The following is a 1153433-nucleotide window of genomic DNA, read 5'->3' as shown; positions in this document are numbered from 1 at the left end:
TGCTCATGCAGGCCAACTCAAATTTGACTTTCATACAAAATTAAATAATATCTCTGACAGAGATAATTTCACCTGGTTTTTGTTTTTATTGTCTTTGCTGTGAAATTTGTTGCTTTTTAAAAAAGTACATATTACTGACAGACTTAGACTCAAAAAATATCATTGATGAAAAGTCCCCATATACACCAAAATATTTACAGTGATGCTTTTTGTGATAGCAAATAATTGGAAACAAAGTAAATGACTGTTGACTGAGAAATAGCTAAACAAATTGTGGTACATAGATGTAATGGAACATTACATTGCAGTAAGAAATTACAAACATAATGGATACAGAGAAGCAAGGAAAAATACAGGGAAACAAAGAAAGAAACATCAACTGATATAAAGTGCACAGGACCAGAAAAACAACGTACACAATTACTAAAAGAAAAGAAAACACCACAAAATGGTAGAAAATGAATGTTGCTTGATGGAGCCAAGAGGGCAGAGTAAAAGCCGAGATGTACCTGATCTCTTCCCCGTAGCTCTCCAAATAGCTTTTAAAAATGACTCTAAACAAATTCTAGAGTAGCAGGAGCCACAAAAAGATGGAGTAAAACAAATTTCCAGCCCAAGACAGCTTGGAAGGTCTGTTGCACCAGGGTGAGAGAGGAAGGTAGTCCAGCACAATCCCCTCCTACTTCCTATAGGGTAAAATACATTTCTATACCTAAGTGAATGTGTATTTTTCCCACTTTGATCAAATCCTATGAGTGTAAAGTTCAAACAATGCTTGCCTCCCTCCTTCATTTCTCTCTACTGTAATAGGTCTTTGCCCCTTGTCATGTGATGTAATTTACCATTTTCTGCCTCCTCTTTTTCTCTTCTCTCAGTGAAGTCCTCTTTTCAACCATTTAATTAATTATTTTTTTGTCATCACCTCAAAGTCAACTTATACCCATGCTCTCTGACTATGTATACCCTATCTAAATGTCATTACAAAGATATAACTCTTAAGTTACAAGTATCATCTTCCCATGTAGGGATGTAAACAATTTACCCTTATTGAATAACATGAATTTTTTTTCCTATACACCTTTTAATGACTCTCTTGAGACTTGTATTTGATGATCAAATTTTCTGTTCTGCTCTGGTCATTTCATCAAGAAGGTTTGGAAGTCCCTGATTTCATAGAATGTCCATCTTTCCCCCTGAAAGATTATGCTCAGTTTTACTGCATATTTTATCCTTGGTTGTAATCCAAACTCCTTTGCTTTCAGAAATATCATATTCCAAGCCCTCTGATCCTTTAACATAGAAGCTGCTGGGTACTATGTAATCTTAACGGTGATTCAATCATATTTAAATGGTTTCTTTCTGGCTGCTGTCCGTATTTTCTGCTTGACCTCATAATTCTGGAATTTGACTACAATATTCCTGGCAGTTTTCATTTTGGGATCTCTTTCAGGAGGTGATCAGTGGATTCTTTGATTCAGTATTTTATCCTCTGGTTCTATGACTTCAGGGCAGACTTCTTCAATAATTTCTTAAAATATGCTAAGTTCTTTTTTTGTTCATAGCTTTCAAGTAGACCAAAAATTCTTAAATTATCTCTCCTGAATATATTGTACAGGTCAGTTGTTTTTCCAGTGAGGTATTTTTTTCATTCTTCTATTTTTTTCCATTCTATTGATTTTGTTTGACTGATTCTTGATGTCCCATTCTAATATCTAATGAATTATTTTCTTCAGTTAGCTTTTTTCAAAACTTTTTTCCATTTGGCCAATTGTATTTTTTAAGGAGTTTTTCTCTTTAGTGAGTTTTTGTACCTCCCTTTCCATTTGACCAATTCTCCTTTTTAAGGACTTATTTTCTTCCATGCATTTTTCCCATTTGTCCAAAGGTATTCTTTATATTTTATTTTTTAAATTTATTTAGAGTTTTCACCATTCACTTCCACAAGATTTTGAACTATATATATTATCCCCATCTCTCCCCACCCCCTATACCAAGAAACCATGCATTCTGATTACCCCTTCCCTGAATCTGCCCTGCCTTTTACCAACACCTCCCCCCCCCTTGTCTTATCCCTTTCCCTTCTATTTTCCTATAGGGCAAGATAGATATTTATACCCAATTGCCTGTATATCTTATTTCCCACTTGCATGTAAAAATAATTTTTAACATTCATTTTTTATAACTTTGAGTTCCATAATCTCTACTCCCCACCTCATTGAGAAGGCAATCAATTCAATGTTTGTTATACATGTGTAGTCATGCAAAACACTTCCATAACAGTCATGTTGTGAAAGACCAAATACATTTCCCTCCATTAATTCTATTCTCTCTTTTAAGCAGTACTTCTTCCAAAGGGTTTGCTTCTGATTACCTCTTTCCCCTGTTTTCCATCCATTCCATCATCCTTCCTCTCTTATCCCCTTCCCCTCTCCTTTCTTGTACGCTAAGGTAGATTTCCATACCCATTTGGATGTGTATGTTATTCCCTTCTTAAGCCAAATCTGATGAGAGTAAGGTTCACTCATTCCCTCTCACCTCCCCCTTCTTCCTCTCCATTGTAAAAGTCCTTTCTTTCCTCTTTGTTATAAGGTGATTTATTACATTCTACCTCTCCCTTTCTTCTTTTCCCAGTAAATTCCTCTCAACACTTAATTTTATTTTTAGATATCATCCTTCATATTCAACTCACCCTGTGCCTTCTGTGTGTGTATGTATATGTGTATGTTCATCCTTCATTTTTGAAAAAGACCATGTCATCATAGAAATGATGACATGACTTGCACTTGATTTTGTTTTGAGTGAGGGAGGGTTGTGCAAAGTCACCAGCCTCCCTTTCTCCTCCTGAGCCATCTGGATCCAGTGATTAGATATTCATCAGGATGACTGGAGATGGCCCAGGATGCAAAGGGAGATCTTGGCCTTTTTAGGCTAAGGCCTTTTCAGGTACTCACCAGGGAGGTAATACCCATTCAGTGAATAGGCCTCTTTAAGAAGTAGTCAGGGAATGGCCCCCTTAATGAGTCAAAAAAAACTAAATCAAGCTGGAAGGGAAAGGGGAATAGTTACTATTGATAATCACACTAAGCCAGTAGTGTCCAGAGAATAGCCATTAAGTAGAGCTTGGGCAGCTATCTATTTTTGTTCAATCTATGGGCTTCAGAGAGCAATACATATATTGTAGATCAACAGACAGATCCAACTGTCTGACCATAGCTACCAGAATGGTAAGCACCAGCATCTGGGTTTTCAAAACTGGAGGACTCAATGGTTACCCAGAGTCTCATCTGGGAATAACCACTTATTTTGTATAATTTATGGGCAATGAGGCCTTCTTGCCTTAAAATACATGCATATAGATGTATACATACATATATATATATGTGTATATAGTGTGTATATATATATATATATGTATATGTGTGTACTTGTATATATATATTTATATACATATATGTGCATATATATACATACATATATAAATATCATCTTTCCATGTATGAAAATAAGCAGCTCAACTTTAATAAGTCACTTATGGTTTCTCTTTCCTTTTTACCTTTTCATGCTTCTCTTAATTCTTATATTTGAAAGTCAGATTTTCTATTCAGCTCTTATCTTTTCGTCAAGAATACTTAGAAGTTCTCTATTTCATTTAATATCTATTTTTTCTCCTGAAGGATTATACTCAGTTTGGCTGGATATGTGAGTCTTGGTTGTAATTCTAGCTTCTTTGCTTTCTAGAATATCATATTCCAAGCCCTCTAATTCTTTAATGTAGGAGTTGTCTTACCCTGAGTCTTGTGTTATCCTAACTGTGACTCCACAATACAGTCACAGTTAGGATAACACATCATATTCCAAGCCCTATGATCCTTTAATGTAGAAGCTACTAGATCTTGTGTTATCCTGATTGTATTTCCACAATACTAAAATTGTTTCTTTTTAGCTGATTGCCATATTTTCTCCTTGATCTGGGAACTCTGGAATTTGGCCACAATATTCCTAGAGTTTTTCTTTGGGGATCTCTTTCAGGAGATGAGCAGTGGATTCTTTCCATTTCTATTTTACCCTCTGGTTCTAGAATATCAAGGCAGTTTTTCTTGAAAATTTCATGAAAAATAACATCTAGGCTCCTTTTTGATCATGGCTTTCAGGTAGTCCAAGAATTTTAAAATTATCTCTCCTGGACCTATTTTCTAAGCCAGTTGTTTTTACGATGAGATATTTCACATTATCTTCTATTTTTTTCATTCTTTTGATTTTGTTTTATAATTTCTTTGTTTTCTCATAAAATTATCAACTTCCATTTGCTCCATTCTAATTTTGAATGAATTCTTTTCTTCATGAACTTTTGAACCTCCTTTTTCATTTGACCAATCGTGCTTTTTAAAGCTTTCTTCTCCTCATTTGGCTTTTTGGCCTTCTTTTCCATTTGGGTTAGTCTATTTTTTAAAGTGTTATTTTCTTCAGCATTTTTATTGGGTCTCCTTTAGCAAGCTGTTCACTCATTTTTTCCAGATTTACTTGCATGATTCTCATTTCTCTTCCCAATTTTTCTTCTACCTCTCTTACTGGGTTTTCAAACTCCTTTGTGAGCTCTTCCATTTCTTGAGACCAATTCACATTTTTCTTGGAGGCTTTGGATGTAGATCCAAAGACTTTGTTGTCTTCTTCTTTTTATATGTTTTGGTCTTCCTTGTCACCAGAGTAAGATTCTATAGTCTGATTTTTTTTTTCTGCTGTTTGCTAATTTTTCCACCCAATTACTTGACTTGTGAACTTTTTGGTAAATAACTTCAGGGGGTTTGTGCAGCTGTTTTCAGAAATATTTCTAGAAACCTGTAAATTTTCAATTCTTCCAAGATGTTATGATCAAAGGAGAGGTGTTTCCTCCTCTGCTGGCCTGTGCTCAGATCTGTGAGCAACCAGATGGACTCTTTTCTGCCTTGGACCAGGCAGGAGGATTCTCTCTCCACCACTGCTACAAACTCTGTTGCACCTGCATTCCTCCCTAACCCAGGACTGCCACCCAGGACTATGACCCAGAACCAAGCAGGGAAAATGATAGAACCCTCTCTCAGATCCAGCAAAGAGATTCCTGAAGTCCCCTTCTAGTCAACCACTCGACTCCCCCAGTGTCTGTGGGCTGAGAGTTTGGGAAGCAGTTGCACTGCCTCTACCACTGTTGCAGCTGCTTCCACCCTGGGGCTGAAGCCTGACCATGATCCTCTCTCACACAAATCCTGCATTTCTTTCCTACTAATCTTCTCCCTTTACCTTTTCATGCTTCTCTTGATTCTCATATCTGAAAGTTAAATTTTCTATTCAACTCTGGTCTTTTCATCAAGAATGCTTTGAAAGTTTTCTATTTCTTTGTAATTCCATTTTTTCCCCTTGAGTATGATATTCAGTTTTGCTGGGTAGGTGATTCTTGGTTTTAATTCTAGCTCCTATGACCCTGAAATATCATATTCCAGGCCCTCTGATCCTTTAATGTATATATCTTGTATTATCCTGATTGTATTTCCAAAATACTTGAGTTGTTTCTTTCTGATAACTCTCAGTATATTCTCCTTGACCTGGGAACTCTGGAACTTGGCTACAATATTCCTAGAGGTTTTCCTTTTGGGATCTCTTTCAGGAGATGAGTGGTGGATTCTTTCCATTTCTATTTTACTCTCTGGTTCCAGAATATCACAGCACTTTTCCTTGATAATTTCTTTTTTTTTTTTTGAAATAACAAGCCATTTTATTATCTTTGTTAAGAAAACAAAGAGTCAGACATGACTGAAATAATTGAACCACAAATTAGTTGTCTGGAGACAATTTCTAAAATCATTTCCTGCTCTAACAACCTATAAGTCTAGTTCATCCCCTTATTTGCAAAGGATTTGATGGAATGTGTAGGTTTTTTTAATTTTCTCCACTGAGAAGGAGGGGTAAAAGAATCATGGGAGGCTTGAACTTCTCCTGTCTCGTTGCTTACCATCAGAATTTTCCTACTCTCTTTAAACTCTTTTTAGTTTCTCCTTGTAACTTTAAAATTAGTGTCTAGATAAAGGAAACCTGATTACAACTGAATTCTGAGTATTTGTTATAAAGAAATGGACACCATAATGGAGAATGATGAAAAGGAATCAGTTAAACCACTTGCCCTAAAATGAACTAACCTTAAGCTTGTATTATTCTCTGTCTCTGGTGTCACAAATACAGGTTTCTAGAAATATCCAAGAGTTATGTGAAGTAGGAATCTTAGAAGCATAATAACTAGAGATAAAAATACCTAGATTGCCATTCAGCCCACACTTCTATAGAGGCAGAATTACTTCCATGGGGGGTTTTAATCTAAGACTCTTGAGCAATAGTTTATAATTTCTTGAAATATGATGTCTAAAGTCTTACTTTGTGATCATGGCTTTCAGGTAGTCCATTAATTTCAAAATTATCCCTCCTGGATCTATTTTCCAGGTCAGTGGTTTTTCCAATGAGATATTTCACATTATCTTGTTTTTTTCATTCTTTTGGTTGTGTTTTATAAATTCTTGATTTCTCATAAAGTCACTAGCTTCCATTTGCTCCATTCTAATTTTTAAGGAATTATTTTCTTCAATGAGCTTTTGGACCTCCTTTTCCATTGATTAGTCTTGCCTTACAAGGCATTCTTCTCCTCATTGATATTTTAGGGTTCTTTTACCATTTAGTTTAGTCTATTTTTTAAGTGTTATTTTCTGCAGTATTTTTTGGGTCTCCTTTAGCAAGTTGTTGACTCATTTTTCATGATTTTCTTGCATCATTCCCATTTGTCTTCCCAATTTTTGCTCTACTTCTCTTACTTGATTTTCAAACTCCTTTTTAAGCTCTTCCATGGCATGAGATCAATTCATATTTTTCTTGGAAGCTTTGAATGTAGGAGTTTTGACTTTTTTGTCTTCTGGTTCTATGTTTTGATCTTATTTGTCACCAAAGTAAGATTCTATAGTATGAGTTTTTTTCCCTCTGTTTGCTCATCTTCGCAGTCAAACACTTGACTTTCTAACTCTTTGTCAAGGTAAGACTCTGCTTTCAGTGGTGGTAGGGGTGAGTGCACTGTCTCAGGCTTCAGGGGTTTTGTATCAGCCACTTGATCCCCCACCATCTGTGGGCCCACAGCTCCAGATGCTGCTACTGCTGCTGTTGCTGCTGATTCTCCTTTGGCCACTGCTGGTACTGCCTCCTCCTCTGTCCCAGGGCTGGGAATGGACTGCAACTGGACTGCAGCAGTACTGTACCCCTGCCCTACTCAGGTTTGACAGCATTTACTCACTGACCTTTTATACTGTCTTTGGCATTTGTGGGTTGAGAATCTGTAAACTGCTAGAGCTGCTAGTGATTCACCCCCCTGAGGCTTGTTCCAACCCAATCTGTGCTGGTGTGGCTTAACCAAAATTACACTCTGCTCCCAGCCCAGTGACTTTCCAGGCTGTCCTGGGTTGGACATTTGCCTCATTCCATTGCTTTGTGAGTTCTGCAGCTCTACAATTTGTTTCAAGTCATTTTACAGGTATTTGCAGGGGTTTGGGGGAGAGCCCAAGAAGGTCCCTGCTTTTTGTTCACCATCTTCGCTCTGACCCTTTCTATTCATAGCAATAGTAATTGTAAAAAAAATTTAAGCAAGTTTCTCTGATAAAAGTCTCATTTCTCAAACGTATAGGGAACTGAATCCAATTTATAAAAATAAGAGCCATTCCCCAATTGATAAATGATCAAAAGATATGAGAAGTTTTCAGATGAAGTAATCAAAGCTATTTTTAACCATATGAAAAATAGTTATTCACTATTGATTGGAGAAATGCAAAATAATACAATTCTTATGTACTACTTCATACCTATTACATTGGCTAAAAGGACAGAAAAGGAAAATGACCAATACTAGATGTGGGGAAACTCAGACCCTAATGCACTTTTGGTGGAGTTGTAAACCAATTCAACAATTCTGGAAAGGCATTTGATGCTAAACCCAAAGGGTTATAAAACTGTGCATACACATTTCCCCAGCAAAACCACTACTAGGAATGTATACCAAAGAGATTAAAAAAAAAAGGAAAAGGACCTATATGTACAAAAATGTTTATAGCGGCTCTTTTCTGGGGTCAAAAAGTTAGAAATTGAGGGGATGTCTATCAATTGGGGAATAGCTGAATTTGTAGATTATGATGGAATACTACTGTACCACAAGAAATGAGGAGGAGGATACTCTCAAAAAAAAAAACCTGGAAAGTCTTGCAAGAGTTGATGCAAAGTGAAATGTACTGTGTACAAAGTAACAGCAATAGTTTAAGAAAATCAACTCTGAATGACTTAGCTATTCTCAGCATTATAATGATCCAAGACAGCTTTGAAGAAAAGAAAAATGCTATCCATTCCAAAAGAAAGAACTGATGGTGTCTGAATATAGATTGAAGCACACTCTTTTTGCTTTATTTACTTGAGTTTTTTATCTATTTTTCTTTCACAGCAGGACTATTATTGATTTATTTTGTATGACTCCACATGTATAACCTATATCAAATAGCTTGCCTTCTCAATGGGGGTGGAGGGTAGGGAAGGAAGAAGGAAGAGAATTTAGAACTTCGAGTTTTAATAACAAATATCAAAAATTGTCTTTATGTGTAACTGGGGGAAAATAAAATAATAAGTAGAAAGTTAAAAGAATATCAGTGTTGTAACATTATAAAGAACAAGTTGAGCCACAAATAAGTGTTATAGAAAGACATCTCCCCCCACTACCTTATAGAGAAGATGGACTATGAATTTAAAACATTGTGCACAATATGTGATTTTTAGGTACAAGGGTCAGTTCTGTTGATCTTCATCGCTTCAACTTTTTCTTTTAAAAATTCTTTGTAATATGAGTCGAGATGATCCTCTGAGGGGCAAGGTAAGGGGTATGGGAGGAAATTTAGCTTATATAAAAACAAAAGACCGCAAGAAAATTTTTTTTTAAATTCTGATAATAAAAAATGGTGAAATCAATGTATTTATTGTACTTGAGAAAATATCCAATAATCTTGGTTTTTGCCCACCTTGAGAAAGTCTCAGGTCCTACCCCATGAGGGAATCCTATAATTTGTATAACTTTGACTTATATACATCCATTTGCCTGAAATTAAAGTGTGCTCCATGCTTGTTACTAAAACAAAACAAAATAAAACACATAATCATGCTATTTCTCAAAAGGAAGATTTTTATTATATCTGTCACAAGCATGAAACTCTTTCCAATTTATTTTATGCTTTAATAGATTCCAAAAGTAAACATATCTGGCTTTACCTTGCTATAAAGAATAAGAACATGAAGTTTACTCTGAGACACCACCTCCCTCACTCTCCTCTCCCCTCCAATAAGAGGACAGAATAACAAACTCCTAACAATGCCTTTCATTATAGAGGGCAGCAACTGGACTCAATCCACTCCACTTCTCATCTGCACTCTAGTTTCAACTCCATGGAACAATATGCTCCTGAATTGGGTACCCCTTCTTATCCCCCTTTTCATTGTTTTCTGCCTCCTATTATATATTTTTACCTCCTTTAGATTGTAGCTCCTTGAGGGGAGGAACTACCTTTCTTTTTTAAATTATATTCCCAGAGCACACTGCCTGGCACATAGTTGGTGCTTAATAAATTTGGATTGGATTGGATTAGAATTTCTTATAGTCCACTAGGCAGGTTGTACTAGCTCCCTCCTGTCACTTAGTTTCTGAACACTTTCAAAAGTTATCTGTATATTTTAAAGTCAATTTGCATAAGCATGTGCTCTATTTTGATTGTTGTCATACAGTAGTGAAGGAGTAATGTAAGTAAAGGCAATCAGGGTAATTGTTAGCACCCCTCTTGGCTCAGTCCACCAACTACTGCAACTTAGTTCCCTCAGTGTGGTTGAATACTGTTCCTTTCAGAGTTCTAGGAGTAACCTAGAGGAGCTGTATCTTCAAATACTATTGATATGCTAATATTAAGCAACCATTTGGGATCAATTAGCTTTTAAAAATGAATATTTACTGAGAAGTTATAGGAGATTACAGAAGTTACAAAAAAAAATCCAAAGCAGGAATGTTTTTTTCCCCTCTGTATACTCACGAATCCTGGGAAGACTAGGCTCAAATTTCAATTGCAAGGGTAGTCAGGGACATGTGTAGAATACATTAACCAAAAACTATCTCATGACTTCTGACCCTGAAAATCCATTTTTTGGAATTCCCACAGTTTGCTTCTTGGTGCAATATTGCTAATGAAAGTCACTACCTTGTGCAGTGGGGCTAGCTCCTTAGAGTATGGGTAAATCTACTGCTGGGCAGGGTGCAGACAATCATTTCTTAGGGCTAATTATTCACTGAACTCAGCTACTATTGCTACTGGTTCTGGTGGCTTCTGTTTCTATTTTCATTTGTTGATGATCCTAAACTTTTGAAACATTTCTAGATACTCATTAACCTAAGATCTTAAAAGAAGCAATACAAAAGATACCAATGAAACTGAAGGTCCATACAATTATGGAGTGAGAGACAAGGCTGCCTTCTCTTCTCCACCTAGACACTAAAACTGCCAGGGAAGAGGGAAAAAGATCAGTCACTCAAAAGATGAACTCTCAGTTCCAACTCCTTCACCAATGAGACGACCCTTGTCACCATTGCACTAGTTTCTCAGTTACTCATGGCCAGAAGTAGGTTCAAGCCTCCAAACATTGAATTAGAACCAGACAGAAAACAATGTGCATATACTCTATTATAGGCAAATCTATGCATGTTTGAAGGACTAATTTATTTCCTTGCCCACACCTCCCCCCTCTCATTTTATATTTGTTTAGCAAAATAATTCAGTCTGGTTGTATTGCAAAACTGGATTACCTTTGTGCTCTGAATTAGACCTATGGTTATTTTAATCTTTTCAAATTCAGCAATCAATCCTCATGTGACATCAATTTCATGCTTTCCTGTGCAAAAATTGGCAGTCAATGTGTAGTTAGGGTCAGTTTATATTCATTATCACATTGTATATGCAGAATGATTTCTAAACATATGGTAGTGATGGCTCTATTTTTCTCCATTATTTAATCTCTTTTCTCATGGGGATGTATCTTCACTGACCATAGCGATCTCAGTTTTGCTCATTGTGTTATTAGTGGTATTCAGTGGGATTTTCATGCTTAGGCAAAGATTATATGACCTAGTAAAAAGGATAGAAAAGAAGAAATGGAAAACTAGGAAGTCAAATGACTAGAAAGATGACATTTTTCTTATCATCAGCATTGTTATTCAAATGGTAAATATCCCATTCCACATTTCCAGAAAAAGCCAATAACATGAAACAGTAACACATCATTTTAATAATTAATGAAATTTTCCCACCTTCATCACCCCAAACAAATTTTATTTGAAAAATTAAAGGGATTCTCATTTGGACGCAATAAATCAGAAATGTGTGGCTTGAATACCATAACTCAGAAAAATAAGGTAGCCAATTTGTGAGGAAAGCTACTGCTAATGAGAATATGTCTTCATCCCCCTCTAGTAGACAAAAACAGGAAACTAACACAGTAAATATACACCTTCTGGACAAATGTTTATTTTAGGCTAGATCATTATGGTCATGATGACGTAACTGCCAAGTGAGCGTGAGTATCTTTCTTCAGCAGAGTAATGCAGATTGGGGAATCTCTTATTCATGGGCATTTTTTACTGTGTCTTTGTCCCATACTGTGTGATGGAAAAGTTTTGTGGGCCAGATAGTACCATAATTAACCTGAAGTTTGAACACAGAGAACACTGAAGAGCTAGGTAATTATAATCATGTCACAAGGTCTTAAAAACAACACCTTCTAAATGTTTCCCTATTCTCTCAGTAGTTCCTATGTCAGGGGTCATGTATGGGAACTGGTAATGCAGACATACTACTTCCAATCTCCATCTTCTATGTCATCTGTGAACCTTTCCCTCATCATCTCAGGCAAAAAACATTATATCTCAGAGACTATTGTCCTTTACTTACATGATATTTAGCATGTAGTAAATATGTTCTCTGCTGTAGCTACTTGTGTGTAAATATTTACCTAGTGTAGTTATTTGTGAAAATACTTTACCTCCTTAATTCAACTGCATATATTTGAAAGTGAAGGCTATGCCTTCTATATTATTTTATAACTAATAGTTTCAAGCCCACTGAGATCTCAAATACTTCTGGAATAAATTAATAAAAAGGGACAAATAAACATCACACAGAATTGTTAATATCTTCAAAAATAACTTAAGTGGTAAAAAAGAAAGCAAATTCATTGTTTGCTGATGACACCAAGATGAGTAAATATGGTCAATAAATTAGAAAAGTGGTTAAGAACAAATGCAATTAAATTATTTCAGTTTAGAACTACTGAAAAGGAAAAACATTTTACATTTATCTCCTCAAAGATAAGCCCTTCTGCATTTAGTTCTGATTTCATTCCTCTCTTATTTTCTCTAGCAGAATGCTCCCCCAGTCATTCCTTCTCTCACTATCAACCTTTCCCTATCTACTATTTTCTTTCTCCACTGTATTAAAAAATGCTTACGTATTCCCCATCCTTAAAAACCTTAGGACAACCTACCATTCCCTCAAGCTGTTACCTTACATCTCTCCTCCATTTCTCAGCCAGACTCCTAGAAAAAGCTGTCTACATTCACTGACTCTCCTTTCACTCACTGCTCAATCCTTTTTAATTTGTCTTCTCAACTCTTAAATCAACTGAAATTATTCTCTCCAAAATTACCAGTGATTTCTTAATTGCCAGATTTCTTGGTCTTTTCCAGTTCTCATTTTTCTTGACATCAAAGTAGCACTTCACACAGTTGACAACTTACTTCTCCTGAACATTCTTCTCTCTGGGTTTTCATAACATAATCATCTCTCGGTTTTTCTCCTATGTATATGAGTATTTCTTCTAAGGCTCTTTTCCTGGGTCTATATTGTGGCCACTGTGATTGTACCCCAAAATTCTGTCCTTACCTCTTTTATATATATGTTCTTACTTGGCAACATTATCAATGTCCATGAATTTAATGGAGAAGTTAGGTAGTGGAGTGAATAAAGTACTATACCAGGAGTCAGGAAGACCTGAGTTAACAATCCAGTATCAGACACTTACTAGTTACAATGATTCTGGACAAATTACCTAACCTCTGATTGCCTCAGTTTCTTCATATGTAAAACAGGGATGATAAAAACAGTGCCTGCTTCTCAGGGTTGGTTGAGGATCAAGTGAGATAATAATTATAAAATGCTTAGCATAGTGCCTAGTATATAGTAAGTATTATAAAAATGCCAGAAATTATTATTATTATTATGAATTTCTAAGTACAGTATCACTAAATGGTCTCTACATACTTACAATGACTACCCAAATTATGCTTTCTAGATTCCTTTTGAGGTCTTTGTCATACTCATAGCCTGCTATTCCCACTGTATTCTCCATGTTCATCCCCTTCCTCTTTCTTTCTTCCCCAATTAATTTCTTTTTCCTTTTCCTTCCTTTTAAAAATACTTTTATTGATGTTTCCTGTTTCTTACATCACCATATTATCCCTTGTATTCCTCTCCCTTGGGAGGACCTCCCACCCCCATCAAGGGGTAGGTTAGGAATGTCTTCTCTTATCTCTTCATTCAAGTTCTATATGATTTCATGCTTTTGTTACATTTACTTTTTATTTTTGATGTGTTGTGGTTTTTATTGCCACTGTCATAGTTACTATGCATATTATTTTCTTGGTGCTGTTGACTTCACTCTGCATTTGTTTATATAGATCTTTTAATGCTTTGAATTCATCACACACATCATTTCCTACAATGCAGTAGTATTCCATTGCATTAATATATAATGATTTGGTTAGCCATTGCTCAATCTACTTTATTTCCAAAGCTTAGCCATCACACAAAAAAGTGCCACTATAAATATTTTGGAGTAAATGGGAATTTTTTCCCCATTATCAATGACTTTCTAGGGATATATGTCTGGTAATAGTCACTTTATTTACATAATTACAAATTGCTTTCCAAAATGGTTGTACCAATTCACACCTCCATCAATAATGTATTGTTGCTGTTTTCCTTTACTCTCAAAGGTGATTGATGACATCATAAGCATGATGTCAATTTGTGCATGAGTTGCACTTCAGTGAGACAGGGCTGTGCAAAGTTGTGAGCCTTGCCCTCTCCTCCTGAGTAATTGGAGTCCATTTTCAAGGAAAAGGTGAAGATAGCAGATGATGACCCAGGATACAGTTGGTGACCTTGCCATTTTTAAATTAAAGTCATTCCCAGATATGTTTGTCTGTGGTTGCCACATCCATTCAATGACTTACGGCTAGGTAAGAATTGAGACAAACGATGGACCAATCTATCATAAAAAAGGTATCAACTAGGCAGGGAAGACCCTCAGAGTTTATAGTCAAAATAGGAAAAAATTTCTATTTATTCATTCTAAGTTATCAATACCTAAACAGTGTATCATAGAGATTTTTGGGAGCCATGATGGAAGAGTAAGCAGTAAACTGCTGTAGCTCTCCCATATTCACCTCCAAATAACCATAAAATATCACCCCAGAATAAATCTTAGAACAGGGAAAACATGAGGTGAAACAGTCTTTTAGCCTGGGACATTGGAGGATCGAGAAGAAAGATATGTCTCACTTGGATTAAAGGGGAGTATATTCCAGGACAGAAAGCTCACAGGAAGGCAGCAGCAAGCCCAACCTCAGAAAACTAGTAGGAGATCATGAGCCACAGTGTGCTGGAGCAGGCAGACTCCAGCACAAAGACCCCCATGTGCCTCAGCATAGCCAGGACAACCAACAGAGCTCAGGTCTAAGAACCACCATCTGCTTATGGTAAAGCCAGGGGGTGGGGCATCCTTCAGCAGCTGAGACTCTACTTGCTTCAGTGTTACTTAGGGCAGGCAGGCATCTTCCAGAAGAGGGACTTCTGAATGCTTCAGCATTGCCCTGCATGGCATGCTATAACAATCAGACCTCCAGGTGCTTCAGCATGACCCAGGGCAAACAGATATTCTCCAGTGGCTGAACTTCAATGTTGTTAATCATTGACCCTCACAGACATTCGAGCACAATTGGACCTCTATGTAATTCGGCACAGTCTAGGGAAAACAGGCATCCCCCTGGTGGCCAAACTTCCACAGGTTTCAGTGTAGCCCCCTAGGGAAATGCAGAGAAATCTACTGGGCTTCAGCACACCCCACATATCACTCCCTATGGCCTCCAGCAGCTCTACTCACCTCCTACCCCCAATCTCTTAACATAGTACCAGATACAAAGATCTCCTTCAAGGGAGGCAAGTCAGCATCACTGTAGCACCACGTAAACATCCAGGGCCTATAGCCACTGGTACAAGATGCTTAAAACAGGGTCCCTGCTGCCTTGGGAACAGAGATCAAAATTTTTAATAAAGGGGAGGAGGCTAAAAAAATAGAGCAAAAAAACAAAAACAAATGACCATACACATTATGGTAACAAGGAAGAACAAGACAAAAACTCAGAAGAGGAAAACAATGTCAAAAACACCTATGGGCAAAGCTCCACAGGAAAATGGGAAATGGTCTCAAGCCTAGTAAAAACTTATGGAAGAGCTCAAAAGGGAACTTTAAAATCATGTAAGAGAGGTAGAAGAAAAATAAGGAAAAGAAATGAAAGTAATGCAAGAGAATTATGAAAAAAATACTTAGTTTGGAAAACTGCTTAAAAAATAGACTTAGTCAAATGGAAAAGGAAATACTAAAATCCACTGAAGAAAACAACTCCAAAGAGAAAAGTTAGACAAATGGAAAAGAAAGTGTAAAAACTAGTTGAGGAAAATAATACCTTAAAAGTTAGAGCAAGTTAATGAATCTATGAAACATCAAGAATCAAGCAAAATAAAAATAATTTTTAAAATGGGAGAAAATGTGAAATACGGGAAACACAACTGACCTGGAAAATAGATGCAGGAGAACCAATATCAGAATCAGTGGGCTACCATCATCAAAAGGAGGATCAGGATAGCATCTTTCAAGAAATTATCAAGGAAAACTGCCTTGATGTTATGGAACCAGACTGGGAAAAATTGACATGAAAAGAATCCAATGATCACCCCCCAAAAGAGATTTCAAAATAAAAAATCCAAGGAACATTATAGTCAATTTTCTGAACTATCAGTTCAAGAAAAAATACTCCAAGTGGCCAGAAAGGAGCAATTCATATGCTGGGGAGTCACAATCAGGACTGCAGAGGTCCTGACAGCTGCAAAATTAAAGGATTAGGGGTCATAGAACACGCTATACTGGAAATCAATGAGTTGGAACTACAACCAAGAATCACTTACCTAACAAAATTTAGCATAATACATCAAGGGAAAAATGGTAGTTTGATGAAAGTAAAGGATTTCAAGTTTTCATAAAAAGACCAAAACAATTAATTTGACCTTCAATATCAAGCCACTAAAGAAGCATAAAGAGGTTAAAATGGAAATAAGTGACTTATTAGAGCTACACTATTACATCTCAACATCGGAAGATAATATTTATAGCTCTTAAAAATTGTATCATTACAAGTACAGATATAAGGAATATTTGTGGATAATATGGGTAATGAAGTGAATTTGAAGGAAGGACAAAAAAATTAAGGTATGAGAAAGAGGAATACAAAGGATGCATATGGAAAAGAGAGGTAGAATGTGAAAATTATTTCACATGAAGAGGTGAGAAATACCTTCTACAATAGAGGGAGGGTGGGTGATGGGCATCACATCACTTGAGTATTGGCTCAAAGAAGGCACAATATACATAATCAGCTGAAAAGAGAACTCTGTCTTACCCTATAGAGAAGTAGGAGAGGAGGAGACTAAGTAAATGGTGAAGGGTGGGGACTGACATAAGGAAAGGCGGATCAGGAGAAATGGTAGAAGGAAGCAAAACATTGGTGAGGTAGAAAAGGGTAAAGGACAGAGAAGACAAAAAGGAGGAAGAATTAGATTGAGGGAAATACAGTTAGTAATCATACCTGTGAATAACAATGGGATAAATTCTCCCATAAAATGGAAGCAGATAGCAGAATGGATCAAAAACCATAATCCTACATTATGTTGTTTTCAAGACACACACTTAAAACTGACAGACACACAGAGAAACAAGAGGCTGGAGCAGAATCCATTATGGTTCAGATGAAAGCAAAAAAAGAAAAAAAAAACAGGAGTAGCAATCCTGATCTCAGATAAAGTAAAACCAAAAATAGATCTAATTAGAAGGGATAAGAAAGGCAACTACATCTTTCATAAAGCTACCATAGATCATGAAGAAATGCCAATAATAAACAAGTATGAGCCAAGGGATATAGCATCCAAATTCTAAAATAAAATTTCAGTGAGTTATAGGAAAAAAATGGACAGCAAAACTATCCTAGTGAGGGACTTCAATTGTCCCATCTCAGAACTTGATAAATCCAGTCATGAAATAAACAAGAAAGAAACTAAGGAGGTAAATGAAATGTTAGAAACATTAGATATGACAGATCTTTGAAAAAAACTGAATGATTATAGAAAGGAATATGCCTTTTTCTCAGCAGCACATGGCACATGTACAAAAATTGACGATGTAATGGAGCTCAAAATCCTCAAAAGGCAGAAATATAAAAAAATATTCTTTTCAGATCACAATGCAACAAAAATTACATTCAACAAAGGTCGGTGAAAATATAGATTAAAAGTTAATTGGAAACCAAATAAACTAATCCTAAAGAATAAATGGATCAAAAAACAAATCATAGAAACAATTAATAATTTCATTAAAGAGAATGACAAAAATGAGATAATATAACAAAATTTATGGGATGTAGCCAAAACAGAACTTAGGTAGAAAACTTCAACTTTTGGGATAAGAACTCACTACTTAGCAAAATCTGCTGGAAAAACTGGAAAATAGGATACAAACTAGGTCTTGACCAATATCTCACACTGTATCAATATAAGGTCAAAATGGGTGCATGATTTATACATATAGAGTGACACAACAAGCAAATTAGATGAGCAAGGAATAATCTCCCTGTTAGATCTATGTGGAGGGAAGAATTCATGACCAAATGAGGGATTTACAAAATGTAAAATAAACAATTCTGCATTTCTCTTACTATTCATTATTTGGAGCATTTTTATATGGTTGGAAATATTTCAATATGCACAGTTTTATAGCCCTTTGGGCAGAGATATAAATTGCTCTCTAGAATAGCTGGGTGAGTTCACAACTCCACCAATAATGCATTATTGTTCCAAATTTCCCACATCTTCTCTAGCATTTATCATTTTCCTGTTTCATCACATTAGCCAATCTGATAGCTGTGATGTGGTACCTCATAGTTGTTTGAAGTTTCATTTCTCTAATCAGTAGGGATTTAGAACATTTTTTCATATGACTATAGATGGCTTTAATTTCTTTCTTTGAAAACTTCCTATTCATATCCTTTGACCATTTATCAATGGGGAAAAAAGTTGTATTTTTATAATTTGGATTCAGTTCTCTATATGTGTTAAAAATGAGGCCTTTATCAGAGATATTCTTGTAAAAAAATTTTCCAAGCTTTCTGCTTTCATTCTAATCTTGGTTGAATTGGCTTTGTTTGTGCAAAAATCTTTTGATTTAATGTAATCAAAATCATCCATTTTGCATGTCATGATGTTCTCTATCTCTTGTTTGATCATAAATCCTTCAATTCTCCATAAATATGACAGGTAAACTATTCCTTGTCCTCCAAGTTTGCTTATAGTACCAGCCTTTATATCTGAACCATGTAACCATTTTGACTTTATCTTGGTATAAGGTATAAGATGTTGAACCTATACAATTTTTATATCTCCTTTTTGTGCTTATTTTTGATCTGTTGATTCTCTAATGTATATTCTTAAATGTGTATTCATTTTATCAATCTTCTCTTTTTCCATTTTGTTAATGTATGATTGTAAGGATATGGTCTGTCCCCTGAGGTATATCTTAGCTGTAGCTTACAAATTTTGGTATGATTTCATCATTATCACTTTATTTTATGTAGTTATCATTTCTATTATCTGTTCCTTAACCCACTCATTACTTAAGATTTTGTTGTTAAGTCTGTACCTTCCATTTGTGGTCCCTGGACCAATACCTGTTCCAATTGCATTATAGTTTGTAAGTGACATATTGATTCTACCTTTTTATATTTCTTTGCCATCTCTATGCCATAGTACATGGTTAATATTTGCAAAAGTTCCACATAGCACAGACAGTATTCTTTTCCTGTCTCATTTTAAACTCTTTCAACTCTAGTTTCTCCAAATATTTATTTGATTCTTTATTTCCCTTTTTTTTCACCTATTAGACTTATCCAAAACTGAGACAGGAATAGAAGTGTCTTGCCATTATTGTACTTTCATTTATGTCTCCTTGAAGCTCAAACAATCTTTTCTTCGTGAAATTATTTTTAAACGTTGGGTTTGTCTTTGATAACAGGGCAACAGTTCCAGATTTTTTTAAAAATTCATTTGATTAATAGTAAATTTTTCACCTGAATTTTATGTCATGTTTTGAAAATGTTTGTTTTTTATTAATTTATTTATTTTAGTCTTCAACTTTCATTTCCACAAGATTTTCAGTTCTAAATTTTCTACCCATCTGCCCCTCCCCCCAAACCAACATGAAATGAATTCTGATTACCCCTTCCTGCAGTCTACCCTCCCCTCTAGCACCCCAACCCTCAACTATCCCCCTCCCCCTCACTTTCTTGTAGGGCAAAATAAATTTCTATACTGCATTATCTATACACCTTATTTCCAAGCTGCATGTAAAACCATTTATAACATTTTGTTTTTAAAACTTTGAGTTCAAAATTCTCTCCCTCTTCCCTCCCCACCCACCCTCATTGAGAAGGCAAGCAATTCAATATATGTTATACTTGTGTAGTTATGCAAAACACTTTCATAATAATAATGTTATGAAAACCTAAATATATTAACTTCCATGCTATCCAGACCCCTATTTAGTCTATTCTATTCTTTGACCCTTTCCCTTTGACCCTGTTTGTTTCTGACTACCCCCTCCCCAAATCTGCCTTCTCTTCTATCATCCCTTCCTTATATCCTTCCCCCTACTTTCCTATAGGGTAAGATACTCAATTGAGTATGTATGTTGTTCCCTACTTACGCAAAATCCAAGAAGAGTAAGGTTCACTCATTCACTCTTAGCTTCCCCCTCTTCTCCTCCACTGAAAAAACATTTTCTTGCCCCTTTTATGGGAGATAATTTACCCCATTCTATCTCTCCCTTACTCCTCCCAACATAGTCCTCTCTCACCCCTTAATTTTATTTTTTAGCTATCATCCCTTCATATTCAACTCACCTTGTACTGTGTGTGTGTGTGTGTGAGTGCGTGTGTATTCCCTCGAGCTACCCTAACACTGAGAAAGGTCTCATGAGACCATATTGAAATATCCAACCATAGAAAGCTATTACAGGAATAGAGATGATTAGGGTTCATCTTCAGAGGAGGATATTGAAGTAAAGAAATGTTCAAAGAGTAATGCCAAATTGTCACTTGGTCAAAAATAATTTTAGAAGATCTTAAAAAAGAATTTAAAAACTCTGTAGATCTTCAATTTGGTAGTCAGTCTAATACCTCTTCTCTCCTGAACTTTTCTTCAGAGCCTCCCAAACATTGAGCTAGCTCTAGTGATGTACATATCAACTTCGTTGTCAATATGTACATCCCGGGAAAGTATATTACCAAGGTAAGTGAACTTATCCACAGCATTCAAAACTTTTCCATTTGTTGTAACGGATGGTTCCATGTATGGATGGTGTGGTAGTGGCTGATGGGGTACCTGTGTTTTCTTGATGTTAATTATTAGGCCAAAATCAGCACAGGTAGCAGAGAATTGATCCATACTTTGTTACATCTCAGCTTCAGAGGCTTCATTGAGCACACAATTATCTGCAAACAGAAAATCATGCACCAACACTCCCTCTACTGTAGCCTTTTCAAAATGAAGAACTTGCCATCAGTACCGTAGTTGACCTTGATGGCATGTTCATCTTCATTAAAAGCGTTTATCAACATGGCTGAAAACATCTTGTTAAAAAGCATGGGAGCAAGCATACAGCCCTGTTTCACTCCATTGGTGACTGGCACAAGAGCACTGTCCATTATACAGAACCGAGACAAACATGCCATCATGAAATTGACATACAACATTGATGAACTTCTCCAGGCAACCAAATTTTGACATAATTTTCCATAAGCCGTCACAATTAACAGTGTCAAAGGCCTTGGTCAGAGCTACAAACATTGTTTAGAGATATCTGTTCTGCTCCTGTCATTTCTCCAGGAGTTGTTGGGCAGCAATCACCATATTGATTGTTCCTTGGCCCTTTCTGAAACCATACATGCTCTCAGGTACATGACCATCTTCCAGGTCAAGGATCAGCCTGTTAAGGAGGACTCTAGCAAAAATTTTTCCAGCCATGACTAAGAGAGAGAGACTCCCTGTGATTGACAATCTATTCGCTTTACCTTTATAGAGATGGACAATAGAGACACCCTTGAACTCCTGGGGGATAATCTCCTCTTTCCATATAATCTAGAAAATTTCAGTCAGTTTTTGTACATGCAATGTTCCCCCTACTTATAAATCTCAGCTGGAATAGAATCAGCACCACGTGCTTTGCCACACAAAAGGAGCCTAATGGCCCTCAAAACCTCTTCTTCAGTTGGAAGTTCAGCTAAGGAGGGATTGAATTCAACCTGAGGTGAATGGTCAATGGCCTCAAAGCTCACAGACTTTCAAGACTTTGTTTTACAAAATCCTGAACATTAATAGAAGATTTGACATACAAAAACCAAGAGAAATATAAGGTACATACCAAAGACTGATTTTAAGGAATTCATAAGGACAGAGTGTTTGCTGTTTAGTTTTTACTATACATATATATACAATGTAAAATGTATGTATAAGATTCTTATTGGGTAGCTTATAAGTAAGACTGGGGAAAACCTGAGTAGAATATGATTTTAAAAATTAAAATCATTTAGGAACAGCTAACCATATGAATTATTTTATACAAATAAGGTGCAAGAGGAAGAACTGAAAAAGAGGAATTAGATGGGAAAGGAGGGCCGGCAGTTCTGATAACCTACTTTCATCAGGAATGGGTTTAAGAGGGTACAATAAATGTATATTTAGAAGAGTATAAAAGTCTTCTAAATTCAGAAGAAATAAAACAGTAGGGATATAGGGAGGGGAGAAAACAGCAGAGGAATCTGTAGGGAGAGGGGGAGGGAATAGGTAAAGGGGAGCTATAGAGGGGTATTTAGATTTATGGGAATGGGGGGATGGGGAGGGATCCTTGGAGGGAGATAAAAAGTATTAAGAGGGCAAGGAAGAATGTAGAGATATAGGAAACAAGAGTTGTGCACAAAAAGGTAAGATCAGGAGTAGAATATGTTTGGAAAGTATATGTCTATAAATGTTTACATGTATATGTATATGGAGAGAGAGAGAGAGAGAGAGACAGAGAGAGAGAGAGAGAGAGAGAGAGAGAGAGAGAGAAGCATATCTAAACTTTATTACAGCCTTCTGTGGGGGAGGGAAAAAAGAACAAAGTTTAAAAAGTGCATAGCAGAGAACAAAAGAACTCACAAGGAAGCAAAAATAGACAGTTTTCAATGCAAGTGTTATTCATCATATATGCTTTCCTGAAATGAAAATTTATTTCTACATAATTTAAATCCTTGCTTATGTTCTGATATGCATATGACATGCTCTTTTTCTTTTTAACTTTGTATTTAGTTTCCAATATTTAAGTCTGTGATATGCTTTTGGTTCTTTTCTCTGTTCTGTATTTGTGTTTTGGCTTATGAGTCTAAAACAAAATTTTAAAAATAGATATTATCTTTCCATGTAGGAAAGTAAAGAGTTCAACTCTGACAAGTCCCTGATGATTCCTATTTCCTGTTTGCCTTTCCATGCTTCTCTTAATTCTTGCATTTTAAAATCAAATTTTCTGTTCAGCTTGGGTCTTTCAAACAAGAATGCTTGAAAATTCTCTATTTCATTGAATATCCACTTTCCTCCCAAAGGATTATACTTTGTTTTGCTGAGTAGGTGATTCTTAGTTTTAATTTTAGCTCCTTTGCACTCTGGAATATTGTATTCCAAGCCCTATGATCCCTTAATGTAGAAGCTGCTAGATCTTGTGTTATCCTGATTGTGTTTCCACTGTACTTGAATTGCTTCTTTCTAGCTGTTTGCAATATTTTCTCTTTGAACTGGGAACTCTGGAATTTGGAGACAATATTCTTAGTTTTCCTTTGGGGATCTCTTTCAGGAGGGTAATAGTTCATTCCTTCAATTTCTATTTTACCCACTGGTTCTAGACTATCAGGGCAGTTTTCCTTGATAATTTCTTTTTCTGTGGTTTTCTTTTCATTCATTCATTCATTCATTCTTTCATTCATTTATTTATTTATTTTCCTTTTCAACATTCATTTCCATAAGATTTTCAGTTCCAAATTCTCCCCATCTCTCCCTTCCCTCATCCAAGACACCATGCATTCTGTTTACCCTTCCCCAATCTGCCTTCCCTTCTATCACACCCCTCCCTTTCCCCATCTTCACTCTTTTCTTGTAGGGCAAGATAGATTTCTATATCCCATTACCTGTATTTCTTATTTCCCAGTTGCATGCAAAAACAACTCTAAACATTCGTTCCTAAAGTTTTGAGTTCCAACCTCTCCCTTCCTCTCTCCTCACACATCCCCACTGAGAAGACAAGCAATTCAATATCAGCTATACATATGTAGTTATGCAAAAGAGTTCCATAATAGTCATATTGTGAAAGACTAACTGTATTTCCCCTCCATCCTATCCTGCCCCCATTTAATATATTCTCTCTTTTGACCTTGACAATCCCCGAAAGTGTTTATTTCTAATTACTCCCTCCTCCCATTTCCCCTCCCTTCTATCATCCCCCACTCCACTTATCTCCTCCCCTTCTCCTGTAGTATAAGATAGTTTTCATACCAAATTGAGTGTGCATATTATTCCCTCCTTAAGCTAAATGTGATGAGAGTAAGTTTCAATTTTTTGCTCTCACCTTCCCCTCTTTTCCCCTCCATTGAAAAAGCTTTCTCTTGCCTCTTTTATGTTAGATAATTTGCCCCATTCCATTTGTCCCTTTCTCCTCCCAACATATTCCTCTGTCACCCCTTAATTGCATTTTTTAGGTATCTTCCCTTCCTATTCATGCTGTGCCTTCTGTTTATACACATATAATTCCTCCAACTACTCCAATACTGAGAAAAGTCTCAAGTTACAAACATTGTCTTTCCATGTAGGAATGTAAACAGTTCAACTTTTGTAAGTCACTTATGATTTTTCTTTCCTATTTACCTTGATTACCTCATGCTTCTCTTGCTTCTTATGTTTGAAAGTCAAATTTTCTATTCAGCTCTGGTCTTTTCGTCAAAAATGCATGAAAGTCCACTATGTCATTGAATGACCATTTTTTCCATTGATGTATTATAATCAGTTTTGCTGGGGAGGTGATTCTTGGTTTTAATCCTAGATCCTTTGATTTCTGGAATATCATATTCCAAGTCCTTCAATCCCTTAATGTAGAAGATGCTAGATCTTGTGTTATCCTGATTGTATTTCCACAATACTCAATTTGTTTCTTTCTGGCTGCTTGTAATATTTTCTTCTTGATCTGGGAACTCTAGAATTTGGTTACAATATTCCTAGGAGTTTTTATTTTGGGAATTCTTTCAGACAGTGACCAGTGGGTTCTTTCAATATTTATTTTAGCCTCTGAGCTAGAATATCAGGGCAGCTTTCCATGACAATTTCATGAAAGATGATGTCTAGGCTCTTTTTTTGATCATGGCTTTCAGGTAGTCCCATAATTTTTAAATTTTCTCTCTTGGATCTATTTTCCAGGTCAGTTGTTTTTCCAATGAGATATTTCACATTGTCTTCAATTTTTTCATTCTTTTGGTTTTGATTTGTAATTTTTTGGTTCCTCATAAAGTCATTAGCATCCATCTACTCCATTCTAATTTTTAAAGAACTATTTTCTTCAGTGAGCTTTTGAACCTCCGTTTCTATTTGGCTAATTCTTCTTTTTAAAGCATTTTTCTCCTCATTTGTTTTGTGGATCTCTTTTGCCATTTGGGTTAGTCTATTTTTAAAGGTGTTATTTTCTTCAGCATTTTTAGGATCTCCTGTAGCAAACTGTTGACTCGTTTTTCATGATTTTCTTGCATTGCTCTCATTTCTCTTCCCAATTTATCTTCCACCTCTCTTACTTGATTTTCAAAATCTTTTTTGAGCTCTTCCATTTCATATTTATTTTGGAGCTTTTGTACATAGAAGCCTTAACGTTTATGTCTTCCTCTGATGCCTTGTTCTTCCTCATCCAAAAGGATGAAGGAAAATACCTGTTCACCAAAAAAGTAACCTTCTATTGTGTTAATTTTTTTCCTTTTTGGTCATTTTCCTAGCCCATTTCTTGACTTTTTAGTCCTTTATGAAGTGGAGGAATATACTCCAGGAACTTGTAAGTTCTCAGTACCTCCAATGTGGCACGATCAAGGGAGAGGAGTTTAGTCCTCTCCTGCCCTGTGCTCTACTCTGGGAGCAACCACAAGCACTCCTGTGCCCAGGATCTGTGAGTACAATTACCTCTCCAGAGCCCCCACCACCTCCACCAGGCCACCAATCTTCCTCACTCCAGGACTGCCATTCTGTGCTGAGATCCATCAGTTGCACAATTCTTCCAGGATCTTAAGACCAAGGGCTCCAAAAATGAAGGCTGTGCAGCAGTGACTTCTGCTGCCCTGGGAGCCAGGGCTAGGGCCCAACCCTGTACCCTTCTCACCCAGATGAAAGAGCTTTCTGACTGACATTTGAAGCTGTCTTTGGCATTTGTGGGGTGAGAAATCTCAGAACCACAGCTGCTGCCTGGGACTGCTCCAGGCCTGTCCCAAGGTTGAGCTGTGCTCTACTGTGAGCCCAGTACAATACACCTTTCATGTTGGCCTTCCAGGCTGGAAATCTCTTTCACTCTGTCGTTTTGTGGCTTCTGTTCTAGAATTTGTTTAGAGTCATTTTTACAGGTATTTTAAGGACTTTGGGGGTAGAACTAGAGGAGGTCCATCCTTCTACTCTGCCATCTTGACTCTGCCCCTTTTCTTCATAATTTCTCTACAGATGATGTCTATGCATCTTTTTTTGACTATGGCTTTCAGGAAGTCCAATAATTTTAAAATTATGACTCCTAGATATATTTTCCATTTCAGTCATTTTTCCAATGAGATATTTCACACTGTCTTCTTTTTTTCATTCTCTTGATTTTGTTTTATAATTTATTGATTTTTCTGAAAGTCATTAGCTACTATTTGCTCCATTCTAATTTTTAAGGAATTATTTTCTTCAATGAGTTTTTGGACCTCCTTTTCCATTTGGCCAATTCTAATTTTTAAGGCATTTCTTTTTCTTCATTAGTTTTTTGGACTTCTTTTGCAATTTGGTCTAGTCTATTTTTTAATATGTTATTTTCTTTGGATTTTTTTGTGTGTCTTTTAGCAAGCTGGTGACTCATGATTGTCTTGCTTCACTCTTGTTTCACTTTACAATTTTTCCTCTACTTCTCTAATTTTACTTTCAAAATCCTTTTTGAGCTCTTCCATGGTCTGAGACAAATTCATATTTTTCATGGAGTCTTTGGATGTAGGAGCTTTGACTTTGTTGTCTTCTTTCAGTTATATGCTTTGGTCTTCTTTGTCACCAAAGTAAGATTCGATAGTTTGGTTTTTTTACACTGTTTGTTCATTTTCTCAACCAAATACCTGATTTCTAAATCTTCTTTAAGGTAGGACTCTGCTTCCAAGGTATAGGTTGTCCTGTTCCACACTGCTGGGATTTTGTGCAGCTGTTTTCAGAAATATTTCTAAGGCTGTAAATTTTCAGTTCTTCCAAGGTGGTATGATCAAAGGAGAGGTGTTCCTTCTTTGCTGGCCTGTGCTCTGGTCTTTGAGCAACCACAAGCACTCTTTTCTGCCTTGGAACTGTGAGGAGCATTCCCTCTCCAATGAACCACAGACTCCACAACACTAGCACTCATCCTCCTTCCACACTGGAGTCAGAGTCCTATCTTAACAAAGAGTTAAAAAATCAAATAATTGGCTAGGAAAATGAGGAAATGGTTGGCGAAAATCAGACTATAGAATCTTACTTTGGTGACAAGGAAGATCATAACACACAACCAGAAGAAAACGTCAAAGCCTCTACATCCAAAGCCTTCAAGAAAAATATGAATTGGCAAGTAGCTCAGGGAGTAGAGCCAAGATGGTGGAGTGAGAGCGATGCCTCCCCTGAGCTCTTAGACAAACTCCTTCAGACACCTCTAAAAAGTGAATCTGACCAAATTTTCTGGGTACAGAATCCAATAGGAGACAGACTGGGGCAGATTCACAGCCCAGGACAGACTGGAAGGTCGACAGGAAGGATATGTTCCACTGGGATGAGCCCACAGCATACAACGCAGCACAACACATCAAGCAGAGTAGAGCAAGAAAGCCCCAGGGAACCCTGAGGCAGCAGCAGGTAGAATGGTGGAGTGGCAGCCCAGGGTGAGAGACCAGCAGAGCCAAGTGAGTGAAAGATGCTGAGCCCCAGATATCAGCTGCAACAGCTCCTGAGACTTTCAGCCCACAAATTAAATGTCTGTAAGTCATCTACTTGAACTTCCTGGAGCCAAAATGGTGGAGTGATCAGTAAATGCTCTCTCCTCCTCACTTGTTGACCTCAAAAGAAACAAAATATTTCCCCAGAAAAATCCTGGATAAGTGGGAACAACTGAAGGGGCAAACAGTCTCATAACCCTTACCAAAATAGCTAGCAAGATAGCTAAGGGGGAATTCCTCTTCCTGGGGCAGAGGTGAACCAGAAGGAGAGGGGAGCCAGGGCAGTGGAAGCTCACACTAGGACCCAGGCATGCCTCAGTCCTCCTGGGGAAAAGGGAAGACAAGAGGGCAGCCAGGATCACCAACCCTTGAGTTTGCCTTTGCCTCAGGTCAGCTGAGGAGATCTCCCATGATCAGACCACCCTTCTCCCACACTTAACAAGCAAGCCCCAGGGCTGATCAGGAAACACAAAACAAAAAGATAAAAAGGCACCTGCCCTTAGCTTATTCACACCAGTGAGTTTAACACCAAGTTCTGCAACTTTTAACTGAAATAACCAGAAGTCACAACACAAATCATGATCATGAGCAAGAAAAAGCAAAGCAAGGGCAAAAAAAACCATAGAATCTTTCTGTGGGGACAAGGACCAAAATATGAATACCAAAGAGGTCAATAGTGAGACTGTACTCCCATTTAAAACTTCAGAAGGGACAATGAACTGTTCACATGCACAAACAGCTTTCCTGGAACAGCTGAAGAAGGAAATAGAAGAAAAACTGGCCAATGATTTTAAAAGTATGAAAAAAAGAGTTCCATGAGAACATCTCTTTAAAAAAGAAAATTGAACAAAAGGAAAAGGAAGCACAAAATCTAACTGGGAAAATTGGACAAATGGAAAAGGAAACACAAAACCTAACTGGGAAAACTGAAAAATGGAAAAGGAAGTACAAAAACTAACTGGAGAAAATAATTCTTTAAAAGGAATAATTGGACAGATGGAAAAGGAGATGCAAAAGTTAACTGAAGAAAATAATTTGATAAAAATGAGAATTGGGCAAGTAGAAACTAATGAGTCTATAAGACATCAAAAATAAGTCAAACAAAATCTAAAGAATGAAAAGATAGAAGAAAATGTAAAACATCTAATTGAAAAAAACAACTGACCTGGAAAATAGATCCAGGACAGAAAATTTAAGAATTATTGGCCTACCAGAAACCCACACTGAAAAAAAAAGAGTCTGGACAATATCTTCCAAAAAATCATCAAGGAAAACTGCCCAGAAGTGCTAGATCCAGAAGGCAAAATAGTCATCAAAAGAATCCACTTTTCATCTCCAGAAAGGGATCACAAACTAAAAACACCAAGAAATATTGTTGCCAAATTCCAGAACTATCAAGTGAAGGAGAAAATACTACAGGCAGACACAAAGTAATCATTCAAATACTGAGCAGCAACAGTCAGGATCACACAGGACCTTGCAGCTTCTACATTAAAAGGTCAGTAATTGGAATATGATATACCATGAGGCAAAGATGCCGGGACTACAACCAAGGATCAATTACCCAGCAAAGTCCAGCATAACATTTCAGGCAAGGAGAAGGACATTCAGTGAAATTAGGGATTTCCAGACCTTCCTCAAAAAAAGGCCAGAACTCAATAGGAAACTTGATCGTCAAACGCAGGTCTCAAGAGAGGCATAAAAAGGTAAAAAGGGGAAAAGAAAAACTTGTTATTCTATGTGGGCAAACTGTTTACCTACTTACAAGGGAAGATGCTACTTGTCAGTGTTGAGAATTGTACATCTATTATGAAATATAAAAAGGATATACATAGAGGGAACGGGTATTAAGCAAATAATGTGAAGATAAAAATGTGATTCAAGCATTCAAAGTGAGTGTAACAGGAGATGTGAAAAGGAGGAAGCAGAAAATGGTAAATTAAATCACAGGAAGAAGCACAAAATTATAGTAGAGGGTAAGAGGGGAGAGAGATGAGCATTGTTTGAGAGGTACTCTCATCTTATTTGGTTCAAGGAGGCAACAATAAACGTAAGTATATAAATCTAACTAGCTCTATAGGCAGTAGGAGGGGAAGGGGGAAGAAAGGGGAGGGAAAGCTAAAAGGGAGAGAATAAGTAGTAAGGGTAAAGGGGAGTAAAAGGGAGGGGAACTGAAAGAAGAAAGGGAAGATTGTGGGAGGTGGGGGTCAAAAATTAAAACTTTGTTGTGGAGGGGAAGAGAGAACAAAAAGCACAAACTGTGGGAAAGAGGATGGAGGGGAAGACACAGATTGTAATCATAACTGTGAATGTGAATGGAATGAACTCTCCCATAAAACGGAGATGAATAGCAGAATGTATTAAAAGCCATAATCCAACAATATGTTGTTTACGAGAAACACATCTGGAACAGGGGTATACACACAAGGTAAAGGTAAGAGGTTGGAGCATAATATATTGTGCCTCAGCTGATATAAGAAAAGCAGGGTTGGCAATTCTAATCACAGACAAAGCAAAAAGAGAAATAGATCTAATCAAAAGAGATAAGGAAGGAAACTACATCCTGCAAAAAGGCACAATAGACAATGAAGTAATATCATTACTAAGCATATATACTCCAAGTGGTATAGCATCCAAATTCTTAGAGGAGAAGTTAAGGGAGTTACAGGAAGAAATAGAGAGCAAAACCATACTAGTGGGGGACCTCAACCTCCCCCTCTCTGAACTTGATAAATCTAACATCGAAATAAACAAGAAAAAGATTAAGGAGTAAATAAAACTCTGGATAACGTAGATATGATATATCTCTGGAGAAAATTCAATGGGAATAGAAAGGATTATACATTTTTCTCAGCAGTATATGGCACATATACAAAAGTTGACCATGTTCTAGGGCATAAAAGCCTTCCAGTCTAGTGAAGAAAGGCAGAAATAGTCAATGCTTCCTTTTCAGATCATAATGCAATAAAAATTATCTGTAATAAAAGGCCATGGAAAGATAAACCAAAAATTAATTGGAAACTGAATAATCTAATCCTAAAGAAGGAGCAGGTTAAACAACACATCATAGAAACAATCAACAAGTTCATTCAAGAGAATGACAATAAAGAGACAACCTAACAAATCTTCTGGGATATTGCAAAAGCAATTCTTAGGGGAAGTATTATATCTTTGAATGCCTACATGAATAAAATAGAGAAAGAGGAGATCAGTGACTTGAGCATGCAGCTGAAAAAGCTAGAAACAGAACAAACTGAAAATGCACAAGTAAATACCAAATTAGAAATACAGAAAACCAAAGGACACAATAATAAAACTGAAATTAAGAAAACTACTGAATTAATAAATAAAACCAATAGTTGGTTTTATGAAAAAACTAATAAAATTGATAAACTTTTGGTCAATTTGATTAAAAAAAAGAAAGAATAAAATTAAATTACTAATATCAAAAATGAAATGGGTTAACTCACCTCCAATGAGGAGGAAATTAAAACAATAATTAAACATTACTTTGCCCAACTTTATGCCCATAAATTCGGCAATCTAAATGAGATGGCTGCATATTTTAAAAAAAACACAAATTGTTCAGATTAACAGAAGAGGAAATTGAATATCAAAATAACCCTATGTCAAAAAAAGGAATTGAACAAGTTATCAATGAACTCCCCAGGAAAAAATCTCCAGGGCTAAATGTATTTCCAAATGAACATTTAAATAACATTTAAACAGCAGTTTAAATATAACATTTAAAGAACAGTTAATTCCAATACTATATAGATTATTTTTCAAAACTGAGGAAGAAGGAATCCTCCCAAATTCTTTTTATGATACAAATGTAGCCTTGATACATACACCAGGAAGAGTCAAAACAGAGACAGAAAATTATGGACCAATTTCTCTAATGAATGCAGATGTCAAAATTTTAAATAAGATTTTAGCAAAATGAATACAGCAACTTATCACTAGAATAACACATTATGATCAGGTAGGACTAATACCAGGAATGTATGGCTGGTTCAATATTAGGAAAATTATTAGTATTATCGACTACGTTAGCAACAAAACTAACAGAAACCACATGATTATCTCAATAGATGCAGAAAAAGCTTTTGACAAAATACTGCACCCATTCCTATTAAAAACATTGGGGAGCAGAGGAATAAAGGGAACTTTCCACAAAATAATAAGCAGTATCTACCTAAAACCTTCTGCAAGCATTACATGCAATGGTGATGAGCTAGATGCATTTCCAAAAAGATCAGGGGTGAAACAAGGATTCCATTATCACCAATATTATTCAATATGGTACTAGAAATGTTAGCTCTAACAATTAGACAACATAAAGTAACTGAAGGAATTACAATAGGCAATGAAGAAACTAAGTTATCACTCTTTGCAGATGATATGATAATATACTTAGAAAATCCCAGAGATTCAAGTAAAAACTACTCGAAAAAATAAACAATTCTGGCAAAGTTGCAAGTTACAAAATAAAACCATACAAATCTTCTGCATTTCTATATATTAGTAACAAAGCCCTACAGCAAGAGATAGAAAGAGAAATCCCATTTAAAGCTACGGTAGACACTATAAAATATTTGGGAATCTACATGCCAAAACAAACCCAGGGACTATATGAACACAGCTACAAGACACCTTTGACACAAATAAAGTCAAATCTAAGTAAGTAGAAAAACATCAGTTGCTCATGGGTAGGCTGAGCCAATATAATAAAAATGACAATTTTACCAAAATTAATTTACTTATTTAGTGCCATACCAATTAAACTATCAGATAATTATTTTTTAGAGCTGGAAAAAGTAGTATCAAAATTCATATGGAAGAACAAACGGTCCAGAATATCAAGAGGACTAATGAAGAGAAATGCTAGGGAAGGTGGCCTAGCTCTACTAGATCTCAAATTTTATTATAAATCAGCAATTATCAAAATCACTTGGTACTGGCTAAGAAACAGAAGGGTCGACAAGTGGAATATGGCAGGTACTCAAGACACAATAGACAATGAATATAGCAATCTACTGTTTGATAAAACCAAGGACCCCAGCTTCTGGGATAAGAACTGTGTTCAACAAAAATTGCTGGGAAAACTGGATAACAGTGTGACAGAAACTAGGAATAGACCAATGACTGACACCACACACAAGAATAACATCCAAATGGGTACATGATCTAGGTATAAATATTGACACTATGGACAAATTGGTGGAGAAAGGAATAGTGTATTTATCAGATTTATGGAGAAGGGAAGAATTTTTGACTAAAAAAGAGATAGAAAGCATTATGAAGTGCAAGAGAGATGATTCTGATTACATTAAACTGAAAATCAGTGTGAAACAGATTTCCAGCCCAAGACAGCTTGGAAAGCCTACAAGAATGATCTATCACACTGGGCTCAGAGCAGAACACAGCCCAGTTTGGGCCATGTCAGCCCAGACAGGACTGGAGCTAGCTTCATGGCACTGAATCATGGGCAGATACTGCGAGTTTCTAGACTTCTCAACCCACAAATACCAAAGACAACTTTTAAGGTCAGTGAGAAAGCTCTTTCACTTGGGTGAGAGGCGAACATGGGCTGGCCCCCAATATCAACATTCTGGCATCCAGGACTATATTAGCACCCACTTCTGGAGCCCTCAGCCTTCAGACTCTGGGGTAATTGAGCAGCTGATATGAGTCTCAGTCTTGAGTGGCGGTCCTGGGGTGAGGAGGAGCACTGGCTTGGAAGAGCTGGTGGCAGCCATGGAGAGGGAATCATACTCACAGATCCAAGGCAGAAAAAAGTGCTTGTGGTTGCTCATAGACCACAGCACAGGCCAAGAGAGGAGTAAACACCTCTCCCTTGACTATGCCATTTTGGAGGGATTAAGAACTTACAATTCTCTAGAGATATTTCAGAGAACAACTGCACAAAACCTCTGAAGCCTGGGGCAGCATACCCTCCACTTGACAAAGGACTCAAAATTCAAATAATTGGCTGGTAAAATGCCCCAAAAGGGAATAAAATAAGATCATAGAAGATTACTTTCTTGGTGAAAATGTGTTTTCTTCCATCCTTTCAGATGAGAAAGAACGAAGCATACAACCAGAGGAAGAACAAAGCATAGAACTGGAGGAAGATAGAAAGGCCAAGGCTTCTACATCCAAAGCCTCCCAAAACATATGAAATGGTCTCAGGTGATAGAAGAGTTCAAAAAAGACCTTGAAAGTCAAGTAACAGAAATAGAGGAAAAAATGGGAAGAGAAATGAAAGTGACGCAAGAAAATCATTAAAAACAAGTCAACAGCTTGCAAAAGGAGAAAAACAAAAAAATGCTGAAAGCGATAACACCTTTAAAAATGTCAACCAAAATGACAAAAGAAGTTCAGAAAGCCAATGAGGAGAAGAATGCATTTAAAAAGCAGGATCAGCCAAATGAAAAGAAGGTCCAGAAGCTCACTGGAGGAAACAATCCCTTAAAAATTGGAATGGAGCAAAGGGAAGCTAATGACTTTATCAGAAATCAAGAAATTATACAACAAAATCAAAAGAATGAAAAAATAGAAGATAATGTGAAATATCTCATTAGAGAAATCTCTGACTTGGAAAATAGACCCAGGAAGATCATTTAAAAATTGCTAGATTACCTGAAATCCATGATCAAAAAAGAACCTAGAAATCATCTTTCAAGAAACTATCAAGGAAAACTACCCTGGTTTTCTAGAAACAGTTGCTAAAATAGAAATGGGAAGAATTTATGTACTGAAAGAAATTCCAAAAAACAATACTCTTAGGAAAATTATACTCAAATTTCAGAGTTTCCAGGTCAGGGAGAACATATTGCAAGCAACCAGAAAGAAATAATTCGAGTACTGTGGAAATACAATCAGGACAACACAAGATTTATGATATTCCTGAGGGCAAAAGAGCTAGAATCACCTACTCAGCAAAACTGAGTATAATACTTCAGAGGTTGAAAATGGATATTCAATGAAATAGAGGACTTCCAAGCACTCTTGATGAAAAGACCAGAGCTGAATAGAATATTTGACTCTCAAATACAAGATTCAAGAGAAGTATGCAAATTTAAACAGGAAAGAGAAATCCTAAGGTACTTATTAAAGTACTTACATATGGAAAGATGATATTTGTAATCCATGAGATCTTTCTCAGGATTAGGGTAGTTGGAGGGAATATGTGTGTGAGTGTGTGTGTGTGTGTGTGTGTGTGTGTGTTCACACAGACATTCATATATAAATATATGTATATGTATATATGCTTATATATACATATATACATATATGTGCATGTGTGTACATAGACACAGAGTGAGTTGAACATGAAGGGATGATAGGGAAAAAATAAATTAATGTGTTGGACAGGAATATACTGGGAGAAGGACAAAAGGAGATGTAGAATGGGGGTAAATTATCTCACATAAAAAAGGCAAGAAAAACTTTTTACATTGGAGGGAAGAGGGGAGAGGTGGCAGGAAATGAGTGAACCTTACTCTCATCACATTATACTTAAGTAGGTAATAATTTACACGCTCAATTGGGTATTAAAATCTATCTTATGCTACAGGAAAGGGGATAAAAAATGGGGAAATGAAAGAAAAGAGGTCAAATAGAGGGGCGGGATAATCAGAAAAAAAAATAGTTTTGAGGAGGGACAGTATCAGAGAGAGAATAGAATAAATGGAGGGCAGGATAGGAACATGGAATTACCACAACATGATTATTATGAAAGTGTTTCACATGACTACACATGTATAACCTAAATTGAATTGCTTTTCTTCTCAATGGTGGGGAGGGAGGGAGGAAGGGAAAGAATGTGGAACTCAAAGTTTTATAAATGAATGTTAAAAATTGTTTTTTCATGCAACTGGGAAATAAGATATACAGTCAAAGAGGTATAGAAATCTATCTTTCCCTATAGGAAAACAGAAGGGCAACAGTATAAGAATAGGGGAGGGGAGTAAAAGAAGGGAAGGCAGATTGGGGCAAGAGGTAATTAGAATGCATGCCTTCTTCAGGTCAGAGGAGGGTAAAGATGGAGAAATAATTTGAAAAATAAAGTGAAATTAATTAATTAACAAAGAAAATGTAAAATATCTCATTGGAAAAACAATTGACCTGGAAAATAGATCCAAGAGAGGTAATTTAAGAATTATGGGTCAACCTGAAAGCCATGATCAAAAAAAGAACCTGCACAGTACATTTTACAAAATTATTAAGAAAGGGGTGGAGAAAAGATGGTGTAGAAGTATGGACCTGTTGTAGCTCTCCCCCTGAAACCCATAAAATACCTGTAAAAATGATTCTAAGCAAATTCTACAGCATCAGAAGCCACAAAAAGACAGAGTGAAAGAGATTTCCAGCCCAAAGCAGCCTGGAAGGCCAACAGGAGAGGTCTATTGCACTGGGCTCAGAATGGAACCCAGCGCACAAAGCACAGCACTGCCTTGGCAGTGCAGCAGAGATAGGAATGGAGCAGTCTTCAGGGCATGGAATCCTGGGCAGCAGCTGCAGTTCCCAGATCCCTCAACCCACAAATACCAGAGACATCTTCAAAGATCAGGGAGAAAGCTTTTACCTGGGTGAGAAGGGAGCAGAGTCTGACCCTAGCCCCTGCACCAGGAAGTGGCAGTGTCTATTTTTGGAGTCCCCAGCCTAAAGACACTGGGAGAATAAAGCAGTCAATCTGAATCTCAGTCCTGAGTGGCAGCCCTGGGGTGTGAAGGAGCACTGGCATGGTGGAGCTGCAGGTGATTGTGAAGAGAGAACCCTACTCAAAGATCCTGAGCAGAAAAGTTTGTGGTTGCTACCAGACCAGAGCATAGGCCAGGAGAGGAGTAAAGTCTTCTCCCTTGATTGTGTCACCTTGAAAGGAACTGAGAACTTACAGGTTGCTAGAGTATATCCTCCACTTGACAAAGGACTCAAAAGTCAAGTAATTGGCTGGGAAAATGCCCAAAAAGGGAGAAAAAATAGGACTATAGAAGGTTACTTTCTTGGTGAACAGGTATTTTCCTCCATCCTTTTGGATGAGGAAGAACAAAGCATACCATTAGAGGAAGACATCAAAGTAAAGGCTTCTTCATCCAAAACCTCCAAAATAAATTCGCAATTGTCTCAGGCCATGGAGGAACTCATTAGATATTTTGAAAATCAAGTAAGAGAGGTGGAGGAAAAATTGGGAAGAGAAATTATAGCAATGCAAGAAAATCATGCAAAATGAGTCAACAGTTTGCTAAAGGACATCCAAAAAATGCTGAAGAAAATAACACCTTTAAAAATAGACTAACCCAAATGGCAAAAGAGGTCCACAAAGCCAATGAGGAGAAAAATGCTTTAAAAAGCAGAATGAGCCAAATGGAAACAGAGGTTCAAAAGCTCACTGAAGAAAATAGTTCTTTTAAAATTGCAATGGAGCAGATGGAAGCTAATGACTTTATGAGAAACCAAGAAATTAAAAAACAAAACCAAAAGAATGAAAAGATGGAAAACAATGTGAAATATCTCACTGGTAAAAAAAAATTGACCTGGAAAATAGATCCAGGAGAGAAAAGTTAAACATTATGGAGCTACTTGAAAGCCATGATTAAAAAGAGCCTAGACATCATCTTTCATGAAATTATCAAGGGACACTGCCCTGATATTCTAGAACCAGAGTCTAAAATAAATATTGAATGACTCCACCTCCTAAAAGAGATCTGAAAAGAAAACTTCCTAGTAATATTGTAGCCAAATTCCAGAGTTCCCAGGTCAAGAAGAAAATATTACAAGTAGCCAGAAAAAAAAATTGAGTATTGTGGAAATACAATCAGGATAACACAAGATCTAGAAGCTTCTACATTAAGGGATCAAAGAACTTAGAATATGATATTACAGAAGTCAAAGGAACTAGGATTAAAACCATGAATCACCTACCCAGCAAAACTAAGTATAATTCTTCAGGGGGAAAATGGTCATTCAATGAATAGAGGACTTTCAAACATTCTTCATGAAAAGACCAGAGCTGAATAGAAAACTGGACTTTCAAACACAAGAATCAAAGAAGCATGAAAAAGTAAACAGGAAAGAGAAATAATAAAGGACTTACTAAAGTTAAACTGTTTACATTTCTACATGGAAAGATAATATTTGTAACTTTTGAGACTTTTCTCGGTATTGGAGTAGTTGGAGGGATTATATACATATAGACAGGGGGCACAGGGTGAGTAGAATAGGAAGGGATGATGTCTTAAAAAATAAAATTAAGGAGTGAGAGAAGGATATATTGGGAGGAGAAAGGGGGAAATGGAATGGGGCAAATTATCTCTCATAAAAGAGGCAAGCAAAAGCGTTTTCAATGGAGGGGAAAAGTAGGAAGATGAGAGGGAGAAAGTGAAGCTTACTCTCATCACATTTGGTGTAAGCAAGGAACAACATGCACACTCAATTTGGTATGAAAATCTATCTTATTCAACAGAAAAGTAGAGTAAAGGGGACAAGTGGACTGTGGGTGGGGATGACAGAAAGGAGGGAAAATGGGAGGTGTTGGGATTGGAAGCTCAAATCCGTGTGGATGGTCTCAGGCGGGTAAAAGTGGGACTTCTAAATCTTAGAGTCTTACGAGGCGCTCCATGAACAGCGGGGATTCGAGAAGGTCAGACTGAGCTAGCTCGGCTACCTCGGGTATTTCCGCCTCTCCCCGGGAGATACGTGATGGGTGGAGTCTCCCTGCCCTCGAGGTCGTCCCGGATCTGGGCACACTATTGTTATCTAACAGCACGGTATTTAGATGCAAACTATGCTGCTGGAGAGTTAAGTAGGATTGAGGAAGACTGAAAGCTCTCTTAGCACGTGAGGAGCCAAAGAGGACAGTAGGCTCTGCTTCTCTTCTCTTCTCTCTCCCCTCCCCCTCTCTCCCCGCTTGTACTTCTACTTCCAATCCCTTAAGATCCTAGCCTCCTTAGGAAATCTCCCCCTCTTCCTCCTAAGGAAGACCCCCCTGCACTTGTAACTAGACCCTGAAATAAAGCTCAACCCTTGTTCTACTCTGGAACGTCCTTTCTCTCATATGTGCATCCGGCGTGGCCAGCCGAAGACCTCGGAGGTGAGGTAAGAAAGACTCGGGTAGCTCACACAGGCCTCTAGGCCTGGCAGGGAGGAGGGAGTAATTAGAAGTAAACACTTTTGGGGAGGGACAAGGACAAAAGAGAGAATAGAATAAATGGCAGACAGGATAGGATAGACCAAAGTATAGTAAGTCTTTCACAGCATGATTTTATGTAAGTCTTTTGCATAACTACACATGTGTAGCTTATATTGAATTGCTTGCCTTTATAGTTGGGATGTGTGGGAGAGAGGAAGGGAGAGAATTTGGATCTGAAAGATTTGGGAACAAACATTGAGAATTGTTTTTGCATGCAACTGGTAAATAATAAATACAGGTAATGGGCTATAGAAATCTATTTTGCCCTACAACAAAAGAGTGAAGATGGGGATAAGGGAAGAGAGGTGTGTGATAGAGGAGAGGGCAAATTGGGGGAAAGGGTAAACAGAATGTACAGTGTCTTGGGGTGGAGGAAGGGGAGAGATGGGGAGAAAGTTTGAAACTCAAAATCTTGTTGAAATGAATATTGAAAACTAAAAATAAATAAATAAATTTAAAAAAAAAAAGAAATAATTGAGAAAACAGTCCTGAGGTGCTAGAACCAGAGGGTGAAATTGTCATTGAAAGAATGCACCACTCACATCCTGAAAGAGATCCCCAAATGTATACTCCAGAACTGTCACATTAGGGAGAAAATATGGCATGGAGACAGAAAGAAACAATTTACATATCATAGAACCACCATCAGTATTATGCAGATCCCAGAACCTTCTTCATAAAGGACCAGAAGACTTGGAATATGATGTTCCAGAAGGCAAAGGAGCTTGGATTACAACCAAGGATCAACTTCCAAGCAAATTTGTCCATAATATTTCAGGTGAGTAGAGGAGCATTCAGTGAAACAAGGAATTTATAAACCTTCCTGATGAAAGAAAAACCCAGAACTGAACAGAAAATATGATCACCAAATACAAGACTCAAGAGACGCATGCAAAGGTAAACAGGAAAGGGAAGAAAAGTTATTCAATAATTTAAGCTGTTTGCATTCCTACATGGCAAGATGATACTTGTAACTCTTGAGAACTATCTTTATTAGGGTAGTTAAAAAGGGTATACGTAGATAGAAGGTGTGGGTGTGAATTGACTTTGATGTGATGATCAAAATTAATTAAGGGATGAAAAAATGGATTGTACTGAAAAAAGAGTAAAGGAGGAGGCCAAAAAGGGTAAATTCCATCAGATAAAAAGGTGGAAAGACCTATTATAGGAGAGGGAAAGAAAGGAGGGAGTCAAACATTATTTGAATCTTACTCTCTTGGATTGGTCTCAAAGAGGGAATAACATACACACTCACTTGGATATAGAAATCTATCTTACCCTTTAGAAAGTAGGAGAGGTAAGGAGAAAGAAAAGGAAGGGGTGGATAGAAGGGAGAGACACAACAGGGGAAAAGGGAAAGAAGAAGAAGAGTGGTTAGAAGGGAGGGAAAAAGTAATAGGGGAAAGGGGAAAGACCTGAGAATGGATTGATAGAACAGAGGACAGAATGAGGAAAGTGGTGGTCAGAAGCAAAACACTAGTGAGGAAAGAAAGAGAAAAGGGAGAGATCAAAGCATAACCAGGGAAAATAGGATGGAGAGGAAGACAGAGTTAATAATCATAATTGTGAATGTGAATGGGATGAACTCTCCCATAAAACAGAAGTAGATGGCAGAATGGATTAAAAAACAGAATGCTATAAAGAAACACACTTGAAGCAGAGAGATATCCACAGACTAAAGGTGAAAGGCTAGAGCAGAATATATTATGCCTCAGTTGAAGTAAAAAAAAAAAAACAACACAGGTGTAATAATCCTGATCTCAGACAAACCAAAAACAAAAAAAATATAGATCTAAATAAAAGAGAAAATGAAGGAAACTACATCCTGTTAAAAGGTACCAGAGGCAATGAAGTAATAGCAATACTAAACAAATATGCACCAAGTAGAATAGCATCCAGATTCTTAGAGAAGTTGTCAGTGACAGGAAGTAAAAGATAACAAAACTATATGAGTAAGGACCTTAACTCCCCCTCTCAGAACTAGATAAATCTAACCACAAAATAAATGAGAAAGAAGTTAACGAGCTGAATAGAATTTTAGAAAAGTTAGATATGGTAGACCTCTGGAGAAAATTGAATGGGGCTAGAAAGGAATAAAATCATAGACAGACAGACAGACAGACAGACAGACAGACAGACAGATAGATAGATAGATAGATAGATAGATAGATAGATAGACAGACAGACAGATAGATAGATAGACACACAGATGTACACATACACATATACATATACATATATATGTGTGTGTGTATATGTGTATATATATATATATATATATATATATATATATACATATGAAAATTGGAACATTAATGCATTATTGGTGGAGTTGTGAACTGATCCAACAATCTGGAGAGCAATTTGGAACTATGTTCAAAGAGCAATTGAACTGCATACCCGTTGATCCAGCAATACCATTTGTAGGTCTGTATCCCAAAGAGATCATCAAAAATGGAAGAGTATCCCCATGTAAAAAACAATATTTGTAGCAGTTATTTTTGTGGTGGCCAAGTATTGGAGACTGAGGGATACCCATCAATTGGGGAATGACTGAACAAGTTGTAGTATATGAATGCAATGGAATACTATTGTTCATAAGAAATGATGTGCAGGCAGATTTCAGAAAATCCTGGAAAGACATACATGAATTGATGCTGAGTGAAGTGAGCAGAACCAGAAGAACACAGTACACAGTAACAACAACATTGTGCAATGACTCTCTTTGATAGACTTGTCCCTTCTCAGCAATGCAAGGATCTAAGACAATTCCAAGACTCATGATGGAAAATGCTGTCCACATCCAGAAAAAGAGCTATGGAGTCTGAATGCAGATCAAAGCATACTGTTTTCTCTCTGGGTTTTTTTTTTTCTCTCTTATGGTTTTATCCTCTTGTCCTGATTCTTCTTTCACAATGTGACTAATATTTAAATATATTCAATATGATTGTATATGTATAGCCTATATCAGATTATGTGCCATCTTGGGGAGGGGGCAGGGGATGGAAGGGAAAAATATATAACTCAAAATCTTATAAATGTGAACATTGAAAACTGAAAATAAATAATTTTTTTTAACATTCTTTATATTTTGATTGAGTTCCAAATTCTCTCCTCCCTGTCTACCCCTTCCTCATCTATTGAGAAAGTAAGCAATGTAATAGCCATTATTCATGTGAAATCATGCAAAACATATTTCCCATATTAGCCATGTTGCAAAAAATAAAGAGAAAAAATGCTGTGTTTCCATCTATACTCAGATTTCCTCAGGTCTCTCTCTAGAGGTACACAGAATTTTTTACAAAAGTCCTTTGGAATTATTTTGTATCATTGTGTTGTTCAAAGTAGCAAAGTCTTTCACAGTTGATCACTGTTACAATATTTCTGTTACTATGTACAATGTTCTCCTGGATCTGTTCACTTCTCTTTATGTCTTTTAATATAAATCTTAAGAGATTTTTTTAAACTCATCCTGTTTTTCAAACCAACATCAATATTGAATATGTATGTACAAAGTATATGTGGCAAAGCATGCAAATTCATATGGGAAATGTTAACAGAATTGCAAAATATATAGAGAGAGTAATAAAAGAATAATAGGATATTTTAATGTTATAATTTCAGAGCTGGACAAATCTAACAATGATAAATTAAAAGGAAACTATAGAACCTAATAGACTATTAGAGAATTTGGAGCTAAAAGGTTTATAATGTCTTTTTAATAGGAATATTAGAGAATATGTGATCCTTAGAACTGTTGGTGACATAGGACAGATGTTAGAGGTAACATAGTTACCTAGATGGCATAAATGTGGATTTTGTTTTATCCCCATGAGATAGAAATGTTATCTCACTAAAGAGATACTGCTTTGGCACAATTTATCTTGAAACTCATAGGGGGATTAGAAGGATTTTTGATAGTAGAAGAACCTCAAAGAAATGTAGCCAGAGTGAAGTCAACGGAGGTGAGGTTCTTCTCCATCAGTAAACTGCTGTTCAGATTGTTATTAGGGAAAATAAAGTACATCAGGACCTGAAGACCAGGAATGTATTAATTATGAATATCTCCCTGCTTATGATTTGGTAAGCTGGTTCCCTACCTGTCCCTGGGTTACTATGAATATGGGTATAAGAATATATTTAATTTATGGTGTTTTATGTTATTCCTATTATTCTTTTACTGCCTTCTATTTAGTAAATGTTTCTGGCTAAGAATTAACAGAGTTAATTTTTGCTGATTTGTTAAATGTACTGTTCTGGACTTAGGACCTAGATGTCTCAGAAACTGGAGAATATCCATCTTCATCAGAGTTACCTCTAAAACTCTTACAAAGTACAGTTTTAACAGTTGCTGCATTTGGAGTTTTCTTGGCAAAGATACAGGAATGGTTGGCCATTTTCTTCTCAGGATCATTTTGCATTCACAGAAACTGAGGCAAACATGTTTAAATGACGTGTCCTTTCTTGAAAACCCTTGACCTGCATATGTGTGTGTGTGTAGATTCAGTGAGCAAACAATTCTGAGGGAGCTTAGGAAGAAGTGGGACTTTAATCATGTCTCTTCACTTCCTGTAGAGGTTTTATAAGATCCTAGCAATTGTATAGTTTTGAGCATAGAAATTCTCTATATGTACTAGAATATAATCTGGTTGTTTTTCCATCTTTCTTCTCCTTAGAGCCCTTTGTACCTTTTCTGTAAGCGCATCTGGTCCTAATATGATTCTATCATTCATGATCAAAAAAAGCTTATTAAACTATTTAATATTTTCCATTTTTCTTGTTTTTGTAGTTCTCCTTCCACTGCAGGGATGACTTTGTTTAGTTGGATATACATACATACATACATACATACATACATAAATACATACATACATACATACATTTATATAGTCCAATTTCTTTTAAGCCATTTCTATAAGTTATTTCCCATAATTGTCCAATATCCTTCTTTGTAGGTTGTAACTAGACATTACATTAACATTGACATTACATCTCTATTCAGCAACTAGGTAAGATATTTGCTGCCCAAGAGGCCCTCTTAGCTCTTTTGGTCTCCACGTTATGACAATTGATTTAAATTTGCAATAAGCTTCTAGATAAATTCTCAATTCTCAATTCTCACTCAGTATCAATATAATTTGCATTATCTATTTCGTGCTCTTAATTTTTAATTAACTGTACATTTTTGTTGTTTTTTTGTTCACTATTTCAATTGTTTCCAACTCTTTACGACATTAATTTGGGTTTTCTTGGCAAAGATACTTGAGTGGTTTGCCATTTTCTTCTTCTGTTCATTTTACACACGAGAAACGGAGGCAAACAGGGTTAAGTGACTTGCCCAAGATCATACATCTAATAAGTGTCTGAGGCCAGAGTTGAACTGAAGATGTCTTCCTCACTTCAGGTCCAACACTCATGCTGCCTCACTGTACACGAATTAACATTTTACAAAGTTACAGATACATTATTCTCCCTCCCTTTTTTGGGGAAGTGGCAAAAGAAGTTTCATTTTTTTTTTTTAAATGAGAGAAGCAAAACAGAAATACCATGCACTGTAAGGAACACTGTGCGCCACAATGATTTAGGAGTCATACTTGATCAGCTGGGTTGGCTCTTCATAATTACTGAGAGTGACAGAGAAAGACTGACCAGCAAAGATGCAGTCCTTGGGGCTTCCTCCAAAGCATGGCTAATAAAGTGCCACTATCTACATGTTTGACCATTTCTGCTCCCTCCACTTATTTTTATTAGCATTCTGTCCCTCTTAAATAAATTACTTTATTTTACTTTGCCTATACTTTGTTTTGATTAACTGAAGGAAATTTATCCTTCTAGCAAAATAGAAGCTCCTTTACACAAGGACCATTTTTGTTTTCTTTATGGGGGAGGGGAGGTAGCAGGGTTGGTCTTTGTATCTCCAGCACCTAGCAGTGTGTTACACAAAATTTGTTGGAAGAAGTATGGCCTGTTCCTCCCTGCCCTGCTCTAGAAAAGTATACAAAGTGTCATGGGTCACTAAGTACACCCTGACTGCCCACTATGTAGTCCAGACTCACCTGTCCTAATACCAGAAAGGAAATCATGTTTTAGAAATGGATATGCTCATTAGGCATTAGATTTTTTTCTATTAAAAGAAATTGAATCTTCTAATATATTACATAAAATGAGAAAAAAATAGATATTAAAGACCCAGTACTAGTAGTGAATTGAGGAAATTAGCATCATGTCAAAATAAAAAAAGAGGCTGATTTCAATCATGAGATCCTATATCTGTGGGATGCATTTATAGAAGCACTAAAAATGTGAGTGAGAGGATCTGGGGAGATCATTTGAAAACAAGGAATCTTTAGAACTGGGGGAGGCATAAGAAACCTCTTCAGACATTGCCACAATTTTCTATAAATTTCTAGTGGCTCTAGTAGTTACAGAGTTATTTACATATTTTTATGCCCTGGAAATTAAGTGATATCTTTTTTATTTTCTTGTTAATTTAAGAAAAGAACTAATCAAAGATCATTAGAAAAATTTTTGAGCTACACACTGATACAAATTTTTAAAATTCTAATTACTAAAGATCAGAATCAAAATCCTCTATATTCTTACTTGGCAGAGCAGATGATCACAATAAATGCCTAATACATTTTCATGGATTTGTGGGCTAGGTAAGAATACTAAAAAAGTGTCTATCTATAGTTATACACATATATAAATATATATATACATATATACATATATATATTTACTTATCCAGTTCAACCCTGGAAACTCACTAAAACACAAATTTAGATTGCAATTCAGTTACAATGCAAGCCAAGCACAAAAGCCTTCTAATGATCTTTGATTAGTTCTTTATTAAATTCATCAAGGAAGCAAAGAAAATTTAATAATCTCCACCATTTGTCATCTTTCTGATTAGAGTTTTGATTAGAACTTTCAGCTTTTATGTTCTTCCTTTTGAGCCTTTGCTAGGGTTTTGATACTGCTTCTCACTTCTAGTTTAAGGAGGAGAACAGTGCAGGGAAAACACATTAAATAGCTGGCATTTGCACATATTCCCTAGAGATGTTCATGCATGTCAGTGATTTATTGAAGAAGAAAAATCAAGAAATCCATTCTCCACACTACCCTCTAACCATTTCTCATACACAGCCCACTTTAAGTATTCTTGAGATGAAAGGATTTAGAGCTAGAAGATAAATCAGAGAACAAGTAATCTGACTTCTTCACATGACATATGTGGCAGAGTTAGAATCCAGGTATTCTGACTCAAAAATTGTGCTGCTGAAAAAAGGCACTTACTACACCATTCTGACTACATGTATTTTTTTTACCTAGGTACTTGTTTTCTATAATTTTTACATATGTCTTAGAGCTGCTGGATTTATTCCTTCTTTCTAGGAAGTGTTGCTTCACTCTGGTCAATTATAAAAATAATTTAGTACATTTAGGCTGAAAAGGCATTTCAGTGATTGTTAAGTACTATTATTTTCCCAACTTCATTAATTTTGTCAGTTACATCATTCACTAAATCTCCCACTCAAAGCCTCCTTATTATCTTCTACCCCTTTCACTTCTTTTAGCCAGTTGGGTACTAGATGAGACAAATAATGTAATTTTTTAAGTTTTAGTTTTTAATAATTTTTAATTTGAAATTTTAAAGCATTATTCAAATATCAATTTATCATGATCATGATTTCCCCAATTTCTTTTCCTGTCACATACAACTCTGCATTGTATCTAAATTACTCTCTACACTTGAACTTATCCTATGTTTACCTGGCTAATAGCCTTATTCTTACAATAGTCTTTGCCTATTGAGTTCCTACAAATAAAAGGGTACCTTAAATACCTTAAAGCCTAACTTCCAGAAAGTCTTTTGCAATCCCTGACACCGCCAATAAAATGGAAAATTATTTGAATCTACAAAGAAAGTTCAGATCCAAGTGGACTCTATAAAGAAAAAAACTTTAAAAATTCTGCTTTTATCTGCATCGGCTTGTTTCTCTTTTTAAAATTTTGCACTTAAACACCAGAATTCAAGTACAGAATAGAGAAAAGAAAAAGAAATATATCATTAACTTAAATATTGAAACAAATACAAAGAAAAGAAAAAAAGCATATTGTACACAGCAGAACATAAGAAGATTCAAAATATAAAGCAATAAATTTTCACTTCAAGAAAGTCTGTATGATAGATAAATATTATATGTTGTGTTCAGAGCTGCCCATCTTTTGTTTCCTTTTTCTCTTGTTTTCTTTTGTTCTCTGCTGTGTACTTTTTACTTTGTTCTTCCCTTCCCCTTTTCTCCTCTCCCAAAGGCTACAATAAAGTGCAGATGTATTTAAATATAGATATATACATATACATTTGCATATATACATACATACATATATACATCTATAGACATATACTTTCCCTAGCAAATTCTACTCCTGAACTTTGTTTTTATATCTTTGCATATCTTTTATTTCTTATCCCTCCTGACTCCTCTACTTTACTTCTGCCCTCTATGTTGCCTTGCTATTACTTAGCCTACCTCTTCTCCAAGGATCCCTCCCCTATCCTTCTGTTCCCATAAATCTCAACACCCTTTCATAATCCCTTTCAACCAGTTCTCTCACCCTCTCCTCTGAAGATCCCTCCCTTATCCTCTTCCCCCTCCTTATCCCCTTACCATTTTATTTCTTCTAAATTTAGAAGACTTTTACACTCATATACACATGTATATATAAACATATATACATACATACACACACATATATATGTATGTGTGTACATATGTATGTATGTATGTATGTATGTATTGTTCCCTCTTAAAATCATTCCCAATGAAAGTGAGTTACCAGAACTACCAGGCCTCCTCCCCCATCCAATTCCTCTGTATTGATTCTTCCTTCTGCACATCATTCGTATAAAATAATTACTCTTTTTAGGTGTTGCTAAACAGTTTTGCATTTTAAAGTCATGTCATACTCAATCTTTCTTCCAAACTACTCAGTTGTGAATGACGATCTTAGATACACATATTACATTTTACATGCATAAAAGGCAAATGATCTGTTCTTAATTGCATCCCTTGTAATCAGTCTTTGGTATGGACCTTATGTTTCTCTTGGCTCTTGTATGTCAAATCTATTATGTTAATTTTTTTAACAGTCCTGAAAGTCTGAAAGTAGATCAAATGTCCATTTTTTTTCCATTCAGGGTTATACTTAACTTTGCTGCATATGATATTTCAGTTCTTTTGCTCTTCAATATGTAGTGTTTTGGGGCAGCTAGGTGGTGCAGTGGATAGAGCACCAGTGCAAGAGTCAGGAGGACCTGAGTTCAAATCTCACCTCAGACACTTGACACTCACTAGCTGTGTGACCTTGGGCAAGTCACTTAACCCCAATTGCCTCATCCTGGGTCATCTCCAGTCATCCTGATGAATATCTGGTCACTGGATTCAGTTTGCTGTGGAGGAGAAGTGAGGCTGGTGACCTGCACAGCTCTCCCCCACTCAAAACAAAGTCAAGTGCAAGTCATGTCATTATTTCTCTGATGGCATGGTCTTCTTTAGCAACGAAGGACGAACACACACACACACACAACATCAGGTTCTTGAACTAAAAATCAAGTCCCTTACGATGCGTTTATAAATTATTTCATAAATCTGCTGTGAACTTAAATAATCTTTCATAAAAAATTGATTTTGTGTAATTCTAACTAGTACCATCATATTTAAATTGTATTTTTTTTCTTGTTGCTCTTACTATTTTATTCTTGAGCTGGGAGTTTCAGAATTTGACTATAATGTACCTATGAATTTTCCTCATAAGACCTCTTTCAAGTGGTGATGGAAGGATTTTTTTTCTGTTTTTACTTTCCCACACCTACCCCTTGTTCTCATACATCAGGACAATTTTCTTTAATTAGTTCTTATATTATTGTATCAAGATTCTCTTATATGTATCAAGATTCATAGCATTCAGGCAATCTAATTATTGTTGTTTACTCTTCTTGATTTCTTCTACAGAGCAGTTGTTTTTCTCATAAGATGTTTCACTTTTCATCTTTTTTTCATTCTTTAGGTTTCATTTTATTATTTATTTATTTTTTATAATTTTCTGGCTTCCCCTTGCCAAATTCTAATTTTCAAGGTGTAATTTTCTTCCTTAAGGTTCTGGTTCTCTTTATCTAATTAGTTGACTTTTTTCATGATTTTCTTGTTTTGTTTTTTTTGTACTGCTTTTTTTAGTTTTTCTATCTCCCTCATTTGATTTATAAAGTCTTTCTTAAGTTCTTCTATAAATTTTTTGTGGGGGCAGGTGAACATTTGACATTACTTTTTGGAACAGAAAATAGTTTCTTTGCTTCAATATCCTTCTCTGAAGATGAACTCTCGTCTTCTCTATTCTCATAGTAACTTTCTAAGGTTATATTCTTTCTCCTTTGAGCATTTTTTGGTCCTGGGGTATGGGGCGATGGTGCCTTTGACCTCAGATCTTCAGTTCTCCCCTCTACCCCAGAGCCAAAGTCAAATCACCAGCCTACTGTAAGTGCCTGCACCCAGGGATGTCCTGCCCCTCTGTTTCTGCACTCATGGGAAGTGTGCTGGTTCCTTCTAATCCATAACCACTTTCTGAAAGACAACCAGGTCTGGCATTTTCTTGATTTTCCCTGACTCAGATGCCCAACTCCCCTCACTCCTGCGACTGGGACCTCCCAACCCAGCTTACCTCAGGGCTTGCTGCTTGTTGTTTAAGTGGTTCCTAACCTGAAGGGATTTACTGGAATTTTTATTCTCATCTTCTCTTTGGTTCCAGGAAGACCCCTTTTTTGCCTGTACTCTTGTTTATTTTTACCTGTTGTTTGTCTGACTTGAGGCACTATTTTATCTCTTTTATTAGGAGAAAATCTTGAAAACCTGGAATTTTCTGACCTATTTGGCCATCTTCCCAGAATCCTCTCCCTGTATCAGTTTGTTTCACTTTCAAACACAGAAATGAAAACATTTAAACCACTCAAACAAACACATACACACATATGAAAACCTAAAATCCAGCACTCAATTTCAGAGCCAAAAGACTCCAGATAATTCTAAATCTTGGAATGGACATATTTAATTAAAGTAAGGAGTACATATAGGTATCTTCTATATGATTTGTAATCTTAGTAATTTTCCTGGAGCACACAGAGAAGTTGACTTGTCCAGGGTCACACAGTCAATATATTTCATAGAAGGGATACTAGCTCTCCTTTCACTATACTACATCGCCTCTCTAACAACACGCACGTTTGAAAATGGTTTCAAAGGAATATAATTTCTAGAATGAACATAAATAGAGCATCTAAAGCTATTTGAGTCTACTACAAATACACATACGCACAGCTATCTATCTATTTATCTACTTATGACAGGATATCTATAAATTATACTTCCATATGTATCATTCTATGATTTCCTTTGACAACTTTAAGCCTCTTTTAAATTTAAGCCTCCTTTTTCTGAATTCTCATAAAAATTTGTACCTCTCCTATGATTTTTAATACTCTATGTAGTGTTAAACTTATTTGTGCAATATAACAATATCTTATTCTTCCCTGAGGTTAGGAACCATGTCTTACTCATTTTTTTATCCATAGTATCTTTCAATGTAGTAGGTGCCTATAAATTAGTTCACAACTATATCAATTTTAAAAGTACTGGGTAAATGTTGTAAAAGGTACTCTTGAGTCACAGAAATTAAAATGTTATATCCAAGATATTTATATTATGGAGATTATATTAGTAGTATACCAAAAAAAAAAAATCTGCTTTTATTTTAAATTCACAAGTGTATTTTTTTTCCTTCTACTTGTCTCAAGTATTCCTATTGTGTTGGAATATATTTCCTCCTTATACACAATGGAAGTCACTATTTCCTAAAAGGAAATGAAAAAATGTTTTAAGTTCAAAAATATTATGAGGTTTTTTCGGTTAAATAAGGAGAGCAGTGATTTCTTTGGATTTTACTGTATGAATGCAGAGTAGAAATTGCCACATAAGCTAGATAGCAGAGAACTAGAGTCAGGATTATTCATCTTCTTAAATTCAAATCTGGCCTCCAATACTCACTATCTATGTGACCCTGAATAAGTTGCTTAACCCAGTTTTCCTCAGTTACCTCATTTGTAAAATGAGCTGGATAAGAAAATGGTAAACCATTTCAGAGTCTTTGTCAAGAAAACTCCAAATGGGGTCATGAAGTGTTAGACACAACTAAAACTAGTGAAAGAAAACTTAGGAGGTTAGCAGGTATTTGTGATGTTGTGGTGGAAGGCTATGTCAAGTGCACATATTTGGTGGCAGCAACAATTTCGGGAGCTCTGAACATAGAGACAGTAAGGGAGTTGGACAACTGATCACTAACAGATTACAGTCCTGTGTATTTGCTTGCTTCTGTCCTTCATCATCAGAATTAACCTGGGGCTTCTGGGAGCCCTTATGGAACAGTAAATCACTGTATTCACCTCCAAACTACGATAAAACAGAGCTCTCAAACAAATCCTGGAACAGAAGAATCAGAAAAAATATAGGGCAAAACGACATTTTAGCCCAAGAAACTTGGAGGATCAGAAAGAAACGTCCATCTCACTCAGGAAAAAGGGGACTGCAATCCAGGACAGGAAGCATCCCAGCAAACCCCACTTCAGCAAATCACTGACAGATGCTAAGCACTAGTGTAGTGGAGCAGGCAAATGACAACACCAGAATGCCCCATGCACATTAACATAGTCAGAGAAACCAGCAGACTCCAGCTCTGAGAACCACCATGTGCTTTTAGTTTGATCCCAGACAAATAGGCAGCCTCCAGTGTGACAAGAAAGCATATCAGATCTCCACATGGTTCAGCACAGCCCAGGGCAAACAGGCAGCCTCTGCTGGCCAGCCCTCCATGGGCTTCAGTGTAGCACCATAGGAAATGCAGAAAAAACTATTGCTATACCAGGCACCACCAGTAGAACCCCATTTTAGTACCAGCTGAGCTGCCAGACCCCTACGGCCTGCAGAAGCACCAGCAATCCGTACCCAACCCCCTCATCATGATACCAAGTATGAGGGTCCCCCATGGGCCTAAGGCAACATCATTGTAACATCCGGTAAATAACCATGGCCTACTGCTACTGGCACAAGAAGCCTGAGACAGAGCTTCTTCCCTCTGAGAGAAGAGATCAAATTTAAAAGAAAGGAAAAAGGACCCAAAAAAAATGAATGAGTAAAAACCAACAGCAACAAAAAGAATCTGACCATAGAAAGTTATTATGTTGACAGGGAAGATCAAGTCACAAACTCAGAAGAAGACAACGACGCCAAAATACCTATTGGCAAACACACAAAGGAAAAAGGGAAATAGTCTGAAGTCCGGAAAAACTTACTATGAAAGAACTCAAAAAGTAGTTTAAAAACCATATAAGAGAGGTCGAAGATAAATTGGAAAAAGAAATGAGAATGATGCAAGAGAATTATGAAAAAAAAGACTTGAGAGCTTGGAAAACTGCTTTAAAAAGTAGCGTTGGTCAAATGGAAAAGGAGATACAAAAATCCATTGAAAATAACATCTACTCCTTCTCAGATCATAATGCAATAAAAATTATATGTAATAAAAGGACATGGGAAGACAGACCAAAAATTAATTTGAAACTAAATAGTCTAATCCTAAAGAATGATGGGTTAAACAAAAAATCATAGAAACAATCAACAACTTCAATCAAGAGAATGACAAAAATAAGACAATCTATCAAATCTTATGGGACACTGCAAAAGCACTTCTTAGGGGAAGTTTTGTGTCTTTGAGTGCCTACATGAATAAAATAGAGAAAGAGTAGATCAATGAATTTAGGTGTGCACCCGAAAAAGGTAGAAAAAGAACAAATTGAAAATCCTCAAGTAAATACCAAATTAGAAATACTGAAAAGCAAAGGAGAGATTAATAAAACTGAAATTAAGAAAACTATTGAACTAATAAATAAAACTAAGAGTTGTTTTTATGAAAAAACCAATAAAACTAATAAACTTTTGGTCAATTTGATTAAAAAAAAGAGAAAGAAGAAACCCAAACTACCAATATCAAAAATGTAAAGGATGAACTCACCTCCAATGAGGAGGAAATAAAACAATAATTAGAAATTACTTTGCCCTTATGGCCTTAGATTCGACAATCTAAAAGAGATCGATGATTATTTTTAATAATATAAATTTCCCAGATTAACAGAAGAGGAAGTTGAATACTTAAATAACCCCATCTCAGAGAAAGAAATTGAACAAGTCATCAATGAATTCCCTAGGAAAAAATCTCCAAGGTTGGAAGGATGTAAAAGTGAATACTATCAAAAATTTAAAGAATAGTTCATTCCAATATTATATAGACTATTTGGGGAAATTGGGGAAGAAAGAGTCCTCCCGAATTCTTATTATGATACAAATATGGTTTTGATACCTAAATCAGAAAGAGTCAAAACAGAGAAAGAAAATTATAAGCCAATTTCTCTAATGAATATAGACGCAAGCATTTTTTTATCTTTATTTATTTATTTATTTAGCTTTTAACATTCATTTTAACAAAATTTTGGGTTCCAAATTTTCTCCCCTTTTGTCCCCTCCCCCCACCCCAAAACACCAAGCATTCTAATGCCCCTATCACCAATCCGCTCTCTCTTCTATCATCCCTCTCTGCCTTTGTCTCCATCTTCTCTTTTGTCCTGTAGGGCCAGATAACTTTCTATACCCCTTTACCTATATTTTTTATTTCCTAGTGGCAAGAACAGTACTCAACAGTTGTTCCTAAAACTCTGAGTTCCAACTTCTCTTCCTTCCTCCCTCCCCACCCCTTCCCTTTGGAACACAAGCAATTCAATATAGGCCAAATCTGTGTAGTTTTGCAAATGACTACCATAATAGTCGTGTTGTATAAGACTAACTATATTTCCCTCCATCCTATCCTGTCCCCCATTACTTCTATTCTCTCTTTGATCCTGTCCCTCCCCATGAGTGTCGACCTCAAATTCCTCTGTCCTCTGCATGCCCTCCCTTCCATCATGCCCCCCACCCTGCTTATCCCCTTATCCCCCACTTTCCTGTATTGTAAGATAGGTTTTCATACCAAAATGAATGCATTTTGTTCCTTCCTTTAGTGGAATGTGATGAGAGTAAACTGCATGTTTTTCTCTCGCCTCCCCTCTTTATCCCTCCACTAATAAGTCTTTTCCTTGCCTCTTTTATGAGAGATAATTTGCCCCATTCCATTTCTCCCTTTCTCCTCCCAATATATTTCTCTCTCACTGCTTGATTTCATTTTTTTAAGATATGATCCCATCCTCTTCAAATCATTCTGTGCACTCTGTCTCTATGTGTGTGTGCATGTGCATGTGTGTGTGTGTGTAATCCCACCCACTACCCAGATACTGAAAAGTTTCAAGTTACAAATATTGTCTTTCCATGTAGGAATGTAAACAGTTCAACTTTAGTAAGTCCCTTATGACTTCTCTTTGCTGTTTACCTTTTCATGCTTCTCTTCATTCTTGTGTTTGAAAGTCAAATTTTCTTTTCAGCTCTGGTCTTTTCATCAAGAATGCTTGAAAGTCCTCTATTTCATTGAAAGACCATTTTTTCCCCTGAAGTATTATACTCAGTTTTGCTGGGTAGGTGATTCTTGGTTTTAGTCCTAGTTCCTTTGACTTCTGGAATATCCTATTCCATGCCCTTCGATCCCTTAATGTAGAGGCTGCTAGATCTTGTGTTATCCTGATTGTATTTCCAAAGTACTTGAATTGTTTCTTTCTAGCTGCTTGCAATATTTTCTCCTTGACCTGGGTACTCTGGAATTTGGCCCCAATGTTCCTAGGAGTTTCTCTTTTTGGATCTCTTTCAGGCAGTGTTCTGTGGATTTCTTGAACATTTATTTTGCCCTCTGGTTCTAGAATCTCAGGGCAGTTTTCCTTGATAATTTCATGAAAGATGATATCTAGGCTCTTTTTTTGATCATGGCTTTCAGGTAGTCCCATAATTTTTAAATTGTCTCTCCTGGATCTATTTTCCAGGTCAGTTGTTTTTCCAATGAGATATTTCACATTATCTTCTATTTTTTCATTCTTTTGGTTTTGTTTTGTGATTTCTTGGTTTCTCATAAAGTCATTAACCTCCATCTGTTCCATTCTAATTTTGAAAGAACTATTTTCTTCAGTGAGCTCTTGAACCTCCTTTTCCATTTGGCTAATTCTGCTTTTGAAAGCATTCTTCTCCTCATTGGCTTTTTGAACCTCTTTTGCCAATTGAGTTAGCCTGTTTTTCTAGGTGTTATTTTCTTCAGCATTTTTTGGGGTCTCCTTTAGCAGGGTGCTGACCTGCTATTCATGCTTCACTTGCATGTCTCTCATTGCTCTTCCCAGCTTTTCCTCCACTTCTCTAACTTGATTTTCAAAATCCTTTTTGAGCTCTTCCATGGTCTGAGCCCATTGAATGGGCTGGGATACAGAAGCCTTTATTTCTGCGTCTTTCCCTGATGGTAAGCATTGTTCTTCCTCATCAGAAAGGAAGGGAGAAAATGCCTGTTCACCAAGAAAGTAACCTTCTATAGTCTTATTTCTTTTCCCTTTTCTGGGCATTTTCCCAGCTAGTGACTTGGCTTCTGAATATTCTCTTCACACCCACTTTGCCTCCAGATCCTCCCAGCCACCACTTGGGGTCTGAGATTCAAATGCTACTCCCCAGCCTCAGAGCTTTGCATGGGGGCAGGGCTGCTAGTCAGTGTGAGATTACGTTCAGGTGGTCAGGTGGGGGCAGGGCCCCCTCACGGGCTCAGTTCCCTCAGGGGGTTTATGCAGAGACCTTCAACAATGGATCTGAGCTTCTGCCTGCTTGGGGAGCCCCGGACTGCTCCCGCCTCTGCTGCTGCCTCCCAAGGAGGCCTGAGTTATGGGGGCACCCCACTCCCCTCTCGACCCGCCAAAGAGACCCTCCTACCAACCCCCATCACCTGTGGGTGGAGGGACTCGTGTGGCTGCTGGAGATTCTGTCCCTGAAGCTCGCTTGGATCTGCTCCTCTCGGCGTCCGTGTGGCCAAGGCAGGGCTGGGCTTGACTCTGCCTCTGCAGCACAATGGACCTTTTGTGAGAGGTTTGCAGGGCTCTCTGGAACAGAAATCTCCTCCACTCCACCGTTCTGTGGCTTCTGCTGCTCCAAAATTTGCCGGGGGTTCTTTTTTACAGATATTCTATGGGTTGTGAGTTCACAGCTATGTGTATTTCCGTCTTTCTACTCCGCCATCTTGGCTCTGATGCAAGCATTTTAAATAAGATTTTAGCAAAAAGAATTCAGCAACTTATCATGAGAATAATATATTATAATCAGGTGGGATTTATACCAAGAATGCAGGGGTGGTTCAATATTAGGAAAATTATTAGCATTATTGACCATATCAACAACAAAACTAACAGAAGCCACATGATTATGTCAATAGATGCAGAAAAAGCTTTTGACAAAATACAACACCCATTCCTATTGAAAACACTGGACAGAATAGGAATAAATGGAACTTTCCATTTAAGCAGGATAAATAATAAACAGTATCTACCTAAAACCTTCAGCAAGAATTATGTGCAATGGGGATAAGCTAGATGCATTTCCAGTAAGATCAGGGGTGAAATAAGGATGTCGATTATAACCATTATTATTCAATATGGTACTAGAAATATTAGCTGTAGCAATAAGAGAAGAAAAAGAAATTGAAATAATTAGAATAGGAAAAGAAGAAACTAAGTTATCACTCTTTGCAAATGATATGGTGTTATACTTAGAGAATCCTAGAGAATCAAGTAAAATCTCCTTGAAATAATAAACAACTTTGGCATAGTTGCAGGTTACAAAATAAACCCACACAAATCATCTGCATTTCTATTTATTACCAAAAAACCCTGGCAGCAAGAGATAGAAAGAGAAATCCCATTTAAAGCTAAGGTAGATGCTATAAAATATTTGGAAGTCTACCTGCCAAAACAAACTCAGAGACAATATGAACACAATTACAAAACACTCTTCACACAAATGAGGTCAGATCTAAGTAAGTGGAAAAACATCAGTTGCTCATGGGTAGGCTGAGCCAAGATAAAAAAAATGACAATTTTACCTAAATTAATTTCCTTATTCTGGGCCATTCCAATCAAACTATCAGATCATTATTTTGTAGAGCTAGAAAAAATAATATCGAAATTTGTCTGGAAGAATAAAAGATCCAGAATATCAAGGGAACTAATGAAAAGAAATGCTAAGGAAGGTGACCTAGCTCTACTAGATCTCAAATTGTATTATAAAGCAGCAATTGTCAGAACCACTTGGTACTGGCTAAGAAACAGAGGGGTAGACCAGTGGAATAGATTAGGTACTCAAGACACAGTAATCAATAAATGCAGCAACCTACTGTGTGATAAACCCAAGGACTTCATAAGAACACACTGTTCTACAAATATTGCTGGGAAAACTGGATAACAGTGTAGTGGAAACTGGGCATAGACCAATGCCTGACACCATAGACAAGAATAAAGTTCAAATGGGTACATGATCCAGTTATGAAGATGGATACTATAAACAAATTACTGAAGCAAGGAATAATGTGTTTATCAGATTTATGGAGAATGGAGAAATTTTTGACTAAACAAGAGGTAGGAAACATTATGAAGTGCAAGATAAATAATTTTGATTATGCTAAAATGAAAAGTTTTTTGCACAAACTCAATGCAAGCAAAATTAGGAGGGAAGCAGAAAACCTGGAAAGAATTTTTGCAATTATTGTCTGTGAAACATGCCTCATTTCTAAAATATATAGAGAACTGAATCAAATGTACAAGAATACAAGTCATTCCCTAATTGATAAATGATCAAAGGATATGAACAGGTAGTTTTCAGAGGAAGGAAACTACATCTTACTAAAAGATGTTATAGGCAATGTAGTAATATGAATACTAAACTTAGTGGCATTGCAAACATATTCTTGAAGGAGAAGTTAAGTGAGTTACAGGAAGAAATAGACAGCAATACTATCCCAGTGGGGGACCTCAACTGTCTCCTCTCAGAACTTGACAAATACAACCAAAAAAGAAACAAGAAAGAAACAAAGAAAGTAAACAGAATATTAGAAAGTTAGAAGACATTGGAGTGAAAGCACAGACTCATCTGAGCTCCACCACAAACTTCTGCAGATACCTCTATAAAGTGAATTTCAACAAATTTTAGAGTACCAGAATCAACTAAGAGACAGAGGGTGGCAGATTTCCAGCCCAGAACACCTGGAAAGTCAATGGGAGGAATCTGATACACTGAGTCTTGGGAATGCAGAGCACACAGGCTGCACCAACACAGACTCAGTCATAGCCATAGCAGAACATGACTGACCCCGAGTAGACTGAATCACAAGCAATAGTGCAGTTTCCCAAGCCTCTCAGAACTGGACTGGAGTCCAGGATAACTGAGTGAGAGACAAGCACAGGACCCACAGCATCAGGTGCAACCACTTCTGGGGCAATCAGCCCACAGACTAAATGTTTGAAATGACTTGAACTTCTGGAAGACAACATGGCAGAGTAAACTGTAAGTGCTCTCATCCTCCACTTGTTCACCTAAAAAACCTAAAGAATATTGCCCCAGGAAAAATCCTGGAATAGAGGAGCCAGAAGAATGGGAATAAGTCTTTTAGCTCGGGAGGCTAGAGAAATGATGGGAAGGGTTCCTCTTGCTGTGGTTGAAGGGGACCAATGCAGGACCAGAAGCATCCCAGAAAACATATCCTCAGTGGTACAGCAGAAGAGCCTGAGCCCCAGGGGTGTGGAGCTGGTAAACACCAACAGCAGGATGCCAGATGTACTTTAGCACATCCAGGGAAATTGGGCAGACACCAGGGAAAACTGGGTTAACCAGCCACTGAGCCTGCCTCTGCTCTACCTCAGCCCAAGGGAAAGAAGAGACCTGTGACCATACCACCCTTCCCCCACACCTCATGCCCATGACTTCAGTGTAACCCTGGGAAAACTCATAAAAACTTCACTTGTCTTTGGCCTTGGAACACACCAGCCAACTCAGCACCAGGTAAGCTGAAAAATTATATATCTTTTAGCTGAAAGAATCAGAGACCACAACACAGAAAATTAGAAACTAGTGTCCAAACTCCCAGCATAAGAAACATGGGACAGAGCCCCCTATGCAACAGAAGCAGAGATCCACTTTAAAAGTCAGAAAAAAGGCAATCACCATGAGCAAGAAGCAAAGACCATAGAATCTTACACTGTGGATAGAGAAGATGAAAATATGAATTCAGAAGAGGACAGCACTGATAACATGCCTACATCTGAAACCTCAAAAAGGGAATATAAACTGATCTCAGGACCAAAAAGTATTCTTGGAAGAGCTCAAGAAGAATTTTAAATGCCAAATTTGAGAAATAGAAGAAAAACTGTCCAATGATTTTAAAAATACAATTGACAAAATGAGAAAAAGAAGTTACTGAAGAGAACAGCTCATTAAAAAGTGAAACTGACCAAATGAATAAGGAAGTCTAAACTTAAATGGGAAGTTTGGACGAATGTAAAAGAAAGTACAAAAGTTAACTGAAGAAAACAATTCATTGAAAATTAGAATTGGGCAAGTAGAAGCTAATGACTCTATGTGGCATCCAGAATCAGTGAAACAAAATCTAAAAAAATAGAAAAAAATGTAAAATATTTCATTGGAGAAACAACTGACCTGGAAAAAAAAAAAAAGATCCAGGAGAGAAAATCTAAGAATAATTGGTCTACTGGAAAGGCATGATGAAAAAAAAAAGCCTGGATAATATCTTCCAAGAAATCATCAAGGAAAATTGTCCTGAGGTCCTAAAGCTAGAGGGCAAAAGAGTCATCGAAATAATCCACCAATCACCTCCTGAAAGAGAGCTCAAATTGAAAACGCCAAAGAATGTTGTTGCCAAATTCCAGAACTTCCAGGTCAAAGAGAAAATACTGTAAGCAGTCAGAAATAAATAATTCAAATTTCAAGGAACTACAGTCAGGATCACACAGGACCTTGCAGCTTCTACATGAAAAGATCAGAGAGACTGGGATAATATTCCATAAGGAGCTTGGACTGCAACCAAGGATCAGTTACCCAGTAAAACTGAGCATAATCTTTCAGGCAAGGAAATGGATATTCAATGAGATAAATGATTTCCAGACCTTCCTGATGAAAACACCAGAGCTCAATAAAAAATTTGGTCTTCAAATGCAACATTCAAGAGAGGCATAAAAAGATCAACAAGGAAAAAATGTTACTGAATATGGGCAAATTGTATACATCCCTATATGGGAGGATGATACTTTTTAATATTTAGAATTGTATATTTACTACAACATTTCAAAAGTATATACACAGATAGAGACTGTGAGTATAAATTAACTGATGTGATGATAAAAAAAAAACCTAATTAAAGTGTGCAAAGGGAGAGAGGAAAGGAGGAGATAGAAAGGGGTAAATTACCTCACATGAAGAGGCACAAAAACATATAGTAGAGGGAAAGAAGAGAGGGAGATGAGCATTGTTTAAGCTTTACTCTGATCTGATGTGGTTCAAGGAAGGTAGAACATACTCAGTTAACTATACAAATCCAACTTGCACTACAGGCAGTAGGAGGGAAAAGGAGAAAGAAAAGGGAAGGGTGGTTAGAGGGGAGGAAAGAAATATTAAGGAGAAAGGGAAAGGGGGGCTGATAGAACAGTGGGAAGACTGAGCTAGGCAGTGGTCCAAATTAAAACTCCTGAGGAGGAGAAGAGAGAAATAAAAGCATAAAAGGGGCAGTGGTGCAGGGGAAGAGAATTAGATGGAGACTGTGAATATGAATGGAATGAACTCTCCTATAAAAGTGAGGCAGATAGCAGAATGGATTAAAAACCATAATCCTACAGTATGTTGTTTACAAGAAACACATTTGAAAAGGGGGGATATATACAGAGTAAAAGTAAAAGGCTGGAGTAGAATCTATTATGCTTTAACTGATGTTAAAAAAAAAACAGGGGTAGCAATGCTAATCTCAGACAAACCAAAAGCAAAACTATATATACTCAAAAGAGATAAGGAAGGAAATTATACCCTGCTAAAAGTCACAATCAAAAATGAAATAAGATCATTATTAAAACACCAAGTGATATAGCATCAAAATTCTTAGAGGAGAAGTTAAGGGAGTTACAGGAAGAAATAGACAGCAAAACTATACTAGTGGGGGACCTCAACCTCCCCCTCTCTGAACTTGATCAATCTAACCTCAAAATAAGCAAGAAAGAAGTTAAGGAGTTGAATAGAATTCTGGATAAGTAAGATGTGATAGACCTCTGGAGAAAAGTGAATGGGGATAAAAAGGAATATACCTTTTTCTGAGTGATTCAAGGCATATACACAAAAATTGACCATGTACTGGGTCGTAAAAAACCTCACAATCCAGGGCAAAAAGGTAGAGATACTCAATCCATCCTTTTCAGATCATGATGCAATAAAAATTATATATAATAAAAGGCCATGGAAAGATAGGCCAAATATTAATTGGAAAGTAAATAACCTAATCTCAAAGAAGGAGTGGGTCAAACAACAAATCATAGTAACAATCAGTAATTTCATTCAAGAGAATGACAATAATGAGATAACCTACCAAAGCTTATGGGATACTGCAAAAGCAGTTCTTAGGGGAAGTTTTATTTCTCTGAATGCTCACAACAATAACATAGAGAAAGAGGAGATCAGTGAGTTGGGCATGCAAATGAAAAAGCTAGAAAAAGAACAAAATGAAAATCCTCAATTAAATACCAAATTAGAAATACTGAAAACCAAAGGAGAGATTAATAAAATTGAAATTTAAAAAACTATTCAACTAATAAATAAGACTAAGAGCTAGTTTTATGAAGAAACAAATAAAATTGATAAACCTTTGGTCAACTTGATTTTAAAAAGCAAGAAGAAAACCAAATTATCAGTATCAAAAATGAAAAGGATGAACTCATCCCTAATGAAGAGGAAGTTAAAGTAATAATTAGAAATTACTTTGCCCAACTCTATGCCCATAAATTTGACAATCTTTGTGAAATGGATGAATATGTACAAAAATATAAATTGCTGAGATTAATAGGAGAGGAAGTAAAATATTTAAGTAACCCTGTATAAAAAAATTAAACAAGCCACCAGTGAATTCCCTCGGATGGATTTACAAGAGAATTCTATCAAATATTTAAAGAACAATTCATTCCAATACTATATAGACTATTCAGGGAAATTGGTGAAGAAGGAATCCTACAAAATTCTTTTTATGATACAAATATGGTGCTGATACCTAAAGCAGGAAGAGCCAAAGCAGAGAAAGAAAATTATAGATGCATTTCCCTAAAGAATATGGATGCAAACATTTTAAATAAGGTAATAGCAAAAACACTAAAGCAACTTATCAAGAGAATGATATATTTTGATCATGTAGGACTTATACCAGAAATTCAGGATTGGCTCAATATTAGGAAAAGTATCAGCATTATTGGTCATATAAACAGCAAAGCCAACAGAAATCATGTGATTATCTCAATAGATGCAAAAAAAGATTTTGACAAAATATGACATCATTCCTGTTGAATGCACTGGAGAATATAGGAACAAATGGAGCCTACCTTAAAATAATAAGCAGTATCTACCTAAAACCATCAGCAAGCATTATATGTAATAGGGATAAGCTGGATGTATTTTCAATATCAGGGGTGAAACAAGGATGTCCATTATTGCCACTGTTATTCAATATGGTACTAGAAATGTTAGTTTTAGCAATAAGAGAAGAAAAGGAATTAGAATAGGCAAAGAAGCAACTTAGTTATCACTCTTTGCAGATGATATGATAGAAAATACTAGAGAATTAAGTAAAAAACTACTTGAAATAGTAAATAACTTTGGCATAGTTGCAGGATACAAAAATCCCACACAAATCACCTGCATTTCTATATATTACTAGCAGCATTCAACAATAATAGATAGAAAGAGAATTTCCATTTAAAGTTACAGCAGACACTCTAAAATATTTGGGAGTCTACCTGCCAGAACAACCCAGAGATTATGCGAATGCAATTATAAAACACTTTTTGCCCCTTCACCCAGCAACATTTTTTCTTGGGCTGTATCCCTAGGAGATCATAAAAATAGGGAAAGGACCCACATGTATAAAATATATTTATAGCAGCTTTATTTTGTGGTGGTCAAAAACTGGAAATCAAGGGGATATCCACTAATTGGGTAATGACTTAACAAGTTGTGGTATATGATTGTGATAGAATACTATTGTGGTATAAGAAATGACAAGCAGGATGGTTTCAGAAAATCCTGGAAAAATTTATATGAACTGATAATGAGTGAAGTGAGCAGATCCAGGAGAACATCATACACAGTAACAGCCACAGTGTGTGAGAACTGTTTCTGATAAACTTTACCCTTCACAGAAATCCAAGGACCTAAAACATTTCCAAAGGACTCTTCTTGATGCAAAATGCCATCCATATCCAGAGAAAGAACTATGGAGTTGGAACCTAGAATGAAGCAAACTATTTTCCATTTTCTTACATTTTTTTTAGGTTTGGTTTTTCTCATGTTTTCTCCCATTCATTTTAATTCTTCTATGCAACATGACTAATGTGAAAATGTGATTAATAAGCATGTATTGTAGAGTCCATATATGATTGCATGCAATCATGAGGAGGAAGGAGGAGGAGAAAACATTTAAAACTTAAGGAAGTAATTGTTGAAAACAAAGCAAATTAATTATAAAAATAAACAAAGAAAACCTCAAATGAGGTCAGAAAGAGTCCAAAAAAAAGGAAAAGTTACATATGACAAACCTTTGGAGAAAACTGAATGGTTACAGAAAGGAATTTTTTTCAGCAGCACATGACACTTACACAAAAAATGAGGATGTAATAGGATATTAAAAACCTCAAAATCAAATGTAAAAAGGCAGATATTGCAAGTGCATTTTTTTGGACCATTCATTCAATAAAGGGAATTTGAAATATTGATTAAAAATTCATTGGAAACTAAATAATCAATCCTAAAAAATAAGTGGGTCAAAGAACAAATCATAGACATAATCAATAATTTCATTAAAGAAAATGACAACAACGAGACAACATACCAAAAGTTATGGGATGCATCCAAAGCAGTACTTAGGGGAAATTTTATTTCTCTAAATTTTTACATCATAAAAATGGAAAAAGAAAAATCATTGAAATGGACATGCAACTAAAAAAAACTATAAAAAGAACAAATTAAAAATCCCCAATTGAACACCAAATTGGAAATCTTGAAAATCAAAGTTGTGATTATTTTGATGGAAAATTTTAAAAAATATTGAGTTAATAAATAAATCTAGGAGAGGGCTTTATGAAAAACCAACAAGACAGATGGGCCTTTAGTTAATTTGTTTAAAAATAAGAAAGAAAAGTCATATATCCAGCATCAAAAATGAAAAGGGTGAGATCCCCACAAATGAAGATAATGTTAAAGCAATCATCAGGAAATATTTTGCACAATTATATGCCAATAAATCTGACAATCTGAATGAAAAGGGTGAATGTTTACAATATAAATTACCTAGATTAACAGATGAGGAAATAAAATGTCTAAATCACCCCATTTTGGAAGAACAAATTTAGCCAGCCCTTAACTATCTGGCCCTAGGAAAAAATCCCTGGGGCCAATGAGTTCATAAGTTAATTCTCATAACCTTTTAAAAATCATTAATTCAAGTACTATCTGAACTATTTGGAGAATTAAGTGGAGTGCTATCAAACTCCTTATATGACATATGGAGCTGATACCTAAACCAGGAAAAACTAAAACAAAGAAAGAAAATTTTAGATAAATTTCCCTAATGAATATTTATGCAAAAATTTTAAACAAAAAACTATGATGGGAATTACAGCACTATATCACAAGGATTATACACTATGACCAGGTAGGATTTATACTAGTAACACAGAATTCATTCAACATTAGGAAAATTATCAATATTGTTTGCCACATCAATAACAAAGCCAATACAAATCATATGATTTTCTCAATAGATACATAAAAAGCTTTTGATAAAATATAGCACCCATTCCTATTAAAAATTAAAGAGCATATGAATAAAGGGAGTTTTCCTTAAAATGATAAGCATTATCTACCTGAAATCATCAGAAAGCATTATCTGTGATGGGGATAAGGTAGTAATCTCCCCAGTAAAATCAGGGGCAAAGCAAAAATGCCCATTATCACCACTGTTATTTAACAGAGCACTAGAAATTTTAATTCTAGCAATAAGAGATTAAAAAGATACTGAAAGAATTAGAATAGGCAACAATGAGAAAAAAACTATTGCTCTTTACAGGCAATTCAGTAGTATACTTTGAGAATTCTAGAGAATCAACTAATAATTACTTGAAATATTTAACAACGTTAGTAAAGTTGCTTGATATAAGATAAACCCACACAAATCATCACCATTTCCTTATATGACCAATAAAGACCAGTAACAGAAGATAGAAAGAGAAATTCTATTTAAAATAACTGTAAACAATATAAAATATTTGGGAGTCTACCTGCCAATGACAGCCCAGGAACTATGTGAGTACAATTACAAAACAATTTTCACACAAATGAGGACAGATTGAAACAATTTCAAAAATAATAATTGCTTATGAATAGGCTGAACTAATATAATAAAAATGATAACTCTGCCAAAACTAATTCATCTATTCATCTATACCAATAAAACCACCAAAAATTATTTTATAAAACTACATAAAATAGTAATAAAATTCATCTGGAATAACAAAAGGTCAAGAATATCAAGGGAATTAATGAAAAGAAAATGAAACAAAGGAAGGTGGCCTAGTAATGCCAGATCACAAACTATATTATGAAGCAGTAAATCATCAAAACTATCTGGTACTGGCTAGGAAATAGAGTGGTGGATCAGTGGCATAGATTAAGTACACAAGACAAAGAAATCAATGACTGTAGTAATCTAGTATTTGATAAGCCCAAAGACCACAGCATTTGATACAAAAACTCACTAATTGACAAAAAACTGCTAGCAACATTGGAAAACAATGGGACACAAACTAGATGTAGACCATTATCTCACACTGTATACCAAGAAAAGGTAACAATGGGTACATGGTTTATGCATAAAAGGTATATCGATAAGCAAATTAGAAGAGAAAGGAACAGTCTACCTATTAGATCTATGATGAGGGGAAGAATTCATGGTCAAACAAGAGATAGAAATCATTAGAAAATAAGTTTAGTTATATTAAAGTAAAAATGTTTTGTTAAGAACAAAACTCATGCAACCAAAATTAGAAGGAAAACAGAAAGTTGGGAAGCAATCTTTACAGCAAGTATCTCTGAAAAAGTCCTCTTTTCTCTAATATAGAGAGATGACTCAAATTTAAAAGAATACAAGCTATATTCCAGTTGATAAATGGTCAAAGGATATGAATAAGCAATTTCAGATGAAGAAATTAATGTTATCAATAGGCATATAAAGAAATGCTCTAAATCACTTTTGATAATGACAAAAAAGGAAAATGATAAATGTTGGAGATGTGGGAAAATTGGAACAGGTAGATTGTGAACTGATCCAAACATTCTGGAGAATAATTTGGAGCTATACCCAAAGGGCAACCAAACTGTGTGTACCTTTTGATCCAGCAACACCACTATTAATTCTATATCCCAAAGAGATCATTAAAAAGTGGAAAAGACTTACACATGCAAAAATATTTATAGTAGCCTGTTTCATGGTGGTAAATATTGGAAATTGAGGGGATGCCCATCAATTGGGGAATAGCTGAGCAAGCTGTGATATATGAATACAATGGAACGCTAATGTGCAATAACAAATGATGAACAAGTAGATTTCAAAATCCTAGAAAGACTTTGTATGAACTGATGCAAAGTGAAATGAGCAGAACCAGGAAAACATTGTACACAGTGTCAGCAAGATCATGTGATGATCAACTATGAATACTTCAGCTCTTCTTAGTAACACAATGATCCAAGACAAATACAAAGGACTCACAAAGGAAAATGCTATCCATATCTAGATAAAGAAATGATGGACTCTGAATGAAGATCAAAGTATTTTTTCCACTTTATTCTTTCTTGTGTTTTTTTCTGTTACTTCTTTCACAGCTGTGAATAATGTGGAAATATTTTTACATGATAGTACTCTCATAATCTACATCAAACTGCCTGCCATTTTCAGAAAAGGGAAGGGGAAGGGAAGAGAATGTTTGGAACTCAAAACGTTGTAAAAATGAATGCTAAAAATTTTATTGTCATGTATCGAGGGGGGAATAAAATACTATTAAAACAAACAAAAGAAATAGATTAGAAGGAACCCTTTGCTGACACTGGGTACAGCTATCACAGATTGACATCTCTTCTTTATATGCCTGTCTGTTTTCCATTTGCGATTCTGTGTCAGTTCCAGGGCATTCTTATATGGGATGAAAATACATGTAACTCTAAGAACTTCATCATTATTAAGGCAGTTAAAAGGAGTTTACATAGACAGAGGGAATATACGTGAGTCAATTGTGTTGAAATGATCTTCAGAAAAATGAAGGAGTAAGAGAGAAAGAAGAATATCCTTGGAGACAGGATAAAGGAGAGGCAGAATGGGGAAAGTTTTCTTTAAAAAGGCATAAAAGAGGCACACAAAGAAAAGTTTTTGTAGAGAAGGAGAAAGTGGAGGGAGTGGTAGGCAATGCTTAAATTTTCTTCTCCTCTGAATTGGTTCAAAGAAGAAAGAATGGATCCGTGTGTGTGTGTGTGTGTGTGTGTGTGTGTGTGTGTGTGTGTGTGTGTGTGTACAAATACATACACACAGGGTTTAGAAATGTAACACGCAATAGGGTAATAGGAAGGGTAGGGGTTAAGAGAAAGGGGGGATGATAAAAGAGAGGACAGATTAAGGGAGGCAGTGGTTAGAAACAAAATAAACTTTTGATGAGGGACAGGAGAAAAGGAGAAAACAATAGACAGAAGAAAATGGAATGGAGGGAAATACATAGCTAGGTGGCATAGTGGATAGAGTGCCAGGCCCAGAGTCAGGAAGAATTATCTTTCTGAGTTCAAATATTGCCTCAGACACTTACTAGCTGTGTGACCCTGGGGAAATCACTTAATCTTATCTATCTCTCACTTTCTCATCTTTAAAATGAGCTGAAGGCAGAGCCAAGATGGTGGAGTGAGAGCAACAGCTCACCTAAGCTCTTGGACAAACTCCTTTGGATTCCTCTGAAAGGAGAATCTGACCAAATTTTGGAGGTGCAGAATCCAGTGGGAGACAGACTGTGACGGATTCGGAGCCCAGGTTAGACTGGAAGGTCCAGGGGAAGGATCTGTTCAGCGGGGGTGAGCCCCCAGTGCACAGAGCAGTATGGTCAGCGTAGCGGAGCAGAAGGGACCCGAGAAACCTGAAAGCAGCGGGCAGAACTGGTGGAGCAGCACCGAGGGTGGGAGAAAAGCTGAACTGAGCTGGCAGAGCTGCTGAGTGCCAGATATCAGCGCAGCAGCTCCTGAGACCTTCAGCCCGAAGATTAAACTTCAGTAAGTCACCTACTTGAACCTCTGGGAGCCAGGATGGTGGAGTGATCAGTAAATGCTCTCTCCTCCCCTCTTGATGACCGTGAAAGAACTATAAAATATTTCCCCAGAAAAATCCTGGATCAGCGGGAACAGCAGAAGGGGGCAAATAGTCTTATAATACCTGAGGCTAGGAAAATAGCTAAGGGGGATTCCTCCTACTGTGGTGGAGGCAAACTGGAAGGACAGAGGATCCAGGGCAGAGAAAACTCGCTCTAGGACCCAGGCAAGCCTCAGCGCCAGGAAAGGAGCCCCAGGAGGGGTGGGAACACACATTGGCATCTAGATGTGCCTCAGCCCTCCAGGGCACATGGGAAGACAATAGGGCAGCTGGGATCACCATCTCCTGAACTTGCCTTCACCTCAGTTCAGCTAAGAAGATCTCCTGTGACCACACCACTCCTCCCCCACACTTAACAAGCTAACCCCAGGGTTGATCCAGGAAACAAAAAACAAAAACCTGCTTTTAGCTTTTTCACACATCAGCTCAACACAAAGTTCTGTGGCTTCTGACTGAAAGAACCAGAAGATACAACACTCAGTCAACATCATGAACAAGAAAAGGCAGATGAAAGGTGAAAAAACCATAGAATCTTTCTATGGGGATAAGGACCAAAACACAAACACCAAAGAGGACAGAGCTGAGACTGTACTTCCATCTAAAACTTCAGAAGGGACTATGAACTTCTTGCAAGCACAAGCAGCTCCCCTGGAACAGCTGAAGAAGGAAATAGAAGAAAAACTGGCCAGTGATTTTGAAATTATAAAAAAAGAATTCACTGATGAGAACATCACTTTGAAAAGGAAAATTGAACAAATGGAAAAGGAAGTTCAAAAATTAACTGGAGAAAATAATTCCCTAAAAGGAAGAGTTAATCAAACAGAAAAAGAAACCCAAAACCTAATTGGGAAAATTGATCAAATGGAAAAGGAAACACAAAACCTAACTGGGAAAATTGGTCGAATGGAAAAAGAAGTACAAAAATTAACTGGACAAAATAGCTCCTTAAACGGAAAAATTGGTCAGATGGAAAAGGAGATGCAAAAGTTAACTGAAGAAAACAATACGATAAAGATTAGAATTGGGCAAGTAGAAACTAATGACTCAATGAGGCAACAAGAATCAGTCAAACAAAATCTAAAGAATGAAAAGATAGAAGAAAATGTAAAATATTTAATTGGAAAAACAACTGACCTGGAAAATAGATCCAGGACAGAAAATTTAAGAATTATTGGCCTGCCAGAAACCCATGATGAAGAAAAGAGTCTGGACAATATCTTCCAGGAAGTCATCAAGGAAAACTGCCCAAAAGTACTAGACTCAGAGGGCAACATAGTCATCAAAAGAATCCACTGTTCCCCTCCCGAAAGGGATCCCAAACTCAAAACCCCAAGAAATATTGTTGCCAAATTCCGGAGCTATCAGGTGAAGGAGAAAATACTACAAGCAGCCAGAAAGAAACAATTCAAATATGAAGGACATACAGTCAGGATCACACAGGACCTTGCAGCTTCTACATTAAAAGATTGGAAGAATTGGAACCCAATATTCCATAAGGCAAAGGAGTTGGGACTTCAACGAAGGATCAATTACCCAGCAAAGTTCAGCATAACATTTCAGGCAAGGAGAAAGTCATTCAGTGAAATAAGGGATTTCCAGAGCTTCCTGACCAAAACGCCAGAACTCAATAGACAATTTGATCTTCAAATGCAGGTCTCAAGAGAATCATAAAAAGGTAAACAGGGGGGAAAAAACAAAAACAAAAACTTGTTACTCAATTAGGGCAAACTGTTCACCTCCCTATAAGGGAAGATGATACCTGTTAATCTTGAGAACTGTACAGCTATTATGATAAAAGGGATATACATAGAGGGAACGGATATAAAGTAAATGATGTCATGTGAAAAATATGATTTAAGTATGAGAAGAGATTGTAAAAGGAAGTGTGAAAAGGAGGAAGCAGAAAATGGCAAATTACATCACAGGAAGAAGCACAAAATTGTAGTAGAGGGAAGGAGGGGAAGGAGATGAACATTGTTTGAGAGGTACTCTCATCTGATTTGTTTAAAGGAGGGAACAATAATCTTAAGTAGATAATCCTAACTAGCTCTATAGGTAGTAGGAGGGGAAGGGGGAAGAAAGGGGAGGGAGGCAAAAAGAGAGGGAAGAAGCAATAAGAGTATAAGGGAGTAAAAGGGAGGGGGGCTAAAAGAAGGAGGGGAAGGCTGCAGGAGGAGGGGGTGAAAAGTGAATACTATTGAGGAGGGGAAGGGAGATGGGAGAGCTAACAGCACAAATGGTGGGAAAGAGGATGGAGGGAAATACACAGATTGTAATCATAACTGTGAATGTGAATGGAATGAACTCTCCCATAAAACAGAGACGGATAGCAGAATGGATTAAAAGCCATAATCCAAGAATATGCTGCTTACAAGAAACATATTTGAAACGGGGGATACACATAGGATAAAGGTCAAAGGATGGAGGAGAATATATTGTGCATCAGCTGATGTAAGAAAGGCAGGAGTAGCAATCCTAATCTCAAACAAAGCAAAAGCAGAAATAGATCTAATCAAAAGGGATAAGGATGGAAACTATAACCTGCTAAAAGGCACCATAGACAATGAAGCAATATCATTACTAAACATGTATGCTCCAAGTGGTATAGCGTCCAGATTCTTAGAGGAGAGGTTGGGGGAGTTGAAGGAATAAATTGACAACAAAACTATACTAGTGGGAGACCTCAACCTCCCCCTCTCTGAACTCGATAAATCTAACCTCAAAATAAACAAGAACGAGGTTAAGGAGGTAATAAAACTCTGGATAAGGTAGATATGATAGATCTTTGGAGAAAACTGAATGGGAATAGAAAGTAATATATCTTTTTCTCAGTGGTACATGGAACATTTACAAAAACTAACCATGTACTAGGACATAAAAATCTCACAATCCAATGCAGAAAGGTAGAGATAATCAATGCATCCTTCTCAGATTATAATGCAATAAAAATTACATGTAATAAAAGGCCATGGAAAGATAAACCAAAAATCAATTGGAAACTAAATAATCTAATCCTAAAGAAGGAATTGGTTAAAGAAGAAATCATAGAAACAATCAACAATTTCATTCAAGAGAACGACAATAATGAGACAACATACCAAATCTTATGAGATGCTGCAAAAGGAGTTCTTAGGAGAAGTTTTATATCTTTGAATGCCTACATAAATAAAATAGAAAAAGAGGAGATCAATGACTTGGGCATGCAGCTGAAAAAGCTAGAAAAAGAACAAAATGAAAATCCCCAAGTAAATACCAAATTAGAAATACTGAAAAGCAAAGGAGAGATTAATAAAATTGAAATTAAGAATACTATTGAATTAATAAATAAAACCAATAGTTGGTTTTATGAAAAAACTAATAAAATTGATAAACCTTTGGTCAATATGATTAAAAAAAAGAAAGAAGAAAATCAAATTACTAATATTAAAAATGAAAGGGGTGAACTCATCTCCAATGAGAAGGAAACTAAAACAATAATTAGAAATTACTTTGCCCAACTTTATGCCCACAAATTCGATAATCCAAATGAGATGGATGAATATTTTAAAAAATACATATTGCCCAGATTAACAGAAGAGAAAGTTGAATACTTAAACAACCCCATCTCAGAAAAAGAAATTGAACAAGCCATCAATGAACTCCCTAGGAAAACATCTCCAGGGCCAGATGGATTCACAAGTGAATTCTATCAAACATTTAAAGAACAGTCAATTCCAATACTATATAGACTATTTTTGAAAATTGGGGAAGAAGGAGTCCTCCCAAATTCTTTCTGTGATACAAATGTGGTTTGATACCCAAACCAGGAAGAGACAAAACAGAGAAAGAAAATTATAGACCAATTTCCCTAATGAATATAGATGCAAAAATTTTAAATAAGATTTTAGCAAAACGAATACAGCATCTTATCATGAGATAAATACATTATGATCAGGTAGGATTCATACCAGGATTACAGGGCTGGTTCAATATTAGGAAAACTATTAGCATTATCGATCATATCAACAACAAAGCTAACAAAAACCACGACTATCTCAATAGATGCAGAAAAAGCTTTTAACAAAATACAACACCCATTCCTATTAAAAACACTGGAGAACATAGGAATAAAGGGAACTTTACATAAAATAATAAGCAGTATCTATCTAAAACCTTCAGTAAGCATTATATGCAATGGGGATAAGCTAGATGCATTCCCAATAAAATCAGGGGTGAAACAAGGATGTCCATTATCACCACTATTACTCAATATGGTACTAGAAATGTTAGCTGTAGCAATTAGACAAGACAAAGATATTGAAGGAATAAGAATAGCCAAAGAAGAAAGTAAGTTATCACTCTTTGCAGATGATATGATGATTTACTTAGAGAATCCCAGAGATTCGAGTAAAAAACTACTTGAAATAATAAACAACTTTGGCAAAGTTGCAGGTTACAAAATAAACTGGCACAGATCTTCTGCATGCCTATATATTAGCAACAAAGTCCAACAGCAAGAGATAGAAAGAGAAATCCCATTTGAAGCTAGGGTAGACACTATAAAATACTTAGGAGTTAACCTGCCAAAACAAACCCAGGGATTATATGAACACAATTACAAGACACTTTTTGCACAAATAAAGTCAGATTTAAGTAAGTGGAAAAACATCACTTGCTCATGGGTAGGCCGTGCTAATATAATAAAAATGACAATTCTACCTAAATTAATTTACTTATTTAGTGCCATACCAATTAAACTATCAGATAATTATTTTCTAGAGCTGGATAAAATAATATCAAAATTCATTTGGAGGAACAAAAGGTCCAGAACATCAAAGGGACTAATGAAAAGAAATGCTTGGGAAGGTGGCCTAGTGCTACCAGACCTCCAATTGTACTATAAAGGAGCAATTATCAAAATCACTTGGTATTGGCTAAGAAACAGAGAGGCAGACAAGTGGAATAGACTTGGTACTCAAGACACAGGAGACAAGGAATATACCAACCTCCTGTTTGATAAACCCAAGGACCCCAGCTTCTGGGATAAGAACTCACTGTTTGACAAAAATTGCTGGGAAAACTGGATAACAGTGTGGCAGAAATTAGGCATAGACCCATGCTTGACACTGTACACAAGAATAAAGTCCAAATGGGTATATGATTTAGGTATAAAGATTGATACCATGAATAAACTGAAGAAGAAAGGAATAGTGTATTTATCAGATTTATGGAGAAAGGAAGAATTTTTGCTAAAGAAGAGATAGAAAGCATTATGAAATGCAAAATGGATAATTTTGATTACATTAAACTGAGAAGTTTTTGCACAACCAAACCCAATGCAACCAAAATTCGGAGGGATGTAGTAAATTGGGAAAGAATTTTTATGGCTAAGCTCAGGGATAAAGGCCTCATTTCTAGAATATATAGAGAACTGACTCAAATATATAATCATACAAGTCTTTCCCCAATTGATAAATGGTCAAAGGATATGAACAGGCAATTTTCGGAAGAAGAAATTAAAGATATCTATAATCATATGAAAAAATGCTCTAAATCACTATTGATTAGAGAGATGCAAATCAAAACAACTCTGAGGTACCACATCATACCTATGAGATTGGCAAACATGACAGAACAAGAAAATGATAAATGCTGGAGAGGATGTGGGAGAGTTGGAACACTAATTCATTGTTGGCGGAGCTGTGAGCTCATCCAACCATTCTGGAGAGCAATTTGGAACTATGCTCAGAGAGCTACAAAAATGTGCATACCCTTTGACCCAGCAATATCGCTACTAGGACTGTATCCCCAAAAGATCGTAAAAATGGGAAAGGGTCCCACATGTACAAAAATATTTATAGTAGCACTCTTTGTAGTGGCCAAAAACTGGAAGTCAAGGGGATGCCCATCAATTGGGGAATGGCTGAATAAATTATGGTATACGAATGTAATGGAGTACTATTGTGCCATAAGAAATGATGAACAAGAAGACTTCAGGGAGGCCTGGAAGGACTTATATGATCTGATGCTGAGTGAAAAGACCAGAACCAGGAGAACTTTGTGCACAGCAGTGACCATAGTGTGCGAGAGTTTTTTCTGGTAGACTTGGAATTTCGTAATAATGCAAGAACTTATTTTAAAAAAAAAAAATCCCAATGGTGGTTTTCTAAGGCAAAATGCCTTCCACGCTCAGAGAAAGAAATATGCAAGTCATTCGTAGAATGTAGCAGATCATGTTTGTGTGTGTGTGTGTGTGTGTTTTTGTGTATCATGTTTTGATTTGTTGTATGATTTCTTCCATTTGTTTTAGTTCAAGTACATAGCATGACTGCAGTGAAAACGTACTCAATAGGAAAGTATATGTAGAACCTATACAGAATTGTATGCTCTCATGGGGAGGGAGGGGGGTAGTGGGGGTAGGTTAAAATCTTAATTTTATGTTTGTAAAACATTAAAAAATAATAATGATAAGATTAAATTTAAAAAAATAAAGTGAGCTGAAGAGGAAAATTGCAAACCACTCCAGTATCTTTGCCAAGAAAACCCCAAACGGAGTCATAAAGAGTCAGACATGACTGAAACAACAACAAAAACAGTAATTGTGAATATATATGAGATGTGCTCACCCATAAAATGAAATCAGCTAGTAGAATGGATTAGAAAACAGAATCCAATGTGTTGTTCACAAGAAACACACTTGAAACAGAAAGACACACACAGAGTTAAAATAAAGGACTGTAGCAAAATAAGATATACTTCAGCTGAACTTCAAAACAAAAAAGGGAGAATAGTCATGATCTCAAAGCAAATGCAAAAATAAGCCTAATTAAAAGGAAGGATTAGCGAAACTACATTTGGCTAAAATGTACCGTAGACAATGAAGTAATAAAAAAAATTTATAGCAAATTTCTCTGATAAAGATTTCATTTCTCAAGTATACCTTGAATATAGAACTGGGTCAAATTTATAAAAATAAGGGCCATTCTCTAATTGACAAATGGTCAAAGGAAATACACAGTTTTCAAAAAAGAAATCAAAACTATTGTCACAGGAAAAAATGCTTTAAATTATTATACTGATTATAGAAAGGCAAATTAGAACAACTCTGAGGTACCTCCTCATGTGTATCAGAATGATAAATGCTGGAGGGGATGATTTAAAAACAGGCACATTAATAGTGAAGTATTTAAATGATATAACCATTCTGGAGAAATATTGTCAATTGAGGAATGGATGAAAAAGTTGTGGCATATGATTGTGATGGAGTACTATCATGCTATAAGAAATTATGAGGGGGTGGCTTCAGAAAAACATGGTGCAACCTCTATGACTGATGCAAAGTGAATTGAGAAGAACCAGAAGATCACTGCAAACAGTAACAGCAATGTTGTAATGATGAGCAACTACGAAAGCCTTGACTACTCTGATCAACACAGTGATCTAAGACAATTTCAAAGAACTCATGATGAAAAAATGCCAGAAAGAAAAATGATAAACAGAATGCAAATTGAAGTATAATTTTTCACTTTTTTTCTTCCTTTTTAGAAAATGTGGCTAATGGAAATGTGCCTTACATGATTTCACTTGTTTAACTGATATATTGCTTGCTTTCTTGATGGGTGGGGCTGGAGTGAGAGGGAGTGAGAAAATTTGGAACTCAAAATTTAAAAAGAAAATAATGTTTAAAATAAATAACTTTTGTAAAAAAAATTAATAAAAAGAAAGGAGAGGACTATTTAAAGAGATGTCTCTACCATAATATGAAGGACAATGGAAACAGACTATACAGGTAACAGCTGCTGTCATTAAGCAAAAGAAAAATTGTGAATGTAAGTTGGTTTGGGTGGCAAAAACTTTGTTTTTTTCTATTACACTCATAATCACAGAAACTAATAAGTACTGAATTACACTGTCTACATCAGCTGTCAACATTATGAGTAGAAGAAGATTTATCTTAAAGCCAATGGGTTAGCTAAAATTTCTAAATGATTGAATATATATTCTCTAATGATGGGGATAGAAAAGGGCATCCTTTTGTGTTCAACTATGGGTTTGAGAGGGTGAAATTTTGGAAAATTTGCATAGTTGGTGTATAAATAATACGGTTATAATATTCTTTATTGTAGTGCCACAAGATATTAAGCACAATATTTAAAAACATTGTTATTAAAATTAATGTTCTTCCCATGTTACTAGTGTTTTACCCCTACTCTGTTAGAGGAAACTATGAGATTTTCTGAGTGTTTTCCCAAGTGTCAGAAAGAGAGACATTTGATTCATTCTTTTCATTGGCAGTTTATGTTACTGTGTTGAATGATCACCTTTTTTCATATAATCCTAAAACTGGTTTTGTCTTGTTATTTATGTTTTCCTATCTTTATGGGAAGACTTACAGCTCGGAGGAGGACAAGTTGCATAGCAGCACAAATTTTGCCATGGATTAAATAAAACTTTCCAAGAAACAATTATTTAATGATTATAATTTAGGTCACTTTCAAACGATCAGGCTTTTCCAAATATCCTTAAGTAAGGGTATAAAACTCATTATGAAGCAAAGTCCAAAATTACTGGATGTTTTCATATATAATTCCTCCAAGAATGCATTCACTTTTTTGAATAAAAACAAATTAACCCAAAGTCAACAAAAGTAAGATTAAAGCAATAAATTCAATACAGATAATAATAAATGTTGTCCAGTTATCATTTAATATGTTATGCACAAAACAAGATCAAATTCGAATTGATGTTGAATCTTACTGCCACCATCAGTCACCTTAGGCTTATGACACAGATGAGTTGGGTTATATCACTCTGCTTGCTACTTTGGACTTTGTAGTATATAAATTCAACTTTTTAAAAAATGTGTGAAAGTTAGAAGTACACCTAAAATAGTTATATTTCTTAAAGCCATTCATTTTGTTTTGAGGTTACTGTGAATAAATTTTCGAAACATTTTAATAAACTTGTTTCAAAAAAAAACAATGTAAAAATTCCTAATAGCTTGAGAAAGATTAGTGATAATTAATTTTTGAGCAGCAATTTAAATTTAATTCTTTTAAGTCTTTTGTTGTCTCATTTTGTAAAAAGTTAAAGACTATTCCTTGTGACAGATAATTGCATAGTTGATTTGAAGAGCAGTTGAAAACAGTATAAGAAAAGAAATTAGAGGTAGTTTAAATAACAGAAATACACAAAGAGGCAATTCTAGGAAATATGCTAATATATATGTATGTACACATATACATACATATATTTGGGATGCATAAATATTGAAATAAAAGAATTATAGTTATATTTTCTTTTTATGGATACTTCTGCTGCAAATGTCATGACATTCAAAAATTGAAATTGGATGTTAAAAGTATATGCACATAATATGTTGGCAAAGAAAATATTTCCAGAAATTTTTTCATGTTTTAGCAGTAAATTGTTTTTATATTTTAATTCTTTCATTTCTGTACCTAACATCAAAATAGTAAGCATTTCTACATATACTGTGCAACAGGAAAAATATGATTGTATATAAAACCATCAATCTTTTTTAAGAGGCTATCAAAAATTCAAGATTATCTTGGTTGTATTTTTTGAATGTCATTCTTTTTCCTTATGTATATTTTCTTTTGTCTGTTTCATGACTTACATTTTTATATTTTTGTAACATTCTTTCTAATCCTCCTCTCCTTAACTCCAATACTCCCTACCAAAGAAAAGAAGAAAAACAAAATCCTTGCAGTGATAAATGTAGACAAGAAAAATAAATATATGTGTGTGTGCATGTGTGTACATATATGTGTGCATACATGCATATATGTATGTATTTGTTTGTGTGTGTATATATGTATATGTCATGTCCAAAGATGTATGCCTTTCCCTGTACATTGAATTTATCCCTTCCTCTCAAGTCAAGGGTAGCTGCTTCACCATTTTCTAAAATTATCATTGGTTATTTCATTGATCAGAACTTTTAAGTCTTTCAAAAAATGTTTTACAAGGTTGTTATTGTATATTGTTCTCCTATTTCTGCTCACTGTATTCGAATTCAGTTATCTTTAAAATCATCCCTTTTGTAATCTCTTACAACACAATAATACTCCATTGCACTCATATGCCATAATCTGTTCAATCATTTTCTATTTAATGGTTTCCTCTTTTGTTTCCAGCGTTTAAATATAACAAAAAGAGCTGCTATAAATGTTTCCATATTCATGAGATCATTTCTTCTTTCTTTGTTTTAAAGTACAGGACAAATAATAATATCTCTGGGTCAAAGGGTACGCAAGAGTTTAATGACTTTTGATATAATTCCAAACTAATTTCCAGAATGCCTGGACAACTTCACAATTCCACTAACAGTGCATTTGCGTGTTTATCCTCACAAAGCCCCTCCAACATCTGTCATTTTTATTTTCTGTCTTCGTTGCAATCTGATGGGCATGATGTGGAAATAGAGTTCCTTTACTTTGCGTTTCTCTAATAATAACGATTTGGCCTTTTTTTCATGTGTCAGTTGATAGCTTAGATTTCTTCCTTTAAGAATTGCTTCTTGATATCCTTTGATTATTTATCTATTGAGCAATGGCTCTTAATTTTACCATATATGAATCAGGTCCTTCTTTAGCAATTTTTAGTTAGCTGTTTCCCTTCTAATTTTAACTGCATTAATTTTGTTTGTGCAGAGCCTTTTCTATGATCCACTCTATCTCTTGTTTCATCATGAAGTCTTTGATGTAGGAGTTTGACTCTATTGTCCTCCTTTGGCTATATGCCGTGATCTTCCTTGTAATCAAAGTAAGATTCTATACTCTGAGTTCTTTTGTGATATTTACTCATCTTCCCAGTCAAACACTTGACTTTTTAACTCTTTGTCAAGGTAGTACTCTGCTTCCAGTGGGATTGGGGGTCGGGGTAGGTGTACTGTTCCAAGTTTCAGGGATTTTGTGTCAGCTGATCAATCCCCCAAGGTCTGTGGGCCCTGAGCTCCAGAAGCAGCTTCTGCTGCTGCTGCTACTGCTACTGCTGCTACTGCTGCTACTGCTGCTGCTGCTGCTGCTGCTGCTGTTGTGACTGGGGACAAATCCAGCAAGACTGCGCATTTCCCTTTCACCAAAGCCCCACAGAGTTTTCCCGCTGATCACTTTTGGGTTGAGAAGTCTGCAAACTGCCACAGCTGCCAATGACACCGTCCCCTGAAGGCTACTCCATCCAGTCTGTGCTGGATCCCAGATTGGAATGGGCTCCTTTCCCTACCTTACCCTTCCTGTCCACTTTCCAGGTTGTCTTGGAAGGAGATTTGTTTCCCTCTGACATTTTGTGGGTTCTGTTGCTCTACAATTTGTTTAGAGTCATTTTTATTGGTATTTTCAGGGCTTGGGGGAGAGCTCAGGAAAGTCTCTGTTTTACTCCATCATCTTGACTCTGCCCCTCTTCTGATCAAATTTTTTTTTTACAGATTAAAACAGACTTTTTTACTTTCTTTATTTTTCTTGGGTTTTTTGGTGAGATTTCTGTGTTTTTACAACATGACTAATATGGAAATATGTTTGCATGACTGTACATGTATAACCTTTATCAAATTACTAACCATCTTAGTGAGGGGATAAGAGAAGGAGGACAGGAGAGAATTTGGAACTCAGAATTATAAAAAGAATGTTGCAAATTGTCTTTACATGTAATTGGAAAGAAATACAATGCAGGAGTCATGCAAAAAAAATTCCCACTCATCTCTGACTTTTTCATCAGATATACTTCTGTTCCAATAGAGATCCATTCTTTTCCTTGTAGGACTATACTCAGCATTGTAGGGTAAGTTATGCTATCATTTGCTTTCTGGGGTAGTGTATTTCAAGCTCTTGTTTTGTTTATAGTAGAAGATGACAGGTCTTATGGAATTCTGATTGTTTTACCTTGGTACTTGAATCACTTCTTTTTGGATGTTTTCAATATTTTTTTCTTTGATATGAAACTCTGGATTTAGGTTATGGTATTTCTGGAATTTTACCTTTGGAATTTCTTTCAGGAGGTGATTGATGGGATTCTTTCTATCTTCATTTTGCCCTCAGTTTTCAATAGATGGGGAAGTTTTCATTTGTGATTTCTTGAATATAGGGTCTGAGCATTTTTTTAATATCATGGTTTTTTGTGAGTCTATTGATTCTCAAGTGACTGTTTTCCGGGTCATTTATTTGCAATATCAGATATTTTACATTATTTCGATTTTATTTTAATTTTACTCTCTGATGTAGTGATTGATTTCTGTTTGATCTATTCTAATATTTAGGGAGTCCATTACTTGGCTTTACTCAAGTTTACTACTTCTAAGCACCTTTTTCTATGCCTAATTCTTTCCTTCAGAGCTTTTATCTTTTGATCCATTTCTTCTAGATATTCATGCAGTTCTGTTGAGCTTCAGGGTGGTAGAGACACTGAAATACTGACACATCAGATCCTGCTTGAATTTGACACAAATCTTCTTAAAGCCAAAGAAAAACAGTTTATTAAAGATTTGCCATATTGGGTTCACTCTTAAGGAGCCTAAACATTTGTAATGCTTGTATTAACAAGCAGGCCAGACACAATCTCAGCTAGACAGAGTCAGAGCTGGATTGAATGTGAGCACCTTCATGGAGGCAAGATGGAACTTAAATAAAGAAAATCCATGGGAAAGATCTTTCATGGCTGGCCTCGATGAGACTAGGGTAACTAGTGATTTAATCAATGGTGAGAAACAACTGGAGGCAAGTAGGAGGTGTCAGACAATGGAGGGCTTAGGTGAGAAGCAGGTGGGAAAATCAAGAAGTAACAGATGATGGAAGGCCAAGCTAGTCCAAGAGCAACAAATTTTAGCATGCAAGGCCAGGTTAAGTGGGAAAATTCAAGGGGAGTTCAGGGAGGTTCTCAGAGTCTGAACCTCATCAATCCCCCCCTCAAACAGGTAGGACCCAAATTATTTTGGGGTAAAGGGCAAAGGTCTCAGCTTCTGAAACTTCTTCCTGCTAACAAGGGACATAGAGTTGTCCCTGCCTCTAGGGGTCCTATTCAAGGGTTATGTAGCCTGAGCATTCATCTGGATGTTGATTGCCAGGCCTAGAGGCCTGAGGGCTACCCGAGTCTTACCTTACCTATCACAGGTCTTCGGCTGGCCAAACCGGATAAACGTATGAGAGAAGAGACTTTCCGGAGTCGAACAAGGGTTAGGCTTTATTCAGGGTCCTGGTTACATGTGCAGGGGGAACTCTTCCTTAGGAGAGAGAGAGAAATCTCCCAAGGAGGCAAAGATCTTACAGTAAGAGAATGAAAGCAGAAGTGGAAGTGGGGAGAGAGGGGGGAGGGAAGAGCGAAGAGAGGAAAAGGGGCCTTCTGTCCTGTAAGGGCCCCTCAGCCCTAAGAGCGCCTTCAGGCTTCCCTGACCCTACTTAAGCTCTTCGGCCGCGTAGTTTGCACCTGAATACCGTGCCTGTTAGATAACAATAGGTGTGCCCAGATCTGGGCCAGTCTCAAGGGCGGGGATGCTCTCTCCCATCACGTTTCTCATGGGAAGAGGTGGAAATACACGAGATCTCACTCCTCAATTCCCTGCTGTTTCCTGGGGGGCCTCATGAGAACTCTAAGGTTTAGAAGCTCTCACCTTTACCCGCCCGAGACTGTCCACATGGAACTGAGCTTACACCCCCAACAGTTGATGGCTTGAATTCTGGAAAAGACAGACCTGGCAAGGAGGTTAGACAATCATGAACCAAACAGGCACAAAAGGAGTACGAAGAAAAGACAATTTCCCTGACATACACGACAATTCCTCTGGAGAGAATTAAAGGTGACTATGGCAAGGCCAAAGCATAGAAGGGCATGTTTTATAGGGGACATTTTCCCTGTCAGATATCCCCTTTCTCTCCACATTGCTCCATGGACATATAGAACAAGGAAAGCATATTTTGAGTAAAGGATTTTAAAAGTCAAATAAGGGAGGTAGAAGAAAAATAAGGAAAAGAAATGAGAGATATGCAAAAGAGAGTTTGGAAAATGAAAAACAAAAATTGGCTAAAGAAAACAATTCCTTAAAAAATACAGTCAGCCAAATTTTGGGGGAAAAATCACTGAAGAGAGCAACTCCTTAAAAATTAGAATTGGTCAAATGGAAAAGGTGGTAAGAAAATTGTTCCTTAAAAATTAGAATTGGGCAAGTGGAAGCTAATGACTTTCTGAGACATCAAGAATCAGTTAATCAAAAGTCATGAAAAAATAGACAAAAACAAAAAATAACTCATTGGAAAAGCAATTGACCTGGAAAATAGATTGAGGAGAGGTCATTTAAGAATTATTGGATTATTTGAAAGCTATGATCAAAATAAGAGCCTGCACAGCACCTTTCAAGAATTTATCAAGGAAAGTTGCCCTGATATCCTAGAACCAGTGGGTAAAATAGTTATTTTAAAAAAATGTTACAGTTCATCTCCTGATAGAGAGCCCCAAATGAAAACTCCAGGGAATATTGTAGCCAAATTCCAGAATTATGAGGTCAAGGAGAAAATATTGCTATCAGCAAGAAAGAAAAAATTTAAATGTCATGGAACTACAGTCAAGATTACACAGAACTTCACAGCTTATATATTAAAGGACAAGTGGCTTGGAATATAACATTTGAGAAGGCAAAGGAGCTTGGGTTAAAACCAGGGATCAACTACCCAATAAAAGTGGGCGTACTCTATTAGAGGAGATGAACACTCAACGAAATAGGGGACTTTCAATCATTCCTGATGAAAACAACAGGGCTGAACAGAAAATGTGATCTTCAAATACAAGTCTCAAGAGAAACATGAAAGGTAAATAAGAAAGAATAAGTGCTATTCAATAACTTAAGCTATTATTTACACCTCTACAAGGAAAGATGATCCTTGTAACTCTTTAGAACTGTATCTTTATTAGAGCAGCTAAAAGGGGTATATATAGACAAAAGATATAGGTATAAGTTGACGTTGATGTGATGATATAGCAATAATTAAGGGATGAAAAAAGGATTGTACTGGAAGAAGAGGAAAGGGAGAGGGAGAATAGGATAAATTATATCATATGAAGAGGTACAAAAGACTGATTACAGTAGAGGGAAAGAAGGGAGGGGTTGAGCATTGTATGAGTCTTGCTCTCATCATATTTGACTAGAAGAAGGAATAATATACACATTGGGTTCATATAGAAATCTATCTCACCCTTTAGGGAAATGAGGGGAGAAAGGAGAAAGAATGTTCTTTATCACCACTGTTATTCAATATTGTTCTATAAATGTTACCTTTAGTAATAAGAAAAGAGAAAGTAATTGAAGCAATAAAAATAGGCAATAAGGAAACAAAGGTATCCCTCTTTGTTGATGATATGATGGCATTCTTAGTGAATCCTAGAGAATCAAATGAAAAAAACATTTGAAATAGTAAACAACTTTACAAAATTGTAGGATATAAAATAAGCCAACATTAATCAACAGCATTTCTATATATTACTAATGAAGCACAGCAGAAAAACATAGAATGAGAAATTACATTTAATAGACAATATAAAATATTTGGAAATTTAACTGCTAAGACAAACCCAGGAAACATATCAACACAATTACAAAACACTTTTCACCTAAGTAAAGTCAAATGTAAACAAATGGAAAAATATCAATTATTCATGGGTAGACTAAGTTAATATAATAAAAGTGACAATTATATCTAAATGCATTTACTTATTCTGTATCATATCAATAAAAGTACCAAAAAATGTTTTATAAAGTTAGAAAAAATCTTAACAAAATTCATCTAGAAGAACAATAGGTTAGAAATATTGAGGAAATATTAGTGAAAATTGCAAAGGAAGTTAGCCTAGCAATACCAGATCTCAAACTATATTATAAAGCAGTAATCATCAAAACTACTTGGTACTAAGCTAGCAGCTAAGTAATGGAGATATATATCAACATCTTACACTGTATGCCAAGATAAGTCAAAATGGGTGCATGATTTAGACATAAAGAGTGATGCCATGAGCAAAATAGGAGATCAAGGAATAATTTCCCTATCAAATCTGTGAAGGTGGGATGAATTTGTGACAAAATAAGAGATAGAGAACATTATGAAATGAAAAACAGATAATTTTAATTACATAAAATTAAAACATTTTTGCACAAAACCAAGTTTAGAAGGAAAGCAGAAATCTGGGAAACAATTTCTATACTCAGTATTTCTGAATAAAATCTTATTTCTAATGTATATAGGAAACTGAGTCAAATTTATAATATAAATTATTCCGCAATTGACAAATGGTCAAAAGGATATGAACAGGCAGTTTTCAGATGAAGAAATTAAAGCTATCTCTAGTCATATGAAAAAAATGCTCTAAATCATTATTGATTAGAGAAATGCAAATTAAAACAGCTTTGAGATACCACTTCACTCCTATCAGATTGGTTAATATGACAGAAAAGCAAAACAATAAATGCTGGAGATGTGGGAAAATTGGAACACTGATGCATTGTTGGTGGAGTTGTGAACTGATTCAAACATTTTGGGGAACAATTTAGAACTGTGAATGGCTATGAAACTGTGAAGGGCTATGAAATTGTGTATACCCTTTGATCCAGCAATACCTCTGCTACTCTGTATCCCAAAAAGATTAAAAAGGGAAAAGGATCCATACATACAAAAATATTTGTAACAGCTCTTTTTGTGGTGCCAAAGAATTATAAATTGAGGGATGTCCATCAGTTGAGGAATGGCTGAACAAGTTGAAACATACAAATGTAATGGAATACTATTGTGCTATAAAAAATGATGAGCTGGCAAATTTCAGAAAAACCTAAAAAAACATACAGGAACTGATGCTGAGTGAAACAAACAGAACGAGGAGAACATTGTACATAGCAACAGCAACACTATGTGATGATCAACTTTGATAGACTTAGCTCTTCACAGCAATGCAGCGATCTAAGACACTTCCAAAAGATTCATGATGGAACTGTTATCCATATCCAGAGAAAGAACTAGGGAGTCTGAATGCATATGGAAGCATACTATTTTCACCTTTTTTGTTTTTTTCTTTCTCATAGTGTGATGGCAATCAAATTCATATCTTTTGCTGTTTTTGCTTTACTAAAAGTGCTTCTGACTGAATAATGTCATTAAAGAACATCTTTCTCACCCACTGACTGGCCTGCCCATTGTGGGAAGCTTGATTAGGGTAGCTGTTTTGTAGGAGGGCCCCAAGTACCTTTTGTTTTTTTCTACTGAGGCCCTGGATCAGAGGGTTATGCCCATCTGACTCTGAAAAGTGTATAAATACTATGAGCTAGATGTTTTACTTTAGGGTTTTAGTTTTTGTAAGAAAGTTTGAATACCAGATGAGGACTCTAGGAAGTCACTTTAAGGAGCCTCCCAGCTTTGAAAACCCAGATGTCAATGCTTCCTTCTCTGGTAACTAAGGTCAGAGTGCTGTACCTGTCTGTTGAATTATGGTCAGGTAAAGGAAGCCATGTCTATTGATTATTTGGGGGCTTACTTACTAGAAGTATTTGTTTGGCCAGATGAGAATTCTGGGAAGCCTGTAAATGATCCTCCTGGCTTTGAAAGGCAAGACATCGGTGCTTCCCTCTCTGGTAACTATGGTCAGACAGTTGGGATCCAACTGTCTGTTGAATTCAGGCAGAGGAAGCCATGTCTTGTTAATTTCTCTGTATTTTCTTTGAAGTTCAGGGTGCTGACTCCCCTGAATTGGGTGAATGATGTATGTGCTTGACTAAAGGAATGATACATGTGCTTGGTTAAAGTGACTGTTAACTCCTTGGAAGTTTCTTTTCTTTTATGAATGCAAATCTAAGAACCTGTGATAGCATGACCCCCTGTGCATGTTGGGGTGCTTACTGTTACACATGGTTTTTCACTTTTGTTCTGATTCTTCTTTCATAAGACAACTAATGTGAAAATATGTTTCACATGATTGTACATGTATATCCTATATTAGATTGCTTGCCCTCTTGGGAGGAGAAAAAAATTTGGAACTCAAAATTTTATAGAAGTGAATGTTGAAAACTATCTTTACATATAAATGAAATCAAAAACTATTAAGTGGAAAAATATGAATCAATTCATTTATTATACCAGTTTCTTCATACATACTACATACGTGGTAGGCGTTTTGGGGGAAAATGTATATTCTAAATAACTTAATGTGATTCCTCAGATTCACATTTTGATCCAGAAACATAAAGTGAATGAAGTTAGAACTCTTCATAATGGGGGTTTGTTTCATACACAAAGTACACATGCTGTCTTGCCACATTTCTGGGGATCTTGTTTCCAGAAAAGTTCTGAAGGTTTGTAATGCAAAAACCTTAATGTTAGAGCACTGGAGAATATCTATACATTCTACAAATATCTATCCATATACATGTCTCTAAATATAGAATAACTGTACATTGTATAACTATTTCTAATCAAGTAGACACATGATGAAAGGGAAATCATTTCATGGACTAAGAGGCATTAAAAATGAAACAAATGCAGCCAAAATCAGGAGAACAGAAAATTGGGGCAGAGGGATTTTATGAACAGTTTCTCTGATAAAGGTCTCATATCTCAAATATATAAAGAACTTTGTCAAATCTATAATACAATCATTCGAGGGAGGAGCCAAGATGGCAGAGTAGAAAGATACACATATGCTAGCTCCTAACCCACAGCCCATAAAATACCTGTAAAGAAGAACTCCCAACAAACTCTGGAGCAGCAGAAGTCACAGAAAAATGGAGCAGATGAGATTTCTGTTCCAGAGAGACCTGAAAAACTGACACGAAAGGTCCGTGATGCACTGGACATGGAGCAGAGCCCAGCCCTGCCTTGGCCTCGCTGCACTGAGAGGAGCAGATCCAAGCAGACTTCAGGGACAGAATCTCAGCAGCCGTGCAGGTCCCTCCACCCACAAGTACCAAAGGTCAGTGAGAGAGTCTTTTCAGCTAGCCAAGAGGGGAGTGGGGTGTCCCCATAACTCAGGCTCCCTCAGTAGGGAGCAGCAGAGGCAGCAGCAGACAGGGGCTCCCAAAGCAGGCAGGAGCTCGGATCCATTGTTGAATGTCTCCACATAAACCCCCTGAGGGAACTGAGCCCTGTGTGGCAGCCCTGCCCCACCTGGGCAGATGAACTTAATCTCACACTGAATAGCAGCCCTGCCCCTACCAAAAGCCCTGAGGCTGGGAAGCAGCATTTGAATCTCAGACGCCAAATGCTGGCTGGGAGCATCTGGAGGCAAGGTGGGTGTGGAGAGGACACTCAGAAGTAAAGTAACTGGCTGGGAAAATGCCCAGAAAAGGGGGGGGGAAATAAGACCATAGAAGCTTACTTTATCTCCTCCCTTCCTTTCAGATGAGGAAGAACAATGCTTACCATCACTGAAAGACATAAACGTCAAGGCTTCCATATCCTAAACATCCAAAAGTAATATTCCATGGGCTCAGGCCACGGAAGAGCTCAAAAAGGACTTTGAAAATCAAGTTAGACAGGTGGAGGAAAAACTGGGAAGAGAAATGAGAGAGATGCAAGAAAAGCATGAAAAACAAGTAAACACCTTGCTAAAGGAGACCCAAAAAAATGCTGAAGAAAATAACACCTTGAAAAATAGGCTAATTCAATTGGCAAAAGAGGTTCAAAAAGCCAATGAGGAGAAGAATGCTTTCAAAAGCAGAATTAGCCAAATGGAAAAGGAGGTTCAAAAGCTCACTGAACAAAATAGTTCTTTCAAAATTAGAATGGAACAGATGGAGGCTAATGACATTATGAGAAACCAAGAAATCACAAAACAAAACCAAAGGAATGAAAAAATGGAAGATCATGTGAAATACCTCATTGGAAAAACAACAGACCTGGAAAATAGATCCAGGAGAGACAATTTAAAAATTATGGGCCTACCTGAAAGCCATGATCAAAAAAAGAGTCTAGACATCACCTTTCATGAAATTAGCAAGGAAAACTGCCCTGAGATTCTAGAACCAGAGGGCAAAATAAATATTGAAAGAATCCACTGATCTCCTCCTGAAAGAGATCCAAAAAGAGAAACTCCTAGGAACACTGTGGCCAAATTCCAGAGTTCCCAGGTCAAGGAGAAAATATTGCAAGCAGCTAGAAAGAAACAATTCAAGTATTGTGGAAATACAATCAGGATAACACAAGATCTAGCAGCTTCCACATTAAGGGATTGAAGGGCGTGGAATAGGATATTCCAGAAGTCAAAGGAACTAGGACTAAAACCAAGAATCACCTACTCAGCAAAACTGAGTATAATACTTCAGGGGAAAAATGGTCTTTCAATGAAATAGAGGACTTTCAAGCATTCTTGATGAAAAGACCAGAGCTGAAAAGAAAATTTGACTTTCAAACACAAGAATGAAGAGAAGCAGGAAAAGGTAAACAGCAAAGAGAAGTCATAAGGGACTTACTAAAGTTGGACTGTTTACATTCCTACATGGAAAGACAATATTTGTAACTCTTGAAACTTTTCAGTATCTGGGTAGTGGGTGGGATTACACACACACACACACACACACACACACACATGCACACACACATGTACACACACAGAGAGAGAGACAGAGAGCACAGAGTGAATTGAGTAGGATGGGATCATATCTTAAAAAAATGAAATCAAGCAGTGAGAGAGAAATATATTGGGAGGAGAAAGGGAGAAATAGAATGGGGCAAATTGTCTCTCATAAAAGAGGCAAGCAAAAGACTTATTAGTGGAGGAAAAAAGAGGGGAGGTGAGAGAAAAACATGAAGTTTACTCTCATCACATTCCACTAAAGGAAGGAATAAAATGCACACTCATTTTGGTATGAAAACCTATCTTACAATACAGGAAAGTGGGGAACAAGAGGATAAGGAGGGTGGGGGAGATGATGAAAGGGAGGGCAATGAGAGGAGGGAGCAATTTGAAGTCAGCACTGTTGGGGAGCAATAGGATAAAAAGAGAATAGAAGCAATGGGGGGCAGGATAGGATGGAGGGAAATGTAGTTGGTCTTACACAACATGACTATTATGGAAGTCATTTGCAAAACTACACAGATATGGCCTATATTGAATTGTTTGCCTTCCAAAGGGAATGGGTGGGGAGGGAGGGATGAAGAGAATTTGGAATTCAAAGTTTTAGTAACAACTGTCGAGTAATGTTCTTGCTACTAGGAAATAAGAAATACAGGTAATGGGGTATAGAAAATTATCTGGCCCTACAGGACAAAAGAGAAGATGGGGACAAAGGAAGGGAGGGATGATAGAAGAGAGGGCAGATTGGTGATAGTGGCAATTAGAATGCTTGGTGTTTGGGGGTGGGGAGAGGGGACAAATGGGGAGAAAATTTGGAACCCAAAATTTTGTGAAAATGAATGTTGAAAGTTCAATAAATAATAATAATAATAATAAAGAAAGAAAAAAAAGAATACAATCATTCCCCAACTGAGAAATGGTTAAAGGAACCAATTTTTAGTCATATGATAAAAATGTTCTACATCGCTGCTGATTAAAGATATGCAAACTAAAGCAACCTTGAGATAGCATTTTATACCTACCAATATTAGCTAAAAACATTGAAGAGGAAAGCAACAAATTTTGTAAGGGATGTGGAAAAATTAGGACATTAATTCACTTTTGGTGAAACTGAAGTAATCTGACCATATTAAAGAGCAATCGGGAATTATGCCCAAAGAGTTATTAAATTGTCCATACCCTTTGACCCAGCAATACCACTAATAAATCTGTTTCCAAAGGTGGTTAACAAAAAAGGAAAAGAACTTATATGTTCTAAAATATTTATAGCAGCACTTTGTAGTACCAAAGAACTGGAAATTGTGAGGAATCCTGTCAATTAGGGAATGACTGAATAATTTGTGGTATACTATTGTGATAGAATACTACTGTGCTATAAGAAATGACAAGCTCGATGATTTTAGGAAAACATGGATAGACTTGTGTGAAATGATGAAGAGTGAAATAAGCAAAACCAAGAGAATATTGCATACAGTAGCACCAACATTGTTTAAAGAACAATTTTGAGTGACTAAGTCATTTTTACTGTTATGAATACCAAAATAAGCTACAAGGGACCTATGAAGGAAGATGATATTTGCATCCAGAAAAGGAACTAGTAAATAGAAATATGTGTAGAATAAGTACATATATGTATATATATGTATATCAGTATGCATACACATATTTATATCTAATTGTAGCCATATGTATGCTGAGGGAGGGATAAAAAAAGAAATTTACATGATAATTTTATTATATATTTAAATGGAATAGCAAGTCGTACATGATAGACTTGCAGTTTCATGTACAATCATGTTTTTTTATTATACTGTTATGGGAATACTTGTTTTATTCCATAAATTAAATATAAAATAAGTAAAAATGTAAAGGGGGAGGGTTGAGTTAACACTGACCTAGTAACCTTTGGATCCTTTATTCAAGATTGGATTCCTTGGTTCACAATAGCCAGTGAGAGACAACACTAAAAGAGTTGTCTATTTCCTTGGTGTCTTCTCTCCATCAAAGCCACAAAGCCATTAGAAATGGGCCTTAGTTTTTGGACTCCACATTTGCAGTTTTCTCTTTTAGGGGAAGAGATCTTGTGAGTTTTGAAAAGTCAGGAGAACAAGTATCCAATCTTTAGTAACCAGTTCACCATCAGTATCCTAAAGAGCAAATAGCTGAGCCATGATCAGCTAGCCCTATCTAAACATAGCTGAGACAAGGATTTATCCAACAGTGATACCACATGTGAATTTGAACTTGGTGGAACTAATTCTACCTAGGAACTGAACTAAGCTTTCAGCCTAGCCTCCCAAGAAACTGAAGTAGAATAAGAAAAAGTGTTGCGTATCCAAGGTTGCAAAAATTGAATAAGATAACACTTGTATAGCATATTGTAAACCTTAAAGCATAATATACAATGTATATGTTTATATATATTCTAAATATTCAAATGTACTTGTCTTCCTAAAAATACATAAATTATTATTATACATAAATGAGAAAATGTTTTAATGTTTTGTATATTGAAATGTTTTGTTTTATTTTGTTTTAGAAAAGTAGACACATATGAACAGTTAGAAAGGGACAAATGATGAAAGAGTGGTTAAATTTTAAAAGGATAAAAGAAACAAATGTCTCTTCATAATTCCGCTGTATTTTAGGGTCACGTAAGAAGTAGGATAAACATAAGTCTCAGAAGTGGTTATGCTTTGTATGCCGAGTTTTAAGAGATAAAAGAAAAGGGAAGGGTGAAAGCACACACGAGAAAAGAATTCAAGTGGGAGGAGGTTTTGGTTTTTGTATAATTACAAGATGGAAGAATATACAAACATGCTGGATGAGGCAGTGGGAGTATATCTCATGGAACATCACCTCTCTTTGTCATTTAGTCTGTTAATAAGCATCAATTGAGGCAGGCACTATGCTAAGCACTATGGATATAAAGACCATGCCCTTAAGGAGCTCTCATTCTAATTGGGGAGATAACATGTAAATAACTGTACATTCAAGATGCTCTTCTCTGAACCAGGCAAAGAGACTTGAATACACAAACATGAATGCATTAAAATCAGTAGAGAAATTCATGGGGATGAGGAGAGGAGAAGGATGGAAGGGGTTTAGGTTAAAAGCTTGCTCAAACCACATCTCAAGAGTTAAACTCTAAATGTAAGAATTTACACTTTGAAAATTGGAAAATACTACAAATAAAGGATTGATTTATCATTTTTGCATTAATTTTTTTATTTTTCATTTTTAACACAGTTCATATCACATAAAACAATTCCAACTTTTGGTCAAGTGATACTTCTTTTAAAGCATTTACAATATAGACCACAAACGATTTTTTTTAACACTAACCAACTGAGACACAAATAATAACTATGTATGCTAACTTGACAAGTCCTCGACCTAATTGTCTCCACACTATTACTAAGAATTAAAGGACCCCTAACATTGTTGTTGGTTTACCGTCCTAAGCCTAATAGCTTAATTTTAGACTTAACCTCAGATGTTCCCCTACTAACACTCTATAATTTAACAGATCTGGTATTAAGATTACAAACCTTTTGACTATAGGAAATTGCCACTAAGAGTAGGGACATTGCAGGGAAACAATATCTCCCCCAACTTCAAGTCAATTCCAGGCAGGAGTAGATTGTCCACTTGCATTCAGTCAGGCTTACAGTCTGTCAACTGTCAGTGGAGAAATTGATTCAGGAGAATCCTACCTCAGCCAAGACTGAACAGTCACTCTCCCATCCTTCCCATGAGATCACCTTTTGCAGTTCATACCAGTATCTCATAAAACTTACTGGCACCATGAATTGAACACTCAGACCACCTTTCTTGCAATCCATACCTGAAGTTAGGCTCAGAAGAACAGTCAGTTAATAGTCCCATAGAATCTTAACTTGCTATTGCAAATTCCAATAATCAGGTTTCATATATTACTATAATTTCACACTGCAAAGGAACATCTTTTGAGGCAAGTCTTAAGTGGCTTATATACCTTTCAATACATATCCTAGTTCCTGATTAAATAACAATCATAAAATCAAATTTACCATTAAAACCTTAACTTTTCCATCAATGCCAAATTTTACCTGAGGTTACCTGCCTCTAGGAAACTTAGACTAAAATTCTTTCGTCCCAGACTAAAGATATATCTGATTTAGTTTCAGTAATTAATTCAGTCAATTGTTTTAATACTAATGGCTTTTACATCACTTTGTAATATGTCCAGTTTTTACCCCATCTCTCCCCTCCCCCACCCCCAATACCTTGCATTCTGATTACCCTTTCCCTCAATGTACCCTCCCTTCTATCACACCCCACCCTTCCCTTATTCCTGTTTCCTCTCTTTTCTTGTAGGGCAAGATAAATTTCTATACCCTATTATCTGTGTTTCTTATTTCCTGGTTACATGCAATAACAATTCTCAACATTCTTTTCTAATATTTTGAATTCCAACTTCTCTCCCTCCCTCCTTCTCTACCTTTCCCCACTGAGAAGGCAATTCAATACAGACTAAATATGTGTCATTTTCCAAAAGACTTCCACAATAATCATGTTGTGTAATACTAACTATATTGCCATCTATCCTACCCTATCCCTCCTTATTTTTTTATTCCCTCATTTGACCTTGTCCCCTCCCAAAAGTGTTTATTTCTAGTTACTCTCTTCTCCCATTTGCCCTCCCCTCTATCATTCCCCTCATGCCACTTGTCGCCTTCTCCCCTACATTCCTGTAGTGTAAGATAGATTTTCATACCAAATTTAGTGAGCATGTTATTCCCTCCTTAAGCTATATGTGAAGGGAGTAAGCGTCACTTTTCCCTACTCCCCTTCTCCCTTTTCTCCTCTATTGAACAAGATTTTTCTTATTTCTTTTATAGTTATAGCCTGCCCCGTTCGCTTTCTCCTTTTCTCCTCCCTGTATTTTCCTCCCTCACCCCTTAATTTTTATTTTACTTTTGTTATGAATATCATCTCTTCTGATTCAACTCAACCTGTACTCTATGTCTATGTGGGTGTGTATGTGTGTGTGTGTGTGTATGTGTGTGTGTATGTATACAATCCCTCCACCTACCAAATACTGAGAAAAGCCTCGAGTTACAAATATTATCTTTCCATGCAGGAATGTAAACAGTTCAGCTTTAGAAAGTCTTTTATGATTTCTCTTTCCTGTTTATCTTTTCATGTTTCTCTTGATTCTTGTGTTCAAAAGTCAAATTTTCTCTTCAGTTCTGGTCTTTTCATCATGAATGCTTGAAAGTCCTCTATATCATGGAATGACCATTTATTCCCTTGAAGTATTATACTCAGTTCTGTTGGGTAGGTGATTTTTGGTTTTAATCCCAGTTCCTTTGACTTCTGGAATATCATATCCCAAGCTCTTTGGCCCCTTAATGTAGAAGCTGCTAGGTCTTGTGTTATCCTGATTGTATTTCCACAATACTCAAATTGTTTGTTTCTAGCTGCTTGCAGTATTTTCTCCTTGACCTGGGAACTCTGAAATTTGGCCACAATATTCCTGGGAGTTTCTCTGTTCAGGTCTCTTTCAAGAGGTGATCAGTGGATTCTTTCAATATTTATTTTACCCCCTGGCTAGAATATCAGGGCAGTTTTCCTTGATAATTTCATGAAAGATGACATCTAGGCTCTTTTTTTGATCATGGCTTTCAGGTAGTTCCATAATTTTTAAATTGTCTCTCCTGGATCTATTTTTCAGGTAGGTTGTTTTTCCAGTGAGATGTTTCACATTATCTTCTATTTTTTCAAACGTTTGGCTTTGTTTTTTAACTGCTTGGTTTATGTCAAAATCATTAGCTTCCCTGAATGCAATTCTGTCTTTTAAAGAACTGTTTTGTTTAATGAGCTTTTGAACTTTCTTTTCCATTTGGCTAATTACACTTTTTAAAACCTTCTTGTCCTCACTGGCTTTTTGGACCTCTATTTCCAATTGAGTTCACCTCTTTTTAAAGGTGTTATTTTCCTCAGCATTTTTTTGGTTGTCCTTTAGCAGGCTGCTAACTTGCTGTTCAAGCTGTTCTATTGCTTGAACTCATTTTATATTCACTGTGGAGGCACTGGAGACAGGGGCCTTGACTTTCTGTGACAGTGTGCCTTGTTCTTCCTCATCTGAAAGGATGGGAAGAGACACCTGTTCACCAAGAAAGTAGCCTTTTATCATCTTATTTTTTCTCTTTTTTGGACATTTTCCCAGGTAGTTATTAGACTTCTGAATCCTTTGTCAAGAGGAAAGTCCTATTGTCCCTCCTCTCCCCAGTACTGTGTCCAAGGCTGAGATTCCACTCAGCTGCTCAATTTTCCTGGGGCTTTGGGTGGGGACAGGGCCATCACTGAGGGCTGAGGTTTAGATCAGTTGCTCCCTACTGCCAGAGGCTTTAAGCTGAGCTGCCTGGACAGTGGACCCAGGTTGCTTCCTGTAGCTGCCTGCAGCCTCCTGCTGCTGATCCACCTCCTGGGGCTATTGCTGGAGAAACCCCGTTCCCCTCTTGCCCAGATGAGAAAGCCCTCCCACGTTAACCTTTGGAGCTTTCTTTGTTGCTTGTTTATTGAGGGATCTGGGACCCTCCCTGCTGGAAACTCTTTCTCTGAGGTCTGTTCAAGTCCTGTTCTTCCCAGTGCCAGGCAGCCAGGGCTAGGCTCTGCCCAGCTCAGTGTCCAGTGAGATAGACCTTTCCTGTAAACCTTCCAGGTTACCTTTGGCTGGAAACCTCTTTCACTGCTCTAGAATTTGTTGAGAGTCATTTTTGACAGGTTTTTTGTGGGCTATGGGGAAAGTGATAGAGTATATATGTCTTTCTACTCTGCCATCTTGGCTCTGCCCCTCCACTTTTGTATTTTTTTTCTAGATTTAAGAAAGTGATGGAGAAAATATTAATAATTTATATTAAACTTGACAATGTACATTTTTTTTCAGAGAGGGTGGTTATTAGACATTTACAATCACACCACTGGCTACAAGTCAAAACAACTTTGTTTTGTAAGACAGACTACAGAAATGGGAGCAAAAGAAAAGGAAAAGATAAGAACCAGCAATGAATATTTCTTCTAAGTGAAGAGAAAACAGAGGCAGGGAACAGTACCGTTTCAGTCAGTCAATAAGTACTTATTAAGTACCTACTGTGTGTCAGGCAATGTGCTAACCAGTGATGCATTTCTGCTTTTTATTATATTATTTTTCTTTCACTACTTTCTTCTACATAAAGACATGGAGGGAATAGTAAGGAATAATTATAGGAAAGTGGTGCCGTATTAAGTTCAAGAGGAGGTCAAATCACCCACAAACACCACAGTAAAATTTATAAATGCATCACTTAAAAATGAAAAGGGGAATTATCTGGAGACTCCTCCACCCATCTAGTCCAAGGTTGCACAAAAAGATGACCAGAATTTTGTAGAAACCTTGAAATAGACAAGCAAGAATTGGTGGAAGGGACACGACAAAATTGCCCTGCAGTAGGAGAGCCTAGCAAGGGAGTGATTCTTGTAGCTCTGTGGCAAGACCTTAGTGCAAGCAAGACCATCCTTGGCATATGGGAGATAAAAGGAAGACTTCCACCATGAGAAAGTCTTTGGAGTTGTATGGCAAGAACCCAGAATGGGAGCAGTTCCAAAGACCAATTATAAAAGAATGATGAAGAGATTGGTGGAAGGGAATTTATCCAACGGCCTATTACAATAGCCAGCTGGTGGGGTCTGCCTGTCTCAGGTCTCTTCTCACTCCAATCCATCCCTCATTTAGCCACCAAAGTGATTTTCCTAAAGCACAGGTCTGATCATGTCACCCCCCCTACTCAGTAAGCTCCAGTGGCTCATTATCAACTCCCAGATAAAACAAAAAATGTTCTGCTTGGCATGCAATGTCTTTCATATCTTAGTCCTCTCCTACTTTTCCAGTCTTCTTACTACTTAAATCTCCTCTCCCTCCCTCCTTTCCAACATACTCTTTGATCTAGGTTTCCTGGATATTCCAAAAGCATGACACTCCATATCTTAGTTCTAAACATTTTCTCTGGCTGTCCCCTATTCCTAGAACACTCTCCCACCTTATCTCCACCTACAGGATTTCCTCACTTCTTTCAAGCCCCAACTAAAATCCCATCTTCTCCAGGAACCCTTTCCCAGTCCCTCTTATTCTGATGCCTTTCCTGTTGATTATTTCCTATTTATCCTCTAGATAGTTTGTTTGTGCACATTTCTTTGTTTGTTGTCTCCTTCAATAGACTGTGAACTCCTTGAGGCAAAGGATTATCTTTTGCCTCTTTTTGTATCCTCAGAATTTAGCATGGTGCCTGGAACATAGTAGTTTAATAAACTGATTGAGATATGAGACACCCATGATAGTGACAATATCAGAGGAGAAAGGAAATCTGTATGAGAAATATTAGGAAAGTAAAATCTACAGGCCTTGGCAACAGATGAGGTTGAGATGAGAAACAGTGAGCAGCCAAGGAAGATGCCTCACTTGTGAGCCTGGATGTTTGAGAGGATGGTGGTGCCTCTGATAATAATAAAAGAGTTTGGAAGGGAAAAAATTTTGTGAGAAAGTTACTAAGTCAGTCTTAGATTTTGAGTTTAAGATGACTATAGGACATCCAGTCCAGGTATTTGGAGATGTGATATTAGAGATCAGTAGAGATGTTAAACTTGATAGTCACATCTGAGAATCATCACCACAGAAATGAAAATTAAATTTATGAGAGCTGATAAGCTCAAGTGAAATGATTTTGAGAGAGAAAGATCAGGAAAGAGTCCTGAGGGACACCCACAGTTATTGGATATGACCTGGACGAAGATCCATCAAAGGAAACTAATAAGAAACAGATGGGTAGGAAGAAAAGCAAGAGAACACAGTGTCCCTGCATCACAGAGAGAAGAAGTTTTGAGGAAGAGAGAGTGATTGGCAACATCAAAAGTAAGCAGAGAGTTCAAGAAGATGAGGATGGAAAAAAAGTCCCATCTAATAGAAAGATATATAAGAAAGTCATGACACTGAATAGAATTTTAGAAAAGCCAGATATAATAGAGTTCTGATGATTACTGAATGGAAATATAAAATGTTTATATATATTTTTAGCTGCGTGTGTCATCTTTACAAAAATTGACTATGTACTAAGATATAAAAATCTCATATATGAACAGAAATATGAAACACATACCTTACGGACCATAATACAATAAAACTGTCTTTAGCAAATGATGTTTGAAAAAAAAGGATGCAAATTAATTGGAAACTATTCTGAATTTTAAGGAATTCATGAGTTAGTGTATAAATTATAAATTTCATCAGAGAAAATTACAGTAATGAGATAATATACCAATTTTTAACTGAAGGAAAGATGTTCTTACGGGAAAAGTGAAATCTTTAAATACTTCCAATCAACAAAAAAGAAATTATAGATCAATGGAATTAATAGGCAAATTAAAAGAAAATTTAGAAAACTAACAAACTGTAAAATCTGAATTAACTGCCAAAATAGAAATTCTGAACATCAAAGAAGAGATGAATGAAATGAAAAGTGAAATAACAACAACAAAATTGATAAAGGAGACTAGATATAGTTTTGAGAAGAGAAAATAATAAAATGAATAAACCACCAACTAGTATGATTTTCAAAAACAAAGAAAACCAAATTCCCTAAACATTAGAAATGTAGCAATCAAATCAAATGTAGAAAAAATAAAGGAAATTATTAGAAACTATTTTACCCAATTATATGCCAACAAAATTGACAACATAAATAAGATGAATCAATATCTACAAAAATATAAAATACTCAGTTAATGCAACAAAAAATTGAAAATTTATATACTCCAGTCTCAAAAGAAATAAAAAAACAAAAGTTGGGGAGGAGCCAAGATGGTGGAGTAGAAAGATATACATATGCTAGCTCCTAACCTACAGCCCATAAAATACCTGTAAAGAAGAACTCCCAACAAACTCTGGAGCAGCAGAAGCCACAGAACAACAGAGCAGACAAGATTTCTGTTCCAGAAAGACCTGAAAAACTGACAAGAAAGGTCTGTCATGCACTGGACCCGGAGCAGAGCCCAGCCCTGCCTTGGCCTTGCTGCACTGAGAAGAGCGGATCCAAGCAATCTTCAGGGACAGAATCTTCAGCAGCCCTGCAGGTCCCTCCACCTGCAGGACAGAGTCTTTTCAGCTCTTCAAGAGGGGAGTGGGGTGTCTCCATTACTCAGGCCCCCTCAGGAGGCAGCAGTAGAGGCAGCAGCAGACAAGGGTTCCCAAAGCAGGCAGGAGCTTGGATCCATTGTTGAAGGTCTCCACATGAACCCCCTGAGGGAACTGAGCCCTGTGTGGCAGCCCTGCCCCACCTGGGCAGATGAACTTAATCTCACACTGAATAGCAGCCCTGCCCCTGCCGAAAGCCCTGAGGCTGGGAAGCAGCATTTGAATCTCAGACCCCAAACACTGGCTGGGAGCATTTGGAGGCAAGGTGGGTGTGGAAAGGAAACTCAGAAGTAAAGTAACTGGCTGGGAAAATGCCCAGAAAAGGGAAAAAAATAAGACCATAGAAGGCTACTTTCTTGGTGAACAGATATCTCCTCCCATCCTTTCTGATGAGGAAGAACAATGCTTACCATCAGGGAAAGACATAAACGTCAAGGCTTCTGTACCCTAAACATCCAAAATAAATATTCAGTGGACTCAGGCCATGGAAGAGCTCAAAAAGGATTTTGAAAATCAAGTAAGAGAGATGGAGGAAAAACTGGGAAGAGAAATGAGAGAGATGCAAGAAAAGCATGAAAAGCAGGTCAACACCTTGCTAAAGGAGACCCACAAAAATGCTGAAGAAAAGAACACCTTGAAAAATAGGCTAACTCAACTGGCAAAAGAGGTTCAAAAAAACCAATGAGGAGAAGAATGATTTAAAAAGCAGAATTAGCCAGATGGTAAAGGAGGTTCAAAAGCTCACTGAAGAAAATAGTTCTTTCAAAATTAGAATGGAACAGATGGAGGCTAATGACTTTATGAGAAACCAAGAAATCACAAAACAAAACCAAAGGAATGTAAAAATGGAAGATAATGTGCAATATCTCATTGGAAAAACAACTGACCTGGAAAATAGATCCAGGAGAGACAATTTAAAAATTATGGGACTACCTGAAAGCCATGATCAAAAAAAGAGCCTAGACATCAACTTTCATGAAATTATCAAGGAAAACTGCCCTGAGATTCTAGAACCAGAGGGCAAAATAAATATTGAAAGAATCCACTGATCTCCTCCTGAAAGAGATCCAAAAAGAGAAACTCCTAGGAACACTGTGGCCAAATTTCAGAGTTCCCAGGTCAAGGAGAATATATTGCAAGCAGCTAGAAAGAAACAATTCAAGTATTATGGAAATACAATCAGGATAACATGAGATCTAGCAGCTTCTACATTACAGGATTGAAGGGCATGGAATATGATATTCCAGAAGTCAAAGGAACTAAGACTCAAACCAAGAATCACCTACCCAGCAAAACTGAGTATAATACTTCAGGGGAAAAAAATGGTCTTTCAATGAAATAGAGGACTTTCAAGCATTCTTGATGAAAAGACCAGAGCTGAAAAGAAAATTTGACTTTCAAACACAAGAATGAAGAGAAGCATGAAAAGGTAAACAGCAAGGAGAAGTCATAAGGGACTTATAAAAGTTGAGCTGTTTAATTCCTACATGGAAAGACAATATTTGTAACTCTTGAAACTCTTCAGTATCTGGGTAGTGGGTGGGATTACACACACACACACACACACACACGTACACACACATACACATACACACACACAGAGACAGAGAGCACAGAGTGAATTGAATAGGATGGGATCATATCTTAAAAAAATGAAATTAAGCGGTGAGAGAGAAGTATATTGGGAGGAGGAAGGGAGAAATGGAATGGGGCAAATTATCTCTCATAAAAGAGGCAAGCAAAAGAATTTTTAGTGGAGGGAAAAAGAGGAAAAGTGAGAGAAAAACATGAAATTTACTCTCATCACGTTCCACTAAAGGAAGGAATAAAATGCACACTCATTTTGGTATGAAAAGCTATCTTACAATATAGGAAAGTGGGGGAGAAGGGGACAAGCAGGGTGGGGGGGATGATGGAAAGGAGGGCTAGGGGAGGAGGGAGCAATTTGAAGTCAACATTCTTGGGGGGGACAGGATCAAAAGAGATAATGGAAGCAATGGGGGGCAGGATAGGATGGAGGGAAATATAATTAGTCTTACACAACATGACTATTATGGAAGTCATTTGCAAAACTACACAGACATGGCCTATATTACATTGCTTGCCTTCCCAAACAGAATTGGGAGGGAGGGAGGGATGACGAGAAGCTGGAACTCGAAGTTTTAGGAACAATTTTTGAGTATTGTTCTTACTACTGGAAAATAAGAAATGCAGGTAATGGGGTATAGAAAATTATCTGGCCCTACAGGACAAAAGAGAAGATGGGGAGAAGGGAAGAGACGGATGATAGAAGAGAGGGCAGATTGGTGATAGGAGCAATCAGAACACTTGGTGTTTTGGGGTGTGGGGAGGGGACAAATGCGGAGAAAATTTGGAACCCAAAATTTTGTGAAAATGAATGTTAAAAGTTAAATAAATAAATTTCAAAAAAACCAAAAAAAAAAACAAAAACAAAAGTTAACCTTCAATAGGAAAAATATCAGTAACTTCTAGCAAACCTCTGAAGAACAATTAATTCTGGAAATACATTAACAATTTGTAAAACCAGTAAAAGAAATGATCCTATCAAGTTCCTTTCATGACACAAATATCAGGAAGTGATAAATCGAAAGAGGAAATTATAGTTCAATATCTCTAATTAATATAGACACAAAATTTTAAAATAAAATATTAGCAAAGATATAGCAACATGTCAAAAATTATATTCTGTGACTATATAAGGTGGATACTAGTAATACAAGCTGTGTACAACATTCAGAAATTTGGAATCAATAGACCATATTAACATAAAAAATAATGAAACACAATAGTATATCAAGAGCTACTGAAGTCTTTTGACAAGCTATCCAACCTATTTCTGTTCTTTCTAAAAAAAATTTCAAAAATATTGAAATAAGTGGACCTTTCTTTACTGTGATAGATACTATCAGTATTGATCCTAGTAAATGGAGAAATTTTGAGTGTTGAGAATAAGTTCACTTACTTTGGCAGTATACTTTCCAGGGCAGTATACTTTCCAAGTACACTTGGCAGTATATTTGTTCACATTTATAATGAATTTAATGCATGCATACCAGAGCTAGTTCAGCAGTTAATAGACTCCAAAAGAAAGCATGGAATAGAAGCAGTATTAGGCTGTATACCAAACTGAAGGTTTGGTCTGTTGAGTTATTGTGCTGACTTCATTGTTGTATGCTGAAACCTAAACACTTCATCAGCACCATGCCAGAAAACTGAATTGCTTCTATTTGAATTGTTTTCTAAAGAGTATGAAGATTGCCTGGCAAGGTAAGCTACTGGAAACTGAAGTCTCCTCCTGAGTTGAACTAGTAAGCACTCAAATTCAACCATAAAGACCCTATTATAGGCTGGCCACATAGCTCAAATGCCAAGCATATACTTTCCCAAAAGACTATTTCATGAATAATTCACACAAGGCAAGTGCTCACAGAGTGATCAGAAAAAGTGGTACAAGGACACTCTCAAAGTCTCTCTGAAGAACTTCAGCATTAACTGTGATAGATGGGAGATGCTGACATGAGGCCATCCAGAATAGTGTGCCTGAATCAAAAAATGCTCTATACTTCATGAGCAAAACAAAATCATAGAATCGTAAAGGAAATGTGAGCTATTCAAATTCAGAGCAACTGCCATGGCAAATGTTCTAATGGACTACTTGTGTCCAACCTGTAGTAGAATCTCCCTAACACAGACTGTACTGATAAGCCACAGTCAAACATACTCTGACAGCAACATCATGATGTCACTGGACTTAGAAAATTAAGGACACAGGAGATGGAGCCTGGCAAGGACTCACCTGAGCTTTCCCACAAGCCCTCAAAATGCCTTTAAATAATGGCTCAAAACAAATTCTATAGTGGCAGAACCCACAAAGGGATAGAGTACAATAATATGTAGCCCAAAATAACTTATAGAGTTGGAAGAAAAGGTCTACTGAACCAAGGTGAGAGTAGAGCACAATCCAGTGTAGGCCATGCACGCACAAAACCAGGTCCTAGGAAACAAGAAGCAGGTCTTGAGGTCAATTGAATCAGTTGTGGCAGTGATTTCGAGACCCCTCAGCCCATAGATGGTAAGAGGGTTGGAGAGCTAGTCAGAAGGAGATTACAGGGGTCTATTTACAGGCACCAGGGGTAAGACTTTGTTACAATTGATCATATTTGGATTTAGGTTGCAGTCCTGGGTCTCAGGCCCAGAGCAAGGTAAATCACTAGCACAGCAGAATTACCTCTTAAAATAGATGCTGAAAAAATCCTGAAGCTTGGGGTGGTACCCCCTCCACTCCTGAAGCAGAGCCCCATTCCAATGTAGTGTTAAAAGTCAAGAAATCAGCCCAAAAATTAGCAAACAGAAAGAAAAGATACTGAGTATAGAAAGTCATTATGGTGATAGGGAAAATTAAAACACAAACCCCTATGTCCAGAGCCTGAATTAAAACATGAATTGGTCCCAAGTCATGGAAGAACTGAAAAAGGATTTTAAAAATCAAGTAAGAGAGGTAGAAGAAAAATTGAGAAGAAAAATTAGAGTGATGTAAGAAAAAAATGGAGAAAAAAAGTTAGCAATTTTGTAAAGGAATCAAAAAAAATTGAAGAAAACAACACCTTAAAAAACAGAAGAGGCCAAATGGTAAAGGAGGCAAAAACATCAATAAAGAGGAGAATTGCTTGAAAAAGAGAACTGGCCAAATGTAAAGAGATACACAAAAATTTACTAAAAAGAACTCCTTAAAACACAGAATTGGCCCAGTAGAAAAAAGACACACAAAAACTCCACTGAAGTAAAGAACCTCTTAAAAAGTAGAACTGGCCAAATGGAAAAGGAGGTACAAAAATTCACTGAGGAAAATAACTCCTTAAAATTAGTATTGGGCAAGTCAAAGCTAGTGACTTTAGGAGATATCAAGATCAATCAGACAAAATCAAAAGAATGAAAAACAGGAGAAAATGTGAAATATCTCATTGGGAAAATAACTGACGGAAAATAGATGCAGGAGAGATAACTTAAGAATTATTGAGCCTCCTGAAAACTACAATCAAAAAAAAGAGCCTAGACATCATCTTTCAAAAAATTACTAAAGAAAACTGCCCTGACATTCTAGAACCAGAAGGTAAAGTAGAAATTGAAAGAAACTGCCAATCACCTCCTGGAAAAGATTCCAAAATGAAAACTCCCAGGAATATTGTAGCCAAATTTCAGAGTTCCCAGATTAAGGAGAAAATATTACAAGCCGCCAGAAAGAAACAATTGAGATATCATGGAGCTATAGTCAGGATAAAACAAGATTTAGCAGTTTCTACATTAAAAGATCAAAAGACTTGAAATATGATGATCTGTAGGGCAAAAAAGCTAGGATTACAACAACGAATCATCTAACCAGCAAAACTGAGTATAATCCTTAAAGGGAAAAACATGAAAATTCAGTGAAATAGAGGATTTTCAAGCATTTCTGATGAAAAAACCATAGCTGAATAGAAATTTTGATTTTCAAATACAAAACTCGAAAGAAGCATAAAAAAGAAATAATAAGGAATTTTTTAAGGTTAAACTGTTTACATATCTACTTGGGAAACTGATACTTATAACTCTTAAAACTTTCTCATTATTTTGGCAGTAAGAAGGAGTATACATAGACAGAAAGCACAGGTATGAGTTGAATATTATGGTAAAATTATCTTTAAAAAAATTAAAAGAAGGGATGAGAAAGAAGAATGCACTGGGAGAAGAGGAAGGGAGAAGTAGAATGGGGTAAATTATCTGATATAAAAGAGGCCTGAAAAACATTTCACAGTAGAGGAGAATAAGGGGGAAGGGGTGGGGAGTATATGAACTTTACTCTCATTGGAACTGGCACAAAGAGGGAATAACATACACAGTCAGGTATAAAAATGTATCTTACTATACAGGAAAGTAGAAATGGAAGGGGATAACAAAATGGAGAGAGGGCTGATAGAAAGGAGGACAGATTGGGGGAGGTAAAAGTCAGAAGCAAACATTTTTGAAAATGGACAGGGTGAAAAGAGAGGGAGAGTGAGAAAGAGGGAGGAGGAGAGAGAGAGAAAGAGAGCAGGATAAATGGGAAAAATAGGATGATGGGAAATACACAATCATTACTGTGAAAAAAATGTATAGCAAGGTTCTCTGATAAAGAGATAAAGATCTTATTTCTCAAACGTGTGGAAAACTGAGTCAAATTTATAGAAATAAGTGTTCCTCAACTGATAAAGGGGCAAAGGATATGAAAGGGCAATTTTCAGGCAAAATAATCAAAACTATTGATAGTCATATGAAAAAAATGTTCTAAATCACTATCAGATGAGAGATATGCAATTAAAGTAACTGAGCTCGCACCCACATATCTATCAGATTGGTTAATTATGAATGTTGGAGGGAATGTAAGAAAATTAAAACATAAATGCATTGCTGATGAAGTTGTATACTGATTCAACCATTCTGGAAAGCAATTAGGAAGTATGACCAAAGGGTTATAAAACCATGCATATCCTTTGACTAAGCAATACCACTACAAGGAAAGGAAAGGAAAGGAAAGGAAAGGAAAAGGAAAAGGAAAAGGAAAAGGAAAAGGAAAAGGAAAAGGAAAAGGAAAGAAAGGAAAAGGAAAGGAAAAGGAAAGGAAAGGAAAGGAAAGGAAAGGAAAGGAAAGGAAAGGAAAGGAAAGGAAAGGAAAGGAAAGGAAAGGAAAGGAAAGGAAAGGAAAGGAAAGGAAAGGAAAGGAAAGGAAAGGAAAGGAAAGGAAAGGAAAGGAAAGGAAAGGAAAGGAAAGGAAAGGAAAGGAAAGGAAGAGAAAAAAGAGGCCTAGTTGTACAAAATATCTATAGTAATTCCTTTTGTGGTGGAACAGAACTGAAAATTGAAATGTCCATCATTTGGGAAATGACTGAACAAGTTGTTGTATATGATTGTAATGGAATACGATTTTGCTATAAGAAAAGATTACAGGATGCTCTCAGACAAACCTGACAGACTTACTGAACTGATGCAAAGTGAAATTAGTAGAATCAGAAGAATATTGTACATAGAAACAGCAATATTGTATGATGATCTGCTATTAATAATTTAGCTATTCTCAGCAATACAATAATCTAAGACAATTTGGAAAGACTTATGATGAAAGGTGGTATCCATTTTGAGAGAAAGTACTGGTGGAGCTTGAATGAAGATCAAACGTACTTTTTCTTTACTTTACTTTTTTTGGTTTTTTTCTCTGTTTTCTTTCACAGCATGACTTACATGGAAATATGTTTTGCATGACTACACATGTATAACGCAAGTCAAATTGTTTGCCTTCTCAATGATGGGGGAAAGGTAGGAAAGGAAAAAATTTGCAGCTTAGACATTGAAAAAAGGATATTAAAATTGTCTTTGGAGGGAAAAGTAAAATGTTAAATTTTAAAAAGAAAATGAAAGACAAACAACAACAAGGATATCAAAAGTCAGTTTTCAAAGGAAGAAATCTAAGCTATTAATAATCCAAAAATGCTCCAATTCACTAATAACTAGAAAAAAATGCAAGTTGAAACAATTCATGTTTTACTTCTCATCCATCAGATTGGCAAAGAGAACAAAATAGGAAACTAACAAATGTTAAAGTGGCTTTGAGAAAATAGGCACACTATTGATACCTTCCTAGCAGAACTCTAAATTATTCCAACAATTCTACAAAACAATTTGTGAATGGGTCCACGAAGTTAATTATCTGTGTATTCTTTTGACCCTTAATTTTCACAATTTTCTTTCAGATGAAAGAGTAGAAAAATCTGTAGAATTCTAGGAAGATCTATAGCAGATTTGAAAATGAAAAAAAAATCCTTGCAAAAAAAATCTATTCCAGATGAGGTCTCTGTATTTAATCATGACAATCAGGTAGCATTGATATCCAGTCATTGGGGAGCCCCATGCCAATCCTGATGGTTTATGCATGCCTTGCTCAACAAAAATGATCTATGATTTCCAGGAAATCAGTGACATTATGTCTTTCACCTGTGCCTCTCCTTGTGGCTTATGTCAAGGGATATATGGATTTGCAGAGCTATCCAATTAGAACTTAGCTCCAAGGTACCATTCATTAGAAAAATCCCTCCTCCTTTCTTCAACTTGCTGCATTTCAGTGAGCTCTAGTCACAGGACCTTGACACAATGGAGTCAGATCTACAAAGAACCACACAATCATATTTAAATTTTGAATATGGTTACTTTTGCTCATAGCATATTTGTTTATGTACTACAGATATTCATGTACCATCTATGTACATGTACCATCTATATACATGCACATTATATGTCCTTCCTATAATTTAGCCTTTTAGTTATCAAAAAAGCCTGTCAATTGATGCTTTTCATTATGCTATGTTTACAATGTGCTAAAGCAGCATAAATAGGACTGAGGATTTATTTCTTGACATTAATATAATAATTTTGATCTTTGCCTCTAATTTTTATACACACACACACATATATGTATGTGTTTTTGTCTTTTTTTTAATCCTTTTCACTTACCACAATGCCTGACAGACACAAAAGAAAGTGATTACCTGTTCATTGAGAGCAACATTTCATTTATGAGACAGTTATGTACACATGTATTGGGCACTGGTCAGTAAGTCCAGTCCTTATGAACACACACAATGTTGTAACAGGTTCTGTTGTGCTAGCCATGTGGTGAATAGAAGTCTCTGATTGGCTGCAGTTGTGAAACCAGGACTAGAGATGTATTCCAAAGGCACCAGACAACGAAAATTTCAGCCGTACTCTTCATGTGATTTCTTCCGGCTTTGGTATCTCTTGAGAGACAATGCTATAAGGGGAAAGGCCTTGGACATTCTCCCCCTCTCAGGTCAGCATATGACTTATGAATGTGGGTCTTGATTCTTTGCCTTGGAATCTGTTCTTTTCTAGTAGATGAAGGACATTGCTGCTGTTGTTTGTCCTTTGTTTTTGAGGAGGACCAATGAATGACATCATGATGTTGGGAGAATAGCGAATGATGGGTGATGACCTGACTTGCATGTGAATTGGATTGAAGTGAGTCAGAATCATCACTCTTCCAGAGTCATCAAAGTCCAGTTGCAGGACAAAAGTCAAGATGACTGACTAGAGGCTCAGGATCCAGTGGGTGACCTTGGCAACTTCAATATGTAACCAAGCTCTAAGTGTAACCAAAGCACCTGTTTCAGTCACCTTCATCGCCATTGCAACAAATTATTCTCATCCGAAACTTACATTGTTTTAGTTGAGAGAGCAACCCCAGAGTCAATGACCCCGTGAATCCATGCCAGATTTTGTATCCAGCTCAACATCCATGACCAAAGGAATGAGGCTGGCCAATGTAAGTCAGTGACTGAGCATAGTTCACCCAGAACATTGAAAGTCTAGTCTGATAGGGTCCAAGTGTAATGGAAGCTGGGAAGGAAGCCTGTAGCTGCAAAGGAATGTGCAAGGAATGATGGCTCTTTTTCTCTTTCCAGAAACCCCTGCCCTGGTTCAATAAATGACTCTCACTGCTGAATGGAGAGGGCAGTTTAAGGAGGCAGACTGACTGTGTGGTGGTATAGGTTAGATTGAAAGAAGAACCTCAAAACACTGGGTGAAAGGGGTACTGGGATTTGACTGGAGGGCTCTAGATTCACATTCTCCTAGGAGTATAATTTTGCCACAGTAGTCAGCTAATAATCATGGGTGAAATCCCCCTATTCCCCTGGTTCCCTCTCTTCCATTTGTTGCTTCGTGATGGAGGATTTATTTTTTAAGGAATCTTAGGGGAAACTTTAGCCACCCATTCTTCACCAACATTCCCATACACCTTCTATTCATAATAAACATCTGAATTATCTAAGGACAACCTACATGAATATGGAAAGAAACATGAATAACAAGTGAGCTTTTTTTTTTGTTTTCTCAGGCATGAAACAACCACTTGAAAGTAGAACTTTCTTTTGTGCCTAGAAGGATCCAGCAAAGTTTGGAAGGCTTTGCTCTGAATGAACTACCTAAAGGGTATTTCAGGCTAGAAGGAATGGAAAGAAAGTGTGATGCAGTGAAAAAAGGCACTGGATTTGGTTTTATAATAATGGGGTTAAAGACAAATCTGACACTTCGTACCCTGATAACCTTGGGAAAACTCTGCCTCTCTTGGATATAGTTTATCTGTAAAATGAGGGAGTTGTATTAGATGACTTTTAAAGTTGTTCTGTTCCTATGATCCTCAAAATATTTTTAATGTGACTTGAGTTATATGTTATTGCAGCATATTGTGTCATGTTGCACACAAAACCAGGGGAGGTAAGTGAAATGAAGTCTCTAAGTTTGGTGCAAAAACCAGGAGAATTTACATAATGCAATTCTTTTGTCATTGACTATTGAACTAGGCAAGTAATACATACATAGATATAGATGCTTTTGTTATTCAGTTGTTTCAGTTGTATCCAATTCTTTGTGAATTCATTTGGTTTGTGGGATTTTTTTTCAGAGATATTGGAGTGGTTGGCCATTTTCTTTTCCAGCTCATTTTACATAAGAAAAAACCGAGGCAAACAGGAATTAAGTGACTTGCCCAAGGTCACACAGCTAAGTGTCTGATGCCCAATTTGAACTCAGGAAGATGAGTCTTCCTGACTCCAGGGGCAGCATCCACTCTGTCACCTCACTGCCCACGCATACATACAGACCTTCATACATACATACATACAGAAACTCTGGTCGTACAAAAGATTCACAAATAGCTAATAAATCTCATCAAATAAAAGCAGCAAACAGAATTGTAAAAATTCTACAGTAAGAATAAACTAAAGAATGCTCAAGAACAGACGAATGCTTGAGCTGGGCATGAGATAAGATCTCAGCTCAAATAAGAAAAGAGAATTATATTACCTAGTGGGAGTCTGCTCGAAACAATGTCTAGGGATGCAGGAACTAGAAGATGAGGGACATGCTGGGAGGGGAGGGGAGTGATTTCAGCTACATGTCTATGGCTCAGGGCCTCCATTCCACCACTGAGAAGTTCATACTTGGTCTCTGTCTCTGTCTCTGTCTTGACCTGTATGTCCAACCAGCTGAATTAAGTCCTTTCTCCACTCATGTAGTCTCATGGCTCAGTATGTTCTTAGTCATTCAGGAGTCATATCTGCATAACATTTTCAGGGAACCTTCAGAAAAGCCATCTCATATATGGTTAGAAATTTCATCTATATGTTTATCTATATCTGCCTATCTATCTAATCTATATACATATATACATATACATATATATATAGCTAGGTGGCACGGTGGATAGGGCACTAGGTATGGAATCAAGAATACTCAGCTTCGTATGTTCACATCTAGCTGTAGACACTAACTAGCTATGTGAACCTGGACAAGTCACTTAACCTTGTTTGCCGCAATTCCTCTTCTGTAAAATGAGCTGGAAAAAGAAATAACAAACTACTCCAGAATCTTTGCTACAAAAAACTGTGGTCACTGAAAGTCACACATGGATAAAACATCTCAATAACAACTATCTTTCTATCTATCTAATCTATGTAAATACACGTACACATATATACATTTATATGTGTATATGCATATGCCTATATATGTATGTATATATTTCTGTTTGTATCAAATTTCTGTTTGCTGCTATTTTTCATAAGGAGATGGGAAGGGTCCAAATTGGTGAATGTGGGCTAAGGGTTACCCTCCCCCTTGAGAGTATTTATGGAAGCAATTTTTATTCTGAATACAGACTCATGTCTCTACACAAGATATATTTTAAGTGTATAGTCTGATAGCACTCTTGGAAATAGGAAGGAATACCCAGCATTGGCAGTTCTGGATCCCTTTAGCTATGCTTCTAACAGTGCTAGCACAGTTCCACTCCTGCATTAAAGTGAGCCAGATCCTAGACATCCATCTATGATGCATACAAGCCATGTTTATGTATGTATCACTTAGTTTACATACATATTTATGTGTGTATGTATGTGTATATGTATATGTGTACATACATACGTATAGAAAGCATTTAGATTTCAATTATAAATCATATTCTCTGTCTTTTATATTTCCCACTTATAAGCTTGGGCTGATTTAGGAAGTGGTTGCAGCCAGGCGTTGCAATGTTGGTAAATTCTCAGGGTGAACCCACTGTTCAATTGTCATGTAACAGACTGGCTTCCCTGCTGAGAAAAGCACTGGATATTTTATTGCTTATTTTTGAAACTTGTTCTACCTCTTCACTTCTAGCACGCTACGTAACCAAGACTACCGTGGAAATTAATTTTATGAATCATGGAAAACAAATCAGAACAGAGAGGGAAGAGTGAACAAAACATTCATTGGGAAGTGAAATTGATCAGGACCAGTGGAAATATGAAAAGAAATGGCTCAGATAATGGAGAATCTTACTCCTTGACTCAGAGTTGTGAGGAAAGGAGAACATTTTTGGTGGGCAGGGCAAAGAGAGGATCTCACACAAATTGGGTTTAGTCTGATACACAGTGCCCATGATTCTTTCAGGAGTCACTAGGCAATCACTGGCTCTCCTAAGTTTTCTGGATACAAGCAGGAAACAAGTCTTTGTTGCTGATGTCACACTGCATGCCTCTCTCTTGAGATGGAAAATATAGACCTTCCTTTGAAACTCTGTGCCTCTCCCTTGTCTCCCAGCCTCTCCTTGCCAGAACTTTCTATAAATCAATCAAATATATTTAGAAGAACTGCCCACTATCTGAAAATTCATCCTGGATTTGCCTTTCCCTGTCCATATTCACTTCTCTATTATCATCTTTTTCACTGACCACTTTGGAGATAGTATCTAGAGCTGGTAAATAGACTGTTTTTAGCCCCAGTGGAACTAGAAGCAGGACACAGCTATTATGGGGTACAGATGGGGGAGCTGGGATGAGGGTAGTGGTAGAGAAATAACTTCCAGAACTGAGCTTAAACCCAAAACACTGGTAAATTCCTGAACATGTTCTGAGTAGTTTGGCACTTCATGGTTGAAGTTTAGCCCTCTAATATGATTGTTTAATAATATAACACAATTTTCATAATATAATCAAGGTCAGAGAATGTTTCTTTTTAAAATGGAGTGTGTGATTACTCCTATGTCAGTCTCATTAATAATCAAGCATATCTTATTTTTCTATGGTTCACCAACCTGCTAATACAAAAAAAAAAAAAGGACTACAGGAGCCAAGATTACATATTGTTTAAAGACTAGGACCAAACTGTATGGTCAGATGTGGCCCTAGAAATGTAAATCTATTTGTGAATAGCTGGGAAGACAAATTCGTTCCAACAATAGCCAGTACCAGGGCAAGATTAAAATGTATATGCATTACATAGTTTGAAATAATTGTAATCAGGACAGAGGAATTACCACAATTGAAGAATTTCACTGATAAGCTGAATCCCATGTATAACACAATCAAATTTTCTGCCTCATTCAGTCTCACCAGTATTCATTTCCTGAATGTTCTGATTAATTTAAACTATGGTTAATTGAACACTGAGATATTCAGGGAAGTATAGACAGGAATAATTTACTATGGACAATTTTCACCAATACACTTAAGATTTAGAAGCTGTGTAGTTAGAAAGAGACAGCCCAGATGAATTACAATATTTTCAATAAATGCCTATCATGGAAGTAGAGGTTTCCTTAAGGGTTTATGATGGAAGGGGGTGTAAAATACTAAGGTAAGAGCACTTATTTAAACAGAGGTGCTTTATTAAAGTAAATGATAGCCTGTCTTCTGGTTATTTCTGGTATTTCAGTACTGAGTGATAGAAAAGACATTTAAGTGATATTAAAGTATTGTGTCGGAATTAGGAATTAACTTTCTATTTCTTTTTCTCATGAAATGAATTGAGCTATCCACCTATGCATTTTAAAATCAGTAATCCTTATAATCGATACTTAGATAAGATAAATTTTTAGACATAAGAATTAGATACTTTATGAATGAAGCACTTGAGATTTTATAGAACCACTATCCAAAAAATAGATACAGACAAATTTATAGATTTTTAAACATTTAACATGTTTTATGAGACAGAAAACATGCTTACAAGCCACTGGTTACTACCCCTTTACTAAGTCATTTAGTAATTCTCTTTTACTGCCATTAGGAGTCAAACTATTCCCAGAACATAAATATACTAGGAAAAACTGGAGTTATTGTTATTTAATATTATTAGGAACTAATTTTAGTGCGCTAGACCTTTTGTTCCTTTTGTGGGATTATATATTTTATTTCACTAAACAGGAAAATCAGGTCACAAGTAAGTAGTTTCAATAAGAGTGAGATTGACGGTCACAAGATCACCTTGTCAAGAAATAGTGTTATGAATTACTCAGATGCCTGTTTGTTTAAAAAGGTTGCTTTTAATTTAAAATAATTATTATTCTTATAAAACTTCCAAGAATTCTTTCACATTTACCAAATGTGTGTTTAGAGTAATAAAACTGACACACATAGGTAGCAATATCCTAAAAATATATAATGATGCATTTTCTGATTTTATCCAGAATCATACTTGCCTATAGTTTTAAAGCCTTGATCCTATTGGTCAGTGCCAAATTTCCCCCAACTGAATTAAGCACAGGTGTGTCATGACATATAGCTATAGAATTATGCCAAAACTTTGATTAGAAAAAGATTAGAGAAAGGCAATATGTGCTAGTTGGTGTAGAAATCTCAAATCCAGTAAACTAATTTCTCACACATTATATGCCTCACAGTGTGAAAAGTGCTAGAGATTAAGGAAAAGGCAAAAACAGTTCTGATTCTCAAGGAGCTCACAGTCTAGAGGAGAAAAATCAAGATATTGAAGGAAATTAAAAGAAAAAACAAACATGTAGTATCTTCTCCATAGTACATAAAAGGTAATCCTTCCCTATTTTAGGACCATAGGGTTATTGTTCCACACTTTGGGTGAGGCAGTGCTCATTCAGTGAATAGGCATCTTTAAGAAGTGAGCCAATTGCAAATTGTGTCATCATCTCCCTGATGTCTTAATTTTCATTGAAAACAAAGGACAAACACAACGAGTGAGTAGTCCAAGCTGCCCAAATGGGGACCCAGCTGGGCAGTTACAGTTGGGCAACTCAGCTTATCCTACCCTCTTCTCTCCTCTAGTCGTCTTTCTTCTCCTCTCCCTTTACCTGAGGGTGTTCTGCCCAAAACAAGGTAAACTTTTATGGCTGAAAGCAACCTAGTTAGGTTGGGGTTTACTGGCTAGATTTCTTTCTCAAAGAGTCTTAAATTCAATTCACTCTGAATCACATGGATTGAATAACAATAGCTCCCTACCCACACATCACTTAATGGTTATTTTGGGGCCCTCCAGGGTCAGAGTGACTGCGAATAATATCTGTATAAGTAGAGCTCTGATAATTTGGTTTTCTTCTTTCTTTTTTAAATCAAATTAACAAAAGGTTTATCTATTTTATTGCTTTTTCTCATAAAACCAGCTCTTAGTTTTATCTATTTGTTCAATAGATTTCTTGTTTTCAGTTTTATTAATCTTTCCTTTCATTTATAGAATTTCTAATTTGGTATTTAGTTCGGGATTTTCAAATTGTTCTTTTTTAGTTTTTTTAGTTGCATGCCCAATTCATTGATCTCTTCTTTGTTTATTTGATTCATGTAAGCATTTAAAGATATAAAACTTGCCATAAGAACCCCTTTCCTGCTTCCCATAAATTTTGATATATTGTCTCACTGCTGTTATTCTCTTGGATAAAGTTATTGATTGTTTCTATGATTTGTTGCTTGAGCCATTTGTTCTTTAACATTAGTTTATTTAGTTTCCAACTAATTTTAGTCTTTCTTTCCATGGCCCTTTATTACATCAAATTTTTATTGCATAATGATCTGAAAACGATGCATTTAATATTTCTGCCTTTCAGCATTTGATTGTGAGGTTGTTATGCTCTAATATGTGGTCAATTTTTGTGTAGATGCCATTTACCACTGAGAAAAAGGTATGTTCCTTTCTATCCCCATTCAATTATCTCTTGAGGTCAACCATATCTAAACTTTTTAAGATTCCATTCATGCACTTAGCATCTTTCTTGTTTATTTTGTGGTTAGATTTATCTAGTTCAGAGAGGATAAGTTAAGGCCCCCACTAGCATAGTTTTGTTATGTATTTCTTCCTGCAACTCCCTTAACTTCTCCTCTAAGAGTTTGGATACTGTACCATTTGGTGCATATAAGTTTAATATTGCTATTACTTCATTATCTATGGTACCTTGTAGCAGGATATAGTTTCCTTTCTTGTCTCTTTTAATTGGATCTGTTTTTGCTTTTGCTTTGTCTGAAATCAGGATTGCTAATCCTAATTTTTATTTTACTTCAGCTGAAGCATAATATATTCTTCTCCAGCCTTTTACTTTTACCCTGTGTATATCCCTATGCTTCAAATCAATTTCTTCTAAACAACATATTGTACAATTATGATTCTTAATCCACTCTGCTATCTGCTTCCATGTTATAGGAAGATTCATCCCATTCACAGATATGATTATTGTATGTATCTTTTACTCCACCCTATTTTTTCCTGTTTATGCTTACTCTCTCCTTTCTCCCCTTCCCTCCTCATTAGAGTTTTGTTTTCAACCAACATCTCCTACAATCTGCCCTGCCCTCTATTAGCCTCCTTCCTTATCTCTCCCTTTACCTTTACTACTTCTCTTCTCCCTTCTATCCACACCACTTCTTTCCTTTTCCCCTTTTCCCTCTTACTTCCTACAGGATAAGCTAGATTTCTATACCTAACTGATTATGTTGTTCCATCTTTCAGCAAAATCTGATGAAAGTAAGGATGAAAAAATGCTCATCTTCCCTCCCTCTAATGTAATTTTTGTGCCTTTTCATGTGATATAATTTACCCTTGTGTGCCTCCTCCTTTCTTCTTCTCAGTAGAGTCCCTTTTTACCACCTAATTAGAGGTTGAGGTCTGCAGGAATTCTGATGATTTTTCTTTACTTTATAAGTATGCTTATTTTATATCCTGCAAGTTTCTTGAATTTATTGCTTCAGTTAATTATTTGACTGACTTTTGGATTTTCTAGCTAAGTCATCATACCATCTAAATATTGATCATTTTCTTTCTTATTTGTACATTCTCATTCATTCAATTTCTTTTTCTTGTTTTCTTGCTATTGCCAGCATTGCTAAATAGTAGTATTGATAATTTTTTTTTATCTTTGATCTTATTAGAAAGGCCTCTTTTTCTCCATTTCATATAATATTTGGTTTTGGTAGATAATGGTAGATATTATTTTCTATATTAAAGATTGTTTTGTATATTCCTATGCTTTCCATTGTTTTTAATAGGGAAAGGTGTTAGATTTTGCCCAAAGGCTTTCTAATATCTATTGATATAGTCATATGCTTTTAGTATTTATATTATTAACATGATTGATTTTATTTATAATTTTTCTTATGTTGGACAAATTCAGCGTTTCTAGTGTAACTCCAACCTGATCACATTGTAAAATCTTTCTAATACATGGTTGCAGTCTATTTGCTAATATTTTACTTAAAATTTTTGCAGCAATCTTCATTAGGGATATTTATTTATACTTTTCTTTCTTTGGTTTGTCTCTTCTGATTTGGATAACAGGGCCATATTTATATCATAGAAAAGAGTTCAAAGGGTGCCTTCATTTTTTTACTGTTTGAAACAGTTTGTGGAGTGTTAAAATTGTTCTTTGACATTTATAAATTCTCCTGGTCCTTAAATTTTCATTTGGGATTTCCTTTATAGCTTCTTAAATTTTTTCTGAAACTGGATCCATTTCTTCTTTTTTAACCAGAATATCTTCTATTTTGTAAGTATTTGTTCATTTGCTCTGAATTGGCATTTACATTGGCATAGAATTGGGCAAAATAAATTCTTACCATTTCCTTTATTTTTTCTTCAACTCTTGTGAACTATCCCTTTTTACCTTTGATTGTTCTTTTTCCTTTCTAAACAGAAAAGACTGCATTAGATGAGATAGTATTAAATTTATTAGTTTAAAAATACCTCCCAAATTTAATGGTTTTTTTATTTCACTCTTCTTGATCTCTAATTTGCAGAATTTTTAAAAATGATTTCTCACTTTGGAAAGCTGATTTGTTGTTCAAGTTTTTTGAGCTTTGCAGTTTTTCTCTTTTATTAAAGGAAGTTTATAATAATATATTTTACCTCTTAGAAATACTTTAATTACATTCTTTTACTTTCAGGGAGTTTTCTATTTCTTTAATAATTCATTCTTAGAATCTTCAGTTCTTTAAAATTATGATATTTAATTTCTAATTAATTTTAATTATTTTGAAGAACTTTTCATTGAAAATAAGTCTTATTGCATTGTCATCAGTGAGTGATGTTTTTAGTATTTCTTCCTTTGTATATTTTACATGGTTTTCATGCCTCAATATGTGGCCGATATTTGTTAAGAAATCATGTACAACTAATTATCTTATGTGTGCGTGTGTTACACTATATATATGTGTGTGTGTCTATGTATATGTATATTTTATATGTGTGTATATATGTATGTATGTATATGTATATTTTGTATATATGTATACATATATACATATATATTTGCTTACTTCTATTCCCATTCAGTAATTCCCAGTGAAGACTAATTATCTATAACTTACCTAATGCTCTATTCATTTACTTAACTTCTTTCTTATTTATTTTTTTGTTAGATTTGTCAAAGTGTGAAAGAGATACATTGAGAAGCCCTACTGTTATAGTTTTGCTATTGCTTGCTCTCTAATTCTATTAGTGCTTCCTTTAAGTATTTAACTGCTATACTGTTTGATAGAAGAGGGGACATGTGTTAGAAATAGCATGTACCAATGTGTCCTTCTCTCCCTCCAACATTGGTTAGGGAAAAACAATAAAACCAGAACTTGATTGGATCAGGAATTGGGCAAGGTTCAAGCTGTAGCTTCTTTGATAGAGATTCCTGGTGCCCCCTGGCTATGTTGACATAAGTCCCTGGGCATCTGGGGCATAATATGTCCCTCCTATCTGGGTCAAGCCACCTTTGATTTAGTAGATTCTGACGACCACACATGCCCCTATATCTTACTCTACTAACCAGACACATTTTCAAATGAAGATGAGACTATGGCCTCCAATCTAGAGGTTTTGAGTCCAGGAGTTTAAGTTACCTTATATCTCTATGAGATTGAATCCATGAGACAGAACAATGGGAGCAGAAGTGAGAAACAGTAAATAAACATTTCTTAAGTGCCTCTATATACCAGACTCTATGCTAGAGATGCAAGTTCTGGGGATACAAAAAAAAAAAAAGGTAAAAGACTATTCATGTTTTCAGGGATCTCATAGTCTCATGGGGAAGACAACATAAAAGCAACTATGTACATACAAACAGCCATGTAGATACAAGCAATAATGTATAGACAACATATATACAAGATAAATTGGAATTAATCAACAGAAGGGTGACCCTAGAATTAAGCGAGATTAAGAAATGCTTACAGTAGAAGGTGAGATCTTAGTTGAGACTTGAAAGAAGTCAAAGAAGCCAGGAGAAGGAGATGAGGGAGAATATTCTAGGCATACATGACAGCTGATGAAAATGTCAAGAGTTGGGAGATGGAGTATCTTGTTTAAGCAACAGTAAGGAGGCCAGTGTCATCAGATTTCAATGGATATTAGGAAGCATGAATTGTAAGAATAGAGAAGTAGAATAACCACAGTAGGAAAGACTTCTAATGTCAAACAAAGCATTGATACTTGATTCTGGAGGTGACAGGAAACCACTGGATTTTAATGGAGGGTAGAAATATATAACATCAGCAAACCAACCATTTAGGAAGATCTCTTTCACAATTGAATGGAAGAACTTGCATTAACTGGAGTGGGGAAAGGCTAGGATATCAACAATTAGGTTATTACAGTATTACAGATGGGATGGGATGAGGGCATCCATCATGATACTAGACCTGTTAGAGTAGAGAAGGAGGCATATATGAGAAATTTTATGATGGTAAAAATCAACAGGCCTTACAATCAACTGGATACAGTGACTACGAGGTGAGAGAGTGAGAAGCCAAGGATGGCACCTAGCTTGTGAACCAGGGTTCCTGGGAAGATGGTGGTGCCCTTGACAATAATAGGAAAGTTTTGAAAGTGAGAAGGATTGGGAGGAAAGAAAATGTTTTGCTTTAGACATGTTGAGTTTAACGTATCTCCTGGACATCCAGTTGTAGGGAGATTCAAATCTAGAGTTCAAATGAGACATTAGAATTAGACAAGAAGATTTGAGAATCATCAGAAAAGAATGAAAATTGAATCCATGGGAGCTGATGAAATCACCAAATGAAATACTATGGAAAGAGAAGAGAAAAGGGTCCAAGACAGAGCAATAGGGGACACCAAAAATTAACAAATGTGACTCAGATAAAAATTCATGAAAAGAGCTTGAGAAGTAGTCATATAGATAGGAAGAAACAGAAGAGGGTTATGCACAAAAACCTAAAGAAAAAAAGTACTCAGGAGAAGATGGTGAACAACAATGCTGAAGACTGTAGAAAAGTCATAAAGGATTAGGACTGAGAAAAAGTCATTAGATTGGGTGATTAGAACATCATTAGTAAATTTGGAGAGAATAGTTTCCATTCAATGATGGGATCAGAAACCAAGTGTTATAAGAGTGAAGAAGAGTTGGAGGAAAAAGTGGAGATACCTCTTATTGATGGCCTCCAGTTTAGTAACAAAAAAGAAGGGAAATAAGGAACACTAGCCATTGGGGATGAATAAACCAAATGAAGATTAGTGAGACATGGACATGCCTGTAGGTAGCAGTGAAGCAGCCAGTAGAGAGGGAGAGATTGACATTCAATGAGTGTAGGCATGATAGAGAGGGGAATCTGCTGGAGAAGATGAGATGAAATGAGATCACTTGTGCTTGTAGAGGGACTTACTTTAACAAGGAAAAGAGCTATCTCTTCTGTGACTTCTAGAGCCTTGGCAAATCTCTTTGATTTTTTGAAATACCCCTGACTTATCAACATATAATAATACTTTTATTTATTTGCTTATTCATTCATTAATTTATTGGATGAGGGAACATGATTAGATATGAACTTTACAAAGATCATCTTAATAGCTTAGTGAAAGATAGGGAAAAATCAGAGAGATTTGTAGCTGGGAGACCAACCAGCAAGCTTTTGCAATACTGCAAATGTGATGTGATGAGGGCCTTTGTCAGCATGGCAAAAGCTTATTAATTAATTTATATGTTTGGGTATCTTTTATTAAATTGTTTCTTTCCTTATTTATTTGCTTATTTATTCATTTCTTTGTTTATGTATCTATCTATCATTTATTATGATGATTTCCTCCTCTGATGGACCAAAGAGTTGGGTAAATTTACATGAAAAAGTTCAAATGAATTACCAGAGCAAGGACTGCTGAGGTCTGAGTCAATGTTGTGTCTCTTTCTGCAACTAAGGAGGCTTGGGGAGCTATCTGAGCATCTATTGTTGCAGATCCAGCTAAAGGAAATGAGTTATATAGATGGGATCTTTGTGCCTTCTCTTCAGGGGTATGCTGAGAAACATTTAACTAGCTCTCAAAAGAAAAAGCACATGCATCAGAGTTTTAAGTTTGATCTGTATTAGAAACATTTTCTCCATCACTCTTGAATCAAGAAAATCAACAAAAGAATAAATCAAGATCTGATTTGTAGTATTTACCAATTTCTTAAGTATAAATGCTAACACTAAAAATTTAACAATTGGCCAGTAGGACCTGACTTCAAGACATTCCTAATTCTCTCCTTCCATAGGCTGTTTACACCCTATAACCCAATCTGTCTCAGTGACAATCAAAATTTGCCTTTTCCCTCTAAGAACTAGACAAATCTAACTACAAACTAAACAAGAAATAAGTTAAGGAGATGAACAGACTTTTAGAAAAGTTGGATGTGATAGACCACTAGAGAGAAGTGAATGGAGATAGCAAGGAATATACCTTTTTCTCAGTGGTACATGGCACCTACACAAAAATTGACCATGTATTAGAGCATAAAAACCTCACAATACAGTTTAGAAAAGAACTGTTAAATGCATCCTTTTCAGATCATGATGCAATAAAAATTACATGACATAAAGGGTCATAGAAACATAGACTAAAAATTAATTGTAGACTAAATTACCTAATCATAAAGACTAAGTAAGTAAAATAACAAATCATAGAACCAATCAATAATTTCATCCAAGAAAATGACAATAATGAGACAACATATTTTCATGGCATAGAGTCAAAGCAGTTCATAGGGGAAATTTTATATCTCTAAATGCTTACACAAATCAAATAGTTCACTAGGAGGTAAATGAATTGGGCATGCAACTTAAAAAGCTGGAAAAATAAAAAATTGAAAACCCACAATTAAATAACAAATTAGAAATTCTGAAACTCAGAGGAAAGATTAATGAAATTGAAATTAAGAAAACCATTGAGAGGGTCCAGAAGGAGTAAAGATGGCAGAGTAAAGTCAGGGCCTCATCTAAGCTCACCCCCAAACCCCACCAAATACCTTTAAAAATGACTCTAAGCAAATTCTAGAGACACAGAACCCACAAAAATATTAAGTGAAACAAATATCTAGCCCAAGACAACTTGGAAGGTTGGCAGTAAAGGTCTATTGCACTAGAGTGAGACAGGAACACAGTATAGCACAAAATACACAGCTCTAGGCCTGGCCCAAAAAACCAGGAGCAAGCCTTGGAAGTGATTAAAGGAGTAGTGGCAGTGGCAGCCACGACTTCTGAAAATGTCAGCCCACAGACAGTAAGGGAGTCAAAAAACTGGTCAGAAGGAGATTACAAAGGTCCTTTTGCTAGCATTGAGCAAGGACTCTGTTGCTTTGCCCATACTCAGATCAAGATCACAGTCCTGGGTGGCAGTCCCAGGGCAAGGAAGAACACAAGCACAGCAGAGCTTAAGGCCACAGTGGAGGGGAGACCTCGTCACAGTTCCCGGGCAGAAAAGGAGGATCATAGAACAGAGCACAGGCCAGGAGAATAGTAAATACCTCTCCTTATATCGTAACACCTTTAAAGAGCTGAAAACATACAGGTCCCTAGAAGTATCTCTAAAAATGGCTGCATAAAACCCTGAAGACTGCAATAGTGTACCCTCCTGCTTGGAAGCAGAGTCCCATTTTCACAGAGTTAAAAGTCAAATAAAAGACTAGGAAAATTAACAAAAAAAAAAAAACAGAAAAAATTGACTATAGAAAGTTACTACAGTGACAAGGAAGATCAAAACACACAACTAGAAGAAGACAACAAAAACAAAGCTCCTCCATCCAAAGTCTCCAAGAAAACTATGAATTTCAAGAGCTCAGAAAGGATTTTGAAAATCAAGTAAGAGAGATAGAGGAAAAACTGGGAAGAGAAATGAGATTGATGCAAGAAAACCATGAAAAATTAGTCAAGCGCTTGGTAAAGGAGACATATACACAGACAAAAAAAAAAAAATACTGAAGAAAATAGCACCTAAAAAAGACTAGTTCAAATGGTAAGAGATGTCCAAAAACCAATGAGGAGTAGAATGCCTTAGAAAACAGAATTGGGCAGATGGAAAAGGAAGTCGAAAAACTGACTGAATAAAATAATTTCTTAAAAATCAGAGTGGAGCAAATAGAAACTAACAACTATGAGAAAAGAAACAATGAAACAAAAATAAAAGAATGAAACAATAGAAAACAATATGAAATATTTCATTGAAAAAACAGCAGATATGGAAAGTAGATGTAGGAGTGACAATATCAGAATCACTGGACCACCTGAAAGCCATGATTTTAAAATATTTATTGGTATTTTCAATTTGAGATCTCTTTCTGGAGGTGATCAGTGGGTTCTTTAGATGACTGTTTTACCCTCTGCTTCTACGACCTCAGGGGAGTTTTCCTTAGTAATTTCTTGAAAGATGACTAGGTAGGGTTCATACCAGGAATGCAAGCCTGGTTCAATATTAGGAAAACAATCAGCATCACTGATTGTATCAATGACAAAATGAACAGAAATCATATGATTATCTCAAGAGATGCAGAAAAAGCTTTTGACAAAATACAACATCCAGTTCTGTTAAAATCACTAGATAGCATAGGAATAAATGGAGTTTTCCATAAAATGATTGACAGTATCTATATAAAGTCATCAACAAGCATTATATTAAATGGGGATAAGTTATAACATTTCCCAATAATATCAAGGGTGAAACAAGGATATTCATTATCACCAAGATTATTCAATATTTCACTAGAATTATTAGGTTTAGCAGTAGGAGAAGAAAAAGGAATTGAAGAAACTAGAATAGGCACTGAGGAAACAAAACTGTCACTCTTTGCAGATGATATAATAGTAAACTTACAAAATCTTAGAGAATTAGCTAAAAAACTACTTCAAATAATTAATAACTTCAGTGTAGTTGTAGGATATAAAATAAATGCACACAAATCATCAGCATTTCTATATATTACTAACAAAGCTCAGTAGCAAGAGATAGAAAGAGAAATTCCATTTAAAATAACTGTGGACAATGTAAATATTTGGGAATCTACCTACCAAAACAAATTCAGGAACTGTATGAGCACTATTATAAAACATTTCTCACAGCAATAAAGTCAGATCTAAATAATTAGGAAAATGTCAATTGCCCATGGACCTCTTGATCCGATATAAAATGGCAATTCTACCTAAATTAGTTTAACCTATTCACTGCCATGCCAATCAAACTACTAACAATTAATTTAAAGAGATAAAAATAATAATAAAATTCATATGGAAGAACAAAAAGTCAAGAATATCAAGGGAATTAATAAGAAAAATGCAAAGAAAGGTACTAAATCTAAAAATGTATCATAAAGCAGCAATCACCAAACCTATTTGGTACTGGCTATGAAACAGAGCAGTGAAATAATTGGGTTCACAAGACAGAGTAGTCAAAGACAGTTGTAATTGACTGTTTGATAAACCCAAGAACTCGAGCTTCTGGAAAAGAACTAACTATTTGACAGAAACTGCTAGGGAAACTGGAAAATAATATGACAGAAATTAGGCATAAACCAACATCTTACACTAACATCAAGATAAGGTCAAAATGGCTATATGATTTTGACATAAAGAGTGATATCATAAGCAAATTAATAAAGCAAGGAGTAGTTTCCCTGTCAGATCTATGGGAAAGGGAAGAATTTATGATCAAACAAGAACTGGAGAGTAATATCCACTGCAAAATGGATAATTTTGATTAAATTTAAAATGTTTTGCACAAAGTCAACGCAGATTAGAAGATTAGAAGATAAGCAGAAAACTATGAAACATCTTTTTACTGCCAGTGTTTCTGATACAGGCCTCATTTCTCAAATATATAGAAAACTGAGTCAAATTTATTAAAATACAAGTCATTACCCAGTTTTCAGATGAAGAAATTAAAGCTATCTATAGCCACATAGACATGCTCTAAATCACTATTGATTAGAGAAATTCAAATTAAAACAACTCTGAGTAACCACCTCACACTTAACAAATTGGCTAATATAACAGAAAAGAAAAATAACAAAATTTGAGAAGATGTAGAAAATTGGAAAACTAAAGCATTATTGATGGAGTTGTGAACTGACCCAATCATTCTGGAGAGCAATCTGGAACTATGCCCAAAGTGCTATAAAACTGGCATACCCTTTTATCCGGCAATACCACTTCTGGGTCTGTATCCCAAATAGCTCAAAACAAAGGGAAAAGGACCTACATGTACAAAAATATTTATAGTAGTTGTTTTGGTAGTATCAAAGAATTAGAAATTGAGGGGATGCTTATCAATTGGGGAATAGTTGAACAAGCTGTGATATGGAATGGAATGGAATGGAATGGAATGGAATGGAATGGAATGGAATGGAATGGAATGGAATACTGTTGTTCTATAGGAAATGATAAGCAGACAGCTTTCAGAAAAGCCTGGAAAGACTTACAGGAACTGATTTTGAATGAAGTGAGCAGAGTCAGGAGAACACTGAACACAGTAAAACAACAACCTTGTGAGATTATCAGCTTTGATATACTTAGCCCTTCTCAGCAATACAACAATCTTAGACAATTCCAAAAAACTTGCAGCGGAAAATATTATCCATACACAGAAAAAGCACTATGGAGTCTGAATACAGATCAAAGCATACTATTTTTACTTTTTTGTTTTTTTCTTTCTCGTTATTTCCTTTTCTCTGGTTCTTTCACAATATGACTAATGTGGAAATGTGTTTATATGGTTGTACATGTATAGTATATCTCTTTGCTTGACATCTTGGGGAGGAGGTGGAAAGGGAGGGGAGAATAAATTTTGGAATTCAAAATCTTATAAAAGTGAATGTTAAAAACTATCTTTATATGTAATTGGAAAAAATAAAATACTATTAAGTGGAAAAACAACTAGCCTCCAACTAGCCTATTGCTAAGTACGATCTCATGAGTTACATGTTAGAAATTTTAAAAAACTTGCCTGTTGACTGACACCCTACTGAATAACTTAAGACTTCAGCTACAGTTCTCCACCACAAAAGTATTCAACTCATGGGTTGATCAACTGATGAAATTTAAGTAGAACAGTGGGACAACTTTGGTAAAACTGCTGTCAATGTGAATAACCACTCTGGGAATGGGGAGAGGAGTCATAGATCCTGCCAGCCTGCTGGGTGGAGGTGAAAAATGATACCCTCTTCCCAAGGGAGATTTGGGAAAGGTTTTTGAAAAATAGGGTTGATAAGACAGTAATTGATGGCTAGCTTATGAAGGTGCTAGTAAAACTGTATAGAAAAATTCATCATCAGAGGTTGGGTTTTTTAGAGCCACCCAATCCTTTGATGTTCTGTAAGGGCCCTGCTCCACTGGGATCATTCAGGAAAGCCTACAGAAATCAAACCAAGGAGGAATGGGGTATCATGGTCTCTTGGGAGTCAGTACATCTGTGGACCCTTTCAGTAACCTCAATGAATACTCCTGTGGGCACAACCAAATAGAAACACTTAGGGTTATCTGAACTATCCCATGTAATTAACAACAAATAAAATTAGATCCTCAGGGAGGTGAACAATATTTCTTCTCTAGTGATAGAGATAAAGGAAGCTGAAATATTTTGTTACCTTTTATTACCCACCTACCCTTACGATAATGTTAGGCTGCCTGTGAGGAAGAGAGATTGTGACTGGAAACAGCTGCTTCTGACTGCACCAGTGTTAGACCTAGTAGCTCAGGCCATGGATGAATGGGTTATGCTTGCCAATGCATTTTTTTCTTCTTCTTTTCCTGTAATTAAGACTTGTTGAGTTCATATTTCTTTTGCCTTTGTCTAGTATGCTTCATTGTCCTTCCCTAGGGCTACCTGAACATTCCTTTATACTGCTACTTCATGGTGGATCTCTCTTTCTGAGGGCATTAATGTATGCTGCTACATTGATTACTTAATGTTGACTGAACCAGATGATGCCACAGTAACAGAGTTTGTAGATCACATGAGAGTTCATTTAAGAGACAAGGGGTAGGAAATCAATCCTATGAAACTTCAGGTTTCTTACCTACAGTCAGTTAGACTGATTGAGTATCTACATCATGTCTGGTATCAACAGAGTGAGATCATGGAATTGAGAAACCAGGAGGTTGACTAATAAGGGGCAAACTGGTTCAAGTTTGAAATGAAGCATTAGTGGGTTTGGTATACATAAGTAGCCATTGCATTTCTAGCCTAGGTGAGATAAAGAGACCCAGTCTTTAATTTTTTTTAATTAAATTTCTTTTTTTCAAATTAAAAAAAAGAAAATGCAAGGTCCAGTCAGTTCAGTCAAGTTTTAGGGAATATGATGGGCAGAGATAACTAAGATTATTTAAAGCACATAACAGGGTATTACAGTGGATAAAGCACTGGGCCTGAAGTCAGGAAGACTCCTTCTTGAGTTCAAATCTGGTTTCAGACACTTATTAGCTGTGTGACCCTGGGCAAGGCATTTGACCCTGTTTGCCTCCGATTCCTTATGTATAAAATGAGATGGAGAAGGAGATGGCAAATCACTCCAATGTCTTTGCCAAGAAAACTCCAAATAAGGCAAAGAAGAGTCAGAAATGACTGAAAAACAACTGAACAACAATAGATTGCAGACATGGTGTGGAATACGCTGCTAACGCTATTTCCTCACAAACCAAAAGACATATTGAACTCTTTAAGTGTTGGAGAGTCCACATTCCCCATGTAGATCTCCTGAAGATCACTGTTTCACTCTTAAGTCTGCCTCTTTCAAATGAAGCCCAGAAGATCTAAAGCAAGCTGTTAACAGTTTTTCCCCTTGGGATCTTATGACCTTACAAGGCCTGTGTGCCTGAAGGTCTCTGTCTATATATACAAGGCAGAGTAAAGTCTTTGACAGATAAAAGAGGTGCCCAGATTAACTGACATTTAGGCTTCTGAGTCTATAAGTTCCCAAAACTGCCTCTCTATCATTTTTGAAAAAAGTTGTTTTTCCAATATGTCTAAAATTATAAGGCAAATATTTAACTTGGAAAAAAATTTTCAGCAAGCTTCTTTGATAAAGATTTCCAAGATAAATAACTAAATCAAATTTAGAATAATTAGAAACAATCCCCATACTGATAAATGGTCTAAAGATATAAACAGGTAGTTCTCAAGGGAAGAAATTCATTCTATCCATAGCCATGTAAAAAAGTGCTTCAAATCACTAATAATTAGAGAAATACAAATTAAAGCAATTCTGAGGCTCTACTTCACACCTATAAGATTGGTAGAACTGATAAAAATACAATGATAAATGTTGAAGGCATTGATACACAGTAAAATTATGAATTTGTCCAACCATTCTGGAAAACAATTTGGGATTATGTACAGCAACTAAACAGTGCTTGCCCTTTTACCCACCCATACCACTGCTAGGCCTATAATCTAAAGGGATCAAAGAAAGAAGGAAAACATATGTTAGCAGGTCTCTTTACAGTGACTAAAACTTGATAAGTAAGGAGATAACTACCCATCAATTAGGGAATAGTTGAACAAATTATGACATATGAATAAAGGAATATCCTAGTACATTAAGTATAAAATTTTATGCAGATAAAGTTTCAAAGAATCATGAAAATATTGGTATAAGTTGATACTGAAGGAAGTGAACATAACCAAAACAATTTGTATTGTAGCATTATTATAAAAATGAGCAATTTTGAAAGACTTAAAAACTTTGATTCTTAATTAACCAGGATTATACAGAACTAAAAAAAGGCCCACTTCATGAAGGAGATGATGGACTAATATCTACAATAAGAAGCCCATTTTTTAATGTTACTAATTTGGAAAATTAACTTTGCTTTACTGTGGCATATATAGTATAAAGGTTTTTTATTCTTTCTTTCCTTCCTTTCTTCCCTCTCTCCTCTTTTTTTCTCTCTTTCATTCTTTCTAAAAGGTGGAGTAATTGGGAGGGAGAAAAAAAGAATGCTTGACAACTAGACAAATGGAATTTTTTAAAAAGCAGTTGCTTAGCTATTTATTACTGCACCCTAGTTGTTACTGAACAGATGACATGGGATCATACAATCACCCTTAGTCCAGAGCTGCCTAGTAAGGTAACTCTGGGTGATTTATGAAGCTATTTCTAATGAGATGATGAGTCCCCCTAATGGGATAAACTTCAGGCTACATGGTTAGCTCAAAAGAGCCTTGAAGCATGGGGCAAAGGTCTTCATCCATAAAGATAGAGTGCTTTAACATTTGCAAAGCAATTTACAAATTATCATCTCATTTTATCCTCATGATAATCCAAGGCATATGCCATTATTATATCCATTTTTTCAGGTAAGAAAACTAAGCCAGGCAAAAGTTAAGCAACTTACTCAGGGTCACATAGCTAAGAAGCGTCTGTCAGTATTTAGATTCAAGATCTTCCTGGCTCCAGGTCCAGAATATCTACTATATACCACCTAGCTGCCTGCCACATTATATACCTGACTGTTTAAACCAGATGTCCATTCTCTTAGGAGTGACATCTGTGATAAATCAGTGCCATTCTAAAAAGGGTAGGGTTCCCAGGTACAATCCCAGGATTTAATTTCCTGGAAGACTTATCTGAAAAAAATAGACTAGTTTTGGACATGATTCCTGCTAACACTTTCCAGCATAAAGTCCTCCAACACAAAATCACCTTAATTCTGTATGTCCTGGAAAAGTATTTAAAGTCTCCCTCAACTGAGAGACTTCCATTGCCTTTGGATAATTCAGACAACTCCTCAATGGAAAGGGCTTAGGGAACCAAGGAAATTTTGGGGAGATGTCTTGTTTTCTAATAGCATGTGGGAGGTAGCCATATAATCATGGTGGGTATATGTTTATTTGAAAGAAAGAAGATATCTTAGCTGATTAGGTGATAACTCTGAGTCCCTGAATAGGAGTGAGGGAGATTCTTTATTTAAATTTATGGAAGAAGAAATCAATCTATTATTTGGTGGATAAAAGATGAAATGGCTGAGGGAGCAAAGGTTAGAGCTTCTAAGATTATTAAAGTCTTCTAAATCTTTCTATTCCTTCCAATACCCAGAAAAACTGCTTGAAATCTTAAAGATACAATATTTTTCATGGCAAAATTCTATTCAAAATCAAATAAATGTGGGTGCAGTTCATGCTGATAGGTCTTTTCCTCATAAACCATGACAACGATAAGAGAAAAACTCTACTGCACCATGTGCCACCATTCCTCTTGCTAGATATTTGTATGACCTTCTAAAAGCATAAGAAGCAGTATTCAAATTATTGTTAATTTTCTAGAATGGTTCATGTTTCCATTAGTCTTCACAGCTATCATTAGAGAAATAGGCTGTATTTCTTCTTAACTTTTCCCATTCAGTCACAAATTGGGTTATGATAAGGGGCAAGATGTCAAAGACAGATAAGCCATTTGTAAAATAACAAGCATAATAATGAATAATACTGCTCTATTTATTTCAATAATATACCCCAATTTGTGAAACAGGAGGTGAAATTACCTTCACCATAAAGACTAACTGGCATTTACTAAAAATCTACCATGCTAGAAACAATTTAATGGTTCAGTGTTTGCTCAAGTAAAAAATATGGAATAAAACTTCAGTCAGTCGAGGTTATATCCAAATGTCTGGCATTAAACTAGACAGAGAGATATAATATACAGCACTATGACTAACAAGGGTGACACAGGAATTATGATCCCTATTCAAATGTAGAGGAAAGAGAACTCAAAAGACTTGATTTTAGTGTTGGTTCTAGCAATTACTTCTGGATCACCTTGAGTAGGATATTTTACTTTGGGGAGAGGTCTATTTCTCTAGTGATAGCTGTGAAGACTAATGGAAACATGAACCATTCTTTATCTGTAAAATGAAGGGTTTGGATTAGAAGATTTCTAGGGTCCTTTCCATTTCTAATATTCTATGACTCTATTCTGGACGCTCCAACTAAGAAACATCCTTCACAGTTGGGAACAGAGAAAGGTTCTAGGCAAAAATTAAGTGAAGTTTTTATCCAAAACTTTCTATTCTTACTCCTTTCTGTTTTGAGTCTTACCTATACTTTACTTCCTTCCCATGCAAAGCCAAGAACTCCTTCCTACTACCTTCCAATTATGGCACTTTAACAAGACTTACTGTTCCACTGATCCACCTTTCTATTCATTAACTAGTACAAGATAGCTTTGATAATTATCACCTTATAAAACAATTTAAAATCTTATACTGCTACTTACTCCTCGTTCCTTTACATTTTTTTCATTGATTCCTTTTCTATTCTTGACTTTTTGTTGCTCCAAATGAATTTTGTTGTTGTTTTTTCTAGCTCAACAAAATAATTTTAGCAATTTAATTGTGTGTTTTGTCCTTCATTCTTGAAGAGGACCACGACATCAGGATGATGATATGACTTGCAGTTGACTCTGATTTTAGTGAGGAAGGGCTGAACAAGATCACTATCCTCATTTTCTCCTCCAGAATCATCTGGGTCTGATGACTCGATATTCATCAGGATGACTGGAGATGGTCCAGGATGCAATAGGAAACCTTGGTCTTTTTAGACTAAGGTCTATCACACTATCACTTTGAGTGAGAATGATAATGAATATGTAGACTAGTTTAAGCAGAATTATCATTTCTGTTATATTGACTCTGCCCACCCACCAACAAATAATATTTCTCCAATTATTTAAATCTGACATTTTTGTATAAAAACTGTTTTTGTAACTATGTTCATGTAGTCCTTGGGTTTGTCTTGGCAGGTATACTCCCAGATATTTTTTGCTATCTATGTTTGTTTTAAATGGGATAGATATCTCTTAATATCTCTTCTTGTGGAGTTTTGTTGGTTAAATATAAAAATGTTGATGATTTATATGGGTTTCTTTTATATCCTACTATTTTGCATAAGCTATTCTTTATTAGAACTAACTTTGAAGTTAAATCTCTAGAATTTTCCAAGTATATCATCATATCATTTACAAAAAGAGATAGTTTTATTACCCCATTGTCCATTCTGATTCCTTCAATTTCCTTTTCTTCTCTTTTTACTATTACTAGCATTTCTAGTACAATATTGACTCATACTGGTGATAATAGGCACCCCTGTTTCACTCTTTATATTGTTGGGAAGGTTACAGGTTTATTCCTTTTACATATAGTGCTAGCTGATAGTTTGAGGTAGATGCTTCCTGTCATTTTAAGGAAAAATCTATTTTTACCTATATTTTCAAGTATTTGTTAAATAGGAAGGAGTGCTGTTTTTGTCAACAATTTTTCTGCAACTATTGATATAATCATATGACTTTTATTACTGCTGTTATTGATATAATCAATTGTATTAACAGTTTTCCTTATCATAAATTGTTCTTGCATTCCTGCTATAAATCCCACTTGGTCACAACATATAATTTTTGTGATATATTGTCACAATCTCCTGATTAGCATTTTATTTAGGATTTTACATCCATATCATTACTGAAATTGTTCTATAATTTTCATTCTCTATTTTTGCTCTTCTTAGTTTGGATATCAGCATAACATTCGTTTCATAAAAGGAGTTCAGTTACACTCTTTTTTTGCCTTTTATTCCAAATAATTTATTTAAAATCAGTCTTCAAATGTTTGGTAGTGTCCACTCATAAATCCACATAGTCCTGAGGCTTTTGTCTTAAGAAGCTCATTTATGGCCATTTCAATTTCATTTTCTAAAATAGGCTTATAGATAGTTGATTTCCTCTTCTGTTAATCTAGGCAATTAATATGTCTGTAAGTATTCTTCCATTTCACTTAAATTGCAAAATTTATTGACATATAATTAGGCAAAATAGCTCCTAATACTTGCTTTGATTTCATCATCATGGGTGGTATATTCACTGTTTTCATTTTTGTTTTTATTTATTTTTTGTTTTGTTTTCAGTTTTCAACCATCACTTCCATAAGTCTTAAATTTTTCCCCTCCCTTTCTGAGAAGGCATGTAATCTTATATGGGTTCTACACATACATTCTTATTCAACACATTTTCACATTAGTTATGTTACATAGAAGAATTAAAACAAATGGGAGAAACCACGAGGAAAAAAACAAAACAAAACATAACACAAGAGAAAATTGTCTACTTCACCCTGAGTTCTGATTCCATAGTTCTTTCTCTGGACATGGATGGCATTTTGCCTCTAGAATCTTTGACCCTTGATTTCCAGCTTTTGGCCACCACAAAGAGAGTTGCTATAAATATTTTTGTACATGTGGGACCTTTACCCATTTTTGTGATCTCTTTGGGATACAGTCATAAAAGCAATAGTCCAACATCAAAGGGTATGTACATTTTTGTAGCCCTTTAGGCATAGTTCCAAATTGCTCTCCAGAATGGTTGGATCAGCCCCCAGCTCCACCAACAATTAGTGTTCCAATTCTCCCATATCTTCTCCCACATTTATCAGCTTCCTGTTCTGTCATGTTAGTCAATCAGATAGGTGTGGTATGACACCTCAGAGTTGTTTCGATTTGCATCTCTCTAATCAATAGTGATTTAGAGAATTTTTTCACAGTACCATAAATATTGTGCAATAAAAAACTGTAAATGACTTGGTAATTTTCAGAAATACAATCCAAGGAATTATGACAAGGTATATTATTTGCCACAAAAGAAGGAACTGATGTTGTCTGAACACACATGGAAGCATGGTATTTTCATCTTTTTCTTCCTTTCTTTCTTTGTCTTTCTTTTATCTTCCTCTGAAAACTGTCTGCTCATATCCTTTGACTATGTATCAATTGAGTAATGACTTGTATCCTTATAAATTTGATTCAGTTCTCTCTATTTTAGAAATGAGGACTTTATCATAGATATTACTTGCAAAAATTCTTTCCCAGTTTTCTGTTTCCCTCCTAATCTTGGTAACATTTGGGTCACTCTTTTCATTTTCAAAGAAATATTGTGAACAGCTAAGCTATTCTGAGTACTATAAATATTTACATCAACTACAAAGGACCTATCTGCTTCTAGAGAAAAACCTGATAAATCTAACATAGTATGTTTTTACATGCATGTTTGTGTGTGTGCGTATGTGAAATGGTGGCCTTCTCTAGTGAGGGATGAAGAGGGGGAGACAATTCAGAACTTTTAAAGTAACAGTAAATAAATAAAATTTCAAAAAAACGACTTATTGTTTCTAAACAACTCATTTTCAGACTTGATCAGCTTCAAAACCTCTCCATGTTCTCTATTCCACTAAACCCCTGTTCTCTCTGCTGATTTTCTAGTTAACCTGACAAATCTGTTCCTATGGTGTTACCTGTTATTGTTTCCAGGTGAGGTGAAGGGTATTCATCACTAAAGAGAGCCATAAGAGAAGTATGTATGGTTAGCAAGGTACTTGTCCCATTCCTCCAGTCCTACCATAGATATCATAAAGGTCACAGTCTACATCATTCATTCAGGAGCAGACCAGACTTCAACTGACCTAGTAAGTGTACTGGTGAACCTTGCTTTAAACAAACCAATTATGCATGGGGAGGAGGAGGACCTTAAAAACTATCTAGTCCAATAACCTCTCTTTGTTTATTGAAACAAAAACAATATCAACCCAGCAATGTCCAAGGAGTTGCCAGGAATTCAGCTCTTATGTTACCTACTCAAGTACAATTTTCATTATGTCACAGTATAATTAGTTATTTGGTTCCAAATATAATTCTTAGTATAATCATTCATAATGAATTATCCCCAAATTTAAATATTATCAACTTTTAAAAAAGCAATTTGGAATTTTCAAGAACAATTTTTATGTAGAATGAAATAGACTTAGTAACATTGGTGGGGGGGATTGATATCTTCAATCTAATATCTTTTTTTCTGAAATCCCTCTTTTAGATGTTTTCTTTGTTATTTAGGCTTGTATTCTAATTCATAAGAGTATCTTTTGGCAAAATTAAATTGGCAAAGTTCTAGAACATCACTATAATCTATGAACATTTAGAAAGGGAAGTAGAAATTGCAACAGAAAAATTTAATAAAGCATAGGTCAAGATAAATTCATTTCATTTTGGACAAGATTATTAGACTTACAGGTCAGGGGGTTCTGTAGCAAAAATTATGCATTAATTTCATTAACATACATAATAAAAAGACAATTAACAGACTATGTAACTACAGAGAGGCTCATTACCGGTAGGCTGGCTAATGGATGATGAATTATTTAACTCTTGCTATTCAGGAAACAAACAAAAAGTATAAAGACAGTTCTGTCTTTCTCCCTTTGACTCATGCAGTGATAGTGGGAGAATGGAGGAAGAGTGACATAGGGTACTAAGAACTAAACATTAAACCATCTATGAACATTAACTTGAGACTGAAGAAACATATCCAACTAGACCTCTTTCTCTTCTAGGAAATGTTTTTTAAAAATACGACGATGTCCTATTCTGAAACTTTTGGTTTCCCCTTAATGAAAATATAGTCTCTCTTGAAGTAGTAAATCTTAGTAGCTTAATCAGTTCCAAGGAGTCAGTGTTCTAGACCTAATTGGTCCTTGTAGTATATGACTCAGTAATGTTTAGAAAGGAATTCTAATTCCCTGGACTATATTATAATGGTGATCAAACTAAGAAACCACAAATCATCTTTTATAGTGCTAGAACTCTGATGGGTTGGCCACATTGTTCCAATACAGAAACATATGCTTGCCAGAAAGGCTATTTTATGGAGAGCTCATACCTGGTAAGCATTCACATGATGGTCAGAAGAAGTGATACAGAAACACTCTTAAGGTCTCTCTTAAGAACTTGAAATTGATTGTGTGACATGGGAGACACTGGCAAAGGACTGCTCAACATGACATTCCCACATCAGAGATTTTGTGCTCTATGAACAAAGCAGAATTGAGACAGCTCAAAGGAAATACAGAATGCACAAATTTGGAGTATCCACCCCAAATTTTGACACTGATTATTAAATGCCTGACCTGTGATAAACCATTCTAAGCTCATACTGGTCTCATCAACCACAGTCACACACACTGAAACTTGACTGTAGCCTAGTGATGTCATTTTGGTCCTTTTTAAGAATGGACAGCAACACAACACAACCTAAAACTGAACAGAAATAAATCAGTTAATTAAGAAAGGTATCTAAAGTTCAGCCTTGACAAGAATGAAAGGAGAATCTTTAGAGGAAGTAGTTAAAGAACAAGTGATTTATTTCAGGAAGATATGTCTCTAAAGGTGGGAGAATTTTATTGGATAATGACCATAAGTATTATTCTCTATTTAGTACTAGCCTTGAAACAAAACTTTATGCTTTATATTATTTTGTGAAAAATTTTATCTCTTGTTTCATGACTGCTATAAAATGTAAGAGGCCATTGCTTGGGTTAGGAAGAATTTCCTTAGCATGAGAAACTTTGCCAGTTTGAATCTTCCTTCAAATGGAAATGTTTATATGTTTATTATATTACTAATAAATTGTTTCTAACAGACATTTAATTAAGAATAGGTCAAGATAAATTAATTTCATTTTTGAGAAGACTATGAGCCTTAGAAGTGAGGAGATTCCATAGCAATAGTAGTCCATTTCTGAGACTTCATTCCAGAGATCAAAAAAATGGCCATAATTATTAGAAGAAATGAAGTATATCCATTTTTATACTCTTACTACAAATGAAAACTAAAACAAAATTGCAGGTGAATTGGGGGATAGATCACAGGTTGTCCTTGGAAATACAAATAAAGGATCTGCCAGAGTTCTTTTTGGCATGTATACAAAGACAAAAAGGCAAGAAATATCACCATGAAAATTATTCTTTATGTACCAACACATACTGCAGAAGAGATGGAAAGTAATTCTATTAAGAACTCAGTAAAAATCTCTATGTTAAAAAAAAAATTTTAAATTTGCGAAAACAAAACCAGTGAAGCCAAAATTTAAAAGAAAGCAGAAAACTAGGTGAAATTTTTCAACACGTATCTTTCATAAAGGCTTAATTTCTCAAATATATAGAGAACTGAGTGGAATTTATAAGGATACAAGCCATTCTTCAACTGAAAAATGGTCAAAGGCTATGAATGGTTTTCAAAGAAATCAAAGCTATCTATAGTCGTATGAAAAATGTTCTAAATCACTATTGATTAGAGAAATGCAAAATAAAACAACTCTGAGGTGCTAATTCACACCTATCAAATTAACTAAGAGGACAATGAAAGGAAATGCTATATGTTGGAGGGGATGTGGGAAAACTGGACACTATTGTACTGTTGGTGGAGATGTGAACTGATCCAACCATTCTGGAGAGCAAGTTAGAAGTATGTCCAGAGGGCTATAAAACTGTGTGTACTGTTTGACAAAGCAATAGAAGTGCTAGGTCAGTATTCCAAAGAGATAAAAGGGGATGAGGAGAATCTATTTGTACAAAAATATTTCTAGAAGCTTTTTTTGTGATGGCTAAAAATTGAAAACTAAAGGGGAAGCTCATCAATTAGAGAACAGCTGAATAAGTTGTGGTATATGATTGTCATGGAATATTATTGTGCTATGAAAAATAAGAAATAGGCTGATTTAAGAAAAACCTTGAATATTTACATGAATTAATGCAAAATGAAGTGAGCAGAACCAGATCACTGTACACATTAACAGAGATATTGTGATATAAAGAACTGCAAATGAATTAGCAATTCTGAGAAATACAATCCAAGACAATCCTAAAGGAGTTATGATGAAGCATGTTATTTACCCCAAGAGAAGAAACTGATGTTGTGTGAACACACACTGAAGCATGCTGTTTTCCTCTTTCTCTTACCTCCTTTCTTTTTTTTTTGTCTTTTTTCTTCCTATCTTTCTTTTAGAGTCTTCTTGCACAAAATGAATAATATGGAAATTTTTACATGATTGCAAATGTATGACCTATATTAGATTTCTTACCAAGTCAGGGAGTGGGGAAGGGAGGAGGGGGAGGGATAGAATTTGGAGTTCAAAACTTTTTTTAAAACCAAGTGTTAAAAAATTGTTTTAACATTTAATTGGGGAAAAATAAAATATTACTTTAAAAAGAATCTCCATATTAACTCAGCATAATCTTTAGTACTCACAGGAAAAGTGAGAACAGGAAAGGAAAACTATATATATGTGTATATATATACATATGTGTGCACATATATATGTGTATATACATATATGTATATATATATATATATATATGAAATCATGGTTCAAGTTAAAAATAAAGTAGTTCAAAGACTTGCACAGTATACAGATGCTTCACAACTGTAGATCATGAATACATTAAGAATAGAGTAAGGGGATGGGAGAGAGAAGCTAGAAATTTGCTTGAGTTCTTCCCAGTTTCTCTCAGAAAAAAAAAACCATTGAATCAAGTCTCTTACCAGATTCTGGAGCAACAGAACCTACAAAAAGCCTGAATGAAGAATTTTCCATATTAAGATGATTTAGAAGGAACTCTGGAAAGGACTGTCTCACTTAGGTAAAAGGGGAGCACAACCCAAACCAGACAGTGTCCAGGAAAGCCAGTGGAAGTTTCTTAGCCATAGTGCAGATCAGCAATAACAGCCACTCAGTCCTGGATCAGCAGGCCAGTTGTGAGGCCTCCAGTCCCAGCATAGAAGGCAAGGTGCCAGACCTGAAAACGAGGCAACAACAGTTATGACTAGGCCAGACCACCTCAGTACAGTGAGCAAGCTGCCAACAGCTGAGGCCCTATTGCACAAAGCCAGTGACCAGTCTCCTTGCCCCCAGAATGAGAAGATTTTGACAGTGCCACCTGTGCCCCAGGAGGAGAGCTCAATTTAAAAGTCATGAAATAAGAAAAAAAAGGAGCAAGAAGTAAAAAATACTTTGACCATAAAGAAATGACTTTGGTCACAGGGAAGATCAAAACACAAAATCAGAAGAGGACAACATTATCAATATACCTGAAAGCTCATGAATGAATTTGTATCAAGCCCCAAAAATCTTCTTGAAAGCTCAAAAAGGATTTTAAAGGCAAAATAAGAAAGGTAGAATAAAATTGGGAAAAGAAATGAGAGCTATGCAGCAGAAAGTCAACAGTTTGGAAAGGAAGGACAAAAAATTGACTGAAGAAAACAATTCCTTAAAAAATACAATTGGCCAAATGGGAAAAAAATCACTGAAGAAAACGATTTTAAAAGCAAAATCGATCAAATAGAAAAAGAGGTACAAATACTAACTAAAAAATAATTTCTTTGGGGGCAGAGCCAAGATGGTGGAGTAGAAAGATGCACATACACTAGCTCTCACTCCACAGCCCATAAAATGCCTGTAAAGAGGAATTCGCAACAAATTCTAGAGCAGCAGAAGGAATAGAACAATAGAGTGGAAGAGATTTCTAGCCCAGAGTGACTTGAAAGACCAACGGGAAAGGTCTGTCCCACAGGAACCAGAGCAGAGCCCAGACTAGCCTTGGCCATGCAGCACTGAGAGGAGCAGATCCAAGCAGGCTTCAGGGACAGAATCTCCAGAGGCAGTGCAGATCCCTCAACCCACAGGCGCCAAAGGTCAGTGAGCAGGTCTTTTCAGCTAGCCAAGAAGGGAGCAGGGTGACCCCATAACTCAGGCAGCCTCAGGTGGCAGCAGTGGAGGCAGCAGCAGATGGGGCTCCCAAAGCAGGCAGTAGCCTGTATCCATTGCTGAAGGTCTCAACGAGGGTGGCAGCCCTGCCCCCACCTGAGCAGCTTATCTTAATCTCACACTGAAAAGTGGCCCTGCCCCCACCTAAAGCCCCTGAGGGTTTGGAGCAGCTCAATGGAATCTCAGCCCCCAGTTCTGGCTTGGAGGAACTGGAGGTGAGCTGGCTGTGGAGAGGAAACACAGAAGTCAAGCAACTGGCTGGGAAAATGCCCAAAAAAGGGGGGAAAAAATAAGACCATAGATGGTTACTTTCTTGGAGAACAGGTGTCTCCCCCAATTCTTTCAGATGAGGAAGAACAAGGCATAATGTCAGAGGAAGTCAAGGCCCCTGTCTCCAGGGCCTCCAAAGGGCTCAGGCAATTGAAAAGCTTAAAAAATGAGTTAGCAGCTTACTAAAGGAAAAAGAAAAAATGCTAAGGAAAATAACGGCTTTTAAAAGAAGTTAACTCAGAAAAAGATGTCCAAAAAGCCAATTAGGAGGAGGCTTTAAAAAGCTGAATTAGCCAAATGGAGGAGAAGGTCCAAAAGCTCACTGAACAGAATAATTCATTGAAAGAGAGAACTGAGTTCAGGGAAATGAATGACTGTGAGATATACCAAGCAGTTAGTAAATAAAACCAAAAGTTTGAAAAAACAGAAGATAATGTGAAACATCTCATTGGAAAAACAACTGACCTGGAAAATAGATCCAGGAGAAACAATTTAAAAATTATGGGACTACCTGAAAGCCATGATCAAAAAAAAAACCTAGACATTATCTTCATGAAATTATCAAGGAAAACCACCTTGATATTTTAGAACCACAGGGCAAAATAAGTATTTAAAGAATCCACTGATCACCTCCTGAAAGAGACCTGAACAGAGAAATTTCTAGGAACATTGTGGCCAAATTTCAGAGTTCAAAGATCCAGGAGAAAATACTGCAAGCAGCCAGAAAGAAACAATTTGAGTATTGTAGAAATACAATCAGGATAACACAGGATCTGGCAGCTTTAACATTAAGGGATCAAAGGGCTTGGAATGGGATAGTTTAGAGGTCAAAGGAACTTGGATTGAAACCAAGAATCACCTACTCAACAAATCTGAGTATAATACTGTTGGGGGACAGCTCTGGACCGGGGTCCCCCGTGAGGACCGTGAGACGCCTGAGGGTCTGAACCTGCCCCCTTGTGGGGTACTGGGATGGCCCTGGTAACAGGCTGGCTCCACCCACGGGGAGGCACTTGGGAGGAGCTCGCCCGCCCATGGGAGGTATGGGGGAGGAGACAGGGGATAATAAAAGGGGATGACCACGAGAGCTGGAGGAGAAGAAACGCAATAAAGCTTGCTGGCTGCAACTCCTTTCGGGTGCTCTGCCTGTTTATTCCCCTCCCCCAACAGGGAGAGGGAATTCCCCTCCCCCAACCAGGAGAGGGGCCAGAGACGTCCGAAGACCGGGGATAGGTAAGTAGAAGGCGAAGGCCCGGGAGTCGCCCCGGGCATAATACTTCAAGGGAATAAATGGTCGTTCAATGATATAGACAACTTTCAATCATTCAGATTGAGGAAAAGACCAGATCTGTATAGAAAATTTGACTTCCCAAGACAAGAATCAAAAGAAGCATGAAAAGATAAACAGGAAAGAAAAATCATAAAAGGCTCTCTAAAACTGAACTGTTTATATTACTACATGGAAAGAAAATATTTATAATTGTTGAATCTTTTGTCAGTATTTGGGTAGATGGAAAGATTGTACACACACACACACACATACACACACACACACACACACACACACACATACACGTACACACAGTCACATAGATAGAGAGTACAGGGTGTGTTGAATCAGAAGAGATGATATCCACAAGCAAAAAATAAAATAAAATAAAATAAAAATCAAGGGGTGAGGGAGGAAAATACTGGGAAGAGAAAGGGAAAAATGGAATGGGGCAGGCTGTAACTCATAAAACAGATGAGAAAAATCTTGTTCAATAGAGGAGAAAAGAGATAAGGGGAGAGGGGGAAAATGAAGCTAATCTCTCCACATGTGGCTGAAGGAGGGAATAACATGCTCACCAAATTTGATATGAAAACTTATATCACACCACAGGAAAGTAGGGGAGGAGGTGATAAGTGGGGTGAGAGGAATGATAGAAGGGAGGGCAAATGGCACAAGGGAATTACTAGAAATAAACACTTTTGAGAAGGGACAAGGTCAGTTGTGGGTGAAAAAAGTAAGGGGGAAAAGATCAATATAATTAGTATTACATAACATGATTATTATGGAAGTCTTTCATAAAACGACACATATTTAGTCTGTATTGAATTGCTTGCCTTCTCAGCGGGGTTTGGGAGGGAGGCAGGAGGGAGAGAAGTTGGAATTCAAAGTATTAGCAACGATTGTTGAGAATTTTTATTGCATACAATTGGGAAATAAATGCAGGGAATGGGGTATAGAAATTTATCTTGCTCTACAAGAAAAGAAAGAAGATGGGGATAAGGGAGGAATGGGGTGTGATAGAAGGGAGGGTACATTGAGGGAAGGAGTAATCAGAATGCAAGATATTAGGAAACTGAGGGGAGGGGAGTGATGGGGAGAAAAATTGGACATGTTATAAAGTGAGGTAAAAGCAATTAGTATTAAAACAATTGACTGAATAAATTACTGAGAATAAATCAATGACATCTTTAGTTTGGGGAAAAGAATTTCCCCAAATGCTAGAGGCAGGAAACCTCAGGTAAAATTTGGCATTGATGGCAAAGTTAAGGTTTTAATGGTAAATTTGATGTTATGATTGCTATTTAATCAGAAACCAGAACATGTATAGAAAGGCATGTAAACCACTTAAGACTTGCCTCAAAAGATGTTCCTTAGCCAAAGTGAAATTATAATCATATTTGAAACCTGGTTATTGGAATTTGCCATTTTTAGATGCTATGGGACTATTTATTGACTGTTCTTCTGAGTCTAAATCCAAGTATGGATAGCAAGAAAGGCGGTTGGAGCCTCCAATTAATGATGCCAGTAAGCTTGTGAGATGCTGGTATGAACTGCAAAAGGTGATCTCATGGGAAGGGTGGGAGAGTGGCTGTTCAGCCTTGGCTGAGGTAGGATTCTCCCCAATCAATTTCTCCACTGACACCTGACAGACTTTAAGCCTGACTGAATGCAAGTGGACAATCTACTCCTGTCTGCAACTGACATGCAGTTGGGGGAGATATTGTTTCCCTGCAATGTCCCTACCCTTAATGGCAATTTCCTATAGTCAAAAGGTTTGTAAGCTTAATACCACATCTATTCAATTATAGATTATTGATAGGGGAACATCCGGGTTAAGTCTAAAATCAAGCTATTAGGCTTAGGACGTTAGACCAACAACAATAAGTTAGTGTCCTTTAATTCTTAGTAACACTGTGGAGACAATCAGGTCAAGGGGTTGTGAAAGTAGAAGCATAAATATTATTTGTGCATCAGTTGGTTAATGTTTTTAAAAAATTCTTTTGTGGTCCATATTGTAAATGCTTTAAATAAAAGAATCACCTGACCAAAAGTTTAAATTGTTTTATCTGTTATAAACTGTGTTAAAAATGAAAAATAAAATTTAAAAAAAAGATAATTTCTTAAAAATTAGAATTGCAGAAGTAGAAGATAATGAGACATCAAGAATCAGTTGAGGAGTGGAGCCAAGATGGCAGAGGAGAAAGACACACATATGCTAGCTCTCCCCCCACAGCCCATAAAATACCTGTATCAAAAGACTCTCAACGAATTCTAGAGCAGCAGAAGAGGAAGAGATTTCCAGTCCAGGGTGACCTGAAAAGGTGACAGGAAATGTCTGTCGCACTGAATGCAGAGTACAACCCAGCCCAACCTTGGCAGCATGGTGGGCTCTGGGAGGAGGACCAAGCAGGCCTGGGAGCAGAATCTCCAGTCACGGAATCCCCAGTCACAGCAGCAGTGGTTCTCATATCCCTCAACCACAGGTGCCAAAAGTCAATGACAGGGTTTTTTCAACTGGTCAAGAAGGAAGAAGGGCCTTCCCATAGCTCTGGCTTCAGGAAGCAGCCACAGAGGACACATTGGGCAGGCAGCAGCAGTTCCCACAGCAGCCCCTATAGCAGCTCCCATCCATTGTAGAGTTGTAAAATCCCTGGGGGCAGTGAGCAGCTGACTCTTACCTCAGCCCTGTGTAGCAGCCCAGCTCCCACCTGATACTCCTGAGGGATTTGAGCAGCTGATCTTTATCTCACACTGAATGGTGGCCCTGCCCCTGCAGCTTATCTGAATCTCAGCCCCCAGTGCTGGATTGGCAGAATTGGAAGCCAGGTAGTTGTGAAGAGGAAACTCTATTACCCAGATTCTGGCCACAAAAATCTCTCTCTGCTCCCAGACCAGTGTACACGCTTGATTGTGCCACCTTGGAGGAACTGAGATATTACAGATCCCCAAAGTATACCCTAAACTTGACAAAGGACCCAAAAGTCAAGTAACTGGTTGGGAAAATGCCCAAAAAGGGGGAAAAAAATAAGACTATAAAAGGTTACCTTCTTGGTGAACAGATATCTTCTCCCATCCTTTCAGATGAGAAAGAACAATGCTTACCATCAGGGAAAGACATAAAAGTCAAGACTTCTGTATCCCAAACATCCAAAATAAATATTCAGTGGTCTCAGGCTAGGGAAGAGCTCAAAAAGGATTTTGAAAATCAAATAAGAGAGGGGGAGAAAAAATTGGGAAGAGAAATGAGACAGATGCAAGAAAATCATGAAAAGTGGGTCAACACGTTGCTAAAGGAGACCCAAAAAAAATGCTGAAGAAAATAACACCTTTAAAAATAAGCTAACTCAATTTGCAAAAGAGGTTCAAAAAGTCAATGATGAGAAGAATACTTTAAAAATCAGAATTAGCCAAATGGAAAAGGAGATTCAAAAGCTCACTGAAGAAAATAGTTTTTTAAATATTAGAATGGAACAGATGGAGGCTAATGACTTTATGAGAAACCAAGAAATCACAAAACAAAACCAAAAGAATGAAAAAATGAAAGATAATGTGAAATATCTCATTGGAAAAACAACTGACCTGGAAAACAGATCAAGGAGAGACAATTTAAAAGTTATGAGACTATCTGAAAGCCATGATCAGAAGAAAAGAGCCTGCACATCATCTTTTATGAAATTATCAAGGAAAACTGCCCTGACATTCTAGAACCAAAGGGCGAAATAGATATTGAAAGAATCCATAGATTACCTCTTGAAAGAGATCCAAAAAAAGAAACTCCTAGGAACATTGTGGCCAAATTCCAGAGTTCCCAGGTCAAGGAGAAAATATTGCAAGCAACTAGAAAGAAACAATTCAAGTATTGTGAAAATACAATCAGGATAACACAAGATCTAGCAGCCTCTACATTAAGGGATCGAAGGGCATGGAATATGATATTCCAGAAGTCAAAGGAACTAGAACTAAAACCAAGAATCACCTACCCAGCAAAACTGAGTATAACACTTCAGGGGAAAAATTGGTCTTTCAATGAAATAGAGGACTTTCAAGCATTCTTGATGAAAAGACAAGAGCTGAAAAGAAAATTTGACTGTCAAACACAACAATCAAGAGAAGCATGAAAAAGTAAACAGGAGAGAGAAATCACAAATTACTAAATGACTCAAGTTGAACTGTACATTCTTACATGAAAAGATAATATTTGTAACTCTTGAAAGTTTTCTCAATATCTGGGTAGTTGGAGGGATTATACAGAGAGAGAGAGAGAGAGAGAGAGAGAGAGAGAGCGCACAGGTTGAGTTGAATAGGAAGGAATCATATATAAAAAAATAAAATTAGGAGATGAGGAAGGAATATATTGGGAGGTGAAAGGGAGAATTAAAATGAGGTAAATTACCTCTCATAGAAGAAGCATTTTCTCATTTTCCAACGTAGGGGGAAAGAGTGGAGGTGAGAGGAAAACGTGAAGCTTACTCTCATCACATTTGGCTCAAGAAAGGAATAATGTGCACACCCAATTTGGTATGAAAATCTGTCTTACACTACAGGAAAGTAGAGGAGAAGGGCATAAATGGAGTAGGGGGATGATAGAAGGGAGGTCAAATGAGGGGAGTGAATAATTAGAAGTAAGCACTTTTGGGGAGGGAGAAGGTCTAAAAAAAGAACAGAGTAAATAGGAGGTAGGCTAGGATGGAGGGAAATATAGTTAGTCTTTCAAAACATGACTATTGTGGAAGTCTTTAGGAAAACTACAAATGTATAGCCTATATTCAATTGCTGGCCTCCTCAGTGGTGATGAGTAGGGAGGGAGGAAGGGAAAGAAGTTGGAACTCAAAGTTTTAGGAAGGAATGTTGAGAATTGTTTTTGCATACAACTGGGAAATAAGAAATACAGGTCACAGAGTATAGAAATTTATCTTGCCTTACAGGACAAGAGAGAAGATGGGGATAAGGGAATGGAAGGATGTTAGAAGGGAGGTCTCATTGGTGGAAGTGGCAATCAAAATGCATGGCATTTGCGGAGGGGAAGGGGAGAGATAGAGAGAAAATTTGGAACTCAACATTTTGTGGAAATAAAGCTTAAAATAAATAAATAAATGAAAAGGAAAGTGGCCTAGTTGTACCAGACTTAAAACTGTATTATAAAAATATTATATTACAAAAATCAGTCTTCATAACCATTTGGTAGTGGCTATGAAACAGAGTAGTGGATCAGTGGAATAGTTACGTACACAAGACACAATAGTCAATGACTATAGTAATCTACTGTTTATAAACCCAAAGACTCAAACTAAAAATGCTGGAAAAACCTGAAAATAGTAGAACAGAACTAGGCAAAGACCACACACTATATGCCAAGAAAAATACCAAAGTTATTTGGTATACCAATATACCATAATCGGTACATGATTTAGACATAGAGAGTAATACCTTAAGCAAATTAGCAAAACAAGGGATGGTTTCCCTCTCAGATCTATGGAGAAAGGAAAAATTTATGACCAAACTAGATAGAGAACATTATGAAATGCAAAAAGGATAATTTTCATTACATATAATTAAAAAGACATTGTGCAAAGAAGCCCAATGTAATCAAGAATCGAATGAAAGCAGAAAGCTGGCAAATAATTTTTACTGCCAGTCTTTCTGACAAACAGTCTCATTTATCAAATATATAGAAATATATAGAAAATGAAGTCAAACTTATAAGAATAGAAGTCATTCCCCAATTGCTAAATGCTCAAAGGATATGAACGCGGAGTTTTCAGAAGAAGAAATTAAAGCTATCTATAGTCATATGAAAAAAGTACTCTAAAACACTATTGATTGGAGAAATACAAAATAAAACAACTCTGAAATACCAACTCACATCTATCAGTTAGCTAATATGACAGAAAAGGAAAATGATAAATGTAAGAGATAATTTGGGGGGAAATTGGAACACTAGAAGGTGGTGGACTAAAGGCAAAGACTCACCTGAGCTTTCCCCAAAATACCTTTAAAAATGACTCTAAACAAATTCCAGACCAGCAGAACCAAGAAAAAAAAATGGAGCAAAACAAATTTTCACCCCAAGGCAACCTGGAAAGTTGGCAGGATAGGTCTGTTGCAGTAGGATGAGAGAGAATCACAGTCCACCACAGTCCTACACAGGTGCAGATAAGGCCCCAGCAAACCCAGAGCAGGCCTTAGAGTGACTGAATCACTGACAGCAGTAGAGATTTCTAGATCTCTCAGCTCATAGATGCCAAAGACAGCTTCCAAGGTCAACAGGAAAGATCCTTCCCACTTGGGTGATAGTGGAGTATAATCTAGCGCAGGGCACACCAGCTTAAAACTGGCCCCAGAGAAATCAAGAGCAGGACTTGGGAGTGATTGAATCTGCAGTGGCGGTGGCTACTTCATGAGTTCTCAACCCACACCTGATAAGGGAGTAAAACAACTGATCAAAAGATTACAGGGATCTTATTGCTGGCACTGAGGCAGGACTCCATTGTCTTGTCCATACCCAGATCCAATTTCCAGTCCTAGGTGGCAGTCCCAGGGTGAGGAGGAACACTAGCATAGCAAAGTTTGTGACCACAATGGAAAACAGACCCTCCTCACAGTTCCAGAACAGAAAAGAGTGCTTATGATGACTCACAGACCAGAGCACAGGCCATGAGAAGAGTAAACACCTCTCCTTATATCATATCATGTTTAAAGAACTGAAAGCTTATAGGTCCCTAGAAGTATCTCTGAAAAAAGCTGCAAAAGAACACCAGAACTTGGGAAAATTTACTCTCTATCCTTAAAGCAGAGCCCTATTTTCACAAAGAGCTAAAAGTCAAACTAATAGGCTGGGGAAATGAGCAAACAACAGAAAAAAAACTCAGACTACTAAAAGTTTTATGGTGACAAGGAAAATCAAAACATACAACCAGAAGACAACAAAGTCAAAGCTCCAAAATCCAACCCTCCAAGAAAAAATGGGAATTTATCTCAGGTCATGGAAAAGTTCAAAAAAGATTTTGAAAATCAAGTAAGAGAGACAGAGGAAAATTGGAAAGAAAAATGAGAGTGACACAAGAAAATCCTGGAAACAAGTCAAGAGCTTGGTAAAGGAGATACATACACACATACACACACAACACTGAAGAAAATAACACCTTAAAAAACAGACTAGGTCAAATGGAAAAGGAGGCTCAAAAGCTCACTGAATAATTTCCTAAAAATTAGAACAGAGTGAATGGAAGCTAATGGCTTTATGAGAAATCAAGAAATAATAAAATAAAGCTATAAGAATGAAAAAAATAGAAGACAATGTGAAATATTTCACTGAAAAACACCTAACCTGGAAAATAGATCCAAGGGAGATAAATTTTAAAATTATTAGACAACCTGAAAGACATACTCAAAAAAGAGTGTAGACATCACCTTTCAGAAGGAACAGACAGGTTGTATAACAAGGAGTGCTCACCTTAATAAGATCAGAGATCTATTGACTTGTCAAAGAATATCAACCATTGGTGAGGTCTGTAGGAGAGTGGTCTCCAAACTTTTTTGGTCTTGCACACTTATCAGTAAAAAAAAAAAAAAAGTAAACCCACACATAAATATGTACTTTTTTAATAAATCTAATATAAACTTATTTGTTATAAATATAATATAAAGTTATTTATAAATCATGTACATGTAAATATTTTACTAGTAATTATGCACATTATAAAAAAAATTTTAAGATGAAATAATTATCCTAGTCAACAGGAAGGCATTAAAATTTAGTAACCAAGGGAAATAACTTGGTCAGATCTATGGAGAGGACAAATTAGAAAGAAGGAGGACAAAGCAGGAGGCTTTTGCAATAATCTAGGTAAAAGGTGAAGAGACTGAACTAAGGTGATTGCTTTGTAAGTTGACAAAATGGAGTAAATATGGAATGTTATAGTGATACAAGAATTGGCAACTGATTGGGGGCCAAACCAAGATGGAAGAGTAGAAGCAGAGACTTGCTAGAGCTCTCCACCCAAACCCAGCCAAATATCTATAATAAGTGACTCTAAACAAATTCTGGAACTGCCAAACCAACAGAATGATGGAGTGAAGCAAATCTCCAGCCTAAAACAACATGGAAGTTTGATGGGAAGTGTCTATTATGCCATGCTGGGAGCAGAGCACAATACAGAACGGGCCGCCCCAACACAGATGGAACCTGAGCAGGCCTAGAGGGGACTGAATCACTAACATCTGTGGGAGTTTCCAGACTTTACAACCCCAAAACTCTGAGGACAAATTTGAAGGTCAGTGGAAGAAACCTGCCAGATCTGTATGAGAAAGTAGAGAGGCCAATCAGGGTGCCCCAGGGTGACAAAGTTGGCAGAGGAGACTGCAGAAGCCACAACAACGACAGGGGCAATGGTAGCTGCTGTTTCTGGAGCTCTAGGCCCATGGATTGTGGGGGGATAAATCAGTACACCACCATGCCCCAACTGGAAGTAGAGAACTACCTTGACAAAGAGCTCAAAAATCAAGTAAATGACTGGGGAAATTAGAAAAAAAAAAAAAACAGAAAATGAATCAGAATAGAAAAATCTTATTTTGGTGACAAGGAAGACCAAAATATACAAACAGAAGAAAACAACAAAGTCAAAGGTCCTATATCCAAAGCCTCCAAGAAAAATATGAATTTGTCACAGGTCATGGAAGAGCTCAAAAGGTTTTTAAAAACCAAGTAAGAGAAGTAGAGGAAAAATTGGGAAGAGAAATGAGAGTGGTGCAAGAAAATCATGAAAAATAAGTCAACTGTTTGCTAAAGGGAACTCAAAAATGCTGAAGAAAATAACACCTTAAAAATAGACTACCCCTTAAAAATAGACTACCCCAAACAGCAAAAGAAGTTCAAAAAGACAATGAGGAGAAGAATGTCTTAAAAGCAGAATTGACCAAATGGAAAAGGAGGTTCAAAAGCTCACTTAAGAAAATAATTCCTTAAAGATTAGAATGGGGCACATGGAAGCTAATGACTGTATGATAAATCAAGAAATTATAAAACAAATCCAAAGAAATGAAAAAATAGCAGACAAAGTGAAATATCTCACTGGAAAAACCACTCACCTGAAAAATAGATCAAGGAGAGAGAAATTTAAAATTATCAGAATAACTGCAAGCCATGATCAATACAAGAGCCTATACATCATTTTTCAAAAAATTATCAAGGAAAACTGCCCTGATATTCTAGAACCAGAGAGTAAAATAGAAAGTGAAACAATCCACTGATCACCTCCTGAAAGAGATCCCAAAAGGAAAGCTCTTAGGAATATTGTAACCAAATTCCAAAGCTCCCAGGTCAAGGAGAAAATATTGCAAGCAGCCAGAAAGAAACAATTTTAGTACTGTGGAAACACAATCAGGATAACACAAGGTATAGCAGCTTCTGCATTAAGGGATTGGAGTACTTGGAATACGGTATTCCAGAGGTCAAAGGAGCTAGTATTAAAACCGAGAATCACCTACCCAGCAAAACTGAATATAATACTTCAGGCTAAAATATGGTCATTCAATGAAATAGAGGACTTTTGAGCATTCTTGATGAAAAGACCAGAACTGAATAGAAAAATGACTTTCAAACACAAGAATCAAGAGAAGCATAAAAAGATAAACAGGAAAGAAAAATCATAAGGGACTCATTAAATTTGAACTGTTTACACTCCTACATGGAAAGATAATATTTGTAATTCTCGAAATTTTTATTAGTATTAGGGTAGTTGGAGGGATTATATACATATAGACAGAGAGCACAGGGCAAGTTTAATATGAAGTGATGATATCTAAAAAAATAAAATTAAGTTGTGAGAGATGAATATATTGGGAGAAGGAGAAAGGAAGAAATAGAATGGGGTAAATTATCTCTCACATAAAAGAGACAAGAGGGTAAGAGGGAAGAGGGGAGAGGGAAAGAGTGAACCTTACTCTTATTGGATTTTGCTTAAGGAGGGAATAGCATGTGCACTCAATTGGGTATGAAAATCTCTCTTACACTACAGAAAAGTAGGAGGGAAGGGGACAAGTGAGAGGTGGGGAAGATGATAGAAAGGAGGGCAAATGGGAAGAGAGGGTAATTTAGAAGTAAACACTTTTGAGGAGGGTCAGGGTCAAAAGAGAGAATAGAATAAATGTGGGACAGGATAGGATGGAAGGAAATATAGTTAGTCTTTCACTTCTTGACTGTTATGGAAATGTTTTGTATGACTACACATGCATAGCCTATGTTGAATGCTTGCCTTCTCAGGGGGGATGAGTGGGGAGGGAGGAAGGGAGAGAAGTTGGAACTCAAAATTTTAAAAATGAGTGTAAAAAATTGTTTTTACATGCAACTGGGAAATAAGACATACAGGCAATGGGGTATAGAAATCTATCTTGCTCTACAAGAAAATAGAGGGAAAGAAGATGAGAGAAAGTAAAGATGTGATAGAAGGAAGGATAGATTGGGTAAATGGGAAATCAGAATGCAAGATATCTTGGAGTAAGCAGAGGGAAGAGATGGGGAGAATATTTGGACCTTAAAATCCTGTGGAAGTGAAAACTAAAAGTAAATTAATGAATTCATATTTTTTTAATTGGCAACTGATTGGATATATGGGAAGACTCAGTGTAACACCTAGATTACAAACCTGGGTTGGAGAAGAACGGTCACAGCCTTATCAGAAACAGGGAAGTCTAAAAGAGGAATGGGATAGAGGGGAAAAGTAATGAAGAAGTGGATATTTTGGACACATGGGGTTTGAGATGTCTACAGGCATAAAGTTTGAAATGTCCAATAGATGATGTACACCTGATGTTCAGAAGAACAATTAGGACTCGATATATAGATCTGTGAGTCATCTGCATACAGATGATATTTAAGCCCATAGGAGTTGATGAGATTACCAAGTGAGTTAGTACAGAGCAAAAAGATAAGGCCTAGGACAGAATCTTTGGATGAATCCATTGATAAAGAATCAGCAAAGAAAATTCAGTCAAACTGAAAATTCAGAAAGGAGAATAAGGATCTAGGAAGGGAGAGAGGTTAACAGTGATAAATGCTGAAGAGATGGCAAAAAAAGGAGAATCAGCATTGAGAAAAAAAGCATCAGACTTAGTAAGTAAGAGATCATTGGTAATTTAGAAGAATGCAGTTTTTGTTGATTGAGGAGTCAAAAACAGATTGAGAACCTAGGTGGGGTAGTGAGGTAGAACAGTGAATGGGCTTGGAATCAGAACTCATATTTACGAATTCAAATGTGGTCTCAGATACTTATCAGTTGTGTGACCCTGAGCAAATCACAACCCTGGTTGCCACAGTTCATCTGTAAGATGAGCTAAAGAAGGAAATGGCAAACAACTCTATTATCTTTACAATGAAAACCACACATAGGATCACAAAGAGTTGGACACAACTGAAATAACTGAACAGTAACAGATCTTGATTGTGTTTGGAAGAATGATAAGGCCTTTGAATGAAATAGAAAATTTTGGAATAAGAATCGGTTTAGGGGGAAAGATGGAATACATGCCTACATATATGCCCACTCATTCTGTGGCATTAATTTTCCCATTGGAAAATGAAAGTATATTAGGGTGAGATGGGGTGGGAAGGTCAGGAAAGATTTATTTGCCACCACTGCTCTGGATGGAAGAGACTGCAGCACTGGGCATTGGGAGTTATGGTGTGGAGGTAGAAGGCTGGGCTAAGTATTTTGCCTGCTCAGGTACTGCAGGTGCTTGACCTGTGTTTGGTAATAACGTTTCTGAAAGACTCCTGCCTAGGACAGTCACACTGGAGGCTAGTGGAAGTGTTAAAGGGGGAAGCGTAGTTTTTTTTAAGCTAAGTTCTTGATCAATCATATGGAAAGGGAAAGAGGGAAAGAGACCCATCTTTTCATTCTCCACCATAATTCCCATGGGGCCATTCTATGACAACCAAATAATCCTTACCTCTCACTTAGCAGATCATTGCTTTAGGATAACAAGCCAGGGAAATGACCTGGAGTTATTTAAATTTTAGGCGTATGCTTATTAGATTTTCAAATTACATGAAGTTGGAAGGAATAGTAAATATGTTGAATGACAAAGTCAAAATCTGAAAATAAAATAATAGGCTAAGACTAATCTAATGACACCTAACAGGGATACTGAGTTAAACAAATGAATTAAAATAGTTAACAAACAAGTTAAATATATTACCTTCAAAAGGACAAGATGAGGTAAATGAATCTAGAAAACACCCAGATAATTTTCATATGAACAATTTTCTATCTGCGAATGTAAAAGGACTAACATCTAGCAACATTTCCCCACAAAATGGATTAAGCCCACTTCTCTTCCTTACTTTCTTCAAAAGGAATTCCTTTTCCCTAAAAGAAGACAAAGAAATCCTAAGACTTAATTGACCTCTGTTTCTCTGCCTAGATTTCTAATCATCTAAGGACATAAAAAAGTCTAACCCAGATACAGATAAGACCTCTTTAACTTGATAGATTTCTAAAGATCATGTGAATTACAGCATATTTTACTTGGATAATCAGACACATTTCCAAATGGAAATGGAAGTGAAGGAGGGAGACTTCTAGAGAAGTTAAATGCCATTGTGCCTGGTTACGTATCCTTGCTACATTATACCAAAGTAACTCATTTTTGTAATCAGAGCCTGTGCTGCTTCCTTTGTGTCTATCCTTCAGTCTCCATCCCTCTTGCAGGCACTATGAGCATCTGGGTTGGGACAGGAAAACATTCAGAACCAAAATCTTCTAGACATTCCTACTACCACAGGACTTACATCAGTATTTTCCTGCTTTAGGCTTTAGACCTTGATTTCTAAGCTGGGGAGTGGGAGGGAGGAATTAAGGGCAAGTGGAGCAGAATATGGGATACACTCTCTCCAGGGCCTCCTCTCTCAATCACTTCTATTTCCCTTATATCTCAGATGTGACTCACTCTACTTTCATTTGTGCACAGTAATAAATTTGTATCCCCACACCTTGTTAGTTTTTTAAAAAGGTTGTTCAGCTGTTTCCAACTCTTTGTGCCCCCATTTGGGGTTTTCTTGGCAAAGCTTCCAGAGTGGGCTGCCAGTTCATTTTACAGATTGGGAAACTGAAGTAAACAGGGTTAAGTGCCTTGTCCAAGGTCACACCATTACTATGTTGTGAAAATGCTTGTTTTATTTCTTCAGTTCAGAATTTTGAAAAAGAAAAGAAAACAAAGACGGAGAAAAGGCTGAAGGGGAGGGAAAGAGTCCTAAGGGAAGAAATCATAGTTACCCTATGAGGACCTAACCTACCTATGATAAAGTTAGAGAAAATGATTCCTAGAGCTTGTGATACACAGGTATGATTGCCATTCGGAATTAGTAAATGAAAAACCTATTGAAATTTTGACAATAAGCATTGGAAATCCTGCTATTCTAAGGACTTTTTAAAGTTCTAAACAGCTATAAAGTCAGTAAGATAATTTAAAGAAACACATTCTTCAAATTTTCGTTTAAAAACATTAACATAATCATTAAACTAACTACCATAAGAAATACTGTTTTTATTTCAAATACAAAAACATATAAATTGCCTCTTGTTAGAAGCAAGTCCAAAATTTAAAATTTGGTTGTTTTACTTTGTTCTTGAAGAGGACCAAAATGACATCACTATGTTAGAGTCAAGATACAGTGTGTCTGATTGTGGCTGTATCAAACCAATGTGAGCTTGAATATTCTACCACAGGTTGGACACAAATAGGCCATTTAAATATTTGGGGAGAATTCTCTAAATATGTGTATCTAGCATTTCTTTTGAGCCGCTTCATTTCTGCTTTGCTCATAGAGCACAGCACCTTCTCTGATGTGGGCATGCCTTGCTGAGCAGTTCTGTGCTAGTGTCTCCCATGTTACACAATCAGTTCCAAAGTTCTTCAGTGAGACCTTGAGAGTGTCCTTGTATTGCTTCTTCTGACCACTCTGTGAGATAAAGAGGATTAGACTCAGAGGAAATTTTCATCTGAATTTCTGAAAAGATGACCAAAGTACATGCAGATTAACTTCTAAAGAGAGCACTGAATAGCTTACATTAATAAATGATAGGGTAACTTTAGTCATTATCAAATTAATTAAGCCTCTGCTTTTAGGGACCTATTTTTTTCTGTATTTGTCTTTCTGTTCCCTTAATAAAGATATTCATAAAGTATTAGTCAAGTTTTTATCCAGAACCAAATGACAGGAGAGATAGTTCTTTATGGCACCCATGTCAGACTCAAGAAAGGAGAAGGCATCTGACTTCTTGAGACCCTATTTTGCAATTTTACAATTTAAATTAGAAAAAAATGTTATTATATTAGAATAACATTGTATTAGAATTTAAATAAGTGATTTGTACTTTAGATATAAAGATCACACTATTGTCATACTATCAAAGAGGCAAACTACAATAAGTAACTTCTTGAGTTGTTTGTGCAGTAATAGTCAGAGATTTATATTGATTGACACTCTTTTAACTATTCCACACAATAACCTGGTAATTGTCAAATCTAATGTATCGAATCCACATATTAACAGTTTCGTTAGAAATCAAAGATTGTTTTGCCAAAAAGCAGAGGGCATATGTTTTTTTTTCAAAAAAGGATGAACATTATAGTAGATTTCATCTTAATACAAGGGGAAATTGCCTAATAATTGTAATATGCCAAAAATAGAATGAACTATCTTGAAAATTAGGAAATTCTCTGTTATTGAAGTCTTTAAAGAGAGACAAGATAACCTCTTGACTAGGATATTGTGGATGGGGCCAGTCCTACTCCAATATTTGTCTTATCACAAAAGAGAAGATATCAAACACATTTTAAAAGACTTGAACCTATTAAGTGCCAAAATATGACAACTGGAAAGATGGCTGGGGGGTGGAGCATCTTCTCAGAGTGGGATTTCCAGGATCTCTTTGCTGGCACTGAGGTAGAATCCTCTTGCTTTGACTATACTTTGATCTAGGTTGTGGTACTAGGGCAAGGAAGAGTGCCAGCATGGTAGAGCTTGTGGCAGTGGTGGAGAGGGATTCCTCCTCACAGTTCCAAGGCAGAAAAGAGTGCTTGAGGTCACTCACAGACAAGAATACAGTCCAGGAGAGGGATAAACACCTCTCCTTACATCATACCAACTTGGAAGAGCTGAAAATTTACAGGCCCCTAGAAGTATATCTGAAAACAACTGCACAAAACCCATGAAATTTGGAATGCGATATTTCTGCCCATCTCCCTTCTGGAATCAGTGTCCTTCCTTGCCAAAAAGATAAAAAGCTAAGTAATTGACTAGGAAAATGGGCAAATGGTGAGAAAAAAACCATATAATCTTACTTTGGTGACAAGGAAAATCAAAACATAAAACCAGAAGAAGACAAAAAAGTCGAAGCTCCTACATCCAAGTTTCTTGGTTCCACAACCAAGAAAAATATGAGCTGGTTGCAGACCATGTAAGAGCTCAAAAAGAATTTTGAAAACCAACTAAGAGAATTAGGAGGAAAATTGAGAAGAAAAAGGAGAAGGATACAAGAAAATCATTAGAAATGAGTCAAGAGCTTGCTAAAGGAAAGTCAAAAAAATGCTAAAGAAAAATGGCACAGGAGGTCCACAAACCAATGAGAAGAATGCCTTAAAAAGCAGAATTGACCAAATGGAAAAGGAGATCCAAAATTCACTGAAGAATATAATACCTTAAAAATTAGAATGGAACAAATGGAAGCTAATGATTTTATGAGAAATCAAGAAATTATAAAACAAAATGAAAAGAATAATAAAAATGGAAGACAATGTGAAATATATCCTTGGGAAAACAACTAACTTGCAAAATAGGTCCAGGAGAGAGAATTTTAAAATTATTGGACTACTTGAATGCCATGATAAAAAAAAGAGCCTAGATATCATCTTTCAAAAATTGCTAAGGAAAACTGCTGTGATATTTTAGAATCAGAGAGTAAAACAGAAATGGAAAGAATCCATCGACCATCCTCTGAAACAAAAGAAACAATTCAAGTATTGTGAAAACACAATCAGGATAACACAAGATCTAGCAGCTTCTACATTAAGAGATCAGAGGGCTTTAAATATGATATTCTGGAGGTCAAAGGAACTAGGATTAAAAGTATTACTTACCCAACACAATTGAGTATAATCATTTACAGGAGAAAATTGACATTCAATGAAATAAAAGACTTTCAAGCATTCTTGATGAAAAGACCAAAGGTGAATAGAAACTTTGACTTTCAGGCACAAGAATCAAAAGAAGCATGAAAAGGCATGAAGAGACTTACTAAAGTTGAATGGTTTACATTCCTACATGGAAACAATATTTCTAACTCATGAGACCTTTCTCAGTAGCTGGGCAGTTGAAGGAATTATATACATATAAACAGAGAGCACAGGGTGAGTTGAATAGGAAGGGATGATATCTAAAAAAGTAAAAGTAAGCGGTGAGAAAGGAATGCATTGGAAAAAGGAGAAAGGGAGAGAATGGGGTAAATTATCTCACATAAGAGAAGCAAGAGAAAGCTTTCACAATGGAGGGAAAAACGGGGTAGGTAAGAGGAAATGAGTAAACCTTACCCACATCAGATTTGGCTTAAGAAAGGAACAAACATGAACACTCAGTTGGGTATGACAATCTATCTTACCCCACAAGAAAGTAGAGGGAAAGGGGATAAGAGGGGAGATGATATAAGGGAGGTCAAATGCTTTTGAGGAGTCACGGGGCCAGAGGAGAGAATAGAATAAATGGGGGCAGGATAGAATGGAGGATAATATAGTTAGACTTTCACAACATGAAAGGAATTTATTTAAGTGCTTTGCATGACTACTCATGTATAACCTACATTGAATTGCTTGTCTTCTTGATGGGAGTGGGTGGGGAGGAAGGAAGAGAAAGAATATGGAACTCAAAGTTTTAAAAGGGAATGTTAAAAATTGTTTTTACATGCAACTAGGAAATAAAACATACAAGCAATGGGGTATAGAAATCTATCTTGCCCTACAAGATAACAGAAGGGGAAGGGGTAAGAGAAAGGTGATCTGATAGAAGAGAGGGAAGATCAGGAGAGGGAGTAATTACAATGGATGCCATCTTGGGGTGGAGGAGGGTAGTGATGGGGAGAAAATTGGAATGCAAAATCTTATGGAACTGTATGTTGACAACTAAAATATGTATGTATGTCTGTGTGTGTCTGTGTGTATGTCTGTGTGTATGTATAAGAAATGTCTAAAAGGTAAATTGAAGATAATCTCAGAGGGAAGGGACTCATAGTAGAAGGAAAACTTTGGCGTTGGTAACTTGCTGAGTTACTACAATAGCTTAGAAATTATAATACTAACAACTAATAAAAATTAAGATTCATTTTAAAAATATGAGAACTGAAAAATGTTGAAAAATATTTTGGGGCTTATATGCCTACTTTCCCATCTAAGCAAATTTTTTTATGAATTAAATATATGAACTGCAGGCATCCTTAAATCAAAAAGTCTTTTACAAACAGTATTCAATAATCAGCAATTCAATTCAATAATGACTACAGCTTTTCTGTCTTACAATTGACTGAGAGAGGTAGAAAATATGAGATGCCACTGTACTTGTTTGTTGAATAATTTTAAGGGAGACTGGTTGATTGTGGAGATTACCAAGTGAAGCAATATAGAGAGAGAAGAGTAGAGACCCCAGGAGAGACCCCTGTGAAACATCTAGAATTAGAAGCTCTAATCTGGACAAGAATTCATCAAAGGAGACTGAGTGTAAAAGTAAGCACCCTGACATACACAGGAGGGCCTGCTATCACAGGTTCTTAGATCTGCTTTTCTAAAAGGAAAGGCAACTTTTGAGGGATCAACAATCACTTTAATCTAGCACATGTATCATTCACTCCCTTCAGGAGTGAATATCAGCACCCTGAACCTCAGAGAAAATACAGAGAAATAAAAATCAATACACATGCTTCCAACTGTTTGACATAAACAATACATACATCATAGATCAACAGAGAGATCCAACTGTCTGACCATTGCATACATACAGAGGAGGAAACACCAGGATCTGGATTTTCAAAGCTGGGGGCTGCTTAGCACCTTGTCAGAGTCTCATCTGGCACACAAAGTTTCTTCCAAAAACTAAGCCCTCAAAGTAAAACCACACCTCAGAGACCTTATACACTTTTTAGAGTCAGAGAATATCACAACCCTTGAGAGCTAGTGCCTCATTAACAAAAGGTGTGGGCCTTCCTACAAATCTTCTCAGGTGTATTAATAGGTGGGGAAGACCTCTAATCACATTATTCAGTCAGAGGCTTTTGATTATGCTGAAACAAAAACAGCAAAAGATCTTACTTTGTTTGCCATTACATTAAGGAGTGGTGAGATAGGTAGAAAGAGAATCATGAGAAAGCCCCTACACCCATCATGGTGGAAAAAAGAGTGCAACACTAATAACAAAACAACAAAAAGAGTCCAACACTAATAAAAAAAATCCAAAACAAGAAATTATGGTGGGAAAATGAGCAAAACAAGGGAAAAAACTTGACCATAAAAATCCACTATGATGACAAAAAGACCAAGACACAAACTCAGAAGAAGACAATGAAATCAAAACAGCTACATGCAAAGCGTTAAAGAAAAAAATCCTAGAAGAGTTAAAAAAAATTATTTCCAAAATCAAATAAGAGTAATACAGGAAAATTAGATTAAAAAATGAAAATAAAGGAAGAAAATTATGAAAAAACCATCAATGACAATAGCAGTCTACTGTTTGATAAACTCAAGGACCCCAGCTTCTGGAATGAGAACTCAATTTAACAAAACATCTGGGAAAACTGGAAAAGAGTATGGCAGAAGTTAAGCATAGAGCAACAACTTAAATCACATACCAAGATATGGTCAAAATGGGTACATGATCCAAAAAGGCTGATACTATAAACGAACTAGATGAGCAAGGAATAGTTCATTTGTCATATTTATGGAGAATGGGGGAATTTATAACCAAACAAGAGTTAGAAAACATTATGAAATGCAAAATGGATACCTTTGATTACATCAAATTTAAAAGGTTTTGCACAAACAAAGCCAATGAAATCAGGATTCTGAGAAAAGCAGAAAACTGGGAAAGAATTTTTACAACTAGTGTCTGTGAAAAGGGCCTCATTTCTAAAATACATAGAGAACCAAGTCAAATTCACACGAACACAAGCCATCCCTCAACTGACAAATGGTCAAAGGATATGAACAGGCAGTTTTCAGAGGAAGAAATTAAAGTTATCTACAGTCAAATGAAAAAATGCACTAAATCACTATTGATTAGAGAGATGTAAATCAAAACAACCCTGAGGTACCACATCACACCTATCACATTGGCTAATATGACAAAACAGAAAGATGATAAATGTTGGAGATGTGGGAGAGCTGGAAAACTAATTCATTGTTGGTGGAGCTGTGAACTGTTCCAACCATTCTGGAGAGCAATTTGGAACTATGCCCAAAGTGTTACAAAAATGTGCATGCCCTTTGACCCAACAATACCATTTCTAGAGTTGTATTCCAAAGAGATCATAAAAATGGGAAAAGGAATCACATGTACAAAAACATTTATAGCATCTCTTTTTGTGGTGGTCAAGAACTGGAAATCAAGAGGATGCCTATCAATTGAGGAATGGTTGAACAAGTTGTGGTATACGAACGTAATGGAATATTACCGTGCTGTAAGAAATGATGAACAGGCAGACTTCAGAAAAACCTGAAAAGGCCTATATGAACTGATGCTGAATGAAATGAACAGAACCAGGAGAACATTATACACAGTAACATTCACAGTGTGCTAGGAGTGTTTTTGATAGACTTAGCCATTCACAGCAATGAAAGGACATAAAATATTTCCAAAGAACTATGGAGTCAGAACACAGTATGAAGTAGACTATTTTCTCCTTTGTTGTGTTTTGTTTTTCTCATAGTTTCTCCCATTCATTTTCATTCTTCTATGCAACATGACTAATGTGAAAATGTGTTTAATATGAATGCATGTGTAGAACTCATATAAGATTGCATGCTGTTTTGAGTAGGGAGGGTGTGGAGGGGAGAAAATTTGGAAATTATGGAAATGATTGTTGAAAACTGAAAACAAATAAATTAATAAAGTTGAGGGAAATGAAAATTAGAGTTGGGCAAGGCAAAGCCAGCAATGTTATAAGAGACCATGAAATAAAACAAAACATAAAGATTGAAAAAATTGAGGAGAAAGTGAAACATCTTGTGAGAAAAACAACTGATTTGAAGAACAGATCAAGAAAAGAAAACATAAAAATAATCAAGTAACCTGAAAGCTGTGATCAAGAAAAAGAATTTTGATACAATAATACAAGAATTATTTAAAGAAAATTGTCATGAAGCACTAGAACAAGGGGAGAAAGTAGAAATAGAAAAAATTCATTGATCACCATTTGAAAGAGATCTTATGAGGAAAACTCATAGCAATACCATAGTTAAATTCTGAAACTCTCACCTCAAGTATAAAATATTAAGAGCAACAAGAAAAACTTCTTTAAATATGACAATGCCACAATTAGGATCACACAACAACTAGCAGCTGAGATACTACAGAACAACAGGTCATGGAACACTATATGTGGAAGAGTAAAAGAACTGGGGTTCTGGTGGAAGATATCATACCCATTAAAGTTAAGCATATACCTGAATGGAAAAACAAAAGGATATTTGATCAGCTGTCAGACTTTCAGGACTTTGTTTAAAAAAAATGAACTGAATTTAATAGATGGTATGACATACACGAGCCGAGAGAAACATAAGGTACATACCAAAGACTGTTTTCATAAGGAGAGACCATTTATATTTTATGTACACAAAACGTAAAATATATCTCTAAAATTGTCAATAGCAATTGGATAATTTGTAAGAAAGATTCAGTTAGATCTGAATATTACATCACTTTAAAAAGTAAAATCATCTAGGAACAGTTAAAAAGAGTAATTATAAAAATGAAGTGCAAGAACTGATACTGGGGAATTGGATAGAGGAGGAGGGTTGGTAGTTGTGGTAACCCACTTTGGTAATAAGTTGAAGAACACATATGTATATCTCAAAGAGCATAAAAGTCTTCTAAATTCAGAACAAATAAAATGGTAAGGACAGAGGGAGAGGATAAGGGAGGGCTCTTTACAGCGGAGGGTGAGAGAATAAGTTAAAAAGGGGTATAAAAGTGTACTAGGTTTTTGAGAATGGGAAATAGGGGAGGCATCCTTGGAGGAGAGGTAGGCTAAGTAATAGGAGGGCAAGGTAATGAATAGAAGTAAAGTAGAAGAGTCAGGAGGGACAGAAAATAGATGCACACAAGCATAAAAGCAAAAATCAAGTGTAAAATTTGTTGGGGAAAGTACATGTGTGTGTGTATGCATATGTAGGTATGTATGTGTATATGTGTATGAATATACATAAATATAAATACATCTGCACTTAATTGGAGCTTTTTGGGAGAAAGAAAGGTGAGAAAGCACAAAGTAAAAAGTATACAGCAGAGAACAAAAGAAAACTTATAAGGAAGCCAAGATGGACAGTTCTCAACACAAAGTGTAGTATTTATCAAACAGACTTTCTTGAAATGAAAATTTATTGCTATGTATTTTGAATCCTTTCTTACATCCTGCTATGCACATGATGTTTTTTTTTTCTTTTCTAATTTTGTATTTAAGTTTATATGTTTTTTTCTCTATTCTGTATCTGAGTTCTGGTGTTTGAATCTAAAAGGAAAAAAAAGAAAATAACTCTTGAAAAAATAGAACTGGATAAATTTAAAAGAGGTACAAAAGCTCACTGAAGAAAATAATTCCTTAAGACTAAGAACCAAGGAAGTAAAAACTAACAAATCTGTGAGACATGAAGAAACAAAAATAGATAAGAAGAATGAAACATAGAAGAAAATGTGAAATATCTCTTTGGAAAAACAATTGCCCTAGAAAGTAAATCAAGGAGAGATTATTTAAGAATTATTGGATTGCCTGGAAGACATGATTAAAGAAAGAGCATAGATATCATATTTCAAGAAATTATCAAAGGAAAATGGCCCTGATATCCTCAAATCAGAGGGTAAGATAAAAATTGAAAGAATCCACTGATCATCATTTGAAAATTTACTAAAATGAAAAATACAAGGAATATTGTAGCTTAATATTAAGCAGCAGAAAAGAAATCATTTAAATACCATGGAACCATATTCAGGATCACATAAGATTTGGAAGCTACCTCACTAAAGCAGTTGAGGTCTTGGAATATGATATTCTAGAAGGCAAAAGAACTGGGATTGCAACCAAGAATAACCTGCAAAGCAAAACTGAATATAATACTTCAAGGGAAAGTATATATTGAATGAAACAGAAGATTTTCAAGCATTTGTGATGAAAAGACCAGACCTGAATAGAAAATTTGACCTTCAAATACAAGATTCAAGAGAAGCATAAAAAGATAAACTTGAAAGAGAAAACATACCAGAATCAATAAGGACAAAGTGTTTTCCTCTCTATATGGGAAAATGATACCCATAAATCTTCTAAGAACTTTATCACTATTAGGGGAGTTTGAAGGAAAGAAAAATTGGGGGAAATCATCTCATATAAAAGAGGCACAAAAAGAAGATGGGGACAAGGGAAGGGAGAGATGATAGAAGAGAGGGCAGATTGGTGATAGGGGCAATTAGAATGCTCAGTGTTTTGGGGGAGAGGGCACAAATGGGGAGAAAATTTGGAACCCAAAATTTTGTGAAAATGATTGTTAAAAGTTACATAAATAAATTTTTTAAAAAATAGGTAAAGAAGTCCTATCAAATTTCTTTTATGACTGAAATGTTGTTTTGATACCTCAAACCAGGGAGAACAAAAACAAAGAAAAGTGATAGCCAAGTTCCTTAATGAATATCAATTAATTCAAAATTTTTCAATAAAATATTAGCAAGAAGATTACAGGAATTTATCACAAAGACAATATACTATGACCATGAGTGATTTATGCTGATAATGCAGTGTTGGTTCAGTATCAGGGAAACTATCAGCATAATTGATCTTATCAGTAATAAAACCAACAAGAATCATATGATTATATCAATAGATACTGAAAAAGCCTTTGACAAGATACAACATACATTCCTATTAGAAATACTAAAAATTATAGGAATCAATGAAACCTTTCTTAAAATGGTAAAAACCAAAAGCAAGTATTATCTGAAATGGGGATGAACATGAAGCCTTTCCAATAAGATCTAGTTGAAGCAAAAATCCCTATCATAACCACTATTTTTCAATATTGTACTAGAAATGCTACTTATAGCAATAAGAGAAGAAAAACTAAGAAATAAAAATAGGCAAAAGGAAAACAAAACTATCACTCTTTGCAGATGATATGACATATACTTATAAAGTGCCAGAGAATCAACTAAAAAACTAGCTGAAAAAATTAACAACTTCAGTAAAGTTGCAAAATATAAAATAATTCCACATAAATCATCAGCATTTTTATAGACTACCAACAAACCTAGCAGGAAAAAACAGAAAAAGAAATTCCATAACTACAGACAATACAAAATACTTGAGAATCTACCTGGTATAGCATACCAACGTATTGTATAAATACAATTGCAAAACACTTTGTACACAAATAAAAACAAATCTAAACAACAGAAAAATTATTTATTGCTTATGAGCAGGTTGAGCCAATAAAATAAAAATGACCATTTTCCTGTTAATTTATTCATGCAGTGACATAACAATCAAACTATCAAAGAATTATTTTAAAAGCTAGAAGAAATGGTAACAAATTCATCTGGAAGAACAAAATGTCAAGAATATCAAGGAATCAATGAAAAAAAGGGAAGTAAGACAGAGTAGTAGTTCCAGTTTTCAAGCTACATGATGAAGTGGTAATAATCAAAACAATCTGGTACTGACTAAGAAACAGAGTTGTGGATCAGGAAAATAGATTAGATTAACAATGTACAGTAATAAATCACCATAGTAAACTAATGTTTAATAAACTTAAAGATCCAAGTTTGGGGGACAAGAATTCACCACTTGACAACAATTGGAGGGAAAACTAGAAAACAGTTTGGCAGAAAAAATGCAAAGATCAACTCTCACACAGTATACCAAGACAAGGTCAAATTGGATAAATAATTTAGACATAAAGGGTGATACCATAAGTAATTTAATTGTGCATGGAAAAATATACGAATCAAATCTGTAGGTATTTGAAAAGTTTATGACTAAATAAAAGATAGAGAAGATTTGAAAATGTGCAACAGATACTTTTGATTACATGAAATTAAAAACTTTTGCACAACCAGGACTAGTGCAACAAAAATTAAAAGGATAATAGGAAATTGGGGGAAAGTTTTCAGCAAGTTTTGCTGATAAAAACATCATTTCTCAAATATATATGGACTTGTGCCATATTTATTAAAAAAATCTATTCTTTGCTCAAAAGTTATGAACAGGCAGTTTTCAGAAGAAGAAATCAAAGCTATCAATAATCATATGAAAAAATGCTCTCAATCACTATTGATTAGAGATATGTAAATTAAAATAACTCTGAGATACCTTGTACCTATCATATTGGCTAACATAACAGAAAAAGAAAATGACAAGTGCAGGAGAGGATATGGAAAAATTGGAACTCTAACGCATTGCTTATGGGGTGGTGAACTAGGCCAATTGTTCTGAAGAACAATTTTGAAGTATGCCCAAAGGGTTATAAAACTGTGTGCACAACTTCTATGTGCCTATACCAAAGAGTTCAAAGAAAAAGGGACCTCTTTGTACAAAAGTATTTATAGTAGCTCTTCCTGTGTGGCAAAGAATTGAAAATTGAGGGGCTGCCCATCACCTGGGGGATTGCTGAACAAGCTGTATTATACAACTGTGATTGAATACTCTTGGTCATAAGAAATGACAAGCAGGATGGTTTCAGAAAAAACTGGAAAGACTTATTAGAGAGACTCATGAAAAGTGATACGAGCAACTCCAGAACATTATACACAGTAAGATCAATATTGTAAAGAAGATCAACTGTGAAAAATTTAGGTACTCTGATCAAGATGATCCAAGACAATTCCAAAGGACCCATGATGAAAATCTACCTCCAGAGAGAGAATCTTTGGATTCTAAGCATTTCAATGTTCTTTAAAAAAAACTTTATTCTTATTATTTTATTTTTGTGTTTTCTTTTACAACATGGTTAATATGGAAATGTTTTCCATGATCTCATATGTGAAATTGAAATCAAAGTGTTTGCCTCATCATGAAGCAGTGAGGGGAAGGGGAAAATGGAGAGAAAGAAGCAGAGACAGAGAGACAGAGAGAGAGATTTGAACTCAAAAGTTTAAAAAATTATTGTTTAACAATTTTTCATATATTGTGAAATATTAAGTAAATAAATTTTTTTAAAAAAACTGTGGGAAAGGGATAGCATACAACTCCTCTTACTGGAAGTATTTTTCTCTTCATAGAATTCTCATGAAGTTCCCCTTAGATGGCATTCTTTTGAGGCTTGAAGGTTGATACTTTTCTATATCAACATTTTTGTAGACTATAAATCTTACTCCCTGAATCTGCTTTTCTGTATATCTCTTGATATTGGAAGTCCTTGTTGTTATTGTTCAGTCTATTCAGCAATGTTCAACTCTTACTGACCCTGCTTGGGATTTTCTTGGCAAAGATATTGAAGTAGTTTGCCATTTCCTTCTCCAACTCATTTTACAGGTGAAGAAACTGAGGCAAACAGGGTTGAGTGACTTGCCCAGCATCACAGTAAGTGTCTGAGGCTTGATTTGAATTCAAGGAAGATGAGTCTTTCTGACTCCAATCCCAGTGTACTATACACTGCACAACCTAGCTGCCCATAATAGGGCATTAATGTACTTGTTTTGCCACTGTCTATCATAGTATTTATCATTTTCCTTTTTTGTCCTCTTGGCCAGTCTGGTAAGTATAAGGTGGCACCTCAGAATCATTTCACATGAATATTAAAAAGTTGGATTTCTTCCTTAGAAAACTGTTTCTTCATATTCCTTCACCATTTATTAAGTGGAAAATGACTTTTTTCATAAATTTGGATAATCTGCTGCAAAAGTATTTTTTTCTCATTTGCCTACTACTTTTCAAATTTTGGCTGCACTGATTTTGCTTGTGCCAAAACTTTTAAATTTAAGGTAATCTAAATTATCCATTTTACCTCCTGTGATCTTCTTTATTTGTTTGGTCATGAACTCTTTCCTTATTCATGGATCTAACATAATTTCTTTCAAACTCTTTTAATTTTTTTATGATGTCACTGTTTATGTCTAAACAATGTGCTTGTTTGGAGTTGATCTTCATATATGGTGCAAGATGTTTGTGTATACCTAATTTCTGCCAGACTTGATTTCCAGTTTTCCCAACAGTTTTTATCAAGGCATGAGTTCTTGCCATAAAAACTGGGGTATTTGGCTTTAAACCCCAGCTTACTGTACTTGTTTGCTTCTGGATACTGTGCACCCAATATATTCCATTGATCAACCTATCTATTTCTTAGCAAATTGTTTTAATGATAATTCTTTTGTAGTGTAGTTTCAGATGTGATACTACAATGCCCTATCCTTCCCACTTTCATTAATTCCCTTGATGTTCTTGACATTTTGTCCCTCTAGATTAATTTTAATATTTTTCTAACTTTGGCACCAAGTAACATAACCATTTATCCTTAGCACATCTCTTCACTTTTTGTCAGAGGCATTATTTCCTATTGGTTCAGTCTAATCACTGCTGGATGCATTGTGGATGCATTGTCTGAAATTGATTTCATTTTTCCAGTTATTTATTCAACATTGAGGGAAAAGATGAGAAGAGAGAAAAAGGAAGGGGAGGAAAAGGGGAGAGAGGAGAACAGAGAGGAGGAAAGGGGAACAAAAGAGAGAAGAGGGAAGGAGAGGAGAGGAGATGAGGGGAGGACAGGGAAGAGTATGGGAGCATAGGAGAGGGGAGTGGAGAGATTCTCTCAGTTTCTGAGGTGATAATGTTCTAGTTTGTGAATTATTTAGCCTCTTTCCTTCTTTTTCACCTTCCCTCCATTGTCCTTGAACCTATATCAAAAAACAGAAAGCAAAGCCCAAATCAATCAAAGGCGATTACTTACTTTTTTTATAAAGAATTTTATATGAGGTCAAGGAAGTCAAAACTAATGAATAAGATTTAATTTTTCTATAATTTTTTAGTCTTTCATTTGTATAGAAAATTAAAAGCTGGTTGTACTATCAGAGGGTTATGTCTCACTGACTTCTTATTACATTTTGTATCCATTGCCAAATAATAATAATATCCCCTTTACTATTTGCAGGGATTGTAGATTCCTAAATGAGAGGCCTCATTATCCTGCTAGTTATTGTGCATCTCCAAGTCTTCACTATTAATTAAAATCCATTTTGGCTTACTTTGACCTAATATCTTCAACTGGCAGATCTATTATCTGGTGTTTTGCCTTGGTTTGATAAAAAAAATAATTCCATATTATCCCTTTTCTCTAAGACCTTAATGATTTTCTTGGCCCATGATGGCAATACTTCTTCCTTCCCTGAGGTAGTCACTGACCTCATTTTTACCTCCTACAATTTACTCAATTTGATGTGTGAATAGTTGGTTTATTTTTTGAAGCCCTGGAAATGCTTCTTTAGGAAATAATCTTTCTCTGTTCTGATAGGGATGAGTTGGGTGACCTGAGAGGTCTTCTCTATATATAATTTCAACAGTTTCTTTCTCCACACAGCAGGTAAACAATTTTAATATAAGGCTATTTTCTTTGTATGTCTACTACAGCATATGTTGCTATATTAAGATAAACAGTAATAGCAAAAATTGTTTGCTCATATGATAATAGTGACCTTTCTAAATTACAGTAATTGTAACACCCAGTAGTACAATGCAAAATGTGATTTTCACCTGAGAAGATGCAGAATTTAATATTTTCTTCCCACTTTAAAGCCTAGAACATTTGAACTTGGTTTCTTGTTTCTGAAAGAATAATTCTGTATTAGCTATCAAATATTTTTAAAATATTTTCCACATTTTAATTACTCATTTAAAAGAGTGCTTCAGCAAAGTAATATCCACACTGACCTAGTAATTATATCACATCTAGTGTGTGCTCATTTACATATTGTATTGTTTTCCTGAGTAATTGAGGATATTAGGCAGAATATGGAGGCTTGAGTAGAACTATAGCCCCTAACAGATTGGTTTGTATTAAATTAAGTAAATAAGCATGCCACAAAGTCACTGCTTGAAGTGAAGTTCTGTTTATCTTCCCTTGATATTATGACTGCTTCCTGCTGTCTGAAACTCTTTCACTTTGATTATTTTTCATGCATTTTAATAGCAGTGATATACCTATTTCTCAAAGGAAATTAGATAGTGAGCTCCTTAAAAACAAGATCCTTTATCTTTCTTATATCCTCAATATTTAGCACAGAACCTGGCACATAATAAAGTGCTTGATCAATTCTTGTTGACTTGCAAAGGCAATATTCTGACATTCCACAGAATTATCCTCCTTAATTCATATACTTTAATTCGGACTCTAACCCCCCCCTTGCTGAGTTACAATGAACTTAACTGAAGAATTAAATATTAAAAGCAGATACTAGAATACATAACTTACTTCCTCCATGAGGTTTCATCTTACACAAGGAAGAGACTTTCTTTTTTTTTCTTTCTTTCTTTATTTATTTAACTTTTAACATTCTTTTTCACAAAATTTTAGGTTCCAAATTTTATCCCTTTTTGTCCCCTCCCCCACCCCAAAACACCGAGCGTTCTAATTGCCCCTGTCTGCCAATCTGCCCTCTCTTCCCTTTCTGCCCTTGTCTCCATCCTATACCCCTTACCTGTATTTCTTATTTCCTAGTGGCAAGAACAGTACTCAACAGTTGTTCCTAAAACTTTGAGTTCCAACTTCTCTTCCTCCCTCCCTCCCCACCCCTTCCCTTTGGAAGACAAGCAATTCAATATAGGCCAGATCTGTGTAGTTTTGCAAATGGCTTCCATAATAGTAGTGTTGTGTAAGAACTAATTATATTTCCCTCCATCCTATCCTGTCCCCCATTACTTCTGTTCTCTCTTTTGATCCTGTCCCTCCCCATGAGTGTTGACCTCAAATTGCTCTGTCCTCCCCATGCCCTCCCTTCCATCATCCCCCCCACCCTGCTTAGCCCCTTATCCCCCACTTTCCTGTATTGTAAGATAGGTTTTCATACCAAAATGAGTGTGCATTTTATTCCTTTCTTTAGTGGAATGTGATGAGAGTAAACTTCATGTTTTTCTCTCACCTCCCCTCTTTATCCCTCCACTAATAAGTCTTTTGCTTGCCTCTTTTATGAGAGATAATTTGCCCCATTCTATTTCTCCCTTTCTCCTCCCGATATATTTCTCTCTCACTGCTTGATTTCATTTTTTTAAGATATGATCCCATCCTCTTCAATTCACTCTGTGCACTCTGTCTCTATGTGTGTGTGCGTGTGCGTATGCATGTGTGTGTGTGATCCCACCCACTACCCAGATACTGAAGAGTTTCAAGAGTTACAAATATTGTCTTTCCATGTAGGGATGTAAACAGTTCACCTTTTATAAGTCCCTTATGACTTCTCTTTGCTGTTCATCTTCTCATGCTTCTCTTCATTCTTGTGTTTGAAAGTCAAATTTTCTTTTCAGCTCTGGTCTTTACATCAAGAATGCTTGAAAGTCCTCTATTTCATTGAAAAACCAATTTTTCCCCTGAAGTATTATACTCAGTTTTGCTGGATAGGTGATTCTTGATTTTAGTCCTAGTTCCTTTGACTTCTGGAATATCCTAATCTATGGCCTTCAGTGCCTTAATGTAGAAGCTGCTAGATCTTGTGTTATCCTGATTGTATTTCCACAATACTTGAATTGTTTCTTTCTAGCTGCTTGCAATATTTTCTCCTTGACCTGGGAATTCTGGAATTTGGCCACAATGTTCCTAGGAGTTTCTCTTTTTGGATCTCTTTCAGGAGGAGATCGGTGGATTCCTTGAATACTTATTTTGCCCTCTGGTTCTAGAATCTCCAGGCAGTTTTCCTTGATAATTTCATGAATGATGTCTTGGCTCTTTTTTTGATCATGGATTTCAGGTAGTCCCATAATTTTTAAATTGTCTCTCCTGGATCTATTTTCCAGGTCAGTTGTTTTTCCAATGAGATATTTCACATTATCTTCCATTTTTTCATTCTTTTGGTTTTGTTTTGTGATTTCTTGGTTTCTCATCAAGTCATTAGCCTCCATCTGTTCCATTCTAATTTTGAAAGAACTATTTTCTTCAGTGAGCTTTTGAACCTCCTTTTCCATTTGGCTAATTCTGCTTTTGAAAGCATTCTTCTCCTCATTCGGTTTTTGAACCTCTTTTGCCAATTGAGTTAGCCTATTTTTTGAGGTGTTATTTTCTTCAGCATTTTTTTGAGTCTCCTTTAGCAGGGTGTTTACTTGTTTTTCATGCTTTGCTAGCATGTCACTCATTTCTCTTCCCAGTTTTTCCTTCACCTCTCTAAGTTGATTTTCAAAATCCTTTTTGAGCTCTTCCATGGCCTGAGCCCATTGAGTGGGCTGGGATACAGAAGCCTTGACTTCTGTGTGTTTCCCTGATGGTAAGCATTGTTCTTCCTCATCAGAAAGGAAGGGAGGAAATGCCTGTTCACCAAGAAAGTAACCTTCTATAGTCTTATTTTTTTTCCCTTTTCTAGGCATTTTCCCAGCCAGTGACTTGACTTCTGAGTGTCCTCTCCACCCCCACCTCGCCTCCAGATCCTCCCAGCCAGTGCTTGGGGTCTGAGATTTAAATGCTGCTTCCCAGCCTCAGGGCTTTGGGAGGGGGCAGGGCTGCTATTCAGTGTGAAATTAAGTTCAGGTGCTCAGGTGGGGGCAGGGCCACCTCACAGGCTCAGTTCCCTCAGGGGGTTTATGCAGAGACCTTCAACAATGGATCCGGCCTCCTGCCTGCTTGGGGAGCCTCAGTCTGCTCCCCTCCACTGCTGCCCCCCGAGGGGGCCTGCATTATGGGGGCACCCCACACCACTCTCGACCCTCCAAAGAGACCCTCTAACTGACCCCCTTCACGTGTGGTGGAGGGACCCATGCGGCTGCTGGAGATTCCATTCCTGAAGCCTGCTTGGATCCACTCCTTTCCACGCCACACTGCGCCGCCGAGGCAGGGTTGGGCTCTGTTCCGGGTCTGGGGTGCGAGGGACCTTTTGCAAGAGGTTTTCAGGCTCTCTGGAGCAGAAATCTCCTTCACTCCATTGTTCTGTGGCTTCTGTTGCTCCAGAATTCGCCAGTGGTTCTTTTTTTACAGATATTTTATGGGCAGTGGGTTCGGAGGTAGCATATGTGCATCTTTCTACTCCGCCATCTTGGCCCCACCCCCCAGAAGAGACTTTCAAATCATCTTAGACAAAATTGGATAGTGACTTTTCAGAAAATATGACTCAGGCTTAAGCAGAAGGAAAGGGGAATGGATATGTTTCTGCAAGTGACAGAAAGTTAGGATAAACAACAAATGACAGAGTCAGGATCCAGAAAGATTTTGAGAAACTAGAACATTGAGCCTAATCTAATAATATGAAATTTAATAAGGATAAATATATAGTCTGACATTAGTTCAAAAAAATTAACTTCACAAGGCAAAGTTACAAAAAAAGCTTTGTTTTGTTTTCTGAAAAAGATCTGGGAGTTTTATGGAATATAAGCTTAATAAGTGTTGCTAATGTGATATGACAGCTAAGAAAACTAATATGATCTATGATTAAATTGTGTAAGATATTCAAGGACAATCTTCTACTGTCAGCATGTTAGTTGAGGAGAAAGGTAGTTGAGGTTAGGTCAGGTTAGGCCTAGGAGAACCATAAAACTGGGTACTGTTTTCTCTGGGTTCTAAGAGGGGTTTCAGGCTAGAATTTTGTCTATCCATCCCACTTCCATTTCCCAGGTCTATGAGTTTGGGTTTAAAAGGAAAGTCATCAATGCAGAGCTAAGATGGTGGAATAAAGGCAAGGACTAGCCTGAGCTCTCCCTCAAACTCCACCAAATGCCTTTTAAATTTTTTAGAGAAGCAGAACCCACAAGAAGACAGAGTAAAACAAATTTCCAGCCCAAGACAACCTGGAAGGTTAGCAGGAAAGATCTTTTGCACCAGGATAAGAGAGGAGCACAGTCCAGCACAGGCCACACCAATGCAAATCAAGCCCCAGCAAACCTGGATTAAGCCTCAGGGTGACTGAATCACTGATAGCAGTGGGAGTTTCCAGACTCTCAGCCCACAGAAAGGAAAGACAACTTGGAAGGTCAACAGGAGGGGACTGGTGGACCTGGGTAAAAATGGAGTACAATCCAACACAGGCTGTACCAGCACACCCCTGGCCCCAGCACACTGGGAGTAAGCTTTAGGAATGATTGAATCAGCAATGGAAGTAGCAACAGTTGCTTCCTGAACTCTCAGACTGCATACAATAAAAAGGTAGAGCAGCTGGTCAGAGGGAAATTACAGAGGTATTTTTGAGGCAGGACTCTATCTTTGTCCATACATGAATCCTGGTCACAGTCCTGAGCAGCAGTCTGAGGGCAAGGAGAATCATTAATGCAGGAGAATTTGAGGCTACAGTGGAGGGAGGATTCTCCTCATAGTTCCAAGGGAGAAAAGAGTACTTGTGGTTGCTCACAGACCAGAGAACAGGCCAGGGGAGGATAAACATCTCTCCTTACATCACACCGTGTTAAAAGAACTGAAAATTTATAGGTCCCTAGAAATGTCTCTGAAAAAAACTGCACAAAACCACTGAAGCTTGGGACACTGCACCCTCCACCCTGAAAGCAAAGCTCTGCCTTAACAAAGAGTTAAAAGTCAACTAATAGTCTGGGGAAATGAGAAAAACAGAAAAAAAAAAGTCTGACCATTAAAAGTTTCTATGGTGGCAGAGAAAATCAAAATACATACTCAGAAGACAACAGGGTCAAACTTCCTACATACAAAACCTATAAGAAAAATATGAATTGGTCTTAGGCCATGGAAGAGCTAAAAAAGATGGTAAAAAAAATTCAAAAAATCAATGAGGAGAATAATGCCTTAAAAAACAAATTGACCAAATGGAAAAAAAGGTCCAAAAACTCACTGAAGAAAATAATTCCTTAAAAATTAGAATTTATGAAATGGAAGCTGATGACTTTATGAGAAATCAAGAAACAATAAAATAAAACCAAAAGAATGAAAAAAATAGAAGTTAGTGTGAAATACCTCATTGGAAAAACAACTGGCCTGGAAAATAGATCCTGGAGAGATCATTTTTTTAAATTATTGGACCACCTGAAGCCAGTGGCTGTGCAAAGATGAAGCTCAACATCTCTTTCCCAGCCAGAAACTCATCGAAGTCAATGATGAGAGAAAGCTGCGGACCTTTTATGAGAAACGGATGGCCACTGAAGTTTCTGCTGATGCTCTGGGTGATGAATGGAAGGGTTATGTGGTCCGAATCAGTGGTGGGAATGACAAACAAGGCTTCCCCATGAAGCAGGGTATTTTGGCTCATAGACGTGTCCACCTGCTGCTCAGTAAGGGCCATTCCTGCTATCACCCTAGAAGAAATGGAGAAAGAAAATGTAAATCTGTTAGGGGCTGTATTGTCGAAGCCAACTTGAGTGTCCTCAACTTGGTTATTGTAAAGAAGGGTGAGAAGGATATACCAGGACTGACAGACACCACTGCGCCTCGTATCCTGGGTCCCAAGAGAGCTAGCAGAATCCAAAAACTTTTCAACTTGTCCAAAGAAGATGACGTCCTACAGTATGTTGTGAGAAAGCCCTCAACAAGGAAGGTGAGAAACCTGGGACCAAGGTTCCTAAAATTCAGCATCTGGTGACTCCCTGCATTTTGCAGCACAAACATAGATGCATTGCTTTGAAGAAGCAATGTACCCAGAAGAACAAGGAAGAAGCAGCAGAATATGCTAAGCTTTTGGCCAAGAGAATGAAGGAGGCTAAAGAGAAACAACAAGAACAGATCGCTAAGAGACGTTGTCTGTCTTCCCTGAGAGCCTCCACCTCCAAATCTAAGTCCAGTAAAAATAAAATTTCTAAAACTGTGCTAGAAATAAATTACTTCTGTCAAGTGGAGAAAAAAAAATTATTGGACTACCTGAAAGCCATGATCAAAAAAAAGAACCTAGACATCATCTTTCAAAAACTTCTCAAAGAAAATTGCCTTGATATTCTAGAATGAGAGGATAAAATAGACATTTAAAGAATCTATCAATCATCTCCTGAAAGAGATCCCAAAACAAAAATTTCCAGGAATATTCTAGTCAAATCCCAGAGTTCCCAGATCAAGGAGATAATATTGCAAGCAGCCAGAAAGAAACAATTAGAGCAAACTCAGGATAACACAAGATTTAGTATCTTCTACATTAAAGGATCAGAGGGCTTGAAATATGATATTCCAGAGGTCAAAGAAGCTAGGATCACAACCAAGAATTATATACTCAGAAAAACTCAGTATATAATCCTTCAGGGGAAGAAATGGATATTGGGTAGAGGATTTTCAAGAATTCTTGACGGAAAGACCAGAGTGGAATTGAAAATCTGACTGTCAGATACAAGACTCAAGAGATGCATAAAAAGGTTAACAGGAAAGAGATACTATAAAGGACTTAATAATTTTGAACTGTTTACATTCCTATATGGGAATATTATCTTTGTAACTCGTAAGACCTTTTTCATTATTATGGTAGTTAGAAGGAGTATTTATAGACAGAGGGCATAGGTATGAGTTGAATGTGAAGAAATGGTATCTAAAAAACAAAATTAAAGGATGAGAAATGAATGTACTTGGAGAATGAAAGGAAGAGGTAGAATGGGGTAAATTATCTCATATAAAATAGGCAAGAAAAAGCTTTTACAGTGGAAGAGAAAAAGGGGGGTAAGTGAAAGGGAATGAGAGTACCTTACTCTCATCAGAATTGGCTCAAAAAGGTAATAAAACACATGCCAAATTGGGTTTAGAAAGGTATCTTACCCTACAGGAAAGTAGAAGGGGAAAGGAATAAGAGAAATGGATGGTAATAGAAGGGAGGGTAGATAGCAGGAGGGGTAGTCAGAAGCAAATCACTTTTGAGGAGGGACAGAGTGAAAGAGACAATTGAATAAATCTGGTGGGGGAAATGGGATAGAGAGAAGTTCAGTAACTGAATAGTAATAGTAACTGAAAAAAATTGAAGCACATTTCTCTGATAAAGACCTCATTTCTCAAACATATAGAGAACTGGGTCCAATTCATAAAAATAAGAGCCATTCTCCAAATGATAAATAATCAAAAGATATGACCAATTTTCAGATGAAGTGATCAAAGCTATCTACAACCATATGAAAAAATAACTCATTATTGGATGGAAAAATGCAAACTAAAATAATTCTGAGCTACTACCTCATACCTATCACATTGGCTAATGTGGCAGAAAAGGTAAGTGATAAATGTTGTTGGGAAGGTGGGAAAATGAGACTTTATGTACTGTTTGTTGTAGGTGTTAATTGATTCCACCATTCTACAGAGCAATTTTTAACTATGCCCAAAGGGCTATAAAATCGTACATACCCTTTGACATAGTAATACCACTACTAGGTCTGTATTCCAAAATAGATAAAATAAGAAAAATGAAAAGGAGTCATATGTACAAAAATATTCATAGCAACTCTTTTCTAGGGGTAAAGAATTAATTGTTGAGGGGAAGCCCATCAATTGGGGAATGGCTGAATAAGGTGCGGTATGTGATTATGATGGGATATTCTACTATACTATACTATACTATAATAAATGATGAGCAAGACACTTTCAGAAAAAATCTGGAAAGATTTGTATGGGCCGATGCAAAGTGAAATGTATTGTGTACAAAATAACAGCAATATTGTTAGATGATCAACTGTGAATGACAGTTATTCTCAGCAATGCCACAATCCAAGGCAGCTCTATAGGACTTATGATGAAAAATCTATCTGTCCCCAGAGAAAGAAATGATGGTGTCTGAATAACGATAAATAAATGAAGAGGTATACTCTTTTAAAATTTATTTTTTAGATATTTTTGTTTATATTTTCTTTTGCAACATGACTGTTGTGGATGTGTTTTGCATGACTACACATGTATAACCTGTATTGAACAGCATGACTTCTCAGTGAGGTTGGGGCATGAGAGAGATGATGGGAGAGAATTTGGAATTCAAAGTTTTATAAATGAATCTTATTTTTACATGTAATTGGGGAAACATAAAATACTAAATACTGTTTTTAAAAAAAAGTCATCTCCCTCATTCCCCTTAAGAGCTAGAATGATCCTTAGATTACACTCAGCAGCTTAACTCCTTCACACTAAATTCTTATTACACAAAAGACCATCTGTCATAAGTAGCAAGCAGGAAACAAATCCATTCATCCAAGCAAAACAGTAAACAGAAATTGGAGTTCTACAGATCAAAATATAACAGGAAATGCATAAGAGTAAGTGAACTATTCAACAGGGAACCAAATATCTCACTCAAAACAAGAGATATCTCTCCTCCAAGAATATCCATTCCAGCCCTCTCTAAGGAAAAAAAATTGAAATTAGAGTTATATTGAGGAGTTGGCTTCCCCTACATGCCCATTTCTTCTCTCTTTATATTTCTTAACCAAAGATTCTCTAGTACTTTCTTCACCCTTTTTCTGAGGTATTCTTAGTCATTTTAAGAATCTTGTTGATAAAATATACTTTCAAGAATAAATAAAGAGGCTATATCTGGGAGATAGATACACGACAGTATGAAAAACTGTGTTATAGACTAGCATATACTACTAGTCCATGTATATTCCTGCAACATAATTAGGAGATCAAATATAAGAAAATTCAGAACTCTGTAATGTACTTAAAATCACTGTCACAGAGCAAAAGATGGCAAATTTGCATGTGAAAAGACTGTGAACAGCCATCTATAAAAAATTGTGAAATTACTTTCATATTTATTATTATAACTTAGTGTCATGCTAGTCTCATTTCAAAATGAACTGTAAGAATAGATTAAATTAGTGCCATTTTCTTTTCTTGTTAACATCTTTGTCACAAGAGCAAGCTGTCAGAATTTTTATATCTAAAATAGGCTGTGTAATATAACTGGCACTAGTTGGCTATTTCCATATTCTGTGTTTTGATTGGCTACATTCACATAGTTCTTGTCTCCTTGCAAATATGTCAGCTTTTTCCAGGGAAACAATTATCTACTAAGATTCTAATCTAGTTATGGACACACTGATAAAGGGAGAAAAGTCATTATAATGGTTTTAATTTTTAAGAAATCCTGTTTTAATATTATCAAGCAATGAAGTTGGATCATAAAATAGCTTCCCTAAAAATATGCTTTTAACTGTTGTAGGAAAATACTCCATTCCACATATGGGTTGATTTTTAGATTAAGCAATTCTTAGTACAACAAAATCTTAATAGCTTTTCTCTGAGATGTCCCAGTGTCATAAAGTAATGTGTAGTACATATTTCTCTAGGAGATTGTTGATTATTTGGGCAGAAGCAGCATGATTTGGTCAATATAGAGCCTAATGGGAATCAGAAGCCTATGGATTCTGGAAATAATGACAACAAATAATACAACATTAATAATAATAATAATGCATTACATATGAATAATATGTTTTATAATATAGTTTGCCAAATACTTTCATTGACATTATGGTAAATTACTGTTTCACCTGGTCATTTTGTACCTCAGTTTCCACATCTTACCAGAAAGTCGTAAAGAATAACAAATCAAAATTAAGTCTTCCTGTAGGCAGCAGAACTTTTGAAGAACAAGGAGAGATATGGGAGGGTAGAGTGAGTGGCTGCTGATATCACTTTTTTATCTTCAATATATTCTTCTCATATTCTCCCGATTTTTACTCGTTATCTATAAAAAATCTTTTGAACGACTCAAAATTCCTAAAAGGAAAAGTGCTGTAAAACTAATCATAGTGAGTTTCTTTCTGAGGCTTAGGTGAAAAGGCGGTGTTATGTAAGTAAGCTCCCTTTGTATTAGGGGTTGGTACAAGGTTAAAGTCATGAATACTCACTTTCTGCCTCCGCCTCAAATTTACAGCCTTAAACCTACTTATGATCCTGACTGTTCACCTGAAACTGTGCTTCTCAGATAGTGTTGCAAAGGAACCCTGAAATTACCTGTTTCTTTTTTTAAATAAACCCTCACATTGCTTGTTAATAGACTAAAAATAATTTAGAGAATTTTCTACCAGGCTTCTTCCAAAGTTTTATTTAATCTAAGGGGTTCTGCCACTTCAGAAAAATTTGTTTTATTGATGGTCTTTCCTTTTCCCCTCCTCTCCTTCCCTACCTCCCTTCTTTTCTTCCCTTCTTCCCTTCTTCCTGCCTTCCTTTTAACCCTCCCTCTTTCACTTTTTTCTTCATCCTTCCTTTTCTCCCTTTCTTTTTCCTTCCTTTTTCCTTCTCCTTCCTTTTCTCCCTCTTTCCTTCTTTCCCTCTTTCCCTCCTTCCTTCTTTCCCTTCTTCTTTCCCTCCCTCCATCCCTCTTTCCTTCCTTTCTTTTTCTTTCCTTTCGTTCTCTCATTTCTTCATTTTGTTTCTTTCTTTTTCTCTTCTTTACTTCTTTCCTTTTCTTTCTTTCTCCCTAGCTCACACAGGTTAAAAGTACAGTAGTGACTCACTGACCCAATGCTAATACTGATCAACACAGAAACCTTAATCTTCTGTGGGTGGTGTTTTCCTACCTAAGCTGCTTCACGCAACCCTCCTGGTGACTCCTTGCTCCTGGGGGCTTTGTACAACAGTACCAGCCTAGTGTGATACCCAAAAGACTTTATCTTCACTATAGTTCAGAATTGAACTCAGGTGCTTTACCAGAATCAGCTTCTCCAGCAGCAGGAAAGCATGTACTAATAACTAATTATTCTCTTTTCTCTGTCTCTGTCTCTGTCTGTCTGTCTGTCCCCCCCCCTTCCATTAAAATGTTATTTTCTCTTTTGTTTTTCATATCACTAGTGTTTCTCCCAGTATCTCTTCCCCACCCCTTCCCAAAGAAAAAATATTATTTAATTTTTTTTTAAATAGGAAGGAGAGGAAAAAAATCAGCAACACTAAACACTACATTGAAAAGGTACGTAATATTCATTAAAAGTATGAAATATATCAAGTGTTCAGGACTTGTGGACCTCCTACCTGCAAAAGTGTTGGAAGAGGGCTATCTTCTCATATATCTTATTTGAGGCCATATTTATTCTTTGTAACTTTGCAAAATTCATTTTTAATTGTTTTGGGGTTTGTTCTTTCCATTTACATTGGTGTGCTTATTGTGTATTTTGTCAGTTCTACTTACTTCACTCTGCATAAGATCATGAAAATCTTCCATACCTCTCTGTATTCATCATGTCTTATAGTGTCATAATATTCCATTGTGTTTATATGCCACATTTTTTAACCAGGCCTCCATTGATGGGGTATAAAAATTTTGTTGAACTTGAAGTTTTTTTTCATTAGCAATGAAGTCCTTGGAGTTTAAGCCTAGCAGTAGAATTTCTGGGTAAAAGGTCACTTTTTTTTTGCATAATTTCAAAGTGCTTTCCAAAATGGTTCTACCATTTCATAGATTCATTATCAATGCACTGCTGTGCCTTTCTTCCCACAATCCCTCCAACATTGACTATTACTCTTTGGTGTTTTTTACCAATTTCCTGGGTATGAGGGAAAACCTCAGAGATATTTTAATTAACATTTCTTTTATTATTTAGTGATTTAGGGCATTATTTTATATATTTAAATAGTTTGCAATTATTTTAAGGACTATTCATATCCTTTGACCTCTGGACATCAACTGTATGTGTGTGCATGTGTATGTATGTGTGTGTGTGTGTGTAAATGTATGCATATGAATGTACATGGCTCTATAACCAAAACCCTTTGGTTTTATTATACACACACACACACACACACACACACACACATACACATGCACACCTATGTGTGTGTATGCATGCATGTGTGTGTAGTCTGTATTTTTTAAAAACTAGACCCTCATCCAAAAAAATCTGATACACAAATTTGATGCATTAATTTTATTTATAGTTTCACAAAAGCTTTTTTATTTCATGTAATACTCATAGATGTGAGGTATATTTGATCTATTTCTTTTTTAAAATTGTTTTATCTTTAATATTAAGATCACACATACATTTGCAATTTATTATGGATTATCATATTAAATATTGATCTAAGTCTCAATTCTGCTAGACTGTTTTCCAGGTTTTCCCTAAATTTTTATCACATGAAGAATTCATTCCTAAGAAATTTTTTCAGCTTCATAGAACACTGAGTTATTGTTTTCCATTGTTTCTGATTCTTCCTTATTTAGTCTATTCCAGTGATCTGTGTCTCTACTTTTACCCAATCCAAATATTATTGATGACAAATGTTTCATTGTATAGATATCTTGAAATATTATTTCCCCTTTACCCTAAGTTAATTTAAATATTTCTCTTAATAGTCCAGATTTTTTATTCTTCAAGTGATTGTTTTATTTTACAAAATTCTCCAAAGTATACCTTAGAGAGTTTGTTAAAATATTGGAGCTGTCCAATTTTGATTGCATTGTACATTTTATTATATTGGTCTAGCCCAGGCATAAGCACTGAATATTCCCCTAGCATTTAAGTTGTTCTTTATTTCTTTAAGGAGCATTTTGTAATTAAATCTATGTAAGCATTTTGTGGACTCCCATAGATTTACTGCAGGAAACTATATTCCAGCGGGCAAGGAGGGACTATATGTATACAAATGTAAATCATGTTCTCTCCTCTCTCTCAAATTATTATTCAGTTTTTAAAAAAAATTTCTAATTACATGCAAAAACAGTTTTTAACATTCATTTTTTAATCTGAGTTGCAAATTCTCTCTCTCCCTCTTTCCCCAGATCCTTCCTTAAGAAGGGTAGTAATTTGATACTGATTATACATGTCCCATCATGCAAAACATATTTTCATATTAGTCATGTTGCAGAAGAAAACACAGACCAAAAAATTAAATAAAAGCCTAAAAAGCAAAAGATGCTTTGATATGCATTCTGGACTCCATTAGTTCTTTCTCTGGAAGCAGACAGCATTTCTTATGCTAAGTCCTTCAGAATTGTGTTCCATCTTTGCACTGCTGAGATTAGCTAAGTCATTCATAGCTGATCATTGTACAATATTGCTGTCACTGTGTACAATGAGCTCTTGGTTCCACTCATTACACTTTGCATCAGTTCATTTAAGTCTTAGAGGATTTTCTGAAAGCATCCTGCTCATCATTTCTTACAAGACAATATTATTCCATTACAATAATATACCAGGACATGTTTATCCATTCTCCAATTGATAGGGAGCCATTCAGTTTCCAGTTCTTCATCACCACAAAAAGAGCTGCTATAAACAACTTTATACATATATATTTATTCCATTTTTTATGTCTTTTGGATATAGACCTAATAGCCCTTTGGGCATAGTTCTGAATTGCTCTTCAAAATGGCTGGATTAAGTGTCCCAATTTTCCCATTTCCTCTCCAATATTTGTCATTTTCCTTTTCTGTCATATTGGCCTTATGGTACAGCTAGGTGGTGCAGTGGATAGAGCACCAGTGCAGGAGTCAGGAGGACCTGAGTTCAAATCTCACCTCAGACACTTGACACTCACTAGCCGTGTGACCTTGGGCAAGTCACTTAACCCCAATTGCCTCAACCTGGGTTATCTCTAGTCATCCTGATGAATATCTGGTCCCTGAATTCAGATGGCTCTGGAGGAGCAGTGAGGCTGGTGACCTGGACATCCCTCCTTCACTCAAAACAAAGTCAAGTGCAAGCCATGTCATTATTTCTCTGATGGCATGGTCTTCTTCAGCAAAAAAGGACAAGCACACATATTGGCCAATATGATAAATGTGAGGTGGTACCTCAGGGTTGTTTTAACTTGCATTTCTAGTCTAATCAATAGTGATTTATAGCATTTTTTCTATAACTATAAAAGGTTTTGATTTCTTCATCTGAAAACTACCTACTCATATTCTTTGACCATTTATCAATTGGGGAATAACTCTTGTTCTTATAAATTTGACTCAGTTCTCTATAAATTTAAGAAATTATGCCTTTATAAGAGATACTATAAAAAAAATTACCAGCTATCTACTCTCTGAATCTTGGCAGCATTGGATTTCTTTGTGCAAAACCTTTTTAAGGTAATGTAATCAATATTCTCTTTTTTGAATTTCATAATGTTCTTCATCTTGTTTGGCCATAAATTCTTCCATTCTCCAAAGATCTTACAGATAAATTATTTCTTCTAATTTGTCTATGGTATTACTCTTTATGTCTAAGTCATATACCCATTTTACTTTATCTTAGTATATGGTTTGAGAGGTTGGACCTACCTAGTTTCTGCCAAACTGCTTTCTAGTTTTCCCAGAAATTTTTATCAGATGTTGAGTTCTTATCCCAAAACCTAAGCTTTTTACATTTATCAAATGCTATATTACCATGGTCATTGCCTACTGTATATTGTGGATCCAATTTATTCCACTGATCCACCACTCTGATTCTTAGTCAGTACCAGATTATATTTATTACTACCACGTTATAATATGGTTTGAAACCTGGTATCCACTTTCCTTCATCTTTTTTTCATTAATTCCACTGATATTATTGTTTTTTTGCTGCTCCAGATGATTTTTTTTATTTTTTCTGGCTCTATAAAATAATTGTTTGGTAATTTGATTGGCATGGCACTGTATAAGTAATTTAATTTAGGTAGAATTATAATTTTTATTATATTGACTCATCTTACTCATGAGTAATTAGTTTTCCAATTTTTCAGACCCGACTTTATCAGTGTGAAAAGTGCTTTGTAATTGTGTTCATTGAGTTTGTGTCTTGACAGTTTGTCTTGAGCAGCATCTGCTCAACTATTTTTTATTGTCTACAGTTATTTTAAATAGAATTTCTCTTTCTATCTATTTCTGCTGGAATTTGTAATATATGTTGATGATTTATGAGGATTTATTTTACATCCTGCAACTTTGCTAAGGTTGCTAATAATTTCAACTAGTTTTTAGTATATTCTCTAGGATTATCCAAGTATATTATCATATCTTCAAAGAGTGATTATTTTATTTCCTTATTGCCTATTTTTATTTCTTTCACTTCTTTTTCTCCTCTTACTTGTATAAGCTACCATTTCCAGTACAATATTTAATAATAGTCATGATAGTGGACATCCTTGTCTCACCCTTAATCTCACTGAGAAAGCTTCTTGCTTATCTCCATTACAGATAATGATTGCTGATGGTTTTAGTCAGGGAACTACTATGATAAAGAGAATGTTACATAAAAGTTTGAGATTAAATCTAAGTCATTATTCATCATTGCTCAGTTCAGAGTCATAAAACAAAGGTTTTAACTTTTTCACCATTCCTGACTATATATACACCAGTGAGATTTGTACGTGTGTACCAGGGAGATGGTAACAAAATCATTTAGCTGGTACTTTGAGAATAGTACCACCTGGTGGACATATCAAATATTTTACCCCTTTACTGGGTAATAATTTAATCATTTAATTTCAGTCTTTCTGTAGGCTTAAAGAAAGAAGCACACAAGTTGTGTATTAGTATTGCTGCTACCAATATTATAATAATCCAAGAGCTTCATGTGTACCCCAAAAATGCACATACAGTTTATATACATGTCTCATAAGGAAATAGAAATTTATATAAGTCCCTAAAAAGCTGATCCCTAATATCATACTTCCCTGGTTTCTCAGTGCAATAATTTTTGCATCCATTGCATGCATGAAATTGCACTGTGTGGAGAAATATTTCAAATGTCATGACCATTCCCTTGTAAGTAAGATCAAGACAGCTGGATTCAATCAGTCAAAACTATAAACTAAGTATGATAAATCTTTAATCTATTTGAATGAATCATAGGGACTTTGGATTATAAGATAAAGGCATATTACATAGGAAATATCTTGTAATCAATTGAAGATCAATGCATAATTTTAGGACTGCATATGAAAACAGCAAGTTAGTTTGGGCCCAGTTAGTCCAATGGAAGAAACCTGAAGGGTTTCTAGAACCTAGAACCTGAGGGTTCTAGGTCCTTGAGAGGAAAACATTCCTGTGGAAAGAGAGTTCATCCCTTGGAAAGACTAAACTAGCAGGAGATAATGCATCCAGCTAGGATTAAAGAGTGATATGCTAAGAGCAGAGAGAAGCTCTGAGAAAAACCCACTGAGCATTCAAAAACCCACTGAGAGATAGAATTGGTCAGGTTAAAACTTTGTGTACTTTGAAAGAATAGAAGACCTTGGCTTTACATTAGCTCTGGTAGCAGTGTTTACTATAGCAAGTAGAACCTTCAGAGTAGTAGTAGTTCATAACTTCTGTATCTGGAGCCGAAAGTCAGATAAAAGACAAAATAGATATATCAAGGAAATTAAGTTTCAGGTTTCTACAAAGGCACAAACACTCAGATCTCATAAGAAACCTACACCTAAAGGGAAATTTATGAGGAAAAAGAAAAGAGTTCCAGTGACCAAGACTTTAAGTGACCTTTTTGTTCATGAGATCTTTATGTGAATCCTTTATAGTATTATTTTTATGAGTTTGAGTCCATTCTCCTCCAGGACCTTGTGTGGAAAAGATGAGACTCCTCCCTCTTCCCATCATTTGGGAGGGATTGTTTTGATAAGCACTGTTGCTTCAATAACTGTTTGTGCTTTCCAAAATCTAATCAAGCCTGGTTGATAATCAGTTGGAACACACTGGTCAGTATTCCTTAGGGAACAGTACTAGAAATGCTAACTCCTCAGGGCTATGCTCATAGAACCTGAGTCAACTGCTTTCTCAGAATCCAGCTGAATAATTTAAATAAGAGCTGAAGTAGTAGCCACAGAGAGGGTACTACACATAGAAAGGTAAAACAGATCCACTGACTTTAGAAAAGAGATCAACTTGGCATATATTTATTGAAGTCTAGCCTCTGCCTCCAACCTTCTTTCCATCAATCCAGATCACTTTGGTCTAAGAGAGAGGGGTGCTGAGAGGAACACACACACACACACACACACACACACACACACACACACACAGAAAGAGAAAGAAAGAGACAGAGACAGATTTAATTTAATACCGCTCCAAAAAACACTCATATTTATGCCTTATATATACTCTGATGTATATATATATATATAAAATTATACATTGTATACACATTACATATACCTAAATATTATATATAACATATGCATATAACATATACTATATATAACATTATATATGCTTAAACATTTAAGCTGGAGGCAGGTTGTCAGTCAATTACTAGTCCATTGTTAGATTTTAATTATCATTTTCTATCTCATTCATTTAATTTTTCAGAGTTATTTTAGTTGGGCTATGTACAGAATATATTTAAACAGAATTGCTATAACTATCCTACATACTTCAATGAACCTGTGCTTTCATAAGCAATGATCCTCCCTCTAGTCATGGCAATCACAACTCATCCATGCCTATTACTTAGATATTCTTTCCCAAACGCTCCCCAAAATTTTCATATCTATTCACTGAGCTGGAGGCCTTTATAAAGCCCTATGTATACTATATACATACACACACATTCAGTTCAACTTAAAAAACCACGTGTGAAGAGCCTACTGTGTGTCAGGCACCATGGGTACAAAAGCAAAAATGAAACTCCTATCTTTAAGAAGCATATATTCTTCTGAAGGGATATAACATGTACACAAGTGCAATCTCTATTTCCAACCAAGCTTAGGTCATTTTCAATGGGACTCTCTTAATCAACAGAGGGAATTCAAACACAATACATAACGATTGTTTAAAGAGAGGAGTTAGTGAGAAAGCATAGGAAAGGAGAGACATTCTTTAATAGGAAATGCAAAGCTCTGGACTCCCTTGGGAATTAACTCTAAACATATATATAGAGAGAAAAACTTTGGAAGATATAGGTATTCAGAGGAAGTCAACTCGTCAACATGTCCCTGATTTCCAGCTGTGCTCTCTGGAGACTTTGGGATATCTCTCCTAGAGTAAGATTGTGTGAGATTGTGAGATTGTTCTCTCTCTGTCTCTCTCTCTCTCTCTCTCTCTCTCTCTCTCTCTCTCTCTCTCTCTCTCTCTCTCTCTCTCTCTCTCTCTCTCTGTCTCTCTCTCATTTTTAGCTCATTTTAGTTAAAAACTCATTTTGTTTTGAGTGAGAAAATACATTCATTCTGCATAATTTTTGGTCCAACTTCTGGTATAATTTTGATATAATGTCTAATAACAACTTATTATTTCAATTGTTTCGATAGATAAGTTTATTCAGTATTTACTATTTTAACTGTCTTTTGTATAATTAAAATGTAGTGGGAGAGAGTCAAACTGGTGAATATAAGTTTAGATCAATCTTTATTCCTTAAAGTATTTTAGAAAGTAGTTTCTTGTTTTGAACCTCTAGGACAGCAATATTTAGGAAAGCAAATATAATTCTAGTCTGATACTCCTTCATAGACTGGAGGTCTCCCTCATAGACAGGTGCCTGATGACAGGCTTGCCTGCCCTTCCCCCTAGCTATTATGCTGGCTCTTTTCTACTTCTCAGAGTCAGTCTAGACCTCAGGTTATATCTCTCCATGCCTCCCCATAAGCCACATGCATTTAGACATTTAAACAACCTATATGGAAAACACATTACATGGCCACACACACACTTTGCACACATAAAAACAAAATATATCCAAAATAATTTGAAGTGAAAAAGAGTGCTAATAACTAGGAGGATCAGAAAAGGCCCTGTAGAGGAAATGACATCTAAACTATGCTTTGAAGGAAACTAAGGATTCATTGAGATGGAAGTGAGGAAGAACTGGATAACAGAAATACGAGAATACTTGCATAAATACATTAGGAGATGAAATGTTACAGAATCATTAAATAAATCAATCTGACTGGAACAGATAGTGTGTGAAGGGGAGTAGTTTAAAATAAGACTAGAAAGGTAGGTGAGGGTCAGATTTTGAAAGACTTTAAATGCAAGATAGAAGATTTTTGTATTTTCATATAAATGAAAATGCCTCCTGACAGAATGTCCTTTGGAAATGCACTTGCTTTCAATGTCTTATCAGTCTATTGATGAATATTTATTGAATCCCTGTTTTGTCTCCACATTGAGTCCCCATTCTATGCTGAAACTGATTAATCATTGTGTTGGGAAAGATGATGAGTATGTTAAAGAAATAGAATGGCTGTGCAGAGTAGTAGACTATGAGAAGATGCTTGACCACTAACCCCTGGATACACTGTCACATTTCCTGAGATTTATCTTTGACCTGCAAAGTATCAGAGTCCCAGTGTTCCTCCTGGTAAAGAAAATGTGTACTATAAATATATACATTTTTTAATATATTTATTAAATATATTATATTATTATATTATATTTATATATGTATAGTGTGTGTGTGTATATATATATATACATATATATATATGTATATGTACATATATATATGTATATATATATATATATATACACTATATAACTAGAGATCGTAATATGGTGCAGTGGACAAGGCACTGGGCCTGCAGTTAGCAAGACTTGAGTTCAAATCTGGCCACTGATACTTACTCAGTGTCCTCATCTGCAAAATGACCTGGAGAAGAAAATGGTAAACCATTCCAATATCTTTGCCAGTGAAACCCCAAATGGGGTCATAAAGAGTCAGACACAATGGAAATGATTGAACAACAACAAATAAATAAACAGTTCACAAAATACCAAATGGCCCCAGTTACCTAGGAGAATCAGTTTAATGCTCTTTCTAGGTAAAAGCAAGACAGATTTTTTTTTAAACCAGATTTGTGATTCCATTGATATAAGAAACTCCAGTTCAGAAAATCCTCTGCAATGAAGATCAGAACCTGCAACTTAAGAGTGATAGAGCTGTCTGGGATAGTGAGAAGTTAAGTGACTTATTCTGAGTCAGACAGCCAGGTATACCTGATTCTCAGGCTAGCTAGCTGTCTACTAGCTTCAATAAGAATAACAGCCAGAATGATCATTCCATCCTGTATAGCAGAGAAAAAGACCTTCAAGGCTTATATTCAAAAAGAAATTAAGAATTTTATCTAAAATATGTGTAAGGAAGTATGATATAGTGGAAAAAATTGTTCAGTTGTGTCCAACTCTTTGTGACCTCATATGGGGTTTTCTTGGCAAAGATACTAGAATGCCTTGCCATTTCCATCTCTAGTAGATTAAGGCAAACAGAGGTTAAGTGACTTGCCCAGGGACACACAGCTAATAAGTGTCTGAAAATGGATTTGAACTCAGGTATTCCTGACTCCAGGCTCAACGCTCTATCCACTAAGCCAGCTAGTTTCCAGTGGAAAGATTACTAGATTTGAAATCAGAAGATCTGCTATTTGCTACCTATGTCTCTTCAGGAAAATTTCACCTCGCTGGCCTTAGTTTCCTTACCTGTAAAATAAAGAGATTGCATTAGAGGATGCTATATAAATTCTAGCATCTTATAATCCTGTGATTTGTCCATAAAAGTTATTCGACTATTACGTTTCCTTTGAATACACACTAGGATATATTTCAGATTCAATTTATCAATGCATTTAGCATAGACTAAGTGAAGAGACATTTAAAGAAGTATAACAAGGTATAACTTGCTAGAATTGCTCAATTCTATCCAAATCTTGGAGAATATAAAGAATAGTTTACAACAGACTGTGAGAAATAAACACTACTAGAAAAAATGCTAAGTAAGTCATTGTGGTATCAGAGAGAGTAATTCTAACACCTTATTAAACAGCTATAAAAATTTTCATCACTTCAGGAGCATAATATATTAGGTCTTTTGGCAGGATCATGAACAAACACAGCTCATGAAAAAAAAATTGAATGTCAAGCATTAAAACCAGAAGGGGGCATTTTGAGTATAGATCAAAATTTCCTTTTCGGTTAAGATCACTCCATCACAGTGTAACTTAAATTTCTAAGCTGATTTGACAAATGTTGGAATTTATTGGTCATCTGAATTAGCGGGACTTTTTTTCCGATATAAATATATTTCATATTATCATCATCAACAAATATTGAGGTTTGCTATATATGTATCCTCACAAATGCATATATGGATCTAATTCAAATAGTGTTCCTGGTCTCTCTTGGAATTTGTACTATAAACTAATTTGTTAATAGGTTCCTTCTGAGGTGCCATTTGGCAGACTATACACAACCCAGTCATTAATCAGAATTAATCAGATGAGGTAAGATAGTATATTACCAGCCCAAGAAAAGAGCTGTCAGTTACGTAATCAAAATGCATGAATATCTTGCACACTGCAGTTTCTTCTAAAGAGAAAAAAGGCAAACCTGTTTTATAGATCATAGATAATGTGCTCTTCAAGTGAACCTAATTTAATGTTTCTTGCAAGGTCAGATCAAGGGTGAAGAAATGAGAATTGTCCAAACATTAAAGCAATTCCCAGCTAAATAAAAAACTAGATATTCCTTTCTTCACTGAAAACAGAAAACAGAGAGAGATAAGAAGGGCTGATCATTGATGCCAAAAATGTACTTTTCATTCTTTGAGCTTTCTAAAACCTCTTCTTTTATCCATTTTCTATTTTCTCATATTGCCATTCACTGTTGTTTTTTTTTTTTTTTGTCAATGACCTTTCTTCAATCCAACTCAGCTCCTGTCTAATGGCCTGAAGAGGACTTCTTCACATGATGGAAAGCTTTAGATTTAAGATTTCCCCTCCTTCATTAGAGGGAAAAGTGAACTGCCTCTATGTGCTGGGTGTTAATGAATGTGAAGAAAGACTTTTTTTCGTATGTGTTTTACACATCATGTTCTTGACTCTGCGAGATGCTACAATAAATTGCCATGCTTCATTTACAAGGAGAGATAACAGAAGCAAAATGAGAATCTGGTGACAAATTGCTTCTCAGTTCACCCTGGGTCAGGCTGTTGGGGCTAATGAGAAGAGGTGCTCTAATTTTAAACTCCTCCTCAACCAAACCATTCTTGCATTAATGTTCACTGGTTATAAATTGCAAAGTCAAATGAAGGAGCAGTGTTGAAAATTAACCAGCATTTTTATCCTTTGAGTGTTCAATAGTGAATATTTTGACTTCTGAAGCTGCTGGTTATTAAAGGCAACTCAGCTTATGCTAGGGGTGCCAGCCTTTTCAGAGGCTTCTTCCCCAACATATTAGTATTCCTATTTATTTTTCCATACCATATCCCCTCCTACCTTGAAACAAAATCAACCAACCAAAATGATTTAGATTTTCAACAGGATTATAGTTCAACCCGAAGGGGAAATGTATAAAACTAGTCCCTCTATGAGTCCATTTAACAGGACACTCTACACAGGCATTAAAATTATACTACCCATTTAATCCTGTTGTATGCTAAGTGAATTGTTAATTGTGTATATGGAAGAAGCACCAATAAATCACTGACCCATTGAGTTCTGTAAGCACTCTCTCACTGGAAGCCCAAAGCAGGATTTGAACAGTAATGAGAATCTAATGCAGCACCTGCCTCTCCTAAAATATCTCCCTAATCCCACATTTTGCCCATTTACAAAATCAAACAGCAGGCAAAAAGAAACCCAGGAGAAAGAATGTCAGTTTAAAAAGACAGCGCCCTAAATTTCCATCCTCAATCAATGCCTAGGCAATCACCCAAAATTTAGTTTTTTTAAAAGTGTGTTTTGAGTGTATATTAATAAAATGAAGTTCCTCTTGTGTGTAACGTGTCTGTCCGGGTGCATTCTTCCATGGAATCACTACATAAAATACAAATTAGCCACACTACCCTAGTCTAATCATTGTAATCAGTTATGTTTTCATGTGTACATTACTGATATATAAGGCTGTTGTAGTTCTTGTGTGTGGTTTAATTGCTTGTTTTTGCATATCTTGTGTGATTGATGATGTTCTAGAAATCTTTTCCCCTAAAGGAGACTTTGTAAATTACTTTGTTTAGATGCTAATGATTGTATTTCATTAGTGGCCCTCTCATCCAGAATCATCTTTAAATGAATGAATATGCCATAATTAAAAATCTGAATTATGAATTACTTTGAAAGGAGACAACATTGTCCCGATTTCCCACTGTGACACAGTGTTATTTCAATTATGTAAATATGTTTAATCATTCCCCTTTTGTTTTTCTAATTATTTAATATTAATGTTGCTTTACCCCTTTATTGCTACAAGAAGGGATATGGCATCTTAAATGAGAGTACTTAGACAAGTGATACACAGATGACTAGATTAAAGCAGACATTTATCAGAATGCATAACCCATCTCAAAAACAAACATGCTATTAACATTCATACTAATATAGCAACACTGCGATAATTGCCCTTCATGAATGCTTTGTCTATACAAATCTAACATTCACAATGAACAATGTCTAATTATTGTTTTTTCTAATAGAAAAGTCCAAAATCACTGTTGAAAGTTTAAATTATCCTGAGGTGTACAATTTGAACCAACCAAAGAATCATCTTTTTCTCTTTTTTTCTTTTCTTACTTTTGGAGTTTCTTTTCCGTCAGAAAGCTAGCTAACCCTAAGATTCCTTCCCTTTACTCACCTTTGAACTTCACTACACAAAAGAATCATTGCATCATTATTTCTTAAGATCTTCTAAAATATGCTTTTGATCAGGAACCGTTGACTCACTTACAAAACTTAATGTCCATTTCTACATATTTTGACAGGCTCTCCTCTGTGCCTGAAAATCTGTTTCTCCTTATCTTCATCTCCTAACTTTCTTGGTTCTTTTCAATTTCCAGATAAAATCCCACCTTCTACAATAGGAAATCTCTCTTCCTTCACCAAAGCATTCACAGATACCTATTTGAAGAAAGCTAAACTTAAAGAAAAGAAAGTCATCAGAAAGGATATTTAGATGGACTGCAGTATAGGAAATCAATTGATATTGATTTATCGAGTGCCTACTTTGCAGGATGTTAAGCAAAGGAAGATATAAAGACAAAACACAATAGGCTTTGAACTCAAGTAACTGGTATTCTGGATACATGGCTGAACTCAAAAAGTTAATGTGCTCAGATTGACGTTGATATGTCTTGTGGTCTCCAGTGCATCTACAGGATCTGTGTTTGATCCTGTGCTGATTAACATTTTTATCGTGATATGAATGCCATAGAATGTATGGTAATAAAATTTGCTGATGACTCAAAGCTGGCACGATTGGCTAATACAGTGAATGCCAGAATTAGTATCCAAAAAGGGTGTTAACAGGTTACCATTGAACTGAATCTAATAAGATGAAATTCAATAGAGACAAATGGTAATAATATTAGTTAGCATATATATATGGTTCTTCAGGGTTTGCAAACCACTTTACATATCTTGACTTATCTGATCCTCATAGCAACCTTGTGAGTTAGATGCTATTATTATCCCTATTTTACCAATGAGGAAACTGAGGCAAAGGTTTAGTGACTTGCTCAGGGTCACATAGTGTCAAAGGTCAGATATGAACTCAGGTCTTCCTGATTTCAAGTCCCATGCTCTACCCACAGTGTCATCAAGTTATGTGAAATTTTGCACTTGGGCACAAAAATTACTTCATAAATATAAGATGGAGAAATCATGGTTAGACAACAATTTTTTTCTTTTTTTCTGAAGAAAATTTGAACTGCAAACTAGGGCATAAAAGTACATAGAAGGGGATAACATTTAAAAAGACTGGAAGGGTAAGAAGCAACCAGGTTGTGAAGAGCTTTAAATGCCAAATAGAGTTGTTTTTATTAATTATTATATTAATTCTAGAAGTAATAGGGAGTTAGAGTTTACTGAATAGAGGGATGGCATGGTTAAACTAGTGCTTTAGGAAAATTGCTTTGACAGCTATGTGCAGGATGGATTGAAGTGGGGAAAGACTTCAGGTACAGATAGCAATTACAGGAAGAGTATTGCAACAATCTAGTTAAGTATGATGAGGGCCTGAACTACAGTTGTGGCTAAATGAATAGAGAGAAGAGAACTTATATGACAAATGTTGTAGAGAGAGAAACAATAAGACTTGGCAACTGATTATTTTTTTTAGGAAGAGTGACAATGAGGGGCCAAGGTCACTAAGGCTGGGACACTGGATCAATATAGGCATCCTTGACGGTGGTAGAGAAGTTTGAAAGAGGGGTAAATTTGAAAGAAAAAAGATAAGATCTTTTTTGCACATGTTGAGTTGGAAATGTCTAATAGGCAGTTGGTGCTATGGGCCTGGAACTCAGAAAAGATATTAGATCTGGTTTTATAGATTTGGATGGCATCTGAGTAGGGATGATAAATGAACCCTTGGGAACTGATGAGATCATCAAGTGACAGAGTATAAAGAGAATCAGCCCACAACAAAGCCTTAGAGCATACCTAATACCTATAGATAACGTTAATATTGTCATGAAAATGCAGAAGAGGAGATACAAGGAGTAGTCCAAACTAGAGAAGAAGAACCAGGAGACAAGAATGTCACAAAAAAATATCAGAGAGGTGAAATTATCATGGAGGAAAGGGTGATTACCAGCGTCAAGTGCTGTAGAGAGAATAAGGATGAGAACAGAGAAAAGGCCATCAGTCTGACAGTTGGGATATCCTTGGTAACTTTAAAGAGAGCCATTTTAGTTGAATGATGAAGTCAGAAACTATATTTTAGAGTTTAGAAGAGAGTGAAAGATGAAGAATTGAATGCATTGAGTGCAGATGACTTTTTCAAGGAGCTTAGCTGATGAGTGTAGCTGTAGGATGAATACTAGTAAGGATAGGAAGACTTAGTAAGGTTCTTTTTCAAGGACAGGAGACACTTGGGTATGTAGTCAGCAGGGAAAGAAATGGTAGATGGGGAGAACTTGGAGATTAGAAAATGAAATAATGTTAGTGGAGACAAAATGCTGATGAAGATAGGAGGAGACAAGATAAAGAATATGTCTAGGGGGATTACCCTTGGCAAGAGGGGCCATATCTTCACCGGAGAATGGTGCAAAAAGATGGTGGGTAAGGTAAGTGATGCCATGGAAATGAAATGAAGAGAGAGGGAATATAAGGAACTCCCACCATAAATACCCTTGATGTTCTGTGTAAAGTATGAGGGCAGGTCCTCAACTAATAGGATGGACAAAAAGGCAACAAGCATTTATTACATGCCAGATGTTATATTTAGTGCTGTGGAAATAAATACAAATAAGAAAAAAGACAGCCCTGTTCTCAAAGAACCTAAATTCTAAAGGGGAAAAATAATACATCAGAAGGAGCTGAAACGGAGAAGGAAAAGGTGCACAGGGCACATTGGACATAGTGGCAAATTCTGGAGAGTCAGAAGCACAGCAATGATTAGAATGGAGCATGACTAACTCAGAACTCATCAGTGGGAGAAAGAGGCCAGTATGGTGAGAGATGAGAAGACCCCAGTCTCCAAGAGAAGTTCCCAGGTCAGAAAGTAGCTGAGTGAAGAAAGAAATGAAAGAGAAATTCTGGAACAGCTGCTATTGTACATGGGTTAGAGGATAAACATGCAGAAAATTGTTGCTGTGAGCATCCAACTGAAATTCCATAACGTAAATTGGTAGTAGACTCAGTCAACATGATTGAATGATTTCCTCCAGCTCCATTCAGTGACACCTGAATGAAGGTAATGATAGGAGTAACCCAATGCTGGAATGTGGCAAGGCATGAGTGGTAATTGGAACAAAGTGGAGCAAGGGTGATATGAGCAAGAGTTAAAGTAGTTAACTAAGACCAAATTTGGTAAAGGAGAACAATCAGAGTATGGATAATGACCTGGAAAAGTCCTATGACTTGGAAGACAGTGAAGTTCCAGTAAGGTGGCTTTAGAGTTCTTGGTCAAATAAACTGTTTGGTAAAAGACAGATTTGTTCTTTAGAAAATGTTACATTGATTTCAACTTAAAATTGTCAATTTTAGTACAACTAGAATGCACAGGAGTATATTTGCAGATTTTCAGTATTATTGCTGACTCCTAAAGCGTGAGAGTGTTAATTATCTTCATTAATCTTTTCTGTTTATATTTGTAAAATAAAGGTGGGAAATGATAACAATCCCATTTTCCTTTCTCATTTCAAAGTTATAATGAGATCTGCAACTGTTGATAACTCATATAATTGTATAAAATAATATATCAAAACCACTAAAATCTAGGTAAACTATATCCACAGAATATTATTCATATATTTATTTAAAAATTCTATCAAAAAGGAAATAAGTTGTCTCAGATGGCATGTTTTGTAATCACCACTTTCTTTTAATTAAATATATCTTTAATGGTCCACTCTAGAATCTACTTAGGAATTGAAGTCAAGCTCATTGGCCTTATAGTTTAATGCCTTAAGTCTCTTACTTGATGTTCTAGATCTTTGGTTCTCTGGTTGTCTCTTGGATTTTGTAATTATTTTATTGTTATGTTGGTGATTTTTGTGAATTTATTTAAAGCCTACAGCTTGACTCACACTATTGTCTCAATTAGTACCTTTTCTGATTCCCTAGGATTTTCTTTTTTATAGGTTTTTGTTGATGTCTTCTATTTTTTAAGTCATCATGTTTATCTCGAGTAGTCCTCTTTTTGCCCTGTCCCTGCTCTCAAAGAGCTATGCTACGTAGCATATAATTTCTATTAGAGAGGGAAAAAATCAGCACAACTGATCAATTCATTGGAAAAATTCAAAAAATATGTTCAATGTTTAACACCTGTGAACCTCCCAACTACATGAAAGGGTGGTTGAATGCATTGTCTCATATCTCTTCATTTAAGTCCTACTGGGTCTTTATAATTTCATTATATTCACCTTTTTTTTTGGTGTGTAGTCATTCTTTCCATTTACATTCTTATAATTACTGTTTATGTTGACTTCTTGACTCTGTTTACTTCACTCTCCATTTTTGCCTATAGATCCTTCCATGCTTCTCTGCATTCATCACACTTATAATTTCCTACATCAAAGTACTATTCCATTACATACATGTACCACAATTTGTCATCCATTCCCCAATTGATGGCTATCAATGTCTTTTTCCCCAAAGTTTAGCTATCACAAAAAAGCACCAATACAAATATTTTAGAGTATGGAGACATACTTCTCATCAAAGGCTTTCTTGGAATCTCAGTCCAGTAATGGAGTCTTTGGTTCAAAGAGTATGAACATTTTAGTCACTTTATCTGCGTAATTCTACATTGCTTTCCAAAATGGTTGTACCATTTCACACCTCCACCAATAATGTATTAGTGTGTCCATCATTCTCAAACCCCTCCAACACTGACTTTTGTCATTTTTGTCCTTTTTGCCAACATTCAGAATCTAAACTGAAATCACAGAGTTGTTTTATTTGCATATTTATCATTATTTGTGATTTGGAGCATTCTTTAATGTGGTTGTGAATGTGTTGTAATCCTTTTCATACCTTTTGACCAATTTATCTATTGAGGAATATCTATTAGTGATACATAGATAGATGCATATGAATGTAAAAATCTATATGTGAATACAGTTCTAGATGTATAAATATATGTATATATATGCAAGTTTATGTATGTATGTGCATATATATGTTTATGTTTGTGGGGGGGTCTACGTGGGTTTGGGTGTATCAATGCTTAATTAGAGCTTTCTTGGTGGGGGAGGGAAAGAATGGAGGGGAAATAACAAAGTAAAATTTGCACAGAAAAGAAGAAAAGAAAACTCACAAGGAAGCAAAAATAAGATGGACAGCTCTGAACAAAATATGTAGTATTTATTACATACACTTTCTTGAAATTTATTGCTGTATATTTTGAATCCTCACTCATATTCTGCTTTGTGCATGGCAATGCTCTTTTTTCTTTTCTTGCTTTGAATTTTTAGTATTTAAATTTAAAATAAATTAATAAAAAGAAAATTTAAAATAAATAAACCAACATAAAGTCAATAGATAAGGATAGCTTTACTTCCTCTTTGTTTGCCTTTGTGTCTTTAATTTCTTTTGTTTTTTTATTGCTATTTGTAGTATTTATAGAAGTATATCAAATAATGTTAGGGAATATGGGGTTCATTGTTCATTTGGTATTTATTAGGGAAACATTTAGTGTTTCCCCATTGATATGATGTTTTTAGATAGATATTTTAATTGTAATTATTATATTAAAAAGACCCCCTCTATGCCAGTACTTTGGGGTAGGGCTGTTATTTGCTTGCTTATTTTACTGTATTATGGTGTATGAAGAATACTTTTGTTTTTGCTTTTTGCCCAAATACATGAGCCTGTCTAGATGTGACTCACAGTGAGTTTAAAAATAGTCATCTTTAGCATCTGCTTCTCCCACTCTACTCCAATGAAAAGTTTGATTCCTGCCAGGAGAAGAAGCAGGAGATTAAGGTAAGAGGTTGGCCACTCTCCTCTCCTCAAAGAAGGCGGACTACCAGGCTAGAACTATATCTATTTCCTCCCTTAAATATAGTTAATCTAATGGAAGTAATTTTTATGTTCAAATTTGATTGCTATTGCTTAAATGGAAAGGAGGACCCTAAGTTATATATCCAAGACTTGACTCCCTTCCCACCAAATGCCAGTTTTGTATTGAATGCACATAGCAAATATCAAATAAACCTATTTAACCCGAAGCTGGAACCTCTGGGTTTATCAAATGGTAAATTACAATAGTCTTTGACTACTGCGTCTTGTGTATCTAATTTATTCCACCACTCTATTTCTTAGCCAGTCCCACATAGTTTTGCTGACTGTTGCTAAGAATTTTCTAAAAAGTTTCATTTGATCCTCACCAACAACAATGGACAAACAGAGGTTAAGTGACTTGCATAGGATCACCTAGCTAGTGAGGCTAAATTTGAACTCATATCTTCTTGACTCCACAATCATTACTGTATCCACTAAGTCACTTAGCCAACTCGCAATAACTTGTATTCATCCACAAGTGTTCTACTTCCATGTCCATGATCTCTGATCTTATCTGATCACTATCATTATCACTATTTTCCTTCCAGGTGTCTTTCTGACTTGTAAACCCAAATCCAAGTTCTTTCTCTTCACAATAATGTCCACACCTCAGTTCTTTCCCAGGTCACTGCCTCAGAACTAATTATACTTTTCTCCCTTCCCTATCTTGACCTGTTGGTGAACCAATTCAACTACATGGTTCTCTGTGATCTTGCTCAGACAATCTTGAGGCTGGTAATATTCTCATCACCTAAAATCTTTAATGCTACTCACATGCTGGAGAAAATGACAAAACTGTGTTAACTGGCTATACTACAAATTTTTTACATAATCTTAACTGTAGCAAGGCAATATTTTTACAGCTGCCAACTGATTCACTATCCCAGTCACCACAGTAGTTATTCCAAACATTTCTATTTCTCTTTAAACCTCCCAAGGCTTCCCCTCACCACACACTCTCAGCTGAGAACCTTTCCTAGAATTTCTCTGGGAAAAAAAATGAGGCTTTTCAGCTAAAGCTTCCTCTTCCCCACTCCTCCTCATCTCATGTTGCTCAGATGCTTTCTGTTACTATTTCCTCATTCACCCCATCTCACATGAAAAAGTAACCCTTTCTTTTGCAAAAGTGTTGTCATTGTATAAATTATTCTCCTGGTTTTGTTCATTTTTCATGAACTTCAAAATTGATTGTTTTTATGATATTGAGTATAAAGCATAATATTTTCTACTTTGATTTACTTCATCAACATATATCTTTCCATGTCTCTTTGAAATAATTTATTTTTTCACTTCTTAAAATATAGTAATATTTCATAACATACCACAATTTACTCAACCTTTCCTCAGTTGTTGGACATTCCTTTATTTTCCATTTTTTCCAACCACAAAAAATGTGCTACAAATACTTATATACAGTATGGGATGATTCTCTATCTCTTTGGTCTCTTTTTGGTAAAGAGATGGCAGCGGGGTCAAAAAGTCATTCATTGTTTAATAACTTTTGGTGTATAAATCTAAATTGCTTTTCAGGATGATTGATAGAATAGTTAATAGTTCCACCATGTTCTAACCCCTCTAACATTTGTCATTTTTCCCTTTTTGCTAGTTTTGCTTGTCTGATGGGTATGAAGTGGAATCTAAGAGTTGATTTTATTTATGTTTCTCTAGTTATTAGTGACTTGGAGCATTTCATATGGCTATTGATGGTGTGTATTTCTTGTCTTGGAATCTTTAGACAGTTCAGAAATTGGAAGAAAGCTCTTAGACTTACAAATGTGAATATACATCTTTGCATATCTTGGAAATATAACCCATATCACAGAACTTAGAGCAAAGATTTTTTAATTGTTTCCCATTTAATCTTAGTTTTCTTGTATTTATTTGTGTATAAACATTTAATGTTGTTAATCAAAATTATTCATTTTGTTTTCTGTCAGTCTATCTCTTGCTGGTCAAGAATTTTTTCTCTTATCCATATTTACATTAGACAATTTTTCACATTCCTCTAACTTTTTTATGAAATTACCTTTTTGCAATTAAGTCATGTATCCATTTGAAATTTCTCTTGGTATATAATATGAAAAGTTAGTCTAAATATCATTTCTGTCTTATCTCCTTTAAATTCTTGTTTGCTAGGTTTTTAAACTTTTCTGTGCCTATAAAAAAGGTATTTCTTAACTGCTTTTTCTTATTTAACTCTCTTCCCTTGATGTCTACTTGGAGTTTGATTCTTTGATTCATGATCCTTTTATCTATTTATTTTTTTCTTTAATTTCTCTGTTTCTCTAGAATTAAAGTTTCTAAAGTACAAATTTTGAGTTCCCTTTTCTAAACAATTTCCTTATTGTTGGTTTGTAAATCTTACCCATTGTCCTTTTTGTTTTTCTCTTATATATCACTCTTAGAAGTATTAATTCCTGTGAAAAATATGAAAAGAAGAAAATTTTTTCCCCAATAGTATTGATTTCCCAATATCTCTGATCATGTTGTCTGCCCTCCCCATAATCATTTTCTTTCCATGGAGTCTTCTTTCTGGGTTCATGCTTTTCCACATTTATGGGTGCTGGTTGCCCTTAGAATATATGATTTTCCTCCTTCTAAAGAAAAATGTTTTCCATGGAGATAGAACATTAAGAGGCAGCACTCTCTGAACACCAAATTTCTGCAGTTCTCCATCTCCAGTTATAGAATACATTTCTCCCCAATCCTCTACTCCAGGAGTGCTATTTAGTATAACATCCTCCCACCAATGATTGTGATCTTTCTTTCCTCTTGTTTAAATCCCTCCCTTTGCTATATTCCCATACTCTCATAACTACTCTTACTGAGAGATTATAGGAACTTTTCTCCTTCATTATTTACAGTTGATCTAGTAAGAATACAATACACATTCACATCTTTTTTTTTAACCTCCCCTTACCTCTTTTATGTAACCTCCCATTCTGCAGTTTAAGAGATATAAAACATTGATTCACCTGTAGGGTTTAGTCCTTTGTATTTCAAGTATTTCACACCATCATTTCTCCTAATTCTTTAAATTCTAATTAAATATTTATTCCATTGTGTATTTTTTAAAAGAAATCTCAGAATGGTCTTTCTGTTGTTATTTGTTGTTATTGTTATTTTTAACCACTTAGGAGTCTTTCTCTTTGTAGTTTCCCCTCTTTTAATAGCTTCTAGATATTCAGTAATTTATTTCATTATTTGTGCTTTCCTTGGTAGCTATATTTTTATCCCTTTCTTGAATTTCTGTCTGCTCACATCTGTTTTCAATGTTCTTTTTAGGAATATTTCAAAGGCCTCTCTTTTATTGAATATCTATCTTTTTACATTGATCATTAGTCTCAGATTTGCAAGATATATCATTTTGCATTGTATCTTGAATTCTTTTGTTTTTGAAATGTATTATTTCCTTCCCTTCTGAATTTTCTGGTGGGTGCAAAATAGTTTTGTGTTATCCAAATTAACTTTCCTTTATATATGAAAGTCTTTCTTCCGGTCTCTTGCACAATTTTTCATTTGCATTGGAATGGTTCAGTTTAACTACTACATATCTTAGCATTTGTAGCATGTTTGTTTTTCTAGGAGGTGATCTGTAGATTTCTTCAATTGTTTTTTTTAATTATTCAGAGCTTCAGTTTTCCTATATTATTTCTTGCTAATGCAAGTATTCAAGTACAGTGTTAAAGTTTTTTTTATTGTGTTCTTAGAGACCTGTGATTGCTAAGATGATTCTATGCATCATTTTTGAAATCACTATGCTTTATTTTTATAGAGGTTGTGTTCTTTTGACAGCTCATTTTCCCTCTCTTCCAGTTTTTCCATCATCTCATTAGATTTCTATGCCCATTTAGTTGTTCTCTCTTTAGCTTCTTTGGAGAGACTCCCCACTGTGAACTCAATTTGTAATCCATAAATTCTGCTATTTATTCCCTTCAAACATTTTGTTTTGTTAAGATTTTTATTTCTTTCTTGAACTATCTGGGAAAATTCTGCTATCATTCCACATACTGTTGGGAATTGACAAGCTTCTCTGCCTCATCAGGTTCAGCTTCCTTTGTCTTAAATATTTAGACATTTGTATTTCTTTAAATGTCTTTGTGGTCACCTTCTCATCCATTTTGACATCTTTCTTGTTGATTTATCTGCTCATGTGCTGTGTTTTTAACCGAGTTTTTCTTCCAGTGATCTTCGACAATTTTAGTCTTTTTATCTTTTATATTCACTTATCATGCACTTTCTGATATCTTCCCCTTTGATAGTGGATCACTCAAGACTGGACCTCAAAACTGTTTCAGCCTCTTCTCATGCTTGGAAATTTACTTTTCTCCAGCCTCAGTCTTTGTCCCAATTCACTTTTGGAAATTTAGAACTGGCATCAGCAAAATGCTAGCCCCCTTTCCTTTGAACCTGGTATATTGCCACTCAACATTCTGGTGCCTTTCACTACTTCCTTATATTAATTATTTTTCTAGCTGAGCACTACTGCAGTGTATTCTACCAAAGGTATAACACACTTCCACCTTTCTATACTCCCCCTCCTTGACAAAGGGGTGAGCAAAGTTTGAATTAGACAGCTATCTACCACTGAAATCTGGGTTGAAGAGCATGCTGGGTAGCATACTGACAGAGGCTACAGCAGTAGAAATGAAATACTAAGTAAATACCACAACCAAAGCTCATGAATCCTATTGTTCTATCCTTCTAGAATAATGAGTTTCATTTTTACCTGACCTTGTTATAATACTTGGTGTCTTGGTCTGTGCAGACTGCTGCAAATAAAGCAATTCTTAACCTTGAGAATAATTTCTCTTTTGAGGGAGTTTATGATAGTGTGGGAGGACTGGAGAAAATATCTGAATATAGGACCATGACCCACATCTTGTTAGACATGTCTACCACTGGCTATATTAAAAAGTATCAATGATATTTCTTTATATAGTTATACATATTTTGAAATTTTTGGGGAGGCAGTAGATACAGAGGGTTGACCTCAGAGATAGAAAGTTTAAGTCTATTAATCTGTGACTCGTAATAGCTATATGATCCTGAGCAAATTATTTAACTTCTTAGTGACCCTAAGCAAATCTCTAAGACTAGAATTACTGAACAATTGCCCATATAATTTGGTATAGGAGGAATTCCTATTGACAACTTCCTATATAAAGATGAAATCACAAGGCAAGACTATATATATATATATATATATATATATATATATATATATATATATATATATATATACAGAGAGAGAGAGAGAGAGAGATAAATAGATATACATATATATACACACATACATATACATATACATATAGATGTAGGACATGTTCGAGGAAGACTAGTACCTCTGGTGTGATGACTGCCAAGTCCTTTTCAGGACTGCTTTCTACCTTGGATATCCGCCTGTTCCACTCAACTCTCACCTGTGGCTCCAAGAAGCTGTAGCATGTTCAGCAGCCAGTAAACTGTTTTGGCAGATGGGCCAAACCAAGTCAAGGGTAACTAAGGGGTCTCAAATCTGTTGGTGAGTTAGGGGAGATATCTAACCCAAGGATTCCCCTAGTGGAATGGGCAGATGAGAACAATTTGTTCCAATGACCATTAAGGCAGCTAAAGCAGGTGCTGTGCAATGCTTAGAGCTTAGTTAGATATCAAAGATGCCAAGGTCATCCACTACATCTTGAACTATCAACAACTGTCTTGACTCTGTCCTGCCACTGGACTGTGATGACTCTGGAGGAGAGAATGAGGCCAACAACTTCATACAACTCTGCCTCACTTATACAGGAATTGAAAGACATTACCCATACCATTTTATCTATCTTGAAGTCCTGTCAACACTCAAGGGATAAAGTAGCAAGTGCAAATACACTGGAGATGTAGTCATAATCCTGCACATAGGGTGGCCCAGGTAATAGGGTCATTTCTCACTGGAAGAAGCAGTAGGATTCAGCTGCCCCTTATATGTCTGAGTAGCTTTTTAAGGATTGCACTGCTCACCTCCTGGTGTGAGGAAGGGGTTAGAAAAAGTGCTCTAAAAGTTGTCCACTTACCCAAAACTGGCCTGATTACCAGGCAGGCAGACAATCCTACTCGGTGATCAAAACACAAAACAAAATGTACAAAAATGTCTACAAAGACTATTCCAATCACCATTAGTACATGGAATGGGTGCAACACAACACAACACATAGACAACACAAAATCCAGTAGAACTAAAGAAGAACAGCTCTTGTTGCAAGACAACTCAGCAGGTATTGCATCCAAATAGCAGCCCTGAGTGAAACAAGACTGGCAAACCAGGACTGGCTTACTGAAGTTGGATACACATTTTTCTGGAGTGACCTCAGTAAATGGAAGCACTATGATGCCGGCATAGGTTTTGTAATAAAACTAATCTAGTTTGTATGCCTGCCAAAAGGAGTAAATGATAGCCTCATGACAATGCGATTGCCATTTGCAGAAAAACGTCTCTCCATCATGAGTGCCTATGCTCCCAATGTGAGGAAACCTCATGAGGTCAAAGAAAAATTTTAAGAAGACCTAGAGACAATTGTCATAAATGTGACAAAATAACACAAGCTTATAATTCTGGGTGACTTCATTGCTAAAGTAAGTTCAGACTACCAGACTTGGCAGGGAGTGCTAGGGAGAAATGGAGTTGAAAATAGGAACAGCAATGGTCACTAACTACTGAAGACTTGTGCATCTCATGACCTTCTTATCACCAACACTATCTTCTGTTTATCTAAGCACAATAAAACTTCATGGATGCACCTTCACAACAAACATTGGCATTTGATAGACTATGTAATGGTAAGGAGAAGAGACAGACAGGATATGAGAAAGATGTAGGCAATGTTTGGCACAAAGTGCTGGACTGGTCATAGACTTATCCTCTCCACACTAAATATTCACATTCAACAAAAGTGGCATCCTCAAGGCAAAATGACTGCCAGAAGAATTAATGTCAACAAATTAGAGCTCTTCTTTGAGTGGGAATGGTTTGTTGTTAACTTGGAGGAAAAATTAAACTAGCACACAGTTAGCAACAGTGGAGCAGAAAAAGAGTGGGAAGCTTTCAGAGATGTGGTGTACAGCACTTAATTTACTCATCTGGGTCAAAACACTTGCAAACACCAATCTGATGTAAATGATGGGGAAATTCAGAAACTGCTAAATGAAAAACAAGAAGTCCACAGGGTTTACCAGCAGGATAGTTCATCCATCTCTAAGGCAGCATTTCATCTCATCAAAAGTAAAATACAAGCAAAACTTAGAGAGATGAGGATTCTTAGCTCACAAAGAAAGCAGATAAAATTCAGTTTTATACCAGTAACAATCCAAAATGTTTTTATGATGCCCAGAATGTTATGTATGGACCAAAGACCTATGGTGCATCTCAACTAATCAGTGCTGATGGAGTCATATTGATTACTGATAATGATATAATCCTAGAGAGGTGGGCTGAAAACTTCTATGGTGCTCTCAAAAGACCATAACCAATCAATGCTGAGGCCAACAACCATTCACCTCAGGTTGAAGTTAATCCCTCCCTAGCAAAAGTTCCAACTGAAGAAGAGGTTTTGAATGCCATTAGGCTCCATTCACGCGGTAAAGCACCTGGTGCTGATTTTATACACACACACACATACATAGCATATGTATGTGTATAATGCATATACATATGTATATACATGTATATACATATATGTATATATATACACATATATACATATATGTATATATGTATGCATGATGTGTTATATATATAGTGTTCCTCTCAGAAAATACATGTTCTTAAAATTTCAATTATCTTGGTACTTAGCAAAATTTTCCAACTGGCAATGTGTATTACACAAAATATTTTCAAAATATGTATTTTCAAAATATGTCATCTGTATGTAAACATGCAGGTAGATATGCATATATATACTTGTATATGTTTATGTATGCATGTGGATACATAAACACACATAGAGCTATAACCCACAACTCAACCACTGGCCCCAAGTACTCTGGGTTCACACAGAACTCATGAAGGTCAGTTTGTCTTTTTGGCTCATGCTTCTACTTGGTATCCAACACTGGAAGTATTTAATATTTGAAAGAAGTTTTTAAAATGAGAAAAATAGGTAATAAAATTACAATTAAAATGGTTTCAATTTGATTTTTAAAAGATGCAGACAAATCTAACAAAAATAAATTGTTAATCTATACATATATGCTACTATTATTTGATACAATGTTAGAAATTCTAGCTACATGGAGTAAAATGAGAAAGAAATTTGAGATTAAAGCATTGTCAAAGAGTAAAAAAGGTAAACATAACCCTTTATGGATACTGACATATTTCATTTAGAAAACCTCCAGAGAATCAATGAAAGTTGAAAACATAATTTAAATAATGTGGCAGGATACAAATAAATCCCCAAAATAATTAAATTTTCTTCATATTACCAACAAAATCTCAAAAGAATAGAGAGGAAGGGAAAATTCCATTAATAGAACACAAAATGAACTAAATATCTAGGAGTTAATCTACCAACATAGAGAGGACCTGCTAATTATTTTTTTTTAAATAAAAGAAAACAATAATTATTACATTATTCAAAGTTTGTGATTAGATTGTACTACTGTAGCATAAAAAATGATATTAATCAAATGATTTTACATGTTTAGTGCTACACCAACCCAGTTACCAAAAGGGTACTTTATTGAATTAATTAGACAAAATAATTACAAAATTGACTTGGAGAAATAAGTAAAAAAATATCAAAAGATACAATAAAAATCAATATTAAAGAGAGGGTATTTGTATCACAAAATTTCAAACTATTTTACAAAGCACAAATTATTTAAAAAATCTAGTTCCAGGGTTTTTTTAATTGAAGAGGACCCAAAAAAGAGTACTCACAGTGTCTAGTGTTAGACAAACTGCAAAACACAAACAATTGACCAAGGGCTTCTTTATTTGACAAAAACTGATTAAAATAAAAATAGCAAATGTAGGGGGATGACACCAGCTTAAAACAATTATCATAAAAAATTAAAAATTAACAAACTTCAAAAAGTCACACTTCAAAAATATTAGAGAATGAAACCCTTTATATTCTACCAAATTATATGTTTGGGGTTTGTAGCTGCAGGTTGGAACTATAACCAGATGTGATCGAAGAGCTCATAAAAGACAAAATAACTATTCTCAATTATATAAAATTATTAAGCTTTTGTATAAATAACAGCAAAACATCTAGATTCAGAAGAAAAATAAAAGATTGGGGGAAGCATTTGAACTTAGTATCTCTGAAAAAGTCTGACAATCCAAAATCTTTAAGGAATTAATGAGATCAAAGACTATTCCCCAATAGACAAGTGATCCAAACAATGAACAAAAAGTTTAAAATCACTGTTGACAGAAAAGTAAAAATTATGAAAATCCTCACACTCAGCAAGTTAACAGAGATGTTAAAAGTTGGGAAACAGTTGCATAGATGATAATAAGATAAGCCTTCTACGCTACTGCTAGAGGAGCTGTGAATTGTTTTAATCATTCTAGAAAATAATATGAAATTATAAAGGAAAAGTTAATGAATTTTTCACAGCCTTTGATCTTGAGATTCCAGTACTAGGACTATGTATCATTATTTCTGATAGCAAATAAAATTGGGGAGCACATACCTGCCAAATGAGTGGCCAAACTGGAAAATGGGTGTAAAGGAACATTGTTGTTATTCATCTTTTGTACTCCAAAAAGACTAATTACACCACAGTGTTGGAATCAAGGTAAAGTGTGTTCAGCTGTGGCTGATCAGCCTAATACAAGCTCTGAATTCTCTACCACAATGTCTAGAGATCCTTGATGTCTACTACCTTATCTTCATATCAAAACTATTTTCATAATAATATTAAGACATTATTTACCTATTAAGATGTCCCTCTCTTTTCCAATTACATATTATACGTGGCTGAATTTTCTTCCTATGCTTTAATCAAAAGAACATAACACAACAGATTGAACTATCTGTGCTGATATTAGCCTTAAAGGTAGACTTTTGTAATTTAACTAGGCTTACCTAAAGCCATCGCCCATCATCTATTCTATACCAACTAATCCCTTAATATTCTTACTAATTGCTGCTCCCTTCATTGATGGCTATGGGGCCTGGGCTGGTAATAGGGTCAGTGTACTAGGGATCACTGCCATTCTCAGCGCTCTGGGGATCAAGGTTCCAGTTTGTCTTGGGTTCCGAGGGTAGGTAGCAATGTAACTTGCCTAGCATATACCACTTCTTGTCTCTCCTGTAAGTCCCTTGCTGCCTCAGTTAGGCTGGCTTGCCTGCCTTGTGAGAAAAAGTTGATTGGCAGGTGGTAAGGTTGACTGGCACCTTCCCAACAGGACTTGTTTTCTTGGAAGTGACACTGGAGTTGCTTACAAAAGACAGAACACAGGAGCTACGTCTTGCTGTGAGTTAAATGGAAGAGAGGTATTTGCTGAGAGCTGATTGACAGAAGCAAGGTGGGATAATTCTACTCCTGAGGGTTTAGGAGTTTTTATTGCTCCTTGCTGTCCTCCCTAGCTTGGAAGATGAAACAGAAGGGCAAGGTAGGTTTTTCAGTTACTTTGCTGTGAGAGTAGGTGTGCCTTATGCTTATAGGTGATAGTATAAAAACAGAATCCCCTGTTATTTGAAGAATTGTTGGGAAAGTCTGCATGGACTTACTGCTATCTATCAATCAATTAATAAACATTTATTGAAGTGACTACCATTTGCCAGGCAATGTGCTAAGCACTGGCGAAACAAAAAGAGGCAAAAGATGGTCTCCACCTTCAAAGAGCTTAAAATCTAATGGAGAAAACAACATGCAGACAAATGTATACAAACAAGCAACATATGGAATAAATAGAAAATAATTAACAGAGAGAAGGCACTAAAAAGGCATTTGTGAAAGGCTTCCTGTAGAAGGTAGAATTATAGTTGGGACTAAAAGGAAAACATGCAGGTCAGTAGTGAGAGTAAAGGAGAAAGAGCATTCCAGGCATAGATGGCAACCAGAGAAAATACCTAGAAGTGAAACATGAAGTGTCTTGTTCATGGAACAGTTAGGAGTTCAGTTTCACTGGATCAAAGATAACCTGTTGGGGAGTAAAGGGCAAGAAGACTGAAATGGTAGGAGAGGGGTAAGTTATGAAGGGCATTGCATGCCAGAGTAATAATAATTTAAATGGAAAGATCTTTCTCATTAATTAATGGACCCATATGATCTGCTTAAATCTCCTGGAAGCCTAGGCCACATGTGGTGGGAGGAGCTTGCTGAAGAGGCAGAACAGGAAGGATGGAGCAGAACCAGGAGGAAGTGAGTGAGTAGGGTCAGGTCAGAGGGGAAAAAACACAGCCCAACTGACACATTGTGACATTTGATAGGGAAAAGACCCTGGCTGAGGCATGAGAGATTTGAGAATGGCTTTGCCCTCTGCTGTGATCATGTTTATTAACTTCTTTTTCACCATGACAGATTTTGCTTTCTGGTTATGGGATTTGGCTTTCTGGTGTTTAAATAAATGTTTTTCTTCTGCCTTCTTTATGGAGAGTCTTTTATATTTTGTGATTAAGAACTATGCTGGGCTCAGATTCAATCCAGCTCAGACTCTCTCTAGCTGGGATTTTATCTGGCCTGCTTGTGAATACAAGCATTACAAATGCTTGAGCTCTTTAAGAGGCAACCCAATTTGGCGAATCTTTAATAAACTTTGTTTTCTTTGGCTTTAAGAAGGCTTGAGTCGAACTCATTCGAGCACGACCCAGACTGTCGGTATTTTGGGGTCCCTAACACCCCTCAACCTCATCATTTATGGTTCCCTGATCCTGAAAAGCTGCTAATCTCAAATTCTTCTGCTAAAACTGGAAGGGTGCAAGCCATCAACTTCCAGATGACAGCCCAGGCGATATACCAACCTCCGTCTCAATCCAAGGTCTCTACTCCAGCCCACTGGACCTGGTACCACCAAGGTTCTAAACTCTTGAACAGGACCCATCAAGGCAGGGACAGCTCTATGCCCCTTGTCAGCAGGAAGAAGTTTCAGAAGCTGAGACCTTCGCCCTTTACCCCAAAAGCATTTGGGTTCAATCTGTTTGAGGGGGGAATGATGGGTTCAGACTCTGGGAGCTTCCTTGAGTTCCCCTTGAATCTTCCCACTTAATCTGGCCTTTCTTACTCAAATCTAATCTTCCCATTTGTTCCAGCAGTCTCAGGAAGGCCACGGGCTTTTCGTCATCATTTCTACTCAGGTCTCTGTTGCACCCCCCACCTTTGATCCCATCAAAACCCCATTCCCCATGCTGCCGACCACTCCCATCAAGATCTGTATCCATCCACATACTGCCCCTATCAAGGTCTCTGGATTGCCCCACCTGCTTCCCACCCAAACCCTCCATTGTCTGATATCTCCTGATAGCCTCCAGCTATTTCCAGCCTTTGACCCTCCTTGGATTCCCTCCTTGGACTTCTCCTCAAGACCCTTCCTAAATCCCTCCTCCCATCACCCTGGATTACCAGACCACCCCCCCAGAGCCCCCCTATACTCTTTTCTGTATTTAAGTTCCATCTTGCCTCCATGAAGGCGCTCAGATTCAATCCAGTTCAGACTCTGTCCAGCTGGGATTTTATCTGGCCTGTTTGTGAATACAAGCATCACAAATGCTTAGGCTCCTTAAGAGGCAACCCAATTTGGCAAATTTTTAATAAACTTTGTTTTCTTTGGCTTAAAAAAAAAAAAGAACTATGCTGGCATATTCATAGTCATCACCAGTGCTATAAATATTGCCTTGGTGATACAGCCAGATAGAGCATTTTGTATTTCATCTCGGTTTCAGAACAAAACCATAGAGCCTGCCAGCTCTTCAGTGTAAAAGGGCTATTTGACATATTCTACTTTCTCCACATCTGCCATGGAGGTTGGATGCTAGAAGAACATGTCATTACTTTAAGTGGGTCACATGAAGCAGAGAAGTGGTTTTGCCTAGGAGAACTAATAGGGTCAAAAGAAAGTGGGTAACAGAGAAGCAGTTTTGTCCAGGAGGTCACACTTGGTGGAAATTTTTCCATAAAAATGTCTTGGTTTGGCCTCCAAAGTTATGAATTGCCTGAGGCATCTGGGTTTTCTTAGTCATGTACTTCTTTCCTGGGTTTCTGTAAATGTGTGTTTACTCTCAGAACCCATGGATACTGTGTGCATTGGTGTGAAGATGTGCCTCAGGTTATGAGTGGACTTTATTATGCTTGTTATTTTCCTTTGTATTGAGTAAATAGTATTATCCCAGTTATTGCCTCGTCATTTAATAAATATTTCACATTTAAGGGCCTAAGGTGTCTTTGTGATTGACTGATTTTATGTAAATGAGAGCACTCATCTAGGGAGTCAAGAGTTATGGTGAGTGGCAAGTTGTGGTAATGTATCTCCACAAGCCAGCGTTAACCCTAGGATCATGAGAAAGAGTTTGAATTGTAGCCATGAAGTTGTGGTCATGCTTGCTATCCACTGGGAAGAGTCTTGATCATGATGGTATGAATGCAGTTTCGGGATGTTAGCCAGACCAGGGAGTATTGATGCCAATCAGATTTAAAGAGCATCTTCAGATAATAACTCAGATAGAAGTCGAAATTGATAAAATGTGAGAAACAAAGGGAAAGGCAGTTTAAAACACATTTAAGATGCCTAAAACCTTTTCTAGCTAGCAAAGTGGGGTAGCTGACTTAAGTCAGCATTGCAAAATAAGCAAAGGGCTAAAAAATAAAAAGAGGACAAATTCTCTCCCCTCACATTCACATTACAGATGAGGACCAGCAGATGGCAACAGAGAGGAGCATCAATGTAGATAAGAAGCTGTTTCACAACTGTAGACTTGTAGATGATAAGAGAGCAGCAACTAACAGTGACTGTTTCCATGATGCTATCTATCCATCTCATCCTCTGCCCTTTTCCTTTTGTCTTGAACTTTTCCAATATCAGAGTCTTTTCCAATGAGTCCTATTTTCTGATTATGTGACCATAGTATTTGACCTTCTGATGAATAGCCTGAATTAATTAATTTAATTGTTGACCGATTTGATCTCCTTGCTGTCCAAGGGACTCTCAAAAGTCTTTATCAGCTCTATAATTCAAAAGCATCAATTCTCTAGCACTAAACTTTCCTTATAGTCAGACATTGCTACTGGAAAAACCATAGCTTAGACTGTACAGACCTTTGTTGGCAAGATAATGCCTCTGCTTCTTAGCATACTATACAGATTTGCCATAGCTTCCCTTCCAAGCATCTTTTAATTTCATGGCTGCAGTTACTATCTGTAGTGATCTTTGAGTCTGAGAATGTAAAATATGATACTACTTCCATCTCTTCCCTATTTTCCAGGAATTTATGGGACCAGTTGCCATGATCTTAGGTGTTTTTTTTTTTAATAGTAAGCTTCAAGTCAGCTTTCATACTCTCCTCCTTCATCTTCATCAAGAAGCTTCTTAATTTTTTTTCACTTTCTGCTATCAGAATGATAGCATCTGCATATCTGATATTGTTGATATTTCTCCCAACAGCCTTAATTTTGACTTTTGATTCATTCATCCTGGCATTTCACAAGATGTAATCTGTATAGAAGTTAAATAAATAAGGTGAAAATGCATAGCCTTACCATACTCCTTTCCCAATTTTAAATCAATTAGTTGTTCCATGTTTGGTTCTAACTGTTGCTTTTTGACTCATGTAACAGTTTCCTGAAGACAAATAAGATCATCTAGGGCTCCCATCTCTTTGAGGACTTGCCATATTTTGTTGCAGTCTACACAGTTCAAGGCTTTGTTGTAGTCAATGAAGTAGAAGTAGACGTTTTTCTGGAACTCTTCTTCAAAATTTAAAGAATGTTGGTAATTTGGTCCTCTGATTCTTCAAAAATCAGCCTGATTTCTGGTAATTCTTTGTTCACATACTGCTGAAGCCTAGGTTGCAGAATCAAACACAATTTTGCTGGCATACAAAATGAGCACAATTGTTCAGTGCTTTCAACAATCTTAGGCATTGCCCTTATTTAGGACTTGGATGCAAACTGATCTTTTCCAATCAAGAGATCCATTGTTGAATTTTCCAAATTTGTTGACACATTGAGTGCAGCATTTTAACAATATCATCTTTTAGGATTCTAAACAGCTCAGCTGGAATTCTATCATTTCCACTAATCTTATTGTTACAATGTTTTGGTAATGTTTATAAGACCCACTTGACTTCATTCTCCAGGATATATGGATCTTGATCAGTAACCACATTATCATAGTTTTTGGTGATGTTAAGATCTTTCTTATATAGTTCTTTTGTATATTCTTGTCACCCCTTCAAATTTATTAATCACTTCCACTTCATACTGAGAAGAGATGTTATTTAGATCATACCTATAAGGTTGACAGTTTTCCTTGCTTTTTTCACTGTAAGCCTGAATTTTGCAATAAGAAACTCATGGTCTGGCCCACAGTCAGTTCCACATCTTGTTTTAATTGATTTTATAGAGTTTTTTCACCTCTGGCTACAAAGCATATAATCAATCTGATTTCAATAATGACTATCAGGTACAATCCATATACAAAGTCACATTTTGGATTGTTGAAAAAGAGTATTTTCTATGACCAGTGAGTTATCTTGGCAAAACTGATTCATTTTGTACTCCAAAACCAAACTTTCCTGTTCTTTCAATTACCTTTTGATTTCCTATTTTAGCATTCCAATACCCTGTCATGAATGTGACATCTTTTTTGATGTTATTTCTGCATGTTGTAGGTCTTCATGGAACTTATTAATTTTGGCTTCTTTGGCATCAGAGGTTGGAGCAAAGACTTGTATTATTGAATTGTTAAACAATTTGCCTTAGATTCAAACAGATATCATTCTGTTATTTTTGAGATTATACCTCTGTACTGCTTTTCTCACCCTTTTATTGACTATGAAAATTATTCCATTTCTTCTATCATTGTCCACAGTAGTATAAGTAAATATCTCCTGGATTAAATTCACCTATGCCTATTCATTTGAATTCACTGACTCCCAAGATGTCTTTCCATCTGCTGTTTGATCACAACCAGTTTACCTTGTGTAAAAGCAAGCACCCCGTCATACACAAGACGACCTGCTATCACTGGTTCTTAGATCTGGGTTTCTAAAAGGAAAGCAACTTTTGAGGGGTCAGTAATCACTTTAATTATGCACAGTTAGTTCAGGGGGAAAAGTCAACACACTGAACTTCAGAGAAAATACAGAGAAATCAAAATCAACAGGCAGGGCTTCCAGCTATCTGAGAGTAAGCAATATATGCATCGCAGATAAACAGACAGATAACTGTGTGACCATACATTCAGTTACCAGAGAGAGAAGCACCAACATCTGGGTTTTCAAAGCTGTGTGGGGGCTCCTTAGTGGCTACCCAGAGTCTCATCTGACCAAACAAAAAATTCCAATGAATAAGTCCCACAGTAAAACCTCATCTCAGAGTATTTATACACTTTTCAGAGCCAGAGGGCATCACAACACTTGAGAACCAGTGCCTCATTAACAAATGGTGTGGACCTTCCTACAAACCTCCCCAAACTCCCTTTATTGGGCAGTCCCATTAATGTATGGGGAAGATCTTTAATCTCATTAGCATTACACCTTGGGTCATAGATCTTACATTACAGTATTGATCTTTACAGTATCAGACTTTTCTTCATCACCATACACACGTGCAGCTGAGTTTCCTTTGGGCTTTGGCTCTGCCACTTCATTCTTTCTGGAGCTACTTGTAGTTGTCTTCTTCTCTTTCTCAGTAAATGTGCTGGACTCTTTCTGGCCTGAGGGGTTTATCTTCTGGTGTCATACTTTTGTCATCTTAATACTGTCTGTAGGATTTTCTTAGCACCCTCCACTATAGTTTGAAATCGTTCATAGCTTCATTCTCTCTACCATGGCAAAGCAATGATGCAGGAGAAGCATGGGTCCTTTAGCTGCTCCCATTTCCATATCAGAAGGCTTCATAAGTACAACTATATTCATTCATGGGCTATCAGTTACTCCTGTCCACATTTCCAAGGTCTCTGTCCTCTCTGTTAACAATTTGAGGCTATTTCTCACCGCTTTTAAAAGGCAAATAGCAACAATGTTCCCCCATACCTAGCTAAAAACAAGAGTGAAATTACACACATCTCTAAGTAACTTATATAGAATTCTCTAAGACTTTCTGGACAAGCATATTCATATGTCTCCATGTAGAATTACATGTGGAGTAATGTGTTTCCCCTTTATAATATACTTTTTCTGAACTTAAGAATTAAAATAAGCTTTTCCATCACAGAGGAGAAAAAAAAGAGTTTGCCCATGAAACTGCAAATCTATTATGTACAAATTGCTTTTGCTTTTAAAGATATAATAAAGTTATCATGTAACTTTCTTTTTTCCCTCCTTTTTCAAACATCGCACCCTAGAGATGGTTATCATTAGACACACATATGCGTGTATGTACGTATGTGTGTGTACATATACATGTGTGTATATATACATATGTATATGTACGTATGTGTGTGTACATATACATGTGTGTATATATACATATGTATGTAAAATTATACTATGTATGCTTCTATTTATCAGTTCTTTTTCTGGATGAACATAGCATCTTCCTTCAGATATCTTTTGTAGTTAATTTGGGTGTTTATAATGGTCAAAAAGAATTGGTCACTCAAAGCTGTTCAGAAAACAATATAGCTGTTACTGTATACAATGTTTCCTTGATTCTACCTATTCCATTCTTCATTATTTCATGGAAATTTTTTCCCGTTTTTTTCTAAAATCATTGAGTTCATCATTTCTTATAGCACAATATCATTCTATCACAACCACATACTACACAACTTGTTCAGCATTCTGCAATTGTTGGACATCCTCACAATTTCTAGTTCTTTGACATCACAAAGAGAGCTGCTATAAATATTTTTAGAAAATCTAGGTTCTTTCCCTTTTTTACCTAATCATTTTGGGAAAGAGACCTACTAGTGGTAATACTGGGTCAAGGAGTATATATAGTTCCTTGAGTATAACTTTAAATTGCTCTCCACAATGGTTGGATTAGTTCACAGTTCCATCAAAAATGAATTAGTATCCCATTTTTTCCATGTCTCTTCCAGCATTTGTCATTTTTCCCTTCAATTGTTTTAACCAGTCTGATATGTGTAAAATGATACCTCAGGGTTGTTCTAATTTGCATTTCTCTAATCAATAATGATTTAGAGCATTTTATATGACCATTAATTTTTTTGATTTCTTAATTGGAAAACCACCTGTTTATATCCTTTGCCATTTATCAGTTGGGGAATAACTTGTATTCTCAGAACATTATCTGAGAAATTGTCTATAAAAATTTTCACTCAATTTTCTGCTTCCTTCTGATCTTGGATACGTTGGTTTTATTTGTACAAAACATTTTTAGTTTAATATAATCTGAAGTATCCATTTTATACTTCTCAATGCTATTTCTTGTTTATTCTTTAGTTACTCACCTATACATAAGTGTGGTAAGTCTTATGTTCTTGAAATCATCTTATGTCTTCCTTTATATCTACGTCATGTATCCATTTGGATCTTATCTTGATATAAGATGTAAGATATTGCTGTATTTCCAATTTCTGTTAAACTGCTTTCTGGTTTTCCCTACAATTTTTAATTCTTATTCCAAAATTATGTCTTTACACTCATCACATACTAGGTTACTAAAGTCATTTGATGCCATAAATTTTATATCTACTTTATTTCACTGATCTGCCTTTCTATTTCTTAGCCAGTGCAGATGGTTTTCATAATTACTGCCTTGTAATTGATGTAAAGATGGGGAAATTTAGAAGTTGTTAAATGAAAAATGAGAACTACATAAGATTTACCAGCAGGATAGTTCATCCATTTCTAAGAAGGCAGAATTTAATTCCATCAAAAGTAAAAGCAAAGCTTAGAGAGATGCAGAATTCCTGGCTCAAGAAGAAGGCAGATGAAATTCAGTTTTATGTTCATAGTAACAATGCAAAGCACTTTTATGATTCCCTGAAAGACATTTATGGACCAAAAACCTATGATGCATCATAACTACTCAATTCTGATGAAACCAAATTGACTATAGTAAGGACATGATCCTAGAGGGATGGGTTGAATGCTTCCATAGTATTCTCAACAGACCATCATCAATTGATGCTGAGGCCATTGACCATTTATCTCAGGTTGAAGTCAATCCCTCCTTAGCTGAACTTCCAACTGAAGAGATTTGGAGGTCCATTAGGCTCCTTTCATGTGCGAAAGCACCTGGTGCTGATTCTATTCCAGTTTAGATTTACAAGGTAGTGGGACCATTGCTCATACAAAAGCTGACTGAAATTTTCCAGGTTATATGGTGAGAAGAAGCTATCCCCCAGGAATTCAAGGATGCCTCCATTGTCCATCTCTATAAAGGTAAAGGAAATAGATTGACCTGCAACAATTACAGAGGGAGGGTCTTTCTCTTAGTCATTGTTGGCAAGATTCTTGCTAGAGTACCACTTAATACATTGATCCTTCACCTGGGCCAAGGAACAGTCAATATGGTGTTTGCTGCCCGACAACCCCGGGAGAAATGCCAGGAGCAGAACAGAGATCTGTACACAACATTTGTAGATCTCACCAAAGCCTTTGACACTGTTAGTTTTGAGGGCTTATGGAAAATTTTGTTAAAATTTGGTTGCCCACAGAAACTCATCAGTATTGTGTGTCAATTTCATGATGAAATGTTTATCTGGATTCTGGATAGTGGACAATGCTCTTGTGTCTTCCCAGTCACCAATGGAGTGAAACAGGGCTGTGTGCTTCCTCCCATGATTTTTATCATGATGTTTTCAGCCATGTTGTCAAATGATTTCAATAAGGATGAACATGGCATCAAGGTCAGCTATTGCACTGATGGTAAATTCTTTACTTTGAAAAGGCTACAAGCCAAGACCAAAGTGGGGCGAGTGTTAGTGCATGATTTTCTATTTGCAGATGATCCTGCACTCAATTCAGCTTCTGACGCTGAGATGCAACAAAGTATGGATCAATTCTCTGCTGCCTGTGCTAATTTTGGCCTAATAATTAACACCAAGAAAATGCAGGTGCTCCATCAGCCACCACCACACCATCCATATGTAGACCCATCAATTACAACAAATGGAGAAGTTTTGAATGCTGTGGATAAGTTCATTTACCAGGGACATAAACTTTCCAGGCATGTACACATTGACATTGAGGTTGATGCATGCATTGCCAGAGCTAGCTCAGTGATTGGGAGGCTCTGAAGAAAAGTATGGGAGAGAAGAGGTATTAGACTCACTATCAAACTGAAGGTCTACAGAGCCATTGTGCTGAACTCCTTTTGTATGCCTGTGAAACATGGACAGTCTACCATCACCATGCCAGGAAAATAAATCACTTCCATTTGAACTCTCTTAGGAAGATTCTGAAGATCACCTGGCAGAATAAGGTACCAGACACTGAGGTCTTTGTGCGAACTAAACTGCCAAGCATTCAAACTATACTTCAGAGAGTTCAACTCTGACGGGCTGTCCATGTTGCTCGAATGAAAAATGTGCACTTGCCAAAAAGATTATTTTATGGAGAACTCACATGGGGGCAATCACATGGTGGTCAGAATAAGTGATAAAAGGATACTCTCAAGGTCTCTCTCAAGAACTTTGGATTTGATTATGTGATGTGGAAGACAGTGGTGAAGGACCACTCAGCATGGCAGGCCCACGTCAGAAAGGGTGCTGTGCTCTATGAGCAAAGCAGAATTGAAATAGCACAAAAGAAATGTGGGATACAGGAATTTGGAGTATCCAACCCAAATGTTCACTGGAATATCCATGCCCAATCTGTGGTAGAGCATTCTGAGCTCATATTGATCTGATCAGTCACAGCTGGACACATCAAAACTTGACTTTATCATGGTTATGTCATTTTAGTCCCCTTTGAGAACAAAGGACAACAACCAACTAACTACTAAACCTCCTTCCTTTACATTTTTTATTATGCCCTATGCTTTCTTGAACTTATGTTCTTCCAAATTTTTTTTTTTATTTTTTTCTGGCTCAATAAAATAGTTTTGGTAATTTAATTAGGATTGTATTGAGTACGTAGCTTAACTTAGGTAAAATTATCATTTTCATTATATTGGCACTGCCTACCTATGGACAATTAATATCTCTCCAATTACTTAAATTTTATTTTATTTGGATAAAACATTTTAAAAATAGTATTGTTGATAAAATTCCTGGGTTTGTGTTTGTAGATGTACTCCTGGGTAGTTTGTACTGTCTGGAGCTATTTTAAGGTAAGTATCTCTTTTGCAGGATTTTGTTAGTGATATATAGGAATGCTGATGATTTATGGAGGTTTGCATTATATCTTTCTATTTTGCTAATATTAATAATTGTTTCAGCTAATGTTTAGTTGAGTTTTTAGGTTTTTTCAAGACTGCCATCACATTATCTGCAAAAAGAGATAATTTTACTACCTAATTATCTATTCTGATTCCTTCTATTTCTTTTTTATCTCATAATTATTGCAAGAACTTCCAATTCAGTATTGAGTAATATTGATGACAGTGGGCATCCTTGTTTCATATCTGATTTTACTGAGAAGATTTCTAATTTATCCCCATTACAAACAATACTTGCTGATGATTTTAGGTAAATGCTTCTTATCAATTTAAGGAAAAATCTACTTATACTTATTATTTCAAGTGTTATAAAGGAATCTCTTATACTTTTCTGTATACCATATTATAGTGGCTCCATGTGAGTTCTCATATATCTTGGGGGGTGCTATGGTGACAGCATAGCTTATCGAGAGGAGCAAGTCTTATGCCTGACCAGCAGGCTGCTTGTCCTCCTGTGGAGCTTGCGAGTAAGAGAATGAAGCAGGAGAGCGGGTCATGAAGCAACTCTGATTTATTCAAGCAAGCACTCTGATTATATAGTCTCTCCCAGCCAGCCCAGTGAACCATGGTAACACACACAAACAAATCCAAAGCTATAGTAATGAACACAAGCTGGAACTATAGTGACAAAAACAAACCAGGGGTGGGGCCGTCCCTTCCAGCACCATCTTGTTCACCCTTCCCTGCACCGGACTCAGTTTACCTGATGTCCGTCAGTGTGGCATCCCAGATGGTGTGGCAGTCAGCGCCCCTTACAGGGGGGCTCTCCCAGGGTATAATTGCCAGGCCTAGAGGCCTGTGTGGGCTACCCGAGTCTTCTTAAATCACCTCCGAGGTCTTCGGTTGGCCAAAACCGGATGCTCATATGAGAGAAAGGACGTTCCAGAGTCGAACAAGGGTTGAGCTTTATTTCAGGGTTTCGGTTACAAGTGCAGGGGGGTCTTCCTTAGGAGGAAGAGGGGGAGATTTCCTAAGGAGGCTAAGATCTTAAGGGATTGGAAGTAGAAGTACAAGCGGGGAGAGAGGGGGAGGGGAGAGAGGAAAGAAGAGAAGAGGAGCCTACTGTCCTCTTGGCTCCTCACGTGCTAAGAGAGCTTTCAGGCTTCCTCAATCCTACTTAACCTTCAGCCACACAGTTTGCATCTGAATACCGTGCTGTTAGATAACAATAGTGTGCCCAGATCCGGGACGACCTTGAGGGCAGGGAGACTCCACCCATCACGTATCTCCCGGGGAGAGGCGGAAATACCCGAGCTAGCCGAGCTAGCTCAGTCTGACCTTCTCGAATCCCCACTGTTCATGGAGGGCCTCGTAAGACTCTAAGATTTAGAAGTCCCACTTTTACCCGCCCGAGACCATCCACACGGATTTGAGCTTCCAATCCCAACATCTCCCCTTCTTTGTTATGCGCGGAGCGCACCTGGCTCTAGAGCAAACAGTGGCTGGAGGCTGAGTGGATTAGAAAGGCCTTTAGCATTTGAGTACCCTACAACAAGACTTCATTCACACAGAAATCTGCAGCTAGCACAACTGACAAAGGGAGGCATCAAATAAAACAAAGATGAAACTAAATGGCTGAGTTACAACAGGGGAAGTGCAATCAACTAATCCCAAAGCATATTCTAAGAGAAGCAGCTAGTGTTGGCGCCTTACACGTCACAACCCCCCTTAATCTTGCAAATGGATCTATACAGGTGGAAAATTGGTCACCTCCTCCCCCCCCAAGTGTCTGAGTCTGTGATATCAAAGTCCTCCTTCAGCCGGTGGAAAGAGATGCCTAGATGGGAAGCTGTCAGCAGCAGTGTCTGCGGTTGTGATGAGTGCTGCCTCCTCTCTGGGCAGCAAGGTTAAAGCTGTCAGCAGCAGGCTCAGGTGGTGCATGATCCTTCTCCGGGGTCTCCGGGCTCTCCGCCTCCTGCGTCTCCATCGTCTCCGACCTCGGTTCCCACCTACGGATCCTTCTAATGGGAATACACGCATGACCTTTTCCTATGGAGACACAAACATACCCTGGACCCCATATTAGTATCTTAAAATGTCTCATAGCTGGAGTAGTATGTGAGCCTTTTGAGACAGCTGTATCAAGCTCTGATTGTATTAGGCGACCTTTTCCCCTTCTTTGTTTAGCGAGGATCGCCTTTAAGGTAAAATTGATAAGAATGCATAGTGGCTGTTTATTTTGGTATAGCTGCTGCCAGGTGCTCACAAATGCTTGATTAACATCTGTAAGGAACCTGAATTTTACGGATTTTTTCTTTATAACAAACACAGGAACATTCCAGGTTGCTGATTGCTCCTTAACCAGTATGTGTAATGCCTGGAGTTTTTCTGAAGTCAGAGGCCATTGCTCCACCCAAATCGGGGTGTCTGACTTCCAATTCAAGGGTGGTGACTCCAGAGCAACAGCAATGGCCCTTACCAAAAATTTGATAACCTCATCCCGAGGCGGCTCATAATGTCTCTGCCCCAGATGTTAAAACTAAGTCCTGGAATCACCAACAGCCATACGGTCCCTTGGCGATCTTCTGCCTCCCACTTTACTGGGTGCATTGTCTCTAAGGTATTTTGGCACCCTCCTATTCCCCACACTGGTCTTTGGCTTTCTTTGAGCTTCCAGTGCCGGGGTACTGAGCGACCGCTAAGGCAGATCCTATCCGCTCCAGTATCAAGGAGGCCAGTCATGGGAATTCCATTGAGCCAGATTGTACACTCGGGTCTATTCTGTCCTATTTCCTTTAGTAACTGGATTTGAACTGAGTGCTTTAAAGGAAGGGCAATAGCTATGGGAAGCTGATTGTCTATATGAGCTGGCTCGGCTACCACATTGGAGCATGGAAGTGCTGTGGTGCCGGTGGGATAAACTCCTGTATATATAACTACGGGTGCATGAGAGGGGTTCTGTAATATCAGGGATTCCTCCTGTATGGGGTCTCTCAGGGGGATCATGGCAAACTGATGAGCTGCAAGCTGGCACTTCTCTAAGCTGTAAAGGTGTTGCATTCCTTCCTCTGGCCCCATAATCTCCTGTATTCTCCCTCCAAGGGGCTGTCCCGATTCTCTGCCAAAGGGTACACTTTCGGGGCCCTCGAGGGGCCCCTCACCCCGTTTCCCAACTTCCTACATTGTTTAGCTAAGTGACCTGGCTTTCCACATGAAAAACAAGGGTCCTGGCCCCTCCCTGTACTTATTTCTTTCCTACACTCTTTCTTAAGGTGTCCCGGTTTTCCACAGTTAAAACATTTTTTCTCCAAAGAGATATTACTTAAGGCGGTGGCCAGGTACTTCCCTTGCACCTGTGCCAAGTAGACCTGACTTCCTACCCTTTCACATCTCTGTATCATTTCTTCAACAGATGCATTCTTTGGCAGTCCCAGCATTGCCTTTTTGCAGTCATGATTACAATTCTGCCGCAGCAATGTCCTCAACACTATCTCTGTCCCTTGGTTTTCCTCTCCCATATCTCGACCTACTGCCTCCTGCAGCCTGGCCACAAAATTAGTAAATGGCTCATTGTTTCCTTGCGTAATCCTAGTCATGGGAAACTCTCTCTCTTTCTTAGAGGCTATAACCTTCCAGGCGGCAATAGCCATTCCAGCAATCAAAACATAATCGGAGGCTGAGTACTGTAATTGATTTCCTGTAGCCTCAAATTGCCCTGTTCCTGTAAATTGCAGATAAGCCTGAGGGGCCTGAGCCCCTAGCCCACCGGTAGTGCTCTTTACCCTCTGGGAAAATTCTGATACCCAAATCACATTCTGCCCAGGGGTAAGGCAGGCTCTAGCTAAGCTCTTCCAGTCATTAGGAGTCAGAACGAACTGACCACTGAGAGTTTCAAGCATGGCTATGACAAAGGGTGAATTAGGGCCATGCTTGGTACAAGCCTCTTTAAGAGTCGCCACTCTCTTCCACTCTATAGGTATGTGGCTCCTTCGAACGCCACCGGGGACACTGGGGTCCGCTATTTCTAGCACAGGAAATGTCCCTACATCTTCTCCATTATCTATAGCCTTTCTTATTCCTTTTTCCAAACTGGACTGTGGCCCTGAACTGTCTGACCAATGGAGCAGGTTATAAGGAGGCGCGGAGGGAAGGCACGGCGTATTCTTCCCTGCCTCGCCTTTTCCATCCGCTAGATGGAGCTCCGAGTCTATTTTTTCTTTACGCTCCTTAACTTTCCGCTTAACTTTCTGCTTGCCTGGACTCTCCGTCCCTCCCGTGTTCTCCCCTCCCCTCTCTCCGCTTCCACTCTCATTCCAATCCCGCCCTGGCCTCTCCAGCCCTTCCAGCAGGCTCTTAATTACACTGAATATCAGGAAATCTAAATCCTCCAGCTCCCCAGGGTATTGTTGCTCATAAGCAGTCATTTGCTCTCCGACCGCTCCCCATTTTTCTCTTGATATTCCTGCCTGCTTGAGCCAAGGAGAAACTTTCCAAATCCTTTTACAAAATTCTCGGAGGTCATCTAACTCTATTGTGACCCCCGCCTTCCTGCATTCCCTGTGAAGTTTCTCAGCCCAGACCTCCTGTTCCTCTGGCTTTATTACTGGCAATAGATTCCCCATCTCTGCCCTTTTCCCATGGGTGTGGGAAGCTTCTCTCACTCTTTCTCTCCTTCCAAATCTAGGATTCGGGACTCGCTTCTTTCACAGCCCCTTCCGGGTGTTCCCCAAAAACACCCAGGATTATCTGCACTCCCAGTCCCTGTTGGGGCGCCAACTGCCAGGCCTAGAGGCCTGTGTGGGCTACCCGAGTCTTCTTAAATCACCTCCGAGGTCTTCGGTTGGCCAAAACCGGATGCTCATATGAGAGAAAGGACGTTCCAGAGTCGAACAAGGGTTGAGCTTTATTTCAGGGTTTCGGTTACAAGTGCAGGGGGGTCTTCCTTAGGAGGAAGAGGGGGAGATTTCCTAAGGAGGCTAAGATCTTAAGGGATTGGAAGTAGAAGTACAAGCGGGGAGAGAGGGGGAGGGGAGAGAGGAAAGAAGAGAAGAGGAGCCTACTGTCCTCTTGGCTCCTCACGTGCTAAGAGAGCTTTCAGGCTTCCTCAATCCTACTTAACCTTCAGCCACACAGTTTGCATCTGAATACCGTGCTGTTAGATAACAATAGTGTGCCCAGATCCGGGACGACCTTGAGGGCAGGGAGACTCCACCCATCACGTATCTCCCGGGGAGAGGCGGAAATACCCGAGCTAGCCGAGCTAGCTCAGTCTGACCTTCTCGAATCCCCGCTGTTCATGGAGGGCCTCGTAAGACTCTAAGATTTAGAAGTCCCACTTTTACCCGCCCGAGACCATCCACATGGATTTGAGCTTCCAATCCCAACATATAATAATACAGATGCCATCATTCTTTCCAGCCTAATCTCAAGTGTCTAGATAATTAGGAACAACCCCAAATTCATCTTCAAATGTGACTCTTTCCAACACATGCACGCACACACGCACACACGCACACACACACACACACGCAACATATTCAAATTAAACATACAATGTCTCTGATATTAAAGTAGCCCTGATCTTTAACAAGGCCAATCATTCTATTCCATGAATGAATGAATGATCGTTTATATGCCATACTCTGTAAACAAAGAGAAGAGTATGGGAAGGGAATAAGCCTGTTATGTGCCAGCACTATGCTAAACAATGGGACCACAGAGACAAAAGAAAGAAAGTTCTGCTCTCAAGAAGCTCACTATTATAGGATAAGAATGTTCCTGATACAGCTTTTCTGATTTCCCTGACATCTCTGATGCAGCTTTCTCCCTCCCCTTGATTTATTGCAGCTTCCCCAACATAGTTTCTTGGTCTGGGGGTATTGAAGGTCCCAGCCTCATAGAGTTAGGGCCTCTTAGACTTCTGGGCTTCTGGAGACCATGCAAGTCTCCATACCCAATGACTTACTGGCTAAATAAATCCCTTTCCAGATGGAGATGAGAATTGCCACATCCAGAAAAGCTAAGTGCCAGTATATCTTTGCTCTATTTGTTGTGCAAGGTTGAAATAAACCATCTCTTTTGTGTCCTTTTTCATCCCAACATCAAAATCAGTTCTGAGTCAAAACACCTTTCATAAAAATAAACAAAGATCTAAACAGCTGGAGGATTAAGGTTTCTTACATTGACTGAGTTAATGTAAAGAAAATGACAATTCTACTAAATTAATTTACTTATTCATTGTTATATGAATCAAACCACCAAAGACTTATTGTATAAACTTTTAAAAAACAATAAAATTCATCTGGATGAACCAAAAGGTCAAGAATTTCAAGGGAACTGATGAATAAAAATGTGAAGGGAAGTGGCCTACACTTCCAGATTTCAAACTATCTTACAAAGTAGTAATCATGAAAACAATCTGGTACTGGCTTAGAAATAGAGTAGTGGTTCAGTAAAATAGATTAGGTATACAATACACAGTAGTAAATTACCATAGTAATCTAATGTTTGATAAACTCAGAGATCCAAGTTTTGAGGGCAAGACCCCACCATTTAATTAAAATTACTGGGAAAAGTAGAAGCAATTTAGCAGAAAGTAAATATAAATCAATATCTCATACTGTATAACCAAATAAGGGCAAAATCAATGCATGATTTGTCCATAAAGGGTGATATAATAAGCAAATTAGGAGAACATGGAAAATTTTACCTGTCAGATCTTCGAATAAGGGAAGAATTTAAAACTAAACAAAATGTAGAGAGGATCACAGAAAGTAAAATGAATAATTTAGATTACATTGAATTTATTAGTTTTTGCCTAAATAAAACCAATGCATGCACAATAAAAAAGGAAGTCAGGAAATGGGGAGAGGGGGGTAAGTTTTACAAAAAGTTTCTCTGGTAACAGCCTCATTGTACAAATATATATGGAAATGAGCCAGATTTATAAAAATAAGAGCCATTCTCCAATAGATAAATGGTCAAAGGATAAGAACAAGAAGTTTTCAGAAGAAATTAAAGCTATCTATAGTCATTAAAATGTTCTAAATTACTACTGATTAGAGAAATGTGAATGTTAGTCTCTCACATATCAGATTGGTTCAATGAAAAAGCAGAAAATGACAAATGCTGGAGGGTACACAGGCAATTTGAGACACTAATGCACTATCGGTGGAGGTGTGGACTGCTCCAGCAATTCTGGAGAATAGTTTAGAATTATATCAAAAGGACTATAAAACTGTGCTGTTTTTTAGTCAGCAGTACCACTACTGTATCCCAAACTATCTATATTCCAAAGAGATTTTTTTAAACAGTAAAGGACCTATATGTATAAAGTTACTTATAGCAGCTCTTTTAGTGGTGGCAAAAAATTGGAATTTGAGGGGATGCTCATCAGTTGGGGAATGACTGAACAAATTGTATCTTATGATTGTGATGAAATATTATTGTGCTAAAAAAAGTGATGAGATGGATGGTTTCAGAAAAACCTGGAAAGACTTACATGAATCAGGAAACCACTGACCATGGTAACAGCAATAGTGTAATGATGATAAATTGTAAAAGATTTAACTACTCTGATCAATACATTTGTGCAAGACAATTCCAAAGGACTCATGATGAGAAAGATTAGCCACTCCAGAGACAGAATAGATGATCTATGAGTGCAGATTTAAGTATAAATTTTTTCACTTTATTTGTTTTTCTTGCCTTTTCTTTTGCAGTATGGTTAACATAAAGATATTTTGGATGATTTCACATGCATACTTGATATTATTATCAATAGCATTTGTTATTGTATTGTCTATAGCAATTGATGTTATTAATGTTAATGTCCTTATTGCTTGCCTTCTCAATGCGTGATAGAAAGACTGGAGGGAGGGAGAAAATTTAGAACTCAAAAAAAAATTTTAAATGAATATTAAAAATAAGTAAGTAACTTTTTTTTTCAGAAAATCAACTATGGAATTAGAGTTCTGCCTTTAACATTCATACTCTAACTGGGACAGAAAACAACACATAGGAAAGTTACAGCCAGAAAATTTCAGTCAGGAAAGACAAGGCCAGAGGAATGCACTGGGTGGCTACCTCAGCACTCCTGGGGAAAGAAAGTGTCCCTAAAGTTAGAATGGAATGTGGATTCTGGGTTATCTACTTCAGAAGTAGGGAGTAAGTATCTGACCTAGCAAAGAAAAGTAGGAGTCATTGACAGAAAGGTTGGAGTTTGAGAACAGTTTCTACTACAGGGGAAGGAAAAGGAAGATCCTGCTTCGGTGCCACCTCCACCCAAAAAGAGGCATAGGGCAGCCTAAGGCAGAGGAGAAGCAATTTGTGTCTGGCCTGATACCAGCTACATGTGCTTTTTATGCCAAGATCTTTTTTCTCCAGCAGACTGGCCTAAAAACAATCCCTTCCCTTTCTCTTATTTTAATCTCTCCTTGTTTTCACTTTCCTTCACCATCTCCCTGAAAAATACTGTCTCCTTCCTATACTTAAAAACCTTAACTAGGACTTAACCCTTCAAACTATCTTCCAATATTTTGCCTTCATTTTTCAGCAAAAATCAGGAAAAAAAAGGTTTATCTCTCTTTTTATCCCTTTGGAATCTGGTATCTGACTTGATCACTCACAGAAATGGTCTTTCCAGTGTTTTTTCCACTATTTTTTAATTGGCAAGTATGATGATCCTTTATCAGTTGTCCTTGACTTCTCAGCTGCATTATATGCTTTTGAACATTTCTCCTCCAGGAAAGTCTCCTCACTCTAGCTTTTCTCTCATGTTACTCTCTCATCATCCTCTTCTTACTTTCTAACTACATCTTCATAATGTTCTTTGTTATTTCATTATCCATATTTGTATCACATATCATAAATGAGGATATCCCCCAAAGAACTGTCCTGGGTCCTTTTCTCTTCTCCCTTTTCTGGTTTCCTGGTGAGCTCATAATCTTTCTTTGGTTTCACTACAGTCTCTACATATTTGACTCCCATATCTATATATCCAGTTCTATCCTCTCCCTTGAACTTCAATACATCTACTAGATATTTAAAATGGAATATTTCATTCAAAGCATGTTTTTTTTTAATTTTTGTAATTTTTTTGTTACTCTGAACTTGACAAATGCTAAAAAACATGAGTGTTTCCATATACGAAAAGAAAAATGAATAGTGAAAGAGCATTGAGCATGAAACTATGATACTTCATTACAGGTAACTTTTAAAAAAATACATTCAGGATATAAAGTCTGACATTTTCCTATATATTTGAATTTTTTCTGGACCTCCTTCTACTCTGTCCTGAGAACAGAGTAGAGATCTTTGTGAATTTTTTTAAATGCCTCATCGCCACTTGTATCATTTTTTTGAAATTTGCACTATGCTCCCCTAATACCAAAAATAAATAAATTTTTCCTAGTAACAAATAAACATAGTCAAGCAAAACAAATCTTTACATTAGCTATATTCAAAAATGTATGTCTCATTCTTCATCTCTAGTCTTCAACATCTGGTCAAGAGAGGATGATGCTTTACCATTTAGGCTTTGGAGTTAGGATTCCAAATGTTGATCATTACATTGAACAGAATTCCTAATTTTTCAAAGTTGCATTTTTTCAGTGTTGTTTTTTTGTTATTCTTTTTCCCAATTAAAAAATCCTTGGGGATAGAGCCAAGACAGCAGAGTAGAAAGAAAGACCTGGTGTACCTCTCCCCTCCATAGCCCATGAAATCCCTGACAAAATGACACTAAACAAATTCTAGAGTAGCAGAAGCCACAACATGACAGAATGAAAGAGATTTCCTGCTCAAGACATCCTGGAAGGCCAATAGGAAAGGTCTATCACACTGGGCACAGAGCATGGCAGGGACAGGACTGAAGCAGGCTTCAGGGAATGGAATCACAGATAGAAGCTGCAGTTCTCAGATTCCTAAACCTACAAATGCCAAAGATAGCTTCAAAGATCAGTGAGAAAGTTCTTTCACCTGAGTGAGAGGGGAGGTTGGTTGGACCTAAGCCCCAGCCCCAGGGCAGCAGCATTAACTTTTGAAGCCCACATCCTAAAGACCCTGGGGTAATTGAGAAGCCGATCTGAGTCTCAGTCCTGAGTGGCAGATCTGGGGTGAGGAGGAGCAAGGCGTAGTGGAGCTGATTGAGACTCTGGAGAGGGAATCCTACTTGCAGACCTGGGCAGAAAAGAGTGCTTGTGGTTCCTCCAAGACCAGAGCACAGCCCAGGAGAGGAGTAAACTTTCTCCCTTCATTGTTCCATAGGGGAGAAACTGAGAAATTGCAGGTCTCTAGGGCGTACCCTCAAGTTGACAAATAACACAAAAGTCAAGTAACTGGCTGGGGAAATGTCCAAAAAAGGGGGGGAAAATAAGACTATAGAAGGTTACTTTCTTGGTGAAAAGATATTTTTTTCCATTCTTTCCAATGAGGAAGAACAAAGCATACCATCAGAGGAAGACATCAAAGTCAAAGCTTCTACGTTCAAAACCTCCAAAAAATGCATGAAATGATCTCAGGCCATGGAAGAGCTTAAAAAGGATTTTGGAAATCAAATAAGAGAGGTGGAGAAGAAGTTTGGAAGAGAAATGAGAGTGATGCAAGAAAATCAAGAAAAGTAAGTCAACAGTTTGCTAAAGGAGACCCAAAAAATGCTGAAGAAAGTAATACCTTTGAAAATAGACTTCCAAATGACAAAAGAGGTCCAAGAAGCCAATGAGGAGAAGAATACTTTAAAAAGAAGAATTAGGCAAATGGAAAAGGAGATTCAAAAGCTCACTGAAGAAAAGTTCTTTAAAAATTAAAATGAAGCAGATGGATGCTACTGACTTTATGAGAAATCAAGAAATTATAAAACAAAACCAAAAGTATAACAAAATAGGACACAATGCAAAATATCTCATTGTAAAAACAACTGACCTGGAAAATAGATCCAGGAGAGATAATTTAAAAATTTTTGGTCTACCTGAAAATCATGATCAAAAAGAAGACTAGATATCATCTTCCAAGAAATTATCAAGGAAAACTGCCCTGAAATTCTAGAATCAGAGAGTAAAATAGAAATGGAAAGGATTCACCAATCAGCTCCTGAAGGAGATCTCCAAAGGAAAACTCCTAGGAATATTGAAGCCAAATTCCAGAGTTTCCAGGTCAAGGAGAAAATATTACAAGCACCCAGAAAGAAACAATTCAAGTATCACAGAAATACAATCAGGATTACACAGGATTTAGCAGCTTCTACACTAGGGGATCAAAGGGCTTGGAATATGACATTCCAGAAGTCAAATGAGATAGGATTAAAACCAAGAGTCACCTACCCAGCAAAACTTAGTGTAATGCTTCAGGGGAAAAAATGGAATTTCAATGAAATAGAGGACTTCTAAGCATTCTTGATGAAAAGACTAGAGCTGAATAGAAAATTTGATTCTCAAACACAAAAATCAAGAGAAACAAGAAAAGGTACACAGGAAAGAGAAGTCTTAAGGAGCTCATTAAAGCTGAACTGTTTACATTCCTACATGGAAAGATGTTATTTGTAACTCATGAGATCTTTTTCAGTATTAGGGTAGTTAGAGGGAATATACATATATGTGTGTGCATGTGTGTGTATGTGTGTATGCATATATATGTAGATACATATGGGTATGTACATATGTGTATATTATATATGTGTAGGTATGTATATGAGTGTATGTGTATATACGCATGTATGTGTGTGTGTATATGCATACAAATACATATGTATATACATACATACATGCATATGTATACATAGACAGAGGGCACAGGGTGAGCTGAATATGAAGGAGAATTTCTAAAAAAATAAGATTTATTGTTGAATGGGATGTACCAGGAGTAAAAGAAAGGGAGAAGTAGAATGTAGCAAATCATCTCATATATAAGAGAGAAGAAAGAGCTTATACAATGGAGGAGAAGTGGGGGGAGATGAAAGGAAATTATTTAGCCTTACTGTCATGGGATTTGGCTTAAGGAGGGAATAACACACACTCAGTTGGATATATGAATCTATTTTACCTTGCAGGAAGGCAAAGGAGAAGGGGACAGGAGAGGGAAGATAATAGAAGAGACAGCAAATTGGGGAAAAGGATAATCAGAAGCAAACACTATTGTGGTAGGACAGGTCAAGGGTGAGAATAGAATAAATCAAGGGCAGGATAGGACAGAGGGAAATGTGGTTAGTCTTTTACAACACAAATACTATGGAAGTGCTTTGTGTTGTTGCACATGTATGACTTATATTGAATTGCTTGTTTTCTCAATGAGGGTGGGTGGGGAGGGAGAGAATATGGAACCCAAAGCTTTAAGAATAGATGTCAAAAATTGTTTTAGCATGCAACTGGAAATTAAACCATGTAGGCAATGGAGTATAGAAATATATTTTGCCCTAGAGGAAAATAAAGGGGAAGGGGAATGGATGAAGGGTGAGTAATAGAAGGGAGGATAGACTGGAGGAAGGGGTGAATGGGGTGCATGCTGTCCTGGAGTGTGAGGTGGGGAGAGATGGGAAGAAAATTTTGAATTCAAATTCTTGTGGAAGTGAATGTTAAGAACTGAAAAAAAAATACATTATATATTTTTTTCAAAAAAGAAAATTTTAAAAAGACAAAAAAGCTTTAATATTTTATTATAGACCTTTAAAAAATCAAAACCTTGTATACAAAACAAAATAAGATTGCATATGAAACCATGCCTTTATTATATACATATTGTTTCCTTACGTATACAATAAATTCAACATGCTATCTTCACATCTTTCCTGTTTGTCTATGCGTCACTCCATCTTAAATACATTTTGTTCTTATTTGTGCTTTTTCTTTTAAATGTTTCAGTGACTTTATTTTTTCTTCTTTTTTTCCTTTCTTTGCTTCTTTTTTTTTCTTTTGGCAACTCTATAATTGACCCTTCTTTGTTTGGGAATGTCATATTTTTTTTAATATATTTAAAGTAACTCCCTACATGTTGGTTATCAGACAGTTATGTTACTGCAAAGATTTTTTTCTTCTTCTGTTAACTGTTTTTCTTCTAATTTTAACTAAATTGATTTTGTTTGTATAAAAGTTTTTCAGAATTATGTAATCAGAATTGACCATTTTATCTCCTATGATCCACTTTTGCTTGTTTAGGAACTCTTCTATCCATTATTGTGAAAGGTTCCCTTCCCTGCTTCTCCAATTTGTTTTTAATGTGCCCTTTTATATCTCAGTCATATATCTATTTGCAGCATATTGTGATATATAAGCCTAATTTCTACCAGACTTCTTTCTAACTTTCCAAACATTTTTTGTTGAATAGTAAGTCTTTACTTCAATAGTCAAGAGTCTTTGGGCTTATCAAACACTATTCTGCTATGTGCTTTTGAATCTTTGGTTATTAAACTGTTCCACTGATCAATTGACCAAATTTTAAATAAGTGGTATTGATCAACACTTTTCTGTAGTATAATTTAAGATCTGATATTATTAACTCCAATTCTTTATGATTTATTTTCATTATTTCTCTTGAGATTCATATTTTGTTTCTCAAGATGAATTTTTTTAATTTCTAGCTCTATAAAGTTTGACTAGTATATGATGAATATTTAAATTTATTTAGGCAAAATTATCAAGTCCTAACCACAAACAATATTTAATTATTTACAGATAAATAATTAAATAACTAATGTCTTTACATCTATAAAGTATATTTTGTAGCTGTATTCATATAATTCTTCTGCAAAGAGAAGATTCTGGAAAGATGGTGGAATAAGGCAAGAAATTTCCTGGCTCTCCCAAATCTCCCACAAATAATTTAAAATAATGACTGAATGTGAACTTTAGAGTGACAGAAATAATTAAAAGGGAGGATAAAGCACCCATCAAGCTTTGGGAAGACCTTAGGAAACAGCTGACCTTCTGGGGTGGTGGTCTGCCCTGATTAAAATGCAGATATAAACAAGCCCAGGAGACAGCTGCATGGGTGGCAGTCTGAATTTCAGGAACTTTTGCCTCATGTTCATTGTGAGGGTTGGGCAGCTTAGTAGGGAAAGATTATAGGGCCCTCTCTTTCCGATTCATTAATAGGCCCATGTGATGTGTTTAAATCACATGGAAGTCTAAATCATATGTGGTGAGAGGCTCTTGCTGAAAGGGTGGAGCAGGAAGAGGCAGAGATGGAGCAGAGTTGAGAGGAAATTGGTCAGAGAGCAGTCAGAATTGAGGGAGAGAGAAAGGCAGACAACTAGGCTCATGTGTTTGCTTGTTTGTGAGAAGACCTGATAATGTTTATAGACTTCTTGGTTACTATGATGGATTTCTTTGTTACTATGATGGATTTGGCTTTCTGGTGTTGGGATTTGGCTTTCTGGTGTCTGAATACATGTTTTGCTTCTGTCTTTCATGTGAAGAGTCTATTGTATTTCACAATTCAGAACTGAACTAGCATGTTCATGGCTGCCTTAAGCACTGTGAATATCATATTGGCACTACAATTGTATGGAAGTGAATGTTGAAAACTAAAAATAAATGAATTAATTTATAAAGAAAAGAAAAAACATAGAAAGACTTACATGAAATAATGAAGAATGCAATAAGCAGAACCAAGAGAACATTGTATGCAGTAACATCAGCCTTGTTTGAAGAATAATTGTGAATTACTAAGTTATTTTGAGTATTATGAATACTTGAAGCAACTACAAAAGACCTGTGAAGGAAGATGCTATCCACTTCCAGAGAAACAACTGATAAATAGAAGCACACATGCTATGCTGTATGCATGCATGCATGTGTGCACATATGCATGTGCATGTGGGGTTTGAAGTGGGGGGGGTGGGGGCTGTATGTGTGTTAGACTGTGAAATGGTGGTCTTCTCTAGAATGGAGGAGAGACAGTGGGAGGGAGACAGTTTGGAACTTAAAGTGTAACAAACAAAATATTTTAAAGGGAAAAAACTCTTCTGTATATGTTGGTACATAGATTCCCCAAATATGTAATTTCTTCTTTTTACATTTGAATATTCATGTAAAATAAATATGTTAAATGAAATTTCCCCTTCATTACTTTCTTCTGTCATGTAGGTTTAATTTATTTGCTACTATTTTGCTGAAATTATTGCAATTAAATTTTAGTGGAATTACAAAACTTCATTTTCTTTTTGCCTGTGCTTCTTGTCTTATTGCTATGGCAAGCATTTCTAAAACAATATGAAACAGTAGCGGTAACAATTTAAAAACCTTACTTTTGCTCCTACCTTTCCAGGAAAGATTTTAATTGCTTTCCCATTACACTAGTTATCACTGCAGAAAGATACTATTTATTATAATAAGGAAAGGTCAATTTTTCATATTTTAAAAAGCAATACGTTTTTATTTTGATAAAAGCTTTTTAGGTTTCTGTTGAAATAATAATAATAATAGCAATATTGTTGTGATATTTATTGTTCTTAATGTGGCATATTATGTTTATGATTTTCCTCAAATTTAGGCAACCCTACATTTCTGAGTTGAATCTAATTTGGTTCTAGACAATAAAACATTTTTAACTACTTTTATAGTTTAATAATATTTTCTTCCATAAGTTGTACAAATATTCATTAAAGATTTTGCTCTATGTGAGCAAAAGAACCCCTTTGAAAATCTACTGAAGTTTATGGACCACTTCTCAGGGGAAAAAAATGTTTTCAGTTCATAAAACAGAATGCACAATATTACAAGGAAAACCATGTATATTAAAATAAATATATAATTTTCCATCCAAATTCATTGATCCCTCCACTAACCCCTTAATGTTTCATGAAGCTGAAGAAACTCTATAGTTTTCTTTTTCTTCTTTGTCTCTACTTGATCTAGGTATCAATGAATATTTGAAATATAAAAGTAATTTTGTAGGATTCTTTTTTATGTTTTTGCAAATAATTAATATAATTCTCATATGTTCAAATGGATTTGTGATCACACTGATTCCAGAGTTCTCACAAACAATATAGATTGCAGCTTCCTATTTCATTCACATCCTGAGTAACTCTCACAAGTTGCAACAAATATACTCTTTCTCTTTACCTTACTATTTCATCCCAGTTGTAATCCTCCAACTTGTGTTCAGTCTATCTTGTTTTTCTTTCTTGCAATTCTTTAATGATATCCTTCACTCCTCTTATTTATATTTCCTCATTGGTTATGTGTCACAGACTCTTCATAACCATATGCCTTTCAATTACCCTCTATGCGATGCCCATCTGTATTTCTTTGAAAGGGGCATTGTTACAGGGCTCACTGCTATTTAGAAATATTCATATAATACTTGTGTTAAAAAGATGGGCCTTCACTGTTACTGGAAGTTTAGAATCTTTAAAAAAAAATGCTTTTCAATTTCTCTGAAGCAATCCAGCCCACTTCCTTCCTTCTTTTTTGTATCTAAACTCAGATCACTGTCTATTTGTATTTTGAGTCTCAGATATACACACAGATGGGCCTAATTTGCACAGTATATATTCAGAAGCATGTTGAAATCTGCATTCATTTGGTCTTTCCTGTGTGGATGGATGGGTCTGACTTGTTTAAGTGATTATAAATCTCTTCTAGGATGTTCTGCAACGTCTTTGGTCTTGTTGCAATCAATAGGATGTTATCTGCAAACAAGAGCATCCGAAAAACCTAACCATCCATTAGGAATCCTTTCTCAACCTGGACTCTACACTAAATCACTTCTATCATGATTACAGATACCTTTGGATAAAATACAGCTCCCTGTTTTATCATTTCCTTCTGATGCTTATGATAGGTATTCCACCAAAAAAAAAAAAAAACCAGGGTTATTTATGTTGATAAATTCTCCATGAAATCTTGATTGATCTTGATAAATTATTAGGAGACATATTGTTGCAGAAGAGACTATAAGGCAAAATTTTTCTACCATGTTGTATTCTTTTTCATAATAAATGAACAATAAGCACATTGGAATCATATTCACAATAGAATCTTATATTTCAGTAAATTTTGAGATATGGAGTCCATCATTGAACATCACTTGGGAGAACCTTCTTATTCCTCATGATCATAGTCAACTAGCATTTATTAAGTGCTGACTATGTACTATGCATTATGCTAAGCACTGGAAATATAAAGAAAGGCAAAAAATAGCTGCTATTCTCAAGGAGTTCATAGTGTAAAGGATATTCAGAAGAAAGGAGATAAGATAGAGGAAGACTGTGAAAGTTTCTTACAGAATGAGCAAGCCAGATAAGCTTAGAGGCAGAGATAAGAAGGGAGAACATTTTAGTCATGGAAAATATATGAGGAAAAATGCTGTCAGGAGATGGAATGCCCTTTTCAAGGAATAGCAATGAGTCACTGGATCACAGGGCATACGTAGAAGTAAGGTAGAGAAGAGTGGAAAGTTGGGGGGTTTTTTTGAGTCAAGTTTTGAAGGGCTTTAAAAGGCAAACAGAGGATTTTATATTTGATCCTGGAAGTAATACAGAGCCACTGCAGTTCTGAAGAGGGACAGGTTGAGCTTGGCATATTCAGACCTATACTTTAGGAAAATCAGCTTCATAGCTGTAGAGAGGAAGGACTGAAGTGTGAAGTAACTCCAAGGAGGGAAATGAAGCAGGCCGTTTCAATAGTCCAGATGTAAAGTGATAAGGATCTTTGACAGAGTGGTGGCAGCATCAAAGGAAGGAAAGAATTTGCAAGATATGCAACAAAATGTGGGAAGAGTAGGAATTGACAACTGATTGGATTTAGCAGGGAGTAGTGTTGATTAAGAATGAGGTCTTGAGGATGACAGCTAAGTTGTGATTCTGAGTGACTGGCAGGAAGATGATTTCCTCAATAATAGTAAGAAAGCAATGAAGAGGGAGAGAATTTAGAGAGAAGATGATGAGGTTGTTCATATTGCATTAATTTTTATGCAATAGTCACATAAGAAATTAAGACAATATTTTGCTCTAATTAATGTAGGTTTTGATACAAAAGTGCTGAAAATATATTTTATAATTTATAAATATATATAATGTATATATTACATATTTAATATATATTATACATAATATAAATGTATGTTTATGTATTTTATTATTATTGGAAATTATAATTTATAAATTAATATAGTTTCATTCTATACACAAGAGATGTTACTACTAATGAACTGACTAATAATAATATGATGTCCTCAAACCTTAAAGAGATGGCCCTCATGATGGGAAAGTAGACACATAGGTTGGTAAAATGTTGATAGTTTCTTGATCATCTCTTTTTGATATCAATAAGGTGATATTTCCCACACCTTGAGTATATTGCCTTCATTTGGATATCCTATTATGCATTCTCAGTATGCTCTCAAGTGCATCACATCCATCATATAAATCCTCCCTAAACATTCGATCCAATGTAGTGGATTTCCTCTGTAAGTACTTCAAGGACTATGATGGTAGGGCTCAAGTATGGTTGTTTTACTATCCTTGATAGTAAAAATGATTTGTTGTAGTAATTTTTGAAAATATTTCACATTTTCTTTCTGTTCTTAGTTCTCTTTCCATTTTCACAGTTGAATATCTTTGGGGTAACTTTGTGTACCATGCTTTAGTTGCAGAATATAAAATAAATCCACATATATTATTAGTATTTCTATATATTACCAAAAGAGCCCAGCAGCAAGAGATAGAAAGAGAAATTCCATTTAAAATAATGATAGACAATATAAAATACTAGGGAGTCTACCGGCCAAGACAAATGCAGAAACCAGATGAAAGCACTTTTCACACAATAAAACATCTAAATAAAAGATCTAAACAACTAGGAAAATATCAATTGCTTGTAGGTAGACCAAGTGAATATAATAAAAATGACATTGTACCCAAATTACTTTATTTATTCAGTGCCATAACAAACAAACTACTAAACTATTATCTTGCAGAGCTGGAAAAAAATAACAAAATTCATCTGGAAGAACAAAAAGGAAAGAATGGCAAGGAAATTAATAAAAAATGCAAAAGAAAATGGCTCAGCCATACTGGATCTAAAGTCATGTTATAAAGTAGCAATCATCAAAACTATTTGGTACTGGCTAAGTATTAGAAGGGTAGATCAGTGGAGAAGATGGTACACAAGACATTGTGGCAAATTACCATAGCAATCTACTGTTTGATAAACCCAAAGAGTGGAGTTGTGAATGGATCCAACCACTCTGGAGAGCAATTTGGAACGATGCCCAAAGGACAATAAAACTATGCAAACCCTTTGATCCAGTAAATACTCCTACTAGATCTGTATCCCAAAGAGATCATAAAATGAGGAAAAGGACTCAGTACAAAAATATTTGTAGTAGCTCTTTTTCTGTTGGCAAAGAATTGGAAATTAAGGGGATACACATCAATTACAGAATGACTGAGCAAGCTGTGGTGTGTAAATGTAATGGAATACTATTGTTCTATGAGAAATGTTGTGCAGGCAGATTTCAGAAAAACCTAGAGAGAACTGCATAAACTGATGCTGAGTGAATTGAGCACAACCAGGAGAACATGGTAAACAGAAACATTGTAACAGCAACATTATGCAATGATCAACTTTGATGGACTTAGTTCTTTTCAGCAATATAATTTTCCAAGGCAATTCCAAAAGACTTGTGATGGAATCCAGAGAAAGAACTATGGAGTCTGAATGCAGAACAAAGCATATTATTTTCACTTTGGGGAGGGTGGCATTTCTTTCTTGTGTCTTTTCCCTTTTTTCTGAATCTTCTTTCACAACATGACTAATGTGGAAATATATTTAACATGATTGTACTTGTATAACCTATATCAGATTGCTTTCTGTCTTTGAAAGGGGAGAGGGAAGGAAGGGAGGGAGAAAAATTTGGAACTCAATCTTTTTTTAATATAATTTATTTTTCAGTTTTCAATATTCACTTCCATAAGAAATTGAATTCAAAATTTTCTCTGCATCCCTCCCCTACCCCCCACCCCATGACAGCATGTACACCATCCACCCCTTCCTCCAGTCTGTCCTCCCTTCTATTACTGCCCCATTCTTCCATCCCTCTCCCCTCTATTTTCCTGTAGGGCAAAATAGATTTCTATGCTACACTGCATGTGCATCTTATTTCCCAGTTGCATGCAAAAACAATTTTTAACATTCATTATTAAAACTTTGATGGAACTCAAAATCTTATAGAAATGAATGTTGGAAATTATCTTTACATGGAATTGGGAAAAAATAAAATGCTATTAAGAAACAAAAAATACATACATTATATTATTATTTTTAAAAGAAAGAAAAAGAAATCCCAGGAACAGAACAGAAGTTTATATACATTATTCATCAATGTGACTAAGGCCTTTGATATTGTCAGTTGTGAGACTTGTAGAAAATTACGTCAAAATATAGTTGCTCAGGGAAGCTTATCAGTATTGCATGTCAATTTCATGAAAACATGCTTGCACAGGTTTTATATAGTGGACAGTGCTCTCATGCTTTCCCAGTTACCAGCAGAGTGAAGCAGAGCTGTGTTCTTGCTCCTATGCTTTTTGGCATGATGTTTTCAGTGATGTGGTCAAATACCTTCAACAAGGATGAAAATGGCATCAAGGTCAATTAACTGCATTGAGGGCAAATAATTTAATTTGAAAAGGCTACAAGCCAAGACTAAAGTGGAAGGAGAGTTGATCCCTGACTTTTTGTTGACAGATGACTGTGCACTCAATGAAGCCTCTGAGGCTGAGATGCAACAACGTATAGAACAATTATCTGTTGTTTGTGCTAATTTTGACTTAACAATTAACACCAAGAAAACAGTGGTTCTCCATCAGCTCACCATCCATATATTGAAGCAATAGGTTATAGCAAATGAAGAAATTTTGAATACTGTGGGTAAGTTCACTTACCTTGGCAGTACAGTTTTTAGGGGTGTCCACATAGTTGATGAAATTGATGCACACATTGCCACAACTAGCTCAGCATTTGGAGGCTTGGACATAATGTATGGGAGAGAAAAGGTGTTAATTAGGGTGCCTATCAAATTGAAGGTCTGCAGAGTCATTTGCTGACCCTATTGTTGAATGCCAGTGAAACCTGGACAGTCTACCAGAGCCATGCCAGAAAATTGTACCACTTTCATTTCAATTGTTTTAGAAAGATTCTGAATATCAGTTGGCAAAATTCAAACTGAACTTCCAAGCACTAAAACTGCAGGGAATGCAACTCCAAAGGGCTGGCTACATTGTTCGAATGACATACATTTGCTTAAAAGATTATTTTATGGAAAACTCACACAAGTCAGGGACTCATATGATGGTCAGAAGAAGCCATAACTCTCAAAGACTCTCTGAAAAACTGTGGCATGGATTGTGAGATATAGAAGGCACTGGCACAGGATCATTCAGAATGACTTGCTCACACTGAAGATGGTGCTGTGCTCTATGAGCAAACTAGAATTGCATTAACTCAAAAGAAACATGAGATGCACAAATTTAGGGACATTTCCATCCCAATACCTCTGACCAACCTGTGTGGAGCACTCTGAACTTATATTGGTATGATCAGTCTCAGCCAGATACACTGTACATTGACCCTGAAATGATGATGTAATTTTGGTCCTCTTCAAGCACAAAGGACAAACAGCAATATGAAAATATGTTTTGCATGACTGCACATGTATAATCTATACTATGCTGTTTGCTTTCTCAGGGAGTGGGGATGGCCAGGGGGAGGAGAGAATTTGGAGGTCATTTTTTTAAATAGACAGTAAAATTTATTTTACACATAATTGAAAAAATAAATTATAAAAATTTTCACCAAAAAAAATTAAGAAAATAAGCACAGGCGAAAGAGAAACCAGGATATTGCTATTGCAGGTGATATGAGTTTACTTAGAGAAATCTAGAAAGGCAGCTAGAATTCATTGAAATAAGAACTTTAGCAAAGCTACAGTATGTAAAACTAATTCACAGAAACCAATATCATATCTATATTTTAAAATCAAAATCTAACAGCAAAGGTATATTCCATTCAAAATAACCATAGAATATTTTTAGGGTATATTTGCAAAGACACATACAGAAACTGTATGAATACAACTATAAAACACTTTTCTAGGAATAATGACATCTTAATGATTGGAAAAATGTTAATGACTTATGGATAGATTGAGCCAATTTAATAAAAATAATACTACTCAAATTAATTTGTTTATTAAGGGCCATACCAATCACACAACCATTTAAATGTTTAGAAAAAAGTAACAAAATTCCTCTGGAAGGGGAAAAAACGGTGAAGATTGTCAAGGGAAAAAATGAAAAGGGGAAGAAATGTGTAAGCAGCACCATATTTCCAACTATGCCAAAAAGCAGCTATCATCCAAATATGGTGCTACTGCTTCACCAATAGAAGATCCATCAGTGGAACAGATTAGGTATTCTACCACACAGACACAGACAAACTGAATTGCCTAGAGTTTGATAAACCCAATTATTATAACTTTAGGGATAAGGTGGGGCAGTTAAGTGGTGCATAGAGCCTCAGACCTGTAGTGAGGAAGACAACTCTTTCTGAACTCAAGTCTGGCCTCAGACACTTACTGTGTGACTCTAGCAAATTAATTAGTCCTGTTTGCCTCCACTTTCTCTTCTCTAAAATGAGTTGGAAAAGCAAATGGCAAACTACTCCAGTATCTTAGTCAAGAAAACCCCAAGCGTGGTCACAAAAAATCAGCCACCACTGAAACAAAGGAACAACAGTAGGAGGAAAACTCCTTATTCCAAAAAAATTCTGAGAAAACTAGAAATGAGTCTAGCAGAAACTAGAGATACATCAACATTTAAACAATGTAGCAGGAAAGGTATACAAAAAAAAATATGGATGACATAATTAAAGTAAAAGAGCTCAGAAGAAATTACATTTTACATTTATACACATGGGAACAGTTTGTGACCAAACAATAAATAATAGAAAAAATCATAGAAGACAAAATTAACAATTCTGATTTAATAACATTTTAAAAGGCTTTTGAGCAAACAAATCTAAATCAGTTGAAATTAGAAGAAGAACAGGTGATTGGAAGGGAAATCTTTGCATCTAGATATTCATAAGGGACTCATAACTAAGAAAAATATTTTTATATATTTTATAATTTTATAAGAATAAGAATAATTCCCCAAGTGAAAAGGAACACAGGATATGAACAGGCAGGAAGAAATTCAAGTAGCTATTTTTTTTAAAATGTTTGAAATCACTAATATAGAAACAATTTTATAATTGTTTATAATTTTATAAATTAAAACAACTATGAGATTGCACCTTATGCTCATCAGATTGGCAAAGTTGACAAAAGCAGAAAATGATAAATGTTGGAGGACCTTGTGGGAAAACATTATGGGATCTTATAGAAAGGCATTAATACACTACTAATAGAATTGTGATATGGTCTAGCTACTCTGGACTAAACTTAAACTTTAAACCTTAAGCCTCAATCGGGGCTTAAAACTAAGCACCAAAATTCACCAGACTGTGCATAAGCTTTTACCCAAACACTATAATCCAATGTAATCCAAGTCCAAAAGCACAAAACTAGAAAAGATTTCTTTGTTATGGCAGAGAACTGAAAATGAAAAGGGCATCCATCAATTAAGGAATACATCAACAAATGATCCTATATGAATGCAATGGAATATTATACTATAAGAAATTATTATAGGAATGATTTCAGAGAAACGTAGGAAGATTTGTATGAACTAATGCAGAATGAAGGAAATAGAATCCTTAAAATAATATATACAATGCCAGCAGCATTGTCAATACAAACTTCAAAGACTTAAAAATTCTGATCAATCTGATGACCAGTTGTGATTCTAAAGGACCCACTATGGATGTAACCACCAGCAGAATGAGACATATTTTTTTGGACATGAACAATGTGGGAATTTATTTTACTTGCCTATACATATTTATTACATGTTTTTAAAATATTCCAATTTAAGGGGAGGTAGAAGGAAGAGAAAATATTGTTTCTCTCTTTCTCTATAAAAAAATGTTTAAATTAATTTTAAAAATTTGCCTTTGAGCCATAGATACCAGACTTCTTTGAGGCTTGAATTCTCCATATCTTTGTATTTTTTTGAGGTCATTAAAGGCTTTTGTTCCTTTTAGTCCATTCAGTTCCCAGTTCAACTGACTCAAATTCTGTTTCATCTGGGGTTTTTGTTTTTTGGGGTTTTGGGGGGGTTTTTTGCTTTCAGAGGTTTGAGAGCTTATAACAGAGAATCTAATTTATTATCTCCATTAATTGTTATGGGAAGGTAGGTCTGCTAGGTGGCATAATGGATAGAGTGATGGGCTGAGAGTCAAGAAAACTCATGTTCCTGAGTTCAAATCTGGGGACAGAAATTTACTAGCTGTGTGGCAGTGGGAAAGTCACTTAATCCTGTTTGCCTCAGTTGCCTCATCTATAAAATGAATTGGAGAAGGAAATGACAACCCACGCCACTATCTTTGCCAAGAAAACCCAAAAATAGGGTCACAGAGTCAGCTACGACTTAAATGACTGACCACAAATTTCTTCAAGTATTTATCTGTCTTCAGAAAGTGTGTGCTTTTCTGTTGTGAGAGTTCTTACAGGCTTTCTAGTAAGAATGAGAGTTATTGTTTGTCTATTCCCCTTTTCCCTCTGTCTCTGGCTTTTTTTATCTTTCTGGGAATTTTTCGCTTTTACTCCCAGCTTAGTAGAGCATTCCCACCTTCAGTAGGCCTTGACTCCCCTGGTGATGTGGCCATGAACATGAGCTAATAGTGTCTAATTGTCTTTTTCATGTCCGTTTGTGAAGGGGAAAGATCTATTTAAGTAATTTCCATTAAAAGGACTCTGGTCTGTGTGATTCATTACCCTTGTGAGATTTATCTGGTATTATTGTGCACTTAAGTATAGGAGTATGCCAGTTACAAATCCGATTTATTTTACTTGAGTTCAAGTCTATATGTGAAAGTGAGAAAATATATCTGAATGCCTGATGGAATATTGGATGAAGCTGAAAATGTTTTCTTTTTATCTATATGTATTTGTATTGGTTAATTGAATAAGAGCTTTATCTGAGAAGTCTTCTTTATCTTGGCCTGATCAACTAGATCAAAAAAAAAAAAAGATTTTCCTATCCATTCCTACTTGCTTTGATATCATTTGTAAGATCAATTAACTTAGCTGTCATCAGTTTTTAGAAGGATGAAGGATGGTTTTTAAAGAAAGTTTTCTAAACTTGTCAAATATCTAGGTTTTAAAACCAAAATTTTTTTATCTTCTCCATTCTGAATTAAACCAGAGTAAAAAAGACAGAAAACAAAATTCATTGAGGAATGGACAAAGAAGCTAGAATTATTATTATTTTATATGATTTATTTGTTACCTTGTAATAATATAATATATTTTGTATAATATATTTTAACTTATTATTTTATGTTATTATATTATCAGTTCTTTGAGAAAGAAAAAATACTAATCACATCAATTATGTCACGGTTTAAATCACTTTACTTATATTACCTCATCTGAAAAGTCTCAAGAAAATGTTTACAAATCATGAATATTTGATACTTTATATATGTACATATATATCTTTATATATCTTTACATAGCATAAAAATTGATAATAAACCATCATGAAGTTCAATATATATCTTTATATATGTACCATTTAAACATACATACATATTTACATATACTTATACTTTAAATTGAACTTTATGATGACTTGCCACCAATAGTTAAGTTTGCAAATTTATTAGTCTCTGACATTCTTTTCTGACAACTCTCACAGAGGCAGAAATTATAAAACACAAGAGTTTCTCTATTTACCTCCTGTGTTATAAATACTTGCTTATTTCTTTACTTTCCCAGGATGAGGACCTAGAGAAATTTCTACTCTACCTCCACTACAATCTGTGCATGTGGGTCCAGACCAGAGGGAGAAGAAAAGGGTAAATGCCTTCCAAACAACTCCTGGGACCAGAACAGTTGATTTTAATACTCAGTACTTTACTTGATCCCAGATCAGACTTTCTTTCTAAGAGAAGAATATTTAATGAATGTCTTTGAAAGAACCAGGATAGACAATGACCTTAAATAATTTTGTAAAATGGTGTTTCTGTGTTTTATTAAATCATGGTGTATTTTGAAATAAGTATAATTCCTAGGTTCATAAATCATGAAAGGCCTGTATCTTTGTGGAAGAATGTTAATTTCTGGATTGTTTGTGAGCTGTGTCATATGCGCTTTGCAAAAGCACTCTGATTTCAGATAGATATTAAATGCTTAATTGAGTTTAGGGAGGGAAGGGGTAATATGACTTTCCTCCAGCTCAGTTGAAGTAGTCATAGAATGGAAGTGAGGTTTTAATGTGTAAATAAGATGTGTTTGCACCTGTCATGCTTTTATTAGATATGAAACTACTAGATTAGGTCAAGAAAGAAAGTGTAATTTGCTAAGAAAGCAAGCTAACTCTGGGTTTTAAATAGTTTGATAAATTCCAACACTTCTAGTTTGAGAATTTTTGTGGAAGAGGCACCTTTGAACTTCTATCAGAAAGCCTCAAGGGCTTTCTATCCTCCCCTTCCTCTTATTAAGGAAAATCATCAGAGGTACTAGAATATTAGGAGACATTCCATCCTGGGGGTAACAGAGACAACAAAGTCCAGACTGACAGAGACACCAAGAAAGAGTTGCCTGAAGGAGAAAGCAGCTTCAGTCTCTAGCAATCTAGATTCCCGCAAAGGAGAGAAGCAGACCTAGAAGCCAACACCAGTAAAGAGAAATTCCAAGATCTCTAGTTCCAAATACTGTGACTTATCTTTTTCTTTTCATGTATATATGGTATATACGTGGTTTGTTACCAGTACCACTCATGTCACAAATGATTTGTGTATTTATAAGATAGTATTCACCAGATTTATAAGTGAATTTTTTAAACTACTCTTTTTTTTACTATACCAGTTTAGTAAATACCTCTTCTAAGAATTAATTGAATCTACTGCCTAATTGTTGATTAGCACACTACTAGGGACTTGAGAGTTCTAATAGTATGAAATTATTGCTAGATCTGTAGGTAATTGGTACCCTTTTAAGACTCAATCTGCAAATGTGAGTGTAAGTTCAGGGAGTTCTTACATAATATTCTTTTTCCTCTAATATGCTTTTTAAAATTATGGATACATCCCGATCAATCAGAGACAGAGAAAAAATTTCAAAAAGGAAATAAATCCTATATATCATTATATCAAGTAATTCACAATAAATCTAAAAAATATTTTTTTCAAAACAAGTAGCATAATTCTAAAAATCACAAATTGAAGGGCCCAGCAGTCACCATCAGCAGCCAGCCTACAGGATGAAGGTTTCTTGGATGATGGACTTGGCTGTTGTCTTTACCTTTGCAGAGTTTTTCTATTGATTGTGTTATTTGCTCTTTGATCCACTAATTCTTTAGGACTGAATTATTTAGTCTCTGAATAATTTTTTTCTCTTAGACTTAACCAAAATTGAGAGGGAGAGTTACTGAAGTTTCCTCTCAGTATGGTTTTACTATCTATATTTTTTTTCTATCTCAGATATTTCCTGTATGAATCTGGATGCTATAGCACTTGAAGTGGATAAGTTTAATAGTGATGTTGGTTAATTGATTGTCATTCTTTTTAACATAATATGATTTCCTTGTCTTTTCACTTTTATTTTTTGAGAGGCTGCCTTTGCTCTGTCAGATAGAGCGATTGCAACTCCTGATTCTTTGGATTCATTTATAGAATAATTTTTTTTCTTATTCCCTCAGTTTTATTTTGTGTATGTCTTTTTTTTTAATGTTTTTCCTCTACACAATATATTGTAGGGTTTTGTTTTCTTATCCTATCTCTCATTCTCTTTCATTTCTGTCCTCCTGATCCCCTCTTCTCCTTTCATGTGCACTAGCTTGTTGTAATGTGGTTTCACAAAAAAAAAGACATTGGCTCATCTGCATGCATTGCATCATCAAGTTTGGTCTATAATGTCCCTGACTGCCTCTTCACTGTTACCTCTACCCAATTTATACCTTCACCCCTGTCTACTTGTATACATTTAGAAAAAAATCCCCTACTGGTCTCTCCATTGCCATTCTGTTGCTCTTGTCATTGCCTGTTGCTTTTATTCACTTCTCCTGTATTTGTTATCTAGGGGTTTGGAGAAGTAAATAATCTCCAGTTCTGGTTTTCTTTCTAAAATGTTTTGAACACCTCTTTATTATTGAACATGTATGTTTTTCATGTATAGTGAAGCTTAGATTTGTAGGGTAGTTCACTCTGGGCTACATCCTCAGCTCAGTTGCTCTCCTCAACACATTACTCCACTCCTTTCTGTGTTTTCTAGTGAGTGCAGAATAGTCTTGCATTATTTGAAGTTCTCTTCCTTTGCATTTGAAGGTATTTTTCCTGATAACTTGCAGAACTTGTAGTTTCTGACTAGAACTGTAAAATTTAACCACTATACTTTTTGGAGTTTGTAGCTTTCATTGCTTTTTTTTTTCTCCTGGAAGTGAATTCTTTAAATTGGTATTTCATTTTCTATGTTTAGAAGTTCTAGATATTTCTCTTCTATTTTTTCTTCATTATAGTTTTAAGAGGGTTGTGTCCTATTATGCAACTCTCTGACACCTATGATGCTTGAGACCACTCCGTTTTATTTGCATGATGAGCATATTTTATTTTAATGTTATTGTTTTTTGCTTCTCTCCTTCTAGATTGTCTTTTATTTCTATGTATCTCCATTCCTAATGCTCTCTCTCTTTTGTTTATATACTAAGACTTGCCATTGTAGATTACAATTTTTCTATTCTGTCCCTCATTTTTTAAGTGCAAGCCATAAGTTCTGTTTTCATAATTTTTATTTCTCATTTGAATCACTCAGGGACAGGATGTTGTGGTTCCATGTTCTCAAAATGCGCAGGGTCTTCTGTCTCATCATATATTGTAGTATTCCTTTGTTTTGCCATATTTATTGCTAGATGTCTGATCTCCTTTACTAGATCTGGAAGATTATGTTTTCTTTGGTTGTACTGTTTCTTCCTGTTAATGTTCAAGATCTTAGAGTTTGCTTCTTCCTGAGATCCTTGATAATTTCAATCATTTCTCTTCCTTATTGTCCTCTATTACTCTTTCTGACTCCTCTGATTGTGTTTTCCTTGGAGTATGGATCTCAAAACATCTCAGCTTCCTCCAACACAGAGCAATTTACAGTTCACCACCACAGATCTCTGCCCCAAATGACTTTTGGGTGGTCAAAGCTGGTGCTAGCTAGATGTCATGCTCTTTTTTTCAGACTAAGTAGTCTGTTTCACAGTCATACATACATACATACATACATACATACATACACACACACACACACACACACACAGAGAGACACATAAGATCCAGTTCCAGCTTTGCTGATTTTATGGGGTTATTGGCCTAACCTTGGTTCTACTGGTGCTATAGGGTTGTGGAAGGCTTTTGCTCCTGGAAAGCTATGGCCTCCTGGCTATTTGTGCCTAGGAAAAACTTCTAAAGCCTGGAGTCAAGGTCTCCATGACACTGAGAAGAGGGAGAGGGGAACCAGGCTATGAAATTCAGTTTTGTTGTAAGCCTGTGCTTTGACCTTGGGTCTACTAGTGTAGCCTCACTGCTGATAGCATGAGGATAGGGAAAAGTGTGCTAAGTGCATGGTCAGCAACTTTTAATTTGCGGGGCTTTGGGAGATGAGGGTGGTTACCTTACTTTAGGTTCTGTGTGTTCTAGATGATAGAAATAGTTGAAGTTACTTTATCTTTGGTGCATAATTTCTATTTTGAAGAGATTCAGAGGTTGTGGGGATTAGAAAAAATGTCTAGTCTTCCATCTTATTGCTGGAATCTTGTTGCTGACCTGAAAGTGTCTAATTAATTTTTAGTTATTCTTCAGATGCCCTTTGTTGAATATAATTTTATTGCATCATGATCAATAAATAAGAGGTATTTAGAATTCTTGCTTATTTATTTATGAGAGATGTCTTTATGCCCCAATATATGGTTAATTTTTACAGATGCCATGTTTGGCTGAGTAATAAACTCTTTTTACTCATATTTAACAATTGTCAGATATTTACCATATCTAATTGATCTAAATTTCTATTCAGGTCATTGGATTCTTTCTCATTTATCTTTTCATTAGATTTGTCTAGGTTTGAAAAGGGGTGTGTTGAAGACTTCCACTATTATGGTTTTAATATCTATTTCTTACTATAATTTAAATTCTCTTTTAAGAATTTAAGTGCTATGCTATTCAGTTCATATATATTAAGTATTGATATTAATTCATTGTCTATGGTGTCTTTAAGCATAGCATAGTTCCCTTACTGGTATTTTTTTCTCATGTTTATTTTAACTTTGTTGTTTTTGGAAATCTTGATTGCTATTCCTGATTTATTTTTTATTTCACCTGAAGGGTAATAGATTCTGCTACAAATCCTCATTTTATACTATGTGAATCTTTATCTTCTAAGTGTGCCTCTCATTTTAAAAATATATTATTGGATTTTTTTTCTTATCTATCCTATTTTATGAATGCTTTAATTATTCAAATTTACAGTTATAATTGTAAACTATTTCTTTCACTCCATCTTATTCTTTTGTATTTTTTTCTTTCTTTGTCTCTTTCTTTACAAATAAGATGGTTGTAAAGGAGAAATAATTTGCTTAACACTTACAATCTGTAAGTGAAGATTTCTGTTTCCACTCCACTACCCCTCTTCTTCCCCTAACCTTGCCCTGATCATAGATATTTTTTTTCTTTCACATGTAACAGGGACTAGCATGTATGCAGTCCAGTACAATGTTACTCCCCATATGAAAAAGGCTGGGGAGTCTATTTCCCAAAGAGTCATGACAACATGTAATGCAAGTGGCTTGGAGTGATTTTGGAACATGTATATATATATTCAATAACTTTTCTTGGTCTGGTAAACACATGGTTAGCCTTTTCAGATTCAAATGTTACTGGAACTGGGGAGAGAGGATGCTTTCAAAAGACCTCACCCAGTCAGAGACTTGAGCATTCTCTCTAGCTTTTATCTTTTAGGGTTTCTCTGCTCTTGGTTTGATTCTCTCATTAATGGTGTCTGCTAAGAAACTATGCTATAAAGGGAAAGCTACTGGGCCCTCTCTTTCTGAGAATCATATGACACACCATGAAAATGGAGTTTGATCCTTTACTTGCATTTGTTCTTTTATTTTAGGTGAAAATTAATCTTCAATTTATGACCTTGTGAATTTTTAAAAGTTAAGAAAGTGAGCTATCAAGGCATCAGAGACTCTGAGAGTTTAGGGAGTTTGGGAATCAATTCCAAGCTGTAGATATGTAGACAGTTTGACATCAATAAACTAAAGAGTGAGAAACAACCTGTGGGACAATAGTTGAGAACTTAACCTAAAGCTAGACACTATTAGCTAAAATTATTCTTTTTTTTGTTTGGTTTTGGCTTGTTTTATTATCTCCACTAAAAAGTCTGCTTGTGGAGGATTTTGAAGCCAACGATGAATATAATTTTCTAAGACATTTCAAAATAATTTTACACACTCCTTACATATTAAAAGGCCCTTCTGCTCTTGACAAAGGATGATATATAGGCTAGGTTCCATCCTAGAGTATCCTTTTCTCACACTCTTTGGCCTTTCATTCCCATATACTGGAACCCTGGTAACAATTACTTAAATTTTATATTTTACTCACATCTAGAGTCTCTCCAAAGTGGAAGAGCAGAAAGACATACAATGAATAAGGAAAACTGGATATGAGAGTTATTTATTACATTTTCATTACAAAAATAATGTTAAACACAAAGAATTATAACAAAAAGCAGAAGTAACATAACTATTGTTCTATTCTACTAGGATTTTGAAACAAATGTGAAACCATTTTTCAGGACTGCTGAACAGGCCACTCAGCGTTGCTGTGTCCAAACAATTCCCTCTGGCTCTGTGTCTTCTAGCTGATCAACTCAGAAGGATCATACTCTGGCCAATAATTGTTTTTTCCTCCAAGAAATACTATGCTGTTCTTACAATATCCATAATTTAAGCTTATACTCATTTAAAAAAAAATAGTACATGAGCCTATTCGAAGACTTTCCAAAAGTTGAAACAGAGTTGAAGGTTAAAAATGTTCAAAATTCATATTTCAGGAAATGATATTAATATTTATATTTCTGTTGGTCAATTTTTCCCAGTAAAAATCAAAGGCAGCATTCAGGAAGGAATCCTTCCTGTTTGTTTCTCCAGGTGCAATTTTGCCCTTCAGAAAACAAGAGTTTTGAGAGTTAAGTTCTCCTGAGTGTTCTAATTTGTTTTAAAACACCAACTTAAATATGTATCCCTTTCCCTGCTTAATAAAAGGGAGGGAGGCAGGGTAAGGAAATGATGGAGAGGAGGAGATGGTAAGCCCTGAAGACTGTGTGCAAGTTAGCTTTCACTGGAACATTTTAGCTTACATCTTCGTTCCTATAAGGGTATATAGCACACCCCAGAATCTTAGTGATTTTGATGAAGTTTCCGCTTACATGGGACAATGGCTTTCTATCAGAGAGTGTCATAACACTCTATCAGCCTGTGTCATAACAAAGACCTTTCTAATTGGTGTAGAGAGCTATGCAAGGGAATATTAGATGTAAGCGAGCATATCACCTCTTTCTAAGGAAAGAGAGAGAAATTTAAATACACAAAAAAAGACAGAGATAATTAATCCCACTCTTAGCAACCCACCACTATACTGCCAGATCATTGTGACAAGTTATGAAATTCAAGTCAAAATATTTAATTCAACAATTCTTGGAGTGGTAGACACAATTTTAGGCACCCTGCAGATAGGGTGCTGAACAAGAAAAGTTTCTCTTTTTCCCCTTCTCTGCATTAGCACATACATAAAGCCTTTTCAAAAGCTAGCCTACAGTAGAAATAAGATCTTCACAGAGGATAAGGTTTCTGCTCTCCCCAACCCCTCACTCTTTTTACTAAACCCTGAAAAGCTTCCTAGGATCTATGTTCCACACAGAACATGCTAGAGACTACATAAAACCTGCTGACCTTAATACTAGAACAGCAACTCAAAGAAAAATGGAAGAGCCTGATATAGCTTATAAATGCCACAAATTGATACTTAACTGAATCAAATTAATTCAATTCCTTTACCCAAGATATACTCTTAAGTGGGTATGTTGGGGTAGGGCTGAGTTTAAAGAAGATTGGCAAAAGGGTGAATTAGCCAATAAGTTTCTCTTTTTTTGATGGTCTTAAATTTTATAGGCATTATTTCTTTTTCATTGAACCTAGAGCTTTTAGTCTTCATGTTTTTATCCTTTTTTCTGAGCCTCTTCAGTGGCAGAAAGCTTCAGCTTACTTTCCAGTTCAGGTTCCTATCAGACTCTTCTAATGCTCATTTTTATTCTTTCTACTTAGTTATCTAGTCTTTGATCCTTTGTAGGAGACCTTGAACTTTATATTTTATTCAGACTGAAAATCCAGTGTCAAGAAATGTTGTCCTTTCCCTGTGGTTTTTCCATGTTTTGCTTGTTATACCTTTAAGAAAGGAAGAAAGAAAGAGATAAAGGGAAGAAGGAAAAAAGAAATGTAAAGAAATAAGAGATAAAGGAAAGAAGAGAAGAAAAGAGAAAGAATAAAAGAAAATGAAAAGATTTGTTTTCGGTGACTTCATTTGTATTTCCTATAGATGCAAAGATTTTCAAAGGGATATATTGAATTAAATGCTGGTAGCAACATCCATTTGCCTTTTTGGAGAGGATTTCATTATTCTATTTTCTTCATTTGTATGTGTATTTCAAGAAAACAGCCATTCCTTCATCTCAACACTAGCTACAGAAAATGATGCCATGTGGCCTTTTCCATTTATTCATTTACACATTCTAGTTAGACTTGGGACCTAAGGAAATTATTCTTCCTCAGATCAGTACTTATGAACCCTGATCCTGCTCCCCAAAAATGTAGTATGGTGAAAAGAGCAGCGGATTTAGAGACAAAGGACATGAATTCAAATCTCAAAGCTATATGTTTTATAATAAGCATGCAACAACAAACACATATTCAACTGGTGCAAGATTTGAATGAAGTTAATATGGTATATCCTAAAATAAAATAATGACTTTTCCTATAAGATCAGCTTTACCAGCATTTACAAATAAATGTTTAACTACCAGTAATCACTGCTGCCCAATTACTTGACCCTTTTCAGCGATTATGACCAAGATGTTTGCAATCCTATGTTCACTTCAGTGTTTATGTAGCCTCTACAATGCCAGAATGTGCTAGAGGAAAATGAAATGAAACCAAAAATGAAAATTTTTGGTTCTCAAAGAGTTGTCACTGTCCACTAGTTCTGCCACTTTTGAGGCTATCAGCCATCTCTTAACCTCTAATATATGTATGGATTAATTCAATTACACTCTAGGTTCAAGCTTAGCACAATGGAAACTTTATCTTCTTCTATTTGTTTTCAACACACAAATTATGTAAGCATGCCATAATAGAGTTAAACACACAAATGTGATTTAATTGTATACATATGAATACCAAGAAATGCAAGAAAATCAAGCTAAATACAATACATGCATTATCATTCAGATTAGATATCTGTGTAGTCAGTCCTAGAAATAGATAACCCCTATCCTGGCATACTTTAAAACCAAGAGATCCTAGTTATATGTCAGTTACTTACACTTAATTATTCCTACCAGGAACTAAAAGCATCCTCTGTCATTCTTCCATGTAGTATAACACTATATTAAGTGTGGCCCATATGATTTACCACTCCTGGCCTCCCGAAGGATCAAAGGCTGATCAGTAGGTGGGGTGGAGAACTTGGAACCTGAGGAAATTATTTCTTCACTGACCAACATTCATCACTTCTTTTAGAGTTACCCTCCATAGGCTATTCCAAACAATTACATCCCTGATCAAACTTACTACAGCTTCTCTTTCCCAGATCTTCTCAACTGAGATCCTTGCCTCATATTTTAGAGGGGAAAAAAATGAAGCCATTTGCCACGAGTTATCATTTCTCTTCCTTTTCTTATCTCCTATTCTTCAGAAATCTTCTATCACAATCTCATCCTTCATCTCTGTCTCACATAATGAAGTGGTCTTACTCCTTACCAAGATTAATCCTTCTACTTGTTCAAGTAATCTGTTCCATCCCATCTTCTCCAACAGACTGCCCCCTCTGACATCCTGAAATAGTAAACACCCTGACATATACAGGGGGACCTGCTATCACAGACTTTTTTATCTACTTTTCTAAAAGGAAAGGCAACTTTTGAGGGGTTAGTAGTCTCTTTTAATCAACCACTTACATCATTCATTTAGTTCAGGAAATCAACAGACAGTGCTTCCAAACTGTCTTACATAAGCAATGCATACATCACAAATCAACAGACAAGTCCAACTGTCTGACCATAGTTGCCAGAGAAGGAGGCACCAGCAACTGGGTTTTCAAAGGTCCTTAACAGCTTCCCAGAGTCTCATCTAGGACACAAAACTTCTTCTAAAAACTGAGTCCTAAATTAAAATCTCACCCTGAGAGTATTTATACCTTTTTTTAGAGCCAGAGGGCATCCCAACTTTTGAGAACCAGTGCCTCATTAACAAAAGGTGTGGGCCTTCCTACAAATCTTCCCTAATCAAACTTCCCTTAATAGGTAGGCCAATTAATGGGTGGGGAAGATCTTTAATCACATTAACAATACAAATACACATACTGTTTCTAGTTAAAGAAACTCTTGCTTATGTACTTGACCCCTAGTAAAGACTCTTGATAAAGTGTTGATAAAGGCAAGATTCAATCAAGGCACTTGATTAGACTAAAAAACAGTAAAAGATCCTACTTTTCTTCACCTTACACATCCTTACTCTATCACTTATTTTCAATCTTTTCTTTTTTACTGGCTCATTTTGTACTCCCTAAAAACATACCTGTGTATTCCCCATTCAGATCCTTACTTGATCTCTCCATTTCCACTATCATCCTGTTTCTCTTTTCCCCCTTATAGCAATATTGCTCAAAAAGGTGATGAATAATAAGTGCCTCCACTTTCTCTCCTCTCTCTCTTTCTCTCTTAAGACCTCACAATTTGGCTTCTGATCATAACTTTCCACTGAAACTGCTATCTTCAAAAATAATAGTGGTATCTTTGTTGCCCCAAACAACAGCATTTTTTCAGTCCTCGTATTGTTTGACCTAATTGCAATCTTTTATAATGGCAATTAACATATCTTCCTTAACACTCTCTGTCTCTAGGTTTTGGGGACACCCCCCTTTCCCTATTCTCCTACTAGTCTGGCCACTCCTTCTTAGTCCCCTTTGGTAGATGCTCATCTAAAGGATGTTCTCTAACCTTCAGGGTTTGGTCTTTTGAGTCCCTTTCTCTTCTCCCTCTGTACTTATTTCATTTGTTAATTTTGTCAGCCTCCAAGAATTTAATTACCATCTTTATGTTTATGGTTTCAAATCTACCTGTCCTTCCCTAACCTCTCTGCTGGCCCCCAATCTTGCATATCCAGTTGCTTTTTAGACTCTTCGAACTGGATGTCAGGTAGACATTTTAAAATAAACATGTCTAAAACAGAACTCATTATCTTTCCCCAAAAAACCTCCCCTACTCCAACTTTCCATATTGCTGTAGGGAAAAATACTATCCTCCCAGTCTCTTGGACTTGTAACCTAGGATTATACTTAACTCTTCATTATTTCTTATATCCTATATCCAATTAGTTGCCAGTGTCTATCATTTTCACCTCTGTAACATCTCTTGAACACAGTCTCTTCTTTCACCTCTAAAACTGCCACCACTCTGGTGAAGAATCTCATTGCTCCATACCTAGACTATTGCAATAGCCTTCTGGTGGGCGGGACAGCCTAAATTTTCTCCCCACTCTAATCTGTCCTCCTTTTAGCCATTAAATCTAATTACCTAAAGTCCAGGTCTGATCATGTTCCCTACCCTCATCCCATTCAATAAACTACAGTGGCTGCCCATTGCCTCCAGGATCAAATAAAAATGCTCCATTTGGCATTCAAAGTCTTTCATAATATTTCCCCCTCCTACTTTTCCAATCTCCTCATGTTGTACTCATTGCCACATACTCCTTGATGCACTAGCACCAGACTCCCAGCTCTTTCACAAATAAAACACCCCATCTCTCAGCTCCAGAAATTTTCTCTGGCTATCCCCCATAACTAGAATACTCTGTCTCCTGAATTCTGTCTACTAACTTCCATTAAATCCCTTTAAATAACCTCCTCTAAGTTCCAACTAAAATTCCATCTTTTACAGGAAGCCTTTCCTAATCTATGTTAATTTTAGCGTATTCCTTTTTGTTAATGATTTCCTATTTATTCAATACATAATTTGCTTTGTATATATTTGTTTGCATATTGTCTTCTCCACTAGATTGTAAGGTACTTTAATGCAGGGACTATTCTTTGTCTCTTTTTGCACCCTCCCCCAACACTTAGAGCAGTGTGTAGTGCTTAATAAATGTTTATTGGAGAGCAGAGATTTCATTCCAGTAAAGAGCTCTCCAGGAAGAGCCATCTGGGTCCAGTGGGAAGATACAGATCAGGAGACTTCCAGGAGCCAAGGTGGTGGAGTAAGGCTTTTAGGACTTGAGACCAGTTCAAATTCCCCTTTGATGATTAGGATGTGGGTATATTGACAATGTTGTTCTCTTCTGAATTTTCCTCCCACTCTCCCTTATAGACCTTGAAAAACCCAGAAAATAATGAATCACCTCATGAAAGAGATCCTAAATTGAAGCTATCAAGGAATAAGAAAATAGTTCCAAGAAAAAATCTGCAGAGGCAGCAGAAAGACAGGGCACAGAAATCTTTTAGCCTGGAATGTTTGGGGGATTAACAGGAATAGTCCCTGAAACTGTAGTAGAAGGGGAGCAGTAAAGGACAGGGGCCATCCTGGGAAGCCCCACCCCAGCAAAACAGCAGGAGATCCTGATCCTATGATGGAGGAGAAGGCAAACACCAACACCAGGACATCCCCACCCCCTCCAACATCCCCGACCTCTCCATGCCTCCATGCACCAGCAGACTCAAGTTGAAAGAACAACAATATGCTCCAGTGGACAGTTGACCAGCAGCTGAACATACTCATGATCTAGCACAGTCCTGCTGAGGAGGTATCCTCCAGGGGCCAGACCATGCCCCTCCCCACCTGGCAAGTTTCAGTGTAGCCCCAGGAAACCACACAGAAACCTCACCTGCCTTCAGTACACACCAGCCATTACTACCAGCTCCAGCTCCACACCAGGTAAGCGACCAGACTCCTACAGCCTCCAGCTACCAGCATGTGAAGCCCCAGAACACAAAGTCACTGACCAGGCCCCTGGACCCCAGAACAAGAAGCTTTGGACAGTGCTTCTTGTGCTACAGAAGCAGAGATCAACTTTAAAAGTCAGGAAAAAAGCAAATACCGTGATTGAAAAGCAACAACAACAACAAAACAAAAAAAAACCCTGAACATAGAGAATCATTATGATGACAAAGAATAACAAAACAAAAATTCAGAAGAGGGCAACATTGTCAATATATCCACATGCTAAACATCAAAGGGGAACATGAACTGGTCTCAGGTCCTAAAAACCTTCTTGGAACAGATGAAAAAGGATTGCAAAAGGCAAATAAGAGAGATAGAAGAAAAATTGGGAAAAGAAAAGAGAGGTATGCAAGAGACACTCAACAGCTTGGAAAAGGAAGGACAAAAATTGAGTGTAGAAAACAATTCCTTTAAAAAATAAAATTGGCAAAGTAGAAAAGGAGGTACAAAATCTAATTGAAGAAAACAATTCATTAAAAATTAGAATTGGGCAAATGGAAGCTAATGATTCTATGAGACATCAAGAATCAGCCAAGCAAAGTCAAAAGACTGAAAAAAAATGGAAGAAAACATAGAATCTCTCAATGGAAAAATGACTGACTTGAAAATTAGATTCAGGAGAGATCATTTAAGGATTATTGTTCTACCTGAAAGTACTGATCAAAAAAGAGCTTGCACAACATCTTTCAAGAAATCAACAAAGAAAATTGCCCTGAGGTCCTATAACCAGAGGGAAAATTAGTCATCAAGAGAATCCATTGATCACTTCCTGAAAGAAATCTCAAATTGAAAATGTCAAGGAATATTGTAGCCAAATTCCAGAATTGTCAGTTCAAGGAGGAAATATTGCAAGCACCAAGAAAGAAACTATTTAAATATCATGAAACCACAGCCAGGAATATGCAGTAACTTTCACCTTCTATATTAAAAGATTGGAGGGACTGGAATATGATATTCCATAAGACAAAGAAGCTTGAATTACAACCAAGAATCAGGTATCCAGCAAAATTGGGCATAATCTTTCATGGGAGGAGATCGACATTCAATTAAATAGGGGGCTTTCAAACATTCCTGATAAAAAGGCCAGAGCTCAAGAGAAAATTTGATCTTTAAATACAGCACTCAAGGCATAAAATGTAAACAGGAAAGTAAAAAAATGTTATTCAACAATGGCAAACTGTTTATATTCCTACCTGGGAAGATTATACTTGTAACTTTTGTGAACTATATCTTTATTACTACATTTAGAAGGAACATATATATAGACAGAGGGCATGGGTATAAATTCACTTTTGTGTGATGATTAAAAACAAATCTAATTAAGCGGTGAAAAGAAATTTTAATGAGAGATGAGGAAAAGAGGATCCAATAAGGGGTAAATTACGTCACATGAAGAGGCACAAAGACCTACTATAGTGGAAGGAAAGAAAAGATGGAGATGAACATTGTTTAAACCTTACTCTCATCAGATTTGGTTCAAAGAGAGAATAATGTACTCAGTTAGGTATAGAAATCTAACTTACCCAAAGAAAGTGTGAGGGGAAAGGAGAGGTAAGAAGGGGGGAAAGAAGGGAGAGAAGAAGTAAGAGGGGAAAAAGGAAAGAAAAGGGAAGGTGCTGATAGAAGGGAGGGCAGATTGAAGGGGGAGGTGGTCAAAAGCAAAATTCTTGTGAGGAGGAAAAAGGAGAAAGGAGTTAGAAAGGATAAACGTGGGGGGTGGGAAATAGGATGGAGTGAAATACACAGATAATAATCATAACTGAATGTGAATGGGATGAACTCTCACGTAAAATGGAAACAGATAGAAGAGTGGATTGAAAACCATAATCCTACAATATGTTGTTTACAAGAAACACTTGAAACATATGGAAACACACAGAGTAAACATAAAAGGCTGAAGTAAAAAAGCAAGGGTAGCAATCCTGATCTCAGACAAAGCAAAAGCAAAAATCGATCTTCTTAAAAGAGATAAGGAAGGAAACCACATACTGCTAAAAAACACCATAGACAATGAAATACTGTCATTATTAAACATATGTAAATCAAATGGTATACCATCCAAATTCTTAGAGGAAAAGATAAGGGAGTTCCAGGAAGAAATAGAAAGAAAAACTGTACTAGTGGGAGGCCTCAACCTATCCCTCTCAGAACTAGATAAATCTAACCACAAAATAAACAAGATAGAAGTTAAGGAGGTGAATGAATTTTAGAAAAGTTAGATAGGGTAGACCTCTGGAGAAAATTTAATGGGATAGAAAGTAATATACCTTTTTCTCAGCGGCACTTGGCACCTACACAACAATTGACCATGTAGTAGGGCATAAAAACCTCACAATCCATTGAAGAAAGGCAGGGATATTAAATGAATCCTTTTCAGATAACAATGCAATAAAAATTGCATGAAATAAGGGGCCATGGAAAGACAGACTAAAAATTAATTGCAAACTAAATAATCTAATCCTAAAACAAATCATCTAAACAATCAGTAACTTCATCCAAAAGAATGACAGTAATAAGACAACATATCAAACTGATGGGATATAGTGAAATTGTTTCTTAGGAGAAGTTTTCTATCTCTCAATATTTATATGAATAAAATAGAGAAAGAGGAGATCAATGAATTGCGCATGCAACTGAAAATGCTAGAAAAAGAACAAATTTAAAACCCTCAATTAAATATCAAATTGAAAATTCTGAAAAGAAGACATTAACAAAGCTGAAATTAAGAAAACTATTGAACTGATAAATAAGCTGTTTTTAAGAGAAAATTCAATAAAATAAGCTTTTGTTAATTTGATATTTTAAAGAAATTACCAGTATGAAAAATGAAAGGGAAAATAAAACAATAATTAAGAGCTATTTTACCCAAATGTGTGCCAATAAATTTGACAATCTTAGTGAAATGGATGAACATTTACAAAAATATAAATTGCCCAGATTAACAGAAGACAAAATAAAATATTTAAATGACCTCATTTCAGAAAAAGAAATTGAGTCAGCCATCAATGATCTTCCTGAGAAAAAATCACAAGGCCAGATGAACTTAAAAATGAATTTTATCAAGCATCTAAAGAATGGTTAGTTCCAATGCTATAAAAATCATTTGGGAAATAGGCAAAGAAGTCCTATCAAATTCTTTTTGTGATACACCTATGATACTGATACTTAAACCAGGAAGAGCCAAAACAGAGAAAGAAAATTATATGCCATTTTGTCTAATGAATACAGATGTGAAATTTTAAAATAAAAAAATTGCAAAGAGATCACAACAATTTATCACAAGGGTAATATATGACCAGGTGGGATTTATACTAGGAATGCAAGACTGGTTCAATATTAGGAAAACTATCAGCATAACTGACCATGTCAATAACAAAACTAACATAAATCATATGATTATTTCAATAGATGCAGAAAAAGCTTTTGAGAAAATATAACACACATTCCTAAGAGAGCCCAGGAATAAATGGAGTCTTCCTTAAAATGATAAGTAGCATCTAACTAAAATCATCAACAAGCATTATATGTAATGGGGATAAGCTAGAAGCATAAGATCAGGGGTGAAACAAGGAAGTTCATTATCACCACTATTATTCAATACTGTACTAGAAATGTTCACTTTAGCAATAAGAGAAGAACAAGAAATTTAAGGAATTAGAATAGGCAAAGCAGAAGCAAAACTACCACTCTTTGCAGATGATATGATGGTATACTTAAAGAATAGTAGAGAATCAAGTAAAAACCTACTTGAAATAATAAACAGCTTTAGCAAAGTTGCAGTATTTAAAATAAATCTACACAAACCACTGGCATTTCTACACGTTACTAACAAAGCCCAACAGTAAGGGATAGAGAAATTCCATTTGAAGTTAATATAGATATTTTGACTGTGCACTCAGTGCAGCCTCTAAAGCTGAGATGCAACAAAGCATGGATTAATTCTCTGCTACCTGTGCTAATTTTGACCTAATAATGAACACCAAGAAAATGCAGGTGCTCCATCAGCCACTACCACACCATCCATGCATGGAACCATTGGTTATAATAAATGGAGAAGTTTTGAATGCTGTGAATGTTCACTTACCTTGATAGTATACTTTCTAGGGATGTACACATTGACAATGAGGTTGACACATGCATTGCCAGAGCTAGCTCAGTGTTTGAGAGGTTCCAAAGAAAAGTTTGGGAGAGAAGAGGGTATTAGATTCATTACCAAACTGAAGGTCTGCAGAGCCATTGTGCTGACCTCACTAGTGTATGCCTGTGAAACATGGACAGTCTACCAGCACCATGCCAGGAAACTGAACTGCTTCCATTTGAACTGTCTTAGGAAGATTCTGAAGATCACCTGGCAGAAGAAGGTACCAGACACTGAAATCTTTGCTTGAACTACACTGCCAAGCATTCAAACTATGGTTCAGAGAAAGCAACCCCACTATTTTATTTATGGAGAACTCGCATGGGTCAGGCAATCACATGGTAGTCAGAAAAGGTGATACAAGGACACTCTCAAGGGTTTTTCTCAAGAAATTTTGATGTGATTGTGCAACATGGGAGACACTGGCACAAGACCACTCAGCATGGTGTGCCTACATCAGAAAAGGTGGTGTACTCTACGAACAAAGTGGAATTGAAACAGCACAAAGGAAACATAGGAGGAGCAAATTTGGAGTAACCACCTCAAATGTTCACATGGATTATCTGTGCCCAGTTTGTGCTAGAGCATTCAGAGCTTATGTTGGTCTGATCAACCACAGTCAGACACACTGAAATTTCACTTTATTATGGTGATGTCATTTTGATCCTCTTCAAGAACGATGGACAACAACAACAATCAACAACTACAGATATTATAACATATTTAATTGTCTGTCTGCCAAGACAAATCCAGGAACTATATGAACACAATTACAAAACACTTTTCACACAAATAAAGTCAGATCTAAGTAACTGGAAAAATATCCGTTGCTCATGGGTAGGCTGAGCTAACATAATAAAAATGACAATTCAACCTAAGCTAATTTACTTCTTCAGTGCCATACAATTAAACTACCAAAAAACATATTTTATAGAGCTAGAAAAAACAATAGCACAATGCATCTGGAAGAACAAATGTCTAGAATATCAAGAGAATTAATGAAAAGAAATGCAAGGGAAGGTGGCCTACCCATACCAGATTTTAAATTGTATTAAAAAGCAGCAATCACCAAAACTACTTGGTACTAGCTAAGAAATAGAATGGTGGATCAGTGGAATAGGGTAGATATACAACACACAATAGTCAATGACTATAGCAATCTACTGTTTTGTAAATTCAAACATTCTAACTTCTGAGATAAAAACTCGCTATTTGACAAAAACTGCTGAGAAAGCTGGAAAATAGTATGGCAGAAACTAGGCATAGATCAACATCTTACACTCTCTACCAAGGTAAAGTCAAAATGGATACACAATTTAGATATAAAGACTGATTCTATAAGCAAACTGGGAGAGCAAGGAATAGTTTACCTGTCAGATTTGTGGAGAATAGAAGAATTTGTGACCAAACAAGAGAACATTACAAAAGGCAAAATGGATAATTTTAATTATCTTAAATTGAATACATTTTTGCACAAATGAAACCAGTGCAACCAAGGTTAGAAGGGAAGAAGAAAAATGAGAAAGAATTTTTACAACCAGTGTTTCTGATAAAGGCCTCATTTCTAAAATATATAAAGAACTGAGTCAAGTTTATAACAATACAAGTCATTCACCAAATGATAAATGGTTAAAGGATATAAACAAGTTGTTTTCAGATAAATAAATTAAAACTATCTATAGTCATATGAAAAAATGCTCTAAATCACTACTGATTAGAGAAATACAAACCAAAATTACTTTGAGGTACCACATCATACCTATCAGATTAGCTAATATGACAAAATAGGAAAATGATAAATGTTGGAGAAGATGTGGTAAAATTGAAACATTAATGCACTGTTGGTGGAGTTGTGAAGTGATTCAACTATTCTGGAGAGCAATTTGGAACCATCTCCAAAGGGCTATAAAACTGTGCGTACCTTTTGACTCAGCAATATCACTTCTAGGTCTGTATCCCAAATAAATCATAAAACAGGAAAAGGAGCCACATATACAAAGATATTTTTGCCTGGTTTTTGTGATGATGAAGAATTGGAAATTGAGGGGATGTCTATCAATTTGGGAATGGCAGAAAAACTCATGATATATGAAGGTAATGAAATACCTCCATGGGAAGGTGGTATTCCATGTGAAATGATGAGCAGATAGACTTCAGAAAAATCTGGAAAGATTTATATGAACTGATTCTGAGTGAGGTGAGTAGAACCAGAACTATATTTTACACAGTGACAGCAACATTGTGTGATGACTGTCTTGGATAGACTTATCTCTCTTTAGCAAAGCAAGGATCTAAGACAACTCCAAATGACTCATGAGAGAAAACATTATCCACAGGCAGAAAAAGAACTATGGAGTCTAAATGCAGATCAAAGGATACTATTTTCTCTCTCTCTCTCTCTCTCTCAATCTCTCTCTCTGTCTCATTTTGTTTATTCTTTCTTGTTGTTTCTCCATTTCATATGAATATATAAGTAAAGTCTGTATCAGATTGTATGTTGTCTTGGGGTGGGGGAGAGGAGGAGTGGCAAGAAAATTTGGAACTCAAAACTTTATGGAAGTGAATGGTGAAAACTAAAAAAAAATTATTTTAAAAAAATAATAAAATGAATGTTTATTGATTGATTGGAGTCAGAGGACACTAGTTAAATGGACTGTCTCAAAATCTACTACCATCAAAAGTGGACAAATTATTTCATCTTTATTATTCTTAGTTTCTCACCTGTAAAATGTAGGAACTGAATAGGTAATTTTTTTAAAAAATAATTTTTTATTTATGTTTTATTTTAACATTGCCTAGTTTTCCTTTTGTGTGCCCTACTTCCTCTTACTGAATTTTTAAGAAGATTTTTTAAAATTCAGAAAAGTAAATCAGCACGTTAAAAAATTGGCATATCAGTCAGTGTTCCATGTAGCCTAACCTCTTTGAAGGAAGGAAATGGAAGGGAAGAGAAGAGAGAAGGGATAAAGAAAGTGGGAAAAAAATCTTCTCACATCTCTTCTTTTGAGCCACGTATTTTATCTTTAATTTCACAGCATTTCATTTTTATTGTTTTTGGTTGTTCTTTCCATATAAAGTATTGTCACTAAGTATATTGTTTTCCTGGATCTCCTTACTTGACTTTTCATTATTTCATGTAAGTCAGGAGTTTTTAACTTTTTCTTGTGTCATGAACATATCTGACAGAAATATATGAATCCCTTCAGAATAGTGTTTTTAAATTGAAAAAATAAAATGTGTAGGATAATAAAGAAAATATTACATTAAAATTCAGTTTTCAAAATATTTTAAAACAAATTTATGTAGTTTTCAAAGTCAGATATCAACAAGCTGAAAAATATTAATAAAATTAATCCACCTATTCAGTGCCATATCAAAGTACCAAAAATTTATTTTGTAGAGCTAGAAAAATAATAACAAAATCCATCTGCAAGAAAAAAAATGTCCAGAATAGCAAAGGAATCAATTTTTAAAATGTGAAGAGAGGTGTCCTAGCCATACCAGATCTGAAACTCAATTATAAAGTGGTAATTATCAAAGTAGCCTAGTATTAACCACTAGGTAGAGTAGTGGATCTGTACTTCTGAAGCTGTAAAAGATATGTGATATGCTTCTCTTCTATTGTTGTATGGTGCAATCTCTAGTATTCATATCACATAGGCACTTTTTTTGTGAAATGTTGTGTCAAATGTTAATCTAGGACTAATTTTTTAAGATTAAAGTTTTACCAGAAGTTCTTTCCTAGGCAACACATGTGTGAGGTTTTATTGAATACTGGGTTATTGTTTTCCTTTTTCTATTCTGTTCATTTACTCTTCTATTTTTTTAACAAGTATTAAATAGTTTTGATGATTACTGCTTTGTAATATAGTGTAAGGTTTGGAAGTGCTATTCTGCCTTTACTGCTACCATTTCCCCCATTATTTTCCTGGATGATCTAGAATCATTTCTTCTTCCAAATTATTTTTTTTATTTTTATATAGCTCTATAAATCATGTTTGGTAGTTTGATTGATAGAGTACTAAGTAAATTTATTTTATAGCGTTGTCATTTTTATTATATTTGCATGATACAACCATGAGCAATTAATTTTTCTCTGGCTATTTAAGTTCAGCTTTATTTAGGTAGCATTTTGTAATTGTATCTGTGTGAGTATCGAGTGTGCTTTGATAGACTACCTACAAAATATTTTATGCATTTTTAGCTATTTTGAAAGGGACTTTCCTTGCTCTTATTGACTGATGGGCTGTGTTTTTATTTTGTAGAAATGCCATTGATTTTATCAGTTTATTTCATAGTCTACAGCTTTTCTGAAACTATTTCCCAATGAGTATCTTCGCCGATTCCCTAGAATTTTCAAAGAAAGCCATCACGTCATCAACAAATTAGTACCATTTTTATCTCCCTTTTTCTTATCACTTAAGGCTTTAATTTCTGTCTCAAGATTTACTGCTGTTTCTGACATTTGTAGAATTATATCAAATAATGACAGAAAGAATGAGTATCCATGCTTTACTCCTGGATTTATGGGGAAAGTTTCTGGTATGCATTAATTATATGCTATAATTATCTAAATATGAATGTTTTGGGGTTTTAGATATATACTGTTTATAACATTAAAAATATCCTATTCTGTCTTCCATTGTAGAACTTTTAGAATAAATGGATTTTAACGTTATCAAGATTTTTTCCAAATCTATTGAAATAATTTGGTTGTTTCTGTTTTGGTTTTAATTGGTTTTGTAAATATGAATAAATTTTGGTGATTGTTTTTCTAAAGTTGAATCATTCTTTCTTCCCTAGGTATTTGGTAAAGTACTTTCTCAATTTTTACAGTAATTGTATAGTACAGAAATTAATTATTTTATAGGTTTAATAGAATTCTCCTATAAATTCATAAGTTACAGAAAACATTTTGCCTTGGATAATTCCTTAGATTCTTTACAATTAATTCTATTTCCTTTTCTAACAATGAATTGTTTGAGATCTCTAGGTAGTATTCCATTAGGTTCATTGAGAATTTTGTTTTTGAAAGTAATCTTCTAATTCTTTGTTTGGTCTCAATTTTGCTAGCATATAACATTGTATTTGTTTGTTTTTCAGTTGTTTCAGTTATGTCAAAGTCTTTGTAATCCCATTTGGAATTTTCTTTGCAAAGATACTGGAGTGGTTTCCCATTTCCTTCTCCAACTCATTTTATCAATGATGATCAGAGGGATTAAGTGACTTGCCCAGGGACACATAGCTAATTAGTGTCTGAGATTAGATTTGAACTCAGGAAGTTAAACCTGACTTCTGACCTGGCATTCTATCAATTATGCCACCTAGTTGCCTTATGACATGGCATTGTATTGTGCATAATGCATAGTAAATTTTTTCATTCTCATTTCTTTTACTCTTGGGATTTCACCTTAATGATATTTTATTTATTTGATTTTCTGCTATTTTTTTTTAATTCAAGTGTCTAAAGGTTGATCAATTTCATTAGCATTGTTTTTTTTTTCCAAAAGCAAAAATCTTTTAATTTCATTCATCAGCCCTATAGTCTTTGGGGTTTAAAATGTATCTATTCCTTCTCTAATTTTCAAGGCACATTCTTTTATAAGCATGGGAGCTAATTTACTGAGTTCCTAGTTTTTAGATACATATTAAGCTCAGTAATAATCTCTTTTCCTATTTTGTTGGAATGTTTTAGAGAATTTAATGTTTCCTCTGAGTACTGCTTTAGCTGTATATCAAGAAATTTTGATATGTTTTCTCATTATCTTTGTCTTTCACATAATTAACAATTGTTTCTATAATTTGTTCTTTCATCCTTTCATTATTTGGAATTTTAAGTATCCACTTATATCTGTCATTTATTTCTGTTATCTGAATTGATTGCTATTTTGTTTTATTATGATCTGTAAATGATTTTTTTCAGTATTTCTGCATTTTTATGTAATTGAAAGTTCTCTGTGATCAGATAAATGGTTGATTTTGTTAAAGTGCATTAGGAGACAGATAAATATGAATGTTCTTTAATGGTCTCATTTAAAAGGTGCAATAAGTCTGCTCTCTATAATTTCTCCAATCATTTGTTCATTTCTATATTTTTTCCATTTGTTTCTCCTTTCTTAGATTTGTCCAAAATTGAAAAAGGAACATTAAAGTTAATTTTTCTTTATGATGTTAGACACTATAATCTTTGGAACATATTAATTTAATATTGATATTAGTTCATGGTCTGTGATTAATTCCAACATAATTTCTTTCATCATCTCTGTTTAGGTGGAAAATATTATTTTTTGCTTTCTTGATGGATATTTAATTTTGTTCCAGCTTCTTATTTTTATTACATGTATACCCTTGTTTTTAAATATATTTATTATAATCAATAGATGTTATTTCCTTATTTATCCTATCATTCTTTATTTGAGTTAATTATGAGTTAATTTTATATTTTCTTCCATTTGCATATCAGTATTTTAACTAGATTTTTTGTTCCTCTTCTTTTGTCAGTTATTTATATTGAAGATTAGTTTTGCTTAATTTATTTTAATAAATTACTATTCCCACAAGATCTCTTCTTCTTTCACCCTGCTTTTCAATCTTTTACCTAGTTTTGAAATTTTATGCAACATTCATTTGTTTTTCTTTCTTTTGTTATCTAATTATTCCCTTTTTTCCACCTCTTTTTCTTTCAAGTGGTTAGGTAAAAATACTCCCTCTTTTATCCCTACCTTTCTTCCCTTTATACTTTTGTCCTGTGCCTCATTCTAAGGGAAATCCTTTTATTGTGTTGTTTTTGTTAGTTCTTTTCCATATTCATTCACTAGAAACTATGGAAGGGAATGGAATAATATATTCTGAAAATCAAAAAGCTCAAGATATATCCTAAAATGATGTTCTCTAAAAATTTAAATAAAAAAATTTTTTAAAAATTTTTAAAAATGAAAAACACAGATATCCCATAAAAATTGAAGCAACTGTGAAAAATCCAGATGCGAGCAAATTATTTGAGTTGCAAACACTCCAGACAACAAGAATACAAAAAAGGTAAATAAATATGTCTACCAAGGAAACAATAAACAATAAAATAAATTGCTCCACCTCTAAAGATAATGTGGCATGTCAACAATGATAATCATAATAAAAGTCAAGATAATAAAGACATACAGTCTATTCTGATTTTTTATTTTTTTAATTCTTGCTCTATATGCTTATTTATTCTATATTTAGATTCTTTGTGTTCCTCACACAACCATATCTTCTAAAGTCCTAAGTTGAGCTTCATCTTCTAGCCATCCTTTTTTCTATTGTGCCTCATTCTTAAAATTGCCAATTTGCCATCCTGATGAATATCTCGTCACTGGATTCAGATGGCTCCAGAGGAGAAGGGAGGCTGGTGACCTTACACTGCCCTCCTTCACTCAAAACAAAGTCAAGTGCAAGTCATGTCATCATTTCTCTGATGTCATGGTCTTCTGTGGCAAAGAAGGATGAACACAACATCTGTGAGTAGACACACCTGCCTGAATGGGGACCCAGCTAGCTGAGTAACTCAGCTCACCCTCTCCTGTCTGTCTCCCTCTCTGCCTCCTTCTCTTCTCTGAAGGAAGGTAAATTTGGATAGCCAAAAGATGCCCAGGTAACTTGGGTTTTACTAGCTAGGCTCCCTTCCCTTGCTTTCCCTTCTCTACCCTTCCCTGCCCTTCCCTTCCACCTACTGCACTCTGAAGCTCAGAAACCATGGGGTCCATGCCCACTGTAGAAAGTCTCTCCTCTGGACTTCCTTGGCTTCAGAGTGATTATCAATATTAACTGTTGCTGTTTCCCTCCCAGCCTGATGTCTTTCTTTTCTTTGCCTCATTAAAGAGGTCATGCCCTGACTACTTCTTAAAGAGGCCTATTAAATGAATGGGCCTTACTTCACCCTAAGTGAGTTCCTGAATAGACCTTGGCCTAAAGGGGCCAAGGTTCCTATTGTATGCTAGGTCATCTCTAATCATCCTGATGACTATCTGGTCACTGGATTCAAATGACTCTGAGGAGAAGTGAGGATGGTGATCTTGTACAACCTTCCCTACTCAAAACAAAGTCAAGGGCAAGTCATGTCATCATTTCTCTGATGGCATGGTCTTCTTCAGCAATGAAGGGTGAAGGAACACTACAACAATAAGGATAGAAGCATTGACACATAGTAAAATTTATCCTCTGTCTAGTTCTACCCTTTTGCCTTCCCCATGATAGCTATTTCTCCAAACTGTCATACAACCTCATTTCTCCCCCCAGGTCCTCCCATCCTTCTAGGTTCTTGCCCCCAGGAGCTTCCATTTGCCTTCTCCTGAGGCAGGATATGTCCAGTGATGCACAAAATACTCTGAGGAAATAGTTATCTTGAATATCAATTTCACATCTCCCTCCCAGATTAATCCTTCTGCAAACATAACTTTCCATTATAGATATATGTCTTTTCCCAACAGTAGTATTTTTCAGAGGAATTCCCTCCCACTGATGTGTCAATACTTTGTCTCTTTCTTCCCTCTATTTCAATCTTTCTTTTTATCCAACTTTCTCACTTTCCCAAACCTCCTCTACTTGCATGGAAAGTGATTTTTCCTTTTTTGTTTATCCATGGATTTAGTTAGAATATATCACATGTTCCCTTCTCTCCTCTATTTCTCCTCTCCCTTTTATTAATGACCCTTTCATGTCTTAATTTGATGTCCTTTTTTGTGTCTTTGAAGTAGAATGCCTAAATAACCCCATTAAGGAAAAGAAATTGAACCAGACACTAATGAACTCCCTAAGAGAAAATCCTCAGGGTCAGATAGGTTCACAAGCACATTCTATCAAACATTTCAAGAAGAATTAATTCCAATACTATATAAACTACCAGACTCCTTCATGACACAAATATGGTGCAACCAGGAAGAACTAAAACAAAAATAAAATTATAAGCCAGTTTCTCTCATGGATATCAATGAAAAAATTTTGAACAAAATGCTAGCAAGGTGATTACGGTAATATATCATAAAAATTATACACTATGACCAGGAGGAATTTATACCAGGAATGCAAAGTTGGTTCAATATTAGGAAAACTTTCAACATAATTGGCCATATCAATAACAAAACCAACAGAAATCATATGATTATCTCAGTAGATGAAAAGCTTTTTCACAAAATACAACACCCATTCCTATTAAAAATATGAGAAAACATAGCAATAAAGGAAGTGTTCCTTAAAGTGATAAGCAATATCTATCTAAAACTATCAGCAAGCATTACATGTAATGGGAATCCTTCCCACTAAGATGAAGTGTGAAGCAAGAATGCCCATTATCACCTCTATAGTTCAATACAGTACTAGGAATGTTAACTATAGCAATAAGAGAAGAAAAAGAAATAAGAAGAATAAGAATAGGTAATAAGGAAGCAAATCTATCACTCTTTGCAAATGATATGATAAAGAATCCTAGAAATTCAACTAAAAAACTACTTGAAACAATTAACAAGTTTAGGAAAGCTGCGTAGTCTATTTTTGGCAAAAGTTCTATGTTTCATCCGCTTACAACATACAATAAATCTTTCAATTCTAAATCCTCAATCAGTAAGTCAGTGAATAATTTCCTACCATGCACTATTCATTGTACTAAGCAACGGGTGTAAAAGAAAGGCAAAAAACTAATTGGCGATAATCCATAAAAGTAAAGACACTATCATTAGAAGGATCAAAAATGGCTTCTTGCAACATGTGGAACTTGAGGTGGGATATGAAGAAAGCCAGGGAGCCAGAAGGCAGAAATGAGGAAGAATAATGTCCAAGGCATGGACATAAATGCTTAGAGTCATGAGATAGAGTGTCCTTTGCAAGGAAGAGAAAGAAGGCCAGTGTCACTTGCAGAGTATATGAAGGAGAGTAAGGTGTAAGAAGATTGGAAAGCTATCAAGGGACCAGTTTATAATAGTCTTTAGAAGACAAAGAAAAGTTTGAATATTGATCCTGGAGGTAATATGAATTCACTTGAGTTTGTTGAATGGGGGACTCTATGGTCAGAATTGTATTTTAGGAAGATCAGTTTGATACCTGAGTTGGGGGGCAGGGTAAACTGGAATGAGGAGAGACTTGAAGCAGGGAAATCAGCCTACAGGCTCTTGCAATATTCAAGTTGAGAGATGATGACTAAATGACTGTCTTACTGTAAAAAGAGAAAAGGGAGTATATAGGAGAGAACTTATGAAGATGGAAATGGTACACCTTGACAAAGAATTGTATGTGGAAGGTGAAAGAGAGTAAGAAGCCAAAGATGACAACTAAGTTGTGAGCCTGTGTGATGTGATAACTGAAATCTGAAATAACTGAGAAAACAAAGGTTCAAACTCCTGAATATATTGATTTATTAAGCAATGCATTCCAATTGTATAACAAATCAGGACTAGGCCCCTTAGCGGGCCCTGGACCCCGAATAAAGAGGGAGAGAGATTTTCTTGCATTAAAAGAAAACAATTGACAGGATATAAACCAGAATACAAGATTAGGTAAACTGACTTCCAATTAGAGTAAAGATTAGAGATTTTCAACTTGGGAGGGGGTAGAGCAAACAGGGTATTTTCCCGGATACGAAATAGGATGTCACTCAATTCTCATGATTATCAAGCAGGTGGAACTTATAGGAAAATGAAACTCAGTCTTGGAGTCATTTTGGTTCTCACAGTTCTCACAATTTTCCCAGTGACAAGGAGATAGTAGTACTCTTGACAATAGTAGAGAAGTCTGGAAAGGGATTTTGGGGAAAAGATAATGAGTTCACTTTTAGACATGTTGAATTTAAGATACCTAAAGAGTATCTAGTTGAATAACAGTTTAATTTGCCTGATGGGCAGTTAGAGATACTAGACTGGAGGTCAAAAAGTTAGGGATAGACAAGTAGATCTGAGAATCATTTGAATAGAGATTACAATTCAGTGCGTGATGACTGATGAGCTAATCAAATGAAATAGTAAAGAAGAATAGAAGAGGGCCTAGGACAGAATCTTAAGGGACATTCAGAGTTAGTGAGTGTGACCCAAATGAAGATTTGCCTTTATCTGAGGAGTTGTTCCAGCATGAGACAGACATCAGAGCAGTACAGCTCTTTTGAGTGAAGCTCAGTGGGGAATTTGAAGGAGGAATAGCAGCCAAAATGAAAGTGAATGTGACAGACAGAAGTCTTATCCATCAGAGGCATGCACAAAGGAGGAGGAGGAGGAGAAGGCATTTTCTGAGGATATCTGGAGGATTACTCTATAAGAAGTGAGCTGAACTGGTCTAAATTAACCATCACATAGTATTCTGTGGAACCTCTCTTTATATTTAACAGGTGGGCAGAGTTCACAAACTTTAATAATTCTTACTCATGGTAGGAACTAAAGGAAACCCTCAAATTATGGTATATTTTGACTAGTAATGGCTCAGAAGGTAATGATTTTTGGTTTGGTTTTTTCGAAGGCATTCAGGGATCCAAGAGGACTTGGGGGACCACTGGAACCGCTATCTAGGGGTTTCTTTTATCCTTGTCTTATGGAAAGATCCAGAAAAAGAGTCTAACAAGGACTGAAAAATCAGTGTCATTAAAACCTCAAAATAGGAAAGCATCAAGAAAAAGGTGATCAGTAGTGACAAAGATTGCAGAGGTGGGTGAGATTGGAGTCCACTATATTTGATTATTAGGAAACCATTTGTGACTTTGGAGTAAGAAGTTTTCATTGACTGATTAGGTTGGAAGCCAGATTGCGGAGTCAAGAAGGCAGGGAGAGATAATGAAGTGGAAGCACCTTTTATAGATAGCATTCTCATATCACTGGAAATGCTAGCTACAAGAATACAAGAGTTTTCTAAGTGAGAAATTCTATTATCTATAAATGGAAATATTATTGCCTCCTCTTTGCCATTTCCTTATTTCATTTTCTTGCATTATTCTTGTAGCTAGCATATAATCTTAAGAAGGAAGGAGTCAATGATCCCTTTGGAGGTAACTATTTGAGTTTGGTACATTCAGGTCATTTCAAGATACTACTGTCCATAATTGCTTGATTAATAATAGACCTGTGTCCTTTGTCCTTCACACAGCAGATCAGCTTGACATCCTAAGATAGCCTACACACTATGATAGCTTCCCTTCTGTGTAACTAATGCATAACAGGAACTGGGATGTAAGTAGCCCCTTGATGACATTTCTGACTTGGGAGAGACTGAGTAGTCTACCTCCAAGAACCATTGTAGTGGAATACAATACAAGTACATTAGAGAGACCTCAGAGAATGTAGATTCATTCTGTAACTTGTTCTGGTCTGCTTACCACATGATGGACAGAATTGCAGTTGAAGAACCAGAAATGAAGAGGACCTTCAAAAAAGACTTAAGTTGGCCTTGGCTGTTCCCTTGACTTCTTTGCTCATGATTTGATCTTTTCCTGATAGTATCTGATAAGAAACAATGTTCTAAGGGAAAGGTATATCTTTCTATAGAAGCCTTGATCCAAACTAATCCTCTCTTTTGTAGCAAATTGCCTCTACTATCATCCCTACTATCTCTTTAATCTTCTGTCTCTCCCTGTCTACTGGCTCCTGCTACCAATAAACATACCATTTGAACACCTTTCTTTAAAAACCCTTACTTATTCTGAATTTCACAGCTCTCTCTTGTCATATATTACTCCTCTCCTTTTAAGTCAAACTCCTTGAAAAAGCCATCTGTGCTAAATGTCTGCTCTTCACCTTCTCTCACTCACTTCTAAACTCTACTATGGACCTTCTGATCTCATGACTGAAATGAAACTGCTCTTTCTAAAATTACCACTGGTCTCATAATGGCCAAATCTAATGCTCCTTTCTCAGGCCTCATCTATGTTGATCTCTGTAATCTTTGTCTCTTTTAATCACTTTCTTTTCCTGTATACTCTGTGCTCTTTAGATTTAGGTGGCATTATTCTCTCTTGGTTCTCCTACTTGTCTGTTTGTTGGATCTTTGTCCTGGTCACACTCAACAACTGTGAGTATTCCCCAAGATTCAATCCTAGGTCCTACTCTCTTCTTTCTTTATAAAATCTTGTTTGGCTATCTCATCAGCTTCCATGGATTCATTCTATCTCTTTGCAAATGATTTCAAGATCTACATAACTAGCCTAGATCAAGAGAAAGCCTGAACTCTAGTCTCCAATTACAAATTGCAATTTGGGATGCCTTTTAACTGATTTCTCATAGGTATATACAAAACAGAACTCTCTATCTCCACTTCTCCACCCCTCAACTTCCAACTGCTTTGAAATTTCCTTATTTTTGTCAAGAACAGTAGCAGCATTCCATTCATCTAGCTTCGCAGCCTTGGTGTCATGATTGACTGCTCACTTGTGCTCCTCATATCCAATATGATTTCAAATCTTGTGATTTTTGCATTCCTAACAGTTCTCAAAATGTAACTCTCTCCCCCATTAAAATAGCCGACAGTCTGCTGCAAAGCCCTTATCACCTAATGTCTGAACTATTGCAATAACTTTCTGATTAGTCTGAAATCTCTCCACACTCTAACTCATTCTACACTCAGCCGTCAGAGTGATTCTCCTGAATTCCTATTGACTTACTGACTCATATCTCTCCTGGAAACTTCCAAGGCTCTACTAAACCACTTTGGGGAGAAAAAACAATTACTTCACCCAAAAGTATATAGTTCTCTCATCTTTTGGAAAAGCCTCAAATAAAATTTTAATTTATAATTGTACAGCTTTCCTTTTCCTTCCTTTTCTCCCTACTGTTAACTCCTATTTTTCCTCATCCTAGCAAGGGTCAAATCTCGTCTTCTCTACTCTTTGACATCATTAGGACACCAAGGCAAGCTATTTGGTTATTCCTTGCCAGGTGAGAAGCCTATCTCTTTTTCATACACTTCTTTGATAAAATCCTTATTTCATAATTCTTTTGTTGTAATATTGTACAACCTCAGTGGCTATATTTCAATTTCATTTCTTTGGGAAATGCAATATTTCATGAATCATAACCATACAACACCTGAACAATGTAGAAATTTTAAAATGCAGATATTTAGTTCACATAGAAATTTGAAGTCATTAAAAGAACTTCCCATGTAACAAAGGTAAATAAGTAAAATTAAATACAAAAAATAAAATAAAGAGCTTACCAATTTTCCAAAGTCAAGTTAGTTTTCTATCTTCCCCTGCTTAATTGAGTCAAACTCATTGATCATTTGTATTTCATATATTTGCATGAACAACTATATATGTATGCATAGATATGCATATATGTATTAGCATGTACATATACATTATATATTGATATATACATATATGCTGCCAAATGAAATCAATCAATTGCCCATTCAGTATATAATATAATATAACATAACATAACATAATACAATATAATATAATTAATACAATATAATATAATATAGACAGTAGGCATTTTCCATCCCTTTTATTTTTTCTGAAATTCTTTCTTTATTTAAATTAATTTATTTTTAGTTTTCAGCATTCATTTCCACAAGACTTGCAGTTCCAAATTTTCACCACATCTCTCCCCCACCTCCACTCCAAGATAGCATGTATTCTGATTACCCTTCCCCCAGTCTACCCTCCCTTCTATCACCCTCCTCTTATCCCATTCCCCCCTACTTTCTTATAGGGTAAGGTAGATTTCTAACCCTCATTGCCTGTATATTTTATTTCCCAGTTGTATGCAAAAACAATTTTTAACATACATTTTTAAAACTTTGTGTTCCAAATTCTCTTCCTTCTTCCCTCCCCAGCCACCCTCACTGAGAAGACAAGCAATTCAATATAGGTTATACAAGTATAGTTATGCAAAACACTTCCATAATAGTTATGTTGTGAAAGACTATATTTTCGTCCATTCTATCCTGCCCCCCATTTATTCACTTCTCTCCTTTGAACCTGTCCTCTTCAAAAGTGCTTGCTTTTGGTTACCCCCTTCCCCAATCAACCTTCCCTTCTATGATCCCCTCCTCTCTTTTACGCTTCTCCCCTACTTTCCTATAGGGTAAGATAGATTTCCATTCCCAATTGAGTGTGTTTGTTATTCCCTCCTTAAGTCAAATCTGATGACAGTAAGAATGAGTGTCTGATGACACTCTCACCTCCCCCTCTTTCCTTCCAATATAAAAGTTTTCTCTTGCCTTTTTAATGTGAGATAATTTATCCCATTCTACCTCTCCCTTTCTCCTTTTCCCAGTACATTACTCTCTCATCTCTTAATTTTATTTTTTAGATATCATCACTTCATATTCAACTCATCCTGTGCCCTCTGTCTACATATGAAGATACAGATGTGTGGGTATGTATATGTATATGTTTATATGTATTATGTATGTATGCATATGTATGTGTGGATATGTGTGGATATATCTATGTATGTATGTGTTCCCTCCAAATTCCTCCAATTACCCTATTATTGAAAAAGATCTCATGAGTTTCAAATATTATGCTTCCATACAGGAATGTAAACAGTTCAACTTTAATAATTCACTTGTGATTTTTTTTTCCTGTTTGCCTTTTCACACTTCTCTTGACTCTTGTATTTGAAATCCATATTTTCTATTCAGCTCTGGTCTTTCCATCAAGAATGCTTGAAAGTCCTCTATTCATTGAATGACCATTTTTTCCCCTGAAGTGTTATACTCAGTTTTGATGGGTAGGTGATTCTTGGTTTTAATCCTATCTCCTTTGACCTCTGGAATATCATATACCAAGCCTTCTAATCCCTCAGTGTAGAAGCAGCTAAATCTTGTATTATCCTGATAGTATTTCCACAATACTTGAATTGTTTGTTTCTGGCTGCTGGTAATATTTTTCTCCTTGATCTGGAAACTTTTGAATTTAGCTACAATATTCCTAGAAGTGTTCCTTTCAGGGTCTCCTTCAGGATGTGATCTGTGAATTCCATTTCTATTTTACCCTTTGGTTCTAAAATATCAGGGCTGTTTTCCATGACAGTTTCTTGAAAGATGGTGTCTAGGCTCTTTTTCTGATCATGGCTTTCAGGTAGTCCAGTAATTTTTAAATTATCGCTCCTGGATCCATTTTCTAGGTCAGTTGTTTTTCTAATAAGATATTTCACATTGTCTTCTATCTTTTCAATCTTTTGAAAATCTTTTTGGTTTTGTTTTATAATTTCTTGATTTCTCATAAAATCATTAGCCTTCCATTTGTTCCATTCAAATTTTTTGAAAATTATTTTCTTCAGTGAACTTTTGGACCTCTTTTTCAATTTGGCCTATTTTGCTTTTTAAGGCATTCTTCTCCTCATTGATTTTTGGGCCCCTTTTGCCATCTGGGTTATTCTAATTTTGAAAATGTTATTTTCCTCAGCTTTTTTTGGGTCTCCTTTAGCAAGCTGTTGACTCACTTTTCATGATTTTCTTGCATCACTCTCATTTCTCTTCCCAATTTTTTCTCTTCCCTTACTCAATTTTCAAAATCCTTTTTGAGCTCTTCCATAGACTGAAACCAATTCATATTTTTCTTGGAGGCTTTGGATGCAGGAGATTCAAATCTGTTGTATTCTTCTGGTTGTATACCTTGATCTTCCTCATAACCAATGATGTAAGAAAATACCTTTTCACCAAGAAATTAAGAATCTATAGTCCATATTTTTCTACCCTGTTTGCTCATCCTCCCAGTCAAAAACTGGACCTTTGAGGTCTTGGTTAAATGGAGAACTCCAGAGGCAGCCACCCAGCCAATTATCTGACCCTTGAGGTTCTTTTTAAGTGGAGGGCTCCAGAAATAGTTACTGCTTTGGCAGCAGGTGCTGTTGCCCTGGGGCTGGGGTTCTGGCTGGGACTGAGGTTGAAGCTAGACCATGCTTCCCTCTCATTCAGATGAGAGACTCTTGCCACTGACTTTAGAAGTTGTCTTTGGCATTTATGTGTTGAGAAGTCTGGAAATTGTTGCAGCTGCCTCTGATACAGTCTCCTAAGGCCAGCTTAAGCTCCATCCATGCCAGCATGGCCCATGCCAAACTGTATTCTGCTCTCAGCCTGGTGTAATAGAACCTTCCTGTTTGTCTCAGGCTGGAAATTTGCTTCCATTTGTCATTTTGTGGTTTCTATTGCACTAGAATTTGTTTAGTCATTTTTATAGGATTTTTTTTGAAAGGTTTGAGGGTAGAGCTCAAGCAAATCTTTCTTCTACTCCTCCATCTTGGCTCCACCTCTTCTTGCTTGATTTTCAAAATCCTTTTTGAGCTCTTTCATGGCCTGAGACCAATTCATATTTTTTTTTTTTGGAGGTTTTAGATGCAGAAACTTTGACTTTGTTGTCTTCTTCTCATTGTATGTTTTGATCTTCTCTGTCTCTGAAGTAAGATTCTATAGTCTGAGTATTTTTATACTATTCGCTCATTTTTCCAGCCAATTACTTGACTTTTTAATTCTTTGTTAAGGTAGAATTCTGCTTCCAGTGTGGAAGGTATACTTCAGAGGTTTTGTGCAGTTGTTTTCAGAGATACTTCTAAGGCCCTGTAAATTTTCAGCTCTTCCAAGGTGGTATGATCAAAAGAGAGGTCTTTACTCTTGTCCTAGTCTGTGCTCTGGTCTGTGAGTGACCACAAGCAATCTTTTTCTGCCTTGGAACTATGAGGAGGATTCCCTCTCCACTACATCCACAAGCTCCACCACACCAGTGCTTCTCCTCACCACAGGACTTCTCAAGCATGGCAAAACAAGAGAATCCTGCCTCCGTACCAGCAAAAAGATCCCAGCAATCCCCCTCTGATCAGCCACTCAATCCCCCCCACCATCTATGAGCTAGAGTTCTGGAAGCAGCTGCTGCTGCCACCACTACCATCCCAGAGCTGGGGCCAGACCACACTCCTCTCTCATCCAGGTTAGGATAGACCTTTCCCACTCCCCTTCTAAATTGTCTTTGGCTTTTGTGGGTTGAGAGGTCTGCGAACTGCCACAGCTGCCAGTGATTCATTCCCCTGAGGCCTGCTCTGGCCCTGTCTGTGCTGGCACAACCCACGCTGAACTACGCTCCTCTCCCAGCCCAATGCTATAGACCTTTCCTGTCAACCTTTCAGATTGTCTTGGGCTGGAAATTTGTTTCAATGTCACTTTTCAGATTCTGCAGTTCTAGAATTTGTTTAGAGTCATTTTCACAGTTATTTGGAGGGGTTTGGTGGAAAGCTCAAGCAACTCCTTGCTTTTACCCCACCATCTTGATTCTGCCCCAATTTCCTGAAACTTTTAATGATCATCCCTTTCATTTTTAAAAGACTTTATACAGAATGAAAAAATTAAGGTGCATATGCCATATTTTGAAATTAATATGAAATATATATATATGATATACATAACAGTTCTTATGTCCCATTGAAAAAATGGTAAACACTTCTTTAAAAGTTTCTCCTTCTTACAAGCAAACTGCCCACAAATCAAATTGTAAACTTTTGCTCCATCATTTCTCCAGCTTTTATAGATAAATTCAGTGGTATCAATTCCCCAGATACCATCTCCAATATAATCCTTTTCTATCTTTAAATAAATTTTTATTGATGTCTTTTGGATTTTTATTGTTTTCACCATCAAAATTTTTCCCAGTACCAAGAAAAGCATCCCAGAGCCATCCCATCCAATATAACAACTAATGTTTTTAAAGAAAAAGTTTCAAATTAACAAAACTGATCAATATATTGAACAAATTTGAAAAATGTACAACATACCACCACCTTCCAGACCTGCCACCTCTGCAAAGGGGTGAGCTGGGAATGTCTCCTTATATTTCTTCTTTTGAGCCATGCTTTTTCTTTATGATTTTGCATCACTAACATTTGATTATTCCATGTTTTTTTCTGTTTACATTGTTATAGTTACAGTATATATTGTTTTCTTGACTCTGCTTACTTCATGTAAATCTTTCCATGTTTCTTATAGTTATCATATTTGTCATCTCTTCCAGCACAGCAATATTCTATGAAATTCATATGCAATTATTTGTTTAGCATCTATTTTATTTCCAGTTCTTTACTATCACAGAAATCACTGCTATAAATATTTTGCTAAAAGATATATCATGTTTATGGAACTTTCTTCTTATCAATGGCCTCCTTGGGGTATAAGTCTAGTAGTGGAACCTATAGGTCAAAGGGTTTGAATGTTATAGTCATTTTATTTGTGTAATTAAAAACTCCTTTCAAAAATGATAGTACTGATCTATAGCTTCCCTAACAAAGCACTAGTGAAACTATACTCCTCCAACCTCTCTAACACTTTTTCCACCTTTTGTCATTTTTGCCAATTTTTTGAGTGTGAGGTGAAACCTAAGGGTTCCTTTGTTTTGCATTTCTCTTACTACTAGTGATTTGGACCACGCTTTCTTATGGTTGTTAATTTGCATGCATCACTTCTTTTCAGAGCTATTTATTCACATCCTTTGAACATTTTATCTATTGGGGAATGGCTTTTGGAAAGATAGATAGATGATAGATAGATAGATAGATAGATAGATAGATAGATAGATAGATAGATAGATAGATAGATATACAAAGAGATTGAATATATGTAATAAAAATAGAATAAACAAACCATAAAATTATAAATACATTAAAGTATGACAAAATATATAGATTATGATGAATAGAAAAATAACAACTGTGAACTAAAACTATAGGGTCACAGCAAATGTTTCTATTACTGTTTTTCCTCAAAGGTATTCAGAGCTGGGTATGACTCAGTTCAGTCCATGATAGTTTAGGGTGGATACTGGAAGAAAATGAGACACTTGTAAATCATTCAATAGTGAACACAGAGACTTATTTAGTCATAGCAAGGGGATATTTCAATAAGGATAGGCATTGAGGATGCCTAAAATTGACTCAATTGGGTGAAGTTCCCTTGCCTCAATTATCCATGGTACTTCACCAATTAAACATCAGAGCAAGCCCTGGAGATTCCTGTGATTTCTTTGTACTCAGGAAATAAGGAAGTGACATCAACAGTCCAAGCCTTTAATCCCTTGAGTGGATGAAATCTTGAGGAAAGTCTCAATACCTTGTAAGGAAAAACTAATCTAATTTTCATTAGGAGTCAAGGTGGAGATGACAGGATATTTCTCCTAACCAAAAATTAAAAAAAGGCAAGAAAAATAGATGGCTTTCTTTCAAAAAAAAGGGGGGGGGGCAGCAGCTACCTAAGAGAATGACATTTGGATTCTAGTGTTACCAATTTTAAACTCTTGGATATGAACGGAGTGAACCTAAGAAAGAACTTATAATAAAATATTGTCTTGGCAATCACAAATGTAATAAGAGGTGCTTTCAAACTAAAAATGAAAGAGAAAAGGAGAAGCCACTAATGCAAATAGCCTAAAGAGTAACTACAATATAGAAAGAAGAATGATTATAGAGATTCCCAAAAATTCACAGGACAGAAAGTTCAGAATCAGAGACATTAATGAAACTTGTGGTTTCCAATGTATAGGCACAAATGCATGAGTGAAGGGAAACTAGAGCTCCTAATTGAAGGAGACATATTTGACTATACAATGATCACAGAGACTCAATGGAATGAGATCAGTACTACAATATGACTTTGTTGTATGCACTTTATTTTTAAAAAACTGAATAGATAAAACAAGAATGGGGAGGGCAGGGACCCAGTGAAGCAACACTGTATATTTAGAAGATATATTCATATAAATAAGTCCAACAACTGAAGAGAGGATGGGGATAAGCAGGAAGTATGGTGGAGAATATTTGAATAAAGATCAGTAAGAGCAGAAACAGAAGTAATACTGTCATTAAAGTAAACATACCTCAAGTAGACAGATAAAATGATAAGGAGTTCAGGAATCAGATTGCAAACAAGATGCTTGCATGGTAGAATCATAATGAGGGACTTCAGTGAGGGACATCTGGAGGTCTTTACCTTCCAAACTCAGATAATTTAGTATTTCTTGACTTAATGGGAATTTCATCAGTCACAAGGTGAAGTAAAATTATATTCTGCATCCCTTTCACACCAATATGAAGGAATCAACTCTAGAGTGGAACTGGTGGAAATAGTAAGAAGTTACTATTTAGTCTTAGAATCTAGGATAAAAAAAGAGAGGAAAGCCAGAGAATGTCTTATATATACCCTGTAATTCTATGAGTGAAAAAGACCTGGAAGTTTTAGTAGACTTCTAGCTCAATATTACTCAACAATGTGATATAATAGAAAAAATCTACTTAATAATAGCATATCTACAAGGAATAAAGAGGTAATAGTCCCTCTGTACTATGTTGGAAAAGATTTCATCTATAGAATTTTTAAAATATTATTGTGTCAAGAGGAGGACAATCAGAATTTTGGAGGGCTTTATCCATGCCATTTGAGTTTTGGTTGAAGAAACTGGGAATGTTAACTTGGAAAAGAAAAGACTTACTAGTATTTCAGAGCTTTTTAAAGTACTTCAATTGCTGTATTAAAAAAGGATTAGATAATTTATTCAATGATACAATTACTGAGAAAAACAACTTTGAAAGGCTTTAGAACTCTGATCAATACATTAATAGTTTAGGAATAAAGAGGATATATACCATTTACCTTCTGACAGAAAGGCAGTGACCTTACAAAAATAGAAAGATGCGTACATTTTGAACATGGCTAGCATGGGAATTTTACTTTGCTGAACTATGTAGCTATTTCTTGAGGGATTTGTTTTGAAGGTTTGTCTATTTTATTTTAACTTGCTGAAATTGCTCAAAAAGTAAAAACATGAAAAAGATATTAAAATATCACAAAGGAATTGCCTCAGAAGATAGTAGGTACCCCATTACTGAAAGTCTTAAACTGAAGGCTAGATCAACCATATTGAAAAACTAAACTGTAGTACAAGGTATTGTTTTTCTAACTAGGTGACCAATTAATTCTTCCTACATCTGAAATTTTGTGAAATTGTGGCAATACAGTTATTATTATATCCATTTTGTAGATGAAAAATCTGAAACACTGACAAATCTGAAAATGTCAGAAGCGGAATTTGAATTCAGAACTTTCTGACTCTAATTCCAACAAACATTCCCATTATTTTTCTGCCATGAAATAATATGGTCTTAAGCTATTTTAACCTTTTGAGACTCATTAACCAGGACTTTATAGCTTCACTTTAATTCCTTATTACTGGTTGACTTTTCAGGATTTTCCTTCCCAAAGCTAAGAATCGCTGATGATATTATTAGCTTTCAAATACTGTAACAGAGGTGTTAAACTCAGGTTGCTATCCAAGGGCTCCATAAAATTAAAATGTAATTGAGAAATATTTAACAAAATAAATAAAAATACAATACAATATGTAACATTAATTATGATTTTCTAAGTCAATATAAAATCTAAAGACATCTATTTCATTTTGACACCAGAGACAAATGTCACCATTTCTATTTCTGAAAAATTGAAAAAAGTTCCCAGCAAGTGGTAGTTTCTAGCATAACTGTGCAGGGAAGAGGATATATTATTTGCCTACTTTAGTTAATCTCTGCTTTGGTGCCACAGGTATTATCTAAAATGAAAGGAAACAGTTCTGTCAAGCAGAATAATTGGTAATAGTTGAAAATGGAAGGTGTTCTACAGAGAACACTCAGAATGATTATGTGAACCTACAAATATTATCCCATACTTAAACCAGACATAGTCTTTCCTATCTAAATTTTTAGATCTAAATTTTTTTAGATTTAAATTTTAGATCATTAAAATAAATGGGACCTCTTAAGGTTATCTAGTCTAGTTTTATTCCTCTAGCCAGGAACACATCTACGGCACCAACCAACGTGACCACCCACCTAACAGCAAAAATAGTGTTCTGCCTACTACAACAAGCAGTCATCATTTTCTTGAGGTCTAGAACTATGAGAAAACTTACTAAACCTGAACGATACCTAATAGAGCCAGTGCTCAGCACCTCACAGTGAATTCTTAGAGGTAGCCTGGTATAATGGAAAGACTCTGGTCTCAGAGTCAGAAGCCTTTGATTTTTAGGTCTTAATATTCTCTGAACTCCATAACAAAACTTTCTCTACTTACTTCACCATGTTTCTTTGAAGGTGCTTCTAACATATAAAAGTGAGGTATGACCATGTTTATTTATACTTAATTACATTGCCTTTGATTTCTATGTTCTTTCTATTTCTAAAGAGCCTCTCTTTCTATGGATGGGCTAGAAGAGTCTTTTTTTTCCTAAAGCAACAGTCTCACAAGCTAATATATGCAAAACTGACATGAGTAAATTTTCCAGTTTCATTGGAACAACTTTGTGATACAGAAATGAGCAGCATTTCAAAACTTGTTACCCTGGACAACAGATATTTGATGACTATCAAGGATTTGGAATTAGTCATCTTAATTCCTATTCTACATATACAGAATTCCTTAACATGGGAACCATGAGTACTGGTCCTTTAGACATGCTGAATAAAAGGGAAAGGGGGAAAATGGGAAGATCACAGGATTAAAGTATCTTAAGCAGCTAGAATGTCATTCAGAATTATTATACCATACTCAGGGGATGAGAGACATCTAATTACGCATCTTCCTCTCCTCTGGGGTTTAGAAATCATTAGTTTACATGTTTACCTCTCCTCCCTCAACCATATAATCCAAACCTGAATGCCACAGGATGTATTGTTTGAATAATGTTGGAGTGGTTTTGCTATATTAGATAATTGTAGCACAATGGTTATGGAGTTAGAGCATCTGGGTTCTATTACAACCTCTGACTCTTACTATCAATGGGACCTTGGGCAAGTCATTCAATCTCTCTATAGTTTTCTGATCTATATAATGAAGGAGTAGTAGTAAATGGCCTTGAGATTCTTTCCAGCTCCAGACCTAGGATCCCATGACTTCACTTCCCTGGGTTTCTTTGGGAGGCAGTGTTGTAAAATGGAACATATTCTGAGTCTGGATTAAGAGAAACTAGTTAAAATTGCAACTCTTCCATTTACTACTTATATAACCTTAGAAAAGTCACTTAAGCACTCTGAGCCTGGGTTTCCTCATGTGTAAAATGAGGAAGTTGGAGTAGAAGGCCTTAAAGGTCCCTTAGTGTCTTAAATCTAAGAACCTAGGAACTTACTATCTACCATAATTTCTTGAAATTAGTTGTAAAGGGATTTTGATGCTTAGGGAAAAGAGATTATTATACACAGTCTTCCTGACACTTTTAAATGTTATCAAATGCACTAGTTCCAAAAGTGCACTAGCTCCTTTTACTAGTAAATGCCTGGAAAGTATTGCAATTTGCTCTAAGAGTGGCTGCTATTTCCTGGACTCTAATCAATATCCTCCAGGGATCATGAAAGTTGTGTCAATTGTGTAAGTGTGCCATCTGCTGGTCCAAAAGAAATTATCCAGGGAGTTTATTCAGACTTCTCTATAGTTAAAATTAATCATGCAAAGCTGTTTCCACTGCTTCTTAACCTAGTGCCAATTATCTCAATGACCTCTTTCTCCAAAATATACAAAATATCATTTATGTCATACAGTCCTCTTACTGACATTAGAAAGAAAAGAAGGATTCAATGGACCTTGGATAATGCCTAGAATGTTATTCATTTTACAAATGGGGAACCTGAGGTCCAAAGAAGTTATCTTGCTGGCTCAAGTCCATGTTAAGAACACAGGTCTCCTGATTTCCAGGCCAGTACTCTCAGTTTCTAAAATACTCTTATCTTTAACAGTATGAAATCATTTACGGAAGACTGAAAATTCCTTTCACCAAAAACAAAGCCTAGACTAAACTAAAAAGCAGTTATCTGGACATGCCATAAAAATCTGACTGGGTGAGCATTTTTTTCGCATATGGTTGGCAGAGAACCTTAGGATCTCATCTTGCTAACAAAATACAAAATCTACTAACTATTTCCATTTCCAGCAATGTTCAAGCAAAAAAACAGAACTGCATTATTCTATGCTGAAAAGCAATGTATCTGAGGGGGAAAGAGAGGGGGAGAATGGGGTTTAATCTCTCTGTCATAGGGAGTATTTCACTTCCTGGAAATGTGGAGAGGTCTAGCAGTGTAATCGTAAAAATATCTGTCAAGCCAGCAATCTTACAGGTACCCGTCACATTACCACAGAATTTGGGAGCTTTAATGTTAAAAGTCCAAGCCTCCTACTGATTTAAACAGAAAAATTTCTTAGCTTGCACATTAAACCACAGAAAATTCATTCTAATCCAAGCATTCACTGCAGTCTATCTTCCCTGGTCACCTACTTGCCTCTGCCAGGGGACCCCAACTTGTTCACAGGTAGCAATACATGCCAACACTATCCAATAGAGGGCAGTGACACACATGGGTTTACAATTTGTTCATCCTTACTATAAGAAAAGCTGTGTGATTACATATTAGCAAACTGAATCTGATTTGAGAGTAGATTTAGTTCTTGCTTGAGGAAAACCCTAACCTTAAACCACAAGTTCACACTTAAAGCATTATGCTACCTTGCTTTTTCTCCACCCAAGCTTCCAAACTCATGTCATTATCAGTGCCTTCCAAATTCCAAAATTTGAACACTCCATGACGAGGGACAAACTTTCCACCAACCAATAAAATGAAAAGAACCAAAGTCCAAAAATTCCCCAGGAAAAGTGCTTCAAGAATCTTGAAAAGCATACCTACCTTTATTTGTAACATAAGAAATTATAACAAGTACATTCTCTATGAGGACTATTGATGGATGACTCATAGTTTAGCTAAATTCAATGAACCACACACTGTGTCTATCCCAGTAGGTGACATGCATTTTTTATTTCAAGTACCAAATGTTTGCCAAAAACAGTATTTTTAAAAAGTAATGAAAATTGCTCAAAAAGAGTGCGTGAATAGGTTAGACTACCCACCAACAGCCTCATTTGTGCCCTGACCACTTACATGGGATTTGGTAGGACTACTGTAGTCACCCTTATTAGAAAGTGTTTACCACAGGAAGGGCAGCCTCAGGAAAGGTATATTTGCTCTATTTGATTAAATACGAACACATATCAGTAGAGATTTGTAGCCTTTTGGAAATGCCCCAATATTCTAGAGTAGAAAACAATGCTATAAGGGAGGGGAGAAAATCTTTCACAAAATGACTCTTTAAAACAGAAAGATACCAGGTCGATTCCTGGCTCTCCTTTTTCTTACTTCTTTAATTTAAAAAAATCAGAGGAATGGAGAGGTGAAAATTCACCTGGGCATTAGAAGAACAGTTCTTGGCCAGGGAAAGTTAAAACAAGCTCACATTAACTATTCTAAACACTAATCTTTCATATCGTAGTTAATAATGACTTTTCATAAAAGCCTCAGCAAGATCTACTTGTTCTAGAACATGCTCCTTTGATTAGCCTCAGATGTTCATTTTTTTAACAAGGAAAAGAGAGAAAGACAGACAGACAGATCTTGGGTAAATTATCTGATCTAGCTCAGAAAATTTTGACTAACTTGTATACGTGAATAGATATTTCTCTTCTACAGGATATTTTATTTTTACTTACAACTTTTTTTTTTCAACAGCAAAAATCTGCCCTCTTTCCCTCCCACTGCAACACTCCCTCTCTTTGGAAAATAAATGAAAAAGAAAACCCCTGTTCAAACAGGCATTCAAGGAAAACAAATGAGCAATCTCATCCATGTCCAAAAGAAATTTCAGTCTGTAACCTTGAGTCTTTCACTTCTCTGTAAGAAGATGATTAGCAAGTCTCATGATAAATCTTCTAGATTTATGGTTGGGCATCCTACTAATCAGAGTCCCTAATTCTTTCAAAATTGTTTACCTTTTCTATATTGTTGTCATTGAATAAATTGTTCGCCTGATTCTTTTTTAATTTCCTCTGCATCAGTTCATACAAATCTTCCCAGGTTTCTTTGAAGCCATCCCCTGAGGCATTTCTTACAGAATAATCACATTCATACACTGTAACTTGTCATTTGTTGTTGTTTTGTCATTTAGTCATGTTTAACTCTTTGTGACTCCATGTGGGGTTTTCTTGGTAAAGATACTAGAGTAGTAAAGACCTTCTCCAGTGGATTAAAGCAAAAAGAGTTTGAGTGATTTGCCCAGGGTCACATAAGCTAGTGCGTGTCTGAGGCCAGATTTGAACTCAGGTCTCCCTGACTCCAGGCCCATCTATCTACTAAGCCACCTAATTGCCTCTACAGCTTATTCTATCATTCCACAATCCTCAGAATCCTCAGATTCTCATTTTTTGCCACTTGCAAAAGAACTATAGATCTCTTTCTGAATCCTTAAATTTTGTTTTGTTTAGGACTAATCCTTTCTTTATTTTTTCTTTATTTTTTTACTTTTTCTTTTATTTTCTTTTTCTTTATTATAATTCTTTCTAGTTCCCTCTTTCCCCCTTTTTCTCTCATTTTCCTGTTGAATGAAATGTATTTCTGTACCCAAACCTGTTCAGATGAGAGGTTCAAGTGTCAGTTGTTCCTCTCTACCATTTTGCCTTTGTTTAATTTGTTTAATTTCACACCCTGAGTATATGATGTAATTTTTTTCAAACTTCCTTTTGTTTTCCTCCTCACTTTATGACCCTTGAAGATTATAGGATTCAGAGGGGACACGTTATCACCTCCTTATATTTTTTATGTAAACAGTTTTATTCTTGCTTAGTCTTTTAGAGTTGTTTATTATTGTTTATCTTTCTGTGTTCTCTTAATTTTTGTGTTTGAACTTCAGTATTTCTATGCAGTTCTGATCTTTTCATCAGAAATTCTTGAAAATTCTCTATTTCACTAAAAACCCATTTTTCCTGTGCCTTTCTGCCTAAGTTATTTTTATCTGTAAGTCTATATTCATAACCTTCTGAAATACTATTTTCCAAGCTCTCCACTTTTTTATAATGATGACTATAGAATTATCCGTGATTGTGACTGTGGCTCCTCTGTATTTTAATTTTTTCTTTCTGATTACTTGCAGTATTTTTTAATTTGACCTGGAAATTCTGGATTTAGGCTATAATTTTCCTGGGAGTTTTCATTTGGGGATTTCATTCAGGAGTGATTAGTGGATTCTTTCTATTTCTGTTTTGTCCTCTGGTTCTAAGATATCTGACCAGTTTTCTTTTAAAATTTCTTGAAATACACTTTCTAGGCTTCTTCCTTTTAGTCATGGTTTTCAGGTAATCCAATGACTCTTAAATTTTTCTCCTTACTCTATTTCCAGGTCAGTTGTTTTTGCTATGAGATACCTTACATTTTCTTCTTTTATTGATCTTTTGACTTTGTTTTAGTATTTCTTATGGCTCCATGGAGTCATTGTCTTCTATTTGTTTCATTCCAATTTTCAGGAAGTTTGGTGGTTGAGCAAGGTTTTCTATGTCTTGTGCTAAACTGTCAATTCCCTATCTAATTCTTTCTTTCATAGCTCTCATTTCTTTTCAAACCTTTTCCTCTAGCTCTTTCGTTTCACTTATAAAAACAGTTTATTCTTTCATTAAATTTTATTTTCAGCTCCAAATTCTCTCATTTCTCATACCTCTTAAATTCAACCATTGAGAAAACAAGAAACACAAAAGCCCATTACAAATATGAAGTCATGCAAAACAAATTTCTGTATTAACCTTCCTTTACATCTCCCACAAAAAAATCAAGTATAAGAAAAGAAAGAGAAAAAAATATGTTTCATCTGTACTCTGAATCCATTAATTCACTATGGGTCCTTTGGAATTATGGTGTGCTCCTGTGTTAAGCAGAATTGCTAAATATTTCCCAATTGATTATGTTTATGATATTTCTGTTACTGTATAAATTGTTCTCCTGGTTCTGTTCATTTCACTTTGCTTCAATACTTCAATGCTTTGAAAGTCTCCCCAGTTTTTCTAGTTTTTATTTTCATTCTTTCAATCTTCTTCTTGACTTCATACTTAATGTTTGGGTCAGGTCAGGTTCCACAAATTTATGGAGGGGAAGTCTGGGCTGGTCCTGCTACTGCTGCTTTCTTGGATTATTTCAAATGGTGAGATAATTGTGCAGATTCAGTCTCTACAATAAAATAATATACTGCATTATCACTAATTCTACATAGGGTATCAGGAAGCAGCTTATGGCACCCAACATATATAGCTCTATGGGCATGAAAACTATATTGTAATTTTGACACATGGGTCAAAAAAGGACACTAAATTGACTAAGAAGCAGATTGTACTGATTCAAGGTGACTGCAGATGTCACTAAGAAAGGCAAAACATATACCTGCTGTGGGAAGAGAATAATATTATCAACTCATGTATATTTGAAGAACACTAGTGTAAACAAACCTTTGGAATATGTTTTCATTTAACTTATATCTTTTGAAATTGATAGTATAAACACAAATCATGTATTAGTGGTGAATGACCACTCCACAAACACAGACATATCCCACCAGAAACCAGAAGGTTTTCATGGTTGCTAAAGTACTGTAGAAGTATTTTCTATTAAGATCTATTCAGAGCAAGGCAGAGACTTTGAAAGTATACTTCTAAAGAAGTTAGCCTTGGCTGGCATCATGTAGTGTATCACCTTCAAGGGATCAACACTAAACATTTCAACTACATACTATGACTTTCCCAGTATATGATACAATTCTACCACATTTGAGCCACCATATTTAGCCCCAATCTGATGATATTTGGGCATAAACAATAACTACCTATGACTTGATTTTGGGAGTCCTTGAGGATAGAAACCAGGACTACGCATGCTCACAACACATATCCATCTATGCTTACAGAGAGGATGACAAAAACTTACCAACTAACTACAATGTTAGGTCAAAAGAATGATGAAAAATAATGGTATGGTGCATCTTTCATTAACAAAATATTCAACATGGTTAGAGAATTGTGCTGAGAACTCCAGGTAATGATGGGGCACAAATCAGCAGACCAACAGAAAGCTACTCTATACCTAATTGTAAAGGGATTGGGCAATTTGCCTGCTTGCAAAATAGCCCTAGAGATTAAGAAGGAAAATTCACCACAATCACTTGCTGCCAGCTTATGAGTTAGCTAGACTCCCTGTTGGACGGGTTGGATTTGATAGACATTCACCCCAGCAGACTCTTAAGTCAAAAGAGATTGTCTGCCACTTATGCAAAGACTGCCTGGCCCAAGCATTAGATATTTTTCAAATGAAGAAGACTCTGTACTATACACCTCATATATGTATTTATTTCTCATATTATTAGTAATATTTAATAGCCAAGATTAAATATTAATGAAAGTCAATTAGTTTCATGACATCTGCTGAAACAATTCTCTCATTATATTTCTTTTAATGACATGTCAACCCAAGGAAGCCAAGCATTAGGAACTTTTATAAGAGTCTCTTCTGACTAAGAAAAGATTTTATTTCATTAGCAAATGAATTTCCTTCAAAACTTAATCTCATATATTTTAAAAGACTGCATGTTATTTCACAAAAAAGAAATCATCAAAAGGCTGTTGCAGAAACAGAGGGAAAAGATCTATTAGACAGATCACTTAACCTATTAAAATAATTATATAATTGCTTAATTATAAGAAACATAATTACATGTTCCTAATGTCATTAATTGTGTCAACCATATTAATTAACATTAGATGCTGCCAGTGAGATGCATTATGCTTTAAAATTTAAGAAAAACAAAATGCTTTCATTTCAATATCCCAATAAAATCAAATATTCCAAATCCCAGAGTTCCAGTTGCCTTAAGGATCCCTAACTGGTAAAAAAAAAAAAAAATACATTAATTTTAATTCAGTTATAGATCGGACACACAAAAATAATTTTTTTCTGCAGGCAATCAGAGATGAGTGACTTGTGCAGGGTCTCACAGCTAGTAAGTGTTTGCAATCAAATTTGAACTCAGATCCTCCTGTTTCCAGGACCAGTGCTACTGTACCACCTAGGCTCTCCAACACATAGAAATTTAATTATGAGGTAACACAGATCACTGATAGATAGAATGATGAATAGAGTGATGGTACTAGAGGCAGCAAAATCTGAGTCCAAATCTGGTCTCATACATTTACTAGCTATGTGACCCTAAGCAAGTCACTTAATCTCTGTATGTCTCAGTTTCCTCATTTGTAAAATGGGTATAATTATAACATTTACCTCCCTGGATTGTTATAATTCAGAAGAGATAACAGTAAAACACTTAGCAGTGTTTGTAGCATAATAAGCATAGGTCACATAGCAATAGAAATGTTAACTATTACTAATTTTTAATAATTTTAATGAGTCAAATTAGCTAGTGGTTTATCTGTTTTATAAAGCAGCTTCTAGTTTTATTTATTAATTTAAGGGCAAGTTTACTGTTGTTCTTGTTTTCAATTTTCCTCTACCTTGATATTCAGAATTTATATTTAAAAAAAAATAATTTATTGATTTTCTAGTGTTTCTTTTTCAATTTCTGCCTCCAGTTAACTGATCTGATCTTTCTTTTACTGGGGGAAGTGCTGAGAGACAAATTTCCCTCTGATTGACTTAACTGTTTCTCCAAAATATTCATATTTTTATTCCATTGTTGTCATTATATTTAATGAAATCATCTGTTATTTCTATTTATTCTTTGATACACTCATTTTTAGGATGAGATTATTTAAGCTCCAATTAATTTTATTAATTTCTTCAGTGAACTTTTACAGATTAAAATTTTCATTGCCTTGTAGTCCCTAAAATACATCATTTTCTACATTTTTGATGTTTTTATACCCTAATAGTCTTGATGTTTTTCCAGATTCACAAAGCTTATTTTACATTGTAAGGGAAATAGTTATAATCCCTCAACCTACCAGAATCCTCTGAAGCTCACTGCTTACTTTCTGAGGATTAGGTTAAATTATCTCATAGCAACAGTTTATCAGTTCCTGGATTTTTTTTAATTTTTTTAAGATTTCCTTTGAGTTTTAGCGCAACTAACCTGTTTTATTATGAGCTTGAATGATTCTTGAAATACTTGTAAGAACTATTTTATTGCCTCTAACAGTCATTGAAGTGTGTTCTCTCAGAGACATAACTTTTGCTCATTTCCTTGATATTCATTCTTTAAAATTATGGCATTAAAAACAAAAGAGAACAATGAAACATGCACATGCCAAAAAAATTTAACATTCAACTGATAGAAAATTTATTAAAGATAGAGAAACTAGCTCACTCCAGTTTCATCGTTAAAGTCAAACAGTCTGAGGTACATTAGTATCAGTAGAAGCACATGTACGTGATTATTGCTTTCACAAAACAAAACTATGTCAAGATTGTTAAATCATGACTGAGGTACTAAAAAGGAATACAAACTCTCAAAAGATCACAAATCATGGAGTTTATTATTCACAGGCCTGGAATTATGCAGCTCCTCAGCCTTTCCATTTCCCTGGCAAGCACAAGCTATGGCATGTGATACATACAGCTGGAAGAATACCCCAAATGAGAGTAAAGGTCTCTGGGTCTCTGCATTTACCTGATTTTTATTGCTGGATAGATTTGCAAGGACTGTGTGGGAGAAGGATCTTAGACATATTTAATCATTGTGTGACGCAGATTGCAACCTCCCTTTCTCAGTCACGAGACCATTGTGATTAAGAACATTTTCCCTGGGAGAAAATCTACTACAGGTGGAACTCTACCTGAATTCTTACATGCACAAAATCCCCCCATACACCCACAGTCCATTACTACACAGAGAGTTTCTCTTTGAAATTCTACAAGTATCTTTAATCTTTGGAATTAATTTTGTAAGACTTGTTTCTTCTCTTTACTTTCCCTCCTATTATTGAGATTTGTGGATTTTTTGAAACATTATTTTAATCCTCTCTTATAAGTGGGATTATTGATGACATTTTTAAGTTTTCTTGGACTCATTTCTCAGATGTTTAAAATATATCTAAGTTTATTCATGTTTGTTTTTTCATTGTGACATTTTAAATTCTATTTTAATTTGTATCTTGTTTTATTTTTTATTTTTTCTACAGTTTTCAATTTATTTATTTTTAGTTTCCAACATTCACTTCCATAAGTTCTAAATTTTCTCAACTTCCCTCTACCATCCCTCCCTAAGACGGCATGCAATCTGATATGGGCTCTACACATACATTCCTATTAAACACATTTTCACATTTGTCATGTTGCATAGAATTATAACGAACAGAAGAAACCATGAGAAAGAAAAAAATTTAACAAAATAAAACAAAAAAGAAAATAATCTGCTTCACTCTGCATTCCAACTCCGTAGTCCTTTCTCTGGATATGGATGACATTTTCTATCATGAGTCCTTTGGAATTGTTCTAGGTCCTTGCCTGCTGAGAAGTCTGTCAAAATCAGTCATCACATACTGTGGCTATTTCTGTGAACAATGTTCTCCAGGTTCTGCTCACTTCACTCAGCATCAGTTCATATAAATCTTTCCACGATTTTCTGAAGTTGGATTGTTCATCATTTCTTACAGCACAATTCTATTTCATTATACTCATATACCACTTCTTATTTAGTCATTCACTTATTGATAGGCATCCCCTCAATTTCCAGCTTTTGGCCACCACAAAAAGAGTTGCTGTAAATGTTTTTGTACATGTAGATCCTTTCCCCATTTTTATGATCTTTAGGATACAGTTCTAGAAGTTGTATTGCTGGGTCAAAGGATACACACATTTTTTATAGCCCTTTGGGCATAGTTTCAAATTGCTCTCCAGTATGGTTAGAGGACTCAAAGTTTCACCAACAATGAATTAGTGTTCTAACTTACCCACATCACCAACATTTATCATTTTCCTGATTTGTCATGTTAGCCAATCTATTAGGTGGGATGTGATACCTCAGAGTTGCTTTGATTTGCATCTCTCTCAACAATAGTGATTTAGAGCATTTTTTCACATGGCTATAGATAGCTTTAATTTCTTCCTCTAAAAACTGCATGTTCATATCCTTTAACCATTTATGAATTAGGGAGTGACATATTCTTGTAAATTAACCTCAGTTTGCTATATGTTTTAGAAATGAGGCCTTTCTTAGAGATAGTAGTTTTAAAAGACTCTTTCCCAGTTTTCTGCTTCCCTCCTAATCTTGGTTGCATTGGTTTTGTTGTGTAAAAACTTTTCAATTTAATGTAATCAAAATTATCCATTTTGCATTTCATAATGTTCTCTATCTCTTGTTTGGTCACAAATTTCTCCATTCTCCATAAATCTGGCAGATAAACTTTCTTGAGTTGTGCATTTGAAGATCAAATTTTCCATTCAGATCTGGCCTTTTCATCAGGAAGGTCTGGAAGTCATTTATTTCATTGAATATCCATGTCCTTGTGTGAAAGATTATCTCAGTTTTGCTGGGTAGTTGGTCCTTGGCTATAGTCCAAGCTCCTTGGCCTTACAGAATATCATACTCCAATACCACAGATTTTTTAAAGTAGCTTTAAAGTCTTATGTGATCCTGATTGTTGTTCCATAATACTTGAATTGTTTCTTTCTGTCTCATTGCATTATTTTCTCCTCGAGCTGATAATTTTCAAATTTAGCTATGATTTTCGTTGATATTTTCAATTTGGGATTTCTTTCATAAGGTGATCAGTGGATTCTTTCCATGACTATTTTACCCTCTTTTTCTATGACCTTGGAGTAGTTTTCCTTGATGATTTCTTGGAAGATACTGTCCAGGCTCTTTTTTTTAATCACTACTTTCGGTAATTCTTAGATTATCCTCCTGGATCTATTTTCCAGGTTAATTGTTTTTCCAATGAAATATTTTATGTTTTCTTCAATTTTTTCATTCTGTGGATTTAATTTGACTGATTCTTAATTCCTCATAGAGTCATTAGCTTCCACTTTACAAATTCTAATTTTTGACAAATTGTTTTCTTCAGTTAACTTTTGTATTTCCTTTTCCTTTTGTCCAATTTTTACTTTTTAAGGAGTCATTTTCTCCAGTTAGGTTTTGTTTTTCCTTAATTTGGCCAATTGTACTTTTTTTTCTGGGTAAGGATTTCTTATTTTTTTAATATGTATATTTTTCAGTTTTCAACTTTCACTTCCACAAGAATTTGAATTCCAAATTTTCTCCCCATCTCTCCCCAGCTTTCACCCAAAGATAGCATGCACCCCATCCACCCCTTCCTCTAGTATGGTCTCCCTTCTAACATTCCCTCTTACTCCATCCCCTCCCCTCTATTTTCCAGAAGGGAAAAGAGATTTCTATACCCCATTGCCTATACATCTTATTTTCCAGTTGCATGTGAAAACAATTTTTAGCATTCATTTTTAAAGCTTTGAATTCCATATTTTCTCCCTTCCTCACTCCCCACCCACCCTCATTGAGAAAGCAAGCAATTCAATATAGGTTATACACTTCCATAACACTTCCATAACACTTCCATAAAACACTTCCATAACAGTTATATTGTAAAAGACTAACCACATTTCCCTCTGTCCTGTCCTGCCTTCCATTTATTCCATTTTCTCAATTGGCCTGAGCCCTTACAATAGTGGTTGCTTCTGCTTATCCCTTTCCCCAATTTTCTGTCCCTTCTATTATCTTCCCACTCCTATTCACTTCCCCCCTGCCTTCCTGTAGGGTAAAATAGATTTCCATATGGGATTGAGTGTATTTTATTTCCTCCTTAAACCAAATCCCATGAGAGTAAGGCTCACTTATTTGCTTTCAGTTCTCCCCCTTTCCCTCTACTGTAAAAGTTCTTTCTTGCCTCTTTTATGGGAAGTGATTTGCTACATTCTACCTCTCCCTTTCTCTTACTCCTAGTACATTCCACTCAAGCATAAATTTTATTTCTTAGGTATTCAGGTCATCCTGTGCCCTTTGTCTATGTTTATATGTACATACACACATATACATATCCATACCTACACAACTCTGATGGCCTAGCCATCCTGCATTCGAATGCAGAATGTACACTTGCCAAAAAGACTATTTTATGGAGAACTCACATGGGGCAGGCAATCACATGGTGGTCAGAAGAAGTGACACAAGAATACTCTCATGGTCTCTCTCAAAAACTTTGGATTTGACTGTGCCACATGGGAAACAGTATCACTCAGCATGGCACAGTATCACTCAGCATGGTATGTCCACATCAGAAAAGGTGCTGTGCTCTATGAGCAAAGCAGAATTGAGACAATAGAAAGGAAATGTAGAATGCACAAATTTGGAGTAACCACCCCAAATATTCACATAGATTATCTGTGCTCTATCTATAGTAGAGCATTTCAAGCCTGTATTGGTCTAATCAACCACACTCAGACACACTGAAACTTCACTTTATTATGGTGATGTCAATTTGGTCCTCTTTGAGAACGAAGGACAACAACCAACCAACCATACACATACATACATACCAATACACACACACACACACACACACACACACACACACACACACATGCAGAAAAAGGTCTCATGAGTTACAAATATCATCTTTCCATGTGCAAATGTAAACAGTTCAACTTCAACAAGTTCCTTAAGTCTTCTCTTTCCTGTTTACTCTTTCATGCTTCTCTTGATTCTTGTATTTGAAAATCAAATTTTCTATTCAGCTCTGGTCTTTTCAACAAGAATGCTTGAAAGTCCTCTATTTCATTGAAATTCCATTTTTTTTCTCTGAAATGTTATACTCACTTTTGCTGGGTAGGTGATTCTTGGTTTTACTCCTAGCTCATTTGACCTCTGGAATATCATATTCCAAGCCCTTCCGTCCCTTAGTGTAGAAGCTGCTATCTTCTTATCCTAATTGTATTTCCACAATACTTGAATTGTTTCTTTATGGCTGCTTATAATATTTTTTCCTTGACCTGGGAACTCTGGAACTTGGCTACAATATTCCTTGAAGTTTTTTTTGGGGGGGGGGGCTAGTTTCAGGAGGCGATTGATGAGTTCTTTCTATTTCTATTTTACCCTGTGGTTTTAGAATATCAGGGCAGCTTTCCTTGATAATTTTTTGGAAGATGGTGTTTAGGCTCTTTTTTTGACCTCTCCTGAATCTATTTTTCATGTCAGTTGTTTTTCCAATGAGATATATCATACTATCTTCTATTTTTTTGGTTTTGCTTTAAAATTTCTTGGTTTTTCATAAAGTCATTAGCTTCCATCTGCTTCATTCTAATTTTTAAAGGACTATTTTCTTCAGTGAGCTTTTGGGCCACCAATTCCATTTGGCCAATTCTGCTTTTTAAGGTACTCTTCTTCTCCTTGGGTTTTTGGACCTCTTTTGCCATTTGGATTAGTCTATTTTTAAAGGTGTTATTGTTTTCAGCATTTTTTGGGTCCCCCTTAACAAGCTGTTGATGCAATTTTCATGATTTTCGTGCTTTGCTCTCATTTTTCTTCCCAATTTTTCCTCCACCTCTCTTACTTGATTTTCAAAATACTTTTTAATTTCTTCCATGGCCTGACATCATTTCATATTTTTGGGGAGGTTTTGGATGTAGGAACCTTGACCTTGTTGTCTTCCTTCAGTTATATGCTTTGGTCTTACTCTGGTTCTATGCTTTGATATTCCTTATCCAAAAGGATGGAAAAAAATATCTTTTCACCAAGAAAGTAACTTTCTATATTTTTCCCTTTTGAGGGCATTTTCTCAACCAATTACTTGTGAGTCCTTGTCAAGTGGACAGTATAATACCCCAGGTTTCAAAGGTTTTGTGCAGCTGTTCTCAGCAGCATCTCTAAGCACCTGTAAGTTTTCAGTTCCTCTAAAGTGGTAGAGTCAAGGGAGAGGTGTTTAATCCTCTCCTGGACTGCACTCCAGTCTGTGTGCAATTACAAGCACTCTTTTCTGCCCTGGAACTGTGAGTAGAATTCTCTCTCCACAGCTACCACCAGCTCTGCCATGCCAGCACTCCTCACCCCAAGACTGCCACTCAGCACTGAGACCCAGATGAGTCACTTGATTCCCCCACTCTCTATAGGCCAAGAGCTCCAGAAGTAGGTAATTCTGTTGCACTGCAGCTAAGCCTGGAGCTGAGGCCAGCCCCTGCTCCCCTCCCATCCAACTGAAAGAGCTTTCTCACTGACCTTTGAAGATCTCTTTGTCATTGGTGGGTTGAGAAATCTGGAAACCACAGCAGCTGCTCATGATTCAGCACCCTGAAGCCTGTTCCAGTCCTTTCTGTGGCGGGGAAGCCCACAGTGAGCTTACACTCTGCTCTGAAAACAATGCAGTAGACCCTTCCTGTTGGCCTTCCAGTTTGTCTTAAGCTGGAAATCTGTTTCACTCTGGCAATGTGTGGCTTCTGCTGCTCTAGAATTTGCTCAGAGTGATTTTTATTTTAAGGTATTTTCTTTTAAGGGCTTTAGGGAAAGAGCTCAAGCAGTTCCATGCTTCTACTCCACCATCTTGGCTCCACCACGACCCCTCATTGTACTTTTTAAGGAGTTGTTTTCTTCGGTGATTTTTTTTTCATTTTGTCAAGTGTATTTTTAAAAGAATTGTTCAATTTGTTTTCTACCTCTCTAATTTGACTTTTAAAATCCTTCTTGAACTCTTCCAAGAATGCTTTTTGGGCTTGAGACCAGTTCATATTGCTTCTTTTAGGTTTCAGATGTGTGTATAGTGTCAATACTGTCCTCTTCTGGATTCATATTTTGACCTTCTCTATCTCCATAATAAAAGTCTATGGTCTTTGCTTTTCTAATTTGCTTTTTATCCATTGTGATTGCCTTTTGCCTGTCTTTTAAAGTGGATCTCTGCTTCTGGGGCATAGGGGGTCTCTGTTCCACACTTCTTGTGCTGGGTGCTAGGGGCCTGTTTACTGACTTTGTGTGCTGTAGCCTCTGGTTCTGGCAGCTGGAAGCTGTGTAAATCTGTAGCTTACCTAGTGCTAAACTGGAGCTGGCTGGTGTGTGCCAAGACCAGGTGCAGTCTCTCTGTATTTCCCCAAGATTACACTGAAGCTTGCAGAATGAGGTGTGGTGGAGGAGTGGTCTGGCTGATGAAGGTCTCCTCCTCCCCTAGGTCTGCACTAGAGCACAGGTAGGCTCAGTCTTTGGTAGATGCCTGTCCAGGCTGTTGTCTGCTGACTCTCCTGGCTGTGTGAAAACACACCTGGACTTCTAGTGTTGGTGCTTGCTGACTCCACCACCCTGGAGTTCAGGATCTCCCACTGGTCCACTGAGATGAGGTTTACTGCTGGCTTACTGGGATACTTCCCACCTTGTACTGGTTCCCTTCAACCACAGCAAGAAGGACCCCTCCTGCTAATCCCCCAGCCTCTGAAGCTAAAAGACTGTTCTGCCCTTTCTGGTGGCTCCAGTATTCCAGGATTTTTCCTGGGACAATATTCTCAGGATTTTTCAAGGTCTACAAGGGTGTGGGGTTTGAGAGAACTTGCAGTTTGCTCTGTCATCTTGGCTCCTAAAAGTTTGAATCTTGCTTTATTTTTTCTTTGTTTTGTTTTGGTTCTAATGGGATTTTTTCCTTCTCTACTCTAAATTTTTTTCTTTATTTTTTCTATACTCTGATTCTATTTGGATGAATTTTCCACTTATTTACAGCTGTTGGAAACATACATATTTTACAGAGTCTAGTTACCAATCATAATTTTTACAATTTAGACCCTAGGACATTCCCTTTTTACTTATAATTTTATTTTCATTTTTGTCTAGTTTTCTCTACATTCTTATAGGGATAATTCTTTAACCCACAATCATTTAGTTGTCAGTATGAATATATAGCTATACAAATAGTGTATTGATGCTATTAATTGATTTACTATATTGAGAAGACATCATATTTACGTGACTGTGAGCATGAACAAAGATTTTGACTTACTGACTACTGATTGCATAGCTATTTTCTGTATTCTTATGTATGGAAATGGTTGTTGATACTATTCTTCATGATCTTGAATTTATTTCTGTGGCACTGATAAAGGTTTGCTTATTTATTTCTTACATGTAAATTGCATATGATTTTCTTCATTGAGTTATTTTAGTATAACTTGGCTTGCTTAATACTTAATTTAAAGTGACTAGACTTTAAAAATACCTTGAATATGGAGCAATCTCTTAAATACATGAGTGTTAAAATGATTAAAATGCACTTTTGCTATATAGGTACTAAAACATAAAGACCTAATATTAATAAGGAATGTAGAGCATAAAAATAGAAATATTATAAAATATTTCAAAGGACTATGAAAGACTTGGAAGATTGCATAGTAATATATAAAAACAAAGGCAGGCAAGGTCACTCAAGAAATACTCTCTGAATTCCATAACCCACATACTCAAACATTTCTCTTGTACTGACAATAGGAGATATTATAAAGGTAGATCATTTTCTGATTAGGTGGAGTTTCTTATAAAACTGGGAGCTCTACTGAGAAAAGAAGGCATTTAAGCTCATACAAAACTGAGTCACATTGAAGACTAAAGATTAATGGCCAGAGGTAAGTGAAGGCTAGCTCTCCTGTGCTAGAGATATGTTACAACCCCAAATTAGCAATCTTTGTTGGGACAAGAACCATGTCCCTCAGGAGAACAATCATAGAAAATGTGGATTAGTTAGGTATCAAACACAGTGTAGCACTGGCAAACTCTGGTCAGAAAAGAAAAGACACAGAATCTTAAAGGAAAAGCTATTGCCTTTGTGCAGGGTAAAAAGGTCACATAGCCTATCATTACATGATAAACATGATTATTAAATTTATGTGTGCAATATCATGGTGAGGTGACAAAAAGCATATGCTATGTTTATACATACTGCTATTTCCACATAAAATAAAAACACCTTCTGATTTTATAGTCAGTGTGGATTCCCAGTTACAGAGACTGTGGTAACATATGAGGAAATAGATAAAGTATCAGATGGAGCAAACATATAGAGGGCTGATATATAACCCTTAGAAGTTCCTATGTATAACTGAGTCATAGTTAGCCAGGGTGAGGCAAATACCAAGAGAGATGAAGGACTACAGTACTTCAGCAAAGAGTGTTCTGAAGTTGGCTCTCTCAAAAATATCTTCTCTGCTTCAAGCCACAGAAACAAAGAAAGAGAGCCACTGTGCAGATGCATATACAAAAGCAGGATCTCAGATAAAGTAAAAGACAGAATAGAAGACAAAATACATCTCTTTGGAAAGCTAATGTACTAAGGTAGTGGAGTTCATGACAGTAAAATACAAGTAAGCCACCCACAGGATCTAATCAGAGAAGCAGATCCATCTTCCATTATAGTTGTGGATTAAATGGATATGATTAGTTTGGGCCATTCCCTGGTAGTTTTCAGTCTGATTAAGTAATCTGACAATTGATAAAATGTTTATTATGCCATAGCATAGAAGTAACACTCAACAAAAATAGAGCATTCAACTTTGAATGACAGGACCCCAACAGCCTCTATATGGAAAAACATCTGACATGGTGTGATAAGTCTAACAACTTTAGTAAATCTGTCAAGAATTGTGTGCTCTAACTCTACAAGAATGAGCCTTTCATTCCCATAGGTGAACAAGAAGCCACATAATTTGATCTGAAACTATTTAAACATCTAGGTTCTTTGATTCCTTTGTCCCCTATGGCAGTAAAATCTTATAGATAGCTTCCTTTATTTTAAGACAACAACTAGTCCAACCTTCATAGCCAAAAGGAGGAAAAAAACCTGGTCTATCACATGGTCAAGGGAAGGGCGAAAACTAAAAAATGTAAGAAAATAAAGGCATAAGCTATCAAAAACTACTGACTTCTGAAACAGATAAGGAAAGATAACCTAAGAATCATGAGATTACTTGAAAACTCTGATTTGTTGGGAGTTTTTAAGCCTGTATATCACATTTCAACTATAAATAAAAAACTACTACAGGGAAAAATGGTAATAGAAGGAATCTGCTAGTCATCTCCTGGGAGAAGTCCCAAAATAAAAACTCTGAGGAACAATATAGCTAAAATCCAGAGCTTCCATGTTAATGAAAAAAAATCTTGCAATTAGTGCCCTACCCACTCTCCTCAAAAAAAGAGTTCAAGTACCAAGGAGCTGCAATCAGGATCAGACAAGAATTGGCAGTTGTCACCGTAAAATAGAAGAGGTTTGAATTATAACCTATCTAGCAAAACTAAACTACAAGGAGGAAATTGAATTTGTAATGAAATAGAGTGCTTCTAATCATTCCTAATTAAAAAGTCCAAAACTTAGCATTCACTTTGAAATGCAAAGGCAGGAGTCAAGAGAGAGATAGAAGCGATACATGTGATCAATAAAAATGTGATCAAGATTATATGATGAATTGTTTGTGGTGTAATAGAAAAAGAAAAAAGTATCCTCTCAGAGAGCTAATGCTTTCAAAGGTCACAAAGGGGATTAAATAATATGGAAGGTGTCATGGTAGTTTTGTTTTATTTTGATACTCTTAAGAGAAGAAATAGTAGGGAAAGGGAACTGACGATAGGAAGAAAGGAAGAGGAAGGGTGAGGAATTCACAATCTCACATAATAGGGATTATCATTGTTGTTCAGTCATTTCCATTGTGTCCAATTCTTTGTGAACCCTTTTAGGGTTTTCTTGGCAAAGTTACTGGAGCGGTCTACAATTTCCTTTTCCAACTCATTTTACAGATGAGGAACTCAGGCAAACAGAGTTAAGTGACTTGCCCAAGGTCACATAAGTATTGTCTGATGCTGGATTTGAATTTGCCAAAATGAATCTTCCTGATTCTAGACCCAGCACCATCCGCTGCATTAGCTAAGTGCCTTCATAATAAGAGTAAATGAGATTAAATGTGTACACACATAAAGGGGGAAGCATCCCATGAAATTCACTTTCATTTGAACTGGACAAAGGGAAGTTGAACACACACACATAACTTAGTGTATGAAAATATTATATTCAATAGAGGAAAATGTCATGACAGAGAGAAAGGAGAAGGGGGTTCATACAAACAGTAGGATAAGTGAGGAAGTAGAAAGTTAAATACACTGCAGCATCAGAGGATGGATTGTGATATAGGAGTAAAAGGAAAGAGAAAATAAAAGTCTTATATCAAGAGGAGGAAAAAAGAGAAGTGTAGTAATGGAACAGATCAACTATAGATCACTAGTGTTAAAGCACACTCATCTTTCATCATTTTCTCTATAAAGAGATAGTGGGAGACAGAGAGAGAAAAGAACAAGATAGTGGGACAAAAGGAATACAAGACTAACAATTATAACCATGAAGGTGTGTGGAATGAACTCACCCATAACATAGAAAAGGATTGTAGAATGGATTTGAAAGCAAGTTCAACAATATGTGATTTACAAGAAACATTTGAAACATAATGATTCACATAGAAAAATAATTATTTTTTTACTTCAGGTGAACACAAAAAAGGCAGAGGCAGCAATTATGAATTCAGAAAAGGCTAGAGTAAAAGTAAACATGAATTTTTAAAAAGGATTGCAGAGAAACTACACTATACTTAGTCTCAATAGATAACAAACCAATACGAATATCTAATATATATGGTGCGATACCTGAATACTTAAAGGAAAAGCAAATTGAATTTCATGGGAAAATGGACAATAAAACTATAATAGTAGGGGGCTTTAATTTAACAGCTTTCCCTCTATACAAATACAACAACAAATATAAGGAAGAAAGAATTTAAGGACCTGAACAAAAATTCAGAAAATTTATATACAATAAACGTCCCGCAGTTGCTGAACGGAAACAGAAAGAAGTTCACATATTTCTCAACTATCCATGACAGTACAAAAATTGATCATGTGTTGGAGTATAAAAACTTCACAAAAATACAGCAAAACAGACATTTTAAATGTATCCATTAATGACATTATCTAATTAGAAATATAATTTTAAAAGCTGTTATATTAATTGGGGACTAAATAGCTTAATCCAAAACAATTTGTAGATAAAATAAAACTATATAGAAAATTTGATCATAACAATGATAGCAATGGGATGAGACACCAAAATTTTTGGGGTGCACATAAATATACTGAGGGAGAAAATAGATCTACAAGCACAGTCACCAACAAAAGAAAAGGCAAATCAATGAATTGTTCATGTATCTTTTAAAAAAAAATTAGAAAAGGAGGCGGAGCCAAGATGGCGAAGTAGAAAGACGCACATACACATAGCTCTGAACCCACAAACCACAGAACGGCTAGAGGGGACCAACCCAGGGCGAATTCTGCACCCAGAGACCACGGAATATTGGAGCGAGGGAGATTTCTGTTCCAGAGAAACCTGCAAACCTCTCACGGGGGGTCCTTCGCACCGTGGACTGGGCACCGGGATGGGGAGCAGAGGGCAGCCCTGCCGCGGCCACGACACCGTGAGGAAAAGATCCGAGAGGGCTACAGGGACAGGATCTCCAGCGGCCACGCGGGTCGCCCCACCCACAGAGGGACCTGGAAACCTCTCGCAAGGTCCGTCGCGCTGCAGACGAGGAGCCCAGCCCAGACCTGCAGCGGCGGCGGCGGCTCCGAGAGGTACAGATCCGAGAAGGCTCCAGAGACGGGATCTCCAGCAGCGGCACAAGCCCCCCCACCAACAGGTGACTGACGGGGGTAGGTGAGAGAGTCTCTTTGGCAGGTTGAGAGGGGAATGGGGTGCCCCCATGGCTCGGGCCCCCCCAGGAGATAGAAGCTGAGAGGCGGCTACAGACAGGGGCTCCCCAAACGGGCGGGAGCCTGGATCCATTGTGGAAGGTCTGTGCATAAACCCCCTAAGGGAACTGAGCCAGAGAGGCGGCCCTGCCCCTGACCTCAGCACCTGAACTTAATTTAACACTGAATAGCAGCCCTGCCCCCGCCAAAAACCCTAAGGCGGGAAGCAGCATTTGAATCTCAGTTCCCAAACGCTGGCTGGGAGGACCAGGAGGCGAGGTGGATGTGAGGAGAACATTCAGAGGTCAGGTCACTGATTGGGGAGAATGCCCAGAAAAGGCAAAAGAAATAAAACTATTGAAGGGTATTTTCTCAGAGAAAAGACACTTCCTCCCTTCCTTTCTGATGGGGAGGAACAATGCTTGCCATCAGGCAAAGACACAGAAATCGAGGATTCTGTGTCCCAGCCCACCCAATGGGTTCAGGCCATGGAAGAGATCAAGAGGAATTTTGAAAATCAAGTTAGAGAGGTGGAGGAAAGACTGGGAAGGGAAATGAGAGGGATGAGGGAGAAGCATGAAAAGCAGATCAGCTCCCTGCTAAAGGAGAACCAAAAAAATCTTGAAGAAATTGGCACCTTGAGAACTAGCTTAACTCAGTTGGCAAGGGAGGTGCAAGGGGCCAATGAGGAGAAGAATGCTTTCAAAAGCAGAATTAACCAAATGGAAAAGGAGATTCAAAAGCTCACTGAAGAAAATAGATCTTTCAAATCTGGAATGGTACAGATGGACGCTAAGGACTTTATGAGAAAGACAGATATCTCAGAACATACCGCGCAGATTCGAAAAATGGAAGATAATGTGAAATATCTTATTGGAAAAACAACTGACCTGGAAAATAGAATCAGGAGAGACAATGTAAAAATTCTGGGACTACCTGAAAACCATGATCAAAAGAAGAGCCTAGACATCATCTTCCATGAAATTATCAAGGAAAACTGCCCTGAGATTCTAGAACCAGAAGGCAAAATAAATATTCAAGGAATCCACAGATCACCGCATGAAAGAGATCCAAAAAGAGAAACTCCTAGGAGCATTGTGGCCAAAATCCAGAATTCCCAGGTGAAAGAGAAAATATTGCAAGCAGCTAGAAAGAAACAATTCAAGTATTGTGGAAATACAGTCAGGATAGCACAAGATCTGTCACCCTCTACATTGAGGGAAAAAAGGGAATGGAATAGGATATTCCAGAAGTCAAAGGAACTAGGACTGAAGCCAAGAATCACCTACCCAGCAAAACTGAGTATAATACTTCAGGAGAAAAAATGGTCTTTCAATGAAATAGAGGACTTTCAAATTTTCCTGATGAAAAGACCAGAGCTGAAAAGAAAATTTGACTTTCTAACACAAGAATGAAGAGAACCATGAAAAGGTGAACAGCAAAGAGAAGTCATAAGGGACTTACTAAAGTTGAACTGTTTACATTCCTACATGGAAAGACAATATTTGTAACTCTTGAAACATTTCAGTATCTGGGTACTGGGTGGGGTTACACACACACACATGCACACACGCACACACACGTAGAGACAGAGTGCACAGAGTGAATTGAAGAGGATGGGATCATATCTTAAAAAAAAAATGAAATCAAGCAGTGAGAGAGAAATATTGGGAGGAGAAAGGGAGAAGTTATATGGGGCAAATTATCTCTCATAAAAGAGGCAAGCAAAAGACTTATTAGTGGTTGGATAAAGAGGGGAGGCAAGAGAAAAACATGAGGTCTACTCTCATCACATTCCACTAAAGGAAAGAATATAATGCACACTCATTTTGATAGGAAAACCTATCTCATAATACAGGAGAGTGGGGGACAGGGGCACAAGCAGGGTGGGGGGGAGGATAGAGGGGAGGGGAGGGGAGGAGAATGTAATACGAGGTCGACACTCATGGGGAGGGAAAGGACCATAAGAAAATAGAAGTAATGGGGGACAGGATAGGATGAAGGGAAATATAGTCAGTCCTATACAACACAACTAGTATGGAAATCATTTGCAAAACTAAACAGATATGGCCTGTATTGAATTGCCTGTCTTCCAAGGGGAAGGGGTGGAGAGGGAGGGAGCTAAAGAAGTTGGAACTCAAAGTGTTAGGACCAAATGTAATGTTCTTACCACTGGGTAACAAGAAATACAGGTAAAGGGGTCAAGAAAGCTATCTGGCCCTACAGGACAAAAGAGAAGACGGAGACAAGGGCAGGGAGGGAGGATAGAGGAGAGAGCAGATAGGTCACAGGGGCAATTAGAAAGCTTGGGTCTGGGGGGGGGAGGGGATAAAAGGGGAGAAAATTTGTAACCCAAAATTGTGTGAAAATAAATGTTAAAAGTTAAATAAAAATAAATAAATAAAATAAAAAAAATTAGAAAAGTAAGAATTTTTTATAAGTAAACTAAACATTAAATTAGAAATTCTGAAAAACAAATTAACAAAACTGAAAGCAAAAAAAATCACCATATTCCTAAAGAAACTTAAAAAGTGGGGCCAAGGAAGTCATTAACAAAAAAGAAAGCTTCTATATTAAAATATATATATACCAGCACATTTTGTGGAGTAGCAAAGAGCTATATAAAGAATGGATGTCTATCAATTTGGGAATGGCTAAACAAATTATATTACATGAATATAATGAGATGTTGTACTTTAGGAATATTTTAAAGGAGAATTATGGAAAGAATTACATGAATGGAGGCAAAGTGAAGTAAAGTAAGCCCCCAAGAAGCACATAATGAGTACAACAATATAATTGGAAATAGGGATAGGAGGCAGAATCTCACAAAACAATTGAAAGAAATATTGCAGAATTACAAAGAGCAAGAACAACCAAAGAAAATATATGAAAAGACATAAATGGGATGTGCACGAATGTAAAGTCAAAATATATTAATTAAAGCTTACTTTTAAGAATGAAAAGGGAAAATTCATCATTATTGTAGATGAATTAAGGAAACTATAGAACACTATTCTGCCAAATTATATGCAAATACAATTATTAACTTATAAAATGGATGAATATTGACAAAAATATAAAATACCTAGATTAAGAGAATAATAAATAGATTACTTAACACAATATCACAAAAATTTTAAAATGAAAAAGACGTAAGTAAACTTTCAAAGGAGAAAAAAATATGCCATGGCCAGATGAATTTATAAATGACTTGTATCAAACAAGAAAAATTAATTCTAATATTATATAATTGTTTGCAAAAATAGGAAAATAAGGGATCTTTTTCTAATTCATTTCTATGGCATCGTATCCTATCTGCAGGTTCTCATCTCAACTCCTACTTGCATTGACAAGTCAAGTGCCCAGAGGGCATTCTAAATAGCTACTACTGATCCTGAAGACAAGAAGATATGAGTTCTAATCCAACCTCAGACACTTACTAGATGGTTTGACTCTAGGCAAGTTATTTAACATCTGCCTACCTCAGTTTCTTAGACTACAAAATGCAGATTATAATATCACTTACTATCCAAGGCTTTTCAGAGAATTAAATGAGATAGCATTTGCAAAGTGCTTAGCACAGTGCCTGGCATATACTAAATACTTAATAAATGCATGTTTCTTTCTTTCCTTCCTTTTTTCCTTCCTTCTTCCCTTCCTTCCTGCCTTCTGAGGATCAAGTGAGGTATTTGTAAAGCACTTAGCACAGTGCCTTATACAGAATAGGTGCTTAATACATGTTTATTCCATTCCCTTTCTCCCTCTCACCCCACTCAGAGGATTATAGAAATTAGTTTTACTTACCACCAGGTAAAAGAAAGATCAATTAGTCCCCATGGGAGTCTTCTATATGAAAAATAAGTTCCAGCACTGTAATCAGTCAAGAAAATCCTTTCTTCAACACTCAGTAAATGGTCAAAAATCATAGAGTATATACCGTTGAGTTAAGGTCCATATGGGGCATTGCATCATGCTGACTGTGTTGTACATAGCTGGGCTCTCAATGGCCAGTCCCTCCAGTTTTCTTAATCAATGTAATATCTAGTCTTGGCTCAAAAATAGTGATAATGAATCACACTTCCAACCTCTTAGCAGAAAGGTGAGAACTGTAAGTTCAGAAGGAGAAATACATTTTTAGACATGGCCAAAGTGTTGATTTTTCTTGTTTGACTATATTTATTTTTTGTAATGGAGGGCTTCTAGGTAGTTTTTGTTTTTTGCCCTTTATTCTCAAAGAAGAACATAAGGTCAGGACAGAGCGAGATGGAGAAAGGGATGATGAGGGTGGTAAGAAGGGTTAAGGAAGAGAATAGATATATAGAGAAAGTATGAAAAGAACACCAATGAATCTTTTCTCAAAAGCAGAAAGATGTACAGAAATAAAAATTTTAGACACACACACTTGTACTCAGTAGAGTTTCATATGTAGTTTCCTTTTTTTTGGTTGGTTCTTTGTATAAAAATATAGTAGAAGCTGAATAAATCTGTAGGAATAATTCCATGGAACTAGCTTCTAAAATTTTAGAGACTCCAAATATATAGTGACTCATTATTTGGGCTTTTGGGAGATGATTAACTTCCTGGCTTTTCTTGGTCACCATTTTATGATGACTTGGAAAATCCACATGAGTGATCCTTTAGGCCTCACCCTCCCCATCTCTGTAACAGTTGGCAGTGGATAGAGAGCTGGGCCTGTTAAAAGAAGTATTTCCTGCTAGGTCCTCTAGGCTATGATTCTCCCATGTGGGAAGTTGCGGACCCTCTGCTTTGACTCTCCTGTCCAAGGGAGTGGGAGAATATATGGTGCTCTTTCCCCTATTCAACGCATGAGTAAATGTGACTAGGATAATTAAGGGGCCACTCAAGATTTTTTGACCACTATAAAACCCCAAGTGTTTTCACAATGTGCCACAACATGATCAGAAGCAGTTAAAAAGTCCATCATTCTCAAAAGGCCCAAGCAATGAGTCATCATGTACTTGCAATAACAGGAAGTTTCTAGGGGAGCTCTTGGAGCATGTTCCATATATTGGCCTTTTTAGGCCCAGTTAGCTTTTGCTACTGTAAAAGGTTAAAGATTATTGAAATTTTTTAAGTTCATAATAATAAAAAAGTCAAATTCAACAAAGAATTTTCAAAGAAAAGATTTCTGACTGTGAAATAGAAAATATTTGTGATTGTCAAGCGGAATCATAACATTTTATAAACAGAACAGGATACTTTATCTTTGTTCACTCTGTTTTCTTGGCTCTCTTTGAATTGTGTAAGTATTAAGATTCCAATGGTGTTCCATAAGTATCACAAGTATAGTGTAGAAAAAGCTCTGGGTGATTAGATAAATAAAATGATTCTAAGGTGGTAAGTGTCTTAAAGATATTGGAATAACTTTTGGATAGAAGGGAAATATCAATGAAAAAGTTGTCCACAGCCAATGCTTCACTTAGTCCTTTCTTTCTACACTGGGTTTTGTGTATAACCTGCCAAAGAAGTAATCTGTAAAGCAAATAATTTTCAGTAAAATAATAAAGTTAGACATTAATTTTGAAGTTTTGTGAGTAAGAAAATGTCCTGTTCTATTAAGGAATATTTTGTCTCAGATCCAGCCAGGTACAAATCTGAGAAAAACACAAATTGTTACCAAATACAATGTTTTAACTTATTTTTGCACCTCCCTAAAGTAAAATTCCGTTGTGAATCAGTGAGATGTTTGGGTTCCTAGTGTAAGACTTTTTTCCAGTGAAGTTAAGTTTAGAAATCAGTAGACAGCCAAGCTAACTTTGCTTCATCAAAAAGTTTGCAGCATAAACGCTGGGTTTTGGGGGCAGGAGTTTAAAGTCATCTGATCTGAACTTTCTCTCCTCTGTTCCTCTCCATCTGAAACCTCCTTTCTCTTCTCATCTTTTCCACAAACCTCAAAGAATTGAGATGATCACATCTTTGATCCTGTCATTTCTTTTCTCCTCATTCCCCTTCTTTCTATCTTCTTCCATATTTCTCTGTATATTGAGTCTTTCTCCTCTGTTTACAAGCAGTGTTCTCTGTTACTTTGTCCAACTCTCTACTGCTCCCATACTTTTGCATACCTATGGGTATCCCCTATTTCAATATATGGAAAACTTCTTCAAAGCCCATCTTAGGTGTCAGTTCCTCTAAGATTTCTTTTTGATCTTCTCCTGTTTCCTGCTAATAATCAATCTTTCCTTCCTGAATTGTTACATACATTCTATTTGAATTTTGTATGGCCTTAATCATTGTCTAACTATTTCTATGCCTAATCACCTATAGACAGATATAGATGTATTTATACATGTAAATATATATATAATGATTATACATTTATATATATATGCACACACACACACGTATTTATATACACACATATATATGGGCAGTATTTGTGTGTGAAAAGACCATGATAGCTCCTTTGGTCCCAGCTTCCCTGATGGCCTCAGTTTCCCCAGTGTAGTTTCCTCATTTAGGGGCACAAAAAGTCTTAAACAGGGCCTCTCTAATTTGGTTAGTACCTGAAACCATGTGAGTCAACATACTCTGATACCTTACAGACCAAGTGGTTTTCCAGATGAGGATGAAAGAGCGGCATAAAGAGAAGCTAAGTGTCACTGTGTTAGGGTAAAGTAACCTTCTTCTTTTTTTAAATGTTCACTGACCTGTGAATGCTTCATCTTTCCCCAACATTGCACCTGAAGCAAGAGGGTACTGCCTTTAGAACTGTTATTCCAATATTTGGCACAGTCTTGACATTTGAGGATGAGAGTAGATGGCCTCATGGCTTAAATCATGGTTGAGTTATGGGAAGAATCTTGAAAATATGGAGAAAGGGAGTGGTATAAGCCTATGGCAGGAGACTGCCTGACTCCCAGTTACCAGAGATCTCTTCACTGAGCATGGGGGAAGGTGGTGTGAGATCATGAGCAGACTTCCACTCAGGAATTAGCTATTGTTTTGTTTTTATTTTGCTCTAATTTTTCCCTTTTTCCCTCCTTTAGTACTAACCATGACAGGAGGACAGTATATTAAAAACACCATAAACATTTAAATGGTAGATCCATAAGGAGATCCTTAGCACCTTGCCACCTCAAAGGAGCAGCATTTTCCTAAAGCACCTTCCTTATAGCCCAGCTTCTTTGAGGCCATTTTTCTCCCTTTATTCTTGACAGTCTGATCAGCTTCCCTGATGCAGCTTTCTGGTCTGGGACAAAAAAACAGTCCCAGTCGTATGTAGTCTGATTCTCTCAGATTTGGTGGGCTCCTGAGACCATGTGAGTCATTATACTCTGATTACTTATTGACTAGATACATTTCCAAGGGACCACTTTGAGAAAAGCTGTACCACTTGGTGCATATTCTTACCATCTTAAGGCAAAGTAAAGCTTTGTTAAATGCTTAGTGGCTTACAAGTGCCTCATTTTATCCCAACATTGAACGTGAACTAAGAGGATGTTGGCATTCAAGTCATACTTCCACCATGTGCCATCCTATCACATACTGTATGTTGTCTTTTTTTCTATTTGTGTCCCCAGCACCTGGCTCAGTGCTCTGCATATAGCAGATGCTTAATAAATGTTTGTTCAATTGATTTGATGAAACAGAGATTAGATGGTATAGCACAATTTTCCCCATGTATAGAAGGTGTTATGACTGAAGAAAATCTAGCAAAGATGTTAATATTTTAGCTATTACTAGTTTCATACACTAATATGCATATTTACATTTTTATGTCATGCCATATGGAATGGCTTCAGACCCTGAATTCTAAGATAAATCAGGTATATCTTGAGAATTTCATAAATAATGGTCTCAATGGCTCATTTTTTCCAACTAAGGTTCCTATGGGAATATGAGACTCTTCCCTTATGTTTTTTAAAAACCTCTAATCTCCCCTGCAAGTGTCAGGCTGACAATGATATTAAAAATAGAATTGGAAAGGCAAAGTCAAAATTGGCAGAATGAAAGGATTCAGTACAGCCTAACGCCCCACTAAACCTTCTCCACAATAATCTAGAAAATGTACCAGATTGAATTCTAATCGAGAGAACCAAGAAAAAGTAACAGTAAGTCATTTTCCAGGGCAAGGTGACTGGAGACACTGGAGATGGGGTCAGACCAGGAGTGTATGCAGTGCAGAGTATTCCAGGTCCCAGGAACTAGAAGAAGGATGAAATAGTACAATAAACACCAGAATGGAAAATGATCCCATGGGATCCCTGAAGTTGTGTTGGGTCCAAGAACAGATATCATCTGGCTTCTCTGTTACCCATTGCCAAGTTACAGGTAATACATCCAAGGCAGAGGGTAGCAACTAAGTATTGACATTAGTTGTGTATGGAACAAGAAACAAGTAGTGTAAACATAACTATGTGACTGTAGTCACAGGAGCAGAATGTTGGTGACTAAGTTCTAGCCTTTAACCCAAGATGTAAATCTACAGGAGAATAATCAAAATAGAAGTCCAAAATCAGAGAGGAACTAGCATGCCAATTGCTCTGAATCCACAGATCCTCCCAGCAGCTAATAGTGATTGAGTCTTATAGCATTTTATTGAAACTCCCAACAAAGGACAAGTCAGCAGACCCAAACCTGCAAGTCAGAAATTTGCAAAGCTTAGACCAGAACAACATTGGACAGATCTCAACCCAGCTCATATCACTTCAGGAGCACTAAAAGTTTTCACACACCCAGCTTAAGCTGTGAAAGCAACAGAATAGAATAAGAGGGCAGAAGCTCAAACCCAAGAAGTTCACTAAGCCCAGAATTAAATAAAGTCCAAAGTCTAAAAGTAGGCAAGAAGAATGAGCAAACAAATAAAAAATAATGCCACTAAAAAGAACTATTATGATGACAGGGAACTTCAAGACATCAACACAGAAGAAGAAAGTGACTTTAAAAATTACATACAAAACCTCAAGAAAACCTCAACTTGGACACAAATCTGCCAAGAATTCCTAGGATATTTGAAGTAAATTTTTTTAAAGAGAAAAATTATTGTAGAATGCAAATGAGAACAGTAGAGAAAAAATGGGGAATAGGAGCAAGAGTTAGGGGGAAAGAAGATATGAAAAAAGGAATTAATTGTGAAAAAGGTATAAAATCTTAATGAAGAAAATAATTTTTTGAAAATTACAATTAGAATGATGGAAGCTAATGACTCTATGACACATTAAGAAACAATAAATAGTCAAAAGTCTAAAAAAGGGGGAAAATATGTGAAATATCTCACAGGAAAAGAAAGGACCTGAAAAACAGATCAAAGAGAGATGATTTAAGAATCATTGGATTACCTGAAAACCATGAACCAGAAAAAAAGAATCTAAACATTCAAGTTAAAGAAATCATAAAGAGGGTAGAGACTAGATTTCAGAGTGAAGGAAGGGATTCTCTTGAGCTCTCCCCTGAACCCTTTGAAATATCTTTAAAAAATTACTCTACACAAATGCAAGAGCAGCAGAACCCACAAAAAGATGGCGTGAAACAAATTTCCAGCCCAAGACAACATGGGATGTCAGCAGAAAAGATCTGTTACATCAGGGTGAGAGAGGAGCACAATCCAGTGCAGGCCACACCAGCACAGACCAGACCCCATCAAATCCAGAGCAGGCCTTAGGGTGACTTAATCAAAGGTAGCAGTGGTATCTTCCATATCTCTCAATCCATAGATGCCAAAGACAACTTAGAAAGTCAGTAGGAAACATCTGTTGCACCTGGGTGAGAGTCCATGGCAAGCTGTGCCAGTACAGCTCTGGCCATAGCAAACCAGGAGCAGGCCTTGGGATCCACTGAATCAGCAGCACTACTGAGTAGTTCTCAGCCCATAGATACTAAGAGAGTCAAACAACCAGTGAAAAGGAAATTATAGGAGTCTTTTTGCTATTACTGAGTCAGGATTCTATTGCTTTGTCCATACTTGGGTCCCAGTCACAGTCCTGGGTGACAGTCCCAAGGTGAGGAGGAACGCTAGTAGAGCACAGCTTGTAGCAGTACAGGAGTAGGGACTGTCCTCATAGTTCCAAGGAAGAAAAGAGTGCTTGTAATTGCTCACAGACCAGATCACAGGCCAAGAGAGTAATAAATACCTCTCCATACATCAGGAATGGGGAACTTGTGGCTCAAGGTCATATGTGGCCCTCTAAGTCCTCTAGTGCAGCCCTTTGACTGAATCCAAACATCCTTTTATTAAGGGAACTTGTTCTGTGAAGTTTGAACCTCAAGGACCACATGTGACCTCAAAAATACAGGTTCCCCACCCCTCCTGGGATCATTCCACCTTGGAAGAACAGAAACCTTACCCACCCCAAAAAGCATCTCTGAAAATAGCTGCACAAAAACAATGTGCCCTTCACCCTGAAAGAAGAGCCCTAATTTAACAAAGAATTTAAAGTCAAGTAATAGACTGGAAAAATAAGGAAACAAACAAAAAAAACCTCTGACTATTGAAAGTTACTATGGTGAGAAGAAAGATCAAAAAACACATTTAGAAGAAGACAACACAGTCAAAGCTCCTACATCCAAAGCCTCCAAGAAAAATATGAATTGGTCTCAGGTCATTGAAAAATTCAAAATGGATTTTGAAAAACAAGTAACAGAGGTAGAGGAAAAAATGGAAAGAGAAATCAGAGCAATGCGAGAAAATCATGAAAATCATGTTTAGCAGCTAACAGCTTGCTAAAGGAGACACACACACAAAAAAAAAAAAATACTGAGGAAAACTAGACCTTTAAAAACAGATTAAATCAAGTGGTAAAAGAGGTCCAAAAAGTCAACGAGGAGAAGAATGGCTTAAAAAGTAGAACTGGCAAAATGGAGACCCAAAAGCTGAGTGAAGAAAATAATTATTAAAAAATAGAATGGAGCAAATGAAAGCTAATGACTTTATGAGAAATCAAGAAACAATAAAACAAAACCAAAATAATGAAAAAATAGAAGATAGTCTGAAATATCTCACTGGAAAAACAACTAACCTGGAAAACAGATCCACGAAAAAGAATTTTAAAATTATTGGAAAACCTAAAAAGAGCTTAAACATGATTTGTCAAGAAATTATCAAGGAAAATTGCCCTGATATTCTAAAATCAGAGGGTAAAATTGAAATTGAAAAAATCCACCTACCAACTCCTGAAAGATATCCCAAAATGAAAATTGCTAGGAATATTATAGACAAATTCCAGAGGTCTCAGGTCAAGGAGAAAATATTGTAAGCAGTCAGAAAGCAACAATTCTAATGTGGTAAAGCCATAGTCATGATAACACAAGATTAACACCTTCTACATTAAAGAATCAGAGAGCTTAGAATATGATATTAGGGCAAAGGAGCTAGGATTACAATCAAGAATCACCTACCCAATAAAACTTCTTCAGGGACAAAAATGAACATTCAATGAGAAAGAGGACTTTCAAGTATTCTTTATGAAAAGACTAGAGCTAAATAGAAAAATTGATTTTCAGATACAAGACTCAAGAGATGCATTAAAAGATAATCAGAAAAGGAAAATCACAAGGGACTTAATCAGTTTAAACTGTTTATATTCCTACATAGGAAGATATTTGTAACTCCTTAGACCTTCCTCATTATTAGGGTAGTTAGAAGGAGTATATACAGAGAGAGGGCACAGGTATGAGTTCAATTTGAAAGGATGATGCCTAAAATAATATAATTAAGGGGTAAGAGAGGAATGTACTGGGAGAAAGAGAAATTGAGAGGTAGAATGGGGTAAATTATCTCACATAAAAAAGGCACAAAAAAGCTTTTACAGTGGAGGCAAATACAAATGAGTGAACCTTACTCTCTTCAGAACTGACTGAAAGAGGGAATAACATTAACTCACAATTGGGTATAGAAATCTATCTTACCCTACAGAAAAGTAGGAGGGGAAGAAAACAAGAGAATAGGGCAAGGGGGTGAGAGTGTGATAGAAGGAAGGACAGATTGGGGGAAGAGGTAGTCAGAGGTAGTCAGAAGCAAAATATTTGAGGAAGAGCAGGATGAAAGGAGAGAGAACAGAATAAAAGGGGGAATAGGATAGAGTGAAATACAGTTAGTAAGTGTATAAAATTTTGAAACAAATTTCTCTGATAAAAGTCTCATTTCTCAAATCTCAGGGAGATTTCTTCCTTATTTTTGCCATTTAAACTTCTTTCCCACATTGTTCTGTAGAATCACTTCTTCCTGAGACACTACAGGAATTATTTTTCCTTTGTGGTTACTCTTTGGATTTATTAGCATATATCACATATTTCTCTTCTTTCCCCCAATTCCTTTTTATGTTTCTATTCTGCAGTTTAGCCCTGCAAAAATAATTGCTTCATCTGTGGGTTCAGGCCTTTTTGTCCACTGTCAGTTCTATTTGAATTCTGCTTTTGCCAAGTATTTCCTTGTATAGTTTTAGAAATGAATCTGCTAATTTCCATTTTGTTATTTTGCTGTTGTTGCTATTTGTGTTGTTAACTCCACAAGCATTTTTTATTTTTTGTGGGACAAGTTATTTCATTACTCATGCCATCCCTGGTTGCTCTATTTGTTTATACTTTGCTTGTATGTCTGTCATCTGGGTAGCTTGCAAAGCAAATAATTCACCCAGATCTGGTTCTTCTTATAGAAATGTTTTAAATTCCTCTCTTTTATTGAACATCCATTTTTTATTTGATAAGTAGGCTCAGGTTTGTGGAGTAGGACACCGTGGGCTACATCATGAGCTCTTTTGCTATTTGGAACACATTACCATTCCCTCCTATAGTTTTTGCTAAGTGCAGAATAATCTTGTGTTAATTGAATTTCCTTTCCTTTATATTTGAAGGTCTTCCTCCTGGTCCTTTGCAAAGTTTGTTGTTTGTCATTTAAATTATTATATTTAACCACTATTTGCCTTGATTTGTAGCATAAGATTTTGTTTTGGCTTTTTTTTCTGGAGGTATTGCGTGGATTCTTTTGACTGGCATTTTGTTTTCTATATTCAGAAGTCGTGGGAAGTTTGCTTGTATCCTTTTCTGTCTTGCAGTGTTCAGGTTTTTTTTATTTGTCTTATTCTCCTAGAAGACCTAAGATTATTATATTATTTTTTACTCATCCTATCAATTTGTTTTCCTTGTATAGAAATATTTCCTTCAACATTATTGATTTTTACTTTTCATCTTCTAGCTTGTCCTAGATTTTTGTGTATTTGCATTCCTAGTCAATTGTTATCTCTTTTATTTCTTTGATGATAGTTGCCATGATGGATTCATGTTGTTGGGTTTTTCTAATTTTTCCAATTATTTCTGTAGCAAAGACCATAAATTTCGCTTTCATAATTCTAGTTTCCCTATTTGCAAACATCATGCTGTTATCCTACACTGTTTGAGTTTTCTTCTTCCTGAGATCTTTGGTAATTTGTCTTTTTTTCCTTATGTTTACCTATTCATCACTTTCTGACTCCTTCCTCTTTTATGTCAGTTTACCTGGGAGCTGAGCCTCAAATCTGTCTCAGCCTCCTCCCACGCTGAGAAATTCACTTTTGGCCAGTCAGTTTCTGTCCCAAGTGATTTCTTAGGACATAAAACTGCCCTCAACTGGACTGTCCTCTTTAGGCTTGACAATGTCCCATATGTGCACTGGTACCCTGACCCAGTTATCTCTGCTCCTCAATCCTCTGCCTGTGCACTCTTGCAACACAATATACTGTCACACTGTCACTGTCATCCCAGGCAAAAAAATCTGAATTTTCCATTTTCTAAGAGAATGAGAGTGAAACCAAAGATATGGGTAGATTTGCGATCTGTTGGATGTCCATGGGTTGATTTATGTAGTTCTGCCAGAGTGTGATGACTAGTAGGGGACTGAGTACATGCATTTGAGGTTAAGGATTAACTTTCTATATCGTTACTTCGTTAATCTATTACCTTGCTAACAAAATAACATTGAGTCTTTGGGGTCTGAAGCCATGGAGAGAGCTGTGTGTGTTTCATTCCTATTTTGCAGAGGTCTGAGAAGTTGTGGGCATCAAAAAAAAAATTTCTAGTCCTCATCTCATTGATCAGTTGACCAAAAAGTGATGTGAAGGTTTACAAACAATAATTCATCTTTTTCCCAGAAGACATCAGATGTTTATCTCCACTGGATTTGTGTGTGTGTGTGTATGTGTGTGCGTGTGTGTGTGTGCTTGCATGCGTGCATAGGCATGTTCAATTTGCTTAATTTCTTGTACTTATTTACAGGATTTGGAGTTGTGGAATTGATTCTCCAGTTAACACAAAATAAAAAACATAAATTCTCATTTGTCTGAGATGAAATTACTCAAAATATTACTTTGATGAATAGACGAGAAGCTAACTACTTTCCCTAGTTGTGAACTGATCAGCTGAACTGTTTAACTTTGCTTCTGGAATTATTTCAAGTCTTCAAGAAATGACTCAAAGAATATATTCTGTAAAGAACTGCCTTTTCTTCACTTGGCAGCTATCATACAAAAGTCTCTAGAAGTGATAACTTGCCTGTTTTCAATTTTTTTTTGTTTTTGTTCAACAGAATCTAGTGGGTTTTACCAGAACCAATAATTCTCTTACACATCTAAAGAAATCTCTTTCTGCTTTTCTCCCTCCTGCAGAGCCAATTATCTCTATTTTTTTAGTGAGATACTTTAACTTTTCTCAAGTCAAAGGTCCCTCAGAAAACAAAGTTTATATGACTTTTGTGGGAAGGAGAGAGGATTGATAAACAAAGAACACAGCTGGGAATTTCTCTGGGATCACTAAGCATTCTCTGGTACTTCTGCTTTGGAGGGACCACAAAGAGTAAATGAAAATCATTAGACATCTTTTAGAAATTACACTTTGAGGTTCTGTAGGGGTCTAGGGAGCCCTTGAGCTGATCTGCATAGTAATAAAGAGGAGAAAAATAATGAAAGCCAGGTGGCTGTGTGCTAACCCAAAAATTGCTTTCACTTACAGACAAATTTGTTGTTGTTGTTTTTGAAAGGCACATTACATCCTCTGTGTAGAAATATACCCTAACAACCTATGGACCTGATGGGCCACCACTTAAGAACTGCCTTAAACCCCAATAAAAATCTGTCTCTGTTAGAAATCTTATAACTCTTCAGTAACCTATTGGCCACTATACAGATCTGGGGATGTGAAGGGAGAGGGGAGGAATTACTCTTTAATTCACACCCGAAAAAAGTGAGAGAGGGAAATGATAGGGAGAAGAAAGAACAAGGAAGAAAATTCCCAAGTTGTAATTTGTTTCAGTTAGTTTTTATTCCTACTCCTTTTCTACAACAAAATTAAAAAGTAGGTCACATTTTCTGAAGATCTAAGGCAAAATTCTACCTCAGATATATATGAGGTTGTAGTATTCAGCAGTTTTTTTAAACACTTCAGAATTTAAATATATTTGAAAAGCTTTATCCGTTTGACTTGAAATTATCCTGAACTAAGAAAAAAGTTGAGACTACAACTAGTATATCCAGTCAGAAACATTCAGCTACTTTCAACCACATACATTTTTTTAGTCTGAGAAACTATTTTTATAGGTTTTTTAAGCCCTTAAAGTTATACTGGAAGCAACTGAAATATTTCTCAATAACCTAGATACAGTTTTGTATTTTTTCACTCCGTATTTGGGCAGTGTATATGGTGGAGGCAAACCCCATCTATTATACCTAGGTAGTTTTGACTGAATAAACTTAACACCTACCTCTTCAGTAGCAGTACAGCCAATCTGTAAAATATAATTTTAAAAATCTATCACAAATTGCTGGTTTTCATTTTCATAAAAGTAAAGAAATGTTTCCATTAATCATTTGACAAAAACTTGTTAAGTACCTACTATGTGACCAGCATTTGGCAACACAAAGACAAAAATGAAAACACTCTTGGCTTTCAAGAAATTTATAATCGAGCCAAACAAGGAAACATATCTAATGTATACATAGAAGGAGAGGCAAAATAGATCTGTTGATTAAACAGAAAAGCATTAGCAAGTGGGGGGATTAGAAGAGTCTCATGTAGAAAGACTTGAAAGAAATTCAGAATGAGGTTATCAAGAAAGAAAGTATAGAGAAAGAAGAGAAAAGAACCCAAGACAGAGCCTTGGGATTTAAGTACAAATAATGTTAGAGTTACTGATCCAGCAAAAGAGACATGAGTTATCAATACAGTTAGGAGGAAAAACCAAAAGAGAGAAGTATCATGAATACCCAGACAGAAAAAAGGAGAGATGGTGAAAAGTATCAAATGCTGAAGAGAAGTCAAGAAGGATGAGGTCTGAGTGGAAAGTCCTCAGATTTGGCAATTAAGAGATCACTGTTGATTTTGGAATAACAGTTTTAGCTGAGTGGTGAAGTTGGGAGCCAAATTGTAGAGGATTTTAGAAAGGAAGTGGCAGAAATTATTATCAATGAGTTTGGCTAAAAAAGTAGGGGAAGATTTAGGATAACTTGCTGATATGGTAGTGTCTAATGTGAGAGAGTTGTTCTTTCTCAAACCTAATCATAAAAAGAAAGCCAAATAACAAGGTGTTAAACTAAGTATAAAAATGTGGCCAACTGATCCCCTTTATAAGGCATGCATGTGTCCCTGGAGTGAGTCAGAAAGGAAGTAATACCATAGATGATGAAGGATAAGCCATGCCTCTGGGACACCTTTAAAAATGAGTCCAAGAAAAAGACTGTAAGTGAGTAGGAAGAAGATACATAGAGCTAGAAGAAACTATAAAAAGACATATGGTTTAGGAAGAGTGGAAATATAGACAGGGGCAACGTCCACAAAGAAAGCATTCAGAATTCTGAGAAAGGCTGGTTGGGCTGAATGAGTATAATGCACATTGAACATAAACTGTGGTGCTGAGCCATCTCCTAAGGACTCTACAGTAGTCTAAACACTGTATCTTCTTTCTGCAATTGATTTCCTTTTCTTATGGGGATGGGGTGCTTATATTTCTTTTCATTAATGTTAACTTTGCATCTATAGAATTAAAGACCAGAATTTGTTTATAAGGGTATATCTGTTGGGAATACAGTTGAGCTGAGGCAATGTGGAAGAAACATCCCCAGAGAAGAGATAGATAGTAAGAGAATTAACATTGAGGTGTTTGATAGAAATGCTATTTCCTACGGGAAGTTATAAGCTAATGAAGCATTATGTGGCCTTTGATACTACTTGCTAGTGTAAAGGAGCATTCATACCATGAAACTCATCTTGAAAATGAATCCTTACATTCTCCAACTCCTACTCACCTGTTCATGCATCTTCCAGGGAGCCTTTGTAAAGCACAACTGTCAGCATGTCAGCAAGAAATGCCAGTTTTGGGTCCCTAGCCCCCAATTTCATAGCTACAGCTACTATGCTAGATGGGAAGTTCAAAGATATCAGCCTTTCTAACTACAAAGGGAAATACCTCATGTTCTTTTACCTCTTGGACTTCACCTTTGTGCATCCCACAGAGATGATAGCATTCAGAGAGAAATCTGAAGAATTTGAGAAACTTAACTGCCAAGTACTTCAGTGGACTCACAATCCTGTTACCCTACCTGGGTCAATACACTCAAAAAACAAGGTAGATTGACAGCAGTAAATATGTCATTGGTGTCTGATATGTCATCTCTCAGAATTATGGAGTCTTAAAAGCAGATGAGGGAATTTCATTCAAAGGTCTCTTCATCATTGGTGATCACCAGATCACCATCAGTGACCATTTTGGGGGTTGCTCTGTGGATGAGATGAGGCTTTGTGGCTTGTTCAGTCCTTCCAGTTCACAGACAAGCATGGCAAAGGGTGCCCTGCTGGCTAGAAACCTGGGAGGAATGAGGAATACTTCTCCAAGCATCACTGAGCTTCTCTCTATTCAATATCCTACCCAAGGGGGATTGATGACATAGCTAGCTTCTGTCTGGAGATCAAGAACAAATACTTGATCAGTTCCCTGACCTTTCAATTTCAAGGCTTTTACAGACTACATCAAGACACATGTTATGTCTGGAGCTGTCTTCTCATGGGGATTAATAAAGATCATTCCTTCCCTTTTCCTTCACTCAGGGAAGCAGCATGGCCCATGGCTTAGGCCTGCCATTCCCTCCTTCCAGTTCTAAAGACCAAGGGCTATGTTAACAAAGTTGTACCACAGTCAGCCTTTGGGTTTCAAACCCACCTGATATGACGTTAGGCAAGGAAAAGTAAAAAATCATTAATAGGGTGAGGAGCAAATAAGAGTGGTTGTATATTTGTATATGTAATCAAAATACCACCACAATCATTCCCTCTCCTCATCAGTTATGTTGGCAATTTGATGAAAAGATTAAGAGAGGACAAGATCAAAGGTACACTTAGAGAGTTTGGTTCTTGGCAAACCTATAAATCATTCTTTTATAGTAGCAGAAGAGAGAATGGGAAATGATGTCAAGTGGATAAATATATATATATATGTATGTATGTATATATACCTTCAAGATAAAGGGAAGGGGAAAAGAGGGAACTAAAAGGGAATGGCCTCTATTTGCTAAATACAACCTTTGGCTTCCAGTCCGCTGCCCAGTGAGTGCTGCCATAGAAATATCAGTCTTCAGTAATAACAAATGACCTTTGTTCAAAGTTCTCCAGTTTGGTGATTTTTTTTTTAATTTATCTTTGAGGCTTCTAGGAGGAAGAATCTGAAAGATTTTCAATTTTGTGAATCTCACACAAGAGGAAGTATTGTAGATAGGGCTGAGTGTTGTGCAAAATGTCTAGATGCCTCCCTCCCTTTGCCACTTCTCTGAAACTCTAGGGGACTCTGGCTATGGACAATGGCACTCAGATCTAATGGGATGCTTACTACCAGTTGCAAGTTGCCTCCTGTTTAATTAAGGGAGGAAGAGATAAGAGGAGAAACTGAAGTCTGTCCTTCACTGCAGGTGAAAAATCAGCCAATTGTTTCCTCTTTGCATTCAATGCAAGTCCATTGCATGTCTAATTAAGGGGGGGAGGGGTGTTTGAGTGACCACCTACACCTTGTCGAATGTTTAATGTCATAATAGATCGAGATTTGGAAAGAGATTTTGATCTCTGCAAAGAGATGGGAGGTATGATTCCTGCTCCAACAAGGGATGAGACATGGAAAATACTGACCATGAGCATGCTGCAGCCAGCTAAAACTAGCTCATGAGAATCAATTGTTAAATTTTCAACAGTTGCTGAAATGTTTACACCTCAGAAATCAGCAAATACTGTGAATCAGGTTCAGGTTTTTTTGTTGTTGTTTTATTGAGTTCTAGACTTTAAAAAGTGATGGAAAATGTTCATAATGCAGATTAAATTTAAAAGTGTGTTGTGCATATGTTTGGGTGGAGTGGAACCAGTTGCCAAATATTTACCAGCATGCAACTGACATTAACCTCACCCGAATTTCCCACAAATCAGAGATATCTACCATAAGATGCCTAGGAAAACAAATGCCATGTTATGACTTATCCCAGATCACTTTATGTTTGTGATAGGCACCGCTCAAAAGATCATCTCTGTAATGGGATGTGATCAAATAGGGATTAATTGCAGTCTGGATCACAGACCTCCTATAGGTCATATTTGCCATCTTCTAAACATCCTTATTACTGTGAAGGGTGTCACCATACTTCCTATCACTCCAATGTCATACTTGACTCCTTATTTTCAGTCAGATAGTCATTAAGCATTTAGTAGGCAAAAGACAGTGGCTGACTTCAATGAGCTCATGATGTATATATCACATCAGGTACCAAACTTGTCAGTTCTACTTATGCAGTTGTCCCCTTGTCTTTACCCACACAACAATCAGCCTACTCTAGGCCCTCATTACCTCTTTCTTGGACTACTAAAATAGTCTCATAATAGGTCCCCTTCTGTAAATCATTCCCTATTCCAATCTATGCTCCATAAAGCTGGACTTGACCTCCTTGTACTATAAACCCCAGGGACCTGAGACTCAGAATTAAATTATATCGCAAATTTGGCCAGTAGACATCTGTTTTTAGGACTAGCTAGAGAGGAATAGCCCAAGAGCATGCTTCATTTCATTACCACTCTCTGATAAAAACAAATACAGCTTCTTAGTGACCTATTCAATTGTTGGAAGCTTTGAAATAGCAGTACAGAAAAAAATTTCAAATCATTTTCATCTTGGCTGAGTTCCTGTTTCTCTATTCTCTACATTTATTCCTAAATATTAAATTGAAAATTTCAGGAATAAACTATATTTTGAATGTTCGTTGTTATACTCTGTACTTATGATTCTAAAAACAGAAAATGGGCTTTTTGTTATCTAGTGAGAGTAAAAAAAAATTAATATTTTTTCATAGATTCCTATACACAAAGGCACAACAGCCTTTATCTGTTGCATGATCTTGAGACTGCCATGTACTTCATTCTGTGATGATGACCCAAATTCTGCTATGATGCTTCGGAATATAATTTAAGATTTCAGAATAGTCATTGGGAATGACTTTTCAGATCAAGGAATTATGGTTTTAATGATGATTTCGCACAGTCCAATGATTTTTAGATTATCTCTCCTTGACTTCTTTTATAGGTGAGTTATTTTTGATAATGTATACTTTACATTTTCTCTTGTTGTTTTTAGACTTTTGATTTTGTTTTAATATTGCTTGTTATCTCAAAGAGTCATTTCTTTCTCTTTGATCCCTTCTAACTTTCAGAGTTCAAATTCTGGATAAAGCTTACCATTGTCTATTCTCAGCTGTTAATTATCCTTACTATTCTTTCCTCCTTGGCTATCCCTTCCTTTAGATTTACATTCATTACATTTTGTATCTCTTGCTTAATTTCTTCCAGATACCCTTCTTGTCCTTGTGGTGAGAATATTCTTTTCTCTGAGTCTGTATTTGGGGAGAGCGTCTCAGAGTCTGTTATTAGAGAGTTCCTGTCTTGTTCTGTATTTACGTCTTGGGTTTCCCTAAGCCTTAGAATTTCTTCACTGTGCTCAGCATATTCTTCACTTGACTCATTTCTAATCTGTTTCTGGAACAGGGCTTTGTGGTTAGGTAGAGCAGACTTTGCTCCATCATATCCTCTTGGATGGTAAGACTAAAGGCAATTGAGCCTGGGCTCTGTGCTTCCTGGGGACTGCTCTGTCCTTGTTTCTCAGTCCTTTTCTTTGTTGTTCACACATTTTGCTTTCAACTACCCTGGATCATCTCTGTTTGGAGTTTCTGCAAGATTCTGGCAAGCTTTTGTCCAGGTCTGAACTGAATAGATGAACTTAGAACTGTTTCTTTTCAGTTTTCTTTATCATTGTGCTTTCTGGTGTACTTTTAGAACTTCACTGGGGTGTTTGGAACTGGAGGTTGACCCAGAGTCCTCTAGATCTTAATACAGAAACATCTGCCCACAATTACTCTCTCGTTCTTCTTCTTGGCAAGCAGCATGACCTTAGATAATTTATTTTTTTGTGACTCTTGTCCAGAATCAGGCACTCACATAAATACATGCTTATGAAGAATTCAAAGATCTATCAATAGGTTTTGCATTCTATTTCATGTTCTTTAAGTTATTAATTTAAAAGTTGAATTTTTGTTTCCTTTTGTATTTTTTATGCTGAAATATGTACTGAGCAGATCACAATTGGGTGCTGACCGTATTTCTTTTTCCTATGACTTCCAATTTGCTCTTATTAGGAGAGAAAAATATTGTTCAGTGGTTATGTAATAATTTAATTGTGAATCAAATATTTTAGTCTGAATATTAATAACATAGAGTTACATGTGGCTGCAGTATTTCCATTCTGTTTCTTCGCTAAACTGAAATTCCTCGTTTTTGCTCCTTTACCAAGTCCTGAGAAAATGCTTCCTCTGTTTCTGGACAACCATGAGAGAGAAGGGGCTTTAAGAAGCTTCCTCTGCAGGGAGTATAAACTTCAGCAAAATTGGAAGCAAACAATACCCTTTTCCTCTTCTACCCCCAAAACCAATTCAATAGGGTGAGAAAAAGGAGGCACACCTGCACATTTATCTGGAGGTTAAAATCTGAAATGAGGATTGAATTACTAGTAAATTATGCATGATGATTTCTGTTTTAAAGTGACTGCCTCTGTGCCACCTGTTGATGACATGATTGGAGCATTAGTCCTTGCTCAGCCTCTGCACTATTGATAACTCTGCTTAACATCACCACAGGGGAGGCTTTGTTAGATGCTGCAATCACTTTGCTTGAGCAATGGTGTACATTGGCTCCCCTGTTCAGCCCCTCCTCTCCCCCCCCTTTTTTTTCTAACATTAGCACATTTAAATGGGCCACCAGTGAAGCTATTCACAGAGAACATGCAACTGGGGCTTCTGGGTGGCCTAGGGCTGAGCTGAGAATTCTTGTTAATGGACTGCAAAGTCTTAGCCTATTGAGGTACATGAACTCAATGACCAAAGAAAAGTGAGACAAAGATGTCCCTCACAGGAACATGTAGGTCAAAAGTGGACAAAAGCAGACATGAACCAGTCAAAGATATGTGATTACTGAACTGAAAAGGGAACACCTATCACTGTGGGAGAGCTACTCTGACTGATTTGACAGAAATCTTTAAAATGCCCATACACCCTGAGAATGAGGCATTTACCAGAATTTCAAGGGGAAGGGGAAGAGAGAAGACGAAGTTATTTTAAAATTAGCTTGCTATTTTTCTTTCCTCTTGTCTTTACAAAAATTTCATATTTTGCAGTATTTGTAAAAATACTCACACAATTATAAGGTGATGAAAAGGTGGCAAGTTTGAATTACAAAAAGCTAGCTTATTGAAAAGTGAAAGGAAGTGATAGCTATAAGCTCTGTTCTCTAAGACCAAATCGACTTGGTAGATTAATCCCAAATACCCTGTGTAAAGTAAATGCTGTTTTTGGAACCCTGAGCTTGCAAATTTAAAATCACAATTTTAAGATGATAAGAGATTTCATTTAATTTCCCCCTACGAAAAGGAAATAAAATAAATCAAAAATCAAATATTTTAGAAAGGGAAAAATCCAAGTAATTAACAAATAGTAGAAGTTTGAATATAACTCATCAGAAACATGATTAATTTTGGTTAGTGCTTTGGTGGTGTTTCTCACTTATACATTCTCTGAGATATATGAATGTGAAGAGGGGATCCCAAAAATTAAACAAAATGACTGAATAAATTATGGTATGTGAATATAATAGAATATTACTATGGTATAAGAAATGGAGTCTGATGGCTACACAAGACTTTAAATTTTAATTGATTTTTCTAATTATTGCATTACCTACATTTACATATATATTCTCCCCACTTCTTTCTCCCAGAGAGCCCTGATAATAAGGAAAGGGATGGGACTTTCACTAATATAAAGAACCTTTGGATGTGGAAACTTCCTCCATCAAAACAGTCTTAAAAGAATTGCCTGGGGCAGAGGCATTAGATGTCTAGTCCAGAGTTATACAACCAATATATGTAAGAGAAAAAACTTGACCCCAGGTCTCACTAGTTCTAAGACTGGCTTTCTACATACTACACCCCATACTTGTTACAATAAATAATCTAAAAGAGAGCGGGGGAAGAAAGTTAAGCAAAACTAACACATTGAAAGGGTAGTCTAAGCCTACCTATATTGTAAGTACTTACATATTATGTTATATATAAAATACTAAAATTTATATGTGATATAATATTTAACATGTTATGGAACTGCAATTATATTCTAAAAATGGCAAGACTGCCTAAATTAATTTGCCATATGTAATATTGCCATAGCAATGAAACCATCAAAGAATTACTTTATGGAGATAAAAAAATTTTTTTAAAGAAAATAATAACAAAATTCACATGGAAGAACAAACAGCCAAAAATGTCTAGAGAAATAATAATGAAAAGGTGAAGGAAAGGAGTCTTGCAATACCAATTGCCAAACTATGCTAAAAAAACAATAATCATTGAAACAATTTGATATCGTTTTTAAAAATAGACAAGTCAGTGCAACAGAGTAGATGCACAACATGCAAAAACAGACATAATAGTATGGTATTTGACAAACCCAAAAACCCCAGAAACTAGCAAAGGACTCACCATTTAAAAAATTCTCCTGGGAAAACTGGAAATCAGTCTGACAGCAATTAGGTATGGACAAGTGCCATACTTCTCATTATATAACAAGATGATAAAATCAAATTAGAGGAAAGAGGAAGAAAGTAACTTTGGGATCTCTGGAGAAGGGAAGAGCTCAAGTCCAAACAAGGAATCAAAGCAAATGAAATGGACAATTTTGATTGCATACAATTAAAAAGATTTTGCAAAAAAAAAAAAAAAAAAAAAGGAAATTCAGTTAAAATTAGAAGGGGAACATTTTCAACAAGTTACTCTGAGAAGAGTAACTTTCAAGATGTATAAGGAATTATTTCAAATTTATAATGAGCCATTTCCTTCTAGGGAAAGAAATAAGCATTTCTCTAACACCTACTATGTGCCAGACACAAAGTTAAGTGCTTTTTTTTACAAAAATTTTCTTATTTTATCTTCACAACAATCCTACAGGGTAGCTGCAATTACTGTCCCTATTTTACAGCTGAGGAAACTAAAGCAAATAGAGGTTAAGTGACATCCACAAGTTTATACAGCTAATAAGTCCTAAGGTTATATTCGAACATAGGTTTTCCTGACTCCAAGCCCAGTGCTTTATCCACTTCAATACCAACTGTTTCAATAGCTAAATAGTCAAAGATTATTTATAGGCATTTTTCAAAGAAAGAAATCTAAGTTATCAGTCACTAACTGAAAAAAACTCCAAGTCAATAATCAGGAAATTTAAGCAGTTCTGAGAATCCACTTTGGTATCAAATTGGCAAAGATAACAAAAAAGGAAATGACAGTTGTTGAAGAGGCCATGGGAAAAATAGATACTTTAATGCACTGTCAGTAGAACTGTGAATTGGGCCAGCCACCCTTGGAAATCATTTTATAAGTGAGCTCCAAAGTCAATAAACCATGCATACCTTTTGACTCAGTGGTATCACTTGATAGTATGTAAAGGAATTTCCTCACAACAATCCTATGAGATAAGCAGTATGAATATATTTTATAGATCAAATGACCAATAGTGATCAGGCTTATACCCCAAAGAGATCAAATAAAGAGTAAAAGGAGCCATGTGTGCAGAAATATATATAGTAGCTCCTTTCTGTGGTGACAAAGAAATAGAAACTGAGAGGGTGCCCACCAGGTGAGAAACGGTTGAACAAATTATGAAATATGAATATGATGGTATGTTATTGTGGTTTAAGAAATGATGAAATGAATGGTTTCTGAGAAATTTGGGGAAGACATATGAACTTAAGAGATGAAAAGTAAAGGGAGAAGAATCAAGAGAACAACTGATACAATAATGGCAATATTACAACATTAGTAACATAGTATAATAATGTAGTAATACGCCACAATTTGAAAGGACAGAGGGATGATTCACTCAAGATGAAGAATCCCAGAGATGTTGTGAGGATCAAATGAAATAATATTGCTAAAGTATTTAGAACAATACCTGGCAGAGAATAACACTCCCTAATTAAAGAAATGGAAGGATATTTTAAAAAATATAAAATACCAAGATTAACAATTTAATTGTCTATTTCTAAAAGAGAATTTAAATAACTCAATCTAAGACAAAAAAGCTGAATAATCCATAAAGAAACTCTAACAAAAAAAAGACCCAGATATGTTTATAAGAGGATTTTATTTTAAAAATTGAACAATTCTAATTTTATAAGAATTATTTGCAAAAATAAAGAATTATTAGAGGTCTTTACGTAAAATCAGGAAACAAAAACATCTACTTTAGCTGGTATATGGTAGAATACTTTGAGAATCAAAAAAATTTAATTAAAAATTAGTTGAAAAAAGAGCTAATTGCGGGCAGAGCCAAGATGGCGGAGTAGAAAGACGCACATAAACATAGCTCTGAACCCACAAACCATAGAACGGCTACAGGGAAGTAACTCACGGCGAATTCTGCACCCAGAGGCCAAGGAACATTGGAGTGAGGGAGATTTCTGTTCTGGAGAGACCTGCAAACCTCTCGAGGGGGGTCCTTTGCACTGCGGACTGGGCGCCGGGACTGGGAGCTGAGTGCAGCCCTGCCGCCGCCATGGCACTGAGAGGAAAAGATCTGAGCGGGTTTCAGGGACGGGATCTCCAGCGGCCACGCGGGTCCCTCCTCCCACAGAGGGACCTGCAAACCTCTCGCAAAAGGTCTGTTGCGCTGCAGACGCGGAGCCCAGCCCAGACCTGCTGCGGCCGCGGCCACGGCACCGAGAGAAACAGATCCGAGCAGGCTTCAGGGACGGGATCTCCAGCGGCCACACAAGTACCTCCACCCACAGGTGACGGGGGTCGGTGAGAGAGTCTCTTTGGCGGGTCAAGAGGGGAGTGGGGTGCCCCCATAATTCAGGCCCCCCCAGGAGGTAGAACCTGAGAGGCAGCTGCAGACCGGGGCTCCCCAAGGGGGCAGGAGCCTGAATCCATTGTGGAAGGTCTGTGCATAAACCCCCTGAGGGAACTGAGCCTGAGAGGCGGCCCTGCCCCAACCTCAGCACCTGAACACAATCTCATACTGAATAGCAGCCCTGCCCCCCCCCAAAAGCCCTAAGGCTGGAAGTAGCATTTGAATCTCAGACCCCAAACGCTGGCTGGGAGGATCAGGAGGCAAGGTGGGTGTGAGGAGAATATTCAGAGGTCAAGTCACTGGCTAGGAAAATGCCCAGAAAAGGGAAAAGAAATAAGATCATAGAAGGTTACTTTCTTGGGGAACAGGCATTTCCTCCCTTCCTTTCTGATGAGGAAGAACAATGCTTACCATCAGGCAAAGACACAGAAATCAAGGCTTCTGTGTCCCAGCCCACCCAATGGGCTCAGGTCATGGAAGAGCTCAAAAAGAATTTTGAAAATCAAGTTAGAGAGGTGGAGGAAAAACTGGGAAGAGAAATGAGAGAGATGAAAGAAAAGCATGAAAAGCAGATCAGCTCCCTGCTAAAGGAGACCCAAAAAAATGTTGAAGAAATTAATGCCTTGAAAACTAGCCTAACTCAATTGGCAAAAGAGGCTCAAAAAGCCAATGAGGAGAAGAATCCTTTCAAAAGCAGAATTAGCCAAATGGAAAAGGAGATTCAAAAGCTCACTGAAGAAAATAGTTCTTTCAAAACTAGAATGGCACAGATGGAGGCTAAGGACTTTGTGAGAAAGCATGATACCATAATACAAAACCAAAAGAATGGAAAAATGGAAGGTAATGTGAAATATCTCATTGGAATAACAACTGACCTGGAAAATAGATTCAGGGGAGACAATTTAAAAATTTTGGGACTACCTGAAAGCCATGATCAAAAGAAGAGCCTAGACATCTTCTTTCATGAAATTATCAAGGAAAACTGCCCAGAGATTTTAGAACCAGAGGGCAAAATAAATATTCAAGGAATCCACAGAACACCGCCTGAAAGAGATCCAAAAAGAGAAACTCCTAGGAGCATTGTGGCCAAATTCCAGAATTCCCAGGTCAAGGAGAAAATATTGCAAGCAGCTAGAAAGAAACAATTCAAGTATTGTGGAAATACAATCAGGATAACACAAGATCTAGCAGCCTCTACATTAAGGGATCGAAGGGTATGCAATAGGATATTCCAGAAGTCAAAGGAACTAGGACTAAAACCAAGAATCACCTACCCAGCAAAACTGAGTATAATACTTCAGGGGGAAAAATGGTCTTTCAATGAAATAGAGAATTTTCAAGCATTCTTGATGAAAAGACCAGAGGTGAAAAGAAAATTTGACTTTCAAACGCAAGAATGAAGAGAACCATGAAAAGGTGAACAGCAAAGAGAAGTCATAAGGGACTTACTAAAGTTGAACTGTTTACATTCCTACATGGAAAGACAACATTTGTAACTCTTGAAACATTTCGGTATCTGGGTACTGGGTGGGATTACACACACACACATGCACACACGCACACATACATAGAGACAGAGTGCACAGAGTGAAGTGAAGAGGATGGGATCATATCTTAAAAAAAAAATGAAATCAAGCAGTGAGAGAGAAATATATTGGGAGGAGAAAGGGAGAAATGGAATGGGGCAAATTATCTCTCATAAAAGAGGCAAGCAAAAGACTCATTAGTGGAGGCATAAAGAGGGGAGGTGAGAGAAAAAGATGAAGTCTACTCTCATCACATTCCACTAAAGGAAAGAATAAAATGCACACTCATTTTGGTAGGAAAACCTATCTCACAATACAGGAAAGTGGGGGATAAGGGGACAAGCAGGGTGGGGGGGATGATAGAAGGGAGGGCATGGGGAGGAGAATGCAATTCGAGGTTGACACTCATGGGGAGGGATAGGATCAAAAGAGAATAGAAGTAATGGGGGACAGGATAGGATGGAGGGAAATATAGTTAGTCCTATACAACACAACTATTATGGAAGTCATTTGCAAAACTACACAGATTTGGCCTATATTGAATTGCTTGCCTTCCAAAGGGAAGGGGTGGAGAGGGAGAGAGGTAAAGAAGTTGGAACTCAAAGTGTTAGGATCAATTGTAATGTTCTTACCACTAGGAAATAAGAAATACAGGTAAAGGGGTATAGAAAGCTATCTGGCCCTACAGGACAAAAGAGAAGACAGAGACAAGGGCAGAGAGGGATGATAGAAGAGAGAGCAGATTGGTCACAGGGGCAATTAGAATGCTTGGTGTTTGGGGGGGGAGGGGATAAAAGGGGAGAAAATTTGTAACCCATAATTTTGTGAAAATGAATGTTAAAAGTTAAATAAATAAATTTAATTATTTAAAAAAAAAAGAAAAAAGAGCTAATTTCAGAAAGAGAGGTGAACATAAAACAAACTTCTATAAATCATCAGACTTTCTGTATATTATTACAAATTTCAGTAGGAAAACATAGAAAAAAATTTCCTTGCAAAATATATATAATATTCAGGATGCTTAAGGAAGGGTGAACCAGCCCAGGTAGCAAATGGTAGCAAATTTCACAACTTCTGTGGCAATCAGCAATAGAATTAAGCCCTCTGAGTGGTCACTTCCAGTTGGGCAAGATGAGAAGACCCAGGCTCCAAAAAGGCAAAAAAGAAAAAAAACTTTATATTTATGATGTATACACACACATATATGTATATAAAAACATGTGTACACACACTCACACCTATATATATATATATACATATATAGCATATGTATATATGTATGCACACACATATGTATGTATGTGTTATGTATGTTGTCTCTCCCTTATAATTTAAGCCCACCAAAAGTAGGAATCATTTTATTCTTTGGACCTGGTATCCTCAGCTCCTAACACGGTGTCTGTCTGATGTTTGATAAATACTTGTTATTGATTCCAGGACCCAAAAGCAGCAGCTAACATACCACTAGTACATGTATCTGACAAGCTCCTTCCTAGGCCATGTAGTAAGTCATGACTTTAGATTTTAAATACCTATATTAGGGATTCAAGAATAAATTTAACAAGCATTTAAAAGCATCTATTAATTATCTATTATGTGCTAGACACTGTGCTAGGCACTAGGGATGTAAAGACAGAAATTGAACATACCTTAACCTCAAGAAGCTTGGATTCTGAGAGGAAACAACATAAAAACTGGCAAGTAGCAATAAAGTGAATATTATATCTGAGTTCAGTTAGTTGAGCCACGTACTTTATATTACCTTCTTTAAAAAGACAGACAAAACTTTTGCTTACCATCCACAGCACTACAGCAGGAGGCAAGTTCCCATAGGACATGGCATACATATCTGTTCTCAAAAACCCATCCCTTTGAAAGTTTATAGCGCCCTCTAAAACTTCTGGAGTCATATACCTTCAAGTACCTACCTGGAAAAGATGTTGAAAACAAACATCCTTTGTTCATTAATCTTTTTTAACTTCATTAGGTCAGACTTCATGATTAGTAAAGAATTCCTAAAACTGTGTTAATTCCCTTTCATTGAATTTCTGATCGTATCAGCCTCCTAGAAAGAAAGTATGGGATAAATTGAAAGAATATTGGTTTGAAGTTAGGAGGGCCTAGGGTTACATCTCAACACAAATACTTAATCTTCTGTGTAACTACAGGCCAACACCTAACCTCTCCACCTCAGTTTTTCCACTTCAAAATGGGGATAACAATACATACACTAAGTTCTATTGACAAAACTTAACTCCTTCCCTTCACTGAAGAGTGATAAGGGCCTATAGGAAAGGAATATTGGGTCCAATGTCAGAAGTTTGGGTGAGCCGTAGTGGGTTTTGTTTTACGTTTTTAATTTTTTTTAATATTTGTTACAAGAAAAAAACCTACTGGCAGGGTGGAAAGGATGTATTTGGAAATGAATATGATATAAAAACAACAGACATAAAAAAAATAAAAGTAACCAAAAAATGAACATTTCAGTCACTTTATTTGTATAATTCCAAATTGCCTTCTAGAATGGCAGTACTAATTTACAATTTTTCTAAAAATATATCAGTATATCAATCTTTCCACAAGCCTCCAACATTGAGTAGTCCCATCTTTTATTATCTTTTCCAACTAGGGGGGTGGGAGGGTGTGAAGTGAAACCTCAAGATTGTTTTGGCTTATGTTTCTCTCACCTTTAGTGATGTGAAACATTCTTTCACATATTGAAAATAGCTTGCAATTCTTTTGAGAACTGTTTGTTCATATGTTTTGACCACTTGTATACTGGGGAATGGCATTTGGTCTTTCCATTGGTTATTATATATCTGGTATATAACACCTTATCAGAGATATTTAATGTAACGATTAGAATAGAGGAAGATGCATTTTCTCTTTGATTGAGAAACTTTAAAATCAAAGCTTTCTCACCCATTAATTCCTCTTCAGGAAGATATTTATAGGCTGGATTTGACAAATCCTTTCCATATATTGGCATGTCACTGTTTTATGCTATGCATGTCCTTCCCTAGGATATACTTACTAAAGCAACTGCCTTATTAAATATCAAAAAAAACCAAATAGCTGGCTTTTTGTTGACTATAGCACTGTTGGTTACAATTCTGTCTGGTTTATTTCTTTAGATAGATGTTATTTCTATTTAATTTCTGGGCAGAAAAAAAATGAGGTTGGAACATCTAGGTAGACTATGAAAAAATGTTACTTAAATTTCTGTGTTTATATAAGTATACACATGAACCTACCAGAGCCTAATTTATTCATCTCTAAGCCAAGAAGGACTATTGAAAAGGAGATGCTACCTCCTGCCTGGAGATGACAAATTTATTAGCCAAAGTTCTGAGGCTTTTGCCAGTCTTGAGCTAACTTAGTGGTGCTTGCTATGAAAGAATAGAAGTATTCCAGTTGAAAAAAAAAATCACTGTAACACTCCAATTTACCATCCATCTGATCTATCAATAAATCAGTAAACTTTTATTATGCTCTCCATACATATCAGACATTGTGTTAAGTGCTGGGAATAAAAAGAAAGTAAAAACAAACCATCATTACCCTCTAAAAACTCATATTCTAGTGGTGGAGGAAAAATGCAAACTATATACATACAAGATACACACAGTATAAATGGGAAGTAATTTCAGAGGGAAGGCAATAACAGAGATCAGAAAAGTTAGTGAAAGACTGCATTTACCCATCAAAGAGCAAATCCACAGAGTCCAGCAAAGTGTTCCATGTGGCAGAGAAGCTGCAACCTATGAAGAACTCAGTGTCAGAGTTACCTGCTCATCCCATTCCATCAGGAACTTCCCAGTGACAGTGACCTACCTGGTTCCACATGGCAGCAGCAGCCTAATGTAGAGTATGATCCTTATTCTAGTCCAGAAGCGAAGCACCCTGACTGGTCCAATCCAGAAGCAACTAAGACTAATGATGGTATCTCTCAGAAGCTGAGTGACATACTTGACCCAGTCCAACAGTGATCCAACTGAGATGCTACAGACTGGGAGAAGCAAACCCATTTGAGCCACTTCAATTTACAAAGTAATTATCATGTCCTTTGATAGGTCAGTTCAGCTCTGTAGTGGGGTGACTCATCCATTACTGATGCCACACCCTGAACAAACTTCATACAGACTCTAAAGAGACAAAAAAAGGATATGGAGTCTCCATAACTCTATGGTTGTGAGTTGCTTCGGTCATGTTTTTTCTCTACATATGTTACTACCACTGTATTTGAAGCTTATGTACACTCTTCCCCTACCTCTCAAAGATTCTGTACATATTTATGGGAGAATATGCTCTGGGTTGGAAAGGGGGGGCCAGAAATATTTTGTAACTACATTCTTGCTATAAAATTTGAATAGATATCTTTGCTAAAGAACCATCTTGAGTCTACGAGCATATGGTTAAGGGGATGCATATTGGTGGAAGCTCATGAGCTACAAATTAGGAGGTTAGTCACCCAAATACTGAAAGTAGTACCAGCTCCCTTGTGGAGACCCAATCTGCCAATACCAGTACATTCTGGGGGAGTGAACTCACAGTGGATGTTACATACACATTTTGGTTTTGTCTCATCAACCAACTTGGAACCATTGTGAAGGCAGGGATTGTATCTTGTATAGCTTCTGAGTACCCCATAGTGTCTAGGCCAGCATAATGCCATGGCTTGATCAAGACTGACATGATGGCATCAATGACCTCTCTAAATCCTGAGTGAAACCACTGTGCATATGTGCATGGGGGGAGGGAAGTGTAGAGGAGAGAGTAATCACACCCTAATGAATGACCTTGAGACAAAAACATAAACAAATATTTAAAAAGATATAAGTTTGGTTGGGAATTTTCTTTTTTTTTCTGGCATGAGGATTTTCCCTGCTATAGATTAACTACCCTAAATGTGGATCACATCAAGTAACCAGAGTGAAAAATATCCAAATATCCATGGTTCCAAACTGATGAGCATTAATGAAGAGCCTGATATGTACCAGGACAATATTAGGTACTGGGAATATAAGCATAATAGAAACAAACAAAACAATCCTTGCCCTCAAGAACCTTATATTCCACTGTGGGGATACAGTGCTCAGAGACGTATGTATACATGTGTATATGTATGTATGTACATGTATATATATATATGTATATATATACGTATATATAGGTAATCATTTGAGGAGAAGAGAGAGAATACTACCAAACAAGAAGGAAAAAGAGTAAACTCAGATGCTTAGGGGAAAAGTCAGATATTTTACTTGAAGAGGATCTCTGTGATTAAAGCCAGACAACTAACATCAAACCAGCAAAACCTTAGTCATAATGTCCTCTTCAAAATCTAACATTAATCATTAAATTAGAGATTGCCTGTGCTGCTAAAGTTAGTATCTTGATGATCAAGTTGTACTGAGTAAGGTGAAATGTAGGACAAGGGAAAGAGAACTTTACAATAGCACCGTTAGTATTTAAATTATTGTCATTAAGTAATTTTAAATTACTAGCCAATGGTCACAGTGATTTTTGATTGATTGATTGATTGAATAGTTACAGTGATGTTAGGATTTCAAAATATATACCTAGCCTCTCCAGGAGTCCAGTTTCATATAGTTTAGCACTGGAGACAGTGATTGCATCTAAGACTTATTGAAAAATTCACTACTTAAACATGTTACACTCTGCAAATATGTCACTATATTTCTGTTTCTCTCTTTGGCCTCTTTCAGGGTACTTTTCCCAGCAGGTAACTGAACAACTTTTCTCAGGAGAATTAAAGTGCCATCCTTCTTAATTCCTTAAATCACCTTAAAAATCACCCTCTACTGTACAACTAGATTTGCTCCAGAAATATATATTTTTCGTAGCCTGCAGAGTAACATACTGTGTCCATTACACATAACAGCTACATAATTTATATCCTATAGCCCTTAGGAGGTTGGGGTAGCAGCTTATTCAACTTGATTTAAATTGTATGTACTATTTTAAAAAAAGGACAGCTAGACAGTTAACTGGCCTCAAACTTGGGTTATTTTTAAGTTATGTTAACACTGAATTTTGATACATACATAATACATACATACATAATTTATATATTTGAAGTGATGGTTGTATCACCAAAACATAGCAATAGTCATCATTCTATGTAATAATGTCTTTAAACCATTCAAGGAGAGCTGGCCATTCCTCTCTGCTCCCCATGGACTAGGACAGTGAAGAAATAGGAATAAAGATTACTGCCTTTTCATATTCATATTTATTTATAGGAGCACTATCTCAGACTGAGAAAATTCTCCTTTCACTTTGATTATAGGGGATTTCAGAATGGGGGATATCAAGCAGAATCAGAGATAAAGACTTAACAGGGAAGTAGACACTAAGGATGGTCATATGTTTTCTTTTGTCATTTTAAAAAGAAGGTCATCATATTCTGAAATCATAAACACATCTAGAAGTGAGGAAAGAAATACAATTTGGGTTGTCCTTAAAAAAAACTTACCCTTTTCCTTAAAAAATAAAGGGTTTAAACTAGTTGATCTCTAAGATTCCTGAAAAAATTATGCTGGAAGAAAATATAAAGCAATGAAGATCTCACTTAAAAAGAAGGAAAATTTCTTCCCTTGAAGATCAGACATATTAAGTGCTTTAACTAGGAGTAGAAATGTGGTCTTTTAACCCTTGGCAGAAAGCCCCTAAAAGAATGAAAATGGGCAAAATTCGTGCACGGGGAGAAGGACATTTGGTAGGATTCTATTTTTGTGACTGCTTCACCCTGAGAATCTCTTTCATAAGTTTTTTTTCTAATGATAGGATCAGGATGTGTGACATTTATTGTAGCATGAGATCATCATCTATTCCATCAACCAAGAAACAAATTCGATGTGTGTCTGATAGGCATTCTGCAATATACGAGGTGCTATGGGGAAGTTCAAGGAAGTAAGAGAAATTGTCCCTACCCTCAATACTCAAGCAATTTACCAGTCTAGTTAGAAGGGAAACAAGAAATGTGGCCACAAAAATGTAATTCGTGATATAAAGTAAAATATGCATCAAATGACTGGCATAGATCATAAAACTATAGGAGCTGAGGGAGATAGTTATTAAATAAATAATTATGCTCAGAGAAAGTGGAAAAAAGACATAATAAAGAGATATTATGAACTAAACTCTATCAAGCCATCATGTACAAAGTTAACAACTATATCAACTAAAACCTTTTCCTTTTGACTTTTTGACTAAATCCTTATGGTCTAAGCTTCCTGGCAGAGTATACAGATCATACACTTCTTTGTTTCAGGTATTTTTAATGTGATGTCAATAACAGCCTAAAGTTAAAATTAGTATCAGCAGCTGCAACCTATTATTACTAGTGCTACTACCTCTATTAAATAACATTTTGCAGCTAAAGAAACTGAAAACAATGACAATCTAACAATATTAGAGCTCAACTTTTTCTAGAGTAAAATCAATAGTATCAGTAGTGCCTAGCAATCGTGCATTGTATCATGAAAATAGAGACCTAATTTGTAGAGGTTTGTTGATCTAGGTCAGAAACAGAGATGAGAATGGGATTAATCCCTGAGTTCCCAAATTTTTAATCTATTACTTTTGCAGTCCTGTATGTGTGTTTTCATAAACAATAAAATAGTAAAAAAAAAAAAATGCTAGATTGCTGCAAAATTAAGATTCTTATTCCCTTTCCCTCTGGCCTTTGAAATGTGGGTATCACCAGTCTTTTTTAATCACTCCATTCTTTCCTCCAGGTATGAGTTTTTCACTACTTGTTGCCCTCTGTTCTACCCCCCAAAAAAAAAAATAGCAGGGGAGTTGTCTGGTACATTCACAGATTAGAACAATGCAGAAGTCCATATTTCATGTGTTACATCTCACTCATTCCCTATACAAGAAAGAAACTATTTTCAGACTCTGCTATCTAGGAGATGACTAGACTCATTAACTTCTCTAATTTGGGAAGCTATGCGGAAGAAATCACTAAAATTCTCTGTTTAGCTCCAGAGCCTCCAGTCAAAAATATATCAATTCCCAGCAGTTTGTTTTCTGTGACTCCCCTTTGTACGTAGCCTTCCAATGACTGAATTCTTCTTTTGCATTCCATTCCCAATAATGAAACACATACAAATCAGAAATTTCTATGATCACCCACACTCTTATTTTATGCCTCCTTTCAATATTAATTAAAAAGAAATGTAGACAAACTTTAAATAACAGATAGACTTTGAATTAAATGTACATTCTTCCAAACAGAGCAAATAGGAAAGAAGAACAAGTAAAAATCACCAAGTGGTATCAGTTTTTCCAAATATAAAGTTCATCAATGACTGGTCTTCCCAAACATGCTTCTTGCATGAGTCTCAGGCTTATCTCTTAATAGAGGAAAGTTTCCCACCATGCCTTTGTGGCTGATCAAATGTCTTAAGCCCTGCACACCTTGATCCATGCTCCTGTCTCTCTCAGAATTCACACTTATGCCTACCCACATATTGCAAGATTTCTCCTCCAGTTGAGGAGAAGGTAATGCTGTCTCTTTAAAATACAGTCCTTCTCCAGACAGTGGATCAAAACAAACTGAAGATTTCCATCCTGGCCAGCCAGCTTCATCTCTGCTGCTCTAAATCCTTTGATAGAGGGACACTATACTTAGTGCTGAGCTTTACTGCTTTCCTACTTCTGAGGAAAGTTTAGTGCCTGATCTTTTGACTTTCTATGACTTTTTTTCTCTGCCTTGGATTTTCTGGGATATTTGATAACTTGCATGAAATACTTTAAAAATCTTTTTTCTCTTTTAAAAAATCTAGCTGAGGAATTTGTCTATATGGAAACAAAACCTCAGTTAAAACATTGATGATAACACAGATTTCAGCACTCTTGACAATCTTGTATGTTTAATGTTATTCTGGGCAACAGGATTCAGCTAACAGCAACTTCTTGAGGACATATTTGCTGTCAAAGTGTAAAATTGCATTTAGATATGGTAGTCCATTTTTGGGGAGGTGATTATCAAATAATAGAAGAGGGTTATAATTTCTCTGTCTTCTCTCCTTTGCTTTTCTCTATTTTGGACCTGGGAATGAACTCCTCTAATCCCCAATGGTCTTAGAAAACAAGAAGTGCACTTCAACTACTTCTGTTGTGAATAATCTATTGAAGCCAAAGAGTATTATACTAGCTCCATCAGTGTTAGCACAAAGGTCATATCCTTACATATTTCTTTGAATTTGTGGAGCACATATGGTGTGCCACTTCTATAGATGGAATATTTTCATTTTAGAATTCAACTTTTGCAACCTTTGGCAACACGTAGTATCAATGGCTCTTTGTTGTTTAAAAAAAAAAGTAAAACTGTAAGCTATCCCCAAGGATATGCAGTGTGTTGCTATAGCAACAGAATCTGCCTCCCAGCCCCAGAAACCATGAATAAAAGATGGTGTTCTAAGGATAGCAGACTAGAAGAGGTTGTTTCAATCCCTCTAATACCTGAAATTTGCTGTTATTTTGTTAAATGTAAAATAAAAATCTTGGGAAAGGACCTAGCCTGCTAAAAGGATGAGTTTATATATTGCACTTCAGATGTCACAGGGGAAAACACATGCTTTTTGAACTGAGCAAGCTCAGGGTAGAGAGACCAGAGGATATCCAGAGTATTTGATTTATCATTCTTACCCATTTGGTTTATTGCCGCATCTGAAAATACTTAATGTCAGATGAGTTATCCTGACAAACAAGAAATGGGAACATTTTTCATTCTTCAGTCGCATAGTCTTCTAACTCTGTATTCTAATATAAATCCATGGAAAGCAAGCTGTAATATAAAACAAAGTGTCCAAATTTAAAGTTCTATTGCCTTTTCTCTACTAGATATATCGATAGCACTGTCTTTTTGTTTATGGATACTTTCTTCTCATAGCAAGCCCACAACATTTTATTATTTATTCCTGAACCTTAAGGATTCTTCCTGCTAAAGTCATAGATATTTATGAAAGGATTTTGATACTCTGATACTTTGATGGATCCTAGATCTCAATGTAGGGGAGGTAGAAGGTGGATAAGGAAGCCCTTAACAAATTGACTTAATTCCAACCCAGTAGATTAAATCACAGAATATGAGGGCCAAGCAATAAGGATAGCATACTTATATGAAGTACAGTCTTGAGGAGGTGTGAGTTGCCTTAGCCATAGGTGTTATCTGAATGTGTTCCTCTCTACTAGGATACACTAAGTGTGTATGAATGTACCCTTCTCAGTCATTGTGGATGAGTGAACTCCAGGTTTGTGAAGAAAATACTTTGTTAATATTGCTCTTACAGAGTGATACCATCTCAGGAAATGTTTTTCTTAATTATGTTTACAGGCTGACCATACTGGTGGATGCCCACAAGCTATTGTTTTAATAGGACAGGCACACAGAGTACACTGAACTTATGTTCATTGATTGTTTCCCTCAATCTATGTATGAGTGTAAGTTGGGGGATAGCCAGTACAGCAGAGGGTGCTGTACATCAGATGCATCAAACTCTTGACTCATAAAACTCCTGAGTACAGCCCAAACCAGGTTAAAATGTAATCAGAAAATGTTTAATGAATAAAAATACAACGTAGACAATGCTGATTTATGATTTTTCAAGTCAATATGAAACCCATCATTTTTATATGAGTTGGACACCTGCTCTGCATCATTAACATGAGCATTTTCTCTATTGGTAAAGATTGTAAGCACTTTTATACCTTCTCATTCTGTGTAATTCTTGTTCTTATCTTGCAAATCCTCCATAGGAGCTATTCCAAAATACTGGGATCTTCTACCTAAGACCTAAGACCTCTTAACTTTGTATACAAATAAAGCTGTCCCTACATTATCCTTTGCTCTCATTCCTTGACCATCCTACTTCCTTTTTCAATCTTACATTTCTCAGATAGTACAATATTCCATTGATAATATACTTCCTATAGAGACAGAATGGAGAGCTGATAGAATATTGGACTCAGCGACAATAAGGTCAGGGGATATTTACTAGTCATTTGATTTTTAATTAATGATTATATCTCTATCTGTCTTAGGCAATCCCCTGAAATTTATTAAGTCATTGATAGTTTGTGGTGTCTGTTGCTGGGGAAATTTCCATGATGATAAAATCATTGCGTATTTGTTTAAAACAACATAGTTTACTTGCTCCTACCACAAATCTCTTTCATTGTACTTTGGGTGACCCACAATTTCAGTTCTTCAGAGAATATGTTATCACATGACTTCCAACTATACAAAAATACCAGAAGAATATTATTACTGATAGAGAGGATTAATAGGGAACCAGGAAGCAATTTAAGGAATGTATGGCACAGTGAGACTTTGGTTTTTGTGATTTTATCCTCTTCTATAGGCTAAGGAAACCTCGTGGTGTCTCCTACAGGATGAGTCTTATTGATTGGTAATGGATTTCTTTACTCAGACCAATATGGAGCAGAGCCACCCTTTTGTGCTGGAGCACAAATAGAATGAATTGCAGAGTTCCTCTTTGTCTTCAAGATCCTTAGAGAAGAGCTATTGTTGACTTAAGGGTGACTGTGAATCTAAGGGTTTTCCACCCTCCTTCCCAGGAACTACTAATGACTGCCATTGGGTTGGGATACATGGAAGTCTTACGTGCTCTCATTCATGCAACCTGACAGGATATCATCTTGTTCCTAAATATTGATCTCAACCTTGGGAAGACAATGATAGGAGCACACATGCTCTCACACACACCACAGTCATGAAAAGCAGAATCACATGGTTTGAATGATGATTATTTCTGAGCTCCATCTTTCTGGAGACAGGAGGGTGAAATTCTTGGGCGTCATGATTCCATGGAATCCAATCTGAAGAGAAAAAGGAAATTCTTGGGTAACATGAACTAGGAAACCCCAAATTTGAGAGTTCTCAGTCCCTATCTTCTAGCAATAGGAGAAAAGTTCTTTTTTTCCAGCCCTTTGGAGAAAAAAAGAGATTCATGAGTGTGGACCCCAAGCTAGAGAGTCATAAAGGGTGGAATCTATGATCCAGGGGAACAAAAGACAAAGCTTTTATACTCCAGTAATATGATTTTTGAAAGTTCAGGCCTGATAGGCAAGGAATTGTTTATTTAGCAGTCCTAAGTGCCTTTCTCTTCTGAGATAGGAAGCCCAAGGACTATCCCAAAAATTCAGGTATTCAGCATATCAAAAACCTAGGTGCTATTCTGGTCTCTAGAGTGAAGTGGAACTCACTGGAATTAAGGGAATTTCCACAGAAATTTCATATTCACTCCCCTTCTGAGCAGAATCCAAACCACAGGGTGGTGCTATGAGTCTGCTGCACTGGGGAAAGGCAAGACTCACTAGAAAGAAAGAGAGGTATATAAATTATTTGTAGGCTGAGTCCTTTATGTGTTTTCTGCATTTTTTTGTGGGATAGAAAGAAGACTCTCCTATATCTAATGTGCATCATTATGTTGAGTTTTTGAACTTTTACCAAAATCTATATATACGCTATGTTCTGAGATTTTTTTTTAAATAGGCAACTATATAGGAAGAAAAAAGTGAGTGAAGGAGAAAATTATTTGGGGTGAAGGGTTAATATCAAGATTGTATTTGATCTATGTAACCTCAGAGCTTATGGTCTTAGTCATAGATTATTTTTTTAAAAAGGTAAGAATCTTTGCACCAAAAAGAAACCTGGGGTCACCAAAACCATTGTGTAATATCTTAACTGTAATTCAGCTCATTCTTCTGTTCAGTTCCTTGAAGGAAGCAGCAATGGAAATAATTTAAAATGCTAGCCCTCTAATTATTAATATCAAACAAGGCATGAAACTTCTTTGCACATGCTCACCAAAATCAATGGCCATCATGAGGATGTCCAGCTCAGAATCCAAGAGGATAAAGGATTCTATTTAGTTGTTAAAGTGTTCCAGATATACCTACAGAGCCCTAACTAGTAAGTTTGGTGCCCAAGAAATGCTACAGTAAAAGTATCCTCAAATCAACTGTAATCACAAAGAGATCATGACACTAGCCTCATTGAGGAGACCCCAGAGCATTGACCCATTAAGAGGAAATGTCTACCTCATTGAAGCAAAGACTATAAAACATAATGGTGCCATTGCTAGAGAGACTATCTTCCAGGAATGAGCAGAATAGGATTGGATCAGGAAGAAATTGACCTGGTATATGACCAGGGAATGAAGATGTATTATCTAATAGCATCCTATTTTAATTAAGTATTCTTAATAATAAATAAGTAATAATTAACTAATTATTCTTGATATCTAGTTTCTGTGCTACTGAAGGAATAAAAGAGCTATCAAAATGTAAGAATAAGAAAATTTTAAATTTCAGAGTCACTTAAAATAATTTTTTTAAATCTTTGTTCCTCACTAAATTTTGGTCCCCTCTAGCAAAATCAAGGTTATCCCCACTGGTTATATATAATTGTGTTCCTCTTTTAGACACTTTGTGATTTGTTGCATCAGCTTTCTTAAAATCAGCTTTCTTTTTTGCAGAGCTTTCTTAATGAGATCTATAATTATTCAAAAGAGTTTACCCTAAGTATCCATAGTGGACAAAACGAACAGATGAAGAATCCTTATTTTATAGAATAAAATAATATAATAAATGCACAACAATGATATGTACTGTATTGTACAGATTATGAGCATATAATCTGTACAATAAGCATTCTTCATCCATCTGTTTTGTCCACTGTGGATAATTAGGTCAAACATGGTTGGATGAATAGCCGAAATCATTGATTCTTCAGTACATATATGCTGAACAGATACTGTGGCTTAATTTTAACATTTTAAATTTCTATTGCACTTTGCTATTATTGTTTTTGTTATGTTTTATGTTTCAAAGAGGTAGTGTAGTGAAGGGGATAGAGAGCTGACATGGAGCCTTGAAGTTCAAGTACTGCCTCTGGTACTTCTGACACATATTAACTCTGAGACCCTGGGCAAAAGAAGGTGTTTACTTGAATTGGTAGAGAGAGTCATCTCATTCAGAAATTCCCTGTCCTAACAAAATCATAGCTCCACTTCCTAATTTTTAATTTTCAAAGATACACATAGGTGGGGAAAGAGGGAGGAAAGTTGGTGAATTCTTGTTGGAACAGTATTTGATTAAATTATTGTTTTTAGTAATTTATTAATATTATTAATATTAGTTTTATTAATTTATTGATATTATTTATTAATATTGATGTTATTATTAAATATTATTACTTGGTATCCTTTAATTTGTGAATACATTTAAATTATTATTTGATTGGGAGGAAACCAAATTTTACTTAAATTTTCAAAAACCCATCAGTCTCATAAAATGATGTTCACATGTATTCAATACTGTGAAAGTCCAACATAACAGAAGAATGTGAATAAGCTTTTTAATGAATCTGACCTGGGTAAAACATCCTTATATTCCAAACAGCTATTTATCCAAGTCTGTGTGGCCAAATCTTTAAAATGCTAGATTTGGGTCATGGACATGGTTCCTAATCTTCCTCCTCTACTTACTTCCTATGTAATCTCAGGGAAATGATGTAATCTCCAAGGGCATTATTTTTCTCACCTGTAAAATGAGGGTATTGTACTATATATTTTGAGACCTCTTCCAACTCTAAATCCATGAAACTAAAATTATATTTGCCTACTTCAAAGTTCTGTGTGATTTCATGATAAGCATGCTTTGTCCACCAACAAACTTATAACTCCTCTATAACTTAGCAAAGTCTCAAATACTATCCAAATTTAAGTACACTGGCCTTTTGTCTTTAGATGACAGAAATAGAGTCCACCACTGGACCTATATTTAAATACTTTTTGGTTTATTAGGAACTGCCCCATGACAAAATTACCTCCATGATGAAGCATCAGAGGAAGGAATTAATATATTAATCATAGACTTATAGAATTTTAGAGTTGGCAGGAACATGAGACAATATAGTACAACTCCCTCAATTTTCAGATGAGGAAAATGAGTCTCAGAGAGTTAAAGTAATTTACCAAATATCATATGGATAATTTGCACAGAATTAGAGCTAGATCTCATTTCCAGACTCTTTGTCTTATGCTCTATACTATACTGCCTCTAACATGTTACTTATTCAAAATTCAGAGATAAACTCAAATGATTATTCGTTGATATAACTATCAAAATAATTCATTAAATACTAAATATTATAACTTCTTATTCTCTTAAAATACTTTAGTACAATTTACAGATGTAGTCCAGGCATAACAGTGACCCCCAACTCGTTCTCTCTCTTAACAAGATGGGACTAGCTCACTCATTAACCCCATCTTGGACAGGCCAGAGTGGTGTTCCCAGAAGCAAAGCCACAGGGTTAATACTCAAATTCTCAAGGTACAATGAGTAATCATGATGCAAGGGGATGCATTTCTATTACTCTTACTAGGCATTCTAGCTCCTCATCCCCCATCAGCATGCTTCCTATTCACACAATCAGCCATAATGACAACATTAACTCTGAAACATTAAGCATTTTCTAAATGATAAGCAAAAGCAAGAAAATCATAATATTTATTCAGTTAAAGGCAAAAGCAAAAATAATTTAAACATCCTAGTCTACCCATAAATTTGGGGCACACTTTCCAGTCATTGAATGTGGTGTTCATGGAGACCAAGTGGATACACAAGTACAAAAACCTAGCAGTAAGATATATGAGTGGGGAATCTCATAGACCCAGAAAAACCTGCTTGGTACTCACAGTTCTACTGGGCAAAAATTTATTTTAGCCACTCTTGGGATACTAAAGTGCACAGTCACCAATAGCAGGGATCTGAGAAAGTGTTAAGCTTTTTTCACCAAAAAAAAAAATATAAATTAAGTCAAAAAAAAACCTCTTTCTATTTCTCTTTGAATTGTGGAAGGGAATAAAGGATAATGCAGACACTGCTGAGAGTGTATGGGGTATTCAGAGAGAGGATATTCAGTGCCTCTTGTGTAAGGGCTTGCCTTAGCCCTTTTCAGGGCTGCTCATTCACCTTTGGTGTTCACCTGATTTACCCAACTCTCACATGTGACTCCAAGAAGCTGTCGCATGCACAGCAGCCACACCCCTGTAAAACTATCTCAACAAATGGTCTAAACCAGGTTGAGGGTAACTGATGGATCTCAAACCCATAAGTGAGTTACAGGGGGATCTCTACCCCATGCAGGTGAAGATTTCCCCCAGTGGAATGGGCAGATGAGAACAATTTGTTTCTGTGACCATGAAGGTGGTGCCTGCTTAGAGTTTGGACAAAATCAAAGACATCAAGGTCATCCACTGCATCCTGGGCCATCACTAGTCATCTTTGACCTTTGTCTTGCCACTGAACTTCAATGTCTTTGGAAGAGAGTGAGGCTGACATCTTTGCCCAAATCTGCCTCACTTAAATCCAGTTCATGCACAACATCACCCCATAACCTCATTGATCCTCTTCAACCTCTCTTTAGATCTGTATGTAGATGGCTCTTGAGGGCAATAAGCCCAGATTGGTGTGGTCTTCAAGTAGCATAGGATTCTGTTTTTCTCCAATCATATTCCAGCAGTCACTTTATTCCCTTCCTGTCAAATAGATTTCTCCTCAGCTCCTATCAGGTTTGCTCAGCAACTCTCATAAGTTAACTTCTCTTGCCATCTTCTATTTCTTCTGTCACAGCTTCTTTTGATGCCTCCTTACTTAGGTTCTTTGCCTGAGTCTTCTGATTCTCTTTCCTATAGTTTTTAATGCTTCAAATCTTTACACTTAGTGATCCATTTCTACCTTACAATGTAAATCTCAAAAGAAAAATCCATTTTTCTGTCAGGTATAACTGCAATATTCTTTATATAATCTTTGCATAGTCCCCAAATAGTCATTTGTTCTATGGTGTCTCAGTTATATTTTTGAGAATAGCCTGAAAACACACTGAAAACAGCCTTCTACAAATTAATCAATGTTCCATAATACACTACAGCCATCTTTAACTCAGTACATATATTTTGAGCAGCAGTGCTCTCTCAGGTACTCAGAAAGATCTGTGTCTTCCCTCAAGCATTTTAATCAAGGGAGTTTTTTTTCTTAAACTGATTTGTTCAGTATTCCTTAAACATAAAAATTTTTTCTACTCTTTTCAGCAACCAGAATGTCCACTTAACAGAAGTGTAGATCCTTGCCTTTTAAGAAGAATCCAAACTTCACAGAGACAATATCCATGACTTTCCTAATATTTTTCTCTTGCTAAGATACATGGGAAATAATATTTTTTAAAAAATTTAGCGTATATGCTTTCCTTTTGGAGTAACCAAGTGTACTCAGTTATTGAAACTCATTAGAAATTAATGTATTCCAATGATCCAAGACAATTTCAAGAACCATGATGAAACATGCTATCTGCCTCCAGAGAAAGAACTGATGGGATCAGACTACACACTGGAGCATATTATTTTTCTCTTTCCTTCTTTAACAATAATGGCATTTATGTTACTCCTGCTATGTGTCAGATACTAAGCACTTTACATACATTATCTAATTATAGTCCTAACTCTCCTATGTGATATCTATGACCTTTAGAAACTCACCTCTTTAAGTTCTACTTTTTGCTTTTGTAAAGTTAGGGAATTATTTTTTGAGGTCTATTCCAATTCTGACACATCTTCTGTCTGGACACTAATTCTGGCATTGAGGCAGCTAGGTAGTGCAGTGGATAGAGCACTAGCGCAGGAGTCAGGAGGACCTGAGTTCAAATCTCACCTCAGACATTTGACACTCACTAGCTGTGTGACCTTGGGCAAGTCACTTAACCCCAATTACCTCATCCTGGGTCATCTCCAGTCATCCTGATGAATCTCTGGTCACTGGATTCAGATGGCTCTGGAGGAGAAGTGAGGCTGGTGACCTGCACAACCCCCCCTCACTCAAAAAACAAAGGCAAGTGCAAGTCATGTCATTATTTTTCTGATGGCATGGTCTTCTTCGGCAACGAAGGACGAAAACACACACATACCCACAATTCTGGAGTCACTGTCATGCAGTAGAGAGAGCCTAGGATCATATGACTGGGAGCTGAAGGTCCTGGGTTCAGGGCTTAACTTTTTTATTTGCTGCATGATACTGATCCCGAATTTTGTGTGTGTGTCATCAATACTTTTGTCAATTTCGTGAATGCTGTGGACCCTTTCTCAGAATAATATTCCAAATGCATAAAATAAAATATGGAGGATTATAAAGAAAATCAATTATATTGAAATAACGTTATTAAAATGTATTTTTAAGTTCATTTGAGATTCAGAATCCCTGATCTAGATTACTAGTTAACAAGGTACATTCCTATTTTAGCTCTTTTCCCTCATATACCTTCCAATAAATCTTTCCCAGCTGAACAATTCCTTTCATTTCAAGCACTACAAATACGCTGACTGCTCATTTATCTTTTTTCAGACTTTAAATATCTTAGTAGGTTTTGTCCTATGAATCTGATATAAGAAATTGTTGAATTTCATCAGTCTCATTAAAGCCAGGACTGGGAAAGCTTGGAAAAAATCACATAAGCATTTGCTTTCCAAAGTTCCCCACCCTCAGAAACAGAGGGAAGATTTAATTCAAGTAATGGGATTTTTTAAAGAAGAGCAGGAAAAAATTAAAGATCGCCAAGGGCCAACAGTGATTTAATTTGACTATTTTACATGTGTGACTTAAATCCCTCAATTTCATATTTATTTTTATAGTTGTGTCATTTGCAAATCAGTGTGTCAATTTCAAGCCCTTTAATACAGAAATTATAATTTGTTGGGGAAAAAAGAATCCCTGGTCTAGTTGAACCATTTAACTTTACAGATGATGAATATACTGAAGATCTATCCCTGTGGTTCTCATAACTTTAGCCATTAGCCTTCAAGGACAGATTCCATTTTCTATGCAAGAAAAATATAAGAATCCCTGTATCTGTGACTTAGTGCAATGACTACTCTAACTCTCAGCTGATTAGACCAACTACATATTAGTTTGAGTAACTTGATTCTTTCCTTATGATTAAGTTCTTATCTTAAAATTCAGTTCTGATAGTTGGACTCCTGTTTTATCATTTCCATGCTTGAGTCAGTTATTCTAGGTTTGGTTTAGAGGTACTTAGTCCTAATCTTTATGTCTATTGGACACCAGACCACCCTAGACCTCTGCTTATTATCATCAGTTGCTATGCATCTTTGAGCTTTCTACTGGCCCATTTACTTGTGCCTGCTATCAAATGGTCTTGATATCAACTCCCTTCCTATCAGGATTTCTCCCAGTGCTTGGTGTAGTATATAACAGGTACACTTATTGATCCTTGTTGACTTGACTTCACAGGCTCTGTTCCTGTAAACCCCCTAACTCTGGAAGCCAGTGAATCTCTCTCATCCCTGGGTGCTAGCTGTTTGGGCTACTTCAAATTACTATATTACTTCAAATATTTTACTATATTTCATTGATTTCCTCAGGATCTACCGAGGCATATAGGACTCTGAGTCCTACATTAAATATCACCTAACTTCTGAGATATGAATCTTGATAGAGCCTTTTATTTTTCAAATGTCTACTCAGTAGGTGTTGAATAAATGTAGCTACAGTCAAACGATTAATTGGAAATAGCTAAAGGTAGATAGTACCTAGAAGTAGAAAGTTACAATAATCTAAGAACAGGAGGATTTTTCTTTGATCTTTAGAAAGTTGACTGAAATTAGAAACTTGTTTAATTCTTCCTCTGAACTAAGTCACTTTCCCTTTCTAAATGGTAACATTTTTTTCCCTTTTACTTAAGAGTTCTTTGGATGCCTCTACATAGGAGTTAATGAAATTTACAAGTCTGATCCCTGGGAGGTAGGGTGCTATGAAGTTGATAGAAATGGTCTATATCACTGTCTTCTCTTTAAAGCCCCTGCAGAAAAGAATTATGAAAGCAATCTAGCTATCTATAACCTATAAGACAATTGGTAACTTTTAGAAAAGATTCCAAAATCAAATGAAAATTTCTTTGCCTGAAAAGCTTTAAAAGTTGCACTTACAAGATGTTCCACTAATCTTGTGTTCATTTTGAATGGTAAATGATGTCTATAAATGCTATTCAACATGCATATCAAATTTGAGTTTGCTAACCTCTGTCTTCATTTAAGACTGCAAAGAGGCAAAAATAAAGAGGGATCTATCACAATGCTGGGTTTGAAATTCTTCTATGTCTGGAGCTCTTTGTTTTGCTCTCAACCTGCCTCATTTTACTTTTGTAGGCTCGTCCTTAGCTCAGTGACTTTCTATGCATCCCAATCAGCCACAGGCTTTGACAGAAACATAGAGATTGATGGTGTTTTAAGGTTTGTATGTATTAAAAATATGTATGATCAACAGAAAATAAAATTTTCTACTTTCTATGGTCATTCAATTTGGCAATTATTTTGTTATTTGATGAAAATATTAGTTTAGTCATTTTGTTTATATCATTTTGGATTCTGATGAGCCACAAAAGGAAGAGGCAAAAATAGGTAATATGTGACAGAAAGCAGACTAAATTTCCTGTTGTACACAAAGAGTGAAAACAAATTACCAACTGATGGAAATAATTTCCATGGGGTCATGAATGTCGACCACAGAATTGCTTCTTTTTTAAAGTGGGTATTTCTTGAACAGTTCTTGCTATTCTATTGAAAACTAAGGTTACTATTTGGGGGAAAATGGAGGCTTTCTAAGAATAACTGCAAGTAAGGGTCCTTGGTAGTATTTCACCTTTTAGTATGTGTCATTACCATCAGCACCCCCATCAAACCCAAGCTTTTTAAGCCTATGTTCTGTGCAAGATGCTAAGCACTCAAAGGTATCACATAGAAGGGAAAAAATAAAAGTTAATAGAAATTTATAAAAGAGTTTTCTTGTAAATAATGATTTTGTAATGTAATATGTCTGCACATGATAAACATCTGTATTACACTATCAAGATCATATAATCATCAAGTATTTAAACAATTTCATAATAAGATGCAAATTTTCTCCAAATTTAGCTCTTTGAAAAAAATGTACTTTCATTTTTAAAGGAGGTGAATGAAGTCTAAAGAGAAAGTTAGGATGGATCCCTTAAGCACATGCTTCCCCCTGCTGTGTAAAGAAGCCCAAGAGGAGCAGACAAGTGCTACTTCATAGAAGCAATAATCTGAATTTTAATCTTACAAAAGCTTTCTACCACTCTTGGTATAGAATATTATAAGATGTTTTTCTTAGTCATTGATGTTCACACTAAAAAAGACTACATATGTTTAAAGCAAGGGCTATAAAATCTTTAGAGTGTAAAATTCATGTTTATTTTATTTTGTTTAATGCTAAAAATCAAGGATTATTGTGCATTTTTATTTTGTTTGTGGTAAAATAAATTAGAACAGAGAGCATAGTACTTATAACTTAAGAATGAAGATTTGTTAAGTATTTTAGTAAATAGTACATTTATTTGGGGTGGTTTATTATTTAATCATTTCTAAGAGAGTCATCACCTCCTGATAAAGGTCTGTACAGTCAAAGCAATAGTTTTTCCAGTAGCAACGGATGTCAATAAGAGTCAGAACATAAGGAAAGCTGAGTCCCATAGAATCAATGTTTTTGCATTTTGGTGCTGGTAAAGACTTTTGTTGTCCAAGGGACAACAAGGCAATCAAATCAGTCATTATTAATTCAGGCTATTCACTGAATACTGAAACCAGAGCCTAAATATTTTACCCACATAATAAGGAGATGGAAATCACTGCAAAAATCCCCAGTGTTGGAAAGGATTGAAGGTAAAAGGAAAAGGGGTCAGCAAAAGATGAGATGGATAGATAGTATAATGGAAACAACAAGTATGAACTTGGGCAGACTTTGAAAGAGAATATATAGGGTCACAAAGAGTTGGACATGACTGAATCACTGAAAAACAATAAAAGACATGTTTATTTTACAGCTTTATTTTCTCTCCTTGCAAGAAAGTTTTCCATGTGACTATTATAAATTGTTCAAAATTAATTAAAGAATAAACTTGAAATATTTTTGAAAGGTATGTGAAATACAGGAATACAATTATAATATGTTATAAAGAATTCAAAATTGCTTTGTATTCTTTCACATCTATACAGTATCTTTGCAAAATAGAGAGAAGTAAGTATGCTTATTCTCATTTTATAGGTGGAGAAACTGAGTCTTAAAGAAGTTAATTGACTTGCCCAACTTTTAATAAAACTGTTCCTGGATTATATATTAAGATTACCAAAAACCTTTGATATTATCTGGTTCAACCATTTTTAAATAGTTAATTAAGGTGTGAAGAGTTTAAGATCATGCAGGTAGCAGAGCCAAGGTCTCCATCAGTAAATTCAGGATTTTTTCAACTATGCCACACTCTTGATTACATCATACTTTAAGTGACAGGAAAGGATAAATGACACATAAGTGGATATTTTCATTGTATCTTAGGAAGCAGTGGATTTTAACCATCCTTTATATTGACTGGGCTGAAGACAGGAAATAAAGTATTCCACTTTCATGAGAAAGTAAATACCTTCCATTCATTTCAAGGGCAGCACTATACTCAAATGAGGCAATCAGTCATATTTAGAATTTTAGCTTTTTTTCCTCTATACATGTTCTAAATTGATATTTCTAAGGCACATCTTTTCACTAAGCTTCCCTAGGTTATCACTCCTGTCGCTGAACTCCCACAACTAGATCTCCAGCTCCCTCTTTGACATAGTGTTGATTGGTGAGAATTCAATACATCTTTGCTGTTAGATCAGCCACTTGACCACTCCATCTTTCTGCCAATGCTACTGCTTGGCTCATTCTTCATCCCAGTTGTAACCCACTTTTTCATCTTTTGATCTGCGGAAAGTCATTAAACCAATACTACCATGGCTTCTGATAAAGGTAGGTCATTTGATAACTCTATGGCTTGTGTCTCTTTTTTATTTATATCCCTACTGTTTAGTGCAGTACCTGATGCACAGAAAGTTCTTAATAAATACTTTTTAATTCATACCTATAAGGCTGAACTTGACAATTGCTCAAGACCCAGTCTGAATAACACTTTCAGTGTTTTCATTACTTACATTATAGAAAGATATGCAAAACTGAAAAGTTTTAAATGGAAAATTGAATTAGGAAATGAGTTTACCCCCAATGAATAATAGTATGTCTTAGATATAAACTAACATCGCTAGGCTGGATCATTTAACTTAAGACTGTGACTACTATTCAGGTTGCTGTATGGGGCTTTATGAGAAAAGTTCTTTGCTACAAAATAATCTCATTAATATATGTATTTCAAGAAACTATTTGTTTTAATTTCCTTGGATATAGTGGGTAAATTGAAGCAGATCTCACCATTTGAAACATCATGGGATAGATTGGGTAGATGAGATGGAAGAAAGGATGAGATGAAAAGGTACAAGGGTCTGGAGACTAAATATCTCCCTCCAAGTACTTTTTCTAGCAAACTGAAGCCAAAGAGGGCCTGAGGTTCCTCTTGAAATGAGGATAGCTACAAAGACTCCCTGATGTTCTGTGACAGTTGTAGCAGACCAGCTGATAGGCATGATAAATTATCCAATATACCACAAGAAGGGATGGAGACTTCTACACAGTATAATAAAGTTGGATTCTCTAAACTGCATCACTGAAGAAATAATCCTTTTCATAGGAAGAAAACTATATTCAATATCATTTTGGACCATAATAATTCAAATTCATTTGTTTACTATTGCTACAAAAATGGCTGTTGAAATTCATTGAAATGAGTTCAACTTTTGAAAAGCTACACTGTGAAATGAAATGAAAGCACAAAATGAAAAAAAATGCTTCTAAGGCTTAATTAGTGGAACATTGCAAATACACAGGAGATTCCCTCACAATATTGTTCTTTATTATGTTAATGTGTCTGGTTGTTATAAAATATGGTGTCTGTTTCTTAAAGGGAAATCAATTTGTTAGTTGGTTCAGAAAAATAGTGAGTACCTCTGAATATTTGTATAAAGATTGGAGGAAGGATAAAGGGAGAACATCATCAGTCAACTTTTTCCCATAGTGTATATACTATTTTATTGGAAACTGCTACAAAATCTGAAAGATATTAAACATAGATTTTTTTGTTCCCATTTCACAACAACTGTGATAAAATGGTGAAAATATCCTTTGTACTAATAAAAAACAACAATGTTAAGAAAAAAAGAATTCAACCTATCACAGAAAGTTTTATTGTTTGAAAAGTTATTTTATTGGAAGGCTAAAGGGTGATGGTGCTGAAATAGCTTGAGACCTAGTCCCAGACTACATGAGGTCTAACCCACTTCTACTTTGACATGTTCACAATTACAAAATACTTTATAATACTTTATTAGTAATCTCCCACAAATAGCTCTGAAAAATTGCCCTATAATTCCCTAAGTGATTGCTTTGGTTAGAATTCAACTCCTGACAATCATTTGGAGATAACCACTATTGAGAGAGAAGGAAGTGGCTCTGTCACTTAGTGCTAAAAAAAATACATACTTACATATATACATATATGTATACACACATATATACTTGCATATGTACATATATACACATATATACACACATACATGTGTAGTAGAATTGCCTCATGTACACGTGTATTTATACATGTATGTACATGTATGTGTATTTATACATGTACGTACATGTATGTGTATGTACATGTATAAATATATGTGTATATGAGGCAATTCTACTACAATGACCCATCAAGATATATTCTTTTCCACAGAACATTACTGTGAGTAAGGATGTCAAGATCATTCATATGTACCTTATTGCACTTTGTTCTTCAGTATCCTAGGGGAATATAGTCAGAGTCCTTGTATATTTAAGACTTGATATGAGAAAGGAAAAAGTTGGAATGAGTTCCTTCCAGCTTTAACTCTAGAGATAAACATCTAAAGAAAAGAATTGAAAGGAGAATAAATCCTTTATATCTAAATCATGAACTCATTTTAGCCTCATTCTTGTGCATGGTATGAGATATTGGTCTAACCCAGACCTGCACAACTTGGCAGTAGGTAGGGGGCCAAAATTAAAATAGGCTAAACTTCTCTGAACTACATATAGGTTTTTAGCAGCTAACTTTCCAAGTAAAGGTATAATTAATGGATTAAAGTGTTTCTCAAAAACACCTTTTTTATCAGGACATAATCCAGAAACTGTAGTTAGCAAATACTTCTTTATGAAGTCATGCACTCCAGCAAGTCAGTGTAGGTATTGGGGGCAACTGAATCAGTAGTAGCAACAGGGATTTGGACAACAAATCAGAAGGAGATTATAAGGCACACTTTGTTGGACTGAGTGCAGGATACTGTTACATTGCACAAATGGAACTCTAGGTCACAGTCCTAGGGTGAGGAGGAGCACTAGTACACTAAAGTAAGCAGCTAAAGGGAAACAGGTACCCTGGTCACAGTTACAGAACAGAATAGAGTCCTTGAGGTCACTCACAGACAATAGCACAGACCAGAAGAGAAGTGATTGCATCTCTTCTTAGACCATACCACCTTAGAAATACTGAAAACTTACCAACCTCCAGAAGTAGCTCTAAAAATAATATCATGAAAAACCTAAAACTTGGAACAGTGTCCACTCCATCCCAGGATCTGAGTCCAACTTTAACATATAATTAAAAATCAAAAAATAAGCTAGAAAAAAATCCTAAGCATAGAAAGTTATTCTGGTAACAGAGAAGCTCAAAACAGAGAACAAAGAACTCAGGAGAGGACTACAATGTCAAAACAGTTTCATGTAAAACCTCAAAGAAAAATGTAAATTAGCATCAGGCACAAAAAATTTCCTGAAAGAGTCAAAAAAGGATTTTAGAAAACAAGTAAAAGAGGTGGAAGAAAAATTGGGAAAAGAAATAAGAGTAATGCAAAAAAACATGAAAAAAGAGTCAATTGTTTGGCAAGGGAAACATAAAAAAATGGGAAAACACATACAAAAATTCTCTGAAGAAAGCAACTCCTTAAAAAGTAAGATTGAGCAAACAGATGCAATAAAACAAAGTCAATATAGCAAAAATAGGAGAAAATGTGAAATATCTCATTGGGGGGAAAAACTGACCTGGAAAATAGATTGAGAAAAGATAAATTGTGAATTATTGTACTACTTGAAAACCATGATCAGCAAAAGAGCCTAGATACCATATATATCAAGGAAAACTGCCACTATATCCTAGAACCAGAGGGTAAATTAGAAGTTGAAAGAATCCACAAATTATCTCCTGAAAAAGATTCCAAAAAGAAAATTCCCAGGAATATTATAGCCAAATTCCAGAGCTGGTAGGTCAAAGAGAAAATATTACAAGCAGCCAGAAAGAAACAACTCAAGTATCATGTAACCACAGTTAGGGTTACAGAGGATTTAGCAGCTTCTACACTGAAGGATGAGAGAGCTTCGAATAAGATATCCTGGAAAGCAAAGGAGCCAGAATTGCAATCAAGAATTACCTACTCAGCAAAACTGAGTATAATCCTTCAGTGAACTAATGAATACTTAATGAAATAGAGGACTTTCAAACATTCCTAATGAAAAGACCAGAGCTGAACAGAAAATCTGACTCAATATCAGACTCAAGAGAAGCACAAAAAGGTAAACAGGAAGGATAAAACACAAGGGATTCAATAAAGTTAAACTCTTTTACATTCCTATAGAGGAAAATAACACTTGTTACTCTTAAAAACTTTATAAGGACAGTTAGAAGGAGAATACAGAGACAGAAGATGTAGGTGTGGGATCACTATGATGGGATGCTATTCAAAAAATTAAGGAGTGAAAAAGAGGTATGCACTGGAAGAAGGGGAAAGAAATAGATAGAATAGGGTATATTATCTCACATAAAAGAGGTTAAAAGAACTATTACAGTGGAGGGAAAGATAGGGAAGGTGAAAGCAATGTGTAAATCTTACTCTCATTGGAATTGGCTGAAAGAGGGAATAACATACGCACTCAGTTGAGTATGAAAATCTATATTAACCTGTAAGTAAGTAGGAAGGAAGGAGAATAATGGAAGTGGAGTACTGATGAAAAGGAGGGTGGGTCCAGATAGGTAGGAGTTAGAAGAAAAACACTTGTAAGAACGGACAGGGGGAAAGGAGGGAGAGAGAGAGAGAGAGAGAGAGAGAGAGAGAGAGAGAGAGAGAGAGAGAGAGAGAGAGGAGGGAAATAGGATGGAGGGAAACATACAATTTGTAATCATGACTGTGGATGTGAATAGGATGAACTCACCCATAAAAGGGAAGTGGATAGACACAGAACTAGAAAGCAGAATACAACAATATGTTGTTTACAAGAAATGTACTTGAAACAGAAAGACACACAAAATGAAATACAGGGTTAGATCAGAATCTGTTATGCTTCAGCTAAAGTAAAAAAGAAAAAAAAGGAGAGTAACACCAAGATGGTGGAGCAAAAGCAGGGCCCTGCTCCAGCTCTCTCCTCAAAGCCCTTAAAATATCTGTAAATAATTACTCTAAACAAATTCAGAAGCCACAAAATGACAGTGAAACAAATTTCCATTCTGAGACAACCTGGAAGGCCAACAGAAAGGGTCTATTGCACTGGGCTCCAAGTGGAGCACAGCCCAGTGTGGGCCATGACTGCATAGACTTGACTGGAGCAGGCCTCAGGGCACTGGCAGCTGCTGCAGCTTCCAGATTTCTCAACCCAAAAACACCAAAGATAGCTTCAAAGGTCAGTGAGAAAGCTCTCTCACCTGGGTGAGAGGAGAGTATGGTTCCACCCCAGCCACAGCCCAAGGGCTGAGGTAACCACTGGTGCAGCAGTGGCTTCTTCTGGAGTTCTCAGACTACAGAAAGTGGGGGAATTTTTCAGCTGATCTGGGTCTCAGTCCTGAGTGATAGTCCTGGGGTGAAGAGCACTGACATGGTGGAGGTGGTTGCAGTTGTGGAGAGGGAATTCTACTCTCAGTTTCAGGGCAGAAAAGAGTGATTGTGGTTGCTCATAGATCATATTTTCTTCCATCCTTTCTGATGAGAAAGATCAAAGCATACAACCAGAGGAAGATCAAAGCAAAAGACCAGAGGAAGACCACAAGGTCAAGGCTCCTATATATAAAGTCTCAAAAAAAAAAATATGAAATGGTATCAGGCCACAGAAGAATTCAGAAAGAATTTTGAAAATCAAGTTAGCAAAGTAGAGGAAAAATTGGGAAAAGAAATGGGAGTGGCGCAAGGAAATCATGAAAAATTAGTTAACAGTTTGCTAAAGAAGACCCAAAAAATGCACCTTTAAAAATAGAATAACCCAACTGGGAAAAGAGATTCAAAAGCCAATGAGGACAAGAATGCCTTAAAAAGCAGAATTTGGCCATATGGGAAATGGGGTCCTAAAGTTCACTGAAGAAAATCTTTAAAAATTAGAAAAGAGCAGAAGAAAACTAATGATTTTATGAGTGTGTGTGTTTGTGTGTGTGTGTGTGTGTGTGTGTGTGTGTGTGTATACAGAGGGCACAGGGAGAACTAAATATGAAGGAAGAATACCTTAAAAAATAAAACTGAGAAGAATATACTAGGAGAAAGAGAAAGGGAGAGGTAGAATGTAGTAAATCATCTCACATAAAAGAGGCAAGAAAGAGCTTTTATAATGGAGGGAAAGATAGGAGAGTTGTAAAGGAATAAGTGGACCTTACTGTCATAAGATTGGACTTAAAGAGAGAATAATACACTCAACTGGGTATGGAAATCTATTTTACCCTGCAGTGAGGCAGGGGTGAAGGGAATAGGGGAGGGAAGATAATAGAAGAGATAGTAAATTGGGGAAAGGGAAAATCAGAAGTAAACACTATTGTGGGGGGACACGCCAAGGGAGAGAATGGAATAAGCAGGGAGAAGGACAAGACAGAGAGAAATGTGATTAGTCTTTAACAACATGACTGTTATGGAAGTGTTTTGCATAGCTATAGATGTATGACCTATACTGAATTGCTTGCTTTCTCAATGGGGATGAGTGGAGAGGGAGGAAGGGAGAGAATATGGAACTCAAAGCTTTAAAAAATGAATGTTAAAAATTTTTTTACATGTGACTGGGAAATAAGATGTACAGGCAATGGAGTATAGAAATTTATTTTGCCCTACAGGAAAATAGAGGGGAGGGAGATGAGAAAAGGATGGGAGTTGATAGAAGGGAGGATGGACTGGGGGAAGGGATGGATGGAGTGCATGCTGTCCTGGGCTGGGGATGTGAATAGATGGGAAGAAAATTTGGTATTCAAATTCTTGTGGAAATGCATGTTAAAAATTGAAAAATAAAATTTATGTTTAAAAAAATTAAGTAAAAAAAAGGAGAGGTGTCAATCATGATCTCAAATAAAGTGAAAGTAAAAATGGATCTAATTAAAAGAGACAAAATAGAAAACTATCTTGCTAAACGTTATCATACATAATAAAGTAACATCAATTTTAAACATATATGCACCAAACAGTGTGTGCAAATGTTTAAGAAGCTAAATGAGTTACAAGAGGAAATAGTAAAACTATTCTAGTGGGGGACCTCAACTTTTATCTCTCAGAACTGCATAACTCTAACCAAATCATAAACAAGAAAGAAGTTAAGGCAGTGAATAGAATTAAACTTAGATATGATAGACCTCGAGAGAAAACTGAATGGGAATAGAAAGGAATACAACTTTCTCAGTTGCCCATAGCACCTACACTAAAATTGACCACTGGGTCATAAAAACTTCAATCAAATGCAGAAAATCAGAAGTATTAAATGTATCCTTTTCAGGCTGTAATGCAATAAAACTTACATTCAGCAAAGGACCATTGAAACATAGGTTAGAGATTAAATATAAACTAAATAATCTAGTGCTAAAGAATGAATGAGTCAAAGAAAAAAATCATAGAAACAATCAATTTCATTAAAGATAATGGCAACAGTGAGATGACATACTGTAATTTATGGGATGCAGCCAAAGTAGTACTTAGGGGAAAACATTTCTAAATGTTTACATAAATAAAATACTGAAAGAGCAAACCAATGAAATTGGCATGAACTAAAACAAAATTGGGAAAAGAACAAATTTGAAATCACTAATTAAACATCAAATTGGAAATTAAGAAAATCAAAGGAGAAATTAATAAAATTGAAAGTAAGAAAACAATAAATAAAAGAACTGATCTTTTTAAAAAAAATAGGTAAATCATTGATTAATTTGATTTTTAAAAGAAAGAATAAACCCAAACTACTAGTATCAAAAATTAAGAGTGAATTCACCACTAATGAAGAGGGAATTTAAAGCAATTATTGGGAGTTCTTTTGCCCAACTGTAGGCCAATAAACCTGACAATCTAAGTGAAATGGATGAATATTTACAAAAAATATAAATTGCCCAGATTAACAGAAGAGGAAATAGAATACTTAAATAATAGTATCTTAGAAAAAAGAAATAGAGCAAACTATAAATGAACTCCCTAAAATAAAAAACCCCAGGGCCAGATGGATTCACAAGTTCTATCAAACATTTAAAGAGCAATTAATTTCATCACTATATAAGGCACTTGGGAAAAAATAAGCAAATATGGCATCTTACAAAATTCCTTTTACAACACAAATATGGTACTAATACTTAAATCAGGAAGAACAAAAGCAGGAAAAGAGAACTATTGATGAATTTCTCTAATGAATATTGATAGAAAGTTTGAAATAAATATTAGCAAAGAAATTACCACAATATATTACAAGAATCATATACTATGATGAGGTGGGATGCAGGAATGCAACCACGAATGCAGTGTTGATTCAATATTAGGAAAACTATAAGCATAATTGACCATATCAAAAACAAAACCAGCATACTATTATCTGAAGACATGCTAAAAAAAAGCTTTTGACAAAATAGAAAACTCATTCCTATTAAAAGTAACAGATTACATAGGGGTAAATGGAGTTTTCCTTGATAAGTAGTATCTATCTAAAACAACTAGCAAGCATTATCTGTAATGAAGAGAAACTTTCCCAGTAATATCAAAGGTGAAGGAAAGATACCCTTTATCACCATTATTATTCAATATTATACTAAAATGCTAACTATAGCAAATGACAGAAGAAAATATATTGAAAAAATTGAAATGGGCAAGGAAGAAGCAAAGCTATCACTTTTTGCAGATGATGTAAAGAATCCTAGAGAATCAACTAAAAAAGCTACTTGAAATTATTAGCAACTTTAGCAAAGTTACAGGATACAAGATAAACCCACATAAAACGTCAGCTTTTCTATATGTTAACTACAAAGTTCAGCAGTAAGAGATAGAAAAATTCCATTTAAAATTATTGCAAACAAAATAAAATACTGGGAAGCCTACCAGCCAAGACAAACCCAGGAACTATATGAACACACTTATTAAACATTTTTCACACAAATTAAGGTCAGATCAAAACAATTGAAAAAATGTTAATTGCTCATGGTTAGGCTGAGCCAATAAAATAAAAATGATAATTTTACCTAAATTAATTTACTTATTCAGTGCCATGCCAATCAAATTACCAAAAATTATTTTATAGAGCTAGAAAAAAATAATAAAATTCATCTCGAAGAACTAAAGGTCAAGAATATCAAGGGAATTCATGAAAAAAAAATGTGAAGGAAAGTAGTCTAGGTGTACCAGATCTCAACTGTATTATAAAAGAGTAATCATCAGAACTATCTGATACTGGCTAAAAAGATAAAGTGGTGGATCAATGGAATATATTAGGTACATATACCCATTCTACCTGGTGACTGTAGTTACCTAGTGTTTGATAAACCCAAAGATCCAAACTCTGGGGACAAGAACTTAGTATTTGACAAAAACTGCTGGAAAAACTGGAAAACATGTGGCAGAAACTAGCTATAAACCAATATCTAAAACCATATATCAAGATAAGGTCAAAATGGGTATATAATTCAAACATAAGTGGTGATAATCATGGGCAAATTAGGGGCATATGTAATAGTTTACCATTGTCAGATATATGGATAATAGAAGAATTTATGACCAAGCAAGAGATAGGAAACAGTATGAGATGTAAAATGAATAATTTTACTTTAAATTAAAAGGTATTGCACAAATATAACCAATCAAGCCAAGATTAGAAGGAAAGCACAAAGCTGGGGAGGAGGGGAATTTACAGCAAGTGTCTCTCCTAAAGCCATCACTTATCAAATATGTAGAAAACTGAGTCAAATTTATGAATACAAGCCATTTCCCAATTGATAAATGGTCGAAGGATATAAACAGGCAATTTTCAGTTGAAGAAATCAATGCTGTTTATACCCATATGAAAAAATGCTCTAAATCACTACTGATTAGAGAACTGCAAATGAAAACAACTCTGTGGTACCACCTTACACCTGTCAGATTCACTAATATTACAGAAAAAGGAAATTATAAGTGTTGGAGGGTATGTGGGAAAATTGGGACACTTAATGCAAGGTTGATGATGTTGTGAGCTGATCCAACCATTCTGGAGAGCAATTTGGAAATATGACCAAAGAACTATAAAACTAAGAATAACTTTGATCCAGCAATAACACTACTAAGTTTGTATTCCAAAGATTTTAAAAAAAAAAGAAAAGAATCTATTTGTACAAAAATATTTATAACAGCTCTTTTTGTGGTGGCAAAGAACTGGATATTGAAAGGATGTCTAAGAATGGTGGAATGACTGAACAAGTTGTGATATATAATTGTAATGTAATAATATCTAGGAGAATACTGTACACAGTAACAGCAATATCATATGATGATCAACTGTGAATGACTTATTCTCAGCATAAAAATGATCCAAGACAATTCCAAAGGACTCACAATGAAAAACACCATTTATCTCCATAGAAAGTAGTGATGGAGGCTGTTTTCAGGTTGAAGCATCTTATTACTCACTTTTTTTATGGGGTGGGTTTTTTGGTCAGTTTTTTCTCAATGATTAATATAGAAATATGATTTTCATGATTTCACATGTATAATCTAAATCAAATTAAGTACTGTATCAGGGGAAGGGGAGGGAGGGAATTGAAACTCAAAATTTTCAAAAACAAAGGTTAAAAGTTGTTTTCACATGTAACTGGGAAAAAATGAATACTAATTTTTTTTAGTAATAGACCATCAGGTGTATTATTGATAATATCCCTAATTCAAAAGAGATAAGTTAGATAAAATAATAGATGAAGATATTGTTACAGTACCAATTATGAATTTGTATAAAATAATAAAGGTCTTAGTATTATTTACTTCTATATCTATATAAAGTTATTACACGCTTTTGTGAGTAAACTCCATTGAAATACAGAAGGGAGAGGGAGATTGGAAGAGTTTTATTGGAAGAGAAAGGGGGTAAGTCAAGAGTCTCATTTATTAAATTTAAATTATTTTCAAATTATTTAATTTAATAATCCTTGTACTAATGAGATGAGCACTGCCACCAGCAAAGGAGTGGAACTAAGGGAAAGAGGTAGCTAGTTCCCAGAGATCTAGGGAAAGCTTGATGTTTTCCAAGGATATCCTTTTGCATTACCTGGAGCACATATCTGCTAGAGCTGATATGACAACCCTGGGACCTCATCACTCAATATCTGGTAACTAGTCATCAGTGCCCCCTGGCGGTTAAAATTTTATGATATAAAATAAAACAAAAGGGAAGATTTTGGACTCTGACCTTTTCCTAGATAGGAGGTAGTTATACTCTCCCAAATCCTAAACTTTTCAATGCTTACTTTAGCTTTATTTGCAGTATGTTTTTTCTAAGTGTAACTCTATTTTACATTTAGGCTTCCCGGTAATGTTCCTGCTGCTTAATTTTATGAACACAGTCCACCTTTTATGGTAAGAATAACTTTCACATCTTTAAAGCTAAAGTTCAGGTTCTTTTAAAACAAAACATTGCACTTCATTGATATCCATGAAGCATGCCTAAAGCAGCTTTGAAGGTACTAAGGTTCTGTATAAAGTAGAGAGTCTATATTAATCGAGGAATTACAACACGTAACTAAATTAAAATTTAGGAGAAATACACAAGCACAAAATGAACCTGAAATAATTGAACTCCATTTCTTCTCTTTAGATCGGATTTTAAAAATCTGCATTTTCTCACTGTCAGTATATTTTTTAGTTTTCCAGGGGACAGGGAAAGCATAAACTGGAAAAGATAAATAACTGAAATCAAGTACATTTCTAATAAACAAGATCAATTCAAATCATAATTTACCAACTCAGGGAAAATGTACTTCACTTGATAACTTAATGAACAAGTAAGGGTTTTGAGAAGGTGATAATTTAGACAATAAAATGAAGAATGCCAGAGGAATAAATTAATACAGTCTATCCTGCTATTGTGAGAAACCAATATCTTCTATATTTAACATGTATGTACTTTTTGAGGTGTGCTCAACCAAGCAAAAGCAAAGTAAAGTATTCCAAAAACTATTCCCTACCTGGGTTAAGTTTCTGGGGATTAAAAAAAAATCTTTCATCCTAAAGCAGGAAACCAAAAGAAAACTCATGATCAGCTACAAAAACATATAATTCAGCAATAGTCTTCAAAGATGCTTAATTTCTATAGTGCCAGTGTGACCAGAGCTCTTATTAACTGTATTAGCAATGGAAAACGCATGTTTTAATGCTGGGTATTTTGCTGAAGTGGAAGAAACCTTCCACAAAAGTGCCAGGAAGATTGCTTCAGAGTATTCTTAAGTGGTGTGGGGTTCCACAGAGATTCACAGATATAGTACAATAACTTATGTCAGGGGATCCTTTGGGCTAATAGAAGATTTTGAAGTGAGACTTAATGTTAGTGCCAAACTGTTGCCAAGACAACTTCTATTGGTTATTATGCTGGAAAAAGGAAGTTGAGTTTTGCAGATTATCTCCAGACAAAGTGGAGAAAGAATGTAAAGAAATGGAAGTGTGAAGACTAAAGATGAATCTGGAAAAGATTAAAGTCATGGCCATGTCCAAGGCAAAAGATGTAGTAAATAAGCATAACTGCAAACCAGAAAGCAAACATTTAGTTGCTTTGGGATGTTTTAATAGAGTGAAAAGAAGCAAAAAGATATTGGCAATAAGGATGAAGGTCATAACATCTGCAGTACAGTAAGGAACGTAGAGAGAAATAATCAGAGACGGGTAAAATTATTATGGTTATCAGGAAAACTGGACTTACTCACAATATCCACTATTATGCTACACAACACAATGGGGCAGCTAAGTGGTGCAGTGAATAAAGCACCAATGCAGGAGTGAGGAGGACCTGAGTTCAAATCTCACCTCAGACACTTGATACTCACTAGCTGTGTGACCTAGGGCAAGTCACTTAACCCCAATTGCCTCATCCTGGGTCATCTCCAGTCATCCTGATGAATATCTGGTCACTGGATTCAGATGGCTCTGGAGGAGAAGTGAGGCTGGTGACCTGCACAGCCCTCCCTCACTCAAAACAAAGTCAAGTGCAAGTCATGTCATTATTTCTCTGGTGGCATCATCTTCTTCAGCAACAAAGGACAAACACACCGAACACTATATATTAAAGAATCAGGTATTTGGTCTTGATGGCATTTTCAATTTCATTACCCAAGATTCTTTGTTTCACACTAATGTTTCTTCTTATTCTATGTGATTTTCTCTCCATAACATCCTCATGCAAGATTTACCCAATGCACTGAAGGCCTTCTGTTGGTACTTTTGATATTTTTAACATAACAATGCAGTACATGGACTAATTATCTTGTGAAAGTATATTCGCTAGAGCTTCATTGTGTTATAGATATGAAGCAATAATATTGTGACAGTTTCTTATTCTAAAGTCCTTGCACTCACTTGAATCACAGACCTAATCAGTCTTTCTTGAAGAAGAAAATCATTTTCAGTGAGGAATCTTGATTCCTTATAATTAAGAGTGTTTCTCTTGTTTGGGATGACCAAACTAGGAGTGGTCTTCCTCTCTTTTGATTAACACAATTAAAAAGTAGTATCTATTTCTTTGTTTACCTTTGACAAAACTGAAAAGAGAGCAGTTAAAGAGCAATGAGTGGCTTGAGGAGCACATTTGTCCATAGGTACTCCAACACTGACATTACTGCTATTCTATTTAAGCAAATCAAAACCCTCTTCAGGGTTTCTCATCTATCTTTGGTGCCCAGCACTCTCCTGTGACTCCAAGAAGCTGCAGCATGAGCAATAGCCACACCCTGGTAAAATTGTCTTTGCAGAAAAGCAAAACCAGTTCAGAGTAACAGAAAAGTCTCAAATCCATTGGTGAATTATGGGCATGTCTGGCCTACCATGTAAAGACTTCTCCTAGTAGAATAGGTAGATGAAAACAATTTGTTCCAAGAGCCACAAAGGCAGCCAAAGAAGGCACTGTGATTACAGTGACTAGACTTTGGCCAGACATTGAAGACACTGAGGTCATCCACTGCATCCTGAACCATTGCCAGTCATCCTGATTTTTGTCTTGTTGCTGTACTTGGATAACTCTGGAAGAGAGAGTGAAGCTGACAACATTGTGTAAATATGCTTCATTTAAATCTAATTCATGCATGAATCAAGATCCAGAAGAAATATAAGGAAAATATTAAAGACTAATTTTAAGGGACTCACTGAGGTCAAACCATTTACTTCTTGTATATGAAAATGTTATCAAAAGACAGTCAACATTACTAGTGCAGTTTGAACGAAAGTTTGGGGCTGAGTTGAGTATGATGGAGTGACTCTAAAAAATAAAATCAAGTAGGAAAAGATGAAAAGGAACAATCATTTCATATGAAGGGGATGAAAAAGCAAGAACTGATACAAAGGAAGCAGGTGAGGGTGAAGGGCTGGTAGTTCTAGAACCTTACTCTTATCAGATCTGGGTTAAGGAAGGAACAACATATAAATCTAAAAAGGTATGAGTCTTCTAAACTTATAAAGAAATAAGAGGACTTTGAGACAGGATAAGGGAGGAACTTTTAGAAGGGTGTGTAGCTTAAGATTAGGAGGGTTGGGGAGAGGATACTGTAGGGACTCTCAGAAGGGTAAGTAGAATAAGGAATAGGAGTATTAAGGGAGAGGATTAGACAATAGGGATAAAGTAAAGGAGCTGAGGACAATAATACAGGGAAATTCACAAATAGTAATGGGAATGGGGTGAACCCACCCATAAAATATTAACTGATAGCAAAATGGATTAAAAATAAGAATACAATAATTTGTTTTTGATAAGATGCACATTTAAAAATGGGTGATACACAGAGTTAAAATGGAGGGTTGGAGTAGAATTTATAATGCTTTGACAATTGCCACCTGAAAAAGATCCAAAAAGAGAAACTCCTAGGAATATTGTGGCCAAATTTCAGAGTTTCCAGATCAAGGAGAAAATACTGAAAGCAGCTAGAAAGAAACAATTTGAGTACTGTGGAAATTCAATCAGGATAACACAGGATCTGGCAGCTTCAACATTAAGGGATCAAAGGGCTTGGAGTGAGATATTTCAGAAGTCAAAGGAACTGGGACTGAAACCAAGAATCATCTACCCAGCAAAACTGAATATAATACTTCAAGGGAAAAAATAGTCATTCAGTGATATAGATGACTTTCAAGAATTCATATTAAGGAAAAGACCAGATCTGTATCTAAAAAGTTGACTTCCTAAGACAAGAATCAAGAGAAGCATGAAAAGGTAAACAGAAAAGAAAAATCATAAAAGACTCTCTAAAGCTCAACTGTTTACATTAATACATGGAAAGAAAATATTTTTAACTCTTGAATCTTTTCTCAGTATTTGGGTAGTTGGAGAGATTGTACACACACACACACACATACACATACACAGATAGATAGAGAGTACAGGGTGTGTTATATCAGAAGAGATGATATCCACACACACATGCACACACACACACACACACACACACACACACACAAAATAAAATAAAAATTAAGGGGTGAAGGAGGAAAATTCCGGAAAGAGAAAGGGAGTAATGGAATGGGCAAGTTATAACTCATAAAAGAGATAAGAAAAATCTTATTCAATGGAGGAGATAAGGGAGAAGGGGAGAAGGGGAAAAATAAAGCTACTCTCCCCATGTGTGGCTGAAGGAGGGAATAACGTGCTCACTAAATTTGATATGAAAATTTACATACACCATAAGAAAGTAGGAGAGGAGGCAACAAGTGGAGTGAGGGGGATGTTAGAAGGGAGGGCATATGGGAGAAGGGAGTCACTAGAAACAAACATTTTCGAGAAGGGACAAGGTCAATTGTAGGGGGAAAAAATAAGGGTGGATAGGGTAGGTCAGAGGGCAATATAATTAGTATTACACAACATTATTATTATGGAAGTCTTTTGCAAAACAACACATATTTAGTCTGTATTGAATTGCTTGACTTCTCAGTAGGGCTGGGGAGGAAGGAGGGGAGGGAGAGAAGTTGGAATTCAAAGTATTAGAAATGAATGTTGAGAATTTTTATTGCATATAATCGGGAAATAAGAACTACAGGGATAGGGGTATGAAAATTTATCTTGCCCTGCAAGAAAAAAGAGAAGATGGGGATAGGAGAGGGGTGGGGTGTGATGGAGGGGAGGGTACATTGAAGGAAAGAGTAATCAGAATGCAAGGTATTAGGAAGCAGGGGGAAGGGAGTGATGGGGAGAAAAACCGGACATGTTACAAAGTGAGGTAAAAGCAATTAGTATTAAAACAATAGGCTGAATTACTGAGAATAAATCAATGACATCTTTAGTCTGGAAAAATGAATTTCAGTCTAAATTTCCTAGAGGAAGGCAACCTCGGGTAAAATTTGACATTGATGGAAAAGTCAAGGTTTTAATAGTAAATTTGATTTTATGATTGCCATTTAATCAGGAACTAGAACATGTATAGAAAGGCATGTAAGCCACTTAAGAGTTGCCTAAAAGATGTTCCTTAGCCAAAGTGAAACTACAATCATATTTGAAACCTGGTTATTAGAACTTGCATTTTTAGATGCTATGGGACTATTAAGTGACTGTTCTTCTGAGTCTAACTCTAGGTATGGGTAGCAAGAAGGGTGATCTGAGCCTCCAATCCATGATGCCAGTAAACTGATGAGATGCTGGTATGAACTGCATAGGTGATCTCAATGGAAGGGTGGGAGAGCAGCTGTTCAGTATGGGCTAGGTGGGATTCTCCTGACTCAATTTCCCCAATGACACCTGGCAGACTTTAAGCCTGACTGAATGCAAGTGGATAATCTAATCCTGCCTGGAACTGACATGAAGTTGGGGAGATATTGTATCCCTGCAATGTCCTCACTATTGGTGGCAATTTCTTATAGTCAAAAGGTTTGTAAGCTTAATACCACATCTATTCAATTATAGATTATGGGTAGGGGAACATCCAAGGTTGTCTAAAATTAAGCTATTGGGCATAGGACTTTAGACCAACAAAAATAAGTAAGGGTCCTTTAATTCTTAGTAATACTGTGGAGACAATTAGGTCAAGAACTTGTGAAGTTAGCAACATAAATATTATTTGTGTCTCAGTTGGTTAATGTTTGAAAAAAAAATTCTTTTGTGGTCCATATTGTAAATGCTTTAAAAAGAAGTATCACCTGACCAAAAGTTTGAATTGCTTTATCTGTTATGAACTGTGTTAAAAATAAATAATAAAAAAAAGTAGAAAAGCAGAAATGTTAAAAGGATCCTTTTCAGATCATAATGCAATAGAAATTATATTTAATAAGATATCATGGAGACATAGATTAAAAACTAATTCAACATTAAATAACCTAGTCTTAAAGAATGTTTGGGCTAAAGAACAAATTATAGGAAAAAATCAATAATTTCATTAAAAAGAATGACAATAGGGAGATAATATATCAAAACCTATGAGATACAGCAGAAGTGATGGAGTGATGAGACCTGGACCACTAAAACAAAAAGACCATATCTTTGAAAGCAACCCAGATAGTTGGCATCTTGCCCAAGGCATCTGACCCAACCCACCCTACCTAGGTACTTGACAGTCCTTTCAAAGTCCTCCCTTGGCCCAGCCCAGGCTATTTACCATTCCTCAATCCCATCCAAATCTTTTCACTTTCCCTTTTTTTGTATAAAAGTATCAGTCTCACCCCCATTAAGTTGCAGACTCACTAGGAATCTAGCACATTTCTATTGGCATTACAATAAACCTTACCACACTGACTGGAAGAATGTTTGTGTGCTTATTCATTCCGGGCAGATTTGCCCTATACTCTGACATCGTGGAGTTCCCAGAAATCCAAAACCACATGAAAAGCAGTAATCAGAGAAAAATGTAAATCTCTAAATGCTTACATCAACAAAACAGAGAAAGAGCACACCAATGACTTGGGTATGCAATGTAAAAAACTAGATAAAGAACAAACTAAAAATCCTGAATTAAACCTTAAATTGGAAAAAGTAAAAACTGAAGACGAGATTAATAAGGTTGGGTGTAAAAAACATATTGAACTAACAAATAAAACTAGGAGTTGGTTTTATGAAAAAAACAATAAAAGATAAACGACTGGTTAACTTGATTTAAAAAAGAGAGAAGGAAACCAAAACACTAGTATTAAAAATGAAGAGTGAATATACCATTAAAGAAGATGAAATCAAAGCAATTATAAGGAGTTATTTTGCCCAATTACATGCCAATAAATTAATAATTTAAGCCTAATGTAAGAATATTTACAAAAATATTTACCAAAAAAAATACAAATTACATGGATTAGCAGAAGAGGAAGTTGAATATACAAATAGTCATATTTTAGAAAAAGAAACTGAGCAGGCCTTAGATGAGTTTCCTAAAAAAAAATGCACAAGCAAATTCTATCATATATTTAGAGATCAACTAATTCCAATATTAAATAAATTATTTGGAAAAACAGGCAAAGAAGGGGTCCTTTGATGAAACAAATATGACACTGATATCTAAACCAGGAAGAGTAAAAACAGAGAAAGAAAATTATAGACCTATTTTGTTGATAAATATGCATGCAAAACTTCTAAATAAAATACTAGCTAAAAAAGTAAAGCAATATATTATAAAGATTATACATTATGACCAATTGGGATATATACCAAGAACAATTTAAGATAAAGAAAACTATTAACATAATTGGTTATATCAATAATAAAAATATATCACAGAATCCAGAAGTTAACAGAGACTGTAGAGGCCATCAAGTCTAGTCCATTGTGACCAAAGATCTTCTCTTCAATATAGACAGTAAATAGCTATTCAGTCTGTGCTGAAAGACTCTAGTGAGGCTGAACCTACTACCAAATGAGGCAGCAATCAATTTAACTTTTCCATCACTCTACTTGTTGAGATTTTTTTTCCCTACATCAATCCTAAACTTAACTTATAGCTGCTTCCGTTCATTATGAGGAAATGATGGGGTACAGATTCTGGAAACCTCTTTAAACTCTCCTTGAATATTCCCACTTAATTTGGCATTTTCTGGAGGCCCATAAGCTTTTCATTATCACTATGCCCAAATCTCTGTTATACTTCTCACCCTTGATCCTATCAAAATCCCATTCTCCAGGCTACTGGCCACTCCCATCAAAATTCTTCCTAGATTCGATCTTTATTCACTCCAGGGTACTGATCATTCCTAACAAGACCTCTAGACATGCCAGGCAACTGAACACTCCCATTACAACCATCCCTAGAACCCCCAGACTACTAGACCAGATCCTTCCCACAGTCTTTCTGTATATAAGATCCATCTCACCTCCATGAAGGAGCTCAGATTCAATCCTACTCAGACTCTGTCTAGCTGAGATTGTATCTGGTCTACTTGTTAATATAAGCATTACAAATGCTGGGGTTCCTTAAGAGTTGTATCACCAAGGCAATATTCACAGCACTGGTGGTGACTCTGAATATGCCAGTGTAGTTCTCAGTCACAAAATATAAAAGATTCTCCATACAGAAGGCAGAAGAGAAACATTTAGACACCAGAAAGCCAAATCGCAGAACCAGAAAGCCAAATTCATCATGATGACCAAGAAATTAATAAACATGATCACGGCAGGGAGCAAAGCCATTCCAAGTCTTTCCCCTACCCCAGGGCCTTCTCACAAGCAAACACTTAGGAGCCTGAGCCCTGCTGTGCATGCCTGCCTGCATCTTCTCCCCTCTAACCCAAACAAGCTCACTCACTTCCTCCTGGTTCTGCTCCACCCTTTCAGTAAACTCCTCCCTACACAGGCTCCATATGACTTAATGGGCCTATTAATAAATAGGAAAGATTATCCAATTAAATTACCATTACAAGAGTCAACCCTAGTATGGAGAATCTTTAATAAACTTTGGTTTTCTTTGGTTTAAAGAAGGCTTGAGTTAAATTTATTTGGCAGGACCCAGTATGTCAGTATTTTGGGGTCCCCAGAACTCTGAACCTCAACATTTTCGTTCCCTGACCAGGAAGAATTGCTAATCTCAAGTTTTTCTCCTGCCAAGACTGGAAGGTATATAAGCCTCCCTCTCTCCCTATCCCCTTCTCTCTCTCCAAACACCTCGGATGTGTTTTTCAGGCCTGACCTCTCAAGTCCCAGTAGGTCAGACAGCTAGGAGCTGTATTGCACTCAGTCTGACACTCTCAGGTTCTCAGTCCAGTGGCTATGTTCAAAGCCATGGACCTGGGCACACCTTCCAAAGCACAGAGGACAAGGACAGATGCCCTATCGGAAAGTGTATGCCTAATTCTCTCAGTTCTCTCAGCAGTAGAAAATTGGGAAAGCTGCAGGTACTGTTTTTCTTTTGTTTGTTTCCCCAAGGCTTACTCCCAGATCCTCCTTTACAGATGGAGAGATCTCTAGCCCTGCACCTGTAATGAATTAATGCTCTTCAATCCCCCAAAATTCACCTTTGGGTTGTCTTTTACAAAAGTGGAAAAAAATTTAGCTTCTCTAAAGAACTTAAAAAGAAAAGGTTGGTGTTCTTTTGCAACAGTTTGGCTTCAGTATCACCTGGAGGACCATGAAGCATGGCCCATTTTGGGGATCTTACAATATAATATTCTCTTACAATTAGAGTTATATTGTGACCTTCATCAAGCTCTCATAGAACCCCATTCTTAGAAAAGACTGTAAGAAGCTAGAGCCACCCCACAAAAGGGCAATGGGGGTGAACTAGATGCCTTGGATGTCCCCCATTTTATGCCCCCCAAGGCTTCAGTCCCCTCTCCATCCCTATCTCCATTTCTACCATCCCAAATCCTATCCCCACCCCAATCTCCCCCAGCCCTTCCTGCCACTCCCTTACCTCCTCAACCCTTGCCTCCCCTCCTTGGCCACCCCTTTTTTCCCTTGGTTTCCCTTCCTTTTTCCTCTACCCCAACCCCCCTCATTTCCTGCCTCATTACCTTCTATGTCTCCTAACATATACCTCATCCCATGACCACTCCTCCCTTGGCAACCCTGGTGCTCAGGTACCAGCCAAGAGTCTTCTTGCTGAGGTTCCTCCCTCTGCAGCTCCTCTCTCTGAGGCAACACCCATTCAGACCTCAACAGTCTCTGAGGCATGTCTCCCCTGACCCCTTCCTTTCCTCTAGTGTCAGTTGATCTTTCCCCTTGCCAGTCCTATCCCCTGGCCTTGCAGCCTAATCCAGTCCAGGTAGCATTCTCCAGCTCCTCCCTCACAAGAAGAGGGACTTCCTATCTCTATTCCAAAGTTCAGGGCCCTACAGTACCTTTAAGGCTTTTTCCCCTTAGGGAGGTGCCTGTCTCACCTAGTGGGATGAGTAGAGTGCGTGTCCCATTCTCCATCTCAGACCTCATTTGGGTTAAAGAGACACTGGGAAGATACTCAGAAGACCCCACTAAGTTTGTTTTAGGGACATATCCCTACAGTTCAAGCTTTCTTCAGGTGATTTGCATGTCCTCTTCTCTACCTGTTGTACCACTGAGGAGAAGAGGAGAATGTGAGAACAAGCCCAAAATCTTGGGGATCATTTGGCTAGTTATAACTCCACAAAATATCCCTCAGCTGCTGTTCCCACTAGTGACCCAGGATGGGATTATCAAAAGAATGAGGATAGTGGAAAGAGATCATATAGTAATTTGCCTGTTAGAAAGCCTAAGAACTGCATTTCAAAAACAAATAAATTTTCTAAAAGTTAGGGAAATTACTCAGGGAGAAAAGGAAAACTTTGCCCTTTTCCAAGACCAGCTAGTAGAAGTTATTAAAAAGTATATAAATTTGGATCCTGACTCTATAGAAGGGGCAGCAATCCTTAGCATGTATTTTATTAATCAGTCTGCCCCAGATATTAGGAGGAAACTGAAAAAATTGGCAATGGTACCCCAAACACCTGAGGCCCAATTGCTGGAAATAGCCTTTAGAGTCTAACAACAGAGACCTAATTACAGCAAAGGAAAGAGAACAAAGGACAAGGGCTAGACAGAGAACATGTTCAATTTCTTGGCTGTTGCCATGGCTAGGAAAAGACCCAGGGAGTACCCCTCTAGGGCACTCCCCTCAGGGAGCCCCTGAAACCAATGCCTGTGGAACCGTATCCATGTGACCAGAAGGGACACTGGAGGAAGGATTGTCCCCGAGGTTGGAAAAGTGGTAGAGCCACCCCCAAGTACCCTGTCATTCAGTCTTCTCAAAGCTCAGAAAGACAGGGAAGCCTGGAGCTTGGCAATACTCCCACTTTCTCCACCTCTCTTGCCAAGCCCTGGGCAAAATTTGAGAAGGAAAGTAAGGCTACCCACTTTAACATGGCTAAGTCCCCTGTTTTAGTTAATTACTATGGCCCTAGCCTCCCCTTGACCCCTCAGGTCATGGGCATTGAAGGGGAGACTAAGGGATGTCTCCAGACACACACCCTCCCCTGTCTATTTGAGGATCTGTTGTTTAAAGACTCTTTCCTTATGCCTTCCTCTTGCTCTGCCCCCTTGCTGGGAAGGGACCTGATGGTGAAATTGGGGAGTCAATTTTCTCTAAACTTCTCATTTTCCTTTGCCCTCTGTTCACCAGATCTCCCCATGTTCCCTTGAAAGTGTGGGAGACACTCAAGCCAATTGAATCCAGGAATTCCTGAGCAAGCTACTCATGCCACCCCAGCCATTGTTGGTCTCAGAGATCTTAATGTATTTCCCCATGGCAGTCAATATCTAATTAAGCCTGAGGCCTGGGAAGGACAACTATTAATTGAAAAATTTCTTAAGTACGAAATCCTTGTCCCTTGTCAATCTCCATGCAATACTCCAATCCTTCCCAGAAAAAAAGCCTAATGGAGAATACCAAAGGGTTCAAGATCTCAAGGCTATTAAGCTGTTATTCCAATAGTCTGCAACTCATACACTATACTTATTCACATCCCTGGGGATTTCTGTATACCTCTTCATATAGACACAATTTATTTTTGCCTTTGAATAGGCTCTTCCTGGGGAATCAAGTCCATGTCAGCTAACATGGACAGTCTTACCCCAAGGGTTTCGATATAGCCCTCATTTATTTGGCCAGGCTTTGGAAAGGTATTTAAGGGACCTGAAACTAGCAGATAGGAACTTAATTCAGTATGAGGATAATATTCTTATTTGTAACTCCACCTGGGAGACTTCTAAGACTGCTGCTACAGAAGCCCTGAATTTCTTGGGCACTCGAGCCTATAAGGTCTCGTTGAACAAAGTCCAGATAATATGCCAGTCCATAAAGTATCTGGGCCAGCAACTCATGCCCACCTCTCTCTCCTTAACCTCTGAGAGCAAAAGGACTATTCCTGTTGCAACCACTAAGAAACAACTTCGAGTTTTTTTAGGCATGGCTAGATTTTGTAGACTCTGGATTCCTAATTTTGGTTTTATTCCTAAATTCTTTTATGACTCTACTCAAGGCCCTGACTCAGACCAAGCTAAAGCTTTTGAGATTTTGAAAACTAAACCTAATCTGGAAAAACCATTCTCTCTGTATGGTGACAAAAGGAGAGGACAGGCCTTGGGAGTCTTAACCCATTCTTTAGGACCTGACCCCAGGCCAGTTGATATTTTTATTTACTCAAAATATTCTTTACTTGTTCTACATGCCCATGGAGCAATTTGGAAAGAAAGAGGATATCTGACAGCAAAAAACTCCCCTGTGAAACATGCCCTTCTATGTTTTGGCCTTGCCATAGTCATCTTTAATTCTTTCCAGGGAAATTGGGGGTTTTTTCTATACTCCTTTTGACCCTGTTTGTTCCTTGTTTTCCTAACCTCCTTGCAAGGTTTACCTTTTCCACAATGCAAGCCATCAAGTTCCAAATGACTCCTCAGGCTATATACCCCTTGAACAGGACCCATAGAGGCAGGGACACCTCTATTTCCCTTGCCAGCAGAAAGCAGTTTCAGAAGCCTAGATCTTCACTCCTTACTCCAAAAGAATTTGGGTCCCATGTGTTTGAGAGGGGAACGATGGAGTTCAGACTCCAGGAACCTCCTTGAACTCTCCTTGAATCTTCCCACTTAACCTGGTATTTTCTGGAGACCCATAAGGGTTTCATTATCACTATACCCAAATCTCTGTTATACTTCTCACCCTTGATCCTGTCTCCAGGCTACTGGCCACTCCCCTCAAAATCCTCCCTAGATTCAATCTTTATTCACCCCAGAGTACTGGTCATTCTCAACAAGACCTCTAGACACCTCAGGTTACTGACCACTCCCATTATGACCATCCCTGGAACCCCCAGACTACTAGACCACTCCCAGATCCCTCCCACAGTCTTTCTGTATATAAGATCCATCTCGCCTCCATGAAGGCACTCAGATTCAATCCAGCTCAGACTCTGTCTGGTTCAGATTGTATCTGGCCCACTTGTTAATACAAAGCATTACAAATGCTTAGACTCCTTAAGAGTCAACCCAATAAGAAGAATCTTTACTAAACTTTGGTTTTCTTTGGTTTAAAAAAGGCTTGAGTCTAATTCATTTGGCAGGACCCAACATGTCAGTATTTTGGGGTCCCCAGCACCCCAAAACTCAACAGAAACATGGAAAATGCACTGAATTTGAGGTAACAGGTCTGAATTCAGATTCTTCTTCTGTTACTGCCTTTGTGATCTTGGGCTAGTCATTTAACATCTATGAACCTCAGTTTCATCATCCATAAAATGAGAGAGTTGGACTATAAAACTTCTAAGAACCCTTCCAATTCTGAATCTCTAATACTGTGATACTGAGAAATTATGTTTAGTTCTTCCCACTGTGATACTATCTTTCATAAAGCAGCCCTTCAAATTCTTGAGGACTATCATACCCTTGCTTAGTCTTCCTTTCTCCAAGCTACACATATCTAATTCTTTCAACTAATCCTTGTGTGCAGGTTCTCCATTGCTTTTACCATCTTTATTTCCCTCTTCTGGTTTTATTTTACCTTGTAATGGTAATTTAAATGGGAAGATCTTTCCCATTCATTAATAGGCCCATGTGACCTGCCTGGGTCACATGGAATTCTGGGTCACATGGAGTCTGTGGTGGGAGGAGTTTGCTGAATGGGTGGAACAGGAAGGATGGAGCAGGAAGAGTGGAACAAGAAAAGGTGGAGCTAGAACAAAGTTGAGAGAAAATTTGGTCAGCAGTCGGAACTGAGGGACAGAGAGAAAAACAGGCATCTGGCTAGTGTGAGTAAGAGAACTTGTTTGTGATTTGTTTAAGGAAACTGGTTTGTAGGAAGCCTAACAAAGGGAAGGCTTGAGGATGTTATTGCTCTCTGCATTGTTATTGTGTATAGATCTCTAACTTTTATCTAGTTATTTAATTCTTTCTTCCTTCTTTTCTCTAATTATCTAGTCTCTCTCTATTGTCTATTTTCTTCATGAGATCAAAACATTTGAGGTATGCATTCTGGGATCTCCCTCTAGACAGTTTCTGCCACTGCTTTGCAGAACTTTCCCCATAGATTTCTCTTTCTCATTGTCCCTCTCCCAGGAAATTCCAGTTCCTACAGGTAACAGAGAAGACACCGCCCCATATTAGGAGTTCATCACCACCATGTCCCTAATTGTCAAGCCCAGAACTGATCTATATCCTCCCCCTGGTTATTTTCTTTCCCCAACTGCCTCAAAATCTCCTTGTATCCATGCCCTTCCACTTCTCCAGGTTCCAGTTTTTCCCAGGAGTTCTGATTTTCCTCCTCCCAAAGCAGAATGGTCTTTTCAAGCACTAAATCCCCATCTAGCACAAAATCTCTTGTTATGCTTCCATGTTCTTTCCTAATTCCACAGGATCCTCTGTCTCATCAAATGGATCCTTTTCTGTTTTGTAATAGTTAGTCATAAATAACTGAACTCATTTACTAGATATAGAGGTCAGATTTCCTTCTGCTATTAATATTTTCATGTTATTTATCTACTTCTGTTCAAGATCTTTGAGTTTTCTTCTTAGTGGGATCTCTAATAATTTCAGGGTTTTTTCCCATTGAATTTCTACTATTGATCACTTTCTAATTTTACACACACACACACACACACACACACACACACACACATACACACACATGTTTGTGTGCCCCCATGTTTGGGGGCATAATATCAACTCTGCTTTCTCCCATGCTGGCCAATTTATATTTTACCAGCCTGTATCTCTGTTCCAAGTGACTGCTGTATTCATGAACTCCAAAGTTCTTTTATCCAGTCATAATATTTTATCATTCCTCTTTCTGTACTACTAAAAATATTCTTCATCCTCTCTGTGAACCACGGTGTCTTCACCCCTCTATGCTATTCCAGTCCATCTCCTCTGTTGTTAACATTCTATTCCCTTCTCAATCTCAACCTCTTAGTGAATTAATACAACTCTGAGTTATCTTCTTCACTTGAATCCATTCATCCCCCACCCATCACTACTCACACCTTACCAAACACTAGCCCTGGATTGCTCCTACCATCTGCTACTTTTATTTCTATTTACATGCAATTTAATAAAGCTGGAAGAAGTCATGAAACTGCTGTCTGGGTCCACTACAAAGTTATGTTACCTAATCTCAGCTGAAGCCCTTACAGCAGAAAGGCAATCGTTTTTCTTCCTTATTGATTCTGTATTCCACTAACCACAGTGACTACACCAAACCTCCCCTTCTTTCCTCAAGCCTTCCACAATACTCCTACTTCCACCCTCTCATTTGAAAACCTTGCCTCATACTTCACCAAAAAATAGAAAAAAATTAACAGAAGCCCAAGGTCACTTCATCTTCTCCTTTTCTTTCTTATTTCACTTCTGTCTGATATCCCCTATCTCCCTCTTTTCTCCAGTCTCTGATGAAAAGATCCTTCTCCCAAATAAGACCAACCCTTCCGCATATAATTTTGGTTGCTTTCACTCTTAAAGCTAGTTCCTTTCCTCTGAGATTATCTCCAATTTATTTCGTGTGTATGCATGTGTGTGTGCGTATGTGTGTATGTGTATATATATCATGTTTGTATATTGTCTTCCATATTAGAATGTGAGCTCCTTGAGGGCAAGCAATGTTTTTGCAATTTTTGGTGTATCCTCAAGCATGAAGCAGTGTCTGGCACAGAGTGGGTGCTTAATAAATGCTTGATGATTTGACTCCACTTCTACATCTAAATCAGCCATGTGCTTCCTATTAAGCTGACTCCGCAGATGCTTAAGCTGTTAAACCTCTAGAAACACAGCTGGTAGCTACATCTGCAGAGCCACACTCTGTTAGAATCAGGTGCTAAATGATGAATAGTGAATGTTTAAAGAATAAAACCATTTTTCAGAACTAAGAGCAGGGTCCCATGAAACCTTCTTTCAGCTAAGGAAGAAGCACCTCTTTTCTCCCTTTGCATCAATTCCTCACCTCCATTAAATGAAAATGACTCTGAATTTACACTGATTGTTTTAATGCCTCATACTGTGTTATTAGTGATTTGTAAAACCAGCATTGAATCTCACTGTGTTCAGCATTGTCTAATTGTTTTAATTGGCCATAATGATTTTATTATCTGGGTTTTAAAATGGGACAATTGGCAATTTTTGCATAAGTGCCTCAGGTTGATTACATATGTAAAGGACAGGAGGTATGCAATATCTATATCCCCACTAAATGTATTTTCAAATTATATTCATTCCTCTTTATTTCATTTGAAAATCTATGGAGTTCAATAAAGTTCAAGGAAAGAATTGTAGTAAATAGGCAGCTTAAATATGAACAGTGTAAAGAACGGCAGCTCACAGAAATATTGCTATAGATACTAAGACCAAATCCTGCCTTGGTACAGAGCAAATATAATTGAATCATGTTCAATAGCAGGCTATTACAAAACAGAGTTTATTTGCAATGCTAATGTGGTGAAGACAGCTGTCACAGGGAATTAGATATGATCATTCAAAACCTGAATAAATGAGATATCCATTATCTTCTGGCTGTGTTGCAGGCTACTCAGAGAACACAAATAAATGATGCTGTCACAGGAACCAGCTCATGGTTTTGTCTTTTAGCCGTAGAAATATGGGGATGATTGAAATGGGGGTGGGGATGTAGAAATAGAAGAAAAGAAGCTTGGCAGATAAGTGTGGATGAGTAGAGGAAAGGGGTTTTTCAAAGAGATGATAGATGCAAGGACATAATCAAAATGCTATTTTTGGTGACAGAAATAGGTTTTAACTCTGTCAAAGATCTTTACCAAGAACCATCCCTTGTTACCAAAACCAGTCTACAAAACAGACTGAATTTCAAAGAGAATAATGGGGAGTAAACAAGGCTAATCTCTTTTCTCCCTCTTTCTACCACCTAATGAAATTGATAATGTAGATGACACAAGCTGCCTTCATGATTAATCACTCTTTCAACAAAGTGAATCAGAGTTTGGATTTAAGATCTTGTGAATTTACTAGTTAAAAATTAGGAAGACTTCCTTTAATTGGATATAAAATAAAACTATTTGAAAATTTTTGTTAATAAATTGTAGGATATATATTGCAATGGTTGTCAATGTAGAATGAAGCATACATACATAAATCACATCTGTGAAGACACATTCCAAAACTTTTTATGTGGTCTGAGAACAAAAGTAATACTGTAGATGGCAGAAGAAATACATTGGCTCCATGAATGCAATGCTAAAGGATGAGGAGAATGAAATGTGCCCATACTGGGCAATGTTCTAGTTAGTATTTAATTATGAACAAGACCATTAATCTTCTGGTCTTTTTGTCATGCTAAAAAGATGAAATGGTACTTCAGAAGTAAATATTATCCATGAAAGAACTAGAAAAGGACTGTCCTTCATTTCCCAGGAAAATCTGTGGTACTCAATGAAGGCAATTGTAGTAAAGTGAACCAATTTAAATAGCAAATCAATATTTGGTGCTACGTGTGTAGACACAACCCAGAGAAATTCAAAGGTGTGTACTTTGGATTCTGTGGTTTATCAAAGAATCATAGATTCTCAGAGTTGGCAACAAATAGGTACTCCAAACCAAATCAAAAAAGAATCCACCTCTGTTGGGTGAGGTTCCCAAAACAAGTGGTCATCAAGCCTTTCTTTCACAACAGCTAGTGAGATGAGACCTATTACCTCCTGAAATAGCTGTTAGAAGTGTTTACTTGAACCAAACCAAAATTTGTCTCTTTGCACCATTCACCTATTTCTTTGAGTACAAGCAGAACAAGTCTGTTCCCTTTCTTACATGGCACCCCTTCAGATACTTGAAGACAGTCGCCATTCTTCCAGTCAAATGATAAATTACAAAATTTTGTAATATTGGCATTATCCTGGGCTAAACTCTTCCTCATTCTTTATGACTATTCATTGCCAAATCTTTAAGATTTTGTCTTCACAACATCAATTATATCTAAGCTTTTTTCTCTACTTTCATAGCTCCTACATTATTTCAGACCTTAGACACCTATTACCTATATTATTGCAACAGCTTCCTAATTGGTCTTCCTGCCTCAAGTCTCTCACCATTCTTTTCCATCCTATATACTGATGCCAAAGTAATTTTCCTTAATTACAGCTTTTACCATATGATTCCAATACTCAACAAACTCCAAAGTGTTCATATTGCCTCTAGGATAAAACATAAACTTTCTGTTTAGCTTGCAAAGCCCTCCACAATCTAGTCCAGTCTCATTAAATATTCCTACTGCACTCTATGATTCAGCTAAACAAACCACATCTCTGTTCCTCATTCATCTCCTATCTTGGTGCCTACATTGACCATTGTCCATTCCTGAAACGTACTCCCTCTATAACTTGGTTTCATAGAATTCATTTCTTCTTTAACAAGCATTATCTCCTCCATGAAGTTTTTCTTTATCTACCCAATAACTAGTACTCTCCCAAACCATCTTGTTTATATATATAATATATATAATACATACATACATACATACATGCATGTATGTATGTATATGTGTGTATGTATGTATATGTATGCATGTGTTACATTCATCCACTTTGTATTTATGTTATATATATGTATATTTTGTATGTACTTGCCTCCTCTATTAGAATGTAAACTCATTGAAGTAGAGACCTGTCTGTTCTTTGTATTTGTAGTTTCAGCATCTAGCACAGTCCTGGCAATAGTAGGAGCTTAAGAAATACTTATTGATTGATCCATTCTGATACTAGACCCTGGGCTCCAACCACTGTTATATTGTCTATCAGACATGAAAAACTGTCATTGCACCCTAGTGCCCCTCAGAGATAGAGATTTAATCCTTCTCTTTTCCACTTCACTTTTGCTCCTATAGTCCCTCTTCTTCCTGAGATAGTGCAGAAGTTATTTTCTTTTTATTGTTTGCCATTAGTTTGATTGAGGTACACCATATGTTCCCCACTATCTTCCTTCTCTCTTCCCTTTTATCCACCTCCATTCTGCAGTTATTTCCTTTAAATAACATTGATTCATCTGTAAAGGGGGAAAGGAAGATTGTGAAGTATACAGCATTTTATTTCATGCCTATTTCTCCACTATCACTTAAATTTCACTTTCACTTTTAGTCCTTTGTGTACTTTTAAAAAGAAATATCTTAACAATCTCTCTTATTTTTTGATGTTGTTATGTTTTAAGCTTATTGATATCTTACTTGTTGTAGGTTTATTTTTCTTTTTAATAGTCTCTAGAGAAAGGCTAATTTATTTCATTACTTGTACTCTCCTTAGTATCTGTATTTGTTTACTTTTCTTATATTTCTCTTGTGTGGGATGCTTGCTAATTGAATAATAAAATCATAATTGTTTGCTTATAGAAACCTTTCAAATTTCTTTCTTTTAGTGAATGTCTATCCATTTTCATTAATGATTGGACTCAAGTTTTCAGGGCATGTCATTTTAATTTTCATGTTCAGCAATTTTTGCTTTTGAAGTAGATAATTCTATTTCCTTTTGCAGTTTCTGGTATGTACAGAATATTCATGTGTCATTTGAATTTACTTTTCATTATATTTTAAGATCTTTCTCCTGGTGGCTTGCAGAATGTGTCGCTTGTTACTGGAACTGTTAAATGTAGCTACTATGTATTTCTACAGTTTGTACCATAAGTGTGTTGTTGTGGTGGTGGTTGTTGCAATTGTTGTTTGAGGCAATCTATAGATTCTTTCAATTGACACTGTTTTCTGTGTTCAGAAGTTCTGGGTAGTTTTCTGAATTATCTGTTGAATTTTTGTTCAGATTTTTTTATTCTTCTGGAAGAACCTAATCTGGTACCACACATTATATCTTTGGAATAGGTTTTACTTTTATAGAAATCAATTGGTTTTTTTGTCAATCTCATTGCATTTCATTTCTCTTCTTCCAGATTGTCCTTCATTCCTATATATTTGTATTCACAATAAATTGTTCTCTCTGATCATTATTCCTGATATGCAGGTCACTTGTAAATTCAGTCACTTTTTCTTTTTTGGCTTTTGCTTTCATGATCCTTATTTTTCTCTTAAACTACTCAGAAACATCCTGATTTGGTTCCACATTCACCTGGGAATCCAAAGCATCCTCAGTTTTATCAAGTATTTGTTCAAATTCTTTTGTCTACAATATTTATTTGGAGATGTTTTGACTTATTTGAATGTCTTACTTTCCATCTTTCTTTTTATTATCTTTCTGGTTGATTTTTCTGCTTTTGCTCTGGGCTTTTAATTGAATTTTCTTCTTTCTGTTATAATTGGAAATATCACTGTTTTTTTCATTATGTTCCCATATTGTTCATTTTATGACTCTTTCCCCTTTAATGGTGATCCCAGAGTCTAGATTTCACAGCTCTGTCTCCATAGTTCTTCCTACACTTTGAAACTCACTTTTTACTGGTCTCACTCCCTATCACCAATGACTTATTGAGGGATAGAATTGGCCCTATTTGAATATAAGTTTCCTCAGGCCTGGTGCAGCCATACACACATACAAGTGCCCTACTCTAGTGCCCTCGGTTTTTTAGTTCTCTGATTGGATGCTGATATAGCATGTGACTGCCCCAGGCATAACATGATTCTGCTTTCCTGTATCTCCTAATCCTCCATAAGTGAATGGGAAGACATGAGGTCTGCCACATTGTAGCAGAATGGTGGGATAAGGGCAGGAAAAGAGTGTTCTGGTAGAGACTTCAGTGATAATAAAAAAAAAATTCCCAAATTACAAGTCTGGGTGTGCTGCCCTGCAAGAGTATGAGGGCTGATGGAGGAGGGAGTACTTGAGTACATTATGGATTAGGGATTAACTTTTTCTATTGCCAAACTGAGGAGATAGCTGCAATTGTTTTATCTCTTGTCCATAATTTCTTCAGGTGGCACTGACAAGGTTTGTAGGCTGAGGTGGAAAGTAAATGTACAAGGAAGAGGCACTCCTCTCTTTTAGATCTCACCTTTTGAGGTCTAGAAGAATCCTTTGATACTTTTGATACCTCTACTTTACTGATAACTATGGATACCAGAAGCACCACTGAGGGAGCTTCCATTCTATGCCACCTGAATCTTGTTTACTTGCAACTCAGTAACCTACTGGGAAACAGTTCTGAGTCACATGGTTCATTTATATTTGCTATTTAGCAGTTTATGAGTTATTAATAAAATCACACCAAAAGATAATCTTTTATTTGACTCAGTATTAGTTAGAGAAGAAACTCTAGTGTTTTGGACTAAGAACTCCATCCTATTTAGTTCTATGTATTCTAGACTATTCAGTGACAACTTCCATTACCTTATAAGCAAGTAATTAACAGATATGAGTGACTTATGGCTTGTCATAATTTTTATGAGACAAAATCAGGAATTAGGAACAGCTTGAAAAAATAAAGAAGTCATAGAAATTGGCTTCTGTCTGCATACATAGGGGAAGGAGGAAACTAGCTTTTTGTGGATAGCAAGGAATAAAAAATGCTAGCAACTTCACTCTATTGCAGCCATACCTATGAGAGATTTTGTTTTGTTTTTGAATAAGTAGAGACCATGGCCAATGGAATCAAAATTGCAGTTCCCAGAGTTTAATCTCTGAACAAAGACTTTTCTCTTCACAACTCCCATTTTGTCACCACTGCCCTTCTTTCTCCTTTCCAAATCAAAACTTCATCTAAACTTCACTCTTAACCACTTTTCCTCAGCAGCCTCCCTTTTACTAAAATATTGTTCATAAATTTTTATGGGCAAAATTTTATGTCCTAGAATTTATAGGTGCTATCTTTATTAATGATGATGAGGAGGAGGATGCTTACTATGTGTTAGGCACTACAGTAAGCATTTTACAATTTTTAATCTCATTTTGATCCTCACAACAACCTTGGGATGTAGGTGCTACTATTACCCCATTTTACATGTAAGGAAACTCAGGCAAACAAAGGTTAAGTGATTTGCCCTGAGTCACCCAACTAGTAAATGTCTGAGGCCAAATTTGAATTCAGGTCTTCCTGACTCCAGGCCCAGCCTCATTCATGGTGCTACCTCATTGCTCAATAGTATAATGATATCATATTGTTCCAGTGTAGTTTATTTTTTTTTTTAATTTTTAGCCATACTTTGAAGCTTCTGCTTGCAATATGGGGATTTGTTGTCAATTAACTAAAGAATAATAATAGCCTTCTAGTATATAATTTTAGGCACTTGATTATGCCTTCCTAGCTATTCAAAAAGTGCTAACTCTTTGCAATTTGCAGTGATATGTTGCAAAGATATTATCACTTCCTTGCAAAGTCTACTTCCTTAAGAATGAGATTTCCTGTAGTTTCTGGTAGCAATGATCTGATTTTGTATAGTTATCATGTACTCCTCCGTTTTTGTAAATATATCTGTTTGATTCATCCATTTCTTTGAAGTTTCTTTGTTGACAAGCTTTTGTTTGAGATTGTGTGTTGCCTTGGGAGTGCCTTTTGGCTGTGTTCTTAGATCAGCCATTTCATAGGTCCCATTTTGTGATATACCAGTATATTATATTGCTTATAAATGTAGTGGCATATACCTAATATCAAGTGCTACTATATTTCTGTAGCTCAGTTGTATTTATTTCTAAGTTATACTGTATACAATATGCATACACAAAATAGTTCTGTAAATTTTTAACCTGTTTATTATGCAGTCTTATACTGGTTCTATTGGTCTATTGGTTGTCTTCCTTTTTTTTTTAAATTAAGAAGTGTTTCCATAATCACCTTAAAGTAATGAACCCTGTGTTTTACTAATATTACATAATTTTTCTTTCTAAAATCTATTCTTAATCCATCTCTTTCTAAATCCATTCTTGTCCATTTTATTATTCCAAAGTATATCCTGACTGCTATTGTAAATGAGTATTCTCTTGTAACCTTGATTACCCTGGTCTCCATTGCCTGAAGACCAAGAAGTTCATGTACATTTGATTTCTATTCCAGGATTCTCTTGTGTCCTTAAGGGGATTTGGGGATATCTAGTCTCCCTGCCATTGACTCTAGTCCTCACCAACAATCCTAGGGGCCCCTTGGACCTCAGTCCCATTTAATTCCCTAAGAGTCTGATTAGCTTTTTACAAAGGAATATTTACTTCAAAAAAATAGAAAGAATAAATATATAAACATCCCTCCCTAATACCTAGGAGCATAATTCCTCATCCTCATTACCTCATACTCTGGGAAAGGGAAGGGATTGGGTTCACAGCTGAGCTCAGTTTCTATACAGCACAGCACCAAGTTTCAAGTCCAAGAACCAACCTTGGAATCACATCCTAAACACCCCTAGCTCTCCAGAGCTTCCCTATTGGGCTGGTTGACTGGACATCCCCCCCTAAAATCCTGACTCCAGTCTCTATGTCTTGGTTACAGGTTCAGTGGGGATTACATCTCCTATGCCTAGAACTGAAAAGAATGAACAGAATCAAAACAAAAGACCCTGAGCTTACCTCTTAGGACCACAGAGTAAAGGAGGAGAGGAGGGAAGGTAACCCTTTTTCTCTTACCAGTTCATATCATAGTTCTCCACCACCACCAATGAACAAACTCAGACCTTCATCCTTTCTGGACACAGAGACTATCTCAATTTGGTAGTTTTTAAAGCCTAGCCTGTTCTGGCTATATAGCCAATGGAAAGAGGCTATTTCCACCCATATGGTAGAGAAATGCAAAATGTCTTCCCCCAGAAGCAGGGTGCCTCTGTTAGGTTATCCTAGCATCTGCAAAACTCCTCTTAAAATCAGAATGTATTCTCCCTATAATACTTTGATTTCAGAATGCCAACAAGTTTTTTCACATACATAGCCACTACTTTATCTTTGATGAATTTGTACGCAATGTGTCTTCCCTGAAGAAGAACAAGATATTTGAAAGTATCAGTTTATACTGTGTGTTTTGCTTGGATCGGAACAAGATGTTTACAAGAAGTCTCTTCATCCATTGTCCCTATTTGACTTCTGATTCAAGCTTGAAGCCTTTTCATGATTGTATGGTGAATTTTATATTTGCCAATTCTAAATGATATTTTGCTACCACTGGAGAAGGTTTCTGAGCTGAAGAAGTTGCATAATGCATTTTTCAGTTGGATCTATGTAGCTTGTTATTATCCATCACAGAATAATAGAAATTGAGAGTTGGAATCAAATCCAACCCATACATGAAAAGAACACAAACTCCTCCATGATATACCTAACAAGTAGTCATCTAGCCTCTTCTACAAGACTTACAAGGAGGAATAGCTGCCATCCCTCCTGATACCCCATTCCACTTTTGTACACTCCAAATGTTGGAAATGGTTGTTTTCCTGACATTGAACCTAAATTTGCTTCTTTGCAACTTCAATGCATTCATCCTGGCTCAGCCTTCTGGATCCAAATCACACAATTATGGTCCTTGCTCCAAATTACAGTTTTTCAAATACTTGAAGACAACTAGCATGTCCTTCCTAAGTCTTCTTTTCTCCAGGTTAAACATCTCTACTTCCTTCCACTAGAAATCTAATCTTCATGGACTCAAAGCCCCCCATCATATTGATTGCCTTCCTCCAATGTCCTTGTGCAATGTTAAGCAATTAGTATATTGTTTGAGTTCAAAATTGATGAGGAAGATGCTATAATGAGGACAAAGTTTATATTATGTAACATATACTTGTAGTGGTCTCAGCATAGCTTTGTAATTTTCTCCAACTTTGTTCAAAGGAGTAAGAGTGAATACTAAAAATGGTGAGAGGAGTACAAAGCTGAAATTTGCAGGACAGGACTTTTAGTAGGATAAGGAGACAAGGGACTCAACAAAAGAGGACAGTATAGAGTTGAACTGGTTCAGGGGAAGAGAGGGTAGCCAGTGCAGAGGTCATGACCTGGGAAAGAACTGAGATGGGGAGGAATTGGAGAGCATAGTGAGAACAAATAGCAGAATTAGGGAATTCAAAGAAGAAGTGGAATGACAATGGATTGTAAATAAAGGCATTTCATCAGTCATGAATATGGAAGTAAAACTCTTATGTGTGATGGCAAGATCAAAGGTATGATCATTTCTGCGTATGCCTGAGCAGGGGGGAGAGGATGTCATAGGAAATGAATAAATTGAGGAATTAGGAGATTAGAGTGCTCGAGAGGGCATCAATAAATGTGTCTTGGAGTGTCCTAGTATGAGGATAGGTGTTAGAGAGGAAAGATTGTAAGTCAAGCCCTAAAGTCATTGAGAAAGAAAAAGGAAATTGTCCAGGATGTCAGTAAACAATAGCCATTGGATTACATAGTAGATATAGTTTGAATGAACTGCAAAGCATATGGGATTGTTGAATAGAAATAATAATCAATAAATAATCAATAAAAATAATCAAAAAATAATAAAATAATAGCTAGCATTTATAGCTTTAAGGTTTGCTAAATACTTTACATATATAATCTCATTCGATCCTCACAACAATCCCAGGAATTACATGCTATTATTAGCCCCATTTTACAAGTGAGGAAACTGAGGCAACTGACTTGCCCAATGTAACACAACAAGTACATTTCTGAGGCAGGATTTGAACTCAAGTCTTTCTGATTCTAAGTCTAGTGTTCTATTCACTGAACCCCCTCAGTGAGGAATAGTGATACAGAAAGAGCCTAGAAATGGCTATGGAGAGTACTCACAACAAGTAAGAGTTGGGATATGAGTGAAAGTGTAACCAGTACTGGAAATGTCAGCCAGGAAGTCTGTAAGGGAGGTTGTGAGGAAGGAGCCAAGTCTCAGTGAGTGCAAGAAAATTGAAAAAAGAAAAGGTTTAATGTAAAAGCTAACTTGTTACCCAGAGTACAATGGAGGGTATGGGTAGTAAAATTCAGAGTCTGAAGAGATGACTTGAGTGGGTTGGGAATAAGAGAAAGGTCAGTGAAATGGAAATTAGGATATGAACTGTTATCTTTCTGGTCTCAGTATTTCTCTACAATCTTTTCCTTTCTGTCCTCTTGAACCTTGGCCTGATTTTATTCATGATCTTCAACTTATAATAGAATAAGGTCCCTCCAGAACACTGCCAAAGGGTTAACTTCAAACACTGTGTGTCCATAGGCCTCCTTGGCCAGTGCCTCTATGAACTGTAAGAGTGGAATGAATCAAGGGATAGAAGTTCTGGAAGCAACAGACTGGTAAACTTGTCATGTGTTATTTTCTTTTCTGTAAGATTTCTGTGGCAAGATCTTTCAATTTTTCTTTTTTGTTATTGTATTTGACTCATTTCTAGGAATTTTTCTAGTGCCGGTTAGGTGACATAGTAGATAGGAAACTGAGCAGGGCTATTTAGGAAGAAAGGGAAGGAGAACAAGGGGGCAGGAGCAGGGGAGAAAAAGTCAAAGGGAGGAAGAGGATACAAGGCCCTCAGTGTTTTGTGAGAACATCCCCATTTCTCCTCAGTAAAAGCCCCCAGTGCCGCACTAATAAGCATAGCTCCTATCCAGAGATTACTATACAAAGAAAGTGTTATCTCTCCTGTGTCATTAAAAAGAAAAGTACTTCACAATAATTCCACACCTTGGTCTTTCAAATCCTTCTTAGGAAGAAAGTGCTTAAACCTTTGAGAGGGGAGGGGGAAGGAAATCTATCAATTAAGGGGATCCATCCTATTTCCTTAAATAGACCTTTCTGAGGAGCCAGAAACTTTGAAGCAACTCAGATGATAGAATAAAGAAGGGCTAAGGAGGAATAACTAAAACTATATCCAAAAGTAGTCCATCCTGATTCATTAGTTTCTTCTGAAGGATGGACCCAAGATATCACTGGATTAGAAAAGCCTCCAACTTTGGGGGAAAGCACTGATTTATTTTTTAAAAAAACACACACATAGTCTCTGAGTCATCTGAACCCGATAATCAGGGGTGTGATGACAAAGCTGGTTTTTTAAGAGTTTATTCTAGTGTTCAAAAATGCCAAATTCCATGGGGTGGTGCAGAAGAAGGAAAACCCAGTAAATATGGTGAGACTAGCCTAATCTCAGACCTTCTATGAGTTAAACAGATTTTCTGATCAGAGATTATAATATATGACAATGGCGTCAAGCTCAAATAACAAAAGGGGCTACTAAACCATACAAAAGGATACCTGCTGCACATATTGACTAGGAAAAACACATATAGAGGATGGTGGAATAAGCAGTAAATTGCTATCACTTTCCCTTTCTGACCTCTTAAAAAAACAGAAAATAGAGCCCCAAGAAAAATCCTGGAACAGCAGAGACAGAAGAAAGATGGGGTGGAGTACCCTCATAGTCCCAGAAATTTGGAGGTTCAACAAGAAAAGTCTGTTTCACTAAGGTAAAAGGGGAGAACATTTGAAGACAGGAAGTGTCCCAGAAAGCTGGCAAGCTCTACCTTAGCAAACCAGAAGGAGTTCCTGAGCCCCACAGGCAAATACCAACACCAAGACCCCCCACATGCCTTACCATAGCCAAGAGAACTGGCAGTCCCCAGTTCAAAAAACCACCACATGTGCTAGGGCAGCCTTGGGCAGGCAGGTGCCCTACAGGGGAATATCTTCTAACTGCAGACCTCCCCCTGCTTCAGTGCAACCCCAGGGAAATGTAGAAAAACCTCATCTGGCCTAAACAAATGCTAGACACCATGATGAGGACCCCAGCTCAGCAACAGGTAAGCTTCCAGAACCCTAGATACCTCCCTGCCCCAGCTACTAGCACCTGAGGGCCCAGCATACAAAGCTGTATGTATATGTAATGTGCATATGTAATGGGGATAACCTAGAAGCATTTCCTACAAGATCAGGGTGAAACAAGGATGCCCATTATCACCATTGTTATTTAATATTGTACTAGAAATGTTAGCTTTAGCAAACAGAGAAGAAAAAGAAATTGAAGGAATTAGAAAAGACAATGAAGAAACAAAGCTATCACTCTTTGCAGATGATATCATTATGTACTTTGAGATTCCTATAAAATCAATTAAAAAACTACTTGAATTAACAACTTTAGAAAAGTTGCAGCATATAAAATAAACCCACATAAATCATCAGCATTTCTATATATTACTAACAAAACCGAGCAGCAAGAGATAGAAAGAGAAATTCCATTTAAAGTAACTGTAGACTACATAAAATACTTGGGAGTCTGCTTGCCAAGACAAACCCAGGAGCTATATAAGCACAAACACAAAACCCATTTCACACAAGTAAAGTCAGTTCTAAACAACTGGGAAAATATCTGTTCCTCATGGGTAGGTCAAACTAATATAATAAAAGATAATTCTACCCAAACTAATTTACTTATTTAGTAAATCAACCCAGTCAAACTACCAAAACAAATAGTTGATAGAACTAGAAAAAATAATAACAAAACTCATCTGAAAAAACAAAAGGTCCAGAATGTCAAAGGAAATAATGAAAAGATATGCAAGTGAAGGTAGCCTAGTTATACCAGATCTAAAATTGGATTATAAAGCAGTCATCATCAAAACTACTTGGTACTGACTAAGAAAAAGAGTAGTAGATCAGTGGAATAAGCTAAGTACACAAGATAGTCAATGACTATGGTAATCTAGTGTTTGATAAACCTAAAGACTCCAGCTTCTGGGATAAGAACTCATTATTTGACAAAAACTGTTGGAAAAACTGGAAAATAATAAAGCAGAAACTAGGTATAGACCACCATCTTGCACTGTATGCCAAGGTAAGGTCCAAATGAGTACATGCTTTAGACGTAAAAGGTGAAACTATAAGCAAATTAGGAGAATACAGAATTGTTTACCTGTCAGATCTATGGAAAAGGGAGGAATCTGTGACCAAACAAAAGATAGAGAACATTATAAAATGTTAAAAGGATAATTTTGATTACATTAAATTGAAAAGCTTTTGCACAAACAAAGCCAGTGCAACTGAGATTAGAAGGGAAGCAGAAAGCTGGGAAATAATTTTACAACCAATCTCTCTGATAAAGGCTTTATTTCTAAAATATATAGAGAATCAAGTCAAATGTATAAGAATACAAGTCATTCTCCATTTGATAAGTGGTCAAGGGATGTGAACAGCCAGCTTTCAGATGAAGAAATTAAAGATATATATACATATATAGTCATATGAAAAAATGCTCTAAATCACTATTAATTAGAGAAATGTAAATCAAAACAACTCTGAGATACCACAAGACACCTATCAGACTGACAAAACAGGAAAATGATAAATGTTAGAGAAGATGTGGAAAAATTGGAACACTAAAGCATTATTGGTGGAGTTGTGAACTGATCCAACCATTCTGGAGAGCAATGTGGAACCATGGTTAAAGGGCTATAAAACTGTACATATCCTTTGACTCAGCAAAACCACTTCTAAGTCTGTATCCCAAAGAGATCAGAAAAATAGGAAAAAGACCCACATGTACAAAAATATTTATAGCAACTCTCTTTGTGGTGGCCAAGAATTGGAAATTCCCTATCAATTGGGGAATGTCTGAACAAATTGTAGTATGAAACGTATGGTGTATATATACAGGTAATGGTATGTGGTATGGAATGAAACGGAATACTATTGTTCCATAAGAAATGATAAGCAGATGGACTTCAGAAAAACCTGAAAAGACTTACATGAAATGATGCTGAATGAAGTGAAAAGAACCAGGAGAACATTGTACACAGTAACGACAGCATTATGCAATAACCACCTTAGATAGATTTAACTCCTCTCAGCTATACAAGGATCTAAGACCATTCCAAAAGACAAAATGCTGTCCACGTCCAGAGAAAGAACTATGGAGTCTGAATGCAGATCAAAGCATATGATTTTCTCTCCTTTTTTTTGTTTCTTCTTTTTCTTGGTTTTTCCCTTTGTTTCTAATTCTTCTTTACAACATAACTCATATGGAAATGCAATTAATATGATTATACAGGTATAGCCTGTGTCAAATTACACAGCATCTTGGGAAGGAGTGTGGGGAGGGAAAGGGAGAAAATTTAGAACTCAAAACCTTATAGAAGTGAATGTTGAAAACTAAAAACAAATAAGTAAATAAATTTTTTTGATTGCTAAAAAAGAAAACAAAACATAAACATTATCTGTGTTCCATGGTATTTTACTTATTCTGTTAAATATTTTCTAATTATATTTTAAATATGTTTTTAAACATACTACAAAGTGTTGTGGGCCACACATACCCTGCAGGCAGCATGGTTAATAATTCTGATAAGAAAGAAAGATATGTTTTTGCCAGGCCTAGAGGCCTGTGTGGGCTACCCGAGTCTTCTTACCTCACCTCCGAGGTCTTCGGTTGGCCAAAACCGGATGCTCATATGAGAGAAAGGACGTTCCAGAGTCGAACAAGGGTTGAGCTTTATTTCAGGGTCTCGGTTACAAGTGCAGGGGGGTCTTCCTTAGGAGGAAGAGGGGGAGATTTCCTAAGGAGGCTAGGATCTTAAGGGATTGGAAGTAGAAGTACAAGCGGGGAGAGAGGGGGAGGGGAGAGAGGAAAGAAGAGAAGCAGAGCCTACTGTCCTCTTGGCTCCTCACGTGCTAAGAGAGCTTTCAGGCTTCTTCAATCCTACTTAACCTTCAGCCGCACAGTTTGCATCTGAATACCGTGCTGTTAGATAACAATAGTGTGCCCATTTCCAGGACGACCTCGAGGGCAGGGAGACTCCACCCATCACGTATCTCCCGGGGAGAGGGGGAAATACCTGAGCTAGCCGAGCTAGCTCAGTCTGACCTTCTCGAATCCCCGCTGTTCATGGAGGGCCTCGTAAGACTCTAAGATTTAGAAGTCCCACTTTTACCCGCCCGAGACCGTCCACACAGATTTGAACTTCCAATCCCAACATGTTTTATTATAGTTTTGAACAGTGAATGGTTGCATGATCATAGACTTAACTGGCCCTGAAATCTAATATCCTGAATAAATATTAACTGCAGTAAAGTTGAACCACTTGTCCTGCAATGGAAGAAAAGGGACAATATATTCAATTTGTTAATCAAAGACAGATCAAGAGCCATGCGGTCTTGATCTTTCAAACACCTGACTGGCATGAATAATCAATTATTAAACTGAAGCAACTGCATCATTCTTAGTTAATAGGATTGTATGGTCCTACCCCCACCACAACATAGCATTATGGTCATCTTAAAAGATTGTTGGTAGGCCTAATCCTTGCTCTAATTGTGAGGGCATCAATGTGATTATTCAGTTCAGCAGAGGGCATGTGATGTCCCTGATGGGCACCAACATGCCCTACAAATATTTTATTTGATGGAAGGCATAAACCAGATTCCTCTGTTGTTTCTTTCCCTGAAGTGAAAAGTCTTCAACCATCTGATTCTCTCCAGGCTCCAAATCATTTTTTGCAATCAATGTAAATAAAATCAATATATATTAAAATAATAAATAAATATAGATTACCCCTCAAGGTTCTCACATGTTAGTTACGTACCTTGAAGTTCAGCCTACCCTGCTGGGAATCCTTTCCCCACAAGGCATCTCAGGTTACTAGATTAATGGCCCCTTAGGTCCAACTGCATGTGGTTCTATGGTAATGAACAGAGCCCTCACTGAATCATGCCAAAAAATGTTCCTTAGGTCTATATAGATGAGTGTTCATTGGACTAGTAGAGAAAGAAAAACATTGGATCAAGGATTAGAAATCTCAGGTATGTGGATAGATTGCAATGTGTCTGTGAATTTGTAACTTTTAATATTTTGATAAATGAATTTCAATATAATTGCTTTCCTTTGCAATCCTTAGTATTTAATATTATACATTTAAAAGTATTATTCTAAGATGGGGTCCGTAGGTTTCAGCTATAGACTCCCAAAAGTACATATGAAAGGTATGTCTATATAGGGACCATCTTGCATGACCCAATTCATAATGTGCAATTCTGGATAAAGGATAATAGTATGACTTTGTATCATCCATTCATTAAGTAACCACTAGGCCCAATAACTGGTAAAGAACCATTTCTCCAAAGAATCTCAGTAAGAGGCCACCTCAAGAGGTTTACAGTTTTATAAATCTAGTGATGATTAAATCTGCCCAGCCCTTGGCATCTGCCCAAAATTCTGCTACTTATGAATAAAGAAATCTAAGAACATAGGCCTGATAGGATTACAAAAGTCTAAAAGACTGTTGGACCTCTGTCTTTATATCTTCTATGACTGTAGCCCTTTCCAGGCCCCACTCCGAAGAGACAGACATTCCAAGGTACTTAATCAATAGGGCCTAGGTTAGTGTAATGTTAATTATGTTAATGAGAGTTAAAGATCTTCCCTATCCATTAATGGGTCTGCCCATTAAGAGAAGCTTGATTAGGGAAGATTTGTTTTGAAGGAAGGCCCACACCTTTTGTTAATTTCTAATGAGGCATTAGTTCTTAAGGGTTGTGTGGCCCTCTGACTCCGAAAAGTGTTCATATATATTCTGAGGTCAGATTTTGTTTTGGGGCTTACTCACTGGAAGTGTTTGTTTGACCAGATGAGACTCTGTGTAGCCACTAAGAAGACTCCTGGCTTTGAAAACCCAGATGTCGGTGCTTCTCTCTGTGGTAGCTATGTATGTAATGGTCAGACAGTTGGCTCTGTCTGTTAATTTGTGATGTATGTATTGCTTATGGTCAGACAGTTGGAAGCCCTGTCTGTTGGTCTTTATTTCTCTGCTTGAATTTTCTCTGAAGTTCAGGGTGTTAACTTTTTCCCCTGAACTAAGTGAATGATATATGTATTTGATTAAAGTGATTATTGACCCTTCAAAAGTTGCTTTCCTTTCAGAAAAGCAGATCTAAGACACTGAAAAGCAACCCTCCTTTATATGCTGGGGTCCTTGCTATTACATTAGGAATATGTGTTTTTCAGAACCTGAAGAGTCTAATATGTCTTAGAGCTTCATTTCTAGTCCATGGGGGAGTGAATATTAGTGACTTGATATATGATACATACAAAATCATCTGAGCTCTCCTTACAAGGAATATTCCTCAAAACTTAACTAAATGGGATGGACACTGAATTTCTTAGTGTTGATCTCCTACCCCTCATCTCTCATATGAGCCACTAATATACAACAATAATTTATTTTCATTCTTCTTATGTTGGAAATCCAGGCTTTCCAAGGCCATCAACAAAAGCCAAATAATATTTAATTTTTATTATTTTACTTTTTCTAACAAAGTGCTTAAATATCCATTTCATAGACTCTGAAGAGTAAATAGTAGCTTCCCTTTATTTCACTAAATGGTGTCTCTATATATTCTAAACAACCATTTAGTCACAAGAAATCAGAGATCTGTATCTAGCCATACAATCATCTAGGAGTCACTTTCTTCTATAACACCTTTCTCCAACTTAAAAAATAAATTTAACTATGAGATCATTGCATACAACTCTTTCCATTATGCAAGATATTCTGAATCAAGTCTAATGTAGGTCAGTCCAGTGATTCAGGTTCAGTAGATGAGAATAAGGTACTTGTTAGCACTGTCAAAATGAAATGGGCTGCTTTGGGAGATAAGGTTTTTCCTGTTACTAGCAGTGCCCAAGCAGAACTTTATTACAAATGTTGCAGAAGAAATGCACACTTCCTCTAGGGATTATATTAGGTGAATTCTGAAGTCCCTGTCAACTCTGTGACAACTGATGTGAGGGAAGATTTTCCTATAGTCTACCAGTCCCTAAAGTGTAGAGAGAGAAACTCACAAAAGTATCATAACTCTCTGCAGCTTTCTCAAAAGAATAATGACTTTTTCATAATTTGTATTAGTTTTATTCTTTGTAGACTGAGACTTTCTTTTATTTCTTTGAAGGTTAACAGTGTAATAATGTTATCAGTCTGATAAAATGCAAACTCCACTGTTTAGCATTGAAAACTCTTCATAAGCTTACTTTGAAGTATCTTTATAAACTTATTTCACCATACTTCCCCTCGTGCTCTCAACATTTCAGCCAATGAAATTTATCTAATTTACCTAAGGTTAGTTAGGTGTTGCAGTGTATAGAGTACTGGATCTGGTGTTAGGAAGACCTGAATTCAAATCCAGCCTTGGACACTCACTAGCTCTGTGACTCTAGGCAAGTCACTTAACCACTGTCTGCCTCAGTTTCTTCAAATGTAAAAAAAAAGAGATAACAATAGTACCAACTCGTAGAGTTGTTAAATAAGATATTTGTAAAGTGCTTAGTACTGTACCAGGCACATGGGTACTTAGCTATGTAAGTGCTAAAATGCTTGTTTCTCTCCTTCCTTCCATTGAAATCACAAAATGATGTTCCATCACTCACCTCTAAACCTTTACACAATCTGTCCCTGCTTGGAATGTTCTCCCTCCTCTGCCTCTTGAAATAAAGATAGGGATAATCACTAGATCTGTGACTTATTTGATATAGGAAACTCCATGATAAGGAAATTTCTTCTACCAATGCAAGTACACTAAAACTATACATTGCCTTCTCTACAAAGTATAGTCTTAGACATTTGGTTAGTGTATCAAGAGTTTAACTGGTTACGTTTCAGGGGAAGCACTTGAACCTAGGTATTCTTGGCTTTCAGGCCATCTGTCTGTCGACTATTCCGCTTTCAATCTAAGCTCAGCTCAAGTGATTCCTCTTTTATGAGGTTTTAACTATTTCCCTCCATATCCAGGGCCAGGCTTGCTATATCCTCCTCTCCAGGTTCTGGGGTAATTTGAGGTGTTTGTGACTATCTCTCTTCTACTGTCACTGATTCAAGACCCCATTGTCTGTTCCCCTACCCCATTGTTAAGAGCCAGTAATTAATTAGGCTCTAGTCCCATCATTTAACCTGTTAACATTGAAAAGCTTTTACAAAGCAATATATATATATCTTTATTTCAAAGATATAGGAAGAACAAAAATTAATATTTTCCCCAATTCCTCCAGGGCATACTTTAACCTATGCCACCTCAATCCCTAAAGGATTAGACTTTAAATTTAGTTCGGTTCTTACAAAGTATCAGTCCCACCAAGTTTACTGCATAACTTCTGGGATGGTATTCCAAACGTCATTCCCAAAGGTCATTCATTCCTTGCTCCTAACAGCAACTCCAAGGGCTGTGAAAGCCAGGATGAATTCCAACTCACAGGTTCCTGTGGCTCCCTCTCCTGACCAAGGTAGGATACTGCACTATTTTTCAATACCCTCAAAATTTAATATGTATGAACCAATATACAAACACAAACAGACTGCATATATTATATACATATATTCTGCAAATGTTATTATTCTCTGCCTTTAAAATATTTTAATTTTTAAGACATAGAAAAAAGAGGTACATGGATATAAAGGAGAGTTGGAAATTTTATTATCATTATCATCATTTTAAATAAGTTTTGAGAGTATAGATCAATGCCCTTTAAAGAGATGTTCTTAAAGTACTTGCTAAACATTTTTGAACTGATGTGAAGGGAAATTTACGATCATATGGATGAGACCTAAGGAAAGGGTCTGATCCTCAGCATCACAAATTTTTAAAATCATAAGGATACACAGAAAAAGAAAGAAAGAAAAAATCCTGTCCCCAAAGATCTTACATTCTTTCAAGCATGAGTAGGAATTTTTCAGAAGGGTTTTACTGCATTCTTTTATTTCTTTGGAGGAGTTTCTGCTTGTTCTAGATTTCTGTTCCAACTTTACTGGTTGAACATGGATTTATTGCCTTGATTTCTTGTCATTCATTTCTATACACAAAGCATGAGTAAGTGTTCAGATTCTATATTCAAATTCCATAATAATGGAATTTCTTTTCTCAACTCCTATCTGGCATAGGAGTTATGGCACTTATCCATCAAGCTTTGGTTACTTATAAGTTATCTTAGGTGGCTAATGACATTCATTACTGGTGTAACCAAATCACTGATTTTATAAGCCAAATGTAATAATCTCAGGAATCTGAAAGACTCCCAAAACATACCAAAGTTTTACCATATTGTTATGATGTTGCTTTTTTTTAAAACTGTCCTTCATCCCACTCTATAATTTAGTCATTTCCTTCCTTTCCTTCCTTTTTCTAATCCCTGCCTCCTGAGCAGCCAATCTCAGAAGATGCTTAAGAGGGAAGCAGAGGCAAGTGGGGAATTTGGTCTTTTTGTTTCTCTGGTATTGTCTTATAAAGTAAAAATCAGGACCAAAACTCTGGTCTAGCCTCACTTTCTACACAATAAAATCCAAACTCCTTAACCTGGCATTTATGGAATTCCACAATCACAGAAACAGTATCATCGAATTTAGGACTTTCTAGCTTCATCTCACATCTTGGGCACTGTATAAAATATCCATTACTCTTATTTTTCCAGTACAAAATGTTCAAACCTTTGTCACTACCCATTAAAACTGAAGTTATCATTCAGGACCCAGTTCAATTCTTACCTTTTCTGAAATATTTCTTTAACACTCAATATTATTGAATAGAGTGAAGCACAAAATATGATTCTCCAAAATTCTTCAGTAAACTTCAAACTATTGCATCTTTATCCATCTTTTCTTTCTTCTTTCTTGTCTTAGAAATAGAGCTATTATTATTTCCTGAAAAGGGTAATGACTCTACATGTTTATGTCTTCAGTTTCTCCCCCCCCCCTCCCTCTCCTTCTCTCTCCTTCTCTTTGCTATTTAAAATGTCTTAGAGTGTTGGACTTGGAGTCAGAAAGACCTGATTCAAATACTGCTTCAAATACAATCTGAATGAACTTGGGCAAGTCACAGCTTTCAGCTCCAATTTCCTCATCTTTAAGATGGGAAAAATAATCTGGCACTGAGACGTTGTGCCAGAGCACAATCTATAGTTACAGGCTCAGAGCTTTACAGAAAAACATGATGAAGAGAATTATTAATACAACTTCCCAGAAAGGAGTGTTTATAATGTGAAAAACTATCGAAGCAATGAATGTGGGGGAGGGAAGATAGGACTGGTTGATAAGTTCTGCTCCTCGTATCTGTTGTGTACTAGTAGAAGTTAATTTGAGATTTTCTGTCCCTGAATTTTACGTATCTGTAGGTGGGGAGTTTGAACATTATTTTAATTCTTTCTTCCTGCTTCTCTTGAGCATGTTTCTGTATTTTCTGTACTACCACATTTATTCACTATTTGTGATATGCTTCTCAGCTTCACATATAGGGTCATCTTGAAATTTCAGTAGTTCTTTATGACTGACATATTACATGTATGACATTCAAAGTTTTAAAATATGGATCTATAATGACAATAACTGACCACAGAAAATTTGCCACACATTCTTCTACCACAATGACACTACACAATGCTTTATAGAATTAATATGTATTAGAACATGAAATAGGAGCTAGAAAAAGGATTTGGAATGACCTAAATGTATGCCTCCTTCAATGCACTCTCCAACCACTGATACTCTGCCTGGAAGCTAACCTAACCTCAGTGTTTAACATATTCCCATCCCATTATATTCACTCCATTCAAGTGGTTATGAACCACAAAATACTAATGTACGTGTTTTTTTCCATTCCACAACCTTACTTCCATCCACTTCAACTCTATCTCTATGATGTCCCACTCCCAGATCTTCCTATCCCTTTCATTGTGCCCTCTTGCATGATTGTGTCGTAATTAATAAACTTCTTTTCATGTTAAATCTCTTCCTTTCTCTTTCCTTCCATCTGGTATTCACTGGGACATGGTTGCTTCCTGATGACACTGCCTCCCTCAGCATTCTTTTTAAATACTATCAACTACACTTTCTTTCATAGTCCCTGAACCACTGGTTGAAGTGGGGGAGTTCAAATCATCCTTTGCTATTTCTATGCTCTCCCTCTACCACTATCACTCAGCCATCTCTCCTTTGTGTTTCATGCTATGCACATTTTCTCACCCAATCCAGATCCTGGTGGAAGTTATTTATCAGCTCCCAAGATACTCTCCTTCCTACCTCATTAAAGCTGGCTCATAGCATTTCTCTCTTCCCCAACTCTTTATTCTAGAAGACTTTAACATACATATTGATGCTCCCTCAATTGCCCTAACTTTTCAGTTCCTCATTCTACTTAATTCCTGTAACCTACTTCTGTATTCTGCCTTAGATACACACAGAGATAATAATCATACCTTTTATCTTACATGTTCATTAACTTTACTATATGTGTGTGTGTGTGTGTATAATATGTACTCTACAATATTCATTATCATTTAGTAGTCCATTTTTATCTATGTTTTCTAAATCTTCCCTTCTACCTATATTACGATCCAGTTACAACTTAAGAAAAACAATGGTCATATGTATACTGGATACAGTATGAAGAGAATACAGCTTTGATGTTTCAGAAATTGAGATCTATAGGATCCACACTGGGGAAAGAATGTGGAGTCTAGAAAAGAGGTTTTTCTAGACTCCTAAGACAATGATCATGACCTATACTCCAACAGAGGTGATGTCAAAGATTGATGATACATTGCTATCCTTGATCCTACAGAGAGGTAACAGTGAAGACTGATGATTTGGAATATGGTACTGTCCCGAAGAGGTGACCATAATTTTCCAGTTATTTAAAAAAGATGTTTAAGGAAAAATCTCTTACTGTCAGATAAACATTATATTTATCTCTGCTACATCAGAAAAAAAAAAAGCCTGGACTTTGGTAAAGAAGTTGTAGTGCCAATAGTATGTCAAAACATATAAAATACCTGCAGAGTGTTAGCACTGATTAGAACCAATTATAGTGCATTCAAAATATGGATAACAACAACCTAGAACACAGTATCTGTACACTTTGACCATCTGTGCAGCCTTGGAGAGTCCTAAAGCAGAACAGGCAAATAGACAACAAGCAGGCAAACATTTCAAAAGCACTTTCACTTCAAATTCAAATTCAAATCTGAATCCTCAGATATTTGACTTTAGTGACTTTCCAATTTCAGGAAAATGAAAGGAACAGTGGAGGCAGAGGGCTGGCAAGAGAACAGATGAGTTATAATTACAGATATGGTCCATGAGATGAGTCCAAGGAACACTCAGAGTTTCTAGCTTACTGACTCCCTAGTTGTTCTGGAAATGATGTAGAATGATTCTTTTATCTGTGGCAGATGACCTCAAAAACCATATTAAAAGTGTGTTAATCAATGGCATCTTCATGGAACCCAGGAGTCTATACGTACATCACCTATAATGTTGGTACTAAAGAAGAAAGGAAGAAATATAAATACGTCTAGAGTACTAGACTTTGAAAAAAAAGAACAAAAGCAAACTGTACATTATGGTGAGAGTTTGAGTTACTTGTGATTGTCTATTAGATAGATAGTGATTCTCAATATTGAACTTATAAAATGACTACTTCCAGATTTATGTAAAAGACAAGGAGTAAACCACTTTCTTCTGCTAAGTTGCATATCACTAGTTTGTACATATGCCCCAAGGCATCTGAGGAACAACTCCCATTATCGGAAATCTGATAAGAAAAGTAGTTGGAGATATGAATTATCTAGAAATGTATGTGTACCTTGATGATATTGTCTCTGGGAAGACCCTGGAACATAAGAACAGACTGATAAAGGTATTGCATTGCTTAGAAGAAAATAGTCTAAAGCTTTCAAGTGACAAATATCATTTTATCAGAGGCCCTGTCTTTATAAATACTGACTCAGAGAAGATAGAAATGTTCCTGATAGCCAGATCATTTAAGATCTAAGGACTTTTCTTGGATTTTGTAGTTATCACAAACTATTTTTTAAACTACACATGTTTCTAAATAACTGAATGATTCACTTATCCTTCCATGAATGAAGAAAACGAGAAGAAGAACATAAAAGTGCCAACCCACAAAGTCCTTTGGAGAATGATGAATGACTAACGTGAACAAGCTTTCAATAATTGGTGAACTGCTTCACACATTCACTAATGTCAGTTTTAATCCCAACAAGTTTGTTGTCTTGCATACACATACCAGTTTATAGGACTTGGGAGCAATAGACTGATGCTCACCAGAAACCAGTTACATTTCTCAGCAGAGGACTGTGCACGACCATGATACTTGATATATACAAGTTAGAATTCTTAAGTCTGAAGTAGATTGTTACTGAATTGAATGATTATGTGTAATTACAGTGAAGTTGTAAGTGTGGACTAACACAATCTAATGCTATATTTTTGACCAACACTAAGTCAGATGTTGCTTGCCAAAGATGAATAGGAATATTGGTCAACTATGATTTTAGCACATATGATAGATGAAGGAAGACTAGTGTGAATGCAAATGCCATAATTCAAAGACCATGTAACACCAAGCTATGGTAATGCCTAAGACTTTATGTGCCACCCAGGGAGCTAGGTTATGAAACAAGTAGAAATGCAACCAAGAGCTTGAAACTATGCCAGCAGTTCACATTAATCTTGTTTTTACCAAACTAACATTCTCTGTCTCAGTTATCCCTAGGTGATCAGTAGCAAGAGCAGTTGGTTAATGAAGGACTGGAAAAAGTAGTGCAAGCCAGGAAATTTTTTTGAATTTCCAGTCCTTCAAAGGTGCCCCCCCTGTTGAGATAATGACAGAAACTGTAGTTGGGCAGCAAAGTACTCTATCAGACTATCACTGATCCCACATATGCTACCAGAAAACTGGTAGTGCTTCTAGAACATGTAGTATGACTCATGAAAACTTTACATGATATCTTTGGACATATGGGTCAAGAGAGAAAACTGGTATTATTTTTTAAAAAAATATTTTCCTGGTCCAAGGTGGTTACAGACATCAGTAAGAAGTTCGAGACTTACACATGTGTGCAAAGAAAAATAATACCAACTCTTTTGCATATTTGGAGAGACCTTTAGAATTTATCTACACTAACTTTTTATCTCTGAAAGCAGACAGTAAGAACATAAGTCATATTTTGGTGATGATTGACCTACAGATTCCCATATAGTAGTCCTATATCTCTTTGGACTTTTTCTCTGAGCATGGGGAAAGTCTGGGTACCTTTTTATAACTCTTTATTAACAATGTGAACCAAAGACCTTTGCCAACCTGGGAGTACTTATTGGAAATATGGTTGAGAGAAGATATTGAAGGTAGAATTCACAAAGAAGAGAGAGATAACTTTAACAGTGAGGCAGGGGTCTGCTAAAGCCAGCTCTAACAATTAAGAGTCAATTGTTAAATTTTCAGTGTGAGCATTTATACTTTTAGCTAGGTAGGTGATAACAATGGATAGCACACTGGGCATGGAGTCAGGAAGACATGAGTTCAAATCCAACCTCAGAAATTTACTAGTTGCGCAACTCTGAGCAAGTCATTTAACTGGAGAAGGAAATGGCAAACCGCTCCAGTATCTTTGCCAAGAAAATTCAGTATGTCCGTGAGGTTACAAAGAATTAGACACAATTGAACAGCAATGATGACAATATATACCTCAGAAATAAGCAATTGCTGCAAATCAGGACTCAATTTACTGTTTTGTTAATTGTATAGATTTTATAAAATATCAATCACACAGATTAAATTTAAAAATTTAGTATGCTTGGATTTTTCCATTTTTCTTTCCCTACTTCACCCCACTCACCAACCCCACCCAAGAGTTAAACATTTGTCAGCACACCCTTCCCTCTATTGCTCTATAAACATAGCTTGAGCTCCACAGGAGTTCAGTAGAAGGATCAGGAAGTGAAGTCATCACCAGACTGGACACTGGGTGACTGGAGACTAAGAAGGATGATGATGATGATGATGATGATGATGATGATGATGATGATGATGATGATGATGATGATGATGATGATGATGATAACTGACATTTGTATAGTTCTTTAAGTTTGCAAAGTGATTTACATCCATTATCTCATATGAACCACACAACACCCCTGCACTGAGTTGTTTTGTAAGTGTGCTATTTCTGGTTGGAGGTTCAAGGCTAAAAAAGATGAAAAGAATTATAGATCCTTTACTCTCATATAAGTAATTAGTAATTAGTAAAGGCATAGGAGAAGTTAAGAGTGATTTAAAAACCTCACTCACCACAGTTCCCTACCACTGCTCTAATTATCACCTATATCATAGGGTTATTGTGATATCTCTTAGATTATTGTAATGGCTTCTAATTGATCTCCTTCCCTCAAGTCTCTCACCCCTTAAGCATGCTCAATACACTACTGTCAAAGTAATTCCTTAAGAACAGATCAACCATGTAACTCCTTTAGTCAACCAACTCTAGTGATTCTTATTCCATCTAAAGTTAAACATAAACTTCTTTGTTTAGACTTTAAAATCCAACATAGCCTTGCCTAAGACACACCTCAGGGTACAACCACTCATAGGAATAGCACATCAATGGGAATATATCAAAAGAAACTAAGAAGGATTGATCAGATTGATAGGAGGAGCAGAAGAGAAGAACCATAACTAGGCCAGGGTAATCAGAGTTTACACTGCACTGGATTTTAAAGGGTCTTGAACTTCAAAAATGTTAATAATAATAATAACAACTCACATTTTATTGTATTTTAAGGTTTGCAAAGTGACTTACATATATTATTTCATTTGATTTAATCTTGACACTACTTGTAGTCCCTCAGTTCATAAAACAATAGAGAACACCTCGTTAGCAAGAATGGTGAGTTAAAATAAGAAAATATCTCAAGTGACCTTCCCCATTTTCCTTGACTACCTCTTTCCCTAACTGAGGACGTTCTTTATACTTATTGTCTTTACATCCCTTGGGTACAATTTGTTGTACTGACCCCTGTTTCCAAAGTGAACAGTGTAACGAAAGAAGAAGAGCAGAGACTATCCAGAGTATGAAGGTAAGAACTGATTTAGGCCATAAAATTTAGAAATTGCCAATTTGACAAGAGCAGTTTCAGTCAGATGGTAGGGTCAAAAGCCAGAAAGCGAGTGCATCTTGTTGAAAAGTAAGTTGGGAATGGAGTGGACATAATGAGTACAGTTTTTTTTCTACCTGTTTGTCTTTAAAAGGGAAGAGAGATGGTGGATGATAGATCTGTAATTATCATTCCCTACCTGGTATTATACTAAACTGTGTATGCACCATCCCTCATCAGTCATAATAATGATGACAATAAACATTTACATAATGTTTTAAAATTTACAAATATGCTAGAAGATATTTTTATCATCGAGAACACTGACCAAATTTCATGTCAGTCATTTTTTATTCCTATCTGATACTTTATAACCCCATTGGGGAAGGGGAGGGTTGGCAGAGAAAATGGAGTGGTTTTCCATTTCCTTCTCTAGGTTATTTTAGAGATAAGGAACTAAGGCAAACAAGGTTAAAAGTGACTTGCCCAGAGTCATACTGCTAGTTAAGTGTTTGAGGCTGAATTTGAACTCACAAAGACAAGTCCTCCTGGGGACTCCACAAAAGAAAATAAGGACTTCCAATAACTAAAAGCCATGAGTTACTCTTTGGCAACATGTTCTCTCTAAGCTTAAGTCCACTCTCCCCAAGGACCTTGTGTATAAAAGGGGATAATATATTACAGATCTTTGAAGGTTTGGGGGGGGGGGGGGGGCTAACTGTTCTCACTATAATTTCAGCAAATACTCCTTTCTAAAAGCTAATTAAGTCAATTAATTGGTAATTAATGGAAAGCATGCGGCTGATAAGGGCTCATGAACAACAATACTAGAAACCTTATCCCCAGATCCTAAAAATCACTCCTAGAATCCTAGAGGCAAGGGTTATAGACTGCCTTCTTTGGACCCAATCCAGCTGTGGGGGTAAGAATTGGGAGAGTAAACCTAAAGGGGGTGCTACACTACTAAAACCTGAAGGACTTGGTAGTCTTCTTTGATGAATCAAGCAATAAAATTGGTGATGCCCAATGACTTAGGGTTAGATTTGGTCTTAGAGGGAATCTATTCAATTGTCCCCAGCTGAAACCTGGGTTTGGAAATTTCTCTCCTTCAATCTTTTCTACCCCTCTGCACAGACTAATTTTCCTCCATACTAGAAACCACAAGATAGCCTTCTTTTTTCATAATTACTCATTTCTACAGTGAAGTAGAGGTTCAAGTGTGAAAAATCAGGGAAATGGAGCTCACTTAGTGGATTTAGAATTCCAGGAATGCTCAAAGTTCTCAGTGGTTTTAGGAGTACAACAGGTAATGAAGTCTACTCATTGTTACATATGAAAAAATGCTCTAAATCGTTAATAATTAGGCTATTACAAATTAAATGACAAATCTTAGAGGAACTATAAGAAAACAGGCACATCAATGCATGGTTGGTTGAATAATGAATTGATCCAGCCATTCTAGAAAGCAATTTGTTAACTATTTTCAAAAAGCTACCAAACTATGTATATACCAATGATAAAGTAACAAAGGTCCTATATGTAGAAAAATGTTTATAGTAGGTCTTTCTGTAGTGGTAAAAAACTGGAATCTAAGGAGGTATCCATCAATTGGAGAATGATGAATGGTTTGTGAATGTATTGAAATACTATTACACTATAAGAAACAATTTCAGTAAAATCTGGGAAGACTTTCATGAACTAATGAAGAATGAAGTATTTGGAAGCAAAAATAAAAACTACATTGTAACATCAATACTGCAAAGATGAAAGACTTAAGAACTCTGATCAGCATAATGATTAACCATGATTCCAAAGAAATAATGAAGAATCCTGCCAGCCTCATGACAGAGAGATAGGGATTAACACACAGAATAAGAAACACATTTTTGTTGTTGTTGTTGTTTTTTTTTACATGGTCAGTGTGGGAGTTTGTTTTGCTTGACTTTGTCTATATTTCTTTATTATTTGTTTTCCAGTGGGTAGAGGAGGTGAGATGAAAAAAAATAAATGCTTGATTATAGAAAAAAATATTTAAAATATTCTTCTCATTTGTTAGCAAAATGATGTTATTTCTCAGATAACCAAAATGTGCTTGAATTCTTTTTGTATCTCCCCTGCTAGAAGAGAATTGAAGCAAAGAGGGTAGTGGTGGGGAGAAAGAAAGTATTTGAATTGACTGACAGCCCTCCTTTACCTGGAAAAAATTTGGCTGCATCAGTGAATATATTAGTGAATATATCATATGGATCATTCAGAGCTCTGACAAGCATTAACTGCAAACTATTTTGGTGTTTTCATTGCTCTTTCTGCTTTTTAGAAATTCATCTAATTACAAACTGAGATTAGATCAACTCTGAGTTCCTAGTGATAACTATATTATAGAATAAAAAGCTTATTGAGTCAAGCCAGCAAGAATTTTTAAGTGTTCACTATGTACCAGGAACTGTGTGTGCAGGGTCCTGGGAAGACAAATACAGGCAAAAAGACAGTCCTTACCTTCAAAGGCCTTGCATTCTACTGGGAGGAAGAAGAGAAGGAGGAGGAAGAGAAGAAGGAAAAGGATAGGAACCAAAACAAGAACAAGGACAAGAAGAAAGGGGTAGGAGGGGAGGAAGCAAGCATCCTTGTGGAGGCAGAAGGTACCCTGGAGGATATATGGTCAAAAAAGCCTGGAGAGACAGGAGTGGAGCCTAGAGAGGATTCAAGACATGACTGGGCTATGTACTTTCCTTAAATAAAGAAGTTCTGGAAGGAATTAGTCAATCAGAGGAAGGCTGGGAGGATTAACCTCCCAGGGTGAGAGGATCAAGGATAGAGTGAACTTTGAAGGTGAGAAGGCTATTGTAGCATGGTGGAGAAAGTGCAGAGTATCATTGGAGTGAGTTCTTCAAGTGAAAGTTACAAGGGCATTTGTTAGAGAGGAACAGCATTTTTTAAGGAGGAAACAAATTGTTAGTAACAAGTTAAAATCATCAAATTAACTAATATTCAGAGAAATACAAATTTAAACAACTCCAAGATAAGACCTCAGACAAATCAAATTGTCAAAAATTTTGTCAAATTTGTCAAAAATTCAGTGTTTGTAATTTTTCTGAAAAAAAATTACAGGGTTGGACTGGAAATTGATGTATGTCTTTTACAACATAGAATAAGAGTCATTGGAAATGATGGAAATTGATGATACTTTCTAAACCAACAATATCAACTACTATCAGGAATTGTATAGTTGTTGTTTTGGGGCTTTGATTTCATTACTTAAGGAACTCCCTTCACCAATGCAGATCAGTAAACATTCTGAAATTTAATAGTCTTATTGGATAGTTTCCTGAGACTCTGAAAGGTTAACTGACTTAATTTGATCCTACATCTTCCTAAATTCAAGGGCAACCTTATCCCCTACCTGATATTACTTCTCATTAGGAATTAAGTCTGAAAATACTATAAAAGAAGGGGTGAAAGAAAGATCTGTCTATTCAAAAATATTCCTATCTACTTGTAGAGGCTAAAAACTGGAAACAACTTACACTCCATTGACAAGAGAACAGATGAATAAATTGTGGTTTATTAATGTAATGATATAGTGTGGCATCATAAAAATAACAGATTAATACAAAGTCACACAAGGCAAAAAACAGCAGAAGAAAAACAAGCTGACTGTAACTTTCTATAGATTACTTATGCCATTTAGTTTGTAGACTACATATATATGTATATGTGTATGCACAAATACACAAACAAACAGTGGCAGCAAAAATAAACATATTGAAAGAAAGGAAATTGGAAGGGGATATAACAAACGCAAATATAACATCTTAAATTTATGGATAAATTTCCCCTTTTTTTCAGATCTTCTACTGGGAAGAATTAACAAATCAGAGGAAGTGAGGATCACCTTCCCAAGGTGAAAAGATCAGAAGCAGAGTGAACTTCCAACTATCTGCTATCTCTTAATGCCCTCTCCCTATCTAAACAAACCTCTCATAGTTTTTGTGTAGAGAACCTTTGGGGAACTTTCTTTGACATGCAGATCAGTACTTGTTCTGTGATTTATAATCTTAAAAAGTTGTCTGAGATAGCAGTGGGAAAGATTGAGGAGAGTTTTCTTCTCTGAGAAGCTCATTGTTAAGGAAATTTCCTTCTGAAAATCTAATACCTGGCTCTCAAACTCAGGAATTGTTCAATTCAACACTACTGCATGGTCATCCATAAATTAGAAAATGCCCCAATCTCTGACCTGTATTCAGGGAAAAAAAAATGGAAAGATAGAAGAAGACAGCAAAGAATGGGAGATTCAGACACTACCCTCTCAGGATTGCATAGACAAGCATTGACTTTTTGCCACATACTTCTTCAAGTCGCCACTTAAAGTCTCCGGTGAGGATGAGGGATACAGAAAGGGAAAAATTCCCTCTTCCCATTGTTATGCTCTATTCTAAAAATATTTTTAAACATCACATAAAAAGAAAAAGAAAGGGTTAAGGGGGTAAGCCACTTCACAGTTTACTCTTACAGACCACAGAAGGTCAACTAAAGTCTGTCCACCTTCACTCCCAGACAGCAATCATCTTGGAGTCAGCCAAAAATGTACCAGCTTGAATCACCTCCTTAGAGTGGATTTTTAAATTTTCAGTGGATTTTATTTCCACTTCTTTCCTTTTCCAAACCCTGTTTGGAATCTCCAGTTCCTCATGTCCTTAGTTCTTTTCCAGGCCAGTGAGAATACCTGTGTTGGCTACACCGTTCCTCTTTTCCCTTGGTAAACCAATTTAACTCTACACTATCTTATTCTGTAATTCCTTGCTCTTTTCCTACTGATGGTCTTGCTCTTCCAAAGCTCAGCTCTGGATCACTCCCACCATTTGCTGTAGTAGCTCCAACTTAAGTGTTGCTGAATTGAAGCCGTAGAAAATTGCAGCACCATGCTGACTTGGATCCATTTAAGATATGTGTTACACAATCTCAACTGGACCTTCACTGCTGCATGCCATTACTTTTACACCTCCCTGCTAATGGACTCAGTATTCCACTCACCACAGTGGTTTTTTCAAGCTTTTTTATTCCTCCACAAACCATAGCTCCCACTCTTAGCTAAGGATCTTGATTCATATTTCACTGAAAAAATTGAGGCCATTTGCCAAGAGTTTCCTTTTCTCCTCTCCTTCTCAACTTACATCTCAACTTACAGAAGGTATCTTCTACCACAATTTTTTCCTTCACTTCCATCTCACATAATGAAGAGGCCATACTCCTTTCAAAGGCAAATCCCTTAACATGAACATTTCAGCAGATTGCCCTCATGCTGGTATTCCCAGTCTATCACTGATTTTCAATATCCAAGTCTACTGGCTGCTTCCCTGCTTCCTATGTCTCCTCTTTCAGACCAAAAAACTCTCATTTGCTCTTAACATCACTACTAGCCTTTACCATTACCATTACTATCACTACCAACCTACATAGTAAAGCTAAATTCTATGAGAAAGTCATCTACCATCTATGCTTCTACTTCCTTTCTATCCCTCTCACTTTCTTCTAACCCTTCAGCAGTCTAGTTTCTTATGTCATCATTCAAATGAAACTGTTCTCTCCAAAGTTTACCTAGTATATAATTGCCAAATCTAATGGACTTTTCTCAATTCTTATCCTCCTTGACTTTTCTGCATTCTTTGACATGATTAGTCACCTTCTTCTTCTGGATACTCTCTCCTCTTCAGGTTTTCATGATACTTCTTTCCCCTAGATCTCCAGGCTGTCTGATCAGTCCTTCCCATTATCCTTTGTTAGTTCTTTATCTAGATCATGCCCACTAACTGTGGATATGTAAGGACCCCAGCATACACAGGAGGGCCTGCTGTACAGGTTCTTAGATCTGCTTTTCTAAAAGCAAAGCAACTTTTTGAGGGGTCAACAATCTATTTCAGTCAAGTACATATATCATTCACTTAGTTCAGGAGAAAAAGTCAATCCAGAACTTCAGAAAAAAAACAGAAAAATCAAAATCAACAGACAGGTCTTCCAACTGTCTGATCATAAGCAATACATACATTACAGATCAATGGACAGATCCAACTGTCTAACTATTACATACACACATAGTTACCAGAGAAAGAAGCACCAACATCTGGATTTTCAAAACCAGGGGGCTAATTAGGGGCTGTCCAGAGTCTCTTCTGACCAAACAAATACTTCCAACGAGTAAGCCTCAAAGTAAAACCTTATCTCAGAGTATTTATGTACTCTTCAGAGTCAGAGGACATCACAACCCTTGAGAACCAGTGCCTCATTAGAAATCAATAAAAGGTGTGGGTCTTCTTACAAAACAAATCTCCCCTAATCAAACTTCCCTTAATGAGCAGGCCCATTAATAGGTGGGGAAGATCTTTAACTCTCATTAGCATTACAAGGTATTACCCAAGGGTCTGCTTTTAACCCTCTTCTTAAACTCATTAGCTTCCATAGATTCATTTATCATCTCCTTCAAAATGATCTTCACATCTACTTGTCCAGGCCTAGTTTCTCTCCTCACTTCCAATCTCTCATTTTCAACTGTCTATTTGACATATGGATGCCCACAGATATCTTAAACTCAACATGTCCAAACCAGGATTCAGTATCTTTACCTCAAAATTTTCCCTTCTTCTGAATTTCTCTATCAATGTTAAGGGCACCATTGACCTCTCAGAATTGCAATCAAAGTATTATCTTTGAGTCCTCATTCACACTGATAATGTTTAATATAAAATTTTGGAATAATCTCTTTGTTCTCTCTGAAGTAAACTCAGAGAGTGCCTCTTCCTATGTCAGCAAAAGCCAGCCAAGGCCGACTCTACACTCCTTAAGGAGACCTTTAACCTAAGACACTATATCTTGAATAATAAGACTTTCCTTTGATGAATAATGAGACTTTCCTTTGATGAATCTTATTATCTATAGACACATATTATGTTATGAATAATGGGACTTTCCTTTGATCTATAGACATATACTCTGTTATGGCATATTAATGATAAAGAAAATATAGACATCTTAGATCATAATTTCTATTGAACATTGTTTATCCTTTCCAATGTCAATTATCTGTTTAAGGGAGGAAGCCTGCCACTTACTAGTGGTGGGGTTTCTTTCCTTATCACCGAGACATATGCTTACCCAGCTTGGAATCTCAAGGCCTGACTAACATTGCTTTGTTAATTGTCCTGTCTTACTGAATTTATGATTTGCTTAATTAGGAGAGTTTCTTTCTCATGGCAAAATGTACTTAAGACAGATGATTTCTGTACTAGATAGTCAGAGTCACCTCTGACTCCATAGCGCTATGTAACTGTTTTCTTTATAGGGAATTGATTAATTAATTAAATCATAAAATATATGCATTTAGCCACGTTGCCTTTTCTCTAACCGAGTTTTCAGGTCAACAACACTCATCTGCATATCCAGTATCCTGCCAAATCCTGTTCTTTCTACCTTGATAACATTTCTTTCATATATTTTCTTCTTTCCACTAATACAGTCACCACTCTGATGCTAGTCCTCATCACCTGATGCCTACACTATTGCAGTATTTTGCTGATTAGTCTCTTAGCTCAAGTCTCTTACTAATCTAGTGTATCCTCCACTTAGCTACCAAAGTGATTTTCCTAAAGCACATCTCATTAGACAATAAACTCCAGTGGCTGCATATCATTTCTAGTTCATGTGTAAAGGAAGATTTTTGACTATTAAGACCCTTCATAATCTGGCCTGTTCCTACATTTCCCCTCTTCTTACATTTTATTTCCCTCCATATAGTCAATCAGTCAATAAACTAAACATCTACTACGTTCTAGTCACTGAGCTAAGTGCTAGGGATAAAACAAAAAGCAAAAGACAGTCCCTGTCCTCAAGGAACTCACAGTCTAATGAGGGAGACAACACACAACTATGTACAAACTAAGTATATACAGGGTAAACAGAAGGAAAGCACCAAATTTAAGAGAAATTGGCAAATGCTTCCTGTATAAATTGGAATTTTAGTTGAGACTCAAAGGAAGCCAGGGAAATCAGAGATGAAAAGTGAGAGCATTCCATTCATGGGGATCAGAGAGGGAAAATGCCCAGAGTCAAGAGCTATATTGTCTTGTTTGAGGCACTCCACAGAGCATAGGGACCAGTGTTACTGGATCATAGAGTACATGATGAGGAGTAAGGTATAAGTAGACTAGAAAGATGTGAGGTAAGGCTAGGTTATAAAGGGCTTTGGGCACCAAACAGGACTTTATATTTGATCCTGGAGTTGATTGTTGGCCACTGGATTTTATTGGAGGGGAGGGGACTGAAATGGCCAGACTGGACCTTTAGAAAAGTCACATTGATGAAATGGATGAATATTTTAAAAAACACAAATTGCCCAGATTAACAGAAGAGGAAGTAAAATACTTACACAATCACATATCAGGAAAAGAAACAGTTCATTGAACAGACCATCAATGAACTCCCTAGGAAAAAATCTCCAGGGCCAGATGGATTTACCAGTGAATTCTGTCAAACATTTAAAGAACAGTTAATTCCAATACTATATGGACTATTTAGGAAGAATGATGAAGAAGGAGTCCTATCAAATTTGTTTTATGATACAAATATGTTTCTGATACCTAAACCAGAAAGAGCCAAAACAGAGAAAGAAAAATATAGACCAAATTTCTCTAATGAATATAGATACAAAAATTTTAAATAAAATATTAGAAAAAAGAATAAAGCAACTTATCATGAGAATAATACATTATGATCAGGTAGGATTTATATCAGGTATGTGGGTTGGTTCAATATTAGGAAAACTATCAGCATTATTGATCATATCAATAACAAAACTGACAGAAACCACATGATTATCTCAATAGATGCAGAAAAAACTTTTGAAAAAATACAACACCCATTCCTATTGAAAACACTGGAGAACATAGGAATAAATGGAATTTTCCACAAAATAATAAGCAGTGTTTACCTAAAACCATCAGCAAGCATTATGTGCAATGGGGATAAGCTAGATGCATTTCCAATAAAATCAGGGATAAAAAAAGGATGTCCATTATCACCACTATTATTCAATATGATACTGGAAATGTTAACTTTAGCAATAAGAGAAGAAAAAGAAATTGAATGAATTAGAATAGGTAAAGAAGAAACCAAGTTATCACTCTTTGCAGATGATATGATGATATACTTAGAGAATATCAGAGAATCAAGTAGAAAACTACTTGAAATAATAAATAATTTTGGCAAAGTTGCAGGTTACAAAATAAATTCAAATAAATCATCTACATTTCTATATATTACTAATAAAGCCCAACAGCAAAAGATAGAAACAGAAATCCCATTCAAAGCTATGGTAGACACTATAAAATATCTGGGAGTCTATCTGCCAAAACAAACCCAGGGACCATATAAACAATTACAAAACACTTCGCACAAATAAAGTCAGATTTAAGCAAGTGAAAAAATATCAGTTGCTCGTGGGTAGTCCAAGCTAACATAAGAACATGACAATTCTATCTAAATTCATTTACTTATTCAGTACCATACCAATCAAACCACCAGATAATTCTTTTCTAGAGATAAAAAGAATAATATCAAAATTCATGTGGAAGAACAAAAAGTCCAGAATATCGAGGGAACTAATGAAAAGAAATGCTAGGGAAGGTTGCCTAGCACTACCAGATCTTAAATTGTATTATAAAGCAACAATCATCAAAACCACTTGGTACTGGCTAAGAAATAGAGGGATAGATCAGTGGAATAGGTTAGGTACTCAAGACAATGAAAACACTAATCTACTATTTGATAAACCCAAAGACCCCAGCTTCTGGAATAAGAACTTACTGTTCAACAGAAATTGCTGGGAAAACTGGATAACAGTGGGGCAAAAACTGGGCATAGACCAATGCCTGACACCATATACAAGAATAAAGTAGATATATGGATCCATGGGTACATACAAATGGATACATGATCTAGGTATAAAGACTGACACTATAAACAAATTAGGGGAGCAAGGAGTAGTGTATTTGTCAGATTTATGGAGAATGGAGAAATTTTTGACCAAACAAGAGATAGAGAACATTATGAAGTGCAAAATGGATAATTCTGATTACATTAAATTGAAAAGTTTTTTTACAAACAAAACCAATGCAACTAAGTTTAGGAGGGAAGCAGAAAACTGGGAAAGAATTTTTGCAACTAGTGTCTGAGATAAAGGCCTCATTTTTAAAATATATAGAGAACTGACTCAAATTTGCAAGAATACAAGTCATTCCTCAATTGATAAATGATCAAAGGATATGAACAGGCAGCTTTCCAAAGAAGAAATTAAGGCTATCTATAGACATATGAAAAAATGTCCTAAATCACTATCAATTAGAGAGATGCAAATCAAAACATCTCTGAGGTACCACATCACAGAATGTGGTACAGGAAGATGATAAATGTTGGAGAATATGTGGGAGAGCAGAACACTAATTCATTGTTGGTGGAGCTGTGAACTTATCCAACCATTCTGGAGAGCAAATTGGAACTTTGCCCAAAGGGCTACAAAAATGTGCATACCCTTTGACTCAGCAATATTTTTTCTAGAATTGTATCCCAAAGAGATCATAAAAATGGGAAAGGATCCCACATGCACAAAAACATTTATAGCAGTTCTCTTTGTGGTGGCCAAAAACTGGAAATCAAGGGGATGCCCATCAACTGGGGAATGGTTGAACAAATTATGGTATATGAATGTAATGAAATTGGTTATTGGCCTTTGCATTCGAAAAGGACCAAAATACCATGATAAAGTGAAATTTCAGTGTATTCGACTGTGGCTGATCAGACCAATACAAGCTCAGAATGCTCTACCACAGGTTGGGTACAAATAGTCCATGTGAATATTTGGGGTGCTTACTGCAAATTTGCATATCCTGCATTTACTTTGTGCTGTCTCAATTCTGCTTTGCTCAAAGAGCACAGCACCCTTTCTGATGTGGGCACACCATGCTGAGTGGAACTGTGCCAATGTCTCCCATGTTGCACAATCAAATCCAAAGTTCTTGAGAGGGACCTTGAGAATGTCCTTGTATCGTTTCTTCTGGCCACCATGTGATCATCTGCCTCATGTGAGTTCTCCATAAAATAGTCCTTTTGGCAAGCATACATTTTGCATTTGAACAATGTGGCCAGACTATCAGAGTTGCACTCTCTGAAGCAAAATTTGAATACTTGGCAGTTCAGCTTGAGCATGGACTTCAGTGTCTGGTACCTTATCCTGGCAGGTGATCCTCAAAATCTTCCTAAGGCAGTTCAAATGAAAGTGATTCAGTTTCCTGGCATGGTGCTAATAGATTGTCCATGTTTCACAGGCATATAACAGTGAGGTCAGCACATCGGCTCTGTAGACCTTCAGTTTGGTAGACAGTGTGATACCTCTTGTCTCCCAACATTTTCTTTGGAGTCTCCGAAACACTGAGCAAGCTCTGGCAATGTGTGCATCAATCTCATTGTCAATGTGTCATCTCCGGAAAGTATACTACCACGGTAAGTGAACTTATCTACAGCATTCAAAACTTCTCCATTTGTTGTAACCAGCGGATGGTGTGGTGGTGACTGATGGAGCACCTGTGTTTTTTTGGTGTTAATTATTAGGCCAAAATTAGCACAGGCAGCAGAGAATTGATCCATACTTTGTTGCATCTCAGTTTCAGAGGTTGCATTGAGTGCACAATCATGTGCAAACAGAAAATCATGCACCAATAGAAGAGAGGGCAGATTGGTGATAGGGGCAATTAGAATGCTCGGTGTTTTGGGATGGGGGGAGGGGACAAATGGGGAGAAAATTTGGAACCCAAAATTTTGTGAAAATGAATGTTAAAAGCTAAATAAATAAATTTAAAAAGAAAAAAGAAAAGAAAAAAACAGAAAGGTCCTATAATGATAAGAAATATTTATAGCAGCTTTTATTTTTTGTGGTGGCAAAGAAGTAGACATTGAAGGGATGCCCATCAGCTGGGAACAGCTGAACATGTTTTGGTGTATGATTGTAATGGAATATTATTGTGCTCTAAGAAATGTCAAGCAGGATGGTTTCAGAAAAACTTGGGAAGACTTACATGACCTGATAATCATTGAAAAAATTAAGACCAGTATTGTAAGATGATCAATTAAATAACTTAGCTATTCTCAGAAACAGAATGATATAAGACAAATCCAAAGGACTTATGAAAAATGCTATCTGCCTCCAGAGGAAAAACTGATGGAGTCTGAATTGAGAATGAGGCATACTTTTTTACTTTCTTTATTATTCTTATTTTATGGTCTCTGTTCCCTTTTACACAACAGGTACTACATATGTATAATATACATCAAAAAAGCTTGCCTTCTCAAGGAAGGGGACAGACAGGAAAGGAGGCAATTTGGACCACAACAATTATTTTAAAAAATGTAAAAATTGTTTTTATATGTGACTGAGAAAAAAACATAAAAGTTTAAAAAAAAAAAAAAAGAAAATCATGCACCAACACTCCCTCCACTTTGGTCTTGGCTGGTAGCCTTTTCAAATTGAAGAACTGGCTATCAGTAAGGTATCTGACCTTGATGCTATGTGTATCCTCATTGAAAACATTTGTCAACACAGCTGAAAACATCATGCTAAAAAGCATGAGAGCAAACACACAGCCCTGTTTCACTCCACTGATGACTGGAAAGGCATGAGAGCATTGTCCATTATCCAGAACCTAGGCAAACATGCCATCATGAAATTGATGTACAATATTGATGAACTTACCTGGGTGATCAAATTTTGGCATGATTTTAGCCCTCATGACTAACAGTGTCAAATACCTTGATCAGATGTACAAACATTGTGTGCAGACCTCTGTTCTGCTCCTGGCATTTCTCCTGGAGTTGTCAGGCAGCAAATACCATATCAACGGTTACTCAGCTATTTCTGAGGCCACACTGGCTCTCAGGTATATGACCATCACCCAAGTAAAGGATCAGCCAATTAAGGAGGACTCTAGCAAGAATTTTGCCAGCAGTGATTAAGAGAGAAATCCCCCTGTGATTGTCACAGGACAATCAAATTGCTTTTACCTTCGTAGAGATAGACAATGGAGGCATCCTTGAACTCCTGAGGGATAACCTCCTCTGGCCATATAACCTGGAAAATTACAGTCAGCTTTTGTATAAGCAATGGTCCTCCTATCTTGTAAATCTCAACTAGTATAGAATCCACACCAGGTGCTTTGCCACGTGAAAGGAGCCTAATGGCCCTCAAAACCTCTTTTTCAGTTGGAAGTTCAGCTAAGGAGGAACTGACTATTGATTAATGATGGTCTGTTGAGAACACTATGGAAGTGTTCAGCCCATCTCTCTAGGATCATGCCCTTATCACTAATCAAGGTGGTTCCATCAGCAATGAGTAGGTGTAAATACACCATAAGTTTTTGGTCCATAAATACCTTTCAGGGAATTATAAAAGTGCTTTGGATTGTCAGCATAAAACTGAATTTCATCTGCCTTCTTACTGAACTAGGAATTCTGCATCTCTCTAAGCTTTGCTTATACTTTGCTGTTGATGGAATTAAATGCTGCCTTCTTAGAGGTGAATGAACTATCCTGTTGGTATAGCCTGTGGAGTTCTCGGTTTTTTTCACCAGATTCTGAATTTCTCCATCATTTTCATCAAACCAATCTTGGTGTTTGTGAGTGCTCAGACCCGGATGAGCAAATGCAGTAATGTACACCAAATTTCTGAAAGCTGCCCACTCCTTTTCTGCTCCACTGTTGCCAACTGTGTATTGGCTCAACTTTCCCTGCAAGTTAGCAACAAACTGTTCATGCTCAGAGAAGAGTTCTAATTTGTTGACATTAATTTTTCTGGTAGTCATTTTGCCTTGGGCACAGTGCTTTTGATGAATGTGAATATTTAGCTTAGAAAGGATAAGTCTATTATTAGTCCAGCACTCTGCACCACACATTGCCTTTATCACTTTCACATCTTGTCTCTTTCTTCTCTTTATAATCACATCATCTATTAGATGCCAATGTTTGCTGCGAGGGTGCATCCATGAAGTTTTATTGCATTTAGATAAACAGAAGACAGTGTTGGTGATGAGAAGGTCATGCAATGCACAAGTCTTCAGCAGTAAATGACCATTGCTGTTGCTGTTTCCAACTCTATTCCTCCCTAGGACTCCCTGCCAAATCTGGTAGTCTGAGCCTACTCTAGCATTAAAGTCATCCAGAATTATAAGTTTATCCTCTTTTGGCACATTGATGATAAGGTTCTCTAGGTCTTCATAAAACTTTTCTTTGGCCTCATCAGGGTTTGTCATGGTGGGAACATAGGCACTGATGATGGTTTTCCTGCAAGTGGTAATCACATTGTCATGAGCCTGTCATTCACTCCTTTTGGCAGATATACCAGCTTGCTGATTAGATTAGTTTTGATTGCAAAACCCACGCCAGCTTCACAGAATTTCACTTCACGGTGCCCATTCCAGAAAAAGGTGTATCCAGCTCCAACTTCAGTAAGCTGGCCTTCTTTTGCCAACCTTGTTTCACTCAGGGCTGTTATTGGGATGTGATACCTGTTGAGTTCTCTTGCAATAAGAACAGTTCTTCTTTCAGGACTACTGGATTTTGTGTTGTCTATTAATGTGCACATGTTCCATGTGCCAAAGGTGAGTGAAATCATCTTTGCAGATGTTTTTGTACATTTTGTACATTTTTTTGTGTTTTGACCACATAGTGCCACAGTAATCAGGCCAGGATTGGGTAAGCAGACAAGGTTTAGGACATCTTTTCTAGCCCCCTTCCTCATACCAGGAGGTGAGCAATGTAATCCTTAAAAGGCTGCTCAGACACCCAGGGGGCAGCTGAGTCCCACTGCTGCTTCCAGTGAGAAATGACCCTGTGGTCTAGGCCACCTGTGTGCAGGGTTGTGACTAGAGCTCCCAGTGTATTTGCACCTGCTGCTTCATCACTTGCCTGTGGCCACAGGACTTTGAGGCATAATAGTGAAATGGTGTGGGTGATATCTTTTGATTCCTGTGTAAACTGGATTTAAGTGAGGCAGAGTTGCACGAAGTTGTCAGCCTCACTCTCTCCTCCAGAGCCATCATAGTCCAGTGGCAGGACAGAGACAAGATGGCTGGCAATGGCTCTGGACGCAATGGATAACCTTGGCATCTTCAGTGTCTAACCAAGCTCTAAGCGCTCCACATCACCTGCTTCATCTGCCTTTGTGGCAGATTGTTCTCATCCGTCCATTCTATCAGAGGAAGTCTTCACATGCTTGGGGGAGACAACCCGCTAACTAACCAATGAGGTTGAGAGCCCTTGGTTACCCTCAGTCTGGTTTGGCCCATCTGCTGAAACAGTTTGCTGGGGTGTGGCAGCTGTGCATGCAACAGCTTCTTGGAGACACAGGTGAGAATTAGGTGGTACAGGTGGATATTAAAGGTGGAAAGAACCCCAAAAAGGGCTTGTCCACCAACACACCAAAAGTGGTGGTCCTCCCTGAACATACCCTACACCCCATATGAATGTAATGGAATACTATTGTGTTTTAAGAAATGACAAACAGGAAGACTTCAGAGAGGCCTGGAAGGACTTATATGAATAGATGCTGAGTGAAAGGAGCAGAATCAGGAAAACTTTGTACACATCAACAACCACAGTGTGTGAGAAATTTTTTTGGTAGCCTTAGTCCTTTACAGCAACGCAAGGACCTAAAAAATTCCCAGTGAGGTTATATAACATCAATTCAGAGGATCCAGTCAGGGTAGTTGCATGACTTTTTTCACACCATTTAATGACATTGGCCTTCTTTCTGGTTTTCAAGTCCATCTCCTTAATCCATGAATTGTCACTGGCCATTCCCAATTTCAACAGTGTTCTGTTCTCTGTCCTCATCTGCTCCTTTCTTGAAGATTCAGCTTTCCTTCCATAAAACACCTTTCTATGCACCTTGCTCCCATTGCTACTGCATTCCCTCTGAGACTACCTCTATTTTATCCTTTAAATATCTACTATATGTAGCATCTACATATCTATCTTTATCCTTCATATATCTAAATATAGTTGTTTGCTCCTTGTCACTTTCCATACAATGTGAGATCTTTGAGAGTAGAGACTATTATTTTTCCCTTTCTTTGTATCCCCACAACTTAGTACAAGACCTGAAACATAGTAAGCACTTATTAAAATGCTTGTGGATTAGTTGATTGGAGCCATAGTTCAAAAATTCAGTTTTCTCAGGATGGTAATTAAAGTGATTAAGAAATTCTCAGAAAGTTTTCTCTATAGAATATGTTCTCTACAGAATTAGAATTAAACTTAGTTCCCACAGAATGTTTCTAGATTCTATCAAAGATGACTACTAACTCTCCAACTCTCTCACAGACTCTCCATGACAATTAATTCTTCCCGGGAAAGCAATTCTCCTAAGTTCTCTCAGTTTTACTTAGATTCCCTCTAGTCATGAACATTAACTGTTATTCCCCCAAGATTCTATTCCTTTTCTCTAAAAGGTACAGTAATAATATTCAAAGTTTCTGTGAAAGGAGTTATTTAAGCTGAGGTTGCACTGTTTACATGTTCCAAGGCATTTATTCTTTTCTTTTTACATTACAGAATAAAGATAGTTAATGAAACATAATGCAGTGAAATAGTGATTTTCTTGGCATTCTTTGAAGAAATCAGATTTAAGACCCAGTAGTGAATGGTAAGTGTACTGTCTCCACTATACTGATTATTAAGTGTACTATCTCCACTATACTGATTATTTTGTCTAATTATCAAAGTGATAGTAATTATTTATGAGCATTTTTGGCTCCCATGATCATGTCCCTTACAGCATTTCTACCTTAATGATGTTCCTTGATAGAAAGTCAAATGGAAACATTCTTTGAATTATATGCCCATTCAGGAAAAAAACATTGCCTACTGTAATTCTCCTAAGAACTATTTGCTTTCTCAATGATTCTTTTAGTTCACTAGAATAAAATAAGGACCTATCTTGGCACAAAGATGACTAATGACCAAATGCAATATCTGACATGGATTCAATAGTTGGAAAAAGCTAATATAGCTTGATATTGACAGTATTGGAGTTCAAAATGTTGATTACTTACACTGAATTATTAAACCATAGAAATTCTGCTCAGGTATTATCCTATAGTCATGTTTCCTAAAGTAGCATTAATAGCAAGCCTAGATAACTTTACTTTTAGTGCCATCAGGATGCAGAATGTGAGATTAAATTATAGAATTTTCCATACTTTAAAGAGCACTTTAGTGGATAGAAAACTGGGCTCAGACCTGGGAAAATCTATATTCAAGTTCTGCCTCTGACTTATAATGGGTACATGAAAAAACTTAGCCTCTCAGTGCCTAAGCAACTGTCTACAAAAATAATTTGCAAATTAGGTACCAATCTGTTTCTTTTCTGAGTTTCTTATACTAATAAATCATGGGTTAAAAAAAAGAAAGATGGAGGGGGAACACCTTAGAGAAATCATCTAGTCTAATCCCCTTATTTAACAGATGGAAAACCTAAGGCTCAGAATGATGAAGAAAGTTGTCCAAAGTCATATAATTAATAGTAGCATTAAGAATAGAACCTATGTAATCTGACTCCCCATCTAATATTCTTCCTGTTGTAATATGAATTGTAGTACTATAATTATGCATCTGTTATTTTGAATTTTAAGTAGCAGCTCACTTATCTGGCATTGTTGAAGAATAAGGTGTTCCATATAAATAAATTTCCTAGATAACTGAATCTAACCCCTTCAAGCACAAATTTAACATTTTGTAAAACTATTTCTGAAGGAATTCTTTTAAAATATATTATGTACCTCCCTGCCTAAAAAAAACTGTTAAATATTATTTAGCCTTTTTATGACTTAGAATCTTGATTATTAACATCAGTTATTGTATTGTATTATAATAGTTATACTTTTTGTGATTATCTAGGTGAGAAGAATCCCTTCTACTTTAATTGGTAATGGGTGATGAAAACTAAAATTAGTATCTTTATCATTATATAAATATATATCATATATATGTATATATTATATATGTTTTAGCCAAGAAGGTTAGTCTATGAAAATGAGGTGGCTGCATAGGGATACTTTAATTCACGTAAGCAAATCCTAATTCCTAGATTTCTATCATTGTTTATTCTTTACTACCTGGGGGAGACATTTGGAATAAGCCATCATTCTCCATGTTCTTCAGAGAGAGATCTGATTTGAGGTGATTGAGAAGAGGTAGAAATTTATCTACCTATATGGGACTGGTAAGTTGAGAAAAGGGTAAATTCACCAAGCTTTCCTCTCTTTTCCCTAACTTCCACTGAAACCAAATTTAGAGAATAAGGTCAGAGCTATAGTTAGAAACTCTTGTCCCAGAGACAAATATATCTGAAGCAGGAAAAGGGGCAGCAATGGTGGTATAGAGCATGGCATAACTATAGCTGTAGTTAGTGAAAGAGAAAGGGGTTGTTCTGACCTCTAAGAGTACAGCCTTTCTCTCTGTAGAAGTTGTGAAGAAAGATATCCCCAAATGTCCAGTCCCTAGGGAAAATGGTTAAGTTTTTAACAAATGTCCTATCATAACCACCAAATCCTTTTTTAAAGAAAAAAGTCCTGAAATCTCAAATCTTCTGAAAATGCGGCCAATTTAAGAACATTCCTAGTTTTTATGGGGCAGTGTCCATGCATTGGGATACAGGGCAAGCTTCTCCCCTGGCCTCATTTTATTTTCCCTATAACTTGGAATTGTTTTTCACCAGCTTTGCAATCTTATTGAAAGTGCAGGTATCACTCATGTCCAACTTAGCCAGAGATGTAGCAAAAGGTAGTTCTGCTTTCTCAGCTGCTTCCTGATGCTTACATTCATGTAACAAGTTGTCCTGCCTTTTTTTCCTTTGCTCAGTGGCACAGTTTTGTTTGTAATTCCATCTCTCAATAAGTTTTCTGTAGGCTTCTTCTTCAAAATCTGTGTGGCGAGTGCTTTTAAGTGAACTGTCAATGAAACACTCAAAGAGTATGGCTGCAGAGAAAAATCCCAAGTGTGGGTGACAACAATCCACTAAAATTAAAACAAAATTTTAAAAATTCTGGGTGTGGTTCTCATATTTAACCACCAGGGGGAGTTTGAGGAAGGGTATGGACAGTTCAGCCTTTAAAGTTTCAGACACTGACCACCCAGCTAGACGGAGTACCTGCACAGATGAAGCCCTTGAGCTCAGACCAATGGAAACAGATGTGAAATTTTCACTCCTTATCCTTTTCTGAGCATCAGTGTTAGTAGTTCCCATGGTTAACTGGTAATTATGAGAAAAATAAGTCTACCATTCAAAACTGGATTCATGTAATCTGCAGAATTATGAAAATATGTAATTCTCCCCTCCCTCTCTCTCTTCCTCCCTCCCTCCCTCCCACCTTGTACTGAGAGGAAAACAGTCACTTACCCCTACTCCCAAAGAAATTGGATCCTCCCTTGCTCTATCCCTTTCTGTGGAATTAAATATCCAAAACAAACGGCTGACAAGTTTTAAAAATAAAGAATAATCAATTAAATAGCATAAACACAAAATTAGAAAGGAAAATAGTAATTGTTAATGGTGCTTGAAGGAGCTAGAAAAAGAGAAAGAAAAAACAAAAAGTGATGAGATTGATAGGTAAATAAGGAAAGTAGGCTTCTCCTTGGAAGAAGAAAGGACTGGCAAAAGCATCACCATTGCTACTTTGGGCTTATTATCCCTGGGTCAGCAGTACAGGTCCATTATGATTCTAGGCTCACAATCTGACTACCTCACTGTTCCTTCTGTGGACCGTCAGTCTGCCTCCATATTTACACATTTCATTATGTCTCTCCATCAGTTCTGCATCATGACCCTCCTAAAGATATCCATCAGGTCTTTCTCCTTTTTCCCAAAAATCTTAACCATGGTCAAGGTTAAAGCCATAGGAACTTGGGAAATGCTAGGTAAACTATTCAACTAGCAAGTAGTTAGTTGTGTAGGGGCAGCTAGGTGGTGCAGTGGATAGAGCAGGAGTCAGGAGGACCTGAGTTCAAATCTCACCTCAGACACTTGACACTCACTAACTGTGTGACCTTAGGCAAGTCACTTAACCCCAACTGCGTCATTCTGGGTCATCTCCAGTCATCCTGATGAATATCTGGTAACTGGATTCAGATGACTCTGGAGGAGAAGAGAGTCTGGTGATCTACACAGCCCTCCCTCACTCAAAACAAAGTCAAGTGCAAGTCATGTCATTATTTTTGTAATGGCATGGTCTTCTTCGGCAACGAAGGACAAACACAAGGCTTCTATGTCATTGCCCCAGTGGGCAGGGGCAAGCCCACATCATATTTATTAAATAGTGTAGCAAGACTATAAATTTATTCTCCCAAACTACACATGCACTAGCAGACCCAAGCACCTGAATGCAGTTGCCTACATATCCTCCTCAAATTTCTAGAAATGAGCAATGGTTCTTCTAGTGCTATTGCATCAAGCCCCGATTTAAATATGTTCTCCCCTAATATACATTAGCAGTGATTACTGCCCTCATATCATTTGCCAGTGCTAGATAGTGTGTGTGTGTATATGTATGTATGTGTGTGTGTGTGTGTATATGTATATATACGTTCCTAATATCATTTTACCAGTTGATATTTCTTTGATATTATTGATAAGCAATTAAAATTAATTGGCTTTCACCAAGGATTACTTACTGGGAATATATAACAGGAATAAATGTATTTCCCCAACGTAAGAGTATAGCAGTCCCTCTGCCATTTTCTTCTCTAGGGAGAGTGGGCTCAAATTTAAAGTGGCTTCTCCAAACATTCCTGCCACTGAATTCACTCCAAATTTTGGCATAGCAAATAGACAAGTTGCTCTCTTGCTTGCTTCATCTTACAGTAAGCAGACAGGAAACAGTCACAAAACATAGGGGCATTGTCTAAAGTGGAGGATGGGATTCGTATTTTGTACACTGTCATCTATCTTGGGTATAGGCTCCACAAACCTCCTTATGAGTTATTACCAGTCAGAAAATTTTATATGCTTGGAGGATTTGACTCTCACTGTCTAGTCCCTTTTTTATATTCATAACAATCTTACTTTATGTCATTGGCTACAAAATTCCTACTATACTTTTTACCTAGTTTAAAGCATTAAAAATCATTTAACATTTTAAGAGCATTTAAACTATTTTAGATTATCCATTTTGCCAGCTGGGATATGTTTAGATTCATTAGTCTAGCTGTGTTCATCTAGAACTCTCACATTTTAATAGATATTCTAAATACAAGCATTTTATGTGAGATTCAAATTCCCCTTCTGAACAACATATTTAGGGAAGAAAACTAGCCTATACAAAAAGAAATAACCTGAATTCTCAAGGACTGGCTCCTAAAGAACATTCTCTAGTATTCCAAGAATTCTTTCAAGAAGTCTGGGATTTCAGCAAGGTCTTCTGTTATAAACCTCCTTCTGCTGGCAGTTAATCCAGAATGTCTAGAATATCTACATTGTGCCGTACAGCATAACTCATTTGGATAAAAATGAACACATGAAACATAATTATACAAGAAGATGTATTAAAGGCTAATATGAAATATCTGGAGTTTTACATCCCATCCCCTCTCTTTTATGCTGATTCACTGCCCCACATGGATTCATTGGCCTGTTCGATGTGATTAAACATGGACTCCATGCCTACTGTCAGTTTCAAGCTATGTAAATGTCTTTGAGTTCCATTCCTTTGATTACTGTGCAGTTTTGTGTTATTGATAAATTACAGGTATGGTACTCAGAGATAAAAAGGAGGCAGCTCAGAGTGAACTGAGGTGCCCCTTGGTGAGATTCTTACTTGGCCTTGTCTACCAACACTATGCTATTTAGTGAAATATAGGATTAGTTATTAATCACAAAATCAGATAGGAATTATTAAACTTGTAATTACAATACTGGAAGAGTACATAAAAATTATTCTAATAAACAATGTCATCTCTGTAGGACTCTTAATATAAAATCAGACTTGTGACACAAAGATATTTACATAACATGGTATCTCTGAAAAATGAAAATAAAAACACTTATAATATTCACAATATGTATATAGAAGCTAATAAAAATTAGTAACTTCAAAAAAAATCACTTCAAACTGTTTTCTACAATTATACCAAAACCCTAGAGTTTTAACCATGTCAGAGTAATTTTTTGTGGTTTTTTGCCATTATTGTCCTTTCAATTTACTTAACTCTGTCTAACTTGAAAGAACAATGTTAAGTGGGGAAACAGATGTGATTAAATAGCCTGTAATTATGTTTTTAGTCAACTGCTACCATCACAGACTCCTCCTGCTACTCAGATGAGAAAAAAAAATGACCTAACTGATTTCACCAACAGCTTTGCCAGGCCCTGATGCAGAATAGATGGCCTTATTAAGTAATCAGAAAATCAGCCATTACAGTGGGATAGTAATCAACAGTGTTTATACAGCTCAGACACTAGCCCTACAATACACAATCAGGACCATGAATTCTACTAATTGGGTACCTTCTGTGTCCAGAGGTGCCTGCAAAGGGAAACAAAAGAGACTTGAAAATTAGTGTTTGTAGCAATTAGTTTCTGTCTAAAGGCTTAACCTAGTTCAGAGAAGCCATGATTCAAATGGAGATTATTATAGTAACTCTGGTATTTAAATGTCTTCTGTCATTTTTTGAGATTGAATTTAGCTTAGCAAAACTAATATGGATCTGTTCTCTTTTTTTATTTTTTTAAATGATTCTTGTTTCTAACTTTTCAAAAATCAAAACCATTAAGCCATTTGCTGCTTTACAATTTTTTTGTGTTCAGTATTTTTTTTTTCCTCCAAACCTTATGATCTCGCTCAAGACCAGCTTGTTGTCTAGGAGCTAATCTCCCAGGAATAATACAGTTGAGTCTGTTGTGCCATTATTTCTCCCAGAATGATCTGTAATTTAGTGGAAAACCAAGGGGCTTAATACTTGGTTGGGAGGAGAGGGGGAGACAGCAAGCGTATTTTTGAATGTATGTACAAATTCACAACCTAAGTAACAGCAATAAAATACTCTGTTCAAGAAGAGAATGTAGGACCTCTGTATGTATTTTATTTGAGTAAACTAGCAGGGCACTTACAAATGGCCCCCAATGAAAGCTCAGTAGATTACATCAAATTGGTTACAAAAAGCCTTTTACCCTTTTCTTTTAGTCTTTAGCATTTCTGATGTAATAATCTGATAGACAACTCTCTATGCTTTGCTCTTTGTCATTTATAGACTCCTGCTGTAGATGCTCAAAGGGCAAATTAACAGTAGCACAATTGGAGTAACCTCTTCACCTCTTTTACAAAGAATGCACAGTGTATTCTTGCTTCCCTGAAGCGCTCCATGTGGATATAGGAGGAAGACTCTAATAATAAAACAAGAAGGGGGAGGAGGGAGGGAGGGAGGGAGGGAAGAAGGGAGGGAAGGAGGGAGAAAGAGAGAGAGAGAGAGAAAGAAAGAGAAAGGAAGGAAGAAGGAGGAAAGAATGAAAGACAGAGAAAGAAAGAGAAAAAATGAATGAAAGAATGAAAGGAGAATGAAAGAAAGAAAGAAAACCAAAGGAAGGGGGGAAAATGTAAATTCTTAATTCAGGAAAAAAGCTGAAGAAATTCAGAAGGAAAAGCAAAAAGTCAATCTGTTTTATTTTCTGTGATTTGAAGACTACATTGGAGAAATGATAATTTGCTTTCTGAAATTTATTAATAGTTTGAAGTTTCTAATTAGTTAATGCTACTTAATCAAAGTGTCAGTAAGTGGCAGTAAAACTTTCATTATTAATACCAAATTTTACATTATTAAGACAAATTATAGGAAGAATATTGGTACTTTGAAGACAATCAGAATGATAAATGTGATAGTTTTAGAGACACTGTATCAACATTTTACTCCTGACTGATTACATTACATATTGATATTACTAAGTATCAGTATGTAGTGTAATCAGTCAGGAGAAAATGAATGAAATACGAACTAATGAGAGCTAATTGTATCAGATAATAGCAAAGGCACAGAATTCTATCAAATTAGCTTGAGATGAAACAAATATGAATATAATAATGTTTATAATAATGGAGTAATTAGATTTAATGAAATAAATGATACATTAAAGACCAGGGTCCCCAGCCCATTCTACCCTGTTTACTTGATATTCCTACAGACTCCAGATTGCATTCTAAACATTTCGTATGTTCAGTAAATAATATATTAAATATTTCTGATTATGTTATATGAATATGTCAGGATAGCCAGTGAAGATAACTGTAAACACCTTCCATCAGCATTTTTCCTAACTTTGTTTATATAGAAAGACTTCTACTTCCTGATTTTCATTATGTTGATAGAAACAGTTTTCTTCCTTGGATGAGAAAAATACATCTAGAACCAAAGAAATTCTATTTTTGAAAAAATATTCTTCTTGTTCTGCTTAGGAAATTCATATCTTCAGGTATAAACCTTGTACTTGCATTGGACATTAGCTACTCATACCTAACTTCTCTTTGTACTATTAGTAAATAAGGTTTTCTTTATTTTCTATCTTAACTCATTTTCTAGTGTCTCTACTATTGAAGCTATTGAATACCACAGTGGTTTCAGGAAGAGATCCAAAGAGGGTAATTAAATTTTAGACATGTGCTTACATGCCTATGGCAAACTCACAGTTTGTTAGAAGCCTAATTATGGATGGACTTATCAGGAGCCCTGATCGCACTATTGTCAGTGTGTACAGTCACTTTGAGGGTTTGTTGAATAGTGTAAACTCAAATCCAGCCAGTTTATTCAGTCTAGGGCAACAATTATTAACTAGCACTGTTTGGGAACACTGTATGGCATAGTTCAAAAAATTACTATTATATAGAGTTTGAATTACTGTTTCTGAAGGGACTGTGGGCATAAATTGTGGCAGCAGCTCATGGTGGTGCTTGTCTTCCTGGCATCATCTAAGATGAGGGCCAGTATTTCTGACACATCATAGCAATTAGTCTATTTAACCTAGTAAGACCATTCCACAGAAAATTAACTTAATTAAGTTATAAGGTAAATAAACAATTTTCTCCCTAAGTATTTTTGGTGTTGCACATGCATAGTTAAAATATTAACCACTTGCATTTAGGTACGCAGAACATAAATTAACAAGGAAATCAGAAAACTTTAAAGTATTTGCTTTTTTACTATTGCTTTGTACACTAGTAGCTATAGGGCAATCTATCTAGGACTACAATGTGTGATGTCAATTTGTAATAAAATAGGCTTCAAACTATGCGCTGTTTTTTACCCATGGAACTGTGTGCCATCGGTTATTCCAACCTTCACATTTAGCAACTGTTTTTATCATGTATATTATAGAGGTCTCTTTTCTTTTCCTTCTTTTGTATTACATCAAAAAGACAACAGAACAAGTGTAGGTTAATGTTTTACATGTAAAAGGTTATGGATTAAGCTCAGCTGGTTTCTTGGGCTGACATGAGGTTCATGATTGGAAGAATGAAACCAAACATGAATTGAAAATGTCACTAACCTTTATTGGGCCCTGAGAATCCCTGAGCCTGCATGACAGGAGGCTTTCCTGTTTTCAGCAGTATAAAGGAGACTGAAACAAAACAACACAGATCATTGCTAGTTACATCTTTTAATGAATGCTTTTCACGTTTGGGTTTCTTTGTCAATCTCCCAGATTTTGAGGGTTTAACTGTGAAAAGTGAGGATAGTATCACATATTCTTATAAACCATGGATGAGACATCTGCCCAGGATACTTTTCTCTCCAAATAATGCTCAGTGTAAAGGGCCATATTTTAAGCCTCATTTAGGGTCATGAATGTACAAAGCAGCTAGCCATCCTGTCTGTGTTCATTAGCTGAGAGTTAGAAGAAATTTATTACCAAATTCTAGAACCAATATGTGTATTTCTGTAGTTGAAAGGGGAGTGGTTAAGATGAGACTGAAAATGTATCATATTTTATGGGGCTGTTGGAGCTGATAGCTCTTTCATTAAAAGGGCAATTTAATGCATTCTCATGCTTCCTAGTGTTCAAAGATCTTCTTATTATAAGAGAAGATTAAAAATGAATCTAAACATCCTCCTATATGAACTCATGGCATCCAAAGTTTGAACCTATAATTTAGGAAATAAGGGATCCAAAGAGCAAGGATTCATTTCAGTTTGCAGCTTTGCCCAAGATTTGGTATCATTTTTTTTCTTTATTGGTCTAATGGGTTAATTGATTTGACCAAAGTACTAGATTTTTTTTTAAAGGTGCTAGTTGAGACTTATTATACTTTTTTTTTCTTCCCAGCTTTCTTTTCTGTCATATCCTTCTTTCATTTTAATGATATAGTGGATAGAGTGCTGGGCCTGGAATCAGGAAGATCTGAGCTCATGTTCAGCTTCTGGCACTAGCTGTGTGGTGCTGGGCAAGTGTGCTCATCTGTAAAATGGGAATAATCATAGTACATAGTTCCTATGGCTATTATGCGGATAAAATGAGATACTAATTTCAATAGCACTTAGTTCAGTGTCTGGAATAAAGTAGGTAATTTATGAATGATTTATTCCCTTCCCCTTTGCTATCCTAGGTCTAGGAGTTGTAACTTATGAGGCATGTTTATATGTTCTCTTATTTATGAGTAGCTTGTAGTGTGTTTATGGAATATGATTTTGATACATCTCTCTTGCAAAATGAGATCCATGTCTACATCCCCTATCACTCAGCCCACACTGAGAGATGATGTTTCCCATCCCTTTAAAGGATCACAACCTCTTCCCAAATCTCTACACAAGTACTAATCACTCAAATAAGGATTTCCTGTATATGTCTGTCAAGTTTTACATTTGTCAGACACATGAATACACAGAAGAATGCAGATAGGGCACAACCAGGAAGGAACAATAAAAATAAGAACTGACCCTTTTTGGTGAACAACTCGGAGAGATAACCCTTTGTCCTTCCTTATTTTTCTTCTTTCCCAAACTGAACAGGAAGCGGGTGGGACCAAAGTGATCAGTTCAGCTGAGAATTAAGGGTCTTTGATAAGGAGAATTAAGGATACCATCTCCCTCGTACTTGGTGAGAAGCACAGTGCCTAAGTATTTTCAGCATTTATTTTCACCAACATGCCCATCAGGTATAGTTCACTTCTGTCCCATCAATTCTTATTATCATTGTTCTGCAGCAGTAGTCTGCAAGAGTCCCACTATTCAAGAAGCATAGCTTAGAAGGGGAAGAAGACCCATTATAGGAAACATTCGTTGATCAGGCCCTATGTTTTCTCATGGCTCACAAGATGGAAAATTCCTGATTCTCTTTCCTGTAAGTCTCAAATGCCAAGTTAAAAAAATTAATCAAACTGGTAAATTCTAAGACTGGAGTCTGACTTCTCTATGGCAATGCTCCCTGGGCAGTGATTGTGCTTCTCCAAGCCAGAAATGTTGCAGTCCCTTGCAAAAATCAATCTGGGCATGCTTGTAATCTACAAGCAGATATAATAAGCAGCAAACATCAACACTTTAAAAATAACAAGGGTGATTTTCCTAGCATCCCGATTAATTGTCCTACAGTACTCTTCTTGGCAAATGCTCATTACCAATACGTGCAAAAGCCATAGCACAACACAAAGCATCACTTGACAGGGTACTTCAGAAACTAAATGTCTAAATTGCATGCAAGATATAATATATGCACACCTAAGAGTATACATACATCCATAATACATAAGTAAATAATCACGAACAGCAAATAGAGAGAAAAATAAATAAACAAAGCAAAATGAAGCTAGCTAGCTACAAAATATGAAGAGGCCTAAAAATAAGTATAATCATTAGAGAAAATACAAATAAACAACAACCAAAAAACAGTGCATGACTAGGAGGCAGATGTTACTATACTAAATACATGGCACTAGCAATAAGCAAATAAACATGGCAAAATAATAAAAGATAGAAATAGCTCAAAGCATGCACTAATCAACATGTACATCAATTTTGTTATTCAGAGGTTTTTCAGTTGTGTTCAACTCTTCATAATCCAATTTGGAGATTTCTTAGCAAAGATACTGGAGTGATTTGCCATTTCCTTCTCCAGCTCATTTTATAGATGAGCAATTGAGGCAAACAGGGTTAAGTGACTTGTCCAGGGTCACACAGCTAGTAGATGTCTAAGGCCAGATTTGAACTCAAGAAGATGAGTCTTCCTAACTCCAGGCTGAGCACTCTATCTACTATGCTACCATAAACTTATGTAATTATGTGTAAGGTGCACTTTACTTTGAGGCAATTACGTGGTACAGTGAAGAGAGTACTTGCTGGACCTTTTGCCAAGAAAACCCCAAATAGGGTCCATTAAGAGCTGGACATAACAACATTTTACATAGGCAACCTCTAGTGTAATCACCTGGATATATGTGGGAGGGGAGACTAAGGAGATTCTCCCTAGCCTCTTGCATGACCGCCTCATGACCTGACATTAGTAATATAACTTAAAGTTGATAGGCTTAACTGGGAGTGCCAGGGGAAGCAATGCATTAGAATTAATGAACCATGTAGGCGGGGCGAAGAAACCTTTATCTTAAGAGTCATAAAACTCCTTAAGAGAGGAGGTGTCTGTGTTCAAAGACCTGGCTGGTGCTTGGACACGTACATCAAAGTCAACAACTGGAACTTTTGACCAGAGTTCTTTCTGTGCTCTAACGGTCCTCTTTTCCCTGAGTTACACATACAAAGAGACTGAGTAGGAGAAGGATCTTTGGAGGTCTTTGCTACAGAAGTGGGGATGTCTGCTTCTGCTCTCCCAGTCAAGACCCTTGCCAACTTCCTGCTTCCCCCCGCCACCCCACCCCTGGTCATCAGGTGATGAAGCTCAGACTTGGCCGGAGATATATACTTTTTTTTCTTTTTCTATTCTGTCTTAACTATTATCTGCTATGTTTATATGTATACACTTGCTAACTTACACTATTTGTGGTAATAAAACTTAATTGCCTATTAAACTTGTTTTAGTGCATGTCATTGTATCTTAAGATACAAACCTAAAGTAAAAGTACTGCACAGTCTGTAATCCCTTTCAATTACAACGTATAACTACTTCTCTTGGTTCCCCATAACAGAAGTTAGTTTCACGTTCTGGACCAGGCCTCATTGAAGCCAGTCAGGAAGCTCATGGCTTAGAAATGGAACATAGGGAGATAATTGTAGACCATCTAATATCTAACAAAAAGGAAGCTTATTTAGCAGTTCCATAGAATGGCTATTCAGCAAAAATACAGCTCTGATTCAGGTATATGGAGACTCCTTCCTCTCCATAAGTCAACATGTCTGGGTATCAAATACCTCCTGAGCTGAGGTTTTTGAGGCTTAGGTGACCACAAAGCTACAACAATAGATTCCCTAAACCAGGGCTCATACCAGCTCTCCAGAACTGATTGTGAAATTTTCAGTGCAAGCGCTGGAAATCAGCAAACACCACAAATTAGGGCTTGATTTGTTGTTTTGTTGACTGTATAGACTAGAGGCCATATGCCTCTAGTGTAAAATTCCTGAGTAAGGCCTGAATCAGATTAAAATTTAATTGGGAAATGTCTAACAAAATAAATTAAAATATAATAAAATAGGGATAATGTTAATTTGTGATTTTTAATATGTAGCCTGCAGGGATCCACTTCTGTTTGACGTTCATACCACAAGTCTAGGCATAAGAAAGTGATAGAGAAAGTGTTAATAATGCAAAATGAACTTTTAAATTTTCCCATGCTTTCAGAGAGGCTGCCATTAAACATTTACTCCTATCTTGGACCAATCAAGTCTCAGGGATAGATTTTGCCTTTTAGGGAAAAGCTAGCTCAAGTTACTTGGCAGAAATCAAGTAGATAGTACTACTACTTTGCTACGTCCCTTGTTGGCAAGGTCCTAATGGTCTAATGAAGGATCTTCCACCACTAAAAATAACTTTAGGTTGATAATAGGCAACTCTAACCTCAGAGGTGTGAGAAGACTGGTATACAAAACACTGGAGGAGGAGCTTAGTGCAATTATAACCCTCCTACTTTTTAATGTCTTTTTCAGACAAAACAGATGCTATAAGCTTTTAGATCCCAATCAGAGCTCAAACAGAATTTTGACAAAAGCAGTTTGTGCTGGATATTTTGAACTGACATTTGAAAAAAATAACTGAATATTAAATACTTTTTTCTATGGAAGTAGTGAAAAGGTGTGTATTTTTTCCAATGATCCATGAGAATTTATGAACAATGTGTAAAGGAAAACAATAAAAAGGAGTTATCTGTTGGAACTGTTTTAGCCATGGCATTATAAAGAAAATTTACAAAGAATATTCTTTGAAGAGTCTACAAGGAATTGGCAAGTATGGTGCATTTTAGGAAGAATGCTTCCTGTGCTTATGAAGAGAAGACAAAGAATATAAGAACTATTTATAAGGATAAGTACTAAAAATATTCTTAAGAGACTTTTATCAGTATCTAGACTAAACAAAATGGCATAATACCGAGCATCCAGATAAGCGATATACTGAAAGTTTGAAGTGACTAACTGTGATCAACACAGTGAAAACACTGCAAATAATTATATATGATACCTTTATTCCTATTTTATTTTTAATAAGTTATTTCTATTAATTTGTATTTATGTAATCACAGGGAATTGACATTTAAATCAAAACTTAAGAATTATTAAGAAAAGTTGATTTGAGAATTTGAGAATTAATCATTTCTAAACTGGGGTAGTATAACAAGTTAGTTAATTATTGGATGAGAAAGAAATTATAAATATGTCAATGAGAAATGAATTATCCAAATGTACCTACCCAATAACTATAGCACTCAAGATGATAAAAATTAAATTAATAATTATAAATAAGTAAATGTAAGTTAACTGACAGGCTAAGGTTGGGTAACCTATGAGTGAGTGTCGTCTAAGACTCCTTCTAAACTTTGACATGTGGGGACACATTCTATATGCCTGCTACATAGAAGAAAAGAAAAAAAGAAACAGAAAGACAGCAAAAAATAAAAAGTAATGTAACAGTTATCTGAAGAAGTAACTGAATACGGAGAGGACAAAAGACCAGAAATCCCAGGTTTTTCCCTCTCCTTTGGAAGCACTGAGTCCTGAATTTTAATGATCTGGTCCATTTGGTAGGTATTTTGGTAGATGTCAAATCTCTGTAGTTCACAGTGAGTCTTCCGATATAAAGTGGCAAAGATGAATAGGAGCAGTACCAGGAACCATAATGAGAACCATAGTAGAAGCCCCCATTTCTGGGGCAGTTACAATCCTCATTATGGATAAAGTCATTGAAGGAAGGGAGCTAAGCAGCTATTACCCACTTGCATGCAACCTATTCTGGTGTTGGGGTTAACCAAGACTCTTTTTGTACTGCCACCCTCTTAATATTCCCTGAATCAATAACCAAGACCTCCCATTACCACTACCTTGGAGTGGGAGCTGGGGTGAATCTGAAATCAAAAGTTTTCCTCTTAAGAGGCATCTGTTGGGGGCAAATTAAAAGAGACTCTCATTCTTTAGTAAGGAAAGAAGTGAAGGACAGTCACACTAGGGCCAAATGAAGGTAGGAATTGGGAAAATGGTAATGCTGTCCAGATACAGGTGGAAGCCATCTAAGAAAGTCTTAGTTTCCTGCTGCCTCCAATTCCAGACACTGTTATAAAGCAAAGAAACCCAAAAAACCAATAACCCAAGAACTAGCCTGGAAATGCACATGATTAAATTCCCAAATTCTAAAGAAACATCTGAAGCTGGTTTGGGAGAGACTAAATTCCAAACACTAAGGAAATGGGGTTAGTAAAAGAGGTCAACCCGGACTCGAGGAATGGTGAAAATGATCTCCTTATGAATCTATTCTAGTTGGACCCTTAGGAACTCAGAAGGAATAGTAAAGGGTGATAATGGAATATACTGTACAGTGGAATTTTCTACCATCCCACATAGAGGATTTCAAATGACCATAATAATTCAGTAATTCTGTGCAAGATATTTAAGAAAAGCACTGGACTGTGAAAGGATGTGTACTTGGAGGACCAAATGATAAAGATTGCTTGTATCTGTGATATACCTGAGTGAGTTTGAAATTTTATATGGAAATTGTTGGTGTCAGCAAGAAGGTAAATAGATGCTATGCCCTGATATGTCCAGATCCACTAACCATCACTTGAGTGTCACTGTTGATTGGAAGCAATTTGCACCTTTTCAAAATACTAGCAGGATATTGCAAAGCAACAAAATGGGAACCAACACATCCATACTTGGACTATCCAAGGGGAGAAGAAAGATAAGTAGCAACATTGTCTATGACAGCACATTGACTCTTCAGACTCAGAAGCAGATTCTGAGAAATTTCTTTGGTGATTCCCCAGTGATGGAGGGAGATAAGGGTAAGTAGAAACAGCAGCTCAGCAAGATGACACAAATTTTCTTTCTCCATAAGTAAAATATGAGATGTGCCTGAAGAACTATTCACAAAATCAAAGTCACTGACTTTCAACCATTTCAGGAAGACAGATTCCTTTACCTGTGATGGAAGATTTCATAAATAATCTAAAGGAACTGCTGCTCAGTGAAATTATCACAGAGTCTAGCAGCTCATCTTTAGTAATGATGTGTTTGTCCTTCATTGCCAAAGAAGACCATGCCATCAGAGAAATAATGACATGACTTGCACTTGACTTTGTTTTTTGAGTGAGGGAGGGCTGAATTGAAAGAAATGAATGTATGTAGATTGCCAATCTATGAACAAAAAACCAAAATTGGACCAGTAAACTACACCATGAGTTCAAGATATCCATGGCTATCAACTAGAAAGCTGGTAATTCTCAGTCTTGGATTTATGCAAGCAAAAATCCTACCATCTTTATTCATTAGTTATCTTGTCAGTTCAGCTATAGTCACTTAGCTCCAGATAGTGGGAATTCTGGTGGCTACAGGCAGACCCCTCCCTGTTTCTAGGCCCTTCTCCTAGTCTTTTATTTTATCTTTCTCTTTCACTGAAAAAACAAGTAGAAAGTCTCAAATCATCCCTGTGTCTCGGTGCACATTTTGCCTCTCCCAAGATCTTCTCCAGCACAAGAAGAAAGTCTTTATCTCTTTAAGATTCACTTAATTCTTATTTCTCTCAGAAGCTTATCTCTGAAGGTTGTTGAGGAATTTACATGTGCTGATAGAAACTCATAACCAAAGTACATTTTAAATAAAATTTAATTGATATCCTTTCTGTTTTGTGTCTATATTTTCAAAGTATTCCTGAAGCCTTCCCTTCTTATAAAGAGATTTCTTACAACAAAGAATAAAAAAGCATTTATAAAATAGTTTAGAAAAACTATCCAACCTCATTAAAAAAAAACTGACATTATTTTGAGTCACTATTTGGTTGTTCCACACCCACATTCCCCACCTCTTCAAATAAGGGATAGAGATACCTTTGCATATCTCTTGTTTTGTGTCAAGCTTAGTCACTATCATTTCAGAGCACTTAGTTTCAATTTTTGTTGTTCTTTCCTTTTATATTATTCTGTTCATTGTGTATACAGTTTTCTTAGTTCTCTTTATTTCAATTTGTATCAGTTCATGTCTTCCTATGCATATTCATCATATTCGTAATTTCTTACAGCACGATAATATTCTAATACATTTATGTACCACAGTTTTTTAGTAATTCCCTAATAGATGGGCATCAACATGATTTCCCATTTTTTGTTGCTACTAAAAGTTCTACTACAAATATTTTGGTATATGTGAGGACTTTAGTTTAATCATTGATCTTCTTGGAACATATGATTAGTATTGGAAGAATTTTTTATTTCTTTTATTCAATTCTATTATGTCAATCCTCCTGGAACATTTGGATAACTGAAACCTATTTCCTATTAATATTAACCTCACCTGGCTAAAACCTGACTCATGGAATGATAATATTAAGGGAAGACTTTATATATTCCTAAAAGGAGAAACTAAAAGAGAAAAAGAAAGAAGAAGAAAAATTTCCCTGATACCAAATTTTGGCTATTTTTGTGACATGCAAATGCCTTCCTCTCAACTAGCCCATTGTGACTTAAGATATGTGGCCTTATATATTTGTAAGTGAAGGATTTTGCAAATTGAATATTTAAATCTATAATGTAATCTGTTTACTAATTTGTTCTAACTTAATCTGTTCAACTTAATTGATGGAAGCCTGTGATAATGAATTTGTTTGATAAGGCCTATGTGACCTTTTGCCTAAGAAGTCAAAAATATTGCTATATGCAAATAAATATATATGTATATATTTCTCTGATTCTCTGTTGTAATTTTCTCTATAAAAGTTTTATTAGAAACTAATCTTGGTTGGGGGTTATTTTTCTACCTCCTGAACTTGTGCTTAAGCATAATAAAATCTAGTTTTTTAAGTCTATAATTTCTGCATTGTCATAGGTTTATTTTGGCAGCAGTAACTTATCATATGAACTAAGTGGAAGATAATTCTTCCATATTTAGTTGAGGAATTTTTGAGTCAAAGATAATTAATTCCTCAGTCCTTCTCCCCACCTCCAGCACAACCACCTCCCCACATACAACTGATTGCCATGTCCTGTCAATTTCACCTGCCTAGCAACTCTCTAGTTTGCTCTCTCCTCTCCTACTACAGGATCTCACCATCTTATACCTGAACTATTAAAATAGTCTGCTGGTTAGTTGCCCTTCAGCAAGCTATATCGCCAAGGCACTATTCACAGCATGGGTGGTGACTATGAATATGCTGCCATAGTTCTCAATCTCAAAGTATAACAGACTTTCCATATGGAAGGCAGGAGAAAAACAATTATTTAGACACCAAAAAGCCAAATTTCAGAACCAGAAAGCAAAAACCATCATAGCAACCAAGAAGTCAATACAGGTTATCACCACAAGGGGCAAAGCCTCCCATTCCTCCTGGGACCTTCCCACAAACACTCAGGAACCTAAGCTGTGCCTGCCTGCCTGCCTGTGTCCTTCCAGCTCTTACTAGACTGATCAACTTCCTCCCAGCTCCCATGCTTCCTCTTCTACCTATTCAGCAAGCTCCTCCCACCTCATGTGACTTAGGCTTCCGTGTGATCTAAACAGGTCACATGGACCTATTAATGAATGGGAAAGATTTTCCCATTTACATTACCATTACACAAGTCTTTCCACATTCCACTCCATCTTTCAGTCAGCTGTCAAAGTAATCTTTCTAAAGAGCAGATCTGACCATGTCACCCACCTATTCAATAAAATCCAGTGGATCCCTTTCCCTTGCAGGTTTAAATATAAAATTCCCTGTTTGGTATTCCAACCCATTCATAACTCCCCTCTCCCAACATTTCCAGTCTTCTTACACCTTACCTTGTGTACTCTTTAATCCAGTGACATTAGCCTCCTAGATGTTCCTCAAACAAGACATTCCATGTTTCTCAACTCCTGGCATTTTCACTGGCTGTCTCTCATGCCTAGAATAATTTCCCTCCTCATCTCCCTGTCCTGGCTTCCTTGGCATCCTACAAGTCTCAAATAAAATCATATCTTCTACAAAAAGGCTTTCCCATTTCCAGCCCCCTTTAGTTCTAATGCCTTGTCTCTGTTAATATGTACATACACATACATATTCTATTAATATATAAATACACACATTATTAATATATACATACACACACATACATATACATATGTGTGTATGTGTGTGTGTATATATATATATATATATATATATATATAGTTCATAAACAGTTATTTGCATATTTTCTCCCCCATTAAGACTATGAGCTCCTTGAAATTTTTGCCTTTCTTTGTATCCCCAGTACTTAGCACAGTGCTGAACATATAACAGGCACTTAATAAATGTTTATTGATAAGATGATTCTCCTTACCTAGATCCAATTTGCTTTCCTGACCTATTCACAACTCCACCAACTATACATTATTGTGCACTATAATATATTATAAAAATATACATATATAATATATGTGTCTATATATGTGTGTGTGCACATGTGTCTCTTGAACATCAGATACATTATTGGAATTATTACACAAAAAGATTTTTTTTTCACCATTTGACAACTGCTATTCTTATCCCACTTGCATTTATTTTGTTTATGCAAAAGCTTCGTAAATTTTCATTTAACTTTTTATTTTGTCATTTATAATCACATCTAGCTTTTGTTTAGTTAATAAATCACACTCCATCTATGCCAGGCCTAGAGTCCTGTGGGCTACCCGAGTCTTCCCTTACCTCTATCGGAGGTCTTCGGTTGGCCAAACCAGATGCTCGTATGAGAGAAAGGACGTTCCAGAGTCGAACAAGGGTTGAGCTTTATTTCAGGGTCTAGTTACAAGTGCAGGGGAATTCTTCCTTAGGAGGGAGCGAAGAATCTCCCAAGGAGGCAAAGATCTTACAATAAGAGATTGGAAGTAGAAGTATAAGTGGGGAGAGAGGGGGAGGGGAGAGAAGAAAGAGGGAAAGCAGAGCCTTGTCCTGTCCGCTCTGCGCCCCTCCGCCCAAGAGAGCTTTCAGGCTTTCCTGATCCTACTTAAGTTCTCCAGCCGCATAGTTTGCATCTGAATACTGTGCTGTTAGATAACAATAGTGTGCCCAGATCCGGGACAATCTCGAGGGCGGGGAGAGCTCTCTCCCATCACGTCTCTCACGGGAAGAGGCGGAAATACACGAGATAGCTTGGTTCACCTCGATTCCCAGTCGTTTCCTGGGGGGGTCTCATGAGAACTCTAAGATTTAGAAGTTCCCACCTTTACCCGCCCGAGACTGTCCACATGGAATTGAGCTTCCATCCCCAGCACATCTATAGTGAGAGGTGACTAATCTGGTCCTCTTCTAAATTTGCTTTTATGATATGTCAAACATATGGTTAAGGTATGAACTTTAATATTCAAGTCATTTGATGTGGTATGTGGTATAAAATATTAGCTTAAATATTATTTCTGAAAAGCTTCTTTCCAGTTTTTCCAAGAAAAAAGGAATTATTTTCTAAGTAATTGCCTTTTAGTTTAGTATATAGTGGGTTTGAATTTAAATAATTCTCTTTTCTGTTCCATTGATCTGCTTTTCTATTTTTAATCAGTACTGCATAGCTTTAATTATTATTGCTTTATAATATAGCTTACTATCTCAAATATTATTCTCTTTTTATTCATTCCTAATTTTTTATCATACTTTACCTTTTGTTCTATGTATTATGTTTCTGCAAAAGAATTATATTGTTATTGATCTATCTTCATAGAATATTTCTTTTTATGAGCCCCTTGATTTGATTAGTATAACATTAAATTTATACATTAATTCATGTAGTATTATCATTTTTATTCTTAGCATGACCCAACTATGAACACTGATATCCCTCCATTTATTTTTTTCTGTATTTCTAAAAAGCATCTAGTCACTGTTTCTATACAGATATTGAATATTCTTTGGAGTATTGACTCCAAGATATTTTATGCAGTTTATAGTTATTTTGATTACAATTTCCTTTTCTGTTTTTCCCTTCTGATTTTGCTGTTTAGTAAATTCTATTGACTTTTGTGGGTTGATTTTGTATAGTGCTAGTTTGTGGAAGCTATTGATTGTTTCAGTTACTTTTCTTGTTGATTCTCTAACATTTCCTAAGTATTTTGTCATCAGAAAATTTTAATAGTCTCTACCTCTTTACCTCTCTTTATGTTTTTATAATTTCTTTCTCATCTGATTGTAATTGCTAGCATTTTTATAACTATATCTTTTAAAAGAAAGGGGGTAGCTTTACTTTATTCCTGTATTTACTGGAACAGCCCCTAAGATTTCCCCATTGTGTGTAATGATAGCATTTGATTTTAGATAGGTTTTTTAAAAGAATATAAAAAAAGAGATCCATCTATTCCTTTGATTTAAAGTGCTTTTAGTAGAAATGAGTGTTGTACTTTATCAAAGCTATTTTATACATGTTGATATAATCAAGTGTTTTTATGTTTTTTAAAATAATTGTGTTAATTATTTCTCTAATGTCAACTAGATGCCATAGTAGATAAAGCACTGAGCCAGGAGTCAAGAAGATCTGAATTGAAGCCCAGCCTCACTCACAAACTACCTGTGTGACCCAGGCAAGTCATTTAAACCTGTTTTTCTCAGTTCCTCATCTATAAAATGAGCTGGAGGAGGAAATGGCAAACTACTCCAGTGTCTTTGCCAAGAAAACCCCAAATTATGTCATAAAGAGTCAGACACAATTGAAATAACTGAACAACAAATGTCTTAGTTTTTTCAACTGTAAAATAAGGATACTATCTCACAAAGCTGCTGTAAGAAACAAACTAGACAATATTCATAAAGTACTTAACTAAGTGCCTGGCACATGGCAGGTACTTTAAAAATGTTTATCCTATCACTCCCTAATGTTGAACTATCCTTGCATCCCTCCTGTAAATTCAAATTCACCATAAAGAATGATTTTTCAATAAATTGCTTTAGTCTTTTTGCCAAGTTTTTGTTTAAAATTTTAGAACTGATATTATTAGTGATTGTGGTTTACAGTTTTCTTTCTCTGCTCTCTGTTTTACAGGGTTAGGTATTAGAACTTTATTTGTTTCATAAAATGAGTTTGGAAGAGTACTTTATTTCTCAATTTAAAAAATAATTTATGTAGGAGAGATAATAATTGTTCTTTAAAAGTTTGACAGAATTAGCCTGAAAATCCATTTGGCTCAAGTAGCTCCTTATAACTACTTTGATTTCCTTTTCTGTAATGGTATTATTCAAGATCAGCTAATTTTGGTATTTCATCTTTTTTGAAGGTGATCCTTTGTTTTCCTTGCAGTCTCCATTTTGGGATATATAACTTTATACTATATTCTGTTCATTCTTTTTGTTTCTTCTTTTTTGTTATGATTTCATTTATTAATTTTGAATTTAGTGAATTTTATTTTTCTTCCTCTTTTTTAACCAATTTAGCTAAAAGTTTATTAATTTTCTAAATTTTTTCAAAGATGCATTTTAATTTTACCAGTTCTGTAGTCTTTTCCTTTTCACATTTATTTCTCCTCTAGTTTTTAGGATTTCTTATTCTGTGCTAATTTTTAGTTTATATTATTTAATGGCTTCCTAATTTTTAGAACTGGATTTTATCAATTTCCTTTTTTTGTCAATCTCCTTTTTTCCATGTAGTTAAGGATGTTTTGGTGGGGAGTTGAGATAGAAAAGGCAGGGACTCCCCTAAACTCTTCCAAAACCTCTTCCAAACAACTTTAACTAATGCATCAAAACTAATTCTGTAGTGGCAGAACCACCAAAAGGATGAGGTGAAACAATTTTTCAGCCCAAGATAAGTTAGATGTACAAAAAAACTTTTGCACTAGGGTAAGAGTGGATGACAGTCCAGCACAGGCTGCACCAGTGCAAACCAGGCCCTAACAAACCAGTAGCAGGCTTTTGAGACAACTGAGTCAGCTGTGGCAGAGGTGGCTTCTAGTGGTTTCTCATTCAACAGATGGTTAAGGGCATATATAGGAGTCCCTTTGCTGGTATTGGGTATAAGACCTTGTTTTATTGCTCATACATGAATCCAGGTCATAGATTTGGGTCACAGTCTCAGGGTGAAGAGGAACGCTAGCATACCAGAGCTTGTAGCCATAGGGGAGTAGGGACTCTGGTCACAGTTCCAGGGCATAAAAGAATTCTTGTGATCATTCACAGACCTGAAAACAGTCCAGGAGCATAGTAAATACACTTCTTCTTACATGATACCACCTTGAAACAATTTTAAACTTACAGAACCCCAAGAACACCAGCAATAAATCCCTGAATCTTGTGATAGTGTCTCCTCCATCCCTGGAGCAGAACCTCACTTTAACATTAAATTAAATTAAATTAAAGCATTAAAAGTCAAGAAATGGGTCAAAAAATGAGCAACAAAAAAAAATAGCTCAAAGAAAGTTGCTGTGTTGTCAGGGAAGGTCAAAATACAAACAAAAAAAGACAACAACTTGGGAGAGGACCAAAAAAAAACAGTGAGTTAAATAACACCTTAAAAAACTGAATGGTCCTCTTCAAAGACTAAGGACAAAAACCAATAGTTTATAATTGGCTGGGAAAGTGAGCAAATAGAGGGAAAAAATCAGACTATACAATATTACTTTGGTGACAAAGAAGATGAAAACATACAACCAGAAGAAGACAACAAAGTCAAAACTCCTACATGCAAAGCCTTCAAGAAATATATAAACTGGTCACAGGCAATGGAAGAGCTCAAAAAGAATTTTGGAAATCAAGTAAGAGAAGTAGAGGAAAAACTGGAAAGAGAAATGAGAGTGATTCAAGAAAATCATAAAAATGAGTCAGCAGCTTGCTAAAAAAAAAAAAAAGACTCACAAAAATAGTGAAGAAAATAACACATTAAAATAGACTACACCAAATGGCAAAAGAGATCCACAAAGCCAACAGGGAGAAGAATGCCTTAAAAAGCAGAATTAATCAAATGGAAAAGGAGGTCCAAAAGATCACTGAAGAAAATAATTCATTCACAATTAGAATGGAGCAAATGGAAACTGACTCTATGAGAAATCAAGAAATTATAAAACAAAATCAAAAGAATGAAAAAATAGAAGACAATATGAAAAATCTCATTGGAAAAATAACTGACCTAGAAAATAGATCCAGGAGAGACAATTTAAAAATTATGGGACTAGCTGAAAGCCATGATCAAAAAAAGAGCCTAGACATCATCTTTCATGAAATTATCAAGGAAAACTACCCGGAGATTCTAGAACCAGAGGGCAAAATAAGTATTCAAGGAATCCACAGAACACCACCTGAGAGAGGTCCAAAAAGAGAAACTCCTAAGAACATGTGGCCAAATTCCAGAGTTCCCTAGTTAAGGAGAAAATATTGCAAGTAGCTAGAAAGAAACAATTCAAGTATTGTGGAAATACGGTCAGGATAACACAAGATCTAGCAGCTTCTACATTAAGGGATAGAAGGGCACGGAATAGGATATTCTAGAAGTCAAAGGAACTAGGACTAAAACCAAGAATCACCTACCCAGCAAAACTGAGTATAATACTTCAGGGGAAAAATTATTCTTTCAATGAAATAGAGGACTTTCAAGCACTGTTGATGAAAAGACCAGAGCTGAAAAGAAAATTTGGCTTTCAAACACAAGAATGAAGAAAAGCATGAAAAGGTGAACAGCAAAGTCATAAGGGACTTTACTAAAGTTGAACTGTTTACATTCCTACATGGAAACACAATATTTGTAACTCTTGAAACTTTTAGGTATCTGGGTAGTTGGTGAGATTACATACACACACACGTGTGCACACACAGAGAGAGAGAGACAGAGAGCACAGAGTGAATGGAATAGGATGGAATCATATCTTTAAAAAATGAAATTAAGTGGTGAGAGAGAAATATATTGGGAGGAGAAATGGAATGGGGCAAATTATCTCTCAAAAAAGAGGCAGGCAAAAGACTTATTAGTGGAGGGATAAAGAGGGGAGGTGAGAGAAAAACATGAAGTTTACTCTCATCACATTCCACTAAAGGAAGGAATAAAATGCACTCTCATTTTGGTATGAAAATCTATCTTACAATACAAGAAAGTGGGGGAGAAGGGGATAAGCAGGGTGGGGGGGGATGATGGAAGGGAGGGCAATGGGAGGAGGGAGCAATTTGAAGTCAACTCTCTTGGGGAGGGACAGGATCGAAAGAGAGAATAGAAGCAATGAGGGGCAGGATAGGATGGAGGGAAATATAGTTAGTCTTACACAACACGACTATCATGGAAGTCATTTGCAAAATTACACAGATATGGCCTATACTGAATTGCTTGCCTTCCCAAAGGGAATGGGTGGGGAGGGAGGGATGAAGAGAAGTTGGAACTCAAAGTTTTAGGAACGACTGTTGAGTACTGTTCTTGCTACTAAGAAATAAGAAATACAGGTAATGGGGTATAGAAAGTTATCTTGCCCTACAGGACAAAAGAGAAGATGGGGATAAGGGAAGGGAGGGATTGGAGATAGTGGCAATTAGAATGTTCAGCATTTTGGGGTGGGAGGAGGAGAGAAATGGGGAGAAAATTTGGAACCCAAAATTTTGTGGAAATGAATGTTAAAAGTTAAATAAATAAATTTAAAAAGAAAAAAGAAAAAGTATATTATGCTAAAGAAATTCAACAAAAAAAGAAAAGAAAGTATTAGGGAAAGAGCAAAGATACTAATTGAGACAATATCTTCAACAAAGTTGTAAATTATAAAATAAATTATAAAATAAACCCACAAAAATAAGGAGTATTTATGAAGAATAACAACAAAATCCAAGACCAATAGTAGAAAAAGAATAATCATCCAAAATATCTACAAAATGCATAAAATAATTGGGGATTAATCTACCAAAACATACCAAATTGTATTAAATTAAATTTAAAAGTTCTCCAAAAGAGAATTCTAGAGTTCTAAATTCTAAAAGAATTTAAATTTCTGTAAGGATACTCAGTGCTCATGGTCTATGCCAATGTAATGAAAATAACAGTATCCCCAAAGTTAATTTACATTTTAATGCTATACCAATCAAACATTAAAGGGATATTTTAGAGAACTGCATAAAATAATTCTAAAATTCATGCTTAAGTTAATTTAAAATTATGATTAGTAAATTATATCAGGTTGTTTCAAAGGCTCTTGAATGAAACATTAAATCAGGCATAAAATAGGGAGATCTATACTTCCTAAAAGTGAGTGTGAATATCAAATATCTGTGAATATCAAATTCAGAGTCCTAGTCAAAGTGGAATTCCATGTATATATGTTTGTGGATAACACTGTTCTGATTGTCTTAAACCCAAAAACAATGCAAAACCTCCTAGAAGAGATCTCTAATGATTCAAAGGAATTTGGCTTCTCTTTCCACATACGAAAGACTAAGGAGATTTTCAATGATTATTGTCCAGATTTCATCATGGCTTCCCTATAGAGCATGAGTACATATATTTGGGACATATAATACAGATGGGCAATGATCAATGCACAGAGATGAGTAAGAAGAGAAAGGGCTAAGTTGCTTTTGGGAAATTGCATAGATTTTATAAAATCATGCATCTTTTTTAAGCAAACACGAAACTTTTAAATACTTATATTCCACCAGCATCATCATATAGCAAGATTTGTCTCTAAAGAACTAAAAATTACTAGGACAGCGAGGTAGAAAAATGGATAAAGAAGCACGCCTAGAATGAGGAAGACCTGAGTTCAAATCTAGACTAGATACTTATTAGCTGGATGGCCCTGGGCAAGGGACTTAATGTATTTGCCTTGGTTTCCCCATCTATAAAATGAAGACAATAATAAAATCTACCTCCCAAAATCATTGTGAGAATCAAATGAGATAATTGTAAAACATTTAGTACAAGGTCTAGCACATAGCACTATATAAATGTTAGCTATTATTTTTGTCATAAATAAGTAGCACATAGGATAGAGAACTGTGAGCATGCTTCAACATATGACCATCAAGGAACTCTGAATGTAAAAAGTAGAAGAGCAAAAGGTATCACAAAATTGCATAATAGGAAAAAATGCATTGGTCATGTAGAAATATCTGACTTATCAGGTGGATTCTAAATAGTGAACTTTTGGAATAACATAGATAAGAGTTACACAAAACAGACAAGAATAGGCATTTTATAATTTGGGACTTAGTGAATTAATGAGCTCACATATCCATTTGAGTATTTTAGTTGGGGAAACAAATTTTTCTCTGCCAACATATATCAAAATGATCATTAAATTTAGTGGGAAAGTAGAATCATATTCATGTATCTATCTATCTAAATATATATATGTATACATACAGATATATGTATAGATACATAAAGTCCTATAAATGTGCCATCCTCCAAAAAAGTCCCACTTTAATGCTTCATGGTGGCATAGAGATAAGTGTGTTCATCCTTCATTGCTGAAGAAGACCATGCCATCAGAGAAATAATGACATGACTTGCACCTGACTTTGTTTTGAGTGAGGGAGGGGGTGTGTAGGTCACCAGCCTCACTTTTCCTCCAGAGCCATCTGAATCCAGTGACCAGATATTCATCAGGATGACTGGAGATGGCCCAGGATAAGGCAGTTGGGGTTAAGTGACTTGCCCAAGGTCACACAGCTAGTGAGTGTCAAGTGTCTGAGGTGAGATTTGAACTCAGGTCCTCCTGACTTCTGCACTGGTGCTCTATCCTACCTGCCCCATGGAGATAATACTGCAATTGTGAAGGCTGTACCAGCAAATTACAAGCTCTGGCAAGTTTTCATCAAGCTAAAAAACGTTTAAATTTGATCTTTGAGACAGACTTAATCTACTACCTGAGGATTAACCTAGCTAATTTTAGAGACCCATCTCAAGAAGGTTATCTGATAATCCAGAAATTTTTGGCTGCAGTCACTTTTGCAAGAATGAGTACTGGATCTCCTTGCCAAGTGGAGAGATATAGCAGATAGAGGCAACACCAGCTTAGAGTTCAAATTAATTTGCAAAATATTACAGAGGTGGATAACAGAAAATTATGAGTAACAGCACCTCACAAATCAATGAGAACAATAGTATGTAGCAGCGATCTTATAATGAAACTAAGTTAAAGGTAGCATAAAATGGAGATATCTAAGTCATCCTATTCTCAACTTTAAAGTACCATATTATCTGTTTTTATTTTACCTAATTCAAATGGCAACAAAAAAATCAAAATATGTGCCTTACATTTTTCTTCATTATTTTAGAGAAATTTTCATGTTTTCAGTAATTCTCATTTCTAATTATTCTTGAAAAAAAGAATTGTTTACTTATTTTTCTCTATGTTAATGCCTTCATCTTTTTCATAACTAGGGCTTAGTCAATGATTGGTCCAATAGAATAAGAGAGAACCAAGACTGATCGAGCAAACAGACTCACAAAAATAGGCAAAAAGAAGAAGTCCAGTCACTGTCAAGGAGGTACAGGCACATATCCTAGCAAATGAGCGTGGAGAGTTTAGCAGCACACTAAAATAGGCAGGAGATAGGGAAGGAAACAAGCATTTACATTGTGCCTGTTACATGCCAGACACCGTTCTAAGCACTTTACAAATATGATCTCATTTGATCTTCACAACAACCCTACAAGGTAAGTGCTGTTATCACATCCACTTTATAATTCAGGAAAATGAGGCAAGTAGAGGCTGATTGACTTGCCCTAGGTCACAGAGCTAGTAAACGACTGAGGCCAAATATGAACTCAGGTCTTCCTGACTCCAGGTCCAACATAAGTGTCCAGGAAGGCTGAAAGCTGGTGTTAGGGAGATCCATCAGTAGGTGATAAAAATCAGACTATCAATTCCATCAAAACTTATTAATTGTCCACTCTATCCACTTACTGGAAATGGTACATAGGGCAGTTTTCTGATCACAAGGAATAAATTTGCAAAAACTTGGTATTAGAGTTAGAATACAAATTTAGAATGGGAATGACCTGGTGTTTAGTATTTGGAGTTCCTTAAATTCCCCCTGCGTAGACATGGTACTTATCTCAAAATCTGGGGTAGGACTAAATCTATAGGTGGTAATTAAATGACTCTCACCATGAAGAAACATCCTTCACTAATATTATGAGTCATCATCTGTTCAGGTGCTGGGGAAGGAAGATTAATGCTATAATGACCCAAAGAACTTTTCTGTCTAATGAGTCCCATTTCTCCCAGGAACCTCTACTGTGATCTCAGACCTTCCTTGGGCTTGACCTTGATCCAACCTACACATATATAGGAAGAGAATGTAGGGTTTGTAAGGCAATTGCACTTATGGTGAGCTCTACTTTCTCCAGGGACTTATTCTAGACTTATAATGGGATTGAACTCTCTTCCCCAATTTGGATAAAAAATTGAAGTTTCTAGAGAGGCACACTCCCACTTCATTACCCAACCCTGAGCAAGCCATTTGTCTCAAGAATGCTGAAGAATAGTAAGATCTGTGTTTTTACCTCCATATCATTTCTATGTGTTCCTATGTTTCTTCATCCATTGTCTTTTGAACCTTTAATCCTGAATAGCCTGCTGTGCTGATCTTTTTTCCCTTCAGCATTTGTTGCTCTACAAGATCCTCCCAATATTATTTCTTCTTTATGATCCATTTGCATTTTGGCATCTCAACAAGGCTCTTCTATGCTCTGTATTATGCACAAAGTATCCTTATCACCCGCTTCTTACACCAATTTCCAGTTCATCTTCCTTAGGAAAATATTATGGTTCTCTTACAGCCAGATACTCCAGACCCTAAGACTTCCAGAGTGGTCAACACATTTTAGCTCTTTTGTTAGCCAGGCTTTCCCTGTATACAACCTTTCCCTGTACACAAAAGTCTCCCTAGACAGCTGCAAAGGTCTCCTAACTTTCCTGTTTCAATCTATGGTCCTCAGTCTTCATTTTTTGCTAATTTAGAGATAACATATTCCATTTACTTCTTTTATGCCTCAGTTTGCTGGTAATGTATACTCCCTCATAGCTATTCTGAGGTTAGGGAAAAACACATACACAGAAGGATGGCAATAGGAAAGATTCCAGCAAGCCTAAGTCCCTAATAACCACTTCAGAAACAATAAAGAAGAGTTTTAAATAAAACACATGTTTTTAAAAGAAGGAATACACAAAGTTCTATACTATCTACGACTTCACCAGGAGACAATCTGAACTGTTTGTGGATACTCACATTTGGAGAAAAGGGCTCTGAGACTAATATGAATTCCTGGTCTTTGCTGAACCAGAATATGGGTTTAGTCCTATTCATTGAGGGTTGGCGGTTGTGCTAAAAGAGTGAAAGTGTGAACTGTAGCTGTGGGGAGAGTCTAGTCCAAGAAGGAGCTCAGAGACTTAGGTCAGGGCTGCAGAAGCAGAAAAATACCTGGTTTTAGACAGAGCCTCAGCTGGGGACTATAGTAGGGAGGGATTAGAGTAGGGAAGTAGGACCAGGAAACAGTCCATCCAAAACAGCAACAAGGCAGTGGCATCTGAACTGTAGCATGGACAGAACCTAGTACTGGTTCCTAATCTGAGACTGCAAGGGGACCTAACCACTTCATCTAATGAGAGGGCACAAAATTCAATTCAAAAAAGTAAGGTTAGAGATACAAATAAATGAAGAATATGAAATATAATAAAGAAATATTATGGGTTAAGAGAAGAAAGAAAAATCCCAGAAGAAGAAAATGACTCTATAATAGTTACAAGTAGGACCCCAGAGAAAAAAACAGATTAGTCACAAGGACTTCAAGAAGGAATGGAAGACATGAAGCAAGAACTGAACCAAGAAAAAAGAATGAAATAAGAACACATGGAACAAGAATAAACAACTCAGAACAAAAAACAGAAAATCTTCCCCAAGTAGTAGACACTGAAAAATAGAAGGAAACAAACAGAACTTCCAAAGTTCAATGATACAACAAGAAATAGTAGAACAATGTAGATACTTAATCATTTTTTAAGTTGATTTTTGTGTATGATTGAGATGGAGTGAAGAAGAAATTAAAGCTCTAGGTACAATTTAAGAAGAGTTAGATACAAGAGAATGGGAAATAGAAAATACATATTTCTCAGCTTTTTCTAGCATATTTACAAAAATTTATCATGTATCATAAAATTGTCACGGCCCAGGAAACATAAATAAATGTATAAAAGAAAAAACTATTAAATATATCCTTTATATATCACAATGATAAAAATCATAATTAAGAAGTGAAATTTTAATGTAGTACCCCATGTTGGCTTATTTTCCCAACTCCTGTTCCCGACTAGAGTTGGGTCCTCAGAGGGTAACCAGCTACTTCTCCCCTCAGGGTTCTAGAGGTAGTCCTGATGGATTGTATCTTCTAATACTGTTGTTCGCAGGTTCCTATCCATTGGGCTTCCTCTTGTGAATCAGTAGAAATCTCTTAGAAAAGAGATTTACTGAAAAGGTAATCATAACAACAACAAAAATAACATCCATGTGATGCTTTAGGGTTTTCAAAGTAATTTGCAAATGTCTCATAGGAAGATCATTGTTATAAAGCATTTTTCCCAAAACCTATGGTACGCTCTTCTAGAAATACACACTAAGTCCCTGGAGTTATAGGACTTGAACTTAAAATGCAATGGTAATGAAGCACATATATAGAAAAAAAAACAGTGTGGCCAAGGGGTACTACCAGACTCCTGGTCCCAGAAGTTCTTTTTTCCATCATGGAGTCTTTGGGAGGTTTACCTTAGGAAATTTGTCTGATGTGCATCAGGCACAGCTTTCTTCTGTGGTGTGAAGGTCAGTGTCTTTCTGGAGTTCACAGTTACTATTCCTCTCTCTCACAAGGAGACACAACCCCTGAGACTGCTGCCATCATTGGGGAATGTCTTTCCAATTCGGTCTGCTGGCACTTCTTTTGTCATCTTCCACTATAGATCCAGCTATACTCCTTCACCTAAGACAGGAGAGATATAGCAGGGACAAAAGCAACATCAGGGTCATGCATTTGTGATTTCATGTCAACCCAAGGAGAGAGAGCAGGTAATTGTGTGGTAGAAATAATATCGTTATTCCTCCTCTCCCTCATACAAATTAAAGTCTTTCCTTAAAAGGTATAGACACTGTATTGAGATTCACTTTGTCCACTTGGTGCCTTTTGATTGCACATCCAGTTCCAACTCCACAGCTAATCAAAAGTTCATTTCTTTGACCAAAAATAATCAGAGTAAATAAATGTGAATACTCCAAACTGGAGAGGAGACTTTTCCATTTTACCTCATCATGCACTTCCAGAAGCAGGTTCAGCAAGCCTCCTCACATGATTTCATAGTTACCATACCAAATTTTGTCTTTTCTCAACTTACACTGCTTGGCAGTACAGTGCTTTGGACTTGGCTTGAAGACCTAAGTTCAAATCCAGCTATACGTGTCCCTAGATATACAACACCTCTCTGTGCTACAATGGCTTATCTGTAAACTGAGGGAGTTGGCTTTGGTTTCTAAGTTCCTTCCAGTCCCTAAATTGTTGATCCTATGCTACCATTCCTCTGCCTCTGACTTAGCTATAAAATTCAGGAGCTTCCTATTCTGCTCATACCTCACTACACTAATTATAATAAGAGTGGTATCAAATTGAAACAGAAATGGGGCCACTAATTTGGACATAGCCACATAATAATGTAATTTTTAAATGTAATGTTATCTATGTTGTATTGCATTTTTATTTATGTTGTTAAATATTACCCAATGACCTCTGTAATGGTATATGGAGGAAAAAGTGACAGATGAAGGTGAAATTCTAGTTAATCCATTGGGCCACTTATCTTTCCCTTGGCAAACAGTTCTATGGAAGACATGATTAAAACCAGTAATATTATATTTGGGATAATTTATAAGATTTCTCATATCTACCATCCATGAGTAATTGAAATTTAGCTGTATTCATAAAAATAAAAGCTAAATTTGAGAAGAGATAATGCAAATGAAATGAAAAAATTAAAATGATGAGATTGCAGTAGGAGAAGATTCCAACTCCTAGATTTAGAATTTTTCAATTCTAAGCCCAAATTTATGTGAAACAGCTTGAAAAGAAGGATAGATAGGTTTAAGTGTGGATATGGGTGTTATGTGAACAGGAGAAAAAAATCAAGGATTGCTTCATTGAATGACAAAATAGGTCTGAAAAAGAGAAAAAATAATTTTCTTCATTTTAGTATTCAGAATTTTATTTGTCATATTCTTCTAGGAAACCTATGATCTTTAAGTTAGCTCTCTAAATCCTATTCTCAAGTTCAGTTGCTTGTATAGAATTCATATATAGAATTCTTTTTGTCTTTACTTCTTTTTCTGCCAAATTTTCTTCTTGAATTTTTTCTGTTCTAAATCTGCTTATCTCTCTATCACTTCCTTAGAAAGATGTTCTAGCATTGATTCAATATTTCAAAATCTCCTAATTGTGGTTAGGTTTTTTGTTTCTTTGTTCTTGGAGGTGATCAGACTTGATCAGGATCACATAACTAGTAAGTGTCTGAGATGACATTTGAAGTCAGGTCCTCTTGACTTCAGGGCTGGTGCTGTTTCACCTAACTCCTCGATAGTGTTTTAAAATTTTGTATTTAGAACTCTAATTCTTATGTTCATTTCTAATTTCTTTTTTATGAATTTTATTTCTCTCTTGAACCATTCTGGAGTTTCTTTTTCCATGCTCCCTAAAGAGTCCACAGGATTTAATCTTCATAGGCACCATTGATTTACTTTTCCTTTTATTATAATATTTGTTGAGAGATTTATATTCTCTTTGAGTTTTTGCTCTTCGTTCTTTCTGCTTATGATCCTCTGTCGATTATTTTTAATTATCCTCTGTTGATTAATAATAACAATGAGAGTTAGCATTTATATACCATTTTAAGGTTCACCAATTACTTTACAAATATTATCTCATTTTGTTCCAGGTAATATGATCCACAAGTTGAAGGACTAGGAATTTTCTCTGATCCCCTTAACCTCTCAAACTTCTCCAAAATAGAAAGCATTCACCAAAGATAAAGCAACTTCAGCTGTGTCCATGATTTAGGACACCCACAATCCAAAAAAAGTTTAAAACGTCCATGAACCAAAGTCTACACTGAACTCACTCAGCCTCGCTCCCCCACCTTACACACTATTGCTAGCAAACCTGCTCTTAACCAACCCAAGAATTTGATCCAAGGATCCAACACTTGGATTTACAATAAAACCCAAGCCACCCCCTCCCAGTCCTGGCCCTCTTCTCTCTCTGCAATACAGTGGAAATCCCAACTTCAGGCTCCATCAGTGACAGACATCCAGAGTCACAGCAGACCTCATGCTGTGACAGCTCTCTGAGGCAGAATCCTGTAGGGAAAGTTGTAGTATATGCTGCAGAAGATCCCTGCAACCAGAAACAGAAAGGTACAGGACATATATCTCCTGTGTGTGTTTGTCCTTCATTGCCAAAGAAGACCATGCCATCAGAGAAATAATGACATGACTTGCACTTGACTTATTTTGAGTGAGGGAGAGCTGTGCAGGTCACCAGCCTCACTTCTCCTCCAAAGCCATCTGAATCCAGTGACCAGATATTCATCAGGATGACTGGAGATGACCCAGGATGAGGCAATTGGGGTTAAGCGACTTGCCCAATGTCACACAGCTAGTGAATGTCAAGTGTCTGAGGTGAGATTTGAACTCAAGTCCTCCTGACTCCTGCACTGGTGTTCTATCCACTGCACCACCTATCTAGACCTGAAATAGAGCTCAACATTCTACACACACCCAATCCCCATCCTCCAATCAAAGCCTCCAAGATACAAACTACAGAAATCAACCCTGTAGCACCAGCACAAGAAGTAGTTAGATGGCTCAGTAGATAGAGCATAGATTCAGAGCATAGATTCAGGAAGACCTGAGTCCCTTCAAAAGTCAGTTGGGGCAGAGACTTAGGTTGGTGAATCATGAATTGCCCAACATAAGAAAAGGTTGAGATCTGTCAAGATCAAGCCCCCAGGGAAACCACCATCAGAGGGGTAGGAGTCAGACAATGAAAAACAGGCAAAAATAAAGGAGAAAAAATAAAATAACCAAAGATCTCCGGAAAAAGAAAACTCAAAAAGTTTAAATATAAGCAGATCAAACAGCAAAGAAAACACTAACAGGAGAAAGAAATATGGCTTCCAGATCTTAGCAAATAAGTTCAGGTATCTGTTAATAAATACTACAGAACAAAGGAAAATGATCCAACATTTACTGAGACAAAGGACCATGTGGAATTTGAGAAGAATACAAAACCACAAAATGCTGGTCCTGAGTGGTTTAAAAGAGAAAGTAAAATTATGGCAGCAGAGAAATCTGATTAAATTAATATGATTAAAGAGAGGCAGAAAATTTTAAAATAGCATAGGAGCAAGGGGAAATCATTACAAACCCAGAAGAAATAAAAATAATAATCTGAACATATAATGCACAGGTATGTGCTAACAAAAGTGAGAACACACTGAGGAATATCTTCAAAAATATAAAATATCCAAACTATTAACCAAATAGTGGTCTTAAATAATCCAATCTCAGAAAAGGAAAGAGATCTAGCTATAAATGCATTACCAAAGAAAAACTTCTGGTTCAGATGGATTCACAGAAGAATTTTATCAAAGTTTAAAAGAAGATTAGTACCAAATTTTCATATATTATTCTCAAAAAATTAGAAAGAAAGTACCTCACTAGCAACCTTTTATGAGACAAATATAGTCCTAATACTTAAACCTGGGAAAGACAAAATAAAGAAAGAAAACTATAGGCTAATGTCATTAACTAATATTGACTCAAAAATTTTAAACAAAATCTTGTCAAACAGAATACAGCGATTTATCCAAGAAATAACTGATTATGACCAAGTAAGATTTGTACCAGAGATTCAAGGATGGTACATCATTAAGAAAACAATCAACATAACTGATACAAAATTATCCAAAAGCCAAAATATTCAAAGCCACATATTCATCTTGATAGATGCAAAAAAAAAAAAAAGCCTTTCACTAAGTGCAATACTCTTTTTTGCTTTAAAAAAAACCCTACAAAGCAGAAGCATAGAGGGACCTTTTCTCATATCATAAAAAGCTTCTATCTAAAATAAAAAGTAAGCATCATGTGCAATGAGAATGCACCAGGACTTTTCCCAATAAATAAGGGAGTGAAGCGAGGATACCCACTCTCTCCACAACTATTTTATATAGTACTAGAAACGTCAGTAACAGCAATAAGACAAGAGAGATTAAAAATAGTATTGTCCCTATTTGTCAATGATAAGATGGTATACTTAGAAAATCTTAAAGAAACACCAAAGACACTAAGACAATAGTTTCAGCAAAGTTTCATACTACCAAATAAATTCTTAAAAATCAACAGTATGTTTTTATATAATAAGAGAAAAACACCAGGAGCAAAAATATAAAGGGAAATCTCATTTCAAATAACTACAAAATTTATAAAGTATCTGGGGATTCAACTACCAAAACACACAAAAACTTATATAGATTCAATTACAAAATTCTCCTTAAAGAAATGAAAAGCAATTTAAATACCTAGAGGAATATTCAGTGCTCCTGTCTAGGCCATGCTAATGTAATGAAAATAACAAGCTAATTTATACTGTTAATGCTATATCAATCAAATTACCAGAGAGATTACAGAATTTGATTTTTAAAATTTTTTTGAAAAAACAAAAGGTTTTGAATATCAAGGGAAATAATGAAAAGAAATAGAGATGAGGAGGGAATAGTTCTTTCAGACTTCAAACTACATCATAAAGCAGCAATCACTAAAAACATTAGTTTTAGTTTAAAAAAAATAGAGAAAGATGATCCATGGAACAGACCAGACAAGGCAGTTAGAAGCAATGGAATTCAATAACCCAGTGTTTGAGAAAGTGGAAAGTATGTTACCTAGGAAAAAACTCCTTATTCAATTTTTTTTTAAATGGCTGGGAAAATTGGAAAGCAATCTGGCAGAAATGGGGCTTATACCAACACTTTATACCATTTCAACCATACATTCTAAATGGACATGTCATGTTAACCCTAATGATTAAAATATAAAAAATTAAAAGGAAAGCAATTCATGCACCTCTCTCATAAGTATGAGTAGGAGATGTATTCTTAACCAGATATAAAATAATTACAAGTGATAAAAAGGATAGCCTTCATTACATGAAACTGAAAGATTTCTGCATAGACAAAATTAATGCACCTAGGATAAGAAGAGAAGTGGTCAAATGGGGGAAAAATCTTAATATCAATATCAATATTTAGTATCTGAAATATATAAATATCTAATAAGATTTTATAAGACTAATAGCCATTCCCAAAGAGACAAGTAGCCAAAGTATATGAACAAAGAGTTCTCAAAAGTATTGCAAAGTATTCACAACCACTTGAAATGCTCCAAATCACTGTTGATAAAGGAAATACAAATCAAAATATCCTACTCTGCAAATTGCCAAAGATAACCAAAAATGTCAATACTTATTGTTTGAAGAGCTGTGGAAGGATAGACAAACCAGTACCTTGTTGGTGAAGCTCTGGGATGATACAACTGTTTTGGAAAGCAATTTGGAAGTATGCAAATAAAGTGCCTAAAATGTCAAGCATGGCTCAAATGAAGAGATGAGAAGACATTCCCAATCTCCCTCTTTGTAGGAGATTCACAGGTGTTACACAATGCACATGTTTTAGGACTATCTATCAGTGATTTGCCCTAATTTTTTCCTCTTTAAAAAAAAGACTACTTATTATATGGGACGGTTCTGCATGGAAGAGGGAAGGATACTGGGGATGATGATGATGATGATGTAAGAAACAGAAGATATCAATAAAAATTACTTTTAAAAAATGAAATATTGGGGGGCAGAGCCAAGATGGCAGAGTAGAAAGACACACATATGCTAGCTCCAAATCCACAGCCCATAAAATATCTGTAAAAAAGAACTCCCAACAAATTCTGAGCAGCAGAAGCCACAGAACAATGGAGCAGAAGAGATTTCTGTTCCAGAGAGACCTGAAAACCTCTCCCAAAAGGTCCTTCACACTGCGGACCCAGAGCCGAGCCCAGCACTGCCTTGGCCACGTGGCACCGAGAGGAGCAGATCCGAGCAGGCTTCAGGGACGGAATCTCCAGTGGCCGCAGGGGTCCCTCCACCAATGGCCCCAAAGGTTGGTGAGAGGGTCTTCTCGGCTTGCTGAGAGGGGAGTGGGGTGCCCCCATAACTCAGGCCCCCTCAGGAGGCAGCAGCAGAGGTGGGAGCAGACCAGGGCTCCCCAAGCAGGCAGGACCCTGGATCCATTGTTGAAGGTCTCTGCATAAACCCCCTGAGGGAACTGAGCCCCGTGAGGCTGCGCAGCCCCCACCTGAGCACCTGAACTTAATCTCACACTGAATAGCAGCCCCGCCCCCATCAAAGCCCTGAGGCTGGGAAGCAGCATTTGAATCTCAGACCCCAAGGGCTGGCTGGGGGGATCTGGAGGCAAAGTGGGTGTGAAGAGAATATTCAGAAGTCAAGTCACTGGCTGGGAAAATGCCCAGAAAAGGGAAAAAAAATAAGACTATAGAAGGTTACTTTCTTGGTGAACAGGCATTTCCTCTCTTCCTTTCTGATGAGGAAAAACAATTCTTACCATCAGGCAAAGACACGGAAATCAAGGCTTCTGTGTCCCAGCCCACCCAATGGGCTCAGGCCATGGAAGAGCTCAAAAAGGATTTTGGAAATCAAGTTAGAGAGGTGGAAGAAAAACTGGGAAGAGAAATGAGAGAGATGAAAGAAAAGTATGAGAAGCAGGTCAACACTTTGCTAAAGGAGACCCAAAAAAAATGCTGAAGAAAATAACACCTTGAAAAATAGGCTAACTCAATTGGCAAAAGAGGTTCAAAAAACCAATGAGGAGAAGAATGCTTTCAAAAGCAGAATTAGCCAAATGGAAAAGGAGATTCAAAAGCTCACTGAAGAAAATAGGTCTTTCAAAATTAGAATGGAACAGATGGAAGCTAATGACTTTATGAGAAACCAAGAAATCACAAAACAAAACCAAAAGAATGAAAAAATGGAAGATAATGTGAAACATCTCATTGGAAAAACAACTGACCTGGAAAATAGATCCAGGAGAAACAATTTAAAAATTATGGGGCTACCTGAAAGCCATGATCAAAAAAAGAGCCTAGACATCATCTTTCATGAAATTATCAAGGAAAACTGCCCTGAGATTCTAGAACCAGAGGGCAAGTATTCAAGGAATCCACAGATCACTGCCTGAAAGAGATTCAAAAAGAGAAACTCCTAGGAACATTGTGGCCAAGTTCCAGAGTTCCCCAGTCAAGGAGAAAATATTGCAAGCAGCTAGAAAGAAACAATTCAAGTATTGTGGAAATACAATCAGGATAATACAAGATCTAGCAGCTTCTACACTAAGGGATCGAAGGGCATGGAATAGGATATTCCAGAAGTCAAAGGAACTAGGACTAAAACCAAGAATCACCTACCCAGCAAAACTGAGTATAATACTTCAGGAGGAAAATTGATCTTTCAGTGAAATAGAGGACTTTCAAGCATTCTTGATGAAAAGACCAGAACTGAAAAGAAAATTTGACTTTCAAACACAAGAATGAAGAGAAGCATGAAAAGGTGAACAGCAAAGAGAAATCATAAGGGACTTTACTAAAGTTGAACTGTTTACATTCCTACATGGAAAGACAATATTTGTAACTCTTGAAACTTTTCAGTATCTGGGTACTGGGTGGGATTACACACACACACATGCACACACACACACACACACACACACACACACACACACACATAGAGACAGAGTGCACAGAGTGAATTGAAGAGGATGGGATCATATCTTAAAAAAAAAATGAAATCAAGCAGTGAGAGAGAAATATATTGGGAGGAGAAAGGGAGAAATGGAATGGGACAAATTATCTCTCATAAAAGAGGCAAGCAAAAGACTTATTAGTGGAGGGATAAAGAGGGGAGGTGAGAGAAAAACATAAAGTTTACTCTCATCACATTCCACTAAAGGAAGGAATAAAACGCACACTCATTTTGGTATGAAAACCTATCTTACAATACAGGAAAGTGGGGAAGAAGGGGATAAGCAGGGTAGGGGGGATGATGGAAGGGAGGGCATGGGAAGGAGGGAGCATTTTGAGGTTGACACTCATGGGGAGGGACAGGATCAAAAGAGAGAATAGAAGTAATGGGGGACAGGATAGGATGGAGGGAAATATAGGTAGTCTTGTACAACATGACTATTACGGAAGTCATTTGCAAAACTACACAGATTTGGCCTATATTGAATTTCTTGCTTTCCAAAGGGAAGGGGTGGGGAGGGAGGGAGGAAAAGAAGTTGGAACTCAAAGTTTTAGAAACAACTGTCGAGTACTGTTCTTGCCACTAGGAAATAAGAAATACAGGTAAAGGGGTGTAGAAAGTTATGTGGCCCTACAGGACAAAAGAGAAGACGGGAACAAGGGCAGAGAGGGATGATAGAAGAGAGAGCAGATTGGTGATAGGGGCAATTAGAATGCTCAGTGTTTTGGGGTGGGGGAAGGGGACAAAAGGGGAGAAAATTTGGAACCCAAAATTTTGTGAAAATGAATGTTAAAAGTTAAATAAATAAATAAATTTTTTTTAAAAAATGAAATATCACATTTATCCTCACAATTTACAGATGATGGAACTGAAGTTGAGAGAAGTTAAGTGACTTGCCTAGGGTTACACAGTAGTTGTCTGAGGCTTGATTTGAACTCACCTCTTCCTGAGTCCAGTGCTCTATCCACTTCACCACCTACCTACCTCAGATCTATCTATTTGTACATTGAGATTTTATTTATTTTTTTCTCTTGATATTGCTAATGTTTTAGCATTTATCTTGCATTCCTTGGCACTCATTTTCTGATCAACTAGGGAAAACCATAAATAGTGCACTGAGCCTGGAGTCAGGAAGACTTGAGCTCAGATCTAGTTTCACATAATTACCATGTGACTTTGGGCAAGGCACTTAATATTCCTCAGTTTCCTCAACAGCAAAATGGAAATAATAAAAACAGCTATCTCAAGCTGTTATTGTGAGTATCTAATAAGATAATATTTGTAAAGGTTTAGCACATAGTACTAATACTGGTACATAGTAAGTACTTAATAAATGAGTATTCCTTCCATCCATCCATCGGCTGGTGAGCATCCTGAATCTAAAGTTGGTTCAATGATTCCCCAATGGTTATGAACAGGAAGTTTTCAGAAGAAAAAATTAAAATTGTCTATAGTTATGTAAAAAAATGCTCCAAATCACTGATTGGAGAAATGCAAATTAAAGCAACTCTGAAGTACCACCTCACACATATCTGATTGTCTAATATGATAAAAAAAAATAGGAAAATGATAATATTGGAGAAGTGGGAAAATTGGAAACCTGATGCATTGTTGGTAGAGTTGTGGACTGATCCAGTCATTCTAGAGAGCAATTTGGAACTATACCCAAAGGGCTATAAAACTTTGCATACCCTTTGATCCACCAATACCACTATTAGTCTGTATCCCAAAGATATCATAAAAAAATGGAAAAGGACCCACATGTGCAAAAATATTTATAGCAGCTCTTTCAGTGGCAGCAAAAAATTAAAAATTGAGGGTCTACACATCAACTGGGGAATGGCTAAACAAGTTGCAGTATATGAATATAATGAAATACTATTGTGCTATAAGAAATAGTGAGAAGGCAGATTTCAAAAAACCTGGAAAGACTCACATGAGCTGATGTTGAGTAAAGTGAGAAGAACCAAGAGAACACTGTACACAGTAACAGCAGCTTTGTGTAATGATCAACTTTGATAGACTTAGCTCTTCTCAGCAATACAATGATCTAAGACAATTTCAGAAGACTTATGATGGAAAATGCTTTCCACATCCAGAGAAAGAACTATGGAGTTCGAATGCAGATCGAAGCATACTATTTTCTCTTTTTTTTGTTGCTTTTTCTTTCTCATGGTTTTTCCCTTTTGTTCTGATTCATCTTTCACAATATGACTAATGTGGAAATATGCTTTCTATGACTGTACACGTATAACCTATATAAGATTGCTTTCAGGGCGGAGCCAAGATGGCGGAGTAAAAGCAACGACTCACCTAAGCTCCTGGAAAAACTCCTCTGGATATCTCTGGGGGGAGAGTCTGACCAGACTTTGGAGGTGTAGAATCCAGTGGGTGACGGACTTTGACGGATTCGGAGCCCAGGTTGGACTGGAGGGTCCACGGGAGGGATCTGTTCCAGGGGGGTAAGACCCCGGCGCACAGCGCAGCGTGGTCGGCACAGCAGGGCGGAGGGGACCTGAGGGGCCCGAGAGTGGCGGGCGAGACCAGCGGAGCAGGAGATAAGCCAGGCAGAGCGGATGAGAGCCGCTGAGCGCCAGATATCAACGCAGCAGCCCTTGAAACCTTCAGCCTGAAGACTGGACTTCGGTGGGTCAACTACTTGAACTTCCAGGAGCTGGGATGGCGGAGTGATCAGTAAGTGCTCTCTTCTCCCCCCTGATGACCGTGAGGGAACCATAAAATTCTTACCCAGATTAATCCTGGATCAGCGGGAACAGCAGAAGGAGGCAGGTGGTCTCATAACACCAGAGGCTGGAAAAATGGCAAGGGGGGATTCTTCCTACTGTGGCGGAGGTGATCTGGAGGGACAGACGACCCAGGGCAGAGAAAATTCGCACTGAGACACAGGCAAGCCTCAGAGCGGGGAGACGAGCCCCAGGAGGGGCGGGAACACGCATTAGCTTCCAGGCGTGCCCCAGCCCTCCAGGGGAAAAGGGAAGACAATAGGGAAGCTGGGATCACCATCCCCTGACCTTGCCTTTGCCTCAAGTCAGCTGAGGAGATCTCCTGAGACCAGACCACCCCTCCCACACACCTAACAAGCTAACCCCAGGGTTGATCTGGGAAACAACAACAACAAAAAAAAAGCCTGCTTTTAGCCTAGACACACATCAACTCAACTTAAAAGATCTGTATCTTCTGACTGAAAGAACCAAAAGCTACAACACTCAGCCAACATCATGAATCGGAAAAAGCAGACGAAAAGTGAAAAAACCATAGAATCTTTCTATGGGGATAAGGACCAAAACACAAACACCAAAGAGGTCAGAGCTGAGACTGTACTTCCATTTGAAACCTCAGATGGGACTATGAATTTCTCGCAAGCACAACTAGATTATCTGGAACATCTGAAGAAGGATATAAAAGAAAAACTGGCCAGTGATTTTAAAATTATAAAAAAAGAATTCACTGATGAGAACATCACTCTGAAAAGGAAAATTGAAGAAATGGAAAAGGAAGTTCAAAAATTAACTGGAGAGAATAATTCCCTAAAAGGAAGAGTTAATCAAACGGAAAAGGAAACCCAAAACCTAATTGGGAAAATTGATCAGATGGAAAAGGAAACCCAAAACCTAACTGGGAAAATTGGTCGAATGGAAAAAGAAGTACAAAAATTAAATGGAGAAAATAGCTCCTTAAAGGGAAAAATTGGTCAGATGGAAAAGGAGATGCAAAAGCTAACTGAAGAAAACAATATGATGAAGATTAGAATTGGGCAAGTAGAAACTAATGACTCAATGAGGCAACAAGAATCAGTCAAACAAAATCTAAAGAATGAAAAGATAGAAGAAAATGTAAAATATTTAATTGGAAAAACAACTGACCTGGAAAATAGATCCAGGAGACAAAATTTAAGAATTATTGGTCTGCCAGAAACCCATGATGAAGAAAAGAGTCTGGAAAATATCTTCCAGGAAATCATCAAGGAAAACTGTCCAGAAGTACTAGACTCAGAGGGCAAAATAGTCATCGAAAGAATCCACCGTTCCCCTCCCGAAAGGGATCCCAAACTCAAAACCCCAAGAAATATAGTTGCCAAATTCCAGAGCTATCAAGTGAAGGAGAAAATACTACAAGCAGCCAGAAAGAAACAATTCAAATATCAAGGACACACAGTCAGGATCACACAGCACCTTGCAGCTTCTACATTAAAAGATCGAAAGAATTGGAACCCAATATTCCGTAAGGCAAAGGAATTGGGACTTCAACCAAGGATCAACTACCCAGCAAAGTTCAGAATAACATTTCAGGCAAGGAGAAAGTCATTCAACGAAATAAGGGATTTCCAGAGCTTCCTGACCAAAACACCAGAACTCAATAGACAATTTGATCTTCAAATGCAGGTCTCCAGAGAATCATAAAAAGGTAAACAGAAGGGAAAAAACAAAAACAAAAACTTGCTACTCAATTAGGGCAAACTGTTTACCTCCCTATAAGGGAAGATGATACCTGTTAATCTTGAGAACTGTGCAGCTATTATGATAAAAGGGATATATGTAGAGGGAACTGGCATAAAGTAAATAATGTCATGTCAAAAATATGATTTAAGTTTGAGAAGGGAATGTAATAGGAGGTGTGGAAAGGGGGAAGCAGAAAATGGCAAATTATATCACAGGAAGAAATACAAAACTATAGTAGAGGGAAGGAGGGGAGGGAGATGAGCATTGTTTGAGAGGTACTCTCATCTGATTTGTTCAAAGGAGGGAACAATAATCTTAAGTAGATAATCCTAACTAGCTCTATAGGTAGTAGGAGGGGAAGGGGGAAGAAAGGGGAGGGTGGCTAAAAGGGAGGAAAGAAGCAATAAGAGTAAAGGGGAGTAAAAGGGAGGGGGGCTAAAAGAAGGAGGGGAAGGCTGCAGGAGGAGGGGGAGAAAAGTGAATACTATTGAGGAGGGGAAGGGAGACAGGAGAGCTAAAAGCACAAATGGTGGGAAAGAGGTTGGAGGGAAATACACAGATTGTAATCATAACTGTGAATGTGAATGGAATGAACTCTCCCATAAAACGGAGACGGATAGCAGAATGAATTAAAAGCCATAATCCAACAATATGCTGCTTACAAGAAACACATTTGAAACGGGGGGATACACATAGGATAAAGGTCAAAGGATGGAACAGAATATATTGTGCTTCAGCTCATGTAAGAAAGGCAGGAGTAGCAATCCTAATCTCAGACAAAGCGAAAGCAGAAATAGATCTAATCAAAAGGGATAAGGATGGAAACTATATCCTGCTAAAAGACACCATAGACAATGAAGCAATATCATTACTAAACATGTATGCTCCAAGTGGTATAGCATCCAGATTCTTAGAGGAGAGGTTGGGGGAGTTGAAGGAAGAAATTGATAGCAAAACTATACTAGTGGGGGACCTCAACCTCCCCCTCTCTGAACTCGATAAATCCAACCTCAAAATAAACAGGAAAGAGGTTAAGGAGGTAAATAAAACTCTGGATAAGGTAGATATGATAGATCTTTGGAGAAAATTAAATGGGAATAGAAAGGAATATACCTTTTTCTCAGCAGTACATGGAACATTTACAAAAATTGACCATGTACTAGGACATAAAAATCTCACAATCCAGTGCAGAAAGGTAGAGATAATCAATGCATCCTTTTCAGATCATAATGATTAAAAATTACATGTAATAAAAGGCCATGGAAAGAGAAACCAAAAATCAATTGGAAACTAAATAATCTAATTCTAAAGAAGGGTTGGGTTAAAGAAGAAATCATAGAAACAATCAACAATTTCATTCAAGAGAATGACAATAGTGAGACAACATACCAAAACTTATGGGATACTGCAAAAGCAGTTATTAGGGGAAGTTTTATATCTTTGAATGCTTACATAAATAAAATAGAGAAAGAGGAGATCAATGACTTAGGCTTGCAGTTGAAAAAGCTAGAAAAAGAACAAATTGAAAATCCCCAAGTAAATACCAAATTAGAAATACTGAAAACCAAAGGAGAGATTAATAAAATTGAAATTAAGAAAACTATTGAATTAATAAATAAAACCAATAGTTGGTTTTATGAAAAAACTAATAAAATTGATAAACCTTTGGTCAATCTGATTAAAAAAAAGAAAGAAGAAAACCAAATTACTAATATTAAAAATGAAAGGAGTGAACTCACCTCCAATGAGGAGGAAATTAAAACAATAATTAGAAACTACTTTGCCCAACTTTATGCCCACAAATTTGATAATCTAAACGAGATGGATGAATATTTTAAAAAATACAAATTGCCCAGATTAACAGAAGAGGAAGTTGAATACTTAAACAACCCCATCTCAGAAAAAGAAATTGAACAAGCCATCAACGAACTCCCTAGGAAAAAATCTCCAGGGCCAGACGGATTCACAAGTGAATTCTATCAAACATTTAAAGAACAGTTAATTCCAATATTACATACACTATTTTTGAAAATTGGGGAAGAAGGAGTCCTCCCAAATTCTTTCTATGATACAAATATGGTTTTGATACCCAAACCAGGAAGAGACAAAACAGAGAAAGAAAATTATAGACCAATTTCCCTAATGAATATAGATGCAAAAATTTTAAATAAGATTTTAGCAAAACGAATACAGCATCTTATCACGAGATTAATACATTATGATCAGGTAGGATTCATACCAGGACTACAGGGCTGGTTCAATATTAGGAAAACTATTAGCATTATCGATCACATCAACAACAAAGCTAACAAAAACCACATGATTATCTCAATAGATGCAGAAAAAGCTTTTGACAAAATATAACATCCATTCCTACTAAAAACATTGGAGAACATAGGAATAAAGGGAACTTTCCATAAAATAATAAGCAGTATTTATCTAAAACCTTCAGCAAGCATTATATGCAATGGGGATAAGCTAGATGCATTCCCAATAAGATCAGGGGTGAAACAAGGTTGTCCATTATCACCACTATTATTCAATATGGTACTAGAAGTGTTAGCTGTAGCAATTAGACAAGATAAAGATATTCAAGAAATAAGAATAGCCAAAGAAGAAAGTAAGTTATCACTCTTTGCAGATGATATGATGATTTACCTAGAGAATCCCAGAGATTCAAGTAAAAAATTACTTGAATTAATAAACAACTTTGGCAAAGTTGCAGGGTACAAAATAAACCCACACAAATCTTCTGCATTCCTATATATTAGCAACAAAGTCCAACAGCAAGAGATAGAAAGAGAAATCCCATTTAAAGCTAGGGTAGACAGTATAAAATACTTAGGAGTCTACCTGCCAAAACAAACCCAGGGATTATATGAACACAATTACAAGACACTTTTTGCACAAATAAAGTCAGATTTAAGTAAGTGGAAAAACATTAGTTGCTCATGGGTAGGCCGGGCTAATATAATAAAAATGACAATTCTACCCAAATTAATATACTTATTTAGTGCCATACCAATTAAACTATCAGACAATTACTTTCTAGAGCTGGATAAAATAATATCAAAATTCATTTGGAAAAACAAAAGGTCCAGAATATCAAAGGGACTAATGAAAAGAAATGCTTGGGAAGGTGGCCTAGCTCTACCAGACCTCAAACTCTACTATAAAGCAGCAATTATCAAAACCACTTGGTATTGGCTAAGAAACAGAGAGGTAGACAAGTGGAATAGACTTGGCACTCAAGATGCAGTAGGCAAGGAATATAGCAACCTTCTGTTTGATAAACCCAAGGACCCCAGCTTCTGGGATAAGAACTCATTGTTTGACAAAAATTGCTGGGAAAACTGGATAACAGTGTGGCGGAAATTAGGCATAGACCCATACCTGACACCGTACACAAGAATAAAGTCCAAATGGGTACATGATTTAGGTATAAAGATTGATACCATGAATAAACTGGAGAAGCAAGGAAAAGTGTATTTATCAGATCTATAGAGAAGGGAAGAATTCTTTACTAAAGGAGAGATAGAAAGCATTATGAAATGCAAAATGGATAACTTTGATTACATTGAACTGAGAAGTTTTTGCACAACCAAACCCAATGCAACCAAAATCCGGAGGGATGTAGTAAATTGGGAAAGAATTTTTACAGCTAAGCTCGGGGATAAAGGCCTCATTTCTAGAATATATAGAGAACTGACCCATATGTACAATCATACAAGTCATTCCCCAATTGATAAATGGTCAAAGGATATGAACAGGCAATTTTCAGAGGAAGAAATTAAAGCTATCTATAATCATATGAAAAAATGCTCTAAATCACTATTGGTTAGAGAGATGCAAATCAAAACAACTCTGAGGTACCACATCACACCTATAAGATTGGCAAACATGACAGAACAAGAAAATGATAAATGCTGGAGAGGATGTGGGAGAGTTGGAACACTAATTCATTGTTGGTGGAGCTGCGAGCGCATCCAACCATTCTGGAGAGCAATTTGGAACTATGCCCAAAGGGCTACAAAAATGTGCATACCCTTTGACCCAGCAATATCGCTACTAGAACTATATCCCCAAGAGATCATAAAAATGGGAAAGGGTCCCACATGTACAAAAGTATTTATAGCAGCACTCTATGTAGTTGCCAAAAACTGGAAGTCAAGGGGATGTCCATCAATTGGGGAATGGCTGAATAAATTATGGTACATGAATGTAATGGAGTACTATTGTGTCATAAGAAATGATGAACAAGAAGACTTCAGAGAGGCCTGGAAGGACTTATATGACCTGATGCTGAGTGAAAGGAGCAGAACCAGGAGAACTTTGTGCACAGCAACGACCACAGTGTGTGAGAATTTTTTCTGGTAGACTTAAATTTTTGTAATAACACAAGAACTTCTTACAAAAAAAAAAAAAATCCCAATGGTGGATCTCAAGGCAAAATGCCTTCCACACTCAGAGAGAGAAATATGGAAGTCACTCACATAATGTAGCAGATCATGTTTGTGTATGTGTATGTGTTTGTATATCATGTTCTGATTTGTTATACAATTTCTTTCATTTATCTTAGTCTGACTACATAGCATGACTATAGTGAAAATAAACTCAATAGGAAAGTATATGTAGAATCTATACAGAATTGTATGCAGTCGTGGGGAGGGAGGGGGGTAGTGGGGGGTAGGTGGGGGGGATAAAATCGCAATTGTATGGCAGTGATTGTTAAACATTAAAAAATAAAAAAATAAAAAAAAGATTGCTTTCCTGGGAGATGGGAAAGGGGAGGGAGAGAGAAAAAATTTGGAACTCAAAATCTTATAAAAGTGAATGTTGAAAACTATCTTTCCATATAATTGGAAAAAACAAAATACTATTAAGTGGGGGAGAGAAATAAATAAAAGGAAGAGGGTGGAAGATCAGATAAAACAGGAAAATCAAATTGCAAATACTAAAAATAAAAAATAAGAATTTGCAATGAATTAAAAAGAATTAAAGAAAAAGATAAAGTTGCTTCAATCTCCTCAGTAGAAAGGTTCATCAACCCAAGTTTTCACCATGAATAAATTTTGAGGGATGACAATGCTGGCACCCTGCCCCTTTCCTTCACACTTCATGCAGTGCCAAGGTTTGTTCCTCTCTTAGTACTTTCTCCATTTTCCTCTTTTTATCTGTCTGACTGGACAGAGCTCTTATCTCTTCCTTCTTGTGGAAAGGGGGAGGCAGAAGTATTCAGAAAGTCACTGCAGCCTCAGGGGATCCCTACCTTAGGTACCATTTCCCAGTCACAAGGTAATATATTTTCAATCCACTTAGTTCCTTCTTACATTCATGTGCCTGAGTAGAATCAGCATCTTCCACTTCTTAGGTGGAATACTTGAGTGAGAGATGGGGGGAGAGGAAAGAAGTTCAAGCAAAGTAAATACAGCATTGGGGGTCCCCATACCAAAGCTGGAACCATGCTCACTGCTGCAGGCTGCATTCTGGTGGAGGAGAGTGGAGAGAGGGCACTTTAAGTTTTCAACTTCTCCGGTGTTAATTGATAAAGGATTTTACCTTGCCAGAGGTCCTGTCTTCTTCTCCTGTGAACTTAGCTGTAATTATTCTACATCTGGTGCAAAAAAAAAAAAATGGAGAGGTTGAAGACTTAAAGAGGCTTGCAGAAAGTATCTGATCTACCATCTTACTCCCAAGATAAATCAAACAAATAAAAGAAAAATGTAAAAAGGGAAAGTAGTTTAGGTCAACTTCTCCACCTCTCTAAAACAAGATGTCCTTTAAAAAAAAAAACCCTTGCACTGAGATGGGAATTAATAAAATCGGGGTACTTTTTCCTTTAAACTAATCTCAGTATTATCAAGGCCACTTCTCAGCAAAATGAAGAGCAATTTCATCCCAGTCATTTCAATGGTGGGTTGCTTTTCACAAGCACGCACACAAAATTATGAAAATTAGCTTATGTGGAAGTTTAATAGATAATTCTCAAGTTGATTATCTTGGCTGGTTCATTGGTGTGCTCTTGCTTCTTTGCTAATTTAATTTGTTTCATTCTTTTTATTGTTTAGTTTAAATAGCAATTAGGGGAGATAGCACTCCACATTGCCTCCTATTTACTCCCTTGCTAAATCATGATTGCACCCAGTGCCAGGTAGTTAGGAGAGTGTGAAGAGATGGAATTGGTGAAAGACATGGGTGAAAATACTTGACTCAGACCCGATAAATCTGGAAAGAAGTTGCCAACAATAAATTGGATGTATATGCATTTGTTTGTGTATACGTATAATGGGAAGGCAATTCCTCAGGACAAGTTGCTTCTTTCACAGATTCAATGATATTCAGGGGTTTATATAGGATGCAGCAAGAGCAGATTCAGGTTGTGAATTAATGATATCAACTGAGGTGTTATGCAAACTGAATACATTTCATGGAACCAGTTAAAATAATGGGATCCTTTATTCTCTCATTTATGATCTTTTGAGTCTTTTTAAGTATATACATATATATATATTTTAAATAAATAATTATTAAAAATATATCACCCCAACATCATGATCATAGCTAACATAGCATCCTAACTTTATCAAAGCATTTTACAAATATTATTTCATTTCATCATTACAATAAACCTGTCATACATGATAAGCCTGAACTCACTTTCACCTGGCCTCTGTATGTGCTGAAGGGAGAAAGTCACAAATTTTGGAGGCAGGGGGAAGTAGTACCATTTGTACTAGCTGTTCTTACTACTTAGCAAACACCCCTTTACTAAAGCTAAGTCTGGATGACTAACTGTTACCAACTGATAATCATAGTAGGAAGCAAGCCAGTGGAGATCATTATGTAAAGAACTAGAAAAACATGACACCTCCTTTACAATCTCCTAGGACTGACCCCAGAGGCCTGAGGATATTAGTAGCTACCCTCTGGTGACCTAACTTATTAGTGTGAGTGAGAGTTAGCATAGTAGCTCCAGAGCATGTGTGACATAAATATTCTTGAGGAAGAGTAGTAAAGGCATATTGAACTCCTTCTTAGATAAAAGCAACCTGCCCCTGGCTCTTCTCACTCACAGGAATAGAGAAATAGTCATTGCAAGATAATGACCCTGTATCACTAATTTTTCTGATACCATCCTTTTCATTCTTTCTTATAGGTCAATAATATCACATTGTATTGATATAGCATAGTTCCTTTAATCATGCCTCAACTGACTGGCACCACCTTACTTTGCAGATTTTTGCTATAACAAAAATAGCTATTATAAATATTTTTTGTAAATAAGAGTCTTTCTCTCTTCCTTTGATCTTTTCATATGATAGGCCTAGTAGTAGCTTTGTTTGGTTAAAGGGTACACACAGTGATGTTCAGACATAGTTCCAAAATGTTTTCCAGAATGGCTGGACAAATTCACTATTCTACCAACTGTACGTTGGTATGCCTGGATCACTTGTGCCATGTTCTCCTTCATTTCTACATATATGATGCTGACACTGTGATGGCTGAGCCAATAACAAATTTATGTTACATAACCTCAACAGCCCTTGCTGTTACAAGCCAATTCTTTTACATCTCCCTAATTAACTTACCATCACACTCACCCAAAGGGTCTTTCAAACATTTTCATCTCTCCTCAAACCTTCTTTGATTTCCCCTCCCACCATCTGCTTAGATGAGAATCATACCATATATTTCAATGAAAAGAAAAATGAGAACATTTTCCAAGAGCTCCCTCTTCTCCACTCCTCCCCATCTCCAATCACCAAGACAATTTTACCACTGTCTCATATGATTTGGCCCTTCACAGTGTCAAATCAAATCCCTATACCTGTTCAAGTGATCTCATTCCATCCCCTTTTTTCCTCCATCCTAACCACTCTCCCATGTATCTTCAATCTCTCCCTGTCTACTGACTGCTTCCCTACTGTCTGTAAACATGATCATCTCCTCCATCTTCAAAAAAACCCTCAAGTTGATATGTTCATTCCTGCTAGCTATTATCCATATTTCTCCTCCCTTTTATGACTAAAATCCTTGAAAAAACAGTCTATAATAGATACCTCCTTTCCTCTTAACTCTCTACATTCTGACTTCCAACCACATCACTCAAACAAAACTGTTTACTCCAAAGTCATTAATGCTCTCTTAATTGCCAAATCTCACAGCCTTTTCTCAATCTGCACCTTTCTTGACCTCTAGCAGACTCTGACATTGTTATACCAGAGATGCAAAGATGGTTTAATATTATTAAAATGACTGACACAATTAAACAAAACATTCAAAATCACATGATAATCTCAATCATTATATTAAAAGCTATTGATAAAATACAATATTAATTTGTGCTTTGGTTTTTTTTAATTCTACAGACGATAAGTATAGAAGAAGCTTTTTAAATCATAAAAGGCATCTAAAAAACTACCATCTTTTGCAATAGGGATACACTACAAGTTTTTCCAATAAATTCTGGAATGAAGCAAAGATATCCACTCTTTCCATTATTATTGAATGTAATTCTAGAAATGTTATCAATAGCAACAAGAGAAAGAAATTAAAGGCATAAAAATAAGCAAAGAGGAAATAAAACTATCCCTATATGCTTATGACATGATAGTTTACTTGGAAAATAATAAGAAAACAGCCAAGATGTTAATTGGGACAATAGCTTCAGTCAAGTTGTAGGCTTCATAATAAGTTTACAAAAACCAATAGTATTTCTACACGACAACAAAGTCCAAGAGGCAAAAATAGGAAGGAAAATCCCATTTTAAATTACTATGAAGAATATAGAATATTTGAGGAATCAATCTACCAAAACACACAAAGTACTTATACAATTTCAAATACAAAGTTCAATTATTCTTAAAAGAAATTTTTTAAAAACTTAAATAGTTGAGTGTCCATGACTGGGTATGCCATTATAATAAAAATGACAATACTATCCAAATTAATTTACAGTTTTAATAATATGTCAATCAAACTATCAAAGGGATGCTTTACAAAACTCATTGAAATAATAAGAACTTTCCAGAGGAAAATAAAACCTCAGAACCATATTATTTAAAAAGTAATTCTATCATATATTTATTCAGAGACTAATTCCAGTATTTTATCAATTATTTTAAAAAATCCCTTCTATAATACAAATATGGTCCTGGTAATAAACCAAGGAAAGATAAAACAGAGAATTGAAGCTATAATAGATCATTATTTCTAATTAATATAAATTTAAAAATATTTAATAAAATACCAAATAGGTTACAATAACATTTTAAAATTATACAGTTACTAGGTTGGATTTATTAAAAGAATGAAAGTTGATTTAATATTAAGAAAACAATAGACATGAAACTACATTAAGAACAAAAACAATAAAAATATGATTATATAAATGGACAGGTAATATAAAATAGGTTTTATAAAAATACAATACTCCTTTGTGTTCAAAATTACTTAAAAGCATAGTAATAAATGGATTATTCTAATAAATTAATGATTATTATTAATGATTTATATGTAATGAAAATAAACTAGAAGCCATACTAATAAAATCAAAGGTAATAAGGTCAGTTAACTAATAAGATCAACAAGGATTCCCATTATCACTACTATGATAGTAATAGAAATGCTAATTATGAGCAGTAAGATGAAAAAGAAACAAAAGAAATAAGCAGGAAGAAGAAATAAAATGATCACTTTTAAATGTGATATTTTACTTAAAAAACCTTAGAATGTCAAATAAAAATTAATTGAAACAACTGACAACTTGGAAAAAGTGGTAAGGGAAAAAATAAATAAATACACATGGATTAGCCATTTTTTTCTATATTACCAACAAAATCCAGTAGGGAGAGAGAAAATGAAATTCCTTTCAAAATACTTACAGAACATATAAAATATCTGGAAATCAACTTACCAAGACTCATGCAGAGATTATAGGAATCCAACTAAAGGACTCTCTTTACAGGAATAAATTACATACAAATAATTAGAATATTAATTATTTAAGGTTGAGATTTGTTAATAATAATTATATGTATCATTTACAAAATGCCTTAAGAATTGAAAAATGCCTTACAATATTATATAATTTTTATCATCACAACAACTCTGGTGCTATAATTTTCTCCACTGGTGAATAAACTGACACAGACAAAGGTTAAATTGCTTACCCAAAGTCACACAGATATTAAGCTGAATTTAAACTCTACTTTTACTGATTCCAAGTCTAGCCATCCGCCTAGCTGCCTCTTTATATATAATAAAAATGAATTCTACTTTTATTCATGAAATGAAAGAAGAGTTTAAAATTAAAATATAAATGGAATGAAAACTCTAGGGGAAATAATTGGGAAAGAATTGAGAGTTGTGGGAAAAAAATAAGAAAGGAAATGAAACTTCTCAAGGAAAGAACTGGAAGGAGAATAAATAGCCTAAAACACAGGATATACAACTTTATTCAAATAACAAGTCACTTGGAAATTAGGTTGAGTCAGAGATTAATGACTTCATGATACAGAACATACTAGAAACAAAATCAAAAGATTGAAAAAATGTCACAAAATATAAAGCATCTCCTTTCAAAAACAATGATCAGAAAAGCAAGCCAATGAAAATTAATTGAGGAATCATTTGTCTACATGAAAGTCATAATCATCACACAAGTTATAGTATTTCAAAACATCATGCATGGAAACTGTCTAGAGCTATCAAAACAAGAGTGAAGAATGAAAATAGAAAGAATCTATCAATCACTTATGAAAAGAAACTCCAAAATAAAATTTCTCAGAAACATCATGGCCAAAATCCAGACTTTTCAACTCAAAGGAAAAAATATTGCAAGCAGCCAGAAAGAAAGATTTCAAGTGCAAAGGAGACACAATCAGGATCACAGAAGACCTGGCAACTAGTTAAAAAGAGAGAGAGAGAGAGTTTGGAATATAATAGTCTAGAAGGCAAAACAAAAACCTATAAATGTTTACCCCCAAGAATAACATCCAGCAAAGTTTAGTTTAATCTTACGGAAGAGAAATGAAGTTTTTATGAAATCAAAAATTGCCAAATATTCCTGATGAAAACACCAGAACTAAGTAAATATTTTGAAACAATAGCATAGGAGTCAAGAGAAGCATACAAAGATAAATGCTTTGGAGCAATTGGAAGGGAACATACAATGAGAAAGGGCTTATATTCTAATCCCAATATGAAAAAAAAATGTGTCTCCTCATAACTCTACCCCCAAGAGTCACAGAGGGAGAAAATAAAACCAAAAAGAATCTGGAAGCAGTTTTGTTATATGAAGAGAAAAAAGAAAAGGGAAGGAAAAAAGGAATTTAGGGAGAAAGAAAACATAAGAAAAAAATTTTAGGGGAAAAAAGAGGGGGAAAGAGTAGAACTTGCTATCTCATATAACTGAGGTGCATGAGAAAACCACAGAAACAAGAAAGAAATACTGGTGGGATTAGTGTACACATTGATGGGCCATCATCAGTTGTCTTGACTTTCATCCTGCCACTGGACTTCAATGACTCAAGAAGAGAGAGTGAAAGTGACAACTTTGTGCAATTCTGCCTCACTTAAATCCAATTCACTCACAAGTCAAGTTATCACCTGTGATATGATTGGTCCTCTTCAAAAATGAAGAGTTCAAAGACTATTTGTATGAAGCAAATCTCCAAATGTGGGTTTACAACAATCCACAGATATACATTTTGACCAGTGCCTCATTGGATGTTGCATGCAAGAAATAGGTAGCAACACTAGCCGATTATGATTTCCAACATACATTAGAGTCCAACGAAAACTAATATGAATGTAGATGCTCTGTCCTGAAGACTACATGACAGTGAAACTTCATCATACTGAAAGTAGGTATGAGAGTTATTCATGATATCCAGACCATGCTCTAGCTAAAAGCTTAGCACTTCCATCAACTGACATGCTAGGCACATATGTGAACTTTGTTATGATGAAACATCCTTTCTCGTCTCACTTGTCCACTGATGACTGGAAAGAATAATAAGATAGGTCTACAATTGAATCATAAAATTCTGGAATTCAAAGATATCTCAAAGACCATCTAGAACAATGCTTACATAACATGTTATATTCTCTTTAAACCATCCCTGAGAAGCAGTCTTCTATCTTCTATTTGAAGACCGTAAGATGATTTCTTAAAATAGTTTCCTAGTCTTTTTACAACATTCCTGTGCTTATAATCTTTTTTTAATTTAAGTTTTCTTTGGTTATGTATCATCAACTCCTAACTAAAATATTCAAATTGTTCATTTCCATGTATGGTCAACTGGTGTTGGCCAATACAGGATAAAATCTAGATGACAGAAAAAATGCAATGAATATACTCTGGATCAATTATTCAAATGTCCAAGACTTTATATAATGACTATGGTAAAACAAAAATATGAAGATCAATTAATATTTATAGTTAATAAAATTTTTAAATCCTAGGCTCAGAGTCAAGAGATCTAAGCTCAAATCCTAGTTCTGATACCTACTGAAAACAAGCACTTTCTGCATAACTGATGAAAAAGTTATTTAACTTATCTTGATAACACAGATTTTAAATTAGAGGAGTCCTTAGGGTTCTTCTAATTGAAACTCCTTGATTTACAGATATATAAGCTGTGGCCCAGAGAATTCAAATGACAAGTGTCAGAACTAGGATACAAACTCAAGTCCTCTTAGTTTCCTAACCTGTAAAATGAGAAAAAGTAATACTTGTACTACTTGCTACACAGAGGTGGTTGTAAGAAAAATATGTGTGGGCCTTGAAGTGACATGTAAATATTATTATTATTATTATTGAAATCCTTTATTTCAGAGAAAAATAAAAATATTGCTAACTTCAAAAATCATGTATTTCATGCTGATATATAGTAATGAGTTCACTAGCAGTAATGGGTATATTATAATAAATAAGTAGCTAGTGGGGAGAGGTTACACTGGACCTCTGGTATAGGGAATCTCTGTGAGAAAACCCTTCAGACCTTCTCTATAGTTTATATTTTTAGAGTCATCTGGAACACTAAAAGGTGAAGTGGTTTGCCCAGGGTCATGCAGCTAGTATGTATTAGAGGTGGGATTTAACCCAAGACCTCATGACATGGAGAAAGACACTTTGTTCACTGGATCCAGGTAAGCAGTACAGTGGATAGCATGGTGGGCTGAGTAGTCAGGAAGACCTAAGTCCAAATCTCCCCTCAAACATTACCTATGTGACCTATGTGAGCAAGTCATTTATACTCTGGCTACCTCAGTTTCCTTAACTATAAAAGGGTGATAATTATAGCACCTATCTCCCAGGGTAGAGGTTAAAATGAGATAATATTTGTAAAAACCCTTTGCAAATTTTAAAGTACTGTATACATACCAGCTATAATTACGACTGTCTCATGTCATCTTTCCCATAGGTAAAAAATATCTGTTAAAAATGAAAATTCATATTAGCTAGTGATTGACTTCTGATTAGTGTGATTGTATTTCTAATAGACAACTATCCTTATCACTACTAAATGAACTATGGTTCATTCAAATACAGCAGCTGAACAGAAGGTACAAAAGATTTCCGAAAGTAGAATTGTAGATTTTAGGTTACTAACACATTACAGAAGGATGGAGAGCCCTAAGGACCTATTCTTAATTATCACTTCCAGATTATTTCAGGGTTAAGACATAGGCTGGTTAGCACCTGCTCCATGGACAGACATACATGTTCTGACTCTGTTGCACTATCAATCAGCCACTTTTCATGAACACTAAATTCCTGTTCAAATGAAAAGGACTCTAGAGCAAACCTATTTGTTACATTCATGGACATCACACATTTGTTTATGAATCAATCAATTACTCTAAATTGCTTGGGTGGGCTTCTTATCATGCTAATTCTGTGTATCATTACACTTTTTGTTTATGCTTGGCTGTCTTTTAGTGCCTAGTTAACTGGTGACATAGATACCAAAACAAAGACATGACCCATATTTAGAGGAAACTACAACACAAAGTCAGAGTTAATGATTTGCTTTATGCAAGAGAGAATTTAGTAACACTGAATACACAGAAAACATTTGTATTTTTTTAGCTGGAACATGTCAGTATTCCTGGATTAGGTAAAAGAATGAATGAAAAAAGAAATACGAAAAGGAGAAAAGAAATACAACAAAAAGATGTATCTATACACTTGAACTGAGTTATAAGGAACAAAAGCAAAACAGCTGCCTGATGCCTCTTCTCCAGTGGCAAAATGATTATGGTTCTGTGTTTAGGCCAGTAGATGAGGAAACTTCTTAGTCTCATTCACAAGTGGATTGTTTAAAATCTTTTGTGAACTATGATCAATGAACTATCAAGTTTGTCACTGTTTTTACTTTTTGCTTTACATTTTAGTGGAAAAATACTTAATGTGGCAGAACATTATCAGAATCAGAGAATGAGAGGAGTACACACACAATATTTAAAACTTGTATTCCAAGACCAGATTTTTTGATTCAAAGTGGATGTTCATTTTTTTCTATAAAAGATTTATTTCACATACCTCCTGTTGTAGAATTCATTTATTTTTCCAAATAGCCGCTTCTCTAAAAGAGAGTGGCAATTTATTTCAGGCAAGTTGTAAAGAAATATATTTACTTTGCTGCTTCCTCCTGAAGAGTTAGACAAATGCATTTTGGATATTTTCTGAAATTTTTATTTAATTTAAGGGAATTAACTTTCTGAAAGTATTAAAAAGTTCTATGACAATCTACAATATAGTCACAGGAACAGGAGTATCTAGTATTATGATAATACTGTACAAGTCATATTACATAAGGAGAAATTAGTCAAAAGTGTTATGCTCAGATTTATAGAACATTGTTGTGCCCTTTCTAGGATAATAAATCTAAGTATTCTGTCCCATAATTTCCATGTGTTTCATTTTGTTGTGATTACTATAAATTTCTTTTCAAGTTTACATCTCAAAAAAAAAATGGGGTGAGGAAAAAACTAGTTATTATTCCTAAATCTATTGAACTACATTTCTGATTTTTTTTCAAGCAGGATGTCATTGATAGAAAAGCTGCTGCTCTGCAACAAACAAAAGCAAAAATTAATAACAGACCAAAGCAAAAGACAGACTATTGGTTTTGCACACCCAGAGCAAATTGACAGGATTTGGAAGAGAACGCTTTGATCTTTTCTAGACTAATTACTGCTCTGTGGTTTGACTGCTTTATGTATTAGCTGCCCTTCATATAAAACTGAAACAGATATGATATACAGTGGTAATTTAAATGAAAATTTGACATTCAGTAAGCAAAGCATAGCAAAGGTCACTCTTCCAGTACAGTAACTGCATAATACAATTTCAGAAAACCTTTGTATAAAAAAGAAATGACACATTTATGATGGTTTTGAATTCCAAGTAGGCAGTCAAGGCTATATGGATTGAATGAAGAAATTGTTCCCAGCCCCAATCTGTAAGTATAGATTGAAAACAGTTTCCTTCAAAAGTAAATGAAATTAAGGTTTTGATCCCCGTGTCTAGAGATAGATAGGATGAGTAGAGAGTGTATACTCCACCTGCCTGGTAGAAAGATTGGTTAGGTGTCCTCCACTGGAGAAGGCTGATGTTGGTACAGCTGGTTTGGGAAACCATTCTAATTGCATCAAGTACCTTAGCTCAGGCCCAGAGGCTCCTCTAGGATTCTTCAAGGGTTTAAAAATGTGAGAGCCTGATCCCTGGGTGACCTATGAACCTAAAGAGTGAGTATGTGGAACTTCAGCAGCATTAGGGGATATCAGAGATCTTTGAAGGGATCATGGTGGTCTTTGTGTTCCAGAGTTCTGACAATTGGCTAGAGATCAATAGTTACATCTATAGGAGCTGGAGTGGATATATGTACATACATACATACATACTTACATATAATGATATGTATATATATGTATACATGTATATATATATATATGTTATATAGTTCTAGTTATATATACTGATATATTCACATAGCAGAGTGTGAAACTGTCCCTCTTCTAATATCATGTTATTATGATATTGGGGGTGGGAAAGGGAAAGAATGAATGATAACTCTCTTCTATCAATGGCTTCTGGGAAGTTCTGTTCCCTTAAAAAGAGTAAAGTTTTTAACTAAATTGAGATTTTGGACCTCACTAGAGGTCACTGGCAAAGAGACAACTGCTCAGGAGTCTCACGTCTGTTTTTATTATCTTTGTGTTTCACATATCAAATGGGGGCAAAATGAGAAGTTAAAATTTTGTTATATTTCCAAAACATTATATGCAAGTGATTTTTTATTCTTCTGCATTTTCTTTTGTTTGTTGTTCATTCTCAGTGTTATCTGATTCTTCCTGACTCCACTTAGAGTTTTCTTGGCAAGGAAACTAGAATGACTTGCCATTTTCTTCTCAAGTTCACTTTACAGATGAGGAAACTGAGGCAAACAAGGTTAAGTGACTTGTTTCGGGTCACACTGCTAGTAAGTATCTGAGGCTGGATTTGAATTCAGATACTCCTGACTCCAGGATGCTCTATCCCACCTAGCTGCACCACCACCACCCTCTTTTTTTTTTTTTTTTAACCAAAACTCAGACAGGTGAGTGAAACGACTTGCCAAGGTTACACAGAAAACTAGGGAAAGTTAAGGAAAAGAGATGTTAGAAGGATGAATGATTTAAGGGAAAAGATTAAATGAATTCTGTTTTGTACACATTAGGTTTGAGATATCTAGGGTAGGCACACTGAATATAGGGTATACCACACTGAAATTCAGGGAAGACTTAATATGTGGATTTGAAAGATGATATATAGGATGATTTGGGAGATGATACATGAACTCATAGAAATTAATGAGATCACCAAGAAAGAACATAGAAAAGAGAAGATGTCTCAGGATAACTTCCCCTTGGTATCAACGCTTAGAGGGCTAGGACATTATTCATGATCCAGGAAACAGATTGTGAAGAAGTTGTTAGAGAAGTAGGAAAAAAACTAGGAAAGTGTAATATCACCAAAAACCCAGGAAGGAATTATAAGGAGAAGGAAGTGGTCAATTCACTCCAATAAACAAGCACCTACTACAGGTCAGGCACATGGCTAAGCATTGTAGATACAAATAGGAATAAGAAAGACAATCCTTTCCCTCAAGGAGCTTAAATCTAATAGGGAAAGACAACACACAAAGGAAGCTGGAAGGTAGGAAGGGAAGGAAGACCCAGGAGGCATCTTGTTCCATGGCACTGAGACCACGCAGAGCTACAGATGAATAGCAGAGTGAGCTAGAAAGTCTAAATATTGTCCTCCATAAAGGACAACTTTGGGTGGAGTTTAGTTCTCCATCTTCCTGCCCTCTCATCAAGAGGAAAGCAGACTGAGGAAATTGGGAATGTGCTGAGTATTCTAGTTATTTGTCTTTCATTCTTAGAGAGGACCATGACGTCAGGAAGGTGATGCCATGACTTGCAAGTGAATTGGATTTAAGTTAGGGAGGGCTGTGCAAAGTCACCAGCCTCACTTTCTCCTCTAGAGTTATCTGGGTCCAGTGGTAAAATATAGATCAGGACAAGTGGAGATGGCCCCTGATACAGATCTAAGTTAAACAGCATGATGAAGAGGTTTCTGGTGATCAGTCTATCGTGGGAGGTGCATCAACAGTTTTAAATACTGAAAAGAGGTGAAGAAAGATGTGCACTAAGAAATGGCTACTGGATCCCAGGACAGAATAGTTTCAGAGTAGTGAAGTTGAAAATAAGATGACAAGAGGCTGAGAAGTGAGTGGAAGATGAGAATTTGGACACAGAAGTATAGCTGTCTTTCTAGTGTCACTGCCCTCTCCAATTACTGCCCCTCCTTTCTTGGGCATGATCAGGCAATGTTCCAAGCAAGCACTTAGAAACTTGGAGTGGGCCTGTTCTAACTATGTGAGATTGAGGGACCCTGCCACCCCTCACTTCAGAGCACACAAAGAATGCCTCTGACTACTTCCTGTCAGCCAGGATGACTCAAGGATTTGTATTGTATGCTGGCAAAAAGTCTCTTATTTGTCTGATGAAACAGAATACCATGAATTTATGCTAAAGGTGTGTGATACCATTACTCAGGCTTCCTCTTCCAAGTGGCTTCAAATGCAACCATGACTCTCTGATTGGGGAAAGGTATACTTCCTCTATGAGATCATAGTCTCTTAGGTAAGCCTGTTCATGGAATGGGATGACTCTCATCTTCTTTCCCTTAGTATAAAATTTTGTGAGATCTTAATAGGTAACTAGCACTTTCCTCTCCTATAACTTGAAGAAACAGGGCAGCAGTTGCTGGGGCAGTTTTGCAGCAACAGCAATAGAAACAAACAATTATAAAAGGAAAGAGTGGCCGATAGAGAAAGAGACCACTGAAGAGAGAGAGCCCACTTGGTGTTAATTGGACTGTGCACAGTAGAGATGGAAATATAAAATGGCAAATTAGTGGCCCTCACAATTAAACTGCTTGTAAATGTCCCAACAAGAGTTAAATATTAGCCTCTCTACGATTGCACTAGTACAGAGAGTTCTTGTTTTGCATGAGAATTTGCCCAGAAACTTGGGGGAAAGAGGGAAGGAGGCAGGAAGGGGGCTGAGTGCCGCTGGACAGAAGGGACCAGCACACGGTACAAGGACACTTGGAGACCAGGGACAAAGATGTGAGAGACATGTGGGGGTACGACACAGACACAGACAGGAGGGGATGAGCTGGGGTGGGGTGGGGGAGGTGCGGCGGGCACAGACAAGAGGTACCCTAGCAGTAGACAGGAGACAGACACGCAAGAGCGGATACGTGGCGTCTGGGCATAGCAGGGCAAGGTCTCGTCTCGTGGAGCTGGGGCTCTCAAGCCGAGTCCCTGATCTGTCATAGGTGGCAGATAGCAGTCTCTCCAAGGGTCATTCTGCTTTCACTTAGAGGGTTTTTTTAAGGGTTAGTTTTGTTCTGTTTTGTTTTGTTGGTGGTGGGTGGCGTGGTAGGAGGCCAGGGAGCGCCAATTCAGAGGCAGTAATGGGAAGAGAGAGCACCGTATTGCGCAAAAAAATTAACATAGGTGTTTATAGGTGTTTTGGAGAATGCTAATTTCTTTCAGAATTTTTTAGGTAAAGTCGAATCTGAGTAATCTAATTTGGGTAAAGGGAGAATTGCCTGTAATGATAAGTTACTGGATTCTGTTCTCATCGGTGTATGGATCTTTATTTCTTAACAGTCCCTTTTCTGTGTGGGAATAAAACTGTCTCTTCCATACCTCTTTCAAGTTAATACTCTAAGTACCTTTTTAAAAATTTTTCTCCCTTGCTGGAGAGTATCCTTAGACTCAAACTAAAAATGGAATTGCCACTGGATTAACTGAGGAGAAAGGCAGAAACTGAGAATAGGAAGCCTACTCTCCTCTATGGAGAGGTTAGGCTTTCAGGAAGAATCTGCATAAACCTAGAGGTAAGATAAAGGGTAAAGATGTGTGCAGGTAGCCATGGCCAGTCTCTGTTGTCTTCAAATGAGGAGTGCCTGACTAGATATTGTGCTAAACTGAGAATTATCAAAGCAGAATCATCCTCTTTTATGTGAACTTTCTACTTGAAGATCAAACTAAGTATGTAATTAAATCATCATTGTATAAATGAATGATTCTTTGTGTCAAAAAAGACTGGATTGAAAGCAATTAGTTAAAATGTAGATATTTATTTAGTGTTAAACTAATCTAAGGTCTGGACTTACTCAAACAGTTTCCATATTTTGTTAATCACAATAAATATACAGTCATATAAGCTGTAATATAGGTATATAATGGGTAGTGTCCAGTGTAGTTTCAATGCTCTTAGAAGCAGAAGGGAATTCCAGAAATTCTCAACAAACAGAACCATATTGGTGGGACTTTGGCAAAGAAACACAGATTTCTCAAGCACCCTAGGTGGGTTCAAGACAAGCATCCCCTTGCCCTTAATATTTCCCCAGTTTTCTAACTACTGTGTTCAAAAGACTTCCAAATTTCCATTAAATATATAGAGCTTCTCTGGGCATGTTTTCAGAATGCGCAGTTTGCCTAGTATGGAGCTCACTATATCCCACACCACATGAATGGGGGTAACAGTGGGTTTATCTTAGGCAAACTAGACATGCTCAAAATGTACCCAGAGAAGCCCAAGTAATACATAAATACATATGTAACAATACATGCATACACTTGTGTGTATATATGTACTTTAAATTATAATAGTTATATCATGTTACATACATAATATGCAATCATTTCTGATTTATTTCCATTTATTTTTGTTTTCTTTCTTTTTATCTTAAAATTCATGACTTCAACTTTATCTTTAGGCTGAATATTCAACAACAACCCAAATTTATTATGTCATTTATAATATGGATCCCCAACTAATCTAGCAAATACAGCATAAAATTGAAGTTAAATTGCTTAATTCTAAGGCTATTCCATTATTTCAGCTTCCTTTTTGAAAATTTCACGAGGACATGTGAAATTAAGTTTGAAAATCATTACAAATCTTTCCAAAATTCCTGGAGAGGAAAGCACATTTAGAAACAAATAGTCTCTAATATGTAGGTGCTTTTCTGTGACTTTTTTATTTCCTTGATTTTGACCTTTACATTCAGTTTGGCGAACTTCTAACAGCTGAAATATTTTTGACTATTTATCTACTAGTGAATGACTCTATATGTGTGTTTGTGTGTGTGTGTGACTGCAAAGGCAGATCAACTGTGCTGAAGTATTATGTATTTCTTTTTTTACTTTGTTTCACTCTCCTTCAACTTAAAATGCTGTCTATTTCTTAACCTTCAATGCTTCTGCTTCCAAATCATGTTTCATACGTTTTAACTGTATCTTTGATTTCATTTTTTTCCCATTCCCTTGATTCTCTTTCATTTGGCACAAGTCTAAATCTTTCTCTTCACAACTTCAGCCCATTCATTGCTCTTATTTCTAACTTCTGGAATCAAACAGATTAAGTCTAAGTCCTATTCCATATGACAGCCTAAAAAAACTTTACAAGTACAAATTAACTCCAAGTATTCATCAACCAAAATTTATTATGCTGTGATTAATTTTAAAGAAAGTTAGTATGGGAATAAAGATTGCTTTGTCCCCCCAATTTTTCCAATTAAATGTAAAGATAGTTTTCAACACTTACTTTTCTAAGATTCTGAGTTCCAAATTTTTTTCTCCCTCCCATCTTTCCTTTCCCCCTCCCCAAGATGGCAAGCAATCTGATATAGGCTATATGGGTACAGTCATATTAAACATATTTTCACATTAGTCATGTGGAAATTAGTCCACATGAATCAGAACAAAAAGGAAAACTACAAGAAGGAAAAAGAGAGAGAAAATAGTTTGCTTCAATCTGCATTCAGATTCCACAGTTCTTTCTTTGGATATAGACAGCATTTTCCATCATAAGTCTTTTCAAATTTTCTTAGATCATTGCATTGCTGAGAAGAGTTAAGTCTATTGAAGTTATCATCACACAACATTGCTGTTACTGTGTACAATGCTATCCTGCGTCTGCTCACTTCACTCAGCATCAGTTCATTCAAGTCTTTTCAGGTTTTTCTGATATCTGCCAGCTCATCATTTCATATAGTACAATAGTATTCCATTACATTCATATACCACAACTTGTTCAATCGTTCCCCAATTAATGGACATCCTGTCAATTTCCAATTCTTTGCCACCACTAAAAGAGTTGCTATGAATATTTTTGTATATTTGGATACTTTTCCATTTTCTACCATCTCTTCGGGATACAGACTAATAGTGGTATTGGTGGATCAAAGGGTATGCACAGTTTTATAGCCCTTTGGGCATAGTTCCAAATGACTGTCCAGAATGGTAGATCAGTTCACAGCTCTACCAACAATGTATCAGTGTTCAGATTTTCCCACATCTTCTCCAGCATTTATCATTTCCCCTTTTTGTCATATTAGGCGATCTGTTAGGTGTGGTGTGGTACGTCAGAGTAGTTTTAATTTGTATTTCTCTAATAAACAGCAATTTAGAGCATTTTCTCATATGACTATTGATAGCTTTAATTTCTTCTTCAGTTTTTCAAATTGCCTGTTCATATCCTTTTACTACTTATCAATTTGGGGATAACTTGTAGGGCATAAAGGATTTCGAGGTAAATTTGTAGCAATATAAACAGTTCTTCATGAATAATGAGCTTGGAGTAAAATGACTGGAGTTTAGACCTGACTCTGATACTATGTGACACGGGACAAGTCATTCAAATACTCTTAGCTATTGTTTCCTAAGGGTTTTGGTTTATATGATCAATAAAGTCCCTAGTGGCTCTAAATTCTATAATTCTATAAAGTTATAGAACCATTTGAAAATGCCTTATTTTCTCCACATCAGAATACTTTCCCCAAATTTCTCTTCTAGTTTTGTGGTAAGTTGAGGAAAAGATTAGAAAAAGTGCTTTGAATAAACTTGGTATAAACTTTGTTAACAATGATCCAAGTAAGTTTTTAGATTACTCTTGCAAAAAATTGCAGTATTTCATACAAAATGGTATCCACTTTAGGACCAAAGTAATTTCTGACACTAAGACATGAAAATCTGTATTCTCTCTTTTGTATGTCTCTTTAAAAACTCAAACCAGATGAATGATTCACATTTTGGATCCTTTTCTTTTTAAAAAAAAAAATCTTTTTCACTCTTCTATTCCTACAAGTGATACTTAGTTTTAACTAGATTGCAATTTCATTTTAAAAGAACTGAACAGGTTTTCTAGATGAGTTTAAAGACTAGTCATTGAAAATATTTAGGGAAGCTACCTCTGGAGATGCAAAGATAAAAAAGGTATGTCTTGATTTAATGCAGATAAGATTTTGCTCTTCAAGATAGCAGCAGTGGAATTGCAGAGTCAGGAGGCAGACAAGTTTTATGAGACCAAGCCTCTCTTAATCTCTCTTTCATGAAGCAGAGTTTTCTCTGTAGAACTGTATTATATTTAAAAAAGGATTATAAACATTATTAATGAACTTCTTATGCACATTCTGGTCAGGGGAGCTTCTAATTTTTATCTTAAAATGGTTATCATTAGAAGCTCAAGTATATATAAACAATTTCAACATTATCAATTATAACAATATTTCATGTTTTGGGAGTAGAAACTATGAAACAAAGCACTATGCAATGGTTACCCAATAATCTTCACAACAATAAGAGCTAGAAGGATATTTTCTATTTAATAAGAATAAGCACTAAAACTTTGAGATCAAGAACTTATTCAAAGTAATCAAAGAACCAAAAGTAAGACTGTGAACACTATCAAGACAACATATATAAAACGTTTTGCAAACCTTAAAGTGTGATATAAATTTCAGTTGTTATTGATGGGGTGCTTGGGTGCATGTGCTGGGGCCCCAATTCTAAAATCACATTTCTCTTTAAAAGTCACATGTCTCCCTAGCCTCCAAACACTACCCCAGTTTCTTCCCAGCACAAGGACAAAGTCAGCCCAACAACAACCATTACCTCCCTTGCTGATACAGCTACCAGCTTCACCTATACAACTTATTAGTCTGAACCAGTTGCGTACTGGCTGTGCACTGGGTCATAATGACATTTACTACTCACTGACCAATCATATGTATCCCAGACTTAGACATATGTATACTCCCTTACATTTATTTTGTCTAACAAGACATTGATGAAAGCAACCTTGGTATTCCTCAGTCAGCCCTGACCATTAGTTGACAGTGGCATTTCATGCCTAAAACCACACCTCCATGTTCCCCTACCTTGAGCTATTTCCCAATGAACTCTGGGTAAAATACCTGCATAGTACATACCAAAAATATATGTTCCTTTAAGAACTAACCACTCCTTAACCAGGGCAGCTAGGTGGTGCAGTGGATAGACCACCAGTGCAGGAGTCAGGAGGACCTGAGTTCAAATCTCACCTCAGACATTTGACACTCACTAGCTGTGTAACCTTGGGTAAGTCACTTAACATCAATTGCCTCATCTTGGGTCATCTCCAGTTATCCAGATGAATATCTGGTCACTGGATTCAGATGGCTCTGGAGGAGAAGTGAGGCTGGTGACCTGCACAGCCCTCCCTCACTCAAAACAAAGTCAAGTACAAGTCATGTCATCATTTCTCTGATGGCAGGGTCTTCTTCAGCAACAAAGGATGAATACACACTCCTTAACCACTTCCTAATCCCACCCTGAATCACCTACTTAGCACATTTGGCACATGTGAGACTATAGAATATCCTATATAAACTTTACCTGTACCCCCCTCTAAGGTTGCAGGTTCCCTAAGAATGATTGTCCACTGAAAAGTGTAATAAATCTTTGCCTTGACCTCAACAGTGCTTGAGTCTGTGAATTCTTCTCCAGGAAGTCTATGCAGGGAGCTCCAGTCTTGGAGTTCCTGTTCCCATCCACTTCCTTCCAGTCCTCATCAGTTATCATTTTGTTTTCATCATTTTTTAAAAATTTTTATTACTTCCTAAACCAAGCTTTGATTAACTGTCCATAGGAACAACCATAGAGTAAAGGAGTTAAACATTTGTCTATCCCCTTCCCTATAAATTAAGATAATTTCCCTTTGGTGTCAGAGGAAGAGATCTGGAGATATCAAGAGAGTGGCTTAAGATGCTAGGTGTATAATCTGACTTGCTGTGGGACCCTGCACACACCTTCCCCCACCCAAAACAAAAACGGATTTTAGTTTTTCTGCTTATAAAAGGAAAAAATGCCAGGTTTATTCAAGCAAGTTTGAGTATTAGAATAAAATGAAATACTCATAACATACAAAGGATAGTCAACTAAGAACTACTTCAGTTGATCCTCTGTGTTGACCTTACTGGTTCTCTTATCCAGCCTGAGGAAGGAGTCATTGCACCTCGTCATAGGCTTGCTTTTGCACTTTTGCCATTAGGAAGTTACATCAAACTTGGCATTACTCCCCTGAATGAGTTAAGACTCAAGGATAGTTTTAATGCCTTTTAAGGAAAAACTAGTTTCACCTATCTGGCAGATGTTTTTTCTTGTATACACTTTCCTTGATGACAAGGTCTGTTAACAGTCTTTTAGAGGATCTTCTACCACTTAAGTGTCTTTAGGGTCATGACTAGAAAATGATAATTTCAAAGACCCAAGAGGCCTAGCATAGACAGCAATAGAGGAGGAAAAGAAAAATAAAATACCAGGAAGAGCAGAAGACAAGTAATTTAATGCTACTCTAAAGGAATGTCAGAATAAGAAGGATCTTCTCCCCACCTTTGGGAGGACTGAGTCCTAAGTCTTAATAATCTCGTTCCCGTGGTGGGCAATGTCAAATCTTTGCAGGTCAAAAGGGATTTTCCATTATAAAGTGTGACAATGAACAGGATTAGCACCAAAAATATCAGGAGCACAGCCCAGGTGATGACACTTCTGGCACTGATATGCATCTCAGGTCAGATCATCATCTATAACCCTATTGTGTTCAAGTGTCAGGTTCAATACCAATGACTGACCGACTATACCATCTACTCAGTGTTCCTAGCCTCTTTAGCCAAGATCTCAGACAGGACCTCTTCCCTAGGCAGGAAGAGAGGAAGAAGGTAGGACAGGGAGAATATCAAATCTTTTTAGGGTCTCTTTTAAGGGTCTCTGCTGAGGAGTTGCCCCACCTTTTTTGTGGAATCTGGAGAGATGATTTCATCTTCCCTCTCTCTGACTTACTAGAGTACCTTACCATGTAAGTCACCTCCCAACAACATTATCTCTTGGTTCTATAAAAGCTATCCCTAGGAAGGAGTTGTCTAATGACCATCAAAAACTATTCCACTAACAGTATGAAGATATGAAAGGCTTTTATAAGTTTCAGATTACAGTATAAACAAAGAGAGCTGTCTTTACCACTCTCTATGCCAGGGGGCCCACCCTAGTTTGTAAAACTGCTGCTACTGAGGCCTATATCACTGCTCTGTCTGCTGCCCACTGCCACTAGGTTCTGCACTGATGTCTGGTACGACTGAGATCTATTTTTTTGCCCATTGCTACTAGAGCCTGAGCCACTACCCACTCCACTGGTAGCCACTGGGGCTTGTACCACTGCCTATTCTCTTTCTGCCCATTGCTGTTAGGATCTACATCTCTGCCCATTCCTTTACCCACTGCTGTTAGGGACCCCCAATGGCCACTCTGCTAGCATTGCTTCCTATGTCAATGACTAACAACGCCCACTGTGCCAAGGCCAAAAACTGCCCCTACCATGCCAGGGACAGAATAGTACTCATCTTGTGCCAGAGCCAAGCATTTCCTCCCTCCCCTGGGGCCCAAATGCTGCCATGGATGTGTCCTTCCATAGGCACTATCACTGCTTGGGTTACCTACCCTTGCCTAGGCCCTATGCCAAATCCAGCAGTGCCACTGCTAGGTCTTGAACACTGCCCCCACTGCACTGATGTAAATGCTGTCTCCTATGCCTAAATAACAACTGCCCCAGGTACTACTGCTGCCCCACCTATGCTGAAACCTGCACTAGGATCAACTACACAATGGTCCCTTATCCTACCGTCCCTGGAAGTTCTATAGAGAGAGTTGCAACTCATAAAAGTAAGAGAGGAGGTTATCTGTCCTTTACAAACTTTTTAGACTAATGCATCTCCCACTCATTTCTCTCTCCTCCTTAGGAAATCAAATAAGGTACATTTGGAACATTTGTCCATATCCCTAATTCTAGAAAGGTCTCTGGGCTCCTAGAGAGGATGAAGAATTGTCCTTTCTGGTATCTCTCCCTCCCACACCATCCCCATCCCTGACCCCCCCTATCCCACACCTCAACAAAAAGTCTCAGCAAAGTCCAGGAGGCACATTTCCCAATGTCCTCTGAAATGTCATCTAAAAAGCCCCAAGCATGTCCTTCAGTAGAGTTGGTAGAAAGGTCCCAAATTCCAGTCTTTATGGAGACCCTACCTCATTTCTATTTTATCTCTGATATGATGGGTCACTCAGAGCCTGAGTGTTCAAATAAACATAGTCCTTTTACCAAAAATATATTCCAATGCCCTAATAAAAGCAGTTGCCAAAGTCTCAAAGTAGTTCAGAAAGACAAATGTCTTAGGTAAAGAAGTTCCCTGAGAATCTCAAGAGCTCCATGACAAAGTTCTAAAAAGTGCTTTTACTTCCTTCCTGCCTAAAAGGATCACAACTGGATTCCAGATCAACCTACTGGGAGGCAAAGCTACATCCAACTGCTCCAGGTCTGTACTACCGCTTCCTTGCTCTCAAAGTCCCAGCTATTGTAAGAATGACAGTTATTAAAGTGAAAATGCATTTAATAAGAATGTATGTGTGGAGCCTATATAGGATTGCATGCCATCTCGAGGAGGGAGGGCGGAAAGAAGAGGGAAGGGAGAAGAGGGAGAGGGAAAAAAATCTGTTGGGACTGGAAGCTCAATTCCGTGTGGACAGTCTCGGGCAGGTAAAAGTGGGACTTCTAAATCTTAGAGTCTTACGAGGCCCTCCATGAACAGCGGGGGTTCGAGAAGGTCAGACTGAGCTAGCTCGGGTATTTCCGCCTCTCCCCCGGAGATACCTGATGGGTGGAGTCTCCCTGCCCTCGAGGTTGTCCCGGATTGGAGCACACCTAGTTACCTAACAGCATGGTACTGAGATGCAAACTGTGTGGCTGAAGATTAAGTAGGATTAAGGAAGCCAGAAAGCTCTCTCTTAGACATGTGGAGCCAAAGAGAAAAGTAGGGCTCCGCTTCTTTTCTTTCCTCTCTCCCCTTCCCCTCTCTCCCCACTTGTACTTCTACTTCCAATCCCTTAAGCTTAGCCTCCTTAGGAAATCTCCCCCTCTTCCTCCTAAGGAAGACCCCTCCCTGCACTTGTAACCAATTCCCTGGAATAAAGCTCAACCCCTGTTCGACTCTGGAACGACCTTTCTCTCATACGTGCATCCGGCGTGGCCAGCCGAAGACCTCGGAGGTGAGGTAGGAAAGACTCGGGTAGCCCAATACAGGCCTCTAGGCTTGGCAGTTGGCGCCCCAACAGGGATTGGGAGCGCAGATAATCCTGGGTGCTTTTGGGGTACACCCGGAAGGGGCTGTGAAAGAAGCGAGTCCAGAATCCTAGATTCGGAAGGAGAGAAAGGGGAGAGAAGCTTCCCAAACCCCTGGGAAAAGGGCGGAGATGGGGAATCTATTGCCAGTAATAAAGCCAGAGGAACAGGAGGTCTGGGCTGAGAAACTTCACAGGGAATGCAGGAAGGCGGGGGTCACAATAGAGTTAGATGACCTCCGAGAATTTTGTGAAAGGATTTGGAAAGTTTCTCCTTGGCTCAAGCAGGCAGGAATATCAAGAGAAAAATGGGGAGCGGTCGGAGAGCAAATGACTGCTTACGAGCAACAATACCCTGGGGAGCTGGAGGATTTAGATTTCCTGATATTCGGTGTAATTAAAAGCCTGCTGGAAGGGCCGGAGAGGCCAGGGCGGGATTGGAATGAGAGTGGAAGCGGAGAGAGGGGAGGGGAGAACACGGGAGGGACGGAGAGTCCAGGCAAGCAGAAAGTTAAGCGGAAAGTTAAGGAGCGTAAAGAAAAAATAGACCCGGAGCTCCATCTAGCGGATGGAAAAGGTGAGGCAGGGGAGAATACGCCGTGCCTTCCCTCCGTGCCTCCTTATAACCTGCTCCATTGGTCAGACAGTTCAGGGCCACAGTCCAGTTTGGAAAAAGGAATAAGAAAGGCTATAGAGAATGGAGAAGATGTAGGGACATTTCCTGTGTTAGAAATAGCGGACCCCAGAGTCCCCGGTGGGGTTCGGAGGAGCCACATACCTATAGAGTGGAAGAGAGTGGCGACTCTTAAAGAGGCTTGTACCAAGCATGGCCCTAATTCACCCTTTGTCATAGCCATGCTTGAAACTCTCAGTGGTCAGTTCGTTCTGACTCCTAATGACTGGAAGAGCTTAGCTAGAGCCTGCCTTACCCCTGGGCAGAATGTGATTTGGGTATCAGAATTTTCCCAGAGGGTAAAGAGCACTACCGGTGGGCTAGGGGCTCAGGCCCCCCAGGCTTATCAGCAATTTACAGGAACAGGGCAGTTTGAGGCTACAGGAAATCAATTACAGTACTCAGCCTCCGATTATGTCTTGATTGCCGGAATGGCTATTAGCCGCCTCGGGATGAGGTTATCAAATTTTTAGTAAGGGCCATTGCTGTTGCTCTGGAGTCCCCACCCTTGAATTGGAAGTCAGACACCCCGATTTGGGTGGAGCAATGGCCCCTGACTCCAGAAAAACTCCAGGCACTACAACTACTGGTTAAGGAGCAATTAGCACCCTGGAATGCTCCTGTGTTTGTTAAAAAGAAAAAATCTGGGAAATTCAGGTTCCTTACAGATGTTAATGAAGCATTTGTAAGCACCTGGCAGCAACTATACCTAAGTAAAGAGCCAGTTTGCATCCTTATCAATTTTACCTTAAAGGCGATCCTCTCTAAACAAAGAAGGGGAAAAGGTCGCCTAATACAATCAGAGCTAAGATCAAGAGGCCTAATACAATCAGAGCTTGATACAGCTGTCTCAAAAAACTCACATAATACTCCAGCTATGAGACATTTTAAGATACTAATAGGGGGTCGAGGGTATGTTTGTGTCTCCACAGGAAAAGGGAATGCGTGGATTCCCATTAGAAGGATCCGTAGGTGGGAACCGAGGTCGGAGACGACGGAGACGCAGGAGGCGGAGACCCCGGAGAGCCCAGAGACCCCGGAGAAGGATCATACACCACCTGAGCCTGCTGCTGACAGCTTTAACCTTGCTGCCCAGAGAGGAAGCAGACCTCATCACAACCGCAGACACTGCTGCTGACAGCTTCAATCTAGGCATCCTTTTTTCGCCAGCTGAATGAGGACTTTGATATCACAAACCCAGGACACTTGGGTGGGGAGGAGGTGACCAATTTTCCACCTGTATAGATCCATTTGCAAGATTAAGGGAGTGGTGATGTGTAAGGCACCTACACCAGCTGCTCCTCTTAAAATATGCTTTGGGATTAGTTGATTGCACTTCCCCTGTTGTAACTCAGCCATTTAGTTTCATCTTTGTTTTATTTGATGCCTCCCTTTGTCAGTTGTGCTAGCTGCAGATTTCTGTGTGAATGAAGTCTTGTTGTAAGGTAGTCATATGCTAAAGGCCTTCCTTAATCCACTCAGCCTCCAGCCACTGTTTGCTCTAGAGCCAGGTGCGCTCCGCGCATAACAAAGAAGGGGATATGTTGGGACTGGAAGCTCCATTCCGTGTGGACAGTCTCGGGCAGGTAAAAGTGGGACTTCTAAATCTTAGAGTCTTACGAGTCCCTCCATGAACAGCGGGGGTTCGAGAAGGTCAGACTGAGCTAGCTCGGGTATTTCCGCCTCTCCCCCGGAGATACCTGATGGGTGGAGTCTCCCTGCCCTCGAGGTCGTCCCGGATTGGAGCACACCTAGTTACCTAACAGCATGGTATTGAGATGCAAACTGTGTGGCTGAAGATTAAGTAGGATTAAGGAAGCCAGAAAGCTCTCTCTTAGACATGTGGAGCCAAAGAGAAAAGTAGGGCTCCGCTTCTTTTCTTTCCTCTCTCCCCTCCCCCTCTCTCCCCGCTTGTACTTCTACTTCCAATCCCTTAAGCTTAGCCTCCTTAGGAAATCTCCCCCTCTTCCTCCTAAGGAAGACCCCTCCCTGCACTTGTAACCGATTCCCTGGAATAAAGCTCAACCCCTGTTCGACTCTGGAACGTCCTTTCTCTCATACGTGCATCCGGCGTGGCCAGCCGAAGACCTGGGACAGGTAGGAAAGACTCGGGTAGCCCAATACAGGCCTCTAGGCTTGGCAATCTAAGATATATGGAAGTGATTATAGAAAACTGAAAACAAATAAATTAATTAACCAAAAAAATCCTAGTTAAAAAACAAGAATGATAGTCATTCTCATGCCTTCCCAGTTTCATGAGTAATCTTGCCCACAACAGCTTCCAAATACAAAAATTATGCAAATTCAACAAATGACAGTTGATCATATTTATCATCTGTCAGAAACAGTTCTTAAAGAAATAATGCACATTCACATCTCTCTCTATTTGCTGAAAACTCACAATTTAGTCTTTAATCATGCTAGGGCTTTAGGGAACACTTCACGGTAAGTGCCTAGCACTGCCAAAAGGACAGAAGCCATTTGGGGCCCACCTTCCTCTTCATCATCCTTCCCCAAATCCAAAAAGGCCATTCTGATCCAGGCCCATGCCAAATATGGTAGGCAGGGACTGATTTAGATCAGTCTGGCACTTCAGTTTTGGGAACTGGAATGAAAGTAGAAACTTGTAGACCATCTAAAAGTTAATAAAAAGAAATTTACTTAGCCTTAGTGTAGAAAACATACAGAGTAAGGATATAGCTTTGATACAGCTGAATATAGCTTCCCTCCCTCTGTATCTGTCTAGGCAAGCTTGAGGGAGAGCCATTCCTACCCCTCATGGGTTGGTGTTTGCACTTGGTCACCAAGAAGCAACATCAACATTGAGCCTTGGTTCTTTTATCCAATTAAGTTTCAAAAATTGTTTCGATAGTTTTGAAGAAAAAAATTAGCTTACCCAGTATAACAGAAGTTCCCACTACCATAGTTGTGTTCTCCTCAAAATTAATATTTTAAAGTTTTGTGATCCTAAAGAAAGCAGTGTCAAATATATTTTAATTATAGGAAGATGTGACTAAAAAAACAGTCATTTTTTTCAGTCATGTCTGACTATTTGTGACCCTATTTGGGATTTTCTTGGCAAAGACAGTGGAGTGGTTTGCCATTTCCTTTTCTAGCTCATTTTACAAATGAGGAAACTGAGGTAAACAGGGACAAGTAACTTGCCCAGGGTCACACAGCTAGTAAGTGTCTGAGATCAGATTTGAACTCACAAATACGAGTCTTTATGACTCAAGGCCCACCAATGTATCCACTCTGCCACCTAGCTACCCTTTAAAAAAATCATTGATATTCCACAAACTACACAAAGCAAAACCCATCTAATGAATTTATAGTTCATTCATAACTGATACTACTCACAAACACAAAAATACAAAAAAGTCATAGTGATGAGACAAGGCAGATGGAGGAAGATGGAGCATGCAGGATGCAGGACGCGAGATATGAGATGACTCAGGATATGACCAGCCAGAAGAGTAATCAAGAAGAATATGCATTGAAGCCCCCCACAGTGGGCTTATATGTATGCATTCACAAAGACTCTCCCAACTACCTGACTTTTCAGAGCACCATTTCCTTTCCCCCTTTCCAGTTAGCTTTGTTTATCTGTATGGACTAATTGACATTCCAGAGCAGCACTCCCCCTCCTCTCTCCTATTCCCCCTTCCATTTTCTTAAACTGGACTAGCTCCCCCGCTCCTAATCCTGTTAAATTGTATGTAGACCAGACATATAACCTGGCTCAAGTAACTTTGCTCAATGCTCCCATGGAGAGCAGGGCCCACTGGGTGTACCACCCCAATAAACTCCTTTCTTTAACTTGGAGACATGGTCTGAGTAAATTCTTTGAGGACAGATACCAGGGCTCACACATCTATTTTTCATCAGTAGTGTTTATAACCTCTAAGAGTATGAAAAAATTCACTGGCCAAGGCTGACTTGCATTTTCTTCTTATAGTACAATGAATGGTTATTATAACAATTGCTTTTCAAAAATGTGTAGCCAGTTGGTAAACAAAAGCAGATATCCTTTTGGAAAACAAGAATTAAATGAGTGGCAGACAAGGATTTTAATTTACATGAGATTCAATTCTGGAAAAAATGATAAACAGAACAAATTAAAGGTGTTAGCTGACACTTCCCAACCTAGCTCAGAGATATCAAGGGCATTACAGGTCAAAGCAAAAATGTGGCTTTATGACCGTCATCTAGGAAAGTTAGCAAAGCATCTGCTAAAATTGACTCTAGCTAACAGCATCATGCTTTTCAGTTTAGCACCAGTAGTAAATACATGCAATTCATTGTAAGGCAAAAATGAAAAAAGAATACTGTTTGATAACTTATATTCATCTATTACTGTTTCATTTTTATAACCTTCCTGATGCACACATTCTTTAAATGCAACTGAGTTGGCAAACCTTACTTCAGCTAGTATGCCATCTACTCTATAGTTAGCTAAAATTGGAGACATTCAGCAGTTATAGAGCACTAGAGCTGAATGAGAACAGAGGTAGGATCTCATTGAGGAGGGGGGGAGGGAGAAAAGAAAAAAAGAGTTTATTCTACTTCAGGACTAAAACACTGGTTGAAAAATCTGTGGGAACTCTGGGTAGAGAGCAAATGAACAGGACTTTACCAAAGGAAATCAACAGGGCTGAGGTTGTTACATTTCATCCACCTTCAAGCATACTTCCATCCTTCTTTCCCAAAATGACCACAGGTCTCACTTAGGGTAGCTAGGTAGTGTAGTGGATAGAGCACCAGTGCAGGAGTCAGGAGGACCTGAGTTCAAATCTCTCCTCAGACACTTGACACTCACTAGCTGTGTGACATTGGGCAAGTCACTTAACCCCAATTGCCTCATCCGGGGTCATCTCCAGTCATCCTGATGAATATCTGGTCACTGGATTCAGATGGCTTTGGAGGATAAGTGAGGCTGGTGACCTCACTCAAAATAAGTCAAGTGCAAGTCATGTCATTATTTCTCTGATGGCATGGTCTTCTTCAGCAACGAAGAAGGAACACACACTATTCACAGTCTTCAATAGATCAAGATCTGCATCCTCCCTGCATGTCTATACCTGCAGTGGAAAAGTCTGTATTACTGCACTCCACTCTCCCCCCTTTGACGGTCCTTGAGGCAACTGATCTAGAGAGTCCCCTATTCTTACCCCCAAACTTTGCCTAAGAGCTGAATCAGTTAGCTACAAGCTCTGTTTGGATAAGTACAGTCTTTATTTTCCGGAGTAATCATCTTCGCCCTCCAGGGAAATAGCCTAACTCATCCTTCAGTCACAAAAGCACATCTGTTCAAGTGAAACCTCATAGGTGGGGAAAAAAAACTGTGATATCCAGGGAAGACTCTAAAGCACACTCCCTTTTCAAGAAATATGTTTTGCATGCTGGGCTTCAGAAAATTGACATTTTGTTTTTCATCAAGAGACAAAAACTGTTGTTAACAGTTTTGGTGGAAACAAACCCACAATTCCTTACCAAACACTTACTCTGTATATGTGTGTAAACTTCGTGGAATTTCCAAGGCCCAAACAAGTCTTACTACTGCTGTATTTGTTCACTTTTTAGAATTCTAAAAACACACATACTGTCAGTAGACAGTCTGAAAGGAGAGATGTCAGCAGATAATGAGCCAATTTCAGATGTCTTCAAATGCTGTCAAAGTGAATGTTGGAAAATGTTTGTCACTATTATTTATATAACACTGGGGGTAAAAAAGATTTTGAAATTTGTCATTGGTCTAGAACACTCTGCAAACACTCCACAGATAATAATCAAGAGATAATTGCACAGTAGTACTGCTGCGTTTCTTTCAATGGGACCTGTTGAGAAAATGGTTTCATGCCCTCCTATGCCCCCAAAACAAACAGTTTACATATAAAAATTAGCTCCAAAATAACCAATTCTGAGGTTTTCATCTCAATTACAGCCCATTGCTATTTAAACAATGACAAGTAATTACTGTAGCATCTTTACTATTGCATGCCACAAACATCTCCCCAACTCATTCCCAGGAATGGTGGTAAGATGCAAGCAATTAAAAAAACAAATGTGTATTCTTTTCAGGAAAAACATAGCAGTATCTGAGAAAAGGAGATGGAAAAAATAAATAACATTTGGCTGTTTTTTACACATCTAGCACAATGGCAATTCAGGGACTACTAGGGTGAGGCCACAGGGTGTGTTGACCTTTGCCAGTTAGTGTCCTGCCCTTCAAGTTTGCCCTGGGTTCACTATTCTAGGGCTCCTTATCTAACAATATGAGGAAAACAAAGATTCCAGTACCTCAATTCTATCCCTACCTCAGAGTTGTGAAGAACAATTCTATTTTTGGCTTTGGTCCTCCCCATCAGTAGGTGTCAGGATCAAGAAAGAATTGGAAGCTACCACAATAAAGAAGAAGAGAACTTGGAATACGTTACTATAGGCGGTAAAAAATAAAGACTTTACCACCAAGAATAATTTACCAGGAAAAACTGAGCGATAATAGGAGGGAAAATGTACCTTGAGTGAAATAGAGCATTCCAGAAGGGAATAAATACTTTGAAATGCCAACACAAAACTCAGGAAAAACATAGAAAGACATCTAAGTAATTAAAGGGGACTATACAATGAAGTGTTTATATTCTAACAGAAAGAGAAGGAAAAAGCAATCCCTTACAACCCTAATATTTAAGAGGGACAGAGAGGTAGTAAATAAGACAGAAAGACCAAGAAAGCTTTTGCTATGTTTCGATAATTTTTGAAGAAAGAAAAAATAATGCACTGAAGGACAGGAAAAGATGAAACTTACTATTTCGCATATTTGGAAGCTGTGGGAAGACTAAACAAATATGAAGGACAGAATGTAAAGAGTGGGTCGCATAGGAACCTCTTATCTGAACAAATCAGAAGAACAGCTGAACACATGGGGTATGGTATAAAGATAAATTAGATTCAATGGGGAAATAGAAAAGAAAAGAGAGAGGAGAGGGGAGCTTAAGATAGAGGGTAGATTCAGGGAAAAATTAATCTTAAGTGAAGCAAACTCCCATTTCAGAGCGTGAATTGTGAAGGGGGAAGTAAAAAAAAAAAACTGAAAGAAAAGGTAGGAATTTGTGAATAGGGACTTGGTAAGGGGAAGAGAAAATGGGTAGTGGAATGGAAGCAGAATGTATCAACTATAGATCACTAAAGTAAGAAACATTCCTCTTTCATCACCTTTGTTTAAAAAAAAGTGGAAGGGGGAGAGAGGAAAAACTATATTATGGATGGAAGGAAATATAAAATTATCATGAATATAAAGGTGAATGGGAGGCAGTCACCTACAAAACATAAATTAATTAGAAAGCAACTTTTAAGAGTTTCTTTTATCAAAAAACATACACTATATAATACAATTTAAGCATTATATACTTAAAAGGAAGAGCAAACTCTAAGAAATATAGATTAATTGTTAGATACGTAACCTTTTATTTTCTGATCTACTTTTAATATGAAAATGAATATTTATTTGGTGTTTATTAAGTTCAAAAACTTTTAATCATTTTTTTAAAATGAGAAAATGGCTGTACAACACTTCTATACAATCTATACAAAAATTTTCTAAAGACAGAGGGTGATCTAAATTAGTCTAAGAAGTGGAGTCAAATAAAGAGGAATGCAAATGCTTCAGAAAATACATATGCCAGCAAAGAGCAGTCTTAATTTTGTATCTTATTCTTATAGGACACAGTGTACATGTTTCAAATTGTTCCTTTTCTTTTAAATAAGTTTTTGTTTATTTCTTCTGATTTTTTACATCAACCTAGTTATCCCCTCTCGAGAGCTATCTCATATATAAATAGTATTTTTAAAAGACCAGAAAAAGAGGGAAAAAACAGCATAATTGATCCATACATTGAAAAAGTTCTAAAACATGTATAATGTGTTAAAACAGCATAATTGATCCATACATTGAAAATGTTCTAAAACATGTATAATGTGTTAAAACAGCATAATTGATCCATACATTGAAAAAGTTCTAAAACATGTATAATGTGTTAAAACAGCATAATTGATCCATACATTGAAAAAGTTCTAAAACATGTATAATGTGTTAACAGCTCTGGACTTCCACCTCCATGAAAGAGTGGGTTGGGATGAACCTCTGGTAGCTCTTCATGAGTCTTGTTGATCTTCACAATTTCATTACATTCACTTTTTATTTTCGTGTGCGTAGTAGTTCTTTCCATTTACGTTGTTGTATTTATTGTATGTATTGTTTTCTTGCCTCTTCTTACTTCATTCTGCATCAATTCAATTGATGTAGATCTTTCCATGCTTCTCTGTATTCTTCATGTTCATCATTTTTTAAGATAACAGTGATATTCCACGATATTCATGTACCACAATTTGTTTAACCATTCCCCAACTGATTGGCATCTACTTTCTTTCCAATTCTTTTCTATCACAAATAAAAAAATGCTACTATAAATATTTGGTGGGGGGGGGGGGGAACTTTCTTCTTTGCTTATCATACTGGGTATGGTCCAGTAATGGAGTCTCTGGTTCAAAGACTATGAGCACTTCAGTCTGTTTGCAAAATTCCAAACTGCTTTCCAAAATGGTTCTCATGGTTCCACCAACAGTGGATCATGGTGCCTATCATTTCGATAACACCTTCAATGATAAATATTGCACTTTTTTGTCTTTACCAATTAGTGAGGTGGACTCTACAAATTCATCCTGACGTGAATCTTCAGTGTTGTTTTAATTTACATTTTTCGTTCTATGGGTGATTTAAAGCACTATCAAATGGTTGTGAATATTCTGCAATTCATCTTTTGAGAACCATTTGTTCACATCCTTTGACCATTACTCTATTGGAGAATGGCTATTGTGTGTGTGTGTGTGTGTGTGTGCACGCGCGCACAAATGATGTGTGTATGTGTATGTACATATAGATATACATATATATATATACACATATCTGTACATATTTTATATCTGTATATATGGAATACATTTTAACTAAGATCTTTGGGGTTCGAGTATTTTATATTTCTTAAAGTATTTCTCTGTTTCTTTTGTCTCTCTTGTGTTTTGTTAACATAGAACTATGCATAACATATTCTGATTATTCTTTTTATTTCTTCTGGTTTTGTCATGATTTTGCCTTGTTCATGCTATTTTAGTGATTTTATTTTCTGTCTTCTTTTTCAATTGGATTTGTTAAAGATTTATCAAATTTATTAGTCTTTTCAAAAAATAGCATCTTTCAGTTTTATATATACATATAATTTCTATGGGCTTCCCCCCCCCACCTCCTACTAAGCCTAAGCCTTCCATCACCTTCACAAACTTCTAGATGTACACTGCTGCCTAGCACTATGATAGGACTCTACTCTGAGACCAAATCCCTTGAGATATTGATAACCTATCTGAACTCATACAATAATTAACAAACTCCCAGTCAGCCATACCCTCTCTAACCCTCCAGTGATCTGAACTCTGAGTTGTCATTACTCAAATCCTCTTCTCTGCCCCCTACTGCTGAAGCCCTTCTTATCCACCTCAATTCAACTTCCTCAACATTCAATTCTAAAGTTTTCCCAGCACATACATGGGTAGAACAAGGATGCCTACTCTCCCCACCATTATTTGATATGATTCTTGAAATGCTTTGTTCAGCCATGTCCAGCACTTTGTGACACCATTTGGGATTTTCTTGGCAAAGAAAGTCACATCACTAGGAAGTGTCTGAGGTCAGATTTGAACTCAGAAAGATGGGTCTTCCTGACTCCAGGGTCAACACTTTACCAACTGGTTCACCTAGCTGCCCCCTGGAACTACTAGCAAGAGCAAGATGAAAGAAAGAAATTAAAGGCATCAGTAAAGACAAAAAGGAGATAAAATTATCTCCTTTGCTGGTGACATGACAGTTTGCTTAGAAAATCCTAGAGAATCAGCAAAGATACTAATTTTGATCATTTATAGTTTAAGTAATGTTTCAAGCTATAAAATAAACTCACAAAAAAATCTCCATAATAATAAAATCCAATAGGCAATAATATAAAAGAAACTCCCATTTAAAAGAAATACAAATGCATAAAATGTGGGGGAGGGTAGGAAATCAATTAAGTGAAGCACACCAAATACTTATGTAGATTCAATTAGTAAGTGCCACTTGAAGAAATAAAGGAAAACTTAAATAGTTTAAGAAATATTTAGCACTCAAGTCTGGGTTACGCCAACATGAAAACAATGACAACTTACAATTTTAATGCTATATGAATTATGCTATCAAAGGGATATTTTACAGAATTTAATAAAATAATAAATATCATTTGGATAAACAAAATTTCTAGAATATCAAAGGAAACTATGAAAAAAGATAGGGAAATTGGGGGAATATCATCTCTCTACATCAAACTTTTTTGTGAAACAGCAGTCACCAAAACTATTTGCTGTTGGTTAAAAAAAAAAAAAGATATCAATGGAATAGATAAGATTAGAGAGAATCGGAACAATAGAACTCATAGACCTAGTATCTGGTACACTGGAAACCACAAATGAAAGAACTTCCTATTTGATTAAAAAAAAATTGTTGAGAAAACTAGAAATTAGTCTGGCAGAAATTAGACTTAGAGCAACACCTACATTCCATAGAAAATGCACAATGATTACATGACTCTAATATTAAAATTCATATCATAAAAAAAAATTAAAAGAGCACTACATCAAATCCTTCACATCTATTCACATGAGAATATTCTTAGCTAAACATGAGATAAACAGCATTAAAGAAAATAAAATATATATATATATACATATATAATCTTTGATAACATAAAGCTGAAAAGTTTCTATACAAACACAATATATCTAGATTAAAGAAAGGAAGTGGTTAAATGGGGGGAAAACTTTGTACAAAATTTATGATAAAGCTTTGGTATACAAGATATATGAACAACCAATAACCTATTCTCCAATTGATAATTGGTTGGATGATAAAAACAAATAGGTCATAAAAGGAATTGCAATCTTTTAACAATATGGAAGAATGTTACAAATCACTGATGAGAAATGCAAATCAATATAACCCTGAGGTTTTCTTTACACACCCAGCTAAACTGGCAAATATGACTAAAGATGGGAATAGTCAATACTGGAGTGGATGTGGGAAGAAAGACACACTAATGCATTGTTAGTGGAGCTTTATGTGAATCAGTATAACCATTTCAGAATGTTGAAATTATGCACATAAAGTGATTAAAATGTCCATACTCTGAACTAGAGATTCCACTACTCGATTTATATTCCAAGATCACTGATAAAAAGAAGTCCTCATATACACAAGATTTTTTTCACAGCAATACTTTGGGTAACAAAAAATTGGAAACAGAGTAGATGCCTTGTTGGGGGTGTAAGCTCAGTTCCATGTGGACAGTCTCGGGCGGGTAAAAGTGAGGACTTCTAAACCTTAGATTTCTCATGAGGCCCCCCAGGAAACAGCAGGGAATTGAGGAGTGAGATCTCGTGTATTTCCACCTCTTCCCTTGAGAACGTGATGGGAGAGAGCATCCCCGCCCTCGAGACTGGCCCGGATCTGGGCACACCTATTGTTATCTAACAGGCATGGTATTCAGGTGCAAACTATGCAGCAGGAGAGCTTAAGTAGGGTCAGGAAAGCCTGAAGGTGCTCTTAGCGCTGAGGGGCCCTTACAGGACAGAAGGCCCCTCTTCCCTCTTCCCTCTTCCTCTCTTCTTTCTTCCCTCTCCCCTCTCTCCCCACTTCCACTTCTGCTTTCATTCTCTTACTGTAAGATCTTTGCCTCCTTGGGAGATTCCCCTCTCTCCTAAGGAAGAGTTCCCCCTGCACATGTAACCAAGACCCTGAATAAAGCCTAACCCTTGTTCTACTCTGGAAAGTCTCTTCTCTCATATGTTCATCCAGTTTGGCCAGCCGAAGACCTACGATAGGTAAGGTAAGACTCGGGTAGCCCTCAGGCCTCTAGGCCTGGCAGTTGGCGCATCCAAACAGGGACAGGCGCAGATATCCTGGGTGGTTGGGACACCCGGAAGGGGCTGTGAAAGACGTGAGTCCCGAATCCTAGATTTGGAAGGAGAGAAAGAGTGAGTAGCTTCCCACACCCATGGGAAAAGGGCAGGGATGGGGAATCAATTGCCAGTAATAAAGCCAGAGGAAAAGGAGGTCTGGGCTAAGATACTTTACAGGGAATGCAGGGAGGCGGGGGTCACTATAGAGTTAAACGACCTCCAAGAATTTTGTAAAAGGATTTGGAAGGTCTCTCCCTGGCTCGAGCAGACCAGAATATCAAGAGAAAGATGGGGAGCGGTCGGAGAACAAATGACCGCTTATGAACAACAATGCCCCGGGGAGCTGGAGGATTTAGATTTCCTGATATTCGGTGTGATTAAAAGTCTTTTGGAAGGCCCGGAGAGACCAGGGCGGGATTGGAATGAGAGTGGAAGCTGAGAGAGGGGAGGGGAGAACCCTGGCAAGCAGAAAGTTAAGGAGTGTAGAGAAAAAATAGGTTCGGAGCTCCATCTAGCAGATGGGAAAGGCGAGGCAGGGGAGCATATACCGTGTCTTCCCTCTGCGCCTCCTTATAGCACGCTCCATACTGGAGCGGATGGGACCTGCCTTAGCAGTCGCTCAGTACCCCGGCACTGGAAGCTCAAAGAAAGCCAGAGACCAGTGTGGGGAATAGGAGGGTGCCAAAATACCTTAGAGACAATGCACCCAGTAAAGTGCGAGGCAGAGGATCGCCAAGGGACTGTATGGCCGTTGGTGATTCCAGGACTTAGTTTTAACATCTGGGACAGAGACATCATGAGCTGCCTGGGGATGAGGCTATCAAATTTTTAGTAAGGGCCATTGCAGTTGCACTGGAGTCCCCACCCTTGAATTGGAAGTCAGACACCCCGATTTGGGTGGAGCAATGGCCCCTGACTCCAGAAAAACTCCAGGCACTACAAATATTGGTTAAGGAGCAATTAGCACCCTGGAATGCTCCTGTGTTTGTTATAAAGAAAAAATCCATAAAATTCAGGTTCCTTACGGATGTTAATCAAGCATTAGAGAGCCCTAGGCAGCAATAGCAAAGTAAACAGCTAGTATGCATTCTTATCAACTTCACCTTAAAGGCGATCCTCGCTAAACAAAAAAGGGGAAGAGGTCGCCTAACACAATCAGAGCTCGATACAGCTGTCTCAAAAAACTCACATACTACTCCAGCTATGAGACATTTTGTGACTATTCCACGACAACCCTGCAAGGAAAGTAATACCCAGGCTGGAAATAAGGAAACATGGGCCATGGTAAAGGATATGGCCTCAGGGAAATGGCAAGGTCCGTATAAGATACTAATATGGGGTCCAGGGTATGTTTGTGTCTCCACAGGAAAAGGGGACGCGTGGATTCCCATTAGAAGGATCTGTACGTGGAAACCAGTGTCGGAGACGATGGAGACGCTGGAGAAGGATCATGTACCACCTGAGTCTGCTGCTGACAGCTTTGACCTTGCTGCCCAGAGAGGAAGCAGCACTCATCCCAACCACTGACATTGCTGCCCACTCCATCTAGGCATCTCCTTTCAGTGGCTGAAGGAGGACTTTGATATCACGAACCCAGGACACACGGGGGGGGGGGGGGGGAGGTGACCAACTTTTTGCCTGAATACCACAGGCTTGGCCGTTGAGATCCATTTGCATGACTGAGGGGGTGGTGATGTGTAAGGTGCCAGCACTGAACTACTTCTCTTAGAATATGATTTGGAATTAGTGATTGCCCTTCCTCTTGTTGTAATTCAGCCATTTAGTTTCATCTTTGTTTTGTTGGATGCCTCTCTTTGTCAGTTGTTGTGCTAGCTGCAGATTTCTGTGTAAATGAAGTTCTTGTTGTGGGGTACTCATATGCTAAAGGCCTCCCTAACCCACTTAGCCTCCAGCTGCTATTTGCTCTAGGGCCATGTGCGCTCTGTGCAAAACAAAAAAGGGGAGATGTTGGGGGTGTAAGCTCAGTTCCATGTGGACAGTCTCGGGCAGGTAAAAGTGAGGACTTCTAAACCTTAGAGTTCTCATGAGGCCCCCCAGGAAACAGCAGGGAATTGAGGAGTGAGATCTCGTTTATTTCCACCTCTTCCCTTGAGAACGTGATGGGAGAGAGCATCCCCGCCCTCGAGACTGGCCCGGATCTGGGCACACCTATTGTTATCTAACAGGCATGGTATTCAGGTGCAAACTATGCGGCAGGAGAGCTTAAGTAGGGTCAGGAAAGCCCAAAGGCGCTCTTAGCGCTGAGGGGCCCTTACAGGACAGAAGGCCCCTCTTCCTTCTCTCTTCGCTCTTCCCTCCCCCCTCTCTCCCCACTTCCACTTCTGCTTTCATTCTCTTACTGTAAGATCTTTGCCTCCTTGGGAGATTTCTCTCTCTCTCCTAAGGAAGAGCTCCCCCTGCACATGTAACCAGGACCCTGAATAAAGCCTAACCCTTGTTCGACTCTGGAAAGTCTCTTCTCTCATACGTTTATCCGGTTTGGCCAGCCGAAGACCTGGGACAGGTAAGGTAAGACTCGGGTAGCCCTCAGGCCTCTAGGCCTGGCAATGCCTATCTATGGGAAAATGACTAAACAAATTATGGTACATGAATGTAATGAAATAATGTTGTACTGTAAGAAACAATAAATATGATGAATACTGACAAACATGGAAGAATTTAATATCATTTTCTGGAGAATGAACAAGTAGAGCCAATAAAACAACATGTACAATAATTCCAACAATGCAAATGGAAAGTACAACAAACACAAATAATCAAAAGTGAATGGTAAAAAATTACAAAGAAGAAGTATGTCTCCAAAGAAGAGATATGATAAGATATTCTCACTCTACTCCTTTACACAGAGGTGGGAGGTACACAGATATGGTACAATGCATATATTTTCAGACTTCTTCAATGTATTGATCAATTTGCTTATGCTTTCCTTTTTTTCCTCTTTTTCTTTTCTTTAAAAATAATATTTGTTATATGTCATGTCTTTCAGGGAGGAGGAAAGGGATGAGTACTAGCAGGAATTCTGGTTATATTTAAAAAATCTGTCAACATTTCTTTTAAAAATAATGTTTGGCACTGAGATTGTTTATCCATTTGGCCTCCTTATTATGGTGGCAATTTGGAGGAATGAAAAATTGGCTGGACTCAAATCCTGTCCTTGACAGTTACTATTTGACTATCACAAATCACTTAAACTCCTATAACTGAAGTTACTTAAAATTTTTTTGTTTTTATGAACTTGACAAACAAAAACAAATTGAATATTTTCTTCTATAGGACAGAGAACAGAAAACATAGCTTATCTTCATTCTATATGCTTTGTGTTTTTTAAGTTGAAGCTGAACATATTTCAAACACAGGTTTATCTCCTTTCTGAACCTCCTCCTGATCTCTTATGTGTATTTTTTAATGTTTTAGTGATGTTTCTTTCTTCTTCCTTTGTTTCCTTCTTTGTTTTTGGAATCACTATCACAATCCCTCTACTCAACTAATTTTTATAATTCTCCCTTCAAAAAAAAATAGTACTCACCTGTAACAAATTAGTCAAGCAAAAAAAATCCACACATTGGTCACATATGAAAATGTATGCCTTACTCTGAATCTTAAATCCATCACCCCTCTGCTAAGATATGATGGACATGATTTATCCTCAGTCTTCTGGAGTCATTAAATAAATGAGAGTTCTTAAATCTTTCAAAGTTGTTTCCTTTTACAATGTTTTGAACATTATAGAAATTATTCTCCTGGTTCTTCTCATTAAATGCTGCATCTGTTCATATAAGTCCTCCCAGGTTTCTCTGAATACATCCCCTTTTTCATTTCTTACAGTGAAATAAAATTCATCATACTCATTTGCCATAATTTCTTTAGTCACTCCCTAATTGATAAGCACACATTTTGTTTCCAGTTCTTTGCTGTAACAAAAAAAATGTTGATGCAAAAGTTTTATTTCTATGGATCCTTTCCTTCCTTCTTTGATTCTTTTTGTGGGTATATAGTATTGCTGGGTGAAAATATATGTAGTTAGTAACTTTTAGTACATAGCTCCTAACTGCTTCCTACCATAATTGTATCAATTTGCAGTTCCACCAATAATGTATTAGTGTGCCTATCCTCCTACAAGTCTTATAAGAATTGTGATTTTCCATTTCTGCCACTCTGATGGGTGTGAGGTAGAACCTTAGAGTTGTTTTACTTAGAATTTACTTTATTATAGGTGATGTTGACAACTTGCCTTTCTTTTTTTTGAGGAATATAATATGTCTTTGGTCATTTTATCTATTGGGAAATGATTCTTGTTTACAGACATTTCTATCAGTTTTCTGTATATTTTTGAATATCAAGCCACATGAGAAAACTACTATAAAGATTAACTGTTACCTTTCAAATTCTCACTACATTGATTTTGTTTTAGCAGAAACCTTTTAATTTTATGGATTCAAAATTGTTGATTTCATTTCCTGTGATCCTTGATCTCTTGTTTGCTCTTGAACTCTTATCCCATACATAGTTGTAAAAAAAAAGAATCTTCTTTCTTGCTCCCCTTATTGTATTCATTCAGAGTTTATTGTGAAATATGGTATAAGATGTTGATCTAAACCTAATTTCTACCAGATACGCAGTTTTCTCAGTAGTTTTTGTCATATAGTTTGCCTCAGTGAGTTGGAGTCTTTGTGTTTTTCAAATACTATGCTACTATATATGATATTGCTTCCAATTCTCATATACCTAATAGACTCCATTATTTAATTTCTCTGGATTTTTAGCCACTATCAAATTGTGTTAATGATTATTATTTGAACAAAATTTGAGACCTGATACTAATGGGACCCTTTGCTTCCCTTTTTTTTCATCATTTTTCTTAAGATTCTTGAGCTTGTTCTTCCAGATTTAAGTTTCTCATATTTTGATTAGTATGACACTGATTTTGCAAATTTAGAATATATAGTATTCTATATACCATATACTATAAATTTTATTTAGAATTGTCGTTAACATGGTTCAAAGAAGAGCAAAGATGGAGGAATAAGAAGAAGAAATATAGTACAAGTCTTCTACTCATACTCCAACAAAGATCTAGTAAGAACACTGTAGGACTTCTGACACAAATGGCTAGCTAAATGGGATGCAGGCTGCCCAGCTCCTATATACCTACACCAGCAAAACCCTTATGTTCTCACCAGAACAGAAAACAAACAAAAGATCCAGTGAGAAAAATGCAATATGTGACATCTTCCAAATTGCACAAGAAGTCAGCCAAAGGTCCACTAGGCAATAGGAAAGTCTCTCCATCCTCTCCTTTTCTCCACAAGGTAAACACCACTGTGACCAGAGATGGGATAAATGTAGCCTAGAAGATAGTCCTAGGAGAGTAAGAAAGTTCCAGCTAGAGAGAAAATCTAAAAAGTAGAAAACTCAATTGGTGGAGTAGATTAGACACTTGTTGATCAGTTCAGTCATGCCTGACTCTTGGTGATCCCATTTGGGGTTTTCTTGGCAAAGATACCAAAGTGGTTTGCATTTCCTTCTCCAGCTCATTTTACAGAGGAGGAAATGAAGTCAAACAGAGCTAAGCGACTTGCTTAGGATCACACAGTTAGCAAGTGTCTGAGGCTGAATTTGATTCTTCCTGACTCCAGGTCTAGCAGTCTACACACTGTGTCATCTAGCTGCCCTAGATTAAGCACACTAATATGTTTAATAAATTCAACAGCAGTTAATACTGAGTTAAGTACCCATGTTTATATATGATACCAAAAAAACATGACTTATACATAAAAGGAAATACTAAAAACAAATTAGAGAAACAAAGGAGAAATTACTTTTCAGATATAAGGATGAGCGAATGGTTCGTGACCTAACAAGAGATAGAGAGGATCACAGAAGATAAAATGGGTAATTTTGGTTACATTAAATTCAAAATGTTTGGCACAAACCTAAGACAGTTAAAATTAAAAGGAAAGTATCCAACAAAGAAACAAAATCTTAGAGACAGGTTTCTCTGATAAGGGTCTCATTTCCAAACTATTTAAGGAATTAACTCAAATGCATAAGGACAAGGGCCATTCCCCAATTGATAAATGTTCAATGTATATGAACAGGCAATGTTTGAAAGAAGAAGTCCAACCTATTAATGGCTACATGAAAATATGCATCAAATGACTACTAATTAGGGGCATGCATATTAACGCAGTTCTGTAAATCTACCTCACACCAACCAAATTGGCAAAGCTGACAAAAAAATAAAGTGACAATTGTTAGAGGGCCTGAGGGGAAATACACACATTAACACACTGTTAGTGGATAGCCATTTGGAACTATTCCCCCCAAATTACTTAGCTCTGCATGTCTTTTGACCCAGCAAGACCAGTACTAGATTTATATGAATAAAAATATTTATAGTTGCTTTCTTTGTAGGATTTTTTGCCTTTAATAGGGGACTAAATAGAGTGAAGAATCAATGTTACTTACTTGCTTTCCACTTTTATCTAATATAATAAAACTGCTTGTTAAGGTAATGATCATTTATGCAGACTGACCGCATGTTGAGAAGGGAAGGAAAGGGCAGCAAGTAGGGTGGAGAATGAACCAGAAATTAGCGAATTATATTACTGAATAGAAAATACCCTGGGGAACGTGAGGGAAAGGAGTGAAGCATGTGAAAAGTGGCATGATCTTCACAGCTGAAGGGGCCAGGCACTTGGTCACACAAACCCCTTTTCTACATCTTCATCTGCAAAATGGGGATAAGACCTATGATACTTGTTCCACAGCCTTCTGGTGTTCCATTTGAGGGTCAAATTAAGTAATATATACAAAGCCTTTTTCAAAACTTTAAATCCTGCATACATATCAGCTAACATTAGTAATATATTTTTCCTTTATCTATTTCTCATTTTTTTGGCAGTAAGAAAGGATAGATTTTTAATTGCAGTATGATCTTTGTCCTTTAATTTGGTGTTCATTATGACCTTTCATCTAACTGCATATGGTCCCAAACAAGTCATTTCTTCTTAACAATTATGTTGACTATGACTAGTTCAAAATAGCTGTCCATCAACAGTGTGTTAATGTGCCTGTTTCCCCTCAGGCCCTCTAACAATGATTATGTATGACTGTGACTGAATAGAGCTGGACGTATTAAGGTAGGGATGTAGTTAGCACGAATTGTCTTTTAACAAATTAATCTAGTTTGTTATATTCATATACTAATAATATTCTTTTTGTAGTACCTATTCACTTCATTTAGAAATGACATGGTTGTTTATATTTCATTACTTAAGATGTCTAATTTCATTCATCTTGCATTCCCTCCATCAACATGGATCACAACTCCATGCCTTAGTAGAAAATTACATAAGCTGCTGATAAGCTGTCCATCTCCCCCCGCCACAAAAAAATCACTGATGACCAGGCTCTAGGAATTTAGTTGTGTTAGCCACTAGACTCCACTTATCTTCACCAATCTTGTGCTTTGTCTATAGTTTTAAAGACCCCAGGGTCACCTCAGCTCCACATTGCAGTATCAAGATAGGACATCAATCAAAGATTGTAGTTTTGTTCTTCCAAATATCAAATGTCATGTGTGTATACATTATAATTTTGTGTGTGTGCCAGCTGAAATGGTGATCTCATAAGTTCATAAATCCAGTTCAGGTAATTATGCAAAATATAATTGAAATAATATGGTATTCAATAAGAATTCCATTTTCATTCATATTAATTATTGATTTCCATGATATCTAAAGTGAATTCTCCATCAGAGATTTCTGATTAAAATAGCTCTATATTTATTTTTATTAATAAATCTATTTTAGGAGCCCAAAGTTCATAAGATAAAATCAGAGGGAAAGTAGAAGCCAATAATATGGTTGTGAAGAAAACACTTTGTAAACCTTAGAGCACCATAGAAATGTGAGCTATTATTATTGGTTTAATATCCAAATATAAACTACTCATTCATTATCAGATTTCTTCGGAGTATTTTCAGATGTGAAAGAGTTATAATGTTTCCTTTTGTTTAATTACAGTCTTTGTTTCTATAGTAACTCTAAAGCATATAATCAGTTTCAGTGTTCCTAAGTCCTTACACAGTGATTTCTTTTCAGTTAGTACACAGTAGCGAAAATGTATTACTTCTTTAGAATTTTCTCTTCTTCCTGAATATCCTATAATTAGTATGCAATGGGATTAAATCCAATTGTGGTTTAACTCAAGAGTCTAAATAATAGAGAAGAAAAGCACAACTACTATACCAAGCATTGAATTTTAAAATTATGACCTAAATCCTGTAGTAGTTTACTGCCACCTTCAGGCTTTAATCAAAACATCTTCTTACTACAGCTTCCATACTTTGGGGAAAATTTTAATAGTTTCTCAATTTAGATTCTCTGTCAAATAAAAAGAATTATTTTCTGTTTTAAGAAATACTTGTATATCCTACATAAAAACTGCAACATGCCTTTCATAAAACTTCTCATATAATCTTCTTGTCCTTTGTGATTGCAACATACTAGACAATAAATGGTAAATGTAATAGAAGTTGTTATTCTTTTGCTACATGAAAAGTAAAATAGAGTTCAGTGTGCCTCACCAGATATCAATACCCCTGTACTAGAAAACTTACACTTTCCTCTTAGTTCCTATGAAAACCATGTTAATAGAATATCCCAGTATTTTTTTTAAATTCAAACTTTACTAATCTTTGACTTATGTAGGTAGAAAAAAATTTAAATATGATCCATGTATAGTTAAAATCTTTTATCTTCCTTAACCTAACTCATCTTGGCATTTTGGTATTGGGGTTTGGGTCCCCCACCTAGATGTCATCCTCAATTCCTCTGTACCTCTCTTGGCTAGTAATGGAATATACCCCATATTCCATCTGCTGTCATGGCCTGTCAATTTCATCTTTGCACAATCTCCATTGCAATAATACTCCTCTTTCCCTCCCATGATATTGCCACCAATCTGGTGCAGACCCTTATCAACTCACTCTTGGCGGATCTGCCTGCCTCAAGTCCCTCCTTACTCTAATCCATCCCCTGATTTTCCTAAAGTATAGATCCATATATGTCACCTCCTACTCAATAAATTCCATTACTTCACCATTGCCAGCCCTCCCTCACTCAAATCAAAGTCAATTGCAAGTCCTGTCATCATCTTGATGTCATGGTCCTCTTCAAGAATGAAGGACAAACACAACTAGAGCAACAACACAACAAGCCTCTAGAATAAAATATAAAATGCTCTGTTGGAGTTCAAGGTCCTTCGTAACCTTACTTTCCAGTCTTATTACACCTTGCCCCTCACCATGTACTCTTCAGTCCAGTAACACCGGCCTCCAGGGTATTCCTCAGACAAGACATTCCATGTCTTGGCTCTGGGAATTTTCTCTTGTTTGTAAATTCCCCCAAGTTTACAATGCTCTCCCTCATCTTCTCTCCCTATCAACTTCTCTCAAGTTCCAAATAAAATCCAATAGTCTGTAGAAAGCCTTTCCTAGCTTCTCTTGATAATTTTTTATTTATCCTGCACATCATTTGTTTGTACATATTTGTTTGCTTGTTGTCTCTCCCATTAAATTCTGAGTTCCTTGAGGATAGGGACTGTCTTTTATCTCTTTTTGCATCCCCAGTGTTTAGCACAGTGCCTAGCACATAGTAGAACCTTAATAAATGATTATTGGCTGACTGGCATGCCACTCTCCTCCTCAAAAAGGTACAGTAGTAACCTATTGTCTCTAGAATAAAAATCAACCAATTTGTTAATAAAGTATTCATTAATCACTTTCTATGAGCCACATCCAGCACTAAAACAGTGGAATAACAAGAAAAAAGTAAAAATAGCTCTTGTCTTCAAAGTGCTGACATTGTCATGGAAAAACATAATACATAAATTAGCACATACAACATGAACACAAAGCAGATGGAGGTAGCACAAGAGGAGAAGGCACTAACAGCTGGGACAGGAAAGTCCTCACAGAGGTGGCACTTGGCTGTCTTAAGGAAACCAGGAATTAGAAGAGTAGGAGATGAGAAGGGTATTCCAAGCATGGGAAACAGCCAGTGCAAAGGCAGAGACAGGAAATGGAATTGAGTGTTTGAGGTATAAGTAGGTCAGTGTACCTGGATTGTAGGGTTTGTGGGAGTAAAATGCAAGATGACTGGTAAGGTAGGGAAAAGAGTTTTATATGCCTACAAGAGGAGTTTATATTTCATCTACCCTTTCCAGTACTGGCTGTACTTTCACTCCGTTCCCTCTATTCAGTGATTGAGTTAGGGAAGTTGGAAACCTCCTTGGTATTCATTTCTACTTTCAGGTTCTCCCCCTATCACTATCATTCAGTAATTTTTCCTCCTTTGAGGTTCATGAAATTAATATCTACCATTCAATCAAAATCCTAATAGCTGATAATTATAAACCTCCAGGATATGATGAGTTCAGTACTGGCTTGTAATCTTTTTCTCTGTCACATATATAGAGAATGAAAGAATTTGTGACTAAATAAGAGATAGAGAACACTATGAAATGCAAAACAAATAATTTTTATTACATTAAATCTAAAAGTGTTTGCATAAACAAAACCAATGCAATCAAGATTAGAAGGAAAGCAATTTTTATAGCCAATGTCTCTGATAAAGACCTCATTCCCAAAATATATAGAGAACCAAGTCAAATTTACAAATTTAACTTCAATACAAGTCATTCTCCAATTGATAAATGGTCAAAAGGATACAAACAGGCAGTTTTCAGAGGAAGAAATTAATGATATCTATAGTCATGTGAAAAAATACTCTAAATCACTATTGATTAAAGAAATGCAAATTAAAACAATGCTGAGGTACATTACCTTACATCTGTCAGTCTGGCTAACATGACAAAATAGAAAAATAATAAATATTGGAGAAGATGTGGGAAAATTGGCACATTAATGCATTGTGAATGGAGTTGTGAATTGATCCCACCATTCTGGGGAGCAATTTGGAACTATGCCCAAAGGGCTATAAAATTGTGCATACTCTTTTCTTCAATAATATCACTTCTAGGACTGTATCCCAAAGAGATGATAAAAATGGGGAAAGGACCCACATGTATAAAAATATTTATAGCAACTCTTTTTGTGGTGGCCAAGAATTGGAAATAGAGGGGATGCCCATCAACTAGGGAATGGCTGAATAAGCTACAATATATGAATGTAATGGAATACTATTGTTCCATAAGAAATGATGAGCAAGGGACTCTTAGGAAAACCTGGAAAGACTTCAATGAACTGATGCTGAGTGAAGTGAGAAGAACCATGAAATCATTGTACATAGCAACATTGTGGGATGACTAAGTTTAATAGACTTTGCTCTTCTCAGAAATGCAATGATCTAAGACAATTCCAAAAGCCTCATGATGGAAAAAAAGAACTATGGAGTCTGAATGCCGAAAGAAACATACTATTTTTCCCTTTTTTTGAAGGGGTGGGGGGTTCTTTGACTAATATGGAAATAATTTTAATATGATTGTACATGGATAGCCTATATCAGATTGCACAGCATCTTGGAAAGAGGGAACGAAAGGAGGGGGAGAAAATTTAAAACTCAAAATCTTATAAAAGTGAATGTTGAAAACTAATAATAAATACTTTTTTAAAAAATACTTTTCTCTTACCAACTCCTGCCCTCATATTAGGTAACTTCAACATACGTGTACATACATACACACATGTATACATACATACATATAAAGATAAATATTCCCTCACTCTAATATCCAAGTTCCTCAAGCTACTCATTTATTCCTCCACTTCACCTCAGCCATATACAAAGATCAATCAGCCAATAAATATTAAGTGCCTACTATGTGCCAGTTGTTATGCTAATTACTGAGGATATAAAAAGAATAAGATGGTCCCTGCCCTCTAGGAGTTTACAGTCTGATGGGGGAAACAACATGCAATCAAATATATACAAAGCAAGCTACATACAAGATAAATAGGAAATAAGACAGCACTAGAGTTAAGTGGAGTTAGAGAAGCCTTCCAGTACAAGAAAAGATTTTAGTTAAAATTTAAAGGAAGCAAGGGAAGTTAGTATGGAGAGATGAGGAGGGAGAGCACTACAGACATGGGGAAGCACCAGAGCAAAGACTTGGAGTCAAGAGATGGAGTATTACATTCATTCAAGAGCCAACAGACCAGTGTCATTGAATCAAAGATAGGAGTTGAGACCAGTGTCATTGAATCAAAGATAGGATAAGGTGTAAGAAGACCAGAAAGGTAGGAAGGACTTAGGTTGTGAAGGCCTTTGAATGCCAAACAAAGCTTTTATATGTATATGTATATATATATATGTACACATATATATATATATATATACATATACATATATACATATATATGTATATGTATGCATATTTTATATATATACTTGAATCAAGCAGACCCATGAGCAGGCAATTACAGTAACTCAGGCATGAAGTAATTACAGTCTGAACTAGGGTGGTGGAGGTGTTAGAGAAGAGAAGGGGGCATATTCAAGAGATGGTGCAAAGATGAAATTTACAGGCCTTGGCCAGATTGAATATGAGGGGTAAGAGACAGTGAGGAGTATAAGACAACTTCTAGGTTGCACGGTTGAAGGAATGGGAGGATGAGGTTACTTTCTACAGTAATAGGGAAGATAGGAGGATAGGGGAAAGGTTTAGCCGGAAAGATAGAGCACTGGGCTTAGAATCTTGAAGGCTCATCTTCTTGAGTTCAAATCTGGCCTCAGACATTTACTAATTGTATGACCTTGAGCAAGTCACTTGCCTCAGTTTCTCATCTGTAAAATGAACTGGAGAAGGAAATGACAAACCACTCCAGCATCTTTGCCAAAAGAAAAAAAATACTCAATGTGGAGTCATGAAGAGTCAGATGTGACTGCAGCAACTGAAACAAAAATAACAAGTGAACATCTAGCTCAATATGTCTGAAAGACAGTTAAAAATGCAAGATTGGAGACTAATAGAGAGTTTGGGGCAAAACAGATAAATATGAGAGTCATCAGTATAGAGATGGTAGTTAAATTTATGAGAGCTAGTGAGATCACAAAGTGAAATAATATAGAGGGAGAAGAGAATAAAGTCCAGGAGAGAACCCTGAGGGACACCTACAATTAGAAGATATCTTCTGGAAGAGGATCCAGCAAAGGAGACAGAGAATAAGTGGCCAGATAGGTAGGAGGGAACCAGGAGAAAGTGGTATCCAAAAACCTAGGCAGAAGAGACTATTAAGGAGGGAAAAGGCCATGGAGAGATAAAGAATGAGGATTGAGTTGACAACTAAGAGATCATTAATAATTTTATAGAAGCAGCTTCAGTGGAATGATAAGATCAGAAGCCAGATGGTAAGGGGTTGGTTAGGAACAGGGTAGGAGGAGAGAAAGTGGAGGTGTCTATTGCATATGACTTTTTCAAGGAGTTTAGCAACAAAGGGCAGAAGAAACATAGAATGATAGTTGGCAGATGATGGAAAACCATGTGACGGTTTTGTTTTCTAGGATGAGAGAGACATGGGTGTGTTTGTGGTGGTAGGAAATCAGCCAATAGATAGGGAGAGATTGAAAATAAATGAAAGAGTGGGGACATCAGGGGGAAAATCTTTTGGAGGATGTGGGATAGAATGAGATTAGTGGAGCAAGTAGAGGGCTTAGCCTTGGTAAGGAGTAAGACCACTTAAACATGTGAAACAGGTATGAGAAAGAGATGATGGCAGAAGGGATCTGAATGAAAGGAAATGTTCATTGTTCCTCCTTCATTTTCTTATAGCACAGTAGTATTCCATTACATTCATATGCCATAATTCATTTAGCCATTCCCCAATTGACAGGTATACCCTCACTTTCCAATTCTTTGCCACCACAAAAAGAGCTGCTATAAATATTTTTGTACATGTGGCTCCTTTTCCCTTTTTTATGATCTCTTTGGGATGCAGACCTAGTAGTGGTATTTACCCTTCGTTTTTGAAAACCAAAGACATCACGGTAAATTGTATTTAAGTGAAGCAATTACACAAAGATGTCAGTCTTACTTTTCCTTCTAGAGGCATTGAAGTCCAGTGGCAGGACAAAAGTCAAGATGACTGGCAATGATCCAGGATGCAGTGGATCACCTTGTCATCTTTGATGTCTGACCAAGCTCTAAGTACTCCATGGCACTGCTTCAGCCACCTTCATGGCCATTGGAAGAAATTGTTCTCATCTACTGATTTCACCAGGAATCTTCACCAGGGTGTTCACATACTTGGAGTAGACATCCCCCTGACTCACTGACAGGTTAGAAAGGGAATGAGGAAGAGAAGAGAAGAGGAATTTCATAGTGGATGGCTTTCCTTTTTTCCTGTAAACTATAAGGCAAGGCTTTGGGCAGGCAGGAGTCATCGATGATTTGGGGAAGGATTAAAGGGTTTGAAAATGCTGCTGTAGAGAGTAAGATAGTGAGTTGATAAAGGAGACATAGAAGGATTGTCTAGTGGAGGGAGGGCCCAATCAAGGTTGTGCAACATAAATCTGAAGGGAATCCCGTTAGGATAGCTGCAAGATTTTCTCCATTTTTGTTCAGCAGCAAATGTATAGAAGCAAAGGTGCCACATGGGAGAAGTAAACCAAGGCTGAAGTTTACCTTGGGGCAATTAACAATATGATAAGGAAACTAGGGAATCAAAAGAAGTGGACAAGGTATAGTTGAATTGGTTCATCAAAGAATCAAGCTGAGGAACAAGGAGAGTTAGTGCAGAAGAGATGGCCTAGGAGAATTAAGAGGTCAAGAAGGGATCAAGGGACTGGAGGTCACAGTGTGGAAGAGTAGAGTAGGTGAAAAGTCAATAGATTATGGTTGGATACGAGACCTTCAGAATTCTTAAACATAGAAATGGTATATTTGTGGGTAATGGCAAGGCCATCTTTGGTTGTTGCTAAGGTGGTGGGGAGTGGAAGAGTAACTCATGAGGAGTGAGTAGGCTGAAGAATTGAATGGTTAGGATGTTTGAGGGAAAATCAATGTATACATTGATGACCCCTAGTATGAGGACAGGGAGAGAAAAATTATGACCCATATACTGACTCATTGAGGAAGTGGAATGAGTTGGAGGGTCTATAGATAATAGCTACCAGAATTTTGATTGGGTACTAGATATGACTATCATGAACCTCAAGGAAGGAGAAGTTATTGAGTGATGGAGGTAGAGGGAGAAGTTGGAAATGGCAGTGGAGAGCAAGGAATATTCTAACTCCCCCTCCTTAACCAGCAAACCAAGGAAAATGAGTGAAGGTTCAGCCAGTGATCCAGGTGGCCTGAGAGACTGTTTCATCAGGGTTTCAGTAATAGCTTAGCAAGTAGATGGAAGGAGTGGGAGAGGAAAAGAATTAACATGAAGGGAAGTTTGTTGCCTATGGAATAGACATTCCAGAGGGCGCAGAGGAAGGACTGAGTGGTGTTTGGTTGAAACTCTGAGATGAAAGTTTGAGGGGGATGAAATTTAGAGGGGTCAGGTCATGGAGGTGAATTGGGTTTGGATGACCATCCATATAAGATATCCACTGGGGTATCAAGGATATGACTATGTAAGAGAATGTTAAATGGAGGGTACCACTCTTCTTCCCAACAGAGGTTAGAGGTAAGGCTACCATATGAGATGGGAGGCATATAGTCAGATGGGAGGCCCTGCTTCTCCCTCCAAAGGAAAGGTAGAAAAGGGACACACTTGAAGATGGAAGTGGTGTCTACACAGCAGGAGAAAGAAGCACCCATTCCCTACCAGCTTTCCTCTTCTACCTCCCTCAAATGACAAGTGTAGTAGGAGAAAGAAGGCCTGAGGTCAAAGGGAAGGTTGCTTTTCTTTTCACCAGAGGTTCTCCACTTCCAAGATGGGCGATTGGGATGGCAGCAGAGGTGGAGGCTGCTTCATACTGGCTCAGATAGAAGTCATTGCTTTTGGGTAGATGGAAGTGACCCAAATCTTTACAGCCTTTCTTCCGGAGACATGTCACACCCAGCAGGAAATGGAAGACACAAAGTGCTTGCATAGTCTGATCAGGTCATGCCCTTGATTTTGCCATTACCCATAAATGTTCCACCTCCATAGTCATGAATTCTGTAATTCCCTTCTCTGTTCACAATCTATTGGCTCTCCATATGAGCTGGGTTCTGGCTGAGAAGCTTGCCACTGTTTTATTGAAAAAAAAATTGAGGCCATTTATGGAGAGTTCTTCCTTCTCCCCTTTTCCTCATCATACTACTCAGATACCTTCTGCCACTATCTCCTTCTTCATTCCTGTCTCACATGAAGAAGTGGTCTTTCTCCTTGCTAAGACAAACCCTTCCCTCTGCCTTCTAAAACCAAGCCCTGATCATTGTCTATATTGCCATATTCCATACTTTAACCCCTCCATTTTCTACCAGGATATCATGCTTGCACTCAGCATGCTTTTTTTTTTTTTATCAATGTCAACCTCTGACTGAGCCAGTTCAAGTCTGCACTGTCCTCTTGAGAACACTGTCCTTGACCCTTTATCATATCATTGTGTGTTACCAAGCCTCAGTCTTGGTTCACTCCAACCATCTGCTGCCTTTGCTCCTACACATGTTGAATGAAGTTGGAAAAAGTGATGCAACTGTTCTGACTGGAACCACTACAGATTTATGTTACATAATCTCAACTGGGGCCTCATTGCTTCTAGGCCTGGAGTGGGGAATCTGCTGCCTCGAGGCCACATGTGGCCCTCTAAATCCTCTAGTGTAGCCCTTTGACTGAATCTATACTTCATGGAACAAATCTTGTTAGTAAAAGATTTGTTCTTTAACATTTAGACTTAGCCAAAAGGCCACATTCAGTTGCCTAGAATCTAGGCAATTTTCTATACTTCTCTATTTAGCTCACTACTGCACTCATCACAGTGACTCTTCCAAAGCTTGTTATCCCTCCTCAAACTTTCCATAGCTCTTGTTCCCTGCACCCTCTCTGCTAAGAACCTTTGTCACATATTTTATTGAAAATATTGAGACCATTTGTGAAAAGCACTTCCTTTCTTCTTGCTCATCACATAATTTAGACACCTTCTACAGCTATTTCCTCCCTCACTCCTATCTCACTTGAAGAGGTGGTCTTTCACCTTGCCACGACAAACCCCTCTGTCTGCAAAGTGATCCCATTCAATCAGTTCCCTAGAGGAAATTGCCTCCTCTATCACCCCCACTCTCACTTCTCTTCAATTTCTCCGTTTCCTTCACTACTGCCTATAAACTTGGCCATATCTCCTGTGTCCCCAAAAAACTCTCATTTGATTCTTCCATCACCTCTATTATCCCATATCTCTTTTCATTTTTTTGTGGCTGAATTACACAAGTCATCTATAATAGGTCTTTTCAAAATGATTTTTTCTGCTTCTTCCAATATAAACACGATACTATCTCTGCAGCTATTTTAGCTTTTTCTTTTTCAAGATGGCACTTTTTTCCCACTGCCTCTCTTCTCCTCACTCCTTGTAGGGAGCCCAGAGGGTCCCAGGGGGGTGCAAGTCAGAGGCACAGCCTGTTCCCGTGGGAACCGTGCTGATACACACCCTGGCAGAAGCTCTATGTGACCCTGGAACCTGATGTTCCCGCAGATACTGATGTCCCCTACAGTAAAGTAACAAGTGAGCCTGGGAACCCAGGAACTAGCTGCAGGAACAAGATAAGCTTCCTTACTTACTGTGGGTGTAAGGATGTGGAATAGTCATGAGATGGTGAAGTAAGGGGATGAGCTCAGCATGTATGTGATTGGTGGATACAGCTTTTATAAACTCTAACCTTCAGCTGAATAAAGGGAGTTGCTTGGATCACCTTGTCTCTGGTCTCCTTCCTTCAAAGCTCACTGATTGCTCAGACTGACAGGCATGTAGAGGCCTGTTGGTCAGGGGGATCCAGGGGGCTTGGGCCCAGACCCCAAGCAACTCTTGATATCCCCCTTCATTTTATTACCTTTCCTTTTGTATTATTGCTTATTAGTTCATTTTCCCCCACTTTCATCTGGTGATTTAAATCTTCCCCTTTTTCTGCTCAATTAGTCAAATGGATTTCCCTTTCCTCTCCTCCCTTTCAACTAGTTCTATTCATTAGTTTTTAAATTTTCATTTTTTGGTGTCCCTTTCTAGAGAGAATTTCTCTCCCTTGTTTGATTCTCTAATCATCCTTTATATCTACTCTTTACCATCTGGTTCATGGTCTCTAAACTTATATATTTCCTTTCTATCCTCTGCATTCCTTGTAGAATTCAAACTTTCAGGACATTCATTCTGGGCTCTCTCCTCTAAGAAGTTTCTGTCACATCCTTATAGAGTTTGTACTCCTCCCTTTTCCATTGTGCTTCATTTCTCACTGTGCCACTTTTCACTGTCCCACTGCCAATTCCTGCAAATGACAGAGAAGATGCTACCCCTCCCCCAGCTACATCACTGATTATGTAGCCCACTAGTAGTATATACCCTCTGCCTCATCTCCTTCCTTCTATATTTACCTAAAAATATCCTCCCTAGGTCCATATCCTCTCATTTTTCCAGATGCTAGTTTCCCTCAAAATCTCCAACTCCCCCCCCCCCACCAGACAGGAGGAGTGGTCTCTTCAAGTACCGAATACCTACAGATAGATAACACACAGCACAAGATACCTACCTCCCTTCACAAAACATCGCTCAACCCATCAGAGCATTCATTAGTGACATCCCTTTGTTGTTCAGTTGTCTCTTTGTTGTTCAGCTATTTCAGTCATTCCCAACTCTTCATGATCCCATTTGGGGTCTTGGCAAAGATACTGGAGTGGTTTTCAATCTCCTTCTCCACCTCATTTCCAGTTGGGGCAAAAGGGGTTAAGTAACTGGCCCAGGGTCACGTAAGCTGGTCTGTGTCTGAGGCCAGATTTAAAACTTAGGAAACCAAGTCTTCCTGCCTCCAGAGCTGGTACTCTATCCGCTACTCCACCTAGCTGGCATCCTATCTACAACCAAAACAAAGCCCCTCCCCCACCAAAAGACCAAACCTCTCCCTCTTTCCCCCTTTTCAGTTCCTCCCCTATCTTTTCACTCATTCCCCTGCAGGTTCTTCTCTTCATGAGAGACCACAGGGGTAACCTTCTCCTCATTACTAACCCTTGGCTTGACCAGGGTATATCACACATTCCCCTCTATCTCCTTCCTCCCCTCCCTGCTTCCACGTATCTCTCATTGTGTAATGTATAACCAACACTGATTTATCTATATACAGGGTATCGTAAGATTCTGTCCATAATGACCCAGACTCACCTCTACCTGACTTGCCTTCACCTCTGTCTTTTCATGCATATATGATGGTAATTTAAATGGGAAGATCTTCCTCATTCATTAATAGGCCCATGAGACCTGTTTAAATCATCTGGAAGCCTAAGTGACCTGTGGTGGGAGGAGCTTGCTGAACAGGTAGAACAGGAAGGGTGGAGCAGAACAGAGAGGAAGTTAGTGAGAGTAGTTTCGGGGGAAGAAGAGAGGATGTAGGCTGGCAGGCACAGCAAGGCTCACCTTTGACCCCAGCAGTGCTAATGTTTATTGACTTCTTGGCTACTATGAGTAATTTGGCTTTCTGGTTTGGGGATTTGGCTTTCTGGAATCTGAATAAATGTTTTTCTCTGCCTTCTATATGGAGAATTCTTTATATTTTGCGATTCAGAACTCCATCAGCATATTCATAGCCATCCTCCATGCTGTGAATATTGCCTGGGCAATATTGCATATTTAGAAAGAAATCTATTACTGGTCTCTGCTGTCACTCTCTTTCTATTGCTGTCCTTAACTAATATTTTTGTTCACCCTTCCTACATTTTTGGAATATTCAAGAAACAAATAATCTCTTTAGCCCTGGTTTTCTTTTTAAGAATGTTTCAAGTGCTTCTTTATTATTCAACATCCATCTTTTTTTTTATTTATGATTAAACTCAGACTTGCAGGGGTTACTATTCCTCTTTGGGATGCATTATTCCATTCCCTACTATTTTCTGGTAGATATGGGACACTCTTGTGTTATTCAAATTTATTTTCCTTTGTATTTGAAGAATTATTTGCAGAATTTGTTGCTTCTGAATTGAATTGCTAAATTTAACCACTATTTGTCTAGAAGTTTTCAGCTTTGCTCTTATTTCTTCTGGAGGTGATCTATGAATTCTCTCAACCGGCACTTTGTTTTTCTGTGTTCAGAAATTCTGGGCAGATTTCTTATATTATTTCTTGCATTAGAGTGTTCAGATTTTTTGACTTGTCATGTGTCTCCTGGTAGACCTATAATACTTATATCATCTCTAACTTTATCTTCTAACACAATATGCTTTTCTTGAATAGAGAGTATGTTTTCTTTTTAATGTTTCTGTTTTTTGCTTTTCTTCTTCCAAATTGTGCTTTACTTTAGTATATTTGCAATCCCAATCAGTTGTTCTCTCTTTTGTTTCTTTGGTGAAACTTGTCATTGCAGATTTCAGTTTTTCTATTCTGTCAATTATTTTTGCTGTGCAGTCCAATTCCACTCTCACAATTCTTATTTCTCTATTAAACCACTCATCAATATTGCTCATTTTCTGACTCCCTCCTCTTTGATGGTGGTCTTCCTGAGGGATAAATCCCAAAGCATCTCAGCCTTCTCTCATATTGGGTAATTCATGGTCCAATAGCCTAGATATTTGCCCCAGATAACTTTTGAGCAGACAAAATTGGGCCCAGCTGGATGTTAAGCTCTTTCCCTAAGACTTAGTGAAGTACCCCACAGACACATGGTATCCTGACCATTTCTTCTATTCCTCCTGGGCAGAGTTCTGTCTTTGGAGAAATCCAAGATCTCTGAGACTCTGGCAGAAAATGGGAGTGGAGAGAGGGAGAACAGAAAGATTAGGGTATGAAGTTGAGTTTTATTTCAAATCTAGTCAGGTGTTCTGCCCCATTCCTTCTCTTCCTCCACTCACCTGCAGAGATCTTTGAAGTAAAGAACACTGCTTTGGCATTGTCTATGTAACCTCAACACATTTCTAGAGTTTGGAGTTTGGATCTCTAAACACAGGGAAAAAAAGGAAGGGTGGAATCAAGGTTTAGTGTTGCATTTTGTTGCAATCCTATGGGTCAAGGTGGCTAGGGTAGCCTTGTGCTGGGAGCATGGAAGCTAAGTGGTAAAGAAAGGGGTGCTGAGTGAATTTAACTTAGGTGTTAGTCCATGGGGATTCTACTCTCTTTTGGGTTTCTGGTGTCCTAGACCATGGAGACAGCAGAAACTGCTTTATCTTTGGCATATAATTTCTGCTTTGGAGAAGTCTGAGAGGTGGTGAGAAGGGAAAAAAAATGTCTAGTCTTCCATCTTTGTTGCTCATGTGACTCAGAAGTCCAAGCTCATCATTTAACCAAAACTTCTCACTCTAAAATTGCCACTGATCTCTAAATTGCCAAACTCAATGGTTTTCTTGTCCTCATCCTTCTTGACCTCTTGACATTTTAGCCCTGTTGATCACTCTCTTCTCCTTGATACTCCATCTAGGTTTTTGGAACACTGCTACCTCCTATTTCTCCAACCTATCTGACCATTCCTCAGCCTAGTTTTCTGGATCTTCATGCTCACTAACCCTGGCTATCCCATAGGGTTCTCTGTCCTTTGCCTTCTTCTCCTTCTATATTATTTCTCTTGGTGACCCCATAAGCTCTCATGGATTCAATTATCATTTCTATGCTGATTATCAAATCTGCTCATCCATCCCTAACTTCTCCATCCACCTCCAGTATTACATCTCCACATACTTTCTAGATATCCCAAAATAGATGTCCCATAGATATTTCATACTCAATATGCTTGAAACTCATTATTTTTCCCCAAAATTCTCTCCCTTCCACACTTTCCTATTACTATCAAGGGTATCATCCTTCTCCCAGTCCCCTAGACTTGCAACCAACATGTTATCCTCAACTCTTCAACATATAACCCTCCTATATCCAATCTATTGTCAAGGCCTGTCAACTTCATCTCTGTAGTATCTCTCAAATTCACCTGCTTCTCCCCTTATACTTGGACTATGACAATAGTCTGCTGGTTTGTCTGCTTGTCTCAAGTCTTTCCATGTTCCAATCTATTCTCCACTCAGTCACCAAAGTGATTTTTCTAAAGTGTAGATCTCACCATGGTACCCCCTTACTCAATAAATTCTAGTGGCTTCCTATCACTTCTAGAATCAAATATAAAATCCTCTGGTGTTCAAAGTCCTTCCTGACCTAGCCTCCTCCTCCCCCACTACAAGTCTTCTTACATTTTACATCTCTCACCATCACCTACCTACTCTTCAATCTAGTGGCACTAACCTCCTAGCTGTTCCTTGAACAAAACACTCCTCTTGAGTCTGAGTATTTTCTTTGGCTAAAATGTTCTCCCTCCTTATCTCTGCCTCCTGGGTTTTTTCCAATCCCAGCTAAAATTTCACCTTCTACAGGAAGGCTTTCCCAATCCCTCTTAATTCTACTGCTTTCCCTTGATTACTTCCTTCTTATATAACTGTATATAGCTTATTTGTATATAGTTGTATGCATTTTATCCCTCTCCTCCCTCAGCTGTTGGGGGCAGGCAATTTTTAAACTCTATCAGTTCAGTGAATAGAGCACTGGGCCTGGAGTCAGGAAGACCCGAGTTCAAACCGGGCCTCAGATGTTTAATAGCTCTGTGACTTTGGGCAAGTCACCGAACTTCTTTTTGCCTCAATTTCTTCAACTGCAAAACGAGAATAATAGCAGCTTTATCCCAGGGGGGTTGTGATAGAATGAAATATTGGTAGAAGTGCTCAGCACAGTACCTGGCACATAAAAGGCACTATATATTTTCTCCTTCCCTTCTCTTTCCCACTAGATTGTGATCTCCTAAACTGCTAGAACTCTCTTTTGTCTTTCTTTGTATCCCCAATGCTTAGTTTGGTGCCTGGCATATAGTGGATGCTTAATAAATGTTTATTCACTGACTGATCCTAGTAATATGGAGCCATTGGAGTTTATTGAGTTGGTGAGAGGTGACATAGTCAGACTTGTGCTTTAAGAAAATCACTTTGGCATTTAAAATTCTATTCAATCTAGTGCCAGCCTACTTTTCCTAACTTATTATACATTACTCTCCTCCACATAGTATATTCTAGACAAACTCGTCTATTTGTTTTTTCCCACAGATAACATAATTACTTTTTGACATTCCTGTTCAGGTTCTTTTTATTTTAGCTTAATTTTTCTTCTAAGACTAACTAATAGTTAAATGCAAGTAACAATTAAAAATTTTAATTTGCATCCTCAAGAACTGAAAAAAGATTTAGTCCCTATAAAAATATTTTTCATTTATACTTCTCTTGTGTGTTTTCATTCTCTTTCCCTTTAAAATCTACTCATTTTAATCTAGAAAGAACATGTTTGACAGGTGTCTTACAAAACTAATCAAAAGCACTGTAAACTAAGAATGAGAGGATAATGAGAAGACTGCCTTTATATGACTTCTAAATAAGATACTATAGAAAGTTGCCAGAAAGAACTGCATCTGAGACATCCAGAAATTCACAGTAAAATTCAAAAAAGGAGTCAGTAGCAAAATGCATGGCCTGAAATGTCTATATACAAATGCATGCAGTTCAGGCAACAACAAAGTGACATAAGATTTCTTAAATAAGAAAGTAAATCTGACTTCATAGGTGTCACTGAAACCTGGTAAGATGAAATACAACTGAACTATGGCTCTATATCTTATTCAAAAGAAACAGGTAAAAATGAGGTGAGAATTGCGCTAGCACTATATGTTAAGAATGTATCCAGGAACCATAGAAGATAAAAATGGCAAGGGCATTTGGGGAAAGGTGTAAAGAGGAAAATACAAAATTGATAAGCCAGATTCTGTCATTTCTACCTTCACAACATCTCTCCTATATATCCTTTTCTCTCTATTCATCCATCCAGCAATAGAGATCACCTTTCTCTTGGACTATAGCAAGTCTTCTCATCAATCTCCTTTTCTCATCTCTCCAAATATTAATTCATACTCCAATTATAAGCCAAAATGATTTTCCTAAAATGTGTCTATCCCTGTCCCTCCCCTACTTCATAAACTCCATTGGTTCCCCATTACCTTTTGGATCAAATATGAAGTCCTCTATTTTTTAAGAGTATTTAAAACTTCCAAGTTGGCCCCTTCCTATCTTTCTAGGTTTCTTACACTATTCCTGCTGCCCCTCTTATACTATATTCAATTCCCTCTCCTGTTTCCATGCCTTTTCACTGGCTTTCTCTTCCATTCCATTCTCTTCTCATTCCATTCTCTGGAATGCTCTTACTCTTCCCCTCCGTCTCTCTGGCTTCTTTCAAATCTCACCTTCCATAGACTTTTCTGGTCTCCCTAGTGTCTAGTGACTCCCCTTTTGGGATTATGTTGTATCTGCTCTATATGTCTTGCATTATCGTAGTCATTTGGATGTTTTCACCATTTTGAATGTGAGCTTCTGGAGATCAGGGACTACTGTTATTTTTCCTTGTGACACTCAATATTTAGCGTAGTGTCTGACACAGAGTAAGTGCTTAAAATGCTTTCTTTCATTTATTTATTTGGTGATTAACTAAAATACACTGAAGCTCATCTGAACAGAAAGAGGTAATAAATAAGGAGTTTGGGAAATATCACAATCTGAGGGCAGAAACGTTATACAGTAGTGCTTTGGGACTTGAATTGTCTAGATATCTGCTAGAGCTCTCTTTCTGCCAAAAACTGAGCAGCTAATCATGCCTTGGTTTGCCTTAGTAATAACTTCATTCTGCAATGGAAATGATGAGAACTTTGAGGTAAGTAGATTTCAGAGAATGGAGAGGAAAGATTGGTAGGATCCAATGCAGTAACATGTCTCGAGGTAGTCAGCCTAAGAGGGGTAGAAGACACTGAAGAATGAAATTCTGAAGGCAAACCAGAGAAAACAATTCCAATGAGGAAAAATGGAATTTTGTCTAAAAAGACCAATGTAAATGCACAGGGAATTCACCAACTAATTTAAATTTTTTTTAAAAAATGTACAGGAGAGCAAGACCAGGTAAAAGGATGACAGGGTCCTAAAAAAATGTCAGGAATGCTAAAGTACAAAATGAGCTAGGGTTGGGGAGAGAAGGTAAGTTGCAAACAAAAAAGACTTAATTTTCAATTTATAGTGAGAGAAAAAAGGATCAAAGAAAGAGGATAGAACCTTTGCCAGATGTGGACAACAACTATTTCATTCTTAATTTGTTTTAATTGCAAAGAAAGATGAGCTTTATTCAGGAAATAGCAAAGAAAAGGGAAACAGACAACGGAGTTGAAACCCAAGAGAAATAAAGACATAGAACCCCAAGATGCTTTTGATTAATTTAAGTCACCTGACTCAAATGAATGACATCCTCAGGTTCCCTGCCCCTTTTCTCCCTCCACAACTGTCAGATATAACTCATAAGCCAAGGTCTGTGACATTTGCAAAGTTACTGAAAACAGGAGTGGTACTGATGAGGTGATGAGATATAGACCCCTAAAAGGAAAAGACCTCTTTGAAAAAACTCAGTCCCTGAATTTTCCCATACATTTCAGCAGCCCAGATCACTGGCCCCTCAGCCCAAGGCAACTGGTCCACCCCAGTCCACCTAGATGACCTAATTAGATTACTTGACTTCCCTTTCACTATCACTCTTGGTCCACTGCAGACTACTTACCATTCCTTAATCTCATCCAGATCCTTTCGTGGTCCTTTTTGTATATAAGCATCAATCTCCCTTTAAGTTGCAGATTCCTTAAGAATCTTGCCTGCTTTTATTGGCATTACAATAAACCTTGTCACTTGACCAGAAAATGGTTTGCGTGTGTGAATTCATGCCAGGTGGATGCTGCCCTGTACCCTGACATTTCAGGGTTCCCAGCAATCTCAAACAGCATCAATAACCACAGGTTTGGAGGCAAAATTTGTCACAAATTTTGTCCCAATTTTCAAGAAAGGCCTGTGAGCTTCACTTTAATTCATAAGCAAATTTTAGAATGGATAATTCAAGAAATGGATAGCAAATATCTAGAAAGGGGAGCAATGAGCCAACATGGTTTCATCAAGAACAGGTCAAGCTTTGTTGATTGACCCCCATTTCCTTTTCTGATAAGATTTGTAAACTGGTAGATGAAGAGAATGCTGTGGATATAGGTTACTAGGATTTGGGCAATATTTTTGACACTATTCTTGTGGAGAATATGTAGAGATATAGATTAGATGATAATATAATTAGCTGAGTTCAGAACTACCTGGATAGCCACATAAGAGTAGTTGTTAACAGTTCAAAGAAGCTGCTGTCCAGCAGAATAACTCAAGGATCTCTGCTTGGTCCTCTATCAGGTAACATTTTTTAGTGATTTGGACAAAGGCATAGATGATACACTCATCAACATATAGATTTATAGATGACAAGGCTGAGGATAGCTGACCCAGGCTCCAAAAGAATATTGACAAGGGCTAAACCTAATGAGATTAAATTCAGTAAGGATAAATGTAAAGTACTTCCTGAGTATAAAGAATGCAAAGATGTACAGCAATTGTTATGAAAAAGATCTGGGCTTTTAATAGAGTACAAGCTCCATATCAGTGAGCAAAGAGAGTGAGAAAACAGCTAAAATGGTGGCTTAAGTGATCTTGGGCTGCAGTAATGAGGGGCCTAGCTTCCAGGAACAGGGAAATCATGATCTCACCACACTCTGTCTTCTTTGGGCCTCATTAAATTCTGTAATTAAAGGATAAAACATTGGACAAAAAAGTCAAGAGACTTAAATTCTGGTCTTGGCTCATTTATGAGTTATATTGTTCTGGATATGCCCTCTTTGGGCCTCATTTGTGAAGGAAAGAACAGGATTATGGAATTTAGAACTGAAGGGAATAACCGGGAGTTGAGACCCAAGATAAACAAAGGGATAGTAACAACCCCAAGCTGCTTTTGATGATTTCAATTCATCTGACCCAGATAAATGACATCCTCAGCTTCCCCACCCCCAATATGATAAAACTATTGTAAAACCTTCACTTTTTTGGCAAAAAAACCAAAATCCAGAGGGATGAAGGGACTTGTCCAAAGGACTATCTTACACAATCCTGTTATTTTGTGGATGTGGAAACTGAGACAAAGGGAGGCTAAATAACTTCCCCAAGATCACATGGGTAGAAAGCATCTGAAGTAGGATTTGATTCTAGGTCCTCTGACTTTAGAGTAAGTGCTCTTTCTACTGAGCCAAAGGTTGAATTAGATCTCAAAGTTTCCTTCAAGTCTTTTTTATAAATCTTTGGCAACTTTTGTACTGGACTGGATTTATTTAATCTATAACTGAATTGGATGTGTGTATATCCATGGTGACTTTTCTGGTTACTATTTTATCCACACTCATGAAAAAAAGTTTCTGCAGATGGAGATTAGATTGAAAGTAAAATGTCAGAACTGTTTCCTGCGAGGTGAATTATATCACTACTCTTACTAAAAGAATATAAGAGAAAGGAGATGCATTGTCTTTTTGAGTTTCGTGTATGTAGTAGGTCATTTATAATGCTATTGATAAGCACCTGATCAATGGGGATAAGGAAGAACAAACATAAAATAAGACTTAAGGCAGTAGAGTATAAGATGAACAGTTCCTTCAAGACCAAAGCTGGTATAACATCATACAACATATTAGCGGTAGTTTTTTGGTTATATCATGTGATCTGCAGGCAAAAGGAAAGTTGCCAATAGCAAAATATATCTAGACATTTTTCACCTCAGATGAATGCATGTATGTTTTTCTGAACCTAATTTTCACACTAGGGCAACACAGTTCTGTCAGGCATGATGTTTTGAGTTTAAGTGCTGTACAGCTCTGGCACTTAAGTAGCTGTGGAAACTTGGGCAAATCACTGCAAATCTCAGAGCCCCATTTGTTAATAGGAATGACAGCTCTAACTTATTTTAAAAGGTCATTGCACTTGATATTGTGATAAGTACTTAATAAACTGTTAAGAACTATACAAATGTAAGCTATTACTCTTATCAAGTCACCTTTAAAGTTCCTGGGGATATGTTAATTGATGAAAATATTTCCTCCTATATTTTAATTAAAGATCTTTATAAATATGAATTCTTGATATAGAATTTCTATACGAATCTATTTTTCAACTGAATATATCAGGAGCATTATTTCAAAGGGCACTGATACTAAATTTATGTGCAACAGGTACTGCAAACACACATCAGCTATTACAACAAAATACATGGAAAGGCATACTGAAAAATGGTACTCTAGCACAGATCATTTTTATTATATACTAAATTAAAAAATACAAATATCTTATTACAAAAATGTTTATCAAACAACTGTGTACGTAAGTACTGTCAAAGACTGACCATTAGTTTATAACATTATGTACATTTGGCTAACATTTATGAGATACATACAGAGTGACAATTTTGTTAATAATGAACTTCAGAGGTCAAATATTTTAAAATTTGGCAACTCTTAAGTAGTAATCTGCACAGAAAGACATTCTGAGAGGTAAAGAATACGATTTGAACTATGCAGATTATATTCTTGCCATAAATTTCAATAACTAGGTTTTCCTCCATCCCCTCAAGTCTCATTATAATAGAAAGTAAAGTGCACAGAAACAACAAGAATACTAATTTTGGTCACATCATTTATACTACAGCCACAAAAAGTGTGCTGTCATATTTAGGGTTCTGACTCTGTTCATTGTTCCTGGGGCTTTGAAAGTTAAATCTGAATATGACCGAAGGGAAGAAAACCAACACTTTCTAAATCACATAAAATGAACTTAAACCTAAAGGAAAAAAAATTCTTTTGAGAACATGGACCTAAAAAAATTCATTGTCTTTTGTTTTGTACTAAACATAAAATTAGCATAAAGGCATATTTTTACCTCTGAAAAAGTTTACTGAGAATCTCTTTCAAAAAAGGCAATAGACCAGACAAGTACAGCATATGCCACAATACTGTCAGTTATTGATTATCACTTACATACTGCAGCATAAATACCAGGCATTTATGACCTCCCCAGGTCATAAATAGTACAGGTAGAAGTAATGTTTTTATTCCTTGACACTAATTTTGCTAATTAACATCAAGTGTCATCTGGGAAAAAATGTCACTGCTACCCTATTAAGGGGAAAGAGTGCTGGTAGTCTAGGTAAGTCCTCCTTTTAGCAATTTTAACCCAATAGCTTAATTTAAGGAAAATAAATACTAAAGTAAGGCCATTGATGCAAGATTAGCTATTAGGACTCCTCCCTCCCCAAACAAGTGTGTGCACACGCTTATGTATTTATAATTTTGATTCTGATTTAACAATATATATCCTATTACAAACCATCTACATGTTTTATCAGGCTTATTTACAAATACACAATGAGTTACATGGGCATGAAAAACTAAATAAATTGCAGGAAAAAATGTAGTAGTTTTACAACTCCACACAGTATACTGAAGAAAAGCCAAATTTGCATAATTTTTAACCATACAAAAAGGTTTAGTCATAAAACATCTGTCATATTTTGGAAGGCCATCTTCATAAAGTAGGTATTGGACCCAACTTGGAAGTAAAATATCTTGGTCATCATGATTACATTTTTCTCACCATTAAAAAAAGAAAAAAAATATCAATATGAAGTGTACATATAATACTACCTACAAATATGAATACTCTCATAATGTTATGAGAATGTAAAAATTATTAAATATATTTTTACTCCCATGGCACACCACACTTGGTAACACTAATACAGGTAGGTTTAGTTAACAATTAATAGTGATTATGAATGTTTTATTGAATATTTTCCTTTCTGTAGCTGAGAAATATAAAGTTTAGATTTGCTTCCGTCAGACCTCTTAAACCAAACTTCATCATGGTTAATTGTTGTAATTATGGCACTAAAAGAAAAAAGAAAAAGAAAGAGTTAACCTTGTAAGTAACCAAGCCATTAGAGTATTTGCAACAGAAATTGCCTAAGGTTTTGACTATGTCTCAAAAATGAAATTAACAGGAGTAGAATAGTTAATAACCAGACATCTTAACTACCAAATCAGATCAAAGCATATTCAAAAACAGATTAATAATTATTACAATATAACTACACATTACATATAATTATATTGTAGCACATTGTAATTATATTACATATCATAATATATTATAATAATCATATATCAGAATATATTATAATAATTATTGTTAAATTACATTTACTTTGCATCAGGTATCTTTCACTTCCATAAGGAATGTAATAAAAAATAGAAAGGAATTGGGTGTTACCAAAAAGGAATTATCCATTCTACTCATAAGGTCACTGTATATGGATGGTATTCCTCACATTAGCCTAAATTTCCAATGTCAATTCAGACCTGGATCACATTTTATAGGCAGGAAAGTGAAACTTTACCATGGTACTCATACCATACGACAGACCTTATCATAGACTTCCTCAAGTATTTTGATAGTAACTAATGACACTTTTAAGCGTCAAGGATCCATGATTTCTCCCTTTACCAACAAGCAGATCACAACTTCTAGAACTAGAACTTCAGGTTTTAGGAAAGTTACTGGAGGCTCAGAGATGTAAAGGGATTTGCCCATTTCTAAGAAGATGTCAGAAGTGGAATTTGAACTCAGGTCTTCTTGACTCCAAGTCCAGCACTATACACTATCCCTTGCTAACTTTCCAATTTCTTCACAGGAATAGAAAAATGAATTTATTTGAATACGTGACTTTTTCCTTTTCATGGTGATGCTAAGAACTAGGTAACAAGATTTTAAAATGTTATTAGTTATACTAATTTTTATTACTTTATTAGTTATTGACTATAATTGTCCCAGAATTTCCTAAAACAGAAGTACAGAACTGCCAACAGAATACAGATGGTAAGTCAGCAGAAAATCTGTGATGGGTCAGTTTAGGTAACATTACACTAAATCAGAACCTCTTCCAAAAATTAATCAATAGGATGACTTATCAGTCCATGCAATGACAGCACTGCCTTATGTCTATTGATGTTTAATTATATATGTCAACATAATATTGACATATGCATTAATGTTAACTTATTTTTTTAACTCCTGAACAAATTTTATATATTACATATAGAAGGAGCTAGATCTAAGCTTTATAAAGAATATGAAAATGTAGTTAATACATATGTAAACATATATATGTATATATGTTTTTATATATACATATATATACACACACATGTAGGAGAGCTCAAATATGTTATTAGAAATGACAAATTATAATACTGTGAATGTCTAGAGCAGGGGGTGGGGAACCTGTGGCCTTTGAGGTCCTTGGGTGTGGCCTTTGGACTGAGTTCAAGTTTTACAGAACAAATCCATTTATTAAACGGCTTTGTTCTGTGAAGTTTGGGTTCAGTCAAAGGGCCACATTTGAGGACCTAGAGGGCCACATGTGTTCTCAAGGTCACAGGTCCCCCACCCCTGGATGGATTACAGGATTCTTGAAATTTAAGGTGCGATGGAAAAATGAGAGATTTTTAAAAAACCTGTTATTTACCTTGTAGGGCACTCATCTTTCTTATCAATACATATTGTTTGTCCACGTATATACCATTCACCATCATAATATAATCTTCCCTCTTCAGACTTAGCACTGTGCAGATGTTTTTCCAATTTCACAGGTGCTAAAGGGATCAGTTGAAAAACTGTTATATTAATAAAATATTGTCAGAATAATAAAAGTGTCAGAATATTAAGGTTTAGTTTCAAATGCTATATGCACTAATTTGTTCATCCTTGTATAAACACAACATGTTAGAATATTCATTCATATTTTCTATAGCTATTTCTACAATTCTTTACAGTATGGGTACTTAGGAAAAAAAATTTTTGATGCTTTCTAGTACCAATTAATTTAGTTTTAACAATGAACGATTTAAAAAAAAAATAAACACACATCAGGAATAAAAGAAACTAAAAAGGCTTTGTCTAATTATAAGTGCAAATTAAAAAACAAGATTCAAAAACTGTGGTTGTCATCACTGGAAACCACATTCCTTTTCCTTCAAACTGTAAAAACAAATATATGTTATAATACCTATCATTATCACCATTTTAACACATAACAAATGCTTCCGAAACTTCAAGGAGTGGCATTTAAAACAGCAGGCTCTGATTCAGAAAAGCAGGATGCTATGATGAGAGTTTTCATTTTCAAAATCCAGAACATGGTCTGGCAATAAACTTTATAGAGGCTCCTTGATAATCCTACTGGATTATCAAGGGCATGTTGTGGCACAGACAATCCCAAAAAACTCTACACTGTGGCTTACACATTCTGGGCATGTGAATGAATAAATATTTGCCAACCTGGCCTAACTCTAAGATCGTATCAAACTGTATGTAGTGCTAGGTTCCAAAAAGAGCCTAAGTTAAATAATGGTATATATATGCAGCACTATCTTTATTTCAAACACTTAGTCTTAGTAGTCTTAGTAGTATGAATGATGAGTCTATGGATATAGATAAAAACCTCTTTTTCACTCTGATACTGACAGTCTTCATGAGTGGTAGTCAAAAAATTCACAACCTCATGGTTAACTTTCTGATGTTAAGAATCTCTGAACTTAATTAAGTTGGTTCTTGAATATAAGATCTAAGTCTATTGTTGGTTCTTTCTAGCTCTAAAGAAATCACCAGAATTTGTGCTGTGCTGGCACAGCAACAGAGAAAACAGGGTCATCTCTAAATCACAGTGATGCATTAGAATAAGATTTTGGTGGAGAGGGTACTATATTATATAAGATAATTATCTTTTCCTTTTCCATTATGTCTTCTTTAACGAAGTACAAGCTTTCCAAATTTTATTTTATAGTTACTATTAATAAATTTTGTTTAATTTTGTTATTTTCTCAGATGAAACTGAACAGTCAAATGAAGGGGAAGAAAACAGAGAACTATATTGCATTTGGGAAACTGTGTAGTGTTTACAAGGATCCTAAGTTGCTTTCTAGCCCAAACTCATCTTTTTAACATAAACCTATCTCCCTGTGATGCTATCTGGGTTCACATTTGGAACAATATAATCTCAAAAGAATCAAAGTTACAGGTAATATAACAAGTAATGAAGATATGTGTGATGGATGTGAGAAGGCTACAATCCATTTGCAGGGATGACCTATACTCCAATAGTATTGTACAGCTGAAATAATAATAGATTTTAAGTCAGCAGACAGACCTAGGTTCAAATAGTGGCAATGACTACTTCTGTGCTTCTGAGAAAGTCACTTAAATTCTCTAAGCCTCAGTTTCCTCATCTGTAATAATGAGAAGGGCAGATATGATTTCTAAAATGCCTTCAATCTATCAAATCAAATCTATCTATATATGATTGTAACAAGAGGTATAAGAAATACCTCTTCATAAATGTATGACTGGAAAAGTAACAGTACCAACATTTGTAGCAAGAAGGATAATGGATGGACAACATATATACATATAGGTACACAAAATGTAAAAGGATGAAGATGAAATCCTCCCTGGATAATCCAGGGAAGAATATGTACAAGGATTACATATGGCAGGAGGGTGTGGGTGGATGAAAATCTCTATCAGTAGAGGGAATATTCATATGGATGAGCTCAAAGATTCATCCATTCAATTACTGAATAAGTTAACTTTAAGAAGAATTTCTGGCTATATCTCCACAAATACTGCTAAGTTATTGGATTCTCCATGTTATCTGTAACATAAGTGTTGTTCCCCTCAGACTGATACAGCCTGTCAGGGAATTATAGAGTTCTGTCCTCATGCTATCTCTTTGAGCATTAAGTAGGGGAGAAGCTGCTTAATTCTCTGGAAGACTCTTCTTGATTGCTTCAATGATTAATGATGACAATACAACCAAGACTGTGTCTCCCTTACATCATATCTAGAATCTTGACATTTTATACCCATACAGAATATACTGAGGAAAGATATAAATATCATTGGTATGATTCCACCAAATGAACTAGGACCAATGACAGGACAATTCCTTAGTGTACTAATGATTCTATCAAGTCTTTCGGAGGAGACTTTGTAGTAACATAGAAAAGAACTGGAGTGACTTACGTTCTGGTTTTACTCTATGTGGACCGAGTGTTGCCATTGCCTTAAGGAGAGGAGAAAGAAATTTAGTTATCTGAAAATGATTTTAAAGTCATTTCTACAAAACTGAATGAAGCCGATTCAGAGTTATATTGATACAGGATGTTTTTCCTTTCACTTACTAAGTGTATCTATTTATGGTACTGAATACTCAGCAACAATGAAAAGTTAAATAACAAAGTGTAATGAAATATTCTATCAAGCTATTCAAATGGTCTTTCAGTTTCTAATAACAGATTTTTATAAAAAGATGCATGATTTTTGTAATATATACTTTTCTTTGCAAGGTAAAAGAAAACCCAAAATCAATGAGTAATTTCTAAGTAGAAGTGGAAGGAGTCAATAATTTTTAATATAAAAACTCCATAACTCCAGATTGTATATTTAGCTTCATTTGTGTTAGGCTTGATCTCTCGGTCATGATGGCTGTCCCTAATAGTATGAAAGGTGCATTTACAGCTAAGAAAGTAAATGATACATTAACCTCTTATGGTATGATATATATATATATATATATATATATATATATATATATATATATATATATATATATATATATATATATATATATATATATATATATGTCCTACAATGCCCTTCCAGGTCACAGTTCTTAGTTACTCTTATATGTCTGGAAGTAATATTACAAAAGCAAAGAAATATTGCAATATTCATACCAGGATGCATTAAGAAAACTCTTACCTTTCTAATCGTTGTCCAATCTTCAAGAATATCTAGGTCTTGTAACATATAAACTATATAGGGGCGTTGAAAAGTTAAGGACAATTTTGCTATTAAGTGAGAATAATAATACACTTAACATAGTCACATTTTCTTTCTCTGAAATTTAAATTATGATTTATAGGTATGATGTTTCAGCATGTAGATTTCATATTTTTAAATATTCTTCAAAAATGGTACTGTGGGATTTCCAGGTAAGAACTGAATAAAGGCAGGTAGATGGCTTCCTCATACTTACTCCAGTGAAAACATAAAAAATCATTTGAGAGCAAAAAAAAATGATACATAAATCCAATGAGAAACTATAGTCATTGACTTTACGCTCCTTTCAGATCTGAACAAAAAATCAGCCAGAAGCTTAAGAGTAATAGGAAAGGGGCCTGCCAAAAAAGCCAGTGCCTGAGGTCAAGCAAACTAGATGGTAAATTAGAGCATTCCAGTGACTCCAAAGGTTCTGCCCAGAATACTCTTCTCTGCCCCAAACCCAAGAAAAAACCCAGCCAGGGAATTTAAAAAGCAGAGAGAATGGGGACAGAGGGTAGCATGTTTTGCTACACTGAACCTGAAAGAAAGGGTATTATAATCCAGTTGAGGCCAATCTTATCTCCCCAGAAACTACCTGGGACAGAGACTGAGGTTAATGAAAAATAAATTCGTATATGAGCCTCAAGAAGTGTTGGGGTCCAACCCCAGAGGTAAGCCTACCATCAAAAGGAAAGAAGTCAGAATGTGAGCAACAAGAAAATATAAGGGAAAAAGGCTAAATGCATCAAAGAATCCAAGAGAGAAAAAAAATCAATTAAAAACCTAGAACAGAGATAAATAGACCAATAGTATATTCTAAAATTAGAAGAGAAGTACTAAAATATGCACAAAAAATTACAAACCTAAGTAAATCAATATTATAAGACAAAGGAAACTGATCCAATATCAAATGAAACAAAAAACCCCTTTGATTCTAAAAGAGCATGGAATGGCAGTAGGATATGCTGCAATAGTTCCAAAGAGAACTAATAATCTTAAGAGAAAAAATTATAATGGAACAAATCTCAGAATTTATGGCTCGCACAGCAGAAATGATCAGAATAGAAATTTGAATCCACAGTGGCAAGTATCTCCAAAAGAGCCAAAAACAGTAACAGATTTGAAATAAAAACATACAGACGTGACAGATACTCTGAAGAAATCAATAAAGTTAAAAGAACAAACAAAAAAGCTGTTGACCTTGAAAAGAGGATGTACAGAGACAACTTGAGGATTCAGGAAGAATATGAAAAATCCAAAAACATGAACTCTATTATGTAGGTAGGAAGTAAAAACTGTCCAGAATTTCTGAATACAGAACAGAAAAGAAAAAAAGCACCAATATTGCCTTCTTGGGAAAAACCATTCTGCAAATTCCAAGACGTATAGCGGTTAAATTTTAAAATTCTAATAACACAACAAATTATCGTAACAACAAGAAATAATATAGACATATTAAAAACCAGAACGACACAAAACTATACTATACCCGCTAGAAACTACACAAGGGAACAGAAAAAGGAGCTCAATGTAATCCCCAAATCACTACAAATGTGAGCTTAATCACAAATGAAAAAAAGGAAATGTATCTTTACTTAAAGAGAGACATTTGAAGCACTCAAAAAAAAAACAACACACCACCCACAATCCACAGATGAGAATAGATTATTCAATTTGCAAACATTCTGGATAACTGAATACAAGACAGATAAAGAAGTACAATCACAATGGAAAGAATAAGTAATGAAACAAATAATTTCATCTTGAGAGACTACTTAAAAAAAAACAAAGAGAAAGACACCTATTGCATTAAATTAAAAAAACAAAATAACAGACTATCAAGAGATTTTAAAAAAAGAACACAAGGTTTCATAAAGATGAACATGAAATTAAAGGAAAAAAGGGGCAGTGAAAGAGCAGATCTGAAACACCATGGTCTAAATCCCACAACTATTCTACACGTAAATAAATATTTTTGTAGGGCCAAGTTGCAAAATGAGAGTGTGCATAACTGGGAGAGAGGAAGAAAATGATAGAAGTGAATGTGTGATATACTTAATCTAGTCCATATTTGAATAATATACAGAAGATAACTCCTTGTGTGTGTTCGTCCTTTGTTGCCGAAGAAGACCATGTCATCAGAGAAATAATGACATGACTTGCACTTGACTTTGTTTGGAGAGAGGGAGGGCTGAGCAGGTCACCAGCCTCACTTCTCTTTCAGAGCCATCTGAATCCAGTGACCAGATATTCATCAGGATGACTGGAGATGACCCAGGATGAGGCAATTAGGGTTAAGTGACTTGCCCAAGGTCATACAGCTAATGAGTGTCAAGCGTCTGAGGTGAGATTTGAACTCAGGTCCTCCTGACTCCTGCACTGGTGGTCTATCCACTGCACCACCTAGCTGCCCAATGACTCCTTGTAGTTCTCAGCAAGAAGAGGGGCTACAACATAATACGAGAGGTAGCAGAAATGAGATAGTGAAAAAGAAGGAATCCTGGAGGAGATCTCAACCGAATAGGTGCAGGAGAGAGTTTCAAGTAAGAGTACTCCTTTGGGGAAATGGGTATGTGTTTTTAATGGGATATGAAAAGCTTACACAGACCAATTTAAAGAATACTGGTACACAGAGAAATTATTTCCTTGAGATAGTACTGTACCTCTATGGAAGTCTTCTGCCTTCTGGAGAAGAGAAATCAGAAATAGCCTATAGAAGGGAGAGAAGATACGGACTCGGAAAAGAGACTGCACAGTAAATGAGTAGATGTATAATGATAGGGAAGGGCAGCTAGGTGTTGCAGTAGATAGAGAACTGGTCCTGGAGTCAGAAAGACTGAGTTCAAGATCAGCCTCAGACACTTACTAGCTGAGTGACCCTGGGCAAGTAGGTTAACCCTGTTTGCCTCATCTATAAAGTAAGTTGGAAAAAGAAAATAGCAAACAACTCCAATATCTCTGCCAAGAAAACCCCAAATGTGGTCACAAAAGGTTCACATGACTGAAACAACTGAAAAATAACACAGTTAATCGTAGAGGGGAAAGGGGGGAAAAGGGAGTAAAACTGAATTTGGATTTGGGACTGAGCATAATTTCTATCATGGGGTAATGCCTTCATGAATTGGCACTGCTAAGAGTGAGGCACAACAGAAAAAAGGGACAATGTGTCAAGCTCTACAAAGGGAGTAAAATAGCAAATGACTACAAGGTAGAGTTTGATACCTCAAAAGTTTTAAATACACAAACAGAAAGAAGTTAAAATAGTTAAAAATAAGCACATAAACCAAGACTATAAATTCAGTACAGCCAGGGAAGAAAACAATGAAGATAACAAGGTAAAGAAATTCTTCTTATTAAACAATGCATAATAAAAAAAATAAAAATATGGAGAGGATAAAGGTTTTTGAACTTACTAAGAGGAGGAAAAAGAAGAGGGAAAAAGAGAATTAAATAACAAGAAGACGGAAGCAAGTGAGGGAGGGAAGGGAGAAGAAGGGGGAAAAAAATCATTCAAAACTCCAAAACTAAGAAAAAGATTAATAAATGGGATTAATAAAGGGGAGAGAAGAGATCCTGTGGGAACAGGGTTGTACCAAAGAATATTAAGAGAAACTTGGTAGGGGGGAAAGTTGTTGTTGTTCACTTGTGTCGAACTCTTTGTTGGGATTTTCTTGGCAAAGATCCTGAAGTGGTTTGCCATGTCCTTCTCCAGCTCATTTTGCAGACAAGGAAACTGAGGCAAACAGGGTTAAGACAGCTGTCCAGGGTCACATAGCTAGTAAATGTCTGAGGACAGATTTGAACTCACAAAGATAAGTCTTCCTAACTTCAGGCCTGGTGCTCCATCCATTGCACCTCCTAGCTAATCTACTGGAAAAATCTTGGAGGGAGAAAATACTTACATAATAGTGGGGTCATATGTAATTTGCTAGGTAACACAGTGGATAGAGATGGAGTCAGGAAGACCTAAATTCAAATCCTGATTCAAGTGCTTAATAGTTGTGTGACCAAGCAATTCAAATAATCTCTCTTTGGCTCAGTTTCTTATCTGAAAATGGAAACAATAATAGCGTCTACCTCCTACAGTTGTTTTGAAGATAAATGGAGATATCTATAAAGTGCTTTGCAAACCTTAAAGTGCTATATAAATGCTCTATCTATGATTATTATTGTTTTTATTCTATAGCATAAAAATTAGAGTATGGACAAAATTTACTAAGCATTAAGTGAATCCAAAAAAGCAGGAGTTGCAATCCTGCTATAAGATGAAGCAAAAACAAAAATTCATAATATAAACAGAAAGAAAAAAAGGAAATTATATTATGCTTAAATGAACCATAACTAACCAATATCAATGTTAAATTTATATGCTCCCTTAAAAAATTAACCAAATTGGAAAAAAAAACATATATAGTAACACAATAATAGTAGGAAATGTTAATGGCCCTCATTCAGACTTGGACAAACTTAAAAGAAAAGATAAATGAAGAGAAAAATATAGATCTTAATAAACTATTATATCAAAAAGATTTACAGAGTCTATAAAAGAAATATATATATATATATATATATATATACACACGTATATATGTATGGAAAGAGATAATAAATAGGTCAAAGAACATATCATAAATAAAAAATAATAATTAAGTGAAAAGAAATAATGTTGTGAAAACATACCAAAATTTCTGGGATGCAACTAAAGCAATCCTCAAAGAAAAAAAAATATCCCTATAAATATACATTTAAAAAATAGAAAAAGAGAATTAATTAAACTAATGGTAATTAAACTGATGATTTTTAAAAATCAGAAAGCCAACAAAGAAACAAACCCAAAGTCAGCACAAAGGAGAAAAATGTTAAAGTTAGAGGAGAAATAGCAGGAAATGGAAACCAAAAAAACCATAATTGATAAAAATTAAAAACTAGTTTTCTGAAAAGACAAATAAAATGTATAAGCCTTTAGTCAACCTGACTGAAAAAGTGCAGGAAAAAAGTTAGCAAAACAAAACAAATGTGAAATAACAGCAAAACCAGAAGAAATAAAATGAATTATCAGAACTTACAATGAACAGTTATGTACTATCAAAATTAATAACACAGAAGAAATACAGGATCACCTGCACAAATAAAAAATATCCAAAATAAAACACCAACAAATAGAGGTTTAAATAATGCAATTTCATGAAAGTAATAAAAGAACTAGATGTAAAGGAAAATGGCAAAGAAAAAAATTTCTTGTCCTAATGGATTTGCAAGAGAATTCCATCAATTTCTGAAAGAACAATTAATACTAGTACTACCAAAAAATTTTACCTCTCTTAAATAACAAAAATCTTTCCCTCCCACCACTGGAAAGAAAAGCTATTTGACAAATATGCATCATCAAATAAAACAAATTCCCACAGTGGCCATGTCTAAAAAATACATGTCTCATTCTGAACTCTGAGTCCATCACTTCTCTGTCAGGAAACTTTATCACTGATCCACTAGAATCACGGTTGTTCAGTTTTCAAGGTTTTCAAAGTTGTTTTATTTTCAAAGTGCATTGAAATTTTTATAAACACCTTATTCTGCTCACTTCACTCTGTATCAATATATATAAGCCTTGCAGGGTTCACATCCACCCATCTATCACTTCTTATGGCACATTCCATTACATATTTATACCTACAACATAATTTGTTCAACCATTCCCCAACTGATAGATACCTCCTTAGTTTCCAGTTCCTTTGCTATTAAAAAAAAAAATCAAAAACAAACAAAAAACCAAACCCCCCCCCCAAAACCAGCTGCTATAAATATTTTTGTGTTTATGGGTTCATTTCCTCTTTTTTTAAAAAAAATCTATTCAGGACTACTACAAAAATTATTCTCAAAAAATGATTAAAAGGCACTCTATATGCTCAAAGAGTTATTAAATTACCTATACCCTTTGGCACAGTAATACCACTACTTGACCTATTTCTAAAGATGATTCTGCAAAAAGGAAAAGAATCTATTATGTTTTAGAATGTTTACAGCAGCAACCTTTATGGTGGCAAAGAACTGGAAACTGATGAGATGCCCATCAGTTGGGGAATGACTGAACAAGTTGTAGCATATGATTGCATGGAAAACTAATGTGATATAAGAAATGATGAGCTCAATGATTTTAGAAAAATATGGAAAAACTTCCATGAAATAGCAAAGAGAGAAATGAGCAGAACCAAGGGAACACTGTATACTATAACACCAATATTGTCTTAAAAACGATTTTCAGTGAATGAGTTATTTTGTCTATTATAAATACCCAAGAGCTAGAACAATATATCCAAGAAATCATTCATTATGACCAAGTTGGATCTATACTAGAGCTATAAGGATGATTCAACAATAGGAAAAAAATCAAGATAATCACATTAAAAATTTAAAAAAATCCCAAAACCACATAATTATCTCAATAGATGAAGAAAAGGCCTTTGACAAAATACTCCATACATTGTACTAAAAACATTACAAAGCACAGGATAGAAGTATATTTTTAAATGTGATTTTTAAAAAGTATCTAAAGCCAAATGCAAGCCAAATGTAATAGTGACAGACCTTATGCTTTCCCAATAAATACAGAAATAAAGCAAAAATGCTGACTCTCTTCACTAGCACTTGATGCATATCTAGAAATTCTATCAATAACCAAGAGGACAAAAGAAAGAAATTTAAGGCATAAAAATAAGTGACAGAATTATCTTTATAGGCTGATAACATGATTATTCACTTAAAAACTGCTAGGGAATAAAGTTTCAAGCTACCCCCAAAATCCCACAATGATCAATAAGTAATATTTAGTATTTACCTCTACCTTCTCCACTTCTGTTACTGACCTCCCTGGCTTCTGTTAAGTCCCAACTAAAATCCCACCTTCTACAGGAAGCTTTCCCTAATGCTTCATAATGCATGTAGGATAAAAATGGAAGCAGATGACTGAGGAAAGGAGGGAAAGGGGAAAAAAAAGAGCTTATTGACTGTTTTTCCCCTTTTTATCTAAATTTTGGACCTGGGATTTAGTCCTAGTTTTGACATTAATTAGCCATTAACTATTCATAGTCAAAGCCATAGGACGACTCTGTGTTTTTTACTTCCTGTGTCACTTTAGTTTGAATAAAAGTTTTAGAGGGAGACTTCAGTTTGATATAATAAAAAGTTTTATAACAACTAAAGAGCTATTCAAAAAAGGAATGAAATACCTTTGTTGGTAATGAGTTATTAAAAGAAATCTTCAAGTAGATAGATGATGGATGAAATCTCAGTAGGAATGTTTTAGAGCTTCCTTTCAAGTAAGACTGGATTTGATGACCTCACCTTTCCAATTCATTATTTCTTTTTGTAAAACAGGTATGATTCCTGGTGTACTTATCTCATACGGTGTAGTATCAAATATGCAAAAACATCCTTAAATGTATAAAACACAATACAAATTCTAGATAATATTGTAAGGTAAGGTAAATTACAGAGTAACTTAAAGAAGGGCAGCTAGGTGGCAGACTAAATAGAGTGCTGGGCTTGGGAGTCAGGAAGACACATCTTTGTGAGTTCAAATCCAGCCTCAGACACTTATTAGCTGTATGACCCTAGGCAAGTATCTTAATGTTGTTTGCCTCAGTTTCCTCATCTGTAAAATGGTGTGGAGAAAGAAATAGCAAACCACTGCAATATCTTTGCCAAGAAAAGCCCAAATAGGGTGACAGAGTCAGACGCAACTGAAAATGACTAAACAACAAGAAAACTTAAAAGAACGTTAATATTCAGCTAAAAATGGAATTTCTAAGAAATCAGATGCATCTGCTCATTACATACATCATTAAGAGTATAGAAATTATTGCCTTTCAGGGATAATGATTCACTTAGAAGTATCACATTTTATAACCAGACTCAAAAATATTTAATAGAAATAGTTATTTTAGAATGGCAAAAGCTATTAAATGTCTGTTAATTCTAACAAATAATTTTAATTTCAGTGGGATTTTATTAGTTGTGAGTGTGTGTGTGTGTGTGTGTGTGTGTGTGTATTTTTAAGTGAAAAAATTCATGACATTTTGTGAATTCTAAATATAATTCTATTCCAGATTCAGTGTTTTTGTTTTTCGTTATGTAAAATAACTTAAACTTGTAATTACTGTTTCTAGGTTTCTTTGGGTTACTTACCCCTTTAATAATTCAATCCAAAGTAGTAATAATACTTGACATTCATATAATGCTTTACAGATTATGAAGCACTTTATACAAATTATCCTATTTGATCTTCACAACAATCCTATAAAGTAGGTGGTGTATAGATACTATCACTCCTATTTTAGAATGTCAAGAGTTGGGAAAGACCTTGAAAGTCATCAAATCCAACTTGTACCCAAAAAGGAATTATTTCCTATAATCATCCTCAACAAATGGGAACTGAAGTACAGAGTGTTGATGTGACTTGTCCAAGGCCACATATCTAGGACAGCAAAGTTGGGATTCTAACCTTGATCTTCCAATGACAAATATAGCATTCTGTGTGTTAGTCTATAGTTTTGTTTTGGTGATGAGTTTTAGGTATTTTCTTTCCTTTGTACTTAATAGGTAACTCTTTTACTTCCTAGGGTTTTTTCCCCACTATGTCTTAGGTAGACCATGAGAAGAAAACTACTAATTCTATTTTAGGAAACAATACTAAATTAAGAGATAACATGGTCTAGTGGATAAAAATCTGTCTTCAACATCCAAAAGTTCTCTCTCACACCCAAACTGGCCTATGAGACCCCAGAAAGGTACTTTAACCTCTCAGTACCCCATGCAGATATCTATAAGTTCTAGAAAAGGTGCCAAACAACAATGGTGGTCAAAAACTCAAAAAGCTTTGTTTACTATATGCCCAGCACTCTACTGAGCATTGGATCTACAAAGAAAGGTGAAAATATTTCCTGCTTTTGAGTACCTCACAGACTAAATGGGAAAACATATAGATAACTAGGATAACTAGGTTACACACAAGATATACACAAAATAGATTTGAATTAATAGCAAAGGACAGCTTGGTGGCTCAGTGGATAGAGTCCCATGCCTAGAGTCCGCAAGACTTATTATCCCGAGTTCAACTCCAGCCTCAGAGACTCACTAGCTGTGTAATCCTAGGCAAATCACTTAATCTTGTTTGACTTGGTTTCTTCATCTCTACAATAAGCTAGAGGAGGAAATGGCCAAGAAAACCCCAAAAGCAGTCACAAAGAATCAGGCCCAACTAAAAAAAGCAAAAAGCAACAATAATCTCAGAGGAGAAGGCATAAGCCTCTGGAAGACCAAAAGAGACCTTTTACAGAAGGTGTGAGTTAAGCTGAGACTTGAAGGAAGCCAGGGAAACCCTCCAAGCATGAAGGACAACCAGTGCAAAGGCAGAAAAAAGGGAAAGCGAGTTGAGTATGTGAAGGAAGAACATTAAGTAAGCCAATGTACCTGGATTAGAGGTGGGTGGAAAAAAGTGTAAGAAAACTGGAAAGGGAGGAAAAGGCCAGGTTATGAAATATTTAAAATGTTGAAGAGAGGACTTTACATTTGCTCCAAAACTAATAGTTTACTGAGTAGAGGATGACATGGGCAGACCTGTGCTTTAGGAAAATCATGCTGACAGCTATGTCTAGGATTGATGTGTAAAAGGTAATGGTTCAAGAGAGGGGGTGAAGCTTGATTGAGGTTAATGGCTATGTGAGTAGACAGAAGGGGGTGTACAGGAAGGTACAGGTGTTGGGAGGACAGACACAAGATCTAGCAATGGATTAGATATGTGGTAATAGTGACAATAAGAAGACAAGGAGGATAATGAGATTGTGAGCCTGACTGAATGGGAGGAGGAGGATGCCTTCAAGAGTAATAAGGAGGCTGGGAAGAGGGGAAAGTTTGGAGGGCAAAATTATGAGTTCTGTTTTGGACATGTTGAGTTTGAGATGCCTATTGAACATCCAGTTTGAAAAGCCCAAAAAGCAGATGGTAATGTGAACTGTATGCCAGGAATTCCTGATGTCAATAAAATTATGAGTCAAGTCCAGAAGAAAAACTGAATCACAAAGGTTCAAAAGTATTAGTTTAAAATGAAACAAACTAACATGTTAGACATCCATATGGATTCACAAAATTGAGGCTCCATAACTGGAAGCTTTATAGCATCCCTGCTTAGCAGATATCTCCTGGCCTTCAAAAAAACATTACATGTAATCTATTATTTCTGAGAACTGATTATACCCAATGTCAATGTGCATGAAGAAAAGTTATTTAAAAAGTTGCAAAAACTCTTCAAAATCCAGAAATTAGGAAAAGGATATCTGATACAACAACTGGTTTCTTTTTATCTGGACTGAAGGGATCCTTTCTTTTTTTCCTAGACTGAAGCTCATCATTCCACAGCTCTGAAAAATAAATGAAAGAATAAATATTAATTTACCTTTGAGCTTAAGAATAAATATTACACATATTTTTTGACACATGTCCTCATACATTTAGTTCTGTCATTACTCTACTTACTGAAATGCCAGAAACCACAAAATCTCTTTAAAGTAGGTGATAACTTTAAAGGAAAAATACATTATTTAAGACATTTAATAAAATTTACGTTAAATTTAAGCACTTTTAAAACCTGAATTAAAATGAACATTAAAGCAAGCATACAAAATTGTTAAGTTGACAAACAGTCGCAGAATTACAAATTCTTAAAATTAGAAAAGACCTTAAAATAACCTAATCCAATATCTTACCCAATAATGGTAAGATCCTACAGACAATAGGGTGCACTGGAGTTTCCTGAATCAAGATTAAAACTTGCTTTATTAAATGGCAGATATGTAGAGAATGAGAGAATTCTGGCCAAGATGCCTTCTTGAAAAGAGCAAGAAATCCAATGTCCATACATTTCCTCTAGCAAAAAAACTAAAAATAACATTAAGTGACTTCATCTAGCCCACAAGAACACAAAAAGTCATCTGGAAGCCCACAGGCAATAAGTAAGAGGGCTCACCAAAAAAGAAAGAACCAGTGGAAGCAAACAAGACAGAAACCTCCCAGAACAACCAGAGACTAACCAGAGACACCTCTAGCCACTGTATCTGGTGGCAGAAGGAGCAGAACGTTGCCATGAGAAAGTCCCAGAATGTTTGGATACCCACAGTATGGATCCTGGAATCATCTAGGAGCAACAGCTATTAATGTGAGAACATATTAACAACCCAGGCTCAGGGGTGATGCTTAGCACTCTACTGAGAAACTTTGAAGATCAAATACCCTGGGCCTAAAACCTACCAAAGGGTAGAAAGATGAGGTATGCTAGGATCTAAAGGATAATAGATATCCCCAAAGATTCCAGCAAAGCTCTAAAAAATGCACTGGAAAGAACAATAATAAAGAAAACTAAGGAGAAACAGAACTTCTCTTTCTAGTCCAGGGTTGCATAACAGGACTGCCAGAATGCCATGTAAGCTCAGAAAAAACATAGGTAGATTTAAGACAAAAAATGCAAGCAATATGGACCCAGTGCAGGTGACAGGTATAAGCAGCTCAGGTCCTATGCAGCCCTAGAGTTATTATTGGGCAAGATATAGAGACAACTAGTAGAAATATATAAAATTGAGAGACATCTTCCAATAGGTAAGGGACCAAGGATATAAACAGTTTTCAAAATAACAAGAGCAAGCTATTAACAGCCACACAAATCAATAAAAATAAAAGAAATTGTAAACAAAACAAACTTGAGCTTTTACCTCATACTCAGCAAACTGGCAAACATGACAAAAATATTATTAATATTGAAGAGTGCATGGAAAGACAGGGATGTTACTGTAACATTGTAAATTAACATAACCATAATGAAAAATAATTTGGAATGACACAAACAAAGTGGCTAAAACAGCTATATACCTTTTGATGTGGAGATTTCACCATTAGGCATATATCTCAGGAGGTTACTGACAAAAAGAAAGGTTCTTTATTTGCCAAAATAATTAGGACAGCACTTTTTTATGGTACCAAGGAAGTGGAAACAAAGAAAATGCCCATGAATTAGAGAATGGTTAAACAAAGTGACTGTAATGGAGTATTACTGGTAACAACAAACATGATGAATGAAAAGTCTTATATGAAGTGATGAAAAGTGAAGTAAGTAGAGTTTGGAGACATATACACAATGGTTACTTATAAATGAAAAGAACAACCATCACAAAAAAATGAAGATTATTGTTGTAAAATAACAACCAAACCTGTACCCAAAGAAGAGTTATGTTGAGAAGGCAACTCTCCTTACTCTTTTGAAGAAATGAGCGGTTCACAGATATGGAATAATGCATATATCATGTTTTTTATGTGTTGATTAGTTTTGCTAAGTGTTTTTCTTTAAAAAAATCTTTCTGAAAAAGGATGGCTTTATGAGAGGGAAAAAGGGGAAGAATAAAGGAGAAAAATTTAGACAATACAAAATAGGTCAATAAAAATTCATTTTTCATAAAAGAGATACGGGTCAAGCATAGCAAGAGACAGTCAGACCAGCATTCAGGCAACACAGCTCCACAGCAACTCATGTTGAAGCCACGAAAAGAATAGAATAGTATCTAAGATCTTGCAAAACATGTGCCATCAGCACAGTCAACATCTGATTTCTGGACAGGGTTTGTCAAGGTCATAAGAAGGTGTGAAGCCAACTCCAGGTTCAGGATTATGCAAAGAGAAGGAAAGAAAGAAGTAACTAACGTCAAAACTTGTCTAGCCACCAAAAGACTAAGTCAAAACATAGGAATTCCTGAAGGAGGCTGAGTCTACACTTGGCCACAGCATCAAGAAAATTGCCCATACAATCCAAGAGTATGGGAGGGCATAGATTTTGCCTGAAGCACAAAGCCCCAACTCAAAAACTAATCTTAGACATGCAAGTAAATAAAAGATAATGCAGAACATGATGAAGAAATTTCTTGGACTGATAAAAGCCTAAAAGTTAAACAGAGAAGATGAGAGTAATTCCATTTAAGTTCAAAAAAAGCCTCAGAGAATAGAATGTCCTAGAGGATTCTGAGAAGATGGCTGAGCAGTAGGTCAGAAAATTCCAAGCTCTCCAGATTTCCCCCTACAAACAAGATAAAATAATGCCTCAGGACAAGCACAGAGCAGTTAAAAAGAAACAAGAGTTGGGGAAGAACAAGGGTCCTCCTGCACAATCTGGGAAGATCTGAACAAAACTTCGAGGATGAGGTTTGGTCCCTGTGAAGAAGTAAATACCTCCAAGCTAGTTCCTCTGAACCAACAAAAGCAGGAAGCCCTAGACCTAGCTGGGTTAGGAGATGGCCTGTGCCCTAGCCACAGGAACTTTCACCTCTTTGACAATGAGGAGATTCAGGTTTCTGAGCAGAAGATCCGGGGAACTTCTGCTGATAAGGAACATCAGACCCAGGTGTGCTGCTGAGATATGACCCTGGGGAAGAAGGAACCAGGACATGTCTGGTGAGTGCAAAAGGAAAGGGCTGGGGAAACACTGTCTGTGAGCACTTGCAGAAGGGTGCAGTTCGAGAGCCAAGATGGCAGAGTAGAAAGACACACATCCTCTAGCTCTTCGCCCACAGCCCTATAAAATAAAATACCTGGAAAAAATGACTCTAAACAAATTCTAGAGCAGCAGAAGCCACAAAATGACAGAGTGAAAGATGTCCAGCCCAAAGTAGCCTGCAGGGCCAACATGGAGGTAGCATGGAGCAGAGTACAGCCCATGGAGCCCAGCCCAGCCCCTGCCACTCCACGCAGCAGGGAAAGGAGCGGCACAGGCCTCGGGAGGAATCCTCAGCAGGAGCAGCATTTCTCAGATCCCTCTACTCAAAAACACCAAAGCCTCTTCAAAGGTCAGTGAAAAGTTTTTTTCTCTTGGGTGAGAAGGGAGCAGGCTACTCCCCTAGCCCTGGCACCAGGCAGCAGAAAGCAGTGGCAACAGGGGTCATTTTTGGAATACCTGGCCTAAAGTACCTGGGGGAATTGAATCACTAATCTGGGACTTAGCCCTGAATAGCGGCCCAGGGGTAAGGAAGAGTGTTGGCTGGCATGGTAAAGCTGGTGAAGGCTCTAGAAAGGGAATTCTACTTGCAGATACTGGGCAGAAAAGCTTTGGTAGCTCCCAGATCAGAGCACAGGCCAGTAGAGGAGTAAACTTCTCTTCCTTGATTGAGCCACCTTGGAGGAACTGACAACCTACAGGTCCCCAGAGTATACTCTCCTCTTGACAAAGGACCCAAAATTCAAGTAATAGGCTGGAAAAATGCCCAAGAAAGGGGGAAAAAATAAGATTATAGAAGGTTATTACTTTCTTAGTGAATAGGTACCTTCTTCCATCCTTTCAGATGAGGAACAAGAATGCTTACCATCAGGGAAAGACATAAAAGTCAAGGCTTCTGTATCCCAAACATCTAAAATAAATATTCAATGGCCTCAGGCCATGGAAGAGCTCAAAAAGGATTTTGAAAATCAAGTTAGATAGGTGGAGGAAAAACTGGGAAGAGAAATGAGAGAGATGCAAGAAAAGCATGAAAAGCAGGTCAACACCTTGCTAAAGAAGACCCACAAAAATGCTGAAGAAAATAACACCTTGAAAAATAGGCTAACTCAATTGGCAAAAGAGGTTCAAAAACCCAATGAGGAGAAGAATGCTTTCAAAAGCAGAATTAGCCAAATGGAAAAGCAGGTCCAAAAGCTCACTGAAGAAAATAGTTCTTTCAAAATTAGAATGGAACAGATGGAGGCTAATGACTTTATGAGAAACCAAGAAATCACAAAACAAAACCAAAAGAATGAAAAAATGGAAGATGATGTGAAATATCTCACTAGAAAAACAACTGACGTGGAAAACAGATCCAGGAGAGACAATTTAAAAATTATGGGACTACCTGAAAGCCATGATCAAAAAAAGAGCCTACACATTATCTTTCATGAAATTATCAAGGAAAACTGCTTTGATATTCTAGAACCAGAGGGCAAAGTAAATATTGAAAGAATCCACAGAACACTGCCTGAAAGAGATCCAAAAACAGAAACTCCTAGGAACATTGTGGCCAAATTCCAGAGTTCCCTGGTCAAGGAGAAAATATTGCAAGCAGCTAGAAAGAAACAATTCAAGTATTGTGGAAATACAATCAGGAGAACACAAGATCTAGCAGCTTCTACATTAAGGGATTGAAGGGCTTGGAATATCATATTCCAGAAGTCAAAGGAACTAGGATTAAAACCAAGGATCACCTACCCAGCAAAACTGAGTATAATACTTCGGGGAAAAAATGGTCTTTCAATGAAATAGAGAACTTTCAAGCATTCTTGATGAAAAGACCAGAGCTGAAAAGAAAATTTGACTTTCAAACACAAGAATCAAAAGAAGCATGAAAAGGTAAACAGGAAAGAGAAATCATAAGGGCCTTTCTAAAGTTAAACTGTTTACATTCCTACATGGAAAGATAATATTTGTAACTCTTGAGACTTTTCTCCGTATTTGGGTACTTGGAAGGGATTATACACACACACCTACATATACAGACAGAGAGCACAGATTGAGTTGAATAAGAAGGAATGATATCTAAAAAAATAAAATAAGGGGTGAGAGAGGAATATATTGGGAGGAGAAAGGAAGAAATGGAATGGGGCAAATTATCTCTCATAAAAGAGGCAAGAAAAAGCTTTGGGAGGAAGTGAGAGGGAAAAAGTGAAGTTTACTTTCTTCACATTTGGCTTAAGGAGGGAATAACATGCTCACTTAATTTGGTATTAAAATCTACCTTACACTATAGGAAAGTAGGGGACAAGGGGACAAGTGGGGTGAGGGGGATGAGAGAAGGGAGGGCAAATGGGAGGGGGGAGTAATTAGAAGTTAAACACTTTGGGATGGCCATGGCCATAGAGAGAATAGAATAATGGGGGGCAGAACAGGATGGAGGGAAATATAGTTAGTCTTAAACAACATGACTTATGGAAGTCTTTTGCAAAACTACACATGTATAGCCTATAATGAATTGCTTGCCTTCTCAGTGGGGATGGGTGGGGAGGGAGGAAGGGAAAAAAGTTAGAATTCAAAGTATTAGAAACGAATGTTGAGAATTGTTTTTGCATACAACTGGGAAATAAGAAATACAGGTAATGGGGTGTAGAAATCTATCTTGCCCTACAAGAAAAGAGTGAAGATGGGGATAAAGGAAGGGAGGGGTCTGATAGAAGGAAGGGCATATTGAGGGAAGGGGTAATCAGAATGCATGACGTTTGGGGGTCAGAGGAGGGGAGAGATGGGTAGAAAATTTGGAATTCAAAATTTTGCGGAATGTCAAAAACTAAAAATAAATATCGTTAATCAATCAAAATAAAATAAAAATAAATTTTAAAAAAGGGTTCAGTCCTTGGTTTTGGCTCCAGGTCAGAGGGGAGAACCAAAGGAGGATTTGAGGCCAGAGACACCATTCCCCATACCTCAGGACTAGAGGTGATTACAAAAAATAAGCTGCTACAAATTAAAAAAAAAATGAGCAGGCAAAGGAGAAGGAATCCAACCATAGAAAGATACAATGAGAATAGAGAAAACTGAGGTTCATCTTCAGAAGAGGATACTGAAGCAAAAAAGTTTCTCTTATACCAAAGCGTAATATCAAATGGTCACCTGCCCAAAAAGAATTCATACAAGAACTTTAAAAAGACTTTAAAAATTAAATGAGAGAGACAGGGAAAATTTAAAAAAATTAAGATCAATGAAATAAAGATTATGAAAAGAAAGTCAACCAATTAGAAAGGGCGATCCAGAATCTTAAGGAGGAAAATAACTCCTTGAAAATTAGAACTGGGCAAGGGGAAGTCAGCAAAGTTATAGGAGACAAAGAAATAATAAAACAAAACATAAAAAATGAAAAAATAGAAGAGTATGTGAAATATCTCATAAGAAAAACAACTGAAGGCTGAGTCAAGATGGCAGAGTAGAAAGACACACATATGCTAGCTCTCCCCCCATAGTCCATAAAATACCTGTAAAGAAAGACTCTCAACAAATTCTAGAACAGAAGTGGAGAAGAACAGAGTGGAGGAGATTTCCAGCCCAGGGTGACCTGAAAGGGCAATGGGAAACGTCTGTCACGGTGGACACGGAGCGGAGCCCAGCCCAGCCTTGGCCATGCAGCGCAGCTCCGGGAGGAGGATGAGCAGGCCTTGGGGGCAGAATCTCCAGTCCTAGTGGTTCACAGATCCCTCAACCCACAGGCACCAAAGGTCAGTGACAAGGTGTTTTCAGCTGGCCGAGAAAGGAGAAGGGCCTTCCCATAGCTCTGGCCTCAGGCTGCTGCCCACAAAGGTCCCATTGTGCAGGGGGCAGCAGTTCCCACAGCAGCCCTACAGCAGCCAGCATCCATTGTTGGATCTTAAAACCCCTGAGCAGGTGATTCTTACCTCAGTCCTGTGTAGAGGCCCTGTAGCAGCTGATCTTTATCTCACACTGAATGGCGGCCCTGCCCCTGTAGCTTATCTGAATCTCAGACCCCAGTGCTGGCCTGGTGGAGCTGGAGGTGAGGTGGTTGTGAAGAGAAAACTCTGCTAAGATTCGGACACAAAAATCTCTTCCTGCTCCCAGACCAGTGTACACCCTTGATTGTGCCACCTTGGAGGAACTGAGAACTTACAGGTCCCCAGAGAATACCCTTTCTCTTGACAAAGGACCCAAAAGTCAAGTAACTGGTTGGGAAAATGCCCAAAAAAGGGAAAAAGAGCAAGACTACAGAAGGTTACTTTCTTGGTGAACAGATATCTTCTCCCATCCTTTCCGATGAGGAAGAACAATGCTTATCATCAAAGAAAGACATAAAAGCCAAGGTTTCTGTATCCCAAACATCTAAAATAAATATTCAATGGTCTCAGGCTATGGAAGAGCTCAAAATGGATTGTGAAAATCAAGTAAGAGAGGTGGAGAAAAATTGGGAAGAGAAATGAGAGAGATGCAAGAAAAGCATGAAAAGCAGGTCAACACCTTGCTAAATGAGACCCACAAAAATGCTGAAGAAAATAACACCTTGAAAAATAGGCTAACTCAATTGGCAAAAGAGGTTCAAAAACCCAATGAGGAGAAGAATGCTTTCAAAAGCAGAATTAGCCAAATGGAAAAGCAGGTCCAAAAGCTCACTGAAGAAAATAGTTCTTTCAAAATTAGAATGGAACAGATGGAGGCTAATGACTTTATGAGAAACCAAGAAATCACAAAACAAAACCAAAAGAATGAAAAAATGGAAGATAATGTGAAATATCTCATTGGAAAAACAACTGACCTGGAAAATAGACCCAGGAGAGACAATTATGGGACTATCTGAAAGCCATGATCAAAAAAAGAGCCTAGACATCATCTTTCATGAAATTATCAAGGAAAACTGCCTTGATATTCTAGAACCAGAGGGCAAAATAAATATTGAAAGAATCCACCAATCACCTCCTGAAAAAGATCCAAAAAAAGAAACTCCTAAGAAGATTGTGGCCAAATTCCAGAGTTCCCTGGTCAAGGAGAAAATATTGCAAACAGCTAGGAAGAAACAATTCAAGTATTGTGAAATACAATCAGGATAACACAAGATCTAGCAGCTTCTACATTAAGGGATTGAAGGGCATGGAACAGGATATTCCAGAAGTCAAAAGAACTAGGACTAAAACCAAGAATCACCTACCCAGCAAAACTGAGTATAATACTTCAGGGGAAAAAATGGTCTTTCAATGAAATAGAGGACTTTCAAGCATTCTTGATGAAAAGATCAGAGCTGAAAAGAAAATTTGACTTTCAAACACAAGAATGAAGAGAAGCATGAAAAGGTAAACAGCAAAGAGAAATCATAAGGGACTTACTAAAATTGAACTGTTTACATTCCTACATGGAAAGACAACATTTGTAACTCTTGAAACTTTTTTCAGTATCTGGGTAGTTAGTGGGATTACACACACACACACACACACACATACACACACACACACACTCACACACACACACACAGAGCACAGGGTGAGTTGAATAGGATGGGATCATATCTTTAAAAAGGGGGTGAGAGAGATATATTGAGAGGAGAAAGGGAGAAATGGAATGGGGCAAATTATCTCTCATAAAAGAGGCAAGTAAAAGACCTTTCAGTGGAGGGAAAAAGAGGGGAGGTGAGAGAAAAAACATGAAGCTTACTCTCATCACATTCGACTAAAGGAAGGAATAAAATGCATACTCATTTTGGTACGAAAACCTATCTTACAATACAGGAAAATGGGAGAGAAGAGGATAAGCAGGGTGGGGGGGGGGGATGATGGAAGGGAAGGGAATGGGAGGAAGGGGCAATCAGAAGTCAATACTCTTGGGGAGGGACAGGGTCAAAAGAGAGAATGGAAGAAATGGGGGGCAGGATAGGATGGAGGGAAATATAGTTAGTCTTACACAACACGACTACTATTGAAGTCATTTGCAAAACTACACATATATAGCCTATATTGAATTGCTTGCCTTCCCAGTGGAGATGGGTGGGGTGGGAGGGGGGAGAAGTTGGAACTCAAAGTTTTAGGAACAACTGTTGAGTACCGTTCTTGCATACAACTAGGAAATAAGAAATACAAGTAATGGGGTATAGAAAGTTATCTTGCCCTACAGGACAAAAGAGAAGATGGGGATAAGGGAAGGGAGGGATGTTAGAAGGGAGGGCAGATTGGTGATAGGGGTAATTAGAATGCTCAGTATTTTGGGGTGGGGGGAGGGGAGAAATGGAGAGAAAATTTGGAACTCAAAATTTTGTGGAAATGAATGTTGAAAACTTAAATAAATAAGGAAAAAAAAGAAAAACAACTGATCTGAAGAACAAAGCAAGAAGAAAAAACATAAGAATAATCAGACTACCTGAAAGCTACAATAAAAAAAAGAATTCTGATACAATAATACAAGAAATGATTAAGAAAATCTGTTGTGAAGTGTTAGAATAAGAGGGGAAAGTAGAAATAGAAAAAATCCACTGAACATCAACCAAAAGAGATCCTACAAGGAAGACCTGCAGGAATATCATAGTCAAATTCCAAAATCCCCAGCTCAAGGATAAAATGTTATGAGCAACAAGAAAAAACAATTTAATTATGGCAGTGCCACAATTAGAATCACACAAGACCTAGCAGCAGACTAAAAGACCACAGGTCTTGGAACATTATATACTGAAGAGCTAAAGAGCTGGAATTATGTTTGAAATATCATACCCAGGAAAGTTAAGCATAATCCTGAAGGAAAAAAATGGACATTTAATGAACTGTCACTTTCAAGATTTTGTTAAACAAAAAAAAATCTGAACTTAACAGAAGAGTTGACATACAAGATCCAAGAGAAATAAAAGGTACATACTAAAGACTAATTACAAGGGATTCAGTAAGGACAGACTGTTTACCTTCTACATGAGGACATGTAAAACATATGTCTAAGATTGTTATTGGTAACTGAGTAGTCCCTAAGAAAGATTGGGGTAGACTTGACCATGATATGATTTTTAAAAAGTAAAGCTGTTTAGGAACAAGTAAAAAGAGTAATTATACAAATGAGGTAGGAGAGAAAGAATCAACAAAGAGAAATTAGATGGGGGAGGAAGGCTGGTAGTCCTGGAAGCCTATTTTCATCAGGAATAGGTTTAAGAGAAAAAGGTCGAGGAGATAGGGAGGAGGGAGAGGATAAGGAAGGGATTTTTAGAAGGGATGGTGAGGGAATAGGATAAGAGAGGCTATAGAAGAGTGTTTTGATTAATGGGAATGGGAGGCCTAGAGAGAGTTTTTCAGAGAGGAAAAGGTTAAGCAATAGGAGAGCAAGGTAGAAATATAGTAGAGGAGTCAGGAAACACACAAGCATAAAATAAAGATCAAGAGTTGAATTTATTAGGGAAAAAGGAACAGGGGTGGCAATCATGATTTAAAGACAAAGTTAAGACTAAAATAAATTTAATCAAAAGAGAAAAATAGGGAAACACATATCAGCCATATTCATCAATGTTCTTTTAGAATATTTAAAATAGCTAGACAGTGTAAGACTAGAAATGAAGAGTTGGTGGACTTAAAAAAATATGAGAAGACTCAGAAAAATGAAGAGGTTATCCACCCTGACAGAAACAGAGGACAAATAAGTACAGTACAACTTACATAGATGGAAAGGAATGTAGATGTGTATATATGAGTATGATTACAGATATCCAAGTACATGTGTGTATGCAAGTGCATGTATGTATATATGTATAAATCTTTGCATGTGTATACGTGCATGTATGCATACATATGTGTGTCTCTGCGCTTCATTGTAGCCTTGTTAGGGGATGGAAGAAGGGGTAAAAAGAACAAAGAAAAAAGTGTCCAGCAGAAAATAAAACTTACAAGGATGGAAATAAAAGATGGACAGCTTTGAACATAATATGTAGTAATTACTATATAGGCTTTCTTGAAATGGAAATTCATTGCTGTATTTGAATCTTCCCTTACTTTCTGCTGTGTATGTGGCAATGCTTTTTTCTTTTCTTATTTTGTACTTAAGTTTACAATATGTTTCTTTTTCTTTTCTTATTGTATATGTAAGTTTTTGTATTTAAGTTTAAAATTTTTTAAAATCTAGGGGAAAAAAAGGAGAATACAATGTCCTGGCCACAAGGAATACAAGAGTAATTGGAAAAAAAAAAAACAATTAAAAGACACAAAATATGTCAAATGAAATGACAGCTAGGGAGAAAAGAAAGGCAAAATTTACCCCAGAATTGAACTCTCTGAAAATTAGAATGGGTTAAATAGAAAGCAATGATTTCATGAGACAAAGAAAAATATTAAAAACAAAATCAAAAGAGTGAAAAAAATTATTAGGCACATATTGCCAAAAACAAGCGACTCCAAAACAAAATCAAGGAGACATCATCTAAAAATCATAAGAAAAGTTAGGAGAGGAATTGGTTCATAACAGGACAAGTGATTTCAAAATTATAGAGAATTCCCAGGTGAAGAAACTCCCTTTATCCATGTAAGTTGGCAGTTTGTCCATAGCATAATTTTAGTCTTAGAGAATTGCCTACAGTACTTAGAGGTTAAGTTACTTGCCTAGGGGTTATACAAGCCAGTATGTGAGAAGCAAAATTTGAATAACTGACATTATCCTAGTTTGTACGTTGACTTTCTAGCCACTATGCTAAGCTGCTCAATCACCAAGGTACCTGAAAATAATGTCCTGCCACATAAGGCTGAGTATCAAATTTCAAGAAATCATAAATGAAAACTGCCCATGTCTACTAAAACTAGGAGACAAAAGAAAAACAGAAGGAATCAACTGGTTGCCTCCTGAACTCTAAAACAAAAACTCCAAAGGATATCATTGTCTAAATTCAAAGATTCCTCATAACAAAATATTTTTTAAATTACTTCAAGCAGCCAAAATGACAGAGTTCAAGTACCAAGTAAGGATACCACAAAAGTTGGCAGCTCCTGCTCTAAAGGAGAAGAGGGCATGGAATATGAAATTCCAAAAATAATTTGAGGAAACTGAGGTTAATCCTACAGGAGAAAAAAAAACTGGCTCTTAATGAAACAAAGGACTTCCACATATTCCTGATGAACCCAGTAGAAATTCTGAGATGTAAATGTAGAAGTAATAAGAATCACAAAAAGGCAAATGCATTTTTGATCAATCAGAACAGACTATAAGACAATGTATTATTTAACTCTGTGAAGTGGAGAAGAAACAAGTATATTTGCAGAACCCTGATATCTACAATCATTGCTGTTCAGTTATTTTTCCATTTGTGTCCAGTTCTTTGTGGCCACATTTGGAGTTTTCTCGACAAAGGTACTAGAGTAGTTTACATTTCCTATTCCAGTTCATTTTACAGACAAGGAAACTGAGGCAAACAGAGTGACGTGACTTGCCGAGGGTCACACAACTAGTAAGTGTTTGAGGCCAGAAAGGAACTCAGGAAGAATACTCTCTTGACTCCAGGCCTGGTACTCTATCCACTGTGCCACCTAGCCACCCTACAAAAATCACAGAGAAAGTTAATAAGTCAATGCCTTCTCATTCTTTTACTCTCTCATTCTTCCTCAAATCCAATCAGTTGCCAGTCATATCATTTCTACCTTGGTTAACCTCTCTTATGTATGCCTTTTCTCTTTCTTCTTATACTGCCACTAGCCTGGTGCAGGCCCTCATCACCTCACATCTAAACTACTGTAACAGCCTGCTGGCTGATCTCCTTACCTCAAACATCTTTCTCAGAGTTCATCCTCCACTCAGCTGTCAAAATGATCTTCCTGGGGGGCGGAGTAGAAAGACGCACATACACATAGCTCCGAACCCACAACCCATAGAACATCTGTATAAAGTAACTCACGGCGAATTCTGGAGCAGTAGAGGCCACAGAACAGTGGAGTGAAGGAGATTTCTGTTCCAGAGGGACCTGCAAACCTCTCGCAAAAGGTCCGTCACGCTGCGGACGTGGAGCCCAGCCCAGCCCTGCTGCCGCCGCAGCACCAAGAGGAACAGATCCGAGCAGGCTTCAGGGATGGGATCTCCAGCGGCCGCGCAGGTCCCTCCACCCACAGGTGACGGGGGTGGGTGAGAGGGTCTCTTTGGCGGGTCGAGAGGGGAGTGGGGTGCCCCCATAACTCAGGCCCCTTCGGGAGGCAGAAGCTGAGGCAGTGGCAGACCAGGGCTCCCCAAGCAGGCAGGAGCCTGGATCCATTGTTGAAGGTCTCTGCATAAACCCCCTGAGGGAACTGAGCCTGAGAGGCAGCCCTGCCCCGACCTCAGCACCTGAACTTAATCTCACACTGAATAGCAGCCCTGCCCCTACCGAAGCCCCGAGGCTGGGGAGCAGCATTTGAATCTCAGACCCCAAGCACTGGCTGGGAGGATCAGGAGGCAAGGTGGGTGTGAGGAGAATATTCAGAGGTCAAGTCACTGGCTGGGAAGATGCCCAGAAAAGGGAAAAGAAATAAGACTATAGAAGGTTACTTTCTTGGTGAACAGGCATTTCCCCCCTTCCTTTCTGATGAGGAAGAACAATGCTTACCATCAGGCAAAGACACAGAAGTCAAGGCTTCTGTGTCCCAGCCCACCCAATGGGCTCAGGCCATGGAAGAGCTCAAAAAGAATTTTGAAAATCAAGTTAGAGAGGTGGAGGAAAAACTGGGAAGAGAAATGAGAGAGATGAAAGAAAAACATGAAAAGCAGATCAGCTCCCTGCTAAAGGAGACCCAAAAAAATGTTGAAGAAATTAACACCTTGAAAACTAGCCTAACTCAATTGGCAAAAGAGGTTCAAAAAGCCAATGAGGAGAAGAACACTTTCAAAAGCAGAATTAGCCAAATGGAAAAGGAGATTCAAAAGCTCACTGAAGAAAATAGTTCTCTCAAAACTAGAATGGCACAGATGGAGGCTAACGACTTTGTGAGAAAGCATGATATCACAATACAAAACCAAAAGAATGGAAAAATGGAAGATAATGTGAAATATCTCATTGGAAAAACAACTGACCTAGAAAATAGATTCAGGAGAGACAATTTAAAAATTTTGGGACTACCTGAAAGCCATGATCAAAAGAAGAGCCTAGACATCATCTTTCATGAAATTATCAAGGAAAACTGCCCTGAGATTCTAGAACCAGAGGGCAAAATAAATATTGAAAGAATCCACAGAACACTGCCTGAAAGAGATCCAAAAACAGAAACTCCTAGGAACATTGTGGCCTAATTCCAGAGTTCCCAGGTCAAGGAGAAAATAGTGCAAGCAGCTAGAAAGAAACAATTCAAGTATTGTGGAAATACAATCAGGATAACACAAGATCTAGCAGCCTCTACATTAAGGGATCGAAGGGCATGGAATAGGATATTCCAGAAGTCAAAGGAACTAGGACTAAAACCAAGAATCACCTACCCAGCAAAACTGAGTATAATACTTCAGGGGAAAAATTGGTCTTTCAATGAAATAGAGGATTTTCAAGCATTCTTGATGAAAAGACCAGAGCTGAAAAGAAAATTTGACTTTCAAACACAAGAATGAAGAGAACCATGAAAAGGTGAACAGCAAAGAGAAGTCATAAGGGACTTTCTAAAGTTGAACTGTTTACATTCCTACATGGAAAGACAATATTTGTAACTCTTGAAACATTTCAGTATCTGGGTACTGGGTGGGATTACACACACACACATGCACACATGCACACATACATAGAGACAGAGTGCACAGAGTGAATTGAAGAGGATGGGATCATATCTTAAAAAAAGAAATGAATGAAATCAAGCAGTGAGAGAGAAATATATTGGGAGGAGAAAGGGAGAAATTGAATGGGGCAAATTATCTCTCATTAAAGAGGCAAGCAAAAGACTCATTAGTGGAGGGATAAAGAGGGGAGGTGAGAGAAAAACATGAAGTCTACTCTCATCACATTCCACTAAAGGAAAGAATAAAATGCACACTCATTTTGGTAGGAAAACCTATCTCACAATACAGGAAAGTGGGGGATAAGGGGACAAGCAGGGTGGGGGGGATGATAGAAGGGAGGGCATGGGGAGGAGAGTGCAATTCGAGGTCGACACTCATGGGGAGGGATAGGATCAAAAGAGAATAGAAGTAATGGGGGACAGGATAGGATGGAGGGAAATATAGTTAGTCCTATACAACACAACTATTATGGAAGTCATTTGCAAAACTACACAGATTTGGCCTATATTGAATTGCATGCCTTCCAAAGGGAAGGGGTGGAGAGGGAGGGAGGTAAAGAAGTTGGAACTCAAAGTGTTAGGATCAACTGTAATGTTCTTACCACTAGGAAATAAGAAATACAGGTAAAGGAGTATAGAAAGCTATCTGGCCCTACAGGACAAAAGAGAAGATGGAGACAAGGGCAGAGAGGGATGATAGAAGAGAGAGCAGATTGGTCACAGGGGCAATTAGAATGCTTGGTGTTTGGGGGGAGGAGGGGAGAAAAGGGGAGAAAATTTGTAACCCAAAATTTTGTGAAAATGAATGTTAAAAGTTAAATAAATAAATTTAATTATTAAAAATAAAATAAAATAAAATAAAAATTAAAAAAATAAACTAGTCTAACTTGCATGGGAAAAGGAGCTAGGATATTGCTCCTTCCACACTTCATTCTTTATTGGTTAAGATCCTTATGATCTTCTAGAGAACCTTCCACTACTTAATTTAGGTCTGTTTCTGGTCAATGAAGACTCCTAAAATTCAAGAAACCAGACAGAGGCAACACTAATGGATGAAAAGCAAAAATATAAGGAAAAAAGTGTAACAGTTTCCTTAAAAGGTGACTAAATCTAGAGAAGTCCCAAGAAGGACCAAGTCCTAGGTCTAAATAGTAGATGATGCCAAATCTCTGGAGTTCAATATGGGTCTCTCACTGTAAAGAAATGACCATAAGAACAACATTAAGAGCAACAGGGCTACAGAAAAGATTATGACATTCCAATTATAGGCCAAGAAGAATTGCCCTGTAATGCTACTTAATGTATTGTTCCTTGGTGCCTACTAGCTTTCTTGTCATTCCTCACATGTGACTATCCACTTCTTGTTCCCATTTCTTTTCTTTCTTTTTTTAATTTAATGTTTCATTTTTTTCTCCAATTACATGTAAAAACAATTTTTAACATTTGTTTCTTAAAACTCTGAAGTTCAAATTCTCTCCTTCCCTTTCTCCCCTTCCCCCTTCTTGAAAAGGCAAGCAATTTAACAGGGTTATACATGTGCAGTCATGAAAAACTTATTTCCATATTGGTCATGTTGTGAAAGAAAACAGAACTCCTCTCCCCCCAAAAACAACAACAACAACATAAAACTCGAGGAGAGGAGGAGAAAAACCATCAGAATAATCCAATTTGACTAGAATACTGAAAACACAAAGAGGAATACTAAAAAGGAAGGGGATGGATTAGGAATAAGACAATAAGGAATAAATAAGACAATAAGACAAAAAGGAATAAATACAATAACTATATTATTCCTTTAATCCAAAAGTCTAGAAATCTTATCCAAGAGGAAAAGCAGTTTGATATGAAGCTCATACTTGGCTCACAACTTCTTTCTTCTAAGTACTCAAAAACTATCTGTTTAATAATCTATCCTAGAATTATTCTGAAAAGCAATGGTCTATAATTTCTAGAACTGGACTTTTCTCCCTTTCAAAGCACAGCTGATCATTTCTGGTCCTCTCGCACCTTCTCCATTCTCCATGATTTCTCAAAGACAATTGTTAGTGATTTCACAATAACATCTGAAAGTTCTTTCAAGTACCTTGGACTATAATTTATTTGAGTCTAGTTGGAGAACTGACCTCATTTAAAGCAGTTAAGTGCTAACAATGTCCTCAGTTACCCTGAGCTTCAATTTCTTCTTATAAATTCCTTGGAGGAAATTTTTAAAATTCCTCTTATTTTTCATTTATTTTGTTTGCACTTAACATGTTTCCAAATATATTCCCGTACTTTCATCTACCCAGAAAGCTATTTATTGCAACAAATAGTAAAAAAGAAAAAAAGTTCATAAGAAACAACAAATTGAATGCATTTTAATAGTATGCACAATATTTCACATCCATATCCCCTTTCTCGGCAATAAAGGGATTTTTGCTTTTTAAAATATTCTCAATTTCATATAATCAAATTACAATTTCTTAGCTCTTTCACAGAGCGAAGCTTGGTCATTATAATTAGTGCTTATATAATTAATGTTTTACTTCATTTTTTTTTTCCATTAAATTATTATAGGCACAGTGTATACTGTTCATGTGGTCCCATTTACTTCACACTGCATCAGTTCATGTAAGTCTACTCATTGTTCCTTTAAACTCTTCATATTTGATTTTTATGAAGCAATGATAATTCATTACCTCCATATAATTCAACATTTATCTACTCCTCAGTTGATGGGCTTCTCCTTTGTTTTTTTCTACTTTGTCAACACAAAAGGTGTTGCTATGAATGAATATTCTGGTATCTGTTGTTCAGTTATTTCAGTTGTGTCCAACTCTTTGTGACCCCATTTGGGGTTTCCTTAGCAAAGATACTGGAGTGGATTGCCATTTCCTTCTCCAGCTCATTTTACATATGAGGAAACTGAGGCAAACAGGGTTAACGGATATGCCCAGGGTCACACAGTTAATTTCTGAGACCAGATTGGAACTCACAAAGATGTCATTCTGATTCTAGGCCTGGCACTCTATCCACTGTGCCACCTAGCTACCCTCTTACTTTGGCATATGAAACCTTTTTTTCTTTCTTTAACCTCTTTGGATTATGTGCTTAGTAATGGGATCTCTGGGTCAAGGCTATGAACAATATAATCACTTTTCTAGCATAATTCCAAATTACTTTCCAGAAGAGTTGGACCAAGTCACAGCTCCAACAACAGTACATTAATGTGTCTATCTTCCCACAACCCAAGCAATATTGAACATTCCCCTCTGTTGCCAGCTTTTCCAACAACTAAGTGTGGGGTAAAACCTCAAAATTATATAAACATTTATTGAGTGCCTATTTTCAAATAATTCTTAATAGTGGGCAATTTTTTTTTCTGAGAACTCGTTGTACATACCTTGGAAAATGGTACTTACTCTGGAAAATGGCTCTAGGTCTTATTTATTTGTGCTAATTCTCCATATATATCTTGGATACCAAACTCCTTATCAGAATTTGCATCTTTGAAATGAATTATTCTCATTTAATGATTTTATTTTTATAAATATTTTGTATTTCATGCAATCAAAGCTATTTATTTCCTATTATCTCATTAATTCCATAATTAGTAAAGAATTAAGAATTCTTTGGCTAAGAGCCAAAGTTGTGAAATGTACCTCATCCCATTTTCTTCTAATTATTTTAATAGTGTGATGAAAGGCACTAGTAACATAGTAGACAGTGAGTCTCAGAACCAGGAAGATGTGGGTTCAGTTTCCATGCCTGATACATCTTGGTACATAAGTATTCCACATCTGATACATATATGACCATAGCAAGTCGTTTAACCTCTTAGTTGCCTGGGCAACTCTAGGAATAAAAGTTGCAAGAAGGTGAAAATTTGCAATGGTAGATGGAATTTCCTTATTTGGGAGTTCCATTAATCAACAAAATTTACATGTTCAGTCTCTGTCCTTTTGTACTGTGCTCACATATTCATTTTAGCCTTACTGTGCTATATAAGATCATAGATGTAGGATAGGATAGCACCTCAAAGGTGATCTAGTCAAACCCCCCTCATTTTATATTTGAGGAAAATGAGGTTAGTGCGAGCCAGAGAGGGGACTTGATCTACTCTGAGTGACCATTCAATTCCAGAGCAAGGAACTGTACCACAATGATCTAAACCTAATTTCTGCCAAACTGATTTACAGTTTTCAAAACAACTCTAATGCTTATACCCTTCCTTCTAAGATTACCATCAGGTTAACCTCTCTATATCTGATTTATACTTAACTGTTTGCACACTGTTTCTCTCATTATATTGTGAGATCTCTGAGAGGAAGGACTAATTTTTACCCTTCTCCATATCTTCAGCACTCAGCATAGTGCATGGCACACAGCAAGCACTTAATGAATGTTTACTGACTTGACTTGGTCAGTTTTTCTCCAAATAGTTTCTGTGTTCAAGCTTATGGTAAACTGAATTACTGAGTTCAGTTGTTTGATTCTTGCTTATCAAGTCTGTTCTGACCAGATTTTCTGTTTTTTAACCAATACCAAATAATTTTAGTGATTAATGATTATAATATTACCTGAGGTCTGGAAAAGCTATTCCCATTTCCTTCTTACTTTTTTCATCATTTTTCTTTATTGCCAAGATGAACTTTATTTTTATTTTGTCTAACTTTTTATAGTATCCCCTTTGTAGTTTGGTATGTTACTAAGTTTGTAAAGTAATTTCATAATCTTTATTATCTTGGTAAGGTCCAACCCCATGCAATGATTATGCCTCTAATCATTTAAGTCATTTAAAAATGTTTTTAAAGAATATTTTGTAATGTTACTTAAATGTTTTGGAGTTTGTCTTGGTATGCTAATAACCGCCTAACATTTTATGCATTTTGTAGCTATTTTGAAAGACACTTCCTTTTCTATTTTTCCTCCTAGATTGTATTATAGCTATCTAGAAAATCTGGCAATTTTTGTGGATTTATTTTGTATACTGATACTTTACTGTAGTAATCAATTGTCTCAGTTGATTTCTTTTGCTGATTTTCTACCACCAAAGGAGGATTATTTTGTGTCCTCTTTGCCAACATTTATTCCTTTAATTTCTTTCTCTTGTCCTACTTCTACTGCTAGCATGTCTAATACAGGAGGATGTCCATGTCTCATTCATTCCTTTATTTATTGGGAAATTGCAATAATGGTAGCTTTTGGCTATATATACACATATATAAAGCAATTTTATATATATACATATATATTACATGTAACATATTACATTATATATATATGTGCTTTCTCTTAATTGTATATATGCTTTTTAATCACATTTCAATTCCCTCTTAATATTTATTCTAATTTTTCCAGTTTAAAGAAAATTCTCTTTGATGGAGAAGAAACAAAATGGAAAATGGGTGACTTCCTTTTTCTCTATAGTATTACACACTCTCAGGGAGTGGGGCTCTACTTTCCTCATTATTCTTTTTCCCAATATGACCTAGTGAAATCTTTTTATTGTCTTATTATTTTTTGCAAGATGCAACTCATTCTGATATATTAGCTATCCTGACATTATTCTTTCAGGTCTATGCATCTGATGCAGCTCATTCTGACATTTTAGCCATTCTGATACTACTCTTCTGCAGTAGTGTAGTTGTAACTCTACTTCTGTCTACTCTATATGTCCTTTTAAAATAAAGTCTTCTAAAATGTTCCGCAGTCAGCTGACTCTCTTTTTTCTCAATGGAAAAAAATAATTTCAGTAATAAATTTAGTAATTTAAAAGACTAATATCTTAGAAAACACTAAAGCCAGTGACAATCCAACATTTCACAAGCCATTTAGTTTGTAGGAGTTTTACAAATGGAAAAATTTTTAATTCACTTTACCTGAGGTAATGTCAATGCTGTGCCTATCTTCTTCAAGCCTTCTAATTTTCTCTTCTAGTTCACTTTGTACAGTATCATATAACAAGAGCTTTTCACTCTGAAACAAACCAAAAAACAAACCAGGTTGCATATAAGTAGCAAAATAAATAAAAACTGGCAGGTTGGATGGATGAATGAACGAATGATGAATAGGCCTGAATTATGTACTGATCACTCTTACATAAGATACAGAGCATTATATTAGTGCAGAATGTCATGAAATGCCATGCAATGGTACAGAAAGCAAGACTAGAACCTACATTCACCTGATCCCAGGAAGTTTCTTGAAATAACTTAATATTATTGCATTTGAGTTTTTTAAAGTATAAATACCAAAGAAACACTATCTGACAAATCTTAGTAGAATGCTATCAATGAAGACCAAGGGGTCAAACGTTAAAACTGAACCTTCTGATGATTAGTTTACAATATGTGAAAATCCAAATTTAAACAAATAAGGGATTGAAGACTTTACAAAAGAATTCCTTCAAAGAGTCCTTTGGGTTCATTTTAAAATAACAGTAGTTCCCAGATTCCTGGAAACCATATCATAGATTGAGGTCAAATCAAATAATATTTTCATCTGAAACAAGGTCATAGTCAAAGAATAACAGATTTCGGGTCTGAACAAGACCTTAGTGTCTTCATGCATTAATTTCAAATTCAACATGTTTAAAGCAGAACTCATTATCTCCCCCCTTCAAAAAATAAAAAACAACTTTCCCCTCTTCTGAACTTGCTTATTTCAGTTAGGGCACTTGTATTCTCCTAGTTACCATCTTGTCAAATTTTACAGTTTTTACTTTGATAACATCTCTCCCACACATCCCCTTCTTTCCACTCATACAGCCACCACCCTAATTTAGGCCTCATCCTGCATCACCCAGATGACTGCAACGGCTTCCTAACTGGTTTCTTCCCTACTCCAATACACCTTCCACATAACTGCCAAAGTTCAAGTCTGACCATGTCACCCCTATAGTTAATAAATTCCAATGGCCCTCTATAACCTATAAGACAAAACATAAAGTCCACTATTGGGCATTTAAGTTCCTCACAACTTGGCCTTATTCTTTCAGTCCTCTATACGACTTCCTTGCTATTTTATCTCCCTAAAAAAGGGAATTTTCTTGGTCTGTTCTTTGTTAAGGAGAGTGAATGTATGCAATCAGTAATGCATGTTTGCATATGTCTTGTTTATCTGGGCAGAATTCTTTCTCTCCCTGCTCCCACCTGGTCTAATCAATAAAAAGAAAGAGGATGATTTCTCCACTTCAGGAAAAAAAAAACAGGGAGAAACACAGTTTCTAAGCTTCTAAAAGATAGGGACTTATTGCTATCAATTCCAATTCTAGCCAACTTGGAGTGGAGAAAAAGTAGCTAAAAGAAAAGGGAGGGAGAAGAGGCTTAATTTGTGACTCAGGATGAGTCCAGAATAATCTTTTGGAATGTAGATTTCCAGACTGTAATAAGAATGTTTGAAGTGGAAATGTCATAGAATTTTTGAACATAAGAACCCCAAAGCTCTCGTTTCTGCTTCAGAGACCTTTAAGAAATGTTTAATTGAGGGATGGGGAAGGACTGAAATGGACAGATATAATTTATAAAGGTGCTTTGTCTTTGAGTACAGAGAACTCCCTCCTAGTAAAATAATGCCATTAGAACCAGAGAACCACCAGATGTTCAGGGAAAATTATCAAATGCTCACAGATATTATAATCTGTTGTTGCTGTTCAGTCGTTTCAGTCATGTCCAATTCTTCATGACCCCATTTGGGGATTTCTTAGCAAAGACAGTGGTTTGCCATTTCCTTCTCCACTCTTTAAGTGGTGCATTTCTTTTAAAAGCTGTCTCCTTACGGTCACTATATTGGTTGGTTTTGCTTAACTGCTTCTCTTTGGTATAAAGGATGGTTCAATCTGGAGGGACAGCAGGAGGATATGTTATACTCAGAAATGACTGATGTAAAACAAAAAGACACTAATAAAACTTTTAAAAATATTTCTTAAACTCTATACACCTACATCACTTCATTATACACTTGCCAAATACTCATAATCAGGGTTGCACAACTACCTAATTCTATGGCAAGCAATTGCTCAAAGCTCATCAATGATTTGCTAACTGCTCATATTTTCAGTTCTTATAGACTTTGAGGGATGTAGGGTATGTTCAAGAAAAACTAGTACCTCTGGTGTGAGGACTGCCAAGCCTTTTTCAGGGATGCTTTCCACCTGTGGTGTGGCTACATGTCGCACCCAACTCTCACCTGTGGGTCCAAGAATGTGTAGCATGCCCAGTAGCCACCCAGTACACTATTTCAGCAGACAGGCTAAACCAGGTCGAGGGGTAACTGATGGGTTCAAACCTTTCAATGACTTTGGTCTACCCAAAGCATGTGAAAACTTCCCATGGTGGAATAGGTGAATGAGAACAATTTGGTCCAATAGCCATGAAGGTAGCTGCAGCAGGTGCTGTGGAGCACTTAGACCTTGGTTAAGACATCAAATTCACCAAGGTCATCCACTGCATCCTAAGCCATCACTAGTCGTCTTGACTCTGTCCTGTCCCTGGACTGTGATGACTCTGGAAGAGAGAGTGAGGCTGACAACTTCCTGCAACTCTGCCTCACTTAAATTCAATTTATGCCTGAGTCAAAAGACATAACCCATAACATTTTTACCATTTTTACCTATCTCAAAGTCCTGTGGCAACAGGCAAGTGATGATACAGCAAGTGTGGATACACTGGAAGCTTTAGTCACAACCCAGCACACAGGCAGCCCAGGCCATACGGTTGCCATCTCAATGGAAGCAGTAGTGGGATTCAGTAGTCCCCTGGGTATCTGAGCAGCCTTTTAAGGACTGCACTATTCCCCTCCTGGTATGAAGAAGAGTCCAGAAAAAGGTGATCTAAAAATTTTCTGCTTTACCCAACTCTGACCTATTTACTGCGGCAGGTGGGGATCCCACCCTGCAGTAGAAACACAAAAAGATGTACAAAATCTTCTGCAAAGATGATTCCACTCACCATTAGTACATGCAACGTGTGTACACTTATGGACAATATGAAATCCAGTAGACCTGAAAGATCAATAGCTCTTGTTGTGAGAAGACTCAGCAAGTATTGCATCCAAATAGCAGCCATGAATGAAATAAGGCTGGCAAATGAAGGCCAGCTTAATAAAGTCAGAGTTGGATACACATTTTTATGGAGTGGCTGTAGTGAAGGGAAGCACTGCGAAGCTGGTGTGAATTTTACAATCAAAACTAATCTAGTAAACAAACTTATATGCCTACCAAAAGGAGTGAAGGATAGACTCATGAAAACGCAATTGACACTTACAGGAAAGCATCACACCTCTATCATCAATACCTATCCTCCCACCATGACAAACCCTAATGAAGTCAAAGAAAAATTTTATGAAAACCTAGAAACCCCCATTATCAATGCACCAAAAAGAGGACAAATTTATAATTCTGGGTGATTTTAATGCTAGAGGAGGCACAGGCTACCAGACACGGCAGGGAGTCCTTGGGAAAAATGGGAGTTGGAAATAGCAACAGCAATGATCACTTACTACTGAAGATTTGTGCATCTCATGACCCTCTCATCACCAGCACTGTCTTCCATTTATCTAAATGCAGTAAAATTTCATTGACACACCCTCAAAGCAAACACTGGCATTTAAGAGACTATGTAATCATAAGGAGAAGAGAAAGACAGGATGTGAGAGTGATGAAGGCAATGTGTGGCACAGAGTACTGGACTGATCATAAACTTATCCTCTCCAAGCTAAATATTTGCATTCAACAAAACTATAGCCCCAAGGCAAGACCATAAGATTTAATATCAACAAATAAGAGCATTTCTCTCAGTACAGTTTGTTGCTAATTTGGAGGGAAAGCTGAGCTAACACACAGTTGGCAAAAGTAGAGGAGAAAATGAGAGGGCAGCTTTCACAGATTTGATGTACAGAATTGCATTTATTCATCTGGGTCACAACACTTGCAAACATCAAGACTGGTCTGATGAAAATAATGGGGAAATTTAGAAGCTGCTAAAAGAAAAATGAGAACTCCACAGGGTTTACCAGCAGGATAGTTCATCCCTAAGAAGGCAGCATTTAACTCCATCAAAAATAAAGTGCAAGCAAAGCTTAGAGAGATGCAGGATTCTTGGCTCTTAAGAAGGCTGATGAAACTCAGTTTTACACTGATAGTAACAATCAAAAGTGCTTTTGTGATGCCCTGAAGCATGGGCCAAAAGACATATGATACATCTCAACTACTCAGTGCTGATGAAGCCACACTGATTAGTGATAAGGACATCATCATGGAAAGATGGAACAAACACTTCTATAATGTTCTTGACTGTCATCAATCAATGCTAAAACCATTGACCATTTACCTCATGTTGAAGTCAATCCCTCTCTAGCCAAATTTCCAACCAAAGAAGAGGTTTTGAATGCCATTAGGGTCCTTTTATGTGGCAAAGCACCTGGTGCTGATTCTATTCCAGCTGAGATTTACAAGGTAGAGGGTCCATTGCTCATACAAAAGCTGACTCAAATATTCCAGGTTATGTGGCCACAGGAGGTTATCCCCTAAAGGTAAAAGAAATATATTGTCCTGTAACAATCATGGTGGGGCGGGGAGGGGGCTCTTTCTTAGTCATTGTTGGCAAGATGCATGCCAGAGCCCTCCTTAATAGGCTATTCCTTCACCTGGAAGATGGTCATCTACCTGAGAGCAAGAGTGGCTTCAGAAATGGCTGAAGAATGGTCAATATGATGTTGCTGCCCAAGAACTCCAGAAGAAATGCCAGGAGCAGAACAGAGGGCTATACACCTCCTGGTGTGAAGAAAGGTCTAGAAAAGGTGACCTAAAAACTGTCTGCTCTGGCAGATCCCACCCTGCAGGAGAAACACAAAAAGATGTACAAAAACTTCTGCAAAGATGATTCCACTCACCATCAGTAGAAATGAAAGATCTGACCAAGGACTTTGATACTTTCAGTTGTGAAAGCTCATGGAAAATTATGTCAAAAGTTGGCTGCCGAGAGAAGTTCATCAGTATTGTATATCAATTTCATGATGGTATGTTTGCCCAGGTTCTGGATAGTAGACAATGCTCTTGCACTTTTCTAGTCAACCATGGAGTGAAGTAAAGCTACATGCTTACTCCCATGCTTTTTATCAATGCTGTCAGATGCCTTCAATGAGGACAAATATGGCATCAAGTTCAACTACTGCACTGATAGAAATTATTTAATTTGGAAAGGCTACAAGTCCAAAGTAGAGGAAGAGTTGCTGCATGATTTTTTTTTTACAGGTGACTGTGTACTCAATGCAGCCTCTGAGGCTCAGATGCAACGAAGTATAGATAGATTCTCTCCTGCTTGCACTAATTTTGGTGTAACAATTAACATCAAAAAAAAAAAAAAGTCAGGTTCTCTACCAGCACCACATTATCCATACATGGAACTATCAGTTATAGCAAATGTGAATACTATGGAAAAGGTCACTTACCTGGGCAGTATACTTTCCAAGAATGTACACGTTGACAATGAAGCTGACGCACATATTGCCAGGGTTACCTCTCTTTGGGAGATTCCAAAGAAAAGTGAGGGACAGATAAAGTATTAGGCTGCCTACCAAACTGAAAGTCTGTAGAGCTGCTCTGTGTCCCAGTGAAACTCAGACAATATGACAGACAAATGAATCGCTTATATTTGAATTTTCTTGGGAAGATTCTTAAGATCACCTGGCAGGATAAGGTACTGGACACTGATGTCCTCTCATGAGCTAAACTGCCAAGCATTCAAACTCTACTGCAGAGAGTGCAACTCTGATAGGCTGGTGATGTTATCTGAATGCCGAATGTGTGCTTGCCTAAAATGCTATTTTACAGAGAGGGGTAGCTCTAGGTGGTGCAGGGGATACAGCACCTGCAGGAGTCAGGAGGACCTGAGTTCAAATCACACCTCAGACACTTGACACTTACTAGCTGTGTGACCTTGGGCAAGTCACTTAACCCCAACTGCCTCATCCTGGGTCATCTCCAGTCATCCTAATGAATATCTGGTCACTGGATTCATATGGCTCAGGAGGAGAAGTGAGGCTGGTGACCTGCACAGTCTTCCCTCATTCAAAAAACAAAGTCAAGTGCAAGTCATGTCATCATTGCTCTGATGGCATGGTCTTCTTTGGCAACGAAGGACGAACACAAACATTTTACAGAGAACTCATACAAAGCAAGTATTCACATGATAGTCAGAAGAAGTGATACAAAGACACTTCTCAAGGTCACTCTGAAGGATTTTGGAGTTGAATTCATGACATGGGATACACTGGCACAGAACCACTGTAATGCTAATAAGAGTTAAAGATCTTCCCCACCAATTAATGGGCCTGCCCGTTAAAGGAAACTTGATTAGCGGAGATTTTTTTTTTTTTTGCATGAAGGCCCACACCTTTTGTTAATTTCAAATGAGGCACTGATTCTCAAGAGCTGTGATGCCCTCTGGCTCTGAAAAGTGTATAAATACTCTGAGGTGAGATTTTGTTTTGGAGCTTACTCACTGGAAGTGTTTTGTTTGGCAAGACAAGACTCTAGGAAGCCGCTAAGGAACCCCTGTTCCCCCTGTCCCCGGCCCGGCCCCAGCTTTGAAAACTCAAGATGTTGGTGCTTCTCTCTCTGGTAACTGTATGTATGGTCAGACAGTTGGATATGTCTGTTGATCTGTGATGTATATACTGCTTACAGTCAGACAGTTGGAAGCCCTGTCTACTTGTTGATCTTTGTTTCTTTGTTTGTTTCTTCCCTGAAATTCAGAGTGCTGACTTTTTCCCCTGAACTCAGTGAATGATATATGTGCTTGGTTAAAGTGATTATTGACCCCTCAAAAGTTGCTTTCCTTTCAGAAAAGCAGATCTAAGAAGGTGCACAGCAGGCCCTCCTGTGTATGCCAGGGTCCTTGCTGTTACAACCACCCAGCATGGTATGCTCGCATCAAAGAAGGTGCTGTGCTCTATGAGAAAAGCAGAATTGCAATAGCTCAAAAGAAATGTGAGAGGTACAAATTTAGAAACATCTCCACCCCAAATGTTCATATGGACTATTTATACTAAAGCTGTGATAGACCATTCCAAGCTCATATTAGTCTGATCAATCACAGTCAGACATGTAACTCGATTCCCACAGAGTGACATCATTTTGGTCCTCTTCGAGAACAAAGAACAACAACCAACAACCACAGTCTTTGACTTCTGTTAACTTTTTCCTAACCCTGTATCCCTTTTCCTTCTCTTGACTTTAGAGTCAACGCACTCTTCTTAGCTATCTTTCTACCTTTTAAACTAAGCTGTATTTCTTTTCCTTTTTGTTGGCTTTTTCAATTCTGCCCAATCCCTTAATTCTTCAAAAGTCTGTTCTTGACACTCTCTTTCTTGAAAATTTCATATCTACTACTACTTCAACTACTATTTCTCTGTAAATGATTCCCAAATTTATATTTCCATTCTTGACCTCTCTTTAGACCAGTAGCTCCAATAGCTAAAAAAATATCTCTGATGGGCTGCTTGGGTCCTGTGCTTGGACCCCAATTCTAAAATCACATTTCTCCCTAGCCTCAAAATACTATCCCAGGCGGTTTCTCCCCAACCCAAAGACACAGGCTGCTCCAGTAAAAACTGTTATCTCTTTTTCTGATACAGTAGCCAGCAGCACCTATAGAATTTATTAGTTTGAACCAGCTACGTACTGGCTGAACTGGCTGTGTACTGGGTCATAACAACATTTGCTACTCACTGAACAATCATATGTATCCTAGACTTAGACATATGTATACTCCCTTACATTTAGCTTGTCTAACAAGACACTGATAAGAGTAGCCTGGTATTCCTTAGTCAGTGCTAACTGTTAGTTGACTTAATGATGTTTCAGGCCTAAAACCACACCTCCATGTGGCCCCACCTTGGGCTATTTCCTAATGAACTCTGGGTAAAATACCTGTGTATTTTAAAGTAAAGTGCATGCTCTTTTAAGAACTAACCACTCCTTAACCACTCCATAATTCTGCTCTGAATCACCTAATTAGCATATTTGGTACATATTTCACTACAGAATATCCTATATAAACTTTACCTGTACCCCTCTAAGATTGTAGGTTGCCTAAGAACTCTTGCTTGCTGAAAAGCATAATAAATCTTTACCTTGACCTCAATGCTTGAGTCCATGAATTCATTCCAGGTGACCTGCCTCTGTACTCCAGTCTTTGTGCGGAATCTCACCCCACCCCTTTTCAGCCCTCATCATTTCCACCATTAAATTCCACAGATACCTTAAATTCAACATATTTAAAGTGAGCTATTTATTAAAACTGCACCTTCTAATTTCACTATTTCTGTCTGTAGTATCACCATTCATCCATTCTCTGACACTTCTAATGAGAAAAATGATTATTAAATAACCAAATACTGCAGAAATTCATAATTTTTTCTCTTCCTTATTTGGAGATTAGGTCAAAGCTGAGTTCCCTGAAGTGCAGGACAGATGATAAGATGAAATCTTGGAATTGTTAACCCATCCAACAGGAAAACCTTACAAAGAACTTAATCTAAGGTGAATTCTGGCCTACTGTATTCCACTCAGAAAGTCAGAAGGGGAACCCTTTTGTCTAGACTGACCTAGGCAGGAATAGTTTGGATAAGAGATAAGTCTATCTGTTCAAGACTGAGGTATCGGATTTATGTCCCCCAGCTCCTCACTAGAATGAGTCACTTCTATTCATAATATTCATTCTCTCATTACCAGTTAACGAATCAGAATTGATTGCCACCCTCAGAAACACACACTTTTCTGGGAACATATAATCGATGAGTGGGTTCCATGAGGGGTCGTTGGCATTGAGTATTGCCGAATCCTTTTTATTAATTATCTGCTAGCAAGATTAGTAAAATGATTAATTATCCATAAACTATGTCTCTCAAATTTTTTATACATAACACTAATCTTGTAATAAATGTTTCCCTCTCCTTCATACCATATCTAATAAATTACTATTACATTTTTGGTCATATTCAACTTTGATTTTTCAGTAACTGTAGCATTCTGTAACTCACAGACATTCAGTATCAATGGAAAAAAAATGAATACTAAGAGGGCTTCTGTTCAGGGAGAATCTTGACGTCATTAAAAGAACCATATAATTTCCTAAGAGCAAGCCAGCCTGTTCTCCTCTTCTTCTATCTTAGACCCAGGTAAACTGTCTATTTGCAGAATTTGTCCCAGATATACATATTGCTGGACCAACTCTACTGGTTGTCAGTATAACTGAACATCATAGTCTAGTCAATTTGACATTCGTTATCCACTTGTTTTCTGATGGGCAGATATATAATCCAAAATACTAGGGCACTTATGAGCGTCATTTGGAGGATCTACAGTGTTCCAAGGCTTAATGAAATTAACACAACATCATCTGGAAGGTTTTGCCAACTACAGTTAATCCCTGTTGGATGCTGTGCTGGACCTTCTTCTCCATGACAGTGGAAGCCATTTTGGGCAAGCTTATGTCTTTTTTTTTTTTAAACCTCACTTGATATTAACAATAAGAGGGCTAAACACAAAGACCCCTGTTATTAAATCTTCAAATGAAATTTGTATTTTGACCCTGTGCATTTGACTTTTTATAGTTAACAAAAAAAAAACACCAAGATCTTTTATTTCACATCATTCAGTTGATTATGTGAATGTAAGAAGTAACATGTGTAATATATATGAAAGCCTGTTCCCTTCTCAAAATGCCTTCAATAATAATATGTAGATTATTTTCATAAAGTTATTCATAGATGTGAACAGGCATAAATCTTCTTCTGCTAATCCAAGAATCTTCTGCTAATCCAAGAACCAACTATTACCAAGGTAATACTTTTCTGATAATACTAAGGGTCGAGATTTTTCTCCCCAACTTTTAGTATCTTCTCCTCTTTTAGATACTCAGAGCATAAATTCCTCAATGCTGCTTATGATATAGACCTCCTTCAAATATACTGCTTTCCAATCTTTGTTCTCTTTAGGGCCATTTATACCTCTTCACATGGCATATGGGGCATTTTGATGCTGAGTCCAAATGTGGAGTCTCTAATTTACTTGATATAAAGAGTTTGCTATAAAACTCTTTGGGCATCTAGGTACCACAGTGGATAGAGTACCAGGCCTGAAGTCAAGAAGACTCATCTTCCTGAATCCAAATCTGGTCTCAGACACTTGCCAGCTATGTAACCCTGGGCAAATCACTTAAGCCTGTTTGCCTCAGTTTCCTCATCTGTAAAATGAGCTAGAGAAGGAAATGGCAAACCACTCCAAAATCTTTGCCAGGAAAACTCCAAATGGGGTTACAGAGAATCAGAGAGAACTAAACATGATTGAACAACACAATAAAAATCTTTGTAGACCTTTTTACTCTTTCCTTTGTTTATTGCTCTCCTTCCAATTTCACCCTTTAAAGGCTCTCAGAATTATGTTATTTAGTTGGATTGATCACCAAGTTTCTTTAAACTGTTTTTCCCTCCAATGTTTTTTACTACTTCGTGTGACAATACTACTCTCATCAATATGAAGGAACCAGTTTCTAAAGCAGAAATAATAAGAACACTAGAGGAAAATGACTACTATCTCTTATAGTTTTCAGTTTAGAACATGACTAGCAATTTTTTTAAAATTTTAAACCTCTTTCTTTCATGGCCTTTCCATTTCTGACGAACATTAACACTTGACTCCCTTCTGACAACAGTGCTTCACTACAACTCTTTCCAGGACCTATTTAACTTTCTCTCAAATTCCACAAATGAGTAGTTGCTGTGGGAGAGTCAGAATATTCTGTTTCCTCTACAACAAAAACCTCTGCTCCTTTGAGACTTATACCACTCAAATTTATCATACAATCCAGATCCTAGTACTAAATACATAATAATAATTAACAACCAACATTTATATCGTGCCTATCAGGCACTGTCCTTAATGTTTTACAAATACTTTATCATTTTATCTTCACTACTCTGGGAGGTAACTTCAATTATTAACCCCATTTTATAGATGAGGAAAGTGAGGCAAAGCAGAGGTCAAGTGACTTGCCCAGGGTTACTCTGATCTTCCTGACTCCAGGCCCAACATTCTATCCACTGAGTCCCCTAATTGCCCCAAGACACTCTCCTTCATTCCTCAATGAGTTCAATGCCTGGCTCACAGTCTCTCCTTACCCCAAGGCCTTCCAAAGAGGACTTTAACATATATATTAACATTCCTACAAATAAACTAACTTCCATTTCCTTGATTTACTTAAGTTTCATGACGATTCCTGTCAATCAGTCTTCATTAAGCATGTACTATGGGCTAGGCACTATGGTAAGCACTGGAATACAGAAAAAGGTAAAAGTACATTCTCTCAAGAAGCTCACAGTCTAATGGGGAGAAATATGCAAGCAATTATATACAAATAAGCTATATACAGGCTACGTTGGAAATAACCAACAGAGGGAAGGCACTAAAATTAAAAGGGAATGTGAAAGGCTCCCTGTAGAAGGTTAGATTTTAAGTTGGGACAGGAAGAAAGCAAGGGAAGACAAGAGACATGTGATGAAAAAGGAGAACATTCCAGCTATGGGGGACAGCCAAGGGAAATGTCCAGAATAAGAGATGGAATGTCTTGTTCATGGGGGACAGACTGTCTTGTTCAAAGTGATCTACATCATTTCATTTACAAAGCAAATGGGGAAAGGGAGAAGTAGAGTGTAAAAAGACTGGAAAGGTCAGTGGCAGGGCAAGTTATGAAGGATTCTGAACTCCAATCAGAGAACTTCATATTTGATCTTGGCAGTAAAAGGGAGACAGTGAGTTTATTATGGTGGGTTGGGGAAGGAGGTGCAAAATGGTCAGACATTTGCTTTAGGAAGATTACTGACAGTTAAATGGAGAGTGACTAAAGTGGGGAGAGACTTCAAGCAGAAAAACCATCTAGGAAGTAATTGCAATAGTCCAAGTGCAAGGTAATAAGGACTTGTGACAGGGTAGTGGCAGTGTCAGAGGAGAGAAGGGGAGCATATATGAAAGATGCTAAAATTCACAACAAATTAGATTAGTGAGACTACACACACAGATGGTAATACTCAAGATTTTGTGATTACCCACAAATGCTCATGAACTGTGAAATCCTTCTATTTGATCATAATCTTTTATCATTCCTTCTATCTCTAAGTTTTACAACCCCTAACCCCAATTTTCATCATCACCATGATCTCTAATCCTTTCATCTCTCAGCTTTATCTAAGACCATGAACCTGCACTGGTTATATTGTCTTTCTTTCCCAGTCTCAATTCTTTGGTGACCCAATCCAATTATACATTGTCCTGTATTCTCAAATCCTCTGCCCCCTTCTCCTATCAATGATACCAACTCAACAAATCACAATGTTAAATTACTTCTACCATCCTTTGCTGATTGGTGATTTACTATTGTCATTTCAGTCATGTCCAACTCTTTGTGACTCCAATTGGGACTTTCTTCGCAAAGATACTGGAATGGTTTGCCATTTCCTCCTGCAGCCATTTTTACAGAGGCAAACAGGGTTAAGTGAAGCTAGTGAGTGTCCAGGGCCAGATTTGAACTCAGTCTATCTACCTAGCTGCCCCGCATGGTGCTAGAAGTCAGTAAAAAAAAAAAAAAGTATTATCTACCTCAGGCTCTGTGTTCACCCCTTTACATTTCACATCTATCTGACATTCCCCATTATCTTGTCCTTCATGCTAGTTCAGGTTTCTTCAGCAAATTCTCTCTCTCTCTCTCTCCCTCTCTCTTTCTCTCTCTCTCTCTCAAATCTTTAATGTTCTTCTCTTCTGCAAGCTAATACATTCAACCAATCTTCATATGTCATGAATTTAAGCCCCTTTGTTACTGGGGTTTTCTCCTTCTGAATACAGCAAGGTAAATAAAGAAAACAGAATCAGATCATCATTACTAAAATGGAGTGCCCAGTATTGAACACAATACTCTGGATGTGATCTGTCCAGAGACATATTATGTTTTAATTTGTTTTTTAAGGTTGACTAGGTTGACTTTAGCTTTCTTCTGCCCTTAATCTGGTCCAATGGTGTCCATCATCATCTCTATGCAGATAATTTCAATGTCAACATATCTATCTACCCCTGTCTCTCCACTATGTTCTAGTCCTGTTGCTTTTCAGGCATTTCAAATTGGATATCCTACAGGTATTACAAACTCAACGTGTCCAAAAAAAGTCATTAACTTTCTCAAGATTCTCCCTTCTTCCAAACTTGCCTATTACTGTTGAGTATATCATTGGCTGTTGTCTTTTGTTCTCAAAGAGAACTAAAATGACATCAGTAGGTTAAGAGTCAAATTACAATGTGTCCGACTGGCTGATCAGACCAATTTGAACTTGGAATGCTCTATCACAGGTTGGGCACAAACGGTGCATGTGAACATTTGGGGTAGATTCTCTACACTTGTACATCTAGTATTTCTTCTGAGCTGCTTCAAATCTGATTTTCTCACAGAACGCAACACTTTCTCTCATGAGAGTGTGCCATGTTGGGCAGTTCTGTGCCAGTGTCTTCCGTGTCATACAATCAATTCCAAAGTTCTTAAGAGAGACCTTGAAAGTGCCCTTGTATCGCTTCTTCTGACCATCATGTGAGTGTTTGCCCTGTGTTAGTTCTCCAAAAAATAGTCTTTTAGGCAAGTGTACATTTGGCATTTGAACAACATCACCATCCTCCCAATCACCCAGACTTCACAAATTCATTGCTATCCTTGACTCCTCACTCTCATTTACTTCACAAATCCAATACACTACCAAACTTTGCTATTTCAAAATTTACTACATCTCCCCATACATCTCCTTCTCTTCACTCACATAGAGACCAGCCTAGTTCAAACCCTTATAACATCTTACTAGGACTATTGCAAGTCTTTTAATTAATCTCCCTGCTTCAAGTTCCTTCTCACACCATTCTCCCTCAGCTGCCAAAGTAATTTTCCTAAAGAACAAGTCTATTCTTTTTACCCCCTTATTCAATAAACTCCTGTGGTTCCCTATTACCTTTAAGATCAAATATGAAACTCTTTCTTTGTAATGTAAACTCTTCATAACTTGACCCCTTCCTGTTTTTCTAGTCTTACACTTTAGCTGCCTCAACATTCATTGAATTCATGGATTCAAAAGGCCATACTTGAGGAACTACAGGGCCACACATGGCCTCAAGGCTCCAGGTTTCCCACCCCTGGCTACCACAAGTAGTACATAGTAAGCACTTAACAAACACTTCTTAACTGACTGGAATCTCAGATACATTATCTTTCATATCTCATTACCTTTTTTGAGATCATTACCATACCCTTTAAATTGGTCTTTCTATCCTTAGTCTATTCTCTTCAGAGCTGCCAAAATAATATTCCTAAATCACAAATCAGATCAGATTACTCCCCAACTCAAAAACCTTCAGTGCCTCCATATACAACTTCCTTAGACTAGTCTTTGAGGCATACTGCATTAAGTCTGTTACTCAGACTTAATTCACACTATTCTTTAAATAATCTAAATCCCCCCCAAAAGTAACTATTTAGTGTTCCCCAAATCTGATATCATATTTCCTAGCTTAATGCATTTATATAAGCCACCCTGATGCCCAAATCACTTTTTCCTCATCTTTGACTCTGAAAATCCTACTCATTCTTCAAGGTTAAAGTAAAGTACCTTTTAGGAAGCTACTCCTCATCCGCTTTATTAGTGTTTTTATGACTTTAAAGGAGGGAAATATATTATCTTGCATTTACTTATCTCTACATAAAGGCTCACAGATTTAGAGGTGAAAGTGACTTCTCATCAAATGGTATAATCTGTTCATTTTACATTGGTGGAAACTGAAGCCCAAAAGACTAAGTAACTTTCCAACGGTCACACAAGGAAGATACAAAGTGTTTAGGGTAAAGTAATTTGGGAGTGGGAAGGGAAATGGTTGAAATGTGCATCCTCAGGGCCTACATAAATGCTTATTATCCTCCTCCATAATATTTTACAAATGAGTTTGTATTTTAACCCATGTTGTCCATGGCTACTGTATTCCTCCACTTGGCAAAGAGGAAACATGCTGGCTGAAGGAATATATAGGTTCTTTTAATCTTCTTGGTAAGATGATTCACTTCCACAGCTTAAATATCCTGTGGGATGTTTAACTGGAAATGCTGATACTCTCTCTTGATATCTATTCTTTTATCCATTTACCTTCTGGAGGGATATTAACAGCAAGGAATAGTGCAAAGAAAAGCAAGACTAGTTAGGCATCCCAGCTGAACTTAAATTTAGAACTAGAAGGAGGAAAACATTAAAAAAAGAAAAAGACTTCATAACAAGCTTTTCTTCTCTAGTAGGGGCAGTGGAACTAGCAAATTGAGAGTCTCTAACTAATATCACTGCTCTAAAAGTGCTGTATAAGGAAAAAGCAGTGGAAACAAATATGAGTAGGTGCAGCTGTACTATAGGGAGCATCCACAGAGGAGTTCAGTATTGTAGGCAACACAATTTTAAGGACATTGAGGGATTCATTATCATGGCATATGAAAGATGGGAGAAAACCAAATACTCAGAATAAACTCTGACCAAAAATGGAGAACAAGTGAAATCAATAACTACTGATTAATCATTCTGTCTATAAAGTTTTTAGAAGTAAAATCTGTATACAGGCACTGAAGGCAACTCTGAAGAAAGGAAACAGCAAGATTTTACAATTAATATTTCATAGTACAGCAGGTCTTTAAAGTTACAAAAATCATTGAAAAGTACAGACAATAAATACAAATAATGGTGGTCATACAACCATGCTCCTAACATCCAATACTTTCTCACTTTGTCCACTCCCTCTGCTATGCAAGCTCCCAACCTCTCCCTTTCCTAGCCAGGTCAATGATCCTCAGGTCCATTATAGCCTTACTATCACTGGAGCTACTTCAGGTGCTGCTGGTAAAATTTCCCTTTCTCAGGCCTCCAGCATATTCACCGCTGGTTCCCTGTATCATCTCATCAAAACTGGTATACTCACTGCAAATCTGCAGGAGCAAGTCTAGTGAGTAAAAAGCCCTACCCTTAACCTTATCATTTTGGGTGAGAGAATAATTAATTGTACAAGATTGGTAGAATGATGAATATTGCAAATCTTTTTATCTTTACCTCCCAAACCTATCTTTTAATTTCCCTGTTATCAAGTAGGCCACCACAAGAGTTCTAATCACCAAGTTCACAACCTCAATATTATATTCAATTCTTTACTCTTCTTCCTCCTATATAGCCAATCAGCTGCAAAACATTTCATTTCTAACTACACAGTATCTTTCACATATTTTCCTCTCTCTCCATTCATATAAGCCACCACCATAGTTCAAACAGCCTCCTAATTTGTCTCCTTGCTTCAAGTATCTCTCCTCTCCAGTACATCTCCACATAGCTGACAGAGTGATTTTCCCATAACAGGTCTGACCATGTCATTCTCCTGCTCAAAACTCAGTGGCTCTCTAATAACTCCAGGATCAAATAGTATTTCATAATTAATCTCATCTAGTAGCATATAAATTATAAATAAGTAAAGCTATAAAAATAAATTTGTATTCAATTTTTTTTTTATTTACAGGGATGTACAAGCAAAAAAGTTTGTTTTATGGACATATGTAACACCAGTAACCTTACCCTTATTGAACACAAATACTTAATAAACCACTGTGATTGTACCTTGTCGTAATATATTGAAATAAATGTTTTAGTAATAATGAATTTTAATTTTAATTTGTAGCATTTTATTTGTGTAAAACAAGGTTGCGTAATATAATTGTTATAAAGAAAAAATACTAATCTATTAGTGGTTAGAAAAATATATGTAACAATATTATCAATGACACATTTTAAGAAGCACTGCACAGAGAAATAAGTCTACTCATCACATTAAGATTAGCACAGCATTTAACATAGCTTCTGGCACATAGAGGGTACTTAATAAATGTTTGTTGACTTGATTTGATTATATATGGTTATTACTTTCACAAGTCATAAACATGAAAATTACAAAGCATTTTATCAATAAATATCTTTGCATTCTTATTGTGTGTTTAAGATTTGTATGTTACCACCAAAATTATAACTTCTAAAGGTTATTTAAGATAAAAGCTAAGAAAAGTATTTTTGTAGATTACTATAATGAAAAAGGGGGGTAATGAAAAGGGAAGAAGTCACTACATAAATCTAAAAATCAAAGGTGAATCTGTTTGCTGCCTAAAAAAAAGCATTTGATTCAACAGAGCAAAAACACTACTTTTCAGGCTCTCTCACAACCATATATGAAGACACCTCCAATGTGTATGTATGTTAAAATCATACAAGATTTTTTAAAAGATGAAACTAACACAACTTTTCTCAAAATTCCTCTTGTTTCAAATATCAATGCAGATATAAAAGAAGATGTATGTTTACCAAAGGTGTCTCTTATTGTCACAGAGGAAGACAAACACTGATTCCATATGGGAGATTACCCATATTTTGTGAGGTCTTGCAGATATTCTCACTTGCAGATTCAGTTTTACAAATAGCATCAAGCCCTATAACAATCCTAAATAAGATCCAGAGACCCTCAAGAGTTCAGCCTATTGGGGACAGAGCCAAGATGGCAGAGCAAAAGCAGGGACTTGCCTGAGCTCTCCCCCAAACCCCTCTAAATACCTTTAAAAAATTACTATAAAGAAATTTTAGAGTAGCAGAACTCACAAAAAAGATGGCATGAAACAAATTTCCATCCCAAGACAAATTGGAAGGTCAGAAGGAAAGGTCTGTTGCACCAGGGTGAGAAAGGAGCACAATTCAGCAAGTCCAGCAAAGAGAGGCCCCAGCAATAAAAGAGCAGGCCTCAGGGAAACTGAATCACTGAAAGCAGTGGAGGTTTCTAGACCTCTCAGCCCCAGACACCAAAAACAACTTTGAAGGTAAGCAGGAAAAGTCTGTCATATGTGGGTGAGAGTGGAGCACAATCATGAACAGCTCCAAACACAGCAAACCAGGAGCAGGCCTTAGGAGTGACTGCACCAGCAGCAATAGTGCCAGTGGCTGCTTTTGGAGCTCTCAGCCCACAGACAGTAAAGGGCGTGGAACAACTGGGTAGAAAGAGATTACAGGAGTCTTTCTGCAAGCACTGAAGTAGGACTCTGTTACTTTGCCCATACTTGGATTCAGACTGCAGTTCTGGGTGGCAGTTCCAGGGCTAGGAGGAGCACAAGCATAGAAAAGGACCCTCCTCACAGTTCCAGGGAATAAAAGAGTGCTTGTGGACTCTCATAGACCAGTACACAGGTTAGGAGAGTAGTAAACACTTCCCCTTGGATCATACCACCTTGGAACAACTGAAAACTTACTGGTCCCTAGAAGTATCTCTGAAAACAGTTGCACAAAAACCCTGAAACTTGGGACACTGCACCCTTCACCCTAGAAGCAGAGTCCTACTTTAACAAAAAGTTAAAAGTTAAAAAATAGACTGGGAAAATGACCAAACAACAGAAAAAAATTCTGACCACAGAAAGTTACTATAGTGACCAGATCAAAAAACACACTCAGAACTAAACAACAAAGTCAAAACTCCTACCTATGAAGCCTCCAAGAAAAATATGAATTGGTCTTAGGCCATGAAAGAGCTAAAAAAGAATTTTGAAAATCAAGTAAGCAAGAAAGAGGGAAAACTGGGAAGAGAATGAGAGTAATGCAAGAAAATCAGAAAAATAAGAATCAACAGTTTGGTAAAGGAAACAAAGAAATACTGAAGAAAATAACACCTTAAATAGAGACTAAAATATATAGAGATCTGAGTCAAATTTATAAAAATACCATTCATTCCCCAACTGATAAATGGTCAAAGGATATGAACAGGCAGTTTTCAGAGGAAGAAATTAAAACCATCAATAGTCATATGCAAAACTGCTCTAAATCATTATTGATTCGAGAATGCAAATCAAAACAATTCTGAGGTATCACATCATACCTATCAGATTAAATATGACAAAATAGGAAAACAATAAAAACTGGAGAAGATGTGGAAAAACTGGAACACTAATGGACTGTTGGTGGAGTTGTGAATTGATCCAACCATTGTGAAGAGCAATTTGAAATGATGCCCAAAGGGTTATAAAACTATGCATACCCTTTGACCCAGTAATACCACTTATAGGTCTGTATACCAAAGAGATCATATTTATAGCAGCTCTTTTTACGGTGGCAAAGAATTGGAAATTGAGGGGATGTCCATCAATTGGGATATGCGTGAACAAGTTGTGGTATATGAATGTAATGGAATACTACTGTGCTATAAGAAATGATGAGCAAGTAGACTTCAGTAAACCTGCCTATATGAACTGATGTTGAGTGAAATGAGTAGAACCAGAATATTGTACACAGTAACAACCACACTGTGTGGTGACTGCCTTTCATAGACTTAGCTCTTCTCAGCAATGCAAGGATCTAAGGCAAGTCCAAAAGATTCATGATGGAAAATGCTATCCACATCCAGAGAAAGAACTTTGGAGTCTGAATGTTGATAGAAGCATACTATTTGCTCTCCTTTTCTTTTGCTGTTTTGTTTGTTTCTTCTTTCTCCTGATTTCTCCCATTAGTTCTAATTCTTCTTTACATCAAGGCTAATGTGAAAATATGTTGACTATGAATGCATAAGTAGAGCCTATATCAGGTTGCATGCATTTTGGGGAGTGGGAAGGAAAGGAAAGAGGAGAAAATTTGAAACTCAAAATCTTATGGAAGGGAATGTTGAAAACTAAAAGTTAATTACATAATTTTTTAAAAAGACTAGGTCAAATGGTAAAAAGAGGTCCAAAAAGCCAATGACGGGAAGAATGCCTTTAAAAGCAGAATTGGTCAAAGAGAAAAGGAGGTCCAAAAGCTCACTGAAGAAAATAATACCTTAAAAATTAGAATGGAGAAAATGAAAGATAATGACTTTATGAGAAATAAAGAAACAATAAAACAAAATCAAAAGAATGAAAAAATACAGGACAATTTCTGCAAAAACAACTGACCAGAAAAGTAGCTCCCGGAGATATCATTTAAAAATTACTGGACTACCTGAAAGTCATGATCAAAAAAAGAACCTAGACATAGTCTTTCAAGAAATTACCAAGGAAAACTATCCTGATATTCTAGAACCAGAGGGTAAAATGTGTGTGTTCGTCCTTCGTTGCCAAAGAAGACCATGCCATCAGAGAAATAATGACATGACTTGCACTTGACTTTGTTTTTTGCATGAGGGAGGGTTGTGCAGGTCACCACCCTCACTTCTCCTCCAGAGCCATCTGGATCCAGTGACCAGATATTCATCAGGATGACTGGAGATGACCCAGGATGAGGCAATTAGGGTTACATGACTTGCCCAAGGTCACAGAGCTAGTGAGTGTCAAGTGTCTGAGGTGACATTTGAACTCAGGTCCTCCTGACTCCTACACTAGACAGAGGGCACAAGTGTGAGTTGAGTAAGAAGCGATGATACCTAAAAAATAAAATTAAGAGGTGAAAAAGGAATGTACTAGGAGAAAGAAAAAAGGAGAGGTAGAATGGGGTAAATTATCTCACTTATAAAAGAGGCAAGAAAAAGCTTTTACAGTGGGGGGGAAAGTGAAGGGGAGTGAGTGAACCTTATTCATGAGAATTGGTTCAAAGAGGGAATAACATACATACTCGTCTGGGTACAGGAAAGTAGGAGGGGAAACTGATTGGGGGGGTGGATGTGACAGATGGGAGGGCAGATTGGGGAAGGGTATAGTCAGAAGCAAAACACTTTTGAGAAGGGACAAGGTGAAAGGAGAAAGAGAAGAGAATGGGGGGGAGGTGGAACAGGATGGAAGGAAATACAGTTAGCAGAAGTAACTGAAAAATTTTTTGAACAAGTTTCTCTGATAAAGGTCTTCTTTCTCAAAGACATAGAGAACTGAGTTCAATTTATAAAAATAAAAGTCATTCCCAATTGATAAATGATCAGAAGATATGATCAGTTTTCAGATGAAATAATCGAAGCTATCTATAGCCATACAAAAAAACACTCTCACTACTGATTGCAAAAATGCAAATTACAACAATTCTAAGGTACTACCTCATATCTATTAGATTGGCTAATAGGGCACAAAAGGTAAATGACAAATGTTGGAGGGAATGTGGAAAAAGTGAGATGAGTTGTGAACTGATTAAACCATTCTGTAGAGCAATTTGGAACTATGCCCAAAGGGCTATAAAACCATGCATACCCTTTGACCTAGCAATACCACTAAACTAAAAAAGGAAAAGGACCTATATGTATCAAAATATTTATAGCAGCTCTCTTCTGGTCGCAAAGAATTAGAAATTGAGGGAATGCCCATCAACTGGGGAATGGCTAAACAAGTTGTGGTATGTGATTGTGATGGAACACTATTATACTAAAATAAAGGATGAGCAGAATGCTCTCAGAAAAACCTGGAAAGATTTGCATGGTCTAATGAAAAGTGAACTGTACTGTGTACAAAGTAAAAACAATATTGTAAGATAATCGCTGTGAATGACTTGGCTATTCTCAGCAATGCAATTATCCAAGACAACTCCGAAGGACTTAAGATGAAAAATGCTATCCATCCCCAGAGAAAGAACTGATGGTGTCTGAATACCAACCGAAGCATATTTTTTTGACTTTATTTTTCTTGCGTTTCATTTTTGTCTGTTATCTTCTGCAACATAACAATTATGGGTATGTCTTGCATGAATACACATGTATAAACTATATCGAATTACTTGCCTTCTCAATGGGGGTAGGGAATAGGAACAGAGAAAGAGAGAATTTGGAACTCAAAAGTTTTAAAAACGAATGTTAAAAATCGTTTTACATGTAACTGAGGAAAAACAAAATAATAAAAATTTAACAGAACCAAGAGAAAAAGAGTTCAGCCTATTTGCAAAGGAAAAACAAAGGATTAAAGAATACCATATACATCTGGAATGTTCCTCCATACATCTTACTTCCATGCTACCATCCTTCAGTCTGGCAGATTACACTCTTGATTTATGAGAGTTCTACATAAACTAGCCCAGATCTAGTTCATTCATATTGCTTTCAGCACATTTTCTGTGCCCCTCCCCCTTTTCCACTTCTACCTTTGGGGAGCATTAATCGAGTTACCATTACCATTTCTGGAAGGATCAGGTCAACATATTGCTGCAAGCCTCTATAGATAATCCCAATGATTTCCTAATATAAAAGATCCCTCTGAACTACTACTTCTATGTGTTATCTGTCTTGTGGGCAGAGAGTGTCTTTCTTTTTTGTATTTGTATCCCCAGTGCTTATTTATACAGTGCATGGCACACAGCAAGGGTTTAATAAATGATTTTCATTTTCATTCATTCATTCATTCATTCATTCTTCAAACTCTGATACACAATTGTATGAACAATCTACAGAGTCTGTTCAATGGCATATGTTTCTTGGATACTCCACACAGGGAAGGAGCTAGGTACAACAGGTAATTGGGATGGATGGTCTGTGGGAAACTTCTCAGTACTTTAAATAAATTTATGCCTCTCCCTAAAAACAAATGCCCATCTTTTTAACATCAAAACTTTCCCAGAAATACTGTATGACCAAGAGTCATAGAACATCAAAATCTTCAAATGAGTAAAGTTGCAGGTCACTCAAAGAGAAATGGAAAGGTATTCAGTAGGTAGGAGATTTTCTCTGCTTTATGGGTTGTGATGACAAAAGAATTCTTGTCAAGTGGCCAACACAGAGATGACAGCATAAAGAACCTCTCCACACTTAGTCAGACTTGTACTCACAAAGCTACAACATATTACCAAAAAAAGAAATGTGTAAGAGAAGGGGCAAAAAAAGATAACAGATGAGACCAACTGAAATGGAGTGATATATCTGTGTAATAAAAGCGAGATTTGATAAACTTTGAGTAACTCTTATACTCTGATGGTACCCACTCAATGTCAGATATCTAGAAACAGGCCCACAGAAAGTTTGGTGAATCCTCCTATGGAGGATTTACAGTAGATAAAAGTTATATGGGATGTCAGGAAGTATTGATGGAATACAGGCTTGTCATCAAAGTGATGGCTCCCTGCAGGAGTGCACATCGATCAACCCAAGTACTAAAGTAAGTGAAAATAACTAGATATAACAGGACAAAATAACAGGCTAGGAAGAAAGTTATCTTATCTAATCAGATAGATAATTATAATGACCATACATATGTATAGAGCCAAAGAAAAGGTAGGTATAAGGAAGTCAATATACTCTTTGTTCCTAAACATGAACTTTCTATGACTCCATTTTCACATAAATTAAACCAGGATTTTCGGTGATACTGATTTAATATAATCTTTTATAAATAATCATGCCACACAAATTCTAAAATTGATTCTTAACTTATCCTTTCTTTCTTAACTTCATTCACCCCACTTTTTATAGTTCTATTACGTACTGATATAAAAATGATACATTACAGTACTATACAATTGTTTCATAGACCTTCAAAAATCAATGAATTGAGATTGGCCTGAATAAAAGTAGCTTAACATTAAACAAATTTCCATTACCTCACAATGCTGGCGAGAAGCTTGGATTTCACATTCATATTTGTTCTTTACAGATTCTAAGCAGAGTTCTCTATAGATTCCTACAATCAAACAAAAGTTCTATGGTTATTTAAGCAATAGCTTATTTTGTGCTCATTTCCCTAAAAGATGCTTGCTTTTAGAAACTGACACAGGATAAACACTTGGAAGAGTCTGACATGATTTTATTTTTTCATTTTTCCATTTAAAAAAAATACCAAGAACTAAAATTGATATCAAAGACACGTAGGTAGACACTTAATACTACTGCACCATGAGGAATAATGAAAAAGACAATTTTAAAGAAGCCTGAAACATGAACTGACTCAAAGTGAAGTAAGCAGAACCAGGAAACCAAGTAGATCAGTTCTGAAAGCAATATGCATAATTTATCATGTACATTTTTTAAAGCAATCAATGTGAAATATATATTCACAGTCTCATATAACATAATCTTTTTGTTTTGCATTGCGTTGTGTTTTATAAAATTTCTTTCTTCTTGATGAAGTCATGTAGTTTAGGGTCAGTGTTTCAAATATTTCCTTTTTAAAATGATCACAGTCCACTTGGAATAATATCCTTTGAAGATTCTGCCTTGTTCCCAATTTTTTAAACTACAGAAATACTATAGTGGACAACAGGGTCAAGATCCAAAAAAGTTGTGACAGGCTTAGAATGAGGAACCAAACCTAAAAAGATAAAATTTAATGAAGATTAGCATAAAGTACTATGCTTCAAGAGGGAGTGTCCTTCCCATTACTCAATGTCTGCAAGTGAAGAGTGAATAACCACATATCAAAGATGTTACAGATGACAGAAACTCTACTGTTCAAGTACAGCTTGAACCAAATGGTCTCAGAAGTCCTTTCCAACTTTGCAATACTACAATTTTGGGAAAGCAATCATCTCTTTCTTTAAAGTCCTATAAGGAATGCTATAATCAAAATGTTTTGATTATAAGTATGTGGTGTAAAAATGAATCAATTAATAACAATGTATTAAGCGTCTACCTTGTGGCAAACACTATGACAAGCAATGAAAATACAAAGACAAAAACAAAACAACCCCCTGACCTTAAGGAATTTACTTTCTATTGAAGTAAGCCAGTACACAGAGAAGGATATCCTGAATAAAAATACAGAAAATAATATATATTACATATTAAAATATATTTCTGAATAAAAATATAGAAAATAAATACAAGTTATTTTAGTGAGGAAGGCACTATCAGATGGGAGGATTAGCAAAGGCCTCACGTAGAAGGTGGCTTTTCAGTTAAGCTGTTTCAAAGACATTAGGACAGTAACCATAACAGGTGAAGACCAAGTATATTTGAACCATGGAAAAAAAGTCTGTACAAAGGTATACAGAGTTAGAATGTCATGAGAAAGAGACCAAGACCAGGTGGGGGAACCATAATGAGTGAAGGGGTGTATTATATAACAAGCTTTAATATAAGTTGGAACACAAAATGAAGGAGTTTGTATTTGATCTCAGAAATAATATGGAACTGAAATTTATTGAAAAAAGGAGTGATGTGGTCAGACTTGTGTTGGAGAGAAGGTGAAAAATGCAAGAAATGTTGTGGAGACACAACTCAAAAGACTTCTGAATACAGTGCTACACTTGGACTAAGGAAGATCAAAGTTTAAATCTTGCCTCCAACACTTAGTAGTTGTGAGACTATCAGCACATCTTCACTTCTCTGCATCTCAATTTTCTTATCTATAACAAGAATAATAATAATGTCCAAAGTACCTACATTCACAGGTTTGCTGTGAAGGTCAAATGTGAGAATGTCTATAGAGTAGTTTACAAACTTTAAAATATTAAATCAATGTCACTATTGTTGTGAAAATACTGAGGCTGGATCTTTATTACAAATATAAACCTGAAATGTAAATATATTTGTTAAAAATCAAATACACTGCCATTTAATTATAAGCATAAATGACTGAGCATTGTAAAAAACCATACTTGAACAAATGATTAGCTTTAAAACAGGATCCTAATCAATGTGCCAAATGTACTTATCAGTAAATAAGCATTTGTTAAGACCTGGGTGCTAGGCACTGTACCAGGTACTAGGGATATAAAAACAAAAGTAACAGTCCCTGTATATATAGAGAGAAAAGCTCATCTTGTGGTGATAAAGCATTAGGAGCAAGGGGGACTAGGAAAGGTTTCATGTAGAAGATGGCACCTGAGATAAGTCTTAAAGGAAACCAGAGATTCTAAGAAGAATGAGGAGGAGGAAGAGGAAGAGCATTCCAGGAATGAGGGGTAACCAGTACAAAGACAATGAGTAATAAGACTAGAAAGGTAAAAGAGAGCAAGTTAAAAGGTCTTTAAATGCCAACCAGAGGAGTTCATATTTGATTTTTGGAGTAATATTGAACTCATGGAGTTAACTGCACAGGAGATGACGATACAGTCAGACTTCCATTTTTGGAAGCTGACTTTGGCAACAGCTTTGAGGATGGTTTACAAGTGGAGAGAAATGTGAGGGAGAGAAAAATGAGCAAGTTAATGAAATAGTCTAGGTGACAAGTTGCTTAACTGGGGTGATTGGCAGTATGAATGAAAATAACATGAACTGAAGAAATATTGTGGCTACAGAAATAATAAGATTTGGCCATTGTCTGGATATGTGAAGAAGACTGAAGAGTCAGGTATGACACCAAGGTGGCAAACCCAGGTTTTCAAAAGGTTAGTTCAGAACAGGAGAGGGTTTTAGGGGAAAACTAATGAATTCTGTTTTTAAACATGTTGACTTTAATATATCTTTGAGACATCTGGTTCAAAAGGTCCAACAGACTGTTGATGATGGTGCAAGAGTGTAACTTAGGAGAGAGATTAAGATTGTGTAGAGAGATACGGAGTCATCTACACACAGATGACAACTGAACCCCCAGAAGCTCATAAGGTCACCACGTAAGAAAATATAGGAAGAAAAGAGAAAATGACTTAGGACAGTCACTGGGTTATATCTGTGGTCAGGAAGTGTGACATGGATGATGATCTAGGAAAAGAGGCAGAGGGGAAGTCAAAAAGTCAAAAGAAAGATCAAAAAAGATAAATGTCATGAAAATCCAAGGAAGTAAGAGTATCCAGGAATAGAGTGTGGTCAACAGTAGCACACAGAAGTTAAGAAGAATAAGGATTAAGTGCCTGAGAGCATGAACACTGCATTTTTATCTTTTTATCCCCAGTTGAGAAAAAGCCATTAGATTGGGAAGAAATTGCTGACTTCAGAGAATAGTTTCAGCTGAGTGATGAGTTAAGATTGTAGAGGTTTTAGAAAAGAATGACAGAAAAGGAAGTAGAGGTACCAGGTACAGATCACTATTTAAAGGAGTTTGGCTAAGGAAAGGAGGAGAGACACTAGACAACAGGTTGCAGGAACAGTCACATCTAATGAGAGCTTTTTCAGGATAGGGTAAAGTTGGAGAGGTGTGCTAGCAGCAGTGAAGGAGCAAGGAGATGGAGAGAGATTAAAGATGATAGTGATGGCAATCTCCTGGAAAAGACAGAGGAGTATGTATAGAGGGACTAGCTTTGGTGAGGAGGGTCAGCTCTTCATCACAGGGTAGAATACAGGAGCAAAGTAAAGAATTATATCAAGGAGTTGTGGGGTGAGAAGAGAAGAGGGAGTTCACAGTGAATAGCCTTCATTTTCTCAGTAAAGTATGAGGTATGATCCTTAGCTGGGAAGAGATAGGGCTTTTGGAGGAATGGTATGAAAAGTTTGAGGAGAGAGTAGGTTTTATCTAGTAGTTGTTGTGACTAGGATAGAGAAACAATTAGGAAGGCAATAAAGGATTGCTGCACCGAGGGCCCAGGTAAAATTAGATTTATACTAAACCTAATCAGCAAGGTTGTATGGCTTCCACGAGCTCCATTCTGTAGCACAAGAATATTCCAAGGCTGGAATCTGACAAAACATGAGCAGTGTTGATAGGATAAAAGAGTCAAGACATCAAGTTACTACTCAATGTTTTGATCATATACTTATCAATAAATCAAAGCAGCAGTCATTATTACTGTAAAAGTTAATTTTTACTGATGCCTTAAGGTGGATTTTTGTTATTCTTTCTAGGATACTAGCTCCCAAGATCCGTGGCTATAACAATCTCTAGTTCCCAGGCTCATATAAACATCTCCACCAGGCTTGCACAGCATTATATAATGATAAATCACATAAACATCCAAGTTCAGCTGGTAAATACTCATTGTGACCCCACAGAGAGATATAGCGATGAGATAATGTAAATTTGTGAGCTTAATGTTGGTAAGATGTTTTCTCTCTCTGTCGCCCTATAAATCAAGTGGGTATTGGTCAGTAAGTGGGGATTTGGGTAATGCACAGAGGAATACATGTACCTGCCTCAACCAGCCCCGCTGAGGCTCAAGGGGGGAACCCACAAAGGAACATGACAGTGTAATGCTGTACATTCCTTGATTGGCCCCCATCAAGGGTTGGGGGATTTATGTGCGCTTGTCTTAACCAGCCCCCATTAGGGGAGCCATAGGAATGGTAGTACCTACTATATTCTCACCCACCCTTCGAGAAGAGTTGTAGGGAAGCTGTAGGAGTTGGTGCTCCTGTTATCAGCAACTCCCTCATGAGAAGACTAGACTAGAATAAAGTCAACTTATTTAACCCCTTATTATGCCTCCATTTCTGTCTTCCTGTTTGTCCAGATCAAAAGTGAACTGCACTAGAAAACCTGCTAGGAGCTCTCCCTGTCTCCTATCTGCACCTGGCATAGTCGGTGTTACCTGTAAAACACACTATAAGAAGCATACTAAGACAGTCACAATATACTAAGGATATGCTTTTTCTTTAGTGGGAATAGTCCTTCTACCACTGAAGATTACAAAATTTAGGAGATAACATATTGGGTGAATGGCATGAAGATACACATAGTAAATACTTAATAAATGTTTGCTGAATTCAATTAGAATATTCATTTGACTTTGTAATTTGCTAACAGAAAATTAAACCTTGGAAGGACACCTGCCATGTATTCTTAAGTCCCACCACATAAAGTGTTTTGTTCTTAAATTGTTTTCACATGTATAAATCTTCTTCCAAAAGCATGAATTCCTTGTGGGTTCCTTATACATATTTCCCACAGCACTTATAGAATGCGAACACAAAGCAGGTGCTTAACAAAGTAATGTTTCTTAATAATGAAAAGAATATGTTGTGGTCAAAGTAAAGATGCATTCAATCTTTCAGTAACATTACTAACAATAAAAAACATTCACTTTATAAGTATCCTTTAAGTGGAAATTAAGTAGAAGTGAATTTTTCATATTCCTACCTGCTACCTTTGTTCGAATTTGCATATTTTCTTGTAAAGTTGCCAGTGGTTCCAAATATTCTGGTGCCTTCCCAGCTATTACTTCTTGTAACTTTGCATCCACTTGACTTAATCGTTCTTTATAAAGCCTTAACATAGTAAAAAAATTTTAAATATTAATAAAAATATTGGTACAACAAAAAATTAAGTTTCTACATCATCTTTGTCTAATCTCACACACATTTAAACAACCAAATTCATTCTGTTTTAACTTCATCTTAAAAGTGAAACTCAGTTATTTTACTTGCTTTCATGGATATATTATTCACTATCAAATTTACATCTCTATTTTTTTCAGGAACAAATACAATTAAAGTAATTATCCTCCGGCTCCCTTTAAAAAATGAAAGCAGTTCTTTTTAAAATGTCTAAGTTCAATTTTTAAAAATAGTTTTAACTTAACACAAGTTTTACTAATACTATGAGAACTATAGGAGACTATATCTTACCAAGATATGCTTAGTAAAGTTTATAAGCCTAGTAAAGTTTTACAAGTTTAACAAGACTATGAGAACTAAGACTATAATAGAAAATGTCACACAGGAAGGAAAATTTAAAAAGAAACTCTATGTAAGGAGGATTTTGTTATCCTTCTTAGAATTAGTTTCTCAGGATCCATGGCAATGGGAATACCTAGTCTCCAGGTGTTAGATAATAACTCCCAGTATAGTTCTAAGGATTCTAGATAGTAATTCTTAGAATCTTAGTGACAGTCCTACTGAGGCTGTGCCATGAGATATGGGAGTGACATAATTGATACTTACTACTCTCGCACAGAATGACAATATTGCTAAAGTTAACCTGTGAGCTTAATTGTTGGCAAAATGCCTTTTTTGTCTGTTGCCCTATTTGTCTGTTGCCATATTTGTCTGTTGCAAGTGGACGTTGGTCAATGAGTGGGGGAAAACCACAGGAAACCCATGGGGGAATCTGTGGGTGCTTCAATTGGCCCCCTTGAGGCTTGAGGGGATTTAGGGGAGTGCACAAGTGGGCCTGTCTTCATTGTCCCATCAAGATGTAGGGGTGGTTGTCCCCCATTGTGGCAGGGGACAGCAAGAAGGGTGATTAGGGAATGCTGCAGGAGCTGGTTCTCCCAGCAACCATTTGAGAAGACTAGACCAGAATAAAGCTGATTATTAACCTCTCCAAAGCTGTCTGCCTGTCTGTCTAGATCAGGAGTGAACCTCTATTACAGGCTGGAGACTGAAACCTCCAGTGCCTTCTGTATGTTATCTTTGAAACAGAAACTAACAAGAAACACAAGTATGCAAACGCTAGCATTTTTTGGTGCTTTTTAAACAGATTCTGAATTTTCTCCTACTATTTCCTGAACAAGTCTATCTGACAGTATCTAGTATGTGCTCATTTTAAAAATCAACAAGAAGCTAAGGCATTAGCAATTTGCATTTCCAAGCTCATTGACAAAAGGAACCACGTCTTATTAATGGCTCCATCTCTCCCAGTGTCTATTCACACAGAGAGTAATAAACATAAATATTTATTAAGAAAAGAATGAAGTAACTGAAAACAAATAAAATAATTTTTAAAAAAATAAAAGTTTTAAAATCAAAAAAAAGAAAAATAAATCAGGTAAAAAAAAAAGAAAAGAATGAAGCACTCACTTTCACTCTGCTTATCAAAGACAGTATATTCAGAACTGACCAATTACTCTTAGGAGTATTATTGTACAAAAGAAGTAACAAACCTGCTGTTAGGAACTGATGATTTAAAACACTATGACAAAGTAATCAGGATACTACAGAATGCTATGTTGTGTCCTTTGGCGACACAGTGGATAGAGTGCTGGACCTGGAGTTCAAATCCAGCTTCAGACACTGACTGGCCGTGTGACCCAGGACAAGTCACTTCACCTCTCTCAGCCTTGGCGTCCTCATCTGTAAAATGGGAATTTACAACACCTGCCTCTCAGGATTGTTGTTGAAGATAAAATGAAATATTAGTAAAGAGTCTGGCAAACCCTAAAGCAAATGGTAACTATTATAACTTAATGCAGTATGGGAAAAGGGAGATGATGTGGTCAGACTTGGCTTTAGGAAGGTTAACTCTGGCAACTGCAAAGAGCTTAAAGGACCCCTTGAACATCTACTCAACCTCCTAATTTTTACAATTAAGGAAACATAGGCTCAGGGAGATTAAGTGTGTTGCCCAAGGTCACATAGTTAGCAAACATCAAATTTGAACTCAGATCCTTTGACCCGAGTAATTTTTACCCTACAATACATTCAAAAGCTAAATCTACAAAATGTATTGAAGTTATTTCCATCATTTTGATGCTGTAAAATAAAGAAGTTAGTTTATAGTGAGGTATAAATTAACTGACAAAAAAATTAAATTTACTGAGACAACAAATCTTACTTTTTACATCTTCAAAATAATTTTTAATATGCATTATGTCCTTTTGCTACAATCATTTGTTTTACATGATTTGGCATTGAGTTAACAAAAGTTTGACACATTCTGTAATCCTTCACAAAACCACACTTTCATCACACTAGATATATTAAATATATCTTTGACAAACAGTCCATTTTCATAGTCAAGCCTTAATTATAGTCCATAGATTTTTTTTTTAAACAAGATTTGAAAACAGCAAGCTCCCACACTACTGAAACAAGTTTCTCTTGTGAATAAAGTTCTTCACCTTTTATGATGAGTGTGGCAAGTGCTTATTATAATAATGATTCCATTTTCTTTTGGGAATTTATGTAATTCCAGAATATTTCTGCTTCCTGGAATATCAATGTATTTTTCAGAGTTCATCATTTCCTCAGTGGGGATAAAACTTCAAAGTCCATTAGAAGTAATACATTCTCAAAATATTTTTGGTGAATGATTCCTGTAGCTTATGGGGTCACTTGGACTTCAATGTTTGTTACCTGCTGTATTATCTTGCCAGGCTAAGTTTGTTTATTCACAGAAATGGTTAACAGCTTTTTGCTGTTGTTATTACCATTCTTATCAGTTTTCTTCAAACTCCAAGAAGTTTAGGTTGTACTGCAGAAAAATCATGAATAGCTCTTTTACTGTCTGGTTCAACTAAAAGTCTCTGCTTATTTTTTGAGGTTTAAATAAGGTTTTTATAGTAATTGTTTGTTGGTTCTTGGTGTTTTCATTTTCAACCACTCTTTCCTCTGTGCTTCAGTGGTACTGATCCTGCTTCACTGAGGACTTGAAATGTTTGATTATCCCACACCAATAGCTGCTGAAATACCTCTAATAATCAACAAAGGATATTTTTGATTGTTAGAACTTTTGCACTTTCCTTAGGGAGATATCCATTCTTAAAAGCCAAAGTTAGAGCATAACAAAAGATAGCAATTAAAACATATGGCAATAAATCCAGCACTCCTATGACAAGGAAATAACCAAAAATGGAATAACCAGCTCAATCTGCTTTCATTTTCGTCAAGATCAGACATAATGAATCTGACTACTGTCTGTAGCAGCATAAATGCTTGACCACTGATACCACAAAACGAAACCATTATCAAAAATATTGTTTGTGCCAAGTAATTCCCACACCCACAACTGTAGATGATCTCTAAACTTCTTTTAAGCTCCATTTTTAGACTGTGAATTAGAGACTGTTTAGTCAATATGGTTCCTTTCCAATCAAACATTTTAATTATTAGCAACTCCAAGTAAATTAGTTAAGTTTCCACTCCTCTAGGAAAATAAGAGTCATTTAAAGATAATATGTGCCACAAAATCAGTCGATTCTACAACCCTTAGGTTTAACAAGGCATTAAAATCTCAAGAGGCTTACAGAGAACTGAGGGAACCTAGTTCTTATCATTACAGAAAATCCATAATGAAGGTTTTTTTCCCTTATGAGAACTTAAAATATATGTGCCCTACAAATGATAGGAAAAAACAGATTAATCATAACTGAGTCAGAAAATACACACACACACACACACACACACACACACACACACACACACACACACACACACACACACGAATGATCTATTCATATGTGTATACAGAGAGGCAGCCTGGCATATGGAAAGCCAACATCAGAGTAAGGACAAAGAACAAGCTAGGCAAACTATACTTGCTGGTGGGTATGTGGAAAAACTAACGTTCAATATAAATGTAAATAGGTCAGTATCTTCCCCAAATCTGAACTGTCGGCCCCTTACTAGTCTCCACTTCAGTTAACACACTTGAACTCGTGTTCAAGTCCTAGCTCTGAGATATAGAGGCTATAAGACACAGGCTATAAACAAGACAGTAAATTCTGAACATCTGCATTGGTGGAGGGAATTTCCTAAACAGGAATTACCTACATTAACAAAACCAGATGTGGTACCAGACTAAAACCTTGTTTGTTCCTATTAGTATGTTCCTTACTGTCCAAAAAATGTATACATAAAGAATCCAAAATAATTTTAATATTAGCTTATAGATGACAAAATAGGAAGGTCTCAGAAATGAAAAAAAAATTACAGAACAAAAGGAGTTACTAAGTGCTTACTAAATGTACTAGAATACAAAAATGAAATAGACCCTGCCTTCAAAAAGCTTACAGTCTACTGGGGGAAAACAAACATACACAGATAAGTAAATACAAAACATATACAAAACAGAAACAAACTAATTCTAGGATGTGGGAAACATTAACAACTGGGAAAATTTAAAAAGGCTAATTTTAGGAGAAAGCACTACAGCTGACCTTAAAGGGAGACAAGAATTCCAGGAAACAGATGAGCAAGGAGGGCACTTCAAGAATGGGGGAAGTGTCTATGCAAAGACAAAGAGACAAAAGATTTTGAAATGCCATGTATGAGAAACTGCAAAGAGGTTAGTTTGGCGGTAATATACACACAGTATGTGTGCAGAAGTGATGTAAAATCAGTATAAAAATATAACTTTGAGTCAGATTGTGAAAGCCTTTCATAATAAAGCCCAAAACTGGAGTTTGTATTTTTTGTTAGGAGCAATAAGGAATCACTGGCTTGAGCAGGGGAATGAAATGGTCAGACCCGTACTTGAGGAATAGGGAAAAATCAACTAGACTAATACATTAACATAGGCAAGAAATAATGAGAGCATGAATGAAGGTGGTGTCCTACAAGTAGAGAAAGGGAAAAGAATGTAAGGATTTTGTAGAGTTAGAATTGACAAAATCCAGCAAACTGATGAGAAATGAGGGGGTGAGAGGGAGTGGAAAGTGGAAGTACTATGACATGAACATAGGTGATTAGAATAATAGCCCTCAACAAATAGGGGGAGTTAAGGGAAGGGTGGAGCCAAGATGGCAGAGTAACAGCACACACTTTACTTTCTAGAGCGCTGCCCCCAAGTCCACCCAAATACTCATAAAAAAAATGGCTCTAAACAAATTCTGTAGCTGCAGAATCCACAGAATAAAAGAGGGAAGCAAATCTCCAGCCCAAGACAGCCTGGAAGGTCACTGGGAAGTATATACCATGCCATGCTGGGAGCATAGTGCATGAATACAAGAGGAGACCTGAGCAGGAAGACTGAATCTCTCACACCTGCAGTGGTTTCCAGACTTCATGATCTCAAAATGCTGAGGATAAATTGGAAGGTTAGTGGGAAAAGCCTGTAGGACCAGTGAAGGAGAGTGGAGTGGTCAGGCCCTAGTCCCAGGGCAACTGAGGAGGGAGTGGGCGGAGGAACCCATGGCAGCAGCAGCAGCAGCAGCAGCAGGAGTAGCTACAGCCAATTCTAGAGCTGTAGGCCCACAGATTGTGGGAGGATTGAGAGGCTGACAGTACACCCCCCCCCCACTCCTGCTGGACAACGAGCTACCTTGACAATGCGCTCAAAAGTCAAGTAAACTGACTGGGGAAATGAGCAAAAACTGGAAAAAGAATCAGACTATAGAATCTTACTCTAGTGATAAGGAAGACCAAAGCATGCAAACAGAAGAAAACAAAGTCAAAGCTCCTCCATTCAAAGTCTCCAAGAAAAATATGAATTGGTCTCAGGCCATGGAAGAGCTCAAAGAAGATTTTGAAAATCAAGTAAAGAAGTAGAGCAAAAATTGGGAAGAGAAATGAGAGTGATGCAAAATTATGAAAAAAGAGTCAATTGCTTGCTAAAGGAGACTCAAAAAAATACTGAAGAAAATAATACTGTAAAAAATAGACTAATCCAAAAGACAAAAGAGATCTGAAAAGTCAACAAATAGAAGAATGCCCTAAAAGACAGAATTGGTCAGATGGAAAAGGAGTTCCAAAAGGTCACCGAGGAAAATAATTCCTTAAAGATTAGAATGCAGCAGATGGAAGGCAGTGACGTCATGAAAAATCAAGAAATTATAAAACAAAACCAAAGGAATAAAAAAGTAGCAGACAATGTGAAATATCTCATTGGAAAAACAACTGATCTGGAAAATACATCCCGGAGAGACAATTTAAAAATCACAGGACTACCTGAAAGCCATGATCAAAAAAAGAGCCTAGACATGATCTTTCATGAAATTATCAAGGAAAACTGCCCTGATATTCTAGAATCAGAGGGTAAAATAAATATTGAAAGAATTCACCAATCACCTCCTAGAGATCCCAAAAGGAAAACTCCTAGGAATGTTGTAGCCAAATTCTAGAATTCCCAGGTCAAGGAGAAAATACTGCAAGCATCCAGAAAGAAACAATTCAAGTACTGAATACAATTAGAATAACACAAGATCTAGCAGCTTCTACATTAAGGGATTGCAGGGCTTGGAATATGTATTCCAGAAGTCAAAGGAACTAGGATTAAAACCAAGAATCACCTACCCAGCAAAAGTAAGTATAATACTTCAGGGAAAAAAATGCTGATTGAATGAAATAGAGGACTTTCAAGCATTGATGAAAAGACCAGAGCTGAATAGAAAATCTGACTTTCAAACACAAGAATCAAGAGAAGCATGAAAAGGTAAACAAGAAAGAGAAATCATAAGGGACTTATTAAAGTTGAACTGTTTACATTCCTGCATTACATTCCTATCTACAAAAAGATAATATTTTTAACTCTTGAGATTTTTCTCAGTATTTGAGTAGTTGGAGGAATTATATACATACAGACAGAGGGCAAAGGGTGAGTTAAATAGGAAGGGATGATATCTAAAAAAATAAAATTAAGGGGTGAGAGGAATATTTTGGGAGGAGAAAGGGAAAAACAGAATGGGGCAAATTATCTCTCACATAAAAGAGGCAAGAAAAAGCTTTTTCAATGTAAGGGAAGAGAGGGGAGGTGAGAGGGAAAAAGTGAACCTTGCTCTCATCACATTTGGCTTAAGGAGGGAATGACATGCATACTCAATTTGCTATGAAACTCCATCTTACAGTACAGGAAAATAGGGGAGAAGGGGATAAGCAGGGGGTTGGGAGATGATAGAAGAGAGGATAAATGGGAGGAGGGAGTAACTAGACGTAAATATTTTTGAGGAGAGATTGGGTCAAAAGAGAGAATAGAATAAATGGGGGGGCAGGTTAGGATGGAGGTAAATATATTTAGTTTTCCACAACATGACTTTCATGGAAGTCTTTTGCATAACCACACATGTATAACATATATCTAATTGGCTGCCTTCTCAGTGGGAATGGGTGGGGAGGGAGGAAGGGAAAAAAGTTGGAACTCAAAGTTTTAAAAACGAATGTTAAAAATTGTTTTCACATCCAACTGGGAAATAAAATATACAGGCAATGGGGTATAGAAATCTATCCTGTCCTTCAAGAAAATAGAGGGATGGGGGCGGAGCCAAGATGGCGGAGTAGAAAGACGCACATACACATAGCTCCTAACCCACAACCCATAGAACATCTCTAAAAAGGAACTCACGGCGAATTCTGGAGCAGCAGAGGCCACAGAACAGTGGAGTGAAGGAGATTTCTATTCCAGAGGGACCTGCAAACCTCTCGCAAAAGGTCCTTTGCACCGCGGACTGGGAGCCGAGCACAGCTCTGCCATGGCCGCGGCACCAGGAGGAGCAGATCCGAGCAGGCTTCACGGACAGGATCTCCAGTGGCCACGCGGGTCCCTCCACCCACAGGTGACGGGTTCGGCGAGACGGTCTCTTTGGCAGGTCGAGAGGGGAGTGGGGTGCCCCAATAACTCAGGCCCCTTCAGGAGGCAACAGCAGAGGCGGGAGCAGACCAGGGCTCCCCAAGCAGGCAGGAGCCTGGATCCATTGTTGAAGGTCTCTGCATGAACCCTGAGCCCATGAGGCAGCCCTGCCCCCACCTGAGCACCTGAACTTAATCTCACACTGAATAGCAGCCCTGCTCCCTCCCAAAGCCCTAAGGCTGGGGAGCAGCATTTGAATCTCAGACCCCAAGCCCTGGCTGGGAGGATCTGGAGGCAAAGTGGGTGTGAAGAGAATATTCAGAAGTCAAGTCACTGGCTGGGAAAATGCCCGGAAAAGGAAAAAGAAATAAGACTATAGAAGGTTACTTTCTTGGTGAACAGGCATTTGCTCCCTTCCTTTCTGATGAGGAAGAACAATGCTTACCATCAGGGAAAGACACAGACATCAAGGCTTCTGTATCCCAAACATCCAGAATAAATATACCATGGGCTCAGGCCATGGAAGAGCTCAAAAAGAATTTTGAAAATCAAGTTAGAGAGGTGGAGGAAAAACTGGGAAGAGCAATAAAAGACTTGCAAGCAAAGTATGAACAGCAGATCAGCACCCTGCTAAAGGAGACCCCAAAAAATGATGAAGAAAATAACACCCTGAAAAATAGGCTAACTCAAATGGCAAAGGAGGTTCAAGAAGCCAATGAGGAGAAGAATGCTTTCAAAAGCAGAATTAGCCAAATGGAAAAGGAGATTCAAAAGCTCACTGAAGAAAATAGTTCTTTCAAAATTACAATGGAACAGATGGAGGCTAATGACTTGATGAGAAACCAAGAAATCACAAAACAAAACCAAAAGAATGAAAAAATGGAAGATAATGTGAAATATCTTATTGGAAAAACAACTGACCTGGAAAATAGATCCAGGAGAGACAATTTAAAAATTATGGGACTACCTGAAAGCCATGATCAAAAAAAGAGCCTAGACATCATCTTTCATGAAATTATCAAGGAAAACTGCCCTGAGATTCTAGAACCAGAGGGCAAAATAAATATTGAAAGAATCCATCGATCACTACCTGAAAAAGATCCAAAAAGAGAAACTCCTAGGAATATTGTAGCCAAATTCCAAAATTCCCAGGTGAAGGAGAAAATATTGCAAGCAGCTAGAAAGAAACAATTCAAGTATTGTGGAAATACAATCAGGATAACACAAGATCTAGCAGTTTCTACATTAAGGGATTGAAGGGCTTGGAATGTCATATTCCAGAAGTCAAAGGAACTAGGACTAATACCAAGAATCACCTACCCAGCAAAACTGAGTATAATACTTCAGGGGAAAAATTGGTCTTTCAATGAAATAGAGGACTTTCAAGCATTCTTGATGAAAAGACCAGAACTGAAAAGAAAATTTGACTTTCAAACACAAGAATGAAGAGAAGCATGAAAAGGTGAACAGCAAAGAGAAGTCATAAGGGACTTACTAAAGTTGAACTGTTTACATTCCTACATGGAAACACAATATTTGTAACTCTTGAAACTTTTCAGTATCTGGGTACTGGGTGGGATTACACACACACACATACACATGCACACGCACATGCGTGCACACACACATAGACACAGAGTGCACAGAGTGAATTGAAGAGGATGGGATCATATCTTAAAAAAATGAAACCAAGCAGTGAGAGAGAAATATATTGGGAGGAGAAAGGGAGAAATGGAATGGGGCAAATTATCTCTCATAAAAGAGGCAAGCAAAAGACTTATTAGTGGAGGGATAAAGAGGGGAGGTGAGAGAAAAACATGAAGTTTACTCTCATCACATTCCACTAAAGGAAGGAATAAAATGCACACTCATTTTGGTATGATAACCTATCTTACAATACAGGAAAGTGGGGGATAAGGGGATAAGCAGGGTGGGGGGGATGATGGAAGGGAGGGCATGGGGAGGAGGGAGCAATTTGAGGTCCACACTCATGGGGAGGGACAGGATCAAAAGAGAATAGAAGTAATGGGGGACAGGATAGGATGGAGGGAAATATAGTTAGTCTTATACAACACAACTATTATGGAAGTCATTTGCAAAACTACACAGATTTGGCCTATATTGAATTGCTTGCCTTCCAAAGGGAAGGGGTGGGGAAGGAGGAAGGTAAAGAAGTTGGAACTCAAAGTGTTAGGAACAACTGTCGAGTAATGTTCTTGCCACTGGGAAATAAGAAATACAGGTAAAGGGGTATAGAAAGTTATCTGGCCCTACAGGACAAAAGAGAAGACGGAGACAAGGGCAGAGAGGGATGATAGAAGAGAGAGCAGATTGGTCGTAGGGGCAATTAGAATGCTTCGTGTTTGGGGGGGAGGGGACAAAAGGGGAGAAAATTTGGAGCCCAAAATTTTGTTAAAACGAATGTTAAAAGTTTAATTAATTAATGAATTTAAAAAAAAGAAGATAATGATCAAAATCAAAAAAAAAAAAAGAAAGAAAATAGAGGGATGACCTTTTTTTAATCTATTTATAGATCTTGATTTGGTACATTCTATTATCATATCATTTGCACAGATATTAATAACAGATTCTAAGTGCTCTATTCATGTTAACCTAGTATTGCTATGAACTGAAAAGTAGTTAAAATTTTTACTTTAATATTGCATAATTCAGACTAGGGCCACCCTTTACTTTTTATTAATAATAAGGCTGTGGTCTGTTTCAACACATTAATGGAAACTGCATTCTTATAATTCTCATTTGCTTACAGTGGTTCTCTGTCTAACCAAATTTTTAAGTGGGTGGTATATTAGTGAGCCATTGTAACAAGAGCAGAGGAAGACTCTATCTTCTTTCTCATATTCATTTTGTTTTTCATTGAATAAAAAGGATCTAAAATGGTTGGAAAAAAAGAAAATAGAGGGGATGGGGATTAGAAGAGGGAGGGGTGTGATAGAAGGGAGGGCAGATTGGGGAAAGGGGTAATCAGAATGCACGCTGCCTTGGGGTAGGTGGAGGGAAGAGATGGGGAGGAAATTTGGAACTCAAAATCTTGTGGAAATGAACATTGAAAACTAAAAATAAATAAATAAATTAGAATTAAAAAAAAAAAAAGAGGGGAGAAGTTAAGAACCCAGCTTGGTTTGGGGAAAAGATAATGAGTTATTTTGACGAGCTGATTTTGAGACATTTATGGGACATGCAGATAGAAATATCTGACATGTAGATAAAGAGATTCAGGACTGAAAATCAAAACAGAGTTAAGGGTTAATTACATAGATTAGAAAGAAAAGTGAGAAAAGAATAATGCATTACAAATCCAAGTATAAAGAAAGTTTAAATTACCTGTTTTTCATATTACTTGTTTCACCAGTCTCCCCCACCAGCTTGGACAGTAAACAAACTACATATCTAACTCTCAAAATTCCTGTCATCTAGTTAGAGAAAAGGTTTGACAAGAATCAATAAAATTCAGAAGATAAACACCTTCATCCCATTTTTTCCCAACAGTTTTGACTTCCTTCCCTGTCAAATATTTTAGGTAAATTAAGTGAGTTTTAATTTCTCTTACGTATCTATTCTGTTAATATACCAAAAAGCCAAGAAAAGATTAGAGAACAAGCAGTAGGAACAAAAGAGAGTCAGGATGAAGGACTGAGAAAACACATAAAACAGAGAATCAGTGCTTGAATAAATACTGCTGAATACAGTTACTGTTAGAGACACTCTTGACACTTAATAACGCATCAAGGAAAATTTATTGCAGCAGAGTTCAGAGGAATTGAACACCTTTGGCCAAAAGCAGGCTCAACTCCCACCCTTAGGAAGGAAGAATACTGAATACAGAAGCGAGATGAGCTATATACTGTTACTTCAAGATAGATCTTCCCACCAGGAGACAGACTGGTCAGTTCTCCATTAGGTCACCATCTTTTCTACATGGCCATTACATAACCACCCTTGGTGTGATTTCCCCTTCCCAAACATGCTTTAACATAGGACCCATACCAGAAAATGGAAGGACAATTTTATGTGGGATGTATCTGCTTATATGCATGAGGTTCATTAAGCAAGTGCAGAGAAGAAAAGTTTTCTTCAGGTTATTCTAGGTCATTTTCCTGGCTAGTTCAGCTAGCTGTAGATTTGGTTCCTTAATCAAAAACTTGGTAATTTTCTGAAGGTCACTGTCTGTCTCCCAGTTGGTTGAGTCCATCAGCAATCTGCTGGCCTTCTTATTATCTCACTTATTCTCAATGACTTCATCAACTAACACCAACTTCTGTGGAAACTTAAATTTTGCTGTCTCTCACAGCAAAATTAAATACAGGTTATGTTTCCACACTTTCTCCCTAATACTTTCTTCAAACTTTTTTAACATCAGTTTATATTCCTTGTCTGAGGGAGAGTTTCCTGTGGTTCTTTCCACTAAGATCTTACCACTTCCCTCCTTAAAATTTTGGTTCCACATTTTTAATGTTCCCTTACTCTCTCATATGAAATCTTCTCTTCATCTATCTCCCCTTTAAGTAGAAAGGTGAGAGGCTGATTCACGCATTGACAAATTACAAGGAGGCAGTCCCCTTCATAAGTACAGAAACAGAGACCCAAAAGAAAAATGTGAATCAATAAATTGTTCATTTAGAAGTTTCATCTTATGCAGCAGGGGGTTGGGGAACATCATTTCTTCCAGCTTTCTGGTCTGGATGTTCATTCAAGCCATCTTCACCAGAGTATCTTCTTGCCATCTTTTGAGAAGTCCTTTTTCCTGTGTCCATTCTTCTACAAAATTGATTCTGACACAATTTATGAATTACCATTCTTAAGCCTTATTACCCTTATCACTCTTACAAAATTAAAATTGGAACTTTGGCCAATTGTCCTAAATTATTCATTCCTCCATCAGGAGGATGAAACTTCACTAAGAAATTAATAACAGACTCCAATACCTCCATAAATACAAAAAGTGATCAATTTTTAACATAGTCCACACCAAGTCATAAACGTTTCCAAAATCTAGTCATGCTAAACCTCTTTAAAGCATTTACAAGGACGACAAACCATTCTTCCTTTAACATTAACAAACTGAGATAAGAATAATATAAGTATGCTAACTTTACAAGCCCTCAACCTGACTGTCTCAATACTATTACTAAAAATTAAAGAACCTTAACTTATTATTGTTGGTCTAAAATCCTAAGCCTAATATCTTAATCTTGGACTTACATCTTAACCTCAGATGTTCCCCTATCAACTTATTATTTAACAGATCTAGTATTATGCTTACAAAATTGTTTATTATAAGAATTTGCCACTAAGAGTAGGGACATAGCTGGAGCAAGGGAACATTTCCCTAACTTCATGTCAGTTTCCAGGTAGAAGTTGTGTAGACTGTCAACTGGCACTTAGTCAGGCTTAAAGTTTGCCAGGTGTCAGTGGGGAAATTGAGTCAGGAGAATCCTACCTCAGCTCAGGTGGAAAAGTCGTTCTCCCAACCTTCCCATGAGTTATCACCTTTTTGCAGTTCACACCCACATCTCACTGGTTCACTGGCATCATTATCAGTGGTTCAGACAGTCTTTCCTTATATCCATACCTGGAGTTTGACTCAGAAGAACAGTCAATTAATAATCCCATAAAATCTTAAAATAGCAAGCTCCAATAATTATTTTCAGATATGACTATAATTTTACCTTGCCTGAGGTACCTCTCTTAAGTAGCTTGCATACCTTTCTATATTTGTTCTAGTTCCTGAATAAATAACAACATAAAATCAGATTTACCATTAAACTCATAAGTTATCATTCTAATAGATTTACCTCTGTTTCCCAAGCTCTTCTATCTCTTCCTAACCATGCTCAGTCTAACGAATGAGTTACACATATGATAAGCTCAAACAAAACAGGAACATTTAACTTTTCCATGAATGCAAATGTTACCTGCCTCTAAGAAACTTACACTGAAATTCTTTTCCACAAACTGAAGATCTCTCTGATTTAGTCTCAGTAATTAATTCAGTCAATTGTATTAAAACCCAATAGCTCTTACATCGTTTTGTAACATGTACAAACCTTATTCCATACTGATGTACCTTTATTACCATTAACTTTAAATTCCAGTCTTAGTCTATAGGATAATGATTCAACACTGTGTTTTTATCTTTGTTTACTTTCTTTTATCTTATTGTTCCCAAATCATTCAGAACGTTCTTATTCCAGTGAATTTATTCTTTGCAAGACTATACACGAGTACCAATTTTACCCAATTGTTGGATTGAAAACAGCAAAATTCTACATGCTTGCATTGTGCTCACTTCTTCTACTACTTGTTTTGATTTCAGAAACATGCCATAAAAAGGAAAAGCAAGGATATGACCAAATAATCAGACTCAGGAATAACACTCAAATTCTTTCTCTGAGTAGCTAATGGCATTCCCCCAGATACTGATTTCATGCAGACAACTATACCTAAATTCAAACTCAAAACAAGACTAATTATAATTATGATCCCAAGAACTCAAACAGCAAGTTTCAGCAATCGCAGCTTAGAACCAGTTATTTTATTCTCATGGAGTTGCAATTAGCAATAAAGATTTACCAGGACTCACAAACAATAAAGGATTCCATTTAACATCTTTCCTTTTTTTAAGTTAACATTTGTCCTGGTGTAAAAGCCAATTGTTAAAAATCCTTTCCTTGTTTAGGAACTACATAATCCAAACAAATCCTTTTCCAGGGGCTGATGACCTTGTCCACACAGATGGTTTCCAGGGACCTTGGCAATTTCATAAATAAGGGGAATCAGCATGGACCCCAGGGAGGGGGCTGACGCTAGTGCCCCTGCTTGCCAAGTCCCAAACCTATAGAAAGACTGTTCTGAATAGGCAGAATCTATCCAAATAAAGTTTTCACCCAATCTCCTCCTTTTCTTTCATAGTAAGCAATTAATTTTTAGGGATTAGCATTAAAATAGTAACCCCAAATAACTTAGCCAACAATCTCACAAATTTCACAAATGATAGCAAAACAATTTTAATTAAAACTTCTCTTTTAAGGCAAAAATAAACCTTTAAACATTGGAATTCTGTTACCAACCTAATGTTACTAACCATATAAACCACTTTAAGTTTTTTTAACTCCTAAATTATTGCAGAATTAATGTATCAGAGCATAAACCTTGAGAGTAACATACACAAATATATCCTTAGATGAAACAGACTTAAAAAAAAAAATCACACTTATTTTTCTTCAAGGATTTTCATTTTCTCAATAGAAAATTTACAACACAGTAACTTTTACTCAAAATTCATAAAAACTTCTCCTTACTTAATAGCTTCTTAACCTGTTCATTGTTTTTCTCTGACAGTACAATGAAGAGAAATTGCCTTTAAATACAGGACTGATAACTGTTTACCCAAAAACACAATTTAGAAATATCTTATACATTATTATGTATTTAAACCCTGAAACATCTCATTATCCATTTAGGTGTGTGCATTTCCAAATCACCTTGCACAGAGACTAAACTATAACTTTTAACCCACTGCATACACATTCTCATGATAGCCCAGATTTCAAATGGAAAATTTACATCATAGCAAACATCAGTAGCATTATCCCTGCTTGTTTATAACAAATTATAACAGTTTCAAATTATCAAATTTCCATAGAAATACAATCCAGTTTAGAAACACATATCAAATGCATTTCCAGAAATTATCCTATTATTTTTGGCATTTAGAACTCATTTCAAAGTTACTAGGTATGGAATAACTACCTTATATTGCAGTCCTTTATGTTAAGTACCTCACAATCATAAATGCCAAGTAACAATATATATGTATTTTAAATATATATATACATACATATATATGTTCAATCTGAATAACCTTTCTCCTTTTCTTAAAAAGTTTTAAATCATATTAACTTAAAGTGTGCTTAAGTTAATATTCTGTCTTTAGTCCAGGTAAAAGAGATCTTATTAATTTTGAACCAATGTCTACTAGGTGGGCTTGACTTCCCCTCCAAGCAGGGAACTTGGAAACTTAATAATTAATTGAATTGTAACAATTATAAATCACAATAATCAATACCTCTTTTTAAATTTAATACAACTTTCTATAACTTTGTCAGTTTTTCAATCAAGTTACAAATTTTCATTTCCTCAGCATACCCAAATCTTCTGAAATAATATGGGGAAGGGAGTGCCTGAAAGAACATGGGCCTGTTGCTTTCCCATCTCCCGTTTTTCTTTACACCACACCTTTTTCTTTTATACTTTACTCAGTCTACCTTTATCCTCCTTTATATTTCCAAATCAAAATAAAATATCTAACAATTTTGTCCTACCCCAAACCTTAGAAACTAGAGTTAAATGTCTAACAATTTACATACCAAGAAAACCACATTTCTTCCCCTCCTCCCTGCAAAAAATAATAATAATAATAATAATAACTCTTTTAACCTTATCCTCAAGTGATCACTTTTAAAAGGCAGAAAAACTTCCTTTTTTTTTATCACTTTAAACACATTGTCTGATATCAGATACATTGATTTAATCTGAATATAAAGTACCAACTTTAGCTTCAAGATCTAATTAAACCTAAATTCAAAACTCTCAGCCCTTCTAGGTTGTTTGCTTGAGATTTTTTTTTCACTTGCTAATCTTCCAATTACTTACATCAGAGTTTAATAAATTCTAACCTATCTTAAACATTAAATTAAGAGCGACACATTTCACCTTTTCACAATTCCAAATACAACCAGAATGAATTAAGTTAACTTTCAGTTGTATCCCATTACACAAAAGCTTCTCCTTTGGGTGAGGCAAGAAATGGTTAAATGATGGTTAGCTTGCCTTTCTTTGGTCTGAGGGAAAAAAAGAGATTCCCTCCCTCCTTTTTTTTTTTTTCAGTTCTTTCAAGCCTTCTGATTACACAGTACCCCTGCTCCTCTCTCTCTACCTGCTTAAATTCTCTTGCCTTTCCCTCAAGCCCCTTTGAAATTGCACATAACATTTCTTTCTACTCCTAACCTGACACTTCTCCTACATTCTTTTACTTGCTGTTACCAACCATATAAACTAAACAGTAAAATAATTTTTCTCTCCCTTTCTCTCCCTCCTTGTCCCTCCGCTCCTCTGAAACTGATCTGGAAGGGTTGAAGAAGAGAGGTAATTTGGCATTTCAAGGACAGTACAGTTCAGCCTTTCTGCTCTTGCTGGGTGGCTGGCTGAATTTACAGCCTTACAAAGTGTCAGATAAACTTTCAGACTTTCATTCACAGAAAAACATCCACATAACATATATAGATAAGATATCTGACTATCAAAAACTCTGACTGATTTCTAGTCAATGTTAAAGGATCCTTCTCAGAATCTAGATTCTCCTTCCTCCCTAGGTACCTTAGAATTTGCCCCTCCCATACTCAAGCCTGACTTCAGCCTACAGCTGATCCAGACAACCTCCCTGAGTAGGGAGTGACCCTGGCTTATCAAAAGCCGTCCAGGAGATAATTCCCCATCCTGGGAATTCCTCCCCACCCTAGGCCTAGAACCTGTTTCTCCCATCTGCAGTCCACTAAGGCTGACACTGTCTTCTGCTCGACTTGCTAGATAGTTCCCAAGGAACCTCCCAATCAACAAAGGGTGTTTCTTACCTTCGCCTGGTATATCAGCTTGTGTGATCTGCCCATAACCTGCCGGCAGGGTTTCCCCAATTCCTCTGAACTCCAAAACATGATTTGAGGTCACATGTCTGAATGGAGCAGATTCAATCTACAGGAACTGCTAACAGGAGCACGCTCTTCCTGTGGTATCTTATCTCACTCCACCCAAAGTCAACCATTCTGTAGAGCAACTGGAACTATCCCCAAATAAAATCATGCATATCATTTGACCTAGCAATAGTATTGCTAGGTCTATATTCCAATAGAGAGGGGTAGCTAGGTGGTGCAGTGGATAGAGCACCAGTGCAGGAGTCAGGAGGACCTGAGTTCAAATCTCACCTCAGACACTTGACACTCATTAGCTGTGTGACCTTGGGCAAGTCACTTAATCCCAACTGCCTCATCCTGGGTCATCTCCAGTCATACTGATGAATGTCTGGTCACCGGACTCAGATGGCTCTAGAGGAGAAGTGAGGCAAGTAACCTGCACAGCCCTCCCTCACTCAAAACAAAGTCAAGTGCAAGTTATGTCATTATTTCTCTGATGGCATGGTCTTCTACTGAAACAAAGGACAAACACACACATCCCAAAAGAGATAAAAAACAGAAAGGAAAAGGACCTAGAAAAAATAATGATCACTTTGTTTTCTCTGCATAATAGGAAATACAAATAAAATGTGACAAGATCCATGTATCTAAAACTATTTTCAATCCATCAACAATTTATTAATTACCTGCTTTGTATTAAGATAAAAATGAAAAGACAAAAAAATAGTCTCTGCCCTCAAGATCTTACACTCTATTGGAGACAAAATGTACATAAATAAGTATAATACAAAAATAGATATAAGATAAATTTTTGGGACAGGAGGGCAATAATAGCATGGGAGAAGATAAGAGAAAAGGAAAGACCCCATTTAAAAAACTGTCACTTAAACATAATTTTGAAGGAAAAAAAATCTAAGAAGCAGCAATTAGGTCAGAATGTATCCCAGACGTAAGGGGTAGCCAATGCAAAGCACTAAGATGAGAGAGATAGAATAACAGGAGAAAAATCGCAAAGACAATTAGACTAGGCCATGGAGCACACAAAGGGGAGTAATGTATAACACGATTGGAAAAATTGGTAGGAGCCAGATTATGAAGAGTTTCAAATGCCAAACACAGAAACATTTACTTACATTTTACCTGAGAGAGAAAAGGGAAATTTAGTGAGCTGAAAAGTGACACTGTCAAACTGTAATTTAGGAAAATCACCTTGGCAGCTGCCCAAAGGAAAATCAGAGTACGGAAAGCATTGTGGCAGGGACAACAATCAGGAAGCTATTGCAATGGTACAGGTGCAAAGTAGTGGGGATCTGAAGTAGGTGGTAGCCATATGAGTAAAGGAGAAGAATAGAAGAGATGTGACAGATATTGACATGACAAGATCTGGTTAATGAAAAAATATAATGGGGATAAGGAAAAGGGAGAAATCAAGAGTAATAGTGAGCTTGTGAACCTAGATGACACGGTATTCTTGACAGAAACAGGGAATTTCAGAAGGTGGATATGAAGAAAAAGATGAGTTGTATATGGGATATCCAGGCTGAAATATTCAACAGAGGGGTAGAAATACACAAATAACACTTGGGTGAGAAATTAGGGCTGGATCTATAGATCAGGGGTCTATAGATCAGGGGTTTATGAAGAGAAATTATAATTGTCCATGAGTGGGATAGGTTTAGTGAAGATTTCTCAGATTGTAATTCTTCTCCCAGGGGTGAGGTAAGGCCTAAAGGCTCAAGGTTACAATATTTTTAGAATAGAATAGTTCCATATAAGGATATAAAACTGTGTAGTGTATTAGGGTCTCAATGATTGGACAAAACTTACATAATTCCTCGATGTCTTCATTTCAAAAGGGATTGGTTAGATTTTGTGTCTAGAATGTAAGATCATATTCTCAGCTAATGAGGATAATGGTCAGTGGGGGAGGAGGGACTTGCGTTAGGATCTATATAAATCACTGCCCTTTTCTTTGTCTTTGGCTTTCCTACTCCTACAGGTTAGCCCCGCTTCTCGAGAATCGAATAAATCACTTTTCTGTCATCACTCTGAGAGGTCTCTGAGTAATTGATTTATGTAGGGACCTGAGCCATCCCACACAGTCCATGATAGTTGATGAGGTCACCAAGTGGGAACGTAGAGCAAGGATTCTTTACCTGTTTGTGACATGAACCAATTAGACAGTCTGACAAAGTCTATGAACCCCTTCTCAGAGTAATGATTAAATAAAAAAAAAAACAACATACAGGATTACAAAGGAAATTAACTATATGGAAAAAAGATTCTTTTTTTCTAACCCAAAGTCACAGACCACTCTGAAATTGATCCACTGACTGCAGGTTAAGTATCCCTAATACAGAGAGAAGAAGGTTGATAGTTTTGAAGTATACACATAGGTAGGGAGCATGATATGGATGGTGAACCAGCTGAGGATACTGAGGACTAGCTAGAGACTGAAGGTCCTCGAAGGACTAAGGATAAGGCATAGAGTTGAAGAAATGATAGAAAGTAATACATTTAGAGAGAAGATAGCAATAGTGAGAAGTGCTACCTCTTGATCAGAAACTGGAGAAATGGAGAAGAGAATGATGTATGACTAAAGGAAGTTTTTGAGCTGTAAACAGAAGAGAAAATTAACTGTTTTTCTTGATGAAGGAAGCAAAAATCTGTGAATAACGAAAGGTCAAAGGATTGATCATTTCTGTGTGTTTCTGAAGTGAAGTGCAGAAGTTGCTAACTAGAGCTGAAGAAGCTGAGAAACTAAGAGATATGAGTGTTTGAGGGGACATCAAAATGTATGCTGAAGCCCTAGAAGTAGCTAGGTGGCACAATGGAGAAGGGGGAGAACAACCACTGGCTAAATGCTTTACAAATATCATCTCATTTGATATGCCACATTTCTTTCTTTGAGATTTGACTATTAGTATCCTTTGATCATTTATCTATTATTGAATGGCTTTTTTTTAAAGAATGTTTATTCTGAATTTAATATGCACTAAATAAAATTAGCATTTCCAAAAGGAGGGTTGTATCTTACACTGTGAATATCTATTAGATATGGCTTGCTTTCCTTTGTTAAATATATAACAAATTCAACCTCTTATTTTCAAAACTATCTTACTTTTCAATGATTCTTCCGGGCCTGCACATTTAAAAAAAGTCTCCAGTGAACCTTTTTTCTTTTTTTTTCTATTATACACATTTTACCTTCTTCTTTACTAACCAAACTGAAGAAAGAAAAGAAAAACAAAGTCTTTGTAACACATGAATAGTGAGGAAAAACAAATTCCCACATTTGACCATGTCCAAAAATTTATGTTTTACAAACCTGGATCTTGAATTTATCACCTATCAGGAGGCAGGAAGCATGTTACATTATCAGTCCTCTGGAACTATGGTTATACTGTTGAAAGTTTTGCTAAATCATTCAGTTTTTTTTTGTTTCTGTGTTGTTGTACATGTGCATACCAATCTCTCTTAATACTAATGCCTTCCCTCGGCTCATTATTATGCAGAACAGGCTTGTTTTTATGTAATTATTTGGATGATGTCTCCTTCATTAAATTTTGAGCTCTTTGAGAACAGAAACTGTATTTGCTTTTTTTTTTTTGTATCCCCAGTGTTTAATACAGTACTTGGCTCATGATAGACACTTATCAAATGTTTATTAACTAGATGACTGACTGCTTACTTTTCACCAGTTTATACAGTTTTATACAAGTCATTCCTGGTTTTTCTGAAATCTTCCCTTGTGTCATTTTTTTAGTTTTTTAAACTAATAATATTCCATTACATTTGCATATAATGTTTCCTAATTGATGAGTACCCCCTAAGTTTCTAGGTAGTTCTTTTCTATAACAAAATGTTACTATAAATATTGTTGTATATAGATCATTTTCCTAATTTTTAAAATTTCTTTGGGGTATAGGCCTGGTAGCAGAGGGAGAGGAAGGAATGCAGAATGACTGGATCAAAAAGTATGTACAATTTAATGATTTTTTAAGTATAATTACAAATCACTTTCCAGAATGGTACTATCTGTTCATAATTCCATCAACATTACAGTAGAATTCTAGTTTTCCCCCTCCAACAATTGTCATCTTCCATTCTGTCACCTTTTCCAAGCTGACAGGTGTGAGTTAGAATCTCATATTGCTTTAATTTGCTTTTCTCTAATTCTTGGTCATTTGGAACATATATGATTGTTGATAGGTTGCTTAGGTTTCTTTGTATCCTTACCTATTTGTATCCTTTGACCATTTTGTCTACCAAAGAATGACCCTTACCATAAATCAATTTTCTGCATACTCGGACTTTTGTTTTTAAAAAAAGCTACTAAGTTTTTTTTCCCATTAATCTTCTAGTTCTGATTTCATTGATATTGCTTGTGCAAAAACTTTTCTATTTCCTATAATCAAAATTGTCTATTTTATTTCCTATCCCTTATTTAGTTGAGAAATTTTCCCGTACATAGCTATGAAAGGTTATTTCCCTGCTCTTCTAATTTGTTTATGAGACCTTTCATATCAAGTTTGTGTATTTATTTGGAACTTATTGTGGTATAGGTGTGAAATGTTACTTTAAGCTTCTTTTCACACTATTCAATTTTCCCAGAAGATTATGTAGACTAGTGAGCAGTTGATGTTCTTAGCTTTACTGAATACCAGGAAATCATTTTGTGTACTTAATATGTTTCAAGGATCAATTTCTTCTAAAGAGTATCAAATTGTTTCTTGGAGAAGGAAATGGCAAACCATTCCAATATCTTTGCCCAAAGAAAAACCAAAACACAAATGGGGTCACAGAAAGTCAGATGTGACTGAAACAACTCAACAGCAAACAACAGACTGTTTCTATAATTAGTGCCTTGTAGTATAGCTTAAGATCTGAAAGAGCTAGGTCCTACTTAGAGTTTCTATTTCCTTTTCTATTAACCTAGACATTTTGTAATTTTTATAAATATAAAATATCCCCTTCATTTACTTTATGTTTTGTTGGAATATAATTGTCCAAAACAATATTCTTCATTTTCATTTTGTTTTGAAATCTTTTTTCATTTTTTATTTTGGCAATTTGAGTTTGCTCTCTTTCTTGGGATCAAAATAAGTAATGGTTTCTCTATTTTGTTGGCTTTGAATTGGTTCTAATTTTATTTATCAAGTCAATGAGATTGTTTTTGCTTGTTTTTCAGAATTTCTCTTTTTGTGTTTACTGAAGGATCTTTTATTTTATTTATAAAACTGTTAAAATATACCTTAAGGAGTATTTAATTTTTATTTTATTATATTTTATTTTATATCTATAAAATTATAAATATTTTATATTTTATTTATATAAAATTTTTATTTATAAATTTATAAATATTTTAATATAAATATTTAATATTTAAATAAAATTTACCCTAAGGAATGCTTTGGCATATCAAAAGTTTCAGTATGGTTTCTAATTACTGTCCTTTTCTTTTATGAAGTTACTTATTGTTTCTATAATTTTGTTATTTGATGAAGCAGTTATTCAGATTTCATTATTTAATCTCTACCCAAGTTTGAATCCCTTCTTGAAAGACCTTTTATTAACTATAATTTTTATTGTGTTATGGTCAATAAAGGATATAGTTAATGTTTCTGCTTTTATGAGGTTTTTATGCCCTGGCAAATAGTCATTTTTTACAAGTGCTAATTCTACCTTTAATTCAATTATTTTTCGTTTAAGAACTTATGTGCCTAAATAAGTTTACTTTGTGGATAGAAAGCTGGCCTCCAAACTAGAAAAAACCTAACTTCAAGCCCTGTCTCTTGACACATACTGGTTGAGTGACCTTGTCCAAGCCACTTAACCTCTCAGTGCTTTAGCAACTCTAAAACTATATGCTGCTGAGAGGCTGACCTGGATTGGTAGAAATTTTCTTTACCCAGGAATGCCTTATACCAGTGAAAACACAGATCTACTCCCAATTCCTATCTGCTTAGATGCTATGCAATTTGGTACTTCTATATTAAGTGCTGCTATTATATCATTATCTATGGTGCATTTGAGCATAATGCAGGTGTTATTTTCTTTTAATCACATCTATTTTTATGGTTCCCTTCTTTTCTATAGGGATTCTACTCTCCTCACACCTTTTTAATTCACTAGAGATACAGCAAATTCTGCTCCAACCACACACTTTAACTCTGTAAATCATTGTTTCAAGTGTGCTTCTTATAAACAACATCTTACTAGATTTTGCTTTCTAATTCATCATGCTACCTTTCTTAATATTTGTGAGTTCACATTCACATTGATGGTTATGATACTTTTCCCCGTTTGTACTTATTTCCCCTTTATGATGAGGAAGTTGGCAAAACAAAAGGAACGTATGTGACCCATAGTAAGTGGACTAATCCCACTCCTCTGCTGCTTCTCTCTTCATCTAATATAGATACTGTTCACTAGTTCTTATGCTTTCTTTCTCTCATTATTTTTTTTAAGATTTAAATTTATTTATTTTTAGTTTTCAACATTCATTTCCATAAGATTTTGAGTTCCAAATTTTCTCTCCATCTTTCCCCTCCTCCCCACTTCGAGATGCTATGCATTCTGATATCCCCTTCCCCAGTCTTTCCTCTCTTTTATCATCCCCCCCTTATCCCCTTCCCCTTTACTTTCTTGAAGGGCAAGATAGATTTCTATACTCCAATGCCTGTATATCTTATTTCCCAGTTGCATGTAAAAACAATTTTTAACATTTGTTTTTAAAACTCTGAGTTCCAAATTCTCTCTTCTTCCCTCCCCACCCATGTCCACTGAGAAGGCAAGCAATTCAATATAGCAATACAATATACATGTGCAGTTATGCAAAACACCTCCATAGTAGTCATATTGTGAAAGACTAACTATATTTCCCTCCATCCCTCACCCCCCAATTATTCTATTTTATCCTTTGACCCTGTTCCTTTTCTAAAGTGTTTGCTTCTGACTACCTCTGCCTCAATCTGCCCTCCTTTCTATCATCTCCCCCTCATCCCCTTCCCCCTACTTTAATGTAGGATAAGATACCCAAATGATTGTGTATGTTATTCCTTCCTTAAGCCAAATCCAATGAGAGCAAGGTTCACTCATTCCTTCTCACCATTCACCTCTTCCCCTCCACTGTAAAACTTTTTTTGCCTCTTTTACGTGAGATAATTGACCTCATTTCTCCATTTCTTCCAGGAACTCCTAAGAGTCCCTCTGTGGCTAAGTTATCCTTTCTTCTGAAGTTCTACTTTAACTTGTTTGGGAGTTATTCTCTTTTTCTGGGTTTTCCTCTTAGAATTCTCTCAACCCACAGAATTTGTTTTAATGTTTTCTTCTGTTTACTATCTTCAGCCTCAGCTCTAGATTGGGACTTTGTATTTAGGTTGTGACACAAAAGACTCTCTTCTCCTTTAGTACTCTTGAAGGAAATGGTGAGGGCCTGGTTAGTCCTGCTCACCCTGTAGAACAGATATGTTCCTGACTGCCATTATAGATGAAGTGGTGAGTAGTCCATTCTACAGGAATCCTTGAATTCTGGCTCAGTTTCCTGGTGGCTTGACCCAAGCTTTGGCATCATACTGGTCTGTATTTACTTCTTTCACAATCCCCAGCTGGGAGCTGGCTCTACCCTTTGCAGTGGCTTTGACAGGACCCCAACTGGTTGTTGTCTATAGCACTGGTTACATGACTCTCATTAACTGTAATGGCCCTATCTCCCATTGCATCTCTCACAGGGGTACCTGGACACTGTACTAGCCCTGTCTCTTCCTATGGCTTTGTCATTGACTACCTAGGCACTGCACAGTCCTTACCCAACGCCGTGATAGGTGTGGTAGGCCTTAGTGTCACACTGCCTGGCCTCAAATTAGCTTTATTTCTTGCTATGGCTCTGTCTCAGACTACCTCAACACTTGATTGCTCCTGTGTTATACTGGTCATGCTCTAGCTGTAACTCCAGAACAGGCTACCTATGTATTACACTGCCTGAATATTATACTGTCTTTTATGAACTGGGTCCAACTCAGGCCAGTGTCCTAGTAGTTCAGGTTCAACTTACATTCTAAGGTGATTCAACAGCAGCAAAGTAAAACTCTGTCATGACAAGAGAATGATATTCAACAAGAATAGAAACTGAAGATACCTTGAGTTGACTCGGTTAATTAAACAAAGCTCCCTTGCTGGCACTACTTATGATTCATCAGCCAAACCTATAAGAGAGGCCCCAGCCTAAAATTCAAGGGAGAAAGGTATTAAGTCTGATACTGGTCTACCCTGACCTCCAATATTCAAGAAGCCTGATATAAGCAGCATTAAAGGAAGAAGAGGAAAACTAAAACAGCAACATAATAAAACAAAAAAAAGGAGTGACTGAATCAGAAGAGTCCCAGGAAAGACTGAGACTCACATCTAAACAGTCAGATCTAAATGATAGGTGATAATTTTTTTTGAAGTTTATAGTGGCTATCTCAGAAACATCTAGGCTATAGCAAAGATGACATTTTCTATATAGTCACTGGTCCTCATCACAAGTCAGGGAGAATTTGCCCTGTATTGCCACTCACTTAGTGTTCCCTGGGCCACCAGCCATGGCTTCCCTGGGAGCCTGATTGGGGGGAAAGCAATATAAAATTTTTGCCTCTTAGAAGAGAAGCCTCTGAGGGACGGGGGAGAAGGTGGAGAGCTACTCAGACATTTATACTTTACCCGTTTTGGGGGAGTTCCTTCCCAACAATGCCACCTCCAAGCCTTCCCTAGAAAGGAGTTGTACTCTTATCAAAGGGAGTACCTGAGGCCCTTATTCTGTCTGTTAGTCCAAGGCCAGTTACCATTAGGGGCCTCATCTTTGCTTGTTGCCCACTATATCAGAGTCTGTCACTCCCCCTGTACCAAGCCAAGACAATTATTAGGGCCTGAGCACTTCTGCAAAATGTTGAGACAGAATTTTGCTGCAGTCCTAAGCACTATAGCATGGGCACTGGTAGGGCATGACTCAGTCCACTAAAGCAGGCCAACTCCCTATGTAGAAGGCTGCTGTGGGCGTGCTGTGCCTCAACCCTCCTGTGTGCAGCAAAAGCTCTATAGATGATACTGTGGCTGGGGCCTGACCCTACTCTGCTAGCCTAGGGGAAAGACAGAATGCAACACTCAAAGGCAACAAAGCCAGACTCCTACAGGCCAGTACATGTGCTCTATTGCCCATGTTGTGCAAGCAATAGAATTTTTTACTGGGGTTGTAGAAACATTTCTGAGGCCTAGGACAAGAGGTTTGGGGGGAGGGGTGGGAAGAAAAATGAGAGACAGAGATGGAGAAAAAGAAAGAGAGAGGACAGGAGACAGAGGGAAACATGGGAGGGGGGCAGAAGGAGAGGGAAAGAGTATGAGAATTAAAGTCATAGTTGAGGAGTGAGAGTAGAAAGTTGCAAAATTGATAGAAAATACTTCCCTGTCCTTAGTCATCAAATGGGGTCCAACTGGTATATTTATCCATATTCCCAATTCCAGAAATGTCTCTGAGCTCCTGAGGATAACTGTCTTTTCAAATATCCTGCCACCCCTCACCCTCCAACCAAATGGCTTATACCAAAGAATCACAACAAAATCCTCATGGTAAAATTGCAGTTAGTCTTTCAAATACCAATTTTTTTAAATTAAACTAAAAAAGTTACTTTGGCACAGCTATTAGACAATCCTTAAAAAAAAGGATGTGCCTTAGTTTGCATTATCACTACCAGAGCCTCTCATGTCAGCTGTCAATGGTTAACTATGTCCATATACAATTACAGGTCTGAGAAGCGCTGGTTCAGCTGCAGTTAATTCCAAGAAGTCATTGGAAATCAGTTTACACAAATATGAGAGGGGCCTTTTTTTCAGGAGGCCTTTCCCAAGGTAACTGGGTGATGACCATTACCAATAAAAAAGTATTCATGCTCAGCAAGAACTGGACACTACTAGTTTTAAATTTCTCCTTTTCTAATAAGGGGAAACAGACCTTTTTCCACTCCACAAACTCAGGCTCTCCCAGTTGCTTTGAACATAAAAGTGAATTCTGAAGAGAAGCTCCATCTTAGCAGGACTTGGAGGAAGCTTAAATTATGAAGCTGGAAGGCCCTAAAAAGCTGGAGGACCTAAAAACAGTTTACAGAAATAATCTTCAAGGGACATTTAATTACTTACGAAACAGACATATTCACATTGTTCTTATCTTGCTGAATGGTGTTAGGGAGCTTATTCTCTAATGTGCCAGGAGGAGGTAGTGCCTCCTAGTAAAGAACCACCATTTCTAAAGGCATCACCAAAAACACTATTAGCATGAAGGCTAATCTGGGCTCACCTTCTTCCCTATCCTACATTTCAGAGAGCTCATTATGTTCTAATCCTGCAAGACTACATTAATTATTCAGGGATCAGACTGACTAAGGTCAGTATCTGGGTAGTTTATGATATACTCAAAAGGTCATTAGATTGTTAACCAAAAAAAAATTTGCTTTTCATGCCAGAATGATATTCAATAAAGACAGGCAACTGAAAACACCTCCAGTTGATTTAATTAAGCAAAGCTCCCTTGACAGGTACCCATCATGATTCATTAGCCTCCCTCCTCCCTCTCATTCCTTGGAGCCGCTTTTGCACTCAGGTAATGAGGAAGTGAAGTCAACAGTCTGAGCTCTTAGTCCTCTGGGTCACACACCAAAAAATCACATGTGAACATAATAAAATTATAATAATTAAAAAGGACTCAAATGAAAAAAAAGAAAAAACAGCCCCAACCTACCCTTCATGGAGGTGAGAGGTCCACAGATGTTATTACACATTGCATATATTTTCAGATTTTTCCAATGTATTGATCAGTTATACTGATTTTTTTTCCCCTCTTTAAAAAAACACTATTTGTCATATGGGATGGCTCTCTGGGAGGGGAGGGATACATGGGATAATTACAGTGAAATAATAAACAAAAAAACTTTAAAAAAGAGAAATACAAATCAAAACAACTTGGAGGTTTCATCTCACACTATTCAAGGTGGTAAAGACTAAAATATATGGAAATAGTTAATGCTTTAAGTACTAGAAAGAGGTAATACACTACTGTTAGAATTACGTACTGATCCAACCATTCTAGAAAGCAATTTGGAATTATGCTATAAAAGTGAACAAAATGTCTATACCTTTTGACCCATTTGCTAGGAATATACAGTAAGAACATCAAAGACAGAAACGTCCCATAGCCACCAAAATACTTATCAGTAACACTTTTTGTGGTAGTAAATAATTAGAAATAGAGTAGATGACCATTGGAGAATGGCTAAACAAAATATGGCACATGAATATGATGGAATATTACTGTCCCTTGAAGAAATGATGACTATGAAGAAAATAGACACACTTGGAAAAATGTATATGAACTGTGACGCAATGTGAAACACAATCAAGAAAACAATATATACAACAATTACAACAACGTAAACAGGAAGAAACACTACCAATAAAAGGAATTGAACTCTCTATCTAATTATAACTGCTAAGCTGGCCACAGAAGAAAGCTAAGAAATTGCATTTCCCTACATTTGTTACAAAGACAGAGGCTACAGTTATAGAACATTATCAGGTTCAGTTGATATGTTGGTTAGTTTTGCTGAATTTGTTTACTTTTCTGTCTTTTTAAAAAAATCTTTGTCACTAAGAATGATTTCTGGGTAAAGAGGGAAAGAATATATTAAAAAATTAATTAATGTAAAAAAAGGTGAATCAATAAAGATAAGATAAAATTTCAAGAAGATAAAAAGGGAATTGTGAACAGAGTACACTAGAATTATAATTGTTTCAAATCTGTCTCAGTTTTTTTTTAATTGGTTGAACAAACTACAAGACAGCAGTAATGCAAGGGAAATATTTTGATGAATAAAATCCACGTGAAAACTTGTTCATGACATAGAAACATGAAATCCATTATTTTACAAACCCTAATTGAAAAACCTTAGTTTAGCTAATGAGATCTTCAGAAGAAAATTACTAGTAGCAGTCTCTTCTCAAAGAAGAAAGTCTGTCCTATAATATGTAAAAATAAAATTTATTCAAATATAATGTAATTATATAGTCCCTTTTGGGTTCTAAAATCTAGGATCCTATAATCCTAAGTGCACCTTTTTTTGCTAGTTTATGGAATCAGTAGAAATGACCTTCTGTAGATCCACTACTTACTGATCTTTGAGGTCTGTAAACTGTTTTTCAAGATTTGACATTTCATCTAAGCACTCCATTCGTCTTCTTTCACAGTCTTCATCATCCATTTCTGTTAATAAAAGCATGAACATTACTAATTACAGTTGAAATGCCATAAAACTGATCAGGTGGTTACAATCCATGATATCACTGAAATTTATAAGGCAAATTTAAAAACTTGTAAATATGAGTTTACATGCTGACACTTCATATACAGTCTTAAAGAAATACTGTTCTATCTAAAATAATTATTGCTATGAATTCTAATCTAAACTATGGAAAAGATTTAAATATAAAACTTCATAAATCTTTAATGTGACCTGGGTCTCTCAATATTTGCAACAAATGTTTTCCTGAAAAATTGTATATAGGACTAAGAAAGGTCTCTTTCAGGTGTGGTTTGAGCCATATCTGAATGGAAGCCAGGAGGTGGAGACAAAGGAAAATATCCCAGGTATGGGAAACAGTCAGTGAAAGTTTGAGGGGGATGGAGTGTTATATGTGAGAAATAGCAAAGCCAATGCAGCTGGATCATAGAATACATGGAGGGAGGGGAGTAAACTATAATATTAGAAGAATAAATGCCATAAGGATTTTATATTTGAACCTGGAAGTAATACGGAACCAGTGGAGTTTATTGGGGCTGGGGCATCTTCAGAACTTTTTTAGGAAATCATTTTGCCAGCTTAGTAGAAAATGAATTGAAGTAGTAAAGACTTGCAGCAGGGAGATTAACCAGAAGACTATTGCAAAAGACATGTGCATCATTCGAAGACAAGCCTGGCCAACTAACAGAAGCTATATTATCATTTAGTAAATTTTTTTGGATAAAAGTTGTTACTGAAGATCAGTAGATCAGGCAGAAGGGTTTTGATATTCTTTGGTAGAGAAAGTATCCACTATGATGGAATTACCTTCACTTGACCCTACCATCCCTTTAAATTATGGTCTCACAAGACGTGGGAGAGTTGGAACACTAATTCATCATTAGTGGAGCTGTGAGCCGGTCCAACCATCTGGAGAGCAATTTGGAACTATGCCCAAAGGGCTACAAAAATGTGCATACCCTCTGACCCAGCAATATCACTTCTAGGGCTATATCCCAAAGAGATCATAAAAATGGAAAAAGGTCTCACATGTACAAAAATATTTATAGCAGCTCTTTTTTGGTGGCCAAGAACTGGAAATCGAGGGAATGCCCATCAATTGGGGAATGGCTGAACAAGTTGTGGTATATGAATGTAATGGAATACTACTGTGCTATAAGCAATGACAAACAGTCAAACTGGAAAGACTTAAATGAACTGATGTTGAGTGAAATGAGCACCAAGAGAACATTATACACAGTAACAGCCACTGTTTCTGAAGCCCTTCACAGCAATTCAAGGACCTAAAACATCCCCAAAGGACTCTTGCAGCAAAATGCCATTCATATCCAGAGAAAGAACTATGGAATCAGAACGGAGAATGAAGCAGACTCTTTCTCTTGTGTTATGTTTTTTATTTTTTTCTCATGGTTTCAACCATTCATTTTAATTCTCCTAAGCAACATAACTAATGTGAAAATGTGTTTAATAAGAATTTATGTGTAGAACTCATATAAGACTGCATGCCATCTCGGGGAGGGAAGGTAAAGGAAGGGGTAGAAAATTTAAGATTCATGGAAGTGATTGTTGAAAACTGAAAACAAATTAATTAAATTTAAAAAAATAAATTATGGTGCCACCTCCCATTTAGAGTCAAACTACTAGATAACCTTTGCTCTCATACACTTTCAAATCCTAGCAATCACTTAGGTGAATCCGCTCTCTCCAAGGTTACCAAACCTCACTTAACTGCTAAATAGGATTACTTTTACTTAATCTTTCCTCCAACCCCTGGACTCACAGTTTTTGTTGCTGTTCTAACCACACCATTTCTCTCGGTAGGGAACCTACAGCCACTTGCAAGTTCCAAATGTCAAAGTTCTATAATTCAATCAAAGGGCTACACTTGAGGATCTAGAGGGCCACATGCAGCCTCAAGACCAAAGGTTCCCCACCCCTGTCCTAGATATTCTCTCCTTTGACTTCCAGGACACTACTCACTTTTGATTATTCACCTATTCAATAGCACCAGTGTCCACCAAAGTTTATCCCTTAATCCCCTCCCCTAACATGGATCAAAAAAAAAAAAAAGCAACAAAGCCAGAACTGAAATGGTCTGGAGTAGGTTAAGGTCCAACCTCCCTGGACAAAAATTCCTGGTGGCCTTTGGTTGTACTGAGAAAGCTTCCTACTCAAAATATTGCACCAAATGGAGATGGGTTGAGGGGAAGGGTCTTCTAACATAATGGATATCTGAAGACCACACAAGTCATCACACCTTGCCCTACTGAACAGGCACATTTCCATGTGCAGTCAAGAGTTGCTTCTGCAGAGGTGCTACTGGATCCTTACTGTATATCCCTTGCTATGTTAGGGCCAAATAATTATTAACTTGTAAGATTTTAAGAATGCCTCATTTAGTCCCAACATCAAAACAGAACAGAGTTACTATTTATTACTATATATATTTATGCCATAATATATGTAATACTATATAACATATGTATACCATATAACATACATATTGCATAATATAAATATATATTATATAGTACTAGATATTACATACTATAGTACAACATAATAGTTAATCAGGCCCTGCCCTAACATTTAATATAGTGGGTAAATGGATGAGCTGAGATGGCCTTGAAACATGGGTAGTATAGTGGTAAATGTTTAACAATGGATTCTTGGGGGAGGGAGGGAAGTACAGACTTTTAAGCTTAACCTACATTTAATCTACCTTATTAACATTTTCTCCATCACTTTAAGCCTAGACAACCAACAAAACAATAAATCAAACCTTGATTTATAGCTTTGCCAATTTCCAAGGTGTAAATGCTCACACTGAAAATTTAACAATCACCTCAGAAGCTGGCTCCAGGACACCGTTGCTGGAAAGCACATAACATTAACTCAGTGGGTGATGAAAAAGGTAATCTAGGTAAAAAAAACACCAAATCTAGCATTTCTTGGTGGAACATCCTGCAGTAGAAATATATCAATGTAATAAGACAAAAAGAGCAGAACAGAGCATTCGTTAACTAGAGACGGAGTTCTTAGCTATTAAGCATTGTGCAAGGAAGGCTGAGGAGCAGTCAGTGAAGCTAGGGACAGAAAGTGAAGGAACCTCCCCCTAATGAGGATTGACTGTATACACCACAAACTCAGCTTATTGGGATACTAGTAAACTTGAACAGGGAAATACAGCTTCAGGACAATAGGTGTCCTTCAGTATCATTCTCTAGCCTAAGGTATCCTCTAAAGCCCCTGTCCCATTTGAATCATCTGGGGGAGGATAAAGAGGGCAGAGCAATAAGGGAATGGGATTCTTGGGAGTCATTATCTGTGTGGGTCATTTCTGTAACCTTTATATGTTTATTTACAGACCTACATACTTTATTATTATTATCATTACAGGTAGGGAACAAATGGTAACCCTTAAGAGTTTCTGGGCCATCTCGGGCAGTTAACACAAAACAAGAGCAGGTCCTAGGAGAATGTAAAATATTTCTTCTCTAATTATGGACATGATGGAAGCTGGGATACTTTGTTATACTAGCTCCCCTCACAACATGTCTATGATGCCCACAAGGAAGTTAGATGGTACCTGGCAGCTTACACTGAACTAAAGGGAGCTAAATCAAGTCATGCCCTTCAGTACATTTGTTCCTAATCTCATCAATGTCTTAAACCAAGTAGCTCAGGCCCAGGGTGAGTGGTACATATGGTTAATGACCTCCCTCATGCTACCACAGTGTGATGGGTACCAATGAAAAGAGTCCTCCCTTCCTGAGCTCAATGGTGTACACAATTACACTGATGACATACTGTTGACCAGCACAGATGAGGCCACTGTGGCAGAAATCCTAGATCCATAAATTGTCCACGTGAGGGACAAAGGGTAAGAATTTAACCCTAGGAATATCCAGGGTCCAGCTCATTCAGTCAAATTTTGTGGAATAGAGTATATGGGGAAAACCCAGAACAGGCAGAGTTTAGAATTAGTTACTGACATTCACTTCCCAAATTAGGAAGGAAGCCTAGAGACTTATTGGACTCTTCAGGTTTCAGAGAACGCATATTCTCCATCTGAGTATCCTGATAGCTCCCACTTAACTAATCACCCCAACTCTGCTTCTTTCAAGCAGAGCCCAGAAAAGGCTATATCGCTGGAAGATCTAAAGAAAGCTGTCCACCAATTTCTTCCCTTAAGGCTCTTATGATCCTGCAAAACCCATGTTTCTGGAGATCTCTGCCCATAATGACCAGAGTAAGTGGAGCCTTTGACAGGCACCAAAGACACCAGAATAAGAGATTGTTAGGCTTCGGAAGCTGCCAAATTCCCCAAAGTGGACATTCACTACACTACTTTGAAAAGCAGTTGCCCTAGTGTTACTGGACCCTGGTTGCTATGCAGGGGTTATATAATCATCTTTGTTTGGGGTTGCCCATTATGAGTTAGGTAATTGAAGTTAAGACTAATGAAGGAATTTTGTCAGCACCTCCTACTACATACAACTGTTTGTGTGGCATGTCACAACCCATCAATAGCCTATTACACTAAATAGGTTAGAGCTAATACAAGAACAGTAGCGGTTGAAGAGTAGGCTCACCCACTGCCAAGATGGACCCAGTGGGGTGGTGACACCATGTTGTGCTGGGCATAAGACCATATGATTCCCCTTAAGGAAAATGCAACTAGTTATTCCTCTCCAATTAGGGTCCTTGTATTAGTCAAAATAGCCACCTCACCCAAGTGGTCCTTAACATGTCCCCAATTGGCAAAATGGCAGTTTACCATTTTGGGGCAAGAGGATGCTCTGACTAATAATCAACAGTTATATCATTATATACCTGACTACCCAAGCCAATTGTACAACCTCCTTAGAAGACAGGTCTTTGACAAATAAAGGGAAAGAACTCTTTTGTCTAGTGGCTTCCAGGATGCAGTCTCCAGGAAGCTCTACCTTTTAAGAACACACTGTTTTGGGACATAGTTACAGCAGATCCTCTCTAGCCCTTTCTTGTTTCTCCTCCAAGGCAGAAACATCTTGGTTTCAAGGTCTTTGCCTCCTTTAAAGAGCTTCATATATCATGGACAAGTAAGTCAGGTTCAATTGGCAGGCTGCCTTTCCCCTGGGATAGTTCAGTCAATTCCTTCTCAGAATAGTTTGGGGGCCAACAAGTGGCATTATTGGAAGGTATTCTGCTTTCTAAAAGCATGGGGAAAATGAAACAATATTTAACTAGGTTGAATGTATATTTACTTGGGAAAAAGGGGATTATCTAGATAATTTGGTGGTAATTCTGAGTCCCTGGACGGGAGTAAAGAAGAGTCCTTATGTAGACCCCATAAAAGAAAGGGGGCAGATCCTTGGTAGAGAATTTCAAGGAAGTGAAGATTTCATATTCCCCTGATGTGGTTCTCAGGAAGAGGGAAGGTTTGGTGAGTGAGCTAGAGAATACTGAGTGGATGGCAGTTTTGGGAGAGCCTCAGTATCTCAAATCCCAGGATAGGTTACATCCAAGAAGCTTATGACCTCTTAGTCTCACTTTACTACAGATGACCATGGTAAGATGAAGAATTGTTGTCTGAGCTAGAAGTGTCAGCTATGCTGTGGCCCTGATATTCTGGTGCTGTTCCTGTTCACTGTTACCACCTTACATCAGGAGGAGAATCTGTGCTGTAAGTGCCATGATTCTGTGCTCTGTCAGTATTATTCTTGGTACAAATGCTCCAGCTCATTGTTACTACCTTGGGAGACCCATTGTTCTTGCAAAGATTTTGCATCACCCAGCCCATGGACCATATCACTGCAATCTAAGACCTGGTCCTTCTAAAGAAGAGAAAAGCATAAGGGTTTCTGGCTTGGTGAGGGGGTGTTAATTTCTTCTTCTTTTTTCTCTTCTTCTTCTTCTTTTCTTCCCTTATTATTGCCAATGCCAGGATGATTGTCCAATAAAAGCCCTGAAAGCATTTAAATAAAGGAAGGTCTTCTAGAAGATCCTTAGGACCCTGACACTCAGGGATGGCATGTGAAAGCACCAATTTTTCCCCTCTGATTCCCTTTTCCCCCTCCAGCTTTAGAATTAGAAAAAGATAACTTGAATGGCTCAGGGTAGGACAAGGCTCAAGACTACCTCCTTCTATGGAACTTTCTGGTAGCCTCTGGCTATGTTGACAGGGGGCACAAAAGGTCCCACATAAATGGAATTAAGTCTTCTCTAATTTAGTGGATGCCTAACAACTACACAAGTCATCACCCTTTATCCTGATGACCAAGCACACTTCCAGAGACAAAGAGGACCTAATTTAGAGAAGCTAGGTGCTACTGGATCCTTCCTGCTATGTTAGAGTGAACTAAATAAATCTCTTTTTCTTAAATTTTTAATGAACTACACATGCCTTATTCAATCCCAACACAAAACTAAAGCTAGCATCAAGCCCACCCTTAACAACCTACCCTATCTTATTATTCCTCAATCACCTTTTCTAGAATATTGCTCTACCCACTATCCAGAGGTGGATAGAAGCTCATGCCTTTAGTCTTCTTCTTGTCTCTTTCTATATTCTTTTACATAGTGATTTTATAAGCTCCCATAGGTTCAATTACTAACTCTTGGTAGATTATTCTCAAATCTATATATCCAGCTCTAATCACTCTCCTGAACTCCCACATCACCAAATGCCTATCAAACATCTCTCCCTGAACATTACACAAATAAACTCAACACGTCCAAAACAGAACCTGTTATTTTTTCCTCAAAACCTAGGACTCCTATAAAGTTCCCTATTTCTATTGAAATAATAATTATTAGTAATCCTTAATTATTCCTCCTACCAAGCTAACTTCCATTAATAGTTAGAAAATCTTGTCAATTCTACTTTTATAACAACTCATGCATTTATCATCTCTATCCATTTAAATGGCCACCATTCTGGTTCCACCTCTTACCTAGAATATTGCAACAATTTCTGGACATAACCAATACGACAACTGTCTTGCTTGACTATGCACATTTGTTATAATGGTTTTGTTTTTCTTTTTTTTCAATTGGGAAAGGGAGATGATAAGAGGGAGGAAAAAAACAAATGCTCAATGATTGAAAAAGGTTAACTTTAAAAGACTACTGCAATATCTAGTTGATTGCTTTCCCTGCTTCCAGTCTCCATTTTATCAATCCATCTTCCACAAAGATGCCAGAAGAATCATCCAAAAACATAGGTCTAATCATGTCAATTCGCAGTTCAAAACTCTTCAGTGGTTCCTTATTGCCTTTAGGATGAAATAACAAACTCTTTAGTCTGGCATAAAAACCCTTCCTTCACAGTCTAGCCCCATCTTACTACTTCAAACTCATTTCACATTACTTCAAAATCCTTGATTCCATCTCTGATTTGCTTGCCCCATCTCTCTTTCTTAAGATCTTGCTTTTCAGTTTCAGCTCATTTGTCTTTTCCCTGAGGATTCCCCCTAATGTCACCACTATGTTCCTCCTAAAATTATCTCATATTTACTTATCTATTTACATAATAATGTTTCTTAAGAACAAGGAATATTTATAAATTTTGCTTTTGTATCCTCAATGCTTACCACTGTGCCTTGTGCCCTTAATGTTGAATATTTGGTTTAAAGTGAGGCTAACTTATAACTTAAAAAAAATTTATATGATTTGTTTGAAAAACATGTCTCATACCATTAGCAAAACTACTTCTTTAAGAGATGGTGATAAGAATTTTAAGGTGTTTGATCACATAAATGTATTTGCTCCTAATAAATAGAAGAAACTTAAGCAGAACACAAAGGTAATTAATCCTTTATTAAGGCTTCTTACAAAAAATCAGAGGAATATAAGCCTTGGTTTTTATTTATTAAAAACCGTAATCATCCTACATTATTTGACAGAATATAATTGATTTCACAGTATAAGAATATTCATTTAAGATAGCATTAGATATCTAAATAGAAGTCTTTCCAAACCTAAACACATTTAACAAGCGGATTCTATCTTTTTGGTTTAGGACTAGGGAAGAAGAATAAGCATTTAAATAGTGTTAGCAAAGTGGCAAGCACTGTGCTAAATGCTTTGTAAATACTATCTCGTCAGATCTTCACAACAACCCTGGGATGTATGTGCTATATTTTCCAGTTAAGGAAACCAAGGCAAACAAACTTTAAGTGACTCGCCTGGGGCTATATTTGAACTCAGGCCCAGTCTCAGGTCCCAAACTTTATTAAGTAGGCCACCTACGGGCTGGTTAGGTTTGTACAAATGAACAATTAGCCTTCAACTGACTTCTGAATGAATGAATTCTAAAGTTACTAATCTGTAAAGAAATGAAAGCGACAACTCCAAAGGTAAGCAGAGATGGTGAAATTCTTTGGAAATCTATCGATTTTCAGGAAACTGCAGATTAAGCTGACAAAATTATTTCTTAGCACTGAGGTGTAGCAGAAAGGACTGCTTGGAGTTAGGAGATCCTAAATTCAAAACCCACCACTGACACTAGCTATGTGGCAGGGCAAATCAATTAACATTTTTGAATCTCATGTTCCTCACCTGTAAAATAACACTTATCCTAAATACTGTTGTATCAAATGAGATAATGAAAATATAAAGCACTCTGTAGACATTAAAGTGTCAGAAGATACATCAATAAGCACTTTTATTTATCTTGTGAGAGGCAATGGGGCTTGGTGAACAAAGAGCTAGCCTTTGAAGTCAAAGACCTATGTTCCAAGTCTCTTGACATATATATTCTTCGTGTGACCCTGAGCAAATCATTTAACTTCTTTTCCTTCAGACAACTCTCTAAGACCATAAGATGCAGAAAAGGTTCAATTTTTCTAAAAAGTCATGTTATGATAGGAAGTCACATTGTGGTTCATCCTTCATTTTCAAAGAGGGCCAATGACATCATGGGTGATGTTTTGACTGGCTCATGAATTAGATTTAAATAGGCAGAGTTTTGCAAAGTCATTGGCCTCTCTCTCTCTTCCAGAGTCAACAAAGTCCAGTGGCAGGACAAGAATACATACCTAACCAACGAATGTCCCCCTTATCCAACTTTTTCTAGAAATGACCATAAGTACCATGCTGAATAAACTATTCAATCAAAGGATATAGCTGCATATTATATAACAAAAAATCAAGGCTATACTATTTCATAAAGCTTCTTAAAGTATCTAAATATCAAAGATTATAACAACCACATAGAAATGTATTTGACTCAATATTCAAAAGTGGTTTCTTAGAAGTAATCAGGGTGGAGCCAAGATGGCGAAGTAGAAAGATGCACATACACATAGCTCCGAGCCCACAAACCACAGAGAGGCTAGAGGGGACCAAGCCAGGGCGAATTCTGCACCCAGAGACCACGGAGTATTGGAGCGAGGGGTCCTTCGCGCCGTGGACTGGGCGCCAGGACGGGGAGCAGAGTGCAGCCCCGCCGCCGCAGCCACGACACTGAGGGGAAGAGATCCAAGAGGGCTACGGGGACGGGATCTCCAGCGGCCACGCGGGTCCCCCCACCCACAGAGGGACCTGCAAGCCTCTCGCAAAAGGTCTGTCGCGCTGCAGACGCGGAGCCCAGCCCGGATCTGTGGCAGCCACGGCAGCCGCGGCTCCGAGAGGCACAGATCTGAGAAGGCTCCAGAGATGGGATCTTCAGCGGCGGCACAAGCCCCCCCACCAACAGGTGACTGACGGGGGTAGGTGAGAGAGTCTCTGGCGGGTTGAGAGGGGAGTGGGGTGCCCCCATGGCTTGGGCCCCCCTGGGAGATAGAAGTTGAGAGGCGGCTGCAGACAGGGGCTCCCCAAACAGGCGGGAGCCTGGATCCATTGTGGAAGGTCTGTGCATAAACCCCCTGAGGGAACCAAGCCAGAGAGGCGGCCCTGCCCCTGACCTCAGCACCTGAACTTAATTTAACACTGAATAGCAGCCCTGCCCCCGCCAAAAACTCTAAGGCGGGAAGCAGCATTTGAATCTCAGTCCCCAAACGCTGGCTGGGAGGACCAGGAGGCGAGGTGGGTGTGAGGAGAACATTCAGAGGTCAGGCCACTGGTTGGAGAAAATGCCAAGAAAAGGGAAAAGAAATAAAACTATTGAAGGGTACTTTATCGGAGAAAAGACACTTCCTCCCTTCCTTTCTGATGGGGAGGAACAATGCTTGCCATCAGGCAAAGACACAGAAATTGAGGATTCTGTGTCCCAGCCCACCCAATGGGCTCAGGCCATGGAAGAGCTCAAGAGGAATTTTGAAAATCAAGTTAGAGAGGTGGAGGAAAGACTGGGAAGGGAAATCAGAGGGATGAGGGAGAAGCATGAAAAGCAGATCAGCTCCCTGCTAAAGGAGAACCAAAAAAATCTTGAAGAAATTAGCACCTTGAGAACTAGCCTAACTCAGCTGGCAAGGGAGGTGCAAGGGGCCAATGAGGAGAAGAATGCTTTCAAAAGCAGAATTAACCAAATGGAAAAGGAGATTCAAAAGCTCACTGAAGAAAATAGATCTTTCAAATCTGGAATGGTACAGATGGACGCTAAGGACTTTATGAGAAAGACAGATATCTCAGAACATACCGCGCAGATTCGAAAAATGGAAGATAATGTGAAATATCTTATTGGAAAAACAACTGACCTGGAAAATAGAATCAGGAGAGACAATGTAAAAATTCTGGGACTACCTGAAAACCATGATCAAAAGAAGAGCCTAGATATCATCTTCCATGAAATTATCAAGGAAAACTGCCCTGAGATTCTAGAACCAGAAGGCAAAATAAATATTCAAGGAATCCGCAGAACACCGCATGAAAGAGATCCAAAAAGAGAAACTCCTAGGAGCATTGTGGCCAAAATCCAGAATTCCCAGGTGAAAGAGAAAATATTGCAAGCAGCTAGAAAGAAACAATTCAAGTATTGTGGAAATACAATCAGGATAGCACAAGATCTGGCACCCTCTACATTGAGGGATAGAAGGGAATGGAATAGGATATTCCAGAAGTCAAAGGAACTACGACTGAAGCCAAGAATCACCTACCCAGCAAAACTGAGTATAATACTTCAGGAGAAAAAATGGTCTTTCAATGAAATAGAGGACTTTCAAATTTTCCTGATGAAAAGACCAGAGCTGGAAAGAAAATTTGACTTTCTAACACAAGAATGAAGAAGAACCATGAAAAGGTGAACAGCAAAGAGAAGTCATAAGGGACTTACTAAAGTTGAACTGTTTACATTCCTACATGGAAAGACAATATTTGTAACTCTTGAAACATTTCAGTATCTGGGTACTGGGTGGGAGTACACACACACACACATGCACACAGCCACACATACATAGAGACAGAGTGCACAGAGTGAATTGAAGGGATGGGATCAAATCTTAAAAAAAAAAAATGAAATCAAGCAGTGAGAGTGAAATATTGGGAGGAGAAAGGGAGAAGTTATATGGGGCAAATTATCTCTCATAAAAGAGGCAAGCAAAAGACTTATTAGTGGTGAGATAAAGAGGGGAGGCAAGAGAAAAACATGAGGTCTACTCTCATCACATTCCACTAAAGGAAAGAATATAATGCACACTCATTTTGATAGGAAAACCTATCTCATAATACAGGAGAGTGGGGGACAGGGGCACAAGCAGGGTGGGGGGGAGGATGGAGGGGAGGGCATGGGGAGGAAAATGCAATACGAGGTCGACACTCATGGGGAGGGAAAGGACCATAAGAAAATAGAAGTAAAGGGGGACAGGATAGGATGGAGGGAAATATAGTTAGTCCTATACAACTCAACTAGTATGGAAATCATTTGCAAAACTAAACAGATATGGCCTATATTGAATTGCCTGTCTTCCAAGGGGAAGGGGTGGAGAGGGAGGGAGCTAAAGAAGTTGGAACTCAAAGTGTTAGGACCAAATGTAATGTTCTTACCACTGGGTAACAAGAAATACAGGTTAAGGGGTCAAGAAAGCTATCTGGCCCTACAGGACAAAAGAGAAGACGGAGACAAGGGCAGGGAGGGAGGATAGAGGAGAGAGCAGATAGGTCACAGGGGCAATCAGAAAGCTCGGGTTTGGGGGGGGGGGAGGGAATAAAAGGGGAGAAAATTTGTAACCCAAAATTGTATGAAAATAAATGTTAAAAGTTAAATAAAATAAAAAAAAAAAAGTAATCAAATATTTCTGGGAAGCCTTGAGGCACATTACAGTTTTTTGAGAAACTGACTCAGTAAATATGTTTCACTGTCTTTTTTTTCTTTATAAATGTCTTTTCTAAGATTTCATATCCCTATGTCTTTGTGAGCAAGCACAGTCACTAGATTGAGGATTTTTGTATTTGAAAAACACGTCATCTTTCTGCTTTCTTAAGCTGTCACCTCACTAGGTACTAGCATTTTCACCTTACACAGTAACACAAGGTATACTTTCCTTTAAAATACATTTATCAACATTCACTTGGACTAATTTTTCCAACCTTTACCATACTATCCCCTCACATTAAAAAACAAAACAAAATAAAAACCCTTTTAAGCTTTGTTAAACTGAAAGGCACAAAAATGAATTTGATCTTGAACCTAAATAAATAAAATCTTTTCATTTTAGCCATAAATTCTGTGTTACCTTATGATCCAAAACAACCAACACTATAACACTGTCTTCCCCTCCTTTCATCAGAACAGTCACTTAATAAAAATATTAGACTTAATAAAAAGTATGACTATAAGGTAATGAAATATTTCCCCTCCTATAGAGCTGTCCTTGGACCCAGTTCATTACTGTATACCCTCTCTAACACAGATAGACCACGTGGCCCCCGGTAAATCACTTAACCCTATTAGTGCTCTCCCAAATGGGATCATGACCCACCGTTTAAGAAGCACTGAAGGGATCATGAGTGGAAAAAGGTAAGAAGCACTGCTCTAAGAAACGCTTTAAAATTATAAAATTATCATGGTAGGGGGGATGAATTTACAGATGTGATCCCTATCCTGTCTCAAACATGTAACCAGGAAGTTATGTATCCAATGAATACAGCCCCTTTAAAAGTCACCTCCCAAAATACAAATGAAATTTCTTTGGAGCCTGCCTTCCAGTTACAACAGAAAATCACTTTCATTACAGTAGCATAGCATGGAACAGAATGGCATGGCATGGTATACTTTATATAGAGTAGATGTTTTTATGATGTTTTTATTCTTTATTTTTCAGTTCCAAATTTTCTTCCTCTTCCTACCCCCTTCCCCACCTAGTGGGAAGGCATGAAAACAAAAACTATTACAAATATGTGAAGTCATGTAAAACACATTTCCATATTAGTCACGTTCCCCCATAATCTTCTCCTTCCCCACTTCATCCCCCTCCCTGCAAGGTAAAAAATGTTTCAACATGAGTACTTTGGAACTGTGGTAGGTCACTGTGTTGATCAGAGTTTCTAAGTTTTACAAAGTTGACATCTTGGTAATATTTCTATTAACTTTATAAATTGCTGACAGTTCTGCTCATATCAGTTCATACAGATTTTCTCAGGTTTTTCTGGAACCATCTGTAAGGAGAATTTTGTTATCCATTTTAGAGTTTAGTTTCTCAGGATTCATGGCAATGCCTAGTTTCCAGGTACTGGATAACTCCCAGAATAGCTCCAAGGATTCCAGACAGTAATTCCTAGAATCATAGTGATAGTCTTACTGAGGTTGCACCATAAGATATAGGGGTGACATAATTGATATTTACTATACTTGTGCAGAATGACAATATTGCTAAAGTTAACCTCTGAGGCCATTGTTGGTAATATGCCTTCTTTATCTGTTGCCTTATAAAGCAAGTAGGCACTGATCAGTGAGTGAGAAACCCACAGGGAATATGACAGTGTAATGCTGTGTGTGCCTCAACTGGGTCCCATTGAGACTTGAGGGAATTTAGGGAAGTGCACAAGCTGTGCCTGTTTCAATTGTAGTTGCCCTGTCTCTCGCCAGTCCCTTCAAGAAAGGTGATTAGGGAATGCTATAGGAGTTGATGTTCCCATTATCAGCAACCCTTTGAAAAGATTAGACTAGAACAAAGTAAGATCATTAACCCCTCCAAAGCTGTCTTCTTCTCCTTCCTGTCTAACCAGATCAATAAGAGGTTGGAGACCAAAAACTCCAATGCCTCCCGTATGTTATCTGTGAAACACCATCTCTTTCATCATTTGTTATAGTATAATAATAATCCATCACATTCACAGACCACAACTTATTCAGTCATTCTCCAACTGATGGGCACCCCCTCAGTCTCCATTTCATTGCCAACACACAAAAAAAGCTGTTATAAATATTTTGTACATATGCATCTTTGTCCTCTGTCTTTGGTGTCTTTGGGATACATTCCTAGCAGTAGTATTGCTGGGTCAAAGGGTCCAGAATAGTTGGACACAACTATTCCACCAACAATACTTTAGTGACTTCCCACATTCCCTCCGGAATTTGTCATTTCCTTTTTTTGTCATTTTAACCAATCTGATGAGTGTATGTTAGTTACCTCAAAGTTGTTTTACTTTACATTTCTCTAATTATTAGTAATTTAGAGCATTTTTATATGGTTATTGATAGCTTGAACTTCTTCCTCTGAATACTGCCTATTTATAACCTTTAACCATTTACCAAGTGGGGAATGGCTCTTATTCATGTAAATTTGACTCAGTTCCTTACATATTTTAGAAATGAGATCTTTATCAGTGAAACTTGCTATGATTATTTTTTTCCAGTTTCCTCTTTTTCTTCTAATTTTAGATATGCTAGCTTGGTTACTGTAAAAAACTTAATTTTATATAATCAAAATTGACCATATTACCTTTCATTAAACTCTCTATCTCTTGTTTGGTCATTAACTCTTCCCCTATCCATAGATCTGACAGGTAATTTCTTCATGCTCCTCTAATTCAATCTTTATGTCTAAATTACATATCTATTTTATTATCTTGGTATAAAGTGTGAGACAGTGGTTTATAACTAGTTTTTGCCAGACTACTTTCCAGCTTTCCCAAGTCTTTTTTTCCCCCAAATCAAAGAAGGAGTTTATTTCCCCAATATTTGGAACATTTAGGTTAATTAGGGCTCCTTTATTTCTCTCCTACTCTCCAACCTCCCTACCCCTCTCACTCCTGCCACCTTTGATCTTGCTGAGTATCCTTGAGTTGTGGTGTGGAGGTCAAGGCAGAGTAAGGGAGAAGTAAGGCATAATAGGTAAGAACTACAACAAGAACTGAGTCTGGAAGCAAGAAGCTTTAATGCAGAGCACATTAGAAAACACACTGACTTCCACTGAATTGTGTGCTGTCTCCCACTGGGAGCACTGCAAAATTTGAACTCCAATCCTTGCTAAAATGTCTGTACTAGGTAAACAATAGATTTTCAATAATGCAAATCATTTTACCAGTTCAGTTAACTGGAATGGCTAAATTTATTGCATTCTTACTTGAAATAAAATTTATCGTAAAGCACAGGTGAATTAGTTGATTTTATTTACATTCCTAGCTCTTCACAAATATAGATTCATGCATTTCAAGCAAGAAGGGACCTCACTCAAAAGCCATGTAAGGCACTGAGGCCCAGAGAGATGAAGTGACTTGCCTCAGTTCAAAAAGGTAGTATCAGAAGTGCTATTTGAACCCCAAACCTATATTGTACAGCACTATTCTTATCATACCTTGAGATACATGGATAGGTAGTTGGAAATGTTCTATTTACTTGACCTGATTAAGTTTTGTTATGGATTCTACAGATTTGACTTATTTGACTAAAATCTTAGCCCAAAGACTGACAGAGGCTGTGTCTGATCCCAACGTGTAGTAAAGCACACCTCACACATGGTTGGCACTGCTGAACTGAACTAAAAGGCCTTTAGCCATCACCTTAATTTTACATAGGAGAAAACCAAAATCCTAAATGCTTTCAGTAATTTGACTCATTAATATTTATTGAAAATACCATTAGTGAGGGGGCAAAGCTAGGATTCTAAACAAATTCTCTTTGTTAAATGAGAATTCAAAATATTGTAATATAACACTTATTCACTATTATCAGGACATAAGATATTCCATGGTGTGTGTGTGTGTGTGTGTGTGTGTGTGTGTGTGTGTGTGTGTGTGTGTGTGTGACAGAGAGAGAGACATGGAATACTAAGTAACAAACTTTTAACTTTTAAACTATTTTGTATGAATCTTTCAAAAATGTATCAAAAGGAAAAAATTATCAGTAGAAATGTTCCTAAAATTACTCATCATTTATTACATGCCTACTCTAGTATCAGGTGATACTTAATGAAAGTTTAATCGGCATCTCCTTTGTTGCAGGAACTGTAAAAGGTGTTGGGGATACAAAGGTAAAAGACAGTCTCTGCTCTGTCTAGTAGAAGAGATAACATGTAAACAACTATGTATGAATAAGCTATGTATAGGATAAACTGGAAATAAGCAAGAGAAGACAGGTACTAGAATTAGTGGAGGTTGGGAAAGACTTTCTATAAATGGCTGAATTTCAGTCAGAACTTGAAGGAAGCAAGGGAAGCCAGGACGTGGAGACAAAGAGGAGAGGATTCCAGTAGACATGGAAAAAATCCAGGGAAAATGTCTAGATTCTGGAAACAGAGTGTTAGGTGTAAGGAAGCGCAAGGAGGCTAGTGTCACTGTATTGAAGAGTATCAACAGGCAATCATAACTTCACAAAAACTTACACGAAAACTAGATTTTTGGACGCAGAGCCAAGATGGTGAAGTAGAAGGATGCATCTGCTGTAGCTCTCCTCCCACAGCCCACAAAATACCTGTAAAAAAATGACTCTAACCAAATTCTAGAGAAGCAGAAGCCACAAAACGACAGAGTGAAAGAGATTTCCAGTTGAAGACAGCCTGGAAGGCTGAAATGAAAGGTCTATCACACCAGGCTCAGAGCAGAGTGCAACCTAGCCTTGGCCTCCCAGAGCGACAGGACTGCAGCAGGCTTCAGGGCTGGGAATCACAGGCAGCAGCTGCGGTTCCCAGATTTCTCAACTCACAAACACCAAAGACAACTTCAAAGGTCAGTGAGAAAGATCTTTCACCTGGGGAAGAAGGGAGGAGGGTTCCAGCTCTAATACAGCCACTGCAGCAGCAGAGCACTCTGCCTAAAGACCCTGGGAAAATCAAGCAGCTGATCTGGATCTCAGCCCTGACTGGCAGTCCTGGAGTGAGGAGCAGCTCTGGCATGGTGGAGCTGGTGGAGGCTCTAGAGAGGGAACCCTACTCACAGATCCTGGGAAGGAAAACTTGTGGTTGCTCCCAGACCAGAGCACAGGTCAGGAGAGGAGTAAATTCCTCTTCTTTGATTGTGCCACCTTGGAGGAACTGAGAGTTTACAGGTCCCTAGAGTATACCCTTCACTGGACAAAGGACTCAAAAGTCAAGTAACTGGCTGGGAAAATGCCAAAAAAAGGGGGAAAAAAATAAGACTATAGAAGGTTATTTTCTTGGTGAACAGGTATTTTCTTCCATCCTTTCTGATGAGGGTGAACAAAGCATACCATCAGACAAAGACATCAAAATCAAGGGTTATACATCGAAAACCTCCAAAATAAATATGCAATGGTCTCAGGCCATGGAAGAGCTCAAAAAGGATTTTGAAAATCAAGTAAGAGAGGTAAAGGAAAAATTGGGAAGAAAAATGAGAGCGAAGAAAGAAAATCATGAAAAGTGAGTCAACAGCTTGCTAAAGGAAAATCTCAAAAAAATGCTGAAGAAAATAACACCTTTAAAAATAGACTATCCCAAATGGCAAAAGAGGTCCAAAAAGCCAATGAGGACAAGAATACTTTAAAAAGCAGAATTAGCCAAATGGAAAAAGAGGTTCAAAAGCTCACTGAAGAAAATAGTTCTTTAAAAATTAGAATGGAGGTATGAAAATCTATCTTACACTACAGGAAAGTAGTGGAAAAGGGGATAAGTGGGGCTGGGGGATGATAGAAGGGAGGACAAATGAGAGGAGGGAGTAATTAGAAGAAAACACTTTAGGGGAGGGACAAGAACTAAAGAGAGAAGAGAATAAATAGGGGCCAGGACAGGATGGAGGGAAATACAGTTAGTCTTTCACAACATGACTATTATGGAAGTCTTTTGCATAACTACACATGTTATAGCCTACGTTGAATTGCTTGCCTTCTTAGTGGGGATGGGTGGGAAGGGAGGAAGGGAGAGAAGGTGGAACTCAAAGTTTTAGGAACAAACGTTGAGAATTGTTTTTGCATGCAACTGGGAAATAAGAAATACAGGTAATGGGGTGTAGAAATCTATCTTGCCCTACCAGAAAAGAGAGAAGATGAGGATAAGGTAAGGGAGGAGTGTGATAGAAGGGAAGGCAGATTAGGGGAAGGGGTAATCAGAATACATTCTGATGTACATTTGGTGTTTTGGGGTGGGGGGGAGGACAGAGATAGGGAGAAAGTTTGAAACTCAAAATCTTGTGGAAATGAATGTTGAAAACTAAAAATAAATAGATAATTTTTTTAAAAAAAAAGAAAACTACATTTATTAAAAGAGAAATGAACATGTATGTAGAACCCAAAGAGTTCACAATCCATAAAGAAGTTTGCATTTTTATAACAGTATGAAAAAGGAAAGAGGTACCAGAAATCTCCACCTAAGGGGAAGTGGCACAGGAAGGGGAAAGGTGCAGTAAAGGTGGGAATAGAAGAAAACCATTCCACAAAGGGAGGAATAAGGCAAAGGCAAAAGCCATATTTTGTTCCCTTGGGAACTACTAGAGATCTTCTGTTTATCTACAAGGGTTCCAGCTGCATAAGCAGTTTCTCAGCCTAAAGCAGACTAACTGGTACCTATCTTGACTCCCAAGGACACACATGGAGTCCAGCTTGGGATGCAAACAACACATTATATTAGCTGAGGGGAGATTTTGTCCTTGACACATTCAGGGCCTCCTGTATACTCTGGGTCCAGTGTTTCTGGAAAATATAACTCAGAAAGACAAGTTCAAGGGACCCCTTAACATTCCTTCACAAGAGGGAAGGGGGAGGAGAGGAGAGGAGGGGTAAGGTGTAAAGAGACTAGAAAGGTAAGGTACAGATTATGGAGGGCTTTGAACACTGGAATTTTATATGAATATCCTACTACTATGCTATATAATTCTGTTATCAAGAGAATATTAGAGTAAGTAAACTGTTTTCCCCTAAACAATCTCAATCTGTCATGTTTTACAAGTTTCTGTCCACATCATTTTTTCTATATTCTCCCCTCCTAAATTGTCAGCTATCATTTTTAGTAAATCCCAGAATATATACCTGACAACTTTGCCACAATAAAACAAGCTCCTTATTTCCTCATCTGTAATAAGCAGACACAAATATTTTTACTATCTATTTCAGGGTTGGCACAAGGAAAGTACCTGCCAAACTTTAAGAAGTATTCCATAAATATGAGTTACTGTTGTTGTTTTCATTACTATTCCACTAATCCTGGGATAGTTCCTTATATCTAATAGGTACTCAGTAAAGATTCATGTAATTAAAGGTTCTAAGTGTTGCTATGAGTAAAAGCACATGAGATTTAGTGCTTAGACTTCCTAACAAGTAACAACAAGCAGAGGCCTTTTTATTCATATTCTCTTCTTTAAATACCACTAAAATGGAGACAGTAGTGCTACTACCACCACCAATCGCCCCTGGGGGATAGGCAAGCCATCTGGGCCAAAGCAATGAGTAACTACAAGGAGAAATATGAGATAGCACCTCCACGTACTTCAGCATAGTCACTGGTGGGGAGGCATCCTTTTCAGATCATGATGCAATAGAAATTACATGTAATAAAGGGCCACGACAAGATGGACTAAAAATTAATTAGAAACTAAATAATCTAATCCTAAAGAATGAAAGGGTCAAACAACAAATCATAGAAACAATCAATGACTACAGCCAAGAAAATCACAATAATAAGACAACATACCAATACTTATGGGATGCAGCCAAAGCAGTTCTTAGGGGGGAAAAAAGCTTACATAAATAAAACAGAGAAAGAAGAGATGAATGAATTGGGCATGCAACTAGAACAGTTAGAAAAGGAACAAATTAAAAATCACCAATTAAATACCAAATTAAAAATTCTGAAAATCAATGGAGAGATTAATAAAATTGAAATTAAGAAAACTACTAAAAAAAACCCAGTAAAATAGATAAACCTTTAGTTAATTTGATTAAAAAAGAAGAAAACCAAATTACCAGTATGAAAAATGAAAAGGATGAAGTCACTACCAATGAAGAGGAAATTAAAACAATAATTAGAAGCTATTTTGCCCAACTGTGTGCAAATAAGTCAGACAATCTAAGTGAAATGTATGAATATTTACAAAAATATACATTGCCCAGATTAATTGAAGAGGAAAATAAAATACCTAAATAACACCATCTCAGAAAAAGAAATTGAACAAGTAATCAATGAACTCCTTAAGAAAAAATCTCCAGGGTCAGATGGATTTACAAATGAATTCTACCAACCATTTAGAAAACAATTAATTTTTGTATCATATAAACTATTTGGGAAAATAGGCAAAGAAGGAGTCCTACCAAACACTTTTTAAGATACAAATATGGTGTTATGATGCCTAAACCAGGAAGAGCCAAAACAGAGAAAGAAAAATAAAGACCAATTTCCCTAATAAATACACATACAAAAATTTTAAATAAAATACTAGCAAAAAGATTACACCCAATTAACACAAGTAAAAATACACTATGACCAGGTAGGATTTATACCAGGAATGCAGGGCTGGCTTAAATATTAGGAAAACTATCAGTATAACTGACATTATCAATAACAAAATTAACAGAAATCATATGATCATCGCAATAGATGCAGAAAAAGCTTTTGACAAATTATAGCACCCATTCCTTACTAAAAACACTAGAGAGCACAGGAATCAATGGAGTTTAACTTAAAATGATAAGTAGCATCTATCTAAAATCCATCAGCATGCATTATATGTAATGGAGATAAACTAGAGGCATTTCCAATAAGATCAGCAGTGAAACAAGAATGTTCATTATCACCACTGTTATTCAATATTGTACTAGACATGTTAGCTTTAGCAAAAAGAGAAGAAAAAGAAATTGAAGGAATTAGAACAGGCAATGAAGAAATAAAGCTATCACTCTTTGCAGATGATATGATGGTATACAAAGAGAATCCTAGAAAATCAACTAAAAAACTACTTGAACTTAACAACTTTAGCAAAATTGCAGGATATAAAATAAATTCACATAAATCAGAAGCATTTCTATATATAACTAATTTGCAAAGCTCAGTAGCAAAAGATAGAGAAATTCTATTTAAAGTAATTGTAGGCAATATAAAATATTTAGAAGTCTACCTATCAAGATCCAGGAATTATATAAACATAATTACAAAACACTTTTTACACAAATAAAGTCAGATATAAATAAGTAAAAAAATATCACTTGCTCAGGGCTAGGTAGAATTAACATAATAAAAATGACAATCCTCCCTAAATTAATTTCCCTATTTAGTGCCATACTAATCAAACTATCAAAAAATTACTTGATAGAGCTAGAAAAAATAATAACAAAATTCATCTGGAAGAACAAAAGGCCCAGAAATCAAGGGAATTACTGAAAAGAAACGCAAAAGATGACCTAGCCATACCAGATATAAAACTGTATTAAAAGGGAGCAATCATCGAAACTAGTTGGCAATGGCTAAGAAAAAAAGTGGTGGATCAGTGGAATTGGTAGACAAGTAGTAGACAAGACATAGCCATCAACAACTATAGTAAATCTATTAATTGATAAACCCAAAGACTCCAGCTTCTGGGATAAGAACTCATTATATGACAAAAACTGCTGGGAAAACTAGGAAACTATGACAGAAACTAGGCATAGACCAACATCTTACATGGTATGTTAAGATAAGGTCAAAATAAGTACACAATGTAGACATAAAAAGTGGCACTATAAGCAAATTAAGAAAGCAAGGAATAGTTTACCTGTCAGATCTGTGGAGATTGTATTTATTTATGACCAAACAAGAGACAGAGAACACAATGAAATGCAAAATGGATAATTTTGATTACATTAAATTAAAAAGTTTTTGCACAAATAAAGTCAAGATTTGGAGGGAAGGAAGCCGGGAAACAATTTTTATTGCCAGTGTCTCTCATAAAAGCCTCATCTTTAAAATATACAGAAAACTGAGTCAAATTAACAAAAATAAGAGCCAATTCTCAATTGATAAATAGACAAACGATATGAAGAGAGAGTTTTCAGAAGAAGAAATCAAAGTTATCAACAGTTGCATGAAAAAAATGTCCTAAATCAATATTGATTTGAGAAATGCAAATTAAAACAACCCTGAGGTACCACCTTCTACCTATCAGATTGGCTAACATGACAGAAAAGGAAAATGATGAATGATGGAGAAAATGTGGAAAAATCTGGACACTAAGGCATTGCAGTGGAGTTGTGAACTAGTCCAACCATTCTGGAGAACAATTTGAAACTATACCCAAAGGGCTATAAAACTGTACATATCCTTTGACCTAGCAATATCACTACTAGGTCTGTATCCCAAAGAGATCAAAGAAAAAGAAAAAGAACCCTATTTGTACAAAAATTTTTATAGCAGCTCTTTTTGCAGTAGCAAAGAATTTGAAATTGAGGGGATGCACATGAACTGGGGAATGGCTGAACAAGTTGTGGTATATGAATGTAATGAAATACTATTGTGTTATAAGAAATGATGAGCAAACAGACCAGAAAAACCTGGAAAGACTTGCATGAACTGATGCTGAGTGAAGTGAGCAGAACTAGGAGAACACTGTACACAGTAACAGAAATATTGTGTGATGACCAACTTTGATAGACTTAGCTCTTCTCAGCAAGGTAATGATCTAAGATCCAAAAGACTCACAAGGGAAAATGCTGTCTACATCCAGAGAAAGAACTATGGAGTCTGAATGCAGATCGAAGTATACTATTTTCTCTTTTTTCATTGTTCTTTGTCCTTTCTTTCTCGTGGTTTTTCCCTTTTGTCCTCATTCTTTCACAACAAAACTGAATATGTTTAAGATGACTGTACATGTATAGCCTATATCACATTGCATGCTGTCTTGAAAAAGGGGAAAGGTAGGGAGGGGGGAAATTTAGAACTCAAAATCATAGAAAAGTGAATGTTGAAAACTAAAAATTAATTTAAAAAACAAAAAATCTATACAGGATAAATTGAAAATAATCAATATAGTGAAGTTACTAGAGGTACTAGCTTTAGGGACAATCAGAAAAAGATTCATTTCTATAATTACATGAGGAAAAGAAAAATTCCAAAACAAATTTAAGAATTACTTTAGCTACTTTTAAAACAGAATTAAAGTTTCAAATTTTTTCATAAAATTCCCACCTCATTTAAATGAGAAAGGATACATGGTGAAGAAGTATTTTCTTTCATATGGGTGACAAGGAATATCAAAACATACAGCCAGAAGAAGATAACAAAGCCAAAGCCCTGGGATACAAAGCCTCTATGATATGAACTGGTCTCAAACCATGAACCTCAGAAAGAATTTTAAAAATCAACTTTAAAAAGCAGAGGAAAAACTGGGAAGAGAAATGAGAGTAATGCAAGAAAATCATGAAAGATGAGTTATAAGCTTGCTAAAGGAAACCAAAAAAAATACTTAAGAAAATAAAATTAGACTAACCCAAATGGCAAAAGAGGTCCAAAAAGCCAGTAAGAAGAGGAATATCTTAAAAAGCAGAATTGACCAGATGGAAAAGGAGGTTCAAAAGCTCACTGAAGAAAATAATTTTTTAAAATTAAAATGGAGCAAATGGAAGCTGATGATTTCATGAGAAATCAAGAAATCATAAAACAAAACCAAAAGAATGAAAAAAATTTGAAGATAATGTGAAGTATCTCAATGGAAAGAAAAACTTACCTGGAAACTGGATCCAGGAGAAATAATTTAAAAATTATTGGCCTACCTCAAAAAAATACCATCTTTCAAGAAATTATCAAGGAAAACTGCCCTGATATCTTAGATCTAGAGAGTAAAAATGGAAATGAAAAGGACTCACTATCACCCCTCAAAGAGATTCCCCAAATGGAAACTCCCAGGAATAATGTAGGCAAATTCCAGAGCTCACATGTCAAGGAGAAATATTGCATGTAGCCAGAAACTTCTATATTAAAGTATTGAAAGGGCTGGAATATGATATTCTGAAGAGCAAAGGAATTAGGATTATAACCAAGAATCACATACCCAGCAAAACTGAGAACTTTAGGGGAAAGAAATGGACACAATCAAATAGAAGATGTTCAGGCATTCCTAATGAGACAAAGAGGAGAGGATTCCAGTAGACATGGAAAAAATCCAGGGAAAATGTCTAGATTCTGGAAACAGAGTGTTAGGTGTAAGGAAGCACAAGGAGGCTAGTGTCACTGTATTGAAGAGTATCAACAGGCAATCATAACTTCACAAAAACTTAATTATCTTAACTTTAACTCACATAATATGGTCTGAGAAGTAAATCTGATCCAGAGTTAAAGAGTTTTTTCTCACATGTGTTAAAAGCTTCTGAGAACTAAACAGTAACATTTTTATGACCTTCATACTTATACAGGATTATTACTAGTAAAAAATTCTCCTGAGGCTATGATCATCATCAGCAAACACTAACTGCCTAATTCACGAGGACCTTGAGTCCTTGAAGGATAAAATATGGCTACACCTTTGCAGAGGCGTGCTTACAAGCTAGCTGCAAAAAGAGAAATTAAACAATGCAGAAGGTTGATAGAAAGGGTTTATCACACCAGGCTGGGAGTAGAGCACACTGAGCAGGAGCAAGTCATAGGGGACTAAATCACTGGTAGCTACTGTGGATTCCTGACTTCTCAACCCACAAACTCTAAAGACAGATTCAAAGGTCAGTGAGAAGGGTCTCTCACCTGGCTGAGAGTGGAGCATGGTCCAACCCCAGCCCAAGCTCAAGCCCCAGGGTGGCTACAGCCACTGCTGAAGCAGATGCTGCTTCTGGAGCCCTTTACTTAACAAAGCTCAAGTCAAGTAATTGCCTGGGAAAATGAGCAAACAGGGGGTAAAGAAACACTATAGATTCTTACTTTTTTGGTGAAGTTGAAGTGAGAGTGGTAAAGAAAAAAATGGGAAAAGAAACAAGATCTAGAGAAGATATGAAAAGAAAATTAAGAGCTTGGTAAAAGAGGTATAAAAACTTAGCAATGAAAAACTCTTTGACACTTAAAATTAGCCAAATGGAAATTAGTGATTCTGTAAGATATCAAGAAATAAAGTCAAAACACTGAAAAAAACCCAAAAATGTAGAATATCTCACAGAAAAACAACTAACCTAGAAAACATATCAAAGAGAGAAAATTTAGGAATCACAAGACTACCTGAAGCCATGAACATAAAAAGACCCTAAATATCCTATTTCAAGAAATCTTAAATATCCTAGATATCTCTGAAGCAAAAGGCAAAGGAGAAATTGAAAAAAAGTTCAAGTCAGCTCCTGACAGAAACTCAAAAATAAAAAACTCTAGCAAAATTTAGAGCTTCCTGGTCAAAGAAAAAATATTGTAGGCAAAAAGAAAGAATTCAAGTACTAAGGAATCACCAGTCAGGATTACACAAGATTTAGCAGCTACCACTTCTACAAGCCAGCAGCTGAATGGCATTGTGGATAAAGTGATGGGCTTATAATCAGAAAGACTCATCTTTGTGAGTTCAAATCTGTCCTGGTGACCCAGGATAAGTCAATTAACCCTGTTTGCCTCCATTCTTCATCTGCAAAATGGGCTGGAGAAGGACATGGCAGACCTCTAAAGTGTCTTTACCAAGAAAACCACAAATAGGGTCACAAAGAGTTGGGCCCAACTGAAAGAACTGAACAACAATAACAGCCCTTCTACAGGAGTGAAAAGCATGGAATACAATATTCTCAAAAGCAAAACATCTTAGCTTTTAAGCAAAATTAACCTACCCACCAAAACTGAGTATAATTCTAAAGGAAAAATGGACTTTTGACAAAACAGAAGACTTCCAAGTCACCTTCCTAACAAAAAGATGATAGCTAAGGTAAAAAAAAACTGACACAAGAACACAAAAGTGAGGAAAAGCAAAAAAAGTAAACATGAGCAGACAATCATAAAACACTAAACAAAGTTCAACTGTTTACATTCTTATGTGGAAAGATATCTATAACAACACAGAACTCTTTCATAAGGGGACATAGAAGGCATCTAATAAAAGAGAGAGTCTAAGAGTGATTCTGTTATGTTTGATGATTTCAAAAGAATGGAAAGGGTGGAAAAAAGGAACACACTGGGAGAAGGATAAAAGGAGAAGAAAAATGAGAAAAAAATTATATTACATAAAACTTGGGTGTGCAAAGTGGAGTTTATACAAAAAGGATGGGAAAGTGGCAAGAGTAGAAAATAATTGAAATTGTCAGAGGTAAGGACACATACATATACACAAATGGGTACAGAAATAGAGGTTACCTAACAAACAAATAAGAGGGAAAGGGTTTAAGGAAAGTACTAAAAGCAAAACAAACCCTTAAATAGGGGGCAAGGCAAAAGAAATAAAAATATAAGACGCTAATTTAAAGGGAAATACCCATAGCAATCATAACTATGAATGTGAAAGGGGTGAGCTTAATCATAAAACAAAAAAGGATAATGGAATGGATAAGAAACCAAAATCCAACAATATGTCAGTTATGAGAAACACATCTGACAGATAATTTACAGTTAAAATAAGAGGCTATTACACTTCCGCTGATGTAAAAAAGCAGGAATAGAAATCACGATCAGAAAAAAAAAATACTATATTTTGCTAAAATATACCAAATGGAGCAAACTAATATTCATGCATCAAATAGAACAGTATCTAAATTTATTTTATTTTATTTTATTTGTTTTCAGTGTTCTACAATCACTTCCATATAACTTAGATTTTTTTCCCCTCCTTCCCCCTCCCTCCCTGAGCCGGCATAAAATTTTACATAGGTTCTACACATACATTCCTATTGAACACATTTTCACTTTAGTCATGTTGCACAGAAGAATTAAAAGGAGTGGGAGAAATCATAAAACAAACCAAAACATAATACAAAAGAAAATGATCTGCTACATTCTGTGACCAAATTCCATAGTTCTTTCTCTGGATATGGAAGGTATTTTGCCTAAAGAGACCATTGGGAATTTTTTAAGTCCTTGCATTGCAATTAAGTACTAAGTCTACCAGAAAAAATTCTCGCACACTGTGGTTGTTGCTGTGTACAAAGTTCTCCTGGTTCTGCTCCTTTCACTCAGTATCAGTTCAAATAAGTCTTTCCAGGTGACTCTGAAGTCTTCCTGTTCATTTCTTACAGCACAACAGTATTCCATTACATTCATATACCACAATTTATTCAGCCACTCCCCAATTGATGGGCATCCCCTTAATTTCCAGTTTTTGGCCACCACAAAGAGAGCTGTATAAATATTTTTGTACAGGCGGGACCCTTTCCCATTTTTATGATCTCTTGGGGACACAATCCTAGAAGCAGCATTGCTGAGTCAAAGGGTATGCACATTTTTGTAGCACTTTGGACATAGCTCCAAATTGCTCTCCAGAATGGTTGGATCAGCTCACAGCTCTACCAACAATGAATTAGTGTTCCAACTCTCCCACATCTCCAACACTTATCATCTTCCTGTTCTGTCATGTTAGCCAATCTGATGGGTGTGATGTGGTATCTCAGAATTGTTTCGATTTGCATCTCTCTAATCAATAGTGATTTAGAGCATTTTTTCATATGACTATAGATATCTTTAATTTCTTCCTCTGAAAATTGCCTGTTCATATCCTTTGACCATTTATCAATTGGGGAATGACTTGTATTCTTGTACATTTGACTCGGCTCTCTATATATTTTTGAAATGACGCCTTTATCACAGAGACTAGCTACAAAAATTCTTTCCCAATTTTCTGCTTCCCTCCTAATCTTGGTTGCATTGGATTTGGTTGTGCAAAAACTTTTCAATTTAACGTAATCAAAATTACCCATTTTGCACTTCATAATGCTTTCTCCCTCTTGGTTAGTCAAAAATTCTTCCCTTCTCCATAAATCTGATAAATACACTATTCCTTGCTCCACTAATTTGTTTATAGTATCACTCTTTATACCTAGATCATGTATCCATTTGGACTTTATTCTTGTGTACAGTCAGGCATTGGTCTTTGCCTAGTTTCCACCACACTTTTATCCAGTTTTCCCAGCAATTTTTGTCAAACAGTGAGTTCTTGTCCCAGAAGCTGGGGTCCTTGGGTTTATCAAATAATAGATTGCTATACTCACTGACTACTGTAAGTACCTAACCTATTCCCCTTGTCTACCCTTCTGTTTCTTAGCAAGTACCAAGTGGTTTTCATAATTGCTGCTTTATAATACAATTTGAGATCTGGGAGAGTTAGGCTACCTTCCCTAGCATTTCTTTTCATTAGTTCCCTTGCTATTCTGGACCTTTTGTTCTTCCAGATGAATTCTGATATTATTTTTTCCAGCTCTAGAAAATAATTATCAGATAGTTTGATTGGTATGGCCCTAAATAAGTAAATTAATTTAAGTAGAATTGTCATTTTTATTATATTGGCTCAGCCTACCCACGAGCAACTGATGTTTTTCCACTTACTTAGATCTGACTTTATTTGTACAAAAAGTGTCTTGTAACTGTGTTCATATAGTCCCTGGATTTGTTTTGGCAGGTAGACTCTCAAATATTTTATAGTGTCTACCCTAGCTTTAAATGGGATTTCTCTTTCTGTCTCTTGCTGTTGGGCTTTGTTAGTAATATATATAGAAATGGAGAAGATTTGTGGGGGTTTATTTTGTAACCTAAATTAGCATCTAAATTCTTAAAGGAAAAGTTAAATACAAATATACAATAAAACTAGTAGTGAGAAGGGCTCACTTTGCTCTTCTCAAATGTAGATAAACCAATATAAAAAACAAAAAAGAAGGAACTGAACAGAATTTTAGAAAAGTTAGATATTATAAAACTTAAGAAGATTTAAAAGGAACAGGAAGCATCCCTATTTCTTAGCTCTGCATTGCAGCTTAAGGACAAATGACATGTACTGGGGGGGAAAACCCAAATACAGAAAAGCAGAAATGTTGCTATTTAGTCGTTTTTCTTTTCTTATTTGGTTTTTTTGGTTGTGTGTAATTCTTCATGACCCCATTTGGAGTTTTTCCAGCAAAGATACTTGAGTGGTTTGTCATTTCCTTTTCTGGCTCATTTTACAGATAAGGAAACTGAGGCAAGGAGGGTTAAGTATCTTGCCCACAGTCACACAAATAGTTATATGTCTAGGGCCAGATCTGAACTCAAATCTCCCTAACTTCAGGCCCAGCACTCTGTCCACTGTGCCACTTAGCTGCACATACCACAATGGTATTAAAGAAAGGAACTTTGAAACAAAGATTAAAGATTAATTAAAAATTAAATAAATTATTCCTAAAGAATAGGTGTGTCAAAGTACAAATCAAAATAAAAAAACAATGAATTCATTAAATTTAGATAATGACAAGATATCAAAATTTGTGAGATGCAGCCAAAGCAGTAGAGGACAATTTATAACTCTAAATGCTTTTGTAGATAAAAGAGAGAGATGATTTTGACTTCTGGGAGCCAAGATGGAAGACTAGGAAGTAAATTGTTGTAGCTCTCCCATATTTACCTCAAAACAACCAAAAAAGAGTACCCCAGAACAAATCGTGGGACAGTGGAGCCAGCAGACTGGGGAGAAAGAAGGCCCTGTCTTTTAGTCTGAAAGACTTGGAGGATCAGCAAGAAAGGTCTGCCTCACTTAGGTAAAAGGAGATTGCACTGCAAGGCAGGAAGCATCCCAGCAGCAAGTCCCACATCAGCAAACCAGTGGGAGAATCCCACTGTGGTGTGGTGGAACAGACAAACATCAACACCAGGACCCCCCACGTGTCCAGCTTGGAGAACCACCATGTGCTTAGGTACAGCCCTAGGCAGGTGTCCTCTAGAACCAAATCTCCTCTTGCTTCAGTGTCCAAGGCAAATAGGCATCCTTCAGAGGCCAAATCTAGACCTCCACATGCTTTGGCGCAGGTCAGAGCAAAAACGTACCCTCCAGCAGCCAGACCTCCATGTGTAGCCCTGAGAAACACAGAAAAACTGCTCTGGGCCTCAACCTAGGCCCAGCTCAGCACCAGGTAATCTGCCACACCCCTAGAGCCTCCAGCAGCAACAGTCACCTGCCACCCCAACCCCTCAGTACCAGACACAAAGGTCCCCTGTAGTCCTCTGAGCAACATCAGTGCAGCACCAGGTAAACAGCCAGGACCCGCAGCCAATGGCACAAGAAATCTGAGACTGAGTCCCTTCCATTCTCAGAGATCAAATTTAAAAGGAAAATGACTAAAAAAAAATTAAAAAAAAAGAATCTGACCATATAAAGTTATTATGATGACAGGGAAAATCAAGAAACAAACTCAGGAGGACAATAATGTCAAAACAGCTATGGACAAAACTTCAAAGAAAAATAGAAAGTGGTCTCAAGTCCAGAAAAAACTCGTAGAAAAGCTCAAAAAGCAGCTAAAAACAATATAAGAGATGTAGAAGAAAAAATGGGAAATGAGAGTGATGTAAGAAAATTTTGAGAAAAAGAGTCAACAACTTGGAAAACTGCTTAAAATGTAGAATTGGCCAAATGGAAAAGGAGATACAAAAATCCAATGAAGAAAACAACTCTTTAAAGAGTACAACCGGCCAAATGGAAAAGAAAGTACAAAAGCTAATTGAGGAAAACAACACCTTTAAAGTTAGAATTGGGCAAGTGGAATCTAATGCCTCTATAAGACATCAAGAATCAATCTAACAAAACAAAAAGAATGGGAAAAATGGGAAAAAATGTAAAATACCTCATGGGAAAAACAAATGACCTGGAAAATAGATCCAGGAGAGACAATATCAGAATCACTGGACTACCTGAAAGCCATGACCAAAAGGAGAACCTTTCAAGAAATTATCAAGGAAAACTGCCTTTATGTGCTGGAACCTGAAGGCAAAATAAGCATTGAAAGAATCTACCAATCACCTCAGGAAAGAAATCCCAAAATAAAAACTCCAAAGAACATTATAGCCAAATTTCGGAACCATGAGATCAAAGAAAAAATACTACAAGTGATCAGAAAGAAACAATTCAAATATCTGAGAGTGAAAATTAGGATTACACAGGATTTGGCAGGTACAACAAGCAAGGATCAGAGGTCATGGAACATGATATTCCAGAAGCAAAGGAGCTAGGAATACAACCATGAATCACTTATCCAGCAAAATTAAGCATAACACATCAAGGAAAAAAATGATCATTCAACAAAACTGGAGGATTTCAAGTTTTCAAAAGAAGACCATAACTAAACCAAATATCTGACATCCAATATCAAGACCCAAGAGAAGCATAAAACATGTTTAAAAAAAGGAAAAAGAAAATGATTTAAGAGAGCTGAACCATTTACATCCCTATGTGGGAAGATAATACTTGTAATTCTTATAAATTGTATCACTAGTAGTATAGCTAGAAGGAATATATATATAGACAGAGGGTACTTGAATAAAGTGAATTTCAGGCAATGACAAAAATATTTAAGGGGAAAAAAAGAGGAGTACAATGGGTACAGAAGGAAGGGAGAGATAGAATGGTGTTGGGGTGCAAGCTCGGTTTTCATGTGAATGGTCTCGGGTCAGGTAAAGGTGAGGCTTCTAAACTGCAGAGCTCTCATGAGGCCCCCCAGGGAACAACTGGGAATTGAGGAGTGAGACACGAGCTATCTTGTTTTTCCACCTCTTCTCAGTGGAAACTTGCTGGGGAGAGCATCCCACCCTTGAGATTGGTCCGTGGTCTGAGCATACCTGTTGTTAATTGGCTAAGGGGCTGAGAGTATGCATGGTGTCCACGAGCGAACTAGCAGGGGGACAGCTTAAATGAGGACAGGAAAGCCTGAGGGTTTCTTTTCCTTGCTCCTTGGGAGGGAGAAGGGGGATCCCGAGGGGAGCACTAGCCTTGCATACTGAGAGGGGGAGGGTTCCTCTCTCCTCCGGAAGGAGAAGGGGGCTCCACGGGGAGAACTCATCCTGCATGTTGACATGTAGCTGGTATCCGGAATAAAGCCTACACTTGTTTGACTCTGGAGGTGTCTTCTCTCGTACGTTTATCCGGCTGATCACTGAAGACCTGAGTTAGGTAAGAAGGACCCGCCAGCCCACGGCAGTTAGGCCGGACAGAATGGGATAAATTAGTTCACATGAAGAGGTGCAAAAGACCAATTACAATGGAGGGGAAGATGGAAAGGTAGGCGATGGGCATTGCTTGAACCTTAATCTCGTTGGTATTGGCTCAAATAAGAAATCATATATATAATCAAATGAATATAGAAATCTATCTTACCAGACAGGAAAATAGCAAGGAAGGAGATAAAGGAGGGGTGGGGACTGACAGAAGGGAGAGAAGATCAGAGGAGGTGGTAGACAGAAGTAAAACACTGGTAAGGAAAGAAAAGGTGAAAGGAGAGAGAGGACAGCATGAGGAAGAATAGGATGGAGAGAAATACACAATCAGTAATCATAACTGTAAATGTGAATGAGATGAACTCTCCCATAAAACAGAAGTGGATAGCAGAACGAATCGAAAACCAGAATCTTACATAATGTTGCATAGAAGAACACACTTACGGCAGAGAGACACACACAGAGATAAGGTAAGGGATTGGAACAGAATCTATCATGCTTCAGATGAAATAAAAAAACAGGGCAGTAATCCTGATCTCAGACAAAGTAAAAGCAATAACAGACCTAACTAAAAGAGATAAGGAGGAAACGACATCTTGCTAAAACGTATCACAGACAAAGAAGCAATATCAATACTAACCATATATGCCAAGTGGTATACCATCCAAATTCTTAAAAAAGAAGAAAGAAAAAGACAGCAAAACTATACCTCAACCTCTCCCTCTCTGAACTTGATAAATCTAACCTTAAAATAAACAAGAAAGAAGTTAAGGAGGTGAATAAAACTCTGGATAAGGTAGATATGATAGATCTCTGGAGAAAACTGAATGGGGATAGAAAGGAATATACCTTTTTCTCAGCAGTACAAGGCACATAAACAAAAAGTGACCATGTACTAGGGCATAAATACCTCACAATCCAGTGCAGAAAGAGAGAGATAGTCAATGCATCCTTCTCAAATCATAATGCAATAAAAATCATATGTAATAAAAGGCCATAGAAAGAGAGATCAAAAATTAACTGGAAACTAAATAATCTAACCCTAAAGAAGAGTGGGTTAAATAGCAAATCATAGAAACAATCAACAACTTCTTTCAATAGAATGACAATAATGAGACAACCTACCAAATCTTATGGGATACTGCAAAAGCAGTTCTTTATATCTTTGAATGCCTACATGAATAAAACAGAGAAAAAAGAGATCAATAAATTGGGCATGCAGCTGAAAAAGCTCGAAAAAGAGCAAACTGAAAATCCCCTAGTAAGGAGAGATTAATAAAATTGAAATTAAGAAAACTATTGAACTAATAAATAAAATAAAGAGTTGGTTTTATGAGAAAAACAATAAAATTGGTAAACATTTGGTCAATTTGATTTAAAAAAAGAAGAAAACCAAATTATCAATATCAAAGATGAAAGGGGTGAACTCACCTCCAATGGGGAGGAAATTAAAACAAAAATTAGAAATCACTTTGTCCAACTTTATGTCCATAAATTCGACAATCTAAATGAGATGGATGATTATTTTAAAAAATATAAATTGCTCAGATTAACAGAAGAGGAAGTTGAATACTTAAACACCAATCTCAGAAAAAGAAATTGAACAAGCCATCAATGAACTCCCTAGGAAAAAATCTCCAGGGCCAGATGAGTTTACAAGTGAATTTTATCAAACATTTAAAGAACAGTTAATTCCAATAACATATAGACTATTTGGGAAAACTGCCAAAGAAGGAGTCCTCCCAAATTCTTTCTATGATAAAAATATGGTTTTGATACCTAAACCAGGGAGAGACAAAACAGAGAAGAATTTCTCTAATGAATATAGATGCTAAAATTTTAAATAAGATTTTAGCAAAAAAAAAAAATACAGCAACTTATCACGAGAATAATACATAATTCATACCAGGCAGAATTCATACCAGACAGGGCTGGTTCAATATTAGTAAAACTATTAGCATTATTGATCATATCAACAACAAACCTAACAGAAACCACATGATTATCTCAATAGATGCAGAAAAACCTTTTGACAAAATACAACACTCATTCCTATTAAAAATACTGGAGAGCATAGGAATAAAGGGAACTTTCTGTAAAATAATAAGTAGCATCTATCTAAAACCTTCAGCAAGCATTATACGCAATGGAGATAAGCTAGATGCATTTCCAATAAAATCAGGGGTGAAACAAAGATGTCCATTATCACCACTATTATTCAATATGGTACTAGAAATGTTAGCCATAGCAATTAGAGAAGATAAAGAAATTGAAGGAATTAGAATAGGCAAAGAAGAAACTAAGGTATCACTCTTTTGCAACTAGTCTCTGTGATAAAGGCCTCGTTTCAAAAATATAGAGAGAACTGAGTCAAATTTACAAGAATACAAATCATTCCTCAATTGATAAATGGTCAAAGGATATGAACAGGGAATTTTCAGAGGAAGAAATTAAAGATACCTATAGTCATATGAAAAAATGCTCTAAATCACTATTGATTAGAGAGATGCAAATCAAAACAACTCTGAGATACCACATCACACCCATTAGACTGGCTAACATGACAGAACAGGAAGATGATAAATGTTGGAGAAGATGTAGGAGAGTTGGAACACTAATTCATTGCTGGTGGAGCTATGAGCCGATCCAACCATTCTGGAGAGCAATTTGGAACTATGCCCAAAGGGCTACAAAAATAGTACCCAAATTCTTTAAAGAAGAACTTAAGAAAGAAAAAGACAGCAAAAGTATACTAATAGGGGACCTCAACTGTACCCTCTCAGAAGTTGATAAATCCAACCAAAAAATAAAAAGCTAAGGAGGTAAACAGAATACTAGAAAAGTGAGACCTTTACAGAAAACTGAATGGGAACAGAAAATTTACCTTTTTCTTAGCAGCACATGGCACCTATACAAAAGGCATAAAACCCTCCAAATCAAACATAAAAGGCCAGAAAGATTAACTATATTCTCTCTGCATCATAATGAAATAAAAATTATACCCAACAAAGGACAACTGGAAACTAAATAATATAATTCTAAAGAATAAGTGAGTCAAAGAACAAATCATAGAAACATCAATAATTTAATTAAAGAGAATGACAACAATGAGACAACATACCAAAATTTATGGGATATGGCTAAGTAGTACTTAGAGGAAAATTTATTTCTCTAAATTCTTACATCAACAAAATATAAAAAGAACACATGAATGAACTGGTCATACAACTAAAAATACAAATAAAAAGAACAAATTAAAAATCCCTAGTTGGGCACCAAATTGAAAATCCTAAAAATCAATGGTGAAATTAATAACATTAAAAGTAAAAAAAAAAACCATTGAGGTAATAAATAAAACTAGGAGCTCATTTTATGAAAAAGACCAATAAGATAGATAAGCTATTGGTTAATTTAATTTAAAAAAAAAAGCCAAATATCCAATATAAAAAATAAAGAAATTAAAGCAATCATTAGGAAATATTTTGCCCAAATGTATGCCAATAAATCCAACAATCTGAGCAAAATCGATGAATAATTTACCAAAATATAAATCTCCTAGATTAACACAGCAGGAAATCGAGTGCCTAAATAACCCCATCTTAGAAAAAGCAATTGACCAAGTCATTAATGAACTCCCTAGGAAAAAATTCCCCAAGGTCAGATGGGTTCATGAGTACATTCTACCAAACATTTAAAGAATAGTTAATTCCAATATCATATAAACTATTTGGAAAAATAAGAGGAGTCCTATCAAACTCTTTTTATGACACAAATATGGTGCTGATATCTAAACCAGGAAGAGCTAAAACAGAAAGAAAATTTTAGATCAATTTCTCTAATGAATATTGGTGCAAAAAATTTGAACAAAACACTAGCAACACAGCACTATATCACAAGAGTTATACACGATGACCAGGCAGGATTTATACCAAGAATGCCAGGTTGGTTCAATATTAGGCACATCATCAGCATAATTGATTTTATCAATAATAAAACCAACAGAAATCATACGATTATCTCAAGAGAGGCTGAAAAAGGTTTGGATAAAAATACAGCACCCATTCCTATTAAAAACACTAGAGAACACAGGAATAAAGGGAGCATGCCTTAAAATGATAAGCGGTATCTATCTAAAACCAGCAGCAAGCATTATCGGTAATGGGGATAATCTAGAAGCGTTCTAACTAAGTTGAAACAAGGATGCCTATTATCACTATTACTATTCTACATGGTACTAGAAAAGCTAGCTATACCAATAAGAGAAGAAAAAGAAATTCAAGTTAATAGAATAGGCAATGAGGAAACAAAACTATCACTCTTTCCAGATGATATGGTAGTATACTTAAAGAACCACAGAGTATCAACTAAAAAATTATGTGAAATAATTAACAACTTTAACAAAGTTGCAAGATATAAGACAAATGCCCATAAATCATCAGCATTTCTGTATATAACCTACAAAGTCCAGCAGCAAGAGATTAAAAGACAAATTCCCCTTAAAATAACTGTAAATAATTTAAAATACTGAGGAGTCTACCTGCCACGACAAACCCAGGAACTATATGAACACAATTACAAAACACTTTTCACAAATAAAGTCAGATTTATACAACTGGAAAAATATCAATTGCTCATGGATAGGCTGAGCCAGTATAGTAAAATGACATTTCTGCCTAAACCAATTTAATTATTCAGTACCATCCCAATCAAACTACCAAAACAGTATTTTATAGAGCTAGAAAAAATAATAAAATTCATCCTGAAGAAAAAAAGGTCAAGAATATAAAGGGAATTAATGAAAAAAATTCAAAGGGCGGTGGCCTAGTGATACCAGATCTCAAATCATATTATAAAGCCGTAATCATCAAAACTATCTGGTACTGGTTAAGAAATAATAATGGATCAATGGAATAGGTTACGTACATAAGACAGTACTCAATGACCATAGTAACCTAGTGTTTGATAAACCCAAAGACCCCAGCTTTTAGGATAAGAACTCATTATTTGCTCATAAATTGCTGGGAAAACTGAAAAACAATAGGACACAAACTAGGTACAGAGCAACATCTCACACTGTATACCAAGATTAGGTCAAAATGAGTGCATAACTTAAACAAAAAGGGTGACACCATAAGCAAATTAGAAGAGCAAGGAATATGCCTATCTACTGGGAGAGGAAGAATTCATGACCAAACAAAACATAGAGAACATTGCAAAAGATAAAATAGATAACTGATTATAAAAATAGTATATTAAATTTATGTACCATATTAAAATAATATAATAATTTTATATTGTAAAAAACTTTTCTACAAACAAAACCAATGTAACTAAGATTAGAAGGAAAGCAGAAAGCTAGGAAACAGTCTTTAAAGTAAGTGTCTCTGATAAAGGCCTCATCTCTCAAATATAAAAAGAAGTCAAATCTATAAGAATATAAACCATTCCCCAATTGATAAATGATCAAAGGATATCAACAGGTAGTTTTCATATAAAGAAATCAAAGCTATCTATAGGCATATGAAGTGCTCTAAATCACTTCTGAGTAGAGAAATGCCAATTAAAACTCCACAAGCATCAGACTGGCAAATATACAAAAAAGGAAACTGATAAATGTTGGCAAGGATATAGTAAAACTGGGACACCGATCCACTGTTGGTGGAGTTGTGAACTGATCCAACCTTTCTTAGATAGCAACTTGGAACTATGGCCAAAGGGCAACCAAACTGTGCATACCTAATACAGCAATACCACTACAAGGTCTGTACCCCAAAGAGATCACAAAAAAGAGAAAAGGACCTACATGTGCAAAAATATTTATAGCAGCCCTTTTCATAGTAACAAAATATTGGAAACTGAGGGGATGTCCATCAACTGGTGAATGGTTGAACAAGCTGTGGTATATGAACATAAAGGAATACTATTGCATAATAACAAATAATGAACAAGTAGTTTTCAGAAAATCCTGGAAAGACTTGTACCTACTGATGCAAAGTGAAATTCACCTTTTTCTTTTCTGATACTGATAATCTGTTTTTCATTTTTGAAATCAATTTAACTACTGACTTATCTATTTCATTGATTTTTCTTTCCTTCAAAAAAAATTAGCTCCTCGCTTTATTTATTAATTCAGTGGGGTTTTTTCTATTTAATTTTGTTCATCTCTCATTTCAGGATTTCTATTTTGATGTTTAATTGGATATCTTATATTTATTGGTTTTCTAGTATTTTTTTAGATTCAAATCCAATTTGTTGTTTTCTTTTTTAATATTATTTTTTTCCTGTTATATATCAAGAAAATTTTTAGCATTCAACTTTACAAGATTTTGAGTTGTAAATTTTTCTCCCTTCTTTCCTCTCATCCCCTCTTCAGAAAATAATAGTTTGATATAATTTATACATGTGCTCTCATGTAAAACATATTTCCAAATTAATCACAGTCATGAAAAAACAGATCAAAAGGAAAAAAACTATGAGAAAGAATAAAGTGAAAAAAATATGTTTCAATCAACATTGAGTCCATCAGTTCTTTATTTGAATATGGATAGTATTTTCATTCATGAGTACTTTGAACTTGTCTTGGATCATTGTATTGCCGAGAAGAGCTGAGTCATTCATGTTTGATCATCACACAATGTTGCTGATATTGTATACAATGTTTTCCAGGTTCTGTACATGATTGGCCATATTAATAGCAAAAACAACAAAAATTCTATTATTATTTCAACTCATGCAAAAAAAACTTCTGACAAAATACAATATTGTAGTAGTAATGCTAACTATAGCACAAAGAAAAAATCTCAAGTAGTAAGCATAGGCAAAGAGGAAACAAACTATCACTTTTTGCAGATGACATGATTTATTTAGAAAACCCTAGTTTGTTCTTATTTTTCAGTCATTCAGTTTTCAGATCACTCTGTGATCCCATGGATCATACCCTCCGTGGAGTTTTCTTGGCAAAGATACTGGAATGGTTTGCCGTTTCCTTCTCTAGAAAACCCTAGAGGATCAACTAAAAAACTACCTGAAACAATTAATAACTTTAGGAAAATTGCAGGACATTAAAAAAAATCTACACAAAATCATAGAACCAACAAAATCCAGCAGAAAGAGAACAAGAAATTATGTTAAAAATAACTACAGGTACGCCCCCGGAGAAGATGGCGCTGCGAGCGGCCAGGAGCGTGCGGGTCGCGGCCTCGTCCCTGTGGGCGGTGGTCGGGGCTGAGACCTCCGGATCCCCGGCCTCCCTCGCAGCCGGCCCCGCGCGCCTGCGGGTCCGCCCCGGCCCGGGCTCCCCTCCCTTCCTCGCGGCCGCCGCCTCCCGGGGCCTCTGCACCAGCGCCCTGCGACTCGCGGTTCGAAAATTCACAGACAAGCATGAATGGATAACAATTGAAAACGGTATTGGAACTGTGGGAATCAGCAATTTTGCACAGGAAGCATTGGGAGATATAGTTTATTGTAGTCTTCCAGAAGTTGGAACAAAATTGAACAAACAAGATGAGTTCGGAGCTTTGGAAAGTGTGAAAGCTGCCAGTGAACTCTATTCTCCTCTATCAGGAGAAGTAACTGAAATTAATGTAGCTCTTGCAGAAGACCCAGGACTTGTCAACAAATCTTGTTATGAAGATGGTTGGCTGATTAAGATGACTCTGAGCAACCCTTCAGAACTTGATGAACTGATGAGTGAGGATGCATATGAGAGATACATAAAATCTATTGAGGATTGAACATTGGACCCCCAAATAAATTAGCACAAGAATACAGCCCAATATAGTTTTGTCCTAAATTAGGGGTATATGGAAGATTAGCAACTTTAACACTTCTGAAACAACACCATGGCATGGAAAAGAATCTTAACTACTCAGAATGACTGGATAAAAATGCTTTTTACTATTTGCACCTTTTGCACAACTTCTTCCTTGTAATTTCAAATTAGTGTGTCTGGTTCTGAATTCATCGCATCATGTTTGGCAAAAATGAATTCTAAGACCGTGTACTTCAGAGCTAGAATTTTATTGTAAAAAGCCTTAAATCAGTAATGGTATAATGGCCAACTCCATCCATCACCAGTTGTGTTTAGAATACATTTGGTTTTCTGTCCATGGGAATAATTTACTGAGATTGGTTAGCTGACTGGTGTCAGATGCTGTACGATACCAACTTAATTTTAATAAACTGCTTGGCTGAAGGTATTTTTACAGATGAGGCTTCAACCTTGCAGCAGAATAGGTAATGAAATTTAATAAACTTTTTAAAAACCTTGAAAAAAAAAAAAAATAACTACAGGTAAAGAGGCTACCTACCAAGACATTCACAGGAACTATATGAACACAATTATAAAACATTCTACACAAATAGGTCTAAATAATTTGAGAAACACCAATTACTCATGGGTAAATAGAGCCAATGACAGTACTACCATGGAATAAAATGCTTCAGAGGAAGTCAGCACAAGAGACATGAGAAATGCTCAAGAACAGAATTCTGAAGACATAAAAAGAAATAATTCCAATAAGAAAGAAAAATGAGATTTGTCTGAAGAGATCACTGTGAATGCAGAGAGAACTCACCAGTTAACTTAGACTGTAAGAAAAAATGTACAGAAGATAGAAACAAAGCCAGGTAATAGATGATAAATATAAGAGGGTAGCAAGGCCCTTTAAAAATAGTGTCAGGAAGGCTAAAGCTCAGGATGAGCTGAGGCTGATGAGGGAAACTAACAACAACAAAAAGCACTTAGATATTTTGGGAGAAAAAATGAGATCAAAGAAGGAATAGGGCCTTTTTCTAGGGAGAAAAGACAGAACTGTTTCATTCTTCTTTCATTTTTTGTTTTATCTACAAAGGAGAATGACTTTTACAACGGAAATGACATAACAGAAATGGACTTTCTGACAGTTGACACCTAAGAGTAAGTAAGGAAACAGTAAGAGAGCACCTAGCTTCTTTTGATAGTCACATGGCCCAGATAAGCAGGTCCTGACATCTTCAGGTCCTGACAACAAGAAGATGTCATTGCTAAGCTACTGACAACTTGATCTGAAACATCACAGAAAATAGGAAAGGCAGCATCACAAGATTGGAGAAGGGTAAATATTTACATTTTCAAAAAAAAAAGGAAAAGAGCCATCTACAAACTATATAGGCCAATGAGCTTGACTTCAATTTCTGGGAAAATTCTAGAAAAAGTCATTAAAAGGATGGTTGGTGAACATCAAGAAAGGGAAATGGTGATTACAAAGAACCAGTTTAACTTCATCAAGAATGGTCATGCCAGACTAATTTCATCTTTTTTTTTTGACAGGATTATTAAACTAGTAGATGAGAAGAATATTGTAGATATGATTTACTTCAATTTTAATAAAGTTTTTAACAAATTACCTAATCTTTTCTTATAGAGAAAATGGAGAGATAGGGATTAAATGATATTACAGTCATACGGTTTGAGAACTGGTTGGATGGCAAGACTAAAAAGAGTAGCTATTAATGGTTTAATATCATCTAGGCAGGAGGTTTCTAGTAGAGTAATCCAAGGATGAGTACTTGACCCTGTGCTACTTAAAAGTTTTATAAGTGACTTGGATAAAGACATGTTTATCTAATGTGAAGATGACACAATGCTGAAAATGATAGCTAAATGGATGATCAAGTAAGGATCTAGCTGAATCTATAAGATGAAAAAGACCTGGGTGGTTTAATGGCTTAAGCTCAATATTAATCAGAAGTGTGATATGGAAACTAAAAAAGCTAATGTAATTTTGGGCTTCATAAACAAGAGGCACAGCTTCTAGGAAAAGCGGGGTATAAACCAACAATATTCTGCCTTCATCAGAATTAATCTGAAACACTGTTCAGTTCTAGATGCCACCGTTTTAAAAGGATATTAATAAACTTTTGAGTGTCCAGAGAAGGGCAAACATAGTAAAAGGTCTCAAGTCCCTGACACATAGGAATCTGTTAAAGTAACTGAGAATGTTTAAGCCAAAAGAAAAAAAAATGGGAGGTTAAGGGGGTAGAACCTGATAGGTAAATTTAATTATCTGAAGGGCTCTCATGTGGAAGAAGACTAGATTTGTTCTATTTGGCCACAGAGGACAAAACCAGGAGCAAAGGCTAGAAATTACAAAGAAGTCAATTTAGGTTTAATGTTAGGAATAACTTCCTGACAATTGGAGAGGTCCAAAAATGAACTTGGTTGCTTCAAGAGGTGATGGATCCCCCTCCTTGGAGATCTTCAAGCAGACGCTAGATGAGCATTGGTAGATATGTTATAGTAGGAATTCCTTCACATATGGACTATAACATTGCTTGAAGACTGTTTCAACTTTCAAATGCTATTATTCTGATCCCTTCTTCTCCAGCAAATTACAAACTCAATCATCTCCCTCCTCTCTCTAATCTTCAACTTCTCCCTATATACTGGCTCCTTCAAAATTTGTCCAAGAATCCTCCATGCTTAAAAAAAACCTTCTTTAACCCCCTCAAGATACCCATCCTTCCTTTCTCTGTCAAACGCCTAGAAAAGCTGTCTACTAACCATTGCCTCCACCTCCTCTCCTCTCACTCAAGTCTTCTCTATTGGCTTCATCTCATAACTCAAATGAAATTGTTCTACACAGTTAACAATGATCTCTAAATTGTTGGTTCTAATGGCATTTTTTTTCAGTCATTCTTGGACCTCTTTGCAGCATCTGACATTGCTACTTTAACCTGGATACTGGATACTTTATCCAGGGATTTTGAAACATTATTCTCTCCTGGTTCTTCTCTTACATGTTGACTGCTCCTCCTCATTCTACTACGCTGGCTAATCATGGTTCCTAACTGTGAGTTGATCTCCAATCCTGGACTCTTCTGCTCTTTCTACAAGGTCATTTAGGGACCTCATCAATTTCATTGCTTTATCATCTCTAGGCAGATGATTCAGACATCTATACATCCAGTTGCAGCTCCTCTGAGCTTGAAGTCCTGCGTAACAACAACAACTAATTACTTATTGGACATTTCCAAACAGATTATACCTCAAACTCAACATATTCAAAACAGAGCTCATTATCTTTCCTCCAAACTTCCCTATTTCTTCCAGTCACTGCTGTGGATAGTATCAGAGGTTCTGAATTCTTCACTTTCCTTCAGAGCACATATCCAATTAGTGGCCAAATCATGCTATTTCTACCTCTCCCACATAAGCTAGATTATTTCAATAACCTCCTAACTGGTCTCCCTGCCTCAATCCTCTACTCACTCCATTCACCCTCTATTCTGCTGCAAGTGATCAGGGCTGACCATATCATCCCTTACTAAATACTCTAGAGGAAACTCAAGAAACGTTACTGGTGGGCTGGTTGATTTGGAGGTAGAGGTGAGGGAAAAAAACGGCATTAGGACAGAGGAAAGTGTGCTCTCACTCCGGGGGCGTGGGGGCACCCACCCAAGGGGAGATGGCCGAGCCAGATCGGCTGCAGGCAGGGGCGGGCAGACACAACGAGGCCTGGTGGGGAGGAGCGATCGCCACCGGCTGCCGGGGCAAGGACGTGCCAAGTGACCAGAGGCAGCGGAGAGTGTAAAGGCGTTCCTCCGCGCAGGAAGGGCCACACGCCTCCGCTCCGCTTGCCCACGCCAGCTGTGGGGACCCATGACCCGGCGTAGGCGTACAGGAGTTGCTGCCGGCGCCTCCTCCCCTTCCCAGCCCCGCAGAGGGCGGAGGGACGCCGGGACAGGGGCGCGGGGTCCCTAGCACAGGCCTGGGAAGGAGTCTCCGCCCCTTCCCTTCTCTTTTACCCCCTTTCCGGGGCGAGTGGACCAGACGTGAGGCTGGGGCAGAGAGGCCCGGCCGGGCGGCCGGAGATCTGACCACCTACCTGAGCTGTCCCCATCCTCGGAGACGGACGAGCTCTCGGTGTCCTCGTCCTCCGAGGTGCTTCCCTCGTTCTCGGCGTAGTCCACCTCCATTTCATCGTGATGGTTCGTCTCCTTCTTGTCCCCGCGGGAATGGACAGGCATTTTCTAGTCGCCCCCGGCGTTTATTTCTCTTCCTCGCAGGCTACGGCCCCTTCCGTGCGGCTATGTGCGCAACCCCACTCCAAGCGACACGACTTCTCCCAGAATTGTCTTCTCCCTATCTGGAACTCACAGCCTAACCCGCCGGCTCCCGCGATGGAAGCCCTGCCATTGGAGAACCCCTTCCATGAAGCCTGGGAGGCGGGGCTTGGCCGCACGTTGAAGCTTCGAAGGCCCGTTGCCTTTCGGGAGTTGTAGTCTCTGCGAAGGAAACCCGAGTTGACTGGATTTCACAGCCTCAGCCCTGGTGATTTGGCATAACTGGAATTCAAGTCCCAATAAAGCACCAATCACATACACTCAAATCTCATTTATAGACAGAAGCACATATTTGATACATACGTGAACTATTTCCATTTTCCCATTAAACAGCTGCCATCTGAGTACCCCACCCCCAACTGTATAAGTCTATCAGAAATAGAAAATTATTTCCTCTACCCACCTTGGTTCAGAACCTCATTGTTAGTATCAATAACTTCACCGACTGTTAGAATAAGAAACCTTAGAGACTAATGTAATCCAACCCCTAATTTATGTAAAGACAAGAAAAATGAAGACCTAGAAAAATTAAGTAATTTAACAAAGATCTCACAGCAAGTTAGTGGCAGAGTAAGGGCAATAACCAAACTCACTATCAATGGAGTATAGTGGGAAAAGTACTGGATTTGGAGGCAGGATGTGGGTTTGAGAGTGGCTCTCATCACTTGGTTCTATCCTTGGACAAGTCTTTTAACCTCTGTGTGACTCAGAACATATGACTCAATATCTTTGGCCTCAGTTCCTTCATCTGTAAAAAGAAAGTCTTATTCTAAATGATCCAAGTGATGGCTACCAGTTTTGACCGCCTACTTACAGGAAGGCCGGTGCTCATTCCACTAAATTGCAGTCCTACTGAGATAATAAATTTGTATTTTCTATCTCAATTTATATGATTTGGCTACACAATACATAGAATTATGCAAATAATTGTTTTAAAAACTTCAATTCTGTTCTCTCAGCCACAGAAACAAGAGGGGATAGTGAAGAAGGAGGTAAAGCATAAGAGTAACTGAGAAGAGGATAGTCAGAAGCAACACATTTCTGTTCCTGAAGAGGAATCTAAAAGAGAAAAAGAAAAACAAATACAATTTAAAGGGTGTGGTGCCCATCAAGGCAATATTAACATTAAGTTAATATTAATAATATTGCGCCTTATGAAATGAGGAAAGAGAATATTAGAGAATCCTGGAATAAATGAGATGGTGAAGAGTGATAAATGAGAAAAATACATACAGAAAACAACATTGTAAAGAAAAACAATTTTGAAAAACTTAAAGCACTCTTATCAATGCAATGACCAACCATATCTTTAGAGGCTATAGGATGAAACATGATATTATTCACTTCCTAACAGAGAAGACTCAAAGTACAGAAACAGATGTGCATTTTTTGATTTGGCTACTGTGTGGATTTCTTTTGCAAGGGTGGTTTTTGTTGTTTTCCTTGTTTTCTTTTTTTTTAATTGAGGGAATTGGTGGAGGAGGGAGAGATTGGCTAGTAAGGGTGATGCCAAAAAGGGGGGGAGGGAGGCAATAGAACTATTTTCAAATAAACAGAACACAAGGAAGTTCAGAAGCATTAATAGACACAGATGACAATTTTTAAAATAATTTGTGGAAATATGTATGTGTGTATAAACATACACATTTTTAAATGTGGCATAAAACAGATTCACAATTTCATATACAATACTTTTTTTGTTCTACTGTAAGTATGAAAATTATCTTTGTTGCTTAAGTTCAGAATTAACAAATAATATTTTAAAAAGTTAAGCTTAGGGGAAATGGATACTGGTTAAACAATAGAGAGGTCAATTAATGGAACAGACAAGGTACATAACATCCAGAAACAAATGAACACAATAGCCTAGTGTTTGATAAACCCTAAAATCACAATTACTAGCTAAGAACTATTTGACAAAAGCTACTGGAAAATTTGAAATGTAGTGTAGAAAAAATTATATGTAGACTTAACATCTCATTCCATATAACTAAGGTAAATTCCAAATGGAATGTGATAGATATAAAAGATAACATCATAAATATATTGTAGAAGCAAGAAAAAATGTACCTGGAGGGGGAGAGGGGAAGCCAAGATGGTGGAGTAGAAGGATGCATCTGTAGAAGCTCTCCTCACCATAGTCCATAAAATATCTGTAAAAAATTACTCTAAACAAATTCTAGAGCAGCAGAAGCCACAAAATGAAGGAGTGAAACAGATTTTCAGTCCAAGACAGCTTGGAAGGCTGACAGGGAAGGTCTATCTCACAGGGCTCAGAGCGATGCGAAGCTCAGCATGGGCCTCGCAGCACGGAAATGACTGGAGAAGGTTTCAGGGTGTGGAATCACAGGTAGCTGCTGGGGTTCCCAGATTTGTCAGCCCACAAATGTCAAAGACAACTTCAGAGGTCAGTAAGATAGCTCTTTCACCTGGGAGAGAAGGGAGTGAGGTGAACCCCAGCCCCAGATCCAGGGCTGCAGCAGCCACTGAGGTAGCAACATCCACTTTGGAGTCCTCAGTCTAAAGACCATGGGGGAATCCAGCAGCTGATCTGGATCTCAGTCCTAAGTGGTAGTCCTGGAGTGAGGAAGAACACTAGCATGGTAGAGCTGGTGGTAGCACTGGAGAGAGAATCCTACTCAGTTCCAGGGCAGAAAAGAGTGCTTGTGTTTGCTCACAGACCAGAGCGCAGGCCAGGAGAGGAATAAACTCCTCTCCCTTGACTGTGCCACCTTGGAGGAACTAAGAACTTACAGGTCCCTAGAGTATACCCTCCACTTGACAAAGGACTCAAAATTCAAGTAACTGGCTGGTAAAATGCCCAAGAAAGGGAAAAAAAGTCAGACTATAGAAGGTTACTTTCTTGGCAAAAAGGTATTTTCTTCCTTCCTTTCAGGTGAGGAAGAGTAAAGCACACCATCAAAGAAACACGTCAAAGTCAAGGCTTCTACATCCAAAAAAATATACAATGGTCTCTGGCCATGGAAGAGCTCAAAAAGAATGTTGAAAATCAAGTAAGAGAGGTGGAGGAAAAACTGGGAAGAGAAATGAGAGCAATGCAAGAAAATCACGAAAAGCAAGTCAACAGCTTGCTAAAGGAGACCCAAAAAAAAAGCTGAAGAAGATAAGACCTTTAAAAATAGACTAACCCAAATGGCAAAAGAGGTACAAAAAGCCAGTGAGGAGAAGAATGCTCTAAAAAGCAGAATTGGCCAAATGGAAAAGGAAGTTCAAAAGCTCACTGAAAAAAATAGTTCTTTAAAAATTAGAATGGACCCAATGGAGGATCTCAAGGCAAAATGCCTGCCACACTCAGAGAGAGAAATATGGAAGTCACTCACATATTGTAGCAGATCATGTTTGTGTATGTGTATGTGTTTGTGTATCATGTTCTGATTTGTTATACGATTTCTTTCATTTATCTTAGTCTGACTACATAGCATGACTATAGTGAAAATATACTCAATAGGAAAGTATATGTAGAATCTATACAGAATTGTATGCAGTCGTGGGGAGGGAGGGGGGGAGTGAGGGGTAGGTGGGGGGGATAAAATCACAATTGTATGGCAGTGATTGTTAAACATTACAAAATAAAAAAAAAATTAGAATGGAGCAAATGGAAACTAATGACTATGAGAAATCAAGAAATTATAAATCAAAAGAATGAAAAAATAGAAAACAATGTGAAATATCTCATTGGAAAAAAAAACTGACCTGGAAAATAGATCCAGAAGAGATAATTTAAAAATTATTGGTCTACCTGAAAATCGAAAAAAAAAAAAAGCCAAGACATCATCTTCCAAGATATTATCAAGGAAAACTGGTCTGATATTCTAGAACCAGAGAGCAAAATAGAAATGGAAAGAATTCATCAATCACCTCCTGAAAGAGATCCCCAAAGGAAAACTTCTAGGAATATTGTAGCCAAATTCCAGAATTCCCAGGTCAAGGAGAAAATATTACAAGCAGCCAGAAAGAAACGATTCAAGTATTGTGGAAATACAATCAGGATAATACAAGATTTAGCAGGTTAAGGGATCGAAGGGCTTGGAATATATTCCAGAATTCAAAAGAGGTAGGATTAAAACCAAGAATCAGCTACTCAGCAAAACTGAGTATAATACTTCAGGGGAAAAAAATGGAATTTCAATGAAACAGAGGACTTCCAGGCATTCTTGCTGAAAAGACCAGAGCTGAATAGAAAATTTAACTTTCAAATACAAGAATCAAGAGAAACATGAAAATGTAAACAGGAAAGAAAAACCTTAAGGAAATCTTTAAAGTTGAAGTGTTTACATTCATGTTATTTGTAACTCATCAGACCTTTTTCAGTTTTAGGGTAGTTAGAGGGTATATATGTATGTATGTGTATATATATACACACACATATGTACACATACATATGTGTAGGTATGTATGAGTATATGTGTATGTGTACATTATATGTGTGTAGGTATGTATATGCACATGGGTATGTGTATGTATGTGTATATATGTATGTGTGCATACGTGTGTGTGTATATACATATATACACATACACACATACACATGGGGCAAAGGTTGAGATGAATATAAAGGGAGAATACCTAAAAAAATAAAACAAAAATAAAATTTACTCTTGAGTGGAATGTACTAGGATTAAGAGAAAGGGAGAGGTAGAATATAGCAAATTATCTCACATAAAAGAGGGAAGAAAGAGCTTTTACAATGGAGGGGAAGAGGGGAGAGATGAAAAGAAATAAGTGAACCTTACTCGCATGGGATTTATTTTAAGGAGGGAATGACACACATTTAATTGGATATTGATATCTATTTTACCCTGCAGGTAGGCAAGGGGGAAGGGGATAGGAGAGGGAGATAATAGAAGGGACAGCAAACTGGGGAAAAGGATAATCAGAAGCAAACAATATTGGGGGAGGACAGGTCAAGGGAGAGAATGGAATAAATGGAGGGGAGGAAAGGATAAAGGGAAATTGAGATATACAGGCAATGGAGTATAGAAATCTATTTTACCCTACAGGAAAATAGATGGTAAGAGGGATATAAGAAAGGTGGGTAATAGAAGGGAGGACAGACTGGAAGAAGGGGTGGATGGGGTGCGTGCTGTCCTGGGGTGGGGGTGGGGAGAGATGGGGAAAAAATTTAAAATTCAAATTCTTGTGGAAGTGAATGTTGAGAACTGAAAATAAATAAATTATATAAAAAATTTTTTTAAAAAGGAAGAAAAAGTGTACCTTTAAGAAAGATAGATGGGGAAGAGTTCATGATCAGACAAGGGATAGAGAAGATTACAGAAAATAAAATGGACAATCTTCATTCTATAAAATGTAAATCTTTTGTACAAATAAAAGTAATGCAGTTAAAATTAAAAGGGAAACTATTAACTAGGAATAAAATCTTTGCAGCCAGTTTCTCTAATAAAATATATAAAGAGTGGTCTAAACAAGAGCTACTCTGAATAGATAAATGGTCAAAAGACATGAACAATTTTCAAAAGATCTAAGCTATCACCAACCATATGGGGAAAAAATGCTCCAAACTACTAATAAAGAAATACAAACTAAAGCAAATCTGAGGTTATATTCTAAGTTATCAATAGATAATGCAGGTTATCTATTGGTGAAAATAACAATTGTTAGAGGGGCTGCCAGGAAAATCAGCACATTATTGTACTATTGATATGGAGGTATAAACCGGTCCAGCCATTTTGAAAAATAATTTGAAACTATGCCCCAAAAGTTACCACACTGTGCATACTTTGACCCATTTATATCACTCCAAAGAGGGAAAAAAAGGATCCATATGTACAAAAAAAATTAATAGTAGTGATTTTTGGATGACAAAGAACTGGAGACTAATATAAATATATCACAGCACTATAATAAAGAATTCAAAGGGACTCTTTCAGAAAAACCTGGGAAGACTAGTATGAACTTATGCAGAATGAAACCAATAGCACCAAAAAAAAATTTACACAACAGCATTGTAAAGAAAAACAACTTTAAAAGACTTGGTATCTCTGATCAATGCAGTGACTAACCACAATTTGAGAAAAACAGTGAGGTTGCTATTGATATTTCCCATGAATGAGGTGATAGACCCAAGATGAGGAATTAAACATTTCTGGACATGCCCAATCTGGGAATTTGTTTTGCTTGACTATGTGTGTTTGTTACAAGTATCTTGTTTTTTTCTTTTTTCATTTTGGAATGGGAGGAGGTGAAATCAAGAGTAGGATTGGAGATTAGAAGAATCCCTAAAAGAGAAAAAACAAGAAAAACAGAAGGAATCACACAGGAAAGGACAGCTTTGAAAGGTACATGTTCAACTTATATACTAAAAAAAAAAAGTAAATTCTGTAATGGAAATTTACACTTTCATGTACATTCTTTTTTTACTTTTCTATGATGTATATGGAAATGTTCATTTTATTTTGAGTTTTGTCATGTTCAAAATTTAAAATTTTTTGTTGTTATAGTATGGAATAAAGAAATAAATTTCAATAGTATTATCATTTTTATTTATTGACACAATCCAATCATGAAATACTTCTCCAGTTATTTAGGTTTGTATTTATTTTTGTAAAGAATTTTGGTAAAGTTTAATTCCTGTATGCATCTGGGAAGCTGGAATCACAAACGGTTTCTATATTTGTATTTAATTTCAATGAAATCTAAGTGGAGTTTGTTGGTAATATATATATGAAGGATGATGGTTTTGTGGAATTGATAACTTTCCACTTTATTATATTTATTAATTTGTCAATTAGTTTTATTTGAACCTAAGTAAATCACCATGTCATCTTCAAAAAGCAATAATTGTTTCTGATTTACTCATGTTTATTCCTTAAATTTCTTTTTCTCATCTTTTTGCTAACAGCATTTTGAATTGGTATATAAAATAATAGTAGGAATAATGGGAATCCTTACTTTGTCCCTGATCTTTTTAGAAAGGCATCTAGCATTTCTCCATTACAAATAATCCTATATTTTAGTTTTAGATAATATTATTTTACTTATTAGGAAATTATTTACTCATTACTTATTTACTTATTATTTTACTTCTTACTATTTATTCCTATGTTTTTTCATGTTTGTGAAACCAAAAAATATTGTTTTATTTTTTAAAGACTATATCTACTGATTGAATCATGTGATTTTTATTGTTTTTCTTAATAGATTTTGTCCATTAAATTTATATTGTTCCTAATGTTGAAGCCTTTGAATTTCTGCTATATCTAACCTGATTACTGTGTAAAATCTCTTTAATACATTGTTATAGTTTTTTTTATATATATTTTTGCAGGAATAGTTATTTGGTATATTGGTTAAAATGTTTCTTTCTCTACTTTGTTTCTGATATCAGTTTCAGGATATTTGTCTCACAAAAGGAGTTTGCTAGATTCTTTTTTGTTTTTTAGTATCTTTGATAGGATGTATTTATTAACTCATCTGGTCTTAAGTTTTTGTTTTTTGTTTTACCCATTGGGAGTTCCTTTATGGTATTAGGTTATTTAAATTCTCTATCTGTTAGCGTCTTAATCTAAGTATTTTATATTTTTTGTAAATATTCATCTATTTCATTTGTTATTTGTTTTATTGGTATAAAATTGGTAAAATAATTTCTAATACTTTCATGTATTTCCCCTTCATTTGTTGCGAATTCTCTTCTTCTGTTTTTTATTTTGGCTTTTTCTTGTCTACCAAGCTAATGACATCTATTTTAAGTTGTTTTTCTAAACAGATTTTTATCAATTCAATGGCTTTTGGTTTTCATTTTTTAATCTCTTCTTTGATTTTTGGAATTTCTATTTTTGTGTTTGGATATTTTGATTTGTTGCTTTTGTAATTTTTATTAACGATATGCCTAAATTCATTGATTTATTCTTTCTCTTTTATTAATGAAGTGTTTAGAGATAAAAGTTTTTTTATAAGGACAGTTTTGACTGTATCTCAAAAGATATATACACTGTTTCAGTATTTTTATTTTCTTTAATGAAATTACATCCTGTTCTTTGACCTGCTAATCCCTTAGAATTTATGTAGTTTCAATTTAAGCTTAAATTCTTTATTCAAGTGCCCCTTATTGATTATATATTTCATCATTCTTCTCAGTAAAGGATGTGTTTGATATTTCTGCTTTTCTTTTGTACATGAAAACATAAAGTTTGTAAAGGTGCAATGCACAGATGAAAAAAATATATATATGGACCTTTCTGTTCTCATTAGTAATCACCCAAAATCTACCCTAACTTTTCTAATATTTCATGCAGGTTCTCAACTGCGTTTTATATTTATCTTTTTGTTAGATTCCTTTAACTCTGAAAGGGGCACGTTGAAAGCTGCGATTATTATCATTTTATTAACAAAGAGACCATTACATCTGTGAAAGTTGTGGTTTTCTGTGAGAGAGCTGACTCCATGAACAGCATCATGCCAGAGGAGAAGGGGAATTAGAGCTCTTAACTTTACTTGATATGACTTGAAGTAGTAGATAGATACCATGCTATTCTATGTAGATATAGATATATGTATATATCTAGGTCTAGCTATATAGAGTCTATTGGTATTATTTTGACATTTCCTATGGTGGCTTTAAGCTCAGTATGGTTTCCTTGATAATCTCTTTTTACCATGTATACTTTTACAGTTGTCTTGGCTGAAATAATGAAATTTTTTTTTAATTCACCTGGGCACAATACTGGTATCACTGTGAAATGGCATTATCAATTCCAGATTGGACCTGCCGGCATTGCTACTCTTGGCAGTGCCCACTCCACTAGAGCCTATGACATTACCACTCTCCTCTCTAACACGGTCCACACACTTCCACTGGCTGGTGCTTACAGGCCAGGGTATCACTGCCTTTGGATGTCATACAACACCAGTGAGGTCAGGAACAGTTGTAGTAATTGGTATGATGACTGTGCTCCACCTTGTAGTCCTGTGTATTACACAATCTGCCATCTGCCTTCTTCATCAACAATATGTCTCCACACTGTCTGCACAACTCCCTCAAAATCTATGTCTTCTGGCAAATCAGCCTTGGGTTTTGTTTCTCTTCATGTGAGTGGTCATCTTTTCCAGAACCATTCTACTCATTATTAAGGATTCCTCTTGAAATACAGCTGGCAAAGACTAAAGAATCTAAGAGATCCTAGTCACTCCCCCAAAAATCTCATGACTGTTCAGCGCTTATATTTAGAAAAGGAAAACAAATCAGAAGAAGTAGACAGAAGCCCAAGGTCCAGGCTCAATCTTGCTTCAGTAGCATGCGTCTGAAGTACACCTACTCCACACTTCATGGGAGATCTAAGACAGAGTTACATGTTACATGAGTATTCATGTGGAAGTGAGTGAAAGCTTTCTTGTTTTAAATTGATGCAGCTCCCCCTAGAGGGAGAGGAGAACCAAGGAACTGTTTACTGTATCATCCCAAAGTGATAAGTCTCTTTGCACTATACCCAACATGTGGTCTAAGATCTCACATGCTAGGGTAGTGGATAGTTAAGGTTTACCTATTCGCATCTATATTCTTTCTCTTCTTAAATATTTGCTTTCCTTTTGTGCAAACAAAAGTAATGCAGCCAAAATTAGAAAGAAGACAGGAAACGAGGGGGAAAGGGGATTACAGTTAGTTTCTCTGATAAAGGCCTTATTTCTTAAAAACATAGAGAACTGAGTCAAATTTGTAAAAATAAGAGCCAATTCTCAATTGATAGTCAAAGGATATGAACAGTCTTTAGAAGAAGAAATCAGAGTTACCAACAGTCACAGGAAAAAAATGTCCTAAATCAACACTAATTAGAAAAATGCAAATTAAAACAACCCTAAGGTACCACCTCATACCTTTCAGATTGGCTATCTTAAATTCATTAAATCCAAAACTGAACTTTACCTATATCTCCCTAAATGTTCCCTTTACCCTATTTCTGTTGAAGGCAATACCAGTGTTCTCAGGTTTGTTTCCAGTGTTGCCAGGTTTGTAATCAACATTATCCTTGACCCCTTACTCTCCCTCAAGCCACATATTCAATCAGTTGCCAAATCTGGTCATTTCTACATCTCTTATATCCAACTTCTTCTCTCCTCTCACATAGCTACCACCTTATTTCAGGCTGTCATCATCTCTCATCTACTTTGTGCAATAGCCTCTTGGAAATCAGTCTCCCAGCTCAAGTGTCTCACCACTCCAATCTACTCCAATCTATCTCACACACCGCTGCCAAAGTAATTTTCCTTAAGCATAGATTTGACCATGTGACTCCCTCTACTCAACCAACTCCACTGGCTTCCTACTGCTCTAGAATAAAATGTAAACTACTCTGCTGAGCTATTAAAACCCTACACAGCCCTAACCTATCATTCTAACCTCACTGAATATTACTCCCTAATCCCTCCCTCCATACACACACGAACTCTGCAATCCAGCCAAACTAGCTTTCTCTCTGTTCCTCACAACACTTTATATAACATCTCTGTGCCTTTGTCCTGGCTGACTTGCATGCCTGCAATGTACTCTCTTCTTACTGATACCTCAAAGAATCTTTCTTTAATATACAGTTCAGACATCATCTTTGCATGAATTTTTTCTTGATTCCAATTTTTAATGGCCTTCCTCACAAACTGCCTTAAATTTAGCAACTACTTTGTTGTATGTGTGTGTGTGTGTGTGTGTGTGTGTGTGTGTGTGTTTATATTTATGCTTTATATAGTGTCCCGGAATCACAAACTTTATATGTTTTCGTTGCCTCACCCATTAGAATTTAAACTTGTTGCAATTAGAAATTGGTTAGTTCTTTATATTTCTATCCTCAGCACCTAGCTCGGTGCTTGGCAAATATTTTTTGATTCCTTGATTAATTTTTTTCCCCCAAAGGCAGGAAAACCATCTCAGAGACTTGACTGATACAGCCACTGACATAGCTTCTTGATTCTCCTAGCTTATGAAAAGCTGAGGTACTTCAGACTTTATGGATTCTCTATTGCTATGCATATCTGACTATGTAGACATGGGAGGCAACGTCTACCTAAATTAGTGCTGTATGTGTGTTGAATATTAAGTTAACTTCCTTTTTATTAAACAGGATAATAGCCCTAAAAAGCTTGATCACTAGCATAGGAATTAAAACTAACCTATGTGCTTTTAGCAACTAGAAAGAGCTACTGATTGTAAGGACTGTGCCCTCAAGTCAGAAGTACTAATAGTTTTAAACATAGTACAAGAAAAAGAGACAATAGTAAGGAGAATGGAGACCAACAGGCCATGAATAAGAAGTATGTTCAAGCCCAGAGATCTTGCTGGAAAACTTGTTGAATCCTAATGATATCAGAACGGTCAATATTAGTATACCCTGTTTTCCAGCGCTAAGGTCCAGCAAGCAAGCTGAGTAGTGAGTTTGGCATGACAATCCTTTGCACTCACCTTCTGGAACTAATGGTTCCTGAGCTCAGGCAAGCAACAACAGGCCCAGACAAGGAGCCCTGCTATTTTCATAGCTGGACTTTTTGTCACTAGACAACCTTGCCTCACTTTTGCTATTGTGTTTCACTGTTACTATTGTGCCTCACAACTGTTGCTACAATACAGCGTTTGATTCTTTGTCTAGCCAGAAGTATATAAATCAAGTTTCAGCCACACTAAAGCAAGGCGGGCCAATCACATGTGTCTAATCTGCCTTGTTGTTTGCAAGCCATTTCCCTCACTTTGCAATTAAAGTTCTTTTTGATTCCTGATTCTCCTGTCTCTAGCCTGCTCTGATCAGCTCCAGTCATCCACAGGTTAGAGGCTGATTCAGTCCAGTTGGCAGAACTATAAAGGAAGAGAATAGGAGTGAGACTAAGGATGAGAAAAAGGACAGCTAGGTGGTGCAACTGATAGAACACTGGGCTTGAAATCTTGAAGACTCCTCTTAGTGAATTCAAATCTGGCCTCGGAGACTTACTAGCTGTGTGACCCTCGGCAAATCACTTAACCTTGTTTGCCTCAGTTCCTCATCTGTAAAATAAGCTGAAGAAGAAAAAAGCAAAGCCCTCCAGTGTCTTTGCCAAGAATATTCCAAACTGGGTCACAAAGAGTTGGACATGACTGAAAAACAACTGAACTGAAGAATGAGAACTGAGAACTCACACTGGTAACAAGGGAGGCTCAGGGTGAAGTTATTACTACCTTTGCAGCGTGTTAGGTTGTTTTTTTTGTTTTTTCCCACAGAGAGGCCTGACAGTGGATTGGGTTTCACCACAAAGGAACCTAGGAAACTGTAAAAGAAGTTTAAACAACAAGTTGATGAGTCCCTGGAAAAATGATTGATGAGAGTATGGTCTAATAGGACTAAAGTGGAGCTCCTTCTGATTGCAGAATTACATTGGCTTAGAAATCTCATGGAGCACTTGTTTTTGCAAGTCAGTTAAATCAGTTAAAAAGTCCCACATGAGAACCATCCTTATGACCAATCTGTATTAGATACAATTAGATCCCACGTGAATGGTGTCAGATTTTTTCTAAGGGCTCCCCACCACAACATAGTGAATATGGCTGTGGGAAGACTAATTGTTGAAATCTGAGTTAAACAATGGTGGGCCACAATGGATGTCTAAGAAAATGTATCTCTGAGGTTCATGGAAAAATGCACAGCTTCCACTGTCCCCACTTTTCAGGGTGAAAGTGATACCACCCTCTCACTTAAGGAGCTTTGGGTGTGGCTACTGAAATATGGATCAAGGGCAACCTTTGGGGTTACTAATAAAAACTATACTTGCACTGGGCAGTAAGATGCTTCAGCTCGCCCATGCTCAGAGCATTCCCTAAAGCTTGTGGGTATGCATATACACATACATACATACACACATGTATCCATCTAAATATATGTATGTATCTATGTATCTATATCAGACTTCTGGTCACTTGATGCCAGCTTACTATCAAACTGGACAGTGTCTTAGTATGATTAATCAATTCATGCCACATTGCTGCTCCTCTCATGCTGAAAGCCTGCAATTAACTTTACCCCTGCTTGTTGCCTATCTTCTAGCAGCAGCAAGAACAAGCATAGCCCTTGTAATTTCACAACAGATCCATTGTGATGGTTTCTGTGACAGGACTATTATGATAAACCATTCTCCACTGAGAAGCTTCCAAATGAAGGAGTAACAGATCCTTTAGAGAGATCATGGGTGCTGTAAGGACAAGTTCTTACTAGTATCTGGATCCTTGAGGCATACTACTTCCATGGGAGGCTTAGGTGCATAGACCCCTGAAGAAAGAGGTAATCATGAGTTCTTAAGAGTACATACGTGTATGGGTGTTTATGACAACTTCTATGCTAATTATTGTGGCTAAGATAGCTTGGAAGTTTTTTGAAACATCCTATTAATACCAAACAATACTGTGTCCCAAGGAGGGAGGGGTAAAGCTACTGTCTAGTGATGGAAATGGAAGCCAAAATACTTGATCAGCTCCCCTTACAATAAAATTGTGTGGCTGGTGAGGAAAGCCAATGCTACTGGCAACTTATTTGTAGCTGCACAAAATTGTCCTGTCAATTGCTATTGCCGTTTCTAACTTTGTTGATGTGGTTGACCAAGTAGTTCAAGCCCTGGGTAAATGGCGTAGGGTTGTTGATCTCACTAATGCCTTTTTATCTGGTTTTTTTTTTTAGCTGAGATTAGTCAGGAGCAAATGTTAATTTTCATCTGGGAAATACTAGATACCTTCATTCTTCCCCAGAGCTAACCTGAAATCTTACTTATGTCACAGCCTGGTGGGCAAAGAACATGGGTAGGTTTGCTTAAGCAGTTTTCTGGGATATGTTGTTATTCTCCTCAAATCTAAGGTTTTTAATCCCATACATGCTTCCCTTCCTCTTTCACTAAGTCTGTACCTATGAGGACATTGAAGTTCAGTGTTTTGTATGACTCACTAACAACTTTGCCTGTTCAAGAGAACAATACAAAAATGGACCTTGGGGTTATCAATTTGCTAATGGGGGGATAACTGAGGGTTAGAGTTCTTGGCAAGTTGTCCCAATAAGTCTTTTTTTGTTTCTATTTTTATTTTTATTAATTAACAAGCATTTTAAAATTAAGCTTTCTTCCACGCTATCCTTCGACGCATGAGAAAATTAAAATACAAAAAAACCCCCAAAAAACAAAGCCCTCAGCACAGCTGCATAGAAAAGCAAAATGAATTTTCACATTAGCCATATTTGAAAACTTGTATTCTACCTCTTATATTTAATACCTCTCAAAGAAGGTGAGTGGTGTTTTTCAGCACCATTCTTTTGGGAATCATGGTTACCATTGCAGTGAACAGAGTTCTAAATTATTTCAAAATTGTTTTTCTCTAAAATATCGCATAAGTTGTTCTACTTCTGCTCTTTTCACTTTGAATCAATTCATATATCTTCCCAGTTTCCTTTGAAACTGTATATTTCATTATTTCTTATGGCTTATATTCCATTACATTCACATGCCACAATTTACTGAGTCATTCTCCAATAGGAACATATCCCCTTAGTTTCCAACTTCTGGCTACCATGAAAAGAATGGCTATAGATATTTTGTCCTTTTCCACTTCCTCTGATTTCTTTGGGCTATAGGCCTAGTACTGATATAACTAGGTCAAAGGGTATGAGCAATTTTGTACCTTTTTGAAAATAGCTTCAAATTGCTTTCCAGAATGGCTGGACCAGTTCATAGCTCTACCAACAGTACAATCATGTACCTATCTTCACCCAGTCACCATGTAACAGTCTTGAAGGATGGGGGCAAGATAAGCTCTCTGTCTAACTGATTCCTGTACGGTGGCTATGCACTTTGCAAAGTTATCTGGGGCTTGGAAAGAAGTGGATGGACAATCAACGGCTTTCTCTTTGGAGTCAAGAATTAATGAATGTATTTGGCCAATGCTTCTCCTGTATATAGTTGTCCTTTGTATGTTATGTCCTTTGCTTATTAGCTAAACAACTAAGCTGATTTCATTAAAAAAATGTAAGAGGTTAGGGAGTAGATTCATTGCCAATATGGACATGGAGTCTGTGATGCCATGTTGTATTGGGTACAGGACCATAAGATTCCCCTAACAAAGGGTAAGGTAGCTATTTCTACTCAACAGAATGTTCTGCGCCAATGAAGAATATCCACCTCTGAAAAACCAGTTTGGCATGATCCTGAAACAGCAGCTAGGGCTATGGGTTCCACCCTCTAAAAACAATTTCTACATCAAATTACTGCCATCCTTGGAAAGCAGAAGACTCTCTCCAGGCCAGGGATTTTTGGGGTTTTTTTATTCAACTTTTGGATAAACTTAACCAAAATACATGAACTGATTTTGGGTAGATTTCTGGTTGAGTCTTTTCATCTCCTCTTTCTCAGTTCTTCCATCCCCACTGCATAGTCATCTAGGCCTTTAGAGGTCTCTTCCCCTTCATAAAGCTCTATACCTGGAGAAACAGCTCAGGTGCCTCTCAATTGGTAGATCTCCTTTCCTGTGGGGATGATTTGAATGACCTCTTCACAGAAAAGGCTTGAGACCCAAGGAGGTGACATTGTTAGAAGGTATCTTGCTATATATACATATACATAAATATGTTGTTATATACAGATATATATGTTGGTTGTTGTCCTTTGTCTTTGAAGAGGACCAAAATGACATCACCATTGTAAAGTGAAATTTCAGTGTGTCCGACTGTGGCTGATCAGACCAATACAAACTCGGAATGCTCTCCCACAGGTTGGGAACAGATAGTCCGTGTGACTATTTGGGGTGGATATCCCAAATTTGCACATCCTGCATTTACTTTGTGCTGTCTCAATTCTGCTTTGCTCAAAGAGCACAGGACCTTTTCTTACATGGGCATACCATGCTGAGTGATCCTGTGCCAGTGTCTCCCCTGCTGCACAGTCAAATCCAAAGTTCTTGAAAGAGACCTTGAGAGTGTCCTTGTATCATTTCTTCTGGCCACCATGTGATCACCTGCTCCATGCAAGTTCTCCATAAAATAGTCTTTTTGGCAAGTGTACATTTTGCATTCGAACAACATGGCCAGCTCATTGGAGTTGTGTTCTCTGAAGCATAGTTTGAATTGCCTTTGAATAAGTATCATGAATGTATATTATCTGGAAGAAAGGTGACCTCCTAACTGACTTGATGGCAACCCTGAGTTCTTCAAAGAAGGTAAAGGAGAGTCCTTGCCTTGGACTAACACAAAGTCTAAAAGACAAAGATTTGTTATCACAACCCACCCCACCTCCATGGGGCTCCCTGGAAGGGGAAGGTCCTGCCTGGTGGACTAAAGAACAATGAGTGGCACAGGGCAAGTCTTGCTATTCATCCTGACACTAGAACAGGCTGCATGCAAGAGAGTAATAAGCAAGTCAAGCTATCTGTGTTCAGATGATCCTGACCAATGATTAGAATCAGTGACTTTGCTGGCTATGTCATCATCTGCCTTACGGCTCTGATGTTCGTGGTGCTGTTCTTCATCTCTGCTTTAAGTAAGGAGATCCACTGTGGAGAATTTTACCTATGAACAATGGATCAGTGATTACTGAGATCTGAAAGGCTGTCCTTCTGAAGGGGAAAGGTCTTCATTTTCCTCACATTGAGTCTCTCTTTCAAGAGGCCATTACATTGCTTATGGCTTTGTTTCTGTTTTGCCTGTATTAAGCTCTTCCTCCAAGACTGTTAGAAGCAGTAGACTAGGTTAGTTTTTCCCTTGATTATTCCAGGAAATCATGAGTTAGCTCAGTTTTCTGGATGGAAAAATATTAATGTTAAAAAAATGAGTCATAAAATTCCAGTTAAGCTGATGACTTGAAATACATAGAGGAGCCCAGCACTCCCATATAAAATCAAGCAAAGATCCTAAAAGAGTAGTGGATCAAATACTAAGCAAGAAATCCAAAGAGAACAACAGTAAAGTCAGATGCTCTTGTCATATGGACTAAAGGAGACTGAAAAGAGAAATTAGGTAGGAGTAAAAATAACAGATAGTAAGAGAGATTATCTCAAAAAGTTTCAGAGAAGAGAGGTCCAGGAGGAAAATTGGTAATCAAGAGTGTAAAATTCAGCAGACCAGTCAAAATAAATGAGGACTAGAAAGACCATCAGATTTGGCAATTATAACTCTGGAGAGAGAAATTCAGTTGAATGATGAGGTCAAGAGCCCAAATGCAAAGGGCTGAGAAGAGAATGAGAGGAGAAGAAGGGGTAATGATTATAAATAGCTTTGTTTTTATTTCTTTAAAGTGTTTTGCAATGGTATTTATATGTTATTGTTTGCTTTAGACAGACTCTGCTGCAATCATCACTAAGTTGTTGCCATTTACATAGAATCAGGAAAAGGATACACCCTTAGAATCACAGTTTGTGAAAAATGAACTACTGTAAAATAGAGGAATATAGTCCAGGGACAAAGGGTTTCATATGACATAGACAGTGTTTTTGATACTTGCCAAAGTAACATCTTGGCTGACATGGTATGTAGCACTTGTGGGATAAAGTCACATGTCAGTGGGGTGGGGGGGGTATAGCTGGTTTTTTTGTTTTTAACCTGAAGTGATGTGCAACTGCTGTTAGAATGAATCTCTGAATGAACTCTCTGAAAGGCAAAGAGAGTACAACCAACCAACACAATTTTTTTTTGCTGCTAATGCATCATATATTTTTAATTGCTAATGTTCTGAAAGAATCAAACTGACTCCATTTTGTATCATCGCAGACATTTTGTGCAACTAGCGGAGCCAAGTCTCATTTTCCTGAGCTAATTTTAGTTTTCCTGTAATGTGATTTTAGGGAAGTCATTCATTATTGTGCCATTAACTGTTTCACAGGATGCAAGTAAGATGCAACCAATCAGATTCCTGAACTCTGGAAAGTCCCTAAATCTAAAAATAATAACTTAAAAAGAGTTAACTGTACCTTACTATAAAAACCTTTGTAAATCTCTTTTCAGTGTCTTTGTGCCTACTTGGACTTGATCTGTCCTGCAATTGCATGCCTTGCTAATAAATTGCATAGTTTTTACTTTGTTTCCTCACTTTTTCTAAAATTATTTATGACAGTTTTTGGTGAGTCAGCCAGGAGGTCGAGAAGAGTAACCCCATCTCACCCAAACCCCAAATTCATAGAAACTATCTCTCCAAAGAATTCCTTAATTTGTTCTGGTTGATTTTCTCACCAAAGTATTTCTTCTGTAGGAGGCTACCTCAGACATCAGACTCCCTCCTTGATATCAATCCCCAAGCCTCCACACTATTGGTGAAATCCCTTTAAGGAAATAGTGTGAGCTGGTAATAGTAAACTGAAGGGAACCCCCTGGAGAAAATTTCTTCCATCATAGGACCAAGGGAAGCTCCTACGTGAACTTGAACTTGAATAATCAAAAAGTGCTCCATTAGGTTATGTGAAATTTGGCCTAAAATTGTAAGAGATTCAGCGGATAATTTGTTTTGGCCTCAGTTTGGTACATTTGAGTGTTGTAAATTAAAGGATCTAAGGCTAGACATAGGAGACAAATATTCAAACCAGCTGAAATTCTGGTTATGCTGGGCTGCCCCTTCTGATAGTACATACTCAACATACCCAAGGGTATCTTCTTTCTTTCTATCTTGCTTGCTTCTGCCTCTCACAGATAAAGTATCTTGGTTTCATTTTATCTGTTGATACCAACTCTGTTTCCCTTAAACATGTGCAGGTTTTATAGAAGCAATCTTTTCCCACAAAATACAACTACGTGCCATTCTCAGAGACCCTCCCCTGATCCAGGTAAGACCTTTTCCTCCAGTACACAGATCTCTATTAGTAGGAATTTTCAGAAACTGCAATTCAGGCTTTGAGAACTCTATGTGGGAGTGGCGGTACAGACTGGACCACTGGACCTTTTACTTCACAATTTTGATCCTAGAGATAAAGTCTACATCAAGAATTTTCAACAGGTCAACAAGACCCAGCTAGCACGGGAAGGCCCATTCGAGTTGTTATTGACCACTCCAACAGTAATCATGATCAGGGAAAGAGACTCTTAGACATAATGTTTTCACAAGAAACCTACCTTTTCCCCCCATATTTTTTCATGTTCTTGCTACCTTTGATTCGTGTTGTTCTTTTTGAGGTGTTTTCTCCCGTCCTCTCTCAGTAAGACTGGAAAAAACTTAATGCTATTAGTAATCTTCATAGTGGGGTAGGTCATATTTAATATCACCTCAAAGTTATTGGGCCTCAAGGGTGTTGGGTTTGCCATTATATTCCTCAGAGTGACTTGATCCATGGATGGGCCTTCCCATTTCAGAGATTGAGACAATTCCTCAATCCAAAAGGCTGCAAAAGGCTGTTTACAGGTCTGTGGAGGGGGTGGTGAACCTGCTTGACTTGTGGGCCCCTTTTTCCTTTTATGCTGACTAAATGCTTTATAGTACATTCAGAGGAAAAAATCCAACTATACAGCTCCCCAAGATATTACTTTTGCTGCATTAGAAAATAGTAGATTCCGTGTACAGTTTAATGATGCCACAACTTATAAGAGTTCAAATATCACACAATGTGTATTAATACCTCTGCCTATGTTCCCAAGGAAGGAAGGGATTAATACTACTCTGCCTCTGGGGTATGTAATGAATTACACTCAGACTGTGTAGTTTCCCAATGTCACTAAAGGAGATCCTTTTTTTGTGTGCCGCTGTACCAGTGTACAGCACTACCACTGAAAACAGGACCACTCCATATTGTTCTTCTTGGCCACCTGATCTTTAAGGGCTCCAGCTATTACTTTCAGTGATTTGGGGTGCTGAGTATTGCCCAGCTAAGACTCTGACTCTAGTTAGCCATTGCCCCAAGACCCATTCCTCATATTGTCCACAGAAAATAGCAGGCATGTCCATACACTCAACCACAACCATATCCATCTAGTCTCAGACAGGACCACAATATTCAATAAGAAAGCAGTACCACCAGGATGCCCAAGTAGGATGTGGACCCCAAAACAACAGAAGGGATTTTTCCTAAGTAGGCACATGTGCAAGAATAGCAAAAGCCATTTTAAGTGAACTTGTGATGTAGAGAGGCTTATTATAATTGTTATACATACACACCCCCCAAATTGGTATTTGGGGGTATGCATTGTAGGCAATGGCATGGGCAGTTCTACTGCGGCACTCACCCCCATCACCTTTCCAACAAACTCCTTAGAACATCCTGGTTGATTTTCTAAAATTATTCATGACAGTTACATATACGTATATATATATATATATATATATATATATACACACACATATATAAATGTCTGTGTGTATAAATAATCACTATTGTATTCTGAGCGTTCATTTGAGCTGAATTTGGAAGCTGAGGCCCCTCAGGGCTAATTCATATATTTTGAATATACCTTGACAGATTGACTTCCAGATACTTTACGTATATTATAGTTATTTTGAATGGGACTTTTCCCTAGATTATTTCCTCCTGGTTTTTGTTATTGCAATTGTTAATATGATTGACTTTGGTGGATTCTGTATACTTCTATTTTACCAAATCTATTAATTGTTTTAATTAATTTCTTTGCTGATTCTCTAGGATTTTTAAAATAAACCATCATGTCATCCACAAATAGAGATAGTCTCATCTCTTCCTTGTCTATGTCTGTGTTTTTAGATTCTTTATGGTCTTACTGTTAGCCTAAGATTATGTCAAATAACAAAGGAAGGGGTATATCCTTACTTTACTCCTATCTATATATCTTTTCAATTTGATCTCTCTCCAGAGCTATACTCACATCTTTCCAATTATCCACATCTTAAATTCAACATGCTTAAAACTGAACTCATAATATTCCCACCAAAACTTTTTCCTTCCCCTGCCTTGTGTATTTCTGATGATGCCCCATTCTTATAGTCATTCGAATAAATTTGGATTGCCTTATCCCTCTCCCTCATCCCGTACATCTAAATCATTTGCCAAGTTTAGCCAATTAAACACTCCTCACTTCTCTTATGTGATCACAGGATCAAAGATTTAGAGCCACAAAAAACCTTAGAGGCCACCTAGTACATTTTACCCATTTTACAGATGAGGAATCTGAGGCTTAGCACACTGCCTCTCATGTCTGTTTAACTGAATGATCATAAACAGAATTATAATTGATCAATACACATTATTAAGCACCCATCATATCTCAGACATTGCACTAAGCAAAGGGAATAAAAAGAAAGACAAAAGACAGTCCCGGCTTTCAGGAAGCTCATAGTCTAATGAAAGGAGACAATATGCAAATACAAGCTATGTACAAACAAGCTACATACTAGATAAATAGAAAATAATCATAAGAAGGAAGGTACTAGCATTAAGGATTGAGAATGGCTGTTTGCAGAAGGTAATATTTTAGTTGGAATTTGAAAGAAAGCAGGAGGTAGAGATGAAGATGTGGGGAAGAGTTAGTGAAAATGCTTGGAGGCAAGAGTTGGAGCGTTTCGGTTGGGGAACAGCAAGAAGGCAAGTTACAAAGGTGAAACCAATAGGCCTTTGCAACAGATTGGATATAGAGGATGAAAAAGAAAGGCGCCAAGGATGATAAATCGAGGTTGAAAGTTAGAGGAACCGGTAGTGATGGGGTGCTTGGGAGTTTGTGCTTGGACCCCAATTCTAAAACCACATTTATCTCTAAAAATCACATTTCTCCCTAGCCTCAAAACACTATCCCAGGCAGTTTCTCCCCAGCCCCCAAAACAGCCTGTCCTAGCAAAATTTTTATCTCCCTGATACAGTAGCCAGTTGCACCTATAGAATTTTTATTAGCTTGCACCAGCTGTGTACTGGGTCATAAAGATATTTACTACTCACTGACCAATCATGTGTATCCTAGACTTAGACACAGGTATGCTTCCTTACATTGATCTTGTCTAACAAGACACTGATGGGAGCAGACAGGTTATTTCTCAATCAGTCCTGACTTAGTGCCTTTCAGGCCTAAAACCACACGTCCAAGTAGCTCCCCAACCCCTTGGGCTATTTCCTAATGAACTCTGGGTAAAATACCTTCTCAGAAGATACCAAAAGTGCATGTTCCTTTAAGAACTAACCACTCCTTAACCACTCCCTAATCCTGCCCAGAATCACCTAGTTAGCATATTTGGCGTAGGTTTCACTATACAATATACATTTAAGCGTCTGAGGTTGCATATTCCCTAAGAACTCTTGCCCGCTAAAACGTGTAACAAATCTTTACCACCTTGACCTCCAGAATGCTTGAGTCTGCGAATTCTTGGTAGACGGCCCACCTAGGGAACTCCAGTCCTGGGGTTCTTGTATTTTTCCAGTCCTCATCAATAGAATCATAGTGGCCTTGTGAACAGGGAAATTGTGGGATCAGGGGGATTGAGTTCAGGTTTGACAGTTTTCTCTTCTGTAAAATGTGGAGGCAGCATGAGAAGGGATGCTGCGGTGTGGTGGACTTGGAGTCACAAAGACCTGGGTTCACATCCTAACCCAAAAACTATTCATTGTGGGACCCTGGGCATGTCCTTTAGTCTCTAACTGCCTGAGTTTCTTCCTCTGTAAAATGATGGCTTGGGCAAGGTAAACTGGATAATTTCTAAATCCCTTTTTATTACTAAATTTCCATAGCTCTGGCAACATGATTATGACATAAAGAATTTTTAACCGAGTGCAATATAGTTCATTCTAAAAATGTTCAAAATAATTGTGAACATTGTCAAAAAAATCCTCATTCAGGAAATGAAAGGCTAGTTCAATCAGTATTCTTTGATTGGACACCCAGCACATACTCACATTCCATTCTGAGGTCTTGCAGGGTAATCTTTTGCCAGAAGAGCATGAAGATAGTGGAGGGGTCATCCCTAAAACAAAATGTACCTACGATTAATGGTCAGAAGGCAGCACTTTTACTTAGAAGGAGTTCTTTATCTTCCAGAACTATCTCTCTTTCTCCTTTGGCCGAGCACACCACCACATAAAACCAAATATGGGGAAAGGACCGAGATGACCTCACTCCGGCATGACGTCAGAGATCAGTGACGACAGAAGGCTGTTGCCATGGGCACCGTTCGCCACCGACGGCAGAGTCGTGAAACCCTACCGCAGCTCTTAGTTTCCAGTTTTGGCGCTCCCCGGTGGGCGGTGCCTAAGAATCCTCTAACCTTTAGGGGGCCCTAGGGAGAGCGGAGGGAGGGCTGCTGTGGCTGCGGACCTCCGCCTCCGCCCCTCTAGGTCTAGGCTTTCCCCCCCCACCCCAACCGCACCCCCGCCCCCGGCCTGAGGCAGGGAACTGCGGTAGCCGAGAGGAAGACGGGGACGAGGAGGAGGAGCGGCCGCGGGAGCTGGAGCCGGAGCCGCAGCGGCAGCGGCAGCAGCGGCAGCAGCAACAACTAGGAGAGGCGGCGGCGGCGGCGGCTCAGGCCCGGCTCCTTAGATTCGTTCAGGGCCTGGAGGGAGGATCCGCCATATTGGAGCCGGTGTCGGCGGTGTCTCGGGCCTGCGGCTGGAGGCCGGAGGAGGCGGAGGCCGCGGACCTGGCCTTAGCCCGGGGACTTTGGCTCTGCAAGGGCCCCCGAACCCAGCGCCGTGAATGAGCCACTGACGCCTTGTCTCCTCCCGCCCCACTCCCTCCGCTTTCCGCCGTCGGGACAGGGCCGGGCGGGGGCCAGAGGCGGCGGCGGGATGTTCTCCAAGAAGCCGCACGGCGACGTCAAGAAGTCCACTCAGAAGGTGCTGGATACCAAGAAGGACGCACTGACCCGCCTAAAGCACCTGCGCATCGTGATAGGTGAGGGAGCGCGGGGAGCCATGACCCCAGGGCCGGACCCCGGGGTCGCCGTGGCCTCCCCCTTCGCTTCCCTCCCCTCCCCGTGGAATCTCTCCGGTGTTAGTCTGGTCCGGGCGTCCCGGGAGGGGGGGCGGCTTGGGGGTGGGGCGGGGCATTTCTCCTGGGAAATACCAGGGAAGGGGGTATTGCTCATCTTGGGGAGGGGAAGACTTGGCCAAGGCTGAAGTTATGTGGGGCAGTAATATAAGGTGGCATCTGGAGACCCTTGCGGGGCCTAACGCATTTTTGGTGTTGACTATGTGGATTACCTCTGGTAAAGTAACACTTCATCTTGGAGACTGCCTGGACTACTTGTGGCAGTTTGGATATTGACATGTTTACCCGGTGTTCTAACGACTGTCATCTCCTTACCAGGGGAACCCTCCCAGGTGCTAATCATCCTTTGATCTGAGGGGAGTCAGCTGCCTCTACCCCTCTGATCAATGGGGGATGCCCATAGTCCTCTTTTGAAAGCGCTCCCTTCTAGCTGCTAATTCTGGGGCACTTTATTTCACATCACCCCTAGCATTTAGAAGAAAAACTCATTTCCTTCCGAAAGGAGATCTGCCTTCCGAAAGAAGTTTGCTTTTTTGAGTTAAAGAAATGTTCTAGGAATTTTTGTGTTAAGTTGTTTATTTTACATTAGGTGTCCTTCTACGTTACCTTGTTAACGCCGGAGCACCCAACGGGACATCACAATTGTGTTTGGGGTACCAGGGTTAGCTAAATCATGACTTCCAGGCGTTTGGCTGGACAGCGTTTGACCCAGTTTTTGAAACTTAACCATATAAATAATGCAGTGCCAGTGTAGAGTCAAACCTTACTTTCCAGGTAGCTATTTTATTCTTCGTTATTACGGTGAGGTATGAAATAGGGAGAAATTTAGTGGCCAGTTAATAATTGAATAAACAGTTTTTACAGAAGATAGATGATAACTTGTACTTAAAATCTGAATCCTAGAAAGCTTTCAGGATGGAAATGGAAATGAGACGTCAAACATTTTATAAATGTTAAAGCTCTATATAGATGCATGGAGGGAAGGCAGTGTGGTATGTATGGCGTCTAGAGCCCCAGACTTGTTGGCCACAGCTATGTTCAAATCTTGCCTCTGATACTATTTAGCTGTATGATATTGGAGAGGTGGTTTAATTGCTGTGCTCGCATCAATTTCCTTATTTGTAAAATAGGGTCATGATTTTGGGAAGATCAAATGAAATATTGAATGTAATATTCTTCAAACCTTAAAGTGCTTTCCAGGTGTCAAAGTTTATTATGAAAGCTGTTGTTATTAATAAAACAGATTCAATTCAGACTGAATCTGTTTCCTTCAATATAGAAGTATCTTGTTTTTTGCCTATGAATGAATATTTTGGAGAGAAGATTTTAGTGATGTGGTAGAGAGCAAAATAAATAGATAGAAGATATTTATAATATATATTAGCAATTTAGGAGATTGATAATAGGGGTGAGTTGAACCAAACAGGTGTGTGTATAGTTTTAGAATTGTGAATTCTGTAATACCTCTTGTTACAATTAGTCACAGCATTAAGTTTCACTAAGTTAACTGCCTCAGTTCTTTAGTCATAGGGAAAAAAAATGGTTGTGATAGAGGACAGGTAAGTTATTTAATGCAACTAAGACCATAGAACTCATTTAAATATAGTTTGTGTTGAAGGTCTAGTTTTTTTCTAATAAAAACTTTCATTCCCTTGTAATCCTTTGTTAAACTGTTGACTATTTTAAAAAAATTGAATCTTAGAGAATATGGTAAAAATATTTAGTACTTTGAGTATCTAAAAAGAAAAATATTGTATATTTGAGCTTCATGCTTTATAGGAGTTTGCACTGATAAATTCTAATCATTTGGGTAAAACAGAGTTCAAAAAGTGGTCCTGCTATGTATAATACCTTGGTCCTAAAATATTTATAGTATTAGTAGTTCTCTTTAGGGCAAAAGGATAAATATATAGATATATGGCCATTCTTAAAGTGTTTCCCATTTTCAAACTGTTGCAATTTTTTGTTGTGACAGTCTGTAAAATGAAAGAATTCTGATTCCCAAAATAAAGCCTAAAAATTCTTCTAATTTAACAGTTCCTCAATATACTTTTGTTTCTATAAACTAGTAAGATGGATATAAATGTGAGCAATTACATTGACCTACTTAGAGACGAAAAAATGAGTTTTAAATTTTATTGGCCAACTTCTGATATTGTCCCCTTTATTCACTTGTTCATTAAAAAAAGTTTCTTTCCATATATAGACTTTGCAAACCGAATAGTATAATACAAGATGCAAATAAATTCAGAGAGAAGAAATATTTATTTATTTATCACATCATTTGAAGTCTCCATGGATTTTTCTGCTCTCAGCACTAATTTTGAAACTTGTTCATTTTAAGGACACATTCCCTTCAAGATAAAATTTCCAATTTCTTGAGACCACAATTAGTATCAGATCAAGATCTAATGTAATCATTGCTCCTGTATCTTGCCCTGGCTATAGGAAAACATTTAATAGAATTTACAGAAGTTGTCTCTGGAATAGCAATAGACTTAGGACTATTGTGTTCTAAATTAATGTTGCAGATGAACTATTTTTACTGGTTGGAAATTGGAGTTATTTTAAGCTCAAAAGAAAGACCTTTCCCTTTCTGTGTATTTGTTTCTCTTTAAATTTGTTTTTTTAAATATTGCATCTGAATAATTTTCCTTTAAAATATTTATGGTAACAATTTTAATCCTCATTTTAAAAAATGCTGATTTAGTTAGACATTAATTCATACTGTTGTTGAAGTAGAATATGCTTTTTTTTAAAATGGTTTTGAATCATGGAGTAAAGAGCTTGGAAGAGACCTGAGAAGTCAGCTTATAGATGATAAAACTAAAGACCCAGAGAAGTTAGAGGATTTACTTAGCTTTGTGATCATGGGCAAGAGTCAGAGCTGGGATTAGAATTCAGATTTTCTGACTCCTGACTCTGATTTTGATCTCTTTCATTCCACTTTTGGATGAAAAAGTGTTTCTTCTCCTTACTAGACCAGCCCTCTCTTGGAGTACCTTCTGTATTCTGTAGCAGATTACCTTCATCTTCAAACCCTCCCTATCTATTATTGTCTCCATCCCTGCTGCCTCCATGTAGGTCTGCGTCTCCTCTACCCTTTTTAAAAAAAATTTATTTATTTTTAGTTTTCAACATTCATTTCCATAAGATTTTGAGTTCCAAATTTTCTTACCATCTCTCCTCTCTCCCGCATCCCAAGACACCATGCATTCTGATTACCCCTTCCCCCAATCTGCCCTCCCTTCTATTATATACCTCCCTTCCCTTATCCCCATCTTCTCTTTTCTTATAGGGCAAGATAGATTTCTGTACCCCATTACCTGTATTTCTTGTTTCTCAGTTGCATGCAGAAACAATTCTTCACATTTGTTCCTAAAACTTTGAGTTCTAACTTCTCTCCCTTCCTCCCTCCCTACCCATCCCCACTGAGAAAGCAAGCAATTCAATATAGGCTCTACATGTGTAGTTATGCAAAAGAATTCCATAATAGTTATGTTGTGAAAGACTAACTATATTTCCCTCCATCCTGTCCTGGCCCCCATTTATTCTATTCTCTCTTTTGACCTTGTCTCTCACCTAAAGTGTTTATTTCTAATTACTTCCTCTTCCCATTTGCCCTCCCTTCTGTCATCCCCCCTACATTCCACATCCCCTTCTTCCCTACTTCCTGTAGTGTAAGATAGATTTTCATACCAAATGGAGTGTGCATGTTATTCCCTCCTTAAGCCAAATATGATGAGAGTAAGCTTCACTTTTTCCCTCTCACCTCCCCCTTTTCTGCTCCATTCAAAAAGCTTTTTTATGCCTCTTTTATGAGATAATTTGCCCCATTCCATTTCTCCCTTTCTCCTCCCAATATATTCCTCTCTCATCCCTTAATTTTATTTTTTTTAGATATCATCCCTTCCTATTAAACTCACACTGTGCCCTCTGTTTATATGTATATAATCCCTCCAACTACCCAAATACTGAGAAAAGTTTCAAGAGTTCAAATGCTGTCTTTCCATGTGGGAATGTAAATAATTCAACTTTATGATTTCTCTTTCCTGTTTACCTTTTCATGCTTCTCTTGATTCTTGTGTTTGAAAGTCAGATTTTCTATTCAGCTCTAGTCTTTTTTTTCAGGAATGCTTGAAAGTCCTCTATTTCATTGAATAACTTTTTTTTTTTCTCCTTAAGTATTATACTCAGTTTTGCTGGGTAGGTGATTCTTTGTTTTAATCCTAGTTCCTTTGACTTATGAAATATCATGTTTCAAGCCCTTTGATTCCTTAATGTAGAAACTGCTAGACCTTATGTTATCCTGATTGGATTTCCACAGTATTCAAATTGTTTATTTCTGGTTGCTTGCAATATTTTCTCCTTCACCTGGGAACTCTGGAATTTGGCTACAATATTCCTAGGAGTTTTTCTTTTGGGATCTCTTTAGGAGGTGATTAGTGGATTCTTTACATTTCTATTTTACCCTCTGGTTCTAGAATGTTAGGGCAGTTTTCCTTGATAATTTCATGAAAGATGATGTCTAGGCTGTTTTTTTGATCATAGCTTTCAGGTAGTCCCATAATTTTTAAATTGTCTCCCCTGGATCTGTTTTCCAGGTCAGTTGTTTTTGCAGTGAGATATTTTACGTTATCTTCTATTTTTTCATTCTTTTGGTTTTGTTTTGTAATTTCTTGGTTTCTCATAAAGTCATTAACGTCCATCTGTTATTTTCTTCAGCATCTTCTGGGTCTCTTTTAGCAAGCTGTTGATTTGCTTTTCATGATTTTCTTATATCACTCTCATTTCCCTTCCCAATTTTTCCTCCACCTCTCTTACTTGATTTTCAAAATCATTTTTGAGCTCTTCCATAGTCTGAGACGATTGCATATTTTCTTTGAGGTTTTGGATGCAGAAGCCTTGACTTTGATGTCTTCCTCTGGTAGTATGCTTTGTTCTTCCTCATCTGAAAGGATGGAAGAAAATACCTTTTTGCCAAGAAAGTAACCTTCTGTAGTCTAATTTTTTTCCCCCTTTTTTGGGCATGTTCCTAGCCAGTTACTTGACTTTTGAGTCCTCTGTCAAGTGAGGGGTATACTCTAGGGATCTGTAAGTTCTTAGTTCCTCCAAAGTGGCACAATCAAGGGAGTAGGCTTGTCCTCTGGTTTGGGAGCAACCACAAGCTTTTCTGCCCCGGATCTTCTCCAAAGCTATCACCAGTTCCACCATGCCAGTGCTCCTCCTCACCCCAGGACTGCCACTCAGAACTGAAACCTAGATTGGCAGCTCAATTCCCCCAGGGTCCAAAAATGGACACTGCTGAGGCAGTGACTGCTGCTGCCCTGGGGCTGGGCCAGACTGGACCGGATCTTGTTCCCCTCTTACCCAGGTTAAAGAGCCTTCTCACTGACCTTTGAAGCTGTCTTTGGTGTTTGTGGGTTGAGAAATCTGGGAACCACAGCAGCTGCTGCCAGTGATTCCATGCCCTGAGGCTGTCTCCCAGTCTGGTCCCTGTGCTGCCAAGGCTGGGCTGTACTTCTCTCTGAGCCTGGTGTGATAGACTTTTCCTGTTGGCCTTCCAGGCTGTCTTTGGTTGGAAATCTCTTTCACTCTATTGTTTTGTGGCTGCTGCTGCTCTAGAATTTGTTTAGAGTAATTTTTTACAGGTATTTTGTGGGCTAAGGGGGTAGAGCTAGAGCAAGCCCATCCTTCTACTATGCCATCTTGACTCTGCCCTCCTCCTCTACCCTTAAAAACCCTTACTTGACCCTTCCCCACTAGTTGTCTTTCTATATCTCTCATTTTTATGATTAAATTTCTTGAGAAGGCTCTCTACACTCCTCTGTTGTCTCTTTTCTTACTTTTAAACCTTCTGTAGTCTAGGTATCAGTATTAAAACTCTGCCGAGTTACAATGATCCCTTAATTGCTAAATCTGATGGCCTTTTGTTTTAGATAATCTTTCTTTTCCTAGATATTCTCTCCTCTTAAGGATTTTGTGACACTGATCTCTTGTCTTTGGCCTAAGGATTAAAATTTTAGCATAAACATTTTAAAGGAAAATGTATTCAGATGTATTCAATCTATCCAGTCTTCTTCCCTCTACTTTTCTTATTAAAAACTAAGGAGAAAAAGTCTTTTAAGAAATAAACATAGTCACATGAAATGAATCTATACAGTCCACATATCCAAGAAGGTATGTTTGTTTTTGCACCTTGAATATCACTTCTTATCAGGAGGTGAAATAACATGCTTCATATGTCCCCTAGAGAAATAGTTGGTCATTACATTGATATGGTTTCTTTTCATGTTTCTTTACAACGTTATTGTCATTGTACAAATTGTTTTTCTTGGTATGTTTACTTCTGTCAGTTTATACTTCCCAGGATTTTCTAAAATTGTCTTCTTTGTCATACAGCAAAATAATATTCCATTGCTTTGAAACACCACTGATAGATCAGTGACCTTAGCCCAGCTGTAGGATGATAATCAGCACCAACTTTGGGTCCATTGACTCTTTGTCCAGCCATTTCCCAATTTCCCTTGTAGGCTCTAGTTCTTTTCTTTTTTCCCCTTTCAATCACTTTTTCAGGATAAGGAAGTTTATTTTAGTTGGACTGTTACTCTATCTCCACTTTTATCTTCCCTCTAAAATGCCCCATTCATCTCTGATATTGTTGTATTTCTATATCAAACTCTGTGTTCAGCTTTTCTTTGCTTGTTTCAGATAAGAGTTTGGTTTATATGATGTCTTCTCCTCTGCCCCTTCCTTTTTTTGTATATCTTCTTACATATTAATTATGAGAACTAGCAAATTCCTCCACCCTTTTTCCTCCTTTGTACACTACTGTATTACTTTACCCTCCCTTCCCTTTCCTCTTTTAACACCTTCAGAACAGAACCAATTCACCTCTGTTTTCTTATTAAGTCCCTCAAGGTTCTGAAGGGACACTTCTCCTACTAGAATGTTAGCACAACATTATCATATAATGCTTTCCAGTTGTTCAAATAAATTTACCTTATAAAGGTAAACTAGAAATTTCTGTTGATTCGTGTTTTTGTATTTTTCACCTCCTATTCAGCTCTGATTTTTCATCAGAAATTCTTGAAAGTTTTCTATTAAAAGTCCATTTTTTTTCTTCTGTAGGAATAGATTCAGATTTTCATGGTAAATTACAATTCTGTCTTTGTTGAAAGGCTCTTTCACCTTTTAGAATGTTGTATTCTAATATCTCTCATTTATGACAGAAGCCGCCTGGTCTTGTGTGATCCTTACTGTGGTTCCTTGGTATTTGAACTTGAAGTATTTTTTTAATTGATGTTGGAGTTCTAGATTTTGGCTGTGACATTGCTGTGACTTTTTCTTTTAGAGTTTCTTTTAAGAGGGAATCAATGAATTCTTTCTACCTTTGTCCTCTACGTTTAATAACTCTAGGCAGTTTTCATTTATGATTTCTTAATAGATGATCTCTAGGCCTTTTTTTTTTTTAATCATGGCTTTCAGAAATGCATTATTTTTTTGAAAATTAAATAATTAATTTTTAGTTTTCAACATTCAGTTCCACAAGCTTTAGAATTTTACATTTTCTCTGCCTACCTCTCCCCTCCCCCGCAATGGCATTCAATCTGATACAGGCTCTAGATGCATTCATATTAAACATTTTCACATTAGTCATGTTGTAAAGAAGAATTAGAATCAATGGAATGAACTATGAGAAAGAAGAAACAAAACAAAACAAAAAAAGAGAGCAAATAGTATGCTTCGATCTGAATTCAGACTCTGTAATTCTCTGTATGTGGATAGCATTTTCCATCATGAGCCTTTTGCAGTTAATTTCTTCATCTGAAAACTGCCTGTTCATATCCTTTAACTGTTTATCAATTGGGAAATGACTTGTATTTTTATAAATTTGACCCAGTTCTCTATATAGTTCGGAAATGAGACCCTTATCAGAGACTCTGGTTGTAAAAATTTTCAGTTTCTTCCTTCCCTTGGTTGCTTCCTTCTTGGTTGCATTGGCTTTGTTTGTGCAAAAACTTTTCAATTTAATGTAATCAAAGTAGTTCATTTTCTATTTCATAATGTTCTCTTTCTCTTGTTTGGACATGAATTCTTCTATTCTCCATGAATCTGACAGGTAAACTATTCCTTGCTCTCTCAGTTTCCTTATAGTATCAGCCTTTATGTCTAAATCATGTACCCATTTTAACTTTATTTTGGTAAATGGCATAAGATACTGATCTATACCCAGTTTTTGTCATAGTATTTTCCAGTTTTTCCAACAGTTTTTGTCCAATAGTGAGTTTTTTTCCCAGAAGCTGGGATCTTTGGGTTTATCAAACAGTAGATTACTATAGTCATTGACTACTATCTTGTGTACCTAACCTATGCCACTGATATACCACCCTGTTTCTTAGCTAGTACCAAATAGTTTTGATGATTGAGGAGTCCACTATTCTTCAATTCTCTCTTTGACCAGTTTTTTTTTTTTTTTACAACTCACTTTTTTATTTCAGATAACTGACGTTATTTTCTCTTGTTTTAATCTTTTGATTTTGTTCTAACATTTCTTACTGTCTCATGTTAAGTCTTACAGTTTACAGGGAGTCGATTTCTTGGGTAAGCTTAGATTAACTCTTTGTTCTAAGCTATTTGCTCTCCTGATTCTTCACTTCACTCCAAACCCCACCCCACCAAAACCCCAATTATTGTGGTGTTACTATCTCTTTCTGGACAATTTTTTTTAATACTGGTTATTATCTTTGATTTACTCATTTCTCCAGCTTTAGATTTTGAATTTGAGGTTGTTCTAGTGATTGACTCTGCCCCATGTTGTGCATTTGGATGAGATCACCAACCGTTTCATCACTGGTTGTGCTTTCACGAACAGCCCCATCTCTCTTTCCAATTCATCAGTCAAGATAGAAGTGTTGGAGTACTTCTTGTTTCCCCCTTGCCACTTTCAGGCTTTGCCTTTACAGGCATCACTCAGTAAGCTTTATTTCTTTGATATTTATTCAATCCATATTTATCATTCAGTCAGTCTCTCCTTCCTTCCTCAAAGAGTTCGTATAGTCTTTGTTCCTGAACTTCTGTCATTATGTACCACGGGACTTCTGTCATTATGTACCACGGGACTTTAAACAAACATTTATATCCCTCATATTTTAACCTCCCATTTCTTCAACTAAATTATTCTTCTACTTATTCCTCTACTCCCACAGCTATACTCAGAGATGATCACCCAGCCTTGAAACCTAAACTTTCATTTTTGAACTCTTCACTCTCTCTTACTCCCACTTTATTCCTTCATTTGTTGAGTCCTGTTGCTTCTACATGCATGACATCTCTTTTATACTCTTCCCTTGTCCCCTTCTCTCCTCTGATACTGAAACTGCCATGGTGCAGTGCCTCATCACCTCACATATGCACAGTTATTGGAAGTAGCCTTCTTGTTGGTTGGTCTCCCTGACTCAGGACTTTCCCCATTCCAGTCTGACCTCCACTCAGCTGTCAAATCAGTCTTCTAAAGCTCAAGTCTGATCATATTTCACACGTGTGCATGCACACACACACAATCTCTTCAGTAAGAGACTCCTTGTCACCTCTAATTTCTACCTTTCCCATCTTTTTACACCCCTCCACATTCTGTGTGATCTAGTGACACTAGTTTTCTTTCTATTCCTCAAACATAACAGTATATCTTCTAATTCTGAATGTTTTCACTGGCTGTTGCCCATGCCTAGCATTCTTTCTTTCCTCATTTCTGCTTCCTGGTTTTCTTGACTTCCTTCAAGTCTTAGGTAAAGTCTTTCTTTAAGAAGCCTTTCCCAATCTTCCTTAATCTTAGTGCTGTAACTCTAAAAGATTTTCATCAATTTATGCTATATGGATATTATTTGTACATAGGTGTTTTCATGTTGTCCTCTCCATTAGATTGAGAGCAGGGACTATTTTTTTATCCCTAAAGCTTAGTATAGTTCCTCACACATAGTAAATAATAAATAAATACTAGTTGACTCATTATCCAGCATAGGATTCAGAAACTAATTAGGCTTTGTGGGACAAAAGGCACAATTGAGGCTATGTTATATGTACACACATATAACAAGAGATAAAACAATTTCCACAATTTTTTTAATTAATAAAATTCAGAACATAATAATGAAATACAATTTTTTTTGGTTATATAGTTTTGCCGATGAAATGAATGGAATTTTTTTCAGGATAACATTTTAATTCATTGGAGTTCAAAATTAGCATTCCCAGTCATCAAAATTGATGGCAAATGTACATCTGTTAATGCTGATCTGCATGGAGATTTTATGCAATCATCTTTGAAAAATGAGTTTTCACATAAAGATTGCCTTTTCAGCATTTCTTACTGTATAAATTGTTCTCTTTGTTTTGTTTACTTCACCTTGCATCAATTCATATATCTTCCCAGATTTATCTGAATTCATCTCCTTCATCATTTCCCACAGCACATTTATATTCTATCACATTCATTTGTCATAACTAGATAAGGACTGCCAAATACTGATTTCAGTCCTTGTTGATATGATTTTATTTGAGCAAATTCGTTGCATGGAAGACAATTATAGAATTCTATTATCGTCTTTTCTTGATATTTTCCTTTTAATTGATATTAGGTTGCAGATTGGTAGAAGCTCCTCAGTTGCATAGTTAAATGTATTTTGAAGTAGAGCTATTTCTTTTGCACTTTATTGATATCTGAAAAAGACTACTGTAACTGTGGTTAGAGCTCAAAAAATATATCCAGCTGCAAATTTGTGTGGGAATGGCGATGTTTTCATTTTAATTTTTGGCAGCATGGAAAGTATATCTCGTATATACACTTGTGATATATTTGTAATTCTAACAATATTAATTCTCACAGAATTGACTTTTGTAGTATAAGTTTTGCATGCAAGTGCTATTTTGCCTTGTAATTTTAGTTTGAATTCATTAAGAAATGTTGCCAAGTTTTCAGTAAAACCTAATTTCCATAGCTTTTCCATGTCTGATAATAGTAGTTGTACAGTTTTTCTCATTCAGAGAAATTTCAGTCTGAGCTAAAAAAAAAAAAATCATAATTTTTCTAATTTCTTGTTTTGACATAATGGTTATACACAGGTAATTTTAAAAAAGTAAAATGCTGCAGTATACAGTTGCAGTTGAAACACTGCCAACTTTATAACTGTCACTGCAATTTGTAGTGTGTTGAGCAGTTCTGGGAAGAGATGAGTGCCAACAGTCTGTAATTGTAAAATGAAGGTAGTAACCCATAGACCATAGGTGTTGAATGAGTGTGGCATTGTTCCAATAAAGCTTTATTTATGGATGGTAAAATTTAAATTTCATATAATTTTCATGTGTCACAAAATACTCTCATTCTGATTTTTACTTAACCTTTTAAAAATTTAAAAGCTGGTCTTAGCTCACTGGCCATACAAAAATAGGCATCATTATGGATTTACTGACCCCTAAAAGGTCTAGAGAGTATCACCTAACTAGCTGTCTTCTTTGCTAAGTTCAACACTTTTTCTACTACACTATCTTGCCTTTTATCTTAAACCTTTAGACTTTTAACAAGACTGAATGAAATGATATGAACAACAAGCACACATCATTTTTTTGGGGATTCCTTCTAGACTTGTCTCAATAATGATAGAATAATATCAGTAGCTCAGAGGGTTTTAACCTTTGAAGTTTCCTCTACAAGCTTCACTAACATCTTATTGGATCCTCATAACAACTCTTTGAGGTATAGTAATTATAAATCATACTTCACAAGGAAGAAAAATTTTTGAGTCTCAGAGAATATGTGTGGCTTGTTGAGGTAATACTATTAGTAGGTTTTTGAGGTAGAATTTGAATTCAGCCCTTCCAGACTATAGATCCATCATTGTGTTCATCACATTATTTCCTATTTATTACAGTAATGTAGTGTAATTTATTTAGCCATTCCTCATTTGTTAGACATATGTTATTTTTAAACTTTTTTTGCTGTTATAGAGTAACTGAATATTTTTCCATAGATGAGTTTTTTCTTTTTACTGTTTTTCTTGTGATTATGTAGGAGGCATAAAGTCCTAATAGGTTATTATTTTAACATTTGAATGTTTTGGGGGTGATACCAAATTGTTACATCATAACTCAGATATTTTTACTGTTAATATTTCTTATGAAAAATTGATATCTCCTTTAAGAAATGAATGTGAAAGCTGAGAAATTGTGCTTCATGTGGATGTCACCTCTTAGTTCTTTTCTCTCTCAGATACTCCTCAGATCACATTACTTTTCTTACCTATCTGTTTTGTCATTTAACTGTCTTATATTACTGTTCCCTCTTCTTTCCTTCTCTTGCCCGCCCCCCCCCCGCCCCCACTTAAGTCCCTCTATATTCCCATGAAGATTAGGACCGTCTTACACACTAGGTCTTTAACAAGTGTATTCAGAGAGGTCTTGATTCTTGCCCTTAATGAACTTAACATTTTGATTTAGAATTATCCAGGAACCACACTTGATCTGAAAATAAATCGTCATCTTTCTAGGTACAGTGTCTTAGACCTGGCATGTGTAACCTTATGGTTGAGGCCTATTTTCATTAGGGCAATGCCTGTTTCTATGAACAGCTTTCAGCTTCCTTCCATCTGCTCAGTTACCTGATCAGAACTCCAATGATCTGAGAGCAGGAACTAAATAAAGAGTTGGGGGAGCATTGAAACTGTTAGTATAAGTACTCATATAGTGGCATTAGTTAAAAGCTTCAGAATTATACCCTGATAGATGTCAATCAGGGCTATGGAAATATGGATTAAATGCTGGGGACAGAGGATGGAGCTGTTTGGAGCCACAGAAGTCCCAGAAGTTTAAAAGCATTTTGTTAGTGAATCACGTTTCATTTTTGTAATTTGTCATTTTCTTTTGTACTTTTTGTATACTGAAAGGTTTCAAGTCCACATAGGTCCAAGGGAAATATTTTTTTTGCATTAGCAGTCATTGATATAATACTTAGGTTTCTTTCACTCCCTAGCCATCTTCTCAGCATTTATTTGCTTTGCTTTTTAGACCAGAAACCTTTCATGCTTTGGGGATTTCATCTTTCATCATATTTCATCTTTCATCCCCAGAATTTCTGCCTAGGTGGCCCCAAAGAATTGAATGGTAGTGACTGCTCCACTTGGCCCACTATTTCAGGCTGACTCACCTGGCTTTATTTTTTATTTCCTAGGAAGCTAGGTTGTACAGTGGAAAAAGTACTGGGCCCTGGAATGTAGAAGTCAGGAAGAACTGAATGTATAATTTCAGAGGGAAAATATGTCTCTCTCTTTCTCCTCTCCCCCCGCCCTTCACACTCACACACACACAAAATCATAGAAAAAAACCAACAGTCCTAGCAATGAGGGTTTTGCAGTGGAGTCCAACCAAATACTGCCCTGGGAAGAAGTTGAGGGAGAATGAGCCATTTTCTCAGGGTGTGTGGAGCTCTTTAAGGGGTCAGCCATTTTATACCTCAGGAATTGTTAAAGGCTACAAGTCCATGCTTGTTTTGTTGATTGTCTATACTTAAAGAAAGTGATAGGAAAAATACAGGTTAAACTGAAAAGTGTGTCCAGACAGACATTTTTCCCCCTAGAAAACTAATGGGTTATTAAATATTTACTAACCTCCCTGGGTAAAGAGGACAAGTTTGCCAGGTGTGACCACACAGGGTTTGTGGGCATGAAGATCATTGCTGGGCAGAAGTACATCTCCAAGTTAAGTACCTTCGGTTCCTTCTCTGCATATGGCACAATGTCAAGGCTCTTTACCTTTCTGTTCAGATTATAGATATCCTTCCTATAAAATATAAGATCCAAGTTTAACACAATATTCTTGATGTCATCTGATAAGGGCAAAATAAAGTGAGATTATCACTTCCTAGTTTTACACACTGCACCTCATTCAGTGAAGTGTTTAAAAATAAAGGTCCCAAACTCTTAGCAGTAAACTCCAGTGGCTCCCGTATGACCTTCAGGATCAAATATAAAACTCTGCGTTTGGCATTAGAAGTCCTTCATAACTTGACCTGCCCTCTAATCCCTACCTTTCCTGTCTTTTTATATCTTACACCCCTTCTGTTTACCTTCTAAAGCTCTCCATCACCTGGCTCCTTTTCACCTTTTCTTACACCTCTTTCCTCACATGCTCTGTAGTCCACTGGCCTATTTGGTTTTCCTTGAACAAGACATTTCAGTTCTTGACTTGAAATCTTCCATCTCTAGAATCCTGTCTCATCTTTGCTCGTGGCTTCCTTCAAGTCCCAGCTAAAATCCCATCTTCTACAGAAAGTATTTCCTGATCCTTCTTAGCTGCAGTGATTTCCCCAGCATATAGATGGTTTGTACCTAGTTGCTGCATGTTGTCTGCCTTTTGCCTTTTTTTTGTATTGTCAATGCTTAGCACAGTGCTTAGCCTGCTCGATAAATGTTTGTTGACTAACTAGTTGCTGTATCACATGATTGACTTGCATGGAACTTGCAGTCAACTAATCAACTAAAACCCTTAGTAAATCTTTTTCAGACAGAAAAACTCTTTTTTAGAGTTCTGCTCATTTTTCCCAGTCTTTACTTTTGAAGTGGACTTTGTTGAACTCAAGTGTAAATAAAACTTTACATATGTCCCTAGTAAATTTCATTTTAGTTTTGGTTAAGTATTTTCGAGCTTGTTAAATTATTTTCGATCCTGTCTTTGTCATCCAATGTATTTGAACTCTTTCTCTGAGGTTTGCTTCATCTGCTAATTTGATAGCCTTTCCATTTATCCAAGTTATTGAGAAAAATGTGAAATAGCACAAAACCAAGTATAGATCCTTGTGGACTCACTGGAAACCTTCTGCTAGGTTGTCATTGAGCCCTTAATTGAGCCATAATGACTACTGACTATTTAGCAGTTCTGAATGTTACCTAATTGTACTGTCATTTATATTTCACCATTTTTGTCTAGAATAGCATGAAAAACTTTGTTAAATCATTTGCTAAAACTTAGTATTGAAGTGTGTGTGTGTGTGTGTGTGTGTGTGTGTGTGTGTGTATGTATGTGTATGTATGTGTATGTGTATCTGTATGTATCTCATTGATATGATCTGGTCAATATAGTAGTACTGTTAAAAAAGTTGATAGCTTGTTCTTAAGAAGCCATTCTGGTTTCTTGTGATTACCTTTTCTAGTGAACTTCATTAGCCATCTCTTTAACATATATTCTAAAATTTTGTAGGAATCAAAATCAAGTTTATTAGTATGTAGCAGTTGTCTTTTTTAAAAATTGGGACAAAATTTTTTCTTTTCTAGCCTTAGGGATGATACCTTTGCAGTACAGTAGGGTATTTCAAAGTTCACTTATAATAACGAAGTTGTATGTCTCTCAGTTCTTCTTAGTACCCTTGGGGTGTAGTTCATTTGTGCCTAGTGACTCAGATTCATTAAGTGCCGCTTGCTAAGTTTATGTTCAAGTTGAGATCAGAGAGTAAACCAGAGGCTGAAATGACTTGTCACAGTTCAGTGGAATTTCCAAAACACATGGCAGAAACAGGAGTCAATTTGGAGTCTTTCAGGGAAAGTACATTAAAAAGTGGTTCTAGTAGGTTAGAATATTTCAAACTATCAAGATTTTCCTCCCCAAAAGAGATAAAATAGTATATCTGGGCAGACTTAGAGCCATGAAAACAAATTAGAGTAGGGGTAGAGCAGGGGTCCTCTTGGGACAATTGGAGAAGACCTGAAGAAAAACCACAGGACTAGATTTCCTCCCTGTGAAGAGTAGACACTTCCAGGCTAGGGTCCCCTTTAATGACAAGCAGTAAAGCGGCTTAAACAACAAAAACAAGTGGCAAGCGCTGGGGTTAGCTGGGTTGGGAGGCTGCCTCTGCCCCAGCCATAGGAACTTTTACACATGAACATTCTTTGCCCTACTCTCACCATGAGGGAAGTTGGACATCTGGAACACCAGACCAGCTGTGCTCTGGAGAGCAGTGGGAGTGAGGGGGAGCCAGTACATCTGAGTGCAGAAGCAATGGGATGGGAATGCTACTGACTGTGGGCACTTATAGGAGGCTAAAGGTCTTGGTTTGAGTTCAAGGTCAGAGGGGAAAACTGAAAAGTATCAGAGGTCAGAGGCAACATCTTCTATACTATAGAACTAAAGGTGATTATAAAAACTATATTATTTTTTAAAAAATGCACAGGCAAAGGAGAAAGAATGCAACCATAGAGAGTTACTGTGGGAATAGAGAAGCCCCGGGGTTTATCTTCAGAGGAAGATATTGAAGAAAAAAAACCTTCTTCTACCCCAAAGAATAATGTCAAAAAGTCACTTGCCCAAAAAGAATTCTTTGAAGAACTTTAAAAAAAACTTCAAAAATCAAATGAGAGACATTGAGGAAAAATTAAAAAGAAAAACAAGAATAATACAAGAAAAACAAGATTATGACAAGAAAGTCAACCAATTAGGAAAGGAGATCCAGAATCTTAAGGAGAAAAACAACTCTTTGAAAATCAGAATTGGGCAAGGGGAAGCCAGTAAAGTTATAAGAGATAAATAAAAAACAATATAAAGAATGAAAAAAATAGAAGAGAATGTGAAACATAATAAGAAAAACAATGGATCTAGAGAACAGATCAAGAAGAGAATACATAAGACTAATTGGGCTTCCTGAAAGTTTTGATCAAAAAAGGAAATCTTGTTACAGTAACACAAGAAATAAAGAAAATTGTCCTGAAGCATTAGAATAAGAGGGGAAAGTAGAAATAGAAAAAATCCACAGATCACCACCTGAAAGATCCTGTGAGGAAAACTTACAGCAATATTATAGTTGAATTCCAAAACTCCCAGATCAAGGACAAAATATTAAAAGCAACAAGAAAAAACAATTTACATATGACGGTACCACAATTATTAGAATTATACAAGACCTAGCGTTGGTGACATTAAAGATTGCAGGTCTTGGAATGCTGTATTTTGAAGAGCAAAAAAATTGGGCCTCTGGTTGAAAATATACCCAGAAAAGGCAAGCATAATTCTGAATGGAAAAAAAAAAAATGGACATTTGATCAACTTTCAGGACTATTTAAAAAACCCCTGAACTCAATAGAAGATTTGACATATAAGAGCTGAGAAATATAAGGTACATACTAATGACCAATTACAAGGAACTAAATAAGGATGTTTAGCTTTTATGTATGGAAAATGTAAAACCTATGTCTCAGATTTGTTACTAGTAATTAGGTACTTTATAAGAAAGATTGGAGTAGATCTGAGTATGATACGACTTTGAAAAGTAAAACAGTTCAAGATCAGCTAAAAAAACCAATTATACAAATGAAGTGCAAAAAGAAGAACCCCAATATTGAGGAATTAGATGGGGGAGGGGGCTGTTCTGGAAATATTCTTTCACTGGGAATGGGTTTAAGAGGGGAAAATATGTATACATCTAGAACAGTAAAAAAGTCATAAATTTGGAAAGAAACAAAACTCTAGGCATGGGGGGAGAGATAAAGGAGGTATCTTTAGAGGACAGATTGAGGGAATAGGTTAAAAGGGGCCTTTAGATATTTAGGGCAATGGGAGGATAAGGGGGGAGTGGGAGTAGATTAAGTAATAGGATGGCAAGGTAACAGGAGAGATAGGAAAAAAGAGACATGCATAAACAAAAACAAGATTAGGAGTAGAATCTTTTAGGGAAAGTATGTGTTTATATGTATGTACATACATGTATATGTGTATATAGATATCTATATATACACACAAACATAATTATATGCAATGTATAACAATATAGCATGGATATCTTTATATATATAAATACATACATATACACACACATATACATATATCCATGCTCAATTGTAACCTTGGATTGGTAGGTAGAGGGGAAGAAGGGGGAAAAAAAACAACATAAAAAGTGTACGGTAGAGAACAAAAGAAAACTTAGAAGGAAGCAAAGAAAAAATGGACAACTTCCAACATAATGCACAGTATTTAATATATAGGCTTTCTTGAAATGATAAGTTATTGCTGCATATTCTGAATTCTCTCCTATGTTCTGCTGTACGCTTGATGTTTTTTTTATTTTAAGTTTATAATGTTTCTTTTTCTTTTATTATTATGTATTTAGGTTTTAGTATTTTGTCTAAAATAAAAAAAATTTTTTTAAAGGGGTTCTAGTTGTATCCCCTCTGCTTTCCTGTTGGATGGGACCAAATAAGGACTTGATTTGTTAACTTCTTCACTGTATAGTGATATTGCCAGGAAATTGATTAGGTAATTATGCCATAGTCAATATATAGATAAATATGCTATAGTTTTGCTATTTTGTATTTTGTAACTATGTAATGTTATTCATAAAGTAATCTTAGATATTTCCTCAATTATATTGTTAACATTAATCAAACAGCTTTTACATGAAGGCAGAATTGTGTGGTAGGAGAACTTCGTTTAGAATCATATCTTGGTTTGAATTACTTTTGCTTAATATCTGTTTGTGTTGTTTTGTTTAGTAGTTGTGTGTGTTCATGGTTACCAGCATCCAACAAAGTCTTGTACACATAGTAGGTACATATTAAATGTTTGGATTGAACTGGACAAATCATTTTGACTTTTCTGGGCCTCATTTTTTCATATGCAAATAAGGAGTTGGGGCTAGATTATCTTCCAAGATCTCTTCCAACTCTGACATCCTGTTTATTTAATCTTCAAAATAATGGGTATTCATTTCTGCTAAAATGACTGAGAAGGAAAATGACAAATGCTGAAGGGGACGTGGAAAAATAGGGGCATTAATGCATTGTTGTTGGAGTTGTGAACTGGTCCAGTCGTCCTGGAAAGCACTGTGGAACTATGTCCAAAGGGCTATAAAACTGTGCATGACCTTTAACCTAGCTATACTAGTTCTAGATTTGTATTCCAAAAAGATGAAAAAGAAAAAGACATATATGTATATATACACATATATATGTATATATATATGTGTGTATATATATATGTTTGTATATAAATGTTTTTGTGGTGACAAAGTATTGAAAATTGAGGGGGATGCCCGTCAACTAGGTAATGTCTGAATAAATTGTGGTATATGATTTGGAATACTATTATGCTATAAGAAGTGACAAGCAGGATGGTTTCTGAAAAACCTAAGAATATTTATATGAACTGAGATGCAAAGTGAAATAAACAGAATAAGGAGAGCATCGTGCACAGTAACAGCATTACTATTAATGATGATTAGTTGTTAAAGATTTAGGTACTCTTAATCGATATAATGATTCAAGACAGTTCTGATGACTGGAGGAGAGAGTGAGGCTGATGACTGCACCAACTTGCCTCACTTAAATCCAATTCACTTGCATGTCAAGACATCACCCTTCTGTTATCATTAGTCTTCTTCAGCAATAAAGGACAAACTGCACCAAAGAACTCGAGATAAAAAAAAGTGCTATCCACCACCAGAGAGCACTGGTGAATTCTTGGGGACAGATTGAAGCATACAGTTTTTCACTTAAAAAAAATTTTCCTTCCCTCCCTCTTTTCCTTCCTTCTTTCCTTCCTAATTTATTTTTCCCCAATTACACATAAAAATAATTTTCTACACTTGTTTTTAAAATTGGTTTCTAAATTTTCTCCCTCCCTCCCTACTCCCCTCATTGAGAAGGCAAGCAGTTTGATGAAGATTATACATGTGTAGTTACACAAAACATTTCCATTTGGTTATGTTGTAAAAGAAAACATAGACCAAAACAAAAACCTGAGAAAAATAAAGTAAAAAGAGTATGCTTTGATCTGTATTCACACTCCATCAGTTCTTTCTCTGGGGATGGAGTCTTGGATCATTGCTGAGAATAGCTAAGTCATTCACAGTTGATCATTGTACAGCATTGCTGTTACAGTGTACAATGTTTTTCTGGTTCTACTCATTTCACTTTGCATCAATTCATGTAAGTCTCTTGTAAGCTCATCCTTTCTTATAGCTCAGTAGTATTCCATCACAATCATATATCACAACTTGTTCAGCCATTCCCCAGTTGATGAGCATCCCTTCAATTTCCAATTCTTTGCCACCAGAAAAGAGCTGCTGTAAATATTCTGGCATAGTTCCAAATTGCTCTATGTAATGATTGAATCAGTTCACAACTCCACCAACAGTCTTATCAATTTTCCCACAACCACTCAACATTTGACTTTCCCTTTTCTGTCCTTTTAGTCAATCCATTTCTTATAGTTGTTTGCAAACCTCAGAAAGCTGATGTAACTTTGCTCTTTTCCTTTTGCCTGAGTGTATTTTATAATATTCCATACTCCATAGATTCAGGCATTCTGACATCTTTTCCTGACTACATTCATTCTTTTTAGCTACATTAAAATGTTTGTTTTAATATAATAGCAAGTTTTTCTTTTTATTTCTTTTTTTATTGGCATCACTTTTGTCTGAAGTATTATTCCTTTTGTCCAATTTCTTAATGGCTCTTAAAAAAAATCAATGTAGCTGTTAGTAATATGTTGTGCAGTAGCAAATCACATCCACATTCAGTGATAGGCACATTCACTCTAAGAATATCAATTGGCATGTTCTTAGGAGTTGCATTAATTGATTTTTATCTCACATTAAATATGACATGGTATTTTATAATTTGCACTAAATCAAATTTAGCATTATTCAAAATCACATTAATCATGACCCATCTGTAATAGAAATGGGGTAATAATTCTTTTGGTATTGTATTTTTTTTCAGAATGGGGGAAATTTGGGTATGTTTAAAGGTAGTGTGGAAGAAGATAAGTGAGAGATTGAAGATTAGAGAGGAAATCACCTGGGATAAGAGTGGTAACATCTATTGGAAAAGACTGGCAGGGATTTGATTAAAAGGGTTGGCCTTGATGAGAAGAGATTATCAACTGAGAGGATGGGAGGAGGGGATGGCTTGAGGAGAAAAGAGAAGGTTTAGAACAGCCTTTGTGGGAAATGGGATGGAGAATTAGGGAGGAGCATTGAGATTAAGTAACATTAATTTAACTGAGCCCAGTTCACTAAATTGTGTAGTTTCTTCATGCTCTGTTTATCAATATTTGAGGGAGCATGGGAAGCGGATGGTGTGAGTAAATCATTATTGGAGTTGGCAAGGTTTGAGCACCAATAGGAAGAATGAATTTGAGAAGAGCAGACTAGAGTTCAACTGAACTAGTTAAGATTAAGATTAAGAAGGGAGAAAAATAAGGTTAGAGCAGGGGTGATTGGATTGAAAGTCCTGCTGAAGATGAAGAATAGGGAGGAGGGGTAAGGTATAGGGAGAAGTAGAATGATACTAGACTATGATTTAATAAAGGAATTTCAGAGTTTTAAATACATTTTTATTGATATCATTTGTTTTACATTACCTACATTTACCTGTTCTCTCTCTCCCTCTCTTAGAGGGCTATCTCTAAAAACTTTTTTTTAAAGGAAGATAAATTGTATCAAATGTTAGAGATGCACTTGATACACAAAAAGGTATTAAGGAAAATTTATTAAAATAGAGTTCAGAGGAGGGAGTACTTTCTACGTTCATTATGAACGGGTAACTTCCCAATAAGGCTACAGGAAGATTACAACTTGTTCAGACCAATGGAAGCTTCTTATACTGTTCCGAATTTTGTACTCAGCGCCCCATTATCCCCTGGCCATGTGACTTCATGTTGTCCTCTCTGATAGACTTTCCTTCAAACAGCTCATCAAGCCTGCTCATAAGTTCCTGACCTCTACCTAACCACACTAGGTCACACCTCTGGAAACAGAGCTTCCTTGTTTCCCACATCAGATTTCACTGATAAGGGTTTGACATTGAAGATATGCAAACAATTAATAAATTATATATGACTAATAGCTGTTTCCCAGTAGTTAAGTGGTCAAAGGATATTAACAGACAGTTCTCAAAAGAAATGCAAGATATTTACAACCACATTGTTGAGATTTAGGGATGCTTGGTACCCCAAAATACCAACATTCCAGGTCCTGCTGGAATCAATCCGACTCAGGCCTTCTTTCAACCAAAGAAAAACAAAGTTTATTTAAGATTCGCCATATTGGGTAGACTTTTAAGGAGCCTAAGCTTTTGTAAAGCTTGTATTGACAAGTGGGCCAGACTGAATCTCAGCTAGATTGAATCTGAGCACCTGCATGGAGACAATAAGGATCTTATATATAGAAGAGACAGATACATATACATGTACAGATGGGACTAGGGTGACTAGAGGTAGGACCCAAGAGAGTGAGATTTTGATGGGATCAAGTGTGGGAAGCAGCCAGAGGCAATCTGGAGGTTACCAACAATGGTGGACTATGCTATGTTAACCGTATTTTGATAGGATCAAGGATGAGAAACAACCTTAGGCAATTGGACAAAGGCATAATGAAAGGCTTATGGCTTCAAGGGAATCCCAGATCTAGTGGGAAGATTCAAGGAGAGCTCAAGGGGGTTCCCAGAGCCCGTACCTCATCCACATGAAATGATGTTCCAAATCACTAACAACAAAAGAAATGCAAATCAAAACAACTTTTTAGTTTCAGTTCACACACTATGCAAATTGGAAGAGAAAGGGAGCTGTGACTGTTTGTGGGAAGGACCTAGCTGTGGGAAGGCTTGAGAATGGTATGCCCCCTGCATTGTTTTTGAGTATAGATTTCTTTGTTGCTATGATGAGTTTGGCTTTCTGGTGTTTTATGTTTTGCTTCTGTCATAGTTTGCGACTCAGAATTAACGACTCAGAATTAACACTGGTGTATTCGTAGCCTCCAGAGGTGCTATGACTATTGCATTGGCACTACATACTCCCATCCTCTTGAAGACTTGCTGCATTTTGTTGTGATCCACATAGTCAAAGGCTTTAGTATATTCAATGAAACAGAAGTAGATGTTTTTCAGGAATTTCCTTGCTTTCTCTGTAACCCAGTGAATGTTGGCAGTTTGGTCTCTACTTTGTCTGCCTCTTTGAAAACCGGCCTGCTCTTCTGGTAATTCTCAGTTCACATATTACTGAACCCTAACTTGCAGAATCTTAAGCATAAGCTTGCTGGCATGTGAAATTAGTACAATTGTTCAATAATTTGAACATTCCTTGGCAGAGCCCTTCATTAGGATTGAAATGTAAACTAATCTTTTCCAGTCCAGTGGCTACTGTTGAGTTTTCCAAATTTGCTGGCATATTGAGTGCAGCACTTTAACAGCATCATCTTTTAGTATTTTAAATAACTCAGCTAGAATTTCATCACCTTCACCAGCCTTATTGTTAGCAATGCTTCCTTCCTAAGGCCCACTTGAGTTCGTTCTTGAGGATACCTGGCTGTACATCAGTGACCACACAGTAGTGGTTATCAGTGATGTTAAGATCTTTCATGTATATTTCTTTTCTGTGTTCTTGCCACCTCTTCTTACTTCTGCTTCTGTTAAGGTCCTATCATTTTTGTCTTTTATCACACCCATTTTTGCATGAATATCTCTAATTTTCTTGAAGAGATCTCTTGTTCCTATTCTGTTCTTTTGTTTCTTTGCATTGCTCATTTAAGAAAACCTTACCTTTCCTTGCTCTTATCTGTAATACTGTATTTGGTGGGTATATCTTTCCCTTTCTCCTTTTCCTTTTGCTCTCTTTGCTCAGCTGTTTGTAATGCTTCATCAGACAGCCATTTTGCTTTCTTGCTCTTCTTTTTCTTTGGGATGTTCTTTGTTGTTGTCTCCTGTATGATATTGTGAACCTCTGTCCATGGTTCTTGAGGTACCATGTCTAGCAGATCTAAATTCTAAATCTATGCGTCGTGGATGTTCTTTAGATCATACCTATATGGTCTTGTGTGGATCAGAGTGAAAATGAAAATCAGAGACTTCTCAAGGTAGAAGCAAAGCAGCAAGATTTTATTACGATCTTGAGAGAAAGGGTATCTCCTTTCTAATAAGTAAACAGGAGAGTGAGGCACTTGCAGAAGGCAAGAACAAAGATTATATAGTTCTAACAGAATCCCCGCCTCCCTGCTGGCCATTACTCCCATTGGCTGGGAGGCAGGCTCACAATCTAAATGAGGCAGTTTACCTTAGAAATAAGGAGCAAGGAAGTAGTAAAACAACAATGTAAAGCTTAACACAATGCTCATAACCTTATTTGGAATGCAGTATACTGAGGTGGCACTCCAAAGGGGGTAGTTAAGTTTCAAGTTTCTTCAAGGTCACATAATTTCTGGGAGATAGAAACTTAGGCCTAACTACCTACTAGAAGCCTATTGTCAAGTACTGAGAAGTCTTCACTGACCCTTTTTCACTCAGTCTGATGATTTTCCCTACTTTCTTCAATTTAAGTCTGAATTTTGCAACAAAGAACTATAACTGACTGTATAGAGTTTCTCTGACTACAAAGTATATAATCAATCTGATTTTGACATTCACCAACTAGTGATGTCCAAAAGTAGTCTCCTTTTGAGTTGTTGAAAAAGTGTTTGCAATGACCGAGTTATGTTGACAAAAGCCTATTAGCCTCTGCTCTGCTTCATTTTGTACTCCACAGCCAAATTTGCTGTTACTTAAATTATCTTTTGATTTCCTACTTTAGCATTCCACTTCCTGATGATTAATGTGATATCTTTTGGAGCATAGATTTGTATTACTTGGATATTGAATGTTTTGCCTTAGATTTGAATAGATATCATTCTGTCATTTTTGAGATTGCACTCCAGTACTAATTTTCTCACCCTTTTATATACTATAAGGGCTCCTTCATTTCTTCTAGGATTCTTGTCCACAGTAGTGTATGTAATGATCATCTTGAATTAAATTCACCCATGCCTGTTCATTTAAGTTCATTGACTCTCAAGATGTTTAATCTTTTCATTTCTTGTTTCACCACATCAAGTTTACTGTGGTTCATAGATCTTACATTCTAGTTTCCTATACAATATTGATCTTTACACATCATTGGACTTTTTCTTTTGTCACCAGATGTATCTGTAGCTGAACTTCCTTTGGCTTTGGCTCAGCCACTTCGTTAGTACTGGAGCTGCTCATAGTTATCCTCCACTCTTATCCTGTAGCATATTGGACACCTTCCAACCTGAGGGGCTTATTTTCTGATGTCACCCTTTTATCACTTTAGTATGGTCCATGGGTTTTTCTTGGCAAAGATAGTGGAGTAGTTTGCTTTTTCCTTCTCCAGTGAATCACCTTTTGTCAGAACTCTCCAGTATGACCTGTCCATTTTGGGTAACCTGCATAGCATAGCTCATAGTTTCATTAAGCTAAGCAAGCCGCTCTACCTTGACAAAGTGGGGTTACTAGGGAGGGGCATAGTGTCATTTAAGGGGAGCCTAGGTCTCAGTGTGCAAGAAGGTAGAAGGAGCTAAAAAGGAATTCTTAAAGGAAGGGAAGTTTGTTATCCCTGGAAATGGATAGGCATAGTGGAAGTGATGGGCAGGACTGGAGTGGGACATGGGAAGAGTAGGGTTCATGTTAACAGAATGAAAGAATAGGAGGTGATAGTTGGGGACTTGGGGACTGGTTTACCTTTTAAGTAGCCAGAGATTCATTTTCATGGGGATTGGGAGAGAAAGAGGTGGTGTACTTTTGTTGGACCTAAGGACAGAATATATATTCTTAGTTATTCTTAGATAGTTATGGAAAACTGTCAAGGATCTGTCCTCAGGTCCTTCCCAGCTGCTAGATAGTTTTACGGGGCACTGAGAAAATGAAATGTATCAATTTACATAAGGGGCAGTTTTAATTGTGTGGAGGACAAGTTAGCACATTAGGTTAATCTATCTTTAAGTGAGTAGATGGACTTGGAGAAAACCAGTTAGGGATACTTAAAGAAAAACAAAAAACTGAACACTTGTTATCAAGTTAATTGCTATCTCTTGAATAAACAGACTGCCCCAGTGAGAGCTGAACTGTTTTCTCTTTAGAAGACACTAACGCTCTTAGCATGTTTGTCTATGGTACCTTTCTGTGGGGTTTGTTTTGTGCCACTTACCCCAAATTCAAGGTAACTTGATAAGCTTCTTTTAAAGCTGTTGACATTTTGGTTTTTCATTCTTCTGATTATACTTTGGTTGGGTTAATTTACTCATTTAGAGTTAGATTCATGTCTGAAAATGGTCAAGTTCCCATACATATATTGTGCCTCTTTAAGAAATGGGGGAAGAAGTGCATTTTCTCTTCTCTGGTGCTAAGCCTGGTCATTGCATAGTTTCGTTTGTTAATGTTGTTCTTTCCATTTACATTGTTGCAGTCATTGTGCATATTACTTTCCTGGTTAATGTTCAGTTCATTTTGCATTAGTCCATTTGCCTTTCGATGCCATTTTTGAATTCTTATGATGCAGTAATAGTTTACAATTTGTTTAGCCATTTTCTAGTCAGTGGGCGTCTGCATTGATTCAAGTTCTTAACTATCAAAAAGTGCTGCTATGACTATTTTAGTGTTTATTGGAGCTTTCAGTCTTTTAACTCCTTATGGCATCTTAATAGTAGGATCTCTGGGTTGAAGGGATGAATATTTAATCACTTTTAGCATAATTTCCAGTTGATTTTCTCTGCTCATTGTTTAGTGAATATTTCTGGATAAATTATAATCTTTCAAGACTTTTATTTATATGTGAAATAAGGGTAATTTGACTTGTGTTCTTGTAAATATCATATCTATAAAAACATGAATTTAAAATAAAGACAAATAAAACTTGACCTCAAACTATACTAAATAATATATAACTTTAATTGGGAGAAAAAAGCTTTGACTTTTTCATTGAAAGAAAATTGGCATCTTAAAGATCCTGTTCCATAGACTATGTGCTCATTAATGGTTAAAATTTGTGGATTATAGAAAAAAATTGATCTTTTTTTGTTTGTTTGTTTTTTCAGAGAATGCTGAATCTATTGACCTTAAACAATTTTTTGACCAACATTTCTCACATATATATTATGTGTTCTTTGAAAATTTTGTGACCATTGAAGTTAGTCTTAAACAGAAAGGTAAGACTTCTTTCTAAACACATCCCTCTAGGGTTTTTATTGTCATTTTTAGATGCTTATAAAATTTGCCTCTGAGATTTATAAATTTGAAATCAAGTGACTTATTTTCTTCTGGCATTTGGTTAGCTACTTTTCCTACCCAATTTCTACTTGTGACCGATGACAGCTTCTGTGAAATAGGGAGCAGCTAGTCTTACATTTCTGTCACCTGAGGCAATTTTTACTTTTCTCTTTGCTGGTCTTCCTATCTTTATGTCTCCCACTTTAATATTTGAGAATGACTTTAAGAAGTTATTCAATGATTTTCATTGTTCCTTAAAAAAAAAATAGCACATGGTAGAAGGAGGGATATATATATATTTTCTAGAAAACCAAACAGAGCTTCAGATTTTAATACAGAATTAGTGAAAAAAATGTGTTTTTTGAAAAATACTAAATGCTTGCAGAAATAGAAATTTACTAATAGTATATTTATCACTGAATAATTTCATAAGTGGTTATATTTCAGTTCTTTTTCTTTAATTACATTTTAGGTCACAAGTCTCAGAGGGAAGAATTAGATGGTATACTTTTTATTTTTGAAGTAAGTATCTATGAAATATTTCTTTAACTGAAAACCATCGTTTGTTTCAGACATTTGGGGTATATTTTAAGTAGAGATAAAATCGCATTTTAATGATCTGATAAAATTGCTTCATTATACTTGAACCATGATTGAAATAAGTTGTTTGCTATAGAGTAGCTTGTCTTTTTAAAAATAATTTGTGCATGTTAATTCTTTTGAAAACAGTAGCAAATTAAGATTTGTGAGTTGGCTATACAAAAGGAAGTTGTTTTTGAATTCCATTATTTTATAATACATATCTATATAAGATATTTATAAAAATGTTTTAGATGTCATAGAATTTTATAGCTAACTGGTATATTTTTCAAAACTTGTTGGTGAATTGGGAGCCTTTACCATTTTGTCTGTGACATAAATGATGGAAGTCTATGAACTTCATTTTTCCTGGGATATATAGAACTTTATTAGGGATTTTTCTTAGCCTTATCTACTCAGTACAGACTACTGAAACCTAAGAATCCTAGTTACTTTATCCTAATGCCTTTGATAATACCTAGCTCACAGAGTTATTATTTCCTTTGCAAACAATGCCACATAAATGTCAGTTGTTATTGTTATCATTAACATTACTAATATCCCTGCCCTGCCTTTCTTTTCTTTTGTATGTTATCAAGTACTGCTACACCTTTTGCTCAAATCTTGTCCTGTCCCCTAAATGCTCCAGAATTCTGATGCTTCATGACCTATCCTTTAATTAAAATGATAGATTAGACTTCTTAGTCTTTTTACTTAACTCCTAGACAAATGTCCCTTCATAGGATGTTTAAAGAGGGAGGGAATGAGAGAGGCAAGAACAAGAAGTTCATTATAGTCGGGAACTTACCATTGTCAGAAGAAAATATTCTTTATCTCCTCTACTCCTTAATATAATATTTCTCCCAGGTTATCAATACAACATTTTGGAAAACATACAAAACTTTGCATTATATATTCCAATACAGTTTACTAAGTGTCAAAACTATGAGTTGTTAAATTGATGGCTAAATGATCAGGGTTTTGTAGAAGAACCATCTATTTTGTAGACTTTATCATTTAAACAATTTGTTATAGTTACATGATCAGAACAGAATTAGGAATGACTCTCTGCCAGGACATGAGAAAGAACCTCCTTATTACATGGAATTAGATTTTTTAATCTTATTTGTTAAACATGAGATTCTCAGTATATATCCCAAGCTGTTATTGTGTGCTCAGAAGTAGAAAATTGAGTCTCTTCATGAAACTGAAAACTCTGAACAAACAGAAGTAACTTCCCTTCTATCCTGTAGCAATTTCTTTTTTTCTCATTTATTTACTATTATATATGAATTGGTAATCAAGACTTAATAATTCTGAGCTCATAAATTGATTAGCATTTGTTTCTGAAACAGCAGCAGGAACTCATCTTTTCTCCAATAACTTCCTGCTCTTAATTGTCTGAAGGATGAAATAGGAACATTCTGATCTGTCACAGAAAATGAGAAAGACCATGTGGAAAACTGAGGAAGGAACTGAGAAGGGACTTGAGAAGGGGTAAAAACTAACTTTAAAAGGCATGCAAACAATTGGTAGGGAGCAGTTAATTCTGTGTGGTGCCAAGTTTTAATAGTTTTAGATTTTAGAGGCTTTCATATGAAAATTATTGGACCAACTTGTTTAACATTTTTTCTTTTAACTTTAATCATAGCTGAAATTGGCCACTATTATTAAAAAGCATTAAATATCTTTCCTGATATCCAGACCCAAAGGGAAATTTGAAATGTGCTTATTTAATAGCCTTTAATCCTGAGGAATTTGATTTGTGAAATATATAGGAAAGAATAAACATACATAGTACAGAAATTAATTGTCTTTAGAAAATGATCTTTCACATGTTTACCTTTATCCCATTTGTACAAATTTATTGAAATATTTGAATGATAACCAATAAACTTTCCAAGGTCATCTTTTTATCACAGATAATTTCCTTTTCCTCTGTTTACTATGTAATACACAGTCCATAGATATCTTCATTATTTTAAAAGAATGCTACTTACCAAAAATACACTTTTTTTTTAAAAGAAGAGGGACTTTATATCTACTTTTTATTCCTTTGGAAAATCACTAGTCTTTATCTTCATTTTTCTCATTTATAATTGGGATAATCATATTTCCCTTCTACTCCAAAGATGTGTTTTGAAAAAAAAGTGAGAAAGTGTTTACAGTACTGTTCCATCATATTGTCTTGCTTAATATATCAAATTTGACTCTGTGCACTTTACTGAAGTGATAGTTCTCTTGCAGATGGCCTGTTGGTAATGGATCTACTCCTTCCTTCCCTTCTTTTCTCTTTCCTTCTCCATAGTGCATGCTGCTTAACCAAACTAAGCTAGTTGGGCATACTGGGCACATCATGAACCCAGCCTGTATTGGAAAGTTTTTATGACTTTCTGTATACCTAGTCCCATAACTTTTCTTCTTAACCTTCTCCTTTAATCCTTGAACCCCTAGTTACACTCCCAGGGGAGAGGCTCTTGAATAGACCAGACCCTGGCAGCTTAGTTTACAGACTGGAATGGAATGAACACTTGCAGGTTATTCAGTCTAATCCAATAAACATTGATTAAGCACCTACTATGTGCCACTCACTTTGCTAAGTGCAGGGAATATAAGTAATAAAAAGAAAAGCGGTTCCTGCCCTCAATGAATTTACAATCCAGTGGAGGAAACATCACTCAAAAGGAGGCAGCAAAGTCAGGGAGTACGAGGGAATCAGATGCAAGGGGCTATCTTGTTTGTGGAGTTGAAACTGGGCAGAGCAGCAGATGTATAGTGGCATGAGCGGAAGAGTCCAGTTTCTGCCCTTTATAAAGGAAGGCATTGGTAGGAGTTTGATATTCTACCGTCCAGTCCTTTAGTCAGAGGAGGCCATGGGAGGTAGTATCAGTCAAGACTTGAGTTAATAGTGATAAGATTAGAAGTTACCTTAACCCTGGGAGGGGCATCTTGTTTCCTGGATTTGAAACCAGGCTAGGCAGCAGAGGCATAGTGGAGTTGGCTGAAAAGTCCAGTTATTCAACAGTATATTTAACTTAACAAAAGATTTATTTATCTGTAGCTTGGAAGGAACACTTGGTTAAAATCCAGCATTTGGTTGTGGTTGACAGATTGCTCCTCATCTTCAACATGACAAGGAACTTTGGTAAATAGTATATCTTCCACATTCCACCCCATAGTGACAAGATCCTAAGGATCTTCTAGAATACCTTCTATTACTTAAATAACCTTAAGTCTGTTACTGGATAATCCTAATCTTGGTTGGGACATAAGAAGCTTCTCTTAGCCAGCACTGGAGAAAGGAAAGAAAAACTAAGCCAGCACTATGACAAACACAGAATAAAACATATCAGTTCAATTTAATGGTCTTATGAAAGGATGAGTGACCAATTATGGAAGAAAATGAAGACCGGAAATCCCAGGTTTCATTTCCTCCCTTTGGAAGAAATGATCTGGTCCATATGGTGAGCAGTGTCAAATCTTTGTAATTCACAGTGTGGTCTCACCCTGTCTAGACTTGTGACAAGGACAAGACAAGCACCAGGAAGATCAGGTCTGAAGGATAGTTGCTGATGTATTTCTGATATAGTCACCAGTTCTTCCTTATGGCTCAGGATTATCCGTAATAATGTAGTTAAGAGATCGTATGCCTTTTGCATACAATTTATCCCAGAATATGAGCTAATACCAAGGTTTTTCTTCTCCTACTACCTATTTAGTGTTTTCTGTCTACCAGCTAAAACCTCCTGTAGCTGAGGCAGTTAGCAGTGGATAGAGTGCTGAACTTGGAGTCAGGAACACTTGAGTTCAAAATCATCCATAAGCACTAGCTGTGGGATTTCTGTCAAGTTACTTAACCTCTTATTTGCCTCAGTTTCCTCAACTGTAAAGCAGGGATAATACTAACATCACAGGGTTGTTGTGAAGACCAAATGACATATTTATAAAAAGCATTTAAGCACAGTGCCTGGCTGTAGTAGTTTTGTATAAATACTTATTTCTTTCCCTTCCCCCTTCCCTCTCCCTGAGTGTCCCACAAGGGGAATGATACCAAATCTTTTTCCTTTTTAGAGGCCTCTGCTAAGATGTTGCCCCCTTGTTCCACAGGAGCTAGATTGGGACTCTCCATTTTAATTTATGGAATCAGGATTGCCACCAAGTAGACTGGTGTATCCCCTTTCTTCTAAGTAAATTCATAATCAACATAGTTATCCATAGGCATTCTGACCTCCCCTATATCGTTAGAAAGCAAGATACCTCTCAACAATTTCACCCCTAGGTCTTTCCCTTCTTGGGAAGAAATTGTCCAAATCAGCCCTTTCAGTTGAGCATTTTAGCAGATGAGGGTGACTCTTCATAAATGATCTTCAGTCTTGCAACTTCTTTAATAGGTTCTAACATATAAAAGGCCTGCTTTGGGAGATTGTCATACTAACCTGCCAAGATCTGCAGGAGTCCTTAGATACGGTTTATTTCAGGACTATCAGTATTCCTATATTATCCTGTGTATATTTCAGCAACCTGGAATGGCTGTGACAGGAGCACTAGATTTTCCAGGCATGAGGTACCTTCAACTTAACTTCTTCAGACAACTTGTCCATACCAAGGATAGCAGTGATGTTCAGGAGTGACTTAATTGTGCTACAGGATCTTTTGCATGCCACACACAACATTATAATGCTCATTGACAAAAATGTTGGAGTCCATGGTATGGGAGCTGGAATGCTGAGAGTCCACCGCAGTGTAAATAAATGCTGTGTTCACCAGTGACCTGGGACAGTGATAGCATTCAAGTTAGAGAGATGAAGCACCTAGAGAGCAGAATGATAAAAAAAAAAATTTTTTTGGACATGGCCAGTGTAGAAACTTATTTTGATTGACTGTTAATGCTTGTAACATGTTTTGTTTTTCTTTAATTCTCGAGAAAAGGATTTGGATGGGAAGGTCAGGAGGAGATTTTTGTCCTTTTAAAAAATTGACAAAATTATTTCTAATTCCCTAAATTACATTGTCTTGACTCAGGTCTTTCCTAGATTTGTTTGCTATCTTATGGCTCCTTTTTAGTGCTATATTAAGTTACCAGTGCAAAAAAAAGTACCAAGTAATAGTAGATTCACTGGAGAGCCTATTTTACTTTTTATTTGTGTCAAATTTTTCACGCAAGCTCTAAGATCTTAGCATTTATTATTTGTTTTTCATTTTATAGGATTTCAAGAATATCTATCATATCATTTATTACTTTGTTTTCTCTTTATTGACTTTTAGAAAATTTTACAGCTTCTTCCTGAAAGGATTCATCAGCGATGGCAGTTTCACAGTATTGGTGAGTGACCTAAATTGGAGCTCCTAGATTTCAAATAGCTGCTTAAGAAAATAATTAGAGGCAATTATTTAATGCTTTCTGTTTCTTGGTACCCTGTTTAAAACTTATTCACAGATTTTGTTTGGCAGGCTATAAAGAGGAGGGGTGATATTTTGCTTGCTGCAAAAAAAAGGTTAAATTCAGTGTAAAGGAAGAGTTTGAAGGTTTTTTAAAAATGAATTGAAAGCAGATATTTTAAATTTAATGCAGTGGGTAATTTTTGTAAAGTGGAGAAAACTAATTTCAATAAAGGCAAAAAAATTCTTTACTGAACTTTTCAGTGCATTAATTAAAAAAGTTTTCATTCATTCCATTTTAAATCTAAAGCAAGGGGAAATACCAGAATATGTATGATGTTCTATTTGCAGTTATGGTCTTTATATATTCTTTTTTAGTTTAAGAAATCATTTTTTATGGAAGGTGATCTTTCTCACTCCCTGCTGGCACTGAGATTATTGCCAAAAGGATTATTAGGGTCACCTAAATTAAGTTGGATGTTGCCAAGGACTTGTTAAAAAGGTTTTTATCAAGTCTGACCGAGAACTCTGACATTTAGAATTAAAACAGTTCACAGAAATCACTGTTGTAGGTATAGTAGATGTTAGAGGAGATCCTTATCCTTTTGGAGCTGATAGTTTAGTAGGAAAGATAAAAAATAAGTGCCAATAATTTTATTTTTATATATATAATATATATTTATACGTATATTTTTTAATTTTTTTCTTGTGACCTGAAGCTTAATTGTTGTAAGTACTTCCTGGTACCTACAAAAATCCTTTTGTCCAAAGTCCTTCAGCACCTGTTTTGCAAATCTTAGTGGATTGCCTGGGGGCACTCAGAGCTTCTTTTAATTAAGAAATAGAAAGGTAAAATTAGGGTATAAATGAAACACTTTGTGAGATTTAAGGAGGGAAGGATCATTCACTCCCGATTTGGGAATAATAACTCATATTTACAAAATATTTTAAATTTTACAAAGTGCTTTCCTCACTGTAGCTCAAGGATTATTATTCCTAATTTACAGATCAGGAAAATGAGACTCAGAAAACTGGAGGAACCAAGGTTATATAACCAGGAGCCTGGATCTGAATCAGATCCTGGTTTGATTTATGGGAACACCAGGATGATGTGTGATGACTAAAAAACTTTTTTATTAAAAGTATTAGATTAAATGTGGGAGCTCATGTTTCCAACAGCAAAAGTAAACTTCCCCAAAACTTTGTAAAATGATTGTTTTTATAAGATCCTTCCAGTATTACTAGCTCAATCTGTATTGAAACTTCAGTAAGTATATTAGGTCAGTCCCTTTTATTCAGGCTGCTTTTCCGTGTACCACCGGGAGTCATTTTTGGCCTCTAGGTAGTTGTCATAGATGAGCTACTTCTACTGGCCTCCTTCACCTGCAGATGAGTAACTAAAACCATATACCCTCCCTTTTCACATAAAGTCTACAAATCTCTGCCTCCTATAAAACCTAGTGCTTATTTACGGTGCCATGCTGTTTCTTAAAGAAAATGGCATTTGAACTGGATCTTGAAAATTGGGAAGTTTTTCATCAGATACAAGAATGGGGAATGGGAAGTACTACGATTTTCTTGGATTATGGGTGGAAGATAGTAAGAGATGGAGCTAGAAATTTAGGATGGTACCAGATTGTGTGTCAGTCTTTTAATACCAATTTAAGTGGTGTTTTTTATACTCAGTAAACAATAGATTTTGTCAGGTTTTCAAAAGATAAATTTGTTAAACAATCCTCTGATAATATCAAGCAAGGAATTGAGCTGGGAAAGTATATGCTCACTAGAGTTGTCTGCCACAGGGCTCAGTGAAAGTTGAAGAAGGATTCCTAGTATATGGTGATGGCCTCCAGATGCTCTTGTTTGTAGATAACATTGTACTGACTCCATCAAGTCCTAGAATACTACAGAATCTCCCAAATGAGCTCTCTGAGTTGTCCAAAAAAAAAAAAAAATTGGCCTAAGAATCCACACAGGATAATGATGAAGATTTTTTGTTGTCCAGTGTTTTTGAGTGGATATCTCATATTGATATCTCATATCCACTCAGTTGATGATGGTGGTCTGTAATTATATAAATCTCAGATACTGCAGAGGTCTATCAGTTGGGTCCAAATTGAATAGAAGAAAGAGAGTTGACTAGATTGCATATGGGAAAATCATATAGCACAAACTTTCCAAAATAAAAACTCAAAACTTTTTAACAATGTTATGTGGAATCTCACACTCTTGAAAGAATCACAGTTCAAAAGGATCCAAAAGGCAATGGAATGACATACGCTACAGTGTATAACTCATGATATATGCAAGGAATGGCTTAAAATATAGAAGTATGCTTGTAAAAGAAAGTATATCAGTTATATTGGGGAGATAGGATAATAGATGGACAAATTTGGTGCTAGCCTGCTAACCACATAATTGTAAAAGGCCTATAGAAGTAGTCCTTTAGTATGGAAGGGTGGACCTACCCATGAAAAGTTTATTAGAGCATATAAACAGGAGTTGCATAGGATGAGGTATGGCTGGATTACCATTTGAAACTTTTGGAGGTATGTATTACATATTAAACACCTACTATGTGAGAAGTGCTAACTTCTGGAGTTGCAGACATTTTTTTAAAAAAGCAGTTCCTGCCCTCAATGAATTTATTTACTATTGGGGCAAACAACATATAAATATATAAAGGTATTTTTGGGGAGGGGGGTAGAGATACCAGCACTTGGGGCTTTTAGATAAAGCCTTATATAGAAGGCCACTTTGAGTTAATCTTGATTTGAGATTTGAAGCAGGGGAATTGAATTCCAGGCATGGAGAACAGCCTCTCAAAATTATTTTGTTTGAGACATGGTAGAATTGCTAGTTAGAAATGTAAGTTTACAATCTAGCTATAACGTTGCAGTTGCGGTTCCTCATTCTCCATCTCCTTCTACGCCTTTGCCTAGGGCAACTCCTACCCCTATACCTGAAAAGCTTTCCTTCCTAACCATTATTACTTAAGATCCTTAGCTTCCTTCAAGATCCTTCTCAAAGCCATCTTCTGCAGGAGGGCTTTCCTGTTCTCCTCATCTACTAGTTCCTTCTTCTCTATGGCTATCTTTACATCTACTTTGTGTATATACCTATTTATGTATCTGTTGTCTTCCCTAATATAAGAGTCTTCAGGGCAGGACTGTTTTAGTTTTTTTTTTGTATCTCCAATATTTAGCATTATATTATAAAGTATGTTCTTCATAAATATTTGTTGATTGCTTGGTTTAGAACCTACGAGAAAGAAGAGTAAATGGAAATTTGGTGCCTGTATTTCTAGAGGTGATAGTTGAGGTCAGTGTAACAAATTCATGCTCACTCAGACTCAATTAGATTTTCAAAGAAGAAACAGAAGAGAAAAAATAGAAGAGAATCAAGGGCACAACTTTGGGAAACATCAGCATTAAGGAAAAGAAGCTATAAAGGAAATACAAAATGAGTTATTAGAGAAAGGAGAACAGAAGAATTTGATGTCAAGGAAGCCAAGGGAAGAGAAAGTATCAGGAAGGAGGGGGAATCCTGCAGATAGGTCAGGGAAAATGTGATTTGAGGAAAGACCATTAGATTCTGCTGCTAGAAAGTGATATCTTTGAGAGAAATGTGAATGGAATCATGACAGCAGAAGCCAGATAATGCAATGTTTTGAAAAGTGAATGGATAGTGAGGCAGAATCATTTTTTAGAAAGAAATTTGGTGGTGAAAGAGGGGAGAGATATCAAATATTAGCTCATGGGTGTAGAAGAGTCTAGGGAAACTTTTTTTTTTTTTTTTTTTTTTTTTTAGCACTGGGCAAACACAAACATATGGACAGGTAGACAGGAAATCATTGGAAAAGGGAGTGTTACATCAAATTCAACATACATTAACTTTCTGTTCATGATACTCAGCTAAGCCTAGAAGAATACAAAGACAAAAACAATATCCTCAGCTCTGAAAAGTTTACTTGTTATTGGGAGGATACAGCATGTATACATATGTGCAAAATGTATACAGTGTAATATAAAGAGGCAGAGAGCACTAATTGGTGAGCTAATTAGGAAAATCCTCATTTTGGAGGTGGCACCTGAACTGTGCTTTGAAGAAAGCTAGGGATGCTGATAGTGCATGGGAACATCTTATTCAAAGACACAAAGGCAAATTGTTCTGCTCTGTTCAACAGTGACTAGAATGATGAGTGTGTCAAGGAGAGTGATATGAAATATTGCTAAAAAGTAGGTGGGAATGAGCTTGTGCAGTCAATCTGAGGAGTTTGTATTATATATTTGAGGCAATAGGGAACCATTGAAGATACTTGAGTAGTAGAGTGATATGGTCAGATGAGTGTTTTAGAGGAGTATCCATTTTTGAAGACCAAATTGAAGGCTGTTGCAATAGTCTAGGTAAGAGGCTTTGTGAGTGGAGAAGGAGGATCGATACAAGAGATTTAAATTGGCATCAGCAAAACTTGGGGTGACACAGAAGAAAGTAAGAGTTAAGGATGACTCTGAGATTGCAAATCTGAGTTCCTAGAATGATAATCATTAATGTTCTTAAAAGAAATAAAGACATTTGCAGGATAGATGGCTTTGCAGCAAAATGAGTTATGTTTTAGACTTGTGGAAGATGTGTGAGAGATAATTGAAATAACGTTGTCTTGGAGGAGGTGAGAGGGATAGTTCAGGTGCATAAGTAGAGGGATTTTTTTCTTGGCAAATATTTTTTTTTCTCTTAGGAGAAAATTAATAACTGACCAAGTTTTCAAAGCACTTTAACATTTTCTCATTTAAGCTTCATGACAGCCTTGTGGACCAGGTACTACAATTTGTGGCATCATTTTATAGATGAGCAAACTAAGTCTTAGAAAAGGTTAAATGACTTTTCTAGAATCACATGACTAGTTAGCATTAGAGAATATTTGAACCCAAGTCTTTTGGATTCCAGACACCACCACAGTGTTGTCACAGAAGAAAATATTTAAGGATATTAATGTAGGGTGTAGAATGTCCTTGAACTCAGTGAAATAAAAGTTTAGTCAGGGAAGGGTGGTTGGAGATTTAAAGAGACGAGAAGAGGTACAGTAAGGGCCTACCAGAGGTTACGTGGCACAAGTGAAGATATGGCCACCAGCTCTGTTTTTTCATAGGCTTAGGGACTTTATAGGTGAAAAGAAGTTCCCACTACCAATTCTGGTCAGGACCTTCTCTGTAACTTACAGTCTTAAAAAGTTGCCTAGTGCAATGGTTCTCAAATTCTACTCAGGGGACCTTGGGGGATCCTGAGACCCTTTCAAGGGTCCTCAAGATCAAAACTGTTTTTACAACCCTAAAACATTTTAATTTCTAATATGGTAAAAATTCATAAATATTACCTGAATAAACAAAAATTCTTTATGAAGCTCTTAATCATTTCCAAGAGTGTAAAGGTGTTCCTGAGACCTAAAAGTTTGAGAACTTCTAGTCTTCTGCATTGGGAGGTTAAGTAACTGATTCAGTGTCATATAGCCAGTGTATGAGTCCGTGGGGAGGCTTGAGCCTGGATTTTCCTGGCTTTGAGTCCAGCTGTTTACTACAACATGTTGCTTTTCTTAGCGTAAGTGTATGGTAGTTGAAATCACAAGAATAGAAGTGGAAATATTGGATAATGGGGATTACCCTGTGTTGAAGTTTAGTAGGATAGAAATGGTGGACAAGGAATTTTAGGATGGCTATCAAATTGCATGAAAAAATAAGAATTTAAATGAATGTTCTCTTTGCAGGATTGATTTTAAAGAAACTCCTTCACACAGGAAACTCCTTAAAGGTATATAAAATGTATTTCTTTTAGTAGAATGACTTTTTGAAACTTTTTCAGATTTACTTTGTGACAGAAGAGATATGCACTTGTGTTTTTGTATGCAAAATACTCTTCTAGCTTTTTAAAATATACTTGCAGTCATATTTAATTCTGGTGTGAAAAAAAATGTGAAAGAAGCATGTGTCTCCTACTTTCTTCCCTTTTTCTTTAGTTTTTCTTTTCTTTCTTAACGGGTATTGAATTGTCTTTTGGGGGATTATGATTATATTTTAAAACATTGCAATCTTCTTCAATACTCAGGTGCTACTTTTTTTTCCCTAAAATGCCAAGTCCCTTAAATGCATTTACAACCTGGAGCTATACTGCCCTGCTAAAGATACAGATCTCCATTCTGGACCTTGTCTGGAGGAAAAACATTTTCCACTAACAACAAAAGTGACAAAATTGTTGCTTTTCTACTCTCACTGCAGCCACTCTGAAATATAAATGGCAGTAACAGTACTGTGCTAGTTTTCACTTTTCTGTGCCATTTAGTTTTGTACTTTGTGGAAACTGCCCACCTGTGAGAGGGAAGGTGATTTCAGTTGATACCTCATGGTTAATACTTCCAGTTACGCTGACCTAGAGTTAATGGGGTGGAAATACAGAACCTCCTTCATCACCTTTCTATTTTCTGCTAAGCCATGGTAGTGGTAGTAATAATAAAAATAGTAACTGGTGTTTATATAGCTGTTTAAAGCTTGCCAAGGTTACCAAACATACTTTTATTTGATATAATAACTTTATGAAGGAGGTACTATAGATATTATTATTTACGTGTTATAGATGAATAAACAAAATGAAGCTTAGAGAGATGAGAGAAGAGATTACCTCACCTATTAAGTATCTGAATCAGGATCTGAACCAAGGTTTTCCTTTCTCCAACTTTACCACACTTTCTACTTATGGCTATTTCTGATAGCAAATGAAGTTGTGGTAGTATTTGAGTTATAGTGCCTGTGTAGGAGAGAACCTGATTGAGTTGAGCATATGTCACGTGTTCTGCTATGTGCAAAAAAACACGATTGAGAACATTGTGGTTACCAGAGAAAGTTTCCTTTTCGTCTGATTTTGTCTTTTCTGTATTTGACAAGAAACCATTGTTTTTCTTGACGTTCATGCTCCCTGGCTAAGTCATGATGAGAGGGAGAGAGAAAAGAAAGATCCGGCTTTTTGCTGTCATAGGGCAAGAACCTAGAACCTTCCTTGGAGTTGGTTGCTATGGAATTAACTCATTACTTGAAAGGATTTTCATTGTTTTTATCTTGGAGCAATAGAGATAAATTAAGCCTCTTGCTTTATGAGTTCCATAAGATAAGGTTTTGATATAATGAAATGTATAATTCAAGATCTAATGTGGTGATAGTTATGATTTTTGGCAAATATTCATTTTTTTATTTTTTAGAGCACTTTGGTCTCAAAAGAAAAAAAGATCTTCCAAATTCTTCTGTTTCTATTTGGGTAAAAATTCTATGTTGTATTTAATTGTTTTGTGTTTTCAGATCAGGCGTGAAGGTGTCCGTCTCTTCTTGCTATGGTTACAAGCTCTTCAGAATAACTGTAGTAAAGAACAGCTCTGGATATTTTCTTGCTTAGTTCCTGGATTTGCCTCACCACTGTCTGAATATGGACCTCGGACTTTAGATAATCTCATTAATCCCCCACTTAACCTTCAAGAAAGTAAGACTATAGGATATTAATTAACAGCATATTCTTTTGTGTTGTGTTTTAAAATTTAGTAAGCATTCCAAATCCAATTTAACACTTCTTTGAGTTTCCTTTTTTATACTTATCTTTTTGCTCATTTGGATGTGTACAGATAATATTTTTTAAGTAGTGTTTGTTTTATGGAGGATATGCATTAAAGAAAAGGAAATGTAAAGTTATTTTATTTTATTTTATTTTTTTTTTGTAAATCAGGTATTTTCTATTTTATTTTCATTATACTTTCATAAATGCTTTGCTTTCATTTATTTATTTATTTATTTGACATTCATTTTAACAAAATTTTGGGTTCCAAATTTTCTCCCCTTTTATCCCCTCCCCCCCCAAACACCAAGCATTCTAATTGCCTCTATGACCAATCTGCTCTCTCTTCTATCATCCCTCTCTGCCCTTGTCTCCATCTTCTCTTTTGTCCTGTAGGGCCAAATAACTTTCTATACCCCTTTACCTGTATTTCTTATTTCCTAGTGGCAAGAACATTACTCGACAGTTGTTCCTAACACTTTGAGTTCCAACTTCTTTACCCCCCTCCCTCCCCACCCCTTCCCTTTGGAAGGCAAGCAATTCAATATAGGCCAAATCTGTGTAGTTTTGCAAATGACTTCCATAATAGTTGTGTTGTATTTGTTTTTATTTCTTACTGCTTTGGTTGTTCAGTTGTTATTCTTCATACTTTAAATTTCTGTTTCTACATGATTCCTTTTTAATACCTTCTTCCCTTTTTAGAGAATGAATTTCTTTTTTTATCATGAGTTACTTCCCCTCCTTTTTATTTGGTTTATGTTTGAATTTTTTCATATACGTGTGTGTGTGTGTTTTAAAAATAAGAATGTATTTGTGATATAAAATTCTTGAGAAGTGAACAAAAATGTTTTCAATTAAAAATACTGTATTTTTCCATAATTATTAACATTTACATATAACTCTTTACAAGGATCATACAAGGATCTGGCATAACAGATTACCTGAAATTGCCTTTTTTTCTTATCTTTATGCTTCACAAAGACACTATTTAATGTACAACTTGTATTTTAAAAGACTGAAATTTGAGGTACTTAAGTACCAATCTAGTCAGGTGACATGTAAATAATAATGTTCTTTATACTTGGGTAAATATCATATACAACTCTTTAGAAATGGATTAGACTACTTATATGGGGATAAAGTTTAATCCTCTGGGTATCCTTTTAGAACATTTTAAATCTCTGTTGGACATATTTGATGATAAGGAAAATATAACCTCTTTATTCAACAGTAGTTGTATTTAACTGAGGTGCTAATTTCAGTTTCCTAAATTTGATTTGTTATGGGAAGTATAACACATGTCAGCATTTGTAATAGTCTCATTTTGAATGAGCATGATTGAATTTTTAAAAAATTAATTTAGTCCAGATTTTGTTATTTTTTTCTCATGAGTAGATTCCTTCCTTTACAGTATTTAACTGAAGTTGATGCTAGTTCAAAATGCTGTTTTAGTGTCTCTTATTAATCACCTGTCATTACCCTTTGTTGAATTGGTACTAATTTTTATTGATCTTTTAGGACTCTGGTTTCACAATTTTTTTTTTTAACTGTGAGAATTTTGTTCGACTATCATTTTTTTCCTCTTAGGAAGTTAGATTGCCATGTCTAATTCTAACTGACTCATGCTCAAATTGTGATGTTTTAATAGGAGCTCTGAACTTAGAAACAAATATACCTGGATTCATAGTCTTGCTCTGTCACCTGTGTGACCTTTGGACAAATCACTTATCTCTCTGGGCTTCAGTGTTCTAATCTATATGATGAGGAATTTGGATTAGATGACTGCCAAAGTCCCTTGCAGCTCTAAATCTGGGATCCTAAATCCTAGACTAGGGAGGCAAATTGGATAAATAAAAGCGTGATACACATCTTTTAAGAATCTCTTTCTTGATTATTTTAAATTCACAAAAAGTTTCCTAGACAAAAATTTTCCAGTGAAATGAAGTGAATCCAAACACATTTTTTAAAAATTAGGGTTTGCAGACTAGATAGAAAAGCAATCTTATACACACGTACAAGTATCTCTTTTTTCCAGAGGATACTACACTTCTCCCAGAAGGAAGTAAAAGGCTACCTTTTCCCTTACAAAGTTAAACAGGACAAATAAGGTTCCACTAAAATGAAAATTAATTAATTTCTTATAAAAAGCACACAAAGTAAATAATGTTAAAAACAAGAAAGTAGTTACTGTGACTGTAGATTTGTAGTGATGCTCAGTAAAATGCATTTTCTCCCTTAAATTCAAAATAGGCTGCTTAGGTAATATTTTATCACTTCAACTAAACTGCGTGTATAAACATATGAATAGGAGGAAACAAATTTTTATTAACCACAGTCAAAATGACAAAATTGATTTGTTATATGCATATTGATATTGTTATATGCATAAAATTCAATATGCCAAAGAAAGCTGTTTTCCCTGTCTTATACATACATTTTTTATATGTGCATATACTATTTACGTGTATAGACATGTAAGTCCATATCCTGTCTGTATTGTTTATGAGTCCCCCTCTCTCCCCCCCTTTAAACTATACACATAATAATATAAATGTTATCGTATGATGCCTGAAGTTTCTGTCTTTTAGCAGTTTTTTTTTTCTGCTAATTCTTAAAGAATTAGTAAAGGTCACTTATCTTATAAAATTAGCAGAAACATGACACTGATTGAGGCTCATATGTCTTAAGAACCTTTGGTACTTTGAGCCTTTTGGACTTTTTAGGAATTGTTAAGTTTTAAGGACCCTAGTTGAAATGGATAATGTATGTAAATGGTATATTTTATGTAAGCTTACAGGTCTCTGAGAACTTCCCTTATTGAAGTAACAAATCCAATGAAACTCACAGTGGTTAAAATTTCTTGGTTTCTTTTGGAGGGTTACTTGGATAATCATACTTAGGACCATATGTAGCCTGTGAAGCAGAGAATCCCTAAGATTTTATATAACTCTATATTTACCTAGAATAGTAGTTCTCAAAGTGCGGTCCACGTACCCTGGGTGCCAGAGACCCTTTCAGGGGGTCTTCAAGGTTTGAACTGTTTTCATAATAATAAGACATTTTAATTTCCAAATATGGTAAACATAGATATAGCCAAAAGCCAACAAAAACTTTTTGTGGGGTCCTCAATAACTTTTAAGAATGTAAAGGATTCCTGAGAATCAAAAAGTTTGAGAACCATTCACCAGAATATTTTCTTCAAGATAACAATAATTATAGCTTATGTACTTGTATATAACATATAAGTATATATTGCTTCCTTACCATAAATCTGTGAGGTAGAGGAAACCCAGAAAAACATAGTAGATATTAAATGATTTATTAAAATATTCTACTACTGGTCACAAGCTGAGACCTGAGCTCAGTCTTCTAAATTGAAATCCAAGTTCTTTCCATTATGTCATATTGCTTAGTGATTATAAAGGAAAGCATCCCAAACCAGTCAAATATTTAATATTAGGATTTTCTTTTCTTTTTTTCCTTGTTTCTTTTTTTTTTTTTAGGATTTTCTTTCTTGGAAAAATATATTAAAATCAGTGAGATCCTAAGTAGACTTACTATCTTTACATTAAGTTATTTAGAATTGAGTCATGCTGTAATTTTAGGATAACACATGATTTGGAAGCTGCTTCTGTTCATTGAACACTTGTCTTACAGATAAGATTTTTTTCTTTTATCTTCGGTTATGAAAAATTATTTGATGACTACTAAACTCTTCTTTTATTTTTGGATAGCCCAAGTGACTATAGAAGAAATCACTCCTCTTGTCCCTCCGCAATCGGGAGATAAAGGACAAGAAGACCTCACAAGCTATTTTCTAGAAGCACTTTTGAAATATATGGTTATTCAGGTATATTATCTTTTTAAACCTTTATTCACCCTTTTACTGTATTGTGTGGATACATTTTTTCTTAAAATAATTCTACAAGATGATTTGTGGAATGATAGCATTTAGTAGCCAGAGGAAGAAGGGAGAGAGAAAGCAAAGAAAGCTTCATAGAGGAAGTGGCAGCTGAGCCAAGTCTCAAAGAATAAAGATTCTTAAAAGCTGGAGAGGGAGAGAGATATATGATTTATATAAATGAATATAGACAGAAGATGAAATGCCAAGTACAAGGAAAAAGGCAGTACTCCCATTTTGATGGGAGTAATCTGAAATAAATTGGAAAGGTATCTTGGAACCAGACTAAATGATCTTTAAATGACAGACTGAAGAATTTATATTTTATCCTAGAGAGAGTAGGTCATCACTAAAGGCTTAAGGGAGCAACTTGGTCGGTCTTGTATGTTAAAGAGTGTATTTAGCTGGTATATGGAGAATGATTTGAAGAAGAGAGAGACTGGCTGAGCAAGGAAACCAATTTAGAAACTACTGCAGATTCAAGACAGATTCAAAGAGACCTGGGAGGATTTATATGAACTGATGCAGAGTATAATGAGCAAAACTAGGAGAACAATTCATACAATGACTAACATTGCAGAAGAAAGCAATTTAGAGTAACGATACAGTGTCTAGCCCATGACTGCAAAAAACCAATGATGAAACCTAATTCCTGCTTCTTGATAGAAATGTGATAGACTAGTATGAAGTATATATTTTAAGACAATGGCAGATGTGTTGATTTGTTCTGCTTGATTATGCTTACTGCTTACGAGGGAGGTTTTATTTGGAGATGCTGGGGCAGGGAGGTGGGGAGAGCAGGAAGGGAAAAAAGGTAAGCTAGTGATTTGGGTGCTGAAAAAAGAAAAAATGTTAATGAAACTATATAAAGTGCATAGAAGAAGGACAAAGGAAGAAGGCAGAAAGTCTGAAGAGACGTCACAGCTTTGGAACTAAGGTGTTGTCTTTGTTTATGTACTTTAAACAGAAAATAACAAGCTGGAAGTATCAGATACTTGCAGTTTTATATAGCACTATTTTTCTTTTTTTCTCTAATTTTTTTCTGTTTTTATGTGGAGAAATGTTCATAATTGTTTAAGTTCTTTAAGTTCATAATAATAAAAAAGAAAAATTAAATTAGAGAGCATTGGTAAATGTAGAATGAGCAGTTTCAGTAGAGTAGATGGGGTAGAAATCAGAGGGTAATATATTGACAAGTAAACTGGGCATGGTTTTTTAAAAAAAGAAGAAAGAAAATGAAAGGGGGAGGGGGTGGAGAAGGTGTCCTAAGGACAAAAGAGGAAAGAAGAAACAATGTACTATTTTTAGTATGAGAGTGCTACAAGGATTATTCATTCATGGGAAGAGGAATGGGTTTTACCAGATCCTCACTTGAACCATGCATGTAAAGGAAGAGGGAAGAACAAAAGAATATAGTATAGAAATACAGTAAAAGACTTAGCTAAGGCAGGAAAAGTGAAGAGAATATTAACGGAGAGGACAGATTTGAGGAGAGAATAGTCATAAGCAAAACAAAATTCACTTAAGGAAAGCTGAGTTTTTATAAAAGAGGAAAGAGAGAGGGCCTAGTAAGGTCTAATGAGGGGCAGATGGATCTGGGTGGGGTAAAGAGGGTGAGGAAAGGGAACTGGGATCAACAAATAACAAATTCTAACTTCACTTCCTGTTTCCCTCCCCTCTTTTCTTTTTCCTCTGAAATTCAATAGAAGGAGAAGGTAAAAAGAAGAAATATTACAATGGGATAACTGAGGGAAAAATAGACTCACAGTTATAACAGTTAATGTAAATGGGATGAACTTTACTACAAGGGCAGTGGCAGAATAGATCAGAAAAAGCAAAACCCAGCCATTTGTTTTTTAAAGTGTGTTTCTTATAAGGTGTTATATAGTCTTAAAGTGAGGTGTTGGAGTAGAATCTATTGTGACTTATTTGAATGCAAAAAGCATAGTAACAGTTGTGAGCCTAGAGAATGGAACAGTAAAAATCTATGGTTAACAAAAGGTAAGGAAACTGCAATACACATAAAGATATCATATACAGTGAAATGATCAGTTTCTGAAATACATTTTTTACCATGAACTTATTAATCAAAACCACAAATGTATTAAGAATGAAATTTCTGTAAGAAACTGAGCTGCTATATGTAATTTAAATATATATTAAATTTAACAGTATAGCAGCAAACTGACTTTTTTTTTGTGTCCCTTTCTATACTTTTTTCTGTGCATTAAAAAGTATTTTATTAGTGTTCTGATTTTTATTCATGTTTATTACTACCCACTAATCCACCTCCCACCATCCCTGTTAAAAGTCCTCTTTTACTGCACATATATATAATTAGACAAAACAACACCTTGTCTGAAAATATGTGCCTTATTTTACATCTCTAATCTATCACCTCTTTGTTTAAAGAAATATTTCATTAAAAGTCTTTTGAAGTCACTGCTTTGGTCAGAGTTTTAAAGTCTTTAAGAGCAAAGAATAAAAATATGCATCAAATGTATAGTCCCTAAGTGCTAAGTGGAAGCTAATCAAATCCGTAGGAATTGACAGAAAACAATGATATTTGGGGAATTTCAATATGTCCCCTTTCAGACCTAGATAAACCTAACAGAAAAATTGGAAAAAAGAAGAAATTAATACTCTAAGGAAAATATTAGAAAAATTAGGCCTTTGGTAATTTTTGAATCATAAAGAGTAAGGTTGTTTTTCAACTTTTTATGATACTTTTGCATGTGAACTTACAGTGTTGAGGTGCAGAAATATTAGATAACATCTTTATAGTCCACAATGCAGTAAGGATTTTGACTAATAGTTCAAATCTGAAGAAAGGATTTATGCTTTTGTAGAAACTAGGAAAAGTAATTCTAAAGAATGAGTGGATTGAGCAACAAATTATGAAACAAAAATAATGTTTAAAAATTATGAGATAATGTATTAGAGCTTATGGTATGGAACCAAATAAGATTTTAGACAAAAATATTTTTCTGACTACATATGTCATCAAAAGAAGAAACAGAGGTCAATTAATTGAACATACAACTAAAAAAAAACCCAAAAGCAACAAAGTAGCAATCCCATATAAACACAAAAATAAGAATTCTGAAAATCAAAGAAGCCATACAATTCAAAGCAAAAAAAACCCAAATCACCTCTTGAAATGATGCATAATATAAAATTGAGAGCTTTAAAAAACTGATAAATACTTAATTAATTTGAGTTTAAAAAGAGAGAAAAAACCAAGTCACTAAAATAACAAGTAAAAGGGTAAGTTTATTTTTTCATGTTTTCAGTCATGGAGTAAAGAATAATTGCAACTAATGGAAAGAAACACAAGAAAGAAGAAATAAAACAAAAAAGGGCTAAATTTAGTACAAATAAATGAGGGGGAATGGAATTACTAGATACTGTAATATCCAGTTATATGCCAGCAAAGCTGAAAGCTTAAGTAAAATAACTTAATTATCAGGAGATGCAGAAAAAGCCTTTAACAAAATAGTGTTTCATTTATATTAAAAATAATACAAAGCATGCTTATTTCTTTTAATAAAGTAAATTTTATCTAAAACTAAGAGTTAACATTATTTATAACAAACACAAGCTTTTCCATTAAGATTAGGAATAAAGCAAATATTGTATTCACTGTTGCTTGGCATAGTTTTAGAATTCTGGTTATATAAGACAAGAAAATGAAATTATAGGAAGAAACAGGTAGAAAAGAATCAAAAGCCATTTATTAAATACTAGGTTGCCAGCTGCTGTGCTAAAGCATTAGAGATACAAGCAAAAAGCAAATTCAGCCCTTGCCTTCAAGGAACTTACATTCTCTTGAGGGTCACAGCATGTTCATAAATAGGTATATGCAAGAGACATACAGAGTAAATGTAAGGTAACCTTAGGGAGAAGGCATTAGCTGGGGGGAACTGGAAAAAACTTCTTGTAGAAAGTGACTTTTGAATAGAATCCTGAAGGAAATTTGGAATTTTAAGGGATGAGGATAAAGAGGGGAAAGCATTCCAGCTTGGGGACAGCCAGTGTAAAGGTTTGGAGACAGGACATGGTGCATCTTATTGGAAGTAGGGCTGTGGCTAGATTTTAAAATGTATGGAGTTAATATGTAAGAGCACTAGAAAAATAGAAAAGGCAGGTTACATCCACTTCTTCCCATTGAAATGCTAATGAATCCATCAATAGCTGTTAGAGTTTATTGGAATGGGTGGGTGACATTGTTAAACTTGTACTACTAGAAAATAACTGGCAGTTCTGGAAGATGGATGGGAGTGGGGAAAGATTTGAGTCAAGGAGATAAATTTGGAGACTCGTGCAGAAGTCTAGGTGGGAAATGAGGAGGGCTAGAATTAGTCTAAATAGCTGCTTACTTGTAAAACTTTAGGGACATATTACCTCTTTATTGGTTATGCTGAAACCTAAGGATCAACCTCCCGCCTTCTAATAACCTGGCTTTATCAGCAGACTTCATTGCTGAATTCATTCTCCCATGTTTAGCATACTCCCACCTTCTTTTGCTCTCCAGATCCCTGTGATACCAACCCTTAAATGCTAAAGATGAATTCATTTTCCCTGGTTCTAGCTCTCCCTCATTCATGTCTACTTCAATCCTACCTTTTCATTTCCCTCAATTGCTGTGAAGAAGTAGCTCTTCTCCTTGCCAAGACATGTCCCTCTACATGTATCCTTGATATTCCACAGACTGTCACCAACATTATCCCTCAGCTCTCTTATCTTTAGTCTTTTATCTAATTGCTTCCCTGCTGCCTGAAAACACTTCTTTGTGATGGAGTACTTGGGTGCTTGTACTTGGACCCTAGTTTTAATAATCACATTTTTCCCTTGCCTCAAAACACTATCCCTGATAGTTTTCTCTCCAGCCCAAGGACACACTCATGAGTGGACCCCAGTAAGACAAACTACCTTTCCCCGCAATTATTCATAATCAAGTTCCTAGTAAAATAAACTATCATTTTATCATCACAAGAATAAGCAGACCTCTGAAGAAATTTTCTTGCAAAAAACACAATTATCTTGTAACAACAGAATTATCATGTATTGATTTCCAAAGTTATCATATTCTATCCAGAGGTCAAGCTGTGGCAACTCTCAAAGCTGTCATACTGCAGACATAATAGACCAACAGTACACCCTTGAGAAATGCCTTCCCCTGATTTCCAGTAGTAAATGACTGCTGTGACCAAGGTTGTAGGTTATCATCTAATTAACATATCTGACATAAAATTCACTACTTCTTCTGTATAAACTTTAGCATCATTCCTGTTAAGTTGCAAGCTCTGCCCAATATATTGACATTATAGTAAACCTTTGCCACCTTGACTTAAAGCATTCTTGAGTCCATGAATTTGTTCCAGACCCTCTCCTATACTTCAGTCCTTGAGGGGTTCCTGAATCTGCCCCCACCCCCCCAAACCTCAGCACTAGTCTGTGATGCTATAAAGTATGTAGTATCACTACTGACTGAGATTGGTAGAAAGATGAGCCATACTCTTTGTCTTAAAGAATTTTGTGAATACTTCAACAATTTAAATTTATTTTAAATGTATTTTTATCTGTCAAAGTGGTGAGACAGAATGAAAAGCCTGAGAGAGTTTCTAGGTAATTAATCAATTTGAAACTAAACTAGTTAATAATTAATAAATTGATGGTCAGTGGTTTATTTCTATAACCAAAAATACCTAATGGAGATACTGAATGCTTTAAACTTTTTTTGAGAGGAAATGCCCTTGACAGGAGAAATCAACCCTGATTGATGGACTTTTAAATGAGGAGCTGCTCCTGCTGCGACTGTGGATTGCTCTGGAGATCAGTGGTCTGTAGGAATCTGTACAAAGACCACTCTGGTTGTTGATTTTCTCCTTCATGAGCTGAGTTATCCTAAACTTCAGTGAAGTTAACAGGGATTTGGGCTTAATTCTTTGGGTCTGGAATTTACTAGATTAGATTCTGTTTACACTGTAAACAGAAGTAAGGTCTCTTAGTTGGGTGGGGTCCTGTCCAGCCAAAGATGGAGGAGCCACGTTCCCAGAGAATTTGGGCAATATCATCTATCACCTTGTCTTTCAGAGACTTGACTGACAGATCTACAGGGGCTGGTCCCTGGATGAAAAAAAAGAAAGCCTGGACCCTCATTAACAATGGATTATTAATATAATAGAAAATAATAATTTACCTCTGGGGTGGTTAAGTAGTGAATGTTTGATGTTCAGAGCTAAGCATTTTTAAAGTTGTCATTTAATTGGTATATTTTCCTTTACCATAAGAAGTACAAAGATAAATTTCATCTCAAAATATTTGCTTCATCATTATCTTTATTTTTGAAATGATCTCCCAGATATCAGAACTATGACCAGTCTTTTCTTATACGTGAAGAGATGATGAAAATTAGTAATTGCAGCTCTATGTTTAACAGTCATGTTAGAAGCAATTTTAAAATTGATACTTAGATGTCTGTTTGCCTTTGAATTTTTTTCCACTCAACCTTTAAACTGTCTTAATTTTTAGGAAAAGTGAGTTAGACCATTAGCTTCTATTATATTGATATATATGTATTGAAATTTCATTTAGATGCCATTTTTATTTTAAAGGTAAAGAGTTTGGAATGGAAGAACAAAGAAAACCAGGAAAAGGGATTTTCCTTCTTGTTTTCACACTTTAAAAAATACTACTTGCCTTATATTTTCCCAAACATCTGCAAGGAGAACACCTTATATCACCCTGCACTTGGTATGCTTTCTTTAGAGTTTTCTAAATCTAAGAACACAACATCTCACAATAGAAAAATAAAAGGTATTACTTTCAGAAAACTCATGGAAATACAGATGTTTATGTAAAGAGATAATTGATAGAGACCATACTTTGATTTGTAATGCACATTTTAAATAGCTTGACTAACTTATCTTAACTTCATCAGTGATGAAATTGTCATGAAGAAGAGTTTTTAAGTGTCTAAGGGCTCATTCAGTTTGAAAATAAGATCATAGGATCATAACTTTGGAAAAATTGATCAGAGGTCATCTGGTACTAGTACTCTTTCCCTGTTAGTTTACAAATAAGGAGACTGTAAGGAGACTGAAACCTCTTTATTTATTTGTGACTTTAATAAAATTTTATTCTAATGTTTTAGCCTCAGGATCTATGTTAAAATAAAATTATTTCAAATTTTTTTTAATTCCAAAGGATATGAACTAAAATTATTCAAAATTCTGAGGTGATTTAAATTGGATCTGCAGTTTTGCATTTGACTATGTCTAATGGACTATTCACACATTAACAATTGTTAAAAGTGTCTATTGTATGTGATATAATCCTGTGTTTGTCTTGCTAACTTCCAGTCCCCAAGTTTGGGAAGCCATTTGGAATTGTTTAAAACCATTTGAATTATTAGCTTTGTTATAGCTTAGTTGGATAAGCAAGGAGTAAGAATTATATTTTGGATGAGATGACTCACTAATATGTCTTGCTGTTCTCTAAATTTTGTTTATTTAGTACAAGTCTAGCTACACTGTCATTTGTGTTACTGTTAGCCCTTTTTTAGTTTGAGTTGACAGTTGGGTTTAACATTGCCCTAAGAATTCTTTGTATTTGTAATAGAAATCAGACTGCAAATAGATATATTTCTATACATGTACTGAAGAGTTATAGCGTGCCCCCTTTGGGGTTTCATGATGACATCTACCTAGTTGTAGTTACACCGAAACTAATTACTAAATCCAGTGTGAAGTAGTTCTACAATTATACTATCGCAGACACATGAATGTTTAGGTTTATTTTTACCAAGTCCTTTCATACTTTAGTTTAATCTTTTCTTCATTTCTTTTGAATAGATATCCCACAGATGAGACCAAAGCCACATTATATAATGATAAAGAAGGACGTTGAAACCAATGAAGCAATCTATTGCACAAAGGAGCCTTTCCTCAAGGCTCGGGTTATAATCATTCGTTGGCTGGTTTCTTTCTGGCTTGAGCCAAAACCTCATACAGGACCTCATATTCCTGGAATAGAAGGTGAAATCTTGCCAAAGAATATTCAGGTAACATCTGTATCATATTTCAAAACATTTGTGATAGGAATGATGTTTCCTTAAGGCACTGTCTCCTAGGCTGAACTAGCTTTTCCTAAGGTCCTAGTCTGTTCTCAAGGCAGAGTGCCATTTGTCCTAGGCCACAGCATCCCCACCCCTGCCTTAGAGTCTTTTTGTCCTACCTTTTCATTTTATGGATGAAGAAACTGATTAGAGTGGTTAAAGAATTTTCCCTATTCAGACATTACAAGTTAAAAGTTACCTAACTACAAGTAGATCAGGAACTAAACTTGTGCCTGTTTGCACATTTCAGTGTTCTTTATTCCCTTTTTCTCTTTCCATGCTGTTATGTCAGTAAATGAGTAACTGTTTTCCTTCATACCCATGATTCCAACCAACAAATATGCAAAGTTAATTTTAAAAAAATTCCCACTTTTCACCATTTCCAAAAAATGTATCAGCAGCCTTAGTCTGTTGGTGTCAGGAAAATGCTATGTAGCATGCTTTGTTTCTGTGTGTGAACTGTTTTTGATAAAGCCATTCTGACTCTTTGTACTCACTGCTTCCCTTTTTGTCAACCATCTCTTTAATGAGCCATTCTCGAGCTTTCTCAGGAATCAGTCAGACTCTCCAGCTCATATAAGCAGGCTGATCTCTTTAGTTCTTTAAAAATCAGAACGTCTGTCTTTTTCTGTGATCTTTCAGATATCACTGACAGTAGTAGAGTAGTTACAAATGCTAGTTCTTTCAAGACCTAAAGATATAGCACATTTGTCCCACACGGCATGGATTTTGCCCTTAAGGACCCCCTGTTGCTGTTTCCGTATCTCCATATGGTATCAACTCCATATTAGTTCTGGTGGTTCTTACTTTTCAATGTAAAGGTCATTCTTTGCAGAGTACCTTTTTTATGACCTTTGCTATCTGCTTTCCCAAAATCTAAGATGTTTGAAAGAGTATGCCTGGAATGCATTTTTTTTTCCATCATAATCTATAGGATGGAATAGTCACTGAACCCCCAATGTTCGTGTCCTTTCCACCAAAATAACCAGTTTCTCCTTGTGAAAAGGTTATCTTGAGTTAAATTTTCCCTTGTTTCCTCTACCTTTTGAAGGAAGAAGTTATTACTAAGGCAAGGTAAGAAGCTGGCTTTTGACAGATCAAGAGCTCCAGCAGATATTCGAAAAATTGAAGCCCTGTAATATATTGTACTTATGTCATCATCTGCTAATGTTTCAGTTTATCTGTTACTTCTTTCTGTCCATGTAGTCTGTAGTAAACTTCAAAGACAAAATCATCTCTATTCATTCTTCCTTTGACCTTCACCCAGATATTCTCCACCATATTCTCCCATTTGGTTCCTGAATTACCTCACATGAGTGTAAGTTCTGATTATGCAGTGCTACTCTCTCCCTCCTTTTACCTGTTCTTTTTATTTTGAATGAGGTACACTCACCTAGATCCATAATCTTTAGTTTCATTTCTTCAAATTTCAGTGATATGCTAGGTCATATTTATTCCCTTTATGTTAGTACCTCAGATTTATCTTTTTTATTGCCTAAACATTGGTCATATTTTTGGCCATGGGTTTTAGTATTATCTTCTTTCTTAGATTTTGTGTCTTGTAAATTTATAGGTGTCAGCTACTATTCTCTTTCCTTCTTTGTAGCTGGTCTCTATGGCATCTAACTTGGAATAAATAAAAATGTGTGTGTGTGCGCGCGGAGTCTTTGTCTCCTTTCTTTTTTAGATTAAAAGCCATTTTGATTAGGTTTTCATGTCCTTAAGTATATTCCATCTCCCATCAGGCATCTTGTCAATTCTTTGTTGTATGCTGTCAGCCAGAAGTTCAGATTTCATTCTTAGATGCTACCTTCTTACCCTGCTGTTCATTTCACTGATTAATTGATTTGTTTTTTCATTTCTTGCCTTCACTCAGCAGTTGTGAGGAAAATACAACCTTGGCCTGTGGTCTTCACTTTGTTGTCCAAGAATCTTTTCACTTTCTTCTCCAGCATCATCCCTGATATTCTTCATCTAGTTTTTTCGTTTGAGAATCAGACTCACTAACAAAGAATATGTGAAAGCATTAAGGAGGGAAAAGGAAAATTAGAAAGTAGAACCTGATGAAGAAGGATAAGAAGGTAATTGGCCAGACAAGACAAAGAAGGAACAATTTTAGGATGAAGAAAAATAATTTTCCCACTCAGACTCTTTTCTGTGTTCTCCACAAATCCACAGCCACAACACTACCTATTATTCTTTCATCCTTGCATCATTGTCCCACCTTTCACCAATTTACCCCATCTTCCTGTTCCCTTTATCAATTTCCTTCACTGTTTTATTGTTCTACTTTGTCCTGCTGACTACTTTCTCCTCCTTTATGAGTCTGTTTGTTCAGGTTATTCTCCCTAATCTTTCCTTATCTTCCTTAATCCTTTTATATTCTCTTTAATTGTCAATAGTCCAACTCTTCTTTTAACCCAGATACTGAAACCAAATTTATCTGTCTTTAAGCCTGAAGACCATTCTGCAGATTTTCTCAAATTTCTCCTCACATTCAAATTCTAACCTATTTCACTAATTCAAACCTGTCTCCAAATTGCTAACACACTTTCCTTCTTATTTATCTTCAGTTTTTCCCTCTGGTTCCTTCCTCACAGAAGTATACATTGAAATCCGTTTCTTCCCTAACTACCTCACTTTCTTACCCAGACTCCTAGAAAATAAATAGTCCATCTATACTTGTTGTCACTACATTTACACCAGCTCACCTCTGAACTCCTTACAGTCTGGCTTCTTAGCCTACCTATGATTCCACTGAAACTGTTCTTTCCAAGTTTACAAAGACTAAATCAAATGATCTTTTCCTCAGTCCCCAATCATCTTGATCTCTCTTGAAGTTTTTGACAGCCTTTTTCATCATGAGTTCTTTGAAATTGTCATGGATCATTGTGTTGATTAGAGTAACTAAATCTTTCACAACTGATGATTATTACAGTATTACTGTTAGTGTGTACAATGTTCTCCTGGTTCTACTCACTTCACTTTTCATGAGTTCATATAAGTCTTCCCAGATTTTTCTGAAACCGTCTTCTTTCACTTTTTTTTTAATTTTTTTATTTAACTTTTAACATTTATTTTCACACAATTTTGGGTTACAAATTTTCTCCCCTTTTATTCCCTCCCCCCCCCCCCAAACCCAAGCTTTCTGATTGCCCCTGTGACCTATCTGCTCTCTCCTCTGTCCTCCCTCCCTGCCCTTGTCTCCATCTTCTCTTTTGTCCTGTAGGGCCAGATAGCTTTCTTGACCCCTTAACCTGTATTTCTTGTTACCCAGTGGTAAGAACATTACATTTGGTCCTAACACTTTGAGTTCCAACTTCTTTAGCTCCCTCCCTCTCCACCCCTTCCCCTTGGAAGACAGGCAATTCAATATAGGCCATATCTGTTTAGTTTTGCAAATGATTTCCATACTAGTTGAGTTGTATAGGACTAACTATATTTCCCTCCATCCTATCCTGTCCCCCTTTACTTCTATTTTCTTATGGTCCTTTCCCTCCCCATGAGTGTCGACCTCGTATTGCATTTTCCTCCCCATGCCCTCCCCTCCATCCTCCCCCCCACCCTGCTTGTGCCCCTGTCCCCCACTCTCCTGTATTATGAGATAGGTTTTCCTATCAAAATGAATGTGCATTATATTCTTTCCTTTAGTGGAATGTGATGAGAGTAGACCTCATGTTTTTCTCTTGCCTCCCCTCTTTATCTCACCACTAATAGGTCTTTTGCTTGCCTCTTTTATGAGAGATAATTTGCCCCATATAACTTCTCCCTTTCTCCTCCCAATATTTCTCTCTCACTGCTTGATTTCATTTTTTTTTTTTTTAAGATATGATCCCATCCTCTTCAATTCACTCTGTACACTCTGTCTCTATGTATGTGTGCGTGTGTGCATGTGTGGGTGTGTGTACTCCCACCCAGTACCCAGATACTGAAATGTTTCAAGAGTTACAAATATTGTCTTTCCATGTAGGAATGTAAACAGTTCAACTTTAGTAAGTCCCTTATGACTTCTCTTTGCTGTTCACCTTTTCATGGTTCTTCTTCATTCTTGTGTTAGAAAGTCAAATTTTCTTTCCAGCTCTGGTCTTTTCATCAGGAAAATTTGAAAGTCCTCTATTTCATTGAAAGACCATTTTTTCTCCTGAAGTATTATACTCAGTTTTGCTGGGTAGGTGATTCTTGGCTTCAGTTGTAGTTCCTTTGACTTCTGGAATATCCTATTCCATTCCCTTCTATCCCTCAATGTAGAGGGTGCCAGATCTTGTGCTATCCTGATTGTATTTCCACAATACTTGAATTGTTTCTTTCTAGCTGCTTGCAATATTTTCTCTTTCACCTGGGAATTCTGGATTTTGGCCACAATGCTCCTAGGAGTTTCTCTTTTTGGATCTCTTTCATGCGGTGTTCTGCGGATTCCTTGAATATTTATTTTGCCTTCTGGTTCTAGAATCTCAGGGCAGTTTTCCTTGATAATTTCATGGAAGATGATATCTAGGCTCTTCTTTTGATCATGGTTTTCAGGTAGTCCCAGAATTTTTACATTGTCTCTCCTGATTCTATTTTCCAGGTCAGTTGTTTTTCCAATAAGATATTTCACATTATCTTCCATTTTTCGAATCTGCGCGGTATGTTCTGAGATATCTGTCTTTCTCATAAAGTCCTTAGCGTCCATCTGTACCATTCCAGATTTGAAAGATCTATTTTCTTCAGTGAGCTTTTGAATCTCCTTTTCCATTTGGTTAATTCTGCTTTTGAAAGCATTCTTCTCCTCATTGGCCCCTTGCACCTCCCTTGCCAGCTGAGTTAGGCTAGTTCTCAAGGTGCTAATTTCTTCAAGATTTTTTTGGTTCTCCTTTAGCAGGGAGCTGATCTGCTTTTCATGCTTCTCCCTCATCCCTCTGATTTCCCTTCCCAGTCTTTCCTCCACCTCTCTAACTTGATTTTCAAAATTCCTCTTGAGCTCTTCCATGGCCTGAGCCCATTGGGTGGGCTGGGACACAGAATCCTTGATTTCTGTGTCTTTGCCTGATGGCAAGCATTGTTCCTCCCCATCAGAAAGGAAGGGAGGAAGTGTCTTTTCTCCGCTAAAATACCCTTCAATAGTTTTATTTCTTTTCCCTTTTCTTGGCATTTTTTCCAACCAGTGGCCTGACCTCTGAATGTTCTCCTCACACCCACCTCGCCTGCTGGTCCTCCCAGCCAGCGTTTGGGGACTGAGATTCAAATGCTGCTTCCCGCCTTAGAGTTTTTGGCGGGGGCAGGGCTGCTATTCAGTGTTAAATTAAGTTCAGGTGCTGAGGTCAGGGGCAGGGCCGCCTCTCAGGCACCGTTCCCTCAGGGGGTTTATGCACAGACCTTCCACAATGGATCCAGGCTCCCGCCCGTTTGGGGAGCCCCTGTCTGCAGCCGCCTCTCAACTTCTATCTCCCAGGGGGGCCCAAGCCATGGGGGCACCCCACTCCCCTCTCAACCCGCCAGAGACTCTCTCACCTACCCCCGTCAGTCACCTGTTGGTGGGGGGGCTTGTGCCGCCGCTGAAGATCCCATCTCTGGAGCCTTCTCAGATCTGTGCCTCTCGGAGCCGCGGCCGCGGCCGCCGCAGGTCCGGGCTGGGCTCTGCGTCTGCAGCGCGATGGACCTTTTGCGAGAGGTTTGCAGGTCCCTCTGTGGGTGGGGAGACCCGCGTGGCCGCTGGAGATCCCGTCCCGTAACCCTCTCGGATCTCTTCCCCTCGGTGTCGTGGCTGCGGCGGGACTGCCCACCTTTTTTTTTTAAAGTAGGTAATTGGCCAGACAAGACAAAGAAGGAACAGTTTTGGGATGAAGTAAATTAATTATCCCACTTAGACTCTTTTCTTTTTTCTCCACAAATCCACAGCCACAACCCTACCTGTTATTCTTTATATTATATTTATGTTATATTTTAGCATTTATTTATTTAATTTTACAACATTCAGTTCCACAAACTTTTGAGTTTTAAATTTCTCCTCCTTCTCCAAGATGGCATGCAATCTGATATAAGCTCTACATATACATTCATATTAAACTTATTTTCACATTAGTCATGTTTGTAAAGAAGAATTATAACCAATGGAAAGAACCATGAGAAAGAAAAAACAACAAAAAAGAGAGAGCAAATAGTATGCTTTCTCTGGATGTGGATAGCATTTTTCATCATGAGCCTTTTGGAGTTGTGTTAGAACCTTGCATTGCTGAGAAGAGCCAAGTCTATCAAAGTTAGTCATCATACAATGTGGCTGTAACTGTATACAATGTTCTTCTGGTTCTGCTCCCCTCATTCAGCATCAGTTCATAGAAGTCTTTCCAGGTTTTTCTGAAATCTGCCTGCTCATCATTTCTTTTTTTTTTTTAAGGGTGAAAAAGTAGTATTTATTTGCAAGATAATGTGTAATTTAATTTTACAGCTTTTTAAAATGATATAAAATGTAGGATAATATAATACATATGAATAAAACTAAGCATCCGAAAAAAATTGTTACAGATAGATATTTTTTAGAAATTTGGCTCAATTAGCTGATACCCTGTGATATTGGGTGCTGTTTCGACATTCTCAAGGAATGTCTGTTGAGAGTAATGCCAAAAGCAGAGGAAAATTTTAATGAGATGAACATAATATTCATGACTTTCAGTTTTTCAATTCCATGTTCATAATGTCAGAATGATTCAAAATTGTTGGAAGCTGGGTATCCAGGAAGGAAGCAGACAAATGAAGAGGAAATTTATATACAAGAAACACTTCATTTAGACTTCATTTAGTTGCATGAATTTTTTTTAAAACAACTCTCCTCTTTCACAAATTCAGCACCATTATTAATATAATTTTTTTTTTGTTATTCTGAACTTGGCAAATATCAAGAAATGAAGATTTCCATATACGAAGAAGAACAGGAAAGAAAAGTACATTGTACATGGAAACAGCTTGTTTATTACATAGAAAATATATTCTTCATGTTAGTACCAAAGCAGTCCTGCTTCCTTGTGCTTCTCTGAGAATTTCTACTTTATCAAAAAAATACTTCATCAATAACTCCTATCATTAATTTTCTTTCTTTTCTTTTTTTATTATTTTAATTAATTAATTTATTTAACTTTTAACATTCATTTTCACAGAATTTTTGGGCTCCAAATTTTCTCCCCCCTTGTCCCCTCCCCCCACCCCAAAACACCAAGCATTCCAATTGCCCCCATCACCACTCCGCTCTCTCCTTCATCATTCCTCTCTGCCCTTGTCTCCATCCTCTCCTCTGTCCTGTTGGGCCAAATAACTTTCTATACCCCTTTACCTATATTTCTTATTTCCTAGTGGCAAGAACAGTACTCGACAGTTATTCCTAAAACTTTTGAGTTCCAACTTCTTTTCCTCCCTCCCTCCCCACCCCCTCCCTTTGGAAGGCATGCAATTCAATATAGGCCAAATCTGTGTAGTTTTGCAAATGACTTCCATAATAGTTGTGTTGTATAAGACAAACTATATTTCCCTCCATCCTATCCTGCCTCCAATTACTTCTATTCTCTCTTTTGATTCTGTCCCTCCCTGTGAGTGTCGACCTCAAATTGCACCCTCCTCCCCATGCCCTCCCTTCCATCTTCCCCCCCACCCTGTTTATCCCCCTATCCCCCACTTTCCTGTATTGTAAGGTAGGTTTTCATACCAAAATGAGTGTGCATTTTATTCCTTCCTTTAGTGGAATGTGATGAGAGTAAACTTCATGTTTTTCTCTCACCTCCCCTCTTTATCCCTCCACTAATAAGTCTTTTGCTTGCCTCTTTTATGAGAAATAATTTGCCCCATTCCATTTCTCCCTTTTTCCTCCCATATATTTCTTTCTCACTGCTTGATTTCATTTTTTTTTTAAGATATGATCCCATCCTATTCAATTCACTCTGCACACTCTGTCTCTATGTGTGTGTGTGTGTGTGTGTGTGTGTGTGTGTGTGTGTGTGTGTGTGTGTGTGTGTGTGTGTGTGTGTGTAATCCCACCCAATACCCAGATACTGAATAGTTTCAAGAGTTACAGATATTGTCTTTCCATGTAGGGATGTAAACAGTTCAGCTTTTATAAGTCCCTCATGACTTCTCTTTGCTGTTCACCTTTTCATGCTTCTCTTCATTCTTGTGTTTGAAAGTCAAATTTTCTTTTCAGCTCTGGTCTTTTCATCAAGAATGCTTGAAAGTCCTCTATTTCATTGAAAGACCAATTTTTCCCCTGAAGTATTATACTCAGTTTTGCTGGGTAGGTGATTCTTGGTTTTAGTCCTAGTTCCTTTGACTTCTGGAATATCCTATTCCACGCCCTTCAATCCCTTAATGTAGAAGCTGCTAGATCTTGTGTTATCCTGATTGTATTTCCACAATACTTGAATTGTTTCTTTCTAGCTGCTTGCAATATTTTCTCCTTGACCTGGGAATTCTGGAATTTGGCTACAATATTCCTAGGAGTTTCTCTTTTTGGATCTTTTTCAGGTAGTGATCGATGGATTCTTTCAATATTTATTTTGCCCTCTGGTTCTAGAATCTCAGGGCAGTTTTCCTTGATAATTTCATGAAAGATGATGTCTAGGCTCTTTTTTTGATCATGGCTTTCAGGTAGGCCCATAATTTTTAAATTGTCTCTCCTGCTCTATTTTCCAGGTCAGTTGTTTTTCCAATGAGATATTTCACATTGTCTTCCATTTTTTCATTCTTTTGGTTTTGTTTTGTGATTTCTTGGTTTCTCATCAAGTCATTAGCCTCCATCTGTTCCATTGTAATTTTGAAAGAACTATTTTCTTCAGTGAGCTTTTGAATCTTCCATTTGGCTAATTCTGTTTTTGAAAGCATTCTTCTCCTCATTGGCTTCTTGAACCTCCTTTGCCATTTGAGTTAGCCTATTTTTCAGGGTGTTATTTTCTTCATCATTTTTTGGGGTCTCCTTTAGCAGGGTGCTGATCTGCTGTTCATACTTTGCTTGCAAGTCTTTTATTGCTCTTCCCAGTTTTTCCTCTACCTCTCTTAACATAATTTTCAAAATTTTCTGAGCTCTTTTTGAGCTTTTTCCAGGTCTGATCCCATTGAGTGGGCTGGGATACAGAAGTCCTGACTTCTGTGTCTTTCCCTGATGGTGAGCACCGCTCTTCCTCATCAGAAAGGAGGGGAGGAGAAACCTGCTCACCAAGAAAGTAACCCTCTATAGTCTTGTTTTTTTTCCCTTTTCTGGGCATTTTCCCAGCCAGTGACTTGACCTCTGAATATTCTCCTCACACCCACCTCGCCTCTGGATCCTCCCAGCCAGCGCTTGAGGTCTGAGACTCAAATGCTGCTTCCCAGCCTCAGGGCTTTGGGAGCGGGCAGGGCTGCTATTCAGTGTGAGATCAAGTTCAGCTGCCTGGGTCGGGGCAGGGCTGCCTCACGGGCTCAGTTCCCTCAGGGGGTTTATGCAGAGACCTTCAACAATGGATCTGGGCTCCTGCCTGCTTGGGGAGCCCCGGTCTGCTCCCACCTCCACTGGTGCCTCCCGAGGGGCCCTGAGTCATGGAGGCTCCCCACTCCCCTCTTGACCTGCCGAAGAGACACTCTCACTGACCCTTGTCACCTGTGGGTAGAGGGACCCACACGGCTGCTGGAGATTCTGTCCCTGAAGCCTGCTCGGATCTGCTCCCTGCTCGGATCTGCTCCTCTTGGCACCCGGTGGCCATGGCAGGGCTGTGCTCGGCTCCCAGTCTGCGGCGCGAAGAACCTTTTGTGAGAGGTTTTCAGGCTCTCTGGAACAGAAATCTTGTCCGCTCCACTGTTATGTTGCTTCTCCTGCTCCCGAATTTATTGGCAGCTCTTTTCTAGAGATATTTCATGGGCTGTGGGTTCGGAGCTAGCATATTTGTGTGTTTCTACTCCGCCATCTTGGCTCCGCCCCCCCCCCCCATTAATTTCTTTCATATCGTTATCATCCCCCATTCCAATTCTTTTTGAAAACACTTCTTTTCAGCTAATGAGCATAGTTAAGAAAAGCACTCATACTAGCCATTTCCAAAAGTGTTGTGTGTCGTTCTTCACCTCTCACCCATCAATGCTATGGAAGAAAGTTTCATCATCAATCTTCTGGGGTCATGATTGATCTGCTCATCATTTCTTATAGCATAATAGTATTCTATCACAATCATATATTACAACTTGTTTAGCCATTCCCTAGTTGATGGACATCCCCTCAATTTCCAATGCTTTACCATCACAGAAAAAGATACTACAAATATTTTTGTACATACAAGTCCTTTTCCCTTTTCTTTGATCTCTTTGGGATACAAACCTAGTAGTGGTATTACTAGGTCAAAGGATATGCACAATTTTATAGCCCTTTGAACATAGTTCCAAATTGTTCTCCAGAATTATCAGACAAGTTCACTACTCCACCAGTGGTGAATCAGGTACTTCTTTCATGAAGTTTTTCCTGATCCCTCCAGTTTGTTCATTCTCCCTCCTTCAAATTATGCTGTACTGAGGTAAGTAAACTTACATTGTTTCCTCTGGAAGAATGTTAGTTTCTTGAGGGGAAGAACTCTTGTATTCTCAGTACCAGGTAAAGGAGACTTACCCACAATTAATTTTTATTAAAATGTCTCTTGAATTAAATTAACAAATCTGCTTTTTTTTTTTTCCCAATTTTTTTATTTTAGAGGGCAGCCGCCGGTTTGGCTTCTAAAGAAGAAAACAAAAATGACAGTTCTGATAGAGCAGAAAAAACTACAGAGCCAGAACAGTCCCATTCTAATACAAGTACCCTTACAGAAAGAGAACCAAGTTCATCTAGTCTCTGTAGTATTGATGAAGAGCATCTCACAGACATTGAGATAGTACGAAAAGTCTTTTCTTCTAAAAGAAGCCATGTTAATTTTGTCACAGAGATCTTTCGACAGGTAAATGTGTCTTGTTCTTTCTAATTGTGAGAGCATATTCTTTGACTGGTATTTAAAGTATTCACTGATTTTTAGCTATTGAAGTCGGTTTATGGATTATTTCAGTTGCTTTGGTTTTTAATTTTTTTTTCAGTTTTTTAAAAGTATACTTCATGAAATAAAAGGTCACATATATGCTTCAAATACATACTTACAATATTTATTTCTCCTAGGTATATTTTGTTATAATTTTTCATTTATATATTTTCTAAATTTAAAAAAAACCTTTCTTTTCTGCTTCATTAAAAATTTCTTTTAAAAATATTCATGTTTTAGTTTCTAGAATCTACCAAAATCTACCATTTGCTCAACAAGTTAAAATAATGCCATATTATCTGATGGTATAAGGTAATTGAGGTTACAGGTTACAAAAAAATTCTGGTTGATTAAGTGTTAATAGTTTCAGATAATGGTCTTGCTATTGAGTTTTTTTTTTTTTTGTCATCTGCTGTTCTTTGCAAGAAGATCCACCAGTTCTTTCAGTGCTCTGGATGGATAATTTAATTGTGCCTAGTGACATGACCTCATAGGGGCAGATAGTTGTTCTGGTATTGTTTCCTGCTTGGCTTGGTTATGAACTCCCTCTTAGCCATTTTTGTTCCATTCCTTTTATTTAAAAGCATTCTCCTTGGCAGAAAATACAGAAACAAAACAAGAGATTGAGAAACTTTACATTTTCTCTATCATCCATGATAATTACTCTTTAAGTGCTGAACAGTGGGCTTATCTTTCTCTGATCATCTTCTTTACCACATCATAACTTTGAAACCTTTTTTCTGTTCTTCTTTCCTTTCTTTGAGAACCTTGACTCATTCTGAGCATTATTGCTCCTGACAGAGCTCTTATAGGAACATTCATTCTCTGTCACATGCTCTTGCTTCAATCTTTTGTATGTCTTTTAAAATTAAAGTTGTTTGGTAAGTTCTATCTGTCTTTTCATTGAACTCTCCATGTAACTTCTTCCTTTAATCCTAAGAGTTGATTCTTATTGTGTCTTCACAATTTCCTGAAGTCCTCATACTTTCTGTACTGATTCTTCGGTAGAATTTTGTTCCCTGAGATCATAGAATCACAGAGTTTCAAAGTAGGAAGGAACTTGAACAGCCATCTAGTCCAAACTCTATTAAAGAATGTCCATTGGAATATCCTCCAAAAGTGAACACTTGCCGTTTTCTTAAAGCCCTCCTAGGACCAAGGCAGAGGGGAAACCAGGACAGGTCATTCCAATTTTAGACAGCTCTAATTGTTGGACAGTTTTCTTCACATCAATTTTAAATGTCGCCACTTTACAACTTTCATTATCGTCTCCTACTTCTTCCCTCCAGAGCCAAATAAAATAAGACAAACTACTTCTTTTACACTGTGGCTTTTCAGATACTTAGCAACAATTTTCGAATTGGATGAGGTCCTTAATAGAAATCTGACCCAGGAAATTAAGAGTCTGTGTGGCTGCTATAAAAGTGGCTTCTCAAATGAGACTACAAATGAGGATGTTGTCAACATATTGAATGAGGCAGAGCTTGTCCAAATGAGTAAAGGTTATCCCTAAAGTCTTGTGGGAGGACACTGGTGTGGCATCAGCTCCCAAGGAGATGCCCATGTAAAGGAAGAAATAAACTGGGACTCTCAGTGAAGGAGAATGCCAACAAAAAGCATCATCCAGGTCTAGGATAGTAAACTAGTAAACCTGGAATCTGGGTCAGAATAGTATATGGATTAGGCACAATAAGGTGAATGTGGACTTCTGTGTCATTGACATTCCATAGGTCTTGGACCAATTGGTATTCCCCATTTGGTTTACTTATAGGGAGTAATATAAGGTGATTGACAAGGAACCAGCAACCCACGTTGGAGAAATTTATCAGTGAGAAGCTGTGCCTCTAGTTTGATAGGGTATTGTCAGTGAGGGAAGACATTGGGGTCTTTGAGGTAGACTTTTAATAGAGGACACATGAGTAACCCTTCCAGGGGAGGAGCTCCCAAAAGATTTATTGAATTCCAGATATCAGAGGGAATGTGGGATGGAAGCATTTGGCAGATGTGTAGAGCTGATTGAGAAATAAAATGCGTACTTAAAACTGTGGCTCCTTTGGGAGATTCAGGATCCAAGTCAATATACTTTCTTTTTTTATTATTATTATTAATTTTCAGTGTTCTACAATCACTTCCATATAACTTAGATTTTTTTTCCCCTCCCTCCCCCTCCTTCCCCTCTACTTCTCTCCCCGCTCCTTGAGACAGCATACGATTTTATATAGGTTCTATACATACATTTCTATTAAATGCATTTTCACCTTAGTCATGTTGCATAGAAGAATTAAAAGGAATGGGAGAAGTCATAAAACAAACCAAAACATAATACGAAAGAAAATGATCTGCTGCATTCTGCGATCAAATTGCATAGTTCTTTCTCTGCATATGGAAGGTATTTTGCCTTAAGAGACCATTGGGGATTTTTTAAGTCCTTGCATTGCAATCAAGTGTTAAGTCTACCAGAAAAAATTCTCACACACTGTGGTTGTTGCTGTGTACAAGGTTCTCCTGGTTCTGCTCCTTTTGCTCAGCATCAGATCATATAAGTCTTTCCAGGCCTCCCTGAAGTCTTCCTGTTCATCATTTCTTATAGCACAATAGTATTCCATTATATTCATATACCACAATTTATTCAGCCATTCACCAGTTGATGGGCATCTCCTTGGTTTCCAGTTTTTGGCCACCACAAAGAGAGCTGCTATATAAATATTTTTGTACATGTGGGACCCTTTCCCATTTTTATGATCTCTTGGGGATACAATCCTAGAAGTGGTATTGCTGGGTCAAAAGGTATGCACATTTTTGTAGCCCTTAGGGCATAGTTCCAAATTGCTCTTCAGAATGGTTGGATCAGCTCACAGCTCCACCAACAGTGAATTAGTGTTCCAACTCTCCCACATCTTCTCCAACATTTATCATCATCTTGTTTGTCATGTTAGCCAATCTAATAGTATACTTTCTTAGAGCTTCTCCCAACCTATTCCTAAAGAGGGCAGGACTCTCCTCTGATACTTGTGTAATTGCTCTTAATTTGTCATAGCTCATTTGTTTCTTTGGGCTACCTTTTATGAATTCTAGGAGGCAGGTGATCTTATGGTCCCTTCCTTCCCGATCCTCATCATCAAGATAGTCCCAAGAGGGACGATAACTGTCCTAGGTGGATAATGGGCCAGTGGATCTGGCTTGATCATCATTGTATTTCTGGGCATAATCCCAAATCATTCTCTTTTCCTCAGTGTAACATGAGGTAGAAATAATAAGGTTGATGTTGTCCCAGGTTAGGTAAAATTGTAAGGAAAAGGGGATAAATCCTTCTATAAATTTGATGGGGTCTCCTTAGTAGATGCCCAATTTCTCTTTAATTTGGGCAGGGTCAGACACTGAAAAAAAAACATGAACTCACATCTTCTCTTCCCCCAACCTCCTCCCCAGGATCAGGGACTTATCTTAGAGGGAACATCAGAACAAATTGAAGGGGATTTGAATGGGAGTGCTAAAAAGGGGGTTCCATGTCTGTTTTTTGAGGTACTTAGCATCAGGTGGTCAGGAAGGGAGTATGAGAGAGGCTAAGGGACTCAGAAAAGCCTTTTTGGGGTCTGGGTAAGGGACAAGAGGTTTAGGAGTAGTGGGTGAGGATTTAATCTTATATGTGATTGGATCATCTAGAATGTGGAGTTCAGGATTCAGTGGCTTCCCAAATTTGGGGGGTTTGGGGCCAAATTGAGAGCACGAGGAGCATTTTGCAAGAATCACAGAGGTCAAGGTCATGGGAAAAAGAGCCATGAAAGTTTGGACATAGGGGACCTCAGTCCATTTTCCCTCCTTGCAGTAAAAAAAAGATCTAACTACAAAATAGTATTGTAATTAAGGGAGCCATTGGCAGGCCACTTTTCCTGATTCTCTAAGTAATATTGTGGCCAGCCTGTATTACAGAAAAAGATTAGATGCCTTCTCTCAAGGCGCCCCTTCCCAAATTTTTGCCAGTGTCTTAAGAGGCAATCAAGGAGAGAATACGTTGGAACAGAAATATCCTGTCCTATGTCCAATATCTTGCAGCCACTCACCTCCTCTTCAGCATCCCAAAGGGGGAGAATGAGGGAAATTGACTAAATGAGAGATGTCCCCCTTCAAGGAGCGAAGAACTGTTTGGCTTGACTGTTTAGATACCCACAATGCCACTCCAGGTAATCTAGGTACATTGAGTGGTCCAGCCATGGGACACAGACAAAGGGGAGGGGAGGGGAGGAGGAAAGAAAACCTACCTGTTGACTAGGAGAAGATCCAACCCTTGGACTACTTCCCAGTCAGGGAACTAAATGGTAGATCACGTTCAGAATTGAGTTGTCTGAATTAAATGGTGGGCTAGTTTGGGAGTACTTAGCAGTTTGAGAAAAGACAGTGAGTTACATTAATACACAAGTTCAAGGGTATGCTACTAAATGGGCAGTTAACCACAGGGAAGGATGTCAGGAAAGGGGAAGCAGATGTGTTGGGTACTTTACAAAACAATTCAGGGATAGGGTCACAAAACAAGGACTTGCAGCATTCAACGATATGGGCACAAACCATAGGGGTTAGTCATATACACAAAAAATATTTTCTTGTCAACAGATAGAGCCCCTTGTTACTGGGCAGATTTAGATTTTGTCAAGGCTGTCATTGTTGCTGGGTTGAAGTCAACCTCATCATGAAGTCTAGGCTCTTTTTATTTCTTTTCTTTCATTCTTAAAAGTTTTCTCCTCAATCTTTTTGAAGTCAGTTGTTTTTGCTATAAGATAATTTACATTTTGGGGGCATTTTTTCATTCTTTTGACTTTGTTTTAACATTTCTTATTATCACATGGAGTCACTGGCTTTTATTTCATTTCTTCAGATTCTCAGGAAGTTGGTTTTTTTTTCTTGGTTAAGGTTTTTAACCCCATGTGCCACACTATTCATTCTCTTTACCAATCTTTCCATATCTTATTTTCCCCCATCTTTCTCCTCTAGCTTTTTTTTCAATCATTTTTAGCTTAAAAAAAAAACAAACTTTAGCTTTTTCAGGAATTCCAGTTGAATAAGATGTGCTTTGCTTATAAATATTTCAGAGTTTTCCTCTTCTTCTGAGTTTGTATCTTCAGTTTATCTGTCAGTGCAGTAATTCTCTATGGTGGGACTTTGTTAGCTTTTTCTACTAGCCTGCTTCCTCATTGCAAATTTTATGCTAGGACCAGACCCTGTACTTTCAGGAATATCTGAGCTGAGTTTTTGTTCTCTTTGGACCCTTGGATGTTTTCTTGGAATATTGAATGTTATATTTACCAAAATCTCTAGGGATTTGCAAGCTTTTGATGTTCCCCAAATTCTTTGATTCAGGGCAAAGTCTTGAGTGCTGCTTTCTCTTCATCTGATCTGTCCAAGTTCCTGACATGAGTCTGTGTCTGAACGTGTAATACTGGAGTTCCTTTTGGTTGGTGGCTCTAGGAGACTTCTGCAATACTCAACCATTGCTAGTCAGCTAAAAAACTTTTGTAGGCTCAGAATGATAGAATTTTATGCTTACCTACTTTGTGTTGGTAATATTGTAGCATTAATTGCATCTGCAATTCTTGATCCTTTAAGTAATATTTTGGCCAGGCTGTATTACAGAAAAAGATGAGATGCCTTCTCTCAAGGTGCCCCTTCCCAAATTTTTCCTGATGTCTTAAGAGGCAATCTAGCGGAGAATACATTGGAACAGAAATATTCTTTCCCATGTCCAGTATCCTGCAGCCCCTCACCTCCTCTTCAGCATCCCAGAGGGGGAGAATGAGAGTTGACTAAGTGAGAGGTGTCCCCCTTCAAGGAGCGAAGAACTGTTTGGCCTGACTGCTTAGAAGTCAGATACTCACAGTGCCTGGAGTGGTCCTGCCATAGGATACAGACAAAGGAGCATCTCCAGTTAATGGGAATTGATAGTTAAACCAAGAGAATATGATGTATTTAATAATAACAGGAGATAGAGGGATATTTTTTTAACCGAAAAAAGGCAGCTGCTAGAGGGACTACTTTTTCAGGTTTATTCACACATCTAAATAGTACAAGTTTAATATTTGTACTTTTTCCCGAAAATTTTGATCTTTTATGTTTTTTTTGGACTTCACCACCAAAGATCCATGTTCATTAGGATCGGTGTTCTTCGTACGAGTGCGTATTGTAACACTTCTATGTTCTAGTCTTTTATGAGTTGCTGTAGCCTCAAATCATCACATAGCCATTTGCATATAAGCATCTCTAAACTTAGGTAAGCATTCCTTAGATCATAGACTCACAGTCAATTATCACTCCTCCTGCTTTGAAACCTTTCCACCTTAGTGAGATTTATCAGATCATGCATTCTTCTGGAGTAGTTTTTGAAAACTTTGGGTGCGGGAAGGAGATCACCTCAGTTCCATGATGAATTCACATAATAGGACCTTACTGGATAATTTTTCTTTATGTGCTTAAAAAAGTTTACATTAAATGTAATTTTCATTCTCTTGAGGTCACTTCCTCCCTTTCCTCCATCAAGTGGAAAAATAAAATTTTACGTTGAAATTTTGAATATATTGCATGAACTCTGGTTCATTGTCATTCCAGTTTGGTTAGTGAGACCTCACTATATCTCTTGTTCATTTTTTTCAGTCATATCTGACTTTTACTAATCCCATTTGGAGTTTTCTTTGCAAATATACTGGAGTAGTTTGTCATTTCCTTCTCCAGCTCATTTCGCAGATGAGGAAACTGAGGTAAACAGGGTGAAGTAACTTACCCAAGGTCACACAGCTAGGTCCGAGGTCAGATTTGAACTCAGAAAAATGAGTCTTCCTGACTCCAGGCCCGGCACTGTGCCACCTAGCCTGTTTCCCTACATCTAATTGATCTCCGAACCAACCCTGCTCTTTGATTCTAGCAATTTTTTGATTTGACACGTAAGTATTCTCCACCCTTTGCATCCTTTGCTCTGGAAATTCTCATCCAATTAACACAACTGTTGCTTTTAGAAAAAGCCCGTCAATTATCCTGACCTATTTTTCCACTCACAGTCCTTGTGATTTTCCTGATCATGCCCCTTTTCTTGGCTACTACTCCTTCTGTGTGTTGTCTCCCATTATTAGAATGTAAAATATTTGAGGGCTGATACTTGTCTTGCTTTTGTATCTGCACAGTGTCTAGATATGGTAAGTGCTTAATAATTCTTTCATTTGTTAATTAATATCGTAAGTTTACTTGACAGTTGTTTGAAAATGGAGGCAAGAGAGAATGTTATTCAGACCACAATTTAGTTGGTTTTACTCTTTGGGGAAATTTTTATATCTCACATTCTGTATCAGAATAAATACATACCTGCTACTTCAGCAAAGGAGAATGTTGCAATATCTGTCATCATAGTAATGTTTTTGTGTTTTTGACTAGGCATTTTTATTACCAATTTGTGAAGCAGCTGCCATGAGAAAAGTAGTGAAAGTGTATCAGGAATGGATTCAGCAGGAGGAGAAACCTTTGTTCATGCAGGAGCCTGAGGAAATCGAGATTACTTCTGCAAATTTACCTTGCATGGAGAGTGATGTAGAAGCTGACGTTTTATCAGAAGAAGGAAAAGAAAAAGAGGAGGTAAAATTAAAGGGAGTGTGTGTGTGTGTGTGTGTGTGTGTGTGTGTGTGTGTGTGTGTGTGTGTTTCATAACATGTAGAACTTAGTCACTTTCCAGAAAGTTTTATAACTGTGTTAATGTATTTTGCCAATTAGGAAAGTAAAAATATAATTCAATACAATTTATAATTTAGTTAATAAACCTTTACCTTTTGCTCACTCATGAAATGTGGCACTATTGTTTGATATTATACATAGGAAAGAATATTTTTTTTAAAGTATTGGTGGTTAAATGGTATTTACAAATTTATGTATACATTAAAATTATATTGTTGAAATGCAGTTCAGGTTCATTACCTGTTCTGTAGTGTTATTGAAGGAGAATGTCTTGTTGGAACTCATATTGTTTTTGGTAGTTATGGTTTCTAGTTCTCTTTTCCTCTTTTTAACTTATTATACCATTCATTAGTCAGATACATAAATGCTATTTTGTTAAATTTAATTAGTCATATCATTTTAAAAAACTTTTCAAATGTTAGGTCTTATATCCCCATCTAGGTTAGTTTAAGTTCTTGAGGGCAGAGAACATGTCTTACGCTTCTTTGTAATGCCTACCATAGAGCTTCATATTTCATATTTGTTACTTAATAAGTAAAATGAAGAAAGTATCTTTGTTTTTTAGATAGCTTGATCACTTAGGCAAGTGATTTCTACCTCTCTCGTGGCTCCTCTGTCTCTTTTGCTGGATTGTCATATCATGCCTCCTAAACATAGGGTATTCTATGGGTTCTCTTCTCTGTATGTACTATTTCACTTGATGATCTCATCAGCTTCTATGAATTTAATCAGCATTTCTATGCTGATAATTCTTAAATCTACCTGTCTACTCTTAACCTCTCATCCTGCATCTCTAACTGCTTTTCACACATCTTGTACTAGATGTCTAGTAAACATCTTAAACTCAGCATGTCCAAAACTGAATTTATTGTCTTTCCCCTCTAAAGCAATCCCCCTTCTGAACTTCACTACTGCTGTCAAAGACACCACCATCCTTACAGTTCCCCAGGCTTGCAACCTAGATGTCATCCTTGCCTCCTTACTGTCTCTCACCTCCCATTTCTGATCTGTTGTTGAGGCCTGCAAGATCTCTTGAACTCCCCCTTTAATGTTGGTGCCATTTTGGTGTAGTCTCTAACCACTGCATGCCTGAAGTAATTGTTGTACTGTCTTGGTAGAGTTCTCTCTACTCTAATCCATCCCCTATTCAACTACCAAAGTAATTTTCCTCAAGCGCAAATCCAACCGTATCACCCTCTCTTCAGTAAACTCGTGTTTTCCTATCACCTCCAGGATCAAATAAAAAACTATCTGGTGTTCAAAAGCCCTTCATAACCTAATTAATCCACCCCTTTATTTGACCTCCTAGCTCAGTTTAAAACAGGTACCTGGGTTTGGGAATTTCTAGAAAATTTGTACTCAAAAAAATGATGCAGTCACAAGTTTTATTGTTATATATGACACAGCAAACAGACAAAGCATATGCACATGCACACAACATGTGGCAGTTTAAACAGTCGGGTTCATTCTCATGGATGAAAGAAACTCAGCATGAGGAGGAGGGACAGGTTAGGGAGGAAACACACAAAGTTGGGGTTCATATGGCGAGATTAGATACCTTAAGAATGAGGTTGATTGAGAACAGGTAATCAGTGCCAGATGTAGGAGAGGGCTTTCCTAATCAGACCAAAATATGGTGGAAAAGTTTTGGGGTTCCTTATCAATACCAGGCTTGAGTGAGTCTTGGATAGGGGAATTTCTTGGTTGATTGTTGTCCTTCGTTCTTGAAGGACCAAAATGACATAAAGTCAAGTTTCAGTGTGTCCAACTGTGATCAGACCAATACGAGCTCGGAATGCTCTACCACAGATCACGCATAAATAGTTCACGTGAAATTTGCAATGGCTACTCTAAATTTGTGCATCCTGTGTTTCCTTGGAGCTATTTCAGTTCTTCTTTGTTCATAGAGCACAGGACCTTCTCTGATGTGGGCATACCATCCTGTGCCAGTGTCTCCCATGTCACATAATTCCAGAGTTCCTGAGAGAGACCTTGAGAGTGTCCTTGTATCACTTCTTCTGAACACCATGTGACTGCTTGCCCTGCTGAGTTCTCCATAAAATAGTCTCTTTGAGAAGCGTAGGTTTTGCATTCGAACAACATGACCTGCCCATCTGTGTTGCGCTCTCTGAAGCACAGTTTGAATGCTTGGCAGTTTAGTTCAACTAAGGATTTTCTGGTGCCTTATCTTGCCAGGTGATCTTTGGAATCTTCCTAAGACAATTCAAATGGAAGCGATTCAGCTTCCTGGCATGGCACTGGTATACTGCTCAGGTTTCATAGCCATACAATGAGGTTAGCACAACAGCTCTATAGACCTTCAATTTGGTAGTCAGTCTAATATCCCTTCTCCCCCATACTTTCCTTCAGAGTCTCCCAAACACTGAGCTAGGTTTGGCAATATGTGAGTCAACCTTATTATCAATGTGTACATCCCTGGAAAGTACACTACCAAGGTAAGTGAACTAATCCACAGCATTCAAAACTTCTCCATTGCTGATGGAGCATCTGTGTTTTCTTGATGTTAATTCTTAGGCCAAAATTAAGCAGCAGAGAATTGATCCATACTTTGTTGCATCTCAGCTTCAGAGGCTGCATTGAGGGCACAATCATCTGCAAACAGAAAATCATGTACCACACCCTCCCCTTTGGTTGTGGCTGGTAGTTTTCAAATTGAAGAATTTACCATTAGTGCGGTAGCTGACCTTGATGCCATGTTCATCCTTATTGAAAACATTTGACAACATGGCTTTATTAGTACCACAAATTGGTGGAGCTAACGTAACTTTCTAAGGCAGCAAAAGGAGAATGACTCAAGGGTCCTGTTGCAGGTGAAGAATTCATCCAGTCAAAAAGCTTCAAGCATTCTTGACGCAGAGTTAACTGTGGGAAACTACAAGTTGTCTGTTTTACTTATGTACTGCTATGGGCCTTAAAACCATAATACTAAGTGACTCCATGTTAGAGTCCTGTCATTGTAAGTTTATCAATCCATAATCATACCATCAAAGAAGAGTTGACAGTTATCATTATAATCACTTAAGTGTTTACAAAGTGTTTAAGTGCATAATCATTTGAGTAGTTATAAAGATGTTATTGGATTGAATTTTGTTTTCATTTTTTTCATTTTAAATTTATTTATTTTTAATTTCAACATTCACTTCCACAAGATTTTGAGTTCCAAATTTTCTCTGCATCTCTACCCTCCTCCCACACCAAAACAGTGTGCATTCTAATTACCACTTCCACCAATCTGCCCTCCTTTTCTTATCCCCATCCCCTCTGTTTTCTTGGAGGGCAAGATAGATTGCCAGTATATCTTATTTCCCTGTTGCATATAAAAACAATTGTTAACATTTGTTTTTAAAACTTTGAATTCCAGCATCTCTCCCTTCCTACCTCCCTACTCATCCCCACTGAGAAGGCAAGCAAACATAGGTTATACATGTGTGGTTATACAAAACACTTCCATAACAGTTGTATTGTGAACTATACTTCCTTCCATCCTATCCTGTCCCCCATTTATTCTACTCTCTCTTTTGACCCTATCCCTCAGCAAAAGTGTTTACTTCTAATTACCCCCTCCTTCCATTTGCCCTCCCTTCTATCATTCTCCTCCCCCAGTTATCCCCTTCCCCCCTACTTTCCTATGGTGTAAGATAGATTTTCATACCAAATTGAGGGTGTGTGTTATTCCTTCCTTAAGGCAAATGTGGTGACAGTAAGGTTTACTCTTTCCCTCCACTGAAAAAGCTTTCTCTTGCCTCTTTTATATGCGATAATTTACCCCATTCTATTTTTTTCCTTTCTCCTCCCAATATATTTCTCTTTTAACCTTTAATTTTATTTTTTTAGATATCATCCCATCCTATTCAACTCACCCTGTGCCATCTGTCTATTTGTATATAATCCCTCCAGGTACCCTAATACTGAAAAAAGTCTCAGGAGTTATAAACATTATCTTTCCATGTAGGAATGTAAACAGTTCAACTTTAGTAAGTCCCTTATGACTTCTTTTTCCTGTGTACCTTTTCATGCTTCTATTGATTCTTGTATTTGAAAGTCAGATTTTCTATTCAGCTCTAGTCTTTTCATCAAGAATGCTTGAAAGTCTCTTTTATTGGATGACCATTTTTTTCCTCTGAAGTATTATACTCAGTTTTGCTGGGTAGGTGATTCTTGGTTTTAATCCTAGTTCCTTTGACTTCTGGAATATCATATTCTAAGCCCTGTAGTCCCTTAATGTAGAAGCTGCTAGATCTTGTGTTATCTTGATTGGATTTCCACAGTACTCAAATTGTTTCTTTCTGACTGCTTGCAATATTTTCTCCTTGCCCTGGGAACTCTGAAAATTGACTATAATAATTCCTAGGAGTTTTCCTTTTGTGATCTCTTTCAGGAGGTGAATGGTATATTCTTTCAAAACCTATTTTACCATCTGATTCTAGAATATCAGGGCAATTTTCCTTGATAATTTCTTGAAGGATGATGTCTAGTCTAGTTTTTGATCATAGCTTTCAGACAATCCAATAATTTTTAAAATGTTCCTTCTGGATCTATTTCCTGAGTTAGTTGTTTTTCTAATGAGATATTTCACATTGTCTACTATTTTTTTATTCTTTTGGTTTTGTTTTGTAATTTCTTGATTTTTCATAAAGTAATTAGCTTCCATCTGCTCCATTCTAATTTTTAAGGAATTATTTTCTTCAGTGAGCTTTTGGACATCCTTTTCCATCTGGCCAATTCTGCTTTTTAGGACATTCTTCTCCTTATTGATTTTTTTTGGATCTCTTTTGCCCTTTGGGTTAATGTAGTTTTTAAAGTGTTATTTTCTTCAACTTTTTTTGTGTGTCTCCTAAAATTTAGCAAGCAGTTGACTTTTTTTATGATTTTCTTGTATTACTCTCATTTCTCTTCCCAATTTTTGCTCTACTTCTCTTACTTGATTTTCAGAATCCTCTTTGAGCTCTTCCGTGACCTGAGACCAATTCGTATTTTTCTTGGAGGCTTTGAATGTAGGAGCTTTGACTTTCTTGTCTCTTTCTGGTTGTATGTTTTGATCTTTCTTGTCACCAAAGTAAGATACTATAGTCTGATTCTCTTTCCTGTTTTTGTTCTTTTCCCCAGCTGTTTACTTGACTTTTGAGCTCTTTGTCAAGGTAGTTCTTTGCTTCTAGTGCATGTGGGGGTATACTGTCAGCCGCTCGATCCCTCCCTAATCTGTGGACCTAGAACTACGGAAATAGTTTCTGCCCCTCCCACTGTTGCTGCTGCCACACGCTCTTTCACCCCCTTCCCACCATCTTGGGCCTGGGGCTGGACCACTCTCCTCTCTCACACAGGTCCCACAGGTTTTTTTCCACTGACCTTCCAATTTGTCCTCAGCATTTTGGGGTCGTGAAGTCTGGAAACCACCACAGGTGCCAGAGATTCATTCTCCCCAGCACTGCTCCGATCCCATCTTGCTGGCATGGCCCACACTGGACTGTGCTGTGCTCCCAGCAGAGTGTGATAGATGCTTCCTGTAGATCTTCTAGGCTGTCTTGGGCTGGAGATTTGCTTCACTATGTCATTCTGTTGGTTCTGCAGCTCCAGAATTTGTTTGGAATCATTTTGGCTGGGTTTGGGGTGAGAGCTGTAGCAAATCCCCCATCTTGGCTCCGCTTGTCCTGTTTTCATTTTTTAAAAACAAATTTTTATTGATCTCTTGTTTTTATGTTTTCACCTGCATTTCTCACTGTGTCCCTCTCACCCTTACTTAGAGAGCCATCTCTTTTAATAAACAATTAAAAATAAAGGGAAAAAAATAAACCTAGTTCAAAATATTTTTAAAAGCCTAACATGAAACTCAATGTTTCAGTTCCATGGTTCCTCACCACCACAAAGAAGCAGCAGGAAGTCTCTTTCATATCTCTTCTTTGGGACGAGGTTTAGTCTTATAATTTCAGTGTTCACTTCTGTTGTGTTATTATTCTTTTGCATTGATTTAGTCATTGTCACAAATTCATATTAGTCTTTCCACAGTTCTTTGTATTCAGTATATTCGTAATTTTCACAATAATATTCCATTAGATTAATATACCATAATTTGTTTGGCTATTCCTTAATCAATGCTCATCTACCTTATTTCCAGTTTTTTGACAAAAAACAATGCTGCTCTAAATATTTTAACATATGTAAGGTGTTTCTTTTTGTGATTCTCATTGTTGGGCGCATATCCTATCTGTGTAATCTCTGGGTCATGGTTATGGATATTTTTTTTTCAGATCCTATCTTTATATGGTAATTATTTCCAAACATACTCCATTACTTCCCCAATGTGTCTTTATAAAACAAACCAAAACACAAACAAAAAATAATCAAATGAAAACAAGCAAAATATATGTTAACCCAAATCAACTGACACATTACCCACATTTAACAGTATATATAGCATTCCTTGCTTCTAGTCTCCTACCTCTCAAATGAAATGATGAGGGGCATTTCCTCCTTTTTCTACAAGGTGACAAGCTGAGCGTAAATGAAGATGAAATTTTATCCCACATCCTCAGAATAAGTATTTGAAACCAATTGTGATATAGGATTAAAATCCTAGTTTATCTCCATTTTTTCTAATAGTTTTCTAAAAACTATCCAAATATCCAAACAGGATATTTTTTTTAACTCTGAATAATTGCTTCACAGACTAGTTCAACTAATTCATAGATCCAGCAGCAATAGTTCAGTATTCCAAGATACTATATGGGAGATAAAGCCTCAGGAGCATTTTATATTTCATTTCATTTCTTTTATGATTGTTAATATGGAGTAATTTCCAGGTAATTAACTAGTCTGGAATTCTTTTGAGGACAGTTTGTTATTAATTTGGCCAATGATCCTGACAATTTTCAAATGAACCAGCCCTACCTATATACTTAGTATAAATCCTACCTGGTCATATGTATTATCATGGTGATACGTTGCTGTAATCTCTTTGGTAATGTTTTATTTAGAATTTTGGCATCAATAGTCATTAGGAAAATTGGTCTGTAATTTTGTTTCTCTGTTTTGGCTCTTCTGGGTTTAAGTACCAGCACCATATTTGTGTCATAAAAAGAATTTGATGGGACTCCTTCTTTGCCTATTTTTCCAGATAGTTTATGTAGTACTAGAATTAATTGTTCTTTAAATGTTTAATACAATTCACTTGTAAATCCATCTGGCCATGGTGATTTTTTTCTTAGGGAATTCATTGATGTCTTGTTCAATTTCTTTTTCTGAGATGGGGTTATTGAGGTTTTTTATTTCCTCTTCTGTTAATGTGGGCAATTTATATTTTTGTAAATATTTATATGTTTCACTAGGATTGTCAGATTTATTGGCTTACAGTTGGGTGCTGTAGCTTGTAATTATTGTTTTAATTTCCTCTTTAATTGGTGGTAAATTCACCTTTTTCATTTTTGATACTTCACAGTTATGATTACTAACTATATATTTCCCTCCATCCTATTTTTCCCCCTCTTTATACGTCTGTCCCCTTTCATGCTGTGCCTCCTTACCGGTGTTTTGCTTTTGACCACTGCCTCCCTCAGTCTTCCCTCCCTTCTATCAGACATATCCATTTTCTTTTGCTTTCCCCTCCTGCTTCCCTGTTGTGTAAGATAGATTTTATACCCAACTGAATATGTGTATTATTCTCTCCTTGAGCCATGTCCCATACCGGTAAGATTCAAACAGTCCCGTACTTTCTTTCCCCTTACTTAATATGTCTTTTGTGCCTCTTCATGTGATATAATTTACCACATTCTGCCTCCCCTTTGTTCTTCTCCTAGTACAGTCCTTTTTTTCACTTAAGTTTTTTTTTTTTTTGTATTATCACATCAAAGTCAACTTATGTCCACAACTTCTGTCTATAGATACTCCTCCTAAGTGCTGTAATAGAGAGATGCAGTTCTAAAAAGTTTCAAGTATTGAGGGTAGTTCAAGTCAAGATGGCAGAGTAAAAGCAGGAACTTGCTTGAGCTCTCCCCCAAGCCTCTCAAAATACCTGTAAAAATTAACCTAAACAAATTAAAGAGCAGCAAAAGCCACAAAATGACAGTCTAAAGCAAATATCCAGCCCAAGAAAATCCAGAAGGTCAACAGGAAAGGTCTGTTACGCGAGGCTGGGAGAATCCACTGTGGGATGCCCAAGGCAGGACTGGTGCTGATGTTAGGGCACTGAATCACTAGCAGCTGCAGCAGTTTCCAGACTTCTCAACCCACAAGCACCAAAGAGAACTTTGAAGGTCAGTCAAAATGGTATCTGACCTGGGTGAGACAGGAGCATGGTGTGGTCCTAGATCCAGCCCCAGAATGATGGGGGAATTGAGCAGCTGATCAGAGGGGGATTGTAGAGATCTCTTTGCTATCTATGAGAGAGAATTCTCTTCCTTTGCCCATGGTTGGATCTGGGTTGCAGTCCTGGCTGGCGGTCCTGGGGCGAGGAAGAGTGCTGGCATGATGGAGCATGTGGTGGCAGTGGAGAGGGAATCCTCCTCATAGTTCCAAGCAAAAAAAAGTGCTTATGGTTCCTCACAGACCAGAGCACAGGACAGGAAAGGAATAAATACCTCTCCTTTGGGAAACACCACCTTGGAAGAACTGAAAATTTACAGATCCCTAGAAATATCTCTGAAAATAGCTGCATAAAACTCTTAAAACATGGGGTAGTACTCCCATCCACTTTACAAAGAGTTCAAAAGTCAAGTAATTGGCTGGGAAAATGAGCAAACAACCAAAAAAAAATCACTACAAGGAAGATGAAAACATACAACCAGAAGAAGACATGAAAGTCAAAGCTCCTACCTGTAAAACCTCCAAGAAAAATATGAATTGGTCTCAGGCCATGGAAGAGCTCAAAAAGGATTTTGAAAATCAAGTAAGGGAAGTAGGGAAAAATTTGGGAAGAGAAATAAGAATGATGCAAGAAAATCAGGAAAATAAGAGTCAATGGCTTGCTAAAGGAGACCCCCAAAAATGCAGAAGAAAATAACACCTTTAAAAATAGACTAACCCAAATGGCGAAAGAGATCCAAAAAGCCAGTGAAGAGAAGAATACCAAAAAAAGCAGAATTGACCAAATGGAAAAGGCGATCCAAAAGGTTACTTAAGAAAATAATTCCTTAAAAATTAGAATGGAGCACATAGAAGCTGATGACTTTATGAGAAATCAAGAATTTATAAAACAAAGCCAAAAGAATGAAAAACTAGAAGACAATGTCAAATATCTCATTGTGAAAACAACTGACTTGAAAATAGATCCAAGAGAGATAATTGAAAAATTGTTGGACAACCTGAAAACCATGATCAAAAAAAGAGCCCAGACATCATCTTTCAAGGACAACTGCTCTGATATTCTAGAACCAGAACGTAAAATAGAAATGGAAAGCATCCACCAATCACTTCCTGAAAGAGATCCCCAAAGGAAAACTCCTAGGAAGATTGCAGCCAAATTCCAGAGTTCCCAGGTCAAGGAGAAAATATTTCAAGCAGCCAGAAAGAAACATTTCAAGTTTTGTGGAAATACAATCAGGATAACACAGTATTTAGCAGCTTATATATTAATGAAATTGGAGGGCTTGGAATATGATGTTCTGGAGGTCAAACAAGGTAGGATAAAAACTAAAAATCACCTACTCAGCAAAACTTATTATAATCCTTCAGGGGAAAAAATGTATATTCAACGAAATGGAGGATTTCAGCCATTCTTGATGAAAAGACCAGAGCTTAATAGAAAATTTAATTTTCATACACAAGAATCAAGAGAAATGTGAAAAGGTAAACAGGAAAGAGAAATCACAAGGGACTTATTAAAATTCAACTGTTGCTATTCCTACATAGTAAAATATTTGTAACTCATGAGACCTTTCTCAGTATTAGGGTAGTTGGAGGGAATATATACATATATATGTTTGTGTGTGTTTCTGTGTGTGTACATACCTATCTATACATATATATATATATGCACATATACATAGAAAGTACAAGGTGAGCTGAATATGAAGGGATGACATCTAAAAAACAAAATTAAGTGTTGGGAAGAATGTACTGGGAGAAAGAGAAAGGAATATGTAGAATGTAGTAAATCATCTCACATAAAAGAGGCAAGAAAGAGCTTTTACAGCATGGAGGAGAAGAGGATGGAGGTGAAAGGGAATAAGTGAGGACTCTTATTTTCATTGGATTTGGCTTTAAGGGGGAATAACATACACACTCAGTTGAGTATGGAAATCTATCTTTACCCTACAGGAAAGCAAGGGGGAAGGGGATTAAGGAGCGGGGATAATCACAGGGACAGCAGATTGGGGGAGGGGGTAAAAGCAAACCTCCTTTTAAGGAGGCACAGGGTCAAAGGAGAGAATAGAATAAATGGAGGGCAGGATAGGCTAAAGGAAAATATAGTTAGTCTTTCATAACATGACTTTTTTTTTTTATTTGTCGTTTCTAAAACTTTGAGTTCCAACTTCTCCTCTTTCCTCCCTCCCCACCCATCCCCATTGGGAGGGCAAGCAATTCAATATAGGTTATATATGTGTAGTTTCGCAAATGACTTCCATAATAGTCATGTTGTGTAAGACTAACTATATTTCCCTCCATCCTATCCTGCCCCCCATTTCATCTATTCTCTCTTTAGACCTTGTCCCTCCCTAAGAGTGTTGACTTCTAATTGCTCTGTCCTTCCATTTCCCTCCCTTCCATCATCCCCCCAACCCTGCTTATCCCCTTCTTCCCTATTTTCCTGTATTGTAAGATAGGTTTTCATACCAAAATGAGTGTGCGTTTTATTCCTTCCTTGAGTCAAATGTGATGAGAGTAAGCTTCACGTTTTCCCTCTCACCTCCCCTGCCTTTTCCCTCCATTGAAGTCTTTTTCTTGCCTCTTTTATGAGAGATAATTTGCCCCATACTATTTGTCCCTTTCTCTTCCCAACATATTCCTCTCTTACCCCTTAATTTCATTTTTTAGATATGATTCCTTCTTATTCAACTCATCCTGTGCTCTGTGTGTGTGTGTGTGTGTGTGTGTGTGTGTGTGTGTGTGTGTGTATAATCCCACCAGCTACCCAGAGACTGAAAAAAGTTTCAAGAGTGACAAATATTGTCTTTCCATGTAGGAATGTAAACAGTTCAATTTTAGTAAGTCCCTTATGATTTCTCTTTGCTGTTTACCTTTTCATACTTCTGTTGATGCTTGTGTTTGAAAGTCAAATTTTCTTTTCAGCTCTGGTCTTTTCATCAAGAATGCTTGAAAGTTCTCTATTTCATAGAAAGACCATTTTTTCCCCTGAAGTATTATACTCAGTTTTGCTGGGTAGGTGATTCTTGGTTTTAGTCTTAGTTCCTTTGACTTCTGGAATATCCTATTCCATGCCCTTCAATCCCTTAATGTAGAAGCTGCTAGATCTTGTGTTATCCTGATTGTATTTCCACAATACTTGAATTGTTTCTTTCTAGCTGCTTGCAGTATTTTCTCCTTGACCTGGTAATTCTGGAGTATAGCTACAATATTCCTAGAAGTTTCTATTTTTGGATCTCTTTCAGGAGATGATTGGTAGATTCTTTCAATGTTTATTTTGCCCTCTGGTTCTAGAATCTCAGGGCAGTTTTCCTTGATAGTTTCATGAAAGATGATGTCTAGGCTCTTTTTTTGGTCATGGCTTTCGCATAGTCCCATAGTTTTTAAACTGTCTCTCCTGGATCTGTTTTCCAGGTAACTTGTTTTTCCAATGAAATATTTCACATTATCTTCCATTTTTTCATTCTTTTGGTTTTGTTTTGTGATTTCTTGGTTTCTCGTAAAGTCATTAGCCTCCATCTGTTCCATTCTAATTTTGAAAGAACTATTTTCTTCAGTAAGCTTTTAAACCTTCTTTTCCATTTGGCTAATTCTGCTTTTTAAAGCATTCTTCTCATTGGCTTTTTGAACTTCTTTTGCCAATTAGCCTATTTTTCAAGGTGTTATTTTCTTCAGCATTTTTTTGGGTCTCCTTTAGCAAGGTGTTGACCTACTTTTCATGCTTTTTTTGCATCTCTCTCATTTCTCGTCTCAATTTTTCATCCACCTCTCTTATCTGATTTTCAAAATCCTTTTTGAGTTCTTCCATGACCTGAGACCATTGAATATTTAATTTGGATGTTTGGGATACAGAAACCTTGGCATCCATATCTTTTCCTGATGGTAAGCATTGTTTTTCCTCATCAGAAAGGATGGGAGAAAATATCTGTTCACCAGGAAAGTAACTTTCTATAGTCCTGTTTTTTTCCTCTTTTTTGGTCATTTTCCCAACCAGTTACTTGACTTTTGGGTCCTTTGTCAAGAGTAGGGTATACTCTGGGATCTATAAGATCTCAGTTCCTCCAAGGTGGCACAATCAAGCGTGTACACTAGTCTGGGAGTAACCAGAAACTTTTGTGCCCAGAATCTGTGAATAGTAGTAGAATTTCCTCTTCACTACCACCTGGCCTCCAGTTCCACCAAGTCAGCACTGGGGGCTGAGATTCTGATGATCTGCTCAATTCTCCCAGGAGCATTAGGTGGGGGCAGGGCCGCCACACAGGGCTGAGGTAAGAATGAGCTGCTCAGTTCCCCCAGGAGTTTTACAATCCAGCAATGGATGCAGGCTGCTGTGGGAGCTGCTGTTGCCCAATGCAGCCTCTGTCGCCGGCCTTGCCAGTGCTATGGGAAGACCCTGCTACCTTCTTCGTCAGCTGAAAAACCCTCTTACTAACCTTTGGTGCCTGTGGTTTGAGGGATCTGCAAACCATTGCTACTGCTACTGGGGATTCTGCCCCTAAGGCCTGCTCGGGTCCTCCTCCTGGCTCTGTGCTGAGGCCAAGGCTGGGCTGGCCTAGGCTCCAGTCCGCATCTGGTGCGACAGACCTTTCCTATTGGAAAGGCTGGGCTGGAACTCTCCTGGGTCACCCTGGGCTGGAAATCTCCTCCATTCAGTTGTTCTATGGCTTCTGCTGCTCTAGAATTTGTTGAGAGTCTTTCTTTAAAGGTATTTTATAGGCTGTGGGGGAAGAGGTAGTGTATATGCATCTTTCTACTCCGCCATCTTGGCTCCGCTCTCATAACATGACTGTTAATGGAAGTGTTTTTGCATTAGTATATATGTATAACTTATGTCGAATTCCTTTCTTTATCAATGAGAGTGGGTGGTCAAGGAGGATGGGAGAGAATGTGGATCTCAGAGTTTTCAAAGTGAATGTTTAAGATTGTTTTTACATGCAACTGGAAAAATACTATATGCAGGCAATGGGGTATAGAAATCTTGCCCTGTAGGAAAATAGAAGGGAAGAGGGGATAAGAGAAGGTGGGAGGGGGAGGTGATAGAAGGGAGGGCAGATTGGAGGAAGGAGTAATCAATGCATGGTATCTTGTGGTGGGGGAGGGGAGAAATGGTTAAATATTTGGAATTCAAAAATCTTATGGAAGTGAATGTTGAAAACTAAAATAATTTTTAAGAAAAAGTTATAAGCATCATCTTCCAGTGTAAGGGTGTAAACAGTTTAATATTATTGAATAACCTGTTATTCTTTAAAATTTCTTTACTATTTGCCTTTCTATGCTTTTCTTGAATCTTGTATTTGAAGATTAAATTTTCTCTTCAGTACTCATCAGGAAAGTTTGAAAGTACCCTATTTTATTAAATGTCCATTTTTTTTTCCAGAAAACATAATGTTCAGTTTTTCTGAGTAGTTGATTCTTTGTTGTAATCCCAGCTCCTTTGCCTTCCAGAATATCATATTCCAAGCCTCTCTGATACTTTAATGTAAGAGCTGCTAAGTCCTGTGTAATGCTGGCTGTGACTCCTTGATATTTGAATTGTTTCTTTATGACTACTTGCAGTATTTTCTCTTTGACCTGATAATTCTGGAATTTGGCTGCAGTATTCCTTCAAGTTTTCATTGTGGGATCCCTTTCAGTGGGTGATCTGTGGATTCTTTCAATGGCTATTTTACCCTCTAGTTTTTGGATATCAGGGCAATTTTTCTTGAAAGATTTTGTCTAGGCTCTTTTTTTGATCATTTCAGGTAGTCCAATAATTCTTAAATTGTCTCTCCTTGATGTATTTTCTAGGTCAGTTATTTTTCCCATTTTACATTTTTACCTATTTTTTTCTTTTCGTTTGACAGATTCTTTATATCTCATAGTTTTATTAGCTTCTGAGTTGCCCAGTTCTGCATTTTAAAGAATTATTTTAATCAGTTAGCTATTTCACCTCCTTTTCCATTTGGTCAGTTTGACTTTTTAAGGAGTTTTATTCAGTGGATTTTTTTTTCAGTCAGTTGAATTTTTAAATCATTGTTTTCTTCACTCAATTTTTGTACTTCTTCCAAGCTGTAGACTCTCTCACATGCTTCTCATAACTTTTTCCATTGTGTCTTCTACCTATTTTATTTGATTTTAAAATTCTTTTTGAGCTCTTCGAGGAAGGTTTTTTGAGCTCAGAATAATTCATATTCCCCCGTGAGGTTTCACATGTAGACATTTTGACATTGTTGTCCTTCTCTGAGTTTGTGTTTGCATCTTCTCTGTCACCGTGGTATCTTTCTTTAGTCAGGGCTCTTTTTTTTTTTTTGCTCATTTTAAAAAAGTTGAGCTCTGTTCCTGGGGCACAGAAGTCACCGTCCCAGATTTCTTGTGCTGGGGACCAGGTGTATCCAGGGCTTGAGGTGCCAGCAACTTGCCCACTGCTCTTGGGTGACCCATCCTAGTCACATCTGTTGTGCTCAAGGTTTGGGGTATTTCAGTTTGCTTGCTGTGCTAGGGCTGGAGGCCTCCCATTTGGCCAGCTGAGTCAGGACCTTGGTTGCTGATATGAGCTCTGGCTATCAGCTGCCCACTGGCTTATCCAGTCACCAGTTGCTAGGTTCTACTCTCTCTGTACCCAAGCAAAACAGATCTTTCTTGAAGTCTTTCCAAGTTCTCTTGGGCTGGAAAATTGTTTTCACTATGTCTTTGCTTTCTCTTCATCCAGGTCATGGCAATTTACTGTGGGTGGCTCCCAATGGCTATCTTCTCTCCTCTTGTTTTTCCCCTTTCTTCTCCTTAATATCTCTATGATATTTCACTTAGAGATCTCATCGATCTCCTGTTCTGATGATTTCCAGATCTACTTATCCAGTCCTAACCCCTTCTTATAACTTCCATAATGATACCTCAAATTTCCTATTTGACAACTCAAACACAATGTCTTCCAGATGACTTAAACTCAATATGTCCAAAACTGAACTCAGTGGTACTTTTCTTCTTTCCACATTTGCCTATTACTGTCAAAGTTACTGCCATTCTTTCTGTCATTTGTTCTTGCAACCTAGGTGTCATTCTTAACTCCTCACATGTTCTCATCCCCCCATATCCATTCTGTTGATAAGTCCTGTTGATTCTGCTTTCATAATATGTCTCACGTTTCCCGCTTCCGTCTTCTGACACTGCCTCTATCCTGGTACAGCTTTTGTCACCTTATATCTGTACTACTGCAATACAGTTGGTTGCTCTCCTCCCACCAATCACCACCCCTCCTCCCCCATTCCAATCATTTCCAATCCTCAAGTACAGATGTGACCATTTCAGTAAACTCCTGTAGCTCTCTGTGACATTAGGATCAAATATAAAATTTTGTGTTTGGCATTTACAACCTTTTATAACCTAGCCATTTTCCTCTCTTGCTAATCTTCTTACACTGTGCTCCCCTCCAAGTACCCTGTGATCAAGTGACATTGACTTCCTATTTCTCGACACAGGAGACTCCATCTCCCAACCATGAGCATTTTTAACTTTCCTCCATGCTTTCAATGTTCTCTCTCAGTATTATCCTTATTTCTTGGATTCCTTCAAGTCCCAGCTAAGAATCCTACTTCCTCTGGGAGTGTTTTTCTGATTCCACTTAATGGTAGTTTCTTTCCTCTATTGAGTATCTCTAGTTTTTCCTACTCATATTTTTTTTTTATAATTGTTTCCATATTGTCTTTCCCATTAGATTCTTATCACTTGAGAGCAGGGACTGTTTTTTGGTTTTCTTTGTATCCTCAGCACATAATAGTTTTTGTACATAGTATGTGCTTAATAAATGCTTATTTCATGACTAATTGACCCACAGTTATTCTACTTCTTTAAACAAAAGCTGCGATGTTCCTTTATCATTTCATCTCACTTTATGCCTTCACCCCTTTTAAACCTACTCTTTACTCTCACCTCTCAGTACTTACCTCTCAGCAAGTAGGTGATCACCCATTTTCAGACTTCCCTTTTTTGCCTTCCTCAGTCTCAACCATTTAGTTAATCATATAACTTCTATACTATCCTTTACTCTCTAATTATTTATCCCTTTATCTTGTCATAGCTCATCCCTTGTTAGACTTCAGCTCTGGATTACTCCTCACCATCTGACTTTTCTGTACCTGCTCAGAAAGGAGTTGGAGGAAAATTACATAACTGGGACATTATAAATGTATGTTCTCCTACTCCCTAATTGATTCCATATCCGATTTTCCATAGAAGCTATTAAAAACCTGTTTTTGTGGTCCATATTGTTCAGTATAAATAAGTAAATTTTATATTTTTATCACCTCTGTATATTTTTTCTATTTTTTGAGTATGTGTGTTGAGCTTATAGAACTGCTATGGCATATCTGACTTCTGTAATAAGTTAAATTAAGAATTCTTGATTGGGACCTTTATTTTATGCTTCAGGAAAAAGTGACCAAATCATCTTGTCATGTCCGAAATTCCAATTGGACAAAAAATGGCTCCTATCAAAATACTCTCTATAAAGGTTCTGACATGGAGGATGCAGACCAAAATATACGAGCAGGTGCCCAGTTAGTATTTCAGGTAGGTCCCTTTGCTGGTTAATTTTTTCAAATATCTTTTCTTGCAATAAAGGTTTCCTAAAAGTTTTATTGATTAATATCTTAATTGTACCATTTTGGGTAATAGTGCTCTCTATTCTGATTAATTCTGAAAACCCTGTGATGAGATGAATAGAGTATATATGACATTCTTTGAATTATTTTTCAGAAAATTGTGTCTTGTTTATTTATGATTCTTATTGATTAATAATTCCTGAAAATTAAATTTACATAATTATCATGATTCTTTTATATCAATTTAAATGAGAGCTTTTGTAACTCTTCTGTTTTAAAAACAAACAAACTTGTTTTCGCTTTTCTCCTGGTATGTAAAATTACCTATATCCATTATTTGGTTCAATTCTCAATTCTCAATACAAATGATAATTTATCTATGCTAGATGTCATAGGTATTGCTAGAGTCAGCCAGAAACATTTGTTAAATGCTTTTCTGTGGGGCTGGGGATACAAGACAAGAGTGAGAATAATCCTTGTTCTCAAGGAACTTTCATAATACACAAAATGTAAAATAAGTATAAAGTAGGTAGCAAGTGAGGGCACTAGATCGGAAAGGAATCGTGTTTAAGATTATGCTCAAGCTGTGCATTGAAGGAGCTTAGGGATTCTTTGGGACAGAGTTGGGGAGCAAGTGCATTGTGGACATTGGGGACAATCATTGCCAAAGACAGGGAGAGAGAAGATGGAGTGCCATGCCATTGGTAAGGAACAGAGTAAAGTCCAGTTTGGCTGGATATAGAGTGCTGGAAGAGAAATAATATAGTAGGTAGATATTAAGATAAGGATCAAGTTTTGAAAGGCTTTCAAAACTAATAGCAGGGAAGTGCTGAAGTTTATTGAGTAGGAGAGTGACATGGTTAGATCTGTGCTTAAGGAAAATAATTTTGGCACTGTGTGGAAGATAGAATTGATTGGGGAGACTTGAAGGAGGGAAAATAATTTGGAGGCTATTGTAGTAGTAGTCCTAGGTGAGTGAGGATAATAGGATGAAATAAGGTGGTACCTTTGTTAGAATCATCTTAAGGATCTCATTTTTACAAAACATCTCAAAACTTATAGTTAGTCTTGTGAATTTAATGATTAACGACTTTAATTTGTTCAGCCATATTTGTTGCCCTGTAATTTAAATTCCATTATCAGCATATATTACAATTTTTGATTTGTTTGTTCGTTTTTTCTTCTAGGTTTTTATAGTCAACTCATCAAATATATTTCTTCTTGAACCTGCAAATGAAATTAAAAATCTTTTGGATGAACACACAGATATGTGTAAACGTATTCTTAATATTTATCGATTCATGGTTGTACAAATATCAATGGATAAGAAGACTTGGTAAAAAGTTCCATTATCTTTTGTATGTTTTTAATGTCTATAGAAATATGTATCATTTGTAAGAGGAGTAAGCATAGACTTATTTTGAAAATCTCCTTTAACAGTATTTGAGCACCAAAAAATTATTCACCTCTCTAATTGATTCATGTTGTATTCATGTTGTGTCAGATTTTAGATATTGAACCAGATTTGGGTTGAGGCAAGTTGTGATGTAATGATTTAATTAACAATTTTTTTTTCTTTAATCAGTTACATAAAATACCTGATAAACATTTAAAAATTCACACTTGCCTGCATTGAACTCTTTTTCTTAAATATAGACATGTTCTACTATAGTGCCTGTTGGAAATTTTGACTAGTACCTGGGCAGTATGTAATTTAACCACAAAAGAAGAAAATTTAAACTAGAAAATTGTCTTCATTATCTTTGTAATTGACTTCATAAAGCATATTGTTCTTTTGTCATTATTCATTTGTAAATATAATTATTTTTTTTAATCTCTTGAGTTCATCCTCCTTTTGCAGAAAAACCTTGGTAGCCAAAACTAAGATCTGGTTCTGCTTCTGACAAATGCCTCAATACCTCTCATTACATGTTTGCTACAGTTTGGCCTACAGCAGAGCAAAAAGGGGCATGGATTCAGTTCATTGCTAGGCTAGCTTTAAGCTTCAAACTTTAAACTCTACTCTTCCCTCTTTCTCACAATGATTGGTATAATTTGGGAACTTACAGAGGCAAATAGGGTAGTGTCATGTTCTTGACAGCATGGACACTAATTAATAAGTTAATTTTTATATAGCACTCTTAAGGTTTACAGAGCACTTTATGTGTATTATCTCATTTGATCCTTGAGCTTATAAGGAAACTGAAACAAGGAGGGTTAAATGACTTGCCCAGAATCCCACAATGTGTGAATATATTAGACAGTACTTGAATTTAAATCTTCCTGACTCCAAGCCCCAAACTAGATACCACCTATCTGCTTCCATAGCGTTATTCTTGAATTCAAATATATTCAATTTGAAAGGTTAAGTATTAATCAGAAGTAACTATTCATAAGTAGGAAAGGTTAATATTTCTTTTTTCTTCTTTTAGGGAACAGATGCTGCTTGTATTGCTCAGAGTCACAGAATCTGTTCTGAAGATGCCATCACAAACTTTTCTGCAATACCAAGGAAGAAAAAATATGACACTAGCGGGTCGACTTGCAGGACCTCTTTTTCAGGCAATTAATTATTTTTTCTAAAAGTTTAATGTAAACTTTTGAATTAGTTTCAGCTCAACAGCATTGTAATGTCATTTGAGAAAGTTTTAATGTGGATGACACCATTTAAAGAGCTCAATAGCGAAATTGTAGCTTAAGCAAGAAAACAGTTATTCTCTTCCCCAAGATCTATTAAGTCATGCAACCGTGTAGAGAATCTTTATGCACATGGATGTAGAACATTATATTATGAATACAGTTTATCATCTTAATTATAACTATGACTTCTTTGTGAATTATTGAGAAAGCAATACAAGATTGTATAAGTAATGCTGTTATTATTTTGTTTTAGTATTTCCATATATCCAATATTACAAGGAAATACTTTTTCTTGAAAGTATCTCTACTTCAAATGAATGGACATACCATTGTTGAAGAAAAAATATTGATAATGGACTCATCTTTTTTAAAAATTTATTTGTTTTCAGTTTTCTACAATCACTGCCATATATCTTAGCTTTTCCCCCCTCCCATACCCTTCCCTCCCTGAGACGACTTGCAGTCTTGTATAGGTTCTACACATACATTTTTATTAAATACATTTTCACCTTGGTCATGTTGCATAGAAGAATTAAAATGAATGGGAGAAATCATGAAAACAAAACTAAACATAACACAAGAGAAAATGGTCTGCTTCTTTCTGTGATCCAGTTCCGTACTTCTTTATCTGGATATAGAAGGCATTTTGCCTCAAGAGTAATGAACTTATCTTTTAGGCAGAAATCTATCTAATATCCAAACTGGCAAAGTCCCTTTTTATCCTCTGACATTTCTCTCATACAAGACTTTTTAAAGGAACATTTGTAGGAATCTTGAAAAAAAACATGGTTTGGGGTTATTATTCTACTCCATCAAATGGAACAATCATCACTGAATCTATTTAGAATGCTCCTGGACAATCATCCTTTTTAGACTACTTCTCATTTTTTGACCTCTCTCCCATTGGCTTTTTGATAATAATCAAATGGACCTCCCTCTAAACAAAGTGCTTATCGCGTCAGAATGGGGGGAAAGGTACTGTCCTTAGGTGGATCATAACTTCCCCTTCTGACGATGGAGAAGGCAATGATCTTAACTAGACAAGAGTTATTTCTTGTTCTAAATTTGGTTATCACCCTTAATCCATTTTTCAGTGCTTTAGTTTTTTATTCTTGACTTTGTATATACTTTCCTAGAGGGAAAAATCTAAAAAGGATTTTAGGGAAATATTTGCTTCTTTATATTCTTGGTTGAAACATAAAAGGTTTTTTAATATACTTCCACAGTATTTTATTTGTAATATAAATTGTTGCTTAGTGATGCTTAAATTATAAAATGTGAAATGATGTTTTGTTTGCCTTTGTATTTTCAATTAAAAAACCCCAGCTAAAACTTAGCTGTTACGAAATGCTAGGATTAATTCATACAGTGAATACAAATCTTACTAGGTTGAGTGATGATGCCAAGTAAAAGTTTTCATTAGTATAGATCTTCCAGTTCTGACTGTTCATATAACCTTTGATATTTAAAATAGGTTTTATCTGGGAAGGAAAAGAAGCCTTGTACATCAAACTGTTTTTAAACCTGGGCAAAATATATACCTAAGCCCCTCTTGAAATGATTTAAAATTCTTTGAAGTAAAACATCTTTCCATAGGTCCATTTTTATTGTTTTGTTATTGTATATGTTCAACAGTACCTAACAGTTATTGTAAATAATTCATTATTCATGTGGAATTTTAAAACTAAGCTCATTGCTGAAATCCATGATTACTCTAAGGGTTTACAAATACGTAACTTATAATGTGAAGTATATGTAGGATTAGATGTTTAGAAATATATGTATGGCGTATACATATATATGAACACACATGCATATGTATGTACATGTGTACACTTGTATGTACATATATATCTATACCCTATATGTATGCCGTATATTCTGCAAATCTGAACTTTCATATTTGATTTATTTTATAATGTATGTAGTATACATGTGTACTATGTAAGCATCATATGTACTTATTAGATATACAAAAGTATAAACTTAAAAAAAGGATAATTCAGATGTGAATGTGTGTAAGTCATATTCATTAGACAGCCTTTGAATATTTTTAGCTCTTAATAAATTTGAAATAGACATTTTTTATGGAGAGTTTGCCCTTCATTTTGTATAGAAATGACATAAAACATTTAATTACATTTTATATAATGTGAATTCTCTTCAAATTTGTGAATGATTGAATGAAGGGTAAAAACTCCATCAAAAAAATTCCATTTCAGTATGGACAGAAAGCCGGTATTGGTTGTGGTCAAATAAGGCATAATTTTATTACTGAAAATGTTTAATGATGGGCGTTTTATTGAGAAAGAATGTTCCAACCATATCCCTTCTTTCCTCCTGGTTCCCACAAATAATTACCAGGTAAAAAGTGATCAAAATTTTCTTCTTTCTAGATGAATAGTTGATGATTGAATATCTTTCTAAAGTTATAAGCTATATCTGCAGTATACTTAATTGTTGCTCTTGACTTTTTTTTTAGACTCTTATAGTAGCCTGGATCAAAGCAAATCTAAATGTTTATATCTCCCGGGAGCTTTGGGATGACTTGCTGTCTGTATTGTCATCACTCACGTATTGGGAAGAGTTGGCCACTGAGTGGTCATTGACTATGGAGACACTAACTAAAGTATTAGCTAGAAATTTATATAGCTTGGACCTAAATGATTTACCATTGGATAAGCTAAGTGAACAGAAACAGAAAAAGCACAAAGGCAAAGGTAAGAAAAATATTCTAAATTGCCTTAATTATCTAGTAGGAAAAATAGATTCTCCCTTAAAGCTGCTCGTCTTTCTGACAGCAGGATCTGAAAGCTATATTATTTTAAAAACAAATTATAAAACAAAAATACTTTTTAAAAAATAATAGTTGTTTTAAACAACATTTTGTCTAAAACAAAGAAAAACAAAACCTGAGATAATTTGAAATAGTAATAGAATTATTAATGAATTGAAAGTCAAAAAAATTTTTGCAACAAAATCTTTCCTATAATCTGGAAGATTTTAGTTGACTAAATTGGGTTTTTGGTTTTGTTTTTTTTTTTTGCTTCTTTGTTTTAAATTAGCCATACTGAATGTAGTAAGAATAGTATTGCCTTTTGTTAATGTTTCAATTTGCCTGCCCCTGATACTTAACTAGCTATGTGACTTTGGGAAAGTCTCTCAAGTTCCTTAAATCTTAGTTTCCTCATCTGTAAAATGAGGGGATTGGATTTAGATGTCCTCTGATGACCTTTCCAACTCTTAGACTATGATTCCTTTTGTTATATTTCATATTCCTGATAATTGTTATTACATTAAACATGTCTAAACAATCCTTTCTTCAGATTGAGGAAGGAAAATTTGCTGATATTTTGGTGACTTTTAAATTTGAACTTAAAAATTTTAAGAAGAGCATATCGTACACAAAAAAGACTTCATATAAAACTTAAATATCTAATAAATTCTTCATGTTAATATTCACAACTGTCCTGCTTATCTGTGCTTCCTTCCAGACTGTCTTTTCTTCTCTTCTATGTATTTTTAAAGATAAAACATTTATTAAATGCATACTATTATGCTCCACACTCTATGCCAATCTCTTGGAATGCAAGTGCAAGCGAAAAGAAAGACAGTTGGTACTCTCAAGGAGCTTATGTTCTAATGGCAGAAAGATAATCCATAAAAGAAAGCTGGAAAGTTTGTGGAGGCAAGTTGGGGGACGGTAGAGTAGGTGCTTACCAAGGGGGTAAAGTATAAAAATTTGAAGAGGTGAGAGCATATTAATAGAAAAGTGAACAAAGCTGGCTGAGTACCTCCTTAAATGGAGATTCTAGTGGAAACTCACCAGTTGAAGGAGGGATAAGAGACATTTCTAGGGTAAGAAGATAGCTGGAATTAGAGGTTAGAAAAGTCTGGAAAATCAGGAGCAGAACAGAGAGAGAATGTGTAAAGTATTTCAGTGGCCCTATTTTCAGGGGGGAGGACATTACTATTGCTCCCCCTCACTTAACTGAAAAGGAGAAGAAAAAAACTTGTAAGAATTAAGTATAGTTAAGCAAAACAAATTTATTCAGAGACCATTCCACAAAAATGAATGTCTCTTAACCTTATGTCCATCACTTTTCTATCAAGAGGTGATTAACATGCTTCATCACAGGTGCTCTAAAAATATGTATATTAGTTACAATTCTTGTAAAGATTTTTTTTTTTTTTTACAATATTCTGTCATCGTGTAAACTGTACTGGTTCTTCTTATTTCAATCTGCATCAGTCCATACTCTCCAGGATTCCCTCAACTTGTCTTTTGTCATTTTGTACAGTGCAGTTTTAATCTATAACCTCCATCTTTGGTCACACCAAGACTAGCTTTGCTTGCCTTACCCTATTTCACAGTAGATTTCTACACATCTTTTTGTGTAGTTCTGGGATAGAAGTCACTTACTTGTTTTCTTGTTGAATTTCTTTTTTTTTCTTGTTCCATTTTTTCATCATTTATTCAGTTTAGTGCAAACTTCAGGATTTTGTTGGAGTTCTTGTATGTGAGCTGGGCAGCTTGCCTTCCATTTTGTTGGCATCTTAGCAGTAAGTCCTGTGAAGACTTATTTGAAAAAAATCACTCCTAAGGCATTTAATTTATTCAGTTGAATTTTCAGAAAAAAAAAGAGGAGCATTTACATAAAAATATAATTCCCAAGGCTTAGTTAACTGACCACAGAACGAGTAATTTTTTAAAATATTTATTTATTTATTTTTAGTTTTCAACATTCATTTCCACAAAATTTTGAGTTCCAGATTTTCTCCCCATCTCTCCCCTTCCCCCACCTCAAGACACCGTGCATTCTTATTACCCCTTCCTCCAATCTGCATTCCCTTCTATCATACCCCTCCCTTCCCTTATCCCCATCTTCTCTCTTTTCTTGTAGGGCAAGATAGATTTCTGTACCCCATTACCTGTACTTCTTATTTCCCAGTTGTATGCAAAAACAATTCTCAACATTCGTTCCTAAAACTTTGAGTTCCAACTTCTCTCCCTTCCTCCATCCCCACTGAGAAGGCAAGTAATTCAATATAGGCTATACATGTATAGTTTTGCAAAAGAATTCCATAATAGTCATGTTGTGAAAGATTAACTGTATTTCCCTTCATCCTATCCTGGCTCCTATTTATTCTGTTCTCTCTTTTGACCTTGTCCCTCTCCTAAAGTGTTTACTTCTAATTACTTCCTCCTCCCATTTGCCCTCCCTTCTGTCATCCTCCCCATCCCACTTATCCCCTTCTTCCCTACTTTCCTGTAGTGTAAGATAGATTTTCATACCAAATTGAGTATACATGTTATTATTAAGCCAAATGTAATAAGAGTAAGCTTCACTTTTTCCCTCTCACCTCCCCCTTTTCCCCTCCATTGAAAAAGCTTTTTTTTTGCCCTTTTATGAGAGATAACTTGCCCCATTCCATTTCTCCCTTTCTCCTCCCAATATATTCCTCTCTTACCCCTTAACTTTTTTTTAGATATCACCCCTTCCTATTCAGCTCACCCTGTGCCCTCTGTCCATATGTGTGTGTGTGTGTGTGTGTGTGTGTGTGTGTGTGTGTGTGTGTGTGTGTAATCCTTCCAACAACCCAAATACTGAGAAAAGTTTCAAGAGTTACAAATTTTAAATTTCCATGTAGAAATGTAAACAGTGCAACTTTAGTAAATCCCTTATAATTTCTCTTTCCTGTTTACCTTTTCATGCTTCTCTTGATTCATGTGTTTGAAAGTCAGATTTTCTATGCAGTTCTGAATCAAGAATGCTTGAAAGTCCCTCTATTTCATTGAATGACTATTTTTTCCCCCTGAAGTATTGTACTTAGTTTTGCTGGGTAGATGATTCTTGATTTTAATCCTAGTTCCTTTGACTTCTGGAATATCATATTTTAAGCCCTGCAATCCCTTAATGTAGAAGCTGCTAGATTTTGTGTTATCCCGATTGTATTTCCACAATAAATTATTTCTTTCTGGAAGCTTGCAGTATTTTCTCCTTGACCTGGGAACTCTGGAATTTGGCTATAATATTCCAAGGAGTTTCTCTTTTTGGGTCTCTTTCAGGAGGTGATTGGTGGATTCTTTACATTTCTATTAGAATATGGGGGCAGTTTTCCTTGATAATTTCATGAAAAATGATGTCTAGACTCTTTTTTTGATCATGGCTTTCAGGTAGTCCCATAATTTTTAAATTGTCTCTCCTGGTTCTATTTTCCAGGTCAGTTGTTTTTCCAATGAGATATTTCACATTGGCTTCTATTTTTTCATTCTTTTGGTTTTGTTTTGTGAGTTCTTGATTTCTCATAAAGCCGTTAGCTTCCATCTGCTCCATTCTCATTTTTAAAGAACTATTTTCTTCAGTGAGCTTTTGAACCTCCTTTTCCATTTGGCTAATTCTGCTTTTTAAAGCGTTGTTGTCCTCCTTGACTTTTTGGACCTCTTTTGCCATTTAGGTTAGTCTATTTTTAAAGGTGTTGTTTTCATCAGCATTTTTTTGAGTCTCCTTTAGGCAAGCTGTTGACTCACTTTTCATGATTTTCATGCATCACTCATTTCTCTTCCCAAATTTTCCTCCACCTCTCTTACTTGATTTTCAAAATCCTTTTTGAGCTCTTCTATGGCCTGAGACCATTGCATATTTATTTTGGTGGTTTTTTATGTAGAACCCTTGACTTTGATGTCTTCCTCTCATGGTTTGCTTTGTTCTTGCTCATCTGAAAGGATGGAAGAAAATACCTGTTCACCAAGAAAGTAACCTTCTCTAGTCTGATTTTTTTCCCCCTTTTTTGGGCATTTCCCCAGCCAGTTATTTGACTTTTGAGTCCTTTGTAGGGTGAGGGTATAATCTAGGGACCTGTAAGTTCTCAGTTCCTCCAAGGTGGCACAGTAAAGGGAGAGGAGTTTACTCTTCTCCTGGCTTGTGTTCTGGTCTGAGAGCAACCACAAGCTTTTCTGCCCAGGATCTACAAGTAGAATTCCCTCTCCATATCCTCTACCAGCTCCACCAGGCTCCTCCTCACTCCAGGACTGCCAGTCAGGGCTGAGATCCAGATCAGCTGCTCCCCTAAAGACCCCAGGGTCTTTAGGCCAAGGATTCCAAAAATGGATGCTGCCACCCCCTGGGGCCAGGGTGAGGGTAGGACCTTCCGCCCTTCTCATCCAGGTGAAAGAGCTTTCTCATTGACCTTTGAAGCTGAGTTTGGCATTTGTGTGATGAGAAATCCGGGAACCGCAGCTGTTCCAGGAGATTCTGCACCCTGAAGCCTGCTCTGGTCCTCTCCCTGCTGTGCCTTGTGGCCAAGGCTGGGCTGCATTCTTCTCTGACACCAGTGTTAATAGACCTTCCAGGCTGTCTTGGGCTGGAAATGTCTTTCATCCTGTCGTTTTGTGGCTTCTGCTGCTCTAGAATTTGTTTAGAGTTATTTTTTACATGTATTTTATGGGCTGTGGGGAGAGCTTCTATGGGTCTGTCTTTCTTCTTCAGAGTGGGTCATTTTTAAAGAAATATTTGCCCAATTTGGAAAATCAGGTAGCTAAGTACCTTTTCCTAGGGCTTTGATTTCCTTAGGAAACATTATGACAGTGCAGAGATAGTTGTAATCTCTTTCTGTTTTTGGCACGAGTTAGGCAAACATAAAAAACAAGATTGTGATTATTTTTTCTCTTCCTTTACAATTGTCCCTTCCTGCCTGCCTTTCAGCTTTCCTTCCTTTCTTCCTTCCTTCACTTCTCCCTCCCTTCTTTTCTCCTTTTTCCCCTCATTCTATCCCTCTCATCCAGTTGTAGAGGACAATGTAATCTTCATTGGGGGACAGAGTGGCTATGGTAATAAAATTGCTTATCTTTGGAGTATTGCTTTTGATGGGGGAATGTCTAATACATGGGGATCTTATATTGACAGTACATCACATTTTACTTTGCAGCCTAGTATATGATGATCTTTCTATTTATCTGAGGCAGATGAAATTTGAACGTTTGTTTTTTCAATTGATGGAAAATTGAGAGATTGAAAATATGTTTCTAGGAGTTGGACATGAATTCCAAAAGGCATCTGTTGACAAGTCCTTTTCCAGAGGATGGAGCCGTGATCAACCTGGACAAGCCCCAATGAGACAGCGAAGTGCAACCACTACTGGATCTCCAGGAACTGAAAAGGCAAGAAGTATAGTTCGACAGAAAACAGTGGGTATGTATGTAATAGAAAACAGCAAAATATTATAGATCATACTTAGTGGTTCTGGGCATTTCAAGTTGAAGCTTGAATGGCTTCTGCTTATTATTGTGTATATAGAATCTTTCAGCACTTTATGTAATTATACTATTTGCTTATCAATTGATTTTGATGGTAAATAATAGCAGCAATATTTTTCCCACTGGTTTAACAGAATGCACATCATGTTGGTGATCTTTTTTAATTAGTTTTGATAATTTTTGCAAATTCCTTTTTACTGTGTACACCCCTAATTTTAGTACAGTTGTGTTGTAGAATTTCGAATTTATAAAATTGAAACTGTTGAACCCATTGATTTTTACAGAACCTAAAGTTTCAAATGTAGATAATTTTTATTAGTAGGTATTTTTTTTTATCACTTATGGAAGTATAATATTGCAGCTTATTTCTTCTAAACATGATATATATTCCTTCATCCCTAAAATAAAAGTATTACATTCAAGAAACTGTGGAGTCAGCCTGTTCCTAGGAACTCCCTCTAATGAATTTGTTTAAGTTCCCACTAGGCAGACCCCCCCAAAACAGTGGCATTCATCTTTTGTGACCATGTCTGTTTTGATAAGCAGGAGGGACTTTGTGTTGATCTGAGAAATTATAGAGGGAAACAGTAATGGAGATGATATCTTAGGGACAGCCACAGTGAACCTATTCACCATCTTTTCAGTTGGATTTATTGTAGAACGGTGAAAAGGACATTGACTTAGGAATTGTGAAAACTTGGTTCTAAGTTTCATTTCCACTATTCAGCAATTAGGTTACCTTGTATATAACTCACTCACCCTCTTTGGACCTTAGTTACCTTATGTGTAAAAGGGAGGTGATGATTCTTTACCTAAAGTCTTGACCAGGTGATAGTCTTGATGCCTTTTACAGCTGTAGAATTCTATAGTACAAATATTTTTCTATGTAATTCTCTGTTGATTTTCTTAAAATGGTTGTCACTGGTGAAAGTATGATTTACTTTAAAGAAATTTAGCCTAAATTCATGTTGCTGGAATGCCTTTGTTTACAAAAAAATGCATGAGTTAGGTATTAAAAGAGAGGCAAAAACCAAAAAGCAATGGAAGATTGTGATAGATGGTTAATATTTTTAAAGTTTTTAAGATGTCACATATTCACAATTGTTCAGTGCCTATAAAATGAATGTAGGAGACACCATCATATTTGTCAGCAATAGGCCTTGAGTTAGAAAATACAGAAAAAATTGTTAGAAGTTGTTAGTAGATGAGTTTAAATGTGTATGTAATAGTCAAAGTTTTGTAGATTTTTGGGGGGAGTATTATTAATTAAATCTGTAAATGAACTTAGCCTAATTACTTACTAATTTTATTGCTCTATCAAACATTCCAATGTATTTTATGGTAGTGCTTATTTTCACTTTTCAGAAATAGCCATTATTAAAACATTTAAACTTCAATGTGGTGACTGCCTTGAACTCATATTAAAATGATAAGCTTTCCTACTGTTTTTTTTATAGGAAGACAGTACATTTCTTCTTGGCAGGTAAACAACTCTGTCAAAGAAATGTAAGACTAAAATGTTGTTAAGAAAAGAGCCAAAATAAATTTACCTCACTGTCAGATGATGAATATTATAAAGATTCTGAGGAAACTGCATTACCCTAATTTTAAAATGAGGTCAAACTCCTTATTTGATTTACTTATTATGTATGTTGTCATTTACATTTGTTGTTTCACCTGAAAATAGCAAAACCTTAATGAATTCATTCACATAATATTTAATTTGAAGCACTATTGTCACTTAACTTAGTGCTTTATTAATACATAATTAAAATTTGTATCTGAACTCTAATTTAAAAGCTGCTTTTTTCTAAGGCTTGACATTTTGAATTACTTAGATTTTGTATTTATTTTAAAGAAATTAATATTTCATTTTTTTATATGTATAATTTCATCTGCATCTATACTGTCTAGTCTTTTTTTCCTAATCAGCTTTCTCCCTTCATAATTTTCCCATATCTCTTCTTATGCCTAGAGTATTGAAATGTTAAGAAAAATATGTTTAAAATTTATCATTACATAGCATTTGTTTAATCAATTAATTTTTAGACTACTAACAATATGTATTAGACATCCATTTTAGTTGTTTTTCACTATTGAAATAGACAAGGCCATTTATTAAAGTAACTTTAAAGTTAATTAAAGTAAACAGAATTATAATATCTTACAGTTTATTTTTAAATGCACAAACCTAACAGGTGAAAGTTATTTTAAAATTTTCATACTAGTAATTCCTTGGAAAAATTTCTTAGGTAACTACATGGTACAAACTCTTGCCTTTGTGGTCGTTTTCTGTCTTTCATCTGTTTTTCCCTTTTATATTTCTGTCATCAAGCTGTGACAGTAACAGACTTGCATTCTTAAGAGGGTTTGAACATAGTTCTTAGGTTCATAGATGTAGGGGTAGAAGGGCTTTTAGAGGTCATCTGATCCAGCCCCTTCCTTTTAAAGAAAACTTTAGACTTGAAGAAATAAAGGGATTGCCTAGGGTCCTGCAGATATTTAGTGGCAGAGCTAGAATTAGAATCCTGATATCTGACTTCAAATCTAACGTTCTCCTATACCATAATGCCTCTTTAAAAGCATGAACAATTAATAAAACGACTTCCTGAAAAAGGATTTAATGAAAAAATGTAAGCCTATCATCATATGCTTAATGGAATTGTAGTTACTGGGTACCTGCTATATTTATTGCCTTGAAATATCCATGTTCTTACAAGTTGGAATAGTTTCTTCACTAGTACAAGTTACAACTCATCCATTCCTTCTTATCCTGTGTGATTCCTCTCCATAACCTTCCATTAGTCCTTCATAGAATGTATACTCATGTGTCATGGAAGCCTTCCACTGGGTTATTTCACTGTTTTTTCCTATCACATGTGTTTGCTGTAGGACTGGCATATATCCACTTTATATTTTTGCATTGTTCTATGCTAACTGGAATTTTAATTTTTTTTCCTGGAACTGTAATGTTGAATATAGATGTCAAAATAATGTGTTTAGGGGAGAGGGAGCAGGTTCACATGAAAAGGTCCATGTAATTTCCTGAATGCCACTTAGGTCATTCTTCTTGTTGGTTTTGGAAATAGCACATTTTGGGGAGAGAGAGAGAGAGAGAGAGAGAGAGAGAGAGAGAGTGTGTGTGTGTGTGTGTGTGTACTATTACATACATACAGTCAGGTTAACTCAGTTTATATCCACTTCACTTATGTGGCTTAATATTTTTCTTGGCTTAGTAGTCACTATCATGTAAATCTCATTAAGATTCTTTAATGTTCCTTGGTTCAATGCTATCAGCAAGATACTATCTGAAAACAGCTTTTAGGGAGAACCTCACTATCTCAAAGAAATATCTTTTCCATTTTGACTCTGTACAGGAAATCTTCAAATACTGTCATACAGAAATAAGCAGAAGCATGAATTCCTATTTAATGCTTTTCTTGTTGTTGATAATCACAGGATCCTTGATCTTTTGTTTTCTCTCAGTGAATTGTGTGACACTGAAGAGAACTTCAGAAGGAGCTTACTGTTGTCCTTTATACATTTTCACCAAGGATAGTATGAATCATTAACCATTCCCATAAAGATTTCCTAGCAATGTAAAGCTGGAGTGTTCTGTGGTAGTTTCTCATCTTTTTGGTCACCATGATTTTGCAATATCAGCTATATTCTTTTTCAGTTTTCCCTTCTCTGAGGCATTTGTTGTGCTTGGTATAATTTTCTCAGGTATTTGATCAGGTCTGGTTGTTTTCAACTTCATTTTCTTGGGTATCATTCATACTTTCTTATGTAGTACCAAATGTACTGTGTTCTAAATATTCCACTAAATGTTCTGCTGTCATTAATGTGAGAGAATGAATCACTATAGAAATTCTGATACATGCTTCATTTCATATTTATTTGTTGTTCTTTTTCCAATTTTGTTTTTCAGTATTCTTAGGATGGTCTAGTTTACTGATGTCTCAATCAAATCACTTTAGATTTTACTTTTCTCCTCTACTGCTTTATGCTATTTTGTGTGGTAATCTTGCTTTTAATCTTTATCTTCCACAATAATGCTGGCAAATGAGCTTGCTTTTTCAAATGAAGTCCACTTGGTTGTTATGACTCTTTGTCAAGGAGATCCAAGGATATGTATTGGCTAAGACAAATTCTGGGCTCTCTTATTTAGGATCTTTGTAGTGATTTATTTTACATTTGTTAAAAAATAAAGAATTGGTGGTAACCAGTCTTTAACTTTACTTCTATCTGTTTCCTGTTTTTCAAATTACAGAGTTTATGTAGGTGGGTCAGATTAGATCTTTTATAATTGTATTGAATTACTTTTCTTTATCCTTTCTTGTGATTTGGTGTTAATTTTGACCTGACAACACACAGCTGAATGATGCCCAAGTCACTAACCAATATTTTTGTGTTTATCTAGAACCTTCCAAGTTTTTTCAAGAAAGTATTCATAATATGCAGTTATTGGACTTCTGAGTGGTCTACGCCTTTTTGACTTTTGACCTCTTGTTAATGCTCAGTGATTTTTTTCAACATTTATTGTTGTCTATCATATCTAATTTCATGTAGAGCTCACCAAGTACAACAGGTATACATGGACTTCATTTGGATATTCTGGTTATCTTCTTTGTAGAATTTTCTTGCCACATCCTATCACCAGAAATTCCAGTTCTGGGGCCTCCGTTATCATAAATAGTGGTTGCCTAAGTCTCCCAAAACATCTAGGCCTAACCTCAGCTTTGCTTCACTTAAATCCCTGACCATTTTCTGGTAACTGCCTTGCCACTATGTACATATACTTCTTGTAGCACTCCCCTCTCTCCCTCACCCCACATCAGAGTGAAATCTCTTTGATGGCAGGGACTATCATAGCTTTTGTCTTAGCAGCCTGGTGCTTCATTCAAGGTTTGGTGTGTTTAGTGCACTATATGTGCTTTTTCTTTCATTCATTCATTCATTCATCCTCTCTAACAGATAGTGATACATAAGCTTGTGGTTCTCTTCATGTGTTTCCTTTGCCCAAGCTTCTTGTAAGACAGTAAAATGGACAAGTGTCTAATTAAATCTTGTTTTTTGATAACCTTGGTAGTAGTACCACAAAGTCTACCATCTTCAGTTTCCTTCCCACATAAAACCTGTATGCCATCCTTCTCTTTATTATAAAGTCTTATATCTTCTCATTGTATTTATAGCAAAAAAAAAAAATCTATACAGGATCATAGAATTTAGGGCAAGGAGGAAAATTATCTAGCTGGTCCACCCTTCTCATTTTACAGATGATGAAACTGAGGCCCAGAGAGTGGAAGTGACTTGCCCAACACCATATAGGTAATAAATAGAAAAGATGGGGGATTTGAATCCACATCTTTTGACTGCAAATTCATTGTCTTTATGGTCCTTGTAGCAGAGTATGAATTCATTGGATTTTGAACAAGAATCTCACATTTGAAAATAGCTCTCATTGGCTGTTGGACAATACTTTACTTTTGAAAATAGTCTGATGTTTGTTGGTGGTCTGAAGCAATGGCCTCCAAATTTTTTTATTTCACATCCCTATTAGTAAAAAGTTTTTTGCGCACACATACTCATATGTGCACACATGCAGATACATGTATACACATGTATACACACATTCTTCTTTTCTTCTTTAATATATAATTTATTTATTTTCAGTTCTTAACATTCACTTGCACAAGAATTTGAATTCAAAATTTTCTCCCCCTCTCTCTCCACCCCCCACCCCAGGACAGTATGTACCCCATCCACCCTTTCCTCCAGTCTGTCCTCCCTCCCATTACCCCGTACTTCCATTCCCCCTTCCCCTCTCTTTTCCTGTAGGGCAAAATAGATTTCTCTACTCCATTGCCTGTATAGCTTAATTTACAGTTGCATACTAAAACAATTTTTAACATTCATTCTTAAAGTTTTGAGTTCCATGTTCTCTCCCTCCCTCCCCACCCACCCTCATTGAGAAAACAAGCAATTCAATATAGGTCATACATGTGTAACAGTACAAAGCACTTCAATAATAGTTATGTTGTAAAAGACTAACCGCATTTCCCTCTGTCCTATCCTGCCCTTCATTTATTCCGTTCTCTTCCCTGACATGTCCTTCCACAGTAGTGTTTGCTTCTGATTATCCCTTTCCCCAATTTGTTGTCCCTTCTGTTATCTTCCCCTCTCCTATCCTCTTCCCCCCTTGCCTTCCTGCAGGGTAAAACAGATTTCCATATCCAATTGAGTGTGTTATTCCCTCCTTAAGCCAAATCCCATGAGAGTAAGACTCAATTATTTCCTTTCATCTCCCCCCTCTCCCCTCCATTGTAAAAACTCTTTCTTACCTCTTTTTTGTGAGGTGATTTGCTACATTCTACCTTTTTCTTTCTTTTACTCCTAGTACATTCCATTGAACAGTAAATTTTATTTTTTTAAGTATTCTCCCTTCATATTCAACTCACCCTGTGCCCCTCTGTCTTTGTGTGTGTGTATACACACATACATATGCACATACACCCATGTACATACCCACATATATATAATATACACATACATACATACCCATATCCACCTACACATATATATATGTATATATATGTACATATGTATATATTCCCTCTAACTATCCTAATATTGAAAAAGGTCTCGTGAGTTACAAATAACATCTTTCCATGTAGGAATGTAAACAGTTCAACTTTAATGAGTTCCTTAAGGCTTCTCTTTTCCATTTACCTTTTCATGTTTCTCTTTATTCTTATCTGAAAGTCAGATTTTGTATTCAGCTCTGGTCTTTTCAACATGAATGCTTGGAAGTCCTCTATTTCATTGAAATTCTGTTTTTTCCTCTGAGGTATTATACTCAGTTTGTCTGGGTGCACACATACTTCTTTACATTTTATATACATATACACCAATTATATACATTATAAAACTCATAAAAATGTAAAAATGAGATAATTATGAGATTATATCTTCTACAGTTATAGGCAAATGGCATGTCAAAGACTTTGCTTGAGGAAAATCCCTGGGGCAGGTATGTTGGGGAATGAATCGGACATAGGTGAGACTTTAGTTGGGCGACCAATTAAAAAGCTATTGCCATAGTCCAATCTAGAGGTTCCAAACTAGTCCAGTGGCTCTATGTGAGGGGAAAAAATAGGAATTAATTCAAGAGAGTTTATGGAGGTAATATCAACCCAACTTAGCAACTCTTTAGCTATGTAGGGCAAATGATATTGAGCATTAGAGGATCACTGTGAAATTGTGAATCTGGGTATCTGGAAGGATGGTAGTGCCTTTGATAAAAAGGAGGAAGTTTAGGTTGTGTCGGAAAGATAATGTAATGAAATCTGTGCTACAAATCATAAGCCATCCTTGCCTACTTATGCTATATGATTATTATCCCCATAAAAACAAGTAGAGGAGGAAGAACATTTATTCAGTGATGCCTGCCCCATCACCTATGGGGGTGATATTGGGATCAAGGTGTGGATATGTTGGAGATAGGACAGTTTTGCCTGTGCAGCTGCTTTTGTGGGTGTCTGGGTCTTGCTTACAGTATAAATGACCCATGGGGCCCATATCTAGAGTGAAATGGGAAAAAGTTGAGAGTTTGCATACCTATTAGAGTCCAGGAGCCATGTAGGAGAGTGGGGAGTGTTTGGGGTTTTAATAATGTGTAAAGGGAGAGATGAGGTTGGAATTTCTTGTATAATATTGTGAATTGACCTTGATAGTTTACCCCTTGGGATCATGCGTTGACCCATTGAAAATGTATAGCATCATCTGTCCCTACCCTACATTGGAGACCATTGGTCTGGGTACTGTGACACTTAACTCATATCACTTTCCCACTATCAGTGTAGAAATGGAATCCAAACAAGATTGAGAACCATTTTGTATTTTATCTGTTTCATGAGTTACCAAAGAATTCATCAACCAAGGGCCAGCCTGCTGGTATTTAGCTTTTCCAAAAGAGGGTGATTAATGAGAGACAGAGACAGAGACAGAGAGACTGAGACACAGAGAGAGAGAGACACACACAGACAGACAGGCAAGAGAGAAAAGATACATTTTGACTGCAGAACTTTAATATTCAGCTTTAGAAATGCATATGTTTTAGTCATCCTTTTGGCTTCATCTTCTTGATGTGTTGGTTATATTAACAGATTTCAATTTAGTATCCCAAATGTTTGACAGGGACATGTATACAAGTACAGACATATGCCATTCTTTCCTTATGATAAATTATATACTTTTTACTTTTGGTATTTTACATAATAAGAAATCTTTTGTGGTTAGAAAATGCTCCATTTTCCTTTGCTTTATGTACACTTTGTGCCCTTTTATGCCAGCTGAAGTGCCAGTGTGATATTCACAGTGCCTAAGATGGCCATGTATATCCAAGCGCAATTCTGAAATACCACAGACTTTCCATGGAAGGGAGAACCAAAACATTTGTTCAGACATGAGAAAGCTAAATCCATCATAGCAACAAAAATCTATATGCAATAACAATGCAGAGGACAATACCATCCCTAAGCCTTCCCTCTGCTGGGCTTCCCACAAACCAGCTCCATTAAACAAATCACAAGCAGGCCCCCGTAAACAAAATCACAAACAAGCCCTTTCACTCAAGCTAGCCAGCTGCCTGCATACTTCATAGCTTTGACTGCTCTCTGACTCATTTCCTCTCAATTCTGGTCTAGCTTTATCTCTTCCTGTTCCACCCATTCAGCAAACTCCTCCCACCACAGGCTCCATATGACTCAGGCTTCCATGTGACCCTGGCAGGCCACAGGGGCCTATTAATGAATATGAAAGATCTCCCCATTTAAATTACCATTATATCAGCACATACAAAAGTTGCATACTAGATTTTTAAAACAGAATGTGGACTTCTCCTTTGTGAGAATCACAACTCAGTATGTAATACTCATTTTTAGTCCAAGATTAGCTTATTTCAAATTGTTTTGGTATTGTGTATGTTGTATTATTAAAAATAAGGGTTTTTTGTTTGCTTTTATATCGTCTACATTTCAATAAATCCTTTTGTCCCTCCTTCCCAGAGAGCATAAGTGTTTTTTAATGAGATTTTTAAAAATTTACATCCTTGTGGATTGAAATTTTTTTTTGTTTTTCCTATAATGCACACTTGTTTACAAAAGGTGTACAATAAGGGATTATGAAACATGTTAATATGTGTGCCAAAAGGAATATTAGTAAAGGAATATTTTGTTGTAGCTATTTGTCTTTAATTAGTCTGATGTAGAAAGTTGAATGACCCTGGTTAATCCAGTAACTTTTGTCGAGAGGGAAACCAGCATAATTTTATAAATTTATGAATATACAGAGATGAAAATATTGTTGCCAAAATCCTTGCGTTGTAATTAGTTAGGAAAGGTTAAGAAGTTTTTGTTCAGGGTCTCAAAAATATAAAAACAAATTTTTGCAGATATAGAGGAAGGATAAGAGGGGATATAAAATCATTATTTCTTCATGTGAATATGTTCCAAGGGAATTGATGCTAATATTTAATAGATGTGGTATTCCATTTTTCAAGGAAAACATTCTAGATTTATCCATGGTCCTTATGCTACAGTATGAAGAAAATAAATTCATCTATAGACTATAAAATTTGACTGACAAATTTTATCATAGGAAAAACTTAAATCTCCAAATACAATTTATGAATAAAACTAAAAGTGATTTTTTTTTCCTAGTAGAGAGTCAGGAGGTCTAGGTTGGTTCTAATCCTCTCTCTAACATTTAATAGTGTGACTAGGGGTCAATCATTTAACCTCTCCAGACTGTGTTTCCTCATCTGTAAAATAGAGATGATACTTATATTAAATTGTTGTGAGGAAAGCAATTTGTAAATCATAAATTGCTATGTAGATATAAAATGCTACTATCTTTCATTTATTCTTTCAATATCATTCATCTGAAGAAATTAATAAATATCTTCAAACAAGTATAGTTAGAGAAATTTGTCCTGTTTTTTTTTTAAAACACGTGATTACAATCTGTCATTCACTGTTAATTACAGCCTATCAATACTTGTTATTAATATCCTGGGCAAGTCAAATTTAATACCCAGTGGCTTTGGTTTCTTCATCTATAAAATTAGGGAGTTGAACTTGTACAGTAAAACCTCTTGGGTCCCTTCAAGCATTTTGATAGTGTATGAAATTGTTTTCTTGTGTTTGTCTAGATCTTTATTTTGTTTTACAAAATATCTTCTTTGTCTCTAATATGAATTGTTAAACTAAGACATCTTAAAAAACTAATCAAGAGATCTTATCCTCTTGGGAACAAACACTAAAAATGGAAATTTGGCCTTTTTTTATTGTATAACAAAGATTGGGGAACTGGGAAGGTCTTTTCATTGACTGAAAGTAATTCTTATTTTCTTTATTTCTTGGAGAATAGTAAGTTTAGTTGTAAGAGAATTCCACTGGAGAATTTATTACCTTATATGTTGCTTTCCAGAGAAGTGACTGATGATGATACATATAACTCTGTTCTCATTTGAAAAAACTGTATTGTGACATTTTCAGAGTATCTGTTTGGTGACCTTAACTGATTTTTCAAACTTTGTTGCTGTGAAAAGTGTTATGTTAATTATTTGTTGTTTTTACTGCAGCATCATTGTAACTGCTGTGATGAAAATCCTTGTTCCTTCTTTACATAAAAGATTTAAATCCAGAATATTGTTTTTAAGTGTCCACTGATTTTTTTTCCCTTACAGCCTTGCCAATATCTGCCATGCTGAAATGTTTTAATTTGAAGTTTTCTTCCTTTGTACCTTTTAGTTTTCTCTGTTGCTGCTTTTTCTGTGACACAAGCCTTTCATTATAGTCACTCTTCTTTATTCCCTCCCCACTTCTTTCTTTTCCTTTTTTAAAGCCATGAGAAGCCGATCCATTGGTGAATGTGCTCTGCCATCGGCCTATATACGCAGTGCTAAAAGTGCTCCTGTTCTGATCCATACTTCCAAACCCTTCTTGCCTGATATTGTTCTCACTCCCCTTTCTGATGAGCTTTCAGGTAGTGCTACCTCTGCTAATTTCTGCATTCCCCTTATCACTTTTTAATCCTTCTGCTTTCAAATTTTGCTTAATCAGTAAACACTTTAAAGTTAATTATTAGGGGGAGGTATGGGAATTTGATAAAAGAATGAAAATAAACATTTTAACTTACATGAACTCTCATGCTGTCTTAATAGTTTATTCGGAAGTGTTAAGTTAGTGCTGTGCCAATATCCAAATTTTAGTTATAAATTTTTACTTTTTAAGTTTGGCCTTCTGTTTTTTTCCCACATGGTTAAAGAATGCCAATTTGTATTTGTGTCCTTTACAGAAGCCTGCTCAGAATTTATGTAGAAAAACATTCGTAAAGAGAATCTTGATTGCTAATTTTGTGCCTTTAATAAATATGAATGTTACTCAGAAAACAATGTAGGGGCCAAAAATATTGTACCACTATACAAAAAAGCTTTTTAAAATAATACGTGTTGTGAATAGTCAGCTCTTCATTTTCTTGTCTAATGTAAATAAAATAGTAATACAAATGATCCCCAAGAATAGATCACTAAAAATGATTAAGGTTTTGGGATACTTTTTTGTTCTTTGGTTAATGATGATGGTGCTGCATTTAACTTGATTTCAAACAAAATATTGAAGCTGTATTATGTAATCTCAACTGGGGAAGAATTGGAAAATTGTCCAGTTTTCTGTTCCTAAATCCTTTTCAGTTCCTTCATGATTCTTATTCTGGCCTGGGATAGGTAGTTTTATATTTTAGTACAGTTGTACACACGTTCTTATGTAGGGTCTCCATTTTTAGCTTGCTTTTAGCTTATACTCACCTTGGGTAAACAGAGATTGGTTGATATTTTTTAAAGCCTTTTTTTTTTTTTTAAATAAACTACTTATGTCTTAATCTAATTTGGGAACCTCATCCCTCCTTTCTTTTACTTGCTTATTGAATAGCAACAGTATTCAATTTATAAGTCAGAGATGTTTAGGTTTTGCTTTTAAAATCCTTTTTCTGTTAGAATCTTTTAACCTCATTAATGAACTGTAAGCCTTGTAGAACCTCAAGATAACTGTGGTAGATAATTAAGAGTTGAAGATTTATTTAAATACAAAGAAACTCTCTTTGTTCTTCTTCAGTAATATAATACAAGATGGAGATTCTTTATTATTATTTAGGAAGGCTTTGCCTGTAATTTGTGAAACGACAAACCATGATCTAAAGTTGTTTTGTATGTGATGTGTTTTTATTGCATACTTCAGAATGTCCTGGTTGGAAAAATATTGTCATAATATTTTCATAGTGTTTTTGAGAGGAATTTTAAAAGTTTTTTTTTCTGACTTCTTTGGCTTTGGAAGTAACTTACAAAGAGTGAGTATATTATGTGATTTATAATTTAATTACCCTCCCCTTTGATGTTTTTATTTTTTTCCTTATTTTTAACATCTGGTTAAAAGTCTGTTGTAATAAATGAAGTGTTTTAACTAAAAAGATGCACACAAATTTAAATAAAGTCAGTTTTTATATATGTTAACAGTTCTCTTGGTCCTAGAATGGGACAGAAGGAACATAATCAAGTAGTAATAATAGAAGTTAGAACCCTAATTTCCTCCTCTGAACAATTCTGATAGGAATTAGGCTGTCATTTTAATGGGATAAACTTGTAAAAATTGTAGAGGAAGAGTTCTCATACCATTTAGGCTTAAGTGTGACTTTCATAATCAAAATTTGCCTTGGTCATTGTATCAATATTTAGATTCTGTACAAAATCTATTTTTTATTTGAAATGTGGAATAAAGGATGCTAAGCAAAGGGGAAAGTAATATAAGCAATTCTTGGAGTCATTATTTCTAATTATGTGTCTTTTATTTCCGTAAAAGAATGTTTTGTAGTTGTATTTATCTAAATCTTGTGTGTTTTAGTAGGTTAATTCCCTGAATTTTTATGCAGTTTGTGTTTATTTTGAATAAAATTTCCCTTATCTTTTTTTCCTTTATATTCCCCCCCACTTTAGTTAGCCCTGCAGAGGTGAAATTAGATGGTCAGAAGATTAAAACTAATTTTATCTCTGTGTAATGAAAATATAAGAATTATAAGATAAAAATAAGCATTTATATAGCACGTTAAGTTCTTCAAAGCACTTTATTTTCATTATTTCATCAGATTCTTGGTGACTGTGAGGTTGGTGCTATTGTAATCCTAATTTTACAGACGAGTAAACATAAACTGAGAGGGGTTTAAGTTACCTGGACACACAGTCCAATGTGTCTGAAGTCAGATTCATGCTCAAGACTATGTGACTCTCAAACCTACTATAGAATGCTTATACTAACAGAAAAAAGGGGAAGAAATGATACAAGAAATTCTGTATATATAAATTAATATTACTGTATACATATATAAATATGAAACTAAAATATGTAAAACCATGAAATTGCCCTTTATAGAAATAAAGGTATATTTAAATACTGGAGAGAATACCACTCATGGGTAGGCTATACCAGTGTAATAAAAAATATTACAACCTATTAATGTATAGATTTTGTGCTTTGTCAATCAAATTCCTGAGAGGACAGGTCTGAGAATTAGAAGAAAAATGACAAAGTTCATGGAAGTACAAAAGGTTAATAGTCTTTCAGGGAAATAATGAAAAGTAGGAATAAAGAAGCCTTACAGCATCACTAAACTTCTAACTATTATACAGACATAGCTTTCAAAACTTTCTGGTGCTAGTTATAAAATAGAAAAAAGATCAGTGGAAAAGATTAAATGAGCCACAAATGAAAGCAATATGAAACACTAGCATTGTGTTTGATAAAGCTAAATGTCTTTGATAAGAATTTCTTGGAAAACAGGAAAGTTGGCAAAACTTAGTAAATCTAATTTATAACACCAAATGACACAGTAACCTGAAGATCGATTTATGACTTGGATTTGAATAAAATTATAAGACAACAAGATGAGGTAGTTTTCACAGCTATGCCTAGGGAAAGAATTCTTAATCGTACAAAGAATAGATGCGAGCCTAAAAGACAAAATTGCCAATATTATACTTAGAATTTAAAAACTTTTATGAATCAGTAAAATTAATGAAGGCAGAATTAAAAGTAAAGTATAGTGGGAAAATGTTTTCATCAAAAAACATTGACAAATGTGTGATTAATCAATTGAAGTATTTCTTTTCTACTGTGTGCCATGTATTGTGTTAAGTATATACGATGCTATTAATACAAAGAATAAGATCATCCCTATTTAGGAATCTATGTAGCTCCAAGAACCATTCCTTAATAGATTATTTGTCAAAAAATACAAATGACCAGTCTTTAGAAAAAGAATTGCAATATAATTACAATATAAATGAAAACATGTTCACAGTCACTGTTATTAGTAAAAGAGATGGAGATGAAAAGCTCTTTAGTTTCCCCTTACAACATGCAAGAGTTGATGAACGCTACACAGAAGATGGAAATAATTTGTGTTAGAGGAGGTGTGAGAATATAAGCACATTGATGCACTTTTGGTAAAGCTGTAAAGTGGTCCAAATATACTGGCTTTCATTTTGAATTATGCAAGAAAAGTTATTAGATTGTCACTCTATGTTTTTTGACCTATCCTACTCCTAAGGAGATATTCTAAGTCAGAGACAGAAACAAAGGTCCAAGATACTAAGTTTTAATGTAGTTGTAAACTAGTAGCTTGTACGCTTGTTGACTTGATTATATTAGAAACATGGGGGGAAAAATAGGGCAAATATGCAAGGGAACTAAGTAGTAGCTTAGAATAATAACAAGACTTTTGCGACACCCCATATATTAACATTAATAGCAACATTCTTTAAAGGTGGCAGCAAAAGAACTAGGCAAAAGCAGGTGCCCATTTATTGTGGAACAACTGAAAAAAAACGCCTTGCTATATGAATGTATTAGAGTATTATTGTATAGCAAGAAATGGCAAAGATGAGGAATTGAGAGAAACAGATTTTTATGAACTGATGCAGAGGGAAATAAGCAGAATCGAGAACAACATATACAATGACTACATCAGTGTAGGTGGGAAAAATTCAGCAAAGCAAAGGTTGAACAGAGACAATGAAATGCGTTCTTTGGAATGTTATGTATATTCTCAGATAAGGTTTATGTTTTACTAAATGTTTTGCTTAATTGTTTTTCTTTATCAAAAGAAATCTATTTTCTTTATCATTCTGAAGGGAAGGTGAAGTGTGGGAAATGATCCCAGTGCAAAGAAGAACACCAGTAAAATATGTTGTTTTTAAAAATAGGGCATATCATCAATATTGTTTTCCTAAATGAACATATTTTAACTAATCTTTTAATAGAATGAGATTGAGTGTTTCCTAGGAAAGTAAGAGTATTTGGGAACATTCACTTTGTTTTAAAAAGCACAAAACTTTATTCCAACTCTTCTGTAAATGCTTTACCAAACAATGAGCACATTATTGGATGTCCTTAACTCCTTACTCACTCTTGGTAAATTTTAGTTGGAGGTAGAAATCTTGGAAGGAATAGTTTTTCCTGAATATCTTGCTTGGATTGCTATTGTTCTGAAATGAAATCTCCTTTTTTTAATTACATAAAATATCTTTATGAAATAGCTTGATGGATTGTACATTTTCAGAGTGTTCCAGTCCTTTTTATCTCCTCAGGTTAACTGCCTGCATTCGTTACCATGGGTGATACAGTGTGATATTGTACACCAGTTGAATAATTAAAACTTTTGTAGCTAAATTATGAAAGATTTCATTAGATGTCAGACTACAAAAGTACTTAAGAACTAGTTCCCTTACAGTTTACATTTGCCTGTTTTTATTCATTTTTCTAATAGCCAGGTCAACAAGCATTTAAGTGTTTACCTTGTGCCAGCACTAGCTTAGTACACAAAGAAGGGCAAAAATAAAAACAATCCATGTGCTCAAGGAGTCCACCTTTTATTTGGGGAGACAATGTACAACCTATTGTATACATCCAAGATTTATACTGAACAGATTGGTAGTAATCTCAGAGGGAAGGCACTAAATTGTAAAGAGTGGTGGTAGGGAGGGCTGTTTGAGTTGAAGGTTGGAGAGTTGAAGGAGGGAGAGCTCTCCAGGTGATGAAAATGCATGTAGTCAGGAAATGGAATGTTTTTCTGTGAAGAGAACAAGAAAGCTAGTGTGCTGGAGTATGGCAAGTTTAAGAAAACTGAAAGGTTAGGAAGGGACCAAGGTCTGAAGGCCTTTAAAAGCCAAACGTAAGATTTTACATTTGATTCTGAAAGTGATAGGCAGCAGTTGGTATTTGGGTGGGACTAGGGGTTCTTAATATCATAACATCTTCAATCTTAAAATTATAACAGCCCTTTGAAGTGTATAGTCTCATAATTTCTCCACTAGTCTAACATTGCTGTAGCTGTTTGCCTGCTGACCTGCTGTTGGAGGCTGCAGGTGAGAGCTTGTTGGTACTTGAATACAATTGCTCTGGTAATAGTCTGAATCTAGCTGTGTAACAGAACCTTTTGATTTTAGCTCTTCTGTCACATTCTCTAACTGATCGTCTAGAAAAGTGATGTAAGACTCAAATAGAAATGGATCCCTGCCAGCAGCATAATGATTTAGAAAACTGCAAATTGACACCATCTGTCTTGTATTTTTATTTTGTTAAACATTTCCCCAATACATTTTAAAATAGTTAACAGAACTTAGAAATTTAGCTTGCTGCTTGATACCTGTAGTCTAGAGGACAGGTAGCTATGTTTTAATGCTTTATCCTTTGAATCATTCTTCTTAAAGCAGAATCAGCATAGTATAAGTAGACAGAGCATTGGATTTGTAGTCAAGACTTGATTCTGCCACTTGCCAGCTGTATGACCTTAACTTCTCTATAAAATGGGAAAATAATACTTGTCTCACTCAAGTAATAGTTATCCAGGAGTGTTCTGATAAATGTTTAACAACTGGCTATCCGAAAAATAAACACACACACACACACACACACACACACACACACACTTTTTAGTTTAATCTGCATTATTAACATTTTTTCTTATCACTTTCTTATATCTAAACACAACAGACAAAAAGACTTGTAGCATTTATTTATTTTAGGGGTACAAATGCTTACATTAAAAAATTAACAATCATCTCTGATTTGAGCTGGCTCTAGCTCACCGCTGATTGTACTTCACCAAGGCTTTATGAGAAAAGTACTTTATAATTCTGTGAAATACTAGATAAATGTGAATAATTAATGTTGGAGTTTATCTCCATTTTCACTAGCATAAATTGATTTTTTTCCCCAAAGCATCCTGTTTCCCTTTATATTCAGCATAAATATCCACTTTTTTTCATGTTCCAGTTTTAGCATAATTTTTGTCTGGATGAATAGCCTGCTTTCTCTTTGTTTTTAAAGAACAAAACTTTTTAAGTGATGTAAAAACTAACTTATATTTAGTATAATAGGACATTTCAAAACAATACTAGTCAGACATTTTCTTGTACTTCATTCTGTTGAGTAAGACATATACTTTAGCGTGAACATTTCTTTATGTATTCCATTTACCATTCAGAGTTTCCCTCTAAGATTTGACATTTTAGTAATTAGATGCCAATTCTTTTTTTAAAAAATGACCAGAGTAGTTAGTTTTAATTTATTATTTAGAAATAAAGCCATAATCAGATTTCTAAGACTTAGTTGAAGCCTTCTTTTCATTCTCATTATTGAAAAGAACTTTTGGAGAAAGTCTTGCAAGCTATGGTGAGTGAATGACTTTGTTTTGTTTGTATGTATTTATTTCAAGGCTTAATGTTTACAAAAATGACCTTTCATATTTAATATAAACAATATAAGTTATTTCAAGAAGGCATCATGGCTTCTCTGATCTATAGACTCTCTTCTGACACTTGCTGTGTGACCATGGGCAAGAAAGGGCCCTTAATTTCCTTATCTGTAAAATAGGGCTAAGAATATCTCTTCTGTCTACCTTAAAGTATTTTTGTGAGGCTGACAGAAGATTATGTATGTAAAGTACTTTGCAAAGTTTAAAACAATATGTAATTGTCATATATTATTTTTCAATACGTTGATCTTTAGTACTTATAAAGCCACTGTCTTAAGTTGTATAAAACAAAATGTTTCCATTTACCCTGTTATGCTGTATAATTTGTTGGTTACTCTTTGTTCGTTAATAAACTTATATTTGCAATGACGAATAGCAAGCCAAATGATATGACCTAGCTTTTGCTATAGAACAAATTTTTTTTCTTCTTTTTTTGGCATTAATTTTTTATGCCTTTTGTATTTATATCAGATTGATTTTTGATTATATCCCTTCCCACAGCATCCAACAAGTTTTCTTTTATAATAAAGAAAAAAATTCAAAACAAACTACACCAACTACATATGATAAAATATGCAACATTATATCCCATTAGAACTTCTATATAGCACAGGTTTTAAAAGTTCACAAATGCTAATTCTGTAATTAATTTCTATCAATTTTTATTTTTAAATGTAAATATATACTCTCCTTTTGTATATTAATTTTAAAAGTTTGAGATGATTTGATCATAAATCTTAAATTTGTATTCAAACCTAACCATAAGTTTAATATTAAATAAGTTTAATAAAGTACAATTAATCACCAAACATCAGGAAACCTAAAGTGTGCATCTACTTGCTATCATTACCATTTTTATAGTCAGGTATTGACTAATGAGAACTATATTTTAACATTTATTTATCTTCTCATTTCAAAACTTCTTTGCATAAGTTAGAATTTTGTTATGGGAAATTGTATTGACAGAAGAGCATTCACTAACATTCTGGTATTTTTACCTCCTTCATGAGAAAAATTTTTGCTTTTTATTTTTGCTACTGTTATGTTAAAACTATTAACTATTTTTCTATCATACAAAGGACACCTCAGGAATATCACGGGAATAAATTTAAAAAAAAAGTGAAAGAAGTTGACCTAAGAGTATAGAGTTGTGGATCAGTGGAATGGATTAGGTACACAGTATCCAGTAGGAAATTACCATAGTAATCTTATGTTTGAGAAATGCAAAAGTTCCAGACTTTTGGGACAAGGATTCAGTATTTGAGAAGAACTACAGGGAAAACTGGGAAGCAGTTTGGCAGGAATGAGATAGAGACCAATACCTCACACCATTTACCAAAAACGTAGATGATTTAGGGTTTAGACATAAAGCATGGTACAATTAGCGAACTAGGGGTTACCTGTCATATCTCTGGAAGGGAAGAATTTATTATCAAATAAGAGAGAGCATTAAGGGATGTAAAATGAATCATTTTTATTACATTAAACTAAAAAGGGTTTGCACAAACAAAAGCAATACAGCTATGATTAGAAGGACAGCAGAAAACTGGGGGAAATTTTTTACAGGCAGTTTCTCTGATAAAGATGTTATTTCTCAAATATATTGAGAACTGAGTCAAATTTATAAGAATACAAGTCATTCCCCAGTTGATAAATGGTGAAAAGGTATGAACTGGTAGTTTTCAGATGAAAAAATCAAAGCTGTCTACATAGGTTTATGACTCTGAATCACTATTGATTAGAGAAATGCAAATTATAACAGCTCAGAGGATATCACCTCATTTCTATTAAATTGGCTATATGACAGAAATAAAAAAGGACAAATGTTGGAGGGGATTTGGGAAAATTGGGACACTAACGTACTGTTTATGGAGTTGTGAACTGGTTAGACCATTCTGGAGAACAATTTGGAACTATGCCCAAAAGGCTACAAAACTGTGTATTCCCTTTGATCTAGCAATACCACTACTAAATCTGTATCCCAAAAAGATTAAATTTAAAAAAAGAGAAAGGACCTATATGTACAGAATATTTCTAAGACCTCTCTTTGTGCTGGCAAAAATTGGAAATGGAGGGGAAGCCCATCAATTGGGGAATAACTGAACAAGTTGTTGTATATGATTATGATGGAATACTATTGTGCAGAGCAGGATATTTTCAGAAAAACCTAGGAAGACTTATATGAACTAACGCAGAGTAAAGTACACAGAACCAGGAGACCATTGTACACATAGTATCAACAGTATTGTACAATGATAAACTGTGAATTACGTAGCTATTGCCAGCAATTCAGAGATCCAAGACAATTCTGAAGGACCTATGATGAAAAATATTGCCCACCTCCAGAGAACAAACTGATTGAGTCTGAATATTGGTTGAAGCATACTGTCGTTTTTCTTTCTTTATTTTTCTTGGGCTTTTTTTGTCTGTGTTTTCTTACGCAGTATGACTAACATGGAAATATGTTTTGCATGACTGCCAGTGTGTAACCTTTATTAAATTGCTTGCTTTACAGTGATGGGAGAAGGGAAGGAAGGTGAGAGCATTTGGAACTCAGAAGTGTAAAAAACATTTGTTTTTCATTGGGAAAATATTAAAATTAAAGAATAAAACCAACCCACTGAATAAATGCCAAAAATAAACATAGTTAGAATGTGTTTTACTTTTGGGCAAAGTTTAGAACTATATATTGTTTTTTAGCAAGCATTAGCACAGTAGAGTACTCATATTATAATCTCCACAGAATTTGGTGAAGAGTGAATTCTTCCTGGTTCATATCCAAAGGAATATTATTATATTCATACGAATATATATGTAAATATATATATATCTTCAGAAAACTGACATACCACAAGGCCTGCATTTTGGCACTTAATAGATAATTTGGAGAATTCACTCCAAATTTTCTGGATGACTTTTTGTTGTATGTTGCTAAGATTGGTTGATTGTATGACTGTACTGCTTTAGTTGAGTAGTAAGTAGTAAGTTTCATTTTTAAATAGGACTTATACATCTGAGACCTTGGAAGCAAAGTTCCACATATGCATGGCAACTTTTGGATGCAACTCTTCTTTTGCTTTCTTGAAGTAAAGCTACCAATCTGGTGCTGAGCATGAGTTCATCCCAGTGCCAGGGGTCCAATCACTACATTTTCCATCTTCCATCTACATAAGAGGAACATAGTGCCAAAAAGGTTTTCATGTCTTTCAGATCTTGAGCATCTGGGAGCTAGAAACAGTTGAAGGCCTGTAGGATAATTGTATCCATCTGAGATCTTAGAAACAGATTCATCAGGCCTCGTAATTGTCAGAATACCAAACCGAATTGACGTTCCTAGAACACATTATTGATCATGTCATTCCCTTGCACAAGAAGATTTACTGGCGCTTTCTTCTGTGATATAATTCAATCTTTTTGACATTTAAAAGCCTTCAAAATCTAGCTCTACAACTATCTTTCCAGGTTGATTATACATTGTACTTCATCACACATACTATATTCTAGCCAAATTGGGCTATTTTCTCTTCCCTATATGTGACATTTCAATATTCTGTCTCTGGGCCTTTAAATAGCCTTGTTTTTTCTATCTGCAATATTATTCTTTTTTCCACGTTTTTGAACCTCTTACCTCCCTTTAAAACTTGACTCAAATGTTACCTTTACCAAAAACCCTTTCCTGATTATTCTAGTTAGTGTTCCCTCTACTTTCTTAATTTCTTCACATATATTTTTATTTACTAAACTTCTTGAATGTAGGATTTAGTTTTGGTCTTTGTTTCCCCAGTATCTTAGCATGATGTTTTAATCAGCACTTGATGAGCTGAGTTGCCTCATTTTCAGCATCCCCAAAGCTTCATACCATGAATTACTCTGTAGGCACCTGAATACCAGGGATTTATTGACCCAGGTGCACTATTGGTTCTACTTCCAGCTCTTCAGTGATTAAAGTTATGGAGTGTAGAAGTGGATAGTACTACTCGCATAGTAAAGCAGTCTTCAGCTATAATGAAGCCCTAACTCAACTACTTTCCTTCCTCCCCCCAGAATATACCTCAGTGCCTGAGGCCTCTTAATCCTGGAACATCCTTCCATTCTGTCAGTCCCCTTCTTCTAGTGATGAGTTCTTTCAAGGACCTCTGTCTTGAGGATAGGCCTAGGCCAGCCATGCTTCATACCCCATCCTGGTAGTGCCTATGATTCTTAACTTTGCTAACAAGTACCTTCACTTATCTCTCTTCCCTGCCCCACCCTTCCCCAGTGCCTGATTTTCAGTTTTCTTTTATGCCATCAGAATGTAAGCTCCCTGAGAGCAGGAACTATTTTTCTTTTTGCTTGTATTTATATGCTTAGTAATTAGCAGAATGTTTGGTACGTTGTAACTGCTTAATAAATGGTCATTGCCATGCCTTGTCTTGCCAGAGGGTGTAGGACTTGATCTTCTCTTATTTTGTGATTTGAAAACTTCCAGTGTCTTTTTTCCATATTAATTAATTATTCATTAATAATAATTGTTGTATTAATATTAATTATTATAATTAATAATTAATTTATATTAACACAGTACCAACAATTAATACATTAATAATTATTGATAATATATTATTAATTAATAGACCATTAACAAATGATCCTTAATTATTTAATTAATTAAAGTGATTCAGAATTGCTGTTCGCTGATTCAGATACCTATTCTTACTTTTCATCTGTGTCCATCATAATCCTCCCCATTGAATAGAATATATCTCCCAGCCATTCCATTGTACCCTTTGGACCTCTTTCATTATTAACAGATATCCTTTTTTCCTGTGCCACTTCATTTCACACTGTTTAGTCTATTCATGGAAACCTCCTTTTACCAGAAGACACTGTGTCTTTATATCCCTACCTACCCTTTCCAGTATTGGGTGCTCTCATGCTCCCACCATACTGGGTCAGGAAGACTAGGTGACATACTCCTCATTATCACTTCCTTCATCATCCGTTACCACCATCACTCAGCAGCCTTACTTTCTTTGAGATTCATTTCATTGGCCTATATCAACCACTCCACATTCTTATTTGCAGTCATATGCTGGTCTCCAAGTAATTTTCTGTGACTTCTCAAGGAATTCAGCACATTGCTCACAGTCTTTCCAACCGGTCCCTTACCTTCATATCCAGGGTTTTCCTCTTGAACTTCCTGCCCTCTGTCCCACTTTCTCATCCTCCAACCCCAAAACTTAGTTCTTCATTCTGCTTCGGTCATCTATAGTGGTAAACACATATTTTACCTTATCTATAACTTGGCTGTGATACTGGACGTTCCTCTGTCAGATCCTCCTATCTTTTGATCTCTTCTGCTTTGCTCCTCCTAAACCTATTGTTTTCCTCATCATGTCCTTGAATCCCTCTTCACCCATTTCCTTTTCTCCTAGTTTTGTCACCTCTGCTGTGGCCTCTTTTCCTTCTCTTCATGATCTTGCCAATATGACTGATCAGCTCAACTGTACACTGTCCTCTGTTCATGAATCCTTTGTTACTTCATTCTGTTGCCAGTCACAGTTTGCCAAATTCCAGCCCTGGGTTTACCCTTCACTATAATTTATCATCTCTTCTACTTGAGTATTTCCGAACACTGCTGGAAAAAAGTGACAGAACATTTCCTTTTATATCCACTACAGTTTTATATCAGAGAGGCCCTTACAACTAGCTGCTTGCTAATGTTCATTCTTCATTAGCTGACTTTCATTCTCTTAATAGCTATTCAAAACCTTCTTATCTTTTGAAACCCCCTGTAGTACCTGCAGTCACTTCCCTCTCAGCAGAGTACATCACCTCTTACTTACTGAGAAACAGACAATTTGGACCTTGTATGCTTTTCCCCTCCACTACCCCTTACCCTTCTGCTACATCATATTGCATCATTTCTTGGTTTTTGTTCCATTCCCAAACAAAAGGTTGCTCTTTGTTAATACCATCCCTTTGTACTGAAGTCCTTTTTTTCATCCCCTGCTTCTGTCACTTCCAGGTTTGCTCCATCCATTCTATTTATAATTTTCAGTCTGTCCTTCTCCACTGTCTTCTTTCACCTCCACCCCCATCTAGAAACATGTCCAAATTCTCCTCCCATTCTGTTCCTTGTAGAACTTTCACTTGATTCTCCCATTCCCTCCACTACTTGTCTTGTATCTTTCACAGCCAAATTCTTAGAATGTTTTCTACACTTGTTACCTCTATTTTTTTCCTGTCACTTCTCAACTTCTTGGAATTTGGTTCCAAATCTCAGTTGAAACTGGTGTCTCCAAATTCCTAAAGATGTCTTAACTTTTCTGATTTGTTGGTCTTTTCTGAGTCCTCATTCTGCAGAGTTTTCTACTGTTGACCACCCTCTCTTCATGAATACTCTCTCCTTCCTTGGTTTCTGGGACACAGTTCTCTCTCTTGGTTCTTCTACCTGTCTGACCTCTACTCAGTTTCTTCTGCTGGATTGTTTACTCTTCTTTTGTCCATTAAGTATGTGATTCTTCCCCATCAACTCCCATTGCCTTAAGCTCCTTTTTTTTCTTCAATTTTCTCTTGATGATTTCATCAGCTCCAGTGGGGTCAGTTATCTATAATCTTGTCATCGATGATGGCAGAAATCCATATATCTAGCCATAACTTCTCTCTCCTTGAGCCCTAATATTGAATTGTCGACTGTCTGTTGGATATTGTCATCGTTGTCAGGCATTTCAAATTTTAAATGGCAGCTGCCTCCTTATACTCTTGTAAAAACAGAAGACAGATATTGTTTATAAAAAAACAAAAAGGTACATTTCTCCTACTGAGAAGAATTATGAGAACCTAAAAATTGGAAAACCCAAAATCTTAAGACAGTAAAAAGATTTTTTTTAAAAAAATGTTATTTTTATTTTTAGTGGACATAACAATAAAGTATATTATGCAGTTTTCAGAAATTTTAGGGAATAATAGTTTCCAGTGCTCTTTTCATACTAGTACTAGGTACTGAAGGAAAATACATTAAATGTGATTTTGTTTATGTTTTCCTCTTCTGCAATGTCCCTGGATTTGGAAGTTGTTAATGAATTTATTCCCTTTTTATTTACTTTTGTTTTTAAAATATCTGTAAGCTTTCCAGTATGCTTCCATATTTTATCCTATAATGTTTCTGTCTACTTCTTGTATTAAAAGATCTACCAAAATTTTGATTTAGGGGAACTAGACTTTCTATTTTTCTCTGCTTTAGAACCTGAACATGAGGAAAAACTGATTTAACAGAGTTTTTAATTGCTTGACTTATTGGCACAGCTCTATCGTTTAATTGCACTTCCAAATATTTCATGGTCCTATTTGTTTCCATTCATATTTAATGTTTAAAATAAACTCATTGACAATACATCTTATACTAGTTTGTACTTGTTTTAAATAGCATGTTTGTATTTACTAGATCATATTTCATTTTCCATATGCAAACAAGTCTAAACTCTTCATTCTAAAGCATATATTGAGTATCTGAATGAAATTAATACTTCTTTTGTGTATGTGGTGCCCACAATACATAATTTTTCTATTTTACAGACATTGATGATGCCCAAATACTTCCCCGAACAACTAGAGTCAGACATTTTTCACAAAGTGAGGAAACTGGAAATGAAGTTTTTGGTGCTTTGAATGAGGAGCAGCCATTGCCACGAAGTAGCAGCACCTCTGACATCTTGGAGCCATTCACTGTTGAACGAGCCAAAGGTGCAGTTCCTGTCATTGACAGTTCATCCCGTCATGCGCCAAGCTTGCAGAGTTCCACAGAGGCCTCTTCAGTATCTAGATCCACTGAAAGCTGCATCATTGATTCTAATAGTAGAGAGTCTTCTCTGGAAGTTGGTGATAGCATTTATGACCATCTTTGTCATTTAATAGGTCCAGTAGAACTTGCAGATACAGCTTTTGAACAGATCAAGTATAGTGACCTTGAAGGAGATGATGATCTTCTTTCTTCTTTGAAAGAATATCTTAAGGAAAAACAAGAAAATCTTAGTAATTATAATATAGGTAGACTTGCAACTTCTCATGAAGTGATTGCATCATTAAATAGGGATGAGAGATTATTGACTAGATTAGATTATGTAGATCAGACAGTTAAACCAGAAGATAACACTCCTATTATAGCAATGGCGGAGAACATAGAGTTTCAACTAGAACGAAATCCTGGTGATTTCATAAGTAACATTACGCGCAATCAATCATACAATTTCACAAGATCTCAGGCTTCTGATAAATCCAAGCATGTATACAGTGAACCTGAATCAAGTTGTCCATATGATAAAGAAGGAAAAAGGTGTCTTCACAGACAAACAGCTACTGAAACAGATATAGATATGGACCTAACACTAGCTGAAAAGCTTAAAGGTATCCACATTAATGAAAAAATTACTGTTCCATGTGTTATGGATGTCAAGAAAGTTCCACTAAAATCTCCGGTTAATTACGAAATACCTCACATTATGGATGCCTGCAAACTTTCTCCAACCAAAAGGAGCCTTTCTGAAACAGTGAGTTATAGGGCCAAAATCATGAAAAATACCACTAAGAAAAGAAATAGTGTTCATGTTACCTTTAGGCCATCTACCGAATCAATTCAGTTTTACAATCCTCTAGAAAATAAAGAGGCTCCATGGAAGGCAAGACTACGCAAGTTCAGTGGTTTCAGTAGTAGCAGCAGTGCTGGTAGCAGTGGCACCAGTACTAACATTAGCTCAAATATTGCCACAGAACTAGTCAAGCCTGGTGTATATAGACCTTTGGATGTAATGAGTACAGCATCAATAAATAGTAAAACAGTTAAGGAATCTACAGAGATACATGCAACCATGTTACAGAAAGAAGGTTTTACAGTTAATCATTCAAGTAGTCGTAGTGCTGTTAGGTCTTCAAGTCATGAGTTAGGACTACAACAGGGATCCCTGGGTGGCGTTTATAAAACTGTTGTCCATGCTCTTTCGAAGCCGAAGGCAAATGTTTCCCCACAGAGGCAGAACAGAGTGCCACCAGAGGCTCCACTGAGGGATCTGTACAGTCATGTAATGGGCTATTTTGGAAGGAAAGCTGCAGGTGAGCACTAACTGTGCAGAGCGCAAAAGGAGAAAGACAGCATCAGTTTGGCTTAATGCAACTGAAGCAAGCTATAAGCAATCAAGAAGCTTTGGGATGGTCACTGCTTTCTCTCTGTTTGGTTATGCATGCGTCTTTACCCATCTGAATTTCCCAGCATAAAATATCTTTATTTACTTTGTACATTACTAATTTCCTTTTTAAGGCATTTAGTTAAGCCTCTTTGCTGCTGAGCATCAAGTTAGGGAAGAGGAAGAGACAGGAAATTATTAATGACCATCCAAAGAATTAAACATAAATATTGTTGCCTACCATATGGGCCTTTAAAATGAATCTATCAGATATGTGTCATACTTTTTTTCCCTTTTCCAAATGACTTGTTATTTGTACTGTTGATTCATTTAGTTTTCTTCCTCCTCCTGCTATTCCTCCTTATCTTTGGGAGTAAAAATACTTTGAAACTTTTTGACATAATAGGAATCCAGGTGATATAACTAGCCCCAGATAATTTTGGTTAACAGTTATTGAAGCCAGTATTATTTATTAAAAACCTTGTGTTCATTTAGTTACTTTTTGAACCATTTATAAGCATTCCTTAGGCTTTTCAGTTTTGCATTCACTAATGTGAATATAAGTTGCATCTTAGCAACATTTATCATTGATTTTTCTTGAAATTTTGGATGAGCACAAAAGTTTATGAAGGTTTATTGATGATCTAAATATGGAATTTTTACAGAAAAAGATTTTTAAAAAGATTATGGTAACTGATTTCTCTGATCTTAGTTCAAAGTTAAAATAAATTCAGCATTATACAAAACAGAAAAGTTTTGGGGTTTTTAAAAAAATATTTATTAATTTGGTTATTTTAGCCTGAGTAATAGAATGTTCTGTAAAGCATCTTGCATTGAGGCATTAATACCACCTGAGGGCAGTCTTTGAAAGCTTAGGCACAGTATGGCCAGGCCAGTAAGGTAATTATGTTTCACAAAAGATTTCTGACCAGTTTGTTGTTTTAACCCAAAATGTTTTACATAGTTCATTAGAAATATAATGTGCTGATTTTTAAAATGTTTAAAGGAAAATTTTTAAAGTATGTAATTTATAATACTGAATTTTAGTAAAATTTTCTCATACAAATGAGTTCATATAGGCCACAAAATATACCTACTAAGTATTATATTTTATAATGTAATAAATGGTATATTAAGAAGCTTTTCCATAAAGCATTGATCATTTAGGACTTGCAGAGAGGCTAGTTTCTATAATGTATCTTAATTTTAGAATTCTGTTTAAAAATACACCAATGTAAAACATCACAAGGTGTTATATATCAAAATGAGATATTTTCTGTGGAGATATTTATAGATAAAGGGAAATACAAATTATTAGGGCTATTTTCAATAAAAGAGGCAGGGAGGAAGAGCTGTATGCTGGTATCTTTACAGCCAATATTAACCTAACTTCAACTAGTGCTTACCTGTAAGCTTTCTTGCTATTTAAGATCATACTGGAGATTGACTAACATCTGCTTAGTTTAAAAGTAAGTGTCAGATTTACTAATCTCATAATTAAATCTAAGAAAAGGGAAACTATTCCTAAATGCATGTTTGGTGAGTAATTGATATGGCATTGGAATTAAAAAAAAATATTTTGTTTTAAATTTTAAAAAATAAGTTGCTTCTGCTCACTATATTTAGTTATTCATTTATTTTTAGCTAGTAAAGAGGAAATGAGTCAAAAGCTGCACCTCCTTAACAGTGACATTGGCAGCAGCAGTGCTAACATTCCTGACCTGATGGATGAGTTTATAGCTGAAAGACTCCGAAGTGGTAACGCATTGGTAAGTATATTTTATTTTATTTATGCTAGTAGGAGAGTGAAGAAGATCTGTAAAATTTTATTTTATTAAATTAAAAGTGATCTCAAAATTGTTATTTTTAGAATTTCTAGATTTTTATTTTAGAGTTTTTCTGTATGCTTATAAATGTTTTGCTGTAGTTTTTAAAGACAAACTGGTATATGCAGTTTTTTTATGTTCATTTATTTTTAGTTTTCAACATTCATTTCCACAAGATTTTGAGTTCCAAATTTTCTCTCCATCTCTCCCTTCCCCTTACCCCAAAATACCATGCATTCTGATTACCCCTTCCCCAATCTACACTCTCTTCTATCACACCTCTCCCTTCCCTTATCCCCATCTTCTCTCTTTTCTTGTAGGGCAAGACAGATTACCTGTATTTCTTATACCCCATTATCTGTATTTCTTATTTCCCAGTTGCATGTAAAAACAACTCTCAACATTCATTCCTAAAATCTTTGATTTCCAACTTCTCTCCCTTTCTCCCTCTCCACCCATGCCCACTGAAAAGGCAAGAAATTCAGTATAGACTGTATATGTGTAGTTTTGCAAAAGACTTCCATAATAGTCATGCTGTGTAAGACTTAACTGCATTTATTTATTCTATTCTCTCTTTTGACCTTGTCCCTCCCCAAAAGTGTTTACTTCTAATTATTCCCTCCTCCCATTTGCCCTCCCTTCTATCACCTCACTTATCCCCTTTTTCCCTGATTTCCTGTAGTGTAAGATAGATTTTCATACCAAATTGAGTATACATGTTATTATTAAGCCATATGTGATGAGACTAAGCTTTACTTTTTCCCTCTCACCTCCCCTCTTTTCTCTATTGAAAAAGCTTTTTCTTGCCTTTTATGCCCCATTACATTTCTCCCTTTCTCGTCCCAATATATTCCTCTCTCACCTCTTATTTTTTTTTTAGATAATCATCCCTGCCTATTCACCCTGTGCTCTCTATCTCTCTGTCTCTGTATGTCTGTCTGTCTCTCTCTCTCTATGTATATATGTGTATATATTTAAATATATGTATTTACATATATATTTATATATGTGTGTATATATATGTGTATGTGTGTGCATATATATATATATATATATATATATATATATATATATATATATATATATATATATATATATATATATATATATACGTATATGTATAATCCCTCCAACTACCCAAATACTGAGAAAAGTTTCAAGGATTACAAATATAATCTTTCCATGTAGGAATGAATGTAAACTGTTCAACTTTAGTAAGTCCCTTATGACTTCTATTTCCTGTTTGCCTTTTCATGCTTCTCTTGATTCTTGCATTTGAAAGTCAAATTTTCTATTCAGCTCTGGTCTTTTCATCAAGAATGCTTGAAAGTCCTCTATTTCACTGAATGACCATTTTTTCCCCTGAAGTATTACATTCAGTTTTGCTGAGTAGGTGATTCTTGGTTTTAGTCCTAGTTCCTTTGACTTCTGGAATATCCTATTCCATGCCCTTCGATCCCTTAATGTAGAAGCTGCTAGATGTTGTGTTATCCTGATTGTATTTCCACAATACTTGAATTGTTTCTTTCTAGCTGCTTGCAGTATTTTCTCCTTGACCTGAGAACTCTGGAATTTGGCTGCAATATTTCTAGGAGTTTCTCTTTTGGGATCTCTTTCAGGAAGTGATTGGTGGATTCTTTCAATATTTATTTTACCCTCTGGTTCTAGAATATCAAGGCAGTTTTCCTTGATAATTTCATGAAAGATGATGTCTAGGCTGTTTTTTTGATCATGGCTTTATGATTAAAAGTCATAATTTTTAAATTGTTTCTCCTAGATCTACTTTCCAGGTCATTTGTTTTTCCAATGAGATATTTCACATTTTCTTCTATTTTTTCATTCTTTTGGTTTTGTTTTATAGTTTCTTGGTTTCTCATAAAGTCATTAGCTTCCATCAGCTTCATTCTAATTTTTTAAGAGCTATTTTTTTCAGTGAACTTTTGAACTTCCTTTTCCATTTGGCTAATTCTGCTTTTGAAAGCATTCTTCTCCTCTTGCCTTTTTGGACCTCTTTTGCCAGTTGAGTTAGCCTACTTTTAAAGGTGTTATTTTCTTCAACATTTTTTTGGGGTCTCCTTTAGCAAACTGTTGACTCGCTTTTCATGATTTTCTTGCATCACTCTCATTTCTCTTCCCAATTTTTCCTCTTCCTCTCTTCTTTGATTTTCAAAACCCTTTTGGAGCTCTTCATGGCCTGAGACCGTTGCATATTCTGGAAGTTTTGAATGCAAAAGCCTTGACTTTTAGGTCTTCCTCTGATGGTGTGCATTGTTCTTCCTCATCAGAAAGGATGGAAGAAAATACCTGTTCACCAAGGAAGTAGCCTTCTATGTTCTTATTTTTTTTTTCCCCCTTTTTTGGGCATTTCCCCAGCCATTTTCTTGACTTTTGAGTCCCTTGTCAAGAGGAGGGTATGCCCTGGGGACCTGTAAGTTCTGAGTTCCTCCAAGGTGGCACAATGAAGGGAGAGGAGTTTGCTCTTCTGGCCTGCACTCTGGTCTGGGAGCAGCCACTTTTCTACCCAGGATCTGTGAGTAGGATTCCCTCTTCAGAGCCTCCACCAGCTCCACCAGCCAGTGCTCCTCCTCACCCCAGGACCACCACTCAGAGCTGAGACTCAGATCAGCCACTCAGTTCCCCTAAAGTCTTTAAGCTGAGAGCTCCAAAAATTAACACCGCCACTGCAGTAGCTGCTCCCAGAGGGGCCAGATCTCTTTCCCTTCTCACCCAGGTGAGTTTTCTCATCTTTGAAGCTGTCTTTGGGGTTTGTGGGTTGAGCGATTTGGGAACTGCTGCTGCTGATGGTGGCACTCTGAAGCCTGCTCTGGTGCTGTCTCTGCTGCCCCACATTGCCAAGGCTGGGCTGGGCTCCGCGCCTGGTGCAGTAAACCTTTCCTGTCAACTTTCCAGGCTGTCTTGGGCTAGAAATCTGTTTCACTCTGTCATTTTGTGACTTCTGCTGCTCTAGAATTTGTTTAGAGTCATTTTTTACAGATATTTTACAGTATTTTTATGGAGGGGTGCTTCTACAGGTCTGTCCTTCTACTCTGCCATTTTGGCTCTGCCCCCCTGATATGTGCTTTTTGTCAGGTGGAAAATAAAAATTACCTACTTGCCAAAGGGGAGTAAAGATTCTGCTTTCCCAGTTCCCAATTGTACAGGCACCTGTGTTACTAAGATACTGACCTCATCCATCTCCAGTGATAGAGAGATCAAAAGACCTGGCTTTGAAACTCATCTTTTCCATTTACTAGGTTCTGTGACTTTGGGCAAGTAATTTTAGTCTCCAGATGTTAAATGAAATAGTATTACTGTATGACCTTTGAACTGACAACTTTAAATCTACATTCCTGTCGCTCTACTTATGTGGTGCTAAACACCATTGGAGGAAACCACATTTTTGTGCCACCTGGGTCCACTCAAATTTGTTAACTAATACGCATCTGGGTATCTCCAAGACAACACTTTTATTCTTCCCCAATTGATCCACTACCTCATTTCCTATATCAGCTCTTCCAAACCAGCTCTCTCCTCCCTCTCATTGAAGGATCTTGATTTGTTGAGAAAAGTATGTTTCTCTGGGGAAAATAGATGACTCCTTCCTGAGTCATGCCTCTCCTTCTTTCCCTTTTTGTTTCGTTCTCTGATGAAAAGGTAACCCTTTTTTGCTGTAGACCTTTCTTATCTCTTTGTCTTCTAGGACTTAGTTCCTTAGCATGTTTTCTCACTCTTTCATATTCAGTTTTTCATTATCTATTATGTCTTTTTCTACTGCCTACTCACATAGCCAGATATTTTCCCCATCCTTAAAAACTCTCAAATTTGTGACTTGACCTGGTGTCTTTGAGATTTCATTTTCTATCACCTCTTCCTTTCATAGCCAAACTGCTAGAAAAAGTCACCTGTACTCATTGTTTCTATTTCATCTCCCGTTTAACCCCTTGTAACCTGTATTCTGTCTGCATTCTTACAATGAAAGTACTCTCTCCAAGTTTACTAGTGACCTCTAAGCTCTTGAATCCAAGGGCCTCTTCTTGGTCTTCATCCTTCTTGACCTCAGCTGCTTTTGACCCTGTCAACTACTCTCTTCTTGTGTTAAGGGCTTTTTCTCATTCTGCTCCTTTAGTCTCCTCTGCTACGTCATTAGTTTGACAAATATTTGTTATACTTATATCTAAAGGACTTTTCGAGCATTTGGGTATACAAAACCACAAAAGAATAATCCCTGCTCCCCAGGAGCTTATATTCTACTTTTTCTGCAAGTAAGGAGATGCACCATGTATAAAGATAAATATATTCAAAATAATTTCAAGTACCAATATCTGGTAGGAATAGGAAAGGTTTCCTGTTGATTGTTGAAGGAAGTTAGAGATTCTAAGACTTGGAAGTAAGGAGGAAATGCATTTTAGACATAAAATGGTTTTCTGAATTGTGGCAGTGGTTGGTCTTTTTGAATTGAATGTTGAATTATAAAGCAGAGTGATATAAAATAAGTCTGGAAAGCTAAGTGGGAGCCAAATTGTAGCAGGCTGAAAAGCTATCTGAAGTTAAGTTTTTTTCCCTAGATATAATAGGGAATCACTGAAAAATTTTAAGATCAAGAGTGCTTGATCTGCATCTTAGGAAGATTATTTTGACTTCTACATACAAGATTGACTGAAACAGGAAAAACTTGAAGCAGGGAGAACAATCAAGGCAGTTGCAGTAGTAGAGACAAAAGGTCTTCAGAATAATGGCCATCTGAGTAGAAACAAAGGGATAGATATGTGCTAAAGATGTTGTGGAAGTAGAATGTACTAGACTAGAGAGAGTGAGTGAGAGAAAAAGAACTCAGAAATAACTTTGAGGTCATTCCTGCATGACCAGAAAGTGAGGCTAGTGACTTTGCACAGTCTTCCCTCACTTCAGTCCAATTAACTTTCATGTCATGGCCTCACTTCTCTGACGTCATGGTCCTCTTTAAGAATGAAGGACAAACAACAACCTCTGTGAGCAGAGAAGGAACTGGCTACTAGAGACCAAGCTTCCAGCTGGGCAGCATCTGTGTTTGTTTCTTTCTGTCTCTATCTTTCTCTCTCCACATAGGATATCATACCCTTAAGTCAGTGCTCATCCCAAAGGAAATGTAAATTGGTTTTTTTCTCTTAGAGATCAGTCTTAACCCCAAATCACTCTGGTCCCAGACCAAGCCTTACTTGATCACTGTTTGGGCCCTGATTATCTCAGAATGAATGTAAATAGCAGTTTCTTCAGTCTTGGCCAGAAACCCTGGGTCTTCCCCCTCTCAGATCTGTTTTTTTTTTTTTAAAGAGGCCTTTCTTTGCCTCATTTTTTTTAAGCCTTAATCATTGAATGGACGCTACTTCAGTCAAACTGAGACATGTTAAAGAACTTAGCTTAAAAAGGCCAGGGTCCTTCCCTCATTCTGGGCCATCTCCAGTTGTCCTGATCCATATCTGGCCACTGAACTCCAGAGGAGAAAGTAAGGCTGGTGACTTTGCACACCCCTCCCTCACTTAAATCCAATTCACTTGCATATCTGGCATCATGTCCCTGATGTCATGGTTCTCTTCAAGAACGAAGAACAAAGAGCAGCCAGTGACAAGAAGAATGATAACCTTCATGCAAATACTGAAGTTTGGAGGAGGAATAGATTTAAAGGAAAATGTAAATTTTGTTTTGGCCTGTTGAACTTGATTCAGGTGACAGTGTGGGCCTGGAGTTTAGTACACAGATTAAAACTGTCATTATAATCAAGCACTATAGGATCATAGATTTAGAGTTATCTGTATAGAGAGAGATAAGTAAATCCATAAAACTTATGACAACCCAAGAGAATCTTTCTAGGAGTTGGACTGTCAGGAGGATGACAGAGTGAAATGAAGGCTTTTTAAAGTCAGACAAGGCCTGAGAATGTTTGTAGGTCTGTAAGCTGGCAGAGAAAGAGTCAGTTCTTAAGGAGAGAGGAGTGTTGTAAAAGGATTATCTTGGAGGAGATGAGATTAAGAGCACAGGTTAGAAGGGTTTACCTTATGTGTGTTCATTCTTTGTTGCCAAAGAAGACCACTCCATCAGAGAAATAATGACATGACTTAAACTTGACTTTGTTTGGAGTGAGGGAGGGCTGTGCAGGTCACCAGCCTCACTTCTCCTCCAGAGCCATCTGAATCCAGTGACCAGATATTCATCAGGATGACTGGAGATGACCCAGGACGAGGCAGTTGGGCTTAAGTGACTTGCCCAAGGTCACACAGCTAGTAAGTGTCAAGTGTCTGAGGTGAGATTTGAACTCAGGTCCTCCTGACTCCTGCACTGGTACTCTTATGCACTGCACCACCTAGATGCCCTGTCTTAAGGTAATGATTAAGGGGAGAGGAAGACTTATTATTCAGGTGTAGAAGAACTTCTTGAAAAAGGATAGGGAATAACTTGGTATATGGTCAGTTGTTATGACAAGGATCTTGACTGGATAATGGAATGAATTTCAAAGAAAGAATGGTTACTTAATAATGGTGACAAAGAGATAGTCCTTGAAAAAGGACTCTGTACACTCATTGCTTCTGCTCTTCCTTTCACTCTCCTTTAAACCCTCTCCAGTGTGCTTTCTGACCTCATAACTTCAACTGAAGTTTTTCTCTAAAGTTAGTGATATCTTAATTACTAAATCTAGTGCCTTATCTCAGTCCCTCTCCTTCTTTACTTCTGCAGCATTTGAAACTATTGTTGATTCCCTTCTCCTGAATATGTTATCATCTCTGGGTTTTTGCAGTGCTGCTCACTCTTGCTTCTCCTCTTCACTGTCTGTCCTCCTCAGGCTTCTTTTACTAGATAATCATCTATATCATGCTTACTAATTGAGTTTAACCCAAGGGTCTCACACTGTGTCTTAATAACCTCATGAGTCTCCATTGGGTTTATCTTCTTTATGTAAATGGCCCTCAGACTGTATGTGTGTTTATGTATATATATGTAAACTAGATAAGTTTATATATGTGTTTACATGTATATATGTAAACTAGATCCATGACATCATCTTGGTGGGTGCTTCCACTTGTATCCCCAAGATACAGAAAGTTCTCTGTGATTTCTTCAGTGTTAGGGAACTGAGAGAGAGTATCAATCTTGACAAAACTCTCTGTATGTGGAGTTGAGTATCTCTTTTTCTCTCTGGCTCTCTCTCTCTGTCCATATGTACATATACACACATGAATACTTGTGTATGTATGTGTATATCACATGTCCAAAACACACTCATTATCTTTCCCCCCAAACTTACTCCTCTGGACCGCACATAAACCATTATAAAATCTTGCTTTGTGCATCTGTTAACACAAATGTGATACCCATAGCAGCCGCTATGAATATGCATATGTATTTCTAGGGTAAATTCACAAAATATATATAATTCTCTTCCTCAAAGATGAAACTAAGGTATTTATTCAGATACCAGAAAGCCAAATCCACTATGTTAACAATGAAGTTCATACACATCAGGGAGCCACCACCATCCCCAAGCCTTCCTTCTCTTAGGCTTCCCCTAGGTAAAATTCCTCCCTCTCCACTCAGGCTACCTGCTCTGCCTCAGCTCTGCCTGGCTGTCTCCTAGCTCTGTCTCACTCTCACTTCCTGTTCCACCTATTCAGCAAGCTTCTCCCACCATATCATGTGACTCAGACTCCATCACAGCAGTCAACTGGGCCTGAGCTCAAAGCAGGTCACTCAGGCCTATTAAGGGGCAAGAAAGATCTTCAGATTCCCTTAACATTACTGCATCTCAATAACATCTGAATGTGTCCTCTTATTTCTACTCACATAGCTCACATCTAGCTGTGTGACCCTGGGCAAATCACTTAAACTCTGTTTTTCTCAGTTTCCTTATCTTTAAAATGATTTGGAGAGGGAAATAGCAAATTACTCTAGTATCTTTGCCAAGAAAACCCCAAGTGGGATCATGAAGAGTCAGACTAAAAATCAATTGAAATTATTAATAAATGATAGAATTAATATTTTCTTTTGGTTGTGTTAGTATGAAAAAATTCTACTCTCTATATCCTATCATAGTGTTGAATGATCCTCATTTCTTGAAAGGTTTGCAGGACAAAAGCCCTAGACAGTCCTACTCAAATGGAAAAGTCCACTGTTTGCTATCCAAGATTTTCACCCTAGTTATCCTTTGAGAAGTTTATCACTAGAGAGTTGCTCTCAAATGATGAAATATTTTGGCTGTGGCAATTCATGATTCTTGTCTTGTTCTATGGAGAAGAATATTCACACCATTTAAATCAGGGATCATTTTGAACAGCTTAGAAAAACTGTCAGTTAACTGATGGGGATGGAAAATATCTTTCAGATAGAACAAACATGATATGCTTTCATTTTCAGAATATGACAAGAAGAGGGAGCAGTCCGGGAAGCCTTGAAGTCCCAAAAGACCTCCCTGATATACTGAACAAGCAGAATCAAATGCGTCCTATAGATGACCCAGGTGTGCCCTCAGAATGGACATCTCCTGCCAGTGCAGGCAGCAGTGACCTTATCAGCTCAGATAGCCATTCTGATTCTTTCAGCGCTTTCCAGTATGATGGCCGGAAATTTGACAGCAAGTATCTGGTTTTCTGCTTAGCCTTATAATTATTTGTTAATTTGTCCTGTTTTCCCACGTAATTGCCTATAGCTTGTCTATATAGCATATTATAAGTATTCTTTAGTTTTCAAAAATATCACTAAGTTATTCAGGGTATCACAAAAATCTTTGATTTGTTTTAAGTTATTAGCTGACATTGGCACTTCTATATACAGTCTGTGCATTCTAAATACTGGAGAAACATCCCACTTTACCAGTACTGTAAACAAAGGAAGTTTGTTGATTTAATAAAAATAAAATAAAAGTTGATTTAAATTTGGCAAAAAAGAACAGGTTTAGTAGGAGTGAGGTAGAAGGAAATATGAAAGAATAAGAAGTTTTGATCAGAGAGATAATTTTAAGCTTAAAATGACAAAAAGACTTTTCTATATACCAAGGTATGGACCACAGAAGTACTTCTCTTTGAATGGCAATTTTTCCAAATGAAATTATATGTTTCAGTTTGTGAAAAGCAGTTATATATAATTTTGGGGAGAATTCAGCTCATTGCAACAGACATTTTATTAAGTATTAAAGACAGTATAGCAGAGTAAATAGAGAACTGAATTTAAAGTGGGAAAGGTTTTGGAATCAGGGTGATCCTTGCCAGACTGAGATGGTATAGAGTAGCCACTAAAATTTTTTTCAGTTGTTAACATGTTAAGACCAGTGTCTTAGGAAGATTATTTGGAAACTATTCGAAGTGAGTTATACTTTGCTTCCTATAACTCATACACCAAAGTAAATAGCACAGAGTATGGTAATGTCTGCAAAAGGATCAACTGTCTTCCAAATATGACATATTCTAGTCAGAATTTTAGAGTCACTAAAAAAGTTCTGTAATAGTGGCAGAAATTGAGAAGTTATCATAAAAAAAATCTTTGAAGGTTATTTTTTGTTATAACATCATAGCCAAAAATTATTCTGGTACTCTGCAAATATAGAATATAAAGCAAAATGAAAGCATTGAGAGCCAGGTTTGCATGTATGATTGAAAAAAAAAAAACCCAAGCAGCTCCCTAACATGAATTTCTAAGAGTTTTACTCCGTTGAATAAATTTCTGTTTCATGGGTCTTGGGATTTGGGCATACCTCCTCTTAATATGTATTTTAGCATTGCACACACATGTACACACACACTTTAAAATGTACAAACTTTTATCATTATAAAAACAAGGACCCTAACATGCAGAGGAGGGCCTGCTATACAGGTTCTTTGATCTGCTTTTCTAAAAGGAAATGCAACTTTTTGGGGGAGTCAACAATCATTTTAATCAAGCACATGTATCATTCGTATAGTTCAGGGAAGAAAAAAATGTCAGCACCCTGAATGAACTTCAGAGAAAATGCAGAGAAATCTAAATCAACAGACAGTGCTTCCAGCTGCCTGATAGTAAGCAATAGATACATCACAAATCAATAGACAACAGATAACTGTCTGACCATACAAAAATAGTTACCAGAGAGAGATGCACCATCATCTAGGTTTTCAAAGCAGGGGACAGGGTGCTCCTTTAGTAGCAACCCAGAGTCATGTCTGACCAAACAAGCATTTCCAATAGGTAAGCCCCAAAGCAAAACCTCATCTCAGTTTTTATTCACTTTTCAGATCCAGTAGGTGTCACAACCCTTGAGAACCAGTGCTTCATTCGAAAATTAATAAAAGGTGTGGGCCTTCCTACAAATCTTCCCAGGCCCATTAATGGGTGGGGAAGATCTTCCATTAAGAAGCAAAATTATATTAACAATAAGCAAAAGTGCATTGCAATACAATCATAAAATTTCAAATTATGCAAATTCACTTTATTGTAGGTGTTGTAGATTTCCAGGGTCATAATGATATCTCTCTTGTTTCTCAGTTGTTCAGGAAGTAAGATATTTTCTCTTTAGATCTAAGTCCACTAATCATTTCTTTTCTTAAACTTCCCTTAACAAGCACACTTATTCTATGTTTTACCTAGATTATGCCCACTCTCCACTTTATTTGAAAGTTCCATACTTTTCAACTCTATTTGGAACTGAGTGCTTATATTCCTCTTTCCTGTGTCATGTGGTTATCTTTAAAAAAAACATAAACATATTTCTAAAACTACTGTGGTTTCCACCAGATTTAGGTTTACTCATAATCTGTAGAAACATTTTGTAGAGTAGGATTTTACCTCACTATGTATCATCCTTCTTATAACTATTTGGGATTTTAAAATATTTTAAGTAGCATAGCAGTTACCAGCCTTAAAGAACCTAATGGTAACTTACTAATAATAAGGCACTCATTAAAAAAAATCCAAGTTTTATTGGTGACTTTCGTTTTTCTACTACTGTTATTTTTGGGTGACCTCCTCCCTCCTTTGTCCCAGAAACCCTTTCCTAGTCATCCTTACCTTGAAACCAAGAAAACAGTTAAGTAAAACCAATAGACACATCAACCACATATCAGATAGTACACAATACTTTGTATCCATATTCCCCAGAGAAGAACAGGGAAGTGCATTTCCTTTTTTTCTTGGGAAGTCTATTGGTCAGTTTCATTTAAACAATTTTTCCATTTCATTTTAGTGGTCAATTTTATTTATATTATGGTAATCGTTGCATATATTGTTTTCCTGGTGTTTCAGGTTGCATCTTTTTCGTATTCTCTGTTTTTCCTAATTCCTCATCTTCACTTTCTTAATAATGCCTACTTTTCCACCAAAAGAAGGGAAACACATTTAAATCTTTTCTTGGAAGTCAAAATTGGTCAGTTATAGTTACGCAGTGTTCCATTCTTAGTGTTTATTCCTTTTACATTATTGGAATTTATGTATATTGTTTTCCTGGTTCTGCTTACTTTTCAGTTTATATCATTTCATATATGTTTTTTATTGTTACTCTAAATTCCTTATGTTCATCATTTTTTGCAGGGCATCAATATTCTGTTTAATTTCTATGCCATAATTTGTTCTGCCATTCACTTACTTTGTTTCCTTTTTTGTTTATTTTGGGTTATGGCAAAAAAGTGCTGTAAATATTTTAATATATATAGGGTTGGGTTTTTTCCCCTAGTATTTGACTTCCTTGGAGTAGATGCCCAGCAGTGGAATCTCTGGATCAAAGATTAGCAACAGTTCAGTGACCTGTATAATACAATTCAGTTTTTTTCCCCAGACAGTTGTACCATTACACCATCATTATATTGATGTGACTGTCTTCCCACAGTCCCTCCAGCATTGACTCTTCTTGTTTTTCATCATCTCTCAACTTTCATAGTGTGAAGTAAAATTAAAAAATAAAAAATTTATATTTTTTATGATTATTCATTTAGTACAGTCTTTCATGTCATTGTTGATAGAGTGCAGTTCTTTTGAAAGCTTCTTATATCCTTTGAGTATTTTTTAAAATTAGGGTACAGTTCTTGATCTGATGTAATTGTATTGTTGTTATCCATTTGTTCAGTCATGTCTCTCTGTAAGTGACCTTGTATGGGATATTCTTGGCAAAAATACTGGAATGATTTGCCATTTCCTTTTCCAGTGAATTGAGGCATACAGAGGTTTAGTGCCTTGCCCAGGGTCACAGAACTAGTTAGTATTTATGGTCAAACATGAAATCTCATGTCTTCCTGAATCTAGGCCCAGTGCTTTATCCAGTGAACCATGTAACTGTGTTAGTTTCCTTTTATCAGAGCTTTGATACAAAGATTTTTTTCCTGGTTGACCATTTTCCTTCTTATCCTAGCTGCATTATTTTGTTTATGCAGAAACTATTTAACTTTATGTAGTTAAAATTGTCAGTTTTTTCTTACGACCTTCTTTATCTTTTTTTAAAAATTAAGAATTGCCCTTCTACTCATAATAATGAAAGTTACTTCATTTCTCTTCTAAAGTTTTTTATATTTGGACTTAGAATTTAAATTGATTAGGGTACTTTTCAGTCTTTGTAGCAGTTCTGATCAAACAGGGTTCTTTTCCCAAGTAGTTTATTTGAAGAAGTTTGTTGAATTAAGTAGGTTTATTGAACACTGGGTTACTCTATCTGATCATTTCCCATTCTCATCTAGTTTCTTTCACTGATTTGTTCTATCATTAATTTATAGTTGATTAATTTATATTTGAATCCTTTATATTTATAGGTTTTGGCTTTGCAGTTGATGCTGGGACACTGTCATCTACTGAAGTTGATACAAGTGTAGGACATCAACAAAGTACAGAAGAACTGGATGTGGCAAGTTTAACTACATTGCACATAGACTCTGAAACAAACAGTCTTAACCAGCAGCCATTTTCTGCTGAAGTTGCAACTATTACTGGTAATAATAATAATAATTATATAGCACTTTAAGATTAGTGATGAACTTTGCATATATTAACATTTGACATGTAAGTGTATACTTGAATATATGCACGCATACATACATATATACATACACACTTTTTTTAAAAAGAAATTAGCAATCCTGAGGAATTTTGGTTATGAATTTTATTAAAGAGAGTGAAATTGCCATTTGAGAATAGTTAAGAGAAATGTAATGAATGCTTTTTTCATTATCATGAATTGTCAGTCTAGGCTTTTTATAGACTTCCTCAACTCATTCTCTCACCTTTTCCCATATCCAATTTGTTGCCAAGTTCTGTTAATTCTACCTTCTTGATATCTCTCCTATATGCCTCCTTCTCTTTTCTGGCATTGCTGCCACCATGATGCAGGCCCCCATAATGTCATGCCTAGACTGTTGGATAGCCTACTTAAGTTCCCTAGTCTGTCCCCACTCCAGTCTCTTCCCACCACTCAGCTGTCAAAGTGATCTGTCTAAAGTACAAATAAGACTCATGTTGTTCCCTCCTACTCTATCTCCCCTTTCAGTGAACTCCAAAAACTCCCCATTTATATGCAGTATTAAATATAAAGTCCTTTGTTTGCCTTTCAAAACCCTTCATCTGGCTCCTTTCTACCTGAAAAGAATGTAACACATTCTTATACTTTATTCTCTTCCGTATGCTCTGATCCAGTGATACTAGCTTCATTATAGTTTCTTATCTCCTGGCTTCCCTTCCTTCAAGTTTTAGCTGAAATTCCATATTCTTTTTCCCAATCCCTTTTAATGCTAATGTCTTCACTTTGAAAGAATCTCCAGTTTATCCTATGCATGCCTTGTTTGTATGTAGTTATTTGCATGTTGTCCCCTCTATTAGAGTGGGAGCTCCTTGACAGCCGGGGCTATTTTTACCTTTTCTTTTATCCTCAGTGCTTAGATTATTGTCTGGCATATAGTAAATGTCTAATAAATGCTTATTAATTTTACTTGACTTCCCTGAAAATTCATGTAATTTGCAGAGTATATTGTCTAGAAGAGGAAATCTATGCCTTACATAATAATATACTTAAAGGTCTTTGATTCAAGAATTTTATTTTCACAAGTTTGTGAGTTTGGTAAGTCAGATGAGTTTTTTCTTAAGGCCTAAATTTTCGAATGTACTTAATTCCTTAAATATATACAATTTTCCAGTTCAACTACTTACTTTTTTAGTTGTTAGAAAAAAGCTCAAATTTAATCCAAGGTTAATGTCAGTCCTTGGTGTAAATGTTTCAAAAAACATATATGGAGGAAAGATAAAAAACAGTTTAGTAAAGGGAGAGACAAACTGGTGTAACTGGATAGAAAGCTGGCCTTGAAGCTAAAGTTCAAATCTCACCTCTAAGACATGCCAATGATCCTATACACGTCACTTAATCTCTCAGTGCTCTAGACAGCTCTTAAGACAAGAAGTTGCAGAGAAAATACTGGCTTTGATTGAAAAGAGGTGTTTCCTCACATGTGAGTTCTCTGTATCAATGAAGTTATATGTATAGTCCTTATTTCCCTATTTAGAAAGAAACTAACACATCCATTTTTGTTGTTATATTGAGTTATTTTCTGTCCTGTCTGACTCTTCATGACCCCATTTAGGCTGTTCTTTGACATTGATGCTGGAGTGATTTGCTATTTCCTTCTCCAACTCATTTTACAAATGAGGAAATTAAGGCAAAGAGGGTTAAGTGACTTTCTCAGGGTCACAAAGCTAGTAAGTGTCTCAGACCACCAAAGATGGTCTTTCAAATTCCAGGCCTAACACTATCCACTGTACCACTGAACTGCTCACATTTCCATTTGGTTGATCCTAAAAAAAAATACAGTTATGTCACCATAATCAACATACTCTGTTGTAATACAAATATACACTTCTTTTAAAATTTCCAAGATCAGTGGAAACACTCTCAGCCCTCAGGGCTTGTAGCTTTTGCTTCTTCTTTAAAAGTTAAAATTCAAAAATCCATTGGGATGGGAGTGGGGAGAGTGGGGTGGGAGTAGGGAAGAAAAGTTGTTGTAGGGGTGTCTTAGTGATAGCAAAACGGCAATCCTGAGATTATGGACCCACTGCTTATATAATATGATAATATATATTTCCATCTAGTATTTTCCTTGGGTAAGATACATTTACAATATCTAAATAACTTAAATAATAGTTACTTGTCAAATGTGTATGTGCAAGAGTACTTATTGTCTAAACTGGCATGTATTTAAGCTTTATTATAGTTCTTCTTTAAAATCCAAATGCCAGAATTGGAAGAGACCTCAAAGACCTTGTAGTACATCTTCCCATAGGTGGTCCATTCTGCCTATATGCCGGTGAGCTGTTGACATCAAACTCATGTTTCCTTTACATAATTTCTACCATTGCTTAGTTTTGTCCCTGATCTCCACCACCTTCCTCTCACTCTGCTCCCATCCCAAGGTAGAATCTATTTAATCCCCTTCCAAGTAATCAACCTCAAGTACTTGATGGTAGCTATCATATTTCCCCCACTCACACATCTTCTCTTAAACTAAACATTTCCATTTCCTTTAGCCATTCCTTTTCTGGCATATTCTTTAGGCCTTCTGCCATGCTGTTTTCCTCCTTTTGTATGCTCACCAGCTTATCAGTGTCCTTTGTGATATGTGGTACCTAGACCACATTTTGTAAAATATCTGCATTTAGGGATTTTAGTTTTGCCTTTTTGTCTTTCTTTTATTGTTGTTTAGTCATGTTTGACTCTTTGTGACATCATTTGGGGTTTTCTTGGCAAATATACTGTAGTGGTTTGTGCCATTTCCTTCTCCAGCTCATTTCACAGGTGAGGAACTGTGGCAACAGGGTTAAGTCACTTGCCCAGCTAGTAATTATCTAAGGCCACATTTGAACTTAGGAAGATGATCCTTCCTGACTTCAGGCCTGGCATTCTGTCCAGTACATCACCATTTTGTTATTATTTGGGTTTTATACATGATATGAGCAATGATTGTTATAACTATTTTTCTGTGTATTAAGATTCCACCATTAAAGATATATAGAGTAGTATATTACAAGGGCATTAAAGCAAATATGCTTAGTTATTAATTAGCTTTTATTGGAAAGGTTATTCAATAGAGAATTCTCTCAAGGTAAAATTTGTTTTATTGTCACAAGAATAACTAGATTAAATCTATGTGCCAAATAAGCATTGTATGTAACTTATGTTATGCTTAAGGCCAGGGACAAAATCAATACTGGAAAAAAGATGGTTTGTCGAGTATTTTACACATATTATCTCATCTTTTCTTCACAGCAATGTTGGGAAATAGGTACTGTTATTATCCTACTTTTACAGATGAAAAAACTGAGGCAACAGGTTAAGTGATTGGCCTAGGGTCACACAACTAGTAAATCAGGTCTTTCTGATCCCTGGGGTCCAGTGCTCTGCTTTATCCACTGCACCACCTAGCTGATCTATATGAACCAGAATTTTTAATTCAAAAACTCTTTCAGTGTAACAAAAGTAATTATTTTGGTTGAGTAGTTATGAAAAATTATTATCAGCTACTTGTACTCTCTTTATGAAAGCTCAATTCAGTTCAACAAGCATCCCTCAAGTCTCTACTATGTACAGGGCACAGATGTAGCCAATGAGGATACAAAAATAAAAAGAAAGTAATCCTTGTCTTCCAAGAATCTGCATTGCACTGGGAGGAATAGAAACATGTACCCAGATAAATAAATACAACCCCAGTGCCTTAATGAGCACTTAATAAATAATTGCGGATTGATTGAAAGGAGAATCATTAACTAGAAAAATCAGAAAAGACTCTATCCATCTCAGCCCTATTCTACCATGATTTATTTCAACCTCTCATCTCCCATTCTCTTTTTCTCTCTGGCAACCCTTAATGCAAACTACCCTTCATCCTAAATCTCTTTATTTCACATACTTTCCAACTTCTTATGTTAAGGGAAGCTTAGTGGTGCCAGAAAACACTGCATCGTTGGTTACTCTCTCCAGTACTGCTTACCCCTTTTCTCATGTCCTCCAACACACTGAACCAAGAGGAGGAATAATTATATTCTTTTACTTCTCAGTGCTAACTTAAGACCATCCCTTTGCCACCATCGCTAAGTAGCTTCTCTTGAGGTTCAATTCGTTGTCTGTTCAGATGCTTGTTCTAATCATCAGCTGTTTAGGCCATTCACCCTCGTTTCTCAGGGAGTTACCACTCCCTGTGGTCTGTGCAGCTTCCACCCTCTCTTAGTTATTTCATTGTACATAGTGACATCTTCAAGAACTTACGGGTTTCCAGTTTATCAATCTTATCAACACCCAAGACCAATATTTTCATTCCACCTCAGCCACTAATAGTAACGGTCATACCTTTACTACCATTTATGTAGATTGATATAAAATATCTATAATGCAGTTGAAAACAAGGGAATTGAACTCAGATTAATTACAATGAACAGTCTTGATTCTTGAAGACAGAAGGAAGGAAAGAAATAAGAAAGAAACAGTCATATGTAAGTGCTTGCTAATGTGCCAGGCATTATGCTGAGCACTTTTACAAGTGTTACCTCATTTGATCCTCACAACAGCCCTGGGATATAGGTGCTATTAGTATCCTCATTTCATAGCTGAGGAAACTGAGGCAGATAGAGACTAGGTGACTTACCCAGGAACATAGATCTAATAAATTTCTGAGGCCAGATTTGAACTTAGGTCTTTCTGACTCTAGGCCCAATGCTCTGTGTACTGCTCCTTAGCTTAGGGGAGGCATGAAAGCTGTCTTCAGGGTTTAAAGGGTTCTCACATAGCAGAGATATTAGATGTTTTCTGCTCGACTGTAAGGGGCAGAACTAGAAATAAAGCCCAGGTTTCATATCCACCATTCTTATTCCTATAGAAGACATAATTTGATCCAACCTAATTTTAAAAAATAATAAATCATATTCAATGAAATCTCTATTATATATAGTTATTATATGACTGATAAATCAGATAATGTATATAATGTCCCTGTAATCCCCCAATTCAAAACTGTCTTCTCTAGTTGCCATTATCCTGTATGTATGATATCCGTTTGTTGGACTATAATCTTACTGAAAGCAGGGACTGGTCAATTTCGGTAAACGTATCCCCTATATTTTTTTTTTTAGCACAGTGCCCAAATTATAGTAGGTGCTTTAAAATTTTACAGTGTTCTATTTTTCCCCCAATTACATGTCAAAACCATTTTAGCATTCTTTTCTTGAAATTTTGAGTTCCAAATTCTCCTTTCCTTCCTTCCCTCACTGTGCATTGAGAAGGCAAGCAATGTGATATGTTATGCATGTGTAGTCATACAAGACACATTTCCATGTAAGTCATGCTATGTGAAAGATAACAGACACATCCGCCCCCCAACAAAAATAAAGAAAGAAAAATTATGCTTCAATCTGTATTCAGATTCCACCAGTCTTTCTTTGAAGATGGATAGCACCTTTCATCACAAGTCCTTTAGAATTATCTTGTATCATTGTATTGCTCAGAATAGCTAAATTATTCACAATTGATCTTCATATAATATTTCTATTATTGTGTAATGTTCTCCTGGTTCTCATTTCACTTTGCATTAGTTCATGTAAGTTATATCAGGCTTTAAGAGGTTTAAAAGCTTGTTCATTCATTTATTTACTTGTCCATTTTTATTTACAGGTTCAGAAAGTGTTTCCCCAATCCATTCTGTTCTGGGATCCAGATCACAGACACCATCTCCTGCTAATCTGAGTGCAGATCATATTGAACAGAAAGACCTGCAATTGGATGAGAAGCTCCAGCACTCTGTTTTGCAAACCCCAGATGATCTAGGCAATTATTTGGAAATTAGAAATTTTTCATTTTTCTTTTTCCCCTGCATTAGAATTAAGAGGTTGTTAGTAAAATAATGTTCTTTCAATTGAAGAACATATTTTATGGTTAGTGCAATAGTCTTGGAATCTTTAGGAAAGTTATATTTTACCATAACATTTTTCTTACTCTTTGAAAAAGGCCTTGTCATTTATTTTAAACTGTGGCTTTAAAAAAATTCCTACTGATTATCATTCCACACCTTAGATTTATTTATTTCATGCTTCATACATATTAAATTACCCTTCTTTGGTATTTACTAATACAGATAATACGTAATATAGTATAGTTATTCTTACTAATACTTTGGGGTCACTTAGAAATATTTGATAGCTTTCCTTTATAAACAGATTTAGGAGAAAGTTGGCTTATTTACCTGGTTTTCAATGGAAAAGCTCAATCATAGTATTCCCCTTTGGTTGATTTTAATTCTTCAGGTTATTAGATTTTACCCAGAGGTTTTATATTTTTGAGTGAATGTAGAAAGAAAGTAACTCACATTTATTTGTAAGTACTTTAAAGCTTCTAGAGCACTATTCTCACAACTTCACTGGGAGGTAGGTATTACACATCTAATTGTTCCTACTTTGCAGGTGAGGAAATGGAGACTCATAGAGGTTAAATGATTTGCCCAAGGTCACATAACTGTTAAATATCAGAGATTAGGGTCAAACCAGGTCTTTCCTAATTCTAGAGGAATATAGCAATATAACAAAATGAAATAATTCCTTACTGCCTTGGAAATTCTTATTGCTAGAAATCAGATAGGTAATTCTTAGAATATGTTAAGACTATACACAGAGTATCATCACCATCATGATGATAATACCTAACATTACATGACACTTACTGTGTGCCAGGCACAATGCTAAGCACTTTACACGTATTACCTCATTTGATATCCACAACAACCCTGGGAGGCAAATGCTATTATTATCCCCACTTTACAGATGAGGAAACTGAGATGGATAGAGGTTAAGGGACTTTCCCAGGGTCACCCAGCTAGTAAGTGTCAAAGGCTGGATTTGAACTTAAGTCTTCCTAATGTTAGGCCTAGCACTCTACCCACTGTACCACCTAGCTGCCCCTAATCATGGCATTCATGACAGTTGTACTATTGTCGACATGCCAGAATTGGTTTTGAGAATATCTTGGATAATTCTGACAAGGAAAAGATTGCTGCAAGTAACGCAAAACTTGGCCGCTGTAGACATGGAATATACTTGCTCTACTAACAATATAAAAGCAAATTTAAATTCTGCATTGGTGAGTCAGTAACTCTTAACATTTGGTTAACTCTCAGTTCCCTAGAATATAATTGTCTTTTTCATGATCTCAGTGTCCTCTTGCTCCTTTTTTTTTTTTTAATCTGGTTCTTCACTTCAAATGGAGAGAGAAACTCAGATTATTTTATTTCTTCTTAGTTTTATGAAGTTGTTGAGTGAAAAGAATTAAAATCTATGGTTTTAGGGAATTACAAAGGCTGATTTATGGTTTTATCCAGAATCTTAGCACTTCCTCCTTAGTTTTCTCATTTTTAATTTAAAAAAAAAAATCAACAAAATGAGTCATTTGTCAGTTTTCTTTTAAAGATATTAAAGTATAGTTCTGAGATTTGTCATGATCATTAGGAACTATTCCACTTTTTAAATGATTCTTCCAATTCTGTGGTATATTTGCAGAATAGGTTTGCTTCAGTAGTACTTCTTAGCATCAAATCTGCTGTTTATTGTTTTTAATATTATTCTTGTGAAATGACAATATAGGATCATTTTGAAAATTACCTCTAACTTCTTTAATTGGGGGGAGGAATAGTCTTTAAAGATTTAAGTGATTTGAGAAAATACAGGGAAAACAGAAGTCATGCTCAGTTTGTAAGGGCACGCCCCTTAAGCTACTTGGCAAGACATCCTTCTGAGCATCAGATAAACTGGATAGCCCACATAGAGTTAATTGTAGGAGTGTGGTGTATGTAAAGATTTTAAAGGGAAGTGTCTTATTTTCTTTTCAACCTATTACTCATTTTTGGTGATAGTTTTATTTGAGTAATCAGTCCAGACTAAAGCATTTGAAAAATTTTCTGATAATACAGGAAGAAAACAACAGCAAAACTTGGTAGGGAAAATGTATTATGTTAGAAATGAATCTAGATCTTAGGAAAAATAAGAATAATCATGTACTATGTGGTATGTAAAGATTATAACTATTTTCCAAGAGTACAAAGTCAGTGATTTTTAAGTCATTGACAAACTTCCAACAAATAGAGCAAGAGAGCATTGGTTTAGATTGCAGGCACTAGAAGTAATCCAAGTTACATGAAAAGAACAACTTTGACAGTAAAGAAAGTTGTAGAATTTCCTAGTAAATATATTCAATCAAAATAGAAAAATGTTCAGGCCTATTAAATAGTTTGGTTCAAAGAGTCTTACATGGTCTTTAAGAAATTAACAGTTTAAACTGCACTAAGACTTTTGGGACATCTTCCATATAGAAATTTATACTGGTTTTTACATTTTTTGCATATTTTTCCTACCTTAATTGTATCAGAAATACCACTGATATGCATTAACTACCCATTTATAGTACTGAAATTGCGCTATTTTTCTTATTAAATATTTTTAAAACTTAACCAAAGAGTAATAATAGCTGATATATACACATGTATATGCCTACATACATGTAACTATTTATGCATATACACACATACATATATACATATATCTCTACACCCCTTCCTCCCCCCACACACCCATAAACATTTGCTATGAGCCAGACACTGTGCAGTGCTATTTTTATGATGAAACTGAGGCAAACAGAAGTCAAGTGATTTGCCCAGGGTCACATCAAGCTAGTAGGTGTCAAAGGCTGCATTTGAATGCGTCATGTCTTCCTGATTCCAGGCCCAGCACTATATTTATTACACCACCTGGTTGCTACAATGAGTTGTAGTCATTTGATGCGTTTAGACTTTTACGTTAATTCTACAATAGATACGATTATTTAACCACATGTAAAGAGACTGATAGCCTAAGATTGTAGCTCATAGTTAACGGAAAAAAGTAAGAAATGATATGTAAACTGTTACTTCTATAAATCTGTTCTTAGATTATTTCTGAAATCTTCATCATTTCTGAAAGTAGAAATGTATCTACATCATGCCGCATCATAAAAGAGGATTTGAGTATAATGTTTCTCAAAACATCCAATAAATTCCTTTTTTAGGTGATACTTTCATTACTCAATAGAAATATTTCATTGATGAGTTAGTGGCCTGAATGAAGAATTTGCCAGTATATCAGGATTCAGCTAATAACAACGATCATTGTTTTTCTTATTTTCAAGATAGTTGACTTTGTTGTCTTTGTTGTATTTTTTTCCTCTTAAAATTGACAGAAATTTTATTTACAGTGTTTTTGTATTAACTTCTAGAAACAAGTGAATTTCCATCTGAATGCTGCAGTGTGATGGCAGGAGGTACTCTCACAGGATGGCATGCAGATGTTGCTACTGTAATGTGGAGAAGAATGTTAGGCATTTTGGGAGATGTTAACACTATTACGGATCCTGAAATACATGCTCAAGTGTTTGATTACTTATGTGAACTTTGGCAGAATTTAGCCAAGGTAAATGAGGGGAAAGGGAGAGTGAGATAGGAGAGTTTATCAGAGAAAAAAAACAAAAGATCCTTTGCTGGTGAAATTAATGCACTACAGAATCGCAAAAAAATTATAGTTATATTGTTTTACCCTTTTAAATAATTACAGATTAGAGACAATCTTGGCATTTCAACTGATAATATGACATCACCATCTCCACCAATTTTAATACCTCCTCTGAGAATCCTTACTCCTTGGCTTTTCAAGGTAAGTTAAGTTTTTACTTTTGAAATAAATAATTGATCAGTATTATAAGTCTCTCAAACCTTATAAGTAGATATATTTCACTGTTCTTTTTCTGTAACATTTCTTTTTCTAACTAGTTATTTTTTATGGTACTGCCTATGTAGTGTGGCCAAAAACTATATAGAAGCTGGTATGAGTTAAAGCAATTAGAATTAAAAGCACTCATAAGATAGACATATTTAGTTACACTTAAATAGGTAAATATTTTTACTCCCTTCTACATTTTTCTTAGAAATTTAAAATTAACTTTTTAATTGTAGGCAACTATGTTGACTGATAAATATAAGCAAGGCAAATTACATGCCTACAAACTTATTTGCAACACAATGAAAAGAAGACAAGATGTGTCGCCAAATAGAGACTTTTTAACACACTTCTATAATATAATGCATTGCGGACTACTCCATGTTGATCAGGTAAATTTATACTTTCTTAGAAATGCCACCCATTTACCTTTGATCCTTGACTCTCTTTACTTTTTTATGAATTAATATTTCAACTAGCACTAGAGATGATTTCATTTTCATTCATTTCATTCATTCATTTCAGAGAAATTTTATTTTTATTGTTCAGTGCAATACATATATTTAATAGGCATTAAATATTAAAGGTTGATTATTACTAAAAAAAGGAAAGAAAAATGCTTTTTCACCATTGTGTAATCATCTACATCAAATTTAATTTTATAATAAATTCTAAAGTAAGTTTAACTCAATATTGCTGGAACTACAGGTAGAATTGCAGTTTGTGATGTATTCAGTTTGTTATAAAAATAACTAAATATAAATATAAATAACTAAATCAGCCTTACCAGCTAATTTTAGTGCCTACCTGAAAGTGGAGTGGATTAATTGCCAAATTAAGAACTTTCCCCTACATTTCTTATATGGGACCTCTTTGCAAAGACCTGAGGTTTCTAAAGTAGCTAGCTTCCTTTTGAGTTTCAGAACTTAAACTTATTACTTAGAATTGTACGTGGAAGTAAATGGGACCAGGAAATGAGTTTGTGCTTCACAGTCTTAGAGAAAGTGGTCTATCATATCACGTACCCACTTCTCAATAGTCTTCCTTTTTGCTCTAGGGGTAGAATCATCCTGGATCACTTGAAATAATAATTTTTGATCCCACTTTCCTCCGCATAATATCAGGAATTGCTCATTTGAACAAATTAAAATTAGCCTTGTTAAAGACTATTTAAATTCAGTTTTCATTCAGTTTTCCAAAGACCTAATTTAGTGAAACAAAGTACAGAAATTCTTTTTCTTTCTGTATTTTTCATCTTACTCAGTTTTAAGCTTTAATGAGTAACTGATAATAAATATGTACGTACATGTATATATATGCATATGTAATACTTTTTTCCTCTTTCCTGTTCTTCCTCCTAAGGATATTGTTAATACAATCATCAAGCACTGCTCCCCTCAATTTTTTTCACTTGGTTTGCCGGGTGCCACAATGCTTATTATGGATTTTATTGTAGCAGCTGGTAGAGTAGCTTCTTCAGCATTTCTTAATGTAAGTATTCAGGTGTTTTGTTTTTTTTTCTTTACAATTCACCAAACTTTAACCAATTTTAACCAAACCTTAACTTATTGGAACCCACAAATAAAGTTTCTATCACCTGGAGTTCACCAGAATTCAAAGTTTAGGTCACTTACCTTCAGAATGAAAACTTAAGAAGCTCTTACATTCAAAGAAAAACTGTAATTGATTAACAGACCAGTGCAGCATCTATTTAAATAGTGTTTCAATGCCTTGAGCACTGAAGCACAAAAGATGAAGGAAGCTGAAGTGAAGAGAGGAAGGTTAAAAGATGGGGATAGTTGGGAGGAAAAGGAAGACAGGAAGCAGTAGTAAGACAACACAGAAAAAAGTATAGAGGTGGTCCAAATGAGAGAACCAAAGTGGAAGAGTAGAAGTAAATTGAAATAGAACTAAAGTCCATTTAATATGTACATAAGCTACAGAAGAAAACTATCCTTTATATGAGTATAAGGCAGCCTATACTTACGACTTTCCTTCCCCTCAAAACAATCCCTAGTGAAAAGCAAAGGAGAATTAAATGCATATTTAGACCAGTTTTTTATCTTCTATGTCTGCCATGTTCTAAGCTCTTTATTAGTTTTGTACCCTGGGGCAAATCACTTAATCTCTAGGCTTCAGTTTCCTTATGTATGAAATAAAAGAATCGAACTATTTGATCTAAAGTTCTTTATAGTTCTGTTGTCTGTGATCCTAAAATCCTATAATTCTATTTTTGGATGGAATGTTACATGTCTGCCATGAACACTATGTTCAATATTGTAGACTTGAGCAGGAAAAACGCTTTGTAAGCCTTTACTTGCTATATATATATTTATATATGTATAGATATATAGATATATATCTATACATCTATAGATATCTATATATCATACATGCCAACTATGATATTGTTATTATAAGAAATTAGTGCATTTTAACCTGAAATGTATGATAACTTTTTGATAAAATGTTTTGATAACTTTATGTCAATATAGTTGATTTCATTTGTAACCTTTTATTTTATGCATTTAAAAGTATTATTTTGGAAAGGGCTGTAAAAATGGGGTAAAAGTTTCATGAGAATAAATTTGAAGTGAGCTTTAAAAAATGGGTAGGATTTCTGAATCCTGTGCCTGCTGCTTTAGGGGGACTTTTAAGGTAGCAAAAACAGCATGAACAAAAACACAAAACAAGAAAGAGCTGGGCATGTCCAGGAAGTGATGAGTAGCCCAGTTTGTCTATAATGTAAAGGTGACAAGAACTATTTGCATTTAGGATTGCAGCTCTAGGTTGGGACCAGATTGTGGAGGGCCCTTAAATAGAAGGCTGAAGGGTTTAAACTTTAGTGAGTAAATAGAGGTGAGCCCTGGAAGGCTTTTGTGTAGGGGAATAAGTCTTTAAATAGTACTTTAGTAATATTATTCTAGTATTTAAGATGGACAAATCATTAGGAAATCTTTGAATTAGTTGTAACTTGAAGTGTGATAAGGGTAATCGGTGTGTACTGGGTAGGGTCATACAGATGGATTTTATTTCATAAAAATAAATCTTATCAAACTGTGAGAACAGGAAAAATTACCAAGGCAGACCATATAAGAAGAGGTGACCCAAAGTACAATTTTGGGGAATAATCATATTTTGGGTGTAGAAAGAATAAAAACTAATTGTTAGGAAAAGAACCAGGATGGTTTATTGCCCACAAAGCTAATGGTTCAGAAAGTTTCAAAAAGGGAATAATCAGTAGTGCCCATTGTCATAAAAAGGACAAGGAAAATTAAGGACTGGAAAAAAGTCTAATTGAATTTGGATATTAGTTGTCACTAGTTATGGTTTCAGTAATAAGACTAGGAATAAAAGCTATATTTTCAAGGGTTAGGTAGTCAGTAAATGGTGAAAATGACTAGGGAAGTGTATATATTATAGTTTCTGAGAAGTTTGGTGATGGACAAAAGCAGAGAATGTAATTGTTTTAAGAAAAATTTGAGCATGTTTGTTGGCAGTAAAGAAGGAGAAATTAAAGATTCATAATAGAGGGTAGTTCTTGTAGCAGAGTTCTAGAGAAGTAAATAGGATTAAAATCACAGGTAAAAGAGTCAGCTTCATATTGAGGGAAGGATGTTTTGTCTGAGGAGGAGGGAGAAGATTATGGGAAAAGATTTAGAGAAGAGGTGAAGTGGATGTATCTTTTCTATCTGTAAAATAGCAAGCGCGATTATCTGCTGAGGGTCTGGAGATCCAAGGAGATTAGAAAAATTTTAGAACAATTTGGAAATTTTAAGGAAATGTGAGCAAGAACCACTGGGAAGTATGAAAGCCTAATTTTTCTTGACTAATATGAATTTGTAGTCATCCCCATGAGGAACAATTTCCTAATGTCTTCTAGGCCTAACCTACCTAGAAGTTGAAATAAATTAGGTAACTGTAGTAACCCAGCAATGGAGACTGATAAAAATCTGAGGAGCCGCAGAAGATCGAAAGGACAGTGAATTCTGTGGTGCTAGCTAGATCTCTAAAGTGGCTGACCATGGGTCCAGGCTGGAATGGGGAGGTGAGTGAAACTAGACTTGATGGATGGGAGAATCACAAGAGTTGAAGGATAAAGAAGAGTGATTGAGTGACAAATGATTGAGGTGTGACGAGTCATGTTTTGGTGATTAGGAAAGGAATTTTAAGAATTTGATTATGAAATGAGATGACCTTATACAGCTAGAAGTTCAAAGTCTGAAGTGTTATAAAGACATTTTTCACTTAGAACAACTTATATAGTAGATAAATTAAAACCCCACACATATACAGCATTCCATAGGGGGAAATTTTTATTGGAATAATACTGTCTCACAGGATAATGATGATGGTCAAAGTAATAACAATAACTTCTATTTGTGTTTTACTATAGGGTTCTGTAAACTGTTTTGTATCTATGGTCTCATTTGATTCTCATAAAATCCTTGTTTTTATTACCCCTATTTTATAAATGAGGAAATTAAAGTTCAGAAAGATTTCTTGAGTTGCCCAAGATCATATGGCTGTTATATGGTGGAGGTGTATGGGATTTGAACCTCAGTCTTTTGAATCTAATTGCAGTATTCTTGCCACTTGTATCAAGCTGTTTTGCTGTAACTATATTCATCATTGAATATGTGTAGGCAAATGGATATATATTTTATTAAGATTGTTAAAATTATAATTATGTCTTAAATACCTCGGCATGGTTTTACCCTTTAGAATTTTTGTGTTGTGTAATTCAGATTCACTTCTACATTTTTTGTTACAGAGTACAGCATTGGCTTGAATGGTTTTTTTTCTTAATACATACTAATGTGTTTAAATGCATTTTTATGTTCTGGATTATCTGCTATTTAGGCACCAAGAGTAGAAGCGCAAGTTCTGCTGGGATCCCTTGTCTGCTTTCCCAATTTGTATTGTGTACTACCAGCTCTTCATCCAAACATGCCTGATATTGCTGTGTCTCAGTTCACAGATGTTAAGGTGAGCTATCTATTAATAGATCTGCAGACATTCTTAAAGCATCTACCATACATAAGACATTTAATCATTATATTAACTAAAAAGCTTCACGTTTCAGTGATATAGATAGTTCTTATTCTATAATTTTTAAGAATTTCCACGGGTGGGGAATCTGTGGCCTAAAGGCCACAGGCCTCATCCCTGTAAAAAAAAAAACCAAAAACCCTACTCTGGATCCTCTGCATAAAGCTGATTCTCCACAGTTGCATTTATTGTTCAAGTTACTTTGAAAATAACTTTTCCTTGGCCCAGATTCACCTTTTGGGATTATTCTATTCCTCCATAGCAGCTGTATGCTCAATATCAGACACAACCCTGCATCAGGGGCCTACATATGCTGGAGGAAACTTTCTCCAGACAGAATTCTAGTCTGAATACCAGTAGCCCAAAATTTCCGAAGGCTAGCAACTGTTAGAAGTTACACCTGCCATAGTAGTTGCCAAAATGATCTCTTGCAGGGCCTGTGAAGGCTATCTGAGAAAAGGTGAAAAAGCAGAAATTATTCAGGTGCCAAGAGAACAAATTATAAAATGACTTACCAAAATATTTTGATATAACTTTAAAATGTATGGCAGAATTTCTTATCCAGATAATTATTTAAATTTAGTTTTTAGTCAGGAATGTTGAGAAGCAGAAATGTGTTATATATATATACCTGGTTTGTAGATGAAATTTTCAAGGTAGCTGTAGTATCATTTAAAACCAGTATTATTTTTAGCACCATCATGTATTGTAATTATATATTATTGTCTTACATTTTTTTCTCTGGAACCCCAGAAAGATCTAATTTTGTTCATATTGCAAAATAATACTGATTACTCACCTTATTAGATACCATACAATAAATAAAAATACTTTTTGGAAATATTTTAATTTTTCATAGCACAGTGTAAGCTATTTAATAAAATTGCATAGAATAATAGCACTTTTCATCTTTCAAAATAACTAACATGTCCCCCAGACTACCTGATTATAGTTATTGAACTTCCCAAAACCAAGAAGCATTTTACTTGGTACCATCAAGCTTCATAAGCATAAGTGTAGATAGACAAAAATTGCTTTTTGATTTTTCTACACAGAATTGAAATTTAGGTATATTGTGGATTAGATTAGTCTTTCTCTCTTGTTGAGGGTTTTATTGTTATTTTTAATCACAGGACACTGCTTGTCATTTTAAGTTATAGTATTTAACTTATTTTGGAGTTGGAAACTATTTTGATGAGAATCTTTGGGTTAAAACATTAATAAAAATGATACCTGGAATACTGCTTGCTATACGTGGACGTATTACACCTATACCAAACTAGTGGGGCTAAAGAAAATTTTATTTTTAATGAGAATAATTGAATATCAGTTTTATATTAATCATCAAATTGTATTTAAATTAACAGCTTTTTATATACCACATCACTGTGTCATGTATATTGAGATAATATTAAATGTTTTTCACTATCAGGTGTGATAAAATACACTTTTATGAAAAGAATAAAGGTTGTTTGTAAAGCAAATATGAACTACAAAGGAATACAGTATAAACTAAGAATGGAAGTATTAGAGTGCCTAATAGAGGAATGACTGGGTCAGTAACCTAAAAAAATTGAGAAAGTCCAGGTTTAAAGAAAATTAGAGATAATAGAATGAGAAAGAGGAAGTGGAGAGAGACTTGAAGAGAGAGTGAGTTATACATACAAAGACATGAATCTGGGAACAAGTAAATCATTTGTGAGAGTTAGCACACATGTGGTTTGATTGAAAACAACTGGTAAAGATGAATAAACAGAAAAAAGGTAGCAATATGGTTGTGGTCCTGAAGACTGAATTGAACAGTTTAAGTCAGATATAATAGACAAGAGAAGCATTATTGTTTTTTGACCAAAAATGACATGATAAAAATGTGATTTAGAAAAATTATGTTAGCAGCAGTGTTTGGAAGAGAAGAGCTAGAGATGCATTATAAAACTGTTGCTGTAAGCTCAATGCCAATTGATGAGGACCTAGATTGAGCTTTGATGACAGCCAATCTAAGATACACAGTGGAGATAATAAAAATGTCAGGGTTTGTTAGTCAGTAAGTATTTATAAGTACCTATTTATAAGTACACAATGTGTCAAGCATTGTGCCAAGCTTAGGGGATTGTACATGGGCAGCAACATGTTTCTTTGTTAAGGAGAAAAATGTCAAATTCTCTTACTCTGAAGTTTTGAGGTAGTTGTGAGATGACCCTCCTTCCCTTAACACTCTTCACAGTACTGACTGAAATTTCTGTTTCTCTTTTAACCCTGTCCTCCTGTCCCCTACCTCACTGGTTTTGGTAGGAAGAGTAGGGATGCTTTTTGCTGTCTTTTGCCACTTCCAGATTTTACCACTTTTTCAAAGCACCCTCTTCTTTGTTGCCTAAATTTATCATCTAATCCAGATTCTGGTGGCTGTGATCTGTAGACCTTCAGATCATTATACTTCCTTCCTTAGTACCTAGATGACAGGCTTTCACTTCTTCCTATTTATTGACTTCATACTGGGATATTTCTGATGAGAGTTGGAAAGCAGTGAGACACCCCCCCTCCCCCCCACCCTACACCACCCCTGCAAAGACTGGAGTAACAGGGGCATGTCGCATAGAGTGAATTCATGGACTCAAGCATTCTTGAAGTCAAGGTGAAGATTAATTACACTTTTCAATGGGCAAGAGTTCTTAGGGAACCTGAAACCTTAGAGGGGTACAGGTAAAGTTAATATAGGATATTCTGTAGTAAAGCATGTGCCAAATATGCTAACTAGGTGATTCAGGGCAGGATTAGGGTGTGATTTGTAAAGGAACATGCACTATTAGTATCTACTGCTCAGGTATTTTACCCAGAGTTCATCGGGAAATAGCCTAAGGGGGCACTACGTGGAAGTGTGGTTTTAGGCCTGAAATGTCACTAAGTTAACTAACAGGGCTGATTAAGGAATATCAGGCTGTTCTCATCAATGTCCTGTTAGGCAAGATAAATGTAAGGGAGTATACATATTCTAAGTATAGGATACATATGATTGGTCAGCAAGTAGTAAATGTCATTATGACCCAGTACACAGCTGGTTTAGGCTAATAAGTTCAATAGGTGCAGGTGGCTACTATAGCAGGAAGGGAGATAACGGTTGTTGCTGGGGCAGGCTGTGTCCTTGAGCTGGGGAGAAAACTGCTTGGGATAGTGTTTTGAGGCTAGGGAGAGGTGCGAGTTTTAGAGAAAAATGTGATTTTAGAATTGGGGTCCAAGCACATGCACTCAAGCACCCCATCATTTCCACTTAGATATTGATATCACTTTAAATACTTTCCAGTTCCTCAGTCTACTCAATTTCTATGACCTTCATTCTACCTCAGCTTCACACAGAGATGATTACCCTTGATTTTGCTACCTTCCTTATTCACAAATCCTGAATTTCCTTTATCTAATTCTAATCTTTTAAAGAAAGATTATATTTTTATATCACCTAGATTTCCTTCTGCATGACTCCTCTGTCCCTCCCAGAGAGCTATACCTAATAACAATGGTTTTTAAAAAGGGAAAGAAGAAGAATATATAAAAATCTTTTGATTAATTATAATGAACAGTCTTTTTCCTGGAGAAGAGATAAAGAAGTATACATTTCTCCTCTCAACAGAAATGGTGACTGAAGCAATGAAGTGCATGATATACTATCAGATACAATGCTTTTGTCAGTTGCCTTTCCTGAAATGTTTTTTCATGTTCCATGGAAGGGTTCAGCATAGTTATTGGATCCAAAGGGAAATTATTGTGGCATAAATACAAAAGGCATTGGTAAAGCTTTTTTTTAAAAATTATTTTTGAAGGGGATGGTGAAGATTATGAGTAGTGTCACCTTCTAATCACTCCATTCTAAAACAGCAAGAAACCATGAAAGGAAAAAGAAGATTTCTAGAAAACTCAAGAAAGCAAAATCAAACCATTAGCATCTAATGATAAAACTGTATTTAGACATCAAGCAGATGAACCATGGAAAAGATTTTTAACATCCATGATACCAAATATGGACGTTAACATTACAGTTCGAGATATGTTGTATGAAGAAGTGAAACTGACAAAAAGAAGGCTAAGTATACACAAAGGTGGTTCATGATGGAGATGACATAGTTTTAAAGGTATTAAAGGGAAAATTCAAATTTCTGAAAGAGAGGAAGATAATAAAGGGATGGATAAAATCTTGACCTTATTACTGCACACATGCATAAAAAAGGTATTTGAGAAAATAACAAGAGCTATCCATTTATTTGCCTACATTGCATTTTCTACAAAATCTTGATGAGCACAATTTGCATGTGCATTCAAGCATCCTTGATAAAGGTAAGAATTAGACTTTGAAATGTACAGAAAATAGAAGATGCTGTTGTTTGGTCATTTCAGTCATGTTCAACTCTTCTTAGCTGTAATTGGGGTTTTCTCAGCAAAGATACTAGAGTGGTTTGTCATTTCCTTCTCCAGTTCATTTTCCAGATAAGCAAACCCTGAAGTAAATAAGTGTCCATAAGGTAAGCCTTCCTAGCTTCAGGCCTGGTATTCTATTCACTGTACCACTTAGTTCCCAAAATACAAGATACCACTGTGTTTATTTTTTGTCAACTATAAGTGGTATTTAGTGTCAGTAGAACATTGCCATAACAATATAAAAAGATGTCTCTTCTGCATATGTCATAATTACCTAAGATTCTTTAAAGGGGATAAAACAACAGAGATGACTTCAACCCTCCGGTTTTTAATATCAAGTGAGTCATAAAACAAGGAGATTTGTACTTGTGAAAGTATTCACTTCCATTATGGAAGATGTCCAGTTCCAAGTCTAAACTATGACTAGATACCCTGTGGATGATGAAATCCTCCGGAAGCTCATATTGTCCATGACATCGTAATAATTCCCTCAAGCCTTAGATCATTGAAAAGTTTCCTAAATGAAATTCATAATCACTAAAAAGATCTTAGCTTTACCATCCGTAGATGAAAAATCAAGCGAATAAAGCTTGATTATTAAAGTTAGACTATAATAGATAGACATTTAGATGAGCAACCTGTAGAGTTGGTCTAACAGTGGATATTGCAAAAAGTAGCTAGTATTTACATAATATTTTAAGGTTTGCAAAGCATTTTACAAATACCTCATTTTTATCATCACCACATCCCTGAGAGGCATGTGTTATGATCATTCCTATTTTACAGATGAGGAAACTAGGGCAGATGGGATAAGTGACTTGCTCAAGGTCACACAGCTAATAAGTGTCTGAATTGAGATTTGAATTCAAGTCTTCCTGACTTCAGGTCCAACATTTTATCGACTGTGCTGTTTAGCTGCCTCTTAGTAGTTAATAGGCTGGACTAAATCAAATAGAACAGGCAGTACTGTTCCTTTATGCATTTTTAGTTGTTGGTTTTGTTTTGTTTTCAACAAGATAGCTAGTTTAATTCAAGCATTGAAGTTTGTTCAGTCACTGATCTATAATTTCAGTTATATACCATATCTTATTTTTATTCTTCTAGTTTGATATGAATTTTGATCTTTTAACAAGTTATTATCTGGTGGCTGATTTGAAATTGACTTATCAGTAACTGGTTGTGTCTTGTCTATTAAAATTTAATCAGGTTTACATTTTTGATTACAAGGAATTTTTGAAAGGGACTTCAGAAGGCTCTCTAGTCTTTTCCATATGTGAAAGGAATCCTTACTCTGACATAATGGATAAATGATCATATACCCCAGGGGTGGGGAACCTGTGGCCTCAAGGCCACATGTGGCCATCTAGGTCCTCAAGTGCAGCCCTTTGACTGAATCCAAACTTCACAGAACAAATCTCTTTAATTAAAGGATTTGTTTGGTAAAACTTGGACTTGATCAAAGCCTACACTCAACTTTTAAATTCTGTTGGATCTAACTTCTATTGGAACATCCCCAATAAGAAGAATTATACCACCTCTTGAGACAGGGTATTTCATTTTTGTACAGCTCTTTATTTAGGAATCTTTTCCTAAAATCAAGCCTACATTTGCCTTTTTGTTATTTCCTCCTATTGCTCCTAGTTCTACTTTCTGGAGCCAAACAGAACGAATCTAATCCCTCTTCCACATGACAACTCTTCAAATATTTCTAAATGGCTTTCATGTTCCTGCTTCTCTGACCTACCAGTCTTCTCTTCTCCAAGCTAGACATACCAGATTCCTTTACCCACTCCTCAGATGTCATAGGACTCAAAGCCTGTCATCATCCTGGTTGCCCTTTTTTGGATACTCCCTAGTTTATTAGGATCTGTCTTAAACTGTGGTGCCCCCCAAAAACATACTCTTTTCCTAGATTAAAGACAGCATACAGTGAGACCATAACCTCCCTAATTGTGGAAGATATGGCCTACTAAATGCAGCCTAAGTTTGCATTAACTTTTTTGGCTGCCATATCACACTCACTCTTGATTCTTATTGAGCCTAATAGTCCACTAATCGCCCAAATCTTTTACATAACCAGAGCTTATTATTATACCTCTCCTCTCCTGTCATATTCTTATAAAGTTGATGTGTTTTTTTGTACCCAAGTACAAGACATCACATTTATTCTTATTGAATTGCTCAAGCCTCTCAAGACCTTTTTGTATCCAGTGTAGTCACTGTTCTGATCAGCTTTATGTTACCTGCAAATTTGATGAGCATACCATCTGTGGCTTGATCCAAGTCACTGATACAAATATTAAACAGCACAGGGCCAAGAATAGGTCACTGAATTACTCCAATGGAGGTCTGCTACACTGAAAATGAGTCAGACTCTTTGAGTCTGACCATCTGAATTCATGATTATATTATTGTCTAATCCTTTGATAAAATCTAGGTAAGCTAGTTAATTGGTCATGACTTGTTCTTGGTGAAGCTTCATTTTCTTCCTGGCTGTGTTTCTTCTACATTTCTTTTTAAGATCTGAGTTGTTTGGTGAGTTTCCTAGGCATCAACATCAATCTCTTTAAACAAATCTCCATTTTTATTTTTCATTGGAATTGTTCCCTTATGCTTCTTTAGAATTTCATTTATAAGCACCCCCCAAGGCCCCAGGTTTACTTCCCTTTAAGCATTGTGCTCAATGGAATTCTACCTCTGGTACTGCTGAACCTTGTGAATTTGTACTCTATTGGATTCTACCTTCTTTTACCTTTGAACCTTGTAAAATTTGTCTTAGCAGTATCTGACTAAGATAGCTGTGTGAACCTGTTCCAACCAAAAAAAAGAAAAAATGAAATTTGCAACAGACCAAATAATGATCAAGAAATCCAGTAACAAATTAGAAGATATGATTTCTTTCACTCCAGAGTAAATCTGAAGCTCATGGAAAGGGAACTGCCAGCATAGCCACTCAAGCTAATAGGCTTTTAGTGTGACCAGATATACTCCAGAAATATGTGTAGTCTGTAGAGATCACCCTCAAGAAAACCTCACGATAAAGCTTCAGAGAGCAGCACTGACCAGGGCAGTATAGTAGCATTCAGACTGTGATACCCCAGGCCTAGGGGTTCTGAAGTCCTTTGACTCTCTGTCCTTAAATGCTATAGAGGAACTGAATATCCAACTCTCTCAAAGGTTCAGGGAGTTTTAACCCTGGGACATAGAGTTCGTCAGAGTAATCCAGGTGACCCAGGATAAGACCAAGCAGGTCAGAGTCTAGCAGGAGGTAGAACCTCACCCTAATACAAAGCCCCTGATTGAGGAACTAAAACTGGAGATACGAATAAAACAAAAAAGATACCATAGATGTAGAAATGCCCCACAAAGATGGTGAGAATAAGTCTTTAACAATTGCAAGCAGTAATTTAAGGGGGGAAAATGTATTTTCTACAATGATGACATGAATATCTAGATGATGTGAAGCAAGAGATTAAAACATAAAACTAAACTTATGGAGAAAATTAGAAGGCCTGTAGTTTAGAAGAGAAAGTTGTAAACCTTACCAAGTAATGGACTGACTCCCCTTTAATTTTAGTTACAGACCAAACAAATCAATAATTCCACAAGACGATAAGAAATAATAGACAAAATCAAAAGATTGAAAAAACAGAAAATGTAAGATATCTGATATCAAAAAAGCAACTGGAATACAGGTCAGGAAGAGATAATTTAAGATTCATTAGATCCCTGAGAGCCAAGATAGAAAAAAACCTGGACACTATTTCAAGAAAACATAAATAAAAATTGCTGAAATCTATTAGATCCACAGGACAAAGTAAAGAAAGAAAAAAAAAATGACCTCCTAAAAGGTACCCCCAGGGAGTCCCAGGAAATACCGTAGCTAAAATCCAGAGCTCCCAATTCAAAGTACTACAAACATGAAGGAAAAAAACAATTCAAGTGCATAGAAACCAAAGAATTACACATGATTTGGCAGCTTCTCCTATAAACAACAGGATATCATGGAATAAAATATTCCGAAAGATAAAGGTTTACAATCAAGAATAATGAACTCTGCAAATCTGTGGGTAATCCTTCAGGCTAAAAAAAAAAAAACGGATCTTTAATGGAATAAAGTATTTTCTTACATTTCTCATGAAAAGACCAGAATTGAGTAAGAACTTTGAAATATATCCATAAGATTCCAGAGAGACCTAGAAAGGAAAATTTATTTGAGCAGAGGGAAATTATATAATGCTGTGGTGTTAATATTCTGAAAAAAGAAAAGAAACAAGCGTCCCTTCATAATCTTAATACCTTGAGAATGTGTTCAAGGAGTTAAATAAGAAAAATAATTTCTCTTCTGAGGGTTTCAAGAAGGGAAAGGGAAGGAAGGGTAAAAAGAATATAACACTGAAGGAGGAAGAAAAGGGGTGAAACTTGTTATATTTAATAATTAGGGTCTGTGAGAAAAAAAGTAAAATGTGGAGAAAGGGTTGGGAGGTCTAGGCATCAGATTAACCTCCTTATATGAGTTATATATGTAATATGTAAATTAGGTAACCTCACTGTTTGAGAAAAAGGTTGAACATATACAAAGTTTAGTGTAGAAATACATCAGACTCAACAGAGAAATAAATATGAGGGGAGAGAAAATGAAGAAGAGAGAGTAAAATACAGGTGAGGAAATAGCTGCAAGCCAAACAAAATTCCTGAACATGAAGGTGGTATTTACAGAGATATGAATATATAAGTAGAACCTATATCAAATCAAACAATATCTTGAAAAGGGAAGGGGGAGAGAGGAAGGAGGAAGAAATTTAGAACTCAAAATCTTATGGAAGTGAAAATGAAAACTTAATTTAGTTAAATTAATTAGCCCTTTGGGATTATCTTGGATCATTGTATTGCTGAGAATAGCTAAGCCATTCACAGTTGTTCATCATACAGTATTGCTGTTTCTGTGTACAGTGTTCTGGTTCTGCTCACTTCAGCTTCATGTAAGTTTTTCCATGTTTTCTGAAATTATCCTGTTCATTATTACTCACAGCACAATAATATTCCATCACAATTCATATACCACAACTCGTTCAGCCATTCCCTAATTGATGGATATCCCTTCAATTTCCAATTCTTGACCACTACAAAAATAGCTGCTATAAATAAATATTTTTGTACAAATAGGTCCTTTTACCTTTTTGTTTTTTAATCTCTGGGACAGACCAAAGAGTGGTGTTGCTGGATCAGGGGACATAGTTTCGGGTTGCTCACCAGAATGGTTGGATCAGTTTACAGTTCTTCCAACAGTGCATTAATATCCCAGTTTTCTGACATCCCCTCCAACATTTATCATTTTCCTTTTCTGCCGTATTAGTCAGTCTGATAGATATGGAGTGGTGCCTCAGAGTTGTTTTAGTTTCTCTATTCAGTATTGATTTAGAGCCTTTTCTTCATATGACTATAGAAAGCGTTGATTTCTTTGTCTGAAAACTGCCTGTTCATATATCCTTTAAACATTTGACCCAGTTCTCTATGTATTTGAGCTTTATCAGATATACTGGCTATAAAATTTTTCTCCAGCTTTTTCTACTTTCTTTCTGAGTTGCAGTGGTTTTGTTTGTGCAAACCCTTTTTAATTTAATATAATTATTCGTTTTACATTTTGTAATGGTCTCTATTTCTTCTTTGGTCCTATATTCTTCCTTTATGCGTAGATCTAATGAGTAAAATATTCCATGTTTCCCTAATTTGCTTATACTATCACCTTTTTATGTCTAAATTATGTATCCATTTTGATTTTATCTTGGTATACAGTATGAGATGTTGGTCTGTACCTAGTTTCTGACATTGTTTTCTAGTTTTCTCAACAGTTTTTGTCAGACAGTGAATCTTTGCCTGAATAGCTTGTATTTTTGGATTTATTGAACACTATGCCTAACTTAATATTGCGTATAGGATAAATCAATATGATTTTTATTAATAATAAATTCTTAATAAATTTACTTTAGTAGGTTCTTTGCAGAATTTCTCTGCAACAAATGTTGGCATGTATGTTTTAGTTATTTTCATAATTCTTCTACAAATGCTTTTTTGTAAATGCTTGAGCAGTGTAATAGAAAATTATGAAGTATCCCATTAAATATTCCTTATTTTCCTCTCCAAGGAGAACCTGTGAGCAACCTTCTGTAGCTTCTGCTTCTTTTGGTTTTCTGGTTTCATTTTATTGCAAGAATGTCAAGATTGATATGATCTTTCAGTATTATGTTCATACAAGGCTCTCATATTTAGAGTACCAACAGTTAAGCTAATATTTATATGCACACCAGTAGAATGTAGCTACCTAGGATCACTGTGCAATTTTCCTCTTTTCATGAATTTCCATGGCCAAAGAATAAACCATTGCCATGTTTTTATTGTCTTCTCCCTCTACCCTGTAGTCCCCTTTTTCCATTGTTGAGCTCTTCCTAGAATCTCCATTTTGAGGAAGGGCCCAAACCAACTGTGCTTCACTCCCTGAATTTTTCTAACATGTTCCACCTGCCTTTTCCTTGTGTCCCTGTGGTCCCCATTTCCCATTGATGCATTTCTCCTGGAAATTAATTTTGAGGAAGGGCCGAGGCCAGCCATTCTTTTATTCCTCATCACTATCTCTCTGCTGAGGTACTTCAACTCGCTTTACATGTTATTTTTCTCAACCATTAGATCACAAACTCCTTTAGAGCAGGGATTATCTTTTTATGCCTATATTTGTGTCCCTAATGCTTAGCATGGTGCCTGATAAACAATTTATTACATATATTATTGTAAATATTATAGTAGGTGCTTCATAAAAATTTGTTGATTTGATTTGAAGTGGCCAGTCTTCATGTTCTCCACACCTTGAAAGGTTGATCCTTAGAAGGCAGACATAGTCTGTTGCCTAGATCATTCTCAAAGACTGCTGTGTGGTAGAATCTGCCAGAGCTTTTTGCTCCACTGTTTGTAAGAATCTAGGGTCACCTCTACACATTGATGAGGCATTGAAATAGGAGTAAACCTGATAAACAATTTATTACATATATTATTGTAAATATAGGCAATCCTTTTATAAAGCAGATATGTTGTTGACTTTTAGAAAAGACTAAAAAATACAAAGCAATTTACAAATGAATATCAATAAATCAGTGAATATACACAAATACTACATAAAATAACCAATAAAATGTAGTGCTATAAATATCATTCATTATTATCAGGAAGAATTTATACTAGGAATGAAGAGGTGATTCAACATTAGAAAACTATTCAGATAATATAATGTGTAAGCAAAATATATTGTTATATCAATAGATGCAGCAAAACCTTTTTAATTAACATCATCTATTCATCATAAAATTACTAGTAAACATAAAAATTGAGATTTTTCTTCAGCACATTGAAAGCATCTCCTTCTAACCAAGAGCCAGGACAATAGATCATAAAGAAACCTTAAAAATGTTTTCATTTAAAAATGGGCACAAAGCTAGAGCAGCTACTTTCATCACTGCTATTTAGCATAATCTTGGGTGTATTAGAGTTACGGTTAACTGTACAAGGAAAATATATTAGATGATACATATATATGGAAAGTTTATATCACAGTCCCATCAATGTAAATATGTCATGAGAGCATATATAAACAATCTACCAGTCTTAACCAAAATATTGAGATAATAAATGAGATACAACTCAAATGATGTGGTAGATATGGCACTGGATTTGGGGTCAGGAAGACTGAAGTTCCAATTATGTCCCAGATCCTTCTTAGTTGTATGACCCTAAACAAGTCTTTTTTTTTTTTTAATTTTATTTTTTTTTTTTATTTAACTTTTAACATTTATTTTCACAAAATTTTGGGTTACAAATTTCCTCCCCTTTTATCCCCTCCCCCCCCAAACCCAAGCATTCTAGTTGCCCCTGTGACCAATCTGCTCTCTCCTCTATCCTCCCTCCCTGCCCTTGTCTCCGTCTTCTCTTTTGTCCTGTAGGGCCAGATAGCTTTCTTAACCCCTTAACCTGTATTTCTTATTTCCCAGTGGTAAGAACATTACATTTGATCCTAACACTTTGAGTTCCAACTTCTTTAGCTCCCTCCCTCTCCACCCCTTCCCCTTGGAAGACAAGCAATTCAATATAGGCCAAATCTGTGTAGTTTTGCAAATGATTTCCATACTAGTTGTGTTGTATGGGACTAACTATATTTCCCTCCATCCTATCCTGTCCCCCATTACTTCTATTCTCTTAAGATCCTTTCCCTCCCCATGAGTGTCGGCCTCGGATTGCATTCTCCTCCCCATGCCCTCCCCTCCATCCCCCCCCCCCACCCTGCTTGTGCCCCTGTCCCCCACTCTCCTGTATTATGAGATAGGTTTTCCTATCAAAATGAGTGTGCATTTTATTCTTTCCTTTCATGAAATGTGATGAGAGTAGACCTCATGTTTTTCTCTTGCCTCTCCTCTTTATCCCTCCACTAATAAGTCTTTTGCTTGCCTCTTTTATGAGAGATAATTTGCCCCATTCAACTTCTCCCTTTCTCCTCCCAATATTTCTCTCTCACTGCTTGATTTCATTTTTTTTTTTAAGATATGATCCCATCCTCTTCAAATCACTCTGTGCACTCTGTCTCTATGTATGTGTGCGTGTGTGCATGTGTGTGTATGTACTCCCACCCAGTACCCAGATACTGAAATGTTTCAAGAGTTACAAATATTGTCTTTCCATGTAGGTATGTAAACAGTTCAACTTTAGTAAGTCCCTTATGACTTCTCTTTGCTGTTCACCTTTTCATGGTTCTCTTCATTCTTGTGTTAGAAAGTCAAATTTCCTTTCCAGCTCTGGTCTTTTCATCAAGAAAATTTGAAAATCCTCTATTTCATTGAAAGACCATTTTTTCTCCTGAAGTATTATACTCAGTTTTGCTGGGTAGGTGATTCTTGGTTTTAGTCCTAGTTCCTTTGACTTCTGGAATATCCTATTCCATTCCCTTCGATTCCTTAATGTAGATGGTGCTAGATCTTGTGTTATCCTGATTGTATTTCCACAATACTTGAATTGTTTCTTTCTAGCTGCTTGCAATATTTTCTCCTTGACCTGGGAATTCTGGAATTTGGCCACAATGCTCCTAGGAGTTTCTCTTTTTGGATCTCTTTCATGCGGTGTTCTGCGGATTCCTTGAATATTTATTTTGCCCTCTGGTTCTAGAATCTCAGAGCAGTTTTCCTTGATAATTTCATGGAAGATGATGTCTAGGCTCTTCTTTTGATCATGGTTTTCAGGTAGTCCCAGAATTTTTACATTGTCTCTCCTGATTCTATTTTCCAGGTCAGTTGTTTTTCCAATAAGATATTTCACATTATCTTCCATTTTTCGAATCTTCACTCTATGTTCTGTGATATCTGTCTTTCTCATAAAGTCCTTAGCGTCCATCTGTACCATTCCAGTTTTGAAAGATCTATTTTCTTCAGTGAGCTTTTGAATCTCCTTTTCCATTTGGCTAATTCTGCTTTTGAAAGCATTCTTCTCCTCATTGGCTTTTTGAACCTCTTTTGCCAATTGAGTTAGGCTAGTTTTCAAGGTGTTAATTTCTTCAACATTTTTTTGGTTCTCCTTTAGCAGGGAGCTGATCTGCTTTTCATGCTTCTCTTTCATCCCTCTCATTTCTCTTCCCAGTTTTTCCTCCACCTCCCTAACTTGATTTTCAAAATTCTTTTTGAGCTCTTCCATGGCCTGAGCCCATTGGGTGGGCTGGGGCACAGAATCCTTGATTTCTGTGTCTTTGCCTGATGGTAAGCATTGTTCTTCCTCATCAGAAAGGAAGGGAGGAAGTGTCTTTTCTCCGAGAAAGTACCCTTCAATAGTTTTATTTCTTTTCCCTTTTCTGGGCATTCTCCCCAGCCAGTGGCTTGACCTCTGAATATTCTCCTCACACCCACTTCACCTCCTAATCCTCCCAGCCAGCGTTTGGGGACTGAGATTCAAATGCTGCTTCCCGCCTTAGGGCTTTTGGCGGGGGCAGGGCTGCTATTCAGTGTGAGAATTAAGTTCAGATGGTCAGGTCCAGGCAGGGCCGCCTCTCAGGCACCGTTCCCTCTGGGGGTTTATGCACAGACCTTCCACAATGGATCCAGGCTCCCGCCTGCTTGGGGAGCCCCTGTCTGCAGCCGCCTCTCAGCTTCTATCTCCCGGCGGGCCCGAGCCATGGGGACACCCCCCTCCCCTCTCGACCCGCCAAAGAGACTCTCTCACCAACCCTCGTCACCTGTGGGTGGGGGGGCTTGTGCCAATGCTGGATATCACGTCCCTGAAGCCCGCTCAGATCTGCACCTCTCGGAGCCCCGGCTGCCGCAGGTCTGGACTGGGCTCCGCATCTGCAGCGCGATGGACCTTTTGCGAGAGGTTTGCAGGTCCCTCTGTGGGTGGAGGGACCCACGTGGCTGCTGGAGATCCCGTCTCCGTAGCCCGCTTGGATCTTTTCCTCACAGTGTCGCGGCAGCTGCAGGGCTGCCCTCCGCTCCCAGTCCCGGCGCCCAGTCCACAGCGCGAAGGACCCCCCGCGAGAGGTTTGCAGGTCTCTCTGGAACAGAAATCTCCCTCGCTCCAATACTCCGTGGCCTCTGGGTGCAGAACTCGCCGTGAGTTACTCCCCTCTAGCCGTTCTGTGGGTTGTGGGTTCGGAGCTATGTGTATGTGCGTCTTTCTACTCCGCCATCTTGGCTCCGCCTCCCCCTAAACAAGTCTTTCAACCTCTTTGGGCCTCAGTTTCCACACCTATAAAAAAAGATGGAGTTGTTTTTGATGGCCTCTGAGGCACCCTTCTAGATGAAAAAAAAATTTTTTTTTTAGTCTCAAGGGCCAGAACCAGAACACACATACAGAATAGAGAAAAGAAACAAAAACATCATAAACTTAAATATTGGAACTTAAATAAAAAGTAAGAATGAATAAAAGGTTGTCATGTACATAACAAATAAGAGGATTTAAAATTTATAACAATAAATTTTCATTTCAAGAAAACCTGTATTATAAATAATACATGTTGTGTTGATAATTGTCCATCTTTTCTTTGATTCCTTGTGACTTTTCTTTTGTTCTCTGCTGTGCACTTTTTTATTTTGTTCTTTTTCCTCTCCCTTCACCCCCCCCCCCAGAAAGCTACAATAAAGTTTAGATATGTGTCTGTAGCTGTAGATATATACATTGACCTTATACATATATAAACATATACTTTCCCAAACATATTCTACACCTGATCTTTGTTTTTATGTTTGTGTATATCTCTTCTTTCCTATCCCTCCTGCCTCCTCTACTAATACCCACTACCTTGCCTTCCTGTTACTTGCCTACCCCCCTCCAGGGATCCCTCCCCTGTCCTTCCATTCCCATAAATCTAAACACCCTTCTATACCCCCTGTTACTACCTCTTCCTTCATTCTCCCCTCTAAAGATCCCTCCTTTGTCCTCTCTCTCCTCCCTATGCTCCTACTGTTTTATTTCTTTTGAATTTAGAAGACTGTTATACTCTTCTAAATATATATATATTGTTCCCTCTTAAGCCCCTTCCTGATGAAAGTAGGTTACCAGAACTACCAGCCCTCCTCCTCCATTAATTTCTCTGTATTGCTTCTTCCTCTTGCACCTCATTTGTATAAAATAATTATACTTTTTAGCTGTTCCTAAATGGTTTTACTTTTTGAATTCATATCATACTCAGGGTACTACTCCAGTCTTTATTATGAGATACCCAGTTCTTAATAAGAATCTTAGTCATACATTTTACATATATAAAAAGGGAACAGTTTGTTCTTATGAATCCCTTATAATCAGTCTTTGGTATGTACCTTATATTCTCTTGGTTCTTGTATGTTGAATCTTCTATTAAGTTCAGGATTTTTTTTAACAAAGTCTTGAAAGTCTGAGAGTTTATCAAATGTCCATTTTTTTCATTGAGGATAATACTTAACTTTGCAGAGCATTGTATTTTCAACTGGAGCCCCAGTTCTTTTGCTCTTTGATATATTGTGTTCCAAGACCTACAGTCCCTTAATGTCTCTGCTGCTAGGTCTTTTGTGATTCTAGTTATGGCACCATCACATTTAAATTGTTTTAATCTTGATACTTTTAATATATTATCCTTGAACTGGTGGTTTTGGAATTTGACGATGATGTTCTGATATGGTATCTCTTTTAAGTGGTGATCGATGGATTTTTTTTTTCTATTTCTACTTTCCCCTTTTGTTCTACTGCTTCAAGACAATTTTCTTTAATTATTTCTTGCATTATTGTATCAAGATTCTTTTTTTATTGTAGCTTTCAGGTAGTCTGATTATTTTTACATTTTCTCTTCTTGATCTATTCTCCACATCTGTTGTTTTTCTTATAAGATATTTCACTTTCTCTTCTAATTTTTCATTATTCATATTTTGTTTAATTATTTCTACATCCCTTATAATTTTACTGGCTTCACTTGCCCAATTCGAGTTTTCAGGGTATCATTTTCTTCCTTAAGATTCTGAATCTCCTTTTCTAATTAGTTGACTTTCATATCCTTCCTGCTTTTCTTTGATTATTCTTATTTTCCTTTTTAGTTTTTCTCCATCTCTGTCATTTGATTTTTTAAAGTCTTTTTAAAGATCTTCTATGAATTCTTTTTTGGCAGGTGACCACTTGATATTACTCTTTGGTGATTTCTTTACTTCAATATCCTCCTCTGAAGATGAACCCTGGTCATCTCCATTTCTGTAATAGCTTTCTATAGTTGGATTTTTTCTCTGTTGCCTGTTTTTTGGGGGTGTTTGTTTTTTTTTTTTGTAGTAATAGCTTAATTTTTGTAGTCACCTCTAGCCCTGGGGTATGGGAAATGGTGCATCTTGCTCCAGATCTTCAGTTCTCCCCTCCTACCTGGAACCAAAGCCAAACCTTTAACCTCCTGTAAGTACCCACAGCCAGGGGCTTTCTGCCCCACTGCTTCTGCACTCACCAGACATGTGCTGGTTCCTTCTCCCTATTCTTCCACAGCACAACTGGGTCTGGCTTTCCTTCTCAACAGAGGTTCCCTTAGTCTTCCGGGACTTGAACACCCATCTCCCCTCACTGATGCACCCTCACAAACCAACTAACCCCAGGACTTGCTGCTTCTTTTTAAAGTGGAATCTGGCCTAGAGGTGTTTACTTTTTACAGTGACTAAATCTTGTCCTGGGATTTTTCTTCTGATCTTCTTAGCTTGTCCCAGGAAGACCCTGGTTGTATCCTTCTTATTTATCTCCACCCATACTTTGTTCACCCTAAGGTGCTATTTTAACTCTTGGGAAAAATCTTGGGAGCTTGGAATTTTCTGACCTACTCTGCCATCTTCCCAGAATCAACTCTCCCCTTCTAGATCTTAATCTATGCTCCTGTGCTCTCTTGAGTTCAGCAGTGTTACAAGATAGAAGTTTAGCCCATAAAAATTATTCATATTCTTTTATATATCAGCCATAAATATCAGGAAAATGTCACTTAAAAAAACCTACATAGAGTATCAAAAAGTTGCATGTACTTAAAATAGCCTTTCTTAGATTTAACTCGACCTTTAATAGGGACAGTTATAAAACACTAATAACTGATACTTTTAAAATTCAAAATTTATCAGTCACAGATGTGTTAGAGCTCAGTATTCATATACTCAAAGAAATTTAGGATTTTATCAATTTGTACTACAAAAGTAGAGACATTATCTTGCTGACAAAGGTCTGTATAGTCAAAGCTATGGTTTTTCTAGTAGCAATGTACGGTTGTGAGAGATGGTCTAAAAGGAAAGCTGAATGTCACCGAGTCAGTGCTTTCAAATTGTGGTGCTGGAAAAGACTTTTGAGAGTCCCTTGGACAGAAAGGATATCATGTCAATCAGTAGTTAAAGAAATTCATTCTGACTGTTCACTGGAAGGTAAGACTGGAAGGTAATACTTGGCACATTACAAGAAGACAGGACTCATTGAAAAAAGATTCTGATGTTGGCAAAGAATAAAAGGAAAAGGGGACGGCAGAGGATGAGATAAGATACATTACATAGTGTCAACAATGAACATGAATTTGGAAAAACTTCAAGAGATATTGGATATATTTATAGGACCTAGTGTGCTATGATCCAGAGGGTCACAAAGAGTCAGACACAACAACAACTAATTTCCCTCCAGTGATGCAGATCACAACCCATGTCTGCTTGTGATTTTCCTCCTTGGCCTCCCATAAATGCACCACAGAGCGACCTCCCAACTTGAGGGAGCCCTTCCTTGATTTCTCCTAACATCATGAGAGTATTAGTGAAGAATTCTGTCTGTCCATCTCATATCAGTAAAACATTTAAAATAAAATGTAGTAGGAACTACTAAAAATATGAAAAAGCAAATCCCAGTTATTCCATTGGTCAAAGGATACAAAGTGATGATTTACAAAGAAACCACATATTGTGGCGAGAGGACACATACCAACCAGAACCTGGACAGTGGGAACAGAGTAGGTAGATAACTAGGTGACCCCATTTTAAGATTTTTCAGAGAATTAACATTGGAAAGACCAGAGAGCAAAAAATTTCAGGCTAAAGAAGAGAGCAATATATATTTGTATATGTGTATATGTATATTTACATGCATGTTCTGTGTGTGTGTGTGTGTGTGTGTGTGTATAGTCTGTGTGTTGTGTGTGTATGTCTTAGACCCAGTGGTGTGCTGGGGCCCCCTCAAACCAACTTGCAAGAAATGGTTGTTAAATTTCAATTGTGAGCACTTACATGTTGGAAATCAGCAAACATTACAGATCATAACTTGATTTATTATTTTGTTGATCTCATAAACTTAAATTAAGTGATAGAAAAATGTTAGTAATGCAAATTAAACTTGAAATTATGTCATGTATATGTTTTCCCAGGAGGGCTAATTGTTAACTTTTACCAGCGCATCCCTGCCTAGACCTGTAATTTCTTTGGTAGAGGAATCTTCCATTGATGAAACTTCCTTTGCAAATACAAGATCATCAATTGTCCACTACTTATAATCTTAGAAAGTGGCCATTAAAAAGTTAAGTAACATTTACTAGAATCTAAAAACCAATGAATAGTTAGAGGTAAGTTTTGAAAGAAGTTCTTTCTGACTTTGGCTCAGTATCCACTGTGCTACACTACCTCACTCTATAAATGCATGAATACATTAGAAATGTTGAGCATATATTATAACGTGTCGTTCAAGAGACACTAATTAGAACTTTTTTTAGAGGAGGATATGTATAAGGACAGGACCTTTGATTTCATTGGTATAATGAACTCCCTGGATGAAGAACTCCCTCTTACCAGGGTAAATCTGTGAGTTGCCTAAAACATAGAGAAGCTGATTAACTTGGAGTCATATATCAAATGTACAAAGGTGAGACTTGAAACCAAGGTTTGGTTCCAAGACAAACTGTCTCCAATATGCTATACTCATACTGCTTTTCTTTAAAAAGTACATTTACATGAATATATGTGCTCATATGTGTACATTCCCATCTCATGTTACATAATCTTTCAGTGTATGTATGTGTGACTGTGATGTGTATGAATGCTTGTTAGCAATAAAATATGTTCATTTTATGGCAAGCACTTACCATTTTTTCCTTTGTTTTAGGAACTCATAATCAAAACTGTGTTAAGTTCAGCAAGAGATGAACCCTCTGGTCCTGCAAGGTCAGTCAGATAGTTATTAATTAAGAATTATTAACTTATTTTGAAGAGTCCATTTAAAGAATTGACTCATAATAGTTTGAAATATTCCATAACGGCCATCCTGCATTATAAATTTAACTTATTATAAATGCTTAATTCACTACTAATTTTTGTCTGTGAAACCTGATTAAGTGATTAATTTGGTCATTTATTAGGTTATGGATTTTTGGAGCATTTTAAATTCTAATTTTTCATGAGTTTTGAAAATATCAACTTTGCTTTATTTTCTTAATTGGGTTGAAGATTTTCATATAGGATGAACCTATATAAATCTCTATATAATATGAATTGTGTTTTCATATAGATACATAATACTGCAATTAATTTACTTTGACGAATAGCACCTCTACATTTTCTGCTTCTTATTGTCCCTTGGTTCATATTAAATGAATTACCCAGGGTCACACAACTAATAAGTGCTCAAAGTGAGATCGGAATTCAGTTCTTCCTGACCGCATATCAAACAAGAAATCGATCTACTTTACCACCCTTCTCAAAACACATTGCTCAATGTTAGGATTAAACCCATGCCCTAAAATTAAGACTGTCATGCTATACTCACTGAAGTAGCCAGGATGCTGTTTTGGGAATTATAAAGGACAAACAGAAATTTCAAAAAATAAAATACAGAAAAAGGTATATTTATGTAAAGACTAGTTTATGATATTTTCTTGAATTATTGATATATGTACAAAAAAAAGTTGAAATTTAAATCAGCAAGTTGGCATCATTGTACTACAGGCCTTCCTTTATCTCCATTTTCCATGTTTTTCAATTTTAGACTATTAAAGACTATTAAAATTTATTACTAGCCTCTTTGTACTCTTTGCGGTACTCCTGCTCTGACTTCACTTGGTAAGATTCACACAGTCTAGACCAGCAAATTAAACAAATTAAATTCCATAGAAGTGTCTTCAACACTCAAGCCTCTTACCCTTGTCTTATCGCTCATCCCTTGTTAGACTCTCCAGGCTTGGATTGCTCTCACCATCTACCTGCTCTGCTCCTATTCACATACTACTGAATGCAGCTGGAGAAAGTCAAGCAGCTATGCTAACTGGTACACTGTAAATTTCATGTTCTCTATCATCAACTCAGGAAGCTAGGTGGTGCAGTGGATGGAACATTAGATGGACCTAGAATCAGGAGGATCTGAAGTCCAATCCAGCCTCAGACACTTAGCTGTGTGACTCTGAGCAAATTTCTTAACATCTCTTTTCCTGAGTTTCTTCAACTGTAAAATGGGTGTGATAATATTTTGTATTTCCCAGGGGTATTGTGGGGATCGAATAATATTTGTGAAGTGCTTAGGAAAGTGAATAGTGCCTGGCTCATAATAGGCTCATAGGCTCATAGTAGTAAATCTGTTCCTTCCTTCCTTCCTTCCTTCCTTCCTTCCTTCCTTCCTTCCTTCCTTCCTTCCTTCCTTTCTTCCTTCCCTCCTTCCTTCCTTCCCTTCTTGCTCTTTCCCCCTTCCCTTCCTCCCTCTCTCTCCTTCCCTCCATTCCATTTGATTTATTCCTCCCGAATTGACTCAGTCCCCACAGAGACCAAAATTTCTCTCAAAGTTTCCACAGTTCTCCTCCCCTCCATTCTTTCAGGTTCTTTCCTTGTTGTCTTCACCTTTGCCGAAATATCCCCTCTCCTTAAAAACCCTTCATTAGACCCTATAATTCCCTGTAAGTTGCCATCTCATATTTCTCTTCCTTTTTTCAGTCAAACTCCTTTAAAAAGCTGTTTTTACTTCTACTTCTCTTTTCTCTCTTCTCACTCCTCAGTGCCTTGCACTCTGTCTTCCAGTCTCATCATTGGCCTAAAACTGCTCTCCAGAATTGCCAAATCTAATGGCCTTTTTATCAGTCTTTATCCTTCTTGACCTGTCTGTTGCATTTTTACACTATTGACCATTTTCTTTCCTCCTTGATGCTCTCCTTTCTGAATTTTCATGATACCACTTTTTTTTACTTATCTAGCCACTCCTCATTCTCCTTTGTTCATTATCCAGGTCATGCCCCCTAACAAGCTTTCTGTACTTTTCTCTTACTGACCTCATTTAATCCTATCGTTTTAATGATCATCTCTCTGCCAATCACTTCTAGATTCGTTCCCATATCACCAAATGTTTATGGGCATTTCACATGGGATATTCTAGAAACATCTCAAACTCAACATGTCTAAAAAGCAGGACCCATCTTTTCCTCCAACTCTTCTGAACTTCACTATTTCTGTTGAAAGCAGCATCATTCTTCTTATGATTTCACTATTATTCTTAAGTCCTTATCTCACATCTTTTTACCCTCACAGTATCTTTTACATCTTACCCCTTCTCTGTATTTACACCACTACCACTGTTCACCATCTTAGTTCTAGCAATTATCAGATCTCTCCTCAGTTATAATAGTGGCCTTCTAACTGGTCTCCCTCACTCAAGTTTCTCACCACTAAAGTGGTAAAAACATCTGTCCTCCATCAGGCTCCCAAAGTGACTTTGCTTAAACACAGATATGACCATGTCACTTTATTTTAGCTTTTAAAACCTTTCATAACCTGGACACAATTTATCTTTCCAACTTCATTGTCTGTGAGACTCCCCTCCTTCCGTTTTGCAATCTTAGCCTTATTTTCCTTTCCTGTTTTTTTTAATACATGTCCTTTCTCTAATACCTTTGTACTATACCTTTACAGCAGTGCCTGTAAAGTACACTCTTCTCACTTCTATCTCACAAAATTTCTCTTGTTCTTCAAAGAAAAACTCAGGAACTACTATTTACATTACATTTTTCTCATTCTCCCAGTCCTCACACCATCCTTCCAGTCTCCTACTTTGATATTCTCATCATTATCCTAGATTCCTCTTTGCTCCGCTTTCCCAATCTTTGGCCAAATCTTGACATGTTTTTACCTTGACAGCATCTCTCACAGCTGATCCCTTTTCTCTACTCACACAGCCACTACCTTACTTCAGAGTCCTTATCTCCTCTAAACTAGATTATTATAATTGGTCTTCCTGACATAAGTCTTTTCCCATTTCAGTCTACTGTACATACAGCTTCCAAGGTGATTTTTCTTAAGCACAGATCTTACCATATAACTTCCCTACTCAAGAAACTCTAGTAACTTCCTGGTGCCTCCTAGATAAAATATAAACTTCTCTCTTTAGCTTTTAAAGCTCTGCAAAACGTGGCCTCAATATTTTCCAGCCTCATTGAACATTATTCCCCGTCCTGCACCCTGTAACCTGGCCAAACTGACCTTCTATTCCTTGCACAGGACACTTCATCTTCCTTCTCCTTGCTTTTATTCTAGCTGTCCTCCATGCTTAGAATGTACTCCCTCATTGTTCTTTAAGAGGAAGCTCAAGCAACTTCTTGTGCCTGAACTCTTTCCCCATCACCCCAACAGCTGGTGCTTTCCCTCCTAAACTCCTGAACAGTATGTAATTGCTTTGTATATATTTTTATTTATTCACCTTAGATTTGTCATGAATATATTTTATATATACTTCTTGTCTCCCCATTAGAATGTAAATTCCTGGCTAATAAAGTTTTTTTTTTCATTCTCACTATTTGTATCACTACATCCTAACATAGTGCCTGCCACAGAATAGATGCTTAATAAATAATTTCAGTTGATTTTTAGTGCCCTCCCTCCCCTACCTTGTGTTCAACTATCCAGTGTTTATTCTCTTTATATGTGAGTAAATATTCATTTATACTATGTGCATGTTATATATGTATATGTGTTATCCAGGCATGTATATGTATGTCTGTATATGTTTATATATACATATCACTTACATTGTGTGTGTGTATGTGTGTGTGTGTTTCTCTGAGGAAGTATGACATAATAAGCAGAAATAATGCCTTGGAACCACAAAGACCTGTGTCCATATCTTTCCTCTGACATATATTATTGGCTGTATAGCCCTGGGCAAGTCACTTCACATCTTATTGCTCAGGGAAACTTTATAAGATTAAAAGTTTCAGAGAAGGAGCCAACCTGCATTGTGATAAGAGGCAGTTTCCTCATCCAGAAATTTTCCTGTACTAGTGAAATCTCAAATACGTTCCCTATCCATACACATACATCTCTGTGTGTATGTGTATGTGTGTGTGTGTATGTGTATGTTGTGAGATCTTTGTATTTGTATTTCAAGTGTTAGCACAGTGATTGGCACATTGTAGTTATTTAATAGATGTTAGTTGATTGATTAATTTGTTATTTGCATTGTTCTTTCTGTTTTATACTTCTGTCAAGCCTAGGTCTTTTTAACCTAACTCTCAGCTCCTAGGTAGACAAACAAATAAGTGAATGAATGAACGGATTGAGAGAGAGAGAGAGAGAGAGAGAGAGAGAGAGAGAGTGTGTGTGTGTGTGTGTGTGTGTGTGTATGTTTAAAACTAAATGGCAGTTGGATCCAAAGCCTAGCCCAAGTGTAATTGTCTTGATTTAAAAATAAGTTATTTGAGGTCTTTGACTGATTAATATTTCCACCTTTCAGCTTGACTGCAGGTATTTCTCAGTTAATAGATGAATACCAGCAAAATTAGCTACAGAAGAAAATATATATATATATATATATATATATATATATATATATATATATATATATATATATATATATATATATATATATATAGCTTTTTAACCTGATCAAAAAAATTCAATGTGTGTTTCTAAAAACCACATTTCCTTTCCAGTTTACACCAATACTCCTTCCTAGGAATTTCAGCTTCAAAGTTTTAGGTTTGTTGTTATTTTGGTGGGAAGGATGAACCCACGGTTTCCTAGGAATATGGACTGCTTTGGCAAAAGTCACAGTCATATGTCAAACAATTCTAAATTGTGGTTATCTGGAGGCAAAGCTATTAATAACACTACTTGTAATTAGAAGACCGAACACACTCATTTTAGAGATGAGAAAACAGAGCCTTTCTCTTGGCACTCCTGTTTTCCGTCTAGAGTTTGTTGTGTTTTGGATTTCCTTAGTATTTCTTGGTTACCTTTTCCTGTTGTTAGATACCTGACTTTGAAACTAGAGTCCATGTGTTCTCTTTTCTCTGAATCATTCTCCTGACAGTTGGGCACAGTGATAAAAATGATGAGGTAATGATAACTCAGAGTTGGAATTCTGATACTCTTTGGTGGATTAATGAAAAAACAATAACATTAGAATCAGAACACCTGGATTCAGATTCTGCACTCAGTTGCTATTTTACCTGTGAGAACTTGGGGAATTAATGTTACCTTCTGAGCCTCAGTTTTTGTGTTGATAAAATGAAGGTGTTGGGCATTATGTCCTCCAAAGTCCTTTCTATCTCTAAACTTTATGATCCTATGTGTATGTATGTATTATGTATGTATATGTGTGTGTTTGTACACATACATATACATACACAGTACACTATGGTTACAAAGCTTTTTATATACCTGATCTCATTTGATCTTCCCAGCAATCCTGTATTTGAAAGTAGTGCAAATATAGTTTTGCAAATGAGGAAACTAAGCCCCAGATAGGTTGCATAATTTATCCAAGATTATACAGTTTGGAAATGGTAAAACTGAGATTTAAATTCATGTCTGAGTTCCAAATTTAGCCTACTATTCTCTTCATAATAACAATTTCTTAGTAGAAGTAGTAAAAATAATGGGCAAAAAGAATTTTGAAAATTATCTTTTCTTATGATGAGTTTATAATTCCTAAATATTAAATGAAGGCTATTTATATTTGCTTTAGAAGAAGATATGATATGCCAAGGACAACTAGGTGCCACAGTAGATAAGGCACAGAGCTTAGAATTAGAAAGACTCATTTTCATGAGTTCAAACTAGGTCTCAGACACTTACTGGCTGTGGGATCCTGGGGAAATCACTTAACCCTGTATGCCTTAGTTCTTCATCTGTAAAATGAGCTGGAGAAGGAAATGGCAAATTACTCCAGTATCTTTACCACGAAAGCTCCAAATGGGGTCACAAAAGTCAGGCACTACTGAGAACAACTAAACAACAAATGATATACCAGAATGCCAGCATGGGAAAAATACAGAACAGTTTACTAATTACTATATGTAGAGTACCAACATAAGCTTCATTGCATTTCCAAAGAGAATATGATATCGGCAGTTCAGTTGGTAAACTCCAGTTTGACTTGGTTGGTTTTTGTCCTTCATCTTTGAAGAGGACCAAATTGAAATCACCATTTTAAAGTGGAATTTCAGTGTGTCCAACTGTGGCTAATCAGACCAATATGAGCTTAGAATCAGATAGTCTGTTTGAGTATTTGGGGTGGAGATCCCAAATGTGCGCATCCTGTGTTTACTTTATGCTGTCTCAATTCTGCTTTGCTCAAAGAGCACAGCACCTTTTCTTACATGGGCATGCCATGCTGAGCAGTCCTGTGCCAGTGTCTTCCATGTTGCACAGTCAAATCCAAAGTTCTTGAGAGAGACCTTGAGAGTGTCCTTGTATTGTTTCTTCTGGCCACCATGTGATTGCCTGCCCCATGCAAGTTCTCCATAAAATAGCCTTTTTGGCAGGCGAATATTTTATATTCAAACAGCGTGGCCAGCCCATTGGAGTTGCACTGTCTGAAGCATAGTTTGAATACTTGGCAGTTAAGCTCAAGTAAGGACTTCAGTGTCTGGTACCTCATCCTGCCAGGTGATCCTCAGAATCTTCCTAAGTTCAAATGGAAGCGATTCAGTTTCCTGGCATGGTGCTGGTAGACTGTCCATGTTTCACAAGCATATAACAATGAGGTCAGCACAACGGCTCCATAGACCTTCAGTTTGGTAGTCAGTCTACTACCTCTTCTCTCCCAAACATTTCTTCGGCACCTCCCAAACACAGAGCCAGCTCTGGCAATGCATGCATCAACCTCATTGTCAGTGTGTACATCCCTGGAAAGTACACTGCCAAGGTAAGTGAACTTATTCACAGCATTCGGAACTTCTCCATTTGTTGTAACCGAAGGTTCCACGTATGGATGCTGTGGTTCTGGCTGGTGGAGCACCTGTGTTTTTTTGGTGTTAATTATCAGGCCAAAATTAGCACAGGCAGCAGAGAATTGATCCATGCTTTGTGGCATCTCGGCTTCAGAGGCTGCATTGAGTGCATAATCACCTGCAAACAGAAAATCATGCACCAGCACTCCCTCCACTTTGGTCTTGGCTTATAACATTTTCAAATTGAAGAATTTACCATCAGTACAACAACAAGGTAGTTGACCTTGATGCTGTGATCATCCTCATTGAAAGCATTTGTCAACATGGCTGAAAATATCATGCTAAAAAAGCATAGGAGCAAGCACACAGCCCTGTTTCACTCCATTGGTGACTGGGAAGGTATGAGAGCTTTGTCCATTATCCAGAACCTGGGCAAACATGCTATCATGTAATTGATGTACACTATTGATGAACTTCTCTGGGCAACCAAATTTTGACATAATTTTCCATAAGCCCTCATGACTAACACTGTCAGATACCTTGGTCAGATCCACAAACGTTGTGTACAGACCTTTGTTCTGCTCCTGGCATTTCTGCTGGAGTTGATGGGCAGCAAATGCCATATCGACTATTCCTTGGCCCTTTCTGAAGTCACAGTGTCTCTCAGGTATATCCCCATCTTCCAGGTGAAGGATCAGCCTATTAAGGAGGACTCTAGCAAGAATTTTGCCAGCAATGACTAAGAGAGACATGCCCCTGTGATTGTCACAGGACAGTCTATTCCCTTTACCCTTATAGAGATGGACAATGGAGGCATCCTTGAACTCCTGGTGGATAACCTCCTCTTGCCACATAACCTGGAAAATTTCAGTTAGCTTATGTATGAGCAGTGGTCCCCCTACTTTGTAAATCTCAGCAGGAACAGAATCAGCACCAGGTGCTTTGCCACAGGAAAGGAGCCTAATAGCCCTCAAAACCTCTTCTTCAGTTGGAAGTTCAGCTAAGGAGGGATTGACTTCAACCTGAGGAAAACGCTCAGTGGTTTCAGCATTGATTGATGACGGTCTGTTGAAAACACCATGGAAGTGTTCAGTCCATCTCTCTAAGATCATGTCCTTATCACTAATCAATGTGGCTCCATCAGCACTGAGTGGTTGTGATGCACCATAAGTTTTTGGTCCATAAATAGCTTTCAGCGAATCATAAAAGCACTTTGGATTGTTACTGTCAGCATAAAACTGACTTTCATCTGCCTTCTTCCTGAGCCAGGAATCTTGCATCTCTATAAGCTTTGCTTGTTCTTTGCTTTTGATGGAATTAAATGCTGCGTTCTTAGAGGTGGATGAACTATCCTGCTGGTAAATACTGGAGTTCACGTTTTTCATTTAGCAGCTTCTGAATTTCCCCATCATTTTTATCAAACCAATCTTGGTGTTTATGAGTGTTCTGACCCAGATGAGCAAATGCAGTGCTGTACACCAAATCTCTGAGAACTGCCCACTCCTTTTCTGCTCCACTGTTGCCAACTGTATGTTGGCTCAACTTTCCCTCTAAATCAACAGCTAACTGTTCACACTGAGAGAACTCTTAATTTGTTGACATCAATTCTTCTGGTAGTCATTTTGCCTTGGAGGTGACTCCTTTGATGAATGTGAATATTTAGCTTGGAAAGGAGAAGTCTATGGTCAGTCCAGCACTCTGCACCATGCATTGCCTTTGTCGCTGTCACATCTTGCCTGTCTCTTCTCCTTACAATCACATAATCTATTAGATGCCAGTGTTTGCTGCAAGGGTGCATCCATGAAGTTTTATTGCATTTAGGTAAACGGAAGACAATGTTGGTGATGAGAAGGTCATGCGATACACAAGTCTTCAGCCGTAAATGATGACTCAGGAGAGAGTGAGGCTGACAACTTCATGCAACTTTGCCTCACTTAAATCCAATTTACACAGGAATCAAAAGACATCATCCATACCATTTCACTGTTATGCCTCAACATCCTGTGGCAACAGGCAAGTGATGAAGCAGCAGGTGAAAATACACTGGGACCTGTAGTCATGACCCTGCACACAGGCAACCCAGGCCATAGGGTCACTTCTCACTGGAAGCAGCAGTGGGACTCAGCTGCCCCCTGGGTGTCTGAGCAGCCTTTTAAGGATTGTACTGCTCACCTCCTGATGTGAGGAAGGGGGCTGGAGAAGGTGCTGTAAACATTGCCTGCTTACCCAACCCTGGCCTGATTGCTGCTACAGGCAGGGAATCCCACTATGCAGTTGAAACACAAAAAAAATGTACAAAATGTATAAAAACATCTGCAAAGATGATTCTACTCACCTTCGGCACATGGAACGTGTGCACACTAATAGACAACACAAAATCCAGTAGACCTGAAAGAAGAATTGCTCTTATTGCAAGAGAACTCAACAGGTACCACATCCAAACAGCAGCCGCGAGTGAAAGAAGGTTGGCAAATGAAGGCTAGCTTACTCAAGTTGGAGCTGTATACAGCTGGAGTGGGTGCAGTGAAGGCTAGTGCTATGAAGCTGGAGTGGGTTTTGCAATCAAAACTATTCTGATCAGCAGGCTGGTATGCCTGCCAAAAAGAGTGAATGACAGGCTCATGACAATGTGATTGCCACTCACAGGAAAATGCCATGCCATCATCATCAGTGCCTATGCTCCCACCATCACAAACCCTGATGAAGTCAAAGAAAAATTTTATGAAGAACTAGGGACCCTTATCATCAACGTGCCAAAAGAGGACAAGCTTATAATACTGGGTGACTTTAATACTAGAGTAGTGTCAGACTACCAGACTTGGCAGGGAGTCCTAGGGAGGAATGGAGTTGGAAACAGCAACGGCAATGGTCCAGTTTGACTAAGGTATAAAGAAAGCATGCATCTAGTGTGCCAATTTCTTGTGTAGCATTAGGGAACAGAACTTACATTCTAAAATGCTCCTTTTCTTGAAATTAGGCTGTAAAATATTTAATTTTATTAAGCCATTGTCTTATGTAGACCCACCTGCCTAGAGAACAGAATAACTTTTACCAGTTTACTATTGTATTTGGAGAGTTTTGTATTTAGTTTATCAGTCTAGTTAATTTTTTACATGTATCAATTTCATACGATTAATGACAAAAATATTTGTTCACCTAATTTCTGGTGATATAGAAATCATAAATAATTTTTTGTATTATATGTGCTCCAAGTTCTTTTGTATTTTTATTTTATTTAAAATCATCCCTAGTTTTATACTAATACCAGTTACCTGGTTTGTTTGTTTTTTTTCAGATGTGTTGCTCTCTGTAGTTTAGGAATTTGGATCTGTGAAGAATTAGTTCATGAGTCTCATCATCCTCAAATTAAGGAAGCTCTGAATGTAATTTGTGTTTCCTTAAAGGTGAGATGCTTTTGAAAAACATTCCCATCATACACCTGTAGGAAATAACAGGTTTGTTGTTGTTGTTGTTTGGGGCATGGGAAAAGTTTGGCCTGCAGGCACATTTCAAATATAGCACTTCGGAATTACAGGAATTACATTTTACAACATGCTCATTATCATTTTCTCATTAGATTACATCTTCAATACTAATTCCTCCCTTAACAGTACCCCCAACTCTTATCATCAAGGTGTATCTTTCTGAGGGCCAGTTTCATCTTACCTTTCTTAACCTTCTGCTATTTGCCCAGAGTATTTATTCAGGAAGACACAGTGGAAACTAGCTATTTGAAATATAGGTAAAGCTTGATCATTTTTTTCATATTTCTTTCACGCTTTCTTTATTATGTGTCTGCCTTCCTACATGCTATTGCTTTTTTCTAATCTCAGTTTTATAATTGATGTGAAATAATAATCTCATTGAAAGATCTTAAAAGTAATTTTTATAGTCCAGTTTGACTCAGTGAAGCTGAATTCATGTGGTAGCCAGGGCATGTTTTGATCATAAGTAGGAACATAATTCTAAAATTAGTGCCAATGAGAATAGCAGTGACTATTTTTAAAATATATATATGTATATTTATTGATAGTTATGTTTTGACTTGACCTAAATTTCTCACTGCTTCCTTCCTACAGCCTCTCCCCGAGGACTTTCCCTTATAAAGAAGGAAAAAAAAAACAACTCAGCAATAATAATCAGTATCTCAAAAAACTCTTAAATTATAAGCAATGTTCCACATCTATAGTGTCCTCCTTCTTGCAAAGAAATGTCTGGGAAGAGGGAAATATCTTCTCATATGTCTTTTTTGGGAGGGGGAGTCAAGCTTGGTCATTAATTCATAGCATTCAAGTTTTGATTGTTTTGTTTTTGCCATTCATTTTTCTATATTATTTTCCTGATTTTATTTACCTTACCTTGTGCCAATTCATTGTAGTCTTGCCATGTTTTCATTATATTTGTCATATTCATTGTTTTTTGTGGCATAGCAATATTTTATCCATTACTAAGAATTTCATTAATACTTTTTAAAAAAATAATTGAATGAAAACAGCTAATTCTTTTTTTCCATTATCGTATATGTAAAGGTAATATAAAAGAATATATGATTTAACAGTTGTTTATATTTGACTTGTTAACACATTATAGAATTTTTTGCAGCATTCTTACTAATATTAAAATTACTTTACAATTCCTGCGCATGTACAAGCTGTCATCAGTAGATGGCAGTCCAGAAACATTTAAAATAATATCCACATATGAATAGGGAAAGAAAACGCCTTATTTTTTTTTTATTTTTCAGTTTCCTAATAAAACTGTAGCCCATGTGGCTTGCAACATGCTTCATATGCTGATTCAATATGTACATAGGCTTCAGATTTATCAGCCTGATTCCCCTTTGAAAATTATTCAAGTAAGTAACATTTCATCTACTTTTTAATCATGGTTTAGAAAAATCTTGGGGCAAAGAATTTCGTCTTCATTTGTTTTTCTTCAGTTGAATAATCTTGAGAATATAATTTAATTTCATCTGTAAAAATGACAAAGTCTTCGAGTCATTTGGAATCAGAAGTCTTATATTTAAATCCTACTTTTGATACATGCTAGCTCTTCTCTGAGGAAAATTCACGTAATGTCTCTTAGCTACCAGAAGTTTCCCAAGATTTCTCTACTAAATTTTAAGTAGATTGTAATCTGTGTTAATTCTCAGATTTCCCACACTACTGAAATCGTAGATCCTTAGTGTATTTGCATATCTAATGTCTGCTTTTGATGATGATGAAAATGGAAAAAGTCCTTTTTGTAGTTTTTCACTAAGCAATTTATATAAAAGCAAATTGAATAAAGATTTTTAATACATTAAAAAAAACTTTAGTGGGGTAATTTTTAGTTCTGAAGTCAAAGGACTGATTGTGAAATATCAGTTTGAGCACTCCATCCACTGATGCAAAATATAGCCTAGCTACAACTTAATAGATGGTCTTCCAAACTTTATATTTTAATTAGAGAACAACCAGAACATTGGAGTAGCAAGAAGCAGTGAACCCACTTCCCTTCTAAAACTGTTGCAATGTAGACCTAAGAAATGCCTGAGATCAAATAGTGATTTTTTGGTTAATGAAAAGAAAAATTGTGGTGGGTCTTTTTTTTAGCCCAGGATCACATAATTGGCTCTTGTTAACAACCAGGACAGAAACTGTAAAACATGGGTGGGTCGGGATCTTGTGATCAGCCTTCTATACCGAGCTGAAGCACTGTTTTAGCAGATGGATTTAAATGTTAGCAGGCTTAGAAGAGGGATAAACAGATAATTCTGTTGCTCTGAACCTTTCAACTAACTAACAGGAGTTAGGCCCAGAAACTATCAATTATCAACTGGAGTCCCACCCAGGGAATGTTTGAGTTGTATTACCTAGGCCTACACTAGGGTCTAGAATTTGGAAAGCTCAGGAAGGCTGAAACCACTGAAAGTTTGTATCACCCTAACCCAAACCATCTTGTGATCCTTGATCTTTCAGTACACTGTGAATGTGGTAGCAAGAGCCCTGCTGTGACAGGCCAGGATGGTACAGTGCTGTAACAGCCCCACTAGAAATGCACAAAATTTGACCTTAACACAAAATCCCAATGTGAGAATTAAAGATGGATAAATGAGTAAAGAAAAAAAAAAAGCTATTATGATGCACAAGACACAAACTCAGAAGGGAAAGAATAATTCTAAAACACCTGTAAGTAAAATCTCAGAGAAAAGCACATCTTGGCAATAAGACCAAGTAGAATTCCTAGAAGAAATGATTCAGGATTTTAAAACTTAAATTATAAATTCAATGAAGGCAGTAGAGGAAAGAATAGGAATAGAAATGAGAGTTTTATGGAAAAGACTTGGAGTGAGCATTAACACTGATGCAAGTTAAACTGTTATTTCTGTCATTTCTCTCCTGGCTGCACTACTTTGGGACTTCTCTGACTTTCCAACCATATCCTAGAAGCTGATTATTGGAAAAACCTCATAAATCCTGGAAGATCCTATCAGCTTTGTTATTCTATCCCATCACTACCCACCACCCTGTCCCTGTGATTTGAGGGTGAAGCCATGAACTCCAAAATCTTCATTTAAGTAGGGAGGATAGAATTTTATCTCATTCCTCACCTAGCTGCATAATTTTGGAACTTCTCTTGAGTTCTACCATGCCCCCAATTGAGTACCTCCATCCTTTCAACTTCATTTTGTATGTTGTCTTTCCCAAATAGATCGTAATCTCCTTGAGGGGTGGAGCTCTCTTTTTGGTATTTGTGTCTGTAATGTTTAGCACATAGTACATGTCTTATAAATGTTTATTGATTGCTTGATATCAGTAAGTGGTACAAATCCTTACCCAAAGTAACAAACTCTTTGAAAATTAGAATGCATCAAACCGCAGTTAATAATGCCATAAGACCACAAGAAATACTAAAGCAAAGTCAAAAGATTGAAAAAAAATAGAAAAATGTAAGATTTCATATCCAAAATAAGAGAACTGGAAAACTGATAAAGGAGAGTTAATTTAAGAATCATTGAACTATTTGAAAGCCGTGACCAAAGGAATACCCTGGCAATCATATTTCAAGAAATCATGAAAAAAAAGTGCCTAGACATGTTAGATCAAGAAGTTAAAAAGAAAATAGTATCAGATTACTTTGTGAAAAAATCCCTTCAGTGAAAATGGTCAGGAACATCATAACCAGAACCCTGTTTCCAGGTTAAAGAAAAAATGCTGCAAACAGCTTAGAAACAAGGTTAGGCTTACACAGCACAACAAGGAACACAACAGGGTTATTGTTGAAAGGAGGATATGAAAGGAATGAAAGAAAGGGTAAGTGCATTTGGAATCTGAATGAGGGGACAAGAAGAATAGGAGAAAGGGGGTTGATAGGCAGAGGTTCTAGTCTAGAACATTGGTGCTGAGCACACTCTTCTCACATGACCCTATTCTGTGTAATAAATAGGGGACAAGGAACATAGAGATGAAAAGATACAAGAGAATGGAGAGAAATAAACAATTAACAATTATAGCTATGAATGTGATGAATGTGATTAATTCACCCATAGAGTGGAAGAGAATGGCACAATGATTTAGAAAGAAGAATCTAGTAATATATGGTTTATGAGAAACATGTGAAGTGTAAAGATTCACACAGTGTCAAGGTGCTAGTACTTTTATGATATGTATCTTTTATGCTAGTATCTTTTATGATATGAATAGAATTGCTGTTGCGTAGCATTTTTATGTAATTGACCATGTTTAGAACATTAAAACTTCCCCAAAATGCAGAGAAATAGAAATATTAAATACAGCCTTTACTGAACAAGCTACAATAAAAATAAAATTTTAAAGAATCATTGTAGAAAGGGTGAAAAATGAATTGATGACTAAACAATTTAATCTTAAAGAATTAGTGTGTCAAAGAGCATATTTTAGAAATGATAGGTAATTTCATTAAAGATAATCAGTGAGAAAACATATACCAAAAATGTTGGGATGAAGAAAATTTTATATTTCTAAACACTCTCATGCACAAAAGAACATAACCAGTCAACAAATTAGGCATGCAACTAAAAAAAAAACAACTAGAAAAGCAAATTAAAAATAAAACTTCGCATTAGAAATCTTGAAAAGCAAAAAAAGGGATCAATAAAACAAAGTTTAAAAACAATCATTTGAACTACTTAATAAAGCTAAGAAGTATTTTTTAATATGATAAGAGATAAGCCATTAGCTATTTTGATTTTAAAAAGAGAGGAAAAATCACTTTATCAAAAGTGATAAAGAATTTTTAACAAATGATGATATTATTAGAAGCTGTTTTGTTCAGCTATATGCAAACACTTTAAATATGAAATAGGTGAATATTTACAAAAATACAAAATGCTTAAATTAACAGACTCACACAAAATTTAAACAACCAAATTTCAGAAAAAGAAATTGAACAAGCCATAAATGAACTTATGTTTGGGGAGAAAGGGAGACAAACACTTGGGACCAGATGGATTGGCAAGTAAGTCCTGTCAAATATTCAAAGAACAATTATTTGCATTATTATACACAATGTTTACAAAAATGGGAAAGGATCCTGCCAAATTTCTTATATGACGCAAATATGGTATTGATACCTAAACCAGTAAGTGTCAAGATAGAGAAAGAATCTAATTTTTTTTAAAAACCTAGTCTAAAGGAATATGATCCCCAGTGAATAATGATGCAAAAAATTTAAATAACATAATAGCAAAGAGGTTATAGCAACATATCTCAAAGATTATGCACTATTAGTTAGGTTTTTACCAGGAATCTAGGGTTGGTTTAATATTACTAAAAATATAAACATTATCCACTATATTAATGATAAAAATAAAATTATATGATTCAGTAGATTCAGAAAAAGCTTCTGACAAAATTTAACACTATTTCTGCTTTAAAATAAAGCAATAGAATTAAACAAATCTTTCCCTAGCATGGTATTTAAAACCAAGAACTTGCATTATCTGTGAAATGCATAAGCTAGAGTTTTTTCAGTAAGATCACTTACTGAAAACAGGGCTGTCCATTATTACCATTTCTCTTTAATAATGCTAGAAATGCTAGTTTCAGCAATAAGAGAAGAAGAAAAATTGACAGAACAACCATAGGTAAAGATGAAATAAGATTAGCACTTTGCAGATGATATTTTGTTACTTAAGAGAACCCTAGAGAGTTACCTAAAGAACTGAACAATAACCTGGACATGGCAACTTGCCCTAGTTGGTTAATGATGCATGTTGTTTTTTTCCAAAAAAATATTTAGTGTATTCTGCTGTTCCAGGTATCTTAAGAAACTATTCATCAAAATTGTCACCTCCAACACAGATCTCATCTCTTTGTAAACTTTTGTCTAGTCCAGGTACTCTTTCCATTTTTGTTTTCCTTAGTGCCATTTCTATTTCCTTGTGGAATTTTCTGGAATCAGTGTTCAAATGTGGCAGCTCTGCTTTCATTACTATGGAAATTTTGACAAATGTTTTTCATGTTTTTGTCCATAGTCCTCCTTCCAATTTCATCTCTAGTGCTCTCAGAATGGTCTTTGCTTAAATGCTGAAACTTATTTTCTCTCCACTGTATTTTGCTAATTTGATGAGATGATATTGTTAATAATCTTCCACTAACTTCCATAAAATTTTACAAACAAGCTTATGTTCTAAACTGTTGTTGCCCTGGATTCCATATCTTTCTGCTTTTCAAAATCAAGTGTTTGCTTGCTGAGGAATTCTTTTTGGTATCCTCATTTGCTTTTGAATTGCATCAGTTAAACTTCTTTAGGAATAGTTATGGCATGCTTTTATCTTGTTTCTCATTTTTCAGCATTAAAAGCTTATTTTAATGGATTAAGTTGGAGTTGGCTTGATTGCATACCGCATCTCAATTTAATTCTCATTTTGTATTGCTTTGGTGTTTTCCTTTAAGAAATCAGTGGTCTGACTGTACACAGAGTACTGATTCAGAAATTACTCTCACATAGATAATCATTTGTTTCTGCCAAAAAAATCAAATAATTTTTTGTGATATTTTTCAGTGCTACCTTATCTGGCACCTCCAACTCTTCTTTAAAACTGTATTATCTGTAGGCATAAGGCTTCTTGTGTTTGGCTTCTTTCTTTTTCTTAATCCTGATAGATTTTTCAACGTATTTTCCATTTTCCTCCCCTATGTTCAGCTTGACATTCAAGCCACCAAGTATTAAGCTATATGTTGATTTGATTTGGAGGGTTTTATTAAATTCTTCCTGGAATTTCTCTGACACCTTATCTTCTATGAGAGATGTTAGCATGAAGGTTGCACAAATCTTATATTTGTAGTCTGTTTGCTTATGCTCATTATGAAAAATGAAAGAGAAGATGATCAAACGTCCCTGGAATTGATATTTCTCGTTACCTTGGGATGCACAAAGAAACCAACTTCATCATTTCCTTTATCTTTCCAAGGAACCATCTTCTCATTTATATACAGTTTCCGTATAGATTCTGGTTTCCTTGATATTGGAAATATCAATTGGATATTTTGCTGAAAGAAAAAGTTGAGGCCCTTTGCAGAAAGCTCTAGTTTTTCCCTTCCTCATCTCACATCACATTTGATCTCTGCCTCTTCTTCCACTATCTCGTCTTTCACAATAATGAGGTTATCTATCTCCTTGCCACGGCAAATGTGTGCACAAGTGATTCAGTTCTATCCTATATTTTCCAACAGCTTGCCCCCCCTATCATTGCGCCTTTCTCAGTTATCTTCAATTCCTACCTGTCTACTGGTTTTTTCCGTGCTCCTTACAAGTATGCCCTTGTCTCTCCCATCCTCAAAAATTTCTCATTTCATCCTTGCTAGCTAATATCCTATATCTCTCCTCTCTTTTGTGGCTAAACTCCTTGAGAAGGCCATCTTTAATAGATAACTTTCACTTCCTTTCCTCTCACTCTTAATTCTTTGCAGTCTGACTTCTGACCTTATCATTCAACTGAAAGTCTCTCTCCAAAGTCACCAGTGATTACTTAATTGTTAAGTGAAATATCTTCCCAGTCCTCATCCTTTTTGACTTCTCTGTAGCCTTTGACACTATTGATCATTCTCTTCTCCTTAATACTCTCTTAGTCTCTTAAGTGTTGTTTTTTGTTTTGGGTGTGTGTGTGTGTGTGTGTGTCTGTGACATAATGCTCCCTCCTAGTTTTTCTGACAATTCTGTCTTGTTTGTAGGATCTTTTTCCAGGTTGTGCCCATTAATTGTTCCCCACCCTTGTGAAAAAAACATAAACACTTTTTTCCCTCTGTATTACTTCACTTGGTAATGTCATTAGCTCCATTGGAGCTGATTTTTTTACAGAGGTCATTATTATCTCTATGTAGATAATACTGAGATTTCTTTGGCCAGACTTTCTAATTTCCAGCTGCCTCTTAGGTATCTTGAATTCAGTGTCTCATAAACCTTTTAAATTCTACTTGACCAAAACTGAACACATTATCTTTTCTATAGACCACTTCTCTTCCTAATTTAATTTCCATGATACCTTTGATATCCTCCCAAGTCACTCAGGCTCACAACCTAGAATTCCTCACTTTCTTACCCTCCTTATCCAATCAGTTGGCCAAAATCTTTTAGATTTACCTTTATAACACCTCTTGTGTATGCTCCCTTTTATCTGACAGTGCTACCACCCTTGTGTTGAGCACCTAGGTGGTGCAGTGTATAAGAGCACCAGTGCAGGAGTCAGGAGGACCTGAGTTCAAATCTAACCTCAGCCACTTGACACTCACTAGCTGTGTGACCTTGGGCAAGTCACTGAACCCCAATTGCCTCATCCTGGGTCATCCCCAGTCATCCTGATGGTCACTGGATTCAGGTGGCTCTGGAGGAGAAGTGAGACTGGTGACCTTGCACAGCCCTCCTTCACTCAAAGCAAAGTCAAGTGCAGGTCATGTCATTATTTCTCTGATGGCATGGTCTTCTTCAGCAACAAAGGACGCACACCCATACACCCTTGAGTAGGTCCTTATCACCTTACATTTGAGCTATTTACTTTTGGTTTGCTTTACTTACCTTAAGTCTCTTCCCACTCTTGTTCATTCTGTACTCAGATGTTAAATTGATTTTCCTAAAGTGCAGATGTGACCATGTCATCCCTTTCCACCTCCCTGCACCCACTTAAGAAGGAAAAGAAAGGAAGATGGATACGTAGACGAAACACGTTGAAATCGTATGAGCATAATAAAGTAAAGCAAATTCCCACATTGGCCATGTTCAAAAATACATTCCTCTTTCTGTGTTATTTCATCATCTCTTTGAAGAGGTGTGCAACTTCATCAGTTCTCCGGGATAATGGCTAATTGTTTATATTTAAATTGCTTATTAACAATTATTGAATATTAAATACATGCATGGAAATTATAAATATAAACTTTATACAAATAATTTTAATTACCTTTCTTGAACATGTAATTCTGACTCCATTGCTGCTGTATAAGTTGACCATTTACATTTTTATAGAGAGAGAGGTTCTTTTCCCAATTGGGTGGCAATTCACATGCTTTTCTCAATTTCATATCTTAGAATTTTTACCAAAATAGGTGATATATTTTGGGTCAGATATCCTCTATAATATATAATAGTGATTGTGTCCACTTGAGATTTGAATAAGACTTACACACATAAGAGGTGGAACCATTTTAAAATGTGGCCCATATGCAGATTATTTTGCATTGTAATATAAATTTTTATTTGAATCATTTTTTCCATTTCACTAAATGCAGTCAGACTATATAGAGAAGGAAGCAAGAATTATTACTTCCGCAAATGTAGATGGAGAACTAAAGCACAAAATGGTTACCTAATTACAGAACAGGAAATAGGCCTTTTAAAAATTGTAGATATTAAGGAAGTATACTTTGTGAATTCATAAATGTACTGTGTTCTCCCATATGTCAGTTGCATTAAGCATTAATTTACAAGACTTTTTTAAGTTTACCGCTAAAGGTTGAACCCATTAGAGGAAACCAGACCTGGTGAATACATATGTGTCCAGTAGAAATGAAAAAGTTGAAAGATGTGGGGTAGTTATTTGTTGTTGAGGGAGTGATGTCTTTGAGGCATTTCATTTTTTGTTTTTTTTTTAAATCACCAATAATCTTTTTTATGGAATTACAACTTAATATTGGAGAAAGCTTATTGATGTAAAATTAATTTTACATTATTGCTGTAGGTGGCACAGTGGATAGAATGTTGGGCCTGGGGTCAGGAAGACTCATTTTTCTGAGTGGCCTCAGACACTTACTAACTGTGTGACTTTGAGCAAGTCACTTAACACTGTCTGCCTCAAGTTCCTCATCTCTAAAATAAACTGGAGAAGGAAATGGCAAGTCATGCCAGTGTCTTTGTCAAGGAAACACCAAATGGGGTCATGAAGAGTTAGACACTACTGAAAAATGATTGAATAAAAAAATTCATTTACACCTTGATAATTTTAGTGATTTTTAGATGGTATCTGTGCTTTGTTTAATTTTGCTTGTGTATATTTTATTTGTGTGGAACTGCAAAAATAGGTTATATATTTGGAATTTGAAGGTTCTTATGAAAATTGCCATTTAAAAAAAAATGATATTTGAAGTGATTGAATGCCAGTATAATCATGGCCCATATTAATAATCAGTTTAGGATAATTACGATGTTTAATAATTATGATTTGAAGTATTTTCATTAGTTAATTAGATTTTAAAAGAAAAATAATTTTTTTCTTTGTCCATAGATACTGATAGCCACTGTTACTCACCTTTTACCCAGTACAGAAGCTTCTTCTTATGAAATTGACAAGAGGGTAATTGAACATAGCTCATTTTTAATATGTTGCAAAGTAAAGTTTTAAGTATTTATTTTTACAAATATTTTGTGGATATGTGGATGTGGGCCCACCTCTTATAAATATGTGATGAATAATATATATATTAACATTTTATAATACTACATTAATATAGTTTAGTTTCTCTTTAATAATTAAATTGATTTTCACGTCAAGGTTTTTGTTTATATCTGTTTTATAAAGTGTTCAAATATATAAATTATTGCTTAGAAACTTGTAATAAATTGTACTGTTTCTTAGGACACATTCTTCAAAATAGTGACTTTTGGGCAATAAGCATGTTGACTTGATATGTTTAATTAGATGTTTCCACTTAGAATTACCAACATGTCAAGTACACATTGAGTTTGAATTGTAACTCTGAAGACCAAAAAGCTATCCTCTACTTAGTTTCCAAGATTATAATACTAGTTGTGATCTTATTAATATAATTTGCGATATGGAAGTTATTATTGCATGTTTCATATTGGGTGGGGGAAAAGTATTTTTAAGTTCAGTTGTTTAAAACTGAAAAGAATCAGCGTTGGAAAGTTTCTTTGGTGAAAATAAAGTGCATTTGAGAAAATGCTGGAAGTAGGTTTTTAAATTTATTTTTTCCTCCTAAAAGACTTGGTATTTGTGAATCAACATGGCAAAAACAGGCAGTTAAAACACCTAAGAAAAATATTTTAGATAATAACCTTGGTAGGCTTTAGAGCATCCTGTTCTTTCTCAACCTGTCTTTCTATTCTCATTATATTATTCCTCTTTCCACATCTGCATCCAACCAAACTGTACTTCTCAGTTATTTACACATGGCCCTCTATGTCCTTTCTCCATGCCTGTGCGCTGACCTTTTTCCCTGCTTTCATGCATTCCTTCCTCATTTGTACCTTGTAGAATCCTCACTTCCTTCATGACACCATTTTAAGCACTGCTTTCTACACAAAGATTTCCCTAATTCACCCTCTATTAGCATCTTGTATTTTACTATTTTATATTTTTTTTATTCTGCATGTATTTATTCTCTACATATATATATGTATTATGTATATCTATGCTGTGTCTCCAGTGCATAGTACCTGCCTGGCACATAGTAGGTGTTTAATAAATTCTTGTGATTGATTAATGGTCATCAATTTTAATGATATTTTTACACAGTGTAGACAACTTTAAAATTCTTATTTCTTTTATTGTCTTTACACCCTGTATGATGAAATCCACCTCTACTAATTTTTAAAATTCAATTCTTTCTATATATTCTTTGTGGTGCTTGACTTATTTTTGCTGAAGACTGAGGCTTCACTGATGGAACTGTAAACTAAAGAATAACTGGGGGAAAATATTAAATTTCATGATCTTATTATTTATGGAATGTATAATGAATAAAATCTTCTGTTACAGTTGGTGGTATCATTACTTCTGTGTTTATTGGACTGGATCATGGCCTTGCCTTTAAAGACACTACTCCAGCCAGTTCATACAACAGGAGCGGAAAATGATAAAACAGAAAAATCTGTCCTCAATTGTATTTATAAGGTATTCCTGCTTGAATATTTGTTTGGTAACCACAATGTATTACATTTAGACATAGATTAACAAAGGTCTGTTTTGCACTTATTGAATGAGAATTTTAAAATCCTAATTTTTGCTAAAATTTTGAGAATTTGGCCCTTATTTGATCCTACCTAGAGACATGAGTTAAATTTCACTCCTATTATCTTCAAGTGGTCCTTTTTTCCCTACTTTATAAATTAGTCAGCTTAAGGAACTAAAAATGTTTTTAAGAAGGGGACAAAGGAAAAAGTTGATATGTGGCATACGTAAATAGCTTAGAGTTCCACTCAACTCTATCACTTACTACCTAAAGAATTTTGGAAAAAATTAACCTGTCTACCCTTTAGCATTTTCCTTATTTCTAAAACCAGGAGGTTGAAGTAGAACTACATGATATCCAACATTCCTTATAGCCAGATTCTGTCATCCTAAATGCTACCTAAAGTTTAATTTTCTTATAAACTTGCTTCTTTTTTTCTTCTTTTATTATTTAAGTTGAAAAATAAAATGTGGCTTATTGATTTCCTGTGCTTTTAGGTTCTTCATGGGTGTGTTTATGGAGCTCAATGTTTCAGCAATCCTAAGTACTTTCCCCTCAGCCTGTCTGATTTGGCTTCAATTGATTATGATCCTTTCATGCATTTGGAAAGTCTGAAAGAGCCTGAACCTCTTCATTCCCCAGATTCAGAAAGATCTTCTAAACTCCAGCCAGTCACAGAAGGTACAATGATGAATTGTGTTCAGAACAGACTTGCTTAGTATTTTCTCACTACACAATTTTGGGGATGGAGTAATAGGAATGAAAATTTTTGGACATATTAAGTGATAAATCCAAATATGTTATAGCATGAATTTGTTATTTTGAAACATAACTTCAAAAGATGATAGTTAAAGGAGATAATTACCATGTATTTTCTTAGGTTTTAGGTTTTTTGTTTGTTTTTTAACTATATCTGTGATTTCACCAATATAGAATGATATAGAAAGTCATTCTACTAATACAGATCACCAACTCCTCTGTAACATTTAGAATTTCCTAGAGGGGGCACAAAAAGGTTAAGCAGTTTGCACCATAATCTTCATAAACTTAAATACTCAAGATAATTCTTTCTTTTTTTTTTTCAGCTGAGTCTTTGTATAAACTTATTTGATAAATAGTGATCTATATAGCAAATATCTTACTTAGGAAGAACTTATGACTCTGCTTTGAAATAACATAAGTAGTTAATTTAAACTTTTTTAAAGCCATATTTGATTATCTTCAAATAAATCAGCCAAGATGTATATGTATCATGTATGTACAATGTTCAGGGAACCATGAATATATATGGGATACAAAGATATGTAAGTTATAATTCTTTCCAGGATCTCATAATTATTTTTTTGGAGAAACAAAATCTATCTAATTATGTAGATATCTAGATAATAAGGATTTAAGTAACACTTTAGTACATTAAAAAAGAAGATAATGCCATTAAAGCAGTAAATAATGAATTAACACAGTCCATAATTGTCATAGGAAACTTTACATTGATCTATTAGATTAGCTTTGCAAAATTAAAACTAACCATGAGTCTGATAGTAAAAAACAAAGGGTAAATGTATGGGGGAAAATAGTTTTCTAGCCAAGGGGAGAAAATGCTTTTCTATAGTTTAAATGGGTAGCACATTTAATTTTTGTTCAAAAGCGTATCAAGACCATTTCTAGAATTGAAATATTTTTTAAAAATTGAATTTAACTGTTTAACAAAACAATTCTAGAATTTCTTATAAAATATATTGTGTCAGTATCAGACAGAAGAGAAGACTGTTGAAATAAATGCATTTAATATTGATACTTAGTACTATGCTTCACCTCTGTTGAGCTGAAGCCTTTAGGTTACCTTAAATGCATTAAAGGCCAGATAAATGCAGAACCTTTTTTTAATATCCGTGTACTAACAGCAGGTGATTTGTGTGCGGTCTGTAGTGACTATGTCCTGGGTGTTTTTTAGGGTTTTTTTTTTGGTTGTTTTTTAATATAGAGAAAATGACTAATCATTATGCCCTTGTCCAAGGCATGCTTCATCATCCTCAAGTGCTTTTTTGGCCAAAGAATTCTAAACAGAGAGCTGTCCCCAATAAGCTCAGTATTGCACTGAATGAATTTGATTTGAGAACTATTGGCAGGAGTAGCTATAATTATTAAATTTAATGAAGAATGTAGCTGTAGTTGCCTTTTTGTCGAGTAGTAGTGGTGTTATTAGCAAAAAGTCATCATGTTCAGAGACAGAATAAAAGAGGCTACAAAGATTATTCTCTTCTAATTATAGTTTCACCTATATATTATGCAAAGCCACTGTTTAAAACATCAACGAAAATTAACTTCCTCTACATGTTCTATTACATTGTAGTGAATCACAGCAGCTCTTTATGCCTTCCTGCATTGTAAGCCATAATAGTCTGTAATTATGGGTTTATAGCCAATGCTATGGGATTTGTTTAACAATCTCAAAAGGCAACACTGAATAGACTTTATTAAATGAATGCCTGCTATGCAAAACCTTTGTAGTATTGATATCTCCATTTTGGATTTTCTTACAAGGTTTGTTCTTTAAGAATTTCTTCTTGAAATCTGCAAATTAAACTTGATATACTAGAAAAAGTACTGACTCTTTGAGTTAGAGGACCAGCATTCAAATACTGCCTCTGAAAGTCATTTATTTTCCCTGGATCTCATTTTTGTTCATCTCTAAATGAGGGAGTTAGACCAGATGATCTATGAAGTCTCTTCCTGCTCTGGAGTCTTTTTGATGCTTATCCATTTCTATCTGCCTGAGTTCGGAAGCTGTATAACTTTTAAAAAATATTTATGGCTTGAAAATCTAAAGATTTTAAGTAATAAAATTACATATATACATATATGCATATGTGTATGTATGTATATACATATTTTTCCACTCCTAGATATTTGAATGCTTTCTCCTTTCACCTAAATCTTATGTTAATATAGGTGCTATTTTTGTTGTCATATTTAAACCGTACTGTTAACATGCCTAAGCAGACCAATTGTTAGAGGAAAATTCAATCATAATTTTTAAAAGATTGACCTGGCTTGTTTTCCTTTATCCATCCTTTATGGGGAAAAGATTAGTAGTGTAGCAGGGTTATTTGTTTTTTAGAAAGTTGCAATATTTTCGTAATTTGTGCAAGCAAACTTGCTCAGTGATTTATAACTAGAAAGCAGCTTGTCATATTTTGAAAAAAAGCAAATTTTAAACCTTATGTTTCCATATATTGCTACCAAAAACAATCACTTAGCTATATTGCACTGCTTAATATTCATTTGGTGGTCAATAGTTAGTGACCATTTTCATAAATAATAATTTAATTAGTAACAAAATAAATATTTTTGTCCTTACTGAGCCTTCTGCAAGAATGTTTGAATTCATTTTGCAAGTAGCCAGAAAGTCGAGGGACAAAAAGTTTCATTCATTTTCTCTGGATTGCTGTGCAATCATGGACAAAACTCAGGAATTTTTCACATTTCAGTGATCTAGTTCTATTATATTATTTTTCCTTATTCAGAAGGAGCACTTATTTATTCTACAAACAGATCCACTGCTCAGAATAATAAGTCACCTACTAAAGGATGCAGAAGAAAAGAGAAATCAATTTAACTTTGAACATTTTTTCAAATAATTACTGTTTTGCATTTTTTTTGAAAACTGTGATCTGACTTGTATCAGTATCCTATAGAGTGTGCATGTCAGTCTTTTATTAGATAATTAATGCAAAAATTTTCCCCCAGCATAGATCTTTTCTTCTGATTCTACCTGTTTTGATATTTTTTTGCAAAAACTTTTTAATTGTATGTGATCAGAATTATCTGTTTAATAATTCAATCCAATAAGCATGTAAGTGCCTATTTCTGTGCAAGACACTGTGCTAAGCGCTAGGTATACAAAGAGGTAAAAGGTAGTCCCTGCCTCAAGGAGCTTTGCCTCAAGGAGCTTACAGTTTAGTTGGGGAGACAAAACACAAATATATGCAAAGAAAGCTATGTACAAGATAAATAGGAAATGATGAACAGAGAAATGGCATTAGAATTAGGAGGAGTTGGAAAAGGTTTTCTGTAAAAGATGGAATTTTTAGTTGGGACTGGAAATCAGGAAGGTTACTAGAAAGAGCTGAAGAGGAAGAACATTCCAGACACAGGACAGTTAGAGAAAATGCCTGGTACCGAGAATTGAGTTGTCTTTTTTTGTGGAACAGCAAGGAAACCAGTATTTATTGAGATCTCTGCTGTATTTTCTTGCACCACGCATAATTTTGAAAGATAGAACTTTTCATTCTCTTAATTTTGCAGCATCATGGCTTTTTATATTTAGAATATTTACTGATTTGAAATTTACTATGATAAGATGCTGATTTAAACCTTTTCACCAAGTTGCTTTCTAATTTTTCCAGAGGTGTTTGCTAAATAAGAATCCCTTCCCCAGGAGCTGTTCATAGATTTATCAACTGTTAAACTCTACTGTACATTTTTAAGTCTTATTTAATATGTTTTACTGATCTAATTTCCTTATTTGTTTCTATATGATTTGTATAATTAGATAGATAGATATAAAGTCTTATAATTGGGTTAAAATAAAATGTCCTCCAATCTAAGATAGTGGAGGCATGAATTAGACAGCAGTTTGTCTGAAAAATGAATGAGGATTTTTAATAGACTGTGTAAGTTCAATAAGAATAAAAAGTTAAATGACAGCCAAGGAAAACTAATAGAATCTTATGCTAAGTTGAGTAACAGCGGTGAGAAATAAGCTGATTTTTCTGCCCTGATTATGCTCTGTTTAGCCTTCAAAACCCATCATAACCTACCTTACTGCCTGACCTGTGTTCTTCAGTCCAATGACACTGACCTCCTGGCTGTTCCATGAACAAGATTCTCTGTCTCTTGCCTCTGGGTATTTTCTCTGGCTCTCCTCTATACCTGGAATACCCTCCCTCCTCTGCTCTGATTAGGGCATCCCTGATTTACTTTAAAGCCCAACTAAAATCCCAACTTCTACCTTCCCCAACCCACCTTAGTTCCAGTGTCCTTCCTCTGTTAATTATTTTCCTACTTATATTTTATGTAACTTGTTTGTATATATTATTTATTGTATTGTATATATTATTTTGCATGTTGTTGCCCCCATTAGATTATAAGCTTCTGGAGGGCAGGAACTGTTCTTTTCCTCTTTGTGTGTCCCCAGCACTTAGCACAGTATCTGGAAGATTCTAGGTGCTTAATGTATATTTATTGATTGGTTGATTGATTAATTAGGACACTTGAAAAATATTATATTCAGTTCTTTGTGCCCCATTTTAGGAAAGCTTTTGATAAAATGGGAGGAGAGTATCCATTGTAGAACAGTCATGTTACCAGAAGACCTGTATGTTTTTGTATGTTAAGAGTTGGCAAAGGAAGTGTAGATGTTTAGCCAGAAGAAAAGAAGTCATAGGGGAAATCTGATGGCTTCAGGTATTTGAAGCATGACCAGGTAGGCACGACTAGAATTGTTCTTCTTGAACTCAAAGTGCAAAACTAGAACTGCTGGGTGGAAGAGACAAATTTAGGCTTGATATAAGGAAACTTATGAAGAATTAGAACTATCTAAAAATGGAATGGTCTGCCTCAGGTATCAATGGCTTCCTTCTCCCTGGAGAGCTTCAAAGAAGAGTGAATGACCACTTCTCCAGTATTTGTGGAGAGAATTAGTTTTTGGATTTGAGTTGAACAGTATGTTCTTGAAAATTTTAAACTTTGACATTCTCTCAAATTTATTGTTTTTAAGGTTTTAAGGTCTGCTACTAATTCGTTATATTCTTTAATATTTTGAAGGCAGTATGATATAGTGAAAAGAGTGCTTGATTTTTAATCACCAAACCTAGGTTTGAATCCTAGCTCTGAAAATTACTGTGTAAAAATGTGACCTTGGGTAAGCTATTTAACCCTGTTTGGACCATAAAAAATTATTCTCTCCAGTTAACTATTTGGAGACTAAAATAGTTCTATTAGTTATGTTAATATTATTTATTATTATTAGTTCTGTGTATTTTGGTGTTTTAATTCTTAAATATAATTTTTCTTCTTATCTCTTCCTCCAGTATTTTGATAGTAATGTGTATAATGATAATTGCTTTTGTGGGTTTATTTTGTATCTTTATTTCTTTAGTAAAGTTACTAATAATTAGTATTATTGTTGATTCTACTATCATAATGTCTGCAAATAGAAATATAATTTTATCTCTTATCATGGAGGCAATAAGGAGTCACTAGTATGTCTTCATTCAGAGAGTACTATAGTCAGATCTAGGGCAGCTAAGTGGCACGGTAAATAGCTTGCTGGGCCTGGAGTCAGGAAGATTCATCTTCTTGAGTTCCATTCTGGCCTCAGACAATTACTAGCTCTGTGGGTCTGGGCAAGTCTCTCAATCCTTTCTGCCTCAGTTTCCTCATTTTCTTTTACAGCTACACTTTTGTTGTTACATCTACCATTTTTAACATTGTCAGAAAGCAGTAGTTACGATGGACATCCTTGTTTTACTGCCCAAATGTAGGAGAGCTTCAATTGTTTCTCTATTACAAATCATGCTAGTAACATGCTTTTGGTAATAGTAAGAAAAGGTTACTCATTCATTGATTTAGAATTGGAAGAAACCTCAGAAATCACCTGATGCAACAAACTAATGCTCATAGAGTTTAAGTAATTTACACATAGTCGTAAAGGCAGTAAGTACTAGAGCAAGAACTCTCTCTAATTCTAGGACTCTTTCTACCAAACTAATTGCCTTGAGCATTAACATTAAGCATTAACATGGGTGAGAAATCCTTTTATTCCTCTGCTTTTTTTGCATTTTTAACGTAAAAACTCTTTCTGTTATAATCATGTTTTATTATTTTTGTTATTAACAAGATTTACTGTGCTTTAAGTTTTCCTAATTTTGAGCTAATGGTGAATAGGAATAGGTCCTACCACCATAAGAAAGTCAGTCCATTTGGCAAAGGTAGTGGTCAACAGAGCTGATCTTTGCAAAATCTGTTTCAACACTCAGTGAGGCCTGCTACCTGAGGGTAATAGCCTAAATGAAAGCAGTAGATGATCTCACTCTATCCTGCATAAATTTAGTGGTTCCTTGAAAAAATAGAAATATGGAAGGTATATGTGGTCAGTGTTCCAGGTCAGCATGGCATTGCCATACCTTCAGAAGATATAATAGCAGTGAGGGCAGAGTGGACACTGTATTCATAGAGGGCCAGTGTAGTCCATTTGCCAGTCCTGGACCATGTGAGTTCCATAAACGATAGGGGTTATATTGGTGGCAGAGCAGAGACTGAGAAAGTTAGCAGCCTACCCAGGTAAGGATGACTAATGCTTCATTACAGAATAAAGAGATGAAGTGATTTTTGGGTCCATTGGATCGTAGAGTTCCCACTGTGGTGATGCTTGTTAGAGATAGATGTTCCTTCTTTCTCAAGAAAGGAATAGTTCCAACGTCATGATTAGTAAGGAACACTATATTTGAAGCCTTTACTTCTAGATCTCTGTTTTAGGATTCTGAATGCAGAAATTGATTGAGAGGAATGAGAGTATGAATTACTAATGCTTTTTCATCTATTTAAAGTTAACTAATAAGGGAGATATGGAGGTTTTTATCTGTGACGTTAGGTTTTTTGTTGTTGTTGTTGTTGCCATTTGGGTCTGGCTTAGGGGTGGGAATCTTGTGGCCCTTTGACTGAATCCAGTCTTTACAGAACAAATCCCCTTAGGCCACAGCTTCCCCACTCCTAATCTAGATAACCCCTTTATCTCCAGATTTATTATGGGGAAAGAGGGGGAGGCCTTCTTAGGTATTTTTAGGGGTAAAACCAAAAGAAAGCAAGAAATAAAACTTACAAGATGCTAACCAGTTGATATAGGCATATATTCTTTGGGTTAATGAATAAATGGAGCCAAAGTGAGTGCACATTGATTGAGAGAAAGCTAAAAAATATTAAATTTTTATGATTGCAATGGATAATTAGTATACAGTAGGAAATATTAAAAAACTTGGGAAGATTTTAAAAACTAATTAAATGAGCAACCCTCACTACAACAGTTAAACCAAGGGTACTCCAATTTCAGAGTTTAAAAAGGAGACTTGATCAGTTTCTCCTATCCATTTGAATTTCTTCATTTAACAGCAAAGTCCTCTTCAAATGAACGATTATGAGTCACCCAGCATCAGTGCTTAGGTAGAGAATATGAGAGAAACCTACACAAAATACATTTTAAAAAAAATGTTAAAGGGTATTCTTTACAACTAGATAAACATGAGAGTGAGATGCTGTGGGCTCAATGTAAGTGTAGTATGCAGTTGCTCACTTTGGAATGATGGCTCCAGAGATGGCCTCCTATTTTCTAAGGAGAAGAGGAGTCTTGATGCTGAAGAAGACAATTTTCTTGATGATGAGGGGAAACTCTAGGGAGGCACCCCATATGGCCTCAGGAAAAGTCAGACAGGCCTCGAAAGACTAAACAATAAAAATAATCCCATCTGTGCATTACTGTGGAAGATGAAATGGAATGGGGAAAGACTTGAGACAGGGAAGCCAATTAGCCATTGCAGTAATTAAGGAGAAAAGGTAAAGAGGGTCTGAATTGGGGTGGTGGCCATGCGAGAATGGGCTAAATGTGACCAATATTATGGAGACAGAAATGATGGAATTTGGAAACTGATTGGATATATGGGGTGAGGGTAAGTAAGGAGGTAAGGATAATGCCTAGGTTATGAACCTGGAAGATTGGTAGAATGGTTTAGTGCCTTTGCCATAAATGGGCAATTTGAAAGATGAGAGTAGTGGGTGAGATATTTTAGACATTGAGTAACAGAAAGAGAAAAATGCGAAAATAGTGTGGGGCCTAGGAAAGAGCTTTTAAGTACACTTAAAAACATCTTGAATGTGTCATCTATCAAATTACTGTTTCTATAGGCTTCTTTTTCTTGTTTTATGTAGTCAGCTTTACTTGTCTATTTTTCTGACTTTTTAAAAACTCCTTTGATCAATCAGAAAACTTACTGAGTTCTATATTATATCTAGGGATATAAATAAAAAGTAAAAACAGTATGGCACTTAAGGAATTTTAATGAAGGTGACATGTATAAACCAATATATACAGGATAAGTAGATACTCATTGGAAGGGAACTTAAGAAGGAAGGCTCTGGTAGTTGGGTAGACTGAAAAAGGCCTCTTTGGAAGAAGAAGCACTTAAATGGAGTTTTAAAGGAAACCAGGGATTCTAAGAGTCTTAAGTTAGGAAGAACATTCTGACATAGAGAAGCGTTTGATATATCCTGTATAAGAAACAGCAAGTAGGCCTTGGATCGTAAAATGTATGGATTTGAGAGGAGACTTGAAAGAGGGAAAACAATTAGAAGACTATGTAGTACCCCAGACAAGAGTTGATGAGTGCTATAACTAGGGTTGTGGCTGTGTGACTGGATTTATCTGAGGGATGCTGAGAAAGAAATTAGAAGATTTGACAAGTGATTGGAAATGTGGAGGGACTGAGAGAGGAGAGTTGATGATGGCAACAATGACATTGGTGTGAACTCAAGAGACTGCAGTATGGCCTTGATAGCCATAGGTCCATTTGGGAGAGGGGATGATTTTAGGGGAAGGATAATGTTTAGATTCAGGTGTGTATGGGGACATCATCAAGTTTGAAATGTCTCATATACGGTAGTTGACAGCCTAGAGCTCAGGAGACCAATGAGGGCTGAAGAAATAGATCTGAGAATCACCTGCTTAGAGATGCTAATTAAATCTATGGAAAATGACCAGATTATCAAGTAAGAAAGCATAAAGAGACGAGGACCCAGGAGAGAACCATTGGGAACACCTACACTTAGTAGGGATGGTGTGGATGAAGGTTCAGGAAAAGGAATTGTCAAGTAGGTAAGCTAGAACCTAGAGAGAGTAGAGTCATGAAAACCAGAGAGAAGGTCATCCAGAAAGACAATGTCAGATACTATAGAAAGTTAAAAAGGAATAAAGGTCAAGAAGAGGACAATAGGTTTAATAATTAAGAGCTTATTGGTAACTTTAGAGTAGTTTAAGTTGAATGATAAGGTCAGAATTGACAGTGAAGAGGGTTTAAGAAGAAAGTAAGAAGAGAAGACCAAAAGAGAGGACCAATGTTTCCTTCAGTCCCAACTAAGTAAAAAATTCCTACAAAATAGGAATTATGTACCACTAGTAAAGTAATTCCTGCTATGTCCAGTGGACAAGAAAGCAAACCATAGAAGTTAACAGTGGAGAATACCAGAGCTTCCTGAAGACACACATTCAGCACTCCTCCTTGATGAGCCTTCATGCTATAGCCACAGATGGACCCATTGACTTGTACACAATCAGAGAGTTCCCTCCCCGCTTAAATCCCTTGAGAGTATACCTCATTTCTACCCTTCCCTTATAGTCAGCAAGTATATAAGGTGCCAGAAGACACATGGAGGTTGGAAAAGGACAGTGTGTGAATGGAGTTTCCTGCTTTTTTGGCACAGCCCATAGGTTAGGGAACCCCAAAACAGTAGAAATTTTGCCCATATTATTCCCCCCACCCTGTAGGAAGCAACAGACACTGATTTTCAACAATCAGAGAATTAAGTATCTGAAGGAACTTAGACAGGTGGCTATACTGGCAGCCTGGCTACACTGGACCTGAAGGAATGGGGACTGGAAGCCAGGTAGTACCCATCTTATCCCTTTATAAGCTATTGGAGTAGTTACCAAAGCTGGTAGAAAGTGAATTTCCCAGTGTGAAAGGAAGCTGAGACAACTTTATGGTACAGCCCTGGAGGAGGATTCTGAATGTAAACAGCTGGGGAATGTAAGGAGAAAATAAGGCTAAAACCACCAAAGATCCAAGAGGAAGAAAATTTGATTAAAAACTCATTGATTAGTGAAAAATGAAAATATTAAAAAGAAGTTCTGGGGAAAAGGCTGTCAAAAATCCAAGATAAAACAAACTTCTCTAAATAAATACTGCAAAACAGGGAATTAAACCTGATGAAAAAGCACCCTTTGGGTTCACAAGAGCAGGGACAGAGTGGTTCAAGAGAGAAATCAAAACCTTGAGATAATTTAGGGCCTGCACAGCAAAAATAATTTGTAGGACAGAAAATATTTAAGAGATGATAGTGAATCTCTCTGATACACACAACTGAGTGTGTATAAAAATGTACCAAAATGAGAAACAATTAGAAAAAGAGAAGCAAAAAATAGTAATATAGAGAAACATATCCTTTCAGAGAAAAACATTGATCCCAGAAACAGTGCCTTGAAACAACTTGGGGATCGTGGCTTTCCAGAAGAACATGACAAGTGAAAAAACTTGAATACCATAATACAAGAAAGCTACCCAAAATTTCTAATTACTGAAAACACCTTTTGAAAGAAAGCATAAGAAGCTGTTTCAAACCTCAAGGTACATGGTGGCTAAATTACAAGAAAAAAATCATCAGATATATAGAAAAGAAAATTTGAATAACACAAGATTATTGTACTCCTGCCCAAAACTACCAAAGGCAATGGGATGGTGTAATCTGAAAAGCAAAGGAGTTTTAAGTACAACTCACAATGAAATATACTGTTATTACCATCTTTAGCCTAATTTATCATTGCAAAAAGATGGTTAATAAGACAGCCACCTGAGATATTCATTTTTTCTTCCTTATTTTTTAAAGTTTTTAAATTTGTTTTAAACGTAAGTACAAAGTAAAAAATAGAAAAAAAATCAATATGTACGCAGCAGAGTGTGAGAGAATTCAATATAAAGCAATAAATTTGCATTTCAAGAAAACTATATAATAAATACTACATATTGTTTTCAGAGCTGTCCATCTTTTCTTTGCTTCCTTGTAGGTTTTCTTTTGTTCTCTGCTGTGCACTTTTTACTTTATTTTTTTCCCCTCCTTCCACCCATCCCCTAGGCTACAATTAAGTGCATGTGTGTACACACATGCACACACACATATACACACACATATATGTACATAGATATCTATAACATATATATACATAGATATCTATAAACATGCATATAAATACATATATGCATATATGTAAGATTATATTATTCTTATTTCCTCCTAGCATCTGTTTCTCTAATAGATCTTTCTTTCAAAGTATCCCAAATAAAAATTGCAGTCATAATAGAAGTGATAATATTTTCATATGTAAGACCTAAATTATTTGACCTTATTGAGTCCCTTATGATTGGTCCTTAATGTTTACTTTATATTTCTCTTGGATGTTATATGTAGAATTTTCCCCTAAGTTCCGTTGTTTTTGTCACAAATACCTGAAAGTCTTTCAGTTCTTTAAATATCCCTTTTTTCCCCCATTTTAAAGATTATGCATAGCTTTGCTGGCTAAGTTACCCTTAGTCCCAGCTCTTTTGCTTTACAAAATTTAGTATCCCAAGAGCTATCATCCTTCAACACAGTAGCTGCTAGGTCTTGTGACAGCCTTATTGTAGGTCTACAATGTTTAAATTGTTTTTTCTTATTGCTTCCAATATTTTCTTCTTAACCTGGAAGCTTTGACACTTAGCTGTGATACTCCTGTAAGTTTTACTCCTGGGATCTCTTTTAGGTGGTGATCAGTGGGTTTTTCTCTGTTTCTGCTTTGCCTTCTTGTTCTAGAACTTCAGAGCAATTTTCTTTGATGATTTCTTGTGATATTGTATCAAGATTCTTTTTTTAATCATAATTTTCAAGCAGTTTGACTATTCTTATATTATTTCTCCTCGATCTGTTCTCTAGATCAGTTGTTTTTCTGATGTTTCATATTCTCTTTTTTTTCCATTCTTTTGATTTTGTTTTATTATTTTTTGTGTCTTAGAATGTCATTAACTTCCCTTTGCTCAATTCTAGTTTTCAAGAAATTATTTTCTTCCTTAAATTTTGGTTCTCTGTTTCAAGTTGGTTGAGTTTTTTTGCATAATTTTCTTGATTTTCTTGGATTGCTCTTATTTTTTTTTCTAATTTTTCCTCTATCTCTTGATTTTTAAAACGTCCTTTTTAAGTTCTTCTAAGAAATCTTTTTGTGTTTGGGACCATTTGACATTTATCTTTGAAAAAGGAGTGACTTTTTTTTAGCTCTGTTACCTTCCTCTGAATATGAACCCCCCAGATCTTCTCCATCTCCTTTATCTGTGGTTGGGGTCTTTCTCCTTTGCTCATTTTTATTTATTTTTTTGTTTTATTTTACTTTTTGTACCTGTTAGTGTAATCAAATTCTAGTCCCAGGATATGGAGAGTAATGCCCCAAGCCTCAGGTCCTTCTTACTGTTTTTTTCTGAGGTCTGTCCCAGGGCTCTTCTTGCCACTCCTAAACCATTGCTAGAGCCTGTGGTCATGCCATCCAGCAAATGATTTTACTCCCTGCAGTCCCTCTGATGGTTGCAAACTATAAGTGTCCTCTCTTCTCTGGGACTGAAACCAGGGATTCTGCTCTCTTGCAGAGTCCCTGCCCCTCTGCTACTGCACTTACCAGGTGTGTGCCAGCTCCTTCTTCTCCTTGTAGTCTGATCAGCATAGCTGTGTTTGAAGTCCCTTAACAATGGAAGGTCCTTCAGTCTTCTCAGCAGTCAGACACCCTACACTTTTCTTGAGATGAAAGTTTCTAGGGCTGAGACTGCCTCCCAATCCCAGCTGTCTCCAGGGCTTGTTGGTTAGTTCCACAGAGTTGGCCTGGAGGTGTTTGTACTTGACTCTGGCCAAACCTCTGCCCCAGCAGGTCAAGTCTTTTCTGGGGCCTTTTTAGGTTGTTTTAGCTACTGTTTAGCTGTTCAGCTTTACCTGACTTCCGTTTATTTTCACTGTTTTACATTCCTTTGAGGCAATGTTTGGTCTTTTTCTGTGGAGGAAATTTGGAGAACTGAAATTTTTCTTACTCTACCATTTTCTCAGAATCCTCTTAGAACATTCTTTAAAAAGGAAGGTTAAATATAGGGGTATATTCAGCTTGCAAATACATCCAAATAATAAAAAACACGAGGAAGATACGTATATCTTCCAAAGGAAGGCTCTTGCAAAACACACACACACACACACACACACACACACACGCCTAGAAAGAGAATGATATATGTTGAGTTTAAAAAGAACAACAACAACAACAGCCAGGAAAGTACATTAAGAGATTCCTTTTGAAAAAACACACATAGGGATAAAGATGAAAGCAGAATTTAAAGAAGTAGGAGCAGTTATTGGAGAAGAGCAGGCAGGTCTGAATCACCATGAACTAAACACTGCAAAGTCCCCTCCAGATGAATCAGTGCTTCTCCTTGTGGGGCTAAATTACATATTAGGAATGTGCATAAAAGGGGAATGAGGAGATGAAGGATTGGGAGAAATACGTAATGTACCCTACAAGTCGACAGATAAAGGACTAAAGGAAGAGAACTCCTGTAGTCTTTTATCAAAAAGAAGGACTTGCAAGAGAATGGATGAGGTAGCACAGGGAGGCATCAAAAAAACAACAGGGAAAGGCTGAGGCCTGGACTAAATGAGGGAAGAGGGTACAAATCAAAAACACTCCTCTGATGTCAGAGATATATTTTGCATTGGGAGATAAGGACTTTACCTTAGGAGATGACTTCATCTGAGAGTTTTGTGCCTCATTGAACAATATCTTGCCTCAGGAAAAAGAAATCAGAATTCTTTGGAATAATTAGCATTGAATAGAATTGGAGGACTTAGACCCACTTAGGAGATTGCTTGGCAAAAGGGAAAGAAAATGACCTACAGGCAAGGCAGAAGATAGACTGAACCACTCAATTTGCTACACAGAGAAATTTTTACCACTGGGCAGTGCCAATATCCTTATTACCTATCTCTTGAATTAATCATTCTTAAGAGTGAGGCATAATAGAAAGATAAAGAAATGAAGGGTAAAGATCCTCAAAGGCAACAACAAAGAAATGTTTAAACTTAGTATTTTGAAAGTTTTAATTCCATGAGGAACACATAGGTTAAAGAAGAAATAAATAAGTAGGCAAATCATAAATCAAAGAATAAAAGTGTAGAATAAACAAATTGAAGAGAATTATTGAGGAGAAGGTAAAGAAATCATTTTTAGAAAAGGGAGCAGAAAAAGGAGAAGTTAATATTCAGGGGGAGAGTTAGATTTTGAATTGCCTATTTAAGAATAGGAGAGAGAAGGAAGAATTAGATAATTAAAAGGTAAAAAGAAAAATGTATCAGTAAGTTAAGTAAAATTCTAAAACTCAGGAAAAGTTTGGTAAATGGAGGAAGGTAGGTTGATATTGAGAAGCACAGAGATTGTGCAAATAAAGTAGAATAAACAAAACTAATCATAGGAACAAAGTACTAGTTTAAAAGAGGAAGCAAAACAAAAATCAAAGTCAGAGACAGAAAGAGAAGAAAATAGAAATCACTTATAACCTTAAATGTGAATGAATTAAACAATCCAGTCAAAAAATTGACAGATTAGATAAGAAAACAAAACCGTACAATCTATTTTATACCAGGATGACATTTAAAAAACAAAGAAATACATAGAATAAAAATTAGACTAGAACTGAATTTATCATGTATCATGAATTTTTAAAAGTAGGAATGATGAACATGCTGTGAGACAAAAGATAAACAAAATTTCACAATAAACAAGGAAATTTATTATACTGAAAGGAAGCATAGACAACTATCTAATATAAATGGTAACTATATTCCAAGTGAAATATCATCTAAAATCACTAAAGCAAAATGAACTGAATTGGAAGATTTTATGACAATAATCTTAGGAAACTTTAATGTTCCTTTTTTATAGTAAGACAAAACTGAAAGGGCTAATATAAATTTGGAGAAATTGGAGCTGAAGCTTTAATTGAACGAATAAATAATGTACACATTTTTCAACACCACATGTTAACTTCCACAAAATTGGCTATGTACTAGGTCATAGAGAAAGTGTAAACAGTTGTAAAAGACAGAAATAACAGTCACATCTTTACAAAATTTAATACAGTAAAAATAGTAATCAATTCAGGGAGCACTAACACAGACTTAAATAGATAGCTAATAATTAAATTCCTAAATAAAAACTGGAGTAAAGAATAAATAAATTTCACAATAATTATGTGAAAGCCAGTGATAAGATAAAATTTCTGGGATGCAGCTAAAGTATTCTCCAGAGGAAAAATTGTATCACCAAAAATATACATAAATAAAAAAATAAAGGAGAGGATCATGTAGTGAATATGCATTTAAAAAATTATAAACCACAAAAAACAGATGACAAAAATGAGCACAAAAGAGTGAGTCTTGAAAATTAAGAAACATATAAATTTGTAATCAAAATGACAATGGAGCTGGTAAAGGAAATTTTATAAACCTTTAACCAGCCTGATTAAGAAGGGAATTGAAAATGCTACAATCAAATAATAAATAAACAAGGTGAAATAATAAAATAAACATAGCTACCAAAACCTCCTACACATAATTATAATGTGAATTAAAAAAACACAAAAGAAATTGGATACTACCTTAAGAAAATGGAACATCATATAAAAAAATTTGAGTGATCAAAGAACAGAACTAGACCAGAAAGGAACCTACCAAAAGAAGGAAGGAATGGAAGGTGCTTGATCCTAGTGAATTTGTAACTATTTCAGTACTGCACAGATTATCCTCAGAAAAAATTGAGAAGGAAAGTACTCTATCCAGCTCCTTTCAGGAGACAAATACAAGCACAAATAGCCTGACTTAGTAAGGATAAAGCACTGAAGGAGAATTATAGATCACTGTCTTTAATTATTTCAGTTCAGAAATATGAAATACTTGAGTAAAAAACAAGGCTGTCTCTTCCTTACTCCATTTAATTTAGTTCTAGAAATGCTAACAGTGGCAATAAAGCAGGAAAAAATAGTTAAAGATATAAGGAAAGACAAAAAATTGGACATTTAATGATCTCTGTTGATAACATGATTTATTTAGAAAAATTTAGATAATCTGTAAAGAAATTCATTGAGATAACTAATTGCTTCAGTAAAGTTGCAAGCTACAAAATAAATTAACAAGAATTAACATTTTTATATGATAGCCACATTCAGGAAGCTATGAAAGAAATATATATTTACATAATTTGCCAAAACCTGGGATCTTTGGATTTATCAAAAACTATGCAACTATTTTTGTTTGCTTCTATATGTTCTGTACTTCATATAATCCATTAATTAATATCTTTTTTTAACCAGTGCCAAATCATTTCAATGATTACTGCTTTATAGTACAGTTGATAGCTGTACTACCTATCAATATCAGTAGAGATAGGTCTTCCTTCTGTCTTTCTTTCGCTACTACTTTTGAGATTCTTGACCTTTGGTTTCTTCATATGAATTTTTGTTATTTTTACTCTATCAAATATTATTTTGGAGTTTTGTTGGTACCAGTGTTTAATAGATAAATTAATTTGAACTGTTTCATCATTTTTTCTATTTGCCCAGTCTGCCTGTAAGCAATTAATGGTCATCAGTTATTTAGGCCTATATTGCTACAAATAATATTTTATAATTCAATTCATATATAATCTCTGTATGACTCTTGGAAGATATTCTCCTAAGTATTGCATAGATTTCTATTTATTTTGAAGGGAATTTCTATGTCTGGTCCTTCTTGCTAGTTTGTTGGTTAAAAATAGTAATGTTGATAACTTATGTGTATTGTCTTATATCCTGTAACTTGACTGAAGTTCTTTTATTTCAATTGAATTTTAGGTTGACTCTCTAGATTTCTTTGAATGTACCATTCTCTATGACTAAACAAGTCCTTCAACTTCCTTCCTTCCGTCCTTCCTTCTCTCCCTCCCTCCCACCCATAGATAGAGGTAGCATTTCTAGTAATTGTGATAATGGGCATCCTTGCAATTATGATCTTATTGGAAAGACCTTTCAGTTTTCTCCATTACATGTATTGTTTCTTCTTTATTTTATAAGTACTATTTACTGTATACATATATGCTGTATAGGATATTGTCTAGTATATATGCTACGTATACATTGTGTACATATATATATACTATAAGTAGTATATATAGAATGTAATGCCATTTATTCCTTTGATTTCTAGAGTTTTTCATAGAAATAAGTGTTGAATTTTGTCAAAAGCTTTTTTCAGTATCTATTCATGTAAACATATGGTTTTTATTATTCACATTTGTTAACATATATTACAGTATCTTTCATCTAGATAATATTTATTTAAAATTTTTGCATCAATGTTTATTATATTTATTTCTCTGTAGTTTTCTTTCTCTGCTTTGTCTCATTTAGATAGCAAGGCCATATTTATACTATGGAAAGAAACTAGAAAGGTGTTTTCTTATTATTGCAAGCAAATTATGTAATATTGGAATTAATTTTTTATAATGTTTAATAGAATTCTCTTGAATTCATTTACTTTGAGAATTCGTGTATGGCTTGTTTAAATTCTTGTTGTGATATTGGATTATTTAAATATATTATTACTTATTTTGTTAATCTGTTTTTTTAAATTTTTTTATCTAATATTTAACCATTTTCCTTTAAATTACGAACTTTGTTGCTTAAATTTCCATCATTACCTGTTCAGTTGTTGCAAATTCTCTTTCATTTTTGATGCAATTTTATTTTTCTCTCTTTTTCAGTTATTTCTTTTGTTTCTTCCCAAAAATACAGCTTCCAGTTTTATTTCAGGTTTTTTTTTTTTTGCTTGCACTTTTATTAGACTCTCCTTTCATTTTCATAATGTTTACTTTTTTATTTAGTTAGATTTTTTTGTTTGTTATTCACGTTATTTTTAATTGCATGCCCATGTCATTGGTTTGTTATTTCCCTTTTATTGATGAAAGCATCTAGAGATATACATTTTTCCCTCTGAACTACATCTCATAAGTTTAGATATGTTGTCCTATTTTAATTTTCTTTGTTAAGGACTTGAAAAGGGCATTAGAAGAAAATAGAGATAATAGATCTATGGAGATTACTAAATGGGAAGTAAAAGGAATTTATATACTCAAAGTTTTATGTGACAACTCATAAAAATTACCCCTGTGTTGGGCCATAAAGACTTCATCAGAAAAGGCAGAAAAGCAGAAGCACTAAACTGATTATTTACTGATCACAATGCAATAAAAATTCTACTCAAATCCTATTATAAAAAAGTTTTTAATGGAGACTAAGTAACATATTCTAAAGAACTAATGCCCTTTTCAAGTCCTTAACTTCTTTCTTGTTTATTTTTTGGTGATATTTGTCTAGGTCTCTCTAAAGAGGATATATTAAGGTGTCCCATTAAATGGTAATTTTACTATTTATTTCTTGCTTCAATTCTGTTAACTTTGCTATGATATTTGTTGTTGTTTTTTCTGTTGTGTCCAACTCTTCATGAACCCATTTGGGATTTTCTTGGCAAAGATGCTGGAGTGCTTTGTCATTTCCTTCTTCAGCTCATTTTAGAGATGAGGAACTAAGGTAAAGAGGGTTAAGTGACTTGCCCAGGGTCACACAGTAAGTGTCTGAGTCTGGATTTGTTCTTATGAAGATGAGTCTTCCTGATTCCAAGCCCAAGGTTCTACCCACTCTGCCCACTCATCTTTCCACCTAGCTACCCACTATGATGTTAGGTGCATAAACGTTAGATATTGATGCTGATTTGTTATCTCTGGTTTTTTTTAGCTTTATACAAATTTGTGTTTTAAGTATGTTTCTTGAAAACATCGTATTGTTGGATTATGCTTTATAATCTCCAATTTTCTGAAAATTGACATCTGGATTTTTTTTTTATCGTAATTTTTGAAGAGTCCAGTAATTCTTAAATTGTTTCTCCTTGACCTTTTTTTTTTAGGTTAATTGTTCTTCATTTACATTTCCTTCTATTTTTTCAAATTTTTAGATGGTACCTATCTATCTCTCTATATATGTTATTGTTTTGTTTAGTCATTCTTTTCTCTCTGTCCCATTCTAATTTTCAGGACATTCAGTTCTTGAGTGAGGTTTTCCACTCTCTGTTTTAAGATTTCAGTTTTCCTTGCCATGCTTTTCTCCCTAACTTTTAAGTTCTGTATCGCTTTCATTTCTTCCAGATAGTCTTGCAGTACCTATGGAAAGAGAATTTTTTCCTTAGACTTGTTTAGGAGTTGTCTTCTTCGGGTTTGTCTCCTATGCCACGCTCAAACCAAGGTTTTTCCTCATAGTGGTCAGAGTATTTCTTGATTTGCTCATAGGGCTAAGGTAGGCTGCATTTTGATCAAGCTCCACTACTGAATGGTGTGGACAGGCTCTATCTGGTCTTGGTTATAGTAGGCCGGACTAGGTCCCTACTTCAAGGGACTCAAAGACTCTGTCTGGGGTCTTTCTCTCATCATAGGACTGTGGAACTTCTACCAACTATTGGTTCTGCCTGGAGTCCTTCTCACTTCTTGGTCTTAGGCCCAGAAGCTTCTTCTGAGAAGAATTTCTGCCTTAAGTCTTCAGCAACAACTTGGGCTGGATATTGCTTAGCACCTTTTTACAGAAGCTTGGCTGGTGATAGGACTTTCCTGGAAAGCCTTCAACCTCTTTGGTGACCTGTTAGAACTGTGTCAGTCTCGGGCTCTGTTTCCCAGAGTGTTACCTATGCTGGTCCTGCCTTGAACAACCACACAATACTCTTCTTTTTCTGCTAACCTGGACCTGGGAATTTTAGAACTCAGTTTGAGAGTGGTAGGGATGCCCTGAAGGCTCCAATGGGGAGGCTACCTGCAAGCTACCCTGCGAGCTTGACTCTTGGCCTTATTTATCCAGAATCTCTACATGACACAGGGTCCCCATTTGGATTCTCTAGCTGTGTGGTAAAATGTAGAGGAGATTCCCCTCTGGCCTCGTAAAGTGAAGCATCTCTAAGTCCCAGTGGCATACTTTTGAGGGTTCTGAAAACTTTCTCCATCATCTTTCCACAATTTCTCCCTAAAAATGTGTTTTTAAAAAAGAACATGAAAGGTAAAGTGTAGACATCCATTATAGATGGCTTATTCAGACAGTCTAAGAAGAGGTTAAGAGATAAAGAGCAGTAGCTGTGTGGCATAACAGGATCTAGTGAAGGTTTTTTATGGGTGGTAGAGATTTGGACATATTTGTTTTCCGTGTTTGTATGTTAACAAGGTGAGCATATCTTGTCAAAAAGGATGGTGCAAGGAAGAGTAATGAGAAAATGGAAGTTGGAGGTTTTGTGAATTTATTTTCATATTGTGTCTTGTTCTAAGTAGTGTTACTTCATTAACTTGATACAGTACTTCTTCTGTAAATTAACTTAGGGTAGTATTGCCACTTATCCTTCATTGCTATAATTTAACCACGATTGGTGACTCTCTGATTATTTAAGTCTTCATCTGCAGATCTTTCATGTGTCTTGGTATGTTACTTCACAGATATTTTAAATATTTTGTAGTTAGTTTGAGTGGAATGTATCTTATTTCTTCCTAGTTTTTGATAGTGCTGTATAGAAATGATATTAATATGTTATGTGGATTTATTTTGCATCATGGTACCTTGCTGAACCTGTTTATCACTTCAATTCTTTTATTCATTCTTTCACTGGGGTTTTCTAAGTATATAGTCTTGTCACCTGCAAGTAGGGATAATTTTTTCTTTGCCAGTGTTTGCCAGCCTTTGATTTTGTTCTCTTGTCTTATTTTTCCAGCTAGCATTTCTGAAACTCTTTCCAGTAATAGTAGGGAGTAGAGACATTCTTACTTTACCACTATTGGTACTGAGAAAGCTTCTACCATTTCTTTATTTTTAAACAATACTCATTCTAGTTTTGAAATATATGCTTTTGATCATATTTAATAAGTCCTTTCCAATACTCATGCTTAGTTTGGCTTTACACTTATATCAGGGCTATAATTTGTCTAAAGGTTTTTTCTGCCTCTCGCAGTTATCTTATGGTTTTAGTGTCTTTGTGTTTTAAATATAGAGGCAGCTAGGTGGAGGAGTGGATAGAGTGCAGGACCTGGGGTTAGGAAAAATTGAGTTGGTCTCAGACACTTACTAACAGTAGGACACTTGGTAAGTCACTTAACTTTTGCCTCAGTTTCCTCATCTATAAGATGGCGGTAATATCTGCCTCACATGGTTGTGAGGATCAAATGAGGTATTTGTAAACCTTTTAGTACAGTGCTTGGCATGTAGTAGGTGCTTAGTAAATGCTTATTCCTTTTTATATTGTTGTTGTACATTCTTGTTTCCCTGGTGTAAATCCAACTTGTTTAGAGTGAATTATATTCTGGATAGAGGTCTATAATCTCCCAATAAGGTATTACAGTATTTTACATCAGTAGTCATTAGAATGACTTGTTAAGAGCTATTTTTTTCTCCCTTATTTGGATATCAAGACAATATTTTTTTTCACAAAAGGAATCTTGTAATATGCTTTCTGTCTCTGTGTTTGAGATTATTTTTTTTTCTTAATTGCTCTTTACATGTTTGACTGAATTCTCTTGTAATTTTCTTTGGCCTTGTATTTTTCCCTTGTGTCTTTCAGTTACGACTTGCTTGATTTCTTTTTCTAAGACCGGGTACTTTAATATTTCTTGTTTAGTTTAAATAGTCTATTTCTGTAGGTATTCTTTGATTTCCTTTGAATTCTCAGGTTTATATTTTCAGTATAATGTAAATTTCTTGAGGGGAGATTGTTTCATTTTTTATATTCATGTCCCTAATACCTGGCACTAGTTGCTTAATAAATGATTGATTGATAATGTTTTGATGGAATAACAATTCCTAATAGTTCTTTCTATTTCCTTTAGTGAATTTACCTTGTTCATTTTAAATTTACATAATTTTATCTTTCAGGTTAGAGCTTGATTTAATGATTTCATTGGTCTTTTCAGAAAACTAGCTCTTGAAATTGTTTATCAGTTACATACTATACAAATTTGTTCACACCCCACGGGTCATGTAATAGCAGGCCAGTTCAGAATCCATTTATTTGGAAGCTCCTGCTTGCTGAAAGTCTTATGCCCCTTATGGAGTACCCTTGAAATTCACCAGGCATGGTGTAGCTTCTCTTTGGGGTTTCCAGTCGAGAGTCCTGAAGCCACCTTTCCTCAGTGAGTCAAATCTGTTCACTCCTGATGCAGGCACTTTATCCACCACTCTGTGAATGCTAACAGCACTAAGATGGAAATGGAAAGTCCAAAATTCTTCAACTCTCTGAAGTTCACAGGGTCCTCCTCTGGTCAAATAATTTTCTCTAAGAAGCTTTACTGGGAATTTTCCGCCAGGCTGCTAGACGCTGGAATCCCTAAGTTCTGAACTGGCTTTTCTCTGTGTTTTTAGCATATACTTTTTTACTATACATAAAGACTCAGAATGAAAGCTTCTTTAGTACAGAACCATTGTTTCCTTTTTCTTTGTATCCATAGTGTTTAACACAGTCCTGAGCATTTAGGCAGTGTTTACATATTTGCTGATTGATATTTAGCTCATTTTGCCTTCTTGTTGCCTAAGAGGCAACTTGTACTCTGTGAAACAAAAATAAAATCTAGCAACATACACTCATCTATCTCACATTGATGGCTTTGTCTAGTCTTAATCACATGAAAATAAACCTTCCATTTCTTAGATTTTCACAGCTTTCTGAGTTTTTTATATTTAACTTTTTGTTACATTTTGATTAACATTTACACTTCTGTATTCTTTTGTCAGAATGTTAAAGAGAGAAAGGTGGGAGGGCTGGTTCAAAATGTGAATGAATTTACTTAGACCTCTGTAGCCACTGAGAGTTTTATTGACAAAAAAGGAGCAGGTCTGAAATTTAACAAGGAGCTAAACAAAGGCAGTGATGTAGGAAAAAGATCAAATTTATGTAGGATGATTTTAGGGTTTCCTTAAGTGGGGTTGGAGATCTAGGGTAATTCTTGGAAGATAAAGAAGCCTTGCAAGATAAAAGACACAGGATGAGGATTATGAATGACACAAGATAAGAAAATCTCATCCCCCAGGATAGGGGTGTGGGGCAAGGAATTTTATGGTCCTGGATAAGGGGAAGTTTTGTGGTAAGGGGAGACTTTAGGGAACCTTCAGGTTAGAAAATAGACCAGGGACTTCACAAAGTCAGTCCTTAATATTATTTTTAACTCTTAGGGCACTGTTTTATCCACATCAAGAATGATTCATATTCTACTGTTTTGCTGAATATTCATTTATATCCTTTGATCCTTGGATTCAGCTTTTCAAAATATATTATTTTTACAAAGCAATCAACTTTGCTTTTCAGAATATATTAATTTTTCTTTTGATTTTGTATTGACCACAGGAGTAATCCTATCCTTTTCTGATTGATTCTCCTTGGGAAGTAAAGAAAAAAATTTTCCTTGCTGCCTACAAAAATTCTTTGATGATTTAGATCTAAAATTTGACTATGTTGTTCCTTGTTAAATTGACTGGAGGAGGTATCTTTTCTATTAGTGTTTTGTGGTTTTGTTCAATCTGCTCTTTACTGTTTGCAGTTTTTCTGCATGATTATTTGAATAATTTTATTAAGATTTTCATTTTGGTTATGTTTTGGGAAAGAAATCACATCTTATTTTCAAGTTCAGTATTATTTTATAGAGTTGTCTTATGTTCTCAGGCAGTCAACAAGCATTTATCAAGTCAAGCACTAGGGATACAAAGAAAGGGAAACAGTCTGTTCTTTCAGAGAACATTCCTTTAATCTTGTTTGTTTTTTAATTTCCTTTCATTAATTTTCTTTCTTACTGTTATTTTTGTATTCCAGTTCTTTATTTCAGAGAATCTGCTGTTATGGGGAATGTCTTCTTCACCACCACCGCTTCCAATTCTGTAGTCTCTTCTTAACCTTGTTGATTAAATGTTTATGAAAAATGCTTGCTAATAGATTGGTTGATTTCTTTCTGAAGTGCTCTAATTTTTGTGCTTATTTCTTTGAGATTTTCACTTCATTCTTTCTTTTTTTTCCCCACTTAATTCTTTAATTACCTTTCTGAACTATTCTTGAGACTTCATGGTGTTGCTTCATCACTGTTTCAGGAGGCCTTAAAGTATTTGTTATAGCAATATCAAATTTCTAAAGAGATTTTGACTTAGTTTCCTTTGTTTTGAAGTTCTTGTCCACTCAAATGGCTCTTTTCTTTGAATGCTTGTCCATTTATCTTCTTCGTCAAGATTTTATCTGATTTTATGAATAATTTCTGATTTGTCTGTGGTGTCTTTTGCTGCATATGTATTTCCTAGTGCCATTCTTTTTCTTTCTTTAAGCCCAATAGTTTTGTTTTTCACCTCTAACTCTTGTTTCTCTTCTCTTATGTCTCTCAGCATAGTTGGACAAGGCCTAGTTCCCTTAAAAGTAAAGGAGGCCATTTGGGACACTGCTCCAGGAAGGCTTATATTGGTCACTGCAGTTCAGCCTATTTACTTTTACCACTTCTACTCTCCTGGGCTTTACTGTTTTCTCTGACTTTCTTCACTCCCGCAGCTTACACTGGAGTACTGCTGTTGAAAAGGATGCTGCTATGGATTGGGGAGTAGGGAGAAGCTGCCCTTAGAAACCTTTTCAAGGGGGGGGACTGTCTTCCACTTGTGACTCCTTCTGCTGGATGCCTGTTTTTGCCATGTGGTGCTAAATAGTTGTAACCATTTTTACTTATCCAGGCCCTTCTTGCTCCATAATTCTCCACATCTGCTCCCCTTTCCTTATTCCGGAGCCTTGGGTTAGTTGAATTCACTCTCCTCAACTCACCCATGGAGTAGGATCCACCCTGAGATACTGCCAGGGGTTAATTCCAAAAGTCAGTGCCTCAAATCACAGCAACAAGGAAGGATGCAGGGCTTTCCCAATACAGCCGGCTTTGAGAAAGGAGGGAAATACTGGGCAGGAGCCACTAGCCTAGAGTTTGTCTTTAGGTATAGTTTCCTCTAAGAGTTACATTGTGGAAGTTTTTATTTTTTTATTTCTTTTTTCTTTTTGTTGCTAATTTTATTCTGTTTTCAGGTTTTTGTTTATTTGGGGGGTTACAGAGAAAGGGCTGTGACCTACCCTCTGCCATTTTTCGTGTGTTCTTCTCATCTCCTTGCAGTTTACCTTCATTCCTGAACACTCAAGTCAAACTGATCCATTTTTACCTCTCAGTTTAACAGAAAGTAAACATTTATTAAGTGCCAGATACTGATAGTCTTGGGGAATGGGGAGGGAGGGAGAAAACAAAAACAGTCCTTCCTCTCAGTGAGTTTGCTGAGTGGAAACAACAGGTAGAAACTAATTTCAAATGTGGTAAGTATTGCTAACACCTGGGGAGATCACCACTTAAGCTGAAACTTAAATGAAGATATTATCTGCAGAGGTTAAGTAAGTAGACTGTGCATGGAGGCAGAAGATGGAATTTCAGAAAAGGATCATTTGACCCTATTGATTATCCCTTTCTGGATGTTTCCTCCTCCTTCGGTTTTCATGCTGTGTTCTTGCAGCATTCTCTCCTTAATCTTTAATCATCTTTGTAAATGCCCCTTCCCAACCAGAGATATTCTGCAAGCCAATGTGCTCTTCTGGTTTCACTTGTCTTCTGTATATAGGTTGCTCCCCTAATGGAAAGAAGACTGGGTTTGGAGTTAGAGGACAAGTATTCCAATCCTGACTTGGTTACATACAACCTTGGGCATGTCACTTAATATTTGGTCTTCAGTTTTCTAATGTATAAAAGGAGGAGGCTGGACTTTTGAAGGCTTCACAAAGCCCTTATAACTCGAAATCTCTGATTGAATCAACGCACAACTCCACCAGCAATGTATTAAAATCTCAGTTTTCCCCCATTCCCTCCAACACTGGTCATTTTCCTTTTCTGCCCTATTAGCCAGTCTAATAGGTATGAGATAGTACTTCAGAATTGTTTTAATTTGCATTTCTCTACTCAATAGTGATTTAGAGCATTTTTTTCAAATAGCTATAGATAGTTCAGTTACTTCATCTGAAAAGTGATTATTCCTATTTTTTGATCATTTATCAGTTGGGGAATAGGTCTTATTTTTACAAAGTTGACTTACTTCTCTATATATTTGAGAAATAAGACCTTTACCAGAGAAACTTGCTCAAAAATTTTTTCACGGTATGCTTGCTAACTGTATTTCCCTCAGACGGATTTCTCCCATTTATTCTACTCTCTCTTCTTTCACCCTGTCCCTCCTCAAAGTGTTTTGCTTCTGACGACTGCCTCTCCCAATCTGTCCTCCCTCTATCAGCACCCTCCTCCTTTTCTTATTTTCTTCCTTTCCTACTTTTCTATAGGATAAGATAGATTTCTATGCCAAATTGAGTGTGTGTTTTATTCCTTTTTTGAGCTAATTACAATGAGAAAAAGGTTCAAACGTTCCCTACCACCTCCACCTTCTTCCCCTCCACTTTAAATGTTCTTTTCTGCTTCTTTTGTGTCAGATAACTTACCCCTATTCTACATCTCTTTTTCCTTTTCTCCAAGGGCATTCCTCTTTCTCACCCCTTAATTTTAAGATATTATCCCATCATATTAAATTCACACCTGTGTTCTCTATATATACCCCTTTCAGCTGCCCTAATGATGAGTTACAAGTATCATCTTCCCATGGAATCCCTTAAGATTCCCCTTTCCTGTTTGCCTTTTTTATGCTTAAGTCTTGTATTTGAAAGTCAGATTTTCTATTCAGTTCTGGTCTTGTCATGAGAAATGCTTGAAAATTCTCTATTTCATTGAATGTCCATTTTTCCCTCTGAAGAGCTCTTCTACTTTCTTATACATTACACTGTAGATAGAGCTTTGGGCCTGGAGTCAGGAAGACATGAGTTCAAATTTGACCCCAGATATTTACTGGCTAGGTGACCCTGGGCTAAGTTACTTAACCTCTGTTTACCTTTGCTTCCTCAGTTGCAAAGTGGGGATAATAGCAGGGTTTTTGTGAGGATCAAATGAGATGATAGTTGTAAAGCCTTAACATATAGTGCCTTGCACACAGTAGATACTACTGTTGAAGTTTAGGGGTGCTGGAGACCCCAAAATACCAACATGCTGAGTTCTGTTCAAATGAATTCAACTCAAGTCTTCTTAAAGCCAAAGAAAACAAAGTTTATTAAAGATTTGCCTTACTGGGTGACTCTTAAGGAGCCTAAACATTTGTAACACTTGTATTCACAAGCGGGCCAGGGAGAATCCCAGCTAGACAGAGTCTGAGCTGGATTGAATCTGAGCACCTTCATGGAGGGAAGATGGACCTTAAATACAGAAAAGACTGTAGGAGGGATCTGATGGTGGTCTGGTAGTCTAGGGTGATGGGAAGAGGGGTTTAAGGAGGATCTTGAGGAGAAGTCCAAGGAGGGGGTGACTAGTCAAGTGTTGAAAACAGCTGGAGGCAATGAAGAGATATCAGACAATAGAGGGCCTGGGCCAGAAGCAGGTGTCACCAGGTAGTCTGGATGGTCTCCGTAGATCAAACCCAGGGAGGATCCTGATGGGAGTGGCTGGTAATAGGATCAAAGGGAGGAATTCAAAAGAATGCTAAATAAAAGATAGGGAGTATCTGACCTGGGAGAAATGGAAGGGGAATCCAAGGAGCCTCCCCCAAAGGCCAGACTTTCCAGAGGCCCTTCAGACTAATGGGACAAAAGCCCTCCCAATCCAAAGGGAAAAGATCTTGGTATGGGCTTGTACCCCATCACTACCATATAAGTGCTGATGCTCATTCCCCTACCCCCTTACACGTGAATATATCCAGTTCTTACCCTCATTGTCAGATGTTTGTTCTCCCCTTCTGCTGTACTCTTTGTCTCCTTCAGTTCCTAATATTAACCATTTTATTTCCTGCCTACTAATTTTAGGTTTCTCCCTAGCTTATCCCTTCCTTAAAACTTCCTTCTTGAAAGTTTTTGAGGAGAGACAGGGAAACCCATCTGGACAGTCATGTATCATTCTTTCTCTACTTGTTTGATGTAATCTTAATTCAAGAGAAGGAAGTTCAGATTGCATAACTGTCCAAACTAGATTATGCCAACCCAAGAAAGTCACTTGTTTTTTTGTTTTTGTTTTTTTAGAAATATAGCATTTCTGTCTATAAAAGGTTTGTCCCCCTTAACATCCTATATCCCAAGGTATAACTGGATAGACTACTTTAACTTAGCCCCTTTCCCAATTATTAATTTTCACCCTTATATCAAAGACTAACAGAAGATTCCTTAATTCTGAAACATTGTATATTTTCTATAAAATCCAGAGTTATGTGGCCAAGTTTCGATATAAACCATGTGAATCTAGAAATCTACTCAAGAAACAGGAAATTTTATCAATAGAATTGATTTCATTTTTGCAATTATTATTGCAAACTATTTTGCAATAGTTTTATTACTTGTTTTAATTTTTAACTTGTTGACTTTCTGAGAGAGAGCAACATTTTATTTCTCTTTGCAACTATATCATTATTCTGGATAATAATGTAACATAAGCTTAAATTTGGAACCCCTAAACAAAAGACATTGAAATAATCCTGACTTACTTTTCTATTGATTGCAAAGTAAACATATCTGCATCAAAGAAATTCCATTTTTCCTCCCTTCTATAATGCAAAAGTGAAATAAGTAGTATTTATATCAGATATATCAGTAGTGGACTTTTTTTGGCAGTTTGCAAATATGGTCTTTTTAAATATAAATTTGCTTTCATATTGTTTAATAGATACTGTATGTTTTAAGCATTATTCTACCCATTCTTCTGTTTTTTTTTTTTATTTACAGTAAAAACTCAGATTCAACAAGGATTAATCTCAGTTGCAGCTCGTACGGTTATAACACACCTGGTAAACCACTTGGGTCATTATCCAATGAATGGTGGTCCTGCTATGTTAACAAGTCTGGTTTGTGAAAACCATGACAATCATTACAGTGAAAGTTCTGAACTTTCTCCTGAACTTTTTGAGAGTCCAAATCTCCAGTTTTTTGTATTAAACAACACTACATTGGTATCCTGTATCCAGATAAGATCAGAAGAGAATATGCCTGGAGGAGGATTAGGTGCTGGGCTCACTTCAGCTAATTCAAATGTCAGAATTATAGTTCGTGATCTGTCAGGTAAATATTCATGGGACTCTGCCATCCTTTATGGACCACCTTCTATAAGATATCCTTCAGAACCAGTGTCATTCATGCTTTCACTATCTAACCAAGAAAAGCCAGAAGATACTCCAACTTCTAGTGACTGTGTAGAAGATGTAACTGTTAGAGATGGACTTGCACTCCAGATGAAGAGGAGATTCAGAGAAACAGTGCCGACTTGGGATACGATAAGAGATGAAGAGGATGTTCTGGATGAACTCCTCCAGTATCTAGGTGTTACTAGTCCTGAGTGCTTACAGAGGACTGGTGTCTCCCTCAACATCCCTGCTCCACAACCTGTGTGCATCTCCGAAAAACAAGAAAACGATGTTATCAACGCCATCCTTAAACAGTATACGGAGGAGAGGGAATTTGTTGAGAAGTACTTTACTGACTTGAATATGAAAGCTGTGGAGCAAGATGAACCAACACCTCAGAAGCCTCAGTCCGCGTTTTATTATTGCAGATTGCTCCTCAGTATATTGGGAATGAATTCCTGGGACAAAAGGTAAGGATGAGAAAGGAATACTTGGGTTTTACCTTTCAATACTTTTTGGTTTATGGGAAAATCTTGTTAGGGGTTTCCTCTGCCTCCTTCTTCCACTTCTCCCCAGTCTGTAGGTAGAAATGAATTTAAGACCAAGGAGGCAAATTAATATTCAGGTAGGAAAAATACAGGGTGGATCGTGATAAAAAGAGAAAAGCTAGATAGATAGATGGCAGGCCTATACAACTTGCAGTCCTCAGGCAGCTTATTGCACATTAAAGGATTTCAGGCTGCCCTTGAAAAATGTAGGGGAAAACATGCTTTGTATTTAGAGGAAATCCTATGGCATGCATAAAACTGCCTGAGGGCCATAAATAGACATAAGTTGTGCAGGCCTGCTCTATGGCCATTAATAATGTGTGTATATGAATGTGTGTGTGTATCCATATATGATGTGTGCATATTGTACTTTCACATATTCTTGGTTGGGTCCTGTATCCTTAAATTCTCACTGCATCAAGTAAGACACTAAGTAAAAATGAACTCATAAAAATCATAGATTTTCGTTCGTTTATACAGTCTACCTTTAAAAACTATGACTTAAACAATAAATGTATACATTTTTCCCTGCCAACATATTTAGAAAATAAAAAGTAACAGCAAGGTAATAATTTCAGAATTTGAAGTATCCAGGATCTAATAAAAAACATCTATCTTTCCTCGGAATTTTTTATCCAGTTGAGGAAGGTGTAGAGTTTCTTAAGTTTTTTTTTAGCTAACAGTTTATCATTGATTAAGCTAGGCATTGAGTAATGTGCATTTTTTAAATTCTCTACTTAAGGAAAATAATAAGTTAAATTGGTAGTCTTTATATCTATAACATAATAGAAGGATGGCTCAGATATTTACTGCTTCAATGAATCATTCAATCAGTAAACATTTATTAAGCACCTGTTCTGTGCCAGGTACTGCGTAAGGCCCTGGAGATTCAAATACAAAGGGTGAAATAATTCCTACACGCAACTAGCTTACATTCTAATGAAGGAGCCAACAAGGACATAGAACTGTGAAATAATACAAATAATACAAAATGGTTAAATATGTGGTTGTTTCAAATGGAGGGCACTAGCAGTTGGAGGGATCAAGAAAGACTTCATTTAGGAAGTGATATGTAAGTTCTATCTTGAAGGGATTCTAAAGAGGCAACAGTGAGGGGCCAGTTTGCCTGCAGTCACAGGTGCCAACGGGATAGTAATGTCCAGTGAGGCAGAAAGGGTATGTTGGGAGAAGATTGTGAAAGGCTTTTAAACGTAATTTGAGGAGTTTCTATTTGATTCCAGTAGCAGGAGGAAGCCCTCTGAAGTTTATTAACTAATATGCTTAGATTTGAGTTTAAGGAAAATCACTTTGGTAGCATTGTGCAGGAAAAATCGGAATAGAGAGAAACTTTAAGACTGGGGACCAATTAGAAGACTCTTAGAACCATCTGGCTAACTCTGGGAGCCTTTCCATACTGGCTCTGCCACTGAAGTCATTGTATAATTTTGTATGTATCATTTTATCTCTCTGAGCTTAGATTCCCCAGGCTCTTTGACCTGCATAATTTTTCTTCACTGATGTAGTGGAAAGTGGGAAGACGGCTGAATTTCAAGTCAAGAGACTTGTCATTCAAATTCTGGATTTGCTGCATTAATCTGGATGACACCAAACAAGTGTCTTAACAAGTCTCTGGGCTTGTTTTCTCATTTATCAAATCGGTGTTGAACTGGATAATCTCTTAGTTACCTTTCAGTTTTAAATCTATCATCCTCTTATCTTAAGTATCCTTCCAGCTATTAGACTGTTATTTTCACTTTTGCACCTGCAGCCCATAGACTAATTTAGAGCCACGTAGACTATACAATAATTTCAGTTGCATAGAGGGCCTCTATGATATAAAAATAATTCTCAACAATTGACAAAATGCTTTGTACATTAATTCATTTAATGATCATGACAGTGCTGTGAAGTAGCATAAATAAAACAAGATAAAAAAGCACTTTGCAAAAAAAGCATTATAGAAACATCCCCTGTTACTATTAGGCCATTTAGATGTTGCCCAAATTAACAGAGGGTTCAAAAGACTGAGTAGCTTGCCCTAGCCACAAAGCCCAGAACAGGAATGTTGATCATTTCACTTACTCCAAATGCACTATTCTTAATTATTACCTTATAGGCAAATGATGTTATCTAATAAGTACCATTTGACTTGTGGAGTATCCAAACTCCTTCTGAATTATCATTATTTTTGACAGATGGTTTGGGCCTTGTAAATAATTTATTTCTAAAACCTTCTGACTTATTTTTGTATTGTAGATGAAATCCACATCTAGTCCTGATTCTTCCTTTTGAAATAAGACCGTAGTCTACAAGAGTAAAATTGAAGAGATCAGTAGATATAATCTTCTGATGGGAAAATATCAGGTCCTTAGGTAGACATAATAGTTAATATTCTTTAAAGTGTTTTTTAGGATCTGTTCGCCTTTGTATTAGAAATAGGAAAACACAAGAGAAATGTAAGCATTCCATAAGGAGAGTAGAAAATATGTTCCAGGACTGTCATGTCATTCATTTATAAAGGTGATGAAAATATTTATCCATTCCTTCCTTAGGAGAAGCTTTCATCTCCTGAAGAAAAATGAAAAGCTACTTAGAGAACTTAGAAACTTGGACTCAAGACAGTGGTAAGTGCTGAAAATCGTCATTTGTGAACAGCTATAGTCCATTTTTTCTGTATCTATTTAAATGTTATATCCAAATTAGAAAACTAAAAGCAGTGTTACTCAAAATCATAGTTTATTCAGCTTAGAAATCTCTACTGAAAGTTTGCTGTGATGTCTCATTTTAGCATGACAGTGATTCTGAGATGTAATTCCTATCTCAGATACTTACTAGTCTTGTGGCCTTGGAAATACCATTTAAACTGTCTAATAACTTTTCCTTATCTGTAAAATGTCTCAAAGACTTCTAAAGCTCAAATCTTTACCTATGATCCTATAATTCCCTCTATCTAATCTTAGTTTTAAGGAATCCAAGTTTTTCTTTGGACTTGTTTTTCCTTCTTAAAAGGAAGACCATTTGAAGAAAGTGATACCAGGACATGGATATATTAGTGTTTCAGAAGAAGGAACAAGGAAGGGGTATGGGTAATTTAATGTGTTTCCACACAATTAAATTTGGTCTTTGCCCTCATCATCTCTTTGCTGTTCCTTTCTGGCCAGAACCCTGTGGTCTTCTATTTCAGAGATGCCCTTGCCAGTACACTTTTTCTATACCCTGTATTCTAGTCACCATACCTTAATATTCTCCCCTGTTATCATCTATCTCTTCTCCCAGGCTAATAAGAGTTACTAGAAAAATCTATGAAACCAGTAGCCTAACTTCAGTTGGGCCTTTGCTTTTTTCATTTACTTTGCTTTCTAAACACAGTATATTTTGCAAGGCTAACAGGCAACATGCTGTGTGTTCCTATGGCATAAATATCCAGTTTTCTACAATTGCTGTTCTGTACTTTTTCCTTGTAATAAAATCCTCACTCTCAAAGATAACCTTATCTCCTCAGTTGAGGCCATCTGCATCTTTCCTCCCATCTCTACCTTACAATCTCTTGCCTTATCCATCACCAGCTTCTCCTTCTCTTGAACTAATTTTCTCTGCCTCTAGCGTCTTTTATCTCTTCAGCTTGATTACCACACCCCTATTTAACAATATGCTCATTTTCTCTGTGCTTAAAAAAGAGAGGTTAAGAGATCTTTCCCTTAATTTTATCCCTATGTAAAGCTACTGGAGATTTAACTAAGGAAAAAGAGGACTAATGAAGAAAGAAAGGAACAAAATATTTGAGGTTTTTGGAGAGCTGTTATGTTGAAGAGAGATTAGACTTATTCTGATCAATCATAAAGAACACACCTTGGATCAGTGAGGTAGAAGTTAGAGAAAGGTAGATTTCAAGGAAAAAATTTTTAACAGAGCTTCCTAAAAATGTAATTTATGCTAGTGAGTTCTTATATCACAAGAAATGTTTCAGGAAAGCTGAGTTGTTGACCAGCTTTCAAGAATGCTATGGAGGTTATTTCCAGTTTGGAAAGTTGAATTAATTCAGTCTCCATCTTCCTTTTTTGAGTTTATTTTGGGAGGGAGCTGATGTGGTCAGATCTGTACTTTAGGAAGATCAGTTTGACAGCTGAGTGATTGGAAGGGAGAGAGCTTTGAGATACAGAAATTAACCAGCAGGATACTGCAAGCAATCCAAGCATGAGGTGATAAGGACCTGTTTCCAGAGTGGTTATAGTGTCAGCGAATATAAGAGGACATATAGTAAGGTAAAAGCAAAAGACTTAGCAACTGATTAGATATTGGAGAATAAGAGAAAATGAGCATTCAAGGAGGATACCTAGATTGTGAGCTTGGATGACTGAGAGAAGGGTGATATTGTTAACAGTAATGGGCAAGTGAGGAAGATAAAAAGATTTGAGGGGAAAGATAATCGGTTCATATGCCCAAAGGGGTATAAAGCCATGTATACCCTTTGACTTAGCAACACCACTACTAGGTCTGCAACCTAAAAGAGATAAAAAATAAAATAAAAAGGAAAAGGACATATTGTACAAAAATGTTTATAACAGCACTTTTTGGGGGACAAAGAATTGGAAATTGAGGAGATGCCCATCAATTGGAGAATGGCTGAACAGGTTCTGGTATGTGATTGTGATGGAATACTATTGTGCTATGAGAAATGATGAGTGAGTTGTTCTAGGAAAAACCTAGAGGGAACTGCATGAGCTGATGCCAAGTGAAGTGTATTGTATACAAAGTAACAGTAATATTGTAAGATGATGTTGTGTTTCGTCCTTTGTTTTCGAAGACCATGACGTCAGAGACATGACTTGACTTGCACTTGACTTGTTTTGAGTGACGGAGGGGTATGCAAGGTCCCTGGCCTCACTTTATCCTCCCGAGTCATCTGGATCCAGTGACCAGATATTCATCTGGATTACTGAAGATGGTCCAGGTTGCAATGGGAGACCTTGACCTTTTCAGTCTAGGCCTTTTGACGTACTCACTTTGAGGGAGGTTACGTCCATTGAGTGAATAGACCTCTTAGATAATTCTTGATTGATCAATAATATTTCTTCATAGTATTTAATTTCTTCCTCTATTTATTAACATTAAGTGCATGAAATACAAGTGCTCAAGAGATAGTGAAATCTCAAAAATGAAAAGAAATATACTGCAAAACAGTATTTACAGTAAACATGCCAACTAAAGGCCTGAAATACACAATATAAAAACATATGCAATAGTAAGTATTATACATGTAATCAACTGTAAAATGGATTATAAGATAATCAGCTGTGAATGATCTAGCTTTTCTCAGCAGTACAAGTATGATCCAAAACAACTTTGAAGGACTTATGATGAAAAATGCTGTCTATCCCCAGAGAAAGAGTTGATGGTGTCTGAATACAGATTGAAACATACTTTTTTACTTTATTTTTCTTGAGGTGGTTTTGTTGAGGTTTTTTTCATTGTTTATGTTTTCTTTTACAATATGACTATTATGGAAATGTTTTTCATGACTACACATGTATAACCTTAATTGAATTGCTTGCCTTCTCAATGAGGGGAATGGAGAGGGAAGGAAGGAAGAGAACTGGGAACTTAAAGTTCTAAAAATGAATGTTAAAAATTGTTTTTACATGTAACTGGAGAAAAATCAAATTCTAAAGAAAAAAAAATCAGCTCAGTTTGGGACATGTTGTTTTTAAGCTGTCTATGAGACACACCCAATTCAAGATGCCTTACTAGTAGTCTAGAGGTTGGGAGAGAGGTTAGTGCCAAAAAGTAGACCTGAGTGTCATCTGTGTAGAGGAGATGATTGAAACTTGAAGCTGATGAAATCACTAAGTACGGTAGAGAGAAAATCCATTATAAAAGAGACAAGGACCCAAGACAGAACTTTGAGAGCCACTATTATTAGTGGGAATGACCCAAATAAAAATCTAGCAAAGAACACAACAGAGGAGGAGGCAGATAGATAAGAGAAAAGCAGGAGAAAGCAATCATATGAAAATCTAGAGAGAAATAGTATCAAGGAAGGGTGCTCAGTAGTATCAAAAGTTGCAGAGAGGTTAAGCATCCTTTGAGATTGAGAAAAGGATTGTGATTTGGCTGCTAAGAAATTTTTAGTGACCTTGGAGAGAACAGTTTTGGTTAAATGATTAGGTCAGAATTGTGGAGGCACCAATTTTAGATGGCCTTCTCAAGAAGTTTAGCCACAAAGAGGGGGAGAGATATAGGATGATTCCTAACTAGGATTGGTGGATCAAGTGAGGGTTTTTTGAGGATGGGGGAGATATCACCATGTTTGTAGGAAGTAGGAAAGCAGCCAGTAGACAGTGAGAGAATAGAGAAGATAAAAGGGAAAATTTGCTGGAGAAGACAGGATGGCATGGGATTCCTTGTGCATGTGGATGAGAGTTTGCCTTGGCAAAAGATCATCTTTTTATGTGAAGTCATCTCAGTGATAAGAGATGAGGATCTTTGTGAATGTCATCAATTTTTCCAGTGAAATATGAAGCAAGGTTCATAGTTGAGAGAATAGGGACATGTTTTGTAAGAATTATGTTTCAAATTTTTACATCAAAATTGATTAGCAAAATTTATAATTGTCTTTTCTGTACTATTTCTGTTCCTTATTTAGATATCAGCACTCCAGTCAGCCTTGTAGAATGCCCTCTGTCTCCATTTTTTAAGACATTTTGTAAAATAGGTATTAATTATTTGAAGTATTTTAACAAAATTCACATGTAATTCCATTTTTGCTGGAATTTTTTTCCCTAGAGCAGTCAATTCATTGTTTGCTTGATTTCTTTTTCTCAAATTGGGTCCTTTAAGATCTCTTTCCTGCTGTGCACATGACATACCCTTTTTTTCTCATTTTGCATTTCAGTATTTAATTTTATATGTTTCTTTTTTTCTATTATGTATTTAAATTTTATTATTTAAATCTAAAATAAAATTTTTAAAAAGCTGTCTTTTTAGTTTGGATATTTTATTTTATGTACATATTAATTTCCTTTGAATTCTCAGATTTGATGTGTATTCTAATATTTAAAGGTAATAGGATTAAAGGAACGTAGACCAAAAGGGTCCTCAGAGACCATAACCCAACCACTTCTTTTTTTATTTACTCTCTGTTGTGAATCCTTGTTCTTTTCTTATTTTGTTAATGTTATTTTTCTTCCCTTTTTCTTGATTAACCTTACTAATGCTTTTTTTAAATTTTTTTTAAAAACTGGAGTTTTGATTTCATTGGAATAGGAATGTCTAAGGTAGGGAACTCCTAGGGTAGGAATTCCCTCCACCAATATAAATTACACTTGCTTTTCAACCAGTATTCCTTGAAAGTTACCTGAGACACAAGAGGTTGTCAGTAAATATTCATTAAGTGTCTCACAATCTGATGGGGGAGGAAAGATGCAAACAACTATACACGAAACAAAGTATCTACAGGAGATATAGGAAATAATAAAGGGAATGCACAAGAATTAAGAAGTATTGGGAAAGATTTCCTGTAAAAGATGGGATTTTAGTTGGGACTAAAAGGACGCCAGGATGGTCAGTAGTCAAAGCAGAAGAGAAGGGGTGTTCTATGCATGAGGGACAGTGAGAGAAAATTTCTGGACCCGAGAGATGGAGTGTCTTCTTCATGGAATAGCCAAGTGGCCAGTGTCGCAAGATTAGAGAGTACATGTCAGAGATTAATGTGTAAAAAGAATGGAAAGGTAGAAGAGGGCTTGGTTATAAAGAGCTTTGAAGGTCAAACAGGGGATTTTGTATTTGATCTTGAAGACTGTGGGGAGCTGAGAGCTGGTTGAATTTTATTGATAATGACATGGTCAGACCTATTTTAGGAAAATCACATTAGTGGCTGAATAGAGGATGGATTGGAGTAAGGAGAGACTTAAGACAGGCAGACCCACCCTCACATTATTGTAGTGGTCCAGGTGTGAGGAGATGAGCATCTGTATCAGAGTGGTGGCAGTGTCAAAGGATAAAAGATTAGATGAGAAAAGAGTGAGGGATAGTGAGGAGTAGATGAATCCTGTGTTGCAAGCATGAGAGACTGGATTGAGTTACTTATCCAGGATCACACAGACAATACGTACTGTAGGTGGGACTTGAATAGCTAATACCTAACATTTATATAGTGTTTTTAACATTTACAGAGTGCTTTACCTTGATTAGCTCATTTGATCCTCTGAACTCCATGAGAAACATTGTATTATTGTCCCTATTTTACAGAGGAAACTTATTTAATCCATGCAACAGCCTTAAGAGATAGGTGCTGTTATTATCCCCATTTTATAGAGGAAGTTTTGGATGAATGACTTTTTTAGAATCACCAGCTAGGAGGCAAAATTTGAACTCAAATCTTTCTGTCTCCAAATATAGTGTTCTGTCTACTATGTATCAGAGTGACTCTCTAATCAATGTTATTAGACTTTTTTTAAAAATATTTTTAGTTCTTTTTTTTTATCAGTTTTATAGCCTTTTATACTTTCATGGTGGAGGGGGGTATATTTGTTTTAGAATTGTTAATTTATTTTCTAATGTTCACTAATCCTTTTCCCATTTTGTTAGGGATATTTGTTAAGATACATTTTTACAAACACAGATTTCTTATAAGAACTGTTTTGACTTTATTTCAAATGTTTTGGTGCATTGTTTCATATAAGAGAAAATGGAAGATGTTGATTCCATAAAATTAACAGGTACCATTTTACCATGGTGGTCCAGCTTCAACCGCATTGAGCATTCGCTCTGGTCACAGGTGCAGGCAGTTGCCATCAGTTGGGCAGTCAGCCTGCACCTGACCAGGGAAGGGGCTGCAAGTGACCAGGATGGGGCAGCTGCTGAGAAGATTGTACGACTTCTAGAGGGGATGGGGAGTGAAGCTGGGGCTGGCTTAAGGTATTATGCTGCTTTCCAGGTTGATGTGACCAAAGCCAGGGCAATGCAGGGGCTGATAGAGCAAATCCATGCCTGTTTCTCTCGTCTACCATCAATGGTGGTCTCTCATGCTAGGTTTACCCGAGATGAGTTTTTGTTCTGAATACCTGAGGATTACTGGAATGAAGTCATTTCTGTCAATCTCAAGGGCACCTTTTTGGTCTCTCAGGCTACAGTTAGACACCTGGTATCCAGTGACTATGGTGGCTCCATCATCAACATCAGCAGCATCATGTAAAGGTGGGGAACCTGGGACAGGCAAACTATGCAACATCCAGAGCTGGAGTGGAAGAAATAACCTGTAGTGTGTCCCAGGAACTTGGATGACATGTACCATAGAAGAAAGTACCATAGAAAGAATTGGACCAGATAACTCCACAAATTTGGGTGGGCTATCTGGGGATTCCTGAGGATGTGGCAGATGTGGTGGCATTCCTGGCATCAGATGACAGTGGATACATCACAGGGACCATTCTGGAGGTCATTGGAGGTCTATTCATGTAACTCCCACAGCATCCCAGGACACTGAACTCATTTCTTGACCTAAGCAGCACTATGGCCAGGTAAAGAAAGATTCAGATAAAGGGTGTGGGACCAGCGACTGTATATTGGGAAGACAAGTTATATGAAAAGGGTGTCTGTGACCCTAATAAATTCCAAATCTTCCTACCAAAAGAAAAAAGGAAGTAACACAAAATCATTACAGTAAGAATTAGTAGTTAAGGGGGAAGGAGGGGGGTAATCTTTGCAACAGGTTTCTCTAATAAAGGTAGAAGACAGATTCAAATATATAATTGATTGTTGTCCTTCATTCTCAAAGAAGACCAAAATGTTATCACTGTGTTAGAGTCGTTACAGTATGTAACTTGATACAGTATGTCTGACTGTGGCTGATCAGATCAATATGAGCTTGGGGTGCCACAGGTCAGGCAAAAATATTTGAACATTTGGTGTGGATTCTCTAATTTGCTCATCTTGCATTTCTTCCGAACTACTTCAATTCTGTTTTGCTCATAGAGCACAGCACAGCACCTTCTCTGATGTGAGCATACCATACTGGGTACTTCCCATGTCACACAATCAATTCCAAAGTTCTTAAAAAGAGACCTTGAGAGGATCCTTGTATTGCTTCCTCTTCCCACCATGTGAACATTTGCCTGGTCTCATTTTGACAAGTGTACATTTGGCATTTGAACAACGTGCCCAGGTCATCATAGTTGCATTCTTGTAGTAGAATTTGGATGCCTGGCAGTTTAGTTCAAGAAAGGACCTCAGTGTCTGGTGATCTTCAGGATCTCCTAAGACAGTTCAAATGGAAGTGATTCAGTTTCTTGGCATGGTACTGGTATTCTATCCAGGTTTCACAGGCATACAATAATGAGGTGGGCACAGTGTCTCTGTAGACCTTCAGTTTAATAGTCTACTTCTTTTCTGTCACACTTTCCTTTGGATTCTCCCAACCACTGAGCTAGCTCTGGAAGTCCATTTGTCAACTTTATTATCAATACGTATATCCCTGGAAAGTATACTGCAACAGTAAGTCAACTTATCCATAGTATTTGGAACTTCTCCATTGCTCCACATATAGTTCCATATATGGATGGGGTAATGTTGGCTGATGAGCACCTGTGTTTCCTTAGTGTTGATTATTAGTTCAGTATTAGCACAAGTAGCAAAGAATCAATCCACACTTTGTTGCATCTCAGCTTCAGAGGCTGCATTGAGTGCACAATCATTTGCAAACAAAATGTCATGCACCAACACTTTAGTCTTTGCTTGCAGCCTTTCAAATTGAATTTATCATCAGTGAGGTAGCTGACCTTGATGCTGCATTCATCCTCAAGGCATTTAACAACATGGCTGAAAATACCATGCTAAAAAGTATGGGAGCAAGTACACAGCTTTGTTGCATTCCATTCGTTACTGGGAAAGCACGAAAGCAAGCATGTCATCATGAAATTGATGTACAGTGCTGATGAACTTCTCTGGGCAATCCAATTTTGACATAATTTTCCATAAGTCCTCATGACCAACAGTATAAAAGATTTTGGTCATATCTACAGATGTTGTGTACAGACCTCTGTTCTGCTCCTGGTATTTCTCATGGAGTTGTCATAGACAGTGAATGCCATATCGACCGTTCCTCTGCCCTTTCTGAAACCATGCTGACTCTCAGGTAGATGACCAGCTTTCAAGTCAAGGATCAGCCAACTCTGGAAGAATTTTTCCAGCAACGACTAAGAAAGAAACCTCCCTGTGATTGTGACAGGATGATTTTCCTTTCTTTATAGAGCTGTACAGTGGAGGCATCCTTGAACTCCTGGGGGATAATCTCATCTTGCCATATAATCCAGGAAAATCTCAGCTTTTGTATGGATGCCCTACCTTGTAAATCTCAGCTGGAATAGAATCAGTACCAGGTGCTTTGCCACACAAAAGGAGCCCAATGGCATTCAAAACCTCTTCTTCAGTTGTAACTTGAGTTAGGGAGGGATTGACTTCAACACCAAGGTAAACCGTCAATGGCTTCAGCATTGCTTGATGAGTCCCTGTCTTTAAAAAAAAAACTTCTCTGGACTCTGCCTCATCAGGCTATAGTCCCTGTCTCCCTCCTACCTACTCACTGAAAAAGCTGCTTCTTCTTTCACTCCTCAACCTTTTGCTGTTTTACCTTATCCAGAGTTGCCAATAGTCTTCTAAGTGCCAAATCTTCTTGTCAGCTCTCCTCCCTAGCAACCTATCAGCCTCATTCACACCATTGACCATTCTATTCCCCTAGAAATTTTCCTTTTTGGATTTCTATGATTCTTTTATTTCCTGATTCTCTTTCTACCTATCTAACCATTCCTTCTCAGTATTCTTACAGGCTTATTGTGCTTATAATGGCCCCCAGTCATAGGTGTCCCCCAAGTCTCTGTCCTAAGTTCCCCACATTTTTTCTCTATATTCTCAATGACCATGGATATCTAGGTAGCATGGAGCATAGCAGGCTTCACATGGAATCAGGAAAATCTGAGTTCATATCTGACTTCAGATATGTAGCTGTGTAACTAAGTCACACAGTCACTTAATCTCTGTTTGCTCCTGTTTATTCATCTGTGAAATGGGGACAATAATAGTGTCACTTACCAGGATAAAATAAGAGGATATTTCTTAAGTGCTTTACAAACTTTTAAAAGTGCTATATAAATGCTAACTCCTAATGGTATTAATATTAATAATATTATTAAGCTTATCAGCTCCAGTGGGTTTAATTGTTATCTGTATGCCAATGACTACTAGATGTTTGTATCTAACCTCATTCTTTCCCTTGAACTTCAATCCTGTAATACCAATTGCCTGTTGGACATTTCCAATTGGATGTCCTGAACATATCTCAAAGTCAAGATGTCCAAAACTGGACCCTCTCTCTTTCCCTTCCAAACTCACACTGCTTAAAAATTCCCCCCACTGTTTTTCCAATTCCCAGGTTCATTAACTTTAGCATCATATTGATCGCCTCACTCTTCTTCACCTCACAGTTGTCCTAAGTCACAACAATCAGTTGCAAAATCTCACTTTTTGTCTCCACAATATTTCTCTCATCCAAATGCTTCTCTAGTCACATAAATAACCTTACTTTAGGCCGTTATTGCTTCCTAACTTCATTACTAGAACAGCCTCTTTATTGGTCTTCCTATCTCAAATCTGTTACCACTCCCATCCATCCTGTACAGTATTGTCAAAGTAATTTTTCTTAAGCACAGATATGATGTTTCTTCAATAATGAGTAAATTCCAATGGTGCCCTGTTGATTCTAGAATTAATTATAAAACTTCTGAGTTTAGCTTTTAAAAGCTTTCCAACTTTGCCCCATGTATCTTTCCAACCAACTTCAGGAAATAATGGAGGAGAGAAGGACCTGGTTTTCTGTGGTCATTGGAGTTGTGAAAGAGCCAGACACGACTGTACAAATGAATGGCAGCAACCTTTCCAACTTCACTAGATATTAGTCCCCCTCTCTGTCATATAACCAAAATGACCTCTATGTTTCACATGATATTCCATTCTTGTCTCTTTGCGCTAACCATCCCACATGCCTAAATGCATTCTATCCTTACTTCAGTCTCATAAAGCTTCCCTCTTCTTTTAAGGTGCAGTTCAGGCATCATCTTTTACCTTTCCAAGATCCCCATAAGTACTAGTACCCTACCTCTTAAATTTTCTTGTATTTAACTACTTTGTACATATTTATGCTTTGTATATTTATATGTGTACTTTCTTTCCTTGTTAGACTATAAACTCATTGCAAGTAACTGTTGTTCTGCATGGTACGTAGTAGGCACTTAATAAATATTGGTTGATTGATTTATAAATATATGAAAAAATACTCCAAATCATAAATAATAAGCAAAATGTAAATTAAAACAGCTTTGAGATTCTACCTTACACCATTCAGATTAGCTCTGTGACAAAAAAAAAAAAGGAAGGCAGTTGTTGGAGAGTTCTACGAAGATAAGTGCTGTAATACATTGTTAAAGGAGTCATGAATTGATGAAACCATCCTGGAAATCAATTTGCGACTGTCTACAAAAAGTTACTAAACTGTGTGTAGTCTTTGAACCAATGATACCACTGCTAGTCATATAGCCCAGAGATGAAAGAAGGAAGGAAATGGCCCCATTTGTACAGAATTATTCATTGTAGCTAAATACTAGACATTATGGGACACTAATTAATTGGGGAATGATGTATAAAAGTAATAGAATATTGTGCTATAAGAAATGATTAAAGGAACCTATTTTGAAAGACCTGGTAGTACTTATATGAACAAACATAGACTTAAGTGAGCAGAACTAGGAAAACACTTTATACAGGCTTGTTAAAAAAAAAAAAAAAAACTTTGAAGACTTAAAAAATCTTTGATCAGTTCAGGTGCCACACTAAAATTCCAGAGGACCAATGATGAAATATGCTTCTAACTTCCTTACAGAGAGATGATAAATTAAAGGTGTAGAATGAGACACATGGCCATCATGGAATCTGTTTTTCTTGAGTATGCTTATTTGTTAAAATGGAGAGTTTTATAAAGAATTTGTGTTAGGAGAGATAAGTAGAATTGATGAGGAAGAGGAGAACTTGTAATAATGATGCTCCAAAAAGAATATAAGGAAAACATTTTTTAAAATGCACAGAGAACAGGAAATAGTTTAAATGGAGACACTGACTAGCAGGACAACTTTGAAACTAACATGATGAATTTATTATTATACTTCAAAAACCCAAGCTGTATGGCATGGATATTCAGTCCTTTTTGTTCTTTGCATATGGAAGTGTTGGTTGTCAAGTTGATATAAAAAATAAAAACTTTAAAACAGATTAATTGTGATCTCTCAGTACTAAGTAGGTTAAAGAATAAGCATAATGTAGTAAATGGAGCTCTGGAGTGGGAATCAAGGAGACCTGGATTCAGTTTCTGGACAAGTTATTTAACTCTGTGCCTCAGTTTCCTTAGGGTTGGATACAATGACCTCTAAGTTCCTTCAACTTCTAAGTCTGTGATTGTATGACCTTAAAAAAGTTTCAACTTTTTTTCTAGGATGTAATTTACATAGAATCAGTATAGTTAAATGAGAAGATCACTTGACTTCATTCAGAAGACTTGAATCTCTGTAGGTAGCATAGTGGATACAGTAATGGGCTTATAATCAGGAATATCTAGGTTCATATCTCACCTCAAACCCTACCCATAAATCATTTAATCCCTTAACCTTATCTGTAAAATAAGGGGATTTGACTCAATGGCCTCTAAATTCTTTTTTACCCCTAAACCTGTGATCTGTTATCTTATGATCCAGTTTTGCATCTGTCACTTAATAGTTTTGTATTCATGGAAAATCATTTGAACTCCTGGGACTTAGTTTTGTTAACTCTAAAATAGGGATGGAATAGATTATTATCTACAATGTCATTGTTCTACATTTTATAGACCATGATTAGATATGATAGGTAACATAGTCAGAATCCAAAAGACTCTTAACAGACTAGTTAGAGTATTAGGATTAATTCAATAAAATTATATTCAGTAGAAATAAATGTAAAGTCTAACACTTGAGTACAAAACAGCCAGCTTCACCAGTATAAGAGGAGGGAACCATGTTAATATAGTAATTATTCAGAAAAAGTTCTGGGGCTTTTTGAGGACTTCAAGCCAAGTATGAGTCAGTAGTGTGATATAAGAGCTAAAAGAGTCCATTCAACCTTGGGCTGTAGTTAGAGAGACATTGCTTCCAGGAATGAGGATATGATAGTCCTATTATTCTGATGTTGTCAGACCTCAGATGGAAAAATGTGTTCTCTTCTGGGCATCACAGCTTAAGAAGGACATTGATAAACTGCAGAATGTCCTAAAGAGTGCTATTGAATGGTGAAGAGCCTTGAGCCTGTTGGACAAAAAATGTTTGAAGGAACTGTGGATGTGTGAACTTGGAAAATAGAAGATTTGCAAGGTGGGAGAAGAATGTGGTGTGGAATAATTCTGACTTCAAGTATTTGAAAGGTTGTCTTGTGGGGAAAATGTTAGACTTGTTCTGTTTGCCCCAGAATGTAGAACAAGGAGCAGTAGGTGAGAGTTGCAAAGAATCCAATTTAAGCTTGATGTCAAGAAAACCTTCCTAGCAATTAGAGATGCCCAAAAAATTGTTTCAAGAGGTAGTGGACTTCTCTTCCTTGGAGGTCTCCAAACAGGCAAGATTGATTCCTTGTCAGGTTGTGTTATAGTAGGAATTTCTTTCAAGTATGGATTAGACCAGATGGTTGTTGATGTCCTTTGTAACTCAGTTTCTTTCATTCTTTTGCTTTTCATGTTTAGATTAAGCTGGTCTAATTAAATCTAGGAAAAACTGAAATTTTTTGCCTGACTTCCAAAGTAGTTTCACTTCTTAATAAATTTTTTAAAAGGAAGCTCAACATTAATAATGGTAGCAATAGACTTCCAGCTAAGATGGTTGCCTAAATGGAGGCCAACATACTCCTTCTCACATACCCATTCTACCAAAAGCCTGAAATTCACGCTAGACTAAATGATCAAGAAATCCATTCACTACTTAACCAAAATTGCACAAAAAGTCAATTGTAAGCCCATAATCTCCAACCATAAACGGAGACAGCTAGCGGTATATATAGTCTGCAAACATGTCCAGAGGTAGGGAGAATGAAGCCACCCACCCACCCCAAGAAGGTCTCAGGGGTGCTCAGAAATCATCAGGGTAGAGAAGCAGCAAAACTAGTACAAAATAGTACCTTTTAGAGTGGAACAGCCCAGGGAACTCTACAAGTTCCTTAGTACTCTGGTTGAGACCCTATAGAAGGTCCATAAAATAGAGCACTCTGAATTTAAAAGATTCATATAGGACTAATCCTAGGAGGTGGAGATCAGCAAAGGAACCCAGGAAATCCAAGTTTCAACCAAGCGGGATTGACCACCACACCCAAAATTATAGCAGGGATTGCAGCTTGGCCCTGGCACAAGGCACCAATCCATAACTAAAGCTAGAGGAATAAGTAAAAAAAGATGTCACAGACCAATATCAAAAATTATAGTAGGTCAAGAGATCATTATAAAAAACACAGCCAAGGAGAGAATAACAACTGTAAGCAAAGATTCAAAGGGAACAATGAATTTTCCATAAGGACTACATAAATACTTAAAAGAAATTTTAAAGGGATAAAAAACTAAAAATAAGTCTACAGGACAAAACTTAAGGAATGAGAAATGGCATAGAACATAAAGTTGTAATTCTTACCCAAGAAATAAACTCCCTTAAATAAAACCAATTAAACCAGAACTCAGTGGCTACATATAACATCAAGAAATAATAGAACAAAATAAAAAATATTCAGGAAGATAAGTAACATACCTAACTTTTGTTTTTTAATCTACCTGGAAATTAAAGAAGAAAAAGGTTTTAAAACAATAGACTCAGTGAAACTTTTTATTGTTTTTTGCAGTTTTTTAAAAGTTATTTACTTAAGTTTTCAGCATTCATTTCCACAAGATTTTGAGTTCCAAATTTTCTCCCCATCTCTCCCCTCCACCCACCCCAAGACACCATGCATTCTGATTACCCCTTCCCCCAATCTGCCCTCCCTTCTATCACACCCCTCCCTTGTTCCTAAAACTGAGTTCCAACATCTCTCCCTTCCTTCCTCCCTCCCCACCTATCCTCACTGAGAAGGCAAGCAATTCAATATAGGCTATGTTATGTGTAGTTTTGCTAAAGACTTCCATAATAGTCATGTTGTGAAAGACTATATTTCCCTCCATCCTATCTTGTCCCTCATTTATTCTATTCTCTCTTTTGACCTTGTCCCTCCACAGAAGTGTTTACTTCTAATTATTCCCTCCTTCCATTTGTCCTCCCTTCTATCATCCTCCCACCCTACTACTCTCCTTCTCCTCTACTTTTCTGTGGTGTAAGATGGATTTTCATACCAAATTGAGTGTGCATGTTATTCCCTCAAGCCAAATGTGATGAGAGTAAGTTTCATGTTTTCCCTTTCATCTCCCCCCTTTTCCTCTCCATTGAAAAAACTTCTCTTCTATGAGAGATAATTTGCCCCATTCCATTTCTTCCTTTTTCCTCCCAATGTATTATTCTCTTACCCCTTAATTTTATTTTTTTAGATATCATTCCTTCCTATTCAACTTACCCTGTGCCCTTTGTCTATATGTATATAATCCCTCCAACTACCCAAATACTGAGAAAAGTCTCAAGAGTTACAAATATTATCTTTCCATGTAGAAATGAATGTAAACAGTTCAACTTTAGTAAGTCCCTTGTGATTTCTCTCTAATGTTTACCTTTTCATGCTTCTCTTGATTCTTGTGTTTGAAAGCCAAATTTTCTATTCAGCTCTGGTCTTCTCATCAAGAATTCTTAAAAGTCCTCTATTTCATTGAATGATCATTTTTTCCCCTGAAGTATTATACTCAGTTTTGCTGGGTAGGTAATTCTTGGTTTTAATCCTAGTTCCTTTGACTTCCGGAATATCATATTCTTAATGTAGAAGCTGCTAGATCTTGTGTTATCCTGATTGGATTTCCACAACACTCAAATTGTTTCTTTCTGGCTGCTTGCAATATTTTCTCCTTGACCTAGGAATTTTGGAATCTGGCTACTATGTTCCTAGGAGTTTTTCTTTTTGGATCTCTTTCAGGAGGTGATCGGTGGATTCTTTCAATATTTATTTTGTCCTCTGGTTCTAGAATATCAGGGCAGTTTTCCTTGATAATTTCATGAAAGATGGTGTCTAGGCTCTTTCTTTCATTATGGCTTTCAGATAACTCCATAATTTTTGAATTATTTCTCCTGGATCTGTTTTCCAGGTCAGTTGTTTCTCCAGTGAGATATTTCACATTGTCTTCTATTTTTTCATTCTTTTGGTTTTCTTATGTAATTTCTTGGTTTCTCATAAAGTCATTAGCTTCTATCTGCTCCATTTTAATTTTTAAAGAACTATTTTCTTTCGTGAACTTTCAAACCTCCTTTTCCATTTGCCTAATTCCACTTTTTAAAGCATTATTCTCCTTATTGACTTTTTGGACCTGTTTTGACATTTGGGTTAGTCTATTTTTAAAAGTGTTGTTTCTTCAGCATTTTTTTGGGTCTCCTTTAACAAGCTGTTGACTTGCTTTTCATGATTTTTCTTCATCACTCTCATTTCTCTTCCCAGTTTTTCCTCCATCTATCTTACTTGATTTCCAAATCTTTTTTGAGCTCTTCCATGGCCTGAGACCATTGCAAATTTATTTTGAAGGTTTTGGATGAAGAAGCCTTGACTTTGATGTCTTCCTGTAGTGGTCTGCTTTGTTCTTCCTCATCTGAAAGGATGGAAGAAAATACCTGTTCACCAAGAAAGTAATCTTCTATAGACTTATTTTTTTTCCCTTTTTTGGGCATTTTCCCAACTAGTTACTTGACTTTTGAGTCCTTTGTCAACTGGAGGGTATACTTTAGGGACATGTAAGTTCTCAGTTCCTCCATGGTGACACAATCAAGGGAGAAGAGTTTACACCTCTCCTGGCCTGCGCTCTGGTCTGGAAGCAACCACAAGCTTTTCTTCCCAGGATGAGTAGGGTTCCCTCTCCAGAGCCTCCACCAGCTCCACCAGCCAGTTCTCTTCCTCACCCCAGGACCACCACTCAGGGCTGAGATCCAGATCAGTGGCTCAATTCCCCCAGGGTCTTTAGGCCAAGGGCTCCAAAAATGGAGCCTGTGTCTCAGTGACTTCTGCCGCCCTGGGCCGGAGGCTAGGGTAGGACCCTGCTCCTTTCTCATCCAGGTGAAAGAGCTTTCTCACTGACATTTGAAACTGTCTTTGGTGTTTGTGGCGTGAGAAATCTCAGAACTGCAGCTGCTACATGGGATTCAGCCTGCTCTAGTCATGTCCCTGCTGAGCTGGGGCCAAGATTATACTGTGCTCCATGGCCTGCGCTCCACCCCTAGCCTGGTGCAATACACCTTTCCTGATGGCCTTCCAGACTGCCTTGGGCTGGAAATGTCTTTCACTGTATTGTTTTGTGGCTTCTGCTGCTCTAGAATTTGTTTAGAGTCATTTTTTACAGGTAGTTTTTGGACTTTGGGGTTAGACCTAAGAGCAGGTCTGTCTTTCTACTCCGTCATTTTGACTCCTCCCCCGCCTTGTTTTTTTGTTTTTTAAAGAAAAAACTTGTACTCTGTATTTCAAGAAATCATAAATGAGAACTGCCTAGATCTGTTAGAACCAGAGGGCAAAGTGAAGATGCAAAGAATTTACTAATTACCAATTAGAAGAAACCCTAAAAGAAAAAGTCCTAGAAGATGTCATAGTCAAAAATTCAGAGCTCCTAAGTCAAAGGAAAAAAATACTTCAAGCATATAAAAAGAAGCAGTTCAAGGCTCCCCCAAAACCTCAATCAGGATCACACTTGACTTGGGCAGCTTACGTTGATGACAGGAAATCTTTGAATACAATGCTCTAAAAGACAAAATTGCTTGGCCAGCAAAACTGAGTTTAATATATACAGGGAAAGAAAGTGGCTATTCAGTGGAATAGAGGACTTAGATTATTTCTGATTTAAAAAAAAAAAAAAGCTGAGTGGTAACTTTGAAAGTCAAACACAAGAGTCCAGAGAAACCTAGAAGGAGCTCTCTGATGATGATATACTAACATTCTAGTAGGATTAGAAGAATCGTTTCCCTTCAGACCTTAATTTCTTCAGAAAGTATTGAGGGAGTTTAAAAACAAAACCAGAGGAGATGAGAGGGGTGGGAAGTGGTATGGTTCAACTCTGAGATTTTCAAAAAGAGAAAAAGAAAGGAAAATAAAAGGAATACACCAAAACAGGAAGGAGAAAAAAGGGGGGAGAATGTTGTTCTTTCTTGTAATTAGAGTCTGAGATAAAGAGTATACAAACATGGAGGAATAGTTGGGAGGGGCGGAGCAGACATAAGATGAAACTTAATCTTGTCTGAAACAAGGACAGGTTCAACATACACAGACACATCAAGAATTTGGTCTAGAAATACACCAAATTAAAGATAAAAACAGATGAGGATAAGGAGAGAAGAACCTATTACTGAGGAGAGAATAATTACAAACCAAACAAATTTCTTTATCCCAGAAAGGGGATGAAAAGGAAAAGTAACTACAGAAACTGAAATCTAAGGTGATTCCATCAGTTGAGGAATGACTGATATAAATGTATGTATGTAAAAATGAATGTAATGAAATATTAATAAGCCATAAGAAATAATGAAAGATGATTTCAGAAAATCATAGGTAGTATGAACTCGTAGAATGAAGTAAGACCTGTATAGACAACACCTACATCATTTTAAAGTAAAACATCTGTTAAAGATTTAAGAACTCTTTATCAAAACAATAATTAGCCTGTCTCTAGATAACAGATGATAAGAAACAAATTACCTACCTCTTTATTGAGAGGCAGTGGACTGAAAGTGCAGAAAGAGACATACGTTTTTTGGACGTGGCCATAATAACGTGGATTCGTTTTGCTTGATTGTGCTTATTTGTTGGTGTTTTGTTATATTTTTAATTATTAATGGAAGAAGAAGGAGTTTACAGGGGTGATGCCAAAAAAGAGAGAGAAAGAAAGGCATTTAAACATTTTTTAAAAATTCATAGAGTACAAAAGGAAGTTCAGAGTTCCACAAGCAAGCCAAGGCAGCTTTGAAATTATTGTGCAGAATTTATTTATATACTTTTTTTAAAAAGTGAAATGCAATGGAGATTCATGGTTTCAAATATAGTCCTTCAAACATAGTAGTACTAATTGGAAATGCTTTTTCTTTTGTTGTTTAAATTAAGAATTTAAAATTTGAAAAAGAAAGATAGCAATAACAATTTCTTTAATGATGAATTACCAACATTAAAACTAATAATCATGACTTCTTTGGGTTCTTTTATTTCTCTGATTTTTTTTTCCTCTCTAGGTAATAGTGTTGTGAAGAAGGGAAAGAATTGCCCTTTATTATCCATCTCAATTTAAATTGATTGAGCTCCTACAGTTGTTGTCCATTGGCTCTCTTTGCTTGATGGCCTGATAGTAAAATAATACTGCCAGGGTAGTTTGTTTCAGATTTATCAAGCCAATTTGATCCATTCAGGGAATGCCTTGGTCAGGATCAAGAGCCTCTTGTCAAGTATATAAATTAGATAGTCTAGTATATCTTTTCTTAACTACTAAATTACAAGCTCCTTGAAGGCAATGATAGTCTTCATCTTTGTGTCAGTCTTAGCACCTACTGATTCTTTACAAAGTGTATAGGCATAAATAGTTTTTAAAATAAATAATGTGATCTTTTATTCCTACAGCCGAGAGACGCACAAGATTGCTGTATTTTATGTGGCCGAGGGACAGGAGGATAAGCATTCCATTCTCACTAATACTGGAGGAAGTCAGGCATATGAGGATTTTGTAGCTGGTCTTGGTTGGGAGGTTAGTTTTGAATTTAACTTCTTATAAAATACTTTAGATTCTTATTTGATTTCTTATAGGAAAAAAACGTATGTTTTTCTTCCATGTTATGATACCTTTTTCCTTTATGTTACTAGAAAGTTTTTCTGGGAATTAAGCCTCTAAAACCTGGGGGAACTTCTGGGGACTAATACTAAAACCACTTTCAATCATCCCGTTACTTCTGCTTTGAATCTCAGCAGTCAAAAGAGCAATTGTTTGGAGTATCAGTAGAGTTGGGTCTCTTCCTAGCTTTTTCACACTTGCACATAGTAGGTATTTTAAGTATTTGTGTGTTCAGTCACAACTGGAATTGTACCACATGTGTGATCTTGGGCAAATCAATTAATTTTCTATGCCTCACCCTTTGTCTGTTAAACAGAGATAATTATAACTATGTCCTAGTGTTATTGTATTACTTGTGATAAAGTATACAAATATTCTTTGAATGTTATAAAATATTTATCATATAAAATCTAGCACAAATAAATTAGATTATGTACAGATTATCCAACATTAACTATTGGCTTTTACATGCAACTCTTCACAATGTATTATTGATATTTGAAAAGTATTCAGTCTATACATTTATGAAATGAAAGCTTAGCTTCATTTTATCAGGTGGTTAATTAAGTCTTCATTTAAAACTTGTGCACAAATTAATTTAGAATTTGTCATGAAGGAAAAAAGTACTGTAGAATATTAAATTACTGTTTCTCAACTCCGATCAAGAACTAAGTAATAACACAAATTGAGGAATCATTTTGGACTGATTAAATATCACACACCTATGATCATTTAATCAGATTGGCATTACTGTATAAATTTTTACCCTTAAGCTATTTCCAGTCCTTTTTTTTTTTAACTTCCTAGCCATGATCTCTCACAAACCTTTATAATTTATCATTAACACCTATTGGACCAACATAGGATACCATTGCTCAGTGGTTGCTTTCTTTCCTAATTAATTTCTACTAATTAAGTGTCTTCAGCTCAGAAATAAAATACGACAGTTCTGACTATATCACGATATTTTTTAGTAATTGAAAAATGTCATTTTTGCAATTTAAAATGTCTGTGATTTGGGTTTTTTACATTATGGAATTTTTAAAACTTTTTTGTTTGGTTTTTTTCTCACAGGTAAATCTAACAAATCACTGTGGTTTTATGGGAGGATTGCAAAAAAACAAAAGCACTGGATTGACCGCTCCATATTTTGCTACTTCTACAGTAGAAGTAATGTTTCATGTCTCAACACGCATGCCTTCTGATTCTGATGACTCTTTAACCAAAAAAGTAAGTGCTTTTTGATTAAGTAATAAACCTTGGTAAAAGCAGAGTGCTACTTAGGGGAATATTGTACATATTCATATATAAAGTATTAACATTCATAAAGCATTAGTTTTGTGGGGGGGGTTTAATATAATTCGCCAATTTATAATGCAGTGCATTACTAGAAATGACACTGTGGAGTGTTATAAAGCAGTTTAGAGTTGACTGTAAGAAAAATATAATTAGTGGTTGAATTCCTGAACAGAACCTAAGCTTCGAATAAAATATAGCTGTGACCAGTACTACGATGTAAAAACAAATATATAATACCTCTAGTTACCTGTACTAATTTAAAAAGGTAAATATTTGGCTAAAAGTGCTATAAAATCAACCTTTTTTCCCCAGTCTACAAGCAGTAAGCACATATTATAACATGCTGTCTGGTGGGGAATAAAAAGACAAAAATAAAACAGTTCTTGCCCTCAAGTAGATTACCTTCAGTAGCAGGGAGATATTATGTGCAAGGTTGTAAGGGGCTTTAAATTCCAAATAGTAGTTTATATTTTATTCTGTGGCTCTGACTTCCTAGACAAAAATACTCTTCCTTAATATGTAAGCTTCTTGGGGGCAAATGCTCCCTTTTTTTTTGTTTTTGTATTATATAAGCATATAAAACTATAACTGTCATTTTAACAGTTAAATTATTAATAAATTTGTCATCTTAGAATTAAAGGTTTCTTTATAATGATTTGGATAATTTGCTTTTAAGAAGCTCACCAAGAAAGTTTGAGCAGATGCACTTCTTTCCCAGATAAAGTTTCTTAGAGTAAGAAGAGGCATTCAGTCATTTCATTAACCTTAGAACAACCTTAAAATATTGTGATAAGTACACAGTTCCTTTTATTTTTGTTATTGACAAAGGTCATGTTGGTAAAAGTAGTGGTAGTTCACCCAGAGGAAAGCATGTTAATAAGTTAACTACAAATTAGCATTTCTCTTTTTTATCTTTTCCTTTCTCTGTGTATTTAAAATTATTACTGAATAAACAACATCAAACTAAACAGAGGCTAAGTCTATCATACAAAAAAGTGCTACCATAAATTAAAATTTTCCTGGCACTTTACACAACTCTTAAACAATTTCAGTGGAATGTTATAAAAGAATTACCAGACCATTAGTATCATGGTAAAGAGGTAAGTGTGCTGGACTTGACATGAACCAAGATCTGAGTTCAAATCCCATTTCCAGCATTTACTATTGTGACCTTGGGCTACTTAATGTTTCAGAGTTTCAATTTCCTTAACTGTAAAAGTGGTAATAATAATAATACCTGTAGTACCTATCTTTGAGTTGCTGTAAGGTATAAAATATGTCATGTATATAAAATTTAAAACTATATATAATAAAATAGTAATAATAAAAAAGACAACATTTAAATTGTGTTTACTATATGCCAAACACCATTCTGAGCACTTTATAGCTGTTACCTTGTTTGATCCTCACCACATGCCTTGGAGGTAGGTGCTATTAAATAGAAGTTATGTGACTTTCCCAGACCTCACAGCAAGTGTCTGAGGCCATATTTGAGCTCAGATCTTCCTGAGTCTAGGCGTGGTGCTTTATGCCATCTATCAGTTTTATTTTTTAAAATCTGAGAACCTTTATCCAAGATTTTCTAAGAAATAGGACAATATTCTGATTTGTTCTTGCTTCAAACTTTGATAGGCAATAGTGAAAGGCAGCAAAATTGAGATTTAGATTATAATTAGAAAGTTATAAACAAGTACCAAGGGGCAACTAGGTGGTGCAGTGGATAGAGTGCCGAAGTCAGGAAGACTCATCTTCCTGAGTTCAGATCTGACCACAGACACTTGCTGTTGTGTCTTGCTGTGTGAGCCTGGTCAAATCACTTAACCCTTTTTGCCTCAGTTTTCTCATCTGTAAAATGAGCTGGAGGAAATAAATGGCAGACCTCTCCAGTATCTTTGCCAAGAAAACCCCAAATGGGATCACGAAGAGTCTGAAACAGCTAAACAACAAACAAGTATCAAAAGCTAGGGATTGTCATTTGGTAATATTTGATTAGGAAAGTATGTTCACTGCTAGGTACACTAGTATGTCGGGTATTTTGACATTTAAATTTTTTAAAAGCATATGTGGGAGCAATTATCAAATATTTCTACCCTAGCCAGTATGATTAATTAGAAGGGGCACTAGATTTGAAATTGGAAGACCTGGTTCAGATCCTGGCTTTGGGTCTTGGACAAGTCATTTAACCACTTTGAGCCTTGTATTCCTAATTAGTAAAATTAGAGAGCTGGTATACATGATATATAACATTCTTTGTTGCTTTAAATCTAACATACCATTATTCTATGAAGTATTTTGGTGTGATATATCAGAAAAAGAATTTGTTTTCTTCATTAGAAGAGAAAGCTATAAAAAAAATGATAGGTAGCTAATACCCTTCAACAAAAAATGACTTACTGCATTGGTATTTTTTTATTAGAATTTAATAAATTCCACATTAATGATAATAAGTTGAGGCTTTGAACGTGTGTCCTGTTACGAATGAACAATTGGATATCATTAAATTGTCCCCTTTTCCTTTGTACATATATCTTCAGATGTGCTAATCCATTCAGTAGACACATTAATGAGCACTGGTTGAAGTGTAATATTGGAGTAAGTAAGGCTTGTTGACCTCAGCATGGAGTTTAATACCTTTAAATTAAATTAGATACTTGACAGTGAGTATAAAGAAATAGCCATGCCTCTGGCAAACTAGAATTATTGATGTCTTTCTGTTCTTGATGTTAAACTTAGCTGGGAGGAGAGGGGGAAGGAAATCATTTATGTCTATTTTAAAGACACTAAGTTTACTTCTGACTTTTCATTTAAAATGTTGTCTAGTAATTTTGTAAAATAATCATTTTAAGATCTTATGGAACAAGTGTGGCATGAACTTTCTCTAGAAATTTTAAAGTATAGCATTTTTTTTCATTAGGAAAAAAGACCAGTTTTTCAATACCATCAGGACCTAGTAGCATTAACTTTTCTACAGACTGCGTTACAAATTGTCCAATGATAGTCAAGTTGGGTCATTCATATGATTTCTTAGACTGTGGTGCAGTGTTACTGATCAGCCACCAGTTTAAGTCATTTATCTCTATAAATTGTCTCTATCTATGCAATAGAAAAATACTTAAAAGTAATTTCCTTTCAACATCTAAAAATCAAAAGTGCTATTAACACTGACATAAAATGTTCATAGAATCCCCTTTCATTTCTTTTTTTATTTTTAAATAAAGTTTTATTGGTATCTTTTGTTTTTATATCATTATAGTTTTCCTTATTATCCTTCCTTCTCCCCCTTCCAGAGAGCTTTTACACATAAATAATTTTTTAAAGATTCAAAAAAAGAAAGAAAAAGAGGAAAGTGTCAGCACAAATGATCAATATGCTGAAAATCCCTTTCATTTCTTACAATAGAGATCTAATCATGTTGTTCCCTATTGCTTATTGGATAAAGTGCAAACTCCCTAGTCCAGCACTTTAAATCTTCATAATCTGACTCCAACTTATCTTTGTTTATTTCATACTATTCCCCTTAACCAACCATATTTTAACCATGTTGAAACTGTTACCTGGTCTTTTCCTTTACTCTTCCACTTACATGCATTCATGAAAGCTATCTATTAAACTTGGAATATATTTCTTTCATACTGCTACCTGTTGAAATCCCTTCTCTTCCTTCAAGAAGCACCTCACATGTCACCTTCTCAAAGAAGTCTTTGCTAATCACTCTGTGTAGAAGTAATCCAGTCCTTTTCTTTTCCAATTTTCTTGTAACACTTTATGAAGCTCACTAATGCTCTCATAAAATTGTTTTGTTCTATACTTAATGGTGCATTTATTTTGAGTTGCTTGAGGGCAGGAACTCTGATATTTTCCAGCATTGTATTCTTAGCACTTAGTAGACTATCTTACATATAGTAGGTGTTTAATAAATACCTCTCCTTGTTTCCCAGTTTCCTGTAGGACACATTCTTAAACCCAACTTTATAGATAAGTTCTTCAAGATTTAGTTTTTGCTAAATGATATGGGTGAGATAATTGTATTCACATTAAATTTGACCCTTATACTACTATATTTTCTATTAAAGGGCATGTATACCCACATATATGTGCATTTTGAGTCAGTTTCTTCCGAAATTCTGTTAATGAAATGGAAAACAGTTGATTTTCTTTCAAACTTTGTAAAAGAATCTTCTAGTTTATAAATAAGTATGTCAGATTAGTTCTTTTCAGATCAGAAGTTTAATGGTTTCTGTAAAGTTTAGGGAAATAAAATTAGATTCCGTGGAAACCCCTAAGAAACTACAGCCTGAATATAACCTCTGGAAAGTCAACTCAAATATCTATTATAGAATCTATTATAGAATTTCAAGGAAATACAAAGAGATATTAACAAATTCTCCTTCAGTCACATATTTTTTCAGGAATGTCTCAGTTGATTTCTTAAAGCAATATACTAATAAGACTGTATTTATATGTTCAATCCCTAGAAACTCCAGAGTGAAGTTGTGTACAAATAAGTAATCAAAACAACCTTATTCCAACACTATTCCTTTAAGCCCTAATAAATAATATTGTAAATATGCAACCAGTGAAAGAACAGTGAAGCCAAAGAGTATAAATAGCTCTGCATGAATGTCTCAAACCACTAACAGTAGTATAATTGCTTATCAAGATCAGAATTATCTTTTCCATATGAGGTTATCACTTAAAAGTACTTAAATACGCAAATGGATGTGATCTCATCAATTTAGTAGCTCCGTTTAAACAGCGTAGATCACAATTACTCCATGCCTGTTTATTCTACAGAATTCTTGTCCATTCAGGCTACAGTCTACAACTCTTGTCCATTCTCTCTAAGAAGTTTGCCATAAGAGATCTAACCTATGAGCTAAAAATTATAGAAGTAGCATGTATAAATACTTCATATGTGCACTAACAGCTCTCTTTGGATTATGAATATGTCATTTTATATGAAGTCAGTGGTTCTAAATTCAAATCCCATCTCTGCCACTCTTTGTGTGGTGACCTTCAACAAATCACTTAACCAGTGTGAGCCCCGGTTTTCTCATCTTTAAAATTAAGGGATTAGAATAACTGGTCTTTGAGATCTGTTCAGCTCTGAATTTGTAATCCCATGTAGAATTAGGAAAAGATTTAATCAAATTAAACATGTTCCATTATCCTTTATCCTTCAGTCATTCAACAAAGAGAAATGAAAGAGAATTAACATTTAAACCTGAAGTTGTATTAAAAAAATCAGAAATCACAAAACTACTTGATTCTGATTTAGAAATAGAATAGATGAGTAGAACAACATGTTTAGGGAAGAATCAAATAATATTCAATTATTTGAGAAAAACCTGAAATTGCAATTTTTTGAGGGGAAACAATCAGGGTTAAGTGACTTGTCCACGGTCACACAGCTAGTAAATGCCTGAGGTCAGATTTGAATTTAGATCCTGAGGATCTGCCAACTGTACTATCTAGCTGCCCCACTGAAATTATAAATTATTTGAGAAAGTAACTTCTAGGAAAACTGGAAAGCAACTGGACACAAATTAGGTTTAGGTCAATAGATTAACATAAGATCAAATGTCCATTGTATTGGAAACTAACACATCATACCAAAAGGTACCTTTCATAGCTGTGGCTAGAGTCCCCCCTGATTTTCTTAAGCAAACAAGGGATAGAGAAGATAAAGATAAAAAGGTGTAATTTTGATTACATGACGATTCATAGTAGATAGAACACCAGATTTGAAGTCAAGAAAACGCGGGTTAAAATCCTTTCTCAGACACTTCCTAGCTATGTGACACTGGTAAATCACTTATCCTCTTTTCCTCATCTGTAAAGTAAAAGCTTTGTACTCATTTGCTTCTTAAGATTCCTTCCAGTTTTACAACCATGATCATAAGATCCAATGAAAATTTTTGCACAAACAAAATTAATAGAACTCAGGTAGAGAGAAAAGCAGGTGATTGAGGGGAAAATTTTGCATTAGTATCAGACAGGAGTCTGATATCTGTACAGGAGAATATAACATAAAGCCAAAAGTCACTATCCAATGGGTAAGTAATCAAATGACACCAACAATGAATCCTTCAAGTATTTATTACTGTAAGGGCCTACTGTGTGCTGGGTACCATGTTAGGTTCTGAGGATACACGTTGCTTGCAAGGACTTTATATTCTAATAAAAGAAATAATAAGTACATATAAAAATATAAAGTTAATAAATACTTTGTAATATACAAAGTAATTTAAATACAAAGTTATTAGGGCAGCGCAGCCACGTAGCGTAGTAGATAGAATGTTGGTCAGGAAGATTCATCTTTTTGATTTGAAATCTGACCTCATATACTTAGTAACTGTGTGACCGTTTGTTTCAATTTCCTCATCTGTAAAATGAGCTGGAGAAAGAAATGTCAAACTTTTCCAATGTCTTTGCCAAGAAAACCCCAAATGGGGTCACAAAGAGTCAGACTTGACTGAAACAACCAAACAACAACAAAGTTTGAGAAGGGCACTAAGATTTGAAGGGATCAGGAAAGGTTTCATGCAGAAGAGAATGCATGTGCTGAATCTTACAAAAAGAAGGGCACTTAAACTAAATTTAGGTTTGAGTGTCTAAGAGAAGAAACTTCTCAAAGGAAGAATTACAGACTTTACAACCATATGAAAGAATGTTCCACATCGCAAATACTAAGTTAATGCAAATAAAAACAGCTTCTAGGTTGCAGAAAATTGGCAAAGATGACAAAGATTGTAATCATTAATGTGGGAGGGCAAAAGATAGAAACACTAATATACTGTTTTGGAACCATGAATTGATCCAACCATTTTGGAATTATGCTAAGAAAATGACTAACATGTCTGTCCTTTTGACCTTGAAATACATTGCTAGGTGTGTACCCAAAGAGGTCAGTTCAGTGATAAAAGAAAGATCCATATATACTAAGATATTTATAGCAGCACTTTTTGTAGTAGCAAAGAATTATGAACCAAGTAGATGCCTATTGATTGGGGAAATGGCTAAACATTGTGATACATTAATATTTTAATTAAATTTTACTTTCAGTCAGCGAAAGCATTCCTTCTCTTCCTCCCACATCCTTTCCCACTCTTCCCCTTTTAGTGAGAGAGCAAGAAAATAAAACCTCTCTTATCAACATGTGTGGGTTATGTCCAAAAAAAAAAAAAAGTTTCAGTGTTTCATTCCTTATACCCTGGAATTGTGATTGGTCATTGCATTGATCAGAGTTTCTGTGGTTTTGAAAGTTGTATTTTTGTTTTATAAATTATTCTCCTGGTTCTGCTCACTTCACCTGAATCAGTTCATACCCATCTTCCCAGACTTCTCTGAAACTCTCACCTCCTCCTCCTCATTTCTTACATCATAGGTATTCTGTCACATTCATATGCTATAACTTATTCACCCATTCCTTAATCTGTGGGCATCCCTTCATTTTCTAGTTGCTATTGCAAAAACAAACTTCTATAAACATTTTTGTACGTATGGATTCATTTCTTCTTTCTTTGATCTATTTGAAGTATAGATCTATTATTGGTATTTCTGGGACAAAAGATATGCACAGTTTACTAACTTTTTGGACATGTTTTAAAATTGCTTTCCAGAACGACTGAGCCAGTTCACAGATTACTAGTTGTGCATTACTGAAATATCATCCAGTTTGAAAACTCTGCATTTTCAGTAACAGCAATTCAGGCTCCCCTTTGGTTTGGGATTCTTGCTGTAGTTGTTCCCCTGCAGGCTTTAGTCTGGGGTGGAGGCTAGAAATGAGTCTATGATCCACATTGAGAACACATGCAGTTACATGATATGAAAAATGATGAGCCAGCAAAGGAAACTGAGCATGTTCAATCTATTGATGCAGATCAGTGCCAATTAATGTTTGTTCGTTGTATGTGACTCTCATCCACGTCTTTTCAAAAATTCACCAAAGGGAGTCCACCCAACATGAAGGAAGACTTCCTCATTTTCTTGACATTGAAGAGAACACTCTGATTACTTACTTGTCATTCTTTCCCCTTTACTGTTTGACAAACCCATCTATTCTTTTTCTTATACATTTTCATAGTGATCTCTTTTAGTCTTGTTCATCACAGTTCCTCATTGACTTTATATTGCATCCTGATCACACTCACCATGGACTTCTCTGTTAACTTTTTTGTTATATCAATATTTTTTAGCTTTTATTTAGAATTTTTTTCCCAGGTACATGTAAATGCAATTTATACCATTTATTTTTAAAACTTTGAGTTCCAAATTCTCTCCCTCCCCACTTACTCACCCCCATTAAGAAGACAAGCAATTCATATAGGTTATACGTGTGTAATCATGTAGAACATATCCATAATAGTCATGTTGTGAAAGAAAACATAGACAAAAAAAAAAAACTTAAGAAAAATGTTTAAAAAAAAATGCGTCAATCTGTATTCAAACACCATCAGTTCTTTCTCTGAGAATAGATAGCATTTTTCATCATAAGTTCTTCAGAGTTTTCTTGTATTATTGTATTGCTGAGAACAGCTGAGTTATTCACAGCTGATCATCTTACAGTATTGCTGTTACTTTGTACATGGTACATTTCACTTTGCATCAGCCCACACGTCTTCCTAGGTTTTTCTGAGAGTATTTTTTCATATGGCTATAGATAGCTTTGATTGCTTAACCTGAAAACCGATCATATCTTTTGATCATGTATTAGTTGGGGAATGGCTTTTATTTTTATAAATTTGACCCAGGTCTCTATATATTGAGAAATGAGGTCTTTGTCAGAGAAACTAGCTTCAAAATTTTTTTCAGTTACTATTCCTAACTGTATTTCCCTTGATCCTATTCCCCCCGTTTATTCTATTCTTTGTCTCCTTTCACCCTGTCCCTCCTCAAAAGTGCTTTGGTTCTGACTACCCCCTCCCCTAATCTTCCCTCCCTTCTATGTTGCCCTTTCTCTTATCCAATATTTTCCTGTAAGGATGTAAGATTTATAAGGAAGGGTTTTGAGCCAGTTCTGATGAGAGTGAGGTTCAGTCATTCCCTCTTTTTCATTTTCCCCCCTCTTCCTCTCCACTTTAAAAGCTTTTTTGTGCCTCTTTTATGTGAAATAATTAATCCTATTCTGCCTTTTCCCTTCTCTTTCTCCCAGTGCATTCCTTTCTCACTCCTTAATTTTATTTTTTAGATATCATCCCTTCATATTCAACTCACACGTTTGCTTCTGTCTGTGTGTGTGTGTGTGTGTGTGTGTGTGTGTGTGTGTGTGTGTGTAACTGTGACTCCACCATACTTGAATTTTTTCTTTCTGGCTTTTTGTTGCCATATTTTCTCCATGACCTGGCAACTCTGGAATTTGGGTATGACACTCCTAGCAGATGTCATTTTGGGACCTCTTTCAGAAGATGATCAGTGGATTTTTTCAGTTTCTGTTTTACCCTCAGGCTCTAGAATATCAGGATAGTTTGCCTTGATAATTTTTTGAACAATGATATCTAAGTTCTTTTTTTTTTTTAATTATGGCTTTCAGGTAATCCAATAATTTTTAAATGATCTCTCCTGGATGTATTTTCCAGGTCAGTGGTTTTTCCAATGAGATACTTCACTTTTTCTTCTATTTTTTCATTCTTTGGCTTTGCATTATTGTTTCTTAATTTCTCATGAAGTCATTAGGTTCCATTTGCTCCATTCTGATTTTTAAGTAATTATTTTCTTCAGTGAGCTTTTGGACCTTCTTTTCCATTTGGCTAGTTCTGCTTTTTAAAGTATTCTTCTCCTCGTTGGCTTTTTGGGCCTCTTTTCCCATTTGGCCTACTCTGTTGTTTAGGGTGTTATTTTCTTCAGTATTTTTTTTGTGTCTCCTTTACCAAGCTCTTTTTCCCTGATTTTCTTGCATCTCTCTTATTTCTCTTCCCAATTTTCCTCTACTTCTCTTATTTGGTTTTTAAAATTTTTGAGCTCTTTCATGTCCTGAGACCAGTTCATATTTTTCTTGAAGGCTTTAGATGCAGAAGCTTTGACTTTGCTGTCTTCTTCTGAGTGTGTTTTGATCTTCTTTGTCAATAATAGGAACTTTCAATAGTCAGAGGTAGTTTTTTTTCTTCTGTTGTTTACTCATTCCCAGACTATTAGTGCACTTTTAACTCTTTGTTAAAGTAGGACTCTACTTCCAGGGTGGAGGGAACACTGTTCCAAGCTTCAAGGGTTTTGTGCAGCTGTTTTCAGAGATACTTCTAGTGACCTGCAAGTTTTCAGTTCTTCCAAAGTAGTATGAGCTAAGGAGAAGTGTTTACTCTTCTCCTGGCCTGCGCTTTGGTCTGTGAGTGACCACAAACACTCTTTTCTTCTCTGGAACTGTGACAAGAGTCCTCCATCCACTGCTGCTGCAAGCTCTGCTATGATAGTGCTCCTCCCTGCCCCAAAACTACAACCCAGATCTGAGTATGAGCAAAGCAACGGAGTCCTGCCCCAGTGCTAGTTAAAAGACCCTTGTAATCTCCTTCTGCCCAGTTATTCAACCCCCTCACCATCTGCGGACTCAGAGCTACAGAAACAACCTCTCCTACTGCCTCTTCTGGCTGATTCAGTGGCTCCCAAAGCCTGCTCCTGGTGTGCTCCGGCCAGGACTGTGCTGGTGCAGCCTGTGCTGTACTGCACTCCACTCTCACCTAGGTACGACAGACCTTTCCTACTGACCTTCTAAGTTGTCTTGGGCATCTGTGGGCTGAGGTGCCTGGAAACTGCCACTGCTGTCATTGATTCAGGCACCCTAAGACCTGCTCTGGGTTTGCTGGGGCCCAGTCTACAAATGGCACAGCCTTCAGTGGACTCTGTTCCTCTCTCACCCTGGTACAACAGATCTTTTCCTGCCAACCTTCCAAGTTGTTTTAAGCCGGAAAATTTGTTTCATTCTGTCTTTTTGTGGATTCTGCTGCTCTCGAATTTGTTTAGAATCATTTTTGAAGATATTTGGAGGCGTTTCCTTCACCATCTTGGCTCCACCTCTTTCCATTTTTAATCCTTTAAACACTGTATGACTGTTTGATGTATGATAGTGAAACTGGAACTACAACACAGGTAGAAGGTTGATATTAAAAACTTGGGCTTCTGTTTCCATGGAAAGCTTAGGATCATTAAAATAATTTTACAGTTTCATGAAGGCAATCCCTCCTCTTCAATTCCAGGCTCAACTCTTATTTTTCTTTACTGCCTGTCCTAGGTATACCTACTAATAGATTAATTCTATAGGTTGTCCATCCATATGCATGTGATGATTTTTCATTCTTTATCTACATTGTCTTTCCTGTGTGAATATTCAGGCTATAATCTTTTGCGTGGCTACAGATCTCACCCAGGAGCTTGATACTCTGTACATCATTGTGGTGAACACCTTTGTTGTGCATATATCTTCCTGAAGTTGTTGTTTATTGTCTTCTGATTTGTATGATCAGGTAATCATAGAACACAGTTACTTATGTTCTTTTGAGGACTCCAGTGATTTTGGTATATGGGTGCAAGACATCTTCTTAGAAAATAGCTTTAAAATGAAAGAAGCATTTTGCCCTACAAAGTCAGGTGCTTTTTTTACATTCCACAAACAATACACAAAATGGAATCTTATATTTCTCTAGAGCTTTCATCCACTTGGAAAGTTGTAAAGATGTGATCCATTGTTGAGTGTAGTTTGCAAACATAGTTTGCTTGGTCACTACTGATATCTTCATCAAGAATATCCTCAGTAAAGAATTTGTTTAGATTGTAAAGTAGAAATATATATCAGCAACTATTGATCTTCTCTTGGCTACTTTTTTGCCTTATTAATAAGGTCCAAGATTTTTTTCTGTGATTTTTGATATATGTCCCTCATTCATATACATTATGTGTCACCATATGATCACCATAGTGATTATTTCACTTCTTATATAGCTATACTTATCTACACTTAGTTTAATTCAAGTGCCTTTCTCATCTTTGTTTTCTGTGGTGCTATTTCTACCAGTGTGGGTGTGTGTGGTGGCCTGATCTGCTGTCTTTGATGGTGAAAATAGTATATTGTCAGATCATTTTCCAAACTTCTGTTATTTGTCCTTTAATTTTTGTCATAACATGCCCCTGGCATTACTTTGCCAAGCTTTCTTCAAGTTGGTTTTGCTTTCTTCTGCTTCATTATGATTTTCTAAGTCAATACTGCTCATAATCATCTATCATCATTCTTCATAATATTTTACAAATAAATTTTAAGCCATCCTTGCCTTTGGTCAGCATCTCTCTCAACTTGGCAAGTAAGTTATGGCAACCTTGCAGACTAAGGCATTTTCAGGGCTCTTTTGGTCTTCTAAGCAGTTAATTTACATCAATTAAACTTCTGTAGGAAATTATAAATGATACTGATATCAACTCTGTTGTCCATTTTTACTTTTCCATCATGAATTACTTGTTTATTACTTTTTTATTTGTTCTTGGTTTAATTTTTAAAATTATTTTCCTCATTCTGCTTTTTAACTAATCATTACTCTAACAAAGCCTGACCAGACACAGTCACCCGATTCAGAGATAGCTCCCACAAGTAATAATGAGATTTTTCTTGTCTGTTGAAATATAAGCAGATAGCCCCACAAAATAGAAGGCTCAGACATTTTTTCCAATCCCCATGACCTCTCAGACCCATCCAAAAAAGAAATTGTGCACCAGAAGTAAAACAATTTCAGCTATCTCCATAGCCAGTACAGTGTGTGAAACTCAAATAGAAACAGATCCCAGTGGGCCACGTATTGTCTATACTGTTTTGTATTTATATTTATTTTGTTAAATGTTTCCCAATTACATTTTAATCCAGTTCAGGCCATACTTGGGAGTTTTCCAGGCTGAGTTTGACCGATCTTGTTTAGGACACCAAAAAATCTAAGAACTAATGCCTAACTTATGTTCACTCTTTAATGCCTTCCCCACTGTCCTCTATACTCTCAGCAGCAAGGCCAACCCATAGGACTGCAACAGAAATGCCAACCTCACATTCTAACACTGCCCTCCACTTTGTAGTCATTTGCACATCCAAACTACCCAGTTGCTGAAATTGTGATAGCCAGAATTGTGACAGCACTTTAAGAGCAGAGCTCTTAAAGAGATGGTCAGAGTAAACAGGGCAGAACAAATATTTGGCCTTGTTTGAGCTCGAGTTCTACAACCTGACCCCTATCTCCTCCTTGCCAAGGAGATCCAAACTCTGAACAGCAGAAATTTGCCCAGGCTGCAATAGCAATAGTGTGGTATCCCTCTTTAGCGCTGGGCCAGAGAACTGAAGGACAGAGAGAATGAGGCAGGGTGCCCTATATGTGGTCCTCCCACTAACCCTGAGAAAAAGAATACAGTATACAACTGGTACTAGTTCTGTTCTTTCTACCTGCCCCACCCCCCACCCCCACCCCCACCCCACACACACACACACATCACTTGGAGCAGATACCTAGGGTGGTGAACTATGAATTAATTGTCCAGCATGGGAAGAGCCTAGGAGCCAGCCCCTAGTAAAATCATCATCAGAAGGTAGAGAGTAAGAAAGTGATCAATAGGTGAAAATAAAAAAACAAAAACTCAAGTTTCCAAAGATCTCAGGAGAAAGAAAATTCAAAGACCTAAAGCATAAGCAAATAAACCAGCTGGGAAGACATCAAAAGCAGAAGGAAATATGACCCCCATATCTAGTAAATGTGAATTCAGAAATCTCTGAATATATACTGTAAAAAAAGGGGGAATTGTTTCAACATCTGATGAGGCAGATGATCAGTAATGTGGCTTTTGAGATTATAGAACTACAAAGTGCTGTTCTGAGTAGTTTAAATGAGAAATGTGAGACCAGAATTTATGGCCTATACGGTAGAAATAATTAGTAGAACATAAAAATGTCAATCTGCAGTGGTTAGTCTCACCAAGGAAATGGAAGAGAAGACAACTAATTAGGAATACAAATATACAAAAGTGAAGGATAATCTAGAAGAGAAGCAAAAACATTGAAAGAAAACCTACTCTCCATATGTACAGATACACAGTACAATATAATCCTGCCTTGATCTTTAAGACAGGAAATATAAAAAAAATTTAAGGATTATAGGTCTCCCAGAAGAACATGACATAACAGAAGACTTGAATACAATTCAAGAAAACTGCCCAACAATTAGAAAGCTTGGGTCTGGGGGGGGGGGGGAGGGGAAAAAAGGGGAGAAAATTTGTAACCCAAAATTGTGTGAAAATAAATGTTAAAAGTTTAATTAAAAAAAAAAAAAAAGAAAAGAAAACTGCCCAAAACTTCTGGGCACAGAAAACAAAGTGCCAATTGAAAGAATCCAGAGGAAATTTTAAAATTGAAATTTTAAATTTTTTTATGTATTTCACATATTTATATATATTATGTATTCATATTATATTTTACTTATTCTATATTTTATTAAAAATATATTAAAGAGGCATTTGAAACATTTTTTAAAAGAAAACCAGACCTGAAGAGATTATTTGCTTCTTGAATACCCCCCAACAACAGAAATACAGGAGAGGTAAATGAATACAACAGCTAAGGGCAGCAACAGTGAAAGCAGAGAGATCATTAAGAAACTTCTTTCCAAATACATACAGGGAGACAGGGATTAAAGCAGAAATCATGCGGAGGTGATGGTGAAGAGGTGGACCTGGAGCATTATGGACTGAACCTTACAGCACACCATGCCCCAGTGAATCTGTTTTTTTGGGGGGGGAGACTAAATTACAAAATGGGGAGGGTATGTGGAAGGAGAGAGGTGAGGAAAAGGAATAGAAGGGACGATATGAAAATCCCCTGGTTAAGTTGAGGGCTAGTAATGCAGGGAAGGTGATTTCTTTGGAGTTTCTGGAAGAGAAAAGGCAGCAAGAAAATTGGATATAGAAGAGGGGGGAGAATAAGAGGAAAAAAAGGCAAGAAGGCCTTTTTTTGATGATGGGAAGGGGTACTACTAATGAATGCTCTTGTGGGTAAAGAGAGATGTTTTGTAAAGGAAAATAGAGCCATTGCACCAGGTGTTTGGGCTTTGGAGACACCATTCATCCTGTCTTGGATGGGTGTGGTTGGAGGGTAGAGTCAGCCCTTGGGAGCACCTGGTTACTAGGAGATTGAGAGGGCATGAACCTAGGAAAGGAAGGTGAACGGAGAAGAGCAAAGGTCAGTGGTGATCTTCATAATAGGGGATGTGGGGAGCAGGGAGTCCTGCCTTGGAGCCTATCCTCTGTTTCAATTTCAGGAAATGTTGTTTGTCTGAGAGTGAGGCACAATGGAAAGAAAGAGCAAACTTGCCAAAGGGCAAGTTCTACTAGGCAGTGGCAGAACCTACTTAAAGAAGACCAGAATGACTTGTCGGTAGTTTTGATTCTGTGAAGAATACAAAGAAAAGAGAGGGACTAGATAAGTATGGGAGCCATAACCCAGAGAATAAGAGTCTGGAGAAGTCAGAAAGAGATGATATATAGTGAAAAGATTAAGGGAACAAAATACTCTGGAAAGAAGCACAGTAAATAAATTTTTCAAAGTAATGAATGAGACTAGATGAGAAAGGAGAGTTCTTTTTGATTAACTGACAAGAAGAAAAAAGGTACAATTAACCAGATTTACAAGCAAGAATGAGGGGAAGGGATCCATTGTAAGAATAGCCACCCTAAAATAGATAAGCTAAAGTAATTGAGACGTGTATTGTGTTTATAGCAGAAGGGGGGAGGGAGAACTTTAGCAAAAACTCCAGTATTAGAATAGAAGAAAATATAAACCTAACTCTCGTAACTTTAAATGTGAATGTATTAAGCAGTCCAATAAAGTAAAAAAGAGGGACAGATTGGATTTTTAAGGAAAAAACCCTCAATCTGTTACTTATGAGAAACCTTTATTAAAAAAAAAAGCATAGACAGGAAAAAATTGTGAGGGGCTGAAAAAATTTACTATGTATCAAGTTAATTCAAAAAAGCAGGAGTTGCAAATCATGCTCTCAAAGCAAAAATAAAAATTCAGAAAATAATAAGGGATAATTGAGGAAACTATATCATGCTAAAAGGAACCATAGACAAGAAACCAATATCAGTATTTATGTGCTCCAAATGCCTTAACATCCAAATACATAAAGGAAATATTGTATCAACTGCAAGAAGACATAGACAGTAACAGAATATTTCAGTGTCTTAAAGTTTTTTGATAAGTCTTAAGAAGAGGATAAACTTTTCTCTTCATGCCTTTTTATAAGCCTTGAATACATTTCTGCCACCTCCTACAAAGAGGCCTTTCCTTATTTCCCTATAAGTTTATCCCCTCAGCCACAGAATAACTTAGTATACACATTATTTTGTTTGTAATTTTTATATAAATGTCTTGATACATGCTGAAACTTCATTCTGCTGAACAAAGGTGGATAAAATCATACAATCTTTCTCACTTGATCTACTACAAGTTTATGTTACACAACCTCACTGCTGCTAGGCAATCCTGCTATGTCTCCCTTATGCTTACTATGCCACTCTCCACAGCAACTTTTCTAAGTCTTTTCATCATTCTTCAAACCTTCCATGGCTTCCCCTTCCCCCACTCTCTCAGCTGGGAACATTGCCTCATATTTTACAGAAAAAAAATGAATCCATTCACCATGAGCTCCCTGTTCTTACTTATCTTACATCACTCATATACGTCCTGTCACTATCTTTTCCTTCATCTCTGTCTCACCTGATGAAGTGGACTTACTTTTTACTCAATCTCATCCCATCTCCTCTCCTCCAGCAGATTGCCTCCTTTGTTATTCCCACTCTTATCACTTATTTTCACTCTCCCTCCCCATCTTTCTACCTATAAACATGCCTATGTCTCCATTCTCAAAAAATCTTTACTTGATTTGTCTCTTTCTTTATTTGATTTGTCTCTTTCTTTAAAAAGCCTTCACTTGATCTTTCTATCCTTACTATTGTCCTACCTCTCTTTTGCCCTTTGTGACAAAAATTGTGGCTAAATTTGAAAAGGCCATTTATAATTAGCCTTTCCACTTTGTTTTCTTTCACTTTCTTCTTTACTTTCTCTCTGCTCTTCTTAAACCCTGAATTGCTCTCTCCAAAGTTATCAGTGATCTCTTAATTGTCAATTTCATTGGTCTTTTCTCAATCTTTATTCTTTTCAACCTTTCTTCAGCCTTTGACACTGTTGATCACCCTCTTCTCCTTGATACTCTCTCTAGGTTTTTCAGAACACCACTTTCTTCTTGTTCTACTTATGTGATCACTTCTCAATCTCTTTTGCTAGATCCTTATCCAGATCATGTCCTCCAACTGTCAGTGTCCCTCGGGGTTCTGTCCTGGGCCCTCTTCACTTCTGCCTCAGTACTACTTCATGGTTTTAATTACCATCTCTATACTGAGGATGCTCCAGTCTACCTATCCTGTCCCAATTTTTCTGCTGACCTCCAATCTCACATCTCCAACTGCCTTCAGACATCTCAAGATCTATAGTAGACATCTTAAATTCAGCATGTCCAAAACAGAAACTATCTTTCCCCCTAAACTTTCCCCACTCCTCTCATCTTCCTTGTTACTGTACAGGGCAATAACAATCCTCCTAGTCCCTCAGGTTCAAAACTTAGTTGTCATTCTCTGTTCCTTACTACCTCTCACCACTGCCACCACTCTGATACAGTCCCTTATCTCCTCACACTTGTACTTACTACGGCTGAGTCAGCCTGCCTCAAGTATTCACTCATTCCAATCCCTCCTCCATTCATCCACCAGTTATATTCCTAAAGTGCCAGTCTAACCATATCCCATATGCTCCTTCTTTCCAGCCAACACAATATACTCAGTGAACTTCAGTGATTCCCTGTTGCCTTGAGGATCAAATAACAAATCTTGTTTGACCTTCAAAGTCCTCTATAACCTAGTGCCCCTCTTACCTTTCCAATCTTCATATATCTTACTTCCTGCAATGTACTCTTTGATTCAGTGACCCTGGCCTCCTGGTTGTACCTTGTACAAGACTCTCCATCTCTCAGCATTCTCTCAGACTGCCCCTCATGCTTGGAGTGCTCTACCTCCTCAGCAGACTTTCCCAGGCATCCTTTAAGTCCTAACTAAAATACCACGTTATTCAGGAGGCCTTTGCCGACCCCTCTTAATTCTGGTGCCTGCCCTCTCTTAGTTATTTATTATTTATCCTGTATATAACTTGTTTGTACATATTTGCTTACTTGTCTCTCCCATTAGATTGTAAGCTTTGTGGGCACAGGGATGGGTTTATAATTCATTCATTCATTCATTTATGTATTTATTTAGTTTTAGTTTTCAACATTTCATTTCCACAAGATTTTAAGTTCCAAATTTTCTCCCCATCTCTCCCCTCCCCCATCCCAAAACATTATCATTCTACTTATCCCTTCCCCTAATCTGCTCTCCCTTCTATCAAACCCCTCCCTCCCCTTATCCCCATCTTCTCTCTTTTCTTGTAGGGCAAGATGGATTTCTATACCCCATTATCTGTATTTCTTATTTCCCAGTTGCATGCAAAAACATTTCTCAACATTTGTTCCTAAAACTGTGAGTTCCAACGTCTCTCCCTTCCTTCCTTCCCACCCATCCCCACTGAGAAGGCAAGCAATTCAATATAGGCTATATATGGATAGTTTTGCAAAAGACTTCCATAATAGTCATGTTGTGAAAGACTAACTATATTTCTCTCCATCCTATCCTGTCCCCTATTTATTCTATTCTCTCTTCAGTCCTTGTCCCTTTCCTAAATTATTTGCTTTTAATTACTCCCTCCTCCCATTTGCCCTCCCTTCTGTCATCCTCCCACCCCACTCATCCCCTTCACCCCAACTTTCCTGTAGTGTAAGATAGATTTTCATACCAAATTGAGTGTGCATGTTATTCCTTCCTTAAGCCAAATGTGATGAGAGTAAGCTTCACTTTTTCCCTTTCACCTCCCTCCTTTTCCCCTCCATTGAAAAAGCTTTTTCTTGCTTCTTTTATGAGATAATTTGTCCCATTCCATTTCTCCCTTTCTCTCCCAATATATTCCTCTCTCACCCCTTAGTTTTATGTATATATTTTAGATATCATCCCTTCCTATTCAGCTCACCCTATGCTCTGTGTGTGTGTGTGTGTGTGTGTGTGTGTGTGTGTGTGTAATCCCTCCAACTACCCAAATACTGAGAAAAGTTTCAAGAGTTACAAATGTTATCTTTCCATGTAGAAATGTAAACAATTCAACTTTAGTGAGTCCTTTATGATTTCTCTTTCCTGTTTACCTTTTCATGCTTCTCTTGATTCTTGTGTTTGAAAGTCAGATTTTTCTATTCAGCTCTGGTCTTTTCATCAAGAATGCTTGAAAGTCTTCTGTTTCATTGAATGACCATTTTTTCCCCTGAAGGTATTATACTCAGTTTTGCTGGGTAGGTGATTCTTGGTTTTAACACTTGCTCCTTTGACTTTTGGAATGTCATATTCCAAGTCCTTCAGTCCCTTAATGTAGAAGCTGCTAGATCTTGTGTTATCCTGATTGGATTTCCACAATACTCAAATTGTTTCTTTCTGACTGCTTGCAATATTTTCTCCTTGACCTGAGAACTCTGGAATTTGGCTACAATATTCCTGGCAGTTTCTCTTTTTGGATCTCTTTCAGAAGGTGATCATTGGATTCTTTCAATATTTATTTTGTCTTCTGGTTCTAGAATATCAGGGCAATTTTCCTTGATAATTTCATGAAAGATGATGTCTAGGCTCTTTTTTTTGTTCATGGCTTTCAGGTAGTCCCATAATTTTTAAATTGTCTTTCCTGGATCTATTTTCCAGGTCAGTTGTTTTTCCAATGAGATATTTCACATAATCTTCTATTTTTTCATTCTTTTGGTTTTATTTTGTAATTTCTTTTTTTCTCATAAAGTCATTAGCTTCCATCTGCTCCATTCTAATTTTTAAAGAACTATTTTCTTCAGTGAACTTTTGAATCTCCTTTTCCATTTGGCTAATTCTGCTTGTTAAAAGCATTCTTCTCCTCATTGGGTTTTTAGACTTCTTTTGCCATTTGAGTTAGTCTATTTTTAAAGGTGTTATTTTCTTCAGCATTTTTTGGGGTCTCTTTTAGCAAGCTGTTGACTTGCTTTTCATGATTTTCTTGCATCACTCTCATTTCTCTTCCCAAATTTTCCTCCACCTCTCTTACTTGATTTTCAAAATCCTTTTTGAGCTCTTCCATGACATGAAACCATTGCATTTTCATTTTGGAGGTTTTGGATGCAGAAGCGTTGACTTTTAGGTCTTCCTCTGATGGTATACATTGTTCTTACTCATCCAAAAGGATGGAAGAAAATGCCTGTTCACCAAGAAAGTAACCTTTATAGTCTTTATAGTAACCTTTATAGACTTGTGTTTTTCTCTTTTTAGGGCATTTTCCCAGCCTTACTTTTGAGTCCTTTGTCAAGTGGAAGGTATACTCTGGGAATCTGTAAGTTTTCAGTTCCTCCAAGTTGGCACAGTCAAGGGAGAGGAGTTTGCTCTTCTCCTGGCCTGTGCTTCGGTCTGGGAGCAAGAACAAGCTGTTCTGCCCAGGATCTGCAAGTACAATTCCGTCTCCAGAGCCTCCACTAGCTGCACCTCGCCAGTGCTCCTCCTCACCCCAGGACCAACACTCAGGGCTGAGATCCAGATCAGCTGCTCAATTATCCCAGGCTCCTTAGGCTGAGGGCTCCAAAAATGGACGCTGCTGCTGCCTTGGGCCACCTGGGGCTGGGGCTAGGGCAGGACCCTGCTCCCTTGTCACCCAGGTGAAAGAGCTTTCTCCCAGACCTTTAAAATTGTCTTTGGTGTTTGTGGGGTGAGAAATCTCAGAACTGCAACTTCTGGCCATGATTCTGCTGCTCTGAAGCCTGTTCTGGTCCTGTGCATGCCGCACCATGTGGCCAAGCCTCCACCGGGACTGTTTTTTGCCTCTTTTTATAGGAGCGTAATACCTGGCAGATACTAGGGGCTCAGTAAATGTATTCTGAATTGCATAAATGCTTTGGTAACATTTGACATTAACAAGTGAATCATGGAAATAAGTTTTCGAATTTTATTGAACAGATCTATTCACTTTCCTGAAACCTTTGCCAACCTGACCTAACAGAATGTTTTGCTCTGAATCCCAAAGCATACATATATATATATATATATATATAGTAAGTCCTTTAAAAGTTCTTAGATGTTTATGAAAGTACACCTACTCTTTGTACCATAAACTTGTATGTCCAGATCTAATTTTCCTGTCTTTGCTGACTACCTAGCCACTTAGTTATTCCCACATTATCTGAATGATTGCTAATTACAGACAAATTTATATTGAAATCTAGTCTGGGCTTCTTTAACTTTTTCCACTCATGACCCCTTCAACACTACTTAAATTGGGTCATGACTCTATGTGGGGTTGCATTCCACAGTTTGAGAAGACTGAATTTCTAGACCTTATTTTAGTATGCCTACTCTCAGTTGTTACATATTTTAGTGAGAAAAAAATTATAGTAAGTTCACATGTGTTTTGAGATTTTTGTTAACCATATCAAACTTTCAAAAGTCATTCTTATAATAGACATTTTAAAATTTTTCCTTCCAATAGATGGTGAACAATTTCCAGTTAATACATGACAATGCCTTAAACTAATGTATACCAGATATTAAAGGTCAAAGGATATAAAACATTTGACTTGCAATGATTTAGTATTCAGTAAATTTAATTTATGTTTGCCTTTAATTGTAAAAATGCATCATTCAGAGTAATCTTACATTAATTGATAATGAAACACACATCCCTCCACTCAGTGGGGAAATGGGGGAGGGACTGGCAGTGTAAAAATAAGAGACAAAGCAAAGCTTAAAAAAACTTTTTTTTTAATTCATCATACAGAATTTCATGAAAAGCTTTTTACTTAACATATTTAAAAATGTTTAGTATATCCTTGCTAGTTACATTGCTCTGGGCCTTGGTCTTCCCTCTTAACTCCTTTGCAAATAAAACCTTAGGAATAGGCTTACTCTTCAGTGATAGACAGAACAGTTCAAGATAAACTTTGGTCAAAAGAAAAGAGAACAGTGTTTTTTTCCTTGTTCTTTAGATAAGTAGGTACTAGAAACTAGAGATTATTTTGGCAAGAGTTCAAGGGTTAATGCAGCAGATAAATAAAAGGAATTTTCTGTAAATTGAGACCTGCATTATTTCAGTTGTCTTGTCTTTCCAAACCTAACTCGTTTAATTTTTTAAAGTAAATACTTAAATTCTTCCTGACAGTGTGCTCAGCTTTTACTATCGTTTATTATTGCAATTATACATGGTATCACTTAGAACAATCTGCCATTTGGAAATTTTAGTATAGCCTGAAGCTTAATATTCAGTCTGGCTGATATTGTAACATGTACAGCATATGACATTAATGTATCAAAATTAGATTGGATCATCCCTTCTGGTTAAATTTATTTCACATTTCTTTTGTATTCAGTTAACATAAACCTGTTACAAAAACTGACACATGTGATGGCTGTATAGGAAGGATATTTTAAAGTATTTTGATTGAAAAATGAAATTTCAGAGAACATGACTTTAAAAATTGTGTGATCTTTCTCACATTTTGGAAACTTCACGAAGAAACATAAGCATCATGTTTATACTATTAAAATAGAGTATATATTTCATACATTGGTATTAATTTCCTTCACCAAAATAAATAATTTAAATTTTTAGTCCTGGGATACTATTTATTTTTGAACAATAAAAACTATTATGTTTTCCAAAAAGAGCTATGTGTACTATTGAAGTCTCAAAGTATCCTTCTTCAGAGAATTCACTGTATTTGAAAAATTATAGAACTTTATTTATAAATTTAGCTTTGTTAATAATCTATCTCTAAAGTAATAGATGTCTCCACTCATAATGCTTCAGAGAAACTAGGTGAACTTCTTCTGCTTATTAGGGAAGATAAATTTTTAAGTTTAGAAATTTACCTTTATAGTTCACGTATTAGATGAATATTTGGTGATCAAATAATCTTTAGAGAATGACAAAGAAGGAAAAAGTCTTTTTGATCTAATTGATCTGTATGTTTCATTTGAATTCACATGTTTAGTTTGTTTTCTTCTTGAAATAGGCACACCATGCAAGTTTTCAAAATTCCATAGTTTTGATTTTTTTTATATTTAACCTGTAATTTTGACCTATTTTGAGATTCATTCTCTCTATATTTATTAACCAACCCACATTCTGGTAATTGTTGTCCACAGTCTTTAGGACACTCTTCTTCATTCCTCAGTGAATTCAGCACCTAACTCACAGTCTTTCTTCTCTATTGATGCTCCCTTAAAGATACAAATTTTTCAACTTGCTCATTTCCCATTGTCATGTCCTCAGCACCCCACCCCCCTGCCCCCGAGCTTGCCATCACCTACAAGTATTCCAGTCCATGTTTATGAACTCTCAGGTTACTATATCTGATCATAATCTGTTCTCATCCATCTCCCTCTCACTTGCAACTCCAAATCCTGTTCATTGTCCTCACAAGAATTTCTGATCCATCTGTTCTTTCCCAACCCTGGCTATCTTCTCTTGCCTTCCCCAACTTGACCATGGCTGAACCAGTTAAGTTCTACACTGTCATATTCTTTCAAGTCCCTTGCACTTTTATCATATTAAAGATTTTGCCTTACTAATAAACGCACTCTATTATCTTACTACCATCACCTTTTGCTTATGCTACTATTCACATTCTGCTGAATGAAGCTGGTGAAAAATCATGAATCCATGTTGTTTTGGTCCACTACAGATTTAAGGTTATGTGATCTGAACTGGGCCCTCACCATATCAAGGAAACCTTTGTACACATCCCTCATCAGTTTACTAAGCCACTCACCACAGCAGCTTTTCTAAACATTTTCAACCTTCCTCAAACTTCCAAAGGTTTCCCTCCTCAGCCATATCAGTTGAGATCCTTGCCTCATAATTGACTGAAAAAATTGGCAGTATTTATAGAGAGCCCTTTCTCCTCTCGTCTTCTTTATCTCATATCATTTTGATGCCTTCTGCCACTATCTTCTCCTTCACCCTGCTTCCACATGAAGAAGTAGCTCTTCCTTTGACCAAGGCACCCCCACACACAAGCACAAGTGGTCCCATTCCATCCTGTTTTCTCCAACAGATTGCCTTCTCCGTCATTCCTACTCTCACACTCATTGTTACCTATTGTTTGCTCTACCATCTACAGACATGGCCACATCTCCCTCATCCTGAAAAAACCCTTACTTCATCTATCCATCTCTGTTAGCCATCATCCCATATCTCTCACGCCTTTTGTGGAGAAGGCCATCTGAAATCAATGCCTCCACTTCTTCACCCTCTTCATAAGTTTTTGCAGTCTGGCTTTTGACTTCATCATTTAATTGAATCTGCTCTCTCTCAAGTCACTAATGATTTCTTAATTGCCATATCAAATGGCCTGTTCTTGATCATCATCCTTTCTTACCTTTCTACAGCCTTTAACACTGTTGTTCTCTCTCTTCTCCTTAGGTTTTTGTGATACTTCCACCTCCTAATTCTCTTCCCAAACCTAACAGTTTACACATCATATGCATGATGTCCTCTCTTTCTCCTTTTGCTGGATTTTCATCAAGGTCATTCATGCTTATTAACCATGGGGATCTAACCAGTGCTCTGCCCTGGACTCACTTCTCTTCTTCTATACTATTTTGTTTGATGATACCATCATCTTTCATAATTTTAATCAGATCTACTTGTATAGCAGCAAACTCTATCCCAACCTCCAGGCTCTCATTTCTTAACTACCTGTTAGACATCTTGAACTGTACAGTCCATAGGTGTCTTAAACTCAATATGTCTAAAACTGAACTTCTTTATCTTTACCCCCAAAGCCTATTACATGTATTAAGGGTATCACCATCCTTCCTGTTATTACGGGATCATAGCATAGGTGTCATCCTCAATTCTTTACTCACTCTCATTCCCCATATCCAATTAAATGTCAACAACCCTCATAGCAACGCTTGTACATATCTCCTTCTCTCTGCTGACACTGACTCACACCTGGAATATTACAGTAGCCTGCTGGTTTGTCGCCCTGCCTAGTCTCTCTCCTCATTCTAATCTATCTACCACTCAGCTGTCAAACTGACCTTCCTAAAGCTCAAGTCTGATCATACCAGCCCTGTCTTCAGTAAACTACATTGGCTCCCTATCATTTCTAACATCAACTATAGAATCATCTGTTTGGCTTTTAAAACCTTTGATAACCTGACCTCTGCCTGCCTTTCCAGTATCCTTACACCTAACTACACTCCAATGACATTGGCCTTCTCATTGTTCTAGAACACAGCATTTCATCACCTGGCCACACACATTTTCCCGGTAAGTCCCTCATGCCTGGGATGTTCTCTCTCCTCATCTCTGCCTCCTGACTTTCCTGGCCTTCTTCAAGTCTCAGCCAAAGGCCTACCTTCTGCAAGATGCCTTTCCCATTGCTCTTAATCTTAGTGCCTTCTCAGTTTATCCTCTATGTGTAATGTTTGTACATAGTTGTGTACGTGTTGTTTCTCCCTTTAGACTTGAAAACAGGCACTGTGTTTTGCTTTTCTTTATGTCTGGAACATTTAGCATAATTTCTGGCATGTTATAAATGGTAGTTGACTGACTTCGCCTGAACCCTCAGTGCAGCAAGATGATCCTCCTTTCATTCTTCTTTGATTCCCTGTCATTCCCAACTAAACTTTCTCTTCTCAAGCTTCCTCCCCTTTTTCAGCTTTATCTTCCCCTATTAGATTGTAAGTTTCCTGAAGGTGTTTATCACAGTGCCTGGCACATAATGGGTGCTTAATAAATGTTTATTGACTGTGACCATGACTTTCCATACTTTCCCCACTCTCTTAGCTGAGGACATCATCTCCAACTCTAATGATGAGCTTGAAGCTATTTGCCATCTGTTCCTTTTACTCCCCTTCTCTTCATCTCAAAATCCAGTGACATCCTACCCCACTCCCTTTTCCTCAGTCTCTGATAATGATGTACTTTTCTCGCTGATGCCAGCACCTCTTTGATTCAATTCCATTTTCTTAGCCTTAGTCAACCTTACCATCCCTCACCCTTCTTTCCTCCTCCTTTTCCCTTTTCCCCCCTCTTTCTCTACACTTTTCTTCTTTTGCTTTCTCCTCTTCCTCTCCCCTTCTGCCTACTGGTTCCATCCCCATTGCCTTCAAACATGCCCAAGTTTCTCCCATCTTTAAAACACCTTCACTACAACCCTAAAATACCACTCAATTTACTACCCTCTATCTACTCCCTTTATCAATCACATTCCTCAGAAGAACTGACCAAGCCCATTCTTCTCTCACTCATTTCTCAACCTTTGCAATATAGCTTCCAGCTTCATCACTGAACTGAAATTGCTCATTCTAAAGTTCCCAAAGTTGCAGACCTTTTCCATTTGTCATCTTTTTTGATCTATCCATTGCATTTTAAACTTTAAATCTTAGACAAGTAATTTATACCAAGCCAAAATTTATCTCCGTATACCTTGTACTCATTGGCCATAGCTCTTTCCTCTTGAGTAAACCAAATCTAATCCCTCTTATAGATGTCACTTCTTCAAGTATTGAACTTTATGAACACTGTCACTGTCTGTAAGTCTTCACTTTTCCACTTTTTATTTATTTGTACTTATTCTCTTTATGTGCTTATGTACATTTTCTATATTCAACTATATGTGTCCTTACTTTCCTCAATTACAACTGCTTATGATCATAGAGCCTTAGATACTCAAATGCTTTGTGGTTGATGATGGATGGAGTAAGAAAAACCTGGATTCAAATTCCTTCTCACTTACTAGCAGAGGAGCCCTGGAACTGTACCTTACTTTCTTCATCTATAAAATGAAGAAGTTATCTGAGGTTCCTTTCAGCTCTATATGATCTTGTGAATTGAGGATACAGAAAAACTTTCCCCTTCAACTGCCAGTGCCCTCCCTCTGTTGTCCTAACCTGGTAGCATCATGGATACATAGTGATTGATGTAACAGGTTTTTTTTTTTTTCAGCCTTTCAGTCATATATGACTCTTCATAACCCCATGAACCATACTGTCCATGGGGTTTTCTTGGCAAAGATATTGGAGTGGTTTGCCATTTCCTTTGCCAGTGAATTAAAGCAAAGAGAGGTTAGGTGACTGGCCCAGGCTCCCATAGCTAGTAAGTGCCTTAACCCAGAACTCAACTCTTCCTAACTTCAAGGGCTATCTATATTCACTGAACCATCTAGCTGCCTCTGGGAGTGGCCCTACTTAAGCCCTCATGCTCAGTTTGGAAGAAGGGTTGCAGGTAAGTGGGTGAGCTATGCCCTGTGATCTCATTCCTCTCACTATTCAATAGGAACTCAGTGTCTTGGTCTCCCTTAGTCAGTGAGGAGATGGTGCATGGCATGGACATAGAGGAGAGCAGAAGAAAACAGCAGGGAAAGGCCAAATTAGCAAGACCGGGAAGGATGTACATGGTCACTGAGAGGCAAAAACCAGACCTCCCACCTGAGTCCCTGAGACCTTGGCTGTTACTTGAGCCGCAAATAGGAAGAGATGGAGTAGTTGAATAGGAAGTAGTCCTTGTATAAATTAAAGAGTCTTCTTTGGTAGAAAGGACTGATTCCCTCGAAGAAGTGAACTGCCTCACTGCCTATGGTATAACATTTAGTGAGCAGTTTAAATGTCCAAATGAAATCTCTAGGATCTAACAATTATTAGTAAAAATTGAGAAGAAATTTATAACATGCTAAAGTAAATAAGCCAATAATAAATAATAAATTTGTTAAATCGAAAGTGATAAATCTCTCATTCAAGGAGAGTATTCAAAAAGGAAATGAAACTCAAACCCATCCATCTTTCTATATTTTAATTTTATTTAGAATGTGCTTTGTAAAGGAAGAAATTGAAACTTAGCTAAAAGAGAATGTTTTGATTATCTGTGAATTTCTTTTACCCATGCTTTCCCTTTTTCTAATTATAGTTTCCAGTGTTTTGCATGTTTTATTGATATTCACACTGAACATTTTAAAATCCTATTTTAAACTTTCTTAATCTCTTTATTTCTTAGGAAAATTTGATATCATAGACAATTGGCAGTGATTGGTATCTGTGGCAGTGGGGCTGCATGTTTTCACATATTTTATGCAGTGTTTTGTTAATATTACTTTCTTGTTTTCCTAGTTGCGACACTTAGGAAATGATGAAGTGCACATTGTTTGGTCAGAGCATACTAGAGACTATAGAAGAGGAATTATCCCTACAGAATTTGGTGATGTCCTTATTGTAATATATCCAATGAAAAACCACATGTTCAGTATCCAGATAATGAAAAAACCTGAGGTGTGTGGATTTCATTTTCTTTAATTTTTAAATAATATGTTTGCTAAGTTATTCAGTTTTGCTTCCAAAAAAAAAAAGTACGTGCATTCTTCCTAAGAATTAATTTTGTCCTTAGCCTAATCACGAGTCAGGGGATGAGTGAGACAGTTTCCCATTTCCATGTTTATTGTCCAAGCCTTCAACAAGAAAAACCGTGGCCAAAAAAAACCTTAGTGAGAATTGGCCGAAACCACTCAATCAAAATTAAAGAGTCAGTGGTGGTAGAAAAGTGAATTTTCTCAACATTAGCATAGGAGGAGGGGAAGAACTAGGTGGCACAGTGGATCAAGTGCAGTACTTGGAAACCTGTATGACCCTAGAAAAGTCATTTAGCCTCTGTCAGCCTTGTTTCATCATCTGTAGTATGGAGATAATGAGAGAACCTGTCTCCCAAGGTTTTTGTGAAGATCCCATGAGATAATATTTATAAAGTGTCCTACAAACCTCTAAGTGTTATATAAATACTAATTATCATTATCATTATTACTACAATATTTTTACGTGTATATTCTGTAGAAATCTGTGTTGGGGGGTTATTAATAGTAATGTACATGTATTTAAAAATTTACCAAATTCTTTGTCACAGTAATCCTGTATCTCCATGTACAGATGAGGAAACTGAGGCCTAGGAAAAAGTGATTCTACCAGTGGTTATAGAGCTAGTATCATAGCTGAGATCTGAAACCAGGTCACTTAACTCCAAGTCCTGTTCTCTTCCCATTATATAAATACATGTATTAGTTATCATAGAATACAATTGAGATACCAAACTAATATTCCTAAAAGAATTGTATGCAGATAATGCTATTATCTCCTTCTGTATTAATAGTTTAATGAATATATTAAACTCTAAAACAACTTTCTAATTTCTGATTTAGGTTCCATTCTTTGGTCCACTTTTTGACGGTGCTATTGTAAATGGAAAAATCCTTCCCATTATGGTTCGAGCAACAGCTATAAATGCAAGCCGTGCATTGAAATCACTGATCCCATTGTACCAAAATTTGTATCCTTTTTAATGGTATATTTCTTTTCTTTAGACCACTTTCCAAGGCAGATATTTCTTATATGTTGCTAAAAATATTTAATCTATTCATTATTCAATTTCTGTACTTATTGTGGTTGTAGTTTATACTTTGTTCTCAAAGAGGACCATGACATAAGGGAGATGATAACATGGTTTGCAACTGACTTTGGTTTGAGTGAGGGAGGGCTGTGCAAAGTCACTTCCTCCTCCAGAGTCATCTGGATCCAGTTGGCAGATTTCAGCAGGATGACTGGAGATGGCCAGGATGCAGTGGAAGATGTTGGCTCTTTTAAGTTAAGGTCTTTTCAGGTTCTCACTTTGAGAGACGCAGTGCCCAATTCAGTGAATTAGGCCTCTTTCAGAAGTAAGTCAAGAGGTAGCCCCTTTAATCAAGAAGAAAAAAAACAAACGGGGAGGGGAAGACCCTCAGAGTTGCTGGCCAAAAGAGAAACAGTTACTATATATATTAATTCTGAGCCAGGAAGGCCCCAAAATAACCATTAAGTGTTGCTTGGGCAGGGACTTATCATTGTCCAATTTATGAGCTCCAGAGTGAATTAGGTTTAAGGCTTGGTCTTTGAGAAAGGAATCTACCCAGTAAACCCCAAGTTAACTAGGTAGGTTTCAGCCATCAAAATTTACAAATTTATCTTACTTTGGGCAGAACACCCAGAGGAGAGGAGAGAGGAAGAACAAGGATTATAGTATTATTCATATTCTTGAATAATATACTTTTCAGCATTACTGATCTATCATAAAAATTTACACAAATGTTTATTTGCTATTTTGTATTCATTATTTTCATACTATTAGGAATAGACTTGATGTTCCTAAATGTACTACACATTAAAAATTGAGTATAGATGTGACATCTTTAAGAGTGAAAATTAAAATTTACAAAATAGCTTATTAGGACGTCTTGTTATTGTCGTCATCGTCATCCAGTCATTGCAATCATGTGACTCTTTGTGACCCCATTTAGGATTTTCTTGACAAAGATTCTGGAGTGGTCTGTCATTTCTTTCTCTAGTTCATTTTACAGATAAGGAAACTGAGGTAAACAGGGTTAAGTGACTTTCCCAGTATGACACAGCTAGTAAATGTCTGAGGCCAGATCTGAACTCAAGTCTTCCTGACTCCAGGCCCAGCACTCTGGCCATTGTGCAACCTAGCTAGGACATCCATCTATTTATTATGTATTTTAACAGCCAGTTAAGAGATTTTAAATTATTCCCCCTTAAGCATTCTCTGTTCTGGCAAACTTTCTGACCTGTTTGATATTCTTTATGCAATAGTTCATTTCTGTTTTCCATGCCTTTGTTAATCAGGAATGTTATCTATCATCATTTCTTGGAATCCCTTGTGGAATTCTAGATTCAGCCTCCTATATCAGGGCTTTCCTGCTCTTCTACATGGTCTCTGCCCCACCCTCAATTACTTTTTAAATTTACTTTGTATATATCTTGTATTTACTTATACTTCTGTCATAAATTCTTCATGGGCAAGGGACCATTTTCAGTTTGTCTTTGTATCTTAGCACCTTACTTTGACCAGTAGGCATTTTCCAAATGGCTTTTTAAATATAAATAAATTAATTTTGTGAGCACCAACAGCAGGGGAAAGTTGGAAAGAGTTTGCTTAGGAAATAGCACTTGAAATGAGCTTCTAAAGAACATAGAGATTAGCAGGGAGAACACTCATTCCAGCAGTTTTATATCCTGTTATATTCACAAAAGGTTGAGAGTCTAATCCTTTATACTTATAATTTTGTTAATTTATAAACTTTATTAAGAATATCATACTTGGATACTCAAAGCAGCTCTCTCCCTTGGAAAATATTAGATGCATAATGATCATTTTTTTCTTAAAAACTCCTTTTTTCAAAGAGTTTTACATATTTCCACATAGGATTATATAGAGACTTAGTGACTTGCCCAGTGTCATCCAGCTAACTACCATCAGAGGTGGGATTTGAATCCAGGTTTTCTTCCTGATAGGCCAGCACTCTATCTGCTATACACTGCCATTTCTTTTAACATCATTGCTATTCTTTCACAAACCTTTATGGTTTCAACTTCTTTTACACTTATTTCACTGACATATAATTTCCTCCATAGTTACATATCATGTATATTGTTAGCTTCACCAAGCATATTAACTTTTTGACTTTTACTTGTCTCACTTTTTTCTTAATCCTAATATCTACTCTGAGGTCTGGTGTCAGTTGAATATTACAGTCAATACTACTTTGAAAATTCTTTTAACTTTTAATTTGAGTGAAAGCAGAACACAGTAGGGAAGTGATTTCATTACAAATCTCAAATTTAGTGAAAGAAAACAAATTTTTTTGGCCCTCAGTAGAGTCATAGACTCTCAACTGAAAAGGAACTAGTAAGTAGCATTTAGATACTTTATTTGCAAGAGAAATGAATTATTCCCAAACTGGGTTAAGAATAATGCAGACCTTCAGGTTCCATACTATGACACTCCAGTATATAGTTTGCCTCTTACATGTAATGAATTATTGAATTGTATATGGATTACATATGGACTTTTAAGTTTTAGCATACATTATAGCTTTCATATTTGCCTAAAAGTCTAGAAAAAGATGTGGCAGTATGGTGTTCTTTGATTATCTCTCAGTCTAAAGTGGTATTTTATAGAAGAGACAGCACTTTCCAAGCATTTTTCCTAACATTTTATTTAAAAGGATGGAATTTCAAAGATCAAAAGGTATAGTGTAGCCAAAAATAATCAAAGATTGAAAAATCTAACTTCATAGGACATAAGTGTATCATATAGAAAGAAGCAAGTTTATTAGAGGATAATAATCTTACCTAACCATGTTCCTTAAACCATTCCTTTTCCAAAATAAAGAATTTCACTGATGATTAAATCTTGGTAAAAGGTAGTGTTGCTTATAGGGAAAAAGTACAGAAGTTGGAGCTTGTAATGTTAATGGAATAGGAAGATCTTCCCATCCATTAATAGGCCTATGTGTCCTGTTTTGAGCTCTGGCCCAGCTCATAGCACTGATACATCCTGAGTTACATGGAGCCCACTGTAAGAGGAGCTTGCCCAATGGAAAAAGTGTGAGAGGAGCTTGCACAACGAAATTTTAACTGAAATAGAAAGTTAGGGGGACAGAAACTAGCATGAGCAGGCAGAGCGAGGAATTTTGTCTAAGGGAACTTGTTTGTGGGGAGCAACAGAAAGAATGCTTAAGATGTTGGTGCTCTCTGAATTGGTGATGAGTGTCTTGCTGAATCTTACCTCCTGGTACCTAATAGCATGTTGTAAATAAATATTTTGGCTTTGTCTTTGAGGAAGAGAGTTTATTATATTTTGTGAATCTTCCCTTGAAATACATATGCATATTCATAGCAGATGCTATGGGTATTGCATTGGTGTTACAGAGCTGGTAAGATGTGGGTTCCAATTCTTCCTCAGACATATATTAGTTTTGTAATCACAGGCTCTTTCTTCTACTACGGATAAAGGGGATAATGAAGATAATTATCTACCTCAGAGGATGCTGTGAGCATCAAATGAGATTTTGAGGTTTATAGAGTCCCTGTTTGACTGGCATTTAATACTGAGCAATGAGATTTCCTTGTAGTGGACTCTTTTTCCGAACCACCTTAAACCCTCAATAAATAATAAATATATATTATTATTTCATAACAGCTCCATAATCTACAGCAAATCATTGTAGTACTTTTTTCCCTCAGAAGGTCATGAACTTGAAATGCTTTCCTTCCCATGTCAGCCCTTTTTGTTTCTCTTTCTAGGAAATCTAAGAAATTGCACTTTTTTGAAAGTGATAGTTATGCTAGAACATCACAAGTGAGCAAATAGAAAAATAAAGTGTATGTAAGTTAATTGATCCTGTAACATGGAAAACAAAAAAGAGCAAATCAGAGCAATGTACTCTTGAAGATTTTTGTTACTTATTATTGAAGTCATACCAACCACCACCTTAACAACTTGTCTGAGAACTGAGAACTTCTTTTTCTTATAGGGACTTGTTTCTGATGAAAATAACCATAAATTGCAATAGTGTTGTACCAGACCTTAATTCTACTTAGTGTGTTACTCTCACACACTTTTTCCTTCACTGAAGAAAAAACTGGTAGAGCTTTACCATTAATTAGCTGATCTTGGAAGGCTGACCAAAACTACAAAAAGAAAGAGGTAAATTATTTTGGTGGCAGAGCCAGAGAAGACCCCCAGATTTAGCTATACATATCTAAATTTGTTGTTATAGGGATCAACATTTCTCTCTCTCCTGCTGCACATGTCCACCTTACTGTCTTGCCTGATGGCAAACACAGTATTTATACATCATCTTACATTTGATCATATAAGGAATTTCCTATTCCTTTTCCCCCAAAATTTCTTTTCATTTCCTTTTGTTTTATGTCATATTCATTTCTGATTATATGATAAACATGTACAGATATGGATATTTTGGTAAGTATGGGACCTTTCTTGTCAACTAGGTAGTGCAGCAGATAGAGCACTAAACCTGAAGTCAGAAAGATTTGAGTTTAAATCTAGCCTCACATATTTTCTGTGACCTTGGGCAAGTCATTTTAACCTCTCTCAGGCTCAGTCTCCTCATCTACAAAATGGGGATAATAATAGAATCTACCTCCCAGTGTAGTGGTGAGGTTAAAATGAGATGATATTTGTGAAGTACTTTGCAACCTTATAATCATCATCATTATTTTTAGCAATTTCTGTCTTGTATTATATGCCCAGGATATCATATAGTCTACTCCTTAGGGCCAAGCTCATGTTCCTTGATTCTATTCTTATTTTTTTCTTTTTCACTTTTCCCCCCAGGATACATAAATCACCCCTTTGCATGCCAGATCCATAATTATCTTTCATTTGGAATAACAGACATCCCTGGCGCCCTTTTCCAAGAAATGTTCATTTAATTCACCTCCTTCCTTGCTCCTTTCCTCTTCTAGGATACTCTTAGAATTTAATCTCCCATTTGTGACCTTTGCATATAAATGTTCCTACAGTATGTGACTAATGAAAGACAAACTTCATCCACTCCTTTGTCTAGCCCAAGTAAGAACGTGATTAAATTTCTTCCCAACTTTCTTTGGTTGAAAGACCTTCTGAGGGGCCCTATGTCCAGGAATATTCATTCCTGAAGGAAATAGCATAGAACTTTGGAAGAAACTCCAGATGCCTTCAGTTCAATTCATTAGATAGTGATTAAGCATTCCTTATAAGCAAGATAGATGCTAGACACTGCGTCCACAAAAGTACATAAGTATAAATAGACATTTAAAGAGGGAGGGAATGTTAATAATTGGGGGAGGGAGGAGTAGGCAGGAGTTCAGAATGTACTCCCTCCTCACCAGCACCCCAGATCTATATTTTTGGAGTGCCGGTTTGGCAGCTATGTGATGAATAAATTAGAGAATGATGAGACTTGGAGGCAAGAAAAGTGGTTAGGAGATCTCCACAGTAGTCCAGGTAAAAGATAATGAGGTCCTGAACCAGAGTAGAGGGTGTAGGACTAAAGAGAAGGGTACTGATACAGATATGTTATAGAAGTTGAATCAATAAGAATCAGTAATTATTGGATATAAGGGCTGAGAACAGGATAACCAGCAGAGATTTGGTGACATAATAGATTGGAATTTCCTAGAGAGAGTATGTCACATATATGTGTATATGTATATGTGTATATATTTATATATATATATATATATATATATATATATATATATATATATATATATATATATATATATGAGAATCATCTACTTATAAATGATCATTGAACTCATTGAAGCCAGAGGGATCATGAATAACAAAGTATATATAGAGAGAAAAAAAATGGAAACAGGACAAAGCCTGGGGTACTGCCCACAGTAGACAGAAGAAGGAGGATGGTTCAGGAAAGGACACAAAGAAAAAGAAGGATCAGATAATTAAAATGAGAACCAACACAGAACATAGAGAAGGAGAATGAATTCCAGCATAAGACTGAGAAAAGTTAAAAGATGAAGCAGTTAAAATGTCACTAGTAATCTTCAAGGGAGCAGTTTTGGTCAAGTGATGGAGTCAGAAGGCAAGATGGCAAAGGAAGTGAAAAAATAGGAGTGTTTTAAAAAAAAAAAAAACCTTTCTTGGAGTTTGACTGTAAATGGATAGAGGAATATAGCTTATAATGATCAAATGCAGGTTTGCTAAGGATGACCTGGCAGGTAGTGGGGAAAGAGCCAGTGACTGAAAGAGAGATTAAAGATGAAAGGCAGAATATTTGGTAGAATCTAAGACCTTTACTTCACCTTATGCAAAACCTGGAATCAGCCATAATAACACTCAAGAAACTCATTCCCACAGCCGTCTTGGGGGAATGAACTGTTGTTCATTAATGAGGGAGAAAAATTTCACAGGCCCTGAAATTAGAATTGGATAATCCAGGCTGAGTATAGGCTTTGTCTTTATTAACTGCTTGTATTACAACTCAGATCACCCATCTGAAAAATAAGACCGTTGTTCCAGATTCTAGGTAAATTTCATCTCTGTCAATACCCATGAACCCCATGATTGTTACCCCCTACTCCATCCCATTAAATAATTCCTGTTTTTTTCCAGGACCTGAGGGGTACCATGACTTTTAGACAAAGTAGGATTTCTGAAAGGATATTATTTTGTCTCCTCTCATCCTTGATATGGATTTGTTTCTGAAGACCTACTTTTTCTCTGTCTCTTCTTGCCTGTGATGAGATGTTCTTTTTATGTTGACTATTTAACCAATATTTCTGAAGGTCCTTGTAAATATTCATTTTGTTTTCTCACTGGCACTCCAGGAGTTTTTTGGTTTGTTTTAATAGTTCTGGGAGTCTTTTCTTGTTACATGAGTTTAGCTTATTAAGGTTTCTTTCATTTGATGAATTTGCAAATCAGGTATCTTGCTCACCTTTGGTTTCTTCAGAAGGTATGAATTAATTTTTCTCTTTCTCTGAGAATCCTTCTTTATTCATTGTTGAGTTCAACTTTGAACGATAGGTTATTTGGGCTCATAAACCAAATTCCATTGCTTTTTGGAATACCAAATTCCACTTCTTCCATTTTTCACAAACAAGCTTTAATCTTATGTAATTTATTCTGTTTTTCCTTGATGTGTGAAAGTCTTCCTCTTTGCTTCCTGAAAAATTTGTATTTTTTAATGTTTTTAAGTTTTGAAATTTTGTTATGAAGTTTTTGGTAAGTTAATTTTAGTTTCCTACCCATGTACATTGTTCTGTGTTTTTCTTTAAATAAGTTTTTTATATCTTTTGTTTTTTATATCACCATAAATATTTTTTTTTAAAGAAAAAAAGGAAAAGTCAGCATAACTGATTAAATCCAGTGGAGCTGATGGGATCATGAATAAAAAAAGTGTTGAGAGAGAAAAATGGGAACCAGGACTGAACCTTGGGGATTGCCCATACTTGGTAGGTCTGAGGCAGCAATGTGGAGGTGGAGGGATGAATGGTGCAGGAAAAAACACAGGGAAAGAGTGGCCAGATAGTTAAAATGAGAATTAAGAGAAAGCAATGTCACAGAACACAAAGGAAAACAGTGTTTACAGCAGTGAATCCAGTCAAGAATAAATCAAGAAAGTCTGAAAATACATGCAGTGAACAACATTTTTGGACCTCCAACCCCTGCAGAGGGGTGAGTTGATATTTCTAATCATTTATCTTCTTTCCATACATGCTTTTTCTTTATAATTTTGGAACATTCGTTTAGGGGGTAGGAGGGTCCTTTCTGTTTACACTGTTGTGGTCATGTATATTTTCTTGGCTTTGCTTACTTCCTCTTTGTCAGTTCATGTAGATCTTAAAAAGCTTCTCTGTATTCATAACATTGATCATTTTTTATAGCACAGTAATACTACATTCAAGTGCCGCCATTTGTTTAGCCTTTTTCTAGTTGATACATAGGCCTATACTTTGTTTCCAGTTCTTTGCTATCACAAAAAGTGCTGCTATAAATATTTTGGTGTATATGGGAATTTTCTTATTATTAAAGTATAAGCCTAGTAATGTAATCTCTAGATCAAAGAACATGGAAATTTAGGAACTTTATTTTATAATTCTAAATTGCTTTCCAAAATGATTGTGCTGATTCACAAACAATACACCAACTAGATTCCCACAACCCCTTCAACATTTGAGCATTCCTATCTTTTGTTATCTTTGTCAAATTAAAACATTGTAAAGTAGAACTTCAGGATTGTTTTGATTTGCCTTTCTCTTATTACTAGTGATTTGGATTTCTTTCATATAATTATTAATAGTTTGCAATTCTCCTTTTGAGAACTGTTTATTTTATATCCTTTGACCAGTCAGTCACCTCTTAGAGAATGGTTTTCAGTCATTTATATTTGTATGCATGTATGTATGTATGTTAATTATTTATATATGTTGGATACCAAACCCTTCTTTAAAAAAATTTTATTTAAATATTTTTTAATAGAAGCTTTTCCATTTCATATGATCAGAGTTTCTTTTCTATCTTTGGTAATTACTTCTCTCCCTTGTTTAGTAAAAAATGAATTGCCTAACCATAGTTGTGAGAGGTATACAATCTTCTTCTCATTTTTTACTAGTATGATCTTTAATATTATGGTCAGATTTAGAGCATTACAGATTTAGAACATTTAGAGCATGTTGTGGAATATAGTTTGGAATATGTGCTGGCAGACTCTTTTCTAGTTTTCCCAGCAGTTTTATTAAATGTGATGTTTTTCTTAGGTAATTTATGTGCCATTTTGTTAAACATTGGATTGATGAATTCTCTTGTTTCTGATTCTCCCTTATGCTGCATTAATCTGCCTTTGTTGTTATTGTTCAGTCATGTCCTACTTTTTGTGGCCCCATTTGGGATTTTCTTGGCAAAGATACTGGAGTGGTTGACTATTTCTCTAATTTTTACAGATGAAAAATAGGGTTAAGTGACTTACCCAGGGTGACACAGCTAGTAAGTATCTGAGGCCAAATTTGAACTCAGGTCTTCCTGTGCCCAGACCTGGCTCTCTGTCTAGGCATCACCTAGCTGTCCTTTCTGTTCTTTAAATGGTTTTGATGACTGCTGCTTTTACCATGGTTTGAAGTCTGGAAATCATAGAACTCCTTTGTCCCTACCTCTTTTCATGATTTCCCTTGATAACCTAGATCTCTGTTTTTCCAAATGAATTTTGTTTTTATTTTATCGAGGTCTGAAAAGTATCCCTTTGAAAATTTGATTGGTATAACATTAAAATCAAATTCATTTTGATAATATTGCCATTTTTACATGAGAACTGAATATTCCTCCAGCTATTTTAAATTGTTATATATTTCTTTAAGAAAAATTTGTAATCAAATATCAGTGAATCTAATCATGGATTTTTTTCACATGTTTTTGTAGGTATATGCTTGATATTTTATGTATTTTGTTGTTATTTGGAATAGGGGCAGCTAGGTGATGCAGGGGCTAAAACAACAAAACTTGAGTTCAGATCCAGCCTCAGACACTTATTAGCTGTGTGAACCTGGGCTAGTCACTTAACCCTGTTTGCCTCATCTGTAAAATGAGCTGGAGAAGGAAATGGCAAACCACTAAAGTATCTTTGTCAAGAACATCCCAAATAAGGTTACAAAGAGTTGGACACAACTGAAATGACTGAACAATAATAACAAAAATTTTTTGGAATGAAATTTCCCTTTTTGTTAATGCTTCTTGGGTTTTGTTTTTATTGTAAAAATCTTGTAGATTATTTTAGAGTTTATTTTGGAGCCTGAAAGTTTGCTGAAGTTGCTAAGAGCCTCATTTAGTATTTTTGATAATTCTCTAGGATTTTTCAAGTATACCCTCAGAATATCACAAAATAGGGATAGTTTTATTTCCTTTTTTACCTGTCTTTATTCTTTTAGTTTCTTTCTTTTGTCTTACTGCTATTGTTAGCATTTCCAGAATTATGTCAGATATCCTAACCACTTTTTATTTGGTCCATTTCTTACTATTTTGACACAGTGAAGGAAAGCTGGTCTTAGAAGTCATCCTAACTTGTAAGAACTTCTCTCAGGATTATCTAGGCAAGTTCTGTGAAGGCTTGTTTTCCCTTTTTTTTTTTTTTTTTTTTTTTGCTTTTCTGTAAGGCATCATAGCTCTTAATCTGTTGTCATCTCCCTCCATAATATTCTTCAAAAGTTAAGTTGCAGAGCTGTTGGACATATATTAGTAGTGGAAATTTGCCCATCTGAGAAGTCCCTACACCAATCAGTTTATAGATCCAGTTTCTCTTCTCCTCTATTTCTTGACTCCCTTGCCAGATGTTTTGTTTATGAGATTATCAGCATGGATGCCATTTAATTCTTCCAGTAGCATCTGTATTCTTAAGTTGTTGATCAAAGATCTCACATTTGTAGTGCCAACAGTTAAATTACTGTTTGCAGAAAGTCTAAAAATTCGACTTCTTAGCACTCCTTACTCCCTGTCCCATTACTTTGGTGTAAAATTGAAGCCTAGTTATTCTTTTCTGTTTTACCTGTTGCCATGACAAAAGAATTCATCCCTAAATGACCAACTTTCTGATGACAAGCCTCTCCAGTGATCTAACCTGGTTTTCAAATGACAGGTACAACTTATTGCCAGAACTATAAGAATCTTTGCTTTTCCATCCACATAAAACTAGCTGGAGCTTTGGTTCTGGTAGCATAGCCTTTGAAGATCCAAGTTCACCTTAATGGCATAATGAGGCATTGAAGTAAGATCTGTTCTGTTGGTAGAGTATCAAAATATATCATTTTGCCAATTTATAATAGATTATATTTTTGTACTTTTATTTAAAAAGAAAATATATTATTTTATTTTTTGTAACACATATAGACCCCTTCTCTAGTCTACAGAATATTGTGAATCTAAAGTTAATATATTTTTAAAGTCGTACAAAGAAATTTAAAGTTAATCATTGTCTACTTTTTAATGTTATTTTTAAATTATTAGAATTGGACTTAGTTGACCTAGAAAAGTGGTAGTTCACATTTAGGACTTCATAAGAAGAGAATGAAAAGAGTTTCAGGAAGAAATTATTTGTAATTTGGGAGCCGTTCGGTTTCATATTCCAATACAGTCTAGTCATCTAGTGTGTGATTTTGTAAAATTTTTATATTACCTTGAATATTCTCTTACACATACTATTCAAGAATACTTGCACTGGTGGATTATTGGTGACGTACTACATGGTTTTCTTTAAAAGATATGAACAAATTTTAATCGCTTAATAGTGTTTGAAGGTGGCTTATTACTTATATTTTATTAAATATCTTAATAATAATCTGGAACTTGGGAATCCCTAATCTAAAATTAACCACAGTTTTGCACCTAATGATCAAGACATATAGGATCACAGATTTAAATTTTCAGGGGACCTCAGAAACGCATTTTATATATGAGGAAACTGAAGCCTGCCCCAGAGGTTTTGCAGCTTGCCCAAGGTCACAAGGATAGTAAGAGTCAGAGGTAGGATTTGAATCCAGGTCCTCTGACCCCAAAGACAGTGCTTTTTCTAATTTTCCACACTCTCTCATTGTGTTTGATTTCTTTGTTATTCTATTTATAATTTAAGTGTAGTTATTTTCATAACAGAGAATTTGCTCTTTCCAGCCCTGAAGGAGGAAATCCCTTTCTGTAGTCATACATTATTTTTTTTTGCACATTTTCAGATTATAAGGCACTGTACTTTGCGTAGGGTTGAAGAATATAGCTTAAACAGCCTAACCTTTTAGGAGCTTAGTTAACAAACATGTAAACAGCTTTCAGAAAGATGCCTAACTGAAAACCTAAAAAAAAGATAGGATTTTTTATGAACTTAGGTCTCTTAATATTTCGGAGTAAAAATCTAAGCTTATAGTATATAATAAGTTTAAAATAAATATTTAAAAATTTAAAAATTCTGTAGTCATAAATCAGTTCTATTTAGGATATATGTTAAATATCACCCTGTATTATAAGAATAATAAACACAATTTATTAAATCAGATTGCTAAGCTTACAAATCTAGTAAGATGACAAGAAAATTCTATTAGGCACAAACCATGTGTTCTAAAGCAAATAAATAAAACGTAGCAGCAGTTTTGCCATAAAATATACTAGAAATTAATACAGTGCTACCTTTGAAAAATTACAACAGCTAATAATTTAATCCTTGGAACAAAATTATTTTTTAAAAGAACTGCCTAAAAATTCAATTAAAAATGTATACTATTGGGTCAATTTTTTTATACCCTATAAAAATGCCAACTAAAATTCCACAGCATAAATTGTGCTATTTATGTTCATTAAGTACAGTTTGAATTTTACCTTAGGAACATCTTCTGTAACTACATATCTAATGTTGTTCACTAAATGAGGACAGTATTGATCGGCATATGCAGCTCAAATCGATCATCCTGACAGCCAAAATTACAGTAATCTGTCAGTATTGACAACTCTTTCAAGTTTTGATACCTCCTCTTCACTTGTCTTGTCTGGCCTCACTTATATTTGAAATATATTTTCTTGTAATTTCTAGTTTTGTGAGGGTAAGTATTTTATATTGCTTTATGTCCCTTGATCCCAATTTATTGGGTTGATTGTACAATTTGAATTGAAATGCAACACTGGGAAGAGGCAGTGGTCTAAGGATTGGATCTAGAAGGTATTGCAGACCTGATTTTCAACCATCATTTACTAGTTACCTGTTGAAAGATTTTTTTACAATGAACAATCTCAAGTCTTCATTTTAAATGCCTTTGATTTTAGCCACTCGGAATTACTGAGCAACCTAAACTTTACTTAAAATTTTATTTTTATTATGTAAGACATGTCAGTTGTGATTTACAAAATAATTAACAGATTAGGTATAAATTGATAGTTTCTATAAAATACCATTTTTAATATTCTTGAACTATTAAGTTTTTTGCTAGTTTGCCCTTTTCTTTAAATATGTAAATTTTTACATGTATAACTATCTGCTAATATACAAAGATCTTATGGGGTTAGGCATTTGTGCCCCAAGTTTAAAATTGTGGCTTTTCTACCAAAGTCAGTATTAATATTTTTCTTTTAACTTATTTTTCGGATTTGATGCTTATTCTTAAATGCTGAATTCGGATTTATCAGATAGATTATCAGAACTCAATGCTAAGTTCTTAAAATATCCAGTTAAAATCAGTCATCTCTGCAAATCACTGTGATTTTCTTAGAGTGCTCATCTCTCCCATGCTAAATAAAATCCAGTGGCTGTCTGTTGTTTCTAAGACCCATTTTACAAGCTCTTCTTTCTGATTTTTAGTCTGATTTTTAAAGACTTTCTCAACCTTATTAAAATTACTCTTTCTCTAACTAAGACTCAGCCACCTTACTGTTCCTCACTCACAGAAGTCTGTCTTCTTTCTCTACCTCTTTGAATTCCTTGTTTCCTTTGAAATTCCACTCAAGTAACACCTTCTGCATGAAGCCTTTCTTGATCCACCAACTGCTAGATCTTTTCCCCCATAAATTTTACTTCATATTCATTATATATTTACATGTCTATTTATGTGCATGTGTCTCTCTTCAGAACGTAGGCCTCTTGGATGCCAGTTCTGTCTTGTGTCATGTCTCCAGTGCCTAACACAGTTCTGGAAAGTAGGCACTTAATAAATACTTTTGTTGATTGATTCTACTGTCCAGATAGACTGAAATATGCACACCAAATTGAAACAAAACTGATTGGTGCTGCTAATGCATTTTGCCATTAATTAGAACACAGATTTGAAACTTCCTTACCAAGGTTTGTCAATATTACTGCCATTTCATCTTACAGGAAAATTTATTTATTTGAGGCCATATATTTTATGTAAATATTACATATTTAGTACAAGTAGTTCACAATTTAAGAAAAAATTGCATTCCAAAAGTTTAGTTGGCCAAATAGTTATCTAGACCTTGAAATAACTTTTTGCTTTTTATAAATGTTAGATTACTAAGCCATTCCATAAAAGCCTTATTTAATGTACCTGAAGTTGTTACTCTGTAGTGCCAACAATGTAGAGAACCAAACTTGTACATATAATTATCTTTGCATGTGGAAATAGATTCAGAGATCCAATTTAGGATGCCAATGACATTTTTTTCTCCACTACCAAAAAAAAAAGAAAACCCAAAATAGAGAGTACAGAAATGAATAAAACAGTTTCCTGGCTTCTGTGCTTCACCATTCACAAAGTTAAACACATTACCTTTTTAGAGTTTCTAAAGGTTTTTGCTCAAATCAAATGGGAAACTGACTGGAAGTAAAAAAGACTTTCTCTTCTATATCACCTTAAATTATTTTTTTTCTACTTATCCCCTTTTTTAAAAAGACAGGTTGCAAAAAGAATTTTCAAGGGGGCATCAGTGAGGGAAACACCATCAATCAACAGTCAATGCCGATTGACTTCTCTTTAAATTATAGTTTTAAAGAATTGCTGGAACACTGAAGAATACAGATCATGATCATATGGATAATATGTATCAGAGGTAGCTGTGCTGTGCTTAGCTGTGCTAAGTTCTGAGGATACAAATAAGGGCAAAAGACAGTCCTCACTCTCAAAGACCTCACAGTCTAACCCTATCATCCTCAGTAATAGGTCATGTCTACCTACTAGTGGTCAAATCATGTCATGTCTACCTTCACAACATGTCATATATATGCCCCTTCTCTCCTCTGACATCACTCTCATCACATCTCATATGGACAGTTACAGTAGCTTGCTGGTTGATCTCCCTTCCTAAGTCGATTTCCCACTCTATCCTCCATCCTCCACTCAGCCATCAAATGATCTTCCTAAAGTGTAGTTCTGACCAGGTCAGCTCCCTGTTAAGTAAACTTCTGCATCTCCCTATTAACTCCAAGATCAAATACATAGTCCTCTCTTTGTTTTTCAAAGCTCTCCATAACCTGGCCCCTTTCCTCCCTTTCCCATCAATACTCTTGACCTGCTTGCAGTTCCTCCAATGCAACACTCCATCTCTCAGTACCAAACATTTTCACTGGCTCTTCCTCATGCCTGGAATGCTCTCCCTCTTCATCTCTACTTTTTGACTTCCCTGGCTTCCGTCAAGGGTCAGCTAATGTTCCACCTTCTGCAAGAAGCCCTTCCTTCTTAATATTAGTGTCTTCCCTCTGAGATCACCTCTTATTTACCCTTTACATATGTTGTTTGTACATGGTTGTTTGCATATTGACTACCTTTTGACAGCGAGCACCTTGACAGCAGGGACTGTTTGGGGTTTTTTGTTGTTTTTTAGCTTTCTTTGTATCTCCAGGGCTTAGCATAATCCCTGGCATAATGTCTGCAGTTAATAAAAGCTAGTTGACTGACTGCATGATAAACAGTAGATAATTTCAGGAAAAAACCTGAAAAAATCCAGGGAAGCCAGGAGATGGAAATAAGTAGCTAACTCTCCACTTTGAAATATTGATAGACTTGAACCCCATATTAAAAAATACCAAAGAATATAAAAAGCATTGGTTCTAGAGGAAATTCTATTCTTAGGTCAAATCGATTTGACAGTATGGTTCCACGTGTCAGTCTAGACAGTTGGATTGTATCACAATGAACCAGCAGGGTGATAAAGAATTCCAGAATTGATAAAATGTAGTTTATCTGCTATGATAAAGCAGTGATTTTCAAATTAAAATATCAAAACCTATATATTACTGCCCTTCTATTTATAAATAAAAATTGGGTCAGAAGTTTATGCCTGTATTAATTCTTTCCTCCCAATATGGTTAAATTAATATGTTCATTAAGATAATAAAACGTCTCTTTTGCAGTTTGTTTTGTTTTTGTGAAAGAAATGGAATAAAAATAGAATTTGAAAGTGCTGCTAGGGAACTGATTTAGACTCATGAAAATGAAATACATAAAATGCAAAATTGAAATTGCTGATCATGTTCTGCCTAAAAATTGTGAGTTTTAGTCCAAGATGATTTTTTTTCTTTTCACACTGCTAAAACAATTGAGACTTTTGATATTCAATTTTTGATAGCTGAACAATGGAAATAGAATTAAGTTATGGGTCAGAAATCTTTTCACTTCTTCCCAAAAGCTTCTCTTCTTAAACACTAGAATACTATTAGAATCCTAACTTCTGCTTGCCAAACCAGTGTTACCACCCATCTGTTCATGCCGATTGTGAAGAAGGGTCAGTTTTCAGGGAAGCCTTGCATTTCACATAAGGTACGTGAAGTGAAATTTCACAAGGGACATGATGAAGCCTGATTCTTGATGATAAACCTTTTGGTGCCATCAGGATTGGCATATGGTCCAGTATGATATGAAAGCTTGGGTTCCCTGGCTTTACTTCTTTGGCGTGGAGTTGACAAAACATGGTTCTTGAGCATTATTTCACTGGACACCAATCATGGGCAGCAGGAACTGCCCATTTAACTCTCTGTGGGAAGGAAGCCCAAACAGCATTCACAATAGTGCCATTGTAGTGCTGCAAACTGCTCTGAACAGCTTGAGAGCGCTGGGGAGGAAGAAGGCTGAGGTTGCTTTACTAATTGCAGCTTAAAATAGAAAAGGGGGCAAAAATAGACATTGGAACTGATGTGTCTACATTTGTTTGTTTAAGAAGAGTTTTTACTTATATTTAAATTGTATCCATTAAAAATGGAAGTAACTTAGCATAATAACCAACCACTTGTAGAAGCTTTATGTTAGGATTTCATTCATCTTTTAGTAGTACATGAAGTTCAAGCAGGATAGAGATTTTAATTTAGGTTTCATACATATGTATGTATGTTTATATGTTATATACATGTATATGATGTATATTTTATCTGGAATTGTGTTTCCTTTACTCTTAATGAAAATCTCATACACAAAACTATGTTAATATATGGAGAATAAGTTAATTTTGAGCATAATAAATTATCAACATATTAATATTAGTAAATATATCTTAAAGATAAACCCATTACCATCTCACAAATATTAAACAATAGATCTTACACTAAATGAAAATGATTCTGTGCATATTGGATTTTGTTTCTTAGCTACTTTGCAAAGTTTTTTTCCATTCCTAAAGCGACATATGCCCATAATGTTTGTATTAATACTGCTACTGGGTTTTTGTTCTCCTCTTGGTCAATTTAATCAGCAAGCAGTTGTAGAGTTGAGTATTAGTCTTTCTCTTACTGAGAACCAGTGCTGTATTGTGGTTTTTTTTAATGGTGACTTTCTGTATGCCCAGGGAGTCTGGCCCTGCAGTCATACTGTAGATATTTACATAGAGGATTTCTAAGTTAGGCTAAGTAGTTGATTAATGTGTGTCATGATAAAAGAACAGGGAAGGATTTTTAAAGGAAACTTTCTGTTCTATTCCAAACAAGGGGAGGAGGGGCAAAGGAAGAAGAGGAGGAATCTGTACTGAACAGATACTTGTGTAATATTTAGTAATCTTTGGTTTTATTAAAATTACTGGTATTACATCTCCTTTTAAATGATTTAGTGAATGTGCCTCACAACTGCATTTCAGAAATAGTAATTCATTAAATGACCATTCTTCCTCTTGCTGCAGAATAGTAGATTATATTTAAGTCAAGATTAATGGATAGATTTTGATGTTAAAGGCCAATCTCTAAATCTATCATTCCCTGGAGGCATATAGTGCATTACTTTAAAGCAGTGTGCTGCTTATCTTAGATACTATGACACTGTCTTAAATGACAGTTTGCTGTACTTTGTTACTGCTTGCTCTTGGTAATAAAATCATTTTTTTTTTGTTTCCTGATAATTATGGTATTAAAACAATCTTAATCAAATTAGTGTGCAATTAGGTTAGTGATAGTTTGTAAGTAATTGTATACTGTAAATTTTATTTTTCCTATTTGCAGTCTTCTGACAGGATTTTGAATTTTAATATTAAATCCCAATAGATTTAGTTTCTTGAACGTTAGGTCTTCGAAATTTTTACTGAAAAGGAGTACAGTATTATTATTTTTCATTTCATAAGATGTTTTCTCTATTAAGAAAAATTTTGCTGTTAATGTTTATAAAAGAACTTATTGAGTCCTCTTATAATTATTCTGTCACTCCAAATTTCAGGAATACCTTTTAAAATAAATAGTGTTAAGTTAGAGTGCGGGGTTTTCTTTTTACTGCAGATTAGTTGAAATCCAAATTAGTTTTTTCTTCTGGTTGTATTATTTCGTTACACATATGAAAGTTCATGCATATTTCTAATAATTGCAGTTATTTTAATTTTCAGGAATTATTAAAAATATTCATAAAAGCAGCTAGGCTTTTCAGAATCATTAGGCTTGATTTCAGACACTAAATATTAAGGTTACTTTTTTAAAATTAACATTAATCTCAATAGAAAAGATAATGCTTAATTTACTTAAAATGTTCATTTAATAATTGAGTGATTTAAAACAGTTAAGTCAAAATTTTATCCACCTTCAGCTTGCATTAATGGGGCTGTGCTCTTACTGCCTTAGCACCTGTTACAGATTTGAGTCATCTGGCAGTCCATGGGACTTGGAGTACCAGGTGTCCTGCCTCTCTCTTAATTGAGATGCAGTGTAAACAATATAGATTTAGCAGTGTGGTTAAAAGGATAGATTCAAGCCTAGCTTTGTTTTCTCTGACAAATTACAGCTTTTCCTTAATGATAGACATGGTTAGATCCTGAAGAATTTCATAATAACAGGATATTTTAAAGTTATGGAAAAAGATGAATCATTTATCCAGTCGTCAGTCCTTTCATAGCAGCAGCAGCAGCAGTGGCACTGGCAATAGCTGTCTCAGGAGTAGTACTAGCAGTGTCTAAAACATACAGTATTAATGACAGAGAAGATTTGTGTTTCTCTTTGTTCTGTGAATTATACGTATGGCTACCCACATGAGAAAGCACACTCTTCTTTCTAGGCATCAATGAGAAATTAACTTCTGTAAAAAGTAGTGATTTCCTCTTCTTCCTAGTTCCTAATTAATAAAGTATTGAGGTTATAGTAATTCAATAAATCGGAAGTACTCTCTAATCCATCCAGTACTTATTGAGTCTCTGTTTAAGAAAAGTTACTTATCTGCAGTACTGGCTTGTAGTACAATAGATGTAGCACACACACATACATAGAATTTTAAGCTTTACCGCAGTAAGACTTTTTGAACACTCTGTATGTAGGTGTATAATTCTTACTTTTCTTTGTTTTCCATGCCTTTTGAATAGTGCTATCACCACATAATTCTTATAAAGACGTCAAGGCCTCTTAAAAAAATCAGTATGCCCCAAATGTGAAATGTTCACTTTACAGAAATGATCACCTAATAATATATAAATAAAAATAATAACACAATAAGGATTTTTAACTAGGGATAAGGTATTCCAAGATCTAAGCTAACACATAGTATTAATATTTTGGCCATATTGAGACAACTAAAGTGTCTAGTTACCATTATTTCCCCATGAAACACTGAGAACTGAATTTCCTATACCTGTGCCTATACTTGTTCCAGTTCTATGTGTTACAAATCAAAAATCAAAATGAAAGTAACATTAGAACATGGAAATCTGCATTTATTAGCAGGGCATTCAGAGATTAGGCTGAGTCTGCAATGCAGTAGTATTGTTTTTTAAATGTCATATATACTAATCTCACTATAAAACGATTCAGTGCCAAAAGTTATTTCCTAAATATGCATATCTCATTTGATTAATAAATATGTATTTATATGCACTGGAAAGAATATTCATTATCGTATGCTACAGAACTATCGTCAGGTTTCGTTCTATAAATCATTAAGATCAAACCTTGCCTATTTGAGAAATGATACTGTAGAACTTCATAATTAGAGTATAACAATATCCACAGTAATGGGAAAACAACGTTGAAAGACTTAAGAATTGTGATCATTGTAATATCCAATGTGAGTTCAAAGGAGTAATGGTGAAAAATGCCTCCAACTCTGTGGTAGAAAAGTGGTGTGGACTAAGGTATAGAATGAGGCATACTTTATCAGACATTGCCTGAGTCTTAATTTGTTTTGTTTGATAGTCCTAATTTTTACCAAATAATGTTCTTTTAGCCTGGGAGTAGTCAGGAAGTGATCATTATATCAAATACTAAGAGGCATCACTAAAATATTTTTAAAAAATATTTTAAAGGAAGGCCAAAATAGAAAAAACAAAAATAGATTATAACTACCAATATAAATAACATGTTAAGTACTCATATTTTTTTCTTCAAATGGAAAACCTATTTGAGGAAATTAGAGAGAGATAGGAGGGAAAACTATAATTAATACTGTGGATGTTGCATCCATTTTGAAAAACATTTGGAAGCAAAAGCTTTACCAATGCAGATAATAGAAAATGAACATCAGTACATTTTCCCTGTCTTCCTTCTCACTCTCTTCTAAATGTGAGGCAGCATGTTGCAGTGAAAAGTGTAAGAATTTTTAAAAACCTGGATTAAAAACCCCTCTCTGAGCATTACTACCTGTGTGGTGTTGGTTAAGTCACATAACTTTCCCCAGCCACAGTTTCCTCATCTGTAAAAGGAAGGGGTTGAACTCGCTGGCCTTTGAGGTCACTCACAGTAGCAGATAAGGAGTTCTTAATCTTTTTGTGTCAAGGACCCCTTTGGCAGTCTATTGAAGCCTACAGACTGCTTCTCAGAGTCAAGGTTTTAAATGCATAAAATAGAATACATAGTATTATAAAGAAATCCAATTTTGTTGAAATACAGTTACCAAAATATTTTTTTAAAATTCAACATCAGGTTAAGAACCTCTGTTCTCTCTAAGGTACCCGATACTATGAAATATCTTATTCCCATGATCACTTAAAAAATGGGAGAAGAGCAAACTTTTTTGTATTGAGGCCTTTTAATTTCAGCAGCAGCAACAATAGTAGTAGCTTATAAAGCACACAGTATTAATGACAAAGAGGATTTGTGTTTCTGTTTGTTCAGTGAATTCTTTGACTCTGTTCTTTGATCTCCAGTTTGTTTTTTGCTCACTATGTACTACAGTTTCAAAGATCATGTCTGTTTGACTGGCAGTGGCCTTCTGTAATTAAACATCTTGATTCTTTTTTGTCAAAACCTGAGTATTTATGTTTCTTAGAAATAATTTTTGAGGATACCATCTACTCATTTCAAACTGTTTTAAATATTATTAAAACTCTACTTCTTGTCTTGAGCTGTTCTGTAAAATTATTGCCTCAGTGTTTGTGTTTTATATTTAACAATTTATCAGTGTAATTTCAGTATTTTCCTTCTATTTACATAATGTTTAAAGCCTTTGTATAAAAATGCAAAGCAAAAACATCTACCAAAAATGACTTTGAAATGACTTGCATCTGATTTTTGTCTTTTGGCTTTTCTTCAGAGATTCTTCCTCCTCCTAACCTATCAACTTCTTAGATAGGTAGGATCAGTCATGTCTACATAGAGAACAATATTGGGGTTTTTTTGGTTAAGAAGTCCTTTATCTTAAGAATCACATACATTCCAAAACAATTTATATAAGTAATTCAATATATTTATATAGCTATATATTTATAGCACATTTATATAAGTAAATTTAAATTGAATTGTGCTATAAGTCTTGGAAACATGTCTCTAAAGAAAAACAACACATTATATCTCTTAAAGGGAGAATTCTGATTTCAAAGGAAAAACAATACATCAACAAAAATTTGTGCTAGGCTGTCACCAGCTGTCTTTATATTTTAAAAAAAAAACAGATTTGGTGTATTTATTTCACTATTTCTGCTTAGGAAAATAATGTCTCTGTGATCAAATGAAAAGTCCTCGGTTTATTATCTACATCCCTTCATTACCTGACCCCTTCCTACCTTTCCAGGCTTCTTACTCTTTAGTCCCTAACGCACATTCTTTGATCTAGCTTCCCTGGGCTACTTGCTGTTCCTCCCAAATGACTGGTCTCCCTGTCTTTTTACTGATTATCTCCCATTCCTGGTATGCCACCCTTATTCATCTCTTACTTTCCTTTCAAGTCTAAGCTTAGATCCCACCTTCTGTGGGAGATGTTTTCTGGTCCCCTCCATTGGGTAGTACCTTGCATTCTGGAATTCCCTCCCTTCAATTCTATGTCTACTTCATTATTTACATGTTGTCTCCTTGTCACCCCTTTTAGAATGCGAGCCCCATGAGGCCAGGGATTGTTTTTTACCTTTCTACGTACCCTGAAATGCTTTTCAGTTCAGGTCATTTTATTTTCTCTTAATCTGGCCTCTCCTCCACTTAGACACAGGCCTTTATTGACTTTTACTTTCCAAAGACCATAAAAAAGAAATCTTTATTTGGGTTCAAGAAAATAATTCTTTGTATTTTTCTGCATGTGTATTTCCTTATATATGTAAGTGTTGTTTCCACTGACAGAATGTGAGCTCCTTGAGAAGAGAGACTTTCATTTTTTTTCTTTGTATCCTCAGCACTAAGCACAGTGCCTAGCACATAGACCCTTAATAAAATATTTGTTTTGTAAATTGGTTGGATAGTAGCAAGACACATAACTTCCCCAAAAGTAAACTCTACCAAAATCAACTGCAGCCTCAATTTGGGAAAGAGTAAATTGCTTCTTTTTTTGGGGGGGTGGAGGGAGAGGATAGATTAAAGGTATACATAATGCTTCCCCATGTGAGTCCCTAAACTATAATTCAATTATGCTGAATCTTCATGGTTTTCTAATTATGAAGACCTACTCAGAATTTTAAAGCTTAACTTAATTTGGAAACTTAAGGAGTTATTTATTAATGAATTTATTTTATAGGTGTTACTTTACCTTTGGAAATCAGCACTCTTCTCTTAGAGATATAATATTTTATCTGTGTGTGTGTGTGTGTGTGTGTATTATGGGGGGGGGGGGGGGGGGCGGTGTAATTTCCAGGTTAGAAACTTCTGTGGTAGGTAGGGAAGATAACAGTGCATACTGTGTAAAGGATAAAAGATTATTCAGGGGCAAACAGTACTAACCTAATGACAGAAATGTCAAAATTAGCCCTAACTTTGTGATAACTTCTTTTTGACAATATTATAGTAAAGAGTCATGCTTCAGGTAAGAGTTGAACATCATATCCTCTCAGGTCCCTTCCTCTAGGATTTTTATAATATACTAATTTCAGGAAGAAACTAAGTGGCATAGTGAATCTAATATTGGACTAAGAGTCTGGAAGACCTGAGTTTGAATATTGCCTCAGATGTTTACTAGCTGTGGGATCCTGGACAAGTCACTTAATTTCCATCAGCCCCAGTCTCTTCATTTGTAATTCGAGGCTAATTATAGCACCTATTGTACAAGGTTGTTGAGAGGTTCAAATCAAATGAGATATGCATTTTGTAAATCTTAAAGTGATATATAAATGTTAACTATTATTTTTGCTTTTTTAAATTCAAAGACCCTACCTTTTTTGTTAAGAAAATATAACATTAAAACCTGCATTCAAGAAGGTAAAAATGATTGCATCTCTAAACTGTTATTGATAACTTACTGCTGCACCAGGTTGATGCATAGAATGGATGGAGCAAGCTTCTCTTCCAATTCCCCATTCCAAAAGTTAATTTAATATTTTATACTCCAATAAAGGTCATCAGATATCAAACTGATAAGAAAAGATAATTTGACTTTATTTGATCACTGCCTGGTACAATACAAAATGTTACTATAAATTTGGCCATACAGTTAATCTCATGTCAAGTCTGCCCAATGGAAAAAGCTGTGTGACACAGGGCAAGCTACTTACCTTCTCAGTGCCCTAATCAACTTTTTAAGGTGATATATGTGGCAGAGAAGATCATAACCTGCACTGGTAGAATGAGTTTTCTCTTCCAGGAGTTCCCTCTATCAGTGAAACCAAAGGTCAGTCCCTATCCCCTATTTGACATGTATTCTAATAACATATCTTAATTTCTATTTATACAAGATATTTTATTGAGAATTTGCACATAAAGCAAAAGTGTTTCTAAGTTCTAGAATACCTAAACCACAACCTGGGACATGGAGCAAAATAACCAAGTATACTTACCATTGTGCTTCAGTTTATTTATAAAGTTAAGGCTAGATCATCTCTAAGGCCCCTTCTGCCTTCAGATGAATTGAGGCCATATATTCTACTTGTCGCCATTTTTTTTAAAGTTATTGTGTTGGTTCCCTATGTTGAATTTATAGGGAACTCTAAACAAAAATAACATAGGATGAGCAGTCACAGATAAGTGGTGGTCTGCATCATTGGTGGGATTGTATTAGTTAAGAGAGTTCCACAGAACTGTCTTAACATGAAAAGTCGGTTTTGTATAACAAGAAGAGCACTAAACAAGGAGGTGAAGTTGTTGAGTCATGTCTGACTCTTTGTTACCACCTAGACCATACTGTCTATGGAGCTTTCTTGGCAGAGATACTAGAGTGGTTTGCCATTGCCTTCTCCAATGGAATAAGGCAAGCAGAGGTTGATTTGCCCAGGGTCACGCAGCTAGTAAATGTCTAAGACCGGATTTGAATTCAGGTCTTCCCCAGTGCTCTTTCCACTGAGTTTAATCCTGCATTTCCCCTAAAGTTATTAGCAACATGATCTTGAACATATCACTTCACTTCTTGAAAATTTGCCTAAATCCTCTAAGTTTATTTCCTGATATATAAAATGGCAATAGTACTACCTGATATACTTCACAGGATTGTTGTAAGCATCAGTTGATACCCAAACATGCAGAAGTACTTCAGAGTCAGTAAGACTGGCCTAAATAAATGTAAAATTGTATCAGCATTATTGTAGAAGTACATTCTCATGGGGAAGAAATCATTGACACCAGGATTTTTAAAAATTACACTTTAGAATCTTAATATTCATTTCATAGGCATGATACCTGTCAGTTCTTTTTGTTTTCATGCTACCATATAGTCCTCAAAATAAAGTCTGGCCACATGTTGTTTTCAGATTTAAAAATTCAAATTTAATTTTAAAGCCAATGTGCTCTTGAATGTTTTTACAATCCACTGGCAATGCCAGATAATAAAATTCACTAAGTTAAATTTGTATAGATAGATAACTTTTCACACCTCAGGCTGCCATAGGTTATAGATACTATGTTGTACTAATCTAGGAAATCATTGGTGAAGAGAATAAAGGAATTACATCTCTTAAAATGGACCAACCTTGTTTTGAGTCTTCATTAGGATGTAACAAAGTATACGTTTTATTATAGATGGCTTAGATAAATATTTGCTGCTAATTAGAGTTTTATAGTGCCACTTCACATACAAGGGAAGTCCAAAGTAGCTCTGCACCTACATAAAGATGCAACAATCAACGGTACTTATAAATAGAAACAAATACATTTCTTATTGAAAATCACCAACTGTTTGTATGCAACCTCTGATATTTGAAAATACTTGAACCAAAGGTAAAAAAAAGTACCATTTTTAGCACCGATGCAACCTGCATTATGGGTAAACTATAGTACAGAAAAGTCATACTAGGACTTACATGAAGGTAAACTCTAGTTTCTTTACTGCCAAAGATGCATTGTTTACATAATGATATTGCTATAAATAGTTACATTAAAACACCAAATCAAACTGTTTATTAATATTTCTAATTCTAAATTGAATCTTGCAGAATGCAGGTCAGGTTAAAATTGCTGTAGCTTTTGTGTTATTATAGAAGATATTTGCTTCCCTTATTTTTAGAATAGTAATACCCTTTTCTACTTTTCTGCTTTTCCTGCAAGTAGAACTGGGGTGGATTAGTGGATAATTGCATTGCTGTGATTGTAGCACCTGTGTTATTTCTTTTGATTGACTAGTTCAGTATTAAGGATTCCTACCAGCTGAAAGTCTTTACCATTTTACCCAATGGTTTTGTTTTTTGTTGTCTTTTTTGTCATGAATTGCCTTTGATTTAAAACAAAAACCTTCCTAGATGTTCATAAATTACAACTTTGAACATTTTCTTAAATTTCTATTGATTGGTTTGCCTTTCACCTTTTTATCAATTTAGCCCTTCCACTTCTTTACTTTTCTATGTCAGTGGCTACATCCACTCACAGTAGGGGTACAGCTTGAGTTTTCCTGTTGTTGTTAGCCATTGAGCTTGTGTGTGCCATTCAATTTATAGGTACTAATAACTCTTCCTTAGAGAGCAGCCTTTCTAAGGAATAAGTGTCTAGGTGATGTAGGAATTAACTATTTCAGATTATAGTTACAATTCAGATGCTAACAACACTGTTTGGAATTTTTACCATCATCTCAACACAGAAAGTGACTTGTTTGTGGGCTCTGGAGCATGGTTTATAGTGCCTAAAGCTGTATCTCTTTAATTCATATTTGAAAGGGGGAAACATATAAATAAAATGGATATTTACTGTTCAACTTTAACAAATCCTAATCTACATATAATTTAACTTTAAAAAGGTAAGGGTTTTCTTGAAGTAGCTATTTGCAGTATTTACTAACCAGAAAGTTTCCATTTGAGTTCAATACAACAAACATGTCTGTTGAAAATTAGGGATAAAATCTATATAAATGCTAGCTCTAATAATAGGGGCTGGACCTATGATGTCATTGATATTAGGGAATTCCCTGTTTGGGAAACTCTATCTACCAGTGCAGATCTGCATCTTCTCCACAGCTTATAGTCTTAGGAGAACCTGAGAAGTTAAGTCAAGTGACTAGCATATGCCTGAAGCAGAACTTTATCTCTTGTTTTCTTGGCTCTGAAGCTGACTCTCCCTCTCTACCACATTATACTGCCTCTCAGACTGACAATTCATTTTAAAGTTGTCTTTTAAAAAGTGACCCATACATGATGAGTGCTACATGATTCATTTTCTTTTCAAGTAGTTAAGACTTGGCAGCATTCATGCAGTAACTGAACTTTTTTGTGATGTTAAAGTACAGTTTGCTTCAATCAGAAAGAGTTTGTCTGTTATTTTCTATAAAACAAAAATGTTTTCCATGTTTTAAGTCTAGCTTTGGCACTTCTTTAAGCTTTCCACAGATCTTCTCCCTTTGTGTCATAAAAATGTGTATTGCCTTCCATCTGCCATACTTGATTATTCCTTTTCTTGTTGGGATAGGCTTTACATTTGGGGGTGTACTTGCTCCAGATGTATTGAGGCTTGCTTTAGTTCTGCCTAATTTGTGTATAAGCTTTAAATATAATAAGATAAACTAAAAGGTTTCATTTATAGCCTTCTGAAAGTAGAGCATTTTAAAAGCAGGTAGGTGTCTCCACCCTACTTTTCATGAAGCATTTTACCCATTCAAGCAGACTTTTAAAAACAGCTTGTTTTGATAGCAGACTGTTCTCCTGTGGGCCTTCAGCCTTTGCTTCCTGGCAGCACCTTTGGTGCGAAAAGAGAGTGATCAATTGGGAGACTATCAGTGCCAGCATGCATAGAGTGATAAGTTAACACACCACTGGGAATTTCTAGGGCCCACCAAGATACTTCACTTCTAATGTGCTAACAAGCTCATTTTTCTACCTCTTGCCTCTTCAGTTATTTTTTTTTTCTCAGAAGAGCTTAGAAGTTGAGTGCATCAGGCATAATGAAAAGCTCTGTAGGAGGGAGAAGCAATAACCCCATTTTTCCCTTTTCAGCCAAATAGAAAATTAGTTTCTGGTAATACACAAAGGCCAGTATTTTTTGTACAAGGGGCACTGCTGTGAATCAAAGGACTCTATTAACTGCAGAAAATTCAGCAGCTGTGAATCTCCCCCAATGAAAAAAGTACTTTCCAACAAGTTGGGAGATATGTAGTATTATTTAGATTGAACCATCAGTGTCATTCTCTTCCAGTTATTAACCATATATTTTAAACTGTTATATTATTTTCCTGTGTTAAGATTTAATTGTATCATCCAGTCATAAAATCCTTATTATTCAGCATTTTATACTGTGCCTTGTCCTATTACTATTACTACTACTACTATTACTACCAACCATTGCAAAAATAGGATTCTCTTAAAGTTCCATCATCCCAGTAGTCAGAATTCAAAATAATAGAAATTCTAATTATTTTAATATTTGTTATATGAAATAATATGAAATATCACACCAGCTTCACTCTACTTTCTTCTCATTTGAAGGGAAACAGACATCAGTCAGAACTTATTAAGGTCAAGTGCAAGATGAATATGTAGTCTTTTGTATTTATCCTATGCCTTTTTTTTTCTTTTTTGAAATTATTAGCCTCCATAAACAGCTAACACAGTTTTCCATTGAGTTCCTACTTCTATTTCAAAATTAACATTTTTACTCTTGGTCATTACTAGAAGTTAGCATGATCACCAAAATTGAAAATATTTAAATTGGTTATCATCAAAGAAAGAAAGTACTAAGATGCTTTAATTTTTGTTGGAAAAATTCACTGTGACAGACTAGTAGGATCATTTTTATTATCCTTCGTGCTTATTTAAATGTTTTATATAAAGCCTGCCTCTGTACACATCATACAGCAAGACAACTTTTAGAGTTGTAGGAGAAAGGTTAACTGATTTCTCAGTTCAGGAACTATACGACATGAAATCAGCGTGCTAGTTTTTCCTGATAATTGTATGGTGCTGCCTGCTGTTCTACATTTTGACAGCCATTTCCATAGTTGCTTTCATGAACAACAGAAATATTCTCTCCCTTTCTTGCCCTTTCTGTGCTAACAGCACAATCAGGCCTGCTGAAATAGGAAGCCTGGAGTGGATTGTTCAGAAGCAACACTTCAAGATACTGGTCTCTTGTCAATAATATCAGGGAGGAGAATGTGGTGAAAGGGAAGTATGGTATTTTTCTGTCAGTTTCAGTGCCCTGCAGATATTTTGTTAGCCAGTGTTTAGGGATCCTGTATACTTTGCAAATATTCCTGCTTGTCTCAGTGTTGTAATTGACTATTTTTTCCTGACATAAAGATTTAGCTGTGTATGTATCTTAACTGTTTGCAGTTTAGAGATTATGGCAGTATTAGTATTTCATTGAAAATGTAAAAAGTTAATGAGGCAGAAAAACACATTTTTTAAGTATGCAAAAATTTGTTCACAATAAGTCTTTACAAGCAAAAGTTAAACTTTTGGACACACTATTTTAAGCAGTATTATAAAACTTAATGTACTACTTTTCAAATTCAACTTAACCATTTCAGTCTAATTTTAAAATCGGAGTAAGTCCAGTTTCACCAGAAATCATTTGAATTGTTTTTCAGATTTGTCATATCTTTAATTATTTGGGTTGTCTGATATTGTAATTGTTTAGTAATATGTGCCTTTCCTTTTATGTTAGTGTGATGAAAACTAATAGGTTAAGAACTATGCCTTTAATCCCAGAAAAGCCATAATTTTTGATGTGTGAATGGTCTGAAAATTTTAGAATAGGCTTGGCCATGAATACTGTATTTATTACTTAAGAGAAATATATTAGCATTAACAGTAGTCCACATGGGCATTATCTATTTAAATAAGCTGCATTAAAATCCATCCTTAACTAGAGGAAAATAGCTATGAAGAGAGAGCACGGTACCTGCAATCAATTGTCCAGCACCACCTAGAGCCAACCACATTTGAGGATTTTGCTGCACAAGTTTTCTCTCCAGCTCCGTATCATCACTCAACATCTGATACAGGTAAGAACACTAAAAACTATGGTCCTCTCTTGGAATTCATTGGAATTTGAAATGCAGTACCCTTTTTCCAAAACCAATAAAGATAATTGAAAACTTTATTTTGCCTGAAATAAATGACAGTCACCAAAAATACATGAGTAATACATATTACAATATTGGCCTTTAGATTTGACTTATGAATTTGAATACCTTGAAACTAAAGATAAATGGCTAGAGGGAAATTAAACTAGAAACACTGGTGTTCATTTTACAATTCACTAATATAGCAGAAAAGTTTTGTGATAGTTCCAAGTTTCTAAAATTATTTCATAATGCAGCTGCTTTAAATAGCTCATCAGTCTTGTATAGTAGTCCAAGCACCATACTTCTGTTGAACTAATAGAGAAACAGTGTATTTTATGAAATAAGATTTTTTTTTAAAAAGAAACATAATTTGAGCATGTAATTTCACATAACTTATAGAGGGTCAAATTTGGTAGTCCAAAAAAAAATTCAGTTATTATTCTGTGTATTTTTTCAATTCATAAAGCCAAAAATAAAACTAGCCTTAGCTTAGAAGTATTCAGTTTAGGGTTTTTTTAATATTAAAGTGTAAGAGGGTACTGCATTTTCCACAATTAACTGTTTTTAAAGAAATCAATATGAAAACAAATAACTCATCAATAACAGGCCACATCCTGTTCTGATAATACTTTGTACTCCTTATGATTGTTTCATTTATTTTATTTTCCCTCTTTAGATCATTAAATATCAGTTCTGTTTGTCTGAAGGTAAGACAGTGTACAAAACTCATCCTCTATTCTTTTACTCTTGTTTTGTTTTGTTTTTTTAAACTAGATCACTAAGCTTTATAACTCAGGCATTTACAAACTTAATGCTTCCCTGGTCCACACTAAACATTTCAGAAGTTTTTACTAAATTTTCTCCAAAGTTAGTTTTTACTAACCCCAGGTCTGCATGAAACACTAACACTGGTTCTGGGATAAAGATAGCGAATGATAAAAGTTTTGGTTTAAATTATTAAATTCATTAGTGAAATTATCATGTTGACCTTTTTGTTTCTCAGCATGAACAAGTAGTCCGAATAGATGGCATTGGTGTCCACGTCTTTGCATCATTAGTGACATCCAAAAGGAGCAGGAGAAGAATACAAAAATATTGAAATTCCTCACTGATAAACTTTGTTTTCTAGGTGTCAAATAAATTGAAATGATGTACCTTAATCTAAGGAGAGAAGTAATATAATTTGCTAAAGTATTTATAGAAATACTGCATTAGAATTTAGCAAACATAGTTATACTCATATCAAAGTGGTCATTAAAAAGAAATCTGAGGAAAAAAATTTAAGAATTTTTAATTCATGGGCAAAATCTAAGGAAAATGACAACAAGATGACAATGGAATATCATCTACCTAAAGAGAGATACAAGGATTGAGATTTGTTTTGAGCAGATTGATGATACCACCTGAAATTTATTCTTTTTGGGTGGTAGAGGAAAGGTAAATGGAAGAAAATTATAAAAAATAAATGAAACTAGTCACTAATCATATTTCTGGCTACTTCATTGCTTAGTAACAGAAAAGAATTTTTGATGAAATATCAAGCCATCTTATTTAAAATAGATAATGATTTTTGGCATGTCAGATACTTAACCCACAATTTTACCAAAATAAAGTGAGATTGGATTTTTAATGATTGATTAGGACACAAAATAGACAACATTAAAAGCAATTCATTTTAGAAGACACTTGAGGGAAACATTAAAAAAAATTTCTTCATAGGTAAAAAGGCATTTTTCATATAAATATTGACATTACCAAAAATATTTTCACATAGAATATTGTATGTTTTAAGCCAGTAAAATTATCCTAGAAGACTAAATATTCGGTTAAAGCAATTCTCTGTTCAACACAATGAAATAAAATTAAAGTGAATTACTCCTTCATGCCCCCACCTCCCCAAAAAAAGATAATGACAGAATTGTGATCTCTTGGATTTTTTTTTTACCTCACCCCTTTACCAAGTTCCTAATGCGTCCATAAAGAATGGTGCAAGAGAGGATACACATAATAAAAATTAAGCTAATTTTTATTAGCTTGCACCTTTCTGCAAGATTTCAGAAGCAGTGAATTAATTGTATTATGATTTGTGATTCTTGTTTTGTTTTAACCTAAAATTTGTGGAGTATATACATAATTGAGATTCACTAATATCTTAAAGGTACCATATTCATTCACAGTAAAATACTTAACATCTGTTAGAATAAATCTGATCAAAAATTAAATTCATTCATAATTTCTAATCATCCCTATGATATAATTTAACTAAATTATTTTCTTTATTGGTGATAACATATGCTTTTTACTAGTTTAAAACATTTTTTTAAATAAGTCATTTTAAACATTTAAGCCTAAGTCAGTATTTTAGCCTAATTTCTCAAAATGGGTCCTGTCTAATCAATAGATTGATATTTAGGAGAAATTATTTTTACACCTAAAGTCATTGAGCAACTACTGTGTTGCCATGCACTGTTGGTCTTCCAGTAGCTAGGTTAAAGCATTAGGTTTCTTCTCATCTTTTATTTTTTTTCTAATATGGGAAAAAAATCCACTTTACCTTAGTCATCTTACACGAATGGAAATTCTCAAAACCTTTGGTGTTTCTATTTAAAGAATCCACTAAAATATTTTGTGTCAAAACAATGAATTTACATACCATTTTCTTTGTAAAGACTTTTCACTTTCAATAAAATTTGATATGCCATTAGAGTAACTACAGTTCAGATTATTTCAAATTAAATGTTGTACTAATTGTATAATTAAGTTTATCCTTATCTTATAACTGGAATGGGATAAATTATCCTATCCAAAATTTTCAACTTTGAATTTTTTCTATATTTTTAAAAATATAGTCACTTGTAGAATATGATTTGCACTTTGCTTAAGCAAATATTTTGATCATATGCTGGTATGTTTAGTGCTAAAGACCCTAAACTTTTTTGTGTGTTTTTCAGTACACTTTTTGGAAAACCTTCAAGCTTCAGGTTGTTGTCATATTAGAACACCATATGAGTGATGCTACAATTAATTTTATAACTTGAACGTTTATTTGCTGACTTCCCTTCAGGTCAGCTTTAGGTCAAGGGTTTTTAACTTTTTTTGTGTTATGATCTTTTTGGCAGTCTAGTGAAGCCTGAGGTGTCACAGGGGCTATAAATGAAACCAAATAAATTAAAATTAAGATGTAGTTTTTCTCCATTCTAGTGCACAAATATCCATCTAGTTCACAAAAATCCATCCAGATCCTTGTAGATCCTAGGTTAAGAATTCCTGGTTTAGTTTGAGAAGCTGTGAATATAAAGAAAATATCCCTAGAATCGCAAAATTTGAGATTTAGAGGGATCTCAAAAGCCATCTACATGCACAAAAGGAATCCCCACTATGATACACCTAACCTTTGCAGTTGTTGGGCAGTTTTACCTGACATCATGCCTAAATTTGCTTTTTTCAGCTCCACCCATTTCTCCCCTCTCTGCTCCCTGAGACAAAAGAGAAAAAAAAGCTAATCCCTCTTCCCCATGATGTCTCTTCAAATACTTGAACACAGCTATCATATCCTCCATTCAGTCTGCTTTCCTCTAGGCTAAACATGTTCATTCTGATCCTCATATGTCATGGGCTCAGAGCCCTTCAACATCAAGGAAACTCTTATATTTACCTATGTCCTTTTAAACAGTGGTACAAGAACTAACACAATACTCTATACGAGTTCTGCTGAGAGCAAAGAACTGTGGGACTGTCACTTCCCTCATCCTAGAAACTGCTCCTCCCAACATCACATTAGATTTTTTTTTAGTTGCCATATTATATTGCTAACTCATATGGAACCTGAAGTACAGTTTTTTAAAAGTGTAGCATTTTTAAAAACACACAGATGCTTTTCAGAAGAACTGATTTTATCCTTGCCTCCCCCATCTTATATTTGTAGTGTTGATGATTTTTTTTGTACTTGAATTACAAGAATTTACATTGATCTCTGTTGAATTTCATCTCATTAAATTGCACCCAGTACTCTTACATGAGTCTTTACTGTCATCTGCTCTGTTGCCTATCTTATCCCTTCCAGCTTTGTGTCATGTACAGATCTGTTTAGCATACTATATATTATCCATATACTATATGGTATATGCTGCCTTTATTCAAGTCATTGATAAAAGATGTTAAACAGCAAAGAGGCAAGGACAGATCTTTGGAGTATTCTGCTGAGGAAATCCTGCCATGTGGACATTAACTCATTAACAACTATTCTTTGAGTTCAAACATCAAACCATTTCTGACTGTTAGTGTTTTCATCTAATCCATATCTCTCCATTTTCTTTACTAGAAGAGTATGAAATATTTTATCAAAAGTGTTAAAATCTACACAAACTATATTTACAGCATAACCCTTAACAAATACTTGTTAATCCTGTCAAAAAAGGAAATTCGGTTATTCTGGCATAACCTGTTCTAGACAGAATCATGCTGACACTTTGCAATCACTACTTCTTTTTCTAGATTTTGGGCATTTCTATTTAATGATCTCTTCTAGATTTTTCCAAAGAATCAAAATCATACACAGGCCTCTTGTTTGCAGACTGTTCTCTCCCCTTTTTAAAATTTGGGACATTTGCTCTTCTGCAATCTTAAGGTATCTTTTCCATTTTCTGTGGTCTTGAAGTATAGCTAGAGGCTCCGCAAACATGTCTGCCAGGTCTTTCAAGACTAGAGGAGTTAGTCTCTCAACGAGAGGACTTGCACTCATCAAGGACAGGTAGATGCTGCCTTACTATCTATATGTGATCTTGGGTATCAGCTCCCAGTAGCCATCTCTGTGCTATCGTTTCATGTGTAAAAGATCATTCTCCTTTGCAGAATAAGTTAGCTTTCCCTTTTTTTCTGTTTTCATTTATCATCCCATTCCCCCAACTCCCATCCCTTTTATTGTCTTTCTCCTCCCAATATTGTATTTTTTTAAATCACTTTTTTTGTTGTTGTTCACAGCCTTAAATCATTCTGAAAGAGACAGACAGGTATAGAGACCTTCTGTTACCTGACCCTCTATCTTTTGTGCATCTCTCTTTAAAATTTAGGTTAGTAAATTTCCTCCCTGTGCATCCACATTAGACTCTTCAGACAAATCACATATTTTTTATTAAAAATGTTTCACTTGTGTTTCCATATTTTTATTTTTGAACATCTTCTATCCCTCCTGGACTGAATTCCTCTAAATCATGGCATCCTACCTATCCATATTCACTCACAGCCTACATATATTCATATTCACTACTAAGAAATTCTCACAGCATGCATTCGTCTTAATACTTGATTTATGGTGTTTTAAGCAGATAGATAAAATGAATAATTTTTTTTAAACCAACTTTTAAATTCATGGTTGATTATAAATAATAAAAAGAATACAAGATATCTTTGTTAAAATAGTCCTCAAATTTACATAAGTATACAAAAGTAATGTCATTAAATTAATTAATTCAGATATACAGTTCCAAAAATAAGAGAATGAACTTTATTTTATTTTGTCAAACAGCCAACTTTTTCAAACTATAGGTAACTATTGAAATTTCATTTTCCATCTACTCCAGATATTAACTCAACCTTAGGAAGAAATTTTTCTTAACTACTATGATTTCCAAATGGATCCCAAGTGAAGAACACAAAATTCCAGTTCTGGTTTGAGAAATATCAATGGTTTGTGTTCTCAAAGCTGAAATAATGGAACCATTTGCACAGATGCAGACCTTTTAAGGAAAATGTGTAAAGGAAGGAAAGATTTTCAAACCAGAATATTCTAGTCCATTAGCCATGTTAAAGAAATTTAGCAATATCAACAAAAAATTGAGTGTTTTATAAAATGTGCTAGAATCATTTTTTTTTACAAAAGCAATAATACCATTACAGTTTATGCCTAAATATCATTTAATGTACTACATTTATTAATTTCATAATTAAAATTTGAGGCCCCAAGATGGCTAATATTTACTTCAGCCCAGTATGCTTTCTTGGCTTCATTTTTCCCCTCACTGTTTGAGCTAATATGAATGCATCATAGTTTGTTGCTCACCATCATCATGCAATGCATATCGCATTCATAGCGTTCTTTTCCTTACAAATCAGATATGTTAGTACTTTATAAACTAAGAAATTGACCTCAGTTGATTAGATGAAGTATTTCTATAATAGAAAGCTCTCATTTGAAGTTAATACTTGACCATTTTTGTAGCCTTCAAGATTTTCAGGTTCCTAGAAAAAGAACATTACAAAATACTGTGCAAGTTATACAACTGTATTATAATTCACACTCTATTAAAAATAATATTTGCCTCAGATTTGCCATTCTCTCAAAATATGATCTTCCTCCATAATCACATACAATTTCATAATGATTCAATAGATGGTTCAATAGAATAATCACAAGTTGATAGTGCTGAACCAAAATTTTTGACTGGCCCCTCAAAACAGTCCATAATAAGCAATGTAGCTTTAACCTTAGATAACTTTTCTGTCTGTTTCCTACTCTGTAAAATATAATAAATAAATGCTACTGCTCAATTCACAAGATGATTTGAGACTTCTAAATTGATCTGAGCTCATTAAAAGAAAGTCATTTCATAAAGAACATGGTACATGGAAATAGAGGCTCTGCAATCAGGTCTGCCAGTTCTGTCAGTAGGAAGATGTGTCCTATTCATTCTATAAACTTATATTTCTACAATTTTACATTATTGCTAGATATGTTCTACTTTCAATGCTATTAGTTTTGTATTTTTGCTATTTCTTTGTATCCTCAGCCCTTAGTACAGTGTCTGGCGCATAGTGTCCACTTAATGAAATGCTTTGTTTATTGATTAGTTTAATAAATGTTTATAGACTGAACATCGTGGTTATTCCATACTGGCTAATTGAAGTTTCTTTGACAATGATCATTTGCTTCCATTTCTACACATTGTTTTTTTTCTACAAAATCTTTCTATTCTGTTTAAGTCATCCTTTTAAAAGTAATTTCTAAGGATAGCCCATATTTACAAGTCCCAAAACTACAAAAATGATGCCAAGTAATTTGGGCTTTTCAGCTCTACTGTTCTGAATTCAAAAATCCAACCATTAGAAAGATGTTATTTGATAGCTCTGAGGTTACCAAAGATTCTCAAACTCATTTTGTGAAAGTCTAAAATGAATCATAAAGTGAAAGAGTTTATTTACGTGCTTATTTTTCAGGACTACATTATTTTTAATGATCTCTTATTATCTATATCCACTGGTATTTCCATGCTATGTTACCCAGTTTTGTTGGAATGAGTCCTGGTAACTTGTCATCATTAAATGCTGTATTATACATCTTTCAGAGGTACTATGAATTGATATCTCTTCACCAAGATCAACCCCTGTGTTTGTGCCTTTGATCCCATCTCCTCTGGAAGATTGCCTCCACCATCATTCTCCCCACTCTGATTCTAAGATAACTATCTAATGACACCCTCCTAGCTGCCTTCAAACATTCTTGTCTCCCTCAGACAAAAAACTCTTCACTTGACTGTTCCTTTGCTAGTACAAGTTGTCTATGTTGTTTTCTGCCTTTTCTTTATTCTCAGTCACTTCTCAATCCCTTGCAGTCTAGCTTCCAATAACTTGATCACTCAGCTAAGACTTCTCTCTCCAAAGTTAAAATGATCTCTTACTTGCCGAATACAATTAACTTTTTTGTCTTTATACGTCTTAGCTTTTTAGCAGTATTGGACAAGGATGAGCAGCCCCTTCTCCAGAATACTTTCTTCTCCCTGAGTTTTCATGACACCCCTCCCTAGGTTTTTCCTAATTATTTGGGCACTTCTTAGTCTTCTTTATAGGATCATTATCTGTGTCCTACCCCCTAATTTGATGTGTGCCCCATGGCTCTATCCTGAGTCTTTTTCTCATTCCTCTTTATGTTCTCTTGGTGATCTCATTAATTCATGTCAGTTCAGCTGTCATATTTTTATAGATGACTTGCATATGTAGATACTTCCAGCTTCATTTCTCTTCACCATCCCAATCTCCCATTATGGAATGTCTTTTGGACATTTGAAACTGAGTGACCCATTAACATCTCAAAAACAAGTCCAAAATTCATTTTCTTTTCTCAACCAAACCCTCCCTCTTTTCTTTGCAGTTTTTGTTGAGAGCACCACCAGCCTTCTAGTAACCTTGCTTCACAACCTTGGGTCTCTGATCAGTTGGCAAATCTCATTGATTCTACTTCTCCTCTCATACTCTTTCCCCTTTTGTCCACTCAAATTTCTACCACCTTAGTTCTTCACACCCTCAACACCTGGATTAGCAGCACTTAAATAGCACTTTAACATTTGTTTTTTAAAAAAAAAAAACAAAACAAACTTATTGCATGTGATCCTCACAACAGGCCTGTGAGATAGGTACTATCAAATTTATGTTCATTTTACAGACTAGGAAACTGGGTTTTTGCCAGTGACTTTGAAGTCACTTGTCCTGGTCTCACAATTAGTATATGCCTGGTCAAGATTTGAACTCTGGTCTTCCATATTCCAAATCCAACACTATACTGTGACAACCTAGCTTCAGTACTAATTGGCCTCTTGCCTCAAGCTTCTCCCAGTCTCTTAATTCACCCTCCAGATACTTGCCAAAAGAACATTCCAAAAGCACAGATGTCACCATGTCACTCCCCTCGTCAAAAAATTTCTAGAATTTAATGCAAATTCCTTTTCTTCTCATCTAAAGCCCTTCGTAGTCAACCTTCAGCTTATCTCTCCAGGCTTATGGCACATTAGACTACATCACATACATTCCACCCAAACTGGCCTCCTTGCTTTTTGTTGTACAAGACCTGCAGTCTCCCATCTGCACAGCCCTGGCCTCCATGCCTGAATGCTTCCATTATGGCTCAGCTCAAAGCACCATCCCTTACACAAGGTCTATCCTGTGTAAGGATCTTTCCCCTAGTTGTTGGTGCCCTCCCCACTGGAAATAAATTTGTATTTGGTATATATTTATCTCTTCATATAAATTTGTATTTATTAAGTACCTATTACTGGGCAAGACACTGTTCTGGGTACTAGAAATAGGAAAATTTTATATGTAGTGAATGAGCCTGCTTTTTCCATCTAGTGAAAAAAAATTTTTTTTCATAGTTCTATTCTTTGTATGTTCAACTCCAGGGTTCACTTATTTTTACTTCTTTCCATTTAGGAACCTTAAATCTAATTAGCTTGAATCTGCCTCCCAAATTTGAAATTATTAAATATTTTCAGTCACACCAGAACTTGCATAGTTCTACACATCCAGAGACCAACAAAATAAACCACATCATGCCTTTAAAAAATGAACCATAGAGTTAACTTATCATTCTCACAATGACTGCAAATCATTACAGCCATATTGATTATGGCTATTTGTAATGATGGTGTTAACTGGTAACAGGAAACCACATGGATTTTTCTTTGGTGGGGGTAGGGGGGCAAGGGCTAGGGCATGATTCATTTTATTAACTTTCTGTAGACACAGCCTATATCTAATGGTATGACATCAATATTCATTTTTTAATGTAGTAGCTCGAAAATTGTGTAGCTTATATTGTCCCAGCAAATACACAAGTAGTAAAATTAAATTAACATCACACTATAAAAGTCATGTCTTGCTTAGAATAGAATATTAAAATCATTTTATACATTTCTCTTCCCTGTGCCTTTGAAAATTAGCAAATGTGCATTGCAAATTATTTAAGTTTAAATTTAATGTGAATCATCAGACCAGAAATTGCTATGTGTCTATAGATTCAAGTGTCATATGCTAAAAGTAATGACAACCAAATACCAAGATGCTTTATTCAGCCCTATGTGGATTTGATGGTGTTTCCATTAGGGGAGATTTTTGTTAATTTTTGTTGAGTTTTATATAGATTGAAAGTAAAGTGGGTAAGATAATATGCCATGAGTTCAGAACTCGCATTAGAAGGCCAGTGGATTTGGACTGTTTTATAGACTTCTTTTTTCTTCTTTTTTTCTGTCTTCCTGTGTAACTATTAGTTGGTAAGTACAATACATTGGATTTAAAAAACAGCTGTGACTGTGAAACCATTCATCACCCTAACCATGCTCTCAATTATGTTATTTAACCGAAACCTGATGACTCTCTTCTCTGTTCCTCAGTTAACACCTGTCAAACCCTGCAGTGTGTCTCATATCTATTATATCTATCTTCTCTCCTGTTTCCTCACTTCTCTCTGCTCTTTCATCATTTCTTCATTAACAACAAAGAAAGAAATGCAGTGATAGTTCTCTTCCTCCCCAAACCTCCACTAGAAAGCATTGGCCATCTCAAGGTAAAAAAGCCAAAGGAAGCCCTCTCATTCTTGCTGGGAATGGTGTGCTCTACCAGACAAGCATGGGCTCCCATCTACCCTCTGTCTGCCTTCTGTCTGCAATGCTTTTCTGAAGGGGGCCAGTGGTTCATGGGTTCTAACAGTTCACCGAATTTAGATAGTAAGGGGGGAATGACACATTTCCTTATATTTAGGGTACACAGGTCATTATAATCCTAGTTAAGATAGAAGAAATGTTGAAGCACCCCCATTTAGAAGGGGAGAAGTTGACCTGAATTTTGCTTGTCTTTTAAGGCCTATTTGTTCTCAATACATTTATAATACTTGGCCTCCTTAGATAGTCTAGAAACGTTTGAGTTATGATGAGATATACCAAATGCACTTAAGTTTACTAGCATCTCAACAGGACCCACTTCCCTGTGAAAATTTTTACTTTGCCTTACTTAGTATTTATAAATCCAGTTTTGCAAATGAATACAGGCAAAGATAAATTAAGAAATAGATTATAATTAGAAAGTTTTAAGCAGAAGCAAAAGTCTGAGATGGACATTTATTATAATACCTGATTAGGAATATGTGTTCATTACCCAATTTACTAGTTGGAAAGGATATTGTACCATTTGATATTTTAATAAATATCCATAGTGAGAGATTTCCATGCTAGTAAGTGTGGCATAATAGAAGGCTATATTTGAAGTCAGAGAATCTAATTCAAGTACTGGCTCTGCATGAGCTTAACCTGTCTGGGCCTCAGTTTCCTCATCTGTAAAATGAGGGGGTTGAACTAAATGATTTCTAAGGTCCTTACAGCTCCAGATCTGTGATCTTGTGAGTATACATGAGCACTATTACCTTTAAAGAATGATAATGGAGAGTCTAAACAAATGCCTTGGGAACTGTAGGCTACAATAACACTAGACTGTTACTGCATCATACTTGCAACTTTTTCTTTGTTGTCTCTGCAAGTTTTTTGGTGGATTTTTGTTTTTTGCTTTGTTCAGAAGTGAACTATGCTCTGTGGAAACATTTAAATGGGAAGAACTAACTTTCTTAATAACAAGGGATTTAGTTTCAACGGCTAAAAAATTTTCACTTGTTTCCCTCTTTTTCTTTTTTTCATTTTCAGATCTGTTTCTTCTGGTTACCTTTTTTTCTGTGGAAGAACTGGAAATCTCAAATAAAAGAAACAGTATTGTTGATCTGTCTCAAATTATGGCAGTTTTTGAAACAGTTTTTCCATTTAGACAGACAGATTTTGATTTTAGAATCTTTGTTATGCAAGAATTTACTTTGGTTCTTTCCATAAAGGAAATTACTTAATACCTTTAATGATTTTAGTTTGACCTAGCTTTTTAGGACTTTTTCAGAGTATTAAATTTAAGCTGTGAATGCCTATACTCTGAAGCTTACTGTAAAGGAACTAGTCCTACTCACCTGCATCTTGAACCCTGCATGCTGATGGTGGCTCTAGATCCCTCCCCTTCCTGGTTGCAAGGAAATTGCTTCCCATTGCTGCTACTCGGGATTACTCTGGTTGGTTCTCCCCATGATTTGATGGTTTTTTCCTGCTGACATAGTGGCTTTGAGTGAGTTTACAATACTTAATAGGACTTTCTAATGAATAAGTATTGTTTATCAGAAAGGTTCTTGTTCTAATGAAGTACGTTGCTGGGACATTGGCACTAACAGGTGTCTCCTACTCTCTCCCACAGGCTCCTGCCCGGAGACTCTACCCAGTGAAACTCCAACAGCATCGCAGATGGATGGGACCGACTTAGCTTCTCCAATGTCTCCACGAACCAGCAAGAGCCGAATGTCTATGAAGCTTCGCCGATCCTCTGGCTCTGCCAATAAATCCTAAGGAGACAAGCAACTCTGCAGCATTTTTGAACGAATCAACATTGGTCTTGAGCGGTTGAATTAGCACTGACAATATTTTCCCCCAGAATTTAGCCAGAACCATCGCACACATGCTTCTTCCTTGTACACTTATTTTAGAAAACACCAATATTTTATTTGTAACTTAATATTTTAGCTTTGAGATTGCTGTGAGGTTTTTAGTTACACTCTTAAGTTTCCACTTGTTTGGTGCAGTTTATATACTGCACCCTTTCATTTTCTTGATAATTATGTCTAAATCGTCACTTTTAACTCCTTGGTTAACAATGAACCAAAATATAATTGGAGAAAATTATCTCACTTATTTATTGTGCCCCCATTGTAACTTTCTTAGCAAGCTAAATATATACAATTTTTTAAATGAACAATTTTAAATTTAAGCATTTGTAAAGTCCAAGCGAAAGACACAAATTTGTTCATGCACAGGATGTGTATAGATTATTTATGTTACGAAAATAAAATAATTACAATAAATGGTCTTTTAGTATTTTAGTTTCACTTGAAAAAATTTTTGAGCATTAGGTTTTCTTTCCCAAAACAGTGTGTCATTTCCTAGCCATGTGGGTAATACCACGACAAATCAAAAAAAACAAGAAAAATCACTGTGCTGCACTCTGACTTATGCTTGCCTTCCAATTATTTTTTATAACATTTCCCTTTTAAAATAGTATCACTGTTCAGGGCCATTCTGTTTTGAAATTGTGGCCCTGATCATCTGGCCACAGGATCTTCATGGATCAATAGTTTTTTTCTTATATATGGAAAAAGAAGTATTTTTCCGATGTAACTTCCTTGCTCAAAATTACGTGTACTATTAAAGAAGATAATAAGGGAATATTATCCAGGAGTCATACTTTATTGTTAATATTGAGCTTAGAGGTGTGGATTAGTACACAATCCGTTCCTCCAGAGGTATTTTCCTACAACAGATGAGCTGCTCGTATTTTGTGTTGAGTAGCATCTCCTAAGGAAATGTAGCATGGCATTGGTTCTAACTGCATGTGTAAATACATCATACAGGCAACCACAGAAATATAAATTATGTATGGTCATTCATGTAGTATCTACAGATTTGTAATTGTTAAAGAAAAGATGACAATATTTAATAATACAATAAAAAATTATTCTTACCAATTCCTGTTCTTGAGTGTTGATTGAGCTTTAGTGTTTTATGCATTTTAGGTATCAAGTAGAGTTGATCTTATTTCTGTGATTAATAGACAGTAAAGCATGAATTTAGTTTATCTCCTCACTTAAAAATGGATCTGAATTCTCTTTCTGATGCTGTACTTTGAACCCAGTTCACAATACATCTCCCTAATCTAAGATCGCCCACAATGACTTCTCTCCCTACACAGTTTGAGTTATGCCAATAATCGTCTCAGTTGCTTGACACTTTAATTTCTCAAATAAGCTTTTGTTAATAATGCTGCCCCTTTCATATGTTAAACCAAAACTTCATAGAAAAGGGGGGTTAGGTTTGGTTTTTTTTAGGCAATAATTCAAATCTTTCTACTTGAGCGTAAAAAAGTGATGTCTTTTTCTTTTTTCTGGTAAGTAAAAATAAAAATTGAAAACACAAGAAAGCCCCCTGTGTAGCTGTGGAAAGTAACTTTATTAGAGGAAGTGCATTAGACTGTGTGGAGTTCAACAAGTTAAGGAACAAACAAATAATTCAGAAGACTACCCTAAAGTGAATAGTTATGGAAAGAAGTCACTCATTTTCAATGTGCTCTCAAAATTTTTTTTTAACACCAGAAGCTAGAATAGTATAGAATAGAAAATAATGAAATAATTGCTTTTGAACAAGTAAACAATAAGCCTCCAGTTCAAAAAAAAAAAGCATTCAAATTAAAACCAAATTTGAACCTATAGTATTAACTTTTTTTTTTTTAAAAAGGTCAGTATTAAATGGGTCAGTATTCCAGAGGAAAATTAACTTTCTAGAGATGAAGCCAATATTTAATGGGGAAGTTTTTACAAAGTATATGGTATCTGTTTTCTCCTGGAATTTAGATTATTTAAAAGGAAAATTATGCCAGTCCCTATTTAAAATGATTTCTGCTTTCTCTTACCCCCTCTTCCTCAGAGGGTTCTAAATGCTACATGCAAAGGTAAGGACAAACAATACACAAGACACAAGCTAAGCATATTTATTTGGTGAGCACCATACACCTCTGACTAATAGAAGCAAGGACAAGGATGTATAGAATGTACATTGATCATGGTTTACAAAAAGCAATTCAAAAACCATGGAGTTATGAAAAAAAGATGTTAAATGAATTGCCTTTCAGTTTTATGGTGGATTACATATTATTGTAGGTTCATATCTAGTACAAGAAAAATTACCAGCAAAAGTGTTACACAAATTTAGTTTAATGTTACTAAAGGGGTAAAATTTTAACTTCAGGAAACCAGTCTAAAATTTTCCTTTTAGTTATTTTTAAATAGGTAAGCTAGTTTACCTTACACAAAAGTGGGGGGGAGTGTATCTCAAGTTGAAACAATCTTTGTTTCAGTCAATTAACACTTTCCCCACTTTCTTTGGGGTGGATCAGTTTGATGGAATTAGTTGGGGAGAGGGGGCAGATTTTACAGGGAACTCAAGACCTGAAACAAAAGCCCTCTGAATTTTACTTAAGCTCAGTTTTGCCCACAGCCACAGCTCGCTTGAAACCGTGCTTCTTTATTGTCTGCAAGTCTGGCAACAATCATGTCTATTTTTCTATTCCCAGAATGTACAGTGAAAATTTATCTGAGCCCATTCAGAGAGAAATTATATGGGTGTCTGCTATGACAACGGAAGCAAAATCAGTAATAACCAAGTTGAGTGACTTTAAAAAGAAGGAAAGAAAAAGTCCTTTCTAGACACAAGATAAGTCTTCATCAAGACTTTCCATAAGAATGAACAAGTCACATAGAATTTTTTTAGGGCCTCCAGTGGTTGAGTTGCAGGAAGCTTTTAGGAAAGAAAAGAAGGTAGAGAAAGAGAAGGTGGGGGGAGGGGCACTTTTACCAGTTGGTCCCGCAGCCGCTCACAATGTCCATTTCTTACTTCCCGTGTCTGTCCCAGTCTTGCTTCTCTACGTGCTCAGCAACCGGGTCTTAGTGGCATCTGGAGTAGCAACACCTGCCGGCTTTCCGAAGGGTGACATTTGTTGATATGTCGGGTTAAACCCAAGGAACTGAAGAAGGTGGACGGACAGTGCTTGCACGGAAAGATCTGCTGAGTATCCCCGTCAGCTCCTCCACCTCCATTTGGCCCCTCCGCAGGAGCCCCGGCTAAAGCGGGCAATAGCATTTCCTCCCGCACCGCGTGCCACAAGCGGTGCTTGTCTCTGATGTCGGCTGAGGGGAAGTGCGCTCCGCAAAGCGGACAGGGGAAAGCAAGCTGCAAGCTCTGCTCAGTGTTGTAGCCTGGGGTCAGCGCTCGGGCTGAGCCCGTCTGATGAGTGCCCAAATGCTTGCGCAAGTAAGCTTGACGGCGGAACTTCTTGTGGCAATATGGACACAAGAAAACCTCGGATACCCCATCTCCGGGGCCCTTTCCTGTCCCCGGGACGCGACGCCCCGACTCCCTTTCACTATAGGGGCCCTGTGGTAGCTGGGGCTCAGGGCGCTGAGGGGCCTTGACCTCCTGGCGGTGGGTAGCTGCAGAGCTGGAACTGTCTGGATGCGCATCAGTCCGGGAGCTGTCCCGACTAAGAGGGTGCTGACCTTCAGTCCTTTTCTCTCTGCTGTTCTCTTTACCTTCTGGCGGGAAAGGTGCGGCGCTGCTGCAATCATGAGACAAGGAGGAGGAAGAGGAAAACGAGGAAAGAGCCTTCCCGTCCCCAGGGACACTTGTGGCACCATTGGCAGGACGCGGTTTGTGCCACCGGCGGTGGGAGGCGAGATTGGCTGGGCAGCTGAACACCTTGTCGCATTCGGGACAGCGGTACTCGACTCTCACTATGCGGGAGCATCGGTGCTGGGCCAGCGCAAAGGGGTCCGCGTACTGTTCTTTGCACAGCTGGCAAATGAATTCGCCCAGAGGTGTTCGGCTGCCTTCAAGACCTCGGGATGGGGTCCCAGGCACCTCCTCCTTGATTTTCAACCCCAGGACTGGAGATGTGGTTACTTCGTCCGGGAAGCTCAACCTCCTCATAGCCTTCGGCTTCTTGGAACCTGGTCCTGTTGTCCCAGACGCTGACACTGACGGGGGTCCAGGAGGTCCCTTGTCACGACCCCGCTTCAGTGCCTGAAGAGTGACAGTGAGGGGAGCTGAGTCCGACTTTGGAGCAGCTTCTGGGAAAGGTGCCAGAAGTGGCATCAAAAGCTGCTCCACCGAAGCTGGGGCAGACCCGGGTGCCACTGTGGAAGAGAAGGCAACCGCGGCTGCGGTGCCTCCCGGGAAGGATTCGGCCGAGGCAGGGGAACTGAGGCAGCGCTCCAGGAAGGTCCCTCGCAACTCCGCACCTGCCGGCTTAGCCGGGCTGGGACTGGGACCTGGGGTCGAGCCTCCGCCCAGCCCCCACTCCGCGCTCTCCCGCCGGCCCAGTCCGCTACTTCCTCCGGTCCCCAGGCAAGACGAAGTGCGCACAGGAGCTGCCAGTCGTGAAACCGCCTCCCTTCCCTCCTTTTCTACCTTTTCCAAAGAGAACTCCAACAGCTCCGGACCCTTCCCCCTTCCTTGGGGACTAGGGGAAGCTGCTCTGGGGAAAGGAGGCTCCTCTTGGGGCCCCAGCTGCCGAAAGTCTCTTTCCACCCGACGCACGCGGTAAGAAGCTCCGAGCCTCTTGGTTCGTTTCACCAGAAAACCCCTCGGCATGATGAGGTTAGCAGAATGGGAGAATTATACTGAGAGCGAAGGGGAAAAGTGAGGGGTGGAGGCTGCAGGACCCGAGACTGGAACAGGACGTTGCTACAGCCGTCATATTCCGGTCTTTATAGCTGAGACGCCAGCTGGGCAGAGGGGGCAGTCAACCTCGCTCTGGGATGGGAAGGTGCTGCCCAATCAGGAGTAGAAACCTGTGCCGGAAAAGGGGGGAAGGGGGGCGGGCAGGGTCTCAGATCGCAGCTGCCCAGGCTGGCTACCTTGGTGGTTGGATAAGCACCCGGGGGGGAGGGGGAGAGGTTGCTTCGCCACGCCTTCCCCGAGTTCAAACAGCATTATCTCCCTCATCCAGCAAAATCATTTCCTTGCCAGTCTAGGGTTAGAATGATACCTATCTAAGACGTCCAGTCCACTAATTCCGTGGAGGTGAAGGCGCGGGAAAGCCGCGGGAAGGTAAGCCTGTCGATGTGTAGGGGAGGCACAACGCCCTCAGCCTTCCCCACCTTCTTAGCCAGCCCCCGATTACACTCTCGGGTCTCTGCTCCTGGCCCCCCTTCCTTCTCCCAGACAAAGAGGGGGAGTCTCATTAGCCCCTGACAGCTGGAGCTTCCTTACCCTACAGAAGCCTGGCCCCAAGAGAAAAATGGAAGAATTTCTAGACATGAGAAAGCGACCGGAATTCCCCCTCCTTCTCCAGCACCTCAGGTCTCCGAGAAAGAATTGGGGTGTGGGGCCGCGACAAAAGAAGCCTCAGAGAAGAAAAGACAGACTTGTGATCATGGGCAGCATTTGGGCTCCTTTTTGGGGACCGTGCTAGGAAGGCCAAGTCAGCCTAGAAGGTCCTTGGACTGGGAGGGTAACACGCATTTGGAGGTCTATATTAGCGTCTTGGGGAAAGTAAAGGAAGGGAGATCGCAGGGTATCTGTGGAAAGCTTAGAAGGAGTGTGTAAACTAGTAACAGGTGAAATATCTCTCTGCTTGCACTGAACTAATAGAAAGGCAACAACAGAAAAGCAGAGTCAATTAACGTACTGATCAGTTCCTAAATTTGCTGTGGAAGCATGTCTTCAATCTACCATTGCTTGAGACTACCAGTCTCTGACAACATGAGTTTGTTTGTGATTAAGGTTGCTCAGTGTGGAGATTGTGTTTCCTTGCAAAGGCTCAAGAAACTAGACATTTTAGTGTCTTATTAGTTAAGGAGTACACTTTGTCTCTGATGAATGCTGTGAATGTTCTACCTTTCTCAGATAAGGTAATTTCCCTGTCCATACTTTAGTCTTGCTCTACATAAAGATATGTCTTAGCACCTCAGTCTGTCTTATTACTCCAGTTAGTCTGTCAATATACATTTGTTAAGCACTTATTATGTACAAATAAACTATATACAGGATAATCAATAAAGAAGAAAGACACTAGGAAAAAACAACTATTTATTAATTGCCTACTATGTGCCAGGAACTTTGCAAATATTACCACCTCTGATCCTCATAATAATCCTGGGAGATAGGTGCTATTATTAATCCCATTTTACAATTCAGGAAACTGAGACAGCTGAGATTTAGTGACTTGCCCAGGGTCATACAGCTAGTAAATGCCTGAAGCTAGATTTTTTTTTTTTAAATCTTCCTGACTTATAAGGGCATTGCTCTATTCACTGCACCACCTAGCTGCCACTAGAATTAAGAGGGATCATGAAAAACTTCCTATAGAAGGTAGAATTTTAGCTGGAACTTGAAGAAATCCAGAGAAGTCAAGAGACAAAGATGAGGAGGGAGAATATTCCAAATATTAGTTACAGCCAATGAAAATGCCCCAGAATCAGGAGATGGCGTATCTTGTTCAAAAAATAGCAAGGAGGCCAGTGTCACTAAATTTCAGAGTATGTGGGAGAGGCAAGGTAAAAGATTAAAAAAATTAGGAGAGCAGGTTATGAAGAGTTTTGAATGCCACAGGAGCCTGGAGGAGACAGGGGGTCACTGGAATTTATTGAGTAGTGAGATGACATAGTTAGACCTGTGCTTTAGGAAGATTACTTTGACAGTTGAATAGAAGGTAGACTGGAGTGGGGAAAGACTTGTGTCAGGCAGACCAACCAGAAGACTATGGTCCAAGCAAGAAATGATAAGGTCTGGCACCAGGATGGTAGAAGTGTCAGAAGAGAGAAAAGTGAGAGATGTTATGAAGGTAAAATTGGTAGGTCATGGAAATAGATTGGATGTGGGGGGGGGACGGTGTGAAGGTGAGGAGCTGAGGATGGCATCTAGTTTTGGAGAGTGGATGACAGAGGATGGGGTACCTTTAACAGCAATAGGGAAATTAGGAAGGGATGCTTGGGGGAAGGACAGGAAGACAATGAGTTCAGTTTTAAACATGTTGAGTTTGATGTCTCTGACATACCCAGTTTGATATGTCCAACAGGTAATGAGATCAACAGAGAAATTGGGTTTGGTAAGTAGTTTTGAGAATCACTTGCATAATAACTGAGTCCATGGGAACTGCTGAGATCACCAAGTGAGATATTTCAAAGGGAGAAGAGAAGAGGTCACAGGATAGAACTTTGTGGGACACTTATGGTTAGTGTGAGTGGATTAAGATCCACATGTTAGTCAGGGATACATGGTACTTACATATTCATAGTATGGAACAGACTCCATCACAGGAACAGCAATTTGTAAAAGGATGTGGCTAAGAAAAAAAGAAATATGGCACTTGGTGAAATCAAGATGCTTACAATCTAATTGAAAAGATGAGATTTGGTGGCTTGTTTTCATAAATCTTGTTCAAAGAAAAGCAAGAAAGCTAGTGTCACTGGAGTTTGTAGAATATGCATTGTTGCTTTCATTTTGCAGATGAAAATTTAAGTGATTTGCCAATGGCCACAAAGTGTAAGTGATTTAAGAAGTAGAAGGCCCAAATCTTTTCACTCAGAGTTCTTTCCTCTATACCAAGCTAACTTACAACATATGGCAGGTTATAGTTATTAGAGTCTGTGATAGAAATAAAGAGAAGCAGTAAAGAGATTATATACCAAAGGACTCCTAACTAGATCAAAAACTGTAAAGCTAAATATTAACTGCAGAAAAGCTAGTCATTAATAATGGACAATGTGTTCTTCCCAGTTAAGGTACTTTTCCCTAGCAAGTAGTATGATTGGAGGAGCTGAAGAATTAAAAGATGTGCAGACTGTACAGTCAAAACACATATTTTGGAATCGCCACATCAAATGGCCATGTAAAGTTATTTTTTGGTTTTGGGGTTTTTTTAATATCCTTCTTAGTCTCCTTTGCTGGATCTTTATCCAGATTATATCTGATAACCAAGATCAGAAGGCTCTGTCTCTTCTTCTATACTATTCCACTTTGTGATCTCCTCACTTCACATGGATTCAATTATCATCTTTATGCAGATATTTCTCAAGTCTACTTATCTAACCATCTCTTCTCTACTAACCTTTAGTTTCCCATTTCTAACAGCCTGTTGGACATCTCAAACAGGATGTCACAAAGACATCTTTTTAAATTAAATTTGATTTTCAAACAAAGATAGACCTTCTTTCCCTCTCACTTCCCTCCCTCTGCCCAATGAGAAAGAAAAAAAATCCATGTTACAAATATATATAGTCAAACAAAACGAAATTTCTCATTGACCATGTCAAAAAAAAATATGTCCTTCACCTTTCTTTCAGAAGGTGGGCAAAATGTTTCAGCATGAGTTCTCAGGAATTTCATAATTTTTGTATGCATGTATGTATGTGTGTATGTATAAACATATGTGCACATGTGTTGTGCTTCCAAGTTTATATGTCCATGTATCTGTATTTTGTGCCTGTAGTTTCCAAGTTTTATGTACACATACACACACACATTAGTCAACCAACATCCACCTTCTCACATTCTCTCCCCTCCCTCCCATCCCCCCACCCCCCACCCCAGGGAAGTTAAGAACATAAGAAAAACAAAATCCATTATAAATATGTGTAATCAATCAAAACTACTTTCCACATTGGCCATATCTAGAAAAATATTTGTTTCATTCTCCATTCTGGCTACTACCCTGGACTGAGGATGACTAATATCTTGGCAGAGATTCATACCACCCCAAATGTAAGTAACCCAAATTGATTAGACTAATAACTATAATCAACCTGAAGCTCTTTGGCCTTTCCATTTAGTATAATAAGAACACCCCATGGTTATGGGGGAGGTACAGGGATCTTTGGGCAAGGGGATTCTGGATCTTACAACCAGTGACATTACTGGTGATATCTTGACAGGTGGGTGAATTTGATTTAAGTGATGCAGTTTCATGCCTCACTCTCTCTTCCAGAGTCATTAAAGTCCAGTGACAGGATAAAAGTCAAGACAACTGGCAATGGCCCAGGATGCAGTGGATGACCTTGTTGTCCTCAATATCTGACCAAGCTCCAAGTATTCCATAGCACCTGCTTCAGCCTCCTTTTTGGCCATTGGAACAAATTATTCTCATCTGCCTATTTGACCAGGGGAAGTCTTCACATGCTTCGGGTAGATATCCCCCTAACTCACCAACTAATTTGATAACTGTCAATTCCCCTCAACCCTGGTTTAGCCCAACTGCAAAAACAGTTTTATTGGGTTGTGGCTGCTGTGCATGCTACAGTTCTTTGGAGCCATAGGTGAGATTGGGTGACAGGTGGACACTAAAGATGGGTGACTAGAAGTGCTAGTCCTCCCTGAATACTCCATACACCCCCTGTACTATTGTAATAGCCTTCTGGTCGATCTGCCTGTAACAAGTCTCTCCCTACTCCGTTGTATACTCCACTCAACTATAAAAGTAATCTTTCTAAAGTACAGGTCTAAATATGTCACCCCATCACTCAACAAGTTTCAGTAACTCATTGTCACCTCCTAGATCCTCTATCTGGCATTCAAAACTCTTCATAACCAGCCCCACCCCTCAACTTTTCTGTTTTCTCATACCTTACATCTCCCACACACTCTGCAAGGCATGGACACTGGCCTCTTTGCTGTTTCTCAAACAAGATACTCCATCTCCTGACTCTGTGTTTTTATGGACTCTCCCCTTTCTTTTACTTCCCCAACCCCTGAATTCCCTGTATTTCTTCAAGTCCCAGCTAAAATCCCACCTTCTACAGGAAGCCCTTCTGGATCCTTCTCAATTCTAATCCCTTCTTTCTGTTCATTACTTCCAATTTATTGTGTGTATACACATATATGGTATATGATACACATGTATATACATACATATATAGATACATACATACGTGTGTGTCTTGTTTATACATGGTGGTTTAGATGTTGTCTCTTTCATTATACTATAAGCTCTTTGATAGTAGGGACTACTTTTTGTCGTTCTTTGTATCCCCACTACACGGTGCCTAGTACAGAGAAGACATTTAATAAATATTCACTGACTGACATCCAATTAAGTATTTTATCACTTTCCCATGTACCTGCTACAGGGATACATGCCTTGCAGTTTCAGAGCAATTCTTCTCTTTTCCTTTGACTTTAGATCACCCAAAAATACTGTACCTGAATAGGAAGTAAAGAGACTTTCTTAGAGGCAGCTACATGGCTGAGAAGGCCAGGGAACAGGCTCAAAATTTTTCTGACAATTCTGGTACCTAGATCAAGATGCTTCCATCACTTCCTTATTAATCTGAGATCAAGACCAGAGCCAATTTGATACTCTCTGGTCTATTATTGTTATGTATAATCTTTCCCTTTGCATAGTGACCTTTGAGTTGAAGGAAGATTTGCTGTGCAGCATCCAGGCCCTTCATTTAAACCAACATACTCCTTGACCACCTGTTAGAATCTGAAACTGGATAATTATGCTTTTCTCTTGAGACAACCCCTCGTATTTTTCTTCCAACTGAGGATACTTTGGAGAAAAGTAGAGGATGGTCAAAGATATAATTCTTGTGGAATTGCCTTCCTGGGCTATCTTGCAAGTTGAGAAATATTTTTTTCCACAGCTTCTATTTGTCTATACATACAAAGAAAGGAAACAAACATTTATTAAGTGCCTACTATGTTCCAGACTCTGTACTAAGTCCTTGCAAATATTATTATCATCCCTTTCTTTTGTCTTTCTTTTCCCCATTTTACATTTGAGGAAACTGGAGCAGAAGGAGGTTTAGTGACTTGCCCAGAATCACACAATGATAACCGTCTGAGGCTAGATTTGAACTCAGTTCTTCCTGACTTCAGGTTCAAAGCTGTATCCACTGTGCTATGTGTCTTTACTTTGGTAAAGATAAATAAACCTAGCAGGAGGTAAAAATATGAAACTGATTCCTCCAACCTCCCATTTCTGTACCTCTTTTCCTTCAGCATCATCCTAGCCCAATTCCTTTAGGTCCCTAGTGATTTCCCTGCTTTCTAGCAGGAAAGAATATGATATAATCATGTACATTTTGAGTAATATTCCTTTCCATTAATACGTTAACTTAGACTTCATTTTTTTTAATCTTTCAGCACTACAGAAGCTTGGAACTGAGAGAAATTATTTCATCTAGTCACAGAATGATAGAATCTCAAGAGCTGAAAAAAACTTCAGAGGTATGATTCAAACCACAGCTAAACAGGAATCTTCTATCCAAAAAGCCTCTGCCCTCCAGAGGCAGGTGACCTATGGGATTTGGGGCCTTTCATTAAGAATTTTTTCCTTATACCAAATAGAAATGGGCCTTTCATTAATTGCTCCTGATTCTTCCACCTAGGGCCAAGGCAAGACAGTCTTCCTTTCAAATGGCAGTGCTTTGAAGTCACAGTTAATCACAATGATAATAATAAAAAAAGAATAGCTAACATTTATATAGCACAAAGTGCTTTACATATGTTATTTCATTTGGTCTTTACAACAACCTTCTGAGGGAAGCGCTATCATTATCCGCATTTTATAGAGAAGAAACTGAGACTGAGAGAGGTTGTGATTTGCCAAGGGTCACGTAGTTAAGTAAATGTTTGAGGCAGGATTTGAACTCAGATCATTTTGACTCCAAGTCCAGCACAAGTCCATTGTGATAGCTAACTGCCTCAGTGGTCCCATTGTGGTTTGGCCTGGTCAGACCATACCCTCAGTTCTGTGTTTAGATCTAGGCACCACATTATAGGAAAGGCACTGCCAGTAGAATGCAGAGACCAGGATGAGGAGAGGAAATGACACCATTCCATACCAGGATGGTGTAAAGAAAACTGGAGTGTTTAGATTCAAGAAGACCATGAGGAGATATGATAGCTGTCAAAGTAACACAAGCTTTCTTGCCTAATGTTCATACTGTTGGCCCCCATTGAACTTGAAGGCCACTAAAATGCCCAATGTTTTTTTAATCAACAAGCATTTATTGAGGACCCACAGCATACTAGACACTATGCTAAGAACTGGAGATACAAAGCAAAAAAAAAAAAAAAAAAAAAAAAAAGGAGGAGGAGAAGGAGGAAACAGCCTCTTCTTAATTCTATTTCTTGGTATGTCTGCAGTATTTGACACCATGAGTTACCTTCTTCCAGACACTTTCTTTTATCTAGATTTTGCTCTCTCCTGGTTCCCCTGTCTGGATGTTCCTCCTTTGCCGGTTCTTTGTCCAGATCACACTCACTAAATACGGTCATGTTTCAAGGTTCTATCCCAAGCCTTCTCTTTTCACTCTACTTTTTACTTGATATACCACCAGCTCCTAAGTGTTCAGTTATCATTCCTGTGGAAATGATTATCAGATCTACATATCCATACATACTCTTCTGAACCACAGCTATACATCTTCTACTGCTTGTCAGATATCTTGAATCGGATGTCCTGTACGGATCTCAAACTTGACAGGTCCAAAGTAGAATTTATAATTGTCCCCTCCAGATTCTCTCCTCTCCTGAACTTTCCTTGAGTTCATCCATTCATCCAGTCACCCAGGCTCACAACATCAACTGCTTCCTCTTGTTCACCCTAAATAGCCAAATCTTGTCATTTCTGGTTTCACAGCATCTTCTCCATAGGCTGAGTTAGATGCTACAACTGAGACCCCAATCCACTAGTGTGGCCTGAACTGCTGCTGCTGCCAGCTTGGGAACTCTTCCTTCATAGGTACAATGCCCAGGGCCTCCTATCTGGGAATAGGCCAACTGGGAGCAACTCCCCTTCTCAGTCAAGGTGAAGCTTGATCCTGGTTCCACTTTCCACAGTGTCTGCAGGAACTTTTTGTCTTTCTTGCTGTGAGAAAGGGATAGAATGGACAAGTGACTCCCTCTTCCTTTACCTGACTTTCCCCAGGATTCAGTCTGGTACATTTTCTGGGTCTGTTTGCAGTTTTGTGGAAGGGAGTTCTGCTGTATTGCCTCCTCCTCCTTAGCCATCTTCGCTCTATCTTCCAGATACTTCTTCAAATAAACTTTTTTATTACTGCTGTAATAAAATAAAATTTAAAATAAACTAATCTGGATTATTTATCCCCACCCCCAGTAGCATGATGATCATGTTGTTCTCTTATGACCCAAGCAAAGGGGGTGTAGGGAGGAGGAGGAACTAAGAGGACTTACAGAATAGAAGCTCATGTCAGTCCAGGGGTAGGAGAACAGCAAGGGCAAGAAATTCCAGCTCTAGAGAAGTCATGTACATGATCTTTGTCAATATAATTATCTGTGACAAAGGGAACTGTTGCCCTGGGTGGTGATTATAAAAACTAAAGAACTAGAAAAATAAAAATAGAAAACCAGAATTTTGTCATAACTCTATGTATGAAATATAATTTATAGTCACTTATGGAAACTTTCAACCATTTGTACCTGAGTAAAGGAGCATGTGGGATGTTCTAGGAGGATTAACACCTCTGGTGTGAGGGCTTGCTGAGTCCTTTTCAAGACTGTGCATCCTCCAGTGTTCCATCTGTGTCTCCAAGAAACTGTAGCATGCACGGTGGCCACACCTCAGTATAATGTCTCAGCAGATGGGCTAAATCAGATCGAAGGTAATTGATAGGCCTCAAACCAGCATGTGAAGAATGTGGAGTGGGTGAATGAGAACGATTGGTTCCAATGGCCATGAAGGAGGCTGAATCAGGTGCTGTGGAATGCTTTGAGCTTGGTCAGACATTGAGGACAACAAGGTCATCCATTGCATTCTGGGCCATTGCCAGTTGTCTTAATTTTTGACCTTAATGACTCTGGAAAAGAGAGTGAGACTGTCAACTTTGCACAAGCCTCATCTAAATCAGTTTCACACATGAATCAAGAAAGAACCCCATGATGTCATTGTTCATCTTCAAAACTGAATGACAAACAACATGATAAATGGCAATGTAACCCAACAATAATTATGTATAAAATGAAGTATATGTTAAGTGTGCTTTGTTTTGTTACGATAGTATGCAAAAAATATAATGTAAAAGGTGTGGCTCTAAAGTAGTGAGACATCTTACAAGTCATACACAGAATCAAATTCATTAAATTCATACCATGTATAATATCAGTTTTTTTGCTGGACCCTCTTGTCTTTCTGAACTATCTCACTTAGTGATAATATAAGATCCCAAGGATTCAGTTATCTTTTCTATACAGAGGATTCCCAGATCTGTATATCCAACCCTCATTTCTCTCTTGAGGTCCAGTCTTATATCATCACCTACCTTTTCAACATCTTGAACTGGATAGTTTATAAACGTCTTCAACTCAAAATTTCCAAAACAACTCATTGTTTTTTCCTCCAGGTCCTCCCCTCTTCTAGACTTTCTTAAGGTCAAGGATACCAATATTCTTCCAGTCACCCAGGTTCATATTCTTGGTTTCATCCTCTACTCCTCATTGAAACTCTTTCTAATTTGGTTTTGTCTTGTCCTTTCTACCATCCTAAGAACTCTGATATGTGTCTCTTCCTTTCCACTCACAGAGTCATCATCACCTCACACCTTGATTATTGCCATAGTCTTTTGGTTGGTCTCCCTGACTCAAGCCCTCTCTGTTCCAGTCCATCTTCTACTCAACTATCAAAGTGATCTTCCCAAAGCACAAGTCTAATCATGCCACCTATTACTCTCCCCCCTCAGTAAATTCCAGTGACTACTTAGTAGTTCTAGAATCAAATATAAAATCCTCTGATATTTAAAGGCCTTCACAATCTGATCTCTTCCTAGTTTTGCAGCCTTCTTACAATTTACCCTGCTTCTTGCACTCTAGGATCCAATAACACTGTTCCTCACAGATGATACTCCATCATCTCCCAACTCCAAGCCTTTTCATTGGCTGTCTTTCATTTTTCCCTATATTCCTACAGGACTTAGATCAAATCCCACCTTCTTCAGGAAACCTTTTCCAATGCACCACCCTCTACCTCCATGCCTTCCCTCCAATATTGGCTTCCATTTACACTGAATTTTTTTTGCCTGTTTTCTCCCTCATTAGAATAGAGCCAGTTGAAGGCAGGATAATATTTTTGCCTTTTTTTAGTATCTTCAACCCTTTGCACGGTGCTTCGAACAGTGTTTAGTAAATGTTTGCTGACCAAGAGGTAAAGGTGAAAAGAAAGTAGATACCAAGAATGTGGGACAAAGATATGGAAGATGGGAGGTCACATGAGGAAAAGCATGGAAAGGCAGTTTTTTTGGACAGTAGAGTGTATGAAAAGAGAGTAATGTACAATAAGCCTGGAAAAGATTGAAATCAGGTAGTGAAAGGATTTAAATGCCAACGTGAGGAGTTATTATTTTTATCCTAGCAGCAATAGGATCATTATCATTTATCAATATTGTTTGAATCTAGCTTTATGTGGTTAAAAAAGTGTCTAACCCAAAAAACATTATAGAGGTCAGGCTGATCTCAGAGACATTCCAGGGAAGTCAGACACTTGTAAGGATCAGGGCTTGTTTTGGATTCCTTCAGGTCTTTTGTTGAATCTACCCAAAGCTTGTATTTTGGGTTCACCAAATTTGATTGACTTAGCTGCTGATATACATCTCAAACTGCCATTCTTTTGGAGAATGCCTAGTGCTTACATTTAAGCCAATCAGGTGAATGTCTTTATGCCCCTATCTGAACTCTGTGTAATGTAACCTCACAAAGACTTGGAGAAAAAGCCAGACCTTCTTTCTAGCCTGCTTTCTCTACCAAACAACCTAATAAATTTCTTTATAAAACTATTTCAGATTTGGGGGTTTGTCCTATTAAACAATAGGAGTCACTGGAGCTGATAAAAAAAAAGGAGTGAAATGGTCATATCTATGCTTTCTTAATATAATTTTGGCTACAGTGTGGAGGTTCAACTGAAGAGAAGAAGGTACAGAAGTAGGGAGATCAGTTCTAAGATTATCACAGTAATCCAAGTGAAAGGTGATTAATGCCTGAATTATATAGTGTTGGCCAGGTAAATGGAGAGAATGGAACAGATGCAAGAGAGGTTGTTCAGGTAGAATTAACAAGATTTGGCAGCTGATAGGATATGTGGGGTGAATAAAAGTAAGGATTCGAGGATGACTCTGAAGCTGCATACTTAGGTAGCTGGAAAAATGGTGATGCCTTTGAGGAAAAGAGAGAGGTTCATAAGATGGATGGATTTTGAGAAAAGATAGAGATCATTTGTAGACATTTTGAGTTTGAGATGCCTAGTTCAAAATGTCCAAGAAGTGTATCATTAAGGCAATATTCACAGTACTGGTGATGACTATGAATATGCCAGCATAGTTCTCAATTGCAAAATATAACAGACTCTCCATATAGAAAGCAGAAGAAAAACATTTATTCAGATACCAGAAAGCCAAATCCCCAAACCATAAAGCCAAATTTATCATAATAGCCAAGAAGTCAATATACATTAGCACTGCAGGGGACAAAGCCTCCCCAATCCCACTCCCTGCTGAGGCATTCCCACAAACAAGCACTCAGTAGCCTAGCTCTCTGTTTGCCGGTGTACTCTCTCTTCCTCCACCCTAACTGCTCTCACTCACTTCCTCTCAGTTCTGTTCCACTGGTTCAGCAAGCTCCTCCTATCACATGTGACTTAGGTTACCATGTGATTTAAGTGGGTTACATGGACCTATTAATGAATAGGAAGGATCTTTCCATTTACATTACCATTACATTCAGTCCCAAGATCTTTTGTATTCATTACATAGGTCGATGGGGCAACTGGTATGAGCAGAACTTTAACAGGGATAACAGAAAATAAGCATATAAAACAATATCTTGGGCAACTGGTGTCAACAGAACTTTACAACAATATAACAGATATCACAAAAAATGATGACATAAAGCATTATCTTAGGGTGAGACTTGAGCATAAGCGCTCTATCATTCCCCAAATGGGGCCCAAAACCTTGGGGTAAGGGGTGAAGGTCTCTTCTTCCGTAACTACTTCCTATTGAGATTGGACATAGAGCTGACCCTGCCCCTAGGGGTCCCATTCGAGGAGTCAGTTCTTTAGTTGGCATCCAGAGTTTGGTTGATGTTAGGTCCAGGGGTGACACATCACAGTCATGAACAAGGGATGACATCTGGCTTAAGCAATCAGGCATCTGCAGGTGGAGGGTACTAAGCCTACAGAAAACAAATCTAGCAAACTAGTTTAACAGACAAAAATCCAAAATGAAACAGGGAGACAATAACCAGAAGCAAGGTAGAGACAGAGTCAGCTGTGCTTCTGGAGTCCATGAACCCACTACCACTGCCTCATTCACAGTAGAACATATGAATTAAGGGTACAATTTAGCAATCATCTTCTCCTGAATAAACAACAGTTATAGTCTTATCTTTCCCATGTGCCATAATTTCTGCAGCCTTTGGAACATCATCTGGCTTCTGTTTTACCCATACTCTAGCTCCCAATTTTATTCTATCAGTAGAAACCAATCCTTCAGTTCCTCTACTAGTTATTTCAGAAGGAGGGTCAGTTTCCACAAAGGGTATTGTATCACAAGGAATAATAATCACTTGAACTATTCTATCACTTTTACAAAACTGTATATGTTCTTCACCTAAATGTTGGAATGTCACAATAATTTCTCCTTGATAATTAGAATCTATCACTCCAGCCAATGCATGTATACTTCGAGCTGCTAATCCTGACTTAGGTATTATCTGTACAAAATGATTTTGGGGGATTCTCATACATATTCCAGTAAATATTTTTTCTTATTTCTTTTGTATCCAACCTAAAGTCCTCTAAACAATATAAATCACATCCTGCCAAAACAGGTGTCCCTGGATACAGTGCTGAGACATCTGGCCTCACAGTTTAATACTTAACATTTGGGATCTTATATGTTTGTTGTTTTCTAATTTGCAGATTTGAGGTCATCATTCTGGCTAGAGGTGTACTTCCTCCCAATGGCCCATTATTCAAATTACATAGAGCAGTGAACAAATTATCTTTCCAATGTTGATAAGAATTATTAGAACTTCCTTAGCTGTTCTTTCAATAATTCATTAATTCTTTCAATTAACCCAGATGCTTGTGGATAATATGGAATATGATATATCCATTCTATGTTGTTTAATACACAATATCTCTTCATTCCATTACCTTTGAAATTGTGGCCCATAGTTATTTTGGAGCTGTACTGGAGTTCCATAATATAAACTTATGATATTTAGAGTTTTACAGATGTTTTTCTGGGTCTCATTCTTATAGGGACAAGCCACAAGTACACCTGAATAGACGTCAACACAAGTACATATAAATTTGCACCTTTTATCTTGGGGTAGGGGTGCAATATAATCTATTTGCCAGATTTGGGCTTAAACTTTTTCCCTTGCTATCTCTCCAGTTACTACCCAAGGAACAGTTCGTTGCTTTTCCAAATGACACATATAACATTACTCTGATACTTATTTTAACAATGAATGAGAAATACTAATACCTCAGTCTTGTGCCCACTGATGTGTGGGCCGGACCCCTAAATGGCTGGCCATTTGATGGACTCGTTTTGCTAGTACAAGATCATCAATTGATGTCAGAGTTGGGACAATATGTTGAGTAGCAATCTTTGCTAGTCAATCAGCATGTGCACGTTCTGGTGTGAGGAGGGCCATGTGAGCATGTATGTGAAAAACATGAAAAATGAGTAACCAAAACATGATACCTTCTCATAATTCTTTGCCCCAGATTTGTTTGACATAAATTTCCCAATTTTGATTTTTCCACATGGGCATCCATGTAGCTAACCCATTAGCTACCACCCATGAAGCAGTGAATATATGACACTGTCCTCCTTGTTCTGTTGTGATAGCTTGATGTACTCCATAAGTTCAGCATATTGACTACTTCCACCTATCCCAGTACTTTCCAAAATCTGCCTAGGACATAGGTTATAGACTACTGATTTCCAATGTTTTTTGTGGCCCAAATATTTTGGTGTCCCATCAGTAAAACATGTATGTCTCTTCTGTTCTTCACTTAATCCATCATATCCCTTATTCCATTTTACCAAGAACTGTACCAACTGTTGCTTTGGCTCAGAGGGTGTATCATTTTCCTCAGTATTTATATTTGCTATAGATTCATGTAAAGCATAAACTCCACTTTTGCCTGCTTTAGATTTATTTTCAATATACCATTTCCACTTAATTATGCCAGCCCCTTGAGCATGTCCAATTCTGTGAAAAGCTGGGGTACTCATTACCCAGGTCATAAAATGGAATTCCAGACCTTAATATTACCTCATGGCCCAAAATCAATTGTTCAGTGTCTACCAAAGCCCAATATGCAACTAACAACTGCTTTTCAAAAGGGGTATATTGAACTTCAAATGAAGGGAGTTTTCTAGACCAAAATCCTAAGAGTACATTTCGGCTTTGTTGTTTTTGCCCTAAACTCCAGTTTGCATATCCATCCTGTACAGTCACTTGTAATTCCGCTGCACTACTTTGCATAGGCCATAAATCTAGGGTCAATTGTATGCCAGCCCTTGCTTATTCAAAAACTTTACTCTGTTCAAGACCCTAATCAAATTCATATTTTTTCCTAGTAATTTTATATAAGGATTTCAAAACTTGTCCTAGATGTGGTATGTGAGGTTGCCAGTATCCAAATAATACTATAAACTTTTAGGCCTCTTTCTTATTGGTGGGAATAGTAAAATCCTGAATCTTTTGTTGGGCTTGTGGGAGAATCTCTTGCAGCCCCTTATTCCATTGTATACCTCAAAATTTTACAGTTTTAGCTGGTCCTTGAATCTTTGCAGGGTTAATTTCCCACTTTTTGCTTTTCATAGGCTCAATTAAAAGCATCAAACTCTTCTTCATTTCTTTTACATTTTTTCCCTGTAAGCTGTACACCAAGTAGCTCTAATTCATCTAAATGTTCAGCCAAAATCCTATGACAAATAGTGGGGCTATGCACATATCCTTGTAGCAAATATGTAAAAGTTCAGCTCTGAAAGCAAATTGGTCCATTGTTTAGAATCTATTGGGATAGTAAAGAAAGCATTGGCTAAATCAATAACTATGGACCAAGTCCCATCATATTTCTGGATCTTTTCTATTAAGGTAACTGTATCTGAAACAGCACAGAATTGAGACAGCACAAAGTAAATGCAGGATGTGCAAATTTGGGATATCCACCCCAAATATTCAAACAGACTATTTGTGCCTAACCTGTGGTAGAGCATTCCGAGCTCATATTGGTTTGATCAGCCACAGTCTGACACACTGAAATTTCACTTTACAATGGTGATGTCATTTCATTCTTCTTCAAAGACGAAGGACAACAACCAACCAACCAATCTGGAACAGCAGCATACAAGGGAGGAGTCACTTTATTCAATTGTCTATTATCCACTGTCATCCTCTGTGTACCATCTGACTTTTGTACTGGCCAGACAGGATTATTCCATTGAGTGGTTCTAGGGAGTAACATTCCTGCCTCAACATATTCCTTTATAGTACTGGTAATTTCATGTTGCCCAGCTGACACACAATACTGCTTTAAAGTAATTACTTTAGAAGGTTCCAGTAAAGTGATTGGGTTCATTTTTATTTTACCCACTGAAACTGTATTAATTCCTATCTTCCTTACTGCAAATTTGTATCTCCCCTCAGGTAAATTTAGAGTCATGCCACTCAATATATCTATTTCAATGATGTATTTAGGAATGGGCACAGTTACCTCAGTATATTCTTTCTTCGGTAATTGTCCAATTTTCATCATTAGTTTGATTTGTCTGGAGGATGTTTCAGCCCCTCCCAGTCCTATGATGGTGATAGGAGGTCCACATTTAAACTTATCAGAGTTTCCATATATAAGGGAGGCCTCTGCCCCATTAGCTATTAATGCCCTGCTTATAGTATTTGATCCATTTTTCCAATATATGATCAAATTGATATGGGGTCTGTAATCCTGTGTATGCATTCCTTTAATCTGAGTTGGAGCTTGGCCAATTTCCTATTCTCCCTGAAGGTGTGACAAACTTGGATACAAGGGCTCAGGAGGATCTGTAGGGGCAGTTCTTACTTCTCTATTCTGTATAGTATCAAGTCCCTTTTCTCAGTACATTTCATATAGTTCATCAGTTGGAATATCATCTATGCTTCCAAAATCTACTCCTGCTCTGAATGAGGAGTAAACAATTCTTTTCTTGTCAGTCTATTCTAACTTAGAATCCACTGGCTATTTACTCTTCTCTCTTGAGGAAATTTATCTTTTTCCCAGTCCACTAAGTCATTTAACTGTGAAATCTTGTCTAGCACCTCGGAAAGAGGGTTCCCTATTTCCCTGATTATTAGAGTCAAAACTAGGTGTTTATAAACAGGAGGAGCCATCTTCACTATTATACTCCTATGGGAAACTGTTAAGAGGGTGTCATAGTATATACCTGCATTTCTGATCATTATAGCAGTCTTCATTACCTCCTCCTTTAACTTTCTTATACAGTCTCTACTGCCTCCTTCCCTTCCCTTCCGTTCCCTTCCCTTCCGTTCCCTTCCCTTCCCTTCCTTTCCTTTCCTTTCCCCTGTCCTGTCCCCTGTCCTCTCCCAAAACCTTAAACCTACTACACTCTGAAACTGGGACTTCAAGGGGCCCCTGCCAAGGGCTCCTGGACTCCTTAGCTTTAGAGTGATTATCAATAATAACTGTTGCTGTTTCCCATCCAGCCTGATGTCTTTCTTTTTCTTGACCTCATTAAAGGAGCTATGCCCTGGCTACTTCTTAAACAGGCCTATTCAATGAATGGACATGGCCTCACCCTAAGTGAGTACCTGCAAAGACCTTGGCCTAAAGGGCCCAAGGTCTCCCAGTGCATCCTGGGCCATCTCTAATCATCCTGAGGAATATCAGGTCACTGAATTCAGATGGCTCTGGAGGAGAAGTGAGGCTGGTGACCTGCACAGCCCTCCTTCACTCAAAACAAAGTCAAGTGCAAGTCATGTCATCATTTCTCTGATGGCATGGTCTTCTTTGACAACAAAGGACAAACACAGTCCCTAAGTAAATAACAGGGTCTATTTCCACTAGGCCACATAGAGTCAGAGTATTGCTTACTGCATCCTTCTGCAGCCAAAGCTAACAGATTAGTCATATTGTTACCTCCTTGCATATTGTAATCTCTAAAGGCTTGCTGTACAAAAGGGTTCTGACTGATACCTATAAATTTCAAGCAGTCCACGCCATCTATCAATACTCCTCCAGCCCCTTCATCAGTGATTGTCACTATCCCAGATATTAGCAATTCTTCCATCCTTTGGGTTGAACTAACTTAAAATATCTGTGATCTCCTACTGAGTAAAATCCTCAATTATCTCCCTAAACACTGTGTTTCCTGCTGGTTCTCTTGTTTTCACCTTAGAATGGGGTAAGTTTGGGCCTTAGAAGTCCCCCCCTACAACATTGTTTCATTTTCCAACTCTGACTTCATTACATTTTCTCCCCATGTACTCTCCTGGTAGTTGTCATCCTGGCAACTAAGTTGGGTCTGTACAAAGGTTGTATGCACACTTCTTTTGCCAGTCTTCCACTTCTTCTTAGCTAAATGAAAAGCTTTTTCTTCCACCTGAGACCTCTCAGCTTACTCTTTTAAAGGAGAGCCTGAATGCTGAGAATTCCCATGCAAACTAGCTAATTCTTTTTCCATCTGAATTTTTTTCCTTCAGCAGCTTGTCTCTGCTTTTACACATAATATGGTAACCTGTCTATAGAATCCAGCTTCTCCTACTGCCAGGCCTAGAGGCCTGAGGGCTACCCGAGTCTTCCCTTACCTCTATCGGAGGTCTTCGGTTGGCCAAACCGGATGCTCGTATGAGAGAAAGGACGTTCCAGAGTCGAACAAGGGTTGAGCTTTATTTCAGGGTCTAGTTACAAGTGCAGGGGAATTCTTCCTTAGGAGGGAGCGAAGAATCTCCCAAGGAGGCAAAGATCTTACAATAAGAGATTGGAAGTAGAAGTATAAGCGGGGAGAGAGGGGGAGGGGAGAGAGGAGAGAGGAAAAGTGGAGCCTTGTTGTCCTCACACGTGGCCCCTCCGCCCAAGAGAGCTTTCAGGCTTTCCTGATCCTACTTAAGCTCTCCAGCCGCATAGTTTGCATCTGAATACCGTGCTGTTAGATAACAATAGTGTGCCCAGATCCGGGACAATCTCGAGGGCGGGGAGAGCTCTCTCCCATCACGTCTCTCACGGGAAGAGGTGGAAATACACGAGATAGCTCGGTTCACCTCGATTCCCAGTTGTTTCCTGGGGGGGGGGTCTCGTGAGAACTCTAAGATTTAGAAGTTCCCACCTTTACCCGCCCGAGACTGTCCACCTGGAATTGAGCTTCCATCCCCAGCATCTTACACATGACTGCTTGATTGCATTGGTATTGCTTGCAAACATCTTTCCAAGTCTCTAAGTTCCCGCTTCTGTAACCTTGCTTCCCAGCTTTCACAGTGTCCAGTGCTTTTAACCCATTCCCTTGCTAGAGAGGAATACCATGAATCCTCCCATCCTAGGATATACTTTTCTTCCTCTAAATCCTTTCTGCCTCCAAATAGAGATTTTATACCCTGCAATCCTGTTTGTGACACCAAATGTGTCACCAAGGCAATATTCACAGCCCTAGTGGTGATTATGAATATGCCAGCATAGTTCTCAATTGCAAAGCTTAACAGATTCTCCATATAGCAGGCAGAAGAAAAACATTTATTCAGACACTAGAAAGCCAAATCCCCAAACCAGAAAGCCAAATCCATCATAGTAGCCAACAAGTCAATATACATTAGCACTGCAGAGAACAAAGCCACCCCATCCTCTGCTGGGACATTCCCATAAACAAATAAATCCTCAGGAGCCTACCGTCTGCTTGCCTGTGTCCTCCCTCTCCCTCCATCCTAAGTGCTCTCACTCATTTCCTCTCAGTTCTGCTCCACCCTTCCTGTTCCACCTGTTCAGCAAGCTCTTCCCACCACATGTGACTTTGGCTTCCATGTGATTTAAGCAGGTCACATTGGCCTTTTAATGAATGGGAAACATCTTCTCATTTAAATTACCATTACAACAGGCAATCAGTAATGTAGGAGAAAGATTAGGGCTGGAGGAAGGCGTGAGTTGGAGCTACCTCATACTGGTTAATAAGTCAATTGTTAACTATTTTTGTGAGCATTTACACCTCAGAACCAACAAAGGTTACAAATCAGGGCTTGATGTATTGTTTTATTGTTTGTCTAGACTTAAGAAAGGAATGAAAAGGTGTTAATTATGCAGATTAAACTTGCAAGAATATATAACTGGAAGCAATGTGGTTCAGTGGAAAAATCATTGAGCTTGGAGTCATAGTTGGAAACTTAGTTCAAATCTTAAACTTCCCACTTACTATCTGTGTCACTTTGGAGAAGTAATTTAAATTCCCTCAGTGTCCTCAAGCTGTAAAACTAGCGGGATAGAAGAGAGTACCTCTTCCAGTTCTAAGTCTATGAGCCCATAATCCTATACATAGGTCTGGGAATCATCTGAGAAGTTAAGGGAACCCACAGGAGTTAATGAAGTCATTGAGGGAGTATATAGACAGAAGAGGGCCCTGGACAGTCTTGGGGACATACAGTAGCTGTGGTGTGTATCTCTTAAGGACACCCAACCTAGTAATTACTTCTGGTAATTGGTGTTGCAACTCCCTCCTCCTCAGCATCCAGAGCTATGTAAGACTCAGAAAAGAAAGTTCTTGCCACTCAAACTTTTTGCACTGTCAAATGTTTCAATATCAAAAAATGATAGTTGGCATATTGGATAGAATTCCAGGCCTAGAGTCACAAATCCATCCTCTGATACTTATTAGCTGTGTGACCCTGGGCACATCACTTAACCTCTGCTTTCCTCAGTTTCCTCATCTGTAACTATAAGGATAACAACAGCACTTACCTCCCATGAGGATGAAATGAGATGATAATTATAAAATACTTAGCTTAGTACCTGGCATGTAGTAAGCAATATATAAATGTTATTTATTTATTTATTTATTTATTATTATTATTATTATTGGAAATGACGTTAAAGAAAATGCATTGCCATTTTTTGACACTGCACTCTTGCCATCTGACTTGCAGTTGAAATTCTGCATATATGCCTACCTCATGTATTGCATTTCTCTTTATTGTGCTTCACAGATACTGCATTTTTCTTTTACAAATTGAAGCTTTGTGGCAACCCTGTGTCAAGCAAGTCTGTTGGTGCCATTTTTCCAACAGCATGTGTTCACATCATGTGTTTGTGTCACATTTTGGTATTTCTCACAATATTTCAAATTTTTTCATTATTATTATATCTGTTATGGTGATTTGTGATCAGCAATCTTTGATGTTAATATTGTAATTGTTTGGGGGCATTATGAACTGCACCCATATAAATCTGTGAACTTAATTGTTAAATGTTGTATGCGTTCTGACTACTCCACTAACCAACATTTCCTTGTCTCTTTCCCTCTTCTTGGGCCTCCCAACTCTTTGAGACACAACAATATTGAAATTAGGTTAATTAATAATCCTACAATGGCCTCTAAGTATTCAAGTGAAAGACCCTCTACTAGCAAAAAGATTACAACTCACTGAAGTCTCAGATGATCGTTAGCATTTTTTTAGCAATAAAGCATCTTCAAGTTAAGATATATATATGTATATATATAAATCTTTTAGGCATAATACTATTGTACACTTAACAAACTACAGTGTAATGTAAACATAGCTCTTATATGTACTAGGAAACCAAAAATTCCTTTGACTTGCTTTATTGTGATATTTGTTTTATTGTGTTGGTGTGGAACAGAATCCACAATAATTCTAAGAGGTATATCTGTATATATTATCTCCCCCTATTAGATATGGGCATGTATATTACAAGCAATCATGAAATCATCATCCCAGGAACAAACTTTTTATTACCTCTTATTGCAATGGTAAAGCTGTTTCCCTTTTAAACTTAACTTCTGCTCATGTTATTATTCTTCTATCTGGCAGATTTTTTAATGAATTAGTTGGTAACACTGGTCAGTCATTCATTAGAGTTTCTGTGATAGTGTAATCTGTGTGCCAGTGGTAGAAGAAAAGAAAATCGTGTCTTCATGTCATGAAGAAATTCTTTCCTTAAAAAGGTTAGTTAATAGATAAACTTCATTTAAAATGAAGTAATATGTACAATTAAATTTTAAATACATCTTGTCATTTAATATAGCTCTTGTTATTAGCCAGTAGAAAAGTACATGTTTTATGTCTTGTTATTAGCCAGTGTAAAAGTAAATGTTTTATATCTTACCTAGATATTAATTTTCGTTCACTGATTAGGTCACTAAAATAAAAAATGAATTTCCACTTCTCAGCAAGAAACATTGTAATGGTAATTTAAATGGGAAGATCTTTACCATTCATTAATAGACCCATGTGACCTGTCTGGGTCACATGGAAGTCTGAGTCACATGGAACCTGTGGTGGGAGGAGCTTGTTGAATGGAAAGGTGGAACAGAAAGATGCAGAACTAGAGCAGGCCTGAGAGGAAGTTTGTCATGAGAACAGTCAGAATGCAAGGATGCAGGCAAGCCTGCAGCTGTCTGTGAGTGAGAAAAGGGCATTTTGTTTAAGGGAGTCTGTTTGTAATTTATTTAAGGGATATGGTTTGTAAGAAGCCTAACAAAGGGAAGGCTTGGAACTTGCCCTCTGCATTGCTATTGCATATAGATTTCTTTGTACTATGATAGATTTGGCATTCTGGTGTCTGAATAAATGTTTTGGTTCTGTCTTCCATTTGGAGAATCTGTTGTATTTTGAAATTCAGAATTGTGCCTGCATATTCATGGCTGCCATATGTGCTGTGAATATTTCCTTGGTATTACAATCTTGTAAAGTTCTCCTAATGTTTTCCACAACATATTTGTGTGTCAGCATTTTCACTTTATTATATTTTCTTCACATGTAAAATGGTGATAATAATAGTATCCATATCCCAAGGTCATTGTGGGGATCACATGAAATAAAATTTGTAAAATGCTTAGCACAGTGCCTGGCACTAGGTGCTAAATAAATAAATACTTGTTTCCTTCCTTCCATTATATCAAAATATAGAAATAAACTCAATGAAGGATTAGATTTTGATTAATTGATTGATAAGATTAGGTTTGTCTAGAGGTGAGCTAAATATTGTAAATGCCTGTTAAAATAAAACATCCAATATTGAAATTAAGTTTATATATGATTATTTGTTAAACATCTTCCAAGTCATTAAAAATGTCATTTATATTCAATAAAATTTATAATATAAAAAAAGTAATATAAAGTCATTCTGATAACAGTAAGCATATCAGATCTTACTAGATTACTTTTTTTAATTCTTAAAGAATTCCCCACATAAAATATTCATAATTATTCTAAAATTAGTTTCATAATTTAATATTTAGTTTTTTCATAATTATAAATAGAATAAAATTTTATATTTTATAACTATACAATATAAACTTTAATGTATCATTTTTCTGGGCTAAAGTTATTACTGTAGTTATTATAAGCAATGTTGCAATATTATACATAGCATATTAAATTACCCTGGGGATTTACAACACATTTTATTGTTATTGTTGAAAGGGGTTCATAAAAACATTGAGAACCACTGCCATAAAGTAGAGGGAATTCACAATTTCACTTTAATTAATTAATTGATTAAAAACATTTATTAAGTGCTAACTATGTGTCAAGTGCTGTGCTAAGTGCTAGAGAAAAACAAGATAATCCCTGCTATGAAGGAGCTCATAATCTGATTGAAGAAAATAACATGTAAGAGAAATTTAAGCTTACATCGTGTATGGAAATCCAAAGGATTCATCAGAACCTGGAGGTTCTTAGGCTGTCTGTAACTTCCACTTAGAGGAGAAAGGCTTCCTATTGAAAGTAGAATTCATTTCAGAAACTTTGAATAATAAAACTAGAGTAAATGTGACATAGGAAGAAAGGAGTTTCTCTTTTTTTAGCTTTTATTTAGTATTTTATTTTTCCCCAGTTACATGGAAAAACAATTTTTAACCTTTACTTTGAAAACTTTGAGTTCCAAGTTCTCTCCCTTCCATGCCACCATACTGAAAAAGCAAGCAATTTGATATAAATTATACACGTAGTCATACAAAACATATCCATAATTGTCACATTGTAAAAGAAAACACAGACAAGAAAAACACTCAAGAAAAAGAAAGTAAAAAAAAAGTATGCTTCAATCTGTATTCAGACATCATCAGTTCTTTCTCTGGAGATGAATAGCATTTTTTTCATAAGTCCTTCAGAGTTGTCTTCGATCATTACGTTGCTGAGAATAGCCAAGTCCTTCACAGCTGATCATCTTACCATATTGCTGTTACTTTGTATATGGTACATTTCCCTTTTTCCAGCCTATGAAAGTCTTTCCAGGACTTTTTGAGAGCATCAGAAATTTCTTTTAGTACTCATCATTTCTTATAGTACAATAGTAGTACAATAGTATTCCATCACAATCACATGCTGTACTTGTTCAGCCATTTCCCAATTCATGGGCTTCACCTCAACTTCTAATTCTTTACCCTCAGAAAAGAGCTATTATAAATATTTTTTTGTGTATATAGGCCCTTTTCCTTTTTTGTTTTTTTATTTCTTTGGGAATATAGACCTAGTAGTGGTCAAAGAGTATGCATGGTTTTATAGTCCTTTGGGCATAGTTCCATATTACTCTGCAGAGTGGTTAAATTAGGTCACAACTCCACCAATAGTGTGGTAAAGTCTCATTTTTCTCACATCCTCTCCAACATTTGTCATTTCTGTCCTATTATCCTAATAAGTATGAGGTAGTAACTCAGAATTGTTTTCATTTGCATTTCTCCAATCAACAGTGAGTTAGAGTATTTTTTGATATAGCTTTCAATGACTTTGAATACTTCATCTGAAAACTGATCACATTTTTTGATCATTTATCAATTGGGGAATGACTCTTATTTTTATAAATTTGACTTTGTTCTCTATATGTTTGAGAAATGAGGCCTTTACTCGAGAAACTTACTTCAAAATTTTTTCACAGTTACTATTGCTAACTGTATTTCCCTCCATCTTATTCACCCCTCTTCACCCCCCCCCCCCCCATTTATTCTATTCTCTTTCTTAAGAAAGGAGTGTCTAAAACATAAGGCACAGAATAAAAAAGTCACTTAACTTACTACCATTTCTACTGTGTGATATGTATGCCAATTCTTCAAATACACCACTGCACCACTACCCGTTCTAATAATACAAGCCACTGACATGAATTATCTATCTCCTTTGTAGATAGATAGATAGATAGAGACAGATATCTCCTATCTCTACTCCTTGTTAGGTAGTTTTTTTCTATTATTAAACTTTTTTAGATACCTCTTAGAAAATTCACAATCCTCTTACGTTAAAATGACTTTGACATTTAAATTCTAGGTGAGGTTTTATCAGAGTTTTATAAAACTAGCTTATCATCTAAATGTATGAAAAACTTTTGTTTTTGTAAGAACTACTCCTTATTAACAGTGAGATTTTTAAACATAGCTATTTCACACTGAATGATTTTTTTCAGAAAAAACAATTTTTTTTTATTATGAATGCAACAAATATCAAAGGCCATGAACATTTCCACATTCAAAGAACAGAAAAAGAAGGTTGTATATGAAATCATCAGCCCACCATATATTGTTTGTGTCAACATTGTCCTGTTTGACCAGCCCCCTTCTGGATTTCCTTTTGCTCTGTCTTGTATGTTTAAAAAAATGTTTCATTGACTTTTCTTTTTTTTTTTTGTCACTCTTACTATGCTCTATTTCCCTCTGCAACTTCTCCTCTCCTTTTAAGTAGTCTTCTCTTGTAACAAAGTATTGTCAAGCAAAACAAATTTACATATTGATCGTATTTGACAACATATCTCATTCTTTACCTAAAATCCATCACAAAGATGTGGGAGGCGTGTTTTGTCCTCAGTCTTCTGGAGTTATGATTGGTCATTTGATTGCCTAGAATTGGTTACATTTTCTAAATCCACTTTCAATTTTACTTGTTTATTAATTTTAAATACTAATGTCATAGGACCATAGATTTAAAGTTAGTACAGATCTCAGAGATCCACTAGCTTGACCCTTTATTTTTAGATGAATAGTATGATACCCGATGGATTATGTGATAAAGTATCAAAGCCTAGATTTGAAACCAGATCCTCTGATTCCAAATGCTCTTTCATCTAAACCACATATTCCAAATATTTTATAGACCTTCCAATAGCCAGGATAAGTAATAGTTTATTGTAGGCAAGTAGTAAAGAATTCTGAGTTAATTTATTTTATTGCTCATGACCTCCTCAAGGGAGGCTTGCCTAATACAATTTTTGCACTTATTTGCAAGAAAGATAGTAGATAATATGTTGGCTCTTTCTATTCTTTATGGTTACTCTGTTTTCAGTCCAGTAACCCTTTTAGTAACTACACCACAGCATTATTATCCAGACAGTATCTTTCCAGCATTTCAATTATCTATATCTCGTGTAGACCCACATCAAAAGCTTTTTACAAATATCTAGATCTATAATCTGTCCATGGAGTTTCCTTTATCCATAAACTTGTCGTGTAATTTTATCAAACCAAAGAAATCAGATTTGTCTGACATGATCTGTCTTCATAAACAAATGCTGTCCACTGACTATCACATTGTTATCTATATACTTACAGATCAATTTGGCTCATTCTAACCTGGGTAATTGTGTTCTGCCTGCCCAAACTCTCCCTGTTGTTTGAATTGGAGACATTATTCTTCCCTTCTCCTAAACAAAGTGTTTAGTGAAGTCAAACAAAAAAACAAAAAACCCAGTTTCCTAAAGATTTGTGTCTAGTTTATAACAATCTGTGAACTAAAACAGCATCATAAACTTTTATAGGTGACATGATAAATTTTTGTGACGGAGGTCTTGTAAGTAGTGGTCCATGTTTAATCAGTGAAAAATGTAGGAATTAAAAATAAGTCATGTCTTCCACACGTATTTACTCTAGTAAAATTCATGTCATATCTAACACTGAAAATTCTGACCCATGACTGTTAAAATTGGGTTTGGAAAGTAAGGTTAGAAATGAAGGAAGTAAAAGTAAAATTACTTTATAAGCCTTTTCTTGAAGGAATTTCATTTAGTTAGTCCAAATGACAGTTGTATACAATAAACTATAGAAGGAGCTGTGCTTTATTTTATATGTAAATGAACAAAGACTATACAAACCTTTCTGACTCCAAGTCACATATGCTATCCATTCCTCCACCTAGCTGCTTCTTCTAGTTAGGAACTTCTAAGAGTTATTATTAAAAAGAACAAAAAGAAGAGGTTTTCTCATGATTACAAGCCAAACCCCAAATCTAAGATTATACATTAACTAAGCATTAGATCGAGGTTTAAACATTTATCCTGTTTAGTTTTGTGTGTTCCAACCTATTCACTGAATTCCCACACTACAGATCCTTTGTACATAATTGCTAGTAGACATGAATCACAGAGAAGTTTTAACTAATCATAGATGTACATGAAACAAAAGCAGGAATGAGAAACAGCTTAAAGAAATGTAGAAAATGCCTGGAGATTGAAGGGTAGGTAAAAGGGTAGTTAAAACTTCACCGCTCTTTTACTAATCTAATGGAATAATACTGTTTTAGTCCATTCCAGATATCTCCTCAGAAATTCAAATAGGCAGAGTAGTGAGCTAGAAAGAGCTCTAGCTGCATCAACACTCTGTTTTAGTCTCCGTTCAAAGACCCACCTACAGGTTTTCTATCTCCCCAACTATAAAACCACCACTCACTACTGAGATGCTAAGATAAGAACAATTTATTTCAACAACCATGAAGGCTGCTGAAGCAGGCATTGTGGAGTGCTTAGAGTTTGGTCAGAAATCAAAAATGCCCAGGTCATGCACGGCATCCCAAGCCATCACAAGTCGTCTTGACTTTTATCCTACAATGTCCTTCAGTGACTCAGGAAGAGAGAGTGAAGCTGATGACTTTGTACAACTCTTCCTCACTTAAATCCAATTCACAAGAAAGTCTCTTGACATCACCCATGGTGTCACTGATCCTTTTCAAAAATGAAGGATGAATAGCTAAGACTCTACTCTTTCCTCTCCAAAACCAAACAAAATGCACTCAGCTTTCCTGCTTAGTATTTCACCCCAGGAAATCTTGTGATCTTTCTTTCATTTGACTGTATGAGGAAGGAAAATTCATACTCTGTTGGAACTACAATTTCCAGAAGTCCATGCCATAAATCTCTAGGCTAGTATCATTTGGCTAGATGTGTAGCCATGGAGAAAGTTGATCTCAGTATCTAGTTATATTCCTTCCTGGGGTTTGGTATCATGCTTCACATCTAGAATTATACAATATAACATAGAATAAGCGCCAACACTTAGACAGACCAATGACAATTAACCCAATATTCAATGTAATACCTTAAGGCATTATTAACACCAAACATATCATCAAGAAATGCAACAGATAGCACAATACAAAGCATCATTTAAGAGGATGTTTCAGTGATCACATGTCTAAATTACATGGAGGGCATAATACATGCATCTCTCACAACTGTATATAGATATCAATAAAACAAAAGTAGATATACATAGCAACAAACAAAAGTAAAGCCATAGTAATATCCACAGTCTAAACAAAATACACAGAATTAACAACATATAGCAAAATACATAGCCAACTGCATAATGAAAAGATTTGTGCATCTATGATGCAAATGTGATACTACTACAAAAGCAAATAAACATAAATAGCCAAATAATAAAACTGAAGCATACATGTAGTAAGCTTACATGTAGTATTTAACATGCATCAGTGAATTTAAGCCACTAGCCTTCAAGTCAGACATTACCTAGGAACCCTGAGGGTCTTCCCCTCCCAGTTTGATTTTTTTTATTAAAGGGACCATCCCTTGAGTAACTACTTGAGTGTATCTCACTCAAAGTGAGAATGCTAGAAGACCTTAGCCTGAAAGGGCCAGGGTCTCACATTACATCCTGCGCCATCTCCAGCTGTCCTGATGAATATCAGACCATTGGACCCAGATGGCTCAGGAGAAGAAAGTGAGGTTGGAGAACTTGCACAGCCTTCTCTCACTCAAATCAAAGTCAACTGCAAGTCATCTTGATGTCATGGTCCTCTTTGAGAATGAAGGACAAATACAACAACAACATGAGAACACAGCATTTTCATCTGACTATACACACACACACACACACACACACACACACACACACACACATATATAAAACCATTTTCCAAGTTTCCTTAAGACCCTGTAAGTTAGTATGGTCATTGGTCAAATAGTTTTATCACTCCTGAAACTCTTGACCTGTCTGCCCCTGAACCCAAGCTAGTTGATAATCCTTATCAGAATAGTCTTGCCTACTTAAACCTAAATTTGCAGGGATCCAAGTTAGATAGTAATGTTACCACTCTCTGTGTCATTTGTCTGTACCCTTGAAGTCTCTGTCTATAGCTGAAGTACTAGACCAAAAATGTGTTGTCCCTAGGTTCAGTTAAACTGTTGAATTTTTCTTCACTTGAAATGTCCATTGTCTGTTTCTGAGCTATTGCTATGTCTAGCAGTCCTTGAATGACTCACATGTCATGTCTCTTTTGCTTAGAGTCTGTTGAAGTGGATGCCCATCTATCTCTGTTCATCAGATAGTCCAAGTAATTTATGTATTGACAATTAGTAGCTGCAGTGTTGTCATTGGCCCTGGATGGAACTATCTTGTAAATGAGCAAGTTGCCCAGGCTTTCACCAAAGAGACGTGAAATAGCTTTCCAACAATCTGCTAACTCATGTATCTCATTAACACCAAGATTTCTCAACAGAATTCTATCAGATTGTTGGAGGTCTTCACAACAAATTCAAGAACCATACCACTTTTTTTTTCTTTTAGCTTTCTTCTGGACTGAAGCTGTAGGTAGGTGGTAAGGGTCTTTAAGCTTCTCTCTAAGCAAAAGCATGTACTGGAATCTCTCCATTTTCTGACTGTAAAACACAGAATGAAGGCATGGCTCACACACAAATGTCAGAAGATAGGCCAGAGAGCTGGTGGTATTATTCCTGGTAGAACCATACACATGTACTGTGAAAGTCACATGGCTTCACTGAGATTTTTTTACCTGGTTTCAGTGTCGTCCCTAATATGTTTAACCATATGCAGTTTAAATGTTCAGTTTGTAAGTCATGTTGAGAATAGTAGACTTCTTGACAAAACTAATAATACCTCCTTTAGCCACGTGTCCAAAGTCTCTACCTTGGTCTAAATGGTTCCTATCGGGAAGTCCATACTCTAAGAAATACTTCTCTTATAATATGTTAGCAACCATGGAAGCTTTCCTGATTCCTTATTGAGCATGCCTGTACATCACCAGCCATACATGACATGTTCTTGCTATTTTCTTCCATTTGTAGCACATCCTTGGGGATGTAAGATATAGGATTCCTTCTGGTCAAATATGAGGACTTAAGTAGCTGTTAAGCTAGAATTCCATGGATAGGCTAAAGAAATCCTTGAACCTCAGGACTCTCTCATGTTATCTCCTCTGAGCTGTCTGCTCCTTCATGCTTTTAAAAAAGAGACATAAGGAAATGTAAAGGATAGGATCAGCCATGGGTATTTATAAGAAATAAGATCAGATTAGTCAGATATAGTCTTTAACTGAACATGCTTAGAAATGGGTGCTAGTCACTGCCAGGAAATGAGGGAATAATGACCATCAGTTCTTCTGTAACTGTTTTTTTCTTGATATTTCAGCCATATAAGTACACATCCATGATTTTAAAAAAATACTACAATAGTGTGCCTTACCACTTATTACTTTAGCTTTCCCTAATTCAGGCTCTCAAGAAGTGTGCATTTGAGGAAACGAACTGCCAGTGTTGCTCATCTGCTGTCACAGATTGTACATGCTGCTCCATTTGTCCAGGGAGGTCCTACCAATCTTCAGTGTGTTCTCTTTCCTTCTTCACTGGTTCTCCTCTAAGTCCTGTCCCAGTCCCAAATCAGGTAATATTTCCTTGCCTCAGGACATAAGCAAAAAACTCCAAATCCATAAAGTCTATGCAAGTGCAGGACATTTTTATCCCATAGAGAAGAAGCTGTTAAACAGATAAGAAGTCAATACAAACAAATTCCAAGGATTTGTGACTACTCATATTCTCTAAATATGTAGACTAAGTTGGTAGCACTTATCTTTGCACATAAAAAGCACAAGTCTCTTACTTCTTGGTGACATGTGTAGCCATCTTTGCTTTATAAAATCTATTCTTACCCTTTCTATATTACTATAGAGCCTTTTCTTTACCCATGTGGCCAAAGTAACCATGAAAACTTTCATGGCCATAGAGCTTTTTTCATAGTACCATACATGGGATCAGTGACAGTTCAGTACAGCACACCATGGCATAGCTCCAGCTCATGCCATTGTCTTAATAATAAATGCAGTTGGTTTCTAGTGACCATGACTTTCTTGGTTCTGCTCTTAAGCCTCCCAAGCTTTCATTTGTATTCAGGTAAAAACAATTGTTGGATCTGCATAAGCCAATACTATTGCACTTGTGAGGCAAATTGACCAGATCTTTGATTAAAGAATAGACATCTGTCCCTCCATAGGTCTCCAAAGGGCTTTTGGAGGAACTTTACATTTCTTGCCCTTCTGCATTTGTGCCTTTTCAAATGATATATGCTCAAGTGTCAGCTTTTTAACATCCTATTCAGCACTTTAACAACTGCAGGGAACCAAGATGGCAGAGTAAGAGCACAGACTCCCCTTAGCTCTACCACAAATTCCTCTAAAAAGAGAATCTGAACAAATTTCAAATAGCAGAATCTAATAGGAGACAGAGTGTGGAAGATTTCCAGCCCAGGACAGCCCAGAAGGTCCTGTTCCAGTTTCCCTGAGATTACCTGTTTCAAGAAATCAATAAGGAAAACTGCCCTGAGGTCCTAGATCCAGAGGACAAAATAGTCATTGAAAGAATCCACTGATCACCTCCTGAAAGAGAGCCTAAACTGAAAACACCAAGGAATATTGTTGCCAAATTCCAGAACTATCAAGTTAAAGAGAAACTACTGCAAACAGCCAGAAAGAAACAATTCAAATATTGAGAAAGTACAGTCAGGATCACACAGAAGCTTATAGCTTCTACATTAAAAGATCAAAGGAATTGAAATATCATATTCCATAAGGCAAAGCATCTTGGACTAAAAACAAGGATCAATTATCCAGCAAAACTGAGCATAATATTTCAGGCAAGGAGATGGATATTCAGTGAAATAAGGGATTTCCAGACCTTCCTGATGAAAAGGAATAGAAAATAGAAAATTTGATCTTCAAATACAAGACTCAAGAGAAGCATAAAAAGGTAAACAGGGAAAAAAACTTGTTATTCAATATGGGCAAACTGTTTACATCCCTATATGGGAGCATGATACTTGTTACTCTTGAAAATTGTATATTTATTATGACATTTTAAAGGGATATACACAGATAGATGGAGTGGGTAAAAATTAACTGATATGATGATAAAAACTGTAATTAAAGAGTGCAAAGGGGATTGTAACAGGAAAAGAGAAAAGGAGGAGGCAGGAAAAGGTAAATTATATCTTAGGAAAAGGCACAAAAACATATTATAGTAGAGGGAAGGAGGGGAGGGAGATGAGCATTGTTTGAGATTTACTCTCATCTGATTTGGTTCAAGGAGCGAAAAACAAACTCAGTTAAGCATAGAAATCTAACTATAGGCAGTAGGGGGAGAAGGGGGAAAGAAAAAGGAGGGGAGGTTAAAAGGGAATGAAGATGTAGTAAGGGGAAAGGGGAATAAAAGGGGGGGCTGGAAAAAGGGTGGGAAGACTGAGGGAGGCAGTGGTCAAAATTAAAACTCTATTGTGGAGGGAAAGGGAGAAATTAAAGCATAAACTGGGGGAAACAGGTTGAAGAGAAAGACAAAGATAGTAATCATAACTATGAATGTGAATGGGATGAAATCTCCCATAAAACAGAGGGCAGAATGGATTAAAAACCATAATCCAACGATATGTTGTTTGCAAGAAACACATTTGAAACAGAGGGATACACAGAGGCTAAAGGTAAAAGGTTAGAGCAGAATAAATGATGATTCAGCTGATACAAAAAAAGCAGGGGTAACAATCCTAATCTCAAACAAAGCAAAAGCACAAATAGATCTAATCAAAAGAGATAAGGAAGGAAACTATATCCTGTTAAAAGGCACTATAGACGATGAAGCAATATCATTACTAAATATATATGCACCAAGTGGCATAGCATCCAAATTCTTAGAGGAGAAGTTAAGGGAGTTACAGGAAGAAATAAACAGCAAAATTATACTAGTGGGGGACCTCAACCTCCCCCTCTCTGAATCTGATAAATCTAACCTCAAAATAAACAAGAAAGAAGTTAAGGAGGTGAATAGAATTCTAGATAAGGTAGATATGATAGATCTCTGGAGAAAATTGAATGAGGATAAAAAGGAATATGCCTTTTTCTCAATAGTACATGGTACATACACAAAAACTGACCACGTACTAGGGCATAAAGACCTCACAATCCAGTGCAGAAAGGCAGAGATAGTCAATGCATCCTTTTCAGATCATGATGCAACAAAAATTATATGTAATAATGGGCCATGGAAAGATAGACCAAAAAGTAATTGTAAACTAAATAATCTAATTGCTAAAGAACAAGTGGGTTAAACAACACATTCTAGAAACAGTCAGTAACTTCACTCAAGAGAATGACGATAATGAGACAAGCTATGAAAACTTATGGGATGCTGCAGAAGCAGTTCTTAGGGAAGTTTTATATCACTGAAGACCTATATGGATAAAATAGAGAAAGAGGAGATCAATGAATTAGGCATGTAGCTGAAAAAGCTAGAAAAAGAACAAATTGAAAATCCCCATGTAAATACAAAATTAGAAATACTGAAAACCAAAGGAGAGATTAATAAAGTTGAAATTAAGAAAACTATTGAACTACTAAATAAAGCTAAGAGTTGGTTTTATGGAAAAAAAAATAACAAAATTGATAAACCTTTGGTCAATATGATTAAAAAAAGAAAGAAGAAAACCAAATAACCAATACCATAAGTGAAAAGAATGAACTCACCTCCTACATGGAGGAAATTAAAAGAATAATTAATTAGAAACTACTTTGCTCAACTGTATGCCCATAAATTTGACAATCTTAGTGAAATGGATGAATATTTACAAAAATATAAATTGTCCAGATTAATGGAAGAGGAATTAAAGTACTTAAATAAACCCATCTCAGAAAAAAGAAATTGAACAGGCCATCAAAGAATTCCCTAGGAAAAAACCTCCAGGGCCAGATGGATTTACAAGTGAATTCTATCAAACATTTAAAAAACAGTTAATTCCAATACTATATAGACTATTTGGGAAAATGGGAAAAGGAGTCCTACCAAATGCTTTTTATGATACAAATATGGTTCTGGTACCTAAACCGGAAAGACCCACAACAGAGAAAGAAAATTATAAACCAATTTCCTTAATGAATATAGATGCAAAAAATGTAAACGAGATATTAGCAAAAAGATTACAGCAACTTATCATGAGAATAATACATTATGATCAGGTAGAATTTATACCAGGAATGCAAGGCTGGTTCAATATTAGGAAAACTATCAGCATTATTGATTATATTAACAACAAAACTAACAGAAACCATATGATTAGCTCAATAGATGCAGAAAAAGCTCTTAACAAAATATAACACCCATTCCTATTGAAAACACTAAAGAGCATAGGAATAAATGGAACCTTCTTTAAAATAAATACCTAAAACCATTAGCAAGCATTATATGCAATGGGGACAAGCTAGATGCATTTCCAATAAGATTGGGGTGAAACAAGGATGTCCATTATCACCACTGTTATTCAATATGGTACTAGAAATGCTAGCTTTAGCAATAAGAGAAGAAAAAGAAATTGAAGGAATTAGAATAGCCAAAGAAGAAACAAGTTATCGCTCTTTGCAAATAATATGATGCTGTACTAGAGAATCCTAGAGAATCAAGTAAAAAACTACTTGAAATAATAAACAACTTTGGCAAAGTTGCAGGTTACAAAATAAACCCACATAATTCCATTTGTCTTTGGATAGTATCAGATGCCCTCAATATAGATGTTTTGGGTACATACATGCAAACTGGTAAAAATCTAGCTGGGTAGATTGAAGCAGTTATCTTGTCTTATTACACTACTGAAATCTGGTAATAGCCACTACGTGAGTATAATACTGAAAACCACTGGCTGCATAAAAGATAATCCATGGTCTCTTGAATTCTTGGCATGGTGTACTGGTCTTTTGGGGTTTTTTTCCAAAGCCCAGTAGTAAACATAATAGGTGCCTTTCCATTCTTTTTTGGCACTATCACTATAGGTAAATGTATATAGGTTGTTGGTGATAATGGCATTAAAGAATATGTTCTTGAGGTGGTCTCAGAGATCATCATAGACAAAGGAATTTTCCTAGATCTTTTCTGGCACAGTTGGGAGTTGATGAGTTGGATTCTGTGTGTTGCTCCTAGGACATATCTCACTCATACAAAGAGAACACACCATCCATTTACTGAACTTCTACATCAAGTGTTCATTCTGTTCCTCTGTTTCCATTCCCAAATTAAAATTTCTCTGGATCCACTTCCAGGTGGTATAGTGGATAGAGTGTTGATCCAGAAATGAGGAAGCTTAAATTCAAATCCAGCATCTACCTCCCAGAGTTGTTATAGAAGGTAAAATGAAATAATATTTGTAAGTGCTTAGCACAGTGCCAGACACTTAGTAGGTGCTTTAAAATTATTTGTTACTTTTCTTCTTTTTCTTTTTTGAGAGAATTATGTCAGTTCCTCACTACTGTCTTTATTAATTTTGTTGGGCATTTTTGAGCGATCAGATGAGGCTGGCATCTTTTATCTACATCTTTTATAGATTCTCCTAACCCCATTCCAATGTAGACTATCCTGCAGTATTCCAACTCTGTTACTTTATTCAAGATTTCTATAATATCCTCAGGTCTACATATAGGAGATGTGGTACAAATATCAGTATTCCTTTATAAATGTGAACATTCATTAAATGATAGTGTTTTCTAAGTAACTCACTCTATTTTCATAATATTAATATATCCATAAATATCAATAAATAACATCAATGTCATTATTTTACTAGTCACCAAAAGACTATATCCTGACTAAATATGTAAGAAAAAACTTCAAAGAATAGTAGTAAGGATCAGCAAGAACCATGAAATTTAGCAGCTATAAAAGACTATGAAACTATGAAAATTTAGTAATAACATTCTACTTGCACATCTATAGATAGTTTAATAATAGTATCACATTATCATCATTACTTAACATTCATGTGAAAATTCAACAGAAGGGTGAAACAAAACAGTACAAGTTAATAAACAAGAAAAAAACTAAAATTATCTTAAAATAAAATAAATCCAAAAATAATAAAACACTCAAAATAAAATTCAACTGCTGAATTTTCAGTGAAAAATTCAGTGAAAGGAAGAAAAGTATAACATAATAGGAAATAATAATGATGATAGCTAACAGTGCTTTAAGGTTTGCAAAAGTCTTTACACACATTATTTCATTTGATTATCACAACAACCCTATGAGTTAGGTGCTATTATTATTTCCATTTTACAGATGGGGAAATGGAAACTTCGTAATAAACCATGAAATAGAAATGTATTCCAAAAGGACACTGTGTATCAAAATTTTTTTATTATTGTTGTTCAGTCAATTTTTTAGTCATGTCCTATTCTTTGTGACCCCATTTAAGGTTTTCTTGGCAAAGATACTGGAGTGGTTTTCCATTTCTTTCTTCAGCTCATTTTACAGATGAGTAAACTCAGTCAGTGTTAAGTCACTTGGCCAGGGTCACATAGCTAGTAAGTGTCTAAGGCTGGTTTTGAACTCAAGATCTTCCTAATTCTAGACCCAGCACTCTATCCACTGTGTCACCTACTGCCTATCAATTTTTTGAAAATCTAGCACATGCAAAATGTAGCCAAGTTGGGGCTACAGTCAACTTTAAATTTAAGCCACAAAAGACAAAAATATATTCAAATACAAAAATACAAGAAAGAAATCAGAATTAAAATTTTGTAGAACAGATATATATTACATGCATGCAGCAGTAATATAAGAAACTTTGCTTTAAAAGAAGTGAAAACAAGGTGTTAAGCTCCCAAAACAGAGGAAAAAGTAAATATATACATTATATAAGCAACTCAGCTCAGTTCCCCACCTCCAGCCCCACTCCCTACCCAGTCCTGTGATTATTCTATTTGAAGTTGGGTGGGAATGGGAGGGAGAAGGCAGAACACACAATTTTGGAGCTACAGTTCACCAGAAATCTATGTCACCAGGTCCTAGAGCTTTTTCTTATTCCTAGGAAAAGTCTGTTGGTGTATTTGATTATATACAGGGGAAAAAATCAAGGACTTTATTCATACTGAAAAATAATTATCAAAAAAATAAATCTTATTTATATGCCTTCTTTCTCATTTATGCCAATTTATATAAAAACATTTTGATTGGGTTTTTTTAACTTCACAATAATTTCCCCAGTATATCTCCTCCTTCCCCTCCCAGAAGGGAAAGACAATAAAAAGTCAGCATAACTGATCCACCCATTAGAAAAGTCAGAAAACATATACATTGCACAACATTTGTGCAAAGGAGTGGAGTGGGGATGTCTTCTCATATCTCATTTTGAGTTACTCTTTTTCTTTGTAATTTTGCAACATTTAATTTGGAGGGTTTTGTTTGTGGTTCTTTCCGTTTGCATTATTGTAGTCATCATGTATGTTATTTTCTTTGTTCTACTTCATTCTGTATCAGTTCACAAAGATCTATCTCTGCACTTGTTATACTCATAATTTCTTATAGTGGAACAATATTTCATTATATTCATGTATCATAATTTATTTAGCCATTCTCCTAATAAGGGATGTCTACTTTGTTTCCAATTCATTGCTATCACACAGCAATGGTGCTACAAATATTTTGGTGCATATGGGAACTTTTTTCCTTATCAGTAGTCTCCTTGGGTTAGAAGCCTACTAATGGAATCTCTGGGTAAAAGGGTACAAATGCTCTGGTCACTCTATAATTCCAAACTGTTTTCCAAAATGATTGTAGCAATTTATATCTCCACCAGCCATGCTCTAGTTCACACATTTTCCCACAAACCCTTCAACATTTCACTATTCTCATCTTTTATCATATTTGCCAGTTTTTAGGGTTGCATGATAAAAATCTCTAGGATTTTAGATTTAAAATGTTTCTTATTAGAAGTAGTTAAAGCATTCTTTCATGTGATTATTCATAGTTTACAATTCTTCCTTTGAGGATGGTTTATTTGCATCACTTAAACATTTGTCTGTTATGGAATAACTTTCTGTTTTAGATATAGCTAGACAGTTATGTGAAACAGTGTACAGAGTTCTGGACATGGAATCAGAGAGACCTGCATTCAAATCTGACCTCAGACACTTAAATCTCTGTCTCAGTTTTCTCATTTCTGAAACAGGGATAATAGTACATACCTCCCAGGGGTTTTGTGAAGATCAAATTTAAGTTAATATTTGTAAAAATCACTTTGCAAATCTTAATATTGTATATGAAGGTTAGCTCTTATTATTCTGTTGTCTACACATCTTGGATATAAGACCTTTGTCAGAGAAATTTGACAATAAAGATTGTTTTCCCATTTGACTATCCATTCTTATTCTAGGTACATTAACTTTGTCTGTGTAAATATGTATAAGTTTTATATATCAATTATCTACTTAATATTCTGTAATTACCTCTGTCTCTTGTTTGATTGTCTACCCATGACTGCGAAAAGCACGTGATCTGTTTCTCTTCTAATTTTTTAATTACATGATATTCAAAATAAAATTCACATGTTCACTGAGAATACGTTATGGAATATGGTGCTTAGTATTGGTCTGAGCCTAATTTATGCCAGATTGCTTTCCAGTTTTCTCAGAAGTTTTTATCCAATAAGTTTTTTCCTAAGTTATTTATTGAATACTATGCTATTAAGTTTTATTTCTTCTGATTTTCTCTTGCGTAATCTGTCCCATTCATTACCTTTCTACTTTTTTTAACCAAACCAGATGATTCTGATGACAGCTGCTTTCCAACATACTTTGAGATCTACAAGTGCTAATCTCCTTTTGTCTCAATCTCTTTTATAATTTCCCTTGGTGGTCTTAATCTTTTGTTTTTCCAAAGGAATTCTGCTACTCTGCTAATTTTATAAAATTCTGTAAAGTATACCTTTGATAATGTGATTGGCATTACATTAGAACTGTACATTAACAGTGGTAGTATTGTCATTTTTATTGTATTGACACAGTCCAACCATGACATTGAATATTCTTCCAATTATTTAAATTGTGCTTTATTTCTTTAAGGAGTATTTTATAATTAAGTCTATATAAATATTTTCTATGCTTTGGAAGAATAACCTCCAGATACTTTATATGTCTTGAAATTATGTGGAACTGAATTCCCCTTTCTATGATTTCCTCAGATCTTGTCATTATTATATAGAAATGCTATTGATTTTTAAGATTTATTTTTTAGCCTACAACTTTGCTGAAGCTACTGTTTCACTTAGTATTTTCTAATTCTCTAGAATTTTCTAAGTAAACTATCATGATATTGGCTTCATCTCTTCTTTACCCATCCTCATACCTTTAATTTTTTTTTCTTGTACTATTGCTATTGCTAACATTTCCAGAACTCTATTAAACAATATTGGGAAGAGAGCATCCTTACTTTACTTCTGTGTGTATCGGAATGATTCTAGTATGTCCCCATTTCATGTGATGTTTGCTTTAGGCTTTAGATAGATACTTTTTAAGCCATTTTTAAAAATTCCTATTACAGAGAATATTTGACCCCAAAGAATAGATATGAATAGACACTTCCATACATTCCTTTACAAAGGTGGGGGGATCCACAGGTATGGAACACTGTATAAAATATCTATTTTGTTAAAAAAAAAAAAGTTGACCAGTTTTGCTAATGTGTTATTATGCAAATATATGTGTATATATATATATATATATCACATGCAAACAAATTTGTATACATACATGTTTACATGCATACATATATACATATATTTACATGCTTTTATTCTCCTTTTTCTGTAGAAAAAATTCTTTGTTAGAAGACATGGAGAGTAGAATTTAGATTCTGGAAAAACAAAAAACATCAACAAAAGAATTTTTAATTTTCTACCCCCAGCAACTCACCCAGGGTACACTTGGTCTAAATTTCCACTTCTATAAAGTTCTCTGGGGAAAGGGACACACTTAAGAGTTATCTTTCAAGGGCTTCCACTAGAGCCTTGTAACTAAAGAATCTCAATAAAATTCACATGACCCTATACTTGTCTCCTGAATGCCGTACAAAGAATCTCAAGTGGTCCATTCCATTCATTTCTTAAACAATCCCACACTCCTCTTTTCTGAGGATTCAGGTGGCCATTCTTGGTAGGCCTGGAGATTACACTCATCACCAAATACAAAGTTATTTAAATTAAACAACAGGATCATTCTGCCAAGTTTTCATAGGTTGCTACCTTTCTAGTATTTGTAAGGGCTTATCTCAACCCAAAGCAACTAGAAGTAATCCCTGGCCCAAGGCCTATTGATATGAGACACTCTCCTTATTGGTGGAGATGAGTGCCCAGCCCTGAATGAGGGGCAAGGTAAAGTTGTTGAGTTTCAAGTTTCAACAATCTCTTTCAGGACTCTTTAAGCAAGAGTCTTCCTTGAGTAACTCCTTGGGGGACTCTTCAAGCAAGATTCCTCCTTCAGAACTCTCCAAACAGGAGTCTTCCTCAAACAGAATCTAGCCAGCATTGAGAATGAAGACAGAAGAGGCCAAGTCCTCTTCAGGATGAGGAAGGAAAAGACTTGAGAGCAGATCTCTGATTTCTGCTTTGTTATGATTTAGATAAATGGGCTTCTCTGCTATTAAAAAAATTCCTCTATGCTTGTACTTTGGAGGGTTTTTAGAATTAGTGAAACTCTTTTATCAAAAGCTTTTTTCCAAATCTATTGAGATAGCCATATAGTTTTTGGTTTTAATTATGATTCTGTTGATTGTTTAATTCATGGCTAATTGTCCTTGTATCCTAGGTATAATCCAGCTTGGTCAAGATAAATAATTTCTTGGGTGAATTCCTGCAGTCTGATAGGATTTTATTTAACATTTTTGCATCAATATTCATTAATAATTGTTCAATAGTTCTCATGAGATGTCTCCTGAGGTATTGGGATTGTATTTGTCTAGAAATCTGGTAGGTTCCTTTCTCCGTTTTGTTCTTTTTAGAATAATTTTGCATAGTACTAATCTTTAAAAATTTGATGGAATTTTCCATCAGGAACAAGAGTTTAGGTTTTTTTTTTCCTTTTGATGGTTCCTTTAAAATGAGTTCTATTTTTTTGTCTAAGATTAGATTATTTAATTATCTCTATTTGAACTTCTGTTAGTTTGGGTAATTTATATTTTTGAAAGTACTTTTCAATTTATTTTGTGTTCTCAGTTTTGTTAACATATAACTTCATAGGAAGTTCTAATAATTCTTTTTGTGCTTTTCTCATTTTGCTGTCATTTTACTTTGTTCATTTGCTATTTTGTTGCCATAATTTTCTTTTTAATCTGATTGATGATAGGTATATCAATTTTGCTAGTCTTTTCAAAGAACCAGATTTTATTGTCTATTTATTGATTATTTGTATAGGTTTTGCTTGCTTACTTGTTTTCTGGCTCATTTATTTCTTATCAAGTTTTAACTCTTATTTCGCACTTATTTAAGGGTTTTTATTAAATGATTTTAAATTTATTTTAAATCTGATGATTTCGTTGATGGTTTTAAAATGCATATTTAAAATGCTCACTAGTATCTTTTTATTTTTTTAATATGTTCATGGTGATATGATTTTTTCCACCTGTGGACTGCTTTGGTTATATCCAGAAATTTTGGTATATTCCTTCATAATTATCACTTCTTCATATAATTATTGTTTTTGATTTGTTCTATGACCCACTCATTATTAATAATTTCACTGCTATTTCCATTTGAGTCTGTATCTTTTATTTATCCTCCCTGAGTTGATTACTATTTTTGTTGCCTTATGGTTGGTAAAAGATGTTTGCTATTTCTGCCTTTTCTCTTTCTTTCTTTTTAACAATATCTCTGTGCCCTAATACCTGGTCAATTTTTATGAAAGTTACATGTGGTGCTGAGAAATATATGTATTTTTTAGCAGTCCTATTTCAAGGATGCCATAATCTGTTAGGTCTAGTTTTTTTCAGCAATTTATTCAATTCTATAATTTCCCTTTTATTTATCTTCCTATTAGACTTATCCAAAGCCAAGAAAAGAAAACTGAAATCTCCTATCACTATTGTGTTGCTGTGTCTTCCTGTAGTTTGTATAACTTCTCCTTTATGGAATTTAGAAGCTAACATATTTGGAGCATATAATTTTAATAATTTATAATGGTTTGTGTAAGGGTAAGAGAATTTGAAGATCTTCCCTGCCCCTTAATAGACCCATGTGACCTGCTTTGAGCTTTGGCTCAGTCCACACTCTGAGTCATATGGAGCCCATGGTGACAGGAGCTTCCTGAACAGGTGGAGCAGGAGGGGTGCAGCAAGAAGAGAGAGTGAGGTGGAACTAAGAGAGAGAGAGAGAGAAGGTAGAGCAGAGCAGGGTAGCTAGCATGAGTGAGAGAGGGAGTAATTTTGTCTGAGGGAGCTTGTTTGTGGGAAGGCCTGATGGAGGGAAGGCTTGGGGATGGCCATGTTCCCTGCATTAATAATGTGTATGCATTTCTTTGTACTACGATGGATTTGGCTTTCTCGTATCTGAATAAATGTCTTGGTTTCATCTCTGAGAAAGAGAGTTTACCTTTTTTGTATTTACCTGGAAATGCACATGTATATCCATAGCTGCTGCTGTGGGTACCACACTGACACTATGGTTTTGTGGTTCCTTTCAGCATAATGTTTTCCTCACTTATTTCTTTTTAACATGTGAATGTTTGATTTTTCGTTGTCTGAAAGGATTATTGCAACTCTTGTTTTTTTAGATTCACTTGATGCAGAGTAAATTTTGTTCCAGTCCCTAACTTTTATACTGTGTATATCTTTGCTTTTTAGGGGTGTTTCTTGTAAGCAAAAGATTGTTAGGGAGAATTGTTTTCTTATACAATTTGTCACTTCTTTCCATATTATTAGATTGCTTAATCCTTTCATGGTTAGAATTATAAGGGCCAGGCATAAATTTCCCCCCAATTTTCTTTAATATTGCCTTTTCCCAAATTAGAATTTTCCTTTTTCTTCTGCAAACACAATACTTTCTCTCTTCAGTTATTTTAGTGTAATTTACTTTGAGTTAACCCTATTCCCACCAGCTCTCTTCCCCTTCCCTTCAAGTCCTCCTTCCATTTATTATTCCTTTCTCTAGCTCTGGAGTTTTGATTAATTTATCAGCTCCTTTTTATTATTCTTTTTGACTTGTTATTTTCCTTCTATATGGAGAAATCAAGACTTTTTTAACATTGAAAAATGGAAATCAAAGTAATATCAAAAAATTTATTAGAGTTTTCTATACACAAACTCTCAATAAGGATTTCGATAGGGAAAAAGGGGCTTTTGAAAGCTATATTCAACAGTGGATCACATTTTTACCATTTCATATTTAAGTGAAATATGTAGAGGATATAAGATGCCATTATGTTTTTCTTTTGATTATTTAATTTGATTTGATGGAGCAAAAATACTTCCTTCTAGTCTCTTTTTCAACCAGGTGCTTCTTCACCATACATTAAAATCATTCAAGATTCCTTGAAAGATAGCAATAGAAATAACCCTGTTCAACTATCCTTTGATTATAAACATTAGGGAAGGCATTAAAGAGAGGTGTATGCTTGCTAAAGGTATTTGACATTGTAATAGAAGAGATCCAGTGAAGAGTCCAGATGGAGGGGAGATTCCTGGTGGATAAGGAAGTCCTCCAGATGTTTGATTTACAGATTATATTGATTGCATCAACCTTTAGAACATTTCAGTCTCCTTGAATATGTCTGTAATAACTTAAAAGAAGATCTACATAGGAAAGAACAAGTAGATGAAACCTATTTATTACCTAGATTACAACATGCACTTGGAGAGACAAACTACAGAGTTTGTCCATCAGGATGTTTAGCTGGAACAGACAGTATAGATGTTCAGTGAGTTGGACCTGGGGCTGCACAAGAGGCAGAGAAGTCAAGTCAATAAGTGTTTATTAGAGAACAGATTGGATTACTTTCACAAAATTTCAGTCTTCTTTTAATAATTCCAATCTTTCCCTGAAAGCAAAAGTCCATCTTTTTAAATGCCAATGTCCTATTAATATTGCTATAAAGCAATAAAGCAAAGGCTCATTTTTTAAAATGACAACATCCTACTAATATTGCCATAAATCAATAAGATATGAAATACAAGAGTCTCTGAAGGATTAAAAATGAATATCACACTGAAGAATGTGCAGAAGAACATGGTAAGTGTGGACAAATTGCAACATAATTTGAACGTGGAGCTTCAAAGGACAAGGATAAAAGATTTCACGAGGAATTGTGTGATAGGAAAGGCAAATAGGTTGGCCGTACAGTAAGGGTGATGGATGACAGGTGGACAGTGGCACTTCGCTGGCCCTTTTATGATCATTTGAAATAATGCACCTTCAATTTCTATAGATAATTCAAATTTTTTCACTTAAGAGTTAATTAAGCTACTAAATATAGCTTTAATTCTTAGGGAAGGGTTTACATCATCATCATCATAACTAATATTTATAGAATGTTATTATGTGCCAGGCACTGTGCTAAGCACTTTATAGTTATTCTTATTTCATCCTTACAAGTTTGAGATGCTATTATTATTCTCCATTTTACAGATAAGGAAAATGAGGCAAACAGAGGTTAAGACCAGGATCACACAGTACTGTCTGAGGCCAGGTTTGAACTCAGGTCTACATGATTCCAAGTCTGGTGCTTTATCTACTGTGCCACCTAGCTGCTTATATAACATATATAATTATATTTTTATATATGTGTGTGCAACAGAACATACCCAATTATATATATGTGATATAATTATATACATATGTATATTTGTATACACATTCATGTACATATATATGTAGTAAGGCATTGTAGTGGATATAAAGCCCCCATTGCCTGTCTATAAGAGTCCTTTTATATACATATATATGAGTATATATGTATATACACATGTGTATGTATATGTGTGTGAAAATGTATAAATAAATGTGTGTATAAACATGTTTGTATTTGTGTATGTAACACAGCATGCCCATGCTAGCTGACGTGGTTCTGGGACTTTGTGTCTTTTTAACTCTCTATATTCTGGCTTCTGACCTCATCATTCTGACCTCAACTGAAGCTGCTCTCTCCAAAGTTACCCATTTTTTCTTAATCCCCAAATTGAATGGCTTTTTTTCAGTCTTCATTCTTCTTGACATCCCTGCAGCCTTTGGTTCTGGTTAACCCTCTTTCCCTTGATACTCTCTTTTCTAGGTTTTTATGACACTGCTCTCTTGATTCTACTTCTACCTTTTTGACTGCTCCTTCTCAGTCTCCTTTGATGGATCATCATCTCTCCTCCTCCTCCCCTATTCCAAGGTAAATGCTCCATCCTCATGATGTTTCTTTTGATTGTTTACTTATATTTACTCTTTTAAATACTCCTCTGGACCTCCATGTTTGTCATTAACCATGGGTGTCCCACAGGACTCTCTCCTGGGCCCTCTTCTCTTCTACATTATTTCACCTGCCAACGTCATCACCTGTCGTGGATTCAATGACCATCTTTATGCTAATGATTCTTGAAACTATTTATTCAGTTCTAACCACTCTCCTTACCGGCAAACTCACATCTCCAGTTGTCCCTTGGGCATCATGTCTTGGATGTCCTATACATATGCTAAACTCAACATATCCAAAATGAGCTCATCATCTTTTCCCCAAAACCTCTCCTCTTCCTAACTTCTCTAAGGGTACCACCATCCTCTCAGTTACCCAGATTCAAAATCTGTGTGTCATCCTCAACTGCTGACTCTCTCACACCACCCCTATATCCAACCTGTTGACAAATTTGCCAGTTTTGCCTTCATAATGTCTTTCTCCTACCTTCTCTCCTCTGATATTGCCACCATCCCTGTGCAAGCCCTCATCACCTCATGCCTGGACTACTGTAGTAGCCAGATGGTTGGTCTGCCTGGCTACCAGTAACTCCCCACTCCAGCCGGGATCATCCACTCAGTTGTCAAAGTGATTTTTCTAAAGCACAAATCTGACCATGTCATGTCTCCTCTCATCAATAAACTCCAGCAGATCCCTATCATCCCCAGGATAAAATATAAAATCTTTTTGGCATTTAAAGCCCTTTATAATCAATTCCCCCAACCTCTCCCATTTTCTTATGCCTCATGCTCCTTCCTCCACATATTGTGCTAATCTCAAACAAGACATTCCATCTCCTTTCTCCTGGCGTTTTTACCGGTTTTCTCTCCCTCCTAATCTCTGCCTCCTAGCTTCCCTGACTTCCTTCAAGTCAGAGCGAAAATACTATCTTCTATAGAAAACCTTTCCCAGTCTCCCTTAATTCACTTTGTTGATTATTTCTTACTTATCCTATATATAGCTTGATTATACGTAGCTGCTCTCATGTTGTCTCCTCCATAAGACTGTGAGCTCCTTGAGAGCAAGGACAGTCTTTTGCTTTTTTTTTTTTTTTTTTATCCTCAGGGCTTAGCAGGTGTCGGGCACATAGGAACTTAATGAATATTTATTGCTTCACTGACTGAGAGAGATTTCTGATTGCTTACTGCTCCTCAGAGAAATAAAAAGACATCCATACAGTATCTGCACATCTATCTGGAGATTAATAATAAACTGGAAGCAGGGTAGACCAAGCTAAGCAATGAAGCTACCTGTGGAGAATCATGTGGCAGAGACTTCAAGACCTGATTAACTAGGAGCAATGCAGGATATTAATGGCCCTCACTGATGGCATCAGAGGAATGAATTGCTCCTCCTGCTTTGCATGAATGTGCCTTGGTCATACTTATATTCTCTACTTTTGACCTCTATATCTTCTTAGTGATACTGGATTGGGTCTCATTTTGGTTGAATAGTTCTGCTGCTATATACCGTACACAATGGTGTGGAGAAAAAGAGAGAAAATTCCCTCTTCCCCTCCAAGATCTATTTTCCCAACTTTTAAGGGTCCTCAGAAGTGTGACAAATTTTAGACCAGCCAAAAATGTTTCTCCTTTAGATTCAATCAAGAGCTTAACTTTCTAAAGTGCTAACACTGGTCAAGGGATAGCCATTGATCAAGGACCAACTTTCCCTCTTACGTATATAATGTATATCTGTCATTAGTGAGCAGAATGTGTGTACATACACATACATACATATCCATGTGTCAAGATTCCATGACTTTTGACTGCAAGGGATCTGCAACTTCAGAAACAGGCTGCCAGAAGGGACACATCTATCACTGACCATGTAAGATAGCGTTATCACCGTGTAGTCTTAAAGTGTTTTGAGCCCAGCATTTTGGGCACAGCCCAGCAAATCAAACTTCTCCAGGGATATACTCAAGAAAAGGGAACAAAATAGAAAAAGCAACCCAGGGACAGACCTAGAAACTTAGAACTACATCTAATATATGAAACAAATAGGTATTATTTGGCTCTTTTGCTCTCCCCACTTTAATAACCCAGAAAGTCTATTCTGTATCCATGCCTTTCTGGAAAAGGTAGGAGTACCTAGAAGACTGGAAGTCTTTATGGTCCCCTCAGATCATTCCTGTCTAGCACTTTCTAGTTTCTTTTTTCTATCCCTCTCCCAAAAGGTTAGATAATACAAAGAGCCACTCCAAATATATCACTGACCCCTTTGTATCTTCAGGGTTCTGCCAGGAAGGGTAAGTTTTTTATATCCTGTACCTCCTCTTCTACAAGTCTCCAGTGCAGGACAGAGACTAAAACTTTAAAATCTTTTTATATAAAAAACTCTCCCAGAATGCCTGGCTGTTCAAGACAATATAGAAAATCAAAATTAAAATTAAAAGAGAAAATAGAAAATTGTCCCAACTTACTTTGAGTCAAGATTCTACATGATATAGAGGGATCTTAGGAAGGACTGAATATTTGAGGACTGAACATGTGGGAAAAGTTTCAGAATGTCTATGGAACATTCAAAACAGGGTTTGTACTGCTGAACGCAAAATAGTATTCTTGTTGAGAACAATTTGTTTTTGCTTTTGTTTTAGTTTTTCAGTCATGTCTGACTCTTTGTGATCCCCATTTGGAGTTTTCTTGGCAAAAATATTGGAGTGGTTTGCCATTTCCTTCTCCAGCTCATTTTACATATGAGGAAACTGAGGCAAATGGGCGTTAAGTGATTTGCCCAGGGTCACACAGTTATTAAGTGTTTAAGGTCACATTTGAACTCAGATCCTCCTGAGTACAGGGTGGGTACTCTATCCACTGTGCCATCTAGCTGCCCTGAGAACAACTTTACCACTCTACAGATTACCCATCCTGAACAGAGACTTTCTCATTACCTTTTCAGTGAAATTGTGTCTAGTCACACCAACCCTCCTGCCAAGGAATCTCCCTTCAGCCATGATATAAGAACAGTCTTCCTCCAGAATACATGCCCCACTCTTTACTGAACTACAGGCAGTATATTTCCCAAAGACCCTCAAATCAATAGGAATTAAGACCATCTTAGATACTTTGCAAGGGGCATCTAGGTGGTGCAGTGGATAGAGTGGTGGGCCTGGAGTCAGGAAGACTCATCTTTCTGAGTTCAAGTATGGTCTCAGATACTCACTAGCTGTGTAACCCTGGGCAAGTCACTTAACCCTAACGCCTCAGTTCCTCATCTGTAAAATGAGCTGGAGAAGGAAATGGCAAACTACTCCAGTATCTTTGCAAAGAAAATCCCAAATAGGGTCATGAAGAGTCAGACACAATTGAACCACATCTACGCTATATAAATATGCATGTTCTCTGATGAGCAATTATTTTTTTTTATTTTTTATTTTTTAATTTTTAATGTTTAACAATCACTCCCATACAATTGCGATTTTATCCCCCCCACTTACCCCCCACTACCCCCCTCCCTCCCCACGACTGCATACAATTCTGTATAGATTCTACATATACTTTCCTATTGAGTATATTTTCACTATAGTCATGCTATGTAGTCAGACTAAGATGAATGAAAGAAATCGTATAACAAATCAGAACATGATACACAAACACATACACATACACAGACATGATCTGCTACATTATGTGAGTGACTTCCATATTTCTCTCTCTGAGTGTGGAAGGCATTTTGCCTTGAGAACCACCATTGGGATTTTTTTTTTTTTGTAAGAAGTTCTTTTGTTATTACAAAATTCTAAGTCTACCAGAAAAAACTCTCACACACTGTGGTCGTTGCTGTGCATAAAGTTCTCCTGGCTCTGCTCCTTTCACTCAGCATCTGATGAGCAATTATTTTGAAAGTCTTATAGTGGCCATTTTTCCCTGAATAATCTTAAGTGGAAGGTTTTTTATAACTGAAATTGCTGTTTGTACAATGTACAATTCAAGGATTTCATTCCACATCTTCTAGACATTTATGTGATGTGAAATTATTCCCATAAATTATAAATTCTCCTGGCCTTCTCTCTCTCCCTGCTTTCCTATTTCCGGTTTTATTTCATATACATTACAAAGTATTTAGGCTTACTTGGCATAAAAAAAATAAATCTTCATGCCATCTTTCTCCTCTCCTCCACATGTATTTGGTGATAATTATATTTGTTTAATGATATTTAGCATTGTGAAGCATAGTTTTTTGCAAAGTATTTTTAAAACATTGGATGTAATACATAGGTGGGATAAAATTTTAATTGTGGTTCCAGTTCTTTCCAGTTCTTCTCAAATAGTCTGGTTTCTTTTTGTTTGTTTCTTTGTTTGGCTATGGAAAAGAAAACCCTTTTTTTGAATAGTTGAATCGTGATAGTTTTATCAATCTTTCCTTTCCTTTGATTTCTATGTAGCTATGTCTGGTGTCACTGGAACAGAATCTTAGAGTTTTTCTAAGAATCCATTCCAGAGAGTTCTGGTTAAGATGGCTAAGTAAAAGATTCTAGGCAAACTCACATCCTTGAATCAATATCTATTAATAACAAAGAAAAGTGCCATATAAAATCACAGAAACAAAGAAAAATATCACTTAGCTCTTCCATCCATCAAGGACAGTACAAGGTGATGAATCCTGAAACAAGGGTCACCCCAAGGATTGAAATCTACAGGTGCATGACAGGCTAAGAAAACTGGGCCAAAGTCAGCACAGCCAAGAGTATGGGGACACTTGAGGAGGTTGGCCTAAAGTCAGTACCAACTCAGGTGGAGCTGTTCTGAGGGTTAAGACCTGTGTAGAAGCCAGAAACCATGATCTATGATAGATGATGACTGTTTTTAGAAACCTCTGAAAACACAAGATTGAAACAAACAGTCTCAGTAGAAATACTCAACATGCTAAGGCCTGAGCCTATGGACAATCAGTAAGTGCCTACACAAAAAAACCCCCAAAAGATCAGCATGACCGCATGGCCAGTGTCTAGGTAAGCCTGAGAAGAGAAACAAAAGCCTGCAGCAGACAGTGAGATTTGGTAATAACACTGTGTCTAATTCCTGGTCCAAATTCAGAACTGTGACCACAGGTCAAGGCTGTAGAAGAAAACAGGGCTGACCTAAAGTCAATTCATAAGAAGGGATTATAGGAAAGTATCTTCCTGATTCATGCTAAGGTGGGACCTAGCCTCAGTATTCTAGCACTGCAATAGGAGACCTAGCCACCTCATCCAACAGTGCAAGAACTGAATCTATAGATGAACAAACCAGGGGAAAAATCCTAAAACAGCAAAGAAATACAAATACTAAAAAATTCCAGATAAAATCTCAAAGGAAGGAAATGGCTCCAAAATAATTATGAGTAGAAGATCAAATAAAAGAGTAGATTGGTCACAAGGGATGGAAGAAATAAAGAAAGAACTAACATAAAAGATGAAATTCAATCAGAAAACTTGGGAAGAGAATAAACGCTGCAGAGCATAAAATGGACAACCAAGTACTCAATATCCTAAAAAACAGAATGTGATGAACAGAACTCAATGACTCAATGCAACAACAAGAAATATTAGAACAAAGTCAAAAGAACACGTGAGATATCTACTATCAAATGCAACTGATCTTTAAAAAAAGATGAAGAAACAATTTAAGAATCATTCAACTCCCTGAAAGCCATCACCCAAAAAAGAAACAACAAAAAAAAACCTCCTTGTATTCTTTATTTCAAGAAATCATAGAAGAAAACTGAGCAGAACTATTAGGGTCAAAGACTACAGTGACAATTGGCCCAATTATCTTATGACCCCCACAAATGTTATAACCAAAATCTAAAGATTTAAAATCAAAGAAAATATATTGCAAGCAGCCAAGAAGAAAATCCAACCTCAATGAACCACAGTCAGTGTGGCATAAGACTAAGCAACAACCAGTTGTTGTCCTTCATTCTCAAAGAGGTCCAAAATGACATTACTTCGTTGGAATCCAGGTACAGTGTGTCTAAGTGTGACTGCTCAGACCAATATGAGCTCAGAATGCTCTACCACATGTCAGGCACAAATACTCCATGTGAACATTTGGAATGGTGACGTCTCTAAATTTGCCCATCCCATATATCTCTTGAGCTATTGCAATTCTTCTTTGCTCATAGAGCACAGCATCTTCTTTGATTCAGTCACACCATGTTGAGTGGTCATTTGCCAGCACCATGTTGAGTGGTCCTTTGCCAGCGTCTCCTATGTCACACAATCAATTCCAAAGTTTTCCAGAGAAACCTGTGTTCTTGTATAGCTTCTTCTGACATTCATGTGAGTGCTTGCTTTGTATGAATTCTCCATGAAATAGTCTTTAACTCAAATACACATTTGGCATTTGAACAATATGGCCATCAAAATTGAGTTCCGTGCAGTATAGTTTGAATGCTTGCTGGTTAAGCTAGAGAAAGGACCTCAGTGTCTGGTACCTAATCTTCCTAAGATAATTCAAATGAAGTGATTCATTTCCTGGTGTGTTCCTGGCATATTATCTAGGTCATAGGCATACAGCAATGAGGTCAGCACAATGACTCTGTAGACTTTCAGTCTGGTAGGCAGTTTCTTCTCCCTCACACTTTTTTTTGGAGCCTCCCAGACACTGAGCTAGCTCTGGTAATCAACCTCATCATCTAAGTGAACATCCCTACAAAGTATATTGCCAAGGTAAGCGAACTTATTCACAGCATTCAAAATTTCTCTCTTTGCTAGCACTTATGGATCATATGGTGCTGCCTGATGGAAAACCTCTGTTTTCTTGGTGATGTTAGGCTGAAATCAGAACAGGCAGCAAAGAATTGATCCATACTTTGTTGCATCTCAGTCTCAGAGAGTGCATTGAGTGCACCATCATCTTTGAACAAAAATATGTACCAACTTGCCCTCTATTTTAGTCTTGGCTTGCAGTCTTTTCAAATTAAATAATTTACAATCAGTACAAGAGCTGACCTTGATGCGATGTTTGGCATTGTTAAAGGTATCTGACAACATTGTTGAAAACATCACACTTAAAAAGAATGGGAGCAAGCACACAGCTTTGCTTCACTCCATTGTTGACTGGGAAAGTAAGAGAGCATCATCCATTATTCAACAACAGGGCAAGCATGCCATCATGAAACTGATGTATTACTGTACATATTGTACTGATAAACTTTTCTGGGCAACCAAATTTTGGCATAATTTTGGCATAATTTTCCACAGTTTTGACAGTATCAAAGACCTTGGTCAAGTGGATGAACATTGTATACAGACCTCTGTTCTTCTCCTGGCATTTCTCCTAGAGTGACCAGATGGAACACGCTATTGACCACTCCTCAGCCCTTTCTGAAGCCACACTGGTTCTTAGGTGAATGATCTTCCAGGTGAATAATCAGTCTATCAGACTGATTGGAGGACTATGGCAAGAATCTTGCCAGCAGTGACTTGCCAGAGAGACATCCCTGTGATTGTCACAGAATCATCTTTAAAGAGATGGACAATGGAGACATTCTTGAATTCCTGGGGGATAACTTCTTGTGATATAACCCAGAAGATTTCAGTCAGTTTTTGTGCGAGCAGTGGACCCCTACCTTGTAAATTCCAGCTGGAAAAGAATCAGCACCTGGAGCTTTGCCACACAAGAGGAGCCCAATGGCATTCCAAACCTCTCTTTCAGTTGGAAACTTGTCCAGAAAGAAATTGCCTTCAACCAGAGGTAAGTGGTCAATGGCTTCAGCATCCACTGATGATGATCTATTGAGAACAGCATAGAAGTATTCAGCCCATCTCTTCAGAATCATGTCCTTATTACTGATCAATGTGGCTGGATCAGTTGTTGAATAGTTGAGATGCACCATAGGTCTTTGCTTCATAAACAGCTTTCAAGGCATAATAAAAGCACTTTGGATTGTTACTATCAGTATAAAATTACCTTCTTACCGAACCAAGCATCCTGCATCTCTCTAAGTTGTGCATACACTTTACTTTGGATGGAATTAAATGTTGCTTTTTTAGAGACAGGTGAACTATCCTGCTGGTTTAAACTCTGTGGAGTTTCTCATTTTTCATTCAGTAGCTTCTAAATTTCACCATCATTTTTGTCAAACCAGTCTTGATGTTTGTACACCAAATCTCTGAAAGCTGACCATTTCTTTTTTGCTACACCATTGCCAACTGTGTATTGGCTTAGCTTTCCCTCCAAGTTAGCAAGAACTGTTCCTGATGACAGAAGCACTCTAATCGGTTGACATTAAGTCTTCTTGTGGTTGTCTTGCCTTGGGGTGTCTGTTTTTGTTGAATACAAATATTTAGCTTGGAGAGGATAAGTTCTCATTCTCACATCCTGTCTGTCTTTTCTCCTTACAGTAACATTATCTATTAAATGCCAATGATTGCTGCCAGGGCATCCACAAAATTTTATTACATTAAGGCAAACAGAAGACAGTGGTGGTGCTGAAAAGGTCATAAGACACACAAGTCTTCAGTAGAACGTGACCACTGCTGTTGTGGCTTCTAACACCATTCTTCCCAAGGACTCCCTGCCATGTCTGATAGTCTGTGCCTACTCTTGCATTAAAGTTATCCAGAACTATAAGCTTGTCCTCTTTTTGATACATTAATGATAAAGGTCCCCAGGTCTTCATAAATTTTTCTTTGACCTCATCAGAGTTTGTCATGGTGGGAGTGTGCACACTGATGTTGGTGGAGTGGCATTTTCCTGCAAGTGACAGTCACATTGTCACGAGCCTGTTGTTCACTCCTGGTGGGCATACAAGCTTGCTGACTAAATTAGCTTTGATGACAAAACCTACACCAGCTTCGTGGTGCTCCCCTTCACTGCAGCTACTCCAGAAAAAACGTGTATCCTGCTCCAATTTCAGTAAGCTGTCCTTCATATGCCAGCTTTATTTCACTCAGGGATTCTATTTGGATATGATATCTGCCAAATTCTCTTCCAACAAGAGCTATATACATCTTTTAGGTCTACTGGATTTCATGTTGTTCATGACTGTGTACACATTCTATGAGTGGAATCATCTTTGCAAAAGTTTTTGTATTTGTGTGTATGTGTGTGTGTGTGTGTGTGTGTGTGTGTGTGTGTGTGTGTTTTGACCACAAGGTGGGACTTCCACCTGCCACAGTAAGCAGGCCAGGGTTGAGTGAAACAGACAATTTTTAGGTCTCTTTTTCTAGCTCTTTCCTCACATCAGGAGATGAGCAGTGCAGTCCTTCAAAAAGACTGTTCAGACACCCAGGGGCCTGCTGAATTCCAGTGAGATGATGACCTATGACCTGGGCTGACTGTGTGCAGGGTTATGACTACAGCTCCCAGTGCTACTTCATCATTTGCTTGTCATCACAGGACTTCGAGGTAGGTAAAAATGGTAAAATGGTATGGATGATGTCTTTTGACTTGCACATAAATTGAATTTGAACGAGGCAGAGTTGCACGAAGTCATTGGCCTCACTCTCCCAGAGTTATTGCAGTCCAATGGAAAGAGAAAGTCAAGATGACTGTTGATGGCTCTGGATGCAGTGGATTATCTTGGCACATTTGACATCTAACCAAGCTCTAATGCTGCACATTACCTGCTTCAGCTGCTTTCATGGCTGTTGAAACAAATTGTTCTCATTCATCCATTACATGAGGTAAAGTCTTTTTGTGCTTGGGGTAGACACCTCCTTAACTCACCAATGGGTTTGAGACTCCTCAGTTACCCTCAACGTGGTTTAGCCTGTCTGCCAAAAGAGCTTACTGGGGTGTGGCCACTGCACATGTTACACAGCTTCTTGGAGTCACAGGAGAGAGTTTGGAGGATCAGGTGAACACTGATGGTGTTCTGAGAGATCCTTTAAATCACATCTCACAGCTGTCAGGAGAAAAATAGTAAGTGCTCATAGCTAACTAATGCCAATATAATAAAAATTAATACCAACATCAGCTCAATACCAGTTTAATGACTCGAGTTTAATAGCTTTGGAAGCATAGTTTCAAAGTACTTTAGAGATGGACTACATCTTTAGAGGAAGAGCTCCACCAGCAGGGCATTAAAGTACCTGCTTTCCCATAGCTCTTCCAGAATTTGTTATCTTCTTTTTTGTCCAGCTTTGTTAATCTGATGAATTTAAGGAGAAATCTCAGAGTTGTTTTAATTTGTATTTCTTCAGTTATTCCTACTTGAAGGCTTTTTTTATGGTTATTGATATTTTGAATTTCTTCCTCTTAAAACTGCTTCTCCATATTCTTTGACCATTTATCTACTGGGAAATGACTCTTATTCTTATAAATTAAATCCATTACCTAGACATCTTAGAAATCATATATGTATCCCTCTACATATTTATAGATACCAAGATCTATAGACCTCTATATATCTGTATGTATGTGTGTACACACACACACACACACACACACACACACACACACACACACACACACATATATAGTTTGATTTCCTTCTATACATTGTCTATCTAATCTGTTCCACTGGCCAACATTTTTTAATTAGTTCCAAATAGTTTTTTTTTTAATTTATTTATTTAAGTTTTCAACATTCATTTCCAAAAAATTTTTGGGTTCCAAATTTTCTCCCCATTTCTCCCCTTCCCCCACCCCAAAGTGCTGAGCATTCTAATTACACCATCACCAATCTGCCCTCCCTTCTAACATCCTTCCCTTCCCTTATCCCCATCTTCTCTTTTGTCCTGTAGGGCAAGATAACTTTCTATACCCCATTACCTGTATTTCTTATTTCCTAGTTGCAAGAACAATACTCAATAGTTGTTCATAAAACTTTGAGTTCCAACTTCTCTTCATCCCTCCCTCCCTACCCATTCCCTTTGGGAAGGCAAGCAATTCAATATAGGCCATATCTGTGAAGTTTTGCAAATGACTTCCATAATAGTCATGTTGCATAAGACTAACTCTATTTCCCTCCATCCTGTCCTGCCCCCCATTCTCTCTTTTGATCCTATCTCTCCCCAAGAGTGTTGACTTCTAATTGCTCCCTCCTCCCATTGCCCTCCCTTCCACCATCCCCCCACCCTGCATTATCCCCTTCTCCCCCATTTTCCTGTATTGTAAGATAGGTTTTCATACCAAAATGAGTGTGCATTTTATTCCTTCCTTTAGTCGAATGTGATGAGAGTAAGCTTCATGTTTTTTCTCTCATCTCCCTACTTTGTCCCTCCTCTGAAAAGTCATTTACTTGCCTCTTTTATGAGAGAGAATTTGCCTCATTCCATTTCTCCCTTTCTCCTCCCAATATATTTCTCTCTCACCACTTAATTTCATTTTTTTAAAGATATGATCCCATCCTATTCACCCTGTGCTCTGTGCGTGTGTGTGTGTGTGTGTGTGTGTGTGTGTGTGTGTGTGTGTAATCCCACCAACTACCCAGATACTGAAAAAAGTTTTCAAGAGTTACAAATGTTGTCTTTCCATGTAGGAATGTAAACAGTTCAACTTTAGTAAGTCCCTTATGATTTCTCTTTACTGTTTACCTTTTCATACTTCTCTTGATTCTTGTATTTGAAAGTCAAATTTTCTTTTCAGCTCTGGTCTTTTCATCAAGAATGTTTGAAAGTCCTCTATTTCATTGAAAGACCAATTTTTCCCCTGAAGTATTATAATCAGTTTTGCTGGGTAGGTGATCCTTGGTTTTAGTCCTAGGTCCTTTGACTTCTGGAACATCATATTCCAAGCCCTTTGATCCCTTAATGTAGAAGCTACTAGATCTTGTGTTATCCTGATTGTATTTCCACAATACTTGAATTGTTTCTTTCTAGCTACTTGCAATATTTCTCCAGGGAACTCTGGAATTTGGCTACAATGTTCCTAGGAGTTTCTTTTTTTGGATCTCTTTCAGGAAGTGATCTGTGGATTCTTTCAATATTTATTTTGCCCCCTGGTTCTAGAATATCAGGACAGTTTTCCTTGATAATTTCATGAAAGATGATGTCTAGGCTCTTTTTTTGATCATGGCTTTCAGGTAACTCCATAATTTTTAAATTGTCTCTCCTGGATCTATTTTCCAGGTCAGTTGTTTTTCCAATGAGATAGTTCACATTATCTTCCATTTTTTTCATTCTTTTGGTTTTGTTTTGTGATTTCTTGGTTTCTCATAAAGTCATTAGCCCCCGTCTTTTCCATTCTAATTTTTAAAGAACTATTTTCTTCAGTGAGTTTTTGAATCTCCTTTTCCATTTGGCTAATTCTGCTTTTTAACATTCTTCTCCTCATTGGCTTTTTGAACCTCTTTTGCCAATTGAGTAAGCCTATTTTTAAAGGTGTTATTTTCTTCAGCACTTTTTAGGGTCTCCTTTCATGCTTTTCTTGCATCTCTCTCATTTCTCTTTCCAGTTTTTCCTCCACCTCTCTTACTTGATTTTCAAAATCCTTTTTGAGCTCTTCCATGGCCTGAGACCACTGAATATTTATTTTGGATGTTTGGGATACAGAAGCCTTGACTTTTATGTCTTTCCCTGATGGTAAGCATTGTTCTTCCTCATCCAAAAGGGTGGGAAAAGATATCTGTTCACCAAGAAAGTAACCTTCTATAGTCTTATTTTTTTTCCTTTTTGGGGGCATTTTCCCAACCAGTTACTTGACTTTTGGGTCCTTTGTCAAGAGTAGGGTGTCCTCTGGGAATCTGTCATATCTCAGTTCCTCCAAGGTGGCACAATCAAGCGTGTACTGGTCTGGATTCAGAGAGGGATTTTTGTGCCCAGAATCTTAACAGATACCTCTCCACAGCCACTTGGCCTCCAGTTCCAGTAAAGTCAGCACTGGGGGCTGATTTTCAGATAAGCTGGATGGGCAGGGCCGCCATTCAGTATGAGACAAAAACCAGCTCCCTCTGGGCCTTTACAAAGGGCTGAGGTAAGACTCAGCTCCTCAGTGCCCCCAGGGGTTTTACGATCCAACAATGTATGTGGGCTGATGTAAGGATTGTCATAAGAACTGCTGCCACCTGCCTGAGGCCGGAGCTATGGGAAGGTCCTTCTCCCTTCCCAGCCAGCTGAAAAAATCCCATCACTGACCTTTGGTGCCTGTGGGTTGAGGGATCTGTGGACCCACTGCTGCTGCAACCGGGGATTAAAAGACTGGAGATTCTGTCCCCAAGGGCTGTTCGCAAGCTGTGTGGAGTGCGGCCAAGACTGGGATGGGCTCCACTCTGGTCTGGTGCAACTGACATTTCCCGTGGGCCTTTCAGGTCACCCTGGGCTGGAAGTCTCTTCCACTCTGTTGTTCTCCACTTCTGCTGCTCCAAAATTTGTTGAGAGTCCCTCTCTACAGGTATTTTATGGGCTGTGTGGGGAGAGCCTGCGTATGTGTGTCTTTCTACTCCACCATCTTGGCTCTGCCCCCCCAAATAGTTTTTATGTTTATTGCTTTATGACATATTTTGAAATCTGGTACTGCCAGACTCCCCTTTTATTTGTCCATATTTTTATTATTCCCTTTGAGATTCATAACCATTTTCTTGCAGGTGATTTTTGTTATTTTTTCCTAGCTTTATGAAGTAATCCTTTAGTTGTTTGGTATGGCACTGAATTTAGGTAGAATTGTCATTTCTATTATGTTAACTTGGTCCACCCATGAACAATTAATATTTTTTGCATTTATTTAGATTTTTACTTGTGTAAAGATTGTTTTGTATTCATATAATCCTTTTGTTCTGTCTTAACAAGCAGATTTGCAAGTATTTTACATGCTCTGAAATGATTTTATTTTTTTTAAATTTATTTATTTATTTCACTTTTAACATTCATTTTCACAGAATTTTGGGGCTCCAAATTTTCTCCCCCCTTGTCCCCTCCCCCCACCCCAAAACATTGAGCATTCTAATTGCCCCCATCACCACTTGGCTCTCTCCTCCATCATTCCTCTCTGCCCTTGTCTCCATCCTCTCCTCTGTCCTGTTGGGCCAAATAACTTTCTATACCCCTTTACCTGTATTTCTTATTTCCTAGCGGCAAGAACAGTACTTGACAGTTATTCCTAAAACTTAGAGTTCCAACTTCTTTTCCTCCCTCCCTCCCCACCCCCTCCCTTTGGAAGGCAAGCAATTCAATATAGGCCAAATCTGTGTAGTTTTGCAAATGACTTCCATAATAGTCATGTTGTATAAGACTAACTATATTTCCCTCCATCCTATCCTGCCTCCAATTACTTCTATTCTCTCTTTTGATCCTGACCCTCCCCGTGTCAACCTCAAATTGTACCCTCCTCCCCATGCCCTCCCTTCCATCGTCCCCCCCATCCTGTTTATCCCCTTGTCCCCCACCTTCCTGTATTGTAAGATAGGTTTTCATACCAAAATGAGTGTGCATTTTATTCCTTCCTTTAGTGGAATGTGATGAGAGTAAACTTCATGTTTTTCTCTCACCTCCCCTCTTTTTCCCCAAACTAAAAAAATCTTTTGCTTGCCTCTTTTATGAGAGATAATTTGCCCCATTCCATTTCTCCCTTTCTCCTCCCATATATTTCTCTCTCACTGCTTGATTTCATTGCTTTTTAAGATATGATCCCATCCTATTCAATTCACTCTGCTCACTCTGTGTGTGCGTGTGCATGTGTGTGTGTGTAATCCCACCCAGTACCCAGATACTGAATAGTTTCAAGAGTTACTAATATTGTCTTTCCATGTAGGGATGTAAACAGTTCAACTTTTATAAGTCCCTTATGACTTCTCTTTGCTGTTCACCTTTTCATGCTTCTCTTCATTCTTGTGTTTGAAAGTCAAATTTTCTTTTCAGCTCTGGTCTTTTCATCAAGAATGCTTGAAAGTCCTCTATTTCATTGAAAGACCAATTTTTCCCCTGAAGTATTATACTCAGTTTTGCTGGGTAGGTGATTCTTGGTTTTAGTCCTAGTTCCTTTGACTTCTGGAATATCCTATTCCAAGCCCTTTGATCCCTTAATGTAGAAGCTGCTAGATCTTGTGTTCTCCTGATTGTATTTCCACAATACTTGAATTGTTTCTTTCTAGCTGCTTGCAATATTTTCTCCTTGACCTGGGAATTCTGGAATTTGGCCACAATATTCCTAGGAGTTTCTCTTTTTGGATCTTTTTCAGGTGGTGATCGATGGATTCTTTCAATATTTATTTTGCCCTCTGGTTCTAGAATCTCAGGGCAGTTTTCCTTGATAATTTCATGAAAGATGATGTCTAGGCTCTTTTTTTGATCATGGCTTTCAGGTAGGCCCATAATTATTAAATTGTCTCTCCTGGATCTATTTTCCAGGTCAGTTGTTTTTCCAATGAGATATTTCACATTATCTTCCATTTTTTCATTCTTTTGGTTTTGTTTTGTGATTTCTTGGTTTCTCATAAAGTCATTAGCCTCCATCTGTTCCATTCTAATTTTGAAAGAACTATTTTCTTCAGTGAGCTTTTGAATCTCCTTTTCCATTTGGCTAATTCTGCTTTTGAAAGCATTCTTCTCCTCATTGGCTTCTTGAACCTCCTTTGCCAATTGAGTTAGCCTATTATTTTCTTCAGCATTTTTTTGGGTCTCCTTTAGCAGGGTGCTGATCTGTTGTTCATACTTTGCTTGCAAGTCTTTTATTGCTCTTCCCAGTTTTTCCTCCACCTCTCTAACATAATTTTGAAAATTTTTTGAGCTCTTTATGAGCTTTTCCCAGGTCTGATCGCATTGAGTGGGCTGGGATGTAGAAGCACTGACTTCCGTGTCTTTCCCTGATGGTGAACGCTGCTCTTCCTCATCAGAAAGGAGGGGAGGAGAAACCTGCTCACCAAGAAAGTAACCCTCCGGATCCTCCCAGCCAGTGCTTGAGGTCTGAGACTCAAATGCTGCTTCCCAGCCTCAGGGCTTTGGGAGGGGGCAGGGCTGCTATTCAGTGTGAGATCAAGTTCAGCTGCCCGGGTCGGGGCAGGGCCGCCTCACGGGCTCAGTTCCCTCAGGGGGTTTATGCAGAGACCTTCAACAATGGATCTGGGCTCCTGCCTGCTTGGGGAGCCCCGGTCTGCTCCCACCTCCACTGGTGCCTCCCGAGGGGGCCTGAGTCATGGAGGCTCCCCACTCCCCTCTCGACCCGCCGAAGAGACACTCTCACTGACCCTTGTCACCTGTGGGTGGAGGGACCCGTGCAGCTGCTGGAGATTCTGTCCCTGAAGCCTGCTCGGATCTGCTCCCCGCTCGGATCTGCTCCTCTTGGCACCCGGTGGCCGCGGCAGGGCTGTGCTCGGCTCCCAGTCTGCGGCGTGAAGAACCTTTTGCGAGAGGTTTTCAGGCTCTCTGGAACAGAAATCTTATCCGCTCCGCTGTTATGTGGCTTCTCCTGCTCCTGAATTTATTGGCAGCTCTTTACTACAGATATTTCATGGGCTGTGGGTTCAGAGCTAGCGTATTTGTGTGTTTCTACTCCACCATCTTGGCTCCGCCCTCTGAAATGATTTTAAATGGAATTTCTCTTTATGTCTCTTCCTGCTGGATTTTATTGATATTTCAGTGCATGTCATAAGGTCAACATCTTTGTTCAATCCCCTATGCATGAGTGTAGCCTAATACTCAGTCCTGGGTCCTTTGCTAATGCTCTGTGCTCTCTCCCTCTCTCTCTCTCTCTCTTTCTCTCTCTGTCTCATATCTTATTAACTCTTACAAATTTAGTTATCATTTCTATATAGATGACACCCATTTCTACATATCCAGCTCCCTCTCTCTGCAGAGATCAAATCTTGTATCCACAATCACCTACTAGCCATTTCCATGTCCACTGGGATATCCTAAAGTCACCTTAAACTCAACATATCCAAAATTGCATTCACTAAATCCTAAATCCAAATTCTTCTAACTTCCCTATTTCAGCCAAGGGTACTACCATTCTTTGTGGCATCCAGGTTCACAACTAAGGGTCATTCATCACTCTTCACTTGTGCTCATTTATTCAAATATTCATTCAACTTCCAAGTTTTATTGATTCTATTTCTCAATATCTTTTGCATTCACCCAATTCTCTCCACTCATATCACAACTAATCTAATTCAGAACCTCATCATCTTACTTTAATGCAATGGCTTTTAAATTTTTCTTCCTACAGAAGCAGAAGCCAAGATGGTGGAATAAAGGCAGGGACTTGTCTGAGCTCTCCCAAAACACCTCCAAATACCTTTAAAGAACAATTCTAAACAAATTCTTGAATGGCAGAACCCACAAAAGGATTAAGTGAAACAATTTTCCAGCCCAAGACAACTTAGAACTTCATCAGGAAAGATCTATCATATTAGGATGAGAGAGGAGTACAGTTCAGTGCAAGCCATGCTAGCACAGACCAGGCCCAAGCAAACCAGGAGCAGACCTCTGGGCTTTTGAATCAGGGGCATCAGTGGCAGTTCTAGACCTTTCTGCCCACAAATGATAAGGGTATTGGACAGGGGGTTAGAAGGAGATTTACGGGGGTCCCTTTGCTGGCACCAGGGGCAGGACTCTGTTGCAGTGCCTTGAATCTGGGTCTCAGTCCTGGGTCTTCATCCCAGTATGAGGGGGAACACTACTACAGTAGAGCTTGCAGCTACAGGAGACCACGGACCCTGATCATAGTACTGGAGTTGAAAAGAGTGCTTGTGATGGCTCACAAATCAGTGCACAGTACAGGAGAGTAGTAAATACACCTCTCCCCAGATCATACCACCTTGTAAGAGTTAAAAACTTACAGTTCCCAGGAATTACCTCTAAAAATAGCTGCATAAAAAACATGAAGCTTGCAACAGTTCCCCCTCCATTTGGGAAGCAGAACCCTACTTTAGCATAGAGTTAAAAGTCAAGAAATAGGCTGGAAAATGAGCAAACAACAGAAAAAAATTCTGACCATAGAAAGTTAATATGGTGAGAAGGAAGATCAAAACACATAGTCAGAATAAGACAATCAAGTCAAAATTTCTGCATTGAAAGTCTCAAAGAAAAATATGAATTGATCTTAGATCATGAAAGAGCTCAAAAAGGATTTTAAAAATCAAATAAAAATGGAAATAAAATTAGGAAGAGAAATGAGAGTGATGCAAGAAAAATCATGAGAAAAGAGTCAACAGTTTGGTAAGGAGGCACATAAAATATTTAAGAAAATAATAACTTAAAAATTAGTAAAATGGTCAAATGGTTAAAAAGACACAAAAATCTAATGAAGAGAAGAATGCTTTGAAAAACAGAATTGACCAGATGGAAAAAGACGTACAAAAATTTACCAAAGAAAACTCCTTAAAAAGTAGAATTGGTCAAATGGAAAAGGAGATACAAAAGCTTACTAAAGAAAAAATTCCTTAAAAGTTAGAATTGGGCAAGTAGAAGACAGTAACTTTATGAGACATCCAGAAATAATCATATAAAATCAAAAGAATGAAAAGATAGGCAACAATGTGAAATATTTCACTGGAAAAACAACTGATCTGGAAAATAGATTCAGGAGAGATAATTTGAGAATTATTGGACTCTCTGAAAGCCATGATTTTAAAAAAAAGCTTAGACATCATCTTTCAAGAAATTATCAAGGAAAATTACCCTAATATTCTAGAACCAGAAGGTAAAATAGAAATAATCCACCAATCAGCCCCTGAAAATGAAAATTCCCAGGAATATTATAACCAAATTCCAGACCTCCCAGATCAAGGAGAAAATACAGCAAGAAGCCAGAAAGAAACAAGTCAAATATTAGAGTCACAGTCAGGATAACACAAGATTTAGCAGCTTCTACATTAAAGGATCAGCAGTTTAGAATATGATATTCTGGAGAGCAAAGAGTTAGAATTACAACCAAGAATCACCTGCCCAGCAAAAGTGAGTATAATCCTTCAAGGGGAAAATGGATATTCCATGAAATAGAGGACTTTCAAACATTCCTGATGAAATGACCAGAACTAAACAGAAAATTTGACTTTCAAATACAAGATGCAAAAGAAGCATGAAAAGGCAAACAGGAAAGAGAAGTCATAAGAGAACTGAAAACTGTTTATATTACTACATGAGAAAATGATATTTATAACTCCTAAAAACTTTTTTCATTATTAGGGCAGTTAGAAGGACTATACATAGGCAGAGGTATGAGTTGAATGCGATGGTATGCTTTTCTAAAAAAATAAAATTAAGGGATAAGAAAGAAGAATGCACTGTAAGAAGGGGAAAGGGAGAGTAGAATAGGATAAATTATCTGACAGAAAAGACGTGTGAAAGAGATTTTACAAGGGGAAAATAGGGAAAGCAGGGAGGGGAGCACATGAACCTTATTTTCATTGGAATTGGCTCAAAAAGGGGATGATTTGCATTCAATTGGGTGTATATTTCCATACAAAGTAGGAAGGGAAGGGAGGGGGAGCTGATAGAAGGGAGGGTAGTTTGGGGAAGGTAAAAGTCAGAAACAAAACACTCTTGAGAATGGACAGGGTAAAAGGAGAGTGTGTAGGATAAACAGAAGGAAAATAGGATGAGTACATAGTTGGTAATCATTACTGTGAAAAAAGATTTACAGTCAATTTCTCTGATAAAACCTTCATTTCTCAAACATATAGAAAACGGAGTCAAATTTGGAGAAATAAGAGCCATTCCTCAGTTGATAGATGGTCAACGGATATGAATAGGCAGTTTTCAGACAAAGTAATCAAAATTATCTATAGTTATATAAAAAAATGCTCTAAACCACTATTGATGAAAGAGATGCAAATTAAAACAACTCTGGGCTACTACCTCACACATTGGTTGATGTGACAGAGGGGAAAGGTAACAAATGTTGGAGGGGATGGGGGAAAATTAAAACACTAAGGTACTTTGGGTGAAGTTGTGTACTGATTCAACCATTCTGGAGAGCAATTTGGAACTGTGTGCCCAAAGAGCTATAGAACAATGAATGCCCTTTGAACAAGCAATGCCATTATTAGACCTGTATCCCAGAGACAATTAACAAAAAGGAAAAGGACCTATGTGTACAAAAATGTTTATAACAGTTCTTTTAATGGTGACAAAGAATTGGAAATTGAGAGAATGTCTAACACTTGGGAAATGGCTGAAGAAGTTGCATATCATTGTGATGGAATATGACTGTGCTTTAAGAAATAATGAGCAGTTCTTTGTGGTGGCCCAAAACTGGAAATCAAGGGGATGCCCATCAATTGGGGAATAGCTGAATAAACTGTGGTAGGTGAATGTAATGGAATACACTTGTGCTATAAGAAATGGTAAACAGGGAGATTTCAGAGGGGCCTGGAAAGACTTATATGAACTGATGCTGAGTGAAAGGAGCAGAACCAGAAGAACTTTGTACACAGCAACAATCACAGTGTGTGAGGGTTTTTTTCTGGTAGGCTTAGTACTTCATTGCAATGCAAGGACTTAAAAAATTCCCAATGGACTCTTGAGGCAAAATGCCTTCCACATTCCAAGAAAGAACTATGGAATTTGATCACAGAATGAAGCAGACCATTTTCTTTTGTATTATGTTTCATTTTGTTTTATGATTTGTCCCATTTGTTTTAATTCTTCTATGCAACATGAGTAAGGTGAAAATGTATTTAATAGGAGTGTATGTATAGAACCTATATAAAATTGTATGCTGTCTCAGGAAGAGAGTGGGGAAGGGGGAGAGGGAGAGGAGAAAATCCAAGATATATGGAAGTGATTGTAGAACACTGAAAACAAATAAAATAATTTAATTAAAAAAATAAAAGAGACACAAAAAAAGAAATGATGATCAGAATGCTCTCAGAAAAACATGGAAAGGCTTACATGAACTGATGCAAAGTGAAATGAACACATACAGAATCACCAATATTGTATGATGATCTACTATGAATAATTTATCTCTTCTCAGCAATACAATGATCCAAGACGATTCCATAGGACTTGTGATGAAAGGTGCTCTCCATCTCCAGAGAAAAAACTGGTAGAGTCTGAATATATATCAAAAATACTTTTTCTTTACTTTCTTCATTTTTTTCATTTTTTGTCTGTGTTTTCTTTCATAGAATGACTTACATGGAAATATGTTTTGCATGACTACACATGTATAACCTGCATGCCTTCTCAGTGGTGGGGCAGGGAAGGGAGAGAGAGAATTTAGAACTCAAAATTTGAAGGAAAAAATGTTAAAATTGTTTTTACATGAATTGAGAAAAAATTAAATCTTAAATAAGAAAAAAACCTGTCTCCCTGACTTATCTCTCCTCTCTCCAGTCCATCCTCCAAACAGTTGTTAAATTGATGATGCTAAAATACAGGTCAGACAAATTCTGTCTGATGATCAAGAAGCTCTGTCCCGCTAGGATAAAATACAGGCTCCTTTATTTGGCATTATCATCATCATCACAATAATAATAACTACCAATTAAGGTTTACAAAGATCTTTACAAATATTATTTTATTTTTGTTTTGTACTGGATAGATGCAAGATGAATACAATGTGATTTGGGGAGCAGGGTTAATGATATGAGGAACCAGGAAAGGAGGTGATACTTCAGCTGAGAATGAAGGCATTCCAAAAGGTGGAGGTGAAGAGGGAGAGCATTCTAGATATTTTATTCTCACAACAATTCTGGGAGGTAGTTGACGTTATTATCCCCATTTTGCAAATGAGGAAACCGAGGCAAGTAGCACTTGCTCAGGGTTACACAGCTACTGTCTGAGGCTAGATTTAAACTAAGGTCTTCCTGACTCCAGGTCTAGCTGCTTTAAAATAAAAATATAATTACCACCTTACAAATATGATTTCATTTGATCTTCCCAGCAACCATGGGAATGGCTATATTACCTACATTTTATGGATGAGGAAAATAAGGTTAAGAGAGATGAAGTAATTTGCCCAGGGTCACACAGCTAGAGAGTTTATGAGGTGGATTTAATCTCAAATTCTCCTGACTCCATGTCCATATCTCAATCCATTGTGTCCCAATGTTGCTTCTAGGCCTTATAAAGCCTTTCACAGTCTGGTTCCACACTTATTTTCCAATTATAATCTGTGTAAACTGTGATCAGATTCTCTCTCATTCCAGATCCCTCTTTTTGGACCTGGGATTTCTTCTATGTCAACAGTTCACAGAGGTTTTTAATTTAACCACACACACACACACACACACACACACACACACATCTGCAAAACCATACTATACATACTTCTATTTATCAGTTCTTTCTCTGGAGTTGGATAGCATCTTTCCTCATAGGTCCTTTGTAATTGATTTGAGTATTTATAATAGTCAGATTAATTTAGGGCATTCACAGTTCTTCAAACAATATTATTATTGTACAAAATATTCTCTTGGTTCTGTCCATTTCACTCTTCAATATTTCATGCAAATCTTTCCATGTTTTTCTAAAATTAACCTGCTCAACATTTTTTTACAGCACAGTATTATTTCATCACAACTTGTTTGGCCATTCCCCAATAGATGGACATCCCTTCAATTTCCAGTTCCTTACCACCACAAAGAAAGCTATTATAAATATTTTAGAACATGAACGTTCTTTTTCTTTTTCCCTGATCACCTTGGGAAACAAGCCTAAAAGTGGTATTGCTGGGTTAAAGGGTATACACAGTTTTATAATTCTTTTTCCCACATGCTCTCCAAAATGGTTGGATTAGTTCATAGTTCAATCAACAGTGTATTAGTATTCCACCAATATCTCTTGTTTAAATAGATTAATCTTCTTTTAAGGAGATTTTGTAAAAGTAATACCTTTTTACTAAAAAACTATTTTCTCCCCTCAAAGTATATGGTCTAGTTCTGAAGTCTGAAGAGAATGGAAGTCCTTAAACTGAAAGACTCTCAGACACTGAAAGTTACCAGATATGCTTTGTAAAATCTCTTTTCCTGACACCTAATGAAAGTTTTATCATGTATTAATTATTGTTTTGAGGCTAGGCCCCAAATTTCACTGAGTTCGCAAACTCTAGGCTCCTCCAAATGTGTTTTGCTATAAATGACTGGCACTGTTTCTGTTGATATTTAGCATAATCAAACATTTGTAAGCATGCTGTCTTTTCAATCTGTTTCAGCTGATGCACTTTACCTGATCTTTCATTAAAGTAATCAAAACACTTGCTGTGCCACATCTAATGAATGTTGCATGTTTGATTAAGTGCTTTCATTCATATTGCAAGTTTGATTTAATGTAATCTGCCTTTCAGACAGCCATTAGCTTAGCTACTGCGTGCATTCGATTAATTGGCTGAATTCTTCCAGATGTCCATTAAGTATTACAGGAATTTCTATGTGGAAACAGCAGGGACTGTCTAGCACAGACCCAAACAATGATATGCTATATTGCTGCCATGACTTAAGAAAAGCTGGATTCATTTTCATTAATAAAACATCTGTACTCCTGAACAGCTATGCATTGAGATGCATTTATTTTATATCTTTATTTCTCTTGTGACTATGAATAGAGAGTTAAATAGAAGCACATTTACTGATATTATGTAGGCCTAGGGTTTGGTCAGGGTTGATTGAGAAAAATGATTGAATTTTAAAAGTTTACAGTAGGTGTTGAAAATATTACAATAAACACCTATTTGAAAGAGTTGGGCTGGGTGTGGTAGTCCCAGGCTGAGGCTGATGGATCGTTTGAGTTCAGGAGTTCTGAATTCAATAGGGTTAAAAATGAGTGGGTATCTGAACTAAGTCTGGAATAGATATGGTGAAGCCCTAGAAGTGGGGTTGTTTTGTTGTTCAGTCATGTACAACTCTTTGTTGCACCTCATTTGGGGTTTTCTTGGTAAAGAGGAAACTGAGGCAAAAAGGGTTAAGTGACTTGCCCAGGGTCACACAGAATAAGTGTCTGAGGCCAGATTTGAACTCAGGAAAAAACTCAAGGTTTTTTGACTCCAGGTCCAGCACTCTATGCACCATGCCACCTCAAAGTATAAGGCTACCAGGTGACCTAATGGGGGACAGACCTGCCCTGGTCCAAAAAAAACTGAGCAGGTTCAAGTTTCCATGTTGATGAGCATTAGAATTGAGTCTGTTAGAGGCTGCTTCACTCTTCCTGCCTGGGTGAGATAGGGAGAGTCAATCAAAAAGAAAAGAAAGAGAGGAGAAAGGCAGGGAAAGGGAAGAAAGGGAAGGAGAGGAATAAGAGGAGAGGAGGAAAAGAGAAAGAAGAGAAGAGAAAATGAAGAAAGCAAAAGAAAACGTGACTTACATGATAAACATCAATTAAGAGATGACTTGTGATTTCACTGATAAAGGGACCCCTGCTTGCTTTTCACTGTTAAATGCCCTCCCAAGCTTACACAGGTAGTATGTGTCAGAGCTTGACTCAATCCAAATCTTCCCAGCTCTGAGACCAGATCTCTATCTTCAGTAGCATCTCTGCCTCACAATGATATAGAAATAAATAAAGGAGACTATTATATGATAATTTTGGAAGTGCACTGTCTTTTGTGCTCTTAGTGATGTGATGTTCTTTGGGAAAAAAGGCAGTTGTGACTTGTCATGATATCTTGTACAGCAGTTTGTAAGATAACCCCATTTTTCCACATATTTGTGAGTTTTAAATTGTTTGCTTTGTATAGAAACCAGCATTGTGCACATAAACCCTTAATATATACCAACTGAAAATGATTCAGCTAGGCTGATCACATCTCACAAGATGAAGCCAAGTATATTTTAGGACAAAGACAAGACTATATTTGAAACTATTGCATATTTCTGCAGATCTAAAATGTGGTACCTGGAGACGGCAGCACTGAAAGTAAGATGTTCATCCATCCATGTCTAAGATCTGATTTCTTAAAGCATTTTTCACTCACTTATTTATCATGTACTTAAGTATCTACTGTGTGCCATGAACTCTACTCTGGCAACAACAGTTTCCAACTCAAGAAACTTTCATTTTATTAGGAGATAAAGGAAGGACAGTATGTACACAGATAATCAAATCAAAATATAGACAGCACAAAGTAATTTAGGTGGAGGAAGAGCCGTGGAGGGGTGGACTAAACAACAGAATGGATAATAACAGTAGTTAACACTGATATGGTGCTTTCTAGGTGCTAGGCATTTTGATACGTTTTATAATTTTTATCTCATTTGATCCTCACAGCAACCTGAGGCAGAGGTGCTATTATTATCTCCATTTTACAGATGAGGAAACTGAGGGAGGCAAACCGTGACCTGCCTAGGGTCATGTTGCTAAGAAGTACTTGAGGCTAGATTTGAACTCAGATCTACCTGACTCCAGGCTCAGAGCTCTATCTACTGCTTCACCTGGCTATCTTATGTAGGAGGTAACCCTTGACCTAAACCTTGATGGAAACTAGGATATCTGTGATTCAGAAATGAGGATTTCATTTTAGACATGAGGGATAGCCTGCTCAAAGGCATGAAGATGGAAGAGAAAAGGCCATATTTTAGGAACACGAAGGAGGTCAATACATGAACAAGAGTGACACACTCTAAACCTGGACTCTTTGTGACACTATTTGAGTTTTGAGTTTTGTTTGCTTTAGCAAAGATACTGGAGTGATTTTTCATTTCCTTATCTGGCTCATTTTACAGATGAGAAACTGAGACAAACAGGGTTAAGTGTTTTGCTCAGGGTCACGTAGCTAGTAAATGTCTGAGACCAGATATGAACTCAGCTGAAGATGAGTCTTCTTGACTCCAGGTATGGCATTCTATCCATTGGGCTACCTAGCTTCTCTGAGATTACTTTTTCTATAGGGGTCTAAAGATGACTCCATTACAGTTGAAAACATGTCCTATGCCCATAAGTTTCTGAAAATGTCTCTTTTCAGGTAAAGGTTTTTAAGGGAAACTAGCAAAAATGGCTGAAGAGAAAGAAGCTTTGCACCTCAACTTTCTTCTACAACTACTTCTACAAAAATTGTGGTTACAGTAGTGACTGGGAAAATCAATGAGAAATCAAAATGGGTTCTTTCTTCCAGCTCAAGTCAACATAGGAAAACATATGGTGGTCCAGCCAGAGAGGCCTCTGCAGAATCCTCCAGCATAGGGTCTGGGCCTAGGGCCTATGGTTACATAGCAAGAAAAAGACTAGAATCTCAGAACAGATGGGGTCTGAGGATGTATATTATGTAGAGAGAAGGAACAGGAGACAGTTCTGTTGTTCTGTTAGATATATGACTCCTGGAAAAGGAGCAGTAAGAAATGCGAGGAGCATCTATGTGACTTTCATCTTGGAACAGGGTCTCAGATTCAGCATATAGACTTGGGCTGGGACCTGCATCTGACTAAGCAGGTCAAGGAATGCAGACCAAGTACAGGTCTTCAGTTCTTTTTGAACCTGTAGACCTATCTATTTAGCTGATAGCAGTTGGGTTCAACAGCAGTCTACTGGAATATCAGCTGACATCAAGCCTTCAATGGTGTCATCCAGATCCAAATTAGGCTTTAGAGTTTACAAAGGTCAGACAGGTGGGGGGAGGGTGGGATAGTGATTAGACCACTTACGGTATACTAAGATATAAATAAATATATATGTACATATATATGTGTGTGTGTGTGCGTGTGCGTGTGTGTTTATATAATATATGCGTGTTTATATATATTATATATACATACATATGTGTGTATGCACATATATATGTGCATACACACACACACACTCACACACACACACACATATATATATATATGGAGAGAGAGAAAGAGAGATTGATTTCAGGTCCCTGACCTGAGCCATGCCTGAAATCCTTAAAGAACACCATGTTCAGTATTGTGACAAAAACCCCTAATTAAAATCAATTTATTAATTAAGCTAGCTAATAATCAATAAATTGATGGTCAGTGATTTCTCTTGGTAACCAAAGACACCTAATGGAGATACTGAATGCCTTAAATACTTTTTTGAAAGGGAATGCCCCTGACAGGAGAAATCAACCCTGATTGGTGGACATTTAAATGGGAATTGAGCTAAAATTCCTCTGCTCCTCCTGTTGAGAACATGGCTTGATCATGAGATTCAGACACATCCAGAAATCTACACCCAGATCACTCTGATTGGTTTTCTCCTTCATGAGCTGGGTCACGCTATACTCCATTGCAGGGGTGCAAGGGCATAGGCTTTGGGATAGAAATTCATCTAGATTAGATTCTGTTTTGTAGCCATAACATAAAATCCCAATTAGGGAAGCAACTCTAGAAGAATGTTACTCATGTTACTCAGAAAAAAGACACACAGGACAAAGGACTGTTACAGCGTCAGGTGCACCCAAGATACAAACCCAGAAAACAACTCCATAAACTATGCTCAGAGGGCTATAAAACTGTCCATACCCTTTGACCCAGCAATGCCACTTCTAAGTCTGTATCCCAAAGAGATCATAAAAATGGGAAAAGGATCCACATGTACAAAAAAATTTATAGCAGCTCTTTTTGTGATGACAAAGAAATGGAAAATGAGGGGATGTCCATCAATTGGGGAATGCCTGAACAAGTTGTGGTATATGAATGTAATGGAATACTATTGTGCTAGAAGAAATGATGAACAGGTGGACTTCAGAAAAACCTAGAAAGATTTATATGAACTGATGTTGAGTGAGATAAGAGCCAGGAGAACATTGTACACAGTAACAGCATTTGATGATTGACTTTGACAGTCTTAGCCCTTCTTAGCAATGCAGGAATCTAAGACAACTCCAAAAGATTCATGATGAAAAATGCTATCTACATTCAGAGAAAGAATTTTGGAGTCTGAATGCAGATGGAAACTCATTGGAGTCTAAATGCAGATGGAATACTATTTGCTCTCTTTTCCTTTTGTTGTTTTGTTTTGTTTATTCTTTCTTGTGTTTCTTCCCATTAGCTCTAATTCTTTTTTACATCGTGATTAATGTGAAAATATGTTTAATATGAATGTATAAGTAGAGCCTATATCAGATTGCACACCGTTTTGGGGAGGGGGGAGGAGAGGAAGGGGAAGAAAATTTAGAAATCAAAGTGTTATAGAAGTGAATGTTGAAAACTAAAAATTAATTAATTAATTTAAGAATTAAAAAAAAAAACCCAACTCTATAACATCTACAAGCAAAGTCTCAAAGAAAAACATAGCTTCATCATAAGGTCAAATAAAATTCCTGGAAGAAATAAAGCAAGAATTTAAAAACCATATTATAAATGTTTCTTTGGTGAGAATTCTGTGGGATTTCTTTTTCTTGTTTATGCTTTACTTGTGGTAATGCACAAATGAATGAATTAAACGGAGCCATGGCAAGGCGAAGCTACAGGCTAATACTGTAGCAAAAGGATGGAAAATTGAACATCTCATGCCCCAGATGTAGCAGTTGTAGATGTTTCCTCTGAGTATTTACTGGATAAGGCAGTTTCTTTAATGTAAAAGCAGCTACAGTTTTTCTGTAGGGACTTGGGTATTGGGGGGGAGTGGGAAAATTGTTAATCTTGTATAAAGCAACTCAGTAAATCATTTAAAAAGACATATTATAGTTAAAATGAAATCTCTAGAGGAAAGAATTAGAAAATTGTGAGCTAATGAAACTAGTACAGTCCCAGCCCCCCAAGATTCACATATCTTGAGACTAGACATTATCATCTCCCACCTCCACCAGTCTCTTGTTAAATTTTGAGTCAAGTTTCTTGCATCTTTGCCCCTCATTCCTCACTTCTTATTAATCAATTTAGAAAATATCCTTATTTCACTGGTCCTGGTTATGCTATGTTCTCCTGTGGATGACATGGCAGTCTCCTATTAGTGCCGCCTTGACTGTCTAAAATTCATCCTTCAGAGATAGTCAACTAAAGTGGGGGTACCATGGTGTTGCACATCTGGAACCACCTCCCACTGTCCCCACTGGGCACTGCACATGGCATATAGCAGGGGTGAGTAACCTGCAGCTTCTAAGCCACATGTGACCCTCTAAGTCCTCAAGTGTGGTGCTTTGACTGAATCAATCAGTCCCCTTAATGAAAGGATTTGTTCAGTCAAACTTAGACTCGGTCAAAAGGCTGCAGTTTCCCATCCCTGGTCTATAGACAATGGACACACTAAAACTGTTTCCTATTGACATCTGTTCTTATGAGTAGCAAAAAAGTTTTGTTAACTTCTATCCCAAGATGGTACTATCACTCTTCAACCAAACTCTCCAGTACTGCAGAAAGAAATGAAAGCACTGAAGAAAAGACTTGGAAGGAGAATTAACTGCATATTACAAGAGATATAAAACCTTACCCCAAAAAAACCTTACCTTTACTTTCCTGAAAATTAGAATTGATCAAGCAGAAAGTAATAATTCATGAGACAATAAAATAACTATAGAATGTTTAAACATTTGGGAATTCATCTACCAACATGCATGCAGGAACTGTTATGAATATAACTATAAAATGTTCTTTACAGATATAAAGAAATACCTAAGGAATTTGGGGGGGAAAGTAACTGCTTATGAGTTGGCTAAGCCAATGTAATAAAAATGACAGTACTACCTAAATTAATTTGCATATTGAGTTCCATGCCAATCAAACTACCAAAGCATAGAAAAATAATAACAAAATTCACTTGGAGGAACAAAAGGTCAAAAGTCTCAAGGGAATTAATAAAAAAGTGGAAAGATAGGAGGCCTAGCAGTACCAGATCTTAAATTGTACTACTAAGCAATAATCATCAAAATTATTTAGTCCTGGTTAAAAAAAGAGAGAGATTAGTCAATGGAATATATTAGATGTTGTACAGAACATCCAGAAGTAAATTAGTCTAGTAACCTAGGGTTTGACAAGCCCAAAGACCTGAAAACTGGAAAGCAATCTGGCAGAAATTAGACTTAGATTAACACTTCACACGATGAACCAACATAAGCTTAAAACAGATACATGATTTAGATATAAAAGGCTATATCAAAAATAAATTAGAGGAATACAGAAGAAATTACTTTTTGGATCTGTGGATAAGGAAAGAGTTCATGACCAAACAAGGAGCAGAAAAGATTTTAGAAGATAAAATGGACAATTCAATGACCTAAAATTAAAGTTTTTGTACAAACAAAGCCAATTGCAAATTAAATTGCCAGAAAAACAGTTAACTGTGGGGAGAAAAGACCTTTGTAGCAAGTTTCTCTGATAAACGTCACATCTCCAAGATACATAAGGAACAGGTTCAAATTTATAAAAACTAAGAGCCATTCCCATCAGGCAGTTTTCATAGGAAGAAATCCAAGCTATTAATAATCACGTGAAAAAATGCTCCAAATCACTAGTAATTAGAGGAACATAAATTAAAACAACTCTGAGATTCTACTAAACACCAATCAGATTGGCAAAGATGATAGAAAAGGAAAATAAGAACTGTTGGAGGAACTGCAGGAAGATAGCCTAATTCATTATTGGAGGAGCTGTAAATTGATCTAGCCATTCTGAAGAGCAATTTGGAACTATGCCCCAAAGCAGGAGCGTGCTAGAGTCAGAGTCAACTGGTGAAATTTTCAGTGTGAGCATTTACACCTTAGCAATCAGCAAATGCTACAAATCAGGGCTTGATTTATCATTCTATTGATTGTCTAGACTTAGGAAAGTGATGAAGAAAATGAATAAATATGGATTAAACCACCTTTAGGCTTCTTCCACAAAGAGATCAAAATAAAAGGGAGCTACATACACACATATGTATTTCTGTACGTTTGCCATACATGTGTGATAATTGTTTACTTTGTTCTACTTTGTCCTACATTTTGTATAATTTCATACAAATCTCAGATTTCTTTACTGTTCTTTTTCCAGCTCTTATGGCACAACAAGATTTTGTGTTGTGTACCATAATTTGTTCAGTTCTATTATAGTGGCAAAACACTGAAAACTAAAGGAATATTCCAATGAGATAATATTTATAAATAATTTGCAAATAAAATGAAGTAGTATACGTAAAGCACTTAGCTAGTGCCTGGAATTCAGTAGATGTTTAATAAAGGTTTATTGTTTCCTATTATTATTATAATTAATAATTAACAAAAGGGACAATTTCAAAAAAATCTGAGAAGACTTGTATCATGCAGTGTGATGGAAGGAGGATGAAATAAACAACTTATACAATAACAACATTTTAAAGACAAAGCACTTTGAAAGACTTAAGAACTCCAATCAATGCAGTAACCAACCAAGTTTCAATAGACCTTAGGATGAAGCTTGCTACCTACCTCCTCACAGAGAGATGATGCGGAATGCATCAAGCTGCAGAATGGGATGTGGCCTCTGCAAGAATTTGTCTTATTTGACCATGCATCTTTTTTTAAAGGGTTTTCTCTTGCTTGATTGTTTGTTTTCAGTGGGAAGAAGGGATTTGGGAAGGAGAGAAAAGAAATGCTTGTAAATTTTTTTTAAAAGGTCAAGAAAAATAAAGCCTGTCAGAATTAATGTCAAAATCAAAGTACCTTCTATAGAGAGGTTTTTTTTTGAGGGGGGAGCTACTAAATAATTGAAAGCCATAGGGGTTGGACTTCTGGGAACCAAGATGGCAGAATAAGCAGTAAATCACTCTCATCCTCCCTCATTTACCTCAAAAAAACCAAAAAAATTGCCGCCGGAAAAATCCTAGAAGAGAGGACACAGTGGAAAGACAGGGAGAATTAATCTTCAGGATGGGAAACTTAGAGGATAGCCAAGAAAGGTTGGCTTCACTTGGGTAAAAAGGAGAATGCAGTCCAAGACAGGAGGCATCCCAGCAAGCCAGCAACAAGCCCCATCTCAGCAAAACATTCGGAAATCCTGAGCCTGGAGGGGATAGAACAGTCAAATGCCAACACAAGAAAGACCCCCTACATGCCTTAACACAGCCAGGGTAACCAGAGGACTCCAGCTCAGAGAACCACCACTCACACTAGCACAGGCCCAACCAGGCAGGTGTCTTCCAGCAGCTGAACCCCCCACACACACACCCTGTGCCTCAACATGGCTCTCCTGGTGGGCAAGCATCCTCTAGAAGCTGAATCTCCATGTGCTTCAGCACAACCCACAGCCAGACCTCCCCATGGTTCAGTGTAGTCTCCTGGGGAAACACAGAAAAAACCCAGCTGGCCTCAGCACATACCAGACACTACCACTAGGACCCCAGCTCAGCATCAGGTAAGCCAGACCTGAACAACTTGGCAGTAGATAGAGGTCGAAATTAAAACTGGCTAAACTTCTTTTGGACTCAGATAGGTTTTTAGTGGTTCACTTTCCAAGTAAAGGTATAATTAGTGACTAACCTATTTTACAAAAAAGTTGTATTTTTAAAAAAGAAAATTTCAATTAACATGAGTTAATTACATTTATTACTTAAGATTTTTATTTATCATGAAATCACATCAATATTTTGAAACTTACTTTGCCCAGTTTCAATAGATTTAGCTCTTCTCAGCAATGCAACGATTGAAGACAATTTCAAAAGACTCATGATGGAAAATGCTATATACATCCAAAAAACCAACTGTGGAGTCTGAATACAAATCAAAATACACTATTTTTCCTTTTTTTTTGTTTTTTTCTTTCTTGTGGTTTTTCCCTTTGGTTCTAATTCTTCATTATAACATGCCTAAAGTGGAAATATGTTTAAATTGAAAAAATAAATTGAGAGCCATCTGTAAATCTGGAGAGAGAAAAAGACGAAGAAAAAATTCTTATAACAAATATATATATATGTATATATATATATAATCTTTTAGATGGGATATTGACAAAATAGGGCATTCCTAGAGAGTGCTGCAATGGATGCAAGGTAAGTAGAAACCATACCATATGCGGATTATTAATAGAAATCAGGGATATTTCACCAGGAAAAGAGAAGATTTAGGCATTTATGATTACTGTATCTAAATATTTGAAGGGTTATCACATAAAAAGGTATTAGACTTATTTAACTTGTGCCCAGAGGACAGAGTCAGACTCAATGGGTAGAAATTACACAGACAGATTTAGAGTCCATGTAGGGAAATATCTACAAACAAAATTTTTGTCGTTCAGTTATGTCCGACTCTCTGTGACCCCATTTGGGGTTTTCATGGCAAAGATACTGGAGTGATTTGCCATTTCCTTCTCCAGCTCATTTTATAGATGAGGAAACTAAGCCAAAGAGGGTTAAATGACTTGCCTAAGATCACACAGCTAGTAAGTGTCAGAGGTCAGATTTGGATTTAGGTCGTTTTGAGTCCAGGTCCAATATTCTATCCACTATGCCACCTGGCTGTCTACTAACAAAATTAGAACTGCCCCGAAATGGATAGTTGATGAGGTAGAGTGCTAAGGTCTGGGGATGCAAAAGCAGGAGTGTAGTCGTCCTTAGAAAATTTCATTCTGTTGGAGGAAATGGCATTTTCCTATATAAGTACATATAAAATAAGTAAAGGGTAAATTTTGAAAGGAAGCCCCAGCACCTGGGGTCTCATGTAAAAAGGTACTTGAGCTGAACTGAGCTTTAATAACAGAACACTTTGCTATGTATGTTTTCATTTTATCTGACAGCAGATCTTTCAGCACTAGATTAGTGAGAAATATAGGCTATGTGTGTGCATCACTTCTGTTGTACTCTAAGTATGTGCCTTGTCTTCTCATGGGAGCTGTGTATGTTAGTGGAAGAATGTGCAGGTTTGAGCAGAGGGAGGGAGGTTGGTGGTGATTGGCAGGGATAGCTTTGTAGCTACTATTGCTATTATGCTGTCTTGATATCATAGTCAATGTCTTTGCTAAGAGCTAATTGAGGACACTGGTTGACTGTGAAGGTGACTAGTGAGGTCTCATGAACCATAGTTTTTAGGAGTGTAGCCCTACAGGGTTCTGAGAATCTGTGAAAAAGATAGCATCTTTCCGAAGAGCTAGCTCAATGTAATCATTAGAAACCAACTAAACTTAGAAATTTCAGATTTGGGTTGGAAGTTTGGGTTTGTTTTTTTTTTAACTTGACCTTAGATTTTTTGGTTTACCTTATTTTTTAACACTGCAGTTTCCATTTTGATGACAACAGGTTAAGAAATAATAAAGTAGAGAAACAACATTCACTGAAAAAACAGATGTGACATTTTCAGATAATTCACACATAATTAATTGACTTTAAAAATACAGTTTTCTAAGCTGAGAGCAAACAAATTGCAATCCTTAGAGGGAAAAATGGTAGAACTTGTAAAGAGAAATAATTAACAGACATGATAGTTCTGTATACTAAAATAAATGCGACATCTTACTCCAATATTTAAAATAAATCAACTGGTTTTTTGCATGTCAAGCCCAAATCTTTGTAGTAATTCACTAAACCCACCTCAAAGTCTTCAAATGTTAAAATGAAACTCGTTTCTACCACAGCTCCTGTGATTACAAAGTTTACATTTTATGGGAGCCTATGTTTTGAATGCTTCACTGATGTGAAATGAGCTGGCTAAATTCCTGTCTGGGCAGGAGGAGTGAGAAACTGTTGTTTGCTAGAGAATGAAAGGAGAAAAGGAAGATGACTGGGTACCTTTCCTTGAATCAGTTGTGGCTATGGCAAGATGTTATCAAGTACACCATGTTGTTCAATAAAGCCAAAGGGAGTTCCTTAGCTTCCTAGTTTAAGAAATATTGGTAAATATTGTGAAACTTCAACTAATTAAAAATGAAATGCAGCCGGCCAAACTCCCGCCATTTCTAATTTACAATATTGCTCTACTTCCAAGGCAAATGTGGACAAGTCACAACTTCTTCTGATGCCTGAGGGATGAAAAAAATTAAATCAGCAGGGCTGGGTATTGATGTTTTTCTAGCAAATGTTTTGAAATCTTTGCCTTTCATCCGAGTTGCAGGGAAATGGGATTGCATTGTGAACCATTGCAGATATTAATTCCTTTAATAAATCCTAACTTGTGCCCTGAAAAGTTCTAGCAGTTAGGCTTCTGTAGCAATCTCTAAATCAAAGGTAAATGTTGCCTTCTGGCAAACTTCCCTCTTTTTCTGCTAATCACTATTGTTTGTCTGAAATTGCGATTGACCAGCACTGCACAGATTTAATATATCTTCTGTTTATCATGTAAGATTTCTCTGCTATATTCTTTATAGGAAAATTTTTATGATAGGATTTTTGCTAAAGCACGAACAAAAGCAGTAACTATTTTGGTTTTCTCCGTTCATTCTCCTCCTCTTCTCCCCTCCCCAAATGCTGGGTAACAATGGTATGATGTAGTAGAGAGAGTACCGCATTTAGAGAGAGTCCAGGGACCTGAGTTCAAATCTTCTCCCTATCACTTGTTACTCAGGTAATCTTGGACAAATTGCTTAACCTCTGGTGTTTTTAATCTTTAAAATGAGATAGTTAGAGAAGACGAAATTCCCATCCCTTGGAGAGTCTATGTGATTCTCAAAAAAAAAAAAAAACAAACCCAAACCAGTAATTAATCATTATTGGATCAATCAATCAAGTTTCTATCACAGGTAAAAAAGGAAGACAGATAATTAGAGCAGGCAGGATTCCATTCATCAAACTTTATAATCAGACAGATAGTGTGTGAAGGAAATCTTGGTGCAGGGAGAGAAGCAGTATTGGTTCATGTTTTTTGGAATCACAGGATCATAGGATCTAAGAGTGGAAGAGATCTTAGAGGTCATATAGTCCAAACCCATCATTTTATATGTCATCCACAGTCCTGGGAAGAGGCTCCTTTCCCACAAAGTCTTGGAGTTTAGGGATAGTGGGTTCAGTCCTGAGTGAACCAGAGACCAAAGAAAGGAGTCAAGCTTTTTTTTCTGACACTCTCTAACTCTACATCTCCTCTCCAGAGTAGAATTCCAAGGGAAATCTATTTAACCAAGTTTAGGCACAGTTCATGTCTATGGTCTTCTCTAAAGGGAATTAATAGGATCTCTTCTAACTAAGTACTTGCTGTACAAAGTAGTAGATGTCAGGTAGAGGACAGTTATTTATTTCTTCCACCACAGATGAAATATTTAAAACACAAAAGATTCACAAGCATACATTAACATGAAACAATTTGACTGCAGAGCAAATATTTCACACATATTTCAGTTCTATTCTGTCACAAAAAAAAAACAAACTCAAGGTCCAGACTTAGCTAGCAAAGATGTGGCTCATACTCTTAGAAAGGAGGATTGGAAGCATATTAAGATGGGAAACTACCACCTATTTCAAGAACTGTGGATCTTTCAATATTCAGAAGGTAGCTACCAATGCTGGAAATGCCCATCTCTCAAGAGGTGATTCAGTGAACCACGCTCAAAATGAGAAACACAAGCAGAAGAGCTAACCATGGACTTGAGATCTGTTCATAGGCTCAATCAGACAAACACCCTCTTTGCCAATATGTAGCATCATAACTACTGTTGGAGAAAGAAGAATTTCTTTACTTCTCTGAATCTTTGAAAGTTTAAAGGCTAATTGGCAGCATCCCAACTGGCAGGCTCCAAAGAGAGAGGATAGAATGGGGGGCTCTTTTTTACTCAATCACTAATTATTTTTGACACTGCCTCCCCACCCCTTATTCTGGGGAATAAGGGACCAACCAGTAGTTTCTAGTTTCAGATTTCCTTTAGTAAAAGGCCAGAGGATGTGTAACCAACCAGAAGAGGCCAGGGTGCAAGTCCATCCTGACGCATGGTCCATGAGATGGACCCCACTATATATACATGAGGAAATTATGTTTATTTTCACCAGTTATCATTTTCTCTACTGTTTTTTTCATGAGAAGTACTTGTGCAAAGAGATCAGAAATGAGAAGTTTTGCATTGCGTGCAATGTTTGTTGAAATGAAGGCAGGGAAGAGACAGAAATGCAGGACAGTTCACATTATTTCATGCTGATATTTTGACTCTTAAAACATTACAGTTCCAGATTATAGATTTCTATCTTCACTCTCATTTCTCCTGCTTATTACCTTGGGCTAATGTTAGAGAATGTTACATTCTCACATGTACTAACAGGTCAGGTCCCCAGAACTCAGCTGACTCTACCTCTATCAAGGATATCAAGGATAACAACTGAGGGGGTAGTGGAGTACTTCTAATGTTATTAGCTCAAGGGAACATACCAGAAATATTATCAACAATGATTGTACCTCAATATCATCTAACTAAAAAGCATCCCCCAAACTGGTCGTTCTTCCCTGTATAGTTCAGGCCCTACTGAAAATGGGCTCTGGCTTAGAGATTAAACTTAAAACATTTTTTCTCACTGAATTCACTTCTAAATGCAGCACATCTAATGGATAAGTTGTTCCTTTGCTTGTAGTTGCCAAGTTGATTCACTACAGGGATGCAAGAAATATATCCCAAGTGCTAGCTCCTTCCTGGGTTCAGTCACCATCTAACTATCTCGTAGCTCTTCTGACTTATCAAGATCTCACAAGGCATTGTATCAAAGAAAAGGAAACATAAACAAAAGGTGGCCTCATTCTAGACACATGGAGGCCATGTGCTCAAAGGCCAATTCAGTGGGAACACCTGTGTATGATATGAAGTACATGTCAGAGCCCTCATTCTACTTTACTGCCTAAGTATCCATGTGAGTTGTTACCAGGCAGATGCCTGCTTGAAATACTGACCCTCCTTCCTAACTTCACTATTTCTGTAAAAATCCTCTCCATCCTTCCAAGTCTCCCAGACTTGAAACCTAGGTGCACCTTTGACTTCTCACTATCTCTCATTCCCCACTGCACCTATATCTAATTAGCTGCCAAGGCTTTTTGATTTCACCTTTGCAATATCTCTCCAATATGCCCCTTTCTCTCCCCTGATACTGTCATCACCTCACACCTAGATATGGCAATAGCCTAGTGTTGGGTCTACCTGCTATAAATCTCTCCACATTCCAATTGATCTGCCACTCAGGCACAAAAATGATTTTCCTAAAATGCACATCTGACCCAACCATGTCACTCCCACACTCAATAAACTACAGTTTCAAAACTCCAGAATCAAATGTAAAGTCCTCTGTTTGGTATTCAAAGACCTTCATAATTTAGCTTTCCCCTCCCCTTTCTAGTCTTCTGACATGTAACACTCTTCAATCCATGTAATCTCCTACTCAGTGACATCAGTTTTCTTGCAATTCTCTGAAGCAGAAACTCCATCTCTCCACTCTGTCCTCCCTGCTATAATGCTCTCCCTCCTCATCTTTGCCTCCTAGCTTCCCTGGCTTCCTAGGGTCCCATCTTCCAGGGGAAGCCTTTTCCAATCCCTTTTATTCTGGTGGTCCCCTTTTAATTATTTCTTATACATAGTTCATACATATTTGTTTGTTTGTTTTCTCCTAGAATAGCAATGCTTAGAGCAGCAGATAGTTATAAGCCTAGCCAGGTACCCCAGGGCAGTTAGGTGGTGCACTATAGAATGCTGGACCTGGAGTCAGAAAGACACATTTTGTGAGTGTGATTCTAAAAATCTGCATATTGGCCAGACTCTTTAGGAATCTGAGCATTTTGTGATAGCTTGCAATGACAAGTGGACCAGATTAAATCTGAGCACTTTAATGGAGACTGGATGGATCTTTTATGCAGAAGTCTATGGGAACAGAGAAGGGGTCTAGATGGAATTGGTTGTTGTCCTTTGTTCTCTAAGAGGACCAAAATGACATCACCATGAAAAAGTGAAATTTCAGTGTGTCCAGCTGTGGCTGATCAGATCAATATAAGCTTGGAACGCTCTGCTACAGTTTGGGCACAGATAGTCCATTTGAATATTTGGGGTGGTTACTCCAAATTTATGCATCCTAAGTTTACTTTGTGCTATCGCAATACTGCTATGTTCATAGAGCACAGCACCCTTTCTCATGTGGATACACCATGCTGAGCAGTCCTGTGCCAGTGTCTCCCATGTGGCACAGTCAAATCCAAAGTTCTTGAGAGAGACCTTGAGAGTGCCCTTGTATCACTTCTTGTGAACACCATGTGATTGCCTGCCCGATGTGAGTTCTCCATAAAATGGTATTTTTTGCCAAGCGTACATTTTGCATTCGAACAACCTGCCCAGCCCATCAGAGTTGCACTTTCTAAAGCAAAATTTGAATGCTTAGCAGTTCAGCTCCAGCAAGGACTTCATTGTCTGGCACTTCATCCTGCCAGAATCTTCAGAATCTTCCTAACACAGTTCAAATAAAAGTGATTCAGTTTCCTGGCGTGGCACTGGTAGACTGTCCGTATTTCACAGGCATACAACAATGAGGTCAGCACAATGGCTCTATAGACCTTCAGTCTCATAGTCAGTCTAATACCTCTTCTCTCCCCAACTTTTCTTCGGAGCCTCCCAAACACTGAACTAGTTCTGGCAATGCATGCATCAATCTCATTGTCAATGTGTACATCCCTGGAAAGTACACTACCAAGGTAAATGAACTTATTCACAGCATTCAAAACTTCTCCAACTGTTGTAACTGAAGGTTCCACATATGGATGGTGTGGTGGTGGCTTATGGAGAACCTGTGTTTTCTTGGTGTTAATTATTAGGCCAAAATTAGCACAAGCAGCAGAGAATTGATCCATACTTTGTTGCATCTCAGCTTCAGAGGCTGTAATGAGTACACAATCATCTGCAAACAGAAAATCATGCACCAAGACTCCCTCCACTTTGGTCTTGGCTTGTAGCCTTTTCAAATTGAAGAACTTACTATCAGTGTGGTAGTTGGCCTTGATGCCACGTTCATCCTCATTGGAAGCATTTGTAAACATGACTGAAAACATCATGCTAAAAAGCATGGGAGCAAGCACATAGCCCTTTTTCACTCCACTGGTGACTGGGAAGGTATGAAAGCATTGTCCATTATTCAGAACCCAGGCAAGCATGCCATCATGTAATCGACGTACAATACTGATGAACTTCTCTGGGCCACCAAATTTTGACATGGTTTTCCATAAGCCCTCATGACTGACACTGTCAAAGGCCTTGGTCAGATCTACAAACATGGTGTACAGACCTCTGTTCTGCTCCTGGAATTTCTCCTGGGATTGTTGGGCAGTAAACACCATATCAACTGTTCCTCAGCCCTTTCTGAAGCCACACTGGTTCTCAGATATATGACCATCTTCCAGGTGAAGAATCAGCCTATGAAGGAGGACTTTGGCAAGAATTTTGCCAGCAATGACTAAGACAGAGATCCCCCTATGGTTGTCACAGGAAAATCTATTCCCTTTACCTTTATAGAGATGGACAGTGAAGGCATCCTTGAACTCCTGGGGTATAATCTCTTCTTGCCATAGAACTGGAAAATTTTAATCAGCTTTTGTATGAGCAATGGTCTTCCTACCTTGTAAATCTCAGCTGGAATAAAATTAGCATCAGGAGCTTTGCCACATGAAAAGAGTCTAATGACCCTCAAAAACTCTTCTTCATTTGGAAGTTCAGCTAAGGAGGAATTGACTTCAACCTGAGGTAAACCGTCAATGGCCTCAGCATTGATTGATGATGATCTGTTGAGAACACTGTGGAAGTGTTCAGCCCATCTCTCTAGGATCATGTCCTTATTACTAACCAATATGGCTCCATCATCACTGAGCAGATATGATGCACCAGAGGTTTTTGGTCCATAAAACTTTCAGGGAATCATAAAAGTGCTTTGGATTGTTACTATCAGCATAAAACTGAATTTCATCTGCCTTCTTACTGAGCCAGGAATCCTGCATCTCTCTAAGCTTTGCTTGTACTTTGCTTTTGATGGAATTAAATGCTGCCTTCTTAGAGGTGGATGAACCATCCACAGGATGAACTATCCTGTGGAGTCCTCGTTTTTCATTTAGCAGCTTCTGAATTTCCCCATCATTTTCATCAAACCAGTCTTAGTGTTTGCAAGTGTTCTGACCCAGATGAGCAAATGCAGTGCTGTATGTCAAATCTCTGAAAGCTGCCTACTCCTTTTCTGCTCCACTGTTGCCAAGTATGTGTTGTCTCAACTTTCCCTACAAGCTAGCAACAAACTGTTCACTCTCAGAGAAAAGCTCTAATTTGTTGACATTGATTCTTCTGGTAGTCATTTTGCCATGGGGGTGGCACTTTTGATGAACTCAATTATTTAGCTTGGAAAGGACAAGTCTATGATCAGTCTAGCACTCTGCACCACACATTGCCTTTGTCACTCTCACATCTTGTCTGTCTCTTCTCCTTATAATCACATAGTCCATTAGATGTCAATGTTTGCTGTGAAGGTGCATCCATGAAGTTTTATTGGGTTTAGATAAACGGAAAACAGTGTTGGTGATGACAAGGTCATGCGATGCACAAGTCTTCAGCAGTAAATGGCCATTGCTGTTGCTATTTCCAATTCCATTCCTCCTAGGACTCCTTGCAAGTCTGGTAGTCTGAGACTACTCTAGCATTAAATTCATCCAGAATTATAAGTTTGTCCTCTTTTGGCACATTGATGATAAGAGTCTCTAAGGTCTTCATAAAATTTTTCTTTGACCTCATAAGGGTTCATCATGGTGAGAGCATAGGCACTGATGATGGTGTCATGGTGTTTTTCTGCAAGTGGTAATCACATTGTCATGAGCCTGTCATTCACTCTTTTTAGCAGGCATGCCAGCTTGCTGATTAGATTAGTTGTGAATGCAAAATCCATGCCAGCTTCATGGCACTCCCCTTTGCTGCACCCACTCCAGAAAAAAGGTGTATCCAGTTCCAACTTCAGTAAGCTGGCCTTCATTTGCCAACATTGTTTCACTCAGGACTGCTATTTGGATGTGATACCTATTGAGTTCTCTTTCAACAAGAGCAGTTCTTCTTTCAGGTCTACTGGATTTTGTATTGTCTATTAGTGTGTGCATGTTCCATGTGCTGATGGTGAGTGAAATCATCTTTACAGATGTTTTTGTACATTTTGTGCATTTTTTTGTGTTTCAACCACATAGTGGGATTCCCCGCCTGCAGCAGTAATCAGGCCAGGGTTGGGTAAGCAGACAATGTTTAGGGCACCTTCTCTAGCCCCCTTCCTCACATCAGGAGGTGAGCCGTGCAATCCTTAAAAGGCTGCTCAGACACCCAGGGGTCTGCCGGGTCCCACTGCTGCTTCCAGTGAGAAATGACCTTTTCGCCTGGGCCGCCTATGTGTAGGGTTGTGACTACAGCTCTCAGTGTATCCACACCTGCTGTTTCATCACTTACCTGTCACCACAGGACTTTGAGGCATAATAGTAAAATGGTATGGGTGATGTCTTTTGATTCCTGCATAAACTGGATTTAAGTGAAGCAGAGTTGCACCAAGTCACCAGCCTCACTCTCTCCTCTGGAGTCATCATGGTCCAGTGGCAGGACAGAGTCAAGATGGCTGGCAATGGCTCAGGATGCAGTGGATGACCCTGGCATCTTCAGTGTCTAACCAAGCTCTAAGTGCTCCACATTGCCTATTTCATCTGCCTTCATGGCTGTTGGAAAAAATTGTTCTCATCTATCCATTCCACCAGAGGAAGTCTTCACATGCTTCGGGTAAACACCCCTCTAACTCACCAATGGGTTTGGGACCTGGTTACCCTCAACCTAGTTCTGCCTGTCTGCCAAAACGATTTCCCAGGATGTGGCCTCTGCACATGCTGTGGCTTCTTGAAGTCACTGTCGAGAGCCACAGGTGGACACCAAAGATGGAACGAGCCCCTCAAAGGGGTTTTTACAGGGTATTGTTTGCAGGCTTTGATTAATAAGGTATGATTGCATGCACAGAAAAATATAAATCTAATTAGTGTTTCTGTCCCACTAGTTAGCATATGCATATGTGTACATACAGAAGTATACATATATATAGGCATTAGCCATATGTTGCAGAGCTGAAAGGCACAAATCTAATACTAAGTGTGTGATTCTGCAGAAGACCATGTAGCCTCAAAATGGAAGGAACCCTACCTTCCACCCCTGGGTCACAGCCTCCTCTCCCTTTCTTTTTCTTCAGATTCTTTGCAAACCATCCCAAGAAACCTCCCATCCCCCAATCCTCAGTTCATGACAGGCTTTGGGATGAAGTTCCCACATAGAACCCACTAGGTGGTGGTGGTAAGCGAAGAAGGCTGAGCAGTTGTGACGTAGAATATCTGTCTAAACTGCCCCAGCAATTTACTCTCCCTCCCTTTGTGAGGGCATGGTTTTCTTTTTAAAATCAGTTTTCTCTGCTTTTCTAGGGGAAAAATGGTTGGTTCATTTGCTCATTTTAACTCCTCTTGCATTTTCATGACTTTTAATCAGCTCATTTTTTGTTTTGTTTTGTTTTGTTTTTAACTCTAAGGGTCTGAGTTTCAAATTCCCTAGCCAGACTGGTAAAAGTCTGAAGCTGTTACCTTCTTTCTCACAACCTTATCTGAATAAGTGAACATCTTGAGTTTATGTCAGACAATAGATTTAAGTAGAAAGGTGATAAGAAAATGGAAAGACTAAGACAGGAAATGGGAAGCAAAATCCCCCACTCTTTGGCTCAGACTTCCGTGCAGCTAGAGTGCTAATTTTGTGATCCCTTCTGCCCCACGCTTCCTCAACCCTGGAAAACGATCAGCCCCCATCTCTTTTCTTGGCTTCTTTTTGCAGTCAGATCAGGTCCTCCAACTTGCTTTTTTCCCCTGGTTCTTTTACCCACAATCCCTCTAACTAAAGGTTGAGGATAGGGTAGGGCTGAGACTGGGATATTGGACATAGTCTATTCCAGGGGTAGGCAACCTGTGGCCTCAAGGCCACATGTAGCCTTCTAAGTTCTTGGGTGTGCCTTTTGACTGAATTCAAGTTTTACAGAACAAATGCTTTTATTAAGGGGATTTGTTCTGTGAAGTTTGGATTCAGTCAAAGGACCACATCTGAGGACCCAGACAGGCACATGTTGCCTCCAAGCCACAGATTTCCCACCACTGGCAGTAGATAATATCCCTCCTCTAAGTTTCTTAACCCCTTTCAAGTGTGGCCAAAGACAGGTTACATTTCTCCCTGGGGACAGGGGGATAAAAATTGCAACCTCTTGCAAAATCAGCTGTTGTGTACTTGATATTTGCCACTATATATCAGATACCATAAAAATAAATATCAACACAAAAGAACAATGATAATTATCCCAGTTCGTTATCTGAAGGCTCCACTCACATCTAATATGCTTCAACAGTACATGCAATAGCCACTGCACAGCACAAAGTATTGTTTGTCAACTGGCCATTTTCCACCATGACACCTACTGATCCTCTACCCTCCAAACTAGAACTCAGTTCAGCATTTCCTAGAACCAAATGACCTCCTTTCCACCCAGACACTTTCTGTGACTTGGCTGCCTTCTACCTCTCTCCTCTCTCTCTCTCTCTCTCTCTCCCTCTCTCTCCCTCTCTCTCTCTCTCTCTCTCTCTCTCTCTCTCTCTCTCTCTCTCTCTCTCTCTCTCTCTCTCTCTCTCTCTCTCCTCCCCACCCTCTCTTTCTCTCTGTCTCTATGTCTCTGTCTCTGTCTCTGTCTCTCTCTGTCTCTCTCTGTCTCTGTCTCTGTCTCTCTATCTATCTCTCTCTCTCTCTCTCTCTCTTCTCTCTCTCTCTCTCTCTCTCTCTCAGAACTGTAATCAAATCAACAGTACCAGTCCTTCTGGAAAGATCGTGTCAATGGATCACCCTGTTGTTCAGCTCACCATCTCTGGGACCTCCCAGACTGTAAGTCTCCTTCCTGACCGCCACTGTACTGTAGGTGCTGTTTCCCTCATTACTTGTCAGTTCTTAAAGAAGGGACTCTTGCTTTTGTAACTGTAACTCCAGCATTTAGCAAGTGCGTGTCACATAGTAATCACTCTGAATAAATGCTGTTCATGAATGCTTTTTATTCAATGACAGGCAGTTTTAGTAACTACTTGTCTACGTTACATGAAGAACATATTACATGCCCATATCACAGGAATAAAAGCAGTCATAATAAAAGTCCTAGACACAGTTCCACACCTCATGCAATGAATCAATCAGAACCTGAGGGTTTAAATTAAAAAATCTCTTTAATAAAAATAAATCCAAATACCTCTCCAGCCAAAAGCAATTCCCAAAGTGGTTAAAAAGAAGTTTATGAAAGTAAAACTTTAGGCAAGAAAATGGAAAGAAGTCATCAAAGAGGTTTCTATGGGTTTTAGGAGCTCTCCATCAAAGACCTAAAGTTCATTTTGTATATATATTCTTCTTGCTTAAAGGACCCAGAGTTTGGTCCCGGGTCAGTCTGACTGGGGGGGAGGGAGGATTAAAGATAAATCAAACTGACTCAGGTCTGTTTCTTTACTCACCACAGTTCTCATTAGTGTTGTGAGAGTATAGGGAGTTAATTAATACCTCACCAATCCTCCAGTATTATGTCCCACAATAGTACATAGGCAAATAAGCATAGCAATAAAATAATGGAAATTGCTAATAAAATATCCCTAAGAATAGGTATTGGACCTACAACTGATTTCTTTAGAATAAAGAACTCTTAAGAGAGGAAACTCCCTGTACCAGTGCAGGTTATAACCTTCTCCACAACTTCTAATCTTAAAGAGCTGACTAGACTACTGAGAATCTAAGTGCTCAGGGTCACATAGCTAGTGTGTATCAGAGATAGCACTTGGACCCACAAAGTCCTTGCTTCAAGGACAGCTCCCAATTCACTGTGCCATGCTGCCTGTCAGTATCAATAGGTCTACAAAATAACATGACATGCTTAAACTATTAGTATATATGCAAATAAAGAGACAAATATAGTACATGAATAACACTGGGACATAATTAAATTTACATAAGCAGCATAATAATAAAACAGCAACATAACAGGCCATTCAACAATTACTATGCACATCAATAAAAATCATGCTCAAGATACACACAAGGATAAACATTAGGTACTTTCCTCTGGCTACTTATGTAACCCCTTTACTAGTTTCATCTGTAGTATCATAGATTAACCTGATCTCCAATCAAATAAACCTATCTGTCTCTTTGATAACCTCCTGGTCTGTCTCAACTGGTGGATGATAAGGACCAATCCTAGTCATCATCAGAATTATAGACCTGAATTCTGAAATCTGAATTTATGAAGGTTTGTAACGAATGAATGCAAAGTATAGTGCTTAATACTGAGATCCAAATACAAAAACATGTCAGTCTGTGCTCTCGAGGAACTCACATTCTAACAAGGAAGCTTTCAAAATGCCATATGTTGAATCCACTGAGATTTTTGTTCCGGTGTCAGTGATCCTATCAAATTGAAGATTATGCAACTGAAATCCTTGGGCTATGGATCTTCTTGAGGGCAATAAAGTGTTTCCTAGATTTCTTTATACCTGTAAACTTTTTTTTCTTAAAAAGTTTACTCTCAGTTTCTGCCTTAGTCAAAATGCTTCTCCCACATTCTTTAGCATGGATGCTGTTGGGTTGTTGCTTGGGTATGTTTCTATACACCTGGTGAAATAACCAGTCATTTCTATTGTAATATAGGACATGTTCTCTCTCTCTTCTCCCAGTGATTAAAAAAAACAACAACAATAAATTCCAAACATTTTCCAGTTCAAATATTCTCCAAATATACAGCACAAGGTCGTAGTGTCCAGCACTGGAAAGCAACATTGCACTTACCACTGGCCAAAATATGTTAGTGGCTTGCTATCAGTTCACACTTGAAATTTACAGTCACTGAACTTTTCAAAAACATCCTATATCAAAGCCAAGAAGTCTACAGTTTAAGTCCTTTGCTGCCAGTGTGATATAGTGAATAAAGGAAGGCCCAAGTTTAAGTGCCACCTATGATACACACTGGCTATATGACCTGGGCAGGTCCCTTAAGTTTTCAATATCCTAGGACCAAAATCGATACAGGGATATTTCCTCACCACGAAGTTTCCACGAGTGAAAAAAAACCCCAAAACACAGATCTAATCCCTATCCCTTTTCTCTGTTGGGAAATGCAACTGTTTTTGATGACCATTATTCTCTAGACATACTGCTATTCCCAGTCCCTCCAGACTGGCACTTTGTAGAGGATGAAAGGTTCATGAATGTGGTAGTTGACCAAGTCTTTGAAAGTTTGTTCATATTTGTCTATCAGTGAGATCAAATGACTTCATAGATGTTTAAAGACAGTTTTGGCAGTCTTGCCTTTCTCATCAATCATTTTGCATAAGTCAAATCAATCAGCATTTTTGCTGTAGAAGCATATTAACAAAATTTTAATAACTAAATCCCATCAAAGTTCTTAGATCTCAAAGGTTCTGTGGAAGTGGCCAATTCAGAAACCACATCTGTTTTCTGTAGGTCTGTGCTCGTGCCTTGCTATACACATATGTAACCTACATATTTGACAGAGACTCTACAAACCTAACACTTGTCAATGAAAACTCTTTTCTCCTTTCTCTTCCTGAGAAGAGAAGTCCATCAGGTCACAATGAACAAAGAAACTAAGAAGCCAGAAAGAGGATGTTTACCTGTGAATGAGGCTAAAGCAAGATCCCTTGTGCTGGAAAGATCCCCTTCATATGTGAGAAGGGCTGAAATTAGATATCATATTGCAAAAGGAAATCTTAGACCTAGGTTAGGACACTTTTCTGGAAAAGAACCAAGTCATCTTGGAGAACAAATATAAGGTATTTGGATCAGCCAGGTGACAAGAGTCACTATAGAACATCTGAGTTAGAAAGTGTCAGACTATTCAAATGAATATCTTGAAAGATCAGTTTTTGGACTTATGTAGGCTGTGATGAATATCCTGCCTGGAATCACGTGACAAGTATGTTTGTAAAAACTTGAGGGATGATCTGTCATTGGTGGAAAACAATAGGAGGATAATGTATTCATCTAGTCTGTCATCCAGAGCAAAGGGGAAGAACCTGTTACCTTTATAATTCTTGTGACTATTCAGTTACAGAGGAGTGGTAAAACCGGAAGGAGTCAGTAAGGTTGGACTGGAGCAAGTGCTTAGTGGTTTAATCTATAACCCAGAGATAAAATGTGCTTGTCAATATTGACCTTAGTTTCTATGAGGCGTCAACAGCTGGAAACTGTATGCAGGATGGAGCATGAGCACAAAGTTGGCAACGTCTACTGTTTGTAGACCTGGCATTTTTGAATAATCAAACAAATCAGGTAATTCATAGAGTATTGAGTGATCTTCCCAGTCCTGACCTTTCACTTTCATCTCTCTGTGTAGTGCCCTGGTAGTTTCAATATTTTTACTTTCTGAGTTTACTGCCAAAATGAGGAGGCCCATATGAATTCCTAACTCAAAGACATAATATTACTTTTTAATCAAGTTTATTCAGTGCATCGATCCATTACGATAGTAGTCACAAACCAACAAGTACTGCATATACTAAATATGCAATAAATACAATAATGATACAATACAATAATAATTTGTCTTAAACAAATGGTATCTGGCAGATAATAGTAAAGCAAATGTGAAAAATAGTGGCATTGTAACAGACATAAATAGTTTGTGGCAGTACTTCAATCATAAACCAATAAAGAAGTAGCAAACAAATAGATGAATAAATTAAGTAGATAAATATAAATACAAGGTATATATTAAAAAGTAGGTAAATACGTAGACCAAACTGAATAAATTAATAGCTATTACACAATCACATGCTCCTATGAAACACATTATTAATGAAACAATTTGAAGCATTTAATCAAGTACTTTGCATGTATAAGCACTTGATGATGGCAGCAGAAAGTTATAAAAAGGGAGAGAGAGAGAAGGCACTGTCCTGAAAGAAATTAAGGCAAACATAAGACAACAAATTCCAAAAACAGGACTCCAGATTTCAAAACTTAAAAAAAAAGAAAGGCAAAAATAAAACAGAAAGGTGAAGTTTGGTCTTTTTTTGAAACTGTTCAAGAATGAAAGAAAAATTTAGTAATTTCAAAAAGATTTCAAAAACTTAAGTGGTAACAATGTTAAGCACCAGGATATGGCAGGACAAGTCCAGGTTCAGCAGTACCCATGCTGTTATACTCTCACCTTTAGAGTCCCCGGAACTCAGTCATGTGATGTCATAGAGGGTCCTGTACATCTATGGCTAAGAACCTAAAAGATCCAAGGGGACCTAACCCCAAGAGGTATAGGTGAGTGAAGGAATCCAGGTGAATCAGCTTGAGACTGAGAAGGGCCAGTGTCACTGTGTGGCTGGAAGGGAGGCAGATTATACATATTTTGCTTCTTCTCCCTCCAGGTCTATGGAAATGGAAAATAGAAATAAGTATCCCATTTGTGTCCATTGTATGATATGTCAAGTTTTTCAAAGCATAGTCATATGTATTGTCTCAACTGATCCTCAAAACATGTCTCTGGTACAGGGCCTCATTATCTCACACCTGAACTATTGCAATAGCCTACTCATTGGTCTCTGCACCAAGTCTCTCCATACTTCAGTCTCTCCTCCATTCAGCTGTCAAATTGATCTTCTTAAAGCACAAGTCTGACCATGGCATGTCCTGTCCCCATTCAATAAATTCCTGTTACGCCCCATCAAATCCATGATAATAAAATCTGCTGGCATTCAATGATCTTCATAACTTGCTCCTTCCCACCTTTCCAAGATTGTTACACCTTATTCTTCCTCCAACCAAGTGCTCTACAATCTGGTGATACTGGCCCCATGCTGTTCTTCTCACAAAATATTCCATCTCCTGCCTCCCAATACCAGTTATCCCCCACACCTGGAATTGTCTGTCTCCTGGCTTCTCTGGCTTCTTTAAAATCCCAGCTATTATCCCACCTTATATAAGAAATCTTTCCTGATCCCTTTTAAAACCAGTGCCTTCCCTTTGTTGATTATCTCCAATTTATCTTCTTTGTGCATATGTATGTGTGTATATATATATGCATATTACACAAATTTACATATTTTATATATGTGTTTGTACATAGTTGTTTGCATCCTGTCTCCCCCATTAGACTTGGCCACTCTGCTCTACTCAGAGAGGAAGGGGTACCAGGTTAGAAGCTTATCAATTTGTACCCCTAAAGGGGGATATGGTTTATGTTTCAGGCTAAGTTTTTGATCATTGTTCATTAATTGGGGGAAGGAGGACCCAAAGCTTTATATTCAATACATGATCCCTTTTCCACCAAATCCCAAGTTCAAGAATAAATACATTTAGTGGATGGTTCCACAATGAACACATGTAGTAGGTAGCAAAGAAACCCAGTTATCCAAGTCAATAGCAAAATAGAAATCAGAGAAAATATACATAGAAAACTTATACCAGACAAAATAGAATAAAAGCAGTTTCCCACTGGGAGTGAAATAATTTTGCTCAAACAAGAGAGGGGGAGAGAGAGAGAGAGAAAGAGAGAGATAGAGAATGAGTCTTGGATCTCACCCAAAGGGAAGCTCCCTTAAGTCTCTGGTGTTGCCAACTAAGGATACAGATGTTATGGAGACTGCCAGTTTCTCTCATGTCAGCTTTTTCATAGAGTCTTGTCCTCTAGCAATATGAAGTGAGGCCAGCATCTTCCATCTTCTGTCTTGAAGTCGGAAACATAGAAGTGACTACAAAACCTGAAAAGACTTGAAGAAGGGAGAGGATTCTGGAAAAATGGCAGAGGTCAGAAAATTCCAAGTTCTCCAGATTTTCCCCAACAAACAAGATAAAATAGTGCCTTAGGGTGAATGTAGAGCAGTTAAAAAATAAGTGAGTTGAGGTAGAACAGTAGTCCTCCTGGGACAATTGGAGAAGATCTGAAGAAAAATCCCAGGACTGAGGTTTGGTCCCTGTGAAGTGTAAATACCTCCAGGCTTGTTCCACTGAAACAGCAAGAGGAGAGCCCTGGGGCTAGCTGGGTTAAGAAGCAGCTTTAGTCCCAACCATAGGAATTTTCACCTCCCAGACAGTATGGGGAGTCTGGCTTCTGGGGGGAGTGGGACCAAGATTAAGGGAACCTCTACTTATAAGGGACACTAGATCCAGCTGTAATGACTAGATGAGGTTCTGGGTGAGAATCAGCACATGCCCAGTAAGTGCAGAAGCAGTAGGGCAGGAACACAGCTGGCTGGAGACCCTTATAGGGGGGTAGAATTCTTGGTCAGAGGACTAGAGGGGAGAACTGAAGGATGACATAAAGGCACCATCCCCCATACCCCAGGACTAGAAGTGATTTCTACAAGGAGCTATAAAAAAATTTTTTTTAAATGAGCAGGCAAAGGAGAAATTTTCAAACCACAGAAAGTTACTATGGGATTAGAGAAGACTGGGCTTCATCTTCAGAGGAGACTACTAAAGCAAAAAAACTCTCTCCTACCCCAAAGAGTAATGTCAAATTGTCACCTGCCCAAAAAGAATTCATAAAAGAACTTTAAAAACACTTTAAAAATCAAAGGAGATTGAGGAAAAAAAATTCTTTAAATAAGAACAATCCAAAAAAACCAAGAAGATTATGAAAAGAAAGTTAACCAACTGAGAAAGGAGATCCAGAACCTTAAGGAAGATAACAACTCCTTGAAAATTAGAATTGGGCAAGTGGAAGTCAACAAAGTTATAAGAGATCAAGAAATAATGAGACAAAATATAAAGAATGAAAAAGTAGAAGAGAATGTGAAATATCTCATAAGAAAAACAACCGATCTGAAGAACAGATCAAGAAGAGAAAACATAAGAATACTCAGACTATCTGAAAGCTATGATAAAAAAAAAATCTTGGTACAATGATATGAGAAATAAAGAAAATTATCCTGAGGTGTCAGAACAAGAGGGCAAAGTAGAAATAGAAAAAATCCACTGATCACCTCCTGAAAGAGATCCTACAAAGAAAACCTACAGGAATACCATAGCTAAATTCCAAAGCCCTCAATTCAAGGAGAAAGTATTACAAGAAATAAGGAAAATATAATTCAAATATGGCAGAGCCACAATTAGAATTATACAAGCAGTGGCTACGCTAAAAGAGCACAGGTCTTGAAACACCACATATCAAAGAGCAAAAGAACTGGGGCTGTAATAAAAAATATCATACCCAGCAAAGTTAAGCATGATCCTGAACAAAATAAGTGAATATTCAATGAACTGCCAGGTTTTGAGGATCTTATTCCAAAAAGACCTGAACTTAAAAGAAAATTTAACATACAAGATCCAAGAGAAATATAAGGTACATATCAAAGACTAATTACAAGGGACTCCATAAGGACAGATTGTTTACTTTTTATATGAGGAAATGTAAACTGTATGTCAAAGATTCTAATTAATAATTGGGTAAATTCAAAAGAAAAGATTTGGGTAGAGCTGAGTATGATGTGACTCTAGAAAGTTATACCAGTTAGAAAAAGGTAAAAAGAGTAATTATCTCACACAAATGAGGTTCGAGAGAAAGAACTGACACAGAGGAATTAGATGGGGGAGGAGGGCTGGAAGTTCTAGAATTCTATTCTCATTGGGAATGGGTTAAAGAGGAAACAATACATACATACATATATATGTAGAAGGATACATACAAAAATGTCTTCTAAATTCAGGAAAAAATAAAAAGCTAAGGGGGATAGGGAGGGGGGAGGGATTTTTAGAGGGAACCCTAGTCACATCAGATCTGAGTTAAAGAGAAAACAACATATACACTTAGAAGAGAATAAAAGTCTTCTAAATTTATAAAGAAATAAGAGGGCAAGGGAATGGGATAAGGGGAGGATGTAGAATGGGGTCTAGATTAATGGGAATGTGATAAAGATAAACATATATATTTGAAATGCTATAAAAGTCTTCTAAATTTAGATAGAAACAAAAAGGCAAGGGGAAAAGGTGAGGGGAGAGGATAAGGGGGAATCCTTGAAGGGGGATAGGTTAAGTAATAGGAGAGCAAAGTAGCAGATAGAAGTAAAGTAGAGGAGTCAGGAGACAAAGGAAATAAGAGATACACACAAACCAAATATAGATCAGGAGTAAAATTTATTAGGAAAAAAGCAGGGGTAGTAATCATGATCTCATGAGTTAAAGCTAAAATAGATTTAATTAGAAAAATAGAGAAACAACACTATATGTCAGCCATATTAATCAATATTGCTTTATACTTTTTAAAATAACTAAACAGTATAAGGTTGAAATATTTCTGTGGTGTAGGGAATGATGAGTTGGTGGATTTAGAAAAATATGGAAAGACTTGGACTTATGAGGGAAGATATCTACCTTCAGAGAAACAGAGGACAAATGGGTATAATACAGTCTTACGTAGATGCATATCAATGTATATATGTATATAATCATAGATATCTGTGTACATATAAATAGGTAAGTGTATGTATATCTATGTTTGTCTATATATGTTTGTGTGTATATGTGTGTGTGTATATATACACACACAAACACACATATATATATATATACATGAATGTGTGTGTGTGTTTGTGTGTGTGGGTGGGTGTGGGTGTGTGTCTCTGAGCTTCATTGTAACCTTATTGGGGGGAGGAGAGGAAAGGGGGTGAAATGAAGTAAAAAATATACAGCCAAGAACAAAATAAAACCTCCAAGGAAGTAAAGAGGGACAGCTCCGAATACAATGTGTATGTAGTATTAATTATATAGGCTTTCTTGAAATGGAAATTTATTGCTTTATATTTTGAATGGTCTCATGTTCTGTTACGCACATAGCAATGACTATTTTCTCTTCTTATTTTATATTTAAGCTTTAGTATTTGTTTGTTTCTTTTTTTCTTATTTTATATTTAAGTTTAGATGTTTTTTAAATTACAAAAAAAAAAAAAGACTTGAAGAAAAGTCCAAAAAGAATAGAGCTCTTCTCTCTTCTGCTCTTGCCAACCCTACCCCACCTCTCATGTAGGGGCAGGGTATTGGTCTCTACTAACGAAGAGAGTCTTTTACCAATGGTATTGGGGATTTGGTTTACATTCATACCATAATCTGTCTGTCCATTCCCCAATTTATGGATACTCCCTCAGATTCCCATTTTTGCCACCTCAAAAATGGTTATTATATTTGTGTACATCCTTGCTTGGTTTGTTTTGCTTAGGACTAATTCCTCCCTTAAACTACCCACTTGCTAATTCTCCCACACACACACACTTTTTCCCCTTTTCCTCCTATTTCTATACTGTTGGGCAAAATGAATTTCTGTACCCAACTGTGTGAGTGTTCTTCCTTTCTTTAATCAATTCAGATAAGAATGAGGCTGATGTGTCAGCAGCTCCTTCTACCCCCTTGTCCTTGTTTGCATAAATATCTGCTCACACGCCCTGATTATGTGAGATAATTTTCCATAACCTTCCTTTCCCTTCCTCTCAGTGTATTCCTTTTCCCTTCTCTTTTTCTTCTTCTCTTAAGATCATCAGAATGTAGTAGAACCACTCACAGTCCTTGCCTATTTAGATTCCCTCTATGATCCCAGATGATAATAAGGTTCAGAGGAGATACATGTATTATCTCTCCATATTTGAATATAAATAGTTCATCCTCATTTAGTCCTTTATCATTGACAAAATACTGGGAAGTAAATTGATGCAAGATTAGGTAAGCAGAACCAGGAAAGCAATTTATATGAAGATAACAATATTGTAAAGAAAAACAACTTAAGAATTTTTGATCAAAGCCATGGCCTACCACATTTCTAGAGGATCTATGATGAAGCAAGCTACCCACCTCCTGGAAGGAAGATGATGGACTAAAAGTGGAAAAGGATACATATATAAAAATATATAGACACATATACATGTGTCTATATATGTGTATATATGTGTGTATGTATGTGTGTGTGTATATATATATGTGGACTTGGTAAATAAGTAGACTTGTTTTCTTTGATTGTGCTTATTTCTTACAAGTTTTTTCCTTTTTGTTTTTTATTTGGTGGTAGTGTGAGGAGAATAGGGTGGAAAGAAAGAAGAAAAATGAAAATAGAAAAAGAAAACTAACAAAACCTTTGTAGTATGCCCAAAACAGCCAATAGGGAAAGATTTAGACCTTGAAATATTTTCATCACTAAACAATGAGATCAATGAGTTGGGCAGGAGTCTAAAACAAACAGAAAAGAGAAAAAAAAAATCTGAAACTTTAAAATAAATTCTAAAATGGACAATCTGAAGGAAAATCAGAGATCAACAAAATTCAAAAACACATACACAAACACAAACATATTTTAAAAATAGTCAACTCTCATGGTCTAGGAATTGTTTGAGAAAACAGAGAAAGAAGGTACCCTACCCCATGCCTTTTATAAGACAAATAGGCGTAGGTCTGATACCCAAATCAAGGAGAGAGAAAAACAGTGGAAGTGAACTATAGACCACTGTCTCTAGTGAATATTAATACAAAATATTAAACAAAATATTAGCAAAGAGGCCAGAGCAACATATTAAAAGGATTATCCACAATCCATTATGATCAGATTGGCTTTATATCAGGAACAAGGGATGGTTCAACATTAGGAAAACTAATAGTATAACATATTAATCATATAAACACTTTATTCCAATAAATAGAGAAAAAACTTGACAAAATACAACACCCATTTATGTTAACAATAATAAAAAGTATAAGAAAAAAAGACTTTCCTTAGTATTCTGTAACAGTGGTTACCCTGACCCCACTGCCTTAAGACCAGGTATGTTAACATTCCAATCCTACCCTAGAGTTCTCCATTACCTCAAGGGGAATTAGAGGTGTCCAGGCTTTCTGCCACTGGCTCCAGCCCCCAACAAATATGTTTCCTCAAGCTGGGGGAGGGGCTCTCTTGCACTCCAGTTCCATTTAACCACTAGTAATCAGAATAGCATGCACAAAAATATTTACTTCAAAGGTATAAAAATTATGTATAATTTAGCTCAGCTCCTATAAAGTGCAGCCCCAGTTCCAAGTCTAATGCCCTACTCCCACAACCTCTTGGGCACAAGTCCTAAGCATCCCAGTTTGTCAGAGCTTCCCTGCCGGGCTAGTTGGCACCAATATGTCTCGTGAAACCCTGATTCCAAGGTCTCCACGGCTCTAACTCCCAGGTCTGAAGGAAATTACAACGGCAGCTGAAACTGAGAAAGACAAATGCAAAAAAACTAGACAAACATCCCTAGCCAAAGGGTCTAAAAGTAGAGAAGGAGGAAAGTTAAGCCCTTTCTGTCGGTTCAGTTCATAATACCCTCACTATGAATAAACTTTGATCTTTACTTATGGGATATAGCAAGAAAGAGATTGTCTCAGTCTGGACAGTTTTTAAAAGCAAAAACTATCAAAGGAAGCTGCTCAGTGCTTGTATATAAGGCAATCTGGGCACTGGAAATCAAGAACTACCAATATCTAAATAGAGAGATGCTGCAAAATCAGGGTAAAGCAAACTCCAGCTCTAGCAAGACAAGTAAAATAAATCAAAGAAATACGTGTAGGCAAAGAAGAAATAAAAATATTACTACGTGATTACATGATGGTTTACATAAAGAATTATAAAACGTCCATTAAAATTTACATAAATAATTTAATGACTTCAGTAAAAGAGTGGTATGTAAAACAAACCAAAAATAGTCATCAGGTTTTGTATTACTAGAATAATCCAGTAGCAAGAGACAGAAAAAGAAATTCTGTTCAAAATAATTACAAAATATGTACCATCTCCAAGAGTCCTCCTACCAGGACTTATATGAATACAATTACAGAATGTTCTTTATAAATATAAAGGAAGAAAAATCATTAGAGAGATTAATTGCTTATATTTGAGTCATGCCAACTTAATAAAAAAAATGACACTGCAGTTAATTTACAGATTATGGGTATCTACCAAGATAACTATTCTGTAGAAGTACAATAATAATGACAAAATTGCTCATGAAGGCACAAAAGTTCAAGAACATCCAGGAAAATAATGAAAAAAAACAAACATTAAAGAGGTCTAACGCTATTCTGCAAAGCAATAATCATCAAGATTCTTTGATTTTGGTTAAAACACAGAAACGTTCGTCAATGGAACACAATAAGTCAACTTGGAAATAATTGAACATTAAATTATTATATTCAATAAACCCAATTACATAACCTACTTGGATCTGGACTCTATCTGTTAAAAATTGTTATGAAAACTAGAAATGCCATATGACACAATAAATTTCAAATGTCTAAATATAAATGGTCACATCGTAAAAAATAGAGATTGGAAAGAAATACCTTTCATAGCTATGGCTAAAGGTAGAATTTTTATTTAAACAATGAACAGAGGTGATAAAATGTATATTTTGTTTATATGAAACTGAAAAGCTTTTGCACAAGCAAAATCAGTGTAGTTAGAATTAGGAGAATAACTAAGTTAAAAAAATCTTCATTGTTCATTTCTCTGATAAAGAACTTGTATCCTTGTCATATCAGTTAGTGCTACACAAACATGTTAAAGTCAGAGGCACAAGACACTCGGTCTCTTTGCCAAGTAGACATCTATGACAACTATGAGTAATGCCTAATTTAGAATATAAATTCATTTGGAAAAAAAAAGTTTTATGCATCTAGGATAAAATGAGAGATAGTGAAACAGGAAAAACAAAATCTTTGTATCAAATTTCTCTAATAAGGGTTTGATATAGCAGACATATAAAGAAGGCAGCTAAGTGGCTCATTGGATAGAGTCCTGGGCCTGGAGTCGGGAAGATCAGAGTTCAAATACGGCCTCAGACACTTTTTAACTAAGGACCCTGGGCAAGTTATTTAACCTCTGTTTGCCTTAATCCACTGGAGAAGGAAATAGCAAACCACTCCAGTGTCTTTACTGAGAAAACTCCATGGACAATATGGTTTGCAGGGTCATGGCGAGTCGGACACAACTGAATTACTAAACCACACAAACAATTAATAAATAATTGTAAGACTATTAGCCATTCACCAAGCAAGAAGTCCTCAGATGATATGAACAAAGAATCAAAAGTATTCACAAACATTTTAAAAATGCTCCAAATCACTAATAATACGAGAAATGCAGATCAGCTCCCCGAGATTTCATCTTAAATGCTACAAATTGGCAAAAATGACCAAATATGCCAACAGTGTTACAGGTGTTTTTTGGAAAGATAGACACACTAATACATTTTTTTGGTGGAGTTGTGAAATGTACATCCATTTTGGACAGCAATTTAGAATTATGTAAATAAAGTAATTAAAATGTCCATATCCTTTGAATCAGAGACTTCATTACTGCACTCATACCCCAAGGAAGCCATCAACAATAAAAAAACAAGTCCCCATATATTCCAAAATATTTATAGCAGCCCTTTTTGTAATAGCTAAGAATTGGAATCAAAGTAGATACCCATCAGTTGTGGAATGGTTAAACAAATTGTGGTACATGAATATAATGGAATATTATAATGTTGTAAGAAATGGTGGGTATTTGTGTGATGAATACAGAGAAGTGTGGAAAGATCTTATGAAGGGATGCAGAGCGAAGTAGAAAGAACCAAGAAAACAATACACACAATAACTACAAAAATGTAAATTTTTTTAAATGATGCAACAAAAAAATCCAAAGTAAATGTAGCAAAATTGTAAAGATCAAGTGGGACTCCAATGAAGAGATTTCAAAAGACACCCCAACCAGGAGGTGAGAGGTACATAGGTGTTACACATTGCACATATTTTCAGACTTCTTCAACGTATTGATCACTTGAGCTGACTTTTTTCTCTATAAAAAAATCTGTCATATAGGACGGCTTTCAGGGAGAGGGAGGCATATGTGGGATATTATAGTGATGGAAGATACAATAAATTTCAATAAAAACTCATAAAGACATTTTTTAAAAAGAAAAAGTCATATGGAAAGGATTTTTAAAGATTATAAACACTATCACCTCATAAAACAATGAAAAGCAGTATAAGGAAAAGGCAGTTGATAGAAAGCTTGTTATGAGACCCCATTAAGCAAGAACATTTCAAGAGTTTTGGAAGGAGAACAACTAACAGATGAAAAATGGAAAAGGGAAGAGCAAATGGAACAGATGCAGAACACATTGAGGAAGTCCTTCTTAAAGGATTTATTACAGGACAATTTTGAGGGCTAGGATGGATTATTTCTCAAGATTTTTTAAAAGGGGGACCATACTGAATAATTAGAAAAAATGGACTATATTAATCCTGATAAAAGGCAACTACAAAAACATCCACCAATATACCTTCTTTCTTACCTCTATAAAATCTTTATGGGAGAATTTATATGTGTATATAAATTACTTTGAGCATCTTTGATGAAGGTATTTTGATACCTTTTGATACTTTGATGAAGTGAATTTTTTTATGGTGCCAATTTTAAATAGATTTTATTTTCCAGGACAAAGAATTACATTTCCACTTGTATACAGTACTAATGAAGTGCAGTGTTGTTCATTTCTCTCCCTCTGCACACATTTAAGTATTCAGAATGTCCAGATTTACACAGTAGTTTTAATATTACATTTAACAAAACTATTGCTTTGGCTAAAACTTTGAGCCCCTTAATTCTGGGATAGTTGTATGGAATGCTCTTTCTTCTAGTGCATTTGGTCAAGTTCTTCAATAGCGGGTCCAGAAGAAGCATCTCCAGATGATACTCCTCCCCCTGGGAACCCAACTGGCATTGCCTCCTGGCATGCCCCCTGTACTCTGGTACAGCTTAGTAATGATGGAGTGACAGAGTTTCTCCAAATCTTTCTGCTGATGTACAAATTCTTCCTTCTCAGTGGTCTTATTCTTATCCACCCAGTTGATATTCTACAATAGACAGCATCTTTATAGTCATAAAACTGACTAAAAGGTGCAAAAAAAAAAATACCCAATTCCAATGTACTTGGTATTTGTTGACTGTGGAAGAACATTTATTTTGATAAGAGTAAAATGCAGCCTTGCAAGTTCTTCTTCAGCAAAATATCTTCCATGCAACTAGTTGGTTATCACTGTTTATTAATATCAAACGATATTAATGATTTCATTGAGGACATCCAGCATAGAGTACAAATGGAAAAAGAATTCTCTGTTGATAATGAAGTCCTTGTCTGGATTACATCAAGACCCAGAACACTGCAAAACCTCTTTGGTGAGATCCATGATCACTCAAGGGCTCAGTCCAACTATCCACAAAAGAAAACAGGTGGATCAAGAATTTCTACGGTCCAGACTATGATAACAGCTAAGCAGACAACCCATAGAGTTGGTCCATCTTGGATCATTGGTCCCAGAATTAAATAGGAAGTAGTGGATTGCATTTGGAAAATTGTAGTTTCCAATGACTCTAAAATTTTCCCTGAAAGAAAACAAAAATTTTTCTTAACACTAGTAGTCTTTGATGTTCTATAATGCTGCCAATCATAGAATGCCACATTTTCTGAGGAATCAAAACTATGAGTCAGCCAAGAGATAACAATATGCATCAAAGATACTGCAACATATTATGAAGAATTACATTAAAATGTAGTAGAAAGGATATCACCAAAGAAATGTATGACCAGAAAAGTAGATCTTGCAGTTAAGTGAAATGGATAGTCTTTGTGTTGCACTGATATTCATGTATTTTTCAAGAGACTTAAGAGAAAGGCCCCCAGGATATGGGGTGGATGCTCTGCAGAGGAATTATAGGAGGATAATGATAAAAATAACACAAGATTGAGAATGTATAGATGGTTGTGCACTGCACAATTGGAGTTGCTATTCACAATAAAGAGATCCCAAATCCATTGAAGCACTAAAGTGTAATTGATTTCATGCCATAATAAGAAGCCAACCTCAATACTTTTCTGTATTGGCATCTTGAGTTAAATTTCAATTTTCCCTTAATAAATAAATTATCTTTTACAATGGGGTTGCATAATTCATTAATTTTCTAATTTTCCCTTTTTGCTCTCCTGAGCAATTAGAAGTTGAAAGTATCATGACCGCAAAACTTATTATACCTATAAGAAACTGCATGTGCCATTGAAAGGGGTAAAACTCAAAATACTAAATTAGTATGTTTCAAAATGAAAACCTTATGGTCACTATAGAAATCTGAAGTAGTCAATTCAGCCCCAAGTAATTATTCTCCTAGGGAATTTCTAAGGTATTAAAGATTATAACATTACACCAATGCAAGAGACAAATACTATTGTAAAATCTGAGGTAGAAGAAGGATTTCTTTCTAAATATTTTATAATGATGATGATAATTAAATCCTAAATGTATATATCACTTCTTCTCCAAAACTTGAAAACATATTTAGAAATTATTTAAACCATCAGGATATTTCACCAGAATTTTGAATTTGAACTCTGTTAGCTTCATGTGATTATTCCAACCTTAAGCTTCTTGTAGCTAAAAATAAACAAGGTATCAAGAAATCAAAAATTAATATTATCAGGCTGAATTATCAAGCTGCCTCCAAACTACCATAGAGTTAAGAGAACTTTCATCTTGGGAATGAATTTGTTGGAACTTGCAGGAAGCAGAGAAACTTTGATCAAAGTGATGAAACACATCTGTATTCAGTCTATTTCATTAATCTTTGCAAAATCTTCTTGACGTAACTTTTGCTGTCATACACCTATGGGGGGGGAAGATTGCTGTTGCTGTGTTCGTCCTTCGTTTTTGATGAGGACCATGACATCAGAGAAATGATGACATGACTTGCACTTGACTTTGTTTTGAGTGAGGAAGGGCTGTGCAAGGTCACCAACCTCACTTTCTCCTCCTGAACACAACCTGTGAGTAGACCCAGCTGCCTAAATGGGGACCAGCTAACTGGGTAACTCAGCTCATCCTCTCTCTCAACCTAGCCCTCTCCCTTCCTCTCCAAAAAAAGGTAAATTTTGATGGCCAGAAGCTGCCCAGTTAACTTGGGGTACATTGACTAGATCCCTTCCCTTCCTCTTTCTTTCTTCCTTCCTTCCTTCCTTCCTTTCTTTCTTTTTCTTTCTTTCTGTCTCTCTCTCTCTTTCTCTCTCTCTCTTTCTTTCCTCCCCTAAAACCTTCAACCCAGTGCACTCTGAAGCCTATGGATTGAACAACAATGGATCCCTGCCCAATCTCCACTCAATGGCTATTTTTGAACCCTTCTGGCTTAGAGTGAAAGCCAATAGTATCAGTTTCTCTTCGAAACAACAACCCTGAGGCTCCCGCCGCTCCCAGCGAGATTTATGTATTTTTTTTTCTTTTCTATTAAAGGGGCCATTCCCCTGACTACTTGTACAAGGGGGGGGGGAACTAAGTCCCTAAAAGAAGTCTTGGACACAGAAAAAGCTCTCCATTGAGACACTGTTACAAATGCTTTCATATGGCTCTCAATCTCCCTAACAAGATGAGGGTGGTAATGTATGATTGCAATGAGGATTACCCAAATACTCAAATAGAACTGTTATCTCATCAGTTCTATAATTCTCTCTAATAACAAGATTATAGCACATCTATGCCTGTCGGTCCTGTGAGACTTTTGGCCATGTTCTCCTAAAAGTCAGCCAAAAATTATTCAATGTGCTGAAGATTTTCCTCCATTTTTCCTGACATTTGCAAGGTGCCCCTGGGGAACTCTTTCTATCTACCTGTTATCCTTCTTTCTCATTACCTGACCAATCCATCTTCTCTTTCTGTCATAACAATTTCATCAGGACTTGGAATATTACTGCCTCTGAAGAACAAAAGATTAGCACTGCACAGAGGGCAATGTAAGACTTACAGTGAGTGTGAATAGGCTGTAGCATAAGCAATGAGAAACTCTGAAGAGGAACAATGGATAACATCAAAGAATTATTAATACAATGATCTTGTTTAATGATTTGGACTGCCATGAGGCAAAGTGCACTACGAACATCATTATTAATGTTTGACAAGATCAAGGAAAAGTGGTGACAAACAAGATGACATGGGAATGAAGTTTTGCCTCTTTCCCTCTAGTTTTCTGTTCTATTCCCATCAACAAGCTAATTGTCTTAACAGTAGTTGAGGCCACAAGGGAAGCATAGATTTGAATGCTGAGCTTTATGATAACCTTTGAATGTGAGAGAGGGCAGAAGGAGGCCAATCTCTTCTAAAGGGGTTGTCAGTCATTCAGGAACGAGACAGCTGGGAGAGAAACAGTTTTATTTCTCAGGACACACAAGCTATCAAGACAATCTCAGGGCCGTGACCATTGTGGTTCACAGCTGAGCACATATGGAACTGATAGGTGGTGTGGATGCTACTTGTGTGAATGGGGAGAATGACAGGATATGGTACAAAAGGAATGAGTACAATATGGCAGATCTAGGAGATTGAACTAAGGACAACATTAACCCCCCCAAGACATGCATGCAGGCATTTTTATTTGTTCCCTCAGGGAAGCAAATTACATTTTAAATTTTTATTAAAATCACCACTGATCTGAATTGAGAAGTTTCTATGATAAAAACTGTTTTCCTTTCCTTTTGAAAAAAAAATCCTGTGACTCATGCCTATTTTAACTCTTTCAACCCAGTGTAACAGAAGGACTGCTTGGTGCACCAGCAAATACTAATCTGATCTTTCCTGGAAATGGGAATAGTTGCTTGAATTAGTGCAGAATAACCAGTAATAATTTCCCAAAAGACACCTAGGAAGAGGAAGATTTTCACTTGATGAGGAATTTTTTTTTAAAACAGTAATAGCTTACAATTTGTATAGTGCTTTACAAAGAGTTTTCATGTACATTATTTCATTTGAGATGGAAAGATTTAGTCGTTAACACCCCCAGTTTGCAAATGAGAAAATATGAGCTCAGAGAAATTACATGATTTTGCCTCAGAGAACACAACTAGTAAGCAGTTAGCCAGGATGAGAAGCCAGATCTTCAGCCTTCTAGTCCAGCTGATTAGACAAAGAAAAACAAGCCAGAAAGCATTTATTACATTGTAAGTCTGATGATAAAATAGATCTTATTTCACTTTAGACTTCATTGAAATTAGACTATTCAATCAGCTCTGAGGATTAGGATTTAAAGGAGCAGAGATTAACTTTATTCTTTGCACTTTTAATGTAAAGTTTGCCTCTGTGTCACCTATATTTTAGTTCTTTTTCTTAGACATTTGTAGAATGGGAAAATGTAAAGCTGGATAGTCCTTATTCTTAAAGCAAGAGGATAGGAGAAATAAAGGAGAAAGGAAAGAAGGAAAGAAAAGAGAAAAAAAGGAAACTTATGTGAATTGCAGGTGAGAAAGCTAATTAAGGAGACTATTTTTGTTATTACCAGCTCTCAAGTAGTTAAAGCTTTTATGTAAGGCATTCAAAAAATGAGACTTCAAAATATATAACCCCAGAAATAGACTTGAAACAACAAACCACAGTAAAAATGGTTATTGACTGGGTAGCAGGGCAAGCCAGTTTGAAATGTTTTATCCTTAACACCATTTAAGCAACTATGTGCAAAGTACAAAACCAGCACTTGTTGATTTCTAAGATTAAAATCAATAAAGCCATCCGTAACCTATATCTCTCAGGTTTATTTCTCCCTTGTGGATAAGAGGAGAGTAATTAGATTTCTGCCTGACTAGCAGGGGGAGAAAACGGTTTTATTTTGGATCAAAACCTTCCCAGTGGATTACATCTTCTTTCCTCTGCCTATCAACACTTAGCAATTGCTTTTGTACTTTATTTGGTCCAAACTACTAGAATGTTATTTTCTAATTTTCAGAACAGCAACAAAGTTTAAAAATTGTTTATCCCAGATTTAAACTGTTCATTTCCCACTTCCTGTTTTACGTTCTTCCAGGGTTTTCTATTTGGTAGCATTCTAATCATGATACTACCTCCCCTTCATCTCCCATAAAAACAAAAGAAAACAAAAACCTACAAGTCAAAGCTTAATTTACTATTGCTGTGACAGCTTTTTGATTCTTCATTCAGAGCTAGTGCCAAAGAGGCGATTGTCTAACCCTGAATTTGTCACTGTTTTCCATATTCAGACGAAGCTGATAATGCTTAATATATTTTCATCCGATGAGATTTTAATTTTGCAGATGCTGTTGCTTTCACAGGAAAGAACTTATTCCTATACTGATTCTCACAAAACTAAAGGTCAAGAACCAGCCCCTCTAATGGTAGCTGACATTGGATACCAATAAACTATAGATCTAAACAATATTTAAAGGACCCATGCTAGCATTATTTCCAGAGAGAGAGAAACATTTATTATGTGCAAGGAAAGAGATATCATATAACCCCGGTCTCCTTAAGTGTTTGTTCATTTGGGGTTCTACAATCTTTGTAAACAAGGAAGCAAGATGATGACATAAAAAAACGAACCACAGTCAATATTGGCAGGAACTACACCTAATATATGTGTGTTTTCAGTATTTCAGTCATGTCTGACTCTTCATGATCCTCTTTCAGTTTTTCTTGGCAAAGATGCTGGAGTGGCTTGTTATTTCTTCTCCAGTTCATTTTACATATGAGGAAACTGAGGCAAATACCTACTAGATAGGAAGTAATCATCTGGGGAAAGGTAATTATTTTAGTTTCTTATTCTATGTTACAAATGAAATCAAAAGATTGATAAATTAGAGGTCTGGACACCAGATCCCTGTCAGAAAAACACTAAAAAAAATAGTTCAGAGCTTGCACAGTTTTTTGAAAAGTGAAAAAAAAAGATAGTACTTATCTAAGGTATTTCTGATGATTAACAAGAAAATCTACTAGTCATGGAAACAAGACCTGAGTTCCAATCCTGGGTCAGATTCTTCATGACCTTTCATAAACCATTTAACAACTTTGGTTTTGACTGTAGTGTAAATCACTACATCTGTAAATGTGTTTGGACACAATGATCTTTAAGGACCCTCCCAGCTCTGAAATTCTATGATTATAACTGTTCTAACAAAAGCACTAAGTCAGCTTGACTGATTAAACCTATCTGTTCAGTCATAGCTTCCAGGCACAGTTCATTGATGTATAACATCTTGCACAACATCTTAGAGCTTTTCTCACCCCAACTCATCCTCATTAGCTGGCTGAGAAACATGTCTTTTATCTAAAGCATATTTTATTTTCTTCATTCTGACCTTAACAAACACCAAAAAAAATTAGCATTTTCATATACAAAGTAAAACAGAAGAGAATTGTTCATGAATCTAAGAATGTCTAGTATATAAAGCTTGCTTTTCTTTTAAAATTTGATAAATTTGACATTCAACTTTCAAATCTGTCCTATCTGTGTATGATTCTGTCCTTCCTTCTGTGCTCTTCTGTGCATTTTTAAACTGTATAGTAATCCCTTCTTCATCATAGAATTAGGGGTGCGGTGCCCCACAATCTGAAAAATCTGTGTAAAATTTTTTGCCCCTCCCTTCATACCAGAGAAAAGTCTGATTTTTTTCTTTTTCTTTTATAGAGTGTTTTTAGTACTATATTGTAAAATTGGGTTAAGTATTTGGTCATTGGCTCTGTGTTGTCTGTAGCTTCCACAAAACTCCCAAAGAAATTCCTATTTAATTTCTTGTGCTGACCCATGTTACATCAAAACTGCAATGAAGAAAGCCATGATGTAGAAGGGATAATTGTAATTTTATTTTTTTCAATGAACAATGACCTATTTTTTCCTCCTTCCCACTACCCATTGGAAAAAGAAAAGAAAAACAAAACCTTTGTAATGAATATGCATCATCAAGCAAACTAATTCTTGAATTGACCTTGTTCAGAAAATATATGACTCAATCTGCATCCTGAGCCAATTACCTCTATTAGTAGGTAGGTAGCATGCTTCATGATGGGTTAACTGGAATCATGGTTAGTTATTGCATTGATGGGAGAGAGAGGGAGAGAGGGAGAGAGAGAGAGGGGGGGGAGAGAGAGAGAGAGAGAGAGAGAGAGAGAGAGAGAGAGAGAGAGAGAGAGAGAGAGAGAGAGAGAGAGAGAATTTCTTCTTTCTTTGATCTATGAGGGGTATAGATATAGTAGTGGTATCACTGAGTCAGAGAGTATTCACAGTTTAATAGCAGTTTTGGGCATAGTTCCATATTGATTTCCAGAATATCTGCACCAGTTTACTGCTCTACCAACAGTGCATTAATGTACCTGTTTTCCTACAACCCCTCCAGTATTTGTCATTTTCCATTTTTTTTGTCAACTTTGCCAACCTAATAAGATTGTGGTAGAACCTCAAAATAGTTTTAATTTTCATTTCTCTATTTATTGGTGATTTAGAGTATTTTTCATATGACCATTGACAGTTTATATTTTTTTCTCTAAAAACTGCCTATAAATATACTTTGACCATTTATCAAGAGGAATGACTTTAATGCTTATAAATTTGAATACATTCCCTAAGATCTTAGAAACAAGACCTTTTTCAAAGTAACTTTGTTGCAAAGTTTTCCTCCAATTTACCTGCTTCTTTTCTAATTTTAGCTACATTGACTTTGTTTGTACAAAAATGTTAATATTAGGTTATAAAAATTGTCCATTTTACCTTCTATAATCCTCTTCTATCACTTGTTTGGTCATGAACTCTTCACCTATCCATAGATCTGAAAGCCACTTTCTTCCTTGCTCCTCTAATTTGTTTATTATATCACCTTTGATATCTAAATGATTGCAACAGCAAGGACCCTGCATACACAGGAGGGCCTGCTATACAGGTTCTTAAATCTGCTTTTCTTAAAGGAAAGCAACTTTTGAGCTTTATCAAGCCTACATATCATTCACTTAGTTCAGGGCAAAAAGTTATCCTCATTAGCTGGCTGAGAAACATGTCTTTTATCTAAAGCATATTTTAGTGTCTTCATTCTGACCTTAACAAACATCAAATGAAACTAGTATTTTCATATACAAAGTAAAACAGAAGAGGATTGTTGAACTTCAGAGAAAATACAAACAGAAATTACAAGTAGAAATTACAAACAGAAAGACCAACAGACAGGGCTTCCAGCTGTCTGACCATGGACAATATATACATCATTACCACAGAGAGAAGCACCAACATCTGGGTTTTCAAAGCTGAGGGGTTTCTTAAAACACTTCCCAGAGTGTCACCTGGCACATGAATCTTCTTCCAAAAAATAAGCCCCAAAGCAAAACCTCATCTCAGAGTATATATATATTCTTTTCAGGCCTGGAGGGCATGACCCTTGTGACCCTGTGCCTCATTAGAAATTAATTAGACCTTGGCCTGGGTAAATTTCTGCCTGTTTTCCCACACTAGTTCATTTCTGAATGAGGAAGTAGAAAAGGGGAAAAATTGGTCCCAATATAATAATTAGTTATTAAATACAAGAGAGAAATAATCATATCTCACAATTCAATACAAAACAGTTGGTATTGATATGATACCTGCTCCATCTCCCTTGTGTTAGCTATAATTCTATAACTTGATTGGTTTATAATGCTATACTTTGATTGGTTAAAAAGCTTTTTGCCCTGATCAGCTTGTTAGTAATATGACTCCAATAGTGTACCCTCATTTGAGACACCTCACTGAATTACTCTGAAATGACTGCCTTTGATTACAACACTAAATACTTGCTTAGGATTGGATTATTCTGTAATGTTCAAGGCCAGTTTGGTCAAAACCATGGCTTTCCTTAACTCATTCCACTTTTGTTATTGTTCAGTCATGTCCAATTCTTTTGTGACCCCTTTTGGGGTTTTCTTAGCAAGGGTACTAGAGTGGTTTGCCATTTCCTTCTCCAGCCCATTTTATGGATGAGGAACTGAGATAAACAGGGTTAAGTGACTTGCCCAGGTCACATACCCAGGAAGTGTCTGAGGCCAGATTTGAATTCATAAAGGCAAGTCTTCCTGATTCCAAGACCAGTGCTCTCTCAACTGTGCCATCTACCTACACCTACAGCCATCTTAATGAGTCACGTTACCCTGGACTACAAATAACTATAAATTGTGCTAACCCTGTAATGATGTCTGAAGAACAGCATTCTACAACACTTAACTGAATATTTTCAAATCACTTCTAGACACTCTGTGCTAGGTCACCATTGTGTTGGTATCATACTCATTTCGGACAGTAGCCAGGGGAAAAGAACCACTCCTACTGCATCTCCCTGTGGACATGAACCAACATGGTAGAGTGAGAATATTCTTTCAGAGATAGTAGTTGTGGGGGCTTGCCTAAAGGTGACTGTGTACAAACATTCCTGCCAAGTATCTTTCATTAACAAAACAGCTTTAATTTTACAACTGGTGAATGAATGACTCAAAATGTTTGACAGTAAAGACCGATTCTATCCAGACCAACAGAACCGTTTCACTGTTCTAAAATCTTTATTTCTTCCCTCTCTGGTATGCTCTTTCCAAGTGTACATAGCAGAAAGCTTCACTATAATTTAACATTTCTTAGATAAGATCCCTTGCCCATCCATCGGGAACTTGCTTCAGGCTTGCTTCTATCTTATTTTAATCTTGTTATCTACAGAATTGCTGAGATTTGTCTACCTTTTTCAAATCTAATCAAACCCAATAAACTGCTTCTGCTAGTTGTACCTAAGAATGGTTTAATTCTGAGTCATTGATAGGTGTCACAACATAACATAGATGTCTAGCACTAACTTAGGGACCAGGCTTGAAGGAATTTTTGCTAGTCAATTTTTATCTTAAATAAATTGCATTTTTTTTTCAAAATGCCTAGATTAATAGAATTTGGGAGATAGAAGGGATCTTATGAAAAATCCCATCCTGTTTACCAGTCAAAGAAACAATGAGGTTAAGATCACACATGCAGCTCATACCAGTGACATCTAGTCTTTTTTTTTTTTTTTTTACTAAATCACACTACTTAGGTTTTTGAAAATAATGAAGATGGAATAGAAGAAATGTAGAAAGGTTTTTTAATGGTCTGATCCCTTCTGTTCAAGGGCTAGAAAGAATTTATTCCTTTTTGTATTGCAGCAACTGCATGAAAATCTCAGCTTCCTTTCCAAAAATTGGAGATAAATTAATCAAGAGCTTATCAGTTATTTTTCTAGTTTAACTACTTGATATTAGAAGGGATTAAAGTAGAAGAACAAGAACTGGTTTTTTTCTTTTTATTTGTATTTACCAGTACTTAGCACAATGTTTAGCACACAGTAAGCCTTGAATAAGAGCTTGTTGGCTGATTGGTTCATTCTCTTGTCTACATGAATAAAAGACAAAGCTGTATAAGTCTCAAAATTGCACATAATATTGAGTCCTGGGAGTGAGTATTTGAGGAAAATTCTCTGACTGACAGCAGAACCAGACATCCGCTTCTGTTGGTGTCAGTTCAAAATGACTGACTTCTCAGACTATCAGTCATCCTTTTAGGACAGTAATCTGATTGTCCATTTGGGCAACATTTTTATTTCAATATGAGGTAGATGGTGGTGGTTGGTTGTTTTTTTTTTTTTTTTCCTTTTATTTTTACCCTTTCCCACCTCTGAATAGAAAGACTTCCCTTTCAGGAGGTCACCATAGTCAAGAAGCCCTGTAACTGGACTAACGCAAGCCAGACTTGCAACACTTATGAGCACTTGGGCATTGTTTCATTACTGTTCTTTCTTATTTTTCTCCCTTCTTTTCTGCTGAAGGCACAATTATATGATACATGCAGTTCACACACACTTTCTGTCTCCCTCTCTTCTTAGGCATAGGAATTACATTTGGGCTATTTTCAGTCAGGCAGTATTCTCCTAGACCTTGCTCTATAGATGCCAATTAGAAGATTAGCGTCTTTTTTTCTCTCCCTCTTTGCTATTAAATAGTAACACAAAAGCTGAGCTGACAAATTGCTCTCTCCATGGTGTTGAACAAAGACAGACAATAGATCATCATCATTTACTATACTCAGATCCTATTAATCACAGATTAATGAGAACATGTCTAGTGGGGAAGAAATTACCAGAATGTGGGCCTAGTGGCTTGTTACTCATGTAACATCTGCTCCAGCTTTACCTCTAGTGTCATGTCATCTTTTATCACATTGAAATAATGTTTGCCCCTGAAACATAATTAAGATAATGGAGCAGATACAGAGTCCTTCCTTTAATAATTACAGAGCTAGGGTTATATTTCTTAGCCCAATGGCTTAAAAAAATTAATTTCCCCCTTTACTTAATGATTCTCTTTTTTCTTTTGGTTCAAACCCCATTTTTCTTACCTATAAACTATGTGATTATTCCTCATTCCCAAAACTGGGACAAAGTCCTAGAATTTTTGCAACTTCCTAATTAATATTCTATTTTCAAAGTAACACTTGAGTGAGCCATTTAAACTATGTAAAGCATCTGGTATACTAAGTATTTTTACATTTCATTTTGTATACAACCATATATCTTAGTCTCAAAGTATCATTTTAAAAAAACACCCTTGTATTTACTTACATGTCACAGTACCTGGCACAATGCCGTACACATAAGGAAAGTTTGCTGAAATGAGTGAATGAACAAAAGAATGGATATACCAAATTTTTTTTAGTTTTTTTAAGTTAACTTTTTATTTATCTTTAAGACTGAAAATATCACATTTTAATTTGAGTTAATATTTTAATCTGAATCTCTCTTACTGTCCTTTTACCCTAACAAGAAGGAAATCAAGGGGACTCAGGTTTGGTTTTGCCTTTCTTTGTATTCCCAAGGCTTAACACTGTGCCTGGCACACAGTAGGCATTTAATAAATGCTTATTGACTAGCTCACTGAACAACTGCAAGTACAAAAAAAAATTGTATCTGTAATCAGATGAGAAAGAGGAGAATCAATCTATATCTGTGATCATGAACTTAAAAAAGATAACTGCCTCTGTACCTAATAATACAAATATGTACTTGTCTCAGCAGTGATTAGCATCAGGCCTGGATTAGCTATGATTAAGCTATGATTCAGCATCTACATAAGAGAAAAACAATGAAAAGATGGCAAGTATGAGGTGAGGAGGGGGGAGAGTGGGGATTGCAGAGAGTTTCTTAATTAAATTTTAATTATTGCTAATTAGAACTACTGGGTTTTTTACATCTCCAGCAAGGAAGACAAGAACTGATCCTGCCTCTTTTTTCATTCTGCTAATTAGTTTCCCAAGGAGAGATTTGAAAGGGCAGACTCTGCTTTGGCAGTGCACAAGTTGTTAGCTAAGCAGGTAGACCCTATCCAAGAGCTTGGATTTTTAAATCCCTAGTTAGTCCTTTTCTGCTAAGGGATCACTTCATACATCCAGGGAAATAAATTGTTCACATCCCAAATTTAAAGAGATCTACAATTTGACGGCTGGTCCTCATAGCACCTTGCATCATGGCATGTGATAAATAGACTTATGGGGCTGAGAGCAGAAGATCTGGATTCTAATTCCACCTCTGCCTTTAACTAGATGGATGATCTTAGGCAATTCATATCACCTCAATTCTTTTATCTATAAAATGAAAATGATAAATGAGGCGATTTCTAGGGTTCTTTCCATCTCTAAAATTTCTATGGTTAGATTCAGTGGAGATAATTATGTCCTATTTTCTCCTTCCACTCAGAAAATTCACCTAGAAATTATAAAGATGGAAAAGCTCTCTAAAAACATTAATGTGCAAAGCACCCATGAAAACTATATGTCACTATGAATTTTGAAATATTAAAGTAGATTTCTGTCATTAAAATAAGTCATTATATATATGTATATCCTTGAAAAATTCCAAGTATTACTGAAATAGCTAAAGTCAA

General features: G+C 36.5%; 4 protein-coding genes and 3 pseudogenes across 7 annotated transcripts; 4 read left to right on the top strand and 3 right to left on the bottom strand.

The window, feature by feature from the left end:
- The first annotated feature begins 174616 nt into the window (after positions 1–174616).
- On the top strand, positions 174617–175283 carry LOC140525596 (small ribosomal subunit protein eS6-like; annotated as a pseudogene).
- Positions 175284–324655: 149372 nt separating this feature from the next.
- Positions 324656–325162, top strand: LOC140525588 (peroxiredoxin-1 pseudogene; annotated as a pseudogene).
- Positions 325163–542012: 216850 nt separating this feature from the next.
- On the bottom strand, positions 542013–706429 carry BRMS1L (BRMS1 like transcriptional repressor). 3 transcript variants are annotated; one of them, XM_072629737.1, is made up of 10 exons: positions 706131–706429; positions 638791–638881; positions 608801–608928; positions 603453–603532; positions 579731–579827; positions 558986–559069; positions 548592–548656; positions 547854–547893; positions 545299–545446; positions 542013–543661 (listed from the first exon to the last, which is right to left on the bottom strand). In XM_072629737.1, the coding sequence occupies exons 2-10, from the start codon at positions 638877–638879 to the stop codon at positions 543544–543546; spliced, it is 849 nt and encodes a 282-aa protein (XP_072485838.1). In that variant the 5' UTR covers positions 638880–638881; positions 706131–706429; the 3' UTR covers positions 542013–543543. The 3 variants fall into 3 exon arrangements, with proteins under 3 accessions (XP_072485838.1, XP_072485836.1, XP_072485837.1); XM_072629735.1 differs by lacking the exon at positions 706131–706429 and adding an exon at positions 683113–683532; XM_072629736.1 differs by lacking the exon at positions 706131–706429 and adding an exon at positions 683113–683526 and having other exon boundaries at positions 545299–545425.
- LOC140518024 (glycine cleavage system H protein, mitochondrial-like) lies at positions 678397–679528 on the top strand. The gene has a single exon (XM_072629738.1). The coding sequence runs from the start codon at positions 678406–678408 to the stop codon at positions 678976–678978; it is 573 nt and encodes a 190-aa protein (XP_072485839.1). The 5' UTR covers positions 678397–678405; the 3' UTR covers positions 678979–679528.
- Positions 706430–706452: 23 nt separating the features above from the next.
- On the top strand, positions 706453–1032073 carry RALGAPA1 (Ral GTPase activating protein catalytic subunit alpha 1). Of its 2 annotated transcripts, XM_072629733.1 has the most exons (41): positions 706453–707124; positions 734114–734224; positions 734758–734807; positions 740130–740187; positions 746005–746048; positions 747584–747761; positions 751565–751680; positions 758349–758487; positions 759588–759796; positions 770518–770757; positions 778243–778440; positions 795256–795396; positions 796616–796764; positions 797861–797990; positions 800551–800788; positions 806099–806260; positions 817234–817374; positions 831751–833280; positions 834996–835120; positions 843560–843776; positions 847909–848085; positions 853797–853949; positions 857418–857611; positions 857753–857851; positions 858151–858306; positions 859277–859405; positions 862778–862903; positions 883004–883062; positions 893341–893449; positions 894790–894900; positions 903784–903852; positions 905278–905412; positions 905968–906151; positions 935252–936116; positions 938747–938818; positions 958008–958131; positions 959290–959445; positions 987772–987930; positions 988848–988975; positions 1018523–1018647; positions 1030753–1032073. In XM_072629733.1, the coding sequence occupies exons 1-41, from the start codon at positions 707019–707021 to the stop codon at positions 1030899–1030901; spliced, it is 7761 nt and encodes a 2586-aa protein (XP_072485834.1). In that variant the 5' UTR covers positions 706453–707018; the 3' UTR covers positions 1030902–1032073. The 2 variants fall into 2 exon arrangements, with proteins under 2 accessions (XP_072485834.1, XP_072485833.1); XM_072629732.1 differs by lacking the exon at positions 817234–817374 and having other exon boundaries at positions 831751–831918.
- LOC140521924 (U2 spliceosomal RNA) lies at positions 1012532–1012706 on the bottom strand (annotated as a pseudogene).
- Positions 1032074–1033597: 1524 nt separating the features above from the next.
- On the bottom strand, positions 1033598–1035856 carry INSM2 (INSM transcriptional repressor 2). The gene has a single exon (XM_072629734.1). It carries the CDS (start codon positions 1035747–1035749, stop codon positions 1034031–1034033), a length of 1719 nt encoding a protein of 572 aa, XP_072485835.1. The 5' UTR covers positions 1035750–1035856; the 3' UTR covers positions 1033598–1034030.
- Between the last annotated feature and the right edge of the window lie 117577 nt (positions 1035857–1153433).

Source organism: Notamacropus eugenii, chromosome 1 (assembly GCF_028372415.1).
Source record: "Notamacropus eugenii isolate mMacEug1 chromosome 1, mMacEug1.pri_v2, whole genome shotgun sequence".
NCBI classification, from domain to species: domain Eukaryota; kingdom Metazoa; phylum Chordata; class Mammalia; order Diprotodontia; family Macropodidae; genus Notamacropus; species Notamacropus eugenii.
This window is presented reverse-complemented; position numbering and strand designations above follow the sequence as displayed.

Excerpts from the sequence above, each read along its gene's own strand:
- LOC140518024 (XM_072629738.1), top strand. The coding sequence starts at position 678,406 with ATGGCGCTGCGAGCGGCCAGGAGCGTGCGGGTCGCGGCCTCGTCCCTG.
- BRMS1L (XM_072629735.1), bottom strand. The coding sequence starts at position 683,254 with ATGCCTGTCCATTCCCGCGGGGACAAGAAGGAGACGAACCATCACGAT. Across the intron at positions 638,882-683,112 it reads CGAGGATGGGGACAGCTCAG|AAATGGATGATGAAGACTGT; the intron begins GTAGGTGGTCAG and ends TTTTATTAACAG. Across the intron at positions 579,828-603,452 it reads CTTCTCGCCAGCATTGTGAG|AGTGAAAAGCTCTTGTTATA; the intron begins GTAATGGAAATT and ends GGTTTGTTTCAG.
- RALGAPA1 (XM_072629733.1), top strand. The coding sequence starts at position 707,019 with ATGTTCTCCAAGAAGCCGCACGGCGACGTCAAGAAGTCCACTCAGAAG. Across the intron at positions 903,853-905,277 it reads CTTATGAAATTGACAAGAGG|TTGGTGGTATCATTACTTCT; the intron begins GTAATTGAACAT and ends CTTCTGTTACAG. Across the intron at positions 1,018,648-1,030,752 it reads TCACTCAACATCTGATACAG|GCTCCTGCCCGGAGACTCTA; the intron begins GTAAGAACACTA and ends TCTCTCCCACAG.
- INSM2 (XM_072629734.1), bottom strand. The coding sequence starts at position 1,035,749 with ATGCCGAGGGGTTTTCTGGTGAAACGAACCAAGAGGCTCGGAGCTTCT.